We start from the raw sequence: 1147876 nt of genomic DNA, 5'->3' as shown, positions 1-1147876 counted from the left end.
ATCAGATGAATCTATTTGATATTTTCTACAAAATAAAAATCCCTACGCAGCGATTCATTTCGACGAGCCCCCGGAACCGTACCACGACAGGACACGTGTGACTATGGCACAGCCGTTGTCACCGAATCCTCTTGGCATCCGCTCCCAAGGCAGGTTTAAATGACTGAGCGCGCGAGTACAACGAGGCTAATTTTCCCTACTTTGCTTTTAATGCATTTGGCAAGGAGCAACATTCCATTTCCTGTAATGAGATACACAAATAAATCTGGCTATGGATAGATTTGGAGTGAAGTGGCGGTGGCGGCGGCGACGCTGGCGGCGGGGGCTAAAGGACACCTTCTTCCCAGCGTTGTCGTAATTGGTATCGCTGCTCGCAGACATGCAAACCAATCTCTGCGCAGATAGGGTTGAGACTCCTTTTTTTTCCTCTCACTCCCCCCCCCCCCTCCCCTTAAGGCTATTTCTTTTGTCTTTTCGATAGCTTGCACATCCACGATAGAGCGAAGGAAAAGGGGGGGGGGCTGTTAATTTGTGAATTAATAGCTTCCTTCTCGGCAGAATTGCAAATTCCTTTAAATGTCACCATGTTCGCCGGCTGAAGAGCATTCGGGGGGAGGGATCTCATTTCTTTCATACAGATACATATGCTTGCACAAATGCAAAAAAAAAAGGAAAAATACATCCCCCTTTGATCCCCACACCCCCTCCCTCCCTCGAAACATGCTCCTGAAGTTCATCTTGGGTGCACATCATCTTTTTCCTCCTTTCAAATGATGACCACTCATTTGTGAACCCTTCGTCGCCACGACAGCCTGACTCCATAATCTTGTCGACAGTCATGCATGCTTTAAGTTAAAAACATGCATGCAGCTAACCCCCGCCCTCCTCGATTCGAAATCCTTTTTTTAACCCCCCCAGACAAAAATGTTATCCGTGGCATTTTTACAGTAACACAAATCATTTATGGGCAGTTTCAGTCATCAACATATTGCATCACTGGTGGAAAATTATTCTCTCTCAATCATATTGACCAGCATGCCATTTCCATTCATTTTAGCTCAGTTACTTCATCCCGTGAAGGGCAAAAAAACCCCAGCAAGGACATCAAGTACTGCTTGACCCTCTTAAAAAAAAAAAAAAAAAGAGAGAAAAAAGGAATATTGGAAGCTATAACTTACAATGTCCTATTTTCCTTCCGTCCAAGTGGTTGCCAGTCCAGAGAACTAAAGAGACAGAAACATAAAAGGGATTTGGTCTTTTTTTTTTCTTTTTTGATCAAATGTTGAAACACACAAACACACATGCTCTGACTCTACCGTCACTCTGTTGCTACACTTGTTCGGGTCTCCGCTGGGAACATGTTAATTCACAGGCATTTTAAAAAAAAAAAGGAAATTGTTTGCACATCCAATAATCTATTAGCCCTCGAGCAGTGTGTGTACACAATGAGAAAATCCGTCTCGGACCGGTTTGCCTTCCGTTAATCTATGAATGTATCTGCACGTTTTCTTTGCCAAACCGACAAGTCGTACTTTTTTTTGTTAAAATGCTACGTACGCTGTCATCTAAAAATAGCATGATTAATTGTGGATGGTTAATTTGCCCTTGTAGCGTGTCAGTTGAGAGCACTCTAAAATAGAGTCGCGCGATAAAACACAGGGCATTAAAAAAAAAAGACTGTTTCAATCACAAAGCCCTTTCTGAGACGCCACTCGGAAACACGCTCGGCCTCGGCGGCTGTCAAAAATGCCGTCTTTCCTCAGCAACTACAGAGGGACGGGGAGGCGAAAGAGGGAATTTGAAAGAGAGAGCGCGTTCTCCGTTTCCTCACCTTCGTCTCTTTTTCTTTTCTCGCCGTTGGAGCGGGGGATTCCCAGGATGCCGTTGATGGAGTATGATCCTACGGGGTCGTTGGAGGCGCTGGTCACAGGCGGGGAGGCTGTGCTGGGTACTGATGGGGAAAAACTTGGGTCAGGCTCACTCCCTTTTCACGACCCCCCCCGAATTCATCCTACTGTAATAATCGCCAACAACTCAACACATTTTGTTCCCTCGCTTTATTTCAGTAATCGGATCAATAAATATACCGAGACGACGATTTCTCAGTCATCTGCAGTCATTTTTTTTTCGCAGAGGATAAAGAATATAGGCCTGTGAGATTTGTCAGATGGTGTCTCTGTGTGTTGGTTCCCCTTTTGTGTTGAAATATTCCTTTGGAAGGGTTCTAACACGCTAACACTGATGCGCTATATGTTAGCCTGTTCATGGTGTTTTGCATTGGATGTTAGCATTAAGCTAAGCAGGCTTTCATAAGGCATAAATGTGTGATTGTTTTTTTTTTTTAATAATCAATGTTGAATTCTCTCTGGGTGAGGTTTAGTTTCACACAATGGGTGGGGGCAACAAACAGCTTGGAGCCTCTTTTTTTGAAGAATGGTTCACGATACACCAAACTGCTGCTTATTTGGAAGTTTGCTGCTTTCAAATACTGATCGTAGCAAACATTTCTGTCGAAGCAAAACGTCGACCAAGTGGCGGCTTGTATCTCAGAAAGTTATGTACTACTATATGACTATTTTGTGAACTATGTAGTCACTGTATAAAAAATCCTAATCACTGTAAAAGGCTTTTAAAAGGATATTTTAACTATATCGTCCACTACATAAAAATATGTATGTAGGGATTTTTACATAGTCGATTTTATAGTCACGAATAAGTACTTTTAAAAATAACATTTTATTCAAGGTTTCTTTTTTTTTATTTTTATTTTTTTTATTTGAATTTTGGGGAGGCATTGGTCTTAGCCAGCTAGGTAAGACAAGGCAGCTTTATTTCTATTGCATATTTTGTACACAAGATAAATCAATGTGCTTCACAGAAGAAAAAGTGTCAGCATCTAAAACCAAGCACAACAGTTACTCAGAAATTTAGATTTATTTATTTTTGCCAATGCAATTATAATGGGCATCAGTCATATGTAGATTTTTGTGGGTCGGCCAGGGGCCTGTACCCTGTGAATATTGGGGGTGGACTATCTACTGGTTCAGGAATAAATGATTCAAAATTTTTATATTATGGACATAGACTGTCCTAAAAATTCCACCAAAAATCGCTAAATAATGTAAAAGCATTTTACAGACTATATATACAGTTTGTTTATATATATTTTATTTTATTTTTTAAATATACTGTAGTGGACTCTATATAGTAGTCCACCAAAATATCCACGTAAAAACCGACGATGTAGTTCATCAAAAAGTCAATAAAGTGTAGCGCGAAAAGAGTGAATGATTCCCAACACAGCCTGGGTGTGAATATTAACCGTGCTTTTCCGTTCATTCCAGCAAGTCCGAACTCTCACCTATGGTGTGTCCCGGCGTGGAAAGCGGCGTGACGGATCCATCGGGGGACGGGTGAAACTGCTGCTGGACTTTGGTGCGGATAATCCTGGTAAAGTGAACCATACACGCGCGCACACACACACACACACACACACACAGGATCAATCAATGTCGCCTCCCGAGCGTGGAGATTTCACAGCAGGCCGGGCCACTCCGGGACACTTTAAACACAGCTCATCATGTCCACTTAGGCCCCGTGCATGTGAAAGCACGCCGCGGTCCGAGGGCCCCGCTCGTATCCTCCCCATTCAGGTCCCAAATAGGCAATCGCTGGGTTTTAGGGTCAATCTCCGGGTTTGTGTGTGTGTGAGAGAGAGGCTGAATGGGGCCCTCCCGAGAATGTGCTTTTCAATCTAGCGGGAATTCTGAGCTCTGAAATATGATAAAGTCCATCCCCGCACACACACACACACACACACACACACACACACCAGGGGGACGATGTGATGTGTCGGGAAAGTCTTCATTGCACTTTGGTCTGAATGATCTTGCAAACAAAGCATGAAATCACATCAATTCACCTCAATGATCAGCTTCACTGACTCTACCTGGCCAAGTCTAATAATCCCCCCCCCCCCCCCCCACACCCCCGCTGCTTCTTTTTCCCTCTCTTCCACCCACATCCATTTCTGTCATATCTACTTGCTGGACCAGGTTTAGCCCAAACCTTTGCTGATAAAACACTCGCGGCCCAGCGACTGTTAAAATTCACAATCGGTGCGGCCCAAGTTCTTTTGCCCCGCATTTGATGAGTTACTTTCTCGGGGTTCCTGCGGATCATTAAGGAAAAAAAAATCTTAAAAGGCATTGAATCTCAAAACAAGGCCTCGGTTGGCATTAAAGAGACTGTGAAGACATGATGAGTGTGATTTTAAGGTTTGAAAATAGAAAATAGTCCCAAATCTCAAAATAAATTCACACTCTGAAAAAATGATTCATCTTCAATACACTGGCGGGTCTTGTTTTGTGGGATCTCTGAAATCCAGAAAAATCGGAATATTTGCTTGACCGCCACATTGGAGTGACACTGCAAAATTGCTGACTGGCAAGATGTTTTTTTTTGTTTTGTTTTTTGTGCCTGACCGTAGTTCTCAGTTTGAGAAGTTTACCGTGTCCTTTCTCAAAACAGAATCTGTTCTTGAAACGCCGAATTCCCAGAGCAGGCGTTGGCATAAAAATCTTTCCGGAGAGCTCCAGTGGAACTCGGCATCAACCAAAAACTTGACTGAGCACTCGATTCAGGTCGATGAGCATCATAATCTTACGCTCGCAGCCTTTGAACAACCTGAAACGACCAAATCTGCTCAAATGACCTTTCCTGTGATGCTAAATTCCAGTGCAGCCCTCTGGATAATCTTTGCGTGGTTTTCTTTTTTAAACCAACACGGATGCATTTCTTTCAGCGCATTAGATGAATTAAAAGTGAAGAAGATCGACGCGGTTCTTGCGCTCTTCCATTTGTCTGTGTGCAAGCCTTTGACGGAAAGAAAAACCTGTACCTCTCGGACTTTCTTGTTTTACCTCTCAATTAATTTCTCGCTCACCCCTCCGCCGTCTATTTTGATCTTTCCGAGGTTGTCCCGACAATTGGCCAGGCTTTCGTATGAGCATAATAAGATCGCTACAATGCGTTCAGGCAAACACACACACACACACACACACACGGACGCTGGGATTTGCACAAGCTCTTTTGTCGACGCCGATCGCATTACATTCACACCGTGACCGCGATAATCTTTTGATTGACATGCGAGCGCGACATCATTGAATAACAGTCGGCGTCGGGAATCCCGTGCCGAGGCCCCGACAGGTGTGACGAAAGAGAATTACAAGGTGGCGCGGCGTGTGTGCGCATGTGTGTGCTCGAGGCTCGGGCAGCGAGGGGTTAACGTCCTCAGGGATGGGGGGGGGGGGAATGTACACTGGTTTCATGTGTCTCATGTGTTCCCCCCCCCCCACCCCGCCTCTCCTCTTCCCCCCACCTTACCCCGTCCTCAACAAAAGGCCCCGCAGCCTCGTCCAGAAAACACACATCAATATTTTATTTGAATTTCTAACATCTCACCACAACGGTTATCTGACCGCATGGCTCGGGGGAGCCTCATAAATTCAAGGACTTTGTTTTGCAGTCCATGTTGTCGCTATTGAATAAGCAATTCTGGAAGGGGCGAATTAACGACTTTTGTGTTTTGGGCTGCTGTGGAAAGAAAGGAAAATCCCCAGAAGGAATATGAAAATGGGGATCAATAGTCGCGATTGGAGGACCCACGTGGCTTCGCGGGCAAACAGAAGGCAACCCTTGCCTCGTTGTCATCTTTAATAATTCACGGCGGGAAAACGGGTTTAAAAGCCGGGACATCCTCTTTAGTCAGGGGAGCAGAGGTCAGCCCCCTTGAACCGCAGAGACCACTGACTCACTGCTGCCTCGCTAAACAACAACCTCACAGGTGCATGCTGGACCCCTCCCACCACTTTTTTTTTTTTGTAACAGCAGTTATCATGAGACATTGTTGGCAAGTTAGAAAAACATACCTTTAGAGCTAATGTCAATTATTAACACCATCGACAAGCAAGTTTTTAAAAGTCAAGCCTATTTTAGCCGCAACAGGTCTCTCTCTCTCTCTCTCCCTCTCTGACACACACACACACACACACACACACACACACACACACGCATCCCTACATATACATGTATAGGGATTTCTCTCTCTCTTTCTCTCTCTTGCTGTGTGTGTGTGCGTGTGTGTGTGTGTGTGGACCTCACAGCTTCTTCTACCTTTAGTTGGACGTGTTATGAGACTCTCCTCAGCTCATTAAAATGTAATGCCGATGACCAGCTCTCTGGAACAGTGGCTCCTAACCAAAGTTCAACACTCCTCCAAGGGCACCCCCCCGCCCCCCCCCACTCCCTATCACCGCCACCAGCGTCATCACACTCTCTCGAAAGACACTTTAGTCCATTTAAGGCAGAAATGGGAAACTATTTCAAGCGACATAAAATAAATAGATTCACTTATCATTATCAGTGAAAACATACCCCCCCCCCACATTAGTGAGAGGTAAAAGAATAAGGACGCAATTAGGGTATTTTAAACAAGGTGTAAAATAGGTGTAATTGATCTTTTCTAAAATTATACATCCCCTTATAAAATAGTCAGTACACAGAAATAATGTCTCATTTCTGGTAGGAATGTAAACAATTTCCCGTAACATACATATATATTATCAAATACATTTGTATATCAATTAGTCTAATTATTTCGATGTACAGTACAGTACTACTACTACTAATAGTAATAACAAACATTTACCAAAACTAAAAAGCTACATACAATTAATATATTTTCTAAGGTGTTATCAATGAAAGATATTTAATCATAAGCGTAATCATAACCCACGTGTGGAAGTCATACAGAGCGTTTAAAGCTATATGAAATAAACATATATAGGATTTTACCTCAAAAACATGTTTTGTAAAAGGCATAATTGCCCATTCATGACGTGAATAGATTTCACTTTGGGCTATATTGATAACACTTATTTATTTAAAAAAAATAAATGATTGTATATATAATTTTAAAGCTAACGCACACACGCACGTTATAGTCACAGTAATAAGACTACGAACCCTACTGTGGACTATCAACTATTAGAATCACGGATAATGACAAATATGGTGTCGTCATCGTACGACCGAGCCCATTTACGATCGTCATCGAAACAATGTTCGTCTACATCCGGGTATTTCCAAATGAGAATAACAATTATTATTATGGCGATAACGAGGCGATTATCGTCCAATGGAGAGACGACATGTCGGCGACGTGTCCTCGCATGCGCTCCGCCTCTTGAAACATTTGGTGGGGCATTTCCCGCCGTCTGCACACCCCCTTACACCCTATTGATCGCTTTTTTTTTTTTTTTTTTTTTATCGAGACAGATGTGATTTTCTCTCTCTCTCTCTCTCTCTCACCCCCCCCCCCCCCGACACGTTGCGCGTCGGAGAGCCACAAGAGTCCAGGTGGGGGTGGGGGGTGGGGGGGGGATTGAATTGCACCTGCAACAGACCACCCGTGCCGACTACCCAAAACGGCCTTTTGAAAACTCGCAACTAGGACGCGTTGCGGAAAAATCACCCATTCGAGATGCGAATGATCAGGTCGTACCTGTTGATGGACGACACGCTGGGCACGGTGTCGTTGTCGCAAACGCCTTCGGCCAGTAGCCGGTCCCGGATCTCCCAGGCGAACATGGTCGGGTTCTGGCGCTTGTACTCTGCAATCTTATCCACCACTTTCGGAGTCGCCACCTTCGGTTTGGAGCCCCCGATCACCCCCGGTTTAATACTGCCCGTCTCGTAGTACCTGCACACAGTTGCACGTTTAATATCGTCAACGAGTCATCCACGTTAGCTTTCCCCCCCCCCCCCCCCCTTTTTAAATTTTTTTTTGTGGTTAGTGCATGGATTCAATTGTTTTTTTTTTAATCATGGCGCTGAGTGCATAGGAGTGGGTTTAAAAAAAAGTGTGCATGCATGACATGCCACCATGACGTATTATTCTTCTTCTTCCTAAAAATAAAATAAAATAAATTTAAAAAAGCAATGTTTCTGACAAACATTCAGTGTGTGTGCATTGAAATACCTCTGAAATGCCTTCTGATAGCTGGGAAAAAAAATATATTTCAAAATATTACCTCTCGTGCTCACGTGTGTTTGGAATTACATATCAAAGTGTTCCCGTTTCGAAAAGCTCCCCCCCAAAAATAGCAGTGTGCAAGCCAAAAATCAAATAAAATAATAATAATAAATAATAAATAATAAAATCTGCCTTCGCACTATGCTGAGGTTGGAATGGAGCTGCAAGATTGATGATTTTGACACGTCGTGCGTGCGTGCGTGCGTGGGTCCTTTTGTTCCTTTTTTTTTTTTTTTTTTACCTGCCGAGGATTTTGCTGACGCAGCCGTGACTGACCCGTAGCTGTCGGGAAATGTCACACGGCCGGACCCCTTGGTGTGCCAGCTCCACAATCCTCTGCCGCACCACGTCCGGGAGGGGTCGGCCGTTCACGAACACCCCACCGAGCTGGTTCACGCCGCCGTGCCCTGCGTGGGATACAACAGCGGCACCGGGGAGGGGAGCATAACATTACATACCTGAAGAAGGTCTCACCTGCCTTCTTTCGGGCTTTTCGTTCGCGTTCGTTGGGGAAATGCGGATGCGCAAAAAAAGTATTTAAATAGTATTATTATTATTTTTTTGTTATTGCCTGGTTCTGCTTCGGTCGTATTTTCCAAGATCAGCTCGTGCGGTGCAACACATGTGGCGCGTTTTACGTTTCAACCTGTTTAATTTTCCCTGCACGATTACGGTAAATAATTAAAATGACCTTTGATCACTCATATTACAAACGCCGATAAATAATTGACGTGCAGGCCGGGGGCTCCTCTCAAGCTGTATTTTGTTAATGCTTCAATTCTTGTTATTTTATTTTAGCACTGTAATGAGAAATTGTTTGGCATCATTTACACACACTGATCTCCGTAATGTGATGTCACACGTAATAAAAAAAAAAAGCTTTGTATTCAAATTGAGCACTTGAAAAAATATGAAACAAAAGAGCCTTAAAAAAAAGTAAAAAAAATTGTATTTTGGTGTTCTTGGAAGAATTTGTAAGATGTGAGTGATCCAACGTTGAATATTTTTTAAGGATGATTCCAATCATACTCAGGGGCTATTTTTAAATGCAGAATTATGAAGCCAAAATGAAATAGTGACATCATCGCCGTTGAATTTCTGCTCAACAAAATTCGATTTTTCGAACGAATTCTGCCATATTTTCATTGCTCTTTCCAGATATTAATTCGACTGATTTTCTTTCCCTGCGCATCAAAAAAAAAAGCACCAAATTGAAAAAAGAATCTCGACTTTTTTCAATTCGCGCACAATATACGAAATAATCAACTTAGGTGAAAGCCAGCATTATAAAATCAAATCAAATCAAATAGAATCTCACACAAACTCGTACAAAAAAAGAACAGAAGCCATTTCATCCCTTAACGTGTTTTTGCAGCCAAACTCGAAGCAGCTTTTCATTTCAAAACTATCGCAGATTTTTTATTTTGGTCTTCTTTTATTTGCGATATTTTCAAAAAGACTCACGGTGCATGGCGGAGAAGGGGTCTGCCTTGCAGTGAATATCCATGGGATAGCAGAGCAAAGAAAGGTAATCGACTGAGGTCGCCGTCTCGCCTCGATGGTGCAGCAGCCGTCAAAGAGGAGAAAATGTTCAAAAAACAAGCCAACCAGTCCGTGTGGCCGATAGAGTCCGCGCGAGCTGCCGTACGAGCGCAGCAACTTCTCAGCTCTTCAAAGAAAGAAAGAATTCGTCCGTGTAAAAAAAGAAAAAACAAAAAAAAGAAGAAGAAGAAAGAAAAAATCTTAAAATAAAATAAAAACACAAAACGAGTACGTGGGTGGTGGTAGTGGCGGTGGTGGTGGTGGGTGTTGTCAGGTGCAGAGCATGACCCACGCGTGCGGCTGCGGAAAATCGGACTTTCCTTCCACGCGGGTCCCGACCGAGCAGCCGACAAATCCTACTTCGGCGGCGGCGAGCAGGAGCGGCGGCGTGGGGTCCCCCCGGTGGCTGGGTCGGAGGAAAGAACACGGCCCCCCTCAAAAAATACAAGGGGGTGGGCGCGTGGGGCGGGAGAGGGGGGTGGTTGAGGGGTGGTACGGTTGAGGGGGGGGGGCGGAGATGACAACAAGCGGGTCCCCCTCTCCTCCGGAATGGACCGTGCCTGCCTGCCTGCCTGCCTGAGCTTTGGGCTGAGAATGAAGCCCCGCTCGCTTGTGTGTCTGTTTCTAAAAGTCCCACAGACACCCCCACCCCACTCCCACACCTCCACACCCACTGCCCTCCTTCACCCTCCTCCTCCTCCTTCTTCTTCTTCTTCTTCTTCTTCTTCTTCTATCACTCCATCCCACAGATCCTCTCCGCATAGAGATGGATGACTTGTCAGACAAAGGCAATAGATTCCAACACTTTGTGATTCGCCCACGCAAAAGAGAGAAAGGGAGAGAGAGAGAGGGAAAAAAAGATGCAGCTCAAACGAGAGCATCCGACAGTCAGGAAGAAGAGGGAGACTGAATGGGAAATGATGAGACAATTTTTTTGGGGGGGTTTGTTTTAAGACGGAATTAAAAGGCGGTTTTTGTTGTTTCAAGTGCTGCTTTCTCAAGACGTCCAGTACAAATGACACGTGTGCGAACCTTGCAAAAGTGCACAGAATCGTGTACAAGTGTTTGAACCCCCCCCCCCCCAATTTTATTTTCGCGATGTACTGTAGTTTTTTTTAATATACTTTATTTCAGTGCAGGTTGGGACCTCTTCAAAATTTTTTTCAATCAGGGGCTTCATGGAGTCTCACTAAATGCGACCAACAATGGCACATGTCTCTTTGATGACTTGTATTTAAAATCAAAAACAAACCCAAAAAAACCCCCCAAACACATTTGAACATGTGAACTGCTGTCAGGTGATTATAATAATACTTTTAAAAATTGACTTTAAGTTTGTCATTGGGTGCCTTTTTCCTGGAAGGGTGCATGTCATGCCCCTTATATGTTTGAAGAAATTAATTTAATAGACTCGCCAGTGTGCTACGTTTTGATGACTTTCATTCAAAATATATGAATATTCACGATGTGCACGCACGCTGTGCAAAAATTGCGAAAATTTTAATTGAACGAGCCCATCAATGATACTCGTGCAGCTCTTCGGCCGATTGAAAAAAAAAATTAAAAATAGCAAAATAGCACGTAGTATACAACTGATGTGATGGGCGGGGGGGGGGGGGGAATCAAGACTATCTCCACCCACCCCTATATTATGTTCTTCCAGTTCACTGTAAATTGCAGGTGTATTATGTCTATCAGGTGTCACGTAAAGAGTCACAAATGGAGGGGGGGGGGGGGGGTGAGAATCAGGACACTTTTTCTGCACTTAATGACTTGTATTTTAAAATCTATGAATAGCACTCATAACATGCAATTGATGTAAACGTGTACGCGTCCTTCAAAGCCCCCCCCCCCCCAAAAAAATCAAAATGGCTTTATTATATGTCAAAATCTGTTTTAACTCTTTATGACGGCTTTTCTTATCAAGAGCTGGATAAAATCTAAAATTACATTGAATGGGGCACTATGATAATTTGAATATTGAAAAATACAGCACCTATATTTGTTGTGAAAATGTTGGCTGCTTTAGAATGGACTTAAACAATATCATATCACTGTTTCAGTCATGTTCTCTGTACAGTTGAGTAGACCGAGAACCTTTTTTTCCCCTGTCAGTTGCTTATACAAAATTCAACTAAATGGATGAAAAAGCAATGGGACCAACAATGACACTTGTGGTACTTTTGGATGACTTGCATTCGGGTCAAAGTTATTAATGTGAGCAGATTATCAGTTTAAAGTGTAACAAAAATATTTGTAGTTTTTCATATATGTCATTTTTTACCCCCGAGTGACTTGAAAACAAGGGTGCAAGGTGGGCGGGGCATAGAATGTTCCTCTCGATGTATGAAAAAAAATGCAAGCAGCACCACTATTCGTGCTGATTCTAAAACAAGATAGCTGATGTCTTATAAAACAAATAATTAGAATTTTTTTTCAAACATGTTTTCTGTTCTTAATTATAGGTGGTTCAAAACTTTATTCTACCAGGGACCACTAATTAAAATAAAAACACACAATGCAACACTTCTGTGTTATTTAGTCTGGACATTGTGACTTATTGTAAAAAATAAATAAATAAAATAAAATAAATAAAAAGAAATTTGTATTTTACCCCAAATTCCACTTTGGCCTTTCATGGCCGCCTGCAGTGAGTGAGTCACGACTAGGCCATCATCATCATTTTCTTCATCATCTTCATCATCATCCACTCCGCGACTATACGCGGTGGTGCTCTGTAGATGGCGCTCACACAGCAGCTTTGTGGTGTCCGTGCATTCCGCTGTTCAGGCGACTCACTTGCAGCTCGGCCGGGTCAAAGTTCGGGAGTAAACCTACTGTAGCTGGAGGAAAAATCCACTACCCCCCCCCCCCCCCCCCCCCCCGCCTTTCATAATCTCTTCCGCTCGGACTCAATCCGTTCGGAGAACAAAGGGTTACAAAAAGTGTGTGTGTGTGCGTGTTTAAAAGCACGTGGTCATATACAGTAAATATTCATAACCTTCGATTTGACCATGTGTGCGTCGTGACGTCGTAAATAATCAAAATAGGAGAAATGATAGACAAAAAGGTTGCAGTCAAAGTCACACACAGACGAGTAATAGTACTTAGGAGATAATCTTTATTTTTGTCAAACTACAAAACACAAAGCCTATTGTTCGGAATTATGTATTTTAGCTGTACTTACATTGATAATATATATAGTACATATTCATATGGAATCAGTTTGTTTCTTGTATTGACTTTGAAAGTAAGAATGAAGCAGCTTCCATACACACCATTTATTGTTTTTGTATGACATATCCGTGGTTGTGCTTAGTAGTTCATCTGATGTCTGGTTTTATCATTTCGCAACCAAACAATGTAAATGATTTACAATACATGATGTGTTTGCATTGTACAATACAAGTCACGTTTGTTTGTGTAGCATATTTCACAACACCCCCCCCCCCTCCCAAAAAGAAAATTGTAATGCAACTACAAAAATTGAAAACAGTCTATCAAAGCACAAATTGGTGATACTGACACATCGACAGTAGACGTCAGAAAACAATAGGACAGTGTCAATCTCGCGTTGGGTCAAAATCCAAAAGAATAAAGATCCATGGCTGGTACAGTCTTAATAATCATTCTAATAACTGCAGCAGTCGTTTTCTCAATACTAACTACTGTATGATACATTTTTGTCGTGATTTATTTGTCCATGTATTGGATATATTTCACACCCTTTGACTTGATTGTACTTAGGTGCATTTCACTAAATATAAGGCATCTTCGAGATGAACTTATCTTTTTTTCTAAATAACAGTAGTAACATCATATAAATAATCTTAATACAGTAGTCATATTTTTTTTTCGTTTCTTCTTTTTTGGTGGGGTTTGGGGGTGTAGTCTTGGGGGGTGTTAGGAGCTTCTGGTACAATATGTAGCACCATGGGCTGTAATTTCACACGTCAGTGCACTTTTGCCCTAAAGCAGCTGCCCCCCCCCATCACACACACACACACACACACCCGCAATGTGCCCCCCGTCCCCGACTTTTTCTGCCAGGCCGCCCTCACTCCCACCCACCCATCCATTCATCCATCCATCCACCAACCACACCCAAAACAAATCTCATTCGTTTACCGTCTAAATTTAGATAATAGCGCCCCCTCCATAACCACCCCCCCTCCCACCCCATATCGATTCGTGATGCCGAATAAGGGGGAGAGCAAACAAATCTTCCGTTTTTACAAACCTGTGACCCGTGACGCACATTTCAACTCAATCGATCGTTGTTTTTTTTCCTCCTTTATTTAAAAAAAAAAAAATCTCTCTGCTGGGACCACCCGTTCACGTCCGCGCTGCAAATTTCACGCGGGCCAAAACATTAAGGCACACCTGCGCGAAACGCGCATTTTTCACCGATAATTATAATCAATAGCCCTCTATAGCTATTGATTGATTATCCTGGGAGGTGTTCCCAATATTTTGGTTGGATGCCAGTAAATTGGTGGTTCGAAGTTCAAATCGTGATCACCGTTTTTATTTTATTTTTTTATTTTTTTGCGTCATAATGTTCAGGCTGAAGTTCCGCCCCGTCAAAGCAGCGGAAGCAACAACAACAACACACAAACACCTCACGTGATGTTTGCCTTTCAGTTTGAGTCCACATGCTTGACAGCAGTGCGGATTGATTTTGCACTTGCTTTTAATTTCGTCATAATTAATGACATCATTACGCATTGATTTTCCCAGCCTTACTCCCTCACAACGAGGATTGTGAACTATGTTTTTCCAATCAAACCACATCAATAAAATAATCATTTACGATACTCTATTATTTTTTTATTAATTTCATCGAACTTATCTATTGGCGGTAGAATTATGGTAATTATATTTCCTCTCGCAAGTGGATCATTGTATTTTATGGGCCAAAGTCAACATCCCCAAATAAAATAAATACTATGAATATGTATATTTTGAGACGAAATGCAAAAGTAGAGCACGTGGTGCCGCGTCCAAGTTGGCGGGTGTGTCGAAAGAGGCGAGGCGGCGTTTCCTACCTGATCGAGCGGCACAGCGAGCCACGGTTCTCCCTTGTCTAATGGTGCGTCTCCCCCGATGCAGCCCACTACGTTTGCCCGGCCTCCCGCGCGCCCTCCCCGGCATGGGCGTCATGCTTCTCCTCGCTGGCTCGCCGGTTGTCTGAAGATTTTTTTTTTTTTTTTTTGAGCGATCATCCACAACTAAACGGCTTACACACACACACACACACACACACACACACACACACACACACACACACACACACACACACACACACAAAGGAAAAAAAACTCTGCTCCAGTAATCTGCGATTTTTTTTCCTTCTAACTTTGGGCAAAAGCACTACGTTTAACTTCCTATTTACTTTGCGTGATTCATTGATAACACCATCCACCTTATGATACAAAACTAAGCATTTGACACCTTGACAGTGGTCCGTATGAATATTTGATGTTGTGTGGCAGTGGCAGAAATACACAGCATGGCAACTGTGATCTAAAACTCACAATTACATGGTAAATGATGTTCCTTATGAGACGATCACAATCGTTAATTTTTTAGCTAATGTGCTATCGCTGTAAAAAGTGGGATGCTCTTTGCAGTCCTGTGCCTCAGAGATGCTGAGAGCAAACTTTTGCGCACGTGTGTGTGTGTGTGTGTGTGTGTGTGTGCGTGCGTGTTCAACAGTGTGAAGGGGGTGGGTGTAGTGGAGGGGCACAAAATAGTTCCAGGCAGAAGATAAACCTCAGTAACTGGAACATTAACAGATGAGTAACCAGTAAAAATGCAATATTACAATGTCCACAAGAACGGCGGAGCGTGCGAAGGCCATATAATACAACATTAAAAGATTATAGCTTCTCTATCGGCTATTTAACAAACATTTTGTGTTAAAAGATTCTTTATAATGCTTGAAGTTCAGCGGTGGCAATAAGACCGCCACTGGACCAAAGACTTGGAATGGATACGGTGGCAAACTTTACCCCTAAAATACTCATACACTTGCTGGTACTGTGCTTTAAAAAGTCGACTGTGGGGTACTTTAAAAAAAAAAAAATTGACATCAAATCTTTATGGCACGTGAACATTATTATTCATTGGACCAATTCAAGTGAATCCTTTGGAGGGAAGGTTTCATTTCAGAGGAGAAAAACGGCTGCAGTGCAAAAATACTGGGGGGGGGGGGGGGAGTTAAAACACAAGTAGAGAATTATGAGTATTATCATGCGTTCACTCTCCTCTTCTCTGCTCCAATGGGCTACTTTTAGTTTTTTTCCACAAGGAGCCGACAATTTTGTCTTGCTAATTTGCAACTCACTTCCTGAATTAAGTTGGAGTTGAAGATGGCATAGTCCATTGCATGAGAAGGGAGGCGGACAAAGTCATCCTGATAGATGACATATTTGGATGGATTTTTGAAGCGCGTGAATTAAGACTCAAACAATAATACGGCGATGGGAGGCTCACACCTTAAATCATCTCTTCCCATTGAAATGAATGGAAATGTCATTAATCGGTTCCAAAAAAAAAAGAAATGCTGAATTTCAACCGGCCTTATTTATTTAGAAATGTATCTCTATTTTATATGTGTTGATATGGTGGTCAGATCAGTTTCGTCTTTCTGTGTCATTATTTGATAAAACAGGAAAGGTTGACGTGATGAAGCCTCAGGTGTGTTTGAATTATTGTTGTAATTTGATTTATGATTTATTGACTTACCTTTACGGCACGCTTGTTTTGTTGAATTTTGTGAAGTTGTCATGGCGAACGCTGAAAAGATTGCAACTCAAAGTGTTTACAGTAGTAGGTTAACGAATGTAAGTGAAGTGGATGAATGATCCTTTTTCCCAGATTAATTCGTGGTGCGTGGTGCCTATATTTCAGCATAAAACGAATCTATTCAACTGCACTTATTTATTTACAATGAATCTGCTATTTATTGTGATAGACTTAAAGTTATTGTTTGTATTTGTTAAAAAAAACACATTGGAAAAGTACCTTGAAAAAAATTATCGCGTATTAAACCTCAATAGTAGTAATGGGGAGGCGGGGGGGGGGGGGGGGGTGTAGTGCAATTAGATTACATTTCAACGTTCAGGCCTTTCCCATCCGAAAGGTTTTTTTTTCTCTTAGCCAAGGTGGGCACTCTGAAGGGTCAATAGGAACACCCGAAAGGGAGGAACCCAAATGGAGGGCCTAAAATGGCCATAAAGCGATGCGGGCTGCCTATAATGGAACCTAAGCTCTTCCCTGAGCTGCAGACCCCTTTTTCTTTTTTTTTTCCTTTTCATTTTTTTCCCCCTCCAGTTTGTGACCACTCTGTAGCAGAGGAGTTATTTTTGCTCAGATCGAGAGGAGAGGGATATTTGTGGTGGTCTACTCCATTAAACTACTTCACTGGCGTCGGGTCTGTCCAAGCCTGAGGGCTAAAGAAGTGTGTGTGTGTGTGTGTGTGTGTGTGTGTGTGTGTGTGTGTGTGTGTGTGTTAGAGAGAGTGTTGTGTGTTTCAGTGTGTGTAAAGGAGGTCAGACTAATGTTGACCAACCTGCAAACGATCACTTCCTGTCTCCTCTCACCTGCATTTCCACCCTCCTCCTCCTCTCCCTCCCACTGTGTGGCGTTGCACTCGCTCGTCGCCTGAACTTTAAATAAGCCCCCCCCCCCCTACCCTCCCTCCAGCCCAGCCTCTGCTACTCGACCCCACTCTCCCCCTCACTCAGAGGCTATTGTGTGCACCAGCCTGTGCCCATCACCCATCACCATCACAGCTGACGTGTTTGTGTCTTAATGTTCCGAATGAATATGATTTCCAATCTGGATTCTTACATGGAACTTTTCAACAGCAGAGGGTAACGGCCCCCATTTCCAACACATGCGCACGATTGCCTTAGAAAAATGGAATTAGCCTACTCGAGTTCTCGGTGAAACCCGTTTTTAATATAAATATCTAAAGTCAGACCACAGACCATAAAATATTTTCAAATGTTATTTTGAAATAACTTTGATCATTTCTGATTCCAGTTTGTGAAAATCACCATCTCAAGCAGCTCAAATATTAGATAAGAATCACTTTTCTTTCCTCCGCTTCATTTTCCGCACAGTGTGCCAACATGTTTGTTGAGCTAATTGCTGCCCTCATCCCGATTCATGTCCACACAAAAACAGGAAGAAGGTGGAATAGTCCATTGCATGAAATAGGAGGTTGGGGGAGTAGGGGGCGGGGGGGGGGAGTACTTGAAACAATCACGATAGATGAAACATCTTGAAAGGTTTCAAGCGTGCGAATTTGGACTCAAAACAGTCATCCAGTGGTGCCTTGAGAGGCAAGTTTAATTTGTTTTGCCACCGCACTCAAACCAAATCATGCCCCCGCCCCCTTTGTATTAAAAAAAAGAAACCCCGACCCCCGAAACAACAACAAAATTACCAATATGTTTTCCACTCCACTGTTTGTGTTCAAACAGTTGTTGCTTAAACGGTTATGACATCAGCATAGTGAACCGGTATCCAATCGTTGTCAGCATTGGCATTCAGCTAGCAAAACAATAATACACGCTTTAAACTGAAGAAAACTTTGAGATGTTTGGAGGCCCCTAGAAATCTTGAGCTCTTGGTTATTGTTATATGTTGACAATTGTAGATTCCCGCCTGGCCGCCGGGAAAGCGGGCATATGCTAGCCGCCTGGCTGCCGGGATTGCTTTGTCGCAAACGTGGGCAGCCTGCATCATCATCATAATCATCTTCTTCTCCTTGCCAGCTTTTCATATTCAAAGCCAGCGAGGGTTTAATTACCAAATGATGACAGTGTCAGATGGTAGCGCCGTGGCACGGAATGGGCGCGTGAGCGTACGCTCGTGTCTGCAAACACCTTGTTTTTTTTTTTTTTCCTGTTTGCTAACGTCACACAAGTCAGCGCGTGTGGAAATGTCGGGAATAAGGGAACCGCGGGCTGCGGGCGGGAGGTGAACGCACAGTAAAACATCTGTAATTTGTAATTCCCCACCTCCTCAATGGCTGCCCCTGGATTAAAGATTCACATCTATTGTCTTGACAGATGGGAGTGAGAGGGTAAGAAGGGGACAGGGAGGTCTGAAGGGGGGGGGGGGGGTACGTTCATGCATGCACATATCATTTCCATTCATGTATGAGCAGCAGATTTGGGCTAATCACAGTGGTGGGGGGGATATCTACGCCCGTCTCGGTGTGGGCAATGTTGCCGTGTGCCTCAACTTCAGCTGCGGAGACATTAGAGAAGTGTTTTATCGTGTCCCATTTATAAGGATATTAATAATCACAATCAGGATTAATCAGAGAATGGGATTCATGTGATTAGCATACATTAAAAAAAAAGTAAAACTTAAGTTTAGATTCAGGGATTTGTGGGGGGTTTTCGCTAAAACTTTTACATATTTTAATTTAACTGCTAATCATTCAACTTTAAATATATATTTTTTGACTAATAACATAATTCGTTTTAAAGGGCCCTTTACTACAAAGTGGGTAGCCCCATTTTTTTAATTAAATTTTTTTATACGGGTTTGGAATGATATGCGGGGACAGAGAGTATTTCAATAACATTAAAAAAAAATTGCGAGAGTTGATTTTTGTGAAAACATTTACAAAATCGGTTCTTGCGCTTCATGCCGGTTTCTTCTTCAGCAATTTTTTGCTGTCCTTGAATGTTTTTTTTATGCCAAATGTACGATGAGCACATACCGGTATATAGTCCATATTTTAAAAATAGCATTTTTCACCAGCACCTGGTTACGAAGTGCGTGATCTTTCGTGCCCCCCCCACCCACCCAGTAGCACTGATGAAAACCATTGCCCCCCCCCCCCCCCAGCATTTAAGTTGCCCATCCCTGGCATAGAGGAAGAGACGTTGCCTCAAGTTTCTTCTTTCTTCTGTGTGGTCTACATTGAGAAGGCTGTGTGAGTGTGCGTGTGTGTGTGTGTGTGTGGGGGGGGCGTGATCAGTGGAGTGAAGCAGACCACCTGAGAGTTGTTTTTGGGCATTAGTGTGTGTTTTCTCTCTCTTTTTCAACATATGTGTGTGTGTGTGTGTGTGTGTGTGTGTGTGTGTGTGTGTGTGTGTGTGTGTGTGCGTGTGTGTGCACGCGCGTGACATATGACACTGGGCATCCGAAAGAGAGGCGCCTCGCTCACTCTCCCTCTCCAAGCCGCATGAAAGGGAAGGCTGAGAAGGCCGATGAATTAAAGCCTCTCTTCAATAAAACATCTTTCAGTCTTTCAAGTAACACACGCTTGAGATGGCCCAGTAATTGACTTTTGGACTTTTAGGATTTACATGAACCCTCCAAAAGCAGCTTACCTGTGCAGCGATGCCCCTTGAGTCCATATTTATTCCCCGTGGAACGTGGATTTCCATAAACTCACGCAACATTTGTATTTCTTTTTTTTCCCCCTTCTCTCCCCTCCGCCTCCTTCTTCATCTCTGATAAATGCAAAACTACCCACTGGAGATAATTTGAGGGATTTATTTGCAGTGCTCAGATTTATTTATCTCGAATAAGAAATCTGGGCCAAATAAATCGGAATCCATTTGGCAGTGTTTTAGTCCACGCCGCCCGGCAGATTTAACTCAATAATGCCTCGTTTCTCAAATTTGCATTGAGGGATTTCTCAATTTTTCTCTTAATCTTCTCAAACAGATTCTGGACTTACAGTAAACTCAATTTAATGCTTTCCACATTATTTAGTTTCACATTATTCATCTTTCTTTTTTTTTTTGGAATCATGAAAATCCCCTTTTTGGATGATCTTCAGGAACATTTAAACATGTTAAATTTGTAGTGGCACAAACAACACGCCCACTGTAAAGTGGATGTCAACCCCTCAGTCAGATCACATTAAAGAGCAGAAGAGGCATTTTAGTTCCCCAGTTACTATTACTTTTCAAGTACGGTACATTTTTAAACTACAGTTCAGTTTTATTCAACTTAAATACGTTTTGTAATGTGTTAGCCTGGCTTAAAATGATAAATAAAGCGGCGCCTTCACTTCCAAATTGAATTGACCTTGACCATGCTTGCAACTCAGTCGACTTGTACGTGAATTCATGTTTCCAAACTGAAATAAATTGAAACACTGTTAATCCGTTCCAGCCTCGCCAAAACACTGTCGTTTTTGTGATGTTGTTTTAAATAAAAACAAAAAAGATAAAATCTGTCCTATTCCAAATGAATGTAAAAGCTTAATAAGAAAGCGTATAAAGAAAAAAATGATTAAAATTGATTTCCTTAAGGGATAAAATATTCTCTATTGAAACGGCTTGAAATGACATGATTCTGTACCAGCCCGCCCCCTCCCCACAAAAACATATTTTTTTGTTATGTTTTATTAAACAAAACTGGTCGTAAAATTCCACGTATGGCACTCAGTGTAGAGTCTATCAAGCCATGTGTTTGATTTATTTCTTTAAGAGGCGTGGCCTGAGTGAGTGACATTGGGATCTTGAAATCAATTTGTTTAGTTGTGTACCATGCGGGTTAGTTCACTGTTAGCTTCTGCGCTCCATGCCCCTTGCAAGTGGCTTCATTTTATATTGGTGTGTTTGACCCCCCCCCCCCCCCCACACACACACACACGCTCATCTTTCGAGCATATTTGAATTTTAATGTCCGATATTATGGTGGTTTTATGACTCTGTATATTTCAAAGTAGTCCACGGTGAAAAAAAGTTTGAGATCCACCACCGTAGTAAAAAGACTTCGCATTTTTCACGGTGGCACGCTGCATCCTACTCTGTAATAATCTTTTCATGCAAGACGTCTCCGTGCTGCTCCTCGGAGGGACGGGACACCTTGCCTCGTCCCACTTTGCACACAATAAACTCTTTAACAGGACGGGCAAAGTAACACCGAAGGAAGATCTATGGGAGGGGGCAGAGGAGCTTGGCAGATTTAATTAATTACCACATATTAAAATGTTTGTTTACAGAAGTGAGCAGCTACAAGAGGTCCGTTGTTAATTAATTTAAGGCGTACTTCCCACCAGCCTCGGCGATGTGTCACAAGCCGCACCAGCTAACTCCCCCTTGGCAGCCACGCGGCGTCTCATTGGATATCCATCAATTGCTGCAAGGTGTGTGCGCAAAACTGAGATGCGCCGCGCCGCAAATTAGAGCCAATGTTAACATGATTGCATATTAAGATTTCTCATTAGCACAAAGAGGGAGGGGAAAAAAAAAAGGCGCGGGAAGTCGCGCAATGTGCAGCGCGTGCCTACGTGCGGTTGACTGAAACACTTCGGGCAGAGGCCCGAGCGTGGCGATGTGGACAGATTGGCGCCAGCGGAAGTGCGGTCCCGTCTCGGGAGGTTGCCTCGCACAGACGATGATGCATCGAACTCCGCTTGAAGGTCAGCTGGACCCAATCCAGAACATCACCTGCAATCAATAGTGTGGGTAAAGTAGGCCCAACTGAACACATGTAAGGGCAAACACGCCGCGATGGGGGGAACAAAAGGGCCTACACAGACCACTGGCTCGCTAAAACCAAACCAAAGCCAGGCTGCGGACCTGACACACGGATGCCATAAGGGAGGTGGGGGTGGGGAGTGCTGATACGACAAGAAGAGGAAAAAAATAGAGAGCTGAGCAACCTAAAAATGAAAGAAAAAACATCTCGTGTGTTTTAAACTACATAGCTTCGACTTTCAGTCAGCTATCTTCTTTATGCTAACGCTAAATATCATACATGTTGTGGTGAGCCTCATGTGTAGACTGACAATACAGCAGTACTCACAGACATAGTCTTTATCCGCTGCGAAGAATGGCTAATATTAGTGCCGTACTGATGAGCTGGGAGACGTTGAGACATCTCAATGAAAAGTATGTCCGTCTTTGTTTGAGACTGCTACACCAGAAATAGCAGCAAAATGGCCGTTGAGTTGATGCGCTGGAACAATTCCTTTTAAAGCGATTTAAATATACGCCATTGCTGTCTGGTTTTAAAACATAAAATCTTGAAGTTCTGTTTTTCCCCTCAACCAAATTTTTGGGTAGGGTGTTACATGTGTGGTCATGGAACCAATTAAATTAGTTTCTCAAGGTAGCACTTAATTAGTAAATGCAGACTTTTTTTTTTTGCGAGATTAGATCGTTCAGGTGTATCTAATGACTGTCACCCCTGCCCCCCCCCCCCAAAGAATGTGACGTGTGAAACTCATTTATACTCAATTGAATGATCGACTCAATGTGGGCCTCATATGTCACAGTGCAATGTGTGTGTGTGTGTGTGTGTGTGCGTGTATATATACTTGCACGACTAAGTGGGAATTGAAGAATAGGAACCGTCACGTGAGGGCTGCCGTGCGCACAAACAAAAGAAGTCTCGTAGTATGAAAAGTGAGATTGATATCTCCTAGTGAACTTGAACTGAATATGGAGAAGGCTGCCCCTGACTCCTAGGGGAGGAAAAGGGCGCCTCCTCTTTTTCACCTCTGCCACAAAAAATGAGGAGGGGGGGGGGGGGACAAATGCATGGGTGCGTCTATTTTTGTTGGTTCATCAGTATTCACCCATTCATCTGTCCTGGCAGATGAAATGTGGACAAGGTCTGTGCAGTGGATGAGGCGCACATCTACCATGGCGCACTAAGTATGTCCGGCGTTCAATCTGGAATTATAGTCAAATGGAACAATGAGCCCCCCCCCCACGCACACCCACTCCAAACATGACAAAACAAGTAGACAAAAAGTTAAATAAAACCAAGTGGAAAGCGATAACAAAGGACAAAAAGAACTTCATTGACCAACATAATCAAATCATGTTGCATAACGGCGGACGAGAACGCATCGGCCCTAAAATAAGCCTCGGCACCCGACGGCGACCATGACAAAGCCGCTGGTGATGGGATTCACTGACCTGCCCCTGCATGGGTCACAAACTCAGCAAAAGTTTACAACGGCAAGGCAATGAGCCTTGTGAACATGTCTGTTCAAAGCCGCCTGCATGGTGGGACGGATGTTGACATGGGTACGGATCAATGCAATATCTTAACGTGTATTTAATCATGTGCGATAGATGCCTCTTTGACCATCCTCCCCCGTGTTTTCCATGCGCAATTGTCATGTCCGCTTTTTAAATATCTGGCAATAAATATAAACACGCACACACACACTTATATATATATATATATATATAAGTGCTGCTTGTTGCGAAGTTGTGTGTGCTTGCCCCCCCCCCCCCCCAGCCGTCACTTCATAATGATCTCCCCGTGAAAGGTAAAATCAATTATATAACAACCACAAAAGAAGCGTTTTGTCATAAAATGGTAATGAATCAGGGTCCCGACCTCCCTCTTGGCACATCGACTCCCCCAGCTGAGGACCAGGGGCAGGTCGGTGGTCGGCACTTAACGACACGCAGGCTGCAGCGTACCGACGGCGGCACGATAGCGCCTTTGTCTTCATTGATGCTGTGGCGGTGAGGGAGGGTGGGATTGAGGGGGGGGGGGGGGGGTTGAAGTTCTTGCCTACGCGTTTATCAATCACGGAGGGGCTCCAGCTGTTGCGCGGTCTTCGGCCTGTCTTCAACAGCCGGCCTTACAAATTGTCTGAAAGGAAAAGGCGAGCCGCGCGCACGCACATACACACAAATACACGCGCGCATATGCTAGTAGCATCCACATGTGTGCGCACACTCGCTATTGTTCGCGTCTGGTGCCTGTGGTGACTAATGTCTTTCACGGACGCGGCCCTGCCGTCTGCTCGCCGCAATTACAGGACGGATTAACGGCTCTTTTCCCCAACACGCCGCCGCGCTGCGTTGTGCCTCGGAGGAATCCCCGCGTTCCGGGATGAGCATCACGTCCAATTACGGCTTAATGAATGAAGGAGACGCAACGCTCCTGAATGGAGGCTGCTCGCAATTAGTTGACATTTTTTGAAGGCATCGATCACCTGGTTGTGGGGAAGCCGTTTCACGTTTTTTTAAAAAGCGCTTTTAGCAGTTGTGCCATCGCCTTGATTTTTCAATACTGTATTTCGGCTCACCAGTAGGACAACTTCGACTCGGTGTGGCTCAGCTAGGAATGGAATAACATTTCTCGTAAAACAAAACCTTAAGTTGATTTATTTATTGCCAGTTAGATGTTACTTTCATCACACTGCGCCGCCTTGAAGGCTCAGAGTGGCGTCTGCATTTTTCTGCCCTCTGATTGGTTCATTTGAATAATCTGCACAGTTTACACCTCAGATTGGTTAAACTGTACATATACACAACGAAGATTGATTTACAGGGGAATATAATTTGGGACATGCTTGAAAACACATTTTTCAAGGCTCAAGAGGAACACACACACACGCACACACACTTACCTAGCTAGCTAGCTAGCTAGCCAGCTTTATCTATCTATCTTTCTAGCTAGCTAGAAAGATAGATAGATGTTACGATAAATGTTAGCTAGATGATGTTACTAATGAGACAAAACTGTGGACTAGTTGATAAATGTATACTACTCGTGAAAAAAAATCTCGCACTTCACTATTTACACTGGTAGTAGGCAAATCTACAAAGTAGTTGTCCTTCGCCTATGTTAAAGTTGCCCTGCTAGCATGCAAAATGTCACATTGTTGTCCAAAAAATATTCGCCGCAGGTGTGTTGAATTGTCTTCCAGTGAGGACAAAGAGTGCACGAGTACATTAAGCTACGTTTCAAGGATATGGAATTGTGGCTTTCGATAAGTGAAAAGTTTCTGGTGTGACACGCGCGCAGATGAATGGACGGAGAAATTAGGCGTTGTTCCAAGGTCAAACGCTGATAGGATTGTTACTCCGGCGGTGCTTGGGTGTCAACGGCGTCTGCACTCTCGCTTTTTCATCATATTGCGCGCATCAAGAAAACAGCCGGGAGAATGAAGTGAAGGGAGAGAGACGGGAGACGGAGAAAGAGCAGCAAGGGATACAAATTGATCGTTTGGTGGCCAGATCAGTCATAGTCACGCGGGGTGGATGGATGAACGTCTTTGACGGCCGCTGCGGGTTCGAGCAAGGTAGGGGAGGCGCAAAAAGGGGGCCGAGTCTGAAAACTAGAGAAATTGGTTCAAGGGCCTCTCGGGAGGGGAATCAATGTGTGAGGGGCATGTAAGTGCTGGGATGCTGTTTGGAAAAGTTTGAGAGGTCTCGAATGTGACAGCTGAATTCTCCTCTGAAACGTTTTGTTTGCATCCTCACGAGCAATTCTTTTAGTCAAGACAGGAATGGAATTTCTTACTCGGGCTTTTCCAAAAAGTACTTTGGATCGAAGCAAAATAATTATTTTGCCAAATTCAGGACATCCATTGAATTGAATAGAAGTGCCTTCAATCCGTTCCAACCGTCCTGAAAAACCCATGTAACATTTTGTGAGATGTTCTTTAAAGAAGTCAAGTTGCTGAGCACTTGTCCAAACACGCTATTGTGATCAATGTTACATATTTTAAATGATTGAGAACAACTGTGCTGCTTAATCTGTCCGTTTTCACCCATCTCAGGGTGCTGCCATTTTGTCCTTGACGTCAAAGTGCCCTCAGTCTCGCATTGCTGTTATTTTGGCTCGGGTCAGAACTATTCAGCATCTGGGGAACTATTTATTACACGACCCAAATTTGCACATTTTCACACAAAATTACGAAATGTAGACATATTTTAAACCATTTACATCCCATTTCCACATTCCTCGACCAATTCAAATCATTCCAATTTCAAAATCTTTTCCCTCATTCCAGACATATTACTGAACTATTTATCCTGATCACCAACGATTCAAGTCATTCCAATTTCTAGTCTCAAATTTATCATCTCAGCAATTCCACCACATTAAAAAAAAAAAAAAAAAAGGCACAATCAAGATACTATTAGCGTTTGTAGCCTTTGACCAACGTTGAAGCGAACTGCTCCAAGCAAAATCCCGCTCCATCGCTATCAATCTAGCCGCCGCCTCACTCCCAGTTGAGCTAATAGAGTTTTATGAAGTCTATTTTCAGGGTGGAAACACAAATCAAATCTCACGGCAGCTAATGGGGCTCCTTTGAATTGTCACATTTACTCGATGATGACTTCTCTGCCTCTTTTTGAACGACGTCGCCAGCCAAGTCGCTCGCGCTCTGCTAATGACTCATATGACAACTCCCGGGGTTTCTCCTAACTATCCCGGCGAATGTCAGCAGTGGAGCCCTCATTCCTTTTGATGACCTATTAAATATTACGACGACCCCCTCCTGTGTTCACTGTCGTCTCACTCATATCAAGATGGTGTTTAATGCCCATGAGACAAACAACAGGCAGATTAAAGCCATTACACTCTGCTGCACTCCCACATTCACCCTCCACAAAGTGGAGTTGGGATGACTTGTTTAATAGCTTTGCGGCGTAAAAAAAAAAAAAAAGACGTTTTTCGGCGTGTAAAAGCGCCAACTCACATGTCACTTTGTCGACGCAGACACCTTACGATCGCATAATCAAGCGATAGATAGTCAATAAAGGAACGGGGACGCCTCCCGTCAGCCGATCCGGGAGACAAACACTGATTTTAGTCTCAATCCAAATGGCAGCCATTTTCGTAGATGGTCATTTAATGGCGTGCGAATCAACCTAGGGAGCTAATCGCACGACGAGGCGAGGTAAAAATAACTCCTCATTTTCAAGAATAATGGCGGCGCAAATGTTAAATGATCTTTTTTAAATTCCCTTCCGCGGTGATGACGGCGCTCCTCCAGGAAAATATTCATAAAAGCTAATTGAAGTCGTCCCTCGGTGGGGTTGTTAAAATGTTTGAATGCGTCTCGTTTAGAACGCTGTCAATTTAAATTCCAAGTCTGGGGCGGACGTGCATCTCTGGAAAGCGGGCCTTTGCTGACTTTTGCTCAGAAAAGGCGTGTGGGAGGTAGAATGGTTGGAATGCTCAAATTTTAAGTTCTCCCTTTAAAAATAGGATTTAATATATGACATATAGAGGCGGGACGGTTGGCGACTGGTTAGCACGTTGGCCTCACAGTGCGCGTGAGGTGTAGAGTTCAATTCTGGCTCCGGCCTTCCTCTATGTAGTTTGCATGTTCTCCCTGTGCCGGCGTGGTTTTTCTCCGGGTACTCCAATTTCCTCCCACATTCCAAAAACATGCATGACAGGTTGATTGGGCACTCCAAATTGTCCTGAGTTGTGATTGTGAGCATGAAAGGTTTGTCTATGTGCTGGCGACCAGTCCCGGGTGTACCCCGCCTACTGCCCGAAGACAGCTAGCCATTTTCTGAACCGCTTTTTCCACACAAGGGGTCATCGGAATGCTGGCGCTGCTCCCAGCTGTCTTCCGGCAGTAGGCGGGGTACACCCTGAACTGGTTGTTAGTTAATCGCAGGGCACACGTAGAAAAACAACCACTCCCACTCACAGTCACGACAATTTAGAGTGCCCAATGAACCCGGAGAAAACCCACACAGGCACGGGGGAAAACGTCCAAACTCCACACAGCAAGGCCGAGGCTGGATTCAAATCCCTGATCTCTGCACTGTGAGGCCGGCGTGCTCACCAGTCTCAAACCGTGCCACTGCCAAACCGAATCTAATCGTGCCGCTTTCAAATCAAACGCCACGGAAAAACCGTATCAAATCGTGGCTTGATATCCCCCTTTATCGAATTTCCAAGCCTCCATCTTTCACACTTGTACCATTTTCTGCACTCTTCCATTTTTCTCCTTCAAGGGGTTGCCGGCGGTCTTAGCAGAGAAAAGCGCGACACAAATCTCAGGGGGTCCGGGCAAAGGGCAAGTGAAGGTGGGACACCTATCTTTAGCCTGTTCTCTTTGTGTATGAAGGAAGGAGTGATGGAGGCAGAAGTGGCCCAATGTCTCAGCTGGAGAGGTGTGTGGCGGGTGGGGGGCCGGGGGGTGAGGGGGAGTTCAGTTCTTCAAGGTCAAGGGCCACATTTATTTATTTCCCTGAAAGTTACAATGAAATTTTACCGAGTACTTTGCTGCGACGACGCAGTCGCCATAAATTTCCCCTTCCGTCGTGGGGCCTGAGCCGTTTATGACGCCGCCTTCAAGGGCGTACGGTATTTGTACGCCATCATATCCGTTTCATTGTGCCATATAACGCAAATGAGAAAATTAAGAATAAAAGCGCTCGGCGCCTGGCAAGGTCCCGGTTCTTCCGCGCTGTCATGTACTGTAAATGTCACATGATATTTGTGACGCCCTTGTCTTGCTGCGTTTTACTGTCGCGCTATTGCTGTTGATGTTGCCTTGCTTATGCAAAGTAACAACAACAACAACAACAAAAAGGAAGGCACCACATGGGGTTTTGGGAATATTTTCCTTCCGTAGCCACATGATCTCCCGGCTCGTGTTTCCCGGCATCCATCATTGGTTAAGAAAAGGCCTCTTGACTGCTCACTTGTCCACACACGTCCACGGCGAGCGATGAGCTAATGCTCTTTATTGATTGGCCATTTAAAAGCCTCTTGTAGACCTTGGGAATATGTTAATGCCATGGGGGGGGGGGGCCTGTTCCCCCTTCCCACTCTCCAAGCACTCCCCAGGGGCCCTCGCGCATATTCCTCAGTGAGCTATCGAAAGGAGTTCATTAATGGTCAATTACTAATATCTAATGAGGCTCATTGTGATACGCCCGCCGCCGACGTAACTAGGCATCTGTCTCTCCCGGCTCTTTGGGAGGGGGGAGAAAAAACAAAAACATGTGACGCCGAGGTAGTCGGGCGGTCACGCGGTGTCGAAAGATTGGAGCCGGAACACGGTGAGGAATAGGCGTGCAATTATTTAAATATGGATTTAATGTGGATTACGTGGAGAAGGCCGAATGCGATAATACAGTACTGTTGCCACGTTAACATTTTTGCACTGTGTGAAGATGGCAATTTGTTTTCCAGGTTGTAGCAATGGGCGGTGTCAACATGCGAAACCAAATTCAATATGTGGTACAAAGTACCCAACAAGGATTATCAGATACATAAATACCGTATGTACTCTTAAGTATAAATGCAATAAATAAACATCCCGAATATTCATGTGCAGATTCCGTCTCATGAAGAAAGTGTTCTGAATTTGAATGTGCGAGAGGTCAACATATGCTGACCTCTTGCACAACTAATTTGAACAGTGATATTTAAAAAAATATTTTTTCCTTTTTAATTTATTTTTTTAAGTATAACTTTCATCTTTTGAACTACTTCTCATAGCCTATCAATAAAGGGAGGACTTTTATTTGATTAGAATTTGCAGCAGGCCCAAAAAAAAAACATGGAATGAATCACAAATCCACCCCCGGGCCATACTTTGGACACCCCCATTCTAGTATAACATATGAGACCTCCCACATTATTTTATTTTTTTTGGGAGGCGGGGGCTGTTTATGCATGGCTGTCTGCTCCCGATTGGCTTCGAGCCCCCAACCCATCCCACATCTGAATGAGGTGACTCATCCTTTGACTGCCAGCTTGATATTTGCGGATAATACAAGGAATAAATCAGACAACGGGCTTGAGCATTTCATTTGTTATCCATATCCCTTATGGGAGAATGATTCCGAAATGTAAAAACAGCAATTTCCCTGTTGGGGACGCGCCTGAGCGCAGGGGCTTGTTTTCATATTGCCGAAGACAAAGTGCATCTTTTACCGGCCAATTCTCTGCGGTATAAATCTAACAGTCAGGCTTGTACATTACCTCCACTTGTGCATTTATTTCCACGTTCCACTTTTTATGCCCCACCTGTCTGTCAGTGTGTCTCTTTTTCCTCGTTACGTCCTTCCGTGCCCCATACATGTGGACCCTCCAGAGGGTGATAGTCGGGACTCGGACGGGGATGACTTTGCGATGACATTGTAATGACCTTCCCCGGGCGCGGTGATAGATCCCTGGAGTATCTCGCCGTTTGCTGAGAGGCGAAGATTAGAAGGGAATTGGTGGAAACAGTGCTTATACAGTTGAATAAAATCCTCGCGGGTGGGGGGGGGGGGGTTGTTGTCTTTTTCCGTTTAAACAGCAAAACGATACTTTTGGTAAAGGATTAAACTTTTTTTTTTTCAGCGATCGTTGAAAAAGGGGTGCCTCTAGATTTTACTTGAGTTTACTGTCAAACTAAACTTAAAGCAAAGGGAATTACCTTGCTTATTGTAATCAACCAAGTAGCTTTGCCTTTAAGTCCGCTAGATTCATGCTAATGCTCACGCGTGATGGAAAAATGCGCCTACGTGGCATTGCTGTCCCCCTTTAAACAATAAGTAGTTGAGCGCATGCAAACAGAAACCACTGTATTATAGTACTCACATGCACATGTTCTTTATCCTCAGTGAAGAGCAAAAAATGTCACTGCACCAGGTGCACATGAGAAGGAAAAGCAGAATGACAATGGAATTGAAGCAAAACGTTTGTCATAAGCGACTTCAATTTTCAGATTTTATTTGTCATTACTGTATATTTGAATGGCATTGATATAAAGTAATATTTTTCTTCATTATTATATGCGGTAGATTCAAACATTTGGGTGGGGGGGCGGATTAATGGAATTTCCATTCATTTCAGTGGGGAAATAAGATTTGGTCACGGAACTAATTATACTTGTATTTCAAGGCATCGTCATATGTGAACACCATAATAATCGTTGCATCATATGTCAATTTATCATTTTTTTGAAATAATCATTTTTATGGCCAATTTTAAACAGAATTCTAGAAAGAATTTTGGATGCATTTTCGGACCACATTACATGGAAGGCCTGTTTGGCTTGAGTTTGATGTGTGATGAAAAAATAAAGAAATAAATACATATTTTAGGTGGCACCGCACACATCAAAGGCGTATTTGCTGGATGTTTTTCTTTATGTTTTGTTTCGGGGTTTTTTTTTTTTTTGGTACCAACTCAACACTCTGTCCCACGCTGCTCCCGTCCCATCTGTCAGTGGACCCTTTAGTGTCGGGGGAGCCGGGGTGGCAGTGGCTGAAAGCAGGGCAATTGGGATCACTCGGCCCCCCACCCCTCCCCCTTTCCTCCATCATCCCTCCTCTGCCATTATCACTTTTGGCCTGACAACACATCTACTTTTCACTTTTGCTACAGTAATAGAGGGAGGCTGAGTGGGCCCTTCAGCGAGGCAGCGGCAGGAGCAGGAGATGACGGACATGAAAATGAGCTTCTTCTTGCGCCCGGCACTGCGAGAGCCCGGCGAAGAAAATTTGGCGTCACATCTTGTCAGGGCGTGGAGAGCTCAGGGTCACTTTCCTGCTTAACTCTTCGACGACAGGTATAGGCAGGACAGTGAACTCTCGCGCTCCCACAACCTCACAGCCAATGTGAAAGTCACTTTTATTCTTTACAACAGAACAATATATGTTTTTAAAATAGAATGTAATTTGAGTAAGGTTTTACCATTTTTTTTAAATGCCAATAAATGTAACAAATATTTCAGATTATATGATGATTTAATGATTACCATAAGAGAAGTTCAGGTGCAATAGCAGCAGTATTAGGTAAAGCAGTGCGTTGGCAGATACTGCCCCCCCCCCCAAAAAGAGGCTGTTTATTGCAGTTGAAGTTGGTCAAGCTAAACTTAAAACAAAAAGAATGACACCTTACAGTATGTATTTAAAACAACCACACAGCTTAGCTTTTCAGTCTGCCAGCTAAATGCTAGTTGTACAGTAATTAGTGTGTCTCTTGTTATGCTATAACTATTCCCCCCCCCCACACACATATTTCTTACAAGTTTCAGTACATTTGAAAATAAATAAATCAAACAAAAAGTGAAATCCGTTTAAAATGTGGTGCGAAAGGGTCCAGTGTAGTATTTCTTGTTTACCACTGCAGTGGCTCATTTTATAGCAAATAACCTTTTCCGGGGTTGAGGGTTAGACCATCTTTTACGTGCCTCATATTATTACATAATATCAACAACCACCAATGTATTGCGGAGGATTTTTCCACCTTTTACAGTGCCTTTCTTTTTTCTAATACTGTATGATTACATGAAAGAACAGTCTCCAGGCTCTAGTAGTATTTCATATCGACAACTGGAGGAGTTCCTTTTAACTATCAACTTCTTACGGGATTACGGTTCAGCCATCTTTTGCTGTATGATATTTCAGAACGTACGGGTTCACGTAACTGGCAACTATGTCGGTGTTTTACTTTCATTACACTTTTTTTTCATATGACAAACTAACATTATATGGGGAAAAAGCCTGCAGTAGCTAACTCTCTTTAGCAATCAACCAGTCAACAATGAGGCCATTTTTTTAACTTACCAAACATTAACACAGAATAAAAAGAAATGTTTTTCACTAATCAAAGTATATATATTTTTGGGGGAGGGGATATTTCTAAATTGTTGTAAAAACAGACATTACCTCATTTTGACTATCAGCATGGGGCTTCGGGTTAGATCATTTTTCCAAACAATGTATCATTTACATTTTCTTACATCCATAACTCGAAATATGTATTTTATTTATTTTAATTCGATCCGTGACTTGAGCTCTGCCGTGATATCGCTGTGACTTTTTCTACTTGCTTCTGCTTGGTCTTCCGTAGCTATGGCGCTCTTGGGCACACATGCTAGTTGAATCCAGTTAAGACGGAGGCGTCAAAGGAATCATTTTAGACGGGAAGACCTTCTTCCGACATCTGACAGAAATCTAATCTTACACAAGAAAAATCTCTCCACGACTGGAGCGTTGTCACTGCGCTTTGCTGGGATGGCAACAGACAGTGTTAGCAACAGACAGCGTTAGCAAGTACCCTCAGTCAATACAGAATGAGCAACTGGCGACTTCAATATTGTTTGTGGATCTCTTTTATCTCAGCGTTGAGCAAGTTTAAATGTATTTAAAGCATGTTGGAGGGGTAAAACTATTACAAAGATATTTTTGTTTATGGTATCTCTATCATAGAACGTGCTTGGGTCTGGATCATATTGCGCTGTATTTGTACTAAATGTGACATAAAATCCTAACAGCAAATGGGCATTTAGAAAACAATCTTCGAGTCGTCACTTGGCAGAAGGACGTATTTGGGGGGGGGGGGGGGGGTTGGTCGGCGGCAGGGTCGCACGCGTCAGGTAATGTGTGGGTCCTTTGAGCTCCCCACACCACACGGCAGTACACTACACCCTGGGGTGCAACAAATATCAGCATTGTAATTTCACGCCTGTGATTATTATCGCGAGCGCCATCTCTGACTGAGAATCCTCCACCCATCCTCTTTAGTCGTCCCAGCTGAGATACTGTTTAACACTCTCTCCCTTGGACCCTCCGCACACACACACACACACCCGCACACACACACGCGCGCACACAAACACCAAATATTTTAATGTTTGTTCTCTACGGGCCCGTTTTAGGCTTTCTCATTTCTTCTTCGCCCATCTTCTGGTAATTCTCCGCCATCTGCCTTGGCATCTGTTTTGAGGAGCCACAAGAAGTGTCTGCCGCGGCAGCAAAACTCTGCGGGTTTTTTTTTTTTTAATCACTCTCGTATTTTTCTTGTTTTTCCTTCTCTGCTCTGCTCCATCCATCCCTCGCCCTCTTTCGTCCATTTAAATGCCAAGTTGAGGCAGCATTCTCTTCTGTCTTCTTCTGGCCCTTGACTCCCCCACCCCCACCTGCAACTAGCCCTGATTTAACCTAATCTTAAAAAAACAACAACAACAAAAAAACTTGATCCCCCCCCCTCCCTCCATCACTTTGGCCCGCTGTGCGCACACACACACACACACACACACACACACACACACACTGAATCCATTTACCCGCACTCGCAGGGAAATGAAACAGTTGATGCTTCCTCATCTTTAAATACAGTGGAACCTCCATTTAACGGAGTGGATCCTCGATTTAGGTCGTCCATTAGCACTGATTGTTTGTTTCGTCGAGGTACTTCTTTTCATGACCTAAAAACACCAATTACACAACCAAATTATTGTTTAGTTTGTTTTTACTTTATTAACTCTTTATATATTAGGAGTGTAACAAAAATATGAAAATTGGTTTTGATTGTCACCCTGGGACCTGCATCCTTTTATTGCTGAAAAGTCCCGACCCATTTTATCAAAGCTAACAACCATAGAGCATTTTTCTTGTTTAAAACTTACCTCTGAAAATACATGAGCAGAATGTTATATTTTTACTATTTTTTATTATTATTATATTTTCAAGTGAGTTTGAAGCCAAATGTGTATTGCATGCGATGGCGTCCGCTTGTCAAATTTTGAGCTGCGATCTATTTGTTTACAGCAACGGCGTCAACTTCACTTTTGTCACGGGCCACTTTGGAGTTTACGTCTACCCTTGGAGGGCCGTTATGACAGTGAAACCAAATAAATGTTTAATCGTCTTATCGTATTATTACTTGTACACAACAAATTGATCGATTGCAAGTTTTGAAATCAGTCGTCAACTCCAATCGTTTGTTCAATTGTTGTTCAAGTGAGTGTAAAGAGGGAAACACAATTATTGCAAAATATGTACATTATTTATTACACATGAAATTTGACATTTAGGTACAGACTTGAGCAAGGATCATGCAAGTTGACGTGCTTGATTTCCTTCCGCGGGCCACATAAAATGACGTGGCGGACCAGATCTGGCCCCCGAGTCTTGAGTTTGACACCTGTGGTTTACAGAGTTGCTCGTGACGAGAGAGGACAAGTGAATCACATTTCCTGACGCTTACGCATATCGTTTGTTCTAGGTGGAAACCCGGGACACCTCAGTACTGTTCTGAAAAACAAATCTAAATACCAAATACATGTCTTTTTTTTTTACCGGCTTTTCCGAGACCTACCCAAAATACGTCAGCGACACCACTTTTGGGTCCCAACCCGCTAGTTGAGAACCACTGCTATAGATGACATTTGAAAAAAAAAAATAATAATAATAAAACACTCCACTTGCACTTGTGGTCACGCCGCAGGCAAAGATATTAGCATCATGTCATTAGATATGGAGCCGGACGCCCTCTGCTCCACACCTCCCCTCGGGCCTTACATGGATTAGACAGCTTTGTGCAATATGGCCAAACATGTGTGTGTATGTGTTGGGGAGGGGGAGATTGACGACACGTGTGACCTCTCACACGGCAGCCGCATTGAGTAATTGTGATCATGATGTTCCAACACTCTTCTATTCTCTCCAATTCCATCCCCATGATGTCCTCCTGCCTCCTTCCCTTCCTCTCATTTTCTCAGCGGGGGAGCGCTTGGCTGATAAGTTGTCGCATTAAGTGCAAACTTTTGGCTGATTGCTGGGCCTTTTTTTTCCCCCCTCGCCATCGCTATGGCCGCGGCCCTCTAATAGCTGTCCCCGGGCTCCGCCGCGGGCAATCATGTCACAAATAAACAGGCTGACACAGTCATTTACTCCAATTGTCCCTGCGCTATTCACAAGCCTCCCCTGGTGAACAACAACAATTATTCCAAATGTCAAAGATCCAAGCCTTTGGGGCATAGACAAATGCACATTAAAAATCTATTACAGAACACTTTGAAATATACATAGAGGCTTCTTTTTAGCTTGATAGTAAAAGATTACGGCGAGTGGGGGGGGGGGGGGGGGTGAGTCACCTCCTTGCAACCTCCTCTCATCCTTAGGAGGGACCTCGCGTGAAGTCTGTAGAAGAGATGACGGACGTATGAGTGACATATTTATCGGATTGTTTTAGATCAGGGACGGGGCAACTTAAATGCTGAGGAAGTGGGGGAGACACAACAAAGGGTTTCAAGCAAGCAACAAAATAACAACATGCGGAATTGTTTTTCCCGCTTGCATGTAAATTGCCGTTCAAGGATGGCACAAAATTGCTCAACAACACACCAGTGATAAGTGCAAGAAGTTATTTTGTGCATTTTTTTTCTTCACAAAAATCCAAAAAATGATTTAATATTCATAATTTTTTTTCCTCTGGGATTGTGTTCTCCATTTCTTCAATGCTAGCTCGTTAGGTAGAAAACAAAGAGAATAGCGAAAGAAAGAAGGAAAGGGAGAGACAGAGACATATATAATTACAACGGCGCTAGCTAGCTAGCTTGCTAATTATGTCAGTGACAGCGCCTCAGAAGAAAGCACTTCCTGTTCTGCCTTCTTTTCAATATAAGTCACTCTGTTGAAGCAATAGATAAGCCTAATATAAAAGTAGCGCCTGCGGTAGCAATCTATTCCACATTATTGCCACTCCCCACCGAATCCATCTCCATTCGATGAGGGCCTCAGAATCCATCTTTTGATAATGGCGTCATTGTGGGCACTCCCATCACATCTATTTGTTACCTTTGGTCCACTAGCAATAAATCTCCTCTAGTCTTTGCGGCTGCGGATCGCTGACCAACGCGGACTGGTCAAGGAGAGTGCTGCGCTTCGTTTCACGTCATACGCTTAGCGTGATTACGCCCGGATTATACACACAGAGCCTCCTCGGTTAGCGTGGCCTCACTCATGCTTAACCTTTGCATCCCCGCTCGGGTCAAAGCTAACATTTGACGGCAGTGAACATAGCCAAAATCTCATAAACATGTTTTGAAATGTCATTCTTTTCATTTTTTTTTTAAATAGGTGCTACAAAGTTGGAGTACATTGTTGGTTTTTGGCTCATGTTAACTGAAATGGAATTTAGATTTATCAACATATGTCAAATCAAGCAAAACGGTGGTCATGATGGGGAATCTTGAAACTGTACACGCATGCCATAAATGTGTACATTTTTAGGAGGAATTTGAAACCGGCCCGAGAACTATCTGTGTTCCCATCACATTTGCATTGGTTTGTCCACAGTCGTGTCATGCGGAATTTCGAAACAGTCAACAATCAGTTATGAACTTTGCATTGAAAATCAACATCATGTTAAGGGTTAAAGCCTCTTGGTTTTAACGCAAAACTATTTTGTGTCTTGCAGAACTCCACACGGCTCAACGGGAACCAAAACGCGGGGTAAGTACGGCGGAATGCGGTGATTTCAAACCATCACGACTCTCCCCCGAGGGAGCTCTAAATGGAGCAGATGGCGGATAAATAGCGTCTAAGGGAAGAAAATTAGGGAGTTTCATTGGATTTCCATCAATTACCTGCGCTAATGTATCAATATGGATTAAAACAATGTTATTTGTAATGTTGCTGACAAGCGCCATCAATACATTAATAACGACCGGGCCGCGCATCAATCCTCATTTGGACCTTTTGAAGGGAGGACCTCCTCACAAACGCAAGTTGCGCAAGAGATGGTAAAAGCACCACTGCTGTCTTGACTCTCACTACGACGACTAAATTTCACACGGCTGCATTATTAGGACAGCTTTTGGCATTCTGGTAAAACAACTAATGATGTAAAAATGTTACTATTAAGGGGAACTTGCGCTGTAGTTGACATCTGCGACGCACTTGGACTGCTATTCAAGTGCCACATATTGATCAGTAGAATTTGATTCCTCTTGTCGTGGAAAAGTCAATACAGATAAGTTGTTTTACTTGTGCACTGTCGTCATTCTACTAGTTCACCGACTTGTCATATGAGTGAGGACGAAAAGTGCATGGACTAGTACATGGACTTTCAAACGATGCCCTTTGTCCTGACTAGTGAAAAAACTCCGTGCTCTAGTAGAATGGATGTCTTTAGCAAGACAAAACCGTGTCTTGCTAGCCAGGCTTGTGTTGACATCGGTGCGCTACTAGTGGCATGAATGAAGTCCCCGATGGTAATGAGTAGAATTTTTTTTTTATTAATGTCACTCGCACTACTAGTCATGTGAAGTTGTTAACTAGCGCACAGTTTTGTTGCCTTTCAAATACCATGTAGTTGTGGGCAGCTGGGACTTGAAGAAGCCAATTTCATCTCTTGTCCACATCGGCCTCGTCCTTTAGCCTGCGAGTGGCTGCCGGTTAGCTTCATCGAGGACCTTCGTAACGCAGTCAAGACATGCCAAGATCGGCATTATCTTAAAGGAATCCCTCACCTCGAGTCGCTAAGCGCGTGACACAAACTGTTGACTTTCTGTCCTTCCAGAAGGACATGAAGGCAAATTCATGATTGGTCAAATGATCCATTACGGTCAAGTTCTAGAATCTGTGTAAATTTTTTTTTTTTTATTTATTACGATAAAATCAAGATATTACAAATGTATTCTGTTACTGCGTAAGGGGTTCTAATTTATCCCGAAAGAAATTCAGGTTCTCAGAGTCTCAGGCTGAAAAAAGTCCACCTCAAAGTCCACCCAACTCTGCAAAAGTCTTAATTATTTTCCATTTCTCACTTGCATTGAATTTTTATTTTATTTATTTTTTTCGTTGTCGTAATTAACATGTGGAGCCTGCCGTGATTAAAAACGCTCCCGGTGTGAATGCAATATTCAACAGTGAGCCATGACAGTGATGTATTCCACACGGATTATCCTCAGTGGTTTTGACTCTGGCCATTAATCTACATTATTTATGATACGATAACAACGGAATGTTTTTAAAAAAAAACCTTCCTGCATTCAACTTTTCCCAAACATTTCTATTAGTCCGTGGAAGCGCTCAAGTTGGCTCGTAGGATGTTTTGAAGGGGCTCTGGAGCTGAAACAAAAAGCTTCAAAAGTCACCCAACCATCATATTTAATTACTGCATTTTTTTAGTTTTTTTTTTTATCTGCTGAAAAATAAAATTATATTTAATTAATCTAGAGACACTTCTCAAGTCTTTTTAGTTCAACCCGGCACGTCACAGCTTTTTGCTATAAATTGACTTGAGACAGCAGTTGAAATGTCATGAATCCATTCCAGGCCCACAACCCCCCCCCCCCCCCCCGACCCCCTGACTGTTCAGTTTTTTTTTTTTGTTTGCATATTTTTAAAATGGAGAAAAAAATAGCACTGTATTGTATTTTTAAAAAATGGTTTTACTGTAAGTTTAATTGCACTTAGCGTATTATTCCTGTGTTGGATGTGTGCGTGTGAGCATCTGGCCGTGAGTTGTGGTCGACAGCAGCTACTTGAGTGGGCTCTCATTTCCTATTAGACTGTATTTATTATACTAAATTTCTATGATATTAACAAAGATATAAAACCACAGTGCACTAGTGGTTAGCACATGAACATCCATCAATGAATAAAATAATATTTTGACATACAGTATTTCTGCGCCATATTAGATTTATACATGGTGAGTTTTTGACAGGGCTCTTGCATTGTATCTCATTGGATCGTTCAGGTCTACGTAATGTTCATCAATTACAATTTGTAATAGTCAGTCGGGAGCAAAGAGGCGCTAAACATGATACGATAGGGGAGGGGGGAGTGAAGGAAAAAAAAAAAAGATTATCTACGGCCGTCAAGGGAATGAACAAATAAATAAGCAGACAAGATAATGTGATAGTTTGCCGGTGAAGTTGACGTTCCGCCTACCTTTTCTGCTTTTGTGAAAGCAACATTAATCTGACGCACCAGTGAAGCTCTCTCTAATGTGAAAATGTACTTTTTTTTGCCCCCCCCCCGTTCTCTCCTGCTTTGGCGAGGAAGATGCTTCTATCACGCTAATGATAATAAATGGCAACTAATGGGATGGCCAAACATAACAAATGGAAAGTTGTAAAGGTATGGAGGACACATTAAATCTGAAATGACATCCTCAAGTCGGAGCTTTGTCTGCCGCTAAACAGGAAAAATTGATTATCGCCGAGACTTTGTATTAATGTACATCATGTACATGCCACGCAGTGGAATAATGCACCTTTTTTTTTTTTTGGTCATTTGAGTTCGGTGATTCATCAAAAGTAAACGCTACACTTCTGGTCTTTTGAAACCAAATCAAGTTAAGTCATTGTTATACTGAAACACTGTAAAGTAAAAATAAATGAAAGTAAAGTGTTTATGTGTGTGTATGTGTGTGTGTGTGTGTGTGTGTGTGTGTGAGAGAGAGAGACTATATGAACAGAATAATAAATTAAAATACAAAAAAAATAAAAAATGTTAATAATCATAATTTTTAAAAATTATACTAATAAATAAAATAATATGTGTTCCTTTCCCACTTTTTTGCCCACATTTTGAACGTGACATTTTGTGTTCCTAAGTGGTGCATTCGTGTGAGATGCTCATCCAAAGTCGCAAAGGGTGCCCGGGAATTTTGCAGTCTCTCATGCGTTTGTCATTGAGAGGAACTACATTTGTCTTAATGATCGTGCTCCTTGAACTGAGTTTGCTTGCAAAATAATCGATATCCAAGTCGCCGGTGGGGCGGGGGGGGGGGCAGTACCCGAGAAAAAGCGAGGGCGTGCAGACACCGTGTCATCGCGTTGGCCTTGTAGATGTAACAATGCTTGTAGAGTTTGGCCCTGAGCATGGAAACATGCTCTCAATCACTGCTGAAATCTTCCTATAGGCCACACTTGAGTGCTGGTGGAGCTTAGATACAGTCTCAATTTGTATGTTGTCTCTCGTTGCAGAGACACGGGAGGGAAGGTGGGGTGGGGTGGCGGGGGTCGATCTCTCATCCCCGGGTCCAGCGGGTACCGACTTATCTATTTTTGGGAGTATTTATAAAACGGATGTCGCTGCTGTGTGCAAACAATGAACACGCTTGCATGAGAAGAGAATGTTTTTGGGGTTTTTTTTTTGTGATCATATGCGTGCGATTGGAGTGTGTCTTGTGACACTTTCCAATCAGTTTTTGTGGATATTGGGGGTTGATGGAAGTCACAATGTGATTTGATATCCACATTTTTTTTCTCACAATAATACAGTTGTACTTTAATGTTAGAGCAGGTCTAAGTTGTGGCGCAGGTTGTGTAATGTGAGTTTTGAAACAGGTGCAGGCGGTCAAATTCTGTGCTCCGCTTACAAAAGTTGGTTAAAGAGTTCACGCGACAGTGGTATGATATCATGAACGTGGGATGTTTAAGTTGAAGGATGCACTGGTGCTTTTCTTCATCTCAAAGAGTTCATTGAAACAAAAGTTAACTATGGTGGCTACGCCAAGCGTCCATCCATCTATATCCTCATACGTATCAAACTTTCTGATGCATTTCTCGCCTTTGTTTTTCAAATCTGGCATAATCAGATTTTTTTAATCTATATTATTTTTTCTCAATGAAACAAAGACGCGAGAGGCGCACAGCCCCGTTTGGCCCCTCAGTGACCAGAGAGGATGTGATAAATGACTTCCCCACTCATCCCTGTCAGCACTGGCGAGGGAAGCGAAGGGTGTGTGTGTGTGTGTGTGTGTGTGTGTGTGTGTGTGTGGGTTTGGGTGTGGGTTGTTGGCGGCTCACTGGTGGGCTCGAACGGTAGCACGGCGGCCCTGCTAGCATGAGCTACTTCATCCTAACAACACGATTCTTTTCATGCGGCTTGTCGATAGAGGCACCCGCCGTGATTGGCGTGGAGATCCGCTCAGGTTAATTGGAAGCCTGAACTGTGTAACGGCGCGGGGAAGCTGAGCAGACATTGCCGCCCCCCCCCCACCCCCCCACCCCCGCTTCTTGTAATAACATAGGAGGCCTGTGTGTCTGCGTATCGATTACATCTTAGGTTCACGGCGCCCATATGGGAATGAAATATCAGATGACAGGTTATGGATGTGGCCTTCAATGGGCCCCGTAGGAGCGGAGATAGGCCACTTGTACGGCGGGAAGAGGCCCTAAATGAAAATTTCAAACACATCGTTTGACAGCCCACTGGCTGGATTGAAAGTAAAATGTCATTAATCAATGGAAACGCACTGAGCTGCCAAAATATGAGGTAAACCTTCACATCCCACTTTGTCTTATGATTCCTTCCATTTTTTTCCCTGTTGTTTCATTAGAGTGATCTGAGTCTAAAATTCATATTGAGCTTTAAATGTGATTTTGTTTCACAGTAATGGTATGTTGTACAGGAAGCATAAGTGCAATTATTATTTAAGCATTTCTGAGTGGGTTATCTGGAGGGCTGAAAGATTTTGATATCGGGACTTGGATTTCATGTGATCATTTTTATTCATTCCATCTAATTGAGACTACTTAATCGTGATGTCCATTTGAATTCCATGAAATGTTTAGTCCTAGTTATGACGTTCATTTGCTGAACTGAATTCATTCCAAAGATTTTTTAAAAATCAACAAACAAAACAAAAACAAAGCTATCCAGATGTTTACTGTGCCCGTTTAATTGAACTCTCAAACTAAACATAAAATGAGAAATAAGCCTTTGTGTATTGAAACAAACACTTACCTCAGCCTTTGGTCTGCTAGCTTAAGGCTAATGCTAACTTCGGCATTTATTGGCATCGATGTGACCGTTAAAACCCTTTGAACACAAACTGTGCAGCAACTCATGTAGACAGACAATGAAACTGTATTTATAATCATCCATTGTCATTCACCACACACACACACATAAGCACACACACAAGGCCACCAGTACTTTACACACTCCTTTGTGTACAAAAATAGTTGTCCTAATGTTCAGACTTCACTGGGAAAATGCTAAACAAAGATTTGTCTGATGTCAGAACTGCACACTCTTTATCTTATTAAAAGCATGATGTCATGTTTCTGACATTTTGTAGGTGTGCCTAATAAGGTGAGCCATAAGCCTACATCCCTGTCGCGGCTTCCTCCATTAGCTTGACCCCCACCGCACTTCTTTTCCTCTTGATCAAGGGTCCGTGGCGGCATTAGACGCGCAGGACACACGATAGTCTTCATAGGATGGAACCAAACACACCGCACCGCTCTCTCATTTTGTGCCTTGTCATCCTGTGGAGCGGCCCACCCTGACATGAACAAGACGGAATAAGTGACAGCGCTAATATGAAGGGTGGGACTATGGTGGGGACATTTGTTGAAACAGTGAACTCAAAACGGTTTTTTTCAATATGCACTTTAAACATATTAAAACACACTGAAAAAAAAAGTATTGAAAATGCTGTATGATGTTTTGAAGTGCCCATGTACATGCATGTGCCTTTTAGGGGCGGGGCCTAGTGGGGTCTTTTGCCAGGTCATCACAACCTTGTGTGAGTGTCCAGGCGTGAGTCTGCTCACCGTTGTGTCCCGGCGTTCAATAAATGGCAGAAAAGTGCATCGCCAGTGGCTCTCCTTTCCCACATACTGTATGAGGGCATCAAAGTAAGTATAGTGGAAAAACTAATAATCAGATGATAATCAAATTATGATTCCCCCCTCCTCGTTATTGCGATTGCGATTTAAAATGCTGATATTTTTCCCATGTATTTTTTGAGGAAACGCAAGCAATACTTTATATTCATGCGTATTCTCATAAATAATTTCTGATTTGTCATACATCAAAGTTTTGGTCTTACATGTCACCATTATGCTAAAATAAAGGCCGAAAACCCCATTAAAATAAATAATCGCTTAAAACCCTGCGATATAAGACGAAGACAAATGGCTTTAACTCGGTTCCCATCTTTTGGGCTGATGTTGCAAAAGTACCGCACCAACCGACCCCACAAATATTCCACATATTCTTACGATGCTGACCAAGGTTATAAAAGGCCCCGACTGCCATAACTCAGAGATTGTGCTTATTGGCTCGGAAGTAATTACAAACACAAAGTGACATTTTACAAGGGATGTTTTGCATAGAGTGAGTTATTGCTCCTGTAAACCGGTGCAGGAGCGCAGAACCTCGACTTGAACTAAAAGGAACTTTGCGGAGGATGAATGGACAAAAATTGCCCCCCATCCCCTGCCGTCTGAGGGTTGGGTAATCTCATTGAATTGAGGCTTGCGTCCCGACAAAAAATTGATGTATTCGTAACGCTGAAGATAGCAAGTTTGCGTTTCTTTGACTGACGATCACGTCATGTGCAAGATAAAGAATACTCATACTTTTTACTCAAGTAGAAGTACAGATAAATATGTATCAAAACTGGTGAAAGTAGTGTCATGACTTTTTGTTTATGTTAAATTTTCTGTTTGTAACTATAGTGCTAAATGCTTTTGTCCGGCCTTGCTGAGAACTTTTTTTTTTTTTTTTGATAGCTTCGTTGCTGGTTTTTACTAGTTTTGCAGAGTACTTTTCTAGTTTTGCTTTTTCCGGCTTTGCCATATTATTATTATTTTTTTGTCGCTCTGTAATACACTGGTTTGTTTCCTGCATTGCAGTTTGTACTTTGTCCTTGAAAAGAAATAGTCAGTCCATCAGGTTAGGAGCAGCAAGTACAGATATCTGTTTTGCAAAGTTAAAAGTGGTCAGAAAAGTAACTACTCAAGTCAAGGAACAGGTACCTGGAAAATGTGCTTAAAATACATTAAAGTATTTGTACTTAGTTACATCTCACGTCTGGTGGCTGCACATGCCCAAAGTGACTCGGCCACCCTCTGTTATGTTCTGTGGGACACAAATAGGAGGTCCAGCTTCTGTATCAGGACATGAACGATTGGACCGTAGCCCCCCGCCAACCCCCCCAAAAAAAAAAAAACCTCCACAGGCTCTCGCCGCCTAAGGTCCAGATTGTGCCACTGGGCCGGTACTGGACCGGAGGTGGGCGATGGAGCACCAATCCATCTCCCGCCGGAGCTCGCTGACGGGAGCATCGGTTGCCCACTCCTCGGCTGCGAGCACCCTCAGGAAGATGGATTGGTTGGCCGAGTCTCCAAAGGAGGCAAAGCATGCCGTTAAGAGGCTGTGTATCACTTGGCTGCTCATATGCAAAGTTTGATGAAAGAGGTTTTTCTGAGAGTCACGAATTAGGGCTGAGTGGCGAAATTACATTCAGGGTGGTGGGCGGCGGGCTTGTGAGCTTTGTTTCTCTACCGAGTGCAATGATAACCATGGAATAAAGAGGGGACAGGACTTCATTTCAAGTTTTGGAATTATTGAAATCATCTTTTCCCAAGGGCGGCCCGGTAGTCCAGTGGTTAGCACGTCGGCTTCACAGTGCAGAGGTACCGGGTTCGATTCCAGCTCCGGCCTCCCTTTGTGGAGTTTGCATGTTCTCCCTGGGCCTGCGTGGGTTTTCTCCGGGTGCTCCGGTTTCCTCCCACATTCCAAAAACATGTATGGCAGGCTGATTGGGCGCTCTAAATTGTCCCTCGGTGTGAGTGTGGGCGTGGATGGTTGTTCGTCTCTGTGTGCCCTGCGATTGGCTGGCAACTGTTTCAGGGTGTCCCCCGCCTACTGCCCGAAGACTGCTGGGATAGGCTCCAGCACCCGCCGCGACCCTAGTGAGGATCAAGCGGTTCGGAAAATGGATGGATGGATCTTTTCCCAATGAAATGAATGGAAATGTGAGCAATCCGTTCAACCCCAATTTTGTATTTATTTGATGTATTGTACTTTATTAAAACATATACGAACATAATATATAATGTATTCCTTGGGTGTATGTGACTGCACCAGTAAAATCCAGTCATGCAGACTGGATTTTACTGTTGAGCTTATCGGAGCAGACCACACATATGACTGCAACTGTTAAATGCTTGATTTTCTATCGTTACATGTGGGCTCTGTCACAGATGAAAAAAAAACCTTTTAACATTTGAAAAATCCTCGAGTCTCATTAAGCTGTAGTAACATTAGTCAATTTTCACGGAGGATAAAGAATTTATGCCTCTGAGTATTGACTCTTTAGTTTGATTTACACACACACACACACATTTTTATATATGTTCCAATCACGAACATAAGTTGGACTGGAACTAATTAAAGGCATTTAAAATAATTTAAACCGGTAACATGTATTTAATGTTCAAGAAGATGTAGTGAAAGGTATCACTTAAATTAGTAAAGAAAATTTTCTGCTGCCCGACATTTTTTTGTTTGCAGAATAGTTGGCAAAACAATAAAGTGGACTAATGCAGCATTGTATACAAATGTAGCACCAAACAAGCTATTTACTTGTCTCAGTTGGAGCTTTGATCCATCATTGCACATCTAACAGTCTGGACAGATGAGGAAAATGACAAACAAATGCCCCCTCCTCACAAGGAAAAAAAGAAGAAGATATAATTCATCTTGTGGAAAAATGGTCTCGTCTTCAAATTGGCCACCACTTTAACCTGACAGTGAAGATCTCGTCTCCTCCTCTTTGTGGCCGAAACCCAAAACGGCAGCACGAACGCTGACAAATTTGACAAAGGGAATTTGCTCAAAAAACACAGCCTCTATTTAGTCGACCAAGCGGCAAATATGTCGGATGATATGGTTTATTAGGCAATCCATTTTTCCCACAATAGCAAGGCCATCTGCAAAGGTTAGCGCACATAAGGTTGCTACGGCAAATTCTATCTAATCTGCCTGCGAATGGGGGGGCCCGCAAGTCGTGCAAGCCAGTGGCACATTTTTCATGTACGTGCGATTTGGAATGCAAATAGAATAGCTGATGAAAGGGGTGACCTTCTAAGTGCCGAGCAGTGGGGGCTTTGCGGAATATGCAGAGGCGGAATGGAAGAGAAAAGAATGACTTACCGCTGCTGCCACTTGAGCTGCATTGTAATATACGAGCATGGCTGTGATACGAGTGAACCCGGGCCTCCAGAACACGGAGTCTAATCTTAGAGGAACGGCGTCCTGGTTGCATTAAGAAGAAAAAAATGAAAGTCAACGGCTTGCAAAATGAGGTGCTTAAATTGTACAAATTTGTCAAATTGGCCTGTAAAGACCTTGAAAAGTGTATTCACAGAGATTTGTGGTGAAACACATTTCAAAATCATTCCTGAAAACACCTGAAATAATTTTAAAGTGTTTATCATGAATTGGATTTTTAGCATTGACCAGAAAGTAAGCTAATTCGGGCATATAAGTCAAATTACCCTTACTTCGGCTGTAGCGCAAGCGCTGGGACTAGCTAGCTAGTTCTTAGCTAGCTGTTTAACTACAAATTATTTCACGTTAAAGCTCATAGTTTTGTAAAGTAGAATAGGAAGTTATTGTACCTTAAAACAAACTCGTTTTGATGCTACGCTGACTCGTAATAAGTACAAAATTAATGTGACCTTGGCCTTCTGTTGCTGGTTTGCATTAGGATCGATGCTCATGTTATATTTCTTAGTTGGAGTGTAAAGTACTTGTTGAAACTACAATTACACTAAAATGATCAGATAGTATTTTGGGGAGTCGTATTCAAACAAAACCAGGTAGAATGCAGTAATTTTTTTTTTTTTTACAATGGCTTGAACACTCACAACCAGGGTAATATTAGGATTCATTGTGAAGTATTTGTACTAATGAGACGGCATTTGTGTTTGTTGTATTTAGCACATTGCAAAATGCAAAGTGGTGGCCCAATTGCAACGGACTCAGACTTTCGCACACACCACAAAGCAAAATATCGACAAAGCGAAGGCTGAAAAGCATAAAAGTCAAAGTACCAGGATGTTCCTTATCTGTCATTAGTGAATAAGTCAAAATGAGACAAAAGTGGTAAACAAGACACTATCGTCTCCTCATTGACTACATCCACTTCAACTCGCATATTGTTTCACTTTTCCGAGAATCTTGAAGGACGCTTAAGTTGATTTATGACCCCACATGTCATAAATACCTGAAATGGTTGCAGCTTTAATGGCGTTTCCACTTGATGTATGTTTAAGTCAGACTGCAAATGAGAGTTGAAAAGTAGATATTCCGGCATCCATAAGCGGAGACTATACGTCAATAGTGAAGTGCGGGGACTCCTTTGTCATAGCTTGTGCAAAGCTTGAACACATAGACAAATGGGCGAGGTGCACTATGCTCGTTCAGCCGTGCATGTCTCATCTGTAGCCAGCTTTGGCAGAGTAGTCATCTTCATTCCCTTTGTCCTTACAGCACGAGGTAATCTATCAGGCTCCAGACGTGCTGGAAAGTCCGACTGACTCTCCCATTTGAATTGAAAACCCAGTTTGCGCTTTACGTGGGGTCCCAGTTAGGCCCGGGCCGCAATTGAGAGTGAGTGAGCTGTCCTTGATTCATATTACTGTCCCGGTATGATTGAGCTTCTCTGGTATCGCCGCAGAGTGTGGAGAAAATTGAGCACTTGACTTTTGCGCGGCTTGGAATCCCAGTCCTGCATCTATGCATTTGCTCGGTTATTTATGTATTTATTTTTTACTTTTGGGGGGTCTCGGGACATGCTCCAGCGACAGTCTTTATGTTGCGCTTGATCGGACGCAAGCGGCTCGGTGTTTAGAAGTCGCCGTTTAGCGCTTTTTCTTCACTAGGCAGGCACCCGGTGTGACCTCTTGTGTTAGATTCTTGCCGCTGAATAAATATCTTTCCTTTGTTTCCTATTGAGATTTTATCTTTCTAGTTCTTGCTCTGATTGTACAATGACAAACATGTCAGCAAAAAACAGAAAAGCTGAGCTTTGATTTCAGTTTTCAGCTACCGGTACTCGTGAAGGTTGCCGATATATGCCACTGATACTTAAAAGGGGGAGGGGGGTGGATATTGAGTCAGTCTTCTTGGACAATAGCAGCCATTTGACACATCAGCAAATTATGATGTGCGTCAGAAAGACAGAAAGGGCTTTGGTCAGAATTATTTGTCATTGTGTTGATTGAAAATTTATGCTATCATAAGGACTAGTGGTATCAGTAATTTGTATCGGTATTGGCGAGTACTCAAGAGCGAGAATTGGTCTGAAATTTTTTTTTGTCTTGAGCATCCCTAATGTTGATCAGAGCCATTTAAAATTGTGGCATGTATGTGCTGCGTTTAACGTAGCTTTGTCTGTGATTGGTTGATTCTGAACTCAACCACATTCCCAGTTATAAGGTGTCCAAACTTGTGAAACGATGCTATCTGGTTGTTTTTGTTTAGTTTGTTTGTTTGTGTTTACTTCCTCTCTCTTTTTTTATTTGAGTTGAACAGGTTGTAGGTCACATTAATCGAGGAAAACCCGTTGAAATGAGTTTTCTTCATGACAACCCGTCATTTGAACAGGGGTGTGTAGACTTTTTATATCCACCGTACATACCTGAGTATTGTTGTAGGATGTGTTGCTGCTCCGTGTGTGGTAAATAACCAGGTGGTTTATAATTACCGTAATATGTATGCTAATCTCAACTAGCCTGCAAGAGCGTTTCACATTATACATTAGCCTTAAACTAGAAAACTTTCATTTGACAAAATTACATGATTTGGTTTCACATGTTGGTTTTTAATATCCAATGTTTAAGTCGCTTTTGTTTGACCTGTCTGTTTTACAGTGAACTATAACGAGGAGTGACAAATAAACAGCTTGAAGCACGCACGCTAGCCTCTTATTTGGACAACAGTGAAAGCAAAAGAGAGAAAAGCCGCGAAAGAATTATTTAAAAAAAACATTTTTAATTTGTTCAATTGTTGCCATAATAACTCGTAATATTCATAAATTGGATATCGATAGCAAATAAACAGCAGTATGTCACAGCGGGCTCAATGTTAGCTTACCTGCAACAGACCGACACGGTCGCTAATGAAAATGTAACCCTTGATTTAAGATGTGACCTGATCCTGTAAGTCTTTGATCATTTCAGTCAATAGAGATCTTGTCTCTCTTTATTTCATCCACTTCTTTTCCTCTTGGGGCGGGGGATGTAGTATTCATCAGCTGACTGCCGCCCGACCCCCCCCACCCCCACCCCCCGCCGTTACCTGACCGAGTTGGGGCCTTTAGCCACGATTTGATCGAGGGAGCCGATTATGAAGCATGACCATCGTTCCGGCAAATATTGACATGGAAACAGCGAGCCGGCCAGCACGCCCACGGCAACAACAACAATACACGCGGCACACACAAAATCATGTATGGCTCCGAGATGTCTTCATAGAGATACACGGGCTTACACGGCATAAAAGCCGGATCGATGGCGGCTCATTGGCAGCATTGTACGTGCAGAGCTTTGATTTACATAACAGGGGACGAGGTTAATCCCACTTTTAGCGTCACACTCAACTCTTGTTTATTTCGAGACTATATAGAAAAATCATTGATAGTTTCATTCCTCCCACGTTACATTCCCACACTCTTAAATTTATTATGTTTCCTCGAGACCTGTTCTCACGGTTCTCTTGATTAAAAACAAGCTGTTTATCAGTCACCCTTAGTTGAAGTTGACGGTAAAACAGACAAATCAAGTGGGAAAATTAAACCGAAGCATGTAGTTTCTTTTCACGTAGGTCTGTGAGCTTAATGCTAACATGCTAACATGCTAACATGTAATGTGAAACACCGCCGATGGGCTAACAGAGATTAGCATAAAATGTGAGGGTAATTACTGTACATACCTTCAACCAACTGTTTCTTTCACAAATGGATCGGCAGCACAAACATATCATAACAATAGTACACGGTGGCTATAAAAGGTCTACACACCCCTGTTAAAATTGTAGGTTTTTGTCAGCAAATTAAAAAAAAAATGCGACCAAGAAAAATAATCTTTAAAACGATGTTTTCCGAATGAAGTAAACAACATTGAAATTCATTTTAAATGAGAGTCATCACACACTTGCTGACATTTAAATGCAAAGTTCTGATGTTCTAATAGGCTTTCCCTGACATTGTTGTACTCACATCTTGAGGCATGAATGGCATAAGGCGGGAATGTATTCCACCGAACGGGGCGTCTTGTTCTTACTCGTAATTACATCGCGTCTCCTCTAGTAGGCCTCAGTGCTGCTTGTCATGTTGAAGTGATTCCGCTGAAGACAGGCACTCTACATTCAGACTTGCCTGAATACCGTTCAAACCCATGAAAAAAAATGTTGCGCAATGAACCCGAAATAAAGCAAAGGGGGGTGGGGGCACATTCTCCTCCTTGAGCACCTGAACCTGAAGAAAAGCGCTCTTGGTCGGTCAGGATGAGAATGAAAGAAGAGTTCATGACAGGTGTGCCATCCCGCCTGGAAGTCTGGTGGCAGGCCACACAGGCGGAACTTTAAAACCAATCCCCATTGGAAGTTCTTATTTGTTTTCCGCAAAGTTTGTCAAACTCAGCCTGTGATTTCTACCCCACAGCCCCCCTCCCCCGATCTTTCCTCCTCCACCTCCTCCTCCACTAGTTCCCTCTTGTGGCCCGTTCCCGCACATGCTCCCCCACATAATTTATGACTGCCTCTGGTCCTGATGACAGATTATTAAAAGTAGAATTAGTTTTGTGCCGAGGATTTTTCCTGTGGGAATTGGGAAGGCAGGGCTCTCCGTGGAAGGTCTCTGACGAGGTCTCCATTACTAATAGAGGCAGACCCCCCCCCCCACCCTCACCACACACACACCACCACTTCCCCCGTGTGATGGCAAAGCAAGAAGACTAATGATTTGAATTTACTGTGGCAGGCGTCACGTGCTGTGAAAGGCAGCGTTGGAGTAGAGGAGAGGTTAAGTTCTTCCCCGCGGAGAGGTTTATTGGATTGTTTAGCACCAGAAGGATAATGTTTTTGTCGTCGACTGCCGCTGCCGCCACTGCTACCGGATCAGACGCCTGGAAGCAAATCGGCCGCTGCTTGTGAAGTACGGTCAACATTGTGACATCATGGGGAGGGACATACGGTGAAGCGCCGCTGTGCCGCGGTTCATCGTTTGCGCCGTTGCTGTTTTTGTGGATTTTTAAGCGATTGTTTTTGATGTGTTTTTTTTTTTTTTTTACAGTGTACGCACAAGCCGAATTTAGACTTGCATGCCTTTAGTGTAATATGACATGCTGGGCAGCACTGAGAGCGATGAAGCATAATCATGAGCAAGAAGAAAAGGCAGAGAAGGGCCCCAGTTAATCTGCAAAGTGTCATTATTTCCACACAGCAGGAACAATTTATGCCTGTGAGTAATGTACGCTGTTTGCACACTGTAAATAACACAAAATGAATAAGAACAAGCTGCACGCGCTTAAAATTTTAAGGCAACCAACTGCAAAATTTTCAAGTTGCTTGAAATTTTCCCTATTGACATTACATCATGTCACCAATTTTCAATGATAAATGGACAACAAAAAGACTCATTTCATTTGAATTGATTTATTTTATCGTGAAAAAAGGCCAAAAGAACAATGTCACAAAAATTACAGGACCTTGAGAATGTAAATGCTCTGCAGGCTGGATTGAAGAATGGAGCTGGCTTTATATTTACTTTGCCCACCCTTACTGTAGATGAGCACTACAAGTAGGCAAGACTGTCGCTTTTTTCCTCCCCCTTTGACAAGAGCCCGTTTCTTTCTGTTTTTCTCAAGTCGCCTCCAACTCTCCGATCCTCTCCCCTCAGCAATTGTTCTCGTTCCTCCTCCTCCTCCTCCTCCTCCGCGGCCACAAAAAAAGAGAGGATGTAGGCTTTCAATTCTCCCCCCTGTTCACCTGATGGCCGTTTGGAGCCTGTTCCCCCAGCGTGTGTCTGCAGCCTGGGAAGCAGAGGGGAGTCTCAGCACAGCTGAGAGGCTCGGCTTAATCTTATGCATCATTAAGCACTCAGCGGCACACCGCAGCTCCTCATATACATCATCCACGCTTAATAAACATAATGATGACATAAGATGTAATTCCAGATGAATTTTCATTTTATAGGGAAATGGAGAATTCCTGTAGTATGGGAGGAGGGAGGGCCGAAAGGACTGCAAAGACGAAAAGAGGGGAAGAGAGAGAAAAAGTAAATTATTGGGGAAGTACAGAATAAATGATGTTTTTTTTTTTCTCAACAAGATGGATTGCGGCTTTCTGGGGACACTTGAAGTGGGAGGGAGCGGGTGAGAAAAGGTGAAAGGGGGCATAGGTCTGTCGTGTGGCACGGAGGGGACAAAGGGGTTGGCGAGGAGAGAGAAAAATGTTGGTCATTTCGAGTGTTTTAATCGCCGGGCTTGATGGACAGGCTGAGAGGACCTGAGGTGCGGCCATCCATCACGGGCGGGCCGGCTACAACGGCCACGAGGAGGATCGAGTTTCAGCTTGAGGAGGAGGACGAGGAGGAAAGGGCTGCTAGGCCGTGGCGGGAAATGGGATTGTCATGGAAGTGGGAGAGAAAGGCCACTGTACACAGTCGAGGCCAATGAGGACGGGAGGAGGTGTGTCGGAAAAGGCAGCGGGACAAGAAACTTGAATAGCTCTGCCGTCATGTGTAATTCTATTGTTTTTAGGTTTAGTTCGTAAATTTCATCTGGGAGTGACAATATCTATCTATCTAGCTAAACTATATCGCTAAGCTATCTAGCTAAACTGTCTAGCTAAACTATTGATCTAGCTATCTAGCTAAGCTATCTCGGCTTGCTCACACGAGACAGGGTCAATTTTGGCTGCATGACAGGAAACTTGAATAGCTCTGCCGGCAATTGTAATTCTATTGTTTTTATAAGATAAGATAAGAAAACCTTTATTAGTCTCGCAATGGAGAAATTCCCAATTCACAGCAGCAATTTTAGGTGTAGTCAGTAAATTTCATATGGGAGTGACAATATCTATCTATCTATCTATCTATCTATCTATCTATCTATCTATCTATCTATCTATCTATCTATCTATCTATCTATCTATCTATCTATCTATCTATCTATCTATCTATCTATCTATCTATCTATCTAGCTAAGCGACCTAGCTAAGCGACCTAGCTAAGCTATCGAGGGCTTACACGAGACAGTGTCAATTTCGGCTAGAAAAAGTTTTGGTGTACCTTTTGACAAAACATAGAAATGTTCCAAAGGCACCAAGAAAGTGATTGATTTTATTTATTTGTTTTTCTAAGCATAGTATGTCTCGTTTCAATCAATATGATGTCTTACCTATGTAGTACTCCCATATTTTGAATTGCTTTTGGCTGCTGTACAGGCAGCATCTAAGAAACAAACCAGTAAAAAAAAAAAAAGTAAGGAGAAAATAGATTGTGATAATAGGATTTGGAAATTATCCAAATATAACATACCTCCCCTCTCTCCTATCAGTGATTCCTGGCTCAGATGAGATAAAAACCTTAAATCTACAACAGTGTCATTATATTTCAGGAATGGGGGAAAAAAAGTTTCAATTCCACATGTTTACCACTGAATAAGTAATTCTTTTTTCTATTTGTATTCCAAACACCATTGGGAAATAAGAAACTACTCAGCTATTGCTGGTTTGTTGGTGGGGTGCATGCTTCCAGCTGGACCCCATCCCAGACTGCCATGCATGCGTAATGTGGCCAGCCTGAGCTGCCAAAATTAGAATTTATGCTGTATATTGAACAAACAAACACACAAACAATGACACAAGCAGACCTTGTGTGAAAAGAATGTTCAAATGACTGAAGTTTAACATGCAACATTTTCATTCTCCTTGTTATTTTAGGCTAGAGTTTAAGGCTACTGAGGTTTATATGTGTTTGTAAAATGGCGGCAGTACTGTCTTGAATGCTAATGCTAACGCACTACAACAGATGTCCAGGGTGGTCCATCTTTTGGGGATTAAATTCGTGTGGTATATACTAATGCAATGCAGGTCTAGTTTCAAGTTAGAATAAATACATGATCATTCAAACTTTACTAACCCCACTGTGGTAAATACAAATAGCACTGAATCTGAAGTCAGCTATTTTACATTTAAATAGACAACAAATTGTGTCTATGTAAGACAATAATAAAAAAGAACATTTACATTTAAAAAAATGTACTTCTCCTTCAGGTGTGCTTCACTTGTCCACGTGGGGGCAGCATAATACACACACTTAGACACACCCAAAGAAGAGTTTCACACTTGACACAATAATCTGCAGTAATATTTGTAATTTTCCACAAAGGATAAAGAATCTATGCATGTGAGTGTGAAGGAACTGTTGACTTTCTGCCATTGTGGGTTGCAGGTTTGCGGTACAGCTATTTTGTTCAGTTTATAACTTTGGGTGCTTATTTTGGGTGTAATTCTATGGTGGATCACTAGATGGCGGCATGACCCCACAAAGTTGAAAGATGAAAACAGGAAGCATTTTAGCCTAGCCTCGTATTTCTTAAGTTTTTTGAACATCAAATCTTATTTAATCCTTGTTTTTACGCCTACAGAAAGAGATTGCTGTACGTTTATTTCCGAATGTGCATCTTCGGGCATGATTATTGATGTATCTTGTGAGATTATTGGGACAACAAAAAGGGATTGTGCACTGTAGCACGCTTTGTCCTGTTTGTACTTGATTTTGGTCTGATCCATTGCTCTTGCTCGTGTTTTTGTGTTTGAAGACTTAAAAAAGCGAGTGCTGTAGAAACATGACTGGAGAGTATTTTAATAGGGTATTTTCGAGATGAATAGTGCAAATTCACTGGATCTGGAATGACACCCGCCAAATGAAAGGGTGACGTTTTGTAAAGTTCGTATTTCCCTTCCTGATTGGCTGAGAGGAAATCACATGACTGTAATCCACTTGAACTGAAGTTTCCAAATAAGATTCCTCGGCCTACAAAGCGCGCCCATTATCCGCTTTCCTATTCATGTGCGTGCATTTTCAGAGCAGAGATGTGATCCCCGGTTAAATGAGTGCAACTCCCTGACTGGTGCCTCGCAGCAGGGGAACCGTCTGAAACCAGCCCGCCAGCTCGCCTCTGGTGGCCTGTGCTGCACAAAGGCATTTCTGGATTCAAACCTCAGCATGTTCAGGGCCAGTGGAGCGTGCCCAGCACTATGCCAAGCCGAGATGGCTGCCAAGGGTGCCACTAACCAGAGCTTCGTCCCCTGCACTCTGTGGTTTCGCCGCCAACACAAAATGCTGCAATGAAACAAACATTACAGGCTGCGAGGAACAAAAAGCACACAAACAAGAGACAAAAAAAAAACAACAAAAAAAAGGCTGCGGTTTTGATTCATTTCCTTTTGAGCGTTCATATGTTTTGAATGACTAGTGGAGTGGGCACGGAAACGGCACACGTCCGTCTTATGACATGCGGCCCTCCCATTGTCCGTGCCGAGTAGAACCTTCCAGAGATAATGTTCTCATAATTGATGCGCGCACTGTTTGTGTTTGTTTCTTTCTCGTACTTTTCCCTCCGCCGCGCTCCGCTCCTGGCACTGAGCACAGATTACATCTTGTTTCCCCAACTACTAAAAGTGTCAGAGGCTGTCTGCCTTTGCTTTTATATCATGTTATTAATGGCAGCCAGCACAAAGCAAACCCCCCCCCCACACACACACACACACTCTTTTTTTTTCTCTCTCTTTTTTTTTTCCCAGGGAGGGTATGCTTGCTTTTGCTGCTGGTGTCTAATTAAAAGATCTCTGCTTACAGGAGCAGAGAACGACTTGCATAGAAAGCAATCATTGCAAGCGTTATTATTCTGCCGGCTTGTAGAGAGATGAAATGAATTTGGAAGGCCGTATTTGTACAGGGCGGGGGTGGGGTGGGGGGGGGGGGGGGATTGTGAGCTGTGTAAAGAAAAGGTAACATTTAACCTCGCAGCTCATAACATCAGCCGCGGGCCCTACAAAATGAAGAGATAAAAATAAAAGACGGTCTGTAAATAAACATAAGTCGAAAAAAAAAAGGCTTCAAACTGCTACGGCAATTAAATACTTTTGTACTAATACCAAAAACGTCTTACAAATGGAGACTATATATATATATATATATATATATATATATATACAGTATGTGTGTGTGTGTGTGTGTAATATCCAAAGATGAAAAAGAATTATTTAATTTTACTGTTACAATTTTTTTTTCAATTTTAGTTATAGTTCTTTCACTCGTTTTTTAAATGTATTTATTTATTTGCTTTTTTTTAATTAAAACAACCATGGTGTGAAACAGTATTGTTCGTAAAAAAAAAAAAAAAAAAACACTTCAAAATCTGAACGATGACCACGGCGATTTAGTGGTAGCCGTGCTGATAACATTCCAGCCCTGTGCATTGTCGTCATAAGGGAGAGCGCAGACCTTTTTCGTATTTGAAGTCGTATTTCCTGACAAATCGCAGTGTTTGCATGCTTGTGCCGACCGCCCGAGTGTGACCTTGCAGATCGTCCGGGCCCTCTCTCCCGCAGCCCCGGCGCTGTCTTAACCTGAAGAATTATGTGCTGAGATAATTAGCTCTTATAGGTACACTCTCCATTTCTCCACTCCACTGGGCACATCATCTTCCTCGCCTCTTTATTGTTTGCTTTGCTTTGTCAGATCGATGTCTTGCTACTGCGTAACCAGCACTCGGATGTGGGCCTGCATAAATCACAACAAGGTTTCTGTCGCTCGGGAGAGCGCCGGGGCTACACACACACACACACACAGACATTCACGCGCACAGGCACACAATGTACACAAGCGTAAACAAGAGGGAAGGCTACTTTGTGCCGCACGTGACAGCAGCTCTCCTCTTCTCTCCTCTGCATCAGTGTGTTCTTTTTTTTGTTGGGTTTTTTTTGGGGTTTTTTCAGTCTGAGGAAACTGCAACAGTTTTTGCTCAGTTAACACATCTGTTTTCCCCTCTGTTGCAGTCGTGCTTTTCCCCTCTGTTGCAGTCCATTATATTGGATTTAATAGACACTCTTTATTATGGCCTGACTGCCATGTTTTTTCTTTTTTTTTTGGGCGTTATTTAGCAGAATCTTATCTCATCTTAAAAATATATAACATCTCAAATGGCATCGGTTTTTGATCCCTTAATGCTGACAATAACAAGAATGTGAATTACAGGAAGAATATTGAACTTTGTCCTTTAGTATTTGTGTCACCTCACAACAGAGAGACAAATTGACAAAAAACTGAAAAATCAGCCGGCCAAATAATCAGTTATCTCTACTTTTAGTACCATGTAAAAAAAATTATAATAATAAAATAAAATAAAAAAAGGGAAAACAGTTGGATTTAAGTTCACGTGATTGTGTGGCATGACATTTCTTTTTCGGTGACTTTGTCTGTGCAATGCAAAAGAAAAAAGGAAACACATACTTTATTACAATTTAGCGTTTGTGCAGCAATATTGCATTTTTGGAGAAAAATAATCACGTGATTTTACGGTCATAAAATTTCACATTTAGTCTTGATAAAATCATTGCCAGGAGTCGGGATGGCAATTGGAGTTGCGAAAGCATCCGGTAAAGGTGGCAGCTGCCCTCCCTTGCCACCCCGTAAAACCGCCTGTGACTGCACCTGAATAAAGTTGAAGTCTATTTTCTGCTGAGGTAAAGAAATCCATTCTCCCGCAGAGAGCTGCCATCAGGGGCGTATTCGACACACACACAGACACACACACATACACACACACACACACACACACACACACACAAGGCTGACATACAGCGCAATTTAGCGCTAAGCTCTTTCAAAAAAAAAAAAAAAAAAGCACACAGCCTTGATTATGGTGCATGAAATGAGGCAGAAACACAATTGCGTGCGTTAGGACCTGCAGGCTTGGATCGGCATCCCATGTCTGCGTGCGCGCTAATGTCGCCCTTAACAGCAAGCTAAACACTGCAGGTTCGCAGACATTAGCCATGCCTGCTAAAACACTCATTTACCACGCAGGCCTCCTCGTCGCACACAATGACAGGCCCCAACACGCCGTTCTATTAGAGGGCATACTCCATAGAGCAATGCTCAGCCAATCGTGTCCCCTACCGAGTGAGACCCACGCGGAGAATATGCTCATCGCCCCCGCTCGTATATTTCACTTTACAATATGCGGCCCTTGCGCTCGGTGACAGTCGCTCAAAAGCATCACAACTGACACCGGCGCAGCCCGCCGTGATGTCAGTGCAGCGGCGGGCTGTGACTTTGGGTACCTGGGCCTTCACTGGGCGCTTACTCGACTGAATCCGCTTCGGAATATCACCGCGGTAGTCTATAGAAACGCAAGCGTGCCGTAGAAAATCATTTAGACCGGTTCAAAATCAAAATGCATCGAATCGCATGACAAAGTATTAAAAAAAAATGGAATTGCATATCATATTCGGCAGAAATGATGATTCCACTGGTCAAGAGCTCATTTGAAATAAGAGATGGCTTCATGTATCCTTCAATGTAGCTGATTTAAATTATAATATTTTTTCTAGTATGTCAGGTTTTGGAGATACTTTTACATATCAGGTTTTTAAGTTTGACCTGCAGGGGTGAAGGATTCGATTCTGGCTCTGGCCTCCCTGTGTGCAGTTAGCATGTTCTCCCCGTGCTTGAGTGGGTTTTCGCCGGGTACTCCGGTTTCCTCCCACATTCCATAAACATGCATGGCAGATTAATTGGGGACTCTAAATTGTCTCCAGGTGTGACTGTGAGCGCGAATAGTTGTGTGTTCCCTGCGATTGGCTGGCAACCAGTTCAGGGTGTCCCCCGCCCACTGCCCGAAGACAGCTGGGATAGGCTCCCAACTTACGTTGGCAGCCTCGCTCGCAACGTTTCATGCTGATTCGAAGTTGCAAATTAGAGTTCTGCGGCGAGGGTTCTAAAATCATGAATGGGAATGTAAATTCAAATTTGTGCCACTATTCTACTCCAACCGCAACATTTGGGTAAACCTGTACAATGTTATGCGGTGTATCAAAAACTTTTTTCTCAGGCAAGGCTTTACTGAATAGCGCACGTTTCATACAAAACATAACTCAATGTGCTTCACGTCATTAAAAATACAGCGTTGAAAAAGCCTTAACCAACAAAAGCGTTAAATATATTTATATATTATAAGCAAAGTAAAGTAAAAAAGCAGCTTACTAAAACCACAGCACCCACAAAAATCAGTTTTTTTGTGGGTGCTGTGGACTTTTCTAGGTGTTTCTTGCATTCTAACTAACCATATGGCGAGAGGCTCTTTTTAATTGTACAAATCATTTTCCTTTTTCAACTCGGCTTCCAACTTTTTTCTGTTCTTTAGCTTCTCCAGTAATTTTCTCAGTGACAAAGAAAGCAGAGACGGCAGGCTTTTGTCCAAACGTCTGTCTGAGGTCATTAATTCAGACCGCTTCTGCTTTTAAATGAGCAAATGAAAAGCATTTGTTTCTTGCTCGCTCGTTAGCTGTTGTGTTGACTGTACACATAATAATCTGCGAAACAATGACCCGCTTGACCCGACCTTGTGAAAACGAAGGACCAAACATTTCTTTTCTTTCTCTCATCCTATTCTTTTTTTTTTTTTTTTTTTTTTTTTTTAAATGTGGCCTGCATGCTAATAGGGCCCTGCAGGATGTTTGTGCTGAAAAGGAATTTGTTTATGCTAGTGGCTCATTACGTGCTGCTCTCTAATTGATTTGGATGACCAAATCGTCAAAATAATTAATTGGGAGTCATTGTATCTGATAAACTGTCTCCTTCCCATTAAGAGTTTGTTTGACTCAATGCGCTCTTCTGTTAGCGTGAGAGCATGTGATTGACGGTGTGGCGTGGATGTGTGTTTTGTTACCTCAGCCAAGGACGCGGCCGTACTGTATCACTGCAGCCTTTTCCTTTCTTTGATTATCTGAAACAAATGTAGTACCACAATCGTCGTTAGAACTGCAAATGTGTCATTATGTTGTCGGTAACCGGAAAGACATCTTCAGAATTTTCTTATATTATCCATAGTATTGTTTTCACAGGTGACAATCCTCCAGTTGTTTATACTATATAGTCCCCCCACAGTTTATCGCGGAGGATACGTTCTAGACCCACATGCTGTGATTTCCTGTAAAGCAGGGGTGTCAAACTCATTTTTGTCGCGGGCCTGATTTTAGTTAGTTTCCCTTTGAGGGCCGTTATGACTGAGACCATATAAAGAAGTCAAGAATCACGGTTTATTCAACTATGATTTAAGTTACTGTAATGAGGGGTTTGGTAACAAGAAAATGCTTACAGTGTTTTATTGTTTTTATTGTTTATTGTTTATTGGGCATATATAGTATACACAATAACAGGTTGACAAAAGTCAAACAAAAATTATGTAAGGAAAATTAGAAAGTAGATAAAAGAACTCGCGTCACTCTTCTTTTTGAGAAATGAGAATTTGAAATTTTGGTACAGATTTTAGCAAGCACCATGGAAGTTGACATGTTTGATTTGCTTTCGCGGACCACATAAAATGACGCAGCGGGCCAGATCTGACCCCCGGGCCTTGACTTTGACACCGATGCTGTAGAGAGACCATATAAAACATTTTGTTTGGCAATTCTACCCCCTCCAACACGCTTTAAACACATCCAAACTTGAAATGCGCTCAACCTTATCAAAACACACTATAAGTGCTCATTAGCACCATTTACTCACTCATACAAATTCTCCAATTTTGAGGATAAGTGTGTTGTTGTTTTTGTTTTTTGTCACTCCCTGTTGAGATTTACCGTAAAACTAACACCGATGGGTATATTTAAACACCAAAACATTCACATAGAACCACGTAATTTAATCGAATGGAAGTCTGCTAGCTTACTGCTAGCATACAGTACAGTCTTCCCCTGCATATTCACGATTAGCTCATTTAGTTGGTGCCTTTTTTTTGGTCCCATTGGTAGATATAAAGTTAGATAGGTAGAGAATAAATGGGCTCACATAAATTAATATAGCGGTGACGCTAATGAAAAACCTTGAAACAGCCGCTACGCTAACACATACAGAGAGCAGCAATGCACGCAAACGGAGCATAGAACAATACTCACAGGTATATTTGCGGCTCAGTGTGGTACTACATTGAAAAAAACAAAAAATGATCTGCCATTACAGCGTGTTCGGGTTTCCCTGTCTGTCTTCTTCATGGTTTGGAAAGTCCAATGTAGAGCAAAAACCCACACGCGACTTTCACAGCGCAAAAAAAACACGCTCGTTACAGACATCAATCATGTGCCGATACTTTCCGACATGTTTCCTTAATGTAGCATTTTAAACGTTCCGACATGTTTCCTTAATGTAGCATTTTAAATGCAAAGCGCGGCGGACATACGCGGCGGCTGCCGGCCTCTCGCCGTGTTGCTGTACCTCGTCCAGCCGCTTGTGTAATGTATGCGAGCCGAGCCTGGCAGCCAGCAGGCGAAGGATGCATTGTCTTGTCTTTGACTGTCATTAGGCGGCGTCTGGCGGGGGATGATGTGCAAGCGGTATGGGGTCCGCGAGGAAGTATTTATGACCCTGTAGGAAAGTCATTGGACTGCGGCGATCGCGGGGAGATAATGGGAGGGAATGGGATGCAGCGAGGTGTTCTGACTGCAGCGAGCAGACAAGAGAACAGTCAGGATAAATCAATGTTGGTCATTTTCTCTTTTCCCCCCCGCCATCACTGCTCGCCTCGGCGCATCCACCCCAAGTCATTTACACATTCCATCATTAGGAACCCTCAAGAGTTTCAGTGGCGAGTCAACGCAGGGGAAAGAAAAACAAAAAGGCCGAGCACATTTTATGTAAAAGTGACCAGAGCACGGGTTGTTGTTGTTGTTTTTTTTTTTTTAACCAAAATTCTGCCTTAATACGGCAGCGTAGTGATTCCCCTTTTGATTTAATTCGGAGGCGGTCGCTTGAACGGCTTTTCTGGTGACATTGGGAGGCATACAAACAAGACTGCACCTCATTAAACAAGAACAAACCGAGGGGAAATTACACTTAGTTATGGGAATGGCTTTTAAGCAGGCAAAGCATTACTTGAGTCGAAGCCTGAATTTAAAAAGAAAAAAAAAAAAAAAAGCATAATAACAGAAATAAATAACAACGTTAGCACGTGGCTCTGCGACAACGCGGCGCCCATTAAAAAAGAATGAGGAGCCGGGGTACAAGCTCACCTCTGATAATCAAAAGAGACAACTCATTACAGAAGTATATTGACCTTAAACATGGCTTAATTTAATAAAGTACTTCCCCCAAAGTTAGCGGAGCAATTATGGTCACTTGAGGACAATCCACACAGATAAAACACATTGATGAGCTACTGTAGTCAGACTTTTTTTTTTTTTTTTTTTTAACTGAAACATCGTCTTAGGATGCACCAAGGGGTAAAAACGACCCATTTTATACACGACATTTTCTAAGAAGAAACGGGCGACGTTCTCTGTGTGTGATATGCCGTGTACGTAAAGGTGACATTGAATGGGACGGCCGCAAGCTAATCTGTTTGCATTACGGCGTGCATTCCCGCGCTCGCATTATGTATTCGAAAAGCAATTAACACTCCATTAAACGCGGAAGGTGTTAATACAAGTCATAAGACGAAGCCATCTGTCGGATTCTTCTCCCAAGCTCGACTTGAATGCCGTCCGCTGAACAACGTTGGTCACCTAGTAACCCTTTCGGGGACAGCGGTCGCGACACTTTATCGTGTTATCGGGTTACCGGGTTAGATTTGGTGATTTTAGAGAACAGGACACCTCCTGCTGGTTGTCTAAGAAGAAGGCTCCAATATGGCGAGAGTGAAATAATGAGCAACATAGCGTCGCTAATTTGTCTTCTCATTTATCGCCACTTATACGAAATTTGAGCTGAGGTGGTGGAGGGAAAAAAAAACAAAACAAAAAACACTGTATTGGGAATCGTAGCGTGTATTAATGAGCCCGACACTGAATGAACAATGACGGGCTGCAATTTGTTGACGAGATAAATGTTGCGTTCGGTCTCATCTGCAAACACGACAAATGAACGGGCCGAAGACGATTTCATTCATCGTCTTTCTCGAGGATTTAGCGAGATTTGCTCTCATTAGTGGCTCATCCGTCAGGGAGACGCTCTGATCCTGCGGAGAGAGAAAGAGAGCGAGAGGAGGAGAAAATATGCTTCTGCACACTTAATTGGAAGCTGCGCACGCCCTGAAAGAGACGCAGCGGCTCTGTCAACATTCTACATCCACAAATTTGTCTTCCAAACTCAATCCGTCAACATCCTAATTGGCTCTCGCTTTATGATTTCTGCGTCAGACCGGATCGGGTTAAATGAGCAAATGAAATGGTCAAATATGCCAAGGCTGGCAATCATCTGTTTGTATAAACGTTCAAGTGAAAATATCAGAATTGAATACGAGTGCGTCTGGATGCTTGAGCAAACTAAGTTGGCGTCGCGCTCCCTATATTACGTTATAGCATACGGCAAATAAACGGTTTGTCATAGGTGCAGTGTCCTTCGCTAAATTCCTAAACGATGATTTTGCGACGCTTTATATTTTGTGACAATGAACGTTCCAGCCGTCGGGGGCAGAAAATAGAAAACAAGCTCAACCAAAAGTAGCGCAGACGATGGGAATGAATAAAAACGAGCTTGAACTGAATGTGCGGGTGAGCAGTGAGCAAAAGAGTGTTTCCTTGATAAAAATTCATCCGTTATCAGAGCCGCGGGTGTGCCAAAGCCGATCCCAGCCGTCTTCCGTCAGCAGGCGGGGGGCACCCTCAACTGGTTGCCGGCCAATCGCGGGGCACACAATGACAAGCAACCATTCGCACTCACAGTCACACCTCGGGTCAATTTAAAGTGATCAATTAACCGTCCGTGTATGTTTATGGAACGTGGGGGGTGGGGGGGGGGGTTTGAAACCGGAATACCGAGAGAAAACCCACGCAGGTACACAGGGAGAACATGCAAACTCCACAAAGGAAGGCCAGGAATCGAACCCATGACTTTTGCACTGTGAGGCGAATGTGCTAACCACTTTTTTCACCGTGCCACTTGGATAAACATAGACGAGTGAATTTGTCTCTGTGAGTGAAGTTGAGGGCCCAATTCACCAAGGAGTCCAAATTTTAAAAAACTGTAAGTGGCATGGTTACGGTAAATGGGAGCGAGTTAGCGTGCCAAGTAAACTTCAGTCGAGATTCAAATCAGTGACCTCTCGACTGTGACGTGCCAACTGAGAGCCTCCGTGTTAAATTCAGATATCGAAACCACGAAACTTGGATTCATTGGTCCTGCTTTTATGGCGTCAGACTTACCCACGAGTGTGTGCGCGCTGAGCCAACTTCCCAGCGATCTTTGATGCGGCTTGACCACAAGAGCCGCCAAAGTAGCGAACTCGGGCGTCAAGTGTTTCCACATCAAACGCAAGCAAAACAGGCCACGTTCAACACAACTCCCCCCCCCCCCCCCCCCCCCCGAATGACTATCGACATAGAATTCAAGGAGCGGGCAGCACAATGGCTCTCATTAGTCTTGCGAGAGTCGGTAATGGCAGATCGCCTCTTTGGGCCACACAATTGACAGGCTCGCGCTCCCCCTCAGCAGATATCGGAACGCTTTTTATTGGCTTCCTGCTCCAAACAACACCCCCCCCCCCACCCCCACCCCTCAGTCTTGCCTCTTAATGCCGCCCGATGGCCTGGTTAACCTTGGCGACGCCTCCTGGAGAGCTGCAAAAGTGTCACGCAAAGTTCATTTGATCATTAGTGCCGCAGAGGCACTCGATTGCTGCACTGCTCCTCGGTTTGATTGATATTTGCCGTATGGGAGCTTCACTTCGGCACTTCAACGTTGACTTCGTTTGGAGCAGAAACACTGTCGAGTCGTTTCAATTGTGAGCCAGTGGTGGGGGGTGGGGAGGAAGTCACGTAACGCCGGCGCTTTCCTCATCACAAGCAATTCATTGAAAAAGAAGATAACGATGGTGGGTACACCACAACGAAAAATTTCAACGTCACAATATATATATCAAACGCAGCCCGTTGGGTGAGTGGTTAGGACATTCGCCTTACAGTGCAGAGTTCATGGGTTCGATTCCTGGCCTTCCCCTGTGGAGCTTGCATGTTCTCCCTGTGCCTGTGTGGGTTTTCTCCGGGTACTCCGGTTTCCTTCCATGTTCCAAAAACCGTGCATGGCAGGCTGACTGAACACTCTAAATTGTCCCGACGTGTGAGTGTGAGCGCCGATGGTTGTTTGTCTCCGTGTGCCCTGCAATTGGCTGGCAACCGGTTCAGGGTGTCCCTCGCCTACTACCCGTAGACAGCTGGGATAGGCTCCAGCACTCCCCGCGACCCTTGGGAGGATAAAGCGGATCACAAAATGAACGTGGGTGTGTGGGTGTTTGTGTCTAGATATAAAAATATAATTTTTATTTATGAATGTATTTTTTTACTGATACTCAGATCTGCTTTTTTTCATCTCTATGATGCATTTTTTTATTTATTTGAAACCCTGTACACCAAGTCCGAGTCAAGTCTCACGAATACCAAGTCGACATCAAGTCACCTGGTTCATAAATTTCAATCCCAATTCCTAAAATCGGCCACTTAAATCAGACTCAAGTCAGGTTATGTGACTCGAGTCCCCCACATCTGCCTCGAGCATGCAGCAGAGGGGAACGTTTCTCCTCGCCTTCTAATGAACAGGTGTCTACATAGCACAGGCCACCCCGCAGATGGCGGCGTAATTAGCAGTCATTATGGTGGTCCCGAAGAAGGCCGGGCACCGGGCGCCTAACCTCTTCACCCCCCTGACAGGGCCCATGGGGTGCCGGTGGTTGTTTGGGGGGCGGGGGGGGGGGGGGGGCTGCTGACACGTGTTGTTCTCCAAGAGGAGTTAAAGGTGGAGGTCACTTTTCACAAGATGTCATCCTGATGTGCTGCAAATTCATGTGAAAAGAGGGTGAACATGTCAAGGGACAATTAGCAGTGTTGGGCACCTTACAGCGAGCGGTATGTCATTGGAAAGAAATTAGGTGGATCACGATTTTACTGATTGGGATTATGAAGGGTGGCGCCACGGCTGAGTTACTTTTGAGTTATTTTCATCCAAACAACAGCAGGATTTTAAAGTGTGAATTGAATGCACCAAGACCTTTAACACAGCAACTTTTTTTTTTTTTTAAACAAAAACAGAGCAGATGTATGAATGCTGGGGCAACATTAAAACTAAAACATTTGACAAAAACTGAATCGTGTGAACACACGGGCATATGAAAAATTAAGTTTCACCTGAAATTTGTTTCTATGTCGCTCCATCATTCTGTTGCCACGGTGACAGCGAGACTTAATTGTCACTTTTGCAATGCGTTACTCCCACTACTGAACGCTCATGTTTTTATACAGTACAATCACACCACAAAAAAAAAAAAATCTCCCCGCTTGACGATGGTTCACGGTAGCGCGTTTGCTCGTGTGACCTCACACTGGTCTGACCTTTAAAACAACACCGCCGGCTCCCTCCCGCAGCACTCAAGGTGGTTACGGATGTGGTTTGCGCGGGGTCATTCCCTGTTCATGTCGACGTTCATGCCCGACTACACCGCCGTTGTCGGGCCGCGGCGGGGGTGAGCACGGGCGGATGCGTGTGTGTGTGTGTGGGGTGGGGGGGGGGGGGCTATAGGCTTGTAATTTCCCCTCACTTAGAAACAAATTCCATCTAATCTCATTCATGTCAAATAGCGGCGTGACACGTTGTTTTATACTGTAACATTTGGTTATAGCGAAGCACCTGACTGCCTCCCGCTTCACCCTCTGGATATTAAAAGTGGGACCTATATTTCAGCCGGATGTGGCTTAAACACAGTGCATTACCGCGCCCCCGATAAATACTTCCACTAAGTTTGTCGCCTTAGAGTGGAGTTCATTCAGCGGGGGAGTCATGATTTACCATCAGCTCTCGACGGCAAGAATCAAGGTTGAGCTTACAGGAGAAAATGACCACTCCCGGTTTCAATAGGGAAGGTCAGTAATCCGCCATTCAGCAGTTTCGTGGATGAATTACTAATACGTTTTGGTTGCTTGTTCGTTCGTGTGTCAGTTTGTGGGAGGCAGCAAGATGACAGAGAATTTTAGCCTAAGAAAAAAAAATATATACAGTCAACCCGTTTATTGCGAATAATTTTCCAGATCCACCCACGATACATGAAAATCACTGATAGACCACCAAAACATGTTTTTAAATTGTCTTGCCACATTTTTTAAAACAGATTATTCAAACAAATTTAAACCTATTCATTTTTTTGAAAGTATTCCTGAGCATCTGTTCTCACTCTTTTGCATGCACAGTTATCCAGGTAGAAGCCCAGCGTGCTTGCTTCAAGCTGTTCAATTGTCAATGTCATACCATTTACTGGAACCTGACACACAAAATAAAGGAGAATTAAAAGCTGTATATTACTACACCATAATGTTTAACCAAACCATGTCATATACATCGAGTGAAAGTCTCTTCGCTCATGCTAACAAATAATGAGAAATGCCATTGACAGGCTTGGGGAATTAGCAAAGAGTCACCAACGTGGTTCCCGCGGACTTCAGGTAGCCCCAAAGGGTACCATGAGTAGCACGTGCATTGGCCTGTTGAAAAGATAGCTCACCAGTGACAATGGAATTGTGATTTCCTAGGAATGTTGTAGTCCTACTCATTTGAATACTGGCTGCTATTTTTAGAAATAAAATGTTGCATATCGATACAGGTATGTATCTGTTTCCTAAATATTATAAAAAATAAACGAATGCCATTCATTGCTAATGATAATACAGTATATAATAATAACTACATGCTGACCGATATGGATTTTTTATTTTATTTTTTTTGCCTAATGCTAATTCCAATATTTGGCAGGATAGAATGCCGATAACCGATTGATCAAAAAAAGGCAGAACATTTGAATTTTTCCACAAAACTTTGTCCTAGTTTGTTGGAACTGTAGGTTTTCATTGATGTGTACAGTTTCCCTGCGGTTTATTGTTTATTGTATTGTTTGCTGCCCTTACAACCTTATTTTATTTTATTTTTCATGGAATTTTGCTGACTAAATGTAATGCCCTCGTATATGGGAAAGGAAAGGCACTATTTACAAAGCACTTTTTTTCAAAACTATTTATTGAACTATGGGAGCACAGCAAAACATTGTCCCTAGATTTTGTGCGGCGTTTCCTATCCATTTAATACTTGAGACTTAGGACGAGTTTCAAATGAGTTTGAATTAGTTTGAATGTGCGTGGGAGGAGGAACAAACTGTACAAAAATAGATTTTATGTTATCTCTGTGTATTACAGAGGGCCATGTATTGCATTTTGGAATGTGTCCCTTAGCGATATAAACCGCTTGCATTGTCGTGAAGTCGAGTAGAGGGGATTTGCTTCACAAAATATTAACTGCTCATGCATTTTTCCCGTCAAACAACAAAATATCGTTCTTGTCTTCCAATAAAATTTTAATGGCGGCAGAATGGAACGATCAACTCATCCATTCCGAGTCATAATCAGACAGTTTCGGATGAGGCAGTTCAGCTCCACTGCCGCCCTTTTCTTCTTCATTTTTTTTTCCCTCCCATCACCAAGTCATTATTACAATCGTGCTATACACTTAAGTTGCACGCCGACTGGCTGACCAGCGCCGCTAAGCCACACGCAAGCCGCACATAAATGGCCAATCGGCTCATTGCTTTTGGTCATAAAAAGAGGGAGAACTGACTCCTGCAATTTTTTTTTGAATGCCGACTCATACCTAAGCGTTGCTTGAGCGCTGCATGAAAATGGATAAATAGGTATCCATTTTGAGATATTCTGATGAAAACATTTAGTGGGGGGGCTTCGAACTTTTTTTTTTGTATAGTAATACAAAACTCATACAATGTGGGATAACAGGTTTTTCGTTGGATGTGCAAATTGAGTGATTTGTTGATTGTATTTAAAAGGACCAGAAAACATCGACTTTAGTCTACTAGCTTAATGCTAACGCTAATACATTTTTAGGAAACACCTTTGGCAACAACCGGCATCGACATGCGCTGTTGTTTGTGACCCTTGCAGCAACACATACACAGACAGTCTAACGATAGTCACAGTCATATATTCTTTATCCTCAATAAGGCACTGTTAATATTGCTGCTGAGGTATTGTGTTATCTCAGCTCGGTTTTAAAAATATACGTATGTTTATATATTTTTACATTTGTTCTTTGCAGGATTACTCCCCCCCCCACCCCCTTACCAAAGCCCCCACCTCCCAATTTTTGTTAAAAATGTATATTAAATGTTAATAAATACTAATATATATATATACAGTATGTACCATATATATAATTTTTGGGGGGTGGGGCATTTCTTTAAATGCATTTCAATGGTTGTCAGTTACATGTGGATACTTGGGGGTCCACTAGATCCGTCTTATACTGCCCTCAGGTGTCCAAGCTGCAAACAGCAGAATGAGCAGCCCAATGTGCACTGAATGGAAGCAGATAAAAACAGTTTAAAATATTTTTTTTCTGAATGATGTTATTATCATTGTTGCTTCAGAATGATAAGGCACTGATCCTTCAAACATACAAACAAGTGAACAACCACTTCAATAAATGTGTTTGTCTCGAGTTAAGCTCATTTCCAGTGCTTGAGGAAATGGACACTTTTTGTTTTTCCCCAACCCCCTTTCTTTTCATCTTTGGATAGGATTTAGGAAGCATGTAAGTGACTTGACTTGTTGTTATTGACACCGAGCCTGGGCCCCTAAGTTTATCCTGCCTCATATGGAGGCACCTGAAGAGGCAATGAGGCCCCCTGACAATGCCTCTTGGCGGAAACAAAATGACTGCCGTGTTTCATGTGTTGTTATGCTAAAGAGGCGCCGACTCCAAATGACCACTTCCATGCATATGTGGACGGCTGTTTGCCTTTGCTCAGGCGGGGAGCCCAGCGGATCATCCTTCTGTTCCCCATATGGCGGCATTGTGGTGAAAATGCTGGACAATCAGCCAACCCCCCCCCCCCCCCCACACACCTCCCTTGCTCCCCAGGAGAGCGAAAGCCCCGGGATGGTTTCACTTTTACTCCAAAAGGCCAGAATTAGGTTCTTATAGATGGGAAATAGGAAGCACTTTTTTTTTTTATTAAAACAAGGTATTTTCTTTTATTTGCAGCTATCATTGTCTTTTAATCCACTAAGGGATGGATTTGACTCGAATCGAACAAATTCATAAGCCATCTGATTTGATCTGAGGCTTCCTTTTCCTCCGATGCATGTCTGAATAAATATATTCCGCAAACACAGCCCAAAAAGGATTCATACCCTCTCCAAATTATTTGTAGAATGGGCTTGAAATGAAAAATATTATCTTATTGTATATTTTTGAGGCTGTGATATTACAATAGTGAAAGCATTCTGACGGATCCCGGTCATGTGGAGCATAATTTAGAAATGCGGTTCTCAAAGGTTTTTACACCAAGTACCACCTCAGGAAAAATACATGACCGACATTAAAATGCAGCAGCCTACACTTAAAAAAAAAAAACCCAAAATAATAATAAATAATTTGAGTGAACTCAAAATTTCAAGGCAACTAACTTTGATCAAATTTGAAGTTGGGCAATTCAACCAAATATTTGCTCATGTGAAAATTGGCTGCCCCCATTTTTAAAAAAGTCTACGGAACTAAATGTCTGACTAAATGACTTTTATTTTCCTCCAATAAACATAATAGTAAAAACAACTCGGGGAATTTGTTACCGGTACTTGCTTTGGTGTGCTTACTAACATTGTTGCCATAAATGTCAATAATATATATTTTAAAGTGGGTTTACCTGAAATTACTTTTTTAAGCCCCCCCCCCCAATAAAAAGAAAATTACAGTGTAGTAGAGAGCTTTCCCAAAAGATTGAATAGTATTGCTTGTCAATGTAACATTGTAAGTTTTAGAATTTATATACTGCAGCTTACTGAGTCAAATGTGAAGCTCTAGTTCGCGTGTCTCCAAGTATGTGTTATACTGCCACCAAGTGGCCAAAGGCACACACACCAGAAGGAGCAACACAATGTCCATTGAATTGAATTGATTTTTTTTTTTAATGGCCGAAACTGTTTCATTCTTTACACTCGATTTACTTATGTCTTTGTGAGGAAGGCGCTAGACCAGAATAATTGCGTTTCCATTTATTTTCATGCAGAAAGATGATTTAAGATCCATCCATCCACACAAGTTCCACAAAGGCCATCTCAGCGCATCGCATACGTGCAGTTTTATTTGAAAGCGTGACGCTGGTCTCCCCGTAGGCAGGTCATGCGATACCTTCCCATCCGCCTCCTCCTTCTCCGGGGCCCTCCTCCGCTTCGCCGGAGTTCTGGTGTACCCCCCTCCCACCCCCCGCCCTCCCTCCCCCGCTATCGGCGCTCTCTCGCCGTGTTTGCATGACTGTCACATCGGCCCCGGCGTTAATGGAGAAATTAATTACCGCCGGTGTCATCTCTCGTGACACGGGAGTCAATTTGATCATGTTAACCAAATGAAAGGACCACTTGATATACCCGTCCTTTGTAATCACGCTTCCATGCGGGGGCGGGGGTTCTGAAATGCATTTAGGTTGTTTAACAGTATTCATTAGATATGACTATCGCGGTGCAAAATGAACTATTCATTCAGCCAAGAGGTCGCACTCGCAGCCTTTAACCTTGATGGACCAACTGAGATGTTGCATACGTGAAATTTAATAGGAATGCCCAAATCAGTGCAAGGGGAACCTTTTTTTCCACCATGGGCAGTTTATACAATCGGTCTGTTTTTTTTTTTAACGTACCGTACTCCAAGTTACTCCAAATACCAACTTGCTCAAAATAGTTTTTCTTGTTGAAAAATGTTTAAAAATGACTGAGGCAACAGTAACATTACACAGGAAATTTATACATCTCTCTATTTAACCATTTCAGGGACAGCGGTCACTACAGTGGACAGCTTATCAGGTTACAGGGTGCACGAAAGGGTTTAAAAAAAAAAGAAAGCATCTTACTTTGTGCTGCCATTTGATGAAATAAAGTGAAGTAGATTCAACGCACCATTTTTATTTCGGCGTACCCATCTTGACTCACAATTGTGATTGCCGAGTCATGTTGCAGAAGTGATTATTTAAAATGTTAGCGTTACAGCAAGGGGTGTCAACTAATTTTTGTTGTCAGCCACATCCTCCTTTGGAGGGCCGTTATGACCGAAACCATATTAAAAAAGAAAAGTCAATAATAATGGTTTATTCAACGATTGTTTAAGTTACTGTAATGAGGAGTTTGGTCACAAGAAAAAGCTTCCAATATGTCTCTAATTTATTAAATATGAGAATTTTGGTCGAGATTTTAGCATGTATCATGGAAGTGGACATGTTTGATTTGCTTTCGCGGGCCACATACAAAGATGTGGCGGGCCAGATCTGGCCCCTAGGCCTTGAGTTTGACACCTGAGCATTATAGAAACAAAGTATCGCACGTTTTATGTTTCCTACCTTGTTAGATAATTGATGGGGTTTTTTTGGTGCGAAATCCTTCACACGATCAATTTCTACACATTCATGAATAGCATGATTACTAATCAGACAAAAGTAAAGGCCAGTTAAGCCAATTTGTTATTTCAGAAGTGCGTCTCAGAGTAGTAGCCGTTCGCATTGTTCAGTCCCCAAGAAGTAGCTCTGACCCCTGTTCTGGCCTTTGTGACATCTCCAAAATGTATCGCAGTCAAAGCCTTAGTTGGTGTCATCTTGTAACTTCTCGTAAATGGGCCTCCCTTTCCCTCCACTTGAAAACACACAGCGGCGCTGTCAAAGAACGTCTTTGTTGGCCTCATTATTCGTTTGGTTTTCTCTCCAAAAGTTCCGCGACTAAGCCTACCCTGGCCTTTCCCCCCCGCACCCTTTGACGAGCGCCGCGTGAATGTGTCTTTGTCGCTCCTCGCAGGTTCCTCATAGAGCTCAGGCCAAGCTTAACTAATCACTCATAAATGTTGCTGAGTGGACAGCCGCCGCACACAGAAAAAACAAATCACTCGCCGTGAACGCTCCTAATTGGCTTGGAGGTCAGCGGCCAGCCACAGACGAGGGCGGGGACAATGCACCTGTCATTGGAGGGCAAAACCGCATCGTTCTTGGTGGCACACGTGCAGAAAGACAGTGAACCCTCGTTTATCGCGGGGAGAGATGCTCCAGACCATGTAAAATTATTATAAAGTTTTTTTCATAGTTCCATGACTCCCACACGCTTAAAAATATTTATCAACACACACTTTTCCTCAGTAGTATCAGTTATAATGTTAGAAGTGTTTGATTAAAAGATTCCTTAGTTGACGATGAAACTGACACAAAACATAAGAAACATCACAGATGCGGCAATGGAAATTAGCATGACTGTTAAGGTCGAAACCATTTGGTTTGGAATATCCGTTGCTTAAAGCATTGTGATACTGCCCACTTAGTGGATAATAGTTAGCCTCTCGATAATATTACCCATGGGTTAGCATTAAGCTATGTGGTTGATTGAAATATACAACCTGTAATCCTTCATTTTATGTGTGGTTTGAGAGTAACCATCAACAGGAAGTGGCACTAATAATCTTGAAGCCTCTTTTATTTTCGTTAAAATGCTAACGTATTGGATGGGACAGATACTAGTTAGCCCCTCGATCATATCACCCATGGCTTAGCATTAAGCTATGTGGTTGATCGAAATATACAACATGTAATCCTTCATTTTATGTTTGGTTTGAGAGTAAACATCAACAGGGTGTGGCATTAATAATCTTGAAGCCTTTTTTATTTTAGGCAAAATGCTAACATATTGGGGTGGGACAGAAGCTAGCATGAACATCAAGGCAAATGTAAACCATTTGTGTTCAAATGTCAGTTGCTTTAAGTATGATAATGTAACCACATAGATCCTAATGCTGTAGTTAGCCCCTCAGTAGTATTTCCCATTATGTTAGCATTTAAGCAAACAGACTTTAAGACAAAGTTGTTGTTATGGATGTACAAAGTATAATTCTTGGTTTGGTTTGATAGTAAATTTCACTTGGTATAAAAACAATTGCAGAAGATGTTGCTCGATATCAAGGCCACGAATGATGAACCGCAATAGAGTGAGGGGTTCACCGCACATCTCGCCCCAAGGTGGCCTCTCCTCTACCTTGTGAATTGTTCAGGAATAAACAAAGCTGTTTTTTTTTTTTCGTTCTGGCCGCTAGATACAAGGCAGCAGCGAGGTCGGGCCACGCTATATAAATATGTTGGCTCTTCTTATTACAAGCTGTGTCTGTGACAAAGGACAAACAGCTGGAGAGAGAAATGCTACATGGCAGCAGCGGACAAGGGTCATTTTCAGCCTGGCTGGTCAGACGGCGGACCCTGAGCTGTCCCCACCGAGCCTGTTTACTTGACCCGCAGGAGAGAGAAACACAACTAAGCCCCCCAACCCACCCCACCCCGCTCACCTCACCCTCTTCATCTTCCTCTGCCCCCCCCCCACCTCTTTTTCTCTCTGATGACAAAGATTAAGCCTCACAACAACATCCCCAATGAGGAGGAAGGGTCATCAATTACCCCGATGATACTCTTCATTACCTTGCACCTGTTCCACCCACCACCACCGCTACCCTCCCAGCCCCCTTCCCCAATGACACCACGTTACGCTTCATGAGCCGATCTACATACCTTGCTATTTGTCAACTGTACATAAACTAGCTCGCCTTTGGATTACAGGTGATTCAGGCAGTGTCCCAACAATTTCTGCAGGTGGCAGTATGGTGAACCCCCCCCATATATATATATATATATATATATATACGTGTGTGTGTGTGTGTGTGTATAGGAGCGGAGCCTTTTTACCGTCATGAGTGAAATGATTTGAAAAGAAAAAGGGGAGAAAAAAAAGAGTAGCTCTTTTAGCACTTTCCTTCTTTAACAGCTTGCCGTCGCAGATAACTCTGTTTTACAACTTTGTTAATTAACATCGAAGCAAATGTCATGTTTGGCCAGTTCATTACCTCCCGCTGTTCATCTCGCATACTTTGACTGCCCAAATCTGGAGGATCAGCTTGAACGAAAGTGATATTTTTCTTCCTTTTTATCCCTTTTAATATCTCTACTTATCCTGATGGTCTTTTTAATTAAGTCTTACGACCGACAGACGTCCACATAAAAACCATCTAGCAGCACCAACGCGATGCATCTTCGCTTTTAATGGCACGGTATTAAATGGCTGCTAATTACAGACAGTAGCATAAACATCCCCGAGTGTTTTGGAGGGGGTAAAACACTGCTAAAATAGATTCCGTTTGCCGTGTTGAAGGACCGCTTGCTCCTGTTATTTATGTATGTAAACAAGATTCTTTATCTGGCAAGCGGCTGTGTGCTCGCTGCGTGTCAGACGGAGAATTTGTCAGTTCAGTCGGTTCTGGTTGCCGGGCTTCTCATTTTGTGTTTTGGCCTCTTTGGGGAATCGCGCCGCTGCGGCCGCTGCTCCTCCTCTCACATAATTAATATTTAGAAGATGTTTGCTACCTTTAAATATTCAACACATGTTAATTAATTGCTCAGTTCGGGCTCAAGAGTCAGTGTGGTTTGATTTCGCAATGTTTCTCGTTGCTTACACCCATTTTAGAGACTTATATGACTTTTTTTCTTGTGTGAAAGGCCCCATGCAAAAAAGAATAAAGGCAACCTAATTCCTAAGGGAGGAGGATTCGTCGAGGTGTATTTAAAAAGCAAAGCTTGTAATGCGTTGCTGTTTTTTTTCTATCCCCCCCCCTCCCTTCGTAATTAAATAGCACCTGAATATTTAACGTCATTGTCGGGCAATGTCTGCGGCGAAATGGGAGCAATGTCCTTTGGCCTATCGAGTAACTATTGTCTTACAGAATGAGATATGAACTGAATTGAAACCCATCCACTGTCGCATTTGATCATTTATTTGCATAATTAGGTCTTAATTTTAATTCACTATGCAAATATATGCCCCCACCCATCTCGTCCCCCATTTTAAATTGCATTTAAATGTGAACCGGCTCTACCGTCAGGGGCCTAATGTGACTGCATTTAATTGTACGATGTGGAAAGTGTGAGCAATTGTTCTGGGTGAAATAAGGGGCGGGGGGGACTGCAGAGATCAGTATTTGAAATGAAAAGGGGTATAAAAAAAGGGCAACAAATCCTGGAGTATTTTGTCATATTTCAATTCAAGTGGATTTCAAATTCAGGCTTCGTAAAGGATTCAAGTTCAAATGAAGTAATTCACTTTTGTTATCCAGTGCAAAATACCTCCTCTAGAAGAACAGAACTTATCACAGGGTCTTATAAGTGAGGATGTAAATAAACATGATGTTTAAAAATATATATATATATATCTTCACCTGATTTCAGTCAGTCTGGAAAAGCACAAATGAGCCGCTGAGAACTACAACGGGCTTACTTCACTTAAACCTGAATGCAATGGTGGCCAAACAGATGTCAAATATATCAGTAGTTTGATAAACTACATTAACTTATTAACTCATGCAAGCACACTGGCGCCCAAGCTAAAAAAAAAATTATAATAATAATCATTGAATATATATCTCATGATTTAAGCATTTTATCAACCAGGGGTCGCTCGCATGGTTTGTTTTTATTTTTGAATCGTAGGCAGCAGGGTAAAGTAAAGCCTCTTCTTTCACAACAACACTCGTTATATCTCGGCTGGATTACTGTCATGCACTTTAATTCGGAAAATTGGAGTCAGCCAGTCCTCCACCAAGCATTTGCAGTTGGTCCAAAATGCTGCAGCTCGCCTCCTAACTGGAGCCCGTAGGAGGGAGCACATAACTCCAATTCTGGCATCCCTTCACTGGCTCCTTGTAAATTTTAGAGTTCATGTGAAGATTCTTTTATTTGTCTTTCAATCTTTATATGTTCTTGCCCCACTTTAACTAATTTTCTCACATTTCCCTATTTTTAAGAGATGACCATAAATGAGATAAATACCGTTGTGCGTAAAAGCATAGCTACCCCTTCAGAGATTCGCAGCAGCATCTAAATTGCCAGACCACTGAAAAAATAAAAACGCCAACATTGTTTTGACAGAATTGCGTTGCAAATTTGTGTTGAAGTCTGAGCGAGCCATCTTAGGGAGTGTGGTCTCTTGTTTCAAATTTCCAAGAGGATTTGTGTTTTTGAGGAGGCATCTTTTGTACATCCATTATTGTGTGAATCAAACACTGGGGGCAGGCTCAGAGAGGAGAGTCGGTCTCCGGTGCGGTCCAATGGTGGCCTTTGTCGACAAAGATGGGACAAAGTCAGAGGAAATTGACCTGCTTGATCCTTTTTCCCCGGGTGGGAGGCATCTTCTCCATCCTTTCATCTTCTCCCACAGGGGCCACGCTTAACAAACAAAATACTGTCGGCCGGTAACTCAGGTTGTCTTCGCGAGCTGGGACGGCGGTGGGCTGCTAAGGAGGAGGCAGGGGGTAACCTGAGACTGACAAGGCTGTGGGGGTGAGGAAGTAGCCAAAAGGGACAAATTAGCTTTAGACAATAGGGGACCTTCTCCGCCAGGGGGATAATTAAACGTTTCTTCATCAAAGCCAAGACAGTTTGCAAGCTGCTCGTTTTGTAATGCTATCATGTTTGCCCCCGAGATGTCTTTTCTGTCTGGATTCAGACCCCCCCCCCCCCCTCCTACCACCACCACTCGGAGGCCTTCCTTAATACACCGCCATTGCCATTCATTTCGATTCTGTTTGATTACCCTCTTAGGGGTGTTAATTATACAGAGTTAGCGCTGGGCTAATTGAGCACAGTGGAAACAGAGGGTCTGTTGGGGTGATGACTTCTATATGTGCCCCTGTAGACAGCTCGAAGGCCTTTTTGAAAAAGTGTAGACACTTGCATGTTTTTTTTTTAAATTTATGTCTATGTCGATTATCAGACATCCCCGTCATAGTAAACCAGAAAGGTTGGATTGATGCCATTTTTAACTGAATTTGTGTTTTTTCTTGATTGCCGAAAATGTTTCAAAATGACTTTGACCACTATTTTGCAGGCTGATGTTATAATAATAATATATAATATAATGTTATCATTTTGGCCCTCAAACGCACATTTAATCTTGTTTAAAAAAAAAACATATTCAAAAACTCACTTTTGTCATTCTCCCACAAAAAGTCGCAAACCATGCTGCCATGAAGCTAATTTCTCACTCCCAATTGAAGTTTACAGTAAAATTGACACATACAAAAAAAGTGAAACACTGTATTTAAACACCAACATGTTCATCAAAACAATGCGATTACCAAACGTCAGCCAGCTTAATGCTAACATATGATGCGAAACACCATAGACGAGCAGATAGACATTAGCATACACTAATAATAATGACAACACTGAAGGTGGGTGACTCTTAATTTTGATTTCGAAAAGTAGAAAAAAAAACTAACACTGTAGTGCTGGTATGCCTAAAATTTTTATGTTCAGATACAAGTGAGTCCCTTGACTTACGAATTATTCGGAGAGGAAATGTTTTTTACTGTGTTTTTATACAGTACAAAATGGTCAAGTACAATTTTTCATAGGAAAAAGAAAATACAATTTTGGATTAATTTCAATGAGGAAATATAATTTGGCACCTAATATCTATCTATTTATCTATGTAACTATCTGTAACGGAGTGACACATGAAGTTTATTAAATTATGACGGAAGTGACTCAACAGCGCACGGTGCAGCACCGGCTTCGCGCTGTAGCTGCTGACAGAGCTACGAGGAAGTTGTATTGATAAATCGCATCCTGCTGATGGTCCACATTCATTTGTAATTTTATAACAATAATATCACTTAGTTTTTCTTTTTCCACCTTGTGGCGTGCTTAATGAGTTCCCTGATTAGTTGCTCGTGCCGTTTTTCATTTGGTCGCTTGTGTTACTGGCGTGAGCCCGCAGTTCGTCGCGGCCGCCATTATTATTCATTGCGCAGCCGTTTCTGCTGCGTGTGATGCATTTACTGACATCTTGTAAATAACAGTGAATATGTTCTATTTCTCCTTTTTTCTGTATATAGTTACTATACGATTACCCATGTTGTGTATTTTGTTTTTTTCTTATGGACAATGTTTTGTAAGAAGGCAAAGCTACGAGGAAGTTGCATTGTAATGTCCAAGACCCAATGCTCCCGCCATACTGTGTTGCAGCATTAAAAGAAAAGCCACAATCCACCTAAATGTCGAGTGTTCTGCCACAATCAGTAGTGACTCCCGTCACATATCTAGCGATCTATCATCTATCTGTCTATCTAGCTAGCAATCTAGCTAGCCAGCTAGCTAGCTATATATTCCACTAGAACTTAAAAACGTCTAGTGTAAATGGAAAAAAGAAAGTCTTTTGTGCTCAGCAATCAATAATGCTGATGAAAAGTTGGCCAAATAGACGCCGCATGCCCCGCGAATGTGCATATGGATAAAAGACATTGTGTGACGGCTCTTTCTCCCTGGCCACTGAGCTGTGTACCACAAGGTTTGTTGTGTGCCTCGGATCACACGGAGGAAGCTGAATGATGTTGGCCCAGCTCTCTGAAGGAAGGCCACGCTTGGCCGGCCACAGAACAGCCTTAACAGGATATCACACAAGAACCCGGTGGCTTTTGTGTGCCCGCTCTTCCCTCACGAAAAACTGTGTCAAAGGGAGCGGGACAGGGTGTTTTTCTTTTTGCAGCAGATGTTAGAACAGTGTGTCGTGGGGCTCTGCGAAGCCCGTACCCACAATGGCGCCTGTCTAAAACCTGTGACATCGTCAGAGAGCGCGCCGTGTGGCGCTTGACGCCCCGAGTGTCGGATTCGAGACGTTTAGAAAAAGCAGCGACGTGTCTCTTAAGGCGCCGGTGAGCATCGCTGAGCTCCAGTGAAGCCCCGCTGGAGAGTTTCCTAACACACTGCTGCGACAAGGTAACGCACAAGAGTTCACCTTTCATTCACTCCCACAAGTCTGTCGTTTGCTGTCGTTCCCCTGCTGTATCGTGTTTTTATGTAGTTTTACCAGTGGCGTGCAGTCAAGGCCTTCAAGGCCTTCTCTGCCGGTCCAGTTTCTACACTGGTCAGCAACAAATTTGTTGTCTGTTTTTTTTTTTTTCAGATGATTTATTCATCAGGTCAACTTGAACTATGGCCACATATTCATTTTTAGATTTTAATTTGCATGTACGTGTTTTTGAAGGCAGCCAAGCACTACTTCTAAGTCTAAATGGAGCTGCTCAATTAACTTCCACATAGTTCTCTGGTACCAATATGCCACAATAAGCCAGTCAGGTATGTTTTTTATCGAAATGAGGCTCCTCAAATCACTTCAAGATTGTTCCTTTGCGCCAAGATACAACAAGGTAGCAGTCAAGTACTAATTTTGTCCAAATGACACTCCTTAACTCACTTCGCATTGATCCCTGGCACTTATGGTTGTGACTTCAAATGGAATTTCTCATCAAAATACTGAGGTAGTCAGTCATAATGTGTCTTTGTGTGGTACAGTTCGGCGTGCATTCACATGGGGAGTATTAGCATGTGGTTGTCAGCATATATCCATGCTGCGAGCGGCCCATCGCTACGAAAGCCGCAGCCTCTGGGCTATAAACAGACCCCCGGGAGCCGGCAGCACTCAAGGGCCCATTTGTTCCACACAATGTGTTATTCTATCATAGCCAGGCTGTCACAGCGGCAATCATTCAAACAGACATCCGTTTCTCCCAGGAACGCTGAGACCTGTTTGTTTAGGTTTGGAGTGCTTTAGTCCCTTGATTGTCTCTTTCAGACACCAATTTCCTCAGCATACAAGTGTTGTATGGTGGCGGTGAACTCAGCTCATTAATTCAGCATTTTGCCAGGTAGAATTAGTGAGTAATCCTCATAAAACCAAGAAAAGTACACCCTGTTTATTTCAGACAAACACACGGTTTAGCCTTTAAGTCTGCTAGCTTAATGCTAACACATAATGGTAAACACTGTAGATGATTATTTATTAAGTACAATATTTTTCTCATTACAATACACATTGCCAACGGGGGTGCCATGTCTCATTGTTAGAGTGTCGCCAACCCTCAGGTTGGGGGTTTGATTCTCAGCCATCGCAACCTTGTCGAAGTGTCCTTGAACAAGACACTGAACTCCCTGATGCAGCGCCATCAGTAGGTAAATGAGAAAACAGTGTAAAGCGCTTTGGGTACAGCTCATTTACCATTTTAGGGAAGGCTGGAACCAATTAATGGCATTTCCATTTATTTCAGTAAAGAACGATGATTTGCCACCCAGCAGTCCACCGTTGCTGAATATAATTTTTATGGTTATTGGCCTGCTGCAACTTCAAATATGCCTTCGCCCCCTCTGCTCATTGAAAGCGATATCTTCGAGCACATTGGTCAGTGCCTGTGAAGACGGGCCGCCACAATAGACCTGTCAGGCTTGATGGATTTCCAACACAGCTGGGATATGGTTCCCCAGACCGAAGCCGATGGGAGCGGGGCTACGTAAAACAGCGGCTCAGGGTTGTCCGTCCTCACACACACACACAAACAAACAAGTGTGAGTGTGTGAAAGCGCGCCTGATCAATAGCATATTCTGCTGAAGAAGAAGAAGAGGAGGGCGGGCTGAAATAGACCAGCGTGATTAGAATGAGTGATAATGCAGAGAAGTGAAGGGGGCAGTGCTGGTAGTTTCTCATCATCAGATTTTTTTTTCTTTTAACTTAAATCAATGAGAAGCATGTTTGGGCTTGGCTGCTTGATGATACAGATGAACCCCAGTGACTAATGGGAGTCGTAGAGCAGTGGTTCTCAAACTGGGGTCCACGAGCTGTAGTTTGGGCGCCTGCTAAGGAATTTCTAATAAATTATTGTGTTAAACAACTGCACACCTATATATTAAAAAACGGCAGGTAACGAAACAAAACAAATAAAACGGGTCGCTGTATTTTGTTTAATGATCAATGAATTGATTATTTGACTGTTAGAATCTTTGTTTTGTTGCTCGTAGGAAACTAATTGATGACCCATCACAGTTGTGGCAAAATAGCGTGCAACCAACAGAGACACTGTTGAGGCAGTTTGCTGTCGAAGGAAGGCCTAACTCCCTTGTGCAGCATTTCTCGACTGAAAAGCCACAGGAATTTCAATAGGAGCTCAGAACATTCCAACATATATCCTCCTATCCTATTGATATACCCTAACCCCAGAAACACAGTTAACCACCTCAGAATCACACATGAATGTGGATGAGACCCCCCCCCCCGTCTGCCCCCCCCCGCTCTTGTGAATATTTCAGTCTTAATCTGCAGATCACTTTACACCACTTGAGAAACAAAACAAGGCACCCCTCCGATGCCAATTAATTAGGAGCTTATGAATATTTCAGTGAGCTACGATACCGCGGTGGCTTGCCCGCATGCTACTGTTACATACTACAACAGCCCCAAATGGATTATTAATAGTGTAGTCACTTGATGTTGTTGTTGTTGTTTTGCTTTGTTTTTTCTGTGAGTGTGTACATGTGGTGCAGGGTTCACAGACTGGTGACACTCCTGTATGTAAAACACTGATGGATTAGATGCTCTATATAACTGAATGGTGAGTTCCGTTTTTTTTTTTTCCCCAGCAAATAATTGCAACTCATCGCTGACGTTAGCATTAGCCTTCAACTAGCAGGTTAAAAGCTAAGCCGCAGTATGTTTTTTGTTTTCAAGACGCACCGTGTAATACGCTTTGTTTTATGTTTAGTTTGACAATAAAGAAACTGATGAATATATTTAATAGGCCATGCAAAATCGAAATCTTTTTTTTTTTTTATATAAGTGTATTTTAAAAAGGAGAAACCACAAAGCCCAGCAAGAGATTTTAGGAGGGGGAATCTCAAACTCCTCTTTAACAAGATCTCCATCTTTATTTTCATCTCACGCATACAAGCTCTTAATAGAGACAATAAGAAACCGTCTGCAGCTATTCAAAATCCACACGCAACACGCATGCCAGGAATATGCGATACTCACATTAGTTTCACATTTGGCAAATAATTCCCTCATGTAGGTCTGCATCATTTTCTTAATACCGACTAGGATTTGCATAAAGGTGATCACATTTACCACCTGGGAAATATGCGGGACACACACACACAGACACACGCACACACGCACACATTTCGGTGCCAACAAAACATTTCGAAGCTGTTGTTTAACATTTTGGGTGTAATTATTTTCCTATATTCATGCCAAAGCTGTAATTATTTGCACATTAACACCTGCTGCATTTCCCGCTCGTGTGTATGTTTGTTTTAATCTGATTAATCTTCCTCGTTTTGTCAAGCACTCGTGTCTGTTAGCTTGTTGGACAGCCCGGGTGAGCACTGGGAAAAATTCTGCAGGTGTTTCTTTTTTTCCTCTCTTCGTCTTCCTTCTTTTCTTCACGCTTTGGCGAAAGGAGCCCGACGTTATTCATGGGCCCCGCTCATTTCCTGCCGCAGCCCCCCCACCCCCCCCCCCAGCACGCCGAGATAGTGAAGCTGTAAAACAGTTTCGGCTCGCCATAAACAGCATTTGATGAAAACAAATTAGAAGGCAGAAATATAACTGACGGAAAACATAACAGCCGGCAATGGAATCACATTAGCGTGGAAATAAATGTACGATTAATAAATGGATAAATACAACACATAAAGCCCGCTGTCACCAAAAGTCATCCGTCATTTAAATGCCTCCCTCTTTTTTTTCTCCTCTTATTAAATCACCTTTCAACTAAATGGGAGGCTTTCACACCCTGACAGTTGGCGGCAACCTATTGACACGCGCGTCCCCAAACATCGCTTTTGGGGGGCACCTCGACGCCTTTCACACGAAATCACTAATGGTTATAATCCTTTGACAACACGAGATGAAATTCTGCCTGATTTGTTGCCGCCATGCAGGACTATTCGTGTTAATGAATTTTTAATATCCTTAATGACAGGAGAGGAACGATGTAATTAAAAGAGCAAGTTAAGAAAAACGCTGAGTCCAGCTCTTTATGGCCGACCATTTTAATGTTAGTTTAATTGGAACTAACACATTATCTTAATGAGCAGATTGCCTTCAAGGAGACCATTTCCTCTTTCCCCCTACAGCCTGCTCAATGTCGCCGCTTTGCGCATACAAATATCTTTCTTTGGAAATCGGCCAAATAAAGAGGAACCGCAAAAAACAAACGCAGTCTGTTCATTCAAGGGACGCTGATCAAGCTTTCCTTAGTTTGGTTCGGGAAGCAACTTTTCCCATTGGACGTTAAAAAAAAAAAATCGTGCAGCGGCACGATGTTTTTAGCGGGGCAACATTTCTTTTTTTTTGTAATGATTACCGTTGTTTTGTTTTTTAAATTAGAAAACAACCCTCCTTTATTCTTGATTGCCTTACACCTTTTTTTCCGAAATAGAGAAAAATGTCTCCTCTGTACAACAGATTTTTTTGGTGGTCTACGCTAATGTGACAAAAATCAAGTCAAAGGCGATGAGTCAATTCATCGTCTCTTAATATTCTTACAGCAAAGTCGAGCTGCCCCCAACCTTCTTTGCACCTCTGACCAGTTTAACGTAAAGACATATTTCGATGGACTAGCATAGTTTTTGTATTGCGTTAAAGTTCTGCGCAAGTTTTCCTCTTCAACAAGCCGGGCTGTTATTCAGACCGTATTTTGTCAAAATCAATCAAAAGGTCATGGACAAGTTCATCTTGGAAGGACCTCTGGCTAAAACTTGTTTATGTTTTGAGGCACGGCTTCATTAATCTCTTTTTGCGGTTCTGCTCATAATAGACATGCCTACCAAATTTCACAATACTAACTAGAGCTACACGTTTATTATATGACATCATATTATTCCGTAAAATAAAATAAGATAAAATGTGATTATTCAATCCCAAAATGTGCATGTTAGGGGTGGCCATCTTCAGGTCTCACACCATAATATAGAATAAAAAACCTTTCTTGTCATTGTACCATCGGGCGCAACACAATTGGAACAGACACAACTCCTCCAACAGGGGATGCAGAACAGGAATCCACTTGGTTGTGTTTTCCAGTGTCTCGTTTTTGCAGATAAAACGTTTTAAAAAAAAAACAAGAAAAAGGGAGCGGGGGGGGGACCCCAGACTTTTTCATGTGTATTGCTTTAAAAGGTGGGACCCGGCCTCGTCATGAATGAGAGTGCAAAGTTGTCTGTTGTGGACTCGGTTAGCGGCTTGCGGTTGACATGCTAATCGTTAGCCAGTTTGCGTGTTAAATGTTATAGAATCACCAGAGTATGAAATTCCCTACCTGCTAGCTTGCTAGCTGACTACGTTGTGGTTCCAAACTACTGTCCTTTTTCATGGGGTGAATGACTTGTAAGACAAAAGCAAGCGAAGTTAGACTTCTTAATTGGTTGGCCTTAGCGCTTTACGTCACAATCACGGAAACGCTGGATCGACTCAGATTTGGCCCGATTATCTGTCCGCATGTCGCCCGCTGAAGATGTGAAGCGCGCGTTACAGTATTTTCAAAGCGTTTGGAGTGCCACCCACGTTCTCCCATTTTTCATTTACCTGCCAGAAAATCAGATGCGACAGTTAAATTGTGACAGCGGCGCAAATCTACTCGTTGCCATTAGAGCTAATGTCATGTTTCTGCGCTAATCCCTCATCATTTTAGGGCCTCATTGCCTATTTTTCTCCATGATATTAAGTATTCAAAGCTCATTTACATTCTTATTTTTCAATTTGCTGCTGCAGTAGTTTAATTTATTCCATATAATTTCTTTTTCTGAGAGGGACATTAATCATTGGCTCTACATTTTAGCGCCTCTGGGATTTTTTTTTTAATCAATAAAATAAAGGGATAGGGCTTTCGCAAAGGCTTGTGTTATAACAGAACTGGATCTGTACGCCGTAATTGAATTAGCTTATTAATTCTGACTTGTTTGTGGACGTGTTTCATTTCCCATCACTTTTTAAATGCGGAACTTTCTGGAACTCATTCCTGTTTTGTCATTGGTGTTGTTCACGCAAGCACGTGGGTCGGGGGGTATTGGGGGTGGGTAACAGTCATATCAATGAGGTGCTCGCCGTAATGCTTCTGCTTGTTCGAAATTTCTGCTCTGTTGGTCTGGAGGCCTAACGACTTCCATCCTCTTTCTTCCTCGCTTTTCTTGTTGTTTCTTCATCCTTTCACATTCATTTTATGCTTGGCTATTCCGTCGGCTATCAGTGTATTAATGCCGCGGCTTAAGCCAAACACCCTCGGCTGGAGATAAGCCTGCAGGGTCGTCACGTGGATGTTGAATGGTGAGTTCATGCAATGATTTCCCTTCCTTTTCCCAAATTATTTTTTTTCTCTGTTTTTGTACTTTTTTGAATTGTAAATTTTTCCCCTCGCAAACTTTGCCCAGGCGTCACACGTCTTCATTAGCTATCGACTTGTCCCAAAGGCTTGACCTTCCGAAGGTGTGACTGAGGGCGGGGGCGTGATGGTTGCTTGATGGAGAGGGGTCTGCGGAGATGGAGTGAGGGGAGAGGGGGGGGGGGGGGTCGAGGGGGAGGGGGGGGGGTTAACTCTGATACATAATGCTGTGGGCTATAATACTTTGCGCATGGCCGCTCGCAGGCCTACTAATCACAAGCAAAAAGACCCCCAGTGTCTCAGTCCATAAATCCGGTCCCCGGCTAGGAAGATGGCCACGGGGGCGCGATGTCACTTGTAAATCCCAAATTAAACTCAACTGCCCAAAGCTGGCCGGCGTAAAAACACCCTCAACTCAATCCCGCCTCCCCGCGTTTTCCCGTCTAACCATGCAGGCGGTAACGAGCGAGCGGCCGTGTCGACAGGCAGGTCGCGTGTCAGCCGTGTCAAGGTTGCCTAGTGGTCAATTTGTGTTCATGTTGGTCACATTGAGCTCGATGCGTGCATCCCCCCCCCCCCCCCAGCCCCCCCTGCCGGGGTGAAACCGTAATCCTTTGCGTTCTGAAACAGATCATGCAAAGTATTAATGCGGTGACACCTTGATTTTTGTCCTCTGACTGTGTACTGTATATCAAATCAAATATTGCCATTAAAATTCACAGAGATTCCATAAATTTTTTTCCAGTTCCCCAAAAGTGCTCCAGATGACATGGCTTTTTTTTTTTTCCTGATCATGTTAGAGGTCATTTATAGTAACAAAAAAAAAAACAGCGTGATGGCACCCTGCAATCTGCTCTCTCCTGAATAGCGTGCTATATGGTGGGTATCGGGTACTCCAAGAGGCTGCTGATACCAGCCACTGGTACTGAAGAGATTTTTTTTTAAATACATAGAATAGGTCCTTCTTGGCAGTAGTTGTGCCTAAAGTGTAGAAGTTTGATCCATCGGTAAATCACCATTTGCGTCAGAAAAATAGGTTTGTGTTCACAATTTTTTGTCATTGTGTTAAATAACATTTTATCTATTATAAGCACTAAAGTTATCAATACTCATAAGAAAGTGTAACCAAACAGTGAATGATCGTGCCGGTATCAAAGTATCAAACAGCTCTAGAATTTTTAGCATCGCTTAAGTCATCGTTTTATTTTTCGACCCACAACACTGATGGCGAATTTTTATTCTACTGTTTCAACGCACTGTTCTCTCAGGAGGGGCTGGACGGCAAAATTCACAACAGGTGTTTGAGCCACGAATCGGCCAGTACTTTTCGCGGTTTCATTCGTCATCCTTATTCAAACAGTCCTCTTCATTATGCTGCTCACATTTTGATCAAGAGTCGCCTGCCATTGCGAGGGTTCTCATAGAAAGTGGCCACTGAGCTCACAGTGTCGCAGAGTGCCATGAAATTGCTTTCGTCAGCTCATCAGTTTATTAATTGCTTCACTTGTAGCGGCCTTTGAAATAGTTTCGGAAGTGACTTAACCGCAGAAAGTCGTTTTGCCTTTTGTTGCTGAATGTTTACAAACTTAGTATGATTTACGAAGTTAATTAAGCCACATAAGAAAAAAAATTGTACCATCGCGAGAGCGAAAAGAAATGACTACTAAACAAAAACAGTTGTGACGATGTTATTTGTTGATCCATTTTGGAATAAATAGTTTAAATATATGTACATTTAACCCGTTTATGCACCCTATAACCTGATAACATTGTAAGCTGTCCACTGTAGTAACCGCCGTCCACCAAAGGGTTAAAACATGGCAAAGTTTAGTTCACCTTTTAATGTCACTTTTGCAAAATGGTTGTGTGTGTGTATGTGTGTGCGCGCCCCGTTCAAAGCAGCAGAGCAAAACGTATCTATTAGATGAGCCCCATCACTATACAGTGGATCGGAGTAGCTGCTGGAACAAAAATATTGTCTGCAAATGTTTTCCTAGCAATGCTCGCTTCGTCAGTAGCTCCCTCCCTGTTATCCCGTAGCAGAAGATGGAAAGTGTGAGCTGCATCGAGCGGGGCTCTCTCACTCGGAACCTTTAATTATAACTTCCCAGTATCAGTTACAGCAAGCCTGCACAGATGCTAAAACCCTCCGAGGCTTGGCTACTCTACCTTGCTTAATCTGAGGTGAGAGGCGTCCCATCAACCAATTCAATCTGCGCCGGCAGGGGGGGGGGGCGGCCTCCCTCCCTGCCCCCACTCGAGCCAATCCAAGCGCGAGTTACAGTCACATGGCCTCACGGCTTCTTAGCATCCTTCATCAACACTTGTTTTCACCCTCATTGTTATTTACCTCCTCAACGCCTCACGCCGGGTGGGGTGGGGGTGGGGGTGGGGGTGGGGCGACTCTGCTTCCGGAGGATATAGTGAGGTCTGCGCGTGCACAGCTAAAGACGCTATAAAAATTGCTGAGGTATAAAATCGAAAGTGCTCAAGCTGTCTGCGGCCGGAATTGTTGGCCAGCTAGCTGGCTGGCTGGGGCCTGTTGGAGATGGTGAAGGATCCCCTAGCCAAGTCCCACCTGCTCGCCTTGTAAATCACAAACCCAAAAGAAAAAAAAAGTTTGGGCTTGTTTGTTTACATATTACAGGCTTTACAGTGGCTCTGCTGCAGTACACAAGGAGCTCTGCTTGGCACGGGCCATAAAACTAAAGCACCGGCGCACCGCTGCACCATTCTCACAAGGATTGACTGGCTTGTTGTTGGCAGGACAGGCACTTGATGGGAAATGTTACACAGATGGGCAAGGTATTTCTCACAATCTCTAAACATGTAAGATAGCTGCTTTTTAATGTATCCCGGCACATGCAGTACCGGTATTTACCAGAAAATCTGTGTGTGTGTGTGTATGAACAATGAATGAATGCTGATAAACATCCAATTAGTTTTTTCCACCCCACCAAAATCCTTCTTCTGGTGTGCCCGACTTGACCACCAGGGTCAGTGTAATGCAGACAAGTGAAAAATAATTTAACTCATCTACTGCTGAACTATTAGTTGTTTTTCACAGAGTATTCAGAATATATGCCCATAAGTATTATTGTATTGTCATGTGTTGCTGCACGTTTTTTGTTCAAATAACCATTTGTTAAACTGTTAGAGCACTACGATTTATATGCTTTTTGTTAGCCTGCCTATGACATTTCCCATTACGTGCTAGCATTAAGCTAGCGGACTTAAAGCCAAAGTTATCTGCTTATTTTAAATACAGGACATGCAAATCTCTTTATTTTATGTTTACTTTGACAGTAACTACTGCTAGTTGTGTTAAGTTCACTGACACCGTAACAACGTTACTCTCTGACATTTTTCTGGAAATCTCAGGCATCTCTCAAGGCACCACTGTATACTCAAACAAGACAAAATTATCCAGAATGCTATAGTGGTTAATCTCTATGGCTGTTGTACATACTGTCGAGAGTATTTTGGAGTGTAATCTCTCGCTGCTTCACTGATACCTACAGTTTCTATAGAGTATTTTGCCCACACCCACTGGGGTGTTACCGCGTCTCTGCAGGCGAATTGGGAATCAAAACACTTATCCTGAAGAGAGATCAAGCCTGCACACTGTATCTTATCTGCGCTTACAGTGTTGCACCTGTACACACTCACTTGTGCGCCCTCCTCCTACGACTCCGACGTGCACTCGCTATAATCCACACCGGTGGCGTTCTCTTTCTCTGTGTGTGTTAAAGCAAGGGGGGGAAGTCAAGCAAGTTTTACGCATGCGTCACCAGCGGTGGTCCGTTTGAGTGTGGTCATGTGGTCACAGATGATTTTGCCTGAGCGATAAAGTAAGATGCGGATTACCGAGTATCACAGAGTATCACTAAAAGGACCCGACGGGGGATTGTTGCAGAACAACCTGCTACAGCGGCATCTCCGAAGGTGAACGCCCCCAAAGTGTGTCAGTGTTTGGAATTTGACAAATAGGCCTCTGAAATAAAATAGTTGTACAGTGAACCATGGGCGATATATTCTCGGTCCATCTGTAGTTGGCGAAAATATGAGCTAGCGAGACCATATTATAATATTTTTTTTTTAATTACTTTTACCCATTCTGTATCCTTTAAATTTATGTAAAGCTCTTTTCAAGTATACTATTGGCACCTATCTATGCACTACATCCCTCGCGATCGATTTGAGACCAGTCCGCGGTCAACATATTGGTCACCCCCATGTTAAGCTATCAGTGGAATATTATAAAATGCCTCGAATTTTCTGTCAATCATTACTTCAAAACACACTTTTCTGTGCGAGTGTGATCCCATTTCTAACTTATAACTATAAATTAAAAGAAAAACTAAAATTGGACAGCTCTCGAAACGAAACGAGATTAGCAAGACAATAAATCATGCTAGCAATGTAGCCACAGCGGCGGCTAAGGATGGCCTGGTTGCTGTGCACGTTCATGCTACTGAAGGGCGCAGCTCAGGTCAGAGACTCACAAGGGGGGATAGAGAGGAGTTGAAATGAGGCTACAGTCAAATCTTGAGAACAGTTTGAAAACAGAACATTCCCCCTTTTCATATGAATCTTGAGTATTTGAGGAATAGCTGTATATTTAACCTCTTTTAAAATCTGTACAATTAGATTAGAAAAATGAGAGAGATGCTCATTACGTCCTTATCAATTTGTTCAAAGTATTTTGTTCTATTTACATTTCACTCCGAGTAGTGCTTAAATCACCCAAAGCCTTAAACAAGAACTGATTACGTTCTAGTATTTCTTGCACACCTCCCCTCGAAAATACTCCAAAGATATTGCTTGAGGGACCAAGTTGTGTCTCAATCCCCGTGAATCTCCCGCCCCCCCCCCTCACATGTTTTACAAGCCAACAACCTTCACCACTATACCCAACATGACAAAAGGGGGAAGGTTTAAAAAAAAAAAAAAAAAATGAAGGATGGCAGGAGGTGACAGGTAAACAAATTCCGTGTCATATCCTCCCTGCTGTCTCCACTGTTGCCACTTGGCATTTTAATGGAAGGGAATGCGATGTAACATATAGTGGTAAGTACAGCGGCGGCCTCGTCGCAAAAAAAGGGGGAGAAAACTTAACTCCTCAGACCTATGCATTAAACATATTGTAGAATAGAGTGTAACATTTATCACTGTCATTCCTGGAGAGTTTGTGTAAATTTAAATGCGCTCAAGCGTGCTGAAGCCCCCCCCCCCCCCTTCACCACCACTCATTCCCCCTCCCCCTCCCTCCAGCCAACCCCCCCCCCCCCCCCCCCTCAACAATGTATGCGCACAATGCCACCCCAAAGCCCATTTTCCTGAAATCCTTCTCATTGTTCTGCACGAGCATACCACCAAACAGCTATTCATCTTTGGGGAATATGCTGTACAGAAATGTCTTTGTATGTGAGGCCTGTACCGTGTTGCTTCTTGACTGGCGGCCTATTTTTCATAGTTGGGAATAGTCTAAAAAAAAAAAAAAATTATATACAAGGACCAAGAATTCCGATTTTTATTCATCCTGGTGTCCGCACACCTAACAATGTAAAATGGCTTCCCGGCATTCACTTTTCCGTCCAAATATTGCAACAATGAGTTCTCGATTCGCACGCAAATGGCTGGAAAGCAGAGAAGACTATTAAATAAAGGCTTTGTGGATTATTCATGACAAGCACTTTTCCAGGGGGGGGGGGGGTGCGAAAAGGAACAATCGCGCCTTTTAAACGCGGACCATGTCGGCAATCTCGGCTGACACATTTAACATTAGAATAAATTACCTAACCTTTACAACTAGCAGTGCCAATAACAGGATAAATGACAGATCATGGCTGATTATTCACTCCGGGGTCTTACACATAATAATGATGTCATCAATAATGGCCGCTATATTGTAGTTTAAAAAATATATCTATAAAATAACACCCTCAAGGCAGTTAATTCCCTTTTTTTTTTTTAAACAGCATTCTGGAAAGAAGGACTGAAAACATTGTAACGGGGTAAAAAAAAAAAAAAAGTGCTGCACTTTGTTGAGCAAGCTGCACTTATGAGTCAATTTGCCAAGCAATGTGAGGCCAACTTGACTGAGGAGGCACATCAGTGGCGCTGACACGGAAGCTTGTCAGTGACCAGTCGACAACAAATGGATCTCATTTGACAAATATCCTGCAGGGCTTTTTTTTTTTTTCCTTTCCTTCTTCTTACGCCCATTGCTGGTCTTTCATTTTAGACGAAGCCGCCGCGTCGTCTGCAGTCCTCAAGTAGAAGTCATCTTGATGGACACCCGCACATTAAGCCGGTAAGTGTGTATGTACGGCACACATGGCGCCTTAATGCTCGTCACACTCCACTGTCCTTGTCTTTGCCGAGGGAAAGGCTGTTGAGCGTCGCACTAGTGAAGAAAACTGGCACATTTTGCGCACTAAATGGCCTTTTCAAATAGTTTGCGCTTGATTGGGGGGGCGAACACGCATATGTGATCTGTTTATCTGTATGGGTTTTAATGCTCTCAAACTTTTCCAAATGGTAGCATCCACATAGGAAGTGTCTGATTTGTTCTGGTTCAACTTTGGAAAGTTTGGGACGGATGGATTGAACTCCCATCCCTGATTTTGGTGGTTCCGACTTTAGAAATAACCCTTGAATGGAAGGTCATGCGGGATGAAATTTACCTCTGCCTTTTTTAGGGGTGAGGTTTCCAACGATAGCCAGGGTATCATTCCGGATCATTAGGAAGAGTCCGAGGCAAAATATTAGCTGTGTCTGTGCTATGCTAATCAGTTCCGAGGTCATACATGGTTGGTTATGAAGATTTTGAGCCACGACTTTGCCAGCTTTGACTTCCTGGTTAATGGTGCAGGTGTAAATAACCCTTTGAACGAAAGAGCATCCATTCATTTTTTTATATTTTATATTTATATTTATCGACTTAACTAAAATAAAGCTTTTCTTGTCTTATTATGAATTTATCTCGCACCTCCACATTTTTAGGGGTCAGCTTTCCAACGTTAGCGATATAGCATGCTACAACATCAGGAAATTTTATTATCTGCCGACACCAAGTCAGGATCCGGTGCCTCGGTAATGAACAACGAAGAACAAAACAAAAATTGTAATTCGTTTTTTCCATTTGGATAAATGTATATTAGCATGAGAACTTTTCATATGGCTGTAAGATTTCCAATCACATGACAACTGTACTCTAAACAAGTTCTTCCGACAAAAAAATTGTGTTTGTGGATTAATATTGAAGCAGATTAATTCATCCATTGTCATCGATCTTGAGGGTGCTGCCATTTGGTCCTTTAGCGCCCTCTGCTGTGGACTGAAACTGATGTCAAAGTACCTTCGGGCTCGCATTATGTCTTTGGTCACATGACGTTTACAGTGCAAGCTCGGGGGTACTTTAGCAGCATCGGGCATGAACATTTTTCATTTTAAAACTTTTGAAATAATAAAATAAAAACGTGTTTGTTGGAGGGGGGGGGGCAGAACTGATTTAAATGAACACTTTCAGGGACAGCGGTCACTGCAGTGAACAGTTTATCATGTTATCGAGTTACAGGGTGCATGAAAGGGTTAATTTCACTTGATTGAGTATTCGAGTCAACCGAGTTTCAAGGTTGGTCATGTCTATTTGCGCAGTTACTGTTTTGCGGGTGCTCTCCTCTTGGTTCTCATTGCTTCCGGAGATCATTTGCAACGCGCGCCGGATGCCGAACAGCAGACGCGCCTTCCTCACTTTTGAGATGATAGCTCATGATTGATGCCGTCTGTTGGCGCTGATTGTCCATTATAGGACACATCACACGCGGCGTTTGTGGCATCGAGGGTCATTTCCAGACAGCCTCGGCTGAAAATCTTAAATAAATTTAATTGTCTGCATCCGCCATCAGAAATGACTTTATGGATTTTTGTTTCGTAATTAAGAGCTTCCACATCCATAAACTTAAATCACTGCGCACAGATGTTGAGGTGTAATTAAATCATTAAAATGTGTGAACAATCAACCGGCGCTCAAAAGCATCAACCGCGAGAGCCGCGGCGACGCCAGCAGGCTCTTTTTGTTCGAAAGAAAGGACCTCCGCTGGTTCTCCTTTTGCTCTGTTTTCCAACCACCGGGAAGTCATTGCCATAAATCTCGCCGCTTTGCTTCGCCATTCGTAGCCCAAGTGATGCTAACACCATTAGCTGATGATTTAATGACGTGCTTTCCGTCATTCCTTTTTTTTTTTTCCCTCCACTCTCTCCCTTCTCCACATTCCCCTCCCGTTGGCTGAGGACGCTGGTGAACGTGTGCGTTTTTTGAGGACGAGGCGGCTCGCAGACGCTCATATGTCATCCACCTCCATTATGCCAAGGTCACTCCGTTGCTTTTCTTAATGCGATCAGGCAAAGTGTCACTTTTGCAGTTCTGTGGCAGTAAATAAGAAGCGGCTCTAATTTGAATGTAGCGTACCAAAGGCCCTTTATGGGCTGTTAATTTAGTCTTTAAATATATTTAACAGTTGAGAGGGGGGTACTGATTAGGCAGGCTCTCTCATTGAGGGCTCTTTTTTTAATTTAATCCCCCCCCTCACTATTACTTGACAGGGCTTGTGAATTTGTGTGAGTTTTGGTTTTTCTTTTCTCAATTTTGTCAAATTTAGGGTTACTCGAATACTTTACATGATCTGTCAATATTGAGCTCTCAGGAAATGTTGGTGCGTGTTATATGGTAGCGTATATTCATCGAGAATTGAATCATAATTAATTTTACGTAATATGGCTTGCCTGAGAATGCATTTGGAGGACACCTGTACATTGTCATCTATAGCCAAACATTCCAAATAGGGTAATAAGCAAGCGCGTGCATTTTATTTCTTCTGGATTTTTCACAGAGGGGGACCCACAAAAATTCTTCAGAGTTGTAGAATAGTCATACATCTGGTGCATTATTACACAAGATATAGAAATACAATATTTTACTAATTTCCAGTTTAATCAGAATTTTAAAAAGAAATCATTGACGACCTTGAAAGCACCTGTAAAATATGTTTAACTTTTTTTTTTTTTTAATGCCCAGCTTGAACTAAGAGCATCCCACATTTTGGGGGCTATGGACTACACGAATGGAGGAACGGTGCAATTTTAAAGCTACATCATAAATGCGATTTGAGAAAAAGAAAATAGCCCCCCAGCTGTCGCATCCTGTGCCTCTAATTTGATTTGTCTGAAACCACCGCACCCGAGGCCAAAAAAACCAAATTTTCTTGCTAGCAGACTGCAGTGCCCTGTACGAAAATACCACAAAGTATGTATGATCCTGACCCCTTGAGGGCTATTATTGCCCTTTAAACCAACTCTTGCAGCCTCTTCCTGGCATAAGCTGCAAGCCGACAGTGGCTTGCGAAAAAGCCAATAGCGCCTCTCCCGACACCGCAGATTCTTCCTGACACCTAATGCCGCTTATGAAATTGGGGGATAAGTTAATGTGTCACAGTAACATTGATTTTTCATTTGCCTCCCTCTGCCCCGCGTCCCGCAGCCGGCAGGGTCCTTTCCTTCAGGCGTCAGGATGGATTACCGAGGACCACCGAGCATCTCGATGTGACCGAGAGGAAGAGGAGGAGGAGGAGGATGCAGCGCAGATGATGCGGGTCTGCGTCAGAGCTGCCACACCTGATTACAGGTGGCGTCATCTCCCATGTCAGGTAAGGTGATCTACGGATTCCACAGTATCTGTTCCATTTTGTACTGAAACGCTCGGCATGTAAAGATTCATCACTATATGTATGTGGATAATAAAAAAGCCTCCCGACCGAAAATGTATTTTCTCCATACTGCAGCCTTTGCGATTAAAAAAAAAAATGCACACAACAATGTCGTTAGAAAGATTAGCCCTTGTTGAAAGCGTGTTGGAGCGTTGAAAACATTTTTTGGGGTCTCTCTATTGCATTGGTGTCAAACTTAAGGCACAGGGGCCAGATCCGGCCCACTATGTTGTTTTATGTGGCCCGCGAAAGCAAAATCACCTGTGGCAACTTGTATGATCCTTGCTAAAATCTGTACTGAAATGTCACATTTTCATAGTAATACAGTATATAACGTTGAGATTTTGCAATGCTTTTTGTTACCCTGTTTACCCTCACTTGAAGAATAATTGATCTGACCGGAATGATTTCAAAACAAGTATTCCATTAATTAGTTTTGTACACGTAACATTGCGATGAGATGATTAAACATTTTTGTGGATTCATAAGCGGCCCTCCGAGGGAAAACGCAACTCCAAAGTGGCCCGTGACCAAAATTGACTTTGACACCCCTGCTCTATTGCTGCTTTTCACCTACGGTATTAGTGCATGTTAAAATGATGTGGGATGAAATCGGATTTCTAACTGGTCTTTTTTTTTTTTTTTAATCACAAACAATAAATGTGATGATTAATATGTGTCAAATTAAAATGGGATAAAAATGGGAGAACAGCAATGTCTAATCTAAAAATATTATGAATGTCATCTGGCAAATTTAGCCTCCTATTATCTTCATTCAGTACAAAAAAAAAGCTCTCAAAAGACTTAATACCTGCACACGAAATACATCATTCATGAATGATTTTAGCACTTCCTGCCTTTTTTGTGGCGGACAATTGGCTGCTGTGGTCACAGCCGTCAAAAAGTGGGCCTCAAACGATAGGGTTAAGAAATCTACCTGGTCCCCGTGAGAGCGAGAAAGGCAAGGGGGGCGGGGAAAGCGTCCCGTAACAACTACGCGCTGCTCAATGAGCTATGTCGTCAGTTCCATATGAGATTGGTTAATACAAAAGCTTGCCGGTGAAAAACATTGTCCTGCTGCCAGTGACAAAGACAAAGTGCCTGCGTTTGGCGTACGCGCGAGTCAAAGGGACAGGTGACGACGGGGAAGGGAGAGCAGGGGAGCCAATTTGAATTTCACATCTAGGAGGAGGCAGCGTGTCATTAAAAAAGCCTAATTTCAGTGTCAGGTAGGCTTACAGGTGATCCATCATCTTGTCACAAGAATTTTATTTTATTTTCAAAGGAGTTCACAGCCAGGCTTCCTGACTTTTTCGCTTCACTTTCGATTAGATTTAAAGGCAATTAAGGGGAAAAGTCTTCGCAAGCCCTCTCATGCACATCTTTAAAGGGGGTGTGGGGGGCTTTTTCAGAAAAACCAAACGTACTGTAGCTTTGAAATCACGATGAGCGTATTAGCTAGAAGTAACAAACACAGCGGTACCTCAAACTTCACAACAAGCAGTACATCGTGAAAAAATTCCTCATGCTGTTTTTTTGTTGTTTTTTGTTTTTGCTGCTTCCAATCGAAGGCTATTATAAAAACTAAACAGTAATTTAAGAGAATTTCACATATATACAATATACCCAAACGCGATAACTTTGCTGAAAGTCTGCTAGCGTAATGCTAACATGTGGGCTAACTAATATAGCGTCAATTTTGCGGCGGTTATACCTTAGACTGAACTTAAACCAACCTAAACTTATATTTGAACACAAACTGGAGCAACATACGCAGTCAGACAGTACAGGTGTCTATCCAATGCGAAGAATAAAAATTAATCATGATGTATGTACTGTATCTCTATATGCATTTTTCCATATAGCACATCGCAAATGTTTGTTGAAATTCTTTGAGGAAGCAGCATTTCCATTCATCTTCATGAACACTCCAAGAAAAAGTGCTTGCCTCAAGCTGTTTTTTTTGCCACTTCCAGTTGAATTATATATATTTTTTTGTAAAACAAAGCATGAGAAAACGAGAATAACTCATAGCCAAACTAGATAGTTTTTCGAGAAAGCCCACTGTCTTCATGCAAACACATCTGAACACTAAGTGAAGACATAACATATAACAATGAAGTTATAGATTCTTTATCCTCTGCAAAAAAAAATTTTTCCTAATTGCCACTGTCTTCTGTGTTTCATCATCAAATCGATGTGTTGTACATTAGTATGATACGCAAACCAAAAGAACCACAATCAATCACAAACAAATTAAAGTCTGAGCACCCCCGTGCTGCGTTACAGCCTTTGGCTCGTCAGATCGCCGCGGCAAAGTGCACATCAGCAGCCTGAGAATGCCATTTATTGCTACATTTCTGAACCTAAACGCCTGTCAGCTCCAATCTCTCCACAGGAAGGAGTCCTGGTAATAAAATACATCTGAGGGAGGCGGTGAAGTGGCAGCGGTGGGGGAGGTTGGAGTAAGGGGGGGCTCAGCGAGTCGGACACACGTTTTCCCAGATAGGCTGTGACAAAACAACATTACTATGTCCGCTTCACATCGCGACACGTACAGGACAGATGGTTGTCTCCGCCATCTACCCGAGCCTCAGACACATACACATGCGCATGGGGAACATTCGCAACAACAGACTGTGGTGATTTTTTTTTAATAACTTTTATATATGTCAGCAGGACAGAGAAATGGTACATTTAACAAAAGAAGTTTTCCCCAAGAAGTTTCACAATACGCGTCATAGACTTTTATTCTAATATATTCGGTGAAATACGGGAAGTGATCAGGTTCTCAAATGGTTTACACCAAGTATCACCTCTAAAAATACTCAGCTCTCCAAGTGTCACCGTTTACAATACAGATGTGTGACAGGCCCAAGTGTTCATCGAAATGTTTTTTGTTGTTGTTGTTTTGTTTTTTTTTAAGTTAACATGTCTGTGTAACATTTTGCACAGTATGATCACAATTATTCCTTTCAGCTAAATTAAAATTGCATCTCAATAAATGTATGACTTTTTTTAATTTAAATTTCCTTTTTTTGTTTTTAATTTAATTTTTTTTTTAAGTTAAATACAACTGGTCTTCACTTAACAAATTTAATGTACTGGACTTAAAAACAAACCAAAAAAAAAAAGCGCTTAAGCCAGTGAAACATGATGCACAGTTGGAACCTTTAATTCAGTGGTTCTTCCGTGTACCACATTTGGAAAATCGCTAAACTAGCTAAATGTCAATTTAATGCTTTGGAAAGCATTTTAAGATATCACACCTGAATTAAAAAAGGGTGTTTCAATTTCAAAATTCAAATATGGACCGACGTGATTTCATTGCGAATAATTGAACTATGTCCCTCCAGACATTGAACCAAAATGTCAAAAAACATTCAACATTTCCGAGTTAAAATGTTATCGCTATGTTAGGCTACATTTCTTAGGTTTAAAGCTTGCTCTGGCTGACCTGAATAATGCCATCAAATTCAATTCGCAATTGTGTCAGGTATTCACTCCTACTTTGACTCTATTAACTTTATCAGTTGCCGTTGTGCAAGCATCCAAAGTTCCTTGTGACTTTGCTCACTCAAAAAGGAGAGGGAGGAGGCCGGGAGGGAGGAGCGGGGGGAGGGGGGGTCCATACGTGCCGGGAGCCCATACGAGCACAATGTTGGCAGAGCTCCGAGGGACGCGGCGTCGTTACATGGACATGTAAGCACTCTCGTCGGCGCATCACGCCGCCTAAGTGGACAAAAAACGCCAGGGCAGCAAAAAGTGGCGAACAACCGTGCAGATTCATTAGGCGAGCCCTTTCCCGGCATGCTTTGCAATGACAAATGATTGACTTGGAACAATATCTAAAGTGATCAGGATAAAGTACCAGCCATTTCAAGGCTCAGCAAAATTCAAATTCTAATTAGGCCTTGCACCACATTCCAAATAAAAATGGCTCCCTGGGTGCTTTTGCCTATCAGGTGTCTCTCCCGGACCGCTGGAACAAAACGAATAAAGAAAATGATTAAAGCGATAACAAAGGCATAAAATTCAAATTATAGCAGCATCACATCTGGGATCTGTATGTCACCGCACTGCCGTTTCTGCCAGCCGCACACACACACATACACGCACACGCACAGACTCAATCGCCGCGTGAGGACAAGAAAGTGCCAAGAAAAGATGTGAAAAGGAGTCGAATTAAAAGGTGGCGAGCGAGAACGCAAATAGGCTCTCAGCTTTCAGGTTATTAATGACTCCTCCCAAAATGTGCGAGCTTTCCAATCTCGGCGAGAAGCGCTTGAAGGAGCCTGCAGATGAAGCTGACCTTCACAATGTTCTTTGGTCTTTAGTTAAGAAATTCACTCGCCATTATGGCATCATTAGGGAAACAAGGATAAAATTACTCCATGCTTAATGACCTATAGGATCCCCCACCAAAATTTGTTTCAGATCTAATAAAAGTGAACCTAACACACTCCAATGAATTATGAGGACTGCTACGCCGGGGGGGATTAAAATGTGCGGGAAATAGATTTTCTGAAGCTAGGAGGACTGGACTTTTCAAATCAGATAGTAGAATGGAATTTTATGGGCAATAAATTCCACCATGTCTCAATTTCTTTTTTTCTTTTTTTTTTTCCTTGCCCTCACCGAATTTTTCAGCCTGTGATGGAATCTGTGAGTGGGATGGCCTCTAAAAATTCATTGCCAATTGCAGTCTTCTCCTCTATCCCCTTAAGGTAGATAGATTGATGGATGAATGGCTAAATGGGCGAATAAGTGGTGAAAAAGTAGAAGCCAAGGAAAACTCGATGTATGATGGAAATAAATGATTAGATACACGTATGGCTACTTCAGAAAAAAAAAAAAGAGCCAGAAGGGGTGAGATGGAGTATGAACTGAATGGCGATCGGATCCCACAAACCTAGACACAAACAAAATCTGTACAAAAAAATATTTATTTCATAGCAAAAGCGCACCGACAGCGTATAAACAGAAATTGTCGGTTAAAAAAGAACCAGGAAAAATAATAAAGTCACAAAAAGCGCTTGCAAAGGCAAGGTTTTAGGACAACCGAGCACATAAACGAAATGACTAGAGTTTCACGAAAACAAAAACAAGAGCATGATCAAAAGACAAAAGCATATAAATACTTATAAGCGAGAGACTAGACGAGCAAAAACGACAATGACGAGATCGCGAGGTCTCGAAAGCAACGCTTGAGCAAGAGCAGCAACAAGGTCAATAATCCGACGGAGACTTGGCGATTCGGCGGTCCTTAAATACATGGCTTCACTTGATGACCGCGTTGGCAGCAGGTGTGCACGTTGGAGGGAGAGCCCTCCTCTGCCACCTGCTGGAGACACACAAGAACAGGAACATGACATTTATAGGCGGAGCGTACCGTCACCTCATCCTTGATCATCCAATCACAAATCTAATTATGCTCCAAATCTCAAACACATACGCGGAAGTTGAGGAAAACGGCCGCCATTTTTTTTTTTTTTTTTTTTTTTTTTTTAGCGCCACTTTAAAAGCGGCGTCGGATTATGGCTGCTGGGATTCAGCCCCCCCAAGAAGGAGCTTTTGCGAGCTAATGGCATTTGCTCTCTTTAAACTTTAATCTTTCCTATTAATTCCCTGCAACTGGAGAATGTGCGAGAGTTAATGTTCCATGAACGTGTTTCTCACTCTGCACTCTCCTCAAGCTAATTACCCTCAGGTGCTAAATGGGGGGAAATTGCAATCCATTTGGAAGGGAGAAATTTCACCTCCCCTTCACCCCCCACCCAGCTCCCCTCCACCCCCCCCCCCAACACGCCCACCGCCCCCTTGTGTGCGGTGCGCGCAGTGAAAAAGGAGAAAATCAAACATTGAGTACGTCGAATCCAAAATGGACAATCAGCGCTAATGTGTGATGGGCTCGCCCTTCTCCAAGGTGGCTTCAGCAAGCGTAAACGGCTCGCCCCCGTTTCCCCGCCTCACCGCTTATCGCGTGGGTCACGCCGAGGTCAGCCGGTGCAGCCATGGACGACCCGATACCGAACAGATGTTTGATTGACGTGGATGCTGCAGATTGCCCATCAAAGTTTTTTTTTTTTTTTTTTTTTCTGAGGGGCGAACGGCGAGCAGGAGACACCCGAGGAAGTCAAAATCCAAATTAAAAGCGGCTTATGCGGCGGCTGACGGGTCGGCGGTTGCCGTCACGGGACATTAAACGGCGGAGAGTGACGGCGTATCCGTCAATGACAGAATTCAAGTTGCCGGTATACAAATGGTTCCCGGGTCCATCGCTAATCAGTAACGCGGGATCAACGGCTGTCGTTCAGACAAATAGCTTTGATACGTTTTTTGCTTTTAAAGGGAGGAGAGGAAGTCGAGGGAAATGGAGTCTGGTTGGGGAGTGACTGGGAGGGTGGGGGGGTTGGGGGAGGTTGTTCTCCTCTCTCCTCCGAGGAGTGTCACTTTGTCCTCCGTTTGATCTTTGTCTTCCCGCGACACGGCAGGAAATTAAAGATGAGAGGGGGTGCCGACTAGCGTCTCGTTAACACAGAGGCCTCCTTTTCTGACATGTACAGCAAGCGGTGCTTCTCATTGAGCTGAGGCCCCTTTTTTTTTTCTTTTCAGTTCGAAAAATCGCACGGCACGCCACCAAACAAAATTGGCAGAAAAAAAAAGATACATCATGTCAATTTAATCATTTTTGCCATCTAATAGAATGTCATTTATTTGTTCTTTCGGTCACTATATGTTATTGGCATAGATCAGCGGTCGATGATCGGCAACCCAAAATGTTGAGAGAGGCATATCGGACCAAAAAATAAAAAATAAAAACAAATATGTCTGGAGCCACAAAAAATTAAAAGTCTTATAAGCCTTATAATGAAGGCAACGCATGCTGTATGTATCAATATTAGCAATATTAGCCTCATATCAAAAATGATTAAGTCGCCGACCCCCTGGGACCGATAGATGGACAAAGATACATTATTTGTTATTCATAAATAATTTTTTCACCAATTAAGTGAAATTTAATCAGTTCCCGCGACGCACCGTTTGAGCTCACACGACTCACGAATGTGCCCTCGACTAAAATAGAAAATCTAAGGGTGACTTTTGCGGTGTGCAAAAGTCACCCTTAGATTTTCTATTTTAGCAATAGCAAAGATAGCGGCCCAGTTAGCGCGTCGACCTCACAATACAGAGGTACCGGGTTCAATTCCAGCTCCGGCCTCCCCTTGTGGAATTTGGATGTTCTCCCCGGGCCTTCTTCCTGAGCACATTTCTTGTGTGCAATAATAAATGAATTAGTGGGCAGGGAGGAATGAAAACAGCCCGTATCTTGGACAAACAATCGTTGTACCAGCCCTGAGCCCCCACTGTGCGGAGGAATCACTCCCTCCCATCTCACTCCGCGGCAGAAAGCGACCAAACATCAAAAGATAAGTTTCTTCAGGGAGGAGGGAAAAAAAAAAATTCCACGCCGGTAACTAAAACCCAAAAAAGCCAGATAAGTTACTTCATTTCACCCTGTGTGGCCTTTCACGCCATCATTTTTTTTTTTTTTTTTTTTGGTGCCGTTTGCTTGAAGGCATAAGTAAACTCAAAAGTGTCTACAGATGACCCCAACCTCCAACACCGCCACCACCACCCGAATCTCGTCCTGTAAAATGTCAAAGCTATTTGCTTAAATCATTAGAGGCGGCTGGCGTCTCCGCGAAAGGTTATTTTCTTCCTGAACACTTGAGGGTCTGCTGAGCCCCTCGTAAGTGTCTGTTGGAAAATGCATTGACATTTTACATGAATTGGGGGGGGGGGGGCGAACTGAAAGACCCACCTCAATAGACTCTCTGTCACCGCTCTCCACATTTCAGGTCATTATTGCGGCAATAGAGGACCACTCGACCCATGTTGGTATTACCTTAAGAGGAAAGCCCGATACTACTTGGAGGGGCTGTGCTATGAAAGTGAGAGACGTTAACCTTTGACCTGAGCATGTTTTACATGTTTGGTGCTCGGACTGCGTCGCCCTCATTTACATTTTTACGCCACAATAGATTTTTGTGATCGTTCAATAGAGCCTTAAACCTTTCATGTACCCTGTAACCTGATAACATGAGAAGCTGTCCACTGTAGTGACCGCTGTCCCTGAAAGGGTTCCAAAAAAAAAATGGAGCGAATATTTGCAGTGGTTGTGAAAAAGGGCTGTGCTAATTTGGTAACGTGAATGAAGAGGTTGGGATTCATGTCAGTGCTTGTCAAACTTTTTGAGAGCAAGTAGCGCCGCGAGTTGGCTCTCAAAGTCGCGGCCAACGTGAAAGTCAGGTTGTTATTGCTAAAACGTACTCTGGTCACATGATGCCGAGTTTGAATGTTAAAATTGCACTTGAATATCGCAAAATTCAAAGAAATTTTACTTAAATGACAACATGAACATGTAGACCACAAAAGTCACATTTAAAAACAATTGTGCCGGAAAAAAATTAAAAAACAGATTAAATAAAAATGCATTTTACTGCTGTTAAATAAAACTGAACTGTACTCAAATGTACTGCCCTGCCTATAAAAATATTCCAGGGAAATCAAAACAAATGCCTTAATTTTTTTCATTCATTGTATTGCACTAAAGTTTAAAAAAAAGTACCGAGATCGACATTTGAAAGATGAAATGCAGAATGTAAAAATACAAAACAACTGAAATGTACGTAATGTACTTTACTGTACTGTAAAAATAAATTAAAGGAAAAAAACTTAAGCCACTTTATGCACATAAAGCACCGTTTCATGATTCTTTTGCCTCCCACTTACCACCAGTATTATTTGACATCACTGATCTGATACTGAGTAAAATATACGTGCATCTGTGTCAGAATGTGTGTGTGTGCGTGCGTTTTGGGGTGAGCCAGTGTGTGTTGCGCAATTGTGTGTGTGTGTGTGTGTCTATACATGCTTGTGAGTGCATATGACTGTTGTGCAATTGTGTGCGAATGCATCAGAGTGTGTGTGTGTGTGTGTGTGTCTATACATGCTTGTGAGTGCATATGACTGTTGTGCAATTGTGTGCGAATGCATCAGAGTGTATGTGTTGGTGTGCGTGTGTGTGTGCGTGCGTGCGTGTGTGGCGAGAAGGTCCGGTCAGGCTGAGTCGCATGCGGCTGATAACGTAGGTAATGGCGTTTCTGGAAGAGTGAGGCCAGATGAAAGCCGCACATGGCCCGATAGCGCAGGCATACTGGCCCCTTCTGTCGGAAAATTCCATTTTTTCCGTCAGGGAGGCATGAATGCCGAGGCTGAATCCAAATCCGGTTTTCCGCACTTTATCAGCGTGTGGCCCACCAAGTGGTGTGGGGTACGGGGACGGGGGCGGGAGGGGGGGGGGGGGGGTTGCCGGTGCGGAGGTTGGCAGGGGCCGGGGGCGGGAGGAGGTGGGGGCACCGGGGGGGGGCAGAGGGGGTGAGTCACTCAGGCGTGACCCTCCACTTTAATCCAATTTACAGCCTCCCCCAGCAAAAGATAATTACAAGCCTTAAACCAGCTTGGAAAGGGGTCGGAAGAAAAGACCTCACTCGAACCCAAATGGTTCATCTGGCCCCCCGAAGACTCCAAGTAGACAACAAGAAGGTTGGTCGGGTTAGGGGGGGGGGGGGGGGGGGTGGAGTGGTTGTTAGCGGGAATCAAGCTAAGGCTTCGTGACAAACTTGTGCGTCACTAAGTAGGCAAAGCATTTTTTTTCTCCTCGGAACTTTCCTTTTCTCAACTATTATACTCACGAGGGTTGCAAGCATGCTGCGGGTGTGCTGGAGCCTATTATGGGAGGGGGGGGGGGGGCATCCTGAAATGGTTGCCCGCCAATCCCAGGGCGCACATAGACAAACAAGCATCCGCGCTCACAATCACACCTGGTTCAAGTCGTGGTTCAAGTCATGAACATCGACTATCCCCTCTCACTTCCCCCTTAAACACATGCGTGCACACACACGTGCACACACACACACACGCACGTCATGTCCACAATGAATTTTGCAAAGTTTTTGCAGGGCCGGTTAATTAACAGATTAGTTGTGTGGGGCAGCGCCGCGGTTCGAAGGTCATGACTAAAGCGACTAACGGGAGGGGATCATCAGTGGCAGCTGGGCTCACACTTCTCCTTCCCCCCCCCCCCCCTCGCCTCTTGACTTGTGGCAAAATAAGCCCCTCCCCCGACCCGCCGGCCGCCACCTTGGTGCCTCCCCCCAACCTCATGCGGGCGGGATGCTCTTGACATTGGTCACTTTTAAACCGAAGCGTACCGAACAAGAAGTTGAAATTGAGAACACATTTTCGTTGAATGCACGAAGCTGAATAATACAATCAAGTACCTCGAAGTGAAATAAGGACTTGAGTTGACAAATGATGCCCCCCCCTCCCCATTCCAGGTTCTGCTCGCTGGAGATGGCCATTGTGAGCTTGTGAATGGGAGAATTTGGGAGTGTCTCTCCGATTAATTAGGAGCGGGCGGCCGCGGCCTTTCCGCTCCCCCTGCGGGTCGCCCTTCATTATTTCCTCGCATTCTTTCGCCGTAGTGAACCCCCGTTTTCTCCGCGCTCACTTCAAAGACTGTCTTGACAAAGGTGCGGCGGCCAGAAAGGAAACCTCCAATGTGTCTGTTTACAGAAGCGACGGGGGCGTTTCTGTGCATGAAAAGTGAAGGAAAGGAGAGAAAAACTGCCGAAGCCAAACCATATTTCATGCATTGTGAGGCCTCGTTATATCGAGGTTCATCATTCAGATTTAGATTTTTTCTTTTCTTTTATGGCCGCAAGGCAAAGAGAATATAGAAATCAAAAGTAGCGTCCTAAAATGACTAAAAGAACACACAGCAGAAGAACGAACTTGAGCAAAAATGTCTTTTATTAATGATTTAAAACACCAATCATAGACATAGGGATGGGGGCCGGGGGGGGGGGGGGGGGGGTTTAACTTGAATTGAATCGCATGTACACCTGGGGTTAAAAATACTTGGATTTGGACAAGTAAATGGAATTTGATGACCAGTTACCTCAAAAAGTTGTCATTTTGACGTTCCGCACGACTGGCCTCACCGGTTTTAAACCGCGCATCCCATTGAACTCGCAATCAATGAATGAAGACGATCGGCCCCCGTTAAGCAATCGGCTCCCACGCGGCGTGACCTCCAGCCTTCACCCTTCCCTTGACGGAGGCGTATTGACTCAAGGCAATGTTTTATTTTTCAGCCGCAGCCTGTAAAAAAAAAAAAAAAAAAAAAAAAAGAGTCGCTGATGACGTGTCTTCTCATGAGCCCCGGAGAGCCGTCACTATTGTTTTGGTACACTTCAGCGTGAGCGAGTGCCTCGCATGGCGCAATCGTGACCGTTTAGTCAGCTATCATATGAAAATAATTGTCGTGCGAATGCCACCTGTGCACAAAGTTACGATTTCGCACACAAAATAATGCATCGCTTGGAAAAAAAAAAAAAAAGATTCATTACGTTCAATTTTAGAAATAAATGATTTCTCGCGAGTGATTCCGTGTCATTGACAGAATTGCTCATTTCCAGCTCGGTCATTAATCAGAAGTGCGTTTCTTCTTCTCGGTAATGATGGAACATCTTCCATTCTTTTTGTGACAAATTACACATGCAATGTTTGCACTCACAATTACAACTTAACAGCTGTTTGGGTAAATAAACAATGCATCAATGCACGTGCGCCAGGCGAAGCGTCACGCCATCTTGACCTGAAGTTGTTTTGACAAAAAAAAAAAAAAAAGACAGAAACAAAATGAACAGAGATGAATATAACTAAAAAAGGGCATTCATTAAAAAAAAAAGTTTAATGCGTGTATGTTGTACATGTCTTGGCAAATGTTAGTTCATAAAAAGAATTAACATTTTAAATGCTGTTGTATTGATTAGTGATACAATAACCCCGCCCCTTCCGATGTGGGTTCTCGGTACGTGGTCTCGCTTTTTGACAATTTGGTTTTTTTTGTACACTTTGAAACTATTTTGTTCTGTTCAAATTATCAAAATATGGCGTCAAACTGTAAATTTGAAAAAAGAACAAAGACCAGAAGTATCGCAGCTTGGCCTAGTGAATGTGAAATCCACTTTAATCCTGCTTTTTACGCTTACGGAAAATGACAGCTTGAAGTTCATTTTACAATCCGCCTTCTTATTTATGATTATTTCATTATTATTGGTATATATTTATAATATGGTGAGATTATAAATCAAGTGAGTTTGCCATTGACTTTGCTTTACAAAAAATCTGCTAATGCTAAAACATAATGGGGCGCATATTTGGATGAACGTATGCCCTCCCCCACGGCGGCAATCCGTCATTGTCATCGCCGAGGCATCCGCCTGTACACTTCATTAAGAGTTTGCTAATATTTAAACGGGCCAAGCAAAACAACGCATCTTGAATCTGACCTCTGAATGGGCGCTTTGGGTTAACGGTTAACGAAAAAGCACATCGGTCTTTGGTACTCCCTGAAAGTGTGATCTTTCGGGGGTTTCAAACGGCACAAGCAGAAACTAGATGCGGTGTGCGTCATCATATCCAATCTGCGCTGAAATTGCTCACTTGTTTGGCAGTGTTGGAAAGTCAACAAGTACAAATACCCCATGACGGAGCTTTTTCAGTCATTATTTTTCTCACCACTATTCTTGGGCAAAATGGACCAGCCCCTTTTGCCAAAAGCAAAAAAAAAAATTGCCAATATGTGCCGCCCGCATCCCCTAAAAAAGGTGTTTGTAGTTGCATATGGATGCCACAAAGTGGTGGCAAAGCACTTCAAATCGAGAAGATCATAAAACATCAACGCCACACATCTAGCACGTACATGATCATGACCTCATGTTACAGGAATGACTGCACTCAGCGGTTCAGCTCATCGTTACAAAAAGCCCACCTTGCCGTGAGGCTCTCAAATAGTATTAGCTAGCATACTAGCGCACCCACAAATTGCAACAACAAAGGAAATTATATCGGCTGTTTTAGTAGCTGCAGAAGCTTACTTTTAATGGGGACACACAACGTGACTTCAAAATACATGGGTCAAGTGATTTTTTTTTTCAATTAGCTAATTATGCGTTTTTTGTTATGTTGTGAGAGGTCAGCTTCAAGCTGCATTACATTTCTTTTCCTTTGCCTGTTTAAATATTAGCAAACTCTCAATGAAGTGTATAGCCTTAGCGACGACAAAGACGTATGTCATTGTGGGGAAGTCCAGATAGAGTAAGCACTAAAATATGGCGATGTAAAAAATATATATACTGTATATTTTTTTAAAATACAAAATTTGGGTGTCGCCATTGGCCCATCCGAGAGGGAGCCCACGAACCACTAGTGGGACTCATACCACACTTTGAGAACCACTGCATGATATGATTCGATAGCATTGGCTCAAAAAATAAATTCAACAACATCGCCTCAAAATAAAAAAATTAATGACTAAATAAGGCAAAAGCAACCCCACCCACGCCATTTAATGGCCATTCATGATTTGGAAACAAGCGTAACATTGGGGTTTTGTCTCCAACCTGTTGCATAAATGAGGCGGTCCCGCTGAGAAGGGACCGAGCTTTAATGAGTGGGGTTTAAGCCTCTTTTTCCTTTGACTCCTGCAGCCTCAGCTTGGTCTCCTAATGAGCCATCATCATGCAAAAACTGCCAGCGTGATACACATTAATTGGATTTTCACTTTTTCACCAATTAATTGAGCAGCATTGTCATGTTGGCAACAACCCCCGCCTCCCCTTCTTCTTCTTCTTCATCTTTTTTTTTTTTTTTGTAGTCATTGGCTCACATAGCCAATGTCTGGACAGGGGAAGCTTTTCATTCCCGCTCTTTTCTTCTCTGGTACAGATCAGCTATCTCATTAAAGGCTTATGACATTTTGGTGGAGCCAATCTCTTTGTGTGGAGAAAACAGTTTGGGTGCTGCTCAGTTGAAGCCTTTATATTGTGTTAAGATTCCCCCCCACTCCACTACCACCACCACCCTCCCCGGTGGTGCCCGGTGGGGTGGAGGGGGCTGGTGAGTCAGAGAGACCCCACGCCGCCTTGTCCGACAAGCATCTAAACACCGATATGGTGACAACGCACGGCATGTAATGTGCGGTTGAAACGTGGGGGAAAAAATAACACTAAACCAAGGTGGCAAAAGTACTAAAAAGATAAGCCGTGTAGAAAAATACTTGGGCGGGGGGGGGGGGGAGTACAGCATCTCTCATAACAGAAGATCCGATATGCATCTCGTTCCTTGTGTAAGAATTCGCTTCGGTCAGGTTGGTGAATCGCTGCGTGATTGTGCCGGTGTACCTAATGTTGTAGTAAACAACACAGTTCAGCACTCTTAATACTTTCACTTTCTTCAAACGGCAAGTGTTCCAAAAAACGGCCTCGTGTAATGGCCTTTTTTTTTTTCCCTTCAAGCTTTCCCACCGGGAGATGATTGCACTCCCACGGCCACTTGTTAACTCCAACGGTGACAAAATAAAAAATGTGCGGCCGTTCCTTCTCTGGCAGCCGGCCCGTTGTTTGTCTGGCCTTCCGCCTCTGTGATGTGTAAGATTAATACTCTTGCCACGGTCTCATAGAATAATGTCACTTTAATCTTGTTTGGGGCAAAATTCGAAGTGGAGTGTGTCTACTTGTTTCCCCGAGATTACTTCATCTTTCTTTCGGCACTGGCGTGTGACTCTGCCGCCTGCTGTCCCCTGGCGCTGGATGTCCCATTACCCTTCACACGCCGCAACTTTCTGCTGTTTGCACAAACGCTGGCCACAGGAGCTGAAAGCGCAGCGTGCTGCTACTGATGGTTTTTGGGAGACGACGGCCTTGATATTCCTTGACTTGGTTCTGGACCTCCATCAAAGAGGACTGGACCCGAGGGTGTCGACATGCTTTGTCTCATGCAATGGACCTCCTCTAACGTCATACGGAACACACAGTAATGACATAATAACGTTATTGCTTCACTTCAATGGACGTCGTGGTATTCCTTTTGCTTGTGTGCGCCTTGGTCACCTCGAGGCAATATATACACAAAGACATACAAATATACTGTACATAAATCCAAATTCTCCGTGATTTTTCAACAATAATAATATTCTTTCTTTGCAGAGGATAAAGACTATATGCCTGTGAGTATCGTTATATGATCTGTCTGCATACAGGTATGTTGCTCCACTTTTTATGTTCAAATATCCGTAGCTTAAAATGTTGACATCACGACAGTGATGCCATTCGTGAGCCTCCCTATGGTATTTGCCATTTTGAGATAGCACCGTTTAAGGCAAAAGTTGTTTTTGATGCTCAAAAAGATTCAGGATGTGTTTAAAAGTGTTTTTGTTTGTGGTCTTTCGATATCTATGAATTTTCACATATTGCGAGTGGGCCTAGAACGTATCCCTGCGATGCTCGAATTGCAAAACCTCATTATCCACAGGTTTTTCTGATTGATTTCAATTTGATCCACAGCATCCTGCAAGAAAAAACTTTTTCGTTTTGTCAAACTTTCAAACGGGAGGTTTTGTGTTTTTTGCTAACACACTGCAGCCACCAAAATCATCTGGTGGTGATTTTGGTGGCTGCACCAAACTCTTCAAACAAACCAGTTTAATCATGTGATTTCACAAAAGTTCCCTCGACTATCGCTCACATATTTTGCAAAACGTTATAGACAGACTAACGGAAATTAGTGTCGATGTTACAGTAATTCTAAATCTTCAAACTTCTTTAAAACACTCACGGAGATATATATCAAGTGAAAAATGTTAAATGAGCAAAAACTAGGTACCGCTAAATTATTTTTTGCCCATCAAACAACAACATAGTCGTTATACGAGGCCTTTGGCCAGGTTTTATTTGTTTTGTCTGTCACCGGGTGGTTGACGGCACTGCGTTAGCGCCTCTTTTCCACCGCGCTGACCTCACGAACGCGCCACAGCGAGCGAGCAGTAAATCGCTAATGAGGCTTGATGTAAATACCACATCGCACAAAACCACATTAATCCACTCCCCCCGCACCTCTTCCACGTATCAACTCATCATGGGCAACAGGCACACACGCAGTAAAAAAAAAAGCAACTCGACCTTGTGCTCAATCATCACAATTTATTCCTTTTCGTTATTGTTCATTGTCCTTTTTTTTTTCATTGCATTGTAAATGATTTATCTTGACTAGCACGTGGAGCTACACTACTTTGGCTAATTTGGATTGTTTATCTTAGATTTTAAGAATAATGACGGTGACTTTAAGTGTTGGAGGCAAGACTTGTTTGTTGTTTAGAGCACAGCCTAGTAGGGGTGGAAAAAAAAACCTACAAAAAATTATTGGGAACTGTTAAATTTTAGGAAAAATACTGATGTTGGACAGCTTTTACGAAACGCGTGTTTTACTAATTGTTCGGTAAGGATTAACTGAATTTCTTACAAGCTTCCTTTAAAATGTGCTTAAAGTCATGTCTATATATATATATATATATATATATATATATATATGAGTATTTGAAAACTTTTTTTTTCACGATAAAATAAGGATAGTGTCTGATTGTCTAATATTGTACAATGTTTATGCAATTTAAAATATAAATAAATAAATAACGGGACTATGGTCCTCAATGCCAATGAAATGAAAAAGTTGCCTATTTTTCGAGGGGGTGAGGAGTGGAGTCACGTCAAAATGGCAAATTGTAATTTCTTCAAGAAAAAAAAGTTTGCTGTTATGAGAATAAAGTCGTATTTTATTTGGAATCTTTAATGAGGGACGGAAGTCATATTTAAACAAGTAAATTTGCAAAGAATTTATACATGCAGCAAAAAAAAAAGAAAAAATTGTACTAGCATGGATGGACATAAAGTGCTTTGTTGTAAAAAAAACAACAAAAAAAAACACACCCATCCTCAAACAATATAATGTTGTCATGTTAAAATAGTATGTTGTAATTATGTGACAGCACCAATAAAGTAAATGTCTCTGTCTAGACTAAAACCAAATCCTCCAATGTTTTTTTTTTTTTTTTACCCCTTGTCAATTTTATTCCCATAAGATTTTGATTCACCACTGGAATTTGCACACCAACATTTAAAAAATATATATATATTTATCATTAATAAAATGATTCAAGCAGTTCATGACAACATGTGAACCACAAAAAGCACAACCGAAGCTGCTCAGAAACCAAATCTGAGTCACTGACAAAAAAAGGGACACTAACAAATGAATGAAAGAAAAAAAAAGTTGGATACTGAATAATGGTTTGTCAGAATGCAATTTGGCAGGAGAGCAAAATTCTTTAAAAAATATATTTTTCCACTTCGCACAACAGCCACAGTATTCCACATTCTAGAAAGCCTTTGGATCAGAATGAAGCCCGATCGGGTGCACTGGGCTAGCTTTGGTGCTTTTTGAGGAGAGGGCAGGAGGGGGGGGCAAGAAATGGAGGAAGTGAAACTCCGTTTGAAATCAACAACCTCATTAATGCGCTGTCACGGCCTCCGTTGGATTCCCCCAACATGTGGCGACGATATGAATCACAACCAAAGACGCGGGAAGGGAAAATAACCCCAAAGTCAACTCATAGTAAGGAGCGAGGGAGACTGAATTGCTGTGGCTTTTATTCGATGTACTCGCGGCTTAATTATTATTATTTTTTTTTTTTTTTTTTGGCAGGCGGTATTTTGAAAGCCTTTGCATCTTTTAGCTTTACGCTAGGTAAAATACTTCATGCTGGCAACACGTGCCACTGTATGCAGCTGGCTAAACAGAATAGATGATTAGGAGGTGGAGGATGTGTTGCTTAAAATAATCCTACCATAACGATTTGGTTTTTTTTTTACTGGTCACATATTTGTTATTTTATTTCATAGTTGTAATTATGCTTAAAGCAATGACAGAATTGACAATGCGCCAAAGTAGTGCTCCACAACAAATCATTTGACTGATGAATGAAATCTATCGTCCACTACATAACGAGCTACCCAAAAAACAAACAAAAAAACCCCACACACTACATAACGAGTGATTTGTTTATTCTTTTAGGGCAAAAAACAGAAAAGCCAAACCAATCTTAACATGAACTTTGGGAACGAACAGGTTCAAAAACTGCTGGAACGCGGAGTGAAGGTGGTGGTATGCACAGTGAGCAGAAAGCATCGATTGCAAGGGGCGTGGCCAAAGTGTCTTTTTACAGATCAACATGGACGAATCTGTTTGTCTGTCTTAGTGAAAAGAGGGCTCATTCAAATCAGTGCGATAAGTGGATCCTGCGATTTTTATTTTATTTTTGTAATTTAGTGGCCCTAGATAGTCCCCTTAAAAATCCACATCATATCTCGATTCTGATTAGAAAGTAGAAGATGAGTGAATGAGTGTAAATTTTTATATCGGGGGGGAAAAAAAGTCCACTAAAAAGGGTTGCTAATAGCACCGTATGTTGGGCGGGGGGGATAAAAACGATGTTTATTTGTCTGTGTCCAAGCTCCTTCCCAATTACCTGAACCATGAGTCAGGAATAAAAGACTGTTGTCGCTGTTAATGGATAACTCCAGTGGGAGACGTCGCTCTCTTCTTGGCAAAATGACCACAGGCAGCCCAGGAATTTGACGAGAGTTAACACTAGTAGCCCGTTCCCGTACATATATTGTTATAGCCTGAGCGGCCATGATTGAATTTCTGACCTTTTGGAGGAATGAGAACATGAAGGGGGGGTGGGCCGGTGGGAGGGAGGGAGGGAGGGGGGGGGGTGCATTTCAATTTTTGTTGTGTCATTGACGTCCCTCAAATAACTACAGGCAAGGAAAGATCACGGCTCCGTTCAATTACTCTGCTTTGTAAAGGCTAAAGATGACTGTTTTGGACAAGGAACCTACAACGGCGGACATCGCTTCTGTATAATAAACCCGTTTGACCCATCAAAAGAGCACAACATGAAGCATTGATACCGGCTGGTACATAATCGACTTTTAAAGGAGGGATTTTAGATTTACCACGCATCAATCTAGAACAGTGGTTTTAATGTTTTATTTATTTATTTATCAGTCGCATTGCAGGCCCAGTTCCAAAACAGGGAAAATGGCTCAAATTAAATGTAATGCACATAAGTGTGTTTTGTTTTTGTTTTTTTCGTGAAGAAATGTTCAAAAGCAAATATTAACCGAAAGATGAAATGCAAATCTATTGTATTTTTAAAGTGCGGGTGAACTCTATTAAAATAGGTACTGATATTATTCAATTTAAATGTTAGCACTTAAATTGTTAGCACAAAAAAAATCATTCATTTAAAAAAAGGACTGCAAAAAAAAGGGGAAAAGTTTACCCAATTAAATGTTTGAAAATAAAAACTGAAAAATGACATGCTCTCCATGTAGTGCCAATGTGAGCACCATGCTACCGTATAGGAAATTCAAAAAATATATACAGTATATTGAAATAATAATATTATATAATAATATAATGTTCAATTAAATTCGTACTGTATTGAATGCATTTTCACCAAAATATATGAAAATAAACAGTTCGTGAGAATGACTGTTGTCTTCTAAAGTTAAATACAACTGAACTGTGCTGAACAAAATGTACTGGACTGGATTTTTTTTCACACACCACCAGGGTGAGCCCTCGTGGGATCACTGTTCTAGAACTTAAAAGAAGACATATGAGCTATTCACAATGTTAATATTTCATATTTTCATCACATGAATTGCATTTCTGCAGTAAAATGCAAACGTTTTGGTCTTGGTCCTTAAAGGATAAAAATGTGGTCTCCTTATTGGTGTAGTGGTGAGTAGTTAAAGGGCAAAAAAAAAAAAGTTAGCACAAGCTTCCAGGGTCAGGCCAAACTTTTGACTTAAATGAAAGCATGATGATGAAGTCATAGCTCCCAGTATGTCCGCTCACATTAAAAACTGCTGACAGCTGAAGGGGGGAGCGTTGCCACTTTCATGTGGCCCAAATTCTCCCTCCACTGGCCCGATACTGTCGCTCCTCTTTATTCATCACATTTGAATGCTGTGGTCTGGCCTCCCAGACCGAGACAGGGCCACCACTCCCCCCCACCCCCTCCCCCTCACCCCATATTTTCTTTTATTTCTTAATTTGACTCCCTGTCTTTTTGAGAGAACACTTCACCCGGAAGTCTCGAAGTGAGTGCACCAAGCAGCCCACCCAGGAACAGCACCGGCTCCACACAGATTTGATATTTGGATATGTGCAAATCTCAATTAACGATCATTAAAGAATCAGCGGGAGGACTTGTTTTTTTTAAAATCCTCTCGTATTTTCCTTGTCATAATTATAGCAAACGTAACTGATTAATTTGAAGTTGTCTGTTGATCTTTGATCCTTTGTTCCAACCCGAGTGCTTCATTTCATTTTCTCTGCTATGGACCTCTGCTGCCCCTTCGCGGCCACCTGCGAGAGTTGCAAGATCAGCGCTACAAGAAACTGGTAAATTACTAATATGAATCCATACGGTTTTTTTCTATGTTGCTTGTAATAGTGATGATAGTTAAATCTTCCCCCATCTATTATGCGAATTAAATGTTATTGTTTCCCTTTACCATCAGTTAGAATGTGATGTGATTTTTTTTTAAAGAGTAATGTGTGCTGGTGAGACTCGTAGTCATACAAATGCAGAGGCAACACGAAGCAATTATATAAGAAAACCACAACTTGGAAAAAAAATCAATGTTGAGGATAAGCAGGATATAAAATGGACAGATAGATAAAGACTAAACAAATCCCAAAAAATCTCGTCTGCCTACAAAAGTTAGCTTTGATTGCTAAAGTGTATGAGTGCACGCACACGCGCGCACACTCACACACACGCGTTTTATAATCCCATTAGTACTGCTGCTGAACAAGAGCGGTTGTCTCAAGGCTCCTTTGTACATTTATTTTCAACAGAACCGAATGGCAGAAGAGCATGCCGCGAAGAAATGTGGACTTTATGCCATCCTAATAAATAATTGCGCTTGAGGTCATTTTGGGACAATGCTGCCCTCTAGTGAAATTGTCTTGTAACTAATACATCTTGAATTGAAACGTTATAAATCTTTACCTTGAAATATGTATATTTGATTTCATACCTATGATTAAAAAAGAAAAAAAGATTCGGAAAGAGAGTTGTGTCTTGCATTGTTAGATTAGTTATGATTCGATTTGTACTTAAGCATGTCTATTATAACAGAGAATATAAAGCTATAAAGAGAGAACAATACAAACGAACATGGTGCTAATAAAGCACAATTGACAGTCCTTTTATGACACATTCTAGTCCTTCAGTGATGTAACAATGACTGTAGTTGGTATGAGAACTTTGGATGCGTACTTGCGACACTTTTCTTTCAAGTCGGAAATCCCACGCTGTCCTTTGAGATGAGGTGAGGGGTGGGCAGGTGGTGTCGGTTCAAGTATCCCGAGGCATAATTTATGAGAGAGGTTAAAAGTCAAACGAAGACAATGGCCAGCAATTAGATGTTGGTGAATACTGCACTGTGTGACATGAGCCGGCGCTCATTTCTCTCCAGGCTGGTTTACCACTTTTCTCACTGTTTAACTAGTTCAGACTCCTCATGCGACAACTTTCGTAGTATTTTTTTGTGTTGATTTCTGGATTCGGTTGTATTTGATCATGATATTTTTTCCAGATTTTTCAATAAAAATATGATTAGAGTGGAGTGAATATAGTGGGTATGGTGTCCCGATTTTCTTTTTTTGTACAATTAATACGTGTTATGGTCTCCCTCCTGGTTTTTTGATGTAATTTCACTGTTGACAGCTAGATGGTGGCACATGATTTTGTTTCACACTAAATTTGAAAGTTTCAGCTCCGCCTAGTTTTTGGTGAAGTCAATTCAATATCAAACCTCTTCGGTCCTGATTTTTACGCCTACAGAGTGACGTCTGTTGCTTAACTTTATAATGTTCATCAATGGAGGATATTGATGCATATTGTGGGCAATAGGTTTTTTTTAACTATATTTTTGTGTGATCCATTGTATGTGTTTGTATTATTGTTATTATTCATTTGTATTTTTTAAAAGTGTGTTTAAAAACCTTACAAATTTAAATGCTTTTTTTTAAACCATGAATAAGGAGTTTCTAAAAAGAGTTTTTTCCATTTCGCAGATTTCACTGGTGCAGGGGGATTAATCGAAGTACGATTCTAAGTAATAGATGTTTTATTTTTTGGGTACAAAGTAAATAGATTCCCACCACGAGTTACACGAGGTAGCACTTAACGTTGACTCTTTCAAGGGCGTTACAAATGGAGCGCCCGAGAGGAAACGAATGCAATATCATTGTATCCTGAGGTGTTAAGTTGCTTTTTGTGAGTATTAGTACATGCACTTAACCTTCAGTCCCTGGCTGTTTGCCCGCCTTGGGCTTGTTAGCTAAGAAATACATCTGCCTTTTTCTCTCTTATGCCCAAGTTCCTTCAGAAACACATCAAGGAAACAATGTAGAAGGAAGTGAGAGATAAAGTTGCCGGGGCTTTGTTTATTTGCTGTGTCAACGAGTGAGAGATGACACTGTTTCTATGCGGTAGAGGAGGAAGAATCTGTCCAAGCGTTTCCTCGGGCCAAAAATGTCACTTGAAGAGGCCGAGGAGGATTACTGACAATTGCGTTCAGAACTGAATATCCTGACTTTAGACAATGAATCATTTGCAATAAATGCTGCTGCCTGCAAGCCACAATCGCTGTAGATGGGACACGATGTCTATTACGATAGAGGCCCACTATTTGACTCAACGTAGGCCACAGAAATTCCTAAAATGTTTATTATTGTTCTATATTCAAACCGTTCCAATCAAACCTCATCTTAAATATCCTTTTCATCCTTACCCTCGGTTTGCGGCGGTAACTCTAACCCGCAGGCCGTCTGCGACGTGATTGATCACTTGCAGATAAACATCAGATAGAACAGGACAGACATTGATCCCCAGGAGGAAGAGAGGACTTGTCACACACGCACAGAGACATACACAAACCTCTGTGAAGCATCTGTCAAAACAGCACAACGCGGAACTGTATGCGTGTGACTAACGTGCAGACAGCTGTCAGCTCTTTGGGATGCCGCTTGATGAACACGGGGTGTTTCTTCCTGCTTAGTACAAAGTTAAAGAGAAGAATTACTTTATGTAAGTCTATTTTATGGATCTTTGTTGATGTACTGCTAAACCAAGTGCCCACAACTCTGGACTGTGGATTTGTTTTTTTTATTTTTCAAGCAAATAAGGAAATAATAGTTCCTTCTCACGCGTCTATATTGAAGGCAGTCATTAAAATATGCTATGTGGAAACATAAAATTATATATATTTTTTTGAAGGGAACAAAAAAAAACTCACTTACAAAAAATCCAAAATTTCCATGTCCAAACAAAATCAAAATTGAAAAATGTCAACATTTTTTTCATTCATTGAAAGTTGTTTTGTTTTTCAAATTCATCATTGGGGTTGACGGTTTTGATGGTAACTGGAAATGTGATGTGTAGTTGATCTCGCTTCATCGTTGCCCAATAGTGTGATATCATACCTTTATATAGATTACTGAATAGAAATTAATCATCTGATATTGTAATGGACAAGGAGCTGAACATCCTGCCCTGAGATACACCGAACCGCATAAAATGTTGCTGTGAAGAATCCCTTTTGCTAATACAGAATAACTAAAAATGTTTCATGAGAAATTTTCAATTAATTCATCTATTTTCGATCCCACGATGCTGTTCATAGTCACGCCTACTCCAAATGTCAATCACCGAGGAGGAACTGAACCCACAAGGCTGGCATAAAAGTCAGTCAAATGGACCACTAATTGATCAAATTTATTTATAGCGATTTCATTGAAATCAAACTATTGATTCAATCTCTTTTACCTGATCAGGGCCTTCAATACGGCAATATGTCTGTTCCCATCATTAGCCGGGCACACCAAACAATACTTAAGCAAAGGAAGGCAAAGAAAAAGAGAGGTGAACGATCAGTGCCACAAAAGGAGGCCAGCCTCGCATCGACAGGAAGAAAAGTATTAGCGCCCTTTGTGGATTTCCCAGTGAGACACTGCCACCGTGTTTTGCTTTTAATTGAAACAGTCACAAGTTACACTGAGCGGCGAATCAAAGGGAAGGTGGTCAGGCTGTGAAGCAACTCTGTAACCCCGATTGTGCGTGCGTGCGTGTGCGTGTGTGTATGTGTTAGACTGGGCTGAAGCAGATTTAAGATGGGCCCACTCCCATGCTCAGTCACTGAGGAATAGTCATTGGGCCCCTGCCTTGAGTTGAAACCATTTACAGTTGGCTACATGTCCACCCGATACAGCAGTAAGAGCAAGTCGAAGCAACAATATCTAATAAAAATGTATGGTGGCCCCCTTTTTTTTTTTTTTAATCAAGTTGACAATCATAGGTTATTAGTCTGCACCCCTTTATTGTTCTATTTCCAGTTAAACTATATCTAATTTACTTTAAAGTGATTTGTCTAAGTTATGACATTATTGGGCCCTTGCCTCTGCCTTTTCAAATGATGTCCAATTCGCTCACGGCCCCGCACAACAGAGACACCTCAGCCAAAGTTCACCGTTCATTACGTTAGCTGGTGGCTAGCTTACAGGCTAACAGGTTTTCAGATGTCGTGAACTGGCAGCGGGGTCATTTAGATACGTTAGAGCCTTGCTTGGTGTTTTCTGTGTGTGAGTCCTCATAAAAAAGGGGATACTTAGGGGTAAGTTAAGTGTTCATTATGCTAGCTGGTGGCTAGCTTGCAGGCTAACAGGCTTTCGCATAACACAGTTTGGCGGCGGGGTCGTCACATATACCATTGCCTTGCTTGGTGGTGTCTGTGTATGAGTCCACATTAAAAGGGGCATTTCAGGGAAAGTTAACAGGTAATTAAATATAGTGGCGCAAGTTATTCAAATTGTGGCTCTTACAAGAGATATTGGCCTACTGTCTGATGAGTCTCAAACTTTCACCACTTTGAAGCCTGACTTTTTTTTTTTTAATTCATTTAAATTTGACAGGCTTGTTAACACCACCTCTCCATGGTGTGTCCAATTTTTTTTTCTCACTCGACAGGTTCAGTAAACATCCATAAGAGAAACAAACTGAAATCTCACAAATGAGAGAAATATTGATACCGTTGATAGATACGAACAATATTTTCATTCCATCCCATGACACCCACCCTGTTATGCGAACCTTGTCTGAAAGTTAATAAGCTTCTCCAATAACAAACCTTGTAGTGTCTCAGCAGCATAACGCAGCTGGAACAAAAGCTCTGGTGGGCCGATGGGCTGTCTGCTCTGGAGCTTTGTCATATTTGCTCCCTGGACCTGATCCCCCTGCAGCCTGTTGACCTACGATCAACTCCTCATCTATTATGAAGCAGCGACTGGTCGTCTAATTAAAATTGCAGCATTATTATTTTTCGAGCCACGCGGTTTTGTTTGGGGCGGGCTCGGGAGTTACCTCTCAAGTTCTCTGTGAAGGGGAAAGTCTTTAAAAAGAATGAGCGGGAGCTTGAATTATGCAAAGCGAGATTCATAAATTCCGGGCCAGAGCAACTTGAGAAGGTCGGCTCTGTGGCCTGCGTGACAGAGGGTGCCCCGAAGAAGGCGGCTGAGGATAAGGTGACGCGCAGTCGATTCTCTGTGTTTGTTTAAAGGGTTAAAGAGTCACAACAAACAGTAGCCCAAGAGGACCACCAGAGGATCCTGCGGGCTATGACTATCATTAATTATTAATAATAGCAAATGCCCAATATGTTATTTCACAAGGGTGTATCAAACTGACAGCCCTTCGCATGAATCAGCACTGAAGCGTAGCTCTCAGCTTCAAGAAAGTTGCTGACCCCGACAGTAGATGCTCCCCAGCATTAAGCCAGAGGACTAACAGGCTCGCTATGTGGTTATTTTAAAGACGCACATTTTCTTTTACCTTTCATGTTTTTGTACAAAATCACTATTATGTACACCTCTAGTGAGGAAAACATGGTTAAATGAGAGTCAAAAATGATTAGAATTGTTTTTCAGTCAAGGTGTCTTTCAGTTTTTAAAAAAACTAGACTTTTAGTACCCTCTTGTGGCATCTTAGGGTTACTGCACAAGGCTTTGCCTTAGGCGCTATTAGACACATCTTCGGGCATTTCAGAATGCACAAAACCAGTAAATAGGTAGCAATGAAAAGATTAAGACTCATACCGCAAGCCGCCACTCTACTTAGTTTTTGTTGTCTCTCTCATTCGTTTCCCCTCTTCAATCTCCACTCTGCCACAATGACAGAGTGGGCGTGTGTGGCAGTGCTGTGATGTCCAGCCCCCCATTGTATTGAATCAACACGTGCTACTCACACAGGAAGTGGTGAAGACACAAATAATACAGGTGAGTCTCGGGGGGGGGGGGAAATCACCCTGGGGCAACTGCTGCCCACCTGCCATCTAACAATGCTTTTGTGTGTGTATATATCAGGCCCATGTGTGATGGCTGCCATGGTGGTCAAAGCGGCACTGTCAGATGGATAGCACAAAGCACAGGTAAGGTCATGAATATATCCCCTGTCATGCTAGGCTAAGCGCGGCACCTTGTGCTCATGGTTCCCAAGTCTGCTTCAGATTCAGAGTTCAAAGTTGCATGGATTTTCTCTAAGCACTCTGGCTTCCTCCAACATTGCAAAAACATGCATGTTAGGTTCATTGACTAAATTGTCCATGTGTGCCCTGTGCAACGTTGGGCCCAGCCTGGCTGTCATTATTTGCGGATTAGTGCTGCTGGCCTGCACTCGCTTTTCACGTGAACATCTTTTCCACTTCCGTCCCATTGAGCTCAGAGAGAAGCCACAAGAAAGAAGCAGCGTTCGCGGAAACGTATCATGCTGTTAATTAAGCCGGCACATATGAGCAATCACCCAAAGACGTCGCCGGCCTCACACATGCAAAAACGTGGCCGCATACAAAACACATCATGTACACGCATTTCTGCATTCTTGTGCTAAACATTTTACTTGAACTTGGATACACGAATTAACCAGGGCAGGCCCAAGAAATAAGACAACTAAGCACCTGCTGAGGGCTCCATGACCTCTCGGAGTGTTGTGTATAATCAACCTGAGACTGCTCTTGTAGCGGAATAGTGAAATAATTAGAAACCATACCTGGGTAAAGATGCGACAGCAATCAGGATGATGTACACAAAACAGCAACAGTACACTGTAACACTGCTGCACTGAGTTTATGGTTGGTGTGTCAATGAATCAATAATTGATTTGAGTTCATTTTGTTTTTCCAAACACAAGGACACCCCCCCCCCATTAAAAAAATAAGATTACAATATACCCAAAGGGTAAAGTTTGAAGCTCGAAATTATTTCCTCACATTTCTTTAATATATTTCCAGACTGAATAATTACTTCTAAACTTTCTTATGCCTAATTCAGAGTAATACATCAACAGTGAGAGTGGCCCCCGAAATAAAATGTCGCCGTGGGCTCTGCCTCCCTCTGCAGGATCTCTGTAGGTTTGAATTAACTAAACTAGTTCATTATTTAAGTTTTCATGCTTTCTTTCTGGATATATCCGAGAGTCGAATCAAGCCAATTTATTTGTACAGCACATTTCATGTACAATATCATTCAGAGTGCTTTAGATAAATCAATTACATGACAGAAAGAGAACCAAACTATTTAGACATCACCACAATCACATTAAAATCATATAGATTATTGGATTAAATGATTAAAACAAAGCAGAAATCTAAAGAAATTACAAGACAGCTCGCAAATGGGAATTGAAACAAGAGGTAGATTCATTCAGTTCGAGATATCCTTGCAAAGGCTAGTAGAGTGGAGCTAAACACAAGGCATCTGTCAGCCGGGAAAGCTCGGGAGGCATGTGAGGCCACTCAGTGTTTTCGCCCAACCACAGCATGTATTTACCTTACAAGTGGGGCGGCCAAGATGATGTAGTATGCACTTCAAAAAAAAGGGTAGGGCTACAATGTGTATGTGTGTGTTTGCCAGAGGTGGAGAACTGAACATGAGCCTTAATTCCCCGTGTGACGCCGAAAATACAGTATGCTACTCATAGAAAGTTAGAAGCAGTACTAAGCTTTCGTGTAAAATTACAGGATGCACTATGTTAACATTTACCGGTAAACTCAATTTGATTTGTAGTTTATGGAGAGAAGTATATGGCAGCAAAAAATCTCAGGTGGCTTGAATATAGCCCACCGGTTTGCCATGGGGCTGACTTACCATTCCGCATCGGGAGGCGCTAGCTAACAGCTAGCTTTTCAAGCTAAAAGGCCTGTGGGGCTTTTATCAACCAGCGGGCTGACCAAGGAATAAAATCCTTGCTTGGGAATTTAAATGACATCACAGAGCACTTGTGTAAATTGTGACTTCCGAGGAATATGTAGTTCGAGATGTTGGCCTCGTTAGCTAGCTAACTGCATGACATAGTGGTAGAAATGGGCCTTGTGATAACACGCGCCCAAAAACAACTGAATTGCATGCTACAGTCTTTGGCCGTGTGTTTAACAATTATCTTCAAACATTAATAAATATAGAATCCAATCTCTGAAATATCTTTGCATTATTTGAGATTTGGGTGGTGTTTAAGTGACATGGAATACAGATGAGGCCTATAGGCGGGGTGGGTGCCAATGCTTCCTGTTTCTTTTGCCTCTCTCTATTTCCGTCCATTGCACAAGCGCGCTCATTGAATGTGCGAGTGCATAAAAGAACACTGTGTGTATATATTTGTTGGTAGGGTAAAGTAGTCTTGGTTTGAGTAAGCCAGTGTCTCCTTGAGAGCAGGCAGGGCCAAATCATAATTTAGATTTTCTGATGACGATGACTTGAGAGAGCATTTCAGTCACACTTGACCTTTAAGGCTTGAACAACATGAGTGCTTATGCTTAAAACGTAATAGCCAAGCGGAGTGATTCGGGCATCCGCGTGAGTCGACTGTATGACTTGTTTCAGGCTTCCTTGTAGCTTCACTGTACTCATTTTGTCTTTAAATGCTTCCACATTGACCCCGCGCACATCGAGACGCACCAGTTGCAATGCTTTCATGTTCACATTTTAAATCATGCAGAGTATAGGTATGTATATGCTTTTTCACTAGCTTTAAAAAAAAAAAAAAAAAAAAAAACAGGCAATTTGAGCCGAGCCCGAGCCAAAAGTGAGCACAATGCAGCCATTGATGCTGAGTCACAGTGGATACCTTTATACCATCAAGAGGGACAGTGAATGCTATGGCACATAGCTTTCACTTCAAGACATAGGCCATGTTTGGCTCCTCAAACTTGTCCTTCCAGATATAAACAGCTCATAAAGGTCCTCCGCTACCCACTCACCAGTCAATTTTTCTCTAGCTAGTTTGCTAGCTAGCTAGCTGCACATTGAAATTGTGCCAGATAGCAACTGAGGTGGATAAAGGCGCTCAGGTTTGTATATATTGGGGTAGAGGCGACTCATTCTGGGATACAACTGTGTTACGGAACCCTGTTTTAGTCTTAAACATAGAAAAAAAAATACATTTAAAGGGTATGTCAAAAAAACGGTTTAACGTTATTTCTCCACAGCTGAATACTACATAGTGTCCTGCATGATTTCAGCAATTATCTTGGAACATGTGTAGTATATTTACAAAAAAATATCTCTTCATTCACTTTACAGTGTCTTAATACTTTGCAGGCCTTACAGCACAAGTGTGAAACTCTGCTCCTCCAGGGCTTGTAGCCTGCAGGTTTATTGCAAAACACATTTGTCTCCACGCACTCTGGTGCAGACAGCAGTTTATTAGAAGAAATGCTACAAAAGAAGAAAAGACAGTTTGCAGGAGATAGAAACACTAAATGTATTGCTACTGGAATGATTCCGTGAACGCTCTACAGTTTTATCTTTAGCATTAAAAAACACAATACTTTGAAAAGCTTCCTTTCCCATCGCAAAGACTGAATATCACATGAGGATTTCTCAAAGTGCCATTTGGTTGAGTTCAGCTTTCACTTTACCTGAGTCACAGCCAACAGCGTTAAAGCACATTTTGTTTTCTTGGGCACTTCTATCACAGCTTTATCATAAATCTTCAAAATGAACACACACAAAACATCAGTCAATGTTTAAATATCAGCCACTATCACAAAAAAAAAAAAAGGACACGTTTTGTTCATATGCTCGGCTTAGGCTTGTAACTAGCTTTCCAATAAATACTTCTTTTTGCCAAGCGGCTTTTTCGTGTACAGTCCAAATGTGAGACGTGCATTTTGGTCTGCAAAACCCCACATTTTTACATTTCAATTTTCACAATTTTTGTGCTTTTTGTTTTCGCCTAAGATGGCACAAGATGCCAATGCTCTGTCTAAATTGGAATCTAATCATCTGTGCGAACAAAGTATGACAAAGTCATCCATCAGTTTCTACGCCGCAGGGCTCAATACCAAGCCCCCACAAATTGCGGGGCTAACATTAAGGCGGGTGTTTCTCAACTACAGCCTGGGGCTATTTAGTGAAATGTCTTGTCCTCGCACAAGCTGACAGACTTATTGACGAGCATCTTTGCATCGTCCACAAACTTGTAGCCAAACAGTTTCATGGTGGGTCCGCACAGTCGCTGCACCGCCTGAGCCAGTGTGAAAGGAATGCTATATCTCCATTTCTCCGCCTGTTCCGACGAGTTCCTTTGGGTGGAGAAGAAGTCGTCGGCGTTCTGCGTGGTTTGGGTGTTCCTCAGGATCCACTCGCGGGCTTCGGGGCTGAACGGAATCCCCGTGAACCTGTACATCTCCTCGACTCTCTCCATGGGGTTGCGAGTGACGTCTTCGTAGCGCATCAACATGTAGCTTTTCCTCAGCCAGCGAGGTTGGCTCAGGCCCAGCTCAGCAGACCTTTTCATGTTGTCGCAGTTCCCCTGTAGCGCCTTCCACTCCTCGTTATTCTCAGGCACCTGACCGTCCTGCACCAAGGACTTCCACGTCTGGTACTTTGTGGAGAAGACCACCATGCGTGATGCTAATATGGCACGCGGATCACGGACTAGCTGGATTATTTTGACATTCAGCCGAGGGTCCTCCACCAGAGGCCGCAGCATTTCCAACTGATGGACGCGGACAGTCTTGATGGCTTGGTATTGTTTGGAAAGGCACAACTGCGAAGCGAGGGTCAGGTTGAGTGGACCGCACTGCTGATTTGGACAGCGGAACCTAAAACAAGGGCACACGTTTTAGACAATATTTACTGACGGAAGCGCGGTTAAAATAACACGACGGACCTCCTGACTGACGATTACTATTTGGTTTGTCTCATTCAGACACAAAATCAACAATACCTCTCAAAAACCTCCTTGACGAAGGGGGTACAGACTTGCTCTTCACACAGTGACAAACTGGAATATCTGCGGAACAGCCACGTGGCCACATGGTCCTGGGGTGGGGGATAGAGGAACTTCTCCAGAAGGGAAAAGTCACACAGGAAGAGGCCCTGGAGTACGTCCCGATAAATTGCCGGCAAGAAACTGCTGTTGTACGTCTTGGTCGGCGTGTATTGTACATGCCACAGAGGTTCGAAGAGGTAGAACATGTTCTTTCCGTGCTGGTTAAAGACTTCGCCCATGAAGGAAGAACCTGATCTCGTGGTGGCCATGAGCAATATGTTCTTACGGCCACCATTTTGAAGTTCTTCCTCACGCCGCTCCTCGGTTTGATTGGTGCGACTCTCTTCGGAAGCATTGACTTGAGACAGCAGCATGTCGAGCGCGGTCAAGTTATTTGGGGTTGTTTTGCTGTAATCCGGTGACGGTTGCGTGGTCTGCGGCGGAGTTTGCCTCTGCATCATTTTGTCGGACATCCTGATGACAACAGGTATCAGATATTAGATTAGATGAGAGAGATGGGCTGGCTGAAGGCGATTAGGAAACGAGTCGATTTTTTGGGGGGATGCGTGTAAGTCTTACCTTGATATGATATTGCTTTCCTTTTCGATGATGACCAACGCCACGATAAAGACGAAGACAACGGCATATTTAATCTTCATTTTCTTTTTTTTTTTAAGTTCTGGAGTGGCAACTCCAATTCTAAAGGGTGTCATTCTGCACAAAAAAAAAAAAAGATTGTGTGACAAAGATTAATTGGTTAACACCCATACCACCTTCTTGTGCAGGACTTATCCCCATTTTAGTGGACTGGAGCCTGTCCCACAAAACACCCTGGACTGGTCGCCAGCTAATCACAAGGCTTGGATAAATTTCCAAAAGAAATGACGTTTTTGACGAGGGGAAAAGTCGAACAACGTTGGGGTTGCCTTACTGGGCCTGCACGAAAAACAAACAAAAAAAAAAACAGCATGCAGAATTATACTTGAAAACAAATCCGCAATATAGCAAATCCGCAATATAGTTAGGGACCACTGTACTAAAATGAATTGCCTATTTGCCAAACGGATCATTTTTGACAAACATTTTCAGCCATTTTTGACGTCACAGCTGGCCCGATACTAAACCTCAGAAATGTTCCAACAGTTTTCTGACCAAGCGAGTTTTGGAGACTCGGAGAAAGAATACTTAGATGGATGAGGGATTGGGTTGGGGATCATGGTGGGCGGGCGGGGCGGTGGGGGCGCGGGGGCTTGTGTGCAAACAGGAATGTTTTTCAGCCTGGACTGGAACTCATCCACTGGAACTCATCTGTGTGATTTCAACACACTTATCGAAATTTCAATGCGCAGGTATTAGAAGTGATTGCGCTGCATGATGATTGCGGTAAATTGGGACTTGGTGACAATTGTTTTCCGGCAGCTATTTTAAAGTTGCATTTTTTGTTTCTTCTCCCCTAATTGAACTTTTTCTTTTTTGCAGATCCGTTCGACTATATTCCCATAACCCATCATGCCATTTTGGACCCGTTCATGAGCAGGATTAATTTTCACATTTCAAGTATCTCATTAAACACGATTTTCAGGCCCTTGTTGGCCGATCGTGTGCTCTGTAAGTAAATATCACCCAATTATCTCAGTTGAATACGTCACGAGTGTCAAAGCGTTAAAAGACCGAGGCACTGGAGCGTGCGCGCTTTTACATATTCAGGAGTTGCTGGAGCGTTTTGGCAAATCGTACTATTTGTTCAAGCAGAAACACCCATCAGTCTGTTTAGGATCTCGCAACAGTTTCCATTAATGGCTGCCTTCACAAGTGGAAACACTGAGATCTGAATTCCCACTGGATGCGTGGCTGGGGTTTTTTTTCTGGGATGTTACTCTAAATCACTAATTGTCACTGGACAGACAAAAACAAAATCAAAACTCAAAATGGGTTTTGAATGTCTTCAAGTCCCTGTAAAAGGCATTGTGTGTTTCTAAATATATTATCATTTGTACATGTTTGAAGATAGTTGCTGAAAATTCTATCTACATTTCATTCAGATTGTTTAGCGTAATGTTTTCGCTGGTAGCCTTAAGCTAACCTAGCTTATTGCTAATGCACTCAGGGACAGTTAAGATTAACTTGCCGTGTATCTTGGGTATGTTGACACGTTTAGAAGATGTTACAACTGACCTCAAGCTAAATTTGTCTGAATGCAAGGGTACACATTTGGTTTTATTTAAAAGCAGTTGGCCAGACAATCCAGCTATATTTGATTAACCTCAGTTTCTTCACAAGTAACACATTGTCCAGGTCAAACTCTTCAGTCCACCAAGCTTCTTCTCTAACTACTGACCAAGCCTCTGCCCCAGCTAACAACCAAAAACTGAAAAAGGCAGAATCAAACTTTTTTTTTCTTTTATCCTTGGTGAAAGGAGAACGTCTCTTCACCATATCCAGTGACTCGTAAAAATGTCAAAAAGCTCAAAATGGCTGGAAGTGAGACCAAAACAAAAAAAAGAGTAAAAAAATGTTACAATTGTCTTCTGGTCTCCCCATGTTTTTCCCTTTATCATAGAGTATCTGTTCGCAGACGATGTGGCGTGTTCTGGTTTGCGACAGGATATCTTCAACTGGCACTAGAATGCATCAACTACACTCTCAGTTTCTTCACTGCTATCTCAGTGAGACAATGAGCTATTGTCATTAAGGCTTAGTGGGACCCCGGGAAGGTGAAATGAATTCACCTCCCCCCGCTTGAACAAGGAGGTCGAACAGCAAGATGTTACCAGGGGGGTCTCTAGTGCGAGGCCAATTGAAATCAAGATTTTGTACTAAACACTACTCGATTCATTTGAGTAACATTGGTGTGACTCCCCCTCAAATATCCCCAATGAAACATTATGCGATCAGATTACACTTTGGTGGATTTTGGGCCTGATGCTTAATCTGTTGGGTAAATAGCTCAGCGGACTCGTGTTGTTCCCGTGTTGCCGCATATGACGTGTTAAATATGCCGATGTTTTGTTTAATGAGTTTCTACTTTTGACAGGCAAGTCCAAATTCAGAGTCGCACACCTTGCAACATGCCGGGAAGCACCGAGACCTACTGGAAGTGATGCAGGTACCCAATTTAGCTCCAGTAATCGCACAGGGCACTTATCCCAAATGTTTCAGAAACCGGAATTTTGACCTGAACCCGTGTATTGACTGCATGTAAACATGGTCATAGATAAATCTACTTGTGGACAGCATTGAGTCTGTATGTAAATGAGGCAGCCAAAGCAACGGGGCGCTCTTTCAAATGGAGGTGCTTTTGTCACAGTGCCACCACTGAAAGTCTTCAATTAACCATATCATGGGTATATATTGTGTGTGTGTATATGTGTGTGTGTGTGTGTGTGTGTGTGTGTGTATAAATGTTAATGTGTGTTTGTGTGTGCCCTGTGTGTCTGTAGATATTTATTAGCTTTTGCATGCGTGTATACGTATATTTGTGTGTGTTTATAACTATTATATGTATGTGCTCGTGTTTGCGTACAAGCAAGCAAGCAGAGCGTGTGTATGTGTGTGTGTTTGGCGAAGAGGGATGGGGAGGTATACTGAATAGAAGCATTTCACACATTTCCACACATGTTCTGAATGCGCACTCATGAATGTTTCCGAAAAACATTAAAAACTGTCCAACTGAGGCGTTTGTGCTTCAACGACACATCTGTGCAGATGTTTTTGTAAAGCCTACAACGAAGTGCGTGAACGCGACGATATGAGCATGCGCTACCTCCGCATTGTCATCGCTGTCACCAATAATCCTCGTAATATATTATTTTTTTTACTCTGTGTTGTGAATTAAGTGACACTTAACGGCCAGGATAAGCGCTTCAGGAAGGATGGATCGTAGAATCTTTAAAAAGCGGTAGTGAGGAGTTTGAAAAGGATCCGTTCAGTCGGTAAAATAGCGTGTTAAAATGATCTTCGTTTGTCGATACTATTGACTTACCTTGACGTTGCGCTCAGTCTGTCTTTGTTCGTGGGGGAACCGTCGTCCACGCAGCATCTTGCTGCATTGTAGCCGGCAAGGGCACACTGCCATGATATCGCCTCCACGCGAGGCAGATGAGCAGAACAAAACCATCCACGGAGAGACAAAGTGGGAATAAATTATAATTCATGAAAAAGAAAAAAAGAACTCCGATTGTGACCAGGACTTTCGAAAAGCTATCCCTAAAGTTCCCTAGTTAAAAAAAACGTGTCTCCTCTGAACTTTATTGTTTTGTTTTGTTTTTGTTTTTCCTCTCTGGTCTAATTCTGTGCACCGACTGAGTGGAGCGCGCACCGACACACGCAAACGCACCACACCAGCCATCGACTACGATTTGGGGGTGACGTCACAAAACTGTGGGGTGCCGCGGGTGGGTGAAGTCACGTGACACGCCCCCCAACTTTCCACCGTGTATATACATTTTAATTTTCTCTCTTCTCTTTTAGCTTTTAATTTTAATCCTTTTTTTAGTCTTGATTTCACTGTCTCAGTCAAGCACTGTGGGTTGGCCTGCTGTGGTGAAATACAAATAAAGCTGCCTTGCTTTCCTACAGTGCGATTGTCTTACTACGATTGCTACTGTATTCATACTCGTAATTGATTTGCGCCTTTTCCAATAAAGTCAAACTCACTAGTTCAAGTGAAATCAATACAATATCTGAGTGCAATATTATGACGTGCTAATCATTTGTGACCACTAGGGGGTAGCAGTGTACAAGAATGAAAATAAGGCCATGACAGCATCTGTTTAAAAGAAAAAAAAGTCGTTTTCTTGTTAACGTTGGATTAGAACAAAAAAATATGGACGTTTATGTTTGCTCCATGAATGCGTTTTGGAATTATCACAACATTTAACAGCATAACAATGTTTTTGCAAGCACTTGAATGTGTTGTTCTCCTGAGAAGTTTAGATCATGAGGTGACATCATTTATTTATTTCTTTATTATAAAGCATCTGTCCTTCAAATAATTCCATAATTGTGTTGTCTGCACTTGAATCTTTTTATTTATTCTCTCATTGGCTCAAGTTGCAGTTAGGCCTCGTGTTTGTGTTTCAATTTGATTACATAGATATCACCAAAATACGTTTAGGCCCAAATCACTTGAGTTCCTGACTATTTGCTGCACAAGTAGTATGGTATATCTTTTGGGATTTGCCTGGAGTTATGACTCAGTGTAGTTACTGTGTGCGTACCCTCTGCGGTTTATTAAATCAGTTTTCCAAAAAAAAAAAAAACATCTGTATGACCCCACAGTACACTCTCTGTGGACAGATTAAAGGAATGACCCAGTTTTGCTGGAGTGGACCAGGACTAAAAGCAAACCTCTGCCCTTGGCCAACCACACTGGAGATTATTAATAATAATCCAAAATGGGCAAAGCTGAATTGGGCATCTTGACGGCAGGTGCTCGGGCAGATAGTGTGATCCTGTGCTCACACAAGTGATGCAAAAACTTGGCCCTTCTTGATACGGACCCAAAAGTAGTGCTTTGTTGCCATCTTGCGGCATTTTCGTTCCGAGGAACAATGTTGAAGTGGGTTGAGGAGCTTTAGATAACATTGTTATGGGACTTTTTCTTAAAGCAATCTGATTTTCAAGTCTTTGCAGTGACCCTCGATGACATAAATTTGGGTTACCAAAACATATTTGTGATCATATGCAATGCATATGGTCTAATTAGATGCCTTTTTTTAAACACCGTATTTTCGTCATGCCATTCGATACATTTGGATTCCCATTTGCTGCAGACGATGCACACGACACAGTTGCGTGTTCCATTTTTGTATCCTATTTATATTTCTCTAATTTCGATGTGATACTGGTGGAATTAAGAGGTGGATTAAGTTGGGTAAGTCCTCACTGAAGGCCCAGGTACCAAATGCACGGCCGGCCGCTGTGTACATTTTGGTGCACTTTGGATTTCACTAATCTGAAATGTTCCTGGCATGTGTTCTCTGCGCTCAACATGTTCTCCTGACACTTTGACGCAGTATTCCAGAGACGTGTAACAGACCAAAGGCCAAACTCATTCTCGATGTCGACATCGCTCCTTGACCACAGCCCAAAGAACATGCGTGATGACGCAGATGCCCCAACATGTTTTCTCATGTAATCCCACCATGTCGTTTTTAAATACACTCGACACTAAAATGTTGCATTTTGACAACATGATTTACCAGATTGGGCTCTAATATAGGTTTCTTAACTCATCTTCAAAGACATGATCAAGTTTAATGCAACATTAGTTTAGTATCCACATGATACATTTAATAAATTTCTCCGATTATCATATTACTAGTGATGTCAAATTTTGTGAGGAGCACCGATAATAACCAATAACAATAAGTATGATAACCATAGGTCCAATTACATTGTTATTTAATTTTTGTGATTTTCTGATAAAGAGCAGAATTCATTGTTTCATCAATTACAGTAAGTCGTCAAGGCCCTGAATTAGCAAAGCAGCCCCACAGCATCGCGGTATCACCACCATTTTTGAATGTTGGTATGATATTCTTTTTCGGTAATGCTGTGTTACCTTTACACAAGCTGTAACGAGACACACACCTCCCAAAATGTTTATCTTTTGTCTCACCGACAACCAAAAAATTTGGGCTGAACAATTTTGAAAAATAAACAAATTTTGATTTGTTCCTCCCCCCTTTCAATATTCTGATTGTGACTTGGTATGCAGTTATTTTTTTGAGTTCCTGTTTGTATCTCTTTTTTTAACAAGCATCCAAACTTATTTCGGCTTAATCAGAGGAATTTTAAATGATGGCAGGTGTGTGCTGACTCTCATTTAACATGATTTCGAACGTGATTGGTTAATACTGATTTATACTTGTGCATACACATTTCACACGTCAATCAACAAGTTGTTCATTTTAACTTCCCCTCGAAGAGCTTTAAAAAAAAAAACTCAAGTCAATGGAGTTGGCAAACATTAATGGCGGAAAAGTTGAATGATCATTGTCTCATTGTTTTACACCACAAAAAACATTCGAACAGAGGCATGAAGACTTTTTATATCCATTGCATGTTTAAGAGAGCTATTACAAGCCTAGGAAGCATTTGTATTATTGTCAGCTACTATTGATGTTCTTTTTTTTTCCCCCATGTGGAACAGTGTGTCGATCCGTAACCCAAAAGTGGCTTTTTGCAGGCATGCTTCAAATATTTCAGAAGCACATTTAATGCACACTTGGCCGGATCCATTGATGACGAGTAATCCACATCAGATGATTCCTACGCTTGCGGCGACTGGCTCAAGTCATAAGCGGGTGGCTGACTTTTCCCAGCAGGCACCCTGCTGCTTCTGACAGAGGTCAGCATTAGATGAACAACCAGCTTTAAACTCTCTAACTGTCATTATACTTTTTGTTTTTTTTACAATGTGCATGATGTAAAGCAGATATTTTGGTTTTGGCACACACACACACAAAAAAACAACAAAACACAAAAGGTTTTGGTAAACATTGCATCCGCAGCTTTAGCGCCCATTGTGATTTTCGTTGAAGTCCGACGTCCACACAGACAGAGGCTGTGCATTACAAGATGAGGCTGGATTAGACCACAGTGGGTTAATCTTTAGGCCTGCCATCTGCCAGAGCAATGAGAATTAAACCTGAAGCCATGGCCTTCACTGTACATGTACGCACAAGGTAGCCCGTCTCTTCCAGTGCACTTCACTGTCAGATGATCCTTTAGCGCATGATACGAAATCTTAACACGTACATTTTAAGATCGATGAGACATGTTTATTGCCGCCTTTCCCTTTGCACTTGTGTTTTGTGTGTCTCTTTCAACTGCGGACTTTTCATGTAGACTACTTGATTACATGCTCTTTGCAGCAGCTCACGTTGTGTACGTTCATCCGCAGATTCTGAGATTATAAAGTCGATTGTACTTCAGCAGGAGAATGGACAGTGAAAGGGTTTTTTTTCCACGTTTCTTAATCCTTTGGCATGCAATGAGTTTTAATAGCTCGGAAGTGAACAATGTGTGGCCTCTTTTTGTTTGAATACTAATATATATATATATATATATATATATATATATATATACATATATAAAATCAGTTCTTTTCATACCATGAAAGCTTCCTAGAAACTAATTGCGAGCCTAAAATGTACAGGAAATGCGATACGTTTTGTTGCATCTTCGCATGTGCCTTTAAGGGGAGGGGCTTAGTGGGGTGAGTGAGTGGCGAGTGCGTGTGAATGTCTGAACGTGAGCCGTGGCCGACGGCAGCTTCTGCGTGAACGTGCTGACGTGCATCTGTGACTGTGGTTGTCCTTTCCCACTTGTGATGGCTTTACTGCAAGTGAAAGGACTAAAAAAAAGAAAAGAAAAGAAGGGAGGTAACAGTGTAAACATAGTGTAATTAGTACTGACCCTCGTTTTCGAATGAACATTGTGGAGGTCACTGTTCCTGCCGCAAAACTTCAACTGGAGCTATTTAATCCCATCAGATCATTCGCTGCTTTCATCTGCATCATCCTCTGTTTTATGATTCCTCTAATTGGAGCAAATAGTGACTTTTTTTTTTTCTTCTTAGTGCAACAGATGGTTGTGGAGTGCACAGCAGATGGTGCACAACATCAAGTAACCTCTGGCACAGAATATAATAGATGCTGCCTGATTTTTAAATCCCCTCTTTTGTCCACTGCTGTTGACCAGAACACTTGACTTATAAATTTAAACGAAGTTCTATAAGGAAGTTCGATTCAAAGACTCAACTTAACCCCTGTAATCATTTTGTTAAATAATCATGACACCCCCGCCCCACCCCAAGTATAACGACAAACGACACAAACCACCACTTTGTACAGCAATACATTATCTCCAGAAAATGTTTTTTTTTTTTGTGGGCCCTGGATCTCTAGGCCAGTCCTCTGGTGGTCAGCGAAGCCCGTTTGGACTTGTGCATACCAGGAGGGGACTCTTAAGAAGTGTCATTGGATTAGTCGGGGCGCATCTGCCTTCAGTCGCACAGCAAACACCTTGAGAGGTGCACCTCATGCGCTCGCCTTCATGGTGCGACTTCATCCCTTCATGTTTTAAAGGATGAAGCATGTGAGGATCGCACATTTGCCACTGCTCTTTGCTTTTTTCCACGTCTGCTCGGGTAAGTTTGTGATCATCATTTACAAATGTGGGTACAGTTGATTTTGGAGAAATGTTAATTTTGTTATGTGGTTCAAATAAGGATTCCGGCTGAGGACTGTTGTGAAATGTCAATCTGAAAGTGTTAACACCCACAAAATGCAGTTGCAGTATTAAGTATCAAAATAATTTTCTGATATTCAATTTATATACATATACTGGAAGTAAAAAAAAGAAAAATTAAGTGAATGGTTACAAAAAGATTTGTGTGTGTTTTTTTTTTTTGTGGCTTTCTTACAATAAATCCTAATACGAAATAAAAGAAAAAGGCTTGAGTTTGTTAACTCCAAGATAAATCTCAAGGTTACTTCAATATGTAGTGCAGTTAGATCACCATTTTGGCTAGAGGGAAGTCAGCTAGCGGTATGTTAGCCAGGCCGTCACGTTAGCCATTAGCCTAAACAAGCTTATGATATGTAAATCCCGTAGCTCACCGAGCGGCGAAGGTTTGTGAACGTAGTGAATTGTGTTGTTTTTGGCAGGGCTTGTTCAATGTTGCAAACAGTCCCAAAGATATTCCCCAGACATTCCCAAACAGCTTGAACGGTTACAAACAGTTTTTTCTTATCACCATTAAATTTTGAACATGTTCAAAATGTCTTTGCGAGAAGACCAGTTAAATTGATGTTCAATGTCTTTGCGACTATGTGCAAACCCGAACGAACGCTGATAAAAAAAATAATAATAAAACAACATCCGCTGGGTGCGGACACGTTTGCAAACCTTCGGCGCTCGGTGACATACGGCCTTAAGGGAACCCCCGACCTTGTCGCTTCACTTTGATTAATATGAAATCATTTAAAACTTGCCTCAATGTACTTTTTTCAGGATGGGCATCAAGTTTTGGAATGCTAAAATTTCTGTCACTTTGGATAGACATATTTAAACAATTCTTGAGAAAACAAGATTTGGAAAATATCGTAAACGTAAATGTATTATTTTTTAAAGGTAGTGGGGTCAAAGTGAAAGTTACCAAAAATATACATCATGAAGTCAAGTACCTTGTACGAATGCGCAAAAAGTATTTGTACTCCTTTACATTAAAAATCGGCACCATGTTGACAAGCTTGCTTCATACTGTCCTTGATTTCTGCCACTAATCATCCTTTTGCTTTTATGTCCCTAAGCTCAAGCAGATTTTGCCCCGTATTTCTTTGACAATGGATTGTACAGCAGCAACGGCAACATGGCACTGTTCAGCCTCTCGGAGGACACGCCTGTCGGTGAGCTTAGCTCGTGACGACTAGCGTGCTATGAAGTTCATGTGTCAATGTCACACACAAAGCAGATGTTGTGTTGTGTGACATGTAAAGTACATGCTCACGCCATTACGCTATCGTTGCCATCTGCTGGCCGCAACCTCTTTAATTGAGGGCTCTTCATCATTCTTCATTTGTAGAAGGTATGAAGAATCGAGAAGACAATGTAGTAGATCATATGAAGACTGATTTGGGACTGGTAAAAGTCCTTAGCAAGCTATAGCTAACTAACACAAGTGCAGAGAGTAAATGCAAAGTGGCTAATGTGTGAATATATGTAATGACTGAACAAGGTTGTTCGACTTGACTTATGACCTGCTTTGACAGCTTGCTTGAAATTTAAAACGAGCAACTTGACTTCCTTGATTTTTGCCACTGTAACTGAGGACTTGCTTGAAACTTGAAGATTAAGAGTTGAGAATCGCTTATAATTACGTACTTTACATGACACTCTTTTTAGGTAGCAATGTTTGAAAGTAAAGGCATTTCCTTTTAGGTACACAAATTTACTGCCTTAATGGCACCGACCCCGAAGGCCAAGAGGTGAGCTACGGCCTTTCCTTTGATCCAGGCTCCAAGGAGTACTTCAGGGTCAACCCCAAAACTGGAAATATTACCTTAGTGCAGAAGCTGGATCGAGAGGTGAACATTATGATGCTAAAAATAAGAGTTTAGAAATACAAATTATTTGAACAAATATAACGTTGTGTTCTTTGTCTGCTCAGAAACAAGATTCCCTAGATGTAATGGTCAGCATCACGGATGGGAAAAGCAAGGTAAATGCAATCTGTTTGTACTGATTAGTAAGTTTTAGGCCACCGTGTTGTTTTAGCAGAGAATTCAGAACTCCACCAAGGCCAAACTGTTCACAAAAATTGCAAAAGAAATAGTTAAAGTGTCAAGTGGTTGATGGCTAAGGTTAGCTGTTAATTTTCTCTATACTGTATTATCTAAATAAACAAAATGTGATTTTATTCCGGGGGTTTCTTGCTTTTCAGGTTGTGGAAAGAGTGACAATATTTGTGATGGACACAAATGATGAGAAACCCGAATTCCAAAACATGCCTGCCATCATTGATGTCCTTGAAGTATGTTGGATTAATGAACCAATATCATAGCTATCTAGCTAGCTAGCTAGATAAATACTGTATATAGTTAGCTTGCTAGCTATCTGGATAGATAGTTACCTAGCTAGCCATTCAGATAGATAGGCTGATCCCTGACATTTGCGCAACCATTCCATTCAATAATTTCCTTTATCTTTTTCAATTTGTGTCTTGTGTGTAGACCACAGAGTCAGGACACAGCATCTTCAAAGCGCACGCGGTGGACAAAGACACAGGTTCCGGAGGATCAGTCAACTACTACCTACTGGTAACTGGCAGATATGTTCCCCCCCCCCCCCCCCACATTTTGATCAGCCGCTACATGTTTACACCTTCATTTAATCATTTTCTACCATCAAATGAGGCATGTGATGACCGGCCCGAAGCGCTGACAATGATTTGCTCTGTGTCATAGCGAACATTCATGCATCATTTATGAGGATTACCATAACAATATTCATTTGCGCACGTGTTTCTGATTTGGCAACCGAATGGCCATCAACATTAGTGTGCACTTTGGGTCTTTTAAGAGCATCTGGCCCATGGTAGCGAGGACCAGTGAGATGGCGCACATCTGGGCAGGGCAGCTTTCACCTGCATATATGGAGCATATGGGCTCCTTACATCCAGATGGACAAAGAGAAATACACTACGTGGCCTAGTTCAAGCGACCCCTTAGTGTTTTCATGCATGTATCCATCTGACCACTCCGGGTACTCGCTCTCGTGAGAGCTCATAATGGGGTTTCAACTGAGAGGCTTTTCACTCATGTGACCTTGTTTCAGTCAATGTGCTCTTTTTATTTCGTTTTTTAAATCCTGCTTTTATTGTGCTTCTTTGTTGCAGAATGCACAGTCCAGTTTGTTTGCCATTGACAGACATAGCGGAGTCATTCGCATCAAGCTGGAGGAAACGCTGGACTATGAGAAAACCAAAACGCATTTTGTCATTGTCATTGCAAAGGTAGACTGTATATCACAGCACATTTTAATGTTTGGCAATGAACAGTGGCGTGACAGTGGCAGCTGGTGTTATTTTCTCCAGGGGGCTCCTCATACATTAATAGATATATTATGGGTGTAATGAAAACCGATTGCCTAACCCATTTATTGAGATACATATTGAATTGTCTTTTAGGAAAAATGCATACTCGCTATGAATCGGTATAAATTGCAGGGGTGGGAAATTCACAAAATTTTCCCGGTCCATCGTTCTTCATCAGTTTTTTTTCTGCATTGCATTTACAGTATTAGAATTCAGTTTTTTTTTTTACTGTCTGTGATTTCATTTCAAATTTGTCTTAAAGGACCATTTGAGAAATACGTAACCAACAACAACATGACTTTTTCGCAGGATGGTGGTGGCACTTTCAATAGCAAAGAGCAATTTTTGTCATCCTCCGCTACCCTGACAATTAACGTGATAGATGCACAAGATACACCGCCGTCTTTTATCGGGACGCCGTACTTTGGCTACGTTTATGAAGTGTCGCTGCCTGTGAGTATCTGCTGTACTCTGTGTTGATTGCCACTTTATGAGATTAAATATACCTGTCATTTCTACTATGCTTCTATATTCCTAACTCTGATATTGTGTGTATCTTTTCCCAAGGGGTCTGAAATTTATACCGTTGTGGCCAGAGATGGCGATGTGGGAAACTCAAATCCAATTCGTTATTCTTTTGAAGAAGGTCAGTAATGATTTTGGAAAGACATCCTCCAAAAATGCGTCCCACATAGTGTCTGTTGCCACCTTTGTCCACGTGTGTTTATTCTTTTAAAGGTGATGATGGAGTTTTTAGCATCAATGAGACCACTGGTCGTATCACGCTGCTGACAAGTCCCATGTTTCTAAAACGGGAACTCTTTAACATTAAGGTCAAAGTAAGTCCACAAAAATGTGTGGTTTGAAAAAATGTCAAATTGACCATGTTTAGAGGTACGAGTTTTCTGTCCAACAGAGACGATATGTTAAGAAAAGGAACGTTCTGTTCTTTTTTTGGGGCGGGGGGGATACATACATGAAGAAAATATGTTTTAAGGGACAGCGGTTACTACAGTGGACATCTTATCATGCTATACAGAGTGCATGAAAGGGTTCATATGGTCTAATTTCAAGCCCTCGTTCCAGGCATCCGAAATAAGTCCCGTAGGGCGTCTCTTGGACTACAGCGTGACCACGGTGGTCATCCGCGTGGTTGACCTGAACAACAACCCGCCGACTTTCTACGGCGAAAACGGCACCCAAAGTACGTTTGAGCTGACCATGTACGAGCATCCCCCAGAAGGGGAGATACTGCGGGGGCTTAAAATCACAGTCAACGACTCTGATCAGGTGAGCGCACCAAAGCAAAGGAACACCGACGTTGCGTAACCCCCCCCCCCCCCCTCCCACATGTCCGCATTTCACTCATGAGAAATGGATTGAACCTTTTGTGGTGACTTTTGTGGCTATGAGACGCCTTTGAGCTGCCATTATCGCTCACAATCCTGTTCAAGGACACAAATTATCAGCTAAATGTGCCGTTTTGTCAGCTTACGCAAGTCTCGCTATGATTCCGTACAGAAATGTGATTGCGCTGACTGAGCTTCTATTGATTGTTTCCTGGAATGCCAATCATCATGCCATACATACGATGCTTTTAGTGTGATTGAAATAGCTGTTTGCTGCATGGATTATGTTGTCTATGTCACGCATTCCAACAAATAGTGGAAAGCGCTACAAAGAATATTACAAGTAAGGAGGTGTGTCAGATACTTCCGGGATAGTCTGCCGCACCGTAAGCCGCCATCTTGATGTCATCCTTCACAACGAGTGCCGTCAATTAACCCTTTAGGCTAGTGAAAGAGGGCAGCAAAAAAAATCAGGTGGGGACTACGTCATGTGAGTCTGGAGATAGAATGTCAGTGTACTTCACAGCAAGGAACTGTCAGATGATCGCCACTTTGGAGTTACGTCATTCCTCGGAGGGCTGTGATGACAAAAACCGAATTAACGTTTCATCATCACATCATATTATTACTTGTACACAAAAAAATTATTGGCTTACAAATTTTGAAATCGGTCAACTATTGGTTGTTTTTTCAATTACTGTTCAAGTGAGTGTAAACAGGGTCGCAAAATCTCACTATTATTTATTGCACGTGACAATTTAACATTTCGGTACAGATTTTAGCAAGCATCATGGAAGTTGACATCCACGATTTGCTTTAGCGGGCCACATAAAATGACATGGCGGTCCGAATCTGGCCCCCGGGCCTTGAGTTTGAAACCTGTGTTTTAGGGCGCCAATGCAAAATTCAACCTGAGGCTCATTGGACCAGGAGGAATGCTACGGGTGGTCCCACAGACGGTACTGAACGAGGCCCAAGTCACAATCCTGGTGGAGGACTCGACAGCCATGGATTATGAGAAACATCACTTCCTCACGTATAAGGTGTGCGCGTTACGACGGACAAGCGACCATGATCCATGATCATCATTTTTATGCTTTGTCTCTTTCAGCTACTTGCCGTCGAGATCGATACACCAGAGAGGTTCAGCTCCACGGCCGACATCATCATCCATCTGTTGGACACCAATGACAACGCACCGAAATTCTCCTCGGACTACTACATCGCCAGGATTCCAGAGAATTCACCAGGCGGCTCGAACGTTGTGTCCGTCCTGGTGAGTTGCCTATCATCCCGTCTAAAAATACACCCGCATCAGCGTACGTCACCGCAAGCTCAAGAGGAATGCTCGATTTGAACAAAATGCCAGAAAGAGGCTTTAATTCCCTAAATGTAGAATTTTGGTGCTGAGGTAGGGATAATATGTGAAAACATGTAGATAAAAGCTAGTCGAGGGAAGCTGCCAGATGGCTATCACTTTCATTTTGTTGTGTAACACTAAATTCCCAGGGTTTTTTCCTCTCTCCCTTTTTTTGAAAGCTGGACAAAATATCTGCAGACGTACTGTGTTCTGGACAAATTTGAAGGCAAAGTTAGCTCTTCGTGAATGTTATTGAAGCGCCACCTGGCTGATTGATCCTAGTCGCAGATTTTCTGACTTTTGTCATTCAGTCGTCCTTCACATGAACGCTGCCTGAGTTCAGAGCGGCACTGGTAAATCCTCCCGTTGCGTGAACACCAGCAAAGGCTCGCTGCCTTGATCCCGGGCAATTTCAATCAGATAAAAGAACAGCCGACAAGTGACCTTGCACACACGGAGACAGTGAACAGGCCTCACTGATGCAACAGATTAGCTGATGACATGATGATGTGATGATGACATCAAACAAGCTTTCTTTTTCGAACCGCAACATCGTGTCCCTGACCCGTCAACGCCCACTTCATTTTTTTTGGTCATTCTGCAGAAACACTATAGAGTGGTGAGGTGACTTCAAATCGTTCCGTGACCAAACTCATGTTACTAATGTTACTAATGAAAAACACCGCAAGTTTCTGTCATGTTCTGATTCAGTCAGGTTGCCGGGCAATGGTAGAGCATGTTTGTTGGCCCGGCAGAGATTAATTAATCGATGCAAAAATCGATAGAATCATTTCTTCTCAAAATATGTTAGTGACAGGGTTAACCCTTTCATGCACATGATAAGCTGTCCACTGTAGTAACCGCTGTCCCTGAATGGGTTAAATATAAGATCGGGTCCACCAATTATAGATCACTATAGCAAGTTGTCCTCCATGATAACAACAGCAATACGCTTCTCCTTATGACAAACCTGTGTAGCGCTGAATTAAAATGGTTATTTTCTAAATAGAAATGTTGTTCTTTAGGCAATAGACCCAGACTCAGGACCATGGGGTGATGTGAAGTACTCCATCTATGGATCTGGGGCTGACTTGTAAGTATAATGAGAATTCTAGGAATGAGTAGAAATAAAATGTTTTATTTTGGACAGCTTATGGGTAATATGATTGTTTGATATTGGGGGCAGAACAGCGACATGTCTGGCTCCGAGTCACAGCCAATGATTGCTGCAGATTCGTTTTAATATCGCAACTCATTTCCTGTACATGCAACTATAGAAAATGCCAGAAAATCCAGGCTCAAGTGGAGTCACTTTTCGCGCTGGATGTCGGCCTATGTTCCTTAATCTTGCTGAGACAGTAGCAGTGGTTGAAATGTTTGCAGCATTTCAGTGAGTATCCGTTACGACGAAGCCATGACACAGTCTTTTCAAAGAATGCTCTACAAAAATAACTTACCGCTTTCCTGTAAAAGACTTGACTTGTGGAAGAGATCATGAAATCATTGCTCACCTGTCGCTTGCCCTTGTTAATCCTTTAATGGGATACGGGGTGAAAATAGACTGTTTGCTTCTAACCACTCTCCCAGAGTCACCCGAGAGTGACTTAACACATCCATCTCAATCCAAATCAGGATGGTTACTGTTGCATGTCAAGGTTAGAAAGTTCTCACAAAAAAATATACTGTTGTACCTTTGGGACAAATAAGGCAATCCACCTCAGTTAAATATTTTACTTAAATGGACTTGATTTTTTTTTTTTTAGACAGCCTTTTAATTTCTTGCTGAGATTTAACAGTTTCATGTTTAATGGGTTGACTATTCAAAATGTGTAGCTACAGTACTCGGTTACTTCAGCCACCTTGTTTTACATATTTCTATCTATCTATCTATCTATCTATCTATCTATCTATCTATCTATCTATCTATCTATCTATCTATCTATCTATCTATCTATCTCTCTCTCTCTCTCTCTCTCTCTCTCTCTCTCTCTCTCTCTCTCTGTCTGTCTGTCTGTCTGTCTGTCTGTCTGTCTGTCTGTCTAGATAGTTATCTATCTAGCGAAGTAGCTAGCTATCTGTCTGTCTGTCGAGCTAGTTATCTATCTAGCGAAGTAGCTAGCTAGCTGTCTGTCTGTCTAGCTAGTAATCTATCTAGCGAAGTAGCTAGCTATCTGGCCATCCATCTAGTGACCTAGCTAGCTATCTAGCCAGCTAGCTAGGTAACTAGCTCACTGTTATCTAGCTATTTCACTAAGTAGCTAGATGCCTAGCTAACTATCTAGATGCTTAGCGGACGAGATTGATAGAATGTTCCACCCCTCAACTAAATTTCATTGGAATGGGTTGGATTTTTAAAACATGTGGTGTGTTTTCAGGTTCTTGATCCAGCCTTTCACTGGGATCATCTACACGCAGCCGTGGGCCATCCTGGATGCAGAGGTGCGGTCCAAGTACAACTTTTACGTGAAGGCGGAAGACTCAGAGGAAAAGTACGGCCTGGCTGAGGTGTTCGTCACCGTATTGGATCTGAACGACCACCCGCCTGCTTTCAATGAGAACTTCCTGGAGAAGACCATGGTGATTGGAGCACCAGTCAAAATTGAGGTGATGCTTGTATCACGTCGCTCGTGGCCTAAAACAGGGGTGTCCAAAGTCCATTTTTAAAAGGTGGTGGGGCAGCATGGTTTTTTCTGCTGATTACTAAAAATGGAAAAAGCCAGAGACAATTTTCTTTTCTAATCTAGTGGGATATACTGAGCGCATACTTAATTATTTGCCTCATTACTTGCCCTAAAAGCTGCCCACGGATGGAATATTAATTTCTAAAGTCATTCCGATCCCAGGCCGTAGACGACGATGCAGAGATTCCCAACAATGTGATCGAGTACGCCATCATGAAAGCCGAGCCAGACAACAACATCTTTGACATCGACGCCGACACCGGCGAGATCAACCTCAAGTCGTACATCAAGTCCATGGCCATCATTCAGAACATCACCAAGCAGAACGACTTCACCTGGTCATTGGTGGTGCAGGCCCGTGACATGGGCCAGCCGTCCTTCAGCACCACCGCCGTGGTCAAGATCGACATCACCGAAGCAGTGAGTAGGCACATTTTTACATCACTGTGCAACAATAATGTAATCTGCGTTGTGCTGGAAATCACAACATAAAGGCTACAAAGGCGTGGAAATATTCTAGCCCAGTGGTTCTGAGACTGTTTATACCAAGGACCTCCTAAAAAAAAAAATAAAAAAAAAATCTCCTAATATCCATCTCGCATCATCCAGGACATTAAAATAGATTGTACTGTTGGCCAATTGAACAAGAATTAAACGTGCTAAATTTGCATAGTTTAGCGTGCGCTAGCTGCATGAGTGTATAGTTCTGGTTCCCTAACCCAAAATGTTTCTTTAACATTTCAAACCTTTGAATTTCATGTTTGGATTCAAAAGCATTTGAATGCCTATTTACTGGTATCTTAGAAGCTCTTCTTGTGTCACACTGTCATGTTTTCAGGTCAAATCCAGATTTGTGTCATACTTCCTGGGACTAAGGAAACGCCCGGGGGCTGTGTTTGGGATTTTTATGACCGCTGTCACCTTCGCCATTTCCCTCACAATCTTCATTTCCACTCTCATATACTGGAACTCTGTGAAAAAGTCCCGCCTCAAACCTCAGGGCAAGATCAGAAAGATTATCAAGAGGCCATGAGTGACGCTTGCCCCGAGATCATCAGCACAAATATAAACTCTTTGGAACTTTTAGATAGTTGGTCTGTTCTGCTGTGAGCGGTGTCTGTAAAGGAGCACAACATGACTCAATATGTTCCCTTTTTTTTATTTTTTATTTTTTGACAATCATAGTGTCTAAATTATGTTGAATAGCATTGTGAAATGCTGAATGGTCTCAGGAATGGTTTCCTGGGCAACCTCTCTGATCTTGTCTTGAAATATCCAAAAGACGTCATTATAAGATCCAGACTTGGCGTGTTTCAATTTGAAGTGTGTACAGTGTATTTTTATAACGGCGCTACTACGGCAGCTTATTTGGTGTCTTGAGGTTTTAAACGCCTTTGCCAAATAGTGAGTATGGGTAAATAGAGGGAACATGAACTGGGTCAATAGGTAACGAATGTGTGACAATGGATGTCCGTTCTCCTTGTGCTCTTTTACAGACCAAACTCAAAGGGGAGACTTTGGAATCATTTTTAATTCACAATAGAAACAAGCCCTTGCAAATCGTAGGCGTGCTCGCGGGCGTCATTAGCTTCATGGTCATGGTCACGGTCGTCATCTCCACGGTCACCTTTATACGCAACAAAAAGTCCAACCGGGTCATGCCCAACCGCCGCGTGAGGAGGAGGCCGCGTAACCAAAACGCGTGGACTTTCAAGAACCTCTTCCGGAAAGCCGAGAACCCAGAGGAGAAATTCCAGGTCGAGGAGGACGAGCAGGACACCGTGGATGTGGCAGAAAACGTCAACCACAACAACAACGTGAGCAACGTGGTCAGGCACTGGCCTCCACCTCCGCCGCCGCCCCACGCCCCCTCGCTTCCACCTCCGCCGCCGCCCCGCGCCCCCTCGCTTCCGCCTCCGCCCTCCGCCCCCGGGGAGAGGAAGTGGGTGGTGCCCACCGTCTCGGCCGCCGTGGCGGCACGGCCCAAGAAGAAGTCAGCAGCGCAGGACACGGTCAACACTGCTCTGGTGTCAGAACTCAAAATGAGACTGGAGCAGAGGAGGATGCTCAATCGCTTCTAGTGCTTATGTGAGCGCACGCGGGTACGTGTGCGTGCGTCTGCGTGAGTGCACGCAGTGCTGTGCGAAAGTCTTAGGCCACAAAAAGCTTTGGATACAGTGGATAAAAACCACATATTTTATCACACCTCCAGTGGTCGCAGACTTTTCACAGTTGAACCGGGGGATACAATCTAAGTGGCCATTTTTCTACACAGCAAGCATGTTATTCTGCTTCCCAGCCTCAAAACATTTGTTGCTTGCATATTTTGCATGTCAAAGTCTCTCGTCAACGATTGAAGGCACTTGGGAGACAAGACTATATATTTGGTTTGCAAGCAATCTCCTTATGGGGAGATTTCACTGACACTGGTGCTGGCTAAAGGGATCAGCCTGAGCAGGTCCAAAGGGAGGGAACCACAGTGATCCGGTTAAGACCACTTTTTAATCTCACTTCTCACAGGTGCACAAAAACAGTTCTTCAAACTATCTGGTTCCTTCTGGTGTAAACAATCTGTTCAACATTCACAATACTGGCTGTTATGTTTGGGTTTTGTTTTTGTTTTTTGGTTGTATTTTTGTCAATGAAGTTGTCCTGAAAAGTCCTGTCTGGGTTTATTTCATTATTTCACATGCTTTGTTTCAAGACTTAGTAACATTGAACAGCAGCTTAACACTTGACGGTAATTCGCTTGTTTAGAAGCTCTATCGCCTCCTTCTGGAAGGATAGAAGAAATCTCAGTTTTGCAAAACTTGAAACAGGACAAATAGAAGGAAGATGCGGGCCCATGTTGCCTTGTGTTTCGGAAACATTCAAAAACCAATTCAAGATGGGTTAGGGGAAAGCGATTTCAGCAATCGGTTGCACATGCTAGCTAACTCCTTAAAACCTCTTGGAGGAAACAAAAGTCACAGTGTGACGTTGTTTTATTTTAAATAAAATTACATCTACGCCACATGTTGGACAAGTGGTTAGTACATCTGCCTCTCATTTCTCAGGTTGGGGATTCGGATCCTGGCTCCAACCTTCACGTATGGAGTTGACATTTTCTCCTTTGTGCTAGTGTGTTTTTTGTTTTGTTTTTTTCTGGCTTCCTACTACTTCGCAAAACACACTACATTTATTGAAGACTCTAAATTGTCCTTTGCTGTGAATTTGAGTGCCAATGATCGTTTGATTGTTTATCCATATGTACCCTGCCATTGGCTGTGTCCCAGTTTAGGTCAGGGGTGCCTAAGCCTGTCCTCGAGAGTCCCTTTCCAGCATATTTTCCCACCTCCCAACACACCAGATCTAAAATGATCAGGATCACTATCAGGCTTTTGCAAAGCTTTCAGGTGAGCTGATGAGCTAATTTTATTCTAAAATTATGTAGCGGGCCAGTTAAAAGAAAATGTGCAGCCCTAACCCAAACCCCTGAAACCCTGCTGGCAGATGTGCAAACCACTAATTCACCATGCTGCCCTCATCAGACCATTTACCAAAAAGGATGAATACAATCTATTTCCGTACAAACAAAACATTTCAAGTATAAACCAACAGAAATGAAAGCTGAATTATTTGCATCCATTTATTTTTCTGAAAAGGTAAACAAGTGGAGGACTTTAGTAGGACAATAGAAATATGCTTATCAGTAGAGATGGAGTTATACAACAGTATTTGTTTCTTTTTTTTTTTTTTTTGCAAAACTCTGAGCAGATGTTCTGCAAATAAGTCACATTTGACTCCCGATGTGTACAATCCCCTTTGCTGCGCCGCCAGTGTGAGCACTACCAAATTACCAAGGTACACTCAAAGCGCCCTCTGAGCATTTTGAAGCCAAACATGCGGCAGTGGCGTATTTTCAAAATTACATAAAACACGAAATGTGCAGATTACCCCATCGCTAATCCAAGAGCCAATTTGTTCATCTTTCTGCAATATTGCAGCGTTGGCTACCAATCAAAGATGCATCTGAACTCGTCTGGTTTGGCTTCACAACATGCGTGTAATCAAGTTTTTGGATAAGTTTTAAAAGCTTTGACAAGGGATACAAGGCTCAATTAATCCCTCCATAAATACTTTTTTTTTTTTCATTGAGAGGGAATTGTGACACACTTTCAATGGCTATCAAAAGAGAAATAGACAGGGAATAATACGTGAAACAGCCCAAATGACCGTGCATTATGCCATGTAAGAGGCAGCCAGGATTACTGCTGCACAGAGGATTACACAGCGGGAAATTGTAAAAAGCACTGATGCTGGACGCACACAAACTGTGGACAGGTCTCATGGAAGCTACTAGATCATGTTTTGAGAGGGACCTTTCAAGATACAAGCGGTCATTCAGTTGACTGTTTTGTTTGGATTTGCGATACGTGCACTGCAGTGTGTCAGTTAACTCAATTCCACTGACTTCACAATACAGTTTGGCAAATAGTGAACAATTCGTCCCAAAAAAAAGGTTTGCAGTGTTGAATGTCAAATTAAACATAAAATAAAGACAATAACATTTATTTATTTAAAACAACCACATAGCTTTGGTGAAACAGTCGCAAGCTAACAGTCGCAAACTAACAGGCGCTAGTGCTTCTCTTAGCCAGCGGGCTCATATGTGGTGCCAGTTCTTCACTTGAAATAACGACACCAAGCCGTTCTGCAAGGCATTTTTGGACGAAATTTTTAGCCGAAAAAAACGACCATGTATAGTAGGGCGTTTTTAGCCGAAAAAAAACGACCATGTATAGTAAGGCATTTTTGGACAAAATCTTTAGCCGAAAAAAAACGACCATGTATAGTAAGGCCTTTTTAGACGAAAAAAACGACCACGTATAGTAAGACCTTTTTACCCGAAAAAAATGACCATGTATGGTAAGGCGTTTTTGGATGAAACTTTTAGCCAAAAAAAACGACCATGTATAGTAAGGCGTTTTTAGCCCCAAAAAAAACACCAAGTATAGTAAGGCGTTTTTAGTCGAAAAAAACGACCATGTATAGGAAGGCATTTTTGGATGAAATTTTTAGCCGAAAAAAACGACCATGTATATAGTAAGGCGTTTTTAGCCCAAAAAAACTACCATATAAAGGTGTTTTTAGTCGAAAAAAACGACCATGTATAGGAAGGCATTTTTGGACGAAATTTTTAGCCGAAAAAAACGACCATGTATATAGTAAGGTGTTTATAGTCGAAAAAAACGACCATGTATAGTAAGGCGTTTTTAGCCAAAAAGAACGACCATGTATATAGTAAGGCGTTTTTAACCAAAAAAAACGACCATGTATAGTAAGGAGTTTTTAGTCGAAGAAAATGACCATGTATGGTAAGGTGTTTTTGGACGAAATTTTTAGCCGAAAAAAACGACCATGTTAGTAAAGCGTTTTTAGCTGATAAAAATGGCCATGTATAGGAAGGCGTTTTTGGACGAAATTTTTAGCCGAAAAAAACGACCATGTATAGGAAGGCATTTTTGGACGAAATTTTTAGCCGAAAAAAACGACCATGTTAGTAAAGCGTTTTTAGCCGATAAAAATGGCCATGTATAGGAAGGCGTTTTTGGACGAAATCTTTAGCCGAAAAAAATGACCATGTATTGTAAGGCCTTTTTGGACGAAAAAAATTACCATGTCTAGTAAGGCATTTTTGGACAAGATTTTTAGCCGAAAAAAACGACCATGAATATAGTAAGGGGTTTTTGGACGAAATTTTTAGCCGAAAAAAACGACCATGTATAGTAAAGCGTTTTTACCCGAAAAAAAACGACCATGTATAGTAAGGCCTTTTTAGACGAAAAAAAAAAAACGACCACGTATAGTAAGGCCTTTTTACCCGAAAAAAACGACCATGTATAGGAAGGCATTTTTGGACGAAATCTTTAGCTGAAAAAAACGACCATGTTAGTAAGGCGTTTTTAGCCAATAAAAATGGCCATGTATAGGAAGGCGTTTTGGGACGAAATTTTTAGCCGAAAAAAATGACCATGTATTGTAAGGCCTTTTTGGATGAAAAAAATTACCCTGTCTAGTAAGGCATTTTGGACAAAATTTTTAGCCGAAAAAAACGACCATGTATAGTAAGGCGTTTTTAGCCGAAAAAAACGACCATAAACAGTAAGGCGTTTTCAGCCGAAAGCTGAAAAAAACGACCATGTATAGTAAGGCGTTTTTAACCCAAAAAATCGACCATGTATAGTAAGGCATTTTTGGACAAAATTTTTAGCCGAAAAAATGACCATGTATAGTAAGGCGTTTTTAGCCGGAAAAAAACGACCACGTATCGTCAGGCCTTTTTACCCCAAAAAAATGACCATGTATAGTAAGGTATTTTTGGACGAAATTTTTCGCCGAAAAAAAAAACGACCATGTATATTAAGGCTTTTTTGGACAAATTTTTTAGCCGAAAAAAACGACCATGTATAGTAAGGCTTTTTGGTTAAAAAAACGACCATGTACAGTAAGGCATTTTTGGAGAAAATTTTTAGCCGAAAAAACGACCATGTATAGTAAGGCGTTTTTAGCCGAAAAAAACGACCATGTATAGTAAGGCATTTTTGGACGAAATTTTTAACCGAAAAAAACGACCATGTATAGTAAGGCCTTTTTAGCCGAAAAAAACGACCATGTATAGTAAGGCATTTTTGGACGAAAAAAACGAACATGTATAGTAAGGCGTTTTTAGTCGAAATTAAACGACCATGTATAGTAAGGCGCTTTTAACCGAAAAAATTGACCATGTATAGTTAGGCGTTTTTGGACAAAATTTTTAGCCGAAAAAAAACGACCATGTATAGTAAGGCGTTTTTAGCCGAAAAAAATGACCATGTATAGAAAGGGTTTTTAGCCGAAAAAACGACCATGTATATAGTAAGGCATTTTTAGCCCAAAAAAAGTGACCACGGATAGTAAGGCCTTTTCACCCAAAAAAAGCGTCATGTATAGTAAGGCATTTTTGGATGAAATTTTTAGCCGAAAAAAACCCCACCATGTATATTAAGGCTTTTTTGGACTAAATTTTTAGCCGAAAAAAACGACCATGTATAGTAAGGCGTTTTTAGGCGAAAAAAACGAGCATCTATAGTAAGGCATTTTTGGACGAAATTTTTAGCCGAAAAAAACGACCATGTATAGTAAGGAGTTTTTAGTCGAAAAAAACGACCATGTATGGTAAGGCGTTTTTGTACGAAATTTTTAGCCGAAAAAAACGACCATGTATAGTAAGGCATTTTTGGACGAAAAAAACGAACATGTATAGTAAGGCGTTTTTAGTCGAAATTAAACGACCATGTATAGTAAGGCGCTTTTAACCGAAAAAATTGACCATGTATAGTTAGGCGTTTTTGGACAAAATTTTTAGCCGAAAAAACGACCATGTATAGTAAGGCTTTTTTGGACTAAATTTTTAGCCGAAAAAAAACGACCATGTATAGTAAGGCGTTTTTAGGCGAAAAAAACGAGCATCTATAGTAAGGCATTTTTGGACGAAATTTTTAGCCGAAAAAAACGACCATGTATAGTAAGGAGTTTTTAGTCGAAAAAAACGACCATGTATGGTAAGGCGTTTTTGTACGAAATTTTTAGCCGAAAAAAACGACCATGTATAGTAAGGCATTTTTAGCCCAAAAAAACCCAACCATGTATAATTACCGTATTTTCACGACTATAAGGCGCCATTAAAAGTCTAAAATTTTCTCCAAAATGGACAGGACGCCTTATGATGCGGAGCGTCTTGTCTATGCGCTGAGTTCCAAAGCCTGACTGACAGCAGACACGCTGTTTATATAGAGAAAAGGCGGAAGTGACTGTGGACAGGCATGCGGCAAAGAAGTCGGCCAATCAGTGAAGGGTGGGCGTGTATATATACATATATGGAGAGAAAGAGAGAGAAAAGGCAGACGTGAGTGACAGGCATGCGGGGAAGCAGACCGCCAATCAGTGAAGGGTGGGCGTGTAAGTGGACGCTAAAGGGACGCTACAAGCAGGTACCAACACCTGTATAGAGTGTGGCTATGTGCATTGTTGCAAAACAACTTCGGTTTTGGTTTCTAAGAACCCCCGAAAATAAATTCTACAAAGAGACACGCCAACGAAGCTCAGTTCAAACTTCAAGCCATCGGTTATGCTTTTGGCATGCGTGCCCATCTCACAGCAGCGGTGAAAAACCAAGTCAAGCAAATGAACTCTGAGCTTGCCGTTATTCCCGGAGGCTTGACTAAAGAACTCCAACCGCTGGACATCGGCATCAACCGGGCGTTCAAAGTAAAGTTGCGAGCGGCATGGGAACAATGAATGATCGATGGCAAACACAACTTTACAAAGAGTGAGAGGCAGCGCCGGGCGAGTTACGCCACAATTTGCGAATGGATTGTGTCTGCTTGGACGAACGTGTCTGCTTGCACTGTTGTTCGAGTTTTTGGCAAAGCCGGCATCATTTCTGTGGAGCCACATGGCAATGAGAGTGACTGACAACGAGAGGGAACACGGCGTTTTTGATGGATTACCGGTACTTGCACAATTGTTCAATTCTGATGCAGAGGATGAGGACTTTGATGGATTTCTGGGTGATGATTGATCGAAAAACGTGAGTACATTGTACGATGGCTAAATAAAATACAACGGAACTCCATTTTGCTTCGTTGCCTTTTTAAAAACGTGTTTTTAGCTTGTATCTGTATGTCTTGGCATGCTACCGTATGCTACAAGCTAACGTGTTTTTAGCGTGCGCGCATGCATGCCGTATGTTTAAGCTGGCGTATGTTTTACCACTTTAAAATTGCGCCCAATAATACAGTGTGTTTTGTCTATGTGTAAAATACAGAAATAGCACCCATTAATGAGACTGCGCCCAACCATACGGTGCGTCAAATGGTCGTGAAAATACGGTAGGCATTTTTAACCGAAAAAAGCGACCATGTATAGGAAGGCATTTTTGGACGAAATTTTTAACCGAAAAAAACGACCATGTATAGTAAGGCCTTTTTGGATGAAAAAAACGACCATGTATAGTAAGGCATTTTTGGACGAAATTTTTAGCCGAGAAAAACGACCATGTTTCGTCAGGCATTTTTAGCCGAAAAAAATGACCATGTATAGTAAGGCGTTTTTGGATGAAATTTTTAGCCCAAAAAAACGACCATGATTAATAAAAAAATACAACTGCACTCCTCTATGTGGTGCTTTGGCTCAGTGGTAGAGTGATGGAGTGCCACACCAGAGATTGAGTGTTCAATCCTTGGTTGTTGCAACAATGTCTACAACTACCATATACAACTTATTTGAGGAAAAACACAAAACAACCCAAAAGTTCATTGTGGTGGGTTAGCTCAGTGGTAGAAAGCTGAATTCACAAATCCAGTGGGTTGGGTGTTCGATTCCCAGTGTTGGCGTTTAAGCCGAAAAAAACGACCATGTATAGTAAGGCGTTTATGGATGAAAATTTTAGCCGAAAAAAACGACCATGTATAGTAAGGCGTTTTTGGATGAAATTTTTAGCCGAAAAAAACGACCATGTAGAGTAACGTGTTTTTAGCCGAAAAAAAAAACGACCGTGTATAGTAAGGCGTTTTTAGCCGAAAAAAGCGACCATGTATAGTAAGGCGTTTTTGGACGAAAAAAATTACCTTGTATAGTAAGGCGTTTTTAGACGAAAAAAACGACCATGTATAGTAAGTCGTTTTTAGGCGAAAATAACGACCATGTATAGTAAGGAGTTTTTAGACAAAAAAAAAACGACCATGTATAGTAAGGCGTTTTTAGCTGAAAAAAAAACGACCATGTATAGTAGGGTGTTTTTAGACGAAAAAAACGACCATGTATAGTAAGGCCTTTGTAGACGAAAAAAACGACCATGTATAGTAGGGTGTTTCTAGCCGAAAAAAACGACCATGTATAGTAAGGCGTTTTTCGCCGAAAAAAACGACCATGTATAGTAAGGCGTTTTTAGCCGAAAAAAACGACCATGTATAGTAAGGCGTTTTTAGCCGAAAAAAATGACCATGTATAGTAAGATGTTTTTAGCTGAAAAAAACGACCATGTATATATAGTAAGGCGTTTTTAGACGAAAAAAACGACCATGTATACTAAGGCGTTTTTAGCTGAAAAAAACGACCATGTATAGTAAGGCGTTTTTAGCCGAAAAAAACGACCATGTATAGTAAGGCGTTTTTCGCTGAATAAAAAGGCCATGTATAGTAAGGCGTTTTTAGCCGAAAAAAACGACCATGTATAGTAAGGCGTTTTTGAGCCGAAAAAACGCCTTACTATATACTATGTCGTTTTTTCGGGCCAAAAACGCCTTACTATACTATTTCGTTTTTTTCGGCTCCAAAAATGCCTTACTATACTGTCGTTTTTTTCGGCTCAAAAACGCCTTACTATACTATGTCGTTTTTTTCGGGCCAAAAATGCCTTACTATACTATGTCGTTTTTTTCGGGCCAAAAACGCCTTACTATACTATGTCGTTTTTTTCGGCTCAAAAACGCCTTACTATACTATGTCGTTTTTTTCGGGCCAAAAACGCCTTACTAGACTATGTTGTTTTTTTGGGCCAAAAACGCCTTACTATATATACTATGTCGTTTTTTTCGGGCCAAAAACGCCTTACTATACTATGTCGCTTTTTTTTCGGGCCAAAAACGCCTTACTATATACTATGTCGTTTGTTTTGGGCCAAAAACGCCTTACTATATATACTATGTCGTTTTTTTCGGCTAAAAAACGCCTTACTATACTATGTCGTTTTTTTCGGCTCAAAAACGCCTTACTATACTATGTCGTTTTTTTCGGCTCAAAAACGCCTTACTATACTATGTCGTTTTTTTCGGGCCAAAAACGCCTTACTATACTATGTCGTTTTTTTTTCGGCTCAAAAACGCCTTACTATACTATGTCGTTTTTTTCGGGCCCAAAACGCCTTACTAGACTGTCGTTTTTTTTTCGGGCCAAAACGCCTTACTATACTATGTCGTTTTTTTCGGCTAAAAACGCCTTACTATACATGGTCGTTTTTTTTCAGCTAAAAACATCTTACTATACATGGTCGTTTTTTTTCGGCTAAAAACGCCTTACTATACATCGTCGTATTTTTTCGGCTAAAAACGCCTTACTATACATGGTCGTTTTTTTCAGATAAAAACGCCTTACTACTCATCAGGGGTGTATAACATACGGCCGGAACCGGTCCGCAAGGAGGTTTGATCAGGCCCTCAGGATAATTTAAAAGTGAAAAAATGCACAAAAGACACGGAATGAATAATTTTAATAGGGTGCAATTCGTTGCATGTCCGCCGTTTTGATCAGAGGAAAAGACAACATTGTTTTGATCACAGAAGAAGACAGCAGTAGCCTCAGTCTGTCACTGAGACAGACCCAACACAACAAGCCTCATTTCATTTTTCAGAGTTGAAGGAAGATTGTTCTTGGGTCGGGCGGCCCGGTAGTCCAGTGGTTAGCACATCGACTTCACAGTGCAGACGTACCGGGTTCAATTCCAGCTCCGGCCTCCCTGTGTGGAGTTTGCATGTTCTCCCCGGGCCTGCGTGGGTTTTCTCCGGGTACTCCGGTTTCCTCCCACATTCAAAAAACATGCATGGCAGGCTGATTGAACACTCTAAATTGTCCCTAGGTGTGGGTGTGGGCGTGCGTGGTTGTTCGTCTCTGTGTGCCCTGCGATTGGCTGGCAACCGATTCAGGGTGTCCCCCGCCTACTGCCCAAAGTCAGCTGGGATAGGCTCCAGCACCCCCCGCGACCCTAGTGAGGATAAAGCGGTTCGGAAGATGAATGAATGAATGTTCTTGGGTCCTCCGTGCCACAAGAGGGAGTCACCTGCTCACCGCCAGAGTCCACCTATGAGCACAGACCTGCAGGAAACACTTTTTTCTCTTCTTCCTGTTATTCGCAAGGTGCTGAAGTCAAACTTTGGGCGAGCCTGAAAAGTAGGAGACATTTACACTCGTTCAATGCACCATCATGACTACTTTTTTGACTTGTTTTTTTTCTCCCCCAGGCAGCAGGAAACATAATCGGCTTGCTGCTCTCGAAAGACCTGGTAAGTGTCATGCCCATCACATCTTTGCCTGCACAAGAAATTGACTAACGTGTAACTCACGGATGCCTTTCCTCTCAGGTCAACACACCTGTCCCACGTGTTTCACAAGAGCTGACCACTTCGCCGCCCAGCAACAAGCAGACTGCCATCCAACTTGCACCTTTTTTACTCTGCTTTTGTGATTGTCTATTCTGCAAAAGAAATAAAGCTTGATTACAATTTTTTCGTCTAAAAACGCCTTACTATACATGGTCGTTTTTTTCGGCTAAATAGCCCTTACTATACATGGTCGATTTTTTCGGCTGAAAATTTCGTCCAAAAATGCCTTACTATATATACATGGTCATTTTTTTTCTTCCAAAAATGCCTTACTATATATACATGGTCATTTTTTTCTTCCAAAAGCGCCTTACTATATATACATGGTTGTTTTTTGGGGGCTAAAAATGCCTTAATATTCATGGTCGTTTTTTTTCGGCTAAAAATTTTGTCCAAAAATGCCTGACTATACATGGTCGGTTTTTTTCGTTTAAAAATGCCTTACTGTACATGGTCGTTTTTTTTTTTTCCGGCTAAAAAGGCCTTACTATACATGGTCGGGGGGTTTTCGGCGAAAAATGCCTTACTATATATACATGGTCATTTTTTTCGTCCAAAAATGCTTTACTATACATGGTCACTTTTTTCGGCTAAAAACGCCTTACTATTCATGGTCGTTTTTTTTCGGCTAAAAATTTCGTCCAAAAACGCCTTACTATACATGGTCCTTTTTTTCGGCTAAAAACGCCTTAGTATACATGGTCGTTTTTTTCAGCTAAAAATGCCTTACTATACATGGTGGGGTTTTTTCGTCCAAAAACGCCTTACTATTATACATGGTCGTTTTTTTCATCTAAAAATTTCGTCCAAAAACGCCTTACTATACATCGTTGTTTTTTTTGGCGAAATTTTTTTGTCCAAAAACGCCTTACTATACATGGTTGTTTTTTTGGGCTAAAAACGCCTTACTATACATGGTCATTTTTTTCGTCCAAAAATGCTTTACTATGCATGGTCGTTTTTTTCGGCTAAAAACGCCTTACTGTACATGGTGGGTTTTTTCCGTCTAAAATTGGCTTACTAGACGTGGTCGGGGGTTTTTTCGGCTAAAAACGGCTAACTATATATGGTCGTTTTTTTCGGCTAAAAACGCCTTACTATACATGGTCGTTTTTTTTTTCATCTAAAAACTCCTTACTATACATGGTCGGGGGGTTTTTTTCGGCTAAAACGCCTTACTATACATGGTCATTTTTTTTGGGCTAAAAACGCCTTACTGTACATGGTCGTTTTTTTCATCTAAAAACGGCTCATCGTTCACTTCAAAGAGCCGGCTCTTTGTACCGGCTCGTTCGCGACCAACACATCACTTGTGAAAATGTAGGTGATTGAACAGGCAGACGTGCTGCCAAAAAGAACCCTTTCTGCACTGAAATACAATGAAATTAATTTTGATTTCGTTTGCTGCAATATAAACCAGATACTTCATACTTGACCATAAAGTTAATTTAAAACTTCAATTCAAAAACAAAATCTGACATTGAAAAAAACGTTGTTTTGTATTTGTAAGACTGAATATGAAAATAAACAGAATTTAATTTTCAGTGAGGATCAAATACAGTTTCAAAGGAAAAAAAGTCTATCGTTTCAAATTCAGATTGTACAATTTAGATTCGGTTATTCAATATGATTCAGAGTAAAATATACAAACCATCCATTAATCCGAACCACTGACCTTCAATTCACGTAATTCAAATTCAGTATAAACTATTTAAAAGTTATTCACGTTTAGTTTTTGGTGGCAAATATTCCGCCCCACAGCGTCACACCTAGGTTAGTTTTGGTTGTAAAGTGTCCTTGAGTGTCTTGAAAAACGCTTATAAATTAAATGTATTATTATTATAAGAAATTTCAGGGGTTATTTTTACTGACCATTCATTGTTCCTGACATGTACAAATGTTTATTTTCCTAACACACTGTCCATTCTTGTATTCTTACAGTTCTTACAGCCGCTGTGAGCCCTAACAGCCTAACATCTTGGGCCTCAGACCAGGAAATTGATGTTACAATCAAAAGATGGTTACATCTGGCTCCTGATCGGGATGGTGACAGGAAGGAGAGCATGAGAAGAAAAGAGGACGTGGAGAGCGCAACAATTTGATGGACAGAAAAATACCGTTCAAGAGTAAGCTGCATCCCAATTTGGACTTTGTGTTCACTGTTAAATAAAGAAAAGTGCATTTTTCCAGTGTATGTGGAGTTATATGTGAGGGTCACAAATTATGACAATAAACATATTTTTATAAACGTCGTTTTTGAGACTTTGTTTTTTTTTTAAATGTGGGTCAAATATGGCTCATGAAAGATGTGGCTTAGTTGAGGTTGAATTCAGGCTGATATCAGGAACCTGTTCTGGCCCAGCGCCGGGCCGGAGTAGGGCCAGATATGGTTTTACAATGCGGCTCAGATCTGGGCCGAATGCGGGACATCATGGATGCCAGACGTGGGCCACTGCAGGACCGTCATTCATTGAGGTATGTGGGCCGAGTGTACGTGCCGTGTCTGCCCCAGAGCTGGGCCAGACCAATTTTGCTGACTGGGAAAGATGTGAATTTCCTGGTGTTCGGGCTCTAATGTCAAATGAACAATGGCCAGGAACGGCCGGGTACATATGTGATGTGCCATCTGTCTGGCTGTGGCTAAGCACAGATCATGTCCGGCGCATGCCCGATGCTGCTGTGCCTTGTTTGTGTTTGTTTGTAGGAATCCAAACCGTGACGTATTGGAAGAATGCAGTGACGCAGGCAGGGATTAAAGATCTACTGATGAAACTTTGGAGCGCGCACACACACACACTGTACACACTCCAGTTTGGTCACTTAGGACATAACCGTGATTATCTCACAAAGCGCAGTGAAGGATTGTTGTAGCATTTTGTACATATAATCTTTGTAGTTAAATGATTATTCAGCGATTAAATAAAATGAGGATTTCACCAACATACAGTCAGTACAATTTTATTCATACATCTGTCTAAATAATCATTTTTACAGGAGTAGATGATTGACTCAAACAAATACACACAAGAGCTGATTTAGGGTATTTAGTTGGATTTTTGTCCAACACAGTTCCTATTTTTTTGGTAGGAATTACATATGGGGAAAATACCTTGTTTTTGTATCAAAAAGTGTTGGTGAGACAATATTTCAGCCATGTTTGTGGTCAGGGTGATTTATGAATAGTATACAATGGTGCTTTGAGATATGAATTTAATTTGTTCAATGACCACACTGTCTCAAAACATATTTTTCTTTATAAATGAAGGGAAATGCCATTGATCTGTTCCAGCCACCTCCCCCCAAAAAAAAAAAATTGTGTAATGTGCATTTTAATGAGGGAAGAACTGCTCCTCATACACCGTATAAAAACGTAGAGCACAGACATTGTTAAATAGAATGAAAAAGAACTGAATTTTTTTTTGTCAAGGTACATCGTGCTGCTCGTTCTGGTGTGGCCACCTGGGGGCAGTGTAAGACAGACAGACAGATACAGCATAGTGTTCATTGAGACCTCTCAACTCCTCAGTACGGTGCTAGTTGTTCTTGCAGAGGATAAAGAATATATGACTGGGAGTACTGTTACATTATCTGTCTACAAGTGTTGCTGTACTGTTTGTGTACAGTCGGTTGCTTCAAGGGCAGCACTGCCATAAAGATGCTATTTGTGAGCATTAAACTTGATAATAAGGCTGAGTTATGTAATTTTTTTTAATGCACAAACTATTATTCTCTTAGTTTCATGTTTCATTTCAAAGTAAGCTTCAAATGTGAATTTCAGGAAACAGATATCACAAATACCATCTGGCAATGTGTTGCTTGTTAAGTGGCTGGGACAGATTAATGGGCTTTCCCTTCATTTCAATAGAAAATTATTTGAGACGGTGAGTTGAGTTCAATACACTCGTACAGCACTCGTATCTCAGATTTTTGCTTGAAAGTCAAAGGAAATGATTGTCCAAACTTGTAACTTAAAATACATTTGAGTCTTTCGTATTTCAAGGCACATTGTATAGTCATTCAACATGAGTACCTGGTAAAGCATTTGCTGTTTTTTTTTTCTTTCCACCAAAGCGTATAGGTTCCGATTGGGTTTGTACATCAAACCCCTCCCCCATCCGTGTCGTCAACGAACGGTTTCTGGTCCGTGAAATACCTGTCCTACCAGGTGGAAAAAAAAAAAAAGGTTGGGGTAACCACTGTGGAAACGACAAATGTGCTATTAAGCCCAAGTCAGTTACAAAGGCAGCAGAATAATAAACATACCGAATGATAACAGAATTATATCAGAATTAGAGAGAAATTGAAAATAATGAAGTACATCTCTACACTGGTGCAATCCCTTGAATAACAATCTTGACCAATCACACCTTCTCAACAAACCTCCCGCCCTAGAACAGAAAGAGTAGAGAGTATCAGCAGGGATAGCACACGACGTCATCACAATCACCAACTGCTGCATTGTGATTGCTAGCAAAATGTTTGGTGCTGTTTAGTATAGTTCTGCGGTGATTCTGCTGTGGTCGGCCTTACTCTTAAGCGGCCTGTCATCTGACCTCCGCCTCACCTTCCTGTCCTCACTGGACTCTTTCCGGACCAGGCCCTCATCGCTGGCCGCCTGCAGGCTGTCGAAGGTGCCTTGCCTCTCGCGCTCCAACACAGCCGATCCTCTCTCGCTGCGCCGCTTCTTCCAAAATTCCATCAGGGCATCCAGGCAGGTGAACTTGGTGTCGGTGGTGCAGGCGTACATGCCAATGGGAACGGCCAGCACCATGGCCAGGACAATCACCACAATGTGGATCAGCTTCTCCCGCTGCTCCATCTCGGTGATGTCACTTCCTGTGACGAACACCACGCACTGGCCAGGCCGCGGCGTCTGATTCTTGAGCGTCACGCAGATTTCGTATTTGGTGGCGGGCAACAGGTCGGAGACAGAATACGAACGGATGCCCGGGCCGATGTAGGTCGTCTCCTTCTTGTTGGTGTTGGCGCGGCCCAAATGGATAGTGAACCACGTCTGCTCTGGGCGGTCCAAGATGGCAAACCATTCAATGGAGATGCCCCGCACCGTCTGTTTGGCGATGCGGATGTCAATGTAGACGTTCTCGTCCTCCACCGGGAAGCCGGGAAGAGACGGCGGCTGGGAGCCGTCAGGAGAGAGGATATCCACCTGGATGTTCGCCGAGGAGTTTCCGATAAAGTTGACGGCATTGCACGTGTAGACGCCGCGGTCAGCCGCGTGGAGCGAAGGGATCACCAGCAGTGATCGAATGGTGTCTTGATCCACTCTCTCCTGAGACTCTGAACAGAAGGTAAGAATATTAGATATCTTTTGAATGCGAAAGAACGAGAACAGAGTAACGCCAATATTCGTTCGAACGGAGGAGAGGTAATATATGACCGAGTATTGTACAGTATGCTCTGTTTGTATGAGTTGCTGTTCCATGAGTCTTAAAGTAGAAGTTCTTCGAAGTACAGTGGTACCATTACCTCTTACCCCTGTTCTGGTAATGTTGAATTAAAGCGATCCCCCTGCAAGAGGTTTAAGCGCAAGCAGGTTTACTCGTGTAGTCTCAACATGGCTGTTGACACCGTCCACCCAAGCCTACATGGCGCACGGTAATCTGCAAACACCGATGGTGCTCGGCTCGACACATCATCCAGATTGAGTCCTCTTAAGGGAAGCTTTATAGAAGTCTGTGATTAAAATGAGCGCGTAAGTATCTAATTTAACACAAGATATCAGGCCATCCCCCTCCCTGAACGTCACACTGTGGATCTTACCATTAAATCCTCTGATTATCTTCAGACCATATGTCCACCACACCGCGGGGTCCGGTCGGGCCTTGGCGAGGCAGCGCAACGTGACGTTGGCGGCCAGCGGTAGGCTCAGGGTGGCCGATGGGGTGGTAACCACGGGCTTTACGCAGGCCTGCAGCTCGACCTCGTGGAAGAACTTGCCCACCCTAAAGTCCGGCCCAGAGCAGGTCAAGTAGGAGTTCATCAGAATAATCGGGGGGCTGAGGGAGCGGATGAACTCCACGAAGCCCTTGAGGCGGCAGTCGCAGAGCCAGGCGTTGTCGTGGAGCGCCAGGATGATGTTTGGCCCGGAAGAGCTCGCCTCCTGCTCCTCCGCGCTCTGCAGTTTTTGGTACAGAGGCCAGTTTTGGAAGACTTCCTTGGATATGACTGTAAGACGATTGAAGGATAGGTCTAAGTAAGTCAGATCGGGCAAATTTTTTAACGCATGCTCCGGCAACACATCCAGCTGGTTGTGCTTCAGGTCCAGGATCGTTAGGCCCGGAGTGTCCTCGAACGCCGTCCATGGCACGGAACGCAGCTTGTTTCCTTGCAGGCGGAGCTCGGTCAGGTTGCTCAAACCTTCGAGAGCCTTGGAGTTGATCAGGGTAATATCGTTGAAGTTTAACCACAGGTTCTCCAAGCCGGGTGTTCTGGAGAAAGCCCCGCGCTTGATTTCAGTGAAGCGGGATTTTTCGATTCGGATTTTGGTCACATCGTGGGGAATATTCTCTGGTATGGCCCCAAACTCATTCTCCTCCATACATATGAGAGACCTGTGAGTTAATTCAAGCATTAATTCAGACCAACAGCATACTCATCGGAAGAAAATCAAGAAACCCGTATAAAATATTTCGTTTCTTTTATCGTATTTACTGGTTGAAGTATAAAGTTTAGTTAAGACTAAAGTCAACATAACACCAAAATTCCGAAGACTAATATTTAAACGTATAGCATTGAAAATAGTCTAAATACCATTGAAAGGTCTCTGGGGTTTTTTTTTTTTTTTTTTTTCCATCGCTTAATTTTTATCCACGGCTGTGTCCATCAATTCGAGTTTACAACACGGGCTAAACTCGACGTTTTCATTGCCACACTGAAACCGAAACATGGTCGAGCTCGGTGAAGATTAAGTCTTACCTTCCGTGACGGTCTTCTATACAGCTGCACCCTCGCAAACACTGAGTAAAACTTTCGGACCCTCGGAGGTGAAACAAAACTACAACGAGCAGGTAACCAATCCTGTCCATAGTCTGCATAAAATTGCCCAAACGTCGGGCGGCATTCGTGCTCAAGACATGTCGAGTGAGGCAGACGAAGGTGAAGCTTATTAGGACTAATCCCCGAGTGCACAACACCTAATTCTTGACAGTGTCAGCAGGTCTGACCCACTATTCGTTTAAGTCGGAGACGCCCACTGATAAGCAGCCCTTGAGTAAGAGATTGGAAGGTGCCACTGGCTGATGACATTTCCAGGTCTGCTGTTTCAACCTTGACGTTAAGGCACAGACGGATACTCAGTCGGCTACAGAGCGGTTCCACAAAATAAATGCAAACTACGACCGCGAGCAAATTAGCGCACAGGAACGTCACATAGGAACACACACATGGCACACATCTGCCTGTAGTCATAGAAAAGTTTATTTCGCTCTATTTAAATCCTGAATGGAATAAATGACTACAGCTACTGGGGTGGCGGGTGCCTCTTGGTGGCGCAACAAACAAATACACGGAAAGAAGCACTGGGGGACAGAAATAGTCCCACGTCTTTATTTACACGGCGTCATAGTTCAGTCCTTTCTGCGCTTGTCTCCAGCTCCAGCTTGTCGACGCTCACCATGCCTGCGTGTGTACATATACTGTAGATTTAGAAATCTTCTCTGAGAACATATGACGGATATATGCAGAGGCACAGACTTGACCGTTTATGTAAGTGTACACTGTCCATAAAAGTATTTACAAATCATACACATACATATTGACAATGGAGTGTTTATCGTTGGGGGGGGTCCCTTTTGGGTTGAATCACCGCTTCTTCACCGCACCGTGCAAGGTGATATAAACCACTATGATGTAAAAATGAACGTGAAATGAGATGCTATGGAAATACCCAGATGGAAGTTGTGAGATAAATATCCCCCTATACGGATATTTCCATGATGGTGCAGCGTGCAAAGGTCCTTTGACAGAAATTGGCTCGGGGTGGAGGCGGAGTCGGTGGCGTGATCCAGCGAGGAGGCACGGGAGGGGAGGAATCCCAGGGCATGTGCGGAGGGTGGCCGGCGGGGGGGCTCACGTCAGGATGCGGCCGGGCGTGAGCGTACGGGGGATGCTGTGGATACGGATGCGGGTGGAAGTGAGGCTGCGGGGGAGGATGCACGTGGTGGTTGGGACTGGGACACGGTGGAGGAGGAGGAGGATGATGATGAGCGCGAGGAAAGTGACGCGGCGGAGGAGCCGGAGCTGGAGCATGACGTCAGCAGAAGTACTCGTTAGGCTGTCCTTCGATTTTAGCCGTGGCCTCGGAGTCCAGGCTCGAGCGGGCTGAAAGCAGCCTGTTGGACTCTTCTGGGTTAAGTCTGTTCAAGTATTCCCCTTCCAGTCCTTTGGCTTTGGTCCCGGGTGACAATGTCTCAAAGGTCACATAGGAATCTTGGATGTCCTTGGATTTTTTCCCCCAGTACTTCTGGATGCGTCTCTTCAGGGCCCCGCAACAGACGATGACGGTGAGGGGCACGGCGATGATGCAAGCCACCGTGATCACTATCACGTTGATCAGCTTCTGGGTACCGGTCGCGCTGGCCGCCTCGTCTGTGGAGAAGATGACGCACTGTTCCTTCTTGGGGATGAGCCCCCTCACGCACACGCAGGCGATGTACTTGGTCCTGGGCACCAGACCTTCGATGGTCACTCTGTTCTGGCCTGCCCCCACGTTGATCTTCCTCATGTCTCTCTCGCCAAAGACGGCGTACAGTACGCTGAAGGCGGTCGTGTTCTTGGCCTTGGGAGCTCTCCAGTTGAGGGAGATTGTATTGTCCGTGTCCCCCACGACCTTCACTGAGCGGACCACCCGATCCGGGTCCTGCTGCAGAGACGAGGTGTTTGCAGCCAAGTTGCTGAGGTTGGTCTTCTCCAGATCCAGCAACGTGTCCGCATTAGAGGACGCGGCCGGATTGGGGGAAGGACTGGGATTGTCCACACTGGGGTCAGGGATTTCAGGTGGAAGGCCAGGATCCAGGACCGGAGGTGGGGACCTAGGGGTAGAGGTTGGCACCACGTATCGGGCCACCAGTTTCTCCTGGTAGGCTGCTTTTCCAACCGGGTTGGATTTTTTTACTTTGGCTTTCTTCTCGTTGCTGGTTTGATTGCCCTCAAGTTTCGGAGAATTCGATACCACTAAGGAAATGATCGCTTCGGCGTTCCCAGCGTAGTTTGTCGCTTTGCACATATATTTCCCGGAATCGCGATAGGACACGGCTGGAACACTGAGGATGGACCAGGTGATTCCATCTTTGGACGTTTCCTGCTGGACTGTGGGAGACGAGACGTGATGTCACGTTAGGTTCTGTTGTGGCAACATTTAAATTTTATAAACACAGGGCAGCACAGTGGACTAGTGGTTAGCACATGCTTGAGCGTTAATCGTCTGCATGAATTTTCTGCACCAGCTTCCTCCCAAATCCCCCCCCCCAAAAACATGGGAGGTTTATTGAAGACACAAAATTGACAATCGGTGTGAGTATGAATGATTGCTTGTCTCGAAAGGCCTTGCGATTGATCGGCTTGGTGCATATCCTTTCTCTTAGCCAAAGTTAGCTGAGTAGGCTCCAGCTCACCCGTGACTTCAATGAGAACAAGCGCTGTAAGAAATTGACGGTCGGATGGAATAATGACTCCGAAATCCAAAGACTTGTATTTTTGTTTCATTCATTGTAATGGCAAGAGGAGAGATTCCATCCATCCATCCATTTTCCGAACCGCTTGATCCTCACTAGGGTCGCGGGGGTGCTGGAGCCTATCCCAGCCGTCTTCGGGCAGTAGGCGGGGACACCCTGAATCAGTTGCCAGCCAATCGCAGGGCACACAGAGACGAACAACCATTCACGCCCACACTCACACCTAGGGACAATTTAGAGCGTCCAATCAGCCTGCCATGCACGTTTCTTGGAATGTGGGAGGAAACCGGAGCACCCGGAGAAAACCCACGCAGGCCCGGGGAGAACATGCAAACTCCACACAGGGAGGCCGGAGCTGGAATTGAACCCGGTACCTCTGCACTGTGAAGCCGACGTGCTAACCACTGGACTACCGGGCCGCCTCAGAGGAGAGATTACGAAGCGCAAATATAGAGAACGTAGCATATAAGATTCAAGGGGCCAACCCTGCTCTCCAGGCGGGTTCGGGTCCACGGGCGGACAGAAAAAAAACTTTGTTGTCAAAAATCTTGAAAATGTCTACCCCAAAGACGCAGCAGGTCACTATACTTGTAACAAGACACTATTATCTGACCTGATGTGATCGCGCCAGCCCGTTTTTGTACATTTCCAAAGATAATCAAGTCACCTTCAAAGCAAAAAGGTCTGCAGACTCACCCGTTCCATTCAGGACTCGCTTATCCACCCTGCGCCACGTCAGATCAGGAATGGGCACCCCGATCGTCCCGCACCGGAGTAGCACATTATTCCCAACGGCGCTTCGGACCCGTGCGACGGCTGTGTGGATTTGTGGGGGCTGACAGCGTCGCAGCTCGGTGTCGCTAAACAGAACGCCCGACACGCTCTCGGGGGCCGAGCAACGAAGCCTGGTGTCGATGAACGCCACGGCCAGAGTGGGAGACTTCTGGAACTGGACCAGTTCATACAGGCGACAGTCGCACGCCCACGGGTTGTCATGGAGACCTGAAAAGGGGGCGGGGGGTTACAGGTGAGGAAGGTCGTCACAAGCGCGGTGGAGCGGCCTGCAGATGGCCAATGCGGAGGACGTTAATCATGTAAGAGGATAAACGTCTAATTCATAAACCACCTCGGGAGCATGACTATGGCAGTGATGATGAGGAGGAGGGTGGCGATCAAGGTCAGGTTCTGCCGTCATTTCGGTCTCGCGCCCTTGACCACCAGCTTTGACATGGGAAGCGCAAACAGCTGCTCTCAGTGTTGACTTCCATTTGATAATTGGGAGCACTTTAACATGCGACGCACGCCACAAAATACTTCGGATGCAAGCCCGGTGTGGGTTTTTCAGCACGAAGAATCATTAAATGGATCATTTTCTGTTCGGTCACAAATAGATTTTATAAGCCGGTTTAGTCGTTCTAATTGGGTGATTTTGTTTTTCAGACAGTTTCTAATTCATCAGCACGTTACTTTGTCGTCCCTGTAAAGATGAATAACATCATAGGATCCAATCAGGAAAATCTTAATCTACTGCCTGAAGATAAATCATTAAGCCAAGCCCCTGTTTTCAAGGATCGTTCTCAGGCTCCTGGAGAGCCAGCTTGCTGATGAGCTGATCATTTGGATCAGGTGAATTGGAGGAGGGAGACATCTAAAACATGCAGAATAGCGCCCCTCGAGGACCGCAGTTTGACACCTGTGAAATAACTTCAATGTCAATGCGATAGAACTGGGGTGCCCAACCCGGATCCTCAAGGAATCAACTCACTAGTGAGATATGAGTTCACTAGTGAGTTCTGAAAAGCCCGATAACCATTCCGATCATTTGAATCAAGTGTGTGGGAGGAGGAAGACGTCGAAAAAAATGCCGGATGCCCTTGAGGTGCTGTGTTGGAGACTCCTGATGTAGAGTGACAGCAGAACAAGTAAACGATCTTTCACTAGATGGCAGCATTTGCAATAAACTTGCATTTCCACCTGTTGCCATTCAGAAAACAGACTAATGGCGGTGCGTTCAGCCCAAATTTTACACTGAGATGGTCAATTAGTGAGTACATTCTCACAAGATCGCCAGTACTCCAAACACTCTGCCACTAGATGGCAGCAGTGAACTTCACAACATCTGGCCTCTGTTAGTTCACCTCACAGTGAAAGTATCGGTATCTGTACTTTTTTTGTTTTGTGCAAGTAATTTTCCGAAAATCTTTTTTCTAACCTTGGCTCTTTAGGAAGTGAGTGCTAACAAGAAGCGTGATGTCTAGTGAATGAAAGCATGAAATCATGTAGAAATATGAGCGAGTGTGGCAAAAAAAGATGAAGGCTAAGTCTGCACTCTTCGAACAATTTGCTGGGTTGCTAATTAGTCAACCCAAATCGTGGGTTGCTTGTGATGGGTCAGATTTCTGGGTCATCTTTCTGAGAGTAAAAACATTTTGGGCTCAAATCGATGGCTGATGTCGTAACCCAGATCCTGGGTTGTTTGTGTTGGGTAACTTTTTTGGGGTCAAATTGACTCAAGTGGTGCTCAATCCCTTTTTGACAAAGTGATTTTTGACCCATCTGTTTTGAAGAGTCTTCGTTTAACGAACGTTGGAAATCCAAGAAATATATCGTTCTTTGCATTCCCCCACAAAGATTTGTAGGAATGCCGTTTTTAACCCTTTCATGCACCCAGTAACCTGATAACATGAGAAGCTGTCCACGGTAGTAACCGCTGTCCCTGAAAGAGTTAAAGGGAGTGTTTATGTACTTGCGAGTCAACCTGGCTACTGTATCCTCTTGAGCGTGGCTTTTTGAGAAACGGCAGTTCGTCCGAGTCGTGGAGGAGCACTCTAAACAGTTATGGAGGTCAAGAAATGTTTTTCAGGTGGACACTGCGCGCATGAAAAGAGAACGCTTTCATCTGTGTTGCTTTTGTTTACCCGAAAGATGACCGGAAGTACATAAACATGCACGTCCTTACCCAAGATCATTTTGGAGCTCTCGGGTCCTTGGGCGGGTTTGGCCGCCAGCCAGTTGCCCAGCACGGCGACGGGCAGCGTTAGCAAACTGTTGCTGGACAGGTCAAGGTAGGTGAGGTTTCTGATGTGTGTGGTGGCCTCCGCGGGAAGCGAGGTGAGCTGGTTGTTATGTAAGTCCAGAAGTCTCAGACTGGGCATGTCGCTGAGCGACTCCCACGGGAAGGCGGCGAGCGCGTTTCCGTCCAGGCGCAGCTCCTCCAGGTTGAAGAGTCCGCGGAAGCTGTCGGCGCCCAGCACGGACAGCGCGTTGAAGGACATCCACAAGAACTCCAGACCCGAGAGGTAGTTGAAGGCTTCACTCGGTATCCGCTGGATGGCCGTCTTCTCGATGCGGAGCTTGGACGTGTCCACCGGGAACCCGACAGGCACAAGCGAGATCTCTGGGTCGTTGCATATCACACTCCTGGTGAAGACACATGCACATAAAAACACAACATCGATGTTATACAGTGAGTATAAAGTTCAATAAGATACGAAAACAGTGAGATATGATATCAGACAGTCAAATATGATATCTGTAGGTACGATAAAATCCGATACGATATCGTGATACTTTTCAATACGATATGCTGGGATATGATAAAATAGGATGAGATGTGACACATTAAGAAACGATGAGATACCATACGCTGGAATCCGATTATATTAAATGAGATATGATGCACTGAGATTCGGTTCGATATGACAGAGTAAGATTCAATATGCTAAGAAACGACCGAAGTTAGCCACCTGAGGCAGAGATATCTTCACACTCTCGTGGCTTTCTTTCGACAATGAAAATCTGATGTTCTTCAGAATATTTTCCCCCATCTGTCTCACCGTTTACAGGTTGCCGGTTCGAATCCAGGCTCTGGCCTTCCCGTGCACCAACTCCAAAGTGTCACTGTGTCTTTTTGTATAGCTCTGAAATATCAGTTTTGTTTTGTTTTTATAGGAGTTATTTTTATTCATCACCAGCATTTCACCATTGAACATATTTTTACCGTTTCAAGTCATTGAACTGAAATTGCTTCACTTTCAATTTAAGGTAATTATATTGGACGAATCAAGCTGTTCTAAAACTTTTGTAATAGGATGAATGTGATCTGTTTTTGTTTTTGTTTTTTGAGGGGGCAGCCTGGTGAAGTAAACCACACACAATGTGACCCGCCATCTAAATGACGAAATGAGTTTCACACCAGTCGTCTGATAATTACAGGACTAAAAAAAAAAAGCCATCATATTGCATTTTTTAAAATCTTATACATATTTGTGATAGATATAGATTTTTTTTTCATATATCTCATGTATTGGAGCTCATTGGTGGACATATGAAATCTGGTCACAATTTGTGGTGATGCCTTCAAAGGTTGTATGCAGAGGAGAGAGAGGGTTTTTAAAAAGAAAAACACCCAAACTCAGCTAAAACGCACTGATGGCGAGTTTGAAAAAAAGAATCCTGCATTAAATAAAATTGGACCAACGTGCACTCCTTGATTTATCTTTGTCACGCATATCGAACCCACATTGCAAACCTCCAAAAATGTCACCAGTGACAAGACGTGCGCGCGTGCGTAAAAAAGCGCGCCGAATGCGAACGCTTGCGCTTACCTGGCCTTGGAGCCGTCACTCAGGTTGTGGTAAAAACAGCTGCACTGGGACGGGCAGCCGCTCACCGGGGAGAAAATTCCACCCGTGGCCGCGTAGAGCCCCACGACCAGGACGAGGAACATTTTTGGCCCACTTTTACGCAGCGCGCCCAACATGCATTTGCACAACTTTTTGCAACCAACTTTTGGCCCCTCTCACATCTATGGGAATATCATCCGCATGGCTTCTCTCCACCACTCCGCTGTCCCATAGTGATCAGACTGCCTATGAGTCCCCAGATAAAAGGGATGGACAAGGATTAGTGCGGGGTGGGGGGAAGGGGGGGGGGGGGACTGGCGTTCTTTTCATCTGGATGCATTTATTGCACCCGCGCAATCCGATAGGCTGAGCGGAGACGCCCCCCTCCCCAAGACCCCCACCCCCCCCCCCCCATGTTTGTTATCACACACACTTCCGAAACGGTAATAATCCCTCTGTGATGTTTGTGACAAATTTTCCCCCTTCTTCTTCTTCTTCTTCTTCTTTTCCTCACAAATGTAGTTTGTTCATTTGATCCGTGCCGTGACTGTTAATCTGCAAACGGACACCGCTGCGTTTTGCCCACAAGGGGGCCCCTGCACATCACAGCCGGGCGGCGCCGGTGCAGATGTTCGATGCGCTTTTTTTTTTCCTTCTGTTTTTTTTTTGTTTTTGTTTTTTATCAATGTGCCCTCCGTCAGTCATTGGAGACGATGGAAGACCGCGTTTCTGCCAGGGAAAAAGAATAATAGTCATATAGGGATACTAAATCATAACAATAAGACGCTAAATCTTTTTTTTTTTTTGTGACTTCATGTACATTAATTTCTTAAGGCAAAGCAAAGCAATTATTTCAAGTGGTCCTACAGTGGACATCTTTTCATTTTATCTAGTTACAGGGTGCATGAAAGGGTTTAACAATACAAAACAAAAGACCAGTCTCACAGTGTTGACAGAACAAGAGATGAGAAAAAACGTTCACCAAAGTAGCAAGATTGCGCCTTGCAACATTCGCAGTATGCCGTTATGACGAACCATTTTCAAGATACAGCATTTTGAAATAGAGATATCAAAAATGAAAAAAGTGACAAAACTCGGGCACCGTTAGGGTGAGCAACTGTTTAACGCTGGCGGCAGCTTGACTTTTTCCGTTGCAGCGAATTGGGAGTCGGCAACTTCCTACGATACTTTGCGTTGGACGTGAGCGCTTCGGCTATCTTACGTGAAAAGGGCAACGGGAGGAGAAATTGGGTGAAAGGAGACTTTGGATATCAACTCAATAACCCATTTGGCGACAATCCCGGGCTGCTTTTGCAAAGTGCTTCCGACTATAAAGCTTTTGTTTCATTCTAAGAACTTGGTGTATTTTGGAGCACCCGGACTTTGTACTCCCAAGACCTTCAAGACCATGAGTCATCGCCCTCCAAAGTGTGCACACTCTAGAACCGCCTTCTGAGGAAATGGTCAAAGATGGGGTTTAATATGAAGGTGGGTAGGACAGGATAGACGAGGCAAAGTCTCAGATTGGAAAGGATGCGGAGACATTTGCGATCGTCTCCAGCACACCTGCGACCCTCGTGAGGATAAGCGGCTCGGATAATAGATGGCACTTGAGCTGATTTGTTTATTGCCGTGACCTTTTCACTTGCCAAGGCCTTGCATTTCCTATCGATTGCACTCCCCACACTGAGACCAGTTCAGACCAAGTTTGCTACACCGGTGTGGGCAGAAGACAGGAGATGACCGGCTAATAATTTTGGACACGTCCACATCTGTGTGGTTGATAAGGCTCCACTGCTGTGTACTTGATCTTCCTGGTGCCATTAAAACCGTCTTAAGTGGGAAAATGCAGCCTTCTGGCGGTAGTTCATCTTAGCACAGCGAGCATTAAAGGCAAAAGAACGAGCCGAAGTTCGAACAGGACTTTTCAATTGTATGATGACCGAAGAACAGGCTAGGCTAAAATAGGATAGGATAGTTTAGGAACAGGACATGATACATAGGACAGGACATGAAGGATAGGATAGGATAGGATAGGATGGAATTGGACGGGATAGGGCAGGACTATGGTCAGATAGATGGGGCTGAACAGGAAACGTGACATTCTCACATTCATGAATTCATATTAACCCATAATCTACATTTGGATTAAAGTTTGACATCTCCTTTTTGGGTATGGTAAATCCATGTGAGTAAGTATGCGTAGTGTTACTACTGCAAAAGCCTGCCTTGAGCCTCTTAATCTCTTGGGCAATCGATTGTAGAAAGAAACTCCAACATTCCATATAGCGCAAGTCATTAATCTCTTTGCTGGATTCAAGTTGTGGTGGTAGACTCTATTTTGATGCAATGTCATTCTGACGATGGAGAAAAAAAAAGGTTGAAATATCCATCCATCCATCCATCCATTTCCCGAACCGCTCGATGCTCACTAGGGTCGCGGGGGGTGCTGGAGCCTATCCCAACCGTCTTCGGGCAGTAGGCGGGGGACACCCTGAATCAGTTGCCAGCCAATCGCAGGGCACACAGAGACGAACAACCATCCACACCCACACTCACACCTCCAATCAGCCCGCCATGCATGTTTTTGGAATGCGGGAGGAAACCGGAGCACCCGGAGAAAACCCACGCAAGCCTGGGGAGAACATGCAAACTCCACACAGGGAGGCCGGAGCTGGAATCGAACCCGGTACCTCTGCACTGTGAAGCCGACGTGCTAACCACTGGACTACCGGGGCGCCCTAAGGTTGAAATAGTCTTCCACAAATACTGCCAAATGGAATAAATGGCTTGGTCGAGTCCCAAATTGACTCCATTATTTTACTGCTCACTCTGACAGTCAGCCACGCCCACCGCATGAGCCACTGCGTCTGCACTGCGACGCAGACGCACTAACCATTCGACTAACGGGTCATGAACACTCTACAATGTCGAGTCTACATTCTTCCTATAGAAGACCGTTTTTTTTTTTGTTTGTTTGTTTTTTAATAGCTCCGTTTTCCTCCCACATTCCAAAAACATGCATGTCAGGCTGATTGGACGCTCTAAATTGTCCCTAGGTGTGAGTGTGGGCGTGGATGGTTGTTCGTCTCTGTGTGCCCTGCGATTGGCTGGCAACTGATTCAGGGTGTCCCCCGCCTACTGCCCGGAGATGGCTGGGATGGGCTCCAGCACCCCCCGCGACCCTAGTGAGGATCACGCGGTTCGGAAAATGGATGGATGGAGGGATGTTTTTTAATACAGGACGATGAATTGTAAGGCTTTGTTTTTTGAAAAGTATTTTTAAGTATCGGAAGGCGTTTTTCACAACAAAAACGACCATGTATAGTAAGGCATTTTTTTAACAAACAAAAAAAAAAAACAACCATGTATAGTTTTATATATATGTATATTTTTTTTATCCGAAAAAACTACCATGTATACTTTTGCCCGGTTCCTTGATTTTACAAATGTGTTCATACGGGTACTCGTTCCTGACTTTATGTCCAAGCCAATTCCAAACTCCATGAGTTTTTTTATGCCGTTTTCCTTGTCGATTTTTTTCCCCATTGTCTTTCTCACCGTCTTTCCGTTGCACAATATCCCTTCTTGCGACAGAGATTTTATCATATTTTCGTAGCAAACCTTGACTCCTGGCAATGTGTTTTTCTCATCAACACACGTGTTTCAAAGCGAATACCGAGACAAACAAGACAGAAGTTGGCGCGAATGCCGTAAGGCAGTCGTTGCAATGTTGTAAATAAAGGAAGTACGGCAATGTCGTTCGTCGGTAAAATTCACGTACGCGGTGCCAGGTCACGCTATTTTTAGCGTATCCATCCTTCCATTGTCTATTTGCTTGTCTTCAAAGTCAAGGCAAGCCAGCCCGTTGCAGGGCACATTTTGGCAAAGAACCGTTAAAGCTGACAAATGGAAACAGTTCAGGATCTTTTGAAATTGACCTTTCACATGATTTCGCACTTTCTCACCTACATTTCCCAACGTTGCTGATCTTATAATCCCGAGACTGAACACAACACAATGTCAGGTTTGTTAACCCTGCGAGCGTGAGGCACCAAAGGCTACGAATGATGACGTTGTCGCTACACCAAACATGACAAATCTGCACAGAAGGAATGGATTGGATGGTCTTTTTTTTTTTTTTTTTTTTTTTTTGCACATTCGGTGTGATTATCCTAACGTTCATTCGGCTGAACGTTTGACCTTAGAATCAACTCCTCAGACTACTGACTGACTATGAACACGTGTTCACATCTGTGCCTGGTTCTCACTCCCAGCAATTCTAATAGTTTAGGATTTTTCATTCAAATTAGTTTTTATTTAGTTGGGACTTTTTTCAATTTAATTGAATTATTTTTTAGAGATTGTTTGTCAATTTTAGGTTGTTTTTTTTTCTCAAAAATGCCTCATTTCATTTTGTGAGCTTTAAGTATTAGATTTAGTTTTTTTTAATACTCTGAATATTTGTCCACTACAAGATTTAAAAAAAAAAGGTCACTAAGTATTGTGTAAGAAAGTCAAGTAAACTACAATTCTCAATCAACTGTTTGACCTTCCTTGTTCTGTACAGCCGTTCAGTAATAATGAGAGAAACATTTCAAATAAATGTCAAAAGCTCATGTCCAAAATTAATTGCCAAAGAGGAAAACAAGGGGCAATTTTTCCTATAATTATAGTTAATTAATTTATTCCATTTTTATTTCTAAGCATCATTGATTATTTAACGCAAAATTGTGACGTGAAGTTAGCTCGTTCGCTAGCTGAAATGCCTCAAGAAGACATCTTCCATTCCCGAGGCCCGCTGGCATGGCTGCTTTAGAGTGCCTCATTGTCATGGCGAGTCAAAGTCTAATTTCTGTAACTTTTGCGTAACGTGACTGTTCATTTTAAGATTGAAAACACATGACTACAGTTATCTTACTTGAAGAAGAGAACCCGTCTTATCCTTTTATACCTTGTAAAAAAAAATTAAGTCACATCTGGAATGCATGACTCCTGGATGGGGAGGAGGTGGAAGATTTATATACAGTAATTTGCTGGTGGATAAGAGAAGAATTCTCCACATTTTGTTCTTTATCGCCGTCTTGGCAGTTGAATGCGAGAACGGCGCCGTTTGCGGACACCTGTTGTGCGCATCTCTAGATTTCGAGGGCTCGCCGTTTGACATCGTCGTCTGCCTCCTTCCTCGGCATCCTCGCCGCCAGCCCGCGCACACAAAAGGCTCGTTGTGTAACTAATTGAGAGGCTTTGCTGTCCGAGGCGCAGGGCAAATACGCTTTAGACTAAAGAGTTGCGCGGTTTTAAGGCATTCCTGCGCGGATTGGGGCGACACGACGCGAGGAGGGTGGTGGCTTTACATAATCGACGGCGTGCTTTTCACGTGAAATGGCCCTTTAAAAAGCCAGCGCCCTCCAATCAGGCCGAGGCACCGCGTAAACAGTCGGACGGAGAGGAGGCGAGCGTGTGCGTGCGTGTGCGTGCGTTTGGCTTTTGTGCGTGTGACAAGCTGTTGACAAATCGGCTCCGAGGATGGTCTCGTCGTACCCTTTACCGGAGGGCTTCTCCGAGTTTGACGTCTTTTCCCTGGGATCGTGTCTGATGGTCGAGGGTGAGTCTTTTGCGCCTGGCAGACGGCCGCAAAAAGCCCCGTGGCCGCTCACCCTCAGTGGGCGTGGGTGCGCGCGTGCGTGTCATCCATTTCTTCATACTCTGCAATTACCGTTCGGGTGTTTGTTTGTTTTCTTTTTTTTTTTTCTTGCGTGCGCAATCGTTTGTTACTATCCGACGACCCGCAAATGTGTGCGCGCTGTCCCCGAGTGACAGTTGTCATCATGTGTGTGCCCCCCCCCCCCCACATCCCCTCCCCGCGCCCCTCCACACTTCAAAGGTCTGATGGGCTTCTTCTTAAACGCGGTCACCATCGCCGCTTTCCTCAAAGTGAGGGAGCTGAGGACCCCCAGCAATTTCCTCGTGTTCAGTTTAGCCATGGCCGACATGGGCATCTCCATGAACGCCACCGTTGCGGCTTTCTCCAGCTTCCTCAGGTGAGTTTCGCGCGCTTCTCCCCACACACACTTGTCGTCATCGCCCATTTAGCCACGATTGTACTTTTCCAACTTTCGACAAAGAGGGCAACCTCAAAATAAACGTTTTAAGATTGTCACAAACATTAAAATACAGGTGCTAGTATGGGTTTTATTCTTAAAGGGCATTTAATATTTTTGTGTGGACAGTTTGAACGGCACCGTAAGCTAAGCTAAAAGCTAAAAGGGATCGGACACAAATGTTAAGTGAATGTTAGCGAATTAAACATTGCTTTGTCAGTCAGTTGACAACTTCAGCATAGCTATGGAAACACGCCGACACGAAAACAATTTCAATTTTGAATCAAACTTGTTGTTTTTTTTTAAATTAATTTTATGACAGTGGACAGTTGAATATTCTGTGTTCGGCATGTGCAGATTTAAGTATTTATTTATAACATGCAACATGTAACCTAATTTTGTTTTTTCCCAAGATCTGTACGCATATATTTTTAAAAATATCATGAAAAATACATGACTTCTTCATAACAACTAATGCTGTCTTGTTTTTCCGATAAAAAGCGAAACTTTTTTTTTTTTTATGGCACACCTGTATCTCCAAGATATACATACTCTCTTAGTTCCAGACAAACATTAACTCTTGTTTTTAACGTGCAGCTACAGCAACGGCTAGGAATTATTAATAGCCTTGCATTACTGCATTATTTCCATGCTGTCATCGGGAGGCGGTCACCGTGATCATGAGAGTGTAGATTATGGAGGTGGGAGGTCTACGAGTCGTTCACCTGCCTTCCTCTTCCATTTAGTAAATAGTGAAAATATTCTGCCTCGGTTGCTAGCTCAGATAAGAGGTTGTGTAAAATGATGGACTGACATGGATAATATGTATTCCAGGTACTGGCCGTATGGTTCGGAGGGATGTCAGACTCACGGATTTCAGGGTTTCGTGACGGCTCTCGCCAGCATCCACTTCATCGCTGCCATCGCCTGGGACAGATATCACCAGTACTGCACAAGTGAGTCACACCCTGGAAGAACACAGCCATGAAATTATTGTTTCCACGTGGAACATAAACGCGCGCGCCAATCCTGAGGAAAGCAGTGTCAATGCGGCCGGTGGTACGCCAAATTTTGACACCAAGTCCTAAAAAACAAATACTTGGCTTCCCTCATATCACCAAGTCACATGACACATAAAAGGGTAAATATATGAAGAAATAATTATAAAATAAAATAAAAATGCATGAGAGAAACAAGCAACTCGAATGATTAAATGCAAGGTATTATAGATTAAAGTTAAATACAACAGAACTGCACTTCACAAATGCAAGTTATTCGATTAAAAGCAGCAGTATTTTGGACCACCTGGAGACTTTTAATGGAGGGCTGGCTGAAAGGAAAAGCCACTTTGACGTCACTTTGGAGGGTGGTTCAGGATGTAAACGGATGGATACATCTGCTCAATTATCATTCCACGAAAGAGACCTGCAAGGGGGGGGGGGGGGGGGTGGCATATAGAACATCAAGGTCAAGAAAGTCACGGGCGCCATTTTGAGTCATCAATCCTCTCCGCACAACGGACAGAATCTACTTAGCAATCATGTCCTCCTCAGGGACAAAGCTGCAGTGGAGCAGCGCCATCACTCTGGTTATCTTCATCTGGCTCTTCACCGCCTTCTGGTCCGCCATGCCTCTCATCGGCTGGGGCGAGTACGACTACGAGCCCCTCAGGACCTGCTGCACTCTGGACTACAGCAAGGGCGACCGGTACTGACGCATATTTCTAATTTCGCGCTCTCGTGTTTGTGGCACTGACCTCCACTGCGTCCGCGTAGGAACTATGTCTCCTACTTGATCCCCATGAGCGTCTTCAACATGGCCATCCAGATCTTTGTTGTCATGTCCTCCTACCAGTCCATCGCACAGAAATTCAAGAAGACTGGAAACCCCAAGGTGAGTACAATGACAACCATTAACCAGGGTTAAACATGTATTCATTGTGCTTTTGAGAGGAGCTACTCAGAGAGGAGATGGGATACACCCTGGAGTGGTTGCGAGTACACAACCAACATTGTCTTGGGGCAAAAAGAGTCATTTAAATTGGAACAACATTAACATCTCCATTATTGACATTTATGGCAAGAATGTTTGTTAGCACAACAAAGCAAGCATGTTGTTTTCTCCCAAAATTATTTGCTGTGTTGTTTTACACTCATATCTTTACATTTTGGGGACAAGACAAGGCACAATTCGTTCGGTAAAACGCGGGGAATGCCAAATTTCACATCAGCAATATTGCCCAACTTAAAATGTATCAAAAAGGGAAATTTTTAGTTCACTCAACTTTTGTTTTCACTGTGTAGAGGTGGTGAAATGAATTGATTAAATCGACAACTTTTCATGTAAAAATCAGCCGACAACTATTTTAATAATTGAGTACTTGTTGAATGAACCCTTCCAGGGACGGCAATTACTTCAGTGGACAGTTTATCATGTTAACAGGCTATGGGGTGCATGAAAGGGTTAAAGACATCGTAACTTTTGTGTTTCATCAAAATAAGACATTTGCAAAGATCTGCTTTTATTTTGGAAAACAATGACCGAACCAGTAACTGAATCAGTCCCAAAAAGGTTAGTTGGAACAACATCAAACCTTCTTGTGTGATATTGCTTAATTGTTGTTTTGTTGCTTTTATTTTTTTAATTACTTTTTTTTTTAAGCACTAAACACTACGAAACAGTGGAAACACAAAAATCGCATGTGACACGCTTGCAATTTAGAACATGGCAGCCAACAGAAGCGGAATTCTCAAACCCGACTCATCCGACGTGACTCAGCGGGAGAAAACGCAGGAATTCAAAGACTAGTGCACGCATGCACACACATGCACACACATTCTTCCGGCGCGCCTCGTTGAGAGCCACAAAACACATTATGTAGGTCATCATCAACACATGACCCAGTGCTTCTGTTCGCAATGAGGACAGAAGCCCAAGTCCGACGATGCGCGTGCAAGGGGAGGAAAAAAACAAAACAAAAGCACGGCGCAATAGTGCCGCGGCGTGTACCAGGGGGGTGATGGCCGTGTCAACCCGGTTAGTTGCCGTGAGCGATTTTCATCACATGAGGTTATTGCTCGCTGATCCAGATTTGTCCCGTTGGAGATACTTTTATTAAACGTTGCCTGGACATGTGGCCTATGAAATACTTTATATTGGCTGGAGGCGTAAATTTAGCAGCCTAGCTAGCAGGAAACTACACGTTTTAATCAAACCCTCTGCTTGGAATTCACTGACTATTGTCATAAAATGCAGTGTACCGTCACTGAGTAGGAATAGAAGGCTGGAGTGAATTCCTGGCATGGTGGATTACGTGAAATGGAGTGAGGCTAATGAATTAGCAGTAGGATTTATGATCAAGCATAAAGAGAGATATTCTCAAGGGTTAATCCTGTACTCCCGCTTTCATTCTTCATTCATATCTTTTACTCAGCAGATGACTGCGATGTCAGTACCACTTTTTGATAAGATTGCCCTTCTGGACGTAATTATTTATTGTTAGCAATAAATAGTGAATTCTGGGTTATTGCAGGTTTATTATTGATTCATAATAGTATTATAATGAACTCTCTCGGGTTTTTTTTCCAAGCAATTTATTCATGCAGTCAGGTTCAGAGATGGCTGTCACACATTGAGCAAGGAGTAGCTGGCCTAACACTGAACCCCTGATTATAACAGTTTAATGTTTCTGAATGCTTTATAACACAGTTATAAACTCTTTTGTGCAATTAAAACTTGGGAATCAGAATCAGCCAGGCAACAGCGACATAGGGCTAGAAATAGCCTGCCAAATAGTGAACCTTTGATTTATAACCATTCATTTAAGATTTATAAGGGCTTTCCAAAACCTTTTTATTAGCCATTTAAAAATGCAGCATCAGAACGATAACAGTGGGCAAAAAAATAGCTTCCCAAATAGTTACTTCACATAAGAATCTTGTTAATTGATAATTTTGTAAATTAATGCTTTGTAAAGGCTTTAGAAACCTGTCACTTGTTATATGTCAGGGTACCTAATAATATGTCTTGTGTGAGGTTTGGTTCTAACTAGTGTTGTCACCTTCTGCAGTTCAACCCCAATACTCCCCTTAAGACCATGTTGCTGTGCTGGGGCCCCTACGGCCTTCTGGCCTTCTATGCCGCAGTGGAGAATGCCAACCTGGTCTCACCCAAGCTTAGGATGGTAAGAGCATCCACCCATTGCAATACTCACACTTTTCGAATCCATTTTGTCTTCGATACACTTTTTGTACAACTTACAGCAACAGTAAAACCAAAAAAATAGTTAAACTGAAGAACAATGCAAGGGGTGTAACAATTTAATCTGCTCATTACTAAAATAAATACCTAAAATAATGAATGAAAACGTGGTTTTGGGGAAAACAGTACCACCTAGTGTAGTAGTAATTCCAACGGTGGAAGAAATTCCAATTGCAAATTAAAATGAGTATTCTTGTTGGTTTGTATACCAACTCGCAGAAAGTGTGTGATTCTATTGCTCACAGACAATTACTGAGAAACTGGGAGAAATATGAGACGTTAGCTACTCATGGGTAGAAAGCTACAGGGTAAAGAGAAGGAATAAAGAATATTATTTCATCAGAGGCTCACTTGCGGAGTACCTCAAGGATCAATGATTGGTCCACAACTATTTATTACTTTACCTGAATGGGAATCACATAGTTACAGAATTTGAATTAATTCAAAACGTTGAACTCCTTTGCGCCACAGATGGCTCCCATCCTGGCCAAGACCTCCCCCACATTCAACGTCTTCCTGTACGCTTTGGGGAACGAGAACTACCGAGGAGGTATCTGGCAGTTCCTCACCGGGGAGAAGATTGAAGTGCCTCAAATTGACAACAAGTCCAAATAAACTTAACATTGCCAATGTTGCACAGTCAATTCGCTTGTGGTGCTGGTGGTTTTCTCTCGCACAGGTACAGAAGTGAAAGTGCTTTGTTTTATGTTGTGTGTGGGACTGTGTGTGTCGTATCTGTAACGTGCAGTGTCCCTCATGTTCATTAGTAATTTTAGTTGTGAAACATCATCGATGGCGAACTGAATTCATTTATTTCTTTCTTTTTAAAAAAAAACTCAAGTGAAGACTTTTTATTTTGGGGTACTTTTTGGGTCACTTCCTGTTCATTTTGAGGCCCTTCCTGTTCAAATTGGGACACTGTCGGGTCACTTCTTACCAATCGGTACGCCATCCTCGTAAATCAATGAATCTTAAATTACGACTACAAAGTTGAAATATGATAGATGCAATATTCAATTTTATTATGAAAAAAATGTAACATTTATATAATAATAATAATAATACATTTTATTTATAAGCGCCTTTCAAGACACCCAAGGACACTTTACAATAACAAAAAACACAAAACAATACGGGTTGAGCATTTATCCATTATATTACTATGTTGTTATTCTAGTTTTAATGAGTGGATTTTTTTCTTCATAAAAAATAAAGAGTTATATATATAGCCCCAAAATTTGTTGAAAAACAAACATCTCTTAAAAACTACTGTAATTGCAAATGTATTGAATTTCAAAGTTAAAGACAACTGAACTGTACTTGGGCAGTGATACTTTCACACTTGATGAATCATTGTCAAAATTGATGCCACTAAATAAACCAGCACCGCACGATATTATTTCCTCTCTATTTTCGCAACGAGCCCTTTCGGGTGCATGCCGCATATGAGCGGCCACGCTCCGAAGGTCACGCTCGATCTGTGTGTAGAATTTGCAATAATCTTGGAAAACACAAGAAGACTTTTATTCCCTGGGTGCCCCCCTGCCCCCAGTATTCCCACCCCACCCCCGCCACAAATCAGAGATTAGTCAACAGCTACAGATTAGAACCCACATGCCTACAGACTCGCATAGAAGCTCAATAAGTTTCTATGTAACAACAAACACAATAGCGGACTATAGCATCATGGTTCATATTTTTTCAATATTTAACCCTTTGAGGGACAGCGGTTACTACAGTGGACGGTTTATCGTGTTATCAAGTTACAGGGTGCAGGAAAGGGTTAAAATATACAAAATTGTCAAATAAACACCGCTCCCCCCCCAAAAAAAAAATTTGAGTTGATCCTTTTTGACCCAATTTTGTTTTTTTAATTTTCTTTTTTGTGGTATATAGGAGCCCAATTGGATGTGTGTAAAAGTAACCCAATATGCTCAAAATCTACAGCGATCCAGCAACTGGGATCAGAAACACGTTTTTTTGTGGGGACCATGAAAATGAGGTGCAAGTTTCTGAGGGTTATTGTTCCACAACTTGAGTTTGTAGCACAGTACTGGGGCATGTGACATTACGGTTTCCACTGTACATCATTCGTAGCATCATATGTGTTCAGTCTGGCATAGTTTTTGCTCTCCAGATGGGAAATTCTTTTCTTCATGACGTTTTCTTTGTTCCTCCCTGATCTATGTTCTGTTTATAAAGCTGATTTAACCTGACAGCAAATAAAGTGTCCTTTTTTCTTCGCAATCTCCCCCCCATCTGCCTCCCACCCCCGCCCACCGCCATGCTAACCCCAATGAGAGACTCACATTATGAAAATGCGACATGCATGTAATTACAGTCAAGTGCAGGTCGGAGATAATAACACCCCATAGTTGCGGCAGACATTGGGAAGACCCCCGGTTGGTGTTGCTAAGAAGATTAACTGTTGACAGCCTGTCGGAGTCGTTATGTAATGACCTGCGCCATCGTTTTCATTCACTTGCTATTGGTTTGGGAACTCTTAACATCAAGTAAGATCTCACTCAGCCGCTGCAACATGATGCGCCCTTTCAAAATTTACACTGTGCTTAAATCAAGGAAAATTACACACACGGCCGAACACATTAAAAAAAATGCAATGCACCTTCAATTTATGTAATTCCAGTGTAGGTTTGTGTCACTCATATAGGACAATTTCTGCCTTCCTCGGGAGCCCCCCTGTAGCCACTAGACAGCAACAGTGAGTATGGGACCCGGTTGGGGGGGCTCCCAATAAAATGTCGCTACAGTGCACTGATTTGTCATTGGTATGGGCCAATTTCTGCCATGTCTAGGGGCACCTTTGACTAGCTTTCTGCTGGCTGTTGGCTAGCAGGCAAACATTGCGGTTTGTGCTAACGTACTATGCGTCAAGATGGTGTCGTAAACCCACACGGATAAAATTGCAAGGTGACAAAAATGTACTCTGTCGCACGACTACAAAATATAGCTCACTTGCTGCCTGCCCACCTAAATCAAGCGCACCCCTTCAGGTAACACTCCCGCCCCCATACACTGAAGGTATATGCATCTCATCTCTGCGCGTAACAATTAAACTTGCACATTAGGGAGGTGGGGGGGAGACATTATTTGTCCATAAAAAAGAGTATTCTTACAGGATTAGTGTTTCCGTGTAATCTGGATTAAAGTGGGCCTGGCTGTGCGTCACTGCTCTTTAGAAATCACTCTTTTAATTCATTAAACCGCTCACGTTGAGCACCCGCACCGCACTGTTCACACCAGACATTTTATGCACACACACAAATGCAAAAAAAAAACCCCACACGCAAAAACGGACATTCACATAAAGCAAACACACACACAATTTTATGCACACACAAGAAGATAAAAAAGACAGTAAATGAACATGAAAACACACAAACGTGCAAAAAGACACACACAAGCTGACAGACATAAATTCTCTCAAAGACAAAGAAACACGCAAACAGAAACGTACACTCAATAACCACGCATGCAAAAATAAAAAATGTTTTTGAAAAAACAAAAAAACAAACATCCACAAAAACAAAGTCAAACAAAACCAAACTCACACATACTCTACACGCACACCCATTCACATGCAAACATGCAAAAACGCAGAACCACACTACCAAACACATACACACACAAATACACAACATAAAAACAAAAAAAAAAGATCCGGTCACAGATACACAAAACCAAAAATGCACACACAGACACACAATAAGAAAATGAAAAAAATGGACAAATGAACGCTTTTATCAGACTTTTTATCAATCAGATGCAACCTTAACTGGTCATTGCTATCCAATAGGAGGAAAAACGTATTCAGTGGCATGACGAACACTAACACTGTGTCCTTCCATCCCATTTTAGGCATCATCCCATTTGCATCCCATATCGCCGATGGTTTGGGTGTAGTCACGGCAATGCAGACGTGAACTTGTTCACTAATTCTAAAAAAGAATTGTGTCAAAATCTGCTGCAGCTGGAATGTAAAATATGTGGAAAACTCACCACCTGATACGATAAGAATTTGCCTTTGTCCACACGGACATGCATCACTTTTGGATGGTGTGCTTGTTTACATGAAACCCACTTCCTATTTACACACACACACACACACACACACACACGGTTTTCATTGTGCAACCATTCATGTAAAGCCAGGGTTATTTCTGACGTTGGCATTTGACTACGCTGGTTTGGGGGATTTCGACATTAATACTTTGGCCAGCGTACAAGATTACATGTCCATCTTGAATCTCCCGGGCTTACTTTCAAATCAGATCAGAGCAGAATTGCCACAAAACTACACACGGAAAATAATATTAAGTTGATCCCACCACAACTCAGAATTGGTCGCGTGTGTGTGTGTGTGTGTGTGTGTGTGTGTGTGTGTGTGTGTGTGTGTGTGTGTGTGTGTGTGTGTGTGTGTGTGTGTGTGTGTGTGTGTGTGTGTGTGCGAGCGTGCGTGCGTAGACCCAATTGAACACTTCTTATTTAATAAGAATTTATTGCGCCAAAATTAATGGCGCCAAATCATGATTTTTATATCAGACACAGCTCTTGCCCATCAAATAAAAGCTCCTCCCCTCACATTTGCATAGCTCTTTGACACCATGACTCCACAAGGTGACGACACAATACTACATTAAGATTAGACATGGCTATGGCCCTTCAAATAGAACCCCCCCCCCCACTTGAAACATAGTTTCTTGACATCATGATGCCACACAGTGGTGCAAAAGCACTTAGTTTCTATTAGACAGGGCTATGGCCTAGCTACAAAAAGCGCCTCCCCTAACTTCAACATAGCACTGCTTTTTGATTACATCAGGATTTGGTTTGTCCGATAGAAAAGTACAGATACTTGTGAGAAACAAGACTAAAAGTGAAATTACTGTTACTGTACAATGAATATACAGAGATAATTATTTCTACAGTGCATTTGTTAATGCAATATGGTTTTAAATGTAAAATGACTTCAAAATGACTTTAAAAAATGTATTTGTCCATGTGTGCGCACACATGTGTGTGGGTTGGTGTTGCTTAAGCCTTCCACTTACAGAATGCTCGCCAAGGGAAATAAATGTGATTATCGATGGTGACTGACGTAATAAGTCGTCTAAAAATAAAACTACAAAATTTTGATCCCCTTATTTTGGATTGGATTCATTGGCTGGATTTAACGTGTCCGACGTCACACAAAGACCCGAGAGGAAAGGACAACACAAGAGGCCACATTCATGTTGAATGAAAGGCGGCCGTGGCAAAGCGGTCAAACAGCTTAAAAACTAGTGCCCCTTACATAAACGTGACTTATTTGTGCATGTCTTTGTCATGTAAAAAGTATATCGGTGACGCTAAAAAATTTTTTTTTTAAAGCAATTATCAACTCATTGGACAAACCAAATGCATTTTTGCAACTATATAGGAAATGTGAAAAACGTCCATTGAAGTTCATTCTCAAAGGTGATGATCAAATGTGAAGATTAGCATTCGAAAGTTAAACCAACTGGAACAGCTGAAATGTATTTGAGATTTTTAAGAGGTGCTTTGTCTGCTGACTCCCGTTAAAATTTTGAATGTGGCTGGTTTATTCTCAACAGCTCAAAACTCCACTTTGTAAGGAAGTAACTATAACTGTGATAGTCACTGAGTAACTAAAGCAAAGCATGCAAAAACGTAAGGAAAAGCTTACTCGAGCTTCTGAGCTTGATGTGTTACTTGTGAACACAGTCCTCGAGTAACTAAAGACATAAGCAACTGTCACGAAGTAACTAAATGAGAACTGAAGAAAGCCAAATTGAGAGAGAAAGCCTACTAGAACATCTTAACATAATTTAAGGTTAATAACAGGTACTTTAGATGGCCGGTATATGCTGATTTGATTCCATTTAAGGCAGAATATGAATGGTGAAAAACATTATTACAAGTGATTCTAATGAAATAAAAGTGTTAGACACAAATACAGCATTACTATGGAGTTTTTTTTAAAAAGGGAACAACATTTTAATGTAACCAAAATGTAATTTCTGCGGTTTAAATGTTTTATGTCTGGCTGTACTGAAAGCGGTGTGCAGGCTTAATTGTTCAGAAAGAAACAATTAAGGGAAAGGGCGGACCTCTGCTGGCCAATATTAAATATTGCACACAGTGCCAAATTTGCTCGAGTCATACTTAAGGAATAATACATTGTCGTACGTTTTAACTATATTTTTAAAATAAGAATCTTGATGTCGACGTTTCATTTCGTAAACATGTCAAGAAGGATTCTTGTTTACCACGTTTTCGAGGGGGGGGCGGGGGGGGAAGATGTCGATCATTTCCTTTTGTGTCCACTAGATGTCAGTGTCCCCCGCCCCCACACGTCAGTCAAGAGCTGAAGTAAACGCATCAAAGCAAGACTTCACGAATGGAAACTACTGTACATATTGCTTAAATATTAGATACTCCCTCTAAAATTACCGGGCAAAACTAAGCATTATTAAAACGTACTTTTACATTTATTTATTTTTTAATGTAGATATTGTATGAGTTGGGCATTTCATTGTTCATTATTCTCTGTCTCTGGCATAGATAGAAGAACAAGCTCGCAGTACAGTGGGTTGAAATTATTGCTCTCTGGAAATGTGTTCAATTTCACTGAATTCGTCCGAAAGTGATTTCGATACTAACAACAAATAACGTATCTTTAGTCTTCTATCTCTGCCCCTCGATAGAAAGAACAATGAATACCGTTCCACTAGATGGCAGTAGGGTTCATTTCAATCGATGCCATTCATACAACAGAAAACAAAACGTTTTGCGTTCGATGAAGTACATTTGTGAGTATATCGAGACCAGATAATCACTTCAATATTGATACTACTAATGTCATTTTTGTTAGCTGGCATGCCCTGAGAGTCTTCTAATTGATAATGGGAAGTTGCGATACGACGCATTGGATGACAGTGTTTCACAAATGTAGTGTACTTTGCTGATGCACCAAGGCACCTCTAGATGGAGCGATAATACCAAAAATGATTAACCTTCATAGTGCATGTATATTAGTTCGGTGGTTATCAGTAGGGATAGATGCTATTCAGTGTCACACTTAAAATTTCATCACTTGGAATGATGTAGGTCAACACCATTCTTGCATGGGGTTTTTTTGTTGTTAAATATCACAAGTTACAATTTCTTCAAGGACAAATTCACCAATGAATGACCGACAATCGATTTGTCTTACTGTTTATTGTGCATGTTAAATTGCTCCATGTACAGCACTTTGTATGCAGCGATGGCTGTTTGAAAGTGCTCTATAAATACTGTTGACTTGACTTGACAATCGAGATGATTGGGTTTTTATGGTTAAGCTCAGAACATGTGAAAACCGTCTCAACTAATTTCCCGTCATATGATTACGCATGTTTTCCGCTACATTTCATTATGACAATACACAAAGTCTTACCTATTTGATTTCTATTTCTGTTATTGTGGTCTTACAGTTTTATGTGTCTCACTGTGCTATTTTAGACTTTATCGTTTGTTCAAATTGCTGGTGGTCGAGTGGGGGCTGTAATATCTTTTAGATGCTTTTTTTCTTCCTTTCAAATTTGGTCATGTTTTTCCAACTAAATGAAAAGAACAAATAAATCGACAAAGAAACATGAAGAAGACACATTTGATTTGCTTTAGTGCGAGACCAAAAAAAAAATCTATGCGGATGCTAAATCGAAATCGGAAACGTGCGTTTTAAAGCAACCAAGTGAACTCTAAAATATAATCATAATGAATAAACAGGCAAATACGTGTACAAATCGTACAGTACAAATCTTTGGCAAATACGTGTTGGGAATTCAGTGCTTCCGGGTAGTATTTAGCACCCATTCTTTATAGTTTTTTGGTTTGGTTTGGTTTGTTTATTGAACATAAAACATATATACAGTAATAATTTGACAGAAAATAAGGTAGATAAAAAAAGAAAGAAATCAATCTTCATACAACACAGTTATTATGTTCAAGGGAGTAGGAAGAAGTAAAAAACGTATCTAGTCCTACCCCGTTATCGATCAAGCACCAAATACTGGAATAAAAACCTCGATGAAGCTCTAAAGAACCACATTTGTGTCTAAAGTGGAACCAGGGGGAAGCACCTTTATGATAATTTATAAATTTTTGGCGTGGCTCTGCATGGGGAGCGACGTGCGCGCGTGTTTAATTGGCATAAAAGGATCGTGCGTCACTGACTTTCGCTTCTCAAGATGGGAGGGGAAGCCAAGTGGAGCCTTCACCCGCGGGAGTCAACAAGCTTCGCAGTGTGCGTCTACAAAGGGAACCCGCTCGCTGTCAAGCGATGACTGCAAACCAGTGAGTGACAAGGACAAAAAAAAAATCTGCGGGGAGGAAGAAGAGGATGGCGAGGACGGGGACAGAGAAGAAGTTCCCCGTTGAGACGCAAAAAAGAAACCTGTAAGTAAAGAGTTGCGATTCTCCGTTGACTGCCCACTTTGAAAGTAAAGAAATAAAGAATGGAGCCCGAGGCAAGTACGGGACACGCTCCCAATTTGGCGCAAATGGCCGCCTCCAAACTCTCCCAGATGGGGGACAGAACTAAGCAGCTGGGCACCGCCATGCAAGAGCCGGCTCGGCAGAACCGCATCATCCTGGTCATCGTGTGCGTGGTTCTGCTTCTGGACAACATGCTCTACATGGTCATCGTGCCCATCATCCCGGACTACCTGCACGAGCTGCAGGAGGCGGCCGAGCACGCGCTGGTCCCGCCGTCTCCGACGCACGGCAACTCCAGCAACGCCACCGCCGCGCACCGGCACGCCCCCGCCGGGGACAACTTCGACGTGCAGATCGGCGTGCTGTTCGCCTCCAAAGCCATCGTGCAGCTGCTCGTCAACCCCCTGAGCGGCACCTTCATCGACCGGGTGGGTTACGACATCCCGCTGGTGATCGGCCTGAGCATCATGTTCCTGTCCACGCTCATGTTCGCCTTGGCGGAGAACTACGCCTCGCTGTTCGTGGCGCGCAGCATGCAGGGCATCGGCTCGGCTTTCGCGGACACGTCGGGCATCGCGCTCATCGCCGACCGCTACACGGAGGAGGCGGAGCGCAGCAGGTCTCTGGGCATCGCGCTGGCCTTCATCTCCTTCGGGAGCTTGGTGGCGCCCCCCTTCGGCGGGGTTCTGTACCAGTTCGCCGGCAAGCGGGTGCCCTTCCTCATCCTGGCCGCCGTGTGCCTGGCGGACGGGGTCATGTGCCTGGCGGTGCTCAAGCCCTTCTCCAACCGGGAGCGGGCCAACATGCCGGTGGGCACCCCCATCTACCGGTTGATGATGGACCCGTACATCGCGGTGGTGGCCGGGGCGCTGACCATCTGCAATATCCCGCTGGCCTTCCTGGAGCCCACCATCGCCAACTGGATGGAGGAGACCATGCACTCCAGCCAGTGGGAGATTGGCATGACGTGGTTCCCCGCCTTCTTCCCGCACGTGCTGGGGGTCTTCCTGACCGTCAAGCTGGCCGCCAAGTACCCGCACCTGCAGTGGTTCTACGGCGCCATCGGCATGGTGTTCATCGGGGCCAGCTCCTGCACGGTGCCGGCGTGCAAGAACTTCGGCGAGTTGATGATCCCGCTGTGCGGGATCTGTTTCGGCATCGCCTTCGTGGACACGGCGCTGTTGCCCACGCTGGGCTTCCTGGTGGACGTGCGCTACGTGTCCGTGTACGGCAGCGTGTACGCCATCGCCGACATCTCCTACTGCGTGGCCTACGCCATGGGGCCCGTGGTCGCCGGCAAGATCGTGCACGACCTGGGCTTCGTGCAGCTCAACTTGGGCATGGGCCTGGCCAACGTGCTGTACGCGCCCGCCCTGCTGCTGCTGAAGAACGTGGCGCAGATGAGGCCCTCGCACTCGGAGAGGAACATGCTGCTGGAGGACGGCGCCACGGGGCTCTACGCCTCCATTAAGATGGAGCAGCAGGAGAAGAAGAGGAAAGGCCTGTGCGCCACCATGGAGGAGAACGGCATCGAGTCGTTCGTGCGCCGATCCTTCTCCGAGGAGGAATCCTCGGGTGGGGAGTGCGCGTGAAGGGACGATCGAGAAACGCTCGCTATTCGCGGGTGATGGCGACCGAGGACGACGAGCCCCTCTGCGAGCTCTTAAAATATCGATTAGGGGAATTGCTTGCATATTTGGTTCTCGAACCGTTGACCACGACGACAACGTCCTAAAACGACTTAGCTCTCAAAGTACCACCATCATGACCAGAACATTTAGGCAAGGCGGATCATAGCGCTGCTCTAGAACACAGGGGAAAATGCACTTCAATTCAAATTTGTTAAGTTTAAAATGCAAACGTACTGAACTTCAACGTTTAATAAACTGAGCTGCACTGAAATGGATTGAGAAAAAAAATGTTCAAACTACTATCTTATTCTGCAGTTTAAGTCTTTAATTAAGTGATTCTTTACATACCATTAGAGGGAGCCAGTGTACCACTTAGCGAATCACTGACCTGTTCAAATCAGGGTTGTCCAGTTAATTTTATTAGCTTAATTAGTTATGATTATTTTTTTTAAAAACTTCAATGTAAAAACAGCGAAACCCTGCAAATTTGCAGTTTAGATTTCGCAAATTTGCATTTTATTTTTTTTAACTCACTTTGACTGTTTTTGTGCTCAGCTAATATTTAAGTTTTGCTTCTTGGTGCTCAGAGACGATATTGAGATGAGTCGAGAAGCTTCACTCAGACATAAGTGGTTCTTGGCCGCCATCTTGTGGCATCTTGGTGCCAAGGAACTTTGTTGAAATGAGAGTAGGAGCTTCAGCTGGACAAAGGTCATGCTTTGCGGCCATCTTGTGCCATCTATGGGAATAATTGACCTTTTGAGAGGGGTGATTTCCATTATTAATCGCGGGGCTTGTGAATAGTGGGCTCTCTCCGCTAACAACCCATGCTCAACGTAACTCCTCCCATGCAAAAATGTGACCGCAGTTGAGATTCCTCACTTCAAAGGACTTTCTTGAAACCAATTACTACTTTCCTATTAGCCAGGGATTTTAGCACGTTGCAGAAAGAGCAAAACAATATGCGGTGAGTTTTCTCGCCAGCAGCTACGGATAGGTTCCACATATTAAAAAAACAAACAGAAAAAAAACCAAAAAACGTAAATACGGATTTGGTTCATTTCACTTAGTTTGAAATTTAAGTGCCAAATGTACAATTGTGTCCTTCTAGCTTCAGCTTTTCGCAGTAGAGAGATAGCTATGCAGTGGCCTTTAAAAAAAGTGATTGTCTGAGTTTACAATTCAGGGATTGTTGGTGTCAATCATTTGAATACACATGTGTGATGTATGTTTTCAGTTGCACCGCTGTGAACTTGATAATTACGCAAAAATAATGTGTGTGCGTGCGTGCGCGTCCCTGAATATCTTTATTTTTGGCGTCTTTTTTTGTTTTTGACATAATCACGGAATGCAAAGCCTCAATGTATGATCTGCTCCTGTACATACGTGTATATTGTTGTACAGACGTTCAATGGCTATTATGTGAATCGCTTTGTTCTCAAGAATCATTAAAAATAGTGTTTCCAAACTTTATTGAGCCAAGGTGCATAATTTTTTTTAAACCCCCCCCCCCCAAAATCACAAAAAGTATATATTGACATTGTCGGGCAGAATCCTCAGATCCTTATTATTATGCTAGCATGCTAGCTAAGAGCCATGCTAGATATATGGCCTTGGTGCTTTATGACAGTGTTTCATAATCATAATTGAACCAAAGCAGCATCTCACGGCACTCCAACGAATAAAAATGTCACTTTAAAGTATGAAGATTGAAATTATGATTAATTGAACTCATTCTGCTGGCTGAATGGCAACAGGTGGATCGGCAGGTTAGGCTAACTATCTGCCACCTAGTGGAAGAGCATTGAACTGTTCAGTTTACTGCAAAATATCGCCAGCCTAGACAGCACAGTGGTTGGGAAACTCCAATTTTAAGGTTTAATTAATAATTAGTAAAAAGTACATAAAAAAAATTCTTCACACTATTGAGTATTAAAAGTAGTATTTATTATTGTTGAATTTGGAAGTTATGTGGTCATCAGTTTCGAGAATGAAACAAAAATATTAATTTTATTCAAACATCTTTTACGCAAACTCAAATTGATCATTTCAAAGTGGTCAACATTTTTTTGCAGCACTGAATGTATTCAACCCTCTCAATAGTTTCCTAAATTTGCATTCATTGGGAGAAACGCAACATAAAATCGGAGCCTAAATGGACACAAAAGTGGTCAGAAAACGGCAGAATGTAATATTTCACGGGGGAAATAACGAATCAAATGAGATTTGTGACCTGCATGCGTCTTAAAAAAATAAAATAAAATAAAAAATTGCAAAGACCGAATGAGTCTGCACACGGACTATTTGGCAAGACACGTATGACATGGTGACGGTGGAGTGAACGAGTGATGCGGGGAAATAAAAGTTGCTGGCGAATCGCTGGACCTCAGGGAGGAGCCTTGGCACCAGTAGCCAACACACACACACACACACACACACACACACACACACACACACACACACACACACACACACACACACACACACATCTGCCTCCCCCACCCCCCTTGTCAGCATCTCTGCGGAGCCACAGTGAGGGACTTAATAGTTGAGCTTCTTCTTGGCCATGTCTTTGGATGAAGGATGCTCCAAAAAAATTAAAAATTATATCTACTGTATATATATGAAGAGAAACAAATTTCAACCTCTCACTGGAGCCTGAGTAAGAGGAAGCGGCTTTTTCTGTCCTCACAGGTAAGACAATTATCCATTCAATTCCTAAAGTATTTTGGATTATGGTTGAGGCTGAGATTGAGATTTGCCAGGCGACCATCGATCATCGCATTTCTGATTCGTGCACGGGATAAACAGGTGTCAGTCGTTCGTCACAGCAAAACGACGACAACTCGGGTTAGACTTGAGACACACACACACAGAAGATAAAAAGACAAACAAGAATATATTTTTTGAGCCGTTTTACTAAAGGGGTAGATGAATGGATAGAGAGAGAGAGAGTTTAGCAGTACATTTAAAAATATATCCACCCTAAACAAAGACAATACCTCTTTTAGCATAAAAAAAATAAATATATTATCATATATTTTGTTCTTATTTTTATAAATAGCAATAGTAGTAATATACAGTTTTCTTATTTGTTTATTCCTATTTTGAAATACTTTCTACTCCTATTAATCAATTAGTGTTATATTTTTATATTGCATGATTTCACATTTTTATGAATAGTATCTTTATTTTGACTAAAAGAAATATAGGTAATAAATTTGTCTTTTATTATTGTGTTGTTGCGTTTTTATTGCATTTTTTTTCTATTTTGCTGCGTTATTGTTATGTGATAATATGCTAGAAGTTCTTGAAATAAAAAAATACATGCCTCATAAAAACACATACAATATCTGCATCGGTTATACTGTATGAGTGCCAGCCGGCCATTTATTTTATTTTTTTAAATAAAGGGAATCGACTGCTCTGGTGCACCAGCAACATGTCGCTTCTCAAACAAGAGCCCTCCAAAGATTCCAGAACCACTGATGTGAATATGATATTTTATCATTTGCCAAAGTTTTCAAATGATATGAAGTTACCATTTGATTATTGAAACGTTGTGTCCAACCCCCCCCCCCCCACTCAGAGTTTACCCAAACTGCCACTTCCGGCGTTAAAAGACACTTTGGACACGTACCTGAGATGCGTGAAACACCTGCTCACTGAGGAGTGCTTCCTAAAAACTCAGGAAGCTGTGAAGCACTTTGGCGCCCCTGGAGGCCTGGGGGAGTTACTGCAATGCAAGCTGGTGGAGAGGAGAGAGAAAATGGCCAACTGGGTAAACGGAGTGCACTTGTTTCGCGCATTATGCAGACCACGCAAACGTGCATACATCAAAGGGAGGTTGCTGCCATGCAAAGCGCTCCCAGGAGATAAATAGTTTATTCCCACCCCCACATACAGAACATGATTCAATTAGAGAACATCGCTGTCATTACTCAGCAAGACGGTTGATTGTTGTAGTGTGTGTACAGTATTGTGGAATACAATATTGTATGATGACTGTATAAAAATAAGAAGTGGGATCATGAGTTTCACAGATCATAACTTGTGTCATCATATTTTATTGACTTAACTGTAGTGTTAGGGCCTTTGATTTGTGCTCATAGCAACTTCATCTTACCAAAGAATTGCCGAGTTACAGGAACAATTTGCTGCTTGAGTATTAATAATGAAATTGTCATTCTATTTGAGTATGACAACTAAATCTGGATCAAACTGGTTGTGTTGATTTCAACTACCGTAAGGCGCACCTAAAAGCATTCCATTTTCAAAAGCTGACAGTGCGTCTTGTTGTTTACGATGATACTAATGCAGCGTGTTATACCGGAGACAAATTCCTTGTGTGTTGTACATACTTGGCCAATAAAGATGATTCTGATTCTGATTCTGATAATCCGATGCGCCTTATATATGGATGAATATTCTAATTTCTTGGCTGTAGTACTTTAAATGGTCTTTGTTTGTTCCAGCTGCAGCGGTTGTGAAAGCTCGATATAAATAAAGCTGTATTGTACTGCATTGTATTCCCTTTAGCGTAGCTCCATCTAGTGGATGCATAATGCAACCGCAGCCACTATTGTAGCTTCTATTCTATGCACCTTAAAATGTGGTGAGCCCTTTATATGAAAACGGTTTTGAAATAGGCCATTGAAGATGCACCCTATACTCCGACGCGCCTTATCATACGGAAAATACGGTAATCATTTGGGTGACAATGGCAATGACAGTGAAAGTTTCACTTTACCTCCGCAGGTGTACGACTACTGGCTGAATGACATGTACCTCAACAACAGACTGGCATTGCCGGTCAACTCCAGCCCCGCCATGGTATTTCCACACCAGAACTTCACAGCGCCGGTCGATTCTCTGAGGTGTGCGTGAACACAGTAACGGATCGTTGATTTGTCGAGATGTGCACTTCTTTGACGCCATTTTCTCTAGGAAGTTTAGTAAATGAATAGAAGACAAACAAAAACGGTCGAGTTGCGATTGATTCATTGCCCGGAGACAAAAAAATGACCTAGATGAAATGAGAATTTGCACAAGCACACTTTTAGGTACAACGTCTTCACATGAAAGCAGCATCATTCGGTCACCTGAAAAGATTTTACCGCGGTGTGTTGTTTCTTCTTCTTTCCTGTAGGTTTGCTGCCAACTTGATCTCTGGAATTCTAGAGTACAAAAGTTTGCTCGATGCGTAAGTAAGAGAAGATTTCAGTTCACAAGGGGTCAATGTATGCCGTGCAAACTTGTGAAAGGGTGTGCGCAGACGTACGTTACCTGTGGACTACGCCCGAGGTCAACTTGCGGGAACTGCCCTTTGTATGGAGCAGTACTATCGGATCTTCAGCGCCTATCGTCTGCCGGGCCGTGAGAGAGACACGCTTGTGGTGGACAACAGTAGTGCGATGCCGGAACATATCATTGTGGCTTGTAAGAACCAGGTTAGATGGAAAACCCATAAGAGTTCCTTCCCATTCAATGTTAGCGCAAAACTTTCAGGCTTCTGATGGAAAACGTAAAATGTCAGGAAAAGCCTACTAAAACATACTTTACTTGGGATTAATCAGGGGGATGTGAGACGTCAAACAAGGCCAGAATAAATTTAGTCGAAACATCAAGAACAAGTACTGGATTGTGATGAGAGGCAAACCTGTGCTCAGTTTTTTGTCCTGGACGTGGCGATCCATTCCCGCCGTCTAAACGACCGAGACCTCCTGACTCAGCTGGAGAAGATCGTGAAAATGGCTCACGATGAAGATGAGCGGCAGCCGCCGATTGGTCTTCTCACCTCCGACGGCCGAACGGCGTGGGCGGAGGCCCGCGGCGAACTCATCAGAGGTACCGAACTACTTTTCACTGGAAATGACGTCGCTAGCTGCATTTACGATCACGACATTTGGCTGTTACGCTTGTCATTCTTCCACAGAGTCAACCAACAGAGAATCTTTGGACCTGTTGGAGCGGTGCCTTTGTTTGGTCTGTCTGGATGATGGCGGCAAAACCGAGCGGACCGATTCCGCCCGGGCCTTGTTGATGCTGCATGGGGGAGGAGCGGCCGCGAACGGGGGCAACCGGTGGTACGATAAGAGCATGCAGGTTTGTTCTGGTCATTGGCGGTCAGGAGTAGGATCTCGGTATAGTGTGCTTGGATTGTGTCTGATGATACAAAGAGCGCACGCACAGAACCGAAAGCATAGAGAAACCCTTTAATTAGTCCCTAAGAGAGTCAGTTCAAATGTTCCCTTTGATTTGGAATGAATCAACAAGCTAGAGGGGGCACCTATCGGCCAAACATACACATCTGCATATACCAGATGCTCTGGTTTTCAGTTTGTACCATAAAGAGAGCACATTTTGAAAGTCTTGGTCTCAAAGGCTCCACCCCAAAAGTCTTGGGAGTTGTTTCGGTCTCAGGCTGGACAGATTCTGGATTGTCCGTCTAAACCTGTCAAGACTACCACTGATCGATCTGTGATTCTTCAACATAATTCGTGTGATAATAATTAAGAAGCATTTGGTTCCTTCTAAGCCACTGTCCCACCCCCATGATGAACACAACCAAGAATTGTAACTCAGGTTCTTGTTTCCTGTGCTGTTAAATCTATTTAAAAGAAATTTTAAATTAAAGTGAGACTTTGTCATGATTTTTAAGACGGCTTTTGAGGATCTTGGTCATGGTCATGGTCTCGGCTTGTCTTGATCTTGGTCTTGACACGGCTTTCGACTCCTACAAGTCTTGATTTCAGTGAGGTCTGGTCTCAGGCAAGTCTTGGACCCGGATATTACGATCTTGAGCACAATATTACTATGGACATTGTATAACGGACATTTCAGCGCTCCACAAGAAGCTCGCCCGAGTTTCCATTCTTTGGTCTGCAAGTCCCGATGGAGGCTGTCGCTCTGAAAACTGTGTCATTGTGCCAGTTTGTCGTAGGGGCCGACGGCTGCTGCGGAGTTGTGTGCGAGCATTCGGCATTTGAAGGCATCGTTCTGGTGCAGTGCACGGAGTACCTTCTCAAGAACATGTAAGAATTCAACTCTAAGATTAAATTGGAAGCCATTTTAGAGAGCCAGACTTGGGTGTTCTGACTGATCGATGGCTACATTGTGGAGCTGCCAAACTAAGCCGGTCCCAGCTGAAAGTGGGAGCGAGCTGCCGGCTCCGCGACGACTCCGCTGGAAATGTACCAGGGTGGTGCACAAACTCGTCGCCTCATCCGCGGATAGACTCCACAGGTTTGGTTTTATGCTTTACCGAAGGTTTGCGAATGAGCTGGAGCCAGTGACTGGCAGGCCAATACGGAGAAAAAGCAACGATTACCTATCATGTTCCACGTTTTGGCTGATTTCGTTTCGATTGGATTTTCTTTTGTTTCATTGGTTTTGCCTGTGCCCATTTTCTCATGTTTTTGTCTTTGCTCGTTAGGTTTTCGTTCCCACCTCCACCTCATCTACAACCGAGTAAATAAAACCGGGGCCGACGACGACAATTCGTGAAATACGCTGCATGCTTTGAGCTAACGGCAATGTTGTCCGCAAAGGCTTGTCAAGAATCTCGAGGTGAACGTCCACAAGTTCCACCATTACGGGAAAGAAACGATCAAGGGGCTGAAAATGAGTCCAGACGCTTTCATCCAGGTGGCTCTTCAGTTGGCCTACTACAGGTCGGAGAAAGATAAGCTAGAGCGTAGGATAGACTGACATGTCTCGCTAACGCTTTTTCACTCTCTCCGTGTGTCCAGATGTCACGGCAGAGCCGTTTCCACCTACGAGAGTGCCTCCATACGTCGCTTTAAGGACGGCCGGGTGGACAACATTCGCTCGGCCACGCCAGAGGCCCTAGTCTTTGTTCGAGCAATGACCGGCGGGAATGTGCGCAACTGCGTAAGAGGGGGAGGAGGGTTGACGCGAGACTCGCAACGCTTTCACATCCGCACGGTTTGAATCAAACTCTGGGAAGTGGCCCGTATCAGAGATGGGCGACTTGAATCACATGACTTGACTCACGTGTGTGGTCATTTTTATATAACATGGGTTTCAATGGTATTGCTTCATCCTGAACAAGACCACTTCCCAATGAACACAAGGGAGTGCAAACTTGTATAACGGCAGTGTCGCAATTGTTCATTCTGGACTTCTTTCGAAACTATTTCCTTTTTTTCCCCCCCACTGGGCCATCTGCACAAATATGCATGACAACGCATTCCCGGTGCAAAAGTCGTACGCAATCCCACCTGACTGACCTTTCGGATTCAAGGCGATTGTCTTTCACGACCAGGAAAGGTTCATTTGCCTCAAAGTGCCACCTCAACGAAAGCGCTTTTGGAATTGAAAATTGAAGACCGAGATGACTGACTGCGCAGACAAACTGGACTGTCAAACTCGTGTGGTAGGTTTTGTCTGACCATAGCAAATTTGATGGTGTGGTTCAAAACAAACTAAGGGCGGTTCGGTCCGGGTGAGAAAGTGATTCAGTCTGACCCTGGACAAAGACATAACTCGTGGTAGTAAAAGACAAACAGAATCGGACCAGAAAACATGAACTCAAGCTCTGAACCTAACCTTCCAGCCACTGATTCGGGTACACGAACCATGAACTGCACTTATTCTGACTCTGTACCACCAGGATGCAAAGAAGATGGAGTTGTTACAGGCTGCTGTAACAGCACAGACAAAGAATTCCAGCCTGGTTAGCTATCCGATTCCTCTCGCTACCTTGAATTAGCATCACAAAGAAAAACAAAATGAACCCGTGGTGTCGTTTTCCCTTTTCCAGGCTATCATGGGGCTGGCGATAGACAATCACCTACTGGGATTACGGCAGATGGCGCAAGACCTGAAGATGGAGAAGCCGGAGATCTTTCGAGACGAAGCCTATCGCGTCAGTCACGAGTTCATTCTCTCCACAAGTCAGGTACTGTATAGCGTTTGTGGAGAATCCATTCAATTAAGTCAATGAGCTTGTCACTCATTCTTTCAGGTCTCTACCACCGTTGAGATGTTCTGCTGCTACGGACCTGTGGTCCCAAACGGATACGGGGTGTGCTATAACCCTCAACCGGACCATTTCGTATTCTGCGTGTCAAGCTTTCGGGAGAGTCAACAAACGTGCTCATCAGAATTTGTCAAAAGTCTGGAGCAAGGGCTGTTAGACATGAGGGATTTGTGTCAGAAATACAAGACCCGTGAGCCCAGACAGAGTCCTACCGAGATGTCGGCTGACCTGAGCAAGAACCCGGAAGCACCGGTACTTGACCTTGCGAAGACACTGAGCCAGACTAAACTGCAGGCTGGAGGTAAAGCCTAAAAAAATTATAATAATTACAAAATACCGTAGCTGGTTAAGACACGTTTTTTTTCTCTTGCTGTACATGCCATAATATCTTAACATCAATACAGTGGACCCTTGACGTATAAGTGCCGTAACTTACAACAGTTAGTTGTAAGTGGAGCTACAGGGTGTTGCTTGGTGAGCTTCATTTGCACCGCTTAAGTCACAGGTGTTAAAGTCAAGCCCCGGGGGCCAGATCCGGGTCCGCCACGTTATTTTATGTGGCCCGCGAAAGAAAATGACTTGCGCCAGCTGGCTGATGTCTGCTAATCAAGTGAGCTGTGACAATAAAGAGGCTCTCCTTATTAAACTTATTAATATTCACTTGTCCTTGGTGCCTGTTTTCACTTTCTCGTTGTCAAGAAACGGGGGACTATTCCATCACATCACTTTGAGGAGGCGAAACGATGACTCGTTGGCACGGGTCTCCAATTTAGAAGCAAAGCATGCTTGCTTCAAGCTGTTTGTCACTCGCAGTTGACATTTATTGTAAAACTGACACCAAAAAAACCCCCAAGAGAATCAAACATCAAAATACTGATAAAAATCCATTCGCTTTGTGTTCACATATAATTTCAAAGGCCGTGAGTGTACATCATACGGAAATTATGGTTATAGTAATTGTGCTATAAATCTTCACACTGCATTTTTTTCAGTGGAACTCATTTTGGCTCGGCATGTTGTGGCAAAACCTGCTACTACATTGAACGTGAGGAACTCCAAATACGGACTTGCACGGATATTGTTTAAAAAAAAAAAAAAAAAAAGGATTGTCAAAAAAGACACGCTCCATATTAAGCAACATATCGTTGCTGTCCTGTAAAAAACGCGTATGTCCATTTTTGTCACTTTTAGAAATGTGTACGGTAAAGGGTGTCCGCGTTTCAGACATCGCGTAAACATTTGAAAAATGCCAAAAATGGACAGATGTCTTTCTCACAAAACGGCGACAATACTAAGCAACCCGCATTGATATGAAAGAAGTTCAGAAGCGTTTTGACTTATTGTGTGTGAATTCTGACTCAAATAGACATTCACGGAACAGTTCACAGCCATGGCACGATTATTTACACGTGAGCATCTGAATGGGACGACTGAGTGTCAGAATTGCTCTTCACGCCTCTCGGGCTTTGTTGTGTTTGCGCCTTGTGAGCCCTATAAGCAAAACAAAACAAAAAAAAAGCAAACAAGCCAAAAGCCAGCTGGCTGATGTCTGCTAATGAAGCGAGCCGTGACAATAAAGAGGCTCTTCTTCACCAACAGCTCGCATACACACAACTACCGACGCCTGTCAAGAGTGGTTCTAATTACCTAATATAAGACGTCCCGTTATCTTTGGAGAAAACAGCTGGGGAGCGGTGCTGTTGACTTCAAAGGAGTATTAAAAATTAAACAACCTGATGTCAGGCCAATAAAGTCGGTGTTGGAAGTATCATCTCAAGATGAAGTCCAAGTGTGACACGACAAAAAAGTTCTAGGCGAAAAGAACAAAATCGAATGTAACCAACCCCCGCACACGAAAAATGTTTTGCAAACCAAAATAAAGTCTCCAAAATACTAAATCAGAAAGAAACGTTAACCGCAATGTGACAAGAAATAACAATTCTTACTGTGACAGGAACAAGCAAATAATTCTGAAAAAAAAAATTAACAGTGAAAAAAGTCATGTTGTGAAAGTCAATTGAAACTTCAACGAGAATAATGACGTAATGTGACAAAAAATTTAAGAGAACAATAAAATCGTGATATTATAAGATTAGCTAACAAGCTAAAAAATAAGACAAATAAAGAGACGAAAGACAATCGGTTGCAAGAGAAAAAAAAACAAATGCAATGAAAAGACAGTGCAAGTGGACCGAGTATAAACTTGTCATGTTACCAAAACAATACGTAATGTGATAAGAATGAAAATAAAGTCATGACCCATAAGAAAAAAAAAGATTATATTAAATTGGATGCAGTGTTGCGAGAAAAGACCAAGTGGAAAGAAAATAGTCAGAACATTATAAAAAAAAGAGGATGTGACAAAAATGAACGCAGCAAGAAATCAAGTCCGAATGTCAGCCAAAAAAAAAAAAAAAAAACAACTCAAATGTTTCTAAAATACACTCAAAATGGAACCGAGTCAAACTTTTACAACAAAAGGAAACCAAAAAAAAAAAAAAAAAACAGCAACAAAAGAATGAGTCGCAGGAATTGACTCACCGCAAATTTACAACAAAATGACACAAGATAAAAATGGTTAAAATTATGTAAATAAACTACAATTTGAACACCAAAAAAGTTGGATTGTTCCTAGAATAAATTCAAAATGGGGTGAGAAGAAAGTCATAATTTTACCCCAAAAATGTTTTACCGTGGAAAATATCAAGAATCATGTTATGAGAAAGTAGTCCTGTTATCACCGTTATCATTATTATTATTATTATTGTTATGAAAACCAGACGTGACAACAGAAAAAGGGTCGATTCAGAATTGGTACAGAAAAAAAAAATCTAGAAAAGGTGACTTGCATCACAGATTTTTAAAAAATAGTCAAACATCTTTGACCAATTAGGAAAAAAAAGTCAACGTTATAACAAAAAAATGTTCTTTATGGTCTGAGAATAAACTCAAAATGGAACCGGAGTGAAGTTGTGCTGTGATAGTCCAAGAATGAGCAGAACGTCACGACAGTACTTCCAACCGTGGGGAAAATGAACCAATTCAGAATCCAAACACATCAACTGTCAAACAACTTCCTGGAACTGATTGCGTCTGGGTTCCGAGAAGCGACTGCGCATATAATCATCAAAATTATTCTAAACCCCAAAGAGAAAAAATATGTTCCAAGACTGTCATCATTAAAAAAATTATAATAATAATAAAAAACTTCCACTTCTACAGTGAAGCGTGTCAGGTTAATTTTCAACACTTAATAATAAAATTAAAAGCGCACCTTCCGTCCAGTTCAAGCATTCCTCTCCTGGAAGGCGCTCGGGTCGAAAGCCGCGTCCATGAACTTTTTCAGCTCGTTCAGGTGGGTCGACTTGTTCCCCGTCGCGGGCGCGGCGGCGGGGTCCCGCCCGGCATACCTTTCGGAGAAACGACAAATGAGGCCCGACTCTCCCACCCTCTCGCGTCCAACCGAATCGGCGCCTTCTCACCAGACAGGCCTCTTGCCGGCCACCACGGTGAGTAGGCGAGGCCGGACGTAGTTGTAGTAACCCGTGTTCTTGTGCTCCTCCTGACACCAGACCAGTTCGGCCCGCTCGTGTTTCTCCACCTCCGCTCGGACCAGGTCAAAGGGGAATGGAGAGATCTGGAAAAGAAGAAACTGCATCACTGCGCCAGTACTTTGCGTTGCGAGTAGCCGAGTAGTGCTAATAGAAAATATATGTTGGATCCCGATCTGATTCCGGGCAAACGTGTGACGAAATGAAATTTTGTCCATTCAATTTTTTTCCCCCAGCGTGTAGCGTGGACGGTGTTTGTTTGTTTTTTCTTCTTCTTTCTGCCTACATTCTTGCTGCTGGAGGCTGTAAATTTCCCCAGTGTGGGACTAATAAAGGATATCTTAGTGCAGTTGTATATAAATGATGATTAATGATATTGTTCAAACTGTGCATGATGTTCTGTGATTGGGTGCCATTCTGTTTAGGCTTGGTGTAGCAAACCTGCTCCAGTCTGACGATGGCGACGTCTTTGTCCAAGTTTTGCCGCTTTCTCTCTTTGTTCAGTTCGTAGTAGACTTTTCCGGTGCAGAAGATCAACCGTCTCACCCCATCTGGGTTTTGACTCGCCGGGCCTTCGTCTGGAATCAGCCTCTTAAATTTAGTGCCTACACAAGTTAACGCGATTTTAGTTTCATGACATTTTTTTGGAACCTTGCATCAAAGTATGGGAAAATGGGTCAAAGTATACCTTTGGCGAGGTCATTAAAACTGGACCTGGCGTCAGTGTGCCTCAGCAGAGATTTAGGCGTGAATATAATCAGCTGTGCAACGAGAAAAGAAAGTTTTTTTGACTTTTTTTCCCCTCCAGTGTGTGACATCAGCACAGGGACAATGCCTGAGTGTTCAGTCAACCAAAAGCAGAATTGAGACTTTGTACTGAAAAGAATGATACCATATTCCCTATAGACAGTCTCACTGATTTGCTCAGGCTAGTTTGTTTTCTCATGCTCAACAGAGCGACACATTTGGATGCGACAGGGGATCACTTAAGACAGTCACTGTAGCTGAAAAACAGTGAAAGCTGTGCATAAAAAAAAAAAAAAACGAACAACCCCCCTCCCCCCCGAATAATTCATGTACAGCCTAAAAGTTTCAGTCAGAAGTCGGGCTGTTAATTATGAACGCAAATCATATGATCCAACCATGTTTGCTATCATGAGGGCCACAGGTGAGCTGAAGCCTTTCTTAGCAGATTTTGACCGAATGGCAGCAAAGTTTTTAAAAAATTAATCATAAATCATTTTAAAAATAGGAAATACAGCAATGCTGTTGCATAAGCATGCTATTTAGTAGTAGTAGTATTTAGTAGTGTGTGCACATGCATGTGCGCGCATGCATGCGTGCATGGCCAAAGAGTTCAATCTCGGTTTCATTGGACCATGGCAAAATCTCCAAAACATATGTAAAAAATATGTTAAGATCTGAGGTAAACAGAAGTTGATCTTTTTGGTCATAATTCCAAAAGTACACAATACCTACAATGAAAACAGTGAATTGGAAACAGTTTGAAATACTGTCGCGGTTTGCACAAACCTTTCTGGCTTCTGCTCGAAAGAAAAAGGTCAGTTAATTATTGAACTGCTATAAAAAACTGGTGCATTATTATGAAGATCAAAAATCTACCGCATACATAGTTATGAGCCAATATCATGATAATGCTTCACACCTGCTGTTCAAAAACACTTTTGAGCAGTTTGTCACAGACGGTGCTAAAATAATAAAAAATAAATAAAAAGGGGTCGTGGGGCATACATTTGTTTTGGAAAATGAAGACAGTCGTGCATTACCGGCTTCCTGAACGGCAGCAGAATCTGCCGTCTGAGCACATGACAGTAGTTAGCAGGCGTGGAGCAGTTAACCACGATCCAGTTGCACTCGTACAGCTGCTGCACTTCAAAATCTCCAGCAAACTCCTTCATGTGAGAAAAGAGGAGAGGGCGTTAAAAAAAAAAAAAAAAAAAAGGGTGCGGCGTAACCTTGAGTCTAATTTCTACCACCGAATTGTCAGACGCGGTGGGGGCATGTCAACGGACAAGCTCTGGGAGTGCTGGAGTGTCCGGCAAGGCGCAGAGAGCTGAGCCAAATTCCCAAACAAGCACATCGAGGATTGCGTCGGCTCCAAATATCAGGATACTCAAGCACAGCTGACCATTCTACAAACATACACGGAGGAAATTCCATACACCCCCCCACCCCCCACTAATGGTTTGAATATCCCATTTGCAGATGAATTTGGCAGCCTTCTGCTGATCGCTGCCTCAAACCAGCCGGCACACAGGACCCGACTGAGTGCTGAACACAAGAGTCCCTCAGGGGCCCTTAATGAAAAAATTGGCAATCATCACATAAACTGTTGATGATATAGCAGGAAGCGATTTCTATGAAAATGACATGCATGTATTTGGAATGTGAGAGGAAGTTGGAGTAGCTACACAAAAAAATAATAAAATCATCTGAAAGTGTTTTTAAAATGTGACTTGTCCCAGGTGGACCTACAGGAAAGTGATCCGGGTCATCTTTGCTCATTTGCAGGAAGCGCTCAGGTCGTGCTGAGGAATGTTCCGGACCCTGAAGACAAGAGGAGACTATTAAATGTCGCGCTGTGGTGAAATGTAAATGCACCGTGAACAAGGTGGTAACACAATTTAATTAACTAGTTACTTGTCGCCATTTAAATGAATGAAAAAGCCATTCATCTGTCAAAATACTGCGTATTGAGAGGGGGGGAAAAAACTAAAACTAATACTGAAACTAATAATTGAACTAAAATATAGAATTGACCAAAATAAAAAATTCCAAACGACTCTGCAGTGAAAACTGAACTAAAACAAACTCAATTTAAAAGATGCAAGTCAAAACGAAATGAAAATTAACTATAGTGAAAATTCCAAAGGTTAAATATGTTTTGCTCAAATCTTTCCAAAGCGGCAAAAAAGACCTTTTCTGCTGACACAAAAGGCCTATTCTTTTCACATAATGTTGAAATTTTCTAAGATAAGACAAGAAAACCTTTAGTTGTCTCACAATGGAGATATTCCCAATTTACAGCAGCAAAATTATGAAATGGACAAAGTAGAAGACAAAAAGTATATGAATAAATATAAATATAATATATAAAAATGAGCATATTAAAAATGGGTGAATCCAGGTTTTCAGGACCGTCTATTCAATAGTTTCACCATTTCAAGCCGCTGTCTTAATGAGCGCTTCTCCTTTGTTGAGAGAATACATGCACCTCACAAATGTGGCATATCAGGATGCTGATTCGAGACAAAAGTCGTCTCTAAAATGTCTCTCTTACCATTCCCTCCATCCCGTGAGGGAGGAGCAGGACAATGCCGTTGTGGCGGACCCACTTGGCCTGCCCCGAGCTGATGAACTGGTCGATGATGCACTGGGCCGTGTTGTGGAAGTCTCCAAACTGCGCCTCCCACAGGACCAGGGCGTTGGGACTGGCCATGGCGAAGCCCAGCTCGAACCCTGGAAAGGAAAACGGCGCCCACAGATCAGCGACGGGTTGATTGGGGGGGGGGGGGGGGGGGGGGTGCGGCTCGCCCACCTACCGAGCACGCCGTACTCGGATAAGGAACTGTTGCAGACAGTGTAGGGCGCCTGGTCGGCCCACAGGTGGTTCATGGGGACACAGATGCGTTTGTCCACCTCTTGGTCATGGAGAACATGATGACGGTGACTAGGAAACATGCAAAAAAAAAAAAAGGAACAACAACAACGTCTTGAACACTTTTTTGAAACAATAGAAAACCAAAAGTAGCAAAATTCAAAAACATCCACACATAAGCCCCCGCATACTCGCACATCATTTTTACACAAATGCGCGCACACGGTGCGTCGTCTGTCATCGGGGGGCCCCATTAGCGAGGAAAAGAGGGCGCACGCATTCCCACACGCAAACGCGTCAAGTTTGGCGCGCCGCCGATACACGCGCTGAAGCGGAACGCGCCAATATGTTCGGCTCCTGCGAGAAGAGGACGTGAGAGACCGACAGCGGGAGGTAAACAAAGTGGAGGCGGGAGGAGGGGAGTGGGGAGGTCAAGACCGGTACACGGCAGACCGAGAGAGAGCAAAGTGCTGAAAAGTGGCTGGAAAAAACATTTTCGATATAAAAGTGAAGGGAGGATGGAAGATGGACAAAAAAGGGCCAGTGGAGTGGGACAGTGCGGACAAGTAACAAGGTAGTTTGTGATTGTATGCAAGTAGATTTTTCAGGTGCCAGTATTTGTAAAACGTGTTCAATTAAAAAAAAAAAAAAAAAAAAAAAAAAAGAGTAGGATTAGTAAAATTTACGATTCAAATGTCCCCTTCTGAAAAACTGTACTGCTGCTCTGAAAGCGAGTGGGGAGAAGTGAACATTAATTTATTGAGATGCTTCCTCCGGACAAAAGTAGTGCTTTGCTGCATCGTCTGGCATCTGAGTGCCAAGGAACTGCATACTGAATTGAGGGAATTCATTTTGACAAAAATAGTGATTTGCTGCATCTGGGCACCAAGGAACTATGATAAAGTGTATTGAGGAACTTCATTTAAACAAAACCAGTGCTTTGACACCGTCCTGTGGCATCTTGGCGCCAATGAATGACATTTAAGTTGTGTCACTGTGACGGAGACTCACCTGAACGTTCCCCTTTCGACGTCTTGCCCGCTGAGTCGCACGTGGACGCCGTCTTTGAGAAGCGACCCGAAGGCCACGTACTCTCCCAAGGCCCAGTCCAACTGACCGCTCCTCACCAAGTCTGCCCGGCTGCGCAGGATACGAGACAAACCTTGTAGGCGCACACAGAGGAGCCAGAGGGTGGGTGGTTTTGGGGAGGGCGGGGGGCGGAATGATGAGCAAGCAGAAAGTGTAAAATGACAGGTGGTGTTGTCAACTGTGGACACTAAAAGTCTGGCTGATGTTGAGATTTCTTGGAGAGGAATTCCAAAGCGAATAAATTGTCTTGGTGTGGTACAGTCATCTTACAGGCCACAGTATTAGGAACACGCATTAATGAGAACGACTAACACACACACACACATACAGGTGTGTATATATATATATATATATATGTTATTCATTAACTCATTCACTCCCAAAGACGTTTTTATACGTCTTTTCAGACTTGGTCCAGAATTGGCCGGTACCGAATGAGTTTAATGATGGCGGTTGTGTATTTCACCAGGATGAATGTTAAAATCTCCCAAAGGCACAGAGCTGGCGGTCTGGCCGATATGCTGCAAAACCTCCTCATCCAGTCCTGTGGGGGGGCAACTCATGGTCTTAGGTTCTCCTTCTGCTGTGAAGAATTCTAGAAGGAAGTCAGGGTAACATTCGTCATCATCGTCGCCAAGAGGTGTTGCGCAACCGACTCAGTGAAAAGCTGATGAAATATTTTTCTTTTTTTGGCGATGAGAGGAAGAAACTTCGGTACTTGGCCAGGGTGAGTCCAGCCAGTGTCGTATTTGTGAGATCTTCTCGTCCTTGGAGCTGCCGTACGCCTCCTCGCATATCTTGTCGTATTTGGCCACTTCCTCCTGCAAACATGACACACGTTTGTGGGGGGGGGAAACAAAACATTCATTAGGAGAAAATATTGCTTGCTCACAAGCACAACTGCAGGAACAGTGAATAAAAAATAAAGTCTTGAGTGGCAGTAAATAGCCTTCTGTATGGTGAATGGACTATTAGCAAAGGTCCCCATTGCAATGACAAACAATGTCCACCAAGCACCAGCGATTTGTGAGCCACGGTAGCACCATACCAGATAATGAACACAATCTTCTTACGAATATTCCGACGCGCCTGCTTGAAATGAGGAACCAGAGTGCTTTCCAGTGAATGACACACTTGAACTGTCAGTGAATGGCACGGGAGACCGATGTAAAACTTGGGTGATTGAATCGCAACAGTAAATTGAAAGCAGCAGAGACAATGCTGCCGCCATCTACTCGTCCGCATATTTAATTTGCGCTTTCAATCCTGCAAAGAGAAGAAGGCTGTTATGTCGCTGTTATTCTTCATGGACATGAACTTATTAGGATATGCCCCTTCATCAATAAATTCATCAATCAAAGGGCGGCCTCTTGCAATTACTCACAGTTGAAATTGTAATTATACAGAGAACCTTTGATCGATGGCGTACAAATCAAATCGAGTGGGAAATTTGTTTGGAAAACGCTTGCACACACACACACACACACACACACACACAAAACACACCTCAAATTCCTGCAGCGTCACCACTCCCTCGCCAATGAGCTTGTCAGAGTACTTCTTCAACACGTGCTCCTGACGCCGGATCTGCTTGTACATCAGCGGCTGGGTGAACAACGGCTCGTCCATTTCATTGTGGCCAAAGCGCCTGTAACACACCTGTGATAAATACACACACAAATAAAATACATTTAAAACGACTCAAATGGCCTCTCTTCAATCTTCAAAAATAAATATGTATGAGACAAAAGCTTGACCTCAAAGTATCAAATCGAATTTCCCCATTGAAATGAACTGAAATACCATTAATGCGTTCCATAAAAACATTCTGTGTCTCAGAAACTTTCTTGCAACAAAAAATTTGGTTGGCAACCCCACCCACACACACACACACACCACTGTACTTCAAGGACGGACCAGGTCAATGACGACATCTTTGTTGAAGGCATTCCTCCACTCGGCGGCCACGCGGCACACGTACATGACGGCTTCGGGGTCGTCTGCGTTGACGTGGAAGATGGGAGCGTTGACCACTCGAGCCACATCGGTGGGGTAAGGGGAGGAGCGGGCCATCCGGGGGTCGGTCGTGAAGCCGATCTGCGGGCGAGAAAGGCAACCGCGCCGGGGTGAACTGACATGAAATGAAAGCAGGGTTTGAGTTGTTTTTTTTTTTTTTTAATGTACTTAAAGTTTTCATAAATTTTTATTTGGTTAGGGTTTTTTTTTTTAATGCTTTGTTTTGTTTTTAATTGTTATTGTATTCCTCTTAGGGTTTTTTTTATGCGTGTAAACGTGTATTTCATGTGCGGAACATTAAAATAAAAAAATTAAAAATGACGGTAAGTTGTCTCGTAAAAACTACTCAAAGGTCTTAAATGAAGCTAGGATGGATTAGCTTTCCATGCCTCGTTTGCCAAGTTGCCAATATTAGTGGATTTGCGGCTTGAATTCCTATTGAATTCCCCTTGCCTACTTGCTTTTATCGTTAAAAACACTGAAGAATTGCCATTTCACCTGATTGTTGACCACCACATGGATGGTACCATGTGTGGTGTAAGAGGGGAGTTCGCTGAGGTGGAACGTTTCATATACGACACCTTGGCCAGCGAAAGCGGCGTCTCCGTGCATCAAGATGGACATCACCTGGAAAAACAACATTTCTTGTTTACGCCAATTTCGAGTACAAGTACGAAAGCTCCATCTTAGGACAATGCTAACTTTTTTGCCAAACGCGTCTCCCCTGTAGAACTGCTCCGCTTTGGCCTTGCCTTGGACTACTGGATCCACCGCCTCCAAGTGGGAGGGGTTGGCCATGAGGGACAGAGTGATGTTCTTGTCCGTCCCACGATTTATTCTCTCGTGGTACATCCCGAGGTGGTATTTGACGTCCCCGGAACCCTGTGGGAGAATAAAAAGCAGGTTAACGTAAAGATATTTTTGAGAGGGGCCACTACTTTGGTGGAGGTGTTCTCACTTCATCCGCAGCCTCTAATTTGGGGTCGAACTGACAGAAGATCTGGTTCAAGTCTTTGCGGATCACATTGGCCAAGACGTTAAGTCGACCCCTGGAAGCGCACATTAAAAGAGCGAGTGGAACCTGTACTTGGAGTGGTAGCAGCAAACACCACAACAAACAGCGGTTTGGCAGACAGTGAACAATTCTTCTTCAAAAAAAAAGAGGCTTCAACTTGTTTAGTGACACTCCCAGCTGAAGTTTCCATCAAAACTCAAAATAAAACAAAGACAATTATAAGCTATTGTTCATTCAACCAAACCACTTTAACTTACGCAAGTCTACTAGCCTCATGCTAACATAAAGTGCAAAACACCATAGACAAGCTAACGGAGTTTGCTAAGACAGAGCTAAGAAAATACCCACAGGAATATACTCTTTATCCTCGGTGAAGAATGAACTGAACAGCTTAATTTTTCTTTTTCACAATTAAAAATGTATGTCGTGCAGTACGACTGTAAAATTCTACCCCCTGGTGGCCATAGTTCACATACCACAATGAGCAACAGGATACTCAGTGAAATATCATGATAAAACTGTTCACTTTTTTTTTTTAAATGTTATTTTTCATAGTTTTTCGAGTTTTGACAAGGTGTAATGATGCGCATTACCGATGCGGCATCCCCATGATCACGCTGTCTATGCCGGCGGCGCTGGAGCTGTCAATGATGGTCTTAAGTGCCGGGATGAGGACTTCGCAACCTTCCAGTCCAAAGCGTTTCTCAGACGACCACTTCCTGGCCAGGAAGTCCTCAAACCTATCAAGTCAGACACAGTACAGGCTGCTTTGAACTGGTCTGTGAATGTGAAAGTAGATTTAGAAAAGCGACATTGCTGCTATGGCACAAGATAGAAGGCCCAATAAGAACATTTGCAGTTAGTATAGAAACCCATATGCCTAGATTTTGCCATATTTTATTCATTGAGAAAAAAATGAATGTCTTGGCAACCGCCAGGAAATTCTGTGGAATTAGTTAGAAAATAGTTGTCTACTGTGAAACCATAATCCTACCGATTTGCAACCTCTCTTCGGATATTCTTGTTGCATGGTCACTGTCGTGCCTTGTTGTCGGCCATAAGTGCGCACACATCAAGCAAAGAGAGAATAGAAAGGAAGGTGGATTTTTTTTTTTTTTTTTTTAAGATTCAAAAGTTTGATTTGGCAGCCAGTAAGTGTTCCACAGAGGTGTGTCTGCTTTAGAGCGCCTCGTTGTCTCGGGAAATATTTATATACTGTATCGGCAATATTTAATCATTCAAATTTGGCGGGTTGTTATCTAATCTAGAAGTAATTTACTTTAAATTTCTAGGTCAGATTGGGAACGGCTGATTTCAAGGTTGAGAGTGTTTGTGCTCTCGATGTTGTAATTGAGAGAGAGAGAGAAAAAAGGATAATGCGGTGAGGCTTTGGAGCTTATTTCACCACACAAAAATTATAATATACTATAAAAGACGAGTTCTCAGTATGATCTATGACTTGGCAATACTGTATGCTGTGCATTCCTTAATGGGTCTTAGATCCTTCCTTTCATTCCTGACCGCGTTGATCTGATCAGGCGAGCCAGCAGCGTTCTCTTCTCGGCATTGGTGAAACGCATGATTCCGGGAGTCTCGAACTTCTGACGGATCCACTGGCACTGCTCCACGTTGTTGATGAACATGAATTCCACCCCCACGTGACCGCAGTAGGATGCCTGGGATGGGACAAAGGAGAAAATAATAATGCGGCACATCCTTTGCTAGCTGAAGGGCCTCATGTGAAGGTGTTTGTGTTAGAAGGATTAAACTACTATTACATTTTATTACTATGTATTAAACTAAAGTGAGAGGAGGAGCATTATTTGATCAGGCCAAATCCATGTCTGATCTACAAGTAGTGCTTTGGGGCCATTTTGCGGCATCTATCGACAATTATAAACCTTTATAGGGCGTGTACCTCAAGTCGACGTATGACCTCCCTGAGAGGAAGAGTCGTCTCTCCACCGCCGATGAAGGTGGTGTGAGGTAGACGGAAGCTGCGATCCAAGTCGGACTCGTGCAGACCGTAGAAACCTACGTACGGTAGTATCAACAAACATATCATTTCAATTCAAAGTGATTTGAAGAAAATAATCATGCCTACCTGCTTCGTCAGAGCCATTTAGATGTGAATTTAAATGTGAAACTTGTTTGAAGCCCCATGCATCCATTTTCTATCGTGTTTCGTAACGCAACTGTGATTTATAGAATTTTTTTAAAAATTATATATATTTTTTCCTGTATCGTATTTTCTACATTGGACACTCTCGCAAAAGTCGAGCAGACCACCTGAGTGCTGCTGGAGCTCAAAGCTCACTCGGCACATAAGAGGAGACAGGTGCAAATCACATTAACAACAAGGCAAAGAGGAAAAGAAGGGGGCTAAGAATAGATCCACGTACTGACCAAGTAAAGGGCTCATTACGTATCATTAGCAAGCTATATCAGCCTCGTGATAATATAATGCAGAATGGCAGAATGTAATGCAATGCTGTGACACACACACACACACGCATGCGCTCCTTCTTGGTGTTTTTCTTGCTTGTTGCTCCTTGTGGCGGTCCTCAGATTATCTTTCCCCATTAAAATAAATAGAAATGGCATTAATCGGTTCCAAGGACCCAAAATAACGAAAAGTAAAATTTTGTAACGTGCTTTTTTAAATGAGAAAATAATACTCTAAAGTATTATCTATATTTTTAAGGGGTTCAAACCTACCCCGTTTGTTCTGCTTTACACACAACGGGGTTTTGTTTCCCACGCTGGTCCGGACCTTTTATGCAAGTGTGAATACACACAAACAAACCTGTGAGTGTGTTTGTTTGTGAGTGTATTCCGCTGCTCACCTAATTTATCAATGGTGGTGATGAGGTCAGACGGAACAAACGAGTCCAGATCCGCGTCCAAGATGCCCAGAGGGTCCAACTGGGCCACGTGATGACCTCGAATCTAGAAAGAATACAGAGACATCATTTCATCTTATACTTTGTCATCATACTGTTGAGTATGAACAGCTGGAGATGCCACTTAGTTGCTCTGCGGGAGCCCCGCGGGAGTTTTCTTCCGTATCTTTCTGCCATGCATTTTCACCTTGCAACAAGTATTCAGAACGGATCGAACAGATAGTATTTGATTCATTAGTGGGGAAATTTAGGGGAAGGTTGAAAAAAAAAAGAATTAAAGAAAGCACATGTGTTGCACAAAATGAACATTTTATTAGCTTCATTGTGCAAATGCTTCATTAGTGTTTTAGTTTTTTACTTCAAGAAGATTTTTTTATTATTATTATTATCGAGCTTATTGGAGTATTTTATTCATATTGTTGCAGTAATAAAATACAACTTGGGCAATTATGCAACTAGCCTAACAATTTGTTCAGGTTTGTGAAATTAGTTAAAATAATGCTCAGCTGTTTGAACGCGTCAAAATTTTTACAGCTAGCTTTTATTGAGACACCCGTTTAATTTTGTTTGCTTAAGATACACAGTTACTCAGATACTCATTTTTCAAAAATAATTACATATTTGGGAGTATATGAATGTGTTTGTGTGGATGACCTGGTAAGCTCTGATGAGCGTATGCACAGCCAGGTGGTCCTCCACCACTTTCTGTGTCACATTTGGCGAATGGGACGCGACTCGGCCCCGGAGAAGAGGGGAGGGACGTCTCTCCGCCTCCTCGTCAGGTGCGCCAGATTTCTCCATGTTCTGGAAGAAGGTGTCCCACGACTGGAGAGACAAATTCAGAGGAGGAGAAAAAACATGAGCAGGAAATATCGTTGAGTGAGAAAATGGACTTCATACTGGAATGGACGATTTTCATATTCCGTGTTACCTTGACTTATTTGTGTAACAACTTTTTCAAGTTAGGAGCAGTTACCTGGTCCATTTTATTTGTATTTTTTTGCTTTGCAAGCCCAAATTTGAGGTCTGATTATTTGATATACTATCGTGAATAAATTACATGCACTTTTGTGTGTTTTGATTTGTTGCACACAGTTACCTCATGAACATTATTATGATCCTCCAGCCAGGCAAAGTACATGTCCTCCACATAGTTGGAGCTACTGGTGACCGCTTGAGAGGGTGCGACCTCGGAGGAACATGTTCTCCAAGGATGAGGTCTGCGCCTGGCCAGGGTCCCTCCACCGCCTCGCCACCACGGACCTCCTCCACCACCCCTCAGCACGCCCGCCAATGCCCGAAACCGACTCATGGCTGAGGGACAAAGAGAAAACAATTGACTGTTGACGTTTTTATATTCATTAAATGTGTGTTGTGGCCTTTTGGGGGATATGAGATCGGCACAGCTTTTGAGTAAAAGATGAAGATTAGGCGGCAAATCGCAGGTTGTTACGTTAAATGGAAATTGGAAGTTGAACAAGCTAAGGGACCAAGGGACCTGAAATTCGAATAAAATGTACATGGAATGGTATAAATTGAGTACGAGCGGACGCCGTGATGATGCTTAGCGTGAATGACGAACACCATGTACAAAAGCCACACTCGAGCCATGCTTTATATCAGGATATAAATTATTTTGCCATCGAAAGCACTTTCTCAGTCTTGTCCCTGTTGTGTTATAGTTTGAGGTGACAGAAAAGCCAAACATATTAGCGTCTACGTCACTGTTCTGCCTTTCATGTTTCTTTTCATCAAAAACTTGTTTTCGCCACTTCCTGATCAGAATTCTGATCATTTTTTTAACCTAAGGATCAGTACTTAAATGTACTTTTGTCACCTCTTTTATGGAGTTGCGTGTCCCATTAAGAACTGTTTGGGAAATGGCAATTAAGTCAACCCAGTTCATCGTAGCCCCAAGTAAACATTTTTCTTTTCATACAAAATCGCTGCGTAGTGAACGTCCTGGCGGTATCAACTTTTACCGCAGGACCGTTTGATTGCGTTTGTCGTAAGAAGAGCAGCTCGATCGTAAACATTAAAACAATGTGCTCTCCGAATTACGATGGATGCTGCTGCAAGGAGTTACGAGTCATTTGCGCACCGTAAAAAAAAAACACAAAGTCAAACATGCGATCGCGATGCGCGTCCTCTCACCTGTTCTCGCCGCGGTGCTTTTAACTTTGCCTTTGTTATGATGCTCGTCTGTGCTATGTGACAGGGCCGCTAATCCTCTGCCTTCAATGTAAATCCCCCCATAATCTTCCTGATGGCCTGTGTGTGACGTCTATCGAATCTGAGTGCAAAGGACAGCATGTTAAAAAAATGTATATATAACTCATGTGCGTTAACGTTTACCTTCAGCTGCTACAATAACATCGCCGCAGACTTCCGATGTGGGACAGTGGACACGGTGAAGGGGACACAGATTCTAAAGTACTTGCACCACCTATGACCCGACCAACCCTCCCCCATCCCCTGCCAGCGGGTCAGGTGGTACATCTGTACAACTGTACCACCACACGCACGCAAGCACGGACGAAAACTGAGTGAGACAAAGAAAAAATAAACAAACAAACAAACACTGGGTCATTGCTTATCTGGCAACAGCTGGCAAAACAATATTCTCAGCGGACACAACATGAGGTACACCTTCATCTAACTGAAATGCAATTTGAAATTTGATCATCAAGGCTCGGCTTTGAATAAGAGTGCAAGAAAGGTATTCATGTCAAATGTACTGGTTGTGAATTGGACCGGCAAATTGGTGCTGTTGTTAACGCCGGCTTCTTTCATTTTAGGCAGCTTGCTAAAGTAAAGCCTTTTCTTTCTCAAGAGCACTTTGAAAAAGGAATTCATGCCTTCGTCACATCTCGGGGGTTCGACTAATACACTTGACTTTGGTGTCAGCCAATCCTCCATTAAGCGTCTCCAGTGGGTCCAGAATGCTGCTGCTCGCCTCTTGACTGGTACACTCGTAAGAGGGAGCACATAACTCCTACCCTGGCATCCTTTCACTGGCTCCCTATACATTTTAGAGTTCTTTTTAAAAAAAAAATCGTATTATTTGTTTTCAAATCTTCAAATTGCCCCGCCCCACCTTACCTTTCTGAGCTCCTGCCCGGTGCCTCCGGTCTGTACCTGGGAACAGAGGTTTATGTTATGTCTTCCGTTAGTCATTATTTGTATTTGTTATTTTCAGTATGACGCTATTCTTATTTAATTATAACCATAGAGTAAAATCACAGCAGTCCTGTTACCTTAATCCTTTTTTTAAAATACATTTTTAAAAAGTCACTCTAATGTGCTTCGTGTCAACGTGCTATTAGCATAAATGCTACGATGTTATATTTCATGTATTTACTAATTCTATGCTAAAAACTCACTTGTGGTACTTTATCCAAGCGTGAAGTGGGGTACACCCTGGACTGGTTGCGAGTACATCAGGACAGAGACATAAAATAAATAAATAAAAGCATTCACGCTCACATTTTTCGCACAATGGCCAATTTAGTCCTCAATGAAGCCAACATTCATGTTTCTAGAATGTGACAGGAAGCCAGAGAACAAAACACATACGGAAGGAAGAAACAATTTGTAGAAGCTTTGTTAAAACTTTGGAGGTGGAGGTGTGGGTGCGAGGGCATTTGGGCAAGTGGTTTCAGATTGATGGGCTAAAAAACAATCAAATAATTGTCCGAGCCCAATTTAAAAATGCTGCTCCTCATTTTGACTTTCATCATTCATACTTGCTGGCTGCGAGCTGGGTGAAAAAAAGGGGAGGGATATAAAAATAAAAAAAAGAAGAGGGAAAAGGTATACGAGATGTTGCATGAGAATCCGCAGAAAAATCGGATTCCCATGATTCTCACACTGGCTATTCTGACTCATGGCATGACTTTAAATACTATACCTGTAGAAAGTACTTTGATACATATTTTGAAACATTTCCGCAGCAAAAACCTTAAAACATCAGTAAGAGCGGTGGAATCATTGATGACAAACCATGAAATTTCAAATTCTTCACATTTTTATCAATTAAAAAAAACGATGTCGATGTTCTTATAAATAATAATGCGCTAAATCTCCCCATCTTCTCTAATATTGGCAACCTGCAGACTCATTATTTGCATGCGTCTTCGCCATTGCTCCCCACGTGACCTGCAGAAAGTAGGGTCAGGCAATTATGAACAGAAATGCCATTTTGTCGGGGCGACTCAGCCGTCTGACAAAGACGGAGCGAGGGCCATTTCTTTCCTGGCGTTTTATTAATAGGCTCGGCGGTTGCAAAGACTTGCGCTGCTGGGTAACATACTACAGGCTCTGTGTTAAATCACATCCTGTTTAGAATAATTACCATCACGATTTGGGATTAAACAACAATCCCCAAAAATGTCTCAAGTTTGTTCATGCAACCAAAGAACATCAGGCGGACGTTTTCGCCTGCGAGTGGGATCTTTGTTGACCGCAGCAACGACTTCTGGTGATCAAAGCTCAGAGAACAAGTTAATCGTTAATTTAGAAGACAGAAGCAAAATAAATACGGCGCAAAACAAGCTGATCCTACTTGGCAAAATGTCAACAGTGTCTGGGTCTGACATCCCCAAAGTGACTTTGTACCAAAGTCTCGTTTCGAGGCGTATTTATGGGTAATCCACTTAGGAGAGCCGAATCTCGGTACCGTTTATGGATTTCCAAGTCGTGAGGGTACTTAGGAAGCCTAATTAATCTAATAAAGCATGTATGAAGGCCCAATTGAATTTGCCGTGGGTAGCTGTGGGCACGCGCGAGGGCCTCACGGAAATCCATCACATTCCACGTCATTCATTCAATAATGCATGATTTTGATCGATTCAAGTGACGGATCGGCGATGCCGAGGTAGGCTTTGAAAAGTCGGCGATAAAACTTTTGTCGTTTCTCAATGAGCCCATGAATAATTCACGTACACAGCGGAGACTTGAGCAGGGTTATGTTTTAATTAAGAAACCATAATGAAACGAGTGCAACCGAGAAACCTACAGTTACATTGCTATGCGATACATTGACAATCGTCACCGGATAATGTAACCAAAGCATCATTAAATATTGTCCCTGCATCATTGACAGTCAATCGTAAATGTTGTGGAAAAACAACGTGCAATTCTTCTTGAGTCCCTCACTTTGAATATAAGGTGGGGAGGGTGGTTTTTTTTTCTTTAAACAATAATAATAATAATAGTCTGTTGTGCTGTATAAATAAAGAACGTCCAACAAAGATATAAAAGAGCAGCATATATGTGTAGAGTATTTGATCAGATATACGGTATGTTACCCATGCATGGACTACAGCGCAGTCACTCTCAGTCACTCTCTGCCTCTTTAGCGGCCACTTTCGCTAAAATAGAGAAAAGAGAAGATCATACTGACAACAATGGAGCATCACCAAATCTTGGATGAAGTGTCCACAAACATGCATGTGGAGAATATTTGATCGTATCAAAGATCGTATGGATCTTTTCCAATCCTACTCGGCTCAAGTAGCCATACAAGTTCTTGCTTGTGTTTGTGAAATATATAATTGCAATAATGAGGGAAAAATTTAATCGCTGTAAGATTATTTCTCAAAATCGTTGAGGGATGGGCTAGCTAGCACCGATACCAGGTTTTGAATCGGGCCGATATCAAGCCTATTTTGGGGGATCGGGTAGTCATGGAGATTGCTGATACCAGCCTCTAATATTTAAGGCGAAGAAAATGTGACATTTATAAGTCCTCCTAGGCAGTAGTTGGCGCTATACAACAACAGCGTGACACATCGGCGAATAATTATTTGCGTCAGAAAGAAAAGGTTTTGTTCACGTTTTTCAATTTTTGAAACAATTTGAAGGGACACGGAACAGATTTTTTTTTAATTCTTGTTGAAATCGGTTTACATTGTCAGTTAAAAGTTTAAAGGCAATAAACTGAACATGGTTTTCCAATTGTGACACTGAAGGTTTACATCACCTTTTTTTTTTTTTTAAAAGAAGACACTCAGAATAAAGTTTCTTTTTCTTTACATTTGCTCATGACTTGAAACACTCAATGTTCCTGCACCGCCTCTTTGCACTTGAAAATTCTGAGCATTACAGTAAGAGCTTTTTTTTTAATATTCCTGGCACTTCATTTTCCATATTATATATATATATACAGTATTTTTTTTTTTACCCCATGTTTTTTTTTGGGTGGGGGGGCACAATACCACAATAATAGTGTACCATGGTCTCAAAACCGTGAAGCTATCGTTCCATATTTTGATATTGTTGCATCCCTCGTCTCCATACATCTGCGCGGCTCAGAGTTCGAAAAATTCGTTTCATTTTTATCCATTGCTGTTTTATGCTAGCAGGTCACTAGCATGTATGAAGGCCCAATGCATTCATTGCAATTTTTTATTTTTTGCAGTTCCCGTCCTCAAACTGAGGCGAGTAGAGCTACTTAGAGCTTAACCTAGCCGGTACTTTGTAGTGGAAAAACAACGTTAGGGTGTCTTGTCATCAACCGTACGGGAATGAAAACTTGCACATTCCACGACCCACGTTTGCATGGTCAAAAAGGCCGAACAGCAACAAGGATTTTCTATTGCTATGAACTGCAGACATTTCACCACATGGGGTGACGACGACAAGGCTCTTGCAATACACTCACCACCAGCAAGAAAGGCAAGGCTGTGTTTTGGTAGTTTGCGTGTTGGAGGAATCACAAACTTAAAGGGTACAGGTGCATCTCAATCGATGAGGATATTGCTAAAAAGTTCATTTATTTCAGTAGTTTCATTGGAAAAGTGAAACATATATTATTCAGAGTTATTCAACACAATTTCAGAAGGCCACTTCCTGCATGATGTGGGCTGGACTGAATTTTGATTCTCGTTATGATTGCCTGGGTCTTTTTTTTTTTTTTTAAGTTTTCGGAAAATAAAGTAACAAAGAAATTTACTATTCAGAGTCAATTTGCCTTGATTTTAACCTTTGCAGATTACAATGATCTGGATAACAAATCTCAACAGACAAAAAAAAATGTTGGGAGCACATATGTTTATTTTATTGCCTTGGGCAATTATGCTATTACGCTAACTGTAATAGTTTTGAGATGGATTTTTATATTTCTTTATCCATCCATCCATCCATCATCTCTACTGACTATAGTCACTGAGGTTTAACAGAGTGATGGGAGAAAAAGAAAGAAAGCCTGTGGTTCATATTAATTGAACTACTGAAATAAATGTTTTCTGCAATATTTTAATTATTGAGGTGCACTTGGAAGAGTGATTGTAAGCACACAACTGAGGTTTCTCAACCTGGAGGAGGGGAGTTTGGGATTTTTGGGTTGTTTTTTTTTTAATGAGAATCAGATTTTATAGGGGACATCCCAGAGTCCTTAGCAGAGTCCAAGGCATCAGTGGTCGTAGGGGAAGAGACCTTCCGGTAGATGAAATCGTATAGGCTGACATCGGGTCTCCTGGTGCGGCAGTTCTTGCAAACCGAATTGGAGTATTGGTTCAAAAGGCCGTACAGCCTCCCTGGAAAGGGACGGCAAGGATGGAAATGGGAGGAGGGGGGAATGGGAGGGGGGCGGGGGGAGACATGGCACATGTTCAGACAAGTAAGGAGAGGTTTTTGGGTGACAGATACAAAGAGAACAAACAGGTTGAGAGTGAAAAAACGACCGAGAGAGGATAAGATTATGCCACAAAAAAAAAAAAAAACATTAAATGAAAGCCAGTTTGCGCTCGTGCTGGTGCGTCTCTGCAGCTCCACTTTAGGAAATGGATAGCCGGAGGGGAATTTCTCTGAAAGGCTTCAATAAATGTCAGCGGGAGAAAAAAATGAAAAGTGAGGGGGAGTGGGGGGGGGGGGGGGGTGCTGGGGTCACCAGTAATCCACTCTGACGCTAAATGGATGGGCCCAAGGAAAAGACATGGCCTGTGAGGTGTAATAACTTAGCATGTACACGGGCTGCCTTTTTTTTTCCCCTCGTATACTGGCGCGCTAATCGTGACAGCAAGGACAAGCCTCTCGATCTTCACCAGCTCAATCGTGGCTAATATCGTCCCAAGTCCTATTTATTGCATACTCTACTATAAGAGCTCCATTACAGGCGGGCGCTGGATTTAATGAAATGCAGTGGAATGTCAGTTGAACAAACCATGCTGGATCTTCGCAGAATGCTGGTCCAAGCTCGCATTTGTTTCGATTTCCGAAACGTTTTTCCTTCTCATATGGATCCCTGATATTTCAAAAAAATTGTCACACAAAGCAAAATACTATCTGAAGTTTCAATACTTTAGAGGCGTAATTTGCCTGTCCGAATGGAAAAAAAAATTGTACGTTATGACCTGTTCGACGCTCGAGGCTATTTATAGCTTTAAGGAAAAAAAAAAAAAAAAAAAAGGGGTTCAGCCTTACCCACGGTGACTTGTTTCTCAGTCAAGAAAGTGTGCATGTTGTGAACATCTCGCATGAGCAGAGCATCTCCGAAGGTGAAGTACGCCACGTCCCTTCCCGCCTCTGCTGCTGCCATCAGCTGAATCAGCGCTAATGAAAGAGAAAGCGAGATGGCTGAAAGGGAAAGCCGGGCCGACGGCGGCCAACTTGCATCGTTCTGTCGTATTTGGAGATGACTTCAGTTAACGAAGGAATGACAAACTAAAATCGGGCTGGGCAATTAATAGATCAATTCAGTAATTTTTTTTCTTTCCCCTTAAATAACTTATGTATTTTGGTTTTCAGTGTAAGGGCATACCTCACGTCTTTTCCTGGTCAGAATTTGAATTAAAAACTACCTGGCACTTATCTGGATTGCTGTGTACTGTTTGAAGGATGTTGTTTAATCTTTCAGAGGCTGAAGTTCGTTTTGTTTAAGCAGCAGCACCTTTTAATCCTGGTAGTGTGTGAAAGGGGCCATTTGGAAGCACTTTTAAACAATTTATATTCTTACTCTGGAGGTTAACTCTATGTATATTTGCATTAAAATTTTGTACAATGTTTGTTCTCAGGACAAATAGACCCTTGAGGGGAGGGAAAAATTGTATTTTTAATAACATTTGTCATTTGCTTTTAAGATGAGACATGAAAACCTTTTATTTTTTTCGAGTGAAATAAGAATCAATCAGAATCAGAAATCAGATGTGTGTGTGTGGGGGGGGGGGGGGGGGGGGTGATTTTACTTTCAGGCCATATTGTTCAGCCATAGCTGACTAAAATTATGAGAGCTTGGTAGCAATTGGTCAATGATCCAAAACGAGGGATGCCTTCAGCCCGGAAGCCCACTAGTCGAGGCCTTCCGTCTTATAGCAAATTAGGACCGTTAAATATTTAACAGCCTGGCTATTAACTCCAGATTAATGAAAGCAGGACTCAAAACATCATTATGAAAAGGGCTATAATCTTTACCGCGAAAATATACCTCAGGCTCATGTCAGAGGAGGTGGACATAAAACGCTAAGCTAATTCCAAAGCTAATGGGTGCGGGATTCAGCAGACATTAAAAAAAAAGGATGTCTGTAAACTGCTTCTTAATACATATGAAAGTTTTTGATGCATAGCAAGCACATGGATCCGTGATGATGTTACTCGGTTCATTCTTTGAGTGGGAACTGAACATATGTTGCTCCAACGGTGTCACATTTGACCATTAGCAATTGGGAGAAAATGTTCGGTGTTAAGTCTTCCCCGGGACAGTAAGTGGGCCCTCGCTTATGAAGAGTGATGTAGCGCGAGTCCGCAGAGGATGCGATTTATGGACTCCGTTGCCTGTAATCAATCGGCGATTTAATGGAAAGTGTAAACGTGTGTCAGCAGATCGATAAAAGGGTGGGAAGAAACGGATGACTGACACACGGGCCAGCGACGAATTGAGCGAGGCGGGTTTGAGAGGGTCACGTGTTTTGTAGTGCTTAAAAAAAAGTGCTGCTGCTCCATGTATGCTAAAGTTGCAGTCGTTTGAAGGTTTATGACAACCATCACATTGATGCTAATACCCATTAGCCTATTAAGCTAGTTCGTCAAGTATTTCCCAGTTAACAACTGTATTGTTGATGCAGCTCATTTGTTCAAATATCAAAGACATAAAATGGTTGCCTTCGTCTTTATCGTCAACAACAACCGAACAACACATTTCTGCTTTGATCGAATGGTACCTTTGAGTCTCGTGTCTCCGCCGAAAGCGCCGCAGCCCCAGTTGCCAGTGGCTATTGCGGACAAGTGCTTTCTGTTGGCATTATTTCGGAAGAATCCACAGTATGCCTGGAAAGAGAAGCGGGAGGAACCGAAGCTTTAGCAGGAAAGAGGATCATGAGGTCCCGCAAAAAGATCCTTTTACATAAATCTAAGATTTTGATGTAACCTTAATACGAGGGCCAATCTGTTTGCGCCGAAATAAAAATGCATTTTTCTCACCTTGTTGAGCTCTCTCGTCATCTTTTCAGGCAGAAATTGCTCCAGGAAGTTTTTGTATTTCAGAGCATCAATGGCCACAATCTCTGTACACCGTCTCTGCCAGTCGTCCCTTGGATGAAAGAGAGAGACTTTGATTTCAAACCCCCAGTCGTTTGAACAGGTAACTGGGCTGACAATGGGTAATCCAAACTATCAGGGTAAGAGCGAAAGACTACCTCGGAGTCTCATCCTTGTAGCACTCGTCCCACTTATATGTTTCAGCATAGCCAGAATATCGACTGTACCGCTCAGCACCTACACAAAAAAAAAAAAGCATACCAGGGAAACAGAATTTGTGTCTTTCAGTTTAAGTCGTTCGCAACAAACCTCAGTCAAACCTCGGTTTTCGAACGTGTCTGTTATCGACCAAATCAAATTTCGACCAGAAAATTCACCTCGGATTACGACCGAAACCCGTTTTTCCACCAAACTGAACAAACCCGAATATGCCATTTGAGTCCTCTCGACATGAGGAAGTGACGCTTCCTCGTGTGGCGTTCATTGTGAGCAGACGTGTTTGTTGTGATTTATGCAAATCTGACTGTTTTTATGTTATTTCTGCAAAGTGTATTAGCCCCTAATCATGGGCTAATAAAATAGCTTCGGATTTTGAACAAATCGCTTTTCGAGCAGCTTTCTGTAACGGATTATGGTCGAAAAACGAGGTATGACTGTAGCGCTATCACAAGCGATATGCATGCTATTCAAACAAATAAATGACCATTTTGATCAAGTCGATTGTGTGAAGTTGATTGTTGATAAACACAACAGTGGACCTTGACCGCTGTACAAATGTCTAAGCAATTTCTCCTCGAGTCACACTCCACAGTCTTTCCCAAAATTCCATAAAAAAGCATCTTGGAAGCGTCATATTTGAGAGGCAGCCCTAAAATGTCACCAATACATAAATATTTGAGCGCACACAACGTGGGCCTAAATGTGTTTCAGGGCCTTGTCTTTTCAAATCGAATTCAGTGCGTACGCAGTATCAGCAAGGATCGCATGGCCATCAATAAAAGCCTCTGATTTCATCAGTAATCTACTTTGGGGTTGAAATAAAAAGCTTCCACTCGTAATAGGCAGAAACGGTTCAAATGGAAGAAGCTACTATCGTGAGCCCCCTTTGAACATGTAACACAAGCAGTAAATGACAGTTACCGTGGCGCGAGTATTACCGTAATCTATTATGGGCATAAAGTCAGGTCGATTGGTTTTGAACGATTCGGTTGATTGTGAGCAGTTGATTGTTGATTAATTCTAACCTGGCAGCCACTGGCAGAAACACGGTTCCTTCAGACGTATGCTACAATCGAGTGTGAGGTACTTCAACAGTCAGGGGCCGTAATTAGCATTTAACCTTCCTTACAAATGGAAAAAGTTGAGTTTCAAGAGCAACGTTTCAGTTACTTAAATCGCCGCATTCTCATTTCTTTCCATTGATTTTATTTCAAACACATGGGGGGGGGGGGGGGGGATGGCTCGTTGTGAGAACTTTTCCAAAGGGGGCGGGGGGGGCTGTGATTGGAGGCAGGGTGTGAAACAACAACCGTGCTACAATTGAAAATTTTCATCGCCAAGACGCTCTTAAAAAGTCCAGTGAGAAGAAAGAAGCATTCATTTCCACAAAACAAGCAACTTAATCTTCCAGGAACAAGCTGCTCATCCTTCCCTTTATCAACAGACAAGAGCTGCTTGCCCTCTCCAATCACCTTGATGTCATTTGTACCGGAAACTCTCCGGGACCTCTTTACAGCATCCTGCCATAAAAGGTTCCCATCACCAGATTACATCGTGGGTGCTCCTCTCTCTCTACCTTCCGGTCCGACAACACCCCCGTGGAGGAATACCGACGTCACATTGAAAACGTACAAGAAGACCCGCGGTTGTGAAGAATATGATCAGAGGAGAGAGGTGTGTACAAATGTCTGGACACCCCCCCCCCCCCCCAAAAAAAACAAGATTAAGAGTCTAGATTGAGAATCATAGGAAAGCCTGCATGCGTGCAAAGAATATTGTCCAAGGTTTTTAATGAATCTATGGCGTAACTGGCCCATTCCATTAGTGGAGCGATGACCTTAGTGCGGTTATAAATTCCTTTCTGTCCAAATTTAATAAAGTTAAGTGGAGAGGAGGAGGAGGAGGAGGAGGGATAGAGGGAGGGAGGTGGGAATGGTCTGAGGCTCGGAGGAGGACGGTGACGAACAACTGAAGGTGACTCGGAAAAGAGATGAATGTCCCGAAGAAGACAGGGCGGCGCCACTGTGTCGCTGGCCGCGCCTAGTTAAGATAAAAGTCGATTTTTACATTGACGGCAGAGAATTAAGCGGTCTGTGTGTGTGTGTGTGTGTGTGTGTGTGTGCGTGTGTTTGGTGACATCGCTGGACCCGAGTGTCGTCGTCTGTCTGCATCTACCTCAGCACCCTTTTGTGGAAATCGGCACAAATATGCTTATCCTGCGGCACAGCTAGAAATAATCCACCCTTAAGGGGAGTATATGAAGGTGTTTCCTGTTTTATGTACTTATAAAACAACTATAAACATTATTTTGTGCACAATTGGAAAAAATAAGCCTGATCAAAAAATATAAATATTAAGACGCCCATTCAAAATGACCCTTAAAAAGCTCTTTTTTTTCTCTGTTGCGTATTCCAAGAGTGAATAATATGAAGGAATAAAGTGTAATTGCTTTTAAATCTAGATTATGAACTGTGCTGTTCCCATACTTACAATTAAGGTTTTTTTTTTAAATGTTATGTTTTCTAAAGTTTTGTTCTTACACTGTATGCCCCCCTCCCTCCAAATAAATCGGGTCATCTATCATAGCCAGTCCTATGACCTTTTACCTGTAATAATGAGGCATTCGTTGTACTCCAGTGCTTCAGTGAAGAGACGGGAAACAATGAGTTCGGGGTTGATGATGAACCGGATCTCTTCTTGGACCAGGCCATGTCCCGTGACGCCGCCACCTACGAATCGGTTTGCAAAGTCCACCTTGTGAGGGGGAAGAAAAAAGGACATTTTATTACTCAACGGCACAGTCGCAAAAGCTTTTCTTCTCCTTACATTAAAAAATAAAAAAAAATAAAAAGCAAAATGGATACAGTCTTGTCTATTCAATACGGTCGGGCTGAACAGTGAGATTGAACTTCCAGTTATGGAGATAAACGACTCAATTAGTATGTCCTTATTTCCTGCCACCCACCGTGCTCATTTAATCCAGATAAAGCTCACATGCTTGCTTCCTGTTTGGGGAATAATCAAATGAGGAAGCAAGATCACGCATGTTTGATCCATAAAAACTCATAACGCTGAAATGAATGGTAAACAGAGCAATATCGTGGAAAAAAATTAAAAAATAATAAAATAAAACCTTTAGAATGACCTGCATTTTTGCAAAATGTGATCCGAGTTACACAAAAGGCAAATCTCATCAAGGCTTGTCCACATACTTTTGTGACCCTTTCCAACTTTGTGTCAAGTTTGCAACCCTTAATTTTCGAGCTCTTCTGTGTGCCGTAAGGTTCACATTGGGCAATGCTTCTTGAGAATTGTATGCTCAAAACTATTTGTCCAACTTTAGCCAACACCTCCATTCTCATCACAATGATTGGTTTTCAAGTCGTCAACTAAGATGAGTTTTTGGAGAAGTCATTAGCATCGAACTGTGAATATTTGTGCAGCATTATTTAGATGAGACAAACATATCAAATTTTATCTAGGGCAAAAAGTCCAAAGAATTCACGCAATTTTTCCAAACAACTACAGATCTTTTTGATATGATGCCATGTGCGCCGACCCACTGGCAGCACAAGAATAAGAGAGGACAGCACATTTGAATGGAAACGCTGCTATTCAAACATGTCTGTCAGAGGGAGGGTCCTGCTCACTGGCCCACGGCCGCATCAATCCCCCGTGACAGCGAGTGCGTTTCCAACCCGCGTGGGTTTTGAACCGGTTCTCCTCACCTCGTTCACCCCAAGTCTACACCCCTCCTCATCCTTCAATCTCACCTCCTCTGACAGAATGACAGCCGACGCTGCCCGATCAAAACCTCGGCACAGAGCCGCAAGTTGAAGGAGGCGTCTGTACACCTGCGGGGAGTCGTGAACCCGCGCAGCGTTGCCCCAGTAAGATGCCTCACCCGAGTCATCCTTTTTTTTTTCTTCCCTCCCCAATGCAAATCTCTTTTTCCGTACCCCACGGTCTTTGCTATGCCCCCTTATACGTCTCTGAGCGACTCATGTGGATACTTGAGCTGTCAGGCAAAGAGTTAAAATACACTTGCTATGCCGAGACCAATGAGAGGAGTGGCAAAAAGAGTGAATCCATTGCACCAGACACGAGGGGTGCATAACCGCATTTCATGTGAAGCGCTAATGGCCATCAACCGGTAAGTGCTTTCGTTAAGCTGAAAGGTGACAAACCTCCGTGCAAAAACTGGGTAGATCTGACGTTAAAACGTATTTCAAACCTGCAGCATCCCGTAACCGTCATCCTCGATTGTCCCCTCGCAAGTGATATGTAAGCGTGTCAGCTGAGTCTGGCAGCTTGAACAAAGAAAAAGGACACTTTTCAATCACAGAGTTATTTGCAAATCACACTATTGCATTCAAGTAATAATCGTCAAGTCACACATGATTAGCTCGGCTATATTTCATTATCACTAATTACAAATTCTATTGTACATTTGTCCGAATATGGATGGACTGCGCTTGAAATTTTATTTTATTTTTTTGCCATGGTATGTGTCTGTAAAAATCACTATTGTTTTCAATCTCTAAACTGCTGACAACATACCGGGACTCTCAAATTCCATTCATAGTCAAAATACAATAAAAATGTTAGTTTTCTGGGGTGTTTCTATTAAAAAAAAAAAAAAAAAAAAAAAAAGTTATACTTCTCCCAGGTTGGAAGCGTGCTCATCGTTTGTCTTGTGAATGTCACGAGGCCCTTTGGTCCTAAAAGACAACAATAAACGTGTTCATTCAATTCTATTTTCTTTTGGGGGAGGGGGGGGGTATTGTGATTTCCTGATGCTTACTGTTCTGCGAAACTCTCCTAAAGTAGCAGATGAGGGTTTTCAACTTCTCAATTTTTCGTGGTGAAGAGCCTTCAAATAACCTGCGGATAAAGTGTTGTTTCAACCAAATAGCCATCTTAGAGGAGACCCATAGCTTCTTTTTTTTTCTGTCAACCATAGCTGATAAAAACAGTAAGCGTGGCAGTTTCTGACAGTCCGATAAGTTATTTTTGTAAATGAAACAGCCAACTTCATATTTACTTCTTTGATAACACACAAAAAAAGAGAATGTCAGTTTGGATACCAAATTGTTTTCCCACATCATTTCCTTCTCAAGCGGGGAAAAACAGCAGCTGAAGAGCGTTCCGTTCTCCCCTCTCCAACATATCCATCACTTAACGAGGACAAACCTCGACAGTTCTGCCAAAAAAGCAATCAGCAGATTGCTTGCCGCGCTGCCTGTCCAAGACGGAGCGCCACTGTAGCCAATAAGCAAAGTGATGGACACTCCCTCAATTATAAGCGTGGAATGGAGCCGGGGGTGGAGGGGCGGTGGGGGGGCAATAACGATCCGGCGTCCATTTTGGACTGCGCTGCTTGTCTTGTCTGATCGTCTCACAAATTCGGCTTGGTATATGCTGCAGGAAGTAATGCTGATAGTGAAGGTGGGGGCCCAAAGTATCTGCAAGCAAGCGTCTTCGTTTAGCCTGCTGCTAACATCGGGTGCGTGGGGGGGGGGGGGGGGGGGCAAACAAGCAAACAAAAAACCCTTCTTGCACAAATGACTGGGATCGGAGGATAAAGATTCAGATAACGGGTCAAGACACCGAACAATACCACTGAAACCCCTCAGGACAGACCGCTAATAAAACTCAAATATAAACTGGAATCAGTGCATATGCTAATAACTTGTTTTTTTTTTTAAACTATGCTTCCTATTGGAGCACTGGAAATATAAACGTCTGTCCCCAAAACCAAGGCCATCATAAAAAGTTTATAAAACAGAATTGAACAGAAAGCCGTTATTGTCATTGAACTATGCAGAACTGCAGATATAACTAACTTATATCAAATATAAGTACCATTTTACTTGAAGTGTACTGTGCTCCCCGAATATTTGTAAATTCGATACTACTTCACCTATTCAACGCTCTCCTCCATTGATTTGCTGAAAAGCTCCTCCCTTTGCTGTTCTTGTGCTCAGGATAATATAAATGTGTTACTTTGCCACCAACCTTCGACATCTCAATACGACGGAACTATGTTTGGGTAAAAGGAAGCGCCTCATTTAGACAGGCCATTTGGTCTGATAGAAAAGTTGGCCTCGAAAGCGTCTTCCGCTCTTAAAAGTATTGCGTAACCCATTACTGAGGCCGGCCCTTGTTTGAGAAAATGTAATTCAAAACTGCCATAAAAAAGTCAAACACAAAAGAAACCGCAGCGTATTCCCAGAATGGGTGAACGGAAAAATACGCTGTCGTTTCAAATTACTCATGTTTTGTGTTCAGAGGCATGAACTTCATGGAATTTAAACAAGATTCCCACTGCTGGGATGCCCCTAAAAACACGATACTGCTTTACATCTTGATGTTTGTCCAACTCCTTGCAACTTCATGAGGCAAAAAGACAAACAGACCGGATGTTATTAACCATGTCACTGACAAGGAAGATGGCTCCTCAAAGAGACGAGGGCAAAATTGAGTTGTGGCAAAACCTGGACTATGTCCACCAGGTAAGGAGGCGGTTGTGAATAAAATAAGACAGATGGCATTTTAACGGGATTACAACATGGCTACGAACCACATATCATTTAAAGAGCCAACCGTGCTTGTTTATGAATGACTCATATCCCACATAACGTATTGCGTATGCATATAGTATTTATAAACAAAACGGCAGGTCATATAAAAGCTTTTTCTAAATGAAGAGAAACTACAGACAGATAAGAGTGCAACGTAACAAAAATAATTTACTGCCAATTATCCTTTCCGGATGATCCCAAGGAGCGGCGGCTGCGGACTCCCACAATTAGTGAGACAGAAGCCTGAGCTTGGTTTAAAGAGTCCCACATTTCCAAGAACATTCTGCGCACATGAAAAACTGATGAGTAGGCCGCTGAATTGAAACCAAACGTTATTTGTCTCTGTGGTGTAATATTGGGACACAGTTGTGAAATGACTCAACTACTGGAGTTTTTTTAAGGCACTAGTGCCCCCTTATGGAAATATTCGCTCCCAAGACAATGCAAAAATATAACCCGAGTGATGGCTTGTAAATTGAAGAGCTCAGAATTTGGAGCAGGTTGTAATATGTTGATCGAGCTCATTAATACATTTTTTTTCCCCCAATCAGCGACCCTGAGGATGGAAGAAACCACATCAGGATTAACAATTTTAAAGGCCTGCGCGGGGGATGAAGCAAAAGAAGCCAAGGATTTAATGGAAGGTGCCTTCACCTGTAGAAGTTGATCTCGGGATAGTTGCAGTATTCCGACTTGCGGGAGTTGCGTCGCGGGAACGTGCAGAAGAAGGCGTTAGCCAGAAGACATGCGATTTGCTCCTGAGACATGGTTAAGGAATGGTTCATCCGTGACTTCAGCAGGGGAATTGGCTGGGGAAAGAACCCCCCCCCCAAAAAAAGGGGGAGACTGTGAGGATTATGTCAATAGAAATGACGGACAGATCAGAAGGGGGGAGCAGTCCAAGGGGGGACACTGAAGATACATACAAGGTGATGCAAGTTTGATCGCGTGGCTCTAAGGCTGATGGGAGGGGATGATTAGTACGGCCATATAACAAGCAGGACACACGGAGGATTCCATTAAATAAATGGGAAGAAGTAATTAAGGTCTGTGTTTTCCTACGCTCGCCCATGTTCTTTCGCAGTCAGACACGGAGTCTCGTTTGTCTTGGCTGATTAGAGCAAAAGAGCCTCCCAGGACTGCCCCGGTTAGCGGATCAATAGCAGCTCTAATAATAACACGAGGCTGAACATCTGGCCTGAGACGGACGAAGCGGCGACAGACGAATTTTTCATTAACAAACCTCTGGGAAGAAGGATTCTTTCCTGTCGTGACAAGTTAGCATAGTGACAGGTTAGAAATTGCAACCCTGGTTTGTCTCAATAATCGAAAAGATCAGCTTGGCTTAACGCAGAATGTTGATGATAAATATTATTGGACGTAATTTTCAGTTGTCCCTTGTCCTACGTTTAATTCGTTGAATACGTCAAGCCAATTGTTTTTGATAAATGAAAACAGCATTGTCTCGTATAGAACGATAAACCGTACAAAAACGAACCGGTTTCATAAAGTGTCATTAGTGTATCAACTGTAGGATTAGTGTGTTGCCTGTGTGCCTCGAAGGGGCGTGTCCAAGTGCGTGGAGGAGATGGAATCCTTGCAAGTGTTCTCATTTCGTATTTGCATGTTTGACTGTTTGTCCCGTTCAATAAAGTGCTCAAAGTGCATCAGCGATTGCGGCTCACCTTGCCCACATGCAAGGGCATCACAATGCCTTCATTTCTACCCTTTTAAAAATTAAGATCATATCTGAATGACAATGTTCCCTGAAATCAAGTTGATTTTCAAATATCATTCCGGTCTGAATTCCATCATACGAAGCAACATTTTTTGGGGGAAGAATTCCGAACAGGGTGAAATATATATATATATATATATATATATATATATATATATATATATATTAAGAGTGCAGCACGTACCATAGTGCAGAGGCGCGGAGCACTGAGTGCCAGTTTGACCATGGAAGGCAGCACGGCCTCGTAAAGGTGCTGAACCTCGCAATGCTCCAGACACTGAAGGATGAAATAGGATCGCATTGTTAAGTATGCAAATTCAATTCAAGGTCTGCCAAATAATACGTGCTTATATTTTGCCCTGATCTAATGCTCTGGTATGTTCTTCTTTCTGAATGAATACAATTTCTGATGAGTGGCTTTGACTGGTGCTATGTATTTATTAAGTCGAGAACCTTTACATTTTGGTGTATCATAATTTTGAAAAGGTGCTTTTTTTTGTTCATCTTTCTTTTTTTTTTTTTAATCAGCCGAGGCATCGCCAGCGGCTTGACGGAAAGTCAGAAAAAGTTTGAAAAGCAATCCATGTTCACGACCCAATACCCTGCTGCCAATATAACAGTCGTCTCGGTTCTCAACAAAACATCAATAACAATAACACAAGTTGATGTTGTCCCGGGGCCAATTTTGCGCTTCGCTTCGGCAACGAAACACAGAGAACAGATGCTGTGAAGCCACTGAAGAAGTTGAAGCTATCTGGAGGACTTTGTCACAAGACGTGTTTGATTAAGAGCTAGCAGCCTAAAATTGACGGTGAGAGACTTGTGGGAAGTTAGAAGAATCAGATCGGCTGCTGCTTCTTCAGATGGCAAAAGTCACGACCAGCGTCAAGCTTCTACGGTTAATTAGTCGTCTTCCCATCATGTTCTCCAGGTAGGAAAACCCTCAGGATCCAACAGGAGGGTTTATAAAAAGCTTGACGGACGTCCCCGGGGAGGCGTGACAACAAGTACTGTAGCTGGGATGAAAGACCAAGCGGACGTCATTCGACACAATTCACGATGAGCGTCGCAAAATGGAACAACTCAGTCAATCAGGAAAGGGAGCAGCCACGTACTTCAGCCTCCAGCTTGCCTCAGCAATTCCCTCGAAAATAAACACACTCACTCCGTCATACAGCCCAGATTTACAAACCAATCACTTATGAGCGTATTGGCTTCAAATGTCACCCTTATCAATCACGTGGCTTATTCTATCAAGGTAAGCGGAGCGGCTGATTAAATGGACTTTCTGGAGCGAATGCAAATGACCAATCGGCGAGATAGAGAGGCACGGTGGCTTGATTTTCACCGCAGAGGTCTTCGTTGGGCAATTTGTCCGGGGAGCGTTTACTGTATATGGCAGCAGGGCAGGTCTGACTAAACGCTGTCAGAAGTAATGAGCTGGCAGGCATCATAAAACGCTCCCCTGGGACTAATAGATGGTCGATGTGGCAGAAGGTAGAAATATGATCTCCCACACAAGCTATAGCTGCTGACCATAAATGGTATCGCTCGGGCTGTAGGAGGAGAGCGAAGGTTTCCACACATGATCTTGTTACATATTAACTGAATCAAGTTATTCTGGCAGTGGATTAAAGTGACACAACCCATTAAAAAAAAAAAAAATCGAGTTGACTTTTATGTTCATCCGATTTCAAAACAAGCGTTCCGAGTGGTGTGAAGTTGTTCATTGCAGCCTTAGAATTGTTCGTCCAACGTTTAATGTCAACATCTCAGGATATCTATAAAAGTAGCTAATCGCGCCTGCAGTCATCAAGTGTTATTGGAATCAATTATTCTATCGATTGTACCATCAATTGTGATTTAAAAAAGCAAACAGAAAAAAAACAAATGTGCATTTGTGGTGCAAAATGTATAGCTTGTGTTGGCAATTCTAGACGTGCCACTGTAGTACATTCGTTAGTTGTGCTTCCACTTTTTTAATGATCCAACACTTGGTACATTATGTCTTATGCGCACGCTTTCCTCTTGGCTCGTCAACTTATTTCAACACAAAGTGGTGCCTGAGTCTACAGTGACATAGTCTGTGGAGTAAAATGATCACTGTGAGGCTTCCAGGCAGAGATTTTGCTAATTTTTCTTCCCCCATATACTGTACTGATGCAAATCCTAACTTTGACTTTTTACATCACACAACCAATATTGTGTCATGATATCAAAATCCGCAGTGAATGGATTTCTTTTTCGTCAACAACAGATGTGCGGGGTCAGAACGACAATAAGTGATAGCGTGTGACAAACACCAGTCGGAAATGCTTGATAAAGCACAAATGTTTGTGTACTCCCTCGGGGTATCGGCTGTACTGAAGCCCTGGACCGCTTCCATTCTTGGGCCCTCAGACATTTATCAGAAAGTGACACTGTGACAGTTTCATTTGGCAGGGGAGAAACACAAAGACAATTTACAGACTCATCCCAATTTATATGATTTTTTTTTTTTTTTTTTTAATCTTCTCTCCTACAGCCACGAGGGGAGTGTCAATCAGTGGAGCTTGGCTGTAGTATGGCGGGACAATTATTCAGTGCGTCATGAATGTTCGTTAAATTGAATAAATTGAATGTTGTTATCTGAGCAACGCAGTATATAACTCCATTTATAATGGGGAATGCGTTATAGACCCAAAAGCAACAAGTAAAAAGCCACAATAAAGAAAGACATTAAAAAAAAAAAAAAATCTCTTTTTGAAAACAACGAAAATGATATTCCGAGCATAAAATACACAATAAAGGGTGTGCCTTTCAGATGCCGCGCCTGGAGGGTGTGCTCATTTGTGTTTTTGTTTTTCTGTTCTCACTGCTCAATGAATCGGAATCTATTACTGTGGCTCTCCTTTCTCCGTGTGTGAGGGCATCATCGTGAGAATACTGTAAAAACCTTCAAGAACAAAAGGATGCTTAAAAAAATGTGACGTGACCGACGTGGCTGAATCAAACCCAAAGTGAGTTTTAGCTTTAAATCAAAGCTTGCTTCCTTTAAATACTATAAACTACCACAAAAAGCCAGTTTTGAAGTTTATGTTCTGATGATGTGCCTTAATTTTGTAGCTTACATGCTCTCTTGTAAGCTTTTGTAAAACGCTTTAGCAGCACTTTTTTTTTTCTCCGAAATCGAATGCAAATGAAAGCCTCGCTTATGTTAGAATGGAGGCCAAAGTCAGTGGAAGGGCAACTTTGAAGGCCTTACTTAGTATAATTTTCAAATGGGATGGACCCTTTTAATGAAATTGGGTGAAGCAATAAAGTGGCTCATGCAGCCAATCGATCGCTCAAGCTCCGCCTCGCACGGAGACATTAGTCCAAGGAGCAGAAATTTTAAAAAGACCATTAAGAAAGGTCCATATTTGTAGCGCGGACGGCGAAATGCGTTAAATGCGATTCAAAAGTGTAGTAAAATCTGAATTTCTCCATTAGGATCACCATGCCAGCAATAACTTGCAATAACGGGAACTGCTAGAGAAGCTCTCACAAGAAGATGATGTGCTTCTGGCATATTTGGTGGGAAGCAAAAACTTTTGTTTCGCTTATTCAAGCATGCAGCTCACCTCTGTGCAAAGAAGGTTGAGGGCGGTGAAGTCCCATTTCTTCGCATGGGCTGTGTTGTATCTCAAGATAGCATCCTAATGAGGCAAAAGTCAGTCGCGTGTCATATGTCAGCACAGCAGAATTGAATAAAAATAATGCATAGATGAAAGGCACTGTGGGACAAGGGACCACAAGCAAGAGGAGATGAACTGTAGGGTGATATTTTTGCAAAGACTGCCACCTTGTGGATATCGCAACACTCTCGAAAGGACAAACTGCAATTATTTTAGTGAGACGGAAATTACGATCAAAATTACGGTGGATCTCGTCTGCTTCAACGATCTAAAAACAATCATGCATAAGATACACAAAAGATATATTAAAATATAGTTCAGGGTCATGTGGCGAGGACGCACGATTATTAAGTTTGGTTCATTAAGTGGGGAACTGAAATGTCTGAATCGCAAGTACATCGGAATAAATATGAATATTGAGGAAACGTATTTCAGCAGTTCTAGTCAACAGAGAGATGATTTTCCATATAAACGTTAAGTAGGAATTTCGCCTTTTGAAAAGCGCAACACTTTCCTCAGCTTTTAATGAATCAGGAAAACATACCAGTTTCATGTTTTCAATTGAACTACTGAAATAAGTCTGACTTACCCTCACATCCAGAGAACTCTTGAACCCTCCTTGCAAGGCCGAGTGGATTAATTCCCACCGACTCTGGACACCGCCTCCATCCTACGACATATTTGTTTTGCTATCAATGTTACGACTCCAACTTAAGCTTTAATTAATGACGGAAAACCGCGTGCATCTCGGACCTCCGTCTCCAGTGGAAACAGATTCTTCTCAGAGCAAGACATCTTGACGGACACGTCATCCCACGCGTCTTTGAACTTGCCGGGGTACGGGACAGGCACCTCTCCCTCTCTGAGGAGATCTGTCTGTAACATTGACAAACACACATGATGTATTCTCAGGGACAGTTGTCGGAGAGCTGTTGGATTATCGTACTTCGTGTTAGCAGGAGGGGGAGGACAAAAAAAAAAACAAGGGCCTAGGATAAGACTTGGAATATATGGCTTGAAAACAGAAGTGATTACCGGTAGATGGTTCCCTCACCCTTACTGTGACGGTGTGGTTAGGTATGGCTTTCAGGTGAGACAAAGGGGGAGCACATTGGGGCATCCTGTTCAGCTCATCTATGGGGGTCCCCAGCCATCCTCTGGTCACGGCATGCATAGGGGATGGAACACTGCAAGGACTGCCAACAAAACATGACATCGCAAATGAAGGTGAAGAAGCACAATGGATAAATTAAATCCAACACCACCACCAAGAAGCAACCTGATGATACTCAAGACTTTGGCTGAAAAGTCGAACTTAAAAAAAAGTCCTGCTACTAGTCTATATATCATTTGTATTGATCCTGAATATACAAAAGAAATGTGAATGAAATCTACACCCAGTAGTGCTATGAGGTCTGCAGACTCTGGGTCAATTAGTGGAGGCCAGGGTCAAAAGTTAACCTGGTGAAGTAGCAGCTAGCTGTTATACTGCACACAAATGGAATTAGCTGCCAACAGAAATGAAGTCGGCCCCAAACGTGCATGTTTTTAAGGCCCGGCTAAAAAAGATGCTTTTTCTCAATGTCGAGTATTTATGCTTTTAAATGTTATATTTTTAATTATGTGAAGCGCATTGAGCTGCCTTGTGTCTGAAATGTGCAAAATAAATAAAGCTAACTTGCCTTGCCTTTAATTGCTTTGGCCTGAGCACAAAAATATTGAAAAGACAAGATTATCAGCTCATAACAGTTGGTAGGTTCTAAATTTTTTTTTAATGTATTAAACCAATAGGCAAATTCATAAATGCCAAAACACAAATATGCGAAGGTTCACTGTATTTCAAAAAATTCCCCAGTTGAGCTTCGCTTTGAAATTTACCAGAAACTTTCCAGAAATGTCATACCTTTCACAAGTAGCACCTGATTGGTTGGTAATCAATTCCTGGCTTACATCCGATAAATCGCTACAATCTGCCAGCACAGAATCTCCGGTTACTGCGGCCGAACATGCGGAGTCGAGCTCTGAAACAAAGTGCTGAGATTTGTCTCCCAAGGCCTCTGCACACTCTTCGACACAAGCGGCACCATCTCCTGCCGAGCTGTTGACGAGCAGGGTTTTATTTACGGGGCTGTTGGGACTTTGCATCTCCACGTCGTCGGGTGATGGGCCCTTCCGCGGACTCGCGCAGCAGGTGGGTTTAGGATTGGGTGAGTGTACGGTGACACAGGTCGCTTTCACCGGGTGAGGGCCGGGAGAACTGGGCCTCTTTGATTTTTGTCCATTCGAACACTGAGCAGGGGCTGGACTACTTCGAATGTTTGCAAGAGCAGGATCGCTGAACCCGCTTAAAGACCCGCAGTCCATTAAAGTCTGAGAGGCCGTGTCTCCCCATAAAAGAACGTCTCCGTCTTGTTCCGGGGTTCTGCAGAAGAGCTCATCAGATCTGCATTCAGATTGGCTGTCACCAGTCACACTGGAACACAAACAAAACACGAGAAGAAAAGAATCAGCAGTGCATCGACTCAAATATCACAAGTGTTTTTTTTATTTACCTTCTCTGAGAATCCATTTCTGCATCCATTTTGGAGCGGTCAGACAAGGCAAGTGGATGAACGCTACTTAAAAAGTAAATAAAATCTGCGGTTACTACGGATCCGTGCACACACACACACACGATTCACAAAAAGTTATGGTCATTGAGCTTTTGGGGTTAAATTTAAGGATGAACCTAATGAGAACTGTGGAACCTTTCAATGCTCATGTCCGAGTGTTAAACGTTTCGGCACATACTGTATAAATTGCTGTCTAACAAGGAGTTGAAAGGCAAATGTCATACAACGGGTGTTCAGTTTTTTTGCAACATTTTCTAGCTACACAAAGACAGATGTCATTTCTAATCTTTTATTGATAGGATTTATCTTAAAACAGCATATTTAATGTCATTTGTTTGCATTATTATTTTTGAGCTAAAAAAAACAACGTTGAGGAAATAATTTTCGGTTAGATAACGGTTTCTCGGTGGCGAAGTGTACTTGGTATCAAACCTTAACGTAGATAAATCTCGAGCTAGGGGTAATTTAACATTCAAAATGTTAATATTGAAAATGCTAATTTAGTTGTTTGGCGTTTATTGGCTAGCAAAGCAGCCGCGACGAGCTAGTCAGCGCTGTTAAAAATGAAGAGAAACAACTTACAAGCATGCCCCTCGCAGGTCTTTATTCCTTGCCTCGATGCATTAACTAGTTTTTTTTTCAATACGGAATTTTACAAAGAGTTTCGTCGCGTATTTCTCAAAATACTACACTAAAAATAGTGTCCAGATTCCGCTTTATTGACATGGCAACGCGACAGCCGATGTCGCTTAACGGCAAGAGAAAGCGAGACCAATCAAAACAGTTTTATTTGGAACAAAGGTGGGACCAAACGGCGGTAACCTAGCGACTGAGCCGCAAATGAGTTTTTGTCGTAACAAGGTCTGAAAGCACGAAAAAGCGCAAATCACGACAGCGGCTCAATCTGATGCCGTCAGGTTCATGTATTACAGTAGTCCCTCGCTACAACAAGGTTCCTCTTTCATGGCTTCGCTGCCTAACGTATTTTTTCGTGCTTTTTTATTTTTAAACAGTGACTTGTGTGGCTCAGGGACTGTAGACTAATGTCAACAGTCTCTGTGGATTATCGCTGTACAGCTTGCCAAATTTTCTCCATGACAAAATGACGGATTACTAGACTGTATGCCTTAAATTAATTTACTAAACCTGATTTAATGGGAAAACATTTTACACTAGTTTAATGTATGTTATGTAAAAGGGAATAGGCTAAAATGAAATTTTAAAAAGACAACACAAACAGAAGATGTGTGAGATATTGGCATATTACATTCCATAGACAGAACATAAGCCTGGGAAACAATTTACAAGATCAATATATTAAAAATAACATTTTAAAATGGGGGGAAGAAAAAAACTCAACGATGCAAACTGCTCTGGTGACTTTTTAATCAAGTCATGAAGGACCATCAATTTGTAGATTCTGCATCAAAATGGTTGACCGGGACTTTTTTGCTGTCACTTGGAGAAGGGCTTCACAATCTTCATGGAAATGTAGTTCTGTGGAGATAAATGTGAAAATTGTTAACTCTTGCATAAAGAACAATTTCCATGTGACGCAGGCCAAGAGTATTTGCAAAGTTGTCAGTGTCAAATTATGAACACGTGCCATAAACATTTAGGATAAATACGTCAAATGAGCGAACTTACAGGTAGAGAATAGAAAAGGATCCCGAGGAACAGTAAGACTAGCAGCAGTAGGATCCCAATGATGAAAAGCAATCTGAATCTTCGCCATATGATGAATTTCATGGTCTTGAAAGGGTTTGTAAACCAGAAGAACGAGGTGTCAGGACGGCTGGCGGAGAGGAATTGGGAGACGATGATTACCCATGGTCAAGAAAATGTGAAGACAACTCATATTCCAAAGGATACTCACTTAGGTGGCTCCAGTCGGGGATTCATGTTGGGCTCTTCTCTGCCTTTCCCTGCCGGTCTCTCCTCCATCTCCTTCTCCTCCACAATTTCCAACGTCATTTCGACTTTCCCCTATAAAGCACACCAATTTGACAAATTAAGGAAAATGTATGTTTTATTTGCTTGTAAGACAAATTCTGTGTCGTTCTATTCACTGTACTTTTTCGGGGAGGGGCATTTTCTGTTCTTCAGCGAAAAACTGGCCTATCCACTATTTTTGTACTCTTTCTGTCATCCTAAAATACCACAAGATGACGCTAAAGCCTTTGTCTCATATAAAAGCAGTATTTGGCGCCATCATTTGGCAGCTTAGTGTCAAGGAATTGGTACATTCTTTGTCCTTGGAAGCAGTACAGTATAACTTGGCTGTAATAGTAAAAAAAAAAGAATATGTGTGTGTGTATATATATATATGTGTATATATATATATATATATATACACACACACACACACGCACGCGCACACGCACACGCACGAACACACGCTATATAAAATGTGTGTGTGTGGTTAGCACGTCCGCCTCACATTGCGGAGGTGCAGGGTTCGATTACGGCTCCGACTTTCCTCTATGGAGTTAGCATGCTATCCCTGTGCCTGTGTGGTTTTTCTCTGGGTACTCCGATTTCCTCCCACGTTCCAAAAACATGCACAGGACGTTAATGGAACACTCTAAATCGTCCCGAGGTGTGACTGTGAGCGCAAATGGTTATTCGTGTATGTCTGCACTGTTTGGCTAGCAACCAGTTCAGGGTGTATCCTGCCTACTGGCTGAAGACAGGTGGGATAGGCTGAGGATAAGCGGATTAGATTCGTAAATGGATGGATGGATGGATGCATATTATAGCTCCTTTAAATAAGACATCAACAAAAGTAGGCAATTAGAAATGTGGGATCAAACATACGCCGAGGACTTTCTTCCCGTTCTGCTCAATGGCGCACGGCCACCAGCCTCGAACCGACTTTTGGGAGAAGAGTGAGTTGAAGACGAACTTCTTTGATGTGCTGGAGCCGATCATTCCGGGCAACACTTTCAAGCTGCACTTTTCGGGGGTCTTTGCAGGGGCGATCAGATTGAGCAAGTCCAGCTCAATTGAGCCTGTGGACAACCATTACAGTAATTGTCAGTATTTACTTTCACAGCATACATTTCCTGGGTCTTACCCAAGTAGTCATCCAAGGAGAATTTGTCATTGTCCCATATCTGTATGATCAACTTGGGAGGAATCCTAAACTCGGTTTTGTCCAGATTCCAGAAATGTTCCTAGCAAAGTACAAGAAGCGTAATTGGGTTTATGGCCTCCACGCAATGTCCACGTCCATTCCCACTGTACGCTCTCACTCACTTTCCTCGAGACGACGCACAGCTGCTCTGCGGGCAGGTAGTCGAAGGCAAAGACAAACCTCCAGTTGAAATTGCCATCGCCGTCCAGCGATCTGTAATGAACGTCGGTCTTCTGTTTGTCCTCCTCCATTCCTGGCATCCATCTACGATATCGTAGAAGAAATGAGCAAAACACAAACCAGCATGCAAGCATCCAAGAGAAAAAGCACGGGGAGAACATGCAAACACCACATAGGAATTACAGAGAATCGAACCTGTGACCTGTGTGTGTGTGTGTGTGTGTGTGTATAAATAAAATACCCTTTCACATAGATATCACTCATGCTTTCCCCGGTGATGCTTGTTTCGTCCAGAGTGACATCAGTTGTGTTCCAAACAATGGCACGCAAGAAGTACCTGTTTGAAAGATTCAACAATATTCAATTCATCCATTCAACACTCAACCTCCAAAGTTTCATACTTCTTGGCTTTCCGTGGAGTGATGTCACACGGGGGCCCCGGCAGACCGAGACTCTTGGGAAAGACGTCCACCCACATTTGAATCCGTCCCTGTATTTGTGGGGAAAAGACATTTCCATTTCCAGTGAAAACTACAAAGCATAGCAGACCACTATTGGGTGACACACTGGTTGACTTTAGTCATTTCCTAACATTTCCCATAGGAAATAATGTAAAAATAATTCATTTCTGTGCTCAGTCCAAACTTGCACAAGCTTCAGTTTCATGAGATTCGTATAACGGCTTTAATGTGTGTTTGACTCTGGCAATTGTACTGGATTCCGTGGTCAATGTGGCACGACTAAGTGTGAACATTCAGCAAAGTTTCTCGACCTGGGACAAGTTGGGTTGGTGGGAACTGCACAGGGTCCTGGTCTCCACGTGCTCGGGTACCAAGCCCTGCTCTCTGAGGACATGCAGTGGCAGTCTCTCTCTGGCCGGGCCAAGGTGGGGGTGTGTGGTCACGGTTTCCTCTGCAAAAGGGGGGCACAGAATACCACAGTGAACATGCATTCATGGACAAACTAGTTTGCTCATGATAAATCAAACTGGAAACCTACCAAAATCCTGCAGTCTGTATTCTTTTCCTGAGAAAGACAAAGCGCTTCCGTCTCCCTCAAAGCGTGGTGGAGGAACGCCCCTAATCTTGGCCACGTTTTGGAGGATCTGAGAAGGTTTCAGCTGGTCTCTCCACTGATTCATCCCAGAGCTGTAAGGAAATAATAAAACAGAACAATTATGAAGTTGTTTTTTTTTTTCTGTTTTTGTCACTGCATTCAATAAATCACTGAATAAGTACATGGCTCTCCTTTCCCACACGCAAAGGCATTACAGTTCATAAGTATACAGTAAAAAATACTGCAATAAAGCGGGGGACACCGTATGCGCCATGCATGTAGATATTTGCAGCCACTTTCCATATAAGATACGGTACTCACATGCAGTAAGTCTGCGGCAGGCCACAGCAGGACCTGAAACGGGACAGCAGACGGTTCTCCAAATCGATGATGGTCTCGCCGACTTTTTCGTCCCGGCTCAGCAAGTCGTAGTCGTACACTGCGATCTTCAGATCCTTGTCTTGTGGCAAGTAGCAGGACAGCTCGAACATCCTCGACAAAGTAAGAAAAGTTCAAACGGTACGGCGGCCCCTCCTAGCGCCAAAAATAGTTGTGAGAGCAAAATATACGCACACTGACCTTCCAATTTCTGGATTGAGAGTATTTGGTTGGTAGTTATCCCGGTCATCCACGGTCTTCCTCCCCAGTGAAATCTTGACATATGGATCACACTGAAAGAAAACAATGTCAGCTGTGTATTCAGTATTTAAATGTCTTCCATCGTCAACATACCATGCCGTTGGTGTCCTTGGGCTGCAGGTCAATACAGCGCACCACATAGATTCTGACCAGACACTCCTGAGGCCCACTTTCGGGAAGCTCTCGGAATTGTCGGGGGGGAGCTTGCATCCCAGGGTCATCAGGCAGCGGGTAGATCTTGAACGAGCCCTGTGCGTCGTCAAAGACCAAAACACGGATGAAGGATTTACAGCCTTAAAAAAAAAGGCGAAATTCATTGCTTGACTAAGCTTGCAAGTAATTTGTTTGTACGTACAACGCAGGCTACCTTACCTTGAATTCTCCCACAACGGAGGGATCGTCTTCCTCTCCGTCCGTCTTTCCTCGCGAGAGTTTGAAAGTACTGCAAAAATCGGTGAGTCCCTGAAACTGTTCCACTTGCTCCAGTTCACAGTCGTACACCTGTTGATGCAATAATGCAGTTACGTCCAGAAGTATTTGGACAGTGAAAGGATTGGTATGATCCAGTCGCAACGCAGATTTTGAAATGAAAATCATGAAAAGGCAAATTCGCCTATTTGCAAGAAAATGAAAGGAAATCTTAATCTCATTTCATTATCATTTGATTACAACAAAAATCCTTCCTGTTCATTTTTGTTTTGGACATACTGTAAGTCCAAAGTGAAACGGACAAGGCTCACTGGCTGTAGAATACTCACGACAGAGAGTACGAGAGATTTAATCACATCTTTGTTTACATAAAGTGTGAAGACGATCACGTCCTCACCTGTAATGTGTCGTATCCCTTCTTCAGGTAGGGGCCACACTTCTCCTGTTGCCCAATCGAGGCGTAGAATTTACTCCACCAATCAATTGCTTCCGCTTCCTGCACAATTGAGAAGAATTATGATATTTGTGGAACCCGGACACGCGGGAAAACAAAATAAATCAGTGATACTTTGGCTGATGAGCGTAACTCCTTCCATGAGCAAGTTCATTTTAGTTTCATACCAAATCAATTTTACCAATTGAAATTACTTGAAATGTCATTAATTCGTTCCAGGTTCCCAAAATAAGCAATTTAACCCTAACCCTAACCCTAAATCACCAAGCGACAGCTCATACTCTAAAATCTCCTAATTAACTCATTCACTCCCAAAGACGTTTTTACAAGTCTTTTCAGACTTGGTCCAGAATTGCCTGGTACTGAATGAGTTAAGAGCAATCGAAAGTCAAGGTACCACTGTATCTTTTAAAAAAAGAAAGAAACAGACTCACCTTGTCAGTTTGAACCTGTAATTTAAGATTCAAAGAAAAGGTTAATAAATTATCATCTGCACGAGTGTGTGCGTGCCTTGCGATTCACCTCAGCTTTGATAGTCGGCCTCTCCTCGATGTCTATGACGACATCGCCCTGAGCAGCTGCTATCATTGCCACTGAAATATGAATAGGATGTGAAAAATAGCGACTAACGTGGTACATAGTGACATTTGTGTGCATGTGAGTCTGCCTACCTCTGGCAGACATGCAGACTTGACTGTTAACTCGGTAGGGGTCACAGCGGAAGTCCTTCAAGCAGTCGATGGTGCACTGGCCCACCACCGGCTTCCTCCCGAAGGGTCTGTGGTCGATGACCTTCAGTACAATGGGAGGAGCGTACATCTCTTCTTTGGGGAGAAGCTGGAAAACAACACGTGATATGAAGGGAAATATTGTGGAAAATGTGCTTCTTAATGGCGTCTATGGCGCCTCAGAAAACGTGTCCAGCGGAATGTTCAAACGCTTTGAGAGTCAATTTTAATTATTTATTTTGTTAAATAACGTGAAAATATGTGTCGGCAGAAAAAAATGACGTTATGTGTGCTACTTTCTGTGTCCATAAGGTACCTCAGACAATTTACTACTGTAATGTACTTCCACCGGAGCGACTTTGGTAAATTGAACCGGAAGTTCAACGGATTACATTTTTTAAAAATACATAATTTCGTTTATTCTATGACGATCAAATAAGTAACACATACAAGTGTAAAAATAATTCATTTCAAATTTGTTTTTGATTTGAGTGGTAAGTAGAATATGAAACAATGGAATATCACGACATTAAAAAAACAACACGGATGTGTTAGCATGAAGCTAGCGATGCAATTTCAGTAAACTTCCAGGAGCGCGTACCACTTTGAGTAGCAGCACAGATCCAGGGAAGTTGGGATTCTTCTTGAAATTCTTGATGATGGCTGTTTGAATGATCTCCCCACCGCATTCCACGATCAAGTTGGGAGAAGTGACCGTGGCCAGCTGGTAGCTTTTCATGTTCCTCAACCCCCAGGTCAAGACCTGGCAAGAAAAAAACGAAACAAACCCAAATTTTTTTTAAAAAACACATTCTTTGTCGTTCAGAAGTGTACCAGTCGGAATGAAAGGCGTTACCTCGATGGCAGTTAGTTGCACAACAGGCCTGATTCCTTGAGGAACCATGTAGAGCTTCTCCCCTCGCCGAGGAGGAGCAAAAGGAAGATCTCCCTCATTCGCCTGCAAGATACGAGCAAAACATTAAATCTTACATGTTGTTTTATTTTTCATTCCGTTTAGCATGCAACGCTTGGCAACTCAATGTTATTGTCCAATGTTTACCTTGTCCTTCAGTAGAAGCTCAGCCGCCAGCAGTGCTTCTCCAGCACTGCGGCCTTTTTTGGTAACTGGGTACCACTGCAGTTTATTGCCAGAATCTACAGCGAGGTTGAGTTTGACTACTGGGGGGAACGTACAGCGACCCAAGGGCTCATCTTTTCCCTGGATGACAAAAAACGCTTAGACTAAGTCTAATCATGGGTCATGGTTTCTTAATTTTCCTCAAAACTCACCACTTTGTCGCTGTCATAAAGCTCCAGCACGATATCCGGTGGGTTGTGGGCAATGGTTTGTGGGTCCCCGTAGATTTCAACATCATCAAAGATGAGACTCTGATCCCACGTGGGGTTCAACGTGGCAGCGATGACTTCTGTGGTCTTGCTCAGGTGAAGGAATGACACGTGGGCGTATGGATCTGCACAAGGAAGAGTCAGTAGGCAAAGCTTCATGAGGCAACTGAGGATCTGCTGAAGTCCGCGTGACCACTAGGGGGACCCCAAGAGCAATCAACGGGAAAATTGAGGAAGAACATAATTACAAAAAAGTTAAACATTCAGATTAGGGTGGTTTATTTATTCGTGATTTTATTTGATGTTCTTGCACATCCCTTTTGAGTCGTACAACAAATGATTCTTGTGTTGCACTTTTCACCTGAGAAGCTGTCCTTGTCCATGGCACAAAGATTCCTCGCCTGGTACACGTACACTCGCAGCTGATAAACACAAGAGCCTGAAGAGAGCATTTTCAAATGATTCACCGCAGAGAGAATACAACATAACCAAACAATGTGACTGGGGATAATGCTTGTGTTATCTTACAACGGGGCTAGTCAGGAAGCGGTACATAAAAAGCAAAAAAGGGCTTTTAATCAGTCATGCGTTTTATCTGACTCTGACAACTCACGGCTAAAGTGGCAGGAAATGGTGGGAGTGTTGGCACCAAATAGTTTGGCGGCATCCGTTTTACTGGCCTTCTCGTCCACGTCAACCCCCTGTCAACAAAAAAATGCAGGGAAGAAGTGTGTCAAGGACCTTTTGTATGTCAATACTGCATATATTGAGTCAAACTGGAAAAAAAATACTTAAACTTAACAGGAAGAGCCACATGCAAGTGAATCACCAACACGATGATTATGACTCATGTTGTCATGGCTACGGCCACATGGAAAAAAAATATTGTTCTCGTATAACAACATTTATTAATCACTTGAAATGTTATCTAAAAAGATCCACAAAAGCTGTGTCAAAATCATTCGTGATCAACTAATTCAAATGTTTAATATTAATATCTAATCTTACGAACTGTCCAATGAATCGACTCACCAGTGCGCCTTCCAGCCTAAAGATGGCGGAAGCCCCGATGCGGTCCGACGGGACCATCTTCCTTCGCCAGCGCCGGCGTCGGAACGTGTCGGACGAGCGCTCCTTGCGGTGAAATTTCCAGCCGATGAGGGAGGAATATTCCCAGCCTTCCCCGGTCTCTCGCCTCTGAAGAAGTGAAAAAGTCAAGAATGACCATTTGAGTGCCATTTTTCTAAATCGGTCATCAACTGCTGCTGACATCGGCAACAGTTTTATCAGATGTCTTCCGCCTGGGTCTGACGAGCCTCTTCCTACGATGGATGTGGTACATTTTTTCCGCTGCCACCCAGGTTTTGGGTTTGTCATCAGGTGGAATGGTCACGCCGTACTCCCAGCCTCGAGTTAAAAACAAACAAACAAACAAACACGTTAACACATTTTTAACTGTGGACCCCCCCCCCCCCACCCCCCACGTTATACAATACCTTTTTCATCGACAGCTCTGTTGCTGTCAAAACTCCAGTCGTCCTCCCAGGTCCATCCAACGGGACACTCAAACTCTGAGGGGCTCTGAGCCTTTTCGCCATTCTATAGAGCACACAGACACAGATTCACTCAATTGCCTCATAATCGCTCAATAATAATATACTGTAGACTCACTTGATTTAAACCTGAATGTGCAGTGGATATTAAGTTGGCTCGTTTTTTATCTTTTGTGTATTTTAACCAAAGAATGTAGGAGACAAACACAGAAAGAGAAAATGTGCGTACTCGTGAGGAGATGCTGTTGGCCAAAAGTCACTCCCTGACGCTCACATTGAAGTACCGTATTTCCCACACTAAAAGGCGCTCTGGATTATGAGGCGCACCTTCGATGAATGGCCTATTTTGTAATTGTATTCATACATTGGGCGCACCGCATTATAAGACGCAATCTACAATGCCTCCACTAGATGGAGCTACGCTCAAGGAAACGCCAACAGAACAATCAGACGTCAGTAAAACATATTCAATAAAGCAGCAACACAGTTCACTTACAACAACAAGTTATAACAGTGACTTGTAAACGTTTCTTGCCGCCGCTCTATTTCCGTGTTCAACTGCGTAACCGATCGCCTTAAGTTTGAACTCTGCGTTGTAAGCATGTCTCGAGCAAGGAGCCATTTTGGAGTCGAAATATTACCATAATGACCATACACAAGGCGCATCGGATTTTAAGGCGCACAGTGAGCTTTTAAGAATATGGAAGGCTTTTAGGTGCGCCTTTTAGTGTGGAAAATACGGTAACCAACCTGACCAACTCAAGCTCCGCTGTCCCTGAAAGGGTTAAAGTATATTTTCTGTCAGAGAAAGTGAGTCCGTTGAATTTACAGAATACATTCATGGATTTTTAGTTATAAGGAGGCACATTTACTCTGCATCTTTCCTTGTGGGTCACGTTATGCCCGAATCCTTCATTCTCAGCTGTGTGTCACATCATGAGTTAATATGACCTTTAAAAACAGCAGCCTCGAGCATCAAGGCTTAAGAGAGAACGGGGAAGTAAAACAAAGCAGAGAACTGAATGGTTTTTGAACGTTCGCAAACATCTGAGGCCAGCGACAGTCGTGTGAAAAAGTCTCAGAAGGGTTTGGCGGCGAGAGCGACGACATAATAGCACAGAGTAAACTGATAAAAATGGGAATTTTGGGAATGAGACAAGGCTTTTGTCCCGTAATCTTCACCTGCATTATTCGCATAGTGTTGATACAGGTTGTGTGTGTGTGTGTGTGCGTGCGCGCGTGTGTGTGTGCGCAGTGGAGGGTACTGTATACCACATCGGTGTAGGGCTCCGCAGCAGGTTTCCACTCCCCACCGGGGAAACGTGTTTCGTTCTGAAAAACCTCGTCCGTGAACTCTGTGTGGCCCGCGTCGGCTTCTGTCAACAGGCTGTAAAAAGCAGCAGAGGCACACATGTTGCTGGGAGGCTTTGTGACTCAAGACAGTGTGCCATGATAAACTATTTACACGCGCCCCGGTGCGAGAATGTACGCACTAAGGGAGGGAACGAGTGCTCCTCATACAAAAAAATTGCTGGAAATTGAAATGTCCATTTTTTCCATTTCCTGCGATTGTATTTGCTGTTGGTTACGGTGGCTGGAACGTGCAGTGAATTATGATTACTGACAATTAACAGAGGAAAGAGTTGAAAGGTGCGGATATCGTGTCGTGTATCATAACAAAAACCCAGGATGGCCAAGTGGTTAGGAATGTGGCCTGTGACCTAAAAGGTACACGGTTCAGTAGAGACATGATAACCAACTGCACAACCTAATGAGGTCCCATCCAAGAGCTGCATCACAGATTCTGTCTTCAAAAAAAAAAAAAAAAAGTTATTTTGATAAGAGTATTAGTATGATTATTTTTCTGTTTTGTGCTTGTATATGAACATAGACAAAATTGGTAACAATACTATTCGTATTGTTGTACATGTGCCTTTAAGAGGCGGTGCCTGGTTCAGCGGTGCGTCATCGAGACTGCATGTGAGTGTCTGGCTGTGAGCAGTGGACAACAGCAGGTCTTTTTATGTTCATTTCTGTAAGGCTCTCTGTGGCGTTTCGCACTATATGTTGCCATTAAGCTAGTGGACATAAATTTGTTTGAACATTTTGGTATTTAAATACACACTGCTTCATTCTCTTTTTTTTAAGTTAGTTTCTCAAACGTCAACTGGGAGTGATAAATAGCTTGAAGCAAGCACACTTATTTGGTGACAGCTTTAAAAAAAAAATGTCAGAGGGGGGAAAAAAACCATAAACTGACACATATCATTGGAACATTGTATCATGATTTTTTTTTTTTTTTAAAAATCGAGATGTACCAGCGCTCAGGGTCGACGAACCAGTCGTCCTCCCACTCCCAGCCGCGTGGTGGCAGGAAGCGCTCTTTTTTGAGTTTCACTTTTCCAGTCACGTCTGAAGACTTGTGGCGACCCACCAGACCATTGGGTCCCCACTTCCCAAACAACTGGGCCTGGTTTTCATACTATGGAGAGAGGATGGATGTATAAGCTGGAAAATAAAAGTTAGTGATCGGGCACGGGTGGTTCAAGCTGTTTCTCCCGAGGCCAATAAATGGGCAATAATTAACTCATTCACTCCTAAAGACATTTTTAAACGTCTTTTCAGACTTGGTCCAGAATTGGCTGGTACTGAATGAGTTAATCTAAAATCAAAACATGATTGACATTAAATATGCTAAGTCATTCTAAGTGGCATAGAAATAAATGGATTGATGTATATATATATATATATATATACTATATATATATACTTTTTTTTTTAAAAAGCTTGGCGATAAAGCAAAAAGCAAAAAGTGTAGACAATTTTCATTACTGAGCAGAAGCCAAAGTTACCATTTCCGCATATACACTGAAGTTTCCCTCAGAGAAAATGTTGAACTTCTTCTCCCATGCGGAGAGACCAAGCCACATGTTGACCCGCAGCTGAACAGGAATCTTGACGCCTTTATTTTTATCCATGGGGTACTGAAAAACATCCAAAAGGGGGAGGGGAGGGAATGAAGCTACGAAACACGTGGCAGCGCGATGGTGACTTGTCAGGGTACCTGCATGAAGATAGTCTGCGTGCGTCCGCAGTGTTTTCCACAGGCCTGCTCGCTGAAGTTGGAGTAGAGAATGCGGTGAGCCGGGATGCGGGCGAAAGCAACGCGCTTCTCGCCTCTCAACATCCAGATGATCACATCGGGCATGCTATTCTGAGGCTGGCGTAAGATTGTCACAAACATTTTTTGGAAATTAGTGAAGAGAAATATGCTCATTGAGTTTTAGTCAGACACCATCTGGCCAAATGTGGAATATTAAGCGAGTGGCTCTTTGATGGATGAATTTGTATGGCTCATGTGAACGCTTTGGTGTTTATTTACCCGATATTTAATTTCGTTTTATGCGTCAGTTTGACAGGAAATTTCAAGTTACAAACAGCTGGAAAGAGAGAATAAAAACAGGTGCTCAGCAATATGTACTTAAATATACATTCTGTCTAAGTTGCAGTTGTGGACCGTATCCTCGCTGTGATGAACGGGGCAAAACATAAGACAGTTTAAGGACATCTTATCTGACCTCATCTGCCAGCTGTTTGATTCTGTCCAGCCAGTCTTCAATGTCACCGACAGTTGCCTTGATATCGGTTGCCTCCTCTCTCAGGCAATTAGCCATCTGTTGGAGGCTCTCCAGTGCTGCGTCACGCATGTTTTTTATTTGGAGATCCAGCACGGTCACATTGGGCTGGCCTTCCATCTCTGGAAGCTGGAGACTGTGCCCAAAAATGTGTTCCTGCTTTCAAAAACTGCAAATTATGCATACCAGATTGTCTGAAACACATCAACCATTACCTGTTCAAGTCCTCAAGCAAGAGACTGATGAGTTGAAGCCAAATTTCAAGTACTTGGTCCTCAGACACCTTGGACTGGATGGCCATTTTCAAAGAGGACAAGTTGTGTTCCTACGTTGAAATGACAAAAGCAGCGATGATGAGCGAGCGACGTTTGCACTGACGTGTTGTTCCAACGTGCTATTGTGCCTTAATCTTACGAGTCGTTCTGCAATACAGAGAAGAATGTTGACGGCGTCCAAACGGTGGCTGATGTCTTCCCAGGAGGAAGTGAGCGTTACCACGGGCTTCGTGTCCGCCCAGGGCAGGTAGTAGTAGTGGTTACCTGAGGGCAAACAAAATACGTACCGGTACTGTAATTGAAGCAATGACGAGAGATTCTCCGGAGAATTTATAAAAGTGAGATCAAGACATATATCGCATATTAGAACAGAAGTCTCAGCACGGTCACGAGCGGCCGTTTAAAAAGCCAGGAAGGCTTTTTTTTTGCAGACCACGCTTTCAGGGGCACTGATTTCCATTTGCGGCAAATTCAAATGTGAAATTGCATAAATTCCTTCCTAGCACTCAATTCTCTTAATATCAACATTTCTCTCGGCTGCAGTGCTTCCAATTGTGTAGTTGTGCATATAAAATCTCGACACACCTCTATCTTTAATATTAACAAAAATGTAAAAAAAATGTTTCCATATTTTTGGTGACCTATCACATTTTCAATATTTAAAAAAAAAAGAGATAAGGTGGTGGCACACGTGTGCACAGTGGCCTAAAGGTTTTGTGTTGCAGCTGTGCTGTGACTACAAAAATGTCTGGAAAAGGCGACTAGAACATCTGATATTTACTTTGAGTGAATCAGAGACACTTTAAATCAAGGCACATGTCTGCTAACTCCTTTGTAACATGAGTTTGTTAACATAATTTGATTAAACACACATGCCACATGCCCCGTTATAAGAGGGTGTGTAAACTTATGATCTCAGTCGTGTATTTCTATTTCAGCTATCGAAAAAACATGTTTTCGTTCATAGTGGAGGTTGTCTCTATTAATGGCCCGGGTACCAAATACACGTCTGCAGTAACTTTACGTTCATACCGTCAAATACAGCAAAGCTGTACTGAGTGGTGGACGCCAAAGGCTTGCAGGTGGAGTCCAGCTTGTTGCCGTAGTTTCCCATGCTGACCTCGAACTGGATGGGCTCTCCCGGTTCTTGGAGCATGCAGGCACTGTGGAACACGGCACAGAGCGAGAACTTCCTCCTCCGCTGGTATTTCTGCACGCAAGAGCAAAGGATGTGGCGTGGTTAGAGGTTAAATGTTAAAGGTTAAAATGTACTGTCGCTTTGGAACTAAGCAGTTGTTATTTTGTCAGCGGAATAATGTTTCTATTAGACAAGGCCATGGCCTGATTGAATGAAGCTCCTCCTAATTACTTCAACTTAGTCCCCTCGCACCTGGATGCAATAAGCAATATTTTTATTTTAGACAGGGTGTTGGCATGAGCACAACAGCAAATAACTGAGTTTTTTTTTTAGTGAACTGAGGATAGGTTTAAAAAGAATATGTAAACAGCAGAATTCACAAATAGCAAATATGCAGGGGAAGAATGTTTTCCGAAAATGGCGGATCTTAACCGAGCCTAGCTATCAAGTCATGGGCGGAGAAACTCGGATTGATCCAGTATTATGTCAATTAGGCCAACAGTTGTGATACAAGTGTTCAAGAAATTAAAGTGAAATGATAATTAATTTGCATTTGTCGCATCACCTCATCACATTGCGACATGGAAAAACAAAACAACAGATCTTGAAGACTTGCACATAGGGAAAGGGAATGGGGGAAGTGAGAGCATGTGCAAAATTCATTTCTCCATAAGACATCTCCGTTAATAGAGCTGACTTTTTGAATCCTCCTACCTGTGCCACCAGGATGTCATCACTGGATATATCGTCGATGTTCTTATCCACCTTTCCATCAAGAAGAGTGGACAGCTCGACAAGGACTCTCCCCCTGTAGGCGACACCTTCACCCTGCAAGTGCAATTAAGTTCGATGGAGACTTTCAAATGAGAGATCATCAAAACATTCCATGCGGAGATTAGTTTTATTTCTTTTGTTTTTTTACCTTGCCACGGTTAAGTTCCTCATACGGGTCAGGGAGTCCAGTAAACTCCCTTGGGCTGCCATATAAGTTGACATAACAAGGCCCAAAAATTGGCAGGAAACCAGACTCGCTTGTGGCTGGGCTCGCTACAATGAGCAGACACACACACACACACACACACACACACACACACACACACACACACACACACACACACAAACACACATGTTGACTGAGACATCTTTGAGACAGGAAGTCAAGGTCTTAAAACTGGTACTTTCTTACGTACAATCAGACAGGCTGTTGCAATGTTCAACTTGTTCGTCTGTTTGAAAATGAAACAAGAATTTTAACAACCCTGATAAATTTTCATTGATTTTGTTTTCTTTCTACTGTTATTCCTGTTTCACAATGTTATTACCACCACCAAGACGTCAGACGGGTGTGTTTTAACAAGTGCGTTTTAACCAAAACTACTTGACCGGTTTCCATGAAATTTGGTGGAGAAGTCAGACATTGAACTCTTGTTTAAAAAAAACAAAACCAAACATGTTTGGTCTTGGCCTGGTTGTTTGGACTGAGCAAAATGAACAATTTTCAGAAATCGGTCAAGCAGCTTTTGGGTCACCCTGACATGCATACACACACAATGACGAAGAGGTTTTTAAAAGAAAGCCAAAGTCTTTTTCAAACTGGTGCCCACAACTCTTACGTATGTTCAGACAAGCTGTTGCAAACGTCACCTTGTGTGTCTGTTTAAAAATGAAACAAGACAAATCACAATTATAAAATGTAAATGCAGTGAAATGTTTTATTATTATTTCGAGTAGTAGTAGATTATATTTTATAGTCTCTGCTTCTATAGTATGAATATAAAAATGTATCACTTTGGTAGTAATGTATCATAGTGTTTCATTGAATTCCATATACAGTAAAATAACATTGATCAAAAATACTGGTATGTATATTTTATTTTTTATTTTTTTTATTTTATGTTTTTGTTCTTTATTTTTGTGTTTGTTTTTACTTTTGCTATAACCTGAGAAAAACTCATTTGCATCTTATTTCCTTTTTTTATGCTTGTTGTTTATGACAACACTTAGCCTTACCTTCAAGCTCTCCGCCAGCGGAAGAGATCTTGCTGAGGTTCAAGTATGTTGTTCCGATCGCGTCGTCCTTGCTGACTCGATCCCTGCCAAGAGCACGTTGGCACGTCAAACAACAGCTGCCGTGTTACAGGGTGGGAAAATTGCTCACTTCTTACCAGTCAAACATGGTCAACTTGATGCGTTCACACATGGACGGGAACTGCAGAGGACAATGGAGGTGATTCAAGACTTATAATATCAACCGCCACAAGGCGCAACATTTTTTTACCTTAACTTGGAGGTGGATGGTCTGATTCCATTCGGGATTTGCATTTTTCTCAACGATTCTGGTGCACAGCTAAAAATGACAAAAATGAAAACTATTTTCTTGTCCAAACGAGGGAAGAAAACATTTGACTTTGACTTGATTACCTTTTTTCCAGCAAAGCTGACCTCCAAATACGGATCCACCAAGTTCTTTCTGTCTCCATCCGCGCCAAAGACCTGCTTGACCGTCTGAACAAATGCGTCATCCACTATGAAGTGAGAAAAAAAAAAGTTGTACAGTATAGACAGAGATTTACCAACAGCACGCTGCACAGTATTGAACATAGTTGTTTCGGTACTTTGTGGCATGTCCTCTGCACGGAACACTTTGAGGCTGAGCGTGGCCCATCGCATCGTAACCCCTGCCGGCACCAGAAGATTACTTTCGATGTCGTCCTGATCCTCGCTCAGCTCTCTCTTCTCAGTCTGCATGGCAGGACCAATTTCAGCGCAGTTATTAAGAATGTACTTCTACAATAATCTCTTAAGATACGTTTAATGAGATCTAATGCACGAGTTGACACAAAGAACATTCTGACCGGTCCAATTACACTCCCGTATTTTCCGCACTAAAAGGCGCACCTAAAAGCCTTCCATTTTCTTAAAAGCTCACAGCGTGCCTTAAAATCCGACGCGCCTTGTGTATGGTCATTACGGTAATATTTCGACCGCAAAATGGCTCCTTGCTCGAGACATGCTTACAACGCAGAGTTCAAACTTAAGGCGATCGGTTACGCAGTTGAACACGGAAATAGAGCGGCGGCAAGAAACGTTTACAAGTCACTGTTATAACTTGTTGTAAGTGAACTGTGTTGCTGCTTTATTGAATATGTTTTACTGACATCTGATCGTTCAGTTGGCATTTCCTTGAGCGTAGCTCCATCTAGTGGATGCATTGTAGATTGCATCTTATAATGCAAACTAGGCCATTCATTGAAGGTGCGCCTCATAATCCAGTGTGCCTTTTAGTGTGGAAAATACGGTAATTAAGGTCACCAAACGATATCCTCTATCTGCCACGCTTGCAAGTGTTCCGAATCTGGTGACCGATCCAAAAGCAACATAAAAGCCCATTATATACTGTAGTGTACTCCCGTCACGGTGCTCGGAGGATGTACACGCACCGGCGGCTCTTCCCCAGTCACCACCACGATAATGCTGACTTTCAGGTAACCTTTGGCCCCGGAGCTGGAGTCGTCGGGGTCACTCAACAGCAGCCATTTCCTCAGTATGGCATGGCCTGAACACAGTATACACATTACAAACTGTTCACACAAAGGAAGAAAAAAAAAATATGGAGAAAGTCTCACCTGGTCCATCGTAGACGTAGCCAACATCTAGCTGGAGAAAAAAGAGATTTAATGCCACCGTTTGGACAAATAATTGGTCAACGTGAAAAGAAGTGAAAATCCCCCAAAATGTAATATGCTTAACACAATAAAATTAATAAATCAATAAAAAGACGACAGTAAGGCCAGCCAAAGAAGTTTCAAACTGCAATACCTTGAACTCGCCAATGAGACTGTCAGCTCGGAGGGAGAAGGAATCATAAACCTTTGAAAAAGCACAGCGTTCAGTTCAATTGAAATGAGGCCATTATTTGTCACACATAGTCAAATTTTCAAAATCAAAAAGGTACACACCCTTAGACTGACACTTTCATCCAACAGCTCTGAAGGGAGCATGTTCACGTTGTAGAAAAATGTCTGAAGGGGAAGCAAATAAGCAAACAAAAAAAAAATCATTTTAGGACTCAAAGTGGAAACATTCTGGAAAATGGACTTTTTAATGGCTTGTTTACAAATTGTTGGGCCTCTGGGTTGACTGACTACTCATGCAATGTGGACAATAGTTCTCACAATGTCCTGAATGAGGTCAATATTTCAAAGTTGTAATGGTTTTAAATGGCAGAGAAATATAGGAAGACCAAAAACAAAAGAATTTCGGTGTTGAATAACGTGTGAATATTGTTCAGCATTCACACAAGTGGGCGGCCCGGTAGTCCAGTGGTTAGCACGTCGACTTCACAGTGCAGAGGTACCGGGTTCAATTCCAGCTCCGGCCTCCCTGTGTGGAGTTTGCATGTTCTCCCCGGGCCTGCGTGGGTTTTCTCCGGGTACTCCGGTTTCCTCCCACATTCCAAAAACATGCATGGCAGGCTGATTGAACGCTCTAAATTGTCCCTAGGTGTGAATGTGAGCGTGGATGGTTGTTCGTCTCTGTGTGCCCTGCGATTGGCTGGCAACCGATTCAGGGTGTCCCCCGCCTACTGCCCGAAGACAGCTGGGATAGGCTCCAGCACCCCCCGCGACCCTAATGAGGATCAAGCGGTTTGGAAAATGGATGGATGGATTCACACAAGTTCTAAAGGAATGGCTGGAGATGAACTCGGTACCTCATCAAAGAAAGGGTTATTGCCACTTCTTATTCGCGTCCTATGGGTCTGGCCGCAAACGTTCGCCTTCACCACGGGCCTGATGTTGTTGCCAGACAGTTGTCGGCCCTCCAGGACACGGATACGAATCTGGACGTGTGAAAAGAAGCATTCTGACAGTTTTCTTTTTTTATTCTTCGTTAAGTGACAGTTTCTAAGAAAATGTACAGGACTGATGTGAGATCACAGACCTTTATTGTTTACGCCTTCTGTCTTTCAAGTGGTTACAAATTCCCGTCTTAATTGACGCTCCAATACAATACCTGGAAATCCTGCGGCTTGTTAGCCAGGGATCTGTGCTTCTTGCGGCCGATGCGGAGCGGCTTGTGACTCGCTTTACCGGGCTGTACTGGCGTACCCGGACCTGCTGGGCTTCCCACATGATCCCCTGCATCCACGTTTGCATCCCCCTCGTCGGCCTCCTCGCAGGCTGCTGGGGTCCACAGTGGAATGAACACATTTCAGTCATTGACTCTCTTTACAGCTACTCCCCCAAACATTTACAGTTACATTCAAAACGATTCATATCCTGCCCAAATTAGCTGCACAATCTAATGAGATCCAAAATAATAAAAGTGCGCTGGATTCCTACCATCCACATGTGACACGTCGCCATCAGCAGCTTCCCCGGGTGGTTCATACCCGATAAGTAAATTAATGGTAGCCTGAAAAGAAATTTACACAATTATTATATTTACAATCCGATGCAGGATGGTCAACATCATAACTTGTCTTTGGTGTATTCGTGTCAACCCCGTCATAATGGGGTAACTGCCCCTTTAAGGAACCCTCTGATGTTTTCAGCGGACATCGCCACTAGCGTTTTGTCTTTCTTCAGTTGAAGCTGAAGAGTGGATTGGTGCAGAATAAATGTTTCAACTTTTCTTAATATTATGAGCTGGATGTTGTCAAGCCCAACGTGTCTACTCTGCGCACAGACATCTTGTTAACTGATTCATGTTGATAAGTGAAGTTTTACTATGCGCTCATTATATGCTAGCATTAGCCCCCCCCCCCAAAAAAATGTCCACCCTGTCATAAAGGAATAACTGCGTCTTTGAGAAACCTTTGTTTTAAGTTAAATTACAACCAGCGTTTTGTCTCTCTTCAGTAGAGGCTCAAAGAGTGTATTGTCACAGAATAAATATTTCAAGTTGCGCTTTGTTTCTTTCTTATTACTCGCGTGAGCTGGATGTTTGTCAAGCCCAACACGTCCACACTGTCATCATGAAATATCAATTGATTTGAAAAGCTTTCAGATATTTCTAAAGATATTTGTAAACAAATCTTTGCTAACTGAATCATGTTGCCAAGTGACGGTCTCCTCCGCGCTGATTAAATGCTAACATTAGCCAAAAATGTCCATCCTGTGAGCAAAAAAAAAAAAAGAGACTGTTGGGTTCTTTTTACCCCAATTGGCTGCTGCTTGTCATTGCTCAGGGGCACATTCTTGGACGGGAGTGATCTCAAGTGGCCACCGGCCAAGTCCCTCAGCGAGATTTTCGCAGAGCCTATGAACCTGAAAATCAAATGAGAAATTCGCCATGAATCTTTACAGTTAATCATTTGTTTTAAGATATAAAAGCTGTTGGCAAAGGTATAGTGTGGGAGGAAAACTGGCCACTGTGTGACCAATTGTTCATAACAGTGTGGAGGGAATGGACCACTTCCACTTCCTCATTCCCCATCTTCACCTTTGCGATGGCGCCGTGTGGTTATTAACCACAATGGATTGCAAAATGTGATTCATTTATTTTGCAGAAAATTCCCGTTTTGCATCGCTACGGCCTGGCGACAAGTCCGGGTTTTCCCTCTTGCCGAGCACTACAATTGAGCCCGCTATCTGCGAGGAATAAGCAATGGGCCAGCCCGCGAATAGCAAAAATAAATTCCTAACTAACACTCGTTGAAATTTGGTGGAGGGTGTTTTTAAAAAAAAAAATTAACCCGTCAAATCTTCCACAAACACTTATAAATCTTCACTATATGTTTTCTACAAAAAATAAAAATAGAAAACGGAGCAAAATGGGGATGGGGGATTTATGTATTGACTTTTTGTTTTACCAATTCAACCTGTAATAGGCTAGGACACACACACATACACACGTGCGCACACCACGGTCACTAAGTAAACACAAGCCAAAATAAAGAGTTTTCAAATCACTCATCTTCCTGTTTTCTGCTGTTTCGTTTCTGCTTCCTCAATCTAAATGGGGAGTATTAATGAACGGAGTCTTCTGCACTCCAACTGCCAACTATGATCATCAGCGGTGTTTTTTGACGTCGCAGAAACGGAAGGAAAAGGCACGACTACTACATTGCTTAGTATCACTGTCACTATACAGTATAAGTTCATTTTGTTTGTTCTGCTATGTACATAAGGAGGTCTGTCATTTTCTGTCATCCGCATTCCTCCCGTGTGTGTTTTTTTTTTTTTTTAATTTTCGGGACGCTCTTTTGGTTTCAGATCTTCTGTTTAACTGCTCAATTCTTGTCGAGTCAGTTCTGGTGTAGACAATTTGATGTTATGTAATAAACGCGCTGAGGATGATGGAAACACGGCATGAGAAAGGATGGAAACAATTAGCACGGACCACAGGCATGTCGTGTTTGGTGTCAGGATGGCCACATTTAGAAGCCGGGGGGGGGGGGGGGGGGGGGCTGGGAGGAAAAAGGGAAAAGCAAACTTATGACAAGAGGACCGATCTTATTCATGGGCCGCTTCTTTTTTTAAAGTTAGTTTAGCCTAGAAAGCAGCAGTTGTCATTCAGTCTGAGAACAAAGGTGATACTTTGCATACTAGATGAACGTTTCGAACCCCTCAAGAGTTTAAAACAACAAGCGCAGCCACATGTGGAGCAGCAGCTCTCGGTCCTTTCTTCAAACACACTGCTGCTATAAAAAGCACCTAAGGGCATCCTTCATACCATACCTTTTAAAAGCAACAGCATTTCCGAATGTTGTAATGTGCACTCAACCCACACCAAAGTTAATACAGTTAACCCAAACCAACGCGCTTCACACGATGCCAATCGGCATCTCGATTCAAGTCACCACTTAGACGTGCACAGCCCTACAATATGTGTATATAAAAAAAACTACAAGTCACACGCTTTATTATATTAAATTAATAATTTTTTGTATTCTTAAAAATGGATGCTTTTCTTAAAGCATGGTTCACATTCCTTTTCCTAAAATCCAGGTCGCGGCACAAAAAAAAAAAAAAAAAGAACTCTCCATTCTGCAAATCTCAGCTGTGCCAGGATGACAAGCCGGGACAGGCATTCTTCTTGCTCAACTCACCGCCATGCGTCTGGAGAAGGGGTCATGGAAAAATATTCAAGTGTGAGACAGACTGAAATGGCAGAATCTTTCTGACGATGGGTCACTGGATTGTTTTATAACCCCCGTGCCCCCGCACGCCCCCTGTTTGCACTGCACAAACCTTTAAATTACACTACTGTACTCTGAAGTATATATCTAAAGTGCATGATGACTACAGAGTGTGATGGTGTGGCATCCTGTGAGAGGAAGTTTATAAGAGAACAGAGACTGTGCCCTTTTAAGGCAACATTCCTGACAAGCACAGCGAAAAGGATAACAATGCTTTTTGCTTGAGGTCTCTACAAGTCTGAACTTAACCATAGTAACAGTCTGTGTGTGTGTGTGTTCCCGGTGATTATGTTCTTTAGGAAAAATACCACAGATACACACACGCATGATCAAGGGTGCAAAGCGGTCCAGTTGCCTACTTTACAGCGGCCAACTTTACATCATCCGCAAGTGGAGATTTTCTTTTGCAGTTCCTCATAAATGTATGTATCGCTGCATGGACTCCAGCGGACGAGTCCGTCATGTTTCCGCCAGATCACGTGCCTCAACTGGACTGAATTTAAAGGGAATGAGAAGAGCCGCTTTGATTGCCCGGGGAATCAAGTGTGTTCACTCCCACAACTGCGCAAACGCCAATGAGGGCAAGTCCTATGAAAAATGGATGGATGGATGAAACTACCTTAAAGGGATTACAAATTCCAGTTTAAATAATTTGATGGGTCCGAGTGGGGATTATGCCTACAAAGACAGTAAACAATTATTTATATCCTGATTTATTTACTGGTATTTCGTTTTCGACAATCACTACTTATTTCTTTCTGTCAATGTTGAAATATTGTAATCCAGGAAGCTCTGCACCAAATGAGGATTCAGCAATAAGCAATAGGATGGAATGCAATTTATCAAATTAATCCATTCTAAAAATGTAGCGGTTTTAACGGGTTACACAATCTCAAATGGCAATTATACTTCATTTATTTTTACTTTTCGTATTTGGATGTAAAACTACAAAAAAAGGCCCCGTCACACAGCGAGTTTTAATTCCTTTTTTTAAAATGATCATTTGTGCTGAGTTCAATAACAACTTGACAATCACATACTTGTCATGGCCGATCGTCTCATAGTCTTTCACAATCACGTCGATGAATGAAGATGCGTCCAACGCTAAACCCTTTAAATCAAATTCCAGCCCCTGCAACGATGAAAAAAAGAGAGATACATTTGTTTCGCAAAGATGCTTTTCTACATGTCGAGTCAACATTTCTGCATTTCTTGTTTCACTATGAGCGGCCCACAACTCCTGTGAACTGCACTCACTTCATTCCACACGGGATTTAGCTCATTGTCAACAGCTTTGGTTTTCTTCTTTTCACCTGAAATCACAAAGGCAACCTCGTTGGAAAAAAGAAGAGTGTCACTGAGGCATTATGCAACTGTGAAATCAGTGTGGACACAATAAAGGAAGCAGACTTGGCAAATCAGGTGTTATGAATGATTATTTTGTTGAATTGCAATTATTATTGTATGTCTAACATTGTAAGTCACACTATGTTTACACAGAGGAAAAACAAAAAGATGATATTTGATTCTAACGGAGTGTATTGCACATACAAATAATTTTAAAAATGTTTACAAGCAAATAGATTAAAAGAAAAGTTGAACACAACTGAACTGCACTTTGGAAAATTTATTTTGCAAACCACTAGAGGGAGCCCATAACTAGTGGTACACATACTACATTTTTAGAATCCGTAGCCATGTAGAATTTATTTTATTTACCTTATCATGGTCATAATATTCAGTTTGGAGTCAAGAGAAAACGCATAAACTCCATTAAAGATGCAATGATGTATAATTATTTAGTACAATTGTAAATTGCTCTTTGTGTTGTATATTATTGCTTCTAGTGTCTAATTAACAGAGCTATAATGGCTATTTACCATATGATGGTCCCAATTCACTTTAGACTCAAGAAAAACGTTCAGGAATGCCATAAAATAATAAAACAAAGGTGACTTAAGGTAAGCTGATATAAAATATATGTTAAAAACCGACACTCCAAATGCTATATTGCTGAAATTTCACCTTTCGCTATGTAAAGTCATTCATAATCTCTCACCTCTGAAAACAATAGAAACAATTGGGTCAGGGTTGCCCAGTTTCTTTTTGGGGATCCCGCACGCAGACTCAACAATTACCCGCAACATGGTTGATAGTAAATCCAAAATGTGTTCTCACAGGAGGAGGAGGACCATAGTCCTTAGAGTTAGAGGAAAACTGAAAGGAGGAGAAGTGAAGAGGAGAGACGTGTGGCTATGGGAGGAGAAAGAGGAGGAGGAGGGAGACCTCATTTGTGAGTCACAATGAGCTGACTGAAACCAAGCAGCCAATAAAAACAGAACAAAATCTCTGCTTTACTTCAGTAATTATTTTTAGAATTCTTTATTTCTTTCTTTATTTTGCTCCTTATCTTTGAACAGACACTGAACGTACGACTCCTTCCTAAACTTTTGACAGCTGGAACATGTTTTTGTTCTTTAATGATGATGTAACAGATTCAAAGCAAGATCCAAGGCATTATTTAAGAGAAATTATTTTATCAGCTCCAAGAAAAGCAATTTGCCAAATGCATTGTGCCAGCCTAAAACATACCAGCATCTAGCTTTCAATGATTCTTGGAAGCACAGATAGAATTTTGAATTAGGGCCAATTTCGTCCCCCCCCCCCCGTTTGTTCATAACGTGCCATGTTTTCTTCCGGTGTTCATGAGATAATTTAGCATTTTTTTTGTTGTTAGTTGCAGAAGTGTATTTTTTCAGTTGTTATTAAAAGCTAATTCTGCAATTATTTGTTTGTCGGTTCACAATGTGATGTTTTCAGTTGTCATGGACTAATTTCACCTTTTTTGTTTATCAGTTCGCAAGGTGAGGAATACCCCAATCTCCCATGAAGTTATCCTTTGCTCATTTTTGTTGTTTTTCAGTTTATTGGAGAATTTGCCATTTTCGTGTACCGGTACTTGTTTTTTCCAGTGATCATGAGCTATTTTAGCATTTTTTATTAAACAGTTCACAGCAAGCATTTTCCCCCAGCTGGTATATTTTACTAAGTGTGTTATTGTCTTTGTTTTTGTTACTCAGTTCACAATTTGACTTTTAGTTATACGTGAGCTGATTTTGAGGACATTTTTGTCTTTTTTGTGTGTCACCACTTAAGTACAGCGTTAGTATGCATGAGTACTTACTTTTGCTACCTCTTCAATAAAATACGACGAAATAATAATAAAAACCAACCACGGACTCCTCTGCCTCCCGTTTGTCGTTATTGTACGCAACGAGTGTTGTACATTATTCTGATTTTTGCTCCGCCATTTGTCACAATGATGATTCCTTCACGCCTCCCAGTGGTGATTGGGAAACAGTGCCTCATTCCTGTACTTCAAGTACCGGGAGAATGTTCCTAATATAAAGTGAACACACACACACACGTCTACCTTTCTATTCACTCCACACTTATACTTTATTTTTATGTAAAACTATCATTCAATTCATAAAGCCTACTTTCATATTCGTGAATGATAACCGAATCATGAATAAACTTTTAAAAATTCCGAGTTAGCACGAAGGCGTCATTGTCTTCGTCCTGCTCGTTGAGCAAAGATTACTTTTACAGTAAATTTTCTCTCATCTTCACCCGTAGAAGTCGATAAAATTGACCCGAACTACACACAGCATTAAATCCCTTGTATTTTGTGACAGGTAACTGCATTTTATGTCGGATTACAGCGTCATTACAAGTATAACAACTTGTATTTTATTTATTTTTTGAACGAACACAAGTTGACGTTTAAGCTAACTACCAGTGTCAACCTAGAGTAGTGCTGCGATAGCATCAATTTATTTTGAGGGTTATTCTTTGATATATTCTTGTAATTTATTTGTGGAAGAATGAATTCACCAGTTATAACATCAACTGCACACTGAAAGATTGTTGAAATTCTCTTTTGCAAGATGTACTTAGAACTACTTTTCTCACTTTCCTTCTGGTGCAAATAATCAAGTCGGACATGTCCTGCAACAAACAAATAAATCTGTGGGAAATCCATTTTGCAGGAGTAGCTTCTTTCTGGAGGAGTGGACCGTCATGTCTACGACACAGGTATCGCCGATTCACCCCAACAAATTTCAAATTAGAAAAGCTGTTTCTTTTTTTTTCAGTTAATGTGAAAATAGGGGCTTACTGTTGTGAATTCTACAATTCATCTCCTTTTAGAGAACACCTAGTTTTGCACAAAATAACCAAAACGTTGGACGTGCCACGTGTGTCCCACATTTTAGAAGTCAAATTAAATTAATCCTTAAAGGTTTAAGTGTATTTTAAATTCATCCTGAAATTTCATCTGAGATGACACCCGGCGCATCAATTGGAGGGATGGTGGCGGAGTGATTTCAGAGCGAAAACAACGAAAGATTTTGGCTTAGTTCTACAGTGAAAACAGCATGGAGGAGAAAAGAGAGGAGTCATCAATGCAGTGTCCCGAACTTTGGAATATGAGACAGATGTGATACAGGGACATGGTTAAAAAAAAAATAATAATAATAATTAAACTACTCCCTCCTCTGCCTGAAGTACAGCTCGACATTGTTGTCACGGTGCTTTAGCTCATGGAAATGCCTCAACTCCCTCAGATCCTGCTGTGCCATTAGAGTCAGAGGCAATCGCAAAATGTCATTTCTTTTATCTGTTGCTTGTCTCCTCATTCCCTTGAGTATCACCAGGGCTTTTCATTGAAACTGTGACAAATGTGGTAGCATGAAAAAGTCTGAAACAGCAGGAAAAAGCACCGAGATACTTCCATTTTGGTTGCTCAGCAACCAGCGTCAAATATGGGCGAGTTTGTGCCATGCCACAATCATTGCTATGCCGTAGTGAATTTCAGCGGAAATTAAGTGCAGTGTCTAAGTGTAAGCACCTTAATGTCGTACCACCTCCAACTCTCTCAAGCATCTCTTTCTTGTAGAGTTGTACAAGTAAGTCCACGCATTCTTTCTTAGCGGAAATTAAAGTCGATCTTTGCTAAGATTTGGGAATGCTAAATTTAGCGACCAAAAATGTTGCTTCACAGCAATTTTGTTTGTTGAACCGGAGCATGTCACCGGGGTCGCAGTGAACCACAGAAGCTGCAAGACAAAAAAAAACACCCTAACCATCACTGAAAAAAAAAAAAAGATTGGCAGAGGTGATCAGTGTCATAGACATGTTGTAAGCGCTTGTACCAGATTAGCACTAGAATCAATCAGTTTGCACAGTAAAGGCACATGATGTGATCAGATCATTGGCCTGCATCGAACAAAACACTCAAGAGGCTCTAAGTAAACATATCGATTCATACTTGTGATTGGTGAACTATCCAGCCAAGAATGCCGACTCATGTGTTGTAATAATCTGCTAATGATGCTTAGCTGCGAGGCTGCTTTCATGGATACCACAACCCCAATTAATCTCGAAATGAGTCGTCCACTTGTCTATATAGATGTTAATCCACATTCCCAAAAAAATATGCGTGCTAAGGTTAAAGGACAAATCTATAATATATTCTCCGTGGTAGTGAATTTGAATGGTTGTTTATGCGTGACCTCCTGCATTTGTTTGTGATGTTCTTTGACAAAATAGTTTCAAAGTCCCTTCTGCCTTCTACCGGTTTGCGCCTCTAGATGGTAGTCACGGTTTTTAAATCGTTCCTATGCTAGCATGAGCCAGCAAAAAGATTGGGGTGAAAACCATGAATGGCTAAAAACGGTCCTCAAGATGACGGTTTATTTCAATCTGCCCTAAAAACTGAATTGTTCACTGTTGTTTTCACTTGAGGCAAAATAATTATTTCACCACCTTTTTCTTTGTGATTTCCTTTACTTCATTTTTATCCTTTCATTCAGTGGTTGTCAAACTTTTTACAGTTCCACGTAAAAAAACAAAAAAAACATCTCCAGTTAAAAATCTACTGCACTTGAGTTAAAGGAAGGAAATGTTGGTTCATGAATGGTTCAAAACTGATATTCTTGCATTGCCTTATAAGGTGTGGCATGTTAGCCACCATTTCAAAATGTGTCCCTTCATACATCATGTACAATATTTTCTGTCTTGTGTATTTTTTTTTATGACTGTATTAGGGCAACACTTCAAATGAACATTACTCCAGTGATGTTGCAGAGCTCCAAAAGACTCTCAAAGATGTAGGTAACCTTTTGCTCTTAAAACATTAAAAAACAAAAAAATTAGCAATTACACAATTTTTTTTTTTAAATTAGCAAGTACACAAATAAGTCAATTAAAAATTACTCAGGCCACTTTGCTGTTCGGCGAACAATTTGTTTGATTGTTGCATTATGTTTTGTACATACGTTGAAGGAAAAAAATGCCGTCACATCCTTCTACCGTTTTATTTCGTTTATTTTATCGATTGCACTGGTGCCTTGACATTCGAGTGACCTGATTTGGAGTTTGTTGTTGTTATTTTAAGACGCAAGTCGTCGTTTGGATGATTATTTTTGCTTTGACTTGTGAGCTCAAACTTGAGATATGTGGTGGCAGCAAAGGGATTAATTTCTTCTGTTGATGCGAACACAATGTTAACTAAAATAGATGGGCTAACCATTAGTATTGATGGTTACAGGCTTATACGATATTTGAATGCAAACGACGGAGCAACACTTGTACAGATAATATAACAATACTCGCAGTCATATATTCTTTATCCTCCGCAAAAAACAACCAATACTATTTTGCCTTACTGAATCACTGAGAGTAGTAGTGACTCTTAGACTGCCCCCTGTGGCCAAGGTGGGCACAGCAGAAGGAGCAGCACAATGAAATGAATTGGCACATTAAATCACAGATTAATTCTTCTTCATTAAATTATAACCGTATGTTTTTATGAAGTACAGTATTGTAAAATGCTGTTCTCCTTATTAAAAGACGCATTACACAAAGGCTTTTTTTTTTTTTTTTGTGGACACCAGAAAATATTTAAGTAGATTTACATCCCATGGCAGCACTGTAGTCAAGTGCACATATGCACATTCATTGGCTGATTCTTTGTTCGTTTGGGGAACTTGTTATTGACACGTCTGCCTCACTGCGTTTCCATTATGTGCTTCTCAAACCAAGGCCTTGGCCAAGAACCAGCAGCGAGAGGCCTACGTGAGGACATTCGTGGACAGAATGCTGCGGCTGGACAACCAGCTGGACCAGGCCGTCCGGGCCCAGTTGACACAGCACAATAAGGAGCATTCAGAGGGTAAGACACAAAGCGGCGTGTCACCAAAGGGGCAACAACGGCGAGATCTGTTGAGATGTTTTTGTTTGTGTCCCTGCTCGCAGCAGAGGAGAGAATGAGGGAGATGAAGGAGCATTTTGAAAGCCTGCTGGTGATTGGTCGAGACAACCTGCTGATAGTCAAGCAGCGGCTCGACGTCACCCTCCAGGACCTGGCAGAAACTAAAAATAGGTGCGCTGCAAGAAACACACTACGAAACTATGTGTCCAGAATGTTTTCATGTACAGGTGCTTCTGAATAATTTAGAACAAGGTATGGTTTAAAAGTTGTTTATGTTTTAGTTCATTCATGTTATTAAAATTTTGATTCAATATGGAGTTTTTTGGGGGTCATTTTTCCCTTCCTGACCTCAAGTGCATCCTTTCCACCATCCTTCTCTCCTTTGCTCAAAGCTACGTTTCAAATTTCTCCCCTTCCTTTCTGACCTCTTTCTTTACATTTTATTTTTTCCATTTTTTAACAGTATGAAAAATGAAATATTACACGGTACTCCAGTAGGTCTTCATAATACATGAGATTCACTTTCCAAGTTGAACGACGGAATCGAATCGAGTTCTCCGATAAATTCAGATTCATTGAGATGCACCTGTATGACCGACGAAATGTGCAGGGTTGAGGAAAAAGAGATGGAGGCCAGGGAGCTCAAGCAGCAGCTTCGGCGTTGTTCCAAGGACAAAGAACTGTTGATGAACGAGATAAAAGTGCTCCGCGGGAGACTGGGCGAGGAGAAGCAGCGTTCCGCCAAATTGGAGCGGCAGGTACACCGTAACCATCAACCACAACTTGTAGACTCGCTATTTGTTCTGCGTGCCGTTGAAAATGTATCAACTTCATTGGATCGTCATTGACCATTCATTGAAAGGTGAGTATTCGTGATGTTTGGTTCTATTCACCATTTCTGATCTCCTTTGACAGAGAATGCAGCAGAAGGAAGACTACGAGGAGGAGGAGGATGAAGAACCCGTCTACGAAGAAATGAGACCCTATCGGCCCTCCGGTGAAAGCATCTTGGACGCAAGCACCCTGCACTGCCCCATCTGTCGGATCCAGTGTCCCGTCAGTCAGTACCGGCAGATGATGGACCACCTAGAAGTCTGCATGAATTGAGCTGAGCCTCAAACATCCTGAGGTCTCCAAGATCTTCAACGTTGTGGGCTGTTCACTCACTTGAGTTGTTCCGGTTTTAAATATGCACCTGAAATCTTTTCATGTTCTGTTCTAGTGCTTTGATTGTCATTTTAAAAAAATGAAATGAAATAAAAATCGATATTTGTGACACTTTAACAGGCCTCTGTTGGTCGTGGTTCCCCTGCTATTCCTCACACGGATCAGAAAAGATGACTTGCTCAAAAGATCTACTATAAGATTGTCCATCCATGATCTGAGTCGCTTGATCCCTGCCGTCTTGGTCCCTGGTCGCCAGCCAATCCCAGGGTGCCCATAGACAAACAACCATTCGCATTCACAATCACACCTAGGGACGATTTAGAGTGCCCAATCAACCTGCCATGCATGTTTTTGGGGATGTGGGAGGAAACCGGAGTACCCGGATAAAACCCACCCCGGCACGGGGAAAAGCGTGCATAATCAAACCTTTGCGCAAAAGAATTTGTTCAAAACATTGAACTACAATGTCAGCCCCATCACCAGGCGATGCTTACAAAACACCTAATGTCACTGGACATCAAACTCACAGCCCCTGAGAGAAATCCTCACTGATCCCGTCAACTCTACGTTGAACTCTGACGCTTCCTTTACACAGGTTAAAACCACTGAGAAAAACAGCATTGTTTTATTATTTAAATAAAATAAAAATAAATAAAATGCGCCATGTGATCCTTAATGTGACTCCATCTATGCTACCAAAAGTTGAATCAAGCAAATTCTTAATGGATTCATCCATGACTATATCTGCAATGTCAACATGCAATAAGAACAAAATTACAGTACATGAAGAATTGAAAAAAACAAATCGATCATTTGCACAAATGAAAGAAAAATGCAGTTGCCGCCCCCTCCAGCAATGCCAGCCTACATATCGTGCGTGCCAGAAACCGCAACTATTTTAGTATTGGTTTCTTCAACCAACCAGATTTCAATTTCACAATTTCGGCGAGCTGGCCTCCGATGACTTTTTTTTCTGTCTTCTGGTTGGGCAGAGCAAGACTCGTCGATAAGCAAAAGACATCTGCGCACATTAATCATCAGAATCTCTGATGAGTTTGATGCATTTCATTTTCGTTTGGATTTTCGCGTCGTTCGATAAATGTTGATAGTGAACTGCTCCGGGTAATCCACAGCAGGAAACAGTTATGTGCTGTCGGATTGCATTTTTTGGTTGTTGTTGTGTGTTTTCTACAACTGCGACGTGATCGTGACGGCATTCAGAAGTGGATGAAGTCCCAACTGAAGCTCCGGGCACCAAATGCACAACCAGCCACCTGACGTTAAGGATACCCAGACGTCATTCTGCTGATGCCATAACTAAGCTATCATTATCCGCGATGGGTCAAATGTCAAGTGGTTGGCTTTGCACGTTAAGAAAGCTCATGGGCTTTGTGATGCTTGCGTCACGGTCATAAGCGCCCACTGGGATCCCCTTAACCTCTAAGCCACCGGTTGCTTTCTATTCCCCCGGGGGGTAAGAAAGCGGAAGCCGGATGACGCCTTAGTAAGGGGGAGTTGTACCATCACGTTCGCCGCACATCCCGGAGCATCTTTGGATTCTGACTTGTGGGGTGTGAAAGAATGGGAGACAAAGACACCGTCGAGAAGTTCCTGGACAACAACCCTCAGTTTGCCAAGGAGTACTACGACAAAAAGCTCAAGGCCGATGTCATCGTGGCAGCTTTCGACAACCAGGTGCAGGTCCAAGACCCGTCCTCGTACAGTGACGCCACCACCGTCCAGGAGGCCCAATTCGTGTTCGAGCTGGTCAAGGAATTGCAAGGCGTCGGCCCGCTGGAAAAGGCCCTGCACAAAGTTCTCCAGAGGATCGCGTTGCTGGTCCAGGCGGACCGCTGCAGCTACTTTGGCTACCGGGCGCGCAACGGGACGCCCGAGCTATCCACGGTCCTCTTCGACGTCACGCATAACTCCCCGTTCGACAAGAATCTGGTCAACCCCAATGTGGAGATCGTCTTCCCCACGGACATGGGGATCGTCGGGTGGACGGCGCACTCCAAGAAGCCGCAGAATATCGCCGACGTGAAGAAGGTGAGCGTTATGGCCGAATGCGATCAATGCGGCGTCGACACATCCTTATTAACTCATTCACTCCCAAAGACGTTTTTAAACGTCTTTTCAGACTCGGTCCAGAATTGTCTGGTACTCAATGAGTTAAATGTATGCGTGCACTTCCAGGATTCTCATTTCAGCGACTTCGTGGACAAGCAGACCAAATACACCACCAAATGCATGATGAGTGCCCCCATCTTGAGCGGAAAGGATCCCATCGGCGTCGTCATGGCGCTCAACAAGCAAGGCGCCGACGCCTTCTCAAAGAGTGACCAAGAGGTGAGTGTACCACACTGAAGCGCCGTGCATTGAATGAGATTCAAAACAAAACAAGAGCTGCATTCAAAAGTGTGTCTTTTCTCCAGAGGTGGGTGTTAGCAAGTCTTAAGCCATACCCTTCAAGTTTTGAGATAAAGCATGGGCGGATATGATATGAGATTCTGGCGGTCTGATAACTGTGAGCAACCATTTCGTGGTATCATCTTAGACAGCTGGCCAAAATAAAACCTCTCCTCTCACATGAACACTTTGAGATGGTAATTCATGCCTTTGTCACATCCCGGCTCGATTACTGCAATGCCCTTTACTTTGGAGTCAGCCAGTCCTCCATTAAGCGCCTTCAGCTGGTCCAGAATGCCGCCGCTCGCCTCTTGACTGGTACTCGTAAGAGGGAGCACATAACTCCTACTCTGGCATCCCTTCACTGGCTCCCCATTCATTTTAGAGTTATTTTCAAGATCCTCTTATTTGTTTTCAAATCTCTGAATAATCTCGCGCCACCTTACCTCTCTGAGCTCATCCGCCCCTACACACCTGCCCGGCGCCTCAGGTCTGTGGACCAGACTTTATTAGAAGTACCAAGAACTAAACTGAGGCTCAGAGGGGATCGAGCCTTTTCTGTTGCTGGTCCCTCTCTCTGGAATGACCTCCCACTAAACATTCGGCAAGCCTCCTCGCTGCCCATCTTCAAAACCCTCCTCAAAACTCACTTGTATTCTTTGGCATTCGACTCAGCATGACTTAGATTTGTTCTTGGTTTTACTGTTTGGTGCTTTCTACCGCCTTTATTACCGATTTGTCTTACTGTTTATTGTGCATGTTAAATTGCTCCATGTACAGCACTTTGTATGCAGCGATGGCTGTTTGAAAGTGCTCTATAAATACTGTTGACTTGACTTGACTTGACATGTTATGAAAATGACAGCTGTAGAAATGATCCTTTTTTTGGTGGGGTCTGGACACAGATGTCAATATTTGCTCGTATCTCAAGGCAAAAAAAAAAAAAAACGGGCCAAGTGACAGCTCATGTCAAGAAAAACTCACAAGTCAAGGTACTCATGTCTGAAGGTAACCCTGTACATCTTTGAAATTTATCGCAGAAAATGACAGGACTAGCTCGTACGCAGTTGTGACGAGCGGCTGGCTAGCTAACTAGCTATGCCCTACATTGCGAAAATATTTCTTCCCCTTTCAGATCGTCTGCCGATGTGGCTACTTTCATCGTCGTTGGCAGTGAGCCGCATTTAAAATCCGGCTCCGAATTTTATGTGTGTTCTGCTCAACCCTTTCACGCACCCTGTAATCTGAGAACAAGATAACTGTTGTAACCGTTGTGCCTTAATCAGAAGTAAGAAGAAATGTTTTAAAAAGTGTCGTTATTCTTGCCGCTCCGTTTATTAAGTGTTAAACTAACAACGACGTAGAAGACTCCAATCCTCTCCCTAATGTTAACTCTCCTGGGCTTGCACAGGTGTAGCTCATGAAACGACTCACGTGTTAGCATTGCTTTTAGAAACGTAAATCCAGCATGCTAATCTCGGTTTGCGGACAGCAAAAAGGCCGCGGGTGCTTACCATCGCTGACCCATATGCTGTATTTTAAAGCCATCGTCTGTTTTGGAATCCACTTAGAGCGGAGGAGCTCAGACCTCAGACATTTTTTTTTCTCTCTGTGAGCCATCGGCATTCTTTTTTTAAAAAGGACAAACCATCAATCCATCTGTTTTCTTTTGCACTTGTGCTCATTGGGGCAGACCATTGACCAGCCGATCGAAGGTCACATACGATATAAACAAACTATCATTCATATAATATGAATATTAATTAATGAATAAGTCACTTTTTTTTTTTTTTTTGAACAGCTCTTCAATAAATATGTCAACTTCGCATCGGTGGCCGCCCTCCAAGCCCACACTGCTTACATGTGGGATGTGGAGTCCAGGAGAAGTCAGGTATACAAACTAAACGCCTTTACCACCAGTGAACAAAGCGTTACAAAGACCAGTGGCGGTTCTGGGGGGGGGGGGGGGGGGGGGCAACGGGGGCCAGTGCCCCTGTAGCACCGATTCTGGCCCCCCCTGTGGCCCCCCCTCCGAGCGCAGATTACGCAGTCGTGCCGAGTCGCCGACGCGAAAGGTGGAACCAAAGTGCGTGATTTAACATTCTAGTCGGACCCTTTAGTGCGCTGCGCCATTTAAAAATGAGCGGGAAAATGAGAAGCAGTCCGCAGAGAAGGAAATTACCACGACACGAGTGCTATTTGCGTGTGTGTGTGTGTGTGTGTGTGTGTGTTTGTGTGCACGTGTGTGTGTGTATGCGTGTGTGCGCGCGCGTGTGTGTGTGTGTGTGTGTAACTTTTTTAGTCTCCCTTTTTATTTTAATTTTTATTTAACAGGATTAATATATAAGACATTACCTTTTAAAATTTGGATAATTATATGCATGTAAAACATCTAGCTTCAGTGTATTTGCAATTTTTGTCCCCGGCAGGCTGGTACCATATCATCCCCTGGCTTGAATATTCTCAACAGACGTATTGTTACGCTTGCAGACATTTTAGCCCTCCTAATACTGTTTTTTTCTCATCACTGTAATGTTATGACTACAATTTCAAAGTCTGAAGAAATAAAAAGTCAAATAAGATTTCGAATCTGTCTTTTTAGCCCTGGGTTGAATGTGCCCCCCCATCAAAACCCCTGGCCCCAGCCCGGCCCCCTCAGTGAAATTGATCCAGAACCGCCCCTGACAAAGACATAAAAGACGTACATTCCCCCCCTCAGGTGCTGCTGTGGTCGGCCAGCAAAGTTTTTGAGGAGCTGACGGACATCGAGAGGCAGTTTCACAAAGCCCTGTACACGGTCAGGACGTACATCAAGTGCGAGAGGTACTCGGTGGGGCTCCTGGACATGACCAAAGAGAAAGTGAGGGAGATAAGATTTGACAAGCGTTAATTTATTCAGGATTTTCCATTATAAGGCTGTTTTTTTTTTTTTTTTTGCCTCCAGGAATTCTTTGATGAATGGCCCATCAAACTCGGGGAACAGGAGCCCTATAAAGGTCCCAAAACACCTGATGGCAGAGTAAGTTTATTCATCAAAATCGACAACTTCAACAATTGTACAGTGTTCCACCATTATATTGTGTGTGTGCGTGTGTGTGTGTGTGTGTGTTTTTTTAACTACTATTTCTGGGTTTTAATATCGAAATATTGCCACCGGTCTACACATGTAATTCTAAATGTCTTTGCGTTCCGTGCAATCAGGAAATTAACTTCTACAAGATCATTGACTACTTGCTGGAAGACAAAGAGGAAATTAAAGTTATCCCGTAAGTACCGTGTACCGAAACTGTAAAAAAAAAACAAAAAAACAATAATTTAATAACCCAGCTCTCGTGAGGTATGCTAAATTCTGAAGTTTCTGTGCGACTTTAGGGTCACAAAAATGTTGACTTGAGCCACTCTATGAAGCTCAGAAGTGACAGTGGCATCCTTTAAGTAACGAGAGAATTAATTTCAGTATTTAAATGAATATTGACTTGGTTGAAATGATTTACTGTTCGTATAATTTTGATGATTTTAGCTAACAGCGAATGAAAAACCTCATATTCACCATCTGAAAAAATGTGAATGTTACACAAGAAATTAAATATATAAATTACGGCAGGTAGAAATTGCCCTTGCAAAAATGTTTTTTTTAAAAAATTGTATGCGTTTCATGAATCTGTGAATGAGTTTTACATTTGGAAGTGAGCTACTGAAAGAAATTCTAATGTATCGAGTAACATGGTAACAAAATTGCTGTGTGACTTGCCAGTGCGCCCCCTGTGGACCACTGGGCTCTGGTCAGCGGACTGCCAAGCTTCGTGGCCGAAAATGGATTTGTAAGAGCTGCATTTTCGCTTTACTATTTTTGGAGAGAACATTTTGATTAGACCTTTATTGATCAACTGTTTGATGTCATTCTAGATTTGCAACATGATGAATGCCGCGGGGGATGATTATTTTTCATTTCAGGTGAGACAATATTTCTTATTGGATTCCAGCAGGGGTGAGCAAAACATTGTGGCCCACTTCGTCTTCTTTTTTTTGATCCTACGGCGCATTTTCCTGAAACGAGTTACTGAAAATGTTTTTTTTTTTAAATGTAGCTTATTAAATAATTGGTTAATGTATTTATTGTAAACAATCAGATTAGAAGATTTTCAATAAAATAAAAAGTTGTGTATGTATACTGGATCCAATAAGGGGGATTTTTTTTTTTAAATACTGATGGGAGGAAAAAAAAAGAAGAAAAAACAATCAGCAAATCTGCGGGTACCGAACCAGAGGTATGCAGGGGTCCACTGTTATTGTTTAACTGTATAAACAAAGCGAGGGAGATGTATTATAAACATAAATAATAAAAAAATAAGATAAAACATCGTAAGTTAAAAATATGTTTGTGTACATTTTTTATCAAACAATGTTTAATGATTTATATATACCTTATTTTCAGCACTGTAAGGCGTTTCGCAGTATACGGCTGCAACTGTAACAAGGCACTTTACAGAAACATGTAAAATACTACATCCAAGAAATAAGAATATTGATCCATATTTATATATGTATATATATATATATATATATGTACTTAAAAGGCACATCGGATGATAAGGCGCGGTGTCGGTTTATGAAGAAAATTTAATCCTTTTAGGTGAAAATACGGTACTTGACATATAATTTATATATACATTTCACCTTGTTGGGTAAAGTAATTGGCTAATTAATTATTTGGTGATAAAGAGCATTAAAATATTGCATTAGCTATTTAATCACTCCAATAAGATACTTATACACTATATTACCTGTTAAAAAAAAAAATCTAATGTGTCTCTTAAACACCAAAGTTTGCTCAGCCCTGGACGGAAGTGTCTGACAACAGCCAAGTCACGCCTGTGCATTTAATCTGACAGAAAGACGCGGTTGACGAGAGCGGCTGGAAGATCGCAAACGTTCTCTCCCTCCCCATCGTCAACAAAAAGGAAGAGATCGTCGGCGTCGCAACCTTCTTCAACAGGAGCGACGGAAAACCCTTTGACGAGAACGACGAACAAATTACAGAAGTTCGCCCAAACGCTGAAAGTGCTTGAAAAGCAATTCGTGTTCATTGAATAAGCGTGTCACTGCGTCTGTTTCTAGGCCCTGACTCAATTCCTGGGCTGGTCCACTCTGAACAGCGACACGTATGACAAACTGAACAGGACCGAGTGGAGTAAGGACGTGGCGCAGGAAATGCTCATGTACCAAAGCAAGGCCACGCCAAATGACGTGCAGACCATCTTGGTGAGACTCCACCCTCAGTTCTACTCCTCTTAGCAGAGCAAAATTGTAAAACGTTCTCAACCTCCATAGAACACTCAAGAAAAGTTTGGTTCGACACCGGAGGACTGTGACCAGAAGGAGATGTACAAACTACTGGTGGGCACCCAAACGTGTCAATTATTTTAAGATCACGCAGTGTTGCAGATTGTTCAAATTTCGCCGTACGCATCCAGAGAGCCAACATTCCCGAATCCAAGACGGTGGATCTGCACGAGTTCAGCTTCAGTGACTTCCCGCTGTCTGAGTTCGAGCTCATCAAGTGCGGCATCCGCTGCTTCTTCGAGCTGGGGGTGGTCGAGAAGTTCAAAGTCCCCGCGGAGGTAAGGTATTTCTCACTCCTAATTTCCCCAGTGTGGGACAAATAAAGGATATCTTAATCTTAATCTCAGTTGACTGTAAAAATGACTTCTAAAAACAAAAGAGAACTAAACGTCGCATAATTTCAACATCAAAAAATTGAACGAAAACGTATAATTAGCTTCATGCTAACAAAGAATGTGGAACACTATATACAGGCTAATGGAAATTAACATCACCGTTAAAGTACCGTATTTTCTGCACAATAAGATGCACCTAAAAGCATTCCATTTTCTCAAAAGCCGACAGCGTGCCTTATAATCCGTTGCGCCTTATATATGGATATATTTTTGATTTCTTGGCTGTAGTATTTAAAACTTTCTGTAAGGCACTTTGTTAGAGCTACAGTAGTTGTGAAATCACTATATGTATACATATATATATATTAAGCTGTTTTGTATTGTATTCCTTTTAGAATAGCGCCATCTAGTGAATGCATAACGCAAATGCAGCCACTATTGAAGCTTCTATTCTATGTGCCTTATAATGCGGTGTGCCCTTGATATGGAAACAGTTTTAAAATAGCCCATTCATTGAAGGTGTGCCTTATAGTGCGGAAAATACGGTAATATTAAACCTTCCAACAACTGTAATACACACAGAGGAGCAACACATACAAACGGAACATAGGACAATATTCACGGAAATATATTGTCTCTGTTGAATGGAAACAACAGCTATCACCAGAGCGATATTGGGGATCTTCCGTACCTCTTTCCTGTTATTAACTACCTGGCATATTTTTCAGTCCATCTCAGAGCTAAGCAGCACCTTGCATCACAACATGGCACCATACTGAAGGCATGCAACTCGATATTTGGACTTTGCTATTGAAAATATGATCTAACTAACTCGAAAGGGTTTGTATGTCGGAAATGTTTGTAAGTAGTATTAAAATCCACGATAGGAGAATGGCTTCTGGAAATGAATTGAATGCCTCTTCAATAGAAGTCAGGCAATTTACCTTGACTTCTTTGCACAGACCCTGACGCGCTGGATGTACACCGTTCGCAGGGGTTACCGAGACATCACCTACCACAACTGGAGGCACGGCTTCAACGTGGGACAAACCATGTTCACCCTCCTACTTGTGCGTGCCACTCGAGTCTTTACCCCCCCCCCCACCCCAGCGCCCCGCCCACTGATTGCTTTGTGAAGTTTGGTAAAAAGAAAAATGGGCTTGGTTTCTCCCAAAACAGACGGGCAAGCTGAAGAAGTACTACTCAGATCTCGAGACCTTTGCCATGGTGGCTTCTGGATTTTGCCACGACATTGACCACAGGGGGACCAACAACCTCTACCAGACAAAGTAAGGAGACAGGAAGGGAATGAATTCGACCGCGATCGGGGGCACGAGTTAGCCCCCCAAGACCGCACGGTCAGATCACCGGTCCAGATGGTCTTCCGACAAAGTGTTGTTCATAGTTACAAAAGTGATCCTTTATAAAGGTTAACGCATGCAGAGATTTATAGTGATTCGTGTTGCTACGGCTGTTGTCGTGCCCATTGTTCTCTTGTCCCTTTTGAAGTTTTTTATGTTGAGATTCACGTTTCCTGCTTCGTTGAATCATTGTTGATAACGCGCGTCAACACACGTTTTTGTGCCGAGTAATGATTTACGGCTACTGCGATGAAAATGTCCGAAAATGACGATGTTTCTTTTCCGAATCGGCCGTCGTTTTTGAGATATTCCAAATATTTGGTTGAAAGAAAAAGTGCGAACAGTATGTATGCTATTAGTCTTGGGTTAATGTTACATTTTCTTATGTGTTTTCAAACTGCAAATCGTGCAACATGAAAATCAAGCAAAAATTCTCAATGCCAATGATTCTGAAATGGGGGTACGCGAAGGCACTTTCTCGGGGTACATGAGATTTGAAATATCTCCAAAATGTAGCCTCGGCGCATTAAAAAAAAAGAAAAAAAAAGAATGGTTGTATCTGAAAAAATATTCTCTGGGGGCGGGTACATCAGTGAAAAAAAATCTAGCTCGATCAGGGAACAAACTGAATCAAGCTGTGTTGAATGAAGATTGATTTCTTTCTTTTTACTTTTTTTATCTACCTTATTTTCTGTCAAATTATTACTGTATATATGTTTTATGTTCAATAAACAAACAAACAAACAAACAAGCATCACTGCAAATGGATCTGCTGATGGTGTCCTCCTGTAGGAGCGCATCACCTCTGGCCAAACTTCACAGCAGCTCCGTCATGGAGCGACATCACCTGGAGTACAGCAAAACGCTCATGGAGGATGAGGTTGGCCCTCAACAATCAATGATTTTTTTTTGGGGGGGGGGGGGGCGCAAAACCGATTGCGATCTAATCACATTCCGCCGTTCCAGAACTTGAATATCTTCCAAAACCTGCAAAAGCGCCAGTTTGAGACCGTGCAGCATCTGTTTGAAGTTTGCATCATCGCGACTGACCTCGCCCTTTATTTCAAGTACGTTCACGTCAGCTGGAAGCCGTTTTGCTGTTTTTGGGCTTTCTGGAAATGACCGATTTGTTTTCTTCACTTCCAGGAAGAGAACAATGTTCCAGAAGATTGTGGATTCGATGGAGGCTATTCCAGACGAGAAAGATAAAATCAGCTACGTCTCCAACAACCCCACCAGGAAGGAGATCATCATGTAAACTCCGAATGGATCACAAAAAACAATGACGATGGTTTCTTTCTTCTCGTGTAACTGATAAGAAGAGATGATATTATTTTGTTGTTGTTTTGTTTTGTTTTTCATGCAGGGCAATGATGATGACAGCATGCGACCTGTCGGCCATTACGAAGCCGTGGGAGGTTCAGAGCAAGGTGAGATTTTTGCCGCTCCCGGTAGCATGAATCTTTCTCCCCAAAAAAATCTGCGAAATTAAAAAAAAAAATCAAACATTTTCAGGTGGCTTTGATGGTGGCAGCAGAATTCTGGGAGCAGGGCGACTTGGAGAGGACGGTCCTTGAGCAGCAGCCTATTGTAAGAGCTCAGTGTGCTTTTCCCAATTGAAATCGTCTTTAGTTCGCACTTCCTTGGCCAGCCGTAGATGGAAATCAGACTTATCGCGGTTTGCTTCCACTTGGTTAGCCAATCATAGCTCCGCTGTCAGATTTATACTCGACCCTTGTTATGGATTCTTTTAGCCAAACCTGGAAAGATCTCAAGCCGACCACTTGGCGTATGCGCTTGTGCCTTGTTGTGACTCTCACTCCGTGACTAGCGCGCTACATTTGAAGGAAATGAAAGGGGGAAAAAAGTCGGCTGTGACCACCCCCTCAGTTACGTAGCCCTCCCTCTCTTAGAGCTGCCAACCTGTGAAATTACCAACACCGGGTGTCAGGAAAAAAAAAAGAGCCCTCGGTATAAAAACGATTAGCTTCTCCTTTTCTTAACCTTCTTTAGCCAACAATGGGCATTACTGTTATGTCATGTTATTTGCTTTGCTGCAGCTGTTGTAGAATCTTGGTCTTGTCTTTTTCGCCCGTTGTTTTGCCAACAATGACTACAAAGCATGCCGACGTGGTTTGGGTGCTAAATTTCTCAACCTTTCTCGTGTTTTATTTAGCCAATGATGGATAGAAATCACGCTGACGAGCTACCCAAGATGCAGTGTGGCTTCATCGATTTTGTCTGCTCTTTTGTGTACAAGGTAACATGTTTGGAGAAACTTTTTTTTCAAACAATATACACGATGGACAAAAGCATTGAGACGCAATACGTCACGCTGACATTTTTCCAATTTAGCGAATGATAACGACCTCCTTTTCCCTCCCTCCCTCCCGCCCGTGTTTGTGCTCTGTGGCTTTTGCAGGAGTTTGCACGCTTCCACACGGAAATCTCCCCCATGTTCGCCGGTTTGAACAACAACCGGGGGGAGTGGAAAGCGCTCGCCGACGTCCACGAGGCCAAGATGAAGGCCATTGAAGACGAGAAGAAAAAATTGGAAGGTGGAGAGCAGGCCGACGCGGCGGGCGGCAAGTCCAAAACGTGCGTCATCTGCTAAAACCGTTGTGGGATTGTTTTGAGCATGTGTCATGTGAAATGTTAAATACCTTAAAATAACCCAAAATCTGCGCGCGCACACACACCGGTACCTTGTCTCAAGTTACAAACTGTCGCCTAATTGATTTCTATCTTGTTTTATGTGTTACGAGTGAGCTTTCGATACGGGACTGACTGTAAAATCCAAAATGAGAACACGTGTAATGAGGTGCTGTAGAGCCCACAACACACACAGATGAAGCCACCCCAGAAGAGCAAATGATGTCACTCATTAGGCCACACCTCTGCGAGGCACACATCCAACACATCAATACTGCACAAGTACAAATATTACGCTTGATATGGATGCCGATTTGATATAAATGAACTTATGAGCTTGATTATAGAAAGAATTCAACTCACACGTCAAGGTTCCACTGTACTGTGATGCCAATTTTAGGATCAGCGTTGCGTGTACGAATCATCTTAATATCTTAACGATGATTTCAGTATTAAACTATTCTGTGTTGCCACGCCAAATATGACTAGAAATACATGAATAAAATGAGATTTTTATGTTGTTGCTATTGCATTTCATGCCCCCCCCCCCAAAAAAAACAACAACACACTATTTTATACTTCATGTTGCTTTTAAAAACATCTTCTGTTGATTGGATTTGCTTATAAAACCAGTAGAGTCCCTGGGACTATTTTTTTTTTTAAGTGGCCCCCCGCTTACTACATAACGTAAAAATACTGACGTCCTGCTTAGAATTCTGCGGCAACCAGCGAGGCCGAGAACACACGCAGGACAAGAGAAGTGATTTGATCCCGACTCATATGAAAGTAGCGGTATTATTTTATGCACAATAGCCTGGCTAGAGCATCAAATAGGTCAATAAAGTCTTATTTTTGAAATTGATGCCTGTGTTGTATTTATGTCATGACATACAAATATAGTATACGAGCGTAATACAGCAAGAGAAAATCCGCAATATACAGGGACCGTGTCATTCTTTCCATCCATGTTGGCATATTTTTTTACCCCTTCCTACACCGTTTGAACAAGTTAAAACACACAAAATATATTTGCATTAAAGCACTTTTTTAAAACAAAACATCCAATCAAAATGCCAATTATCAAATGGAGTTGTCTTCCATTTAATTATCAACAAAAAAATCATGATATGTCTTTTTCTTTTTTTGTAGCTTAACTTTTCATTCATTCATTCATTTTCCGAACCGCTTTATCCTCACAAGGGTCGAGGGGGGGGGGGGGGTGCCGGAGCCTATCCCAGCCGTCTTCGGGCAGTCGGCGGGGGACACCCTGAATTGGTTGCCAGCCAATCGCAGGGCGAACAACCATTCGCGCTCACACTCACACGTAGGGACAATTTGGAGTGTTCAATCAGCCTGCCATGCATGTTTTTGGAATGTGGGAGGAAACCGGAGTACCCGGAGAAAACCCACGCAGGCCCGGGGAGAACATGCAAACTCCACACAGGAAGGCCGGAGCCGGGATCGAAACCACGACCTCTGCACTGTGAGGTCAACGCGCTAACCACTGGACCACTGGGCCGCCTTTTCAATGATGTATTTATTTTTTTGTCATGAGACTATATTTTTCTGTTGATAGCCATCTTCCACCATATGAACAACAGTGGGACTTCGGCGGGTCGTGGACAGTGTCTTCTATTGTCTTGTTTCCGTTGCACCGTCTTGACGCTCTTTCTCATCATACCACAATCATGTCCAGTGTTCTTGGTGGAGCTCCATCTGGGAATAGTCTCTCTCTCTCCCTGGCTCGCTCTCCTCTAACATGCATGCTCACAGATTTATTGGTCTCGTCCCCCGGCCTAAAGCACCCCCCCCCCCCCCTAAGTGCTCGTAAAAAGGAAGCCCTCGACTAACCCTGGCTAAATTGACATTATCATGATAAACAAACACAGGATATGAAATGCTGTAATCTCAGTAAGGGAGGCTCGGAAAGCGGCTTGTGCATTGCCTCGGATAGGAGACAGCCCACGGGGGTTTTATTTACTCAATTGCAGATCAGGGGCGTCAATTACGGGGGCTTGTTTCGTATCCAGCCATCCTTTTTTCTCGAGCACTGATGCTCGTTAACTTCGGTTGGCGTTCCAGGAAGACTAGCCTGATGACGGATTCGTGATTTCTATCGTATGAATATAACACTTTTGAAATTCTATATTTTATTTTGTATAAAGTATGTCTGTATTTTAAATACCCTTCATTGGCGCAAAACTCTCATTTGGGACTTGACTGGACACTTTAAAAAGCCAGAAAAGAAATCAATATGAACGACGGCTATTTTTCAATGAGTGTACCTAATATTTTGACCACAAAGATTTATTTGGCAGTGTCCTGGTGGATGATATCAAACCTGTTCTTTGTTTGAGTGCTAAGGGGCGGATATGCTGCACTGAGACGCACCAGCTGTCACTATGAATGGGGTGGAGAGGGGGGGGGCATCCCCCACACCCCCGCTTACACGGGACGGTCACATCGAGTCCATTAGTTGTCATGGAAACCATGCATGGAAAATTCAAGCAGAAAATATGTTCGACATGGAATAGGACGTGCACTTTCAAATTGCTATCAGGCAGGAGCAAGTTAGTCCAGATGATTGGATCAATGCGGCAGCGGATGCTGATATCGAACACGATCAACAAAACGAATCGGCGGATTGATCCACCCACCCAGTGGATATGACATGCATTTTCTCCAGCTGATTCACCACAGAACTCACACCTCCTTCTCATCTTCCTCTTGCCACCCCCCTCCCCCCCTCCCCAAAACCATAAGGCGTGGTTTTTACTCGGATGGAGATGCGAGCTCCGTCTGCTCCCGCTGGGTTCCCCCACCTGCGCCCGCGTACATTGCGCTCTCTCTCGTGAGTGCGTGACATTATTTGACTTTTTTTTTTTTTCGGCGGGGGAGGGAGTGTTGCTTGATCTTCAACACGGAGGAGAGGCTCGTCTCGCGGATACAACAAGCGGCTGCGGCGGCGGAGGAGGAGGAGGAGGAGGAGGAGAGCGGTTGATGCGCGGAGGACACCCCGGCAGGAGGATGGCTCCCACACCGCGCCGATCATCCCTGTGGCTCGTCGCGCTCGCGCTCGTGCTGGCGTGCGCGGGGCCGCCGCCGGCCGACTGCAGGCGGGCCAGGCAGCCGCGGTGCCCCGCGTCCTGCACATGCACCAAAGACAACGCGCTTTGCGAGAGCGCCGGCCTCATCCCCAGAGCCTTCCCGCCCGATGTTATCTCACTGTAAGGCAGCCTTCCTTTCCGGTCCTCATTCCGAAGCCTCCTTCTTCCTCCTCTTGTTTCATTGCAGTGTTTTGGGTTTCGTTCCCTCGCTCAGGTCTTTCGTCAAATCGGAATTCACGCAGATCCCCACGGAGAGTTTCATCCACATGCCCGCCCTGCACCTCCTGTAAGCAAACTCTTGCAATTCTCCCCTCCCTATACGGCAATGCCTTCTTATTTCGCTGCATATTAAACGCCATGTTGCGATATCGCTGACAAGTCTTGACAGCAGTGCCCTGAGACAACCCGAAAAATTGATCCTTGACCAGGTTTTTAACTGGCAAAAATATATACTTTCCTCATTGAAATGAATGTAAATTACCCCCCGCCGCCCCCACCTCTCAAAAATACAAAAATAAATTTGGAAAGGTGTCTTCTAATAAGGAAAATGGAGTGTTCGTCACTATAGCGAGTTGTAACATCATTGCATATAATGTAAGCGTTTTGTGCATCATAATTTCATGCTTCAGTTCATTGCGGTGCTCCTTGGAGTTTGCCCGCCTTGGCCAAAATACAAAATTAATCGTTTTTCACAGAGCAGTAGTTGCCATATCGCGTACGTCTTTTTCCGTTGTGTGTTTAAAAATCCATTGCTTAAAGGCTTATTAAACCACAAAAATCGAGGCTAATAATTAGCCCATCACTGGCATTTTTTATTTGTTAGCATTAAGCGAGCAAGGCATTCCATTTTTTTCTTTTTTAACAATACATTGTATGTGCTACGACGAATCTAAGCACGTATCATAATTGTTACAGCGGTTGAACTAAATTACTACTACTAGAACAGCTGAACTTTATTTGGGGTTAACCGGAGCGACTTGAATTGAGGCAGGTTTATGCTAACTCCAATTTAACATGAATTTGAACGTGATTGACTGCTGCCATTGACGGTATGAGATATCAAATATCCACGCAGGGTTGGGGGTGAATGAGTTCTAATTTCCGAACACAGCCTCGTTCCTGGTTCCGAGAGGGTGTGCACAATTGCGCAACCACATTTTCATTTTATTTTTAATTCACCTCTTGAAAATATTTTTAAAAATTCAATTGAGTTGTACAAGTTATTGGTTGTGTTCATGTTTGATTTTTTATTTTGGGGGGGGGGGCGGTTATCTTGAGCTCATATTTTCTTTCTATTGTAACATTTATCATTTTAAAAATAGCCAAATGCTGATTTTTTTTAACCATGTCTGCGCAGCCTCTTCACCACCAATAACCTGGAGTCGATAGACGAGGACGCTTTCCTCGGTCTTCCTCATCTGGAATATCTGTCAGTGGACAGCACACAAATCCAAGTTCTGATGTGTCTTAGCATTTAGCATGTTGTCATTACTCTTGATTTCACCGAGTGACTTCTATTTCTCTCACCCCCGCAAAAGGTTCATCGAAAACAACCAGATCAATTCCATATCACCGTATGCATTCCGAGGACTGAAAACCTTGGTGCATCTGTGAGTATGACGCCCTCCGAAATATATTAGCACACGTTCTATATACGAATTACAACCCAGGGCAGTTACGGGGAAGAATTAATTGCGCTTTAAATACGTTTCCGCCCAGTCACGTACACTATGACAGATGAACAGCGCGCCAGAAATAGACCGGTGCCCTGACAATGTCTATTACTCCATTATTACTTCTACACGGCTAAGAACGCGCTGATGTGCATTTTACTCGCTGTATATTCATGTATATATATACAGTATATACATATTTTTTACAAACAAGTTCTCATGGCTTGTTGTAACCAAAACAGCAGCATTGAATCATGTAAGCCATTTCTTGGAATGAATTTCAGCGTCGGGTCTTAACGCACGTTGTCAACGAGATGATCTTGCATTACGTAGCGAACGTTTTTAAGCGTTCCACTCAATGTGGGCACTTGGCAATATCGTGACGAAACGTATTTGTTGTGCTGACATGACTTGAAATTGTTGGCCAGTAATAAACTCGCAACACTAATTATTGTAAGCAACACTGTATTTCCTTTCCAAGATAGCTGCATTGTTCCTACGCAAAGTGTGTGTACCCTCAGGCAAGGAACGAAAGGCTAAAAAAAAACATCTGCACTGAGGTGCTGTTCCTCCTATTGCACAATATCGTGTGTTTATTGTTAGCATAAAACAAGGAGAAGAGAAGCATTGGCGCTCTTGGACTTGGTGACGTTTTTGGGTTTTTTTGTCCCGACAGGAGTCTGTCGAACAACAATCTTGAGACTATTCCCAAGGACCTGTTCAAGGGCCTGGAAGCCTTGACAAAAGTGTAAGTACCCCTTTTTTTTTTTTTTTTAACACTTGCAAGTCTGAAGAATTGCATAATTCGTTACATAATGGGCCAAACTACGCAAACATGAACAATGAGTTTCTGTATTTAGTTGACACCATCATTATGCCTCTCTGGCCGAAAAAAAAAAAAAGTCTGTGGGGGGCTGTTGGCACATTTCACACCATTAAAATTGCACGAGGGTGAGAATTTTGGAATTAATGAGACTCTGAACAGTCTCCTCTCCAGTCGCTCTCGGTTTTAATGAGAGTACAGTAGAAGGCTGCAAGCAATTTATTTTAGGACGCTTTTTAATTTTTTTCTTCGGGATATGAAAATACATTTCCTAGGGCTTCACTGTCGAACTGTCTGGAAGCGTCGCAGGGACCATGTTTCCACACAGATGTCATTTTATGGCCTAGCTAACCTGAGCTAACGACACACTGTCTCGCTGACACCCTCGTCACTCACCAGCCTTTTAAGTCAGAGATACAACAGAACATTTATGGTCCAAACCTGAATTCTCGGTAGAACGTTTGATCCTAAAAACATTCATTGGTCTTAACTTTAAATGTGAAAAGGTGTGACGAGCGCTACGCCGAGAACGAAATGTTGACTTCTGAACCCTAACCACCTTTTTTCTAGAGACCTGCGAGGGAACCGGTTCACGTGCGACTGCAAGCTCAAGTGGTTGGTGCAGTGGATCTACAGCACCAACGCCACGGTGGATCAGATCTCCTGCAAAGAGCCGTCGGCTTCGCAGGACAAGAGGATCAACGACCTGCTGCCGCAGTCCTTCGACTGCATCACCACAGGTGCAGTCGGGCGGCCATTTTGAAACATCTGTTCGGGAGTCGTGAGGGTTCTTGGTGTCAGGTAGTTTGATAGAACGTTCCTCAGTAATTGTTTCTCTCTCACAGAGTTTGCTTCGTACCAGTCCCTCAAGTTTGAGTCGATATCTGTGGAGACCTTTACCTTCGGCGAAGACCAGTATGTCGTCTTTGCTCAGCCCTTCATTGGCAAGTGCAGCTTCATGGAGTGGGATCACGTGGAGATGGTCTTCAGGAATTTCGATGATATTGACAGTGAGTACCAAAAGAAATAGTCGCCGGTTGTTTGCAAGGGCCGTCCTCCTCCTGTCGATGAACGGCGCGAAGGAAATATTCCAAGTTTCCATCTGCTCTGGTAAATCGCAGATTCCAACGGGAAGTAACGTCATCGGATAAAATTGCGCCAAGATGATGTCAGCCCCGTTTACTCAGTCCACTTATGTCATCGACATGGATCATGATCAATGAGGGGCAAATCAATTCCGAATGTGCAGCAAGGAACATTTGGTTCTGGATTTCGTGGAGGTTCAATGAGAAGGATTTGTCCCAGCTGGAGGCAGCTCGAGATTTATCAAATGACTCGTTCTCTCTCGCGGAGTTCGACAGATCCGAGGCCGAGGATGCTCGATTCAAACTGCGCCGTTCCCGGGTGAAGTTGACAAATGAAACTCCTCTCCGTCTCCCCTCCGCAGGCACTTCGACGGTGATCTGCAAACCCCTGGTGATCGACAAGCAGCTCTTCATCATCGTGGCCCAGCTGTTCGGCGGCTCGCACATCTACAAGCGCGACACCTCGGCCAACAAGTTCATCAAACTCCAAGGCATCGACATCCTCAAGATCCGCAAGCCCAACGACGTGGAGACGTTCCGCATCGACGGCGAGTCCTTCTTCGCCGTCGCCGACAGCTCCAAGGCCGGCTCCACCACCATTTACAAGTGGAACGGCAACGGCTTTTACTCGCACCAGTCGCTCCACCCGTGGTACCGCGACACCGACGTGGAGTACGTGGAGATTTCGGCCAAGCCTCACCTCATCCTGTCGAGCAGTTCCCAGAGGCCCGTCATCTACCAGTGGAACAAAGGCACCAAGCTCTTCGAGCGGCGCACCGACATCCCCGAGATGGAGGACGTCTACGCCGTCAAGCATTTCCGGGTCAAGGCGGACCTCTACCTCTGCCTGACGCGCTTCATCGGCGACTCCAAGGTGATGCGCTGGGACGGCGCCCTCTTTCGGGAACTGCAGATGGTGCCGTCGCGCGGTGCCATGGCGTTCCAGCCCTTCGCGGTGGGCAGCTGGCAGTACGCCATCCTGGGCAGCGACTACTCCTTCACTCAGGTGTACCGCTGGGATGCCAAGAAAGGCCAGTTCGTCCACTTCCAGGAGCTCAACATCCAAGCGCCGAGAGCCTTCTCGCCCATCTCCATCGACAACCGCCAGTTCCTGCTGGCCTCCAGTTTCAAAGGCAAAACGCAAATTTTCGAGCATCTGGTCATCGACTTGAGCAACTGAGCGCGACGAGGACGGACGGGTACACGTATGCCGAGATGACCGCTGATGCTATCTTGAGAAAGGCGTGCATTATTATACGAGGTGTTCTCCTTTCAAAGTGGGCAAAGGTATCGGGACACGTTGGTCGATCGTGCTGCTTTTTCAAAAATCAGCCCCCCCGAAAAAAATATTCCGTTACGCTCCCCAATTTCTTTTTTTTTTTTAACAGTTGTTTTTCTTGGAGTTTCCCTTTTCTCCAAAGTGTCCCAATACTTTTTTTCCACACATTTATATTTTACAGGAATGCATTATTATATTATGTATTCTTCTTTCAAAGTGGGCAAAAGTATTGGGACACGTTGGTCAAGGGGAAAAAAAATGGGTTCAATTATGCTCCTTTTTCAAAAATCAGACCCCGGAAAAAAATATTCAGTCCCCCCCAATTTTAAAAAAAAAATTTTTTTACAGTCGTTGTTTTGGGAGTTTCCCTTTTCCCAGCGTGTCCCAATACTTTTTTAACCCCCCCACACATTTATATTTTACAAGAATCCAGGTGAGGCTCAATGCATGCATCTCAAGCTAGAATCAGACTTCCTGCATGATCAGGCCATCCATGCGTCATCGTGCACAAATCCAGAATGCACATTAGAAAATGACTTCTACCATCAGCCATACACGCATTACATTTAGACGCGCCCATGTATTTATCAGCACAACGTAATGCTCATGTGGAACTTTTGAACCAATCTGCCAAAAATAAATAAATAAATAGAATGATAATAAAATAAAATGTTTACATTTTTTCAGCTTCAAATTTATAAAAAAAAAAAAAAAAAGAAAAAAAGAAAAAAAATAAGCTTTTGTCAGGGGCAACAGCATTTACGATTGATATTTCAAGAGACCTGCTTTCCTCTCCTTGTACATTTGAATCATGAATGTTTGATTGATGATAGATTTTTTTTTTCAGGAGCACTCATCTCGAGGCGATTTTCAATTTCACTTTTGTCTGTCATGTATAAAAACTGGGAATGTAACGAACAACCTTTTATTCCCCCACCCCAACCCCCTCCAATCTTTTTTTTCTTCTCAACAATCAATTCGTTGCCTGGTCTACTCGTAATGAATCTTTCAATTGTAGCAGCCGCGTCGACGGTGACACGTGAGGATGACATCATCATTGACTAACATTGTGCTATTCCAATAAAAGCTTCAATCACCTACTCGTCTCACTGGCTAGCGTTGCGGCATGACCCACGATTGCTGCCGTTATTCGCCCGCGAAAAATTCCGTGGCTCTCATTTACTCGAAGCAACTTGGCGCAGAAAGGAGAATCGTCGAAAACTTTGTAATCGTCACTTTGACACATCCCGAAAAGATAAAGAAAAAAACCCCACTTGTTTCACGCATTTATATCAACCATTTCATGCACCTTGTAACCTGATAACATGATCAGCGGTCCACTGTAGTGACCCGCTGTCGCTGAAATGATGCCTGCCTTTAGCAAGCATCATGGAAGCTGACATATTTGATTTGCTTTCGCGGGCCACATACAATGATGTGGCGGGCCAGATCTGGCCCCCGGGCCTTGAGTTTGACAAATGCTCTACTGTTTTTTTATTAGTTTGATACTTATGGACGTGCCGTGTCTTTCAAACAAATATTGACTGTATTTCAGTCGTTCTTAATCTTTTTAGAGGTACCCAACCCAACCAGTTAATGTGCACATTCACAGAACCCTTCATGAGTGAAAAATAAATGTACATATTTTTTACAAATTCAAGATATTTAAAAACGCATTTATTAAAAACACAAAAAAGTCAATACAATTTCAAGAGATAAATGTGTGTATATATATATATTTTTTAATTGTACGACGTACTATCACGACAGTCACATGTTGACTATTAAGCGAACTAAATTTCCCACAGCACTCCATGGCAGAGGCTCCGTCAAACCCCTGAGACCGACTCACTGAACCCCTGGGGTTCGATCGAACCCAGGTTAAGGACCACTGCTGTAATTATGATGTCAGTGTAAGTTCGAGGTTGACTAAATTGCGCCCGAGTCGAATGGCACAGTAACCTGAGGACCCCTACAGCGCTTTAGCTGTACCGAACACATAAATCCAAACGTGTCCAACCCAGTAAAGCATGTTGACCTTTTTTGACAAGAATAACAAAGCATTATGTCCAAAAGGCTTGTCAGAGGAGTCCACCCTTGAGAGGTTTACGCAGGCTTAGGAACGCAGACCACTACCCAAAATGTTTGTGTAGCCACACCTGTAGACCAGAGTATAAAGAGGCCAGGTTGACTCAGACACAACATCAATCGCCAACGAGTCTCTCCACTGAAACTTGAAGATGAGTCGCTTCGCTAGCCTGCTGATGCTCCTCCTGCTTGGTCTCACTCAGGCTTACCAGGACGAATTTGTCCCAGAGCAAGAAGAGGAAGACCAAATTGACATCTCCGACAAAATCCTGACCGCCAACAGGGGCTCAGACGAGGTCCTCGTGGAAGGAGATATGATGGTTCCCAAAACCCGGAATGCCATTAAGTGCTGGTCCCAGAGCTGCGTGTGGAAGAAAGCCGCCAACGGCTATGTGACCGTCCCGTACGTCGTGAGCCGTGAATTCCCCGAATGGGAGAAGCAAATGATCGAGACGGCCATGAGGTCCTTCCAAGAGAGCACCTGCATCCGCTTCGTGCCCCGGAGCGACGAGTTCGACTACGTCAGCGTGGAGAACAAAATCGGATGCTACTCGGCTCTGGGAAAGCAGGGCGGCAAACAGGTGGTGTCCATCAACCGTGGCAGCTGCCTCTACAACGGCATCATCCAGCACGAGCTCAACCACGTTCTGGGCTTCCAACACGAGCAGAACAGGAGCGACCGTGACCGCCACGTAAGGATCAACTGGGAGAACATCAACCCGGCGGCGGCCTTGAACTTCAATAAGCAGGACACCAACAACCTGAACACCCCGTACGACTACACCTCCATCATGCACTACGGAAGAACGGCCTTCAGCAGTAACGGGAAGGACACCATCACCCCCATCCCCGATGCCAGCGTCCGGATCGGCCACAGACCGGGCATGTCCAAATGGGACATCACGAGGATCAACATGCTCTACAGCTGTTAAAACAGCATTTGTGATCTCTTGAGTGGTCTCACAATAAAGTCAATGCATCGTCACCGCTTTTTGTCTCTTTGTGTGCCACAAAAGTCGATCAATGTAAAGTGTCCTTGGGTGTCTTGAAAGGCGCTTATAAATAAAATCTATTATTATTATTATTATTATTATAATGAAGAAAATATAGAAAAAAAAATATGGAGTTGGCTTGAGTCAAGGGCATCATACATTTCTACATTTGTACTTTAATAATAATAATAATAGATTTTATTTATAAGCGCCTTTCAAGACACCCAAGGACACTTTACAATAACAAATAACACAAAACAATACGGGTTGAGCAGCGGCAGCCAAAACGCGCCAGCGTTCACTCAAAAGATAAGAGCCCGGAGACAACTTTTGGCTTCCAAAAGCCTTCAATGTTGACTTTGGAGAGCCCGAAGCTATTTGGCCGCCTTCAGCGTGTCGTGACGGCACGCTCATTCGCACTCAAACTGGGCGTCACGTCACGTGACTCAGTCCGCGGTCTTGCAGCGTACCACCGCACGCACTTTTTCAAGGTGACACGCATGCGTGTGTGTGTGTGTGTGTGTGTGTGTCTCGCAGCATCCGTGCAGCATCCGCTGGCTCAATTGACCGCCAGCGCGAGCCCTCCCCGCCCCCATCCCCTCCACGATCTCTTTTTTTCTCCCTCCCTTTCGCCGGAGCTTACTTTGTTTCCTTTTCCTTAAAAAGTTGAATTAGTGCTTCTACTTTTAACAGTCTCTTCATTAAACAGTATTTGGACATCTACTTAAGTTCAGAAAATACTTTTAATAGTACCTTTGTAGTAAAAAAAATATATATTTGGACATTTATGGAAAATTACAACCAGTAAATCACTCACAAGACCATTTAGAATTCATAACACACAGTCAGTCATACATAACATTTCCAAGAAATATATAAATACAACAAATATGCTTTGTCTTGATTACTTTATTTCTATTTGGTGTTTGTGTTGAAACTAAATAACCAAACCAATTCCTGGAGAGATCGTCATCGGCGTTTAAGGTAATGCAATAAAAATGCATTGATACATTAAACTATTTGACAAATAAATAATAATGTCAATCATAAAAACTGTATTTTTAGGGGCTGGAGGGGAAGAAACATTTGAACTTACCTTCCAGTCATTTGACATAAAAACTGTATTTTTTAGGGGCTGGAGGGGAAGAAACATTTGAACTTACCTTCCAGTCATTTGACTCGCCGGAGGGGCGGGGAGAGGGTGCATGACGTTTTTTCCTCAATTAGCTTCATTTGCTTTTTTGTTTGTTGATGATTTCTCCTCTGTGCGGCCGGAAACAAAATGTCCCCTGTGAACCACTGCTCCAAGTCATTCATCACTGTTTGAGGATGTTCGTCTTTTTCTTCTGTAACTTTGAGTAATGAGGACGCAGCGTGACACCATGCTGCCTATCACAGGGCAGTGCTGGTACTACAAACAAACTCCACATAAAGCCGAGGTGATTTTTTTTTTTGATACAGGAGTTTAAATAAAAGAAAATAAATAAATGTATCTTCTTATATGTGTCCCAAGCTTTAGGTATCAATAGTTTAGTCTAATCTACATTTTGAACACCATTCACAAAGTGCTTTTGAATCTCCCATTGCAATGTTTTTGGTATCATTTTTGAAAATCTATAATCTTTTGATAGTTCATAATGTGTTAAAAGTGGTTTATACAGTAACGTGACAAAAGCAGACCTTTGAGTCAAATTAATCGTAATTATCAGATTATCTATTAGAGTGCAGGTCACGACGGACATGATTTGTCTGTTGAACGGTTTTGCTGACTAACCAATCAGAGGATGGAAAAAATATGACGTCATTGAGGGACAACTCTCTGGCCCCGTGCGGACGAATTTTAAATCTGACTAGTTCAAGAAAAAGTCCAATTGTTTATATATTTTAAGTCACCGGTACATGGGCCAGTACTACTCTTGGACATAAATAAATAAGTAAAATAAAATAAAAAACAAACAGCCACTTACGCACAGCCAAGAGAAACACTACGAAATGAAGACTGACTGCTAGGAATAAATTAATACAATTTACAATTTAGAGTGTAAGTGTAGGTCAGTGCGTCCTGATCGTGTTTACGCACACAACTGTTTAAAACGAATTTGGTGTATCGTCTTCTTGGTCTGTCAGCAATCAATTGACAGGAATACAAACAAATAAAATCCTTTTTATTTTTCTCCAACAAAGTGCACACCTCATTTCTACAAAGCAGCACATTACAATGTAATGGAATAAATACAATAAAATTTGCTGAATTACCAAAAATACGGGTAACCCCCCCCCCCCCCCAAAAAAAAAAATCAGGAGAAATACAAGTATCACATTGGTGGAGATGCAGGACCAAACGAGGTTGTCGAGACAAACGTTTCTTCTTTTTAACTTCTCATGCTTCTTGGCGAACCGATTCAAATGGCTGCTTTTAATGGAACTGAAGTTCAGCAAATCTTGTTGGGAGAGGGAAGGAAACAACAGGTGCATACTGTCATAGTGAGAAAACTTGTGCAAAGTGCAGCAGGGGCCTCCACGTTGTCACCGACCCTGCTGCCCAGAAAAAAATAAAGTGAACACATTTTCAGTTTTACTACTACATGGTGCAACTTAAGTGTTTTTTTTTCTTTTCCTCCATAGGCAAATAAAATATAACACAAAAGGCAAGGGACATTCTCCCTTTCATATTCCACAAAATAATTTAGTGCTCTTTAAATAAAATGAAAAACACTATTCTTAAATGGTGGTTTCTTAAAAAAAATGTCCGAGCAAAAGGATGATAATACTCAAAGACAGTGATTCCCAAACAGTGATGAGAGATCGTCAGGTGTTTCTGCAGCAATTTATCCAATGTCAGTTATTTGGAAGAAAAACGATTTTTTGGGGGAAAATTTATGTATGCCAATCACAGTTATAACAGACAGAACAATAAAATGCTCTTCCACTAGACGACACAACATGCAGTACATAATTGACCTGTGCATCCACTTTTTTTTGTGCATCGTTTTGGTAAGTGGTGTAGCGTGACATTTTTTGTCTTTTTTTTCCAGATGTGAAATATGTACCATGGCTCCATAAAGGTTGGGAAACACTGCTCTAAGTGACATCATTTAGATTAGAAAAAAAAAAAATCCCATGAAAGAAAATCTGTACACAACTCAAAAATTAATATACAGTACCTGCAGATGTTATGCATACAGTACAATTCTTTTTACATAGTTTTTAGTATGAGCTCCAGCCTGCTCTACATATGCGCGGAACACAGGTGGAAAAAGCGGCTAGTTATTCAGCGTAAGATCTGGTAGTAGTCATTTAGAAAACAAAAACTAAAAACAAACCCAAAAAAACCCATTATTGCAGGGTGTTCAGCTGCATACTGCATGTTTGGTGTCCTTTGAAAGATCGAGACACACCCACACACACAGGCCTGGACGGACAATTTCAAACAAACAAAAAAGATGTTGCTTTAAGTCTTCACAGAGGCGCCGACGAGGCGCTCTCCTCTGTGCAGTACATTCGTGGCCAGCATTGCACGCTACCAGCCGAGGCCACCCTGATAATGCGCGGCGGGTACGATCAGTGCATGAATCCAGTGACGAGACGAGCCCGCGGCGGTGGTTGTTTTTGTTTTTTTGCGTCACAGTTTGAGCTCGTTCGCAATTTTGCAGGCGATGTTCTTAAAGGCGATGGACGTTCCCGATATCCTCTTGAAGCGCACGCCGTTGAGGGAGAGGCGGGGCAGCTTGCACACCTCCATCTCCCACTGGACTAGGTTGTCCTGGCGCGCGTCGCCGTGCACGCAGAAGAGCAGGAAGCGCTCGCGCTGCTCGTAGTCGCAGCTGTTGGCGTCCAGGACCTTGCGGATCTCCCGCATCATCTCCGAGGGTTCCATGGACGAGGTGGTCTTCATGCTCCAGGTGAAGCGCAGCGAGCGCGGCTTGGAGTCCCGCCCGCCGTCCTCCTTGGGGTCACCCGACGCGCTCCTGGGACCGCAGCAGAGGAGTGTCACCGTTGATGAATTCAAAACACGAACGTACATAAATGAACAACACAATATATAGTCATCCCTTTCCGTTATGAGGGTTAAAACAACACAAATGCCTTTCAGCACGCCTAATATATTGAGAGAGCAACTGAGGCACTCCGCTTTGAAAACGTCGGGCGGGGAATTTGTTCATTGCAGAAAAGTATCCTTGGAATTTGGTCACAATTTCGTTGGCAGACCATTTACACCAGTGATTAGTTCGGGTGGGCGGCACGCCGGGCGGTTGTTTAGCGCGTCGACCTCACAGCGCAGAGATCGTGGGTTCGATTCCGGCTCCGGCCTTCCTGTGTGGAGTTTGCATGTTCTCCCCTTGCCTGCGTGGGTTTTCTCCGGGTACTTTGGTTTCCTCCCACATTCCAAAAACATGCATGACAGGCCGATTGAGTGTCAAGTCTTTATGCTAAACCTCACCTGGGTGTTTCTGTCCTGGCACTGGCCTCTCCCTCGCTGGGCACCCTGAAATCAAACCAGGAATAACATCATTTTTTAATTTCTTTTTTTTACTCCCACCAGTTTCACGGTAACACACCACCACCACCACCACCATCACCGGCATCATCAGTGTGACAGCGAGGGGCTTCAGGAGTCATGCCAGGAAAGAATCCACACTCCTGGGTGAGCACACAACGAGGCTAAAGGGGGTCTCCTGACTCTTCCGTCCGTGTTGGTCAAACACAATCACTTTCAAAAGACTCAGTCGGGCCTGATTCTTTTTCTCGAGGCACAAAGACAGCAGAGGCGGGCGACAGTCAGGGAGGAGGAGCGTCAACAACATGAGAAGCAAGTTACAACGAAGCCGGTGAGGTGTGAGGTTGCTTCTCAAGGCAAGTGGGCACAAGAGAGAGAGAGAGAGAAAGCTAGAGAGAGAGAGAGAGAGAAGTGGGATGTAAACAGCATAACAAGTGGTAGGTGTCAGTAGGGAAAGGAGGTGCTACAAGAGGGAATGGAGGAGTTATCCAAACTCTTTATTGGTTTCTGGTCGGGCAAGAGGGGCACAGAGTGTTGTCCTACCTCCGAGTGGACCTGAAAGACAGAGCTCTATGCCAAGAGGAAGGAGAAGAAAAGAAAAGAAAAGGCGTGAGCCCGAAAAAGGCAAGGGGCGATGAAAGTACGGTATTAAGCAAAATTTGGAATCAGTGTGTGAAACTTGATACTTTTATCTTCAAGTCCACAAAGTCTGAAGTCTGAGAAAGATTCTGATGCTAAGGAAGTTAGCGTGCACATTAGCCATGCGTCTTTTTTGGTGACGTGCTGCCCTTTTTTTAGTGCATAATTAGGAGGTGCTGTTTGGACAGATTGAAATTGAGATGGCGGGTTAGTTTCAAGCCGTTTTGGCTCTGTTGAATGAAATGTAGGTCAAGTTCAAAATTGTCCCAAAGATAAAAAAAAAATGGCGCTGAAAAACATTTGAAGTCCATCTTGTGTTTATCCTGACAAACTACAGTTACAAACTACAGTTAAACTTGTGTGTCAATGCCCCCCCCCCCCCCCCGACTAACCTGCGGACAAACTTGGAGGTGATCTTGCTGATGATGCCGGTGGAGGTTCCCCGCCGCTGCTGCGCCAGGGCGCCCGTGTCGTGGGACAGCGTGGGCGAGGCCGGCGGCCCGTTGTAGGTGGCGCTGCGGCGGTCTCGCAGCTGGGCGCCGTGGAAGGTGCTGCGGCTGGTGGTGCCCCGCGGGAAGCGGTTCTTCTCAGGGGTGCTAATACTGTGTGCGGAGGGAGAGGTGGAGGGACCCCTTGGGGAGGAGCTGGGGGGGGGGGGGGATGCTACGTTTAGTTTTTTGCGAGTCGTTTATGGTACGAGCAAGCGTCGAATGAGCTGCCACTCGAGTTCAGTGACAAAATAACAGAGCAATCAAGATAGAGCTGAAAAACTTACCTACCCGCTGTTTTCATGCTATTTTCATGCTCAAGATGCTACAAGAATATCACATCTGTGAAGACGTCCCCCCCGCCCCCAGATGTGAATTGACACCTATTTATCCACAGCATCTATTTCTTCAAAAACCAAAGACCACAATGGTATCTTAAGTTAAGATGGTCGACGCAAACTTCACAGCAGGCAGCCCTTTGGCCAATCGTGCATTTTCTTCCCCCAAAAAATAAAATAAAATTTTTAAAAAAGGAAGCCAAGTAGTTTACTGCCACTAAGCACAAAACTGAAGCGTGCTTTTTCTTTTGGACTTATATATATATTTAGATATATATACAGTATATATTTTTTTTAAACGGAAACAAAATGTTTAGTTGGTGTAAAAAGTGAGCGCTCACCTGGATTTCAACTCTGTGTTGTCATCAATGGGGGGCAGTGTGCTCTTTGAAGGGTGTCCTGAAGATGACATGGACTTGATGTGACGAGGCCGGGTGGCGCTCACTGCGGTCGACGGGGTGCTGCCCGACACCTCGGTTAAACTGATACGACAGAACGCCCGGTTTTCAAAACGACCTTGTGGTCCTCCCACTCGTACTTGTGTTTGAACTGTGAGTGTGGATACCTGCTGTCTTTGCCATTCGGAATGGCCGAGTAGCGCTCAGTGGAGGATCGCTCACACACGTACGTGTTCCTGCGAGTCATTGATCCGTTGGTCTGAGGAAACACACAACACAAAAAAATGACCAATCAGTGTTCTTCTGCCGATTCAATTGATTAAAATATAATTTCCAGCTTTACATAAAGATATTCAATTCATATTGAACGCAACTGATGGTATAGTGTAGAGCTCAACTGTTCCAGTTTCTTGCTTGAAGCCCCCGTTTTGGAATATTAAAGAGTCCTTACCCCCACAGCACTTGTGTTTTTCTTCCTCTCCTGCGCTCCCAACGGCGAGGCAGGAACATCTCCCTTGGAAGTGCTGAGCTCCAGTCGGCGGGCGCCATCCCACTCTTCTCGGTGGTCACTCTCCACGCTCAGAGCCTGACCCCGCCGCGTGTACGACACCGCCGGCGGCACAGAGGGACCCACTTTAAAAATAAAATAAAATAAAAAAATAAGAGTCGGACCAAGACGATGAGTTGACACGACGGAACGAAAACGGCAGCAGACGCCGATGAGAAAGGTCACTGGGCCTCATTCACTGGGTGGGGTGAAAAAAAACAGCCTCACCTTTACGGCCGTGTCAAAATAAGCATCCACTTTCGGTAACATTGACTAGTTGTGGAGTTATGTGCAATTTGGCAATTTACGCCTACGTGGAAATAAATGTGATCGAGAGATGAGCTATCGAAAGTATTCTTCGTGACTTCACAAGCACAAAACCCCCCCCCAAAAAAAATAAAAATCATACCAGTCAATTCGACCCATCGTCTCCTTTAAAGTTGAGCAAAGCCACCGAAAGCCATAATCCACATATCACTGAAGACATTTTTTTCCAACGTATACAAACAACACACTCATTTCACCGTGTTACAAAAGCAAAGCCGATCACTCCTCGTGCTTTGAGGTGCTGCGGGAAAGCAGCCAGCCAGCAGATGTCACCAGACACAACAGGTCCCACATGACAGGAGGAAGCTGCTTTGACGACACCACGTCAGCCTGAATTTAGTCTCTTGGGCGATTCTCCCTGTTTATAGTCCATCTTCTCAAAATAGTAGTTTCATGCGAGAGACTTGTGTCAACTTGACTCACAGCGGTACGATGATGTCAGTAGCAAAACCGGAATTGAATTCATGATAGCGAGTGCTGTTTTTCCCCCCCCTTATGTTCAGCAAGAAGCACTTTTTAGTCTCATCTTGACTCCGATCATGTTTTCCACAAAGGTTGAGAGTGGTATAAACGTGATGACATTTGACTTTCCTATGATGGTCAGAATAGAAACTTTGGAATATTTTTGTGTGCTCGGTTAGTATGGCTCCGCTGTGTGTGTTCAAGTCGCAGATGTTTGAAGGCTTAAAATCATTGCAGTCTATGCTAATTTCCGTCCGTTCTTTACGTTTCCCATTGTTAGCATTAAGCTAGCCGACAATTGAACGGTTCATTTGTGTTACATATCCAAAGTTTGGTTCTCTTTTATTTTTGGTGTGATTTGTGCCAAGAGTGACAAATGAAAATCTCATATGGAGAAGACATGTCAAAGAATACTTTAACCCTTTCAGGGACAGCGGCTACAACAGTGGACAGCTTATCAGGTTACAGGATTATTGGTGCATGATAGGGTCTCAAATATGCGTTTGAAACACTCTTAAGTGTATTTTAACAAGTTTAAAAGTGCTTTCAGTTCGTCGGAGGTGTAAAACTCCAGACAAAAAAAAAAATTAATATTAGATTGATCTCTCTTTGCTCTCTATCGCAGATTTTCGCCTACTATAGGTGGAGTTGACCGTAACCGGGCAATCGGTGTCAGCAACTTCCTCCGAACGCAGCATTCAGCCAGCAGCACTCTCAGAGCTGGGAGGGAAGGGGTTACTTTACTTCGTCTGTCTACACCACCACCACCACCATCACCATCACCATCATCCCCACCATGATCGCTGTAGCGGCGCTGCTTCTGATTGGCCGAGATGCTGCGCGTGACTTTGGGATGTGCGGGAGAAATACTGGAGCCGTTGTTGATGTCGCTGGTGGGACGCTGCCGCTGAGCCAGGACGCTGTTGGTCAGGGGCTCACTCCCCTCAAACTGCCATGAGAAAGTGGTTAGCTGGTCACATAGTGCGGAATGCAAACTCGTGTTCAACCCCAAGCCGTGATGTGTCAGTCGGTCAGAGCGTGTTTCTTCTTGTAAGCTTCAAATTCATGATTCTTTTGTCACCAAAAAGTCCTTTCTCGGTCTTGTTTTTGTTGCGTTAGGGCTGAAGTTGTCAAAAGTTAAAAATATTGGCTTTTGACAAGCAGGTGCTTTTTGTGAAACCAAGCCATGTCCTACTGTCGACGACAAAGGAAAAAAAAGGGAGAACGAACTGGTAAAAAGCGAGCCTGCTGTCTCTTTTTTTTTCTTAGTGCCGCAGAACTAAATATTCCGTGGATTGTGAAATATCAGTCAAAATACACGACAACGACTGGCAATATGGGGAACGGTGCTTTGAAAACAGCTGGCACTGACTGATAGAAGCTTCAATTGCAATTAACACCCAGGTATGATGTGGACATGAGATAGAATCTGACCTCTGGCGCTTTTCTTCCCAGCAGCAAATAAGTGGCCATGACATCATCGTACTTCTGGTTTTGTAAGGACTCCGTGATCTCATCTTTAGGGAAACCCATTGTCACCATGAGCTCTGTCGGCAACAGGAAATTTGACAACGTTACTCTCGTCAGGAGACCCTTGACGATGACCTCGGCGTACGCCGAAAGGCACCTATTCTGGTCGAGTCGTTGAAGTCGGCCTCGGGCTCGATGTACGGCTTCAGCTCCTCCTCCTCGTGACCCACATTCATCCAGTGGTCTTTCATGATTTGCTAACAAAGACAATTCAAATGTTTTGTTCACTAGTGGCGGCTTCACGTGACACATATGCATGACCCCGGGGGCTGTGTGCAACACTATTTTGAAACATTCTAATGACGAGCGGCGCTGAATAACAAACGGATCAATTGTTATTAGGTGCCTCGGCGTGCTTTGTGGAGCAAGTTCAGCGGCGGTATCGACTGTGAATTGACAACAGCAGAGTGTGTCGCAATGATTCATTGAAGTTTACCCACGCACACAAACACAATGGACACGCTCCAAGTGCCGAAGGCTTCTTATCTGAATCGTCACCCCCCAAAAAAAATAAATAAAACAGAGCGAATCAGCACAGCGTGAAAGATAACAATCCAAAAATTACCTCCAAACTGCCACGTTTGACCGGGTTGAGCACCAGTAGTTTTTTCAGCAGGTTTTCACAGTCTGTGGACATGTAAAAGGGGATGCGGTACTTCCCCCGCAGGACGCGCTCTCTCAGCTCCTGCGATGCGAGCAACAAGGAGGCGAGTTAGTAAAAACAATGTAAAAAAAAAAGTCCAGACACAGTGAAGATCGTTGAGTGACACGCAGTAATAGTAGTCACAAAAGAGAAAGAACATATGCCAGTGACGGTCTTAGTGTCTTGTCTACATGTTTTGCTGCACTGTTTGTGTTCATATATATTTTGCTTAAAGAGGTATGACGACCGCAACATGGATGCTAGTTTTCATGAGCCAGACTGTGCCACATGTGTTTTAGCATTAAGCTAGGGGACTTTAGTCAGGCAAATTTAAGTGGCCTGGCAAAGACAAAATGTGCAATTGTGAATGTTGTAGTTTTAGTTCCAGTCAGTAAAAAATACTTTTTTGAAGACCTGTTGACTATCTGGCGCTTGTTGTGAGGTTCGCTGCCACCATCCAGTGCTCATGAACCAGATTTTTGCAATTCTATACAAAAATTTGGGGGTGTTTATTGTAACTGACATATTTACATTGTGTTTGGACATAACCGAATGTTATCCTTCTTCTTCCAAAAAAAAAAAGAAAAAAACATGTAATTGTTAATTTTATTCAATGATGTCTGAGACCTGCAAAATGTTTGGTGGAAAATAAAAATGCATAACGTGACCTTTGAGAAACAAATGCATGGACTTTTCAGAGGTTGGTCTACAAAACAAGTTTTTCATGACAAAATCAATGTCAAGACTGCGCCCCAAATTATGGTATATCTTCTCGGAATTACTTCCCGCACACAAGCAAATGTTCCTACACTGACAAAATCATAACCTCCATTAAATAAATAAAAGCCAAAAATGAATAAAAAGTGCGTCACGTTTCCATTCTGTAAACTGCCATTTGCCTCATGAATCATTTCGACAGTTGTGCATTATTGAAGTAGGTCAGATAATCCTCCAGAGAGTCTCACTCTCCCCAATGATAGAAACAGGAAATTCCGCTCTTAATCTGTTTATTCAGGAAATACAGAATCATGTTGACGCGTGTAACCTGAAATCATAAAAAAAAAAAAAACATCCAGTTGGGAATTACCTGGCCAGCACACCACTGTGTGTGAGTTTGGTCTTGGTCCTCACAAAGCACAGTGATGCTAAAATATCAATGGCAACTATAGTGCAAGACCTTGACCTTGCATGTGCAAACTAATTCCGCTTGTTAAAATGGAAGGAGGATAACTATATGATACGGAACGTGTTCGCACCTTGAGGTTTTGTCCGTCAAAGGGTAGCGAGCCGCTGACCAGTGTGTAGAGGATGACCCCGAGGCTCCACACGTCCACCTCGGGCCCATCGTACTTCTTCCCTTGGAAAAGTTCCGGGGCGGCGTAGGGTGGAGAACCACAGAAGGTGTCCAGCTTGCTGCCCACGGTGAATTCGTTGCTGAAACCGAAGTCAGCTATCTTGATGTTCATGTCGGCGTCCAATAGCAGGTTCTCGGCCTGAAGGGGGAGAAGACAAGCGGCGCGTTCGGTGATCACATTCTAGATATCCTGCTTTGATTGACATGTCCACCAAATTTTGTGTTGATCAGTCAAAATTATATTTCAATCCTTCCCCAAATAAGTTTTGCTGTTTTGATTTGGGAGAATTTGGCTCGTCACCTTGAGATCCCTGTGAACGATCCTCCTCTGGTGGCAATACTGCACAGCAGACACAATCTGAAACACAAACGTTGGAGGCCTATAATTATATCACGAAACACAATGAAACATTTTTCTCTGCCTGGAAATATTACACAGCAGTGGGAAAGAGCCTTGAGGAACTCCAGGCAGATCTCATCTACTCGCCTAAGACGCTGGATGACGCGCGTCCGGGCAAAGGAAAATGAGGACTAAAATTTTAGTCATCATAAAGAGTCTTTTGAGGCATTTTTTTAATCCAACTTTTTTTTTAACAACCTGAGGTTTTTTTTAATATAGTCCAGTTGTATTTAATTCTTCAATACAGTGAAACAAATATGTATTTAATCTTAAATCACGGCTTGTCTTTCAAATTAGTTTCAGTCTAATTTTCATTTAACCTTTATGGTGAATCCATTTTAATTTAATTCTTGTTTATTTGGTGCTTTCTACCGTCTTTATTACTGATTTGTCTTACTGTTTATTGTGCATGTTAAATTGCTCCATGTACAGCACTTTGTATGCAGCGATGGCTGTTTGAAAGTGCTCTATAAGTACAGTTGACTTGACTTGGCTTTTTATTTATTTATTTTTTATTTTCCTGGACTTGTCCTACTCAATCACGTGATCGTTGAGGATTACGTCGTTTCCAGCTGATTGATGGATTGAATTTGTTTGTGTTTTTTTTTTTTGTTATTAAACTTTTTTTTGTTTGTCTTTTTTAATGGTCACAAAACAATATGGTAATCTTGAGCGTCCTGGTAGTGGGTGAGCCAATTTTTTTTCTTCGTAGGTTTAGTCAAATGTTTGAGAACCACTGCCCTAGTACGCCATGATTCTGCAAGTGTACCTAATGCGATCCACACCGCAACATATATCCACACCTACAAACACGGCGTGAGGCGTCTTCTTTGAAATAGCCATATTGTGGATAGGAAAGAAATTGTGAATTATCGCTCAAATGGGCGCGACTCCAGTGAATAAAAGGCGCATTCATTCACTACGTTTTGCTGTGAACAGGAGCATCGGAAAGGGCCCTTGGATCAATGCTGATGACGCACCGCTGGGTGTCAGAACAAGCAGCTGCGGGAGGAGAGTGAGTGCGAGCGAGTCGCCCGAGCCAGCTGGGCACGCTTCCACAGCTCTCCTCTGCAGTCCGTGACACAGCATGAGCTTGGCGCATGACGCGGCGTCGCTGACTCACCTGTCGGAACTTGGCCCTGGCCTCCTTTTCCTTCATCCTCCCGTGGGCCACCAGGTAGTCAAACACCTCCCCTGTAGCACAAAGAGAGGACATGACTGTGCACTCATGGCCCGAAAGAATTCATTTAGAGGAGGCGGGGCGTGGCTCGAGGGACAAGCTGCAGCGGTATTGCGGTTTCGCACGCGTGCGGGCACCCGCGGTAACGTGGGGGCGCGTTCAGAAAGTCAAGAAAGTGTCACTCACCGCCGCTGGCGTACTCCATCACCAAATAGAGAGTCTTCTCCGTTTCAATCACCTCAAAAAGTTTGACTGCAGAGGTCAAAAAACAGACAAAGAGCAGATTTTTTTTTTTAAATAAACAGCCCAAATCATCAGAGAACATTAAGCTCCCAATTTATTTTCTAATTTTGAGGTTCTGTGCGGTCTTGTTAAATCCTCTTTGGCATCCAGCAAGGCATGCATTCCCACTAAAGGTTACTTATCAGGTTTAAGCAAATATTTAAAAAAAAGTTTACGAAATATGAGATTAGTGGAGTCATAATTTTGTTACAGATTTATTAAGACAATTCTAACAATTATGCCTTTCATGCAATTAATATTCAAAAGGAAATGCAAAAAAACCCCTGATGTAAATAAAAATTCTAAATAAATGATTCAAAACAAATACTACATTAAAAAACAGACAGGTAAAAAAACAATTGACCCAAACTAGGTCCAAAAGAGACAAACGGGGGTTAAATGAATAACCAGCAAAACAGCCTAATTGACCAAAATTTGGGGGTTAAAAGAATAAGCCCAAAAGTTAGGCCAGACCCTTTTTGGTTTATTCTTGACCCAAATATTTGAGTATTTATCACAAAAAATTATTTTGTGACTTTTACATTTCAAATTTCAAATGATATCGCCAGATTTTTTATATTTAATTCTCTGGGAGAAATCACGCTGATACATTTCAGCTATCAAATATGGATTACACAACTTTTTTCACATCATTAAATGTCAGAACTTACCAATGTTGGGATGATTCAGTAACTTCATTATTCGCACTTCCCTGAAGAGCTGTTGACACACACACAAACACACACACAGAGACGTTTGTCTTTTTGAAAACTGCTGATAAGGCGTATTTACAAAATGCCATTATGTGCACAACTCCGGCACACAAAGTTGCAAAGTGGATTAGATGGGAAGACTGAAGCATCATGGGACTTGGGTGTTATGTAAGGCAACATGACTGATGCGCTAGCAATAAGTCTTGCTCTCAGCATAAGAAAAAAAAAAAAATCTCCACCGACAGACTGCGGTATCAGTACACAAGCTTCCAGCCAGTCCAATCCAATAAAATCATGTACGCTCATCTTTGTTCTGCCAGCATCATGTTTATCGACTGACTGCAGAGCTTTAAGAGCATCTTGGCGTCATGTCAGACGAGCTCCCGCAGCCACTTAGAGGTGCTGTTGAATCATTTACATTTTGCTGACTGCCCGCCTGAGCCGCCCTCCCCCGCGCTCTCAAAAGAAAAAAGAGACTTTGCAACCTTTTGACGTCAACGGTGACGTCGGTCGTTGTCGGCCATCTTTGCTTACCCGAGTTCTATACTTGGGAGCAGAATTTAGTATTTTTGTGAGGATTCCATGACACTTCGAGATGTTACATGAGAGAGTAAATGGCGCGAGTGTGTTTCTAGGTCATCAAATGTAGTTAGTATGCGATTGGGTGGAACAGTGGCCGGCTGGTTAGCATGTCCGCCTCACAGTAAAGAGGTAATGGTTCGATTCCGGGCCCCAGTCTTTCTGTGTGGCGTTTGCATGTCCCCCCCCCCCCCGTGCCTGCGTGGGTTTTCTCCGGGTACTCCGGGTTCCTCCCACATTCCAAAAACACGCACGGTCGGTTAATTGAACACCAAATTTGTTGGTATGTGCGATTCTGAGTGTGAGTGTGAATGGTGATGGTTTGTCTGTGTGTGCCCTGCGAGAGGCTGGCAAGCAATTCGGGGGTGTATCGCGCCAACTGCCCAAAGACAGCTGAGATAGGCTCCAGCACACCCGCGACCCTCGGGAGCATAAGCAGCTCAGATAATGGACGGATATATGCCATTGGAGAGCCAATTTACATCGAGACTGGATATCCAACATGCATTCCCGACCACATGCCAGACAATACGGCGTCCCCTTTCTCACATTTCCAGCATTCCGTCTTTTTACCTTGCAAGGTCATAAATCACTCCAAACGTGAAGTGAGCCTTGGATCCATTTCCTATTCCAATACTTTGAAGGCTAAACTAAATGGCTATGTGGTTTCTGTTACATTTTTTGTTTTATTTTTGGTCTATTTTCTATTCTTCCTAATTGTCTGCCCTGTTAGTGACAAAGCCTTTGAAACAAATCATGCAGCAAATTGTAGGTCTGTAAAAAGCTTATTAATCAACTACCGGTACAATTATTCATTCTAAGAAAAGAATGGCCTGAAGTAGAGGATAATAAACAAACGGGCCATGGCCTCAGTTCACGTGACTTTGCCATCAAGACGAACATTCTTCATCCTGATGAATGAGGACTGGACTAAAGACTCGCTATCTCATCTTGATGTCTGACGCTTCCTGCCTCCCTCGTTCTCTCTCTCTCTTTCTCTCTCGTGTGCGTCACCGCCTCGAAGCCCCCTCACATGGGAAGCACGCGTGCAGCCGCTCGGAAGCGAAAAAATGACAACAAATCTGAGGAGGGCTGTGGAAAACGACAGACGGGAGTGACGGTCGATGAAAGGGATGTTGTCACCGCCGAGGCTGACGGGGCATGATGAGATCTTTGATGGATCGCCGGTATCAATGTCAATAATATCCACAGGAGCAAGGCGGAATTACACAGCGCCCCCTTGAAGCGACTTTTGGGGTTGCTCTGAAATGGATTCCCTTGAATGAGTTAAAAGATTTTTTTTTTTTTAAGTGATCCCAAATGATGACCAAAAACAAAACGCTAATTACACAAAATATGACAACACGCACATTGTTCAACACGCCTGGCGTTTCAGTAGTCTGTGCCAGTGACCTACTTCCAGCCACCCAGGGGCACCTAGACTTCCAAACTAGCCTTAATTACAACCCGGTCCCTACACGCAAACCACCACATATCAGACCGGGAACAACTTACACAGACTGGCTGGACTATTTCAGTCACAGATGCTCCTGCAACAAGGACGTTATTGTTAGGAAGTGCTCATTGCTCTAATGAGGCGGGGGGCTGCATGTGCGCATACACATAGATCAAGCGTGAATCGTGTTTCAAAAAAGAATCGTGTCCTTCTCTCGCGTACGTTTATGATTTCAGGGGTGTAGAATTGCACTGGAGCATACTGGGAACGATTTCACGATGATAGGATTGAAAATGAAGTAGTTAGTACCTTGATGTTTGAAATCCTTTTTTTTTTTCAGTCTTGGTCGAAACATTGCATTCGACTGTTATTGTGTACCCAAATGATGTGTCCAGTGGGTAATTATGCCACACGAAATGTACGTTGGGGGGGAAACAAGAAAAACGGATGCACGAGCAGCAGTTAAAACGCATCCATGAACAGATCAAGTCATAAATAAATGCACGACTTAGCAGCCTCAACATTTGACGTGTCCGCCCAATTGCTTTCCGCTCATCTGAACCAGACCAAAGCCGCAGTTGGGCCCCGGGCTGGACGGCATCTCATTGGCTAACCCAGCGCGGCAGGCACGAGATGCACATAAACAGCCATTATGGCAGCGCCGGCCAACGGCGGGCTATTTGGAAAATACACAAATGAGGCAGGACGGTTCTCTGAATGAGTGGCATCAACTTTAGTTTACAAGCCTCAAAAGGAAGGCGAACGGCGCTCCCGATTCCCAACCTGTGTCGACCTTGGATTTGGATTCCAGTGGACTGAAACTGTGTTTCAGCCTTGAAAATAAACAGTTCTTATTTACAGATTAGGGTGAGAGAGTCAGAGAGAGCAAAGCGGGATGATGGGACGGTGGGCAAAGAAGGGATTAACAGAGAGGCCTATTTTAAGGATAAAATGCCGAAAAAAAAGGAAAAAAAACACGACAGCATCAACATCCTCAGACCACAGATGTCAGATGATGCGTTTCCTCTGGCGGATCTCAGGAGGTGCTTTGGAAGCTCGGCCCGACTTCATTTCCTGTGTGCATTCAAAAGCGCCCGAAGAGCCACAATGGGCCAGAGGACGCCACCGGGTCACACAGAAACAGAGGAGTTCTTTTTCCTGAGATGATCACTTACTATGGCTAGAAAGACAAGTATATCGGGAATGCGTTTGAGAGCGCAAAACTTCAGCTACGAATGCTGTCTTGGCGCAAAGTCACTCAACTCATTTCACGGCGAAGTTTGGCAGATCACCTTTGTGAATATTCTTCAAAAAGATGTTTATCGCCACCCTCAGCTAGAGTTTACTGGCAAACTAAACATAAAACAAACAGTCTAACTAAAACAACTACACTTCGTAGTCTTTGCTAGCCTAATGCTAATGTACAATGAGACACCCGCAATTAGCATGTACAATACACGGCGTTTTAGTTTAAGTACACAGATAACAATTCCCACAGGCATATATTCTTTATCCTCTGCGGGGAACGGTCTGTTGGTGTACCGAATTCATTAATACTAAAAAGTTGATTTAGATATGCTGCTGTCTGTTGAGTGGCAGAGAAAGAAACGCTCCTTACCTCCGCGATGTATGTGAACCAATGTACAAAATCCATTCATCTCAGGATAAGACGCTCAGGCTAATTTCCCCTTCTGCAGTCCTTGAGCAGGTAAACAAAAAAGTACCCTTTGTGCAACAGGGGGGAACGGAATGGGAAGAATACAAATTGTGTCTTTGCCAAACAAAGAATGCCCTTTTTCTTTTTAGAACAGCCGTGAGCCAGAAAAGAAAAGAAAAAAAAAACACTGGCTCTTGTCCGCCGTTGTCCTTTGTTTACTATTCGTCATCTTGGTAGAAGTCATTGGCTGGCTGCTGTGTCGCAGTATTGTCGTCACTTGGAGACGGGGAAGAAAAAAAAGTTGTTTAAAGTGCTCGACAGGTGGGTTACGTCTACGAAGAACTGCTAGCCTTTTGCATTAAGCAAAAAAATAAATAAAAAATCAACTCAAATAAAAATCTGCTTCCGTACAGGCAGTGGTATAGGATTCGACTGCAGTGCCAGATGGCGAGCCCATCATGGCTCCTCTGAAGCCACAAAAAAAAAAAAAAGGCATCAGATTGACAAACTAACATAAAGGCGCCATGGGCGAAAATCTGGAAACTAAATCACTCATGGAGAGTCCCAAAGTATATTAGAAATGACAACCAGAAAGTGTGTTTCCTTCATGATCTTGAGTTCCGGTCTGTGTGTGTGTGTGTTTTAAGATTCAAAGTGAGGGGAAATAATAATAATAATAAAATAACTGCAGAAAGTCGACAACGTGATTGTATGGGATGACTGTGAAGTCATCATTGTACAACTTGTACTTACAGAACGGCGAGTATTTGCCTGGGTGATAATCACCACGACATCTATGCTAATTTCTGTTAGCCCGTCAATAGCGTTTCACATTATAGGCGAAGTTAGAATTTAAATAGTGGACCTTCTTGAGATGAAATAACATACTTTGGTTGAACATTTTCATGTTTTAATATACAATGTTTAATGCCATCTTTGGTTGTATGCGTCAGCTTTACTGTTAACCTTAACTCATTCACTTCAAAAGACGGTTTTAAACGTCTTTTCAGACTTGGTCCAGAATTGGATGGTACTGAATGAGTTAACTGGGCGTGCATCTTATTTGGAGAACTGTGCGAGCAGGACAGTGAGAGCAGTTAAGCACTAATACTTTAAAAAGTGTGTTTGAATAATATGGGTTTTGATGAATGTGATTAAAGTGTACGGGAGTTGCAAAACAAAACAAAAAAAACATCAATTCAGAGGTCTCACTAGATCCTGGATTTTCACTTGCTGCGACCGTGCAAGTCGGCCCCCCGCTACTAGTAACAATGAGGTTAAACCCATTTCAAGTTGCTCCACGTCTTCTTTTATCCTCAGAATTCATTCATTCTGAAAATGATGTCCTAGTGTGCAAATCTAGAAGTAGCTCAGACAGCCTCAAGCAACGCTGTCAAAGAATGACTAGACATCTACCCCCCCACCCCTCCCCCATCCCCCTGACGTGCAGCTAAAAGCCTCGCGGACTCTAATTAGCGTCACCCGGTTGGCGCATGAAACCCGGCAACACTTGACGGCCTTGAAACAACGCTCATGCTTTCGCGCCCGCCTCACATGACAGTCGGCCAAGAGAGCAAAAGTTGACTGAGGGCGTTCCCAAGGATGGCATAGGACAACGCCGAGTCAACGAGGTCGTTGATTCAGCCCGGGAGACTACTGCTGCATTATAAGACGCACACGTCCGCATTGCAGATGGGCCTTCTGTATACAGTTACGGTCGTCCATAAGAAGTGAAGTCGGCGACATTGAAATATGTAAGCAGCTACGCAACAAAATTAGGTACATCAACGATCAAGTAATGTAGCAAATAGGCGCCCTTGGTTTTGATTTTTTGGAGATAACAAGTGCTAACCATCACTCTTTGACAAATTTATGGAAACGTTAATATATGAATATCATGCTGGGTTGAAATGAAGGTTTGCAAGCAGCTATTTTGTCTACAATTGGACAAATAAATACTATGCACTTGTTCGCGAGTTCGGTAGCTAGCTAACAAGTATGGCTAACGTTAATTTGTCTCCACTTTGTCCTCACATTACAGAGCAGAGATGAGCAGAGAGGTTGCGAGTAGTTGAACTCGACTCGTGTTTTTTGATGTGGTTTTTAAAAATTCCATTGTTTATTTGTTTTTTTTACACTGACGAGGTTGACATGCAGTCAATAAACCTTTGAAATCCCGAATTTTGGAAGGCCATGCAAGCGCGCAAAAAAACCCACTATGCTCAGATTTGGGTAGACCTCTGGGTTACACCTCTTTTCTAACCCGAGTATTTAGTCATATCAACAGGTATCAGGATACCAACAGGTATCAGGATGCCTCCATAGAAAGGGACACTGAGTACAGGAAGTATTTGAGAAGTGAAGCCACCAGCGGGCATCTTACATTGCCACTGGCTATGCAAGCCTAACTTAGTCATTGATTTACTTCCAGAGAGCTTAACAGCGGCTCTCATTGCAATACCGTGATACCGTGAAGCCACGATATTTTTACTCTCGGTTATCATCGAGACATAACAAGCTATTGGCCTGTGCCTCGTCATGAGGCAAGTTTCCGCCATACTTGCTGTTTTACATTCACAACCGAAAAGTCTCCAAGAAGAGCGCAAGCTTCGTGATTTCGGTCCCTTATATCAAGTTTGATGATCTTTGCCTTTAATTCAGCCTTAAGTGGAGGACTGAGATTAAACTGGAATCGGAACATCATTCTGAAACAAACTCCACTCTGCATCCTAATAATGACAAACTTTTTTTTCCAATTCAACAAATAAGTGATCAAAGTATGCAGACAAAAAAAAAAAGCAATCATTTACCCTCCATAAAACGCCAAAGGACATCGACTTGTGTGTTGACCCTCTTCACAACAACCCGAAGCAAACATCTGAAAGGCGCGCTGAATAATTCATAGCGAGCCAGCTGATTGGTCACCGCTCTCACAACATATTGATGCTGCTGCTACACGTCGTCAACCTGGCAGCGGACAATCTGACCGATCAACCTTGTAACCCGGACCGAACCCTAAATTGAGACTCGTCCAAGCCACAGCGGCAGCGATGCTCGTTACCGCGATGTGTGCGCACAGATTACAAACCACATAATGGGCTGTTCAACAAAAGAGCCCGCACACTGAAATGAATCTCGGTCAGATGAGATGAGTGTCTCTTTTGTGCTGATTAGCTGAACAATTGCAGTCGGATCCCATTATGATCAAAGTCAATTACAGATGTGCTTGTGGACGGGAGAGAGCGGCACTGGCGGAGGGGGACTCAATCCAGACACATATTCCGGAACAATGGAAAAACATTTCACTTTGTGTGTGTGTGTGTGTGTGTGTGGACGTTCGAAAGCGTGACTTCCCCCAAGGGAACGGTTTGAATTTGAATGCATTCTTAGGGATGTAACGATTCCACAAAATGGATTACAAGTTGATTAAAAACGGCTTCAAAAATGCGTAAATGTAAAAAATAAATAAATAAAAGAATTGAAATCGAAATTTTGATCTGGTGCCAAATCCATTGAACATTCATTTATTTATTTTTATGTTTAGTTCCGGCATGAACAAAACACTGATGGGAGAAAAATTGAGTCAGTGAAAATTATTAGTTCATTTTCAAAATAATTTTTCTCTCACACAGACAAGATGCAGATATTAATATAGAAACATCTTTTGCTGATAAAATGAGTCATTCATTTTGTTAATTTTTTTTTTAATTTAATCAAAAACAGGATCCTAAAATCCAAAATCGAATCGGTGCTTGAGTGAATCGTTACATCCCTTGGCATTCTGCATCATCACATTAGTTGTTTATTCCTTCAACAGCAGTTTCCCAACGCTTCAACTATGAAGGGAATTGAGTTTCCTCGCAGCTAAAAAGCTTTTTTACATCATCAGCTTCCTGCTAACCAAGGAAAAATGCGCTGACAATGCATGGCCATGCTACTTTCTTGCATTATAAGTGATTTCCGAAACACAACAATGCACAACTGTGCAACTAATCGGTATAAGGTAACATCAAACATAAAAACCAAGACAACTAACTACGCAGCGTGTACTTAGATAAATGCAATCATTTTGTTTTATAAGAGTCTGCTAGCTTAATGCCAACACACACCGCAAAACACATGTAGACAAACGTAACGTATGACAATACTCACAGGCATATATTATTTATCCTCGGCAAAAACATTTAATAGTACCGCAGCGCTAACAGCCGCAGCTCTACTTTCTATATCGCGGATTTTCACTTTATCGCGATAAACGGGGGCTCGCTGTATCACAACGGCTATCAAGTGAATTATATTTTACTATTTTTCTGGGAGCCTGATAGGGAGGGCAAAAAAAAAAAAAACAGATTTCCCTTCATGCTAATTTAATATCGATGAGATATTGTAATGATGTGCGCCATTGCGGGTGAGCCAAGAGATGCATCAAGGTCTTAACTGCCGTTTTTTACAGGGTGCGATTGTGGTAATGGCCCTTTAATGTGCGCCGACGACAGTCGCGTGGCAATTTGTTTGCCATCCGCTACATGCCAGAATCGAGAGAGGTGAGCTGTGATAATGTGATGCGCAGAGGAATAAAGCGCCTCTGCCAGTCAAGCCGCAGTATTTTTAGATGCAAAAACTCAAAGCAGGTGGCTAACACACACAAACACACACACGTTAGCAGCAGCAGCATTAGGAGCAGTGTGCTCCTTGCCTCTAAGGATATTTTTTTTAATCAGTGTGTGTGTGTGTGTGCGTGTGGTGAAAGGGCCAGATTTAGAATCAGGAAACAGTCACTTTTGTTGTTATTGGTCATGACTGTTCAACAAAAGGTAAGTGACACAAAGAGGCAAGCGGTGGAATTTTTGGCTGCGGTCAAACCACAAAACAAACTGTGAGTCAAAAGTGGCGGGCGTGGTTCAAGGGGAAGGGAAGTGGAGGTGAGGATATCAAACCCACGCTGAGGTTACATGTCACAACAACGAATCCTTCATAGCATTTAAAGAAAAACGGGAAAACCGATATTTCGGGCTTTTTCTCTTTCTATGGTTTCAGTGTTAGCTTCTCTGAGTGGAAATGTAGTTATAATTTGGCTGTGTCGGCGACTTCTCGGTTAAGACAAGTGTGATATTAGGGGGAGACTAGGATTCCCGCGATTGTGTCTTTTCCTGTAATAACTTTCTTCAAGTATCTCATTGGGTTCAAGGGTTAAAGCTAGCTGGGATCGATAGCGCTAACCGTAACATTTACGCTGTTCGATAGCTAGCCCATCAACAGCGTTTCCCCTCTTGCGTTAGCATTGAGCTAGCGCACTCTGTCGCACATTTTGTCACTTGTATTGAATTGATTGGCGTCCTTAGGCAATGGAGGAAAATAGCATGATTTTAGTGGACTGACGCATCAACACAAATATGTCCAATGACACCGACATGGAAACAGGAATTCAGGACATTTCCCCAGATCTTATCATATTAAAAGAAAGAAATATGGAACATATTTGTACAGATAAATCCAAGTGATATTTGAAATGAAAAAAATGTGATGAATGGCTGATAAAGACAACAAGGAGGACTCACCTTCTGTAGACTGGTGGGATTCAGCTGGGTTTTATCTATAATCTTGACTGCCACCTTGGGAGACAAAATGTGGGGGGGTGGGGGGGGTGAGAAAGGAGAGAGTGAGCTCGAAAACTAATTCCCAGTCTTGTGGAGGTTTTTTTGTTTTGTTTGGAGCAAACCCTCTTCATTATTTCCCCGCAGGTGGCAGCTTTGCCACAACATGCGGCGGCTGAATCGCACCTTGAAAAAGCTTTTGATTGACAAAAAACAAAAACAAAAAAAAACGTGACTGTTTCCCTGTGGTGCACTGTATGCAAATGGAGGCGCGCCAGCAAACGCGGAGAGATTAGCATAAAAAACAGCAGTGAAAAAAAAAAAATCGTGCATGACTCTGCGGGTCAGTCTTGGCCCGGCGGGTTGCACGGGTCAGTAGCGTGAAGCGTGCAAGCTCAATGATCGGCCAAAAGGGCAAAGGGAAAACAGATCGGCTTCGCTGCGTTTCGAAAATGTTGAGCAGCCTCTACAGCCTTCCCGCTCGCCGCTATTTACAATAAGTTATGACTTCAATCAATACCAAGAAATGCAGAGTCACAATCACAATGTATCCCAGTGGACGCATTTTGCACTTCGCTGTCTTACAGTGTAGCTTTGCTGCCTTTTGGGGGAAATCCATTCATAAAACACTAAATATGTTTGAACAAAAATTGAAGATGGAGCAATTTGGGACCATTTGAAAAGATGAAAATGTCGTTTCAATATAAATGTGTGTTCAGGACAGGCGAGCAATGTTTTCAACCCAGAATTGTGGGAGGCGCCATTTGTGTTGATGCTCTGTGAGTTAAGCTAGCAGTTGCTTTAAGATTTTAAAATTAACCAAGATTCATGCCAGGGGTTATCAACCCAATTTTTTGACAGTGGAGTAGTGGAATCAGTCACTTTTTGAACCTAACTGGTTATTTTTGACCCACAAACAATCCAAAGAGCACATTTGTTCAGTGTTTATCAAACTGCAAAGCCGCCGCATTCATACGCATGCAAGAAGTGATTCTAAGTTTCAAAAAGGTGGGTGAACGCAGTCTATGGCGTTTCGCATTATATGTTGACATTAAGCTAACTGACCTTTATTTGTATTTTCTTGAAAAATGTAGGTTTGATTATAATGCTTTCTAGTCAACTTCAACCGGGAGTGACAAAGTGCAATTGAGTTTCCTTCACGTAAAGTGATACAATGGTCTCCCACTTGATACAGAGAGTGAGAATAAGAGTTAAGTAATTGAATGAATAAGTTTGACCATGTTCCGTTTCTCCCACAGTCTATAGATTGTGGATTTTCACTTCTCACCAGTGGGAGAACTGGAACCTCACTATAAACTGTGCTTCACTGTTTTATATGACTGTTACGTAACAGCGCAAGTTACAGAAAACATTCACATTTCTGCTCAGGTAGACAAAAGAGCAAAGCGTTGAGTCACAGCGACGAGAATTGCGGGTTATTCATGGGGAACGGTGTTTCTTTAAGACCCACAAGCTGCTGATCCGGACATTTAATTCCGTCCCGACATGGAAGCTACACAGTGGCGGTTAAATCTCTCTTTTTGCCTAGGTCACAGGTGATTTATTGGCTTCCATGCTGAGCCAGTATTTCCATTTTTTGTTGTTGTTGTTGTTCTCCAACTGTGAATTATTCAGGATGCATTGACAACGAGTCACTGCATGCGGGACGCCCTGTTAGCATGAAATATGTATTTGAAATAAGATGAACAAAAGTCAGTGGGCTGTGGACGGAGTAGTTCCCTGCCACCGCTAGCGTCAGCTGCTAGCGCTAGCCGCGGATCGCTTAGCTAGAAACGGATTAATTTCATTTCCGTGATTTCCTATGGGGCAAAATCCAAATAAATCCAAACAGATTGCATTGCCCCTCAGTTGTTTCGGTGTAGCACGGATGTCTACAAACCAACCATTGGTTGCTAGATCTTTATAATTCATTATCAGAATCACCAAGTTCAACTGGCCAGTTGTTATGGTAACTGAACCTGTCCGAGCAAAATATGGTATGGGGCGACTCGTATGACACAGGGGCATTCGCGAATTTCAGCCAATCGATAAATAGACAGTAAAAGTAGTCCCAAAAGTACTAATTCTGGATTTCCATTGATGAAACTTTCAACGATTTCAGCGGGCTTTCTTCTTCTCTAATTGTTATCAGACTCGCCAGATACTGTCGAGGCTCTGCTCTAATGTTTGCTCTTTCAGAGTGCGTGTGTCTATATTTAGGTCTTCCGAACACTTGTTCTCTGTCGAGCCTGTGAATACGCTGAGAGCCTCCTGAGTCAAATTTGTGTTTGCTATTGACATGCGAACCCGTGACAACAAAGTCAGGAGAAAACCTGAACACAGGCGGAAATTACACACACTGCACAACAAAGCTTGATTGAAGGGTATAAGAAATGCCGGCATCAGACTACACGAATGCAGCCCGGTTTCGAGTCGAAAGACGTGTCGCAGACAAATATGGTGTCTCGTAGCCGATTTTTGGGTTGTCTTGACGCCTCGTTTCCTGTGTGGTGCGGCATACTCACAGATTGCTCGGGAAGCGTCTGGCACGCTTCACAACCACGACGACGAAAGTCTGGCATGTCAGAATTTTTGTTCGTCTAGTTGTTCAGTGTGTCATGTGTGACAACCGAAGAATCATCCTACGGTTGGTTCTTCGGCATTGACCAATAGCAAGACGGCGCCCTCCTACTTAATGCCGAGGGACTGCACCTGGGCCATCCAATGACGAGGTGTACCGTCGTTAAAAAGTGATTCGAACAACTTCGGACAAGTAAAGGTTTCACTGTATATTTGAAAACATGGGCATCACGGCCAAAATGTGGAGTCATCTGAAGCGGTGATCAGTCAGGCGATAGCCCGCCCGACGCACTTTCAGTTGTTTTGACTCACCCTCGCATGCAGATCGCATGGCTTTTATTGGTTTGTGTTCTTTCCCGCACTCCGATCCGTGCCTTTGCATTCTGATGAGCCAGCAAAGCCGCTCCGGGCACACAAAAGCAAGCAAGCGACTGACCTTCTGCTTGTGACCTGGACCCGGGAATCCAATACGCCCGTTTAACATTGGCTGGCGACAAGGACGCCGTTAGCACTCCATAATAGGGGGGAGGAATACATTTGTGGCGTCGCGACTCCTAATGTGGCCAGGCGCTGGATGAAACTCTTGAGGATGAATGAGTGATGCGAGCAGCTAAGAAAAAGCTGCGGCACCATGCAGGTTGTCGACTTTCACGAGAATGGCGCAATCTGAACCTCCACCAAATTAAGTAGGACATCTTTATCGATACTTTACTCCATGGCATGCTGGAATTTTGTGATTCCTGTTTAACAAATGGCCTCATTTTGGGGCGGTCAGTTTTCATGAGCCATGGGAAACTGTGATAACCACATTGGATTGACCCCACCGGTCACCTCTGTTACACTTCTGATCGTACACTGGAAATCTGCAAACTTGGGGGTCAACCTGACGTTCCGTTCTGTATGTTTACCTTAGACACAAGACAGTCAGCCAGGGGAAAAGCAGTGAAAAGGGAAGCACTGAAGGCAGAAAAGGGGCCTAAGTAGCACCTACTGTAGCAAAACTGGCATTATGCGTTAAAATGTATGCACTCACATAAACGCGATCACATGAAATTTTTACTTGCGCAACTTGAAAAAGAAAAAAAGAAAACAGGTCGCATACGCGATCATTTTAGTCGCATTCTTTAGGCCTACTATTGTGCACTTGCAGTAACGCGAACAGATGAAATTCTTAATCGCGCAAGCTGGAAAAAAAACAGGTCGCATATGCGATCATTTTGTTCGCAGTCTCCAGACCTGTTGTTGTGCACTAGCACAAATGCGACCAGATGAAATTCTTACTGGCATACACTGAAAAAAAACAAACAAACCAAAAAAACTGGATGCATAAGCGACCTTTTTGTTGCTATTGTTCCAAAAGTAAGATTCCAAGCTGTTTAAGTCAAGGATCTAGAGTCCAAAAGCACTTTCTCAAGTGGATAGGAGGAGTCCTTTTCTGTCACTGATGGACTATATTCTATGCTAATGCACCCCGCAGAGATAATTACTGGACTCCAATGTAACAGTCGGTACTTTTTTATGGCCAAAAGGGGACAAGTGTACCCAAAAGTCAAGAAGGGCACAAAAGCTGTATTTTGTGAGACAATCCATTCGATCCCTCAAGGTGTGGAGGAGTTGACTTTTCTTACCTCTCTTCCAGTCAGGACGTGTCGTGCCAGTTTGACCTTGGCGAAATTGCCCTTCCCGATGGTCTTGAGGAGGCGGTAATTCCCGATGTGCGGGTGTTCCTCGGTGGAGGTGAAGGAGTTGCGACATCGCGGCAGGCTGTGGCGACTCGCCGACTTTGTCGGGGGGACCGGGGGCTCCACAAAGCCATCCACGGACGAATGCTATAAATAGACCGGGTGGGGAGAGGTTAGCGTCAGCAACGCTTTCGACATCTACGATGCAGGTCGAACGTTTAAATATACAGTGTTTAATATCTTTCGTTTCATGTGTCTGTTTTCGAGTAAACTTCAAATGGGACTGGCAAACAGCTTGAAGCAAGCACGCTTTGTAGAACACTGTGAATGGTTCTAAGGAACAGGTACGAAGGAATAATTTCAAAAGTGCGTTTTAATTCAGACAATTTGACAGATAATGGTGAAGAACAACATTCTTTCTGACACACGAGGATTTGCCAAAGTATCAACCTGATAAACATAGCACAGCGCCAACCACTGGCAAGGAGGACTTAAGAAAAAAAAAAGTTTGGTTTTTTGGGGGGGTTTTCGGATTGCTAGCCGACAAAGTATACAAGCTCTTGAAATGAAACCGGAATGGGCACAATATCGGTACTCGCCCATTCCTAGATAAAACTATTAATTACTGAACGGTTCGCTGTATTTCCCACTTATACTTTCTGTTCCACTGCATTTCGCTGCGAATCTTCAATGACGATGATCGTCTGCCCTGATTGATTTTGCTGTGATTCTACTCGCAAGGCATGCAAAAGCTGAGTTTGCGCTGCTGTTTACACTCTGCGGCATAAAGTAGCAGCCTGCGTGGTAATCTAATGAGAGAGCCATGTGAACCACCCCCCCCCCCCCCCCCCACTGACACGCTGACCTTATCAGCACCGGATGACACTCATTCATTTTCAAGCTTCTGAGAGTACACCCAGAAAAATTCCAGCCCGCCGCCGAGAGGCCTTCTAACAACACGCCGACGCGAGTCGCGCCGTTCAGGCATGCGAAGGTGAATTAGCGGCGGATAGCTGGGAATACAACGCTGGCAACGGCAGCTGCCCGTGTCAGTCGAGGTCAAAGCTCCCATGATCCTCTGCTCCTCCCGGAGCGCCACACCCAGCCAGAGGATAATTCCCCGGTGCTGTAACCAGGGCCGGCTGGCTCCTGTTTCACGCGGCGAAACGCTACACCGTGCAGGGTGCGCATCACCTCAGTGCCAGCGTGCATGCTGACATCCCATGAGTCACTCGGGCACATTCAACAACAACAAAAAAAAAAAATTCTGGGAGAGACCAATTTGGATTTTCCGCATCACCTTGAGTACCCGTTGGCGTGGTGAACCGGTTAGAAACAAAACAAAAGTGTGATTGAACACTTGGCCTGCTCCCAAAACGCTCTGAATGAACCAAAACGGAGAACCGGGACAGGTTCTTCTTGACGGGCTAGTGTGTCACATGGCTGCCAATAAACAAACGGTGCCTTCCCATGGACTCCCAGCCGCATAAAATGATAGAGGCAAGTGATATGGAAAGTCGGTTGAGTTTGTTTTAAATTACTTTGTCCTTTAGAATTGAACTTTTCAACAAAGAGAAAATCATTATATAAAATAAAAATCAATCCCCCCGCCCCCATCATCTTTGTCTTGTAATGTGTTAATGCAGGGGTGTCAAACTCATTTTTGTCGTGGGCCATATTTTGGTTTGTTTCCCTTGAGGGCCCCGTTGGACTGAAACCATATTAAAAAAAAAGTCAATTATAATAGTTTATTCAACTGTTGTTGAATTTACTGTGGGGGTTTTGGTAACAAAAAAATTCTGACAATATGTCTCTTATTTAATACATGAGAATTTTACATTTTGGTAGAGATTTGAGCAAGCAGCATGGAAGTTGGCATATTTGATTTGCTTTCGCGGGCCAGATCTGGCCCCCGGTGCCTTGAGTTTGACACCTGTGTGTTAATGTGTAATTTTTTAAAATTAAAAACCTGAAAAAAATCTGATGATTTTTGCCAATTTTAAAATAGCTAATATCGATTAATCGCTCAGGCCTTAATTACCGCTAATCCCCCCCCCCCCACACGAAAATAAATACACGATATCAGGGAAAACCGTTCGAGCATTTATTCTGGATCTGCTTGAGATCCGGCTTAAGGTCCACATACTCGTACACTCTTTCTTGCCACCCGTAACGCAATTAAGCGTGCGAGTAGACCGACTCCGTCTTACTCATCATGTTATTATGATAAACGCTCAAACGGCTTGATTGATTGATTGATAACCAGCATCAGGTCCATGTACGCTCTTTGTCATCATTGTTTCAACACACCCGTCGAATGTCAAGGGCACACAATTAGAACGGCTGTCTCTTACAAGTATTTTGTTTTTCCCAATAAATGCCATAAACAACAATGAGCAATTATTGAAATTGCTTACATCTAGCTTGAAAATAAAAAAAATGATGCCAGAATCTCCACCATCTAACCCTACTAGTGTGCTGAACCGGTTTACTAATGACAGCAAAAGCTAGCAGTCGTCTTTCGCACATGGACCTTAAGCTGGAGATCGAGGATATCGAAACAATGCTCCAACAGCTTTCCATACAGTTGCTGTAACGTCTTCACGGAAATCTGACGCACGCGTGCACGCACACGCGATAGTCCAGTAAAAGCCTACCGCCTCTTTTAGGTACTAAGTTGTTATGCAACGAAGATCTGTTGCGAGTGGGCCTGGGGGGCCTCGAGCTGGAGTCCGACTGATTCGAGCCCCGGTGCCTTTCATTGATTGATTTTCTAAGCAGCCGACGCATATTGAGTGGCTATAAAAAAAATCGACACACCCCTGTTCAAATGATATTTGGGGAATAATATTAAAAAAAAATGAGACTGATTTTTCCACCATTGATGTGACCTTTAAGCTCAATTTAAAAAAAAAAAGGAAAGCTTTAAGAGAGGGGGAGTGAACAACAGAGATAAAATGGTTGCACAAGTTGACACACCCTCTCATAACTGTTCAGAATGAACGACCCCCATTCAAAACTCATGTTAAATGGAAATCAGCATGTATCCGCCACCATTTGAAGGGCCTCTGATTCACCCCAAATAAAGTTACAGCTATTCTAGTCGCATTTTCCTGTCACATTTTGCTCTCTAGCAGAAGCCTGCGGGTTTTGTGCTGACTGGGAATTGTGTCTACCTTGACCAAGGCTCGAATTCCATCTAAAGAAAAACAGCCATAAAGTGTGCTTTTGATGCTAAAACTTATTTTTTTTAAAAATTGGGGGGGGGGGGGGGGGGATATTTGGGGAAGTAACCCTTTTCCAATAAGGCGTTCCATTGGTACATTAGCAAACATTAAAAAAAGAAAAATAATTAAATAATAAAAAATATAATCCGAAACAAAATCTAAATGTAGTAAAACAGTAAAAGTAGTTCCTTGGCACAAAAAGAGCGACTTCTCTGCCCTTTCCCGCCTTGTGATGCGACATCAGAGCGGAAACGAGCCAACGTTAGCCATGCTAGTTAGCGTGCTAGGCGCTTGCGCGACGCAGTCTATGGCATTTATTTCGCCAATTGTAGACACACTACCTCGCGCACGTGGCGGCTAACGCTCATTTCGAGACAGCGTTAATGGAAACATGAACGGGATTTGAAATTTATCAAAGAGTTATAGGTGGCGCTCTCGTAAAATGTGCCACCTTGCGCACCTCTTGCAATCATGTCTAAAAAGTTCAACCTTGACTTTCTAATGGGGAAGAAAAGTTTTAAAAATATTTATGTAGCTTCTTCTCTCTCTTTTTTTTTTTATATCACAAATGCCAGACATTCACACAGTGGCATATAGACTTGTTTTTTTTGGGGTTTTTTTAATCGAGTGCAGCTCCAACTTCTGCGCCGATGTAAAGCTTGAGAGTTGGGATCACTACTTGAGGTTCCAGTCAAGTCTGCATTGCAGCCGAAAGTGTTAAACAGAGAAAATGGCTGGCCTGACCTTTAAAAAAGTGCGTCAAACACATTTGGTTCACACACCTCTACAAAAGGTCGAGTTGAAGCACTTAGCTCAGGCTTTTAAATCAAATTCCAAAGCCTTTTCACTTTCGGTGATGCTGAGTTAACTTGCACGTTGACAGAAATGTAATGCGTGCTGTAATTTTAGGGCGACATTGAGCCAAACACAAAGTATTCGGCGTTCCTCTGAATTAAACGAACCTAGAAGTTCGTACCGGCATATTTGACCCTACATGCAAAATGCTAGCTATCCAATCAGATAGCAATTTGTTGTGAAAAAAAGTGCGACCATGTTGAGTAATTTAAAAGCCGTTCTATAAACATTGACAACAAAATATTGAAAATTCAAAAATTGTAAAGCATCCCAAGCACCCGGAAACAGTAAAATACAATCATTATCAAACACCCAAAATAACAAACTTTTAAAATCCAAGTCCCAGTTGGTCCTACAAACACAAAAATGAGCATCCCAAGCACTCCAAAAAACCGAGAATGCAAACATTTTCAAGCACCTCAAAACAATAACGTTCTTAGCTCAAGCATTTCCAAGGATGCAAAGCATCACAATTCAAGCATCTCAAGGATCAATGGAACCCCTGAACACAAAAGGGAGGGGTTTTGTGTTTTATTTGGTCACCATGCAGCATTTGCTCTGAACTAGAATGTATTTGATCATTACATGACTTTCTATGAAAAAAAACAATCAAAGAATTTTCAAGTGCGGTACCGTATTCCAAACGCGTCCAAATACAAAGCATCCCTGCCACTGGAAACATTTAAAATCAAGCAAATCAGAACTTGAAGCACCACAAAACAGGACAATTACAGCATGTCTAGACCCCCCACCCCAAAATACAAAGCATTCTAATTCAAGCATTTCAAGCACCAATGGAAACCCCGAAAAAAAGGAGGGGATTGTGTGGTTATTGTCACGTCGCCGTGCAAGATAAAGGCATTTTCCATCATCCCAAGCACCCCAAAACTTCCAACGTTCAGGCATTTTCATATTTTAAGCACCTCGAGACATTTCAATGTCAGCATTTCCAGCACAAGGGGAGCCCTGAACACAAAAAAAAGGGGGGGGGGGGAGTGTGGTCATTGTGCTGTCACCATGCAATGCAGCATGCTCAACGTTCCTGCTACTCTTTTGTAATAGTTACTATCCCTTAAATGTTTTCATAAAAATGGGCAGCATAGGCTGGTCAGTGTCGCGTCTGGGGGGGGGGGGGGGGTAATGAATAATACCCCCCCCAAAAAACCTCCCCCAGGGTTGAACGTGTTGCTCGGGGCCCACGAGGTGATAGATGTCACGTTGCGATGCTTCCGAGCGAAAAACTAGGGCAACATAACATCCCCCCACCCTAATTATTGACTGGACCCCCCGCCCGCCTGGTTAGTTACTTCCACATTGCTATATATTCAACCACGCAGGTTGACGCAATGCGTTGTCCGGGCTAGCCCTCAAGTGTCACATCCGCGCCAAGTGCACCTTCCGTGGTGGGCTATTCTGGTCCCTGGTGGGTTTTCTTCCCGGCAGAGGAAGGCAAAAGAGCCGCTAGGGCGAGTCCTCATTGGTGGGTGTGTGGTTTAGCCCTCCCTCGAACTAGCTAACCGCTGCCATTTCCACCCCCCGCACTGAAACAACGCCTCATGATAAACAAACCGAAAAATAAAAGATGCACGACTTACGTTCTCCGTGTCACGCTCGTTCACCGTGGGCAATGGCGTCCTGGTCGACATCTTGTGTGAGGGGGAGAGCCTGGCAAAGAGGCCGCTCAGCGGACGGGCACACAGCAGACGCGGCTTCTTCGGGTCCCACTTTCCTCTCTACATCCCCCCACCCCTTCCTCAGCACAAAGCCAAGCCGGCAGGAAGTGCGCAAACGGCGGCTAGATTAGCGGAGCATTGCCCGGCCAACTGGGGCTCCGGCCGGCTCGCGCCCAGATGGTTTACGTTCGGTTCCGGGGTTCGGCTTGAAGAAGCTAGGCCGGCTCAGACTAGACGAGCACCGAGAGGAGGAGGAGGTGGAGATGAAGGGAGGAGAGACCGATAGAGGGGGAGAGAGAGGGTGGGCAGGAAGGAAGATGCGCATCTCAAAACCTTCCACTATAGGAAAGGATGGAGGTCTCTCTCTCTCTCTCTCTCTCTCTCTCTCTCTCTCTCTCTCTCTCTCTCTCTCTCTCTCTCTCTCTCTCTCTCTCTCTCTCTCATTGTATGTGATGCTCTCATTCCCTTTGTCTCCTCTTCATTAAACCACCATTCAAGAGTTAGTGCGGATACATTGATTTAAATTCCGTCTAAAATGCAACGAGGGAGGGTTCGGCTCTTGACAAACCGGTCCATATTAAAAAAACTAAAACAAGAACAATCGTCGCCGGGTGGGGTAAATGAATGGATAATGAATGAATGAATTCATTGCAAGGGTGCAGCACGAGGTTTTGTGGGGGTAATGTACTGTGTTCCTATTGGCTCTACGGTTAGTTGAGATGCTAATTGTATGGTAAACAGGCTATACAGTACTGTAACTACCTAGCCGCTGGGTGAGGCCTGGCCTGGTAAAATGCTACGATTTGGTCGACACTGCCATCAGCCGTAGGATGACAGTATTGCATCCTATTTGTCATGGTGGTTATATTTCCCCCCAAAACCCCACCCCCGGGACGTACAGACATACATAATCAATGGCACCCCTGGTTATGGTGTGTTAAAAGCATTAAAATCACTTCCATTTTCGTCACAGAATCATACTCTCATATTAAACATTGGAGAAACTGTTATCCAGAAACAGAACCAAGCTCCGCCCACGGCCATGTCCGTGACCATACCTCAACCCATTGAAAAACCTGTGGAGTGAGCTGAAAAGTAGAATGCAGAGGACAATCAGTATTAACAATCAGTTATTTAAATTAAACATTAAATTAAATTAACAATCAATATTTTTTAACGTCCCCTTTACAGTTGCTTTATTTATATTACTAATGTACATATATGGTGTACGTGAGTGCTGCTGCCGCTAGGTGTCAGGCCATACCAACATATTTGAACAGGTGCACTTGTGGCGCATGATGTATGAAGTCAGGTGCAAAGAAACTCATTCCATATAGCCTAGCCAGATTACGGCAATTGAATTGTTTTATATTTATATAAAATGTATATTTTTAATACGCGTTAACGTAATTTAACAACGCTACTATTTTACTTTAGTAGACTTTGTTCAAATTATTTTTTAAAGACAAATTGATCTGGAAAATATTCATATTTTCAAATCTGTTTATTTTACCATTGAGTCGCAATTTTTATTTATTTTCTTAGCATTTTGTGTAATTATTTATTTAAGGGTCAGAAAATTATCTTTGTACTGACTTTAAACAATATGAATATTCATATCCCCCTCTGTATTTTTTTAAGTACACGGTGACTTCACCCCACATTCCATCCCATGCTGTTAGAAAAGTAATTGAGTCGCAAGTACTCTTGAATAAATTTTCAGGTCATTTTCTATACCTCCGAATTGAACTGTGGTGAAGTACAGTTTCATCAAACTAACAGTACTTTGACTCAAAGACAATATTTTAGTATTAGGCTTTTCACTTCTGCATAAAGTCGAAAAATACTTGAATGTGCTCAAACCAACAACTAAAATGTTTACAGTCAGTTCAATCACTCCTACAGTAAAAGTAGATCCATTCACTAAGACTGTCCTGTGAATACTTTTAACCAAGCTACTTGTCTGGTGCCGTGTCAGCAGCAAGGCCCCAAGAGTAACAATGGACTCAGCATGACGCCACGTATCACAATAAGTGATGATTATGGGACCTGAAAGCCACTAAGAACATTCTTGAAGGAATCTGAAGTTTATTTTCCACCATCCACAAAGTAACAAGGCTCTCTGGTCTCTGGCTCTTCATTTTTGCCCGAATAAATGTAATGGAAAAATATTTTGTCTAAGATGATGTTTAGCGATCGCAAAAAGAAAAAAAAAGAAAGAGATATGGTCATTTCAGAGGCACAAAATAAGCGGAAGGAGGGAAGGTGTGTGTGTGTGTGGGGGGGGGGGGGGGGGGGGTCGGTGGGTGTCAGTCAGTGAATCTTGGCATGAATCAGGGCATTTTTGAAATTCTGCACATCTGATCCCAAAAAGGATTGGCTCCCAAACATAGCAGATCTTATCTTTCCTGAGTGCAAACAAATGGAATCGTCTAAATTACTTCGCTATTTTTCTTACAAGTCACGGTGAGATATTTAGCTGATAGGCTTCTATTTTAGATCTGATAATATTTACAAGGCCCACATCAACTTGCACAATCAAACAATGAAATCCAATGCTACCTCCCTCCTGGGGAAACTGGTTAACTTTCAAGTTCCTCTACTTTAAAATAAGAAATGTCTTTAAAATATGTAGTGCCCCCCCCCCGACATATTTGTAGGACCCTTACTCTGGTATTTTCTTGGGAAAAAAAAACTTCCTGCCGTCATTTTTTGGCATCTTGTTACCAAAGGACTATGTTGAAATGTGTTGAGGACCTTCATGCAGTGATCTGCTGCCTTTCTTGTGGCATTTATAGGCAATTATAAACCTACTGTGGGGCATTAATCACTTGCAGATCTTCTCTAAAATAAGTCTTCAGAGCGATACTTCAGCTAGTGTCGTTTGGTCGATTTTGCTGGACTCAGTAGTGTTGATCAGGGAATAGGTACTGTACAGAATTTAGATCTGTTTTTTTCCCCCCATTGTATCTAGTTTTGATTTTGTTTTTAACAAAATTGTTTTAGTTAGCTCTTAGAGTGGGTTTGTTAGTTTTATTTATTTATTTTTTTAATGTTTCTTTTGGTTATTCATTTTTGTATTTTTAGAACTCTCTCTCTTTCTCTCTCTATATATACTGTATATACCTGTGTGTGTGTATATATATTGTATATATATCTACACCTCTCGCTCTGTTTTTTTTTCAGTATTAGTTTCGTTATTTCATTAGTTTCCCATAACTATGTTAACTTTGATTTACGTTCGTGTTTAAGTATGTAACTAATGAATGTGTGGCTAGGATGTGTCACATGAAACTCCATCACATGAATTAAATGCAAGGAGAAGAAGCAGAGAAGATCAACAACAATACTTGTCGTTCCGTGTGTGTTCACATGGCAGTTGTTTGAAGCTTTATATTACCGAACACCGATGCTAATTCCATCAATGGCAGTTCTTCGTGGATGTTAGCAAGAAGCTAGCACGCTTCGATGAGAATGTTATACGTATTGGTTTGGTTGAGGGATTAGTGTTTAGTTTACAATGTTTTGTCTCTTTTGTTCTAAGTGTCAATCAAACAGTAAACTTTTACTGGAAATGAAAAATTAAACACTTGTTTTAAGAAACTAAGCTTGCAAGAGTAGGGAAAGGCATTCAGGTATACCTAAAAAATATTTTTGGAAGTTAAATGTGTTTGGCAGGAGTTAAAGTACAATAACGGAAAATAATCTGTAATAATTTAATTGGTTAGCTGAATTGTAAACTGTATTTGAATTTGTCGATTCCACTCTATTTCTGGGAAAGACATCCACCCTTCCTAACCTCCGAGCAGCCGCCCAGGGAAAATTGTTCGTGCCTGGGATTCCAACACTGCACCTGAGCTGCAATGCTGCGGAATGTAATGGGCACTGACACTGACTGGTTTAATGAGTGCATGTACACCCAGGGCCAAATGCAATTACATGCTCCCACAAGCAAACATCAATAAAAAAAAAAAAGAGAAAGCGCGACGAAAGAAGAAAGAAAGAGAGCCAGAGACAGCTGTGAAAAGCCATTAATACCCACAACTGTATTTAGCTGACCTACTGTGCAGAAGAGAATAAATGTTTCACATTGAACACTATATTTGAGTATTCTGGGGTTCGATGTTTTTGGACCTTTTTTATAACCGTTGAGCCACCGAGAATTTTAAATGGGCGAATTCCATTATTTTTTTTTTTTCTTTTGATCATTTTACAATGTAGTAACTTGCAAACACTTAGCACACCGTTCGGTACATTAACCTTTTTTTTTTTCGAATGTAATGTTTTTATGATCGAGAGAAGCCGAAATTGAAATCCAGATGAAATTTCGATTAATTGCCCAACTGGGATCAAATCTAAAGCACTTCTATGAGTCCGTGAACCTCAGTTTCTGGGATGGTGACCCCGAGCAGGAAAAACGGTGGGTGCAATAATGAAATGCCTCCAATATGTCAAAATATGAGCTGTCAGTATGATGAAGTGCACTAATACACCATTACAAACGACAAGCTCAATAACAAAGCTGCTAAATTAGTACCTCTTTTGCAGTGTCAATCAAAATTGAGCCTCATCAACGTTGCAAAGGCAGAATTGCTGTTGGACTCAATCCTTTTGTGTATCTCAAGTTTTGGCTAATGAGTGTCTAAATTTGGCATGGTCCTCTGTATGAAAGCATGATCATAAAGTATAAAATGAGGGATAAGAAGGAACTGATAGTTGCTTGAGAAAAAAAAAAAGCTGTTAACGCTTGGCAAGGCAGCAGCATGCACCCTGCTCGGACAAGTCAACAAAACCTTGCTGGTATGCCGAATATTTTCGGTAGGCATAGATACGAGGCCGCCGAGGAATTTGATCAGGCGACGAGCCAGCCAGCCAGCCAGCCAGCCAGCCAGCCAGCCAGCCTCCAGCTCATTGTGATTACCCAGCAGTCCCGGCAGCAGCAGCAACAACACACCCTTAAGCTTCTTTTAACTGACTGGCGCATGCAGAGCCTTCCACCCCACTCCTCACCTGCCCTCACCTGCTCGTCTTGATGGCTGTCACTCATGCATGTGCTCACGCCCATGCATGCAGTGGCCATTCAGTAAAAAAATATGGAGGGGGGGGGGGGGGGGGGTCGGAGATATACAGTGCATTAGGTACGTTCAGACAGATGTTCCAGACCAGGTAAAAAGTTTTTAAAAAGATATCGATTAAGCCACAGGTGTCAAAGTCAAGGCCCGTGGGCCAGATTTGGCCCATTATTTTATGTGGCCCGCGAAAGCAAATCAAGCATGTCAAGTTCCATGATGCTTGCTAAAATCTGAACCAAATTTTCAAATTGTCATATGTAATCCACAATAACAGTCATCATTCTTGACTTCTGATTTTAAAACTAGTTATTCATCAATTTGTTGTGCACTGTGTATGTAATATGTGGAGGGGATTAAACATTTATATGGTTTCCCAAAATTCATAACAGCCTTCCAAGGGAAACCGTAACTACAATGTGGCCTGCTACAAAAATGAGTTGGACACCCCTGGATTAAGCCATGAAATTACTTTCCATTTTAGTTCTGTGATGAGCTTTTTATTGGAATTTTTATTTTCGTTGAACGTTTGTTAAGCAGGAAATACAGTATCCCAATGACATTCTAAACCTTTTTCAAGGACGTCCTGGCCAAGAGACAGCAACAACTGTCAACAAAAAATAGCCTACAGCTACATATTGAACGCATATTTTTACAAACACATCATGCAAAAAAAGTGCATGTTGGATAATTTGTCTCAAAAGCTCTCCGTTTGGATGACAAGAATTTAAATAAATGTCCAGTCTGGTGTAGCACAATGCATAAAAAGCCCTTTTACCCAACTCGCGACTGTTCTCTTTCTCTCCACAATTTTATTTTTGGGCACTTCTAATATCCATTCTGATTTTCCATAGTCTTGCTAATGTTTTCTATATTTGTGTGGTACTTATTTTGTTTTGCTGAGCGCTTAAATCCGGATACAAAGTACAAGGTGAGGCAGACAATATTTTGCCTCCACACTGTAGCTGCCAGCTTCCTTCAGTGTGGGTATGGCGGCCACTTACCATTTGGAGTTGTCTTGTTCGTAAAAAAAGAAATTAAAAAAACAAGATATAATCTTCCTACTTCTACAGCATGTTCGGCCTTGTAATTATGTCATAATTCAAAGGCTTCCCTCGTGAGCGACAAAAAGAGAGAAAAAAAAAGATCAGGTTTGCGGTTCTCTGGGGAGCGGGCCCATTAATTGTCAGGATATAATTACATCGTCTCCACGCCCTGGGCCTGTCTTGTTGAGTCAAAGTAATAAGATAATGTATGTTTTGCTTATCATCAAATGGGACCAGGACCAACACTAACATGTTCCCCAGAGGACAACAACTCAAACAGAAAGACAATCAGCGTCATTAATGTTTTCCTACGAGTCCTTTAGCTTCATTTTGTAGCATTTTCTCTCGGCAATGCTTTTTTTTTAAATCAAATTGGATTTCAGCCTCAATGTGTTTCCATGTCTAACGGAGCATTTAGCATGGGTAGTACTGGCCAAAAGTATATTAGTGTTGGGACCGTCTTGTCAACAATCAGATTTCAATTCATCCTCTCAGGGTCATTGAGCTCGCACTCAATGATGTCAGCATTTTTTGTTGTTGTTTTTCTTTGAAATCCTTTCTTGAAACAGTTACCCTAATTTATCACTCCATTTGAAACCTGAATCATGTCTTGAAACATGATTTGGAAATCCTAACGCTGCCTTGAAACCATGTCGTGAACCTCTAACCTTTATTGAAACTTTACTTTTCAAAGTTTTGAAACCCTAACCCAAGCTCAAAACACTACAGTACTTCAAAACCCCTAATAGTGCGTGATTTGTTCAGTGTTTTTTTTAATCCAGAAAAATCCCCCAAATCTGGTTTTGAACAATTGAACGAATATGGTGATTATGATTGATTTGTTCACGCGCATGCAAAGAGTCTCATTATTGATCTCTTGACAAACATGAAAAGTTAGAAAAGGTTGCAAAAAGTAGAGGCAAGAGGGAGGGGGGTTAAATCATTCCTCCTGGGGGGTTGACTCACCTATTTACGGAGAAGAAAAAAAGAGCGGGGGCGAAAGATGGGAAACAATGACACATCACGGACGGTTTTACAAAACACAACGCGACTATTGAGTAACAATTTCTCATCAAACCACGCCCAATTTATTCTAATTACTGTAAATGTGTGTGTGTGTGAGCGCGAGAGGTCCTATTTTAGTTTAAAATCTGTTTTGTGGTTTGCTGAAAATGTTCACCAATTGCATGCTGAATATATACAAATGAGCGCGCACACGTCTGAATTTACACACACTGAAACGCTTCCATGTCTCACGTGAACATTCACGCAAATACGTGATATTTAACTGACGAAATGCAAAAAATTGCAACGAACCTTACGTCCGAGCGCCAAACCAATACAGATGAAGTCGCGTTGCTGTGACGTCACAGACGTGACAAATATCAAACATAAGGAATGTTTTCAAACGTTTTTATTTTGTTTGTGTTTCTGCCGCTGGTGCTTGTCGGTCAATGGAACTGCCTCATTTCAAATTAAATCTTAGCCATACAGGAAACAACAACTTCAAGGTTTGCTGCTTACATGTCGCACGTGAACATTCACGCAAATACGTAATATTTAACTGACGTAATGCAAAAAATTGCAACGAAGCGTACGTCCGCGCACCAAATCAATAAGACGAAGCCGCGTTGCTGTGACGTCACAGACGTGACAAATATCAAACATAAGGAATGTCTCCAAACGTTATTTTGTTTGTGTTTCTGCCGCTGGTGCTTGTTGGTCAATGGAACTGCCTCATTTCAAATTAAATATTCGCCACGCTTAGGAAACAACAACTTCAAGGTTTGTTGCTTGAAATTACACATAGGATCCAGGCAATGGAACGCATTGCAGAGGTGGTTGGCGACATCAAATGATAATACATTTTTCTTTAAAATATTTGAAATGTCATGAAGGGACCTTTGCTGTTTGGCGCGTGAGGTCGCAAAACTGGAAAGCTGACTTCGGGTTCTTTCGGCTTTTTCCGACTTTTCCCGACTCGTGTCCCGTCTTTCCGCTTCGATATAGTGAGGTGTTGAAGTTTAGTTTGTCGCCTAGTAAATGTGCTTTTTTTCTTGACGAAAGGGTTTTAGTATGGCATCTTATCACGTTAAAATGCATCTCCATTTTTTAAAGAAAAAAATACAATGCCTTGAACCATTCAAATTTTCATTTATCTTCAGCTAAATGACATAAAATACTTTTAATTTGTATTCTACTTCTTCTCTTTCTATTTTTTACCTACTAGTCCTGGTTCTTGTTCTACTATGTCTACTGGTTCTTGTTCTACTATGTCTACTTTTATTTATACTTCTTATTTTATTTTTAGTTCTGCTGAGACCTCTTTCAATTCTACTTCAGTTTTGGTTCTACTTCTGTTGTCAGCTTTTTCTGTTTTTCTTCTTCTAATTCTAGTTCTTGTTCGACATCTACTTCTATTTTTTTGTTCTACCTTTTCTTGTTTTACTTCCGTTTGTGATCGTATTGTCATTGTGTTTGTATTTACTGCAGGCCAAGTGATGGCAGAGAACGTGAACTCGGAGTCGCTGTTAGATGCGTTTAGTCGTTTTGCGGTCCATGGAGACACCATGGCCAGCGGAAAGGAAATGAACGGGAAGAACTGGGCCAAACTCTGCAAGGATTGCAAGATCATGGATGGCAAGAACGTCAACGGAACTGACGTTGACATCGTCTTCTCCAAAGTCAAGTGAGAATGTCTGCATCGCACCTTCCCCAGGCAGTTGTTCGGGAAGTGAAGTCAAGATCTGTTATTTTGCTTGTGAGTATCATAGCGCGAGTTGTGGCCTACAGCAGCTTCTTGCAGGTGTTGAATTTGTTGAGTTTGACTGTCCCGTTCAATAAAACGTCTGAAAATGCATTCGCCAAAGTGGCGTTTGCCATTTATTGAATGGCACTGTCAAAACAAATGCAAAATGGAAACACTCACAAGGAGCATGATTGAGATGCCAACACTGAACTAACTGCATGCTAATGAAACCAATGCAACCGATTCCAGGGTCTTGATGTCACTCACTTCGTTCAAGGTTGGGGAAAAACTGGTGGTAAAGGGCACTCCAGGCCTCCATCAAGTCATTGAGTCTCCAAGTGCGTTTGTGTATTTGTGTTCGTGTAGGCAGAAGTCATCCCGTGTGATCACCTTCAATGAGTTCTTGCAAGCACTGCAGGAGTTAGCGCCAAAGAGGTTCAACGGCAAAAGCCATGAGGAGGCCATCACGGCCATCTACCAGCTGGTAGAGGCCGGAGAGCCCAGCAAATTTGGAGTCACGGTCAGGAAAACACAAAATACGACAACACAAGAACAAGAATCTTGTCTTGAGTTTTTACTGGAAAATTACATGATTTTCTTCAGCGAAAAAAAAAAGAAAATTGATAAAAAATTGCACTGGGAAAACAAAATCCACAAGGCTTAGCATTAGCGTTTAGCATTGTGGTTATTTAAGAAAGGCATTTTGTAAATATGTTAGGTTAGCAATGTTATCAGTATTACAACTCGTGTTAAGATTAGATTTCACAACGGTTATTAAGATTGAGTGCATGAGGGTTAGCATTAGCATCGACGTTTGGGTTAGAATTAGCGTTAGTATTCTGTTTAGGGTGTAAAATTGTAACTACAGTCATTTCACGGTGAAGTGTGAGTGTATTGTCTTTTTTTTTGGTGTTACTCAGAAGGCTGTAAAAGCTGGGGCTGTCGGACGTCTGACCGACACGTCATTGTACACGGGGTCACACAAGGAACGCTTTGACGAGAGCGGACGAGGTCGAGGACGCGAGGGCCGAGAGGACACCGTCAACGACTCGGGATACGTTAGCTCCTACAAAAATGAAGGGACGTACGATGCTAAAATGAGGGATGAAAAATGAATCCACTGCGTACACACAATCAGGAAGTATAAGCAGCCTTCAAGTTTGACCCCCCACATGTTCAATGGGTGCTACTTCCTGCCAAGTGAAAGAAAATAAAAACCATAATTAAATACTGTACTTCCTGTTGCTACTTTTGTGTGTGTGTGTGTGAGAGAGAATGATGCAGACAAAAAAAGGTCTAACTGCCTATAGATGGCACACGATGGCGGCAAAGCACTTTTTTCCTATTAGACAACGATAAGCTCTTACTTCAGTTCAACATGTTCTTTGCACCAAGGCGAAGCCAGACGCCGAAGCAATATTTTGAGGCTTTTTTTTGTAAACATGATTGGTTCTCCCTAAAAAATCCAGATATCTATATACTGTAATGTTTAGTTTCCCCATGATATCCCAGCTAAATCTGGTTTTTTTTGGGTGTAAGATATGTGTTGTCGAAATTCCCCACTACATCAAAGAAGTACATTTTTGACATCACATGTCCACAGTTGTCAAAGGTCATCATCATTCAGTGTGTTTTTTGGAGTTATGAATGTCAAAGAATGAATTGAGCTTGTATCTCAAAGCACCACTAGTACTGATCATATACTGTATTCAAACAGGGGTCTTATAAAATAATAAAAAATTCAATTGCAACTAGAAGACGCTTAAAGGAGTTATTTCTTGTAAATCATTTTATTCCACAATATAAATTTTGCTCCTCTGAGTACAAACATTCGATACAAGCTACGTATTTCAAAAAATATATTTTAAATATGAGACCCAAAAAAATATATTGATATAAACAATATATGGAAAGCATTAACAGCTGGATTAGTGCTAAGCGTGATCGGGGAATTTTTGCTCCTGTCTCTTTAAGGCACGATGGTAGATGATAATACGTACATTTTTTTAAGTGAGTAACACACACACACACACACACACACACACACACACACACACACACACACACACGTCCTCCATATGTGCTGCATTAAAGAGCCATGACGATGTAATGTGTGAAGCAACACTGGGGCTGAGTGACCCACCAGTCGGCCTGTTGGCTAGCTTGTGTCCACATTTCCTGTTATTGGCGTTGGAAGTACATCGGTGCAAAGTATAAACAGCTCGGCCACATTAAGGACGCCCTTTGAGGCAACTTTTTTTCTCTCTCTCTCTCTCTCACACACACACACACACACACACACACACACACACACACACACACACACACACACACGCACGCGCACACCTAGCTATGTACATGACTTAATGCGTCTGAACAGAGCGACTCATTGGCAAGATACCCTCCCTGAAGCTTTCTGGGAAATTGTTACTCATGAGCACAACAGTGCACCAACTTCTCGATTGTGATGAGGATGGACTTACTGATGGTGGTGGTGAAAATGTCATTTAAAAACGTAATATAGTTGTGCCTTGGCTGGGTTTACATTATTCAATGTATCTATAGATTTTTCATGAATGTGTAGCTTTTTGATGAAATATGTTATGATTTAAAAAAAAACTGTATGCAAACTCAAATTAAAGCTAGATCTGATCCTGTTCGCGCATTTAAGCAAAATAAAACATTGCAAAATCCCACCGGCGTTTATGACTGCCAACACAATTGCATATTCATACATATTCATGCATGCATTGTTCAAACAGGCTCAATACATACTGTCGGATATCAAACCTGTTTGAATCTGGATTCAAACCAGATAATGTCATTTAACATAGTCAGGTGTTTATAGGTGTGTCACCTTATATCCAATTTGGACGAAATTGTTTATGTTCATACAGGCATTCAACACAATGTCAAATCTATCTCAGTCTGGATCCGATCCAGATAAGTCCTTTTAAGTATTTTAAAACTCTTTTTTGTGGCAATTTAGAAGCACTTCTCTTGATTGAGGTGTACACCTTATATGACACACTAACGGAGTAAAACGTTCTGAAATGTTTTGTCTTGATCTCATTTTTTTTCCCCACAAAACCTGGCGGTTGGGTATGGGAAATGTACAGTATGCTAGGCGGAGACAGACTTTGGCTGCGTTACGGCGGCGGACGCTCAGAAGGCATACGCCCCCACGATGACGGTGAGCCTCAGCAGGGAGCTGGAGTGGTAGTTCATGGTCAGGTGGTGCGTGATCATCTCCAGGTCCACCACATACTCCCTGGGGCCCGACAGGGGCTTGGTGAGCACCAGCATGGCACTGGCGTTGCTAGAACGCTGCGGGTGGGGGGGAAGAGAAGGAAGGTAGTTCACTCACTTGGCCACGCACATTAAACGCACACATACACCAGTTGGGGCCAATTGATTCAAGTAGTGGACCGGTCCATTTTTTTCCCCCAATTTTTGACCCAACATTTCTTCAAGTGGATGATTTATACAATGCAGTACTATTTTTTTTAATAAGAACCATATCACCCCTCGCCCACAAAAACAAAAAAGTTTTTTGAGGGGGAGGGGCTGTAATATTTAAATTAATTTCAATGGGGAAAATTGATTCATTGATTTGTAATTGAGTTCGGAACAACACATTGTTTTGTACAAATCTCAGCAAACCATACGACTTACCCGGAGGAAAAAGTCACCCGCCTCATTACCGGCTTTGATCCTGAAGGTGTTGTGTGTGTTGGCGTAGATGTTGGTGGCTTGAATCTGGAAGATGTCAGCGGGCACGGGCCGCTCGGCCTGGATGCTCATGTACTTGTAGACGATGGATGGCGGCAGGCCCTGGCACTTGGCCTGAGAGCGGCAGATGCAGCGGCTGCCCAAAGGCAAAGCAATTGTCCGACATTTAGTGACTGAGCAACAAGGTAGGCGCAGAACGAGCGTGTAGCATTGACATACTTTTCTGAGGATTGGGTGTAAGGTGCCTCGCAGGGGTTTCTGGGATAGCAGCGGAAGCCGCCGTAGTAGTTCCAGCACATTTCATCGTCTTGGCAGTTGTGTGTGCCTGTCTCACACTCGTTCACGTCTAGTCATGACACCACAAAGAAACGACTTTGTGTGAAAATAATGGAACACACTAAAAATTGTGTGTGTGAGCCAGAACAAGTTCAGGGTGTCCCCCGCCTAATGCCCGAAGACAGCTGAGATAGGCTCCTGCATGCCCGCGACCTTCATGAGGATAAGCTGATTACAAAATGGATTGATGGAGAGTATTTGTTCCGTTAAATAATTTTTTAATTCCCAACAGACCATTATTTTCATTTCGATCTCATCAGTGGTTATCCGGCGATTAAGATGCTCACTTGGCTAGTTAGCTGTGCCTGCAGCTCTAAAATGCATCTTCCCTTTGGATATTCTGCTGGTGTGATGACTTTCAAGTGCCTTATTGCCTGCCATGAGTGCGCACGTCATGCAGAGAAAAGGTAGAAGAGCAAGGAGGGAGGAAAAAAAAATGTCACTTGGTAGCCAGCGTGTGGACAGGGGCTTCGTTCTTGCATGGCCGCTTCAGAGCGCCTCATTGTCAAGGCCCAAAATAAAATCCTGGCAAGGTTTTAAGCAGACATGTTTTCGCAGTTCAAAAATTTAGCCATCTGTAGGCAGAAGAAAGACGCTTGATGAAGTAGCATAAGTTTACTTACGTCATAGCAGCATTTTCTGATCGACAGTTGTCATGTTAGTCATGTTATTGATCATGTACTGCTCCAGATGATGTACGTGGCACAGTTCCTAGCTGAGCGGAGCTACTACAAACACACCAGAAGGTACCAAAATATGCAGCCTGCCATTCAGTAGTAGTTCTGGGGGGAATCCTGTACGGCTGACGCCAGTTACGCTAAGGGGCATTAGGAGCAAGGCCGGGAAAAAAATTTGCCCGGTCACAGGTAGCCCAAACCACAGGTCTATTTGTGGCACAGCAACGTGGATTCATCTCCTTCCTCGCACAAACGGCACGATTCATGGGCACCCCTTGAGAGGCCTGCACCTGACTGAGGCAGCGGGGGCAAAAACATAACATCAAATAAATCCACTTAAAAAAAAAACTAACACCGAGTGTGTGTGTGTGTGTGTGTGAGAATTCAGTGAGGTGGCTTAGAGGGGAGACACTGTGTTGATGTGTTGGTGGCTTGTTGTGCTGTTTCAGAGGGGAGGCCTCGTTCTAATCATGAGCCGCACAAAATAATTGGTTCATTGATTGACATGGATTCTCTTGATTTTCTTATCGGGTTAAAATGTTACTTACATTTTTGCCTGTACTGTTAAAAAAATGTAAATGATAGAGGTAATAACAATGACAGCTCTGATCATGGTGACAAATCATATCCGCCTGAACACAGAAGAAGATAATCTCTCAGTTTTACTGTGATCCTTACATGTGATTCTAAGACAGAAGTTCGTACACTCATTGGGAATCTCTTGTACTACACTAAACTAGTTCAAGTTCTGGATCGAGGGCAATATAAACTTCATTGAAATTTGTACCAGTGTCTCAGATTAAATGGCTATGACCAGTGGTGTTTCCCAGGGGTCAATCCTGGGACCCCTATTGTTCAATCTGTACATGCTTCCGTTAGGCCAGCTAATACCTAGCTATAAAGATGACACTGAAATTTACATGTAAACTGGGATAAACTCCAGCTAGTGAGGATAAGCGGTATGGAAAATGGATGGATGGACTGTGGCTTTAAGTAAAACTGGTCAGCGGCGCAAAAAACGGTTTAGGGAGTACTGGAGAAGACTGACTGATTGAGGACGTTGCAATACCTTGACACAACCTGTTGCCCTGCAGCTGGTACCCTTCTGGGCACTCACACGAGTAACTTCCCGGACTGTTGATGCATTGGTATTGACACATGTAGCTGGAGAAGCTGCATTCGTCAATGTCTGTACAGAAAACAGCAACATACATAATGACGTCATGATACACAAACATTTATGGATAGTGAGCTTTCATGTGTTTTTGTTTGTTTGTTTTTTAATGAACAGGAATTGCATTACTAACTTTCTGGATGAACTTAATTGTTGTGAATTTTGCCATTCAGCTCCTTATAGGAGAGCAGCAAGCCATGCAAAAAGCAGTGAAACACTGAACAGCGAGAGAAGGTCAAATTTTACCTTCATTCGGAAATTTCACCCAGAAACCCCAATTTTCCCAAACATTTGGGAAAAGCTAGTGGCGGTGCATGGATGTGATGTTTGGCGTTTACCTTGGCAGGAGATCAAATCCGGGGCCAGCTCGTGGCCTTGGTTGCACTGGCACATGTAGGAGCCAATCAGATTGTAGCAGTGGTGCTGACATGGATTCTGCGTGTCGCATTCGTTGACATCTGACAACGTGAGACAACGCAACCGGTTAGGATGCGCATTCTGCATTAATGAGTTACATTAATACACAGGTAGACAAATGCCGGGCTGGCAGTCTGTCAGCAGGAGGCCCTAACACAGTTTCCCATAAAAGCAAGGGCTGTGTTGTACTGCACAAACAACACCATTGAAAAGTTTGAGGCCAATAATTCATTCTGACTTTTAATTTCATTGATGATCGGCAGTCCTTTCAGAGCCTTTTTTGGCTAATTGTTCTGGGACCACCGAATAATTGTGTGTTCTGTGACCACCAAAAGAATAAAAGTAGACTCGGTTTTTTTCCCAGAAAAAAGAGTGTGTTTCGAAATTTTTCAGTTCTGTAGTAATTAGCAGTAGAAAATGGGTTGGATGGATGTTGACGCAAATATTTTTTGCGTTTGCGATATCTCAAATTTAAGTACAAAACAACATACAGTGAGAGATGGCTTTTGATGACAAGATATTACACAACTATGAAATATGCAGCGAGTGACGCGATCTCACCACATGGTTTGTCAGTGGCATTTTTACATGCCGTTTGTCATTCACAAATTGAACGGCATCCTCTTTCCTCACAATCTCACAAACACACACTTTCTACTACCTATACCATACTCAATTTATCACATTCATACAAACACTCTGTTGGAATGCGAGATGTCCGAACTTGTCCACCGTCCAGCCTGTTGTTTTTTTCTCTTCCTCAGAATTGAGGTGACAAGCCGAGTTTCACTGCCTTATTTATCTTCAACCCAGGATGCAACACTGCCATCTAAAGGCACCTGCTTGTCATTACAGTTATGTAAAAGCTTGACTTTCACAGATAAGCTGAGCGAGACGGCCCCACACCCACCCCCTCCACGCCGAGCTGGTGAAAAATATACTTAACAAAGATATTCATACGAGATGACGAATATAAATGTCCATGGCAGTGAATGAAATAACTTTTTTTATGAATAATCTGTTGAATATATACTTAAAATTATGGCAGCGGTGTCCGTAATAATTTGGCCTTCTTATTCCACCATGTCGTGCCGTGATTTAGTCAAGATGTGTGTGGTCTTATTTCGTGGTCTTCGCAAGCATTCTAACATACGCGATGACGATGACAACTAACAATTCCTGCGGTTCACTTGGCCTCCGTATTATTGAACCTGGCAGAGGATAAATAACGATGTCACTGTCAACGAAGCATACCGTGCTGCTTTTTTTACTACTTCCAAACATATACATACACACACACACCCACACACACACACATGCACGCATACTCGTCCTCTGCGTGACTTACCAATACAGCTGTGGTTGTTGGTGGCCAACTGGTGACCTGCATTGCACTCGCAGTAGTACGAGCCCTGAGTGTTCACACACGTGTGCATGCAGTAGTTGGACAGCGCACACTCGTCTCTGTCTGCAGAGAGACACGCGCACACACGCGCACACACACGCACCATGTGAACGGTTCCTTTGAGGGTCGTCGATTTACAATCCATCTGCCTGAAAGTTATGTCTGAGGCAATTTTTCAACGTGGTGAAAACGGTAATGCACTAGTTAGTAATCATAACTATCTCTGTAACTTCCTCAAAAGAAAATATGGATGTATTTCATGGCTTTCGGGGACAGCGGTTACTCCAGTGGGCAGTGGAAAGTCATTTTCCATTACGCCACTAGTATGCAAGGATGTACAGTATGTGTCGCAGTTATGATGTTTTAGGAAATGACAAAGACTGACCTACACATTGGTCTCTGTTCCTCTGATAGCCCGCAGGACACTGGCAGCTGAACGAGCCCCTGGTGTTGAAGCAAGTCTGCTCGGGCCCGCAAGTGTGTCGGCCTGTTGCGCACTCATCTATGTCTGCACTCCACACACACACACGCATGCACGCACGCACACACACACGTGTCCTCAAACATATGGCAAACATAGCCTAGCAATGCTATGCAAGATGAGGTTTTGTATCGTAAAAACACAGCCTTGGATACGCCGTCACCGAGGCGAAATGGGAAAATAAAATGGAGCAATGGCGAGAGTGTGATGCCATCGCGCGCGGGCAAGGAGAGCCAAAGTTGCTGATGAACTGTCACCCATTTATTGAAATGCAAACTATCAAACACACAAATAGAAAATGAAAACACTCTCAAGAAGCTGCTGTAGGCCACTACTCACACCCAGTCGTCCATATATGGACTAACTTGGAAAACGGTCACATACTTCCAAACTTCGGCTTGCCTGACATCGACATGACAGAAAAAACAAAACAAGGCTGAATGCAACCCTTGAAATTCATGAAATACAACTCATGAAACACAGTATATGATTGATCACCATCTGTTGCATCCCTCCCACCTACTCTTCTTCTTTCGAAACATATCACACGCACGCACGCACGCACGCACGCACGCACGCGCACACACACACACACACACACACACACACACACACACACACACACACACACACACACACACACACACACACACACACACACACACACACACACGATGAGCATCCAAACACGCCGATGCACTCCCATCCCAGCAGGCCCACCAGCAGTCCTCCTGGGTGGTCCCCCCAGTGCAGGCAGCCATTCGGCATCAGTTTCACAGTACGTCAAGTCAGTTATCCCCAATACCACACACACACACACACACACAGGATTAGGATAGAGGGAGTCGTTATTTTTGTGATTTGGCATGTGCACGGACCAAAAATAGTGCAAAAAAAAAAAAAGGATGTTTGCAGTGAGTGGAAAAAGCTAAAAATGTTCTGCTGCTGCTATTGCTGCTCGTTGATGTGAACAATGTGACGAAAAGAAAAGAGCCAAAATCTGTCAAAAGTGTGATGGAATTGTTCGGGTCATGTTACGCGTTAGACATTACGGGAAGTTGACTTTTAAATATTAAAACAAATAATAATAAATACAAATTGTTGGGTCCCTGGAGTCAGTCCCTTGCCATCTATCACATGTGAAATTCAACAAACAGTGATACTGGTGGTGAAACAGTGCTAATTGAGTTCATCGTACATAAAAAATAAAATAATAGTAATAATATCATCAAGCCAATTTAGCCCACTGAAAAGGCCAATCACGGCTCACCTGTTTTCTGAAGATGAGCCACGATTGGTTCTCACCTGAGCGCCAAGCAACTGTAATGTCAAAATGGCCGCCCCTTGACATGGCTATAAACGTTATAAATATTTATAAACGCAAATATTTTGCTGTTTAACTCTTATTCCTCAAACACAATACCGTATTAATCACAATGCCGTGTTTAGACGAGTGGGCGGCATTGAATATGGTCAAGAAAATTTTGGGCTTGACTTCCCCCTTTAACTCATTCGGTACCAGCCAATTCTAGACCAAGTCTGAAAAGACGTTTAAAAAAGTCTTTGGGAGTGAATGAGTTCAGAAAAGTCATCAAATATCAGAGCGAAAGATATTTGGGGTATTTTTTGTTAGCGTTTCATTTTGACCGGACAACATGTAAAAGGTTAAGACACCGTGTCAAATTGTGAAATTTTTTTTAAAAAAAAGCATAATAGGTCTCCTTTAATACAAACCCAAGCACGGAAGACCAAAGCTTTTGAAAGCGAGTGTCGGCCATCTAAATGCACCCGTAGTATCTGCCATCGGTACACTTTGGCGCAGTGGCGAGACAAAGAATTTAAGTGTGTTCACAGACAAAAGCGAGCTCGGTCCAATAAAGGGGCACCCTGAGAGACATCACGTGCAAACTTTATACGGGCACACACAAGGCTCCCCCACACGCCACTATATATTTAAATTTTAAAAAAAAAAGAAGAAAAAGGGATGAAAGCAGTGTTGTGGCGGAAATCCACGCTCACTGATGTGGCTTGGAAGGCGCCTGTGACGGACTTCAATAGCAGCACAGTAAAAGAAGGTAGTTGTCAAAGACAGGATGTGGTATTGCTGTTAAAAAAATGAAAAATAATGATGGCACCACCTGACCTCCTCTCTTAGTTCTAAATTGCCATTGACCTAATTATTTGAATATAATCAGTCACATAAATAATGACTCCCCATGTTTCTTTCTTATGTTTCTTCATATTTTTTCGACACGGTTTCTCAATATTGTGGAGGACCATCATTGAATGAGTGTCAATAAACAGACCGATGTACTTTTAATGTCAGGATCAAGTCAGGACCGCACCTTGCAGCTGGAGGTATGTGGTGATTCACAGGGACTGGAAATGGCGTGCCTCCTGTCAGCAGCCTCGCACAAACACCGGCGGTAAAAACTTCATATCACAATACTGACATGAAGCCACTAGAGCACCACTTCTTCAGATCACTACCTGCTAATTCCTGCCAGGCACTCACGGGTCTTGAATGAGTGGTGCTTTTTAACACTATGGACAATTGAGGCAAGCAGAAGTCCAAGTGGGCAGGCCTGACTCTGACTGGATGTTTTTATTGCAGAGCTGGGCAAAATGACTTTTAGCCAAATTCCTGCAGATGGGGGAAGTTGGTGATTAAGGGCGGAGGCCTTCATTTGTCCAAACACATTTTTGGAATAATGAAATACAAATCACACACACACGCACGCACACACACACACACACACACACACAAGTTTGGCATATTGGGCTTTGGGGTGAAATTTCAGGATGAACCTAAAATGCACTGCAATCATTCGAGGTGAACTTAATTTGACCTTCTGTCAACTTTTGAATGTTAAACTTTTCGGTGGTTATTCAAATAAATAATGTAGTTTCAGTTCTTTTTTTTCTTTTTAACACTTTCTTCTTTTTATACTTTGTTTTTCAAAACTTTTTTTAAAATGAAAAAACCTCTTAAGAAACGAAATTGTGTGTGTTTTAGGGGGCTAGAACGGATTAATTGGATTTACATTCATTTCAATGAGGAAAGATGATTTGACTTTTGATGGACTTGAGATACAAGTGTGGTAACAGGACGAATTAAAATCGTCTCTCATGGCGCCATCGCAGATTTGTTGGTGACGTTCTCCCCACGTTAGCAAGGGTTTTCTCCGGGTTCTCCGGTTCCCTCGCACATCCTAAAAACATGTATGGGAGGCGAATTATCCGTAAGTGTGATTGTGAGTGTTAATGGTTGTTCGCCTAAGTGTGCCCTGCGATTGACTGGCAACCAGTTCACGGTTTAAGGCCTCAGCATGCGCACAACCCTAGTGAGGATAAAGCGGTTCAGATGATGAACGTCTAAAAAATAAATAAATAAACACTGTCTTAAAAATCTGCAATACAGCACGGATGCGAATAATGAACCACTTGGTCTTGATTTTAACTGACTGGGCATTTTTGTTTCAATTTGAAATGACATCAAGATGAACTTGAGAACGGTTTCGCCCTGTCATGATTAAGACGAGAGAACCTGGCATGCAGTACTGTACATCGAAAAGTAAATTATTAGTACACGTGTGTGCGCTGTAAGGCAAAGAACGCTCTAAATAAAAGCATATGTGCAGCCGGGGGAACATCTCACACACTAACCGCTACTTCGCCGCTGAGCCTTTGATGCACTCCCAGTACTCGTGTGTGTGTGTGTGTGTGTGTGCGTGTGTGTGTGTGTGTGTGTGTGGTGAGGGGGCGGGAGGGTTTAATCCCATACTCGGTGGGCTCTCGGGTCCAGTAAATCCGCCCCAACTGTAACTTACTGCATGGAGTAAGTCCATATAGTTGACACATAAAACCTTTTTTTTTTTTTTAACTGCAACAAGCCACCAAAAGTGATGATGTGTGAGGTCATCCGCATTTGCTTGACACAGCTCTCTTGTTAGCAACACGCTCGAGCGAGGCTTTCCAAGGGACAAGTGGAAGTGGAAAGAATGAGGAGAGAGAGGGAAAAAAAAGGGTGGAGGACTTCTCTTATTTTATTTATTTTTTGTTGTTGTTGAAGATTTGAAGTTAGATTTATGGCGTGATGTCAGAATTTTAAAACTCCCTTTGCTCTTTTCGGGATTAATTCGAAAGGCCTCGTGGGAGTTTTGGAGGGGGAGCTCAAAGAATGCGTGTGTATAATAGTGTGTGTGTGGGTGTGGGAGTGTGATGTGGTTGCACATGAAAGTGCAGTACTGGGAAGTAAGAATTTAAAAATATGATGTTACTTTTCAGGTATCGGTATCAATAGTTTGGGAGTTTTCATGATCATTAATTTTGATTTCAGTTTGACTTTGTTTTTCAAATTCTGTAAATTTCAATTTTTTTTTACAATGAGTATGTTCGTTTTTATTGGTTGTATTTTTTTTGGGGGGGGGGGGGCTTTTTTTTTTTTAGTATTAGTTTGAGTTTTTTCACAGTTCTTTCGTGAACAACATTAACCCTGATCTGTACTTGAGTCTTTTTTCACTTTTCGTGAGCACAATTGCCCAAGTCATTTTGAACTTACTGTCATAATGTCAAAAAACACTGTGCTTTTTGAAAACGTCTTGTTTTCCCCAACATGATTCAAATGATTTGAGCACCTTCGCTATCAGGCTAAGATATAATATTGAGGGGTGCACATCGTTAGCGTAATTAGCATGGTGGTCAATGTCATTAATGAATGTTTTTGGAAAAGACAAAGAAAACACGAAAAAAGAAACAACTACCAAAACAAGTCCAGCTGCTTCAATTTAGATATTTTGGGAATTACCGGTATTCATTTTCCCCAAGGGTAATACACAATTCTTGCTTTTTACAGAAGGAATTGTTGTGTTCAGTAAATGTTTATCCTCTACAAGTATTTTTCCCCACCTCTGCTAAAATGGTTTTCACAGAACACCAGAGTGCAAAGAACAAGTCCAAAAAGATGAAAAAGTGCATGATCATTAATTTTTTTTTTTTATAAACGTCAGATTTATTCACTACATGTTGGGGCCTGTTGTAATTATCACTCCAGAGCATTTAGTCTTGTTTTCACTGAAGGGATCGCAATGGAAAAGCAGGAGGAGATCCAAGGAACATTTTGGACAGCATCGCTTTCTCTTTATGTATCTGGGATTACTGTATTGGATACCGATAATTGAATCTTTGCAAAAGGAAAAAATGGGGGGGGGGGGGGGGGTCACGCGGGCAAGAAGCGCGATGCTAGTGCAAAATCATATTTATGTCTGAGCTAAGCTGTAATGCACTGGCTTGCCACGGTAACATGATGCACACTTTCAACATGCGTACATGTATAGGTTTATGTATTGTGCATAAAAAGGCCAACAAAAATGTTACCAAAATAAATGTTGAACAACAAACAATTTAAAAAAGAATGACTGCAAATGTATTGAACTTAACATTTAAATACAACTGATCTGCAGTCATTCCTTCATGCGGATACGTGTACCGTTGTCGTACCACACGTTGAGAACAATCGGCTTAGAATGCTAAGTCGATTTGTTTGTTCTGTGCACGCGCAGTCTCATGAAAAAGCAGCTTTGACAGAAAAAAAAAATAATAAAATTAAAAATGGGAGTGCTTCCCTTTCAAAGCAAGCCGGAGCAGAAGGAAATCAAACGAAGCGAAGACATAACTCTTATTCGCATTAGAGCGTGAAATATTTCCGTGTTATGTTGTTGAGAGGGGAGTTTTAGTTACGTTGTAAGCCTGGCTCACTTTGATTTGTGCTCATAATCGGTCAGAAACATGCCCGATGTGTGCCAGGAACATTCCCTCTTTCACTCCTCTCTGGTAATAACCTGTCTTGCTCCCTGGGAAGTTGAATGCACCAGCAAAGACATACCACAAGAAAAAAATGATTGCGGAAAAAAAAAATCGGATTCATAAGTGTCCTACAACATTAACTTCAAAGTATGCAATCTCGTTACATTCAGTGTTTGTTCACCCATAGCAGAAGGAGAACAAGGTGATGCAGGAACAGATTAATAGCATTTCTATTCATTTCAATGGGGAAAGCTGATTTGTACAACAGATTTAATAATCATGATAAGAGTAATCTCACAAAAATATAATACGTAATGCATTTGGTATTACTTATGAATCAAGGGTTCGGTTCAGAAACAGGTGGATTTTTTCCCCCTGTAATGTCATAGCTATAAATTACAATGCATTGTCAAATCCGCAAAAAATAATATGAATAAATAAAGCGCTGCGTGGGGATTTATATGCACTGCGTATCCCTTTCCCGACATGAGGTCAACGGAAAGATCAGCACACGGTGAGCAGATGAGTGGAGGAAGCAGCTGGCCTCTGGACAGCCGCCACCAACAACAGCAGAACAACAGCTTTGTGGACACGTTCACCTAGGACACCGCGCAGAGGTGCTTGATCCCCGAGCACCCGTCGCTGATGTCAGCAAGCGGGGGGAAAACACCAACTACACAGGTGTTGCCTGCACCATGGATATGTGCGCCACAAAAAAATATATACATATATTTTGGGGTTACTACCTCCACCAAGTGGAAATGTGGCCAAATATGGACCCGAAGTCGTAAAACTAAGTCGGGGCCCTCTCAGTTGAACGTATCACATCCATCATCATCATATCTAACTACATTTAAATTCCTTATTCCGATCCAACATCAGACCTGAGAAATGCTTGGTTTATTCCCGTTGACTGTCACAAATTCTTGTCAGTTTCCAACTTTGAAAATTCCTAAAATTTCGCAACAATTTTCCTGACACTCAGATTTCCTTCAAACTAAATTTGCGCACCGCTATCTGGCATCGGGGTGCCACACACCCTTGCAGACAGACTCACAGGCAAATATCCTATATCCTCCGTGAAAAAAAAAAAAAAAAGACTCATGTTACTGCGGCTTACTGAGTCACTTACAGTAGTTGGTAAGCTCTTCTTTGTGTGAGTCGGCATGACTGTAATATACTGCCCCTCGGAGGCCAAATTGAAAACACCACAAGCAGCGGAGACGAATTAATCATGATGCCGTTTACTTCTTTACATTCTAGTTAATTGTGTTGTTATAAAGCACATTACTACAGAGTGCCATTTTCCCGATAAAAAAAAAAACAGACTTCAAAAAAAGTTATTATAATTTTTTTTTTAAAGGTTTAACCCTGGGACAGCGGTTACTACAATGGACAGCTGAATCATGTCTTCAGGTGACAGGGTGCATGAAAGGATTAAATTGAGCGGGAGCGGTAAAACTAAAAATGTTTGATTTGGTCTCTATATGTGAGATATCCGATGAATGGGGGTTCGCTGTCAGAGAAACACGGTTGCGTGTCTCCTTCCTCCAAATATCAGCGGGTTGTCAACGCGAGAGGTGAAACTGTAAAGGCAGCGTGGTGTTCCGCTCCCCCCGTGCTCCTCCCCCTGCCTGCTGCATTCCAGCTTCCCGCAGATCGATGTGATGGTTATCTGTCAAGGTGGTGAGTAATTTTTACCATCACAAAAGACGGCAGCAAACGAAAAAAGAAAAAAAAACAACCCGCTTTGACATTCCAGAGATACTCCTCCCGAGCCATTGCATGCTAATGGCAAAATGTTAGCACTCTGGGAAAAAAATTAAAAGTGTACAGGTTGCCCTTGTCTTAGCGGCACTAACACTTGGGAAATATTTCCATCACAACAGGTGAGGATGTCGGTGAAGTTCGCAAGGCGCGTGGGTGCTAAAGTAGCCGGCGTGACCTCGGCAAAAGAAGACGGGTAAACAGGAGGGGCAAGTCTGTTCTTGCCCCGCGCTGCAGTGCGTGAGTGTCTAATTTCGACCATGAAAAATACAATGATGCCTCGCCTTCGTGTCATGATCTGTGTTTTTTTAAAAAGTGGGGTTTTTTGTTTGTTTTTTTTCTCAAAAACAAAACAAAGGCAAATAAGAAATAACCACCAATATTTTAGACGGAAAGAAAACAGGGATCTGATTGGTTGATGTAAGGGATCAGGGCTGATGAGAACAGGTGGAAACAAAAACCGAGGAAGACATGAAAAAAGGCAAACAAAATTAGCTCCCAAAAAACGATTAAAAAAAATTACAATGTCTAAAAAATTCAGGGATTATAAAACAGTTATCTATTAATTTGATCATTCAATTAGCTGTCAGTTGATTTATTGGTGTGGCTCGAATGAGTGTTATCAATGATCAGGATTTTAGTATAGAGTGGTACGTTATGTATTTAATTTGTTCCAAAACCAACTGAATTCAGCAAAAAAAAAAAAAAAAAAAAAGATCCCCAGTAAAATTAATTGACAGGGTATTCATCCAATGTGTCTCTTTTTAATTTTAAAATTAGTTTTTAAAAGAAAATGCACTTTTAAGTGAAGATACCGCCGGACTGAAAAACAGCACTCCGAAGTAAAAAGGGGGGAAAAAAAAATTGTCATGGGCCACTTCAAGTCGCCTTTGAGGGTGGTCTTGGAAGGCGTCCCAAAATAATCACGCTAACCGCTTGTCAACAGTGCTAATGACTTATTAGACCACTTTTGATGGACAACATTCATTTGTGGGAGAGGGTGATCTCACCAATGCTGGAAATAAAACTTAAGAAGCGCAAATAAAACTTACAGCCAGCCACTTGTGGCCATCTTCCCTCGCATGCGTGTGCGCGTGTGTGCGTGTGTGTGTGTGTGTGTGTGTGTGTGTGTGTGTTTAGTGGGCGGGCGAGGTCATGGAAATGCAAGTATCATTAAGCTGTCACACTCCCACTTGAGTTTTATAGCTTGTGTGGCTGTTGAAAATGTCGCTGCCAATTTGTGTCACTACAACAACAAACCGAATGGGTTCAACATGAAGGACAAAGGGTTGTTGTTTTTTTTTTTTTCATATACTTGTCAAAAGATATCTGCAGGCTAATCGTTCATAAATAAAGAAGCTACTTCTATGACTGTCTCAATCAAAGGCAGACATTTTGGTCATTCATCATAGCGGATAATGAATACATGCTTGTGAGTAGTGTCGCATTATCTGTCTTCATGTGTCACCCCGCAGTTGTCCGTTGCCTAACGGGTGGTAAAAGCGCACCTAGCAATGCTCATTGAGCAAGTTCTTCGGACTTCTTTGAAAATGTTCAACCTCCGTCTACTATTCGATTGTTGCCTTGCTGTGGTTTAATCCAGCGGTATATTAATTTTTGGAATCTGTTTTTTTTCTTAAATGACCAGATTCTCCGTTTCATCCGTCTACAGTATGTCACTCTTGACGCAGGTCAAGGCGCGCTTCTCAGTCTTTGGAAAGTTTCTTTGGTAAGGGGAAAAGGCCCAGCCAGGAGACAGAAGAGGAGCCTACGACTTTCAAGAAAAGCACTCTACAACATTTTACTTGACAAAACCATATCGTAATGGCATAATTAAAATAGAACGTAAAGAAAGTTTTTTGCCCCCTTTTGGGCTACAATTACACAGGCGTTGCGCTGCTCCTTCTGATGGCCACCTGGGCGCAGTATAATGCACAATACGAATTTGCATGACGGTTTCAGCTATGCAGTCAAATTAGTAGATCTTTGCAGAGGATAAAGACTACATACCCTTTTGAGTATCATATTGTCTGTCTAGGAGAGTGTTGCTCCACAGTTTTTGTTCAACTGTCGGTTGCTTCACGGCTTACAACACTGTGACATACTGTATATCAAACCTATTTTGACAAAGTAAGGAGTAGAAAGTACAGACATTTGTGTTCACATGTGGGGAGTAATAGCAAAATAATGAAGACTCAAGTAAAGCACGGATACCTCATAAAGTATTTGTACTTCCCAACGCGGCTCTTTCTTGTCATATCATCATTTTTCTGTTCAAAACACTCCTTTGGCAGTCCAACATGTGGAAAATTGGCCGTGTCCTTTTCCCCGCCGAGTGTTTCGCTGATTTCTCGGGTTTACTTGCCACACAGACGCACGCACGCACGCACACACACACACACACACACTACATGGAGTCACCGGAAAACAAGTGAGGCGGCCCGTAAAAGCTGTGACGTTATTACGAGCCTTTCTGCGGTTGGGCGCTTTGCTACCACACTTTCATGTTTCCTTCGGGGTTTTTTTTGGGGGGGGGGGGGGTTCTCTTCTGCCCGGCCTGACGTTGCACTCCTGCTTTGACTCAACAGCAGTGAGTGCTGCCATGCACGCCCCAATAAAAGCTTACGATTCACAAAAAATACACACCTGAGGAATGCCATCACACGGATCGTTGCTTTAGGTGTAAAAAAATTGTTTAAAAAAAAATTAACAAAAAAAATCTGTTACTTTAGTTTTTACACCGGCAGCCACATGCCTGCTGCAGTTATTAAGGTAATCAATGTATTTATTTTGGTAAAATCAATCTGTTTTTCAATGAGTTGCTGAAGTCTACACGCCCTTGCTCAAATGCTACAAAAAAAAAGACCAAAATAACAAATTGTTAAGGTCACCGATAACCTGATCAGCTAAAAACTGTATTTATTAGAGGGGAAGGGGAAGTAAAAACAAAGAACTGATATAATTTGGTTGCATAAGTGTGCACACCCTTTATGACAGGTGATGGGACTGTGTGCAGCGTGAACCAATCTCATTCGAACTCATGTTAAATTGGAACCGGCACACAACCGCCACCATTTAAAGTGCCTTTGATTAACCCCAAGTAAGGTTAATCTGTTCTAGTAGGCTTTTCCTGTTTTTTGCGTTCTAGCAGAAGCATGAAGGACTTATATATTTAAAATTTAAAAAAACATTTTAGTAAGCTCCTTTTTACTTCTTTACTTTGCTTTACTTTGCCTTGAACTCTTGGTTGTCAATGCGATTAAAAATACGAAGCACATTGAGTTGACCTGTGAATGAAATGTGCTATATCAATGAAGCTGCTTTGCCTTGCCTTGCCTCACGTGGAACTGTTCATAATTCCGTCCACCTTGAACAAAATACCCAAAATGAGTAAAAACGATTAAAAAAAAGAAAAAGAAGAAGAAGAAATCCATTTCAATGAACCCATTTTCTTGGGAGAAATTGCCACAAATATTAGAGACTTTGGCAGTTCCACGATATTTAGAACCAGAATGGTCATTGAGTTTGATCCCCCCTTCAGAGTCAGGGAGCTCAACACGTTCGTTTGCTTTCTGAGGAGATGCCAAAAACATCATGCCACAAGTTCCATAAAACGTGACATCACACAAGCTTGCAACACATCTGGCGCGCACGCGTGCATGTGTCAAGCAGATGGATGAACACTTCACCTCTGGAGCGCTCAAGTCATTAACAAGTAATTATCCACCAGCGGCCCACGCTCCTGCTGTATTTGGCCAAGTGCAACAGAGGCATACTGATGATATTTTGGGAGATAAGGAGCCCCTTCAGGCCAAATATTTTTGAAGCGTGTCGAGTACGGAGGTGCTACGCAGATGTCGGTAATGGAGGATTCCAATTGGCAAGCGAGATGCTGTAAGCCACCTTGGCTACCAGTCAATTCGATCAAAGAGTGCAATGTTTAAAGGGGACGTAGAATGGAAAATGGACATTTTAATGACTTACTAACACATACTAGTATGTGTGTGTGTGTTTTTTTTTTTAATGAAGAAAATATCACCCTATAATAAATTGTTCTACTCATTATGGTGAACACACCGTGGTCTCTTGGGGGGTTAGGGGGGGGCAGTGTAATACAGAAATACGGACATACTTGGAGACAGCAGAGATGTCACAATTCTCCGGCAGTAAAATGAGTCGTTCTGCACAGAGGATAAAGAATATATCACTGAGTACTGTTGTATTGTCTCTCTACATGTGCTGCTGCCATGCTTGTGTTAAAATTGCTTGAAAGGGTAAGAACACAGCCACGCAGATGCTAACAATTTGCCCGGACGTATGGCATTTCCCAATGTTTTTGCGTTAATATTAAGGTCGTGGCCGAAAGGATAAGCTATGACCTTGTTTTACTCAACTGAAGTGTATTTATAGAGCGCTTTAAAATAACCACCGCTGTATACAGTCAAACTAAAAAGAAAGAACACTTTCAAGATGGACAGCCAAGCACTTTCGCAACAATGTCCGACTATCAAGCTCATCCACACGAATGGGTGCATCGTGTCAAAGCCCAAAGATCAAAGGGGACATCATATGGAGAATTGCATTTTTTTATGACTTTTATACAAATAGTTGGATCTTTGGAGTGCATGCCCATCCATCACATGTCAAGGGAAACAAATGAGTATTTTGTCAAACACCTATAAATGAAAATGTGCTTGCAAGTGATGAATTTTGCAGAATTATGACAATTTACACAATACAGCCCAAACACTCATCTAACTGGTCTCAAATGCATTTATTTATACATACAAATGATGTACTATATTTTTGTTTAACTATCTATGCCAGTAAGATAACTATCAAGTCCTTCGGGAGTATCTATGTCTTAAATTAGGAAAATAGAAGATAATAGGGATAAGGGAACTAGTCTACGCTCCTGCTGACTGCCTGACCACAACACTTAATTTTGCATTTCCAGAAACATGCTCTTACCTCTGCAGATGTTCTGGTTGTCGGCCATGAAGCCAGCGGAGCAGCGGACCGTCGTCAGACCGGTGTGAGCGACCCTCCCGGGAAACAACCGAAGGAGCTGTTGCTGACTGGGTGCTGCGGTGGGCTCTTGAGGGGGCACCTCCTCACCCTCCTTGGTGATGAAGATGCGGGCATTCTTGGGAAGGCACAGGTAGCCGCCGTAGTTGTTGATGCACAGCATGCCTCCTTTGCAGGCGTCATCTAGCAAGGCGCACTCGTCTATGTCTAAATGAAGAAGACAAAAGGGCGGTAAGTGCGCCGGACTGTTCGTTACAATTGAATGACTTTAGTAATATGATTAGATGGACTCTAAGCTTTCGTTTAAGATGTTTCATAAAACTATATCATTTAGCTTTCAAGAGTTACAGCCACTTTTTTTCACCAAGATCCAAAGCATACCACATCATGTAACAAACATTGCACAGGCATGTGTGGCAGTAATGTATTTAAGAGATTACACGATAATATACGGATTTACCATGAAGTAATTCCAGCCATTTTGAAGCTGTGATCCAAAGCATACCACATCATGGGTCTAGTACTGAAGTCTACACTTCAGTCATCTAAGAGTTTCCACAAAATGTTTCATTTAACATATGGAAATTACTTCCAGTTTGGAAGCACAATCCAAGGCATACCACATCATATTTCTACAACTGAAATGTAGAGTAATTACAGCCATTTCGAAACCATGATCCAAAGCATACCAAATCAACCATATATTACCAAAGTGTAGATCTTCAGGTTTCACTTCAGATGTTTTACCAAAATATGGCAATTACTATTAACTCATTCACTCCCAAAGACGTTTTTATACATCTTTTCAGACTTGGTCCAGAATTGGCTGGTAGTGAATGAGTTAAGAAGTTAGAAAAGCATGATCCAAAGCATAACACATAACGCATGGAAAATGGTAAACTCTACAATTAAATTGAGCGAAGAGGAACGTGCCAGACCCTGTGCTTTGTTGTGATTGGCCAGACTATATTTTGGCGGTGTGGTTTAGCAGAAGCGCAATTACCAAATGGTACATGCCGTGTTTTGATCTTACATAACTCTCCAAGAACTTGATTATTATTTAACCTGTCTCTGAAAAAATCAAATAAAATACTGTGAAGATTAAAATAATATTTTGTCGACCAGTCTTACCTTTGCACTGCTCACTAACACTGTCATACTCGTAACCTTCAGTGCACTGTGAAGGAAACACAGTCATGTTAATTGTTGTCATTCTATATATATTTTTTAATTCAGTCTGTTCTAATTAGTTTAAACAGCAGATTTGTTGGTTGTTATTTTTTGGAATATGATTTGTTTTTGGTTTAGGATTACTTTGGTTTTTTTTTTTTTTTTTAATTTTTTTTACATATGAGCATTATATGGCAACTGCAAGATTAAAAATGAGCGTACTTCAATGCCCTCTATGTCACTCACTTGACCACGCCCCTCAAAGGCGCACAGCTCAAGGGCACTGTTGTTGAGGTGACTTTTGACCTGTTCCCATATGCAGTAATTAGACTATTGAAAAGTACCGGTAATTGATTTCTTTACATCACACTCACCTATTATTATTGTGTTTTATTTTGTTTCTAGAACAGATTTATGGAATGGGTGGGAGTGGTATGTGAAAAATTACCATCTAGGTACAGATCAGTTGTATTTAACTTAATATTTAAAATCAGATTTTCTTTTTATTCAGGGGTTTTTTTTTTTACTTCTATGTGCAATGCATTTACATTGGATCATTAAATATGTTTTAATTTGTAACTTTTGTATATTTGAACTCAGTGTTGTTTCAACTTAATTTAACTAAGTTACGGCCTTGGTCCCCAAACAAATTCAACTTGTGATTCAAGGTACTTATGATGTTATTTTCTGCAATCTTTTTAAAACCTATAAGATGGTTATTCATTTTCTGCCATCCATATGACAATTTCTTTCATGCTTATTAAATTTTTCTTTATTCTTTGCTTACTTACCGAGTAAGAGATTGGTTCCTGAGCCTCCTGGGGGAGGGCACAGGAGAAAAGAGCAGCGAGGAGACCCATGCAGATCCACAACATGTTGACGGTCACTGTGGGCTGACACAAAGAGAGAGAGAGAAGTCAAGTTTTAATAGCATGTACGATGACGTCTTCAACCAGTCTTGACATCTCCTGTAATATCATGTTGATGCTGGAGCCTGGGGGTATGTGACCACGAAAAACGAAGGATTGCAGCGTCAAAACCTTGCGGAAATACGCACGAGTTGGTAGAACTTGCCTGGGTTGAAAAATAAAAAAATCGGACGATAGCTTACCTGGGGAGCTCACGCAAGTGGATGCCAATAGGAAGGTCCGACACGGTGGAGATGTTAAGTGTAGTTCTGCGTGGCTAGTGAGCGGGTAGAGCAGCATTTGGGATGAACACGACTGGGGTGAGAGGATGACATGCAGGGGGCGGGAGGCGGGGGGCGGTGTGCCGGCCAGGTTGGTTACAGCTCGCTCACCGGGCTGTAACCGAAGCACACGAAACAGGCTGCAACGGCGACCTCTATCGACTTCTGGTGGTACTGCAGACGTGAAATTCATCATTAATCATAACAGGCTTATCACTTTTTAAAAGATTTGCTAGTCCTTGGAAGGTGAAATTCATAGGTTCATGTTTTCAATACTTGTTTTAAATGATTACAAATACGGTACAATAAATTGAAAATAATCTTTAACCGTACAAATGTAAGCAACGCTCCAGGAAAAGGCTGTGACGGCGTCCTCTAGCGATACGATGTGTTACTGCATACATGAAACGCCTTTTGACCTTTTTATGCGTCATAAAAAAACCGTTTTTTTTTGGGGGGGGGCTATTTAAAAAACAGCAAATCATGTCACCCTGACTTTTCAATTAGTTTAATTTTATTTAATGAAAAAAATGAAAGTCTGTTTTAAAGATTTTTTTGTCAGAAAAAAGTAACATTTTAAGAATTGTTAAAGTAAATAAACCTAAACACTCTTTTTTGTTTGTTTGTTCAATGGGTTCATTCATCAATAATGACCTAAATTAATTCAAATAATTGGTCATTGACAAAAATTTTCATAATACTTTTAAAATTAGGTTATACAAAATTACCTAAAAAAAGTGTTAATTGAAAATGAAATTCTTCACTTTTCCTAAGCTAAAGTCTCCCCCCAACTCCCCATTCAAACCTCAAATATAAATTCAACAATTTATTTAGATCTGTCATTGAAAAAGCCAATAAAGCTCAGGTATAATAACACCAAAAATTAATAGATTTTTGTTATTTTTAAATACGGAAACATGAGTCCCTCACAGAACTACACAGATTATTTGAGTGAAAGAATATAACAGTAGCAATCACACACATTCATCCTCTAATGTTACAACAGCACATAGCAGAGTGCTTACATGGAAAGAATTAATCAGTGATTGCCTTCCAGTATGTTAACATTTGATTAAGCAAAACTGTCACTGCCGCAATATCAAATCTTTGCACTCTGGCACTCATTCTATTTTATAGAAATAATGATTGATTGACCTTTTTAATATTCCTCAATCATCTTTGGAGGGGGCTTGTGTCTTGCAAATGCCGACCTTCTCCCGTGAGAGGCATGCTATGGTCAGCAGGTGGTCAAAGCCAATGATGCGTCAGCAGCTTTGGGGATGTTTACTTGAGGAACATCTGCTGTGATGACGTCACTTCCTGCTTGTCAAAGTGGGGGGGGCGAGAGAGAGAGAGAGAGAGAGAGAGAGAGAGAGAGAGAGAGACCCAAAAAAACAGGCTCTTGCTTAAATGTTTATTTGAGTTGGCAGTACACGGACAAAAGTAGATACAATCACCTCCGCGATGATTACAAATGAATGATTGGTAGTGTTTCAGAAGTCCAACAAAGTCATTAATATGTCTCAAGTATTAAACTTCAAGTTTCAAACTTCAAATCCCACATTACAGTGGTACATTTTTTTGAGAGGCTAGAATGGATTTATGGCACTTTCATTCGGTTAAACTCTTATCTCAAAGCACTACTTTGGTCTCAACGAAGCGCCAACTCCCAAGTTCCTGGGTCACCCAGCTGAACTGTCAAGTTATAGGTGGTCCGTAAGCGGGTGCTAGCGACGTTTCTTTCGATGCTGAAGGCAATGCATCAGGTACTGTTGGCATTTGGAGAGTGGGCCAATCAGTTCCTGATGCAGTATCATCCGCATCAGAACGCTCTTCTTTCATCCCATCATCATCAGCGGTGCAGGAGAGGAAAATGAAGCACTGTTCTCAACTGGTGGTGTGAGGCCCAAATGTTGGCCCAATTCTGGCTTGCTAAGTCAAAAATAAATATCAATGTGTCATATTTAACACAAACCCAATTTGGGACTTCCATATTTTGAGAACCGCTATTTTAAAGCACCAGTACTCTGACTTCAGTATAACGTTTGGCTCCTCTGACCACCTCTTATTACTATGGTATGGCAATTATTGGGCGCTTTAATGGACATGGGAAAATGTGGCCGAGTGTACAGTACACATCACTGTAAGTAAAGATGGCAGCGCAAGCATCTGGAAAGTGAGTGCATGCAAATCCGAGAAGAGGCATCCATTATGAAAGGAGGCTGTGCTTCAAAAAGATTTTTTTGTTGTTTTTTTTAAAACCAAAAAGTGCAGAAGGAGGGTGGCGAGGAAGCGCAGACGGGTCCCGGGTGAGAGGCTCTTGTGTAATCGCAGTGACATCTTCATTGAAGGCGCGCGGCCTCCTTGCCGCGCGCCCTCCCAAAAAGGGCGTAGTTGATGTCGGTCGATGGGCACGGGAGAGCCAGGGGCTGAGGCACCGCGTTTAGCATAATCCCAGAGGCCATTGTGAGAGGAGCAAGTGAACGACTCACAGTTGCCAGCTGAGATTTCACCAAAACACGGCAGAATAGATGTGGACGGGGGCGCAACGAGACAGTGGGGATAACACAAGAGGAGGCAAAAGGGGGAACGGGAGAAGCAGGAGCCTTGAGGAGGGAAAAATGCAGCCCTGTTTTACCCTCTGGGCTCTGAACGGGCCATTTGGGGCCATCTTGCGTCCTTTGTTTGAACGATTTTAGCTATGCTAATGCGAATGATAAATGTCACTATAAAGTGCCTTTGGTGTCCTGTTTGCAATCACGCAAGTCACCATCATGTAAGAGTAATGAAAATCTGAGGTGGTCAAACCGTTGTACACATGCTAGCACAATGAGAAGTCTCTTCAATGAGTTTACTTCATTTTATAAAAGAAATGTTTTCGGTGACATTAAAAGCAGCATTTGTCTCTCTTCAATGAAGGCTGATATAGCAGTTAATAACACAATGAATATACTTTCGTCTCGTGAGTTATCATAGATGTAGTTGGATGTTAAGTTAAACAACTCCATTTGAGGGGAGGCATTAAAGGGTCCACATCATGCTATATGAGGCATCCCACAGTTAACTATTGGCATATGATATCGAATTACATATTACTTTAGGCACAACAGCGAATGGGACCCACTGTGTGAAAGGGGCCACTTTTCACCAACTTTGGTGTAAAAATGAACGTGTTTAACCGGTGGCTGCTTTGAGAAAGTGGGCGTGGCACCGGGTGGCTCCTCACCTTGTGACATTTAACAGTGAGGACCCCGTGGGTTTCTTGGATCTTGGAGCTGTTGCATAGAGAGGAGGAATGAACACGAATACTCAGAAATGGCTGAGTTGAGCATGATAATGGTCCCTTTAATGTATGCAGATCCTTGCTTGTTTTCCGAATATAGTCTAAATCACATCAGCAGCACTACTGATTGTGGAGGTCTTAGGTAGATTAAATTGACATTGCAACACAAAAGCTAGAATCTGACTGGATAATAAAATAAATCTCAGAAAGGACACCCATTGATTCAGTGCAGCTCTGTAGCAACTCTGTTGTTGTCTGCCTGCGTTTAATAATCCTCCATTAACCCGTGCTGGCTAAAGGTTTTGCACGGTGCAATCTCGACAGAGTGAGGATGACGATCAAGCCACAATTGTGAGACAAACTGCAGAATCTCTCCAGGTGATTGTGAGAATAAAAAGCACCTTCACAGTTGCCTGCAGAGATTACCCAGTCAGACACTTCAATGGTGGCGAGGATGTGTCCTACGCATCCACGTCAATTGGCAGCAGATGGTTAACACCGATCACAATGAAGGGACAGCTACGACCGATACACCCCACCCCACACCCTCTTTCGCCCTCTCATGCCAAAAGGTCCTTTGTTACCATGGTGACCAGGCAGAGGCACGTGCCTGGCTATTGTTGAGCTGTATCCTCCAGGGTTGGACCGCACGCCCAGTTAGGGGTCAGATGTCACTCTGGCCTCTCTGTGAGGTCACCACTCGCCTGCCTCCAACCTTTGACCCACTGCCAGCACTGAAACAGTTTGAGAAAAGAGGACGAGATGAACATTTGTTTAACATTTGTGCCCTAAAACAGGAGAGTAAAGGATCTCGCTGGACACTGTTTGGGACACTGGAGAAGAACTAGGTACTGCAATATGTCGCCCTCTTGTGGTGATATGTAACCATAATATTTATGTATTCCTCGGTCATTTTTCGATACAACCACAACCTGCAGGAGAAACGAAGTCCGATTCAAGACTTAATGACCTTTTTTAAGGCCACTTCATTAATCACGGAGTAGGCTAAAATTAATAAAGACCAAGTAGTTGAAGAAATTATGAGATAAAATTGTATGCACATCTGAAATATTCTGACCATGACGGCAGACCAATTACAAATTCTTCACTTGTAAATAACATTTGTGTGTGTGTGGCATTTTTAAGACATTTGAACTGCAGATTTAAGTATTAAGTGACATTTAAAGGCCTTCAATTTGTACTTTTTAGGATCCGCCAACAACCTGCGTTCATTTTGAAAACTTCCATGCATTCAAGGATATTGTCGGGGTCACCGGGTTGTGAAAAAAATGTTGCTTGGATGTCGACAAAAAGGAAAATTCTTAAGTTTATTAAACGGAACAGGCTGACAGTCCCCACTTTGTTAGGCGCTAAATGAACAGAGTGGTTTTGACAGGCCTAACCTCTTAAGCTTTGGGTCCCACTGAGCTCGGCACAGCTAGAGCTAAATGCCATCTGTCCCAAAACCACCACCCCCCCCACCAAAAAAAAAAAAAATACTGTCTTCTCAAAACAGTTTAGCAAATTAGACATAGTAGTACTTGCAGCAATGGTATTTGTAGTAGTAAGAGCATGAGTTGTAGTAGTGGTGTTCATAGTCATATTAAGTATTATTTGTAGTTTGAGTTGTTTTTGCTTTAAGCTGGTGTAGTTTCTTGCTCATCCAGGTCGCAGTAATCCACAAAAGGTTGAATCAAGGCAACGCGACCCTTTCTTCGAGGCAACTGCACTGTTCGTTGAATTTGTTGTGTTTATATTCCTTGTTTTTCAGGAATGACTTGGGCAATTAAACGATTAGGTTAACGATGTGTGGCCCGGTTATGCTATGTCGTTAGCCCAATAGCATAGCCGTCGAAGTCAGATAATTTTTTTTTAAAAGAAAGAATAAAAAGGTTTGATCTTACTCGATTAGCTTAATGATATAAATAAAAAATGCCAGTACACTTTTGTGTTTTATTTTTTTCCCCTCTGTGGATTTTTGGTTCATAGTAATCCGCAAAAGGGTGAATGGAAGCAGCTGAATTGTTTGTTGAATTTGGTGTGTTTTCTTGTTTTTCGAAAACACTCATAAACGACTCTGGCAATTAGGTAAACTACGTGTAGCCCTAAATGCTATACCATTAGCGTAATAGTAAAGTCGAATTTGATGGGGGTATTTTGGGGGGACATTCCAAGTTTGGAAACGACTTTGGCCATTATTCTATAGATTTGCATTAAACTAGCTAAACTGTTTAAAAAAAAAAGGTTGTCATCATGCTGAGAGGGTTCATCCAAGTATGGCTTCTTGTGTTCCTGTAACTCGTTATGGATGAGCCACTCACATCTATTGTCTCCTTCAGTTAGTCTCTCACTGCGACTCAACGGATATTTGGCAATTCAGTCTTGACCGAGTTCATTTACGCTTTGCTGACCTCAGCGTGTACATTGGTCCGAACAATGCCATAATGATATCATCCTGTGAACTTTAGTCTTCGGCTTCATTCAAAAGCGGGTGTCCATTCCGTTAGCTGTCAGCAGACGTTAAGAGAAATAAAACGACCCCGGTGCCCTGTCGGCAATGTGTGCGCTTTAACACTTCATTAAGGCCCTGAGGATCTCCGCTGCACAAGCAATTGTCTTGGGCCCGAACAAAAAGACTGACGCATTGTATCAGCTGGATGTAAAGTTATCAAAGAAAGTCCGATACAATGGCAGGAGCAGCCCAAATTATGAAACTCGTCTGGAAGGGGCCTCCTGCCGTGGAACCGTATTGTACCGTTTGTTGACGGTCCAGTTTCAGACTTGAGGGGTGAGATTCAGATGGGAAAAGCTCATCAGAGCTCATGTGAGAATGCTGTACACTAGGTTTGTCAAACTAATTTTCATCCCAGGCCACATTGTAGTTATGGTTTCCTCAGAGGGTCGTATTAAGTACAGTACTGGTATCCACAATTGAAACTTTATTGCCTTTTCATACACAACTCGTTGTTGGGGGTGCGGGGACTACTGTAAAAGTATAAATTTCTCAGATTTTGATAATAGATTGTTTTGAGTAAAACTCAGGAAGGACTCATCCAAAACAAGACAGTCGTTCTATTCCGAAAAGTACAATTGCAAGGACTGAACTAACAGTGGTTACACTTTAAAAATATATTTTAATTGATTTAAGATGTATTGCAAGCAAATATTAAAAACGATGTACCTAAATACTGTATACGTTTGTTCTTGAAAATTAAATGCCTATGTATTGAACTTTAAAAGTTAAATACAGTCCATACAGAAGCAGTGATTCTTTTGCATACCACTAGAGGGAGCCCACCAGACCGAGAATCACTGAATAGTTTTGCTTCACAAGGCAAAAAAATATACATTCAATGTGACGCTCACAATCTAAATGATATTCAGATTATTATTGAATTGAATAAAAATTAAGCAGATGAATTCAACCATTTTCATCAATCTCATGTCATTTTTCTTCTTGTACCCCATCTGCTGTCAACTGGAATTCTGCAAGTCTCCTCTGGCTCGCAATACAAACATCAAGTGACCAAACCCAGAATATAGGTGAGCCATGATGTTCATTTGTTGTCAATATTTTCAGCCAAAAATTGCATTTTTTGTTCAATTTACAGATGTTACTTTACCTCCCTGCCCACCAAATCCCATCTTCACATAAACCGAAATAGTGACATGCTAAACATTTGCTTGCCACCCTTTACCTCTATTTTTAAATTTAACTTTTTGCTAAAAACAATGTCATGCAGAGGCGATCGTGCGTGACTTAATGTGATGAGGTGAATATACATTTAAATGATTCGCCTCAGAGAAACCATAGCTACAATTTGACCTGCAATAAAAATGAGTTGAAATACCCGTGCTTTAGCTCGTCAATGTCACTACATCGAGGGTGACCCCATGACGACGGCTCGCCATTTGATTTTCTTGAGGAGGTGCACACTGGCGAAAAACAATTGGTATCTCCACGAACTGATTTGCGACATTTGTATCACTCCAGATTTACTATCAGGAGTGGGACAATTTAGAGTGTTCCATTAACCTGCCACGCATGTTTTTGGAATGTGGGAGGAAACCGGAGTACCCAGAGAAAACCCACGCAGGCACGGGGAGAACATGCAAACTCTGCGGGGGCATGCCTGCAAGTATGTGCCAACTGATTAACACCTTCTAAATCACACCATGATTAGGGTTAGGTTTTGGGTGTTGTTTTTCCTTGTGCGTGGTGGTTTCTTGTACCGGTATATCATATTACCATAGAGCCACAAAATGGGACAGTATGATTTTAATCCCAGATCATATTGATCATGTACTAACTACTCAAGTCGAATGACTGTTTTAACAAAAAGTGTTTTGTTTTGGCTTTTAATTACTAATCCCTCTCATCTCCATGGAAAGTTCCCACCTTTGAAAATTCCTATAATTTGTCAAACCTAATTCCATTGCGATCAAATATAAAGATTGTTAATGTGGTTTTCACCTCAAACAAAGCAGCGCACCTTATGTACTGCTTCTGTGTCAAAGCATCAGAGCACGTGGTTGACTGCAGGCTAAAAAGGAATCCTCTGCGTCATCCGAGGGCAGACGGCGGCTACTATTAGCCTTTTTTTTCATACATAGCCCCCCCCCGAATGGCATGCAGTCTGTTGGCAAAAAGTTCAACATTAAATTAGTGCCGTTTCACAGGGTCACTCAATGGCCGTTTTATTGGGTACAGGCAGTTAACGCATGACCTTTACAAAGAGCATGTGTGCACATTACAACAGCCAAACGCCATTAAAGGACAAGGCCACGTGTTCACTTTTGATACGACTCCATTGCCCAACACTGGAAATTAACATTGGTACAAACTAACAAACAGTATAAAAGTAGAGTTGCGAAATATTGTAATGCTTCAAAGTTGGAGACTTTACATAGTAATTAAGAGGACATTTTTGAATGGGACTGTGGTAGTATTTTTGGATTGGGTCGAGGGGCGACTACAATTAACGCATCCTTTCTGCTTTTGTTCTTACAATGAAAGAATCGATTGTTCAATATAACAAAATGCTTGAAAAGAAGAGCTTCCCACTAAATTAGCCTCAATTCCCAGTTAATTCTAACAGAATGGAAGAGTTAAAACACACCCAGGAAATCTCCCGGGAGCATTTCCCGTTAGACTTTATAGAAATTTACTGGAAATGTTGCACCTCTATGCAATCCAATCTAAAAGTATTATTATTATTATTTATTTATTATTATTTTATTTATTTTTAATAAAGTGTGTTGATGGAAAATCTACAATAAGAAACCGAGTTGGTCACATTCTTGCATAACTTTAAGTCTTGCATATGACTAGCAGGGGCGAATAAACGCAACTCCAAAATCACCACTGATCAGGAACCACCCCGGACCCCCCCACCCCCGACACGTTTTGATCCATTACATCATCAAAGAGAGCAAGCCATTTTCAACTTCAGATTGGTCAACAATTTGTGAAAATAACAACCACGTGGGGAACAGCCGATAGTGTTGATTGATGAAATATTGTCAAATTGACCCAATTTGGACATGGGAGGTTTTCGTGACGATATGCAACTTGCTTAAAACTGACTGATAAGACTGTCAAGTATGCTTGTGCTTGCGGGGATAGTTCCATTTGGATTAAAACGGAATGACAAAAACCTCACGTCACCAATTTGCCAGTATTTTCTATACCTTCTTCGATGCCTCCTGTAAACAAGCAGTTGAGCTAAAACACTTGGGGTAACACATCTGGGATGTCGAATGTTTCTGGGACGGGGAAATAAACGAATACATTAAAAACAATGGTAGTAAGAGCACGGTCCACGTTTGGTGAGGACAGTGTGGCATGACTTGCACAGTGACGAGAAGTTATCTTTGAACATCCACTGTGCACGCTGCTTTTGTTCCTCCTCGAAAAAAATATTTCATGACGTTTATCCAGCTCCTCTTGATATTACTGATTTTAACGATTATACGTAAACCTCTCAGCTGATCAAACTACCTGGGAAGACCTTGACCGTGTGATTGATCAGGGACACGTTATCAACATAGCAGGCGCACACACCTGCCGTTTGTCACACGCCCTCTACTCGGCCGCACTCGCGACATTGCGTGACACCAACACGCCAGCTTTTCCTTATCCAAGGTCTTGATTTGCATGTCTCGAAAGCAGATGGGCTGTACCCACAGGATATACTAATGCAGTTAAAATTTTGATTTCTTCTTCCGCTCACATTCCCAAAACATGCATTGAAGTTTGAATTGTGACTAAAGCACTGGTCGGTGTGACTATGAACGTGCCATGCTAGTGGCTTGCGACTCGTCCAGGGTGTACCCTGCTTGTCGCCCAAAGTTGGCTACGATAGGCTCCAGCTCACCCGTGAAAGTAGATTTTCTATAATGTATATAACTCATTTTGCAAGGGGGTTGGAAACTACAGCCCGTGGGCCACATACAGCCCCACAGGAGCATTTAATGAGGCTCACCATTCGATTCTAAAAACAAATTAAACAGAAGAAACGTTCAAATCATAAAAATTACTCTGACCATAGTTTAGAGGCCAAAAAAAAGGTTGCCTCTGGGTAAATACTAAAACTTCCCGATTGGAAAACATCTCCCCTGCATACCGCAAAGCAATAAAGCAAATGAATTTACACACAAAATTTTGTTAATCACACTAGAGCTAGTCATTATTTTACTACTTAAGAAGCGCCAAATTTTACCCGGACAAAAAAAAGTGTACATAAGGTGGTCTACACCACCTTTCACACGTACATTATTATGTGGCTCTTCTAGTACTTTGTTATTCGATGACAAACGCAAGTATGTTATTTTTCGACTGAAGCATATTTCTAAATTTTTTTCACCAAATTAAAGAAGCGCCAATACATGAAGACTAACAATGCAGGGCTGCGATGAAGACACCCCCCCCCCCCCAAAAAAAAACGAATGCTTACACGCTAAGATTTGTTTAATTTCACTTCAAGGAAGGATTGTGTGCACAATGTGCTTTTTATTTTTTGTTTTTTTTTGATTGATGGTCTCTGTCTGTGTGAGCGCTGACCAAGCAACGCAAACCCCCCCCCCCCGCCCTTCCAAAACACAACCTGAAATGCACACGTGTATGCTATAAAAGTGGCCATTTTATAGCATGTAGTCTACAATACATTCACTGATGAAACTTACCTTTTAAACAATCACGCTCACTCGGTTTGCTGGGAGCAACTTTAGTCTTACATCGTTCCATTTTGGCTTCCCTCCATGGCACACACTGTCGAATCACAAGGAACAAGCATTAAAAACATACATGGTTACATGTTGATAACATGAAACGCTAGTTTTTGGCCCCTCTGAAGCTTCCATAGTTTTTTTTTTCTTGGTCATCATCAAATGCCAAGACATGGCTTCACTGTCTGGCTTGAGGCCACCTCGGCACAAGCAGCCCAGTATAATGCTGACATTCAGGTAACGTCGGCCAAGTGTGTGTGGGTGGGGGGGGGGGGGGGGGAGGCTCTGTTGATGCTGAAACACAAGTGCGGGTATACACTTATCTCTAGTGAGGTCTTTTAGTACCCATCTAGATTGAGGATGTTCCAAGTCTCCCCCCCCCCCACCCTCGACTAAGGGCCACATTCAGAAAAATATATAATAATAGTGGGGGTGGGGGAAATTCACTAAGTGTAAGGCCATGATGGTAAGACCAATTCAACATGCGGTAGGCCAGCACAGCCAAGCAAATGTAACATTTATGGGAGAAAAAAAAAGTTGAAATCTCACTTGCTGTTATCCGTGGGGGAAAAAAAGCTTCTTCCACAACGACTGCAGTCAGAACTATTGAGGTCCACGATATACGAATTCCGAATCATACACTCATTCCCAACCCCCTAATCACAATATACGGATTTTTTGTGGCTCAACATGATTTTATTTTTGATTTGGAAAGAAAAATGAAAAAAAGACTCGTAAACGACCCGCAGACATTTCCGTTTTTTTGTGAATGAAGCATCCATCTGTCCTCCATAAAACTGCTTGCTCTTTGTACAGCATCAGTTTGTTGAGATTTTGTTGATTCCTATATTATTAATACAAGTGTATATACTGTACTACGTTAAGATTGCTGCTGAGCGAGACAGTTTCTCTCATCTTTCTATCTACTGAATATATATCGATGCACAAGTATGTTTCAAGATAGTATTGCGGCAATATTGAGCATTTCCATGTGCTTAAAATGAACAAGGACCTCGAAAATAGAAGAAAAATGTTCCCCCGCCCCAAAAGTCTAAACACAATAAAACGATAAGTTTCGTGAAAAAATAAATAAATAAATAAAGGGGGGGGGGCAAAATTATGCAGGCAGGTTTTTTGGGGGTGCGGAATCATGCCGCATGTCGCTGAAAAAGGTGTGGCTTGTAGGATCTGCAAAAACAAACTCCAACCTCCATATTGGGTTCCATATTTGCACGTGTCTTGATGCTATAAGAAGCCAAAACAACTATCATCGAAGTTGGACCAAACAACGAAACCTTTTATATATTTTTTTGTGGTCCATATGTCCGATCGTATCAGCCCAACAGTCCTTAGCAACGCATGCAAATGAGCAGCAGGCCAACTGATTGATGATGCAAACCTCCTCGCTACAGCCTTGTTGGTGACCCCTGACTCCTGCTGCCTCCGGGGGTTAAACTTATTACCCTTTGACCTGTGTGACCTCTGCTGTAAAAAATAAATAAATAAATAAAATGAAAAAAGGTGCAAGGTTGAAGGATGACCGCCTCTCCGGCCAGAGCGTGTCCGGAGGGGCTGACCATCCAGAACCCAAGAGGGATGTGACCCCGGTGCTGCCACACACTCCCTGGATAATACTATGAGCAGGTCAATATAAGCTTGTGTGTGATTTGGGATGGGGGTAGGGTTTTTTTTTTGGTTTTAAAGGATGAGCAGAATATCTGTAATTGGGTGTCCATATGGAAATTGAAGAATGTATGTACTGTATTTCTGATTGTACTTCTTGATGGGATAATTTATCTTAGGTAATGGTGAAGCTGTTGGAATGGAAATACGTTTTAGCTTGTTCCTCTTACTCCTTTTATACAGTAGATTATTTTTGATGAGGTTTCCAAACAGCAGCTGGACCGAGACACTACTTTCAATGAAGTTAGGGTGCAAAAATATGGAGGGAAATGGCCAAACCATCAGCCCAGTTGAGGCAAAAATTGTAACTAATAGTTTAAAAGAGTAAAACTAAATCACAAATACTGAATGAGCTAACAAGCAGAATTGTCCATGGGAGACACGCGGAGTCCAATTTGTAATCCAAAGGGCGTATTGGGTGCTCGCCAATACGGCACGTTAGAGGCAAGCCACTGCGTTCCAGCAGTCAAAGTCCTGACTCACTCACTCTTTCCAATCCATTTGGACATACAACAAACTACAACAACTGTGAGAAATTTCGCTTGCTCACTTTTATAATCGCCGCAAAATGCGGATGTGGAACAAGTACAAGATAAATAAAACACACAGCCAGAGCACTTTGATGGATTTCAGTTTTTACAAAATATTGAAATGTATTAATAGCAACCAACTGTTACCCATCGCAATTTTGTGTGTATTTATTTATTTTTTGGGGTTTATTTTCATCACAGCTCCTGAGGTTTTTATTCGTTTCGAATCGCATGGCGGGCCAGATAAAACACTCCCGCGGGCCACATGTGGCCCATGAGCCATAGATTGTCCACCTGTTTTCTATACAAGAGGTTAAACAAAAAAATATATCTAACAGTACAAGCAGATGTAGGTTACAAAAAAAGTAAACAAGCATGGAGGGAACCCGGCATATCCACACGCCATGACCGCATACACGCTGACCTATTAGGCGAATCACGAGAGGACATCCAACAATGCAGGAGGAAAACTTTACGGGTAGAAGAAAGTATACAAGAGAAAAAAGGGAATAGTACCGTCATGAAGCATCCATGAGGAGGAAAAGGAGCTGGAGGGTGGGACACCTGCAGACGCTGGCGTGTTCTCTCTCTCTCGCTCCCTCCTCAGCCGCTGCTCCCCTCATGGAGCAGAGTGCATGTATGAGCCAGGAAGAAGTGAGTTTGTATGTGTGTCAATGGGGGATCCGACCCCTCCCCTATTCCTCTCTTCCTTCTTCTTGGGACTGCCTCCTCGACGGGATGAAGGAGTAGGTGGGGCCACTGCAATAAAGCAAACACACACACACACACCATTTTGCTATGCTCCTTCATTTTCACATTCTTTCCCGCCTCATGCTTCCCTCTCAATCCCGAAATGCACCCCCCCCCCAACCCCACCCACTCCTTCCCTCCACTCTTGACTGTACGATCATATTAACACGCTCCCATTAATCCTGAGAGGGATGCATATGCCATTTTATGGCTGGTGGTGGTCCACAACCTGCTCCACTCCGGCACGTCCCATCGTGATTGAGCGGGATGGTAAAAAGGCGACAGTTGTGGCGGAGAGAAAACCGATATAGGGAGATGAGGAATGGAGGAGAAGAGTTGTGCCAAGATGAACAGCAGCAAAGGCTTTTAGGTCTTCCTCTAGGGTCTCGCATAGTGCCAACATCACCCCCCTCCCGATCCCTGTCCCGGCATAAATCATTCCCATAACCCGCCGCTACATGTTACATTCAAAGTATTGATTTTCCTTCCCCGACCGCAGCGCTGATTGCGAGTAAACCCTTTTGCAACAGTCACAAACAGGAAGTGGCAAAGGAAAATCAGAGGGGGGGGGGGCAAATTGGCGGACTAGCAAGATGGGGTTCGGTGCCCTGCTGCAACAACGTAGTTTTATTTTCATGGTTTAGCCACCTGACATACATCCATCATTGTGTCGATTTTAACACCTCTTGAGGACAGACTCAAAGTATGTTCAAAATCACCGAGGCAAATGTGTGGTTTTCTTCGTTGCCGTCCATTTCTTACAATAAAATTCCTCTCCGTTTACATGTGTCGTTTTTTTACTGTATGTTGGTACTTGCTCCTCGAAATAGAATCACTAATAATCAAATGAATACCCTCACAAATGATATCTAGTGAGAACACTCTTCAAGGAAAGATAGGGTTTCCTGTATTACGCTCTTATTCTGAGAGATAAAGATAGACAAAGTGCACCTTTCAAATGGCTTAGCGATCAACAGACCCTCACTAACAAATATCACGTAAAACGCTCAAATTATTTGGGTGCAACAATAAATTCCTAATGCTAACAAGGCCCTTATTCTTCATAATGCTTTACATGCCTTATAATCGACAGGATGAGTCGCACCCTTTGTGTTCAGCTACCATGCACACGTCACATGAACTGCTTGAATAAAAAATGTGCAAAAAAAAAAAGTCATAAATGCAGAATAATTTGCCATCAAGGCCTTTTCACACTGCACTTAGGGTGTTTGTGCAATGGAACAATATCGCGTGACACAAGGTGGGCTTTTGTCATAGAGGTTAGAAATGTTCAACTGTGGAGCAGCATCCCAGTGACGTCACAAGGCCCATTCACAAAGGACCAGAAGGAAAAGTATCAATTCTACTTCCCGGTTGACTGCAAAGCAACTACAGCCAAAAATGGGCAAGCTTGCGTAGCGCCTGCCAGCTGATGAACACCAAGAAAACGTCATGTTAAAAGGCCCTAATGAATGTCTTGTACTATTTTAAGATCTACAGCTGTTTGAATGTTATAGATGTTATTTTTCCAAAAGCCTATCTAATAACATTTCCTCTGTCCACCTTATATATTTCCACAGGGCCGGACACACAAAACAAAAACAGGGTGGCCGCTGTCCTAAGATTGAAAGTGACCATCAGCAGGAGCAACCGCTGCCGTTTCCATGACAGCACAGCTGAGGACACTTTGCCCTTTGACCTTATGGACCACTACGTGTGCTCTCAGGCGCTGACCAAATCAGGGGTCAATTAAAGCCAAGGTCGACAGGGGTCAAATGTTAATGACCCCCTACTCTCCGGTTACGCAACCAAACAGTAGTAAAGTGCCCCCGAGAAGCATCATTCATCCTAATCAGTGCCGCACCTTGCGCAAATAAGACACTACGCTCCCTGCGCGTGATGGATGCATGACATACGCAAGATGCATGGGGGATAAATGTACACATTTACGTTAATGAAATGTGAAGGTCATTCATAGGATATACCTGTACAGTGAGCCCCTGCTTTATCGTACTTCATTGTTGGCAGCCCAAGTTTTCATGGATTTTTTTAAGCGATCTTGATGGGTTTTCACAGGCAAGTCCGAAATTAATGTTGCTTGCCTTCAATGTAGTGTCACGCTAAGTTGCACCATGCGAAGCAGCACTGTGGTAAACTGTAAAAGATGCAGTGGTAATTACCAGCAAGAAGAGGAGGCAGAGAAGGTCCCCAATGGAACTCCAACGATGGTTCATTCGCACAGGACAGAGAGAATATGTGCCTGTGAGTAATGTTGGATGCTTTGTTTGTGTTATTACTCTAATGTGTTCAAGTCACAGTTGTTTGAAGGCTTCATCCGCGTCTATATTTGACATTGTTAACCTTCGGCTAGCATACTTTGATTTGGAGATTTGGTTGAACATTTTTGCATTTAAATGTACAATGTCCAATTCTCTACTGCTCTATGTTCGGTTTGTATAAGACGTGATGTTTGTGATGCATCTTATTTGAGAAGCAGTGTGATGCTTGTATTTCAAAGTCCGTGGACTGTTATACAGTATCTGTATTTAATTTCTGGATGGTTGTTTTGAAAATATAGCTTTTTAATCTTGCACAAAATCAATAAATTACAAAAAAAAAACACAACAATAACTAATTAAAACTTTTATTTTCCGTACGAGAGAGTATCCTGAAATTCAGCAACAACATCTGGTGTGACGTATGAAATACAAAGCACTTATCAGACAGGGCGTGAAGCTTGGCAGCCTTTCTTTACAAACAGCCACTGTGCCGACTTGTGTCGAGCTATGAAGCTGTTGCCCATGACAGCATATCCGTCCCAATCTGTACGTCGGCAAACCCGCCGCTGTCGGTCGCAGCTCATGCCTACTCAAACGGACTTGCCAACATCACACGGCAGCCAGCGCTTGACCAGACTGATACTTCAATACATAAGATATTCCCAAAAGGGATTCATTATTTTTAAAAAGCCACTTGTAATATCAGTTAAGAGTGAAGAAAATATTCTGTATACATTTCCTGCAAAAAGAAACAAACCGACTGTATTTAGCAAGAAACATAAACGTACCATTATGTACTGTACTTCAGTGGGCCATGAAAAATGATGTGGCAGACCAAATATGGACCCCTCGGCCAACAGTTTGTTAACTCTCACACACACACAAAAAAAATAAATAAATGGATTTTCTGGTAGCAACAAACAGGGAAGGGTGGAGTTCACTCGTGGCTGATGTTGAAGAAAAAGAATAACACAGTCTTAGGCGTTGAGAAACTGGGTTGGGATGGAATGGGCAAAGACAGATGAAGGGGGCGGAGGAGGCGATCAGAGGGGTGCCAGACACAAAAGAGGCCAGGCCGCGGCCGGTGGCACGCGATGGGCAGATTAAGCGGCGTTTCCTCCCCTAACTGAAGCATTAGGACACCTGACTGAGTCCCGCCAATGGCAGCCAGCCAAGGATTTTTTTTATGCGTGTGTCTGTATGTTTGAGATGGGGCGGGCGGGGGAACTGGGGTTCGCCTTTCAGCACTCCTCAACAACACAAAGAGCAGTGGGGTGGGGAAATAAGGGGTGGCTTGGAGTGGAGATGGGTGGGGTGGTGGGTTCAAGCCTTGCCCCTCACCATCTGCTACCCAGGCTAAGTGAGGACAGAGCCGGACGAGCAATACACACACACACGCACCTGTTTGTGTTTCAGTGGGCGGGTGGGCGTTGTGGCATATGGGCAGGGCACCGTCCTGGCACCCACAGACAGCTCGTATTAAAAGAGAGTATTCCCTGAGCCCCTCCTCCTGCCACATTCCCAACCCTTTCCAACTGATGCCAGCCAATTCTTTATGTTTTGCCCCAGCTTGATTAAGACATCCATGATTAGAGACATTATGGCCAGAGAGGGAGGTGGGCGGGGTGGATCATTTATCCACAAGGCTTTTACTGTAAACAAACATGGACCACTTTTGCCTTAATGCCACATAGCTACTGTAGCTCGCAGTGCTAGTGCTAATATTTTCATCAACGAGATCAGGGATTCTCAACTGGTGGGTCGTGACAGGTAGTAAAGATTTGCAGGGGTTCCTGAGGTGTTTAATAAGGTGCCCTAAAATGCACTTTGAACATGTAAGCCTAAGAGGATGCAGTTAGAATATGATACACGCATTTTAAATTATTTTTTAACGGTACATTTCTTCTTAATGTGGCTCATGATTTAGCTAAAACAGGAAAATGAGACATAGCAGCGAACAATCCAAATGCTTGACAAGAGCTGATGTGAATGAAAAGGTCCTCATACTGGGTTGAAACAGGGTCCGGTGACACACTTCTAACCACGCAACTTCACCCAAAAAAAATAAAACATTCATTTTCAGGTATTTAAAAAAAAAAAATTAATCCAGAAATGTGTTTGCAATAATACTTATAATAACCAAATATGTTCAATGTACCGGTGTCTAAAAAGCGAGGCGTGGAATTGATCACTTTTTTTTCTTCAATGCACATTGTGCTATGCATTTTGGTGTGTGTGTGTACACCTTGCCTACCTGGGAACAGCATACGACATGCTGTACTGAAGACTCAGCTCCTCCCTCGGTCTCTCAGTACAGCAGTAATATTGGGTAGCCTTTAGAGCATAGGTGTCAAACTCAGGTCCTGGAGGGCCGCTGTCCTGCATGTTTTTCAAGTCGCCCTGTTGCAACACACCTGATTCAAATGATCAGATCATCAGCAAGCTCTGCGGAAGCTTGACATTGAACCTGTTCATTTGAATCAGGTCTGTTGCAACAGGGAGACTTGGAAAACATGCAGGACAGCGGCCCTCCAGGACATGACCTTGACACCTATGCTTTAGAGCAAGGGGTGTGCAAACTTGTTCCTCAAGGGCCGCTGTGCTGCCCGTTTTCCTTCTCTCTCCCTGCTACACACACCCGATTGAAATGATGAGGATCGTTCTCATGCTTCTTCACAGCTTGCTGATGAGGTGACCCTTGGAATCAGGTCTGTTGCAGTAGGGATCGATGGGAAAACAGGCAGGACAGTGGCTCGTGAGGACCCGCTTTAGAGGATAAAGACAATATGCCTGCGAGCACCGCTATGATCAGTTTTGCTGCTTGGAAAAACTGGTAAGCAGGGTCATTTGTATCTCAAGCTGCCACTGTAGTTGACCTGTTCTACTTTTGTACTCAAATATTTCTGTGACCACTTAAAATGGACTTTGGAGAGTCCACTGCATTTGATTTTATAGCAAGTGAAGTGATATGTCTGTTTAAAAAAAAAAAAGAGGTCAGAGAGGCAGACAGTTCAGTCTTACTGAGAAATAATCTGAAAACACCAGTAATCCTCCACACACACAGAGTCCTTCTGGAGGGTGATGCGACGGCGGCAGTAGTCTAGCGTGGCGAGGTGTGGCCCGGTCTCCGTTTAGCAGTCTCGCGTCTGTCCGGGCTTGACACGCAAGCCGGGCTTTACAGCTGCCAGGACTCACACTGGGAGATGAAGCGCAGTAAAGCTGCCCACGGTCACCCAATGAGAATAATTGCCACATTTTTTTGGGGGGGGGGGGTGTGTGTGTGTTTGTCCCCTTACAATGTAGACTTTGAGTGCAGGTCACTGAACTCATTCAAGCAGAGTATCAGAACAAGTGGCTTAGATGAGTTGCCGCTTAATGAACGTAAAATGTTTACATTAATAAGCACTATTTTCCTCCCAACACATGAACACACGCGCACAAAACTGATAAGTTCACTGAAGGAGCAATTGCAGCACACCTGCTCTGAAAGAGCACACAAGTACGCTCACGGTATTTCTGGAACAATGAAGCTGCACTGAAGCTCTTTCCATTACAATAAAAAGTGAACACTTGAACGAGCTGCAACAGTACAGTGAACCCTCGACCTCCGCGCTAATTTGCCTGTAGAAAATTATTAAAAATGATCTGCTGAAAAACGCACCTATTCACACCGATTTTAGGCTTGACTGCATACAGCGTGATGCAAGATTCCTGTAGAGGTCACACAGGCAGGCGAGGATCCCTATGGTGTTGACGCCAGGAAAAGCAGGGTGCTAAACGTCTCAAAATGATGCAGAGAAAGGTCCGGAAATCTACTAGAAGTAGCTAACAGTTTTTTTTTTTTGGCATTTATATTTAGTTCTCCATTCAATTAATTGATTCAAGGTAGCTACATCTACTTACTTAATTGGTTAATTTAATTGTCCAATTCAAAGTAAAAAAGAATGTACATACAAGCACATTTTAGGAAAAAAATTACCGTGCCCTTATGTCAGTGTCCAAAATCAAATCAAATGTTTGTCCAATATTCATCAATTACTGTAGGCGATTTAAACAATGTTATTTGTACCATGATACGCATTTTTTTTCTCATTGCAGAGCATGTTGTTCCCTCACTTCTGCAAATAGTGAGAGTTTCTCTGTGCTGTAGGGTTGAAATAAATGGAGAAAACTCGCCTTTTATAGAATGAGGTGAGTGCAAGCGTGCAGAGACATGTTCTTCCCACAGACCAGTGCACGGCCCAGCTGCATAGCCAGGAAATAATCCAAGCCTGACACCACCTGTCAGCAATAAGTTACTTAAAATATAGTAGTAATAATAGTAGTAGTAGTAGGAAGTAGTAGAAAACTAGTACTGAGAAGAATACATAAATACTTGGTTACTGTACTTTTCTCAGTTATCTGTACTTCAAAATAACATTTTTTTTCTGAAGCCTCAAGTTTTAGTGCCGACATTTGAACTTTCTACTCTTTGTCAAAACAGGATCGTAACTTTTAATACAGCAGTGCCTTGAGATACTACCAATGACATAACTGAACTAAAAAGGCCACGTTTTTGTCAGACTGCATCAAGTGATGCTCCTTGTGGTGGCAGTATAAGACAGACAGACATACTATTCAGTGAGGCGTCATTATGAATCCCATTTGTTTTTAGACAGGATGAGCCCAGAGGCAATGATTGGCTGCCGCATTCAAGCAGAACTGCATGCAGCAGCCAATCATACTGCAGCGGAAAGTGTCCTGCCTGAAAAACAAGTGGGATTCACAACCTTCGAGTCCTCACAGCTCATCAGGGCGGCACTCACCAAAAACAAAACCAAAACCAACAAAAACCAAACAAACAACACTGCAACAAATATGCAAACAAGCATTGACATTAACCTAGCAGACTGAAAGGCTAAGGTATGGCTCTTTTAAAAATGATGTCGTATTCTTTGTTTTGGGTTTACTTTGACAGCAAACTTCAACTGGGAGTGGTCGCAAACAGCTTGAGGCCTATTTTTTTTAAAATCATTTGTTAAATTACTCAAACAAAATTGCTATTGGATATCAATGGCAGTGAGTGACATTCTTTGTTACTTTTGTACTTGAGTGCATTTCTGAGCATGGACTTTTACTTCACTCAGTCTTAAAGAATGTGAGTACTTTCGCTACCTGCTTTCAACAAACACCTTGAAAGTTTTTCTTTTTTTTTTTGTTACCTGAACTTTGTCTGACGTTTTCAAGAAAGTGTTCCTCGGTAGGTCGTGACTCCGTTGAATTCGGCCACGGCGAAGCGAGCCGGCGCCGCCGCCACCACCACCACTCGGTGGCTGCCCACCGGCAGGTGGTGAGGCTCACCGGGCATCTTGGCTCGACGGCCAGTCATAACGGTTCCGAAAAGACACCCAAATACGAGTAATAAACACACCTTCACGAACATGTCGAACCGAACTTACGTTAAGCCGGCATGTTCCCTTAGCATGGGCCAGAAAAGCGAGTTTGGAAGACTTGTAGGCGAGTTAAACACACCTGCGTACTATTAGCTGGTTTGACCGGAAATGTCGTAGTTGCCAAGCAACCGCGGTTGTTGCCGTCAAGGTGGTCGTGGATGGAGTAAAAGTCAAGGTTTAAGTTGAGCCGTTCTCACGTTTTACACGAGTACCACTTCAAAAATGCTTTTTCACATTATATATTTGTTCGAGATGATGAAAATGTGTTTTAATGAATAAATTTGCAATGTTTGAGAACATTTTAGTGTTCATTTTCTAATATGAAAGAGGTAGCCTTTTTTCAAGTAGTTCTCAGAACTCTTTAGACTACCTTAAAATACTTGACCCTCCAGGCACCATCATGACAAACATTAAAATATTTCGATTGTTTCTTCACCAGTTGTACTTAAATGATTCAATTAAAATGAGTTGCACATGAAAGTTAAAAGATATACTGTAAACATATAAAACAATTACATTTTACTCAAAAGTTAAAGACAACTGAATTGTACTAAAATGTAGTGTACTTTAGTGGCTTAAGAAAAAAATTAAACACTGTAAAGTCATGCATAGTATGAATATTTAATTCAGTGATTGTTTCACATTCTACTAGAAGGAGCCCGTGTACCACTAGTCATACTCGTACAACTCATCAAGAAGTACAGCAAAACGTTATGGTTGTATCTGTGGAATAGCGGTTATCATGTCACAGTTTTGCAGTTTGGTATTAGAATTTTGGCTTTGACTTCCTGGAGTTGAAAGGTGGCCAAAGTACTTCTACTCTATATTTACTTCTTTTTTTTTAACATTGTGTCATCATTCAAAAAGTTGAAAAATTGTAATGAGCCTATTTTGACAACTTCAAAAGTAGAAAATCTAAATGTTTTGAAATGTAAAGGATTTAAACCAGAATTGTTCACTCGTAATTTTCATCTGTGTACATAAAAAAAAAAAACCCTGCAACTGTAATGTTTGTGATTAAATGACACGCTTCCACATAATTCACTCTTGATCTTCAAGTTTGTTTCTAAAAACATTCAATCCCACAATCAGTATTTTAAATGTACTTTAAAACCTGTTGTTACATTTAAATACATTTTCAGCACAAGGACAAAAACAGGGTTTTTTTTTTTAATTCAAAAGCATCAACCACACTAAACGTTTACAAAGGCTTTTCCCCTTTGTTTTTGTTTTTTTTCTTCCAAATTTTAGTGTTACAAGCAATTACCACAGAGACCGATGTGAATGTTCCAAGGGTTCGAGTCACTTTTTTGGGGGGAACAAAGGTTCGAGCTGCCTTTTCTTTCTGCGTGCTTACAAAAAAAAGTGAAGGGGGGGAATCAAAAGTGCTAAATCTACAAAATGAAAAGACAAATAATCCTTACTTTCACAGCTCATCAGAAGCAGACGACATCAAATGAATATAATACGCTAAAAACAATTCCTTGGAATGTATCACCGGTTCCTATTTTTATTTTTTTTTTAATATCATGAACACAATTGTCTACCGTTTGTAATGTGGCCTGGTTTAAACATGAGGCACAAAATGAAACAAAACATGACAGAACATAAATTAGTACTTGGGGCGCTGATAACAACTGACAAATACCAAGTACTGTACATTATATACAATACAGAAAAGCTTATTTCACTATTAAACAGTTTCCATTAAACATCCATTATAGTAAACTTCCTACATGAGGTACCAAATAACAGATAATCCAGAACTATTAATTAATCCAATTGCGGAAAAAAAGTGTGCACTGTGCCACCTTTGTTTTCCATACAACACACCGTAATGACAATTTTGATACAAAACAATGTGAGCACATTAAAGCTGATTAGTGTGGATAAGAGGAAAATATTACTCCTCATGAAAATTCGCTTGTTTTGCAGTTACAAAACAAAATGCTGTGTAAGAGTGAGAGTAATCATAAGCAGCAGGAGTGAGATGTTGACAAGATATAATTCGCCTAACAGCATAATTGCCCAAGTCATTTTGAACGTACTGTCACAATATCAATAAAAAAATAAATGTGTTTACTAAAATTACTTTTATTCATGTCTGTGTCGATTCTAAATCGTCTAGGTAATCCGCAAAGGTTGAGTTGAGGTGACTGGACCTTTTAGCTCAGTTTTTGTTGTTTTACGAAAATGTTCAAAAACGACGCAGGCAATTAGACTTTTAAGTTAACAATGTATTGGTTGCAACACACCTCGTGTCCGGAAAGAGTTCATTAGAAAAAATGTGGCCTACTCTTCCTCCTACAAAAAGTAATTCTCCGAGTCGAAGAGTGCCGTTATCCCGGTCGTCTCATCGGTGCTCAGCACATCCTTGTCTGGCTTCACCTTCTTGTAGAGAGAAGGAAGATTCCGGATGTGGACTTCTTTCCTGAACTGCTGGCACAGAGCTTTCTGTTGGCAGGGGGAAAAGAGAGAAGCCTATTAACGTGCATTTTTTCCCCCTCTGTCAGGAAAATGAAAGCACTCTGGAGAGCAGAGTTTCTCAAACTAAGGGTTGGGACCAAAAATGTCTTTCCAGTTAACTCATTCATTACTCTGGATGTTTCAATTTGTCAACTGTAAGCCAAATGCTGACTCCCACTGATGCACATGTTATATATACTTGTCAAGTAGTTTAGTATGTTGTTTTCCCAGAGGTAGGCATTGAACAGGGTGCAATTCAAAGTTCGGTCTAACCGTAATGACAATCAGACCCCCTGTAGGTGACGGCGTCGCATCGCTTTGGAGTTGAGACGTTCGACTTGAGGCGTGCAGTGAGTTCACGTCGCTCGCATCGTGCTTCTTAGCTGTACAACTATAACTTAAAGATTATTTTGCTTTCAAACGTTCTTTCTCAGTCACACGCACAAAAAATATTTGACTCAAATTGACTGTTTTTGATATTTCTTCGCAAAAAAGCTCATTTTCTCCACTTTTTGGTGAAACCAACCCATGTTCTATTGCAGACGAGTAAAGAATGGAAAAAGCTAGGACCAACCTTTTTTTATGCTGACAAAAAATGTTTATGCTTTCTCTTGTTAAGCTTCTTATATCGCCACATACCACAATATTCTGCAGTTCTTGAAAGACCCCTGAAAATGCTCACACACAGCTGCCAATATGGGAAACTTGGCTTTGAAAACGGCTTGAAGTGAATGAGTTAATGGAAGCGTTCTGGCTCCCGTGTTGGGAGGCTGTGTGGTACCGCTGAGGCAATACCGCCACCTAAAGGACCAGATGTGACATTACCCCAACGGTCCCAGCGATGAGCTTCCTGAACTTGTCTTTCCTCTTCTTCTCGCCGATCTTCGCGTTGGACTCCAGCAGCCTGTGGTCGTACGTGACCAGAGACTCCACATTGATGTTGGGTATCTGGTTCATCACCGCCCTCAGTTCCACGTAGCGGGGGCGCTGAGTAAGGACACGAACGAGTATACGCACACCTTTTGTTGCGCTGTACAAAAGCAGGTACTGTATACACTTTAAAAAAAAAAAACATTTAAGGAAGGACGTAACGAAGGAATGGATGAAGGATACGAGGAATGACAAAGGAAAGAAAAAAAAGGAAAGAATGTATTTAAGGAAGGAAGTAATGCTAAAAAGGAAGTAAAGGTGGGTAATTGGTTGAAGGAAAGGAACGTAAGAAGGGTGCTGGGGAGGATGATGCAGGGAAGGAAAAGAACAAGGATGTATGAAAGGAAGGAAGTAAAGTACACCCTCGCCACTGTGGTCCACCGAGTTGAGTTGGCCTTACCAGGTTGTCGTAGATTTGCATGGCCAGCTGAGAGAGGCTGGCGTTGCAGACCTCATGCTGCCCGTGCATCTGGAGGCCCTTGAGGACACTGACGAAGAACCAAGAGACTGCCTCCGGAAGAAGGTTACAGCCCATCACCTGCGCATGAAAGAAGGCACACGGAAGCTGGAAACCGCTTCCCAGCATCACCCGCTCCACAGAAAGCGTCATATCATTCAAAGTGCATGTAGCAACAATTCAAAAGGTTGCCCGACCTGCCGCAGAAGGGTCCAGCAGATGAAGGACGCCGTGCGGTTACAGTACGTGGCGTCCTTCCACGAGAGCGAGGTGAATGAAAAGGACAACAGGGTCATGTAGATGTTCTGCGGAGAGGAGGAGCGGGAAAAAGTTGAAATGTTCAGCCTGTATATAGAAGTGACCGAGCAGTGTTCAGGCGTGACACTTTAAGGGTCTGACAGTTCTGACCTCATCCTTCATTAGGCTTTTCCCCAGTTCGGTGAGCTCATCTGTGGCCGGGGCAGCGGATGATGCCTGCGTTGCATCCATCATCACGTCCTCCTCTACAAAAGACACATTTCAAATAAGCACCATATTCACTTATCTATATGTGCATAAATAAAAATATTAAATCAATTTATTGATTTCATATATTTATATAATAAATGTACTATATTTCTCTTATGTATTTGTCGGTACTTTACATATAAGACCCAATAGATATGAATGTTTGAGGCCATTCCCAGATGTGGTAGAGTAAAAAAAAAAAGTTTTCATCAGCTATTAATTTTTTTAAAATGCACATTGACTACAGTAAAATCTTTTTGGGTCCCTTAACACTTACAACAACTAAGATATGAATTCTTAGCAAAACATTTGACTGTTTTACAATACTTTAGTATATTATTAACTTTACAACAGATTTTTTTATGTCATTATCTTTGTCTTACCTTGTGGTGTGTTATTGTGAAAAAGAAATCCTTTGGGAGAGAGCTAACATCGGCCAACCAATTCATCGATCGGACCCCATTTATAATAGCATATCAATTATTCTTCCCTTCACTTTTTTGTCAGCATGCAGAACTGCCAAATATGATTCTCACCTTCTATTTCTTCCTTACTGGCAGCAGGCTCGGGCACTTTTCGGGAAATGCAGGTTGCGGCTTAAAAATGACAAGCATTGCAAATTAGTCACAAACAAACCAACACCATACAACAAGAAATCTGGAAAAAAAAAACTCAATTCACACTCAAAACAGACATCAGACAAAAACAGACCACAACACATAAAAAATACAAAACAACACATTAAATACAAAAACACACTCTGAAACAATGCAAAAACATACCACAAAAAACAAAATCCCCCCACAAAAAAAAAAATATATACTTTAAAAAAGATTGAGTAATTTTTAAAATTTATTAGCTTTTTTCATTTCATTTTGATTGCTGTACGTATATTATATTTACATTTAAAAATCGATCAATACATTTCTTCCCGAAGTCGATCATACCCATCGCTGTTTTTTTCTTTTTTGGGGGGTGGGGGGAGGGGGGGGGTAGAATGTAAAAACAAAAAAGTGGAGGTTTGGAGGGGAGAGGGGTAAAGTTACTTACTGATGAAATCCAGCATGTCCCTGGTGAGAAGGCGCACCAGCTGCTCTTCCAACATCTCCTGTGTCACCTGACTCTCCTGACACACTACCTCCTCCTCTTCCTCCTCACCACTGACAAAAAAACATTAACTTTGTATTCATTTATTTCACAGAATACATATTCCGACATCCAGCACACAGACAGCGACACACTGTTGACATAAAATAACATTCAGTGCAGGCTTACTTGGCAGAAGCCCTCTGGATAATGACTTGCCACTTCATGTTTAAACGCTACAGAAAGAATAAAAGAAAATGTCACGAAAGGGAGCAACTGCCTTGACAGAAGCTTCACGATGTACTTTATAGTCGAGGATCAAACCTGCAGAATGTAGCTGAAGAGCGGGCCGAGCAGGGGGCAGAGGACACTGTCGTTGTATTCCGCGGGACACGACAGCACCATTTGCTTTAGAAACAAGCGTAACAGCGGTTAAGGAAATGTTTGGAACCTTATCAGAAACATAGTCCTCTCAAAAATACACATTGTGTATTACCCTGTGACAAAAATCTGCTCTTCATTCAAGACTCTAAATTGTCCTAAGGAGAGGTTGCAAGTGGGAATGATTATTCTTATATTTTTTGGGGTGTCAAAATGTGCCCTGCTATTGGCGGGCTCGACTAGGCCAGATGAACCAATAAACAAACCAAAAGAGGATATGAATGACAGGGCGAAGTCTGTAATCTGGTACGTGGTCGAGGGAGAAGAAAGTCGAGGCGGAGAGTTCCTCGGCCAGCCTGTCAATGTTGTAGAACTCCTGCTGCAGCGAAAGTCCTCCGTTTCCCAGGAGTTGGAAACTGCAGAACAGAAAAAAAAAATGGTCACATGAGGAAACAAATCGAGGAGGTGACACTCAGAGCAGGGAAGGCTCAAGTTACCAGTGGTCGTACAGCTGGGCGAAAAAGAACTGCATTCGTTCCGTGTTTGTTTTAAAGGAAGGTGCGTCATACGAATCCTGAATAGAATGAGTCAGACCTGGAGAACATGATATATTAATGCTGGATTTATGTTGTCTCACTTGAACCAAGCAGTGTCAATTAAGCATAAAATGATGTCGATGTCCTGAGTTGCATCATGGGAAAATTAGTCGAAAAACCTCACCGAGAACCACATTCCTCTCTCCGTTCGTCAGCTCGTGCGCTTTGGTAAACGTCTCACTCAAGCGTGCTCTGTTCTCCGGCGTAAATAAACTGTTTTGGGTTCTGTGAGGAGATGGAAGAAAAAAGGTGACTCTGTGTAAATCAGATGCCTGGCGAATCCTCGGGCACGTACTTGATGAGAGCCAGGAGGTTGGGCAGGAAGGCTAAAAACTGGGCAGCGCAGGGGTTTCTGTAAATGGGTGAGCCCAACAGCGTGTGGCCCACAAAGAAGCCTCCAGCCTTGGCGGCTTCCGGGTCCGCAGGCCAGCGCGCCCGCTTCACCGCGGCCAGCATGGCGTTCAAAGAGAAGCCCAGCTGGGAGGAGGTTGGAGAAAAAGCATTAGCAATGCAGCTGTTGGTTGACTCTAAATAAGGTGTGCTTACCCTCCCCCTATTGGTGCCGGCAGCCTCCGCCTCTTGGTGCTGCTCGTCGACTACTTGATCAGCTCCAATGAAGGATAGGAACATGGCCGGATTAGAAAGCACTCTGTGATGCAAAGCAGGGCCAACAGTCAATGAACAAATAGCCACAATAGAGATTTTCCTTAAAAAATAAAATAAAAAACGGGAGACACAAAACTCACTGCTTCATGGCATCTGAGGTCCAGTCGGCCATCACGGAGGCCAGCAGCTCATCTATGAAAGCCTTCTGTTTCTCAAAATCCTTGAACTCGTTACTGATGAGCACCAGAGACTCCATCAGGGCGCACTTCTGCAGAAACGTAAGTGTGGCGTCGCTGGAGAACATCTCCTTCACGTGGTTGTAAAACATGTCGAAGCAAGGCTGCGACAAGGGAAGGGGGAAAATAAATGTATTGTCGTGCAGTAATTCTCACTTCATCACCGACATGAACATGTATTTAACTTCACGTTAAATGGAACAGAACTGTATTTGGGAAGAGATTCTTTCATGCACCACAAGTGGGAGCCCATATACCATAATTTGAAAACTGCGGCTGGAGTGAATCTGGAAATAAATTCACAGCGCCTCACTTTTTTTCCCCCTACAAATTTTGTCACGTTAAAGCCTCAACATACTACTTTGTGTGATTTTTGAGAAATTTGCAAAATCTCAAAAATTATGGCGTGTATAATTTTGAGGGGATTTTTTTTAAATTTAATACATTTTAGACAAAGGATGTAACATGACAAAATGTAGGTAAAGTGAAGGGCTGGGAAAACTGAACATAAGAGGTGCATCCCAATGAATTACAATATAGAAAAGTTCAGTTATTCAAGCATTTCAATTAAAAAAAACGCAACTCCTATTTTACAAATTCAATATCTTTAAAATGATAAAGAAATGAAACGGTTAACAGTGTGTGTAGCGAATCTCCATATAATACAAAAGGTCAATTTTTAAATCGAATCAAACTACACGTTTTTTTGCCCCCCACAATATTCCAATTTATTAAGATGCACCTCTCTACATACTGCAATGTCTGTGTTGCTACAACTGCAAATTCATTCAATTACCAAGACCAACTGTGGATAATCCCGGCAAATCTTGATAATGGCGGAGCAGGCGTGCCTCCTCACGTTGTTTACGGCTCGGCTGCGTGGTGTCTGTGTTGAAGTAGAGTCTTTAGTATTTCATTGGCATGTGGTGGGAAAAAAGCAGTGATTATTCTCGCGCGTAGCAGACCTACCTTAACATCCGGAACAGATCCAAATGTAACAGTTTCAAACAGCTGCAAAGCCAAATCAGAGAAGGGAAAGTGAACAGCTTGCAAAAATGATCAGAATACTCCCACAATAAATACTGAAGGTTTAACATTGTAAATGAAAGCGGAGACATTCCTTGTGCTCAAAAGTGCAGTTGCAAAGTTGATTCTGATTTCAGAGATTATTCTCACGTATCACCACAGGGGGGTGCATCCAGTGCGCCCATTTGGTGCTTCCCGTGCTGCGCGGGAGTACGAAATTTGTCAAATAGTCGAGTCTGCAGATTGTGACTGCCAGCTTGGTGGAAGTGGAGGACATATGTCAAGGTCCTCATTGTTAATGACTCTGCAGACTTTTGATGGACGCTCAACTGGTAATTGGTTTATAAACTATGAATGAGTAGAGAAACAGCTTGGCCGTCTTGTGAAGCACTGCGGCAAGGTCGGCGCGGTCCGGCAGGTGCGTTTGTCTAAATTATTGTGGAGCCCTGAGGAGAGCCTGTGACAGGTTGCATCATTATTCACGACAAGAGAAGTACACGCTAATCATCCATGGAATTTCACAAGCAAACGGTTCAATTGAATTTTACAAGAAGTCAAGTCAAAATATTTTGAAAAGTGAAGTCAGAGTTTACGAGAACAAAGTCAGAATATTGTTAGTAAATCGGAATACATTATGTGAAATAAATTGGCATATGGGGAGAATAAAGTTGTAATATTAAGAGATTTTAATCAGAAGATTACAAGAAATACTTTATAATCAGGCGAGTAAAATCTGAATTTGCCCCCCCACGCCCACCCCCACCCCCTGGCCCATTGGCCGCGCCCTCTCCACACCCGCGCCTGACCTTGCAAAGGACCTGAGGCAGGAACTGGAGTCTGTGTTTGACGAAGGGGAAGAGCGTGGACACGTTGGTGAGCAAGCAGGACACGATGAGAGGATCTTTGGTGTCGTAGCTCAGCACGGCCTGCAGCAGCTCCACGCTCCCGTCTACCGGTAATTTCTGGACGGTCACATTCAGAAATATTGAGCTTCTATTGAGCCATCTGCTGCCCTTTGGGGTGTACAAGTTATGTTCCGTTACCTCTTCCTCGAGGCTCTTGAGGACCTGAGGCACCACACACTCCATGAACACGGTCACGGCGTCCCATTCCAGCACTGGCGCGGAGAAGCGTGGGCACAGTCCCTTGTCCTGAGCTGGAGAAAGTGGGAGAGAAATCAGCATCACACCATATACTTACGGCGTGGTAACGGCATTCCTCTGACCGGTCAGCGCAAGTACGTACGTGTGGCATTGCCGAGCTGGTGTTGCAGCCACATTGCAGCCATCTGAAAAGCCTCCAAGGGAACGAGGCGACTTGCACACCTCACGCCCTCTCCCAGGTGCGACCGGAACGCTAAGGGGGAAAGCGGCATATCCAAAATATGCCGCGACATGACCCGGGGGGGGGGGGGGGAATCCAATTCTTGGCATATCAACAGAAGGAATGCTTACAATTAAAGAAAGCGGTGAAGTCCTCGTCGCTGTCAAAGTCCACACGCGAGTATTGACAACTTGGGTGATCGTTCCTGGTGGGAAAACCCATCTGGATGGAAAAAAAAAAAAAAACGGGAATGAACACCAGGGTTTGGCTCTGAAGCATTCGAGCAATGACACCCCACTGACCTTGACGAGGTTGTTTATGGCCGTTCGGAGGAACTTGATGGTCATTTCGACCACAACGGGCTCCTGGGAGAGGGTCTCATGTTTGAAGATGGACGCCCACGTGGGCAGAGTGGACGACCTCAGAAACTGCGGTGCCCAAGACACATTCAATTCAATCGAAACCTTATATAAAAGTACCATACTAACCACCAATTTCAGTAAAATAGTGAAGTGTAGGACAGATTCAGATTTTTGTGGTACTGAATAAGTGATTTGTGTCTTGAATTAAGGCAGCGTTAGTCCTGTTTTAATCACTCGCACAGTGGGGTAAGCCTGGTATTTTCTATGCAAGGTCAAATGTAGCAGTTTGCAATTCATTTCCTCTCACCAGGCTGGAATGTGTTGTGAAAGCCAACAAGGCTTCCAAGTACTTGCTGAGGTTTGCAGGAACATCCACTTTGACATCGGAACCCTGAGAAGATATTTGACATATTATTTCTTGGAATCAGTACGTGGGAACCATGTGGAAATTTAAAAGCCCCGTTTCCACCAAGCACTGAAGTCGGGTTTGTTTGGTAGCGAATGCAATATCTTTTCTACCTCAGGACTCCAAAAAGTATGAGAGCTCAACAAAGTCAAGTGGTCATGAAGACTGAGCTGTATAAACCCCGTCGACCAAAAAGTATAAATGGAAAATGGACAGAAAAATGGAACAAGTAATTGTGATCGATATCACTGAGCCTGCAAATTTTTAGTTCCTGTGGCAAGTTTTTTTTTCTTTGTCGCTGCTCTTTAGATATGCCACAGGCATAAAATGTGAAGTCTGAAGTAGACCGCGGCATTCGCTAGCTTAATGCTGGGGAAAAGAAAGGAAAAGGATCACTGAGATTTCCTGCTATGTCGCCAACCAAAGTGGTCCGATTACACCTTACAATTCCAGGCTGTTCGTGTGGTGAATGTAACTCAAGTGCTTGGTGCAAACAAGCACGCATTTCACACATGAAAAGGACTTGCATACACACCACCAATGAGATGAGCTGATTTCCCAGTGCGCACAGCACTTGACACAACCTCTTGAGGAACACGTAGCGCCGCTCAACCACCTCAACTGGTCTACAATACATGAACACAGTCACCATCTATGTCAGGGATGGGCAACTTAAATGCTGGAGGGGGTGTGTGTGTGGGGGGGGGGGCACAATTTTCGATCAGTGCTACTGGAGGGGAGAGGACCACATACTTCCTAATCAGACGTATGAGAAATATGCTATTTGAAATATGGACAAAATATGTGCTTCACCCCTCTTAATGTATTTGATTTTTGAGAATTATTTTTTTTAAATGCGTGTATAAAAAAATCTAAACAGAAATATCCTAACCGAACAACAAAAGGTTCAAAGCAAACAACAAAATAGCCACATACTCTTATTCCCCCCCCCCCCCAGTACAAATGTACTGTATCTCTTGCATAAAAACTCAAAATCTCACAAAACTGCTGAAGAAGACAAGCATTTTTTCACAAGAATCAACTCACTCAAAATGTTGTGGAATAGGGCAGTGTAAGACCCAGTTTAAAGACATGTTTGCCATCTAGTGGTAATCGGTGATACTACAACTTGCAGCTACCGGCAAACCCTGCATATTCGCAGTTGGGCATATATCTTCGTCAGGCCAGCATCAGTGAACTATGGAACACACAATCACGTAGTGGCCGTAGGCCAACGTGAATGTAACCAAATTTTTTAACGACTACTTACTGTGTTTCAGAGGAGGCAGGACCGTCTGCTGACCTGGAAGCAAACACACCGGATTGAAACGACAGCAATACTAAAGAGGGAGCACAACGAGAATCGCAAGTATACTCACTGGGCTGCAGAAAGAATATAATTAATGGCGACGTCATCGAACAGCAGCATGAACTGCTTCCTATCCTCCAGCTTTCCCTGTGCAATAACAACAAAAACACAGTGAGGAGCTGGATCAAAATTCGATAACGATAACCAACAAGTCCCCGCCTTGTGGAACCTTGCGACTGATGGCGATAAGGAGACACTCGGCCGCTTCCAACTGTAGCTCCGGCTCACTCAGCAACAGACACAAGCTCTCCAGCAGACGGCAGTTGCCAGACGTGATGTAGACCAGAAACACCCAGTCGATGTAGCCGGCCAGCGTGCTCAGTGTCGCCACTGCGACTCTGCAGTGAGCCCTGGCCTGAATCGTTCACATTTGTCAAACTTTTTGTCATAATTAATTGAAAGGTCATTCTACACTGCCTGTAAAGTCAGCATTTTTCCATGTTGCTGTTCTCCATAATAAATAAATAAACACTGACATGGAATTTTCTCGTGCGGTATTGACATGATTTTTTTCGAGGAGCAAGCTATCGCTTTGAGTTGCGAGCACTAACGAGTAGCTGGGAACATTACAACATGCAGCAGATTTTAAAGAATTCTTCATTGCTTGCTTGAAGCTGTCTATTGCTATGCCCAATTCAAGTTTAAAAATGATTTTTTTCCACATTTTGCATTTCATTCAAACAACTGAATTGTTGAAAGTCTGCTAGCTTAATGCTAACACAAAGTGGACATTGCATTGCCATAGAAAACAAAACTAGCATTGAGGCTTCATTATTATAACTCTTTAAGCAGCATACATTTAAATACAAATGCTGCAGTAAAACATGCACGGAAAAACACTAACATTACTCACAGGCATACGCTTCTTATCCTCTTTGAGAACCGACTAATATTACTGCAGGTTGCTGAGTTAGTTGTGAAACTCTTCTTTAATATGAATGTCTGAATTTTACTGCCCCCTGGTGACCGAGGCAAGCATGTCAGGAGCAGCAGTGGGCAATTTTAGCATGGGATCATGACGCACAAACCCAACTCTCACGTTTTAATTCTTTAACCTCTTTCGGTATTTCTGTTGAGATTGTGTGATTTCATCAAATACAATAGTATAGGGTGCTATCTTTCTTTCTAAAAACAAACAAGAGCCACTTACCTTCGTTTCATTCTGTGGCGACCCTTTCTAAATAAAACAGAAGAGATCAATATTTGGTCACGTTAAAGCAGCTTTTCCAAGGTGAAAGATCTCATCTGTTTGACATCTTATTTTACCACTTTTCGGTACTCTTCGATATTTTGGTGCAGAATGGTCATGAGGAAGCTGAAGATGCTCTCCATGTTCTGCGAGAGTGTCTGCTGGATGTCTCGGCGCCGCTGTTGAGGCAGCGTCTGGAAGGTGATCACATCCTCCGCCAGCCTCAGCAGAATTAGCATCACAAGCTCCGTTTGGGCCTCCTATGTGAATGGTGTCAGCTCCATGAATCAAAGTACGAACTTACTTTTACTTACTTTTAAAACTTGAATGACGGTAACAGGATACTTACAGCTTGAGGAAAGCTGAGTTCAAGACTTGTTAATTCCATGAAATAAAATTTAAGACCAATTTCATGACCTTCACAACGTCGCATGTGGGTCAAAATTTCTACAGAACAATTAATGACATGCACCGCCAAGCTCAAAGTGTCCCAACTAAAACTACATTACTGATTTGTCAACTTGTGGCATCAATCTGCCATGCGATAAGGGGTTCAATGAACTGTACATACCCCTACGCTTGCAACAGTTTCCATCTCCTCCAGCATATTCAGCCAATTCTGCGGCCATTCCCTCTTGATCATTTCCACCACCACTCGTGAGAGCACATCTTTGACGTAGCTTTCCTCCTCTAGGATCGGATGCGTACCCTGTGCGCAAACAGGAGTCAGATCAAAACCAAGCAGTTACAGTTATAAAAGTGCAGCAAAGCATCATACTCACTTTTAACAAAAGCTGCATGGTACAGTCTTTAACCTGGATTTTCTCTTGTTGTTGCATATCGTTCCATCGGAACCTGCGAGGGAAGACAAAGATGCTTCCTGCAAATATTCATTCTCATTAAAAAGCTTACAGGCCCTTACGCTTAATATGACACTCACTTGATGACGTGTTCAAAGATTTGCAAGCCAAAGTGCCTGATTACAGCTGGCTGGGTTTTGTCTGCTAGATGTAAGGCACACGGGACACACAGGAGGCTTTTCTCTTTAAACTCCTCGAAAAACTGGCAAAAAGACAACATAATGTCATGTCATGGCAAGAGACGTTAAAGTAACCACATAAGTACATAGGTTCAGTTGAATAGCAGAAACTCAGAATAGCAAGTAAAACGAGAAAGTTTATTTTGATGAACATAAAATTCCATTTCATTTTATTCAATTACAACGGTCTTTCATCAGGCTCCACGTGACGCGAGCGTTTGAATGAACTCAAGTAGACGACGTTAGCATGATAGGCTAACTTTCAAAACATCTGGAAAACAACTGCCCGTACGTATAGTCCAAGAACCACTTTAGAAACATTAATGAGGCAACACTAATTTCGACAAAGCGTTTTGCTTCCTAACAACACTAGAGCCTTTCATAACTCATTCATGCTCAATTAATTGACACGTTTAGCCGCCAGCTAGCATAGAGCTAGCAAACAAAAAACGATGCTACCTTTAGGGCCTCCAGACGGTATATTTGACTCGATTCGGCATTCATGGTCACGTTCACAGCCTTGATAAGCTGCTCACACATAGCGACGACATGCTCATCCATGGTCCACACAGTACCGGGCTTATATTTACAACGAGACACGCCGTAAACCGCCTGCTACAATGTTGGACGTGAAGTACAGTGAAAACGTCAACGTGCGGAAAATGTGACACAAAACAGTTTTGGAACATTTCGGTAGCCGTAGAACAGAGATTTCTGGGAAATGTATTTTTTTAATTGGACAAACTACTGTATTTGAAAAATACATACATTGTGGTTCATATATAAGACTTTTGAGTCACAAAATGTACTATTAAATACAAGAAATGACCGTTTGTAAATTGGTGATTACAGTATTTGCCGAAGTTGGCATTAGTATTTAGACGTTTTTCTGCTATTCACAAAGTAACAACCCTTTTTATGTGTAAACGTTAGTATTTCTGATGGTTTTCTTTTTGAGTGGAATATTTTTTTCATAGGGATAAAAAACGTTTAAGGTGCGTTTTTTAACCTTTGACTTGCCGTAGGGTGGCAATTCCATTGGTGCACATTTAAGAAAACGCAGTAATTTCCTTCTTTTTTATTTAATTCCGTCTTTTTTATTTAATTGTGCATAATACATTTAAAATAACGAAGATACAGTATGTCTTGACTGTACACGGATGGGTGGAGTTGTTTGGGGGGCCGGGCTTGGATTCTTCCTCCTCCTCCTGGCCCCCCTTCTTCATATCATTCTGGGCTCGGCTGCGAGCAAACGGGTGCTACGATTCATCAAAGCGTACTTTGTGGCTCTTTACCTTCGTCTTTTCACGTGTAAGTCTTTCCTCAAACGCGCTCAATACAACCGAATGTGCTTTGATAAACAATCCGTGTGTAGCAGCGGTGATAAAGCATTTTCCCCCCCAAAGGCGTTCATTGAGCTCGTAGCGAATGTGTGCAAAGTTAAGTCGAAACTTTCCTAGCGGAGGCCATGTTATTGGTAGCAACAGGTCGGCAGTGGAGGTGAGGTTTTTGATAACTCGAAATAATATATGCATTTTTTTCTTTAATGGTGGCAGGACGGTGGAGGTTACGGAGAGGAGAAAGCCGCCTTGCCCAAAGCGGCTTCACGGTCTGTGCAGGGATTAAAGTCGCTCCGCTTTCGTCGAAACTGCCAGTGGTGCGCATTCATGCTGGAGCTAAATGCGGTACGAAGCTAAAATGATGCCGGTGAGTTCAGTAATTTTCTCCCTACAACTTATTTTTTTTCGCGTTTATAATCCCATTTTTGATTGTCAAATTGCACAAAACGTTGCCTCAATTTGATGTGACGAATGTGCAGACTGCGGCTGTTGTGTCTTTAATGTACGTTGTGTGGTGTTTCAACTGTAAAAGTGACCTGACTTGCTGTCTTTACCTTCTGACGTATGCTACTGTTGACATTCATCTTGGGACGTTTGACTAACGGGTGGGGAAGAGCACACTACTCAGTTATGTCATGTTTTTCTACAATATAATTCAATACAACTATTCAAGACACTAGAATCTCAAACCATCTGTTCCCCATCGACATGAATGGACATTGCATTGTGTCCACACTCCCCGCCCCAAAACACCTCCAAATTTTGTGTTTGTCTTGGAAAAAGAAATCCAATATTGTACTTTAAAAATAGAATAATAGCATAATTAAATAGAATGTAAATAATGAAAGAGTGTGCATTTTCATTAAATGCTGCAATTGATTTCATAATGCTGTTCCCTCTGAAGCTCACACATTGGCCTATGATTTTATAGTATTTATTGACTGGGTTTCAGCGAATTCTTAAAAGTTTTAAAATGCATTTTTAATCCATTGAATAACAGGGCTTTTAATTGGCATTCGAATGCCGTAATCCTGAAAAAGTCATACACTAATTAAACACAAGACTTATGATTGTAAATAGTTTCAAACCCTCAAATAAATGGTATGCCTGTTGTGGTAATAGCACACATTCAGAATAGTGTAACCAACAAAACTGATATGGCTTTTGTTGGGACTCTTAAAGGTGGTATTTTATTGAGTGGCGAATGCTTGAGAAGGCAGCAAATTAAAAAAATGTTGGATCCTTCCAAGTTTTCTGATGTGTGTTGGAAAAAATCGTGGGATTACCCCTGTCTTTTTCCTGCACTGCTGTCTTTATTTTGACACCTTTGGATGTATTTGTATTTTTATGTTCTTTCTTTCAACTCCGAAGGTGCCTCTGAAATGCTCTCCGCCTTCTCAGACATGCCATGTTAGTGCAGTTGCAGCTCACATTGGCCACTTGCTGATAGTGTGATGCAAGACTCCAGTTGAGCGCTGACAGGCAAGACAGACCGGGTCGGTGTAAACTTCTAAAAATGATTCAGAGGAAGGTCCAGATTTGGGTGCGGTTATGAGATTTTTGATCCATTGACGGTGTTTGTATTTGAATTTATTTTTGTTCCTTTTCCAGTGTGAGGGGTGAGTGGAATTGCTACTTTATGTGTAATGTCCATTTATTGGTTAGTTCCTGCTGCTGCTTCCGATGGATGTGGGCTAATGTTAGCGTTAGCTGGCGCTAAATTGGCCCAGTGCATATTGTCATACGTTTCTGTCTACCACAGTTAAATGACCCTTATATCTGTTTTAATTTCAAAATATATTCCCCATATTCAAAATGTCCCACATGTTGCACTCCTAAGGATTCTCTTTCCTTCCGCTCGAACTGGTGATTCTAGTAAGGCACCTCAATCAGTGAATGAATAACTGTTAGCGGCGGCAAGGAGGTTGCGTTTAGATGACTTCCTCCCGGCGTGTGACCTGCGCCCGCTACTACCTCGCCACAGCCTTTATTGACGTGTGGATGACCATAAATATCGGCATCCTTTCAAGATTGCTTTCATTACCGAGCACATTTGCCTTGAGGCTGTCAGTAGTTGAATTTATACGCAAGTGTTTAAATGAGATAGAGCCCCTGGGTTTTGCCTGATTAAAAAAAAAACAACAACACAAAACGGCATCTGTACGCCACCTCCATGAGAGGTATTGTCTCGAAAATGATCGTGACCCGTGGCCCCGCTTGTACAGGCTAGCGAGCTGGAAGAGAATACAGTGTTGTAATTGCTTCCCAGGATTGTCAATGGCGGGGGAGGGGCTTCTTTAGTGAACACAATGAGCTGCAAATACTCATCAGCTGTGTAATGTAGAGAGCGGATTGTGTGCGACTGTGCTGTCGCAACACGGCAATAAGTGACAGGCACCCTGTACTTGAGGCAGACTCGCTGCTAATCACGTTTGGCATCTCGTTTCCCAATTGGCAAATTTACAGAGGACAGAAACTGTTTTCAACTAAAACAATAACATATCTGTTCATAACGCATTTGATAAGTTGCTTTCTGTACCAGTCAGACTGGTGCTTTACCTATTGGTGGTGGTTCACCAATACACTGAGAATGTTGACTAGCTCAACAACACTGTTAGGAAGTGCGTGTGAAACGGCACGGAGCAGCCTCTTCAAAAACGCTGACATTGTTGGCACATGGCTGCCATGTAGCGACCATTTTCACGCGCTACAGCAGCATTTTTGCCGTGGTCAGTTGGCCCTGGGCGATCATGTCCATATTCTCTTTTACAAAGGGAATGGGCTCATCTATAAATATAAATTTGGAGGTAAATATTGATTGAATAGACTAAGCTATGACAAGAACCAAAGTAGGGCTCAGTCACCCAACCTCTTCCTCATTCTTCTCCCATGAAAGGAGCAGCTTACTGTATAGAGCAGATAGAACACACTGTTGTTGCATATTTGTCCTTTTTTTGATGCCAGACCTCATCAACACGTCTCCGGTGTGTTATGTTGGTGGGAAAATGCGTGTGTGTGTTTGCCAACAGAAACCCGAGTGCGCTGTCTCTGCAGCCTTGACAAGGCTTCGTGTTGGTGTTGTGTGGATGCTACGTAAGCATGTCGTCACTCGGATTGATCGACGGCAATGTTTTTGACTTTTACCTTCAGAGGAGGAGGTGTGAGACTGACTTATGGATTGCAAGGGGATAATGATGCTTTTGTTGTTTGTCAATAATGTCGTCTTGGTGCTGACTGCCGCGGTGGTGTTCTCAGCATACAGCGACGCACTGGCTTGTTTTTTTGGGGGGGGGGGCGGAGGAGCTTGTGCTTGTCCAACTGCTTGTAGTACAGAATTTAGCGTCCAGGTGGTACAATTCCAGAGGGCATTGTGGCGGCTCTGTATGAGGAAACACAAGGAACATGGAGGGAACTTGTCATTTTAGGTCCGTGTTCAGGTCTTAAAGCGTTAACCAGACGGGCGATCGATCACTGGTGATGTTTGCCTTGGGCATTTTCGAAGGATTGGTAAAAGCGGAAAACAAATGTCCTTAGATGAGTTCCTTACAAAACACCAGGAAAAAATCACTTCTCAGAGAGAACATGGACTAAAGGGGGTAAAAAAACAATGAGGACACAAAGGTTAAATGACCATTTTTCTTCTTTTTTTTTCATGCACAACTCTCATTTATTGTGCAAAAATGTAATTGCAGCATGTATTTGTTACATATTTTTATGCTTTAGGAAACATTTTTGTCAATTTTGGTTGCGTGGAATGAATTATGGCATTTAAATGGAAAAAGCGTCTCTACTTAAAGATTTCTCATTAAGAAATTTCTTCCAGAACCAATTAATTTCGTAAGTAGACCACTGTAGTACCACTGTATACTGTTTTCCATTCAATGGCTGGAGATGAGACCTTGCTTTGATGATACTTTAAGTAAAAACAGGCAGTGGCACGTTGTAACAGTTTCTTGATAATCTATGTCAGGCTTTAATTAGTCATCAAGGCAATTTGTAAGACACGTTGCCCCATCCTGTTTAGTTCATCGCCACCTGATGGATGATAATGTAGACCAGGGTTCAGAGAAGACAAGAAGTCCATTTGGGTGGAGACTCACAGTCCCATCTGGGCGCTTTCTGCTGCCGTGCCTTTTTTGAAGGACTCATGATGACATATTGGAGCTGTGACAACTCTGAAAGCTGTGGCGGGGACAGCTGTGGCGGCCACCGAGGGAAACGCTACTGCAGTGTCTCACCACCGAACAGTAATCACATTCGGAGGTGACTCTCCGAGCGACTTGATTAATTCGCTTACCTCAGCTGGAAGCAAAAGTTTGCGATGAGCCCAATAAGATTACCCTCCAGAGGGATCTGCAAGGAGGTGACTTTTGCAGTTGCTCCCTGGTTTTTCCCCCCTCCGAGGCTTTCGACTGAATTTTGTGCATCCAAGTGTTATATGCTGTAACAAAATATGGATGGAATTAGCACAGTCATACGTAAGCTACTGCGAACACGATTGACACCTACGAACCCAACACGCAGACTGGGTAACGGTTAGCCAGTTGACAACCAGCCGCTAGCATGCGATTGTAACGGGCAATTCTTCAATGTGATTCACTGACTCCCATGTCACTCACCAGGCCTGGCCCCACCCTGATAAGCCACAACATCAGAATTGGAGCCTCGCTTGATACCTGCACATATTTTTATATCATTGAAGAATCCACACGTTCAATCCTAGGTACATATTCATATATTTTTTTTTTAATTTTCACGTGGTAGAGTTATAGAGGTTCTGAAAATGACTGGCACTGATTCAAAATACAAAATCAAATTTTATCCGATTAATCGGTAGAATAATCAATTATAAAGATTCTTCTGTAGCTCTGCAGATCTCTGGTGATTTTTTTTTCCTAGCTCTTCCTCTCTTGTGTCTGAAGTATTGAAGCAAAATGGTGGGTTGACATCAACCCACAAATTAGTACGAGGCTCAGCAGACGGAACTCCGCCAGTCTGTAAGAGGCCATGGCCAGAATGGGAAAGCGTGACGCATGAAACTCACTAGGGTTGGCATTTAGTGTTGAAACTAATTGTCGCATCTAATTGTCCGATTGTGCCAGGCTGCTGCAAGTGTCGTTTGAAAGGGCTGGCTCCACCGTCAGCAGTAAAAGTTTACAGATGGGACTTTCGTAATTCACGTTGCTGGCAGAATAGCCAGGGTCTAGTCAGCCTCACCCTTCATTTAGTCAGTTGAGATAGACTGCAGCCCCTGCACCGTACGCCCACGATTAAGAGAAAATGCGTATCTGCATAAATCAATATTGTTCCTGATACTACAGTAAAAAGTTAACTTTCTCTTCCTATGTCCCAGTGAGTTGAATACAAAGAACTAATTGAGAGCACAAAAATGTAGCCCGGCACAGATCGACAGCCCGGATAGCTTATCTCACTTGGACCAGTTTCCAAATGCCAAATGACGATAACAAATTCCTTCTTACAGCCTTTTTTTTTTTTTTTGTCCTCCCTAGCCAGTGCCAATGTGGAATGCGAGAGGATGACCTTACATTTGCTGCTTACTCTGTTGTTGCAGAGTAACTCAATTACAGAGCCATCCCCTGTGGTCTGGCTGTCCCCCGCAAATAGGAAAGTGCCCCGTCAGAGAGGCTTCATCGCTCTTAAAGCAATGTGCGACCAATCACATTTGAACAATGGTCTTCAGAGGCGAATTGACCCTGACAAGGAGAAAGAGGGCTTCACGGCTTGACATGTGGATTGAGATTGATGCCGGCGCTTTTCAATCCACCTGTGTTCGAACTGCAATTTCAAATGGCTTTCAAGCTACGGATCATAAAACATAAATCATTCGCCAACTGCACTACGTGCGTGCAACCATTTTTCTGCTGCACATAGCTGAATCATCAGCGGCAGACTGCTACACTCCTGCAGAGCGAGCGAGCATTCCTCCCCCTGCTGTGATTGGCTGTCGCTGTGGTGTTGATGTTTGAAACTCTGATCATCTCGCAGTCAAAACAACAACCGCGCTTTGAAGAGCCCCGGTTCATTTCGGCGTGCGATCAGTGGCGTCTGTTGCAGGGCTTACGTATGACTATAGGGCCAGATAGCTCTCTATATGGGACACGGTGGAACTCTGATGAATTCCTCAGAAGTCATACACTCGTGCTAGCGGTATACAAACAAGAAACAAAATTGCTTTTCGATCCACTGAAAATCTTGAATATTTACATACCTGCCCAGAAACGTGAAACGAAAAGAGAGGAGCGCTATTGTTTCTCGCGTCTGATTTGCTTATTTTATGAACCCTTTGTAGACTTGGCCCAGCGCCTTCCACAACATTGCCTGGTCATGTGACCTCGTAGCAATAAACTCCATCGACGGTTGGGATATGACTGAGAATATCCACAGTGTAGGCCCGTTCCATCATTAGGCTAAAATGCGCTATAATGAGCAAGTTCACGTGTCAATGTTAGCTAATTTGCACATTGATCACGTCACATGTTATTGAGCACCCAATTGAACGACGGGATGATCGGTAGAAAACTCTCGCATGAAAATATGCGCAGCCCTACTCAGAGGCACACCTTTGGACAGTTGCCATATTTTTCAACTGCTCTTTGCCAGTTATTTGTTGATATGCAGACCACATTCCATCATGATCAAACTGGTACACTCATATTGACAACAGAATCCCCCAAAAGGATGTACGGAACCAAACCAAACTGCAGCCGACATGGCTCGACTGGCACCAAGCTCTGAACAATGACCCACGCTGACGCTTTCATTCACCACAAGCTCAATGTGACACAAAACCTTGGCTTTCCCTTTAGCAACCAAGAGAAATTGCTCTGGTGTCTTTCGTGTTCCTCTCACTCATTGTCAGTTCAAAAAAAACAAAAAACAAAAATCTGCTTTGTAAGAACTTCACGAGAATGCACACTTGGAACATTAACAGTATTAATGATTCGTCAGCTGCTGGCACAGTCACTGCCCCATAGAATGTCGTCAAGCCCAGTTTAATCTTACCGTTGTAATAATGAGGCAGTAGCCTGGTGAGAAGATTTTATTTTTTTTTGTTATATATAGCAGATTAATTTAATCCTCGAGATGTGGTTGCAATGTATCGCAGCTCGACTTTAAGAGTATCTACCCCACTGAGTTCAAGCCCACATGCACTCGCCGTGATTGTCAGTTTGTCATTTGGAAGCTGTCATAATCAGTCCAAAATGTTGGGAAATGAGTGCTGCATCTGCGATTATGTTAGAACTCGTATCACGTTCATAGTGATACATTCCGCTTCTTCGCTCGGCCTCAGGTCTCGCCTCCCGTATTTGACTCAGCAGTCAGTTGTTTGGTTACCTAAGGCGGTGCGTTCCCGTAAGTTCTCCCGTTTGTTTTGATAGCGTCAGCCAGTTGAGGTTATTTTGTTTTTAAATGGGAACGTACTGTTCAGATGAATGTTAGCATGAACATTCTTGGGCCAAGAGCAAATAAATGAAGAAACCATAACATTTCATAAACTACGAATGTGGTAACTTGTTAATCAGATGGATAATATTCAACAAGGATCAGGAGTCAACAGCTAACTTTAAATAAATTATTACGGATGACGGTACAAAAATTTACTCAACTGTGGCCCAAAATCCAAGGTACACACTGTATCGTGGGTTCCCTCCATCCACCCCTATTTTCTAGGAGCTAATCAACCAGACTTCCAAGCGTGCTGGTCTAATACCAAAATATTGCGGGTTGCTTCTTGGTCACGGAGAATTGGCATCGCTGAAATTCAGAGAGATGTGGATGTCTTATTTGGTTATGCACGTACTGCACATACCTGCAGTGCCCTGCGTCAAATATTGACTTGCTCAGTACAAGATCATTTTGGTTCTGGTACATTACCTTCAGTGCGGAGAGGAGTTGGCTTTTCTGCAGGCACCCCCCCCCCCCCCCCCCCGTGCCTCCTTCTACTGTTTTCTCACCCTCAACCCTCCCTTCCCCTCGCCGTCTTGTCTCTCCTCCACTCTCCAAATATTAACAGGGTCATTTGAATGTCCTACATTGCTGGGAAGTTTTGATGATGTCATCTGCTCGGCTGTACCTGGAATCGCGAGTAAAGTCAATCCAACCGCGAGCGTAGCGCATTCGTCGTCATGGTAACTACCCAACAATGGTGGTGAGCAAACGGGAGTAGGAAATGGTGGGTTTTGTCATCATTCTCATGACCCGCCGTTGTTTATGGCTCCCTCGCCGGCTGCGTTACGCCTGATGACTCACTAACTGATTGGCATTATCAATGGGGAACCGGGGGGTGGGGGAGGGGGGCTTTTATATGCATCCGAAGGGAGCAGACCATTTTGGTTGTGTCATCCACTCACCTTTCGCTGTGGAAGACTTGGTGCTAGTTGCTAAGGAAACGTGACCCACCCCCCCCCCCCCCCCACCGCGTCACTGATCTACTTGAAGGTGAAAAGGGGAGGATAAAGCCACTTAAGGCTGTGTCACATTTGCCCTTTCTTGCGGCGTAATTATAAAGGCAACCCCAATACTTTTGTTTCTGTCGAATAGCATTGGCCGCCTTGCATACCCGCTCCCGTGAATCCTATTGTATGTGTGACCTGGCTGACCTGATGTGTTTCCACCCCCGTGGGCTGCAGCATACTGAGAATAGAAAACATTTAACAAACCCGACCCGGGTTTCTCAGGGAAAATGACGAAACACGATGGACCACTTCTCCATAGCAACAAAATATAAACCGGAGCCTGATGCAGCATGGCACTACATACACTGCTTTTACTTAAGCCTTATCAAAGCTGCCAGTCCTACCGTGTGGTCAGATGACATCTGAGAGCATATTCCTGTGTTGGTTCCAAAGCCTCTTAAGCATTAGATTAGACTAGATTCTGTTTTATTGTCAGGCCACGCCACTATTAAATGCAGTCTTAGCGGAAGTGTACAAAGCTTTTAAAATACTAAGAAATGTACACAGAGAGACTTTTTTTAAAACGAGTGTAACAGCAGCGCAGTGTGAAATAAATGCATATATATGCATCCGTCAGTAGTTGCATAACTATATCGTGCGTGTGTATGCCTCTGCTCATGCTTATAGTTGCAGTTCACACATTTTTTTTATTTTTTATGTCGGGCCTACTTTAGGCTTGTTGTGTCGCGTTATTGATGACTTTGGATGGCCCTTCACTGCCTTTGACACATCTCTCTCGGCACCCCTGTATTTTTGGATACGTGGCAAGTGCAAAGGAAATTTACCAGACCATGTTGGAATGTGATCAGTTAACCAGTCATTGTCTTTAAACATGGTAAAGCAAAATGTGGCTCATTAGCTGAGGTTATAAAAAAAAAGTTGTGGAAGAAATATTTAAATAAAAACACAGGCTGTTAGCTACCGTGATATTGTGCCTTAGCTCCTGGCGAGGCAGTGAACAGCCGTTGTTTGCTAGGGGCGCGGTCTTGGCCCTGCTGAAATATGACGTGCACCCGAATAGGTTCGTGGTTGCCTACAGATACCACAAGATGCCAGCAAAGCACCCTCTTCTATTAGACGAGACTATGGCGTGAAGAAAGGAAGTTCTTTCCCCTCACTTCAGTGTGGTTCCTTGGCACCAGGATGCCACCAGATTTTATGCGTGGGTTCACTGTACTTCACAGTCTCCACTTTGCTTCAGTGGCCTTCATTGTCTTCTCAAATCTATATTTTATTTATTTATATATTCCTTTGTTAGCGCATCTCTTTCAAACTGATGCGTTCAATTCCACTATTGAAGCAGAAAAACAGTTACCCCCAAATCGAGACACTAGGCCTTAGCTAAGCCGGGGAAATCGTCACAGTGGTGTCAACACTAGTTAGCGGATGCATGGCACCGGGTGAAATGGAATTTTGGAAGCTGGCCTCTGATTTCTGTGTTGACACAGAGGAATGCACGCCGGCCTGCCGATACTGCTATCAGTGAAGCAAGACACACACACAGAAATAAGATGCTTCCACATTGAACACCGGGTTCTTATGCTTCTGTAGTAGTACCTCGACTTGTAGAGGTTACCAAGTAGCAGCTAGCGTGGCAAAGAAGCCATTGTTTATTATTTTCATTTTTATTCCCATTTCCAGTTGAAGTTTAAACATAAAGGTGCGATCGTTACGCATTTTTAACTAAGCCACATCATCTAGAAAATTCAGCTAGCTTAATTTTAACTCACGATTCAAAATTCCACAGACACGGTATCAAAACTAGCATCAATATTTCGGTAGTTATAACGCTCTAGGCAGCGGATATTTGTACACAAATACAGTGCGGAAACATGTACCTGGTGGCCAAGGCGCACACGATAAGGATCACAATGTCATTAGCCATTGAAGCGTGAACTCATGCACCAACCGCTTAATACTTTACTGAAGAGCACTGTTTTTCTAAAAAACAAACAACAACAACAAAAAAAACCCCACACATTACTGTTGATTATTGGGCTGGAACGGATTCATGAACTTGCCATTCATTTCAGTCAGGAACGATGATTTGAGACAGGAGTGTTTTGATGGTGGTCAAGGAACAACTCAACTGGAGGCACCACCGGGATTGTATGTGAACGTTTTTGTCTAATGTCACCTCTCTTGTCTCTTTGCCCTCAGATGTTCCTGACTGTTTACCTCAGTAACAATGATCAGCATTTTACTGAGGTTCCCATCACTCCGGATACGCTATGTCGGGACGTGGTGGACTTGTGCAAGGAGGCGGGCGAGACCGACTGTCACCTGTCAGAAACGTGGCGTGGATCCGGTGAGCGTTACCTTCTTCATGTTGTTTCTGAGAAGGAGCCTAAAGGGATATTGGCGACGCGTTTGGCTGTATGGCAATTTGTTTTTTCGAGGCCTCTTCATGCTCTCAAATGCAAATGGATTCCATAATCTCCATGACAAACCCAAGCACACAGACCCCTTCTAGCATCTTAACCATTCCTGAGACGCATTCCCATTTGGAACTGAAGGAGGTAGTTGCGTCTGTGTTGCCACGGTGACGCCATGCCAATTATCATGTTTGAGGACTTGCGCAAGTAGCGTGAAGGGGTAACTGCTCCAAAAGCCATTTTGCAATGCAGAGCGTTCTCTCCTTTTTCGACAGCGGGTTGACTGCGACGCATTATGATATGAGGATATAAGAATGGCTTGAATCAATTGATACCCGAATGGGTAATGAATGACGTGGCTCAAAATCGGCAAGGGTAATTGACAGCACGTCAATCATATTCCATGATGTCATTTGAACCGTACACTTAAGACGCTGATGGCTTTGATTCCGTCACCATACTGAATGAATGTGACGTGTCGTTTATATGTGTTGACTTGGTGCTTCGGACCCGAGTTAACGTTACTTAACCTCTTTGTTGCAGAGCGAGCCGTAGGGGACGGAGAGCGGATGCTAGATGTGATCCAACGAAGGGGACAGCACAGGTCGGATGTGCGCTTCTTCCTGCGTCACAACCGGGCCCCAAATAGGGAATCTGGTAAGTGTGCCCACCCAACCTTTGTTTCTTCAACTCACAGAAGTAGAAAATTACCAGTTTAATCCAGTAAAGTGTCCCCCCCAAAATATCTTATATGAGTCTCGATGGACACACATCAAAAGTCGGTATCGCAGCTGCCCAATGTAGAATATTTGTTCGATGACCACGCTTGTAACTCAAAACACTCACTGAAATGAATGTAAATACAGTTACACCATTCCAGCAGTAAATAAAAATATTGTCCTTTATAAAAACAGAGTAATGGCATACTTGCAGTATATAGAATGTAGAGCAATAAAACAATTTTTCCTTTTTTTTTATTTAAATTTTTTTTTTTTTCTCCGATCAATGAAGAATGCGCTGCTTTTTCTGGTCTATAGCCCCTGGTCACATCGGGGCAGTATAATATATGGATATCCATAAAGGATTGCTCAGTCATTGGCGGCATTAAAGCTCATTCTTTGCAGAGGACGAAGAATGTATGCCTGTCAGTATTCTTATATTAACCGCATGTGTTTCTCCAAGGTGTGTGTTCAAAGATCCATGCGCCCAGTGTTTTACCACTGTGTTACGGATACTATTAGGCTGTCTGTGGCTTCCGCATTATGCGTTTGCCTTAGTCTGCAAAGTTATCTGGTTATAGTAAATACACACACCGTGTAGTAATTTGTTTTATGGATACGTTGAAATCTATTATTATTATCTATCTATTATCTATTATTATTATTATTATTATTATTATTTGACAGTGAACTGCAACTCGGAATGGCAGTAAAGGTTTTTTTTTTTAAAGAATTGCACACCAGCTGCCAAGTGAATGGCTTTGAGTTGTGGTCACTGCAAACATACAATGCTCGTATCTGAAATCTGTTCTCCCAAGTCAACGCAAAACATGGTCCAAAACATTGACTCATATCCCCCAAAGACTCTGAAGTGGGGTCACTCGCATCTCAAGGCACCGCTTTACGATAGACTTGGTGTTGTGTTCCCGTCTGAGCGGGATTTAGAACACAAGGGTCCCAGTCAAGTTGGCATAAGCTTGTTACCTTTCTGTTTTCCTTAAGAACGCCGAAAACCCGAGTATTTTTGGTGGTGTGCGATCCTCTCAGCCCCCAGTTGCGTAACTAAGCCCCTTTAGCCCCCTCACCACTTGAGTCTGGCCGAGAGATTAGACGCTTCTTTTCTCTTCCTGTTATCTTATCCTGTTATCTTAGCCTCTCTTATTTTCCCACAGTTTGGCTCAGTTCTCTCTTGGATTCACGGCACTTGTCGCTTCATGCCTATTCTTCTCATTTTTAAAGATAATTCTAGTCGATTTGTTGTTGTCGGCGGTGTCATCTTTCCCAAACTAGATCTTGGATCATTTCCCTGGCTAAGCAGTTGAATACCAAGAAGGCAAGGAAGCACAGATTCAGGAATGAAAACATAATATTGGCTCTTATGTTTACCTGTCTGTCTATTTTACACGCATGATACTATGTCAAGGGCCGTCCAAAGATATTATGCAAAGATTTTAACTGCAAGCCCCCCCACCCCCACTCTTCAGCCGGGAAAAAAAAATCAAGCAACTTGTTCCGGCAGTCCATAGCTTCCTCATCCCTCATGTAGGCGAAATTATACTTGCTTGACCCGCCCACCAACCACTCGGCTACGTATGACGTGAAATCCCGAGACTGCCAGTCACAAAGAATGCTCTTGTTTCCCCGAGGAGGGGGGGGGGGAGAGAGATCATTGAGCAGCAGCCAGGCTTTTTGGATTGCTTCCTATTGATGTGCATCTAGTACCGTACTGCCAGCAGCCGCGAGATAACGCAGAAAGGCGTGTGCGTTTCTGTGTGTGCACCCTGTGTTGTTAGGAGTGTCAGAGCTGCCTGTGAAGGGGAAGGCGCAATTACAGGGTTTTTTTTTGTTTGTTTGTGTACTCATGTCTGACTGGGTGTTCCACCATTTTGCTCCCATAGGGGGGTCCAGAGGTTTAGAGCCAAAGAGAAGTGGCATGAAAGGCCCCTCAGACAGAAGGATGGAGAATGGGGTGAGTACCTGAATTTCATCACTTTTTTTTAAAACAACTAATCTCAACTTGTTCAAAAAATGTTGGATTGAAGACAGTAAGAAGGACCTTGATCTGCTACTGGGTGAATTAACAAATTGAATCATTAAAATGTCTGCATTTTTTTTTTTTAGATCTTAGAAAGCACTGAACCCATGTAGTCGTCCCTCATTGAAACCACATTGGCTTTAGTGACTTGCCATTGTCTTTGAGCACATCATGTTCAGATAAAGTATGTGACCCGATATCTCGTTTGAGTATTCAACTATGTGACCCACAATCTCATTTCTCTCTAATGTGCAACGAGGGAACTCATTAATCCCGAATATAAATGCAAATTTGAAATTGAGTGGGGGGCGCGTGTACAAAGACTTGCTTGTTCATGCACTTAACCTCCAAGGTCTGCTTGACTTTCAAGTTGTTCTAATTCCATGAAAGAATACCAAAAGTTGTGCAAACGTTACCTTGAAAAACACTGTTCATGAATGAATGAATATTTTTATTGTCAATTGTCATGCATGGTTTTAAGTAGCATTTTTCACATTCATCCCCCGTAACTAACTGTCTTACACGTGTAAATGGAATATGTAAACACTTATTGGTTAATGACCTTTGATACATTTTTTTGGCATTTGTATTCCACTTTGCCCCGTGTACAAGAATTCAAAAGGTGTCATAAATTCAATGCCTCATTTTGACAATGCAATGTTGATGGTCGGATAAACAACACCGCCTGGATTATTTTTTTTTCCAGGTGTCAACTCCCAGGATGGACATGACTCTAGCCGAGCTGCAAGAAATGGCAGCCAGGCAGCAGCAGCAAATCGAAGCCCAACAGCAACTCCTGGCTTCCAAGGTACAAACCGGCGCGAGAGAAGGAAGATGAAAGGCCAGACTGGGGCTGGTTGAGATGATTGGATATGGAGGATGAAGAGCTTAAGTGGCGGCGGTGGTGGTGGTGGTGGCGGTGATAAAAGTAACGGCAAGCAGATAGGGAATAGTGAGAGGAGGTTAAAGGAGGGTAAAAAAAGAAAATGACGATTTTAAGATAAGGAGGTTGTTCTTCACAGGTCCGATGAATTGCTGCAGGTGATTTTATTTTATATTTTTAAAGAACCTGAGATGCCTGAGACACATGCCTCATGCATTCTCATGAGACATGCGCCATGAGTCTTGTTCATGCTCTCAGACAAACCGCAGTAAGATCTAATAAAATACAAGATTTTATACTACACCTTTGGATATTACTCCATTCCGTGATGACTGATACCAGTTTTTTAAAAACGTTTTTTTTTAACAAACCTTATCAATTTCCCTCAACCCGCCATTTCTGCAAAACTGTGCATCAGCCAAGGAATGCAAATTCAAGCAATCATCTGCACTCACCTCAATTCTTTTTTTTAAACTTGTAAATGCTTGCGTTGAATCAATGCTTCTCGGTTTACTAGACGCCCCCCCCCTTTTTTTTTTTAAATAAAATGCAAATATCTGTACTTGCAAGAGTGTGAGTGCCTTTGTCACCTGTGCCACCAGGAGCAGCGACTGCGCTACTTGAAGCAGCAGGAGCAGCGTCACCAGCAACAGGCCTCCGAGCAGGAGAAGCTGCAGCGCCTGCGTGACAACATCGAGAACCAGGAGGGTCGCCTCAAGAAGGTCCGAGCCCTCAAGGGCCAAGTTGAGCAGAAGCGCGTCAGCAACGGCAAGCTCGGTAAGCTCTCAAAAGCAGCAGATGTTGTTGTCATGTATCTTCTAATGTTTTTACATCAGCGCGCCATGTTGGACATGGATTTAGAAACACAATTGGCTGTTGTTTCCTCACCCTTCCTTTTTTGTGTGCAGTGGAGGAGATCGAGCAGATGAACAACCTCTTCCAGCAGAAGCAGCGAGAGCTGGTGATGGCCGCGTCCAAGGTGGAGGAGCTGAGCCGACAGCTGGACTTGCTCAAAAGCGGCAAAGTGGATAACTTCCACGACAGCCAGAGCTCCGTGGCTGAACTGGACCGCCTCTACAAGGAGCTGCAGGTGCGTGCTTGGAAAGAAAAAGCAAGACAAAGCTTTGACAAAATCTGTCAATACGTTTGGTAGTTCAGAAGGAGGAAAAAAAAAAAAATCCCAGAAGGGTAAAAAAACTAGCAAACCCTTTTTTTTTTTTTTTTATGTCATTTCCATTTGCATTTTGAAATCGGTGAGAGAGAGAAAAAAAAGAAATTTTAAGGCCATCTCAGTTCGGTTGAACTTCAGTGAGCCTGAACTCTTTTTGTGTTCGCCAGCTGAGGAACAAGCTCAACCAGGACCAAAACTCCAAACTGCAGCAGCAGCGCGAGAACCTGAACAAGCGCAACATGGAGGCGGCCGCCATGGACAAGAGGATCAGCGAGCTGCGAGATCGACTCTGGAAGAAGAAGGTGGCGCTGCAGCAGAAAGAGAACGTCCCTGTAAGAATGACTTGCATTACTCAGACGCCCTTGTACTCAAAAGTTTATAAGGCAGAACACAACTTTCTTCTCTGTGTAAGACTCTGCCGTTTGCTCCACTCGTGTTCCACATCAGCTTTTCTGTTGAGTCCCATTTGGAGGACAACACTCGCCCTGGCATGCCAGCGGACTTAGAAGTGCCCTGCCGACATTGCAGACAAGCCGTAATGTCAGGGGAGATGTTATCTTCTGTGGTTTGCAACAGGAAAAGGGCGAGATTGAGGATTTTTCCTTCAAGGGTCCACAACATCTAGTTTTGGGCGGGGGAAGAGGAAAACAAGCACCCGAGAAAGGGATTGTTGGAGAAATGAACATGTTAAATGTATCATCAATCATCACACAACTGTTTAGGGAAAGTGTGAAATAATAAAAAAAAATATACAGTATATTTTTTTCAATTCTGCCAAAATGTCATGATAGATGAATCTGAACCTTCTGGCTTCTAACATATTGTGATATATTTTAGTTTTGTCAGTTGTTTTGCATGTAATCTAAACGGATGTGGCGATTTTTGAAGCGTAGGCAAGAAGACAATTTCAGATTTTCTTTTTTTTTTTGAATGATTAAAATTATTCATAAATTTGCAACTGAGTGATTCTGCAATATTAGTATTCTGGTATGGTTTGACTAAACACCAACATGACTTCACCCAACGGGAAACAAATAAACTTTTCTATGATATGCTAATTTATTAGGATGCACCCGTTGGATTCCACTGAACCCTTCTAAAGTATTTTTTCCCCCTTGAAAAACCCCATTTATTTTTTTGCGAGCACAATAAAGTAGGAATAAAGTGTCTCATTAAGACGGGAGGTCCAAAAAAGGTTTGTGCAAGGAGGTGATTCACCCATCCTGCCTGGAATCACAATGAGTGGGCCTTTTTCACCTCCACACAAAGACTTTCTCCATCCCAAGCTGCTCTCTCCTGACATAACACATCCAGCTCTCTAAAGCTAGCTTTTCTCAGTGAGTCACAGAGTTTAACAGCCCAAGAGCAGGGGTAATACTTCATAGGAACTAAATACAAAGGCAGTGTTAGCTGCCCTATTTTTTTTTTTAAATTTTGAACTGCTGTTGCATGTTTGTGCTTTTGTTCTCCCAAGAATGGCTATCCCAGTAAAGAGAGGGCTTCAAAAGACACACAACCTCAGGTAATCAAAACTAGCGTCGGCAGGAACATCCGTTCCCTGTTTTTTCCTCTGATATCTGCAATTTGACTTTGCACAGGATTTGCTGGCTCTTAAAACAGAACAGTGATAGGTGTAGTGTGTCAGTTCCGTCCAGCTTTTCAGGGATAGTGCATGCTGACACATTGACATTTTGGTGTTGGTGTACTAATCCACTCAAATTGAAAGGGTAGCGAGTCATGGCTGTTTATTGGGGCGAGAAAAACTAAGTCTGGGTGCTCGTAAACCCAAGATAGCACTGCTTTTTTTTTTTTTCTTAAATTGAACAAATTAACAAAAGAATGCCACCTCCAGGCTGATTTTTAATGGCAGTCAACCTCGGCATGCTCGACACATTTCTGTGCTTTTACCAAACCATTTCAAACAGTCAGTGTCCATCTGATTTATGTTTTTTGGGGTCTAAAACTGTTTTGTTTTGGCTGTTCTCCTCTTCATACGGGATGTATGAATCCTAAATTATAATCGCATCTCTTATTTGCCGATCACCAGGTGCCTTCCGATGGCCCAGCCAGTCAGCAACAGTCAGGTGGTCCGTCTCGTGTGGCAGCTGTCGGCCCGTACATCCAGTCATCCACGCTGCCTCGCGGTGGCTCGGGTAGACACGAACTGCTTGTAAAACCAGCCTACCCGGACGGCACCTCCACCTTGCCGACGCATGATCAGCAGGGAAAGCAGCAGGGAAAGGCCGGAACAGGTGAGCGAGCATGGGATATGTTGGCTTTAAAGACCAAACCACAATTTCCCGCTTTCTCATTTCCATCCGAAATAGCCTCTTAACTCAGAAGTGGAAAAATTATGGCCCGTTCTTTATTTTCGGGTTTTAAACCGCACACAGTAAATTTAAAAAAAAAAAAAAAAAAAGATGTGCAATTAGATCGTTCTGGAGGAGTCCATGTTGTAACAATGGATATTTACACAGGAACATATTTAAATCTATGGATGACCTGGTCCCATCTGTCTGTAATAAAAAGTAGATGTCGCATTGGTAAAAAATTTGCCCATCACTACCTTGTTAACTAGTCAAAAATCACATGGCTATAACAATGATAACAATGACGTAGTCAAGCCTACAAACTAACTTTTGGCATTTGACAAGATTGCGCTGCCCCCAGCAGGAGCAGAGAGGTGTGACGCTTCCAACACGTGTGACGTCACTCTGAGCTCAGAAGGTAGCGAGTTAACCGCTTGGTTTGCTGTGAGCAACTTTTTTTTTTTTTTTGCAGTGACCTGTGGGCTTTGTTTAAAAAAAAATGTCGTAATTAAATGCTCTTCGTACCACTCTGGTGATATTGTTAAAAAATGTATATGCTGACCTATTATCTTTAATCAGTGCCACCGAATCTTTAAAATCGATTTGCTCAATTAGCTTCCTCCTCTAATTAGCACTGAAAGTGCCAACATAAACAGACATGGCATCTGTCAAGGCAAAGTTTACAGCTCCCTCTAAGAAAGGAAACTATATCAATCTCCCGTCCCCAAGCAGCCATTTTGTTGTCATCTACCAAGTTGTGGATTTGGATTTGGAAACTATTGACTTCTGTAGCATTTTAGGCCCTTGCTACAATTAGCTAACATTTCCTGCGCTAAGGCCATAATGTGTTTTTTTTTCTCTTTATTTATTTTTGTTTGTTCCCTTTGGAATGCATCTTCCTCAGAAGCCATGTTTTTACTTGAGCCTCTGAAAGAACTTCGAGCCAAGAGAAAAGGTAGAGGGGGAAAAAAAAGTCTTGTTTGGTGTGCTCCTCACTGGCTTTCTGTCGATATATTATTTTTGTGAGTGGTGAAAAGATGACTTCATATTCTCACGCGATCTGTTTGTTGCGTGTTTGTCTTTTGACGAGTGCCTTTGAAGCGCACCCCCCACCCCTCACACGGCCCCCAAATACTAGTTTCCTTCCACCTTGAATGGGTGAAGTGTCTTTGTGTGGATCAGATTATACCCAATGTGTTTGTATTTTTGAGAGAAAGTGTTCAGACTAATTAGATGGAAAGCTTCATGATTTATTAGAGTTAAATAGTCATGTTATCACTTTGTGCGTTTCTTCCCCAAGATATTGATAAATGCCACCTTTCCCAATAGAAATGAACAGCAACACTGGAGGAAAAAACCCCTGACTCAGGAAAAATTGCAAGCATTCAGTGCTAAGAAATAATGGGGCGTGGAAGCGTGCTCAAAATTTAGTGTGCCGCCTCTTCTACAAACTGCCTTTCCAAATTATTTTATTCATCTTCTGCTCTCTTTTGTGTCCTTCAGGGAACCAGTCATCGAAACTGGAGTCCAACGGTCATGTTCCAGCTTCTTCAACGCTTCCACGAATGACATCTCACTCCCACAAAGACCAAGGTAACAATCTCCACTAGTACAAAGTAGGGCCGGAATAGTTTCTGTTTTTCTATAAGCCGAGCAGGGAACAAAGAAATTAAATTTTATTCTAAGGTCTTACCACCGATGCCTACAAAACGGTGACCACCTTTCATCTTTAAATCGCATAGAGACATCATCATTGTTGTTGTTTTTTTCTGGTCTTGTGATTAGATGACACCGAGCCCAAAAGGGACAGGAAGGTGCGTCCATTTTCCATGTTTGAGCCAACCGAGGTTCCTGCCACCTCGCTTCGCAAAAACCAGAGCAGTGATGACTTGGTCAGGGATGCCCAAGTAAGAAGCAAAGCAAATATAATTTTCACCCTTTGCAAAAATACATTGTCACACTCTGACCTAACGGGTTTCACCTTCTTGTCATCTTAGTCTGCTCCCAAGGCGCCAGTTAAAGTCCCACCGCCCGTGCCTACCAAGCCAAAAGGCCCAAATGTCATCCCGTACGGCAAACAGGGCCTCAACACATGCACCTTCCCGAAAGCGAAGCCACACAGCAGCCAGCCCCATTCTGGCCACGCCCACGTGCCTCTCACGCCCTCCCAGAGCCAGACGCTCCCCCTGCCTCCAAAGCAGGACCCTCCGCCTGCAGCTACCGTGCGGCCTTTCACCCCGGAGCTGCCTTCCTCCAAGCCGCAGACCCTCGCCGCCAGCTCCATCTACTCCATGTACACTCAGCAGGTTGGCATCCAGGGGGCCCTCAGCAGGTCTCAGAGCCGCACCAACGGCTTTGTCAGTGGTAAGCCTGTCACCAAAAACATGTGACATACCGCGGACCAAAAAAATAAAAAACGGTTATGACATTTAGGGCGGCAAACTGGGTTGTATTTTGCATCCCACGATGCAGTTGATGGTAGTTAAATATGTCATTGTTCTTGTCAGAGGAGCTCTCACGCAAAACATGGGCATAATACCCTGGACTGACCGCTAGTCAAATAACAAGCTTTCATGTTCTACAGACAAGTCAGAGAAAAAGAGAAATATCCATGTGCAACACTTTTTTCTCTAGATTTATGCCAGTGATTACATTTTCAAATGAATCACTTCCTAGAAAATCACAATGTCTTCTCATGTGGTCCGTAAGGGCTACCTGGTGCCCACGGGCAGCATATTGGTGACCCCTGATTTGGATTCTTCAATAAACATGTTTTCATTGTCCTTTTGAGAGGAGCGAGGAGGAGGGAAGGTGGGCGGTGTACCACTGGTTGCCAGCCAATCATGTGGCACTCGAGGAAATATATTGAGGGGTGCATTCAGGGACTTGCCTTTGCACGACTGATAGTCACTAACACCAGATGTTTTATTTGCAGTGTATGGAAAGCCGGTGATTCCCAGTGGAGGCTCCCAACACCCAGAGAACCCCTACCTGGACCGTCGCTCCCCGGCGCTTGAATCCGAGGTGGACCACGGAGCCAACCACACGGGCCCTAGCCCATCTGAGGGCGGCCAACCGGAGACGGAGCGCATCCCGCGACCCCTCAGCCCCACCAAGCTGCTCCCGTTCATTTCCAACCCCTACCGGCACCAGAGCGACGGCGACCTGGAGGCCCTCAGGAAGAAGCTCTACAACGCTCCCAGGCCCCTGAAGAAGCGCAGCTCCATCACGGAGCCTGAGGGACCCGCGGGGCCCAATATCCAGAAGCTCCTCTATCAGAAAACCACCCTGGCAGCCATGGAGACCACCGTGATCACGCCGGGCACTCCCACCCTTCCTGGTGAAGCAGAGAAGGGCGCAGAGGTACCTATGAAGCCATACCTTCCGGGCCCCTCGAACAACACAGAGAACCACCCGTCGGATGCGGGACGATCCATTGAGGGGCCGCAGTTCCCAGGCGGGAACGTTCACGTTCCAGCTCCCGCTGAACAAAGCAGGCCGCCCTCCGCCATTCTGGCCGCAGAACACATCGTTCCGCCTCCTCCTCCGTCACACCCGGCCCCTCGCCCCGGAGATGCGCTCTTCCCACCACCGCCACCCCCCGCCAGTCTGGATGACCCGCTGCCCAACCTCCCGCCTCCGCCTCCGGAGAGCTTCCTGGAAGAGTTCCCCCCTTACCCGCCGCCACCGTACCCCAGTGGAGCAGAGCAGGACAGCCTGGGAGAGGACACCTTTAACATGAAAGCGCCCGAAGTCACTGGGCAGGTTGCTCTGCCCCCGGTAAGAACCAACACGCGTCTCTGAAATGCACACCCTAAATCTTTGGTTTGAATCCCTTATTTGATTTTTGGCTTCAACCCCCGATTTTAAATCGTAACCCTGCCTTGAAACATTACTTTAAAACCCCAACCATTGCTTGAAACAATGGCTGATCATTTGAAAGCCCTGACTGACCTTGGTGTAAATTGCTCATTTGAAAACCCGACTCCGTGTTGAGATCCTGGTTTGAAACCCCTACTTTGAGACAATAAGCCAGGCCTCAAGCACTGACTCATGCTTTGAGCCCAATTCTAAACCTCCACCGTGGCTTGTAGCCCTAATTTGAAACCCTGTTGTTTGCTTGAACTCTTGACTCACACATGAACTTCTAATTTGAAACCTTTAACCAATTTGAAGCCCTAATTCGAAATATTGACCCGCGGTTGAAACACGAAATCTTAACTTGAAACCTGAACACAGGTTTCAGTCTCCGTTTAAAACCCTACCCTTCACTTGAAACCCTGAACCCAGCTCGAGACCCCGATTGGAAATCCAAACCGTTGCATGAAACCCTGGCCCTTGCTCAAAATCCTAATTTGAAACCCTGACCCAAACTCCAATTTGAGATCCTAATGGGAAAACCTAATCAAGGTTTACATAACCAAAAACTAAATTCATGATATAAATAACTTGTTTTTTAAATAACTCCAGGTTTGTTGGTTTCTCAAAATGTTGTTGAGTCATCTGTCACGAGCTGGGTCAACGTTATATAATTAGATAATCCCCATCAAACGGTGCTATTGTTTCTTGGAAAAACACTCCTTATTCTACTTGGACAAAGTCGAGGTTCAGCCTACTTTTCTCCCAGATTTCCACACTCCGCCTTATTTGCTAAGACACCCTGTGTGTTAAAAATAAACCCCCCAGTTTACACGTCCTTGCGAATTGTGTTGGTTATACCCCACAAAAAGGCGACCAATTACAAATCAGTGTTGCGGCCTACGTCTCGACCCTTGCCCTCGCTTTTCTTTGTCCGGCTAATCAGGTTGCGTAACGCTCAATTAAAAGAGGCGAAGTTGTTTCTTTCAGCTCGGCTTCAATTGTGCAAAATCACGTACCGCCCTACTCCTCTCGGTTAAGCGTGAACGCGGCATAGAGCGGTCACCTCGCAGTAGACCCATTGCTGTGTTCGTTTCTGAACAGGGCAAAAGGACCAACCTGCGCAAGCTAGGCTCGGAACGGATTGACCACAACATGAGAGTCAAGTTCAACCCGTTGGCCCTGCTGCTCGACTCATCTCTGGAGGGCGAGTTCGATTTGGTGCAGAGAATTATCTATGAGGTAAACGCTCAAACCCAAAATGGACACCGTCCGTCTGTGTTTGGGGTTCACACTTTGCTTGAATGTTTTCCTGCCCCCCTTTGGCGCCGCGCTCAGGTGGAGGACCCCAGCCAGCCCAACGACGAAGGCATCACCGCGCTACACAACGCCGTGTGCGCCGGACACACGGAGATTGTCAAGTTTCTCGTCCAGTACGGCGTCAACGTCAACGCCGCAGACAGCGACGGATGGTCAGTTATTATAGCTCATCAATCCCAAATCAGATTTCCAATTTGAATTAATTTTCTCCCAGATTTAATATAAATCAAGTAGCAGATTAGAAAAAGATTATTCTGGGGGGGGGGGTTCTCTTCTGGGATTTGCTTTATTCCTCCTGATACCATATGAGCTTTGAAACTGTCGTTTTCTCAACAATAACATGAAATTCCACCTCCACAAAATAATGGATAATGTTAATACCAAAAAATGTTTTTTAAAAAATGTAATTTTTCAAAACCAAAAGGTATACATCATCATTAAGATTTACATTATATATCCGTGTTTTCTTTTATCTGGGAAATAGCAAATTCTTCAATGGTATCTTGACTTCATTAAATTTTGCTCATTTCAATGAGGATGTGTACCTTTTAAAAGGCGTGGCCTAGTGAGTGACATCTGGTTAATGTGAGTTGTCGTTTTTTTTTTATATATATATATATATATATATTTTCTTTTCCGTAAGCGTTAGTGACTGTGGCTCTCCTTGCTGACACATACATGGGTCTTACGGTACCTTTAATTCGCTTCAAGTTTTTTCCCCCATCCCCCACTTCATTGAAGCGGCAGCATTTTTGAAGCTTGCTGTACTCAAATTTTGTCCGGCTCCGTAAATTAACTGTTCATAACTTGTAAACCTCGTACCTTGGTGCACCTCTATCAGTCAACCACTCACACAAAATAAAGAAAATATTCTGAATGCGTACGATCATTGTCTTGCTTTTCCCACAATTTCTGACCCAGTCTCTCTTCTTCTCGGAGCGCAGGACGCCTCTGCACTGTGCGGCCTCCTGCAACAACGTTCAGGTGTGCAAGTTCCTGGTGGAGTCAGCCGCCGCCGTCTTCAACACCACATACAGCGATCTGCAGACGGCAGCTGACAAGTGCGAGGAGATGGAGGAAGGTTACACCCAGTGCTCCCAGTTTCTCTACGGTCAGTTGGAAATTACTTTTTTGGTTGACCTGCCCGCAATACAGAGAGGACCACATCATTTATTATAATCATAATGTATGTGCAGCAACATCCACAGGCAGAGGAAACAACGAAAGAGAAATAACGATTGCAAATTTAAACACCAAAATGTTAAACAAAACCATAAAATGAAAGTCTGATAGCTTTATGCTAACATATAATGAAAAATGGCATAGACGGGCGGGCTAATGGAAATGAGCAGTATGGTAATTATAAACCCTCAAGACAAACTGCTACCTTGGATACACATGGAGCCACCAAAAAAAAAACAAAAAAACATGACTTCAAGTTACATAGTATAGGTTGGTTTGTCCAGGGGCTAATTTTTGTGTGTACCTCTCCCTGCAGGCGTTCAGGAGAAGATGGGCATCATGAACAGGGGTGTGGTTTATGCCCTGTGGGACTTCACTGGCGAGAATCCCGACGAGCTGTCCTTCCGCGAGGGAGACTGCATGACCATCGTCCGCAGGGAGGACGAGGATGAAATCGAGTGGTGGTGGGCACGCCTGGGAGACAATGAGGGCTACATTCCCCGCAACCTACTTGGGGTAAGACAAATATTGAGCCCCTGAAGCCGGTTTTGCTCAGCATCATGAAATTCAGGTGTGTTTGTCTAAATAGTCACAAAAAAAGTCTCAAGAAGCCATGCCCAGAAAAGGCACAGGAAGTTGGTTGGTTTTGTTTCAAAGCAGCCCTGTATGAGTATTTGTTTCCCAAAACTGTTTCATCAGCACTCTTTGGATTCAGGTGCTAAATTTCAAACGCAATTCCAGTTTTGCTGAGCAACATGAAATTTTTGAGTAGACCCACAAAAAAGTCTAAAGGAAACCATGCCCAAATTGGCACAGGAATTTGGCCATTTTATTTTGAAGTCTCTCTTAGGAATGTTTTGCAAGATTTGGAAAGCCGAACTCCCAAAGGGTATTAAAAATGCTTTGAAGCACATAGGATGACAGCTAGGTCAAAGCAGGCACAATGTGGGAACAAAATGCGGGTTGGGAGGTCTTGCTGGTCATTTCTTGCATTGTTATTAATACTTGGGTGTCATCTTCTTTTACCTTTTGCAGCTGTATCCGCGAATAAAGCCACGACAGAGAAGCCTCGCCTAAGGATTCCTGCACATTTCAACATCAGCACACTAACAAACACACACAGACACTACTCGGTTCGTATATCGGTCTTTTGGTTAGAATTTCAAGATCTCAGGCTGAAGGACTCACAAAAAGACATAGAAGTGGATGTCGTCGTCTTTTATGGGTCAGACACCTGTGGAGAATTTGGCCATCAACACTGAACATTTTAAAGTTTAGAGGAGGTCAAATTAGACTCGCCTGTTAAGGTTGAAGCACATTTTAAGTTCACCCGGAAATTTCACATAGCCCAATGTCACTTAAGTTTTTGTGAGTGGCGTACACACACACACACACACAAAATCCGGGAAAAGAAGGAAACTGCTGCAATGAAGGAACACTAAAGCAGAGGTGGGGAAGCCTGCAGCACCATATGGGCCAGTTAGAGAAAATAACCCCGTCGAGGACCTGTTGGTAAAAAAAAGTTCAACATTTCATATTTGTTCATAATTTCAGTAAGGCGCTCCGAGGATTTTTTTATTTTTATTTTTTATTTTTTTTCAGACTCCCCACCCATGCGCAAAAATTAAGGATCAAATAATGAACACCTTTTAGCCCAAATGTGGCACTTTTCTCCACACTAACGGCATTTCTGGCCCAGTTCCACATTTTAAAAAATATATTACTATTTTCTGAAGTCCCAAAAATGACCAAAACTGTAGATGTAAACGCAATTTGATTTGACCGACCGTTTTTGTTGGTTTTTTTTAAACTACACGGCTGTTATGTTCAGTACAGGTGAACGCGTCAAATGCTCAGTTACCATGACAATCTTAAAGCAGAGGCTTGTTTCTAGTGTACCTTGCCTCTCTTTGGATATCCGCGCTGGAGATCTAAAGTCTCCTTTGCAATCTCTGTAAAATTATATTCATTGCTGTTCATCACGTGGCCGATGACGCCGCAAAGCCTTTGAGCATTTGTTTGATATCCAGCTTAAGATCCTTGCACTAGTATGCTCTTTATCCTCAAGAGTCACACAATCCAACACACTAGGCTAGTAGAACGGCTCACTCCTTCCTTCCACTGCTTTGGAACATTTCTGCACAGTCGTAAGATGACTACACACTAGTAGGACTGCTTGGCATACTTGTAGGACAACTAGTAAGGGAAAAGCTGTGCACTAGTTGTGACATGCTTGTTGCTAGCATGGGGAACGATTTGAGCTCATGTTCACTATTGGGGATATCGCGTCAATGCTGAAATAACTTTTCATAAAACAGTTGGATAATCACTTGAAGTCACTAATAAGCCAAAAGTCAACCTGCTAGTACACTGAATTGGCTTACTAGTGAGGGTAGAGAGCATACTAGTACCTGGACATTGAATAAATGCTCACACAGATTTCCCACATAGCCATTTAAGCATTTATTCAATGTCCTTGGTATCCAGCCTAAACTCCATGTACAAGTAGGACAGTCACACTACCAGTTGTGCTGAATTGTCTGAAATATTGAGGACAAAGTGTAGTGGATATCCTTAATATTTAATAAATGCTCAAAAAGCTTTCCATAGCCCTTGTGCTTTGGCTGAGATGCCACAACTATTGTATCATTGTGTTTCTTAGTCGCAAACTAGTGATTTGATGCCGCAGCTGGGGGGAAAAAAAGACGACTCCCAATTCTCGAACATTCCCCCCGCTCTTAAAGTAATGTACAGTGACTACCACAAAACCCGAGTTAAGATGACTTCACATTTTCCTAATTCACGGACTGTTTTCTCAGCCAAATCTAACAGAATGGAACTGGCATACTTACTACATGCATATCTCACAGTGCAAGATGTATTTATTTTTGTCACCATTGTTTCCTTATGCTGTCTCAATATAATCTCAAATGTACTGTAGTATTTTCAACATTTATAATAAAATACTTTGTACCACGCCATGCCTTCTGTCCCCCCCCCCCCCTAACTCACATTCACACCTCTTGAGGACAGTTAGGACGCATTAAATCATGACACCCAAACTCATTAATTCTAAACATTCTTTTCAATTGTTATAATAATTCACCTTTTAAGAAAGGGCAGCATTACAGAGCGATCATCTCTTCATTCGAAACATGAAAATTGACGTTGGCGTTTTATAGCCATGTGAATGACCCACTGGCTAAAGATCCATGTAAATTTAAATCCAATCTATAGTTGGCCAGCAGATTAATGTGGAAAAAAATTGTCCTTTCTGTCCCTGTATTCAGGTTATTTCAATCGGATGTCTGCCTTCAAAACTTGCTCATTAAGTATCAAGACTGATTTACCTCATCAGCAAATTCTGATTCAGAAAACCTTATTTATCCCCGTGGGGCAATTAGAGTTGTGTGAGAGCGGCTTATTGTAGAGACAGTCAGAGCAAAGGAAAAACAGGATGAGAGTAGAGCTGTAGGTTTAGCACTTGAGGTCTTGAGGTAGTGGTTCCAACAACAAAACAGTATTGCACAGTGGAAACGGTATTGCACAGTGGAAACAGTATTTCTTTTGTCTGTAGGCTTGAAAAGGGCCATAGGTGGAATGCGCTACAATAGATTCCCAATGAGCTCGACTGAGCTGTCTATTTTTATCTTTTTTTTTTTTTTAAAGTACGTCAATTGTGCAATCCTGACTCATCAAGCCCATAGGCAAACTTTTGGCTACCGTTGGTTCCCATAATAGCTGATCTAGTGCTTTGCAAAGCCACAGTAATTACCAACATCAATAATGTATCAGTTGGGAATGTGTCCGAGGAGTTTTTGGTTTTTAATCCTAGTTTTATGGACTTCCTTGCAATTCAAAATATTTTCATATCGCTACCCAGTACATGTCAAAGTCCCTCCAGCAGATGCCACTGTTGTACCATTTAGCGATGTTTGGCATAAACCCCTGAAACGAATACAGTACAGTATACTGTACAGTATTAATGAATCAAAATGAAGACATTACCATTAATATTCACATTGATAGCATGTAATAAAGGACAAATATTATGTTACTAGGATTCATTTTTATTTTTTGACGACTTCAATTTCACTCATTTACAATGGAAAACATAGTTACTTGTTTTTTATTGTTTTTGACTTGGTTATTGTTTACTGTTTCAGTCTCTTGTGTTTTACGTTCGTTTTATTTTTAATGAACAGTACTTTTTTGAGGTACGATTGTATTCTAAAGAGCTCTATTGTGGTTCTCAATGTGTGGTTAGCAAGCTCTCTCTAGCGGTATGTAAAAGAACCACTGAATTAAATGTTCAAACTGCATAATGTTACGTTTTTTAATACATTTGTTCATTTCAGTTGTAGTTAACATTTAGACACAATGATTTAGCATTTTTTGGGGTTTTCCTTTTTATTGATTGCCAGTTCAAGGTTGGTCATCATGGTGGTACTAAGTGGAGTTTTTATTTATTTATTTAATTTATTTTTTGGAGACGGTAGCCTACGTGAAAAACTGAGTAACAATCATTTATTTTGGAGTGTATAGCCTGTAGTTCTGCAAGTGTCCTCCTGGTGACACTGCTGCCCCTCCCACGAAGGTTTAAACCGACAGGTTGCTCGAGTACACCTTTAAAAAAAAATCTCTCGTCCACCCGCAACACACTCACTCCCACTCAGCCGCATTGTTAACAACGTCTCTTCGCCGGCCTTAAAAAGACGCTTTTAGACAAGGAAGGCTGTAAAGAACTAAGATTTTTGGAAGGTACAAGTGTGAGAGTCGTGGGCGGGTTTGTTTCGCAGAGTGTTTCCATTTGGTGGCTGTTGATTATGCAGCACTGTCAAAAGGGACTAAAGTCCACTTGGAATGAACGGCTCGAGGAAGACAATATATTTCCTGCTTTTTTTTTTTTTACCCCCGACGATTTCTACGCAATTAAGGTAAGACAAAAACACCACACAGTCGACTTTCCAATACCTTCACTAAACGTCAGTTCTCTTCAAATCATGCTTAAAAAGCCCCCCCCCCCCATCTTTGGGTTACGCTTAACAAATCAATCAACAAGAAAGTGATCTAATCAATTGAAGCCATTTTGGAAGAGAAAATATATTTTTTAAAAGCACAGGTGTCAAACACAAGAACCGGGTGCCTGAATTCCACTCGCTACAACAGCTATGTCGCCCACTAAGTGTTTACCACAGATGTCTCGTCAAACTGAGCTGTTTGTTTAATTTTGGCTGAAAGTCTGTACTGAAATCACAATTGCCGTCCGCTCAAAGTCCGCTACTTTAATGCTAACACACACAGTGCCTTGAGAAACACATGACCTGACTTCGAAGTTTTTTTGAGATACGAGGGGATGTCAAAGCCATCACATGCAGGCTCATTCTTCAGAATTCAAATCAACTCACTTCACAGTAAGCAGCAGTTTGTCAAGAAGTGAACAGTACCTCAAAAAAAAAAAGAGTTTATGACAACATATAGCTGCATAAATTTGATTGGACAAAAAGTCAAAATACACATCCTGGAAGCAAAGCAGGCAAGAAAACGACTCTGAGATGAAGAAAAAAGACTGCTGTGATGAATTATGACAGTGAAATGAAACTTTTTTTTTAAATCTAGGTTGTAATTGTGGGTCAGTGCTTCTGACAGTGTTTAAGCCATCCGAGAATTCTACCACCATTGAGAATGGAGTGAGTGAAATGTCATGACTGGCGACGCAGTTTAATGAGTTCCGTGGATCAACATGAGCATGTTTGTGCTGTGTGTCGGCGGTACAATGTTTCCATTCTTCGATTGCACATTGGCAGCATCTTTGTTCCCTTACTCCAAACAAAGGCGCACAATTTGGCCATTTTGGGTGTAAGACTGATGACAAAGCTCAAGCAAAAGCGACGTGATTCATCCCCAACTGCTGCTGTCTTTTGTCACAGCGACCCAAGCCAAGTGTTACGAAGTCTGCAATAGACTCGGTACAAACAGAAAACTGCACAGTCAAACAAGCAGGCTTATTAAAAGTGTGCAATGCCTTTTTGACTGTCGTCTTTTCTACCATTTGTCTCCCAAAGACACGCATGCTTTGTCTACACGCCGAAAAGCAAAGTGTGCCAAGTCTTTTTTTATGACTGTTAATGCAGTCGCCTTGTCATTTTTCAACTGCTTTGTAGACACTAAGGGTGTTCTCTCAGTAGCTCACTTTGGTCAAAATGTTTTGTTCCTTTTGTTTCATCAGGTGCAAAACAGTAAAATGGAGTATGTGTTTCGCACACAAAAATGCTTTTAATGCTTAAAGATATTTTCTATTTACAGTTCCTCAAATATATTTTTACCCGGAAGTGTTTGCGCATGTATGAGATGTTCAGCCGGCTATTGAGCAAAACATGAAACTGTTACGCACTCTGGCCTTTAAGTCCATCTAGGCAGTGTGACAAAAATGCCTTTGTCGTCACTTCGCTCTTGGCCTCTGATGCCGTGCTAGCACAAAGGGAGTTTGCTAACCAGAATGCTGGACAGGCGAGACGGTTAGCTTACCGCTAGCTAGCTGATACGACACAACATAGATGGATTTGAAATGTTAACAAAAGCGTGTAAACACCCTGTGTTCTGTCATTGGCCAGTCTATGGCGAGGGATCCTCGAGGTTAAAGTAAGTTTTTTTAAACTAAAAAGGAAAACCTTTCCATAGGTTGACGCAAAGTACAATTATTAACCCATTCGAGTTGATTTAGGATTTGTTGCTTCAACGGTAAACTAATAGCAAATGAGGATTTTGGGTTTGAGTCTCAGGTCTAGTTGGATGTGTGCCTTTAAGGGTTGTGGCCTAGTCAGGGTTTCATTCCAGAGGCTGTTGGAGTGTCAGACAGTATCCCCCCCCCCCCCCCCCCACGTGGCTCGTTACGTCCGACACATTTGTGATGTGAGGCTTTCTTTTGGTACTTGTGTCAAAGCCTCGCATCTTCCTTCTAAAGACCACATCAGCACCACTTTGGCAGACTGATGGACTGGCCGTCTGAAAGCATGGAGAGATCATGACAGCCATTTGAGTGCGCACGAGCCAGATAAATGACTCCTAAAGGGTTCCGCAGCAAGCCTCCCCCGCAACCCGAAGCGTAGACAGACCTCTAAACGTCTGTCTAACTGTCACCTTTTCATTGCAGTTGACAGCTGTCAGGGTGAAAGTTGCTCACGAGAACAAAGAGTACAGAGACCTGGGAAGTTTTTTGCGATCATGAAAAGTCTGAATAAATAAACAGGAAATATCCAATTTTGGTTCAAAGAAGCCAGTTTTGGGGCAATTTCCAAAATAAGATGGGGAGCACCACCCTTTTTGAAATGTGCTTTTGATTGATTTATTCAGTTTCAAGTTCAGCTCACAAAGTTACATACAACTAAACATGACATTTGGTAGACAAGTCCTTTATCCTTTATTTTACGGTCATTTTGGTCGCGGCATAAAACAAAATAATATGCAACATTGTATATTTCAGCACCAAAATGTTCAACCAAACCGCACAGTTTGTCGAACGAAAGTCATAATGCTGACCCCTAAGGGGAAATTGATGGGCCATGAAAACAAACACTTTGAAATGCGGGGTATTTTCGACTTGGTTGCACGCCACTCTGCCGTGCAGTTCGGTGCATATTTGAGAAGTCAAAGGAGCATGCTCAATATTTACACATGCACGCCTGCGTGCTTGTCACGGTTTCCCAACCACTGACGGACATCTGGGGCTTTGTGGGGAAAACGAATGGTGAGGACTTTTGTCCTGGTGTTTTGTTATTGTTGTTTTTAAAATATGTGATGTTTCAAACATTGAGAATTGTGTCCGTGTCCAAATTTATGGACCTTACTTATGAATATGTTGACATAATGATTAGCTATGACTGATCGTTTCAAAAATAGTGATATGCTAGTACTGGTATTAAGAGGTGAATTAATTTGGCTAAGTCACCAAATGAAGGCACCTGGTACCAATTCGACGGATCTCAACTGTGCAGTTGAGTGATACTTTATTGTCCCTGCTGACTGTTGGTGGACGCGTTTTCTCTTCTTTCAGGTCCTTGCATTGAACCAGGCAACCAGTGTGTGAATATGTTTGTGTGAGCTTTTATTTTTTATTTTTTTGCTGCCTCTGCTGCATGCATCCTGCTTACCGAGTGTGTATGCATGTGTGTGTATGGAGATGAAGGCGGGCCACTCCTCATCACTGCGGCTCTTGCTGCTGGTTAGCTGCTGTGTGTGTGTGCCGGCCACCTACCCATTCGGACCGCCGCTGGATCTCGATGTAACGCCGCGCGTCACCATCTTGAGCAACAGTAAGCGTGTTTTGTGTCACTCTCTCACCAAAGGTGCTCATTAACCACAACATTAGGTACACTCGTAGAGTTTATTGCCACGCCCGGTGGAAGTCGACTGTCAAACTGAAATGAAACAAAAAGAATTACTTTGTGGTCAATAAAAGCACACCTTAAGCTTTATGCCCACGCTAAATTGCACCTATTTTGTGGTGCTCTAACAGTTTATACAACAGATGGAACACAAATGGTGCAGTAACACGTCGGTCAGCAGTACAACCGCACTCAAAGTCCTATTCTTTATGTTCTGCGAAGAACAACTCATATTAGTGCTGTACTGATGAGATGAGAGGATTAGAGCTCTCTTGTTGAACAGTTAATCTGTCTATTTTATACTGCCCCCTGGTGTCCGAGATACACACACCAGAATGGCAATTCAATTCCTACAATGTCCAAAAAATAATAATGATGTCATTGTTGTAACCTTTTATAAAGTACAATATTATGGAGCGAAATGTTTTTTGGGAGGAAGGCTCACATATACTGTATATCTATTGTGTATCTCATCATGTAAGATTTAGTCCTTTTTACGTGGTCATTTTGCTTCTTCGTCAGGTTTCTTTAGTTCCGTGAAATTTTTGCCATGTTTGCGTCACTTTTCCCATGTAGCTCCTCTCTTTCTTTCCCCCATCGCGACAACTTCCTGCGAGTATTAACGTAGGTCTTTTCCTTGCATACATGCGTCGTCTGTCATCTCGCCTGTGGCGCTTTGTTTCTCAAAGTCCTCTCGCAGATCCCCCGCAGAGATTGGCGCCACCTCGGCTTCTTTGAGGGAAGTGCCGTTACCATGACGACTGTTCTCTGTGCTTGACGTCAGTTACACCTGTGCCAATGCATAATTTTATCTATTTGCTGCCTGCCATCTTCAGCTGGCATTAATAACTTGACTTTTGAGTTAAATTCAAAACACTTGTATCTGAAATCATCTTTCACCATTAAAGTGAATGTAAATGCCATTAATCTGTTCCACCCTCCAATGAAACGCCAACAATTTTAAAAAATGCTTTTCTTAATAAGGAAAGTATCACTCTACAGTATTGTACTGTATAAAAACATACAGTAATTACATAATTAAATAAAATGTAAAATATTAGACATTTTTTACAGCATGATTTCATGCTTTAATTCAAGAAACATTTTCCCGGTCCTTCTGGAATGCACACCTTCGTCACTAGTATATAAATATTTACTTATAAAGGTTGATCCTAGTTTCATTAGCCCTATATATAGTGTTTTGTATTGTTGGTTAGCATCAAGCTAACAAACATTAGTACGGCATAGTTATGTGTTTGGTTAAATACACATTTCATTGTCTTTGTTTTATGTTTAACATCGTGAGTTGTTCAACCAAAAATGCTGGGGGGGAATAGCAAATCGAGCAAAAAATCACAGCAATTTTTGCATGAGTGTCGAGAATGATACAATGTTACTCAAAATATCACCGTTGATAAATTCAGTATTCTACCAATGTGCCATATTTTGATGCACAGCTATAACCTTCCACTCCAGTGTCTTGGGATGATGAATGCTTGTCCTGCTGGCGTTTGTTTTTCTCCCCAAACAGCGTATTGAAACGTGCCCTTTCACCTCCAGTCTTGAATGCAGCGGATACGTGCCTCGGCTCGTTATTACCTCATCGTAGATTGTTAATGTAACCTTGACCGAACTCCCCTGCATGTCACTCTTCCAGGGTCGGTGCCTTCGCTAACTCGAATCTCGTTTTATTAATTTATTTATTCTCAGATTTTGTTTCCCATAAGTATGAAAACATCGGAATTTTGGCTTGGCCCTATAATTTTATTTAGTTATTTATTTTACACCAAAACAAAGCCACATAACACCTGCCAGCTTAATGGTCAGGCTGCAGCTAATGATTTTGAAAAAATAATTATTTGGTCAATTCATTGAATAACTGGAATCTTAAAAAAAAAAAAAAAAAAAAGCAGTGCATAGCTCCTGAAGTGGTCGCCAGCCAATCACAGGGCACACGTAGACAAGCAACCATTCACACTCATAATTCATAATTTACACCGATGATTTTTAGTCATTTACAACAGTGGGAAAATCAGCGAAAATTGGGTGAATTGTCTTTTTTTTTGGAGGGGGGGGGGGGTTCAATGTCCTTAACTTTGTTTAATGTCATATTACATAAAATAAAATTGACTTCATATCAACCGGTCAATTAATCTGTCCATCCCCAGTAATAAAGAGACAAAATGTTTTAATTTAATTCTGGAAAAGATATAACTCACGCCAAAAAGTTATTGAAACTTCTCCTCACCGGAAGTCATAGAAATCAGTCGCAATGTTCAGACTGAGCCGACAGATAAATGTATGCCACGATGTGGCGATTACACAGCAGAATCTTCCAGGTATCGTCTCTGCTTTGTGTTCGCCCACGGTGAGCCGCGCACAATGTGCGCACTCACGTAGGCAAAGTTATTGTCCAAGAAATCCCACGCAGCCATCCGCTGATACTCCTCTTCCTCCCGCTGAGAGGGAGTTGGCACACAATCAGCCAGCCGGAATGAAACCCGACGTGTCGGCAGAGCTCGGAGGAAGTTACAAATGTGCATGTCATAAAAATAAGTCCCAAGTTACTGTGGTAAAAGTTCAGCCAGGCAGGTCAAGTCACGACAAATTGATGAGTTTATTGTCAATCTAAACAGTTAGCAAAGAGAATGAGTCACTGTGTTTTTAAATAACCGCAGCCCATTTAGCTTAATGCTAACAAGCAATGCAAAATGCCATTGGGGGGCTGTCGTGGTGTTATAAAGCCACCGGATAGGCCGAGTGGATTCACCGCAGCTTTCTGAGTAGTGACCGTCTCCATCAATATCACTATTTGCAGTCTCCATTGAATTGAACCAAAATGTGGCAAAAACTGTTGAATTCTTTACATTATATTGTAAAAAAGTCAATATTGTATTTTTTTTCAGCGCAGTATTATAATGCGTTTTTGTGTGAGTGTGTGTGTTAATACATATTTTTTTTGTTTTGTTTGGGGAGGCTGGAACAGATTAATGGCATTTCCATTGTTTTCAATGTAGCGAGATGATTTGGGAGCGTGCTTATAGACACTGTTGAAACAATTCACCCACTGCTAAAACAACACATTTACCAAAGTGTTTCGCGAGAGGTAATTCAGAGACACAACTGCCACAAGCTGATGGGAATCTCAACTTTGCACAGGAAGTGATTTATTGTACTCTGTGGTCATAAAACCCTTGAAAGTGCATATTGCATCCCCACTAGTGAATGGATTGGTATTTAAAATGTAAATCGGCAGCATAGAGCGAGCCCAAAGACACTAAAATGCGCACCTTCGTTGGCACCTGCCCACTTCATACGCCTGAATTAATATCATTCAAGTGAGTCTGGCGAATTAAAACTGATTTTAAAAAGCAAAAAGTCAAAACTATAATGAGAAATCTAACTCGGTTGTTGCCATTCATTCAAGCACAGTGGAATCATGGTTGTCACGTCTGACTCGCAGTCAAGAGGTTCTGGGTTGGAATCTTGCCTCAATCTATTTTTTAAAGTATTTTTTGAAATGTACTTTCTATGATATTTCGATAATGTAGATATCTGCCTATTGTGGGTGGGTCTGCAGTCTGCGCCATAGAGATTCTCAATTAATTCGTTTTGTATTTATTTTATTTTTGTCTGACGCTGCTCGTACAATATTCTCCCTCAAAGATGTCGGTTGGATGTGGCTGTTACAAAACGCCCAGAGGTGGTTTGCGGTGTCATGTTTACTCAAGTCAAGTGGCACCCTCATAGAGGGTCCGTTTTGCTTACGCAAGCCCCCCAGCTTTTACTATGCGACAAGCACATGCGGAATGCTGGACAACGGAAAAAGTCCATCGTTTTAAATGTTTAGTTTGCTGTTACGTATAGGCTGCAGAAACCATCAACTGAAAAGACTCTCCCTACTTTTTTTTTCTTTTCTGTAGAGCGCTATATACCGTATGAATATACTCCCTCATTTCTTAGCCGAGTTGACTTTTTCATTGCGGCTGCAGCGCAAATTGAATAGAGAGCAATATAATGGAAAGTATCAAAAGCCTTTCTCACTACTCTTCCACAGTCGTGCACTCGGCGATGCGCACTGCGAGATGTGTAGCAAAGGATGAATGCATGTTCACACACACAAACACACACACACACACACGCACACACAAAATAATGTATTTCATATAGAAATGGATTGTATGCAAAATCAGGGTACGGTTGTAATCGCATAATCTGCTAAATAAAACATGTCAGCAAATATATATATAATATAATATATACAGTATACCTGTATATATAAATATATTATGTAATCTCCTTCTCTCCAAGAATGTTCTGTGCTGCCATTGTTAATAAACCAAAGTTTCTCTGCATTTGCAGGCGTCTTTTTTTTGTCTTCAAATATTTCCATTCATTTATTTATTTCAAGTATTGATTGTCCACGTGATGAAACTTGCAAGTCACGATAAAACCGTATTGTGTTGAAAATGTCATTGCCTCGCTGCGTCTCCCACAAGTGGTCCAGTATCTCTGCGCCATGGAGTCGGAGATTATGTTGCAAATGTTTTTTTTTTTAAAATAACAAATGCCGCTCGTGCCCGTAGGTCTGCGGGGCTGCAGGCGCTTCAGCTCCTCATCGGCTGTCAACTACAGCACCATGTTGCTGGAGGCTGACAGCCAGCGGCTCTTCGTCGGAGCCCGAGGGGCCGCGTTCGCACTCGACGCTGCTGACATCTCGGCCAGTCCTGCGCTTACTGTAAGTTTGTTTGTTTGTTTGTGTCGAAACCGTCTTGTTAGTCTAGCTTGTCTGTGTTTGCAATTCCTTCTGTTTTTGAGGGAAGAATAGTTAAAAAGCATTTTTTAAATGCTTGAAACAAGAATGACTGCACGACATCGTCTTTTCAGTCATGCCATTTTGGAGCTTCTGACTGCTTCAAAACATAAAAGTCAAAATGAAAAGAAAATCATGAAAAGTCCCACACTATTATAACCCTGCGCTGGACGAATAAAATCAAACAAAGCATGGCTTTTATGCGGTTGCTTGTCTCCACCCAAATGATCAGAGTGACGGTTTTCTATTATGTAACTCAAGCGTTTTGTTTGTTTGTTTCCCTCTTCCAATTGCTATTTTGAATCTGAGTAAATCAGGCGCTTATGATTTAGCATGAATTAGCCTGCCCGTTAGAGTGCCTCAACCAGTCTTTCCAGTCTGGGAAGTGCATCCCTTTTTTTTAAAAATTTTTTTTTTTTACTCAATACTTTGTCAATGCACCTTTGGCAGAAATCCCAGCATTAACTCTCTTGCAAAATGATGCTACGAGCTTGGCACACTGCTCTTTGGCTCGTGCGGCCCGTTTCTCTTTGCAACATTTACTTTGAGTTACAAATTGACCGTGCTCAGAATGACCAAATCACGTTGAAACTCATATTAAATATGAATCACCAAACGCCTGTCATCATTTATAGTGCCTTTGATGCACTACGGATAAAGTTCAGCTGTTCTTGTAATGTTCCTGCCATTTTTGTGCTTAATTTGCTTGAGTTACTTAGTTACGGTTTTAAAGTTGGGAAGTTGCTGTGTTAAAAACAACAACATTGTGTTCAAACTCGTTAAAAGGGAGTCAGCAGCAGGCACCCAGCACCCTTTAAAGTGCCTCTAATGAACCCCAAATAAAGTTCAGATGTTCTTGTCGGCTTTTCGTGACATTTTTTTTTTATTTTTTTACTTTGAATGATTTACCTTGGTAAAGTTACAAATGGGTGATGTGGTTTTGTTCCATTTTCAAACTCATGTTTAATGGTAGTCCCCACACAAGTTAAACTAAAATTCATATTTCGTATTAGGCTTTTCACAGCAATAAATACTTACAAGGTCCAAAACAAAAGAATTCAGTTCACTTTGCAATATGGCGTTCATATAAAATGTGTAAAAAGTGAAGCTCTCTAATACTTGTTTCCGGATGCATCCTTGTGTTGATGCTATCTCCAAAGAGACTGGTTGTGTAGGTGCTAAAAATAACCGCTACGCTAGCATAGGGAGACTGAATGGCAGTCTTTGATCTCATCATTGATGTTGCAAGAATGATTTCAAATTGAGCTCCTAATATGCATGATAATCACTCGACTCTGGAAATTCCGAACTCAAGGCCAAAAATAAAAAAAATCATCATTCATACAAGACTCGTCAGTGCCATGTAACCTCCCGTTTTATTGTGCGTTTCGTTCCATCAGATTGAGTGGGAGGCCTCTGCCGAGCAAAAACGGCAATGTCTACTCAAGGGGAAAGACAACAAGGTGGACATTTAACTTTCCCCTCTTTCATTTTGTATTTATATCCTCACCGAATCTTTTTTCCCCCCTCTTCTCCCACCAGACGGAGTGTTTTAATCACATCCGCCTCCTGCAGAGGTTCAATTCGACGCATCTCTACATGTGCGGAACTCACGCCTTCAGTCCTCTGTGTGCATATATAGTATGTCCGGCCCCTGCTTTCATGTTGCATTTAAATTCAGATATCGCAGATTTTCAGATCGGGGTACAGTGGTCTGTCACGATATGAATGTTTTTCTTTGAGTGTCGAGCCGTCGCATGGTCAAATATTTTGCTTTGTGTTGCAAGCCAGACGTAGTCAGATTTGAACCCTGAACCTCAGAGCAATGAGGCAGAAGTGCTTCGATCCCACCGCTCTATTGCTCTTTGTCCTTCTTTTGATTGCGTTTATTTGAATTTTTCCATGTTCCGACCTTGACGTTCACAAGACTACCTTGCCCGCACGTAAGTGCTGTATTGCAGCCTTGGGACTGACAAGGCCATTAGACCCGGTGTCTGGTTGTTATGACAACTTAATAAGCTAAAATACATTTCTGTATTTTTAATACATGTAGAAGGACTATTTTCACCTATTGCACAGAAATAATTTGGGTGGTACATTAACTTATAAATTTGCATAGCCATCCTGAATGAGCCTTAAATTGTTTATTGTACTATTAATTCAGTTTTTCTTTTTGTAATGATTAATTTAATTCACCCTTCATTTTAGCCTTTGGGTAAATAGTCTCGAGATTGCTCTGCAGAATGGATTGTGTTCAACTTTTGAGGTCTACAATACAATTTAATACAATACAATACATGCTGATTTATATAGTTTCACAGGGTAATGTTTGTTTATTTTTTTTAATTTTTTTTACAGGATGCTGAGACATTTGTGATGTCTACGCCCGAAGAGGGCCGAGACAAATGTCCCTACAGCCCGACAACGGGATACACTGGCCTGATCGTTGGTAGGGACATTGTGCAGATACCTCTCACCCCAAAAAAGAACCCCGAAACCTCATTTGACTGGTTCTCTCTCAGATCAGGAGCTGTTTACCGCTTCGCAATATGAGTTTCGAAGCTTCCCTGATATTCGACGAAACTCTCCCACTCTGAAGACTGAAGACGCTCCAACGCGATGGCTGAATGGTGAGAAGCGACATTTTAACCCAATTTTTTTGTTTTGTTTTTTAAATAAATCATCAAGATAGGGCGGTGGTGGGCACACTGAGCATTTATAGGAGTGGTTCTCAAGACTTTTTCAGTGATGTACCACCTGTGAAATATTTTTTCAGCCAAGTACACCCAAACCAACACAAAGCACTTATGAATAAAATAAAAAAAAGAATACACAGTTTTCATCTTTTAATTAATTTTATTAAATAACTGGTAAATTCATTCTAATTTATTGATCATTAAGAATAACCGTTTTATTGTAAAAAGTCGAAAACGTGCCTACCGCTAACCTAACGATGTCTAGGACACTATAAATCTGATTTTTGTTGTTGTGTTGGAGTGAAAAAAGGCTGAAAATGTTGCAATGCTTGTCACTGTTTCAGGGGATATTTGCCAAGCCTACTGAGTGAAATCTCGGGCGGTGCATCTTAATGCTTGTTTTCTAACAAGCGGGATCAGCAAGAGCCTCTCCTGTTAGTGTCAGTGACTTCGCTGAGACCATGTATAAACATGAGCTCCAAATATAATTGGGTCTCAGCAGGGAATAAAAATCGGTCCTTTCCCAGCGGTGGGAAGTAGTGCAGATACTTTGTTACTGTACTTAACGTAGACATTTCAGCTGTCTGTACTTTACTTGAGTATTTACTTTCCTGGAAATGTTCGACTTTTTGTAGATGAGAGTGAGAAACATGAGTAAAGTCACCACTAGCCAGTATGAAGGCAAAGAAATTGGAATCGAGTTGACTGCAGTAGCTGATGGGTTGAATGTAAACAAACAACTGTCGATTTCCAATAGCTAGTCACTTCGTCCGTTGGCGAGTAACACGCGGAAGGAGCAGTTCCCATTTGTCCCCTGTTAGTCCCCTTCTCTCACTGTTTTTACTTTACTCTCCATTTCTGGTCATTCCCGCTTCCCTCTTCCAGAGGCCAACTTTATAAGCTCAGCGCTGGTGCGGGAGAGCTTGAGCAGCGGTATCGCGGGCGACGACGACAAGATCTACTTCTTTTTCACCGAGGGCGGCCAGGAACACAGCGCCACCTCCGGCGGCCACAGCAGAGTGGCGCGAGTGGCTCGGATTTGCAAGGTGAGCCGAGCCTTGGATACCCAAAGAATCCTGAACATAATGAATGATGGAAGGTATTTGTCGTGAAGCCCTGGGAATGATTCGAGAAGCCGACTGCGGGGAGGATAAATGTCCCGTCGGGATGGATTATGGAGATGGTGACAGATTGTTAAACTTCGTCGCCGTCTTCACTGCAACTTCTTTCATGCGTCTCGATTTGATTGTTGTGCGCTATGTGGATGAAAGTGGCCATTACGCAGGAACTAAAATGAAAGGAAATACAGACTGACTGTCTTCAAAAATTGCTCCCTTGCCATTCTATGGGGGATCTTTGGCTATTTTGTTGTGCTGTTTGAATGTGTAGTGGAAGGATGGGCAACTGGCGGCGGTGTGTGCCAACTTTCGTCGGGCATCTGTTTTTGGTTTTTTTGTATTCGACCCTCTGCCTCCACCTATTCCGCCTCAGGGAGACCGAGGAGGCCTCCTGACTCTCCAGAAGCGCTGGACGTCCTTCCTCAAGGCCCGGCTGACGTGCTCCCTCCCAGAGTACGACTTCCACTTCAACATGCTGCGCAGCGTCTTTGTTGTGCCCGGAGACACGCCGCGAGACACACTCTTCTATGCCATCTTCGGTCTGGGCTGGTGAGTAGCGAGGTGCGGGGGAAAGGGTGATCAAAGTCCGAGATCGATGTGTTAAGACAGTCATAGCGAGCTGAAAGGTGGGAAGGGATGAGACGGCGAAGACAAAAAGTTATGAAAGGAAAATGTGGTAGAGAATAGATTAAAAATGCAGGTTTGAATTTGTTTCAATGGGAAAAGACCATTTGGAGAGAAATTGGTTTTCCTACCATACAGTAAACTCATAATATTTTATTAAAATAAATGGCAGCCGTCGTATTAATTGAAATGTTATTTATCAAAAGTACTAGAGGTATCAGCACTCTGTATCGCTGAGAACTTAAGGAGTGAAAACTCCTACTGGTATCGGTCTGGAGAAAAGTGATATGGAACATTCCGAATTAAAATCGAAGGAAAATTGTACTCTTCCTTCTGGTGGGCTGTCAAAAAAAATAGATACACAATTTTGTGGAGGATAAAGAATATATGCTTGTGAGTTTTGTTGTACAATCTCTCTACTTGTGTTCAAAGTCTAAATTGTTTCAAGGGTTACAATTACCTTGACACCGCCGCCAGTTTTGTTAGCGTGCGTCAGCATTAAGATAGCAGACTTTTGTAGGATACACTTGATCATTAAGATTTTATTTAATCAGATCCCATTAAGTCTTAATGGGATCTGATTAAATACACAAAGTGAAATTCTTTGTTTCATGTTTAGCTGGGTAGTACAAAATAAACTTCAACTGCTAGCTTAAAACAAGCATTGGGATGTTTTATGGTAGAATCTGCCAAACTGCCACTGTCGCCCGAGCGCTTTTCAAAATGGAGTTTGTGTGTTGTATTTGTCAAATTATGATACATTGTGCAAATAATTTCAGCGAAAGTATATGACCCGGTTTTACTCGGCTGCGTTTCCACTTTCTCTACTCCTGCTTCTCACCTCCGACTGCATTTTCGACACGTCTTCTCTCGTCCTCTCTAATCTTCTCCTCGCATCTCTGCCAGAACCTCTCCTGTGCCTTCCCTCCTCTTTCCTCTTCCCCATTTATCTTGTTATTTCATCTTCTAAACTCTGTGCGCCACTGATCTACTGTACTTCTACCGCGGTCGCCATGGTAATGCTGGGTTTATCGCTGTTGCCGCTCACGCTATGTGCTCTGCTCTCACTCACTGCGTGTGTGTGCGTGTTTGTTTCTGTTATTTATTTATCTTTTTTTTTTTTTTAGGAAAAACATAAAAGCGTCTGCCTTGTGTCGCTTCTCGCTGTCTGATGTTCAAGAGGCCTTCCGAGGGCCTTACATGGAGACGCAGGACTCCAACTGGAAGGAGTACAGTGGAAAAATTCCTGACCCACGACCGGGAACGGTAAACACTCATACACACACCTTGCATTCATGAGCTATTGTTAGGTCGACTTTTCATGAAATGAATGAATTATTGGGATGTTGATAGCCATGCGTCCACTTCAACATCCCAACTCTCGTCTCCGCATCCCGTTCTCCCTCGCGAACACTCGTCCCAGGGTGGCTTACGTTCACCTCATCAAGCGTAATAAACAAAATGAAAAGCTCCTGCCTCTTGACGGAGATCAAATGTAACTGATACTTTGCAGAGATCCAAAAAGGAGGCAGATTAGAAGATGTGGGAGGCTGATATTGAGGATGAGTCCGGAACATGAAGAAGACGAGACTCCAAACCCCAACCGGCTTAGATCCCTAAAATTAACTGTGGCGTGCAGCTTTGGCGGCGAGGTCTTAGTCGCGCGACAGCCCGGGCCATGACTCACTTAGCGAAGAGCAGACATTATCCGCCGCGCTGCCACTTGAACACTTAATTTCCAACTTCGCTATTAAAGGCAAAGCCGCAGACGGTCAAGGGAGCGGGAAAGCCGCTTAGATGAGTCGGCCGGGCTCATTTGAGGAAAGGACCCTTGGATGTTCAATCAGGTGTTTAGAGCCGACTGGCTAAATGGGTTGCGATTTCCTTGCATGCTTGAGCACTCTATGAGCCTCTTGACACCACCTCACACTTCTAAGCGTCCTTCTTCCTGGTAGCAATTATCGAAGTACAAAGATGGTGTTACTCTGCTTCAAGTGGGAGTTTGCAGTTTAAAAAAATTGTTAAATCTGTCTGTGTTACACAGCAGTAGAATTATTCTCAAAATGATTGGGGGTCATGAGATAAGATAAGATAAGATGTCATTTATTTGTCCCACAATGGGGAAATGTACACCCCCTTTTTTTTTGTTGTTGTTTGTTTGCAGTTGTTAGTGGCTTATATCTGCACCCTCCATGAGTATCCGATAACTTGAAATCAGGCCAATATCTGCCTGGTACCGATACTTGGTATCGATACTGGCCCATCCCTAAAAGTGGTCTTTGGTAAAATCATCCATATCAGGCCCCATCTTATTTCGCAAAGAAATCCGAATGGAACCAACTGTTGGGATTCACTGTATAAAATGCATAAACACGCCGAAACCAGTGAAAAAGACAGGCTTTCCACCCCCCTCAGTGTATCACAGACACCACAAGGGCCAAGGGCGTCAACGCGTCCACCTCCCTGCCCGATGACGTGCTCAACTTCGTCCGAAGGCACCCGCTGATGTCCCAGCAGGTCCGGGCTTTCGACCGCCGCCCCCTGTTGTTCAGGAGGACCACAGATTACACCCACATGGCTGTGAACACGGTCCAAGGCTTGGATGGGCAAGAGTATCATGTATTGTACATGGGAACAGGTACACACCACTGGGAAGCAGCTTGACATTTTCAAACAGTTACCTCAGTATCGTATTCATTTACATTGAACCCTGGCTGTTTGTGGAGTTGTGGAATTTATCACTTTTATAATACCCCGCCCACGTAAATAGTTCAAACCTCTTTGTGTAACAGAAATATGCAACTGCAAAATTGATCAAATACTATACATTCATCAGCGTACCTGGTGAGTGTGATGCTATCGATTTGAATAGTTTGTTTTTGTCATGCCCCTCGATAAATAATCATCGTGGGGGGCTTGAAATGATGCGTGTGGTCACAGTTGAGTGCATAATTCAGCCTCGCGATGTCAACGTATACCTCAGATGAGGGCTGGCTGCACAAGGCCGTGCACGTCAAGGGTCAGCTGCACATCATCGAGGAGCTCCAGCTCTTTGAAGAACCGCAGCCTGTGGACCATGTGCTCATCTCTGATCGAATGGTAGTGTGTCTGACACACACACACACACACACACACACACACACACACACACACACACGTGCATGTTTTTTTCACAGAGTTTTTGTATTTGTCCTATGTGTAACAGCTGAGCGTGTACGTGGGCTCTCCGTCAGGCGTGGTGCAGCTGCCCCTGTTCAATTGCCAAAGGTACACTTCCTGCTACGACTGCATCTTCGCCAGGGACCCTCACTGCGCCTGGAATGGTTACCATTGCGTGGACGTCATGGTGTGGCCGGACAAGTGCGTTTTCTTTCTCTGATTGGGTGGGAGTGAGAGTGAGCGTGTGACGATGTGAGGGAGGGAGTGAATAAGTGTGAGCCGGTGAGTATGTGTATGGCTAAGTGAGTGAGTGCACTGGTACGCCATCTCACTCCCATGCTGTGAGCGAGTGAGTGAGCTTGCACGCGACGGAGTGTGTGCATGTCTCAGCATGTTTTTCAACGAGAAGCACCGCACAACAGGTCCACTTTCCATTTTCAGCAAAGTTAGGACCCTTCCTTCTTGCAAATAATGAAAATAGAAAGACAGCTAAACGACGGGGATAAGCGAATGTACATCCATGCCCGCGTGTTATCGGGTGAGGTGATCAAAAGGCTGCCAGTTGCCTTTTGACTCACCTCAAACAGCACTGTGTCCTGTCACTGCGTCTTTTCGAAGAAGTATTACATAATCGCGCTGTTGGCAGAAACAACCGTGAGCTGAAAGTAAACACGGTGTGCAGCTGTGTACTCCAAGCCACGTTTCCAACAAGTACACTTGATCGGCCACGGTATGTTTTGAAATCCGAAACTCTTGCCGCCTCAAATTTGGTGAATTAAAATGTTTTGAAAATATTGGTGAGTTAAACTTTATCAAGCACGAACTCCATGCATCTAGCATGTACACTAACAGCAAAATATGTTCCATAAACGTATTCAGCAGTTCAATATTTTAGCACAAACAAATCCTCTTTAAACGCGATTCATCCATTTTCTAATTTGTATATTCAAACGTGTTCACTGTATGCCAAATACAGCACGGTACAGCATGTTCCCGTTGGAGCAAAGGGCATCAAATAACATGTTGATGTTTTGCATTCATGTGTTGTTTTCTCGCCGCACCCTCGCAGATCCGCGCTAATCCAGGACATCCAGAAAGGCAACAGAGGGTGTGACAACACTCAAGTCGGTGCGTGGAATTCTCCCAAAAGTTTCCCTTCAATGAATATCAGTGATGAAAGAGAAATTAAAGCAAGTCAGACAAAAAAAAAGATGCATCGTTGGGCGTGTAGAGCCCTTTTTGAAAGCTGATTATGCGCGCGGTGCTCTCCTCTGTTCTTTTAATCCCGTTCTGAGGGAGATCTGCTTGATATTCATGCCGGGCGAATGCTGCCTTCTTCTTCACAGTTTCAATCTGATCAATTGTGGCAGCTCCTTGTTTTAGGCTGTGCTAGGTGATAAAATGGCTGAAAGTAATACAAGTTGAAAACTTTTGACAGCCTTTGATATATATAATATATGCAAGATGTTCAGGAACTGTTTTATGAAATATGACACAGAGGACATTGTCGACGGATATTTTTAAAAAGGCAGCTTGTCCTACCTATGGGTTAGAAAAATAACATGAGCCAGGGATGTACGGTTCATGTATTTATCAGATTGAAAGGTGAAGGTATGAACTAAATTGTAATTTTTAGTGTACAGCAAGATTATTTTCATTCGTGAAAACTAACGAAATAACTAAACAAAATACAGTAAATCTAAAGGAGTGCTTTAAAAAAATACATTTTATGTTTTAAAAAACTAATACTATAATTATAGCAAAAATTTCTTTTTTAGTCTTTGTGAATTAATTTCCAACATGCTTTCAGGGTTGATTTTAAAAGTATTTATTTCCATAATACTGTATCGCCGTACGCTAATTTTCTTTCTTGATCTTGAACTTGACAAATACTTCATATATAATAAAAATAAAACTAATACTAAAACTAAAAAGAAAAAAAATTAAAAAGCAGCACTATCATTAAATTAAACACTAATGCTAAACAATAATTAAAATGAACTAAACCAAAAATAAACAGTCAAAATAAAAACGTACTCTATATTGTATGATGCAAAATCCAAAACAACACTGTCTGAAATTGGACTTTTCTCCCTCTTCCAGACGTGTCCACACGCAGCCGCTTCGTGCGAGTGGGCGACGACGTGCTCCTGCAGTGCGAGCTGAGCTCCAACCTGGCCGCGCCTTTGTGGACGCTGGACAGCCAGGAACTGCACGGCTACGGGCTCAGCTCCGGCTTCCGGACCGGCACAGACGGCCTGCTCATCATCCGGGCCCGCAGGGACCAGAGCGGCCTTTACACCTGCTACGCCTTGGAGAACGAAATCCAGGTTGCCGTGGTTACCTATAACGTCACAGTCGCTCCCGACCTGCCTTTTCCACCCATGGAAGACCCTCGCCGCCGCTTTCCCGCCTTGCCACTGCCCACTCCCTCCGAGGGGGCCCCTGCCCCGGCGCCTCGGATGCCCCACTCCAAGCTGCTCTCCGCCAAAAGCATGGAAGCCGTGTATCTGTCGCTCATCACCATCCTGGGTAGCCTGTGCGTGGTTCTTACCGTGGTGCTGTTCTACGTAGGCTTTTGCCTGCGAGTGGGCACCCGAGGGAAGTACTCGCTACCCGCGGCCACCGCCGTCTATCTGGGCGCGAAGAGAAACCACAGGAAACAGCAGCGCAATTCTGCCAACTTGGAGCTGAAGACCATCTCCAATAACGGACAGGGCGTCCACAACGGCATCTCGAAGCTTCCCAACGGCAACATCCGCGACGGAGGCTTCCTCCAAATTGTCCCCGGAGAGGCTTACCCCTCGCCCAACACTGAAATTAACCTTCCGCCGCCAGCCCCTCCGCTGCCCGCCACGCCAGAGTGCAACTTCGCCAACGGGCTGTCGGCCGCTCTGCCCAGCGTCCTGCGGCGGATGAACGGCAACAGCTACGTGTTGCTCAATCAGAGCGACGCAGAGCGCGCCTCGCCGCTCTGCTCGACCTTCGCCGACGAGCTCAACAGGATCCTGGAGAAGCGTAAATGCACTCAGCTGATACCCAGGCCGGACGAGAGCTCTGTGTAGCCCGGACAGAGGACTTGCTTTGTTCAAATTCTTGGAACATTTTGTGGGGTGTGGAAGGGTGGGGTGAAAAAGGAAAAATGGTGAAGGTGTGAAATGGAGGGGTGGAAAAAAACCTTCTACCTCACTTCATTTGTGCCCTGAGGGACACCTGCAGCCTTGAGGAGAGGACCCTCTCTGGAATTTGGGTTGCAAAATTACGGGACTTTTCCAACTTGGAAACTTCCTTGGGAATTCACTGAAATTTATTGGAATAAATAGGAATCAAGTAGTCCGGTTTCCTCGTACATTCCAAAAACATGCATGCTAGGGTCATTGAAGACTCTAAATTGTCCACGTGTATCAATGTGAATGCGAACGGTAGTTTGTCTATATGTGCCCTACGGTCGCTGACTATTCCCAAAACAGACCTTTTCAAATGGATATTTTCCTCAGAAAAATATTTATTTGATGATAATCTGAGATGATAATTTTGGCCAGTTAGTGAACGCTCAATTCACATTTTATGTATCGAGCATTTGATGAACAATGGCAGCTGCAACAAAGTGCTGTGCACAAATCAAAATCGAGAAGACAATTGAGCATGTTCAGTTTTGGTCTCCCTCCTGTGTGCTCCAGTTCTATTGACAAATAAGACAACATTGATTTTGCGCTGCCAGATTGTGTAATGATGCGCGTTCCAGCGTTAAGGTTCAAGCCAGTGTTTTCTGAGTCGAGTTTGAGTGCGACAAATGGCCAGCATCATTTGCAAATTGCACCTCAAAACATGCACTCTTTCGGTTATGGGGGTCAAATTTAAAAACCCCTCCGAGGCTGGAAGCAAGGTTATTAGATCATCAAATATGCTCAAGTCAGTTCCCTCTTTAGAGTTTGACCGTCTACAAGTGACTAATCTACCGTAATTAACAAATACAGAGAAAATAATTGCTGTGAAGAGCCCAGCCTTGTCGTTTCACTTTCAGCTTCATCGTTGCGCCCTGACCGGAAGTAGTGTCGTGAAATGAGACAGTTTTACTCCTCCTTAACTGTAGCTTACTGAAACACACAACAACATACATATATTTTATTGTCGTGTTTCCTTTTCTTTTTTAAATTGTCTTGTGCAAGATGACTTAGCTTTGTGGTGGGGGCGTGGCCATAGCGCCCTCTCTTGACCGGCCGCCACTGCCCCAAAATTTCCCAATCTTAAATTCCCATGGAAATTTACCAGTAATTTATTTGCAACCCGATGGTAAATAGAAATCAGAGTGCTTGGAGACATCCATATTTTTCTGGACTCAAATCAGTACGGCAGCTAGCCAAAGTTTGTCTGCACCAACTCGGTGCAAAGATGGACCTATGCATTTTTAAAATGTGCCACTAACAGTTTTTTTAGGCCCACAAAAAATTAGGGCACTGGCAGCTGAGCGGCAGTTTTCATGCATAATGTCTCGGGTTCATTCACTGATGGGACAAGCTGAAATTCACAAACGACAACTCGCAAATAGTTCGGCTATTGAGGAAAATTTCCAGATGAATCTTAAAAAGAACTCAAAGCTTTACTCAACTACTCAACCAGTTCTATGCCTTTCAGTGACTCCTCCAGTCGCTATGTCGTAACCTGCTGATGACATTCTGAACTCGGTGGTCACTTCCCTCTGTGACCAGCCCGCCTGGAGCAATCCCTGGACCCCAAAAGTTTGAAAACCTCTGTTCTACAAGAATAACGTTAGACACACATATGCAAGTGGTTGCCTTAATTAACAATATGCTAAAAATATGTGGATACTAATATCTTGAAGGCTTTTTCAAAATGTTAAACTTCTGACTGAAACTCCTACTAATGATATTGCATTTGGTGTACAGTGTACTTTTAAAAAATAAATAATAAATAAAATAATAATAAAGAATAATAATTTTTAAAAACATGAAAGCGAGTTGCTATTAATAATTGCAAAGCAATCCGGATAATAATATTGTATTCTTTTAAACGCTGTACTGTATTGTTTTTATTGCAAACCACAGTTGTTAAAGGCTCTGAAGCATTTGAATGCCAACAAGCCAGAGGACAAGCCACAGACGTCACACAAGTGGAGCAGCAGGACAACACTGGACGTGGGACAGTGGGGCAATGTCAGTGTTTGAGACCGAGGTAATTCAGTCTTTTTTTTTAACCCTTCTTGTGTATTATTGTGCAAATGTCAAGATTTAAAACTTGAATGCCCCCCAAACGGAATTTATGGCTAGCCCAAAAGTGTAGTTGCCTAGTCCCCATTTTTGCAAAATAAATAAACACAAAATATCTAAAAAAAAGCACATTCGTTTTGGTTTTTATTAATTTGGTAACAATAAGTTGAAAATGACTCGAGCAATTATGCTATTAGGCTAACAAGTGTAGATTTTTTCCCCCTGACCACATTCATCACTGAAATCATTGTTTCTGGAATCAACTTTTCCCTTTGAAACAAATGGAGGTGGTTAATCCGGTCCACCCCCCAAAATGTTTTTCTCATTACAAAAAACATTTTACAGTATTGTATGACAAAAAAGCCAAATAACATAATTTCATTGAATGTAAAAATATTGAAACAGTCTTTGCATGGTGATTTCACACTTTCACCCTTTCAGGGACAGCGGTTACTACAGTGGACAGCTTATCATGGTTACAGGATGCATGAAAGGGTTAAATCAATGACATTTCATGGTGTGCGCCCCAGCTCGGCTACCAGGGGACAGTATCATCCATACATTATAATCAGAATCAGCATTATTGACCGAATATGGAATGAAACTGTCGGTGCACACTTTATTACTTAGGCCACAAAGCTTGTCTCTTCTCTGCACTATATCAATTTCTCATCTCTTATGACTCAGCTTGTTATTGTTATTGTCACGCATTCTTTTTTCTTTTTGCATGTTCCTCCACTCCTATGTGTCCTTTCTCATTTTTCACCGACGCCAAACATGGCGGAGTGCCGTTGGCTTCTGTGTTTCACTTTAAATAAACTTTCTACTTCAACCTTCCGGCTTCTCCTCATTGCTTGTCTTTTTATCTCCTTTGCTATTTTTTTCTCGCACAATGTCTTGTTATTGGTTGGGAGCTTCAAAACGTCTGCTTTCTTCTCACGCTTGGTGGTATGGCTTCAAATTTATTTTTTTAAGTCATGGCTAATTTTAATGGATTTTTATACGCTTCGCTGACAGAAATGGCTGACATGGTTCCCCATGGGCATAAAATTGTTGTTCGGTAAAAAGTGAAAGTGAAAAATAAATTACAATAAAGTTTCAATCTTGTTCTCACAAAATTAGAATAGATATTTTTAGCCTTCAGTTATGGGAAAAATTATTATTTTTTTTTTCAAAACAAGTTACCTTCACGCTTTTATGATGTGCTTTATTTCCTCTGATACCAAATAAGATTTTAAAATGCCCCCCCCCCATTCACTATTATCAACTTCCACAAAAATAGGAGAAATCCTTGCAATGTTCAACAATTCAAGATCACAAAATGTACCTCTCAGAGCCCGAGTGAGCTAACTCCATTTTTGTGATTCGTAAAATAAAATTCAGAAAAGAATGAATCTGTCCATCAATCAAACGTATTTAAAATAAGCATAGCTACAGAAAAAAGTGGAGCAACACATATAGGTAAATAATACAGCTAGTATTCTTTATCCTCTGCAAGGATCGACTAATATTATCATGCCTTACTGAGCACTTATTACGGTCTCCATGTATATTTGTATATCCGTATACTACCCCCAAGTGGCTAAAGCGTGCACACCATAAGAAGCAGCACAATGGCAGTTCAATTGAAGCAACTAATATTGAATTAACATCCATTCACTGAATCCTCACGAGGGTTGCGGGCATGCTGCAGCCTATCCCAGCTTTCAATTTGTTTAAATATCTTGTTACAAGGCTAGTATTATATAGTGGGGTTTTTTTTGTTGGTGTCATTTGTTTTCATAAACACACTACACATTTTGTTCATGTCTCGGGGGGCAGGCCGATACGGATTAATGGCACCACTGCTAATTGATATCATGTGACCTGATGTTGTTGATGACATTTTGCCCTGAGGCTGCAATGAGTTTGCTGGCCGAGCAAGGAATGCCCACTCGTAGTTGTACACATAGTACACACGTGATTAGGGATGCGCGCCACGGTCACGTCTTGTACTGCCGTGTTATTATTTATGTCAAGGCGTTTTCTCTGAAACGGGGTCAGCAGGAAGTACCGGTTCTTACCCGTTTCGTTTTTCTCCACCGGCACAATGAGAGTGGATTTGGGGTTTTTGTTGTTGTTGTTTTCTCGCACTAACCATTCTTTTTGACAGCAGTTCTCCGTTTGTGTTCATCCTCTCAAAGAAACAGCATGTCAATTTTTGTGGTGCTTTTAAGATAAAAATATATCCGGCTTTCAGCAGCAAAATAGCGTTTCGGAGAGAAGTGATGGCACCAAAATGGGTTGGCCTCATCGTACAGTACTTAGTAAAATGAGATTCTGGGGGAGATGAGTGACAGATGAGGTTTAAGAAATTGATTTCAGACATCAAGATGAGCTTCAAGGAGGCTGTGGAATGAGAAACAATTAGCTGGGTGTTCATTTGCTGTTGACCAGCGTAATTAGTTGATTGATTAATTGTCACATTAAACATGAGAGGAATGAACAAATCTAGTACCTTTCTTTATTTTAAAAATAGATTGGTTAATTTATTTCTAGTAATTAATTACAAATAAAATCATTAACCTGAACTATTTAACATATTTTACAGATACATTAATTACAAAAAAAAATCAAAATCTAATCCTAAATCGAAGTGACGTGGCCCCTGTATCCAATTTAAATTTCAAACGTGGCCCTCAAGCTCTTGCTCCAGCTAGTCCTGCTAACAATATCAAGCAGTGCCACCTTCTTGCATTTCGTGGGCGTTGCTACGTCAGTGTTTCCATTAAATGTTGTGGACGAGCCTGTTTACGGAGTCAACACGGCGTGTCTCATTGGGACAACAAAACCAACTATAGTACATGCATGCTAACCAGCAGAGTGTGTTGTGTGTTGTACCATTTTAGACACTTTTCCCCCCTGCATTTGGCGACATCTAGCGATCGTCTAAAATCACGCTGGTACACTTCCGCTACTGCCCACTGAAGGTCGCCAAAGGCTCATTTATTGTTGCAACTGCACTTTCGACGTAAGTTTTCTAATACAGTAATGAAGTACATCGATGAAAATAATCATTTAAACGGTTTTTTAATGATAAAATAAAGCATTTAGTTCAAGTGTATATGTTAATTATAATCAAAAGGACACAGGGCTTTACTTGACTGGTTCGTGGTTTCAATATCAATTTAATGTCATTCTTCAATATCATTGTTTTTCTTTATACATTGGATGGAGAAATCCCACAGGCATAGTTGTACGTTTAAGGAAATGTTGTTTTAACTGAAGATGTAAAGTATCTTTTGTAATTTTGCTGCTATAATTTAATTTCCATCCTCTGGATCGCTAAAAGATTTACTCATTAATAATTCTGGGTTCCTGGCAAAAAAAAAAAAAAGAGGAAATTGTGATGATAACCATAGAACAGGAAATAAAAGTGGAATGAATATCGAAGTACAATTAAGTGCATCACTGTCATGGCTGCTTAGTGCAATACTGCAAAAGCAACAATCAGGTGACTGTAATATTCAAACACGAGAGTAGAATGTTACAGATATCCACACGCAACAGTTCTACTGAATTCATTCATTCCATGGCAGTTTGGACTAATACTAAGTGACTAATCTCTCGCAATTTTGGCCTGCCTCACTTTGTATGCGTGTGTGGAGTGAAACTGATGTGTGTCTAATTGAGTTACTGGAGGCAGCTCCAATCCAGTGGATTAAAGCTCATCTTTGTGTGTTTACCTCCCAGCGGACACGGGAGTTTGACCCACTTATGTGCACACATACGTGCACGTGTTCATTTGCCCTGCATTACTACACAGAACGCAAACCGATATAACTTGAAATAATGCCAAATGTTGAAAACCACAACAACAACAAAAATGGTCCGGTGATGCCGTCACATGTGGGCCACTCCTCGCCCACAGTCTTTGTTTATTGAACGGGATGAACAATCACGAGGTCATTGTGGTCTATGTTGAATACTTGATTTCATGACTATAGTTTGAGTAACACAGGTTCATGATTGTGTATGTACTTGAGGCAAGGTGTTGATGCTTTATGATCGTTCTTATTGTTAAGTATTTGGCTGACATCTAGTGGCATCTACTGTATATGTACAGTGGGCGTTCACTATATTCTGTTCCATGATTTCATACCACACGGGGCTTTTTCTCTTACCAACACGTAAAAAAAAAAAATTGCGCTGGTAATTGAGAAGGATTTAACAGATTCATGGCATTTCAACGGGGAAAACTGATTTTACATATGGATAAATGCATCATGTCATCAGAGTGGCGGTCAGTTGAGGTGTGAGGTTTATTTATTCAAAAGGACGGGCCGCTATCTGAGAAAATATGCTGTGAGTATTGGTGCTTTATTCTCACAGTACCCCTTTCCTTTGCAGCAAATCTCTTATGTAATTCAAATACAGATTAATGCCACACACACACACACACACACACACACTTGCACTTTAAATAATTTCTCAGAGCTCCGTTGTAACAGTGCGCCAATATTTTTATAGCCCTGTTATGCTGCGAAACAGGGTAGCCTGGAGTCACCCTGAGTTGCAAGGAGAAAGAGCACATAGTGGGAATTGTGCTGCTTGCTAACAAGAAGACATTCCCCAAGCGCTGGGTGAACTATTTTACACGATTTGAGTTACTTTGAGCACAACGGTACACCATCTACAAGATGCTATTGATTGTATTTATTGTAATATTAATTTATATTTGGATTGATTGATAGAGTAATAATTTTTTCGAAAGGCAAGGCTGCTTTTTTAACTATATTTAGTGCATTTTACACACAATGTAGCTCAATCACGAGGGCGCTATAGAAACACATCAATCTGTTCATCTAACGACAGTAGAGCCATATGGTAGAAGTCGCTCTTAGCCAATGGGATGCCAGGATGATGCTCAGGAATAGCCAATGGCAGAGCAGCTATAAGTATGTTGCGTTCAGGAAACTCAGAGCTGCGACTACCAGGCTGTAATGTGTTTTTACCTTTCGTATCTTGAAATATCTTTCGTAACAACACACAATATTTTCCTGTTGAGACGTTTCTTAACTTGAAAATTTCCTATGAAGAGACGTTCGTAAGTAGAGGTACCACTGTAATGGGTTTATATTCAACTATCAGCTCCTTCGTGTATTCAGGACCGAAGTCATTTAGTGATTTATAGACCAGTAGCAGAATTGTAAAATAAAAAAATCAATTCGCCAGCTGACTGTAAAGTCTTAAGTACTAAAGTTTAAAAAAAAAAGTTTCAGAATTATTTTTTAAAATAATGGCGAATTTTTAAGTTGTCCTACTGTATGCCGATTTGGTCAGAAAGTTCAATTTGTCATGTACTACTGTCATAAACTCTATGGAGGTCATGTGCAGGGCATGGTGCAGTTGAACAGTTGGCCACTTATTAAAATGTATTAAGAGCATCTGGATGGTGAATAAAGGGGAGGATCAAAGTGGTGGCTGGTGACTGAATATATTGCACTTCCCCTCTCCCGCTCCTAATGAGCAGATATGAAATAATCATTCCCTCTCATGTTGGAGAAAGTGAGCCGTCACGTAGATTGACCTCGACAGTGACGAGATAAGAAGCTTCGCTTGTACACAACCCGCTCAATATTGGATGAGCTGCCTTCCGAAAGGGAATCGAGCATTTCATGCTACGCTGCACCCTCCTCATCAGACCATTATGGAAATATGCAAATAAACTCCCTACGAACATGCGCGTTTGTAATTGATGCATTTTAGAGGGACCAAACAATGGCTTCACTGTGTCGTTTGGGAGCTTTCCCACACTCAAAAATAGCAACGCATGTGGCAAGTAAAAGTTGATAAGAATTTAGATTTGGTAGTTGTATTTGAAAAATTCACCGTCCCCCCCACCCACCCCCACCCCACGAAAGCCCGTTTCACTGGGCAACATGAAATTTGGTTGACATCTCTATGATGGTTAACTTTACAAAAAAAAGTCTCAAGAAACATTGCCTGATATGTAATATGTACCTGTTTTATTTACCATCATGAATTTTGGTTGATGAGTTTATCATGAGTGTAGCTACAAAAAAAAAGTCAAGAAACCATGCCCGAAAAGAAACAGGAAGTCGGCCATATTGGTTTGAAGCAGCCAGTTTCAAGAGCCAAGTGGAACTTGGCAGCATCCCTCAGGAATTATTTGAAAATTCATTCCTGCTTTATTCAGCATCATGAAATTTGGTAAATCTGTCTACCATGAGTGGACCTACAAAAAAAGTCTCAGGAAACTATACCCAAAAAGAAACAAGAAGTTGGCCATATTGATTTGAAGCAGGGAGTTCCGATTAAGTGGGACATTTCCAAAATTGACTTGGGATCAATGGACCTTTTATGCAAGTGAAGTTTGATAAGTCACACATGAAACACAAAACACTAAAAACTAAGTGCCACTATTTCCAATTTCCTTCACACTATAAATACTCGCATTCAGTCCTCCATTGGATGCACCTTTCAAATTTTCCACTCGGGTGTGGGAGTGCAAGGGCCCATTCATCACTGCCCACCGTGTTTCTTTACTCATAAGCCAGAAGCAATCATCACTGCTTCGTCATGAAACGTCCACAGTGTTTTGTGGTGAGATTCAAGTCGTCACCCACTTGGCAGTAGGTGATGTTTGTTTGCTATTTATGAATCACGGCGAGGCAGAAGGTCGAGCTTCGGTCGGGTGTCTGATTGGGGGGGACGAAGACCCTCGAGGTGGGCGACAAAGCCTGGGTGAGTCATATGATCTGCTTCTTTGGCCTTCGCAGACACTCACCAAAGAGGATTGGGAACAAAAGCTGAGTGCGTGCATTCTTTCTGCAGAGGCATGAGCGCCAGCAATTCCTTTCAAGAAGACTTTTCATGCTACAATCGGTTGGTGCCGTGTGTACCATAAAACTCTCAATAGTAAGTCCATCTTGAATGGAACTATTTGATTCAAAGAAGGGGGGGGGGTCATAACTTCATTTTAACGCTTTCAGGGACAGCGGTTACTACATACACACCTATTATGCTATCACGTGACAGGTTATCATTATTGGTGCTCTTTTATGAACTGGCTTCTCTCTGTTTGCAGCCATGTTGTTAGTGTAAGCATTGCACATCAGTGAGGATGCACTTTGAATAATGGAATTTAGAAATAAAGTCATTTAGAAAAAAAAACACTGAATTGCCTAGTCATAGTCCCCCCCTTTGTCGTAAAAAAACAAACACATAAATAACAAAAGGATCCAGGTGGAATTTTGAGATGCTAAAGGATTTATTTTTCTTAGACCCTTTCTAATCGTCTCCAGCTCAAGATGGAGGAAAAAAAATGCAACGCCCACCGCGACATGATGGAGTCGACTTTTCGAGGCGGGCCCGTTGGGGATGCGGCACATTTGCACGTTGCTCATTTCAGCTGGAAATCATATTAGCCTTGGCGGGCTTGAAATGAAGCGTGGAGAACATTTAAAGGGGAACAGCTCGGAGGGAAGAGGCGCAAAAGGAAGCCAGTGACTGACGGACGCATGCACGGCAAAGGATCAAACGGACGACACTTGAAGGCATCGGATGAAAGTGCACAAGAGAGGCGTCAGTCACGTCCTTGGCCGAGACGCGGGAAATGAAAATGTTCACGGAGGAGGGGGGCGGGGTCACTGAGAGTTCACCATCCCGAACATCAAACCGGTCAAGGTGATGCTCTGATCCAATGGGATCAATCAATTTACCGTCTACGTATTGTGCAGTTCATTTTAGGGCTGGTTGATAAATTCATACATTGAATTTGATTTGATTTGAATTTTCTCCACAGCTTGTGTAGTTCAAAGCGCGTCACTGCTGATGTGCACTACTTACACTGACAACATGGCCTCAAGAGTGAGTAGTTCCAAATTGACGACTTGGTCACTCTCGGGACTTATTGAACCCTCTCGCATCTCTCTATCAATCGATGTAATCTATCTATATATATCTTCAATAAAAGAAAGTTATATGTGGGGTACGACACCATTCAAGAATGGCACATTTTCAAGTGGAATGGTTCGGAGAAATTACGATTCGATTTGATAATGGTACAGCTGTAGCTTTTTGTCGTGTTTATTACAATGTAACAGTATGTACAAGCTTACCGAAGCCCAAACTTCTCAAATTAATGAAATAAAAAAAACAAAACAAAAAACAAGAAATCACTGGATTGATTTTGATTTATACCTGGAGTGCGGCACTCATAAAAGATCGTTCGATAGCATCTCGGACCGTAAGTGGTATGCAGGCTCCCTCTAGTGGCATTTGTTATGTAGAGTTCAGTTGTTTTTAACTTATAAATACAATACATTTACATTTAATCTTTTAGGTATTTTCCAAAAAATATTTCCATGTATAATAAACTGGACTTTTAAATGTCCCTTTTTAAAAAAGTGCCATGTTCGTTTTCAAACTGTGAAAAATGTGACAGTGGCTTGGAATATTAGATACACTACACGACTGCGTTTTAATAATGTGGATGAATGAGGGACTTTTTGTTTTCAGTATAATTGACGTGGTAATTGGCATAAAAACCTCAAGAATCACCGACCTAACTGCGTGTTGTGGCAGGTGGGTCTTTTGAGGGCTTTCTCAGACCCCACCTTGGTGGAAATCATCCCCTGTAATCTTCAAACACATGACTTCATCGTCGGTACGTCTCCACTTTCGGCAGGTGGCGTCTATTGTGGTCAGGGGTTTGGAGGTGTGGGGGGGGGGGGGGGGGGGGGGGCGCTCATATTGAGTTTCCAGGCTTGTGAGGCGGCCAGATGTAACAGACGGGGATCGCACCTACCGGCAAGTTCAAGGCAGCCACCATGACCTCGACCAGATACGCCTGGAGCCCCCCCCCCCCCCCCGAAAAATATTCAATATTGAATAAACACACATGATTTTTTTTAAATTAAAACGAATTACAAACTAACCACTTGATATTAACTGGTGGAATTTTATAATGTCACTAATAGGACTAATAGCACACAGTTGTCGGTTTTTTGCACAATTTTGCAAGTTGAGGCCAACTTTTACTAGTTAAAACTTATTAGAAAAGTACTAGTAACAGTACTTAGCCCGACTAGTATGTGTCATTAACTAATAGCCTCATGTCCCTACTTATAGCATCAAAATGCCCACAAGATGTTTTGCCTCGCTCGGAAATACGTCGTTAGTCAAAGGTGCACATGAACGTATCGTGAAATCCCATCGTTAAGTGTTAGTTTGTAGCAGCGACCCCTGGCGGAGCATTGGGTATTAGACCCAAACGAGCTTTAACTCCGTAACCCCGCCCCCCACACATATTGTGAGCGGGCAACCGGGGTATACATACCGAGCAGCCTCAGCCTGAGATTTTTTATTTTTTTTGCAGGACCTTTTTTACCGTGTCCTCGCTATCGTAAGGAGAGCCGCCGCCGGTGGCAGGGACACTTTCTTGGGGGAAACTAAGACAACGGAACTCGTTGAAAGAAAGACAAGAAAAGTACGACGAAGTATCGTGGTCACTGAGGAAATGATTGTGCGGAGCTTCAAGACTTCTTGAGGTGGGTCGAAGAGTCGCAGTTCCGAACGGAATATTGATTTGATGTTTGGTACTGTTGCCCAAACAGTTTGCTTGGAGTTCACGACAGTGATGCGTGCTTATTTAAGGGTTCGCAAACTCAGGGTTGGGGACCCAAAATGGCCCATAGGGCAGTTTGTGTGTGTGTGTGTGCTTGTGTATGTTTTAGTCCCTTTGGTGCTTCATTTATTTATTGTATTTCAGATTTTAAAATGTTTTGGTTCAATTGTTTGGCAGCTTAATAGTTTGAGTTAAGCAGGGTACACATGTTCAACTTTTTTTTATTAATTGGCATGTTGGTGATTTTTGACCTAAGGTGGAAATATTTTTCAAAGGTCGCCTTGTCTCATCTATACAACTCAGCATTAGAAAACGTGTTCATGTTAATTTATGAAGTCTATTTTTTAAAAGTAAGACAAAGGTAACACTCCAGACTGGCCCTAAACTGTGACATTTTGCTCCTAAAATTTAAGACAATGCAAGGAAATTTTTCATCTACTAGTGCATGTGCGACCACTACATTTGCAGATTTATCTTCAGGTTTTTTTTGTTGTTTTAGCAATTACTGTTCTAGAATATGATGTGGACGACTGGTTAGCACATTTACCTCTCAGTGCAGAGGTCATATTCCCCAGCCTTCCTGTGTAGTTTACATGTTCTCCCCGTGCCTGTGTGGATTTTCTCATTGGTACTTCAGTTTCCTCCCACATTCCAAAAACATGCACGGTAGGTGATCATTCTAAATTGTGAGTGTGTAATTTGTAAGTGTGGATGGTTGCTGACATCCGAGAATCCGCTCATTGTTCACTTTCTTCTGAAGGATGGGAAAAATACTCAAATTTGTCCCAAATATTGTGTGATTGCGCGCGCGCACGCTCCACTTCATCTGAGTGGTTTGCCGTCAATCTGACATGAAGTCTGTGACCAACCCACATTTTTTTTTCTGCGTTGTGTTTTTAATTAAGCGCTCAGTGTGTGTGTAACTAGAGACTATTACCTCCGCTTGCTATGTGCAGCTGTTAGTGTACACACACATATCCACCCATTCTCACACACACACACACACACACACACACACACACACACGTTGCGACTGTGACTCCTGATCCCCCCCAGCTGGTTTCTGTTCTTATCAAAGCCAGGAGCACTAATGAAGAGGTTGAAGGTCACCGAAGATGCTGTGGAGAACCGTTTTGTTTTTATGATCCATGGCCGGTCTTACTTTAAAATATGGATTACTTTCGAGTCCATTTCAGTCTTAACGCAAATGTGACACGTACTTAAACTTCTCATCCCGATAGCATTACATCACCTCTCCGTGGGAATGCTCAAGTATCACTCTGCCTCACTACCAGCAGATGCTCTATCATCCTTGGCCTGTCAGTTGGGGGCGAGGGAGGGAGACGCCACGGTGGCACACGAGAGGGGGGATTTGCGGGTGCTGGCAGGAGGTGATAAGAGAGCTCAGGGTTGTAGCATATTAAGAAGAAGGAAGGCGGGCAGGTCGGGGGAAGGCGTGATGCTCGAAGAAGCTGAGTGGGAGCAACACCACGGTCACGGTCCAGTCGGTGTGAGCGTCGTAACTTATGGCAGAGTCATGAAACTGTCGCCGTTGCTTGTCGTGTTGTTACCCTGGCACCGTTCGACTCCCTATTGGAGCATTTCCCTTGCCAAAGTTGGATAATGGGAGTCCTCAATGGCGCCGATATTAGCCGTTTTTAAAATCGTGATTAAAAAAATAATTCTTTTTTTTTTTTAATTTGTATATTTATTACAAAATAACACAGCACACCAAGCCGTGTTCCAATCAGGATTTAATGCTGATACCGATTCCGATACCGATCACATGAATTTAGCAGCCCATTTTTCAATTTTAGAGCCACTCACTCGTGATTATTTTAATTGGAAAAAATAGGAAATCACAGTCTTCAGGCCTCACATTGGACATAGATGACGCGTGGAATTGAATGAGGCTGTGCAGGTGTACTCGGTGTTGTGTCGGCTGGGCGCACGCACGACGGGAGCCAAATTCACAGCTGATGCAAAACCATCACCGCTTCCTCTCAAGTCGGGTGGCGCCGTCTGTTCAGGACCCCACGGAGGCTTTTGCATAATGCGCTCATTAGCTAAACGAAACACGGACGCTTGTCGGCGCTTTCGGGAGCGGCGGCCGTTACGTAACGAGTAGTAAAACATGGCGGCCATCGCGCACATGCAACCGCCCCGAACTGAACTATTATTTTTTTTCTCCATTTCCCATCTCTTGCATATGTGCCCTGTGATTGGCTGGTGACCAGTTCGGGTTTTAGCCCACCTCTTGTCCAAGTTGACGCCAGCTCACCGTCTACCCGTGAGAGGATAAGCAGTATGGATGGATGGATTTTCCGCACATTTCCAACCATATTCACTTAAATTTTTGCAACATGGCTCTAACGTTGTTGGACATCACTCCTATCTGTGGACGAGTAAATAAACTCCCTGCGGACGATTAGCCGAAATGTTATTTTCATGAAGTAACATCGATCATGAATGCCAGGAAACTCCACCTCACATTGGGCTTAGTTTGTGCTCCTTATGACGCCAAGACTATTTCACGCAAAACAAAGCGCGTGTATCACGATTGGGACGTCACAATGAGCTTCATTATCTCGATTCGCCGCGTGTTTGCGCAAAATTTTGTTGGCGACGATCGCGGTTCCAGTTATGCTGCTCCTTAAATCCGCCTCAGCTGTCATGCGCCGAGCATCACGTCATCATGGACAGCTGTCAGAACATTTTACAGAGAGGCTCTCTGTGTCACACACACACACACACACACACACACACATATGCCCATACACTGATACAACAAATGTAAACTGTCATTTGTTGCCGCCTGCTTTTGGGGGTGACATCTTCCTGCTTTTTGTGGGCTTGTTCCACACTCCCAAATTCTTTGTCTTAATTCTCTCCATATGCATTTCTGGTTCACGCCGTCACTAAAGCTAAATCCGGTCATATAAGAAGCCCCTCTAATATATTGTTAAAAGGCAGAATGTATTCTTTTCACACTGTTTGGTTTGTACGAGAGCAGGTTTACGGCTTGTGTTTATCGCCTGGCATAAATCACCAGTAAGCACCGGTCGTTTCACCGGCGGTTGAGTTGATGACACTTCATTAGCTGTTTTGGTCTTTTAGAGGCAGGACAAATAGTGCTGATTAAAACGGCATATGTTGAATTTTAAACACTGAGGCGAGATCCAAGACGAAAATAGCCTCAGGCATTTCTGTTTTCTATTCATTGGCGCGTCCACCTTTTTTTGTGCTTTTCGACGGCTTTTTAATCGGCACAAACCCTCTGAAGCGGCTTCGGCGGGGTTGTGCTCATCCACCTCATTAAATATTTAAGGCCATACGAGGATGTTAAATCACTGATTTGTGTTGTCTCGGAACGACCGCGCTAGCGACTTCACATTTAGCGTTGCTGCGCTGGAAAATGTCGTTGCCAAGCAATAAGGAAAAAAAAAAAAAAGATGGCAGATGAAAAATCATGTGGCGGACCATTTTTATGAACCAAATTCCATTTTGCGTCTCTTTGCCGCACTCAAAGCCAGATGGAATGATACTGAATTTCCAAAGCTCGATAATATTTATTGTCCCAAATGGCGAAAAAAAATGGCTTTAACTTCTAGGTGTGGCTGTACAAACTGTTCATGGTCAGCTTGTGTCATGGTCACGACGTCTTGTAACTAGCGTCCATCTTTTACAGACTTGGAAGCATAAGATAAATAATTCAAGGCCGTATTGCCTGTCTGTTGTCCAACTTGTGCGGAACCTTGACGATGTTCTGTCCCCCGAGTGATGACGTAACCGGAATTTTTACACGTCATAACGCACCAGTGTCAATCGCTAACGGAGACGAATGTGGTCGTTAATAAGTGCAGTTGATATTTATTGAATATTTACATTTTTTTTCTTAAATATATTACTAAAATATAAAATAAACGGGAGCCCAATGTAATATTAAATTAGATATGAACAAAAATGTATGGTGAGAAAACTAAAACATCTCCTCTGTTTGTGTTTCGCGTTGTTAGCATTAAGCTAGCACACCTTCGTCTGACAAAATAGTGTGTTTTAGTTGAATATTTTGCTGTTTAAATATGCGATGTTTTATTCCCGTTCATTTTGTCCTCGTAAACTTCAAATGGGAGTGACAAGTTAATATCAAAAAATAAATCGGCCAATTTATAGTGTTATATTTTAAACCAGCTAACAATAATGAGTCATCTTACAGTTTTCACTGGTCAGTTGAATATGGAACAAATTTTAGACAGTCGTACGATACTATCGCAGCTTGTTCATAACTTGGAAAGGATGTCGGAAAGCCTACAAACCAAAGACCCCCTATACTGAAAGTGTCTCATGAGCCAAAGTAGATCAATTGGAATCCGATAGTGGCAAGCTCTGAAAGCCTCTACAGTGTGTAAGCAAAGCTGGAATCGTTCGCCAAGTGTGTAATGGACACGAGTGGCCGTGCCGCCCATCAAAACGGCGGTGCCAACGTCTGCCGACTGCTCCCGAGCATCCATCATTAGCGGGGCCAGTCAAACCGTTTTTGCTCGACACGGCCAGCCACCGCCTTTGCTGAAATGGCATCTCGGCCGTCCCCTTCATCCGTCTTTTTCCGTCCTACTTTTCCACTTCGTCCCTGCATGGAGGGCGCTCAAGCTGTCTCGTATGTCGCCAAGTGTCAGGGGGCTGATGTACGAGGGCCCGAAGGACCCGTGCTGAAACAGCAGACCACACACACACACAGTCACACACAGATATCTACACAGACACACACACATGCAAGGCAATGCAGACAAGGTTGATGAATGAGAGGAATTGGTCCGGGTTTGGAGGCCCCAGCACAGGAAGATCCAGATGTTATTATTTGAGATGCACAGATTCACTGGCCAATATTGTTTCCTGCTCCTTTGGCTTGGCAGTAAAGAACACAGAGGCAGACCTCCATCTGTTGATTTCGAAGACGGCTATAGGCGCAGATGTGGTCGGCAGAGCGAAAAAATATCTGAACGGCCACAAATGCAACCGCCAGTCACCCGTTTATACAGCAGATTGTTCACTCTTTAGCTCAGTGTTTGACTTTAAGAGGCGGAATCACAAATAATTCCCAAACATTTTGTTGAATGGAAGACTCGGTGTTGAACTTCTGCTTTTAGCCACTTTATGGCGAATGAGAAGGACTATCCGGTTGTTGGCATGCATGGCCAGAAATCCAAAGGCATGAAATTTAAGCTCCCAAAAAAAAAAAAAAAAAAAAAGAAAGTTTCTCGTAACTCCCACAGCTGTCTCTTCTTGCTCGGAATGTTCTTTCCATTAAAAAAAACAGAAGAATAAGGTGATCTGAATCAGCAGAATGAGCTTCTTCAGGATGTTACACCTCCTAAGAGGTAACGTAAGCGAGCAAAATATCTGTTGACGCCATGTTTACACCTAAGACCATTTTTTTTCCCGAAATCCTCTTGGCCAAATGTTGTGGGAGTTGGAGGATGCATCTGCCAGATGACCCCATGGCAATATCCGTCCGTGCAGGACCCTCCCCATCGTCGCCCACCGCCCCCCCCCCCCTCCTCTTCCTGTGTCAGCTGACTGCTCTTTGTAAACTGTTGCGGGTTTTGTTTTGTAGAGTCTGAGACGTGAAGAAGGGGGGGGGGGCGATGAAGTTTTGTATGCACTTACAATTTCCTGCACCGAAGAAAATGTTGATTCGGCCCGTGCCTTTTTAAAAAAAACATTTTAAATAATAGCTGGCATGTGTTTTCATGGGAAACTCTTGGGATTCTGTCCCAGCTGCGGTATCCGCAACATAACTCCCACTACCCCGTTGCGCAAGAGCCCGTCCTTCTCCCCTGTGAGTTCCCAAGACATCTCGGCAGGCCCTGGATGACGTCCCGGAACATTTGGCTGTTGTCAAATATGCTTTATGAAGTGATGAGTCTTTTTTTTTTTTTTTCACCAAGCGGTGAGGTTAATGGCTTCATCAAACGACGCAACTTTTTAAAATGTGTTTATTTTTTGGGGTCGTTTGCGGTCGCTCTGTCAGACGACTCGATCAATAGCGTTGAGCGCTTCCGTCAAGAGTCGGTCCATCAGCGCAAGTCCGTCGGAGAGGGCGGGGCAAGTGGCTGTCAAAGTCACGTCGACGCAGGGATTTGGGGAAAGTTTGCAAATCAGCTGTTTAGCTTCGCAGTTAGCAAACGTTTCAATGCGATGTATACTTTGTGGTGGGGGAAGGGGAGGAGCAACTCGGTGGGGGGGTTGTTGAAGGAGCTGCATGACTTAAAATGTTTGAGGGAAAGGCTTCTTTAGCCCAATTATCTGGCAGCAGCTCCATTTTACGGTGGCTGGTACCCCAGCAACATCATATTTTGGCACCCTTTCCAAATTGTGACAATGGAAATGCATACCGAACGATACGAGTTGAATGAAGGTGCTCTCTCTGGTTTGTTCTCAGCATGACGCAACTCAAGTGACAAAAGGTGCTCTGGGCCTTTGCGTCTTTGTCATCTCTGCATTGTCCTGCCGAGAATTGGTTATGGAGGATTGCGTCCGTCTGCTGAGTGGGATTTCTTGGAAACGGGAGGCACGGAACGGATTAAAAAAAAAAAATTGGAGGAGTATGTTGGAGTGAGGGGAGGCGGGGGTTGTCTTGTGTGTGATCAGCAGAAAACTGAAATCAAGTCCTCGGCAGGGGGATGCACTGAATGTGTTGTGTTTGTGGGATGAATTTTCAATGAACTAGACCGACCAGTGCGATTTTATTTTCTCATGCAGATTTCCTGAAGCTTCCCTCTGGCATTTGACATTAAAAAGATGCATTGTCCTCATCGGCCTTTGATATTCATATCATATCAGGCTGGGACAGGGGGGGGGGGGACCCTCACTGTGTTGGGGTTCTTTTGGCGTCACCCCACTCACCCACTGCCCACCAGTCAGAACTGGGTCAAAGTTTATTGGAGCATCCTGTCTGAGTAGGGGGATTGCTGAGATTGTGGGGGTTTAAGAGGGATCCTTGGTACCAGGGACCACCCTCCTCGGGTGGGGGGGGGGCTTTGCTATCTTGTATCAAAAGACTGAAGTTATTGCCAATCGTCAACTTTGTTATTCTGTTTTGGTGTTCTGGCCAAAACCCTGTCTAACGTAATGTAATTAGTCATTGTAATTGACGGACCATTAGGCAATGAGCAGGTCTGTTTTTTTTTTCTAAACATTCATACATTAGACGATCCAGGTCATAAGATGCATTTTTTAAAAATCATGTTTAAACATAATGTTTTTTTTAACCGTTTATTCTAATTGAACGGTGTTTATTTGATAGATTTGGTGCTGTTATGCAAGGTTCAGACTGGACATGAAATAATCGGGTAGCGCCGCTACGGGGGGTTGCTTCGAGCGGTGAAGGGGGTCTTCCGACAGACAAAAAAAAAACATTTGAACATCGCTAGTCAATCTGGGGAGGTTGTGTTATTACTTTGGCTAAGGCTAAATGCCATCTTGGTTGACGGTTCAACACTTGTCAACAAGTAAATGCACTCAGCGTTACCCAAAGTTTTTTTTGCTCGGTCCCAGCGGCTTTCGGAAGCTGGCTGCGTCGTTTACTTCGTGCCGGTCCAGCGCCACATTCTAAAAGCTCATCTTATGTTGGATCTAACCGGAGAATGTAGCATTAGGCTAGTAGGACTACATTTCCCATGATTCTTAGCCACGAAAGCAGGAAGTGGTTCTCGTTCAGCAACTTGACGCGAACGCACTTGGCCTCTTACAGGGAGAACTGCATGAGCATGTTTTCTTTTCGTTTCTTCAAAGTGTCGTTAAGTGTAAAAGCGATGAATGAACAGAAGGTCATTTTAACAGCAAACTACATCTGCCGACCCCTTTGAGCCAAGCACACCTCCGCAGATCACAACCGCGACGTGTCATGTGATGAGGTCACACCGTGCGAGGTTCGAGTCTCGCTATGAATATTTGTCTTTGTTTCGACGGGGCGGTATGGCGGAAGACTGGTTGGCACGTCCGCCTCACAGTGCAGAGGTCATGGGTTTGATTCCGGTTCCCAGTTTGCGTGTACCTCCCCGTTCCCTGCGTGGGTTTCCTCCCACATTCCAAAAACATGCCCGGTAGGTTAATGGAACACTCGAAATTGTCCCTCGGTGGGATTATGAGCGCAAATGATTGTTTCTCGATGTATGACCTGTGATTGTCTGGCAAGCAGTTCAGGGTGTACCCCGCCTGGGTGTTTTGAACGGATCCGAGCTCTGTATAAGAGAGCTCAGATGTTATCTTTTAATATGTCGAATGCCGGAAGCATCTTTGTGATGAAACAGTCAGTTACACCATAGCGCAAATGCTTTCTCCAGAACGTTTCTGCTCGCCGTCCGATGTGAGAATTTGTTGTCATGGTCAGGAGCAGTCAGTCGTCGATCAACCTGATGAAGGTGAAGACGAAATGGAGGAAGGGGGCAGCGTGGGAAATGAGAGCAGTGTCATGCTGCCTCATTTTCGGTGCGGGGTTGAGAAGGGATTAGAATCTCTTACATAACACTCACCCCAACCGATTTCCCCGCTTTAACTAGCCCCCCCCCCCCACCCCCCCGTGCCTTCTCACCAGTGAATAATCGAGTAATCGGATGCAAAGGCGCCCCGCCAAAATGGCGCACTTAAAGTACTGTAATACCCTCGCATACGGGTCAGGGCGGCATCAAAAAACATAAATACAGTGAACCCCCCCCCCCTCTGTTTTTGTGCTCCAGCCAAATCGGTATATCGATTTGGCACCGTCTGACGGCATCCCGGTTCTGACGTGGCTGCCATCTTGGGGCGTCTGCAGCCAATTACAGTTACAATATAAACCATTTGAGAATGGAGTCAATTACTCGCAGATTTTTGTGTTGTTTTCGGAGCAGTTGAAGGGTGAAAAAAAAAAACACTTTGGGAGGGTGTGCGCGTGTTTGTGTTTGTAAAACAAGCGGAGCATAAACTGTTCAAAAATGAATCCGTCAGAGAGGTAGCGATATAAAGCAAAAGGAAAATGGGGAATAAGGAGGAGAAAAGGGGAGGGGGGAAGGGGGTGCGTGGGGGGGGGGGTGTTTGCGCTGGATGAGATAATCTATTTATAGTTGATCCCCGCTGCTGGGTTAGACCGCCTGGCCCAGCGCAGCACAGCTCAGCATCCATGTCAGTCCTCGTGTCAGTCTACATTAGCTTTGCGCGCGCGCACACACACACAATTACTCCCAGGGCGTTAAAAAAAAAAAACGCCTGTCACGCAAACGCGGGAGCACTGGTCTTCGCCACTCATCTGCGAGTTTAAAAAGTGTGCCGCCCGTGTGTGTGTTTGCGTTTGTGTGAGCGTGAGAGATGAAGATGCTGCCGCAACGTCGGTGGGGAAACGTGAACGCAGCTCATCTCCACAGAGGAGCATTGAAAAGGGAAGGTCGTGGAAGTGGTTGAAACGTCATCTCCGGCTTGATCTTTTAAGCATTCGACGGTCACTGAGGTTACGATGAACTTGTGGATATGACCCGAGGAGACGAAAGCGAGTCCCGTCTCCTGACGCTGCCAACCAAAACGGACTGTTGATCCGAACGCGGCAAGCAGCGGCGACTCCCTTTCGTTTTCCGTAATCATTTTTGAATCCAGAAACACGTGAAACTTCCTCCCCTCCCTTCAAGGTAAAAACGTCTCGGGTGAACGTCGACATGATGACTCATAAGAATGATTCGACACAAAACAAGCCACCTTCGCTTGGGCCTCGTCAAAAGTATTAGCGAGCAGAGCGGCCGCAAACCAAGGACTTTCCAAACGGAGAGTTGGGTCAATATCGAGGTAAAAATCTTCATCCACTGTCACGTGTCGCGTCGAATGGTTAAACGGTAAAATCAACGGTAAAATGGGTGTGAAGATTTAATGCTCGTCTGGCCGGCGTTTTTTTTTTTTTTTTTTTTTCCGCCCTGTTGCGTTGAAAGCGATTTCCAACAAGTGGTTTGGGCATCACGACAGACCAATTATCTGATTACGGATCAGACTTCCTGCTTCGTGTCATGTTTTCCGATAAATGTACTCTTCTATTTTTTTTTTGTTTTGTTTCTCAATGAAGAAGCCATGACTCTTTAACCCTTTCATGCAGCCTGCAACCTGATAATATGATAAGCTGCCCACTGTCGTGACCGCTGTCCCTGAAAGGGTTCATATGGATCCAGATCAGTGGATCTTAACCTGGGTTCGATCGAACCCCAGGGGTTGGGTGAGACGGTCTCAGGGGTTCGACGGAGCCTCTGCCATGGAGGTTAAGACACACCCGACTCAACATGTTAATTAGTTATGACACGCCCGCTTGGCCATCACTGGCTGCAGATGGTCACATGACATTGCTTGTCCAATCAGTGCTGCGGGAAATTTAGTTCGCATCGTAGTCAACGTGTGACTGTTATGATCGTACGTCGTACAATTAAAAAACAAAACAAAAGTATACTTATCTCTTGAATTTAAAAAAAAAAGTTTTTAAAAAATGCATTTTTAAAATATTTTGAATTTGTTAAAAAAATATATTTTTCACTCCTGAAGGGGTGTGATGAATGTGCATATTCATTGTTTGGCTTCGGTACCTCTAAAAAGGTTAAGAAGCACTGATCCAGATGAAATTTTGGGGTGAACTAACACAAACGTCTTTTTTCTCATCGTTTATCTTCCTCTGTGACTAATCGAACACCCCCAAAAGCCACGCTCAAAACGACATCGTATCCGCATTGTAGCCGCATTGACCTTAACTGCAAAAAAAAAAAAAAAAAAAAACCCACAAGAAATGCAAGCGATTGATCCAAACCATATCGGAATGTTGGCTTCATTCATTTCAATTGAGCATCGTCAAGACAGACCATTTGCTTACTTACTTGCCCAGAAAGTGCATAACACGGCCAACCAGACCCACCCGCCGGAATTTTAGATCCACAGAGTATCCCAACAACACATTTAATCCTGCGAGGACTGTCCCGCTACTGTTTGAGTTGCTCACTCATGGCTTGGCCCTTCCGCAAGACAGAACCTCTCTTGTGTGCTCCAATAACGCGCGGACAGAATGTCATTCATTGGCGCAAATGCATTCGCAGTCATGCGCACGTGTAACATCGTCTGCTTTTCATCACAGCTCGTGCCACATCACTTCTCCCCCCCCCCCCCGAGACTGAAATGGGATCATTTTTCCATGCGTTTTGGTGACATCGTTATTAACACGTGTGTGTGATTGGCATTCGCGGCAAAACGTGACTTGGCTATGGGCGAATCGTCATCTGCGCCCGCCACCGCCGCCTCTCAAGTCATTTCAAGTTGTTGCTGTCGAAAGCTCCTCGAAGCCAGCGGAGACGGACGCTGACAGATGCTGCCGTTGAATGTGTGTATGTGTGTGTGTGTAACAGCCCCCCCCCCCCCCCCCCCCCGTGGCAACTTCATCTGTCTGTTTCATTTGCATTTTGAGCGGAGGCGTCTGTTCATAGAAAAGTGTTCGGGAGGAAAGAATTTCCAAAAAAAAAAAAAGGCGCCAGACAGAGAAAACAGAAGAGATAAGAAGGGCAGACGAATGAAAGCGCAACTACCTCGGAGAAGCATAAAAGGCAAAGACGGCGCTTTTGACAACCAGAAAAAAAAAGGGCGAATGGAAACATTCCAGGCGCCTTTGGTATGAGATTGTTTGTATTTCTTTTTTTTTTCTTTCGACCGAGTGGTCAACTTTTGTCCCCCCCCAACCCCCCGCGCACCACGTCGAGCAGATATCCCACCCAAGACCCTTGTTCGTCATCTATTGTTCGAACATGCAGCATCATTCTCTTTCCCAAAAGCGATATTTCACAGTCAAGGTTTTTTTTTTGTGGGGGGGGGGGGGGTTAATAAAAATAAGACTCTTTATCTCATCTAATCTGGCCACCAAGATGGAAGATGTCTTGGAGGTTGGAAAAGAATAACAGAGTATTTCCGTAAACACTTGGCTGGCTGGGGGGGGGGGGGGTTATTTACTCAACTGTAGTTGAGGAATGCTGCATCAATGAGGGGGGGGGGGGGGGTTACAGTGGAGCCTTGACATCTGAATTTCATTTGTTCCTGTGGCTTCCTGTGTAAAGTTTGCAGTTTGTCCCCCCGTGGGAGTGGCGTGGGGTGGGGGGGGGTCCTTAAGTGACATTGGAGTCGTCAAATGAGTGTCGAGTTGGCTGCGTTGCCCCTTCTGTTAAGTGGTTAACCATTAGCCCGTCTGCGTGCGGAGTTACGCGGTCCTTGACCACCTGTTGAGCGTTTTACGTGCCACGAGCGGCGGTTGGCGATATTAAATTAGCTAGCGGTGTTGACTTTACCAGACAGGTGCAGTCGCTGAAGCCCATTCTATGTTGCTGTAGACACATGGAACTTTACCTTCTTCTTTTTTTTTTTTTTTTTTTTAGGTGTAAAACGATCCCAAACTTTGGACGTTTTCTCTCTTCTCTGTATTCTTTCCTGCTGGCTCACCCTTACTGCCATGTCAGTCTGCATTAACATAGTCATGTGATCCCTGCAAAAAAATCACGCCAAATAGCCCAAAACCCATGAAATAAAATTTTTACAATCTGAGATCGAGCGAATCCAGAAAACTGAACACGGATCCGGCGAGCCATGATTGTAGCGGTCAGAATTGTGCCCTCTAGTGGCTTAAACTGAACCGAACCTGACTTGCATGTATTCTTCGCTGTGCGTTAACAAGACAATGTGATAATAATCCGCAGATGGGGTGTGTCAAAGCGGCACTCGCCAACGCCGTTTCCGACACATCTTTTGCTTTGTCGCCAAGACGAATGGCTCTCATTAATCACGGCCGTTTGTCTTGTGTTGGAAGTTTGGAGGTCAGCGATTACAGCTTGTTTCTCAGCGCATTTGCCAACTCTTCAGCTCATCGCTCGTTTTCTCTATTTTAAAGAATCGCATTTGCGTCTCTCCTCGGCTTTGCTCGTCTGCCACCTAATCCCCGACGAATAAAAGTCAAGAATTGAAGCAGCAAATCATGTTTTATGTACGCGTGCTTACACAATTGTGAGCATGCTGGAAAAGTGGGCCAAGCATCACAAGGGGCAAATTATTACAACAAAGAAGCTTTTTTTTTGTTTGTTTGTTTTTGTTTTTTAATTTTCATTCAACGTCCCAACAAGCAGCCACAGAATACATTTTGAGAATTCTCGCTAATGTCAGTCTAAATTTATTGCAATACACTTTTTAAACATGTATTAATAATAGTGTCCTGATCCGATAATGATATTGGTCCCCCCCCCCCCCCCCCCGCCCCAAAAAAAATGTAAAAACGTATCTGATTTATCAGTCGTCAATTCCGATATGAGCACTCCTATCCAAGAAGTCTATTCCAGACTGCGCTCCTGCTCTTCTGCCCAGCAGCATCTGTATCGAGCATGATGCAGAACCCATGTCATCTAAACAGTTGACTATTATTCTTTGTTTGAAAAGCATCATTTGATCAGGTCTCTTCTCACATTTAATATAAAAAGCATTTTAAAAACGAAATGCATGTATCATATCTACTGATATCGTATTGTTTCAATATCGGTATCGGACAGTACTGTAGGCTGCAATATCGGTATTGTATCGGAAGTGAAAAAATGGTATCGGGACACCCCTATGTTTGAATACCCACATAAATTGTAAGCATAAAATGTAAAGAAAATACCGCTTGGAGGTCAATAAAGACCGGAAAAGTACACTGCTGAATGTGGTTCTCCTCTGCCACATGTGAGGGCATTACAGGAAGTAAGCATACTGTAGTAAACCCATTAAAAAAAACTGACAGCTTAAAAAAAAAAAGTACTGAACAATGAACAGTAAAAGCTTCCAATGGAATTTCTGCCCCTTTTGCGAGACCTTGAACCCAAACACACAACCTCCTTGGAGGAGGTAATGATCGCTCCATCTCCTTGACCCGGTTTCAGCCTGACTTTTTGATTGACGGCTCCCACTTTCTCCTTCAACCCTCCACTGCAGCATAACTCTCCAAAATGACGGAACACAGTCAAGGCCTGGACTAACCTTGTACAGTCAGTGTGAGCGCGGAATTGTCTGCGATGCGCCCCCACCGCAACCTTGATAAACGCAAGAATGCCATCCGATACTCGCTTTAAGCGTGGCGACCGCTGTGAGGACATACGCGGCCACGGCCGCGTCATCTATCCAACGCGAGGATTAATTGTTTCGCTCTCGTCTGCACCCGTGGGTGTTCCCATCAGAGGGTGACACAAGGTTATGCGTGTTTTGCGTCAAGATCATCGAGAATCAATTCCATGTGATGGTTCCATCACGTCAGTGATTATTTAAGACATCGCAGTAAATGTAATCGCGAACCTTCGAGTTCATTTCAACCCAAAACGTCATGCCAGAACATCTGGGATGCTTGGGCACACCTTTTAGCGCAATGATACAAAGAACAAAGTTTGAACTATGAACAGCGATATAACAGGCTATCACCCACCGTACAGTGATACCTCTACTTACGAAATTAATTGGTTCTGGAAGAAATTTCTTCACTAGAAAATTTTGTAAGTAGAGACGCGTTTTCCATGTAAATGTCCTAATCCGTTCCAAGCCCTCCCAAACTTCAGACATAAATGTTTTCTAAAGCATAAAAATGCATCCAAATATGTAACAAATGCATAAGATTTGATCTTAGTTTTACTGTTTGGTGCTTTCTACCATCTTTGTTACTCATTTATTGCTTTACTGTTGTATATGTTCGTTGCTCCATGTACAGCACTTTGTATGAGGCGATGGCTGTTTGAAAGTGCTCTTTAAATACAGTTGAGTTGAGTGTTGAGGCGTTTCATAACTTGAAAATATCGTATGAAGAGACGTTCGTAAGATCGAGTTACCACTGTATTTCCTTATGGGGCGTCCATTTTCCTCAACATTGACAAGAAAAAAAAAACTACCTGCAAAAAGATGCCCGTTTCATGAAAGACGGCCTGGCAAACCTGCTCCACTTGCGCCAAAATCAATACTCGTATCGCTGACCTCATCACAAGAAGTGCGTCGCCGAAAAAAACTAAATATGGCGATCACAAGATCAGAGGCTCTGCTCAAAATCAAAATGGATGGACTGCACCTTAATCATTAAGCTCCGTGTATTATTTCCCGATTCAACCATTTTCTGTCCAATCAATCCATCCCACTGTTCTACCCGTCTACTACCGAAAAATATTTTTTCAAAAAGTGAAAACATCCATCCAAAAATGCTTCGTATTTTTGAGCTAACAAATGACAGCAAAAACGTGTGGCGTTCTTTTATTTATTATTATTTTTTTTTAATCCTCTTGCAAAATGCACGCATCGCCAGATGGGGGCAGTATTACCCCCTCTTCACAATCCTCACCTCGACTCTGCTTACATAATGGTTGCCATGCATCTGAAGATCTGGCCACGGTTGCCTGAATAAAGTCTGCTTTTTGTTTGTCTGCAGGCTAGTGGCGAGTCAGAGGAGGGCCCAGAAATGAGCCGCGTCCTGGGATGAGTCTGTCTGCCATCACTCTGTCTCCACCAGACCTGCAGGAGGAGCACTTTGAGCATCGGAGTGAGGTAAAAGACCCACACACTTCACCGCATCTACGGGACGAAATCTGAGGAAGCTCCCTATGCGCTGGTTTTAGTGGTGTGAAAACTCCTGTCCTTCTTTGAAGACTCAATGAATTGAAGGGATCGGGTTTGGCTATGCATGTCACTCAGAGTCTGGGGTGACACCAAGTTGAAGGGGTCAGCGATCCACAGCTGAGCACCCGGCTGATACGAAATCAGATTTCCTCTCTGGAAGCTGACTTCTCACCTCACCGAACCTCAGTTTGAATGTATTTCCTCATCGCAATCTACAGCGCGGAGTTTGTTTGTTGTTTTGAGCCTCCTGCGGGCCATGCGACACTGCAGCCTGACCTTATCGTGGCGGCGGGCGGGGGGGTGGGGGGGTGGTTTGAGCGAGATGTGCGCCGAGATAAACGTGTGCGGCGGACAACAACACGGCTGCTGCTGTCTTTCTATCTTCCTACCAGCGTCCCCCCCCCCCCCCGCACCACCACCCCCATCACAGTTTTCCTTGTTTCCTCTTGTCCAGGCCCAGCTGTCCTCGTCCCTCAACAATTTGCACCGCTTGTATAGACGCGGTACCTTTTAATAATACAAATGGCTCACTGTCCCCCATCTATTTTAAAATAAAAAATGTGTCACATCAGGAACATTGCATTTCTGGAAATTAGGATTGTCGTCGACAATCCCACGTAGCCTTTTTTTAAGCACTTCTACCAGCCTAGTGAGTGATGCCAGGGGTTTACTGTAAGTGCGCTTGGCCCAACGTGGCCAGTTAGTCTGCGTTTGAGCGTCTGGCCATGAGTTGTGGTCTACTTTGAAACTTTTTACAGTATTACCGTTATATATCGTGCTCCTTTTGGCCAAACCCGTAATCCTTCCAGGACTGAGCACCCGTGGCCCACAATTCATTGCTGTCATTGGGCCAAGTGTGACTTAGATTTACGGCCTGCCACTTTGCTAGAAATTCTGCAATGTGCCTGGTAGCAAGTGTCTAATCCGGGAATGAAAGAAATCAACATGTGGTAGTCCAATAATTTCTCGAGTTTTGGGCGACAACATTGTGCCGCCGTGTCTCTGTTTTGTCCTCACGGGAAATTGACCTATTCCACTCAAAAGTATTGGCATCAGTTGCTGTTTGCTTTATTAGGCTGTAAGCAAAATGGCAAACTTTCCATTTTCAGGTTAAAAAAACAAAATTGGTTTCTCCATTTTCACACTAATGGTGTTTTTGCTAGAAAGCTGGTCTCAGATGTAAAATAGGGCCCCTGCGTACCATATTTTCCGCAATGTAGGGCACACCTAAAAGCATTGAATTTTCTCAAAAGCTGACCGTGCGCCTTATGATCCGGCGCGCCATATATATGGATCAATATTCAGATTTCTTGGACGTAGTTTTTTTAAATCTAAAGCGTTTTGTTCCAGCTGCAGTGGTTGTGAAAGCTTGATACGAATAAAGCTGCATTGTATTGTATTCCCTTTAGTGTAGCTCCATCTAGTGGCTGCATAAGGCAAACTCAGCCATTATTGTAGCTTCGATTCTCCGCACCTTAGAATGCGTTGCGCCCTATATATGAAAACAGTTTTAAAATAGGCCATTCATTGAAGGTGAAGACAACAAACGTATACAAAAGTTGGGTATGGATTTTCACTTGTCACTGAACCCAAATTTTTGCCACCATGCGAGAGGTCTTTCATTCATTCTTTACACATTGGGATGCTGAAAATCAAACTGACACACACGCACACATGCACGCACGCGCCAACACACGGGCGTGCGGCGATCGAAAGCTTTTTTGTGTTACTCTTCGCGGCGAGGTGATCGGTGTTAATGGCAGCAAAGTGCAGCGGGGGAGAGCTAAAGTGAACTTTCTTTTCACTTGTTGACCACCGAGGGACTCGTGGGGAGTACCAGTAAAGTTTAAGTAAAAAGTTGAAGTGGAAAAAGGACACACACACACACACACACACACAATGCTGAGTCTTGTTGCGTGCCAAAGTGGAGAACCAGTAAGAGCCGAGTAACGCTGGACACGAGCAGACGTGTGTGCGCGTGTGTGTGTGTGTGTGTGCGTGTGTCTGTGTGTGTCTGTGCGTGTGTGTGCGTGTGTGTGCGTGTGTGTGCGTGCGCGCAATCTGCAAATAGCCCGATGCTGAAACAGTTGGTGCATTAATCACGTGCATTAGCAGAAGTCAACCTCATTTCAGCATCCCAACGGTGGATCAGGTTGCAAAAAGCCTCGACGGGTGCTTCTTTTCCCTGCGCATCTGTATGCAAAGACATTTGAGCATTTAGTCCTTATCAAGTTCAGTGCACTTGTAGGAAAAAATAAATACAAATTCCCAATTACTGCCTTCCGCAACTTTATGACATTTCTGCATGCTAGCTTTGGTACACCGTAGAGCAACTGTGTTACTAGTGAGGCAAAAATAATGTTAGTGGCCATTTTGGTGCCACGAGTGCATGAGACATATCTACTAGTTGGATTTAGTCGTGTTACTAGTGTAGCATCGTAGTTTACTAGCAACGCTTTAGTTGTCACAAGTAGTGTGTGTGTGTGGGGGGGGACAAAAAAATATTTCAAATAACAGACATCCCGGTCATGAGGTCCGAGGGCCTACTCGTACATGGGCCTGCATCCACATCTCAAGGATATTGAATAAATGCTCCAGCGGCTTTTCCATCTGACAAATTTTCATCGGCGACTACGATTTACTTGCTAATCAACGCCCTCGCTCACCTCCGGACCCATTAGGCAATTTATCCCACGTGCCCTCACTCCTCCTGTGAAGCTCCTCATCTGATTAATGTTAATAATTTCACCACAGCGTGTTGGATGCTGACGATTGGTTGGAAAAGGAGTGAGGGGGAAGGAGGAGGGGGGGGGGGGGGTCTTTGTGAACAGCCTCCCCCAAAACTGATAAGGACACACTCCTGTGCAGGAGTGGGTAGAAAATGGGGGTAGGTCCGAAAAGGAGAAGGGAAGTTGGAGTAGGAGGGGTGGGGTGTGTGTGTGTGTGGGGGGGGGGGGGGGGGGGTTAAAAGATGGAAACAAGAGGAAGAAGGTGTGGGGCGTGGGGAGCTTGCAGGAAGGGCGCGGGGGGGGGGGGGGTGTTAGACAAAAGCGAGGGAGGGTGCAGGAGCGGTGAGGGGAGGTGGGTGGGGGTTTTGGAGGCGGTGCTAAAGCGGACCAGCGAGAAGCCCAGCGCAGAGACGAGTGCGAGGAGGACCGGAGAGGAAAAGAAAAGAGGGGCGTCCGTTTTGAAAAGTGTCAGGAGATGAAGAAGTGTCGGAGCGGCGCAGAGGCGAGGGCGGTGCCGCCGGCAAGACGTTAAGACCAGAACACCCACCGGACTGATTTTAACCCAAAATGAAGAACGAAGCAAGTGGAGGCAGAGATGCCAGGCTCTCACCGGGGTGAGTGTTTGCATCACGTTAACGGCTCCGTGCGTGTCTTACAAATGCTCCAACGTCAGCATCCTGACGTTTTGGCCTCATTTGCATAAAGGCAAAGTTTGCCGGAGGAAAGTTTTGAGTGTTGATGTGACGTTCACAAATGCAGGCGAGAGAACGGAACACCAAAAAGTTGCGTGGCAGCGGCGCTCGCACGCTCATCATCATGGACTTCAGGGCAGCGGAAGCTTGAATCTGATCTCATATCTGACATGAAATAATGAACGTTGGAAAGTGGAAGCAGCCGCTGGATGCTTGGTGTCAGGGTGTCCACGCGCAAACTGTTCATTTAAGGGGAGGTTTGAACTCCAAACGGATGAAAACTGCGGCATTTGGAATGGTCACAAAACAAACGTGAGCACATCTTGTGTCATTTCAACTTTTGTGTCATTTCCCAACTTTTATGGTTAGTAAGGTATACATTTAAAATGAGAAAAAAATCTCACGTCATAGCACCAAAAACAAAAATGTGACCAAAAAAAGTGCATGCCCAGAACAATTTCCTTCTGCCTTCTAATGGAAGATAATTTAATTGTTGTGCCTGTCGCTATATGTTGCTTGCAAAATACATTTGTTAAAAAAAAAAAAAAAATCAATCAATCAATGTGGTTCTCAAAATTCTACACACCCCTGTTTAATGCTCGGCTTTTGTGGAGAAAAATGAGACCAAGATAAACAATTTCATAACTTTTGCGCTATTACTGTGACCCGGTGAAACGGAATCAACTGTAATAATAATAATAATGATAATGATAATGATAATAATAATAGGAGGAAAGAGAAATTAAAAGACTTCTAGAACAGCTTAAACTTCATTTTGGTTTCATGAGTGTCACTTTAAAGGGTCGCTGGGGTGTTCTGACTCCCATTTTGCATTTCTTTTGAGACGGGTGGTTCATCCTCAGTTTGTGCCACTGAGTGACTCTAACTTAATAACAAAATCAAATTCGGCAATAAGTGACATGAAAAGCCTACTAGAGCATCTGAACTTTACTCGGGCTTAACAAGAGGGTCTAAATGGTGGCAGGTGTGTGCCGACTCCCATTTAAACCGGAGTTTGAAAGTGATTGGTTCGTTCGGAGCACAGCCACATCCTCAGTTAAAAGAGAGTGAGCCTTACTTGTGCAACGACACCGTCGCAATGGTTCATTTTTACTTCTGCTCTTGGAAAGATTTTTTTTTTTTTATTCGATCTGCTCTGTGCAACGAATTTTCCACATTCTGCAAAAGAGGTGAAATCTCTTCGGGTAAATGGTGATGTGGTGGAATGGACGAGATTCTCCCATGCTGCTCATTATAATCTGTTGAGGTATTCATTTGAAATTGCAGCCTAGGAAGACCCCCCCCCCCCCCAAAAAAAAAATGCTGGTTGAGTTTACCCTCAGACTGTTGGCCTGTCGGCAGATGTTACTCAATCTGCATACATACCTTGCTGTACGCATACAATACATCGCGGATGAGAAGGTGCAGGCTCAACAACAGAACTTGTTGTGTTTCTTTCGGGAATGAATCACTATGACACGCGCCGTTTCTCTCCTCTCGTCTGTGCGTGCGTGTGTGTAATTACAAGAGTACTCGCGTGCGCGCCCCCCCCCCCCCCCCCTCCCGGCCACATATCGTAACCGAGCGTGCCGTCCACTCTTTGTAGTAGTCAGGGTGACGTGTTGACATTTTCGTGTGAGCGAAGGCCGTCATTAAGTGGCCGCCAGTTGCCCCCCCCCCCCCCCCGCGTAAAACGCGGCCGCCATAAATGGCCAGGTGCTGGCGTGCTGACGTCGCGTTCAAATGGAAACCGGTGAGGGTGATGAGCTTTGAATCAAAAGAAGGCGGCTTACCTCATCCCCCTTCGTGCGAAACCAGTGAGGTAAACGTGTGCTGCAGGTCGCACGGAACCATTTTGCCCCCCCCGCCCCCCACCTCCCTCCTTTCTGGGCTGACTCATATATGGACACTTCACGGGCTTTTTTTTTCCCCCCCTCCTCCTCCTCCTCCTCCTCCTCCTCCTCCTCTTCTTCATCATCTTCTTATTGTCCTCAGATCCACTTTTTCCAAGGCTGTCGTTGAGCTCAAGCTCACAAGCCAGGTATTTATGTAAGCCTGAGCATGGGAGAGCGAGAGCAAGCGGAGATGGCGAGAGATTAAAAAGTGGGCCTGGCTTCTTTCTCTTCACTTTGCTGAATGAGACTTTTCCAAACCAGTCGACCCCCCCCCCCCCCACCCCCCTCCTCCTCCAGCCATCTTTTCCACTTTCCCAGCAAACGCTTTCAGTACGTCGACGCATACGTCGGATATTTTCTTAGATGAGCGCGAGTGAATTATACATCAAAGCCAGCGCGGTTGAACCGAGGCGTAGCTGGTTACGCAATAGCGGCTCGTTTAAGCACCGCTGCCTTAACAAGCAATAGCCTCCATGCAACATGTTTGCTGGAAAAACAACAAAAGAGCCTGGGTTAGAAAAAAAATAAAAATTAAAAAATACACGTGATGAAGTCAGTAAAGCGATCGCAGCGCACCTCCACTTCCACATCGCAGGCAAATCTCAAGACCTTTTCTCTCAGCTCTGTGCCCTGTGTTGTGCCGAAACAATGGGCCTCCGCGGCGCATTGAGTCACAGGCTGCAGGGGGTTGAAGCAAAGGGAAATTTGGGAGGGGAAAACTTATTTTGCAGCCTCTTTTACAAAGCCTGTAAAAGTTGACTTTTTCACCGTTTTTTTTTTTCTCTCTCTCTGTTGTTCTCTATCAACGACACTGACAAAGAAGGGAGCAAGTCGATCCAATTATTGTCATTTTTGATTTATTTGTTTTTTCAATGACGCTTATGCTCGATGGGGTTGCGCCTTTCCGGGGCTGACTTTAGGGTATCGAGACAGAAATGAAATCAGGCGAGTGAACCGCTACACCGGGGGTGTCAAACTCGTTTTTGTCATGGGCCACATTGTAGTTACCGTTTCCCTTGGAGGACCGTTACGACTGACACCATATAAAGAAGTCAAGAATAACGGTTTAGGGCGGTCCAGTGATTAGCGTGTCGACCTCACAGTGCAGAGGTCGTGGGTTCTGTTCCTGTGCGGAGTTTGCATGTTCTCCCCGGGCTTGCGTGGGTTTTCTCCGGGTACTCCGGTTTCCTCCCACATTCCGAAAACATGCACGGCAGGCTGATTGAATACTCAAAATTGTCCCGAGGTGTGAGTGTGAGCACGGATGGTTGTTCGTCTCTGCGTGCCCTGCGATTGGCTGGCAACCGGTTACGGGTGTCCCCCGAAATCGGCTGGGGTAGGCTCCAGCACCCCCCTCGACCCCTGTGTGGGGAAAAGCAAATCAGAAAATGGATGGACGGATGAAATAGCGGTTTACTCCACTTTTGTTTAAGTTAGTGCCATAGTAGATTTGGTTACAAGAAAATGCTTATAATATCCTTCTTTTTTTTTTATTTTTATTCCAGATGAGAATTTGAAATTTTGGTGCAGATTTTAGCTAGCATCATGGAAGTTCACGTTTGATTTGCTTTTGCAGGCCACATAAAAATGAGATGGCGGGGCGGATCTGGCCCCCGGGCCTTGTGTTTGACACCTGTGCGCCACACCATCAACTGAGTAAAGCCAGGACATGAGATGTGGAGTTGCATGCCAGATACTTCCTTCTCCCATCCCGGTGTCTTGAAAGCAATTGTCGGTGTCTGACAAGTATTCCGCGACGTCCCCACCAAATGCTGGCGCTGACGTCCTCACAGATTTCATTATCTGATTGCGGGTTGCCGTGTTACAGCATGAAAGTCAAATATTGGCTGGGTTCCGTTTCAAAGGCGGATTAGAAAAAGAATCCTCTTTTTTTTTTTTTTGTCACGAACAAGCGCATATATTTATAAAATGGATTCTCTCCACAGTGGCGAGCGCAGCAACCCCATCGTGCGCATGGTGGCTTTCTTACGGAGAGCGCAGTGAGCGATGCTGGGCGTGGATGGTGGATTCCACAGCTCTCTGTCCTCACTTGACGAAGCTGACGTTTTGAACACATTCTCCTGCTGATTGAGAACTTGAACTCGGATTTCAGCAGCAGGGTGTTAGCGACCATATACAGTGGTGGCTCTACTTACGTCTCTTCATATGAAATTTTCAAGTGATGAAAGGCCTCAACGGGAAAATATTGCCTCTTGTTATGAAAGAAACTTGAAGATATGAAAAGGTAAAAAAATACATTATGGGATGCTAGTCACACCTCCGAGTTTCCTGAACGCAACATACTTATAGCTACTTTGCCATTGGCTATTAGCAAGCACCAACCTGGCATCCCATTGGCTTAGATGGAGCTCTACCGAATGCGTCAATGTGTGTAGAAAGAGACATATGTGTCTATGCAGAGTCCTCGTCATTCGTCCCTCGGGCCATGAGGCGTTCCGATAGTTGTACGAAAATGTGAATCACCCAGAAAAAGTGATCGCTCACTATACTGATGTTTGCCTTGGACATTTTCAAAGGATTGTTAAAAGCCGACAAAAGCAAACGTGCTTGGATCAGTTCTTTGCAAAAAACACTTCTGAGAGAGAACATAAACTAAAGAGGGCAAAAAAAAATGATGAAAACGCAGTTAAACGTTTAATGACCATCATTTTTATTCTTGAATCTATTCTTTGCACCACTCTCATTTATTGAGTAATGATCTAATTGTAACACATATTTGTTACATATTTGGACGCATTTTTATGCTTTAGCAAACATTTTTGTCTGAATTTTGGGGGCGTGGAACGAATTAGGTCATTTACATGGAAAACACGTCTCTACTTACAACATTTTCTAGTGAAGACATTTCTTCCTGAACCAATTAATTTCATAAGTAGCGGTACCACTGTATCAGGTACATGATGGCTTGATGTGATGTCATACTGGCCCAGGTCCACCAGGCCACCGTTAACGTCGGACCTTGTTGGGCCTCATACACTCATTTCTTTCCCTAGCCACAACTCTGATGCAGCAATTATCTGGGATCTTTCCATTAAAAAAAAAAAAAAGGAAAGAGGGCAGGGGGGCTTGTGAAAGAGTGACCCTCCACTCCTGCCAGCCCGAGGCAAAGTGAGGCAAAGGTGGTGAAGTTTCAGATCGAAAACTTCTGCTTTCTGCCGACAGAGCACATCTAAATTTAAGTTCTCAGATCAATGCGTCCTCAAAGTTAAACATCTCAAGTGGTACCATCGATTCTCGCAAACAGACAAAAGTCCACTGCGTCTTTAAAAAAGAAAAAAAAATTGACACTTGTGGTATTTCCAGTGTCTGCCTGTCTGACCGCCGTCGGCTAACCGTCAGCGTCTGGAAAAACTCCTGGAAAACACGACATCCAGCAGATCATCAATTTCAACCAGCTTTCTACTTTCTCACCAGACGGCTCCCCTCGTCTCTTTCCACCTGCGCCAGACTGCATCTGCCCCGAATGGCTGCTCGACCAATCTGCTCCAGAAGCATAACAAGCAATCAGCCACTTGCTCCCAGTTCAATTAGTCGTCCACCATTTTGATTGATTACTTTGAATTATTTCCTCGAGAGAAAATGAAAGCGTTCCAAAGTGCAACGCAGCATCAGTTCCTGCTTTCATTTAGCACCTGGAGGCCGTTGACCGGGCTACGAACAGATGTTTTGTCTGTTCTAATTATTATTATTATTTATTTTTTTCCTCGACAGGGCCGTTCTTGTAACCTAATTTTCGGAGGCTCTCAGCGGCGACGCGGACGGGGCAAGTTGATTCCAAATGAAGCCATAAATAAGCATGCGCTAGACAGTTTGTGTCCCCCGGATGGCCATCTCGTCTTCACGAGACTCGCGTCTTATTGATGTCTAATGCATCCTACTTTTTTGTCGGTATCTGGCTGCTCTCGCCGTCAACCCCCAAAGAGAATTTTGGAGCGTGCCTGTTGGATCGGGGTTCGGTTAAGCCCACGCTTGAGAGAGCTCTTGCCTTGAAAGCGAAGCGATGTTTCCGCACGGATGCGTTTGCTACGGTGCCGATCCGTTAATCCTTCTGAGGCCTGCGTCGCGTCGGTGGCGCGGCGATAGCTCAATCGGCGACATGAGTAGCGTGACATTAAAACAGGGGAGACTCAAAAAGCAAATTTGACGTACTGTGCAGTCGCCGACATGATTTGTGATGAACAAACACCCTAAACACCCGTCTCGATTGTAGTTTTGTTTTTTACTGTTTTTGTCACTCCTATAGTCCACTACAACACGTCTTCATCAAACTTGACCACCGGACCCATTTTCCGATGCGCTTTATCTGTGATTCTTTTTCCGGGTAACGTCACACATGAACGAGTTCTGCTGTTGCGCCGCCTCACTTGCTCCCGCTTCAGATCCTCATCGAACTTTTCTGCCCAACGTCGCCCACTCTGCCCGTTTTTCTTTCCTCTCGCGCGAGAACAGTGCCGGGCCTCTGCTTCCTCGGTAACGCTTGCAAACAGAGGGAGAAAAGTTCAGAACGAGCAACTAATTGAGTGTATAAGAATGGACGGGGGGGGGGAGGGGGGGTGACTGCGTCTGTTGCCAATTACTACCGGTAAACTTTTTTTTTTTTGGAGAGCTTATTCCTTCTTCTGCTTAATCAAGTTCCAGCCGCCTGGACGCTTGATCTCCCAGCTTTTGTTCAAAGTTGCAATCAAGTATTTTCTGTTGCCAAAGTGGACAAAAAAGAGCTTTGGCACCCAGGAGGCTGTTTGTGATCCCACAAGTGGCCCACTGAGAGACGCAGAGAGAGAGAGAGAGAAACAGAGACAGAGACAGAGAGGCCATGTGGGGGGAAGGTGACAGTAAGCAGCCACTCAGACAAGCCCAGTCACCGTGTTGGAATGGCGGAACAATATAACCTCCAGTCTTCTGGCGGCACATGAAAAGAAAAGACTCCCATTCGTGAGCTGCTTTGGTTTGGTGTGGGGGGGGGGGGGGCGGGGGTTGTAATTGACATTTCTCGCTGGATGGCAGGCAAACAAATGGCAAGCGTGATGTGGTATTGACCGATTGTGCGTGTCGGTGGGCTTCTTGCCTGCACTTGTGGATCTTTTCTTTTGTTTCCATGACTCACCTGCTAGCCCCGGTGACAACTCTCGCGATGAATGGCTGCCACCCAGGTTGTAAAAGTGGAATATTTCTTCTCATGTCTTTCATGACTGAGCTTAACTGATGTTGTGCTGCGTCGTACTCAAAACTCTTTTGGGTTGTGACCCCCCCGCCATCAAAGAGGAACAGTGGTTCTTAACCTCGTTCGAACCCCAGGGGTTGGGTGAGACGGTCTCAGGGGTTCGACGGAGCCTCTGCCATGGAGGTTAAGACACACCCGACTCAACATGTTAATTCGTTATGACACGCCCGCTTGGCCATTACTGGCTGCGGATGATCACATGACATTGCTTGTCCAATCAGTGCTGCGGGAAATCTAGTTCGCTTCATAGTCAATGTGTGACTGTCGTGATAGTACGTCATAAAAAAAAAAGGTATAATATACTGTATAAGGGTTCGGTACCTCTAAAAAGGTTAAGAACCACTGTATTAGACAGAGCTATGGCCTCTTTCTGTGTTTCCCATATGTATGGTCCAGCATTTGTTAAGACGGGATCTGTGATCCGACTATATTACTCTTCCCACCTGTTGCTCTCCCCGACTCGCCGGCTTTGCCCACGGTTAGTCACGCCGTGCGTGTTGCCGCTTCAGAATCCCGATTGAAAATCAAATCGCACAGCTCGGGCGGGAGGCGGTGGCGACGGATTGGATTAACGCCTTCCATTCCGGATTTCTTTTTCTTGCTTCAAATGAATCACCACGCTGAAGAGAAGACGAGAGCAAGAGGGGTCCCTCAAGAGATGAATAGTTGGCTCATTTCGTATGAGTCTGATCCGCCTCGTGTTTCCACCGCTGATTATACATCATTGCGGCGTGACATACTGTAAACAAAGAGGAATGCGACACAGTAAACAAAGGGCACAGTGTTTTTGTTTTTGTTTTGCTCATTTGCATTGTTGCCGTTTGTCATAAGAAGGAAAAACCTTTTTGGGGGAGAATTTTTTTTTTGTTGTTGTTGGCATTGTGACCGTTCTATATCAGCTGATTGACTGAAGGCCACTCATACGTGACTAAACAATTGCTGTTGATTGGAAAGATAATTTTTTTGGTTTCACGCAAGGGCCTCGACATAATATAACGTCCGCAAAAAAACAGACAACTGTCCAGCGGTACCTCGATTTATGAAATTAATTGGTTCTGGAATAAATTTCTTAACTAGAAAATTATGTAGGTAGAGACGTGTTTTCCATGCAAATTCCCTAATCCGTTCCAAGCCCCCCCCAAAAATTCGGACATAAATGTGTTCTAAAGCATAAAAATGCATCAAAATATGTAACAAATATACATTACAATGAAATTATTGCACAATAAATGAGTGTTGTGAATAATGTAAAAAACAAACAATGAAGAATAAAAACGATGGTCATTTAACTAACTGCGTCCCCATCAGTTTTTTTGCCCTTTTTTGTTCATGTTCTGGTTTTTGCCTGGCAGTTTTTTCAAGAACTGATCCAAGGACGTTTGCTTTTGTCGGTTTACGGAAGAGTTTCTTCTTAGCCAATGGGATTCCAGGAAGATGCTGGGTAATAGCCAATGGGAAAGCAGCTATAAGTATGTTGCATTCAGGAAACTCGGAGCTGCGATGAGCAGCCCAGACTGTATTTTTACCTTTCATATCTTGACATTTCTTTTGGAACAAGAGGCAATATTTTCCTGTTGAGGCGTTTCGTAACTTGAAAATTTTGTAGGACGAGACGTTCGTAAGTAGAGCTACCACTGTGCTACATTACAAGTGTACCGAGCGTGACGCTGAGCTAAAAGTCGAACCAATTCATCATTGCCATGTTATTTTTCTGCCCTCATTCTCCTTACTTAAACTTTGTCTCCTTACTTTGGATACGGGCCACATTCTGAGTTCGTGTCTGTTTCCAACTGATGCGTTCAAGAGAATGGGGGTTTTACACCGCCGCGTCCATCCCCAAACCGAGCTGAGTCGAGATGAGCCGCTATTACCCTTGCATGGTAAAATTGGCATCATTCTTCTTACGGAAGCAGTCGCAAGAAGCAAAATCCTTCTGATCATCACGCCGTTAACTCCGCTGTCGGCAAGCAAACTCAACAACATGTTGACACGACTGATGAAAAGCAAACTTTGCGAGATGTCAAGATCATTAGAAACCGGTATGCTCAATGTCCTTATGAGGTGGAAATGTAAAAATAAAAAAAATCTCAAAGTTTGGATTCCGTGATCAGGCTAAATGTCTTGAAGTCCAAATGCCTTCCTTTGCTTTCGTATCTGAAAGAAGCAGATGTTTGGAAGACCGATAAGAAACGGCACATTTGGGTACCATTTGTAATTATGTCTCCCTTCACGATTGATTTCCCCTGGTAGGACATCATAAGGCGTCTTGTGTGCTCGCCAAATAGGATTAGTGAGTTCTGCTTTTTCCCAAGGCCTCTGTGGAGCCTCTCTTTCAGGTACTGGATGGAATCCTTCTGAACTTGACGCCCCTCCCACTTCCCCATCATGACCTCCATCGAGTGCGCCTTTGTCTCAGCACCCCTGCAAGCTTCATCCTTCTTTTTTTTTTCTCCGCCCTCCCGCCGAGCCTCCGGAACAGCTGTGCTCCAGGGTTGCGTGCGATCGCCAGGAATGATGTGTTGCCGCGGAACAATGCGCTTCCGCTCTCGGGAATGGGCCGGCGGTATTAACAGTTTTATAATAACGGGATTATTCGCCCATCACGGACCCTGCGAGTGTGCCATGTTATTAGAGAACTACCTGATAAGCTTTTGTGTCTGTCTGTCGTCATCCTTGGCCAGTTGGTGGCACGCACAACCGCCTTCGAGTTGCTCTCTAAGGCCGTTTCGGACTTTTCAAAAGGGGGGGATGTGCTGTAAAGTGCCCCCGGGCTGACCCCATGATTGCCGGCTGCGACTCGATTGGCGTTTATTTTTAAACGTCGACTCAAATGCCTTCGCCGAGAGAAAGAGCCCATGAAAAACTTATCTGGCCGATTTCAGGCTCTTAAGATGTGTTCTATTTTTAGGGCTGATGACAAATGTTTTTCCTTCTTTCCGTCCTTGTTTTGCTGATACCGAGGATGATGCGTGAAACGAGGAAAATTGGAGAGGGACACAGAAACCACATTCGCCACCTTTCCCGTTACTGAAATATTCTCATCGTGGTCCTTTTCAACCATCGAAATGTCATCCTGGCCACTGATAGTGTCGCGGTTCGTTCACCTGACAGTGTAAATGCAAGCGTGACTAGCGAGCTGTCTGTTTCTCTAAGCCCAAGATCCTCGCAACGCTGAAGGGGATAAGCAGGATAAAAATGAAAAAAAAAAAGTGGGTGGATTTTGACCCAAGAAACTTTTGGTGGCAGCATTGTGCTTTTGGACCATTGGATCTATCACATATGTTTGCAAACGCCAAATACTGTACACAGTTGATGTCTGGAAATTTTGACATTCGGGAACTATGTCAGTTCCTGAAGCTTTAGGTGGAAATGTGGATTCAGGTCAAAAGTTCCTGGACAAGTTCGATCCTTGGCGGTCTTCTTTTTAACCCCAAACTAAATTTCTCATAGCCCAAAGTCCAAACAAGAGGGCCCACCAAGGTTTTGGAGTTTTTAAACTGTTTTTTATTTATTTTAATCTTATGGGGTGAAGTTCCTGTGGTCCAAATTCACTCGGAGTTGTTTCTAGTACTTTACCCATGGAGGGAAGACTTAAATCGCGTTGCAACATCAGAGGGGAAATTAGCTTTTAGGATATCATGCCTGAGTGGTCGTAACAAAACCGAGGCCTCGGAGGTCACCGTGGTGGGAGGGCAGCTCACATACACTCCTAAGGGGGGGGTCACTCTTGATGTTCTCAGAGGATTGTTCCTTCTATTGGAAATGAACAGTGGGATGGAAAAAGGGATGAAACATAGGCGGTGTTCACCAGGTGTTATTATTTTTGGAGTATGGGAAAGCAGCAGATCGCAAAAAATGTCGTTAATTGTTGTGGATCACTTGCACATGTGCAGTCCACAAAGAACCGTCTCTGAGAAAACGAAACACACAGTTGGCTGATCAATTACAAATAATTAGGTCGCCTCTTTGTTTTCTTATCGTGGGCCGGATAGCCGTGACTTCCAGACTCTCGGCTACCTTCCTGGAGTTATTTTAGTCTGTTGTTTTTTTTTTGTTTTTTTTCGTCTCTCATTTGAAAACTACAATAGGTTGTTCAGGAAAGTATTGTTTTTGTTATTTCAATGCCTGCATCTGTTGCGCAGATTGTCCAACATTTTTTTTTTAAACACCTAAATGACGTGACGGGCCGGATCTGGCCCCCGGGCCTTCACTTTGACCTACAGTAAAATTTCAGTACAATTTATAGAATCAGTATATTTCTTTACATTGCCAAATGTTTTTATTCAGTACTTTTGTTTTGTTTTGTTTTGTTTTTTTGCAGGGCTGTAATGGATTGATTACAAATTTATTTGTTCTACAAGTAACTTTGTAAGTCAATCTAGACAATGTTCGTAAAGTGAAGTCACAATAAAAACATTTCATGAGGATTTGATCCTTTCATGCAGCGTATCACCTGACAGCTTTTTCCACCGGACCCGACTGATGTGTTTCTGTGGTGCCGCGACGGCGTTCGTCCCGGCAGACTGTGTGCACTTATATCTGCCGTGGATTATTCCGCTTGGCCAGACGGATTTAGGCTTGGCACGACGGGCCGAGGATGTGTGCTCACCCGGGCAGCCGACACCGATAATGCTATCTGCAAACGGAAGGACTTAATCTGCTGCCACGCTTACAGTTGGAATGGCGCGCACGCACGGCATCAAGTTAAGCGTCGTTTTCATCGGCGTTGCCCAAAAAAAAAAAATCACACCGCGGCTGCAGGTGCCGCTGACCCGCTCACTCAATTGTCTCTTTCTATTCTTTAGCCTCATTAGTGGAATTGGCAATTAGCAGCAGCGGTCGTCTGGGCGGGGTTGCCTTAGCCAAATGCACGAGGCGGTGGGGGCTCGTGATATAAAATTTTGACGATTATGTGCGGTGATCACATCACCAAAATGATTTGCATCGATTCATATGAGGGTCAACTGCAACACTGTAGTTGGTGATAAGTGGAATGATAAAGTGGTTGATGGTTGAGGATAAAGAATCTATGTTTTTGCTGTTGTGCGCCCATTGGACTTGCCATTCGGGCATATAAGTTGCACAATATTTACTTGAATTATGACTTTTCTTCTGCGGTAGCATCAATGGCAGGCCGTGCGTTTTGCACCCGGGCCACTTTCAAGTGGCAATTATAGAAACCTTGCTCGAGAAAAATGCAGTATGACATCACAGCACACAACATCATCTAAAGCAGTTCAGAGTCAAAATGTATCTCATGGCCTGGAAATATTTAAAACACGAAAGACAATACATCATACTCACCAGAGTTGCTAAATATTAAATGTATTGATCTGTGTGGATGTAACAAATTTTACTCTGACCTAAAAACAAAATAAATTACATCATTGAGGGCTCAATTTCGTTCAGGCAAGCAGAGAAGTTCTCTCCGAGACTGGCCCCCGACTGCTTAGCATTAGTAGCAATTCAGTATCAACACCAGGTATCGGTATCAAGCTGATTTTGGCCTTATTGTAAGGTATCGGTATTGTGGAGCCTGCTGGTATCAGCCACCAATACTTTAGGCAAAAAAATAAAAATGTGACATTGAGTTGGTCCTCCTCTTCAGTAGTTGGCGCTATACTGCGGCTTTTTGACACGTAGTCATCTGATTCAGAAAGGGTTTGTTTTTTGTTGTTGTTTTTTTTGTTGTTCATTGTGTTAAATGTAAATTGAATACATCAAAAGTGCTAGCAGTAACAGTAGATCGGTTTCGGTGAATACCCGTATGGGTGTCAAGCTTTAAAAAAAAACAAACAAACATGGTGTTGAACATCCTTAGTGAGCTTAGGATAGTTGATAGATTCACGTTTAAATTTGCGATCCGCCGCAAAATTTTGTCTTAAACCGAGGAAGCCCTGTCAAATGTTTTCTCCTGTCTCCTCCCACAGGCTGCGTGGTGTGGCGAACGCCATCACGGTGCCATGGCTCTAGTTCAGGCTCTTCTTGTCGCTGACCACCCCAAGCCCGCTGTCGACGTCCAGCATTGCCAGCCGCTCTCCTCCTTTCCCTCCCCGCCAACCTCCTGCAGCTCGGCCACCGCGATGGGTTCCGTCAGCAGTCTCATATCGGGCCGGACGTACCAAGAGAGGCACTGCCGAGCGGCCAGCGAATTTACCGCCAAGCAGCGGCGCTCTACGCCGGCCACCAGCTGCTTCCGCCTCCAGGATAACACCCTGCGCAGCGCCAGCTCCTTAGAGCAGCTGCTGGTTATCTGCAACCAAACGCAAGAGCAACACCCCCAGGCCCAGGTTCTGCCACCGCCGCTGCCCACCAAGAAGCAGCCTCGGCCCGGCAACTCTGCGGCCGGCAAGGCCGCGACATCCGCCGTGAACAATGAGGCGGTTGTCGGCGATTGGAATGACAACGTGGTCGTGTCCGCTGTCAGTCCTTGCAGCGACTCGGAGGACCAACGGGACAATCGGACTCTGAACGGCAATATCGGAGGACCTCCCCCCAAACTCATCCCAGTTTCCGGACAGCTTGAGAAGGCAAGTAGATGGAATGACGCTCTGAATCCATCGAGGGTAATCTTTTGGTAGTGAGCAGTGTTGCGTTTGCGCCAAGCGTTACTTTTGGAGTCTTCAAATCGCGCGATGTGTCACTCAGAAATAATGTTTTTTTTTTGTGTTGGGGGGGGGCAATGTATTTGTGTGTTTCAGTTAAAAATATCCACCAATTGCTCATACAGGCAAAAATTTAGAGTCATAGCGGGGCAAAATTCCTGTGATGTTTCAAATGCCGACGCTTAGCAAATGGAAGATTATTAACTCATTCACTCCCAAAGACGTTTTTAAACGTCTTTTCAGACTTGGTCTAGAATGGGCTGGTGCTGAGTGAGTTAATGACAAGATCAGGGTGGGCAGTACAGTAGGTCACGTGAACCAGCAGTTTTTTTTTTGTTTGTTTGTTTGTTTGTTTTTTCATGAATTGATTTGTTATGCAGGATTTTAGAGAAATTTAAATGACTCATTCTCTATTTTTTTTTGTTTTAGATGGCGGCCACTTCAATGTATTCATTCCAGAATTGGCTGCAACTGGCCACAGTTTTCCACAGTGCCATTAGATGGCGCTGTCAACGTTAGACAACGTTACTTCCATCGCGGCCGATATAAAGTGTGACAAGATAGTCCAATCTCTAACCAGGTATTTTGGTTAGTAAAAAATACAATAAAAAATATTCGATTAAAATCATTCATAATTTCCATGTATGTTTTAACCTTTTATTAACCTAATTAAATTATTTTTTTTACTTTCCCAACTTAATGATCAAACCAGAGTTGGCCAAGACTTTTCTCCTCCCATTCCTATTTAAAACAAAAAAACAAAAATGTAATTGACGACAAATGCCGTTGCTGGCACGCTTCGTTAGGATTCACGTCAATGGCGCACAAACAGTTAAGGAACAACAGAAAACGTTTTTTTTTAAACTGGTTAAAGATGTGAGTCTACCTCCAGCAGAGCTGAACTTGTCTCATTCTGTCCTTTTTAGAACATGGAGAAGGTGCTGATCCGTCCAACGGCGTTCAAGCCTGTCGTTCCCAAGAATCGCCACTCGGTGCATTACCTTTCTCCGCGACCAGGTGGCTGCAGTCTGTCAGAGAGCCAAGGCAGCCTCAACCTCCTCCTTCCCCTCACCGCGTCCACCGGCGGACCAAACGCAGCAAGCGGCGCTAGCTCCTCTTCGGAAGACAAGCGCGACTCCTTCGGCGGGGTGTGCAACGCTCGCAGCAGCCAGTCTGACTCCGGGAGGAACTCCCTCTCCAGCCTGCCCACTCACAGCAGCACGGGCTATAGTTTGGCCCCCAGCGAGGGCTCCAGCTCCGGGTCAGCCCACCCGGAGCCCGGGCACATTCTGGTCAGAAACACGTCAAGTGGAATCGGGATTCACGGTCACTCGGATAGCGGCCGTTCGTCATCCAGTAAGAGCAGTGGCTCGGGGTCACTGAGTGGGCGCGGGCAGCCCCTGTCGGACAGCGGCTCGTGCGGCCACTCGTCGCCGCCTGTGGAGGGCTACGAGGTGGTGGTGCGGGACCTGGAGGAGAAGCTGAGGGAGCGCGACATGGAGCTTCAGCATCTGCGGGAAAATCTGGATGAGAATGAAGCCGCCATCTGCCAGGTGAGACCCGAGGCAATTTAATCACTGAGCAAAACGCGAGAGGAAGAAAACCTTCTCATCACAAGACAGGGTTAAGTTTCTCTTTATTTGGGGGCCGAGCCCTGAAAAAATTTAACACCCACCAATGGGATTCTAACTGTCCGTCGATGCCACAAGATAGCAGCAAATCACTACTTTCCATTAGACAGTGCTATGGCCTAACTAAATGAGGCTCCTCCCCTTACTTGAACATCAATAAAATGGACTACCCGACTTCACCCTTGCAACCTCAATGCTTTTTTTTTCCATGAAAGGTGTATGAGGAGAAGCAGCGTCGCTGTGAAAGAGAAATGGAGGAGCTGAGGCAGAACTGCGCCACCAAGATGAAGCAGGCCTCTCAGAAGGCCCAGAGGGCGCAGCAGGTGTTACAGTTGCAGGTTGGCCTTTTGGAATTCTTCTGCACTCAAACATACTCATTTAATTTAGTGTCAGATGATTTGATTGTGTCTAAATAGTTTTATTTGAATTTGCGTAAAATTTTGCAATGTCTCCGTGTCTGCATAAAGCCAGAAATGTTATTGTGTTGTCAGATATTTCAACTACAGCAAGAGAAAAAGAAGCTGCAGGAGGACTTCTCGTCTCTGCTGCAGGACAGGGAATCTCTGGAGAGGAGGTGCGCCACCATCCAGCGTGAGCAGACGCAGCTCGGCCCGCGGCTGGAGGAGACCAAGTGGGAGGTGTGACACTTTTTTTTTTCCTGGCAGGCTCATGCTAGCATGAAAAATACAGTCATTAGGTGCTAAGATAATAATTTGAAATCCTAACCCTAATTTGAGACCCTACATCGAAACCCTAACCCTAGTTTGAAACCTAACCCAAATTTCAAACCCTAACCCTAATTTGAGACCCGCCATCAAAACCCTAACGCTAGTTTGAAACCCTACTTTGAAACCCTAACCCGAATTTGAAACACTAACCCTAATTTGAGACCGACATCAAAACCCTAACCCTATTTTAAAACCCTACTTTGAAACCCTAACCCTCATTTGAGACCCTACATTGAAACCCTAACCCTAGTTTGAAACCTAACCCAAATTTCAAACCCTAACCCTAATTTGAGACCCGCCATCAAAACCCTAACGCTAGTTTGAAACCCTACTTTGAAACCCTAACCCGAATTTGAAACACTAACCCTAATTTGAGACCGACATCAAAACCCTAACCCTATTTTAAAACCCTACTTTGAAACCCTAACCCTCATTTGAGACCCTACATTGAAACCCTAACCCTAGTTTGAAACCTAACCCAAATTTCAAACCCTAACCCTAATTTGAGACCCGCCATCAAAACCCTAACCCTAGTTTGAACCCCTACTTTGAAACCCTAACCCTAATTTGAAACTCTAACCCAATTTTGCAACCCTAACCCTAATTCAAGACCTCACATCGAAACCCTAACCCTAGTTTAAAACCTACTTTGAAACCCCAACCCTACTTTGAAACCCTAACCCTAATTTGAAACCCTAATTTGAAACCCTAACTCCGAGTTCAAAACACTAACCGATGCGATTCCGACATTTCAGCCTTGAGTACTGCCCAATTTTGATAGTGATTCAATACGATAACAGCAGGAATGATACATGCTTTTATTCATTTCTTAGTATGAAATGTTCGAAGAGACTTCATCAAATATTCCAACAAAGAACTATAGTCAGCAACAGTAGGTACGAGAAAACATAACCCATTCTTTCTAAACATTTAGTTTACATGATTTCAACCTCAATAAATATATTGGCCAGACGATTAATTTGTTGGCCCCTCGTCATCAAACTCATCTTTTTGACATTCACACAAAAAAAATGTTAGCGAATATAAGCAAATTGCATACTACAAAGTACACGGGTCTGCCTGTTTTTAGTAGCTGAAAGGAGAAAAGCAGAACCATACTTTGACATTCACTTTTGAGGCGCATTCAAGAACCGCCAACAAATGTCAAGTGCACATGGAAAAAAACACGACCAACCAATTCAACCTAACAAACAACAAAATCTCTTCCCATTGTGTCACGTTGCGGTGGGCCGCAGGTGTGCCAGAAGTCGGGCGAGATCTCCCTCCTCAAGCAGCAGCTGAAGGAGATCCAGTCGGAGCTGAGCCAGAAGGCCGGCGACATCGTGGCGCTGAGGGCCCAGCTGAGAGAAGCCCGATCGGAGCAGCAGGCCGGCCAGGCTCGCTGTCAGGAGGCCCAGGCGGCCCTGCGCACTCGCGCCCTGGAGCTGGAGGTCTGCCAGAACGAGCTGCAGAGGCGCAAGAGCGAAGCCGAGCTGCTGCGGGAGAAGCTGGCGCGCCTGGAGGATGAGACGCCGCTGCGCCTTGGGAGTGTCAAGGCCCCGTGCGTCGGCCTGCCCCTCCGTCAGGGGCGGAGCCTGTCCGGCAGGGGGGCGCCCAGCCCCTGCGTGTATCGCGACGTGGAGGACTGGGGAGGAGAGAGCGATGAAACCAAAGCGCTGAGGCAGAATGCAGAAACTCTGCTGGGACTCAGACAACAGGTACTGTCGGCCGATTTGCAGCAGCTTCATTATTGACTTCATTCGACGCGTTTTTGTCAGTGGGTTAATTGGTCAGGGTTTAGGACACACACACACACACACACACACACAGCCGTTATTCATTAATCGCAAATGTTTCTCATTTGGCAAATATCCTCTTCCGTTGGAGATATCTGCAAAATAAAATTCCAATAACCCTTTAAATGTCATTCGCTGCCATTGACGGCTGTAGTAGTCAACAGTGCATTATTTGAACTGGTTTGCCCCCAGTTTCCAATCATGTGACGAGATCAAGATATCGCTTTAAACATAAATTCACTCCATTATACATGCACATTTCAGCACAAAAGTATAATCAAACAGAATGGAATACTTGGAACGCATTTCTTTAGGTTGGTATTTGGTGCAAAAAGTTTAAGAACCACCGCTATAGAATAATGTCACATGGGTGTGAGGTGGACTAACTAAAAAAATTGACCAAAAATTTACCAGAAAGGCTGCTGGAGTCGAAACGCGTCATGTTTGTTTGCCTTGTATCAGGTTGACAGGCTGAAGGCCGAGCTCATGTACGAGAGGAGGACAAGTGAGGAGCAGCTGTCTCGATTTGAAGATGAACGCAGGGTGTGGCAGGAGGAAAAGGAGAAGGTAAAGATTCCTTCAAGTCAGTCTTTACACATTTCCATCATCAAGCCACCTGTTTTTAACCAGCTCCGTAGGCGGCCATTTTGTCCAGTACTGCTCGCTGTTGTCGATTTGAAATGGACAAAATGGCAACTTTCTGCTTCATTCTTATGCCACAATTGCAATATGAATCAGATTATCGCATTTAAACTAATTTCTGACTGGACTTGCACTTTAAATAGAAGGACACGTACAAACAAAGTTTATTGTACTTTATTTGCTTGCGTCATTTCCCTTCTTCCCCGGACCGGACGGTCAGGTGATCCGCTACCAGAAGCAGCTGCAGCAGAACTACATCCAGATGTACCGGCGGAACCGCGACCTGGAGCGGGTGATGCGGGAACTGAGTCTGGAGCTGGAGACCAGGGACATGGACGACTATGAGGTGCACAGCGGCAGCAACGACATCCACTTTGAGGAGATCACCGCCACCGAGATATAAAGAGGCCATGCGAACTCGACGTCGGACCAGGAAGAAAAAAAAATAAACGACAGCTGGCTTTACCTCTTCAGCAACTCCCAAAGGTGCATTCTTCCTCGACTGCTGCACTCCTCGTGATCTTTCATACAACATTTCACCTGCACTTTTTTCTTTTCAAGACTTTTTAACCACGATAAAGAGAGCACAAAAAAACATTTTCTTCTGAAGCGGCGAGGAGTGTTCAAATCAGGGAGGATTGTTGGAAACAGCAAAAAAAATTAAAAATGTTGGCCACGTGCACATTTTCTTACGCTTAACAACAGGGCACAAGCACGCATGTCATGTGATGTGATGATAGCGCCCACTACGTCTGCTACTTAACATGTGTTATCTTCTTCAAAGGCGATATTAGCCTGAGCATGCTAACGTTGATTCTTTTCGTCTGGTAGTATCACTCCGAACCTTGGGAGGGCGATAGTGAGACAAATGATTCACCAATGTTGCTTTTCTGTACTCGGCTCAGTTTGGCGCGGTTGCCTTTCCGCTTAGGGTGAAAAAAATTGGAGGCTGTGGAGTATAACAGCAGCAAGAGGGTAAGCTAACCTTTACGTGATTTTCATTTCTGTGTATCCTTGAATGTCACACTGCTCAATCAGCAAATGGCTCACAATGCTCGGAACCAGCATAGACCGGGAAGTACAAGTATAATAAATGCTACATGCTTAGCATATAATGACAAACACCATAGACAAGCTCATAGAAATTAGCACATATGCTACATAATCATGAACCTTCAAAGAACTGCTACTCTAACGCACTCGGAGCAGCAAGGCATACAAACAAAGCATACAACAACAAATAATTAGATATTGTGTATTTAAAACACCAAAGTGTTCAACCACACCATTTGATTTCACCTCATGAAAGGCCACTAGCTTAATGCTAACATATAATGTGAAAGGTCAGAGAAGGACTAATGGAAATGAGCAAAGCAATACAATAATTGTAAACCTTCCGCTGAATTATCAGTGCTGCCAGTATTGTTGTGGCACAATTTGGTACTACACTCTTTTACATTTGAACTTGGGAGTGTATTTAAAAAGATGTTTTAACAAACACAAAAAAGAAATTCTAGATCTTTTTAAATAGGCACATAAGTAAATATTTAGTTGGTTGGTTAATTTGACACCTGATTGGTGGACAGGCACTCCAGAGACAAAACAATTTGTATACAAACATTGAGATGATCAAAACAAGGGCAACAGTGGGAGGTGTCAGCAGGATGCGGCTGATTCTTGCTTTTCATCTGCCTCCTCCTCCTCTCAAAAGTATTTTTAGCAGCGTTAAGAAACTAAAAAGGGAGTTTATTAGTCTCACTGCTGCTTCTTTTTCAGGCTGTCGTTTGAACTTGAGGTGGGCCGCGACGCACGTTTTCCCTTTTGGGCTTTATTTAGCTTGCAGCAGCCCAAAGTCGCAATCATTTGAACTCAAGTCTTCCAAGACTTTTGTGAGCTGAAGCCAATCACAAAGCACATTGCAGACAAACAACAAATCCTTCAGTTCGAACTGTGAGGCAGACGTGCGACGACATTCATGCACGCAATTTTCCCCAACTGCTAAAAAATTGGAACCACGTTTTCAGTACATACTTAAATGGCATAAGTTGAATACTTTAATGGCTGCAAAGGGTCATATTTAATTCTGATTATTTTTATGACTCAGCATGAGAGAGCTTCAATTTTCTAGACTAAAATATATATCGAAAAGGAGATCTATATCGTGAAGGCTGTATATTTTTGATATACATATATGAGTAAAGCACCTACTAATATTTTTGGGGTTCTTGTTGTTGCACCAGTATCAGGGTGGGTTTCATATGCCAATTGTCTCTATATGAATGTCTAGAAATATATCAACAAAAACGGAACACCAGAGGAACTGTCAAGAGAGAGCCCACAAAATGTAACCTGCAAATGATTATTATCATAAAGATTTGGTTCATATTTTTTCATAAAGATATCTAGTTTAGCCCTGGGAAGTGTTTCCCGACTGTTACTTGTGTCTATGAGTGTAAATATGTAAAAGAGTTGATGGTATAACACATGATCTCCGATATTTCACATGTAGCTAACGTGACTATAGACCGAAGGAACCAAACTCAATTTTGGTTTGTTTGTTTGTTTGTTTGTTTTTTGTTGTGGCTTCTTTTTTTTTATCCTTTTCTACGTTAGCGTGTTACGTCACACTTGATTCATAAGTAGATATCATTCGTGTAAATGTGTACATTTCTTGTATAAATGACCGTTTTGTTTTTTTTCAGTAAAGAGCAAGCTGTTACACTTTCAACCTGTTTTATTTTTTGTTTGTCTGGTGAATGTGTATGAACAATTTCATGTACTTTATTTCCTCACAGAGGAGTGGCCCAGTAAAAAAGTTGTCGTCCAAATATTTTTTGGGTAGGGACAAATAGTCAGTGAAAAAAAACTACTCGCGTATTGAATAACTGGTAACTTCATTTTTTTTTCACATACTTTAGTGTAGAACATGAGGATTAAAACCCCAAATGGATCAAACTAATACACCAAATTCAAATGCATATATTTTATTGGTATTATTGTGCAATAATGCCAAACTAATTTCTGTCGGATTTCACAAATAATTGATCGGCCACTCAGTTGAACAATCGATACTAAAAATATTTGCTAGCCTGGTAGAGTTCCTTCTAAACAAACAAAAAAAATTCAGTAAACATTAAAAATTAATCATGAATAGTTATACTTATTAATAAGGCACTACAGTATTTAATAACATTATTCTCCCCGGTGTTGCTTTCTGACTTCAAACCGTCATGGTCTGCCTGTTTTGCCCCCCCCCCACCCACACCCGGCCCCCCGCCCACCACTCCAAATCCTCTTCCGCCTCATGTGTAATTAAAGCTCCAAAGTGGCAGATTGCTCCATAGCAGGCAGGGCTTGTGCCAGACAAAAATAAATCCGGCGCTGAAATGCCGAGCAGCCATTTTGCAATCATCCCCAAACCTTTTTGACATCATACATCAAACTTTAATCTGGCTATAAATCTCCAGGGAGCAGCCTGGGATTATCCCCTGTCGCCGCATGTTAACCTCATGAATGACAAAGTCACTTTTTGTGGTATTTCATCTAATGAAACCCAAATGGACAAACAGTGTACAAGGTGTGTTTCTTGGTAAATGAGGCCTATTGTTGCCGTTTGGCAACGACGGCGTGCTTGGTGAGTGACGCCCTGCACACTCTCGCCATCCACGTGCAGCCCTTTGTAGCCAGCCTGTGAATACAGAAACGTACACTATTTGATGGCGCATGCTCACAATGTTGTTGTTTTTTAAACAATAAAACACCTACTGTTTGCCTCAGCAGAGTCCACTTAGCTCAATGCTAAAAAAACGTCATTGACTGGCTAGCGAATAGCAACGACATTGTGGTGTTACACGCCGTTGGGAAAGGGCTTTTGAACATAAACGGTGGAGCAACACATGATGTAGACAGACAATATAAAAATACCGGCAGATATTCTTTATCTCCTTCAAAAAGGATGAATATCAAAGCAGTTTAAGGATTTGTGACGATCCCCATGTATTATATATTAACAGTTTTATAAAGGACTTGTTATCCATTGGTATATTATTAAAAAATAATAAAACAACAAATTAAAGTCATATCTGAAGTCACTACTGTACAGTTGACCTATTGGTTTCAATGAAGAATGACAATTATTATGTCTTGAATAAGATTTTCCTTACATCACATGTACCATATACCAATTTATTTTATTCTAATATTTTATCTCCAATTTATTGTAATTTAATATGCAAAAAAATGGAATCAAGAGAAAATAGTCAGTGTTCAGTGTTTTTCTAGTGGTACACAGGCTCCCTCTAGTGGTATGTGAAGCAATTACTCAAAAAAACTCTAAAGTACAAACTGTCTAAGGTGTTCTTGTTCTTGATCCAGCACTTTTTAAAAAAAAAATACATTACAGATGTAACTTTTAAGTGCAATTCTTTTGCTTTTGATCATTTCGAACTTTTGGTTTTCGAGCATTTATTCAGGTCATTTTTAAAAGCACCTTTATTTCCAATCCTGATTTCTATTGGACACAACTCCCTTTGCTTCAACAGAAGATGAGCACACACGCGGTTTCCTATGGGATATGAAGTTTCTCGTGTTGACAGTGACTTCCTCTGATGTCATTTTTTTCTTTTTTTTAAGGATCAGGATGCACCTGTGTGGTGAAGGTTAAACGCACACGACCGCTGTTGTATATCCAGCAAATGGCTTTGCTTCCCTTCATTTGAGAGAACACATTTTGGTGGGCTGAAGCATTTCATTTTCGTTTAGTTTATTCTCTCTTTTTTTATGTCGCAGGCCTCCATGGCAGCGGCATCAAAAGATTTTGAACCATTTATGCAAAGAGCGGATTAAAAAGTGCATTAAAAAAAACAAATTATTTGAATTGAATAGATGACAACCTAATCTGACCCCCCCTTCCTCTTTTTGCTCATTTAATGCAGTCAGCCTGATTGGGAGTGGGCGTTGTCCAATAGGAGTGGTAGTTACACTATTAGTAGTAGTAGCAATAATTGTTACTTGTCAGGACCTTGGCAGCACTGCTCATGGTGATGCTGCCCAGACGCACAACGTTCACCTCTACAAGTGTGTTTGCAACAGCCAGGCCAGCCTGGGCTGGGTTGGGAACCAGGTAGGTGGGTCAGTATTGAGAGTCAGGGAGGGGGGAAAAATCAAAGAAGGTTAGTCAGTCGGTAGGCAGTACTGAAGGGATTTTCGGCTCTTTTCGGTGATCCGGTTCATTTGGATCGGCTCAGTGAAAAGAGCCGGCCATTTGCGGCTCTCAAATGGCTCTTTTAACTTTAGCTTTTCTTTTAAATATTTATGACAAATTTAGCATACATTTTGATCAATGACTTGGTGTTGCCAACTAAATGTTGCACTCTACTGACTGCAAATAGCAACAATTATCAAGCAAAGAAATGGCTTTTTACTTATTTTATGAGGGGGTATTTTCGTCCATGTCGGTTGTTCGAGAGGAGTTTCACTGTAATCAGAGAATGCCTAATTTGCATAACCACCCCCCTTTACACCAATCACAGCATGTTATTGTCATGCTCCACCCACTTTCACAGCTATCAGCGAATCATCAGCCATCATTGCAGCCACACCCACTTTCCTAGATTTTTCTGCCTGGAAAAAAAAATCCAGGAAAAATAATTCAGAAAAAAGTTTAGAAAAAAGCTGAAATTTTTTTTAAGTTAGATTGTGGTGATGTGTTTAAAAATGAAGTTGAGTTGAAGTGTTCTTTGTAATCAAGCTTTATTTCTTTTGCAGAGTAGACAATCACAAAAGCAGAGGAAAAAGTTGCAAGTTGGATGGCAGTCTGCTTGTTGCTGGGCGGCCAAGTGGTCAGCTCTTGGGAAGAATGTGGCACAGGTGTGTTGACCTGAGAGGAAAGGCATCCGTGAGTTACACGCAAGTCCATTTCTTGTGCAGACAAAGATGTGTTGGGCATGAAACTTACCAGGGAAATTAGACTCTGTGTTGGGTCTTTCAAGAGCAGGAAGCCGATCATGTTTACTGCTGCCTGCTTGCAGGCCGGTTCCGGCCGTATGCTATACACCCCTGATGTATAATAAGGCGTTTTTCGACACAAACAACGACCATGTATAGTAAGGCGTTTTAACCCGGAAAAAAACAACCATGTGTATAGTAGGGCGTTATTCGACAAAAACAACGACCATGTATAGTAAAGCGTTTTTAGCCGAAAAAAATGACCATGTATAGTAAGGCATTTTTAGCCCCAAAAAACGACCATGTATACTAAGGCGTTTTTAGCCGAAAAAAATGACCATGTATAGTAAGGCATTTTTAGCCCCAAAAAACGACCATGTATACTAAGGCGTTTTTAGCCGAAAAAAACGACCATATACAGTAAGGCATTTTTAGACCAAAAAAACGACCATGTATAGTAAGCCGTTTTTAGCCGAAAAATACGACCATGTGTAGTAAGGCGTTTTTAGCCGAAAAAAACGACCATGTATAGTAAGGCGTTTTTTGCCGAAAAAAATGACCATGTATAGTAAGGCATTTTTAGCCCCAAAAAACGACCATGTATAGTAAGGCGTTTTTAGCCGAAAAAAACGACCATGTGTAGTAAGGCGTTTTTCACCGAAAAAAATGACCATGTATAGTAAGGCATTTTTAGCCCCAAAAAACGACCATGTATACTAAGGCGTTTTTAGCCGAAAAAAATGACCATGTATAGTAAGGCATTTTTAGCCCCAAAAAACGACCATGTATACTAAGGCGTTTTTAGCCGAAAAAAACGACCATATACAGTAAGGCATTTTTAGACCAAAAAAACGACCATGTATAGTAAGGCGTTTTTAGCCGAAAAATACGACCATGTGTAGTAAGGCGTTTTTAGCCGAAAAAAACGACCATGTATAGTAAGGCGTTTTTTGCCGAAAAAAATGACCATGTATAGTAAGGCATTTTTAGCCCCAAAAAACGACCATGTATAGTAAGGCGTTTTTAGCCGAAAAAAACGACCATGTGTAGTAAGGCGTTTTTCACCGAAAAAAATGACCATGTATAGTAAGGCATTTTTAGCCCAAAAAAAGGACCATGTATAGTAGGGCGTTTTTAGCCGAAAAAAACGACCATGTATGGAAAGGCGTTTTTATCGGGAAAAAACGACCATGTGTAGTAAGGTGTTTTTAGCCGAAAAAACGACCATGTATAGTAAGGCATTTTTAGCCCAAAAAAACGACCATGTATAGTAAGCCGTTTTTATCGGAAAAAAAACGTCCATGTATAGAAAGGCATTTTTAGCCGAAAGAAACAGCCATGTGGAGTCAGGCGTTTTTCACCGAAAAAAAAGACCATGTATAGTAAGGCATTTTTAGCCCAAAAAAGCGACCATGTATAGGAAGGCGTTTTTAGGCCGAAAAAAACGACATAGTATAGTAAGGGGTTTTTAGCCTGAAAAAAACGACATAGTATAGTAAGGCGTTTTTAGGCCGAAAAACGCCTTACTATACTATGTCATTTTTTGGGGGATAAAAACGCTTACTATACTTTGTCGTTTTTTTCGGCCTAAAAACGCCTTACTATACATGGTATATCGGCGTTTTTAGCCGAAAAAAACGACCATGTATAGTAAGGCGTTTTTTGCTGAAAAAAACTACCATGTATAGTAAGGCGTTTTCGGCTTAAAAACGCCTTACTATACTATGTCGTTTTTTTGGCCTAAAAACGCCTTACTATACTATGTCGTTTTTTTCGGGCTAAAAACGCCTTACTATACTATGTCGTTTTTTTCGGCTAAAAATTTCGTCCAAAAACGCCTTACTATACATGGTCGTTTTTTTCGGCTAAAAACGCCTTACTATACATGGTCGTTTTGTTCGGCTAAAAACGCCTTACTATACATGGTCGTTTTTTTCGGCTAAAATTTTCATCCAAAAACTCCTTACTATACATGGTCGTTTCTTTTGGGCTAAAAATGTCTTACTGTACATCGTCGTTTTTTCGGCTAAAATCACCTTCCTACATGGTCGCTTTTTTGGGCTAAAAATGCCTTACTATACATGGTCATTTTTTTCAGTGAAAAACGCCTGACTACACATGGCCGTTTCTTTCGGCTAAAAATGCCTTACTATACTATGTCGTTTTTTTCAGGCTAAAAACGCCTTACTATATTATGTCGTTTTTTTTCAGGCTAAAAACGCCTTACTATACTGTCGTTTTTTTCGGCCTAAAAACGCCTTACTATATTATGTCGTTTTTTTCGGCCTAAAACGCCTTACTATACTATGTCGTTTTTTTCGGCTAAAAACGCCTTACTATACTGGTCGTTTTTTTCGGCTAAAAATTTCGTCCAAAAACGCCTTACTATACTATGTCGTTTTTTTCAGGCTAAAAACGCCTTACTATACATGGTCGTTTTTTTCGGCCTAAAAACGCCTTACTATACTATGTTGTTTTTTTCGGACTAAAAACGCCTTACTATACATGGTCGTTTTTTTTCGAGCTAAAAACGCCTTACTATACTATGTCGTTTTTTTCGGCTTAAAAACGCCTTACTATATACTATGTCGTTTTTTTCGGCCTAAAAACACCTTACTATACTATGTCGTTTTTTTCGGCCTAAAAACGCCTTACTATACTATGTCATTTTTTTCGGCTTAAAAACGCCTTACTATATACATGGTCGTTTTTTTCGAGCTAAAAACGTCTTACGATACAAAAAAACTACTACAATAAGCCTTACTATCATGTTGGTCAAAGAAAGAAGGGATATGGTTGCAACCTCTGGGGATTGAACACCCAACCGCTAGTTTGGGACATGGTTTCTCTATCCCTGAGCCACACCACCACAGACTTCCTGTTTGTTTTGTGTTGTCTTCAATAAAGCTGCAAATGGTGGTTAAAGAAAGATGTGACCTTGTTGCAAACACTGGGAATCGAACACCCAACCGCTGGATTTGGGACTTCAGCTTTCTACCACTGAGCTAACCAACCACTATGATCTTTTGGGTTGTTTTGTGTTTTTCCTCAAATAAGTTGTATATGGTAGTTAAAAAGTAGACATTGTTGCAACACCCAAGGACCGAACACTCAACCTCTGGTGTGGCACTCTATCACTCTACCACTGAGCCAAAGCACCACATAGAACAGTGGAGTTGTATTTTTTTATTAATCATGGTCGTTTCTTTCGGCTAAAATTGGGCCAAAAATGCCTTACTATACATGGTTGTTTATTTCAGCTAAAAATTTTGTCCAACAATGCCTTACTATACTATGTTGTTTTTTTCGGCCTAAAAACGCCTTACTATACTATGTCATTTTTTTTCGGGCTAAAAACGCCTTACTATACATGGTCGTTTTTTTCGAGCTAAAAACGCCTTACTATACTGTCGTTTTTTTCGGCCTAAAAACACCTTACTATACTATGTCGTTTTTTCGGCTTAAAAACGCCTTACTATATACTATGTCGTTTTTTTTCGGCCTAAAAACGCCTTACTATACTATGTCGTTTTTTTCGGCCTAAAAACGCCTTACTATATATACTATGTCGTTTTTTCCGGCCAAAAACGCCTTACTATACATAGTCGTTTTTTTAGCTAAAAACGCCTTACTATACTATGTCGTTTTTTTCGGCCTAAAAACGCCTTACTATACATAGTCGTTTTTTTTGGCCTAAAAACGCCTTACACTATGTCGTTTTTTTCGGCTTAAAAACGCCTTACACTATGTCGTTTTTTTCGGCTTAAAAACGCCTTACTATACTATGTCGTTTTTTTCGACCTAAAAACGCCTTACTATACTATGTCGTTTTTTTCGGCTTAAAACGCCTTACTATATATACTATGTCGTTTTTTTTCGGGCTAAAAACGCCTGACTATACTATGTCGTTATTTTCGGCTTAAAAACGCCTTACTATACTATCTCTTTTTTTTCGGGCTAAAAACGCCTTACTATACTATGTCGTTTTTTTCGGGCTAAAAACGCCTTACTACACATTGTCGTTTTTTTTAGCTAAAAACGCCTTACTATACTATGTCGTTTTTTTCGGCTTAAAAACGCCTTACTATATTATGTCGTTTTTTTCGGCTAAAAATTTCGTCCAAAAACGCCTTACTATACATGGTCGTTTTTTTGGGGCTAAATATGCCTTACTATATATACATGGTCATTTTTTTCGGCGAAAAACGCCTTTCTACACATGGTCGTTTTTTTCGGCTAAAAATTTGGTCCAAAAACGCCTTACTATACATGGTTGTTTTTTTCGGCTAAAATATTTGGCCAAAAATGCTATACTATACATGGTCGTTTTTTTTCAGCTAAAAACGCCTTACTATACATGGTCATTTTTTTCGGCGAAAAACGCCTTTCTACACATGGTCGTATTTTTTCGGCTAAAAACGCCTTACTATACTTGGTCGTTCTTTTCGGCTAAAAATTTGGTCCAAAAACGCCTTTCTATACATGGTCGTTTTTTTCGGCTAACAACGCCTTACTATACATGGTCGTTTTTTCCGACTAAAAACGCCTTACTATCCATGGTCGTTTTTTTGGGCTAAAAATTCCCTACTATACATGGTCGTTTTTTTTGGGCTAAAAATGCCTTACTATACATGGTCATTTTTTTCTGTGAAAAACGCCTTACTACACATGGTTGTTTTTTTCCCGATAAAAACGTCTTACTATACATGGTTGTTTTTTTCGGCAAAAAACGCCTGACTATAATATATATATGGTCGTTTATTTCGTCTAAAAATGCCTTACTATACATGGTCGTTTTTTTTGGCTAAAAATGCCTTACTATACATGGTCATTTTTTTCGGCTAAAAGCGCCTTACTATACATGGTCGTTTTTTTTTTACTAAAGACGCCTGACTATATACATGGGCGTTTTTTTCGGCTAAAAACGCCTTACTATACATGGTCGTTTTTTTTGGGCTAAAAATACCTTACTATACATGGTATATAGCATGGTTGTCAAACTCATTTCACATTGTGGGCCACATAGGGCCTTGCTAGATGTCAAGTGGGTCGGAACATTAAAAATTATACCATACACTGCTATAAATAACCATTTCAAAAAATATTTTCGAGCAATTCGGTTTTTGAACAGCCTTCTGGAACGAATAATGGATGAAAACCGAGGTTTGACTGTATATGCATTGCAACTGATCCCACTGACTGTACAAAGGCACAAAACCTTAACAATTGATTGGTCTTGTAAAATATAGTAATGCACTTTTAAGATTAAACGAGATTTATAAGGAAAGGAATTTTTAAGCCATTTACACGAGCATATAAAATCGAAAAGTAATTCCTGCCTACACCTTACAAACTAAGGAGAGTGCTATAATATGTGTAAAGATTAAAGTATTCACATGTCCTTGATAGCGTCTGCTGTGTTGGGTCTGTCTCAGTGACAGACTGAGGCTGCTGTTGTCTTCTTCTCTGATCAAAACAATGTTGTCTTTTCCTATGATCAAAACAGTGTGTTCCCCTAGCGGATATTTCATGAATTGCGCTTTATTAAAAATATTCATTCCGTGTCTTTTATGCATTTTTTAACCTGCTTGCGGGCTCGTTCCAGCCCGCGGGCCGTATGTTTGACACCACTGTTCTTGGCGATCGTGAATAAAGTGCAAATAAAACACCTATTACGCACACGACCAAAAAATGCAAACCAACTTCATTCATTGTTTCAAGATGCTTTGTTGATCAGGGCAACTCCGCTGGAATAGTTGAGATGCAAGTCTCGTCTGGATGCTTGCGGGGTGCTCTCTGCTGGTCCCAACGGGCCGGGGGCTGAAGAACCTGCATAACTCAAAGGATCGCGGTGAAATCAAACTTCGTTTCAGATTGGGGAGGAAACATCGGATGACTTTCTGAGGGCCCCGATAACTTTTCCCCCTCAAAGTATTCACTGTATGTCGATCAACATGTCTGAAACATTTCGGTCTCAAACTCCAGCAGAGGCCTGCCATTGGCAAGGGGAAACAATAAACCCGATTTCGCTTTCCAATGTCAGCTCACAGCAAGCAGTAAGAATCATTGTAAAATTCGACCGCAAACTCGCAAGAGGCTCGCATCCATCATCGACGGTGTTGACAAGGTTTTTAGAAACGTAAGGGTCTACCTCTCTGAGCACGGCAGCTGAGCCACCGCCAAACCTCGCTTCAGACACGTGAAAGAGAGAGAGCGACATAGAGAGGGAGGGAGAGAGAGAGAAGGAAAATCACAGAGCCGGCACTCGAGGGAGGGTGCCGGCTCTCATTTACTTGAAAGAGCCGGCGCTTTTTACCGGCTCGTTCGCGACCGACACATCACTAGTCGGCAGACAGCAGGCATACCTGTCAACTCATACGGTTTAGCCATAGTTCATACGGATTTTGTGGTGAATTTTACGTATATGGCCGTATCGCACAAATCATACGGATTCTGAAAATTTCCTCTTTTTTTTTCACCAAATCCAAATGATTTGGAGTTGGTGAAAAAAGTAACGCAGGAATACAACTCTGAACACAGTAATGCCACTAAGTAGAATGATGATTCGACATTAACCAGACATTGTATTATGGAGATCTACAAGAAATATCATTGAAAATTTCGTGGGTTTTTTCTCTGCCGTTATTTTGACATACAAAAGGCTTTGGTATGTTATAAGGATTTTTTGCTCTTTATAAAGATTTTTTTTTGGTAGTTTATACAGGTTGGCGCTCTGAAAAATTGACAGGTATGAGCAGGACAGGACAAAATAGGTAGGTAGGTAGGTAAGCAGTAAAGTGGGGAGATCGTAGGTTTGTAAGGTCGCAAGAAAGAAAGGAAGGTAAGGTAGGAAGAAAGGAAAGAAGGCAATGTAGGAAGAAAGGAAGGTAGCAGATAGCAGACGGCAAGATATGAGGGACAGAAAGTAGGTAAGGTCAAAAGAAAGGCAGTTTGGTAAGGTAAGAAGAAAAGTAAGTTGGTTGGCGGGCAAATAGACAAAACGCAAGGTAGGAAGGTAAGTACATTAGAAAGGAAGGACGTGCGAAGAAATGACACTTTGGCGCTTTACCTGCTGACCTGTGGTGCTCCACCTTACAAACAATGCGTCGTGACAGTAAGATTTGCAACACCACCATCTAGTGGCCAAAAGACGCATGTCCTATTAGTGCGGACGGCTTGATCGTCAGGGATCTCAATGAGAAAAAAAGTGATGATCAAAATACCACCAGTTCATAGAACTGTGCACAAATATTACAATGTAGCCGAATAATAAAGGGTAGATAGCAGCGTTTTCTTTCCGTTTTTATGGAAAAATGTCAAAAACTCAAACCATTGCGAGGGGGCGTTTTTTTCTGACCAATGAAATATCGAGTTGTTCAGCCACGTGTCCCTGCTGTGAATGGCCCCCGGTTAACCAACCACGCCCTGAATACGTCTTCGACCGCGCTGCATTAAAATACATCCAAATTTTACACAATCTGCTCCTCCAATGGTTAAATTTGCAATTCGAGAATTTAGGGCTGGGTTTATTTTAAGCGTATAAATAACTTTCTTCTGCCGCTGCTCTATTTTTGTCCGTATTTCACGGTTGATGAAACGTCAACTTGAAGTATAAACCAAATTTCCTACATTACGAAGGTCACTCGAACTTCACACATCTCTTCCAACCGGGCGCAGTGATACGGAGAGGTCATTCGTCTTCAAATTGAATCTGAACTGGTAATGTTTGGATGAAATGCACATACTTGGCTGTTTATATATTCTTGATTCATATCATCACGGGACGACCGCGTGGTTTCAATCTCACCACGTTGCTTTTCCTCGCGACTCATACTGGAGCTAGGCTGTCCCCTAGCGTAGCCGCCTAGCAGCCTGAATGACTCGTTTACCGCGAGGGCGCCGACATGGTGGAATTTGGCAAAGAAACTGTTGAATTATTTTGCCATCATAATGTCTCATTCGATGGGTCGTCAGTTTAGTTAGTCTAATTAGTGAAGTCCCAGAAACTTGAAATGAAAAAGCCCGAATGATCACCAGTGTGCTGCACTGAGTTGGCTCAGCTTCATTGACAGCGTCAGTCACGCGCCTGACGTCACCACACGTTCGAGACCGAACCATTTGTATTCAAACATTAAAAGTTGAACCCCCTAGTAACCGATGCCCCCTAAAAAGGTTTGTACTGTTCTGTACAGTGTAAATAACCTAAAAATGCCTGGCAAAGGACTACTGTTGTCTAAACGGAGCGCCTCACTTCACCAGTCAATCTGGAACAGTCAACCAGCATCACTGAATAGGCTGCATGTGACTTTGGAGGTGTCCACTTTTTTTCCTAATGATAGATAAATAGTTTCTATTTTTTTTTCGAACGCAAAGGGAACGCAAGATGTCTGGAGATCTGCCTCTCAACATCAACATTAAAGAGCCACGATGGGACCAAGGGACGTTCATGGGGCGCGCCAAGCACTTCTTTATGATCACAGACCCCAGGAATGTCCTAATGTCGTCCAGGACGTTGGAGGAGGCCAGGGTGATTGTGGAGAACTACAGGTAGCAGGCTCACCTTGCTTTGCAAGCAGGGTAACGGATTAAGGAAGAAACCATTGTTATAATTTTTGAACGAAAAATAAAAACCTGTGTATGCCGAGAAACTTTGGATTATTACTGCTGGTAATACAAAACATGCCTGAAATGAATGACATTGTATTTGCTGTAATGACTAATGTGGATCCGATCTAGACGTAATTGATCACTCGGCAAACTGACATTATAACCAATCACTAATTTTTAATAAAAAAAGAGAAATACCTCCCAATCCAACCCAGTTAAGCAGACCTGTATAAAGTTTCTTTTTTTTAAGTTAGTTTAACTTAAAAAATGCATTACAACTAAATGACTTGGAAATATAAGAAAAACAGCCCTGAAAAAGAAAAAGTCAAGTGGATGTTTCTCTCCAGAGCCGGGGTGGTGGCGCCCGGCCTGACGGAGGACCAACTATGGCGGGCCAAGTACGTGTACGACTCGGCCTTCCACCCCGACACGGGCGAGAAGATGTTCGTGATCGGCCGCATGTCCGCTCAGGTGCCCATGAACATGTCCATCACTGGCTGCATGCTCACCTTCTACAGGTACCGCCTCTCTACGCCGTACGTGTTTGTGATCAATGACTGTACAATTTCAATTCAATAACTGCACTTGAGAGCATCGCAGGGACTGAAGCGGAGCTTTAATCCCAGTTGAGAGTGAAAATCCTCTTAAAGCCTCCTCCCAAATAAAAGTCTTGTCTGAACTTGGGCGGAGGCAACACGTCAGTAGTCATCACGTTGACCTAGTTGGAAAGTGTCTTGATTAGTGACAGAATTCAAAAGAGACTGAACATTGGTGCTCACAGGAGGACTTGGCGCGCTTCATAGAATAATTTGTGGCATGTTTACAGGACCACACCAGCGGTGGTTTTCTGGCAGTGGGTTAACCAGTCTTTCAACGCAGTGGTCAACTACACCAACCGCAGTGGAGACGCTCCCATCACTGTCAAGTATGGAACACCTCTCACTTAGCCCTTGATCGGGGCTGGCCACATAGCAAGAGGCCTCATATTAATATTTATGGAATATTATTTTTGGCAAATATTCAAATGTAATGTCCGTTGCATACTGTACGTGTAGCATTTCCTCCTCCCCACACTCCCAAAGTCAGTTAGTGTATTCATTTTTCATTCAATAATTTGAATCATTTTTCGTACATTTAAATGTTTTCTTCAATAATTGGTTTATAAATTATATTGTCATATGCAGTGACTAGAAATGAAGTTATTTTATCAGTACAACCATTTAGTTTCATGATTTTGCCTTTTGTCCTAACCTTTAATTGAAATTTATCTTTAGTAAATAAAATGCATCACTTTAGTGAAATGAACAAGTTTATCTATACAATGAACATGTTTTTTTCCTCAATGTTTTTTTTTATAAATTCTAAATAAACAATACAATTTAAAATTGACCAATTATTTTATTACAATCATTTTGTTTCATGATTTCGCAATTTTCTCCCAAAATGCATTAGTTAAAATAAATTTGGGTTAATAACTTCATTTTATTTTTTTTATTTTTTTTATGAATAAGTTAAAAAAGTAACTCATACAATTAAACTCTACATTAAGAGGATGTATTATTCTATTATTGAAATAAACATTTTTTCCCCATCTCTTCTTGTCCTTTTAAATCACAGATCAAATGAAATTTTACTGCCTGACTTTGCAAAAAATAAAACTGACTTGTGTGTATTTTCAGTCAGCTCGGTGCGGCCTACGTGAGTGCCACGACCGGTGCCGTTGTCACCGCCCTGGGCCTCAAGTCACTGGCCACGGTAACATCCCGTCAAAGCAACGATTCAACAAACTGGTGATATTTTTTTGGGGGGGCTGGTTATGAGTGTGTTTGTACCTCTCGTAGCGTCTCCCGCCCATCGTCAGCCGCTTCGTGCCCTTTGCCGCCGTCGCCGCTGCCAACTGCATCAACATTCCCTTCATGAGACAGAGGTGAGATCTCCTTCGCCGCAGCTCCGCTAGACTCGACGCGACTCGGCTTTCTGTGTCCCCCAACAGGGAGTTGAAGTACGGCATTCCCGTGACCGACGAGAACGGCAACAGGTTGGGAGAATCCGTCAACGCGGCCCGGCAGGCCATCATGCAGGTGGTGGTGTCCAGGATCGGCATGGCGGTGCCAGCTATGGGTAAGGGCTGTAGTTGTGGAAATCAAAAGTATGGTGACATTTCTCTCCAAACAAACAGTTAAAGTAAGCTAGCCGTATCTTGTTATTTGTTGAGGCTGAGATAAGGCATTTATTAGCGTTTGAATGTTTTGTTTTTTTCTCCCCGCCCTTGCAGGTATTCCTCCCATCATCATGAACGCACTGGAGAAGCGAGCCTTCATGAAGGTAACATTCTTTGGTCATGTCAGGGCCTCGCCGGCACCGGGCTCGTAAAGGAGTCCTTCCACATTCCAACCTAAACATGCCGCTTCCCCGCAGCGTTTTCCGATTCTCAACGCTCCAATGCAAGTGGGACTGGTGGGCTTGTGGTAAGTCAACGGCAGGATTTGTGGTAGCTCCAAGGTTTTCGACTTGAGCAATCTCAAAATAACCCCGCCCCTTTGATTGACAGTCTGGTGTTTGCCACTCCTCTTTGCTGTGCCCTGTTCCCACAAAAAAGGTAACGCACAAATAAACATGCCCCTTCTCCCCAAAAACACAAATCACTAGAAAAACACACCAAAACATGCACGCACATACACACATGAAAAACCACACATCACAAAAACACACAAATATAGACGCACAAAAACCTCCATGCATAAACAAAGAAACCTGCACTCAAACAAATCATTTGTACTCTAAAACCATACAAAGAACATGCAAAAAAAAAAAAGACATTAAAAAAATCGCCCAACATAAAACACAAGCACTCACACAAAAAATAAATAAGACTCTGTGAGCAATGCGTTTTGTTCCATGCCCTTTCGGTTGTCTAATGGCATCCCGTGTCATTTTTGCAGTTCGATGAAAGTGAGCGGGCTGGAGGCGGAGCTTCAGGACAAAATACGACAAAGCAACCCGGCCACCACTGTGGTCTACTTCAACAAGGGCCTGTAGGCGCTTCATGTGCACGCCGCGCGCACATGTACACAGGCGCACACACACGCAATTTATTTGTTTTTTTTTCCTGGTGTTTTTGAACCGCTCCCAAGTGAAGCACAAGGAGGAAAGATTTTTGCATGTGTACAACAAACTTGTTACTGAAGTGTGTACAGTATTTAGCCATGAACTTGAATGTAACCTCACTGTCCTCTTGTACTACTCCACCAGTACTATTATTGATTTATCTCGACTGCGGCTTGTTGTTGTTGTCCTCGCTGTTCAAGTGGTGCACCTTTCCGTTAAATTAGGGGTAGGCAACCCACGGCCTGAAGAGAGACCACTTAATCCGGCGGCCGTGCGATTATAAAACCAGAAATGCTCACAATAAATCAATACAGTGGAACACTTAATTCCAGTCGGATGATTGAAAGAGTGAAATTCATTTCGATCTCATTCTGAGTGAAATTATTCCAAATTTTAATCATGACGGGGGCCGGGGGGGGGCAATAATGAACCAAGGATACATTTTATTTTGCAGGACGATATTTCCTCTTTTATTTTAAAGTTGTAAACCTACTTGAAGGGGGAAAACGTAGGGGTTTTTTTCTGTGTGTGTGTGTTGGACAGGTGTGGAACATGTCAATCTAATTATAAAACAGACTATTCTATATTATTGTAAACGTTAAAATATAGTATAGTTGAGATTAGTACCACCCGTGTACACCAGTCATGACTACGTGGGCGGGAATATTGTTTTTTGTGTTTGTGGTGTTTTTGCTGTGTTGGCTTTAACAGGGTTTATATTCTACCGTTTATATAGTTATACACGCTGTACTGTATTTCCTCAAATAATGGCCGCATGTCAAAGTCAAGCGAAAATCGAAGATGCCTCAATTTTGCTCGTGACTGGGAGGAGATCATGAAAGCTATCATTCGAGGGAACATGAACTACTCCGTTGCTGACCAAAACAACAGTAAAGAAACCTAACCAAAGCTTTCGACAATGTCAAAACAATTTGGTCACGCAATGTTAATGATCTTATGTAAAACACATGTATTATTGGTCTAAAACTCTCACGCCCATTTGGCAATTCTTAGATGTTTGTTGAAATACAGTTCTGTCATTGTTGCTGGATGGACTGGAATGTATTATAATGGGTGTATTTATTTTTTTGTGTGTCTAAAATGTACCTGTGTCCCTAAACGCGCGAGTTTACCAGCATCTTTTGCGAACAAGCAACTCGTCTTGTTTCAGGATTCAAGAGACCTATTTATAGAGCATCAATCCATTTGGTGCATTCTTGTATTTTACAGGCGATACAAAAAGTCCAATTTGCCACCGTGTGATTTATTTCTACTGTTGTATTCCTGAATGGTTCCATTCCATAACTTTAAATCTCAACATTGTGAGCATTTGTCGCTGCTGCCAAGACTGCGCGAAAGTCAAGGAAACGGGTTTAGAACGAGTCGATATGCTGCAAAGTAAATTAGCGAAGATTTTACTGGCTTGCCAAGTGTCCTGTTATGAATTTAACACCTGGCAGATTTTCGTCAGCACAGAACTGAAACATATTGCTGTTACGAATGTATCCAAAGGTGAAAGGTTTTCCTGCGAGCTTTATTTCAAATGGTTTTTGCACCATGCCACTATGCATAAGGAAAAAACAGGATGTCTATTTTAAGGAGTTACTGTACATGACATTTCATTGTGTCCTTTTTTTTTTGTTTTGTTTTTTTAAAGCTTTCTAGTCTCATCCCAAATCAAGCACATTGGAATGACACAAAATAAGATGTGCACTGAATGGGCCACAAATGTTTCGACAATCCATGTTACACTCCGTGAATGTTTTCAGTCACGTAATGCTGTCAGGATGGGGAAAGCGCAGTCCCTATTTTGTGTTTTTGATATTGTGTTGGCATATACACACATTTCTTGACATGCATTTTACTCAGTACTACCATAAAAGATGTGACTGACATCCAATTATGTCTCCATTTCATTTTTGACTTTGTGATTCACGGCCTTATCAAACCACACGACTTTCGCGCTTGTCAGATTATTAGATGCATGTCATTCTGGTCACGCGACAAGTCCGTCAGCGACCGGACCCTGCCCTGGTCGTCTCGCCTACTTCCGTCAAGACTCGGTTCATCGGCGCAGGGGAGCCGGGACAAACAGCTGACTATATCGTGTAGACAAAAGTCCACGACCTTAATGCTAACGCAAAATGCTAAAAGGCATTCATTCCAAACATGATCTTTTGTATTGATGTCATTACTCTAAGTGTCTGTCGCTTTTTTTTTTTAGCTTAAAGTCAAACAATCAGTGTTTTTATTTTTATTTATTGCTTTTTTCACAAGTACAAGTGCAGACTATTGTCTCCGCCCCACACTCCAGAAGGCCTCCGAATGATGACCGCCGCGGGCGATGTGTGGGGTGGAAATGCACGTGTCGGCTCGTCAGACTTGCCCCTCTCATCGCAGAGTTTAGAAAAGACAAGTCGTCATTGGTACACGCGCAGCCACATAAGCGCACACACGTCGGTCATGATGGGAGGCCGGCCTGCGGTGGTGATGGGGTGGGGGACAAACTAGCAGCCCGAGGAGTTCAAAGACAAAGTTCAATCGCAAAGTAATCTAGTGTTCACATCACCCCGTTTCCATACTCGTCTCGCTTCAGAATGTCTTCAGCAGTAACATTTCAGTAATTTAGTTAGTTGTACATTTCACAGCTTTTTTTTTTTTTTTTGTCTGGCAATAAGAGGTGACTTCGGTAAACTGGCCGAGATGTCTCGCAGTGTCTTGTTTAATCACGACTTTCTAGCTTCATTTATATTAAGTGCTCAAAATAAACTTATTTGCGTGGTACGATTTTCTTGGCGGCTTGGAGAACATCCGCCACTTCCACTTTGTTGCCGAACTCCTTCTCACGGTGCTCCAGTAGGACCCCCTGCAGACCACAATGTGGAGTTTATGCCAAGCGCTTCGTTATACTAAACTGAATTGTCACACTTATGAAGACAAAAGGGGTGTTCACACGGCAAGATTTGGTCCGGTGCTACGCCGGGGCTGCCCCAGTAGAGCGTTCACACGTGCAAATTAGCTCCGGCGTAGCCCCGGAAAAAGGCTTACACCGGACCAAATTTGATCCACCTCAGGGAGGTGGTTTAAAAATTTGCTCCGGAGCAAATGCTCGTTTGCGAAGCAGCACCGATGTAAATTTGCACGTGTGAACGCAACTGGGTTAAATTTGCTCCAGAGCAAATGCTTGTGAAGAGTTTACGTACGGCGAAAATGTGTTGCTTTCGTGCTCTGTCGGACTTCCGTCATGTGTTTGTTTAATAATGACACAAGACTTGGCTGGTAACATCTTCCCTTTTGTAGGAGACTGGACTGTCTCGGAGTTGTTAGTGTAGTTTGTTCCTTTGTTGTGTGTTCACAACCCCCCGCCCCCCATATAATTTATTTAGTGATTTCCTCTCTTGATTTTCTGTTTGGCGCATGATGTGTCATTGAAGTCATCGTTGATTTACGTTTTCGGGGGCGGTCACTCTCGAGCAGAAGGCACGGAGACCGAGAAGGAGAAGAACGTGCCTGTCCAGTAGTCGCTTGAGTTGTGTATACGTTTTAAAAAGAACCAACACGACAGCTCATTTGTTTTCTGTCGTTTTGCTCCGCTGCAGAAACTGCCGTGTGAACGCAAGTGGGGCTGCACCGACGCTGTGCCGTTGCAGACACGCTCAGCGGCTTTGTACGTGTGAACGCTCCACACAATTTGCTGCGGTGCAAAATATATCGCAACGAAATACATCGGTGCGGCGCCGGAGCAAATGTGTGCCGTGTGAACACCCCTAAAGAGTGTACTAGTACTGTCCGTTGTGTTTTGTGTACACTACCTGTTCTCCCGCGCCGATGACAAAAACGCCCCCCAAGATGAAGCCCTCGCCCAACATGTTGCCCTGATAGCCGGACCTCCAGGCCCGCACGAAGTTCTGCAACACGCTGAAGCGCAACAGCCCCATAGCGCCCATTTTTGCCCCATAGAAATGTTTCTGTAAAGTGGTGAGTCGTCGTCAGTGGGGTCGCATATTGACGGCTTTTCAATTATTCAATCGATACAATTTACTCATGGCAATGAATCGTTTCAAGTGGAACCACAAAAATTGTGAGTAGTGCAGGTTTCTTTTAAATTGCAGTTCAATTATGAAGTGTTAAGTTAGCCTGCTGGTCACGTCCAATGATAATGTATTACTTTGGTATTGAAAGTTTGCCGTCACGTGTATGCTGAAAAAGAGGGCTGACCTTTTGGTCGATGTAGATGTCCCCAGCAAAGTGCGGTCTGAAGTCCTGGATCTCCGTGCCGATGTGCTCCTTTACCACGGCAACAAGAGGGACCCCGAGCTCTTCCAGCTGGGTCTTCAGAGAGGACAGCTCGGAAGCCTCCTGCGAGGAAACATTTTGAGTTCACGTCGTCGCGCTCGCGGACCACCGAAAACACAACGTGTGATCTCACCTCTCTGCACAAAAATCATCCGGGCCGCCGCACAGCCATGATGACGGCGCCGTTCTTTTCCCACAGACTCTTTGCTTTGATGACCTTGCCATCTGTCGACACAAGAGCTGTTCATAACAACCATTTCTGATTTTTTTTAAATAATAATAATTAAAGCACCAAACAATGGTGAGCAGTCAAGGCCAGCAAACCTTCTCTGCTTGCCGAAATACAATCAGGAGCACTGATCTACATTTCCGAGCTAAATTCCTAATATCGTAAAACTGTATTTTCCGCACTATAAGGTGCACCTAAAAGCAATCAATTTGATCAAAAGCCGACAGTGCGCCTGACAATCCGATGCACCTTCCATATGGATCAATATTCAGATTTTTTTGGACATACTATTTTAAATGTTTTGTAAAGTTTGAAAGTTCTATATATATCGAGCTGTATTGTATTGTATTCCCTTTAACGTAGCCCCATTTAGTGGATGCATAACACCACCGCAGCCACGATTGTAGCTTCTAATATACACGCCTTATAATGCAATGCGCCTTATTTAGGAAAACAGTTTTAAAATAGGCCATTCATCGAAGGTGCACCTTATACTCCTAAGCGCCTTATTTTGAGCGGAAAATACGGTCATTATTCCCAAAAATCTATTCTCTCCATTTTCTTGGGACTGCACAGCTTCAAGGGTGTGGGTGTTTGATTATTTTTGTCCAATCTGATTTTAGCCTGTGTTGCCATGTCAATCTAATCTGCCCATGACGTTCAAAATCAAGCAAGTGTACCGTTTACCAATCTAATCCACTTCACATTCGACGATGAGTGCGAGAATGACAGTTCGCTCTCGATTACAACTTTCTTTTCTTATACACCCGCCACACGAATGAACGGCACCAAGAGTGGTTGAGAAGTCACTCGCACCATCAGCGGTGGAGAGCAGGTCAGCATCGGCGAGATATTCCAGCGACGCCTTGCCTACTTTGGGAAGAGTCAGACTGGAGTTGACCAAGAAAATGCCAGCCAGGGCAGCTCCCACAGCTCCCACGCCCAAAGCCCACCCGCCCATCCCCAACTTGTCGACGGCAGATACCAAATCTGCAACACAAACAGAAAGCAACATACATGAAGGCGATTAGCACACACGCTTTTTAATTTTTTTTCTTTTTTTTTTTATAGACTGGAACGTCTTATCAACCCGACCTTCACTAGCTACAGAGTTAGAGAAACAGAGTCGCGAGTGAACTTTTGTTTATTGAGGACAAACATTCAAATACAAACAATGACATAAAAACTAAATACAATAAATAATAATAATAAAAAAATCATAGACTATATAAAAGTCTATGATTTTTCCTGTTTAGCGGAGTGCAGCGTGGGTAGAGGCTGACAAATCGTTAACGGTCACACCAGTTCCGCAACTTCTGGGAAGTAACAGAAACAAATCAAGACTAATTAATGGTGTGAATTCTTGCCTGGAGCGCATTTGCCTGGCTCGGGACCGGCTTTGGCTCTACCTCTGTGAAAGTGAGCGACCGGGCTTCTTTCAAAGCGAACGACGCACGAAGCGAACGCCACGCGGCGGTAGAAGGCAGGGGAAAGAATTCGCTTCAAAGCTTCCGGCATCGCCGCTGTGAGCGCTTCACTGCACGTGCTGGAAAAAAAATGTCAACAGGCTTTGTGCAAAACATGACGCCCTCGGTGACACCGCATGCCAAACTCTTCCTAATAGCGAGCTAATCATGCAAAATACTGTTACGGTACATCATTTTATATTAGGAAAATCTCAGCACACCAAATTAATTTTCTTTTAAAAAGTGCAAGCTGAATTCATGATCTTGTCACAATTTAGCCAAAAAAGTACTTATTGAACTCTGGGCCTGTTTAAAATAAAACTTGCGTTGTATAAAACATGTTGGCCTAGTTGAATGAAGATAAATTTGCTCGAAATATTTCCTCTTACAATACGCTGCTTGGGAATGGCTGATGTGGTAGACAGTCATTTTGTAAGACTTTTTCTTTTAAATATAACTTCCATTCATTCATTTTCTACAGTGCTTGTTCAACAACCCTGTGCCGAGCTGACTTTGGTTTAAACCTGCATGTTGTTAGTATGCGGAATGAAGCCAGTCTATCCGGAATATGGCAAGAGTGATTGTCAAACAGATAAGAAGAACCCAAAACTCCTGCTCTGTACTGCCAGCCTGTCCTCTTTTTAAACTTGCCAAGGTTAATTACTACTCACTGCTTACTCTTGCGCTTGACGCTAGAATGACAGCCTGAGAGAGGCTAAGGAAACATCAAGATAAATATTTAAATATACTAACTTGTCTCCATTGTCTGCTGTGGATCAGATCAGTCCAAGGCAAATCCCAAAACGTTTTTGTGGGGCGTCAAAATGTCGCCGATTTGGAAAGGACAAGGAGTACTTCAACAGGTTATAAGGAATGTGTGGCCAATGGAAGACAAAAATAACACCCACGAGTCCAACAAGGAAGAGTTTAGGTTGGGCCAATGTGCCACGTAATGTGCACGCCATCAAGTTACATATTCATCTATTGCATAATACTAATCAGAATCATCTTTAGCGGCCAAATATGTAAAGCACAGGAGGAATTTGTCTTGGGTAGTATAGGCTACACTAGTATTACAATAACAAGGAACTACGATAAACAGGCATGACAAGTGATAGAAAGACTTTCCGTAATGTAAGGGTACCATTGTGCAGTCGTACCACCCAATGACGATTGTGCGACAATGTGCAGAGTCATCGTTGAACCATTTTTAGGTGACCAAGTAGCAGTAATAGTAGTGCAGAAAGTCCTTGAGCGTTATTAGTGTCTGGTGCTGTGGAATATTGATCAACGACAATTGTTCAAGTATGTAGACCTGGAGCTATATACTGTATTAAGACTGGGCAATTTGGCCTTTAAAAGAAATCCACCAGTAGAACCTCAGTAAAACATTTTCAGCTTGGAAGCACGAGTGGCCACTGACCTTATCAGCAGGTTAGAAGAGAATTCCACCGAAACTGCAAGAGTCACAAAAAGGAATTAAAGAGGCTTTCCTTGAAAATTTTTAAAAAGTGTGAATGTTGTCATTGAACTCCTTGTTAGCGAAAAGCAAGTTGTGCTGCAAAAAAAAAATACTGCAACTGTAGTTGTAGTACATTTTAGGTTCATGCTGAAATGACACTTGGAAGTCCCAATATTGTATGTTGAAAACTGTTAAGTCTTACAAATAGTCCATATATATTTTCGTATGATTTATAGCAGTTTTTGAGGGTACATTTTTACAATAGGAGGTTTCCAAAACGACAGTACCTCATGGGACGCCACAATATTTTCTCTTAATTCATGAAGATACAGGTTATTTTCTGCAGTTAAAAAAAAAACATCAACGCAATAGCTAGCTGAAATTGTAACACGTCACCTATTGGCAATGAATGGATTTATGACGTCTTCGTGCGCCAAAGCGTACACTGACGACTAATTTAAACCGGTAGCGGAAGAGTTAAAGCACTTCGAATGAAACCTTCAAACTTGCCGCTGCTAGCAGCTAGCTCACGTCGACGTTAGCATTTCAGTGGTTAAATAAGACAACTGCATGGGTTATTTCTGTTTTTCCCTTCATATCTATCAACATTAAACACTTTATATGCGTAGTGAATGTCGACCAGTGAAAACAGCAGCAACGGCATAAACATTAGCGTTGACTTACCTTGACGTAAAGCGACAAGATTATTGACGCAGTTCTGCGCAAGCGCACTAATGCTCCCACGTCTCCTAGGAATATGGGAAACTAATCGAGCACAGATGAATCGCTCACTGAGTGGACGGACGCACGGAATCCCAAAATTGAGTTAGACTTGCTAACCACTATTCCACAGTGTAAGTGGCCTACAGGTCATACTTTATTTACCCCTGAGACAAAACAATTCAGTTTGTATAAGTCACCGACCCATTTATTGTTGAATCACGTGTGTTTAAACACAACACGGGCTAAAACTTTTAATAGTTTACTCTTCCTATAGTGTCCGGCGGGCTGCGCGGTTGTTTGTGTCCAAACATCAGAGCTGCTCCCTCTGAAGAGTTTAGAGTCAGATCATCATTAAAGCACACAAAAAGCCGCGACAGCAAACCAGAAACAATAAGGCAGCAAACTGTCAAAGTGGCCCATTTTGAGACATTTCATCATGGCATCATCAGACATTAATACATAAACCCGGACGAGGTCAGGTCTATCTTTTAATCTCATCTCGCATTTTGCGGGCAGTTCTGAGGACAGCCAGCATGTTGACTTTATCCCCAAACTCCTTCTCACGGTGCTCCAGCAGAATTCCCTGGGGAAAAAAAAGAAAATGAAGGAGCTACATTGATAACTTCTTCCGCATCTCACAAAATAAGACTCCAAGGCTGTGTGTTGTGAGCTACTTAATGGCATCCATTAAGTAGTTCAATTGAGAATATATCATCTTCTGGGAGTTAGTGTTAATGTAGCAAGTATTAATGATAGATAAAGGACTGACAAAAGTTCTCCAGAACTTTTCAATTGGTGTCCAGATTATTGTGTGCCAGACTAGTTGACAGGTAAAAGTAGGAAAAACTCTGTATTTCCCACCCAGCGTGACTTTCTGCTAGTCATGTAGAACGAAGACAGATGGAAAAATGAAAACAGGTAGAGATCTAAATTCCTAAATTTGTGACGTTCACACAAAATACCCCCCATGCCCCCCCCCCCCAAAAACAGCTTTTAAAAGTGGCATTGTGTCTACCTGATCTCCAGGCCCAATGACAAAGACTCCCCCCAGCACCAGTCCTTCCCCTCTTAGGTTTCCCCTGAAGCCCCTGCGGTAGGCCCGCCACAGGTTCCTCCACACTCCAATACGCAGGAACACGGAGAGGAACATCCACCGCTCTTGAGGCCCGTAGAAATTTCTCTGTGAGGAAACGGAAAAGCGGCTTAACGGCTTACACTGCGCAACAGTGAATTCCTGCGCCACATAATTGGGAGACCTTCTGATCCACATAGACTTTCCCGGTGAAGTACTTCTTGAAGCAGTCCAGCTCCTTGCCCAGGTTCTCTTTGACAACAGCAAAGAGAGGCACCTCCAGGTCCTGCAGTTGTGACTTGAGAGAGGACAGCTCCGCGGCCTCCTGCGTCATCGTGACAGTGTCATTTGAAATGCTGACAATGGCGCAGTTCCACAAAAAGTTCCACAGTGACTGACCTCTCTGCACAGCAATCATCCAGGCCGGCGGACCACCATGACCACCGCTCCGCTCTTCTCCCACAAACTTCTGGCCCGATGTCTCTCATGGACTGAAAGACCCAAGACCACTTAAAAATCCTACTCTATGACAACGTACAATACATTTTGGCCCAGTGTGCAGTCGCGTAGAACTGCACTTCCGCACCACAATCACTATCAATTTGTATTTTTATGTTCTCTCCCACTAAAATGAACCCAATCGAATCATTACATTTTAAAATAGTTACGTCATAGAATCGTATCATATCCCGTGTATCGTGAATCGTATCAAAATGTCTCTCCATCTCTCTCGTAGTTGCACACGGCATCCAAAAGGAGTAGTTTTATATCTACATTTCCAGACTTACCACCCCCGGTGGTCTTCAGCTCCGTGTCCCCCAGCACCTGCGGGTCGGCCCATGTCGGTGAGGTCTGGAACCAGTCCGTGACGGAGCTGATGAGCTCGGCCACAAACAAGCTGACCGCTTTCAGGATCGTGTTCACCGTCAGCATGGCCACCTACATGACACATTTCATTTCATCAAGTGTCTCCCAACAAAACGTCCCATAGTGAGACATTACTCACCGGCCTGTGGTCGCCAGCGAATGAGCAGGGATCCGTCGTTTAAGCTCTGAAACGAGCCCAATCTGTGCAAAAGCCTTTCTTACGTGAGCAGAACATAACAGGAATTCCTTAGAAGTGGAACAAGGCCGCTGTTGAGCTGAGCCCTAAGTACCAAGCGCTGTTGCTGTATAGTCACAAACAGTGGTTAGGTGTCAGGGCAAGCATGGGAGGCTTTCACTGCTGGCTTCAACACTCTCAGAAGCACTGACCTACAACCCGACTTCTAATTTTTGTTTCATGAAGTTTGTGGCTGATGTAAATTAAACTACATTAGCAATGGGGCTGTTTGAAATTTGTTCTCCAGAAGCTTACTGATCTTCGATGACGTTTTGATCGTTTCTAAAATAATAGTGGAAGCATCAAGAGGTGGATTATGTTGTGTAAATCCCCACTGAAGGCCCATTTGCCAATGCCCCACCCGCCCCCTGGCAACCGATGAGGCCCCAGCAGTTTGTGGATGATTACTTGTTGTAATTTATTTACAACATTTCACACCTACTCTATAAATAATATTTTTACTTCGTTATATCATAAATGTTTTGAAAATGAGCATTTAAAAATTAAATAATCTACTTGCAGGTCGGCGTCAGTTTCGAGGTGTCTGCAAAGGCTCTGAAATTGTTCGAAGCAGTATGAGACTCGGTTTTGTTTTAGTGTTTTATGCTTTTTATGGATTTTTTTTTACTGTTTTTATGTTATTTATTGATTGTTTTATCAGTTTTTGTTGTTGTCTGAACAATTTTCGCTTCATGTAGTGCACTTTGTACGCAGCTGGCGGTTGTTTTGAAGTGCTCGAGTAAAGTTGAGATCAGTTGAGCGGATTTGGATCGATGCTGACACCCGCAGGAAGTTAGCAGTACTGCACATACCTTTCCAATACAGTACAGTACAGTATTGAAATTACAGCGCCAGTTTCAGCCGTCGAAGAAAAGTTGATTCTAAGTCAGTTGTCACATAACTACTGTATGGCTAACTGGCTCGTTTAATTCTTAACAAGCTTCTAGGTAGGCTGCATCGTATAGTTTCATCATCAAAGTTGGAATCGTGTAAAACCATCAGATAGAGCGGCATTTTTCTGGGCCACGTTGCTATATATGGATTATGTCCACTGTTGAAAAACATCCCGTCACGATTTTATAACTTTCTTTATAACTTTTTTTTTAACAGTTTGCAGTGTAGATAACCCCTTTGCAGGTTGTTGAACCGCAGGGGTCACTGTAGTGTAAGGTCGTAAAGTGGCTTCAGTATGTGAGTTTTTGATAATGGGCGATAAAAGCTTTTCTCCTTTCTAGACATTTTAACACCCGATAGAATAGACCAAGTCACCTTGTAGTGACATGGGGATAATTATAATTAATCGCCGGTTTTCCATTATTTTCAAACATGTTTTCAACTTGAAACTACTATTTAAAAAATGTTATAGTTTTTTTTTAAATATTTATACAATATCCTATCACTGCGGTGAATTGAAGAGCATACTAGCACACCGCATTTAATACTATCCAGGAAATGCTTGAAGAGCTTCCCATTGTGATAGTTTTCAGTAGCAGCCTCACCAGAAGAATTTGCTTTGCGTCCAAGTTAGCCGCAAGCTAGCTGGGATATAGGATGGCAATTTACTAGCTGCTGCGTTCCTTATGCTTTGCGCATGTGACACGAATGTTATAAACATTTTACGCAATGTTATGTAACTTAATATTAAATGCTCCATATGCTCAGAATAGTCCATGTGTGTTTTGGACAACTTGGGAGGTTCAGGTGAGGTCTTACGTTGGCCCAAATTTACATAACACACACACGCACACAAACACAAACACACAATCACACACACACACACACACACACACGCACACCACAGCATTTGGACTGCTGGTGGGAGGCGAAGTAGGTACCCAATCATAGCGTAGGATGTGCACCCCACCTCCCGCGCAGCCATTGGTGGACACCCTTTATTCTGCTCCGAGTAAAGCCAATCAAAATGAGGACGTGGAGTTCACTTCACTGAAAATATTGATGACATTGCTTGACCTCCAAATTTGTTTCCAAACCATTTTTTTCCCCCTGTAGGAAGTAATATCAATTCATAAATGTGTTCCAGATTTAAATTGTCTGCTTTATTTTGTGCATAGGCCATGTTTGAAAAACATTTGAACATATGTAACTGTCAAGTGCAACAACAAGGTGACCTCTGTGTTTTAAAATACATTAAAGCTACTTATCCGATGATGAATGAAATGGAGATGGAAGAGGAAAGTGTTTGCAGGGCGATAGTGTCATCTAGTGGTGTTTTATAAGAACTTCTGAAAAAATAAAATGCTCGAATTGTTTGCCCAATGGCACAGTTGCCTAAATTGTATTAAGAAAAAAAACACTACATTTTTAGCAAGCACATTGGTATTTTTATTGATATTGTTACCCTAATAGCATAATTGCAAAAGTTAATTTTAATTTATTGTTTTAATGTATTTTTTGAAGATATGCAAATCAGCGGGTGCTAACCGGGGTTCACTGTCATCCAATTTTTTCCCCTCATTCTCTGAGTACACACTGATACCGAGGAACGACACCTCTAGTATGTTTGAGATGTAAAATTTCATTGAACAAAATGACAAAAATAAAAAAAAATGAACAAAGGCTTTTTTTTCTTCCTCAGATTCCGCAGATTATGATTGGCTGATGTGTTAAACCAGCTCAGTGTAGCGCCATCTACTGCCGAGGAGGATTTACTTGATGTCAGACTTTTTTGTCTCAAGTATCAGTGGCTGGTATCAGCAGCGTCCATGAATACCCGATACCTCAGAATAATGCTAGTATCAGCCCGATAACGCGAACTGGTATTCCTCTGGCTATGTTCCATGATAAGCTTTTTTTTTTTTTTAACATACCTAAAAATGTGTACGTCCATCCACCAAAATTTGAAAACTCATTGAGCGCATGCAACTGGTTGCAGGCCAGATGAACGCCGGTTTTGCGCCGGTGGGTGGCGTTCAACTGAGTGTCCTTGAACCCTTGAAGGGGAAAGACAAACAGCCCTTTTACAGCCTGTGCAAGTTTATCTCATACTGTGCGTGAAGTCAAAATCTCCCCAAACGGCACAGCAACCCTGACGACCTCAAAGAAGTGTTAGCCTGTCTACACTATGAGGTCACTATGACACATTTTCAAGCTCAGGATGAACAGTTGCACAGACAAGTTCATTTTGTCAAATTACATAAAAATATACAGTATATTGTGTTTCTGTTTTGATCAAATGTGGTATGGATGTTTTTTTTAATGCAAAAATTTAGAACACACATTTATTTTTGGTAAACATTTTGTGTGCATTCAAAAAATATGAAAAATTGCATCTCTTTTTTGCTCAAATTTGGCATTTCTTGTATTACGCTGTATAGACAAATATAGGGTCGCCTATTTTTGAAATGCACAAATGTAGTATGAAGGCATATTTGGTTACCAATTATTTATGTGCAATTGTAAATAGATTTAATTTTGCCACATTGAATAATTTAGGTTAATCTGGTGGATGTATTTTTGCGTGAATTAAAAAAAATATATTAATCATTTCTAAATTTAGTGTAAATATACATCTTTGGGAAAATGTCGTGTAAGTTTAGCAAAGCTACAATTTAGTCAGAATTTTATTTTTGTGCTAAAAATGTGTCGTTTTAAAAAATAATATATAAACTAATGCATATATATACTGTATATATATATATATATATATATATATATACATACATACTGTATAGCGGCCCGGTAGTCCAGCGGTTAGCACGTCGGCTTCACAGTGCAGAGGTACCGGGTTCGATTCCAGCTCCGGCCTCCCTGTGTGGAGTTTGCATGTTCTCCCCGGGCCTGCGTGGGTTTTCTCCGGGTGCTCCGGTTTCCTCCCACATTCCAAAAAAAAAAAAAAAAACATGCATGGCAGGCTGATTGGACGCTCTAAAATTGTCCCTACGTGTGAGTGTGGGCGTGGATGGTTGTTCGTCTCTGTGTGCCCTGCGATTGGCTGGCAACTGATTCAGGGTGTCCCCCGCCTACTGCCCGGAGACGGCTGGGATAGGCTCCAGCACCCCCCGCGACCCTAGTGAGGATCAAGCGGTTCGGAAAATGGATGGATGGACATACTGTATATAAAGAATGAATGTAATTTTTGTGACATTATTTTACAGATTAAAAAAAAAACAAAAGTAAACAAAAATATGCATTGTTTTTTTTTCTCAAATTCAGCATCGGTGTAACTTTTTTTTCCCCAAATTTAAGAGAAATTGTTTTTGTTTTTAGCCCGGATTAACATTATGATACGGTAATTTGATTATGCCCAACAGCAGAGAGTGGGTTCTCTCTCAAAACAGATGAAAGACGGCCACTGACAAATTTCAAGTTTGATGAATATGATGCACTGTATTGTGTCATTAACCCCTGCCTAGAGTCAATGTGAGTGTTTGCCACAGAGTAGTTTAATGTTTGAAAATGATGTTTCAGGCAACACAAAGGTCGCCGCGCTTTTATCGTTCTGCTCCCCCCCGTCCCTGCGAAGGGCCCACTGGCACAACTCAGTGCGTCAATCATCACGTTGGACTTTCAACGAGATCGAGTCGCACTCATAAAGCCGCCTGCACCTCACCCATTCATGTACTTTAACACAAACATAAGAAACAAGGAAGTGCTTCTGCGTAGGATGTTTTCACATCAAAGATGATCATTTTCTCTTCACTGCTATACCAAGTCTGTCGATCGAAAAATTCTCTTAATGGCTCCCTGTTGGGGCCATATTTGATCATTTTGTAGTTCAAGATGGCAGAAGAACCATGTGACCTCTTCTAGCCAATCAGGAATAAAAGGTCATAATTATTGTCCAATGATTTTTTTTTCTCCCTCGTCTTTTTACCACGACAGCATCAATACAAATATGTCGACAAAATATATGAGCCACTGACCTCGAGTCACTCCTCCAATGCCTCTGTGTCTGTAGACCAAAAGTTTTTATTATTTCATGGATCAAATGACTGGGGTTTTTTTGGGGGGGGGGCATAGCTGGGGGTTTTCGTTTTAAAAAATATATGTAAAACACTAAAATAGATACAAATACATGTAAACATCCATCCATCCATTTTCCGATGCACTTATCCTCACAAGGGTGGCGGGGGTTGCTGGAGCCTATCCCAGCTGTCTTCAGGCAGTAGGCGGGAGACACCCTGAACCGGTTGCCAGCCAATCGCAGGGCACACAGAGACAAACAACTATCCGCACTCACACCTAGGGACAATTTGGAGTGTTCAATCAGCCTGCCATGCATGTTTTTTGAATGAAACCGGAGTACCTGGAGAAAACCCACAGAAGTGACGCTTCCTCGTGTCACGTTCATTGTGAGCAGACGTGTTTGTTGTGATTTACGCAAATCTGACTGTTTTTATGTTATTTCTGCATAGTGTATCAGCCCCTAATCATGGGCCAATAAAATTGTTTCGGATTTCGAACAGCCTTCTGGAACGGATTATGGTCAAAAACCGAGATATGACTGTATTCGGTTTGATTCTATGCACTCGCATCTCTTAAATAAAAATTGTTTTTCAGATTCAAATCAGGTTGTTAAACCTCTAATATATAAACGTACGCTCATAAAACTGAACAGTATCATCATTGTGCACCGCATACTGAACAGTGCAGATGTATCTTATAGTGTGTCCGGCGAAGGTATCAGCAATGCAGTATGTATTGGAAATGTAGAACAGTCAGTAGATAGCACTTATCTTTAACCAGAACCAGAAAGAGCTTGTCAGGAAAAAGAAAAATAAGCTCATTCGTAGTCAGTCATTAACAAATAGCCCAGGAACAACTTGTGTAGTCCTGGTTTTTTTTTTTGTGTGTTTGTTTTGTTCCCCCCCCCCCCCCCAATCACCATCCAAGACAAATAAGAGGCGGATCACCTGTTACACTTTCAACGAGTTGTGTCTGGTTTTATCTGGTTCCTATCCGAGGGGGATAAGTGCGCAAAGTCAGAATAATTACTAAAGATCCATTTACAATGCATGTTAAAAGTCTACACCCATGTTAGAATTTTTGTGATATAATCAAGAAGGAGACTAACAAAATCAATTCTAAACGTTTTCCACTATTAAGGTGACCTATAATACGTACAAGTAAAAAAAAAAAGTTTTTATGTGAGCATCCACTTGTTTTTCTTGAATATATCTTAAAGAGGAGGATATGGGATGTGATGATGAGGAAATGGTCCAGAATGTATTGAGAGCAGAACAGAGCCTTGGGCTGTGCAGAGATGGAAGCAGGCGTTGAGAAAAACGGGTGAATGTCCCCTTGTAACTCAGTTACTGCCCTCATGTAATTTAATGTATGCTGTGCTCCACTGCTGTAGAAAAATTGAATACAGTAATTACTTTTGTTCCCTCTTTTTTTTTTTAACTCCCTATTTGATGTTGACTTTGATACTTTTTACAATTAACCGGTTATCATTAGAGGGTTGCAATGATCAGAAAGCTAGGAGTGCAGTTCCATAGTACTGCAAACCACAATCAATATATTGTTACAATAATCCTAATCATGAAAATATGCTAACATATTCCAGACATCAGTCATTATGCTCTCAAAAATGAAATACGGTATATTTCAAATGTTAATATTTACACACCCACACACGTGTATATGTGTGTATATATATACAGTATATATATATATACACACACATACTGTATATATATATATATATATATATATATACACACATACTGTATATATATATATATATATATACATATACAGTATATATATATATATATATACACATATACGGTATATATACAGGTATATACATACATACATACACATACATCAAATCAAAATAGAACACAAATTTTAAATTAAAATGCTCTAAATTACATTAAAATAATATTTTTTTTTTACAAAATATGTTAAAATTATGTGAATATCAATCATCACAAAGACAGCAATTTCACCTCAACATGAATAATATAGTCCAACTATAATCTAAAAATCATAAATCAACATTTTTAATTTTTTTTAAATTTGTTTTTGAGAGATATTTGGATTTGTTTAATCCAAAATATTATATATATATATATATATATATATATATATATATATATATATATATATATATATATATATATATATCCATCCATCCATCCATCCATCCATCTTCTACCGCTTATCCGGGGCCGGGTCGCGGGGGCAACAGCTTTAGCAGGGAAGCCCAGACTTCCCTCTCCCTAGCTACTTCTTCCAGCTCTCCCCGGGGGATCCCGAGGCGTTCCCAGGCCAGCTGGGTGACATAGTCACTCCAGCGTGTCCTGGGTCTTCCTCGGGGTCTCCTCCCGGTGGGACATGCCCGGAACACCTCACCAGGGAGGCGTTCAGGAGGCATCCGAATCAGATGCCCAAGCCACCTCATCTGGCTCCTCTCGATGTGGAGGAGAAGCGGCTCGACTCTGAGCCCCTCCCGGATGACCGAGCTTCTCACCTTATCTCTAAGGGAGAGCCCGGACACCCTGCGGAGAAAACTCATTTCGGCCGCTTGTATCCGGGATCTCGTTCTTTCGGTCACGACCCATAGCTCGTGACCATAGATGAGGGTTGGAACGTAGATCGACCGGTAAATTGAGAGCTTCGCCCTTTGGCTCAGCTCCTTCTTCACCACGACAGACCGATACAACGTCCGCATCACAGCAGACGCTGCACCGATCCGCCTGTCGATCTCTCGCTCCCTCCTGCCCTCACTCGTGAACAAGACCCCAAGATACTTAAACTCCTCCACTTGGGGCAAGATCTCTCCCCCAACCCGGAGGGGGCACTCCACCCTTTTCCGACTGAGGACCATGGTTTCAGATTTGGAGGTGCTGATTTTCATCCCAACCGCTTCACACTCGGCTGCGAAACGCTCCAGTGAGAGTTGGAGAGCCCCGTTTGAAGGAGCCAACAGCACCACATCATCTGCAAAAAGCAGGGATGCAATACTGAGGCCACCAAAACGGACGCCCTCAACGCTTCGGCTGCGCCTAGAAATTCTGTCCATAAAAATTATGAACAGAATCGGCGACAAAGGGCAGCCTTGGCGGAGTCCTACCCTCACTGGAAACGATTCCGACTTACTGCCGGCAATGCGAACCAAACTCTGACATCGGTGGTATAGTGACCGAATAGCCCGTATCAGGGGTTTCGGTACCCCATACCCACGAAGCACCCCCCACAGAACTCCCCGAGGGACACGGTCAAACGCCTTCTCCAAGTCCACAAAACACATGTAGACTGGTTGGGCGAATTCCCACATACCCTCGAGGACCCTGCTAAGGGTGTAGAGCTGGTCGACTGTTCCACGGCCGGGACGAAAACCACACTGCTCCTCCTCAATCTGAGGCTCGACTTCCTGACGGACCCTCCTCTCCAGCACCCCTGAATAGACCTTACCAGGGAGGCTGAGGAGTGTGATCCCTCTGTAGTTGGAACACACCCTCCGGTCCCCCTTTTTAAAAAGAGGGACTACCACCCCGGTCTGCCAATCCAGAGGCACTCTCCCCGTTGACCACGCGATGTTGCAGAGGCGTGTCAACCAGGACAGCCCCACAACATCCAGAGCCTTGAGGAACTCCGGGCGGATCTCATCCACCCCTGGGGCCCTGCCACCGAGGAGCTTTTTAACCACATCGGTGACTTCAACCACAGAGATAGGAGAGCCCACCTCAGGGTCCTCAGACTCTGCTTCCTCCAAGGAAGACGTGTTGGTGGAGTTGAGGAGGTCTTCGAAGTACTCTGCCCACCGGTTCACAACGTCCCGAGTCGAAGTCAGCAGTGCCCCATCCCCACTGTACACAGTGTTAGTGGTGCACTGCTTCCCCCTCCTGAGACGTCGGATGGTGGACCAGAATTTCCTCGAAGCCGTCCGGAAGTCGGCTTCCATGGCCTCACCGAACTCTTCCCACGCTCGGGTTTTTGCCTCGGCGACCACCGAAGCTGCTTTCCGCTTGGCCAGTCGATACCCGTCAGCTGCCTCTGGGGTCCCACAGGCCATAAAGGCTCGATAGGACTCCTTCTTCAGCTTGATGGCATCCCTTACTGCTGGTGTCCACCAGCGAGTACGAGGGTTGCCGCCACGACAGGCACCAACCACCTTACGGCCACAACTCAGATTGGCCGCCTCAACAATAGAGGCACGGAACATGGTCCACTCGGACTCAATGTCCCCCGTCTCCCCCGGAACATGGGAAAAGCTCTGTCGGAGGTGGGAGTTGAAACTCCTTCTGACAGGGGATTCCGCCAGACGCTCCCAACAAACCCTCACAATACGTTTGGGTCTGCCAGGACGGACCGGCATCTTCCCCCACCATCGGAGCCTACTCACCACCAGGTGGTGATCAGTTGACAGCTCCGCCCCTCTCTTCACCCGAGTGTCCAAAACATGCGGCCGCAAATCCGATGATACAACCACAAGGTCGATCATCGAACTACGGCCCAGGGTGTCCTGGTGCCAAGTGCACATATGGACACCCTTATGTTTGAACAAGGTGTTCGTTATGGACAGTCCGTGACGAGCACAGAAGTCCAATAACAAAACACCACTCGAGTTCTGATCGGGGGGGCCGTTCCTCCCAATCACGCCCCTCCAGGTCTCACTGTCATTGCCCACGTGAGCATTGAAGTCCCCCAGCAGAACAAGGGAGTCCCCAGCAGGAGTACTCTCCAGCACACCCTCCAAGGACTCCAAAAAGGGTGGGTATGCTGAGCTGCCGTTTGGTGCATATGCACAAACAACAGTCAGGACCCGTCCCCCCACCCGAAGGCGGAGGGAAGCAACCCTCTCGTCTACCGGTGTGAACCCCAATGTACAGGCACTGAGCCGGGGGGCAATGAGTATGCCCACACCTGCTCTGCGCCTCTCACCATGAGCAACTCCAGAGTGGAAGAGAGTCCAACCCCTCTCGAGAGAACTAGTACCAGAACCCAGGCTGTGTGTGGAGGCAAGTCCGACTATATCCAGTTGGAACTTCTCTACCTCACACACCAGCTCGGGCTCCTTCCCTGCCAGAGAGGTGACATTCCATGTCCCAAGAGCTAGCTTCTGCAGCCGAGGATCGGACCGCCAGGGTCCCCGCCTTTGGCTGCCGCCCAGCTCGCATTGCACCCGACCCCTTTGACCCCTCCCACGGGTGGTGAGACCATGAGAAGGGGGACCCACGTTGCCTCTTCGGGCTGAGCCCGGCCGGGCCCCATGGGTGTAGGCCCGGCCACCAGGCGCTCGCCAACGAGCCCCACCTCCAGGCCTGGCTCCAGAGGGGGGCCCCGGTGACCCGCGTCCGGGCAAGGGAAACTGAGTGCCATCGATTTTATCTATCATAAGGGGCTTTGTGAGCCGTGCTTTGTCTGGTCCCTCACCTAGGACCTGTTTGCCATGGGTGACCCTGCCAGGGGCATAAAGCCCCAGACAACTTAGCTCCTAGGATCATTGGGACACACAAACCCCTCCACCACGGTAAGGTGACGGCTCACGGAGAGGTATATATATATATATATATATATATATATATATACTGTATATATAAAGAAAGACTTTAAACTATTTGGGTTGTAGTCACAAACAGCCTACTAGAACATCTGAACTGGATGTGGGGTTAATGAAAGGCATTTTAAATGGGGGCAGATGTGCGATCATTTGTTGACATCACAAAAACCATTTGAACAGGTGTGCAGAGACTTCACTCCATTCCTGAATTTTCATCCTCACCGGTGGAAATGTATACCGTAAAAAATCTTGCTTGCTCTCCACAAGGAATCTCGCAGCCCACGAGGGGTTAATATGCTATGACCACAAGCACTCGAGCCCTCCCATAGCACCCCCCCGCCCCACCACCACCACCCACCCCCCTTCTCCTGGAATGGACAATCCCACGGATTCGCATGACGCACGCGCGTGTGTGTGCGCGCGTGTGTGTTGGTCCATGTATCTATATAAAGGAACATGTGGACTCGGATGTGGAGTTTAGTAGCTCAAAACTCGTGTTGGCTGCCTCGCTCTCCGTAGAAAAAAAAGACAACAAGCAGCAGCGGGAATATAAACTTATCAAAAGACCAGGACTGCTCGCCTGTGGAAACTGAGGAAATCCTTTCACAAGCCCCCCTGCCCCCTCCCAACCCGACATACACACTGCCTGAAGCTGCCCCCCTCGTAAGCCTTAAAAAAAATATTTTAAAAAAAAAACGCAAAATGGGTGATCTGCCGGAGGACGGCTCGTTTATGTTCACGTCAGAGTCTGTGGGAGAGGGACATCCAGGTGAGCTTCGCATTTCACACGGCATGCTAAAACGTTTTTGGACTTTATTTTTAAAACTTTGTAATTCCTCCCGTGGTTGGCATGCTCGGCATCCCATTCATAGCACATGTGTTTGAGACTCACTCGGACGGACCGCACGACTGAGGGGTTTGGGGAGGAGGGGGGGAGGGGGGTTAGTGTGTAAGATGGGGTGTAAAGTTGCATGAGCAACTTCTAAAAAGATGGTTTTGTGGCGGGCCTGGCTGATTAGGATTTCATTATTTTTGCAGATTTTACAACATAAGACGAAGATAATGACAGTCAAACATACACAAACACCGCAAAAAAATAAAAATCTGCAGAAATAACAAAAAATTCAACCAATAATTGCAAGCGGGGAGTGTGTGTGTGAGTTTGTGCATGTGTGTGTGGTGTGTGTGTGGGGGGGGGGGGATGCAGGTAAAAATGAGCACCTTAAAAAAAAAAAAGATAGTTTTCAGTGGAGCCCTAATTGGATAAAAAACAAAATCTATTTTGGTTGATATCTCCGTTGTTAAGTTAAACAAATGACACCAATTGGACTAAAAAAATAAAAAGTCAAATGCAAGATAAAGAGACCAAAAAATAACAAATTTTATTCATAATGTCTTTTTTTTTTTTTTTTTACTTAATCGGTCCATCAATTATAGGAATTATATCCCGCTTTTAAAAAAATCCATCGTTAGTCGGCCTAGTTTTCAGTTAACATGTTATGGTCTGATTTCCTTCCACATTTTTTTTTTTTACATTAAAAATTACTTAATGATTCATTTGCAATATACAGCACATAAAAGCCAAATAAAAATGGTTTAAGTATCTTTTTTTTAAGGGTTAATCCCTTTCATGCACCCTGTAACCTGATAACATCCACTGTAGTAACCGCTGTCCCTGAAAGGGTTAAATGCAATTGGATTGAACTTTCAAGTTCAATAAAACTGAATTGTACGTCGGGAGAATCTCCCATATAGAAGCTGGATGGATAGATGTAAAGGCCACTGCGCTCATTTCAAGAAAGATGAACACTTGGCTTAGTGCTTATCTCTCCGGGAACTAAAATACATCTACTGTTGGAAAACTAGACCCTTTGCAAGGAAATTGCCTGCTTCATATTTTGAATGTGGCAATCACTGAGCCAATTTTGGCTCCCAAGCCACAGTTAGGAATGTGTGTGTGTTTTTTTTTAATCCTCTTAATATGACAAAAGTAACTTTAAATTTTCAATAAAATCGTTCATTGAACATTTCGGATCTCATCCCTCCAACTTCGCAACCCCGCCTTACGGCAACTCCTCCTCCTGTCAATGTGTCATAATCCTGTCAAAGTCCACGTTGCTACATCCATAATCAGTAAACACCTTGACCCGCTTCACGGATGCGAACATTATATAACGTGGAACTTGAGCTCACATTTTTTTCTTTCTTTCAAGTTTTTGGAAACACAGCAGCATAGATGGTTCACATGCACACACAACTGCACAAAAATGATATAAAATGATTGAATACATAACTTTGCATTATGCCCAAAAATATGATTAAATAACTTGGAATTGTACATTTTGTCCCCTTGATTTTTGAAATAATATACTTTTTTTTGATCATTTTTGTAAATACAGCAAGGCAAGAGAAAAAGAGGTTCGACTTCCACTAATCAACAAATTCTGATGATTTAAAAAAAAAATCAGTAATGCAAATAACTTTTCTAGATTTTTTTTGCAGATTTTTTTGCCCTCATTTTTTCTCGAGTACTTCAGGTTTCAATTATAATAAAAACGTTGATTATATATGTACATATAGTAATATATTTGGTATAATTTATGAATTAAGGTTTAGGTTCATCAACAGATTGAATTATTTTCTGAAACAGCATAGCTATAGCTTTTATAAAAAAATAACTACGTAGATATTTTTAAAAATCAAGTCAAAAATATATTTAAAGGCACACACAGCCGTCGCTGATTAAAATTGTTGACCAGTGTTATTTGCCACAGACCTTCAATCATGCAAAAACGACATAGTTAAATTGTTTTACTTATTTTGGTAACAAAAAATAAAAACATTGTGAGATGGCGAACAGTTAAGTGTACTCAGCCTCATCAGGTGGGACGGACTCCAGATCACCTCCCACCTGCCAACGAGCATCAGCACTGGAGATGATGAACGGATTTTTTGATGTGTGATTTTTATTTAATTTTAATTTTTTTTTTTTTTTTGTGACTCGTGAAGATCAACTAGCTGCTATCAACAAGATTTACTAAAATCTCTTTGTAAACACTATTATAGATTTTTTTTAAATCTGCTATTTTATATAAATATATATAAACAAACACATTGTATCATTGTATGTATATTATGGAATTTATAGCAGTGTGCAGCCTTAGAAGCAAAGTGTAAGCGACAACATCGAGGTCTGCTCTGTTCTCGCAGATAGTCGGATTGATAAATGCACATTTACAAAATCGCTTCAAAATAATATTTTTGGACAATTCCAAATAAAGTAACTCCCCAAAATTAATTTCTGTTCATGGATTAAAAACAACAACAACAATTGAATAGATTTTTTTAAAGTACAAAAAAAATGAGTACACACTTGTGTGTCAAAAATATTTTTGGAGTATGGATGTGTTTACTGTTTGTGCCCCCTCCCCCAAAAAAACAGCAATGCTTTTTCTGATGTAACCTCTCTGTTGGATTGCTTCATCATGTTGGGGGCGGGGTGCACACAAAGCACACGGGAGATGAATAGGGTGCTGAGTATGCCATTGTCCCGCCACGCTGCACCACACATTTCCTCTTTTTTTGAACTTCTCCCGCAGCCACATGCAAAAAATATGTGGACTCCTGATTGATCCGCACTCTCTGACCCGACACTTCCTTATCCCTCATTGATTTGTTTTCTCCCCCTCCAGACAAAATCTGCGACCAGATCAGCGATGCCGTCCTGGACGCGCACCTCAAGCAGGACCCCGATGCCAAAGTGGCCTGTGGTGTGTAAAAATGAAGCGCTCGCAACACTCTGGCCTGAATTCCATCTGGAATGGAGGTCACTGGAATATGCGCGGATTGCATTTCTTTGTGTGACACGGAGATGGACCTTGTGAAGTCGCTGCTGAACAGACGTTGCCACACCGCCGCAATGCAAAGGGTCGAAGTCTGAGCATTTTTTATTTATTTATTTTTTAAAAATATATATTTCTTCAAGATAGTTGTGATAGCGTTCTATTATATTGCGGTTCACCACTCATGCCCGCGCTATCTGGTGTTATTTTAAGTGATTTTTTTTTAACAGTACATTGAACCTGTTTATGGCTCTGCGACTGACTTGTGATCAAGGTCGTTTTACCGCTCCTATATTTTTTTGAAGCAGATTTCAGCTCATTAAAACACACTTAAGCCTAGATAAATATCCCTAATCGCATGTTCTTTCTTACTTTCTCACTGTCAAGATATGGGCGGTCATCATATAACATCACTTCGAGGAAACGAAAAGCGTTTTCCAAACGAGAGCCTAAGCGTGTTTGCTTCAAGCTGCCTGGTTGAAGTTTGCTGTGAAATTGACCCATAAAACGAAAGAGAATGAAACACTGATTATCCAAACACCAACCAAATTATCATTAATAAATCAAGCAAAAGTCCAGTAGCTCAACGCTAACATACAAATGTGACGCGCCATATACCAGCTAACAGGAATTAGCATATATATATATATGTGTGTTGAGGGAATGATAATCCTTCATACAACAGCTAATGTTGGCGGATACAGTATTCATTGAGGACCTTCTCTGCCTCTTCTTCTTGCTCTTAAGCCGCATCTCCTTCAGTAGACTTCAGTGCTGTCTGCCATGTTGTGGCAGAACGTGCTCCTACACTCAAAGCACGCATCTCAAAATTCTTCAAAATCTGTGATGTATCAAGGGCGCAAACAATGAACCGGGATACGCTGGGGGGTTCGCTGGACTTGCTTACAGTTACGCCCTCGCATGTGGGAAAGGACTCCAGAGTCCCCAATTAACTGTTCAAAAACGCCCAGAGAACAGTCAAACATAATGAACACACTCGCGCACGGATGTTAAACTGCCGTACGTGACTGTATTTGTTGAACGTGTTCCGCAGAGACGGTCTGCAAGACGGGCATGGTGCTGCTCTGTGGCGAGATCACGTCCCGCGCCAACGTGGACTATCAGAAGGTGGTGAGGGACGCCATCAAGCACATCGGCTATGACAACTCCGACAAAGGTAATTCCGAGTGACCCAATAAATCATTACAAAGAACGTCACGCAGTTCTCCGCCAATGTCACTAATCCAGACTCGCTCATTCATTTCCCAGTATTTAGCCTGCTAACAGTCAAGCAAAAGGCTGTAAAAGAAAACAAAAATAATCATCTTCACTGTGTCGTTGTCAGGTTTTGACTACAAGACGTGTAATGTCCTGGTGGCTCTGGAGCAGCAGAGTCCGGACATTGCTCAGGGTGTCCACGTGGACCGCAAGGAGGAGGACATTGGCGCAGGAGACCAGGTGGAGCTTTGCTAACAGTTCTGACTTCCCTATCTTGCATGTTGACTTGTGGCATCTGGAAACCATTGAACCAAAACGGATCATCCAACTTGTCTGGATTCAATTTGTGTACGTTCAAGGGTCTGATGTTTGGCTACGCCACGGACGAGACGGAAGAGTGCATGCCGCTCACCATCGTCTTAGCCCACAAGCTCAACTCCAAGATGGCCGAGCTAAGACGCAACGGTATCATCCCTTGGCTGCGTCCCGACTCCAAAACCCAGGTGTTTTTACCCTTTTATTTATTTTACTTCTACTCCCCCAACTTAATTAACCTCATACTAGTTCCACTCTTACTTTCATCACGTCACTATCACAATTTAAGCACTATCATACCATAAGAAAATACCGTATAATTCAAGATAGCAGCGTACTCAGCGTATCAGACTAAATGACAAAAACATAAAAGCAACATTTAAACATTGAAATCAAATACATCATACTCATGAGAGATGCTGATGATTAACAGGAAGGTGTTTTGCAACAAATGTTGCTCTGGTCAACCAATTTGAAATGTGATCGGTTAATCTAACATTCCTATTGCGAAAATAGTTTGAGCTACATTGGCCAGTATTTTGTCACTACATCTGTTTTTTTAATGTTTCTTCTTTCTATTATTATTTATTCAATATTATTAGAGTCCTGGCTTTTGTTTATTTGTTCATAAATGTGTCGTTTTGCCATTTTTATTCTGTATCCTTACGTTTAGAGCTAGCTTACTTCACATCTGTTAGTACCCTTACTATATCATTTGATCTTCAACTACGCATTACTTATTGGTTATTTCATTCATTTATTTATCATTGTTTTCAATTAATATGTTGAAAAAGTGTATTTCACAGAGCTTCAATAGACCTGAATGTGAACTTAGTCCAGTACAAACAAAATCAGAAACTGTTTTCATTGTCAAAATACACACAAAAAATAAATGGCTGAAATCATCCTAAATCACGCCAAGCACGTGTTTTCCAGACAAATGGGTTCAATATATACCGGAATTTATTTCAATTTGAATGATCAACTTGAATAGAAGAACGCTACGTTGGCATGTGGCATCGCCAATCACACGCTCGTAGTAGATAACCGGCACACTTTTATCCGCTTATAAAATCCCTCATACAATCACAAAGTCATAAAAGTGTCAGTAATAAACGAAAGGATGAGCTCACCATTGTTGTCCATCCCGCAGGTGACGGTGCATTACGACCAGAAAGATGGCGCCGTGATCCCCAAGAGAGTCCACACCATTGTCATCTCGGTGCAGCACGACGACTGCATCTCTCTGGAGGAGCAGAAGAAAGTCCTCAAGGAGAAGGTCGGGTTTCGGCTGAGGGGTTTTTCTCACCTGCGCTGTGGATGTGCAGATGTACCGAATCAAGTGATTCACTTTCTTCTCAGGTGATCAACGCGGTGGTCCCCGCCAAATACCTGGACGCCAACACCATCTATCACCTGCAGCCCAGCGGCCGCTTCGTCATCGGGGGCCCACAGGTGACACCGCGAGACCCCGGACCGAGTGCCAACACCGAGCCACTTTGGTTGACTCTTTGTCTTCTACAGGGAGACGCCGGCGTCACAGGCCGTAAGATTATCGTGGACACGTACGGGGGCTGGGGGGCTCACGGCGGTGGCGCCTTCTCCGGCAAGGACTTCTCCAAAGTGGACCGCTCGGCCGCCTACGCCGCCCGCTGGGTGGCCAAGTCTCTGGTCAAGGCCAAGCTCTGCAGGAGGGTCTTGGTGCAGGTAAGCGTCGCCCCCAAAACCACCACCGTTACGTTCAGGCTTGAATTCTTAGTTGTATACAATGCAAGTCAAATTAGGACCGTTTGATAGTCAGTAGTAGGCAGCGCGGTGAAGTCATGGTCTGCACTTTTGGTTCAATAGTTGTGGAGTCCTTCAATCTAATGGGTGCTGCAAACAAAAATGGCTGACTTGCTGTGTTTTTTGGGAGGCAGGGGGGGGGGCATGGCTTCCTGACCTTTTTTTTGTTTAGGTGCAAAATATGTACATTTGTATTTTTGAATTTGGCTACGTGCGCATATCCTCCAGGTCTCCTACGCCATCGGTGTGGCTCACCCTTTGTCCATCTCGTTGTTCACGTACGGCTCGTCCAACAAAAGCGAATCGGAGCTGCTGCACATCGTCAACAAAAACTTTGACCTGAGGCCAGGAGTTATCGTGAGGTCAGTGAAAAGGGAGTCCAGTAAGGACACGTTGTGGTCATTGCTGCCATCAGAGGGCGCCAAAGACAATGGTTTTACTTTTTCTACCAGTAAGTGCCACCGACTGTCATGACTTATTTAAAATTACCATTCATCATTCTTGGTTTGCACTGCATCTTAATGAGGGGAGAAAATTTTAATATCAAAGGTCAAGTTTTGATCCAGCCCTTGTTAGGATATAACAATCTGACCAGCAGTACTTAACCTCGCGTCGATTATTTGAAGAACTGAGCACGGGTTCTATCATAAGTGAGTTGATATTAGTGCCGTACTGAGGAGTCGAGTCCATCTCCATGTTGACCATCTGTCTTATACCGACCCCAGGTGTCCAATGCGCGCATGAAACTTGTGGGTTCCAGTATCCCTAACAGGTTTTAAGAACGACTGAGTTAGTCTTAGCTAACATTGCACGCTGCGGGCGTCGCCTTACTTTCTTGTAACGACCTAAATGATTCTTCTGCAGGGAGCTTCAGCTGAAGAGGCCCATCTACCAGCAGACTGCCACTTACGGCCACTTCGGTCGGCCCGAGTTCAGTTGGGAGGTTCCTAAAAGGCTCGTCCTCTAAGCGCTCCATCTCCTCACAGCACTACGAGAGGACCTGGACCAACCCAAAACCAACCAAACCAAAAGCTGTAGACACATGATGAGCTGCGAAAGGAGGTGTACCGTGAAGGACACCTGATAGGAACAAAGACATCCATCCTATTGAATTGTTGCGCGGTGCTTCTTTGTTTTCTTTTTAATATACGGTACGTATAATCATAAACACCTCAATGCTGTGAAAGTACAACAACCCCCACGCAGGAGATGTTTTGACAACAACTTTTCATGTCATTGCTGCTTCAACCAAAAGCTTCACTTCTCAATCTTTGTATGTCATGTGTGCTGCTGGAAAGCCGGTCACAAGCATCATGGTGCTCCACCAAACAGGTCAATAAAACATCGTTTATGTCATCAGAAGCATGTTACAACCAAACAGATCAAAACAGACACTCAAGACGTGTACTTTTGTTCACTTTCGGGGACCTCTACGCGCCCATGCCATTTCTCGAAACCTAAAAAGCCCCCAAATGGCACAAATGTTCGTATTTAATACCGCCTCAATTTTTTTTCCCCGTGCAGCTGCTACTGGTTGCCAAGTGTGTGTTTTTGCCATGCAATTCTGAAAACAAATGAGTCTTAAAAAGCCCCAAAATGGTACAAATGCTCATTATATTTAACAATGCCCTTAAAAAAATACTTTTGTGCATTTGTAGTGGCAGCCAAGTGCCTTCGTGTCTTGCTTCATAATGTCCTCAATGTTAGCTGCCTTTATTTGGTTTGCCATGTAGTCGGAAAAACAAATAAAGCATAACTTGACAAAAGTCACACAGAAGCTCAACATAATAATGTCCTAAAAAGTTGCCAAGGGCCTTTACTTTTACCATCATAAAAAGCCCCAAAATGGCACAAATGCTCATATTAAACCATGTCCTTTAAAAAAAGTGGCACACCAAGTGTCTGTTTTTGCCATGCAATTCCAACAACAGATGAAATCTTAAAAATAATAATGGCCATGTTTAATAATGTCCTAAAAGTGCCTTTGTTTTAGCCATTTATTAAAAAAAAATAAACTTGCCATATAAGTGCCCTTGATCTTCCAACGAAAAGCAAATCATAAAAATGTCTTTCATGCCTTTGCTTTTATCATGCAATTGTAAAACAAATCAATTGTAAAAAGCCCCAAATTATATAAATGCTGATTATATTTAATAATTTCCTAAAATAGTTGCCAAGTTTTTTTTTAATCATGCAATTCTAAAAGCCAATGAAAACAAAAAAATATATATCTAATTTATTGTCATAGTAGGTTCCTCTGTGCCTGTTTTCAATCTTGCGATCCTAAAAATGAATAAATTATTATGAAAACAACAAAAAGGCACTCACCCTATTCAAAATTGTGCCCAAATGCTGCAAGTGCCTTTGCTTTTAATATGCAATTCTAAAAAAAACATTTTCTCCTTTTCCATGATCTCATTTATTTTTCAAAGTTCTAAACAGGAGAGTCTGCTTGTTTTATGGGGCATTATTATTCCTTTTCTTTGTTTTGTTTTTTTTAAATCATGTCTTAATTCTCTAAAAAGTATTTGACGAAGGGATGAGTGTCCTATCTGCTGTCATAATTTTGTTGGCAAAGTATAGCTGGACTGTAAATAATTAAACCACAAAAAAATAATTAAAGATGTCAATTGTCAACAGAGTCCTGTGTTTTTGTGCAATAAAACGGAGAGGGGGAATAGAAAAAAAACATTTGTAAGGTTTATTTGTTCAACAATAAGTCATAACACACACACACACACACACACACACACACAGTATACAATCGTCAAAATAGAATTTACAACCTCAAACTCTTTGGTTTGCTTTATGTAAGTAACAATAAGGCACGTAGGCAGCAGAGTTGAAGAATTAATATACACATACAGTATATAGATTTAATATTTAACAAATGTGAGGTTTACAGGTTAATTATTCCATAGTCTACTAATGATTGCATGATAGCTTTTGGGAATTTTTAACATGGTGTGGCTTAGCAGCGCAATGAGCTAGCGAGAGGGGAATGTTTTTTTGGGTATTTTTGCATTTAAGCCAGTTTAAAAAAAATCCCCCCCAAAAATCACAGGTCCACAATTGCGGAAGGTGGCAACAGAAGCATTTGCATTGTGTTGTCCAAACACTTTCCTGAGAACAAATGTGGAATTTTAGGCAGCAACATAACATCGTGGGGGGAAAAAATGTCAGATTTGCAAAAACAATGTGTTTGACATTTTCGTACGCCACGATATCAGTCTGTTTCCCCTTTAAGGGAAAATGTTTTTTGCCACTGCATGCTAGAATGGTGAAAATGGCACCCTCTGGTGGACAAATATGAATTTTAAAAAAATTCCAAGAAAAACGATGGCCATTTGACTTTTTGTCGATCGATGATTTCTGAATTGAGGCAGGAAAACAGGATAAATGTGGGACCTTTTTTATTGCTGCATGCTTTGAAGGGGGGAGGTGTGGTGGAAAAATATAAAGATTGAACTATGAAGAAAAAAAAAGGTATCGCGTAACATTTTCGTACATCAGCGACGGGCTTATTTCAGCAGCGAGGCATCACTGCTGCATGCTTTGAATGAAGGGAGAAGAGAAAATCAACAGAAATCCAAACAGAAAATGTGGGACATTTTGTAACAACATCCGCTTATTTTTTTTTAATTTACGGAAAAAAGAAAAAGAAAGAAACAAAGGGGGTGTGAAAGTTTTGCTCCTGCATGCTTTGAATAGTGAAAACTGGCACCATCTAGTGGATGAATCCATGCAAAGGTATGGTCAGAAAATAGTAAATCTTTGCTGCCGCATGCCGGTAATGGGGTAAAACAATAAAATAGCGCCATTTGATAATAAATATTAAAATAAAATGTTTTTTCAAATTTTTTTTTTTTTTTTTTGGTCACCAGGACCTCTTCTGTGTTTTTTAAATGTTATATATACTGTAAATAAGACACAAAATAGGAGACCAACTATTCCTTGAAATGTATTCATGGATATTTCATTTTCCTCCACCGATTGAAAAAATATATATAAACATCGTGGCCTTTAACAGATTAAAAAAACAAAATATTTTCATTTTGATATGTATACTTCAGGCTTGTTAAAATTGAAAAACAATGTATAGTTAACATTTTTACAGCAGTTTTGTGGCCGTTTTTTTTGTTTAGTTTTTTTAAAGTAAAAGTCAAGTAAAGTAAAGTTTGCAACAAATGTTAGGACATTTTAGAGGACTTCTTAGACCTAAAAAAGGTTAAGGCCAAGCTTCTGCAATTACGAGTTTTGACGGATAGAGGGAGCAAGGGACAACGAGTTAGTTCCAGTTGAGTAACACATTTTCAGTATACAGTACTGATGGGAAAAGAAAAATAAGTGACCAAAGTGTGGAATGATGAGAATATGAATTAAGACACATGACAAGTGTGACAATAGCTGCATAGGTCATTTTGGTTGGCATACTTCTGGAGTACTGTATAATACAATATCAGAATAAAATAATGAATAGACCCACCAGAAAAAGTATTATTTTAGGCCACAACATTAGGTACACCTGAAAATGTCTTCATATTATTAAAATGCTATCAAAAGGTTTTGTTGTTGTTGTTTTTTTGCCTCATAGTCATTTGTTGCCATTTTGTAATCACATAGCGGTACAATCAATCGCCTTTCAGAGGCAGTGTCAGATTCACAACAAAAGTGAGACGACAACCGTGTGAAAGGGAAACAGAATTAAACTGACTGCGAGATGATGGATCGTGGGCAAATTTCCACTTAGCTGTGATCAAAGGCATTTGGCGGGTAAATTGGGAATGTTGTGTACATTCATTGATTCAGTGTTTTAAAACGGGGGCTTCTGATCCAACCTCTCAAGGTAGAAAATAAAATCATCATATGTGGGGATCCACTGTACCTCTAATGATGTCATTTGAACTCTCGTGAGCTGTGCAACATTTTCCAGGCTTTTTTTAGTGGTCCTAAACCTTCTTTTCCGCCAATTCTTCGACGATTATGGCCATTCATGGCAGTACATATTTCAGTGACGACGCGAGCGGTGGCGCTAATAACGTATATTCCCAATCGGAACGTACATCCCGACCCGCTATTTGTAGGGGATAGCGTCGGGCCGGGACGGCTTACAGATCGCAAAAATCCATTTAAACTGTAAATGACACCTATTGAAATGCATTGGGGATTTTCTTTTTTATATCCGCGAACAACCCCCTCCCCGCTCCTCCCAATGTAAGAGTCAAGGTAGTATTGACGAGTTTGTGATGTACCCAATGCTGTGTCCAGTAACATTCAGTAACACAATAGTGATAAAAAGAAGTGTACAATATCGCTTTTATGAATGCGATTGTTACAATCATCGATTAATATATAGAGAGAGTGGAAAAAAAGAGAGAGAGAGAGAGAAAGAGAGAGAGAGAGAGAGTTGTTAATAGCACCGAGGCCACAGGCACACTGATATTTGGCACACTTGACAGTAACACGGCCGCTATCGTCTCTATGAGGAATACTGTAGAAGGTAAGAAGCTTACAGTAAGTGGATGGAATGCGCAGGACCTGGGGGGAATCTGCGTCGCATCTACGCGTCTTTGGCAGAAAATTGTACAGTGCTGGAGGTCTGTTGGCAACGATTGTACAATCAACCATTGTGAGGCGGCGACAGTACTTGGAGAAGATGAGCAAAAAAACCCAATCAAACAGTGGTAGGGATGTCAGTGTGAACAAATATCAATATTTGCTGTATTAAAGGGGACCTGCTATGCAACTTTGTTCAATTCGTGTCGTTATTTGAAGGTCACGGGGAACAAACTGCTGTGCTGTTTCTATACTAAGCTGACCTTGAAGTGGAGGCAAACAATTGCCATTCAGTTGCTGCTGTAACTAAATTATCTTGATTCATGGGGGCGCGTTGTTTAGAGAAACGTTTCTATTTTTTTGCTGACGTCAACGAGGGGGACACGAGGAAGGGAGAAAGGAACACTTTCTTCTCAGCTCCTATTTGGCTCACCAGTGTAAAAAAAAAAAGTCACTAGTGCAATGCAAACAAAACAACACAGGCCGGATTAAATATGAATCTCAGTACTGTAATTTCCCATCAATAATAGGCTACCTTCCATATTAGTCTGTATATTTTAACAAAATTACGCACCAACCCACAGTGACTTTGTAACAATTGTTCCGTTATGTGACTCTATGGTATGCAAATAGCCAACGACATGCCCTTATGTGCTCATAAGTGCCGCGAACAGCTCATGGTCAAAGCTAGTGGGGTAATGTGGCTTAGGTGACGTACAACCAGAAGGACCAAGTGCAGGATCTGAGCACTTACAAGTTGCATATTAATCACGGGAAATTACGGCATGGGGTATTTAACTCATTCAGTTACAGCCAATTCTGGACAAAGTCTGCAAAGACGTTTAAAAAGATCTTTGGGAGTGAATGAGTTAAAAAGGCCCCCGGGTCTCTAGTTTGGACACCTCTGGTCTAAGATGAGAGGATGACTTTTTATCTAGGTCAATATGAACACCATCCGAGACAAACAATGGGAAAAAAAAAGATGCATACCAGGTCCCCCTTATTTTTTTAAAAAATATGTAACAGTTTTCACATAAGAGTTATATACTGGTCTGTAGGAAAATATGATGAGAATTTATTGCTTCCACACCTGACCTTGCTCCTGTGTGGTTACTATGTAAGCAGCAGATAATACCACGCTGCGCTTTCTACTTTCAGCTGCGGGCGTCCGACAGACTCTTGTTTAGCATGTGCGCACTCACCAAATGAAATGAAAAGGCCTCGCTGCAATCACCTGAAGAGGAAATCATCCAAGGTCACTTGTTGAGAGAGGGGGAGGGGGATGCAGGAGAGAGGAAACAACTGATTTTCTTCTGAATCTGATGGACCTTTAGCTCTCCGCTGCCAATACTTGTAACTGAAGGCAGGGTTGGCTGGCTGGCTGGCTGGAAAATTTGGTTTCACAAATGTGCAAAATGCAGACAGGCAAAAAGCTGGTGGAAAAGCTCAGATGTGATGACAAAAAAAAAAAAAAAAGCTCTCCACTGGGGTTTTGCTTGAGTTCAAATCTTCAGGCGATTGAGTGACTCAACAGATTTGACAACCCCGTCTTGGAAGGATAATCCAGGGCCGAGCACGTCGGGCCCTACAGGATGGACATGTTTTCGGCTTGGTGCGGCGGCGGGTGCGGCCCCAAGGCGTCCATCTTGTGCTCCCTTCCCGCGCCCCCCAAGGAGCCCCCTCGGGCCAGCACCGCCACGGTGTCCCCCGACATGCCCGCAAACTCAAAGGCGAACGTCCCATAGAAGAGCATGATGATGACGCAGAAGACCCACTCGAAGATGGCTGAGGCGTGTTGGAGGATGTAGCTCTCCTGGCAGAAAAATACGCCGCCTGGAAACGCCATTAAGGAGCGTCTGCCGATTTACCAACAACCTCGGAATGATTTGTACCGATTGTGCACGACTCTCATAAAAAAGACAAATCGGTACGTCTCCCGATAGGAGGGGTGCAATACGATTCGTGGATGGTACAATTTAAAACGTAACAATTTTATTCGCCTTGGTTGAATCCAAAACGATTTTCCGCTTCAAACCTGTTTTTCGTTACCTCTCTAATGTTTACACTTTTAATTTGGATGTAGGGCTGAGGGCAGTAGGAAAGTGGATGAGAGCATAATGTTGCCGTTATTCTACTAAATTACAGGTTTTAGAACCCGCACACCGTCCATTGTCTATCGCGCTTCTATCCTTATTAGGGTATGCGCTATACGAGTTTGTGCGAATCAAGCCCCGAGGAGGCCAAAGAGGATACTTAGCACCAGGGCGACGAAGGCAAGCAGGGTCATGCAGGCCCGGAGGTGGGCCACGTTGTACTCCCCCTGCGTCTTGGCCAGTCGATAGGTCAGCGCCGACTGCAGGCACACAAACAGCATACTGGTAGGGAAGGCGATGCCGGCTCCGACATAGTGGAGAATTTTGGCATAGTCCACCTATCGGACAGAAACAAGGAGTGTGATCAGTGTTGTACTTTTTTTTTTTTTTCTTTTCATGGAATTTGTCATAGCGTGCATCTCGGCCAACGGTGTGACCGGGCGCACGAGTCTGCAAGATGATTAAAGCGACAAGCAAGACGGTTGGCGCTTCCAAGCTATTTGCCCGTTGACCCAGTGAGAACATGCTGAACATTCCTGTGCACAAGGCTAATCCATGAGGATTTATTGACGGAAATGCAGGCCTGTCATTTGTTCGCAACGCAAGGTGCAGACAAAAGATAAATCACAGCAAAGCCTTCGACGTCCTCCCAGCTTTATGCTTAGCAAATTTATGATGCAATCCTTGCGTCATGAAGTGCAGACTGAAATTCGGTGAGCTCGGCACATTTTACGATTTTCAACAGGGTTGACGAATGTCAGCCTAAATTTGATGGACATTCAAATTCTCGAGGGAGGTGTTTTCCGTCTAAATTCGAGGGATGGCTAATCGTTCAGTAAATACGATACACATCCCATTGAAGGATCGCTTTTTATTTTGTCTACAAGAAAACGTGATAGGATATAATCCATCCAGTATTTAATTGATGGCGGGATGAATTCATTTTACACAGAATGGATGATCGACTTCATGACTCGTTCATTGGCTTGTGAATTGAAGCGTGTGCATGAAGTGTTTACATGCGAGCCTGCTGCTCGGTGTCCTAGCCCGTGTGATTAATTGTCATCATTAAGGGAGTGAAGGTGTAATGATGCATGAAGCGCTCACTACTCTATTTACTGAAAGGGGAGGGAGAGGGAGAGAGACAGCGAGAGAAAGAAAGAGAGTGAGCGAGTGAGTGAGTGAGTGAGTGAGTGAGATATACGGGGTATAAAGGAAACAATTATGTAGTGGCATAAAGTCAAACCAATAAGAAATCTGGCAACAGAAGTGATGATTTCACAAGTGTCAAACTCAAGACCCGAGGGACAGATCCAGCCCGCCACATCATGTTTTGTGCCCCACTAAAGCAAGTATTTGGTTGTCTTCCGATGATAAATTCAGTTCGTTAAATATAGAAGTAATGCAATATGATGATTATACATTTCGATGATTTTCACAGTCATTGGCTCTTGAGGGAAACCCATAACTACGACGTGGCCCGCAATTAAAACGACTTGGACTGTTTGTGTGGTTGGAGTGAAATAGGACAGGACCTTCGAGCATCACGGCTCAATGTCGTGTTTGCAGGCACAGTGCTGGATAAATCACATTTATATAAGACTTTCTCCGAGTGATCTTGCAGCCTCTTGGTGGCAGCTGAGTCACATCGTGTGAGCCGGGCTGGCTTCAGATATGATACGTCCGCCCAGTCCTATCACCGTATGCCTCAATGATTCAGTTACAGAAATACGATATTAGAGGCTTTCAGTACCCCAAATGGTTTCTAGTAATCCAATTATGAGACGTAAATGCTTCCCACGAATATACGGCTATTTCCTCATCAGGAAAAAAAAAAAAAGGAGGTTGTAACTGTAATGATCTCAGTTCATAGACCAACGTTCGCACGTGAACATTTAAAAGTTCAATGCTGAGCCCAGCATTTGCCTATACTCACTGGCATGAATTCTTTATCCTCTGCAAAAAATCACCAGTTGCAATAGTCTTTTGAGTTTCATCATCAACTCGACGCGTCGTTTGTATGTAGCGCGGCAACGGCGCTGTCACAAGCGTGATGAAGACTTTCAAAAGAGCGAGAGACGCGCTTCTTCTATTTATGTTCTTCTCTGCCCAAACCGTCAGTCTGCCTGACAGCGAAAGCCCCGGTGGCCACGCCACAGCTGTCCTGCCAGTCCGCACCTTATGTAACAAACTACAGCTGGCGACAACGCGGGGTGTCATAGCGCATCTCCTGCCTTTTTGATCAGTGTTTTCCTTCGCGCTGTACAAACTGCTTTTGCCTTTCTTGCGTTCTGTGATGGACTGTCACGATACATCCACCGTCATTTACATCTCTATTTCTTTCCCCGCCAAGCACGCGGAGAGCGTGTGCCCAGTGTGAGGGCCTGTATTTGGTTAAAGATCAAGCCTCTAGCATACTGATCTGATCAAAAATTCTCGGTGGCCAATGCCAGACTCCATGAGTCAACCCCCCCCCCACCCACCCACTTTCAGCTTGTGAAAAAGGCTTGTGCAGAGAGGAGGGCCCCAAAGGAGAAGCGGGGAACCAGGTGAGATTGACAGACCAATATTCTTAAGTATCGGTACTTCTACCTAAGCACCCACAAGTCTATTCTCACCTGAGTTTAGTATAGATTCTTAATCAAAAAAGTGATGCAAAGCAATGGGAGGGTGGGGTGGGGGGGGGGGTCACAATGAGTATTGTTCCCATGAAACAATATTATGTAAATAACTCAAAGTACTTGGAAATTATGAAAAACATTTGTGGTGATATCAGGTCCAAGATGATTAGATGAGTGTGTTGCAACTCCATTTTTGGCAGGGGCGATTGTTGTTTTTAGTCAATCGTTAATGCAGTCCATTTGCTGTATTTCCATGTTGTTATAGCTCCTCGTTTCCAGTTTCCACACAATCGCAGTTGGAAGTTTCATTTAACATTCTCGGAAAACTCTCCTCCCCGTGCCTGCCCACCTCTTAAAAGAAGCGCACAAACGCAGACGTCCAATCGAGGCACCCAGCCAACTCTCCAAATATTTAAACCGAGCAGAGATTCGTTCCAAAGGACAAACAGAAAAGTGGACAGCGACAGCTCCATGAGACAGGCTTTAATAAACATTAATGGACTGCCCCTCCTGAATGCAAGATACAGTAAGGCTGTCTTAGAGAGGGGGGAGGGGGGTGGGGGGGTTGAGAAACGTATATGGAATGGCTAAAAGAAGGCCAAATCGTGAGATTGAGTTTGGCTAGAATTAAGAAATACTGATATCTCATAAACCATGCACTCATACAAATACAATAAAGTCGGTTGACTTCTATGTCATTTTAAATTTCAAAACAAGTGGTAAACTGAATTCATTTACTTTAGCATTATAAAACCTTTACCTAAAAAGGTGATGTTTTATGAAAGATTCCGACCTGTCACACAAGTATAAACAAAAACCACTACAGTATATCGGACGAACTATATCTATAGTACAATCAATAAAAGCTACTCACTTTTTGTAGATGCATGACAGACACAGAAACAAAATTGATGGCAAATACTTATTTGAGGAATATTAGCTCATACAATTTGGATTGAAATCCATTTGGGATTATTCCGAAGAGGAGGTTTCTTTTTTTTTTTGAGTTTGTAAACTGGAGCATTTTTGGCTTGGAGCCCATACCTGGAAGTTGCCCACCATGATGAGTCCAGCGGCACAGATCCAGCCTGTGGAGAGACTCGCCGTGTTGAGGACACAGTTTTGGTGCTTCTCAATGACGTGGGCGTAGCGGAGCAGCACGATCACCATAACTGTGGGACAAAAAGCAACACATAGAGACAGTTATGGCTCCTTCTGGATCACTGATCATTGGGTACATAATGCATTTATTTACATAAATAAACTGACAGAAATCGAACATTTGTCTAGGACTGTTGGGTTGATACAAGACAAAAAAGTAAGGGATCGTTTTTGGTTTCCGGGTGAAACATCACGATGAACCGAAAAGGTACTTCTGCAAACTTTTGAGCACACGTGTGCAACTGTTCAATGTTTCAGTGGTTTTTGCACAAAATTCTGTGAATCGAGTAATTGTGGCAGAAGCACCAATAGTGTACACAGGCTTTTTTTTTTAGATTGTATTTTCACTGAGTCTGGCTTCAATTTTAATGATGACTCAATCTGACCTCGTTTGAGCCAAGAAGCATGAAAAAAAAAAATCCTAGGAAGATGTTTGAAAATTACAGGAAGTGGAATTACTCCAGCAAGCCAGGAAAATGAGATGGCGACAAAGTGTGAGGAATGTGGGGGGGTTGGGGTCTTACATAAGACAAAAGGTGAAAGAAAACGGAGTACAAAACTGTAAGGGGACAGATGACTATTTGATGGGCTAATCGGCTGTGACTGGGGGGGGTTTGTTGGTGCGCTGGCAAGCAAGCCCCCACTAGTTTGTCTTTGTCTGTAACCTTTGCACCTCCTCCACCGCTGACGCAGGCTTAGCCATCCACTCGGTAAAAGTGGGCCACGGAGGCGAGATGGCAGAGCGAGAGGGGGGCAAGGAGCCCCCCCTCCCCTGGTGTCTTGACACGCCTTCCATAGATTGCACTCGCACACTAAACTGTTGTCACTGCTCTTGTGCGCGCGGGGGAATTAGGAGGGTGCTCGTCGCCAAACCGGCGTCGTCATGGCGAGCGCGGCCGCGCTGAGGAAACACTTCGCTCATCTCAGCTTTTGGCGGGGTGTGGAAATGTCAGGGTAGACGTCTCAATGACGGGGCGCATCCATTTTACATAACCTCAATAAAAATTCTGGAGAAGGAATACCATCTTAAGGAGGGACATGTGGGGGAAAAAAGGGGGCGGGACAGCAGCATCTCATTGTAAACAATCTTTTCTTTTTGTTCTCCCCTCTTCCTGTATAAAATGGGAAACATGCTGGCTCACTGAAAGGAGAAGTAAGTCAACAGCGCTTTATTGCATTCAATTATAACATTTCAGTCTCTGCTGGAGACTGACTGGCTATGGACCTTTTCGCTTTTCCCACAAAACGAGTTTTTAAACATTACAGATGAGGAGGCTTTCGCATGCTGGTATTAGGCACTGATATCAAAGGTCCAAAATTTGACAGAACAGGAAAAATAAGAAACATTTGACCTGTTAAGATACATCTCACCTCCGTGTTTACATTTTTTGTTGAGGCGAGTTGATTTTTCTTGGGTGTACTGCAGTTCACGTGATGCTGACAGCCGGGTTATTATTGATTCCTTATTTAGTGCAGATATTATGTGCACAACCCTGTTGTCACATCCATAGGAAAATTCATAAATATGATCACATTGAAAAATAAAATAAAAATGTGTAAGCGCTACAATTGTAATTTCCCACAAATGAACCAAAGCACACCTTACAGATAAGGCAGTTACACTTCTTCCCCCGAATAGATTAAAAAAAAATAGCCTCAGTATTTCATGATCCTCATTTTCACTACTTTTGAACACCGTACGTGGAACCGGACGAAGGAAGGCAATGGTTCTCAGCAAATGCCAGCTGTGACTGAAATGAGGCGTGCTTACTGTTGATGAAAGGGTTAACGGCACCCGCGACAACGGCGTCAATGTTGTAAATTATACACATTGAATGGAGATGAACGTATGGCTCGGGCAACAGTCGGGTGCCAGCCAATCGGAGGCAAGAGACCGTCTGTAAATAGCAGAATGGCGACTGCTCGTGAATAAACATGAAGAACCAACCCCCACGACCCTCCTCCTTACCCTCAAACGCACACGCGCGCAGGCACACACACGTAGACACACAGCATGTGCGAGTCACAGCTGGGAAACATTAACTACATGAGGGCAGTCAAGAACCAGCACTTAACAGAAGGAACAACACGTGCAGACTGACCAAAAAAAACAAAAACAACCATTTGGACCGGCACATGACTTTATACCATCTCACACGAATTTTTCCTCCGTGTGCGTAGACTTGCACCGCACGTGTGTGGTACAGTTGTTTTCCATTCATTTGGCGGGAATGAGTTCCCGGTGACGTTTATTTGCTTCCTGGCAGTTTGTGAAGCATGTGTAAGAGACACGGTTTCTTGTTTTGCTGAATAACACATTTCTACTGTACTTGTAGAACTGTATGATCAGTGCTCAGGGTTACAAAAGCAACAACATTCTCAGGTACTGCAAGGCAATCATTGAACAATCTGATGTGTGAATCATTATTGCGGCACTATTGGTTTGCAGACGTGTTTAACAAATAATAAATCTGGCAACTAAATGTAATTTATTGTTCTTATTTTTCGGCCCATAAGGTGATTGTGCTATGCTGTGTTGGCCATCTCAAGTACACCACAAACCGTAAAAGCAGTTAATAGTCATGTGGGGAGTCATTCTAATTTTTAAAATTCGCCCGGTGGTCGACTGGTTAGCGCGTCGGCCTCATAGTGCAGAGGTGCAAGGTTCAATTCCGGCTCCGGGCTTCCTGTGTGGAGTTTACATATTCCCCCCGTGCCTGCGTGGGTTTTATCCGGGTACGCCGGTTGCCTCCCGCATTTCCAAAACATGCGTGGCAGGTTAATGGAACACTCGAAATTGTCCCCGGGTGTGATTGTGAGCGTGGATGGTTGTTTGTCCATGTGCGCCCTGCGATTGGCGGGCAACCAGTTCAGGGTGTACCCCGCTTATTGCCCAAAGACGGCTGGGATTAGCCCCACGACCCTTGTGAGGATAAGCGCATCAGGAGATGGATGGGTTTAGATGCTAAAAATCGTGGTGTGCACCCTGTTTGATTTTGTTAAATGCGAAGTGAGCCTGGTCATATAAGTAGACGATCATTTGCAATCAGCTGTTAGTGCTCATAGGGTGGTAAAGGCCATCAATGATTTAGTTATGATACTTTCGAATGTCAGGTCCGACTTCTGCTTTTTTGCGCCTGTGAAAGTCAATGAAAGCAGCCCAAGGCATTTCAATTCAGACACGGCGATATTGTCAGGAGACCAATTAAGTTATTACGCCAATGTATTCCAGCAAGTGCATCGAGTTACCTTGTGTATGAACTGTGCTCTATAAATAAAGCGCCGCCTGGCCTTGCATAGTAGTATGTCGTAGCTTGTATTTTGGAAGGAGCTAAATTTGGTTTAGGCGTGATAGCAACAGACAGATACTTAAAAAAAAAAAAAAAAAAAAAAAAACGCGAATGACGGAGGTGATTGAGTTAGTGTAAGCGTGTGCACATAATGCCTTACCCATGAATGAGCCTGTGCTGCAGATAAGGCTGAAGAAGCAACTCTCTGGCGGAAGCGTCCCACATTTACTGCAAGATGAGACAACACGGACATGAATGACATCAACAACACAGACACAAACAGAATCTACAGTCAACCCAACTCTAAAATGGGACTTGTCTGTACATACTACAAAAACATATACCGGTATTTTTCAAGACTGATCGCTTAAAAAAACAACTGTGAAATAGTGGTGGCGTGAACGATGAACCACGTTATGGTGGCTTCCCCGCATATGAAATATTGGGACTTTTCGACTCTCCAAGCGGTGAGATAGAAACCGCTAGGATGTCAACTTTTTACCCACACAGCTTCTCTTTCAATGAACAGTAATTGTTTTGTTGGTGGTCTGCCTGTCTGTGCCCGGAGCTGCTGCCCACCGAAAGCCAACTCAGCTGACTGCAGTCACATGCATTCTTTAGTTCACGCAAAGTCAGATACAGTAGACACACTTGATTGGGTTTTCCCCCCCCTTAAAGTATTAACTCAACTGTGATTTTTCTTTGAATTTTTTTGTGCGATGTCATGGCAAAGGGCCAAAAAGTGCAAAAGAATGGGAGGAAATGCATCCAACCTCAAAAGTTCCACTCTGCCTAATAGCACCTAATTTTTCTTTAACGCACGTTTGTTGTCCAAAACTCTGCATTTGAGTTGAGCTAAATGTTGCAATGTGGGCTGAGAACTTTGACGTTGAGTGCAGCTCTCCTCAAAATGTGTATTTTTGTATTACAGCTGACTGTTCTAGTGGCCGTCTTTGTCAACTGGATTACGCAAGAACTGGCAACCTTATTTTCACCAAACCTCGTGGAATGCCGCATCACAGGCCAAGAAAAACAGGTTCAATTTTAAGAGAACTTTAGACAAGTCCCCACTCACCCCCCCGCAGTATTTTCATCTTTGTTCATTTTACATAACCCCTTTGTTTGGGCTGTCTTTTTATTTATCTATCATGACATAAGGCGTAATTTATTGTCTTTTCTCGAAACGATTTCATCCAGACATGTTACATAAACCGCAAAAACTACGTAGGGTCAAACTGGCTTTTCATGTTCAAAAGCCCAAAGTTAAACAAAACAACGAGCACCTCGGTTTGTTCCCAAAGATGTAAACCGTCTGCTCTTCAAGTGTGTGTTTACATGATCGCATGGGGCCTGCCTCTGCCTCTGAACAACCGCAGTGGAAGGCGGGGATACTTCAGCCCTGAGTCATTTTCCCAATGCGCGCGCGCGCGCGTGCACAGCGCACATGCATAGGGGAGAGTCGCTTCCTTAAAGGAGACGCTCACGTGACTTTCATCCACAAGGCAGCCAAGCGGTCGGGCTGTGACGTAAAACACAATGGCTTGGTGTTCCTGTTTTGAATCATCACGCAGACAAGACACGACAGGGGCAGAGGGGAAGACGTGCAGGAGTTTTGGGTGGCGGTGCGTGGTGGGGGGTCTCCTCACTGACCTGATGAGAGGTATGTTGTCCAGCGTGCAGCACAACGTTGGTCCACTCTGCAAATACAGCTCCTCTTCACACGACTGGTTGTACAACCTGGAAGAGCACAGCATCCGTCATTTGTGCGACATCCACCTTGCCTTCAAACAACTGGACAGTGTTTATTTCATCTTGCAAACCAATATTAGGAGGAGGACTCAGATTTTCTAGATTTTCATGTTTCCGACACATCTAATTCAGGAAACATGCTTAACAGTGAAACATTGTCAACAAAGAGGAACAGAATCCTTGGCATTGCTTTGATTAAACCTTTGTGGGTTGCTGGTAGATGTTTGTTTTGGAAGGACCACTAAAAATGGGTTCCAAAAAAAAAGCCTAAAATGGCTGCTTTGAACAAAATGGCAGAATTTGAGTGTCTTGCTAGGCATGGCTTCTTGAGAATATTTTGAGGGTGTAGCCTACTCCTGTAGGCAAATCCATCAATCCATGCGAGCTTTTGGAATGTGGGAGGAAACACGGAGTACCCGGAGAAAACCCACGAAGGCACGGGGAGAACTCCACACAGGAAGGCCGGAGCTTGAATCGAACTCTGCACCTCTACACTGTGAGGCGTGACTTGCTCACCAGCTGACCACCGTGCCGCCACCCATCAATCATTCAATTAAATTTTGGGAATGGTATATCGAGCACTGTTCATGCATGGCGTATATGCGCGCATACACTTGCAAGTTCATTAGTCCATTTAAAAAGAAGCATAGCTACATACTAAAAAATAAAGTAAAATAAGGAAGTTTTTTTTAAAAAAGGAAGTGAAATAAGGAAATTTGAGATGTCGATCAAACTCCATATTAGTGGGTGAAATTGACCTCAAATTTCTGCTACTGAGCCTTTTCTTTGGAAATGACCAAATACACTTCAAACTATAACGTACAAGCAAAATGGGAGATTTTTTTGGTGTCGTTTTGGGCATGGGTTCTGGATATATTTTTGTGGGTCTATTCACAATAGACTTTACCAAATGTCATGTTCAGTTAAATTGCCGTTGGGGTAATATTTTTTGTTTGTTTTTAATTCGGAGGAATGTCCGAAAAGTCAATTTTGGTAATGACTAAGCAAGGGCCAATCAACAGTTTGACGGTTCACTGTGATTTTAAAAAGTCACGGTTTCAATACCCACTGTAACTGGCCATCACCGGTAATGAGCTTTTCCTTCAGTTTTTTGGAGGGGCCTTTTTAGCAGCTGCAATATGGTTGGCTGCTCGCAGAGATCAGCCGCCACTTTGAAGTTAATGACAACTTGCCACCTGCTTGTTTTCCTCCTTCTTGGCTGAGCACAGAGGTGAGCAGTGATCGGGAAGAATAATGTACTTCTACGTCTGTGTTTTTGCTCCAGCAAACAATGTGCACAACCCCCGAAAAGGACATTTTTGAGTTGTAATTTTAATACTGTGATATTTTTGCTCACGGTTATATCATCAGAATTTCATATCGGCCCAAGCCTTGTAATGACCAAACTGACTGTAAATCGGATGCTACAGACCAAAATCTAAGATTTCTGGAAAGGTTTCTTGAGTTTTTTTTTTTTTGGGGGGGTTCTGTGCATGATCGATAAGATGAGCACGCTTAATGTGGCTGTGTGTGAAATTAGCCTCTGGGGCTGACCTTGAAAAGATTTGAAAGAATTGCCTCATGGCATCCAGATAATTTCATGAGGTAAAAGAGAAAATGACGAAAAACAGCAAAAAAACAAAAACAAAAACATACCAGTTATCCACAGGGCAGACGTGTTGGTTGTACAGGGCCATGGCATACCTGGAGGAGGAGAGCAAGGGTAATTAACCCAAAAGAAAGAGCCACAATTCATTTCTTTTATGGGGTGTTTTTTATGTACTTGGCCTTTTCCCTGTGTCAAGTGGACATGCGTCTTGATTTGTGAATTCTTGGCTGTCTAGCGTTTGCTACTCTGCTCCCCAACCGATCAGCTCCTCCCCCCCGTCCCTTGCATCGTTTTCAAATTTCTCCCATCATGTGTATTCTCGTCTGTTTGGTCCTGTGGAGCATGACGTTTCTTGCTTGGTAAAACGGTGTCCTTAAGTGACTTTGCCTGCAGTGCTTTTTGTTGGATTTTTTGGATATGAAACTGTTCTCTGGGCTGTCCCCCGCCCGCCCCACCCACCCTGCATTCATTGGCTCTTCCTTCAGCATATCATTTACCGTGAGAACATACGGAATCAACTTTCATACGTCAAAGATTTCAGTCAATGAGAAATAGACATAAAACTAGCTCTTTAACCGACATCCAAGTCAAGTCAACTTTTACTGTCAAATATGCTCGATATGCAACGTAGAGCACAGATGAAACTTATTTTCTCTCAACCACAGTGCGACCACAGGAGAGAGAGGTATAAGATTTGGCTCCTACACACACACACAAATAAAAATATAGATTTAAATAGGAGTGCCTAATATTTTGACCTTACCTCGTTACACAAGAATTTATGTCTGCTTTTGCTACAGTCACAAGTGTTCACTTGTTTAAAATGGCATCATACGGACGTGGACATAAGTGCCGCGGGTTAGGAAAAAAAAACGTAAGTAGTGTGCAACAAGCAATCACAGATGAAGCGAAAGCACTGACAAACGCCATTATTCGTATGAATTCACAATTATCAAAACTGCTGCGCTTGCCTGAATCCTTTATTTCCCCAAAAGGCAAACAAACTCTTGATGTAACTACCTAAAAAGAACTTTCGATTTGAACTGTTGCTTCCATTTAAAGGTCACTCAATCTGTTCCCGGTTACATGAATGATAAGCAATTTGTTCCCACACTGTACCCAAAAAAAAAAAGAAAAAAAAAAAAGAATGTACCGAAACATGATGATCCTCTCTTATCTTAGTTGTTTCATTGTAACGATTGGCCCTCTGACGCCAACACTAACCATGAAGTGGCCCATGATGGAAAACAAAATTTGACACCCTGCCATTTGTTTAAAGACTTCATCCCCAACTCAATATAGTTCAAGACAGACACAGTATATGGGGGGGATTGTTTGAGTCCATCTTGGGTAATCGCTTTGCGGCTTCCGCCCTCAAGCCGTGTTGACTGAGGTCAGGTCGCTGACCACCTCCTCAGCTCAGAAGTCAATGACCAGAGGACCATTATCTATCTGCGAGATAAAGACTACTGTTTTTCAGATTGTTGTATAATGCAACGCCATCATCGTCAAATTGATTGGCAATCTAAACTCCCCGCTCTGCGCGTACAAGCGCCAGGCCCATAAAGCAGAGACGGAAATGAGATTGAAAGGAATGGAAATAAAAAAAATAAAAATCGCCAAAAGCACAAGCGGCCTTCTGATCTGCTTCAATACACGACAGAGTATTTGGTTTTCGCGGCCAGGCAACGCATCGCCATACACAGGTACAAAACCTTTTTTCGACAGAGAAGGAAACTCAAAGACGCAGACTTTCTGTTGTGACAATAGGGAGCGGTTCAGCAAGAGTGGAAGTGTCAATTAAGGAAAGGCTTCCGAGGCAGAAAAGCGTCGGGGGCCATAAAACGTCTTCTGACATGCGCACCTGCTCCACACGCGTGAACAACACCGCGCAGCACGGCTGGATTGGGTTGTCGCAAGATGTCAGCATACAGAGCATGCCTGTATCCACAAGATTCCCAAACCGTAAGAAGCATATTTTCCAGAGAATTCTTTTTTGGTGTGTTTTAAACTCATGAAGAAAATCGCTTGAAACAGAGCTCGACTATGTTTGGATTTTACAGGAGAGGCGAGAGCCGCAAAAAAATGTGAACTATTTGCATAAGTTACAGTCGAGACTGAAGGCGAGTGTGAGCGTTGAATAAATGAAGAATGTTTTATCATAAATTACATGAACACACTGGCCTCAGTCGAGTGGGAATGAGAGCCCCCCCCCCCCCCGCCCCCCAGCTCATTGTTCCCTTCGATTGGTAATCCGGATGCGCGTTTCCTGGTTGGAAAAGGTAACATTTGCCTTGAGGTCATGTCAATCAACGTGACCAAGTCGTATCAGCCAGATGAAATGTGGCTTCAAGGTAGCAGGCTAACAAAGCACTTTGACTTTTAAATGTCATCTCGAGCACCGAGAGCATCTCGACAACAACAAAAAGGAGGTCATGACCGCACACGTTGGATTAGTGAAGAGCGACGCGGGAAGGAATCGTGGGTGGCTTAACGTTTATGAATGATTCCATTGCTTTGAAAATAACAGCGATGGGGCTCAAACTCATGAAGTAATAATACAGGTTTGTTAAAAAAAAATTATAATAATAATCTAGCACGGCTCAGTTTTTGCCGCAAACTTGAACTGCATGTTTTTTTTTCTTATTATTTACAAATGGAAAATACAGGAGGTCGGTTGATGGAAAAATCTGCCACAGTGAAGAGTTTCAAAGCACTGTGCAAAAATAACACAGGGGGGAACCACAGGAAAGGGTGTGTGGGGCATGAACGATGAATTCATTTAGGCCGCATAGGCCTATGTGGCTACAGGCCTATTTCCATCTATTTGTAGACCAAAAGTTACAACGTCCTATCACACCGGCGTCAAATTTGACGCCGGCAGGTCAGCCCAGGCCTCCCCACGTCTTCTGCTTGTTGCTGTCTGTGCTTGACTTCTCCTTTCAAAACTACAGATCCATCAATTCTAATCACATATAAGAGCAATAATGCCATAAAATGGGGCCTTTTTTTTTTTTTTACATTTAAATGGTTTCAAAGTGGCAGTGGAAATAAAAAAAAAACAAGTCGACACATCCGCGTTCAAATGGTAGCTTTTTGTGACCCGAGAAAAAAAAGGCTTTTTATGACATTTGTTTTGCTTTCTATCAGAGGCCTGAAGGTTTTTCTTTTTTTTTGGGGGGGGGGGGGGGGGGCTGCCATTTCAAACTGTTCGTAATTCTCTCCAATTTGTGAAAGGCCTCGGGTGCAGCTCAATTTAAAAACAGACCCAAAGCATGATGCGGCAACCGCCATGCTTCACTTCACGTATGATGCTCTTTTGGTGGTAAGCAGTGCAGCGTTTGTGCCAAATATACCTTTTAGAATTAAGGCCACAAAGACTCTCCGGAAGAGAGCGACATCCCCCCCCCCCCCCCCCGTTTTAAGGGGGTGTGCACACCTGTGCAACTACATGAAAAACGTCTTGATCTCTCTCTTTTTTTACTATCACAAAAACCTGGCATTTGAACAGGGGTGTGTAGACTTTTTATATCCACTGTATAAGCAGCCGTCTATTCCAATTCACCATTACATTGTTATGTAACACTGTCAATAATATCATGCTTCCAACTTCGCTGTTTCCACTAATTGTTACAAATGAGATTAAATAAAATAATGCCAGAAGGAAAGGGATGAGGGGGGGGACACATTTGTTTTTAGCGGCGAAGCGGAGATTTTATTTTCAGGCAATATCATCAAACCATACATACAGGATGTCCTAACCCCAACACGGACTGCTGTTGAAAGTGTCGCTCAAAGCACTCGTGCCAATAGGGGTCAGCAGTGCACGCTTTACATTCTGTCCCCTGCGGTATTTACTTTACTCCCATCCTGTCGCCTGCGCTCAAAGAACCAAATGATGCAACAGGTCACATCCTTTGACATTGCGCTCTTCAGGAGGGGGGGGGGGGGGGGGGGGGACCCTTGACTGCTCCTCGAAACAAGGCGCCCTTGTCAATGCAACAGGAAGGAACCTGGGTTTTGGAGGTGGCTAAAACTGGTTTCGGCAGAGAGAAATGCGCGTGTGTATAAATACAGTAGTGGTCTACAGACATATGACCTTTATGATACGCCTCCTTTTTGGGAAGGTTGGCTTGAATTATAGAAAGGTCTCTGATTTGCAACTACTGTGACACGAAAGGTCATCAGGTGTGCCATGGGAAATATTCCAATTTCTCTTAATTGGTGCAAAAATTAGGAATGCACCGATACCACATTTTTTCCCCCCAGATATAAATATATATAAACAAGTAGAAAAACGGATGCCACATCCGCTCGGTGTGTTCACTACAAAATAAAGTGAGTGTAAAGAAAGTCGAGACTGCTTCTTGCGAATATCACAAGTTCAAAAATAAGAAACAAGAAAACTGTAGGAGCATCAACTTGTGGCCCCGGCGACGGGGCACAGTGAGACTCGCTGCCCGCATGAAGTTCATCATCCATTTCGCAGAGCAATTTTTACAACAAAAAAAAAAGTCATCGCTCTCCTTAAAGTATCTGTGCCAATAATCAGAGCATTTTCGAGCATCAAGTAAAGTACAGACAATGCAGCATGACAACTCCTATCGAAAAACATGTAGAGTAGAAGCTACAAACCAGATTGAATGACTGTCTGTGTCGTATGCGTTGTGTTGTATAATTTAGTTATTTTGTCTTCAAGATTGCGCCGCCAGAGTGGCTGCCTTTCCAGCAGCTCCTATATTTTGTTCTTCGACTTCTTCCTTTCATAACTTTGCTGCTGTGAATTGGGACTTTCTCCATTGTGAGACTAATAAAGGTTTTCTTATCTTATCTTCTGTATCCTTGTTCATTTATGTAGAGTATCGAGTCAGGAAGAACAATTAAATGCCTTTCCACTGGATGTACATAATTAACCTACCGTAATTAACACTTTTTTGGGATACTTTTAGCCGAGTAAGAGTTGAGAAACATTGGCCAGTGCAACATCATCATCAAACGAAATAAGACTTCCTCTTCACACAACCAAACAAAAAAAATCTTCCCTCTTTATCACTTCCTCTCCTCTTTTGCGATGCAGAAAAATCAACTTAATGTGTGCTCGATTTTTAATATTCCTTTTTTGAGGCACAATTTGTTTTTTAACCTTGAACGTGATTGACGAGTCCAGGTTGTCAGCTGTGTAGAAAATGAATGAATGGCTTCCTTTTTATTGCTTATTTCATTTGAAAAGTCACGCAAATCGAATGTCAATCGGCACCATGTGACTGCCTTCGACGATTCATCAACCGTAGTGCCAAATGACTTCACCCTTGCTATGCCGTTCTTGTACTAACATGACATTGTGCATACATCGAGTTGCACTCATCCATACACAACTGTGAACATTTGGAACGGGACCATCTGTCTCTCGCTCTCTCTCTCTCTCTTTCGACTCCCTCTTATGGTTTGCGTTCCTCCTCTAATAACAGCACATAATACCAGAACTGTCAGCCTGAACATGACCAGGAGGTATTCTCGCTTTAAGTGTACAAACAGCAAGAGGAAAGATGTTACGGCTGTCATGCACATTTCACTTCTTTCCCCCCCAAAAAAACAACAAAAAAAAAAAAGCACTCTTCCTGCAGAGCTAATCCACATGCAATTGCCATGGCTCCCAGGAATTCAGAGTAAACATGCAACAGAGTTACTCTCTTGGAGAAAGGAGGAATCAACAGAGAGACTAGCATAGAAGCAAAAAAAAAAAAAGAGCCCCCAAATAATTATTTGGCCTTTCTGCCTTTCCAAAGCAGCTCCCCATTGATAAGGAGGGTTTGTAGGTATATAAAGGGAAACCCTTTGAACATTTACTCAATGCTTGATATGCATCTTGAGGTCCATGTACTAGTACACTCTTTGGCCGTACTGCAAAGAAAACTCAGCACTCTCATGACTGACTGAGCTCTAGAAATGCTGGGCCCAACATCAACATAAATCCTTGATCATTAGTGGATTGAAAAGAAATTCACTGTAAGGCACGGACCATAGAACTAAAATGAAACACATCATGATTACATTCAATAAAGTTTTGGGGGGTTTTTTCACCCCCCCCCCCCCACACTCTTCACATGCAGAGAACGATCAGCAAGGGGGCGGCATTGACTCACTGGCCTACCCTGACCGCATGTCCCTGAATTCCATGTTACTAGTGAGGCACAACTGAGCACGAGTTGACATCTGCGCGTGAGAAGTTAATCCTTGTTTCCTACTACTCCCCCCCCCCCCGCCAAGATGGCGCCCGAGTAGGCAGCCGTCAGCAAGTGATCTTCAAGAGCCTTGGTTTTTGTTTTGTCACATGGTGTTTGTTGTTTCGTCGTGTGGACCTGATGCGGACTGTTTACAGCGTTTTTTGGCCACGACATTCGTCAAAGGAGAAGAATCTGTGCTTGGTGGTTTCGCCTTCTCGGCAGCACGCGTGTACCAGCACTGATTTTGATTGGGAGGAATGTCAGCGCCATTTGACGGTCGGTGCTGGACAGCTCTGGCGCGCTTGGGGTTTTTTGCACCTGTAATGGGCAGCATTTTTCACAGCCCCGTTTTGTTCAGGGAAGATGTGGGCGCTGTTGGACAGTCACCGTTGGTGCGGCTGGATGGATGGCTGCTGAGAGCCGATGCGTATTTGGAACCGAGAGTCGCCGCTTGGAATTGAAATGGATTTACGTGGGACAGGAGAAGTGAACCAAACTCTTTTTTTCGTCAATGGATGCTACAGCTTCCTGTTGACGTTGAAACTGAGCTTGTAGCCGATGTGTCCACATTTTGAGCATGACGTCTCTGATACACTGGTGAAAGGACACTTTGATTCTCTCCACTTTAAACAACAACGCGTATGACGGAAAAGTGGTAATTTAGTAATGATTTTACTTTATGTTAACTGTTTTGTTAAGCGCTTTGTTACAGCTACAGTTGTTGTAAATCAGGATGTATTGTATTGTACGAGGACACTAGTAGTGGAAAAAATGTCACTAGTAAGACAGCCATAACCATGCATCTTATTTGAACATTTATTCAATAATATTTATTGATATCCATCTTAAGGTCCATGTACTAATTCCTAGTACACTCACTTTTGGAAACCCCATAAGATGTGATAAGAGTGAGGTAAAACTGCACTAGTTGACATTTGCATGCTACTAGTACTGATTGTGACATACTGTAATTCTACTAGTTAACACTTCACTCAAGGTACGAGTCGCACAGCGATGTAACAAGTGTGAGGTTTTGCCTCACCTGTAATATGTATGACAAAAGTGTCCCATTTGTGTGCAGAAATGTCAGAAAAGAAATGGGGAAAAATCCTCCGAGTGAGACAGCCGTTCTATCAGTGAGATGAATTGCTTTACTAGTGAGGACCAAGAGTGGATACAATTCTTCACAAATGCTTTTAAATCCAAGTTAAAAACTTTTTCTCCCATATCTTTGATTAAGGCCCTTTAAACATTTTAAAATTAATTTTTAGAAACACTTATTTATTTAATTTTAATGTATTCAAAGTTTTCTGTTCATGTGTTTAATAAATCGTCAATCGGCCCTCAATATTGCTGATCTTGAATGACTTTTGGAGGGCGGGGGCTTATCCTGACCCTGGGACAGTGTGGGACATCCTTCGATAACTTCACGCACGAATATTTTGCCTTCAGATGAGTGTTTTCATAGCTTTTGTGGCTAATGAATATGGAAGAAGGTTGTGAATACTTACACGACCCAGATCCCAGTGATGGTCAGTGCTGGGAGGCTAACAGGCAGGATCACCCACAAAGACATGGCAGGCACCTCGAACCCTCTTTCCTCTTTTTCCTCTTCGACCATCCGAGCAATATGTGCTCAAGTAGTTCTAACATTTAACTGTGTGGGGCTGACATCTGCACTGACGCCAAATGAGTCATTTTAACAAGTCGGCCACACGAGAAGGACGAGGCTTGTTTCAGCTGCTGGAAAGGAGGGAAAGGGCACCATTATTACCGATACTTTGTATCCAATTTTTGAGCTTTTTTTTCTCGAGCACAGGGAGACTTATATGGAGCTTAACACTGGATGTGTTGTTGTAACATTACACAAGTGATATTAAGTCACGTCTTCATTCAATAGTCGCAATTAATAACGACGACCGCTGCGCAGTGTCTCGTGCCGCAAGCTAGCAACAAATAACGGTGAGCATCAATAGGAAACATGAACACATTACTCACCTTCGGCGGCGGCTACGTGTTCGAGCAAGTGGCTTTTTTTTCCCACACCGCAAGAGTCTTCCTGCTTAACTTTAGTGTTGGTCGACTCGCCCTCTCTCCACTTCAGGTAGCCGAAAAACAGACAGGGGCCGCAGAAACGGTAGTTGTCTGGCGTTGACAAGTAAGGAAATCCCGCTTAGACGATGTAGTTATGGAAGGGAAAAGAAAGGTAGAGTTCGACTGCCTTCAAAGTGGAGCCCGACCTGCATGATAGCCGCCACGAGACACTCCAGGGCACCCAGCTGTTTGACTCCGCCTCCCCTTACCCCTCCCGCAACCTGTGCTGGCGGTGTGTGCCGAGGAGTAGCGCGTGGGGGCGCTGTTAAGTCAACTCGGAGGACCCCAAGATCATTAATACCTGTATTAATTTAGCAATGTTCTTTCTCTATTTGCAAATATCTAGTTACCAATCTTTTTTTTCTCACAATTCTCCGTTGAACAAATTGTAAACTACGTCAAGAAACAACATACAGGAGAAAAATAACAATCAAAGGAAAAAATAAACAAAAAAAATAAACGTCTTAAAATAAAAACTAAAAAACATTGATAACATTAAAACAGGAACACAAGTTCAAGGTTTTGACAACTTTCTTATTTTTTAGCACCAGATATATAAAGTATATATCTAATTCATTCAAAAACATTTTAAAAAATGGTTTTACTATGTCACTTTTCATTTGTGTCTATAAAACTTTGCTAGAAACATTATGATATTAATGAAACAAAATTCTATTACAAATGACATTTATTTAGGAAAATAAAACGTTATGGAAAGTAAGCTCAAAGATACAGAAGATGCTGCCCAAGGTGAACCTGCATATATCTTTGCGATTAAATTTTGCCACTGCGTGATTTACGTCCGCAATGGTAACGCGATTCAGCAACGTTTCGCACACATTTCTACATTTTTTGGGACAATTAAACACGAACATGTTTCCAGAAACAGCAGTTTCACTTTTTTTCGGGGGCGTACTTCAAACATGAATGAGCATTAGTTCTGTTTTGGAAAATACTGAATTGGAGATCATTTTCCGATTTGCCATTAAATATAGGTGATTAATTTATAAATAAAAAGTACACAATAAAAGGCGTGTGCCTAAGAGGTTTGTTTTATGTTTTAAAATAGAGGGAAAGGAATACAAAGCCGTTTAATAAACTGTGTTTCTGCTGCCCCCCTGAGCTTTAATTTATTATCTTCACTCTGTACAGAACCCTTCGTGGCCAGGAGTCCATCTACGTTGATCATGAATACATTCAACAAATTCCGTATCAATATAATACAAAAAACAAGAACATTTCTCTATTATGGGCAGCATAAAGTCTGCAAATGTTTGAATTTAAAAATCTATTCATCTAATATATTAAGACTGACAGTATTGCCAATAATATTTACATTATATTTACATTACAACGTTACAAAGCACATTAGCCCCTGGATGGATGGAAGTTTTGCTTATCATCAGCACAGGCCTCCCTGCATGTTCTTCTTCTACTTGCTTGGATTTAGACAAATGCATTGCCGGCATGTATCCTATTTCCACATTTGAAGACTTGTGAGTTTTCATGATATTTATTAAAAGTTGCAGTCCATTTCACAAATTCAAAGAGCAAAACCTGCTCTGTGTGAGGAAATATGACACATCAAAACCCATACGCTTTTTTTTTTTTTTTTGGAGAAGAAATGACATCAGCATGTTGATGTCGCTCATATAATAGTGTAAACTTAATCTGTCAAACAAAAATTGATGATCAAATTCAATGGGGTACACACAACAACTGGGACGAATTTGAGCATTTCCTTTCCCTTTCAGTCAGTCAACAAAAGGCCCGATTCTCAGGTGTTTCGAATGATTATCCTGAATGATGATCCCGGTGTGTGTGTGGTGTGCTCCCTCTTACATGTCAGCCATGTACGCCAGACTTCTGGTTTAGGGTGGAGACTCGCACTTGTTGGCGATATGGTTACGTGCATGCTTTGCTGTGTTCGTCATTTTGAATACACCACAGACTATAAGAGCAGTCAGCACACGCTTTTTAAATGCCACTCACGTCAATTCTGCTCTCCTACAGTCTAATGCTGGTACCGTAGCCCCACACACTGAAAGCCGGGTACACCGCTTCAGTAAAAGTAGTGCGGACCTGGTACAGAAGCTGCATGGTATCAGACACCGTGTAAAACGCCAGCACCCCCGCCACATGATCTAAGTAGACGCCAATGCGAGACGACTTGGGGACAGGTAGGTCTGTGTTCTTGTTGTTGTGCACAAAGGAGAACTTGGACTGTGAGCAGTAGAGGCTCCAGGATTTGTCATTCCAACCTAGACTGCACACGTTGTTGTTTCCTTTTCGGAAAATTCCCCGATAGGTGATGGCCACATCGATCTCCGATCCTTTCCAGCCCACCTCCCAGTAGTAGCGACTCCCGGCCAGGCCCTCTTTGCAAAGCACCTGGTACCGAGGGAAGGAAACACACAATCAGTACCCTGAGTGAGTTAAAGAGCTTCAGGTAGCGATTCAGCGCCATCTTGTGGCATCTTGGTACAGAGGAACTATGTTAAAGCAAGTTGAGGAGCTTCATGTGATGCTTTGGCACCATTTAGTGTGTGTGTGTGTGGGGGGGGGGGGTTATTTTGTGGAAGGTGATAGTGACGGAAGTCTACACTGTGAAAACCCAATTTAAAAAAAAAAACTTCAAAACCAGGTAACATGTGGGCGCAAAGGATGAACCGACAATGATTTGCGGAAAGAAAACACTAATATTAAGTGCTTACCTGCTGCCAGTGGTCAAATCGTTCCGGGTGGTCAGGGTAGTTCTTTGGCACACTCTTCATTGTGGCGGTTCGGTTGCCCTCGAAGAGGTGAAGGTTGCGGTGCACAGTGTTGACATCCAGAATCGGCTGGCAAGAATCTAAAAAAAAAAAAATGTGAAAAATTGATTGGTGGGAGACATGTTGATTTCTTTTTATGTCACGTTGGGTTTTATACAGGTCGCCGGTCAATCACAGGACACGTTTAGGAACAGATACCCATTCGCACGGTCAGCGAGTGACAGCTGAACCCAAGCTGATCCCAATGAGGACGAGTATGATCGAAAATGAATGAACAATCTCGACACAATATTGAAAGCAACCGTCTCAAACTGGAATGGAACTTGTTGAATGATTCTGTCAAGTTGTTGAAGTAACACCTGTGTTTGTTTAAAGTATTCCCGATCTTGAGGTTTGCTTTCTCCCATTTCACCAAACCTGTTCTGTCAGGTGTGTTATTGTAATGCTAGTTTCAGTTCCGACCCGACGTGATGTTATTACGATCCATGTTTAGCTTTTTTCCAATGGGACAAATCCCCCTCTGTTCTCTGGAATCTCATTTGGATCTGACTAAAAACCTCTAGAACTTGTCTTTAAATGTGAGCAAGCGAGAGATGCTAAGTTTTCCAAAGGTCTTTTCCAAATCTTCTCAAAGTTTGTTTGTTTGTTTATTGAACATAAAACATATATACAGTAATAATTTGACAGAAAATAAGGTAGATAAAAAAAGTAAAAAGAAAGAAATCAATCATTCAACACAGTTATTATGTTCAAGGGAGTAGGAAGAAGTAAAAAACTTATCTAGTCCTACCCTGTTATGTGATTGTATCTAATAAATCATTTTTATATCAATCAGAAAAGAATTACCTGTACATCTTCTGATGTACAGGTAATTTCACACAGACTTGTGTAAATATAAATGGTTTGTGAGTTTACTTCATAATAAAATGGAAGGGGGAAAAAAAACACAAGTATTGGATTCCACATTTTTTGTTCAGGATAACTTACATCTCATGAAATCTTCTCTGGTCTTGGGTTCTTCCATCATTCTTGACTCGGTTACAAACAACGATTCCCTCTTTAATTTTTTGTCACTTTCTTCTGTGATGTAGACTTCTTTCACTAGAGACAAAAACAATCGGAAAGTGACAGTTCAAGGAGAGAAGCCAATGAATGGTGTGGCAAGGCAAGATAAACCTGCCAACCTGCTGCAGAGATTTTAGTCGTTTCTCTCTTGCTGATTTCCTCCACTTGTAACTTCAGGGCCCCGATGGCTCTCTTTGTGGCCTCGAAGGAGTAATTGGGAGCAATGCTGACGTTGTTCAGGTCCTCGTAGCCCGAAGGACCAGATAGGGACTGCCAACTCTGATAAGAAACAAAGTGGAACGTGTACGGATGACCTGTGATGGTGTTTCACTATATATCAAAAGAAAAATGTGACTAAAAACATTTGATCACAATTAACTCATTCACTCCCAAAGACGTTTTTAAACGTCTTTTCAGACTTGGTCCAGAATTGCCTGGTACTGAATGAGTTAAATAAATAATAGCAAGTGCCACGGCATTCGCGAGTTTTATTTCCCCCCCCCCCCCCCACCCTTTTCTTTCAAGGTTGTGCTCACCTGCAGAAAGTGTATGTGGTCGTCGGTGTGCGACAGCTTCTCCAAGTCGGTGTGTCTCTTCCTCAGCAGCGTGATCTCTTCCTCCAAGCGGTCCAGGAGAATTTCCCCGCGGTTCACGGTGGTTCTCTCATGCAAGCGGACCATCTCCTTGACTTCGTTGTACTTCCTCTCTAAGGAGAGCAGCAGCTCCGTGAAGATCCGCTCATTCTCCTCCAGGACTGAGTCAGCTGAGTGCTGATGATGTTTGAAAAGAAAGATGGAAAAACATGAGTTTGTTAGGACCGTATGGTTATTTCTTCCCAAAGACAAATAAATGCGTTTGAATTCTGTTGCGAACCAAAACAGGAGCACCTACGTAAGCACAGCATCTCATTAAAAGTGGCACAGACAGGCTAACGAATAGCATCGGTGTAGCAGTGTTGTTAGCAAAGGATATTTAAACACAACCGGTGGGGTAACATGTTGACAGACATAATACCAGTACTCAAAGTAAAATGTTATTGGTATGCTATTTTTCTTTGCAATAAAAAAAAACAACAACTTCATTTGACGTAAATGTATCTGCAGCTATGTAAAGAAATGTTCTTAACATGCTAACTGAGAGCCATTACTTTGACAGCTTCCGCTGCTTGTCGGAGATCCTGCCACTTTTTGAGCCTCTCGTCAATCCTCTGCTGGGATTTGTGCAGCGTGGTGCCAAGTTGTTTCTATGGAGGAAATGATATAACATTAAACATTAGGCTTCAGGATTTGGGTATTTTGGGATTTATCGTGAATTTTAAGTTCATCCTGAAATTTCACACAAAAACCCAATTTATGAATTCTTGATGGTGTACCACTCACTTGTTTCTCAGTCCTTTCAGTTCCAGCTGGGACGATGTCATGGTGCTTGTGCTCATCCATCATACACAGGACGCACACAGACGTCTGGTCTGTACGACAAAAGGCCTCCAGCAACTTGTCGTGCTGAGCGCAGATCTTCTCCCTCATCTGGCCAGTAGCTTTGACCAGTTTGTGCTTCATCAGCGCCGGGTATTCATAGTGAGACTGGAGGTGGATCTCGCAGTAAGATGCCAGGCACACCAAGCAGGACTTTTCGGCCGTCTGCTTCCTGGTGGTGCAGAAGTCGCAAAGGACCTCGCCGCGTTTGGCCTGTGTCCTGTTCTGGCTGCGGTTTGTGGAGCGACGGTCTCTCTCTGCGGTGCTGTATCGGTCCAAATCCAAAGTGCTGTTGTGGGACATTATTCCTTGGAGTCAGAAACGATGTCCTGTTAAAATGAAAAACAAATATATGTAGATATATTTTCACAGTTAAAGAACAGCCAAAAACTCACTAACACATAAGCAAGTAACAAGAAAGAGTAAGTTCCTTAGGTTAGCCACTTCTGTGAAACTCTGACTGACGTTGTGTGTGACAGAATGTGAGCTATGTGGTCTGTTCACACTGTAAAACCAGTATTCCCAGTCAAATGAATGGGTGGGTGGCGCTACCTGAAACTAAAACAAACACGTGCTCCTTGACTTTAAACGTACAAGTAGTCATGAACTAAGACTCAGAAGCCAGATATAAAAAGTGCACCTAGATAGCAGTTTAAAAAAACAAACCGGTCTAAAATGGTTGAATTAGCCTTCAAGTGAAATACAATTGAAGTGCGCTAACAAACATACTGGACTCGACTAATAAAGCTTTACGACACTGTTAACATTAAGCACTGCTTGAAGATTGAATTTAGTGGTTTTACTAGAGCGGGGGTGCGCAACACAGGTCCTCATGGGCTGATGATCGGATTCTGATCATTTGGAACGAGTGTGTTGCAGGAGGGAAACCTCTATAACATTCTGGATAGTGGCCCATGAGGACAGGAGTTGCCCACTGCTGTCCTAGAGGGAGCCTACACACCAGAGAGATAGAGAGAGAGAGAGCAGCCTGGCCATTCTCGTTCTTGCATTTATTAACGCTTTATGCATTTGTGGCCCTTTTTTCCTCTGCGACTTTGAAATGTCCGACTGCACCTGAATGCACCTTACGTCTTGCGTAAGAGATGCCGCTTCTTCCAAACAAGTGCCACATTATAGAATGACGGCGTAATTGATGGCTAAAAAAAATGTTAGGCAACCCCCCCCCCCCCCCCAACTGCTCATGTTGAAAGCTCATCGTAAAACACATTTTTAATATTTGGCTTTTGATACCTGCATGCGACTTGGTTTTGGTTTTAGCTTTTTTGTGTTCCATTAATAAAGTTGAGTTGAATTGAGTTTTACTGAACGGGTGAGGGGTAATCAAAGCATTGGTTCCAAACAAACCCTGATTGTATAATGTTATAAAGGCTGCTTTTACTTGAAAGATTGTGGGGGCCCGGCACCGATGATGTGGTCGTTTTGTTACCTTGATGCGCAGCTCCTCGGCTGCAGGAGGCGATAGCGGCCTGGGTGGCGTGTGGAAACGACAACACTTGCATTTCGCTAAAGCGCATCGGCGGTCCGACGTTGGCGCCAGATGAGCACTGTGGCGCCAGCTCGGCACAACACGCTAGTGTACCCCGGACACAAACAGTCGGACGCTTAGACCAGACGAACACATCCTAAACGAGACTCACAACAAGCCGGACTTTCTTTATCTTGTCTTATAAACGCGAGCGATCTCGTCGTTTGTGTCTTAGTTCCACGCCAGAAGAAGGCAGAAAGGTGGGTGGGTGCATATATATATATATATATATATATGTGTGTAGAACACGTAAACTATTGTGATCTTTCCCTCCCGATCGCTTTAGTATTTAGGAATGGGCTCATCTTGAGAGGCAATGGATTCACTTAGTTGGGAAATGACGCCGATCCTTGCACGGACGCCCATATTTGTGCTTTCGTGTTATAGTTGTTAAAGCAGCCTGCGAACAATGTCATGGAAAAATACAGGGCCTCGACCCACTATGCACATTGTTGTATTATTATTATGATTATTAAAGGCTTGAAACGCGATGTTCCCCCGTTCTCTCTCTCCCTCGGCTGTTGATTTTTGTAGTCGTTTTTGCAGTACGTTGCATAAACGACCATATGGAAATGGCGTCAATTCCACAGGCATATGTTAATGTAGTCGAACGGTTGGTTAAATGAATAAGGAGCTTCGATGTTAAAAGTCCTCACGTGGTGGTTACGGGGGGAACCACGGAGGATAGCAGAGGCGGCTTAGCCGACGGGTTAGCTTGGCACGCGGCTACGTAGCTGACGCGCTAACGTCGGCTGGAGCTGCTTAGCCAGCAAAGGCCGCCATTGAAAGGGGTGCCGCAGTCCACCAAGACTCGGTTTGGTTGTGCATGCTATAGACGCACCGCAAACCAAGCTATGGTGTTTTCTGATGAAGTTTGGAAACTGGTATTAAATCGCGACATGAGTGTGAGCCAGCGTGACATTTGTTGGTTTGTTTAAAAGCAAAAGTCAACCTTGACGGGCTTTCCCCTCCTTTTTCCTCGTCCCCGATGTTAGTCATCTTTGTCCCTCATCAGCTACTAGCACAACTCTTATTAGCTTGCTACCTTTAGCTTTCAAGACAGTCGCGTCATTTTCATTTTTTAAGTGACCGAGACCTTTTTTAAGAAGACGTTTGTATTTTGTCACATAAACGCGGGGCGGTTGACTTATTTGGACATGGCTCGAGGCTTTGCTGTTGATCCAATGCGGTTTGGGGAGGGCGGAAGCTAAGTTGGCTTACGTTAGCTCGCGGCAGCCATCTTACGCGAGCATTGTAGTCCTTGCGCTGGCTAGGTGCTGGTGTGGCACAACAAGATGGCCTGTTAATACGCACGCAACAAGGCAATTTCCGCGTCGACAACCGCGCCCTTTAATCGCACCCAAATACTTTTTCTTCTTAATTTCAAACAGGACTTATTTTTCGACGGCGTAAGTACCACTCGCCAGTCTGTTGGTTTCGTCGGTGTTTTTGCTACGAGGCTAGTTAGCGGGCTAAATGGCGACCACTTAGCCGCTAACACAAAGCTGCCATGGCGTTCACCATTTTCACCTCACCTCGACCGTTGCCAGCTAACTAGCGGCTACCGGAGCTATTTGTAGCCGTTTTGGGGGAGATGCTAGCGAGCCACCCGTCCATCGTTTTAATCATAAAACGCCGCTTTGACAATGCCGAGGATCAAACTCATTATTGCGTCGGGTGGTGAACAAAGAGTCGCGCGGGTTGAAAGCGGTTCAGGCCGGCTGGCCTGTCTCTTTGCGGATTAAACTACTCTCGAGAGCTCGATGACAAATTTGGCTACTTTGATGCTGTTGAGCTCCTTATGATTGCTAACCTAGCCTGCTAATTGACTCTTAGCCTTTATATTGGCTTTGGAGCATTTGCTAATTGGAACCGTGTTCCCCAATTAATTCAAAGGCACTTGGTTGCAAAATACTGCAAAGGTATGTCGGTATTTATGACGGGAAGGCCCACGTGGGCATTTTAAAAGGTTGATTTTTAACAGCCACATTTTACGTTTAAACTATTCACACTTTGTTCGTCATGCATGTTTGTAAGTTTAAGTCAAATAAAACGTGCCCCTAATTGTTGGGCAAATTTGTTGATAGGGAAGCATTTTGAAGGGGCATTTCGTCAAAGACTTATTCAAAGCACTAAACTTTACTACATTAAAACACGCTTCCCACTTGTTAATGTAGTGTATGTATAGATATGCATGGCATATTATTATTATTTTTTTTAGAAAAAGCCGTAACTAAATTTTTTTTGCACCCCCTCCCGCCAATGTATTCATAATTTCTTGCACGCTCTTATGTGAAATAGGTGTGCACCACTAATTGCTTACCAGGGTTGTTTAAAGGGGCATTTCTTCTGAATATGTATATTAAAGCAATAAACCTTCATTGCTATACATTGAAACGGGCTTACTTACTGGTGTTTATCATGAAGCGGACGACATCAGCAGTGTAACATAGCTACATAGTTTACAGGTGCATTTTTTTTCCCACGCTCTGTGCTTGCATGTACCTTTTGAGTTCATAATTTTTAGGACAACTAAGGTGTGTCCCTTAGCATTTCAACGGGGGATTTCCTCTGTGACGATGTATATTACAAAAGTAAGCCAAGTCAAAAAAAAAAGGTGACCCGTAGACCATTTTATTTGTTTTTCCACAATTTGTGCTTGATTCAACTAGACCGCATAGTTTAAAGGTGAGGTGTTCATTAAAGTTGTTAAGCATTTCAATGGGGCGTTTTCTTTGTGGAGATGTATATAAAAGCAAGAACCCAAGTCACAGAGCCTCCTTGCATTTCAGTGGTTTTATCAGAGGGAGACTAGTGACAGTGATGCACGTCTTTCAAATGTGTCTTTGTGACATGACTTCTATGATAAGAACGGACTCTTATAATTCCTTGGAATCGGCGCTTGATCTTATTCCTCCCGCGCGCTCCAAGTTGTTCTTTGCGGACAATGAGCTGTTATTTTTCCCTCTCCCTTCTAAATATATTTGACCCAAAACATGTAAGAATGGATATTAAAGTGAGTCTCTTTACAGATATCTGAGCGTTCCTGTGATCGCCACAACTGAAGATCTGCCCTTTACTCTTTATTCTCAAACAAGCCATTCGTCTATTTAAAAGACACTTTCAGGCAAGTATATCCATTTGGAATAAAATGGAATGGTTTAAGCAAAATAATAATAAACATCCTGGAAGTACGAACGCGCTCCGGGGGAGACAGGCTAGCGAAAGTAAAAAGTGTCCGGGGATGAAGTGCATTGCCGGGCTAAGCGGCGGTACGCCCCAGCCCCTCTGGCACATATTAAAACCGCTGATGATAATACTGGTTACGATAATGATAAATACAGGATGAAAGACTTTTTCTCTCTTTGTAAGGTATGTGAATCTTTTGCTAATGGAACCATGTTAAATTGAGGGGGAGAGAATTCGGCTACTAAGCCATTCAGTGCTTTTTTTTTTTTGGTAATCCATTTTAATGCTTAAATGGCTCAGCTGACTTCAGTATCAAGAGGCCAAATTTTTGTGTGACTAGTTGTATTGGGGTGCGAGTACATTGCACGTTTATGAATGGGCCACAACCAAGTCGTTTGTGCAGTGATGGAAGAACCACAAAGTCACAAGACGCGCTCGTTTACTGCCACACTGACTTGATTTTCATGCGATTAACTTTTTTTTTTTTTCGAAACGACGCGCTTTGGCTTGCGTGCAAATTTTGGTTTCTTCGCTTTAATAAACCGACGACGCGCTGACTTAAATGAGAAATTCAGTGCAAGAGACTCCGCGGCCTTTGTTTTCTAAATGTAAGCTTTTTGTCACTTTCTGACATATACTGTCCAAAAAAAAATGTCTGCAACGTTAATTGAAAAATAAAATCTTAAACTGAGTTTATTACTAGTGTAACACGATAATGCTGATTTCCGAGCTGTAGCAGGAGCCAAATGGAGAAGGGGAAAAAGTCCATACAGCCTGATTGTGGATATTATTTCAAATTTATAATTGTTTTGGCAAGCCAAAGACGAGACTTGGTCGACTTGCTCTACTAAGTCCTTTTTTGTTGATCTAGTGATATCATGTGTCTCATGTAGCAAGCAATTGGGTAATCATGTCTAGAAGCAAATTGGAGAACAGGACTTGGATTCACTCTCACCGAGTTTTGCTTCCAAGTATTTCTTTTTTCTTGTTAAAAGAATAACACAGACCTAACACCTCTGCAGCACTACTTTGCCCAGCACATTTAGGAGAATCCCTTTCCAGCCATCAATTTCCTATACCACACGTACACCTTTGGGTCAAGGGTTAACTGGAGTCTATCCCAGCTGACCTTGGACGAGACGTGGGGAACATACAAACAAACACCTGCTCACTCGCATGCGACAACCCAAGGAAAATGTAACAAGTAAGAGGGGAAGATATTAGCCTGGGGAGAACATGCTAACTCCACACGGGAGGACCAAAGCAGCCCAGAACCTCTCAACTGGGAGTTCCACTTACAAACCCGCAGACTAAACTCATTAATCCAATAGAACAAGGTGGTGTCCGCCCAGAAGTCAAACGAACAAACCCGTTGAGGGCGAGAGCGGCACTACAGATGTTGCGTAACATGACCGAGCGGTTGGACTCGATGATGTCGTTAAAATTGCTGCGTTTTGGCCTCTCTTCCAGGTCTGCGAACTGACAAACCCGCACCGGCGTCGTGCGCGTCAAAGGCAAGATCAGCACCCCGATTCTCAGTCGAGTTACCGTCCGGCGTAAAAACGGAGGTCGTGGGGCTGGAGTGTGTGCTCATGGCGGAGTCAGAGACTGAATGTGACACACCCGGCCTTGACACGCTTGGGTCGGAGTGTGTCATAGCCCACAGCCATGTCGACCTGCACTACGGAGCCGAGACGGAAATCATGACTGAGGAAAAGCGTGGTCTGGAGTTGGAGATCCACGGCACCGAACTCAAAATCCAAGGGCTGGGCACGGACCTCGGCGCCGTGGCCTGCGTGGACGCCATCGTGGAGACGGACCACGATTACATCAAGGTGGAGCACGATGACATGCACTGCTTCGCCGGCGCGGAGATCAAGACGTCGACGGGCGAGGCCCTGCTCGGGGAGGTGCTCCTCAAAACGGAGAGCGAGCACGAGGTGAAGGTGGAGTCGGATCACGGCGGCGAGCTGACGGTGGAGTCCGAGAACGGCGTCATCATCCACGAGGCGCACGGCCTGCAGTGCAACGAATGCGGCGAGATCTTCGGCAGCATCTCCGACCTCCACCAGCACTTTGAGATCCACAAGGACCTCAACCCGTACATCTGCGTCCACTGCGGCGAGAGCTTTGCCGTGGAGGCCAGTCTCAAGCAGCACATGAAGATCCACATGAAAGAGAAGCCCTACGTGCCGCCGGGCGTGGAGATCATGGGCAAGGACGTCATCGACGCCTTCAGCCTCAAGTCCCACCAGATGATCCACTTGCCCGACAAGCCCCACCGGTGCACGGAGTGCGGCAAGAGCTTCGCGGCGGCCATCACCCTGCGGGAGCACATGAAGATGCATTCGGAGGACAAGCCGTACAAGTGCACCCAGTGCAGGAAGAGCTTTGTCCGCAGGAGGCACCTGAAGAAGCACCAAGAGGTCCACGCCCGCGAGAAGCCGTACACCTGCGGCCAGTGCGGCAAAGGCTTCGCCACCACCTCCAACCTGAAGCAGCACCAGAAGACCCACGCCGCCCATGCGGCCCACGTCGGCGTGGTGCTCACCGACAAGCCCCACCGCTGCACGCAGTGCGGAAAGTGCTTCGCCGCCGCCGCCACCCTGCGCGAGCACCAGCGGATCCACTCGGGCGAGAAGCCGTACAAATGCAACATGTGCCGGAAGAGCTTCGTCCGCAAGCGCCACCTGAAGAAGCACCAGCAGGTCCACGCCGGCGGCAAGCCCTACACGTGCAGGCACTGCAACAAGGGCTTCAACCACTCCTCTTCCCTCTCGCGCCACCACAAGACCCACCAGCAGGGGCCCGTCTTCTCGCCGCCGCAGCCCGGCAAGCCCATGACCTTCGGCAACCCGCCCAAGCAGCGGGTGCACCTTCAAGGAGAGAAGCCCTACATGTGCCACCACTGCGACAAGGGCTTCAACCATTCCTCCTCCCTGTCGCGGCACCAGCGAGTCCACTCCGAGGGCAAGGGCTACACCTGCGGCCACTGCGGCAAGATCTTCAACCACTCGTCGTCGCTGGCGCGCCACCAGAGGGTCCACCTGGAGAACAAGCAGCAGCCGGCGCCGCAGTCGCCGCCGCTGCCCCTCCCGCTGGCCACGCCCGAGCAGTACAGCGCCATCGCCTCGCCGAAGGTGTACCCCAACAACGCCTTCCCCAAGCAACACCTTCTCTCAGTGGAGAAGCCCTACCGCTGCACTCAGTGCGGGAAAGGCTTCAACCATTCGTCCTCCCTCTCCAGACATCACCGAATCCATTTAGAGTAGCTCCCGCTCCTCCGCAAGCAATCCCTGGCTTTTCACGTAACTACCACCAACGCCGCCACAAGACCAGCTGGGCCGACTCCGCTTTTGTACGCGGTCAGGTCGGCTCCAGTGAGGAGGACCAGTCGAGGGAAACGGACAAAGACGACATGACCGGAAGGACTTGATTGGCTATTCAGAGCAGAAGCTGCGGGGAAGCGTCGCTTGGATTCTTTGTTCTCCCTTGCGCAGGAACTCCATTTTGAACACTTTTCAAATAAAACCGGAAAAAAAAAAAGTACGCCCGTCTGTTTTTGGATGAAGATGCTCAGCGGTGAGCACAGGAGCTTTTTCGACTTGGTTCAAGACTAGTGACACCAGAACTCCAATTAGTCATTTTTCACCCTTGCCACCTGTATGAAGCAAATCCACTGTAAATACTTATTGATTTCTTTTATAAATGTATAGGTGACTAGTGTGCTGTTCCAAAAAAGATTACATTTTTGATAGTAAGACCCACTTTTGTTTTTTTTAAGCCCCACTTTCAGTTCAATGGGTTGCGGGGATTTTCAAGCAGCAGCAGGAGCAGTTGAATTTGCCACCATGTATATTTATGAGGTTATTTTCTTGTATGTCTACCATGACGTGGTCTGTACAGAGAGCAATACTGGCCGACTTAACTGATGTGATAATGACGCGCAGCCACATGACAGTTCCTGACAGAGAATAAACACCTGGTTAGCATATTTCACCAGTCTCCTTTTCTTCCTTATTCCCGTTCCCCTTAGAATAATGACCCCAAATAACTTGTTTATAGACTATAGATAGCAGTTACTCTTGTTGACTATCACAATCTGATTTCAAGGCTTGTGCATACTAAACAAAAATCTATGAGAAAAGGTTTTCCAGGACTTTGCATTACGCTCAACTCGTATGTGTAAAAAAAAAAAATCTTTTACAAACATATTTTTTTAGATATGGCTTGGGTTATATGAAAGGGAGCAAATATGTTTTTATGGGAGGGCACAACAAGCAATATTAAGTTTCTTCCCATTGTTTTTTTTTTTTTTTTTTGCTTGAATCTGTAGCATAGTTTTTTTTGTTAGCTAGGTGCCTTATTGCATGCTGTGTAGAAATGGATGCTGAGCTGTTAGGAAGAACGTTTTGTTGTTTTTAGTTGTCATTCATACCCTTCATTTAATTTGATGTCAATGTCTCGTTTTATTTTTTTGCTTTCATGTATACTTTTCGTGTTTACACTGTATATTGTCTTTATTTTCTCCCATTTTCTGTTCCTCTTGTAAATGGCCTAATTCTTGAGAGGGAAAAAAATGTAAAAAAAATCCATGCGGGCTTCTCTTTTAAGGGCAAACCTTGTAACATCTTTTCCCCTTTTTATCTGAGTGGCACATGTATGGATAAATAAAGGTCATTGACTCTCTTCTGGTGTCCTGTAGAATTTGATTTTACAGCACATTGGACTAGGATGGCTGTCTTACAGATCTGGGGAGGTCAAATCTCTGTTTCCCTTGGCTTGTGTGGGCTAATTCCCCAAAACATGCATGTTATGGGCAGTTTAAAATGTTTGCGGTCGGCCATTACCATTATTGTTCCATCCAAGGTCTACCCCCACGTTCAGCAAGTACAGATTCCACTAGAAAAATGGGCAGTTTAAAACGTTTGCGGTCGGCCATTACCATTATTGTTCCATCCAAGGTCTACCCCCACGTTCAGCAAGTACAGATTCCACTAGAAAAATGGGAGTCACAAAGCATTAGAATTGACGGGTTTCACCGAGTTCAAGAAAACCATAATCAAAAGTGACGAACACTTGGTATAAAACAGAAAAAACCTTGGCGGATGTGATGGGCAGTGACCATGGGCGTTGCATTCCCTCAGCAGTCCAGAAGGTGTCACTCTTGCTCCATGAAATGGCGCTCAGTGTTGGGAGGTGTTTCTGACCACTCCCCCACCTTCAACCAATGCAAAGTAAGTAGTAATTCTCCGCAATTTGTCATTTGAAACAACACAAGCAGAGGAATTTCTGTGAATTCTCTGTCCCCAATGATTCCCGTCACGTTCCCACACTCCGCTGAGTTTACATTCTTTCACGGTACGTTGTTGAGGTTCACTCTCAATGTTGCTGAAGTGGACTTCGGTGTTAATCAGCTTTTATCAGCGGTCCTGGACAGCATCTGCTTTACATCGCTGAAACGTTCCTTTCTTTTTTTAAACAGATGGCTTCTTGCACGCTAGTGTAGTGTAGCGTTTTTTGAATGTCCTCTTGTAAAGTAACGCCTAATGCAGTACATTGAACTTAAAAAAAAGATAACTAAGAAGCGTATTAACTATATTGACCGCTTATCCAAAACAATACAAAAAAAACTAATAAATCTGCTCTAAAAACGAATAATAAATAAATAAAAGGCAAAGCTAAAAATAGAAAAATCCCAAACTATGGGGTTCACCACGGATTTTTACATTTGAAAACTTTCTGCTCAAAACCAAATTCGAAATGTTGACTAAAGTACAAACACAAGTCGGCTGAATGTATACACTTTTATTTTTGGTTCTCAAGTCATACAAGAATGACTTTTAACCCAAGAAAAAAAACTGTAGACTAACCCATAAATGTTGATACACATTTCTCATACACAATGTCATCTAGGAACTTATGTTGCATAGCATATTCGAAAATATTTACAAAAGGGACAAATATACATGCAACATCTGTACAACCAGTTTTGTTTGTGAACAGTCGCAAAGAGCTTGAGATGAAGGCAATGTGAAGACGCAGAGGTTCCATTTACACATTCATGACCGGCGTGAGCTGCAGCAGCGAGCTCTGCGGTCGAATGGCACTGCTTTTGGAGTGCAGTTTGTCCAAGTTCTGTAGGAAGCCCCTCCTCTTGAGACCTTCCAGAATGACTGTGTTGCTGGAGGCCAAACTAACGTGGGTCCTGCATGGAGAAGGGCAGGGGGCGGGGGGGACAAGATGGGCATATTTGATAAAAATAGAATTAATAAAGGCACCATTTCATTCCAACATGGAAGGCTGCCGAGTGAGTTCAAAGTGGTTTGCTTCCTCTGATTTGAAATTTAAGCACGGCGTGGCAATTATACGTCATTATAAAAAATCATTCCCTGCTGTCCAAATATTGGACGCTAGCTTTCATTACAAGGTGTTTATTCAGCTTTATTGCCTTTCACTTTTTAGGGGAAGAAACACAAATTGGTGAAAGGCCAAATGCAGTAATGCAGACTGGAGGTGTAACATCTCAACTGCAGTGTTTATTTTTCCCTGACTGACTGCTGGTCTCTGGGAAAGCCCTGGGATTGGATTGTCTGGTGTGAACCCGGATAAAGCCAGAGGAGCACGCTATTCAAGTACCGGTCACATTATAAAGTTTTACCTCTCAATTGGTTTCTGGTTAGACCACTGAGCCATTCCAGATATGCCATGTCTCAGAAGCAGGGTACACACAAAGCAGCAACTGGGTCGAGCATTTGCCCTCCCTTGTTATCAAAGTCAGCAAAAGCTCATTTACCGGATGTTTCTAGCGAGTATCCTGAGGGATTATACGGTCGTGTGTTCAAAGAATGATGGTTTTAGCTCAGGAAAATGGTCTGGCCAACAATCTGAAATGATAAAACCTGTTCAATATCTTCAACGGCTTATCCGGGAGTGGGTGGGGTTAAGTTATGGACTCCGAAATCGGAATAGGAAGGAACCGGAAGCTTGCGCTAATGACGGATGCTTAAAAAAACAAAATAATAAAATGCTAACAATCGGTATGTGTGAACCCCGCTTAAGAGAGCTGAGACATCTACGGTAATCATGTAAGCATTAAAAATAAATAAATAAAATAGACAGGCCTCTTACCGTGGAGAATCTATCCCGCTGTCTCCTGTGATGCTGTGGTTCTCAACCAGTTCCACTGCCTCTCCAGTTTCCGTGGCCCCGGGCCTGCTTAGACCAGCTTCTGGCGTCCGGGTAACTCCGCCCTTGTGATAATCCTCCTCTTGAGCTTCCTTCACATCGGCCCCCCAGTGAGCGGATTCACCGTCACCCTCGTCCGTAGACTTGCGGACAGTCTCCGCATCCGATTCAGCCTCACTTGCCGGGCAGTAGTCAAAGATGCTACTGTCAAAGGCCTCGGGAGGTTCAGGACGATCCAACTCAAGGGCGGACTTGTTTATTCCTTCCTGAACCAGGGTTTCTTTTTTGGAACTCGGCTCATCTTGAGGCGATACTTCACCCTGCTGAGGATACTGACATCCCCACGAAGTTTCCACAGGTCTGCTTGGGCTCAGAGAATCCTCCCTATGACTGGTGGAGTTTCTGTTGATGGAGGTCACTTGTTGAGAGTGCAAGTTGGAGTCGTAATAGTTACTGCTGGATTCCAGACACTTGGATTCGCCGTCGTATGGATGGTAGCCTAAGTGGGGGTGGAGGTACTTTGGTAAAATGTCCTCCTGGTTCAAGCACAGGGAGCTGCAGGTATCTTCATCCTCGTGCGGGTCTGTTCTCTGATAGATTCTGCGGTCATCCTCAATGACTGTGACCGAGGGAAGGTCATCAAGGACTGGTTCCATCACAGCCAGAGTCTTTTGTTCTCCACTGACAGCAATCGTTCTTGCGTCCGTGGTGCGTTGACGTGTTGAAAGCTCATCTGAGTTCTGAGAGTTGTCCCTTGGTGGTTTCGTGAGTCTGAGCGAGTGCTTCCGCTGCAAAGCAGTCTTGGGCCAGGCCCGTGTTGGGATCGTGTCAGGATCGGCGTACGGATCCACGGTGGAGAGGCCATCGTCCAAAGCCTGGTTTTTGCCGTCTTTCAGTCTGAGGTTTTCCCGGCTCCCCGTGCGGCATCTTTCCCGCAGATGTCGAACCTTGTCATCAATTCGCAGCGTGCAGCTCTGCGGATACGCCGAGCCGTAGTCCGGTGACAACTCTCGGTTGAACTTCACATCGGGTTGGGGCAGACGCTCGCAATTGGCATCCTTCTCCTGATGGTGTTTGTCTTCAGATGTGGGAGATTTTGCGGTTTGCGCTTCTTCTGTTGCGGTCAGCTTGGTCCGATGTGCGTCCCACGATTTGGAACGATGGCTCGTTCCTTCCTTCCTCCCCGATGGCCTGCCCACTTTTGGTTTTCGATGCTCCCAGCCGACCGCGGCAGAAGGAATTCCTGCTTCAGGAGCATGGAAGGGGTTTTCAATGCGTTTCTTGTAAAGAGACGCACCCTCCGCAGGATCTTCAGCTTGACCCGGTTCATCAATTGGTATTTCCACTCGCAGGCGGGTGGGGATCAAATCCTCTCCCTCTGGATAGCTGCTGGGACACACAGGAAGCTTGTTCTTGATCCTCTCCCGTTGCTTTTCTCTGGAGGAGTGCAACCGCCGTTTGCTCCGAGAGTTTTTCTGAGCTGATCTTTTGGCTGACCTGGACGAGTGGTGGTGCCTCGGTTTTGAACTTAGGATCTCCGTTGAGATTCCCTTGTCCACTCCTTTGTCCAGTACCTTGTCCACGGCCTTCTCTCGCCGCTCTTCCAGCTTCTTCATCAGAACCGTGTGACGTGTCAGGTTATCGACCGTCAATTCGGGGTTGATGCGCTTGATGATGGCGTGCTCCAGGTCACGAGGTAAGTTATTGAGATCATCTTCGTCTCTTACGGGCCACTCCTCGGGCGGGAACTGGCCGGCGAAGGACGCATACTCCTTCTTCTGCTTCTCTTTTTTACCCCCGTTCCTCCGGAACAGACTGAGACCAAACTTCCTGCACGGCTTGCAGTCTTTTTCTTTGCGGGCAACGGCATAGAGGGTTCCTGCGGGCTTTCTGACCTCGCTCGTCTGGCAGTCTGCCGCCGTGGAGGTCGACTGATGCTGCACTGAGGGCTTGTGATCCGACGGTCGAGGCCATTTTAAGCTCTTGGACGTGCATTCGCTGACAGAAACAGAGACGGAATGCTGATCGGGCAGGGCAGGCGGAGGAACGGTGAGGGGTGGGCCAGTAGCGGGGACACCGGTAGAGGTCGGGAGCGGGTCGAAGCAGCTACAAGACTTGCAATGAGCTGTCGGGGGCGCCTGAGTGCTCTCCACGCAGAAGTCATTGCTCAGAAGGTAAGTGATAGGTGGCGGCGAGGGAGGATCGTCTACCGAGCCCGAAGTCCACCAGGTCTTCTCTCGGGCCATGTTGCCGGTGATGAAATAAGTCTGTGGTGTGACGATGAAGTAGCCCTCGCCCGTGTGGTAAATTTTGCGCTCCTTGATCAGAGTGCCCAAGGTATTGTAGAGGATGTCCTGAGTTGGGACGGTGATCCCTAAAACGTTTGAGAGAGAGGATTTAAAGATCTGCTGAAGGAGTTGAAGACTACAGAGGCTCCTGGTTCACGAGTGATCGGGTGGGAAGGGGGTTAGAGGGGATCGAGCCTTTACCGTTGCCGGTTTTTGAAGTACTCTATAAATCGAGCCAAGTTGAGATTGTTTTGTTCCTGCGGTGTTGAGGAAACCTCATAAGCCGGAACATGCTGTTGTTTATCAGTAAAAAAAAACAAAAAAAACATTGCATTCGACTCTGCCAATTAGTTTGTTGCGTGTTCACATGAAAAGCCATTGCGACAATTTATATCTAGCTTAGGGTCCGTGTAATCTTTGTCCTTACTCGCAAGGCTAGTCAGCGAACTACTAGAAAGACTAGAGCACACTGGTAGAACTAGTTTTACTAGAACGGCGGCACTTTTGCTCTATGAGTACACAATTAAGCTTGTGCGCTAAAGTACACCATTAGGCCCAACGAGTAGGCATCTGTTATGCACTAGTAGCCTCCCGGACCCTACGAGTAGCGCCAAAATGCCAAACAGTAGTTTTGCCGATCTAGTAAACATGCCATGGTCATACTTGCGCAAGAATGACCTCCAGAAGTAGAAAGCGTTCGAAGAAAAACATTATTCCATCCCGCGGCGCCATTCCTAACCTCGGAAAGTCATACATCGGGACACTCGTAAACCGAGGACCACTTTTATCGGGTTTTTCAACCTTTTTCTCAGCTTACCTGGATGCGATTTGCTCATGTGATTCACCAGACTCTCCTGGCTGACGAGGATTTGGGAGGAGTTCATGTCGGAGATGACCGAACACAAGACCTCCGCCAGAGGAATGAACTGGGACTGGGGGACGGGGGCCATCTGCAATGGAGACAGGTCGCCTGGAACACATCGCAAAAGCCGCAGATTGTGAGATGGTGGTCGCGCAAACAACTACACCTGGATTCAAAACACCCCCTCCCCTCCCCATACATTTGTCCACAAACCACTTCTTAAGCCCTGACCACGGTGGTCTATTTATGCAAGTTACATGAACCGTGAAAGTCTGGCTGCGGCGGACATTCCACCAGCGCCAGGACAAAACCACAAAATTCCACCACTCCCGCAGCAGCGGCCGCAGGTTGCCTGCTGGGCGGATCGCATATCTCGCCCTCACCCCCCCTGTGTATCATCAGGACTCCCATGACGTGGAGGTCCACTTGGAAAAACACAACCACCAAAGTGAGAGAGAACTTCTAGACATATTTTGTCTTGGAGGAGCAAACCGGTCCCGTGCAATTTTGACCTCGGCCGAGTTTAACTGGCAGGGGCAGAAAGCTTTCTTATGGGACACATCTTGGAATGCAAAAATGCAAGTGGTAGATAAATCGATCCATTTCTGATTCCCAGTAGTTCCCGTGGAGTTTTCACATCAGCTAAAAAAAAGTGGTGGTGGGGTCCTTGGTTTAGGAGTGTGAAATATTCAAAGATTAGCAATTGCGCCGAAATAAACCAGATCCCAGGTGGATGATTAGACAAGACAGACTACTCTGAAACGTGGAAATTTGAAATGTTAACTGCACCGTAGTTAGAAGTCTGACTCAAGTTAATCAATCATAGATGCACTCTCGTATGGGCATTGACATTGCCGGTCAGGGTGTGCGTGTAAAAATATAAAAAAGTTTTAAAAAATGGTAAACGGGTGGGGGCAAAGTCCTGGTGAGAGACAAATACAAACATCTAGAAAAATATCCCCAAATTAGGCAAACTAAAAGAATTGACAGGGACCTACGAAAATATTTTACAAAAAAATGCAAAATTAATTAGACAAGAGTACAAACAGACTGTTAAAACGTGCAATTCTAAATTAATACAACAGAGAACAAGTTAAAATTGAAAAAAACAAAACAGAAAATAGCAAAAATGTACCCCCCCCCCCCGAAAAAATATATAAAAATTGAAAAACGGTTGACAGAAAGCTACAACATGCGGGAAAAAATCTTTTACGTTTTATATTTTACATAATATATAATAGCAGGAAAAAAACCGAACATTTTATAAATTAGTGACACATCCTGAATGGTCAACAGAACCAGAGGAGGCGCAACAAGAATATTTTATCCATCCGTCTATTCGCTATGGCTTCTTATTGTTTCAAACTTTGAAATTGTTTTACATTTGATAAACAGCACTTTGTTTTAGCGGTGCATGTTTTTTCAAAACGCTTTATAATTAAAGCCGAGTTGACTTGAGACGGTACTTTCATGGCAGCGGCTGTAAAAAACAAAACAAAAACAAAACAAATGATTCTTGGAGCAATTTTCGACAGATGCCTTTTCCGTTCGACTTGAAGCTTCAAACATGTGCCACATGCCCCCCCCCCTCCCCTCCCCAAACACAGCAAAGCTCCCGCTTGATGTAAACTAAACATTTACAGCCGTCGCATTTGAGCCACTTAAGCACAAGACAGGGCAAATAAACAACACATCACAAACAATCTGTCATACAAGTGAATGAATCGTGTGGCCTTTTGGTTGCGATTGTGCGCCCACACATTTTCTTAATCAATAAAGCAGAAAAACCACACGGGCAATGTGGACTTGGATAATTGTGTGCGCAACACAATTAACAGCACTTGAAGCTCATACGGCTCACAGATGGTGGTCTCCCTTTTTTTTTTGTCAGACTGATCCCGTGACACACAGACAGGGGCATCCACCACATGCTTCCCCCCTCACAGACCATTAATGTGACCAAACCAAAACCTCAGAGCGGATATCTCAATCCCACTCTGGCGAGTCAGTGAATGAGCATTGCTGACTGGGCTCCTCATTGTGCTGCATTTCCTATAGGAATGTGATGCATAAAAACAACACACTGTCAGATGACCAGCCCGCCTCTCCAATTAAAAAAAAAAAAGGGGGAGGCAGCAGGATGGGCTCAGGAGAGGACAGGCATCAATTACCAATCTTTTAGGAATGATTTAGTGCTGCTTTGCCGCTATTTGTTTTAGACTACCGGCGATTGGAAGACAAAAAGTAAATCTAGGCAATACATAATTTTTTTTCTTTAAAGTACAAATATTGAAAACAAAAAATTCACAATTATCTGGAAATCTACAAAATAGTATACAATTGTTATGAGCGATAAATATTGAAAAAAAGACATTAGGAAAAAAATAGAATATTTTGAAAATATACACACCTGCAAAATAAAAAGTGTTAGAGAAATTCAAAAATGAATTTTAAAAAATACTTTAGAAAATATGAAAAAAAATATTCTTTTCAAAATATGATAACACAAATACCAAAAGATTACATAGAGTATAATGCCAAAAATTACACCATGACAGAAAATATTTAATCCCCCCAAAAATCCGAAAATAAGGAAAAAAAATACAAAATACACAGGAACCGGGTACACTGCAAAGGTCTGCATCCAGAAATATTACTAATGTAAAAAAAAAAAAAAAAAAAAAGTACAAACCATGCCCAAAATGAAATCTTAAACAATAATACCACATTTGAAATATTTTTAAAAATCAACCAAAAAATACATATTTCAGAAAAAAAAGAAATGCCCGACAAAAATAGTCATTTTAAAATATAAGAACACATTGGAGAAAATACTGGCACAAAATATATATAAAATATCACGCAACCCCCCCCAAAAAAAACAAAGTAAAAAACAGCTAGAACAACTTTGAGAAAAAAATAACTTTTTTTTTACAAAATATTCACAATAACCCTACTCTTGGAAAATACATATTACTAAAAGTAAACCACCACCCCCAAAAATAGTAAAAGATGTAAAACACTATGAGAAAAAAGAAAGACAAAAATACAGTATATACAAAAATATATATACATTTATACCCATAGTAACAAGGCAGTACTTCTATTGTTATTGTCAGTCAGACATTTGCAGTTGCGAGCAGCCTCTCTGCGGGGGTGTTCACACTTTACTACGCTCGTGTAATCCAAGCGTGTGCGGGCCACGCCGTTCGACTCATTTTGTCCGACGCAGCATGAATACCCTGCTGGCTGGCTGCCATGGCAACAGCAGTGTCACCGGGCAGACGGCTTGGGTATCAAGCAGCGGATTAAGCACCGGGGACACTTGCAAAATGCCTTAACCTGACTGAACGGAGTTGCATGATGGGTAATGTAGGAAGCAGATGTTCAAGGCGCACGTCAAGGTCTAATGCAAAAAACAAAAGTCGACATAAGTACTTTAAGACCACGACACTGATGAAGAGATAAAAAGTTAGTCCTGGATTTTCCATGTGAGAATTAAATGGTCCTGTGAGAGCTAACAGGAAAAATGTCTACCGTCTCCTCTTTCTTTCCCCCTTTTTTTTTTTAAAGTCTTCTGACCCTGCTCCGTGCCACATGGCTGTTTTGGTAGCTGGCGCATGAGTCTCATTTCATCACTTAACTCCCACAATAAGCCTCCTATACGCCTCAAGAGAACTGCGGTTTACTCTGACATGTCGAGAGCAGTTCGCACAAAAATATAGATATCTTGGCAAGGGGTTGCTTAGCATAAAAAGAAAAACGAATATGTAAAAGCAGAAGTACCTGGCAAAACGGAAACACATAATCAGGGCTGCAACTAACAATTATTTTAAGAATAGATTCACCTGTTGATTATTTTATCCATCAAATGAATAAAAAAATACATTTTAATTACCATTCTATCAGTTTAACAGTAATATGAAGTAATCAAGTGCAAGTATGCCAGCTAATGTATGCTAGCTAAATATTAGCTAGCAGAGCTTAAATCTCGTGCATGTACTTTTGCCAACTCTCATGTTTGGTGGTTAACAGGATCATGCCCCGCAAAAACCTCTCTGAAAGCCCAACTGCAAATTATCCGATTAAGGCGCAGTTGTGTGTCTGCGCAGGACGTTTTCAGACTTTACGAGCGCACTGATGCGTCCCTTGCAGCCAAGGCGGCCTCGTAAAAGTCAGGGCGCGCAGAGGCAACAACATGGCTCCAGACGGAGCGAGCGAGGGTGTGCCATCGACTTGAAAACCACTCTCGATAGTGACGTTAGCAAGGATGCTAACGCCAGCGCAACACGAGAGGTGTCCTTTCAAAGTTGCCATCTTAATGACAACAAGCCCCCCGAGTCCGGGCTGATGTCATTTTCATGGAGTGCAAATTTCTGAGCGGCAATGTTAGCCCCGATGCTAATGCTATCGGGTCTGCTACTTTTCGCAATTCTTGCGGAAAATAACTACTTTGTCTCTTCACTGACGGGCGTAAGGCGCTTTAAAAAAAAGCAGAAAGTCTTTGCCCCACTTGGGAAAAAAAATTCAGGCCCAACTATGCCTGACTTTTTAAATATTAAGCAAGGGGACAGAGTCTCTCTCTCTCTCCTGTGTTTGCACCATGGTTGAGAGGAAAGAAATTTCATTTGTGCTGTGTTGCACATAGAGCACATTTGACAATAAAGTTGACTTGACTTGAAACAAAAAAAAACCCCATCCAGGACTAGCTCAAAAGAAAGTGTGGAGGAAAAAAAAATCCATCTAGTAAAACAACCCGACTCGAGTTTTGTGTTGCCTGCCGTTGCTACGGAAACCTTTCATGTGATGGCAACCAAAGCCAAAGGCAAGAATGCACAGTATTTGTGGCCCTTCCAACCCCACGACAGCTTTTTAGACTCACTTTTGTAATCCATTAGTGTTATTTTGCAGCCAACTTGAAAGCCATAAAGCAGCTAAGTGTGAATTTGACTTTTTATGACTAGACTTTTTGTTAAATTAGAATTTCACTGACCCGCAATTAAAAACTACAGGTGGTTTCAGAAAAAATGGAAAAACTTGAACAAATCACTTTTTTTTCCATTTTAAAACAGGAAAAAAAAACTTGTGTCCTAGTACCAAGATGTACTAATAAAAATCTTTTTTTGTTTCGTCTGATGATTTTGGATTGCGTCTTTAATTACAGGGGAAGTCAACCCAAAAACTGTTCTTTACAATAATATGCATCAGAACATTAAACAAAAAAAAGTAACATGTCTCAATTATTTTTAAATGTAAAAAACCCCGAAAATAAATGGTCATTTTTAAAATGAAAACATACCAAAAAAAAATTTGAATACATTTTAGAAGTTTACAAGACAGTCACTGGGAATGTTTCTTTAACCAATCAGATTTCAAATTCATCCCCACGGGCCCCAGACAGCAGGCCCTTGATGACATCAGCATTATTCTGTCATCTGATTGGTTGGTTTGCGCAAAACTGTTCAACTAGCAAAACTGGTCTGGAGCGATTTCATCATAAGCCTCTCTAGTGAGTCGGATATATTAGATTTTTTTTAAACATTGTCATGTTATTAGGCAAAAAAAATTATTTTGAGCCGCTACAGTTGCGTGCGGCTATAACTGCGTTTTTGTACAATATTGATATCTATAACGTGACGGTGGTGATATGATTAAGTCATGCAAGACGCTACTGAGGGTACCGAATACACATCCCGCCACTGCCGCAACCCAAGGCAAAAACTTAAGACTTGAAACAAGACAGACGTGTCTTTGAGAGCTCAGAGTGAAATTTGATACTAATTCACTCTGGTGTGTGTGGGTTGGGTGGGTGGTGCAGGAGGGTCGGGGGGGCAGCGGCAGACAGCAGACATAAAGAACCGCCTTCGCGGTGCCAGACACACGAAATGACTCCATATTGTTGTTGAATGTTTCATCGTTACATTGGACGTCCCGGCATTCAGAGTCAGCATCGCAAATATGTCCGACGTTCTTTATGGCCTGGGATGGGAGCAATTATTTAAAAATTCAAACGGAAAGGGAGACTATAAAGAGCCCAGATCAATGAGAGTGCAACCAAGACTGTTAAAAGATGTGGGGGAGTGAAGTGGGGGGAAAAAAAAGGACTGTAGATACAGTATGAGGGAGGGGGTGGGGGGGGGGGAAGGAAAGTTAGAGGATTACGGGAATAAAGTTGAAATACTACCTGAATTTATTTCTAATGAGAACAAAGTTGTAATTTGCTGTTATAAAAACAACTCTTTCCGATATTTACAGAGAAATGTTATATATAAAACCTTTTACGAGAACGTTAGAATCTTACTCTAGAAACAACCCCCCCCCCCCCAAAAAAAAAAAAATCACAATTGATCGCATTTCATTTTTTTTCCTCCTAACAATGGATTAACCTCTTCCAAAACTTGCACGACGCATCGTGTTCATTGTGTCTGACGGGTAAACGATCGCATCATTTCCAGCGTACGGAGCATTTTCACAAAGTTGACACACCTCGCCGCAATTCCTACAAACACAGTCGTGTCAGGGGGAGCTGAGGGTGTTTGGATTGTAAATTTACCGTAATATAACTGTAGCGGAGTCATTTGTCAGGGACGGAGTGAGAATCAAAACAAATCTTAGGAGGGGAAACTCAAGCTGCCGCTGACATGGTGGACAAATTTCTCAACTGTTTTGGTTGGCACCAAAACCAGGACTACTATTAAATCCAGCCCTGCTATATCGCAGCTCAACGTCGCATAATAGATGCAATTTCCAAAGATTCGATGGATATTAAAAAAATATACATATCCCCCATTACCATGCCAGGATTTTGTAATAAAAGTGAGACCGACAACAGCTGAACTTTAATTGAGGTTAGCTGGAGGCACTAATGGTCACAGGTGTGTGCAATGAGTTTGAATGTGATTGGTTGTTTTGGAACAGGGTCACAGCCCCCACTTTTAAGAGAGTGTGTTTTCTCAGTTGTTTATTTTAACGTTCCCTTTTGACATTTTTTTCCCCCCGCCCAGTCGAGTTGTACAGGTCATACTAGAAGTCATATTATTGGTGGGAAAAAGTTTTTGTTTTCTCATCAATGTGGCATTTGACTTTTTATACTTATCGTATACCCATGGGTATTTTTATATGCTCTTTTTTTAATGTGTTGCTGCTCCTCGTAGGTGAAATTAGCAGTTATTTGATGCTTAATAATTCCTGCAATTTTCATTAGCCCATTTATGACATTTTACATCATACGTTAGCATTAAGCAAACAGAAGGTTGACAAATGAAATTTGATGGATCGATTGCACATTTGGTGTTTACGTACAGAATCTTTACTTCTCTTTGGTTTTATGTAGTTTTGTCGGTAAAATTCAAGTGGGAGTGACTGCTTGAAGCAAGCACATTATGCCTCTTATTTGGAGAACTGTGTGAGCAAGACAGTGAAAATGTGGTGTTAAGGAATACTTTTTAAAAAAGTTTAAACGTGTTTAAAGACTCTGTATATTGTGACTGGCGTTGGAAACTAGGAAACATGAAAGCCGATTCGCTGTACAGTACAGTAGTAGCATTCCGACTGTTTCGAATTTAGGTTTAACATGTTGAACGTGCAGAGCGGGGATGTGTGGGAGCTTCCTTGTCCATGCAGAAAGGATGCAGGAGGAAGACAACATGTGCGAGCAATGTGAAGGAGGTCATGGCTTCCTGCTGCCTGGCTGCTTGCATAAACATTCAACATAGCACATGAGGGAACGTGGCGGAACATTTGCTACAGCTGAGGTGGGAAACCTTCGGCAAGGTGGGCCACAGGCAGCTCGTCATGCAAGACTACAAAACTAAAACATCCTCACAGGAAGATGTTATACTATCCCTGATGCATATTTTTTACATGCAGCTATAAATTTTACATGCAGAAGAATCCTCATGGAAGTAGACTTTCAATATGGTTTACGGCCATTTGGAGTGTCGGCAAAAGGGGGGTAAAAAATGCCCTGCCCCAAATAAATACAAACAAATGTATTAATGCTCCTAATTAGCACCACACACACCTAATACGAAATAATACACACACTGGAGTGTTTCTATGTTTGTTTCTGAAGCCACCTGACCCCGAGGCAGCTTGTTTCCAAGAAGCTTTGACCTTTAACCTGCGCTGCTCAATTAGGACGTGGCGAACTCTAGCCCAGCGGGACACTGTAGGAGGGCATCGTGGTTAATAAGCTAACATCTGGAAGAATTATGACCATTGGTGGAACACTTTGAGGAGGCGCTCTTTATGTGAACGTAGAACACTTGAGGAGGGAAGTAAAGGGCGGGCAAAATGTTCACAAAGCATTTCAGGAATGCTTAGCTAAGCTAAATGCTAAGCTAAACTCACACCGAGTGATGGCTGAGGATAACTTGCTGTAGGCGGGACATGAGATAGCTCATTACACCTCATGCATAAAGCCGCATAAATGTTTTAGCCTTGTAGAGGCTAAATAATGCAGAAGCTAGCGGTTAGCATCACCAAACCTCTTTCTAAAAGGTCAAGATATGATGGATAAAAATGACTTGTAGCCATGTCATCAAGCCCTCAAAAAGCTTACGACAAGATGCTAGCACACCAGCATGCATCAGATATGATTCCCTGATGTAAAAATGGGTTTTAAACACAACTACAATACATTGATGCGTGTCTTGGTGAGGACTAATTTGAGTTTTAAAATGAAGCGAGGAGTCCCTGAACAGTTTTTGTGATGAATACAGTGGTGGTCTGACAGGTTTCTAATATGGCCAATATTTTTGCCCACAAAATTGTAGCATACAAGTTTGGTATGGTCACAGTGAACTCAAGTTAACAGTTTGGCAGATTGTTCACTGTAAGTGCTAGTTAATGCTAATGCTAAATACCCTCAATGTTGCGATGCTTTAATTGTTTCAGCAATTCACTGAACACATCTCTGAATTCACTTCAGCGGGTCTTTCGCTAACTACCGTGTTCGAGGAAAACAAATAGAAACTGTAAAAGAGGCGCCAAATCCTCTCTCCATGCCATTTAAACGCATAGACAAACATAAGCAAGAACTGCTACCCTCGAGTCGCTCGTGAAAAAAAAAAAAGATTGTTTTGTGGGAATATGATATTATTCTTTAAGCAAGCGCAAAAGGGGAAGAAAAAGAAGACCCCTGAGGTCAACTTCCGTACAACTGAGGCCAGTTACCGTGATGCATTAAGTCAAAAATTCCCTCTCGGTCTCACTTTCCCACATTTTTAAGGTCTATCTGAGACGGCAGTGACAATTAAAGTGAGCCGCGTGTGTCAGACGCCATTATGGAAAAGGAAGGATCCTCTCACTAACTTAAGTGTCTTTTTGGAACCCATTGTTATCATGCCATTGTTTGTTGTGACGCCACGGCAACACGATACCTTTTGGCTAGAAAACACGAGACCCTCTTCCTAGTCCGTCAAATGTCAAAGACCACATTTACAATAAAGTGTCAGGTTCTTCTTCTATTGTCTACACAGCGGTCACCCTTGTCGAAATGGTTATTTATTGCCAAGAAGGCGCCTTTCCAAATGTAATTGTGTCTTTGGTATCGCACAACCAGTCACATGTCACTTTCACGCTGGCTTCCGGGTGAATGGGCGTGACGGAAGAAGCGACATTTATTTTACTCACTGAAGTGCCATATCCGAAGTGATTGTTCACAGTGCCGATGTGGCTAAGTGCATTTCGAAAACAATTTGTGTCGCATTGATGCTTTTTACACAGGAACAGAAAATAATACGTTACAAGTGTAATCTAAAAAATATATATATTTACCCCTCCAAGATATATACAACTAACATTTAGAATACCGATTAACTGGAGTGGTGCCTGAGATTCATTCTTGTATCATTCTGTGACCATGCTCTTAACTCAAAACATTTGTAGCGCAAATCATCGTTCTCCACTGAAGTTAATGGAAACACAATTAATCTGTTCCAGACTCCCCCTCCAAAAACAAGAAAACCCTTTGACATTTACAATTTGTAGTGTTTTTTTTTACATGTAAAATAGCACTCAATAATTAGTATATTACATTGAATTGAATGTGCGGAATTGAACAGTTTGTGCCTCAAGATTAATTTATAGCGGCTGCCTCTGGTATGCATGCCTTTGTCACCGGGGGGCAGTGAAATGCAGTTAAGCAGACGAATTAAAAACAAAACAAAAAAATTAAGCGTTTCACATGTAATGAATGTGACTCAGTAAGAGTTAAATTAGATGATTTTCGGAAAGGATAAAGACTGTACAGTATCCCTCTGTGTCTCTGAAGGCACCACTGTATTTTCAGACCCCAAGCTCCGGTTCACGGGGATCCCACTTTGAGAAACATTCATGCAGATCACTTAGATCTGCGGTTGCCAGACTGAAGTCCAGGACACGAAATGGCTGCCTGGTCAGTTTTCACTATGGAGGAAACAAATGGAAAAAGTTTGTGATTTAAAGCCCAGGCAGAGAACAAAAGGAAAAATGAAAATAAAGCCTTACAATTAGCTCGTATAAATCTTCGTATGGCCTTTGGCGGTTTGTGACTTTAACCAACTCCCAGTGTTCCCGACTGACATTTATTGTATAGCAGGACCGTGTCAAGACCTGACATCAATCTAACAGTCCCTACTGCAAGAGAGAAACCGTGGGCATGAGCTGGTCACCAAGTGTGTGTGTGTGTGTGGGGGGGGGGGTAGCATTTATTGCGGTGGTAAGTCGTTTGGCAAACTAGTGATTCAGTGCAGGCCGATTGTCTGCGAGGGGGCGGTAAAGCAGCTCATTTCCATATAAATTGCAGCGGTGCGAAGCCAAGGAACGCGTACGAGGATCTTCAGATCGGCCATGAAAACAAGTTGAGCGTAGTGTTGGCGTAGTAGGGCGTTGAGTTTGTACTTGTGTGCCTGATTGTTGTCTATAGGAGCACAAAGTGTCTCATATGGGGATGACATGTCAAGCAAACCGTCACATCACACCCTGCCAAGTGTGTGGCCCTCCCCCCGTTCACATTCCTCCACAATCTGTGTCTGTATGTGCGCCTCTTTTTTAATTCAAAATTATTGTTTCGATCATTTGTGAACGGCATCTTAGATTGATTTAACAAGGCGTCTCAAAGCTGGGTTTTTAAAAACTGATAATTTTACCATCATTTTAACATATAAATGTTCCAAACTGGAGCGACGACAGGAAGCAAAAAGTGCTTTTGTGTGAAAACGCAAACATTTGACAAAGAGTCTGAACGTGGAAGTTCTTATTACAAATTTAGTTCTCATTGCTGAAAAATAGTCATCTGTGAAAAGCGATAAAAGCTGAACTTTGAATTCCTGCTGGTCAGCTCACAAAATGTGAATTTATTCTGATGTAACCACTCACAAAGCTATCATTAGGGCTAAAACAACACAAGGACCAACTTATCATCCGACTTGTGGATGGTGATGTCACACATGTGCAACACATGACATTAGGCCATGGGAAACGGCATATTGGTAATGGTGGCACGCGAATACAAAAGCTGCATTGAAGGATATAAATTAGCAAGTTTTAGTTCAACAGAACAGCACAGTTGATTGCACAGCTGCTCCATTCTTAGAGCTGCTTTGAATGTTTTTGTTTGCTTGTTCATCGCAAGATGGGAAAGATATGGATAATTAATCCTCAGAAAAATAAATAATGAATCAGATATAAGATAGTTTAAGATTGCAAAGTTATTTTAATTTTAGCAAGCTTTGGGCTACTTTATACATCTGATGACTAGAAGAACTGTACTTATAAAGGATTATTATATCCATCCATTTACGAATCCGTTTGTCCTCACAAAGGTCACAGGTGTGCTAGAGCCTATTCCCAGCCTTCTTTGGGCAGTAGTCGACCACCTCAGGATTATTATAAATAACTATTATTCGGCATGCATTTTAAAAAATGGAGCAGCAAATTAACACATTAGTCCATATTGTGAGAATTTAAAAAAATACTGTATGTGTATGGGCAACATGGTATAGGAAACCCTTCCATACACTTGCATTAGTGCAAGTGTATCTAATGTTGTGACCAGTTGTTGTGTATAGATAATTTGAAGGGTCAATTTTATGGCTTTGACACATTTTTGTCAAAGTTGTAAACACATGTTGAAGCCTCAGTGTGACGCCTCATAAAATAATACAACTTGATCCAACATTTAGCTTCTTACAAGTTGAATCTGACTATTAGTTTCTTACGTGGATAATACGAATGCATATTCAGTATACAGATACTAGACTCACGTTCAACGTATGAAAAACTTTTTTAGTTAGTTTCATTCTCTTGTATCATGTGTATGTTTATATAAGGTAAGCCATTTTTCTAACTAATATGAAAACCGTTTCCGTATTCAGAAGCAGACATTTTGAAGCCAAGGAACTCGCCTGGTGCTGTCAACACGAGGGGAAAGGGGATTCGAAAATAGAAATATATATCACATCACATCATAGTACAAGTTCCTGGACCAGCCAAACTACAAAAAAAAAAAGCGTGAGTTACAGTATACGATAGTTCTGATAAAAGATTGCTAACTTGATGCTGACAGACGATGCAAAACCCTATGGATGTCCTAAAGAAATGAGCATTGATGATACATTATATCCCTTTAAGGAAGAGAAATTTGAGCACAGACCGACAAGCATTAATTCCTTATCTTCTGTGAAAAACGACAACTATTACTGCAGCTTACCGAGTAGTTATGAGCGTTGTCGTGTACGTATGCATGTATTATACTGCCCCCGGTGGCCAAGGTGTAACACACCAAATGGAGCCATATGAATTCATTATACACAGCTGTTTTAAATCATTACATTCTATTTGTTAGGTTTTTTATAGTTACAATACTCTATCATGTTATTTTTCATTTTTAAAAAACAACACGCGAGCATACAATGTTAAATATACAAAAAAGACTTGTCTTTAACCTTTGTAAAGGTTACTACTTGTATTACTCCTGAAGGCGGTATTTGGTGGCGAAGCATTCTTGAGCCTGTACTTTTGTATGGATTAAGACGCTTTGCTGTACTGTATGAGTGAGTGTAGTAGTGTTGAACTTCTTACCCACAGCTCTGATAACCAAGCCCGTGGCTGACTTGAGCGCTCTTCTCATCCACGCTTCCCTCAGCACCTCCAAGCTAGCCGTGCTTCCCCGGATAAAAAGCACCAAGCTGTCCATCCAGCCCTGGAAGTGCACCTCGCCCATGGCCCTCACCAGTCGTTTATTCCAGAAGCTGCGCAGGTTCTGCGCCTTGAAGTCGGCGAACACCTCCAGCCCGGTAGCGGTGCTCCGGCGGCTCTCGTCCGCCGACTCGTCGTCTTCGTCGGGGCCGAAGACCACCGCCAGAGAGCCGGCGGAGAGCTGCACGATTCGCGGCGGGTGGAGCGACATGTCCGCCGCTCTGCGAGCTCCAGATTCAAAGTGACTTCAATGGACTTGTTGAGTTAAACTGCAGCTTTGTCTCCTGGAAACATAGCCGGCGGCGAGGGGTCCTCCTGCTGTGAGGGTCCTGACGGGAGTGAGACAGAGGGAGCCAAACTACAAGGAGGGTTGAAGAGGAGGGGGAAGCAGAGAAAGGAGAAGGGAGACACACAGGTGGACCTCCCACTGCTTACAGGTGTGTGCATTTAGCCTAATAACGAAAAAAAGAAAACAAGTTGTCAGTTTCAAAGGGGACGTTTTTGTCCTCACTTTTCACTTTAGCAGTTGTCCAAACATGATATTGTGATTAACATTGCGTTTGTGGAATATGAATCAAGCAAAAATAAATAAATAAATCGCCTTTTCTCTCCATCTCAGGGGAGCGTCCATTTCGTCACTTGCTGTCCGGTGATGACATTTTTTCAGGGCTCCGACCAATCATGGCTCAGCTTGCGAATGTCACATGACCAAACTCAGAAAACAGGTGACATTTGGTAAAATGTTGACTTGACTTTCCCTTTAAAAATGGTCATTCAAAAGTTTCACCCAAGGAAATGAGTGCAAAACTTGTATTTTCTCAACTTTTTATTCAACATTTTGATATACGAGACTTTTGGTTGGAGAGGCCAATTTAAATGGTGAAACCATTAGATAAATATCGAAATAGTAACAAATAAATATGGAAATTGGATACAAACCAAATTACTATTGAAATAATGAAATGACTACAAAAACAAAAGTTAGTGAAGCTAACTGTACTATTTACAAATAGTTGTTGGAAAACAGAAAATCTTATTGAAAATAAACACAAAAAAAATACATGAAAACAGTAACCAATACGATTTCTTCAAATATAGCAGTTTAATTGTAATTACTTTTCAAAGCTAATTTTCAAACCTGATAGGCATAACAGCCTTTCTTTGCAGATAGACTTGGTAAAATCTAATTTTTAAATTAAATGAGTTATTAAAATATCATGGCTATAGTTTACAGTAAAAGTGAATTGCACGGCATCTCGCTGCTCCTCATATTTTGCTTAGCTCCATACATACTGCTACACACTAATAAACTGCTGAATTCATATCATACAAAAATACACATTTGAATTTTTGTGAATGACATCTGATGCAGCTCTGAATAGATTGTGCAGATGTCACCAACGTAGTGTCCGAAACATGACCCAAATGGCCGTCCATATGGCATAAAAAAAAAAAGTGAGTCAGAGTAAAGCTCATTTCCAAATGTCCAATATTTGCATCTGTTCTCCTGCACAAACTTGGGTGTCATGACAACATCTTACCTCAGAAATGAGAACCACATCTAACCTTTTGCCTATTAGACGATGCTTTTAGCTAAGGCCACAGATGGACGCGCACCTCGTATATCACACGCTCAAAAAGCTTTTTTGGCTTGACTTTTGAGGAGCGCTCGGACCTCCGGGAGGCCCCGGGTTCCATTCTGCCAGTTCGTATGAAGAGGCTGCGTGCAACAGGATATTGAGCTTCCTCTGCACATGAAAAGAATACATTGGCGCGGGCAACGCACGATAACTGACTTCATCCCTCCAGAACGATGTTGAAAAGCTCAAAGCGAAGACACTGCGTGATTACATTAAGGGGGTGGGGGGACAAAAACAACGCACAATGGGTTCAGTACAAAATCACTATAAGTTGAAAATTCAGGAAATTGCTACTGAGTCAGACTTGACTTTGCTGGGCATGTGTGAAAAATTACATTCATTGTTGAGTACAAGCCCCACAGGACATCAAGCAAAATGGCCGAACGTCAAAAAGAAAAACAACATTTTACAAATGAGCGCACATGGACTGGCGTGCTAAAAAAAACCCAGTGTGATTGTCAAAGAAGAAGATGTGCGGTGGGAATAAAGGATATGGTTTGATGGTTATAATCCAATTTTCCTGCTTGGCCAGCACTGGTACATCTCTGTGATGAAACCATATTGAACCACAAAAACATGATGCGATTGTCAAGGAAGTAGCGGATGGCCACAACAAAGAGAGGAAACGGGTGAGAATAATTTATCACTTGTCCAAAGTGACACGCGAAGTTTGCTATCTGCCTGTGATGAACGGACAACTTTTATGGGGGGGACTGGTTATGATTGGGTGGGGTATGATTCTAAAAGATTTTTTTTTAGCTTTATACTTCCTTGATCAAAAGTGGATGGCCCCTCTTCAAGACAAAGCCGTCACTGTCGGCGGACTATCATCAAAAATGGAGGATAGGCTGGGGCGGAGGATGATGGCCCCCCCAGGTGGATACCGCCCCCGTTGCCCCAACCCTCTGCATGCCCCTGCTTGTTGTCGCATCTCTATTCTTCTGTGGTTGGAGGGGGGGGGGGACAAAGTTAAAAAGTCAAATCTATTGCATATAACATTTGAATGAAATCCATGACTAAAAGGTTAAATATAACTGAACTGAAGCGTTTGTTTTGCGTCCCACCACACTGCTTTCAATGCCTAGTGAGCTCAAGTTTCACGCGGGACTTTTCCACAAATGTGACTTTAAAGGTTCCACTGTAATTATTTTTTTTGGACTTGGTTATTTATTCTTGGAGAAGTTGATTTATATCTCGGTTACACATACACTAAACCACTCCCAACTCCAACAATTGTTGATTTCCTGCTTCGGGAAAAGTGTTGCTATTGTAAAAACTGTTAACAATCAAAAGTAGATCTATCCATTTTCACGGACTATGTGTTAGGATGAAGTTGGTAGAACTGTTTCCATTGTTTGATACTAACGCAGTCCAGATAAAAAACATGACAAATTATGTTGTTGGACAATAGCGCTTGAGCCGCGTAACAAATGTGAGGTGTCTTTCTTCCGCAATGTTTAGTCTGCCGGTTGGAAGTGATTATCAAGAAGCAAAAGTTGATCCCACAGTTAGCATAATTACAGCAAATCCAGCACCCCCGGCCCGTCCATTTCCATACGCTAAGTAGTCTCAGATGCTTGCGTGGGGCCGACGGCCTTGATGTGATCAAGGCGTATATTTGGAATGTGATCGGTGTGTCACAAACATCTGGTCCTGCGAGGAGAACTTGGCTCTGGGGATCCAACCAAAACACCCCAGAGGGCTTCCTCTTTAACACCGTGCCAGGAATGAATTTGACCCAAATCGTCAGGCAACACACGCGGCGTGCACTCTTACCATCCGCCCATTTAGTGCAGTTTAGTGACCTACCAATATCTCTGCCGATTGAAATGAACGGACCTCCCAGTCATCCGTTCCGCCCCCACTCCCTCAAAATGTTGTAATGTCTATTTTAATACAGTACTGATAATTCAGGCATCTGCTCTCAGCTAGCAGTAATCAGTATAGCCATCTTCTTTACTATTTTTTCAAATGTTATTTTATATACTTTGTCTTCTACTTTCTCCCTTTCATAATGTTGCTGCTGTATATTGGAATTTCTCCATTGTAAAAGCTCAATCATGTCAATTTATTTCGACCACAGTCACATTTTGGGGTTTCATTCATTTGCTCTTTGACGCCTGAGTTGACATGTTTTCTCCATTTTTCCCTGCTAGTCTGTTATTACCATTTCCTCATTTCAGCACTTTGTCTCAGCCTCCGACTTCAAAGGAAGTGTGTGTGTGTCCACCGTGAAGGCGTTTTGAAGTGAAATCAGAGAGTCAGATTCACTTAATTAGAATGCTTAAGCCATAACTATGGATTACTAAAGTCTACTATTGAGTCACGTTGGTTTAATAGGTCGCCAACATGCTTCCAAGGAGGGCTGGAAGCAGGTTGGATTTTAAACTGAATGATGAGACAGAAAGAAAGATTTTTTTTGGGGGGGGGGGGTTGTATGAAGGTGATGACTGAAGGTTGACACTCATGTCTTCATTCGGCGCACAAAGGCCTCATAGACACGAACGTGTCACAGTCATGTGCGAGATTGTTTGCCAGCTGCACTTGGGAGCCTCCAAATGTCACGTTTACACCAAGTCAAGCTACGCTGCCCTCAGGAATGCTAAATTGTTCTGGGTTGCGTTGCCACAACAGGCTGAGCAGGCGGGAGGGACGTCCGCTATGTAAATAGTGTGACCAACGGTGTGAACAGGCTCATAAAACAAGATGCAGTTTGTGTTCTTACGATTGCATGCTCCTTGTCCCTCATTAAGTGACGACCAAAGACGTTAACAGCGGTAGCCCACAGAGGGGACAGTCAGCAATTTGTTATAAAATATTGAATATTAGAGATATGACTCAAAAATGGTCCCAATATATATATTTTTTCCTTTGGGGAGCAGTTTTGCTCATTAGTGATTTTATTTGAGGAACAGCTTTCTGATTCTGAAAGGCAAATGTTTTTTTTGCAAGCTAAGCCTAAGGACCTGAAGCAATGGTTTAATTAAGACATATACGACAATAGTGTATAACAAATGAACAAGTTGTTTTCTTTTCATCTGCACTTTTTAAAATTTGTCTTAAATTCCCATTGTCTAGAACGACACATTTCTTGACTTCAAAAGATTTTCAGTGGAGCAATTTTAGTGCAATAATTGTATTTCTGAATGGGCAGACGCATGCCGTAATATAACTTCATTCATTTCAGGTTTCGGTCCTGCTAAGCATCATTTTGTATAATTTTCTTTCCTGCTATTTTGCCATTCGAAGTTGGATATGCTCCACTTCAACGTGGTTACAGCAAGACCTTTGTGAAACGCATACTCCATCACTCAACTACTTAATTCCGGTGTTAAACAACGCCTGTACATTTTAGGTTCTTAGCAATTACCACGAATTTGTCATGTTTCTTTGTAACCTCAAATTGAAAAGATATCATCTCTTCAAGATGCCTTCAAAATAAAAGCATGCAGTATAATAAGAGTCCTGTGATTGGTTGGTCAGAGCAAAACTATCTTTTTTTTTTTGCCAATTCGGAAAACACGTCGAACTATCCGCACAAATTATACCTCCTGCATATTCAATGCAAGTGGAATCAGGAACATTGTCCTTTTGCTAGTTTTTGCGTTTAAGCCAAAACCAAATGGCTCAAATCATTTTCAATCAGCTACTGAAGGTCGTCTCTGCAGGCTGCAATATCTCACCGAGCACCAAATTAGGGATGCGGGCAGCCTCTAGCTAAAGGGAACAGAATCCTTAATGGGCTTTGAAGACCTTCATGGTCATGTGACTAAAAAAAACCACCGCATCTGTGCTTCGTTAGTGAGGCGCGCTATAGACATAGGAACACAAAAATAGCACGGGCTGGAGTACCTGGACAAAATATAAATCTACGCAGGCAAGACGAGTGACGACTAATGTGCTTCCTTTTTGCCAAGGTGACTACGTGATTGCGCTTAAGCTACACAGAGCGAGGAAGTGATGCATCCATGTCACAGGAAGCCGAAACAGGGAAACAATACATTAAAGCTTGCAATCATGAGGGCCTGTTTGGACCGTTGAAAAGGAATTCCATCCATTTTCGAGCACTTATCGGGGTCATGGATGGGTAACACGGAGAGAACATGCAAACTAAACTGAGCTTTGAACCCAGAACTCCGCTGAGCAAAGCAGACTTTCTCACCGCTAGCTCAGGAATAAACATTTGGAACAACTTTAGACTCAACGTATATGCACGCTTGTTTTGGCCCATGTTTGCATCCACTTTGCAAAAACACACTCTAGGAAGTGTTTGTTTTCCCTGCCAATCATGTGCGCCCACCGTATCTTATTATCTCATGGTAGCCCTCTGCGGAGGAACACAATTAAAGAATATTTTCCTCCTCCACCCACTAAAGTGCAAATGCAAAGCCTGACTTGAATGCTGGTTTTTGTTGGTTTTTTTTTTTGTTTGGTCCAACTATTGTTCCGACGCCTTAAACGTGACACTGGCTTCGGTTCGAGATGCAGCGGTGTACCGTTGCATTAACTTGCCAAGCAAAGGAAGCGCCTCATCATTCATAGATGATGACGACGACGACACAGCGGGGGCGGGAGGGGGTAGGTTATCGAGGAGGGCAGCGAGGTGAGCCGTCGCTAACTTTTGCGCCGGGGAACGCCCCGCAGGCACCCTGTCAAAAACCAAGAGTGCAACTTTCTCACAGTGAAAGCCAGTATTCCCTGAGAGGTGAAGGGAAGGTGGCAGGGGGGGGGGGGGGGGGGGGGAGAAATCACTTCCTTGACAACACCGCTTTGCAGTGCCACTGCACAGGAAGTAAGCTTCTTGCGGTGAGGTCCTCGCTACGAACAGGGGCCCCTCTCTCTTGGCGCACTCAGCCGTGAGGGACCCGCAAAAGGAGCCTCTTATGTATCAATTACCTGAAATACCAAACAGGCTCGAAGAGGGTGGTTGACTTGTTTGTTTGATTGTGGCGACCGAGGGCATTTCTGGCAAACCTCTCCCGGTGAACAAAGAGTGAGAAGGAGATTTATGGACGGCAAAGGATCCCTTCCGTGTTTTATAATTAATCACCATTCCGTGGTGATTTTTGTCCCCAACCACTAATGTGTGGACTTTCTTTTGGTTTTAATTGAAAAGATAAAGTTGGGATCTTGCCAGTGAGTTTTACAGATGCACACCGATTGGCGAATTTGCCTGCGTGGCCGAAGAGAGGACCAATTATCGGGGTCAAAGGGCGCACTGGTGACAAACCAGTTGGGACTGTGATACTGGATACAGCATCAAGCTTTTGTAGCAGTTTTTAAAGGTGATCTAGAAATGGTAGGGCGGTCATTTTAACGAGAAGCAATTTGCCAGAATGAGTTCATGAGGGTTTATTTCGAGAGAGTTTTAAATATTTAAAAAATGTGGGACCAAGTACAGAACCCTGCAGAACACCTTTGAGAAGCACACAAAAAGTAAAACATCTTTAGAGAGCTTCTTAGAAGAGGAGACTCCAACTTGCGGGAAAAGGGGAGCTGCATTTAAGTGACAATATCAGCAGTCTTAAAATACTTTCATGGGTTCATTTTGATGTAGAAAAGTCCATTTTTCTTTAAACACGCTATTACAGCTACCTCAGCGAATATTATAAAAATGCGAACCTAGAATGAACACTTGACATGCTCAAGCTGCATTTCCACAGCAGAATTGACTACACTGTCAAAATCTTGTGTATGCAGCCCCTTAATTCAGACGCTGTACACAAACAAACGCGTTCTGTTCTGCCTCATGTGGCCCAAGATTAGTTTCCTATATTGTCCAAATAGTGGGCGGGTTGACCTGAGACAAATGTTTGGCCTACTAAACACCAGAGTCCTGAGACAGAATTGAAAAGGCTACACAGCGGGCTGTGTGTGAGGGATGGGGGGGTCGGCTTTGTCATGGTAAGTAAAACTCTGAACTTTTGACATGCACGTAGGGTGGGGGGGGGGGGGGGTTGATCATGAAAGAGAATGATGAGGCAAAAGTGCTGAGTGATGAGAATGGACATAAGGGAAGAAAAGACGACATGAAGGTTTGAGGTTGAACCAACGCAATGGCAGATGATAGCATGGCAACACTGACGCTTAATTCTGATTGGGCAAAAAAAAAAAAAAAAAAAAAAAAACCGAACTAAAAGTTTATCAGTTCTGTCCCCCCGCCCCCTTTCCTCTTTTTTTTATTTTTATTTTTTTTAAACCTTGTCTGGAGAATGTGACCCCGCATTGAAATGAGCTGATTGTCAGCCTGCGAAATCACAAGGGCTTTGATATAAGGGCCCCCCCCACCGCACAAAGGGCTTCTATTGCAGCCTGGGGTGCGGGCTTTACCTGGGCCGCTCGCTGCACCGGCCTTGAATTTCACACGTCGCATGCATACGCATTAAGCTCACAAGTGCAAACGCTCTGTGTGTTCCTCAGCGGGGAACAAATGAGGTTTGTTTGTCAACTACTCGGTGCTCAGCAGTGAGACAAAAGCAGTCACGTAAGCAAAGGGCCGCGTGACAGATCCACATTGTTCTCAAGGAAATGACACAGACAAGCTGCAGGCGCTGCACAGAGATGCTTCCTGTGCCCTATTAAACAAGGAGTTCGCAGGCCACTACATTCACACCATTCTACAGCAATGTGAGAGATTCAAATTGGAACCGGGGAACCTGCAGTCTGGGGGAGCATTTGAAGCGAGCCGCCTTGCCATTTTCAAAATAAAATCCAAGAAGAATCATTATGAAACGATTATTAATTTATCACGTTAAAAAAAAATTCTTCCTCAATGAATGGGATGAATAACAAGCACAAATCAACTGAGAAAAAAAAATTGAGTGAAAAAAATAGGGATAATGTGGTTGCACAAGTGTGCACACCCTTATAACTGAGAATGGAGCTTTTCAGAACGAACCAGTCGCATTCAAACTCGTTAAATGTGAGTCGACACACACCTGCTACCATTTTCGTGCCTCTGACCAAACCCAAATGAAGTTCAGATGTTCTAGTAGGCTTTTCATACTTTAAAATAAGGCCAATATTGGCCCGCTACCAGTACTCGCCCATCCCTAATAGAGGTTAACCATTGTAAACCTCAACCGCAATAATAAACTTCATTAGATGGGTCTAAAATCCAACTCGGCGATAGGGTCAGTCAAATTAAGCATTTTTTTGTGTAGAGTGCAAGTATTGGGTCTTCGGTGCAGTTAATATTGTGGTAATTTATGGCAACGTATCCGAAGGCATACATAGGAGCAAAAAGGTTCAAAAGTTAAAAAGAGATGCAGCACCCCCACCCTGCTTTACAACACAGTATGATTGATACTCCCCAACCCAGTCGTGTCTGGCCACACCCGTAATCTTGTTCCTCCAAGCATGAGGATAATATTCCTGATAGATAGCGTGAAATCATCCCCGGAATGGCCCCCAGATAGTGATTGGGGAGTTCCTGGCATGTTGCAGTTCAGTGATTTATAATGTTATAAAATGAAGTGCATTGCTTCTCAAGAAGCAAGCACACACACAAGTGTGAAAACACTGTTTTGTGTTTTCACTCAAGGAGCCCTTGCAAGTGCTTGACTGGATAAGAATGGATTCAGACAGTGTGCTGTCCAGTATACAGGTGATGACAGTACCAAAAGGTGTATACCAATGACAAAAGAGGAACATGGAGTATGCTGGAGTATGACATTTGACATAAAGCAGCCTTTAAAATTCATCTGGGTCTGGCTATACAATATTTTAACAGGCAGACGTTTATCACATGGCTTATAAACTAAGCGCATAACGGTGCATTATAAATCCAAGTGTGTACAAACCTTATGACAGATTTCTTCAAGAGGGAAGTGGGGGGGGGGCTGTTAAAAAGTAACCTCTTCAATCATAAAGTGAACAAAGTGTGACAGGCACTCACAATTGGTGGTTCGCTGCAGCAGTGGAAATCTTTCCAGGAGATTGATGCCTCGCTGAGGGGCACATCATGTGAGGAAATCGAGCGCCTGGGGCCTTCCAGTCACGGATCACATTCTTAACCAGTTGATGCTCCGTGTTGAAGCTAAACTGTCAACAGATCTTCAAAATCAAATAGATGTTAGAAAAAAGAGGTCACACGCCATGTCACTTTTAGCAAGTGCCTCCCTCTGCTGAAAAGAAGTGGTATTGCAAGGCATTCTTATTGAGGACATTTATCGTCAGAAACATGGCTCACCAAATAAAATCAACAGAATACATTGCACAACTTTTCTCTTCCAAGCATGTGGAAAGAAGCAAACACGTCATAGGGACTAACTGGTCAATGCAATTTTGCGAGATGACATTCAATGCACATACTGGCTTGGCTGATGTGTTTCTGACATGCGCATACTGTGTGTAGCCAAAAACACCTCAGAAGGTGAAATCAACGCGGGAAAATACCAAAAACAAACAAAAACTGTTTATTCAACAGTGGATGACATCTTATTGACAAGGCAAGTCAGGATGACCCTTGTTGAATCCAAAGATATCGTCGTTTAAATATAATTTGTTAGAAATTCTCTTGCACATAAATTAGCTCGGCATTGCCTATTAGAAAAAAAAAAACCAAATCTCTTAATAGCACAACTATCACACAAACTTGCACAACAAACGGGAAAAAAAGTCAGAAAGTGAGCTCATGAACAAAGCATGGTAAAAAAAAAAAAAAATGTACACAGGTCAATAAAGGAACTAATTTATGACTAAACCCACAAAGGGAGTTGAGACAAGGTCCAAACAATAAAAATCGCTTTGTGACTATTTACAAGTGAAGACAATGAGTATTTTAGATCACTTATTACAGCAGTAGAGAACCTTTTACCCACCATGGGCCATGCAAAATGTAAGGGGGGGGGGGGTTCATGTCAACAATCAAACAGATTTGTGGATTTAAAGTTTTGGGAGCCTTTCCTATCAGTTCCTCTGAGGTTTTATCCGTTTTTAGCATTGCATGGTGGGCCGGTCATGTACATTGGCCCAAGGGTAGCAAGTTCCCAACCGCTGATTTAAGAGGTGGTTGGTTCTTCTTTGGCGCCATTCATTTGAAGCGGCACACTTTTCTCCTTGTCATTTCCATCTTGATCCTGGCGGGGGAGAGAACAACAAATAAGATTGCATCCCGTTTTTGCATCAAATCAGTTTGGTGCTCGCTACAACAAGTCTTGTGATGAAGTACAAATATGTCACATGTTTGCTAGTTACTTTGAATTTGACACCATTAAAATTTCAAAATTAAATGCATACATTTCACTTAGGCATGCTTTTTCTTTTTTCTTTTTTTATTGCAAGGTAAAATTACAAGAGATTGTTGGTTCACAAAACGTCTGGAGTATGGAAGTATATCTTCCCAATCACTTCCAATTTACAACGTGAAACTTTCCACCATCATATTTCTAACAATTTTCATTTTCAAGACGAAATCTGGCTGAAAAGTCAACACACAACTGGCTTCTACGACCGCTACCTTTCTCATCACCGCCGTCAGCCCTTTCACCGTATCTGTCAGAGCCTTGCAGGTCTTGGTGAGCTGCTCGTGATAGATGCACGTCTGCTCCTCGGCGTCCTTCAGCGTCTTTTCCGTTTCCCTCAGGGTGCTTGTCGTCTCATCCAGCTCCTTTGACAGGCACCTGTTGTCTTGTTCCAGTTGCGCTTTCACCTTGGCGTCTTCCTCTGGCGGGACAGTTGAAGAGGACATATTAATTAAAACATATATAAAAAGCTTCTTTTCGTCTTATGTTTACAAGTAATCTGAATCAGTCTAAGTTAGCGGTGATGCATCAAGTCAGTTTAATTAGCAGGTCACATAGTTCGACAATGTGCCAGTCCACCTGTCGGAGCAGTCACGCAAACGAGAATGCGCATTGGGGTGGAACTGGGCGTCAGTGTGGGAAAGCTCAAATTGAGGCAAACCATAGTCCAGCTGGAGGTCCGACGCAGAGTGAAGCTTGCGACAAGTGTGACTGAGAAAAAACAAACAAACAAACAGCTCAAGTATTTACCCATCTTGGCGTCCTGCACCATGAGCTTGTTTTCGATCTCCTCGCGCGCCTTCTCGCTCTTCTCCAACTTCTGCATCAGGCTGCCAATGTCCACCATGGCGCCGTTGTACACGATCAGCGTGCTGGACTCGCTGGTTTCCGACCGTGCAATCCACTTGGGAGCAGGGAGTAGATCTCTGTTGCCTGACAGGAAGAAGACGCGTTGAATATGGCACTTTATAACTTTGTAACTCTTGCGCGGTAAGCGTCGCGCACGCGCTCACCTAAGGGATTCTCCACTTGGGTTTCAGTGGGGGACAAATCGGGCTCGTCCTTTGGCCTGTCGGTTAGTTTTCGGTAATGGCACGACTCTCTCACGACCGGCTGGTTCAGCAGTTTCTTGATCTGTTTAAGGCAAAACAAAAAGAGAAATTAGGAGGACAGACTTGCGTGTGCGCGGCGACCAAACAGAAATGTTTTTTGCTCACCTGGGCACGCGAAAGGTGCAATCCAAGCGTGTACAAGATTTCCTCCAGGTCTTTCTCCAGTAGGTAGCCCCAGTGACTTTGATCAAAGTAAACAAACGCCATCAGCAGCTCCTTGTTGTACGTGATCATCTGCTTCTTGTCCTGCTGGTTAAAAAAAAAGATACATTCTACCTTTACTGCAACAGTCATTTTTACTTTAAGGAGACATACGATATGATGGAAAATATCAAAAACAGCTGGTCACGCCTGGCTTTAAATAGTGAAAATTTTGCTTCCATAGCCATTTGAAGCAGTGCAAAATAAAGCAGCCTACCTTGTCCTTTAAGTTCCTGTCTTTTGGGGATTTGCGATCCTCTTTGCGATCTCTTCTGTCCCTGTCGTCGTCATCATCCTTGTCTAAAAAACAAACAAACAAAAAAAAAAAACAAAACAGAAATTGGAATGTGTAGAACTGAACATACTAAATGTGATGTCCGAAATTAAATTCAACAGGAAAAAAGCCTCAGAGAAAGTGGAAATGGAATCCATCACAAATTCAGAGTGGTGCATGATTTCTCATCATTGGCCAGAATCTTTGCGAATGAGACATGGCGGAGTGTCGATGTGAAGAAAAAGCGCATTTACCATCGTCGTCGTCATCTTCATCTGCATCTTCGGCCTCCATCGGGTCGTACTCCTCTGCGTTGGCCGTGCTGCCGTCATCTTCGTTCTCGTCCTCGTCACGTGACTCCTCCTTTTTCACCACCTTGTCGTCGATCTGCTCGCGCACACAAAGGCGTGTTGTTAAAAACAAAAAAAATCCTTCATACGAGCGCCAGGTATACGTGACGCACCTTCCTCCTCTCAACATCGTCATCCTCTCTTGATTTCTTCGCTGCTGGCTCGTCACCGTCTTCCTCTTTCTCTTTCTCCTTCTTTATTTCCCTCTTTTCCAACTCCTTCTTCTCGGCTTCTTTTTTCACCTTCTTCTCCTTTTCCTTCTTTTCATCCTTGACGGGGATGGCAGCGAGGGCTTTGTAAATGCGGTAACCGAAATCCCTCTGCAGCATCTCGTTGAACAGCTCGGCGAAGAGGGAAACCTGGAGGACAGGATTGCCGCGGGTCAACCATCGACAACAAACACGCCGTCTCGGATCGGCTAAAATTCGCCGAGGCGGCGGCCTGAGCCCTGCCGCGGACAGCGAAAAGTCATTAACCCCCACCCAAAAAGGTTTCTAATTGACTAAAACTCAACATGGCGTCTTACCAACAAGATGTCAGCAGATGGCGCCAAATTGTTTTTAGACATTCTTTGGCCCGAGACAAAACAACAGAAAAGGCAAATAAAGGAATTTCCATGGGTTCACTATAAAGAGAATAGCTTGTCATTCTCACCTCAAAAGAGGTCTCCTTATTGTCCTCCAGCCTGTAGTCCAACAGCACACTGAGGGACATCACGCTGCAGTCAAACTTGCCGTTCTTGGCGGCCCAATTGGGGTTAACGAGGATGGTGGGCTCATCTGGGAGGATGTAGCGCCGTTCTCGGCGCTGGCGCTCGAGCTCCTCTTGCCTCTTCCTTTCCTCCTCCTGCGAGAGAAGGGGGACGGCGTTTTGTAAGTGCAAACTTCTTATCGCGACTCAGCGCGGTTAAGCGGTGGATCGCCTCAGGTACCTCTTTGTCCTCCTCGGTGCGGAGCGGCTCTTCTTCCTCGGGAGGTTTGATTTCTGGCTTCTCGGGTTCCTTGGACTCCTCCAGCTGCTCCTCCACCTTCAGCTGCTTGGTGAGTCGGGCGATCAGCTGCGACTTTAAGCCCTTGGAGCTCAGAGCGCGACAGTCGAGCTCCTTGCGCAGGTCGTTGACCTGCAGGGCGGCGTTGAAAAAGCAAAAGTCAAAGTCGAAAAGGGGTACAAAAATTGACTTGACAAGCTTTAAGATATGCCGCCGCTGCAAAACAAGAATCCCTTTTACCAAGTAACGAGGCGAGACAATGTACCAGTCCACCTGTTACAGCAGTCACAAAAACAAGTGCGCCGAATGAGATGAAACTGGGCTTCAATATAGCAAAGCTCAAAATGAGTGAGACCATGGTCCAGCTGGAAGTCTGACTCAGAGTGTAGCTTGCAAATACAAATGATCCGACCACGATATTATAGTATTTATTGAAGTTTGAGACTATTTACAAAGCATCCATCTTCGTATCCGCTTATCCTCACAAAGGTTGCGGGGGGTGTTGGAGCCTATCCCAGCCGTCTTTGGGGATAGGGGACACCCTGAACAGGTTGCCAGCCAATCACACGGCACACAGAGACGAACACCCATCCACGCTCACACTCACAATTCTGAGTGTTCAATTAGCCTGCCATGCATGTTTTAAGAATGTGGGAGGAAACCGGAGTACCCGGAGAAAACCCACGCAGGCACGGGAAGAACATGCAAACTCCACACAGGAAAGCCGGAGCTGGAATCAAACCTGGTACCTCTGCACTGTGAGGTCATCGCGCTAACCACTGGCCCACCCTACTATTTACAATCGCTAACCTTAATTATGTGTTTGACATTTTCATGTCAATTACGACTTTGTTTTTAGATTCGTGGATTCAATGCATTTTAGGACTAAGATTCCACTCGAAGCCTGAATTTTAAAACCTAAGTGGGAAACTTGTTTTTCCTGAAGGAAAAGATATCTGGTCATCATGAGGTTGAAATGGAGTCTAATAAACGTTCCTGAGATTCCAACAGCTTTAACTTTGACTGCCAAAATTGACCCAAAATAAAGGCATGCATGACTGCAACAGGTTTACTTTTGTAACACGACAGAAAAAATATATATTTCATCCTCTCAAAATGGGACAGCATTTCAAATGAAAGGAATGACACCACATTACCTTCATTGATTTCGGATCAAGTTTGGTCCAGTGAGTAGGAGTGCAGACATCCTTTGACTCCTCACCATCCTTCTCCTCTTCCTCCTTGAAAGACAAGTCGTTGAGAGGGAGCCGGGGAGAAAGGAGGGACAGGACAAAGTTAGCACGCCATTCGTGATTCGAGTAAGCTTTCAAGTTGATCAGTGCAAGATCACAAATCCTCTCAACAAAAAAAAAAAAAAAAGGGGGGGGGGAGTCTCGTTCTAGTGAGCTCAACTGTGCTTTATGTCCACTGCTACCGAGGGGTACACAGGGAAGCTCTCTAGCTCTTTAACAAACAGCTGCCAATCAATCTGTGGAACACACACACACAAAGATAAAAACAAAACAAAACAATGAGGTAATAGCTGTACCATCAGGAGAGTTTGTCTCCAAGAGCGAGGGTGAGGGCGGCCCTAACAACTACTGGCTTTGCCAATTATGGAGGATTTAAGGAACTACACGAGATGTTCATTCAACTGCCCTGGAAGCATCAAACTCTACATGTAGTCTAAATGGAAAAAAATAAAAATAGAGAAGCCAACAACGAGAACAGACAAGGAACACTCGACTTGGGGCAAGGCTCTTGTTTCCCAATCAAATTGGTGTGAGAAATCATAAAAATAAGACATTTCTACAACAGACACATTACCGGCATGCAACTGACTCAACAGATTCCAGCAGTTATCCATTTCCGCATGCCAGCATAAAAATAATGGGGGGGGGGGGCACTACCACTGGTTGAAAATTTAGCAAATCATCCCAGATTAAGAGGACGTCGTTTGGAATTGTCAGCAAAGAGCAGAAACAAATTTAAAACGATTAGACCCAGATGAGCTGCAAATTAGACAAGCTGGAAGCTGCTTTACCAGTTGCAAAGGGGCGCGTACACAAACACAAGCTAGTCTCACTGCTTCCACTGTGTGTGTCTGCTGGATGTGTGGGAAGGTTGGTGGGGGTGGGGGGGGGGGGGGTGTGCTGAGTGCTGATGTTGGGGTGGAGGAGAAGAGGAAGGGGGATAGGTGGAGGGGTAAACAGAGGACGCCTAGGTGAGGTTGGCTGGAGTCGTAAACTCCGTGTCCGTGTGTTTTGCGTGTGGCGTGAGGTGCGCGTGTGTGTTTGTTTGTGTGTGTCTTATTTTTGTCAGTCCTGTGCCTTCCTGTGAGAAGCGGAAATGAGAAGAGAAGGGATTAGCGGTTCAGTGCCTGTTCTCCATCCGCCTCCTTTCGCTCGGCCAACAGCTTCTCAGCCAGCTGCTCCCGGAGTCGCCGCGACAGCGCCTCCCACTCTGAGCGGGTAGGAAGACAATGCCAAACATCCGGAAGAAACAAAACCACTGTCTCCACATGAGCGGGGACTGTCCGCCCCTTGTGTGTCTCCTCCGGCCGGTGATAGCGAATCTCTGCAAAACGATACCTGTCGCAAAGGAAGAGGGTGCATTGGAAAGAAACATTCTGGTCAGGGCAAAGCACAACAGGCAGGCCTGGCTAGGCAAACCTTCTTTAGCGACCCGTGCCTTCACTCACACTTCCCCCCTTGGCGTCACCAAAGGACCCTATAAGTCAATATACAGTGACACCCCCCGCCCCACCACCTTCCCCGCACACACACACAACACACAGAAGGGCCCGGTCTGCTGCTTTCCAACGGTTCTCATGGTGAAGGGAGCCAGTTTGAGAAGGTTAACAAACATGACATGTTATCACAGCCTATACCCCCGCCCCCAACGTTATACAGCTCTGTCTTTAACCTTGGACACATTTGAGAATGTGCGTACGAGAAAAGAATATGAAAGCCAGTTCAATAAATATGGAATATTTCAACAGAGAGAATAGAGGAACACAAGGATAAAACAAAGGGGATGGCGTTGTCATCTGGTCCAGGGCGACTGCTTCCTAGCCGCAGTCCCGTGCGCTTGGTTTGCCACCATGGTGAAACGTGTTTGTCAATTTAGAGTGTGTGACAGAAAAGAGCGAGCCAAGGCGACGAGACACAAAGGGCGGTACAATAACAGTATCAAATAGACAATAATACAAGCACGAAGGAAGTTTCACACTTGTATTTAAAAAAAAAAAAAAAAAAAAAAAAAATGAATGACAAATGAGGAGGAGCGCTCTTACCACTGAGTGCACAGACTAAGATCTATGCCCGTGAGTGCCTTGCAACAGCGTATAGCTGTCTTTATGAGGACTGAGGGATCCTTCTCTGGCTCGGCTCCATCCAGAGAGGGAGACCAGTGGCCACCGATGGCCATGGCCTCGTCTTTGCCTCTCATGCCCACTAAAAACTGAAGGTGAAAAAGTAGACGGGGGGGGGGGGGGGGGGGGGGGGGGTACAGAGGTGAGGTAAAGGGTAAAAGTTAGACAGAGATGAGTGACATCTCATAGACTCCATTCCTCTACTGCTTATCCTAACTGGCTGTGCTGATGTAGTTCCGTTTCCTATTTCCAAACATTTCAAGCCTGCGGTACGATGTCAGCTGATCTGATTCGGCAATGAAAAGAGCGACGGGTACCTTGATGAGTCTTGCGGGGTGCTGGAAGGAGTCTCTGACCTCCTGGGAATCTTCTGCGAGGGCACATGACTTGTGATATAACTCCTCTAAACTTGGGTTAGCCAGAAGCATCACCTGGTAAAGAAAAGTCCTACGTGAGCTTCATTTCAGAGGATAAACAGAGAAGGGCATTTTCTACGCAACAGCAGCCACTTACTGACTCAGTGAGAAAGATACCACCCAGAAAAGAACACAACAAAAAAAAAGTGTTCTTTCTGTTCTTATGTGTGCTGTACAGCACACCACACCACAAACATAACACGAGACAAAAGAAAACTGTAGATAAAATGCGAACATTTCGCTCAAACTATTTTCCCAGCGGATCGGATCATCTTTGAGTCATTCAAGAATCAGTGCTTTGCTCACTTTGATGGGAAGGCGGGAAAATCACCTGGGGGGGGTCAGTGATGAAGCCTACCTTTGCGCTGTAGGTGTGATTGGCGTCGGGCGGATCCAGCACAGCTGTATTTTTGACAAAGGGATCCACCTCCTTGTGCAACATGTGGAAGTTGCAGGCGTTGCTGAACTGAAAGGGTCGCGTCAGGGGGAAGGCGTCCACCCAAGTGAAGGCCGCGCCAAAAAAGTCGCTGGGAATATACAGACTCTGATAGCGCCGCCTCAGCTCCATCATGTCACAGCTCGAACTGGGGGAGCGAAAAAGAGGCACACGTTACGTCTTCCACCACCGCCCCCCCCCCTCTTGCTGCGAACCAATGCCCAACCGTGTTTGACTCACGTGTCCAAACTGAACTTGGAAAACTGAACCGTGTAGCGAGGCACCACCCTGCGAGGACGCCGCGGCGAGCGCTCTCGTCTCGGGGAGCGCTCTCGGGAACGTTTGCGCACGGGCGAGCGCTCTCTCGACCGTCTGCGCTCGCGCTCTCTGTCTCGGCTGAAAAGGTGAGAAGGGTAGACGCTTCAAAAAAAAGTGACATGCCGTCATCTGGATATCGTTTAACAGTCCTGTTCATTATGTTGTAAACAATGAGCGCCGGGATACTTTCGGGTGCCAGAAAGCAAGTGAAGATGGCTTAAAAAGATGCTCTGCCTTAGGCATTACATTAAAGGGTTCATTTTCTAGTAGGAAGTACGTGCAGGGCAATAAACTGTAATGACCTGCGATCCTCTTTACTACGGAGGATGAGCTCAGGAGGGCGATCGTTGCGAGGAGGGAAGCGCGGAGGAGGCTCGATCCGTCTGACAGGCTGCGACTGTGGCATGAGTCTCACCGGGGGCTGAAGGAGACCCCCTGCAAGCACACCGAGGGGAAAAATGTCATACCGGCTTCGGCAGCTTGAGGCACAAATTTAGGTTCCTTTTCATTCGGAGGTGAGCCTTTGTTTTACCTTTGGGAGGGGGCAGCAGAGGCTGCGGCGGGTTTTGGAGGAGGGGGCCTAGCGAGGCGGCAGACAGCTGGGCCTGCAGTAGGGAAGGAGGAGGAGCCGGGGGCGGAACACTGAATGTGGTCGGAGGAGGTAGCGACTGAAGGATGGGGGGAGCCTTCATCATGTTGGGAGGCGGAGGATGGCTCTAGGAAAACAGAAGAAAAAAGGTGAGATGAATAAATGCCACTTGATCAAAACTAATGAATGCCCGCGTGTGTGAAAGCACTCTGTCCATTTCTGGGGGTTTATTTGACCAGTTTAGACTGCCACACTGAAGATGCATGATCATAAAATTAGAGGAATGTTTCACCAATCGGGGACAAGGGTTGTGATTTTCCATGATCGGTCTCTCTTTTCGCGCTTCATACTAGAAAATACTAAAACTTAAAACCAGAATGTTAAAGAAACAGGTGTTGAAATCAGAAAACCTGAAGCTTTGGTCGTAGCTGAACTATAAAAGTAAGGATGTAAACAATGTCCCACTGTTCTAAAGGCATCGATTCCATCTTATTGCAATCATTTCTGGAACAGCTGAAAGAAAACGTGTTACTCAATACACGACATCTCGATGGACAGCACCTAGCAAACACATGCAAAGTCACGAGTCCATGATAAGGTGCTATAAAGAAATTAAGCCTTAACCGCCAAAGCAAATGCTGTTAAGAGATCTGCGATTATGGCTGAAATTTAAAAAAAAGAAGAAAAAAAAAGAAAATGGAAGAAAATAATCAAGTGAGCAGAAGAAGAGTGTCCCGAGGATGACAGAGAGTGTGCGATTTCACGTGCATGCGGTTACATTTTGTCTGCCGTCCGCTGCGGGGTGCATGTCAGGGTACCGCAGCTGTATCCCCGGCTCATTGTAAAGGCTGCCCAACTGCGGGGAAGCTTGAGGTAAAGGCTGAGGCTGCTGCTGATGCTGGGGAGGGAATGAGAACACAACAGTCAATCGGCAGCGGAAACGGGATCGGTGGAAGGGGGAACTATCTAATATGGGGAGAAAATCGTTCAGTGAAAATCGTTGAGCTGAAAGGAAGGCGTCTTCAAACAAGCCTGACAACCATCTTGCGCGTACAAACTGTGAATGCTCTCACCGACTGGTTCGCGAGCTGAGGTAAGGTCTGGATGCGCTGGGCGTTCCACTTGAAGGGCAGGTTGGCGTTGTACACGGCCTCCACCAGCACCCTGTCGCCCACTTGCGGCGTCTTCCCTTTCACGGCGCTGGAAGAGGACAAGCGACAACGGAAATGATGTTGATAAACCAGCTGAATGAACATTCGTGACAAACAGCTCGAAACGAGAAGACTCCGCCTCCTTATTTGGAGAATTGTTTGCGACATCATCCGCGCACGAACCTGAGCTGAAAGAAGACATCTTCGTCCACGAAGCCAAAGGTGTCGTGCAGTTTGTTGACAACGCCGGTGAAGACGCGCTGCTTCTGCGGCTGCTGCTGGTGGCTGGAGCGCGGCGTCGGGTACGACACGGTGATCTGGGCCGTCTGCTGGGGATTGGACAGGCTCAGGCTCGTCGGCAAAACCACTGGCGGCTGGGTGGGGGAGGGGGCGAGAAGTGTTTTGGCATTTCTTGTCACGACCAAATGACTATTAGAGAGGATTCTTATTGCATTGCAGATTAAAACATGTTACCTGTGACAGCAGTGCCGGTTGAGGCTGCTGAAGCTGGGACAAGAAACAAAGAATGGAGTGAGCATTTCACAACAATTTAGGATGGGTTTGGCAACACTTTTTTTTTTTGCGCTATTCCAAAAGGGCACACTCACTTTTTCCTCAGCATATATTTGATCATCTTTATAAATTAAGGGTTCGGTTAGGCAACGGGTGGAATTTTTTTCCCTCAAGAAATGTATAGCTATAAATTCCGACGCAATAAGTCCATAGTGCGCACGTTTTTATAGGTTAAACTTACAATATATATATATATACATACACACAGTATATTATTATTTTTTAAATGACGTGCTAGAAAAAAACAAGTTTAAAATCAAAAATACATTTAGGGACAGATAAAGCCATCTCTGATGAAACAATTAGCTAGCTTGACATAGCACTGTAAGAGTACGTCTTCACGAGTTTTTTTTCTCCATACAAATATTTACTGTAATTATAACCATTACTGCGTTTTTGTCTATTAGAGAGAGACTAAAGCAAATAGTCCATTCAAAATCACTACCTGTAAATAATGATTAGGGAGTAGGGCATGATGAACGATTCGCAGTTGCAGTGTTTGGAATCATTCATCAACCCCTACTCCCTATTAAATATCGAGGAATTTTTATGTAGTGGACAATATCGTTCACTTAAATAGATAAATGCTTTTTGAACATGACTGTCTTGTAAATTACGACACTCACTGGTGTTGTATCAATGCACTGTACTGGATTCGTGTGGACCTTCCGCAATAAACATTGGATGAAGAAAATCAATATATTGCTTTAAATTGAGTGTACTTCACAAAATCAACAAGGGAGTATTACAGACAAAAAAAAAAAATGTCCTTCAGAGCAGTGGCGCTTGGAGCAATTGAGTGCACCACTTGTACGGTTCAACGAATTGTCTCTTCAGTCTGTTGAGTGTCACACAAAGAGCATGTTTTACCTGATGAGGCACACTGTACAATGGCTGCTGCGGCGGTTGCTGTGGGGGCGGCTGCTGCTGTTGCTGTTGTTGCTGCTGCTGCTGCTGATATTGCTGCAGGGCTGAATTGATCTGCGACTACAGGCACACGCACGCAGCTGATAAGACAAGTGCGCTGTTTGACACGCGGCTGCTACCTGCTTCTTGCGCCATGACTGACCTGTTGCAGTGCCGCGGCAGCGGCAGCCGCTGCCGCCTGCTGCTGCAAGGCGGCCGTCTGCTGAGACAGCTGATAGGAGGCGGCGGATTGGTTGCTCAGAGAGGCAGCGGCCAAGGCCGACTGCTGGGAGTAGACGGCGGGGGAGGCTCCCAGGAGGGACGGCTGCTGCACGCCAAGAGCTGCGGGAAGACGGTAGCAAAAGAAAAATTCAGATGGAGTCAAGGCAGTAACAAATGTCATTAGTGTTTTGGGCATATATTCATTCATTATTTAACAGTTTATGCTGCATTTGCCAGCATCGTTCATTGCCCCCCCCAATAATAAATTGCCCCCCCCCCCTATAACACTTTCTTAAAAAGAAAATTAAACCATTGAGGTTTTTATTGAAGATCAGACAGTCATTTTTTTATTTTCACATTTTAGGTATTATTGCGATGATTAGAATTTTTTCTATTAATATAACAATTCATTTTTGAGACTGTGTTTTCTTGTGGTACACACAAAAAAAATCTGAACTCTCACGCTTTGTATTTTTTCCCCATAACTGTACCAAATGTGACCTAAACCTGTACCTAAAAACCAAGGTAGTACTGACCTGTACTTTTTGGTGGGTGAATGGTAGTCCCCTAATTACTGCGTTTCCTTTTTTTACGGTTTAATTTGATCAAAGTTCAAGATTTGTGTTTGGTCACTTTTTTGAGATTTTTGTTGTATCTAGTGTAACATTAGAGGGGACAAATTATGGCAAGTTAACTTTTCAATGTCTTTTACAAAATAGCATGAAATTAAACAACCAAGCATATTTTTTTCCTTATCTGCCCATTTCTGAACAAGTGTCTGTGAGCGATATACATTGTGACTGTTCATTTGACTGCTCATGTGGTACTACTGTCACTTGTTCCATTTTCATCACACTTCAACTATTTGCCAACCCTGATACTTCTGTGGTGGTAAATGCATGAGACATCATCCATGATGCTTTCAACTTGGGAGTTTTATTCCTTGGGAGACTTATTTTTTGCAAGTACTACCGGCAAAGAAAGCAGGTAGTTGGAGTCAGAATAGAGGATGCAGAGAACCGTGAAAGATGGAAATTAATGACTCGCTGTGGCAACCCCTGAAAAGGGACAAGCCGAAAGGAGAAGAAGACTACCGGCAAAGAAAGGTTTATTATACTTACAGTGCAAGTTGATGTCAAGAGCCTGGGCCGTGTGGGCCGTGTGGCCCGGCTGGGACACGGCCGTGGCGGCAAACTGAGTCGCCCAGGGCGGATTTTTCTGTCCCCCGAACTGGGCCATGACTCACTCGGATGAAAGTTCGTCTCCACTCGCCGGCTTGTTGCTACTCCTTTAGAAAACAAAATCTATCAACAAAAATACAATGAATGAAATCAAGCGTAATCACAAGACCTCATGAAAAGTGTATCAACTTTGTATAGCTACTCACTGTCCTGTTTATTTTTAGTAGCCGTCCAGCACACACTGTTTGCGGCAAGAGTGAGCTGCACGTTATCAGGCAGAAAGCAAACTAGCACGAACAACGCGAGCACGTGGGTCAAGGGCAACTTCACAATGCGCGTGCGACACAATTCCACCTTTAATTTGACAGAAAACGTAAAAAGAATTGAACGTGAATCACTTAACACAGGCTTTGAAACGCTTTAATATAACATTCGTTTCTCCCGCTAAACGACAAACAAACAGTTGGAGAACAAATGTTGCTTTCCCATAATTAGCTGACGTGTTAGCATATTACAGTTGCTATTAATACAACAGTGTGATTTAAATCACCGCGGGGGTATGACCGAAATGTGTGTCTCGTTCAAACTACATTCAAAGTTCGGAACCACCATTATTTAGACTAATGTTACGCGAACCGCGAGGAAGCAATTAGCATTAGCTTCGTGGTCGGTGTAGCCTCGTGCAGGATTTGTTGTGGAGGCCTCGGCTAACATTTTGCTGACACTAGCAGCTGACTCGTCACTCATGCTTAAACACACGTAACGTAACCACGGGAACATGCCTACTTGCAAAACAAGTCATTTTGACATGTAGCGATAAGTAACGAGAGCAAATAGTGAGGTTGTTTCCTTTTTTTTTTTTTTTAACGAGTATCATCGCAGCTTGACTAACCTCTATCCACTGCAGCCGGCCGTCGAGAAGTGGAGGCGCAAACTGCGCATGCGCGAAACTAAGCCTTTTGAAAATACGATAAATAGCACTATGGTATATCACATTGTGTAAAAATATACAGTAATAATGACATGATTACACAGAATTAAAAACCGTTTTGGCGCACACCTTGTATCAATTGAATTGCCACGTTGCTGCTTCCCGTCGTTGCCACCCGGGGGCATTAATGACTAACGCCTGGGTAACATTGAGCATTGTACAACGGCCCGCGCATTCATTTGTGTTATGAGTTTTGGCGTGGTTCGAGTTTTATTGGGGGGAACCAAACGTGGGAGTTTTATCAGCATTTTTTTTGATTGCGTCAAAACAAATCTTAATGTATGCCAATTAAATGCATATTTTGCCCAGTCTCTATACCCTAGAATAACAGGGGTCCACTTGGTGGATTACTATTCTAACCCAATTCTAATTGCAAAACAGTTGAATACTGTTTTGCAATTAGAATTAGAAACAGTTGAATACCGTTTTGTAATTAGAATTGGGTTAGAATCCCAGAACGAATGAACATACTGTATATAAACACCTTGTTCAGAACAAACAGGCAGAAACGTAATGGAATTTCATTCGGTTTCACAGACTGCATATAGCGTATAAAAAAAACATGTATTTTTAACAACTAAAACCTCCAATAAGCATGGACTTAATGCTTATGAGCTGAATGTCTAAATGTGTCACTGCATCGTTTGCACCATTGCAACTTCATCATTTCAATAAATCATTATCATGCCCTAAAATTGATGGGAAACAATTAATTGGGAGGGGTGGGGGCTTTAACAATGCACATAATTGTGAGTCAATGTGAAATTTATTATAATGCGGTGGACACAACAAATTACTACAGTACAATTAGTTGTGTTATTCTTAGTTAGAATACTCCCACATCTTTCATTCCTAATTTCCCAATAGATCATCTGTTTAATATCTCAAGCACGAATTACATCCTCGTCATTCTGCATTCAACTAATGCGAAAAACCTTCCAAAAATACAGTATACAGTGAAAATAAATACAGCAAGACATTTTAAGCCTTCAATGGCACAACTTCACAAAATGGACCTTTTTTTTGTGGGTACAATAAGAAAAAGTGTATAATCAAGCCACATTAGCTTCCTTACCCTATAGGCATGACATTTCTGTGAAGTAAAAACTATTATTTTATCTGTAGCTAGCAGGCACAGATAAACGCACAGCAACAGCCCTTCTTCGTTCCTCTCTTCCTTTTTCTTCTTGAAGATCAATCAGTACATTTGTCAATCAACTTTATGACTACTCTTGTAATTTGCGTTCCAGCTCCGAGAAAACCTTTGCGTTGACTTCGTCCACTTCATCTTCCACCTGTCCGGGAGTATGAAACCAGTATAATTTAAAATTGTGCTTGAAATTACATGATCTCGATATCGTGGATTTCACAAATAAACCTGGGTTCGCCGTGGTGTAAACCGCGAAACTAAACATGAAACAATTGAGTATTTAAAACAACATAACTTTGCCCTACAGTCTGCTAGATTAACGCTAACCCATCATGGAAAATGGCTCACAAATAACATCCCTGTAGCGGTTATAACTGAAGGAGCAAAAGATTGAACGCAATAGCTACCTGCTCCACCGCCGTAACTTCTGGAATGTAGAACTGCATCATGTTCTGAATGCCGTTCTTGAGGGTCACCGTGGAGCTGGGGCATCCTGTGCAGGAGCCCACCAGCTTCAGCTGCACCGTGCCGTCCACAAAGCCCTTGAAGACCACGTCGCCACCGTCCTCCTGAACTGTCGGTCTGCGGGGATCAGAAGAGAAAGAGAGACATGTTAGTCTCGTGATAGTTGATGCGGTAATGTAAATTTCCCTGAAATAACAAATGGGTGTGGCTGCTCATTTCATTTCAATATGAGCAATACAATTCATTCCATCACCAAGCTTTATTAAGTCCAATACCTCGTATGTATCAATGTTACATGCCTGCTAGGAGTACTTAAATTCTGATTACTTTGACTTCTCTTATCGCATTATTTTTTTGTCGAACCTGAAATTCATTATTCCATTGGGGAAAAAAATGATTTGAACTTGGAAGTTAGCAAATTCATTCTGTTCTCCTGCACTACCAGATATACATAATATAATATATAATATATATAACATCGCATCTGAGCTCATTTACCTGATTCTGGTGTCAAGAAGCTCCTTAATCATCAACACCACTTCGTCGTCATCTTCAGAGACACCTACATGTCACAAAATCGACATTTGAATAATTTCTCTCGCTAGCTCCTCCTCATCAGTTTTCCGAAACTCACTACTTTCTGGGTGCACATCTCCTGTTGTGATGGGGTCGCCGCTCTCAAAGAATTTGGCCATGGCTTCCAGAGCATTGCGCTTGATGTCCGTCCACTCCAAGTCCTCGTCTATCTGTTGAGGACACTGCAAGGTCATCCAAGTTCTCGAAATATTGGTGCCTGGTATATGGGTTTCTTAAGCTCAGTGAACACACCTTTATGAAATAAGTAAATAGAATGCAAAGAAATAATTGTTTTTATGTCAGATTTAAAAAAATATATATATTTTTTTTTGCTTTAATTCAATGGCCATTGTGCTGCTCCTTTTGGTGTCCGATTACACTGTACATACTCTTTCTCCACAGACGATAAAGAATATATGCCAGCGAGTATGGTTGTAGTATGGTCTACAATGGACCCCGGAATATTTGTGGGTTGGTGCCTGCAGATACACAGATTTGCTGATTTTTCTTCAGTAATGTTTTTCCATTTCTTATTTTTGCAGGGGAGCCAACCCCTATTTTTCTTGCAAAACTTACTTTTGTGACGGTGATGAAGTCCGGGCCAAAAAACACACTTTTCACTCCTTCGATTTCAAAGAGGTCTCTGTAGAAGATATGGATGTTGTCATTGTTATGTTATTGTTTGTTCTATCAAACTTGATTAATTCAGAAATGGCACAACAAGACCAAAAGTCGGTTAGGTTTGGCAAATATAAAACAGGAAACTAAAAGTTTTTTAAAAGGAGATAATTAATCCAAACCTAGCCAAAGATGAACACTCTGTTGAACTAAGAGAGGGAAAATCCAGTGTCCCGGTTCCTAAAACCGGCTTATCTGGGAGAAACTTCAAGCTTCTTGGGTTTGGGGTATCTTGAGTTAGGATGGAAACCTGTCGTACTAAGAAAAAAAAAAGAAGAGAAACGAGGGTCAAATAAGCTTTAAATTAAGAAAATGGCCGCCGGCGGTCAATCAACTGAATCTCACTTGGGACGTGTGTGCTTCTGTTGCAGAGTTCAGAAAGGACTTTCCTGCTTAAGTGCGTATGGTATGAAAGTCCAATTCGTTCTGGAAACCTTAAAAAAAAATACTAATATTCATTAATATACAGAATCGGCTCAAACCGAGATGTTTGTTTTGCTGCGCGTTGTTAGCAGTTAGCTTACGTATGCAATTTCAACTTGATCGGTATTCATGTAATTCAACCCTGAACGATTATAGCAATACACTCAATGAAGCTACAGGCGCTATTATAATTACTAGCTAAAATAACTGATGACTACACAAAGTGAAAACGAAACGTTTCAATTACAAAAACCGCTTCCTCGCAGCAGCTCGCTAAGGAGCTCGTTCGTGCAAGTAACACAACTAACTTGACCCATTCATCACGCCGCACGCATGAAGTGCTCAGCAAATTATACAATGTAGGTACTAGGAAGTTCAAACCGAATAAGAGTGGTATTTCTCGCCATCCGGAGCAAGGGGCAGAAAGCCCGTCTCATGTGCGCCGCCATCTTAACTGTTTTGAAAATGACGATGGTGACGTCAGCTACCTCCTCCAACGACCTTATATGACCATCAGAATAACTTGGTCACCACAGATTCGCGGCTAATGTTATTTTAGTTAATTTTTTTAACAACTAGAGTTATGTTATTCGTGTTTTTATATACATTCTAAATCAGATTTTTTTGGTCCGTTGATGTAAATTGAATATGTTAAATAAATGTATTAAAATAAATAACATTCACACATTAAAATACATGTTTTGATTTTAAAAGAATATTTTTATTTATGTAATTAATGTATTTGTTTGTGTTTTATATTTTAGATTTGGGATTTATTAATCTACAGCACTTTGATTTATTAATCTACAGCTGTTCATTGTTTTTAAGGGTCTCTGAAAAGTGATCGCAGTGATTCGTTCCTAAAAACATTCAATATGTTTGCAATACGTGCTGAAAAAATGTGTAAGAATTGAGAACAATTTGGGACAGAACTGTTGAGGGATAGCATTAAACTGTTTTCACCAATTTAAGTGTGGATTTTTGGGGCGCATCTGAAACCAAGCCCAAGTACGCATTTGAGCTTTCCAGCATTAGTTGGCCCTCCCCGACTGTAAAATACTGTGCATTATCATTCCAAACGATCCTAGCCTGCTAGTGTTGTAACGTGCTAAACTCCTGGCCTGCCAGACTGCCATGTCACATGGACAAACAAACACAAGACGCAAAAATGAATGAGTCAGTGATGACAAGCCCAGACCATAAGAAGCCAGCAGGCTGAAGGGCTAGCCATGCTAATTGCTAAGATAACTTAATATTTGTTTGTTTATTGAACATAAAACATATATACAGTAATAATTTGACAGAAAATAAGGTAGATAAAAAAAGTAAAAAGAAAGAAATCAATCTTCATTCAACACAGTTATGTTCAAGGGAGTAGGAAGAAGTAAAAAACTTATCTAGTCCTACCCCGTTATGTGATTGTATCTAATAAATCATTTTTATATCAATCAGAAAAGAAAAAAGTAAGAAGAAAGAAGTCTCCATTAAGGCTCATACTTTACCCTTAACCGTGATATTTTTACAACTTTTGGTTTGTATCGGGATTATATACTTCCACACCCTGGCACTCTTGTGTCAATTTTCTCTTGTATTCATAATGGATATTTATATACCTTTCTCTATTTATCAACTTAGTTCTGATTTATCATTATATTTAATGTTTTGAATTTATCATTTTAACTCTGATTGATGTAGGTTGTTTGTACTATTTTTTTGAATTTGTTTTTTAACTCAGCAAGCGATTTACTCATTTTCAGGTCCGTTTCGAGATTATTCCACAGATTAACACCTTTGATAGATACACTTCTTTGCTTGATGTTTGTTCTTGTTTTGAGTTTTTTGAATAAGTTGGTACCTCTTAAATCATAGCTGCTTTCTCGAATTTCGAAAAACTTCTGAATGTTTTGGCAGAGCAGGTTATTGTGTGCTTTGTACATTAATTGGGCGATTTTAAAGTCAACCAGGTCATAAAATTTCATCGTATTTAATTTGATAAATAGTGGATTTGTAGGTTCCGTATATTTTGATCTATTAATAATTCGAATTGCTTTTTTTTGTAGGTTGAGAATAGGGAGTGTGTTTGTTTTGCAGGCATTTCCCCATATTTCCACACAGTAGGTCATATATGGTAATAATAATGAAGTGTACAATGTGTACAAAGATCTCTTATTTAGCACTTCCTTGGTTTTGTAGAGGATCCCTACGGTTTTGGCTATTTTTCTTTTTACGTTATCGATATGTGGCTTCCAACATAGTTTTGAGTCTATTACTAATCCGAGAAACTTGGTTTCATACGCTCTTTCTATCTCAATTGAGTTTATCATAATTTTAGCTTGGTGTTTGATTGGTCTTGTGCCAAAAACAATTAACTTCGATTTTTTCAGGTTAAGTGACAATTTATTTCTGTCGAACCAGTTTTTTAATTTGTTTAATTCGTTTTCTACGGTTGTCAGGAGCTGTTTCAGATTTATTCCAGAACAGTAGAAAGTTGTATCATCAGCAAATAGGACACATTTAAATTGTTTTGAGACCTTGCAGATATCATTTATATATAAGATGAATAGTTTTGGACCAAGCACTGACCCCTGAGGAACTCCGTGAGTGATTTTCAGTTGATTCGTTTTTTTATTGTTGAGTTGCACGTACTGATATCTGTTTTCTAAATAACTTTTTATCCATTTATAAGCTACACCTCTAATGCCATATCTTTCTAGTTTTTTCAATAATATACTGTGATCTATTGTGTCAAAAGCTTTTTTTAGATCTAGGAAAACCCCAACAGTAAATTCTTTGTTGTCTATATTAGTGGCTAATGCTTCCACAAACTCCATAACTGCCATTGAGGTGGTCCGTTTTTCCCTGAAGCCATATTGATTCTCACTTAACAGCGCATGCTTTTGTATAAAGCTATCAAGTCTGCGAGAAAATAGTTTTTCGAATATTTTTGAAAATTGTGGTAGTAGTGATATTGGTCTATAATTTGTAAACCGATGTCTTTCTCCACTTTTATAGATTGGAATAACTTTAGCAATTTTCATTTTTGATGGAAAGATACCAGCTTTGAATGACAGGTTGCATATGTGCGTGAAAGGTCGCACTACATATTCTATAATCTGCTTTATTATTGTCATGTCAATATTAAAGCAATCAGTTGACTTTTTATTTTTAAAAGTTTTTATAATATTTGATACTTCTTCTTGTTTTACAGCAGTAAGGAACATCGTGGAGGAGTTTTTTTCTACATATCTATCTATTTCAAACAAGTTTGTTGGATCAGGAATTTGTTTTGCTAGGTTACTGCCGATGTTGACAAAATACTCATTAAATTCATTTATTGACACGTATCGTTTAACAGTGGAATTAAGTGCTTGGGTGATCAAGTACACCTTACTGAAAAGAAAAATAGCAAGAAATGTAATAAGTGTCTGGAGAGAAAATTAACCAAACTAACGCTTAACCAGAGCGGAATTTACGGCTACAGTACATCCATCGACCAGGAGGAGTGGCCTACAATCCTAAAAGTACATTCATATACAGGTAGTATGAAAGAGTTATAATATCAGGAATGTTATTTGTTTGTTTTCAAAATGGCTTCAATATTTGTCAACTGTGGGCATGTGAAGCCCTTTGAGACTTTTTTGTGATTAAGGGCTAAATGAATAAATGTTACTTGACAATATAGTACTGATTTTTGATTTTGACTGAGGTTTTAAAAAAAAGTTATTTCAAGGCTTGCCACATAGCTGAAATAATGTTGAATTGTTTCCGCCTCCTGTATACAAATTGCTTTTGTTGTTGTTTGTTTTTAATTGGAATGGAAAAAGTATTTTTGGGTTAACGGTGAATCATCTTGAACAAACAAGAAAAGACCAGTTGCCTCTAATCACCGTTTGCGGATTACGCTGAACCGAATGACGAAACCGACAAATGAACACAACAAAAGATAATGACTATCAAAAACAGAACGAAACAGTGACTCTGATTCCTTGCGAACAAACAGGTCTTCCAAGCCACGTCCTGCATCACGTTTGTTCTGTCACAGAGGCGAGGTGTGTCAGACGGGGAGGAGACGAACACGCGAACCAGAAGCTGACATCTCAGGCTTGATAAGAAAGCATGTAGGTATAAGCTCTGCAGCGGAGGGAATATTCACTTCACTTTTTTTTCTGTCCCTTTCTGAGACATGTGGCTCTGGATTTTCTTCCCTTTGGCCCTCTCGCTGACATCCTTCATCGGAACGTGGGCTGTGTAAGTACACCTAAGATGCCGACTTCCTGACGGTCTATCCGCTGTTTCCAATCACCATGCCTTTCACGCCAATGCAAATATTCATGTCTGGAACTGTCACATTACTACATGGTCGAAATATGGTGGTCGAAAATATACTCAGGAGGTGGCAATAAATAAATGCATTTTTTATATATATATATATATATATATACACACACACATAAAATGTCATTATTTACTTTTCTTGCATTCAAAATTGTGCTGAACAATTAATCGAATTTGAATCGACAACGTAAGGTTGTCGGCTGGCAGGGTAAATCTGATGTACGTTTGAATATTTATTTTTTTATTTATTTGGTGCCTAGATAAGTTCAGAGCTATGAAAAAAAAACAGCAACCGCAGATGAAATCACAATCGCAATATTGACGGAGGCAGGCGGCATCAGGATTGGATTTTTCTTTGAATTCAATTATGTTTAATTTAATGCACTGGCGTCAAAGTCAAGGTCCGGGGGCCAGATCTGGCCCGCCACATCATTTTACGTGGCCCGTGAAAGCAAATCAAACATGGCAACTTCCATGATGCTAGCTAAAATATGTACCAAATTTCAAATTGTCACATGTAATAAGTAAGACAGACATTGTAAGCATTTTCTTGTTGCCAAACACCTTATAACAGTAACTTCAACAAAAGTTGAATAAACTGTTATTCTTCATTTCTTTTATATGATTTCAGTCATAAGGCCCTCCAAGGGAAATGGTCACTTAAATGTGGCCCGCGACGGAAATTGGTTTGAAAATCCCGATTTAATGTAACATGATGTTCATTTGGTGCAATTCAACATTTTCAGCGTTTTATTTTTCTTTCCCTCGCTTTCTTTTACTTTTACTTGTCAGTATTTTTAATATGTCTCCATGCTTGTGGCGCGCACTTCCAGATATGGCTTAGCCTACTCCAACCGACATGTGTGCTCGCTCACGGACTGGTGAGTTTGATTTTACTGCTGCCAGCGCGGGCAGTGCAATGACAATAACAAATCATTTGAATTTTTTTTTTCTCAGGTGGGGGGAGAACTTCTGCACTGTCAATCACACTACTGACTGCTGTAAAGTGCCCACCATAAGGTAACAACAATATATCCAGTTTTATCATGTACTATGTTATTATAAGAGAGCTGAATATGAAGTGATGCAAAAATAAAAACCTGCAGCACAAGTGGGACATACGCCCCGGAGAATTCCCTTTTCACAGCGACCATCAACGCCGGCTCCTTTCTGTGTGAGTTCACCGGCTCGAAACTTGAGGCAATACCCCATGCAGTGCATCTGGAAAGTAGTCACAGTGCTTTTACTTCGTCCACATTTTATCTTATAGCCTTATTGCGTGATGTCAAAACTCAACACACAATATACGATAATGACAAGGTGAAGAAAAAACTAAAATTTGAGTCCGAAAAACAGATAAATAGTCTTAACCCCTTCCACGTACAAACAATGATAACCTATAACGTGATAAGATGTCCACTGGAGTAACTGCTGTTCTCTGAAAGGGTTAAAATAGACTTGAATAGAACAGAACATACCAGAACCCAACTGGAGATGTTTGAGGAAGGGCTGGCTGGCTCCAAAAGTAAAGTGCGTTCCCCCAAAAATATTTGATGTTAAAAATGTAGCGAAATGAAAATTCTTGGACAAAAAAAAAAAAAGAAAGAAAATTAGGAGGCCAAAAATGAAACACTAAAAGAAATTCTAATAATGTACATTAAAAACTGACAAAAGAATTCCATGGCTGGGTCAAGCCCGTCCAATTTTGGGCTCATTTCTCCATGTTTTTTTTCTTAGCCACAAATGAGTATTTTTTGGTCACAACTAGTATTTTTGTGTACCTGATAGGTACTTCATAGCCACAAATGAGTATTTTTTTGTGCACATTATACCCACTGTATGGCTACAAATTAATGTTTTGTGGGCACAAATGACCTTTTGGTGTTTACGTTATATCTATTTCATCGCCACAATCATATATTTTCTTTCCCGTGTTATGTTTGGCCCTGTGTACTTTCCAGACGCACAATATACTTAGAAAAACAAACACTGTTGATATGAATATCTACTTTTGTAGTTTTGCTCTTCTGCATATTCCACCATGCCCACATCATGGAAAGAAATGCACGCCAAGCCACCATAAGCAGGTTTGCGCTGGCCTTTGGCGTGGTGGCCTCCATGGGATCATTCGCCGCCGGAAACTGTAACGTAAGTTGTGGTACAGATTGCTAGCTACTTAGCTAGTCCGACAAAGACATTCACCAAACGAATGTGCTCATGCGGTTCTCCCATGTGTTCGGACATGTCATCATTCCTGAGCTGCAGTATGTAGCCAGGCTTGTTTTGCGCAGTAAAAAGTGCACAGTGGATAGACAGGAAATACAGTGCTCTTCAAACATTTTTGTATAATCCTCGCTCTACAAGGGGCAGGGTGTTCCTTGAATAATTGACAGTGATTTTCTCCGTTTATTTTAGAGAACTACTGATACCATATTTCCTTGTCGACTGTGGTGACAAATTGCGGAAAAATGCACTTGTGACAAGACTGGTTATTCATGCTATGTGTAGTAACAAATACTGTTATGTGATAGTCAACATTTATGTAAGACTGCAGAATTAATACTAACTACGTGATAGCACTGTAAGCAGATAGCCACAGATGTGTTTTTTGTGTGTAATAACAACGCAATAATATAGTAATGAGTTTCTGAAAAATATTTCCTTGGCGTATTTAATTATGTATTTAATGTATGTTCATAACACACAATCCCTAAATTCACATGGACAACTACGGCGTAGTCACAGAATAATGGAATAAGAACAATGTAATAACATAGTTATGAATTTCTGAAAAGTACTGCTTTGGCCTGCTTAAATATGCAGTACAGTAACGGAAGTCAGAGTCACTGAATTCACATTAAAACTACAGAGTGCTTCTGTATTAATGTAGTAATAATTATGTGATAGCGGGAATAATATGTGTGTAACAATGTAGTAAAAGCCATGTAGTAACATAGTAATCAGTGCTACCCACCTGGTCACTGTCTTTATGCTCAGGCCAAAGCATTGGCTGCTATAAAAGTATTACTGCGGCGCCATCTTGTTCTACTTGATGTCAAGGAATTGCGGATGTTGAAGTGAGTTGAGGTGCTTCATATGAAGCGCTTGGCCGCCATCTTGGAACATCTGTCGGCAGTTACAAACCTTTTTAGGTATGGGTGGGCATTAATTACTTGCTATTGCATGTATTTCTAGTTATAGTGCTCTTGTGTTACGATACTGTATTAGTAACAATGTAATACTTAGTAATAAGCCGTGTGTGTGTGTGTGTGTGTGTGTGTGTGTGTGTGCGTGTGTGTGTGTGTGTGTGTGTGTATGTGTGTCTTCCACCACCAGCCTGGGTACCTGACCCTGCTGCACCATGCGGGGGCCGGGGTGAGCTTCATGTGCATCTGCTGCTACACGGTCCTGCTCACCGCACTGACTGGTAGATGTCTGCTGACGGGATACGAGAAATTACTCTACCCGTTGCGCATCATGTCCACGGTGCTACAGATCATCCTGACTATCTGCTGTATCCTTTTTTTCAATCGTTTTTATTAGTGAGTCTTCAAATGTGGTACGACGGCTCCCCCTAGTGCTGTGCCAAAGAATCACTGAATTCCAACTTCAAACTTTAAATGAAATAGACTTTTGGGGAATAAAACCTTTACGTCGTGTATTATGCTGCTATATTTTAATGATGGTCGCACTTGGAGAGCTAAATATTTTTTGAAGTGGTACTTTGGTGTAAAAACTTGGAGAGGCAGTACAAGCGACAATGCAATGGAGTCATTCCGTGGTGTTGGAACAGGATGTGTGCAGGCCTGACCAACTCTGGTGTGAGATAGCGTCATCCTGTTGACAAAGTGGGCCCGCCTATAACAGTGGCGCGTATCGTCTCAACCAACCTGGGTCACATTTCACCCATAATCATTTCACTGTAGTCTTTTTAAAATGCTGCATTACTGTTGGACAAGCCAAACGTGAGCGTGGGAACTGGAAAATATACAGTTCATATTTGATAGAATTATGGCTTTTTTTAATATAGTACTTTTTTCCTCAAAAATATATTTTCTCAAAGAGGATGACAACTTTTGATTAAAAATAGTCGAAAATTCGTTTTCTTAAAATTATATGTAGAATGAAAAAAAAAACATGAAAACAATTAGTTTTTTTTCTGACCAAAAAAAATCGTTTTTGTTGAAAAAAAAAAAAGAAAATGTTTTGTATGACATTTTTTCTAAGAAAGCAAGAACTTTTTTTCCTCAAAAATACCGCTGGGGCATCCTGTGAAGGAAACATTCTCAAAAATACATATGTTACAGAAAAAAACAAAATTAAATTATATAAAGGGTGAAATCACAAAAAACGACAACTTTTTCCCCTCCCCCCAAAAAAAAACTTGAAAAAAATGTGAACTTAAAAAAAGTAAAATTTTCCAAGATAAAATTTTTTTCCCAACAAAAACCTTGCCTGGAAAAAAAAGAATAAAATGCCAATTCTTTTCCCCCCAAAAATATTTTTTCTCCAAATTATCACAAAAGACGAATCCTTTCACTTTCACAAACCAGTTATCATATATCATTTGTTCTAAACAACAACAACATTTTTTAAGATCCTATTAGATTTTTTTATTTTCGTAAAATTGTGAAGATCTATTTTTAAAAGTTAAAAAAAAAGTTTTTGGGTGTTGGGGGTTGGTGGGTGATTAATATAAAAATGAAAAAAAAAAAACTCCCAAAATGAGAAAATGCGGTTCATGATTACAAGAGCATTTGGCAATAATACCGTGCAAGTTCCTTGAATTCCGAGCCCGAATCCTTGTTAGCCCTTAACACCAAGCCTCACTCAGACACTTTCTGCTTCGCCCACCATGACTACTACTACGTGCACCTGTCGGCTGTTTTTGAGTGGATCCTAAGCACCAACCTGGAGCTTTTCGAGCTCAGCTACATCGCGGAATTCAATTTCTTCTCCACCTACATGCTGTCCAATCTGTACAGCCAACGCGAGGAGGAGAGACCCTTCATGTTGGTCTGACTGATGTACAATTATAACCACAAGGAGGCCGCACGGGTCCAGCCCGAAAACTGGTAGCCGGAACTTTGACTGTATGAGGATTTTCTCATGGCTGACTATTGATGTCCATGTTCATTCATGTCTAAACTCGCACTGTGAAGATGACTCATTTCGTATTGATGCCTTTAATCCCTCGGATGTCAAAACAGGAAAAAAAAAAAAAACGAAAGCCCCGGGTTGCTAGGATGTTGCAAACACCATCCTTGGTGGATGTCGTCATCCTGCTCGTCAAGGTGTGGACAAATATTTGGATGACATCATGTGCTGAAACCAAACGCCCACTGTACTGTGAGTGACAGTATTTTTTTATGTAAAGCATGAGTCATTCAATACTAAGTGTACAGTGACATCTTGGGAGTGACCCGTTACTCCTTTCTCAAGATTCGAGTTGTTAACTGGCCGGTTTTGCATTTTGGCTCGCGAGCAAAAATTTTAGGTAGAAGTGACAATGAGTGAGGTTTGGCAGATAGTAAACAATTCAGAAAAACATCTTCAAGTTGTTTACTGCCACTCCCAGCTGTATGCTAGCACAATGCAAAACACCATAGAAAGGCTAATGAAGCTAGCATTAATGTTGGGTTCTTAGAGCTCTTTCAGCAACTGATATTGGACCATATAGAGTGCAGACAGATATAACAATACTCACAGGCATGAAGACACGAAGACCAATGTCTATTGAATTGAAGCAAAATACGTTTGGATTCATGAACTTTCTATTTCGTGCTGGAGTCTATCTCAGCAGTCTTCGAGCGATTAGGCAGATACAGTACTGTATACCCTGAACTGAATTGGGCGCCAGCCAATCGCAGGACACACAAAGACGAACAACCATTCACACTCAAAATCACACCTCAGGACAAGTTTAGAGCAGGGGTGCCCAACCTTTTTTGACCAAAGATCAATTTTACAATCAATCAACCTCCCGCGATCGCGCATACGCACGCATGCTACGATGAGTAATAGGCATCACAAAAGTTTGTGAAAAGCAAATCACGACGTACCTTAGTCGAGACCTGTCGCGAAGGCATGGGACAGCGTGTTCACGATCGTAGCTCACGTGTACCGTTTTAAAATGCTTCTCCGGGCACTTGAGATTCCCATTCTCTACCCGTGCCCTCGTTAAATCGTACATGAAACACACTCTGAATGAGAATAATAATATCAATAACAGACGCAACAGCTCTGATCGATAGCTGCGATTCCCAGACTGCTAACAGCTAACAACTTCCGGTGATGCGGGTCACGCAGCACCGGTGCTTAAAAGTGACCTGCTTTTTAAAATGTTCTGTTTTTAAATACTTTTATGAATGTGAGACTGATAGGATGCTGTTTACTAACACAAAAATATATCATATTAATAACACGCACACAGACACACAAATGTTTTGGATAGGCCCTCTGCCCAATAGTTGAATTGCAAGCATGCTCATTGAACTCAACAAACATGTAACTCATGTCACTTTAAATACAAGCAGGACTGAACAACTTCATCAAATATGTGCTGCTTATTGAAAGTGAACGTCTGGGCGTCCCGACAAAACTAACTGCAGCTCTGCCTACCTTTTGGTTTTAATATACAGCTTTCCATAGTTGATAGATGACATTTCAGACTGAGTAGTCTGGTCTCATTTGAAATTGTTAGGTGTGGGTCAACTCAAATTTCCAGACACGCCCAAATATGTGATTAAACCAGTGAATGTGAAAGCACTTGTGAGATGCCTGCTGGTACTATATAGACAACACAGGACAGCATGTGTTTTTTTCTTTAATGCAAAGCATTTCACCTTTACTTGAAAGAAGGTAATATACATCCTGGGAGAACAGATAAAGATACACTATGCAAAGGGGGGAAAAAAGATCATTCACAATATTTTTTTCAGGTTGCATCGAGAGAGAAATAAAGAGAGATAGCAAGTGTCATTATCTACAATTTGTTAGCGAGAGAACAGTGAAAATCACACACACACACACAAATTGGGTCATTATCTTTACTGTATGGTACACTGTAAAAAATGTCCTCCAAGAATGCAGTAGTCCAGATTTTCATCCTTAACAAAAAAAAAAAGTCATTCGCTGTCAACTGCAAGGCATACATTATAAATAAATGTAAAGAGGGCAAAAGGGAGGAAACAAAAGAAAACAAATACTACTAGCGATAATCCACAATTCCAGCATAGCTGAAATAATAAGTGGCCTTAAAAATCCAAACCACTGGGGAGCGTGGCGACAGTTGCGTTTTATTTTTTTCATAAACCAAACATATTGTAGATTATTCAAGATGGCCTGTCCGCTTATTGTATAACACTTGAGGGAATAAATCAAGTTAAAACTGCTCTTCAACCATTTCAGGTGCATACCGTTTTCCCATCTGTTATTTATTTTTTTGCTCTGTTGCAAATCAGAACACACTGAAATTGAGCAGCAGTGTATTTGTTTGTTTTTCAGTGAAAGGTAACACCACTATATCGTAGTTCACTCCAACTCAAAATGTTAACATGATGACGGTTTGGGCTTGCAATTGTTGTTAAAATCTGAACGTGGGCGGTCGGCGTGGCGACGGTGAGGGCCTTTTCAAATGGAGTACATGTTCTTAGTGGTGGAGCCGCTTTTGCTGGACGTGTCGTCGTGTGATTGGTAGCCCAGCATGGCTTTGCTGGGGATGCTCAGAAGGTCCTTGTAGGTTTCCCTGCCAAAGGAGAGAAAATTGAACAATTAGGCTGAGGCCTCTGTCTTGGGGTCACCTTATTTTCCCATTAGTGTGTTTAAAAGAAATGAAACAAAACAAGCAACCGGCAACATTTGATTAAGCCTTAATGCATTTCTAATCAATAAAACAAACATAAAATGTAGAATATAGACGAGGCAAGTAAGGAATTGTCTTTCACGTTTTTTTGGGAGGTGCGGTGTCCAAATATTACTTTGGCGCCCTCTGGTGACAGCTTGGTGGTGGTCGGTTTAGTTCATTGACGGTGTTGATGGCAAAATGATCTTTCTGCATCGCTGCCCACGCATCCATCCATCCATTTTCCGAACCGCTTAATCCTCACTAGGGTCGCGGGGGGTGCTGGAGCCTATCCCAGCCATCTTCGGGCAGTAGGCGGGGGACACCCTGAACCAGTTGCCAGCCAATCGCAGGGCACACAGAGACGAACAACCATGCACGCGCACACTCACACCTAGGGACAATTTAGAGTGTTCAATTAGCCTGCCATGCATGTTTTTTTTGGAACGTGGGAGGAAACCGCCCACGCAGTGGCGACAAATAAATCGACGTCGTCCAAGTCTAATGACTTCATACCGTTTGTGTAGACTGCTGGGGCGCCTATTTGTTGACCAATTTGTGATGACGTCACGGTTATTATGGTTACTGAAAGCCCACAAAATAAAGAAAACGAATATTGGGGAAAAAAATTCTATAAGAGGGGATGGGGGGGGGGGGGAGAACTAGCTGGAACAACATCACGGTTTTCAAAAAATAAAATATAAATTTAAAAAAAATAAAAAATTGAACCACCCCCGCCCGAACACTCATGCATGAAATTAATTCACAAAGACCAAAAAATATATTTTCACTGGTTTTATTTAGTTGAACAGACTTAAAATGTAGTTTCAGCCACTTATCGTCATTTTCATTTTATTTACAAAAATGTTTTTTGGAAGTTTCATTTTCCTGGTTTTCGTGACCTCTAATAACCTCTGATCGAGACGCACGTGTAGCTGACGCGAGTGTGAAAGAAACCAAAACAAGGAGCTCACCCGATCTTCATGATGGCCTCCCGGTTTTGGCAGTTGCTGGTCCAGATGGATATTTTGTCCGCTTTGTGCCTGACGTTGACCACGGCTCCGCACACGTCATCGCTCGCCTCGTCAAACGACTCGCCCACCAAACACAGGAGCTGCGGAAACGCACGCGCCGTCATAAACACACATGGCACATACGTCAGCGCGCCCAGTGGGGCCTCGAGTTGTCAGTTCCTCAACTTCATGCACAGGATTAACACTGTGCCTAAATGTCGGGAAATACCAAACGGCGCTCGGTGCGCCCACTCACCGTCTCCATCCAGTAGCGGTCGAGGTCGTTGTGCCGCTGGACTTTATTGAGTGTCATCAGCCAGCGTCCCCCCAGTTTGTTGCGGTCGTCCTCCCACATGGGCTTGATGCCGTCCTGCAACGTTCGCACACGCGCGTCAGTCGCAAAAGCGGCAGATTTGCGGGCTTTGTTTGGTAGGAGGTGAGTACCTTGAATAAGCAATAATCACAGCCATAGATGAGCTTGCTGGGCTGCTGTATGTGGTTGTATAGTCTGGAAGGAGCCAAAAAAAAAAGCCTCAGAAAAGGGAAAAATGCTCTTTGATGGGAGCTCTGGAATGAAATTGACCAAGTCAAGGTACCACTTGTACAATCATGAACTGATTTCTGCGTATTCTCTGCTGAGCTGCTCAATACCGACTTAATTAGACGTGTTTCTGTTTTTGGTCGGCAGCGTTGTTCCTGTTTCATTCGCGGACCAAGTCTGACTGACTGACAACTTCCTGGGCTAAGAGAAAAACGACGGCAGTCAGATGAGAGGCAATCTTGGACAAACCTGTGTGTCCAGACAGTGCTAAAATATGACGGAGAATTGGTCGTATCCGGTTCTGAAACTATTTTAGGGTGGAACACAGTCTTTCGATTGCTATTATTTGCTGTGGGAAATGTTTAGGAAGGCGGCATTTCGGCTTGCATGAGATTAGAGTTCTTCTACCGGGGGGTTGCGTGCGCTGCTATTATTTTTTTGGGCTGCTCAGTGATTCATTTACAAACAGCCACACATCCGCAGAATATTCTGTTGGAAACTGGTAGCGCCGTAACGGATCTAAAGCAGCTTTTGGGGCGGTGTTGCTCTTTTGTTGAACAGTAAAAGCTTTCAGTTGCCACTGGTGACGACTCACAGCATGATGATGGATGACCAAGACCTGCACGAGCTAATTTGCAGTGAACCCAAGACACTTTTACTCCTCTCACATTCTTGGAAAAAAAAATTTAAAAAAATCACACTTTTAATGTCTATGAAAAAAAAAATTGTCGCGTTTGCCTTTGTGTACTTTTTCACAACCCCCATGTACCGGGATATTTTTATATAACGTGAAAACTAATTTTCATTGTCCCTACACAAGTATAACACAAACCTAAGATTTTTAATGAAGATTTTAGGGGAGGAAAAAAAAAGCATTTTATACATGAGAGATTACGATATATGTGATGTTACTAATTGGAGATCAGGATGTATATTTAATACATTTGTATACAAGTTTGCTTCATTTTCCTTTATCTGAGTGGATAAGCACAACAAAGAAAGAACAATTTAGGTCAAACAAATAAATCCTAAAGTTATTATTATTTTTCTTTTTGGTCATGGGGATTGGATCATTTTCCCAAATTAAAGAATGAATGAAACGTGTTCTAGCATGGGAACACCATGACGTCCAATTTCAGGGAGGAGCAGCGATGGAAAAGCTGATTTGAGTGCACAGGAAAAGAATACTCACGCCCAGAAGTCCTCCACTGTGTCAAACTTGGAAATGAGACGTAAGTTTTCCGTCCAGCTTTTGCTTTTGTCATTTTTGAAATACCACAGGGCCCATCTGAGACGTGGGGGGAAGAGGGGGGAACAACAACAAACAGTCAGCTTTCACACACTTGTGGCAAATAACTTTTGAATGAATTAATGAAGGACCTAATGGGCGGACACGCTCTCTTAGAGTCAACGCGACAACGTCTCACGCCTTCAACATTGGCATTGGCCAGTGTTGTTCCCAAGCCCCATGGGCAGCTGACGAGAGCGATAAACAGGGGACGGGTCGCAAGACGACAATGCTGCCAGAACGCATACAAATGCCCGGCAAGAGTGAAAAGCGCAGCAAACAAGCGCGGCCTTTGTTTACGGCCACTGAGGTGATTCTTTCATTTGTTTGGGAGAGTGGGCGGGGCCAGCGGGGGCAACGTGGGGCCATCAGCTGAACTCCGTGACTCCCCTTGCAACATTCATCCCACCCACCGACACTACCGGACTGCCCGGCCACCCACACCCCCCCCACACACCCTGCAGCCAAGCCGTCAACAGTGATAGGGTCGACAGATGCCTGTTTGTGTACACCCTGCAACAATGGACCAGGCGTTTAGACGATCATGATGAAAAAAATAAATATCAATCAATCAATAAGCATGCCAGCCGCTTTTGATAATGCTGCACCCAGAATATATATGTCTAATATTCTGATGTGTCTTTGAAAGCAACACGCTTGCCATCGAAAAAGCTTCGACTGCCGTATTTTCACGACCGAAATGGACACATAAAAGTCTTTAAAAATTTCTCCCAAATGGACGGGGCGCTTAATAATGCGGGGCCGCCTTTTGTATGCACCGAGTTCCAAAATCTGTGAATGCTGTTGCGTGACTTTGTTGAGGGTTCTGCTTGATTGATGTTGTGTTGACAAGCTGCTTCTATAGAGGCGGATAGAACAGCATGCGGACGATAGCATAGCACTTGCATTTACATCCCTAAAATGGCACCTACGAAGGGACACGCTAACGAAGCACAGTTTAAAGTGCAAGCTGTCGATTTCGCAGAGGACCACCATGGGAATCGAGCAGCCGCGAGAGAACTCAAGATCCACTAATCGATGGTGCCTTGGTGCTTTCGTTTTATGAAACGGCACCATCTCTCCATCCGGGTAAGAACGCCCGTGGCGCAGCAACATCCGTCCAATTGCAAAGCAAACCTGGCCATCTTCTGCTACTACTGCAGTGAAAAGTGCAATGTTCTGCGTTACATTCAATAAAGATGCTTTCTTGGAGATTTTAATCCTTTATTCTGCCGCTCTGCCAGCCTGACTTGGCTTCCATTATCGACTGCTCTCGCTACCAATTCCCACATTCTGACATACCCGCTTAGGCTACGGCAAGTGATGTGGGACATACTTAAATACATTTGAAACACAAAAAATGGATTGCCGACAAACACATCCAGCCCAACAAGGACGAACGAGGTGCTGCTCACTTTCGTCATTTTTACGTTTTGTGTTTGTGTTACATTTTATGTTTATGCCCGCGTCAAATAATACAATGCGTCTTGTGTATGTGTTAAATGCAGGAATCTAACCTGTAACTGACACTACGCTTTTTAGTACAGTGCGCCGGATGGTCATGAAAATATGAGCTTTATTGGGGTTGCTTCTCACATGTTTTCATTCTCACCTGTTTTGCAAAGGATGTTTGATGTATTGTTCCTGGTTTGTGACTTGGCTGTCGGATTGCTGCTCGTCAGTTTCGGGTGTCTTCTGCATGGAAACAAAAGGAAAAAAATACATTGGTGAGTGTTGATTAAAAAGAGTGTAGTAATCACTTCTTTGTAGCCTCATCAAGTAAACTCCCACCTTCTGACCAAATTTTTCATGTAACAATTTGGTTGAAAAATACACTTTTGATCAAGAAGAGAAACATTCTAGATTTCAAGCAACAACTTGTAACCAAGTATAAAGATGGCGTACGTTGTCATCAGGTCCTGCATTGAAAATAGAAAGGGTTCACTGTATGTGAGGTGTTGACAGACTAGTCAACCTTACTCCACTAGAATGCCCCTTTAAAGTTGGATGTCACTAGTACGACACAGTGCTAGTTTTCTTGATTAAAAAACACTAAAGTATTCATTTCAAGATAACTATTCAAGGTGCGTTGACTTTCCTCGAGTGGTAACTCAGCTTTATTCTCCACGTTCCTCGCCTTAAATGTCAACGTGTAACTTTAAAGACCACTGAAAGGTCGAAATGAGGAACTAATCAAACGAAAGTGCCCAAACCCAAAATCACCACAGGAGAACAGTCAGCAGAATCAACTACTTTACAGCTGATTCGAAATGATCTACAACACTGGCTACTCTACACCGGACAATTCCAGAAATATACGTTCGCGAAAGCCACGACTGTTAACGTTGCGGCAATTTTCTTTGTCGTTAATGATTATTTAATTAGCCATCAGTGCTAGCATTAAGGCTAACCTAGCGCCAAGCTTACATATTCACACACGTGTCACAATTGAATAAACGATTTAAGACGACGTTCAGTTAAATCTTATTTAAGTTGCCAAGAAAAAGTAGAAGCATTAACATTTTGAACAGGTAAGCCTACTGTGTGCGTTTATTTCATCCTAACAAGTCACTGAATGGAGTTTGAATGATGCGACGCCCAACCAGCCAAGCCTCTCTTCCCTGCCGACAAAGTAAGCCACTGGCTGGATGCTAAATGCTGCTAACAGCTATCCACGCCAAAAGACGCCCTTTGCGACCAACGTCTTTGAATATACTCGAAGCCATTCCCACTGTGTGATCCTAAATTACAAAGTGGTCAAACACAGAGGAAATGTAGTTATTTTTAGGGGAGGGGAATTTCTGAGTTAGCACTTGCTCCACTTACCGGTTCCGACGTCGCCATCTTGACAGTAGAAATTGTCTGCCCGTTAAACCCGCTGCGTCACACCGTAGCCACTCGCGTACGGAAGCCTTTACCGCCCAAACATCGGTGAATAGCTCCACATTATTATATCATATAAGATTAACCTGCGCAAATGCCACTTAAACAGTAAAGAAATATATAATTATATTTATTAGAGCCTAATGATCATGTTTATAATGTTTTTTATTGTGAGCTAATGTAATTATATCATTAATTTGAAAAACAAACTGGTACCTTGGTCTATATAAATCGAAAACCTAGATATGGCCGTTAGGCACCAGTTTATTGCCGCATTAAATTAAATAAATTACTGCCACCTGCCGTATTAAGTAAAATTGAATGCCTATATAATTTAAAAATGGGTATTATCAAACCTTGTGTCCAATACTGTTTTGTTTTTATTTTGTAAATCAAAATATTAATTTGATAGTAAGATATCAATCTAATCAGTTTGACACAATTTCAAAATGACGTATTGTAATTTCTTTAAAATATCTCTTTTAATTACATAATTTTGTATATATGTATCCATAATATTTTTAAAGGTTAAAGTCAATCTCATCATTGGTTCTAGAATCACAGTGCATCAAAATTAAGAGAGTGACTCATCCTGACACACCAGGAGAACAAAGTCCACAGCATGAAGTCAAATGTTAATATAGTACTGTACATCAAGCACTGCATTGTTTTGTGGGAATAAACGTTAAGAGTGGGCTATAAAACAGATCCTTACGGAACAAAATCAAAGTAGAGCGTTTATGATACAGTTGCTTATAAATGCAGTTGCTTAAAAATGTGACAAACCATAAACAGAATATTATGATTGAGTCCAAAATATAAATATGACTTTATTTCACAATCCCAAAAGAGATCAGACATCCAAAAAAGAAATGCAAAATTTAGTCTCTTCTCAAGTCTAAAATGGATAATTATATATATATTTTTGCCACACACAGTAATTCTTTTGCAAAATAAGCAAGAGCATCCATGTCTACGCACAGTACAGTAAAAACAATATAGCTCACATACATATTTACACAGCATTTAAACTAGTAAAACGTTTCTTCTCCCCTAAGTTTTTTTAATGCTGGTGATAGCTTGTGGTTGATGAAAAAAAACCCTTTCTTGTCATTTTGTGATGTGAGCTGATATAACATGTTTTTTTTTAAATGGGGTTACTGGTAAATCAACTGATTCCAAACATGCTTACATTCATTTCATTGTGTTTTTGTTGTTTCGGAAGACATTGGAACTGGACTATGATTTGCATTTAACATTAAAAATACACCATGATCAAATGTGTGTCACAACAGCATCAAAACTACGTTTGTGTAGACTCCCAACATATTTTTACTTTTTTCCATTTTAGAAAGAGCACCATCCGTAATAAGTATAAAACCAGGTTGAGTCAGTGAACTAACTTGTCCTAATTAGCACCAAGACAGTTACATCACAAGTTGTGTGACATTTGTGCAGCTATTTCTCTCAAGTCCTTAATACGACGTTTTGGATTTTAAAATGAAATAAAATCACCTTATTTAGACTCTGTCAGATGCTGTGGAGGAAATACGAAATTGTCAAAAACTCCTTTAAATGGATGATGGGCGTCAACAAAAGCTGAAGTGAAGTCCAACATCTAAAAAATCGGATAAGATGGTGGAAATCGGTATCTTTGCACCCCACCTTTTGGATACAAATACAGTAAAAAAGAATTGGCAATATGTCGGCCTATGTGACAAATAGAGGTTTTAACAAGCACCAATAACATGTACAGTGAGTCAGAAAAGGTTCCAAAATCCTATCACTCCAACTCCAATAATTCAAAATTTCCAAGAAAGTGAACATACATAAAATAAGTGCCGCTCATAATAAGCACTTTTTTGTTGACGTAAATTAAAATTACTTTGAATGCTAAGTGTTTAAAAAAAAGTATTGACACACAAACATAATTAGGCCTAACGTTTGGGACAAGTGTTCAAGTGAGGCTTGAGGAAAAAATGGGGGAGGGGGGGGAAGTGCTTCTTAGCAACCTTCCAGACAACAAATCATGTTTTTCATTCACAACAGAAACCAGAGAAGCAGATGTGTGAAGCCATTATGCTACATGAGATCATCCGTAGTAAAATAGAGGCATGAGATATAGTGTGTACAGTGAGAATGGCACTGAACCGGAAACGAAAGCAAGGTACCACTGTCATTCTAATTCGGATGCAACTGGTTATCATAGGACTCTTGCAGTAAACAGGCTTAACACCGGGAATTAAATAGAAATGATCAGAAATAAATAATCACGTTTCTTGTTCTTTATCGTGTGTACACATATATACCATATAAATTGTATATATAAAACCAGTAAAAAAGAAAAAAAAACGTATTTTAAAATGCTTCAAAGCACCATCTCTTTTATAAACATAAAACTCACAGTTAAAACAAATGGGAGGGGGGGGGCAAATATTTTAGTCTTCCCTACTGAGGAAGACGAGGGAGCACAAAGGCGAGCCGTTTGAGTATTCATTCTATCTCCAACAATGACTGTCTTTCTAGTCAAGGGTTGTTGTTGTTTTTCCTACCAGCTAAGTAGGAAGACAATTCAGCCTTCCGTGACTGTATGCCATTTCTGCACAACACTTGGACAACTTTGTCATAGTAGTAACACGACTACATGTTTATTTGTGAGGAAAAACTGTGCACTAGCTTAAGGTACCCATGTACTCTTTTTTTCCTTACTGGTAGAATAACTGTGTCTTACTAGAAATGTTTTTTTCCCACTGCGAGTCCCACTTCTGGCTTACTACAACCTTAAGATGGATATGAAGTATATCAAATAATGCTTCATATGCCAATACCATACGAGAAGGCCAAAAACTGGTCGTAGCAGTAGGGAAAAACACGACTAGTAAGATACAGTCATTCTACGAATGCACGGATTTATTTTTAAAATAAATTATTTTATTTCATTTGCTTCACTTTACATGTGGTTGTCCTACTAGTATGCCAGAGTTGGACCATCACGTCAAAAGACTTGAAGATAAATATGAAGGATATTGAATAAATACTCAAGTGGCTTTCGATAGACAGGTATCAGAATAGCATGATTAAAACCAGGTAAAAAAAACCCCAAAAACAAACAAGATAAGCAGTCTCAAGTTGATTGAGGTAAGGCATAAATAAGCACAGTGCGTGTGTGTGTGCGTGTGTGTGTGTGCGCGTGTGCGTGTTGACTATGTCCAGCTGTTGTAAGGACCCGTCACTTGCGTGAGGGCGTAAGGGGACACGGTGATGACCCCGTCCCTCGGTAGCGTCCACGTTTCCCGCGTGGGGACGTCCCCGGCCTTCCACGCGGCCTGCCCGTCCGATCCCGCCCCCTCCTCCATCTGCCTTCCTCGTTCACTCCCGCCTTCCTCCATCCTCAACCTCTCCTCTTCCTCCTCCTCCTCCCTCTCCCGCTCCCTCTTGGCCATCTTGGCATCCCACATGGCCATCCCGTGGCCTGGCTCGTTGAGGGACTTGTGCTGGTAGAAGACCAGAGAGATGCGCGTGGGGTGGCGGCGGTCGGGTTTGAGGATGGGCGTGGTGGCGTGCAGCTCCCGCCGCGCGCACTCGATGAGGATGGAGCCGTGCGCCGGCGCCACCGCCACGCCGCCGATGTCGTGGTCCAGGAAGTTGTGCTCGCTGTCCGACCACACCTCCTCCTGCTTCACTTCCTCTTCGAAGCCGTGGAGTCCGTTCAGCCTGCTGTAGAGGCCCTCGGAGGTAGGTCGTGGGGAGAAGGAGGAGGATGGAGGGGTGCTGCAGCTGGTCGAGGGTCTCCGTGGCGGGGAGAGCGCCTCGTCGGGCTCACGTTTAAAAGAACACGGGTAGCCGCCGGGGTAACAGTTCACCACGTCGTTGGTGGTCTGATACGGCGGGACCGAGCGGCTTGGTCCGAACGGGAAGCTGGACGAGTGGCGGTGGTGGGTGGGGGACACGAGGTCCCTCTGTTGGTGATAGTTGCTGGTGTTTTGACTGTAAGTGCTGGCCTGGCACCGGTCCACGCTGGCAGGGCGAGGCGATATTTTGTTGTAAAGGGCATGTTGCTCTGTTTTGAAAGTAAAAAAACCCCCAAATGGATTAAAGACACTGTACTGAAAGTCATTTTCATTTTTTGTTTCTAAAGAGGAACCCTAATTTAACAGATCCGGAACCAACAAAGTCCACATTCAACGGAGAGAACAGAGTGTCGATCCCACACCTTTGTACAGTGCCTGTGAAATTCAATTCGTCCTAGAATTTGCCGCAATTCGCCACAGCGCCTTTGAACACACAGACTGACTGGCCGCGTGTTTCCGGCATGCGCTGCTCTCTTGTCATCGATAAACAAAACGTACAGTAGACTAGAGCAGGCTAAAAAGCTTAAAAGCCTGCATGATCTTGCTAGTGTCCCCAGCAAGACCAGCAAACAAAACAAGATTCAAACAGCTGAACCTTCGGTCAATTTGCAACCTGTTCTATAAAGTGAGCCACAGCTGCCCATCATGTTGCTGTTGCCCCGCCCCACTCCAAGAGCCGGTGATAGCTCGTGACCAGTTGGTCTTGCTCCTGTCGTCAGCTACGAAGGGTGGCTGTGGCTCAGTTGGTAGAGCAAGTTAACCAGTCACGTGAAGGTGATTGAATCTTGGCTGTTTTGTTGTGCCGTTGCTTCTTGTCATTCGTGGCACCAGCAAGACCAGCATCCTGCTGTTGCCCTGCTGGTAGTTGGTGACACCAGCGAGACCAGCACAAAAACACAAAATTGTTGATTCTGTTCACCTGACTGTGAGCCACTGAGCTAGCAATCAAACAAGCTAGTGATTGACAGGCAAAGGTTAGCTTCAGCACCCACGCCCACAAAGTCTTAAAGCTGGAAGTCAAGCGCTATTATTCATGACTTTTGAGCCTTATTTCATATGATTCTGATGATTTAGCAAAATAAGCAATAATATTGTCTGCGTTGCTCTTTAGAGTCAGGTTGATTTGGCTTGTAAATGTCATCGTTACTTCCTCTCTCTGTGTCACCTCCTGTCTCTCCTCGTTCTGTCCCTGCTTCTTGTTCCTGAATTCCATTTGCCTCTCCTTCCTCATGCAGTCCTTTTTCTACTGTGGCTGAGTAGTGGTAGATCCTCTCTTGACTGACTAGGACCTGCCTCAGTGTCATCGGGAATTGTCTGCAGGCCGGGAGGAATGTTAAGATTTGAAATCTTCTTGTCAAAGTAACATCATGCATAAACACAACAACAAAGCATTTCACCGACAGGGTTTTATTTTATGTTGATGGTTAGGGTTGGAGGAGATGTAAAAATTTAGACTTGAGCCATGCGCTGGATCAGCATCATGGTCATTTGACATGTTTCTATTCATAAAGGTCTTGTTTGTTTTTTCACATTTTGGTCAGAAACCGACGTTTTTACTAAAATCAATCAAATGCGAAAGAGAAAAAGCGAGAAATTCATTTTTCTGGTCAAAGACTTTCGACTCTTGGTGGGTTTGGTTCTAACAGTGTCACAGAACAAAATATTCTGTGGGTGTTGAAAAATTGTAATGGCTGGCAATAAACTGCTGTCAGTGAATGAGGTAATACACAACAAACTTTTTTTAGAGGGGCATCAATTATTCAGTTTTTTCCCCCGCTGTACAGTTAAGAATGTAAACACATGAAATTAACAATTTGTCCCTCTCTCCACTTCACCGGTTTTGGGCTCATCAATCTTCCACACTGTACAAAGTGAAAGCGATCTGTCACTTGATCAATGACTTACCAGCTTTGGTCGGGGTTTCTCGCTTCACTTTAGCAGGAGTGAGCGGTATCAAACCAAGCTTCTTCTCCAACTTCTCAGCTTGAGCTTTCAAACGAGCTTCTTGCCTCATCTTGCGGGCTGATTTCACCGGCTCAGCTAGCAGACGCACCTGACAAGAAACAGACAAAAAAAATAAATAAATAAGAGTCAAATTCACAATTTCATTGCGTTATGCGTGCCATGGCCATGGCCGTAAGCCATTTTCAATATCTGCTTACCTCTCTTGGGAAGGATGATAGAACCTGGAGCGCACCGGTTTGGATCTTGCCCCACTGTCCTTCAACACGACCAAACTCATCCCTGTCGGCGATCTTGTAGAGCGGAAGAACGTGGAGCTGCTCGTCTTCCGGTATGTTCCGAACCGCGCGGTTATCTTCCTTTGTTAAAGTGCAAACCTGAACGAAAAACAAGGAGAAGTGTCACCAAGCAAAACAACGAGCTTTGGAAGGACTTGTAGCATCTTTTGTCACAGTGGTGCCCAACCTTTTTTTTTTTTTTTTTTCCACAGCAGACCTGTTGTTTAAAGTAAAACTTCTTTCAGACTCTGATGATCAATAAAATATATTTTTTGTCCGCTTTCTTTATGTGGCCCGGTACGGAGTGGAGACAGCAGCTGCAGCGTACATAATAACTCTCTTACCACAGTGCTGCCGTTATTCATGTTGTGGTTGTCCTTGTGAGCATGCGCACAAAAGTCCACGCAAGCCGTGACTCCTGAAAACGGACGCCCCTCCCTGCAGCCGAGCCGGCAGGAGTCCCCTTTCTCCTCTTGTTCCACCTGGAAAAGAGATGCAGGAACGTTTGGGTTGAGGTGATGACAAGAAGATGAGTAGTGGGATGAATATCATTTACAAATAAATGAAAAGAAAACAATATCGATCATGGTGGAGTTGACCCCAAGTATACTGAAAGCCTGGGGGAGTAAAAACTGGGTCGGAAATGTGAAATAAAAACGTTTTCCGTTTTCGTACCTGGTTCTGGAAGGCTTCGGGAGCGAGGCATTTGTACAGTGGTGCAAGGTCAGTGGCAAGACTCTGGAGGTTTTTCTCTACCTTCTCCTCCTGCAAGTCATTAAGATGAGCTATTAAAACCGTATAAAAAATTTTTTTTAGGTGGTACAAAACTTGAGAATCACTGCATGGCAAATATGAATGGGATTTTTGGGTTGACAGAACTCTGACTACTGCAGTATCGGGATAATACCGATAATCGTGATTGTTTTGGTTATGACAGCAGTGACGTGGCAACAATCCCGTACCTGCTCCCGGTAGTCACCAAGCAGGCGGAATTTGCGTGGCACTTTGCTGCGGGCAAACTTGCAGCCATTGAAGTACATACTCCACGAGCAGCCGAAGGAGAAGGATGCTCCGCAAGTATCCGGGTCCAAACCTTGACAGGCGCAAGTGCGACTGTGGAGGGGAAAGAAAAAGGGGAGCAGGGCAGAAAGTGGTGACTGAAAGGCTGATGTCGAAGGCCACATTTAAACTTTGTATCCGGAGGACACGCCAATCAATGATCAATAAATAAGTTATGTCCCGTTCTGTAGCACCTGTGCGCAAATATCACAGACTCGTCAACACTTTTTTATTTTATTTTACAAGTGCAGCAGACATCAGACTGCTATTGTTGCTCACACGACAGGTCGTCCATTAGCACACACGTTCCAATTTATCAGCCAAATAAGGAAATCGTGTTTGATCAAATCGTGATTATATTGCAAATGAAATTAAGCCTTCCGCCTTCGCATATGGTTTAAATGTAGCTTAAGCGCTTACTCTTCATTGAGGGCGCAGCGTCGGCTGGTGGGCGAGCCGTATTTGAAGAGGGTTTCTGTGAGCTCTTGGTAGAGGTGGTCCGCTACCGCTCGCGGGATTCCCTCCCAGGCCAGGATGAGGATGACCAGCACGGCGGTGTCACAGTGGTGCCCTGGCCGCTGCCGCACTAAACACAGCAGCTTCTCCTCCTCGCTGCCTCGCCGGACAACCTGTCACGTGATCGTATACACACACACAACTGCCATTATTATTGCCTTATGGGATTAAATAAAATTATAAATACTGTATACTGTATATACATATGTAATGTATACATACACACACACATACACACACACGCACACGCACACGCACACACACACACACACACACACACACACACACACAGTATTTACACATGCTTGCCACATACCCATTTAGCAATTGGACATCCCTGGGAGCTCTTTCCTTCTTTTCCAGTGTAGACAACAACTTCCAACCGCACCGCATTTCCCTTAGCGCCATATCTGTGACACAAATATGCAGAGGACCAATTGGTATTTCACTCGGTACACCTAAGTGCCAAACTACGGGGCCCATGGGCCACAATCCAGCCACCCACATTGTTTTATGTGGCCCGCAAAAATCATTGTTTGCCTTCTGTTCAAAACTTGCCATAGAAATGTTCATAAAAAATGCAGAAGGAATTATTTGTCATGGTTGATTATTAGGGTTCCCACACAGAACATACAGCTCTGGTAAAAAAGTTAAGAGACCCCCAAAAAAGCCACTGAAAACTGGCGCTGTCACAACTCTTGGATATTTGAACGCAGACTGCAGCAACACACGTAGACAGACAAACAGTATCACAATGCTCACGGGCATATTTTTTTTTATATCCTGTGTGAAAAACTATTATTACTGCAGCTTACTGAGTCACTTATAGTTGCTGTGAAACTCGTCTTTGTTTATTTCTACATGACTGTATTATACTGCCCTTAGGTGGCCAAAGGTTTGATTCATTACATTCTGTTTAATTAAATTCACTGCCTTGCGCTGTAGCCACATACCTCTGTAAACAAACTCAATGCAGCTAAGCTACTGTCTCACCACTATACACTGTCTGGTCCCGAGGACAACCCTAACTACGACGTGGGCGAAACGAAAACACATTTGACACCCCTAACCCAATGAAGACTGCTGTTTTACACAGTCTCTCATGTCGGTTACATCACTGTTTTCCTGTCCCAACATGTCGTGTGTGTGTGTGCGTGTTTGTGTGTGTTGTCAAGTGTGTGTCAGGTGCACATGCTGAGCATGCGTCCTTTTAATGGAAGACTCCTTGGCGGTGACCTTGCCGCATTCCACCAAGCCCGTACTTGACACGCTCAGCATGTTCGGCGGTGAACACGCCCACACACACATCCAGCTAAGTCATAACAATGATCAGAGAAGTAGTCGGAGTAGTAGTAGGAGTAGTAGTAGTAGTAGTAGTAGTAGTAGTAGAAGTAGAAGTTGTTGTTGTAGTAGTGGTAGTAGTTGCACTAGTATTAAGACAGCAAACTGCTTGAGCATTTATTTGATTTCTTACGAGCGCACTGAATTATGAATGAAACCAGTGCGCTGGGAATAAATGCTGAAATGGGTTCACGGCAAGCCGTTTGAGCATTTATTCAAGTTCTTACGAATGCGCTGAATTATGAATGAAAACTAGCACGCTGTGAATTAATGCTCATGTAAAATGCCTCGTTTCCATGAATTGTCTGACTAGTAAGTACAAAGAGTACATGGGCCTTAAGTTTGATATCAAGAAAATGGAGTCAGTGCTCCACCAACAAAAGATAGTAGTGGAACAAACATTACTTATAAGACGGTCATTCTACTTGTGCGGGATAATTTTTCTACTTGGACGTTGGTATCGAAAAAAAATGCTCAAATGGCTTTTGAATAGTAGTTTGTGAATGAAGGTACTTTACCTGGTCTCCATCAGTTCCCTCACGGCTGCAACACTGGGTCCTGCTCCAAGGTGAGTGTAGTAAGGACCTTCTTCCTTTTCACTGATTTGGTCTGCAGGGAATAAAAAAGAATTTCTCTTTAAATCCATCTTGACAGGGTACAAGATGGATTTAAAGAGAAATTCAGCTACACTGCAACCCTGAACATTTTGGGTTATTAAATGGACTTTTATGATGCTGCAAAGGCGCATTGCAAAGCTCCATTACAAGTGCACCAAGAAGGAGGAGGAAAGCAGAAACTCAAGGATCAACTCACTGGTCGCATCAACTCACCCACACATTGACAGCAAGGAAGATCAGACAGCTTTTTGGAGGGTGTGTTGAGCAGATTCTTTGTCGGGGTGTCCAGAAAAGCCATGGGCGACTCCAGGAAGCTGTTGACGCTGTGCTTGGATGGAGTCGACTCCGCCGACTGGCCCGCGTCTCCATCAGCAGACGTAGACAAGACAGTGACAGGCCCCGACCTCTCCAGCTTGTAGTAGCTCTGCTGGCTTGGAGGCGGGGACTGCCGAGCACCCAAGAGGCCATTAGCGGGACCGGGGTAGGCGACGAGGCCGAGGTCAGCAGCCCCGGGTTCAGCACCGTGCGGCAGCCCTTCGTAGAGCTGCGCTACCTGAGTTAACAAACACCTTTCCTGCCCTGGTCCTGCGGCAGGATCGTGGCGGTGGAGTGGATTGTGCAGATAAGACAACAGCTGGTTCTCAGAGGGTTGGCCATCGTTGGTCCTGTATTGGTGAGTCTGCGCGCTGTGATGGATGAGTTGCCTTGCTTCCTCCTGGGCTTCAGCCAGGTATCTCTTCAGGTCAATCTGAGCCTGAGGAAGAAACAGATTCCTGCGATGGGCAAGACCTGATTTCCCAGACAGGGGGGTTTTCTTTCCTCTGCTTCGATGGGAGGCATCTCCATTGGCCATGCGTTTTGAGAGAGGGGTCCTGCGGTTGATTGCCTCCTGAGGTCCCTCGTTAATCTTCTTTTTCCTGGCCTTTGAAGGAGTTGTTTTCGCTTTCTTTACGGGGGTCTTTTTCTGACCGGGGGATAACTGCGAGTGGTAGTTGTATTTGATAGCCGACACGGGGGTCCCCTTCATATGATTGCCCTCGGACGGCTGGCTCTGGCGGGACTGGATGATGAAGGCCAAGTCGGCCAATTGGGCGGCCACCTCCTCCTCGTCTCGGTTCCTCGTCGTCTTTGGTCTCTCCCGGTCCTCCCAAAAGTGACGCTCGCGGTCTTTACCGAGCTGCACGCTGCCGGGATGCGAGTTGTTGTATTCGGACTTGATGACACGGGAACCGAAGCCTTGGTACGTCCTCCTGCAGGGTACCCCGTTACCGTCTCCTGTGAAGTCGGTCGGCTTCGTGGCCTGACAACGCTGGATGACGTTACCCTGTCTGGCCACAGGCGGGTGTATCACTGATGTCTGGTGAACCGGTGAGCTAATGACCGAGACTTTGTTGTAGCGGATTGGCGCTGCGGGTTTGGCTTCTTGCGTTGAGGTCGCTTGCGGTGTGGCCGCAGAAACATGAGGTTCGCCATTGCGTTCGTCTTCAATAAACACTGGTGTGCGGTGAGGTATAGCTGCCAGTTGAGTTAAGGCCTCAATGGCGATAGCCTGGTCAAAACTAAGATTCCTCTTCTCTGCCAAAGACTGCACGCTCGGTAACAGGTCGTTTGAAGGCGGTTCACTTTTGATAGTCTGGGGAGTCCTCAGTAAGTCACTCCTCAAGTCCTCGGATTCTTTCTTGATTAAGTGCAAATCTGGTGGCTCCGTTTTGATGCAGCGAAAAGCAGAAGGACGTGAGCTGAAGAGTTTCTCCTCCAGCCCTCGCCTCTCCGTGACAGAGAGACACACCACCGCCGCCAATGTGGACAGAGGGTCTTCGCAGACGTCCTCTTGGTCACTAAAATGTGCGGCGATTGCCTCTTCATCCTCCTCCAGTTTGATCCTCTTCAGGGGGGCCGACGTGTCATACGGAGGAGTCTTGGGTCCGTTCTGAGAGGGGATGCTGTCGACTATGCTCCGTGGAGGCTCGGAGGCCATCATAGCCCTGTGGTATGCAGACTTCAGGTCAGTGTGACACCCGGCGGTCACGTTAGCACCGTTAGGTTTCGTCGGGTTTTCTGAGGAACCGTTGTGGAAATTCACAGAAGAGCGTACATGTTGTTGAAGTGCAATGTTGCCCAGCTGCAGCCCGAGCTCTCGCTGAATAAGTGCCGGCCGTCTGCCGAGGTCCAGGTTGTGGCGAAGCGCGTCGGTGACGGGAGGAGTTTTTGTATGTCGTACATGGCCTTCCTCCTCCTCGTCCTCCTCTGCCGCCGTGTGGGGGGCATCCATCTGAGCCTCCCCTTTGCCATTGAACGACTCACTTTCTGGAACCACCTGCGACAGAAGGAGAAAATAAGAAAGTGGTGAGTCAAGGCGCTGTGGTGGTATGCGTGACTCAGCATCAGTCAGGAACACAACACAACTCCTCTCAGCACGGCGAGGGCATCTGCCACCTCCACCATCAAGACGGTTGCAAATATTGTGGCAAACAAAGAATCCAACCACGAGGGAACACGACACTCGTGTTCAAGGTGTCAATGGGAGTTCAGCCGAAGAGTTTTGCCAGACAAAGGCTCCTGATTTCATGATTGTAGTGAAGCGAGAATGAAGAGATTGCAGCCCTGCCAATAGTAAGTGTGTTTCGAGTGTGAGTATGCTTTTGCGAGAGTGGCTTTGCACTGTGTTTTGTAGATGAAAGCCACACATGCATACAGACATGCGTCTGTACATGAGCACATGTATATTTTCAACCACCGCACAACAGCAGGCCTGCATGACAGAAGCGCACAAATACTTGGGTACCGCTCTTCAGTGGATTTTTCAGGTTATTCATACTTAACCCTTTCAGGGACAGCGGTTACTACAGTGGACATCTTATCGTGTTATCGGATTGCAGGGTGCATGAAAGGGATAATTTAACCGGTTCTATTTAAAAACTTAACTGTACTTTCGGCACCTTACTTTGTCAAAATGGCAAAGTGTCTGTTTGAAGTTGGACTGTCGGTGGAGAAGTTTATTTGCACAAAAAATAAAAATAAAAATTGCATAAGGAAGGAGCGACACACGCACGTCTGCCAGCTGATATGTTGACACAGATTAGTTACGTGTTGGCAGCTGAAAAAAAAGGGATTTGAGGGTTTGTTTCAGTGTGCGGCAGGGGATTGCAATATGAGATCTGATGAAGCAGCGTGGTTTAGCGCCTCTTTTTGCATGCAAGAAACGCCTCACAAACTCTATCAGTCTCTAACAGACTCAACCAATGTCATCAGCAGCATCACCACACCCCAATAAGCCAACTGACCAGACATTAAACCGTTGCTGTACAGCAGGGGTGTCAAACTCATTTTTGTCGCGGGCCACATTGTAGTTATGGTTTCCCTTGGAGGGCTGTTATAAATTTTGGGAAATCATATCAATGTTTAATCACCTCCTCATATTACATACACAGCACCCAACAAATTGATGGATAACTAGTTTTAAAATCAGAAGTCAAGAATGATTGTGGATTACATATGACAATTTGAAATTTTGGTTCAGACTTTAGTAAGCATCATGGAACTAGACATGTTTGATTTGCTTTCGCGGGCCACATAAAATGATGCGGCGGGCCGTGTCTGGCCCCCGGGCCTTGAGTTTGACACATTGCTTTAAAGGTTGAAAAACTCTGTTTATTTCTTATTGTTCACTTTAACCTCGCTTGAGCGATAAATCCCAAACTGGCGGTGAGTTGATCTGCATCAAAAGCTCAGAGACATCCTGGACTGGACAATAACAATAGGCCCAAATTTAAAGAGAGGAAGAGGTTAGTGGAGAGGGGAAAATAAAAAGTTCCCACGTATGATCCTGGCTGGGGGGGTGAAAAACAAAACAAAACAAATTTTGGCTCATTTTATTTCTCGAGGAAAAGAGCATGAAAAGCAGGATGCGGGACAGGAACCAAAGTTTAGAGAGTTCATTTCAATCTGGATTATGATACCTGTGGAAGCATTCAACATTGCTTGTATTCCAGGATACATGTTGCACACTGATGTACTCACAACTTGGGACTTCACATGAGCCCATTGAAACGGGTATAAAAGGCGTACATGATTCCACACGACAGAGGCACAATGTATGCCACCGGATATTCTGTAATTGTGACAATATAATTATATCGCTGAGTACCATACCAAGTCAGGTTTCACAAACAGCATCATAAACAGTTGCCTTGTCCTAACATAACCTAAGGCGCAAACCTCAGGAACGCTTGTAAAAAGACACAAATGCCCATAACACTTTAGATAGATTGTTGCATCATATTTTTCATAAATTCAGTACAGCCCTCAAAGGACTTTATAAATAGGAAATGATCGCTGACAGGAAAAATGTTGCTGAAGCAATGCCGTAAATGTTTGGCCTTTTTCTTTACCACGCACAGACGCAGGAAGAAAGGATAACATTTCAGCTTGGATCCGGATAAGCAAACCATTACATTGTGTTATCGTTATGGAACCTCAGATTCCACAGCGGACGAGTCCTCTTTTCCTTGTTTTTGTTGGCAGCTGGCAAGCGGTTTGTAATGTGCATTATGACCACCTCGAGCTACAGTTTGGCTACATCTTACACACACTCTGCCCTTTGACAAATGACTCTCAATCCATTGCCATATACTGTAATAATCCAATATAGATCGAAAAGAATTCAAGATCACATTCACATTTATAAACGATTCAGAGCCTTCAGTGAACTTTGCGACTTTTTAGAAATTATTTCATCCTTAAAATTTCCCACTGAAACGAGTTGATGCGCCATTCATCTATTTTAATGTGTTTTTAATAAAGAAAAACATCACCGTATTGTGGAAACAAACAATTAATAGATAATACAAAGAAATTTGATTCCCCCCCCCCCCTCTTTCACTCCTGATGGTGTCAAAACTGATGCTCACGTTTACCTCAAAATGTGGCACACAAAACAAAGCAAAAGAAAACATTGTGATGGCTCACAACTTGTAAATTCATCATGTTTGGTTAGCTGAAAATAGATGTTTTTAAGTCCTGTTCATTTTGTGTCTTTAGTGTTCCTAACTGTAGCTTGTTTAGGTGAGAGGAAGTAGGCTCCAGGCAAGAGGAAGTCAGAGAGTGAGAGATAGCAGGAAAGCTAATTCTAAATATATCGTTGCTCCTTGCCAAAAAATGTTTACTGTGTTTTATATCCACATATCAAACTATGGAATGCTTAGTTACAGTAGATAACAAGAGATTACATTCATGAACACATTGGCTAAGCTAACTTTAGCATTGAATTTCAATTTAGCATTCAATTTCAATTTACCATAGACGTTAGCATTAAGATAGCAGAGCTCTCGGCTCACTTCTCTGTATGATAAATGTGTGTTTGTATGTCAGTGTGCTCAGCTGTGAAGCATTTCATGAGATAGAAAACATATTTTGATGTTGTTCTAGTTTGACAGTGATCCCTGACTTAAAGAATGGCATGGAAACTTCAGCTTCTTATTTGAGACCTGCTGAAATGCGTGGCAGCTATAGGAGGGTATATTATGTAAATTGGGACATTGCTTAAAAAGGGGTATCATTATTGTTCAATTTTCCAGTGTAAATTTGTCTGATTTAGACCTTTTTTTTCCCTCAATTTTTAAATACGTGTGGCCTCCCAGCAACGCAACTGCTGATGCAACTCTAATCCTGGGATAACCTTTGGAAGCGGATAAGGAAAGATGGGCAACACACAGGGAGGATAGTGCTTAGTTTATGGGAGGGGTAGTGAGGGGAGGGCGGGAGCGGGGGGGGGGGGGCGGTTCTGCTTGTCACAAAAAACTGCTTTCAATGACAAAGCACTGCTGGCCGTCTTCCAACGCTGCACCAGTCGCACGCGTTTGTCTCTCTGTATGCTGTGCATCTTTGTGTTCGATATTCAAAGCTCACATGAAAATGAAGCCTGTGCTTTAAATTCTTCTCCATTTGGCCTTGCGATGAAAAAAAAAACGTTTTCCTTATTGTGGGTTATAAACGCATTTTCATGTGACCACATTTAACCAGCAGGTCTCTCTGGGGAGGGGGTTGGGTGGGAGGGAGTCGGGGGGGGGGGGCGGTTCTGGATGCTGCCTTTGTGTCTGTCTTGGGTCTCCTCCAGTCACATGGAAGGTGATGAGGCCGTTTGATATCATTGATAACCGGTTTAAGGTCCATGTCCTCGTATGCTCTTTGTCCTTGCTAGTAGAACGAACTGGGCACAATAGTAGAATGAGTGTATCTTGTTCGTAACTCTTTTCCCACTCCTGCCTTTCATTATTGTATGGCATTTCTGAAATCTGCACACTACTGACCTTAAGTTTTAACATTTATTCGATACCCTGAATATTAATTTTAGGTCATGTACTCCTATGTTCTTTTTCTGCTCTAGTAAGACAATGTGGCACACTTGTATGACTATTTTGTCATCATGATCTTTTTTTTTTTTAACAATATCATGAGTTTTTATACAGTCATGGTGACCTTTTTTATATCGTCAACCTACCCACAATATCATAATGATCAGATTGTGAGGTTCATATCCTGATAGTATCAGATTCTAACATTTGGATATCATTACACCTCAATGTACTAATAGGCCAAAAGTGTGCTACAAGTCATTCTACAAGTGTGCAAAATTGTTTTACGAAGGGGGACAAAGAGTGTACTGATACTTGAACCTCATGCTAGATATCAAAGATATCAAATAAATGACAGTATCCTTGATATCCATTTTAAGGTCCAGAGAGCCTAAGCTGGATATCAACGATATTATAGAAATGCTCAAAAGGCTTTCCTTCTGAGTGTGATGTTTTTACATGGGAACAAATGTCTCCATTGGCTGGCCCTTGGAAAACTCCTCTGCTTGTCGAAGCGTTTAAGGGTTGACAAAACACTTGAGCAGTTGGGATTGAAATCTTTATGCACGCTGAGAGAGGAACCCTAGCAACAGTGTTGTCACAGACGCTTGAATCCTCACAAACCTCTCCCTCCGGGCGACGTGTCTCCAGGGAGGTTTGGAGTGTTGCTCGACTTGGGCTCGCAAACAAACACGCATCACGTCGTGTGAGAGGTTAAATTTATGCTACGCTAAAGAAAGCGTGTCCTCCCCACGCCCCCCCGCCCCCCCTTTCCTGGCTGAGAGTGGAAGTTGTAGCGGTTTCTCTTTTCTACGCACGTGAGACTTTTTCTTCATTCACTTGAGCGCATTTCCTGCCTCGGTGATAAAGAAAAAAAAAAACCCACCACCACAACGTTGCAACTTTAAAGTACCAGAGAATGCGTGGGTGAGGAGGCGGGTGGGGATGAATACTGCTGTCCGTCGTGTAGCTCGACAAATGACCAGTTAGGATTACAAAACATGCTGAGCTTGCCAGAAAAACAGCAGGTGCACGAGTACGCCTCTCGAATAAGCGTCTCTCACACAAAATGACGCGGGACAAGAAAATGGTCCCAAGACAAAGCGTCGCCGCCGTGAAGTCCTTTAAACCCACCTGGAAATGACAAGCCCCAACACCCTCAAGGTCCTCAGCCAGACTGAAAACCAGCTTCCAAATAAAGCACTCCAATCAGCTAAATCCAAGGGATGAGCTCCACTGCAGCTAGACTATTGACCACTAAGTCACACACTCAGCCAGCATTTTTTTTTTTTTTTACCTTATCCATCCTGGGAGGAAGCCCCTCTGTTTTCGGCAGCATGCCCCCCCCCCTCCACCTTAGCCCCCCTTTCCCCTCACACACTAAAAGGTATTGGTGGCCATCTTGCTTTGCCTGAAAAGGACAGGCTACACTAACCGAGCGCAGGGCAAGCTCCTGGCTGTCATGACGAGGGTGACTGTGGTCGGCCGTAGCCAGACGCTGCCACAGCTGAAGGTTACACACACATGTAGACAGACACACAAGCACACAGACACACACACACAGACACACACAAATTTGAGATGCCTTTCGCACAGGGGCAGACAGGGGCTCATCAGCCAATGGCGTGAGGACCTTCGCGGTTTGTAAATTATCTTCCATGCCTAGACTCTCTTAAACAAAGGATCCCCTATGTGGGCTTTTTACTCCAGCACTATGCACAGGGATCGGTGGCAAGCTGTGGAATGGACGGTGCGCACACACTGGATCTGGCTCTGAGGACAACAACTCTGTGACTGGGAGACATTAACCCCTGAGGCGCCGCCCGGTGTTAGTGAAACAACTGAAGCTGAGCTGAGCACATTTGCAGAGATTGGGCATGAGAATTTAACCAATTTTCCTTGCTCGATTGTCTGAGAAATCCCAATGTTACCATGCCTACTCGAGATTCGCTACTGCCAAATTCACCTGGTCACTGACTTTTTGGGGAACCTATCTGGCTAGCCGCTCTTATTCTGGAACGCCCTGCGATCCAACAAGATGGCACCAGAGCTCAGAGACCAAATTAGTTCTTTCGCACCATCTTACGGCATCTTAGTCCTCAGAAAATATGTTGAAATGAAGGGAGGCGAAGACTCAAGCCCCTTCTAATAGAAAAGTAAAAAAAAACAAAGATGTTAAAGTTAGGGTTGAGCTTCTATTATATTGTCTCAAATAAAAATAGTGCTTGGGCACCATTCTGTGGCATCTTGGTGCCAAGGAACTACGTTGAATTGAGGGAAGGAGCTTCTATTTGACAGGCTATAGGCCTGTCTCAAATAGAAAGAGTGCTTGGCCACCATCCTGTATCTTCTTGGTGCCAAGGAACTATGTTGAAGTAAGGGAAAGAGCTCCTATTTGACTGGCCAAAGCCCTGTCTAATGGAAAAGTCTTGCTTTGGCACCATCTTGTAGCCTCTTGCTGCCAAGGAACTGGCTAAAAATTGTCAAATACAGAAGTACGTAGCGTTTCGGTGACCAGTTCCGGTCTCGAAATGAGGGGACGAGCTTTTATTAGAACAATATAGGCCTCATCCCTGTCTAATGGAAAAGTGTTTTGACCTCATCTTACGGCAATTTGATACCAAGAAACTATGTTAACATTAGGGGAGGAGCTTCGATGAGACAGGCCAAAGCCTTGACTAATAAAAAGTAGTGCTTTGACATCATATTGTGGCATCTCGGTGCCAAGGAACTGTGTTGAAGTGAAAGGATGAGCACCTAAATTTGAGCCCGGGTACAAATTGTGGGACGCCGTGTCGCTGGAAGGATGCACAAACCGTAGAGGCAATATTTCGCTTTTACGTGTTCGCGTGTATTAAAACAAAAGCTGCTTATTGCCAAATCTTCCATTACGGCTGTGATGTGGCTAATTCGGAGCATGACAGGATCTGTGGAAATTTCTACCTAATTCTGAGGCCATAAAAGACTTGATTAATCAATTCTGATGACCATCGCTACTTTGAAGATGGAATCATTGTCAAAAAGTGATGTCTGAAGGCTTTTTACACAGCGCATTCCTTGCTCTCACATGACTCTGACACGAACCTCCCCTCCCTCGAAAACAACTTCCCCTGACTGAAGACATGTGATCTATGATACCAAGTGCTATTGTGTGTCCCTTTTATGACCGGTTACACGCTGTTACGCGGCAAAGCCGCGTTCTATACCATTCCCCCCGACAATTTGAGCGAGAGGATGCTCACGGCTTTGAAACACCGAGACGAACAAGGAGATAGAGAGCACGAGATAAGGAAAAAAAAAAAAGAAAAAGATGTGAGCGAGTATAACAGCATCCATGAGGTAAGAGACGTCTGGGTCATATCAGGACAACATGAGAGGAGTTCCAGAATGTGGTTGTGTGTAACACTTCAATGAGGCCACCTCAGCTGAGCGTTTCATAGAGCAGGCAAACAATATGCAACACACACACACACACAAACATGCACACACACACACACACACACAAACATGCACACACACACACACACACAGAGGAAATGATTGCGCTATGTTGCGCTTGGCAGAGGAAACAGCCCAAGTTCTTAATAAGAACATTATTGCCCATTTCATCAAATTTCGTAAACAGCAGGCGCCAGGATACTTCCAGATGACAGAACCTCAGACCTGAATTGGAACAAAGTGAAAAATGTGTGTTTGGGGTTGTGCCACAAGACAAGGTTCTGTTTTAGTCCGATTTCCATCCCCCCAAAAACTAAATGAACACAGCACAACCTGCATATGAATCGAAAAAATGTTGTGAATAGCCGTACAGATAAAATCGCAAATCCTAATTGCGCCACTAGAGAGCAACCCTCACCCCACCCCGCAAAAAAAGTGAGTTTTGAACTCAAATTTCAAATCATGCACCGTAAATCCAGCGCAGCGTGTTCTGACTGTGTCATATCTCAATACAAAAAAAAAAAATCCTGCTGTATCGTGTCAGTTAGAGATGAGCTGCGATGAACCTGGGAACTGTCACAGCTTGTCAAACAGGTTTGACAATGGCAGGAAAAACTACTAACCACATACACACCAAGACAAACAACAAGAGGTGGAGGAAGACATAGATTCCTGACTACCAACGTGAAAATCTGCAATACAAGTACTTTGAGACAGAGAGAATCATTTACTTCCTAGATCATAGTACTGTAGTACCTCTTGAATTTGCACCAACATTTCTGCGAGATTAGCATAGCACAAAATTTGGTGACTCGTTCCGTGATCACGCAAAATAGTCATATCCGAAATTCTCTTTCCGATTGAAGTGAATGGAAATTACATTACCGATAATCCATTACAGTCTTCCCAATAAAAGAGCAAAACTAATCACTCTATAGTATTGCATTTATATTATATTAAACATTTTTTGTCACACTTTTGCTTCAGGTCAATGAACATTGTGCCGCTCCTTCTGGTAACCTTGGTAATCACTGGCAGCAAAATATAGACATGGATATAACGTGGAGCTGGTCAAAACTCAGTAAAGCAAAGGGATATCTGCCATAATTTGCAAGGAACATGACATTGATGTTTGTTAGCATTAAGCTAAAATGTCTTCTCGAAAGCAAAGCTCTATGGGGTTGTTTTATATACACAACATGTACTACTTGCCTTTGTTTTATGTTTAGCTGGACAGTAAACTTCAACTGAGAGTGGCAATACAGATCTTGAAGACTCTTATTTTTGTGGGGGAAGAATTCCTCCAACTGTCAAAAGATGCTAAGAGTGATTTATTGTCTTTAATATTATATTGCCTATATTGCATGACAATGAATACGTCTAAAATGTTGCTTAATTCATTTCGTGCATCGTTTTTTTTTCCTTCAAAAATAATTATGTGCAGAGATCTCTCAGCATCAATTTGAAAACAGGCTTAAGCATTATTGCTGAATATTTTAATGGCCGGAGGAAGGAAGCTACTGATCTAAATTAAAAACAAGCGGAGTGGTATCAATCTAATGCTTCATCTTGGGTGACAAAAAAAAAGTTCAACTTTCAAGTCAAAAATAAACTTTCACCACCAGCCTTGCTTTGGTTTGCTCAATGGAAGTGTTTGCTCGATTAACACAGATTATTTTTAGTCTTTTTCATGTTGTCGCTGAAGTGTGTGCTTTCCTGTTTGCTTGTGGTTGTCACCACTCGCTGGCCAATGAGAAGCACATTTACATTAGCCGCGGCATTAATGACAACTGTTGGCCACGGTTGCGTTTGGCTGGGCTGGGCTCCAGTGGGGTACGGCCTTTTGCCAGATGTTTCGAGACAGTTCGAGCCTGTGCTGTCGAGCCCGCTCGCATGTAGTGCATTTGAAGGTGATTAATGTCCAAACTACTTCTTCCTAACAAGAGCCAGGCTGATTGTTAAAGAGAAAAACATGTGGTGAGTTTCAAAGCCGAAAATGAAGGGTGCGGTGGAATACGGGTTACAGTTAAGGCGTATTTTGGGATGGAGGCAAGGAGGAGCATGAAAGAGTGAAACGCAAAGTGTTGCAAAGCGTGTACTGTAAGGTGCATACGGGCATTGGGGCTCTTTTATTGTTTTGCAGTTTCAATTCTACACCAGCTTGACAATATTTTTCTTCAAGATTGCAATTGCAATTTAAGTGCCTTGTAAACAAACATTGTCAGGAAAATCTCATGAGCAAAAAATTACAGGACAGCAAAAGGAAACAAGCTAGTTAGTTAGCTAGGAAACTAGCTAGCTAACTATCTAGAAAGCTAGCTAGCTAGTTAGCTATCTAGGTTTCTTTTGCTGTCCTGTAATTTTTTGCTCATGTGATTTTCCTGACAATGTTTGTGTTAGCTAGCTAACTAGATAGATAAGATAGATAGATAGATAGATAGATGATTAGGTGTGAACTGTTGAGTGTTTGGAATTCCTTTAGCTAAAAATGGAAATGACTGCAAATCATCCCAACCTCCTCCTTGTGAAGGACGCGGAAAAGGTGAGCGTGAGTTCAGTTTACGCAAACGTACGCATTGACCCACAAACACACAACCCCCCCCCCCCCCCCCCCCCCCACACTGACGCAAACTATGCAGGCAAGCAACTCCCGCAAGATCCCCCTCCCCGGCCCCCGGGGACCTTGTGGCTGCTCACGAGGAGAGTGGAAAAAGGCTTTTGGCGTTTGTGTTGTGGTGAGTCAGCACGGGTGCGCACATGTATTTAAATCAGGAATACGCCATACAAGTGGAGGCTAACCACTGAAAGTTGCATTCAATTGTAAAAGAGATTCTTCATTTATTAATGCTAATGCAGTATTCTTGATTTTTCTTTGTGATCTTTTTTCATTTGGTGGGGGTTTTTTTTGGGTTTTTTATAGTATACTTAGTAACTGTAGGAAAGGAGAGCCACAGTCGGGTTATAGCATGAGGACTAAAACTATATTTAAAAAAAAAGAAAAAGAAAAAAAGAGAGAAACCAGGAAGCTTGTTCCATATCCATCTATGTTGTTCTTGTTCATAGATTCTCTTATTAGTGAAGAAAGAAAATTTGCACTTCGCGTTGATGGCTTCGGCTGCATCGGAGCGACCATCATGAGACCGTCTTCGGTCGCCTTTAAACGTGGTGCACGCTTAGCAGTGCATCTGCACATCATGTTTGCTGGGCTCTGGCAGAACAACTAAGAGCCTCATTCTCATGAAACAGACATTTCCTCTTCATCTGCTCTTTTCTGTGGTGACTGACCGAGCAGTGCGGCTGTTACTTGCATCTGTCTACCTCACGGGGCTAATTTCCAGCTAATTGGCTTGGACCGGGTTTGAAAGGAAACTAGAGGGCCGCTGTAAGGAACCCTCTGAGGTGGACGTATAGCGGGTCGCCTCCGTGGAAACGTTGCTGACACTTGAACGCACCACGCGGGATCACCTTCTGTCTGAATGGGGCACATGTGCGTCGTTCAGCTGATTGAGAAAGCACCCACACACGGATGTGGAGGGGGTGGGGGGCGGGGGGGTAGAGATGACATGCAGTGGTGACTTGACTTCAGAGTTTCATTCACGACCAGGCTTGTGACCTCATTTACATGTACAGTATATCACATCAATTTGAAATGGATTAAAATGCCACAAGTCAATTCTAGCTCGTGCAAAACAATATGTATTTTTGAAATAAATGTCAAAAAATAGCACAGTTTTGTAGAGAATCTGTGAATAAATTGGTGAGTTGGATAACATCAGAAGCTGGAGTTTGTTTGGCTGGTTAGTCTGCGTGAGTGTCTGGGCGTAAGTTGTGGCCTACAGCAGCTTCGTGCATGTGTTGTCATTTTGTGTGTTTAGGTGTTTGTCACGTTCCATAAATACCAGTTTAGATGTGTCGAAATTAATTGATTAATCGACAACTATTTTAATTATTGAGTAATCGTTCAGAGCCATTGTTTAACTGAAAATCGTCCAATTCCTCTGATTTCAGCCTCTCAGCAGTAACTCATCTCTGATTTGGCAGACTGCTAATCTTTTGTGCATACTCAAAATAAGACATTTTGCAAACATCTGCTTGTACTTCGGAAAACAATGTCCGTAACAGTAATTGAATCAGTTTCAAAAATGTTGGTGAATACAACACCCATTCCTTGAGTGTGGTATTGCAAAATGAAACGTCATCATTAAACGAATCATCGATTCTGAAAATATTCCAGGCTGACGCCACGACAGCATTTGCATGCGGTGCTCGATCGCTTGGTGCGCGGCAAAAGGGTCGGGAACCGCAATTTTTTTTTTTGTGGTCCATTTATGTGAAACTAAAGACACTCACGTGAGAGTGATGTCACTCAGTAGGCCACGCCTCTTAAAGGCGCAACACACGAATAGTCCACCGTACGTCCGCTAATTACACTTTATAAAACCATTTGCTTTTACGTTTTTAATACAACACAAAGCAAGTTTTCTTTATAAAAAATAGGTCACCAATTATTTTTTTTAGCTTTTTGGACAACCACCGTATATATTTTAAAACTCCGAGTTGATTTTCTCCAGCTTAAAGTTTAGCCTAATTACCTGGATGCAGGTTACTGAGTTCAAGAGCCTTAAACAGCGGCGGCGGTGCGTGTCCACCGGTTATCTCTGGCTAAGCCTCATTATGACCCTGAGAATACTCTGTCAGAGTAGGCAGGCGGGTCAAAGGTGGGCGGCAGACAATGAGGTTGCCGTGGCAACCGTCGGCGCTCAAGACCTCCGAAGGCACGGAGTGGGGGGAAGCGTTCTGACAGCAGCGTCTGCTTGGAACAAATCACTCTTGCTTTACATTAAGGAGGGTCCCATTTTGGAAACAATAGAGGGCGGGGGGCTGCTGTGCGAGGGCCTGAAGTACAAGCCATGTACGGGAGCCCTCACGTTCAAATGTTTACACACGAAAAACATGAGGATATGGAAAAGCCGTTTGAACGTTTATTTGATACCCAGTTTAAGGTCTTTGTACTAATGGGCTCTTTGTTGACACTAGCAGGACGATAAAATGTTACAAATGAGGTAGGATTGGGCACTAGTTGGCATTTGTGATCAGCATTAGGGGTGCAGCGATTAATCGATTATTCGACCACTAATTCATGATCAAATTAATCAATTATTATTTCGATAATCGATGAATCATTTAGAGAGCTTGTTCAATTTAGAATTGTTCAAAACAGCCTCTCACCAGTAAATATGTTCCGATATTGGTCGTCCTCCATAAACGCAGACACATTTGTGTTGATTCAAAACAAACATTTGCAAACCTTTCCCTTTGGTAAACAACGCTTCCTATTTTATTTTCTGACATGTTATGGACCAAACTAGTCACTGAATCTTAGTGAATTCATGACAATTTGAAATAATGGCAATTTTATATCAGGATGGATTTTTTTTTAAATTATAAATAAAATTCATCGATTAATCAACAAAATAACAGACATATAAATAGAATATTAAAGTAATTGCTCGTGGCAGCCCGAATCAGATGTTAACTGCTTCATGGAAAGTCATTTCAGTCTTTATTTGATATATTTTGAGCGTGCAGGATTATGAATGAAAATCCGCGCGTGGTGAGTCGACACTCAAACGGCTTTACGGCCAGCCGTAAGAAGTATTTATTTGATAGCACAAAAATGTCATACAGTTATGGAGGGCAGGAGTGGGAAAATGTAAGACAGTGTCTGACTCGTGACAACAAAGAGGGTACTCGTCAAAAAAAATGAACACCGAGGAGGTTGCAAAATGCTTGAACAGCTTTCCATACATGCACTCACAGGCGCGGCTTTCATGATATGGAATAGCCTTAAAGCAAACACCGTTACGATTGCACCTCCCTCAAAGTTCTCTCTCTCTCTCTCTCTCTCTCGATGGAGGATGTGCAAGTGTTTTCCTGATACACGTGTTATCTCAGCTGGGTTACTACTCCTCTGGCGAACGCACTGCCGCAGCAATAAAAAAGAAAAAAAAAGTGGGATTGGATGATGTGTGAGAGATTAATGAGATGGCAGGAGGAATAAAAAAATAAAACGAAATACTTCGCTTCTAACTTTTTTCGACTGAAATAGATTTTACATTTACCAGTGTGTGTTACCTCAAAGAAAATGGTGGAAATCTTGAAATTGCGCTTGCCATAAATGTATTTTTGTTTTAATAGCACAGTGGCAGCAGTATTCAAGGGGGATCTTGAAACAGTACCGAGAACTGTCTGTACTAACTGCACCTGTACACGAGAATGACATTTTTGAAATATTTGCATTTCTGTGTATTTTGCGTCACTTCGGGCCCACAGCATGCCAAAGCAACGCAGACCAACAGTGTGTCTCGCAAAATACTTTTGTGGGTTTTAACCCTTTCCGGGACAGCGGTTACAACAGTGGACAGCTTATCATGTTATCAGGTTACAGGGTGCATGAAAGGGTGACGCATAAGCGAGACCCATAAATACTTATACTTACACTGTTTGTGTGTGTGTGTTGGCTATAAAGCAAAGCGCAAAATCTCTGAAACGGTTGCAGTCACAGTGAACGGCGCACTCGCCAACAGCCTTATCCGTCCGTTTCCGCTTCTTTGTGGCCATCTCCTTTTCGCCTTGACATTCATGCCATGTTTTTAAGGTTCAATAAAAAAAATGTAAAAAATAATAATAATAATACAATCGAGTACATTACATGTGGAGCCTTAAAAACAGATACACAGTCACAGATTTTCAGTCAGGGTGTTGATCGATGTGCTGAACTGTTTTGTATACGGCAACGAATCGAAGACTGTCATTTTTTTTTCCACTTCAGTCACTTTTGGCCATGTTTGGTTGATTTATGGTGGGTCCGAAGTTATCAAATTTCAGGGTGTAAAAATGACATTTACAAACGGGTTAAATTTAATATGAATGGCATGCAAGGATTGAGAATTGTTAAAATCATTAGTGGGTCACCCTATTTCAACTTCCTTACACAATACATGCCCGGGTCATCATGCATTGCTTGCCATCAAACGGTGAGTATTTTTCACTCAATTTTAGTTTTGTTGCACAGCGATTCCAAGAATGTCGCCTGTCCCGTTTGTGAAAGTTTTCTGATGTTTGATTTATGCACGAAACCAACAAGTCGCCTTTGGATGACTGAAGAGCTTAGAATTATTTCAAAATAGGTCATTTCCCTCTTGGTTCCAAACAGATGATGGCCATGTGTATCGCTTTGCTTGAGAGGGAAATATTACTGATATAAACTCTCGGTCAGCCATTAAAAACAAGACGGACAAGGATATGTTAGGACTAGAATATATCAATTTACGATAAAATCGATCCTCATTCGGTTGACACGTGAGCTTTATCCCAGGCGACTGTGGGGGAGAGGCTGTGTACGCCATGGACTGGGCGCCAGTCAATCACAGAAAACAAACGGTGTCGCCAAACAACCATTCACACTCACATTCACACTTTGGGACAAATTAGAGGCTTCAAAGCACATAGAATAAATGCTAACCCTAACCCAAAACAGATGATCTCAACGCAGGAAGTTTGGAGCCAAGAATTGAACCTCCAAATCTCAGCTCTGCGAGGCAGACACGCAAACCACCCGATCACTGGTCTGCCTCATGGAAGGACTGCTTCACTGAAGGGGGGGTTGCACTATGAAAGGCAACATTTAGCATGTGGTGCTAAAGTGCGTGTGTGTGTGTGTGTGTGTGTGTGTGTGTGTGTGTGTGTGCCTTGAGGGCCAGGGCCCAGTCTTCTCTCGACTGCACAACCTAAGGCGAAGCCACGAGGGAGCCATCAAGCAAGCCTGAGTGAAACCAGACCTTTTTTAAAAAAGGGAAACCTCCGCAACAACACTGCTCACACAAACCAGAGAAGCCTCTTGTTGGCCAAATTGTTCCGAGAGTATTTTCAGCCCATTTCAAGAAGCCATCTACTGGTATTATGATGATGATGATGATGATTATTATTATTATTATATGTGACCAAAAACAACCCACAGCGGGCGTCGGCGCTCGCTGTGCTGAGGAAAACAGGAACAGTTACAGGCAAGCCGCTACATGAGCTGTTCCACTTGGCCTCTGCCCTTTTTTCACAATCCTGTGGAAGAGACGTTTGTCAGGAAGGGTGTGTGAGCTTGATCAGCAAGACTGGCCACCGAGTATATCCCGACACACAGTATTGCTACATATTCGCACACGCTATACGCGGTTGCAGTCTCGTCGTCACCTCGACTCGTCGGGCACCCGTACAAGCCGTAAATGAAAATATCAGAGTTTCACGTTATGTTTATATGATACGGCAGTGCCTTGACTTACAAAGTGCCCCAACTTTCCGCCTTTTGTTTTCCTTTAGGACAGCAGGGTGTCACGTCTGTTTGTGCTAAGGTATTATTGAGGCCCAACGTGAGCTAATGCTACTGATGAGCCTCATGTTTGTTTGCGACAATTAATCCATCAACCGAATATAGTTGTTTTTGTAACATGGATTCATGATTGTGTGTATGCTAGGTGCATGGTGTTGGCGCTTCGTTAGCCGCTTCGTTTGAAATGCTTTGCCGCCACCTTGTGGCATCTATACGCAATTACAAAATAATTTTAGCGGGCATCAATTTGAATTCTGGGGTTCACAGTGTTCTATAGTATTTAGGCCAAACAGTAGAATAGCGGTTCGCGCATCTGCATCACAGTTCGCAGGTTTGGTTTTTGAACCCATGCTAGCGCGAGTTTTCTCGGGGGTTCTCCGGTTTAGGCTTCAACTCAGCCACACTTGACAGTTAAGATGGTTAAAATGTAACTAGAAATCCTTTTGGCACTGCATAACCAGTACAATAAATAGTATCTTTGATGATTCTGTTTCCATTATTTCCTGAAGGAAATGTATTACAACGTCACAGATGAGCGCCGATGTCATGTCAATTCAGCCGAATGGAGGATCCGGTTCGCTATGAATGAGAGGAATTCTGACAAGGAGTTTACATTCTGTCGGCCGGCATGCATGGGTGGGTGTGCGCATGCGTGCGTGTATGTAGATAAACAAACCCCGGTGAACCTTAAAGCCACACAAGCCCACACTGACCCACATTTGGGACGCTCCTAATAATGCAGACTCTTGCCTCCGTGTCGCCGCCTATGCTAAGCAATGGCACACAAAGGTCTCCACTGAGTGATTCTGCAGGTGTTATATAACAGTCGCTCCTACTCTGCCAATGCCTCTGACAGGGAGGGCGACTCAGTCAATGCACTCACACGCATACACACACACACACAGAACCACATGGACACTCGCTCTCAGTTTTCTCCCTCCCCCCAGCCGCATGGACACCATTGTGCGACGCACATGGTATACGCCGTGGCTCAGAGAATGCATACCAATTAATGAGGACATTTCTGCCAGGGCCACAACTCGCCACGTGTCATAATAACTTGGCACAATGCCGGCTGGCCCCAAGGTAGGGAGAGTAGTCCCCGGACAAGTTAACGCATAATACAATTTTGACCCATTAGCCGCATTAGCAAACAGCTGCTCGGTAACACATGATGAACACAAAGCGACGTTAGGGTTTAACCTCCGTGTTGTGTTTGGAGGGTGCGCAACGAATTAAATGTGCGCCTTTGGAAATATAAAGATGATGAGGCGCATAAATAAGAGAAGGTCAGCGCAGTGGTTTAGTGGTTAGCAGGTCTGATATATAGTTCTGAGGTTCTGGGACCCCGCGACCCTAGTGAGGATCAAGCGGTTCGGAAAATGGATGGATGGATGGATGGAGGTTCTGGGTTCAAATGTCATTTCTGGCATTCTTGCACTTTAGCCCCGTATTCAGTGGCCCTCACAAAACCATGAAGCTATAAAAAGCTAATTGTTTCTTACATCGCGTTGGGCTATCTGTCCATTCATTTTCATGACCGTGTATCTTCATTAGACTACCAGGTGAGCTGGAACCTATTCACCTGACTGGGTGATAAGCATGTCGCCAGCCAATCACAGTGAACATGCAGACCAAAAAAAACCAAAACATTGATACTTACATTCAAACAGGACAGTTTTCGAGTCTTCAATGAATTTAACATCCATGTCTTTGGTATGTGGGCGGAAACCCTCACAAACCCCCCCAGAGCCAAGATCTGAACCCAGAACCGCCCGACTATGAGGCGGTCGTGCTAAACACGAGGCGCTAGGGCACGGCCCTCGCTACCCTCTAGTTTTATCAAAACAATGAGAAATTATGGCACCATATTTAAAAATTCCAGACAGAAGCAAACTGGGTGTTCATAGTTGCGGTCTCAAACGCACACTAACACACATAACAGGCGCATTACTCCAACCACGTGCTGAGCGGCTGCCGGTCATGAAAACAAAGAAGGCATCATCCAGCATACTCAATTTAGTCACACATGCATTCACATGGGATGAGTATTCTCCACGCCCCGTTCGCCCCCACTCAGATATTTTGCAGGGAGGTTGCACCACATCTCGAGTACCTCAGCGTACCAGGAAAAAAAAACATTCCATTTTTGCTCAGGGCAACTCCGGACCGGTATTTAAAAAAAAAAAAAAACACACAAATAAATAAAGACTGACCTGTACGGCAGGGAGAACGAGTGGCTTGGATGTCCTCCTCCTCTTCAGTTCCACGCATTTCCTCAGCTTACAGATCTGATGGCCGGTGCTGCGGTTGAGGCAGCAGCTGCACCGGCCGCAGCTGATGGTCCTCAGGCACGGCTCGCACTTCCCGCACCTGCTCCGCTTTCGCCTCTCCTTGCGTTGCTGTTGCTTATTGGAAATTGACGGAACACAGGATTCGCCGTAGCCCGACTCCGACTCGGTTTCCAAAGAGAAGGAGGAGCGCGTACTCTCAGAACTGCAGGAGAAAGCCGAGCTGCCGTCCAGAGAAGGGGTCGCGATCTTTGGCGGCGGGTCTAGTTCGGGCACGGCGACTACTCTAACCCGATCCTCGTGAAGGACCGGTTGACACTCGGCTGGAGTCTCAACGTGATTCCGGTGGTCCGGCGGTTCTGGAGGGGGCTTCCTATCTTTGGCTTGCGGTGCAGGAAGAGAAGGGCTCTCCAGACTTTGCAGTCGCTCCCAGAAGCCTCTTGATTTCAGAGAGTCGCTCCGGATGATAACTGGGAAATTCCTTGCTACGGGGATGGTATGTTGCGACATCGAGGTCTCTGGTACAGCTGAGGAACTTGGGACCGGAGGTTTAGCACCGTGAAGAATAGATTGCATGTCTGTCCCGTCCTCCCTTAGAACCTCGAGTTGGGATGACTCGGGAGCGTCGGGGGCTTTGGTGGGATTTGAGGTAGCTGCGTTTGGGAGAGTTAGCACCTTGTCAAGCGACTGTTCTGGCAGTCCCTCGACGGACTGAGGTCTATCCGGAGGTTGCGATAGAACTGAAATACTGAGGGGGGACTCAGCAGGATTGATCTCTTTTGGTCGTCCCTCACCATCAGCCAGCTCCTCGGCAACGATCGCCGTCTTTTGCTTGACCTCATCCAAACAGTCAGAGATTTTCTCCGCCAGTATGCCCGAATTTATCTCCGAGTCGACCGCGTTTTCGGTCTCTCTCAAGACCACATCCACGTCGTCTTTGACAAGACTGAGTTTGTTTCCTGTGAAGGATGACGTTTGCGGTCCTTGAGAAACAGGAGAGGAGATCCTGGTAGCACCTGATTCGCCGGGGCTCGCTTGACGGGCGTCGTCACGGAGGTCGGGTTGCAGGTCTTCATTGGAAGGGACCTCGGTCACAGCCTCACCGATTATGCTCGTGTGGTCGTCTCGCGGCACACAGTCCTCCAGGGTGTCATTGCGCGGCGGCGAGTCCGCTTTGAGGGGGCTGCCCTCTTTAGCACCTTTGACACGAGCAGGGCCTTGAAAATCCGTTTTCAAAGAAACCGGCAAAGGTTCTTCGGGGTCTGCTTTCTCGAGGTCCTGCTCGGTCGTCGGGTTATTGCTGGTCTTTGACGGCTGGTTTCTGGCATTCGCAGCTCCTCTGGTTTTCCTCGCGCCCCTGCACGGTTTGGGTGGCAAGAAGGAATCAGTTGACAGCTGCGCCCCCCGCAGGGATTTTCTCCGCCAGAGGGTGGCATCTAACTCGCTGTAGTGGTCAGGCAACTTGCTCAACCCTCTAAGCCTCGTGGATCCTGTTAAACTTTGGGCACGGTTAACTCTACCGGGGGATACACTGCCCTGACCTGTGGACCGGCTACCTAACCTTCTTCCTCTGGGGCTGCGGCCCGACCGAGGCTGAGGTTTGGCACTCCTAGTGGGGGCAGTCGTGACCTTCTGGAGTCGCTCCGATACTCGTCCCCTGCCTTTATTTGAGTTGCTGGTTTGCCGTTTGGTGCCGGCGACTTTTTGGCCTTTTTTTCTCTGAGCGGGGGTTTGTCTCCTGGCGGATTTGGTGGTGGCTGGCATGGCTGACGATAATCAGGGGAAGGTTTTTTACAGCCAGCATGGGAGCCAGATTCGAATTAAGATTCTGTCTAAAATCTAACCTCTATTTTATTGATTTGGCTGTGGAAGCTGGTGGTGCATGACCTATGAAGACAAACATGAACAGGTTACTGGGGTGATAAAAACACAAAGAAACATCCAAGAGCCAAGCCTCATCCAATTTCACGTTTTCAAATCTGTGTCTCATTCACACGTCTCAATCTTGGAAGTGTCACAAAAGGACTTAGCAAAAATCTTTTAAACGGATTGCTGGCTGCGAGCAAAAAAAGAAAAAAAAAGCTATCATAAAATATAATTGGCTTCAGAAAAACTGCCACAGTGTTTGCATTTTTCACAGCATTGTCAAACATCTCTTGTATATGTTCTGGAGCAAATGACTTATTCCATGCATCACGACACTACCGGTTACGAGCTTGGTCACTGAATGAATCAAACACCTCAGTCTAGGCACTACTGAATTTGGGTGTTTGAATCCATTGAGAATAGCGGAAGGAGTAGAATATCAAAAATATGGGGACAATAATCAGATCCAGACTTGCCATGAGGCAAGCACAAGCAATTATCTGAGGCCCTTACCTGGGGTTTCTTCAGTGAACCTAACATGCGTGTTGTTGAAATGTGGGACAAAGTCGCAACACCCAGAGAAAACCCACTCAAGCACTGGGAGAAGATGGCAACTCTCCATAGCAAGACCGGCACCCAGATTTGAACGCTGAACCTCAGAACTATGAAGCGGATGTGTTTAGCACTGGTCCAGGGAGAATGATAAAATGAGTATTTTGACAATGATTTACAAAAAATGAGTTAGACATCCAAATCATTTTTTTTTTTTTTACCTTGTCTCGAGTGACAATTTGGCCACGCCTGACTTATGTCCTGTCACAACATGGTGTCAAAAACGTCGAGTCAAACATAGATAAACATGAATAAATTATTCTAAACACAAACATGAGCGTTTCCTCCTTTGCGTGAGCAGTTTAAAGGGCAAACACGTTGCCGAGTGCTGCTCGGGGCCAGATCCTGTTGTCGAACGTGCTTATTACAGCCTTACAAACGCCCTCTGCGTCGCCCTTTTACTCGTTTTTTTTTTTTTTTTTTTTTGCACTTGACCGTCCGCGTTTAAAGCGCCTAATTGGGAAGTGGGGGGTGTTATTCGTGGGGTGGCGGTCGAAGACAAACCCCCACTTTCACACGGATCTGTCGCTCGTGCGGGTTTATTTACGCGTTTTTGAAGCAGAAAATACTTGACATACCAGAGAGGGAGCCAGTTGCGCCGTCTGAGGTGCTAATAATACTCCACCGAGACAGCGAGACCTTGTATGCGTTTCCCCTCCTCGGCAAATTTAGCCCACCGCTGCTGATGGCGAATCGCTCGGCTGCTGGGCTCCCACACAGACGCGTTCATGACAGGCGGGTGGACGGGCTGGAGGGGGGTGGGAGTCCCGGTGGCCACGTCGCCGCGCGGTTCGCTCGTTTCGCGTCGTCAAAACGTCAAACCCTCTTGTCACAGCCTCAGCCACGGCCAGGGTAGCCCCGCTCGCTCACGCTCGGCGCTCCCTCCTGCCAGACGCCAACCTTCTTCGGGTTTCGGCCGGGGTAGAGGCTTGTCGTCTCCGGGCTGGAGGGGAGGCGCGAAAACCAGACACGGACAGAAGCTGTCAGCGGGAAGCGGATCGGAAGCGTGAACGTGTATGACTGCAGTCATTTTCCCGCCACGCGTCCTCGATAAGCGTAAACGTTTTCAAGAAAAAGGTGCATTTTAATATTCCAAGAATAAAGGCAGGCATATTTTCGAGAGAGGAAAAACACCTTTTATTTTCAAGGAGAATTTTTAAAATGTTTTCGGACCCCCCCCCCCCAGCATTTTCGTGAGTCATATATATTTTTTGAAGTGCATATTTTCTATTAAAAAAACATAACAACAAAGTATCATATTTTTAGAGAAGTCATATTTTTTTAGCAAGTTGCAGGAGTACGAGTATAAAGTAAAGCATATTTTAGAGTAAAATAATTGCATATTTTTTGAGATTTTTTTTTCTAGATCAAAAATATATTTGTGAGAAAATTTGAAGATTAATAGGTGTGTAGTCTCAAGAGAAAAAATGATCTTCGAGAAAAGTCCAATTCTTTAGAAAATGTTATATGAGGCGGGCGGCCCGGCAGTCCAGTGGTTAGCACGTCGGCTTCACAGTGCAGAGGTACCGGGTTCAATTCCAGCTCCGGCCTCCCTGTGTGGAGTTTGCATGTTCTCCCCGGGTCTGCGTGGGTTTTCTCCGGGTGCTCCGGTTTCCTCCCACATTCCAAAAACATGCATGGCAGGCTGATTGGACGCTCTGAATTGTCCCTAGGTGTGAGTGTGGGCGTGAATGGTTGTTCGTCTCTGTGTGCCCTGCGATTGGCTGGCAACTGATTCAGGGTGTCCCCGCCTACTGCCCGAAGACGGCTGGGATAGGCTCCAGCACCCCCCGCAACCCTAGTGCGGATCAAGCGGTTCGGAAAATGGATGGATGGATGGATGTTGTATGAGAATTAAACAACACATCTTGGGGAAAAAGTGGGTGAATTAAATGTTTTAAAGACACAAAGTTGCACTTTTAAAATAGTCGTATTGTTTTAAAAATGGAAGTCAAGTCACAAGTTTTTGTTACAAGATTATGCTCGATGCAGCCCCACTAGTCAAAAAACTGTATTCTGATTGTGTTTGTCGAATATGAATTAAATAGCAAAATCTACCCATTTTAATCCATCGCAAGAACATTCGGGCATGCGAATGTCAAATGATCAAATTCAGAAAACAGGTGAGTCGTGATTGCTGAATCATAATCGTGATTGGTACTTACCTGAGCATTGAGAAACTGTGACATCATTTTTGGGTACTTTTTGAGCCAATGGTATATAGATTTTAATATTACAAGAACAATATCACTATTGGGGGCCTGGGGGGGCAAGTCAAGTTACATTATATATGTATACATACAACTCAAAAGACTTCACAAGCCAGGTGACAAAGAACCATGGGGAAGATGGGGGAATCCCTCTTACAGGATAACGTGGCTGCATAATTTGAAATTACACAATGTTAACTAGAATAGTGTGAGTAGCGATTTAATAAGATGAAGCGCTGCAGAAAGACTCCTTTGAAGCGGCCCCTCCTCAAAACTCAGTGGGCCCAGTCGGTCGATGCAGAATTATCCATAACAAGGCCTCCACGAACGTGGCCGACATCGGATCTTGTCCCGGTCAGTCGGTTCAGAATCTGTACAGCATCATCAGATTTGTTCATTGTTCAGAATACGTACATTTATCGGTTTTATTGCGTTTGCAAAGACTGCGCGCTAATATAATCTCATTGTTTACCTCCAGCAATATACCTAAGATGCTCCTTTTGCTCTCAACTTGGACAGCAGCATTTCGTTCTTTCGGCATTCTTCTTGAAAGTCTTTGACTGTTTGGAAATAAAGCCTCTGGATGTCGAGCAGCTCCAGGTATTTGTCATTCAGCTGATCTCTCCTCATTTTGTTCTCCTGCTTTTTCTTCTCCATCTTGATACGACTCTGTCCGATTCCCTCCACGATCTGCTCCATCTGTCTGAGGAACTGTTCCTTTGCGGCTGAAGAGGACATGGCTTGTTGGAAGTTGTCGTGAATGGAATTCAGCAAATTAACCTCCTTCTCGAGATAAACTTTTTGGTCATCCAATGTATTATACAAGGTGAAGAACTGTTTGGTCTCTTTGTGCGTTGCAGAAACTTGGCAATAGAGCTCAATGAATCTCTTCTGGTACTGTGCGAGTTCTGCACGGCAAGGCACCTCATCGATCTTTCTCTGCAAAACGGCGATGTCACGATTCCTCCTAGCCATAAGCAGACGGACCTTCTGTAGCTTCTCTCTATCCGCATTATGCTGTTTGTCAATCAATTGGTTTCTCTCCTTCTCCTCCTCTGTACCAACTCCGGATGCTGCGCTTAAATTTTCAATACTCTGCTGCAGGCGGACCATCTCATCTTTACAGTGGGTACGAAACTCCTGCTCTTGAAGTTTCAAGTTTTCATTCGATGTTACCAGAGACCTCAGCTTCTCGAGCATGTTGTGGTCAGCCTGACGTTCCACGTCCTCGAAAATCATCACCTCATTCATCAGTCTATCCGACCGCTCGGTGACCTCGGTCAGCTTCATCTTGGCTTCATCGCAGCCTTTCTTAACTTCGGCATGCTGGGCTTCTAGCTCAGCACGCTGGTTAATCATCTGCTGGATCTGTTTGTTCAGAGAGGCAACAGCTCTGAGGTGTTGGTGAAGTGGGCCATACCACTCCGAAGAGTCCTCTGATGCCTCCATGTGTTTCTCAGCATACTCAGAAGCGATCTGTTTGATCTCTTCAGACCGCTGTCCCACAATATCCCCCACCGTGCGTGCTGTCAGCTGGCCCTCTAGATTGGCCATGGCAGCCATTGTGTTCATCAGACTTTTGATCCGCTTCTCCTCTGCCGCCCACTGAACTTCTTCCTCTGACAACTGTTTCACAGAGTCTTTCGTTGTCAAAGCCATTTTTTCACCTGACTTATCTTGTTTGCTGAATCCATATTGCCTGCCATATTCCAGCAATGTAGAGTGAACCTTGGACTCCTCATCCAGTAGTTCCCCTGCCTCCTTTTGCCTTCTGTATTTTCTCTGTGGTTTGTATACTTCCAGGATATCAAGAACTGCTCCCACTGCCTTGTCTCTTCTTTGATGGAAGTCTTCATCCTCTGGAAGGTTGAAGGCCTTCTGGAACTGAGATATGGAGTAGGCTCTAACGTAATCGCCCATTTGCTCTCTAGTCTCGATGGCCCGCTTCACTAGCCACTGTATCACTGGAAAAATATGAATAAAATCAAGCCCTTGGATTTGATGAGGCTCCAGGAGATGAGGACATTTCATTTTTGGCAAAACGGACACAATTTTCTCAGTCAAAGCTATTTTCTGGCCGATGGTTGAGTTTTCTTGAAAAAGAAGATCAACGTCAATGTCATAGTTACACGTAGTGATGCACCAAGTCATTCCGCCGACCACCTTATCAAAAGATGACAGTCCCTTGATGCGGGCCCGAAAATATCCGGCAGCCAAAAGAAGCTCAAGGATCTCCGCCAGCTTAATGCACTGCTCTTCATCCTCCCGGGCTTCCACCTGAATAACGTCGCCGCCTTGATGCTCAGAACCTAATTTTGAGCCGCGTCTTGCTGTATTAAACACAGAGGCGGTCGCTGCCATGTCGATTAAAGTGTCAGGTTTTGGAACGGAAACGTTGGTTCACTGTGGCGCGCTCAATTGACGTCTTCTACGTCATTAGCGTGCGCTCGTAGACCAAGAACGGAGGCCATCCTTCTCCTTGTTAAGTACTACGTGAACTTTGGAAACTTCGCTATGGCTAGGAACTAAATTATATTCTCGTCTTGCTCTATTAAAAACAGAGATGATCGTTGCCATGTAGATTGACGGAAACACCACTCCAATATGGCGCGTGATACTGACGTCAGCCACGTCACCAGCGAGCGCTTGTCAAGCAAGTGCGAAGGGCACTCCAGCTCTTGTTTAGCATTACGTGAACATCGGAAACATCGGCATATCTTCTTATTCGATAGGTTATGTTCTCAGATCATGAATGTTTAGCGACACTAATATTTGGTACGCTCGCGTGTCGTGTGAGCTAGCGTCGTGTCCAGGAACAAGTCGACGGCAAAGTCATTTTACTGACGGAACATTTATTCCATTGCTATTAACGGTGTATGTACAGAATTTCAAGTCGTAAGTACAGTGCAGTATTTTATAGTACATACAATGGATGGATTTTACTCGACACATCCCAAAATCCAAGAATGTTGGGCAATGCCTTTGCTGATGACCAATATATAAATAATGATATGTCTATTTTTTCTTGGTAGCGATGCATGAGGTGGATTTGTGAGCATCCAGGATGACATCGGAGGCTGCTGCTGCTCCTGTCCCCACACCTCCAGGCTTAAGCAGCACTAAAGCGCGAATAGACCACTATTGGCTCCGCTCTTTTGTTGCTGGAGGTAGGTCGTGACACATGATTGTTATTTAGACATGTCATTTCGGGGCACCATGATCAAATTTGCTTCCCGGCTTGCTCGATGTTTCCTGTTTAAAAAAAAATAAATTGCAGTGGACCAGTATTGTTGGGGCTCTGGTCACGTGATTCATATTGTTGTTGCTAGACTGTTGTTGTGCCCTTTGTTCGCTCATCCCTCAACAACGTTGTCCTGTTTTCGCTATCTACCGTCTGTCCCTCTACGCTGTCTCTCCATTGCAAACCAACCATTTTCACAAACACGAAAATGTTTGCACTCTATTCTTAAAAAGTATTTTCACATGACATAATGTCAATCCAGTATAAACCTCATACAAGTCACAACACTATTAAAAATGCCACAGTTATATGTTAACAACGTTAACACGGACATGTCGTATTTGTTGATGTGCATTTTTCCCCCCTCACAATTTCACTGCTCTCCCGACTGGTAGGCCAATGCCGAGTATACGCTCTGCTGCCATGACAGCTCAAGGCAGTGCTAGGGGGTTAAGACAAGGCGAGCGCTACTACGAGCTCAGGGTGAAGGACAAAAAGCAAGCGCTTATAAAGACAGAAAAAGTGTCAACTGTGTTTTCATTTGTGGAGGAAGCGCTCTCCAGCCATGCTGCTGAATTCAACTTGTAAATTATCGTCGCTTTTTGAAGATTGCACTTTATAAAAACATTCTTAAATAAAATGGAAATAATTAAACAGTTTTTGCCACATTTGTTTCGTCAATTTAGCAGGCATTGTGCTGCCTCTTTTGGTGTATTCTCCTTTGCCTCCTGGGAGCAGTATGCCATACAGCTGCACATGAAGACTGTCATGGCGCCTCAATAGACTGCAATAATATTGGTCTTTCAATGCAGAGGATAAAGAACATCTGCCTATGAGTATTAAATTATCTGGCTACACGTGTTGCTTCTGTTCAAATATCTGTTGCTTGAAGGGTAATAGGGTGAGCAGGCACTTTAGAGTCACAAATACGAGCAGTTAAAAAGTCAAGAGTTCACAATATGAAAGGAATTTCTTTGTTTCTTTGGTGGAGAACCTTGTTTATTCAGTTACTTCTCTGCCGTAGGTGTCGCAGGATGCTGTGCCAAGTCTACAATCGCTCCTCTAGACCGGGTAAAGATTCTGCTTCAGGCCCAGAATCCCCACTACAAACACCTGGGTAATATGTAGACAAATCGTAATTTGAATTCATTTAGCGTCGCCCGATAATTGTGGACTTCATTGCGCCTCTTTCGATTTCAGGCGTGTTTTCCACTCTAAAAGCTGTGCCAAAAAAAGAAGGCTTCCGCGGCTTGTACAAGGGTAATGGTGCGATGATGGTGAGGATATTTCCTTACGGTGCGATCCAATTCATGGCCTTTGATAATTATAAAAAGGTATGGTCCTTCCTCTAGTGTGGGGTAAAAATGTCAGTAAATGGGATGCCCTTGGCCTCGAATGACAACTTGCACCTCCTGCATGCATTTTCACTTGCTCAACAGCTGCTTAGTAAACAACTTGGGATCTCCGGACATATTCACCGCCTCATGGCCGGTTCCATGGCAGGTAGGTTTGAAAACATTTTTGGTATGACGTTAGCTCCTTAAAATGGGGATCTCCCACATTCCAAAAACATGCGCGGTAGGTTAATTGATCACTCTAAATTGTCCCTTGACATGATTTCTTTTGTCTATGCGTCTCCCACGATTGGCTGGCAAGCAATCAAATTATCACTTTGACTCCACCTAGTGGAAATTTGCTGTTGTATGGCTTAATTCATTGGTAGAGGGTTTTTTTTTTTTTAAATTAAATGCCTCACCCCCGTCTTGTCAGGTATGACAGCGGTGATATGCACTTATCCATTGGACATGGTTCGAGCCAGACTGGCCTTCCAGGTGACCGGGGACCATCGCTACACCGGAATCATCAATGCATTCCACACCATCTATCTGAATGTGAGCTACTGGTGTATAAACACGTGCCGAAGACATGGTCGCAAATGTTTTATCACCGTTTGTATTTTGCCACAGGAGGGGGGATTCTTGGGCTTCTATCGGGGACTCACCCCAACCCTCATTGGAATGGCCCCTTATGCAGGTGATGGCTGTTGTCAATATATGTCTGTGAAAGCAGCGGGGTGTTCAAGCGACATGAAAAAACAGTTTTACAAGATCTACCGAATGAGCTCAATGTCTTGATGTCGGGATTGGTTTAAATTGCTTGAAGGATGTGTACATAGAAACAAAATCATCTGAATGTAGGCCAAAAAAATGTACCTGAAGTATTTAGTTGCAGAGCAGCACTCCACTCTCCTCCTGCTTGCTTGATGGTGTGTTTTGATGCTTCAGGTTTCTCCTTCTTCACCTTCGGGACCTTGAAAATCCTCGGTTTGAAACATTTCCCAGAGACGCTGGGACGCCCGTCGTCGGACAACCCAGACGTTCTGGTTCTTAAAACCAAAGTCAACTTGTTGTGCGGAGGCGTTGCCGGTGCCATCGCTCAGACGATATCGTAAGCACGACTGGACGACTTTCCCCTGATATGTGGCCTACTAGCATCTAAAATGTTTTGGGGTTGTTTTGGTCCCACTAGCTATCCCTTAGATGTGGCACGGCGAAGGATGCAGCTCGGATCCGTGCTTCCTGACGGACACAAGTGTGTGTACGTACCACCAGACCCCCCACCCCCCCCACTTCACTCAAGCGACAGTGGATCTCAAGCTCGCTTTCAGTTAAAACAACTATTTGCATATGCATCTCTTGTGCCCCGAACAGCTCCCTGAGCAAGACCCTATCTTACGTCTACAAGGAGTACGGGGTCAAGAATGGCCTCTACCGAGGCCTGTCGCTCAACTACATCCGCTGCATCCCCTCTCAGGCTGTGGCCTTCACCACTTACGAATTCATGAAGCAACTCCTCCACCTCAACTAGCGGCCGTGTCACTCATCTGACTCGCGCCGATGCTTACTTGGTACGTCTTAAAATGACCACAGCAACAAAATATTTAGAACGTGGTTTTTAAGGATCAAAAATTCCAATATTTTTGCATTACGATTCATTGCTTTAATTCCTTCGCCCCCAGGGGGCACGATGATGCAGATGTACACCGGAAGAAAACTCGGCGACTCATAAGCTGCAGGAGAGGATAAAGAATGTATGCCTCAAGTATTGTCATATTGCCTGTTGTATTTCAAATATCATTCGCATAGGTTTATAACAGACAAATTGATGCGAGTTTCGTTAGCCTGCCTATGGCCTTTTGCATTGTGTTAGCTTTTTGCCAGTACATAAGTGACGTGGCTGGGTTGAATGCACTGTGTGTACAGTGATTCTTTTTCTTTTGTGTTTAGTTTTACACTCAATTTCAACAGGGAGTGGCAGTAAAAAGCTTGAAGCAAGCCCTTCACCTCTTTTTTTTTGATGAATTGTTTACGCGTTCTAGCGTTTGGCACTCAAATTTTTGCTCACAGTTCCGGGCAAAAACATTCAGGCGACGGCTTGTATCCCAAAAACCTCTTAAGTCGGTGTACCACTGTACCTCCCGTTACAAGCGTGTATATAACCGGCAGCTGGAAAGAAGCGTAAAATGAGCAACTGATTAACTATATTTCTACCGTTACAGAGTAACATGAAATCCACACATTTCTTTGGATTTTTGGGATGAGTATAATACACTGAAAGCTGATGTTAAGATTGCATGACTTAGGATTCAGGGCTTTATAAATATATAAGGGGTGCGAGTGGCATATATGCCTTGTCCTGTTTTTCTTTCTTTATGTCTCTGCCTTTTTTTTTTAATGCCTCTTAAAATCTGATCAGTTTGTGAATCATCTTTCATTGTCTTATGCCAAACTTTAAACAGTATAGTGATATTATTGTTTTTTTATTTTTTGTTATGGACACAGATGTTTAACGTGTGCTTATAATCACTCGCAATTCTGTGTGCTCTGATATTCTTGTTGATGTCCATATTTGATTCTCTGTTGAATGTAGATCAGACAAGTCGGGATCGGGCGATGTTCTGATAGGAGGGAAAATTGCACTTTTAACTGTTTACCTTTTACTTCTGTTATTTATTGATTTAGCTTCATGTCGCCACTGGGTGGTGGCTCTGCTGACAGAAATGATGTGGTTTACAGTTATAGCTGAAAAAAGTCATGTAAATAAAACCGAATACGTGTGGAATAATTCTGTTTACGTAATCTAACGTAAATTGAAAACAGGCCTGCGGGGTATTTTTCTTTTCATGACAAATATTGGAAATGATTATCAGTCTTGGCGATTTAGTTTCACCGTTTTTTCCCCTTAACTTTTAGCAACCCTCGATAGATGTTTTACATTCGAAAAATGTCATGGCTTTCACCAAACGGAAACGTCACAGGACGTAGAAACAACAGCAGTTATGTATTTTCTGCCATCTAGTGGTCGAGCATTTAATTGTCCTGCCTTTCACTTCTACTCTATGTATGTCGCTGGGATATAAATCTGCATTCATAATTTGCATTAAATAATTTTCGGACCAAAATAAAAAGTGAAATAAGGTAATTTCTCACGGTACATTTGAGCTTTTGTGGAACAATGGTTGGCAAACAAGTATTTTTGAAAAATTCAAGTGAATTTGGGGAATTTCTGCTAGCGCCACTCCAAAATTTTAGTCTAGCAACAGAAACACAATGTCAGCAATAGAAACTCATTACTCGTAAATATTCTCTACATTATATCACATATTTGTACAATGTGCTTGGCTACTTGATGTGAGTCATGTTTCGAGAAGTGACTGAACAAATATAAAAATGCCTTTGGATGTCCATATTGTATTTTCTTTCTCTGTTTGGCTTATGTGTATTTTTAAAATCAGGACATGATATTAAATATCACCTTGCTAACGCCATACTCAACTGTGTCTTCTTGCTTGAAGTCTTTAGACCACATGTGCCCCGGTATATCGTGGTTCATGGTTGACTCCTACGCTATATGGCATATCTTTTTAAGCGATCCTTTACTCCCACCCCAACCCCGAGTATACAGGGAAGTTAGAATTTGATGTACAGTATTACCGCGTTGGGCTGCAACATTCCATGCTAGTCGTTAGCCTGTCCATGGCATTTTGCATTATTGGATTGGATAAACTTTATTGTCAAATGTACTGTATGTGGAAAATACAGCACAGATGAAATTTCTTCCAATTATGTGTTAGCATTAAGCTACCAGCGTCTTATAAGACAAAATTACATGATTTAATTCACATTTTAGTGTTCATATTTAATTTTCTGTTTCATATGTGAGCTCTACAGTAGACTTCTACTGGGATTGACAGCGCCTCTAATTAGAGACACTGCAAGCAAGAGACAGAAAACATACCGTACTATGGATTCTTCAAAAAGTAATTTATTTATTTTTTTGAATGAAATGCGTCTAAAGTATGTAAGTTAAAAAGCAAAAAACTTTTAAACACGGTCTCCTATATTACAGATTTTCACTCTAAGTGGGTGGTTTTGAAATGTATGCCGTGGGGTTCATGAGGGTTCACCGTGTACGGGAAAAGTTAATTATGGTCAAGCCCGTAATGCAAAGAAAAAAAAAAAGGGAGGTCACTGACTGTACTGTGATATTTGCCTAGCGCATACTACCAGGCATTGTTCAGTGTCATGTGCAGATTTGACTAGTAAATTTGACGCCTCATATGAGGCTTCAATCAAGCACATCCATTTTACTGTTTTGGTTTGTAAAAGGAAAAATATGCCCCCAGGTAAACAAGGGCAGGGAGCGTCTCTGTAGTTCCCATAGCGCACCGCCCACATCTGCTTCACCAAGTTACACATTCTTGTGGCCTTTGTGTAAGAGAAGTGAAGACATCGGAAAAAAAATGAGAAGTGAACTTTTTGGAACCTAACCAACGGTGACCACTTAGACTGAAGTTAATGGGCAACGGAATTCATCATTTTAATCCAGGAGAGTGTTTTTTGGAGTCTTTCCATCAATGCCGTCGTACACAGTGACCATCGCCACGGGGAGCCAGTGGTTTGCAGGGACGGATGACTACATCTACATAACGCTGGTGGGCACCGAGAGATGCAGTGAGAGGACTCTGCTGGACAAGCCTCTGTACAATGATTTTGAGAGGGGCGCGGTAAGTGAGTCTTTACGCGGACACAACAGAGTCAAATATACATCTGCTACACGGTATACGTAGACATCATGGTTCTAATGTTAAAAGAGGAAGCTACCATGGAAGAGTCAGTGATGACATTTTACCCGACCCATTGCACACCTTGACCAAGTCATAGCGTTGTCTGTCGTTGAACCTACCAAAGAAAATGCAAGCACACGGTCGAGGAAGGCACCATCGGGTAAGAGAAAAAAAATGTAGGAAAGGGCTGAACATGTGAGATGGAGGCTAGTTGGCCTCGTAACCAGTTTCGGAGAGAGCATCGATCATGGCAAAAACATATCGGGGCTGATTCTGGCAGGGCATGGGAGATGGGCGAGCTCATGCGTGAAGAGGTGCGCCAAAGTCAAGATATATAGCTAGCTAGCTCGCTAGCTATTTATATATACTGTGTATATATATATATATATATATATATATATATATATTCGCTAGCTTCATGACCCACACGTCAAGCATAGACTTGGAGCCGCATCTCAGATAAGCTTCTTGCGGCTTTGCGCACCTAACCCTAACCCATCCCAGTGGATGACCATGAAGTCAATGATTAATCTTTGACGGGAAGGTTGTTCTTCAGTAAACAGAGAACAATCTATAATCAACCTCCCCGACAGGAACTCCATGCCATCCACGCCTCTTACCACAAGAAGCATTCATGGACATGAAGAGATTCCAAACTTTTAGCCAAGAATTTAGTCCCAGAGGCTATTCTGTTGCATACGTTCACATTTAATCTATGGTGACTGCAATTTGCTGGGAGATAAACTATGTTCCCAAATCCCCAGATCCAAGCAGACCAAACCCTTGGGTCTGTTCTTGCCACCACTGAGCCCACATGGCAGTTCCTCCTGGTCATTTTATTTTCTGGCCTGAGTCCAACGAGGCAACATGGAACCCCTGCTACCCAGACACTTACCTTTCGGAATGTCTCTGGCTCTGGAACCTCACTTTAGAACCACTTTACTCCTTTGTCCGTTTACCCCAACACTTCCAGAAAGGATCATCCCCTCGTCTTCCGTTTAAAAAGAGTTCTCCTAGAGAGCAGCTGAAACAACAAGTAGAGACCGATTCTAGTTTTTCCCAACCCACACAAACCGAATTGCTCGCAGGTGGATTCCTACCTGCTGAGGGCGGATGAGAACTTGGGCGAGCTTGCGTTGGTGAAGCTGGAGAAGAGGAAGTACTGGGTCCAAGACGACTGGTACTGCAGCTACATCTCAGTCAAGACCCCGAGCGGAGACAACGTGGAGTTCCCATGTTACCGCTGGCTGGTGGATGACAAGGAAGTGGTGCTGCGGGACGGACGAGGTAAGAGTCACAAACTCGCAGCGGGTTAGGCCAACTCATTCGTTTCATTCCATCCTTTTGGTTTGGTTAGCTCACCTGCCTCAGGATGATAAGACCAGCCTGGTCAAGCAGCACAGAAAGAACGAGCTGGAAATGAGGCAGAAAGCCTACAGGTGTGTCTTATCGGACCACGAAGTCATTCACCGGGGCCGTCTTGTTCCGTGTTTAACAGAAGTTTTGTACCTTAGATGGACGGAGTGGCAGCCCGGCTTTCCGATGAGTATAGATGCCGGCAGACACCAGGATTTGCCCCGGGACATCCAGTTTGACAGTGAGAAGGGAGTGGATTTCATACTGAACTACAGCAAAGCGTTTGTATTGCCTCTAATTGCCTTTTTTGTAAAACAGGACCACGATGGTATTTCAGCATTTTGTGTGAATGGATTGAATGCAGTTGCCCGAAAAAAACAACCCACCAAAAAAGTTTTACATTCACCTCCTGCAGTTGACATGTACAACACACAGTGAACGGATCATCATAAATACATTTCCAGAATCGAGAACCTGTTCGTGAACCACTTCATGCACATGTTCCAGACGTCCTGGAGCGACTTTGCCGATTTTGAGAAGATCTTTTTGCGAATCAAAAACACCATCTCAGGTGAGCCTCGGAATTGTCTTTTGAGCGGTTTCTTACTTTGCTCTTTTCACGTCTTTATTTTCCACACATACCCTTCAGAGTATGTGATGCAACACTGGAAAGAGGATTTCATGTTCGGTTACCAATTCCTGAACGGCTGCAATCCCGTCGTCATCCAAAAGCTCACCAAACTTCCCGACAAGTTTCCCGTCACCAATGACATGGTTGCGGTTAGCCTGGAGAGACATTTGACCCTGGAAGAGGAAGTGAAGGTAGAATAACGATCACATTTGCTGATGATTTCGGTCGCGTGCCTGCCGCCTTGTTGTCTGACCGGTCATGTGACTGCCGCGCTTCAAGGCGGGTAACATCTACATGGTGGACTACGAAGTGTTAGACGGCATCCGACCGAACTGCACAGATCCGTGCACCCTGCAGTACTTGGCAGCTCCCATCTGTCTTTTGTACAAGAACACCCGGAACAAGATCCTGCCGATAGCCATACAGGTACGGTGATATTTTTATGTTATATGATAAAATAAAATATATTTATCATTATGGCACATATGATTAGCTAGGATGCTATACAGGCACATCCTTGTCTGGCAGCTGGGGAAGGTCTGCGTTCTTAAAAGGATTCACCTATTAACTCATTGAGTATCACCCAATTCTGGACCAAGTCTGAAAAGACGTTTAAAAACGTCTTTGGGAGTGAACGAGTTAAGTGTGCCCAAGATTGCAGTAAGATAAGAAACGATCAGAAAACCTTTTTTGTCTCACAATGGAGAAATTCCCAATAGATAAGGAAGGCCAATTAGAAGCAAGTCGAAAGTTTTAACGGCCAAGCTCAAGTCCGCTATCGAATTATGAGATGTGTGCCAAAGAGACCGAATCCAACACTCTTCATTGTTCCAGTGGTGTACAGTGGACCTGCCTGGTGGTCGACTGGTTGGTGTGTAGAGGAGCAGGGTTCAATTCCGGCCCCGGCCTTCCTGTGTGGAGTTTGCATGTTGTCCCTGTGTCTGCGTGGGTTTTCTCCGGGTAATCCGGTTTTCCTCCCACATTTCAAAAAGATGCACGGCAGGTTGATGGAATATTCAAAATTGTCCACAGGTGTGATTGTCAGCGTGTTGTGTGCTTTGCGGTCTGCTGGCAACCATTTCAAGGTCTCTCCCGCTTACTGCCCGGAGACAGCTGGGATAGGCTGTAGCATGCCCGTGACACTTGGGAAGTTAATGGAAGGATGGAGGATTGTTTTCCCCTCTCATATGCGGATTGTCACTATTTGCCGGCTGACCCGGTCCTTATCCCCTACGAAAAGTGGGGCCCACTGTCCTTCCATTATTTGAAAGTAAAGACATTGGCGACGCTTCTCACCTTTGCTCGTCTCCCCAGTTGGCTCAGACTCCAGGCAAGGACAACCCCATCTTCCTGCCCACAGACAGTCAGTACGACTGGCTCCTGGCAAAGATCTGGGTGCGCTCGGCTGACTTCCAACACCACCAGACGGTCACACACCTGCTTAGGACACATTTGATCTCAGAGATGTTTGCGATCGCCATGTTCCGGCATCTCCCCGCCGTCCACCCTGTTTTTAAGGTCAGACCCTCATCAATGAATCCGGCGGTAAGCCGAAAAGGCGACTAACTAACGACAGATGTGCTCTTTCTTCTGCAAGTTGCTCATTCCACATGTCCGTTTCACCATCGCTATCAACACCAAGGCCAGAGAGCAGCTCATCTGCGAGTGTGGTATCTTTGACAAGGTGTGTGTGGAGCATCTTCAGTGAAGCAATTTAAACCTTTCATGCACCCTGTAACCTGATAACACGATAAGCTGTCTACTGTAGTCACCGCTGTCCCTGACAGGGTTAGGGTTAGCATAACTTGTTTTGGGAGTGCAGGTGGAAAGTGTAGATGACTCAGTTGGGTATAAAAATGGATACATGGATTATTTCTTGGACCAAAGGACCCAAACCAGATTTTCCACTTGTACTTTGCTTGAAAGAAAAAAAAAAGGCAGAGCTTTTCATTTTGTAAATATTGTCCAAATTACACCACTGCCGGTCTGTTGGAACATCAACATGATGCTTCTCATCCATGTAAACGACTCGACAACCCCTCCTTGAAATGATCTCAAAGAACAATAATGTGTGTTTCTTCCGGCCCGACAAGGCGAACGCCACAGGCGGAGGTGGCCACATGCAGCTGGTTCGGAAGGCCACGAAAGCCCTGACCTTCAGGTCTCTTTGCTTCCCCGACATGATCAAATCTCGTGGAATGGAGAGCAAGGAGGAGGTTCCTACCTACTTCTACAGAGATGATGGCTACAAGGTATGGGAGGCCACCAAAAGGTGAGGAACAAAAATGGTGCTCGCAGAGTTAAAATTTGGTTGCCCATACTTGACTCGGATCGTCTCCATAAAGTCAGGAAAAGCCTACTAGAACAGCTGAACTTTATTTAGGGTTAATCAGTGGCACTTTAAAGGGTGGGAGGCATGATCTGAGTTCTGACTCACATTTAGCACCGTGGGTTTAAATGTGTTTAGCTGATTCTAAAAACTTATAAGAGGGTGTGCACACTTATACAACCAACCACATCTCAATTGTTCATCACTTCCCCGATTCAAATGTTTTGAGTTGTACAGGTTATAGGTTAGGATAATGGTGGATAAGTTTTGAAATGCTTCAGGTTTCATCTTTTTATTTCATATAAACCTGGAATTTGAACAGGGGTGTGTAGACTTTGTACATCCTCTCTATTTGGACTTCATACTCGAACGTGTCTTTTGCAGCTTTGTATCCGATGTGGTCGCTGTTTACTACACCAGCAACGAGAAAGTGCAGGGGGATGAGGAAATCCAGGCCTTTGTTAAAGACGTGCGCACCTTCGGCATGCAGGATTTGGATACGTGCGGTACGTAAAACCGTAATCTAATCTCAAAAGTCAAATGTGCTCGACGGGAACAAACAAGCTCAAATGTCTTCATGAGAAAAAAAAGCGTCACGGCGTCCTCGAATGTGTTGCGCAAGCTTGCGTAGTCGTCATGTGTTTGCCAATGCCAATTCTTTGCAGATTTCCCAAAGACGCTGAAATCTCGCGAGGAGCTGATCGAGTACTTAACCGTCATCGTGTTCACCGCGTCGGCTCAACACGCAGCCGTCAACTTTGGACAAGTATGTACATTTCGGTTCGTTACATCCGGTGTGCACCAGTCAACGTGTTCATTTCCGCCAGTTTGTTCCAAACCCTTTTTCACAACAGGCACTCATTTAATTAGCATGTGCACTCAAAATACTTCATTGTCAGGCGATTTTCTTTTAGCTTGCAATAAATGGTTCGATAGTTTGACCGTAGTTTAAATTCATGGAATTTAACCACAATTTAAAAAAGTATAATCATGATATTATGGATGAAGTCCCATTTTCTATTCTGAGGAACAAAAATATGCATTAAAAATATTATTAGCGATTATTCTTTAAACCCGTCGGCCTGCTCAAACAAGAAAAAGATGTAAGGGGAAAATATGAAACTACTGGGTTAAAAATGTTTTTTAATGATCAATTCTCATTAATAATAATAATAAGAATAATATTCCATCCAGCGCCAATGCAAAAAATACCATAGGTATCGAGTGTTCAGATGAACAAACTGTCAACTCTTTGTGACCGCATCAAGTACGACTGGTGTTCCTGGATTCCCAACGCTCCGTCCACTATGCGGAAGCCTCCGCCCACGGAGAAAGGTTTGGCCGACGTCACCCTGATCATCGACAGCCTGCCGGACCGAGGACGCTCCAGCTGGCACCTGGGGGCCGTCTGGGCCCTCAGCCAATACCAAGAAAACGAGGTGGGTGCTACGTTTTCAATTGTAGAGTAAATAGCAACTGGGTAGCAAAAAGCAGCTGACAGTCTTGTCGATATTTTGACTCAATACGGTGAAAAAAAAGAATTGTCACGATAAACTTTCCTCCACGTTTTCTCACGTACTTTTAGCTCTACTTGGGAATGTACCCCGACGAGCACTTCATCGAGAAGCCAGTGAAGGTGGCCATGGAGAAGTTCCGGAAGAGCCTGGAGGAGATCAGCAGCGCCATCAAGACAAGGAACCAGGGAAAGAAACTGACCTATTACAACATGTCTCCCGACAAAATACCCAACAGTGTTGCTGTTTGAGGGGCGTGCTCATCCATATTGTGCCCAAACATTGGCTTCTTTTCAGAAATGCACACAATAAAAAGACACATTGACCTTAAAACAACCTTGGGTTCATCCGCTTCTGCATAGCAAGCTCTCACAACATGAAGAATTAAATGTTCAAACTGTGCGTAATATTACAGCGACTTAAATTTTGTTTTCAAACATTAATTTGGGTATAATTTTTAACTTTTGTTCTGGACATTTTTTCGATATTTAAGTGCAGTTTTAATGTTTTGAAACCATGCATAACGGTAACGTGGCTTACACCAATATTGATGATACTTTTTAAGACTTTCAAAATCCTATTGTTGCACGTTGATGAACACTTACGCCTACTACGCTTCAAGTATGTTCTTTCAATTCTGGTCCTGATGGTGGTATTCGGGATGAAAGGTTTGAGAACCACTGCTGGATAGAAATTGGTATTGGCCGGTCACACTCGTCTAGGTTTGCTTCTTTAGAAGGCAGTTGCATTCTCTCGATTCAGCTACAAATGTACACTAGGTGGCAGCATTGATTCCAAATGGACTCATTCACCATACCGCATTCCACAAATGTCAACAACAATTTGGTTATTTTATCCATGCCACACAGGTCTTAACATGTCCGGTTCCGCCATGCACTCATACAGTCTTGATGGACGGGTAGCCTTATCATGCCCAAACAGTTTTGCTGTATGACAGAAGAATTGCATACACTTCCTCTGTTGTTATTTATTGAGATGGATGTTTTAGAAAGGCAGTCGGACGGACAGAAATTCGAAAGGGAGCAGGCAAAATAGAGCTGGATTGGACAAGGCAGAATTGACTTGAATCCACTCTATATGTGATCTAGGTAAATAGTACTACACCCTGTGTGGAAGGCATTCAACCAGCAGCAACTATGACAGAGGAGGGAAGAACTCAACCAGATGCAGCAAGATGAAACTGAAATTCATCTATATGTGGTCTGAAATGGCAGCACTACACCCTGTGAGAAAGCGACTCAACAAATGACAACTATGACAGCACGGTGAAGAGCAGGACAGGACAGGATGTGACCGGACAGGACTGAATGGGCCAGGACAGGATGGAAAAGAATTAGACTGGATCTATAGGTGGACTGAGAAGGCAATGTTACGCCCTGTGAGAAAGGCCAGGGCAGAACAGGATTTTATCCCTATGTGGTCTGAGAAGGCAGTACAAGACCTTAGTAGTAGACTGACAAAATGGGGGAGGACAAGATTGGATTGGAATAGCCAGGTTTGGACAGGATTGAGCAAGACAGGATAGGATTGGATTTGATCTATATTTGGTTTGGGAAGGCAGTACAATACTGTGTGGGGAAGGGACGCAACAAATAGCAAAAATGACAGCATGGGGTAGGACAAGATTGTACTGGCCAGGTCTGGATAGGACAGGGCTGGATTTTATATAGATGTGGACTGGGAAGGCTGCGCTACACTGAAGATTGAGGAGCAAATTTTGGGCTAGGACAGAACAGGATTATACCTATTTATTTGTGGCAGCATAAAACTAGATTATTCAAGGAAGGGTCGCGACAAATAACACATACGTACGACACGGTGTCCCGGGACAACTTGGAAAGGGATTGCACAGGACTGAACTGAACAATACAGTAATGGCTTAGATTTTCTCTTAAAGTTGTCTGGGAAAGCAGTGCTGCAACATGTAGCAAATATGACAGGACCATCATTTTTTATGACATTTTTGTTTGGTTGAGCTGCGAGCTACAAAACATGGTTTAAAAAAAAAAAAAAAAAAAAAAGAGTCTGAAAATGGGTGGCACTGAATGATTTGGGAAGGGCTGGGGAGGAGACCATAAATGTACAGCAATTTCCTCTTCTGTGCTCACATCGGATTTCAGAAACTTTTTGAGAACTTTTCCATCCGACGCAGTAGCAATGGCGCACACATATGTGGTGAGCGTGGCCACGGGAACTCAAGGCAGGTCAGGGACCGATAACTACATCAGCATAACGCTGGTGGGCACCGAGGGTTGCAGCCAGAAGACTCGGCTGGACAAACCTAAGCACGATGACTTTGAGAGGGGCTCTGTAAGTGACATTTTCATCCACACGATTCATCATATTCATATTGGAGGTGATCTCGTCAAAAGATCTTTTATGAGTGTGAGCCATGTTGGCTGGAAGGACACATCTGCCGCTGTCTACAAAAAAGCCTGCAAGTGTCAGGTTACATTCCCAAATATTGCCTGAAGGAGGTATGCAGAGAGACTCACATCACCCTCCTATGTTTCATCGCTGATAAAACACAACAAAGACAACTACCAGACAACTTAAAGCCGTTTCTGCATTCATAACTTTGTAACCGAAAACGTAAATGTACACTTGGCGTGACAATAAAGACTCTCATTCATAATTCTGACATTTAAATGGTGACCGACAATTTTCTGCCGCAAACATTTGCAACATTTGATGTAATGCAGCGCTACCCCACTGCAAACTATGTTACTCATATAACTAGCGTACCACTGTTACCTCTATAAAAAGGTAAAACTGATGACACGCGTCATTGCTCGCAGGTGGATTCCTACCCGATCAAGGTGCAGGAGAACTTGGGTGATCTTGTGTTGGTGAAGCTGGAGAAGAAAAAATACATGGCACAGGACGACTGGTACTGCAGGTACGTCTCGGTCAGGTCTCCAGGTGGGGACAGCGTGGAGTTCCCATGCTATCGCTGGCTGGTGGATGACAAGGAAGTGGTGCTGCGGGATGGACGAGGTATAGGGTCACAAACCGCAGCGGGTCAGGTACGCTGATTTCATTCGATAACGTGGTGTTTCTCTGGCTTGTTTTAGCTCACCTGCCTCAGGATGATAAGACGAGCCCGTTCAAGCAGCTCAGACAAACCGAACTGGAAATGAGGCGGAAAGCCTACAGGTATGTCTCATCTGACCATGGTGTCTGTGACTGAGCGCCACATGCTCTGGAACTGGTTTTTGTGTACCTTAGATGGATGAGGTGGCAGCCCGGCTTTCCTATGAGCATAGATGCAAAAAGGCATCAGGATTTGCCCCGGGACATCCGGTTCAACAGTGAGAAAGAAGTGGATTTCGTGCTGAATTACAGGAAAGCGTATGTATTGCCCCTAATAGCCTGGACCACAAATACCCGAAAATAACCCAGAGGGCAGGGCTCTCCAATCTGCGGCAAAATAGTTAGAGCACTGATATTTGAACACAAAAGGTGAGACAGGGTAAAACCTATACTGATCGCCAGACGGTTGAGGTGTTTCTCAAACTTTTTGACAAATTGCTAATAAGCATGAATTTCCAGAATCCAGAACCTGCTCATGAACCGCTTCATGTGCATGTTCCAGTCGTCCTGGAAGGACATAGCCCATTTTAAGAAGATCTTTTTCGGCATCAAAAACCCAATCTCAGGTCAGTATCAGATTTACATTTTGTTCTTTACTGCCACATCTTATTTAACTGAAATTTCACATTTCACATGAATTACTTACACTTCAGGTTATGTGATGCAACACTGGAAAGAAGATTTCATGTTTGGCTACCAGTTTCTGAATGGCTGCAATCCTGTCCTGATCCAAAAGATTAGCAAACTTCCCGACAAGTTTCCCGTCACCAATGAGATGGTTGCTGTCAGCCTGGAGAGAGAGTTGACTCTCGAACAAGAAGTACAGGTAGACTTACTGTAGTCATTGCAATTTGTCTCGATACGGATGATTTTAGTCAAACCTGAACAGAAGACTTGATTGAGGAACAATTGACTTTTCCCACTGAGGTGTCCTCCAAGGTCCAGTTTTTTGCCACTTTCCTGTAAATCTTCTACCTATTCCCCTATATACAGGAGTATCTGACAGAAGGTCAGGTCTCACTAGCATTGGTTCGTTGATGACGACAATTTCTAACAGGAGTATGATCTATAACTCAACCAATAAATTGTGCTAAATAAAGGCTTCCATCATTGCTCCAGGCGGGGAACATCTACATGGTGGATTACGAAGTGTTGGATGGCATCAAAGCAAACGATACAGACCCAAAGACCCCGCAATACATGACAGCTGCCATCTGTCTTCTGTACAAGAACACACAGAACGAGATCCTTCCGATAGCCATCCAGGTAAGGCGGTATGGGATATGAGCCGGTCTTCCTCTACTTTGACAATATTTTCCATTGTTGCCTTGCAGTTGGGTCAGATTCCAGGTGAGGACAACCCCATCTTCCTACCCACAGACAGCGAAGATGACTGGCTCCTGGCAAAAATGTGGGTGCGCTCGACCGACTTCCAGCACCACCAGACAGTCACTCACTTGCTCAGGACGCATCTGATCTCAGAGATGTTTGCTATCGCTATGTTCAGGCAGCTCCCTGCAGTCCACCCCGTTTTTAAGGTGAGAACTCTCGCTCATTAACTTGAATGAAGGACTGAAAACTAGTAATTGTTGTGCTTATTCACAGCTACTCATTCCACATGTGCATTTCACCATCGCTATTAACACCAAGGCCAGAGAACAGCTCATCTGTGAACATGGTCTCTTTGATAAGGTGAGTTGTTTTAGAGTTTTTTCAATTTTTGAATTGAATACAACTTTATTGTCAAATGTGCTGTACATAAGTGGAAAGCATTCTTAGATAATCTTATATCAACTTGGGTGTTATTTGTATGAGTCCTCAAGATTAGTTTCATCAAGCTTGTGGTAGACAAAAAGTTAACCAAGTCCTGGTAAGGATTCAATGATAGTTGATATGAACTTGGGTCATACAAGTTCTAGTTTTGAATGTGTGAGGGCATCCTTAGGCTCTGAAAATTGGGGTAAGACTTTGAAGACTCAGAACAGGCACATGGTCAGAAGATTTGGGGCCAGAGCACATCTTGTGAGGCTCTGGTACAGAAACAGGCACTTAAGGACTGAAGACACCTGCAATATCAAACTTTTACACTTTGAAGACTAAAAGGTAAGGTCTGAAGACCTGGTGGCAGACTGACAGCCCCATATATGAAACCTAATCCCAGGTATACCCATAGACGGGACAGGATCTGCAGACCAGGGGCAGAAGCTCAAAGACTAAAAATATGAGGGCATACCAAGATTTGCCGTAAGATTTGGGTAAGAGCTTGGCCCTCTGAGGCTTTAAGGACTCTGAACAAAAATATTCTTCAGCTTCTGGGGAAGTCTAGATGGGTTCTGAACCATCTGCGGGACAAGGTCAAGCTCAGTCTCAACCTTTGAAGACTCAGGGACAGATGACAATCTGTGGATTGTAAGGGACAAGATTGAAGACAGAGTTCTCAGATATAGATTCAAGTTGTGGACAATGAAAAAATGAAATTGAGGACTCAATGGCTTGACCCAATTTAGAGGAAACATTCTATTTATGTGGACTCGGTTACATTTAAAAAGTCTCAAGAGTTCAGAGTCCACATTCTTTTGTTCCTTCCCGCATGTCAAGGCGAATGCTACAGGTGGAGGGGGTCATGTGGAACTGATTCAGAAGACCATGAAGACCCTGACATTCAGGTCCCTCTGCTTCCCGGATATGATCAAAGCTCATGGCATGGACAGCAAGCAGGACCTTCCCAACTACTTCTACAGAGATGACGGCTACAAGGTGTGGGAGACCACCAAGAGGTCAAGACCGTTTTGAGGTTCCAAAATTTTGCTTGCCTTATTTGTTTCTCCAGACTTAACTTGGATCATCTTCTTGTAGCTTTGTGTCCGATGTGATCGGCATTTATTACAGCAGCGATGAGGAAGTGCAGAGTGACGAAGAAATCCAGGCCTTTGTTCAAGATGTGCGCGACAACGGGATGAAAGACTTCAATCACTGCGGTGGGTATCAGTGACGTATGAACATCCGATATATCGTACACAAGAGCAACTTTAATTCCTACCTGGTGACATATTTCTATGCAGGGTTCCCCAGGTCGCTTGAATCCCGCGAGGAACTGATCGAATACCTGACCATCATCGTGTTCACGGCTTCAGCCCAACACGCAGCTGTCAACTTTGGACAAGTACGGTGCAGATTAGTGATTCCAAATGAAAAGCGGAGGTCTTTCCTGCAGTTGTAGATGGTCATATATGAACTGACACATTTTCCACAATGCGCAGTGACTACAAAAATGTTATTCATGTAAAAATGTTTACATTTAAGTACAGAGTGTAAACTTTCTCTTCACTTACCAAGTTCGACTGGTATTCCTGGATTCCCAACGCTCCGTCCACCATGCGGAAGCCCCCACCAAATCGAAAGGGTGTGGCAAATATAACCCTGATCATGGAAAGCCTCCCAGATCGAGGACGCTCCAGCTGGCATTTGGGTGCCGTTTGGGCCCTCAGCCAGTACCAAAAGAACGAGGTACATGTCATGTTTTCCACGTCAGCACCCAAGAAACCTGTCACCACTTGCGTGCACTCCTTTATGTTTTGTAGCTCTACTTGGGAATGTACCCTGACGAGTACTTCTTGGAAAAGCCAGTGAAAGCTTCCATGGAGAAGTTCAGGAAGAATCTGGCAGAGATCAGCAGCGGCATCAAGACGAGGAACCAAGGCCTGAAAATGCCCTACTACAACCTGTCCCCTGATAGGATACCCAACAGTGTGGCTGTTTAAACAAACATGGATTCTCTCCACTGTTTTTTTAAGATTTCAACCTTCCCAGCTATCATGCAAGTGTATCACTGTCTAATAAAAAACAAACAAACAAAAAAATGCTCATGGAATATAACCCCAGTAGGTTTCTCAAGGTCAGCAAACTTGAGTCAATTAAATTTGAAAACTAACATGGTGCATCCGCATTTAGCGGATATGCTGCATGCAGATGGAATAAAACAGAACTGAAGCCCCCAGTGCAATTTTTTAATCCAGGATAAAAGTCAATGCTTTCTCGACCCATACCTATGATTAAGGTCTTTTAAGAGTATTTGTGTAATCGCCCCCCCACCCCCAAAAAAAATCTTCTCTCACGTTTATAGAAATTTTAGTATACTTTTAAATTTCTTTGCTTTGAAATGTCTTAAATTCAGTTTTTTTCATGTTATTCTTTTGCCTCTAAATGTGTTGTAACTCTGCGACGCACATTTAGTTACCTTGTATATGAAATGCACAATACAAAGCTGCGTTGCCTTGCCTTATTATTCAATTTCACTGGTAGAAAACATGATAGCGTATAGCACTGAAACATGTCCCATCATTCAAGAAACTAAGGTCACCAACAAAATCGTTTGAAAATTTTCTGACAACGACATAAATGGCACGTAATTCGTGTATTTTTACTTTTGACTTTTTAGCTGTATGTTAATCCCTTCAGTCTGGCTCCCAATAAAGTGAAAATAGCGAATGTGCTTTGGCGAAGTTTTTGGAACGTAAATTCCGCCTGAAGGGACATGGAACTCACTCGGCCACGCCATTTAAAGGCACAGTACATAAATTCACAGCACAGTGAGTGCTATTCTTAAACACCAAACTTGAAAAGCATCTCAACTTTTATTTGGTTGTTCGTTTTAAATTCTACACACTTTTTGTTCAAACATGGGAACAGAAAACATCAACAGTTTAAAAAAAAAAAAAAAGAACGACTTTTTTTGTTTTGTTTTTCCAAGTCGCTTTTACACTATTATTCCAAAGTGACGTTCACAGACAAACTTGTGGAATGATATAGATGAGGGGGAACAGTCGTCATATATATGTTCAAGTCCAGTCAATAGTAAAAAAAAAAAAAAATGTAGCTTTATGCAAGTTACATTTTTGTGCCCTCTTCCCCTCCCTCGCCCAGACACGACGAGTAAAAGCAGCAAAGTACATATAAAAACACAACTTACATCTTTATGTGCCATGTCACACTCAATGGGATCTTTATATAGGAATGTTTACATCTAAGGCTCAAAACTTAATGCGAGGAGCCAGCTCCCATAAAAAAAAAAAGCACATTCTACAGCCTCGCATCCACTTTAAGCATGACCATAGATTAAATAATCAATTTACATATACAGCATGTTAAAACACATTTTAATAAGCAATTCCTAATAACAATAATTTAAAAAAAAGGTGATTTGTACTGACAAAAGCGACAGCGAGGGAATGGTGAAAATGTCGATTTTGTAAAATTACTTGGAAAAGGGGACATGGAGGAGATTAACAAACATTTTTTTGGAAAATAAATACAACAAACAAAAACATCATTTTACACCCAGTGGACGAGAAACACGGTAAGCAACTATAGAAGAGAGCAACAACGTAAAAAGGTAATTGCACTTTTTTTTCCGCCCACCTCATTTTTTTTAATGCTCTCATTGCACCAAGCCGCCGAAAAAGAAAACAATCTTCCTCCAACTGACATGAAAAGAAAACAAAAAAACCCCCCATCCTTCTGCTTGTTATTAAAACAAAGCCACCATGTGATGTGGGCATAAATACAAAACAAACAAAAATGTTGGTTTCATTTATTGCTGCTGAGCAATCAGTATTACCAAGTGTGTCGTGGCACCATTGCACTTTTCGGGCAGTGGCGAGTATCAAAAAAGACCCTTGAAAAATATGACTTTTGTGTGTGCGTGGAATGGTTATAAAGGTCAACATTCTCTCGCTCTCACACACACACACAACACAAAGAGTTGCCTTGAGAAATCAACTGCCGTTTTACTGCTTTGCCAGCCTCCCACCACCCGAGGGCGCTAGAACGAGTCCAGCGTTGACTTCATCTACAAAAAGGAGGGGGCAGACGTATTTATTTGAGGGTGGTCTTTCAATTTTCTTTGTGTAAAAAAAAAAAAATCTAGCTTTTTTTTCATAAACTTTTTTTTCCTGATCACAAAAATCTTCAATAATTGTTTTCAAATATGTTTGAACCAAAAATCTTTGCAAATGCAATGGAAGCAACTACCGCAAAGCCCTTTTTCTTTCTGGGACCAAACTAGAGCTCGAATGATTTATTAGCTGGCCGATATCAGTGCTTTCCAAATTGATATTACCAACCCCACCTAAACCCCTCCCGAAAAAATGTGTGCATTATATATACAGTACATATATGTATCAGCCTGTAATTGTATTCTGCCAAATATTGGACTCGGCCTCAAAATTTGCTGGCCCCCTAAATTGAAATATGAATATGAAATCTGGTAAAATTTTGGTGTTTGGGTGGCAGTAGATTTCGCAGCGGTGGATTTCTCCAGGAAAGAATTTTACAGTACTGGAATATGGCAACAAGTTAATGTGGGAGTCTAAATGTATTTTCCTGAGGCTGTTTTTACAGGTCGAGGCTCTTCTGAACCAGACGCCAGTGGGACAAAGTGAGAACCACAACTTGGCCAATCAAGTTCCGGAAGCCAAAATGCTGTAAAAGCAGCCACATTTCATTAAATGCTTGCACGCACGCACCTAAATTCAAACGTACAAAGTTGTCACGGTGAGCTCAGAGACATAGAAAAAGATCTAAAAATGTGTTTGTTTTTCTTGTTTTTGTTGGGTTTTTTTTAGGTTTTGCATTTCAAAAAAACAAAAAAAGTACATTCTCTTCCAAAAGTGTGGATGCTTTTTTCCCCCTCCCCGAAGGAAAAAGGGAATTCACATCCTGGTTAAAAGTCTTTTTTTTTTTTTCTTCAGTTAACAGCTTTTACGTGTCCGCATCTGCCAAGAAGAAACCAAAAAAGTGCTTCAATGCGCATCCATGTGTTGGTGGACTGAATCCAACGTGTGGGTGGACACGCCCCCAATTCTTCCCCGACTTCTCAGATCCACGGCACGTTTGGTCCGGGACTCACAAGGGGTCAAAAACATAACCGCGCATGTGTGTGTGTGTACTTGTTTTTCTGTCTTAGCATGGCATCAAACCTGACATTACTGTGTGGACATTGTGCCTAAAATGTGCATGGCTGAGCTCCTTTGACCGTCTTTGTGTCAGACTTGAAATTATTATAGGGAAATTCTATCGAAAATTCGGCTTTCTATGTTTAGCGCAAGCACCAAAGTTGACATTGTGTGGACATTTTTAAATTTGGGGACATTTTTGAAAATTTTGTATGGATGAGCTATTCTTTCTATATCATAGGCATGTGCGTGGGTGTGGTGTTGTTTTTTGTTTGTTTTTTCATTCGTGAATTGCTGCACATGATCGTGCGGCCATTTTCCTTGAGGGGACACCTTAGCAAAAACAACTGTGTGTGTGTGTATACATTCTGGTCTTTCTATCTTAGTGTGACTGCTGACCACTTCTGGTGTGAGCACTTTGCGGGGGATATAAAATAAATAAATAAATACATGTTACAATGTCGTTGAACTACGGTTGTGTATTCTTGTTTTTACCTAAATGTGGTACCTTTGACAGAAAATGTTTCGATAATCTCCTGCCACTCAATTTATTGGACTGACTGACTGAGTGTGTGTGTGTGCGTGTGCGTGTAGGCGCGCGTGTGTGTGTGGGGGGCTGTCTTATTTAAGTTCCCTAAAACCAGCATCCTGACAGCAAAAGAGGCAACAATTCGGCTCTACTGTCCCTCTCTGTGGCTCAATCACTGGATGACCAACTGAGTTCTCTGTTCGATACCTGCATGTCACACGTGGAGCACCTCCATACTGTAGTCCTCCGTCTCCGTATAGTGCGAGGAGTTTGTGTCGGAATGGGCGGGAGCAAGCGTGTCCTTGTGTTCCACGCTGGGCTCCAAGAGCGGCGGCTTCTCCAGCGCCAGTTTTTTACACGTGTCCGGCCGGTTCTGCACGTAGATGACGCGGTTGTAGGCCTTGAGTCTCCTCCACAGGTGGACATAGACCTTGCACTGCACGTACATGAACACCAGGCCGCCCGTGAAGCCGATGGCCACCACTACCAGCTTGGTCCAGAAGGGCCACTCCATAATGCCTGAAGAGGGCAGCAGGGTGTTGGGGATGCAATTGAATCAAATATGACATATAAAATAGTATATATACTTCAATTGGAGGTTATATAAATTTATCTTGCGCATGTAAAAAATATAAACTAAATTCAAATAAAAACCGAATCATAACTGGATTTAATTAATAAAATTATTGTAAAATTGTGAAATGAGTTAATATAGCATAATTAAACATTAATGTGAATTGAAAAATTTGTAAAAAGAATTCAAATCTAATACTGTACTTGAAAAATATCTAAAATGAAAGAAAATCAAACGTATGTCACACATACAAATAAATAGTACCGTACTTAAATAAAAGACAAAATGTTTAAAATGAATTTAAGCTACTGTAATTAATATAGCAAATGTTTTTTAAATAAATTTATTCTGACTTAACTGATACAAAATACAAATGACATTTAAGTGACTAATACATTAATGGTAATGTGTAACATCAAATCAGATCAAATTAAATATCAAGAAATATTGCATGTTAAAAAAGTTAAAAAAAAAAAAAAGACGAAAACTCGAGAAATATTTCTGAAATACAATATATGTTCTTTGACCAACAGAGGGCGCCTTCGTATCACATTTGGAAAATCACTGCTTTCACGAATCTTCGTGCGTTTGTTTTCATAGTCAGAACATTTGAGTTGTAAAGAATTTTGGATTTGACAGTTAAGTTAGCACACACTAACACAAACATGGGCGGGGAAAGGGCCACTACGTGCAAACACACAAGACGGATGGGTGTGGGAATAAGTTCAAAATTCAAAACATTTACCTGGAATACTTCGGGCTGCATGAGTAAAGGGAATAATGAGTTCAATGTAGGTTTGAGTGTTATCGTAAAATAAGGCAGAGGTTTATTTCCTAAAAAGTACATTCAATATTACTGAAAGCCACTGTAACATGAGGAACTGGGTCAACCTAGACACTAAATACAGAAAAATGTACTGTACTGAAATGATCCAATTAAACAGTACATAAGTGTCACCCTGGGGTATGATATTCTGTGACGTCCATTCAAAAGCATGGGGGAAAAAAAAAATCCCAAAATACTGATAAACATCAAACATCGATTTTCCGTGTAAAATGGAGAAATAGGGGAACAACTGAAAAAAAAACAACCCCTGCAAAAAAAAAGAAATTGTGAAATATGTACCCAAATAAAAGTTTAAAAATAAATATAACATATATTTTTTGAAAACCCAATTTGTAGAGAAATAAGAGAATTTTTTCCAAACAAAAGTCTGAATTTGAAAGAAAAAAAAAAAAAGAAATTCCCCCCAAAACAATCTCACGAGAAATATTGCCGATGTTTCAACTATTTTATATTTAGAAGTAAAAAATCCATATGAATAATGTTGTCATTTGTAAGCGGGGAAAAAAGGTCTATGTTTTAATGGTATTATTATTATTATTTTTTTTTTTTACCCCCAAAATATCTTCCGAGAAATCAAGTTGGACTTTCACACGTACCACTCGATTTTCAGAATCCTTGGTCCAATGACTGAAATGTTTAAGAAGTGACGACAAGTACTTCAACAATTCACAACACTTTGATAAGATGGTTTCAAAATGGCCGACCTTGTTTGATTTCGTCCGCCGTCCTGTCAATGAGCACGTACAGTGACCACACCACGCATGTGATGGCGATAACATGGAAGGTGACCGAGCACATGATCTTCCGCCGCTCGCTTGCTGTCATCTGTAGCTTCTCCCACTGTGGGAATTACCAAAAATTAAAATAAAAAATAGCAACAGCCTGCCGGTTAGAAAAGCATTCACAGTGAACCACAAGCTATAGCGCATTTTGAAACAGGTCAGGATAAAACAGACGTACGGACATACGCTGCAGGAGGCTCAGCTCCTCTCTTGGATTCTTAGTACATTCAGTAACAGTATGTGTCATTCTTCACAGAGGATAAAGAATAGATGCCCGGGAGTATTTTTATATGGTCTGTCCGAATGTATGGCAGTAACATGAGTGTTCAAATATCTGTTGTTTAAAACCCTCATAGTCCACCGTTTACAAAGGATGCAATATTTCTTTGAAGTGTCATAGCACAGAACTGCTTTATTGTCCATAAAGGGCAAAAAATCCCAAGGAATTAATATAAACTATATATGTATGGATAGCACAGATCCCGCTGAACATTTTGAGTGTTTGAAAGAAAAAAAAGGAATGTTTTGTATAACACAACATACATCATTTACAAAATTGTAAAACGCGTAGGTTCGGTATCAGCTTTTTTCGAAGGGCATAAGGGTTTTAAAGAGGATCAACATCGAAACAGACGCTAATTGTTAGCCCGCGTGCTATGGAGTTTCTCATGGCATGTTAGCATTAAGTTAAGAGAGAATGTTTAATTCTCATTTTGAAAAGACTTGGGGTGAGTCTGGGGCACTTCTTGAGTCATAAGGCAGCAAACCCCATAGTCCCATTTTTGTGTCAGCACTACGTTTAAGTGGCATTGTAAAACGCGTAGGTTTGGTATCAGCTTTTTTCGAAGGGCATAAGGGTTTTAAAGAGGATCAACATCGAAACAGACGCTAATTGTTAGCCCGCGTGCTATGGAGTTTCTCATGGCATGTTAGCATTAGGTTAAGAGAGAATGTTTAATTCTCATTTTGAAAAGACTTGGGGTGAGTCTGGGGCACTTCTTGAGAGTCATAAGGCAGCAAACCCCATAGTCCCATTTTTGTGTCAGCACTACGTTTAAGTGGCATCAGTTTTTTTGTTTTGTTTTTTTACTGTCAGGCTGCTTTGCCACTCTGTTTGGTTTATTGTAAATCTGACTGTTGTTGCCACTGTCAGACGCATCGAGGTGGTGAAGGTTCGGAATCTGCACGCTATGAAAAGAATTGGCATACTTGCGGTTAGGTGACAACAGTAGCACATGTTTTTTTTCGAAGTCGTGGCAGCTGGCTATCAGCACAAGTGACATCATGGAAGTTTGCTTTGGCAGAAATTTAATTCATGTTTATTCAAACAGTTTAAAAGGCAAAAGCAGAGCAAATATTATTGGCTCTTTATTGGGGATTTTTTTTTTTCTTTTTGCGGAGCTGCCTGGAGCGCGATATAATATTTTCAGAAGTGATCCGGAGCCAATGCAACATGAAGGTTGTTTACGATAAATCTTCTGTCATTGGGTGAGCGCTACACCACAGAAACAAACCAGCATTGAATGAGGAATTAATATGGTCATTTAAGTAAAATCATCTGCCAATAAAACTGGAAAGTTTCACGTTTCTTAAAACATGCAAGCAATATCTTGCATTAAAAAACCATGTCATAAAACGACAGCATTTGCAGTTTGACTAACATACCTTGCGCAGAGGCTTGAGCTTGGTCTCCATAATGAACTCGTACTTGCAAAGCTCGCAGCAGCGCGTGTCCGAGCTCTTGATCCACTGCTGCAGACACGACTGATGTACGAAGCGCAGGCTGCCCGTGCAGTGGCACGGCGTGATCAGAGGGCTCTCGTCATCGCCTTCACAGTGACAGATCCTGAAGCGCAACAACAAATATAAATATACATTTATATATTTCGTAAGATGGACCACGAGACGCATGTGTGGACAGAACACTGGAAGCATTTTTCACAGGTAAATATGTTCTTTTTTTGGCATCGACAAGAGAAGCAACCGTCATGAAAATCGGTTGAAACTAAGCACGCGACGACTTAATTTCAATGTCTGTACAATGCATTTGATGGGAACACTGACCTCCCCAACATGGCCGCCATGTTGGCCCATTAGTTAATTGGCTGCCTCAATGCGCTTGGCGTGTGTCGTCTTCTCTTCATATCTGTGAATCTATCCATTCATCCCTAATAAAAATATTTGAGGGCTACAGTGGCGTGGGGACGATGGGCTGAGAATGAGGGTGGGGGGGTGAAGAGAGACAGCCAGACACTTGGTCTAGCTTGAATCTAGTATAACTAGCCAATTGTATATGCTAAAGTCTTAACTATCTAGCCATCTGTCCATTACCTGCCCATCTTAACTGTGAAAGAAGCCGAGAGACAGACCACTTATCACCTGCTGTGAGCTTCCAGCCACCTGACGGGAAGCTGCCATGACATGCTGCTTGTTTGGGTGCGTGTGCAAGAGACTCCAAAGCCAATTTGACGCCTTTAATCCACCGCACCTCCTCCTCAGCTGCCTCTCTCTCTCTCGCATGTGTTTGTCCATGAAGAGCACAAACTGACATTCACGTATAAGACGGCCAAGCGGGGACATACCCGTTGGCACGTGAGCCGCCGCTTTGATTAATCCACTCAACCTCAGCCGGGTAAAAAAAACGCAGACGTCTCTGAGGGGCTCTCCTAAAGTAGCCCAAAGGCGCTAAATTAAGGACAGCTGCTAATGAGCCAATACAAACTAGAGCGACACAATGTCCAGTTTTGACTGACTCTGCCGTAAAGTTATTCATTTAAAAACATTGCCGTTTACAGTTGTGTTTCAAGCGGAACCCCCTTTTTATTGCGGTGGATATATGACTCGTCTGTAACTCCAGCAAAGACGTATACAGTAAAAAACCAGAGCAAATTCAAGCCCCACTCAATATCTCAGTATTTTATACACAAATGTAAAGTTTGAGATTGGCCAAGTCATGCTGCAGATTATGGCGCTCGCTTTTCTCATGATAATCGTTCGACGGCAAACTCACATCCAACACACTCTGTTGAACTTTTTGGCAGTTGGCAGTGTAACATGTTATTCATCCATATTGTTAAAAAAAAAAATGAGATCATATGAAATACGGTTCAACTCATTTGACTGTTTTTGTTGTTGTTTTTGCTTTGAATGATTCTAATTGCCCTGTGCCGTATGACAGCCGAGTACCGCTACGGTTCACATATTGACACCCACCAGGATGACATCACATAAACACATTAAAAAAAAAAAAAAGGGAAATCAAATGGCAGTGAAGTACTTTCGGGGGTTCCTCGGTTTACGATGGAGTTCCATTCTGAAGCCACTGTGCAATTGTGTCTGTGAATTTTGGATTATTACACATTGTATGCTGTAAAAGTCGTTCAGAAACGATAGATTGAAATAAAACACGAACGACACCTGGTCCAAAATAATCCACATCGGGTCAAAAAGGGATCGACTCAATTTTGGGCTTTTTGGATTCATTTCAACCAAAAAGTTGGGTCAAATAATTAAGCCATAAAAAATGCATGGCCCCCACAAATATTTTGGGGGGGAAAAATAATTAAAAAATTGTTTTGGTTGTCAAAATGAATGACCCACGTATTTTTTTAATATTCTTTTTTTGAAACCCAACAAACTGGACTGTTTTGTCAGTTCTTTATTTGACTTTTTGGTTCATATAAACAACCCAAATAGTTGGGCTGGTCCGCCCAAAATTGGGTTGCTTTGTTGGTTATTCATTTAACATAAGAGTCGGGCCGGTCCGTTTTCTGGCCCAATTGGGGTTATTTTTGACACACGTATTTTTTTTCGCCACTGTAAACCGTCGAGGACCCCGTGGAAAGGATATGATGGGTAAACATAAATGAGGACTAATGAGCGTGTGTGTGTTTGTGTGGGTGTGCATGTGGGTGCAAGAATCAGCCTACAAGAAGCGTCAACTACTCCATTTGCATCACTGGGGGTGGTGTTGGTTCTACCACGTCACAGGGGGGGGAGGGCAGGTGTGGCTGAACACCATCCAGACAGTCACCCACCTGCAGCAGTCGCCCGACAACGAAAAGGGCGACAGCGGTTCCGTTTTCGCCGGCAGAGGGGACGGGCAGCGGTCCAGGTCGCTGTCCTCGTCCATGTAGCAAAGCGGCGCCAAACGAACGCCCTTGGCCATCTCGTCGGCCGCAAACTCCAACTCGCTGCCTTCCATGATGGCGCTGGAGGACTTTGGCAGGCTCGACGACGTTGACGATCGGGAGAAGGGGAGGAGGAGGCGCAGGAAATTGGCGCTGGGCGAGGGGTGGGGGTAATCAGGAGCAGAGGGGGGAGCTGGAGGAGGGACGGAAGGGCCCAGCATGTACTTGTCGTTGTTAGTGAAAGAAGGGACCAGGTGGGGGTGCGCTGAGAAGACCCGACCCGGATCGGGACCGCCGTTCACTCCGCCAACCGCCTCCCTCGTTTCGGAGCCGCCCCGAGCCTGGGCGGCGTCCCCGGCCTTGGTCTCCAGCTCGCCCTCGGAGCAGGTGCGGTCGATAAAGTGCAGGCCGCGGCAGAGGCCGTCCACGCGCTGGCCCACATCGTTGAGCGATACGGAGAAACGGAGCGGGCTGTGGGGTTGACGGCCCGGGGGGCGCGCGCTGCCCAAGGTGGGCCGCAGCAGAGAGAGCCAATCCCGCTGTTTGGAGGCGGGCGGTGAGTCCGTGCAGACGGTGGTCACCGTGATACCGCCGCAACCTTCCGAGCTTTTACCGTTAGGGGCCAAGAGAACCACTGCGGTCTGCTTCTGACGCTCCTCATCTGCACTGCTCGTGTGTGCGTGTGTGGAATGTAAATGTAGCGTGACACATAGTGGTGAAGGACAGCAGGAAAGGAGGGGGGGGGGGGCAGGAGAGGCCAAAAAAGAAAAGAGAAAAAAAATGTGGACATTTGAGAAAAATAAAAGGGTTTGGGGGTACGGAAACTGAAAACGTGTGGCAATGAATGACCCATGTCATGAAAAAAAAAATCTATTTTACAGCACGCTTACATCGACTATGCATCTTAATTTGACCCTCCATAAATCACATCCCCGACTGTTCAATGTTTCGTACAACAGATTAGCAGAGTAGTTTTTAGTTGTAGTCACAGTGTTCACCACTAGGTGTTCAGACATTGCTCAGAAGGACGAGGTCAAGAAAATGGCGTCTTTCAGAATTTACCTCAAAAGTAACCAAACAGTAATTCTTTCCCCGCCAGAACCGTTGACATTTCATTTGAAGTGCGTGAGGAGATACAGAGTACTAAATTTGTGTCCGCCAACAGCATGAATACATTAGATAAGCTAAGTAGTTTAACAAAGGCCTTATGATGGCTTGGATTCAATGATTTGATGAAAAATAGTTTAAAAATCGCAAAAGGTACTGAAACAAACATCTGTATGTGCAATCAAAAGTTGAGAGAAGCTTAATTCACCAAGTGCGTTTTAGGTTCAACCTAAAATTGTCATTGAAGGTGAATCTCCCATATTTTTGCAAAGGCAGTAAAAAAAAAAATTATAATAATAATAATAAACGACACGTGACAAGGTTTTGTACCTGCAGATGTCTTGGCTGGAGGGAGAAACCGATGTTCTTGAGAAGCTGCACGGGGCGTTGACTGAAGTGGGACTGCCGGCCTGAGAGAAACAACAACACCACAACCATTTTAACGCGTAGGCGCAGCGTATGCAAAGACAGCAGATGAATTATTCACATTTACTTTCATCTTTATAAATCTAAAGATGGAGGATTAATGAAGAATGCAGTAAATTGCAGTAACCGCCGTTTTGATCGATGATGACTAATCTGTCGACCAATTGACAAAGAAGAGTGACTCAGAGCACCAGAGACTTGCAAGGCTTGGAAATTATACTCAAGTTTCTTATTGGCCGAGGAAGTGTTTTTCCAGACAAAATCTTTACATCTACGGACTGCAATTATGACATTTGCTATAGCGTTGCCTGTATAATTGGAGCGCCACCTGTCAACTTCAACATAGTTGCGGACATAATTTTAAAACTAGGGAGCACAGTGACCCCTAACTTGAAAATTTTAGGGGTTCAAGTTCACTATAAATCGACTTGCAAATTAATATTCATATTACCTTTCATTTTCATAACTTACCAACTTCCTTAAGTCATATTTTGACCCCCCCCCAAAGAAATTACAGTTTGGCCCGAATATAAGACAGTATTTTTTTGCATTTAAATAAGACTGAAAAAGTGGGGGTCGTCCTATATTTGGGGTCTAGACATTATACCCATTCACGACGCTAGATGGCGCCAGATATCATTGAAGCGAATGCTGAACTCGACTCCCCAGGCCAAAGTGAACCCCTGTCACAAAGAATAAAAATAAAAATAGCGGTGGCACGAAGAAGAAAAATAAAAACTAGCAGTAAGAAAGAAAAGAGAAAAAAAATAAAAGAGATAACAGAAAATGGAGAAACGTAGCGACAATCTGGAGAAAAGTGGGTCGAAGATCGGCCAGGTCAACCGGCAGCTGAGGAGAAGTTATGATGTAGTTTACACTTAAGTTCACATATTTAAATGTTCAGATATTAAGATTTGAATGAGGCAAAATAACATGCTTTTCCTCTCAAATATATTGTTATAATCATTTGTTTCAGATGTACTGTAATTATTTTCTGTATAAAAATTAATTTGGTGTTCAAAAAGTATTTTTTCAAACTTGAGTCTTGAAAAAGAGGGGGTCGTCTTATAATCAGGGCCGTCTTATATTCGGGCCAATACGGTATATCTCATGATGATGGTGTGATGTGTGTGACCCCAAGCCCAACCTCTTTTCACTGGTTATCCACGTTATCACGGTGCTCATTTGCCCCACTAGCGCCGCCTCTTCTTGCTTCGCCGTTTAAGTACGTTGGCAACCCAACTCATGTCCGCCACTATTCCACAGGACCTCACGGTGAGAAATACTCCCGGAGCGGTTTAAGGTTGTGCAGGTTCTTGTTGGGGGGTTGTGAATGTGTAAAACCCAAAAGTGGGCCCGATCATTTCAGCGTGAAACTAATTAGCTATTGATTTCATCACCAACCGCGCCGACATTTTACAGCTGCCGGCCTGACACTGATCGATAGATGGCTGTGCTGTCATGCTATCTGCCCTTCAGCTTGCCCATCAATGATATCCTTTGACATTTACCTACTCATGAATCACACGCCGGTTTCTCTCGTTTGGACTGCAAAAGAAGCCGTGCAGGTTATCTCGGGACAAACGGGCTCCGTCTCTACCACGACATTCATTGTTACGTCCCATTCATGACGCAAAGTTCACACCGCATGGACGGCTGGGCATTGGATGTGGTTGCCAGGTGGAGAGTGCAGCCAGTACTTGCCAGAAATTCCTGCAACTCCTATTTTTGTACAGTATTTATTCAGACTCTATCAAACAAAAGTTGCCATGCCTCAGGCAGCTGGGACCCCCGGGTAAAATCAGCCATGCAAATGGGAGATTGTTGTCCCATATCGGACATGTCCTGCCAGAAATCCCTGCAGCTATTTTACGAATTGCTGCAGGCCCCTCCAAATCATAACCAACCACTTCCATTCATTAAATCCAGTATTGTTGTCACACCGAAGGTGCAGGCCGTACTTGCCAGATATTCCTGCAGCATGCTCTGTGTCAACCACTAATTCCATCATTATGTCCAAAACAAACATTACAGCCTGTGGACAGCTGCGCATCAGAGATAAGATCAACCACACAAATGAGGATGCTGTCACGCGGAGGACGCAAGTCAGTACTAGCGACACATTCCTGCATCTCCTTTACAGTTACTGCGTGCATCTTCACAGCTATTTCTCAGCTACCATTCAACTATTTTCCTCATTAAAATGCTTTATTTGTTGATTTCCAGTCCATAAGACAGAAGTTCACGTCCGGTGGATGTCTGGGCCTTCGGTGGGGTGTGAAGATCAGTCATGCAAATGGCCGTTTCACAACGGCGGCTATATTTAACGACGCGGGCGGACACGCCGCGAGTGGCCCGATGGCGTCAGCTGGAAACACATCAAACACGCAGACAGGTCGTCATGGCGTCGGATGCCGTGGGAGGTTACGGAGAGCCATTTGAGCGGTTATTTGATATTCCCGATATCCAACGACAGGTCCTTGTTCTGGTAAAACGCAGAACGCCATGTTGATTTTGACTGTGTGTCTCTTCGCAGGTGGCTTTAGCATTTGTGGGGTGTTTGGTTTAATGAACATCTTGCAATTAATTAATGAGCAGAACGGCATGATGCAACATGTCTCCCAAGCATCGTCACCAATTCCGGGGGAGAAATTGAAGCAGATGCCACCTGCTTGACAATGACAATGTCGTACGGTTTTGGGTAATGAACGCCATCGTATAGTTTGAGTTGAAGACCTGCCTTAAAAGCACGGCGACGCTTTAATGAGACGAGAAGTCGTTTGATTTGATTGGCCGACCATTAATGTGTCACTTGGGATCTCTAAATTTCCCCAGTGTGGGACAAATAAAGGATATCTTATCTTATCTTAAATCACTATCCTGGAAATCAGCTTGGACAAAAGGGGGCGATCAAGAGCGTCAAGGGCGGCATACACATCCGAAGCTGCCAATGGGAACAATGAGGACAAAAATGACATTTTTATCAATTATTCATTTATCCGGATTGGCCCTTGTCAAATCTAACTCAATAGCTTTCAGGGCCATTTAACAATGATGATAATAATAATAATCATCATAAAAATAATAATCATAATAATACCATTAAGTCCTTTAAAGACTGTGGCCAGGATTTTATAAAATTATTATAATTAATGCAGCACCATTTGGTACAAAAGAACATTTTTGGCAAATTACAAAAAAAAAAAAAAGAAATCACCACATTAAAACACGAAAGCATGCGATTGACTAACTTTCCATATCGATACTTTCCAATACTTTCCATCATCGACAGCCTAAGACTTTTGCAGTGGAAAACCCGTACGGTGATATCTAAGACACTGTCGATGGCGCACGGGTTTGTAGAAAAGTAAGGATGCTTTCTTTGCAAATAAAACAAAGACAACATTAAAATGTGAATGCAGAAAATCGGTATGACAATTCATTTGTAATTCGACATCAAATAAAAGATGGCAACATGAGCAATTTTGCACACGCTCCAACGTCAGCAATGACAAAGAGCGCAATGTCAAAACTATAAGAAACATTTAGAACATCAGCAACATTATTTGCACTATTTTGTACTCAAAAGTAAGTAACTTGTACTTGATTAAAAAAAGAAAATCAGGGCATTTATCAAATAACATCCAGACGATAAAGCAAATAAGGGCCTTCGTTCCACAAGTGCTCTGGCCGAAGGAAACGCGACTCAACTTTACAATACGATGATGTGGTTGGTGAAACAAACAATTCCCTTGCTTTTCCCGGATTTCCGGATCGTCAGCAAAAACCGATGAGTCGAAAACCTATCCCGGGTATACACAAAACTCTGCAAACCAATTTCAATTCGGAGAGCCGCTGGCAGATGTTTGGCCGGAGCTCAATGCCAGCCCACTGAACGGCCGCTCGGCTGCTTTGACTTTATGACCACTGTAATACTTTAATTCCAGCCCTCCTTGCCCATCCCAAACAAGTACACACACACACACACACACACACACACATACACATACACACACACATACACACACGCGCACGCACGGCACCGTTCTGAGCCAGGCTACAGATAAGCGTTCTGACCTAGCAGAGTGCCTCACACTCCTACACACTGATAACATCTATACTAATTTACATGACCCTGCCCAGGGCGTTTCACATTCCCTTTCGCATTAAGCTAGCAGTCATTCGTTGGGTAACATTTAATTTAGCGGTTGTGTATTTAAGCATACGCATCTTGTAACTTTGCATTAAAGGCTGCTAAATTAATGGTAACATAAAATGGGAAAGGGCGTACCCAAGGGCTAATGTACAGCAAGATGCAGCAACACAGGTAGACAGACAATAAAAGGGTACTCTAAAAGCAGGGATGGGCAACAGCATGTGCACCCACACCGAGTGGCTCCTTGAGTAACCCCTCCCACCCCGAAAACCCCCCAAAAAGATTCAATTTATACTTCTCCTATACTGTAGTTTAAAGTTGTAATGGCGCTATTAATCACTAGAGGGCAGACATGGCTTCCACCAGGTCTTTTCCATCAGCAATACCATTATGAATAGGACGCAGCTTATCAATAAATCTGAACGCAAGGCTATTTTAAAGACGAACACACTAGCATCTCAAATATTTGAATGCCGGGTAACACGAAGCTCCGCTTTTCTGAGCAGACAACGGAACTGACTGGGCGGTTGCTATATCAAACAACTCAACAGAGTTTCAAGGTGACAAACGACAACATGAATGTAAGCCAATTCATTCATTAACACGTGAGTATACAAACAACTGAAGCTTTGTTTTTCACAAGAATCATTGACAGATGGTTGAATGGTAGTGTTTAACAAACAAAAAAAGCTACTATAATAACTGACAAACTGGTTGTCCGAAGAAAAACTTGAAGTCCTTTTGCCAAAGACAAAGCTTCCCGAAGTCATTTCAAGTCGTACTGGCCTGACGCCACATTGTACACGGCGCTATTAAAAGTAAACGCAGGCCGTTGAAAGCGTGATCACGTGGGCCGCGCTAATGGCGAGCACGTTTGCGCTCGCGTTTTAAAAGTCCGGAGCCGCTCGTGGCTGACACGTTGGCGGCAGAGCGCTAAGTGACCCTGACATGTCTCAGTGCAAGTAAAAGGTTGATCCTCTTAGGAGGCTCAGGAGGATTGCGAGGGAAGGGAAAGGAAGAGGAGAGAAAATAGACCGAGGTCATTGAAAGGGGGGGGGGGGTGTAAAGAGGTGTGTACGCTGAGGTGGAAAATGCAAGGTATAAAAATGATAAAAATACATTGTCTCCTTTTTTGGCATTGGGGAAATAAAATGGGTAGTCCGTGTACATACTTGGGCTCAGATGCTATTCCTTCACACCCAACGACTAAAAACTTTACCAGCTGCACTCATTTGAACCCTTGTTGCCAAACAAACAGCAGCACCAACTGATGAATTGAAAGCGCTAAGCGTTTTCCGGGAGTGACTTTCTCCTGGCCTCTACGGTGGCTAAAATGATCCTACGGTCGGGAGATAATGCGCAGCTTGTTTGCTCTGGCCACATCTCCAAAGCCGGTGAATGCGTTTTGTTTTCGGTATTTGTGTCGTGCTTACCTTTGATATATTGCTGGATCTGCTCGCCGAGTGACCCAGAGGCTTTTCATTCTGAAAAACAAAAACAAAGAAAAAAACTCCAGCTTGAATCAATTAAGCGCATTCTCAAAATACGGTGCTGTCGATGGTTGTCATTCAATCCTAATGGGCAATGGTCCCCAACCCTCGGGCCGCGGACCGATATTGGTCCGTGGGTCATTTGGTACCGGGCCGCACAGAAAGAATAAATAACTTTTTTTGGAATCAGTTTTATTTTGAAAAATTACCGGATTCTCTGTTACATCCGTCAACAGTATGTCACACTTGACGCAGGTCAAGGGGCGCGTCTCAGTCATGTGATAAGTTACCGCGAAAATGAAAACCAGGAGCTAGCAAAACGAGTAAAAAACTAATTTCTTTGGAAAGTTTCTTTGGGAAGGGGAAAAGGCCCAGCCAGGAGACAGAAGAGGAGCCTACAACTTCCAACAAAAAGAAGGCTGGCTACATTTAATAAACAATATCAGGAGTCCTACTTAAAATACGGATTTATCTCCCGCGCACCAAGCCCACTCTGCGTAATATGCGGCGACGGTGAGTCATATTTTTTATTTGTGGTGTATCTTATTTTGAAGGCACGGTACCATAGCGCCCAGATAGTGTTGCAGGCAGATAGGACGTTCCCCTTGTCATGATTTGTGTTTATTATTAGTTATGAAAATACCACAGTATTCATGCAGGTCATATCATATTATTTTACTGTATTCACCCGCCATACCTTAATGGCCGGTCCCTGAAAATATTGTCTGACATTAAACCGGTCCGTGCGGCAAAAAAGGTTGGGGACCGCTGCTAATGGGAATGTGAGAGAAAGAACATAAATGCGTTGGAAATTTTTGGCACCGGCGCTGTTATCAAGTGGTTAGCACGTCTGGCTCACAGTGGAAGAGGGCTAACCTAATCTTGGGTTTGCATGAAAATGGATGGAATAATTCACTGGAGTGTATAATAAAGTGTGTGGAAGGTGAAGCAGACCACTAATATATTTCCATAAAACTCTCAGCTGGCATCTTTATTTGGAAAATGAAGATGGATGGGCTGGCCTGGACTGAATAGTACACAGCGAGTCACTATCAGCAACCGCCAGTGGTCTGGAGGAACTACGTATAAATGAGTGTTTATTTTTCTGAAGATTTTTACTCCTCTGCAGATTACAACATACACCCAAAAAAGAGAGCTAGATTTGATTTTGTAGTTTTATTAAGAATGCTGCAAGTAATTTTGCCACTTCAAGGACACAGCGAGCGGACGAGAACCCGAGCAGATTTCAGCGCAGTCAAGTTGTGTTTTGGAGTCGGTAATGATCCTCATTTCCCCACTTACACTCGCTGATGAAGAACCGCCGCCGCGGGGTGCTATGCTGCATGTAGCCTTGGCGTTAAAGAGCCTCGCGTCGCTCCTTAATGACAAGTCAATTGCTGTTACATAATGTGCACTAAGTTCACACGGGTTTCGAAAAGGGCTTTGCTTACAAACAAATCTGGACCGGGGCAAATCGGCTCTGCGGATGCGTGGCGCAGCGCGTGCAAAGATTGCTCTTAGGTAGGCAATTGCAAATGAGGGAGGCGACAATTGAACGGGGTTCTTGTCTTTTAACTTTTACAAATGCAATCAGAAAAATATAACAGAAAATAACTCACTATGAACTATGAGGACGCCCACTATTTGATGAAACGTGGCAGTGAACCACGATTTATCACGGTGGACACATTGTACCAATGGTGTCAAATTTCTTTTCAGCATGTGCCACGTGGAACTTATGTAAAAATGAGTAAGGGTGTAAAGGTACGCCCAAAATCATGTTTCTGGATGGAAATTGGTTTTCAGCTCATGATTCAGTTCACATTCTGTTCGGTGAGCTAACAAAATACAAATTGCTTCATAAATTTCATGCAATGGTATTTAAAATGGACAGTGCCATTATTTTCTTGTTGCGGCAGATCATCATCAATGATTTGTCTTTTTTTTAAAAGTAAGCAATGGTAAACAATGTCCGGCTATTTTATTGATAGTATTTTTCCACTCCAACACACTTAACTTATTCAGCATAAAGGTATTGAAACACACTTATAAAACATACTTTTCAACGTATTCCTTCACTCCTTTCTCATTTTTTCGCACAGCTCTCCAAGTAAGAGGCGGAGCATGCCGGCTTCAAGGGGTTTATTTTTCACTCCCATTTGACGTTTACTCACACACACGCACACACACACAAATGGTATATTGAAACATCAAAATGATCAACTACACCATGTAATTTGTTTGAACAAAACCCTGCTAGCTTAATGCTAACACAGAAGTTGGACGCAATGATTAGCTAATGGGCTAACAGATGTTAACGTGTCCGTTACGATAATTAAAACCTTCAAACTTCTACTTCAACAAGCAGTCTGACAAGTGGCCTTTAGCTTTGTGCAATTTCTTTAAAAAATAATAAATGAAAGATGACAAAAGATGGAACGAGCGCCTCAAAAACATCCAGACTCCGCAATAGCCTAGAAATTGGTGGCAATCGAAAACGTTTGCCACACTGCCCACATTGATCGTCTCATCACTCGTGCACCATTTGGATTAATAAAGTCAGACACCAAAATATATATATTTTTTTGTGCAGGCAATTTTTTTGTGTTTGTCTTAATGTCATCCTTGTAGAACAAGACGCACCGGCCTGGTACGCCACTCCACATGATAGACACATGCAAACCTGCATGTGATGTTAATTTAAATCCCATTTTTAAAATACAAACATCACTGTGCACACAACGAGCCGAACAAAGCTGCAATGTTTAAACCAGTGACAAAGCCTAAAGCCATGTTTCTCTGAACGAGTCGAACGATGACAACGCAAGAAGTTGCCGGCTGTAGAATTGTGAGCCGTGTTTTTTTATTTATATTCCATTTAATTGGTCTGGAACATTCTGAGGTCAAGCCTCATAAGCCCGGCGGGATAGCGCTGACTGTCGAATGCAAAGTGAAGCGGACTACATCCCGAGTTCACCCATATGTCATTATTTTGATATGGCTTAATTAAATAAAATTGCCCATATATGAAAAATTCACCACTTAAACTTTATGATGACAATTCTCGGAAAGTCGGCGAAAAAAAAAATCACAGAAGATGGAAAATAAAGAACAGAACAAATTACTGATAGTTGTCCTTAATCCTGAGCGCTTGGACAAATACACAGTAAAGCCCAGGCGGAGACTTTCTGAGAAAGCTCCCACCTCCTGCCCAAAAAAAGTGATCTTCTGTAAACAACAGAAGGGATTAGACAAAAGAAGAGTGACACGGATCAATTTGGTGTCTTCTCACGCGGAATTAAAACAGAAAATGTGGTGAGAGACAGTGCAAAGCGTCCAAGTACATCTCCGTTGGGACAAATTCTCAACGTTCTTCCATTTGGAAAGAAAAATGAACAACAAAAAAAACTGCGATATATAGGTTTCAAAGAAGCCCGTTTGTCTGCTTCAAAGATCTCCTCAAATTGTTTGTCGCTTGGTGCGTCTTCCACTTAAAGCAGACAAAACTCGAGGACCTTTTCCACTAATCAAAAGGTTTGCTAATGAAAGGTAGCACATTTATTAGCATCTCAAAGCAACGGTTTGGCAAATAGTGAACAATATACACTGTATATATTTTTAAAAAAAGGAGGCCTCAAGCTACACCCAGTTGAAGTTTTCAGTCCAAACAAACATCAAACAAGAGAATTACATGTTGCATATGTAAACAACCCTCAGAAAAGTCCACTGAGCTTAATGCTAACAATGTAAAAGGCCACTGACACGGTAATAGTTAGCATAGAATGTTGCTGTTTTGGAAGTAACACGTTTGAACACAAATGGTTCACAGTAACTAATATAATTTACTGCATAATTAGTTATGAAGATTACATCAGTTTCTATCAATGTAGGTTGACATACAGGTAAATGTCATTGAGTGTTAATGTGCTAGTTATCAAAAAACTGACCACACTGTCAGTTCACGCTAACTGGGAATCCAACAAACGCTTAGCTTTTGGCTTTTGACACCGTTGTCAAGAGTGGACCTTCTGTGTCCGCTTCAAGTCAATCAAAAACCCACATCATTTGGCGATACATGCAAATAGGCTCAGCCGCAAACCTAATGAGGACAAGTACCATCGAAAATACTTGCTGATAATTGGACGACCGTTCATCTCAAAATGTCACTTGAAGAGGTGACGGTTCCCTCTACATTTAAGTGCAGGCACAGTCATTGTGATACGCAGAGATCTCGAAATAAGCTAACTGGTTCTTTTTTTTTTTAAGGATAACCAAGTTGCCGACAAGATCACACTCCACAAACATCATTGGACAATGCTACTGTTACACAAAATGGTGAACAGAGGAAGACATTGATGTGAAGGCCATATTGACTCGTTCCTCCCTCATTCAACGCCACGCTGAGTATTATCGAACATGTCAAGACAAAGAATCTTGTTGCACTTTCCTGTCCTCCCATTGTGAGTCTCTCTGGGATGAAAAGCAAAGCGACTTGAGTGCATGGCTGCAGGCCAGAAGAGCAGACGCACATGGGACATTTTGAACATGCGGGTCAGACATCAGACGTCCGAGCGCGGGCTAAACGTTTGGGCCATTCTAAGAAAGGCCGTTCTTAGGAAAGAGATGAAACTGGGACTGAGTGGGACCTCCCACCCGCCATTCCCCCCGCCCAAATCGGGTTTCCTGGCCTTAGGGTGGGTGGTGTTTAGACCAGATGATGCAGTTATTTTTTTTTTAACTGATGACTCTTTGTGTCTTCAACTAAAAAGAGCAGCGCCAAACCAGCTGACTCTTAGCACACGTTACCAAATACACACGAACCAAATGTGGCACTTCGCAAGTCACTAGATTTGAGTAGCGATGTTCAAAATGTTGTTTTCCGTCGGGAGGAAAATAAGGAGGCCCATCGTCTTTGCTTAAAGAAACTCCGGGTGTGATTGCCCAGCAAACAAAAGCACGTGAAAGATGCGAGGTGATGCGGTATTTCGTGTCGGGTCTCAAGCTAGCATAAGGACGATTTAGCATTGCAGGAGACAGAGGGGTTCGCTCCACACTGAAGTTTACGGTCAAAATTACATCAAACAAAATAGACCCCAACATTGTATACCGACTGTAAAACCAAAAATATTCAACCAAATCACAGAATTACATTTTAAAGATAGCTTAATGGCAACATACAATGTAAAACACCTGATAAAGGCTAACAGAAATTAGCATAGATGTTACAGAAACGATAGTCCACTCGTAGCAGCAACACTCTGCCCCCGTTCCGACAGGTAGCCTTTCTGCTCTTAAAGTTTGACTTTTGGTCGACCTTTTCAATTTTCTGCCTGGAACGACTGGAACACGCACCTGAATCATGGATATGATGGCTGCACCCGTTTTGAACCTTTTATTTACCATGTGCTATGAAGTCAAGTATTAGCTAACTATGAATTTAATCGCACTATTGAATTTGCTGTTTGTGCATTTCTATTCGCTTTTTTTTTTCCTGCCATCTACTACTAAGTCAGCATTACTCTCTTACCTTACCCGGGTAAATAAAATAAAAACGACTAGAGCATACAACAATACTCACAGGCATAGATTCCATCTGTTCTGTGACTTAAGACTTTTTAGGAGGTTTTTAAGGGCCATTTTTTATCTGAAACTGGTGACCTTATGTTATATTTCATTGATTTAAAAAAAAAAGTACAAAAACAGATCAATAACCAATTCATGCACCAATTATGATAACCTGTAACCTGAAAACATGACAGGCTGTACATTGTAGTAACCGCTGTCCCTGAAATGGTTAGAAGTCTTCATTTTGACAGAATCTAATATCAGGCTCTTGAAGTCGGAAACCCTGAATGGACGCCTCCTCCCATCTTGACTTGATTAACTCACCCTCCTAGCTAGCGTATATATGAAATATACTGTAATTACATCAGGACGTCAACAGCGTCCAGTCGTCTTTCCGAGCTTCGGGTCTAATGAGACTGTGACAGTATCTAATATGACAGCGGCAGCCTACGTCTCATTTAACAGTGAAGGGCCCGCCAATGACAAATAAAACGGGATGCTAACAAAAGACAGGAACAGAACTACTTCATTGGCTGGACTTGGTCGTCGCACCTTTACACACAATGTCGCTCGTTATTTATGACTTTTGCCAAAAAGTCGGCCACGGATAATCATTCATACTCAGTGTCTCTTAATTAGCTGTGTCATTAGTTGGTGCACCCTCGCTACCCTGGTGATACAATCGCTCATTTACACGCTAGCAAAGCGAGAGAGGGAGATGTAGAGTGAGAGAATAGATGCTTATATAATTAAGAACAGCGGGGAAGGAGTCGACTGTTGACCGTGTACAAGTGGTTTGAAGTCGTTAAATTCCATTTTAAAAAGGGAAATTCATATTCAAAACACCAAACGGGCGCTTAATAGCTCCTAGCACTTAGCGCTTGCTTAGAGTAGCATTTGCGCAAGTCCCTGTTGGGAACAATAAAAGGGCTGAGAACATCTGAAGCAAAACAAAATGTTCTGTCAAACGATTAAAGCAAAGTGATTCAGAAACTTTTTAGACAACGCGCCACCCAAAAAGTTACTTTGTGCTCTCCAAGTAGTATCGTAAAGACCAACATTAAAATACAGTCACGTTTTCATGTTAAGTACGCATTCACCAAATGCGAGACAGAGGCAGACCTCTCTTGCAAATGAGAATCTGTTCTCAATTGCCTGACCTGGGCAAATAAAAGGTTAAATAAAACAAAAAACTCCCCCCAAAATATTGGGAGTATTAATATAAGCCATTGTAACATGATGTACTGTACGGTTTGATCGTTAGCAATAATCTTAAATGCAGGAAAAGTAAAACGGTGTCATTAAATGATTCCCTTAAAATGAATTGCGCCGAAGTGAAATAGAACAATGTTTGTTCAAGATTAAATGCGAATTTATTGTACAATTTTAAAAGCGTAAATACACCTGAAATGTAAACAAACGTGTACTGTACTTAAAAAGCAACTGACTTAAAAAAAAACACACAAAATGAGTCATGCATGTCTTGACTGCGTCATATGTTTTAAATGTTGTAAATTTCACATGTTTGATTGATTAATCGATCACAATGCTCCGTCTTTCGCAGTCTTCCTCACTGCTCCCTTTCAACAGGTTTTAAGCCGTGCCATGACATGTGACCGACTTAATCTCCGTCTCCTCCTCAGCTGCGGATTTGACACAAAGCTGTGATTTGGTGCATCGGTCCATGATGCGCTACGCTAAGCCGGAGCCAAAATATAGTTTAAATCACATCGGCTGAGTTCATTTGGATGTGCATCTGATCAGATCTAGTGGGGGGTTTTCCCCCCACTGAATGAACAGCAACACAGCATGTAAAGCAGTTGCGATAACCGCTTATGGGACGCTCATTTTAAAAAATGAATGAAAATGTTGAATGCTATGTCCTCTTTGGAAATAGCAACCAAAAGTGAAGTAATTTCTGCAGATCTCTTCTTTAAGGAGGGAAGTAAAAACATTAAATGAGGAAAAGGAAATCCGTTTTTTGGCCACAGTAAACAAGACATTTATCTGACCACCTTCTGCAGCAAAGTGGAGACTGGAGCACATAATACGGCACCCTACATAGTATAAAGGCATAAAAATTAGGCCATCTAACGTTCGCATTTATTAGGCAGGATCCCCTGCTGAGCAAGTCGTTAACAGTTCAAAATAGTGGAAAACGCATCAGCCGGGACTAATAAAATACAACAGAGAAGAACAAAATTGACTTGCATTTAGCCGCCGTAAATATTTGCGAAAAGAGTAAAGGCTTGCTGTAGCAAAGTAGCAAGTTTTCTTTTTGTCATTTATTGCCGCGTATCACTTGGGAATCCCTGCCAATTGGGAGCGTGTGGAGTATAATAGTGCAAAGTTGAGAGCTAAGAAACGGCAATTCCTTTAGCTAACATTAGCATGAGACAATTTCAACAATGGAGAGGAACACGGGTCAAATGCGTTTGGCTGTTGAGTATTTGAGAGGAGAATGAGGGCCCGCTAGAACAAAGAGGAGACGGACAGAGGAAGGCACCGTTCTAGGAAAAGCTAACATTAAGAGCATGTTTTGGTTTTTCAAATCTGAACAAAAACAAAAACAACAAGCAATGAACCCGAACAAGTGCCTCCTGTATCTGGCTACGATAAGGTTTATAAGGTCATTCTATTCCCATTGTAGCAAAGTACAGACTGTGTAATATGTACAAAGTCTACAGCTACAGCACAGCAAGAAGGCAAGCTAATGTACGCTTTAGCAAACAACAAACAAAGCAAAACAAGGGTTTTCTATATTTGGCTACAGTAAGGACAGAGATTTTATTCCAGACTGCCCATTTGCTGCTTATGCTTCACGCTAACCGCGTTGACAAGCAGACTGTCACTCAGTGTGTCGATGTTAAGTGCATCTACTTGCACTGTGATTTGCATATGCCCAAATGTGGCAATGGTAATATGCATCTTCTCTGCCATAGTGTTGTGCCATAGTGTTGTTGGAGCAAAACCGGCATTTATACTTTGACATGTCTGGCTTTTTTGCAACCGGGGGGGTGGACATCAGGGAAAAATTCTACTCCATTGCTCAACTTTGTGGGCGTGTTTGCGCCGGCATATCATTAGCGCAATATCTTTTGTAAAAAGACGAAGCAAACTGCGGGTGCAAATAAAGTGCAATGAATGTGCTATCCGCGTACGCAATTCCTTTTTTGTGACTTCTGCCCTGACAGCCCATTGCACCAAAGTGGAGACTGCGGAACAGAAGACACAGCAAAGGGATATGCTAATGTTAGCATGTATAGTTTAAATTTGTCATTTCTACTGATTAGAAACCCAGCTGAGAATCGACCGGAAAGATAAGGAGCCTTTACCGCGATGTGGAAAAGGGACCCGAGGCGGCACCCTGACCACCCTTACTCACCGGTGCATCCCACCCTCGCATCACCCTGAACAAAGAGTGCGGGGGGGGGGGGGGGTTATAAAGGGGAAGAAAAAAAATGGGGTCACGCTACCACACTGAGGATGTGAAAGAGGCACAAACAAATAGGAAGAGAGAGCACAACAACAACAGAGCAGCTGGTGTTGATGGAAAAGAAAAAAGCAGAACGCCGACATTGCTGCAAAAGCACGCATTTGTGGCAGGGGCCGGAAATAAGAGCGCCTCAACGTAACGGCGCCCATTTTTTTGGACAATCATATGATGACACAAAAGAGCACAGACAGCAAGCCACATACCTGAATCTTAATTTTCCAACAGGAATTCATGACTGGATCCTGAGGTGCACCTTTCTCTCTCACTGATGCAGACAAAGGTTCCTTGGGGCTGGGGGGGGGGGGGTGTTGCTATTGGGAGGAGTGAGAGGGGGTTACATGACCCCCCCTATGTAAAATCCTCACGAGATGCAGAGAGAATGACAAGGAAAGCCTTGGTAAATACGGAAGTGGGGCTCTGGCGACAATGACAGCCGTCACCGTGGCGACTGCAGATATGGCGGCATCCCTCCACTGCAGCCCCCCCCAAAAAAAAAACAAGACAGCGAAAAAAGACAGACGACTGCCCTACATTTTCTGCAAACACAGAAGCTGAGCTGCTGCTGCTGCTGCTTGTCCAGGCTCACGCTCAGTTGTGTACACACACACACACATTCTGACACGGGCACACACTCAATCCGGCAGCGTAATCCCATTGGTCGAGCAGATTCTTCCTCCAGCTGATCTTGATGACATGGGGGAGGGGCACAGTGTTGTTGAATCATTCATGAGAAGGGAGGCGCTGTCCTTTAAATAGACTCCCTCTCTTCTGCACACCGAGTTTAACCTTAAATCACCCCCCCCCACACACACACACACGCACACCCACACATTCCATCCTTCCAGTTCACACTTGCAGCCATGTGCACCACCTGAACCTCTTAAAGCGGAAAAAAAAAGCCAGTAAATCTGGCTATGAGGTTCCGTCCACATCGACCAATCAGAGACAACGTCACTCACCAGGCTGCACCAATCAAGAGCAGGCTTGCATCACATAAAACTTTTCTCACCCTTGCTTTCAGCTGCATTCAAGGGCAAAGAAACTGTCTGTGTATCATTTCATTCATTCCTAAATGCCTAATCACGATAAAGTGGACTATAAATACATCACAAAGTCCTCGAAAAAGCTTGAGATCATTTTTTATTTTAATTTTGGGGGCTATAAAGTTCACGAGATTTTTATAGTGGGCGATGGAGTTCATTTAAACTTTCACTATATAAAAACCCCTATTAGAATGATTATGGCGTAGGTACACGAATGATTCCCAATGCAGTGACTGGATGAATGATGAGCGCCACGTTAAAATGTTTTTAAAAAAAACCCCACTGACGTTTAACTCGAGTCATGCAGTGCGTCACTGTTGCTCAGGTTCGTTTTTGCGTTGTTTTTGAAATTTGATAAATTCCAAAAGTATGTTTTTGTTTTTTTACAAGAAGTTCATTTCGAAAACGGCTTGCCATATGATGAGCTGTGCTTTAAAAAAAACATCTGGCAGTAACAATCACAACATGCTTGAGTCAACGTCAGTTCTGGTTCCCTCCAAAAAAAAAAAAAAGTTTTTAAAATAAAATAAACAATGTGTGACAGTATGAGACAGCGTGAGAGCAGTTAACACAAACATTTAACAAACGTGCTTCCCATTTCCCACCTGCGACGCCGTAACCTGAACGAGACACTAAGGAGGCAAAATAGCTAATTGGGCTCAATTCGGACCATTTTCACACAGGGGTGCGCTCACTTTTGTTGACAAGCGGTTTGAATGCCATCATTTTCTGAGTTGTCCCATGTAAAAGATAGCGGTTTACAACCCGGGTGAATACATTTCTTTCTTTCTACTACTTCATATAGAGGCAACAGTTCCATCAAACTTGCATTGTTTACCAACGCCCTATAAGCCTTTGACACACAGACGGCCTGCTTTAAAAAAAAAAAAAAAGCAAACAAGACCCCAAACAAGACACACAAGGACGCAGTGTGCTCTCCGCAAAGGAAAATATGAATGCAATGCCCCCCCCTACCCCCACTCCCTTTCAGAACGTACAGCAAATGGCTGATTGTCTGGCCGCAGACGTCAGTGGAAGAAGGGGATGCGGCGAGCGCTGTATCTACTCCAGGGTGACTCACTGTTATGGAACAAGAGCGGAACGCGCCGTACTTCAATGGAAAATAGGGCCGGCGGCCGTTGAGCTAATACACGAGGCAAGAGCGCATGTGTCTATGCTGTCGTATCTGCTGATAGGAAATGAGACGGAAGATGGCTTCAAATGTTATCTAACTCGTCAGAGTCGAATGTACAAAACGCGCCGGTGGGAAACACTTTAGCGGTAGTTCAGTCTGGAAGTTTTTTTTTTTTCTTCGAACCGGTAGACAGCGTGCAAATATTTTCTTGTGGGAGACCCATCATCCGTTATTTTCGGAAGAACGCGAACGGAAGAGGCCGCGAAGAATCCAACTTAGTAGCGCTTTAGTGCCATCTTACGGTATCTCGGTGCCAAGAACTATGTTGAAGTGAGGGGTGGCGCTTCCATTAGACAGGCCAAAGACTGGGCGAGGCATGACATGCTGTATATTATAACGTATTAAGAACTCGCTATAACACACAGTCATCACAATGTCAGCGCCAGTAACCGTGCAGGCCTCTTTCACTCTTCTTTGCAGGAATTAATTACAGAGTGGCTAAAAGTCTTGTTGCATTTTTGTGCGGTATCAGTATCCCAATCCGCCCCTCCCGCCAGCCGCGGCTCTCTAAATGAGACGGGCATTTTTTTTTCCAGGCTCATAAAACAGAACTGCATCCATACATTGTGAATGTGTCAAGACACAGTAAAAGACTTGGGGGGGAATTAATACAATAAAATAAAAAATTGGGGCTCGCATAATTAAACATTACAGTAGGCGGGCATGCATGCCCGATGAGCAGCGATTAAAACTTATCGGGATGCGGACAGCAGTTTTCAGAGCACTTTTTTTTTTTTTTTTAAATAATTCACCACCTTGCCGACCTCATTACCGCAGCATTAGTTTGACCTTGACTTCAGATGAAGAAATGCTTCTGGCGCCAGAAAATAGTTCTCCACAAGTACCACTTGGTTCCATGACACTGTTCCAACTTCGATAAGGTTGAATTTCAAAACTTATTAAGCTAAAATAAACACATGCAACAAGCCACTTCAAGTGGAAGTTTTCCGCCAAACTAAACATCAAACGAAGAGAATGACGCGTGTATTTAAAACCAACTGCTTTCAAGTCTGATCGCTTAATGCTAACACAAAGTGAAAGGCCACGGGCTAGCATCTGCGTTGGCGTAAACGCATTAGGCAACCAATACTAAAACACAAACTGTGCAGCAACACATGTAGACATGTATTCAACACTCATGCATGTCAAAACACTCGTACCTAAACGTACCACTGTATGGAAATGTCGGTTTGATTGTTCATTTTCTACAAATAATTTAGAAGGCAGAAGGTGAAATTGTGTATCCACCGGTTGCCTTTCTTCCAACAACATTATAGCTTTGTCTAATTTTCACCCCAAGCCAATTTATAATTACATTGAGACAAGATCATCATGTTTATTTCAGTATATTTTACGTATTTTTGCTTGGTGGTATGCAGTGAGACCGGAGAAAGGTCGGGCACCACAAATTGTATATAAAAAGACCACACTGTTCCTTTTAGTGACAGATGAAGGCATTAAGTGCCCTCCTCTGAAGCCGAATCAATAGGGAGGCCAAGTCGGCCTTTAGCGGATGGAATACATCAGGGCCCTGATGAGTGGAATAAGATGGCTATCATGTCTTGCTCAAATGATGGGGCCAGGAAAGAGGCTTCAGGGGCCGGCTTATCATTACTCCGAGCGCTCTTTTTTTTTTTAGTCTTTTGCAGAAAAAAAAAAAAAAAAAAAGACTTTTCCGACACGTGTATACGAGCAGAGAGGCTATAGCGAATGTACTGGACTTGATGAGCTCGACACCTTCCTCATCCAGGTGCCACCCAGCAAGAAGGACCTCACACCGCGTCAGCGTCCATCCAGTCTTCGCCTGCTGGGAAACAGGTGGCCCACCATAACTGACGACAGACGGGTGGGCTGTGTGTGCAAATCCATTGGATGTGCAGTGGGAGGGAGAAAAAAAAAAAACACGCTTCCTCTTGCACCCTCCTTCAAAAGGGCCGATCAGGATTCTCGGCGCGCGTGCAGGAAGCCGAGGCTCAGCGGGATTGGGAAGTGCAAGGTTACACAGCTTCTCGTCGTGCATTTCAACTTGTTTTTTTTTGGTCATCCAGATTCACCCGACGGGTCAAAGTGACCTCCGCTGAAACATCCTTTGAGACACCGTGCGGTTCAACGAACACCGAACTTCTTCACAGAATGACAGGCAAAAAACAAGTATCTTTTCATCGATTGAGGATGAAATCGTGTGACATGCGGGAAAAGTCAAATGAAGTCACAGTTGATTCACTCGCAAGTAGACTGTGACCTGACGAAGAACAATTAAGGCAGGGGTGCCAAACTCATTTTGGTCGTGGGCCACATTTTAGTTACAATTTCCCTGAGCCCTAGGCCCGATGAAACCGTATACCGTATTTTCCGGATTATACTTCGCTCCGGAGTATAGGTCGCACAAACCATAAAATGCATAATAAAGAAGAAAACATGCCATCTTGAAAGGCAATTTAAAATAAAATAGAAAACGACACGCTGAATAAGTGTACGATATGCTAACGTTACATGACGTATAAACGAAGAACTGAGAACGTGCCTGGTATGTTCAAGTAACATATTAAGAGTTATTCAGATAACTGTAGCATAAAGAACATGCTAACAAGTTCATCAAACCATCAATGCCACTCCAAAATCACTAAATCCAATGGAATCTTCATCCTCTGTGTCACTTTAAAACAACTCCACCAACTCCGGAGGTAGAAGATGCAGCGCTTCCTCTTCTACGTCGCTTACGTCAGACTCATCATGGTTTTATCAATACAGGTTTAGAGCGGCCTCTTGTGGTTTAATGTGAAAATAATGTGAAATGACACAATAATGTGTTCATAATTTCACCCAAAAAACGCTCCAGGGTATAAGTCGCACCACCCCCAGCCAAACTATGAAAAAAAAACTGCGATTTATAGCACGGAAAATACGGTACATGTTTGATCACCTCCACATATTGTGTGACGATTTAGCCGCAGATCATGCGCACAACGCAAGCAAAGTTGTGGGGATTGTCACAGATAAAACAACAACAAAAAAATTCTTGTGAGAGCTGAAAAAATTATTTTATGTGCACCAGGCCTCATGGTCATGCAGAAAACAAGTTAGCGGCAGATAAACAGCCAAGTAGGGCACTCAGTTTAGCCTCAATTGCTTCAAGGCACCATTAATCAGCACACACTTCCCCCAATTGACCAAATTCTTCGGGATCAATGAATCAATTGTTCTGCACACCCAGACGCGAGAGTCCATTTTTGTCCGAGCTTGGAACTGGCAGTGGCCGGGAATCAGGTGTTTAGCGTAAATGCCAAGAGACCCTCCTGGATGTTGCCATCTGGATGTTCCCGTTTGCCCAGACTTGGATTTGGATCCCGGTCCCCCTTGCGTCCAAAGTCAAGCGGTGCCAAATACCCGTCGCAAAATAGCAGTCTTGTGTTCAGTGAACTCTTTCAATCCACATGAGTTGTTGTTTCGCTATGACTTCGCCTACACTTTTGATGTTAAGATGTGAGATGCAAATCTGTTCCACCTGAGGCAAGTTAACCTTGACTGTACAAACCATCTGAGGGATGTGGAAAGAAATAACGTTCTCACGCTGGAGTCGGCCACCTTGAAGGTCCAACCGCAATTTCTGCTTCGTTTCGAGACAAATACCATCCACAGCATGTGCGTCAATTTGCATTTTTAGGCTCCGCATGTTCCAAATCTCATGACCGGAATTGACATTCACATTTTTTTGAATGCCTCGCAAATCTACAACACCTAAATAATAAAAAAAGAGAGAACTTGTGGAAGTACAATAGTTCTGATTTTAATTAGCGGCACGCACTGGTGATTACAAAAAGAGCAAAGAGCAGACTTTGAGCAAGGGGAAATTTTTCTTATTTGTATGAGTTTCAAGGGGATAAACGAATCCAGAGTTTGACATGCAGCAAACAAAGACTATTTTGACATCTCTTTGGAGCAATGTTTCAGTTTTCATTTTGTGGCTCAACGAGTCATTCCACTGCAATTGGCTCGTGACGAGTCCGCGGTATACTTCTGCCGTTGCCTTTTGTAAGGTTGGAAAATATCAGCAAGGTTGCCTTTTGATTAGGACACGCCATTCAGAGTGCTGTAAAATAAAATCTCTTATTTTGGAGATACACAGCATCTGACATGTTACACTTGAACATGACCTACCCCCCTCTGGAGGTAACAAGACTCCACTTTTTCAGCGCTTGACCTCAATTCAAAACGAGGCTCACCCACCCGCGCCGACATCTCGGCACTCTCAACTGAATGAAAATGTTTCCATTGCGGGTTTCTCCTGTTTGACCTCACGCAGTCGCGGTCAAGATGCCGGCTTCGGGTACTGATGCAGCTATATGCCGTTGCTCTGTATTCTTTCAAGAACTACGCAGAGCTAGATCTGTTCGATTTATCGCTTGGGTAAGGACATGGCCGACTGTGGCTGTTTACGGGTATTCTCATTTTCTATTTGTGTTTGACTCTTTGTATAGTTCAGAGAAGTATTTTAGAAGAGCACAGGACTGTTACGAGTAGAGAAGAGTGGTGAGGCGTCCTGTAGGTGCGGCGGTAGTTGAAGGCGGAGGTGGGGATGCATCAGGGATGAGCTCGAAGCCCCTTCTTCTTTGCAATAGTGATGGATAGGCTCATAGATGAGGCGAGAATGGATTCCCCATGGACCGTGACGGTCGCAAATGACTATGATCTGTAGTGAAAGCGGGTAGAGAGTGGAGGGACATTTGGAAAGTTCTACACTCGCTTGATAGAGCATCAAATAGCAGCTCGGGAGCAATTCCAGAGTTGAACGCATCTAAAGACATCCCCTGAAATGCATTTCAGGCCTCGGCTTGGCGCCATCGCCGAAGCAAAAAAGGAGCACTTCCGTGGGCCGAAGCACTAAATGAATGACAAGCAGTCGCTTAAATTGAAAAGACACACAGGAGGAGATACAACGCTGCAAAGTCCTTGATGGATGGTTGCCATAGCGATGATGACATTAGTTCACTGTTTCCACCCCCCCTCCTCGTTGGTTTCACACATAGCACCGCTAACATATTATGAGGGAGAGCGACCGCCATGAGAGAGATATGAAGAGGCGGCAAAAAATATGCAAGAAAAAAATAAATAAATAAAAAGATAATAATATATACCTATTTTGTAAAGCCAGATTGTCGTCCCTGCAGGCGGAGTGACCCGAGACGGTGGATAAAAGAGCGGCAATCAGCTCGCGTAGAGGCTGTCGCGGGTTCAAACAGATGCATCAGTCAACGTGATGGAGCGAGCGAGCGCACGGCTACGGCGCTTACAAATTGACTTCACCTTGGTCTCGCCTAGAAAAAAAAAAAAAAAAAAAAAGTTCTCGTTCTGATTTAAGTGCTGCTGTGGCTGCCCGACAACAACTGACTGAAGCAAGGCTAAGGCATACGATTTGGTATCCAGTGAACTTCCATTGATCACATTAATATGTTTCGGAGCCACCGAAATGGAGCTTCAACCTTATAAGTAGATTTTTTTAATGTATAGTTTTATCCTTCTTCACATGATTTAATCACACTTGAACTTATTAAAAGACACTTTTTTTTAAGAGGTATTCTTCAGATGCTCCTGTCACTCTAAAGAAATGCTTATAATGATACAGACAAGTCACCCTGTATTTGTGTGCCTCAGGTGTAGTACCACATCTTGCCACAACATGCTAGGCAGCACTGAGGACTATGGAAAAATTCGTAGCAGAATTAAGAGCAAGAAAAAGAGCCCCAAGGAACCTCCAGTGGGCTAATCGTCTATGCTAGTTTCCGTTCGCCTGTCTTATCATATGATGTGAGCATTAAGCTAACAATCAGTTGAGTATTTTGGTGTTTAAATACACAATAACTACAATAAGTAATTTCTTTTGTCTGGTCTGGCAGTTTTACAGTACACTTCAACTTGGCTTGGCAAAGAGTTTGATGCAAGCACGCTTGACTACTACTTCGCAGAATTATGCGATCCGGTGACAGAATAAGAACAGGCACCAAGAAATATATTTTTTTAAGTATATTTGAATAAGTTCAGATGTTTTTAAAGCCGATCTAGTCTCTTTATATAGCGGTGACAGTTTGACCATGGAACAGCTGCCATGCTTCACATTAGAAATGAAACCTTTTAAACGTTTGTTTGTTTTTTTATCTGATGTTTTCCTTTGAGTGAAGGAGAACTGATTAGGGAAAAGAAAAAAAAAATCCATTGAGGCAATTGTTACAGCAGCACAGACAAAACATACCAACGCAAGACTACGTTCACCATTGTGCCAACAGTTTTTCTGCATTCCGCCGACCTCAAACAGCCTCCCATCTTACAAGACGCGCTGGCGGCTGTCTCCCTCGGCATTGGCAGCCAATCTGATGGCAGCAAGGCAGTTAACCGTTTGAACGTCAGGGCCGAGTTAAAATGAAGACGAGTGTTACTCACACATGGCCATTCGTTGACTCGATGAATGATGCACTCGAGAAAACAAATTCTCTCGCCTACGATTCAGTCCCAGAAAATAAGGAATTATACTGATTTAGTTTTCATTTGACCAAAAGTGACCATAACAGAACCAGAATGTACAATTTCATGTAAACAGTACATTTCAAGTTATTTTTCTTTTCATCGTCGCCGTGGGTTGAAGTTTACAGTCAAACTAACAGTCTCCAATGAACTGAAGCAAAAAACAAATATACAAAAAAAAAAAATGTGGCACAAGCTGTCTAATTTCTTCACACTTTACTTTGTCATTGCTGCATGTTTTTATAATGTACAATATATAAGTGCTATTTTTTTCCCCATTGTCATTCTTTTTTTTTTCCGTTCATTTAAAGAGCTGAAGTAAGCAAGTTGACTTAATCAGAAAATAATCCACACCCTTGGGAAGTGTCATTCCATTTGCATTACCAGCCAAAATGTTAAACATACGCACAAAGGCACACACACACACACACACAACTGGGCCGAAGGTTAAGCGCGAGCGAGCGACATAAACCACAAATCCTGTGTATGTGTGAGGAAAAACTGGCCGAGCAAGGTTCATGAAATTAAACTTGCTCTCCAAGTGTTTTGCTGGCAAAACACGTCCCTTCCTATTATCAGTTTTGTTTCATACCTGGCAACCCAGTGGACCGACGCAATTAAAGAGAGACAAACTTGAGACACTGAGCCAGCGTCGCAACCCTCAGAAGTCGTTCTCCCCCCCCCCCCCATCTATTACTCCAGCCGCAATGTCGGATTCCCGCACGGAGCTTGCTCTTTAACGAGTATAAAACGCCATCTGCGGGCGTTTTTCACGCGGCTTCGCGCGCCCGTCCTCCAAAGCGATGGCTCTCGTCGCCGAGGGCTGTTTACCTTTTGGTTTTGGTTGGTTGTGTAAAGAAGAGAACGTATTAGCATCAGAGTACTGTACATGTTCTGCTGCGGGGTAAGAAGATGCAAGTGCCATTTGGCCGCCGAGGTGAAGCTGATGACCCTTTGTGCTAAAACACCGTTGTTTTGTTCCCCGCCCCCCCCAGCTCTTTCTGCATTTTCTGAACTACTGGCACTATCCCCGTACCTTATTGAACAGGTTATTGCTGGCCAAATTCCTCTCTTTTTGACACAGCAAATGTTAGTGGAGTGGCACCTGACTTCGGAGTGCTCAAGGTACTTGAATTGAAAAGTGGTTGGACCTGTCCTGCCAGATATTCTGAATGGCCACTGGCTATTTGTGGTTTCTTAATTACATATAAATGATGTATTTTTAAAACTAAAACAGAGAAAAGATCACACCTCCCCCCCCCAAAAAAATTCTACTAATTACATGTAAATTTGGGGGAAATTATTTGATCAGGATATGCAAACCCAATGCCAAGAAAGTCAGGAGGTTGTGTTCATCATGAATAAAAACTGAATAAAATGCAAATCAAATTTAACCCTTTCGTGGACAGCGGTTACTACAATGCCTATCGTGTTATCAGGTTACAGATTCTCATTATTGGTGCATAAAAAGGTTAATTAAATCCCCTACAAAGACAAGATATTTAATATTCAAACTTATGAACATTTTTTTTTGTTGCAAATCATTAATTTGGAATCCGCTGCAACACGTTCCAAAATAGCTGGGACTGAGAGTGTTGAGGAATGCTCATCAAACGCATACTTGGATCATTTCACAGGTGGATATGCTAACCGGGAAAGGCCGTGAATCATGATTGGGTTGAAAAGGAAATGTTCCCCAAATGATTTTTTTTTCGGAGACAGCGGTTACTACAGTGGACAGCTTATCAGGTTATGGAGTGCGTAAAAGGGTTAATTAGCGATCTTCAACCTCGAGTGGATTTCAATGCGGCCGCTTCCCTGCCGGAGAGGCGTTCGACTTGCGCAGAGATGGGCCCATGACAGACGCCATCTGACGCCACCTGTTCGTGTCAGCCCGCGGCAGTCTTGGTGGAAAAATGCGCTGAAGAACGTCCGTGGTGAATCTGAACGCTCAATAAGGCGCCGCATGGAAAAGGAAGTCGACTGAAATAAACAATGGGGGGGGGGGGGGGGACGCGTGTCATTTATTCCCTTCTTCAACAGTCAAAGTTGGACAGATCAAAGGGCTTTTTGTTCACTTCGACGAACGAGCCAAATGCCGCATGACAATAACGACAAAAGTGGAAGATGGCGGCACTGGATGATGTGATTAGGGAAACAAAACATCCAGCAAAAGGAAGCGAAACTGAGAGCTCCACGACGGCCGTTTCATCTTGCAATTTCCTGGTGTGCACGATTGCTCATGTGAACTCTCCAAAGTTTACTTTCGAGCTGCGAGGCAAAACTCAACTGAGGAAAAAAAAAAAAAAAAGTCTGGAGAACAAACTTCCAGCCTGACCTGCCGACCTCTTGCCAAGCGCTTGCTTCAGAGCACTCGCAATCCTTCCTTACTGCAAAGCAGGTCTTATCAAAACCGCCAGCCGCTCAAAGAGGACCAAATTATTTGCAGAGGCCAGGAAAAGCATGAGAAACTACTGCTTTAAAAAATATATAATAAATTCCCTCCTCTTGGAGCAAGACCAAAGATGAGCACAAGATTCGGAGCTTGACAAATGAACTAGAAAGGAAGTGGAACACTCAAATGTTTTCATCTGAATGAGTAGCCGAAGCCTGCCAAATTCTAAATAGGGGGGCTGTGTTGTCAAGTGAGCCCAGATGGCCACATGCTGTGTGACTCAAGTGTCGGCCCGCAAATGCACACCCAAACAAACAATATCATGAAAAAACACACACAAAAACATGCATCCATGCAACAAAAAAAAACCCAACATCATACAAAAATGCACACTAAACAAATGCACACAAACAAAAATGTAAAAAACAACAACAACACACACATACATAGAGGGTGTCAAAGTGAGGACCGACCAAAATGTCCTCACTCTGTAGAAATGTCCTCACTCTGTTGGTTAAAAACTCATGCCGGTCCTCACAATGTCATGAGTACAAGGACACACACACACACACACACACACACACACACAAACAGATTGCGCACCTTAACACATGAATACACAGCGCACATAGCCATTGTATATCACAACATCCGCAGTCAGGGGTTCACGAAATAAAATGCACATTTTGAACATACCAAGCTTGCATAACGGACTCATAATACAAGCAGGAACAAACTTTTTTTCTTTTTTTTTTTTTAAACCAAAGTATTTGATGTCATTACACCCTGACTGTGGATGGCATGATAAACACTGACTTCTCGCCTAGGTGTGTTGTGTATCCAAGGCAGCCCCTCACAACTGCGTGCAAACGAAATCCCTGAATGTTCTGAACTCCTGTTTCCACAGCAAAGTGGCGAAGACCTCCTCACTTAAGCTAAAACACGACTCTGATTTTGAAGAAAAGAATTTGCGAGTCACATCAACTCCGTGAAACCGCACACACTTTTATTCCACAAATGCTGATAAAGCACAACGAGGTTCTGTTTTGAGATGAATAGATCACCTCGGCTGCTCAATGATTAATTACCGCCGAGCGTCTTTTTGTTGGCCTCCGGGGTGGCGTGATTTTGAATGTTGGCGCACGTCAAGACTGGAAATTAAAATGCCGGCGCGACATCTTTTACACCATTCATTGCTCGTAAATGACACATTTTGGACTCTGGTGATCCAACACGAAGCCGAAGCGATACGCAGCTGGACAACGCCTCGTCTTTGAGCTCAGCCGAGCCTTTCAAATTGAAAATTCACCATCAGTGAGGATTGCGGGATAGAAATTTGAAACGCATGTGTCAGTGCTGCTTCAAGAATGTAAACGTGTGAATCTGTAGGAGGCTTGGAGTTGTGGGGGAAAAAAAAGGAGGGGGCGGGGGAGCACCATATGCGGCATGTGAGAGGTCTCTTCAGAACACCTGTGCCTGCCTTCTTGTTTCACACATATTGCCTTAGCACCTCTCTTTGTTTCTGCGCTTAAAAATAGGAAGACTGACTCTTGAGAGAGCACTCGTGGTGTGTGATTGCCAGAGGAGACCACGTGGCTTCGAGAAACAGGGCGGAGCTAGGCCTGAACGTTCTGTAGTCCTTGGAATGAAATCATGATCCCAGAAAAGACCAATTCATGATCAGAACTTTCACTGAACCCCCCACAAAAAATATATATATATATATATATATTCACACAGTCACCTCTTGCTTTCCCGGCTGCTAGCCCCAGCCATAGCGCTAAGCTAACTTGCGCTGCACAAATGTCTATGAAGGCAGGTTGATGTTGACAATGTGCAACTTAAAATTGAATGTGAATGTGTGTTAAGTAAGACGAACTACAGGTCACGTAAATACACTTCATCACGACAAACAAAGTACACAAAAACAGCATTTTTTTTTCATCACAAGAACCGGTAACAGTTCGTTTGAATGTGCATGAAGTGCATTAAGATGCCCGTCCAGAGTCTAAATTCTACTACTAGCGTTTACTTATTCAAACTGCGGTGAATGAACAAAGATATACAGACACATATGAAAATTAATATATAAAAAAAAATAAATTACTTTTTTTTACCAAAGTGCCCCCTGGGCAATATTTTTCCCACCCTGCTTGCGACGCTCACTGCGCTCAATGCTAATAACTTTGAACCTCTGAGGCCATTTCCAAGAAAATAGTGCTCCAAACTCTCCCAAAATTCCCACAGGCAACCAAAAAGGAACTTCAGACACATTGTTAAAGTAGAAGGCACAAATGTCTCCCAGTACGAACATTTAAAAAACACATTGAAACAATCAGCTTGGGCAATTGTGAAAACATAATGACCACAAAAAAAACAAAAACAAAAAGACCACACCATCAAACTGAAGCCAAAATGAGCATCTTGCTGCCACATACAACAGTTACCATCCAAGCATGAAAACTTTATAATGAAATAAAGAAGAATGTAGATCAAAAGTCTTCAAAGTTGCCATAAAAACGGCAATAGAGCAGATTTTTATGATGTCTGTGTATGTCAAAGGCGCGTGTTTATCATTAGCATAACATAACATGGGTGCTAATTTCCATGAAATCTATGCCGTTTTGCATTATATGTTAACATTAAGCTAGCTGTTAGAAATTTTGCGGTTTAAAAACACAATGTTTAACTCTTTGTTGCTGTCTAATCTTAAAATCTGTTGCTCTGTGCTAAATTTGCGGTTGAGTCAAGGTTTAGGATGACCGAAATATCCATGCTAATTTCCTTCACCCCTTCAATGGCGTTTCACATTGCACGTTAGCATTGAGCTAGCACATTTGTCTTTAGTTTTGTCTGTCGGTTTCACAGTAAACTTCAACTGGGGCTGACAAATACGGCACTTGAAGCAAGCACGCTGAGTTTCTAAATTGCAGAACTGTGCGAGTCTTCATTTCCTCTGACTGATGTTTTTCAGTGAGTGCGAGAGTGAGAACAGGCGTTCAGAAATCCTTTAAAAAGTGTTGTTTTAAGAATTTTGTCCTGCAGTTTGTTTAAAAACTACAAATATTCCAATGATCTATACATGTATATCGCACATCTCCGCTTCTCCAGAGCCCTCATCTCACCTGTTTGTCTTTGTCCTTAGCTTTGCCCGCTCCGCCGCCACCGCCCGACAGCCGCGACGAGGTGACATCGCGGGGGATGACAGAAATTTGATGCAGTGGCATGTTCATCCCAGCAGAAGCCACCAAGGCCCGGGGGAAGGGACGAAGGGGACGCTCAAACGCTCGCTTGCTGTCTCGACGCCGGATCAACGAGCATGATGGTTTGGGACTGCAACGCCCTGCGGAGGACCAAAAATAAATAAATGGAGCATAAATGGATTAAATGCACATTAACATTGTTGACGTTAAGCGGGGCAGCCTTCAAAAAACAAATCACAAATTTCCAATTAGCCCATCATGCGGGTCAAACTTAGCATCCGAAACAGGAAAGATAATTTACAAGGTTTTGGACACAAATCAAGATCTCAGCTGGAAATGCTCTGGTTGTTGAGCATGTCACTAAAAAACTCATTCAGAACTCATGGCAAGCGCTGCAGGATAAAAAGATGACAAATTAGTTTGAAAATGAGATAATGGTGAAGGCAGACCAAACTGTACAGTTGTACAACAATAACAGTTTTATAAACCAGACTTCATTGGTCGTCAATTGGAAGACTAGACCATTCGGGGGAAAAGCCCAACAGTAGCAAATCAGGAAAAAAAGAGAAGCCACACAATGCAAAAAATGCATTTGGGATGACAAATGAAAAATTTAAAAAAGTATTTGCGATGAGAGGCATTTAAATGGTGGCCCGGTGGCTCAGTACCAGTTCTGGCCACAACTTGGCTCACTCAGAAGAGGCTTAATGTCGGATCCTGGATGATAAACAAATTCAAAAACGGATGCCGTCTGACAATCGAACAGATCCTCTTTTCGAATCCAAAAGCCCATTCAATAGAATTGCTCAAATCACCAGAACTCAGTGCGACAAATCAACATTAAATCCCAACAACTAGTGCTTGGCTGGCCCATTTCTGTTGATTTCACAGTGGTGTCAACGTCAAAGAAATTAAAATAATTGCTGGCTGGATGCATGTTGAACAAAGATGTCATGGAAAATGGAGAATTTAACAAAAGCAGCCTTTTGCAAACATTGCCTTCAACGTGCCGGTCAACCGATGGATCCTATCTTAAAAAAAAACTCCCAAATCTGTAACTTTCGTTTGCCAATCCGCAACTATGAAAAAATCTCGGGCTTTTCACAGCAGTCATTTGGGCCGCGGTTAAAAAACGGTCAACAGCAGGACGAACAAAGATCAGCGGAACAAATCGGGTTTTAACCTTTCACTCACCCTGTAACCTGATAACATGGCGAGCTGTCCACTGTAGTAACCGCTGTCCCTTATAGGCAAAATTTTCACAGGAAGGAATTTCAATGTGTTCCCTTTGCCTTTTCGCGCAGGTCTTTCCCCGTTTTAAATCCTTGTCAGGGTCAATTGCAGCCCCGCGTTCAGCTCGGCCACGCTCTGCTATTATCCTTGACGCCTGTCGGATCAGACCTGAGATCCGTCTGCCGGCATCTTCCTCCGCTTGTGAAGCGTACTCATGCGTGTGTTCGCCCATCCCCGCGCTACTGTACTACATCTGCGCAGACGTCTTCCTGGCAGGCTACAAAAAAGGGGACAAAATAGGTCATAAAAGCTCCAAAAAAAAAAGATATTCCACATCGAGAACCACAAGAGGGGCAGCGATGTTCCCGCGGGGCTTATTCCCATAGAAACGTTTTTGACGTTAATTACGGCGTGCGCCGTAAAGGTGAAGTAATTACCGACTGATTGCCGGGTCTCATTTGAGTTCGTTATGACTAGTTTGTGAACTCAAGAAGCGGAAAAGATGGCGTGTAAACCGCGACCAGATATGAAGAGGGTCCAGGTGATCATTCAGTCTTGAAAAAGATTTGCTAGCTAGAGAAAACTGATCTCACAAAACAGGGAATGGCCGCAATGATTTTCTGGCTAAAGTGGTACAAGATGTTGAAGGTCAGTAACATCAGAGTTGGAGAAATTTCCAACGAGTTTGCTGGCTAAAGAAGTGGAAATTGATGAGAAATATGAAACTTTGCAGCCAGTGAACGGCGCAGGCTCAAACCGCTAAAGAGCAAAAAGTCATTTCTTTCTCACAAACTCGACAACCTTATCGGGAGTTTCGAATATCTGTGATTGCGCATCTTGACGAGATGCTGGCGAAGAAATGAGCATAATTTCGTCCCGTTCAGATGGAGGCAGAGGCACAAACAACTCAATTATTACGACTTTCTTTCCAGTTCCCCAAATGTCACCGCACATTTCCAAATCAACCAGCAAAACATCCTTCTCGATTCTATGCTAATGAGGCCCACTTAAGGCTGTGATTAAGTCGCTTTCCCGGTGGGAGGAGACGATACGGAAGCGGGCGATTTCAAGAACGACGAGCCTCTCGAGTCAATTTAGCATCCCATCTACATTTTTTTTTTTTTTTTAAGGAAGGAGAACTTGTCCTGTCGCCATTAATGTTTCATTTTGACACGGCTACCAAAACAGGAACACCACGCTGGCCCCGTGAACGCACTTAAAAGTGGGTCACTGAAAGTTCAGCTCCGAGGGATCCATCATTCCCAGCTCGGCACAGAAATAGCCGGCATCTAAACATCACGCCATCGATTTTACATCACGTCCTCAATTCGAGCCGTCAATCTGTTTGACAGACTGCATCCAACATCCTCGTGCTCAAAGATCTAAAAGCACATTTCAAAGCGGATGCCTTTCAGTCACTGTCAGATGCGTTCTCGTCATATTTCCTATGTTGCCTAGCAACCCACAGACTCTCTAGGAACGAGGTACGCCGTAAGGACTAGGGCAAAAGGTAGTGAGTGTGTGCAAGGCAGGCAAGAGGTGGGGAAGAAAGTTTATTGCAAACTGTGCCATGCTGGAAAACAAGACAACTGAAGACAAGGCTATTGAACCCATTTCATATTGTTAAAAGATACAAATATTTTTGCGATTAGAGCAAGCAGGTATGCGTGTGAGGCGGGCAAGTGGTGAGGAAGAAAGATCTGTGCAAACAGATAGTGTTTTCAAACAAGACGAAGGAGATGAAACCACTTTTGCTCATGTACACTGCTATTTATCTGAATGATTTTTACAAGTGCAGCAAGTAGGTGTGGGCGAGGCAGGCAATCGGTGAGGAAGGAAAATTCCGGGTATGCAAGTCCTGTTAAGCTGTGTGACAAAAAGTGAGAGTGGTGAAAGCAGTTTAGTTCTTAGGATAAATTCATATTGTTATATTGCCAAAACGCTTCTGCAAGTGGAGCAAGTGGGTGGGTGTTTGTGAGGCAGTCAAGTGGTGAAGAAGACAGTTCAAGATAAATGTTTTAAAAACAAGAAAAAAAAAGTAGGTTAAACCGTCCATCCATTTTCTGATCCGCTTTATCGAGGGTCGCGGCGGGTGCTGGAGCCTATCACAGCCGTTTTCGGGCAGAAGTAGTCGAAAAGAAGTGCTTTATAGCTGTTTGGTTGTTCATGTAAGCTCTTACTTACCGACTATACATCTGAAATATTTTTACATGTGGAGCAAGTGGGCGTGCGTGAGGCACATAAGTGGCACGGAATAAAGTTCAGAATAAACTAAGAGTTCTTCATATTACCTTAAACTGTTTTCACAGAAAAAAAATTGTGAGTCAAGCGAGTGAGTGAAGAAAATGGTCATGGTGATATTGGTGCGGCTGCTTCGATGTTTAAAGGTTTCCAATTACCGTAACATTAATGCTAGTCTGGTGGGCCAATCTATGGCTGTGTACACTATGTTAGCATTAAGCTAGCAGACTTTCGTAAGACAAAGTTAAGGCAATTAGGTTTAAATTCTCTGTAGTGTTACACTCGGTTCAACACTAAAACCTCCACTGCGAGTGGCAATAAAAACATTGAAGCCCCTTTTTATTGAATTGATCACGATCGGCCAAATTGCTGCGTGTTGTCAAGTTCACTGCTGCCCCCTTCGTTAGCTAGCGAGCTAGCGCTTGTCATAAGTAAACTGTTATATTGCATACGACCTTTTGGGTTTGGGCGAGTCTACAGTAGCCAGTACAGTACACCACTTGCCCGTCTCTGATATTGTACAGACTAAACACTGCACCAAGAATTTACTTTTTTTTTTTTTAAGTGCTTGTCCTCCATTTTCCCAGTTAACCACTCGAGTAACGTCTCCCTTTTTTTAGCCTTAATTAGCACATTCCAGTTCCAGAATCAACGTTAAAAAAGAAAAAAAATCTGTTTTCGCTGCAAAGGTCCAAGGTTAATGAACCACTTCTTGCATGTTTTTACTTCTCCGCCACATTTTTCATACTTTTTACATCAACAGAGTGAAGCCTGGCACGGGCATCTCGCTGGCTGCACATTGCCAACGGCGCATTTCATCAGTGGTGGCGTGTACACAATTCATATCAATCCCCCAAGCGCGGGAGCGACGTCGCCGTGGTCGTCGATGATGCTGTGCGCACATCGTAACATTACCCGCCTTCTTTGTTGACTTAAACATGAATTATTCATGACATTTTGGAGAAAAAAAAGAAAAAAATGGAGCAGCCATTTCTCATATGTCACAGACTCAGGATCATATTAATGTGGTGCAGCGAAGTCATAGAATTGGCACAACTATGACCTGTATTGTTCTCCCCTAGCAAAAAGTGCTACGGTATCAAAAATCCAGGATGTAAAACTAAGGGGTTGACACAAAAAAAAGCAGCTTTTGTTCCCTGTGACATAATTTATGGCAAGTCAACTGGATGTTACAGCCCACCAATTTTAGCTGTGTATTAAATTCCCTTTCATATCAGTTCACTTCCATTTGAACGGGAATTCCTCTCAAAAGCACATCGCTCTAATTCTGATGAAATTCACGTGACAACACAGTTCAAGAGACAGAAGGATAGCTGGAATGTTCTATTAAAAACAAGTTCGGTTGGCAAACATGGAAAACTTCTTAAGGCTATGTGTCATTGTTGGAAGCTCAAAAAAAAAATAAACCAAAGTGTTGGCAAAACACCAACTGCAGAAAAAAAAGGCATTGTGTGAAACTTAATTATGTGCATGATTGCATTATGTGCCAAATTGAAATTAGTACAACTTGAAAATCAACCGGCATCACAAAACGATTCACGTTGAACTTTGGAGCTTTCGCTTGAGCTTCTGAATGCCCCCGAAAACGACAAGACCTATTATGCTACCTGAGTGACTTTTCTTGTTTGTAATGCAACTCAAAGTAAAAAAAAAAACAACAACAAAAAAAAAATGACAAGTGGTCCCTTTCAGTGAGAGAAAAAGGAAATGAAAAGACTAATTCACTCAGAGAAGGCAAACACAAAGTGCTCGCACTTGTCACATTAGCAGTAAATACACAATTGCCATGCTGTTAACAGTTTGTGTGTGTGTGTGTGTTTGCATAACAATGACAATTTGAATTCAATTAATTGTTCAGCCCAACAAGAAAGCATTTTGTTTTGGGGGGGGGGGGGGGGGGTTGGCTCCATTTCATTCGGTCGTCAATACACTAATTGTCAGTCAACAGCGAGACGAGGTTCGAGGGGCGATGAGGCCTGGGACGCCGTTGCGTTCGGCGCACTTTGTTAAACCTGCGAGGCACATTCGGGAAAGGGAGCGTGTGATGTTCTTCATTTGCCACGTCGGCACGCCAATGAGTCTTGATTTACTCGCCCCCTCAGCAAGCGTATGCAGCCGAATGGAAGCGACGGAGACGGACTCTAATTGGGTTGACAAATCAGGGCCCGCCGTCCTCCGCGGGTTTCCCTCACCGCCCCTTGGCCGGGGTTCACGGGGTTGGTTAAGGAGCTGCCGCAAAAAAACACGGCGACACCAAGTGCTGATTCCCCCGAGGCTATTTGAAGTCAACACGCAGCTTCAACGGCCGCATTTGTCTGGGAGGAGTCCAAATGCCTGACATAGTTCAACTCCTGAACTACTGAAGAATGGAACTCGGTGGAACACATACCTGAACGCTGCATTTGTTTGTTTGGTTGTCTGCTGGGAGCAGATGTTGAAAAAGTGCTAGCATTCAACACTTAATTCGAAGTACAGATATCAAAAAAAGCCAAATATCCAAGACCTGAGGTAATTCTTCTAGTTTTGATAAGTGAGACCGGTGAATCCTAACCAATGTGCCGTGGGAAATGATCAAATTTCACTGAATTGGTGAGAAAAATTATTGATGAAGAACAAATCATGTATCTCTGTCCATCTATCTATGCCGGCAATTTACAGTGACAGAAATAATAAGTAAATGATCTATCAGATGGCAAAAAGTATGAAATCCTCACAATTTTGTTTGACTGTTTGCCGTGCGATTTTTTTTTTTTTTTAAATATGTGCCTTGGCTCAATAAAGTTGCACCTCTAAATTGGTTTACATCTGCACGATTTGTATTACACTGCCCCTGGTGGCCAAGTAGAAAACATAAAACAAGTCACAATTATTATCATTATTGGGGGGGGGGGGGGGGGCTGGCTAAGAGGGTTTCGACTTGTTTTCATTATTTTCATGAAATCTATTTTTTTTAAACGCAACATGTCTGTGAGCAGATCAGCGACGGGAATTTCATCCAACCAGCCTTGCAAGTGAGTGGCTTACAATGGAAGCTGTCAAATTCCTCCTCTGTTGCGTTTTGTCAACTACGTCGGGAAACACTTTGCACCATCACAAGCTATTGTGCACAACAATGGCGGCAGCCGGCTCCTAATGGAGCCTTCATGTAGTCGGGGATTGCATTTTCCCCGCTTGCACAATGACTTCCCTCCTTAACGCGGCTCAAAAGACAAGAAAGCGCAGAGTTCAATTTGCAAGCTCACAATAGTCTCGGCAGGCGCCCTTCGGTCTTTCAGTCTTGCAATGTTTTCCCGAAGCATTATTATGACCGCTCGCGTGTTCTCCTGTTCTGTCAGGCTCGCTGATGCCTTCAAGAAATGGTCACGAGCAGATGACATTTCTCAGAACGGGGGGCGGAGCGCCGGTTGTCGAGGGGGCCGCCGGATGACTCGGTCCTTACAGGACTAGGCTCGCGCAAGATACGCAAGACATCAAATGGTGGACGGGCTTTCACTTGCGTTGCGTGCACCTAGATGCCACAAGACAGCAGCAGAGGACTACTTTGGTCTAAAAATGAAGCTGTTCAATTTACAACAACATCGTTCGCCGGCACCAAGAGAGAGTAAAGCATAAGCTCTGTCCAAATGAACCTCCTCAACTCAATTCAACTGAGTTCCTTTGGCATCACAATGGCAGCAGAGTATTATTTCAATATTTTGGACTAAATTAAACTCCTCAGCTACAATTCAGCATAGTTCCTTGGCACCAAAATGCCACAAGATGGCAGCAAAGCAATACTTTTGTCCCAACGAAGGTCCTCAACACATTTTAACAGTTCTTTCGCACCGAGCTGCCACAAAATAACAGCAAAGCACTACATTTGTCTACATTAACCTCCTCAACTCAATTCAACATAATTCCTTGGCACCAAGATGCTACACGATGGCAGCAAAGCACTACCTTTGTCCAACTAAAGCTCCTCAACTCAACTAAACATATACCCTTGGCACCAAGATGTCACAAGATGGAAGCAAAGCACTATTTTGGACTAAATTAACCTCATCCACATGATCCCTTTGCCACAAAATACGCCCCCCCCCTCCCCCCAAAAAGTACGGTTTTTGCTTCGACCTGAGCAAAACATTGACTTTTTTTAATGCGAATAACTGAGGACAGATTGAAGAATAATAATAATATAAAATGAGTTAGCGAATGCTGCACCACGAATATACATGTAGAGGTTGGAAAACCCTGGAAATGTTTTACTCTGACATCAGACAAAGAATATCAACAAAAGCAATTTCATGAGGGCCTTGTGCAGCGCATGCTCGGGCCTTAATAATGATCCAGCACCCGAGAATTGGCCATAAAACCTCAACAAGGTGAAAACAGCTCATGAATAAAAGAGCAACTGTTTTTTTTCCCCCCTCTCAAAGACTAATACAGCAACCCAGCATCAGATCCACTTACTACGACAGCAATCTTTGGTTTCTTTTAGCACATAACCAAGATTAGCACGCCAGCTTGTTGACTGCGGTGGGAGAAAAAAAAAGTGAAGTGAAACAGGGGACAGGTCAAAGCTAACGTGTAAAGAAGCATGACACAGGCAACAAGTGCAGTAGAGAGAGCGACAACCTTGGGCAAAACTGTCATATTTCTCACATGGATCAACAGCTATAATCTGGTGTGTTCAGGTTGTTATGAATTACGTGGATTCTGCAGTATTGATTTCTGCACTGCCCCGAGAAATACAGCTCAATGTGCACCTGGATACATGACTTTCCAAGCAACAGACCCCAAAATGGCACCTCATTCTAAACAAAGGGATCCCTCAGGGATCTTTCTTCAGTACCCTCCTCTCCTCCTCTGCTCTCCCATTCACCCCATTGTCAAACTTACAGACACCACCACCCTTGTAGGACTGATCAAGGATGACAAAACCTTTTCGACTAGCGCTTCACCAGTAGAAATACATGACACTTGTTGAAGTAGCATAGATGTCAAATAGTTCCTTACACATACTTGTGTCAAAGTTGTTCTCCAAGGGACAACGTGTATACAGATGATAAAATGGAAATCAAGAATATTGGAAGAAGGCTTCCAGCCTTCTTGAGTATCCTTCAAATAGTGTGTGAAGTCCATGCACTAGTATGCTCTTTCCCATAATTTCAGTGCATTGGTAACATTTCAAGGCCACACTAGGAGAATGATTGCCCTATTAGTGTAGGGTTTTTTTTCTATAGTACTAAAACTACATCTTACTTGTGAGGCAAAACTATTATTGGGCAACGTTGTGCTACTTTTAGGGTTCTGAGGGCTACGAGTGGGTGACACATACCCCCTGGTTGAGCCTATTACTATAACTGGTGTGCGGCACCGGTCATTTGCTACGCGGGTTTGTTTGCGTACCTGTAGGCCAAAAGTGGCTTTGTGGAGACGCTACTGAATGACTGGAACTGTAAAAGCTATCAACTAACGCTCAATGATTTGTTTTTCGCCTTCAGTCGCCCACAATGGTGGCACGAGTGTAGCCAAAGGCAACAGCAACGATGTAACACAGATGACAGATGCACAATCACACCATTGACCACCACACTCCAGACCATGATGACTTTTCTATATATATATATATATACAGCATATATATATATATACACACACACACATACATACACACATATACTGTATATATATAAATTTTAATTTAAAACCTTTTTTTTTTAAGGCGTAGAGTCAAGATGACAAGTGGCGGCCTAACTGAAAAGTATGGCCCACGTCTACGCAACGCGCGTGGCATACGGCGGGATGAAAGATGATCCCCGCAGCCCGGCGCTGAAACGCGAGATGCGCGCTAACAATCAGCTGGAAGCCACACCACACTCCATTGATTTAAGGCACACACCGTGGGCTCATTCTCCGCAACAACTCCCGATAGTCGCCCATCCAGACTGTGGAGGGATAAATTTCAAGCAAAAAGCCTTCACAGTACTTGGTTGTACCAAAATGATTCATGTATTGCCACAACACTACCATTACAGTACGATATTAAAAAGTACATGGCAAAGAACCGAGATGATACATAACAGCAGTTAACAATTACTTTAATGTGTCAATTATTTTGTTGATTGATCGATGAATCAATTAAAAATAATAATAATTTCCATCCCCTTTTTAAAAAAAATAAGGCATTATTTCAAATTGACATTGCAGATAATGCACAAACCAATATGGATTAACACAAGGAAGAAAAAACTAAAGAACACAAACATAAATAATTCAGACGAATGATCGATGATGGTCCCATGCAACTCACACAAATCCAAAATAAATCTATCCTAAATGAAAACTTGGAGCCTATTCCAGCTGTCTACGGGGCAGTAAGTAGGGGACACCCTGAACTGGTTGGGAGCCAATCGGAGGGCACACATAAACAACCATTTGCGCTCACAATCACACCTGGGGACAATTTAGAGTGATGCCTTCATCTGCCATGCATGCTTTTGGAATGTGGGAGGAAACCGGAATGCCCACAAAAACCATGCACGCACTGGAAGAACATGCAAACTCCACACAGGAAGGCCGGAAGTCGGAATCGAACCCTGCACCTCTGCACTGTGAGGCCAACACGATAATCAGTTGCATTTGAAATATATATTACAATTTCATCAGACAAATGATTAAAGAAAAACTTAAAAGAGCCTCTGGAAATAAAAACATTGCCTTTTAAACTATGAATTCTCTTAGATTAAAAAGGCAACATTTTGCGTTTGAGGTTCATCATCTTCATTTCCTTAATCATCATCATCATCATTTTTGCTGCACACCACAGAAAAGCCAATGAAATTCAATCTGCCAGTTTGAATGTACGTGCACGCCTGCATCCCACCAGGGACCGACACACGGAGCCCCCTCCATCCATCCATCATGCGTCCATCCACTCACCACTTGCAGTTTCAACGAGACCCAAGACAGGAATTGAATGGAAAAGCTGCAGTGCATCATACTGGGAGGGTTCCTAATATTTTGCAAGACGTGGAGGCAACCAAACAACCACAATCAATAACATTCATTTAATACCTCCCTAATACGCCTCTAAAGTCAGCAGTATACGTTTGTACAGGGCATTGTTTCAGATTTTAATGGGAATACTTAATAAAATGTCCAGGGAGTCCAATGGTATGGAAGCCACCTTTAATATTTAAAAAAAAAAACAATATCACGCAACAGAGCGGGTTTTTGTATGCTGTGCAATTCAAAACAACGTTAAATATCAAAAATGATGTTCCTACCTTTATTTCCCACAGAGACCCTCGATTTATATCCAATTACTCCCGAACCTGCGTCCGGAACCGGTGGACCGACCAACCGACACAAACGCAGCCGTCCGCCTCGCCTCTTCCTCGGCGTCCGGTGGTCGCACGGTGCTGCTGCTGCTGTCGTCACAAAGTGTAACGAGGACTCGGGTCGTCGCCAGTCCTACGACGTGTGATATCGTTCGAAATTCACGTCAGTCGCTCCGTAGTCGAGCACCACGGAGCAGCTGCGTGTGGAGGGACGTCACCCACTTCCGCCTTCACGTGGAGTGAAGGAAGAGGGTCGAGCAAGGAGAGCAAGACGAGGAGACGTTAAAAAAGGTCGCCATGGTTCCTAATTAGTGGTAATGAAGAAGTCCCCCACCACCGTCCAAAAATGACGAATAAGCAATGATAAATTTGTCTTTTTCTTTCTTTTGTTGTTGTTTTTTTTTAGATAATTGACGTACATAAAATTAATAAGCCAAAAATAATTCCTCTTCCCACACTGACGGTCAACATATACAAATATATTTACCTTAAAAAAAAAAAAGAAATGTTTTATTTTCGGAATGATAAAAGGGTCATTCCAGAATTGGAGGACATTGGTGTTTCGAAATTCGTGATAAATAAGCCTTCACTGTCCTGATTTTCTGGTACAGTATATATAAATCAATAATAATAATATACACATAATAGTTTATGAAGTCTATATCAATGCAACCATGTTGTGCAACTCTTGTCACACGAATCGCAGCAACAGGGTTGCAAATCCGGACGAATGTCAGCTTTCTTTCTTCTACCTGTGAAACTAGCTGTTACTGCTGACCAAGAAGACAAACTTGCTTATGGAACTAAGTAAAGAAAAATAGTAGCGTAAGACATTCTATCAAGGCTAGCTATGTGCTACAAATATGAAAAATAAAAAGAAGGGCATTCCTTGATGTCAACACCAGCATATCATGTGATTGACTGCTTCCTTCTTCTATCATGCTAAAAGGTTTATGGTGCGAGGGTTACGTGCATGTGATGGGACACGCGTTCCATGAAACTAATTCTTACTTAAAATATTATTTTCATGAAAACACTAATATTACCATCAGGTATCCGGAGCCCCATGAGGGATATGCCCCCAATCCTGAAATGTGTTGGTTTCCAGTTGTGTCATTGATAAGAACCACTATCAACCGTCTCTCTGGGTGTCCTATTAGCCACCAGTCAGCAACAACTAGTAAGGGGCCCCATTAGGGAGAAACCTTCAGGGTTCTGGTAGAAAGCAAACAATGTCAGGAAAAGCCTATTAGAGCATCCGAATTTTATTACTCAGAGGTATTTAAAACAGTGACAGGTGTGTGTCGTCTCCCATCTAACAAGAGATTACATGGGATTGGTTCCTTAAAAAGTTCTAGCCACATCCAAAGCTACAAGAGGGTGTGCAGACTTGTGCAACCGCATTATCTCTGTTTGTTTGTTTGTTTTTGCAATTGAGTTGTCCAGGTTATAGGTCACATAACTAGTGGGGAAAGTTATGAAATGATTTATCTTGGTCTCTGTTTTGAACTATATCCCAAACTGGCATTTGAACAGGGGTGTGTAGAGTTATGGTCAATAGGAACATCCAGCCCCAAGTCAGTTATTAACTTATTAACCAGAGGAATGTGACAATCTCACGTCTTTGTTCATGGATGCAAAACATGTCCGTGTGTTTGGCCTGATCACGAATGCGCAGGCCTCCACGCCATCCTCGGGGCGGGACAACGGAGCCTCTGTTCTCCCGACTGAAGTGAGTTTGCCAAATTGTCATGCGTGTTATGTGTCTTTGGAGTCAGACGGAGGCATGAAATCCAGCGATTCGCGTGGGAACGCGCAGAGAGGCATGGGGTTTTTTTTCATCCTTTTAACAGTAGAAAACATGCATTCAGTTGATATCATCATTCAAAAAAGAACAAAATCTAATACTAAAACTAATAAAACCTAAATGAAAAATTTAAAACAAATCGAACAAACCCACTTGAACAACTAATAAAAAGTGACTCAATTTGAAGTCTAAATGAAAAAAAAAAAAAAAAAAACAACAGTTATAAAAGCGCCTGAACTATAATAAGCCTGGCACGCAACCTTGTATATGATGCTGGCGCCAGCCAGCGTACGACCATCGCAGCTTCACAAGGGTCACTTACTGTTTGTGCACAGGGTAATTATTTCAGAGCCGTAACACTGCAAACATAAACGGCAGACAGATATCGACACGTGACTCGGTCAGGTTTCGTCTGAGACAGAGCGCAAACAACCGAGCACCACCACACATGCCTCATGACTCACCTGCCAAGCAGAAAAATAAAACACGATTCGTTATGGGTCAAAATACTCTATTGTCTTAGTGATATATATTTAATACATCTGGAAAAAAAGATGTCATCTTGTTGCTAAGTAACCAGCACATCGCTGGCAAAAGAATGAGTCAGTATTCGTCAACAACTATCGAGGGAATTTGGAGGCAGGTTCATGTCCAGCTTAGTTGAGAGTAATTCACCAAAGAGAAGCTTTTTTTTTTTTTTGCATCATGACTTCCAAATACAAGCCGACAGGGGCAAAATAAGGCCGCTGTGAGAATGTTGTCATCGTGAGCTTTAATTTGAGTTCTGGCTATGTAAAGGTTTGTTCCGATGTGAATTTTGCTGCTGCTGTATTGGTTAGCAACAGAGATGTCGAGTCTATCGAGGGATCACAAAACGTTAGAGCATCTTTATCTTTCAGGGCAGGGAATTTGTTTACAACGTGTGATAAGTCGCACTTTACCATCGCAACCACACATCTGGAAAGATACCGGACTCCATATGACACCAGATTCTTGCCTCTTCCACAGTAACTGTTCACGGGGCTGCTGTTTTGGTTATCACTAGTCAACCTATTTGAAAGCGAGAAACACAAGTGCACGGGGGAATATTGTAGACAATATGCTACGTCTTCCACATTTTGTTGTGACTCTGCAGGCGGTGCTGTTTTGGTTAGCAACAGAGTAAGCGGGTTATACGGGCTGAAAAACAGGCTACGAACTGAGAGAACTTCTCATTAACAGGCTTTTACTTAGAGGAAACATGAAGGCGTGTATTGACTCCAGTGGATAAATGAACTCTTAATTCAGGCGGCTGGCAAATTTGGGAACAAAATAAATTGGAGAAACAAGTGATTGCATCTGAAGGTTTGGAAAGAAACTTTATTTAAAGTCAAACCCCTTCAGATATGATGACAGCATTGGAAATTTTTGCTAACGGCTGAGCATTAAAAAAAAAAAAAAAAAAAAACCCAAAAAAGACAAAATACAAAAGATTCTTATGGCAACCACCGTACTGCCGAAAGACATTGAAATATCCTGCCCCCCCCTTTCGCAATTACACACAATTATAACTGGCATTCAAACAGACACTGACTGCATATTTGAATTTAAATATTCCATGAATAAATACTTTCAACACAGATGGTCGTAGTTCATTTGTGTGATCATCTGTATGGGCCTGTAACAAGACAAGACGTTTTAGGCGCAAGACACAAAAAAAAGGAAAAAAAAGACAACACTTCATGAGACAATAAAAAAAAGACCCCTCAGCTGAGAATAAAAATTTAAATATGATATTTCTAAAGTGCATCTGGCCAAGACGTGCCCAATGGAACTCAATCAGCGTTTTTTTTGTTTTGGGGGGGGGGGGTGGAGTTAAATGTCTGAACATGCAGCAGATATTTTGCAGCAAACAACCTACGTACGTGCACACTTCAATGGATTCATTGAACAAATAAAATATTTTCACATTGATCATCTGCTGTTTGTCCACACCTTTTTTTTCCATAGGAGAGTTCAAGCTTGGCTGAGAGGGGGACAAACAAAACTAAATACACAAAAACAAACAAAAAAAACAAAAACCAAAGCACACGTCGGTGAATAATATCCGGCCGTCTCGGGCTGAACGTGTTCTCCTTAGTTTGACGGGAGGTTTTCTCAAAGGAGCTTTCTAGATTTTGGGCAGCTTGGGAGCGCTGACGAGCGGGTTGGCGTCCTGCAGGAAGCGCCTCCCCGTCCCCTTGTAGTCGTACGAGCACTCGTGCGTCTCTGCATAGCGGTGAGCGGCGCAGAAGTTGCTGCCGCACCTGAACGACCAAATCAAAAGGCAGATATTCTTGTCACCAAGTCGGATCTATAAATAGCAGGACTTTATTTTTAGCTCCACAACAAAAAAGTCGTGACTGGACACAGATTTAAAAAAAAATAATTTTTTTTTAGGGCCCGACCAATTATATGGTACGAGTTTTAAAAATGATAATAATTGGCTGTTTGTGCAGTTTTACGCCGATATATATATTTTTATTTCTCAGGAAACAGTCAATTCCTCTCGGTTGTAAAGTTTAATAAATATGTATCATAAATCAGTCAAATGTTCTGCCTGGTTGTGGATGTTTTTGGCCAATCCTTGCTTATCAGTGCATTGGTGTAGAATTCTATACTTGTGAGGTTGTTCCTGCTGTCACAAAGGCTTGTTTTTGCTTCCAGCTCCTGTCATCAACTGCTGCTGTTAAGCCTCGGTCTACATCTGTTACTTTGTACACTGGTGGGGTTTTTTTTTCCCCCTCTTGTTCTTCTTCTTCAGGACATTCCAAATGGCTGTGGCTCATGTTTGTGGAACAGCTCCGATTGATTTTGCATGTTCTGCTAGCTTTGCAATTTTGTGTAACTATGCGCAGACATCGCTCAGGCTTTGATGGTACTTGTAAATGCCATCTTCAAAAGCAAATACTGTTTGTGTCGATACGTTCTTTTTTTTTTTTGGACATGACAAGGATGCACAGGTTGAAATGAAAGGGCCCATCATTGAGAAAATAGCTCGAAATAAAAGCTGAAATTTGCAACCGTTGTCTCATTTTTTCCTCTCGAACCCTAAAGTATTCAGTCAATAGCAAAAATAGTCCATAGGTCTCACTGGTCCGATGCTTTTGAAGGGAGATTCAACTATATCAACAGCGCTAACCTGTTAGACTTGCTAGCAAGAAGCTTTTCCGATTTAGCGGTCGCTGTTTAAGGTTGCGCACGGTCGCATCAGACGGAACACTCCCTCGGCCTGAGCGATGCGGCAAAAGTTGCCACGAGAAAGTCGGCTTGCAGCTAACGGCTGAACGTTACTCTGATGAGTACGAGAGCGGCGGAATTGGTTTTGGGGTCTGTCAGCAAGCCCTCGTACCTGCACTCGTAGCTGGTGGCCAGGCCGGTCTTCTTGCCGCAAAGGAAGCAGTGTTTGGAAGTCTTCTTCTTGGCACCCGCGGGGGTCTTGACTGGAGGTAGGTGGTACATAGGAGTTCCTTATGTAGAAAAAAAAAAGCATACAAATAATTGAACCGCTTAACTTGAATGGCAAACGAGGAGGGTGTGTTGCTGATACTGTCACACAGTAATAAATCAAATAAAGTGTTTGTCATATAAAATACATATCGATCACAAGTGACAAGCATATGGCAGCCAACCAATCAGCAGCTACAGCAAGAAAGTCATTTAAAAGCAAAGCCCTCTTTTATATATTGACTAAAACAATTACCACTGTTTTGTTGAAGGAAATTTTGGCTGCTAGTTTGCTTAAGACAGTGACACAACACATTGCCCGAAATTGAATTGCTGTCATTTGTCCTTTCAACAGGGGGTTGAGGATTGACCCCTGAGGAACCCCACATGATGGGCATTCGATCAGATTCAAAACTTCAAAGTGTTAAAATGTACTCCTCAAGCAGAGGCGTGCGATCAATAGTCTGGATTGTAAAGATCGGTTGTTTGCACAGCAGCTTATTTGCGTGACTCCTCTTCGTTATTCAGCCCAAACGCGATCCTCCCATCAAATTGTCCACAAAGAAAAGAATTGGGGATAATGAGAAGCTCACAGTGGGATGAGCCGAAGGGGGAAAGAAGACAGATGAAATGTTAATGGCTCATAGATTGGATTATTATAGTCTTTTGCACACCTCGGTCTGCAACAAATCAGACATTTATTGGATCAGAGCTGTGCGACGTGTGCAAGCGCAGACTGGATGCGTTTGACCGGCAGTCAGTGGGGACGTCTTCAATGAAAGTGCTGACAAGAAGGGAAGTCAAACATTGCTCATATCTTCGACAAGCACACCATGTCGACCCGTAGCAGGGCTCCATGAAAGCGACTGGTTAAAAATACTGTACGCCAACCGCTTACATATGTGCTAAATTACGTGTCCGTTATGCACGCTGATCCACCACTTTAAATTAGAATATGGGTTTGAAAAAGAATATAACAATAAAAGAAAGTAATGAGAGGGTACCCGTTCAGTCGCATTTTCCGCAGAATTGCGAACACTTCCTGCAAGATTATGTTAACTTATCCCCACTGCTCCATACAGACATCAGTCCTCTTTTCAGCAATAACGAATTATTTTAAACTGAACGGAGGTCTTTGCACAATCTACGCGAAGACACCTTCAAAGAACATTATTTTTCATCTCAACAAGTGACTCTGCACAAGAAAGAGATGTTTGGTGAATTTTTCTCTCTCTTCTCTCTCTCCCTCTCTCATATCTGCTTGTTCATGCAGAATGTTGGCTGCGTTTGCCTTTTCGTGCTAAAGTGCAACAGGGGAGTTGGAAATACCGGTACTCCCTCTGCAGTCGCAGAATTCCACCACATATGACGACTGCAACATGATAGAGAAGTCAAGTTCTTTCCTGCAGAGGAAAAAAGCGGTCACACCCCGTGAGGAAAGAATGCAATGTATGGTAAATTTTTGACAGACGGTGTGTGGTGGGAGTGACTATGCAGTGCCTCAATACTGGCGGGGACTTGAGAATGCAAATAAGAGGACTGTCTAGGAAGTTAACGTATTCACACGTTAACTGTCTTTCTTACCAATTCTCCCGAATGGAGGCATGACTCCCCCGCCGGAAACCAGACATTTGTTGACCTGGGTCAAGTGAAGAACCACAATTTAGTAATAACGTTAACAACAACAACAATGCAGACACATCCGTTGGTTTATCACTTCCAACTTTTCACGTTATCTGTATCAACAAATCAATAAATTATACTGAAAAGAAAATAAAGCCTACCAACCGAAATGAAGCACAGTTTGCCCCCCCCCCCTACACCCTCAAACTGCAGCCTTTGCAGCTTGAAAATTGCACTGACACTGACACTTGATTCAATTTGAATATTATTATTTTTACGCCATACAAGGAACTATGCTCAAGAGATACATCTCGACTGAGAATCTAACACTTGTATGTCGAGGAGGAGCTATTTTTAGCTGGCGCCGTTACTGGAAGTTACAGAGTCTTTGCCACATCACCACTTCCAGCGCATTTATTACCCCCGCCCCCCCATCAGATCTGGGAGCCATTTATTTTTAATCTTCATGCTGCAAAATGAGGTTGAAATAGTGATTTGGGATCATCGTTTATGGAATATTAATGGGTTAAACTATTAATATACGTAATTATAATGATTTGGGGAGGGTGTTTTTTCCCCCCAATGTTCTCTTGTCATTTTTTTTTTTAAACAAACACAAGCAATACATTATTTGATGACAAAAAAGCATCAGACTTATCATATGTTGTAAATGAATGTTTTGGTCTTGTAGGTTAAGAAAATGAGCCATGAATTAATATGACAAACAGTTTATCGACTTCAGAGTTTCGAGTTGTGAAGTTACAAAGGCTTCGGCTTGCAGTCTTAAATAGCAATTGGAATATTGGGGGGTCGGGGGGGGGGGGACGCAATGAGATTATTTTCCAAAAATCATCACATTCTAAACAGACACAGACGGCCGTCCGCTCTTACCGTGTTCGCGGAGGCTGCCGCTCGGTGTCGCGCGGGGTCCTCCTGAGGGAGGCCCGGCAGCCTGGAACCCAGGATGCTCTGTCCTATGGGAGTGGCAGGGGGCAGGGGAAGGCCCAGCCCACCTCTTCTCGCCCCGCTCCCGTCGACGGGCCTCGCAGAGAGAGAAGCCATGAGCGGCGAGTTGCTCAGGGAGCCCAGTTGCTCTCGACAAGTTTGGTTGGCCATCTTGGCGATGCCTCTGGCTTCCCTCTTGGAGAGAAGCTCGGGCCTCTTGCCGGGCGACTCCAACTTGACGCCCCGCAGGCGCGCCGCCGCGTGACTGGACATCATGGACGGGAGAGGGGAAGGACTGCCCGGCTTCACCTGTGCCGCCGAATGGACTTGAAGGGGGAGTGTGGCGTCAAAGGGCTGAAAACGTGGCTTTGGGGAGGTAGGGGGCGACGGCGGGCTTAAATGGAAGGAAGCGCCGAGCTGCGTTAGATCCGCTCGGCTGGTCAGGGTGTCGCCGCCGTTCCCGAGTGTCCAAGTGCTGAGAGGGGAGGGGGGCAGCGGCAGTTGGTGCGGCGCCCCGACGTCAAAGGCTCGACAAGCTTCCTCCGATTGAGGGGACAGATCCAAACTCAGGGGGTCCGCCAGCTCGCCGAATGAAGCGGCGGCCTGCCTGCCGGCCTCCTCCAGTAAACTCACTCCGACCGCCTCGCCGACCGGCTTGAGCGGGTCGAACGCAGCTTCGGGCGAACCCCTGGTGCACAGCGGAGGGAGCTGAGGGTACACGCAGTCCCTCATCAGTCTGGTGCCGCTGATGTCCAAGCGGGAGACTTTGGGAGGGGGCCGAATCTTTGCGAAAGGCGGGCACGACTCCCACGGCTCCTCCTCCTGAAGCATGTAGCAAGGCGGCGAAGAGAAAGAGGGAGGCGGTTGTCTCGGGGCGGGCAACTGGGAAGAAGTGGAAGCGGCAGGCGGGGAGCGGTCCGGGAGTTCTTGGTCCGCTATGGGAGGTAGGTGTCCAGTGGACTGGCGAGACTGGTTAATCGGGGGGAGCGAACGCAAGAGGCGCTGATGGAGACGCGTGATGGAAGGCGTCGGGTGGCCGCCGCCGCCATTGCCACCGCAGGGATGGAGGCCGACGGGAGGACGTGGCTTTGCCTTACTCGTCTTCTTCGGCTGTAGAATGAATGAAGACCAGCACAAGACGGTTACAACAACAATATTTTATACACTTGAATAATATTCAAAATATGGCTGCTACTGAACATTTGTCCATCTCAGGGGAAGGCCATTTTCCCACTTCCTGTCGACCGAAAGTGACATCATAGGGCTCGGATAACGAGCTTGCGAATGTCACATGAGCAAATTTAGAAAACAGGTGAGGCACGCAGACGGTGATGTCGTTTTCAGGCCTTCGCATGTTCCAGGCAAGAATTGGAAAACCGATTTTGCTTGTACCTTCTTGTTGATGTTCATGTCTTCCATCTTGGCCTTGAGCAATTTCATTTTACTCATGGTGATGGAGTTCTCCAGGCTCTGCGCAGCAGCGGAGCGCTCGCCACCGCTGCCGCCGTCCTCCTCAGTGCACATGTTGTACACTGAGCCGCCACTGAAAAAGCAGGAGCGCGTGTGTGTGTTGTTACGTCAAATGCTCAAAGAGGCTCCTCGGTTTCACATCACAAGTCTGTTTCGAGGACAAAATTGATCACCTCTTGTCAAGTCCAAAAATTTTTATGAAAAACATTTACAGGCCCTAAATATAAAACAAATGAAAATCTGTGTGCCCAGCTATAATTCAGTGTGCCTTCATGTGCGGCGTGACTATATATTCTTAACTCATTCACTCCCAAAGACATATTTATTTGCCTTTTCACACTCCATACATTCAACCCCAGATACTTGCTTTTCTTTCAATTTTTCAAAGACTTTGGGTAAAAAAAAAGGGGGGTCTAGAATTGGCTGGTACTGATTGAATTTTAATTGTACATCAAATTAGAAGATGATTTTTTGGTTTGACTACCCATAATAACGGTCATGCAAAGTCACTGTACTTTCAAGACAAGAGCATGGAAAATCCTACTAGTCCCCCCTCACACCCTCCCCCACTACCCCTTTGAGGGAAGCGCTATCGAACCATGCGCAGCAAAACCAGCAGACATTCAAACGGCTTCTTTCCTCTCGCCATTAACTCCCCAAACGGTGACTCAAATCTATCGGGACTCTTTGCATTTTTGCACACCCCTGCGGAACAGTATTACCACACTGATCATTGCAACTGCAGCTCTCTGCATACTTGAACGTCGATCAATATTCCACAGCACCGGAGACTTGAAAGCCCTCAAAGACTTGGAGTATAATTGCAGACCTAAAGTTGCTGCTACTGGTCACTTAAAAAGGGCGCAACAATTATCTGCACCAACTGCCCAACCGTATTGCGTTGCACCGCGGGTCACTTTATGTCTGCTCGATGACTCTGCAGATTGTCACACAGCCACAAACAAGTGACATTTTTTTTTCTTCCAGTTACCACATTTTCCGCACTAAAAGGCGCACCTAAAAGCCTTCCATTTTCTTAAAAGGTCAAAAGGTCACAGCGCGCCTTAAAATCCGATGCGCCTTGTGTACGGTCATTACGGTAATATTTTGACCCCAAAATGGCTCCTTGCTAGAGACATGCTGACAATGCAGAGTTTAAGCTGAAGGTGATCAGTTAGGCAGTTGAAGACGGAAATAGAGCAGCGGCAAGAGAGTTCAACGTTAACGAGTCAATGTTATAACTTGCTGTTGGTTAAGTGAACTGTGTCGCTGCTTAAGTTTTACTGACATCTGCTGTTGTGTTGGCATTTCCTTGAGAGTAGCTCCATCTAACGGGTGCATTGTAGATTGCGTCTTGTAACGCAGTGCGCCCAATGTATGAAAAAAAACATTACAAAATAGGCCTTTCATTGAAGGTGTGCCTCATGATCCAGTGCGCCTTTTAGTGTGGAAAATACGGCAACAGCTGGGTTACACAAAAAAAAAAAAAAAAAAAAAAGCAAATAGGTGAATTCGTGAAATCGCCAAAGGCAAATAAGAGGAGTTTCACCACATGTGAGCGCAGACCTGAGCGATTCAGACAGAGGCGTGAGGGAGCCATCTCCCCTGTCCACCACCCGGAAGAAGTTGAGCTGATCGCCTTCACGGTAGACCACAAACGTGACCTGTTTGTTGGCCGAGCTCTTCTCCCATCCTCCCTCCTTTGTGCCCTCCATCGAGTCCGCCACCTCTTTCACGGGATCCTCCATGGTTACTGGGAAAAGAAGAGTTTCAGGAGGGTCTGCATAATTAATGCGCGCACAGGCAATCCCACACACACACACACACACACACACACACACACACACACACACACACACCCACACACACACACGACCCGGATCCACCTTTTGGGTAGTCTTTCCCTTACCCCTTCTGGTGTTGATGGGACCTCCCCTCATCGCTAAGACCAACTTCAAAGTGCAGCCCTCCGCAATGCTGCAAAAACACACGCACTGACTATTAATGCGGCACCAAAAAAAAAGATCTAACAGAAGCCAAGGCACAAATGAAGTTTGGGGTAAAAAAATGTGGAACGCATCTGATTTCCAAATCAATTTGAATGTTTTAGAAGTCATCACGCTCTACTTCAAAAAACAAAAAACCTTTCCAAAAATCAAAATCGCGTGATGCCGTGACAACGCCGACAGTTGTGTCGTGACAGGCGTACACGACACAACATGACAGGGAACCATTGTGACTGCAGGGGGGGGGACGTCTAAAGTTCGTCACTCATTAATAAGCGCGGCTGAAAACGCCTACAGTGGATTTAGTGTGAGGGCGGGCGGCTCGGAGCATTTACCCGTAATCGTGGAGACAGTGTTCATCATCCAGTTCCAGGTTGTTCCAGATGAGGTGTTGCTGGGTAACTGGGATGCCTTTATACACACACAAAAACACACACACACACACACACACACATCATGAGAGAAATCAATACAGAGCTCCACAGGTTTTAGAGCACCGTTAAAACAAGTCACTCGAACTGCTTCATGACTGCCCCCTTTTGACAGGTCAACGCTACTGCAAACGGGGACCTGCTTCATCATTGTTTTGCCATTTCTGCACTGCACTTGTTTGGCTTTATTTACTGCCCAATTTGATCTTTTTATTGTTTTGCACTTTGTGTTTATAAAATGGCATTTATTATTATTTTTAAATGCAATTTCCTCATGACGGGTGGGGGGGGGGTTGTCGGTTTAGAACGGTACCGACATACGCGACCTCACAGAAAGTTTGGGATGTCGGGTTTTGGGGTGATATTTCAGGAAGGGGAAAATAACTTGACAACTTGCAATATAACGTGGGCAGAGGAATATGATTATTTATATCGAGAGAAAGTGGAGATTAAAGCAAAATAAAAAGCAGGATACGAGGCCGAATGTGAGAAACACGGACGGACTCACGCAAGCATTTCTCATCCTCAAAATTGACAAAACAAGATGAGATTCACCGCACAAGACTTATCGTCGACTAAAAATCTGCTCTTGTGTCAAATCCGAAGCGATGCACTGCTGCCATCGACAGAGATCTGTTAGTCAGTACAAACTTGGTTTTACAAAGTTGAATTTCGCGTTCTGATGGGCGAGATTCTCCTCCAGGCCAACCCGCTGAAAAATGTACTTATACATTCGATACCTTGTTGGGAGTAAACGGTTGGGGATTGCAGTTGATGAATATAAAGAGAGTCACACTGACGCTCACAAACTGAAGCCTGCTGAGCTCTCAAAGCCATTCGTTAAAGGCAGGAAAATCTGTTTCTTCGCAACCTTTTTTTTCTGTACCTTCAAGCTTTTGGATCTTGGCCTTCACTGAGATGATGGCCTCAAAGGGCAACACGCGCAGCTCGAAACACGTCCCGGTCAGGGTCTCGATGAACAGCTCCATGGGGTCGTACAGAGGAAGCTTGTGGTGAAAAGCTCCCACGTGGTTGCCGTTGAAGAAGGGAGGCTCCTTCCTGTCGGTCATCTCGGCCGGGCAGGGAGGGAAGGAGGGCGTGGGGGCTTTAGGATGGTAGCCAAAGCGGAGGTGTGCACAAAGCTGAGGGAGAGAGGGGCAGGTTGTGCTTCCTGGATGGGGGACCGTCACTCATTATGTGGGAGGACCACAACTGTGAAGAACAAAATAAAAAAAACACAGATCAGATCGAAAGGTCGGGTGTCATTTCAATAAGCGTCTTAATGACTCGAGATGCGTTTCCTCCTGTAGTGGCCAAGAAGATTTATTTACCTAACACTCGTGTCCGGCTGCGGGTCAAATTGTAAATGTAAGTTTCTTTCACTACATACAGCCACGCCTCGAAAGAAAGGGAAATGTTTCATTTTAAATCACACCTCAATGCTATTCTTTGTATTTTGTTTGATGTTTGTATAGAATGAATGGGCGCGTGTTAAAATATTGCGCTAACAAATACATTAGCCAACTTGTTTTAATACTGGACACTTCACAATTGTAATGTTACTTTTAACACTCACTGTAGAGTTAACGAAGGATCTCGTATGCCGAGTTTGATTTGAATTGAAATTCCACTTTCACCTCTAGGGGAACATTTACAACAAGTGAAAAAGCTGCTCTGGAAAAAAAACAAAAACAAAAAAGGTGCATCTCAGTGCAAGTCCGAGTGTACAATGGCCTCATGAAATATTCAAAGACACATGCGAGGCTTTGGCCAGAAGTCAGAGGTCAGTCATCTTAGTGGTGCCTGACTACGCTCGGCACAATTCGAGAATTGATATGCCCACTCACATCATGTGTTCAGCATTTTTGGATTGAGATGGTACAGGATTTCCCAAAAACACTGACTTTTGATTGACAAGGTCATGGGGCATTGAGACAAGTTGAGATGCAAGTGAACCGAATTGTCACGCAGCAGTCACTCTCACCCTCACTCTCGCACAACGCAGAGACCCCAACTTTGATGTCAAGACATTTTACTGATGGGGGGGGGGGGGGGGTGACATTTTTTGTCGGGCTAGAACGGATTAACATGTTCATTCATTTCAATGGGAGGGATGATTTGAGATACCCGTGTTTTGAGTTACACTTTGGTCATGGAATGAATTCATCTTGTATGTCAAGGCATGCCTTCTCCGATTGATTTTTGGTTGTGTGTGGGGCTGTAACAGATTAACAGTATGTTAATTTCATTGGTGAGGGATGATTTGAGGTACCTTGAAGTTACGAGTTTGGTCATGGATTGTCAAGGGCACCACTTTTCTCATTGAAAACCACATTGTCTTGTGGGGCTGGAACGGATTAATAGTATGTTAATTTATTTCGCTGGGGAGGGATGATCTGACATATACCTGTGTTTTGAGTTACAAATTTGGTCAAGGAATAAATTCATCATCAAGGCAACACCTTTTTTATGTATTTTTAGCTAATCTAAGATAGAGGCAAAATATTACAAACAGCTCAGTATGATGCAGTGGAGAAAGCACAATAAAAAAAAAACTCATTGCTTATTAACACTGTCTGTCAGCATCGATCAAACACTCAATGGTGTGTGGCCTGTGAATGCAACACACAAAGCTGCAACATGCCATTACCTTTGTGGCATCATCACCCTTGTGGGGGGTTGGGGGTGCAACTGGACAGGTGTACCTAATGTTATGACCACCCGGTGCACAATAGCTGATTACAAGATCTTAAAACGAAAGAAAGAAAGCGGTACTCAATGGAAAATTATGGGATGTCTTGCTTTCTCTGTGGGCTGCCCACATCAACGAGGCCTTTACGAGGATGTTTGAGATGAGGCGCTTACAAGCTACGCTGACAGAAAAGGTAGCAAAAGTCAAGCATAGCGTTAAAACAGCGACATGGGATGTTCATTGAAGCGACAGTGTTCAATGGCAAGCAAGCGTCTTTTGAGACAACGGTGACGTAGGCGGTATTTTAACATTAGCTTTAAAGAAAGGAGAGAGGTGAAAGTGTTGCTTACCGTGAATAGCAAGGCGGCGAGCTACGGTCTAGCGGACGCTGCTGTCCTTAGCCGATGTTGCCATGTTAGCCAACAACTCAAACAATGGCTACCGCTCCACACATTAGGCGAGCTAGTTAGCCGTCGAGCTAGGCTACGCCCGTGGGCACCGTCCTCGATCCCCGTGTGCCGGTGTCGCTGTCGTGGGCGGCGTTACGTTCGCGAAAACAGAGCATTGCATCACGTCCAACGCCACAAACGGAATGACCCCGGGTCACGTCTGCGGTCGGTCGCCGTGTTCGCGACGCCGTCGTACCTGTCACGCACGCCGGGGAGGGCGAAGCGGCACCTCCGTGGCTGAGTTTGAGTGACGCCATGAGGTAACCAATTGTAGCGAGGAGGAGTGGTTAAGGGGGGGGCTTTGTCTGATTGACACCATGATCTAACCAATTGTTGTCTTGAAAAGGCAAATAAAGGCGGGCCATAGATTTGACTGACATTAAGTTTACCAATGATTTTGAGTGTTTATACGAAGGTGGGATTCGGACGGGTCTCATATTTGATTGACAATCACAATGTTGCAAAGCGTTGCTCGTTGATTGCAGAAGAGCTTAGAAATGTTTGTCCTTTGTGTTCAATCTAACACTGTTAATTGGAAGAATTTCAAAATTCCTCAACTCTTAAAGTATTTCTATGTTGCAATAGTTTATTGTGCTAAATGTTCATTGTAACTCCTTTATGACTCATATTTCTTGTTTTTATGCTGATAATTTCATAGTTTCTACATTTGGTTTTCTAGCTCCTTTTTTGTAAATGTTTATCATTCAAAGCCTCGAAGATTTGGACCCAGAAAATATATCAGAGCTCCCCACGCCCCCAATTAAGGTCAAATCCTTGTTTATTGTTGAACATGTTCCGACTGAATCAGTTCAACATTTTGAAAATATTTTCATAACCATCTTTGGAAAGAACTCTTAATTTTGACAGCATTTGGAAAAAGAGAAAATATCCCCTTTCTCCAAAAAATAACCACACACATTTTAGATACTATAAAATATGTTTCATTTTAGTTCATAAAAATGACATTTCTTTTTCGTCACAGCAAAAGTTAAGAAATGGGTGAATTTCTTATTCTTGATAAAAAATATGGTCAAAAAGCTTCCGAGCCGAGTTGACAAAAGCATGACATGGCACCACTAGACAAGAAATCTCAACATGGCACAGCCAAAAAAAAAAACAATCTACCGGTACTGTTAATTCCTCCAGGCGCTAAGGCTAAGTACAAGGGTACGCTCATAAAGTGCTATCATGTCTAATTATTAGCAGTCCTTACTCAATTTTATGTAAGAAGGATGCAATGCAAACAAATGGATGAATCTGGGATGCGCCATCAATCATAACGATATATAAATATTTCCAACAGTGCGTCCGATCTCTTCCGGGTTCAGCAATCAAAAAAATACGACGCCGTTGATCCACAGCTCAACTTCAATTTCTTCCGAGAGCATTAAGCGGATCGTCGAACATGTTCGTCGAGTCCACTGTTGTGCTGGTCCCCTGCGATGGAGGCGAGGTTTTTGCTTTCGGAGTCGCCTTTGTCGCCGTGTTGACTGTGCTTGGTGCAAAAATGTCATCTAAAAGAAAAAAAATGTTTCATTACAAATCATTTGAAACAAGGTATTTCCTCAGGTGGGAAAATACTGGATATCTGCCTGTGCTTTGGCTTACCCGTGTCGTCGTCAAAGATGGACCTGCTGGCCGCCTGGGCCTTGGCCTTCTGTTTTGGTGCGAAAGTGTCCGCCAGGTCGGCAAAGATGTCGATGTCGTCGAACAGATTGCCATCGGTGGGCTTCTCTGTGACCTGTTTGTGGGCTTTAGGCAAGACGGCAACGTCGTCCTGTGAAGACAGAAATGTCGCTGATGTTGCATGATGTTTTCTAGAAAAGATGACTAATACGGCGCGTTGCACTAGAAACAAACAAGAACACATTTTTAACACATCTAGATGTACATAGCATTGAATAAAAGCCAGACTCCTGAAATGTTTGTCTCATATTCATCTTTTGATCTGAAACCTAACCGTCTTCATGGTACAACAAAAACAGAGGAAGGAATTGATCGTGCCGTTTCAATACTTTTGGAGGGCACTGTACACACTCCTATTCAAAAGTTTTAGACACACATTCTAGTTACATGAAAAGAGAAACGCTGTCCAAACCTTTGACTGGTAGTGTAATTTGAAGAAATGGAAGTCACCTCAAAAATATCCTGTTTTGGAAAACTGTCGCTGCTCTTGACGTCTTGGCCACTCGTGGACGTAGCCGTCGAGCTGCTCTTCACTCCAAAGAAGTCGTCGTCATCTTCCATAAAGGGTGACGACTTGGACGTCTTTGCTGCCGTTTTTGGTTTCACCGTCTGGAAAAGGTCATCGCTGTTGTCGTCGAAAATGGACGGGAGGTTGCTTATGTCCGTCTTTGGTACTGCCGCAACCTGATGTTCGGTCTTTTTGGTAGGGGGTTTGGCGGCAGAGGTGAAAAAGCTGTCGGAAGCAAAAATGTCATCCTCCTCAAGGGGAGGCAGCACCTTGCCTTGGTTGCCGTCCTTACTAGAGTCGAGCTTCTTGGCGTGGTTGGCTACAGGCAGCGTTGGCAAAGAAGGCTTGGTGGGAATTTGAGCTGGGTGAGGTCGAGAAGGTAAGGGCGAGGATGTAATAGGAGCCGAGTTCTGTGAGGTAGGAATCTGACTCAAGAGGCCTGACGGGGGCAGGACGGCTGAAGATGAGCTGGAGGAGGCTACGGGGAGACTCCCAGCTGGAATGTCGTCTTGTTCCTCCGCTGTTCTTTGAGACGCTTGCCTTGCCGCTCTGGATTGTGGTCTTCGATGGATGGAACCTTTGACACGACTCTGGGCAAAAAAAATAAAAGGAGTTGGCAGAAGGCACATATTGTATACTGGAAAAATAGGATTTGCATCATCTGCCCGCCAAAGCAATATAATCAATTTGGCGCCATCTCGTGGAATGTTTGTTGTTTTTGCTGTTATGTTTAACTAGCGCGTTTTATTTTGTCTGAATTTTAGAGGTCCTGTTTTGCTGCCGGTTGTTGAATGTACTTCTTGCGGAGTCAGACAGTAACTCTGAAAGACGCAATTAGTAAAATAGCTGCTGTAGTCGACTTTGCTGCTCCAGTTTTCGTGTATTCCTGGTCGTGTAAAGTGCGCATATTTGTTTGCATGTGTGCGACGCCACGCCAGTTTGTGCTTGCACGTGTGCGGGGTAATACCACTGATGAGCCTCATGTGTAGGTGTTTTTTTTTTGTTTTTGTCGTCTTAAATAATCTCACTTCTCAATCCAGTCATTTGATGTAACATGGGTTCATGACTGTGTGCATGCTAGATGCATGGCGTGGGTGCTTTACAATCCTCTCAGTTTTAAATGCTGCGTCACTATGTTGTAGGATCTATAATCAATTAAACACTCCTTCAAGGGGAGTTGTCAATAATGTTGTGGCTGACCAGTCCAGACATATTCACAGCCTACCTTATTTGCACTCTGCAAAGTCTGAACCTGGAGCGGTGCGTCAAAGCTTACTCCCCCCTCACTGTCTGTCCGCGCTCCGATTGGCGTCGTAGCAGGACTGGGGCTCATGCTGGAGCTGGAGACTCCAGAAGAGGAGCTGGGATCCAGACCCGGCAGCACACTGACGGCCCCCGGCATGCTGGGGGCTGAGCCAGGGAGGAACACAGCGGGATTGATCTTTAGACTCGCCTTTAAAAAAAAAAAAAAAAAAAAAAAAAAAAAAAGTACATTGACAGTAGAAACCACATGTAACAACTTTTTTTTATGTGTGCAAGCATTTTGAGAAAAAAAGGCTGGATTTACAGTGAACTCGCTTTTTTTTTTTTATGATGTCACTGCCTGTGGATATTTTTGCATACAGTTTGGGAATCTTTGCCCCAACTTGTTTCATGTGCTCTTTCAGTGTAAACATGGACATGTGTCCCTTTAAATGTACCATACATTGAAAAGAGAGCCACGGGATATTCATAAACATGAAATAATTTGTAAATCCGGCCTAACAGGAGAAACACAGCAAATGATGTTTGACACTCTCGGGAAAGTGAAATGCTCTCAAAGTCAAAAGACAAAATGATTGACGTTTTGACAGAATGTGCGAAAACAAAAAGGAGAAAAAGGGAAACAGAGAAGCATTCAAAGAATGAATTGGAAAAAAATCAGTTTTAAACCATTTACTTGAAGTTTGCCAATCCTTGATGATGGTTCTTTTGGTTCAACAGGGCTTGGTGCAGGTTTCTGAGTCGTTGGATTATAAGAAATTCATCATGTAACCAAAACAGGTTTTGGAGAAATAGTCTGTCCAATCAGTTTTTACTGGACTCACCTGAATATCTGAAACCGTTTCTGGCTTGACTAACAGCGCCTTGTCATTAGACGTGCTGGGTTTCTCCGCTATTTTCTGAGAAAACAAACAAACAAACAAACAAAGGTGAGGCTGACTTCAAATCCATGCTTTTAATTAATTACATAAAATTGCATCATGATCAAAACAGTACCGGGGGCAGAGATCGGGGCTTGCTGGAGCCAAACAGGTCATCCTCTTCGTCTTCTGAGAAGAGACTCGGCGTCGTCGGCTTCGCCGAGCTGAGCTTGGTGCTCTAAAAATAAAAGACAGTTGGGTGATTTTACTACGTATTGGAAGAAACATGCGGACATACAGTCAAACAGACTCGACACACTCCAAAAACCGCGCATCCTAATCTTTGCAGAGTTCATGCGGGCCTCGGATTGGATCTCATTAGGTTGTGAAGGTGTTCCTAGTGAAATGGCCAAATGAGTGTACAGCCAGCACAAGAGAACAACAGATTAAAAATACTGACCGTGGTCTTGTCTGAGACGGCAAAAAGGTCGACGTCCGGATCGTTGTCCTTCTGCTGGGTGGGACTAAACAACAATTCCTCATCCAGGAACACGCCGGTGCTCTTTGCCTGCGGCCGCTCCTCTGTGGGCTGACAACAAATGACAGTCAAAGCGTAAATGGGCTTAGCCGTTCACAATTCAACGCGCGTTTGTGAACATAAACGTCAGCGAACTGAGATAAGCGCAGTTACTGTTTTTAATGGTAAAAATGGAAGGAGTTCGCCTGGTCTTTGTCGACGAGTCATTTGGGTACGGCAATCGTGAAACGGACGGCAAAAACAAATCACGCAAACCTTTGCGGTGTTTCTGGCTGGAGGTCTACTCGGGGTGAAAATGGGATCGTGCTCGTCTTCCACTTCGTCATCATCAAACAGGCTGAGAGCGTTCGTTTTGACTCTCTCCTGCGTCTTAACATTCGGTGGCGGGCTGTTATCATCGCCGTAGTTGTGTTCATCCGACACGCTCTTTGCCAGCTTTTTGGCCAGGACGTTGATGCCCCCAAACAGGCTAACGGCTCCGACGGGCTTCTTCTTACTTTCCGCGGACGACGGCAGGCTCTCTGGGGGCTTAGCCGCAGGTTTCTGCGGTAATGACGGTTTCTCTTTTGCTCCCTTCTTAGCATCTGAAGAATCTGTTGATTTGTCTAACAGGGAGGTGGGCTGAGAATCGACAGGAAAAAAAAAAAATCAGCATAGCTGACTCTATCCATCGAGAATGTTGTGCAACAGATTATTATTAAAGAAGCAAATTCCAGAGATTTTTTAATCCCCCACCCCCACCCCACTGTACTCACTTTAGCTGTTGCGTTTGTGCCATCATCTGTTTTGATTCCAAACGGGGATCCTTTTTCTTCTTCATGCTCATCCTCAAACAAAAGAGAAACTTTCTGGGGTTTCTTGTGACTGTGAAGTGAGAGACAAAACCACAAGTTGGCAATGCAAACACGTTCATCGTTGAGTAGCAACAATTTACAACATTGAGTTGTTGCCCCCCCCCCAGTTTGAGGCACCAATATGCATATGTACTGATGTCTAAAGTATTGTTAACTCATTCAGCACCAGCCAAGTCTGAAAAGACATTTAAAAACGTCTTTGGGAGTGAATGAGTTAAATACCTCGACTGTTTTGTTGGAGCGAACAGATCATCGTCGTCATCGTCAAAGAGGCTGCTTTTCTGCGACGTTGTAACACTGGGAAGACCGGAGGGGGCGCTGGCGCTTGCTTTCATTCCTCCTCCCGTCTTGGTCTCTTGCTTGGCAGCGCTTGTTTTAGGGCTTATCCACTGGTCCTGATATGGTGTTAATAAAGTGAGCAAGTCGGATTGCAGGCTGGATATTTTCGGTATCTCCCGACATACCTCATCATCACCGAAGAGGGAGCTGGAGATCGCTTTACTGGGTTGTGGCGTATATGTTTTCGCTGGCTTTGGCTTTGAGGCAGATGCAAAGAGATCCTACATAAAGATTGGACAATTAATTTTTAAAAATCACAAAGCATCATCATGTACATGACCATATTTTCCATATAGCGTAGCTGGGGGGGTTGGATGGTGTGCTGGGGAATTTTCAATCTATCCGATTGGGGCGTGAATGTAAAAAGCTGTTGCGTTCACCTCTTCTTCGTCATCATCAAATAAGGTCACATGAGGCTTGTGGATTCTGCTCTGACTCATCGTCTGGTGATCGGACTGACTCCTGGGGATGGTTGGAAACATCTCGACGAGGGAAGAGGCATCAAATGAATACAATGGATGCACAAACGTAAGATAATGTAACTTGAGACCCTTACTTGTGTGTCTTCATCATCGGAGAAGAGACTACTCGCAAGGGGTTTTGGGGTGTGAGTGACAGCTGTTCCAACATCTGGAGCCAGCCCATTCTAAAGAAGCAGATGAGAGTCATTATCTTTCTGAATACGTTTGAATTCTTTGACGACAAAAATTGAAGCCCTGAAAGAAAATTCTAGGAAATATGAAGTTGTGGTTTATTTACCCCCCCCCCCCCCCTCCCCCTCCGATTGAGAAACTACAGCAAACCTTTTCAGATTTCTCAGAGTCGTCGTTGGGGGAGGGTTGACGTTTCTTCAGGCCTTCAGAGAGTAAGCTTTTTGTGGCAGGACCAAACATGGATATGGCACCAGCAGGCATCTAAACAAAAAAGTTAAGTCATGAGAGAAAAAAAGAAATGCCTGTTAAGTCATTGTTATTTTTGCTTTGTTCTTTCTGCCTGCACCTCCTCAAATTTTAACATCATAACAAAACTTTGAACCGGGAAACCGGAGTACCCGGAGAAAACCCACGCAGACCCCGGGAGAACATGCAAACTCCACACAGGAAGATGAATTAATCTAAACTCTTATTCCACAAATGCAAAATTAATCAGAATACTGCGTTTAGACTAGTGGCAGCACATTCAAGGCATTTTTGCAAAGGAAAGTTTTGCGTTGGATTCCCCTTTAAAGATGCTCAAGTTTACAAATGTGGAAAGAACACATGCCAATGATTACCTTCTTTTCTGACGGTATAACTGGCTCTTCCGCCTCCTTATTCTGAGCTGCCTTCTCGCTAAATATGTCACCATCTTCGTCGTCTTCTTCAAAAAGGTCAAGGGGCTTGGATTTTACCTGTGCGGCTGAAAGAAAAAAAAAATCAAATAAATACACCTCATATAAAGTGACAAGTGTAACTCAAAGCGCTCGATAAAAGTGAGCACACTCACCGGAAGAAGATTTTTTTAGGCTTTTACCACTGAAGAAGTCGTCGTCTTCATCCTCCCCCTTATCAAACAGCCCCCCGCTGACAGGGGCTGGTTTAAGGGTGACTTGGGATTTGCTGCTTTGCGCTCCATTCTCTCTGCCCCCCATTGGACTGAAGAGGTTGTTGTCTGTGTTGAGGGTAACCAAAAATTCTGTCCATTTAAGAGCTTTAGCACATGTGAGAAAGACATACGGTACGATGCGAGCAGGTAGCGCTTACCTGGAAATATCGAAATGGCACCAGCTGGAATTTTCTTGATGGGTTTGTCAGGCTCTTTAGGGACAAAAGAAACAAAAACGGTCACATTTCAAGCTACATGTGTTGAACAAATAAGGAAGTAACACCAGATTTTGTTTTGTCCAGATGAGGCTGTTATGAATTTTGCCGAATTGTAATGCATCGGTGAGGGCAAATTTACATAAATGGCCCCACCCCACTATGCTAACCTAAATGAGTTTGGTAGGTCCGCAATTTTCGGGGTTATTAGTCACGACTGCTTCGCTTCTCACTTACTTAACTAGCATTAGCATTAGCCACAGTTTTGCTCACTTTGGTCAGATGATCTCTGGGACGCAATCACATACATTTCTGACAAAACACTGCATTTACTCAGCACGGGCGAGCACCGATATTGATATCGGCCGATTATTTCAAGATACTGTATAGATTACTCATGACTGATGCCAATACCAGCACCGATACTTAAGGCTAAAAACAAATCTGACATTGCATACGTCTTCCTTGCCAACTACTAGCGGTATCGGCACATGTATTCGAGAGTGAATACTTGTACTGGTATCAATCTGTAAAAATGTGGAATCATAACATCCCTAATATTTACTTTACCTGCAGCTTTACTGGTGGTTTTGATGTTTTCGTCGGGTGAGTTTTCCTCTTTGGTCGGAGGAACCTTTGGTGCATCAGAGAACAGATCACCCTGCGCGGCATTCCACAAAAAAATAAAAAAGCACAGATTTGGATATTGTCATGTCATCTTTACCAAAATAAAAAATATATAAATATATTACTTCATCGTCATCATCATCAAAGAGGCCTTTCCCTCCACTGAAGAGACCGCTTTTCCCACCAAACGGCGAGAAGTCATCTTCATCATCTTCATCGTCGTCAGAGTCCATTTTCGGAGGCTTGAACATGTCGTCGCTGTCGTCTTCAGCCACTGTATGAATGATAAGAAACTTGAGCAACATGATGGATTTTGAGTTGAGAGAAAAAAAAAAAAGACAAAGACACAAAGATGGAGATGAATGAAACGCCCAGCCGTACCGTGGGAGTTCACAGGCTTGGCTTCTTTTCTGCTTTTTCCTTTCTTCCTTGATGACAATGCTTTAAAAAAAAATGTGGTTTGATGGGGGGGCGGGGGGGAGAAAAACAAACGGCATGCGGGTGAAGGATGCTTTGCTGTAAATGTTCAAATTAAGGTCATAAATGCGAGGGAGTCAAAGACGACTCAAACAGTAGCAACTTACAGGCTCGATCTTCTGTTGGTTTGCTAACCAGTTCGCCCTTGATCCGGGCGGCTAGCTCATCAGCAAATGACGATGGGCCTGCGCTCTGAATGACACACACAAAAAACAGACCACACATACTGGATGTTTGATTTCTGTCTGATGCAGTGCAGTCTACACGTGGCTGTGACAGGCCTACCTTTGCATCTTCATCCTCCTCCTCTTTGTCAGACTCTCCAAATATGTCAGAATCATCGTCGTCTTCGTCCTCTTCATAGCTCACCATAGATGACTTCTGGAAGAAAACGTGAAACTATACAACCACACATTTATATACCTAGAATGGTTAGCCGGCAAATTATCGTACCTTCTTGACACTACTGTGATGGTCTTCAGCCTCCTGCATAAAGTCCTCATCTGAATTCTATACGAATACATTTTTTTCCCTTTAATTTAAAACAGCAAAAATACATCACGCTACGAAAGACGACGACAAGCTCTCACATTGGCGTCTTTGCCGTCTTCGCTGTCAATCACGCTGTCTCTCTCGCTGCCCACCGACAGTTCTGTGACCAGAAACCATTGACATTCATGACCAACGGAAGATCCGGTCGGATCCGATATAAAAATATTTTACAATAATGCATTGTCAACATCATGGGGCCATTTTAGGATTAAGAAATTATGTTTAAATAAGTTATAAGAAATTTGTACAACAGCAGTGCTTATAGCGCCATATTGGTGCCAAGGTATTATGGTGAAATAAGTCGAGGAACTTCTTTTCGACGTAAGTAGTGGTTTGGTGTCACCTTCGTGACAAGGAACCATGCTGAAGTGCGTTGAGGTGCCTTACAACTACAAAAGTAGTACTTTGGTACCATCTTGTGACCTGTATCAAAATGAGCTGTGAAGCTTCAACTGTACACAAGTCGTGCTTTTGTTCCATCCTGCTACCAAGGAACTATGCTGAAGTGAGTTGAGGAGTTTCTCATTCATGCAAAAGTAGTGCTTTGGCACTAGCTCAGGGCATCTTTGTGTCACGGGGGTGAGTTGAGGACTTTAATTTAAGCAGCGATTTGCCATCTTGTGTCATCTACCGCCAATTCTAAACCTTTTTACTTGGGGACGTCCACTGATGCCAGTACTCAGTTCCAATCAAGAGAGGGGGTTATTTTACAAATAGTGTAATCAAATACACCACCATCACTAGACAGGTCGCCAAGGCCGACATCCTCTTGTTCCATGAAGGCCTGGGAGCCAATCAGAAAAGGAAGCGGTCTGTCCAAATAAAGGTCCTTCGGACACAAAGACATCACAACGAACATTGTTTTTTTTGTTTCTGTTTTTTTAATAAATCTGTTAACACATACTGAATATCAGTTATAATACAAAACACAGATGACATTACCTTAGGCTCGAGGATCGCGTCCAATCTGTCATTGGTCTCCTCGTCCTCAGAGTCGGAGTTTCCGGCTTTGATATCCAGGTGTTCGAAGGCAGACTCCAGCACCTTCAGGCCGTAAGTCACTGCTTCCTGCATCTTGGGGATCAGCTCGGCTTCTTTCTGCTCGCGTGTTTTCTGCTGGCAAACGGCGAGCATCACCCAGAGAAATACAAAGACAGCGCTAGCGCTAGTCAGGCCCACAGATTTCCCACAAGAGGCTTCATTTCCATGATGGCAGACAGACTCTAGCTCCCTCTAGTGGCATTTGAAAGAATCACAATACAATTACAGTAGAGTTCAACTTTGAAGTTCCATCCAATATTTTTGCATTTAATCTGTAAAAAATGTTTGCTTTTAATTTGAAGTTTTGGGGCAGTCTTAACATAACAAAATCATGTTTTGTTTTTTAGGGGGGGGGGGGTTCTTTTAAGCCTTCAAGGGACCCCCTTGATGATACCTGATCAACCTGCTTCTCCACAGCATCAGTCTTAGGCGCGGGTTCCTGAATCTCCTCATCATACACTCTCTGCAACAGGAAAAAAACAAAAGTTGATGGAACACCTCTCAAAAAACGCTGACTGGAGACAACAAAGAGGAAGTTTAGACTTTACATTCTCGATAAACTGCGTATTGGAGAGCATGAGGAAGTCGTTGAAGACAGAATGCAGGCTGCTATCCGTGGCCTTGGTGTCTCGGATCAAGCTGTCCAGCTGCTTCTCCATCTCGTGCGTCTTGGACAGCATTTTCTGAGAGAAGTCTTGAAGGAACAAGAAGAGCTGAGTGGTGGGAGGAACAAAAAAAAAAAAAAGGAGTTTGAGTTATCAGTACAGCTGATTTTCAGGGAGCGTTTAATTTTTTTTTAATGTTACCCCTGAGTCGGCTGCAAGTGACCAGTTTGCGCTGCTCTGCCGCATCTCCTCGAGGGTCCACGGCCTTTCCCAAACCTGAGCATTGGTTCCAACGTGCTCACTCCCGTCCGGGCCATTCGACATCCCATCTGGCATCCCGTTCATCTGCAAGACACGGAAGCATAAAAAAAAAATAAAGTTTCATATTTTGAGATTCTGTCTTTAATTTCGAAAATATTCTATAAAGAAGAACAAATACGCATGTGTATTCCGTGCGTTCTTGGTTTACATGTTTTCAATTGGAACAGCACTTGGGCCATGACTGACAACGTTTTATGAGATTGGCTAAAAGTCACTATTGTGCATTAAAGATATCTTTGTAAAAAGCTTGGTTTTCTGCATGTTTTTGACCAAAATATGTAATTTGGGTGAAACCCAACCCATTTTCTCCTGTTTCTACGGATGGCAATGAATTTATCATGTAAAATAGAATTTTGATAAAATCTTTAAAGTACACAACTTACCTATAAAAAATAACTATAACCTGAATCTCGCAGAGTATATATTTTTTGGTTTTCGCCAAGGGCAAATGCATCAAATTTCTAGATTCAAAGTTGATCCAGGCTGGAACTGTGGCCCTCCGGTCAAAGGTTTTAAAACGCCACCCAGCTAAACAAACCCACTTCTTGTCAGAAATGAAAGGCTTTTTTTTAGGATTCAGACTAACGTAAACATGACACAGCTCGACTAGCTAAAACATTTGAACGATAGCTTCATTATTAGTGTCACCTGTAGCTATTCGACTGCTTTGAGACCGTTAAACGACGGCAAAAGGGTCAACGTGTCGCAATTAAAAACATCCTTATTACAAAAAGCGTTGTTACCTTCTGCTACTTTGGGGGGGAAAAAAGTTGAAAAATGTTTTAACCGACAGGCGAGTAAGTTGGGGGGCTGTTTAGTTAGCAGCTAGCTCAATTTAGCTAGCGAACGTAGACGTTAGCGCTCGCAAACACAGACGTGTGAAATCCAATTTCACTCTGAAACGGAAACCGTGCGTACCTTGAACGCGTCTGGCCCGAAGAACCGCTTTGGACTGCCACGAGAAAAAATGCCAAACAAATGATCGATTATGCTCAATTTGGCCTTTCTCTCATTGGTCTTCTGACAGGTCAGCCATGTTCTGTCTGCAGACAGTCACCTGACTGCGGTTGCTTGGCAACCGCGGGTAAGTGGGACGAAGTGGAACGAACACATTTCTCGCTTGTTAGTTAAGACTGTCAAGTTTTTTTTCATGATTATCTGCTACTGACGTGCATAGTGTATTCACTATAAAATTTAGATAATGTTATTATTTTTTAAACCACTTACTTGTGATTTTTGCCCTCCCATCAATAAGGGCTGTTTTGCCAACGCAATCGTTAATACGCAAGTGTGATTTTTCCATGGCATAATAGAAATATGACGTATTCAACCAGCAGAAGTAGCTTTGTTAATATAATATTGTAATTGTTGCCCTTCTAACATATGAGGGGATGTAGCTCAGTGGTAGAGCGCATGCTTTGCATGTATGAGGCCCCGGGTTCGATCCCCGGCATCTCCACTAGCTTTTGGTAGGCAGGAGTTTCAAATGACATTATTTTACAGGCCGAAAACAAATGCAAGAAATTTTGTTACACACATACAAAAAAAAAGTCCCCCATGGCTGTGGAATGTGTGTGTGTGTGGGGGGATGCACAGGCTGAAGTTTCCTACCTTCAATAGGAATAAGCTCGCTTGTTTTTTTTTTTTTTTTGCACAACTGTCATCACCTCATCACTTTGGGAAAAACACATTTTTCAGATCAAGATTTTTCAGGATTTTTTTTATCTGTTTGTGAGATTTTTGTTTGGTGGTGTGTATTCAAAGATTTTTTTTCCTCAATTAAAGTGCTCTACAGCACATGCCTCGAAGTTGCAAACATTAAGAGTGTAAACACTTTAATCTGTTTCTACTGATAAGATTTGCAGGACTGCAATGAGTTTTTTGTAAACAGTTTATTTTCTGTGTCTGACAACAAATATAAATTTCTTAAATAACAGGATCAATGAAACAACTCCAACCCCCAGAATTTACATTAATGTAGCAATCTTGCAGAAAAGAACCAATGTCTCTTTCATTGAATACAATTCTATACAGTATTTCAAAAAGTAGGGAACGCTAAATCAAAAATAAATGACTAATATTCTGGGGATTATTTACTTGGGGCATTTTTTTGGGCTGCTCATAGTTTTCGAGTGACATATCGAAAATCCACATGGAACTAACAAGCGGTGATCATGACTGACTTAAAATAATTTGACCTTCGGGGAGATGAATCAGAATGTCTTTCTATTTCTTTCAGGTGCAAACATTTTTTCAAAATAAAAAGGTCCCATAATGTACAAAAATGTTGTAGAAAAGACAAAAATTGATTTGTCAGACTATACAATACATAATTCAACGGTCAAGATTCCTGAAATAACCAAACAGAATATGACCACCTGAGGAAAAAAAAAAAAAAGGTTTTCCCACGAAAACTGCCCAAAACATTCGGTACACCAGTAGTGCATTGTAACGAGACCCAGTGTGTCAACACTGCAATCCACAAGATCACAAATTAAAGACCTCAAAGTATTAATAATACAGTCAACAATACTGGATGCCGCGAGGCTGTTCAAGTGTACCTAATATTATGGGCAGCGAATGTGCAGTTTGGACATAAATCGTTCATGTCCGGATTCAGGCTAAGCAGTGCAAATCGAGTCATAGTGTTGAGGGAAATGACCCATTACGAAATGTTACAATGCAGCAAAGACCACCTGTTGTGATTTTTCACGTCTCCGTGTGTGTTAACCCGATGCCAACTACTTGCTCGTGCGCCTGGGGCGTGGTTCGAGCTCCCGACTGGTTGCTGTTGTTATTGTGTTCGGCACCTTCCTCCTCGTGGGAGGAGAAATTGTCGCTCAATTTGCTCGCCTCCTCGTTCACTTTTTCTTCGGCTTTCTCTTCTTCTGCCTTCTCGCCGCCCGTGCGCCGCTCGCGGGAACCTTCGCTCTCCTTCTGGCGGCTCGTCAAGCTTCCCACGGACGAGGGCTTCCAGTAGTCGCAAAGCTTAGACTGTGTGAGAGACAATGAAGATTGTGTTAATGACATTTAGAACATTTAACATACAGATTTAAAGAAAAAGGTTTAGTTCCCCTTTAAAAAAATGACTTTATGACAGTAACATATTGGCCTGTGGCAAACGGCAAGAATATAAGGTATTTAGGACGGATTGTGGTCGAACTTGGTTGCATTGCGTTCTGTTTAAATGTCATGCAAGAGCATGCGACAGGTTTACATGGAGAGGCTGGATGCGCTGGAGGATCATCTGCCACTTGGTGTGGATCCTTGCAAGCAGATCCTTCACCTGCAGAACAGAGGTACAGACACACCGGCGCCACAAGCTTAACTAAGTGCGATAACGTGTCAGTGACAAACCCATGATAACAAATTAAATTAGGACGCACAAGCATCGCACATGACGGTCACAACGCTCACCTTACTTCTGTACAGACACTTTTCGCTCTCTCTGATGTGACACATGATGTGCGCTCTCAGATCCGAGCAGAGAGTCAGCAGGTGTTCCTGAGGGGGCGACGAAAGCAAATGGGGGCGTGTCGGTTCGACTACCACACTGTAACTCAAACGTGCAACTCCTCGTACCTTCTGATGGGTCGGGAAGAAGTGGAAATTGGAGGCTTCGTTTGTCAAGGTCAGAAGGCTGTAGCAGAGGTAGTAGGACTGAAACACAAACATTTAAAAGGGGGCATATGAAGGAATTTGGGCTTTTATAAATGCATACAATAATAATATGGGGGGTTACTGGAGCCTATTTTGGCAGTAGGCAGGGGACACCCTGAACCGGTTGCCAGCCAATTGCAGGGCACACAGAGAGGTACAACCATTCACACTCCACAATCACACCTAGGGACAATTTAGAGTGTTCAATCAGACCTGCCATGCATGGTTTTGGAATGTGGGAGGAAACCGGAGTACCCGGAGAAAACCCCTCGCAGGCCCGGGTAGAACATGCAAAACTCCACACAGGAAGGCCGGAGCCAGAATCGAACACACGACCCCTGCACTGTGAGTTCAACGCGCTAACTGGACCATGGGCCGCCCCGTAACATTTTTTAAGAGTTTTATATAGTTAAAAAACAAACAAACAAACAAAAAAACCCCCACACCCCCTTAGAATGAGACTAATGAGGTTTTACACCATAATAATACCCGCCTGCACTCTCACCTGCTGATCCAGGAGCATCACATCCTCCTCTGTAGAATTCACGCTGGAGGTGGTCATGAAACGGCGCAGGTAGGAGGGTTGCATAGCGGGTACGTACGACTTCAGCACGGCGAGCTACGCGTAGGACAGAAGGACGGTTGACTGATGACTTTAATCACAACACAAAGTTCCATTGAAATTAAAGGTGACAAAAAACAACCTTAATTTCTGTTCCGGTTGGTTGGTATCGACTCGTTCCGTCTAAGAGTTTGGAGATCATCGACAGACTGAGATGCTGCCGCAGGCATCTATGAAGTGGGGGGGGGGGGGGGGGGGAGTTAATGGACAGCATAATTTCAGAATCAAGCCTCTATGAAAAAAAAATCTTACTTTCCGCGAGTGTTGTCAGGCAGCAGTTGAACCAGAAGGCACATGTTGTGGTGGTCATCCGTCAGGTCGGTGAGGGTCTGGCACATTCTGGGGAGCTAAAGGTCATAAACAAAAAAATGAAGCACATGCACAAATTATAACGCACGTTCTGTGTTGACGAGTTTGTTTTAACGTCAAATCTCGCTGGCAGTCTCAAAAACGATGACTACCGAAAGCACTTTGTCTTACTACTAACGTAATGCAGAATAGTTTCACAACCAACCAGACACACTCAAGACTCTTGCAACATAAAAGACAAAAGCAGGCTTGCAAAGTTCTAATTCAGTGGGAGGTATACAGTGGTGCCTTGACAAGTTTAATTCATTCTAAGAGGATGGAAATGCCATTTATCAATTCCAACCTTCTACCCGAAAAACCAACAAATATTGAATGTGGCTCCGTCTGTCTTAAACTTGCCCCCAAGTGGGCACACTTGGGGGCAAGTTTAAGACAGACAAATGGATAAACTGTTCAATGAGGTGTTATCGTGCCTGTTAACGTAAGCGGCATTCATACTAAGACTCCAACTCCTCTCTTCAGCTCATCAGTACGGGACTAATATTCTCATTCTATGCAGAAGATAAAGTACATATGACTGTGTACTGCTGTAACCCAGCCTTGATAAGACTGTTATTTTATTGTTAGTTCTGTAGGGTGATATTTGTTTGTGATACTGCTGTTTCCGAGGGACAATGAACGCACCGCAGCGCTCGGAGCGAGGACCCGTTAGCGAGAGAGACAGAACATTCTCGCACTTTCCCAGGCGGGTCGAAACGAAAGAACGATAAATGAAAACTTGTCCTTGAATCTCTACCTGTACAAGATAGTAAAGTTAAATCCTGTGGCAATCTTTCTTTTTTTTCTTCCCAAGGCAAGAGAAGGGTTTAGAAGAGATAACGTTCCTGGCTGTTTTTTTTTTTTGGGACTCATAGACCATCAAAAGATTGGACTACGTAGTCTGGAGATTGGATGCCACGTGGGACGTTGGTGAAGGACATCTTGGACCTCAAAGCCACCCGTCCCCTGGAGGGTGGTAGGACAGTTGAAAGGATTTCCCTTTTTTTTTTTTTTTGTTGAATCTGAGATCTCAGTCGTTTTTTTTTATGGGTCAGATCTGATACCAAAAAAACAACTGATAAGAACTGATAACAATTTAACTTACTGTATGTTTTTTCCTTGTTCATCTTTATGCATTCTGGTTCAGTTTCCCATCTACTCCTATTGTAAATATTCACTCAATATATTTTTTTTTATAAAAACCTCAGTCAGTGTGTCTTCTTCCTGTTGGATGTTTCTCCTTGACTCTAACTAGAGTCTGCTGTTGCCAATCTCACTGTGACCTTAAGTAGTGCACCCTAACTCAAATAGATTTGATAAATTGACACACTTTCCTTTGACTGACAACTTAATAGAAGGGTGCCACTAGTAGCTGCACCTAGGGTGGCTCCACGATTTGGCGAGCCAGCCAGGAGATTGGCATAGCAGCTTAGTTACCTCCAACGCAACCCCTAAGACACAGGTGACAGGTTAGTCTATTTGATTTTCTTTGCAAAGAAAAAAAAATGGATCTTTGTGAACGATTTGGAATTGATGGTCAGAAAACCTTGTTTGTTACAGGGGTTGAACAAATTTGCACCGATGATAACATTTCTGATGTGTTTGTGATAAATGGCAAAATAGCTCAGGTCATTCGAGTTCCTGATGAGTTACATCAGCCTAAAGGCAGAACTCTTGTTGTCTATGAATCAGAACAGGCTATTCTGAAAATTGATCCCTTGACTTTAGGGGGAATTGTAAGCCCTGTCAATCCAAGTTCAGTTTGGACTTCTAAAACTGTTAGAGACATCACTCAAGGCGAGATGGGCAAAGAAGTGGCCCGTCGATACCTTAGGGAACTTGAGTCTATGGGGAGTAGTGGGAAGGTTGGCTTCCTTAGCTTTCTTCAAAGTGAATCACAGACAGACCCCACACCAAAGATTGCAACACAATCGAATGACGACCAGAACGTTGACACTGCCACTCACTATTCCGATCGAAGTGAACCAATGGAACCCAGTAGCGCTTTTAGCCCTAGGAATGTCCGCAGAGATGAGAGCCTTTACAACCCTCCTCATGTTCAGAAGGTAGTAGTTGAGCACATTGTACGTAGTGAGCCAACTCACACATCACACACGAGAATACGCACTTTCTCAGGTCGAAGTCCTAGCCCCAATGGTGAAGTGGATTATGAGACACGGCGCAGCCAAGTCGATCTCTTACTCAGTGACTCTTCTTTGACTGATGCACACAAGGTGAGGAGGATCCTTGAGAGCTTGCTCAGCCCTGCTTCTGAAATTGTAAAGCCCCTTGGTGTCACTGCGTCACCAAACACTTATGTCGATCAGCTTGAATCTGCTTTCGGTGTTGTCGAGGATGGAGAAGAACTCTTCACTTCCTTTCTTTGCTCGAACCAAAACAGCAGAGAAAAATCCTCTGCCTCCACAGTCTTCTCACCAGAGTAATTTTTAGAGGGGGAGCAGCTGCTACGAATGCAGATGGGCTGCTCCTTAAACAATTTATTCGGGGTTGCTGGGACCAGAGTTTGATAATAGGTCTCCAACTTGAAGGGAAAAAGGGCTCTCCTCCCTCATTCCCTGACCTCCTTCTCATGTTGAGGACAGAAGAAGACCGACGGTCAGCCAAGTTTGATCGTATGAAGAAACATTTGGGTACAACAAAGGCTGCTGCACATGCCCACTCTGCATTTGGCATTCCAGTCTTTGACCAAGTACCGCTTGTAGGCCCCACTTCATCAGATAACGAAACTGTGAAACTTGATTTGAAAATTAATGAACTCATGAGACAAGTCGAAAAGTTGAGCAAAAAAGAGAGAGGCACCACCCTACTGACAAACTCCCCTGTATCCCCACAACCCATTGAGCAACCCCCAAATGAAACTGCTAAACTTGAAAATCTAATTGCTGAATTGACCAGACAAGTTCAAATACTTGTCCAGAACCAGAAGGTTACATGCAAATCCGAACCCCCCAATCCGAAGGAGTTCTCGGCTGTAAATATGAGACAAACACAGGCCTCTACAAGAATCCCTGGAATGCCTCGTGCATGGTTTTGTTTCAAGTGTGGGGAAGGAAATCATATAGCAGTCCATTGCACGAATGAGCCAAATCCCACGCTTGTCAAGGAAAGGAATGCAGAGTTAAAGAAGAAACAAGCAGACTTTGCTGCAAGACAAACTACAGCTCCTTTTGCTTTAAACTAGTGACAGCTCCTGCGGTGGGACGTCCAGGAGCTGAAACCCTTGATTCTCTGAGTCCCAAATCCCTGGGCATTGAATGCCAAACCCAACCTGTTGACATTTTTAACCCTCAATTGATATTACCCCAAGGTCTTATAGGCCCACGCTGTGCAGCCTCTGTACTTGTTGAAGGTACGCCATGCGAATTCATAATAGATTCCGGTTCACAAGTGACGACAATTTCTGAAACTTTTCACAAAGAGCACCTTTCCCATCTTCTCATCCAACCCATCCACACTATTCTTGAGATTGAAGGAGCTGGAGGACAAAATGTCCCATACTTAGGCTACATTCAAACGAACATTTCGTTTCCACAGCACATAGCGGGAAAAGAGCAGCAATTGGTCGTACTCGCACTTGTGGTTCCTGAATGCCACTTCAACAGTAGAATCCCACTACTGACTGGGACAAACGTGCTTTTGCGACTCCATGAGCAATTAGTGGAGCAAAATGGGCCCAAGTTTATTCAGATCTTACCTTCTAAACAGTTTGCAATGATCCTCCAACATGTTGCCCAGGCACAGAGAAGTGATACTCATTCCTACCCTGTCATGCTGCATAGTAAGAAGCCAATCACAGTCCTTGCAAACCAAAAATTGTGCCTTATGGGGATTGTGAGATTAGGACGGAAGAACCAGAACACAAGATTTGTGCTTGAACAGCATGACCAGTACAGATTACCAGGAGGACTGCTAATCGAATCGACTTTAGTGGACATCCCCTTTAGGGCCAGTACCAAAGTACCGGTCATAGTGCATAATGTGAGCGAACATAGTGTGACATTGCGGCCAACTAGTGTCGTGGCTCAAGCTTGTGCAGCCCAGCTGGTTTCCCCTTTAGAATCTGTGCAATCTCAGTTTTCCCCAAGTCAACCGGAACAGGAAACCAATAGACCCCCATTCAGTCTTGATGAGTCTCCCATCCCACATGAATGGAAAGAGCGCATCCAGAAAAAGCTACAATCTATTTCTGAAGTTTTTGCCCTTGATGAAATGTCGTATGGCCACACCACTGCTGTAAAACATCAGATCCGGTTACATGATGAGACACCTTTCAAAGAAAGACCAAGACCTATCCACCCAAGTGACAGAGAAGCAGTGAAGCAGCATCTCAGACAGTTACTCGATGCTGGAATAATTCGTGAGTCTCAAAGCCCTTTCGCTTCACCCATTGTCTTAGTTAAGAAAAAGAATGGCTCAATTCGCCTATGCATAGACTATCGCAAGCTAAATATGAGGACCATTAGAGATGCATACGCCCTACCGAATATTGAAGAGACCTTTGCAGCTCTCAGTGGAGCAAAGTGGTTCTCTGTCATGGACCTTAAGTCTGGCTATTATCAAGTCGAAGTAGCCGAAGAGGACAAGCCTAAGACGGCTTTCGTGTGCCCCCTTGGCTTCTATGAGTTTAACAGGATGCCACAAGGCGTCACAAATGCCCCAGGCACTTTCCAACGCCTCATGGAGAAGTGCGTTGGTGACCTCCACCTCAACGAAGTGCTTGTTTTTCTGGACGATCTAATTGTGTTCTCAGACACATTAGAGGAGCACGAAAACAGGTTAATGAAGGTGTTGTCACGTCTCAGAGACTATGGACTCAAGTTGCCCCCAGAAAAGTGTCAATTCTTTCGAGATTCAGTGAAATACTTAGGACATGTTGTGGATGCACGTGGAGTTCATACCGATCCTGACAAAATCTCAGCTTTGAAAACCTGGCCACGTCCATCTACTTTCAAAGAATTGAAGTGTTTTCTAGGCTTCGCTGGATACTATCGCCGTTTTGTTGAAGGATACTCCAAGATAACTAAACCCCTTAACCGCCTCACTGCAAACTATGATCCACCAAAGAAACGAGGAAAGATTTACAAACGAGAGCCATCCCAGTTGTCCCGTCGTCCTAATCACTCACTTGCTGATCTCTGGACTCCAGAGTGTGAGACAGCTTTTCATTCGATCATTGAGAAACTTACCTCAGCACCTATTCTCGCTTTTGCAGACCCACAGCTTCCATACATACTACACACTGACGCTTGTCAGGATGGTTTGGGAGCTGTGCTGTATCAACAGCAGGGAGGGAAGCTTCGAGCAGTTGCTTATGCTAGTCGGGGGCTTTCCAAAAGTGAACAAAATCATCCCACACATAAACTTGAATTCTTGGCCCTCAAGTGGGCCGTATGCGACAAGTTTAATGATTACCTGTGTGGTTCCTCTTTTGTTGTCCTGACTGATAATAATCCCCTAACATATGTCTTGACAAGTGCCAAACTGGATGCAGCTGGACATAGATGGTTGGCTGCCTTGTCTACGTATCATTTCACCATTAAGTACCGGGCAGGTCAAGCAAACCAAGACGCTGATGGCTTGTCCCGGCGGCCACAAGAGCCACCTCATGAAGAGGCTTTTTGCAAGGAGAGAACTCGAATTAATGACATGAAAGAACGCCTCATTGAGGCATCCAACCAAGTAGACCATGGAACTTTCACTGCATTGTGTCAGCGCCATTCTGTTCCATTTCCATCAGAACCGGTTGTTGTTGTGGAGTCCCTAGCTATTGACCCTTCTGCAGGTCCTGAAGCCTATGGGGAAGACATCTTGCCCTCACTGACAGATGCCGATTGGCGCACAGAACAAGGGGCTGACCCTTCTATTGCTCGTGTCATTACCTTGTTAGAAGGAGGTGTGAAACCTGGACCCAAGGAAATGAATCGTGAATCTACTGATGTTAAAGCCATGCTAAACCAATGGAACAAACTGGAGCTCAGTAATGGGGTGTTATATCGCAAGTGTAAAGACAAAGATTCACCTGTCTACCAGTTGGTATTACCTCATCAGCACCGTGAAAGAGCCTTGCGAGGTGTACATGATTAGATTGGTCACCTTGGCTTTGACCGTGCCCTACATCTTGCACGAGCTAGGTTTTACTGGCCAAAAATGGCAATGTCCATTGAAGACAAATGCAAAAGATGTCCCCGATGTGTCATGAGGAAGGGGATTCCCCAGAGGGCTGCTCCACTGGAGAACATCCATGCAACTTATCCCCTTGAATTAGTGTGTATGGATTACTTGTCCATTGAGCCAGACAGTCGAGACACAAGAAACGTGTTAGTATTGACGGATCATTTTACGAAATTTGCCATAGCAGTGCCTACGAGAGACTAGAGAGCTAAGACGGTAGCTAAAGCTCTTTGGGATAATTTGATCATTCCATATGGCTTCCCTTGTCGCCTGCTCAGTGATCAAGGCAGAGACTTCGAATCTAAGTTAGTCAAGGAGCTTTGTGAGTTCGTCTGGGTAAAAAAGATTCGTACCACTCCATATCATCCCCGGGCAAACCCAGTAGAACGCTATAATCGGACCCTGCTCGACATGTTGGGCACATTAGAGGAAAAGGACAAATCCCATTGGCGAGACTTTGTGAAGCCCTTGACACATGCCTACAATTGTACAAAAAATGACACAACAGGTTATTCCCCATATGAACTAATGTTCGGCAGGCAGCCTCGATTGCCCATTGATCTTGTCCTTGGTACTTACCCCGGTCAAAGTGGCCCCAAATCACATGCAGATTATGTCAGAACTCTTCGTGACAACCTCCAAGAGAGCTACGCTCTTGCTTCCAAACACTCGAAGAAGATGGGTGAGAAGAATAAAACACGGTTTGACAAAAAGATAAGGGCTGCTGAGCTCTATGTCTGTGACAGAGTCCTGGTAAGGAATGTTAACATCAGAGGAAAACACAAACTTGCAGACCGTTGGGAACGAACCATTCACACAGTTGTAAGACGCATCAAAGACAGTCCTGTTTATGTTGTTAAACCAGAAACCGGAGATGGCCCTCACCGCACTTTACACAGGGATTTACTTCTCCCTTGTGGGTTCTTACCTGTTGTGGACCAAAGTGAATCAGATCCTCAAGGAGGACATTTGAGAAAGATTTGGACAAGGAGCAAAAGAAGCAAGATGAAAACCACCGACGGTGATAGTGAAGCAGTGTACAGTGACATAGAAGAGATGAGTGATGAAGAGGACACTTATATTGGCTCGTGGGAGCCACAGATAATCACGAAGGGCCCCTATGTCCAAACTGAAAAGTTTCCCCCAAAATCTCAAGTTCCTACACATATTCAACCCCTAGCGTCACCTTCTGATATTGCAGTGCCAGACAGATCGACACTTGACTTTGAAAAATCTGACAAGGCCTCACAACATGAGATTCCTGGTTTGGGTAGTGGTGAGTTATCATCCACAGACGCTAGATGTCCAGACCAGGTTGAAGTTGATATCCAAAGACCTCACATGACAAACACCCTGACTGACAGGGGTTCCATTCCATCAGACTCTAGACCTATTGCTGAGGCTATCGAACTTGATGATGTTGACGTAGAGACGGTAGGCTTGCGACGCTCTGGTAGAGAAAGACGTCGACCTAAAAAGTTTACCTATGATGAGTTGGGAGAGCCACTGAGCTTAGCCATTAATTCTTTTATACAAGCTTTATGTGTTGCGTTCTCGAAGGCTGCAGCATCGCCTTCATAATGTCCAGGATGGGCAACGGGGCATGAAGGGACTCATGCCGTTTAGAGGGGGAGAGTGTAACCCAGCCTTGATAAGACTGTTATTTTATTGTTAGTTCTGTAGGGTGATATTTGTTTGTGATACTGCTGTTTCCGAGGGACAATGAACGCACCGCAGCGCTCGGAGCGAGGACCCGTTAGCGAGAGAGACAGAACATTCTCGCACTTTCCCAGGCGGGTCGAAACGAAAGAACGATAAATGAAAACTTGTCCTTGAACCTCTACCTGTACAAGATAGTAAAGTTAAATCCTGTGGCAATCTTTCTTTTTTTTCTTCCCAAGGCAAGAGAAGGGTTTAGAAGAGATAACGTTCCTGGCTGGTTTTTTTTTTTGGGACTCATAGACCATCAAAAGATTGGACTACGTAGTCTGGAGATTGGATGCCACGTGGGACGTTGGTGAAGGACATCTTGGACCTCAAAGCCACCCGTCCCCTGGAGGGTGGTAGGACAGTTGAAAGGATTTCCCTTTTTTTTTTTTTGTTGAATCTGAGATCTCAGTCATTTTTTTTATGGGTCAGATCTGATACCAAAAAAACAACTGATAAGAACTGATAACAATTTAACTTACTGTATGTTTTTTCCTTGTTCATCTTTATGCATTCTGGTTCAGTTTCCCATCTACTCCTATTGTAAATATTCACTCAATATATATTTTTATAAAAACCTCAGTCAGTGTGTCTTCTTCCTGTTGGAGGTTTCCCCTTGACTCTAACTAGAGTCTGCTGTTGCCAATCTCACCGTGACCTTAAGTAGTGCACCCTAACTCAAATAGATTTGATAAATTGACACACTTTCCTTTGACTGACAACTTAATAGAAGGGTGCCACTAGTAGCTGCACCTAGGGTGGCTACACGACTGCCATACTGTAAGGGTACATGTTGTTGATGCACTTTGTGCGCAATCCGTTACTTCCAACGGTTAAAGCACCGCACCGGAGACGCTAATTAGCATTAGCATTAAGACAGCAGACTGAAAAACTACGGTACATTTTCTTTTCTTTCTTTTTTGGAATACACAAGGTGTGCTTCACAGGCCGTTGAAAAACAGACACAAATGGCAGCGGGCGATATTTTGGGGACCACTGGGTTTAGACAAAGCTTGTCAAATGACAACACGTGCACAACTGACCATTGTGTCCCAGTCCCTGATGTTGCTCACTATTTTAGTGAGCAGCGTGTTAATCTCAACACCGGCCAGTGGGATGAACTGAGCATCCAGAGCCACTCGAGCCATCACGGTCAGCAGCAAGAGCAGCTCGTAGTCGCTGTATGCCTTTGGACACATGCTCATGCAGTACGACAGGTACTGTTTAGAAAAAAGGAGAAAATGAGCTCTGTGTTCTACTTTCTCAAGGACAGGGTTTGAAGTGAATTCTGCCTTCTCTTATCACCTTAAAGATGTTGGTGCAATTGTGTTCCGGGAACGTGTTGCATTCCTTGTTGCAAGGGGGACCTTCGCTGTGAACGTAGACGTTCTTCCTATTTCCAAAAACACACACACAGTATCTCACAAAGGTTCGTACACCCCTCACATTTTTTGGTGAATATTTTAAACATTGAAGAAATGAAAATAAAAAAATTATATAATGTAAGGAAGCCAGTGTCCAGCTTGTATATCGCTGTAACTTTACTGTCCTATTAAAATGACTGCACACATGACCAAATGTCTAAATCTCTGGCTATAAAAGTGAGTCGACCCTCCAGTCTGTATATTGGAAAGCGAGATTTGGGGGGGGGGGGGGGGAGGCTTTTTGATAGAGAGCACAACTTACAGCAAGTCTCCCTCGGTGAACGCAGGCTGCAAGTTTTCAAATGGGAACAGCGTCACAAACGCAACGCCCATGTTCATCAGCACCAAGGTTAAGTCAGCCAAAGCGGGCACCCACACGGTAAACGCGCAGCTTTTGTTTTTCACTGAGAAAGGCAGCGACAACATCAAATGAAGACATGAAAACAGCTTATGGTGATCGTGGTTCCAATAAATTTCCATGGGAAGTTGTAAAAGCTAAGCGAGTTTTGGAACTGTATTAAAAATGCTTTTTCATCAGCAGATATCTTGACAAAATATGAACTCCCATACATTCTAATCTATAACAATGGAAAGTCTCAGTGTTTTGCAACTCTAACGGCGGCGAGAGGGAAAGTACTGACCGATATTATAGGCAGCTGAGCCGGCGATGTCACAGAGAGCCTGCAGCATCCTTTCAGACAACATCCTCTCAGAATGCACTGACATCATCTAACAAAAAGAAAAATATTCTTTTGTCTTTCGTTGATTCATTGGTAGGGGTCGAGAGGGCCTACCTTAAAGAGGAAATCTGTGATTTGAGGCGGGCAGGGTGACTGAGAACAGTAAGCTTTCTGGAACAAGCCGACAATCAAGTGCAGTTTTAGCTGAGCTGAGCTGGACCTGGCCAAAGAGAACAGAAGAATGTGCAAAAAGTAATTATAGAGCTTGTCAAATTAATGCCTGCTGACCCCCCCCCCCAAAAAAATATATATATTAGCAGTAAAAAAAATGCTCAAAAAAACAGAACGCGAGAGGAGAAAAGTTGGTTAACACCGGTTAGCTTAGTGCTAGATAGCATCTTTAAAAAAAAAAAAAAAATCTACATTATGAAGAAAGATGAATGGAATTCTTTGGTCAACCCCAAAACAGAATGTTTTGTAATGTAAATTCTTCAAGCAGGCCCCTTTTGCCCCAATAACAGCTTGGCACATCTTGGCCTTTTTTTTTTCTCAGTCAGCTTTATGATGGGGATGATGCATAATAACATGCAAAGACTTTCAGATCACAGCCGAGCATTATCATAACGTGTTGGAGACCGTTTGAATTGGAAGGTGTTTCCAAATTGTTTGATGAGTAAAAGGCAACACACCACAGAAGTGTTTTCTGCGCTGTGCTCTGCGGTTTGACCGCGCATCGTCTGAGCTGCAGCGAATCCTGATTGAAGATCTGGCCAAACTTGTCAAGGTGGAACACTGCTTCTCCAGGAGGCACCTCTCTGATAGCAGTGGACTCAAGGGAGTCGCGCTGCAGGAATTCCCTGGAATTAAAAAAATAAAAATAAATTGCTACGATCATCATAAATTGAAATGATCTCGTTTCAGCAAACTATTTTACACAGATAGTCACGTTAATATTATCTGTCAGCAACTGTGTTTGCTTTCATACAGCATCAGAATCAGACGGGCCACACAATAAAATACTTGAGGCATAGTGACACTGCTTTCACCACAAAATATTGGGGTCCAAGACTCAAAACAACTTTTTTTTTTTGGAAAGAGAAGAAAGTACAGCAAAAACTGGAGATGAAGAGCATCATGGTGAGGAACGAATGCCAAAGGGATCAACAGCTTGTCTGGACTTTGTGATCGCACTCCCTAAATACATATTTATTTAGGCCTTTGTAAAAAAATATATATATTTTTTATATTGCTTCTGAATATAAAGAAAAGGATGGCCCTTTTAAAAGTTCAATTGGGTTTTTTTTGTTGTAAAAATATGTTTTCTTGAACATGATGAATAATTGTGATTACTAATCGCAATTACAATATTGATCAAAATAATCGCCATGATCCTTTTGGCAATAATTGTGCAGCCGGTGGGTAATGTTACAACCTTGCTGATGGTTTGTGCCTGTAAATTAGAAGCAGTTGTTCATAACTATTCAAACAATGATGCTAATATCCATTAGCCTGCCTATAGCTTCTCCCATTATGTACAGCATTAGCATTTAAGCTAGTGGACTTTAGTTTCCTTCTCTTCATTGAGTTGCAAGTGAGCTAGGACCAATACCAGGTGAGTGAGGCGGGATTATTATTATTATTATTTTTTTAAAAAGGCTTCGACAGCCTGTGCAAAAGCGGCTTGTGTGTATGTGCAGCGTGCCGTACTGTCGTTCGCTGGAGCCCTCGTCGCGGTTCTCCTCCTCCTGGTATTCCGCCACTCTCGACAGCTCCTCGTCACACGAGCTACGAAGCTGCGCCTCGTTCTCTTTGGCCCTTTAGGCACACGAATCACGGTGACAAAAAATGTGATTACCCCATTTTTACAACCAAGTACCAAACCATTCCAAGTGTTGCTTACTTCTTTTGGTTGTCTATCTCTTTCAGCATCTGGTCCAGGCTGTTCCTGTAGAAGCATCTTGTCACGGTTGGCTGCAGCAGGAAAACACACGTAAGCTATCCAAATATGATAAAGAAATGCTTAGAAAAAAAATAAGGCTCTTACAGCTTTAAAGGGGTTGCTGGAACCTCCAGGTGTGCTCGGCTCTGAGAAGGCGGCGCCCTTGTCCGGTGCAGCTGGACTCTTGCGAACGTGATTCATGATCTCCTGCAAGGACACCAGCTGCTCCTCCTCACTGCTTTGGGATGTCTGGCTTGATTCCAAATCAAAAGCAATGCCCAGGCTCAGGTCCAGGTCCTCGTCCGCAGAATCCGCTTGATCCGTGTGCGGCCGCACGCGCCCTTCGCTTCCGTTGAGTGGAAGAGTGCGGGACCGGCGGGATGTGGAAGGTAGCCTGGCTTTGTTTTTGTCGTCATGTTTCAGGCTTTCATGCGTCGAGTGCCTGCGTGGCGGAGGGACAGAGCAGTCTTTGCCTTTTCCGTATATGGACTTCAAGGACTTGATATTTAACCTGACTAATGACACAATTGGCAAGGAAATGTGGGGGTGTTTTGATGAGGTGGGGCCTTTTGCAAAACAAGCGACTCCAGAGTCTTTACCCTTCCGACAAGAGTTCTCAGAACTTTGGACGGCGGCGCCGCATCCCGGCGGTCTTTTCTCCGTCTCTTCATCTGTTCTGCCCTTGGCGGTCTTCGGCACAGAACTGACGATGACGTCTGGGGTGAACAATTCATCATAGTCGTTGGGAATGGTCCTCCTCCGCTGGCGCAGTTTCTTCCGTTTTGCTGGCGGAGGGCCCGGAGAAGAATTGAACTTGGAGGGAGATTCATGGTGAACGTCGTGAAACTTGCGTTTCAGAGTCCTGAGCGAGGATTCTGAGGAACCGTGTTGGGATTGCCGAGGAGGGCTGAAGTGAGGTGGAATGATGTGTTTGGGCTGAGTGTCAGCATTTGCTTTTTCCCTTTGGCCATGTTCCTCGCTTGTTGTCTTGAAAACATCTCCGGTGTGCTTGGAAAAGGATCCCAATTGGATAACGTTACCGTGAATGGAATGTATAAAGAGCTGCCTCGCCCCTAAAAAAGGTCGTTTTCTCACGTCGGACCGCGTGGAGGGCAACTGGTCCGACTTGAATTTGGGCGACGGACCCAAGGATGCAAACTGTTCTTTTGGAATTTGAGGCTGCAGGGATGCCGGGGACGTCCTTGAAGGAGTCTTGGGCGGCGGCTTTGGCGGCTCTTCTCGAACACAAGGCTTCTTGGCGCTGGCGTCGCTGTCCTCGGACTCCCTGCGCCGCTTCTGGAGTGTGTGGTCCAAGCTTGCAACTGAAAACAAACAAAATCACATGTTTCTTTGACTACAGCGGTGGCACAGAATGTCTTGATACAGTTCATGAGGTGGCCACACTTTAGTGCTCAAGGGCCACATTTTGGTTTTTCAAATGGGCAGAGGGGCCACATCAATTACAGGCTTGGTTTAAAACAAACAAACAAAAAAGTTGTACAATGTAATAAATTCATGATTTTTTAAATTAAATTAATTCAATTACAATGATTTTTAAGTCGACATTAAAAACAAAATCCGTGCAATCATTTTTAAGGGAGGAGTGAATTACTTTTGACTTTCGCTAATTTTCACCAACGACTGAAATCTGAAATATTTATTACCTGGAATGGATTTTTTACTTGAAGGTGTGGACAAAAGTTCCTAAAAGAGCAAAGAAAGCATTTTTTTTCCAGTAAGAGATCAATTCCACATTATTGTAACAAGATGTGCTTTTTATTGCCAGAACTGCACTTATCAGTTCATATGTTATCACGTACCTTTGTTGACTGCACTCTTTGTACAGAGGCACTTCTTCCCAAGCTCAACGCCGCCATGGATTTATGCTCTCTCCCGTTGTGTACAGAGGGATAGCAAGTGCTTAAGTCCTTCCTGGGATGAGGGGATTCGTCGCGGGAAATATTTGGCCGACCGCCTTGCGCCCCATCGTGTTTTTTAGCAACTGTGGATGCAGTGACTGGAGGTTGGGGTTGCCGCAATGGGCTCAGTCGCAGCCCCGACAGCCACTTGCGGTACTCTGGACGGTGCGACTCTAATGAGTGAACTGGCATGAGACGACAGGACGGCTCGTATGGCGAAGGTGAGCCGTGGCGCTGGCACAAGTCGGGGCTGAGGAGCGGCAACATTCTCCTGGGCGGGGCAACGAGACGGTTAGCGATCTGAGAGGGTTTCATTGGAGTTTCTAGAAGAAGGGGGGAAAAAAAAAAAGTGAAATGGTGTGGGGGGCTCCGTGTGGTCACTGACCAGCTTTGACGTTACAGTGGCAGAACATTCATTGACTGCAATCATGTAGTTTGGGGACAGAGGCTCGCCACACTTGGCTTTTTCCAGCCACGGGTACCTACAAACTTATAGATTAGAATGATTTTAAAACAATCGACTGTGTCACATATTCATAAACTGCCCACACTTTCCTCAAGCGCTGCCCCTGAGAGAGCCCTGAAGTTCAGAAGATTTACAACTAGGCTGGAGTCATAGTTGTTTAAGGGAGAGGATAAAGAATACATGCCTGTGACTACAGTATTGTTTAATGATTAGTGTTCATTTGTTGCTAGCATTTGTGTCTATATGTTCAGGTCAGCGCCCCTCCAAAAATTTGAATTATTATTTCAATAATGTGTTTCAAAAAATAAGACTTACTATAGCGGTTCATTTAAATATTTCAAATCTTTATTTGGTTCAATGTTGTTGTTGTGCATCCCAGGGCGGTATGGCTCAGTGGTAGAGTGGAGTGGATGTTTCCCAAGCCAAAGGTTGGTGGTTCGATCCCCAGCCATAGCAACAATGTCAAGGTATCCTTGAACAAGACACTGAACCTCCTGACGCTGCGTCATCCTTAGCTGAATGAGGTAACAGTGTGAAGCGCTTTGAGTACCCAAAGTAGAAAAGCACTATACGAGTGACAGCCCATTTACTTTCTGCGTCACAATTTTATGCAAAACACCTTCAGAGGTTTCTCTCATCTTTTAAATGATCTCGAGGAAGGGGAAAATGTGACACGAAAAGGTGCAAAGGTGACAGGGTTGACCGCAGCCTTGAGAGGATTGCCAAGCAATGGCGAGAAGCAAGTCCGCATGCGCTTTATAAGGAGTGGACTGAGGCTAGTGTAAGTGCATCAAAATGCAGCACAGACACACGTCTGCATGTGTCAACGATCTCCTGAACCAAGAACCACATCAGAAGCATTTGTCCTGGGCAAAGAAGTGTTAAGATTGCGGACGAACGTAAGGCAAAGTTACTGTATGTGGTTTGTTTAAAGTGTAGTTCTCTTTATTCAGTTTAGGTTGAGCGTAAAATTCATGCTCAGCAATACAATTAATCAGTACAATCAGAATTGCAATCCTCAAAGTGTATATTAGCAATTTGCAATGAAAATATTTACCGGATTGCAAGTAAGAAACAGCACTCATTACGCATCTTTCTTTGACCCACCTTTACATCTCGGGGAATTGTATTCTGCATTCTTAAGCGCCCTGCAAACATTAAAAAAGTCTATGTTACAAAAAAGTAATAATAACTACACAACGGGGTTGTTAGATTAAGTCTCCGTATGGACATCGGTAGCCTAAACACACATGGAGGATGGGTCCCAAAAAACTAAAAATGCAAATTCACAAATAGTAGTGGTCCACTGTACAGTAGGAAAACAACATCTAGCACATCCTATCCTGAGACGCAAACAACCGTGACTGTTGGGGAAGGTACAAAAATGAGTGTTCGTGTCAGAGTTCGTTCAAGGTCGCAAATGTTCGCGAACGGTATTGGTGAGCACAGGAAAACATCTGGCGAACGTTAGGCAAGCATTTGCGACCTCGAACGCAACATTAGTTGCCTCCAAAATCGCTCCCAATCGTTCGCCGCTCAGTCGGATAGGGGCTTAACACACTCAACGTCACAACAACACTCCTGCGCATCGACCATGTTGCTACCGTCTTGCATGGCCAATCACGGCGCGCAACGACATCAGCCGCCCGACATCTACAAATGTTTTGAAACGTTTGTCGAGTGAACACCGAGCTCAGACATTCGGCGTTCAAAATAAGGCACACGCGCGTAGGCTAAGCACCCACTGCGAGCCTTCGACCGTTAACTCTTGTGAACTTCACGCTGCACTGTCGTGATTAAAAGCCCTTTTATTGAATCGAATTCGCACCGCACCCAGGAGAAGAAACAATGTGGAACTGCAACGAGCCTTGCATGCACTGCGTAAGATGGAAGCGCTCGTTGAAGCTAGCTTAAGCCAGTAAACGCTATCACGAAAGGGGTTACATCGACGATTTTCAAAAGGCCGCACGCTTACTCACGAAGTATCTCCTTTATTTTCAGTCCCAGTTTTCATTTTGAGGGTGGAGGAGTACTTCGCAATAGTCATGTGCCAACGGCTGCAGAAGCGGAAGTATCGTCGTTGTTTCATCACCCGCTCAAAGTGGTCCACCACCGATTTGACACGCATTGCATTGTGGGCCCTGTAGTCTTTTCCAGGTTTTCTTCTTCGGCTTTGCATTCACTCTTCGTGTGCTGACGTGAATGAAGGCAGACGACGGACCTGCAGGCGAATTACATTTAATATTTTATTTCTCAAACATCCACTATAGTGGTAAAATAAAAGAAACAAAACGAAGACAGAGAAGCGGAACGTTTTTACTCTCAATTTCAGGTAATGACATTACACATGAAATGGCAACACGTGTTAGACAAATGGTTTATAGACCCCAAACTTAACTGGGAAAATCTGATTATTTATGTTTTGCTCTTTCGGAATTTGGATTTGGCAACTAGTACAGCGTTATTAGCAGCGCAGGCCACATATTCACCACAGGACAACATTCCAGACAACAACAACACAATTAACAACATTAATGCCATGACGCACATTAAAAGAATGTTGGGGTGTCAAACCTTTTCTGTTCAGGTAGTTTACAAAAGGTATCCTAGTTGTCAGCGTTTTAATGAATACAGTATTATTGTGATGGGCAAGTACTGCTATATAAAAATATTAAGATACCAAAAAAAGCAATGGGCCTTTGTTTGTATGTTGACCGTTTTAATATTTCTGCAAATAAATTCTCTAAATGACAAGATCAATAAACTGAATGTGGGAATGATGTCATCAATACTTTTTTGACATCTTGCATTCGAATGGGACTATTATGTCACAATCAAAAGCCATACAAACATCATAATGGATTAATACAGAAAACACACACAGTACATTCAAACATCTATTTAATTAATCATTAGTTACATAATGACGTGCGCGGATAAACACGTTATAATACGACATTTTAAGGTTTCTATATTAATAGGCATTTTATTTACAGTCTTAACAACCTTGTATTGACTTAATGCCCAAGCACAGGCATATTACAGTGTTCCAACTAGACACACAATGATTAGCGACATGAGAGAGACTTGTTTGTGTTCCAGTCGTTTCACTTCTTCACTTTGCCCTGAGCGGCAACGGCCTCCATGGCTTTGCGCACGGTCTCCTCGTCTCCCAGGAACTGCATAGGCTTCACGGGCTTCAGGTTCTTGTCCAGCTCATACAGGATTGGAATGCCAGTGGGCAGGTTGAGTTCCATGATGGCCGCGTCAGACATTCCTGTACGGAAAGCAGCACAAAAATATGGATTGATATTGTGGCGTCTTTTTTTTGGCAAGAGTGGACGAAGTTTTTCTTTAAATTCCGCAATCATATAAAGTGGTGACTTGACTTAACGTAATTAGACAATTATTACATAGGTCATGAAAAAAAGAGTTTTATTTTCATTATTTCGTTATGGATTGATGATAGCACACGCTTTGACATGAACAAAAAAAGTAAACCTCATGAAAATAATTCAAAAAATTATCAAGCTATGACTTAATTTCAATGTCAATGCAATGCCTTTGGTGGGAACATTGTCCCTCCCAACATGGCCGCCATGTAGGCACGGCAGTTAGCTGGGCTGCTTCAGCATGCTGGCGTATCCAGAATTGCCCACTATCTGATGCTTGTTGTGGCGTTTGCTACCATTATGTGGCACATGCAACTTTAAAAAAATAATTTAAAAAAGCAAAATACAAACCAAAAAATAAAACCTAATGTGAAAGTTGGGAGGTAGCATTGTAGAGGTCTACCCACCCTCCAGATGCTTTACGATGCCCCTCAGGCTGTTTCCATGCGCAGCGATGAGCACTCGCTTCCCTTGTTTGATCTGCGGGGCGATCTCCTCGTTCCAGAACGGCAACGCACGTGCGATTGTGTCCTTAAGGCTCTCACAGGTGGGTAGTTGCTCCTTGGTCAGGTCCGCGTAGCGCCGATCCTACACCGGGAACCAACAAAATGTCAAAACGATAACTAGTACATGATTTTTTTTCTTGCATGCTCTCCCCGTGCCTGTGTGGGTTTTCTCCGGGTACTCCACTTTCGTCCCACATTCCAAAAACATGCATGGTAGGGTTAATTGGACACGCCAGATTGTCCCTGGGTGTGACTGTGAGTGATTATTCGTCTATGTGTGCCCTACGATTGATTGCCTGGCAACCAGTTCAGGGTGTCCCCTGCCTAGCCCGATGAAGCCTGAGATAGGCTACCGCACTCCCGCCAGACTCGTGAGGGTAAACGGATTAGAAAATGGATGGATATATTTTCTTTTTTGGTTGTTGTTTTCTCTAAACTGCAATAAATCAATTGGAACATACAATGTTATTGTTGTGCAGGTGATGACAAATACGCGGGTGTGTAGCAACAAAACAGGTCTAGTACAGTGAACCACAACCGATATGGATGCTGTCAACACGATGCTGACAACTGATTAATTGGGCAATTAATTAAAAATTTGGTTAGTTGCCACTACTGACGAGTAGTGTTCACTCCGCTCCCAGTTTGACTCGAAGCTGACCTTTAACCCATTCTTTGCAGTCATATATTAACTCCTCACACACGCTATTAGGTAATACCATTCAGACTGTTGCAGGTCAAGAGCAATGGGTCACGTTACAGCTGATTTCACTTATCTGTTGGTAAGGTTAACAGTCACGTTGAAGTCTCCTCTTTTGTTGAGGTGAACACACTTGCGTTGGTCAATGTGTACTCTTGCCTCACAAACCAACGGTTGAGCCCTGTGTGGTGTTTGCATTCCAACCTCACCTTGCTGATGACAGCGTCAAAGTCATGCTCGGGGCCCATGGGGGGAGGAGGCACGTCGAAGGAACGTCTCCAGATTTTCACCTGGGCCTCGCCGTGCTTGGCGGCCGTCTCGGCCTTATTGAGGCCCGTCAAGCCGCCATAGTGGCGCTCGTTGAGGCGCCAGGTGCGGTGCACGGGCAGCCACATTTGGTCGATGGCGTCCAGGACCAGCCACAGAGTCCGGATAGCCCTCTTCAGCACTGAGGTGTAGCAGATGTCAAATTCAAAGTTGGCATCTGAGGGGGTTAAAGAACAGGAGGCACTGTTTTTAGACTTGTCAGAATCAAATTTTGTGATAATTTCATGTCGTCAGTGTTCTGTCATTTGTATTATGTCTTTATTATATATGCCGTATTTTTTGAGTGCAACATGAAAAAAAAATCACAATATGTGTTGGATTGATTATTTTTAGTCATCATACATTCGCTTATGCCTGACATGATAAATTGATTATGCTTGCAAAGAAGAACGCTTATGCTTGCAATTATTAATTGACTATGCCTGCAATGAAGAACGCTTCTGCTTTTAATATATATATATATATATACATAATAAAACATTCTTTATTATGTACTCACATTTTATCCATTATATATTCACTTTTATAATCAAGAATGCTTGGTGCACTGTGTGGAAGTTTAGGGACGCAACCACCTTTCCGAGGACGTGGTTGGGAAGAGATAAGTGTGAAGACTAAACAGTGAATGGAGCCATCAACACCAGCTGTGGCGTGATGTTTTTGTGACAATTGCACACATGTACGTAATTTGCACTCACATACACACACATAGTCAAACAAGTTCAGCGTGTGTTCAACAGCCCCCACCCTTTAGGTTGGACACACCTATGTAGTAGCTTTCCCAATAAATGAGGAGGTGAAGGGGGAGATCGTTAGGGTTACATGCGGAGAAATGAAACCGAACGCTTCTCCCCGTTCCCTCCTGGTACCAGAATCGAGTCTCCTGTCTCCTCCTTTTGTTTATTCCTGAGTGTCAAATTGGACAAACCTGACATTTTTGTGGGCTCGTCCGGGATCGCAATATACCTGACGCCTCCAGACGCTGAGTCGACGGCCAGGAAGACCGTGGCCACGGCAAAAACACCCTGCATCGTGCAATAAAGTAAACTAAAATTTCCAGGTGACGATTCGACTTCGCTTGTTTTTGTATGGCCATCCAGTAAAAGTGAAACAAATACAAAATCAATTTCAATGAAGTTGGGACGGTGTGTTTCACATAAATAAAACCAGAATACAATGATTTGCAAATTAAGTTCAACCTACCGGCATGTTTAATTGAAGACACATGTACCTGATATTAATTGACGAAGATGAAAACGAAGGGAGTTTGCACTCGAAATCTAGGTTCAGGTTTGTAAACACAAGATGTAGTTTTAGTTATTTTAAAAAATGTTGTCATTTACAGTTTTTGTTTTCATTTTTACTTGTTATTTCTTTCGTTTTTGTAAACTATAATAGCCTTTTTCTTTGCAGAAGACAAAGAATATATGGCCATCGCAACAGTGGTTCTGTCAGGGTACCGCTGTAAACACATTTGAGATTATGTATGTTGATGACATGTTTTAGGGCTACGTAATAACAGTTTCAACAACGTTTTTAGAATTGTACGGTGGAACTTGCTCTTTCTATTCAGTTCAAACGGAGGCAAAGTCAGCATGTTTCCACTTGTTGTCGAGTGCAGCTTTTCAATGGGAATGGAAGTGTGCTGTTACCGCAGTGAAGTCAAAGCCTGTTGGAGCATGTTCTACGATCTGAGAGGGTTTCATTATTAAACATGATGCCAGCGTGCACCACAATACCAACCTGCCACGGCATCTTTCTTCAAATTGTGGGAAGTACTAGATACACCTGGTGAGTAAGTTCTTATTTGTACTTGGTTACTTCAAACCAAATGTTGTAGATCTTCATATTGATGTCACGTGATCAGGATGAAGAGGGGTGGTGGAGATGCGATTACGCAATTGGGCATAATGCGCAACACGTTCTGTATAATTACAGAGAAAAATATACAGCTAAAATGAATCCTCGCTCACCTTTCAGGGCCTGTCCACCTCTCCTCGCCTCCTTCTCTCCCGTCTCGCTCAAATCAGCATCGAACCAACCGCAGAAGCGATTCTCCTGGTTCCAGTTGCTTTCGCCGTGGCGAATAAGCACCAGCTTGTAGGCAGCCATTATCGATCCAGAAAGATAACGTCGATGAGACGAGAGAGAATATAGCGATCTCGATGGAGGTTATTACAACGAGCAAACTGGTGCCGTCCACTTCAGCCCCAGTGAAGACTTTTATCCAGTCGATTGGTCACCACCTCGCTTCCGGGTTTCATTATCCAATGAGATTCCAGTAAAAGATGACTTTCTTCTTTTTCCCACCAATGATGACTGTGGGCGTGTCCTGACTTCACACTGTACGTCTGGCCGTACACTACTTGCTTAAAAATATTTTAATTATATTTAAGAAATATTCTGCAACATTAAGTGACGTGATTCAAGTGAACCAACAACAATATGACTAAATAACTAAATAAATACACAGGGTGTGTTAATAAATATATTACAATGACATATAATTAAGAAATTAAAGTACAAAATTAAAACTAACGTAATAATTACGAATTAAAGAGAAAGACAAATGCTGGAAATAAAGTTCAACGTAAAAAAAGTGCAATTTAGTGAACGTTTAACGTTATATCGTATTTCTTTTCTTCCCGTTGCTGGGTTATGTAACGAAACGGCGTCCCCTATCGAATAAATTGTGTTTTGACATAGCTATGTGTATACAGTATGTCCCATGAATATCAAGACTGTCATGAGGAAAGCTAAACTAAAGAAGGAAAAAAAAAACGGATTCTGTAACAGCCTGAAATGCCATCTGGAGAAAGCAGGTTGGTAAACTCAAGATGACGCAAAAAAAAATAATTCAACAGCTTATGGCACCGGTAACATAAGGTACTGTAAGTGCCCCAGTAAAGATAGATGTTTTTGTGCGCGTGTGCAGTCAAACTCAGCCAGTCAACTGAATCAGCAGCTGTGAATAATAAGAAGCACCCAGTCGTTCTTCTCCACACCCAAAGTGAAGGGCAGTACTGTACTTTCTCCACTCCTAGTGTCTCTGGCCTTTTCTTTTCTTCCTGCTGACACCCACTTTTATTTCCCTCACACCCACAAAAACATGAAAACACAGACACCGCACTCACAGTGCTCAGCATCCCTTTAACCACGCTCTCGCAGCGCATACTGCAGCGATGCACATTCCACACCAGAGGCAGAGGAGGGCATCGGGAAAGCACACAGTGAACAAGTGAATAGAGAGGGAGGGTGAGTCATGAGAGAGAGAGAGAGAGAGAGAGAGAGAGAGAGAGAGAGAGAGAGAGAGAGACAGAGACAGAGAGAGACAGAGTGAGAGAGAATTATGCACAAAACTTCCAGTAGGAACCGCAGCTTGACACTTCCTGAATGTGTAAACCATGAATTGGCAGAGTGAGGCATTGCAGCGTGTTTCAGTTTTATAGATCCTGAACATGGTGAAAGCCTTTCTTTTTTTGTGGCTTTACAGCAGCTTTTTTTCCCCTGACCAGTCGACAATTACTACTGAATGGGCATAGTGTTCATGTTTTGTGCAAGGGCAAGAGGTGGAGAAATGCGGATGCTCTCCAATCCATCCATCCGTCCGTCCGTCCATCCATCCATCCAGTTAGAGATCCAGTTAAGAAACATACCAAAATGATGAGAGCAATCCCAGTTAAAGTTGACTGTCAAAGTAAACATAAAACAACGAGAATTACAAGTTGTGGACTTAAAACAACCACAAAACTGCTTTAAGAAGGTATACTAGCTGGATGCTAACACAAGGCACAACAACATAGGCGGGATTATTTTCTCTGGTTTGGAGCAAATTTTAATCAGAGATGATTTATGTGTCCCTCAACGTATTTTTTGACACGGATTAAAAAAATATTTACTTTTTTAGAGCACATCAAGTTTATGAGATCATTTTCCTTTTTTTTGTTGTTGTTGTTGTTAAGTTGTATCTATAGGTGCTTGTGCAATACAGATTTTTGCATGCATTGTAATTTATAGCTGTGACATTTCAGAAAATAAAATCCACCTTAATTCATAATTTGTTATTTGAGATGAAAGATAAATTGAGATTTGAAGTTTGAGTACAGAAATTGAATTCGACAGCACTTCTAGGAAATCTGAGCAGATGTGGATACCTCAGGGAGCCTGTTAACGTGGCAAACATGTACGGTAATGTGAGGAATCCTCGTCCTTATCAACGAGCATCATCACTGTAACACCTTCATCATGTTGCCTCCCAGACGATGCTGAATGTGGTCATTTGGATGCATGTACCGCAGTGTGTGCGTGTGTCTACTCCCAGAGGCGTGGACCTTGTGGATACTCCATAGCAAAAAAAGTCTCACAAGGCGGAAAGGGAGCGAGAGAAGGGGGGTGGGGGGTGGGCTGTTAGCTCTTAGAAGTGCAAGATGTACATCCTGTTCCCGCAGATGGTCAGACGTTAACCCTTCATTCGTGCTTGCCGCGTTGGGAGTGACACATTGAAGTTTTAGGATGGTGATATTTTGAGCTTGATGCGTATCAATTCAATTTGCTAGAATTGTGGCGGTCGCTTTGAGACGAGTACAACTTGGAAGTCAAACCGCCGTGTAAACAAGCGGCTCCCCAAATTTAGCAGTCACGCAACTTGCTCGCAGATGACTGGAAAAGGCTCAGACATTGAATCATTCTCCGTTTTCATTGGCCGCACATCTGCCCACCTCCACAACCCCCAACAGGCTCTTCCGGTATGAACAGGCACACACAGACACACACACACACTTGCTATCATTTAGACACTCTCAGAGACACTTTTGAGGCCCTTTCATGTGGCCGGAGTGTATAAATGATCCCTGCTGATGGGCTCAGGCTTTTAATCTCGTGATAGGAAGTCGCTTGTGGGGGTGCTTCTGACGCTGGGCTTTCCAAAAATCTGTGTTTCATTTGGGACAAAGCCACCAAAATGTCCCGGCCTCAGTTGTCGTAATTTGACTTTGTGAAAACAAAGCAAAAAACAAACAAACCACAGAACAAATCAAAATCACCTATCCTCTTACTGCTCTTTATTCTTGTACTTTTGGATCTTTGGCTTGACAATAAAAACACTTGTTTGTTCAATACACTTGTGGCAGCGGCAATCACATCTCGACCTTTAGGGTTTGAGTAGACAGCATTGTGACAAGAAGCCACTGAGAAAACAGTTGAAAAAGTCGCGCATCGTAACATCCGTTATGTGTTTGCCAGGTGTCATTCGTACAGACCCCCCCCCGCCCCCCACATGTAAACATATACTATAGAAAGGATAATGGATATAATAAACTCTGCAGCTGTACCACTCGTTATATGTGACAAAATGTTCCCTACGGCAGTGACATATCGGAAGAAAAAAGTACAAGGGGTACTCAGTTCATGGCTATATGTTTCCAAACAACAACCTTATGCAACATCTTAGTAAGAATTTGTGTCTTACAAGTGATTTTTTAAAAATAACACTTCTTTTTCATCTGATTTAAGAATAGCACGTTGGTCAGCAACAAGAGCATAAAAATGAAATGCTTTTCCACTAGATGGCACAAGGCACACACCATTAGCCTATTAGCATAATTGCCCAAGTCATTTTATGAACGTTTTTTTCAGAAAACAAAAAGAAAAAAAAACACCCACATATCAAACTCAACAAACAAAAAGAGTCCAGTAGATTCGGTTCAAACGTTTTGGATGTCCAAGACCTGGATGACTGAAAATCTAGACACGCAAACTGAAAAAAAACCCAAACAACAACAACACAATTTTTAGCTAGCAGACTGGTACATGACAGTAAGTTAAAAACGACTTAGACGATTATGCTGTTAGACTAACAATAACTAACCTGTGTATCCATTTTTTTGGGGATGCTATGCAGTGAGATTTTTCTTCAGTAAAATACAGTGGTACCTCAACTTACAAGTGCTTCCAGTTTTTCAAATTTTGAGCCATCGCTTGGTAGTGTTTGTGCTTTGCGATGCAAGCCAAAATTTGACATACCGTAATGCCTTTGCATGTGGGCGAGCAGAGCCAGTCAGGTCAACTCACACCTAGACTACCTGGCCAACCCGACTCAAGCTTCCGATGTCACACACTATGCCACACCCCTTAAAGACACACCAGGATGTAATTTCTGAATCAAACCAAGTTAATTGGATGTTTTAAATTAGGCCAAAATGGGTTATGTGCCAATTTCTGCTCTTAAATATGCCATTTAAAAGTTCTCCCATTCCACAAAAATGCAATTTTTTCTGATGTAATTAAAGAAATACTATTGGACAAAATATTGTAAAGCAGCCAAATGTTCTGCCCGCAATTAGCTATTTTACTAATGATCTATTTTTAAAATCAATCATCTGAGTAAAACGGATTTCTGAAATGTCTGAACAAATTTAATTCGTAATTCAAGGCACCACTCTATGTGCTCAATAAAAAAAAAAAAAAAAAAGGGAAACGGTATTGGAGCCTCTCTATGGCCCACCGGCCGTAGGTTTCCCCACCCCTTGCTGGTAACACTGTAAAACATTTGCATTTGATGGATTAAAAGAAATCCAGTGAAGTTAACTTGTTCCTCATTTTGCTGTGGTTAAGAAAAAAAAAACAAAAGTAAAAGTTGCAAAGCCTCAGATGACCGTCTGCTCCCCTCGGCTCTTCCTGCAGGCCCCGTAAACCACCGAGAGCAGGAAGGCAAGGCAACACAGGCAGGCGAACACGGCGGCCGTCAGGTAGACCTTGTACAGACAGAAATGCTTGTACTGCTCCACCATGCAGTAGGCATTGCGATGCGTCTTGTACACCATGACTCCCACGGCGGGCATGTAGAGCGCTGCGGCGGCCACGTCGTGCGCCAGGTTACTGCACAGCCAGCGGGGGCCGCCGAGCACCGGCACGGCGTCCTGCTTGTCGAGCAGCGTGACGAAGAAGAGGCCCAGGCACAGGAGCCAGAAGAGCACCGCCACGAAGAGGACGAAGTGGATGGAGCCCTCGTACTTGTTGGCGGCGATGGTGACCCACAGGCCTGCGCCGAAAACGATCTGCAGGAGGCGGGTGACTCCCGGGAAGCTCCGGAGGAACTTGGCCATGTGCTGCCTCACCTGCGGCTGCGCTTGCTGGGGTGCCATCACTTCTCTTCTCCCTCTCTTTTTTTTTTTTTTTTTTACTCGAGACCCCCTTCCTTCTCCTCCCACGAGCGCCTTGTTCCCGAGCAGGGCGGGTGCGTCCTGCCAGCTGCAAACAGCTGGAAACTTTTGCCTGCAAAAAGTCCGCAAAAATCGGAGGCCAGCGGATGGACGAAGGAGCGAATCCCTACCGAAAAAAAGGAACTCTTTGTTTTTTTTTCTCCGAGGGGTTTTCAAATGAAAAGTCGTCTTGTCGAGTGCTCAGTCTTTTCCTTTTCCTCCGCTCAATGTAGCGTTTGTGTTGTTGGGGTGGGCTGGCCGAAAAACGGAGGGCGGTCCGAGATTTCAAGCGAGCTCCTCGCTTCCTTCGCCCCTCACATTTGGATGCGCTTTCCGGCATGGGCTCAATGCTGGAAGGTGGTGGAGTGGGGGGCACCATTTTTCATCAGTGCCGTACTTGTGCCAAAACTACAGTCGATGCATATAAACGATTTGGCACCCACGAATTATTTACTTTTAGTTTTTCTGTTTCTTCCCCATTTTTTGGTGATTTTTAGCGGGGGTACAATATTGTAAAAAAATACCCAACAACATTCAAGTAAAATGACCTACTGATTCAACTCTTTCACCCCAAGTTAAATCACTGCAAAGATTCTGAATATTTTCCTTCATTCATTTTCCGAACCGCTTTATCCTCACTAGGGTCGCGGAGGGGGGGGGGGGGGGGTGCTGGAGCCTATCTCAGATGTCTTCGGACAGTAGGCGGGGGACACCCTGAATTGGTCGCCAGCCAATCACAGGATTCTGAATATGAATGTTAATAATCAATTAAAGTGTGAATATGATAAAATTATCCAATTTCCTCAGCTACATAAAGTCCTTAAAGTCTTTCTTGAACATTCATAATAGCAGGCTAAAAAGCGATACATTTACTGAATAGTTCTTTGAAAAAGACGTTTACCAAATGCTCAATGAATGTCACGCTTGCATATTGTATAAACCTGAGGATATAAAGTAGTAAAAAGACCCAAACAAACTCAACTAAGACCACAAATCTCATTGAAGTGATAAATCTCAACCGATAGTTTAGCCTGGGCTGTTCGTGGAAGTATGCAGTCTGATGTGCGTTTTCTAAAACAAGTTAATCAAGTCACACAGCGAGAAATGGTATACAGACATGCTAATGTTAGCTTCCCCGAGTGTTGTACCTTAGCTATGGACCTGCCGATTGTTCACAACCGTCTCTCCAAGCTTGTTTTCTTTGGTAACACTGAAGTTCATACTGTTTAAATTCTGTGGCAATGACTAATTGTCCTGAATTCCCACAAGTGGGCTGTACATTTGAAAGTGGGTGGAAAGTATTTTCGTACTTCTGTGGGAATCTTGGAAAGCCAACTTTTAAATGAGAGGAAATGAACAAAAAATGTGGCATCCATAAACAATATTGACATTAGAAATGAATCATATGGGCGTTGCCATGCACTGCTGGTCACTCATTTGACCATTTGAGGTTGCATGGCTAAAAACAAACACAAACGCTTGAGCTGTAGCTTAACGTTAGCTTTGTCCTGTGAAGGCCAATGCTGCCGTCTTGCAGATCACTAAAAATAAATCTGTGCGAATGACTAATGTATTGAATTGTCACAGGTGGGCAGGTACATTTTAAGGCGAGGGTGTCCAAAGTCGGTCCTCATGGGCCGCTGTTCTGCCTGTTTTCCAGCTCTCCCAGGAGCAACGCACCTGATTCAAATAATCTTGATTGTTCTAATGCTGCTTCAGAGCTGGCTGATGAGCTGATCATTTGAATCAGGTGTGTTGCAGACGGAAGCGATGGAAAACAGGCAGGGTGGCGGCTCTCCGGGCCTGGAGCTGGACATGCCTGTTTTAAGGTCTCTGTGGAAATGGAACAGGCATATTACTGGACATCTTTCAACATTTCGGGTCCTTGTTTGGTCCTAATTAGAGTGTAGTATAAATACTCCTGTTTGCCTGCACCTTTGGTTTGGCCTTCCTTCTGAGAGTGTTCAAGATGCTGTTTGTGTAAAACAGCGAGCATAAGTAAGTTGCCCTACATTATATCCATTCTACTGCTCACTATACAATGCCAAGCCGTTGTGATTGTAGCCCATTGAAAGACACACGTTTCTTTCAAAGATGTTTAAAAGCCCATTCCTCACAAATATTGATACATGCTGACTTGCCGGAATGTTCCCCAGAGCTGTTGAACGTTTCTTTGCTTCTACTCTCTTCTGTTTTCACTTTTTCGGCTTCCCATTCATTTCTTGACCAAAGGCTGAGAATTTGTAAGTACACCCAATCTGCCTCTAGGGAGCGTCCTAAACACTTTTAGAACATAAATCAATTAAGATATCCTTTATTTGTCCCACACTGGGGAAATTTACAGCCTACAGCAGCCAGAATGTGGGTAGAAAGAAGAAAGAAGAAAAAACTTCTTTCTTTCAAAAAAACAACGAAACCTGATGTGGTTGCCATCTCATTTTTGAGAGGCATTCATCGGTTGTGTCAACATGAGTCATCTCTGGTGTTGAGTGAAAAGGCGCTCGATGTAGAGCATGTTGATTTCACCCGTCAAAAGGGTAAACACGTGCGAGTGAAACATTTCAGTATGATGCGGTGCCACTTGATACTTCCATTTGACCACAGCACTTTCTCCCAAGTCTTTGCCGAGTCATTTTGATGTCCACTGGCAAACTTAATGCAGGCCTGTATATGTGGTTTCTTAAATAGGGGCACTGAAATTTTTTTAATTATAAAAAGAGGGGCACTGAAAATACACATTTTCAGTGCCCCTCTTTTTATAATATCTGAAATATTTGCTGTTTTGTGTTTTTTTCTTTGCTGTTTTGTTTGTGTTTTTGTGATTTGTTCTTGTGATTTTTTTTGCTGTTCTTTTTAGTATTTTTTTTTCCATTTGCTGTTTAGTTTGAGTTTTTTTCTTTTTGCTGTTTAGTTATTTGTTGTTGTTTTGCACTTCAAGACCACTGCACAATTAACATTTTTGAGATATTCGAATTTTTAGTTTTTAAGTTTGATTTTACCATGTGTTAATCATTTATATCTACGATATTCCAGAAGAAAATCACGTTGCTAAACCTACCCATTGATTCATTGTATTACATGTCATGTTATAATTTACTTATTATTATGAAAACCTGATGTGCTAGAGGAAAAACAAGAGCAGATTCAGAATCAGCACCAAAAAAAATCTAAAATATTTCTGATTTGAAAAAAATATGTATATATTTTTTGACCAGTGTTATTTCTCCCACCGTGATAAATTGATGTCATCAGTCAGTTCATCCATTATACATCCAAACAAAACACTTAAGTGGCAGCACATTTTACACCGTGGCTTATCTGAGCAGTTGTTGTTCCTCCATGCTGCATCACCTCCATTTTTCTTCTCCCCCGTCCTCATAAATACACTTGTGTTCCCTCCGTTGTCGCCAGTTTGGCCATAGCTCGTTTCTCCGCCGCGATTTGAGACATCATAGCGGTGAACCAATTCCGTGTAACCTCGCAAGGACAATTAATAATGCCGCTGTTCGAGAGTTCATTGCCAGTCAGGGGATGTTTTTAATGGCACACGCAATCTCTCACTGTCCTTCCGGTGTCGTTTTTCTGCTGCATTTTCTAACGTGACCTTTTTTTTTGTACGCTTCATCATTTTGTGGCACACACCAAAAGCTGATATAGTCCCCTAAAGTAATAATGGCGCTCTCGAGAAGCAGGCGAGCTATTATCTTAGCAGGCTTTCGATTGGCTTTGTTCACATTCCCATGAAAATCTGTAACAGACTGATATGTGGCCACCAGTCCAGACACGTTAAAAGTATTATAATTATTATCATCGGTGGAGGCAGTGCTCAACCAGTTTCTGCTCCTTCTGGTCTGTGTACCTTGGCCACCAGGGGGCAGTACAATAGACATTTACGCTTCGATTGAATGGTGAACCACAAAAGACATCATAATTGTTTTTGTTTATTTGTTTTTGCTGAGGATAGAGATTATATGCCTGTGAGTATTTTTGTATGCTATTTCTATATATTTAGTTCCCGCTCATGTTTGAAAAAGTTGTATAGAGGTTTCCAATTACTGCAATGCTAGTTTCGTTAGCTCATCTTTAGCCTTTTGCATTGTGTGTGAGCATTAAGCTAGCAGTATTTTATAAGCGATGTTTATAAGGTTTGGTTCAATACATGTCCTTCTTTTTATGACTTTTTTAGCCCCTTTCTGGTGTGCCCTTCTAGATGTAGCTGTGGCACTAAAACAGAAGAACATTGCGACTCCATCCGTCCACTCTCACATTCACAATATCATTCCATTTTAGTTTTTGCTGAAGATTATATGCCTTTGAATAAAGGTTGATGCAGTAACGTCGACGCCAGTATCATGAGCTCATCTATCGCAAAAAATGAACCAAATACTGAATACACAGTCCAGTATAATTTCATTTCAGGGCTTGAATCGCATGAACTGTTCAAGTGAGGCCGTAGCTGTTAGCGAAGGTGTTTTGCATCATGAGAATAATGGAAGATATAATTGGGCCATTTTTTTAGGAAAATGGCAACTATAAAAATTGAGTGGTGATAAAGTTTTCACTTTTATTTTTTTCTGGTATGAAGCCCACTCAAGGGCTTTATATCACGTATCGTGTTCCTCATAAACATACAGGTACTTATTTTATTTTTGAGCAATGGCGCCATTACCAACAGGCTGCACTCCATCACTTTTGTTCAGGGCCCCAAGGAACAAGAAAATGCATTTATTTTCAAAATATGCTCATGTGATCTTTTCACCGCATTTTTGCTCTTTTGCCCATCAAACTTCTTATCAGTCGCCTCACACCTGCGCTGCCTCTAGCTGCCTTTTTTGGCCCATTATTGTGCTTTTGCTGTCTAGGACAATCGGGCCCACGCTTCAAGCTAAATGTGTGCTGTTTTATGGGTTATGGCTTTTGAAAAGTGGACCACTTAATGGATTTTCATTCGATTGCCCCTACTGTGTGATAACTTGTCATGGATGCTTGAAATTCTTCAACATATTTTCTCTTATAGTGGCTGGGGGCGTTTAATTACTCAACATAAGACATTCGTTATGGTGGGATGGACACTATTTTCCAATGAACAGGAAGCAATAATTAAAAATTATATATTACTAAATATGGGTCAGCGTTTACCAGTTTGTGCTCTGGAATTCTCCGGGCTGCATCACTTTTCGGCTGTAAACTTCAGCTTTGCAGGAGGCGTCTGGGGCGAGGCAATAATTTCTTTATTTAGCATGTACTGGGGCAAAGGCCCCAATGAAATATTGTGAATTACACGAAGAGAAAAAAAAAACTTAATTATGGTACAGTACTTTTTTTTTTTTTTTTTAGTACAAAACAACCCAAACTATTTGGGTCAAACTGACCCAAGTTGGAGGTCGATCCATTTTTATTTATACCTGTGTGTGTGTGTGTGTGTGCGTGTGTGTCTGTATGTGAGCCAATGTGCCAGCCAGTCATACGACTTTGCAGTTCGTTCGAACGACATAGCCCAATCAAAATTTTCTATGCCACATTGACAGTTGCGCACCTCACTCAAAAATACTGCCAATCAATGACGAAAATTGCCTATAGGTGCCAAAAGAGGGCGGTAAAGCACTAAATGAAGCTCCTCAACTGACTTCAAAATAGTTCCTTGGCAAAAGCAATACTTGTTACAATACATGGTTTTGGACTGAAAACAAAACCAGAATCAGGTTTTTTTTTTTTTTTTTGGTGTGTAAAAAATAGAAAGGTGACCATACTTAAAAGTTAAATACAACTGAACTGTGCTCAAGGAAATGTACCATCAGAAAATATATCTTACTCTATTAAAAACATTTGCTTCGTTTATGCCTCTCTCTGTTGATGTTTACTGGGCAATTAACATAAAGCGAAGACAATTACTTGTTTAGTATGTAAAGAAACCATGTACAGTAACAGTGCCTGACGAAAGATCAATGATTGCCAAGTGAAAACCAGCATAAATAACTAGCATCAATGTTTCGGTTCTTATAAATCACTGGCTATTTGACCACAAATGATGCAACAATATATAGACAGGCAATATAACAACACTCATGGACATATATTCTTTTATCCTTTTCCAAAAAAACCCCCACTAATATTACTGTAGCTTACTGGAAGACAATCATGTGCATGTACGTATTCATTATGTTTGTACTATACTGCTCCCTCATGGCAAAGTGCACGCACCAGAAGGTGCTGCACAATGTCCATTGACTCAAAGCATATAATCTTGATGCACACCCTGTTCAATTGTTTCAATTATCGTTGTTCCTACTGTATATGGTTTCGTGGGGTTTCTGTTTAAGAACGTTTTTCTTCATTAAAAAAACAAAACACGCTACAAAATTTAGACTGTACTCCCCCCCCCCCCCCCTACTTAACATTATTTTGACAACATTTACTGTATAAAGTGATTATCTGTCATCAGTTCTTGGCATTCATTCCACTACGGCCCAAACAGAGCTAAATGTGCTAAATCCAACGTTGGGTGGCGCCAGAGAGCAACAAAGGGGAAGCGACGGGAGAGAGGGCGAGCCGAGCCGAGCGACTCACAGGTTGTGTGTCTCCCTTTCGAATTCCACTGTGTTTCAGGTCGCGTCAATGGATGTGCGTGTGTGTGTGTGAGACCATGTAAGCCACAAGTCAGGGCAGCGATGCTACTGGGAAAACTCCCTCGCCGCAAGGAGCAACACACTATTATCCAGAGTTGCTTGGACCCTTGAACGCATCACTTCAACTTCAGCCGGTGCGCGCGGAAGAAAGTGAACCGCACGCCGTCAAACCGCCTGCCTGGGGGTGGTGGGGTGGTAAAAGAAGATTATAGACCACCGGGATTGGGGTCGGGGGTGGGGGACTCCCCCCTTTGGAAGATTATCGGCTTGAGCACATGTGAAGGACATATACCGAAGAGGATTAGGTCATGTGTACTGCTGCCTACTTGTCATCTCTCCCTGTTCTTGTCCTCTGAACATTTGCGCAATGACCTTTGGCGCACTTGGAATACGACGGACGCGCCTTTGAGGTAAAACAAAGCTATTATTTTCGAATTGCAAATGGGAAATATCCCAGGCATTGCATTTTAGCCTGACATCCACATTTTTGGGGCATGCTTTAGGGCTTTACGCACATTTTCCAGTCGACAGTCTTGTTAAAAGACCTATTTTTTAAAATTGCCATCTCTGTATCACCGGCTAGTTACACGGTTATTACCCACGCAGCGTGTTCCATCAAGTGTCCCGGGGAGTAGACACTTACCGGAGCAGCGGAGGCTGAAGACAATTTGCAGGGCAGGCTTTGAATTTAAGGGCGATCGATACTTGGGGAGATGCGTTCAAGTGTGTGTAATTAAAAAAGAAAGGAGGGTGGGGGCAGAGGGAGGGGGGGGGGTGTTGACCAGCTGTCATCCGGCCCAGAAAATGTGATGCAACAGCAACACTTATGTTTTATTGTTACAACTATTTATTTATTTTTAAATTTATTGGCAGAAACGTTGCATGACTTATGATGCAAGTGCCACCTAAAAGAAACAAATACAGTAGCATAGTAGGCCCTAGTGTTCAGCAAAGAAAAACAAGACCGATCTTTCATTTCGGAAATATGTAGATAAGTGTGCGTGTGCATGCGTGTGTGTGTGTGTGCGCGCGATAAAAAGACTCAAAATGTATTGGACATACAAGTTAAATAAACGAAATGTTCGAAATCGTTTTTTAATTATTAAAATTAAATTTACTTCAAAGTTAAATACAACTGAATTGTTGGGTGGGGGAAAAAAAAGCACACACAATTTAGCTGTTTGTTGGTGTACCACTAGTGGTATGCATAACGTACTTTGAGAATCACTTGTCGAACCCACACACAGACAGCACAATAAAAAATATATGAACTTGTCTGTCAAAGAAAGTGAGGCTTTCTCGGCCCCCGCCCCCCCCCCCCCCCCATCCCACCCCACCCTATAAAAATAGTCCTAGCGTAAAAGTTAAAGTGCACACACATTTAGATTTGACTGAACATCCCGAGTGCACTTAAAGTTCAACATCGTAGTAAAAGTCATCCGGCATGAATTTCGTCTGGTCCAACAACACAGATCATCAAATTGGCCCTTTGTAGCCGGCAAACCCGATGAATCTCGGCAAACAGATGCCCCCTGCAAAAGAGCGTTGTCATCGTGTATAGTTGGCACAGGATGGCGACGTAGCACTTGAAAAAGGGGGAGCACCACCAAGCGTCAACACCACCCCAAAATCATGCACACGATCAGCGACCCATATTCTACAGTTGACCATAAAATGTCCGTCGCTAAATTATTCGACATAAGCAAACCACTTTCACATGAGACCGATCAATGGTATTAGCTAGCGTATCATATTGTGACATCACACAATGAAAGGCAAATGATGACGTGCAAGAGCATTTTACACAAACGGTACAAAGTCAATTCTCACCCGAAAATAGTAGTGAGAGAACTTGTTTTATAAACTAGTAGTTCGTTGTTGCTTTTGAAAAAAAAAACATCGATCATGTCACATGTAAACAGGTGACCAGAGAACTTCCGTCAGAATGACGGAACAAGTCGCCGTGTAAACTGATAGCAAAAAAAAAAATCCAGACTTTCAATCTTGAGGTGATATAAGGCCGCACGGCTCCCGCAGAGTTATACAAAGACGTTCAAGCAATCCGGATACCAGATATGTCCACAAGCTATTTTCAAGAATGATCATAATGCATAAAAATAACAGACGAGGCGGTCGGGGGCAAACCGATTGATTTGTGGAAAAAACACTAACTTGACCAGATTTGGTCAATACGACACACATGCAACGATAAGAAAACGACCAAATCAGTCCTGTGATACTTTTCTGTTTTTGGCCAATCGTATTCCCAAATAGCCGCCTTTTCGTTGGCGTTAGCGAGTTTGCAGTTAAGCGACAGGAGCTTATCTAATCGGATGAAATTCCCAATACTGTTAGCGTATCTGCGCGTAACATCGCCTCTCCTTCCAATGAGTAAAGCCCCCATGATCCTGTTATCCTGTTCTTGAAGGATGTGTTTCACATACCCCCTCTTCTCTGATGTGGATTTAGTTGATGAGAACCCTGCTGAGCTGTATCCAGTTTCTTTTTTTTTTTTGAAGGGTCGAGGGGGCAAGTAAGCATGCTACACGTGTGCGGGGAATCCTTAAAAAGCTTTCTTTTTTTTTTAGCTGCAGGATGTCTCCATCAGTCACAGGCTGGCCCGTCCACGGGCTCACGTTTGGGGTGTGTGTGTGTTGGGCGGGGGGGGGGGGGGGCGGGATAAGAGCTGAAGAGGAGCTCGGTTCAGGCCAGTTGTGAAGGCGGCATTGATATTCCAGCCGTGTCTTGCTCCATAGGCAGCTCGTTGTCACGGTTCGCGCGGTGGGACGGAGCATGATCAACGCTCGCTTGGGAGGAACAGGATGGCTAATTTTATTGAATGTTAAGAGGGAGACGCTATGGGAAATTGGCTTGTGTACAAATAATTGGGTCTCTGAAGTGCCTGTCCACCCGCCGAGTGTGAAATGGAACACCCCGAGTGAATCTTAACTATTTTGCCTTTTTTCTGAAAATGGGTCTGAAATTGAGCTGTTCGAAATGTCGCCGGATTGTGATGCAACGATGTGGCTAGTTGACATAATACTGCTTCCACGCCGTTTCTGCGTGACGATCCGCCGTTCCCGAGCAATGGTCGAGTTAGACGGAACCACGACCCAGTCACAACCAAAAGCTGCTAACATCCACATATTCGCACTTCGGCATCGGTGAAATTGCTCATTCGCAGATTTCCTCAGGCTGAAAAAAATGTTTCATACAAAAGTATTGCTTTGGTGCAGGCAATGAGCTTTATTACGTTAGGCCATAGCCTTGTCAAATTGAAAAAAAAGTGCTTTGCTGCCAAGTTGAGGTAGCTCGAGGCCCTTCCCAACTGTCTTAATCTTGATCTCAGTATTCACTGGACAGATTTGCATTTGCGTTCCTAGCCGAGCTGATTATTTATGAGTGTCATCATAAGAGTACTATTTCTTGTTTTGCATGTGTGATACAATGGCCAGGTGATGAAGTGCTGCCTTCACGAGTGAAAATCATTCGGTGAGAACATCGAAATGATGCTTTCGAACAGGGGTGTCAAACTTATTTTGATATTCTACATCTACATTAACTCTGAAGTACTGGCGGAGGAGGTGAGCGGTTGCTCAACTTCATGAGACAAAACCTCCCTCCCACTAGACTAGAAGTGGATGTACTTGAATTCTTTGTCCTTGCTTTATTTTGATAGAAGAATGTCAGAGACACCTGAGAACACAGAATTAGTCTTTTTTTCAACACTTGCTTGATTGATAATGTGGTAAAGTCACCTTTTGTTTCAGCCGAACTTTAGCTGGGGGGAATGCTATAACTGTACGTATTGTAGCTAGTGTAGCTTGTTGTAGCTAGCCCAGCTAGTGTCATTTACGCTAGTATGCTAGCAGATTTTTTTGCTAAGCCTTATGTGAAGGTGGTTTTTATGTTTTGAGGACAGGACCGTTATTCATGCATGAAAGTGGTTCAGAGTGCACGATTGTCTGTGTCTCATGTTTTGTATTATTTTATTTTTTTTCTTAACTTTTCTTTTGATAGCGGCGCGGACACCGGCGGCGGCTCCTCTTGTTTTATGTTGAGAGGGAAGAAATTTAATCTGTGCTGTATGTTACACATAAAGTACATTTGACAAAGTTTATCCAATCCAATCCAATCCAAAATCATGTAACATGGGTTTGTGACGGTGTACTGTACATGCTAGATGCATGCAGTTGATACTTTGTGGTCCTCTCCATTTTAAGTGCTTTGCCGCCATCTTTTGGCATCTTTATGCAATTGCAAACCCCTTCAGGGGTAGCCAAGTTTTTTTGCGGTGGGTCCCTATCCCCTGCAAATCAGGGGATGGAGGGCGGGGGGCGTTTACTGTCTACCTTCCCCTTTGTAGGATTTCCCTCTTGTGTAGCGCTCAGACTAATACTGTTTGCATTCGAGCAGATTGTTTGTATTTCTTCACGCTGACATTTAGCGGATTGATGATATTCCTCTGGTTTGACCTTCCAGCATCCTGATGGGGAAAAAAAAATCTGTGTTTGTTTCATTCACTAAGCATCACCATGAGTCGTTATGGGCGCCCCATGTGGCTCGTTCATTTTCACTGACTTGCAGCAGGGCTGAGAATTAAAAAAATCATGGAGCGGCTCTGCGCATCCCAGATTTTTTTTTTTTTTTTTTTTTCTTCTCCCTCAACGGCGTCAGGTGCAGTCGTGGCACACCGTGTGGCCGTTCAGCGTCCTCTTGAAAATTTATGGTCGGCCGAGTCGAAAGATTTATCTGTCCCGAGTGCATGAAATTGCAATGCTCTGCAATATCGCGTCCAGGGCCGGCGTGGGTGACTGATTCGCCAAAGGCTGGGGGGGTGGGGTGGCACCGAAAAACTGGCGGGCTCCACTTCAGGTTGACACGACCAAGGCTTTGTTTTTCTTTAATGCACTCTTTTATTGGAAGAAAGAATGGAAATAAGCGCAAAGGAGTAACCGCTGGGGCGCCATAAAGAAAATCCCTTGCAAGAGTCATACAAATAACGTCTTGAAGAGTCGCTCGTACTCGAGTGCAAAAGTTTACAAGCGGTTGCAGGAGGACGATTCCGACAAGGCTGCCCGCCTTCCAGAACTTAACTTAGAAGTCGCTGCTCATTTGCATTTCATTATTTCCACAAGGAAAGACGAGCGGCCGATCCATATATCGGATGCGAGGTGAGACGAGTATCCGGGCTCATCCTTCACATCTTGCGGCCCACTTAAAGGGACGTAAGCGAGTGTGAGTTTTCGCCGTTTGTTTCCTCCCCGCCGCCACTGACGACCGTCCCCGTGTCTTCTTAAATTGACAAACATTGACAGAGGCAGGTCGTATCAGCTCTCGAGTGCTTGTTGTCAGCACTGTGTTCCTTCTTGACGACGGCGGTTGTTTGCACTCAAGACGAAAAATCATTTGGAAGATAAGGCGCTCCGCCGTGTGACACTACACTTCGAGTGGATTTAGTGTTGCGCTCCTTGCCGGGCCGAGTAACTGATGCACCTGGCGGGTCACTTGGTGCATCCTGAACGCCAGAGTAGTCGATCAGTGTGTCCGTGTGTGTGTGCGAGATCCGCAATCGCAATTGGGGCTGAACGAATCGTCAAATTCCGATCGATGTTGCGCTGTGGCAGAATGCGATTTTTGACTTTTTGTTTTCTCCGCTTTGCTTTTGAATGTTGTTAACAGTTGTTTGGAAAGGCTTGTCGGAAATAAAACAACCTCTTTGCCATCTAGCGGAAAAGCATTTCATTGTTCTGCCTGACATGATGCGTTGCGATGAGCGAAGCGCGCATATTCACCTGAATGTTTTTGGAAGGCGGGAGTAAACCGGAGTAGGCGGATCAAGCTCGACAGACAAAACCCGGAACGTCTCGCTTGTGACAACGTGCTGCGCTCCCCTTACATTACTTTGGCAAGTCAACTTCAGCAACTCGGTGAAGTGCTGCCTTCACGAGTGAAAATACCCGCCGTGCTTTCACTTCGTGAGGACTCGGGTGCACAAGCAGCCACTCCGTAGCTCCGCCCCTTATAGTCACGAAAGCTGATCTGGTGTTGCACCCCAGAGGTGGGCGGGGTGAGTAGTGGCTCATTTGCATGAGGTGGGGATTTGGATTCAGGCTTGCAGAAAGACCCCCCTCCTCCAAAAACTTCATGTATGATCTTGCGAGCTCCTCAAACCCAGTTCGAACATAATCATGATGGATCGGAGACGATTGGGAAACCGCAAACTGTACTAATTGATCCCGTTCTTCATTTTCCTCACTGGCCGTAAATGTCAAAGAGTCAATAAGGTTGCCCGGCTGGAGTTTCTGCCGCTAATTCAAACCGCAAGCCGCTTTTGCCAGAGCAAAGCTGGACTCGGCGTAAGAAATCCGTGTCCTGCTCGTTACCGAAGCATGAAGGGAGATGATTGCATAGAGTGTAAGTTATCTCCTCTCGCCAATGCCAACAGTCTCCAAATGAATCAGGAGCCGACTGGCGGTGAATATTAAAAGGCGCCGCTTTGTGGATGCAATGCTGATTTGTCGCATTCCTTCTCCTTGTCCTCTCCGCCTCGCTTTTTTTATTTTTATTTCATTTTTTATTTTTTTTGTCACACTACAATACGGCGCTGTTCATTTCTCAAAGAAAAAAAACAACCTCTCTACATTTTGGAACTCTGTCCCTTTGGGAAATATGCATACAGGAACACATTTTGGTGTTGCATTGTATGATAAAATATAATGGAACTGCTGAAGTTGAAAGTGAGGCGCACAACTCAAATTCAAAACCTCAGTTCAAGTATCAGAGAGATGAACTCGGCCTCTGCTTTTTTTTTGGCGGGGGTGGGCAACATTTGTGCAGTGCATTTTTTTACTTTTAATGTACAGTACTGTACGTCCCGTGGTATTTGCCTTTAAGGGGTGTGGCCTATTCAGTGCCATCGAGAGACCTGTTAGGTCTGTGTATGAGCTTCTGGGTGTGACCTATTTGTGAGTTTGGCTGTTCAATGATGAAAGTGCATCGGCGACCTTGGCTCTCCTTGCCCATATGCGAGGGCATCACATATTTTTTTCACTTCTCCTAAACATATCTGACGGTCACAATTTTGCTCACATTTTAAGTTCAAGTCAACTTTATTGTCAAATGTGCTCCAATGTACAACACACAGCACAGATGAAATTTCTTTCCTTTCAACCACAGGAGAGAGGAGCCGCTGCGGGTGCCCAAAGTAAAGACCAAGCGATGGCTCTGATGAGAAATTCGTAATTTGGGGCACTTGTCAGTCAAGGTAACATTGAATTTCTCCACTTGACAGTTAGAAATATCACTTTAAGAGTCAAGGTTCGTCGGGCCAGATTATTTCCTTTTCTGTCCGACTTTGGTGATTCTATTGTATGGCGGAATATGGACTGGAATGTTCATGATGAGTCGTGTTGTCCTGAGATATGCAAAAGCTCCCATGGTGGATTTGAGTATTAGGCAGCTGCCACCATGGCCCCCAATTAAAAGTGACCCCCGGGGCTGATGTTTGGCTAAATTTAATCAATGAATGCCTATAAAGACTCAAGCTGCTCGCTTGGCCACAGGGTAATGTCCATCTAATGAGCAGGAGCACATTTCGATGATAGGAAGTGAGCGGCAGGTCGCATCTCGCGGGGGGGGGGGGGGGCATCATTGTTCTTGTTTAACCCACAAACGGGGTCAAAGATATGAAGGAAGTCGGTGGGGGTGGGGGACGATAACTTTAATATGCGCTGCCGACGGTAAGCCGTTTGTCGAAAAATATTTGCTCATGATTTCCCTTTCGAAACGGCAAACACAGTACAGCGTAATCGTGTGAATTAACATACAATGAATATGGCACCATAAGAGTAAATGTTTGCGCTGCATATTAGGAAATATTTACCTTTTTTTTTGGTTTCATCAGCCGAGTTGACTGAATGGATTAATTTAGCTCGACCTTGTTTATCATGACACCATGCTCAAATCACTGAATGGGGTTTGTGCTGGTTTTATTAAAATGTGATCTATTTTTTACAAATAATTAGACAGTATTTCCCAGTTAATGTATGATTGCATTTTTAATGAAGTACTGTATGTTTATTTATTGTATTTAATATTCATGTCAGTAGGCGGGGTACACCCTGAACTGGTCGCCAGCCAATCGCAGAGCACACACAGACAAACAACCATTCGCGCTCACAGTCACATCTAGGGACAATTTAGCACGGCCAATCAACCTACCATGCATGTTTTGGGAATGTGGGCGGAAATTAGAGTACCCGGAGAAAACCACGCAGGCACGGTGAGAACATGCAAACTCCAGCCGGGAAGGCCAGAGCCGGAAATGAAAAAGAATTCAAGGATGTCTATATAATGGCATTTTTCTAGACATATAAGAGAGTCAATCTTTCCATTATAATTTTTTTTCGGGGTAACTATTTAATGGGTTGTGAATTCATTTTATTCCAGTGCTTACTTCATCCGCCTCTTCTTTCCATTTGGAATATGAGGCCACGTTTGAATATTTCACACTCTGCAATTGTCACATCTGTTCTGGCAGGCTGCCGCGTTCGTCATATTTGGTGTAGAACAAGAGGCAACTTATTAATCACATGAGTAATTTAGCGGCCACGAGAAATCTCCAAACAACAGAAGAGGGGAAGTGGGACGATCTCCTGCGAGTAAAACAGACTCGGGGTTAGAAAAATATTATTCGACATACTTTGGCGTGACGTGATTAGGAATTCCGTTTCGTGAATGCGAAGTGTGCGGCTCCAAAGGAGGCTGCCAGGAGTCAAGAAAGAGGCTTTGGGAGATTCAATATTTGCGGATCATGATACAGCTGACGCACAACACAAGTTTGTGACTCTTTAAAGGAGACACACTCACACACACACACACACACACACACACACACACACACACACACACACACACACAAAAGACTTGGGCCGTCACTTGAAAGTGGCTCTGGATCTTCACCCAGCCCAGCAGATCATGTCATGGGAAGAGAAACTTGTGCAGGTGGTTATGATATAAATTAACCCAACTCTTACATAACAGTCGGGCAGAAGTGCTGCTCGGCTAGGCAGATAAAAAATATTTACCTCTTTTTAAAAAATTTTTTTAATGATGACTTTTACTTGCATCTCTGATTAAAAAAAAAGTGTAAAAATGGGTTGACCAGCATTTGAAATGGAGAAGTGCTCAGTAACAGTTTTAGACAGATTTGTGAACAATATTTGCGGGAAATAAGCTGTTTGGGCACTTACATTTCAGCGTCTGTAGTAAAGTAGTTGAATATCTACATTAATACTTAACTACAGAGCGTGACAGCTTTCGTGTTAGTCATATTCCGCTAACTTCAGTCAACGCAGACTATCTCTTATCCCGGGCAGATGGTCTTGTCTGGTCCTTCGTCATCCTGTTATTTAATCAACTCATACTATTCCCCCAATCCAAAACATACTGAGCGCTTTAATCGGTCATCATTAAGTAAGTCAAGACATTTAGGTGCGACTTAGTTTTCGTGTGAGGCTAAGAAAAAGAGATCTGGGTCCTGTAGCGATCCGTAGCAGCTGTTCTTTCTTTTGTGTTGCAAAGAAAAGCGGAAGAAAAAGCGTGGTGGAAAGGTCTCAACACACCCACACCCACACACAAAAATCAAGTATCATATGGTGGAAGATGCCCTGGGGTTTTTCCAGGTTAAATCTGAAATTGTTTGACCTCACAGGTGTCTGACTGTTAGTCCAACAGTGAACCTTTTTGAAGATCAACAAACGTCAAGTTTGTTTTCAGCTCATCTACTCTGGAGATGAGCTCCCCCCCCCACCCCCACCCCGCCTCCCTCTCCACCCCCCTCAGTCGCAATTCATCATGTGTGTGTGTGTGCCTGTGAGCTTTCCTGTGATGAGGTTTACCAAACAAGCCGTTACCCCCACGGACGTGTGATGCAAGGGCCCCATTTGACCTGCAATAGGTGTTTTCACAGGGGTAGTGGTGGGAAAAACTGTGAGAAAATTGTACAAGTTCATACTTTTGTTTCTATCCTTTTATTTTTATTTTTTTAGTTCTTCAACTTCACCCATCACTTTGTCTGCTTTGAAATTGCTTCACTGCTAGAACACCAGAACCCCCCCCCCCCCCCTCGTCCCCCATTGTTCCGAAAGATAAACACTGCACTGTATTAAAAGAAAAAAAAAACTGGGGATGTCAGTCAAAAGACTCACAGTGGAGAGAGAACCAAGCCTGGCTGACTTGGACGAGAAACATTCACACCTATGGACAATTTAGAGAAAGGGTGGCGAAGGGTTCCATTTCGACATAAGTAGTGCTTTGCCGCTGTCGTGTGGCATCTGTAGCCAACTTTATCCACTTGCTTCTTGATTTCAAAGCGTGTGGTTTTCACATTGCTGGTTGCTGTACCTCTAAATTAGATATTTATAAATTCATGTTTTGGGAAAAGAAAAACTTTTATTTTATCTGGTAAAATACTGACAACATCATTTCGAGCATTTTTATTTGCAGAAAATTCATTGTTGATTATTTCTTTCTCCCCCCAGAGCTGTATATCATTAAATATAATTTTCAGTCTTTATGATAGTCGAGTGTGCTTCTGAGATGTTACAACCTTACTTTTGACACTTTATATCAAATATTTCATTAATCCCGCCGAGCAAAGGAGCTGGAGAAGTGTTTTTGAACATGACAGGTTCAAAAGGGGGGAGAGGGGGCGATGGGGCTTTTAATAAAGAGGACAAGCTTTGGATGGGGGAGGGGGGGGGGGGGGATGCCGACAAAGACGGGGAATTACTCGTCGCTTTGAAGTTCATTTGAGAGATGCAATTAAATGGAAAAAGTCGCATTCGAAATCCTGACCGCTTGTTTTGCCGTTCGCTCACCGCCATGGTTTTGCACAGGAAAAATGAAATAAAACAATGTATGTGAAACGTGTCAAGGGCCATTACCTTAACGGTGGAGAGAAAATGACTTTACTTCAATGAAATTATGTGCACCTGGACAGGAATCTTTTATTTATTTTTATTTTAGCCATCCTTCAAACGGCATATTTCCTAGAATGCATTGTTGCTTACATTATGATTTCGCAGTAGCAGAAACAAACAAAAAAAAAGCTCCAGTTGCTGTGGTGCTCCGGTGGGGTTTTCGGCATTCATTTGGTTGGCATGGCAACCGCACCAGGCCCAATGTTAGGGAATAACAGTCAAAATAGCAATCATCCAGTTGTTGGATGGCCACTCTAGGACTTAGCCAAGGAAATGTTGAAGTAAAAGGGTGACGACACACACACACACACAAAATGGGCTTTTCACATCAAAACGTAATAAAGTTGATGCCAGTTCAAAAGACGACTTTGGAGGGTCCCTGCAGAAAAAAAAACAAAAATTGGAAAGCTTGGGACACGTTTGCAATGCTGCAAAGTGTCATTAGTGTATGTACATGTTGGATGTGTGCCTTTTAAGGGACATGGCTCGGTGATTGATGTCAGGAGCTGAAACTGGGCCGTTAGTCTGCCTGCGAGTGTCTGGGCGTGAGGTGTGGCCTACAGCAGCTGAGGAGTTTGGTTAGTTGTTTTTGCTTTTTTTGTTTTTTTTCACCCCCCCTAAAATGGGTTTATTAAAAAATTATCGAATTTTTTTTTTACATTGAATTATATAATAAAATTAATTGATTGATTGGCAACAATGAAAATAAATCAATCATTATATTTCAATTCATTTTACAAAATCATTGGTTGATTATGGGGATTAGCGGTTGTATGGATGAGAAAATAAATGAGTGACTTATTCGATTATCATTATTTGGGCTGAAACTAATAATTATTATTTGGGATTAATCCATAGTACCCCCCCACCCCCCCTTAGTTGACCGGCTAAAAATTTTCATCCCTTTAAAAAAACAAACAAAAAAAAAACAGGACTTTATTACAGACTGACGTATATTGATTATGATTCAGTTACTGGTTTGGCCTGTAACCTGTCCAAAGAATCGACAAAAACGATCATTGTTTTCCAAATTAAAAGCAGATGTTCACAAATGTCTTATTTTGCTGAAACTGGCAAAATAATCTGACAATTTGGACAGTTTTCAGTGACACGGTGCCTCTAAAAAATCCGTCGTCAAAATAATTATTCTGTCATTTGGTAATCGATTAGTTGCTGATTTTTACTTGCTCTACAAATAATCTGTTTTCGTAGTGGATCACCGTGTGCTGTTACCTGGAACGTGGACACCAGAACGGCTTTGAATAATGAACCATATGCTGCTTCACCACGTCAGATAATGGGATCGGATCACAAATACCGTAGCTGCTGCCTGTTCCGGTCTGTTATTATTTCAAATCAAAGCAGTCTGTAAATCCTGACCTCTGTCTCTCTCACATGTCTAACAGTGCCATTTCCCCACTTTTACTTCCACTTGCGCCGTTCCAATCTCCTGCCCTATAACATTCACAGCGGGGGGTCTCGATAAATTCCGTCCTATTTCACAGTGCATTTATTCACCCGGGGGCAGGCCGTTTGGAGAAAGCAAAGGGTAAATTCACCTCCTGCTCTCCAGCGAGCGTTATCTTGTTGCGAGCGCCGTCGAGGCGGCTCGAAAACGCGACTGACGGTTTTTAAAGTTGGAGGGCTGCGAGGCTGAAACATCGTTTATCGATAGGCCGACCACACATGTTGCGCATACCACAACCTGCCGCCGACCGTGACTCTCGTTTCCATTTTGTCCTGGGCGCTAACCTTAATCAAGCGAGGAAACGCGACCTTGGCATTGACCGAGCAGTGCGGCACTCGTTCGCATTTGTAAGGCTGCCAGTCAATTCATTTGTTCTTCACTGCGTCCTCGATCAACAGATTGAGTGCACGGAGGGGTCCAAGTTGCAGCCCAGAATGGGCAGCTCCGCAGGAGTTTAATGTCATTTAAATTAAATACCCCCTCTCCTCCCCCCGAAGTGTCTTTCTTATTTTGGGAAATCTCAAAAGTATCCATCCAGTATTGATATTTTGGGGAAAAGAAGAAGAGAACCCGGGCCAGCGTTGGCATGGGCTCCCAATTCCTCAAATGAGAAATCCACATTCTCTTGGCATACTGAAATGATGGAATAATGATGAAGCTTGACATTATCGGAAATGGGAGACGGTCTTTTGATTCGTGAAATTAATGAAATATCATTTTTTTTTTCTTTTCTCATGCACCGGCTAAACCCAATAATTGAAATATTCTCAAATAGACAATTACATATGCCGTAAAATGCAAATGCATATTCCATGACTCATGACATCGTCAATGTTTCCTTTCCCAGGAAAGACGAGCATCAGTGGCTTTTTCCTTTTTGAGGAAATGGAAGTTGCATTTGTGTGTCAGTAACAGTAACGAAATTATGATGCTTTCAAAAACGTCAAGAGCATTTGCTATCGTTTTTTAAAAACACATGGTAGCGAGACACGAATAGCGCACACAAGAATACTCACCCGCATATATTCTTTATCCTCAGTGGAGATACGACTCGTTTTCCTGCAGCCCAGTCGTGGTTGGATGTCGTCCATCAGTATGCATCGCACACACACCAGACTCGATGCCCATTGAATTCACGCTGGGAATGTCCATTATTTACATTTGATTCTATTATGCTTTGAAATCATATATAGTTAAGTACGTATAAAGTACGCAGCAAGTGCAATAGAAAATGGATGGTTGGATGGTTTTGAGCAAAGCAACGATTGAGTTTCCTGGGCTCCATTTCCACGCGTCCCTCTGCGCCTCGTCGCTTTCGCCTGATTGTTATTCTCGGCTACGTCTCAGCGGCCCTGCCAGCCCCCTCTGCGTCCATCACTCGCCGCCCTACCTCGCCTCTCTTGTCCTTGCATCTCCCACCTGTGTCTTTTCCATGCAAATACCCCCAGAGTGTGCCCTCCGTTTCTGCTCAGTCATTTGTTGTTAATCCTCTGTTGGGTTTCCGGCAGTGACTTACCTCATCAAGTTCCCCTGCTTGTCAGCCTCTGGTGCCGATCGGGCCAGCCTTGGCTGTGCCGCCCGTTTAATTAGTTGAGGCTTTTGTTTCTTTGTTGAAGTGGTTGTAAGTGACTCATAAGTTTCTGCTTGTCTGCTGCTCTCTTTTGTCTTTGGGTCGACTTGCTATGAATGCCAGATGCTGAATTCACCGCTGACAAAATGACACCATTAAAAGACACCATAGTTTGTTTTAATTTTTTATTTTTTTTTGCTACCACTAGATTTTGGAGCAATCATTTTTCAGCATGACCTGTTGCTCTCAACTGTGCACTTTCAATCACTGTACTGAACAAACGGCACTGGAATGAACATGAGCACAAAAATAATACCTGCACCTCAAATGCATATTTGTAATAGTATTGCTATTAAGGCCTGAAATTTATTTTTTTTTTTTGTTAGGTTTTTTTACTTTGTAGAGCAGTTTTGCAAATCCATGACTTAATTTGAGGAGCAACTTTCCAATTTTGAGGATTTTTTATTTGCAATTTACCAGTAATGCCAAGCAGCTGATGCAAAGGTTTTATTAAACAATAAAGATATGGCATCATAATAAATTAACTTTTCAAAAATATAAAATTGACTTTTTAAATTTCTTAATCAACATTGTGTATAATAATAATAATATAATAATAGATTTTATTTATAAGCGCCTTTCAAGACACCCAAGGACACTTTACAATAACAAAAAACACAAAACAATACAGGTTGATATAGCAGCAAATTATATTTTCTTTCCCAGAAAAAAATCCTTTTTTTTTTTTTAAATCAAAAATTATTTTAAACATTTGAACTACTATAATGTAATTTTAAGATTTTTTTGCCCGGACCTCAAAATTGAAAACAAAAAAAACAAGTACATTTTTCATCAATTGGGCTCGAGCTAATAGCCAACCACCTAACTGTATTTTATTTTTTTTTTGGCGTAATGGTTATTTTTAATGCCATGCACACATTTTGTGATTCACTCTGAGTCGGATGACATTTTTAAGTTCAGCTACTGTTTCCTGCCTAAAACTTTCATGAGACCTGCCAGGGTCCGCAAACATGAACTATTCATTAGTGACTGAGTTATTACCCTGATGCGTCATTTCACCAGCAAGGTACCGAAGCAGCTACTCTTTATTAATTAATTCAGCGTACAGACCACAGTCTGACCTACTCGGACCAGGGGTGGCATCCATTAATGCGGCGACATCCCTTATTATTAACACGCGCGGCGGCTGATGGGCTTTAATGGTCAGTAAAAGCCATTGAGACACTTACTAGCGAGAAAACAGCCACATTCCAACTCGCAAGAAGTGAGGCCGGCTTGGGCAAATGAGACGGCGCCGCCAGAGAGGGGCCGCGGCCATCTTCCCATTTAGTCCTGATAATTGCAGCCGAGGCTGTTAAAGCCCAAAGTCAAAGTGAAAAGACTAAAGCAATCCATTGGGTTTTACCTCATCTCTCGCTGAGCGGCGATGATCAATGGTGGCGATTTTCCAGCTTGGGGAGAACATCTCCGTGGTAGTGCTTTAAGGTGAAGGTTCTATGAATACTCACATGGGTAGAGGTGCAGGGGCATTGCGAGATTGTGTTTCACGAAAGCACGTAGCAGTCTTGAATAAAGTTCCTGAAAGCGAAACTTGAAATCACAGCGCAAGTATCTTAACGGAAAATAACACATTTATTTTCTGACATTAAATGTACCGTATTTTGCGCACCGATGGTGCGCCTTATATTCCGATGCGCCTTATGTATGGATCGATATTCTGTTTACTTGGACATAGTATTTTAAATGTTCTTTCTTTGTTACAGCTGCAGCGATGGTGAAAGCTCTATATGAATAAAGCTGTATTGTATTGTAATGTATTCTCTTTAGCATAGCTCCATCTAGTGGATGCATAACGCCACCGTATCCATTATTGTAGCTTCGATTCTATGCGCCTTATAAAGCGGTGCGCCATACATATGAAAACAGTTTTTAAATAGGCCATTCATTGAAGGTGCGCTTTATAAGCCGAAGCGCCTTATCGTGCGGGAAATACGGTACCTAAAATATTTTTAAAATGTGAGTTGGTGGGGTTTTGTTTTTATTTTATTTCCATTTTCATGTATTTAGTTTGCTTCAGTGGTGCGGTTGAAGTTTTGCACGTTGGCGAGTGAGCACGGTTAGCGCGCGCACGCTAACCCATATGCTGAAAAATGCTCATAATTCAATGAACATTGACGTTCTGACTTCACTGAATTAATCTAAACGAATTTAATTGATCAGGTTGGGCGGTGAGTTTTTTTTTTAATGCCAATGTTTGGGTCAGTTTAGTATAAGTGCTACTTCATCCACACGGAAGAGTTGTTAAGTGTTTGTTTATGCCGTATTTTTAATTACATTATGTGGTTCGAATTATTATTATATCAAAGTATTTATGCAGCTTTGCTGCTTTTTATCATTTTATTGGATAGCATTATTTAGTGGATAGCATTAGTGTAATGAAGTTTGATTGAATATAGAAGACCTTGTAGCTTAGCAACACTTTCCAATTAGCCTGCACAGCTGGTGTGTCTAAAAACATTAATGGCGTGCACGTACCTGTCACACCATATTAGCAAAGTAAATACTGCACAAAAAGAATTTGGGAAGGCCTTGTGGCTCAAGCATTACATCAATGTAAAATTTACTCCGATTTGCTTTTGTAGTCATGAAGGTACAATAGCGGAGGGAAATGGAGTGAATGAAAAGTGGAAGTTGCCAGAAATGATAAATAACGAACCACAGATGCTGTACGTAGAAAATCTGCTTCGTGCGCTTACATTACGAGAGCCTCACAAGATAGTCAAAACAAATAATGCATTGCAGTGACCTCTTAATTGAGTCTTCACCAACTCTAATTTACGATTCAGGCTTTCCTCATCCGGCTCGTTCATGGTGAGGCTGTTCATTGGCGAATTACATTTGCCACCTCAAGCACGCTGCAATTACACACACAAAACAGGCTCGAATGTACAAGCGCCGCCAACAGGATGCACGCGAGCGCGCCGCAGATTAGATGTGACCTGCTTCTTTGTGTGCCGCCGCCGCTCTATCTCGCGGTGCAAATTGACGAGCCTCTTCCAAATTAGAAAAATGCACAAAATGTAAATGCCTTTTACCGGTTGTCACGGGTAAGGATTTAGCAGAACGCCATTTCGGGTTTAGAGTGCAAACAAGACCATGTGGCGAGGATGTGACAAACATGAAAGGAGGCTCAAAGAAGAAGCCAATTATTCCTCGTAGTGTATATTCTCTTTTTTTTTTTTTTTTTCGGAAGGTCTCCAGAAGAAGCTCTTTGTATTTTCCCTCCATTTTTATGCCGCTTGTCATTATTAGGTTTGTTGCAAGTGAGCTGCAGTCTATCGCCGACTTGGGATGAAACTACTGGCCAATGACCTCAACTCGTGAGTTATTCCAAGTTGCGGTCAATTTTATATATTTATTTATGTTTTTGCCCAATACACATGCAAATTGTTAGTTTAACCCTTTCAGGGGCAGCTTTTCATGTTATTAGGTTACAAGGTGCATGAAAGGGTTAATAGCGTGATTGACTATGCCATTAAAAAAACAAACAAAAAAAAACACACACAACAAAGTCAACCAACAAGAAGAGACGAGGTGCCTTTATTAAGATTTTGCAGATTATCAAGACTGGGTGACTGATAATCTACACAGATAGTGAGGGGTGTGGGTGGGGGACAAAATTTCAGCAAGCAACTTTTTTTTTATTCACAGTAGCAAGTTAAAAATGAGTTAGGCATTTATGCAATTAGACGAATAAGGAGCTGCTGTTATGACCAACAGACGCCGTCTTAGGCCACTCCCCTTAAAGGCACACATCCAACACACGAGTATTGCAGCACGTCGTCACACTTTCTGCCATTTCTCTACATTCCCTTTGTTTTTGTCTAGCGCTATTTCTCTCTTTTGTAAACCCACAAAAGAAAGCAATTTCCCCTCCTCCTATTACACTTGTGACGGCCTACCGTCCCTTTCAAACATTTGAAATGAAACGTCTGCTTCAATTGAATGTAGGGGGAAAAAACGCCCCCCCCCCACCCCATCCCAAAAAAAGGCCATGTATCTGTGATATTTCAAAGGAGCCAAGTAATTAAGGATGAAATATCAATGTGAGACACCCTATTGAAGAGTGATTATGCAGATCTTTTTCTTAGTACTACATAGATTAGCTAATACCCTCTCTTGGAGATAGCGGCAAGACCGTGAGGCAGGTAATTAGGAAAGCAGTCGAGCGGCGCAAGGGCTGGCGTCGACGCACCCTCAAAATTCTTAATTTCCCCCCACGATAAAGACGTAAAGTGTCCTTTTCGATTGCGCCTGAGGTAGTATCCAGGTTTCTAGCCGGCCGGGAGACTCGAACATCGCTAAGGCGACCCTGACGCGAAGACACGGTTATTTATTCACTCCTTGATTGTTTCCGCACACATCAGAGTCAGTGATTACCACGTAGGATGGGGGCGGCCCCGAGGAATGTATCACACAACCCCTCCACTTCCACATACGTCGCACACATGAATGCACCAGCGGCCTGGAAAAATCATAAGATGACAGATATTAACTTCACTGGGCGCCATTCGAATGCTGCGTGCCAGCAGATAATAATGGGTCTGGTGAAGCAGCATGTGCTTCATTGTCTCTTCTTTCCCAAGAACGGCATATGCATGTCAAATCATTTTCCCCATTGAAATGAATAGAACTGCCGTTAATCAGTTCCAGCCCCCCCAAACAATGTTTTTTAATGAACTTTATAAAGCACTTTATAGTATTATATTTTACCAAAACATATAAAAATGACAATAAAAGGCCGGCCACCTTTTCGAGGTACAGGCATGTACACAGACAGTACAATGCATCTATTATTTTTCTCATGTTTACCATTTGTTCTGTTGCCACCAAATATAAAAAACATATTTAACATTTGTCTTTCAATAAGCCCGAATGTGTGGAAGGGGGAAAACTAGATACATTTTTATGTGGTCTTTATGTTGTTGAATATCACCTATTGTGGGCTTGTATGTGAAACCAATCTCGAAAAATTCCAAGATCGCTGCTTCAATCCAAAATGGCCGCCTTCCTGTTCCATTTCAGGCATGTGTGTGTCATTTTAGATTAGACGTCCACACAATTTCGTAGCGATCATTACAATTAGTGTCGGCGGAGGGCGCACTAAATTAGATGCATTTCGTACTTAGGAGGTGAATTTTCCGCCACTCCGAAAAGGCGCCTGAGTAAAATAAACCTTCGCACCGCCTGGAGCTTGCACTTTATGAAAAGAAAAAAAAAAGATAATAAACAGCAGCCGCGTTGTAAGTGTTGATGCAAGAGCGGGAACTAATTGATCACCGTAGCGACGGCTGTTAAAACTGATTGATGGATATTAGTTTGTTATTTCAACTCCAGGAAAGGAAACATTATGGGGAGCCGGTGTCCTAGTAAGTTGCAGGTTTCGTTCACCATTTCCCATTCTCCTCTCTAATTGCTGCTCTCATTGTGCTCGCGAATGAGCATTTCCAAGTGCCCTGAGTGTCGTTTTGTGGAACGGTGCAACATAAATGCGCCCCATTCACCATTTTTATGTCCCTCCCACCAACGGTTTTACTTTCACTTTTCTTCACTGCTGTTTACAATGTTCCGCGGTTTAATATCCCGCTAGTTTTGTGGTGTCGGTTTTCGCCGTTATTTACTTTTTCGTAGAGAACGAGTTGAGAGGACGCATGACGGCAAGGATAGAGGCGAGAAGTGGGCACTGTAAACAAGTTTTCTCCATCCTGGTCAAAACGTTTGGGCACCTGAGCATTTTTAGATCTTCACAAAAGCTTTTCAGGGTCTTGGAATGAAAATGAAAGAAAGTGTGTATGCACCCCTTTCCTATTAGGCGATCTATGTTGTATCTTGGGGCATATTCATACCTAAACTGTTCGCTCCACTTGAAACGGACCAGGGTTCATTTCCCACGCTGGTTTTATGCATGTGTGAATACACCCAAACGAATCGTGATGCGGATTAAAGGACCATAACGTGACCCATATTTTCATCCAAACGGACTCTGCTCCGTTTCGCTTCTGTTGTGAATACAAACCAATGCCTATCCGCGCCAACAACAAGGATACATGCTCCTTTTTGGGCTAAACAAGTCACCATAGCCAGGCATCGTGGGAAAAAAAAATTGCCCTTGACAGCTGCTAACGCTAATCCGCATCCTCCTGATCCTCAGTCTTCTGTTTAGCCACGCCGCTGCCGGCATGTTTTGGGTCGGGGCACGCAGAGCACCTCGTCTCCTTCGGGTTACGACACGCATTCGCCAACGCTGTTCCAAAATTAGAAACAGAGTGTCACAAAACATTCCTTGAATGAGCTTCTCTTGACACTCCGCATTTTTGCAGCTCTAATGAAAGCAAATACGCAAAGCGGGAACGCAGCACGTCTGACTTTCATGTGTTCTTCCGTTTCAGGGTCTGTGCTCGGTATGGCGGCCGAATAATTTCTATCCAATGGGAGCACTGTTCGTCAAGTGCGTGGGATGTGTTTTTCAGAACAGCGTTCACTTGCAAAAAGTGTCGTGTGAATGCGAACCGAAGTGAAAAAATAATGACGTTTGACACCCTGAACAGATTGCCAGCCAATCGTAGGGCACACAGAGATGAGCAAACGTCTGCGCTTACACTCACACCTAGAGACAATTTGGAGCGTTCAATCAGCCTGCCGTGCATGTTTTTGGAATGTGGGAGGACCCGGAGAAAACCCACGCGGGCAAGGGGAGAACATGCCGACTCCACACAGGAAGGCCGGAATCGAACCCTGCGCCTCTGCACTGTGAGGCGGACGCGCCAACCAGTTGACCACCGGGCCGCCCGCCCTCCAAACATATCAAATACTAACTAAAATAATTGTACAAAAAAATGAATTCAGACATGGCGGATTTTAGCTACAGCGTGTTATTTTTGGAATGTAACCGCCCCGCGATAAATGAGGGACCATTCTTTTGTGCTCATCATAATCATCCCACTATTTCCACTTTCTCTGGAGTCTATAGAAAAGCAATTAGCTGTCCTAAGAGTCCATCCAACTGGACGCTGACTGCCTCATGGCTCGCTTGCCCGCTTCTCGTCAGAGGACTGGAAGAGTCGCCTACATAACCATGATAACGGCAAGAACTTTTTCATAGCCCTGTAAGGAAATGCAATCGATCAAATATGGATTAAGGTAGTTTCAGGAGGTCCATGCCAGGGGGTCCATACCTAGCTTGGCAAGTGATCAACAACAGGTTTTCCTTCTGGTCTTGATTCATAATTCAACGAGCGGCTGCCAACCGTGCCGTCATCACCCCCTGGTTTTCTCCAGTTTTATGTTCACTCCCTGTCCCGGGTCGACCATTTCCACGTCTCTGTCCTCCTCTCGCTCAATTCCTTTTGAAGTGCAAAACAAGGAGAGACCCCCCCCCCCCGTGTTAAGATGGTTAGGAAATTCAAGCGCAGTGCACCACAGTCGGAAGCCTCGGCCTGAGCGGCGCTGCAGTGACGGTCGTAGGCGAGTGTCGTCGGCATAAACCAGACAATAAAAAAAAAAAACTCAATAAAAAAATCTTTCCCCTTCTAAGACATCTCCCGATTCCATCAACGGAGCGATATCGACAGAAGTCTATGACTCATTTCCCAGCATCACGTCCGTGATTGTTCATCCTACACGGCAGTCTAATTGGTGCCTCGTCACACAAAGGACTGTCGCGCAATTAATGGGCGCCAGCAAGCCTCAATTGAAAATATTGATTGAGTCTAACGCTTTCGGCCAAACCTGTACGGCGGCCCTGTAGAAAAGAATGCGTCGTAATTCCGTTGTTGTTGTTGTTGTTGTTGTGCATTCTTTCGCCAACATGCTGCCAGTGATGGATGCTGTTCATTACTGAAAGATGGAATGGAGATCAAACTAAATTGGGATTTAGGGACATAATCTGCAACTCTGGAGTTAATTTATGTTAAATTAGCGGAGTCCTAATCCTCTCCTAAATTCTCCTCAAAGCGATCTCTTCATTTATTCACACGTTATACCCTTTTTTTTTTGTTTTGTTTGTTTTTTTTTTAGCTGCAAAGTTGTTTTCCTTAACGTCCCTCCAATGTTGACAGTTTATTGTACTTTTGGGAGTTGTCGTGTGATTTCCTCCGCTTGATGCAAATTCCCCCACAATGCCTTTGTTGTATTTGCCAAAATGAAATTGTGCCATAATGGAAGAAAAAAAAAACAACTAAAAACAAAACACTTACCTGAATACACCCCCGGCCAAGCCGATTCTTGCGCACATGATTATTATTTCATGTTTTGCTTGACTGCAGCTTTCAACACTGTGGATCCACTTACTGTAATGGAAGAATATTTTCTCTTTTATGTTACTTTCTGCGTAAAGTGACGGTTTTGTATTTTCACGAAACGCAGCATTTCTTGTGTTGCCAAAAAACAAAACAAAAAAAACCCCGTCAACCACGAATAATGCATGCGTCAATGTTTTCAGTCTGGCTCCGTGGGTGCAAAAGACATCTCAATTGGCCTCTCATTGGCTGATGCGCATATTAACATCGCCACCGCCGATGTTAATATGCGCATCAGCCCTCGACTGAGTCACGCGTCGGAACGAAGGGGTTGATAATTGCATCGAGCCCGCAGAGGGTATCATCTTGAGGTGTGGCGTCCAGATTCCGTAGCCCTGCAATAATCGTGAGAATGGAGCACGTTGAGAATTGGCAAGGTCGTGAGAAGATTGCTCAACGGGTCTCTCACGTGAAGTGATTGATAGAATTAGAATACACTGATAGGTCGACTTACGAAATTAATGTATCCTGGAAGAAATTTCTTAACTAGAAAATTTTGTAAGTAGAGACGCGTTTTCCATGTAAATGTCCGAATCCGTTCCAACCACCCCGCCCTCCCAAAATTCAGGCATAAATGTTTTCTAAATCATAAAAATGCATCAAAATATGGAACAAATACATGTTACAATTAGATTATTGCACAGTAAATGAGTTGTGTCAAAAACACATTTCCATTGTGAGCCAAATAAAGGTTTTCTTATCGAGCTTCGTAACGTGATTAAATGATGATTAAACACAAATTCCTAATCATATATGAATGGAATAAATGATTGATGGCCATTTCTAGATGGTGTTTTTTTTTGTTTTTTATTGAGAAGCTTATCCTCATCATTTCACTGATTCCTCTTCTCTTGCGTTGATCCTGTTGAGTGAGGGCAACCGTGATAAAGCGTCGCAATTAGGCTGAGTGTCTGCATTGCATCTGTTGGTGGCTGATTGTTGCTCCGTATGGGTCTCCAGATGCACAATGACCTTTTTTTTTGTTTTGTTTTGTTTTTCTTTGTCTGTAAATGGTCTCGGGCATTCACGGACATTTTGGATCCCCATTCCAGACTGGACTCGTTTCGTACCAAGCCCTGAATGAAAATCCTCTAGTACCAATGGAATGACTTTTGCATCACTTCGTTTATTGAAGAGATGCGATTTTCAATTGATGAATGGCCACAAAATGATGTACGCACACCAAATGGGTTGTTAGCCTTAAATTCTAACTTGCATTGTACGAATAAATCGGCCGTGACAGAAAGTCAACGCTAACGATTGAAGTGCTTTCACTCTCGAGACAGACTAAAAGGCTTGGCTTCAGTCCTGGCGCCGGATGCAAACTGGCGCCGACTGTCAAAACAACTCCAAATGATGAGGACGTTTTTTCTCTCGGTGGACTCCGAAACAATGCTAACAACAAATTAATGTGCTTCGCTAAATGGGGCGTACCTTTCGCTGTCCCAAAAGGTAAAAGAAGAGATATACGGACGTGTGCCGTTTAAACAGCAGAGAAAAGAACACAGATTGGGAACTCCCATCCTAACTCAGCTGCCTTTTTGAACTGGGTATGCAACCGATGACCTCGTGGCCATTCGTCCCGCTTCTGACACCAATTTGTCACAAAGTAGAACCGCAGTCCGTCCATCCATTCATCCATTTTCAACAGCGCTTATCCTGAACAGGATCGCGGGGATTTGCCGGAGCCTATCCTGGCTGACCTCGGGCGAAAGGCAGAGTACACCCTGACCTGGTCGTCAGTCAGTCACAGGCCGCAGAACCATAGTCTACTGGGTCATATACACTGTTAGCATGTTAGCCGGTTCAGCTAGCCCTAATGGCAGTACGTCTCCTTTCTGGAAACGGGCTCAGGTACTGAACATGTGGAGTGTAGAAGACATTTGAACCATCCTGGGGAGTTATCGGTCCTTGGGGTCTTTCAATCAAGGATTGCTTACCGTTCCTCGTCTGACACCAATTGGCACACTTTCTGGAGAATGATCGGACCTCTTTGCTATGGTCGATGGGTGGTCTCCACCGAGAGAGTTTCCACAGAGCACCAGGTCTACAAAATTTTCTTTGCAATGCTGTAAAAAAAAAGGATCTGCGGAACTGTCGGTTAGCTTTTTTTTTTTTTTTTAAACGCGCTTCACACAAATCTATCGCTAAACAGACCTTGGGGCTATTGAACAAACCTTTTCCAGTGCTTGTCACTCCATCGATCTCCACCGTAAATAGTACCAGGCGGCATTATGACCCGACATCGTATGAGGACAAATTGCTTCAGTGCTTCCTGGTGCTGTGTTTTCTTTGTTGTTGTTTTTTTTTTAAGGAGAACAATAATCCCAAATATTGACGTATTACATTGTTTGGCTGCATGCAGCGATTTTGACTTAACCAGCGCTTCTGTCACTCTGGCTTTCTCACGCACAAAACACACCAGCTGAGAGAAAGCAGGAGAGATGGAGAGAAGGGGGGAAGCGTTCCAGCACCGTGCGTGCAAAACAGCCCCCGTGTGTTGCAAATACGTGAGCCACAGATGGAAATAGATCTTTAGCCCAGATCCAAATGTGTCGCTTTCATTCACCCACGTTTGCATGACCTTACAAAGTCACCGCAAACAACTTTGAGCAAACTAACAATACTCATCAAGTGTTTTTTTTTGTTTTTTTTTAAATGAATCGACTGTTGTTTAGAATACTTTTACATTTCTCTGTTTACACTGTGATGTAACGTGGCAAATTTTTGGTGGGGTTTATCATGAGTTTTACCTATCCCACATACTTTAGGGACATCAAAACAAATTCACTCCACCCCCAGGTGTCAAACTCGAGGCCCGGGGGCCAGATCTGGCCCGCCACATGTGGCCCGCAAAAGCAAATCAAACATGTTGACTTCTATGATGTTCGCTAAAATTTGTACCAAAATGTCAAATTCACGTATGTAATATGTAGGAGAGTTTTCATGTTACCAAAACCCTCATGACAGTAAATTAAACTATAGTTGAATAAACCATTATTCGTGACTTCCTTAGATGGTTTATATGGCTCATAACGGCCCTCCGAGGGAACCGGTAACTATAATGCGGCCCGCGACAAAAATGAGCTTGACACCCCTGAACTGTACCTTTTAAAGAATATTGTAATTGCGCTTGGACATAAAACTAATTGCCAGCATCATTGTATAAAGTCTTGTACGTGCTGACATCACGTGCGAGTGTCTGGGTGTGAGCTGTGGCCGACAGCAGCTTCAGAAGCGACAGCGTTGTACTGTTATCGAGGCGTTTAACGCACAGCTGAAAAGTACTGTGTACTCTCCTTTCCCACATGAGAGGGCATTACAGTCAGTGTGGTAGCAAGTATAGGAGCAAGCAGACAGGAGAAGGTGTTCCATGCTTTTATCTCCAGTAGACTTGATTGTTATAATGGTCTTCTTTAATGTATTTCAAAGTATTTTGAAAATCATGATGATCTCCAAAATCATGCTTTTGCTGTGTCTTTGCTTTTCAATTTCTAAATCTGTTGTTTTAAATTTTGTGAAGCACATTGAGTTATCCTGTGTATGAAATGTATGCTACACTATAAAACGCATTTAAAAAAAACAACTCTGAATCGTGGTTTGAAATGCTTCCTGTTTGTCTTCATCATTCCTGCCTCCAAGTGTGTCTGTAAAAAATGTTTGAAAAAAGTATTTTTTTTCTCAACTTTCTAGGTGCCGGCATTATCCTGAGCCGCAATGTGGTGTCATCTTCCAAACTCCAATCAGGTATTGCTGCTTTTCCAAAGATATGTGCATGTGTGACATATTTCCAGAAGTGTCCTTGATGTGCGGATCTGTGTGGGACATCCCAAAGACATACTAAATCAGACAGGCTAGAGATTTTTTTTTAAGCATAGCTTGGCTATGACTTATTCATGTGACTTGGATGATTCATCCTGACATTTGCTGACGCTCTCGGTCTGGAGCGAATCTCTTAGCATCATAAAACTGCTTGTCCAGGGTCCACTTGGTAAATATTTAAGAGCGGTGGGGGAGGGGGGGGGGGCGCTAGCCACATCATTCTTGTCCGTTCCCTCGATAGTCAGTGACCTGCTTGCCTTTACAGTTTGACTTTGGATTGGGGTCACTCAGACATGACTGTCGAGCTGGTGACAAGTCACCAATTGCAAAATTGGACAGATTGGGCGTATCATAAATATAGTACAAAGTTCGATATCACCCACTCACCTCAGCAAGTTTCATATCTCTCGATACAGCCCTAGCCCCACCAACTCCACTATCCCATAAAAAAAAAAAAATATATATATATACAGTATATACTGTATATATATATATATATATATAGGGGCGGCCCGGTAGTCCAGTGGTTAGCACGTCGGCTTCACAGTGCAGAGGTACCGGGTTCGATTCCAGCTCCGGCCTCCCTGTGTGGAGTTTGCATGTTCTCCCCGGGCCTGCGTGGGTTTTCTCCGGGTGCTCCGGTTTCCTCCCACATTCCAAAAACATGCATGGCAGGCTGATTGGACGCGCTAAATTGTCCCTGGGTGTGAGTGTGGGCGTGGATGGTTGTTCGTCTCTGTGTGCCCTGTGATTGGCTGGCAACTGATTCAGGGTGTCCCCCGCCTACTGCCCGAAGACGGCTGGGATGGGCTCCAGCACCCCCCGCGACCCTGGTGAGGATCGAGCGGTTCGGAAAATGGATGGATATATATATAGTGCATACTGCGGGGGGGGGGGGCCTTTGGGCAGTGCGCAAGCTGGATTCGTAACGGAAGTGTGGACAGCGCACGCCTCATATCTCAAAAAGCACACGCATGCACTCATATTTTAGGGCTGTAATAATATCCGCAAGCAGCGCACACACACACACACGTACAAAAAGTCTGCCAACGGGCTATAACGCCGCAGCAAGACAGCGGGACTGGAGACCCACAACTCGCCGTTTCCCGTTGGCCATAAAATAAATAAACAAACAAATAAATAAATAAATTTTAAAACACGTTTTGTTGAACAGAAAGCATATTTGAATAAAATGCACAATGGTTCAATCAGATCCAATGTGCGGGTATCTCGCTCTGTGAGTGTGTGTACAAATGAAAGGCGTACACCTATTTTATGTTTGAGCACAAAGAAAATTCCATCATGGCGCTTTCCGAGAACACTTTTAATCAAAGATTGAAAGATCTCACCTTTGTTTCTTTTTTTTCTGTAGCTAACATTCAAATACTGAAACAATGATAATAAATATGACGGCACTGTAACAACCTTTGAGAAAAATAAGGTCCTCCACTGCGAATCAGGAAACGGCCCAACTGACATGAATACTTTTTGCTCTTTCAAGAGTCAGTCAGGACTCTAATGCACACCATCCATGCCATTTGTTTGACATGCTTTTTTTATAGGGTACTTATAATTGAGTGAAATCATAGCCGAGGTTGCTTTGGATTCATTGGCTCTCGTCACCGGAGCCTTTTATTGCTTCCGATGAGTCGCCGTGCTTTGTTTCAAGGCGTAAAGCCTGATGAGCATCACTGGCTGCATGCAGCCCATTCATCTCTTGATGAAGTACTTCTCACCTTGCCAGAGGATTTCGATGGGACTATATAAAAGTATGCCGCCTCTGCAGCTTCGCCGGAACACTTTTCTTCAATAACTCTCCTTCAGAGCCTCGTTGCATGTTAATGAAAGGATGTGAGTCCGCGCAACATTCCTTTTGCATTACATGAAGTGAAAAAAACCCCGATATTGTGTTTCAAGCACAATTTACTTCACCTCTAGTATGACCTAAAAGTCTGGCCTCATGTGATACAGTATGCGCAGAGCAGAGCCGGATTATAAACATCTGAACGCAAATCTGCTGCGTTCTATTTTTTGGGAAAGGCGTATAATCCCATCTTTTGTTGTCGGAAAATATTTTAAATTGAGGTTGAAGGGAACTGGAGCGGTTTTCCGTGCAGAGTTTGAGAGGCAGGGAGGCTAAAAAACAGCTTTAGCATGTCTCCTAATTGATATAACAAAGCTATGCGCTAATTTATAATGATAGCCCAGGAGACTTGAGTTCTGGAAGTGTGAAAGTGTGAACAGTGTGCTAAGAGTCAAACAAAGTTGCCTGACTTTCACACTTGTGGCAGTTAAGAATGTTCAAAAGTTAGACAAGACATTGCCTGTACAATTGAATATGCCTTCGACTAGTTTTGGAAACTTTTTTTTTTCTTTTTGTGTTTTCCAGTAGTTACGTTTTTTTTACACTGTTGTGATAGGAATTTGGTCTTATTATATCCTACACATTCCTCCATGTTAGAAAAAAACCAAAACAACGTATGTCCGTTTAAAGCCTGCCCTGTCTGGAAAATATGCCACAAAGCCTCGCGACGATAAGCGCTAGCTCGCGAGCTAACCGTGGCTCCTCTCGGCTGGTAAATAGATGGCGCCGGCGAATTCCCATTTCAGTTTTTTATGGTAGCCTGAATAATCCAAAATGTTTTGGAAAAATCGTGGCATCAAGGGAAGATGCATTTTTGGGGTGTAAGCATAACTAGCTAGCTAACCGTCGTTGTCGAAATTGGCCAAGTCATTATAACTAAGGAACTCGCAATTGCGCCGGATAACCAACACATTCAGTTCTTATTTGATACATGCCAGAAGCACCCTTTTAGCCATGCCCGAAACCCCCCCCCCCCCAAGAAACCTGAAATGATGAGAAAGAGTTATGCGATATCTCCACAATTGAATATTAAGCTACAAAGTTTTCAGTCTTAACACGTTTGCCGCAGTTGTATTCTAACATGAATAATGCACCGTGTTATCTCTTATATATTTATATTTTACTAGTCACCCTGGTTGACTGATTTTTCTATTCTTAATGAGGATGGGGAAAGTTTCAAGATGAAAGATTCAGTGTTAAATACAGAAGCTGTGCAATGGCATACTTTGTCGTACACATGGATGCCAACAGTGTAAAATATGAAAAGATAAATGATAAACTACACTTAGAGGCACAGCAGTACAAAGTTAATTTAAACCACCTGTCTGGCAATTGTACAAATCACAAGCATATAAAGGGTTATATATATATATATATATATATATATATATATATATTTTTTTTTTCTTTCCATGGGTAAAGTGTTTTAATTATGGAAACATATTATTACAATAATTTTAGTTTCACTCTATTAAACACAGGGAAAGCCCATTAGTTGTTTCATCCTTGAAAGAAAGCTGAGCACACGGCAAATTTGCATTACTTCAATTTGAACCACTGTTTTTTTGGGTCACATTTCTCATATAGTGTTACGATGTAGATATTAGACACATCCTTATTCTTTTTTTTTTTGTCTCGTCATCTTTTTTTTTTTTTTGCAAAGCTGTTCCGTCCTTATCTTTATCTCTGTCTTATCTCCCGATAGCATCTCCCTTTCTGTCCTTTATCCCCTTATCTGTCATGACAGATGCAAAGTATTTCCATCAAAAAGAGATAAGACAAGAAGAGTGGGCATTAGGAATGATAAGAGGGAGGGGGGATCTATTACAAATGCTACACTTGTAAAGCATGTACATTGACACCCACCAATCCCCCACCACCACCCTCACCATGCAATTGAATGTGTGAGAAAAGTCAAATGGGAAAAAAATCCATTCATCTTATAAATTTGAATGTAACAAGAAAAAACTCACAAGAATGCATTCTTTATCCTCTGGGAAAAGGCTATCACTGCAGCTTACTGAGTACAGTACTTGTGATCATCTTTGAGGATACATATTTGAGAATTATACTGCCCCCTGGTGGCCAAGGTGCACAAACCTGAAAAGGTAAAAATGTTTATTTTTTTTACAATCTATTATGTTATTACGGTATGGTTTTGTAAGGTACCGTTCCTGTAGAGTCCATTTCTTTCATTATTTTTCGGTAGGTCCAAACTACTGGCTGCTTATATGCCTCAAAATTTAAAATGCAAGGCCCCACAAAGTTGTCCAGCAGTTGTTAATAGACTCTCTAGAATTTCTCTGGGTGGCTTTTAGTCACAAAAGGGAAAACTTGCTGTCAGATGTTGTTGCCAGGGAGTGCAGTGAAGAGGGCGGAAAAGGAACGCAAGACGAGGTAAAAAGGGAACATTTTCATTACGGGCCACCGTGTGGGCTTCTGCAGCCTGGGGGGACTTCGGAATGACAGATTTGGTGATGAGTGTGTGCACTTACACGCCGCTGATTGCAGACTACATGGCACATATTATTGGTAAACAGCAGCAAGCATCACTTTACGAATATTTGTCGACAAGCTCATCCTTTTATTATTTTTTTAAACTCGAAATTACCCGCAGGTATGAATGTGATCTGTCTGGGTCCGGGATAATTGTGCTAAAGATGATGGATGGATGATGTTTTTTTGTTTTGATTGCCGAGATTGACCTGGTGTACCTTTGCAGGATGGCCATGAAATTGCAGAGAGCAACCACGCTGCATGCTAAAAGCCTTTTGGCCCCCGAGAATAATTTTTTACGCATAAACATCACACGGCAGGAAAATACAGCAAATGGCACCAGGCACACATTTCTATTGTTCGGTTTAACTCATATAATAGTTAATGATGGATTTCTCCACACTATTTTACTTTTCCAAATATGTATTTTGTTTGTCACGATTGGCTAATTTACAAGCATTATGTTTAGATGAATACTCGCTACGCTACGTGGCTAGTCAACCAAACTTTATTTCAAATAGAACCAATTGAGGAACATTACATACTTTGAATGTTTGATGAAAGCTAGCTTCAGCCATACACTAGTAATGCGTCAATTTTTTTTATGATCGTGAAGAGAGCTGAATGATGGAGCTAGCTTTAGCTACTATCTGGTAATATGAGCATTGAAATTTTTTTTTTTTTTACCACATTTAACTCCCTCTTTTAATACGTAATGTAAATATAAACAGTCTTAGATCATGTATTCATCTTTCAAGACTATATTTGACCATTGATAAACATTAAACACCGATACATGAAAATCTGAGTTTTCCCACTCTCCCAGTTCCCACTTTCGAGGCAAATGTAAACAACAGCAAACTGATTCCGCTCAATACAATGGCTCAAATGTAAGCCTTTTAATTCAAAATCTTATTACTTTACTCGGTTGTATGTGGCTGGCCACGCTCTAAAAACACTTGGCGTGAACTCAAAGCTTAACTTTGCTCAAACTGGGATTTTTTTCCCCCTCCCGATCAGCAAATTTGTGGTTTAAGATGATTGATAATCACAATAACACATTGACAGTCAATCAGCACAAGAGCTGACTGCTTGTCTCATTGGCTGTCTTGTAAAGAAAAAAAAGAAAAGAAAGAAAACAACAAATTTTACCACTTTTATTTGTCATTTGGATGGCAGAGAAACATTTGTCGCTACTTTGCAGCCCCCACATGTCTACTTACTTTATTTACGATGTGTTTTAGTTAACCCTCTTTCTTCTCTGCATTTACTCACTCTGCTCCCTTGTTAACTCTCTTTTTGCCTTCTTCCGATCTTTCGCTTTCTTTCCCCTACCAAAAAAAAAAAAAAAAAGAACATCTCTTGACACTTATTTGAATCAGAAGCCCCTTTGGAATTTTCATTTGCACAAAAGCCAAATTCAATGTGTATCCCCTGTTAAAATCTAGCCTGCGGATAGTACACCACAGAAACTAGAACCTTCAGCACCTATTGTGCTAATACGCTATCGTTCACGTTAGGCCACAAGAGCAAACAGTCAAAAAGCAATTGCACTTTTCTTTTTTTGAAGGATAGTTTCACTATTTGTTCTAATTAATTTGACAATGAGGACTGTAAGCGTAAAACTCAACGGTGGGCGTTTGCATAGTTTCCAGAGAAGGTTTATCACGGCTGTTAAAATAAATAAATAAATAAATAAATAAAATTGCCTGAGTGGGTTGCTGCACAGCTGCCCACATAATGCACTGGAAGCCACCGCTCGCACTCATTGTTGTTCACATCTGAACTAATGGAGGAATAATATTAAACTATGTAGAGATGAAAGAACTGCCCTTGAAGTGGATCCAGGGGCGCTGATCCCTCAAGGACATCGTTATGAAGTCCACTTCACGCCATTTCCTTTTTTTTTTTTTTTAATGTCTAAAAGTACGAGGCATCGCTGGTATGGATTAAGCCAAGCATCGGTTCCGTGCGAGATATTTGGACCAAAGGATTGGTTCTTAAATCGATTTCCTCCAAAAATGATCAGGGGGTAAAAAAAAATCAAGGAGATTTAAAAACAATTATTATATAATCAAAACTCAATACTATATCTTTGTAGTTACATAAAAAAATAAATCAGCACTACACACAGTGAAATATTGCGGAATTGAAAAAAAGAAAAGAAAGTATTTTGATAATTCCAGTCGCCATTTTGTGAAAACGCACAACTGCTAATCCGGAGAAATGATAACATTACATCAAGAATCAAACTTATTTTTAATTTAGAAACGAGGTAAGGATGGCCATTACGGGAATGACCTTCATATAAATGACCTTTTTTGACAAAATTCAAATTTTTGAACTTAGTCTTGTATTTTGATTCGTGAAAGTGGACTCATTTTTGTTAACTTTTCTTTTGATGGTGGCGCAAACACCCGCAGCGGCTCCTCTTGTTTTATGTTTAGAGGGAAGAAATTTCATCTGTGCTGCTGTATGTTACACATACAGCACGTTTGACAATAAAGTTGTATCCAATCCAATCCAAGATGCACAACCTTATAAATTTGGAATTCAAAACCAAAGTAAGGTATTTTAAGAAAAGTGCCAACAACAAAAAAAAAAACAAGGACAAAATGTGAGTTGCTCAAACAATAGGTGGAAAGCACAACCTTATCTAAACCTGATGCTCTGCGCCAAACAAACCGCTATTGTACCGCCTGCCAAACAATTTTAGTTGAATAATAGAAGCATAACAGCCTGCAAAAAAAAAATTCCTAACCAATACAAAAATACTGACTGTTGAGGTGACTTTTAGAATCTGAATAGTTTTATTGTCACTGTGCCACGGGGTGCAACGAAATGGAGCAGACGCAACCCGTCCAAGACAAATAGAAAACCGACGGCCGACAGAGGAATACAGAACAGGAGTCAGTAGGTTGCCTTTCACAGAGAGATTCCCTATGAGGGGGCACAGTATGAATCTGGAAAAAAAAAAAAAAATCAGCAATGAGGCATAACGTATGACACACAGACTAGTACATGTGTAGGTGGAGTGGGGGTTGTCGTGGGGGGAGCGTGGGTAGAACATTGTAGCCATCAGGGCGCCACCACATTCCATTCCCCAGGTGCGCCATAATAGAGGAAGAGAGAGGCGCTGGGAGGAAACCAACAAAGGCGCTGATCCAAAGTGTTGTATATTCGCATTTGTGTTATCATATGAGTGTGTACGCATGAGTCCGGCTCATTTGCAAGCCAACGGAACCTCACGCCGCCCATTTGATTGTGCGTATTTTATTGATAGCATTGGGATATTTTTCTCGAAACCTTTTTTTCCATCCCTCTATTTCCTCAAGTCTAGCTGCTACCTTTTGTGTTGTTTTGTCCACGTTAACTGCCACGGCGGATGCATCAATTCCCACTGCCGCTACATAATTAAAAAGGCTCGCCCGCTATTTTTTGCATGGCTCCGTCTGCACATAACATACCTTGGCGCACATTCCCGCGGGATTGCTGGGAGGCAGCTCGCAGGCACGAGGATGTCGGAGGTTGACTTGCTTGATTCACACCCCTGGTAAATGACACTTCCAACAAAAAATCACTTTGTCCCGAGCAGAAAACATTGTTGGAGATGAGATGTTTTTTTTTTTTTTCCTCCTCTTCCTTTCTCGTGGGGATTGTGGCATCGTTAAGGTCGTGGCGAACAGACTGTAAGATTGCATCTTGAAGGGGCAGAGCGGCGAGATATCAAAGGCAGCTGTGGAATTGTGTGCGCTTTGCGCTTATCTGTTGGCAGACCGTGCTGCCACAAACTGGTCTGCGAATGGTTTATTGCGCCATTGACTCGCAGACCTCAAATGGAAGCGAGATCACCGCACATTGAACGAGTCTCAGGTGAGAGGAAGGCATCAATTCTTACGTGGGAACCGCCCTCCCACCTCCCACACTGGATCGTAAGAGTTGAGCTGAATTGAGTGCTAAGTAACCTCAGAAAAGGTTTATTTATGCTTCATGCTTTAAGATTGACCCCCTTAAACCAGCGGACCTCAAGGATGGCAAGTTAAAAATCAATTTAAAAGGCTCTCACTCACCAATCACATGCCGGGCTTTAGTTTTGTCTATGTGTGTAAGTATGTGTCGATGCAGCGTCCTCGTCATTCATCAGAGGGCAAAAAATGATGAGGACTCATTTAATTTAAATGGTCATTAAATGAATCATTTTTACTCCTTACTCAATTTTTTGGGTTTTTACATTATGCATAAATCTCATTGATTCTGCAAGAATCTAATTGTTACATATTTTGATGCAGTTTTATGCTTTAGAAAACATTTATGTCTGAATTTTGGGGTGGCTCGGAACGGATTAGGGTACCGGTATTTACATGGAAAACGCGTCTCTACTTACAAAATTTTCTAGTTAAGAAATTTCTTGCAGAACCAATTAATTTCATAAGTAGAGGTACCACGGTCTAAATCAAATACTAAATCTAATTTTGTGGCATTCATTTGTCTGTGCGATATCGGCCCATAATCAGGTGTTCTCATTTTCGGTGTAGTTATGAAGATGAAACTTTCGATAGAATTCCAAAAGTGGCTCGTGAAAGCCAGCAAAACTCATCGAGAAAATTTCACGAAAGCAGTTGCAAACCTTTTTTTCCCCGCAACAACACTTGCCTACCATGAAATAACCTCACTCCGATTTGTTGACTTAAAATGAGTCACTGCAGTAGTTCATGCAACTAGTTTTCTTAAAAGACATAATTTTTCCGGCTTCAGGGAACAAACTTTTACAAAGAATACAAATAGTGGACATTCATTAATAGAGAAAATAGACCAAATCTCTGCATCTCTAACGAGACCTTGATAATGATGTTTTTTTTTGGGCTCCTTGTAATGAGGTGATAAAAAGCATCGGACATAAAAAAGGGAAAGCGTGCAAACAACGACCACGTCATGCCGCCTCTGATTTTTCGCTAAAAGCCTTTTTCAGTGGGACGCTCAAACCAGACTTTGAATGTCTTTATGCAGTACATCCTTTAAGCGCATTGCACTGAGTGTCTTCGCTCCTCCCTGAAATCTTGGCCCTTGTTTTCTCTGCAGCACCGCACACATCTTGGCGGGAAAGAATTCTCACTGTCGCTTTAGTGAGCGTTTGCTTCGGAAACCTCACCGTGCTCAAAACAAAATTGGCCAAGTGGAGGAGCGATCGGGCGTCACAATCTTCAGATTTTAAATGGAAGTCTTGCACTAAGCTAAAAATTGTCACATTCTATCAGAATGGAATGCATTCTTCCCAAAGGTAGTCGACAACAGTCTCATTGATAACCCCAAACATGCACGAAGCGATCCATCTTCCTCCAGGGCGACTGCAAAGTCAACGCTCATGAATGTGAAGAGCAACAGGGGACGCTTTAGCTTTGCTCTTTGCAAAGGTCAAAGGTGAAAAGTGTTTCCACTCCCATTTTTTCAGATATGGACTTTGCCTTTTGAACTCTCTGTATTCATGTTTGTGAGAGATGTAATGACCATGAAAACCAGAGAGCTAAAATGGAATGTCGCTCAGAGGCATTTAGCACAAACATTGTTCATAGAACCATTTGGAATGGCCTGAGAAGAAATAAAGCACAATTTTGGGGATAAAGTCTTATTTATTTGAACATGGTTAATAATTTTAGTTTCAGTTTTATGTTTTTAGTGGTTGCAAGATTAAAAAAAGATGACAATAAGAATTGCATCATAAAAACAACGAAGATTAACGTTAGTTGAAAACAATCGACTCAAATAGCTTATGTGTGAAATCAATCGGCCAAGATGAAAAATCACACTTTCCACTATGCACAGACCGTTTTCAAATAGCGGTTCAGTCAAAACATTCTCCTTTTCGTTTTATTTTGAAAAGTGTTTTCTTCCAATTTCAGGTTGTTCTATTTTGTTCATTTCCAATAACTATCAACACTTTGAACTACACTAAGCCGTGCAGTTTATCTGAAGCTAATGCTAATAGCTCCATCCAAAGAAACCCCCATTGCAGCTCTGCGGTTATGTAAATTCACCCCGCTATTGTGTAACGGGAAGTGCGGAACGATATGATGAGATGCATTTTCAGAATGAAAAGATTTATGTGGTTGTTTAATTTCACTCTTAATGGTTATGAATGCACTCCAGGGACATTTGACAACAAACAAAAGCCAATTTTCCGTCATGTCCCCTTTTTGCATGATTTCCTACAAAGACTCTGACATTAATATTGCAATATATTACGCGCTTATGAACAGCAGTGAAGCCATCGGCATTGAAGCTCATTTTCTTTGTTTGAAAGCCCGCATTGCCAAAGAATCATTTGATGGCCTTGATAACATGTCCTTTTCGTTCAATCCGTTGAGCTCCTTCGTAACACTTGCATAAACAAAGTTAGTCGAACCCATTTAGCTCCGTGAGTGGGCTTTCTTTGGAAATTACGCTCCGGAAAGTTCATGTCGTTTGCTATTCCGTTTTGCTTTTTGCACTTCCAGCGGAGTCTCAAGAGTGCCGAAGTTGTTTTATCGAGTGCAGCGGCCGGGCTACCTTTTCCTCTGGATTTATTCAGCACGGCAGCTAATCAGAGGCTGTCCATGGGGATTTTTTTTTTTTTCTGGTTAAGCTGGGCAGGGGGTGGTGCAAAAAATAAGTGATCGTTGCAAAGTCACAGGTAAATCACAGCGAACTGCCTCTAGCCGTGTTATTTTATTTTATTTTTCTCGAGTATCAGACAGATCTGACTAATGGAGTGAAACTAAAACAGGGCTGAAGACCGGATGACAAAAGTCATACAATTTAGACTTATATTTAGCTCAACAGTCTACAGTGATAAGAGAAAAAGATGATCCACCAACATTTATTTATCTGGGTGGATAGCTGCTAAAATACGTCCTCTGTCAAGCCATGTTTGAAACTGTTCTTGTTTTTATTTTGGTAGCTTTCTGTTACTTCCTGTAATTGTTCCACGAGAGTAGCTTTTTGTGGAAAAACAAACGTTGATTTGGCATTTCTGTCATGAGGTTTGTGCTGCTTTATAACGCTCTATAAAGACTTTTACGCCAGCTTACCACAATGGCCGTCGCAAGCTAGCCGCTAACTGACTGGCTGCCACATGCTAATCTTGACATTTTACAGTTACAGAGGGTTCATTAACAGATTTCGTAGCCCAAACTACAAGCATAAATTGAAGCATTATTTTGGATACACTGTACACGTTTTCCCCGAATACTTATAGTACGAATGGGATCTATTCAGCAGGGATGTTGAAACGGTTTTTTTTTTAGCCAGGGATCCCTTTTAGGTGAAGCATTTCAAAATCGGAACAGAAATGTAACCTAACTACTATGTGTACTGCTAAATGCCGTTGGAATAATTTAATTAAAATTGTTTTCCCATTCATTTCAAACATTTGTCGCACAAATGTAGAACAATATAAAATAACGGTGAACTATGAAAAATTAATCCTTAAGGAATAATGAATACGCTTTCAAGAGTAAACATAATTGAGGCCCCGCAAAAAAAAAACTCATTTAATAATGACAATAATACTCACATTAATAATAATATTAATATTACTACTACAACTAATAATCATAATAATAATGATAAATTACATTGGCACCATTTGGTGACCGGTTGGTGCCAAGCAACTATGTTGAACTGAGAGGGGGGAACTTCATTTAGTCTGGCAATATTTTGCTCTCTCTCTCTCTCTCTCTCTCTCTCTCTCTGTATGTACAGTATGTATTTATTTACTAGGCGTTTCTTTAACAGCCATTGGCAATTGCGAGCCTTTTTGGGCCTTATCGTGGACATTTGCTCCTGCGGAACCTCGAGCTATGGCTTGTGTACATCCGTGGGTCCAGGAAACCCCAGTTTGACAGCCAATTATTTACCGCACAAAGTTGCATATCTGGCAGATATGCAGTGGGGGAGGAGGGGCTCCAGCGCTTTAGCCCGGCTCACCTTTACTGACCGATGTAATAAGATTACCTGCTTTGCACGTCATGACCACAGAGAGGAAGAGACACAGAGAGATTTGAACCAGGGGCTGCCTGTTGTGCGAGCCTTGTACGGGAAGCCTTTCTCTGAAGACACTGGGATCGCTATGAGCTGATGAAGGGACCCCCACTTTGCTCCTGTGTCCTTCTAAACAGGCATTTTCACTCTCTGAAGCCAAAGTATGGTAAGACCCGTCTCCTCTCTAGATTGGTATTGATCGTCTGTAACGTGCCATGTAAACAGCCACTGTTGGCTGTCTTTCCCTTGTGTCAGATATGACCCCCCCGCCATTTAATAGCATACACTCTCCCCACAGCTCTGCCCTCACCTTTGCCACCAATCTCTTAAGGGAAACTCTATACGAGTGCATCAACATTGATGGCAGATTACCGAAGGATTATATCCCATTGACGGCACTTCACTCTATATGCTCCTCTGAATGCGAGCACGGTTTGACTGCATTTCTCTTCGGTGCCACGCGTTTTATTGGAACGGCAGGAAGCTGAAGACTGAACGTCTCTCTGGGTCAATTCGTCCCCGGAGGGCGAGCAGCTGCGTTCCGTTATTAGTTTACTCACTTATGTGCTTCATATGCATATCAATAAGAGCTTTGTTTTATCATTTCGCCCTCCGCCGCGGGAGGTGGACGAATGCGGGCCTCCTCCAAAACTTAATTACTTCACTTTCTTTGACAGGCTCGCCTGGTAAATTACAAGCCACGTAATGAGATACTCCACTTCTTAAAAAAAATCCCTCCATAAAGGTCGAATGGCGGTTGAGGCTTCACTTGCGACATTCCATAAAATGAACAAATGCCTCTAAAGAGTAGGAGGTTGTACCGTATTTGTCGTCAAACCTGCAGAGAGAGAGAGAGAGAGAGAGAGAGAGAGAGAGAGAGAGAGAGAGAGAGAGAGAGAGAGAGAGAGAGAGAGAGAGAGAGAGAGAGAGAGAGAGAGAGAGAGAGAGAGAGAGAGAGAGAGAGAGAGAGAGAGAGAGAGAGAGAGAGAGAGAGAGAGAGAGAGAGAGAGAGAGAGAGAGAGAGAGAGAGAGAGAGAGAGAGAGAGAGAGAGAGAGAGAGAGATATTTTTCTTTTTTAAACCTAAAAGCCCAAACGCACACCTGCAGAGAATAGACCACTTTGCTTTATGGTTTACGAATCAAACCATGGTGGAATCTCTCAGGATGAAAGCAAATTAGTCGATTTGAAAAAGACATTTTCCCATTGGAGTGGTTAGCACGTCTGCCCCACGGTTAGCGAGTTCTGGGTTTGAACCTTCCCGTGTGGAGTTTACACGTGCATGGATTTCTCACTCAAGCGCAGCGTATGGCGGTTTCCTCCCGCAAGCCAACGACAAAGTCGGTTGGATCTTCCCTTTGGAAGTAGAAATAAAATACCTGCCATAATAAAACCTGAATGAACTGCGTCTAAACCCAGTTCATCGTTGAAGTGATCCCTTTTATGGCTTTTTACCGCATACTGACTGTAATGCCCTGGCATGTGGGAAAGGAGAGCCACAGCCACCGATGCACTTTTGCGTGTATGAGAGATAAAACTATATATACAGTATATGTTTTCTTTTTTAATCTGGCAATATAAAAATACTCACAGGTATATATTCTTTATCCTCTGCCTTAATTTTACAAACTCTGATAAAGATATGATTTTTTCAGTTACAATTCCTCCACATCAGGTTAGATAAACACATTTTAAAATGTTTTTAAGATTTATTTATATATATACTGTATATATATATTTTTACAAAATCATCTTTTCGACATTTTCAAGCTTATATCCTCAAAGCAACTCTCCTCAAACAAACTGAAACTTTAGTACAGGCTTCATTTCAGATTACTCCACATCAGCTCGAAGCTCTTAACGTGTCTTTCATGTCCCTCTCCCACCTCCCTCCACCCCCCCTCCCTTTTTTATTATTGCCATAACCCACACCAAAGTATTGCTGCATTCTGCGAGTTTTTCTCCCTGCATGTGTCAGGGAAACATCTTAGCAGGTTTAGGTCTGACACTTCTTGATAACACGAAGTGTGGAAACAGGAAATTCAAGACCTTTGGCGATTGCCTGCAATCCTTTGGGGTGATGTTTTTTTTTTTTGTGATGATGACACTCACGTTGCTCTCAAACTGCTCCCTTGTTCTCGCTGCAAAGTTTACTTTGGTGTAGTAAAGGCAAGTTTTTTTTAAGGTTGTCACACACAAGTACTGGCAAAAAACCCAAAACATGCTTGCATTGTCTTTTTTAATCAACTATTGACTGATTATAGTGAGATTTGACGAATGTACTTTTGCGAACTGGCATGGGTTGCTCATCGCACAGATTCGGCTCACAAGAGACCAGCGTAACACTAACCGTCGCCTCCTTAGCATCGTCCCCGCGGCCCACTCCCCAGGCATGACTAATCGATTAACGCTCTGTTCAACTGTTGCCTTGGTGTAACAGCTGTTAGTGTAACAGTTGAATTGACTGCTTGTGCCTGGAGAGTGAGGCACGAGGATGATGTAACAGAACGGCGACTGTCGTCGTGTCGCCGTCTCGGCTGCTACAGTGGCGCTTTCCCCAACACTCCATATGTTAAAATCACGGATAATGCGATCGTGGGTAATACCGTACGGTAGATATTTTTATATTTTCCCTTCCGCTATTATGGCGCACCTGCAAAATGGGATGTGGTGGCGGCTGTCATGTTACCCACCGACACTCCACCTCCAACACCCCCCCACCTCCAGATGTTAGTCTTTTATTATTAGTCATGTATTAACATACAGTATGCCTGTTTGCTGATTTATTATGATTATTTTTTCATCCCCACTGTGCTCCCCTGACCGGAGCTCAGTCAGTTTTTTTTTTTTTTCGTCCCTACATTCCTTTCACTTTCCCAATATTTGATCGAAGCAGTACGTAAGGACCAATGGTATCTATAAATGATCACATAATTAATCTTACTTAAAATATAATTGAAAGAACTGTTTTAAAGAGTGAAATCATTAAATAAGCCGTGCAGCCCATCAACATTCAAACCCGAGTCCAAAGACCATTTCCAACATGTTTACACGCGCAAATAAGCTCAGACAAAATAAAGAAAATAAACTCGAGTGTTGATATTTCAGTGAAGTATAAGACGGGCCAACTGACAGTGGCTAAAAAATAAATTTGTTTTTTGGTGGGTGTGGGGTATGCTTACATGGCGCCTCTTTATGTAAAAATTAAAATACCCAGACCGCCATCCCATTTTCGAGCTCGCATCCACTTTGTGGATTCCTCCTATTTTGGATAATCCTACCACTTATACTAAAAGTTGCTTTTTAAGATTTCATTTGTGAATATATTTGCATGATTGCACTTGAGAGTCTGTTCTCGGAGCTAGCGCTCTCCATAAAACGCATGCACTCAACAGGTAGCACATGCATGATATCTTTATGATGCTCATCCTCTAATTGGACATCTGCCCCTGCGGTTTTGGCGATCTACTCCCAAAGGCTATTTACGTCCATATGTTTCCCACCTAGTTTCTGTGGATGTGTTCCACACAAATCGGCATTTGCCGTTTCTTGCTATTCGATAGCATGGTTCAGGCTAGCTTCTAATTAGCATGCGTTGTGTCCCACAGAAACACTTCACTGCTGATTTTGTGTACAGAGTCATCATTTCCTATTCGACATATGTTGCTTCAGTTTGTTTTTTTTTTTTCCAATTAAAATGTTTATTTAGTATTATTTTCAAAGCCCAGTCGTATTTCATCTGTTGCGGATGATAGCATGTCGGCTCTGCGATGTGGAAGCTTTGGGCTTACGGTCTCAAAATTAGGCTTTCAAAGGAAAGGTTACACCCGAGGTCGAGATATCGAACAAGCGTCAGTATTTCAAATTAGGGTTTACTCGGGTTTCAAAATGAGCTTCTACGGCGACCGAATGCCACACCCTCGGGTTCGATTCGAATGAGCATGCCTTCACGTTCCACAAGAAATACATGCGATACTATGAAGTCTGTTTTACAAAACAGTGTGCGTGTTTCAACGGCATGATGAAAAATGAACATCCTATTTTCTTGGAATCGTTAACGTCGAGTGGCCGATAGACCAGATGGATTCCAAAGCTCCTCTACCCCTGTACTTCATGGCGGTTTCCAGATGATCGTTATGAGCTTCCCGGAGAGGTATATCAAGCTGGATTGTCGTCTATATCACCACAGCCAAAATGGGAAGCTCAGGGCGTCTTCAATTGAAGTGTGAACGGGGTGAATTAAAGAGGTGCTTTGGTAACCTAAGTGAACCAGAGGGGATACATTATAGATGGAGCAGTAATGGAGTGGCTTGTTTAGACCAAAAGATGGAGAGAGAGAGAGAGAGAGGAACGCGTGGTAAATGGTTGAGAAAGATGAAACTAATCATGTCACTTGCCGGTTGCGCTTGTCGGAGAACTCGACGGCGTCCCGTGCCGTTTCAATCATTGACAAGATTGAAATGCAAATGCTCTGCGATCTGCTTTACATAAACCGGAGGCCGGCGGCGCGTTTGGTACCTGAGCCTTCAGTGGGGACTTAATAACACCGCAATCACGTTGTTATTTATAGAAATTGTAAATACGGTCAAAAACATGTAACGGCGTGCAACGGTGCAGTGTACATCACAGGTGTCAAAGTTAAGGCCCGGGGGCAAGATCTGGCCCGCCACATCATTTGTCGTAACGGCCAGACGAGAGAAAACGTAACTCCGAAGTGGCCCGCGACAAAAATGAGTTTGACACCTCTGGTGTCCATCATCTTTATATTTAGGTTGATCTGATTATTTTTTTCATGCCGTCAAAAACTGTGTTTTGCGGTCAACGTGTATCACTGTTGTATCAAATCATACAATGTATACCGAATTTTTCGGACTAGAAGTCACTCTTTTTTTTTTTTTCCTCAGAGATTGGCTGCTCTTGCAACTCAGGTGCAACTTGAATGTTAAAATGAAATTTCAGACTGGGATCCAAAATCCCTGTTCCTGAATCGTGTTGACAGTGGCAGCGAACGAGCTTTTGTTGGACTCAAAATTTCCGCTTCTCAACATGGATTTTTTTTTCTTCGTTCCTCCTAATGGTTTACCGTAACTAGAATCATGCGTCACATTGCTGTGGGAGAAGCTGCAAGCTAAACTAGCGATACAGCACATTTGATTTTGGGTGCTAGTCCGAGTTGTACTTTTTTTTTTTTTGTCAAATCAATTTCCCCCCAAAATGCAACTCATATAGTGCAAACAACTCTGTACTTTTATTTCATGATGAAACCCATCAGTTGGGAATGGTAAAATGCCTCTAAATCCTTGACTACTTGTATACGCATGATGATAGAGTGGTATGAAATATGTATAACGAAATAACCCTTTGAGTGACAGCAGTCTCAACAGTGGACAGCTTATCATGTTATCAGGTTACAGGGTGCAAAAATGTACAAAAATGTCAACCAAGGAAGAACGTCACTCTAAAATCATGCGTTTTTAAAAAAAAATACACTTGTCACGTAGCACACTTAGGCTTTCACCCTGCGAGAGTGACAAATGTATGTGATTTTATCTAGATGTGTGGGTAAGAAAAAAAAAAGACGACATGGTGCATTGCTTTTAAACATTCAGCAAATATGACCTGATTCATATGTACAACGGACTCCTCCGGGGAGAGAATTTCAATGTTATTTGAAAGGAGTCTCGAGGGTAGCGATGCTTGAAATGCTTTAGTCCCGCGTGAATAATGAAGCATGAGGAAGAAGAAGAGCAAGCGAAACAAAAAGTTGATTACTTTTTTCCAAACTCCTTTCTATTCCTTCCTTCTTTCATCCTGCTCTTTCATTGTCAAGTGGAATTCTATTCCCCTCCCCTCTCTTAAGATGCTACACTTTCACAGCCCTGATGTTAGGATTTGAAACCAGAGTTTGAGTTTCATCGTAAAGTTTCTAGCAGGAATTCGGGTTTCAGAATGCCGGGGAAAGGGTCTTCAATTTGGGGTTTTAAACCAGGTTGAGTAAGTCAAGCGAGGGTTCATGCCAGGGTTTCCGTGTCAAATTAGGGTTTTTAGGTCAAAGTTAGCGGCCCGGTAGTCCAGTGGTTAGCACGTCGGCTTCACAGTGCAGAGGTACCGGGTTCGATTCCAGCTCCGGCCTCCCTGTGTGGAGTTTGCATGTTCTCCCCGGGCCTGCGTGGGTTTTCTCCGGGTGCTCCGGTTTCCTCCCACATTCCAAAAACATGCATGGCAGGTTGATTGGACGCTCTAAATTGTCCCTAGGTGCGAGTGTGGGCGTGGATGGTTGTTCGTCTCTGTGTGCCCTGCGATTGGCTGGCAACTGATTCAGGGTGTCCCCTGCCTACTGCCCGAAGACGGCTGGGATAGGCTCCAGCACCCCCCGCGACCCTAGTGAGGATCAAGCGGTTTGGAAAATGGATGGATGGATGGAGGTCAAAGTTAATCTCTCATTTATGGCGCCAAGTTACCTTTGGGTTTCAAGGGTATGGTTTCAAACAAAAGCTTGGGGCTCAAATTAAGGTTTAATAAAGGGTTGGGGTCTCAAATTAGGGCTTCCTGCTGGGGTCAAAGATTCCAAGGAGCATTTCTTTCCAGGATTAGGGTTTCAAGAGAAGGTTAGCATTTTAATCTAGTGTTCCGGTTTCGAGCCAGGGTTAGGGAAAGGGGAGTTTTTCTTGCCACAGTCACGTTTTATTTGATACCGCCCCCCTGTGGCCAAGGCTGGAACACCAGAATAAGCAGCACCCCGAATTGAATTGACACATTCAATCATGACGCGCCAACTGTTTTATTCTTTCCACGCTATTGAATTGTTATTTCTTTGTCTTTATAAAGTACAATATCACTCAAGGCTACTTTCCTTATTAAACTACAAACATGCGACAACAATTTTTGCTAGGCTCTTTATTGAAGCAAGAACAGATTAACGACACTGCAGTTCATTTCAATGGGGGACCCCCCCCCCCCCCCAAAAATTGTCACGCCATTTTTAAGTGTCCTACTCAGTGCCTCCTTCCAAAGGGAGAAGGGCAGCTCTGTCATATCAGCCGCACAGTGTCACATATCAGACATTGTAAGTCTGCATCGCCTAATGGAATTAAATGTGCAAATAGGATCCATTAGTAGCGGGCCAGTGGAACTGCTGCAAGCCAGCATGGGAACGAGTCAAAGTTACTGGTGCAGTTCGAGAAGACAGTTGGCAGCGGAATGTTTGTATGTTCAGTTCAGCGATGTTTTTTAAATTTTTTATTTTTTTGAATGCAGTCCTTCTCATGTGGAAGCTTTCCTTTTGCCAGGCACGCTCTTACGGCTTGTCAGTCTCTTCATTAATGCAAGTGTCATTGTGTTATGGCTTCTCTTAAGAGAAGTAATCAGCATAATGTGTTTGAAAAAAAACCCCCAACAAAAACAAAAACAAAAAAAAAAGCAAAACATGATTAATGAGCTTGGAGGAGATACTGCTCTGCGGTAAAACCAATCACATTTCAAGTTAGGGTTTGGAGACAGGTTCGTGTTTTAAAACCCTAGGTTAAATCTTTCCACCTATAATTACATAAGATATATAGATTTGAGATAGGGTGTTTATGTTCTTTGTCCTCTGCATAGAATGACTGATATTAGTGCCGTACTAATGAGCTTTGAGGAGCTAATATGACCCATTGAGCAGTACAACCGTTTTATTTTTTTACATGGTTTCAAATAAGGGTTTCAGATTGGGCAAAGGGTTCAAGTCAGGCTTCCAGTTTTGGATGTCTTAACAAGCTTTCAAATGAGGCAAGGCATTTTGAGTTAGGTTCCACTATACCAACGCCATGGCAGGATCATTAGCTTCCCCTTATTTCGAAGCCGCATGCTTACGGACCTCATTATTGTGCCGGAAAAAAAAAAGGCTTTGGGATTTTGGATTGAAGTTCTCAAGTCATTAGACAAACCTCTTGACAGTCTCATCCGCACTGCGATGAACAGCGGTAAAGTCAACCTTCGGAAAAAAAAAAGTCAATGCTGTTTTCGCCTGCTCTCAGCTGGCATGCGGCCAATTGAGTGCCCCGTGACTCGGCGACAGCGAGCGCGCCGGACGTCGGTCGCCGAGGTCCCTGGAGTCAACTGGACTTAGTTTACGGGGCTTTAGACCACGGTTGGAAATGACTTTGAGGTGGAGATTTGTGTCTCCGAGGTCCCCCCTCCTTCCTCGCGGCGAGTTCGAACACCGGGCCCTGTTGATATTACGCGCGGAGAAAGATATTATCACCTCGCAGGGGTTAAGGTCCTGTGTAATCATGTTTGGACTTCATGCCATCGGGAGGGTTTCAGATGAGGGTTAAGGTTCGAAACAAGGGTTACTGTTGCAAATTAAGAGTTCAGCATGAGGCTGGTGTTAAAAAAAAAGGATTGTAATTTTGGGTTTCAGGCCAGGTTTGCGGTTTTGAATTCGGATTCAGGTTACCATAAGAGTTTCTTAAGTATTCTAAAACACTTTTAGGGCTTCAAGTTATGGTTTCAAATAAGAGATTCAAGCCAGGGTTAAGGTTTCAAATTAAGACTGAAAGAGGTTTCGGGTTTCAAAGTAGAGTCCCAAGCTGTGGTGAGAGCTTCAAGTCCAAGTAAGGTTTTAAGACAAGATTAGGGTGTCAGAGGTGGGGTTTTAAATTTGGGTTTCAAAGTAGGATTAGGGTTTTAAAGAAGGGTTCCAAACCAGGGGTGGTGTTTCACATTAAGGGCTTAAATAAGAGTTTGAAGCCGGGGTCAGGGTTTCAAACAAAGGTTAGAGTGCCAAATTGGGACTTCAAAATCCGGTTATGGTTTTATACAAGGGTTCCAAACCAAGGTTAGGGTTTTGATTCGGGGTTCAGAGGCAGGGTTTTAGGGTTTTGGACAAGTTTTATGGTGTCAAATTAGGGTTAGGGTCTCAAAGTAGGGTTCCAGGCCATGTTAAAAGTTTCAAGCCAAAGTAAGGTTGTAAAATAAGGTAAGCACTGCAAAGTTTCTAATTCCGGCTTCAAGTCAGGGTGATGTTTTCAAATGAGGGTTAAGGTTTTAAATTATGAGTTGAAGCCAGGGTTCTGGTTTCAAGCCAGTGTCACAGTTTCAAAGTAGGTGGTTAAGCCTGGGGATTCAAGCCCGGGTTCATATGTACGTTTTAAGGGAAGGTTAAGGTTTCAAATTGGGTGTCTGGCCAGGGTTGGGTTTTCAAAACAGGTTTTCAAGTTAGGATTTGGATTTCAAATGAAGGTCAGAGCTACAGTTTCAAATTCAGTCTTGGAGCCAGGGATAAAGTTTCAAGTTGGTTTCAAAGTCAAAGAGTTCACAAAGCTTTATGAACAAACAAAGCAACGAGTGACAATCCACTAAGTCTGCTTGGAAGAAGTTGCCGTTGACTGGTGATGAATGCAAATGTGATTGGCAGGGAAATGCAACATAGCTGACTGACTGGAAGAGCAAATAAAATGCTCTGTTTTCCTCCATCGATTGAGCGACGGTCCCATCCAAAAGTTGCATTAGTTAATGCTGAGCGCTTGTCCGACATGGCCTCTTGCTTCGGGGAAATCTCATTTTATTTTCATACGGTGCCAAATCATGGCAGCATTATTCATCTTTCGGGAGGTCTTGTGAAGAACGTGCGGGCGCTGCACTATAAAATGTTCACGGACGGCACGTTTGGATCAGGATGGAAAATTGGCGGGAATTGGGATGAAAAGGGAATCAACCAGAATTCTGGCATATACTGTACTTCTTTACCATTCAGGAAAAGCCGAACAGCTGAACTTGATTTGGGGTGAATCAGAGGCACTTAACATGAGTTTAAATGTAATTGGTTCATTCTGAACATCGCCGTGCCCCACTTCGTAACTATGTCGGTATTTATAACTACGCATGTCATTGTAACTAAGTAACTCAAGCAAAGTTAGCGAAGAATGTCATAAAAAGCCTACTAGAAGACTTGAACTTTATTTAGGTTCAAACAAAGGCACTTAGCATGAGTTTGAACGTAATTGGGTCATTCCGAACACAGCTACGTCACAAGAGGGTGTGAACACTTGCGCAACTGCGTTATCGCACTTGCTTGTTTTTACTTCCCATTCATTTTTTTCAGGCTTCTACAGCTAAAACAAAAAAAAAGTCTTGCTCTCACGTTCTATTATCACAAAAATGTGTTATTTAAACAGGGGTGTGTTGACTTTTTCGATCCATTCTGTCTGATGCATGACGGGCGGAAAACCCGAGTCGTTATTTGTCTTCTACACCCGCCTCCACTACCGCGCAAAATTAAAAAGACAGTTCATAGCCTGAAGTTTCTCGCAAGACGTCATTGCGATGAAAGTGTCGTCTTGTAAATTTTCCCCAGTGTGGGACAAATAAAGTATATCTTATCTTATCTTATCTTGTCTTCCTTCTCTTCTGTGCAGAATTGAAGGCGTCTCGGCAAACAGCCCAGCCATCGTTTCAGGTTTCCTTCTCCTCTGTAGTTCTACTTCAAACAATTGGGGTGGAAAAAAAAATCTATTTCCAGATACATTACATAAACAGGTGTGAAGTATTTGACGCCTTCACAGCCCAACGCAAGAAATTTGAAGAGCGCTGCAATAAAGTCGCGTTCCGCTTTAATGCTTTGGGAGGGGAAAAGGCAGGTGGGCCATTGCTACGTCGCTTTTATGTAAATAATCCGACGTCATACCGTCAGTCAATCAACACAAACTTGTTGAGTTTTTGTAAGAATGGATTTTTGAACACAAACGGTACATCGCCAACACACATGGCCACACAATATAACATTCACAGACATATATTCTTTCTCCTCTGCAAAGAACGACACACCACATAGAGTACCACTAGTGAGAAATGACTTCTCTACAGGTTATATATTCAATTAGAAGGTACTTTGTGTCCAGAGGCGGGTATTAAATGATATGTCTCCCGACATATCACTGTGTCATACATGGTGTTAATAACTTGCATAGCTTGCCAGATTATTGGGGCGATATCAAGTTTTAGTGGCGGGATCGTCTGATTGGATATTTACCCCGATGGGAACGTTATCTTGATCTGGATGCGAGTGGCAAATGCGCCAGTTGTCATTAAGGTGCCGCCCTTGTTACTGCTGATTGTGTCTCGCACTAGGTAATGAATTGCCACTGGGTTAATTGTCCCTACGTTCAATCTTGCTCGCTGGTTGATTGTAAAGAAACGCGCAGGGGTGCACGCACGCGCGTGTGCGGCGGCAGGTTGGGTTTCGGTCTTCGGCGCTCGGTTACTCCAGCAGGCGTTTTTATTTTGGCCACGGAGATCAGCTTTCAGTTTGTGATGTCATCCTGTGGAGACGTCGGTATTTTGTCGTTGGCCGGTTTCTGTTGAAATCGGGCAGTTATTGCCGTTTGAGAATGATGATGATTATTATGAAAGCTATTCATACTTGGCTTTCTTGGAAATTGGATTCGCTCATACGTGAAGTTGGTCTTGACTCATTAAATGGTCGACAAATATGTCGCGAATCAATTCATTGATTCAAGCCTTTTTGTTTGACTCAAAGTTCCTCAAATCCTCAGAATGTGTTATGGACTTACTGGTTAGGTTTGACGGGTTTGCGGGGAGGAGCCACAAAAATACTCTGAGCTAAAATGATCCGTACAAACATTTTTTAACGTATTTCCATTGGTATTCTTAGCAATGTGACGAATGACAACCCCCCTCCCCCCAAAAAAACTTTTATTGTTGCCCACAATAAAAGGAAGTTATTCCCTCAGATAGCTTCTACCAAAAGGACAGCCAAAGAAAAAGCAAAGCCCATTTTGAGCTGAAATGTCCTCACATTTTTGGGTGTGTTGTTAAATTTGATGAGGTTTTGTATGGCTCGTATGATTTATGAGAGTTTTTTTTTTCCCCACCCCCTTACAATAGATTCTCGTGTATCGGATCCTTGATATCCCGTGCCTCAGAGCACACGGTCATTTGTTGCATGCTCACTTTGATAGCCTGACACAAATACTCTCACGGCAACGGGCTGTTGATGCAGCGTCTATATTCTATTACCTGCGTTAAGGAGGCGGTGGGATGTTGGTCGTGAGACTGATGAGGACGTCAGGCCACTTGAAAATGGCAATTTTTCCTCCTCCAACTTCAATGAGACGCTTTACTGCTGCGCCTGCCGCTTACACAGCTGGGGGTGGTTTACCCCGGGTGGAAAAAAAAAAGTCCCTGACACTTGGGATTTTTTATTTCAGCGGAGCAGGTTTCATTATCGTTAGCGTGTGAAAACTGCGCTCTGTGATTCAGCATGAATGCTTATCACAGTTTAGCAAGCAATTATCAAAAGCCTTGTAATTATCAACACTTTTTTTTTTTAATCCCAGGGTACTTTATCAGAGCAGACTAAAAACTCGTTTTTCTCTCGTTTCCCCGCAGAGGGATCCTTCCAATTCTATGGTTAAATGCCCTTGGATAGCGGTTCAACTATTTCAGAAGGCCTCTTTATTAGTTTTGATTGAGGACCTTTAGCATTGGCAATACTTAGTCCGTATGAGCTCTCGAACCGACTGGCAACCAGGTCAGGGTGAACCCGGCCTCTTGATTAGCGTCAGCAGGGATAGGCTCCAGCTTATCCGAGATGCTAAACGAGCAGAAGCGCCGCGGAAAACAAAGGACGGGATGGATGAAAATGCGCAGTAAGCTCGCGAGAAACTGACGCTCTAGTCTGCACCATCTTGGGTTCCTGCCTCCATTTTATCAAACATCTCAACAATGGACTCCATGGCACGACTCTGTCCGCGTAAAGTTGGTTGAATTGGATCGAGTCAGCGGGAACGAGGGAACTAAAACTGGAAGTGGAAAGCTACCAAAATAAAACAATAGCAGGTAGCAGTGCTTGGCAAAAACAACTCTTCTGCGCATGTCTTGGGACTTTAAAAAGATGTGAACCCCTTCTGTCATGAAAAAAATGTACATACAAGCAAATACTACTCAAACTTGTGCCTCTTGATGGCTAGCAACCAAGCGGCTAGCATTAGCAACTGACTCCAGTGCCCACTGAATCAGGATTATTTCCTGAGAATGTTACTTAAGCAAACAAAACAAAACAAAAAAAACCCTCCAGTGATTCGCCTCAGATTCGAGCTTCTTCTATTCTGATAACTCGGGTTAAATTTTGTATTTCAGGATGTCGTGGTGCCCCTCCGTTACACACCGTTTCAAACTGAAGGTGTTGAATGAAACTGTGGAGTTTCCTCACAATTTTACAGGGACAATATTGTCCTGTTTTTTTTTTTCGTGGATCGTGGATTACTTAAAGTAATTTTCCTTCAGTACTCTGTAAGAAATCTCTCCAGCTCGAGGAGAAATGGATGTAGAAATGAGAGAAATCAAAGTTCGCCGTTGTCACAATAAGCACAGAGACAACAACACTTTAGGACATATCTTTGGAGACGACGCACTTGAAAGCCTCAAACATGCGTTGATTGCGCTGGCGAGTGGAGCTCCGAGTAGGAGCTCGGCGCACAAGTGGTTGCACTTTTTAAACATTTTTTTTTACTGCCCCTTAAAGGCTGAGATATACACACTGCAGTCTTTAAACAGAAAATCTAACAATCGGGAAATGGAGTCGTGATTGGGCAGCTCCCGTTTTGAAACCATCCACTGGTTTCATGGTACTTTATAAAGGGTGGCGCGAGACACGCCGCAGTCATGTGATTGGTTGACCAAGTGTAAAGGTCAGTTAATCGACTCATCAACATTGGGAAACCCTCGTTTTGGAACCTGTTTTACGCTAACCAAAGAGCATAGTTAGACACACTGCCGTCTTTTTGATTGGGCAACAGAAAATGTAATTATCAGGTAATCGATACACCCTGATTGGCAAGCCCTCGTTTTGAAACCGTCACTAGGTTTTACGGTACCTAAAGGACGTAGAAAGACAAACTGCAGTCTTCTAATGGAATGGAACCAAATTTGTTATTGCACATGTCAGGAGTACAGGCAATGAAATTCACTTCACAGTTACAAGCTGTCCAAGAGGCAGAAGAAACAACGACCAACAGAGGGAGACACAACGGGAAGCCTGATGGGTCGGCGGTGCCACGATTTTCTTAGATGGAAAAAGAAAAACACAAGAAAGGGGCAGAGAGAAAGAAACAAGTACCAGACTATGCTCCTATGAGGGAGTCATGGATCTGTAAAAAAAAACACTTAGCAAACAGGCACATGAGTAGAGAGATTGGTTGACAGAAAACGTAACAATCAAACAATCGATTCATATTGATTCTGTGACCCTCGTTTTGGATCCATCGCTGGGTTTGGATTTAAAGGGCGGTGTGAGACAAACGACGGTCTTGTAATTGGTCAATAGAAAACATAACAATCAATCGGTTCATCATGATTGGAATCTTTTCGGAAAACAATCCACGGGATGTCCAGGTTTTAAATCGCGGCTCGAGACACGACGCTGTCTTTTCATTGGTCAACAGAAAACAACATTGAGCTCATCACTTATTCATCATTGGGCAGCTCTCATTTTGGAAACATTTTAGTTTGGCACAATGCGCTCTCTTAAAATTGTAACTTCTGACTGTCAGTGGTAACAGAATGGGGAAGAACACCAAAGGCCCCTTTCGTAAAAACGATGCGCGTGCTTTTTGTGAACATCACATGATGGATGTCCTCCATGGTTTCCATGGAAGAGCGGGATAAAGGGAACCACTTTGAATGTTAGTGTTGTCGCGTGTCACTCCCTATCGTCCTGGGCCAAGCATATGCTATGAAGGTTGATTTCACAGCTTATCGCCTGCTCTCTGAAGAAAAAAAAAAAGCGTTGTGGGAGAGAGGTGTGCCATCAAAAAATAAAAAAGCACCAGGATGAGTTTGATAAAAGCAGAGGAGTCGCTGTTCTTCTGCGTATGACACTTCTGCTCTCTTTGGACGGCCGTGTTGCTGTTGATGCGCGCGTGCTCACAGTACGGCCTGCCTGCTTGTCAGCGTCAGCCGCCAGCAGTTTATTTATTTTTTATTATCTCATATCTTGGACCCCAGAGAAACCCTTTTCAAGATTCGGGACAGCTTGATTTGATCACTCAAAATGAATTCTCTTTCGTCGAGCTGTAGTTCAGGGCGCGACCTCTCATACGTTGCTTGTTAATCAATTAGAGTGTATTGAGTGGAGTGGGTCAGCTAGAGGGTCAGTGTCATGACTGATCCAGGTAGATTGTAAAGGATGTGCAGGCTAAATTAAAGCTGACAAACAGTCAATTGTTGCGTCGCCAGCGTTTTGCCCTTGGGACGACTTTATTATGGTGAATGAAAACGTATGAAATAATGTAACTAAAATTTTGAAAAAAAAAAAAAAGAACGGTTGCTACGCATGTAATGTTGTTAGATTGAAATTGAAAATTCATATATGCTACGCAGCCGTCTCTGCTGCGTGTGATGTGTTCAATGACACCTCGTAAATGAGTCAATTAAAACCATTTTTTTCCCTGTATATAGTTTGTAAAATTGGATTACTGGGATTATCATTTTATCATAATGCCTTAGTTCAAATTCCTATACGATCACACAGTTAAAAAAAAAAAGAAAAAAGAAAAAAAAGAATAAAGACAATGTTTTCTTAGAAGCAGAGCTACGACGAACGCACTGTGATAGTTGTACAGGACCGATTGCGAAACTTCTTCTTGCCGTACTGTGTTGCAGTACTGTGTTGCAGCGTTACATTAAAATAACATCTATAATCCACCTGAGTGTCAGCGGTTTTAGAAGCGACAGGGAGCTGCAAACTGTCATGGCCCGTCACACATATACCGAATCGATGCCGCCATGCTATCTGGCCATTGTTGGAAGCCTGTTGCAATTTGTGTGTTCCATTGTTGGCCTTCCAAGTGCCCTGTCGACGTACGTCTGTCGGGGGGTAACGAGGTAGATTCATTGGGGGAAGCGCTGCGCGGTGTTTCCCCCCCCAGAGTGCTGCAGCACTTAAGGTCAATCATGCTGTCATCACGGGCGCACCGATTCACGCTCTGTCACTTTCCGGTAGGAGGATTAGCTCTACCTGCTATGAACTTGCCAGGAAAAAGTTGGGGGGGGGGGGAGGTTTAACAGTCTGTAAAAGTTCAACAAATTGGAACAATGAGACTTTGTACATGCATTGGCAGCCTTTAACATTGTGATGACGGATTTTGATGGCAGGAATTTCTGTCAAATTCATTCAAATTGAAAGTCTCCAGAGAGGACCCGGCTTGCAATCTCTCTTCCATCTCATCTGAAAGCTTTTCTCCCCCTTATTTTTTTCTTCTTCCAATTATTCAAGCAAAGTTGGAAGCAGAGAATTTCATACCTTGCGTTAGCTTGCGTTGCTTCTCCAGGGATTCACTTGCTAATTTAATTGACGATTTTTTGCATGACGGCGGCAACAAAACCACGCCAGAAGTTTACGGCAACAGCCCATTTAAAGGAGGAAGATGCAGCCGACTGATTGCGAGCAAGATAATGACCCATAACAGTCAATCAAAAAAAAATTGGTCTTGACTCTTTAAAATTGTTTTTAAGTGGTATGCAGGATAAACAGTATGTAAATAAGTGCAGTGGCACCTCATAAGGTTGAATACGGTCTGTTCTAAGGATGTGTTGGTTTGTATTTCCAAAAATCTGTCCCATAATGCCCTTGATTAATTTGAGGCATATTTTGAATGCCATTTTGAAGGTCATGAAATGGAACTTTGCTTTTAGTGAGTAACGGATGCAGTGCTAAACAAAGCTCACTTACAATTTGATTCCGTTGCAGTCCAGAGCGATTTGATTCAATCACTTTGTTATTGTTGCGTGATCTTTTTTTCTTTTATTCCTAGACATTTCTTTTTCCAGCTTTTAACCGAATAGAGCCGGATTTGGTTTTGCGTCACATGATGTGCTTGAGGGACCTTATTGATTGTGCTCATGGGAGGAGCTCTTGCGGGCATCTGCGACCACTGAGATATGAGCGAGTGATGTGGTGATGATTTAGAAATATCTCCGTTAGGGTCGCCGAGGGGTCGAACATTTCTGGTAAATCTTCATTGATCATTTTTGGTTGGCTAGCCACGGTAAATTAAGATGGTGAATCATCCATCCATCCATTTTTCAACGGCGCTTATCCTGAACAAGGTCACGGGAAGTCACTGAAGCCTATCCCAGCTGACTTCGGGCGGAAGACAAACGACACCCTGAACTGGTCGCCAGTCAGTCGCAGGGCACATATAGAGACAAATGAAACATTCACACTGTCATTGAGTGGGAACCGATACCACTCTGCCTGCACACAAGACCGGCGTGTGTACCACGACACCATCAGCGACTAAAATGGTGAGGTAACAAACAAATTGGATATTTTCAATAGGAATTGATTGGAATCAACCCTTTCAGGGGGAGCGGTCGCCACAGCGGACATCTTATCATGTCATCAGGTTACAGGTTGTTATTCTTGGTGCATGAAAGAGTAAACTGGTATTTTAGGCCAATTTTAATGAAAAGGATCACGTTCAAGCATAACTACAAAATGCTGCTTTGCCAAAAGCAGGTATTGATGCAAAATAGTTCCCGGGCATGTTCAAAGCGTGAATCTGGTTGTTTGAGTGAGAATTATGTTCATATATATTTTTCAGCCACTATTTTTAAATTCCAGATGAATGGCCAACCTTCAATTGAGCAAATTCCTCCTTTTGCGGCACCAGCCGCCGCCGAGATGGTCACCAAACACACTGCCAAAGCAAACGTTCATCGGGGCTCAAAGTGGAAGCCGTTAGACTGGGCCATGGCCTTCTCCAGACCCAAATCCTATCGAGCATGGATTTTGCCCGATGAGAACTAAATGGGAGTCAACCCCTGCAAAACAAACAAAGAACCGTACGCTGCCGCGGTGACAGCAGCACAAGAGAAGAATGCTGCAGGAGTATTAAGATTCAGGCGGAACTAATACTGTAGGTTTATCCCAAACTGCCAGTGCCTTCTCTCTGTTCAGTGTGCTTCAAATGGGAAGTGACAGCCTACTGAACGAGGAGAGGTGTTTGTGTGTTGCCAAAGCATATTTTTGTGACGAGACTCAAATGAAAAAAAATCTCTCTCTCTCTCTCTCTCTCTCTCTCTCTCTCTCTCTCTCTCTCTCTCTCTCTCTCTCTCTCTCTCTCTCTCTCTCTCTCTCTCTCTCTCTCTCTCTCTCTCTCTCTCTCTCTCCCCCCCAAGGTTGGCAGGCAATAAGGCTTGACAGAAGATGCGACGGGGCCGGTGGTTTATCAGATGGCTGGCGACAGGAATGGTCATCCTGTCTTCGCTAAGCGCCGTCTGGGGCCAGGACACCGACGGTAAGAGCAGAATCTCTTGTCAAAGAGCGGTCGCGCTGTTTTGAGAAAAAAGAAAAAAAAAACCCATCAAAAGACGATTATTGCCGCGTGACATCCTCTGACATTTTATTGTATGAGCAAGTATGAAGGCCGCACTGAAAAAAGCCAAAGGAGTCTTGCTGAGCTCGCACATCCTACGATGCACTTCCCCGAATGTAAACGTATGCTCAATCGAGTCCGAACGGTCGTAGCATATTGTCGTCAATTTGTTTCACGTATCGACCGAGGTAAGCGAGGAGTGCGCATGCGTAGAAGCCACGCGCGTGCTACATTCGAGCGGACACTCGAGTAATTCCGTCGCCGTCGCTCGCGAACGCCGTGCTAGCAACAAAACAAAAGGGAGTTTGCAAACTCACGCCCCACCTAAGAGACGAACTAATTTAGTTCGGAAGATGCTCATACGATTAATTTTAAGTGAATTTCAAATGGGAAGTTAAAAGAAGTTATTTTAAATTAAAAAGTATTACCTTTCCGGCAAACGTTTTTGGTCACGAATATCAATAAGAAACGCAAATGTGTTTTTTGGGTGTGTGTAATATCCAACCTGTCCAGCTTGCACATGCATCTCCTTCGGTCCTTTTCATCAAAGCGACTTGTGAATCCACTCGGACAGAACGTTGACTGACGCTCTCCTTTGCCGACAAATATCACTACTATGCCGTGAGTCGGACAGACCTTTCTGAGCCCAAAAAAAAAAAAAAAAAAAAAAAGACGAATAGGGCAAATGAAAACCTGCGAAAAGGTGAAATCGCAAATGCCAAACCCCAAATGTGCTTGAGTCCACTGTAGTGCAATTTCAATCTAATAACATTTCATGTTTGACTAGAAAAACTGTAATTATCAAAGTATGATCGTTTCGGAATATGACTCCGTCATTCTCTTGAACTGAACAATTTCTTCTTCCTCTTTCGAAAAAAAAACCCCACAACTGACCTTTTTCTTCGTCTATTACTGTTATTATTCTGCTGGAATGACATTTCTCCTCACCTCGCTACTTTTTCCAGTTAAACTATTCATTGATTGTTCCACTGCAACAAATTTATTCTGATAGAATTTCTCTTTTTTTTTTTTTTTTTTTTTTTTAAATCCCCGTAGCATTTATTTATTTTTCTTTCTTAAAATGCTGACTTTATACATGCACTTTTCTCTTTGTGACTTTTGTAAGATAACATCTTTCTCATATTATGATGACTCATCATAACATTTACTCCAATTCTGGTTCCTATTACCTTTTTCACCACTGCCGCAGGTTTTTCTTCTCGTCTTTTCGATAATGGCTTAATTCTTGTAATTATGTGTAGTGCAAGCAGCAGCGGCGGCATCAGTGGCAGCACGTGTGGGTGTTGAATTGTGTTTCGGCCGTTCTTTCATGCTTTTCTTGTTGCCTGACAGGAAGTCGGAGAACATATGCAAATGAAAAAATCTTTTGGTAATTTGACTTCACCGGCAGACAATATTATTACGCGAGGGAAACAAGTCGATGCCAAAAGAGGGCCGCGCCCGTTCGACGGCAGGCAAAGTGCAAAGATGACGTAACCATGTCTCAAATTCACACGTCTGTTGCCGTGTGTGATGTCATCCGGTGACATTTAGCCACTTTTGAGCACGCCGCGTTCCACTTAACACAGTCATAGCGTTTCCTCTTTCTTGACTTATTAGGTTGGAGCCGGTGAGGCTGCTATTGCCCATGTGAGTCTTTAGTTCCACCTAGTGATGGCGTAGGTTTAAGCAGGGGTGGATTTTATTTTCAATACGACTTCTCACTCGTAAATCTCCTTCCTCTGCCCACCTTGAGGCGCCTTTAGCCTTTAGCTCTTGCCAGAATGATTGGACTTGAATATTGGGCACTGGCGTGTTTGAACATAGTCGAATCTCTGAATTTGGTATCAGATGAATAGCATTTTTTTTTTGGTCAATATAAATAACACAAGACAAAATTTGTGTTTTTAGATAACAGGCACGTTATTTACAGAGCACGTTTCGTGAACAAGGCAGTTCAATGTGCTTCACACAAAGGTTCACACATTTAAAAACATTCATATAATACACTAAGACATTCATTACATATAATCTATTTACCGGAGTCAGTACGAATCACAATGTGTTTGTAAAGTTATCTCGCATAATAAAATTAATGTAATAAATAAAGAGAGTGAAATCTATTTTTAGCATTGATGATCTTTGTTTCCATGGGAGGGGGGGGGGGGGGTCGCTGTTGTCGAGTGAGTTCAGGTTGGAGCAACTCCCTGAAGTCGAAGTGGCTATTTTTTTTCTTTGACTTGAACTGTCCACTTTGTTCCAGTGGACTTTTCCTGCTATTGGCAAATGTATGTATATTTAAAAACAAACAAACCTAAATCAAATACTAAAACTAATCAAAACCTAAACTAAAATTTAAAAAAAAAAACATTCAAACTAACTGAATATGAAACAGCAAAAGTAAAACCTCGGTTCCCAATATTTGCCCATTTCTCTACAATCTACGCCATGTACCTTGAGATTAACCGGAAACCAATCCAGTCTGTTCTGTGACTCAGCCCGGACAGCGATACTTTTCAAAGCAGAAAAGACCTTTGCACAGATTCATCTGCGCTAATCTCGAAGACCAAAGGTATTGCGCGTTCAATCGCTCTCTTCGTCACTACCTCGTTTCATGTTTCATGAGTAATCCCCTCTCCCTTCGTGTTCTCTTTTTGACTTTGCTGCTGTAATCTCATTCCGGGAGTTTTCCCCGACATGCTAAAATCCCGCCTTGCACCTCTTGTGCGCCCATTGATGCCAACACGAATGCAGACGACCGCGCCCGATAGTTCAGCGAAGGTCCAACATCAATACGGAGCGCAGTGGCCAGATGTAAAGTGCACATGCATCACCGCTAAATCCCTCCTGACGCTTAATCCTCATACCAACGCACACCAGCATTTACGTGTTTATGAGTGTGTAGGGTGTGGATTAGTCGATATTTTCCGATGGACTCTCCCGCCATGTGACGGCCACGCCGCCGTCCTGTCTCCGCACGTTCAGTCCAACTCATAGTGATTGTCTATTTTGGGGATTTTCTGATTAGAGGCCAGATGTGCCGCCGGGTTCTGGCTCAAGCAGCCTTTGGAAAATGGGAAGCGTTGAATTGACAGCGGATGGGGTTTAATCTGTCCGCCAGTACGTTCTAATCAGGCTCCAGGGCAGTACAGGACGGAAAATGAGGAGAGGGGTACTCCTAGTTAGACGGGGCTCTGAGCTTGCAGGGATTTTCCTTCCAATTGGCCCTGCCTGGAGCTTCTTGGTAGGTGATCGTGTGTGAGCGAGGGATGGGGGAACGATGATTGCAACCCATAACCTCCGAGAGCGGCGAAGACGGCATCTGAAGGTGAAGACAAACAAATCCTCCCCTATGACAGGGATGTTGGGATGGGGGATTTTTCATCAGTGCTACTGGGGTGGGGGGTACAGAGGACCATGGACTTCCTAATCAGATGTATGACAAAAGTGCAATATATGCACAAAGTATATGCATGCGAGCAAATCTAATCTATGATAAAATATTGAAAAAAAAAAAAAGATGTCCAACTGCGAATACGCAGGGATCGACTGCAGTTTTAAGTTGTAATATCATCAATCACCACTAGATGACAGACATGTCTGAGTTACACTTACACCCGGTCGTGTACGGCCCTAAATGACAACATGAGTAGGCTTTCTAATTTTTTCGAGAATTCGAAATGATATGCAGGACGAAACTGTAACTGATGTGTTTTTGTAGCAGTGCCCTTTGCACTGGGCGGGGGGGGGGGGGCAAAAAATCCACTATTTGGTTATTTTGTTGTTTGCTTCAAAACCTTTGTTGCTGGGTTAGGCTAGCGGATCTCATATTTTTGTCATACATTTGGTTAGTAAGTGCATGGGCACATGTGCCCCCCCCCCCCCCCCCCCCCCCCACTTGCACTGATGGCTCCCTCCAGCATTTATGTTGCCCACCCCTGTTCTACGATGAAAGAGCCGGAATTATTGTGCACCGCTATGTGTGATGTTGGAATCAATAGTACCACACGCCCTCTTCCTCCTCCTCCTCCTCCTCCTCCGCCTCCTCCCCGTCGCTTCTGACACATCCTTCCAATTTGACCCTTTAGAATAAGCACCTACGGGCAATTACGGCGAGAACTCCCACCTCCCCCCTGCCCCTCCTCTCCACGAGGAAGACTTGTCGGTTAATGATCGGCGAGCAGGGGAGACAGAGCGATTTCTTTGTTTTGGCAGAGATGGCAGGCAAAAAGAAACCACGCAGCGGCGACTGCCTGCGCGCATCGATCCGTGAATTTTTTGCCCCGAAGTGAGGAAGTGGCGAATGATTTGATGCCTCCGCATACGAGGTCTTTGGCTTGGCGATCTGTCGTTGGTCACAAACAAAATGAGAGGAGTCGGAACAGACCAGAAACAAGAGCAGGATTGTGCTAATGGAACCAAAAAAATGCCAATAATGCCATCGCCAAGAGGTTGTCTTTCAACAGTAGGTCCATTGCTGTGGTTTGCAGTGGCCGAAAACTGCACTAAATCCTACAAACAAGGTTTCCATAAATCATGTGATGTGGATTTAACCATGACAAAACATCATGAAGTGGATTAACTCAGGTTTTCACCTCTATATTGACAGGTGGATTCACTCTGTAGTTTACAAAAATTACAGAAAAATAATCCCACAAATCTGACACACAGAATGGAACCAAAACAAACAATATTAAATTTGTCCTAATGGGGCGGCCATTAGTGATGATTGGTCGTCAGAGCGACTGCCAGCCTTCTCGTGACCCGTCGACCCCTTTAATGCAGGCGCCAAGTGGTTTAACCCACCAAATTGAGGGCAGCCACGCCGAACACAAATCTCCACCTGGCTTGATGAAGGAAAATGTCATACAGAAATACATTAATCCACCAAATTGCCTACTGGGAAGAGGAAGGGGCTCAAGTGGCGGAGTCTGATTCTTGGCCCTCCGCAAACATCCAGATGAGACGACCAAGACAATGAATCGCCTATCCAAAGCTTAATCTTGCCAAACAATATCGACTAACATCCTGTTATCACGACGCCTCCTGATACCGGATGAGAACAATGTAAATCCGTCGGCTGCGATAAAATTTTGTGTGTCTGCCTTTAAAGATCATGTAGCTAATTTGTTCGTGGGTTTTTTTTAATTCTTTTTTTTTAAGTCATTATGCGCCACTGCTGAAGAAACCTGATAAGTGGTTGGATTGTATTCTGCAATTTAACAGTCCCTGGACTAGTACACGTTGTTCTCGCCTGTTGTTACGGTTCACAATTTCCATGAACAACCTAGATTAAATTTAATTGCTTTGTGCCATACCAAATTTGTCTTTCACTTCCAACATCTTTCACATCATGTACTAAACTATTCTCCTATTTAGACTGGGCTATCGCAGCATCTTCCTGCTTCTGTGTAGCCTCTTGAAAATACCCAATGTTCACCTAGCCTTGTTTCAAAGTCTTGGAAGGAGAAACTCGGTGTGGTTATAATGTAAATTAGCCGAATGGTTAACACATAATGGTATATACATTCACTTTATTTATTTATTTATTTTTGGGGTGTGTGACAAAGAGAGTCAAATCTTTTGTGTCGTAGTTTGTTTCCATAGCCATAAAAAAAATAATCTGTAAGCCTTGAAAGATGAGTCAGAATGCTGTAAATTGGCTGACACACTCTCTCTCTCTCTCTCTCTCTATACATATATACTTATTTTTAATGGCCGACATTGAAAGAGTTACAAAGCAAGTCGCCCTAGAACAACATTAAGTACTTTGCAGTCTGATGCAACGATTTCACCGCATCCTGCCCTCAATATAACGTCGCTTGTTTGCCTTGACCCGCCATCTGCCCACGAGCAGCCCATGCCTGGCATGCAGCATGTACCACTGGAGCCCGTCTGGCTCTCCTCCGCCAGACCCCCCCCGTCTGTTTGGACCCTTCCCACTTCCATCCGCGCACTTTCGTCGCCGTCCAACAGGGAAATTAAAATTAGTTATTTCCCACCTGTTTGCTGTAAGGATTTGTCCTCTCGTTAACCTCCACCCATGACACTTTATTAACCTGTTAGTGTCGGGACAGCATCCTCTGAAATGTTTTTCCGGTATGAAATATTTCCTCTGGAGGTGCTGCGATATTAATGTGGAAGGGCAGAGGTGTTTACGGCTGCATATGGACGTTTACGGCTGTTTACCGAGTTGGCAATTGGCCATCTCTGTTCTCTGTCTCACAGGTCACCACAGTTTATGCACCACCTCTTCACCCTCTAAGTCAGGGGTGTCAAACTCAGTTTTGTCACGGGCCACTTTGAAGTGAAGTTTCTTGTTTGTTCCATTATTGTTGAAGTGAGTTTAAACAGGGTCACAAAATGATTGCAAAATCGTCATTTATTACACATGACACTTTGGCATTTGAGGACAGATTCAAGCACGGATCATAGAAGTTGACACACATGATTTTCTTTCACGGGCCACATAAAATAATGTGGCGGGCCAGATCTGGCCCTCGGGCCTTGACTTTGACACCTGTTCTTCAAGCGCTATATTATTGCCAGATTTTACAAGGCTGAAGAGAGGAATGACAAAATCAGATAAACATCTCCACCTGTAGGAATTTTCATTCAATTTGCCGTCACACATCGCAAGCAAAGCTTAATGAACTAAAGATTTTTGTGATCCTGTTTTTTTTTTCTTTTTCGTTTTGCATGGCTGTGCATGATTGTTTGAAACTCTCTCCCTCCTGGCCTGCGCCGCTCATTAACTTTGCTGTCCTTTAATTTTAGCGCCGCGGTATTGTAATCCCTCTGGCCCATTCCCACAACCCAATAATGCAACCCAACAATATTCTAACTCAAATGTTTTAACTTCTAGATAACCATGTTTTTTTTTTTTTTTTAGGGCTTTCTGAAGTATGCACCATCCTTTTAGTGAATGTTCTTGTCAGGGAATATATTTGCTTTCCAGAATTAAACAAATGTACTGCTCATATCCATTTTATGTTTTGTGAGAAAAGGCTGCCATTATTTCATTTCCAAGTAAAGTGTTAAAAGTGCAAGGGCGCAAATTACTCGCATTGAATTTTCATGAGGACCACTCATGATTACATTTGCAGCTTGTCACATTTCCTCCTGCTAACCCTCCCCATTAGCAATGAAACATCAACATCAATTTTTTTTTTCTTTACAGAAGTGTAAAATTGTTGTCACTAGTGCGTTATTTCACACATGGCCAAAGAATTTTGTGCATGTGTATGAAGGTTTACAACTTGATGCTGAGCCAAATATGATGCCGAGCCCTTGGCGGACGTCTGTGCTCTGCCGAATGACATTTGTGTTTATTTTAAGCCACGGTGATGAATAAAAAATCAACACAGCAGCATATTGCAGCATCACATCTTGAAGATAGGTAGATTTGATCATGATTCTTTTAGATGTTTTGTTTAAACTTGAAGTCTAATTTGTACATTACCGACCATTGTCCTCATATAAAACATTTAAAATGTATGTAAATCCCTCAACGAAAAAAAAATATGACATTGCCGCGTCATCGGCTCTGAGACCCGATAGAGCGAAACTGGATAGAATGTGCATAGACGATTTAATGATCTTTTTTTCATGAGCTTTATGAGATTGTCAACATGTTAAAGTCATTAACGATCTAATATCGTCATATCGCCCACCGCGACTACAAACCCAGCAATAAACCTTTTTCAGACTATTTAGACAAACATCAAAGTTGGTGAAAGCACAGCGCATGACTGTTAACAAGAATGTTAGCTCTCATGCTAATGCCAAGACAACATGAGAGGTGTCCAAACTGGTCCAAAAATGGAATCATAACATATTTCTTTCACTTTGACTTGACTGCCCCAATGCTTTGTACATACTCTGCCCGGCACAAAGCTGTAAAATGATGTATGATGTCTGAGAGCTCATGCTAATGCTCATCATTAGCATTAGCATGAGCGCTAATATCATCCATTAGCGACTAATGGATGACATTGATGATTCAATCTAGTTACCATCATCAACACAGTTTTGAAACAGTTGTTTTGAGAGGGCGTAATTATACATTTTGCAATTCATTGGTGGGTAAATGTGTATATATAGCGTCTTTTTTTAAAAAAAATGTTGGTTGTTTATGTTTGTTGACTGACTAACAATACAATTTACATTAATGTCACAGCGTATTATCGGTAGCTTTCATCTACTGACCATATTAGATCGAATAGGCCAAGTTTGAATGATACGATTGCTTTACATCAGTATTTCCTCCCTACACCTACTCTGACACAAAAAGTAACTCTTCTTTCCCTCCTCACATTTATACCCTCTCACGTTTAGTCTGCTTCACAGTTACTATTCTCAGGACACATTTGCATACTTAAGTTTTGATGCAGCCGTTTGTTTATTCCTCAGCCCGTACCGGCCGTTATCTACTTAGTCGGTTCAATTTGCACACATTACCGTCGACTCTCGCTTCCGCTTTCATTTCTGCAGATGGGAGCAGGTTGCCTAATTATTTTTGGAACCCCGGGATGGGGAGTGGTGAGTGCACTTGAGGAATTAGCCGTTGTTGGTTTTTAAACCAAGGTAGTGCAGCGAGTGCGCTAAAGCAGAATTTGGATTCATTTAATCAATCATGCATGAACAATAACATAATAGACGGCGTTTTATTGGTATTCGGTGGCTAAGTGCCGCGCGCGTTTCTTTGACAACAGCACGGCCTCGCTCCTGATTAAAATGCGCTCCGCTTGCATATTTCATGTGACCGCGCCGCACGCTCTTGCACCTGCAACAGGTGCGCGCTTGTTGCGTGACAGCAGGTCGGTGCGAAACCTTAGACCGTGACTCTTAAGCCGGTGTCACTGACTGACTGCCTGACTGCCTCGGCCTCTCTGATGACACACCGTCAAGTAAGAGGAGACCCTCTGATGGTGCGCTGAAAGGAATTCGATACCTTAAAACAGGCCCAACGCTCATAAAACGTAGAAACATTTGCATGGTTAAATTGTGGTTGGCACATCTGCCTGACTGTCCAGAGAATCTCAGGCCCCCCCTCTAAAAAGCGTCATCATTGCCTATTGATGCCTCAAGTTTGCGGCAAAGCGCTATTTTTGTCTTAGTGACCCTCCTCAACTCATTTCAACACGCGAGTTCCCTGGCATGGAGATGCAACAAGATGCAAAGCACAAATCTTGTCTGCATGGGGTGCCGCAAATCACTCCAACATAGTTCCTTGATACTAACATGCCACAAGATGGCGCAGCGGCACCATTTGTTTTTCAAAATGAAGCTCCTCTACTCATTTCAACATAAATCCTTGGGACAGAAATGGAAAAAAAAAAAAGTCTGTTAAGCACTACTTTTGTCTAAATAAAGCTCATCATCAATGTGTTTAAAGCGAACGTGAGGAGCAACGCAGATTTATTTATTTATTTTTTTAAATGATGTTCTCACTGTATCGTGGACTTTCCTCCCCTACTTTGGTTAGTTCTTTAAAGTGTCCTCGCCTGACCACGGAGGTTCACTCGACACAAAATGCACCCTGTGATTGGTTGGCAAATCTGTTGTGGTCGTGCTTGAGTTAAACAAAGTTTCCCTGCAAAAGAAATGGCTAGCACTCTCTTTTTCTCCCTTCCAACAGTAACGTTAATTACTGAGTGAGCTTCGGTGTTTCAATTGATTCACGTTGATTAAGCGGCCTCCATCTCACACGGTATAATATCATCCTGGCAGCAGGAGTAAATGCCCCCCCCCCCCTCCCCCATCATGCATTTCTCCGATGTCTCGCCTCTTTTTAATAACTGCCCATCTTTATAACGATCTTTTTTTCCCCCCACCTCCCAAACTGTTTCACACTATTTTATTTTTTTCCCCATGCTTTTTGCTCTGCTTCTCTCTGGCTCCACTAACCTCTTCAGACTGGCAATACGAGGGTAAGAGGGCTGTTGTTTTAGTTTCCTCCTCGTGTATTCGTCTGCCCCCCCCACCCCGCTTCATTGGCTTACCTCCCCGTCGCCCCATCTGGTGGCCTCTCTCATTACCTGCGTCCCGTGAGCTCGTCGCATTTCGCCCGGCGTGACCTCCATCTGCGTTTTTTTTTTTTTTTTTGCCGCCGCTTTGACCGCCCTGCTTGTCCGCTGTCACTGTTACGCTGTCCACCTTGCCACCCGCTGTACAAAAAAGATCTGTCACTTGTTTTGTTCCCACGTTATTCCAAGTCGTATGTCTGTTTCGTATTTTATTATTATTACTATTATTATTTTAATATACAGTTGAACCTCCCAAGTTGAATACAGTTCATTCCGGAATGTTGGTGAACACATTTTCTTGATAGAAAATAATGGAGATAACATTGAACCCATGTTCATCGCAAGTGGAACCTTCTAGACCAGGGATGCCCAACCTTGGTCCCAGAGGGCCTCGATCCAGCTTGTTTTAAATGTCTACCTCCTCCAGTACACTCGATTCAAATGATCAGAATCGTGAGCGGGGATCTCAGAGGATGCCGATGAGCCAATCATTTGAATCAGTTGCGTTGGAGGAGGCAGACAAATAAAACAAATCGGACAGGGGCCCTGGAGGACCGGTATTTGGGCACCCCCGGTATGTATGGAGTCTATAAAGTATCGCAAAGACCCAGCCGCAATTGGTGAAAACCCACAAAATAGAGAGACCATATAATTTTTTACCATCCCATCACCCCTCCAACAAGCTTGAAACTCCTTCAAACTTATTACAACACACACACACACACACACACACACACACACACACACACACACACACACACACACACACACACTTTTCAAAGTATTCCTTCGTGATGAGAGACGATCATACAATGTGAGAAGCGATGCGACGCGTGCTTGCTTCAAGCTAACTATACGAACTCATTCAACACAGGACAATACCTTCGAGCCTAGCTAATTTTCGATTTAACATTCACATTTCTTGAAATGGTGAATTCAGGATTTGCTGAGCTCTAATGGATAATCAGCAAAATTATAACTAATAAAATCCTAAAATAAAATCTTGTGTGACGCCCCATCCATTGTGTTACGAGATTGACTTTTCTAATTGAACTCATGATTTTATTAAACAATATTCCCCCAAATTTTTTTGGTCATTCTACTCTTGACACCCCTTGATGAGGTTACTCCCATCTTTTGGAATACCGGTACTTAATTAAAAAATGCCCAAGAAACACCAAAAAGGTGCAGAATGATTGACGTCTGCATAAGCTAAATGCTATTTTTTGTGATTTTTAGGGAAAGCTTTGATACAATTCCAAATTGCACGACTTACTATGGAGGTTCTGCTGTATGGAAACTATTTTGCCACCCAATAATGCACTAGAAGCTAACGTCGTGGGAATTTAGTCGGATTTACAAAAGCTAATGCATTATGTGAAAACCAAAACTGTTACCCCTTTGTGTGTGTTTGAAAAGCACTCTTTGTTAATTTTTTTTTATTTGCACTTCTGTTGTCGTGGGACAACGTGCCCATTTGCAAAGTGTTTCTTAAGAACTGCAATTATTAAATCTGACTTTCTCCTTTCATGGCAGAGTGTAAGCTGTCCCGGCCCGGCCCCCCCGCTACTATAGTGACCATCGACGAGGAGAGTCCCAACGGTACGTAACAAACAGCCACATTTCCACCTGACAATAGAGTTGGGTTTGCTATGCCTTACCTGATTGCCGGATTGCGTGTCCACCGTGGGTGGCTGTGCGCTTATGTGAGAGAAATGTCTGTTCCCATGAACAGAACCGTACCCCAATGAAAGGGGACTGAATCATGTGATGTGCCGATTTTATTTTTGTTCACCTAGAGTGGCCATCCTCATGTTTTCATTTTAGTGTCTGTGACTTTGAGTGTTTTGGGTTTTAAAAGGCCTCGTGAGTGATGTGTGCGTCAGTGAATGTCAGTGTAGCTGGCTATTAATTGGCTAATCGTTAGCAAGTCTGTGTGGGTGATTAGGTGGCAGTTGTGGCGCTATACAAGCTAGTGCATCAATGTTCTGAATGTAAGATTAGCTAATAAATTAGCTAACAATATGCCGTTATCTGCTGAGCCGCTTGGTGGAAGTGACTTTGTTCCTCAGTGTTTGTGTGGTTCATTTCTGGCATTGGCTACACATTGGCCAAATCGGGTCATCGGAAATGTTCGATGCGTGGGACGGCAAATCTGAAGTGTGACATCGCACACATTGCTACGTTACACACAGGGTCAGTGAGCCTATGTGCCGATGTTTTTATTTTATTTTTTTTACACGGCGTCATACTGTATGTGTGCGACACAAGAATATTTCGATGCTTAGGGGCAGGCACACACTGTCATCAGCCATAACCTATTCTTTGGACGGCGAGCTGTCTGCGTGCAGCTGATGAATGTGTCACAGGGTGATGGCTCACGTGCGCCTGGGAGGAGGAGCTCCATGTTCATGGCAAATGCTGATGTCTATCTAAACGGCGCAGGCGTGTCTGTGTCCCCTGGAGGTATTACCATGAACGGAGCATAATGATTGGGGTGGGTTGAGTCAGACAGTCTTCTTAACGCTGTTGGAATGACAAGGGGAACGACACGAAACTAAGCATTCACTCTACATATCCTGATCAGGTCAAATCTGACCCGTTCTAACATTTGGCATTCATAAAAAAAACCCCGAAATGTCATTCACTGTGAAATGTGGGCCAAAATTCACAGAAAAAGAAAATATGGCTTTTGCGCAGGTGCTGCAAAGTTTGTCTACAATGAGGCCATCCTAAAATGAATTTCACAATCACAAGTGGATGTTAAATCAAGACGAATGGTCGAAATCGTGAAACGGCACGTGACAAATGTCGTTGAGAAGTGTTCAAGGGGGGCTTGAAACAGTCCCGAGAACTCATCCATGTATTTCTGAAAAGATCTGCACTTGATCATTTCATATGGGCAATTATCATAAGGGTCAAAACTGACCCGGAAGGTTCAATTTGAACATGGAAATGTAACCGTCTGAAAGGGTCAGGCATGATGGCAATATGCCTTTACGATTGCAGGCGTGTACAGCTGTAATTTGGAGTTTGGATCAGTGCTCGGGCCTTAAGAGGCCGGACGAGCCCACGCCCAAAAGCCCCGTGCTGACGCAATGTGGGTGCGTGCGTTTCCGTGTGGGTTTGGCGCTGCTAATCTCCCGCTCATAAAGTCCTCTTTTACCTGGGAGGAGACTCCCTCCAGGCTGCGGCGTCCCTTTATATTCATCTCCGACTGTGATGAAATGACCCGCCGTTCGTCCTCGCCGTAATGGAATGTAAAACAGACCAAGCCGCCGCTATTGACCAAAAGTAATTATCCGTCTAAATGTCTTTCACCCCGTCATTGCCATCCAACCGAATGCGCAGAAGTGGTGCACAATAAGAGTGCGTCCTTGTCCGGGTCTTTCCTAATCACTGATTTTAGTATGTCCATAAAAACACAATCACCTGAGTGTAATTATTGTAATCCCTCTGGCGGGATGCCGTTGGTTTTGAATTTGCTCACTTGGATTGTTTTTCTCTTTTCCGTCGGTGCAAAACTCAAGACGCAATTTGATTCAATCGTGTGGGAGTAATTGTCGATAGCTCTTGAACCAATTGCCTCCAAATGGAGAGCGCTACTTTGTCGAAGCCGGTGGAGTCAATTTCAACTAATTTGCTGTTCCAACGCGATGTCATTTCATGGAATTTGAACTCCCACTTGAAATGTGCCGTCAAACTAAATATCAAACAAAGAGAAGTAAGGCACTTGTGTATTTAAAACCACCAAATAGCTTCATGCTAATGCATGGTAAGAAACAACCTAGACAAGGTTGATGAGTCGCATTTAAGTTGGCGGTGTTAGAACATTTCAAGGAAGGGTTATTTGAACACAAATGATGCTGCAGTATATGTAGACAGACATAGCTATGCTTACAGGCACACTGTGTTTTCTTGATCCTCTACGAAAAGTGAATATTATGACAGAGCCTCTCACAATAACTCTTTGTCAACATGACTGTATTGTAGTGCGGGCTATTTTATGATGCTAACCCATTTTTGAAAGCGCTGTCAGGTCTCATGCTAATGAGCCACTGCTCACCACGCCCCTTTCCACTTTTTGCAATGTTGCTTTTGTTACGGTGTTAACTAGGCGCTCAGCGTCCTATTGAGCGTCAAGAGCAAAATGCCAAGTGGCCAGGATCCCGCACAAGAACAGTCAAATCATTGATTTGTATTTTCACTCGCAGAGGCGCAACTTCTTCAACAAACCGTCAAAGTAGATACGTCGACAACCCCGTAACAGTCGACGATGAGTCGATTAATATTACATTTTGACTTCAACATAGTATTTTGGAAAGTATAGGCTGGCGTCCGTCACTTTAAAGTGGAGGATCTTCACCCAGCCAAGCTGCAAAGTCATGGGTGAAGCGGCAAAGTCATGGGTGAAGCGGCAGCGTCAGGACGTCGTCATTCGGGAAATTAGCTGCACTGTCACATCACATTCCGACCAGACCAAAAAGATACATATCAGCAATTAAAAAACGAATTAAAAAAAAGTGTATTTTACATAAGCCCCCCTCACCCCCCATTTTTCCCTCCCAAACAAAACCTGAGCAACCAATTTTACTCCAGCCAAGCATTTTTTTTATTTTCTGGTTTCTGGTTCCGTCCTTCAAATAAACAAACATGCACTTTGACTCTCACGGGCTCTTCCCAGAATACATTTAACTTTATTCCCAGAAACGAGGCGAGAAGTTTGTTGCTCACTTTCACCTGTCAGAGCACTTTTTTTTTTCCAACGGTTGTCTGTGATGAAATTCTCTTTGATTCTTTAAAAAAACAGCAACAAAGTTTGACACGCGCTTTGAGAAGTAAGACCTTTTCTTGTTCTCCCCGCCCCACTTCAATTTATTTTTTATTGCTTGTTTTGATTCCGAATGTTTCTTTTTTTTTCGTACTTCAGAGAAAGTCTGAGTAGTCACGAGGGGAATATCGCTGTCGAGGAGTTGAAATGATGCATGCTATGTTTAATTTATCGACGCCGCTGCTTCAGGTAGCACATAAGCACATAAAACCCGGTTGTCTTCTATAGGCTCCCTTTTGTTTATTCGGCCGACACGATAAATTTGAAGCGGTTAATGAGATTGGAGACTTCACGGATAAGAGCTGTGGATGTCGGCGTTGGGGGGAGTGTCTGAAATGTATCATCACGGTTGATGCAAAGCGCAAGTTAGTGTCTCCATAAACAAAGGCACTTTCTCCCGGCTTTTATCTTGTCTCTGCAAATTTGTGATTTGTACCAACTGTTGCCTGGAGTGTGCACGCTCGCGTATAGGAAACGGATAATAATCGCTTCCAAGGGCCCTTATTGAAAAGTAGTCAATTCAGTGGTTGTTTGATATGCTGCACGTGCCGGGATGGATTCACCGTGCTGATAAATGAGTGCGCCGTGTAAGTGAACGCCAGTGTTTCCTCAAACATTTATTGAGCTAAGGCAGCCATTTTACATTTGAAAAATCACATGGGAACACTACAAAGGAGAATGTCAGCCAAAAAAATGTTCATACGCAATCGTGATCATTTTTCTCTCCGTGGTTCGCCAATTGACGTGCTTCTCCCTCCCAGTTTTCCCCGAGTTGACTTTGCAAGGGCTCGAATAAACAACGACAAGTTTTGTTCGTACGATTTGATGTCACATACAAACCTCTAACAGTTGCTCCGTTGTCAATTGGTGAGCCACATGCAAATAATTGACCTCCAAAAGGCTAAACTGGCAAATGCTGCCCGAATGATACCTGAAGCAAAATGACGAAAATGTGTTTCATGACTATTTGGGACACCCTGGGTATGTTTTTGCTCACATTCTACCAGCATTTCAGATACTCTGCATTTTCTGCTCTCTTGGCACTTTTGGTGAAAAGCTAAACTGCGTTTTGGTGTCTCGATGCTTCTACTCTGTGCAATGGAAATGAAGTTTAATCTCGTAAATTGGTTAAAAGGAGACTTTGGAGCCAGCTTTTGCGACAGCAGCACTTTGCCATTACTTGAAGCACTTGGCTTCACTTTTAAAGTATTCGTGCCGATTAATGATGTGGTAGTGAGAACCCTCTTTTGAGGAAAATGTCCTTGTCTATTTTTTTTCGGAGCTTGTCTCCGCACTTGACCCAAAAGCCAATCTCGCGAAGCTCGTCGGGTAGAACGCGAGCTGCCAACCTTGCCGTCACCTCGGCGAGGATGAATGGCGCCACTCACTCCAAACTCCTCTCCGCTATTTTCCTCGGCTTAAGGCTCCATTCTGCGCTCCCCTGCCCTCATTCTGGACCGCTTCACTTCGGAGAGCCCGGAGTTAAGAGCAGCCTTGTACCATTAAAACGCCACGCTGAGCTGAAAGCCGGATCGTTATTACCTAGCAACCTGTATTAAAAGGACGATATTTTATCCGTAGCAAAAATAGCAGGTGGCCGCCGGTTTGCCTTAAGGATTCAAAGGTCTCAAGGCGGCGATGAAATCTGACCGGTTTAAACAATTAATGAGATGAGCCAGCCCGAGCGAGTGGAGATCTCGCTCACTATGGACTCATTATCCTCTCTTCAATTTAATTCAGTCACCTCCACCATTAGACTGCATCTACTTTGGTTATTGCTCTGTGGCCGTACTTGATCTTTTCCATTACAAGACTGTTTACGTACCTGCTAACATAATGCCGGCATTCTTTTTTCCCTTGCGAGTCGTAAATGAAATGTCACCAGAAGGGTGTAGAATGCCGTCGCATCTCGATGGACACGGACCTACGCCGTACAATTCATCGGATAGCATTATGTCATTTTTGAAAACAAAAAAGAAGCGTAAAAGCAACAAACTCAACCAACAAGAAGAATCCAGTTGAAGTAGATGAAACTAAAACAAAGTGACACCCTTCCTTTCAAGCCAAATCCAAATATGGGGGAAAAGAGGAAACACAGCAAAACAAAAAGAAATGGATGTGGATATTGTTGTTTTATGCGCTGTATGCAAATTTAAAAAATGAATAGAAATCTGCTTAATAACTTTGCTAACGTTGTTCATACCCCCCTGTATACACTCTGACAATAAAAGTGCCACTCTAGTACAGGAAAAAAAGAAGCCCTGGGCTCACATGTGTCCCCCCCCCCATATCTCCGCAAATTTCCCCAGGGTGGGCTCGATCTACTATTTCAGAACGGCAGGCCGAGTCAAACAACACGACAGTGGACCGACTGTTCAAGTACACTCTTCACATTTTGTGAAATGAGCAGCGAACAAAATATTTTACTTCATTTTTTTTCATTTTGCACTCTCGAGACCCAACTATTTGTATTCGAGGCATGAAAGAGTCCATTTTCCATACTATGTTCCGTTTAATTGTGGCATAAATATGGCACATTAGAGGTGCACAGACCATTAAATGAAAACAATCGCCACGGCGGCCATCGGAGCAATGTTGATGTTGTCTGTACTTCAACCGATGGCAGCCAACCAGGCAAACCCGAATGTGATGTCAATTTGTTCCAGGTGTTCAGATACGGCTCTTCAAAATACATGGCGGAAAATCATAATTGGCCACAGTTTGATGTCAATCTACTTCAACTCCGGTTTGGCAGATTGTTTAAAAAAAAAAAGCTGTTTCATGCCACTCCTAGTTTTAGTTTACCATCAAAGTAAACAAATGAAAGAAGTACAAAAAAAAAAAAAGCATTGAGGCTGCTGCCCCCCCCCAAAGAAAAGCAGACTCTATGTTGATCCATGTCTTTTGTTCATGTTCATTTTAAGATTGATACTCATAAGCTCCGAGTGGCATATGTTTCTGCCACTTTTCTCCATTCATTAAAAAAAAAACGACCATGTACCAACTCAGAAAGTCTGTAAGACTGGAGTCCATAATTTTCTTCAATTCTGTTGCTGTCACTCAAAGTAGTTGTGAGCACGAAAGCCAACGGATCGTTCAGTGTAGCTCGGGAGAAACACGCATCACTTTGCAACGCCACCGAGTGGGGGTGAAAGTCAAAAAGCAACAATGCATCGTCAAGTTTAATTACTTTGAGTTGACTGTGTGTAAAAAAAAAATATTGCATTTAGGGAAAAAATAAAAAAAATAAAATGACAGAGATATTTCAGAGCTCTGAAAATAATCGTTTATGAGGGGGATGCCCGTGTTTATTGGTAGACTATAAAATAAAACTTGCCCCATTTAACACATTAACCACCCTGAACGATGTGGAAACTTTTTTTTTTTTTTTGTCTCTGTCTTGATACAATTTATAGTGCTGATGTATTTTTTGGGAAATATGCTGCGAAAGCCATGCTTGTAAAAATTCCACCAAATCTAATTAGACAAATTTAAATCCCGTTTATTTGGAGTCTGTCCGCCCACCCTTATGAAAATCAGTGCCAAGCCACTGTCGTTTTATTTCTTTTTCTTTTTTTTTACTCTTTTTAATTGCATACGCTCCGCATGGCTGATCTGAATGCACCACGCCAGACTCGACTCTCACTCCAACTAGACGTGTTTGGGTTGCTTCACAAAAATACAGCGGTGCCTTGAGATGCTAATAAAAACAGCAAAAAACAAAAAAACATTTGTAGTGTTTTTCACAAGTTGCCCTGTGTAATATTGTGCTGTTTAAAAAACATACAGCATTGACCTCAAGAAAATGTAAATTAATGAAACATTTTTTTTTTTGCTTCAATCCAAATAACATCGTGCTGCTCCTTCTGGTGTGCGCCCCCCTAGCAAATATCATAAGTCAAGGCACCCATATGTGTAAACCTGTGACTTTTGTTATTGTGTATGATATGTTCATATATGTCGTTCCATCATTTGGTTCAAATATCCGCTGCGTGAAGGGTTGGTGTGCTGATGCTATTTACTTGTCCATCTGTGGTTTTTCGCAGTATATATTAGTATTAAGCCAGCAGACTTTGAGGCAAAGTTATTATTTTTCTTTCTTTCTTTTTTTGTGGGGGGTGAAATACAGATCATGTGGTTTGTTCTGTTCAACTGAGGGTGGCAAGAAATTATTATTATTATTTTTTTTGGGACGAGTTTTAGAGGGATTTGAGTTGTTCACTTGCCACCAACTGTCCGGACGACGGCTTGTATGTCAAAGCAGAACTGTAAAAGCATCCATCCATCCATTTTCCGAACCGCTTGATCCTCACTAGGGTCGCGGGGGGTGCTGGAGCCTATCCCAGCCGTCTCCGGGCAGTAGGCGGGGGACACCCTGAATCAGTTGCCAGCCAATCGCAGGGCACACAGAGACGAACAACCATCCACGCCCACACTCACACCTAGGGACAATTTAGAGCATCCAATCAGCCTGCCATGCAATGTGGGAGGAAACCGGAGCACCCGGAGAAAACCCACGCAGGCCCGGGGAGAACATGCAAACTCCACACAGGGAGGCCGGAGCTGGAATCGAACCCGGTACCTCTGCACTGTGAAGCCGACGTGCTAACCACTGGACTACCGGGCCGCCCACTGTAAAAGCAATTAATGCCAATTTTCCATGTATTTTTTTGTTTATTTCTGAACTCCCTCAAATGTTCCTCCCCTCATTCGTCCGACCAGTACATTTATAAAACTTGGGCTGTTCCTATTTTAGTGAAGTGTGTTGCAAAAACAAGGTGGAGAGCAACCATCTGGATGCCGCAGTCACCCAAGTGGCCAATTTGCTTATGCGGAGCAAAACAAGCTCTTGTGTGCTTCATTTGCAAATTGTATGGTGAGAAATCTTTGCCGGGGAGGGGGACAGGGGCCGGGGGGGGGGGGGGGGTGTTGATGAAAATGAGTGAGCGCGTGTAAACGAGCATGACACACTGATTATCGCGTTTTCTATAATTTCACGCAGATGTTTCATTAGACGCCAAACAGGTTCCCCGCGTCGCGCGCGGTGGGTATTAAACTGTATGATCGCGTCCTGATATCATGATTGCTGAGTCATCAATATGTAATTAGAGGGGATCTGGGGGAAAAAAAACAAAACAAAAAGCCGGATTAGCGCACAACACCTGCTCCTCCCAAATTGGAGAGCAAAAGAAGACGGCACGGGTCTTTCCTGTGAAGATCGCGACATGCACATTGTCGCTTCATGTTTTATTTTTGCCTCTTGCAGTATTTTTATTATATTATTTATATTACTAAAAATAAGCCGCTTTGAGAAACTCCATTTATGTTTGTCCGCAAATTACAGCCTTTGCGATTTTAGAATCGCGTTCTACAACACTGTTGTCGATTTGAATTTGAATAATTGTTCAGCCCTTCCGCAAGGTGTCTTTTTGAAACCAGTCGGTTTTGATATGCAAATGAATCCCGCAATTACCGTGTATTGTGTGGATAAACGGTCAGCATAATTGCCCGTGCGCCAGATGTAATTCAATTTGTGCTCTCTTCCGCGGGACACTTCGGAGTTACCGCTTCCCTCGGAGGGCCGATGTAAAATCTCGACGTTATTTCTTGCCCATGACAATTTGATATTTCGGTACAGATTTCAGGAAGGATCATTAAAAGTTGACACACATGATTTGCTCCCGCGGGCCATATGAAATGACGTGGCCGGCCGAATCTGGCCCCGGGGCCTTGACTTTGACACCTGTGCTCTAGAGGAAGGGGGTGTTCAATGTTCAATGGCGCTTGCGCCGTTTGCATGCGAGCAAAGCCGCCTCGTGCGGTTTTTTTGGGGGGGGGGGTTGTGCTTCCGTGGGAAGTCACACGCAGACATGCATTCAAATAGTGTTTATTTCATCCTTGCTCATCATAAAACCACAAGTTGAAAATGTGATCTTTGAACCATTATTTGTGGCGTTATCGAAAAATGGACTGCTTCCGTGCTAGCTGTTTTAGCCCATTTATGGAATTTTGCATTGTCTGTTAGCATTGAGCTAGCAGACTTGCTTTTAGCTAAATAGAAAATGTGGCGATCTTTGTTCTTTGTTTTTGGTTTATTTTTACAGTAAACCTCAACTGGGGGTGGCAGTCAACAGCTCGAAGGCACATTTGCCCCCCCCCCTTTTTTTTTATTCCAAAGGAAAAACATGTTGTGATCAATTTTCTTGCACAAAGCTTAAGATATGTGGACCTGATAGACTGCTTTTGTTTATAGTGTGAAGTGTGTGCCATATTGAGGCTTTAATGGACTTCCTCCGGGTCTTTGGTGATGACAGTTTTAGCACCGGGTACATTCACTCAAGTAGCCATCATGTCCTCAAGTCATTCAAATATCATCAGACACTTCAAGCTTGGTAAAAGCTTCTTGTGTAGTCATCGTTATTTTTTCGCCCTTGAAAAAGTGAGACACGTCACTGCTATTTTTGCTCATCATTCTGCATCGAGGAAAACAACTGTGGTACTCACACCCTGGACACTCAATGAGAAAGCCCGTTTTGGTGCGAAAAATAGCAAGTCGAGGCAGCTTGATCAATATAGCGCGTTTCATACACAACGAATGTTATTAAAAGTACCAAAATGACTTGATTTAAAAAAAAAAATCTAATATGGGGCTGACTTCACTTCTGTTAGCAGCTCATTGCATTTGTGTGCAGCACAACGGCTAAATGCAGCTTCACCATATTTGGTTTCAACTATGTTTTCTACCGTCTGACCTGATTGTGCAGATCTAAGAGTTTATAGTCTGTTGAAAAGATACAAACAATGCCAGTTGAATAATTACTTTATGTCCTCAAATAAAGACCTCCCCCTCATTTTTTCGGGACCAAGACAATTGCTTTCAATGCAAAAGAGCCTCGGCAATGAGTTCCGGGTGTCAGACTTTACAATCTGGTTCCTGGCCCTTAAGCCTATCTGGTGTCCCGCCTCTGATTTGATGTTGAAAGTTGTCAAATTTGCCGCTCGACCCGAACCACCCCATTTGTACTTTTCACCCGTTGTAGCTGTTGAGAGCCATTTGTGTCGGGCTCTCGATTTGAACTCTTTCAGGGAACGGCGGCTATGACAGCGGACAGCTTATCATGCTAGCAGGTGACAGGTTATCATTATTGGTGCATGAACGGGTTAAGTGAGGCATTTTGCCTTTAAACTTTGAAAAACTAACTTGGAATGATGAATTTCAAAACTATTCCATACCGCACGTTGCTCTCTGCCGCTGACTTTCAAAACCTTTCTGACACTTGCCCGACAAGTTATTTTCGTCCTGCTGCAATTTCACAGCGTACGATAACACGGAGAATGACTTATTCCTGACAAAACAGCCTGTTCCGATACTTTGGATGCCTTTCAAGACAACTCTCGACCAACTCACAAAGTCGGTCCGACATTTATTATCAAAAGAGCTGCCCCCGGGCTGTAAATCAGAATGGCATCTTGGAATTGGAAGCTGCAGAGGACTCGGATACAACCGGAGCTCAGTTCTGACCTTTACTAGGTAGCGCTGTAGCATTTAATTACGTTTTCAAGACTCATGTCCCAGTTTTACGAGTTTATACAGAGAGATGAAAGGCTCCTGTTTTAATGTGCACACTACTCCTCAAAAATTACTGCCGTTAAACCTCGCCCGCAAAGTAGGAACTTTGCAACAGGTTCTCATTTGGACAATGGTTTATACGCAACAGAGTGAGAGGCCTCTTCTCATTTTTTGATTATGCTTGACATGCCTCTTAACAGTTCAGTACTTCACAAAAAAAAAAAGCCATCAAAAAAACACATTTTCGGCAACCAGAGTACACAAAAAGCTTCTGTTTTACACACACTCGTAAAGTAAGTCAGGATGTGTATGTGCTGTAAATTAGATCAGCGATGGATTCTAAGTAGCGTGCCAATCAAATGACAAAAAACTGAGACCGTGTCCTGACAAAGTTTATTTCACGTGAAGGCCTTTAGTTGTAAAAATGAAGGTTAGCAATAATATTCAACAATATTTCCGGTACATTTCAATTTATGTCAAGTGAAAGTAACAATTTGAAACAAAATAAAACAAAGAGAGATCAATATAAATCATTTCAAACCATGTTTCACCATTAATGTGACCAATAAACTGGATAAATTGGGGAACCCCCCCACCCCCCAAAATTAGAGGGGAATTAAAAATCATAGATAATTTGGTTGCATGCATAATGAGCGATGCGAGTGTTTTCCGAATTAGCCAGTCGTATTCAAATTCATGTTAGCTAAATGAGTCCTCACACATTAAATAACAATAACCACTTAACATGCCTCTGAGTAGCCCCAAATAAAGTTCTGATGTTCTAGTAGGTTTTTCCTTTAATGGTCAATCTCACCTGAACCTGAAATTTGACAAGGGTGTGCAAACTTTTTCTATCTACTTTAAACGATTGAGAACCCAATTTTTAAAGTATTTCACAGCCATTCTTACGCATTAATACAAGTCCTCATGCAAATTAGTGTTCAGTCTGCTCCCTTCAGTCCACCGGAATGTCATTAGATATGACTTTGGAATCGGGAACGGACGTTTGCAATCTGGCCATGAGAGACAATTCCCGAAACCGAATTATCCGTCCACTCGTCTGACGCAGAAAAAGGTGATCGTGTCCCCCATGCTGAAATAAACCCAGTTTTGGAGAAAGTTGATTTTCAAGCCTTGCATTGATAAAATGTCTTGTGGGGGGAGCATGTGCGTGCCCATGATGAGCATATTCATGGTAAGCGAAATGATCAAAGATGTGTCGTCCATAATTGCGTCATTTCGAAGCTTTCTTGGAGAGCTTTGGACTAAATGAAACGGATGATGCTCGTTGCCGCAAAGACACAACACATATGTTGCATCTTGTCAAAATACATCAACCGTAATTACAGCCAATTAAGCATTTGGAAAGCTTAGATGGCTTTAAGACAACACAACTTCATTTGGCCGTGGGTGTAATACGCAATGAGATTTTAAGAATGTTGCGCGGTGCGGAGTGTAGCAACCCCTGACAGCTGGTACGCATGTTTTTGCTGCGTGAGGTTATTTGGGCATGAAGGCTGGATCAAGAAATCATATGTTTCATCAGGCGGGATAATTGAGGTTAACAATGCATTACAAAGAAAATGAAAGCAGCGGCAAACAGGCTCTCAAGCTCCTTTTTTTTTGGGGCAAATCCACAAAACAACAAACTCTGACGCCTTTCTACCTCCACTTGAAAGAGCGGAAAGGCTTCACAATTTAGTGGCAACCATCTGTCTGGGCGATGTGCTTCCGAGTGGGACTGATTATGGAGGACTTCCCTTGTAGGACTTTGTCAAAGTACGTGCAGTCACCTGGCCCACCTCATATTTCCTGTTACGTTCGACCAAAGTTTGTGCCCATTGGTGAGGTCAGTGGCTCAAATTTTCTTTGAACTATCAATTCTTGAGTTGTGGTTAGGTTGAGTTGGTGACATTGTTCCCTCTAAACTATGCGGGGGAGACTGCAGAGTATTCCCACCCCCATTACTTGTTCCAGTATTGCGACCGAGGGTGCGCACCCCTTTGTTCCACGATAGTGTGATGCTTACGTTGACACGCATTCACTCACACTCACCGCAGACAAGAGGCTGTAAGTGACGTGCGAAACGCTCATTCAGGAAGTCCAAATATGGACATAGGTTATGAGCCCCTTGAATGAGGCTCTTTCGCGCATTTCAAAGGTCAGATGACTAGGAATTTTTGCATTATTTATGAGCGGACCATGTGTGACCATAGTTATGCCGACAGGCTTGATTACCGTATTTTCCGCACTACAAGGCGCTTCGGAGTATAAGGCGCACATTCAATGAATGGCCTATTTTAAAACTATGTTCATATATAGGGCGCACCGCATTATAAGGCTCATCGAATCGAAGTTACAATACTGGCTGTGGTTGCGTTAGGCATCCACTAGATGGAGCTACGCTAAAGGGAATAAGAGCGCATAAGTGAGAGAAATATTTTCATTTCAGAAGCCGAATAAGAGCTATGGCCGACATGATTTACATTTTCTTGTAATAAATTGTTAGTACTGTCATTCAGCCACCATCAAATGTCCTGGCCTTGGACGTTCACACATGCTTTGTAATCCAGTCTCATTTTGTTATCTAAAGAAGTTCTAACAAGATCATTACGGAAGGATGACGAGTCTACTTTGTAAATTGTAGTCCCACATTGCGTGGTACAAATGCTTTTTGTTGGAACAGAATGACTCTGCATTGCGGGGGGAAAAAAACTATTACGACTTGCCAGAGTAATATCAGCGATGACTTAAATGTGTAATTCTGTGCAAAAAAAAAAGACGACAATTGTCATAATGAAACAGCAAAAGGGAGCTGTTACGACTCCCACATTAAACTCTACAAAGAAGCATTTTTCAAAGATTGGTTCCCTTGTGCGGCGTTTGATTATACCGCCGCTTCCCCTGATCGCATCAGGCAAACCAAACAGCGGGGCAGTCATTACCAGAAGCATGCAAATGCAGCAAGGCCTGATGATAACGCCGCCGCCTGGGCTCCGGCTTGAGGGTGTCGGTGACGCTGCAAAAACAAATCGAGCGCCTCCTGAAAGGATAAACTCTCGTGTTTGTAATTCACGTGAATAAAAAGACAAATAAATTTGGGACAGCAATAAAATTCAACACTGGTTTGACACAACAGCGATCGGCCCACAATCCTTCCATTTTTTTACGCTACTGTCGTCCTCGTGAGGATATTTTGCGCGAGAGGCAGGGTACGCCTTGGACTTGTCGCAAACCTCTCGCGGTAATTAGCCAACGTTTCTGTTTTTTCAGCTACTTTTGGGGGGGGTTGACATTCAGATATTAAAACTCATTCACTCCCAATGACGTATTTAGATGTCTTTTCAGACGCCACATATTTAATCACAGCTCCTCAGACCCTTTTCAAGTGCAGTCAATATGAAATGAGCTGGGATTGAATGTATGGCGTCTGAAAAGACATCTAAATACGTCTTTGGGAGTGAACGAGTTAACAGTTGCCACATGAAACGCAAAAGATTTTTTTTCCATTGAATACAGGACGCACGGCGATGTGATTATCAAAATTCCTTTAGAGGAACTGAGCCCCAGCAACTGGTTCAGGTATGTCGATGACCCAGGGGTCAAGATCAAAGCCTGCCAAATAAATTTGTTTACTGAACACATCAACTCTGCGAGCGGGGAACATCCCTTTCACTTGGGAAGACATCAAAGGGAAAACACATGTTTTTGGACTGCATAGCGTGAGTGTGGAAGATAAGCCTCCATGTTAAGGTCTCGACAGAACCTACCCACTCAAGACCAGTACCGGCCGGCACTTTGACTTCAGTGATCCTCTAGAACAGAAGATGGGGTTTATCAGAACACTCGGGATCATAAGTCAGAAAGAGCAAACGTAAATCAGGAGGTTTCCTAACAGAGGCATATATCGGGAGACTCTGACCAGAAACGTGTCAAACTCTTAAGCTTTCAGTGTGTGCTTTCGCCATTGATCCGAATGACGCTCTCTCTCCCTGAAGTTTTCTTGTTCTTCTGTCAAGCTCCAGTTATTTAATTGATGCACTCATCTAGCCACTTAAAAGTCTAGTGACTTAGCGGCGCTTTGAAAAACAGCCTTCAGCAGGAGGGGAAGGGCTGTCCTAGGAGGTGGCGGACCTGTGGTCAAGACAATCAATGGCAAGTACAAGGTTTACCACCGCCGCCTTCGGGCGAATCATTAATGGCCCTACAAAGAGGCGTGTCTGCAGAAACGCGACTTTATTAGCACACCGCTAAACCCGGACACGTTCACATCAACAATGATGAACAATGTACGAGTTCCTTGTTTAAATTTAAGTCTATTATTGATGTGCATCCGAAAAACCAAAACAAAACGCTACTTGCATTCCCAGACACCAGCGATGAAAGCGAGACATTTTCTCCAGCAGCTCTTTTTTCGAACTAGACATTTTCTCAAATAAATTAACAACTCCCTCAAATGGAAGATTCCCTTCCCTCACCCGCCAGGAGGAAATTAATTATTTATGTCCTTGTTTATCGTAGTTGCTTGTTATTGATCATACTAGTGTAGCTTGTACTACAGGAGACACATTCCTTGTGTGTTCTACATACTTGGCCAAGAAAGATGATTCTGATTCTGATTAAAGGGATATTAACTCCCTGCATACTCATGGTTCGACATTTGCAAAGCGGCCTATACAATAGGGAAATTCTGAGTGATTTGGTGCAAACTTAGAACTATGGTGAAGTCCGTTGAGGAGCTTCAGTTGGATGAAACAAGTTTTTTGCTGCCGCCTCGTGGCACCTTTTTCCAAGGACCAATGTTAAAGTGAGTTGAGGAGATCCGTGCCAACAAATGTGCTTTACCACCATCTTGTGGCAGCTTGCTTCCGAGGAACTAAGTTGTAGTCACTTGAGGAGCTCCATGCACTGAATTGAAAGCAATCTCGGTTTCAGGCACGGTTCTGGTGGAGAACATGCAGATCAATGGCCGCACCCAGAACCCAGGCAGAACCATCTCACTGACTTTACTGGACAACTACGACTACTGGGTGATACTGGAACCGTCACGACAGAGGCTCTACCTAAACAGCACCGGCCGCGTTCTGGATAGAGATGTAAGTATGCACACTGCATTCGTTTGGCCGCCAAAATATTAAAATTCACCCAGCGTGTGTGTGTGTGTGTGTGTGTGTGTGTGTGTGTGTGTGTGTGTGTGTGATTGTTTGATATAGTTATTTTTTTGTTGTTGTTGCATCAAAAAAACGTTTGCCTCTAGTATGTAAATAGGAAGCGGCTCTCGTTTGGGTTCATTTGCATTATAGAAACATTGGTCTCTTTGTGCCCTGGGTTAGGGCTCTTATGGTTGGTGATTAAAGGTTTATAAACACACATTTATTTTTATATTCATCGTAACTGGAGCCTACTCTTTATTGAGGTCATCAATTCTTAAACTCTGAGAACAGAGAGGAGCTACTAAAATTAAGAATAGATTAAATGGAAATTAATAGCCACACAGGGTTGTTGCATTAAATTGGCTGGCCTGAGTTTTTTTGTTGTTGTTGTTGTTTTTCTTTTTTTTTTCTTTTTCTTTTTTTAAAATGCTCTGGCCATGCTTAAGAGGATACATTGGATTCATAGTCGGTCCATTCTTTTTGTTTTTGTTGCACAGAACGCAGGTCACAGGTCATCTTTGTCGAATAAATGCCATTCAGAACACAGTTAATTTTCCTTTTAGCTGGTGTGATAATTGGAGGCCTGATGGATTTGTTTACCTTTTATTATGGACTACGAGGTGGGTGAGAAAAGCTGGCGGGCCGGTGTGACAAAAGATGTGTCCTCCGATGACATCCCCAAAATGATAATCTCATAGCAATTTTCGTCCATGTGTCACGGACTCCTGTTTTCTTTCAATGCTCCCACTTGTCAAACAGCAGAAACAGATATACACGGATGCATGACGTATGTCACGGAAGTAGGTCGTTTCTCAACAAAAAAAAGGGGGACATTACCGGCTTATGTTACTCTCGTCAAAAGGCAAAAACAGGAAATAGAAACCTGCCACAATAAATGGCAAAACGGCCACTGGTGATCATCTCTGCTCATATTCAGGAGCGCTGCTTGGTCTTGCAGCTCTTCTCTTACCATTTTCCTTCCAAAAAATTTTTTTTGTTTTGTTTTCAAAACTTCTAAGCTTTTGTAGCGTTCTAAATTCAAGGCACTAGCAAATAGGAGTAATCGCAACATGAGCGTCTCATTCCTTCATTTTGTCGTCACTTTCACATCCATCTTTCCGGCTTATCGTGAACGGGCAGATAAGAGAGGTCATAAATCAAACTTGACATGCCTGATAGTCTGAATTAGCGATCTGCAATTTTTCGACTAATTAAAGCCTTTCCACCTAGATGGTCAACAGGGGCGAAAAGCAATTATCTCCGACAGTGAGTGTGTAAGCATGTCAATCAAAAAAAAGTTAGGGAATCACTGCTGGCTTTTTTCCCATGACTGGATTTGCCATGGACAGTTAAGCATAAATATCACAGTTTACAACGATCTCCACTGTTGCTAATTCCAGATGACGCGGGAATGTCATGGTCTGCTGCCAACTTGCCGAAGACAGTACAAGGCTCTTCATTTGACAATAACTTAATCATAATTCATCATATCATGAGCCAAATAAGCATTTTCAGTTTTCGGAAACGCAACCAACATCCAGACGCCTCGATTCGACCTTTGCGGATCGTCACGTGCTGGATGACTGAGAATCTTCACACAGATAGAGAAAACTTGTTTTTATCAGGCACATTGATCTCGTTTTTGTTGATGTTGTGTCAGTAAGTATTGAACACGGTGTTACCTTATTTTTTTAGCGAATTAACATTAGATGCTCCGCTACTAAATGACATCAGAAAATATAACATATGGCCCCACACTTTGCTCACTCGCTGTTTTATTTTGGGGGAGGGGGCGTCTTTTCTATAACAATGAGTCTTAAGAAGGCAGAGAGAAAGAAGCAGAGCATGTCTTTTGAAATCAATCTTAATCACAGAAAAACATGAGCAAATTTTGCACCCAGGCAACTTGGCAAAGCAGTCCGAGCCTTGTGATGTACTTCTCCAATGTGCACTTTACCGAAGCATCTAGTGGATGAACACTAGAAAGAAATAATCTTGTCGTTGAGGTACTGCTGTCCTTAAAAAAAAAAAAAAGGCTGCACAGGCTTACTGAAAATCCCAAACAAACAAGAAAAATAATGATTTGTTGGCCGCGCATGACAATTTAATAAATGGCTACCTCGCTGAAATGTCACAATTGGAGTTGCTCACACAGATAGCGCGCCAACGTGTATGAAATTGCTGCTAATGAGGGAATGGATTCAGACGTTTGACAACAAGAGAATGTGAAAATGCCAATTGTGTAGCCCAGATTGATAGGCTGCAATCAGGAAAGTGTCTGCTTTCAAAACAAAAGGAAGTTGCGCATTTGCTTCTGATAACCCGAGGCTACTGTGAGAGCACAGCGCGTCGGGCATTAACAAATAATAACCGACAACAATGGCCTGAATGTCTTTTCCCTGCTTTCTCCCTGTTCCCCACCAACTTCCTCTTTCAGCCTCCCAACTACATCACCACCATTGTGGTTCAAGTCCAGTGCACAAACGAGCTGGTGGGGACCGTTATTCTGCACGAGGTCCGGATCGTCGTGAGGGACCGCAATGACAACACGCCGCGTTTTCAGCACCCGCGCTACTATGTGGCGGTCAACGAGGTAAGGGCGCCGTATGCCAAATTAAAGAACAACAAAATTAGGGTCATCAAATTCTTGGGTGGCGGCCCGGTGGTCCAGTGGTTAGCGTGTCGACCTCACAGTGCAGAGGTACCGGTTCCATTCCAGTGCCGGCCTCTCCGTGTGGAGTTTGCATGTTCTCCCCGGGCCTGCGTGGGTTTTCTCCGGGTACTCCGGTTACCTCCCACATTCCAAAAACATGCATGGCAGGCTCATTGAACACTCCAAATTGTCCCTTCGGTGTGAGCGTGGATGGCTGTTCGTCTCTGTGTGCCCTGCGATTGGCTGGCAACCGGTTCAGGGTGTCCCCCGCCTACTGCCCGAAGACAGCTGGGATAGGCTCCAGCACCCCCCACGACCCCGTGAGGATAAGCAGATCGGAAAATGAATGAATGAAATTCTTGGACACTTTGCCTGCAACGATGAAATTATTTACTGACTGCTTACAGAGTTCTGTGGATCCTCATAGCTCAGCCTAAATAGTTGCGAGTCAAACGACCGAGGGTAAATTCTGCTTCACTTGTTTCAAGATGCAGTTAATCAGGATTCAGTATCACGTTTTCGACGCAAGACTCAAGCGCCATTATCATCTCCGCCGTAATCACATCACATTGTGAAGATGGGCCTCATGTCGGGGCCATGTCGCTTCTCCCCAAGCTCGAAAGTCCTCGACGCTCAGACGTCTTCATATTGTTCTTTCGCTTTGGTGCCTCTGTCGTGCAAAGAGGCTTTATAATTGCTTTTTCGAAGTCCAATTAAAATGAGGAACAGCCTGCAACTGTTATTAGTGTAAATGCCAATACAACGAAAATGAAAGCCGCGAGGAACAATTTCTCATACACTCTTTGAAATGATCGTCAAACTTTGACGTCATGTGCCACCCGCGTTAGCTGGCGCTAGCAACAACAACTACAAAAAAAAGTCAAATTCTCACTGCCCATCAGTCTCGGTCAGCGGTCCCCAATGCCCGTACCAAATGACCCACGGACCGGTACCGGCCCGCGGATCATTTGGTATCGGCTGCACAGAAAGAATAAAGAACTTGCAACACCTCCGTTTTATTTAATTATGAATCTTAAAGACGTTTTATTTTGAAAAGTTACCGGATTCTCTGTTACATCCATCTACAATGTGTCATTCTTTACGCGGGTCAAGGTGCGCTTCTGGTCACGTGATAGGTTACCGCTAAAATGAAACCCAGGAGCTAGCAAAATGAGTAAAAAAACAAACGTCTTTGGGAAGGGGAAAAAAGTGTGTTGTTGAGGCTCTTTACGGCGGATTCCGTCGTAGGACTTTGTTCAAGTCCTGGAATTTGCCTAAAATGGCTGCTTCTGACGAAAACACGGCTGACTTCCTGTTCAAGGATACACGCACTTTGGAAAGTTTCCAGGCATGTTGACGCCCCTCGCCCTGGCCACCATCGCTTAAAAGACGATTCCTTCTTTTTGAACAAAGTTTCCTGGAGGGCCTATTCATCCTGATTTTACTCTCATAGAGGAAAGTCCTCCCTCACTTGCTATGTCCATATTTGCTCCCTCTATTCAATCTCTTGCATGTGTTTCATTTACCATCAGTATGTTCAAGCTTTGTGTGTTCAGCAGACCATTGTGCACATATGCTCCAGCACGCTGCGGGTCCAGCGGCCCACCCCCCTGCAACCACAGCGTCGGATGCTAACTCCCCCGCAGGGTTGTGATCAATCTCCACTTTTGCCTCTCGCGTTAGGCGCATACGCTCAAGGTCCAGTGTGTGATGGTAGCGCCGTAGGGTGAGTCACGGCGTGCAAACGTTCTCCTTTGGCCCGCGCCGTGGGCTCCGGGGAACCACGCTGAGTCGCATACTTACTTTTATTATTCTGTCAGCAGTGTGCATGAGCCCTCAGCTACGGCCCCGCTGCTGACGGCAACGTTTTCCCTTTTTGATTTGCTTGGCCCTGTCCGCTAATGGCGTGGAATGGACGCCGTAATGGCAATGACTGTGCATAGGCGTTCTCTTAACAACAACAAAAACAAACAGGAGGCTGAAAGAGCTGCTGACGTGACTTTGCCCCCCTGTCCCACTCATATTTTTTTCACCTACAGCTCACCCCGGTGGGAACGACCATATTTACTGGCTTCTCAGGAAGAAATGGAGCCACCGACATCGATGATGGGCCAAATGGACATATAGAATACAGCATTCTGTACAACGCCAATGACCCAGTACGTATTACCCTTTTTCTACTGGACCTACTGGCTAAGAGCCAAGTGTACCGAACCGGCCCTTATTGTCGTGCCAAACGCAAGTCTAGCGCAAAGCGTGCTCGAACACAGCCCAGTCTCTTGGTAGTTTCATAGACGTGTGTTGAACGTTTGCGCCGTTGTGGGAGTGAACACAGCCGATTTGATTCCCGGCCAGTCGAAGCGGTTCCTCTCTTTAAATTCAGCGAAAGAAAGGCACGCACGCGGTCTACATAGTGGAAGAATCTCGGACTCGCAGTCCGTGCAGTAGATCAGCACATGCAAAGTATGTTTCTACGGAACTACAAGAAACCCATCCTCTTGCGGATGATGTAAAGTGGGCTGCTGTGAAGTAGTTACATGGAGATCCCCGTCCAGTCCAAGTCGTGCATCTTTGGTGATTTCAGCGGGTCTAAGTGCAAGTCTACTTCCTGTCACCAAATTGTCAGTTGCGCCGGGGGCGTGTCATAGAAAACAACCTCAGTCAGCAAAAACGTATCTGCAAGACCTCTTGTCACTCTAAAACCACTCAACCACAACTTGAGCAGTCATAACCCAGTTGACGTTCACTGCTGCTATCACATGGCGGCATATCTGAAACTTGCTTAAAGTCATTGCGACTCAGTTTTCAGTTTTGCGCGGTACCATTTTGAAGTGCACAACCGACACCCCCAGAGAGAGCCGAGTCGTGCTAAGTTGAGCCGGTCGAATGGCGTCGCGATTAACCTTACCGGACTCCCTCAGCCGTCGCTTCCTAATTAGTCACGCCTATCTCATTTCCTGTCTTTTATGCTTCCTTGCAGGAATCCAACAGCACAGTGAATGTGGCAAACACGCTATCGGGACACATTGTTCTAGCTGAGAGGCTCAACTATGAGGACAGAACACGCTACCTGGTTTTGATCCAAGCCAACGTAAGTGATCCAGGTTCTCGTTTCAAGTGGAACCGCTGTATAAGTGCTCCATCTTCACTCTATCCGAAAAGGGATTTTCATGCAAATGTTCACTTGCTCTGGAGCATGCGATGCTTCTCCAACTAAAAGGTCAATTAATTTATTATTTTTTGGGGTGGCATAACATCGGGAAAAAGTAGTCGCCTCCACTGGAAGGTTATATGATGGTTGTGGGTCAAGCAGACAATTTAATTTATCACACCTTTAACATACAGTGGGTGTCAGATAAGAAGAAATGAAACAATCACATTTCCCCCTCAGAAGGTCAACGACGGGGGTGCGAGGCGGTTTTTCGCCAGCCTCAAGCTCATTGATTTGACTGATATTGACCTTCAGGTGATTGACATGCATCACGTGACCAGAGCCCCGATGTAATATGAGTGACAGTCATAAAATATGCGCAAAACAAAAAATAACCCAACATAATTAATCCTTTGGCAGTCTGGGCTGCATTCAAACATGGCTCAGACTGCAATAAGGCAGCAGAATCACAGATTTTTCGGACTCATTGTAATTTAGTTTTAGATGTGCAATAAAAAATGGGAAAGATTGATCAATTTCATTTGATGGAAATGAAATATGAATGTAACGCATTTCTTTTAGATTGTGTTTTTCACGAGCTGAACTGCAAGATCTGAGACCGCAAAAAATAAAGAAAAATAAAAGTGTTTTTTGCTCAGTGTATGTAGATTAATTAAACAGCTTTTGTCTTTGTATTTTTTTTTCAATAAGTATTTGGATGACGTATTTTATCAAAACCTCTTTGAGGTGCCAATTTTGGATTTTTTTTTTGGTAGCGGTGAGGTAAAATAATCAAAATTATAAAAGATAAACCACAACAAAATTTCACTTTGTGTGTTTAGAATGGACATATCACTTTCATTCTATTTATTATTTAAATGAAATACTGAAAATAACGTTGTCCACTATATCCAGTGATAGTTAAAATTTATTTTTACATTATTTGTAATTTTATTCTCTATCCTCAATGAGCCGAACTACAGTATATTCGTGACCTTTCTTTATATATTACTTTATTAGCCGGTCTTGTATTCTGTTATTTATTTCATTTGTTATAAAGGTCACCTCCACATTATTTAAACAGACATCAAAGTTAGAAATATACTTGCATTATTATTATTTTTTGTTATGAAATGATTGCCCATATTTAAGCAGTATTTGATTGCGTATTTTAATCATTTTGTGGTCAGCTTTGCACGACGGATTTGATTGAAGTGCTACTTAAGGAAGTGTAATGCCCATCTCTGTGGAGCACATGTAAAAACAAGTCATCCTAATGATGCTATTAAAGCAAGCCAAACTCATCGATGATGGCATTTGTACACACTCGCCCTTGGCTCCCAGATGGTAAAATAAATGACTCCGGCCGGGCTCCATTCCAGTAAATATTTCACAGCCGGGGGTCTGATTTCATTCCAACATACCGATAAGTCATCCCAAGAAGTAAACTTCAGAGATTAAACACATCACATAGAAGATTTAGGCTCCAGCCGCTGATGGTCATTGTGCAGCTGAACTTATTTTCTTACTTTCTTGCTGGCTGGATGATCACATGACACAGCTTTTCACAAAGCTCCACTGGCCCTGCGAGGCTCTCCCGAAAAAGAAATGGAAAGGAAAGCCTGCTGTTTACAAGAACTCTCTTGCTGTGTGTCAAAAGTTTAATTGTGCTTGGACTCTGTGAACTTACTTTTCAAGTGCTCGCCTCGGTTCTCGGGGTTAGCTGGGAAGAATCGCTTGTAGGTTCGGAATATTGCCGTGGGAGTTAAAAAAAAAAAAGAAGAAAAAAAAAGCCCTCATTTATTCATGTTTTATTCAAGGATGACAAAAACTATAGGCTACCGCATAAAACATTTTAGCTGAGCAATGCGACAACTCCCTTGCTCTTACTTGCTCACCTCTTCAGGCTTTTTTCACACTGCACTTAATAATCCTGGTGAGCACCGCACAAGCCCACTCGTGTCCTAGTGCAAGCTTGCCCAAATTTGCGAGCGCTAACGTAGCAACACACCGGGGGAGGTAAGAGACAGATTTTTCTTCACTGCTTGGCGTATTGCTGTTAGCACTCTGACATCACTCCGCCAGACCCTCTCGTGTTCGATGCGCCTTCCGATTTCACACTGACTTTGCTCTCGTGTTGAGCATTTTTCAATTCGGAGGTGCAACGCAGGGCGTACTTTCAATGCAGGTGGCATTGCGACGCCACACAGTCCTCGGAGCATATACACAATGGAATGGCTAGTCAACGGCACTGCGCGTTGCTAAGTACACCGTGAAAAGCACTTCAAACATACCGGCATACTGTAAGGGCACTTCAAATAATTTTAATGCTCTTTAGTTGTTTTTAGCTGTAATTGTTTAGTCTTGACTCTAACATATATACATAAATCAATATAGTGCATAATTAACCATGTATTTAAATCTGTAATTTGTTTAGGGGGTGTATCTCTCCATGACGATTTGTTGCATATCTTCATAGAGTGCAATACAGTTCAAGGATTGCTTTGATTTTGAAGTGGGATTATGATTCGATTCGATACATTTCGGGTCAGTTCGAGAGACTCTGATGCAATGAGTCGCTTTTTGTCATCTTTCATCCATGAATGAACAGGTCAGTATATCCTTCAAAGATGCGGTCTGTCCTTTCAATAATAAAATAAAATACTTATTCGATAAGAATCTCAATGTAATTTAAAGTCAAACGATTTGATTCAGTTTGATTCGATGCATTCGCATCTCTGTGTTAGACCCCTAATCGTTACAAATGTTATTTTGGGACGCGGCGCTAGTATAGTCCACGATTCCAAGTGATTGCTCTCAACCAGCTACCCAGAAGTGTTCTCATATATTCTATTTGGAGTATGTGCACCGCCAGCTCACAACTCAACGCCTCTCCAGGGAGTTCAAAGGTTGACACCCCAAATCGATTGTTCCGCTTCCAGGACCGGGCGCCGTACCCCCCCAACAGACGCACGGCCACCACCACGCTGACGGTGGACGTCCTCGACGGCGACGACCTTGGACCCATGTTCCTCCCGTGCGTTTTGGTCAACAACACACACGACTGCAACCCCCTCACCTACCGCGCCGCCATTCCCGAATTCACCGAACCGGTAAGAGCCGACGGGCGTCGCCAAGCCTCAAGGTCATTTGAACGGATTACCCCCATATTTTTTTCATGTATATATTGCGCCGCTGCATTTGGACACTATCATAACATTTTTTTTGGTTTTCATTTTAGCCTCATTTTTTTGTATGGCGGTAGAACGCCACTGTGGCTGCGAGGCGTCACTGTGGTAATTCCCGGGGCAATTTTCCAGGGTGTTGGACCAGCAATTAGAGCTGATGGCTGCGTTGGATGACAGTCAGACACCCGCAGAATGCCTAAGTGCAAGAAGGGTATCCAAAAAGATGACAAAGTGGGTTACAAATATCATATCGTATTTGGTTTCAGTAAAAACGCCACTCCTTTTGAATCTGTGCGGTTATCAAGTTGAATCGAAATCGGACATGATTAGATTGACCTGCGTTGAATTAGATTGATTGGCCACGGCGAGGGTAATCCGGATTGGATTTACTGCGCTGGACGCCTGTCTTCAAAACATTCTCATTGGTCTGCGAGACAAGTTTGGATGTCTATCTCCCCTCTGTTTGACTCCAAAACATGTTGTTGCGAGCGAGCCACAGTTGATTATTCCAAACGTTTCCCTTCAGCTGATCCTCATGTGTGATGTCCTGTATAATTCATCATAAAAGCTTCGCGCGCTGCCAAGTGGCGGCCACGGAAGCGGAGGCTAATTCTTCCACTGCAAGAAAAGCGAGGCCTTCTTCTCCCCCCCCTGTCGTCTCACTGCTTGTTCTTCGCCTCAGCGCTGCATGTGACAAGACTTCCTTAGCTGTCCATTATGACTGAAGTCATAGTCATGCTGAATGAGCCCTTTCTTTTCGCATAGCAAAGATGGGATGAAGTCTCTCGTGTGCAAGTCCCAAGTACGTCTAAAGTCGTAACCTTCAAGTCTCCATCCATCCATCAATTTTCTGAGCCGCTTTATTCTCACAGGGGTCGCGGGGGGGTTGCTGGAGCCTATCCCAGCCGTCTTCGGGCAGTAGGCGGGGGACACCCTGAAGCGGTTGCCAGCCAATCGCAGTTGAATTTCGAGTATTCAATCAGCCTGCCATGCATGTTTTTGGAATGTGGGAGGAAACCGGAGTACCCGGAGAAAAGCCACGCAAACCCGGGGAGAAGGTTATCAGGTTACAGAGTGCACGAAAGGGTTCATGCAAATCTCACTTGCAGTATGAAAAAGAGAGAAGACCAATGAGGTCAAAGAATTACATTGCTATTGTGCAAGTCAGGACAAGCCTACTAGAACATCCGAACTTGATCAGATGTTCTCCAGAGGCACTTTGAATGATGGCAGTTACGTGCTGACACCCAGTTAACATGATATTGAATGTAATCGGTTCATTTGGAACACAGCCACATCCCCAGTTTGCAACTAACCAAGCAACTAATTAAGTAACTTTACCTAATCTAATTAATGAAAGGGGGGAAAGAAGCAAAAAATGACAGGAAAGCCACCTTCAATAGCTGAACTTTTGGAAAACGTTTTGAACTGATTTATCTTGGTCTCATTTTTTCATAAAAAAAGGGGTGTGCAGACTTTTTATATCCACTTAGATAGAAGTTTTCAAATACAATACTGCAATATTGTAACCCGTTAGAAGAATCAGGTGAGGATATTTTGAAACGGCGCTAATATACACATTTGAATTCTTTTTGACAAACATTGAAAATAGGCGTATGTCATTCTAATGACCAATTTAACACCTGAAAATGATCAGCACCCCCCCCCCCCCCCACTCAGTTTTTTTTTTTCTTTTTCCAATGTCAGAGCAGCGTGTCGCCCCACCGGGAGCTTTGTCTCCTCATAATTGATGATTGCATTGTAATTAATCACAAAGGCGAGACGGCTGTTATTAAGTTGATGTGAAATAATGCCGGGCTCCCGAGTCCCGTGTTATAATGACCACTGGAGGAGGGTATTAAAGCTAATCATCATTGTGCCGAGCAAGGGGGGGTGGGGGGGGGGGACTGGATTTAGCACACCTCCAGACATTGTAAAAGCGAGAGGGCTTCTTAGGGAGGGCTGTGAGGATTACCCCGGAGCTGTGAGATATAAATATACACCCTGGGGGAGAGATTTTGTTCCCCGGGCAGACGTTTATGGAGAGGCATGTGTCTGAATAAGCGAAGCGACCCCCCTCCCACTCACCTGCACAAAAAGCAATGCTCTTTAAATATGACATGCTAAACATATTCCCCTTTAGCTCAATGTTAAGATAGAGCGTCGCATTGTAAAGCTGCTTAATTACTGCCCATGATGTCCGATTGTGCCCGACTGGGCCGTTGCACATACATTAATCTCGATATTTGCAACGCTGTTACTGCGATGCGTTGCAAAGCATGCTAATTGGAAAACTCTCTTCGGGGTGGTTCACTAAGCGCTCTATAAGTTGTGCACCTGCCTCGTTTTTACGCGGACATCGATATTTCCCATTTGAAGTTAGGCAATGCATGTAAATAGCATTTTCTCCTTCCGTGAACACCAATACGTTGACATTTGGCGAAATCCGTTAGTAGATCAACCGGAAAATAAACCGATCACGATATTGCATTTCCTGGTCTTCTGGTTGCTATATTATTGACGTGAGCAGTCAAGTAGTATGATGGACTTGAGACGTCCATGGGTGTGAAAAGAGAGACACATTTAGCATCCAAATACATTGGTTATAATTTATAAGAATAATATATATATATATATACATACATGTCAGTGTGTACTGTTTTGATATACAGCTGTATATCATATATATTTTGTATATCATGTGTGTATATATTTGTATCTGTAATCTGCTGGAATGATTGATGATTACTGTCAAACTAAACATAAAATAGCTCTCATAAAATAAAACCCTCAGGATAGGTGGCGCTCGAACAGCAGTTTTATCCGGTAAAGCCAATGACTAGAGGCCTTGGGGCCGAAACGATCTAAAACAAAGAGAATTACTTGCTGATGATTGAATGATTGCAAGCCAACAGCACACCCTGTTTTGCTGTGGGATCATATTTATTTTGTATCAATCAATTACAAATAGTATCGATATCAGTGTTAGTGATAGCGTCGCGAGATTTGCATAATAATGGAGTGACATCAAATCTTGCAGTGTCACACACTGCTAACAGCTTTTGGTGCCAATACCTCAGTCGCCTGATCATGTCTATCCAGTTTTGATGGAATTTAGCAACATCATTTCCAACACAACTACAAAGAGGCAGATGAACTCTATATGCTTGCGGTGTTGGCGACCGGAGGCACTCGCGTAATCCTTTCCCAGTACAGACGGGAGCGGGATAACATTATTATGAGGAGAATATCAGCGGGCGGAGCTTCGGGCTCATTCCGTTAAACGAGGAGGCTTTCTTTGTTGACTCTCTTTTCAAAGGAGCTGAAATCTGATACAGACACCTAAAAAAAAAAATCTCCCAAAACACGAGTGAAATAAATAATCATATGGCATTCTCATACAGAACAGACACGATCTTGCAGAAGTTGGATTCTCCGCATAATGATGCACAAAGTTATTTTTGGAATTTCCTCTCTGTCAGAATGCTCTAGATCAGTGGTGGGGAACATTTCTCTCATCAGGGGTCCATTTCAGTCCAAAGGCCATCGTAAGTTTATGATGCAACGAACAAACTAATGGTTGGAACACCCTGAACTGATAGCGAGCCAATCACAGGGCACACATAGACAACCATTCGCGCTCACAATCACATCAAGGGACAATTTTGAGTCTTCCATTAACCTGCCATGCATGTTTTTGGGAATGTGGGAGGAAACCGGAGTACCCGGAGAAAATCCACGCAGGCACGCGGAGATCATGCAAACTCCGCACAGGAAGGCCAGAGGCCAAATCGAAATCCGCACCTCCGCACTGTGAGGCGGACGTGCTGCCATGGTGATGGACTCATTTTTATCACAAAAAAACCCCCCAAAAAACCCCCAATTATGGATGTAGAACTTTCTTAAACTTAATTTGACCTTCTGTTAAAACTTAATTTGACCGCCAGTTTCTTGCATGTAAGTCATGTGCAGCCAAGTGTTCCCTGTTTCTGCACCTGTTGCGCAACTTGCTGCTCTCCAACAAGGATTTGAATGTCAGAAGTCACAACCGCTCCAATTCAAATGGATATTTAAACAGCTTCGTTATGCTGTTTGCATTTTGGCGTCATGCGACGCAGACGACACCCAATGACGGTACCTAAGTTGCCGTTTGGACGCTTTGTGTGACGCAAAGTGTCATCAGCTTCAGTTTTTTTTTTCTATCCATTTCACATCAGTTCCTCTGAGGTTCTGCTCCAGAGCTTTTCTCGCCTTACATTGGTAGTCATGTTTGACCCGCATAATCTCTCTACTTCCCGCAGAGTAAATTGAACCCCCTCAATGTGACCCCCCCAATCCGGGCGGTGGACATGGACAGAAACATACAACCGCCGTCAGACAGGCCCGGTGTGCTTTACTTCATCCTGGTTGGTAAGGCCATCACGTCCCCCCAGCCCCCGACATTGATTTTTACTCATTTAATCTTGCTCACCTCTGCTGCGACGACATGCTTGGACTTTTGAATGATCACTCTTGCCGCTCTTTGCCGTGCCGTAAATGTTTTTCTTTCTTTTTCTTCATTGCAGGCCATCCGGTCACATATCCTCAGTACTTCTCCCTGAACAAAACCACGGCGGAGCTGCGCGTCCTGCAGCCCATCAGCAGGGACTTGTATCAAAGGTTCACGCTTGTTATTAAGGTAAAGGATGAATTCTAATGTGCTCATCAATGTTGCATCAGCCAAGTCGGAACCGCTGTTCATTTTTGCTCGCAGATTGACCGTGTCGCCTTTGTTTGAAAGAATCAAAAACCCTGCATCGGGCTTAGCGTTTTCCGTGCTGTGACTTTGTGTTGTTGATGTTGTGTTGTTAACTCATTCAGTACCAACCAATTCTGGACCAAGTCTGAAAAGACGTTTAAAAACGTCTTTGGGAGTGAATGAGTTAAGAGTTAGTGTATTTTCCGGTGCTGATCCAGTTTCTGTACCAGTCTGGGGGTTTGTTTTGATCTTCGTGCTTATCCACTTTGTATCACAGGGTTAGTATTTATTCTGGTTCTGGTCTAGTTTCTATCCAGGTATTAGGATCGGCCCATGTCCAGGTGAAACCAGCTTTAGTTTTTATTCAGATTCTGATCAGGTTTCTATTTTGTTGAAAGGGTTAATGTCAATGTCCAGTTTCTATCCCAATGTTAAAATTGCTTTCGGATTTATTTACTTGTGAGTGTTGATTTTGGTGCTGATCCACTTTGTCAACCTAGTGTAAAGGTTTGTGTTTATTCTAGTCCTGATCCAGTTTCTATCCCAGTGTTGGGTTAGTGTGTATTCTAGTGCTACTCCAGTGTTTGTGTTGATACGGGTTCTGGTCCGGGTGGTCTCACCGTGTTCGTATTCGTCTATATTCTGGTGGTGGTTCAATTTGGAATCCACCGGAGGTTTCGTGTGTTGTCTGCGATCAGGGTTGGTGTTTATTCTCAAATTTTAACCTTACCTAAAAAGTTAGTGGATATTCAGGCTGAGTGATGTGGATGGTATTATGGTACTGGTCCAGTTTGGAGTCTATTGTTGGATTAGTGCATTCCCAAAGTGCTGGTCCAGTTCATGTTGAAGTGTTTCGGATTAGACGTTCTTGCAATGCTGGGCCAGTTTGTAACCTGGGGTATGATTTTTTTATTTTATTTTATTTTTTTAAGTTTGCTTTGAGTTGGCCAGTCCAGCCGTCTCACATCGATAGCCTCAATGGCTGAAGGCTGTCTTACCTTATCTCGAGCCACGCTTGGGTGATCGAGTCAAAGTAGATGTGACGATTCATGGGAGGGGGAAAAGTGAGCTTCTCTGAGCTGAATCCTAATTTCAACCGTTGGAACCCCCGAAAAGATCAACTTGCTGTTTACTGTGAAGGATGGCTTGAGAGGAAGGGGGACGAAGGAACACTGGAGATGCATGCGCAGCATGCTCTATGTTGTGGTGGACAGAGATTGAGGGGTGGGGAGGACATTTGCGAATGGTCGCTGAGGAACCAGTGTGAAAATGAGCCACGGGTGTCTTGAGAATGCTCCGCATCAAAACACAACTCGAGGCGCTGTGCCTCTGAAAACGGAACAAATGGAGTTGTACACGGAGACAAGTGGTCTTATCATACACCGGGAGAGGAAAACAAAACGATCTACGGTGACACTTTAAAGGATGACGGGATTGGGAGACACGCAAGCAAGCGATAAGCAATGAATCTCCCGGAGGTCATTTACTGCCGCTTCCCAGATACGGCAACCCGGCTAAAGAGTAGACTCTCAAGAGAACACTGCAACCCTGCACCACCTGTCTGTCTTTTATCAGGCTGAAATGCACTATAATGTTGAGATGGCACGCACACTTTATCGGTCAATGACAGCTATTTTCCCCGGGGTGGTTTTTTTGGGGTTTTTTTTCTTTCTTTCTTTCAGAGAGCATGTTGGATCTCCGGGTAAGGAGAGTATGGGTGTAGGCAGACAGTCAGTCCTGTGTGACATTGCGGTGGCAGTGAAACCAGGTCGTAATGTCCTCTGCTAGCTTGAAGGCGGAATAACCGGCGATGTGGAATCATCATACGCACACTTTTCAACAATTAGCACCACCCTGAGCCACATTTGAATTGTCACTCTGCCCAACAAAATTGAGCCCACGTGCGGAATTGGTCTCAGGTCATGGCTTGAACTGATATTCCCACAGTCTCTGATCTCTTTTTTTGGGGGGGGAGGAAAGGGGGGAGTCATAATGTTTTCTTGGTGTGGGTGGTATGGTGGGCGCTGATAGGATCGAGCAGAAATAGGGCATTGCTTCAGTTTGATCCGATTGCGCTGCTTCCGAGTCACATTTTGGGGATACACGGATATGATGACGAGCGTGTATGTTTGGTCATGCACCACGTTATAAAAATCGATCGAGCTGCAATCGAAAATGGATTCATGGATTCTCACGGTAGATTGCGCGAAGCTACGTGGCCCGCTTTTGCAAGCCCCATGTTGCCAAAATGCATCAACAAAATCCCAAGTCACAGTTGGAATTGAATTAAGTTTTCCGCAGCCTTTTTCAGACTCATCAAAGACAGTCCGGCTCGGTTCCATTGATTGTGAGCGATGTGCGTGCGCTGACTGTTTATGTGTGCATGGAATCCTCATTGCCTTGTGGAGTCCAAGCCTCCAATTAACAGCACCGCTCGCCTAAAAAATGGCGTCGGTGCCAATTATTAAGGTGGCGTTCGTCGCTGAATCGCTGATTAAATGTGCCCAACTTTTTTGCGTCATTTAAATTACATTCTGAGGAAGAATCGTGCACCGTCCCCCCCGCCTTTATTGAAGCAGCATCAAACTGTCAGTGCCTCTACATACGTCTAAAACTAAGCTTGCCGTCTAATATTCAAGACCCGCCCCCTCCTCACATTCATTAAAAGAATTGAAAAGACTCTCATTCACTCCGTGCACGTTTGCATTCCTTAAAATATCATTCTAAAACACATTGTGAATGGATTTGAACAGCTCAGGCATGAATTGTATGTAAAGATAGTGTGTGCTGTCAATGCTCCGAGATGGCAGTAATAACAGGTTGTTGGAAGTTCGGGATTACAAATTGGCAGCAAAGCACGACTTCAGACGAAGCTAAAGCTCCTCTTTTCAGTTCACCATAGTTGCTTTGCACCGAAATTCCACTAGGTGGCACCAAAGCCCTATTTTTCTCTTAGACAGGTCTGTGGCCTGTGTAAATGAAGCTCTTCATCCATCCATCCATCCATTTTCCGAACCGCTTGATCCTCACTAGGGTCGCGGGGGGTGCTGGAGCCTATCCCAGCCGTCTTCGGGCAGTAGGCGGGGGACACCCTGAATCAGTTGCCAGCCAATCGCAGGGCACACAGAGACGAACAACCATCCACGCCCACACTCACACCGAGGGACAATTTAGAGCGCCCAATCAGCCTGCCATACATGTTTTTGGAATGTGGGAGGAAACCGGAGCACCCGGAGAAAACCCACGCAGGCCCGGGGAGGACATGCAAACTCCACACAGGGAGGCCGGAGCTGGAATCGAACCCGGTACTTCTGCACTGTGAAGCCGACGTGCTAACCAGTGGACTACCGGGCCTGAAGCTCTTCATTTAACTTCAATATAGTTTATTTGTACCAAGATGCCACTATGGTTCCAAAGTACTACTTTTCCTTTCGACTGGGTTATGGCCTATCTAACTGAAGCTTCTCCCCTCAGTTAAACGTAGTTTCTTTGCACCAAGATGCCATTAGATGGTGCGAAAAACTGTTCTAATGGACAGGGCTGCGACCTGTGTAAATGAAACTCCTCTGGTAACTTCAACAAAGCTGTTTTGCCCCAAAATGCCACTACGGTGCCAAAGCACTACTTTTATTTGAGACAGGCTTGTGGCCTTTCTAAATAAAGCTCCTCCGGTAACTTCAACATAGTACAGTTGCACAACGATGCCACTAGATGGTGCCACAGAACTATTTTTCTTTTAGACAAGGCCCGTGTAAGTGAAGCTCCTCCCTTCATTTTCACATATTTTCTTTGCACCAAGATCTAACTACATGGTGCCAAAGCACTCATTTTCTTTCTGACAATGCTATGGCAACTTCTTTCATTTTGACATATTTTCTTGGTATCAAAATACCACTCGATAGTGCCTAGGCACTATTTTTACAGAGGGTTATTGCCTGCGTATTTGATACTCCTCCCCTTGCTTGGACACATCACCAAAGCAATGCTATTATTCTAAACGGGGAAAAGTTTTTCAACAAAAATAAAGGATAGGAAAAAATGATTTAACTCAATATTACGTTTTGTTCTCAGGCCGAACAGGACAACGGCCACCCACTGCCGGCCTACGCCGACCTCATCATCGAAATCCTCGACGAGAACAACCAGGCGCCGTACTTCCAGTTTGTCACCTACCAGGGTTACGTGAGCGAGTCGTCCCCCGTGGGCACCACCATCTCGGCCGGGGTCAATCTCACCACACCGCTGGGGATCGTTGCGCTGGATAACGACGTCGAGGAGGTAAGGGTCATCTGCCTTGCAGCATCGATGGATGATAGCCAATGCTCTTTCAGACATGTGTGAAAAAATGATGCATATTCATCCTGCCTCCATGAGTCATTTCCCATGTTTGTCATCATTGTAGCTGGCTCTTGGTGATACTCCTGTAGGTAAAAGAGAGGCTGTCGCACAACCATTTACAGAATTGAGCATATCATGGGGATGTCCTGAGTATTTACACATATTGGTGATGACTCCCTTAATTTATAATTGCTGCTGGGGGGGGGGGGGGACTGCAGCAGAACCCGAATGGCTTCTTCATTCATGCCAGTAAAAACTCCTAATGACACTCTGTTAAATCTGCATTTTAGTTCAGTTTGGTTTAGTGTGCCGTGGAATGTGCAGTATCTACCACGGTGACACTCATCTGATTAATAACGTGCAAATTTAGCGCAGATAGTAAATAGGTGATGATTCATTTGCTGGCTAATGAAGCCGGCGGGTGGATCTGCAGTCTGACTCAGGGCATCCCTCCTTCCTGTGCATGGGGAAGCTCTTATTGACTCCTGGAGACGATTGCAGTGATAGAGATGCTCAACTGACACTTTTTTTTTTTTTTTTTTACATACAGTGTACACTTGCACAATCCAATGACACAATAATGCACAGTCGCTTGGAGTCACTTGCTTAGAGCTACTACAACGACCGTACTACTTAGCACTCGTATTAGTTGCCGCTACTACTACACTTCCCAAACACATTTCTCATGCCATTAAGTAGATTATGGCACATTCCGTCCAGCCCTCCATCCTGAGCTGCTCGCCAGCCAATCACTGGGCATTATAATGTTGCTGTCAGATAAAAATAAAAATGAAAAGAACAACCTATGATAATTAAGAATATTGAATGAGTATTAACAAAAGTATCCCAAAGAGGTAAGAATTTAGTTTGTGGTTGCAGTTTGCGGTTACCGTATCTTCTACATTATAAGGCGCACCTTCAATGAAGGGCCTATTTTAAAACGGTTTTCATATATTGGGTGCATGCATTATAAGGCGCATAGAGTAGAAGCTACGGTGGTGGCTGCGGTTGCATTATGCATCCACTAGATGGAGCTACGCTTTAGGGAATACAATACAATAAAATTCAGCTTTATTTATATAGAGCTTTCACAACCGCTGCAGCTGTGACAAACAAAGACCATTTAAAGTACTACGTCCAAGAAATGAGAATATTGATCCACATATAAGGCACATTGGATGATAAGGCGCACTGTTGGCTTTTGAGAAAATCGAATGCTTTTAGGTGTGCCTTATAGTGCAGAAAATGCGGTAGTTTAGAGCTGCACTGCATTTGTAAATCTATTCCATATTAAGTGACATAAAGAGGAAAAATGTGTCAGATTATTAAAATAACATCTCTGCAAACTGCGGCAACATTATGGACACAGCTCTCATTCTTTTGTGAAGGTGTACCTTATATCGAGTGCAATATTCTGAAAATGTCAATCTAAGCGTGGGTTTTATTGGAGTGTTTTGCTGTGCTTCGAATACTTTGCTGGCATTCAGAATTTCTGCTGTGTGTTGTCAGCGTTCAAAAGTGGACTCTCTGGCATGCGTTTGAGAACGTAACGGTGTGTTTGTGAGATCCGAGGACCACATATCTTCCTCAAACAGACGTCTGCCATCCTGCAGTTCACCTTTCAAAACAGCTTTGTTTCCATGCGTTTCAGGAGTAAATGTGAAGGGTAGACACACGGAATGTAATCGATAACCCTCTCTGTTGTGGTGTTTACCAAACAGGCCGACAGACGCGAATCGAACGCGCCGATGACCACAACGGGCGTGCAGACAAATAAGTTGGGCGCTTCTGCGAAAGCTATTGTTCATCACCAGCGTGCATCTTATTTTATTCGTCTTTGTAAAAAAAAGAAAAAAAAAGGAAACTGGAGGTGGTTGTTTGAGTAGAAATCATTCTTTTATTGATGTTGTCATGTTAAAAAACACATTGATCCATCCTTCCACCCACTCCTCACGAGGAGGATCACACGTTTGCTTTCCTCAGGCTTGGAAGGGAGACGAAGCTTCCATTTGGCCATGGTAACGCATTTCTTGTTATATTCCATATCTCCACGACTGCAAGACTCAAGACCCCATGTTGAAGATAACCCTGGACGACTACGCGGCCATCTTCAGTCTGACCCCTACTGGCATAATCCGCTACCTGAGGCTGCTGAAACCCGTCGACCGGGAGAAGCAGACGACCTACACGTTCACGGTATGCTCCGTTCCTACTGGCCGCAGTAAATTACCGCCGACCTTTGACCTGCATCTCCTTTTGTTTGTTTGAGTCGATGGTCAGAGCAGACGCAGTCAGGCGCAGGCGCGTCTGGCACAATGCGAACTTTCTTAGCCAATCGAGGGCAATGTATGTTCTCCCGAATGTGTCAAGGCAAGGCAAGGCGGTTTTATTTCTATAGCACATTTCATACATAAGGCAAGTCAATGTGCTTCACAAAAGACACAACATCATACAAGCATTTACAAACACAACACTTCACCAAATTCTGGAGCAAAGCAGAGAAAACAAAAGCGTCTTATGACGACCGTCAGAAGATACACTGACACCATCGAAAAAAACGGTGTTGTGTTCAGAAAGTGGATCTTTTATACAAGCATTGAGAAACGAAAAAAAAAAATTTCTGTAGGCATAAAAAGCAGGATTAAAGATGATTTCACGTTCAATTTTCAGCAAAAACTAGGATCACCTTGTAACAAGCCTACTTCCTGTTGAGACTCTTCTCTCCAACAGTGGAATTACAAGAAGATAAACATGTCTCAGAACTAAATACATTAAATATAATTTGTACCGAGCTCATATGATTTACAAAATACAGCCCAACCGTATTTGTAAACAAGCAATTAAAAATTCAGTGTTCTATGTGCCACCTTTAAGCCACACACTTATTTTAACCTGTGCCAGTAGCACTTAGCCAGTGGATAAAAAAAGTAGATAAAAACATCATTTTATCTACTTGGACCTGACTTGAAAAAGTTACGGCGTCAAGCTGACTTTTTCAGTTAAAAAGAAGCCAATTGTTGTTGTTGTTTTTTTTTATTACAAGGCTTTAAATGAGAGAGACTGGCACTTGGTCCAGTGGGTCCGATAATATGAAGTGCTGCTTCATCAGAAAAAAGGCAACATTGGGTATAGAATGGTTCGATGAAAATTGATTCTCTCATTTTATTTAATCGCTCAACTCACCACATTTTTCTAATCTCGCTGCCAAATCCTGATGATCAGCGCAGTCAATATGGTGAGCAAAAAAAAAAAGAAAGAAAAATCCATTTAAATCCTTTTTGATTCATTTACAGGTTGTCCTGCAGGTGAAGCTTTATACGAGCAGAGTTAAAATCACTCCTACACGCTGCTCGTAAAGTTCTCAATTTACTAAACACATCCTTCTCCTGACAGATTAACCTTGCGTCAAAAGCAAATATGCAAAGCATGTTGCCATAAAACCGCACTCACTTGGTTTATTGCACATACAATATTCATCTAGCAAAGGGCAGATGGGGAAAAGCCCGTTGCAAAAGAGCATTCATGTTCAAATATTTGCATTCTGTTGTTATTACTCATCGGCCACATAGGGGCCAATCTGATTGAAGCGTTGAATAAATTACACAGTTTCAGTTTGACCAGAAATTTGTTTGCCCTTTTTTCCTTCTTTCATTGATTTACGGCTAGTTGTGATAAAACTGCGACTATAATCATCAGGGATACTTTTTTTTTTTTAATATGTATATGAAAAAAAATAATGTGACATGTCCATTTAATAAACTTGCATATATCTCCATCTGGAATGAACCGGTCCTTCAATCAAACTAGTAGTTCAATTTAAAACTATTACAAAGAACAATAAATGCATGAATGTAAATACAATATCTACTCACAGAAATCTGAAACATGTCCTCATCTCATTTCTTTTAATTTTAACAAAAAAAAAAGTGAATAATAATCAAAAAACATTTATATATCATCATATAATATTAAATACATAATGGTACATATTGTATAGATTTAGTTAAATATGGATACATACAGAGTGTATGAATTGTTATGAGTGTAAATGATATAAACGTGATCTTGATATGAGAATTTTAAGGATCAGTGTCTGGTATCGGCACCATCTGTGAGTACACAATACCTTATAAAAAGGCTGTTTTTGCCCCCTATTGTCAATACCTGGTATTGGTATTTGGCCGCCACTAAATATAATCATATGTAATATTCAAAACACTAGTTTCTCAACCACATCACTAATCCTAATATTGTTGAGCCCCAATAAACAAATATACAACAATAAAGCAGCTCCAATTCCTGAACGTTTACTGCCTTATTTTTGTACAACCTGAAAGTACAAATCTAGATTTCAAATCTATTGTGGTGATGCATTAAGACAGCGCATCTACAAGCCTGAACCTCCTTTAAGGTCATTTCTGCAGCACTTGTTTGAGATTCTCTCATCAGATGTGTAGTCATCTGTCTCGTATGGCCACGGCAAATCGACCCCGCAAATATGTGTGTCGTCTGCACAGATGGTGGCGTCGGACGGCGTCCAACGGAGCGGCCCCGTCACCGTCAACATCTTAGTCGTCGACGCCAATGACAACGCGCCCACGTTTGCTCAAGTGTCCTACAGCGTGGACTTATTCACTGACATGCAACCCGGGGAGACGGTGCTGCAGGTAATGAGTCCGCACAAAAACATTTCCGCTCGCTTGTACGATTCTCTCAGCAACCCGCGACCACTTCAAAACAATTTTGATTGTATACCGATTCGCAATGAGTGAATAGAAAAAAAAAGTGTCTCCGGCTGATTTTTGATTCAATTTTTTGCTCTGACTTGTGAGCAATATGGTGGCTGTGAACTCAACCGACTTTGCAGCCAGCAGCATTTTGGCAGATAGTGAACAGTTCTTCAAAAAGAGGATTTAGTTGTTTCTTGCCACCTCCAGTTGAAATTGACTTTTAATCGGAACTAAAAACAAAGAAAATTACACACGGTGTGTTTAAAACAATCAATGAGTGTTGCCTTAAGAATGGCCTGCCAGCTTCATGTTCACATCGAATGGAAAATGTCAATCACAGCTTGCGTTGATTGTCACGGTTTTAAAATCCATTGAGGAAAGGATATTAAACACAAAATATTACGCGACCTTACTGAGTCAAAGTAGAAGTAAAACAAGTCCGACTCTTCTGTGTTTGTGTCTGCATGCCTGTATTATACTGCCTCCCGGTGGCCAAGGCAGGCACAGCAGAGGGAGCACGACAATGAATTGAATTACAACAAAATCCTTATACAGCTGTAAGAGTGGCAAAGAGTAAATTTTCCGGGGGTGGTGGGGGGGATAATGAATTAAACCCGTATCTGAAGGCACATTTTTTAGATTACTCGGTTACAGCAAAAAGCAATAGCCAGTCCTTTCATGACTTTTTCTTTTCTTGCATAATACTCTAAATTGAAGTTACCATTAGCAGTGGTGGTACTAAGTGAATTATCCGAGCCCAGTACAGGGACCTATTACAGCGCAAGAACACTTGTTGCTGTCTTTTCGTCCGTATCATAAACAACCGGAGGATGCCCCCTCTGGGATTCATCGCGGCTGTCGAGGGGCAAGCATCCATGCTGGATGACTAATATTGTCTTTACGCACTCCGGTTTAAAAAAAAAAAAAAAAAAAAGGAATCAATAGGTCGTGAGGTTTGTTTGCTCCTCGGCAGTTTCGGAATGTATATAGGCGGTATGAGATTACCATAGGTCGACAAATGTTTACCACTGGCACTGCTGCGCGCAAGTGCATTATGTACACAGCTGTAGGGGTGGCAAGGACTAAATTGGAGCCAATTATTTATTCCACGCTGTGCAAAAAGGCTTTATGGTGCAAAATAAGCCAATGGCACAAAAGCCACACTGGCTAGTTAAATTTCATGTTCATTTGGCCTTCAGTGGCGGATTTATTTCACCCCTATCTGGTCACAACCATAAATATGAGGCCGTCTAACATTTTTATTTTGGGAGGCCGATTTCAATATTTGGCAGAATAGAATTCTGACAACCGATGAATCATCTGAGAATAAAAAAAAAGATAGTTGAATGAATAGAAGACCTTCTTTCTTTGTTTGGTCCCTTAACGCTTACAGCAATTCAGATGATGAATAAATATTTGACTGCTTGACAATACTTTGTCCTTTAGTACTTGTTTAACTTTACAGCAGAGAGAAAACTTGGCAAAAATTAACCAATCTTTATTTTTGGGAGCTCTTGGGTCGGTGTGTGAATATCATTATCTTCATCTTGTGGCCTAATATGTCTATCTGTAACAGCAAAAAATAAAATCTGGAAAGGCAGCCCCCCCCCCCCCCCCATAAAGAGCTAATATTGACCAATCACTGTAAATCAACGGATTAATCAACATGAAACAAAGTCCCAAAATAACAGCGCACAACTGTGTAGCAGTTGAGAATCAATATTTACCTCATATGACAAAACTAATTTAAATACAATGTCACATATTCACCAGAGATTTTGTTTACTCAATATTGTAATGTATGCAAACCGCGACTGGGCATGTTTCACCAATCGCACTGGCTTGCTCTGACGGAAAAAGTCTGACGCTCGGCGACATGGTCCTCTGTGGCAAATTGCAAATGTGATTGGTTGAAGAAACCCGTTGGTCATATATTTAAAGTTATATAGGCCAGCGTGACTGATTCTGAAAACCAAGGGTGGATCAGATTCTTATGGAAACATGCACAGGCTGAAACCGATTAGATAAAAAAAAAATAATAATAATAATAAAATAATAATCTAACATACCTGTACATGGCCGCGTACTTGAAACAGTGAGGGTATGTTTAAATGTAGCTTGAACACGTAGGTCAGTGTTTCAGATAGTTTAGATCAGTGGTTCTTAACCTTCTTAGAGGAACCGAACCCAACGAGTTAATATGCACATTGATGAGTGAAAAATAAATATATTATTTTTTTACAAATTCAAGATATTTAAAAAAAAAACGCGTTTATTAAAAACAGAAAAAAAGTAAATACAATTTCAAGAGATAAATATACTTTTTTTTTTTTTTTTTTTAATTGTAAGGACATACTATCACGACAGTCACACGTTGACTACGAAGCGAACTACATTTCCCGCAGCACTGATTGGACAAGCAATGCCATGTGACCATCTGCAGCCAGTGATGGCCAAGCGGGCGTGTCATAACAAATCAACACGTTGAGTCGCGTGTGTCTTACCCTCCAAAGGCGCCGTCGAACCCCTGAGACCCACTCGCCGAACCCAGGTTAAGAACCACTGGTTTAGATGGATGGCTCGGACGGCCCACCACCAACTACCACTGAAACAAAAATACAACACACACACAATGACACAGTAACATGAAATGCATCAAAAAGTAGTGCTCTACCTCCAGCATCAGCACAGTAGGATTTGTTTTCTTTAATTTTCTATCTACCGGTACTCTGATTCTAGATTAGGGACATTATCCCACCTGATTCCATGATTGCGCTGCCTTTAACCCTTTCAGGGACAGCGGTTACTAAAGTGGACAGCTTTACCATGTTATCAGGTTGCAGGGTGCATGAAAGGGTTAAATATCATTGTTTGATCCCAGCTGTGCACAAACACGCCGCTGCCTAACACGCGCGTCCTAAAAATGTGAATCCGTAACCCCGTTCGGCTAAATCCACTCATGCGGAGACTTTCATCTTTTTCATTTCCTCTCCATTCGTAGTTCGACTTTGCTCGTTTGTCTTTCTGTCCGACTCGGAAAGGTCGAGTTTAATCTGTTTTAAAAAAGAATGTCCGTTTGGCCTCCGCGAAATGAGGCCAGCAGCCGTGGCGTGTTCGGCGTGAGCGCTTAACCGGATTTTATAAGCCCTTTATGAAAGAGGGTAAGCAGGCAGGTTCCCTCGGGCTGCTGCTGATGTTTTATGTTTGATGCGCCGACTTGTATGTTAAAACAAGGTGCGCTTGGTTCAGGATGAAAATTCACGAAAGATGTACAGAAAGTCCAGCAAGGCTTGCCATTGCTCGCGGCGGGCCGCCGACGAGTAACTGGCTGATCCGGACTAATGCGTTTGGAAATCAAAGCGAGAACCCGAGCTTTACGCTTTCATTTCAAAAGCGCACAATCCATTTCGGCGCGAGCTCGAATCTCAACAGGCTGCGAGGATTTATCTTCAATGCAACATCTATACCTTTAACGTTGCAGAACAAAGCTCGCTTTTCTGTTTGGTAGTAGCCTGACATCAAGACTTGGTTCAAGTCATTTCCACGCTCGAGTGGCTTTCAAAGTGTCGAGTTGATGCGCCTGCTTCTTTCTGTCTTCCTGCGTCAAAAGTTAACGGCGGAGGACGCTGACGAGGGACTCAACGGACTGGTGACCTACGAGATCCTGGCCGGGGCTCAGGGACACTTTGTCATTAATAATCGCACGGGTCGCATCACAGTGGCACCCGGCGTCAGCCTCGCCGTCGGACGATCCTTCGCGCTGACCGTCAAGGCGTCCGACAACGCGCCGGTGTCCCTGAGAAGGTACGCTCGCATGCATGGAAATTCCAACGCAGCATTCTCAAACGTGAAATAAACTGAAAACCTGCGCCAGGGTTTGGATGGACAGATGGATGGAAGGCTGGGTGGCGCCGTTGTCATAGTTCTGGATTTTAGTGAGTTACCGGTACTTTTTATTTCGTTTCGACTTTTGTTTTTTTGGTTTTGGATTGAGTTGCTCTTAATTGGTTTTTAGAGCAAGCTTTTGGAGAGTTTTTAATTAGTTTTAGTATTAGTTTTATTAACATGGAGTGTTTGTTGAGTGCAATAAAAAAATTAATAAATAAAATAAAGGTCACAAAGGATTATGTAATAAAATATGACCTTCCCTCTTCTGTACGGTTCTACAGCACAACCAAAATGAATCATTTTTTAAATGAATGCATGATGACATTCGTTTTATGGACATTTTTTGAGTGGAATTAATTTTGTTAGCTTTTGCTCACTGTCATCACCTTGTTGTTGTTGTTGCTGCTACAGTCAAACCTCGGTTATTGAACGTCTCTGTTCTCAACCAAATCGGTTTTCGAGCAAAAATTTCGAGTTTTTTATGCCTCTGATTACGACCGAAAATCGTTTCTCGACCAAACTGAGCGCACTTGAATGCGCCACTCGACTCCTCTCGCCTTCCTTAAATGAAGAAGTGACGCTTCCTTGTGTAGCGTTCCATTGTGAGCAGACGTGTTCAAGAAAAAGAGCATGGTTTTGGTTTTCGAACAAATCAGTTTTCGAACAGCCTTCTGGAACGGATTATGGTCGAAAACCGAGGTATGACTGTATTTTCTTTTTCTTCGCTATCCTCTTGCCAGGAGTGCCATCACAACCGTCTACATCGAAGTGTTGCCACCCAACAACCAGAGCCCGCCGCGCTTCCCCCTGCTCACTTACAACCTGGAGGTGAGCGAAGCCACAAGGATTGGCGCCATTCTGCTCAATCTGCAGGTGAGGCGTTGATTTCTGTGTAAAAAAATTAATTGTGGATTATTGAGACTCACCCGACCCAAACCCGAACCCTCTTCCTTATCATCCAGCCATATGTTGATGCTCAATTCGGTTGCTCAGCCTTGCACCTTAATGGCAATTGAAGGCCCGTTAAAGGCCCTCCGTTGTCGTCTCCCTCCAGGCCACAGACAGAGAAGACGACCCCATCGCATATCACATTCTGAGCGGAGATTCGCAGAAGGTGTTCAACCTCTCCGAAACGTAAGTCTGCAGCTTTGTGTACTGGCTTGGGGCGAAATCTGAGATCTAAAATGGTGTTATGCGCAATGGTGTGCGCTGGAGATTGGTATTGAGATTTATTGGTCGGAGTGTGGTTACGCTTGGACAATTACCTGCTTTGACACACCGCAAAGCATCCCAATGAGACAGCCGGCGGATAAATTGGCAGTCCAGGAGAATTGCAGTGAACGAGCAGTTTGAGCTGCGTGCACCGCAACTTTTCTCCTCTCTGAAACCGCCCTCTTTTCGAGAGCCTTTGCCAATGCCGAGACGAGCACAGGAAAAATTGGAAGCCTCAACAGGCTGACATGAAAGCAAAAGGCTTTGATGAAAAAGCTAGAAAATGTCCTTTTTTAGAAATGGGTACCAAGGTGCAGGCTAACAAAAACTGGGAAGTAACGAGTAGCCCCGTTAGGCTGATGTGTGGACTGATAATGAGGGTCGCAAAAGGCTGTTTGGGTGCAGCATGGAAGCTATGCAGAAATAACCCAACTGCATATATTAAACCTGAGAACGGACCAACTCTTAAAAATGCCACTGTGCGCTTTTAGTCCCTCCTGGGACATGAAGCACAAACTGAAGTTTCCCACCAGCCACATTCTCTGACTCAAAATCAATATCGGCAGAAGAAAAAAAAAAAACCCTCCATGCTCTGCTGCCTGTCGCGTGGCGAGGAAAGCCCATGAAATATTAAGGTGCCATTTTACCGTCTTGTAAATGAGGAAGTCAATTTCGAGGGTCAAGACGCGAGGAGACTTGAGATGCCGTACTTCCTTGTGGATAGCGCTATGCATCAAAAGTGACTTTTATTTCAGTTGTGCCAACAAACAACAGAAGTTATCTCAAGGCCATTTAAGTATGGAGCCGTTCTCGCACATTAAGAAATGTATAGAAAGCCACATTTATGTGATATTCTGCCAGGATAGGTAAAACTGCGCAAGTCTGTTAAGTCGTTTTCTGCCACGAGGAGGAGAGAGAGAGCGAGAGAGAGAGAGACAGAGAGAGGTGAGTCAAGTAGCCACAAATTATATTCCAATGAAAGTGCCAGATTTGAATTTTTATTGCCTTAAGTATCGGTCGCTGGTATCGTCAGCTTCCACCAGACCCGATACCTTAAAATAAGCATGGAATCAGCCCGATACCGATGCCTGTTGTTGGTTCTCACCCATCGATTGCATCATAGTCCACTCACCTGACGTCAGTTTCACTTGTGTTGTTTTGTCGTCGTTTCTTTGTTGTTTGTCTCTTCACGGGTCCTGGAATTTACCGGCAACCAGTCCAGAATGAGATCTTTATACTTTTTCATTAAGATTATTATACAAGGTTTGTATTGGAACTCATTAGATTGTACCGTTTTCCCATCTGTGTCATTGTGATTCCCGCAGTAGTGCTGGCAGGCAGCTAGCAGCTGGCAGCGGCTTGAATGCTAACAACAACTAGCTGTTGTCTTTGGAAAGTTAAGTCGCACGCTTATGAAATAGTAGCGATGTGGATAATCAGGATGTGGCCTTAAACGGTGGGGCCTTGCCTGGTGAGTGACATGGGAGTCAAATGATAGTGTTGGTTTGGCTGTTGTAAAATGTTCGCCAGTCTGGGCATTGAGTGCCTTGGCAACAGTTGCTCTGCAGCTATTGAATGAATCTGTTTAATGCGCGTGCATTTTCTTTGTGTCGGTTCAATAAAGTGCAGCGCTGGCTGCGTCTATTCCTGGCACATCTGATCATCTCTTATGGCATACGAAAGTAGCACAGCACGGCGGGTCGGGCTACATTTTAAAATTCTTCACAAATGGCCAAGCAGATGCCGATATGGCACCCTCTGAATGAAGACTGATTAGCTTCTACTCTTGTTAAGTTGTGCATACAACACACCCACTGAGATTTGTCATTTTTCAAGCCTTAAATTCTGTCCCGCGACGAGATTCTTGCACTGCCGCATTTCCAGACGACGACACTCTGCGTATGCCGCTGCTTGCGTTGAGCTATTATGAAAAATGAGCACTCCAGCCCTTTGCTTCTTATCAACAGCGCAGGTTCCCCTGAGAGGGGATGCGAGAGATGGTCGCCATAGCAGCTGAAGCTATAAGACTAAGAGAGCCATGAAAGCAAAATATTTGGAAATGTATTTCAGTGAGAGCCATATATATATATATATACATATATACATATGCATAATAAGCCTCTGAATGTAGTCTTTTCAATATTTTTTTCATAATACTCACCATTCATGTGAATGGTTTTCCGTTCTTCACGATTGCTAAAGATCCAGCGAAGCTAGCGGAATTACTGTATAGTCAGCTTGCCGGGTCCATACGGGGAGTTGCTGCTGGCTAGCTTGCACCCTGCTCAGTAGCTTGCACGCTTACTTTCTGCTGTCTCCCGCAGGTTATTTTAATGCTAACGTAGCATGGCGCTTCACATTTGACCGTTTCTTCGATGGTATTTTGTCATTGCAAATTAGCCACTCCGCAGAACCTGTTCTCTCCACAAAGGCGAATCCTTCGGTCCGTTCGTCCTGAAGTGTACTATACTCGTCGTTTTATTCGTCAAAGGATTCGCTTTGAGCTAATGACCGAGCGGGCTGATTCAGAAGGGGGCGTTTACCTGTTACCCAGCAACGGCCAACGTAGGCCAGTATCATCCAATTAAAATTGTTCCTGCCGCCAACTGCAGCCCTGAACAGGACATGAGAAGTGAAAAATCGATGGATGGATTAAAGAAACGAGAATATTTTGTTTTATCTGCGAGCCAGATGCAATCATCAAAAGAGCCACACCTGGCTCGCCAGCCATAGGTTCCCGACCCCTGCTCTAAGGCCTCGTCTGGGATGGCGAGCAATGTTAGATGTGTTACATTATATTATATTCTTGTACTTATACCAGAGCAGGGGTTCTAAGTGTGTTCAGTCAATGTAAACCGCGGCTGGTTGATCAAATTCCTCATCGCAAAGAGACCCATACTGAGTCGCTAATGGTGGCAAAGATCATCATTCAAAGACTCGCCCCGTCTAGTGTGGTCGCTGACCATGTCATTCTTTTTATGACCACATTGTACCGTCTTGTGAAGACTATTTCCAGCAGGATAACCGTAAATTAGCCGTTTCCACGTATGCAATGGAGGAATCATCTGCTACGTTCACAGAAAATGACTTATCTGGAGCCCGGAGGTTTGATTGATGCCGTCTGTGTCTCTGTATCATATCATACCTTCACGCTGTATATATTGATCCACATTCTTCCACGACATCATTTATCCCCGTAAATCTGAACAATGGTCAATGTATCATTCCGAAATGTGGGACACAAGTCAATTTATGGCCATTAATCCTGTCTGAAGTGAATCATTAGCATGACAGTTGTACATTCATCATGCCAGAGGTCTTTTTCTTTGCTTAAACCGCCCCCTCCCCTCCCTTCCCTCATTTGCATCTCATCTACCACCAATAGAGCATCATCTGCTGAATTACAGTATCTGTTGTCTTGCTTTTTCCCACTACAAATGTGGAGTCGATCAATACTCAGATTTAGATGAAGAGAAAATTATTCCTTTTTCACTAAATACAACCAAAAATAGCAGACAACACTGAAGGTACTCACTCATTTGTCAGAAAGAGGAGTCGCTACAACAAACAAACTCATGTTAGCCATGCTGGTTAGCTACTGCGCTAGGTATCTGCCTCACAAACGAGTTTTTAATATTTATGTCACCAATTGTAGGCAAGCCAACTCCTGTAGCAGGTTGCAAGCATTCATTTCGAGACATCCTCATGGTCGTATATTGATGTTACCTTGGAGTTGTCAAAGACTGATGAGTGGCACTCTTGTAAATGCGCTATCTTTCCTCTGCCAAGCCGCCATACCTTCACTGACCGCTAAAACAGCTCAGACTGTGATTGAAACTTTTAGCGGTTTTGAACCTGTCATTTTTTTTAAAAACGACCATACCTGCCTAAATGGTACATAGAACACAACTTTTAAAAAAGCATCATTTTTGGGGAGGGGCTGTTTTGTCTCTCCCACATACTCAACATGCTAAACTTAATAAAACACTTAAAGTATCCCTTTGCTCCTCTTCTTTCGCTGGCAAAAAATGGAAGATGATCGGAAAAAAATCACAAAAGAAGACCTTCGCTCACACCGCTCTCCAAATAAGATGTCATGCGTGCTAGCTTTAAGCTGTCTGTTACTCCCAATGTATGTTTATGTGAAAAATGACACACGGAATAAACGATAATAAAACCATTTTTAAAGACCGAAATGTTGAGTCGAACCAAATAATTTTGAATGTAAAATGCCAAAGATGGGATAATGGAAATGACCATTTATGTTTTGGTCATTGTAAACCCGCATTTAAAAAAAATACAATAACAGATGCAAAAAAAAAAAAAAAAAAAAAGAAATCAGTAAACACACCATAGACTGACTGCCTCGTGTTTGGTATGATTTGAAAGCCTGTTTAGAGACCTTGAACATTTTCAAACACAGTACATGGTATAAAACAGGTCATAGACTTTACTTATTACTTTATTTATGACAAGTACATATCGGTGCCATGGATTTACAACTACCTGGAGCAGAAGTGAAGAATATAATGACCAAACGCTATTCATGAATAAAAAGGTCACTCAGTTAGTCACGTGTGGTCCACAGCAGCCTTCAATTTGAACCGTAAAGGAGAGAACAGTAAGACGGGGAGTTGCGGCAGTCATTATTCTCCTTGCCGGGTGTTTCGACCATTTTGTTTGTGGTCCTGGCAGATTCGCCCCCGGGTTCCATTGTTTTGTGTGGCACCGTGCGCCCGTGAGTGTTTGTATTAATGCACTCGCTCCCGCTGCCATGTTTTACGCCACCATGTGTGAATGTGTGCAAACAAAGATAATTCGGCGCGCCGCTCTCTGGGAATGCGCAGGCCGCCGTGCGGAATGCTTCCCCGCCAGCAAATTGTCGCTTGGTGCACTGCAGCGACTCGAAGCGCAACATGGATTCCCGCTGTTTGTTATTCGTCTGGGTGGGAAGCGCGGTAAAGTTTAAAAGACCACTTGCTCCTTTTTCCCCAGTGGCCGGGATTTCATTAATGTGCCTAATCTGTAAGTAAAATACATTTGGATGGAAGCACACATATGACGTGTCGATGTGCTTACAAGGGACAAATAATGCGGATGCTCGAAGCCTTTGGGTGGTGGTTGTTTGTGAAGATGCGTCTGAATCTGTGGAATTTAACGCTTCGATTTGCTCCACAGGATTGGCCTTCTCATTTTGGAAAAAGCTCTCGACAGAGAAACCAAAGAGCGCTACCGTCTGGTCGTCACCGCCTCGGATGGCAACCCTGGAGGGGTAAGACACAAAGCCGCCTATCTTTGCCCTTGTCTTGTCGAAAGATGGGCTGAAATTGTTGATGTGTCGGTCAGCGCAAAAGTTCCTTTTCGGTGAAGACCATATTATATTTTCTGTTTTTTTATAGTGTAACCTACTAAATTTGGCTCTTGATGATGTTGTCAATTAAAAACCATCAAATTATAATGCTCTTGTTTTGTAATGAGCAACTTTTTTTTTTGCATTACCAAAAATGAAAGTTTTCTACTCATCATAATTAGCTTTTTTTTTTAAAGTGTTTTTGAAAAATCTGTTTTCTAGTAAAATTCTGGACGACTGATGAGCCTTAATTATTTATTTGTTTTGTATTATCCGTTTCTGTACCCCCTCAACCTTCAGATAAGAGATCGGGGACGCCTTAAATGTATTTCTCTTAATTTAATTAGACGTCAGCTCAGTTGGCCGTGGTTTGGTCAGCTGTCTCCCTTCGTGGCCGAGGTGAAATGCGGCCCCCCCCTCGTTGGTTAAAAGTCTGATCGGAAGCCTCTCTTCATTCCCTGGGAGAGTGATGATGAATACATCTAGGGGTTTTTTTGCAGGAAAAGTGTGGGGAGGTGGAAGGGAGGGTGTGAGTCTATTCATCTCCCTTTAGATGGACAGATTGTAGAAGCCAATAACCTTTACCTATATTGTGCGAGTTTTAAATCGGGGCGCGACGGAGGCAAGCATCTCCGGCACAACATAAATTGCCGCTGTGACTCGAGTGTGCCAAATGTCAGCGGCGGGATAAAAAGCTGCTACAACAGGAGGGGAGTTCAAGGAGGAAGTGGGGGTGAAGGAAGAACACCTGAGTCGGCTTGGGCTCCCACTACGGACCTAAGTAGACCTAATACGCATTCTTAAGGTCTGCCGTCGGTTGACCTAGCAATGCCAGAGACAGCAAAGTCTGGAATTCCGAAGCTCAAAGGAGAAAAATGGACTTCAGTGTCCTCACACGAAGCGGGTCAGACAGAATTGTTGTTTCTGAGCCATCCGTTCTGGTGACGCTTCTCTTTGACAGTCCTCCAAAGGCCAACAGGTTGCCGGTCCGGCAATTACAAATTCGATTTCACGAAAAATCATACTTGAACTCGAACAAATAGCTGGTTGCCCCTCCTCACGAAACCGAGAACTGAAGATCGCTTTCAGATTCAAGGTGAAATGTCCTCAACAACCAGGAAGAGTCATTTGGGGACTACCATGACCTGGTTAACTTCTGCACAGACCTACTGACATTTAGTAGTTTTGCTCTAAAACCTCCACCTAAACTCTGCGCTCTCCCTCAGCTCAATGAACAGGAGACGCATTTTCAGGTGCGCTTCACTTTATTTGCAGATCGGCGCCATCAGACACCTTCATAAAACACTTTGAAAACTTGGTACGAGCCGGAACGCAATATCAGTTCCCAAGATGAGGAGGAAATGTCTCTTATTATACTTAAACACTTCGCTTGCCAAGGGAGGTAAACCGAGGTCTCAACTTTGTTTCTTACTCCTTTACCTTCACGTACAAAGCCTCAAACGTCAACCGCAGAAGGATGAACATGAATCCAATTACATACGTAGGTAATTTTCTTTTCTCCAAACTCTCAGGACCTTTCATCTCAACTTGGCGCAAGATCGTCTGACGTGGTTTGCATTTAAAGCACAATGACCTGGAGATGATTACCATATTTTCCGCACTCTTCGGCGCACCTAAAAGGATTCCATTTTCTCAAAAGCCGACGGTGCGCCTTATCATGCGATGCGCCTTATATATGGATCCGTGTTCTGATTTCTTGGATGTAGTATTTTAAGTGTTTTGTAAAGTGTGTTGTTACAGCTGCAGCGATTGAGAAAGCTCTGGAAAAATAAACCTGTATTGTATTCCCTATAGCGTAGCTCCATCTAGTGGATGCATAACACAATCTCAGCCACTATTGCTGCTTCTACTCTATGCGTCTTATATATGAAAACCGTTTTAAAATAGGCCATTCGTTGAAGATGCGCCTGATACTCCTTACAGCGCGGAAAATACGATACTTAACTCATTCACTCCCAAAGACGTATTTAGATGTCTTTTCAGACACCACACATTTAATCCCAGCTCGTCATTTTATATTGACTGTACTTGAAAAGGGTCTGAAAGGGTCTGAAAATGGCCTTTTCAGACCCTTTCAGACCCTTTTCAAGTACAGTCAATATAAAATGAGGAGCTGGGATGAAATGTGCCGCGTCTGAAAATACATCTAAATACGTCTTTGGGAGTGAATGAGTTAAGACTGCATGTTATTTAAAGGCGTTGTGACACGGAGATGATTAACTAAGAGCAAATTGACCAACTTTATTAGCTTGTTAAAATCGGACATTTTCCATACCTCTGGCACAACTCGCACCAGCTCTAGTCTCTGTGCCCAATTCTAAAATCCGTCTCCGCAGGTGGGAAGTCTGTAATACCGACTGCCTTGCTGGCTCAGACATCCGCCGGGATAACACTTTTTTTTTCCCATTGCCCTCGGCTAACTCACTACATGAGTCCTAACAGCATGATCTTATTCACTGCTTCCGGTCAGGCTTGTCACTTGAAAAGCTAACGTGTGGAAGGCCTCCCCTGCGTCCTTTTGGATACCACGGAGTACCGGCGTTTGACTTTAAATAAATAATAACCGCTCGTTAATCAGGCTCTCGGCTCTCGCGGCTTTGATGAGAAACTTCACGCCAGGATGGTGACACTAATTGGCTCCAGGTCTTGGGCAAAGTGAAGAATAAATAGAGCCTGTCATCGCCACTCTGATGTTAATGGTACCCCGCTAGTGTATACCACCGTTGCGGCGGATCAAGCGGGCCTCATATGTGACGGTTTCCAGCATGTCAGCTCCCACGTGAATGTCTGTAATTAAGTCCGAACAAAGCAAACAACAGTTGCGGGATGAAGCCCCGAGAGGACGGACGGCGAGATGGAAGAACTAGATCGTTTCCTCCGGGATGGACGCCGCTCAAGCGCCGGGGCGAACTTCAAACGCGCCGTCTGGTGGGAAGTGTTGCGAGGGCCGACCACTCCCACTTCGTATACCGTCCCCTCCGCGGCGGAGCATTTATTCCATGATTAGCATACGGCTTTGTTGCCTGTCAGTCATTTTTGCCGACGACTGCCACGGCTTCCGCGGTTCCAAGCCAGTGATTTGCAGATCAGCAGTGTGAGTCGTACAGCGTTTCGAATCACGTGGAGGCATTTCAAACAACGTCCCAGTGGTTGTAAATTAATAGAGACTCTTGGGCATCACAAATGAATTCCTTTGATTGAGTTTTTCCAAATCCCAGCCTATCCCAGGTGACTTTCTGCCAGGTACCCGTAGGGCACACGTAGAGGCAAGACAAGGTTAGGCAGCTTTATTTCTATAGCGCTCTTCCTACACAAGATAACTCAATGTGCTTCACACAAAACAAAAAAACAAGGCAAATGAATTCAATAAATTGAAACAAAAAGAAGAATTCAAGACATTTAGGTGCAAAGAAATAAAAATAAGTTTGCAAAAGTTAGTGTAAAGACAGCCCAGGAGCATCGTTTTCAAAATACTGATTCTTGAAATGCTCAAAAAGTCCTTAATCGTCCATGATGTCATAAAATTGAGATGCGATGAACGAAAGGCTTTAGAGGACCTTTTGATCAAATGTTTGAGACGTTCCCGACGTCAAGAGCTGCGTTTTTCTTGCCTTTCTTTTGATCAGATTGAGTTGTGTTTCACGCTTGTCGGATTTCGCCGGGACCCCTGTTGTTTATTTCTTTTGAAATGAATGCAAAACGTGGATCTGTTTTCCTCCCCAGACGTCAACGACAACAGTCGACATCGTCGTGACGGACGTCAACGACAACGACCCCGAGTTTGACCCCGCCGCCCCCACTAATTTCACTGTCCGAGAAGAGGAGGCCCATCTGTTTGTGGGACAAGTCAAAGTAAGTTGTACGCGTGAGACGGCGCAGTTTAGTTCCCTTTTTTCAGTCTTTGGCGGTTTCCCTGCTGCCATCGGGCTCGTTTTTGCTGCTTGAAATCGGACTTGAACAGCAATCATGGATCATCACACTGACCCTGTTACGGGTGCTTTAAATGACTCATCCCTGGTTTAATGATGAAACCATGAACGGATATGCAAGAATTAACGTCTATGGCCACCAAATTGTCGATGTAGCAATAAAATCAATTGGTCTTGGTTTTATTGCCCTTCTTCCCCTCAAGAGTCACTGCCCCGTTCTGCAGAGAAATTGGGAATTCATCTCACAATGAAGATGAGGAGCGCAACGGATAAATCTCCTCTCATCGTCGACGGATAGTCCCTTTGATGTTCAAAACGTCATTTTATGAAAGAAATTGGTGGATTGATTTTGAAGTGTCGGCACCTCGGTCCAAAGGATCGATGGCGTAAACAAACAATTAATTTCCTCGAAAGAACTATTGATGTTGCGCTTTCCTAAAATGATCATGAATTCAGCTGTTGTTCTAAATCACAGGTGTGAAACTCGAGGCCCGAGGGCTAGATCTGGCGCGCCATATCATTTTATGTGGCCCTCGAAAGCAACTCATACATGTCAACTTCCGCGATGCTGGCTAAAATCTCATATTTAAGAAATGAGAGAGACATTGTAAGCATTTTCTTGTTACCAAACACTCATAACAGTTATTTAAACAATAGTTGAATAAACCGTTATTATTGACGGTTTTATATGTTTTCAGTCATAACGGCCCTCCAAGGGAAACTAAAATGTGGCCCACGACAAAAATGAGTTTGACACCCCTGTTCTAAATGATTCATTTCACTTGTACCAGACACACATTTATTTATTAAAAAAAAATAGAAACTCATTTTCACTTTAGATGCCATTAACGCTCCTCTTCTCACCCAAGAAAAGCAGTTTAGATATTCGCCCGTACCCAAAGCGAACTGAACCATAACCTTCAAACCAAGGTAGGTACTGTTACCACCGAACTTTTAATGTCAGGACTTGCCCTTTACTTGGATCACATCTTCACATAAATCAATGAAAATAAATAAATAAATAAAGAAAGGGCTCCGACGGTTAGTTCAGTCACTTGTGGGATGCGGCGGCCTTCAATTAGAAGTGAGGTGAATAACGCCGTCCTTATTCTAGCCTGGTGTTCCCATGCTTTTTATTTGTGGTCTTGGCAGACTCTCTCCTGGGTTCAATTGTTTCACGCGTGTAACAATGAAACCCCCCGGTAAATTGACAGCGCGACGAAAATGAGTCCCAAAAGTGGCGCTGCACAAATACAGACAATTCTGCCAAAATTTGAGCCGTTTTCTACCCTTGCGATGAGAGTCTGCCAAGGCCCGATTATTGGAGGTCTCCGGAAAATCATCCTGAGCAATTATCCTCTGCTGTGGGTTGCACTATTAGTATTTTTTTTCCCCTCCCGAACCTATTTGGATTGAACTGTTTGCAAAAGATTGGTTGAAATAAACATTCGTTAAAATTACATCAATTTTATTTGTATCTGTTTTCATAAATAGGGCGAAACGCATTATAAGGCACATGGAATAGGAGCTACAATCGTGGCCGCGGTTGCGTTATGCATCCACTAGATGGAGCTACACTAAAGGGAATACAATACAATACAGCTTTATTTATATAGAGCTTCCACAACCGCTGCAGCTGCAACAAGGCGCTTTCCAGATTTAAAATACTCCGTCCAAGAAATTAGAATGCTGATCTATATATAAGGCGTATCGGATTATAAGGAGCACTGTCGGCTTTTGAGAAAATGGAATGCTTTTTAGGTGCGCCTTATAGTTTGGGAAAAAATATTTTAAAACATTTCGGTGTTAATCTCTGTAAAAAGGTTGACAATTTTCAAGACTGTACACCAAAACACGACATATACAAATGAGGATTTCCAGCCATTTAATGCCTCAGTTTTCAGAGGCTCCAAAGTTTGGTGCTAAGATGCAAAATTTGAATTAACAGTCATTTCCTAATACTTGGATGAAAGAAAGACCCTGACTTTTTGAAGGCAAAGAAAGGGAATGTTCTTTCATGGCCGAGTCAGCCGCTTGATGTCCCGCCAACAGCGAAATGCGTCTGACTTACTGAAGACAAAAAGTGAAGTCGGCACGACCCACAGTGAATGCCCTTATTTTGTGAAACCTCCTTTGAAATGAAACTTGAAACGAGAGGAGACTCCATGTTTTCGGCGGCGATATAATTATGTGTGCATTGCTCAGTTCAAACACACCAATCTACCGGGAAATGTTAGTTTATAAAGTGTGAAATAGACGCTCAGGAAGCCACGTTGCCTTTTGACTCTCATCCAAAATGCGTCCTCAAAAAAGTTGTCCCAAATCTCCCTCGTCTCTTTAGCCTCTCCGTCCCAGTAGGCAAGACACGCCGTGCTCAGCCTTTTTAAGCGTACAGTGCATAGTGCATTCACGCCGCAGACGTCGCTGCACCCAGCACGCAGACGCCAACGCCGAGGCTGGAGATGAGCTTGATCAAGAGGGCGTTTCATCTTCTCCGCACAGCGCGCTCCTCTATAGTAGTTTTGCTGGCGTAAAGACACGACAATCAGGTTCGCTATTTGAGAAATCATTTCCAAGCGGACACGCAATCTACTTTTGCACAAAAAGTCAAGAATGGAGGCTTTGTGTGCCCGACGTGCAGCCGTTCACCAAGGGCACTTTCCATAAGAAGACATATAAAGAAAGTACAGTTCAAATAAAACGCTGATGCTAAAATCTCAAGGAGAACATTAAACGGCATGTCCTTAAACTTTACAATGCGTCAAGGTGGTCATACACTCAGTTTTTAACTACTGGACTCATTTTTTTAATTCTTTTTTTTAAAAGCACGTAATTGCTTTGGACATTAAAAAAAACATGCCTGATTAAGGATTTGAAAGCAGTTTGTCCCAGAGATCCTTTAGAAGGTATCATCTAACATAACCGACACAGATATATTTATTTTTAGCTTCTTTGCAGAGCACGCAAGCATATTTATAAAATGTTTCAGGAAGTATGTAATAAAACTGAATATCATTTTTGTTAGCAGTGTCATGCAGTAACTTGAACAATGCAAATGGGAGCGATAGCTCTGATTACAAGACAGTGGATTACATTTGTGAACTAGAGTTTGAAAAAAAAAATCCTGTTACCATCTGTAGTTTATGTTGATAGATGTCACAGTCACATTGAAGTCAAATAATCTTATTTCTGTAAATGTCATAGGAACGTTTTTTAAAAAAAAAGTATTTTCATGGACGTCTTGCAATTACACCACGTACCAGTAGGGGTCCGTGGACCCCTGGTTTAGAAATTTAACTGATTTAATATTAGGCAACTGGGCTCTTGGTTGTTCAATTTATTTTTTGTTTTGTTTGATGAAATGTAAAAAAAAATAAATAAATAGACAGCTATGCTATCTGGCTAACAACCTGCAAACGCTACACAGGAAGACCGCAGCTGAGAGTCAAATCCCAAATCGATCGAACGTGCTGTCCACTTACTGACTGCGCTGTACTAATTTTATTGTGTATACCTTGATTTACAAGTTCACATCATTCATGACCATGCTTGCAACTTAAAAAACTTCACATCTCAAATCAATAGAAATGCCATTAATCCATTCCAGACCCCCCAAAATCATAAAAAACTGTCCTCAACGCTATTGGAATATAGTTTAAAAAAAAAAAAAAAAGAGAGAGAGATTTGGCAAAATATTTGTACAAAAAAAAAAAGTAAGCACAAAGCGCACATCCCCAACGTGAACTGAGGATGGCCGGATGTTTGTGAAGTTTGCTAACACCACTTAGCAGAATAGTATGAAGGTCAATCCTAAGTCAAATTCTGCCACAACGCAGAGCAAAATCAATCAATAAATAAATAAATCGCTCATACGTTAAGGCACCCCTGTATTAATTATTTCGTGTCATTTTTATCACTGAATTATCTGCACCATTGGCATTTTGTGTTTGTTTATTCATGAGCAGGAATATGCTGCAAACCATCAGTCATATTCCATAAAACTTGGTGCACAGGGCAAGAAATATTGGGGCTGTTCCAGAATTATTCTTTTTATTATTTTTTTTATCATTGCAAAGCACGTTTTTGGCATTTCGTTTTTCAGTGACTGATGCATAAATAATAAGGCTAAGTTCAGGCGTGCGCGTACAGGAAACTGGTGTCCAATTTGATACCCTCAAGCAAGCATGAGTATTGATTAGGCAACAACTCGCTCTGTTTTCCCTTTTTTTTTTTTTAAATCTTTGCCGCACACGTGCTCTAAGCCAAGTTGCACTTGAAGGATTACGTGGAATAAACAGTGCTTCCCTTGAACCTGCAGTAGAAGAAAATGTGAACATTTATTGATAAACCAATAAATGGAAGCCCTCCCCATGTGTTTCGCATTCATTCTAAAATAACCAAAATGAGTTGGAGACGCACTTCCTTTGTGCAGGAAAATGTGAAAATGACTTTTCTTTTTTTTTTTTTTAGTTTTCTTTTTTTCACCATAATTGACTTGAAGAATAGCTTGTTTTCCTATTTGGATTAATTCAGAACATGTCCCGAGCGATGAAAGGCAGGCCCTTGCGTAACTCAGAGCGTCTTGCCCTTTTGAACCGGCGCACAATTCGTCACAAGGACTCACATCTCCCAAGTGACAACTAGGATGAGAGCCCAAATTAAGTGAGGGTTGTTTCAGCCGGCGTCTGCAGGCTGTGTAAATATGCAAGGTGTTAGAATGAAAAGCCTGGCTCTAATGGATCGTGTTCTGGATCAGATTAAACACAAAAACATCTGCTGTCAGCCTCCAGGCAAACGCCTTTCAATTTTGAAACACGCTGCTCATTCGCAGTGAATATTTAGCGCTTTGCGCTATTAACGGCGTATGTCAATAGTCTTACTCACAATTTACGTCTGGCGAGTCAGGAGGGAAATTAGGTTATTTATGACTTTGGATGTATTTTTTTTTTAATCCCGGTGCTCCGGCATGCGTCGCATCATTGACAGCTGACAATTGAGGCGAGGCAACGGCAAGGCTGATTTTTTTTTTTTTGATATCACGCATTTCATCTCCAAGGTTGCGTTTTTTTCCATAATTGAAAGTTCAACGTTCAAAAACGTTTTTAAATAAAAGAACTACAGACCTCTATGAAGAAAGTATGGAAATAAAAGGAGCCTGCCAAAATTACGAAAAGAACGTGCAGTGCAAGGACGATATTTTAGGAAATTGAATTTTTAAAATGTTTCAAAATACCAAAATCATAAGAAGGGGGGGGGGAATCATAATTTTCGACTTGGATTTGAAAGCATTTACACTGGGGGGGGGGGGGGGTCCAGTTCACTTCTGTTGGCAGCCTATTCCATTTGCGTGCAGCATAAAAGCGAAATGCTGCTGCACCATGTTTGCTTTCAACTCTCTGCTCCACTAATTGCCCCGAGTCTGCAGACCTCACAGCCCCTGACTGAGTTTATATGTCATTTGCATTTCTTTCATTTATTCAGGACCCTTTCGGTGACTTTTAGCCCAGCGGAAGAAATTTGAAATCTATTCCACAGCTGACTGGGAGCCAGCGTAAACACTTTTGGGGGGTTCGTGGGGGGGGGGGGGCTTTTTGGCTAATCTAGCCTTGCTGTGTTTGATTGGAATTTAGGTCAGAATTTTGCTACATGATTTTTACTGTTTTTTTGGGGGGGTTTTATTTCGATAATCCAGTTCATGGTTTCAAACAAGCATGGTCAACCTTGTACAATCATTGTAAGAAAGTCACAGTGGGAGCTTGGCAACATGTAATTACAGTGGACGCAAAAGGCTGCAGCCGAACCTTCTCGTCTTTTATCCCCGCAGGCCACAGATCCAGACGCGGGGGCCAACGGCCAAGTGAGCTTCCGCATCATCAACCACCCCGACTTGTTCGTCATCGCCGCCAACGGCAGCATCTACACCCGGGTGCCGCTCGATCGCGAGCTCAGGGACAGCTACGAGCTGGTGATCGAAGCCTCAGACGGGGCCGTGGACCCCCGGCGCACCACCTTGACCCTCACGGTGCAGGTGACGGACATCGACGACAACAGCCCGCTGTTTTCTCAGCAGACGTACGTGGCGAACGTGCCCGAGAACAGCCCCGTCGGAACCGTGATCCTCACGCTCAGCGTAAGTGTGTTTGTGTGTGTGTGTGTGTGTGTGTGGGTGTCCTGTCTTCTGTTGTATTATTCAGCATGGAAGCTTGGAACAAACCGTTGCATGATTTAACCCGGCTTTTCATTTCAATACAGACTGTTTGGGGCAATGCTGTCGAAACTAGAGGTAGACCGCTATGGTTTATAATACCGCATTAACGGTATAACTGAAAAGTTAAAACTTTCGCACAGCATTGTTTTAAGTTCCAAAAAATAAATAAAAAAGTGCAGCATACCCCCTCGTACAGCCGACCAGGTTGTTCTTTTATTTATTTATTTTTTTAGCACTTGGCGATTCCAAGGAATGAAAATGGTGTTACAGACAAAATGTATTCCAATTAAATTGGTCTCATAGGAAACAATGGGAATTTAAATAATCCGTTCTCATCGTCCAATTGGATCTGTTTTTAATTAACGTTTAAACATTTAAACATTCTTGCTGCTGGAGGCTGTAAATTTCCCCAGTGTGGGACTAATAAAGGATATCTTATCTTATCTTATCTTATCTTATTTGTCACTGTCATACAAGGGTAAAAAGAAGTTCAATACAGCTAGTAACAACAACAACAAAAAAATCACTGATTACAGGTGAAGAATGAGCAGAGGTGCCTGGGAGGTGGGTCTCTTCACATTTATGTTCAATCCAAAATGAATTTAATTGCTCGAAACTGACTTTAGATAAAGCTCAGTCTCGGCATGACGTGGAAAAAGTGAGTCGACTTCATTCATTTTCTCTCTCTCTCTCTCTCTCTCTCTCTCTTTATCTATATATGTGAAATACGTACACGTGTGTGTGTGTGTGTGTTGCGGCAAAATGCTTCCGTAAAGAGCAGTGGAGTTTGTGCTTAACGCCGCCAAATGTGAAACGCGAAAGGTGGCATCGAACATGCCGAGCAAACGGATTGGAGGGATGAGTAATTGCCGGCGTATTGTAAACGACAATTTGCACAGCGGTCGGAAGGGCGAAAGGTGAGTGAGTGACGTGCGCACTGCGACATTAATCTGCCTCAACGGCGAGCGGACACTCGCGGGGTGATCGCAAGACAATCAGATTGGTCGTATCTCCACGTATATTTCTTGAAATGGAATGCATGAAGGACTCTTGTGCACGCGTTCATACATTTATGCTTGCTATTGCGCATGATTCATACGTTTACGAGGCGTAACTTCATCCCGTGAGCACCAATACGCAGTAAGCCTCACTCCGATGTCAAATAAAATCTGAATGTGTTCAGAATGTATTAGTCTACAGAGCTCAAATGGCAGCATGCATATTCATTACGTATGCATACGGCTTAAATATACAATATGAAGCCCCGCCACACACTGCCCTTGACTTGAACCCCTTTACTACACATACATACAGACATACATATAAATAAATATATATATTATAGATACAGTAAGTGGTACTCAAATTTTCTACAACGTTCTACTTCCCTGTCCGAGGACCGCCATGAGTGAAAATGTGTCTGTTTGCCCCGCCTCCTTGTTCTGCCTCTCTTCATTCATTATAATGGTGCCTGTGGGCGGAGCTTGGGGGCGGGCTCACTGTGACTGCTTGTCTGAAGTGTGAAGAGAAAAAGTGAGCGGCAAAATGTAAAGAATAAATAAATACAATAATAACAAAAAGAAAGGAAAGGAAAAAGGATGGTAATTTCACTCAAGGAGGCAGTACTTCATTACCAAAACGCCAAAAGAGCCCATTAGGGTGGCGGATTATCAGAAGCTAACGCAAACGCGGAGAAACTCGGGCGCAGAAACCTCGGTATTATGCAAATGATCTGCACTGTGACGTCGCAATCTTACAAAATTCGGAACATTCTGACATTCTGGGAGGACACAGAAGTTTGACTATGTTGTCTATTTTCTGTGTTCATATACCAGCAATTAGCCCACAGTGTTGAGCCAAGGAACACGTCACAGAAAGATTTCGTGCCTTTGGCCACGTCATTGGTTCTGCCCGCCACCATACGTCACTGGCGGAACAAATACACAGTACATTTGTAAATAAATCATAAAAGGGCCCAATTAAGAGATTCACATGAACAATATGTCACCAGTCAGTTGAGCGGTTTGCGCTTTCCTTTGCATGATGTGATCCCGTGCTGCGTTCCCAGCGCCGCAGAACATGTGGAGGTGTTATGTAATGTACCGCGGCTTCAGTGAGTGTCAAAAGCCCTCAAGCATATCAGTGAGTAACACTGGTTGCGAATCCCCAAGAGGGAGGAGCTCCACTATTCCATCATGCCACAGTGATGCAATATCGCCTCCGGTGGAACAAATCAGAATTGCATGTTTTTCATGTTTTCACGCCGTATCTCTTTTGGGGTTAATTCTCCCCCCCCCCACCCTAACCCCTCCCCCATCGCATTATTCTCTGCAGGCTACCGATTCAGACCTCTTCTCCAACGTCACCTACCGGATCAAGTCGGAATCGGCTCGCCGGCTCTTTTCCCTGAACGCAATCACCGGAGAGTTGGCTGTGCTGCAAACTCTGGACTTTGAGGATCTGGCTGCTATGGGAACGGGAGCCTCGTACACCTTCACGGTGGAAGCTGTCGACCAGGGAGGCGTCACGGCACCGGGGAAGGCTACCGTCACGGTCCGGATCACGGTAAGAACTGACATTCATCCCTGCCGCAAGCTCTCAGAGCGGTGTCATAGATTTCAAACCAAGTCAAGTGAGGAACTCTCAACTCAACTTAACTTTATCAACAATTTTTGAAAAATAACCACACCTGAAGTATAGGGTTGAAATAGGAGTAAATATAGCTCGAACAGTAAAACACACAATAACACTGGCAACACATTTTTACGGCATTTTTCTTCTGAAACGCGATAAATAAAACCAAAAAAAAATAAAAAATCGAAATCTGTTTACTAACTTGATGAATATTGTCAGGGTCACCAGATTTGAAACACGTCTAAGCTTATTTTAGAACGTAATGATCTTCAATCAAATCGAATCAAAACACGTTTTCCGATTCATATCGCGTGTGTCGTCGTCATCGGCAGCCATCTCGTTACCTCTGCGTCCTGTGTCCTAGACGCATAATTTTCCCGCGGGACGCACGGTTCCAAATGATGTGCCTTTTTGGAAAATTTCTCAGTCAAAACAAAAAAAAAAAAAAAACCCTACGGTACATCCTTTTTTTCCAGCAATGATCGCAGTATGACAATCGCCGCCATTGTTGTTTTGATCTCGCGTTAAATAATCTTGCGTGACGAGATTTCCGTTCTCGCGAGACGAGATGCCAAGTTGTGTAACGTTAAAACAAGTGTTGCGAAAGTTTATTGCGGAGATATCACAGAGGAAGCAGCTAAAGTTGGATAGTTTTTTGCGATGATAAGTTGACTTTGAGAAAGCCTTGCATCATTGGAAGCAGAGTAAAGAGAGGAGAATTTATGAAGTCAAAGACTGAACAAAGAAATAGGTTCTTATTTTATCCTATATAAAATAAGAACCTATTTCTCAAGCAAATCTTGTATGCCTGAATTATTTAATTTTTTGCAGCATTTGTTTATAAAGGCGGCCCGGTAGTCCAGTGGTTAGCACGTCGACTTCACAGTGCAGAGGTACCGGGTTCAATTCCAGCTCCGGCCTCCCTGTGTGGAGTTTGCATGTTCTCCCCGGGCCTGCGTGGGTTTTCTCCGGGTACTCCGGTTTCCTCCCACATTCCAAAAACATGCATGGCAGGCTGATTGAATGCTCTAAATTGTCCCTAGGTGTGAGGGTGAGCACGGATGGTTGTTCGTCTCTGTGTGCCCTACGATTGGCTGGCAACCGGTTCAGGGTGTCCCCAGCCTACTGCCCGAAAACAGCTGGGATAGGCTCCAGCACCCCCCGGATGCTTCCGATAAAGCGGATCGGAAAATGGATGGATGGATATTGAACAATGATACAGGACAGAACTCACTCGGAGAAAAAGACTTCATTGATGAGGCTTTGCGAGAGCAAACATGGCAGGAAACAGTGAGGATCAAGCGGTGCGGAAAATGGATGGAAATGGATTTGTTTATAAGAAATACACCTATTATTAATGTATATTGTTGTTGATTGTGTTATTATCATATGCAATAAGTAGACCATATCAGAATTTGGAACTCTAAATTCATACTGGGGCTCCTACTTTTCTGATCAGCGAGTCCCTGGGACTCGCAGGGCTCAAACTGTAAAATTATCGCTGCACCGGTAATCGATATTTCGTCGAAAGTGCCAGCTTTTGATGGGTGGCTTTAGAAGGTAGTCGAAGGTATTTCCTCTGTGCATTTTTTCTTTTCTCAAATGTATCTGACAAACTCCTGGTGTTTTCCAGTGTTTGGTATGGTAATGTTCAAAAATAACACCACAAAATTTTGTTTTTCCCAGAAGTGAACCCCCCCCCCCAACCCCCCCAAAGCATCAAAAGGACAAGCATCCCTGCCATGAACATTTTTACTTTTGACTCAAAAATGAACAATTGAATAAAACATGCCGGAACCCGGGATGCACTTCATCTTGTTATATGACAGAAAATCATTGTGGAGAGGATATTTATTTATTTATTTTTGGTCTTAAGTTTGGATCATATTGGCAATGTTTGGGACGTACCAACTTAGTCAAGGATGTTGTCTTAATGACTTGCAAGCTTTGTGCGCTCACTCACGGCTTTGTCTTACTTCGAAATAGCCGCCTCAACGTAAGCCCCCGCGTCGCTCAATTTCGCACGAACGGGGGAGCTCATCGGGCCGACCCGCCAAACGGCAACCTGCCGAGTGGAGTTCGTCCTTCGCCAAGGGTCAACTTTGTTGCCGACACCACCGACCTGCGTTAGATTGGCAAAAGCCAGATCAATCCGCCCTGCCGATAATCAAACCGCGGTCGGCTGTTTGAAAATGCCAGACTCACTCGAGCGTGCGTCTCTGTGACCGATTCCGCTTCTCGAATAATATCTCCGGAGGGCTATTTTGAAGTCTCTCCCGTTTGATTTCCTCTCGTATTGTTTTGTCGTTCGCGCATTCGGAGGACGCTCTGCGGTGCGGATTGTCCTGTGTGTCCTCGGCGTCAGAATGAACTCGTTTGATCTGGAGTGCTGATCACACACACACACACACACACATAAAAAAACCAAAACAAAACAAAAAAAACCCCCGGATGGTTCATTTTGTCCCGGAGAAGCGTTTATGAATCATTCATATGCAAGACTCACAGTCGCAACAATTGGAAAATAACCACAAGGTAATGCAAAAGGAAGATTAGGCCGAAGGATTTATTTATTTATCTTTTTTTCACGATTTCCATCAACACGGCTGAGATTGCAAGCTTACGAAGACGCCATTCAAATACACGGCCAAACTTTCACACTGACCTGTTGTGCATTATTAACAAAAGGCTTGTTATTGCAAGAGGTCTTCATGCCCCCGCGGATGTGGAAATCACGATCGCTGCATCTCGACAAAGTAGGTTGTTGCCTTTGTTGTGCTAATGCCGACTCCAACCTTGGTGCCAGCTCGTGTATTTGCAAGCTGGCAAATACACTGGCAAAGCTTCGTGTGAGGTTTTTTTTTTTTTTTGCTTTTTGTAACCACGGCGCAATTTCTCTTGGTTTGAATTCAATTCTTGACACATTGGAAAAGCGGGTACGACCTTTTGCAATTTGTAGTCTCTGGTCAATCTTGAGTTCCAAAGCACGCAGAGCCGATTTCACACGGATGAGAAAATGAGAAACAACGAAATGTCTTTGGAGAGCCAATCATGAGACCAAATAAGAAGAGCCTGCAGCCTCCAAAATGACGTTTACAAATATCAGCAGTCCAACGTAAAGTAGCTACAAGTGATTTTCATGCTCCGCATAACACGGCCTCGGCAAAATGAGGCAATAAAGAAGCCGTCTCCAAACTGCCAACAAAAACCCTTTGAATACGTTCCTCTCAATTGCAACATCCTGTTTTTGCGATTCCATGATTCAATTTTATTTTTGGTCTTTGTCTCTGCAATTCTTCACTCACCCCGAAAAAAATGCACTCATTGAGAAGGCGCCACCCTATCTTGGCTCTCTGCTCACTGTTACTTGTCTCACTGTACCAAATGTACTTTTTATCAGGTCAGGATTGCAATTGAGAATCCGTTCTTATCGCGTTTTCGCGGTTTTTCTGGACTATCGAGTCCCCTGAACAAATTCCGTTCAGTTTCAACCTGGCATTTGGAGCCGTGTTTCTATCCGGCCATTAGCGATCTTCATTCGTGGCGTCTCTCCCCTTCCTTTTCAGGATATGAACGACTTCTCCCCCGTCTTTAGCCAGCCCTTATACAAAGGCATGGTGGCGCCCAACGCTGAGAAGGGGACAGTCATCACGACTGTGTTTGCAGAGGACCCTGACCCAGCGGTGAGTACATTCATTAATTTGTAAACCTTCATGAAAAAAATTGTATTAGCTCGAATGGAGGGAAAGACCGAAATATATTTTAACATAATCCCGATTCAAACAACGAGCCCACCTGTCCACAGCAAACGGTTGGCACCTGGTCCGTCACACATTCCATCGCTGATTGGTTGTTTTTCCTCAGGCGTTGGTGGTTTCTTAGAGGAATAAGATGAGTTGTGTTTTTAACAGATATAGTTTCCAAATGTCAGCGTTATACTGAGAGTTTTAACGAATGTGATGCCGTATTTTCCACACTAAAAGGTGCACTGGATTATGAGGCGCACCTTCAATGAATGGCCTATTTTGTCATTTTTTTCATATATTGGACGCACCGCATTATAAGCCACAATCTACAATGCATCCACTAGATGGAGCTGCGCTCAAGGAAATGCCAACAGAACACTTCACTACACTACACCCTGATTTAAATCGCGACAATGAGATGTCAGTAAAACGTATTTAATAAAGCAGCGACACAGTTCACTTAACCAACAGCAGGTTATAACACTGACTCGTTAACGTTGAACTCTCTTGCCGCTGCTCTATTTCCGTGTTCAACTGCCTAACTGATCGCCTTAAGTTTGAACTCTGCGTTGAACTTGCGCATGTCTCTACCAAGGAGCCATTTTGGGGTTGACATAAGGCGCGCTGTGAGCTTTTAAGAAAATGGAAGGTATTTAGGTGCGTCTTTCAGTGCGGAAAATACGGTAATTTGGGGGCGGGTCCTGCAATCCCCAGCAACCAATGTGTGGAAAAGCACCGGAAATTATCCACACCTCTGCACTCTGAGATAATCTCCCGCTCACCCACGACCTGTATGACAAGTGCTCTCGAAAATGCATTGGGCAGATGTTTGAATAGTGACCACAGGCGAGCTCCACGGCGCTCGTTGACGCCGACTGTGCATTTCCAGTTGTATTTCTAATTAAAATGCGCTGTCTATACAATGTGGAACAAAGCCAGTGTGCTTTTTTCTTTTTTTCATGAACACATCTGAAAGAACGGCCCGGCGAGGTCTCGCTTCCTCACGACACGTCGCTCTTTCAACATCACACATTCTCATTTGTTCGCTTGTTTCACGCCAAGCACTTGAAAGTTCCTGCAAGCCTGCACGCTTTCATTTGTGTGTTCCGCAGCATCCCCCCCCCCCCCCCCCGCCCCCCATGTACACACGCATCTCCATTCTTCCTCACCGGCTCGGCTTTGACTTGCATGAGTCACCACCAGCCGTTAGCCCCAGACGGTGTCACACTTCAGAAAATATACATGCTCTGCGGGGGGGGGGGGGGGTTCCTTCACACTTTGGTGTCTGTGGAGTTTCTCCCAAGAGTGGAGCAATAATGACTTTGGTCTATTTTCTTCTGGAATCCATCAGTCACGAAGCGCAAGTTTCACCATGCAGCCGAGAAGATGTCTGCCGCGCGTCGGTAACAAAACATTGTGATGAAAAACATTGAATTGAGCGAATGTTGTTTGTCACTCATTACAACTCAACTTTTTATTTGACACTCCCTTCATACTCAGTGACTCATCGTCGTTCTTCGGGAATCATTAAAGGACATTCACAAGGTTGTTTCCGCCAGTCTGGGGAGCCCCAACTTCCATTTCCTTTTATTATCAGGAGCCGTTCATGCTTGTGGGTTCTCACAAAGTTGGATTTGCACCTTGACACCGGGGCAGTCCCAGCTGAGGGTGCTAATGTAGCTCACATAATCACTGTGACTCATTCAACCGCTGTAGCAACTTGGATGTTTTTTTTTGGGGTCACTCTGTTGAGACAGCCTAATTCTTGATGTTCGACCCCACCACCCATTTTCCATATCACTTATTGCGATGGGAGCTCACAGACTTCCACATAGCGAAATGCGGAGTGGCACATTTAAACTGTCATGCAAGGTTCGGAGTGACGAAGAATTGACACACTTGCTGATGATAGCTTGAAGTTTCAATTTTCATAGCCCTTTTAAGGTCATTAAAAATGAAACTAAAATGGTAAGCTGACCTTTTTAGTGGCTTGTATATCAAAATATTGGTCCCTCATTACACTCGGTCCCCATTGAAATGCATGAAAATCCATTCCAGCCTTCACAAAAAGGTCCTACAAATTTATAGCGTGGTTTCAAACAGTAAAATATAATAAAACATACGATCATACGGTAATTAGCAGGAAAGTTGAGCACTGAACAATTTGTGCATCATGATGATTCAGCTATGCCTTCTGATGTGGGCGACTTTGCCACGTGGGGACAATGTAACAGTCATGCAGACACAAATGAAGAAGACTCTCCCGTAAGTGACTTAGTACATTGCATTATTTTTAAGCTTTTTTCACAAAGGATAAAGAAAATATGCCTGTGAGTAATGTAACACTGTCTGTTTACATGTGTTGATGCGCCATTTGTGTGTAGATCCCTTGCTGAAAGCGTTTTGACTCTGCTACGAGTGATGCTATTTGTCAGTAGTTTGCTTTATGTATTTGCATGAAGCTCGCGGAGGTCAAAGTTATACTCATGCTGTATTCTATCTCCGCTTCGAGGAGTAACGATGAATCCCACTTGACTTTGAGGCAGGACGCGTCACGCTGCAATATGATTGGCTGTTGTCATCCAGGCGGCAAGTATGAATTGGCTTTTATACTGCTCCCATGTGGCCACGGTGCACCCTCCAGAATGAGCAGCAAAATCTGCATTAAATTGAATGAGACAGAGTAACATTTATACGATATTTTACTTATGTCGGTATAATATTGAGTGTTATTTTTCTCCTCTTTGGGAAGTTGGAACAGATGAATCCGATTTCCGTTCATTTCAATGGGGAAGGATGATTTGAGATTTGAGTCTTTGCATAGTCAAGAAACCAAACTTTCATCTTAAGGCACCACTGTACATTCCTCACCTCGGAGCAGGTTTTATTTTATTTTTTGCGGAATTCACCCGACTCCACAGGCTCTATGTTAAATTCGAATCCTCTTTCCACTTGCCTCTGCCCAAGGCATATGACTCTAAAACAACCTTTTCAAAACCTCCTTCGATATGAGAACACAACCTCCAGCATGTCGATGTGGTCGGCATACGTGAACGAATGAGCCTGTGACGCAAACGGGGCTTTGACTGACACACCAATTCGATTTCCTAACAGGAGTGGACTAACCCAGTCTCTTATTGACCTGGGGCTCAAAGCATTTTATTGATAGAGTGCCCGTCAAAGGCTAATACAATATGTATCACAGCTAGACGGTGTACTACGTCTCTGTCAAAAGTTCCGAACAGTTTGGACCATCCCTGTTAGCTTTGTGGGCAGACCGATATCTATTCAGTTTACACCTCGGGAGAAATGATGCCAGTGATGTCTAAAGGACTGTGTTTTCATCTAGTGTTCCATCACTCTGAATGTGATTACCATGGAGACAAATGCTCCTGAATGCATGATTCCTGCTGGCTAAGTTTGAAAGGTCTGTTATTGATGACTGGGGGGCATTGCGGGAGAAAATATACTCTTACTGTTTGGTCGAGAGCCGCCTATCTTTTTCATTGCATTTTTAAAATGCATGTTTAATAAGAAGGAGTGGGGTGGAAGTAAATTGGGTTATTTAGCGCTTAACATTTAATTTCCCTCCCTCACTTACTGTAGATGTGAAGCCATCACAGATGCGCTTCTTGAGTACCGAACAGCCATGAATTTTATTTCCGCCATGGTAATAGAATAATGTGTCCACTGTGGAGAATTAAAAAAAACAAATCAAGGAAAGGATGTAGTGTATAAAACTTGTTTGTTGTTGTTCAACTGTTTAAATATTTCAAAAGTATTTTTTCTGGAGCTACTTATATCTAAAAAATGTTCCCTTTGCAAAAGCCATACATACACTGGCAGTCGAAGGGGGGAGGGGTGAGCAGCTTTTTAAATTTTTGCAATAGACGGGGTCAACCCGTCCAAAGAAGCAAATTTTCACAGGGCAGTAAAATGTGCGCTTAAAAAAGAAAAAAACAAACAAACATGTTTTTGTTTGATACTTGGCACGGTGGTTGACTGGTTAGCACATCCGCCTCACAGTGCAGATGTCATGGGTTCAATTCCGGGCCCTGGCCTTCCTGTGTGGAGTTTGCATGTTATTGTGAGTGTGAATTGTTGTTTGTTTATGTGTGCCCTGCGATTGGCTGGTGACCAGTTTGGGGTTAAAAATTTGTTATTTTTCTTGCATGGAAAGCTCCATGGGCTTGGGAAATGATTTTGAGGTCCATCATTCTTGATGACAAGTAAGAATCATGCCTCAAATCAGGTGTAAATAAAAAATCATTATCCCAACCGGAAACCAAGACAGGAGCACTTTATGAGTGATTGATAAGGGATATCAGTAAGCGACCAATCTACTGAGCGATGGCTTTTTTTAATCCAAGAGACATCCGGACACATTGACACATCTACAACTTCTATCAATATGACGGATATGACTTTGTAAACAGATAAATATATGGTTCGAAAAATACCCTTTTAAAGTGGTTTTATCAGTACTAGCTGTGAAAATTGCCCTTTTGTATTAGAGGAATAATTTGATGATTGTAAGTTAATGTAAAAATAGAACAATTATGTTTAGATCTCCAGCAAATAGTCAGACTAGGCGACGGTGATGCTAGCAAATAGTCTGACTATGCTACAGTGATGCTAGCTTGCCCGTGCCTGTGAGTCAGCTAACTGACTAACTTCAGATAATGATTTCCCCTGTTCGCCGACCTCAAACGTGGACATAAAACTACCTGGATCACTCCCTTTTATGGTAAATAAACTGTGAACTCAACTGGCACTGGTTTTAATGAAGATTCAGACACATCATCTAGGTTTCTGGAGCATTGTCAATCTAGTTCTGCTAATCTGATTACATCTTGTGGTAGTGGTACTTACAAACTGTTAAAGATATGTTTTATATAAAACAGTTTTTGCAGCGTAGCCGTACTATAAATGGAAAAATGTACTGTATTGTAAATGTTAATTCAAAAATTTGAAATGTTCTTTCGGTGATCTTCGCTCGCCTCTTTTCTGTCTGCTAACCAACCATTTTACAATGAACTCATGACAAATTAACGGACAAATACCAGCAAAATATTTGGCCGATTTAGAGGCATTTGTAGGATTTTTTTTTTTAGTAGCGTTAGCCGTAAAAATTAAAGGACTAAATGTAATGTCATGGAAATTACAGTGATGCTTTAGACTATACTGAGATGAGCACTCCAGCAACTGGTCTGACTCTGCAATATGGATTCCGTGAGGTAATACGCGTGCTGAAGCCAATGATTTTTATTATTTATTGATGACAGGTAATCAGAAAGCAAACAATAAAATATTGAGTTGATGAGATTACTGAGGCCGGTATATCATGTGTACATAATGCTAATTTGACTAAAGCGGTGGCCATTATGATGGTTATACGAGACACTGCAAACATTATTCTTGATTTTTATTGTTGATCCACTCTGACAATCTTTTCCATTGTCCTGCAAATCCCCCTTGAGAAGGTTTCCTATCCCCATAAAAACAAGTGTGTAAAAAGAGCCCCCTCGGGGACACGATCATGCTTTATCTGTTGTCAATGTCGTCTCCAGGCTGGCCATTCCTCTAGGCAACAGATCTTATTGAAAAGGGGGTGGGGGTGGGAGGGAGTCCATTATTAAAAGATCAGTTCTGTCCTTACGCAGGAAAGTAGTCTACGGAAAACTATAAAGATGATCTGCAATCAGGAAGTGTGTTTAATCTTAATCCAAGTGTCACCGTTAACGCTCGGCGCCGACTAATTATTAATGCGAGTGATTTATTACGGAGACTGTAGGGATGAATTTATCGGTAATAAAAAATGTTTCCCACTTTTTCAATAACATTGAACCCAAGAACTCTGAATTCATCAATAACATTTGATTTATACAAGGCAGTGCAATCAAGGGCTGACGGTTAAGAGCAATGAGATGGGGAAACCTTTATACAATTCATCATTCCGTGTCTTCCTTTATTTATTTATGATTATTATTTTTTTAAGCATATTCAGCAAAAGTGTCTCAAAATTTGCAAATAATCCGTTCATATTTTTGTACTGAACAGCCAGAACATGTACCTCCTTTTCTCATGTCACAATAAGTTCTATTAGATCTTCTCTGGCAGTTATCAACAGTGGCTTGACCTCAGAATTTGCAGTTTATATATTTTGGGGTCAAATTCCGAATTTAAACTAATTGAACTAGAGGTTCCACTGTACAAAGATAAAATGAAGACCACCTTTTCTCTTATTTAACATTCTGAAGATCCAATTTTGGTGGAACCTGTGTGGTCCAACAGTTGCTTTGTTTTCGAGGGCTCCAGTAACATTTTGTGTTCTACCCGTGTGGTCCAACAGTTGCTTTGTTTTCGAGGGCTCCAGTAACATTTTGTGACCTGCCATAATCTCCTTTTCTGATTTTTGTGCGTTTCAGGGCACTCCAGCCAGTTTTGTGCGCTACAGAGTAGACCAAGACAAGTCGCCGTATAGCGGTAGCATCTTTGATGTGGAAGAAGTGACCGGAAGGATTGTCACCAAGGTCAACCTCAATGAGGAGCCCAGCCTTACCTTTAAAGTGAGTTGAGGCTACAGCATTTATACTTTTGGAAGGATGGATGGAGGGATGGGTACAGTACATTACAATGACACGATGGATGGACAGATGAAGTGACGTTATTGTGATCGAAATTTGTTGCCATTGTCGCGAAGAAACACCATGACAATGCAGACCAACTTCTCTCCAAATATCCAAAGGTAATTTCTGTCGACAGCCAGAACCCGCACTAACTCTGCAGTGAGAAGTGGATCGAAAATATCCAAAGGGAGAACGAAATCCAGAAAAATCCAACCTGTCAGGGATCCTTTCGGCTTTCTTGTGGACTGCAACTTGGTCCACAGACCACCACGTTGAAAACTATTACCCGTGTCGAGAAAAAATATTTTTCCCAAATTGCCAGTTACACTACTGAGATGTCGAAAAAAAATGTGGTTTTTTTTTTCCCCAATCAGTTAGCACATTTGCAGTCAGTCGGCAAGTTGACCATTTTTTAATGTCAGGCTCTTTAACCCTTTCAGGGACAGCGGTTACTAGAGTTGAAATGTTTAATCTTAATGTCACAGTTGTGCATCAACCACTACAATGAAAACCTTTTGTGTGTTGCCATCCACTGCCATTATATTTTTTCCCATGCCGAAAGACGAACAAAAAAATTCTGATGTAGGTTATCATTATTTGTAGTTCATGGCACATCCGGCCGGCACTTTGTAAATGTGGCTATTAGCGGGTCACAAGCCGCGAACCTCGCCATGAACGCACGTCACTGCTACATAGTGATGATCCGATCGAGTTTTTGGACCGGCGCTACCTGTTTATTGTTATCGTTTTATCCTGGCATCTACAAGCAGGGATTGAACACTCGCAGCTTGTTATATCAGGCCATCATCACAAGGTGACTTGGCCAGTTTATTTGTTATTTTTAAAGATGTGTTTTTTTTTTTTTTTTAAAGAGAGAAGCAGACACTCTCAGGATACATGGTTGTAATGAGACACCGGCTCATTACAACTCAGACACTGCGTTGCGACAAAAATGTTCCCACTCCTTCATGTGCTTGTAAAACGAATGATGGTGGCTGTTGTAAACAGCGTGTAATATCTGACCACTGTGTGTGTGCGTGCGTGCAGTTGTTTGTCATCGCCTTTGACGACGGCGAGCCGGTGAAGACGAATAGCACCTTGGTGGAGATCACCGTCCTTCAGCCCTCGCGCATTCCCATCTTCACGCAGGAGGAGTACAGGTGGGTGCGCGTTTGTTATGATAGTTTGACGTGCTCAAAATCATAATCACCTGCACGATCAAATATTTATCTCGTGCGTTCCCTCATTTTGGATTAATAATGTGCGTCGACGACTTTGTTCGACATTCTGCTCATGTGTCATTGTCATGCTCTCTTTTTGCCACATTGATTTTCCAGTATGGAGTGAATTTTGCCGAGCACCCCCCCCCTCCCCCCCCTTTTGCGGTTAACAGCTGCTTGCTATTTAGGTTGTTCATAAATGTCTCTTTTAAATTTGAGGAATGTATTACAAAGGCAAGTTGTTTTATTGTAATCAGTGGTTGGTGAGTTGTTGTTTTTTTAAACCTCATTTGAATCACATCGACATGACCACCGTGCGTCGCATAAAGCGTATCAAGACGGGACTCTGTTTCCTGCCATGTTTGCTCTCGCAAAGCCTCATCAATGAAGTCTTTTTCTACGAGTGAGTTCTGTCCTGTATCATTGTTCAATATCCATCCATCCATTTTCCGATCCGCTTTATCCTCACAAGGGTGGCGGGGGGTGCTGGAGCCTATCCCAGCTGTTTTCGGGCAGTAGGCTGGGGACACCCTGAACCGGTTGCCAGCCAATCGTAGGGCACACAGAGACGAACAACCATCCGTGCTCACCCTCACACCTAAGGGACAATTCGGAGAGTTCAATCAGCATGCCATGCACGTTTTTGGAATGAGGGAGGAAACCGGAATACCCAGAGAAAAGCCACACAGGTGAATATACAAACTCCACACAGGGAGGCCCAAGCTGGAATTGAACCCGCTACCCCTGCACTGTGAGGTCAACGCGCTAACCACTGGACCACCGGGCCGCCTGTTCAATATCCATTATCTTTAATATAACCCTATAGAAAGAAGTCGAAGGGAGTGATATCTGCGAAACGCGGGTGGCAAGGAATTGTGCAAGGAATACACCGGTCTGAAAATGGTCCTTGTTCCATTTCACAATAAACTGGTCCATGGCATAGAAAAGAACAGTGAGAACTGACTTGCTCTCTCGGATTTTATTGATCAATATTATTATAAAGAGCCATTTTTGGCAGGCTTAAGCATCGACACACTATAACTGTCAGAAAGGTCAAAACTTCTCTTTGTTTCTCTGGGATGCTGACGGGCTGCCACGCGAGGCGGCGCGCGTCCAAGCGCGCTCCGACAAAAGGCTGATGTTGCAGTGACTCAGGAGGAGTCCGCACGGTGATTTATAATTAATCTCCGCATAGATTATTAACACTCCATCTGAAGCGTCTTTGAAGCACTCGCTGGTTATGTGCCGCGCCGCGTAATGTGCCTCGTCGCATACTTGCAGTCGGCACCTGTCTGAGGTGATTCCCAGTCGGTTGAGGCACCGGAGGACTGACGGCAAAGTTGGCTCCGGCGGGGCTTAATGGAAGAGCTCGTTTTAAGTGGATTGATTTTCGAGCTGGCGTGTCACTCAGCGTAGGCAGACGAGCCGCCGTAACTGAATTTGACGTGTTATTAATTCTCGGATAGGCAGGCTGAGGCATGACACAGCTGTCGACACAATGACGGAGTTGCGAGCGTCTGTGCGCAAATCTGCCCATCCGGTATTCTTTTGTGGATTTTCTCTACGGTTACCGGTCCCAACATGAGGTTACACCCGCATGATCGAATGACGTCCTACGTGAGAGCTGTACCTCCCCCACCATCTGCCTTGACTATAAAATGCTCGGCCGTGGATGCTCGCCGCTGACGTGCATCTCCGAAGTCAGCGCTTGACAAGCATCGCTGCAGTTAATCGCTTTTCCATTCATAGGAAAGGCAGAAGGTTAAAAAAAAAAGTATTAGATATTATATCGTTACATGTCGGAGCGCTTCCACAATAACACAGAGGTGGGCAAAGATCCAGAGCCACTTTCAAGTGACGGCTGGAGTCAGCTGGGAACGGCGCCGTTTGAAAATTCATTCTACGTTTGACCTACATTACCAACGTGATGCGGTGACCTCCTTGGGGGAGATACTTTATACCCCGAGACAGACTGTGTTCATCGCCGATGATTTTTGCGTTGGCTCTCATTCAATTGCAATAGACCAGTTCATGATGTGTCTATAAACAAACAATAGCCAGGATACATCCAGGAAGTAGAATGCGAGATAACCTGAACTGAAACGCGACTTTGGTTGGGTTTGTATCAACAGTTACACTTTACACCCCCCCCCCCCAGCCCATCCCCTCCGAAATTACCGTATTGGCCCGAATATAAGACGGCCCCGATTATAAGACGACCCCCTCTTTTTCAAGACTCAAGTTTGAAAAAAAACACTTTTTGAACACCAATTTAATTTTTATACAGAAAATAATTACAGTACATCTGAGACAAATGATTATAACAATACATTTGCGAGTAAAAGCATGTTATTTTTGCCTCATTCAAATCTAAAGTGCAATCACATTTGTAAATGGTTTTCTGGTTTTTGAATTGTAAATTACATCATAACTTCTCCTCAGCTGCCGGTTAACCTGGCCGATCTTCGACACACTTTTCTCCAGATTGTCACTACGTTTCTCCATTTTCTGTTATCTCTTCGATTATTTTCTTCTCTTTTCCCTCTTACCACTATTTTTTATTTTTCTTCTTCGTGGCAGGGGTTCACTTTGGCCTGGGGAGTCAAGTTCAGCATTCGCTTAATTGATATCTGGCGCCATCTAGCGTCGTGAATGAGTATACTTTCTACACCCCGAATATAAGACGACCCCCACTTTTTCAGTCTTATTTCAATGCAAAAAATACCGTCTTATATTCGGGCCAATAGGGTACATGAGCCCTTTCAGGGACAGCGGTTTACTACAGTGGACAGCTTATCATGTTATCAAGTTACAGGGTGAGTCTAAATGATGTTAAAGAGCCTCACAAAGAAGATGGCAAGACTGCCTAGTGGCGAACGAGCGACTTCTCAAGGCAAATTTTGGCCGGGCGAGCTGCGATGCAAAACTGCTCATTTCACTCGACTTCGCAAATAACACATTATTTTCTTTTAAGCGATGAAAGCGGGAGAAGTTTGTGGTTCACATTTGCGCTACTGGAGCTGCTGCCACCGACAGCGTCTATAAATCCCAACGCCAGCCCCACTTCCCCGACGCCGCTCAGTTTTATTCACCCATCGATGAACAACGCACAGCAGCACAATGCACAGCTGGCCGGGTCATTGATCGATACTTTGAAAAAGCTACGGTCGCCCGACCCTCAAAGAAGGTCGGGACCGGAAGCTCGCTTGTCCGCGGGGGGGCCTCCGTCGGCTTCAAACGGTGCAGAGCGGCCGCCAGCAGCTGGCCGCGACTGCAAATGATGAGCCGTGAAAAGCGTTAAAGGGCAGGTGCTGGAGCTTTTCTCCTGCCCGACCGCCGTCTCTCCTGCTGAGGGTGTCCAATCTGCTCGCTCTTTTGAACCGAGAGCCGGCTCATCCCTCAGTCGGGCGATCCCCCCCCCCCCCCCAGAGAGAACATGCCGCGATCACAAATCACGGTGTAAATGTCCAGAGACGCTCACGTCTGTCACCACGCAGGCAGTAAGTTATATGAGCAATCGGGTAAGTTATGCCTGCAGCTCGGGGGGGGGCACACAATCAAAACGGCTCTGCTGGGTTTTGGCCGGCTTAATGATTTCTGTCCGGGCTTTATGGTCGCTCCCGTCCATCTGTCAGAGGGAAATGAGGGCCTCCTAGTCGTTGTTAGCTACAATAAATGCCTCCGACCGCTGTTTATGCTGTAGCGGCACACCTGCCATTTGTTGCGGAGCTTTTGAGATCATCGCAGCGTGAGCTGTTTATGTAAGCAGCTCGTAAAAGAGAGTGCGATAAAGTGGAATGTATAGCTGTTATGTCAAATTTTTTTAGGGGATAAAAAGGGGCTTGTTTGGGATAAATGGCTCAAATTGGTTTGCCTGTACAAATGCACTCATACAAATAAAACAATGTCCTCCGCGTGAAACCAAGCGGATCAATACATCTTTTCAAAATCCGTAATTAGAACATTAATCACATTCATTATCATCCTACAGAAGCACTACGACTACTACTACTACTCCTACTGGCACCTTTGATGTTCTTGTCAATAATATTCCTTCTTATCTCCTTTCTCGTTCACTTCCTCTGGTCCATGTGTGGTCCACACCGTGTCAACAAACAGAACAGTGACTACTTGTCACCATTTGAAGAGGCGGACTAACCAATTATGACTTTGAAGACATTGTGATTTTTTTGTTTGTTTTTTGTCCAAATATTTGTCCAGGTCTGTTTCCAATTTGTTGAAAAAAAAACCCTCTGTTGAACCGCAATTCAAAAGCAATATCGAATTATCATTGGTCAATATTTGTTTCTGGCGACCTCACAGTGCAGAGGAACCAGGTTCGATTCCAGCTCTGGCCTTCCTGTGCGGAGTTTGCATGTTCTCCCCGTGCATGTGTGGGTTTTCTCCGGGTACTCTGGTTTCCTCCCACATTCCAAAATCATGCATGGCAGGTTAATGGAACACTCCGAAATTGTGAGTGTGAGCGCGGATGGGTTGTTTGTCTCTGTGTGCCCTGCGATTGGCTGGCAACCGGTTCAGGGTGGCCCCGCCTACTGCCCGAAGACAGCTGGGATAGGCTCCAACATGCCGCGCAACCCTTGTGAGGATAAAGCAGTTCAGAAAATGGATGGAGGGATGGATGGAATATTTGTTCCTTTTATATTTCTTATCACCTTTATCAAGTTATTTCTGTGACCACTGATCGAGTACACTAATAATTTCGTCCATGTGTATGTGCGGCATCAAGCCCGCCATCTTAACCCTTTCATTCACCCCGTAACCTGATAACATGACAAGCTGTCCACTGTAGTACCCGCTGTCCCTGAAAGGGTTTTAGTGCAATGATGACATTTACTCATCATATAGTGCCGCATTTTCACTTTTGGCCGCTCCTTTCCTCTCAGCGAACAAACTCCCACACAGCCGTTGTCTTATTAAGCCGTCTGTCGCGCTATCAACCGTGTTGATCGACATCTACGCGGCCTGCGGGGAGGCGATGAGTAATTGATTTTTTTTAATCTCTTCTTTTGAGTTCATTGGCAGGATTTACTTTTCAGCGCATTACCTCATTCCATCTCGTGGCGTGGCGTTGGAATCTGGTTGCAAACCTCATCATCATTGTTAATCACCACTGCGAATGACACGGTTCCAGTGGCTGGATTGTAAAGTAATTGTTGGCTGAAAGTTTTGGGCGGTGGGAGGATGTCAACTTTGGGGAGGCTTCCACTGTATATCTATCTAGGAGAATTACTTACTGTATAATAATAAAACTGTTGTCCAGAGGGGAAAAAAACAACAGTGTCTACGTTGGCACAAGCCATTAAAAAAAAGGAAAAAAAAACATCGTTTTTGGAGGTTTGGAAAGTTTTCCAAATTATTGAACATGTTCGAGGCCAAAATGCTAATGAAAGGCCCCAAAAGCCATTTATAAACTGCCTGCCAAAGTTACGACCGTTCAGCCTTTTTTTTTTTTTCTCCCGGCTTACTGATAGAGTAGACGGCACTCCCACGTAGGGAGTGAACAACGTCGTCCTGCCGATACTAAACTTTTATGAGGCCAGCCTCAACACCGCAAAACAAGCGTGACGATCGATGCCCGTGTCATGATTTAATCAAAATTTATAGTAACATTCCGCAAATTTCTATCCCGATTTATATGGCAGTTTGCTTTCAGACCAGGTCATAGTTGTGCTTCCACTTGAATATCCCAAGTATGCCGATACCAAGTGCTGATACTTGATAATGTTATTGTTCTTTATAATTCTGATGAAACTATGTTTTAATTTTTTTTTACTAAATGTGTTAAATTCGAATACCTACTTGGCCTTTGCCCCTCCACAAAGTTTTCCTGATTTAAAAAAAAAATCCAATTATTGTCTTGCAGCCCTGTAGTTTGTAACAATGCTTTCAAAGAACCATACTATGCACTTTATTTTATTTTTTTGTAACTAGCATCTTTATTATTTCAACCACACATGGGACCATACAAATCTGAAAATACGTGTCTTCCTAAAAGGTCTCCGATATTCCATTGCGAAAATATACAAAGGATACAGAACACTTATCATCCACCAGTGTCATTTCACTAGAAATGTGTTGTTTTGTTTCTCCATCTTTTCCGGGTGCTGAGGATAGCTTTTGTTGCCATGACGACCAGGGGGGTCGAGCGAGAAGCGTTTCGACAAAGCCCGGGGGCTACTGAGTGATGCCAATTTAGTGACTTACGGACCCGTCTTGTGACTATATCTCCCCCCCCCCCCCCCCCCAAAAAAAACCCCCAAGTCTCCATCCTTTGTGAATAGGACATTAAGGTGGCGCAATTACAGGCGCTATCAGCGGCCGCAGTTCCTTCTTTGTGCATCCGGTCCTGAGTCACCGCTGTGCGTCCAGACTGCAAATGAATGACGTCTTTGCAAAGCCACCACGGGCCACTTTCAGCAGATGGCCTAAAATGAACCATTAAATTTAATTTAGCAGGGTGGAAGTGCACGACCGATTGTTCAAAGACACGTTTTTTTTTTTTTTTTTTTTGAAAAATGAGAAGATAACCACGGATTTATTTGCCTGTTTAATTTCACACTTGATGCATGGGCGGGCTCTCCAAAGACCCGATTCTTTTACATCCGAGCCATTCATTCAACCCAATTTACAAGCAGTTCTTTTTAATTTCTTCAGTTTGACACGAGCCATATGTGACAACGGGGCCGTAGCCATCATTTAAGAAACGAGGGGGTGCATTATTTTGCGGGAGTCAACCAACTTTTATGAGCAAATTACCATTTTTCTTGCATCTTCTCTGCGGAGGCCAAATAACAAAATAAAACTGTCAAACCTCGGCGGCCTTAAAACACAATGACAGTCAAGCGTACGAGGCAGATAATTAAATGCCCAGTGGCAACACCGAACACATAAATTCTGGGAAAGCCACTTGCATCATTTTATGAAGTCAAAATCCTCCCAACTTCTCCCGCTCAAATGTGCACACTTTCTGATTTGCTTTTTTAGACTGAACACTTTTTTTTCCAACAAAAGCGACATAGAAAACACGCCTTTTTAAAAATGTATTTCAATAAAAATGCATCGGTGGGATTTGTGGGCTTTTGTTACCAGAAGAGCGCCCAATTTATGTCAGCGGCAACTCCGGCGAGATTCAGCTTGTTAGAGAGAGAATAATGTCCCCCTGCGGGCGAGGCCTCCAGGTGCCAAATGATTTAGTCGGCCGCTATAAAACATGCAGGCCGCTGTGTCTGTTTGCGTGATGTCACGGTGCATCGCCGTCCAGGCTGCTCCTGCGGTGTGTCAGGCTGACCCGGTGGTTAATAGTAATGATGATATTGATATTGATGTCGTGAAGGGAGGCCCGGGCGGGCGGGGGTGGGGAGGCAACATGCACAACGAGAGCTGCACAGCAGTCTTGATTTCTGGCAGCCATTTTAGTTTTTGTCTTATTCTTTTGGAAGAAAATTACGGATTCGTCAGGGTGACGTTTATTGGCATCTCTTTATCGATGGGGTAAAGGGAAAACTCAAAAAGGTTTTCTTATAAGTAGGATTAATAATTCATCTTTATTTAACAAGAATTCATTACAATTAAATGTTGTACCACATGACGAAAATGGAATGACCTTGTGACCTTATGACCTTAGAACTTATAATCACACGGGTGGCCCAGTCATCAAGTGATTAGCGCGTCGACCTCACAGTGTAGAGGTCGTGGGTTCGATCCCGGCTCCCGGTCTTCTTCCTGTGTGGGTTTTGCATGCTCTCCCCGTGCCTGCGCGGGTTTTCTGCGGGTACCCCGGTTTCTTCCCATATTCCAAAAACATGCATGGCAGGCTGATTGAACACTCTTAATTGTCCCTGGGTGTGATTGTGAGCGCGGCTGGTTGTTCGTCTCTGTGTGCCCTGCGATTGGCTGGCAACCAGTACGGGGGGCACCCTGAACTGGTTGCCAGCCAGAAGACAACTTGGATTAGGCTCCAACATGCCCCGCGACCTTTGTGAGGATAAAGCGGATCGAAAAATGGATGGATGGATATAATCACACGGTGATCACTAATTAGCACACATATTGTGCATCCAACAAAATGAATCGCTAACGATGAGTAAAATGCAGAGTACAAAATAAAAGACAAACCTGTTTGTTGCACACCCCTTGCTGTCCACAAAGTGTTATCTAGCTTCAAAAAACCCATACCCCTGTTATTTCTTATTTTCTTGATAACTTAAATTCGTCACTAATAATAATAATAATAATAATAACAATCATAATAAATAAGTGCTGAAAGTGTCTCGTGGCTGTCACTCTCCTTTTCTTGCCCCACTTTTAATCAGCGGCGTACATGTAGCTCACTCATAGGTAGAAGTATGACTCACAGCACAAAGCTAAAAAATATATATCTATATTCCTAGCAACGGCTCATTTAAATAAAAAAAAAAAGAACATATTTTTCACTTCTGGTTCATTACTCGTCCGCATTCCCAGGCTGTCTGCAGGTACTTAAAAAGTATTGAATTCAATTTTACCACAAGTGCAGCCCTAATTATCCTTAAAAATGACCCCCGAACATTAAATCCGTTGTTCAAGAGTCTTGAAAATGCCAGACCCAATAAACAACTTTTTGAAAACTTTGTAATTACTCTGCAATCACCGTAAAACAAAAACGTGTGAAATGTGTTTTACAGCCTCGTGGCCGCATTAGTGAATGAGGGCTGTTAAATTTGATCGATGCGGCCTTAAAAAACGATTTGTGAAAAGTCATAAATGTGTCTTCCCCAAAGCTGCAGATACCTGGATTACTTTTTACTCCTGGAATAATGTACGAGTACATCACATGTTTACGTCTTTATACATTTTTCATTATTATGATTTTTTTGCTTTCGTCAGTTTTTCCCAATGTTTTTCTTTGCTACTCTTTTGGCGTGTGCAAAAAAACCAAACCAAAAAAAAGTGTGTTTGTGGCACACGGACGCCTAATTTGGTTGTCGCCTCACATTCAACCTGAACTGTGAGGCAAGTGTGCTAAGCACCGAGTGTCCAACGTGCTGCCGTTTGCAGAAACATTTTCATAAATTGACAGATTTAAGATTTACATGTTCCGGAACCCCCAACCGTTCATATATATGCAATATAAAAGTCAATTTCCTGTGTTATGTCCCCTTCAAATGCAGGCGTGTAGCTTTTAGAGCACAGGCAGCAAAATTGCATCCTTTTTTTCCCCTCCCTCCTCACTAATATTCATCACAATAAAAATCAGCTAAAAAGGGAGAAGTCGTGAATTATTCTAAATTGTGTGATAAAATATGCATCGCCAGAATTATGACAGCACAGCAGAGCTCATTTCCCCTCTGCTACCATAGACGAGAAGTCATCCCAAGTTTGGTGGAAGTTTATCTTCATTTTACCGACCCAAAGAGGCGGTTAATATTTTAAATATAATAAGTAACGATAATTCACGCGATAAAGAGAAAATTGTGGAATAATATCCCCAAATGGTTTTATCCACCCTTCCTCCATTATTCATTTCCGAACTCCCGCATTCCCATACAAGATTACATTTACATTTCCTCATAATGCTGTTCATTATTCTCATTCTTTTGATGTATTTGGTTGGCCGGAGTGAATTAAGAACAGAAATGTACCTTGGATAGCTCATATTATATTTTAATCAGCTGGACAGTTAAGTAACATTTTCCTATTTAGGTTTTTTAAATTAATTATTATTATTTATTTTTTTTATTTATTTTTTGCTGCTTGTATTATTTTTTTCCCCCTCTACATGTACAATTTTATCATCATTTCTTAGTATTGCGATATGCCTCATTTGTATACTTCAACTGTTGGAGACACCAAATCTTTGCTTGAAAGCATCTGCTTGAGGAAAGGTGACTTTTGGTTATCTAAACAATTTTTTATTTGTTTCTTTCTCTTGCGAGCATTGAGAAAGCTGCTTGATATTCAACAGCAAAATGTTTTTTTCCTTTTGGCTTTCACATCAAAATGATTGAAGATTGTCAACTTTATAAAGCAAGTGAACTTGTCTCATTTCTAAAGCGGTTTGACTCTCTTCAAATTTGTCTGGATCGCTCTCGCCCTTTGTCTTCGTTAACCCTTTCAGGGACAGCGGTCACGACAGTGGACAGCTTATCGTGTTACAGGGTGCATGAACGTATCTCAACAAATGCGCGGATTTAAAATTCCTATTTTGGATGTTAGGCTCTGATTCTCATTCTTTAAGTGTAGGCAAATAGAAAAAAAAGCGTCACACATTATGAATACACGGGCACTCTGGAGACGTAACTAATTTCATACCAAAAATAAATAAAAATCCCAAATCTTGAGTGTTTCTTGTTTGGTTTGGCTATTTCCAGCTATCAATCATGGTCCCACTCGTCCTGCCATCTGGGACCCTTTGTGTCACTCTACCATTTGCCCTCCAGCCATCCGAAATTGCTTTGTAATTGAGTGGAATATTTTATTAACACCAACACTACAACACTTTTTTTTTTTAAAGGTCACTGTGCTAATTGAGGTGTAGGAGGTGTAGAAACTGGTAGAGTGGGGGGATGGGGGGTGGAGAGATTTACCGCGGTTGCATGAAAAGCCATTTGCGCATTTATTTGTTTTCTTTGATATCCATCGTAAGGCCCACCTACTGAGCAAGACTCATTTGTCTTCACTAGTAAGGCAATTCAATGTACTGGTAGAACAACTTGGTTGTACTAGTAAAATGAAGGTGCATGACTTGTAATATTTTGACCATTGTCAGTTGTGGCTCATTATCACACAATTATGCTATTCTGCCGCAATGACACTCCGGTAGAAGCAGATTCTATTACGTGTATACTCGATATCTAAAAAGGCGGCATGTACTGCTGACTGGCGGTAGGTATATTACAGCAGATCCTCCGTTGTTTATTGGTATTCTTGTGGTGAATGAATGAAGAAGCCTGAAAGCAGTTCAGAATCAATGGTGATCTCATAATAAAAAAAAGGAAAGAAAATGCATCATCCGCACTGGAGATGCTGGTTATGAAACGCTTTAATGTGTTCAAATCGCTAGCAATGTGTTTTTATGGTCGAATATGGCTGAAACAATTGTATCCTGACCATCATGGCGGGCCAGATGGAACATACTGCTGATACGGAGGCGCCTTGTGTTGTGTTATTTTTGTTATTTTGACTTCAAAATGGCGCCGCGTGAGTGGCTGCCTTTCCAGCAGCTCCTATATTTTGTTGTTCTACTTCTTCCTTTCATAACTTTGCTGCTGTGAATCTGGAATTTCTCCATTGCGAGACTAATAAAGGTTTAATCTTATCTTGGAGTTTTTAATGCTCCAGGCCCTCATTTGTGTTATTTATTTATTTATTGCTTTGTCTCGTGCGCAAAAAGTTAAGATACTCGCACTCAACTCAGATAGTGAAGAGCCACTCCTCGCTTACTGTCAAACTAAATGAAAAACAGAGAATGACACCTTGTGCATTTAAAACCACGTGAGTTTGCCATAGCATAATGCTAACACAAAGCGGCAAATGCAATAGAAGGGCTACAAAAAGATATTCAAGCAATGAATAAAACCACTCGCAGGCATTCTTTATCCTCTGCAAAGAACAACGAACGTTACTGCGACTTACTGAGTAGCTGGGACTGTTTCTATGTATATCGAAAAGTGTATTATACTGCCTCCATCTGGTGAAGATTCAAAAAATGGCAAAATTGGATTAATTCCTTTACATTCTATTGAAATATGTCATTACTGTGGTTGTATAAAAGTACAATATCATAGGGTGCGAGTTTTCCTATTTAAACCACATTTGAAGCAGCCTTTTGTTGCATTTTGATATCCGTGCGCAACGAGTGTGGTCACAGACTGCATGAAACTCCCAAGGCGCCGCCATATTGAGTGCCTGTCATTTGTTTTTATGTTTCTCCCTATAAAAAGTCATTGTTGCAGAAATCGCAAAGATGTAGTCATCCCTCTCCTCCTTCCTGAGCTGCGTCAGTTTTGAGCTGAAAATTCTCTCAACAGCAGAAGTCAGCGCGTCGGTCTCCGAGCAAACGTGCTGACTCTGTACCGAGTTTGCCATAACAACAAACCCTGTCATACGTTATGCGGCTGAAGAGTCATTCAGATCGGCCGCTTCTTACGGTAATTACTTCACCGTGTCGGATCGCGTTAGCAAGGCCATATGTGTGCGCGTTCACGACGATATGGAGCAGAGAGGCTTGACACAGTAATACGCTACCCCCCCCTCCCACACACCCCCCATTGCGCGTGGCAAAGTTTGTACGCCTCTGCCTCGTCTCGTAAGCGTCACGCAACCATTGGGCCCGAGGCGGACGCGCTTGGCTGACACCTGTGTGCCGCCCGCGCTTTTCTCGGCGTGTCGTGTTGACACCAGGACTCTCTGCCGCCGCTTGTAGACATGTCTTTACTCATTTCAATATAAAAGGACTAAAACGTGACTTTGTGTCTTGCAGAGCCACATTGCAGTTGGAATTGCAGTGGTGTTTAGTGATGAGGGATTAGGGGCATGTTGGCAAGTGCCCCACCGGATGCAACAACTCAATTTGATTTCATTTCAAAACAATCCAAATTTGTGGTACCTTGACCTATGAATGCCCACATTTTTCTGAATTAGTTTTTTTTTTCGCCACTTAAAATAATTTTATCTAAACTCTTTTGCTTGCAATTTTGTTTTATTCAATTAAAAATGAATGTACCCTGTGAATTCTGACCAGCAAAATTAATCTTAACAATTCTGTCGGTACAAAGTTGAAGCCTTCATGATTGTTGTTGTTGTTTTTTTTATTTATAAAACAACAACACCAACAAGGCCATATTAATTTAAAAAAAATTCTTGGCTCTTCAGTTCAGTGCGTTGCTGTTGATGAAATATCTGAACAGAATAATACAAAATCCTGAAGTTTTTGTGCTTTGGGATGGTTGTATAAGAATGATTAAAAAAAAAAAACCTCCACCTTTCAAGTGTACACCAGCTCACTTTCTGTCCTGCAAAAGAGATGTTTTTCTCATCCCCCTTGTTATATATGAAACATCTCTCCAGAAATCTCTCTACCTGGACCTGTCTCTTGGTGTTTTGTAGCAGCTTTAGAGCCCCTCCAACAGAAGGACTTTGTCAGGACGTGATAAGAGCTTGGCTTCCTCCTGGCAGCAGCAGCACGCCGAGGCCCTTCGATTTGCTCGCTATACACACACACAGCTTCTCATATCCTGTCAAAGAATAGGAAATGGGGGTGGAGGGGATAGTGTAATTTGGTCAGCACCCCTCGCACCAAAGATTATGCTGTGTTGCCGCAATGATGAGAACGCCTCCCTCAGAGGATTCAGGAAACCCGGCCGGCATCCGTCGCACGGCGGTTGCTCGTCTAATCTCGACCGTTGTTAAAGCTCCGTACTTTTAGCCAATTTGCGTTTTGCCGCCTTCAAAACAACAAGCGGGAGAACTCCCGAGCCTGCTATAATATTTTTGAATCGAAAAGTAATGCGGCGTGACATTTGATTGGAGCTCACGCTCTCCTCGGATGCGTCCCCAATGCGCTTCTCTGACTGCCGCTATTTTTAGCTCCGATCAATCAGGTGGCAGCCACTAACGATTTAATTGTCACGTTATCAAAGACGGATTGAGTATAAGCACCTTCAACTCGAGGCATATTTTTATACAAACAGGGACCCCAAAGTCAAAACACACTTCTCTTAACGCAAGTGCCGTCAAACCTCATTACAACGTACCTCGAGGGACATAACAAATCTGTCAACATTTCCAAGAAAATGGCCCCCAACTACCATGTATAATAACAGTACGAACACATAATCCAGTATAAACATGTCATTTACAAATACGTGTATGCGGTCTGAAGAAAACATTCAGTCAGCAAATGGAAAAGTGGCTTCTCCGTTTCAGGATGTGCTGCGCCCATGGCGGGGACTCATTATCACCAAAGGAGGACAAGGTGTACCAAACGAAGCATTCCAAACACGGAGCAAAAAAAAAGAGAATAACACAAGATTAACAAACTATGCTAACAGCTAAGCTAATATGAAAGAACAGCAAAACACCAGAATAAGTGCTTAGGTGGTCTCGTTATCTTTTGATGGCAGAGCGTAATCGCCTATGAGCAGCTCAGCGGCTACGCACGCACATTCGAAAGCCCGAAATGGAAAACTATGTTAGCGTATCAGTTAGCAAGGATGGGGACGATTCACAAGATGGCTAAAAGTATATTAGTGCAATAAATGTTTATCCTGTACTCTCAGCTGTTATTTATTGTTCGTCTGCACTTTAATTTGGGGTTTTGAGTTCAATCAGTGTTCTCCAAATGACAATATATTTTTGTTTTTCTTTTGACGTCAACATGTTGACCAAAATTAGCTTTGCTGTTACCCGCTCGGAAACGCTTGCATTATAATTTTCGCACTGATGTTTATGTCGCCCTGTGTACCGTTATTGTGAAGGCATCCACCTTGTTGCTTATAAAACAACATAACGAGCAGTATGGGTGTCATTTATAAAGGAAGGAATAACAGCTGTTCGACTGCCACAATGTTGTCAGGGGAGCAGCAAGCTAACAAAAAAGTTGGGAGTTTGGCTTTCGGGTGAAAATTCAGCATGAACCTCAAATGTGGATTAACTTTTACAGGTCAACCGAACCTTTTCTAAACTTTTAAATGCACACTAACCAACTATTGGATATTTCGGCACGTTTTGCACAGCTTGCTGTTCCTTAATGAGGAGCCCAACGGCAAAGTTCACGTTTTTTGCAACCGTGAATGGACCAACGCACTTCCAGGTTCCGTTACAGTTGCTATTTTAACATGAATCGAGCCGTTCGCGTTTTGACTTCATGAAACCAAAAACTCCATCGCGAGGTTTCAAACAGGAAGCTCTCCAGGGGAGGTGGGGGGGGGGGCAATCTGCAGGCTCCAACGGAGATTGACTGGAAAAGTCACAAGCGGACTTTCTTGGAAATGCCGCAGAAATAGACTTGTTCCCAACTGGGGAATAAAATTACTTGCAGAATTACTCTGAAAACAAAGTTCCTCCGCGCTACGTTCTCTCGCTTCATATCGATTAGGCTCTCGACTTCAAGCCACATTCATTTTCGGCTCAATAAAAACAATAAATACTCATTTATAACTAAAGCTGCCCCCCCCTCCCCCCCGCAAGATGACTGAGAGTCGGCTAATGGCGAGGAGGCTCGACTTTCAGCCGCCGAGGTGTGTAATCAAATGCAGTTGATCTGATTGCTGCCGCTCACCGCGCACAAATGACAGGTGCCGTAAATAGCGAGGCGGCGGGGGGGTGGCGGCGACATCTTACCTGCGTTTGCCTCAAGTGCTGAGTTCAGCCCATCGTGTCGTCACCCTGTTGCGCTACGCTGACTGATTTGCGTCTCGTCGTCTCATCTCGGGCGCTCTTTTCGATTCTGCCGTTTCAACGGTGCTCTATCGTTGAAAAGTTTGACATGCGACGCACTGTGGAAATTTGGGTTTTCAGTTGCTCGTATGCAGATCGTTGCATCTCCGGAGTGTCTGTCCAAGTTTTTAAATGCCTGCATATGGTATAACATGACGGTAACAAAAATCGTACTCAGATTTAGCATGAGACAGAAGGGTGTGATTTAAACTGATTTGTGGAGTGGGTGTATGCTGTTTAGTTTGGTCGCCTTGGCTCCTCCAGCCGCCTTTGTCAAACAACATCTGGAGAGCAAGGTTGAGTGAAGCAAGGGTGGCATTGCGCCATTCATTTGCAGTCTGGACACCTCCTGCTTTTGGATTGAGTCTCCCAATCTCCAAGTCTCGAATAACGTCACAAAAACGTCGCCGAATTTGCTGTTTGTGTTTGTGGAAAAATAGTCGGTGGGTCACAAATGAGATTGGCATGTGACACAACCGCGCCCCCCAAAATGGCAGAATTTTCAAACATGTGTGGTCAGAAGTGTTCTTTATGTTTTAGCAAAGCACATCAGCAATGTTTTTTTATTTTTATTTCATTTATTTTAAGATGCGAACTCTAAATTGTGTTGAAAAGGGGCATAATATGTCTCGGGCACATATTTCCAGACTTAACCAACATGCTGAATGAATAATGATCAAGAGTGAGTCATCTCGAGTTTGCCTTCAGAGCTGATTGGTATTTTACAGCTTAAGCATTTAAGCAAGGCCTCACAGCAAACCAATTTCCTACTGAAAGGAGTACGGTGCATCGGAAAAAGACACAAGTGTTAAGAGGGGGGGAGGGGGGGGGATAAATGAGATTGCTTCAGTGCTCGCCGGAGTACAAAACATAATCTTTTAGACAGTTGGCAGGTGGAACAGCCGCGATGTGTTTACCTGGCGCAAAGTTTTCACAACAAAAAAGGGATGAAGGAAGTCATCAGAAAGTTCCGAAACAATCTCTATCCATCCCGCAGTCTCCGAGAGACAACCCCCCCCCCCCCCCCCCCCCTCACAAGGACACGGCAGTGAATAATATCAGAGGCCCGCCAGAATCATACAGCAGACCGTTTGAATGAAATTGATGTGCTCGCATAATATATTGCCCTACTATTGGCATGTGAATAATGTGCTGTTTGGATAATATAAATGACTTGCATTTCCCGCTCGGTGCACCATTGGGCCCCGCCATTGAATAATTGCCGCTCGGCGTCCAGGGACGGGATGCGGTGACGTGCGCCTCTGTCATAATGGCAGTCGGCTTATGAATGTTGCCTTGACATGATGAGATGACGTGGAACGCTGTCGGAAATAAGCCTGGGCATGAGTGTGATTATATTTAATACGTTTGACTGATAGGAATGATTTTGATGCCGGTATCTTATGTTCAATTTATGATACTTTTGACATACATCAGGCAACAGAAAAAACATTTTGACAGTCGTACGCAGTCTAGGTCAGAGGCTAAGGATGCTAAGTGCTAATGAATGAAAGTAGCCAGTTCGTGCTAACAGTGTCTTGAAATAAGCATAGCCCGATCTTTCTACTGTGCTGGTGGTTCACTAAAAGCACAATTCTGAACAGTTTTATCAGCACTGACGCTAACACATTATGATGTCAAGTGCGACCCATCAACATCAGAGCATGGCAATGGCAGAGAGGCTGTTATTTCTTCAAACCAACAGTGTCATATCATCAAGGTGTGCCCCCATGTTATACCAGGATGGATAACTGCGGTCCCAACTGGACCACCAATGACAGGCGCTGCATTCCAACATAAAAATGCACGTATGTTGCCGTACAGAAGTAAATGTACATTTGATAAATGATGCGACGAGGAAGCTAAGCTAATACCCGCTAATAGCTATCCGATCCGTCTTCTGGGCTTTCCTGGCTGGTCCACCCATGGCAGGGACTCTTATTTTAAAAGATACAAATGCTATAGCTACTTTTATATGTGGAAATATGTATGTTGTTGTTGTACAGATGTAAACTCACATTCCGTAAAAAGATATGACAAGAAAACTAGGCTAATACCCACTAATGGCTAACTGAACCAATCAGTGTTTATAGAGATGTCCTTGCTGGTACACCGGTGGCAGGGACTCCTTTCTAAAATTAAAAATGCTCTGTTTGAATGTGGAAAATAGGATCTTTGTTATACAGGAATCATTTTGCAATGCATCAAATAAACTAAACTAATACCTGCTAAGCAGTGACTGAACAGTTTGTTATGAGGCGTCCTTGCTGGTCCATCAGTATTATCGGGTTGAAAAAAAGTACAACACCCCTCGCCGACACGTGAACAGTATTTAAGATTTAGCAGACTGTTAAGATGAACTACATAGCCCTTGGGCTTTGTAGAGTCGAGGAAATAAACAGCCACTGTATTGAGTAGTGTTAGCATTGAGACTAGCACAACACACGCTGAGAGGTATCCTGGCTGGTCCACCGATAGTCTACACAGACTACAACAAGATGTTGTTCTGATCAATTCTGTCTTCCATCATTGGATGTGACACCCCCCCCCCCCGACCCTCCAGATTTATAGATTGTTTTTCCCCAACCTTAAATCAAGAAAATGTTTTAGTGTTCCATTTCATTAAAAAGAAAGGCATGTCATGTCAGCCATATACTGTTGGCAATGCAAACCGGAGGAAGCTCTTTCCGTATGTTGCTCATGATGAAGACAGGCAGGGCCGTACCACTGAACGGTGGGCTGTGTGCATTCCGGGGGTGAATGCGTGCCATCACTGTGATTAACATTGAAGCCAATTTTAGATTTCCTTCACACCGAGGCGATCATTTGGGAGTTTAGCACTGATAAATGTTGAAAAAGGTGTAATTAGCGTTATTCATGCTGCTCTGCAAGGAGTTCTGGCCGGGGGATATTTTTCCATACGTTTTTTCAAACCTTCCTCCTCCTGAATGTCCCACCTGACCTGCCTTTTATCGCTGCATCTGCTCCATACTAATGTTTTTTTTTCCCATCCTGGTTGCATCTCCTTGGAGAGAACAAGCAGCCTCCATTATCAAACTGCCTTTGTTGCAAATAACTGAACAGTAATTTGTGGTTTCCCCAAAGTGAGTCATGTGCTTTAAAAGAAAAAAAAATGCTCATGTCTATATCTATATAGATATAGATTGATAGATAAGCATTGTTTTACGTTCATAAAAATATAATGAAATATACAAACAAGTTGTATAATAATAATAATAATAATGTACAGTATATGAATATTTTTTTAAATGGACAGAGCCCATAAAATCATAGTAGCATTCAGTTATAGAATGTTAAAACATCTAATGTAAGTTCTAATCTTTTACATACAGCGATAACACTGTTCACTGTTCAAAAAAATGTGTACTATAAAATTAAAATAAGAAATAACAAAGAAATAATTATATGACTCAAAAATAAAATTATCTAAATAAATAGAGGCCACATATAAATATAGGACAATTAGGGATAATTATATTAATATTACATAAAGAAGAGCAATAACACCACTCAATTACAGGCATGTGAAAATAATGTGATGAAAAGGACTATGGTGAAGAATTTATTTGTATCAAAATGATCGTGGAATGATGGCAGTAAAAAAAAAAAGAAGAAGAAGAACATATTCCATCAAGCTTTTTAATCCATACTGCATCCTGTTTACTGGAAATAAATCTAAGAAAGCTTGAAAGTCATGTTTGTGCCAAGCGTACTGATCAGTGATGCTTTTTGAAACGCCTCCTTCATGAATCGAGGCATTGCAGTCCATCTTTTTTTTTTTTTTTTAAACCCACCAATGCTGATGTTTACTGGAGTTGCGGCAGCATCATCGATCCCTAAAATCTTCACGTAATTCATCTTGGCGTTGACGTGTCTCCACAGGTTCCCACCCGTTAGCGAGCTGGCGCCGGTGGGTACGCCGTTGGGGACCATTCTCGCCGCTGCCATCAACCAGACCATCTACTACTCCATCGTGGCGGGAAATGATTTAGGTATCTTTCTATTGCCGCTGTCTTTGCTACATTCTGCTTGCAAACCACCACAAGATGCATCAACACTTTATTTCAAATACTTCAGTGCCAGTGCGGCCACAAAGGAGGCATTCGCCGTGAAGAAGGTCGGAAGAAATATCTTCGTAAGCAGTCGATTGATCGGTGTTTTTGGTGCACACTGGGCGAGTCCGAATTTCAAGTTCTGCCTTAGATCAAATCAGCACAGTAACAGGATCACAAAAAGGACATGGCACATTCATTTCAAATTCTGTTGACTCCGTATTAAATATAAAACTGCATTCACAATACAGAGTCACGACAGCTGCTAAGTAGCAAGTGGTCCGGAACCTCCCCTCGGCAACTTACCGTGGCAGCAAGTTGCATGCGTGGAATTGTTTGTCCTTTGTCTGTCCTGGAGTGGAAAAGACAGCGGTGTCATATTTGCAAACCCAGACTTCTCGCTTGTCACACTTGTTGGCAAAACCAGCCGAGCGTAATTAGTCCCTGAGAGAGCAGACAACCCGGCAGGTGTGTGAATTTAGTCGTGTTTCATTGGCGCGTTTTTTTTATTTTTTTCACAAAACTTTTTTTTTTTTTTTTTTTTTGCTGTGAATTATATACAATACACTGCCGTAAGAATATTGATGACAGAAACATAACATATATATTTTAACCCTTTCAGGCATTCTGTAACCTGATAACATGATCAGCTGTCCACTGTAGTCATCGCTGGGTGATGTAGAAGCCTATGTAGAAGCTTGCCACCAACGTGCATCATGTCACATTAGTTTAGTTTTGTTTGGGGGTTTTTTTTCCCCTTTGCAAGTAGGCAATACACACAAGTTGACAACGTTCAAGATTATTACTAAAGTTGAGGTAACCTTTGGATAGAAAAGTCGACTACTAAACCAAGGTGATACCTTTGTTTTTCTCACTCCCCACTCCTGCCCGAGCCACGATATATATATATTTTTTGCCCGGTTTTGTTTTGTCCGTTTCAGTTGGCCTCACACGGCCGCGCTCTTGTTTGCTTGCAGGACATTTCCGTGTGAACAACAGAACGGGCGTCATCTCCACCGCCAAGCCGCTGGACTATGAAAATGTGACCAGTTACGTCCTGAGGGTGCAGGCCGATTCGCTGCTGGTTGTCATGTCCAACTTGCGCGTCCCTTCGAAAAGTAAGAACCGTGCGTCTGGGAATGTGTTTGCATATGCGTGGGGCTGAAATCACCTTTCATATTATTTCAGTCTATTTTCTTCTATAGTCCCACTGGGATGAAACTACGATTGCCAGCCTAATAGGCTAAGCCAAGTAATCTTTAAATGTTTTGGCGAAATAATAAAACAAAGTGACCTTGACACAAACAATAACAATATTGCTTTGACGCCATTTGTTGGCATCTTGGTGCCAAGGAACTGTTGAAGTTAGTTGAGGAACTTCATTGATATAGTGCAGATTTTCACCAGGTATGGAACATGCACGGATTCACTGTAGCAAAACTGATTTGAGTCCTATTGACGACTACAATGTACATACGTTATAAGGAGCATTTTATAGATATAATATAGATTATTGCCGTACAGCGACAGCATCTGCAGAAATTGAAAAACAGAAAAGTCTCTTGACTTCAAAGCGTATTCAGTCACTCATGCATGTCATGTAACACACACAGCACTCCATCTTTTGATCACGAGTGACAAGCGACAGCTAGCCCCCGGGCGACTTGCGCGGGAAGCTAACGTAGCAGTCACACCAGTCACAGATGTAAATTAATTGTTTGTTCACACACACACAAAAAAAATCTAATTGCCAACAGCAATTGAATAAAAATAGCAACTCAACTCGCCACGCATCCTTATTTAGACGGCGCTTTCGCAACAGCTGCAGCCGTAACAAAAGGGCAACCTAGCAAAACAAAACCATTGCGCTTGCTAACCGAACAAAAAAGAAAAAGTGCGGTGCTCTCATCTGGCATTATCCTCAATTACAAACCTTTTTTGTGCGGCCGTCGATGATATGCAGATTGTGTTTGCTGTACTGCACAAAATCAAAATGACCATCTGAGGCTAGTAAAAGTTTAATCATACTGATGTGATCTTTTTCTGCGACATCCTGCCAAATTTGATCAAAACGTGTCACAGTTTCCGCACTTGCAGATGATCTATTCACTGACACGTCGATGGTCTGGTATGATTACCTGTTCTGTTTCCGTTCCCTTCAAACTAACCGGTTTCGGCGGGCGGATGACATACTTGACGTCCTTTTCCAGTCCACTCTGGCAGCTGCTTCTTGAAATGCAGCTTTGATGATCACTTGTCAGTCGGCCGCCTTTGTTCACCCGCGATGCATACATATTGGCAAATTTTGAATTTTGACACTCGGCTTGGCATTCAAAATCGTGGGTTTTGACTCCTCGCGGGGTTGTTTATTTTCCAGTAGTCAAAGTAAACTTTTCTGTCGTCGGAAGAACGCTGAAACCTCGCTGCTTGACGTCCGCATTTCAACCAGAATCCATCAACGGGTTCACGGTTTGCTGATGAAACCTAATAACGACTCAAGTGTTCGAAACAAACGTTCCCCGATGAATAATCAATGACCTCCTGTATGTTCCTTTGCCTCGGTTCATCTCTCAAATGCTAATCACGGGAATTACAGATCCGTAGATCAACAGTTCCGCACATCCGCACGCTCGTGTCTTATCTGGCAGAGTCAAAGTTGTGGGCTTTCATCGTCGAGATACGTCCTCTGACATTTCGTCCTCTTTTGGCAAAGCACCATCAAACGGACACATTAATATAATCGTGATCAGACGGCGGCAAACGCGTCTTTCTTCTTGTGAATGACTTTGACTTTGAATGGCTGGTTTTTTTTTCTCCTCTGTAAAATCATTCAAAATCAAAACTGAAAGTACAATTTTAAGAGGCATCTTGACAGTCGTACATGCCGCTCTGCTCAACTGTATTTGGTTCGGAGCAGTCGGTTTTTCAGCTCAAAATAGGGGAAACTGTGCCAATCAAGTTGTATATACCGTCGATCACAGGTGTCAAACTTGAGGCCCGGGGGCCAGATCCAGCCGGCCAGGTCATGCCATGTGGCCCGCGAAAGCAAATCATGTGTCAACTTGCTATACAATCTGTCCCGATTTGTCAAATTGTCATGTGTCATGAATAACGTTGATATTTTGCAATCATTTTGTGACCCTGTTTACACTCACTTGTACAATAATTGAACAAACTAATGTAATTGACTTGAATGATTTCAAAACTGGTAATCTCTTAATTTTTTGTATACAAGTAATAATTTTGTGGTTTCACTGTCATGATCAAACGGCCCTCCGAGGGAAGACGTAACTCCAAATTGGCCTTCGACTAAAATGAGTTTCATACCTCTGCCGTAGATCAATAATTACTCAGAGTTTAAGCTGTCGCTGGGAAATGCAATAATCAACTTCAAATAGTGGTTTGTCTATGTCTCAGGAACGTGGCTGTCAGTCACGGTGATGTTTAATCTACAAAATCGGCCACTGCTAAACACATTGAGTCGTCTTGCGTATAAAATGTAATGTCAATAAATAAAATTGTCTTGCCTTGTTAACAGAACGTATTTTTTTCGCATTTGCATGTATTTTATCCGTTTTAAATTTTAAATTTCTGATTCAGTATTTTTTATCAAGTACTGGTGCCGGATATAGGCTCCTACTCAAATATATTCAAAGTACTTATACTTATCGGCAGTCCCAAGTGAGTACCTCTGTTAGTGATACTGTGGGTTCCACTTGCCTATAAATCTGTGGTTCCATCGCCACCATAAGGCAATTTGAAAAAGCTCCGATGGAAAGTGTGGAGGCACAGACCAGCGACAGCCTTTGTGGTGAACACGCCGTTTTATGAAAGCAATTTGTTTACCGCGGTGACGGGACTTTTTTACTGATGTTGAAGAGAGCTTCTTGTGGGCCTTTAAACTGGTAAACCCCTGCATAGTCCATTCGAAATCCTGGCGAGGACAGGTTGGAAAGAGTCGATGTTTCCAAGAAGAAGGGGAGAGCAGGAGAGAAAGTCAACGGACCCTCATTGCGCATCCCCGAGGGTCCTTCCTCTCTGTCTCACAGCTTTTGTGGCTGTAATCTGATGTGCAGTCGGTGTGCATCCAAATCCCCTGGCGCTCCCTGCGCTCCAATGCAACATGACTTTACACTTTTGCATGCCAGATGAAGACAAATGGGATATGACAGGGTTCCCCCCCCCCCCAACCTAGACTGGAAAGGTGAATAGATTTTTGCCAGTGTACATAATTCAAGGCTTGAAAAACGTCAAATTGGCATTGTGCGCCTTATTAAATCACACGCAATAGCAAAACTGAGTATCAAGCACCGAGACGTCCCAAAGAAAAAAGCTTTGCTGAGCTACTTCGCTTATGTCACCCGCCATGGGTAGTCAGAAGTTGAGGTGTCGCTTGGCGCTACTTATGCTGTATCAGCTAGCTAATAACAAGCGTCGGTTGGCTACTGCTGCAGCTGCACACATTGCAGAATTACTCCAAAGTCATTAATCATTGCCTCCGTGGCGGCGAGTAAGCTCCATTTCTGACAAATGTCATTCTGACGAAAGGAGGAGCCATGCTATGCTAATTGCGAAGCTAACTTCAAATGGACACAGCTAGCGCGCCTCAGTTAAGTGCTTGTTCGTGTCCACTTTTCACAGATGTCTGGCCGTAACCGTGCGCTACGCTGTACGTCAGCCAGGAGGCGGGGCCTATGAGCTGAAAAGTATCAATAAATTAGTGTAAAATATTTTTTAATTAGTTGTTAATTTTCACAAGAGACTCCAAATGAAGTTGGTGATTTGCAAATTAGCATCTCAAAGAAAAAAATGCATTTGCATTTCCATTTAGTTCAACTGGAAAAGATGATTGATTAACAAGCTTGGCAACAGACTTCATCAAATTCTTAACGATCGCTCAATTTGTTTTGCCTGATATGGGCTGACCGTCAAATAATTCTTTCCGTTATTTGTATTTTTTTTCAAAGATGGCCTGTCAAATGTTTTAGTTAGCGTAAAGTTTTCCAAGATGGATTAGAGTTACACCTCCGCTCGCCTCGGATGATATTTCATCATCATTTTGACGAGTTCACTGAGAACTCAACATCCCCACTGTTTGCTCGGCGAATTTCAATTGTTGATTTCCTGATGTGCTTATTGGGGGCAAGAGGAGAGCCGGGGCTCCGCTCTGCATTTCTCGCACGCGTAATGTCGTCATTGATCAAAGCAACTCGGCCTCATTATTGACTCTTATTGCCTTCGGATGAAACCAAACGAGCTCCTGGCGCTCGCATGTGCTTAGAAGCAATCTCCAACTAAGATGAGAGCACGTCGCCGCTTGCCGCGGGCGGCCACCAATCTTTTTAACGGCTTAAGAACTATCTGAAAAAATACGGATGAAAATGACCACCGAATGGGAGGCACAGACTTGAGCTGCCGCATGTTGACTTTTTAACGAGTCAAAACGGCAAAAGAAGCCTATGAAATTGAGAGAACGCCCGTATGTCTTGATATTTATTTTGCATTTGTGAAACTTGTATTTAATCAGACAACATCGTTAACGATTGTGATTTTAATACAGGCACATTGATGATGTGGAATACTTTTTCTTAACATTGCACCCCCCCCCCAATGACATTTTCATAGTGCACTCTATTCCACGTGTCGTAATATTCCGGCGTACAAACATTTGGATTGTGATAATGGTCAAACGCAAAAAACGGGTGTGTCCCCCCCCCCCCCCCCCCATCAAATATGTATTACTAAGCGAAGCACATAGAATGTTCTCAGTAATGAGATGTCTTCCGTGTGTCACTTGTCATTTCAAGTGGAGGTCCAGCTGATGAGCGTGGCGAAATGAAAGTGACGCGAGCATTTTCACTTCAAATGGTGCAACGTTCGATCAACGGTGGTTCTGATTATCTTTCGGGACGTGTTGATTCAGCCGCCAGTGACGGGCGGCAGATGGGGGCCCATCAGTGAGGGAGCGAGTAACCGATATGTCATGTCATGATGTCGGAAGACTTGGGCAAACGGGTGGCGTTGGTAGAATCAAAAAGTTTGGATACATTTCAACTGTTTATGAATCATGGAGACCTGACACCCCCCGCCCCCTCCCCCAAACGTTTGTAAATGTGTGTTTCTAAAACGCTACAGTGAAACCCCTCTACAACGAAACCTACGTGGTCGAAAATACCCCCTACTGTGAAAAAAATGTCATGCATGAAAGCCATTCCCACTTTTCTGCTCCCCCGACAACGAAAAGTCCCACCGTTCCGTTATTCGAAATCTTTTTCTCTGCTCTTGCCTCACAATGAGATTCACTACAACGAGAACAAGCCTTCCGCAAAAGTCTAATCCAACCTCAGCATGCCACAGCGACCTCTACTGCTTCGTTCGGAAACGGCAACAGCAACCACCACACTGGTTTACACATGCGCAGTAGTACAGGAAGTATTTGTTTCAGACGTAGTATGTATGTTGCATTGCTAAAATGGCAACAAAACTGACCTTTGCATACCGAGGAGTTAAGAAAAGAAAAGCTTGAATGCTTGAAGACAGGATAAAGGTAATAAAAATGAAAGATGGAGGAAGCAAAATGAAAGACATTCTGCAAGAAATTGATGGAAGTGAAAGTAAATGCTGATCGTAAAATTTTGCAATTTCTTTCCCTTTTTCTCTTTCTACGCTGGCTATATGAAGTGTCAAATAAGTGTATGCTCATACTAATGCACTATTGGAATAAAATAAAAAGTACACAAACGTTTTGTATGTGCGTTCGTGTTTACATCTGAGATAAAATTCGCAACAGTGAAAAGTCCCCTGTTGTGAAAAAATTCTTGCGGCAAACATGATTTCGTTGTAGAGGAGTTTCACTGTATTGTCTTGTCGCAGCCAACACGGCCAAGGTGTTCCTGGATGTGCGCGATGAGAACGACCACCCTCCCGTCTTCACCAGGAAGCTCTACATAGGCGGCGTGACCGAGGACACCAAGATCTTCAGTTCCGTGCTCAAGATAGTGGTGAGGAAAAATATTCGCTTTCCCATCAGCATGCCTTCAACCCCGCTAAACCCGTCGCAAGCCAACCCCAGCCTTCGTCCCTTCTGCAGCAATTTTCTGTCCACCCGCACATCACCCGTAACACAATTTGCCTCACTGTCATTCCCTTCGATGTCCTGCTCACAGAGGCGTGGCTGGACATCCTGCCTTGCCATCAAGACGACTTTTCTTTGGCACAAAAAACATGTCGCATACAGTCTACATTATGCCTATCGTGTTTTTGATGGTAGGCTTACTACACTAAATGTGTCAGAAAGGTTTCAGGACTAGCCTCACAACATTGATTTTTTTCAAACTACACAGTTTTTCCCCAAAGAGAGGCCTCGAAATGTCATCATGGCACGTCACTGACACTATTGTTCACACACTGCCTGTTCAAGAATAAACTGCCAAGCCCTTTTGGACTATGATGCTAACCAAAATGGCCGCAACTACTCAGGCACGTAAAGATGAATCTTAACATATTTTGGGGCGATTAGCGTTCGAGCAGCAAATGGCAGCGGCATGGGCATCAGGTCGGGAGCAGATTTTCAAAAAAAGAAGCTTGAAGCTGTCTATTGCTGCCCTCAGTTGAACTTTACTGCCGCCGGGATTCCATTTCGCTTCATGCTATCAAACAATACGAAATGCCATCGAAAAGCAAACAAATAGCATCGGCGCAACACATGTAGACAGAACTTAATAGAACATTTTTAATGCAGTTTACGATTGACAGATTCATGTACGAGCCAGATATCTGTTACACTGTTCCATGCTCCATGTACAGCACTTTGTATGCAGCGATGGCTGTTTGAAAGTGCTCTATAAATACTGTTGACTTGACACTGCCCCCATGTGGCCAAGGCGCACACACCAGAGGGAGCAGCACAATGGCCATTGACAAATGTGGCAAAAACGATTAAACGCTTTACTTTCTATTTATTTAATTTTTTTCAGACTGAAACCGATCTGCACTGCATTGATTTTTTTTGTTTGTTTTCTTTTTATGAGCACTTGGCATTTAGTCTTCATCGTCAAAGTCATGAGTCAAATTGCATCGTCCCTCGATGGCACCAATTGGCACCCTTTCCTCAATTCTTAACCCCAGGCATGTCTGTGGCCCTCCGTGAGGCCTTCTCGCTTTTTCCACTCTTCCATCAATAGAAAGGAGGAGGAAAAGAAGAGATTGCCGCTATTTATCAGTGTCACTTGCGACACGGGCGAGAATTGATGTCTTTTGTTTGAGCTCAACCGTCTCTCTGAATTTGTGCCGCCCGTTTTTTAAATGTATTTATTTTTTCCTCCGGTTTCACTTTCCATCACATTTAGTCGATGGACTAGCTTAATGGAGTGTAGGCTGGCTATGAATTGTACGCTTCTTTTGAAGATGCTTTTTAATCCTGCCTTATACTTTCTGAAAACTGAAATGACCGGCGGAGAAAATGCATGAGGTAGAATTTAATCATAAGGAGAAACATAGGCTTCTTAGTAATCTATTACAAAAAGTCCCGGTGGAACAATTTTGCAGCAGCCAGGTGGAACTACGTGTGATGGAGATAACACAAGAGCCTGCGGCTGCGACTCTTTTCCGTCAGCCACTTAATGTATCGCCTCGGCACCTGCATCAGAGAGAAAAGAAAAAGCAATTATCTCCATCTCCATCACTTGGAGTCCAAATGTTCCTTTTTTTTTGTTGTTTTAAACAGCTTGAAGTTAGTTTTGTTCATTCTTCCTGTTTTTCTACGCCATCCTCTCCTTTAGAATGACATCATCGTACGACGTAGAGGAATTAATAATCAATGCTGAAGCCCCCCCCCCCCCCCCCCCACAACTCTTCAGATCATTGAATTGCCAGGCCCTTACAAATCGAATGCAATCCGTTCGGGGAGGCTCTTTGGCCTTCCCATTTGGAATCAATTTTCTCTTGAATGAATGCTTTCCCAGGGTTGAACTTTTTGCCTCATTACAAAACTTTGAAGAACAAGTAGTGCAATGTGCGGGGGGCAGTTAGTGCCCAGAAAGAGACTAAGAGTTTTTTCACTTGCGGGGGGGGGGGAAGCTTCCTGACTCCACACTCTCGACTGGTTGCCAGCCAATCAAAGTCATTAAACTGTCAATTCTTTTGAAATGTTTGAAACCCTTTCATGCACCGTGTAACCTCATAACATGAAAAACTGTCCACTGTAGTAAACTTTGTCCCTGAAAGGATTAAATATATTTAAAAAAAAATTACACTGCAAAATTACATTTAAATTACAATCCTTGCGCAACGTACATTGAAAAGTACCGGTATGTAAAAATTAAGTCAATTAAAATTTTACATTTTCTTGTCATTGAATTGTAATTTGATTAAAAATATATATTATCGTGGGGTAAAATACTGTACATCACCATCAAAATAACATTCCAATTAAAATGGTCATTTCTATGACTAAAAATAAAATGAAGTACATTAAATCAATTAAAATTGTCAAAACAAATGGCAGTTTTTCTTCCTTTCCAAATGACATGACAATTGCATGTGAAATGTCCCCATTACAGAGCACAAAATTCCATTTCAACTCAATCGCCGGTGGAACAAAAAAGTAAATTCAATTACAATTAGATTGTCGTTGTCAAATTGAAATTGCAATCAAAATTCAAATCCAGTCAAAAGAATGCGAAATACAATTTAATGAAAAAAATTCTACTTTTTTTTATTATTATTCTTCTTTTTTTAAGGCTACCGATCAGGACACCGGGAACTTCAGCGCCATGGCGTACCGTCTCATCATCCCGCCGACGGCGGAAGGCCAGGACAGCTTTGTCATCGAGACGTACACCGGCGTCATCAAGTCGGCCATCATGTTTCGAAACATGCGCAGGTCTTACTTCAGCTTTGAGGTGATCGCCACCGACGACTACGGCGAGGGTCTGAGCAGCAGCGCTGACGTGGTGGTGAGTCTCCACTTTCGGGAAATAGACTTGATGTGATCGTTGGGGTTGGACAGCTTGAGGCTAACGTTTTGTCTAACGGATGGTGTTGTTAATGAACTTTTTTTTGTTTGGAACAATAGAAAGGCCCAAAAAAGAAGCCCGATTGTTTTTTTTTTGTTTGTTTGTTTTCGAGATTTAGAAAAATATTTGCTCTTGATTTTTATATTTTAAAAGAGGTCGCATACATTGTCGAATGTAACGAGCACATGGTGACTCTTCGCTAAGCAACACGATTAACTTACCAAGCTGACCATCTACTGGGAACCTCTGAAAGCTTTTTATCATGAATGCATATTCCACCATAACAGATTGGACAAGTTATGCTTGACAACATCCAGGATGAAACATTTTTAGATCGCATTTCCTTTTTTTTTTTTAAATTGATGTCGATTCAAACTGTAGATGTTCCACCTGCTGTGTCAATATATTTCAATATATTCGGTTGCATCAGAATGCTTTTACCGCATGGCATTAATACCATCCATCAGCGCTTGTTCCCTTTAGAGTTGTTGCAAGGGAAGCTGCAGACGATGCTAGTTAACTTTGTGTGAGCGGCAGGGAACGTCCCGGACTGGTCGTCAGCCAATTGCCTGACGGCATTTATTGCAAGTGGCCAATTTGACGGTGCGTGATATTCTCAATTACTTCCTAACTGCTTTCCCGGGTCTTTCGTCTGGACTGTGGTGCTCGCAGGTGTCTGTGGTCAACGCGTTGGACATGCAAGTTATCGTGTCAACCGTCCCGCCCACGTTGGTCGAAGAAAATAAAGACCAACTCATAAGGTGAGGACGCATTTCCCAGCCGTCCGTTTTCTGCGTGCACTCTGCACGCGCATCTCAAATAGCCATTCAGATTCATTTCAATTTTATTCATTTTTTTTTTTAATCCAATACGCGTGGTTTTTGGAAACGGGTCGAAAGACCACGCGAAAAGGCCCACGGGAGGATTCAAACCCAGACCCTTTTGACTGTGAGGCGGGCACATGAACCGCACGCTCAACCGCGCCACAAAGGCAATAGTATGAAACAGGCATTTGGCTAACTTTTCTTTCTCGCAGTAAAATTAACAATCACTCTTAATGGGATGGGAGAATCTCTCTTTCAGGGTTCTGAACTCCTGTTTCGAAGGCAGAGGCTTGGTTGGTACAAATAGCTCAGTTTCCCCATCGCTGACGTCACGTTGTTCTTTGTTCATAAACGACTCCACAATTAATCAGCAGTAACACCACCAAATTAGTACAAAACGAATGCCATTGGTTTTCAAAATTCAAATCATTTCAGTCCTGATTTTACGAGAAGACGTTTCTGCGCCGTGAGGGCGCGTGAGGGACGGCGAACACGTTCCGGCAGATGCATCATATCGCCACATCCGCCCTCGATCCAATCAGTATTTTATTTTCCAGAACATTTGCTCGCCCTCCAGTGTGACTTCCAGTTAATTGTTTTCCTTGTTTGAATAGACAGCTTCGCCTGGCGGAAAACAAAAAAACAAATTGCACTTTCTCAACCGGCTCCGCCTGCAAGGATATGAGGCAGATTAGTTTTAAGGAGGCTCCTAATTCACCTTATAAATTTGCCACTGGAAAAATGACTCGTCATAACACCGACTCGCCAAACTAAAACTCTTCTCTAGCTCTTAAATAAATATCAATCAGCTGAGCGAAGGCCTTGCTCGATGACCCACTCGAGGGGGATGATACAGTCTCTTCTGTCCCCGTCCAAATTATTTAATGACAGCGATTGGGCGGAACCTCCTTTGGCACCTGGTGAGACTCGCCGTTTTTTGGCCTAACAAGGCAACGTGAAAGGCAAACTGGTGTTAATTGATTTTCAATAGCTCACCGTGTATCCCTCATACATGTTTTGACCTAGAGATGCACATCGCAGGGGGACCGAGGGGGGGGGACATTAGTTGGCCGCAGTCGTGCTTTTGCCTGACTGCTGACATTGACGTTGTATCGGCGTTGGCAAAGGCAACTCGCATCCTTCCCTTCCTGCCCGAAAAAGGATCATCGGGGCCCAAATCACAGCACGGTCATTGCCAGATTTGCTGGATCGGACGTGCCAGAAACGCTTAATTGATTCCGAAGCTAATGGGTGTCTGATGTCTTTTCTAATCGCTCCGTTGCATCCCCCCCCCCCCCCCCGCCTTTTTTTTATTGCATTATGGCAATTTCCAGTATCCTGGAGCGTCACGTCCAGGACCAGATCCCCGGCGCCAAGGTGATTGTGGAGGCCATCGGGCCGCGTCGCCACGGTGACGGCTTTGAGCTGGAGGACTACAGCAAGTCGGACCTGATGGTGTACGCCATCGACCCGCTCACAAACAGGGCCATTTCGCGCCAGGAGCTCTTCAAGTAAGGCGCTGAGATTATTTTTGCCTTTTTTTTTTTTGCATTCCCATTCCAGTCAGCTCAGGTTGCTTGAGGCTCTTTCAGTACATCGAGCAGCAGCCATTCATGAGCTCCTTGGCGTTTTGCTCTTAGGCCCTTTTAAACGATAGAATCCTGACAGTTGCCATTCAATGGCGGTGGTGGATTTCAAAATTGTTCATTGGGCAAGAAAAATGAACTTATGTAAAAAACAAACCTGAACAGCTAACTCCAAAAATTTAACAAATGTATGTTTCCCCGTCTTGTTTTTTTTTTCACCAAATTTTCAATTACAGAGGAATAAGTAGCAATATATTGGATAATTCTTTTATTTTTTTTTTTAAAAAAAAAGAAATGACCTTATTTTCTATTCTATTTATTATTTGTACTTGGTGCATACGTTTCAAGTCTGTTTTCTCAATCGCTCTCAAAGCAAGCGCCAATACAAGATTTATTTTTCTTTTTTTTTTTTGTTAGCTTTGCAACACTCTCGAAACGATTTTCCCTTGCTGCCAATGACTGTCATTTGCGACATTTCATGCCTACACTATTTTCCCACAAAAAAGATTGGTCCTATTATTTTTTTTCCTTTCACAACCACATATAACAGAGCCGCCAATTGTCTCAAGGGCTTGAGCATACACCAGAAATATATTCCAATTGTTTTCTTAGAGAACGTATCAGTCGAGGCCCTGTTCTCGTGTTCCCGGCATCTGTCTGAGACAGCGTGATTATGCTTTTTTTTTTGCATTCTAGCACAGCAACACATAGCAAATTGGTCACAAGACATTTTTCTTCCTATCAGGGTAAAACAGGTCCTTGGTTGACAGTTGAGGACAGATCGAATCCACCCACCCCCACCCCCCTCCCTTGTACATACAGTACATAAGGATCCTGTCTGAATAAATGGGAACAGGTCATTCAGATCCAGTTTTGTCTGAGCAGCCCGACGTGCCACTATTATTCTACATACACAGTGCAAAAGGAGGTGACAGTATCATCCTCTTTCGATGGAGTCTGTGTCAAAGGCAAAGTGTTTTATTTGCAACACCCACTTGTGCTTCAATCGAGATTTCTCGATGGGAACGTTCTGGAAATCAACAAGGAGTTCCAGCCTTACCTGGGCGAGGGCGGCCGAATCCTGGAGATCCGCTCGCCGGACATCGTGGCAAGCGTGAAGAAGGCCGCCCAAGCCGTGGGCTACACGGAGGGGGCTCTCCTCGCTCTCGCCATCATCATCATTCTCTGCTGCATCCCCGCCATCCTCATCGTCATGGTTACGTACAAGCAGTGAGTACAGCACCCGCCAGTTTTCTGCCGGGATCACAAATAATGGGAACAACATTCAGATTGAGCCCTTGTTGCTCTGTGGTTGTTTATTTATTTATTTGTTTTTTCACATGCTGACTGCGCACTCTGCTGGCCTCATCGCCGCGATGGCGCTTTTGGGAAAGCAAATGAATGACTGCTCATTTGGAACAAATATCTACACTCGGTTGTGACCGTCAAAGTGTGTCGTCGTGCCACTTTGTCATGTCACAGATACACACAAGTTCACAAAGAAATAATGGCATGCCTTTTTGGGTATGATTTCATGGAAGCCGGCTAGGTTTTGGAGTGTTTATTGTTGTCCATGCATTGGGACATACGGTACATATGGGCACGGAATTCATTGATTTGATATTATGGCGTGAACTAAAACACATCTCATATTCTTGAAAAACATTTAGGATTTTTTTTTTCCCATACAGGTCAGTCATTATATACAATTTGTGGACATCAGATGCCTGCCCCCATTTTTGAATTTGAGTAAAAATAATGGCCAATGACTTTTTTTTTTCCTCTCTCTCCCTCCCTGTCTTGCTCCTCCCTTCCGATTGTCCTCCATCAGGTTCAAAGAGTAAGTAATTATTTCTGTTACCGATTTTTGAAAGTTCTCTTATTTATTCTGCAGCTGCAAAGATCAAGTAAGTGGTGCAGGTTTGCCTTTTGTGAATCATTCATGAGCTATTTCAATAGGATTTGTTGTGACCGTACACAGAACACACACTGATTGATGTCTGTGGCGACATAATAAAGTGTTCACGGGTAAGCAGGTTAACGTTTCATTTAGAACAAATAGTTTCTTTTCATGCTTGAAAGCTCATTCATTTTAAAAGGCGGAATCCACTTAATGTCAGCTGAGCTTCCTGATTATGGTTAATACCCACACACTAATATGCTTTTAATATCTAATGTGTTTGCTCTGACAACGTTTATTTGCTGGGAAATTGTCAATGCTTTCTTTAAACAGGCGGCAGGCTGAGTGCGCCAAAACCGCCAGGATTCAAATGGCTTTGCCGCCGGGAGGCAAGGCAGCACCCACCAGCGCTGTGGGGGCCAACCTTTACGAAGAGCTCGGGGATGGCAGCATGTGAGTCACCCCTGGCCCCTATTTTTAAACAACATCCTATTAGGTAGTAAATACAACCTCCACCACCACCCCCTCCTGGAATATCACTCACTCAAAACAAAAATGACACATTGCGTGTTCACCCTTTCTTTCAAAACTATTCATAGTGATATCTCAGATCGTCAGCCTCACCTACAATTATTTACCTCGTCTTGGAAGAAAGAGACTTAGTCGATTTTTCTATTGGCTGTTTACATAAATGTCATAGTTAAGCAGTAAACACATACATTATCTATCTAGCTATCTAGCTAGATAGCTAGCTAGCGAGCTAGCTATGCCATAGCTAACTAGCTTTCTAGCTAAATCAATTTCAAACATTAGCTGGCTGTATCTAGCTCGGTATTTGAAACACACATGATACACCACCGCAAACTGCAACCTCTACAATAGTCTTATCAATAGTGTCAATCGAAACTGAACATTATTATCTCTTGAATGACTTGAGTTATGTAAAACAGCTGTTGTCGCATTAGATGTGTGTGGGCCGACCTAATATTGTGTTTTCTGAGGGTAAATATATGAGCAAAGTAAGTGGTGAAGGTTCATCCAATTAAGTTTGTTGTTTCGGGGGTTTGTTTTCAAGTTACTCCGACGTTCTGCTTGTCAGTTGGTTTGCAACCTCTCTGATTGGTTTTGCTCGACATGTGAAGCCCCTCTGTCGCGGGCAGGCTTGCTCGTGGCATATCTGTCCATTGTTCAGTCACAGAACGTGAAAAAGCCTTACGCCGCATGCCTCCACTTTGGTCCGGAGTGACGTATTAAGCGTTGCATTCTGTCAACTGTCACCAGTGGTCCTGAGGCCACATCACCTTTGTGTTACCTCACATCTTTGTGTATTGAAACCCACATCCAGTCTCTGCCTTGCTCGTCTTACCATCTGTCTGTGTTTTCTGTCCTTGCCATCATGTCTTTCCTCACCCCCCTCCCGTCTCTATGGATTCAGACTGCAGTAAGTAATCTCCACATCAAAAATGCACAAAACCTATCACAGGAGCCTCGATTCCCCTTGTAGCTGGTAGCTTTCAGGTATGCTTTTGATTAGCGTGACCTTTTTGTAACGTGGACCTGAAGGGAAAGCCTTTTATCCCACGTATCCAAAGGATTCTCCTCGAGCTTCTGCTTCATCTCGTCCTCCCCTCACATCTCGCAGTGTTTTGGGCAATGACACCGCATCCTTCCAGTATGGAATGATGCAGCTTTTGAAGCAGATCCTCAAATGTTGCAGATGATCCATGACAGGTGGCAACCTTTGATACATGAATGGTCCCGATAAGAAATAATGCAAGGAGAGTTAATCCAAGGGCGGCCCGGTAGTCCAGTGGTTAGCACGTCGGCTTCAGAGTGCAGAGGTACCGGGTTCAATTCCAGCTCCGGCCTCCCTGTGTGGAGTTTGCATGTTCTCCCCAGGCCTGCGTGGGTTTTCTCCGGGTGCTCCGGTTTCCTCCCACATTCCAAAAACATGCATGGCAGGCTGATTGGACGCTCTAAATTGTCCCTAGGTGTGAGTGTGGGCGTGAATGGTTGTTCGTCTCTGTGTGCCCTGCGATTGGCTGGCAACTGATTCAGGGTGTCCCCGCCTACTGCCCGAAGACGGCTGGGATAGGCTCCAGCACCCCCCGCGACCCTAGTGAGGATCAAGCGGTTCGGAAAATGGATGGATGGATGGATGGATGGAGTTAATCCATTCCAAGGGCGGGACGTTCTTTAAAAAAAAAAAAGAAAAAAGGATCTGTGCTTTATATTAGATTTAAATAGACTGTACCTCTGTACGGTATCTTACAATTGCCAACTGCCAATTTCTACAATGTGGCATAATAATTTCACACAATTTCACTGTATTGTTTTTTTTTTTTTGGTTTGTTTTTTTGGGCAATTTGTATAGATGATGCTTTTAGTTTAGTCAAATAGTCCGTCATCACTCGTAACCCTGGAATCAAACATTAGCGTTTTTTCCTTGCCCCTTTCGTCTCAGCTTTTCCCTTCCTGAAAGCCTCCCTGTCAATTGTTTTCAAGTCTTTTTTTCCCCCCTTCTTCTTTTGCACCACCATCTCCGGATCAGGGCTAAAAAGTCTGTCATTGAGGAGGCCGACCACCAAAGGATTCTTAGTACCTTTGCCTGTCGTGCCCTCGCGGCCCACAGCAACGGAGCGCTTCATGTCAACCTGCCCAAGTCGGAGAGCAACGTGACTTTCCTCTCTGACCGCAACCCGCTCACCACCCACAATCCCGTGTACAATGACAACGGTCACCTGGGCAGCCCTGACGTCTTCTCGGGAAGGAAAGGCGCTCCCGAAAATCGCTTCTCCTTTTCGGCTCCGTATTCCGAATGGTCAGGCTGCGCCTGGACGATGCCAGCTCGTATTCACGCCGAGGCCAACGAGGCGCCTCGGAGGCAAGCGCTCATGGACCCGTCCGACTGGGAACTGCAGATCCTCCAAGCCGCCGTGAGACGCGGGCAACAAACGGAAGTTTCCGGCGTTGACGCTCTGAGTGGAAGCTTCGAAACCAAAATGTCCGTTCGCGATCAAGCCAGGCAGTTTGAGCAGCAGGCCCTCCTGCAAAACAGCCAAGGCTCACCGTCCCCAATACTTGTCAGGGACCAAGACGGCACTCACGTGCTGGAGGTGTCCTCGGATGCCCTCCTGTCAATCATGGACTACCCCTCATCCTTTGGCAGGGACGTACCCCCAAATATCGTCGTCACCCAGGGAGACGAGTCGTGGTCCCTGCCGAAGCAGAGATCCACTCCACCCGTCCTCAGGAAGTTCAGCTCCTGCCTCTCCAATTACGTGACATCGCAGCCGTGTCAGATCCACGTGGAGATCATCCCCGACCCACCGGAAAACCCGCCGCCTCCTGTCCCGGAGCGTCCCCCGTCTCCGCCCTCGCCCTCTAACTCCCCGAGCCCCGATCCACCTTCATTTCCACCCTCCCCCCCTGACGTTCATAAATCTAGCAGTAGCAATCAGGCCTCCCCCTCCCCCCCTCATGTTCACTCTCAGGTGTCTCCTCCTCAAACTCACAAAGAGATTGTCCCGCCCCCTCCGCCGCCTCTCCCTCCCCCGCCGTCACCTTCCATCGACCAGATCCGCCCGGCCGTTCAGTTCGTCCCGACATCTTTGCCGCCCGTGTCCTCGCTTCGACCCGTTGCGGAACGCAAGCTGCACTCCCCCGCCATGGCGTCGCGGGCAGAGACCGGCAAGCGGGAGCTGAAAGGGATCCTTAAAAACCTCCAGAATCTCGCCGACATCGAGAGGTCTGTTGCCAACCTGTACAGCCAAGTCGACAAAAATTGCAAGGTGCCCAAGTTGAACAAGAAACCGCAAGTGACTGAGGAATCGGAGGGTGCTGACAAACTGCATGAGTCTGATCTCAGCGCCGAGCGGAGCGGGCCAAAGCCCGACGCTCGCAGCTCTGCGGTCCAAATCTGCTCAAGCGTGAACGCCGCTGAAAGCGAAGAAAGCAAACCAAACGTGGCGGCCGAGCGTCACGGCTTAGACGTTGCAGAGCTCAGCGAACCCTCTTCATCACAAACCACAGTCTTCTGACTCGTTTTTCGCTCTCTCTCTCTCTCTTCATCTTCACGTTGTTTTGAATTTTTACATCTCCACTCTGTGTCTCTTTGTTTTCATGTTCTTTGTTTCTCGCTTTCGGAATTTTGCACGACTGGTAGTTTGGCATCAAGTCAACATTTTTGGTTGTGTAGTTTTTTTTTGAAACATCTCTATGTTGCTGTTGAAAGCCGCCAGCTGCCAAAGACGGTGTACTCCGCTTTGCCGCATTGATTGTACTTTTATAGGCCTGCATTGCTCCATAAAAGTTGATAACAGTTGTCTTCTGTCAAATTGCAGTTTTTAACAGCCATCGTCGGGTTTGTTTTTGGGTGACCTCGAAACTTTGACTTCTGAGTGCGGTCGACCAATCAGAAGAACGGTGACCCCCTCTGGAAGGGAAATAGGGAGTAAATGGGGTTTTTTTGCGTTTTTGCTGCCTTTGCTGCATTAGGTCCCATATAAATATACCGTTTGCAAATAGGAATAAATATTTAGGATACAGTAACAAAATCGTATTTCGGCTTTTAAACCAGAAGTATGGTCTAAAAAGCCATAGTCTAAAAACATATTTTTTTTATTGAATCTTTAAAGACAAGAGCTGGATAATTATGATGATTGCAGATGTGAACGCAGTTCCTGTCTGCAAAAGTGAAATTAGCCAGAAGGGAATCTACAGTATTTTATTCCACTTCTTCAAAAGATCCAAGAATTACCCATAACTCAAGCTTTTCCCAAAGGCAGCCAGCCGCGTTTCTCGGATATGAACTCGTAAATATTCAAGATGCGCGGACGGTATTCGCGGTAAGTAACTCAAACTACGTGCAATGCGCTATATTCAAGTTCAAGCTCAAGTCAACTTTGTCAAATGTGCTCCATGTGCAACATACAGCACAGATGAAATGTCTTTCATGTCTAATAATCATCACGATATCTGCATCACGTCTCTGAAGTCATCTTGCCTGTTACGCGGAGTCTTGAGAGCAGCAAATAATGCAATATTCATGGGACCGGTTGTTTCACTTGCAAGTTTCCGTTCTCAGGAAGAAAAAAACCCATACACGACAATGTCATGTTGTACCGAGCGAGGCAGCCGGTAACGACTCGTGTTGCAGTTGCAGATCCAATCACGTCGGGCGCTTCCCCTCGGCGGGCTCATCCCGAGCGAGGCGACCTCTGGCGTCTCTTGTCAATTCGCATGTCTGCACAGATCCCGCCAGCTTGATAAAGTCGTCAGTCTGATGTTGTGCAGCACACTTGAAAAGGCTAATTACAGAACCAATCAATCCCTGAGCGGAGAGTCAGAGCCGCTGCCTGTGGGACTGTCAAGTACATTTACCTTCTCCCCCCCATGCCGGTCCTCTTGCTCTCTTTCACCCTCCATGTGTCCCATTTATTTGTTTCCTTCGTCTTCCCACACAGAGAGTCCTTTCCAATCCTCAACCACCTTCTTGTTAATCTCAGGATGATCGCTTACCTTTTCACTCTGTTGCCTGCAGCACCACTCTTGCGGGGGTGAGGGGGGTGTGGAGAGTCTTTCATTTCCGACAGTACACAGTCTGAAGCCAGCGCTAACTGCTGTTTTGATGCCGTGGCTGTTTTGCTCGTGTAAATAACAGGAACGATGATCCCGTAAGCAAGTCTAGACACAAGAAATGCAAATCTGCGGGCCAACCTCCACCTTCCACGAATATTTGATAACGAGTTGTTGTTTTTTTTTGTCGATATCGGAATGATATCGGAATTCGAGCCTGTTGCCACTACCGGTGCCTTCACAGCTGGTCTGCGGAGAGCATACTCAGATGATAGATAGATAAATACTGCTGGATGGAAATCGAATTGCTGAAGGTAAAGTGCTAACGTGTTTTTTTGGGTGTTGTTTTTTTTTTTTTAAATCTCGCAAATTAGTCCAGAGCTGTGCTCAAGGTGGTTTTATAGCCCACAAGGGGGCCGGCAATATTGTATTAATCCTCGACCCCCACCTCACTTGACCTCATAGATGCACATGACATCACATCTTATCCAACACAATGGGACCTTTCGATAACTGAAACTTCTCTCAAAGTGATATAAATAAATATAATGTGTAATATTTTCCCACAAAATAAATATATTTTATTATTTATGTATTTATTTTACCGCATCATGCAAAACAGCTGCGCCCCAAAAAAAAAAAAATTCTGATTGTATTAATTTTGGCTTTCTTGGTATCGGTGGTTGGTATTGGCAGCCTCCACCAGACACCCAATGCTCTCAAATAAGGGCGGTAACAGCCCGATACCCATATCTGGTATCGATACATGCCCCTCCCTAATCATGTCAAGCATTCTGGCTTCTCATCAGCTTGGTCAAGTATCGCAGAAGCTCACAGAAAAGCCAAGAGGTCATCCATCAAAGCCCACTTTCATCTTCATCTCTGCCAGGGAGGCGTGGCCCGCGCAAAGCCCGCTCGCCGGCCCGCCCCTAACAACACTTTACAGCTCCCCAGACAAAACTCCCCCACCCCCACGGCCGGGTCATATATCGGCCTGTCGGTGAAGTCGTTATTTGTGACGTGACAAGTTGGACACGGTGCGCCCGTGCTCCCGGAAGCTTTCGCAAACCCCAGTCCGCCGGCTGTTTCCTATTGACTTGTAATGAGCGCTCTGCAGATGCATTGTTGCTCGCAGCAGCCCCCGTGATGGATTTGAAGATTTACAGGCTTCATTTTAGTCCAAAACACAAAGCACATTGCCGCCTGTCGAAAAGGATGTGGCGCAATATGTGCACCGCGATAACCGAGGACACTTTTATTAACTTTGTTTGAGTTATCATCCCTCCCAGAATCGCAGCGCTCGTTTAATATCTGCCCGGAGATTATCTAGGAATAGCTGCGTCGACGGTTTTTGTTGTTTTTGTTTTTTTTAATTTTCCCTGAATTCCAATCTACCATCTCTCTTTGATATGTGCATTCATTGTTTTTTTCTGCTCATCTTTGAATAAGATAAAGGAGAGGAGAGTGGAGGGGGGGGTTTAACCCATACCAGTGTGATAAACCGCCCCGGGGCATCTTTCCCAAAATATCGCAACGTTGTAACTGCATATTTGAAAGCGCAGCAGAACAGAGATGCGCCATCGATGTAGACCAAACATTTCATTTATGGCAAATGTCAATTTCAGTCAAAGTCATTATTTGTCCTCCCCCACCCCCCTGCCCCCCCCCCTTTTTTTTTTGCGGCACACAGGAGGCGAGGGTACGGGAGACAGGTGAGTACGTGCATGTTGTGAGGTGGCCCCTTTTCATCCGATCATTCTTATCTGCTGCGCCTCCGATGATGGGAAAATGTTGAACAAGCACAAGACCGCTTTCTGAAAATGGAACATCTTAACGACACCTCCATTTGACTGTTTCTGCTGCCGTCTTGTTCAAATTCTGGTAAGCAGTCCAATGAAAAATAGGACCATTTTGCAACGATTGGATTGAATCCCAAATGGGGACAATTTTGTTGAGAGGTTCCAATGCACAAAATAATGTGCATTTATTTTATTTTTTTTAAAATAAGGGACAGCGATGACTACAGTGGACAGTGTATCATGTTATCAGGTTACAGGGCATGTGAAAGGTTTCAATCTAAAATGAATGTTCAAGGAATTCTCAATCAATTATCATTGGACGGCGACAGCATCACCAAACATGATGTTCACCCCCCCCCCCCCCAGCCCCACACACAAAGGTCTATGCTTCTCATTTCACATTTTAACACTGTCCCTAAATGTCAATTTGACATCACGCCGTTTTAATTCTACGATCTTCCGTAGAATTATTCCAACTCCTTCATGATGTATCATTTTCCTCACGAGCTGCCTGCGGACGTGCGGCAAAAGTACTCAAACTCTGTCAAACCCGTTTGTGTCTCTCCTGGCGATCTTCCTTTGTCTTTTTCTTCTTCTTCTTCCTCCTCATGGCCTGCACTAATCACTGGCAGCATCAGCAACTGCTGAGACCATCTCTGCTGAGACCCGAGGTAGAAATGCTGCCCCTTTTTTTTTTTTCCCCCTCCCCGCCCACCCTTCACTTGCCCCGTTGTCTGATCCACATGCGACTTGTCCACTGCTGCTCTTCCTCATACTCAGGAATTTCTCTCTCTCTCTCTCTCTCTCAAATGCAGGAACTCTCCATGGAGTCCGGCATCGACCCCGGCCAAGACTACTACGCGCAGGAGTACTACAATTATGATCAAGGGTGAGCATGAAAACCTGCTGTTCATCTCCTTTCTCGGGACAACTGGAACCCGCCTCTTTTTGGCTCACTCCAAACGAACGAATCAGGCACGCGGCGATTGCGTCGTGACTAAAAAAAGTGCAGAAGTGACCTTGAAAAGAACTAAAGATGTGATCATATAGATTCTGCTGAGCAATTGCAAGCTACGAGTGAGGAAAATGACTTGCAAATTGCGAGCAGAGGAGCGCTTTCTCTAACAAGCGCTCTTTAAAACCTTGAATACCGGCTTTTTTTTCTCCCAACGTATTTAACTGTCATTCAAATGTAAAACGTTAGCATCCATTTTCTTTAGCACTTGTCTTCTTTGGGGTCACAGGTGTTTGGTCCAATTCCAAACTGTGCGAGTTTAAGATACAGTAATTTGATTTGATAATTCCTACCCCCCCACCACCAAAAAAAAAAGCAGGGCCTTAATGAGACTGACCAAATGTAGTCTTGATACCTACTCAGTGCCTAAAATGGCCCCGACTCCCCATTCAAGCAGACCCCGTTTCTTTTCAAATCGAATTAATTATGCTTACTTGAGTTGGACTCACGGAAATACGATGTTGGCTTTCTGATTAGGGAGCGTTTCAAGTTGCCAATTACACCTCCCGCATGGCATGAAATAGAGAGAACAAGCGACCGCAAGTGGAACAGCTGCTGGGAAAACGTGAGCAGGTGACTCCTTCGACTTCGGCGGGAGGGAGGCGAGAGGGGGGACTGCAATTGGCTGCCTTTCACGTTGTTGAAAGAAACTACTGACGCCTTGACGGGCGCCCGCATCGCCAATTTGCTTTGGCTAATGAATGTGATCATCAGTGAGACGAGATACCTTTTGATCTGTATTTATTTGCGAGGCGCACCACAGGGCGAGGCTTAAGTTTTGTAATCTGACAGTCCAAGTCCTTGCAGTCACCGCCACACATTTTCCATCCGCAAGTGTTTTAATCGGCTCATGGGAATTATTTTGATTTTGTTTAGCCAGCACGCATGGTTGTCACTTGAGCACGTCTGCAGTCTTGTGATTCACTTGATTCCTGTTTCAACTCTGAGCAAATGTGTTTCAGTCTCCCCAATAAATAATAAGAATAATAGTCATAGCTCTTGGGCCGATGCGCAAAATGACGTGCATTTCCTGTTTCGTGCCGATCTGTTTCAAAGGTATGACCTCCCTCAGTATGGCAGTCGGAGGAGGTTGATTGCGCCGATGTACGATGAATATGGGGAGGCCATTATGGAAGATGACCGTTATTACTACAGTCCGCATGGCCCCGAGGTACCCCGCCTTCCCTTAAATGTCTCATCTCATGCTCTTTTGTGATCATCCAAATGTCAAGCGTCGCTTTCATAAAGTGCGTATAGTTTATTATTGAACCAGCTCCGCGGCGGTCCAACGTGACGGCGTCATCGGTACCAAAGGATGATGAATTGAATATCGCTGTCTTAGGGGCGAGGCCGAGGAAGGGGCCGAGGAAGGGGCCGTGGTGGCGCGAGGGGCCGAGGTCCACCAAAGAGGGTTGCGTTTGGGGATGAGGAGGGAATCGAGCCGGCTGAACCAGAAGCTGACGCCGAGCCCTCCAAGGCTGCCAAGAAGCTCAAATCTGTCATCAAGCTCAGCAAACTCCTGGCAGTCAGCAAGAGAGGAAAGCAGGCGTCTGCTGCCGCTGGCCCGTCTCCATGGAAGAAAGCCAAAATGCTCAAGATGTTCAGCGTCAAGAAAAAAGATAAGGATTATGCCAAACTGATGTCGGCCCGCCGTATTGACAGTCTGGAGAGTCTGAGTGATGGGCCGTCACCCGCGAGACCCGTCGACAGAAAGTCGGGCGCTCGCAGCCAGCTTGGTCAAGTTTTGAAGAAAATCAACATCGGCAGGAAGTTACAGGCGCGCAGAAAGTCACAGGGGAGCGCAAGCGTCACTGGCAGCGAGAGGGATGAGGAGGCCTCACAACTGACGAGCGAGGAGGAGAAGAAATCGAAAGTGTCCATTAGCGTGACGGAAAGTGAGCCAGAAGCGGGGACAAGCGGGAGCTCCGCGAAGGACAAAGGCTCAGATGAGGAGTCCTCGGAGAAAAGCAGCGTGGACACGGAGCACCTGAAAGTGGATTTAGATCGGGACGACGCCAACGAAAGCACCGTGGACTCGGAAGAAGAGCCCGATGGAGACCCGGCAGATTCGGATCGCGAAAGCACGTCTGAAGGGGAAGAAACTGAAAAGGGATCAATCCGTGAGGAAGAATCTGGTACCGAAAGAGAGTCAAGATCAGAAAAAGAGTCTGAATCTGAGAAGCCGTCAGGGACGGAGAAAGAGTCTGAAACAGAGAAAGAATCGGGATCAGAGCAAGAGTCGGAAACAGAGAAAGACTCGGGATCAGAACAAGAGTCGGAAACAGAGAAAGACTCCGAGTCCATCCAAGCATCTGGTTCGGAGAAAGGAACAGGGACGGCAACAAAGAAGGGCTCAGTATCAGAATCGGATGAGGAGTCGGACGAGGAAGAGACCGCCGGGAGCGCCAAAGACAGTAGCTCCACTGCCCGCTCATCCATCGGATCGCCAGCGACTGAGGCTAGCAAGGCGAGCGGTGACACTGGCAGCGGGAGTCGACGGGGTAGTGGTAGTGTGAGCGGAAGCGCCACTGAAAGCAGGAGTGAGAGCGGTAGCAGGACCCTTAGCGGTCGTGGAAGCACCACAAGTCAAAGTACAAGTACCCGCAAATCTGGCTCTTTATCTGGTTCAAGTGTGGGGTCATCGCAAAAGACCAAAACGTCAGCAAGCACGTTGACGTCTGAGAAGTCCGGCGAGGGGCTTAGCGAAGCCGAATCGGGAACAGGAACAGTCAGTGAGACCGAGTCAGGGTCTGCCAGTGAAGGCTCTTGGTCTAAAGGGTCCGGACAGAGAAAAATATCTGGTTCAGACTCCGTCGGTGGGTCATCCAATGGTAGTCAGATGACTGAGGAGAATTCCTTGAGCAGCAGGAGAAGTTCCTCTGGTACCGGGTCCACCAGCGGCAGCCTGCGCTCCCGAAAGTCGATCCTGACACACAGGACGGAAAGCACAATCACAGAGGAGAGCGAGGAAGAAGCATCGGCATCGGAGACCGCCGACGAAAGCAAAGAGTCAGCCAGCGACGTGAGCGACGAGGCCGCGTCGTCCGCAAGGTCCAGCGTGGCGTCCGCAGGCCCTGCGCCATCCGCCCCTTACGCCAGCCCCTCGTATCCCTCCGACATCAGGAGCGTCAGCGGCACGTCTGAAGAGACGTACGGAGGATTGTCGGCAATTACCGAGGTTGATGAAGACGCCATCTCCACGGAGAAATCAGCTTCCGAGGCCAGTAAAGACACCGGAGAAAGCGAGACGACGTCAGACGGCGATTCCGAGTCGGACAGGGACCTCACGGCCTTCTAGAAAAACACGATTGTTACCGTCAAGTAAGAGAGCATCGGTGATCGACTGCACGGGAGTGAACGCTCGAGTGCTTTCTTCTTCTAAGTGTCTCCAAGCTCCCTTCCGCTCTGCCACTTGACTGCCGCAAAAGTTCTCTCCCATCTTCTGAGTTTGCTTTAACATCTCTTCTTGATCTTTATGATTGTGTGAATGCCCACAATCCAGGATTATTCTTGGAATGGCTCCATGACCATTTGCCAGTTCTGAACGTGTTGACATTTTCTGCAAGATGAACGGTCACGGTGCCAATGATGAAAAAACATTGCCTCGAGATTTATAAAACACGAGGACCGAGTCGCATGCCGCCGCTAATTGCTACGTGTTGAACCACCGCGAGAACCTCGGTGACGGCATCTGTCATTATTCCTGCGTACTGTTATTTTCCACACTAAAAGACGCACTGGATTATGAGGCGCACCTTCAATGAATGGCCTATTTTGTCTTTTTTTTTCATACATTGGGCACACCGCATTGTAAGACGCAATCTTCAATGCATCCACTAGATGGAGCTACGCTAAAGGAAACACCAACAGAATGATCAGATGTCAGTAAAACGTATTTAACAAAGCAGCGACGCAGTTCACTTAACCAACAGCAAGTTATAACATTGACTCGTTAACGTTGAACTTTCCTGCCGCTGCTCCGTGTTCAACTGCGATCGCCTTAAATTTGAACTCTGCGTTGTCAGCACGTCTCGAGCAAGGAGCCATTTTGGGGTCGAAATATTACCGTAATGACCATACACAAGGCGCATCGGATTTTAAGGCGCGCTGTGAGCTTTGAAGAAAATGGAAGGCTTTTAGGTGCGCCTTTTAGTGCGGAAAGTACGGTAATCCATAAGGGACGTCGCAATTTCATGTTTAGTGATATTTTGCACGCTGCAGTGTGTCGAGTGTGTGCTCCTGTTGCGCCTGTGTGCAATCCTCCTCCTCTTCCTCGTGGTATTCCGCACGAAGCCTCGCGTGAAACTGATCCCTGTTCCTCTTCTCAGCTGGGGAGAAAGAAACGAATGATGCCGGCGGTCGATCGAGAAACCGAGTCCACCTCCACGGGAGAGGAGAGCTCCAGCGAGACGCAGAGGTGCCGACCGCCCGGCGGCCACGGCAACGTCAACGGGAACATCTACCTCGCTCAGAACGGCACCATTGTTCGAACCCGACGGACACCCCACCCCAACAACCTCAAGGTGGGTTCCCAGTTTAAAAAGCTGGACAAGCTGGGGGTGACTCACGAAGAGCCGTCGCCCATCGTTAGCGTCGAGGGCCTCGATGCGGAGAACGGGACGGGTACGTGCGTCCCCTCCCCCATCGCGGACGTCAGCCTTAACGTCCGGGCCTCTTGCGGCTCGCTGAGCTCCAGCCTGAACGCTCTGAAAAGCTCCGCTTCCAAAGCCAGTCTCGGCAGAAACAGCGGCGGCGAGGAGCTGGAGACTTCGGTGGACAACCGCAAGGACGGCAGGGAGACGCTGCCGGCCCACAGCGATCACGCCGTGTCGGATGAGGAGGAGTTGTGGATGGGACCTTGGAATAACCTGCACATACCAATGACCAAACTCTGACTCGTCGGGCCTGAACGTTAACTTGCCTTTCATGTGTGATTTTTGGGCTTGGGCGTTTCACAAATAACTGCGTGCCTCGACTGTAAAATCCCTCAAGTTCCATTAGTTTTTTTTCCATTTCTATTGATTTAACGACGAGTCAACAAAGAGCCGCGAGGCGTCGAGGGCGCCTTTTGTACACTCCGATGTGTGCGGATCATTCGCCTTTTTCGCCGAGCGATTGCTTCTTTTTTTTTTTTTTTTTGTCACATCAATCACCGGTAAAGATCTTTTACTCATCACTGTTTATGATGAGCCAAGTTACCAAAACGTGGCTACGATGAGCTCGCGCTGATGTTGAAGAATTATTTTAAAGGGCGCTCACGGAGATTTATAAAAAACAATCTATATATCTACAAAATTATTTTCTCGATTTTGTATCGGATAGCGATGGATGCCACACGATGATCGCTGTTTTTCCAGCAGTCGACGAGTGACAGATGGCATTCTTTTGCATATTTTTAACGACGGGATCGATTTCCAACTCTTCATCAGGAATGTGAGCGGGGCGAAAAAAGGACTTTGGTGCTTTCAAGTGACATGTGAAGCGTCGACACGCGGCCTTGGTTAATTTCACTGCTTTCACGCCCTCGGAAGCCGTGGCTCGCACTTTGGATGTATGCAATTGCGTCTTTGTGAAAACGGTTGGAATCTTCGGAGTGGTTTTTTTTTGGTGGTTTTTGTTTCCCAACGCGACTTCTTAAATTGCACCATTGAGGGAAAGTTGAATAAAAGGTTGCACATTGGCACCACTCGGCGGTAATTTCGTGCTCTCGCTTTTGTAGCAAGTCACCAAATTTGTGCTGGTGCGTCGCTCGAGTACCAGCAGGAAGTGCGAGAAGGGCGGAGGGTGGGTGAGGGGGGTCTCGCTCTTTTAACTTAGCTGTCTGTCAGACGGCACCAAAAAACAAACAATGTATCGCTCCGGTAGATTCCCCTTGATTTATTCCGCGACATATCCGACATGTGGAGGATGACATTAGCCTTTTTCATTCGGCAGTCAATCATTACCAAAAGCTCTGCCAGTCAAGTCGGCGGGGACGTTTTGAAGACTGGCGCTCAGAGAGCAGCAGGAGACTGAGCGCCAATGTGGAGTTGCTTCAAAAGAGCCAGGCTGCAACTAGGTCAGGATCGGAACCTTGTTCGACGCCACCACCAACGTCGGCGCAGCATGTCTGCTCCTCTTTAAAAAAAAAAAAAAAAGTTAAAATTTGCCAATTGTGGGCATGAAACGCTCTTTTTCAGAAGACCAGATGCCACAATAATCAATTTGGTAATTCCGATATCACGCTGAAGGGCGAAGGCGCGTTCACATCCGGATTCGTTCAGATGTTCTCCAGTTATCCGCCAACAGTTTTTTTTTTCTTCTTCTTGGAGAATTCAAACGTGTTTGCAACAAGAAAAAAGTCAATGCAAGCATCTGGAGAATGTTTGTCAAAACATAGGCGCCCTTGAACGAACCCGAAAGCAACTGCACCATTCGCTACCTTCGCAAAATTAGCGTCGCCGAAAAATGGTTCATTCAACGATTGTTTAAGTTAGTGTCATGAGAGGTTTGGTAATTTAGTAACAAGAAAATTCTTCCAATTTGTCACTTATTGATTACATTTTAGAAGTTGAAAGTTTGGTACAGATTTTAGCAATCATTGTCGAAGTTAACATGTTTGATTTGCTGTGGCGGGCCATATCTGGCCCCCGGGCCTTGAGTTTGACACCAGTGCCTTAAGTGATCAAAAATTGTTTTTGTTTAATTGTTGATCGGCGAAGGAAAAGGACATGCTACTGGTTCATTGAACTCTCAACAGTCAATACTACTCGCATTCGCAATAGATACGACGGTACCCAATTTCACACTTACGGGCAATTTGGAGTCGTCAATTAACAGAAAGAGCGAGATTATGCAAATTCCATACAGAAAGACTTGAGTCCAAAAACAAAAACTGACGAAGACAGAAGCGCCCACCGCATGCTTCACCGCGCCACTCTCAGCCCACAACTTTATTTTTGTCCCTCCCAATTGGATTAAAATGATCCTCCTGGGTCCGTCGCAGGATAATATCCCCCATATTGTGTCTCTTACTGGATTAAATGACGGGCATAAAAGCGAACACGTCCCAATGCTAATGTTCTTCTACAAAGAACCTTGAATCCGATGTTCCCGCACAAAAAAAACAACAAAAAAAAACAAGATTAACGTCTGGGTTGTATTTGTTGTTGTCTCAAAATGAGATTCTGGTGCCGTAATGTCTAACCCAAGGGTACAGGAAAAAAAATAATAAATAAGTCCAGACTTTTGACAGCCTCTGCACATAAGTTGGGAACGAATGCAAAATCACCTAAGAGGCGTGACTGTCACAGCGCTGAGGCCGGCTTCAAATCTTGCAAAAATTTCTCCCGAGAACGGCGAATTTCATTGAAATCCGCGCAAAGGTTGAAGCACACTTTAAATTTGGAAAGCGGCTGCTGCGGCGCGTCGACGCGCGGACCGCTCTGTCGACATTTACACTTTGAAAGTCGAGCATGTTATTTTTTTATTTTAATTTTTTTACTCACATAACATAAATCCAATGAAAATAATTGAATCAGCAATATGATGTTTGAGCCTCTCCGGGGTGCTAGCCTCGCTACAACATCCGAAGTGCGTACTGCTCAAGTCAACGGGCAAATCGGCAAAAGGCCAGATTTTTATGATTCGATTCACCCGTGAGTGGATGCAGTTGACACGTTGGCGAGCGCTCGTCGCACCACCTCCACTTTTCCAAGCGTTTCGACTAGGCGCCACTTATCCGAAGCTAACCTGACACCGTGGTCGAAAATGGGCTGATCTTCACCCAGACTGCTACCAAGTCGTCGCTAGTCAAACTCACAAGACACGTTTTCACAATGAGGCAAATAATAATCATCAGACTTCCTTGTACAATTTGACACTTGACAAGCAATTCCAGAGAACCAGCAATTTGCTTGTCATCAAACAGTCTCTTTTTCCTAGTATGGGACACACTTTTTGAGTTTGTCTCCACCACTTTTTCCCTGGAGCGAAGCCCTTGAGTTGCGCTTCTTCTTCAGACATCCGGTACGCTTCGTCTTCCCGGCCCATCTTTAATGTCAAGGGGATGATCAGAAATCCCCAAAGTGAAGCAGGAGGAAAAGGCTTCAAAACTGCCATCTGTCATTAGTACTTTGGAATAGGATTGTTCAATCATTTGATCGAGAGTGCGCACGTACCTAAGGGGACCACGTGTCTCAATATTTATGGCAAACCAAACACTGCAGGCTTGATCCTCTCGGCCCAATTTCAAGGATGCCGTGAGTATCGTGGAGTGTCACGATTTTTTTTTTTGGGAGGGGGGGGGGGTGTTGAACTGGATCCCATCTCATGTCGAAATATTGAGCGGCGTGCCTTCTCCGCTTTGAACTATTCCCATCAGCCCTTGCGACGGCTGCAGGGGGAGTCCGGGCGCGCTCTGTTATTAGCGGCAGAGCCACTTCTGAGGCTGCGACACTCGTGCGCGTTGCCGTTAAAGGCCAACCGCGCGCACAAGGCACACGCTCGCCATCTGCCGTAGGGTCATTTCGTTTGAGTGCCGGACTCGTGGCTTCTTCTAATTTTCATGAACGCGCTCAGGCTTTTTCTTTGAAGGTAAACACACTGAAGGCTTTCCCAATCCTGCGCTTTGGCGCGCGCGCTGCGGCGGCGAGGGACGCTGGGATGCTCTCCTCATGTCGTGAGTATTCTCCGTGCTCCTGTTTCCTTCATGCTGGGTTTGAAAGGCACTTTGGTGCCGAGTTGAACTGGTTTGACTTCAAACGACAACCTCGAGGCAGCAGGCGATTCATTAGGTACACCTGCACAGTCTATTGCGGTCCAAACTAAGAAGCACTTCACTTCACAAATGGCACAAGGATGCATATATTCTTGATCATTAGTGAAGAACCACTACTATTATTGTATCTTACCGAGTCACTGAAAATAGCCGAGTTGAAACTTCTTTTGGCGGCATGATTGTATTATACTGCCCCCTGGTGGCAGGTTTTAAAAGATGCCTCAAGGAATTACTCGTGCCAGACAAATGTTATGCTCAATCCCCCTTGACATCTTTGTATACTGAGACGGTGGACACCTGGGGTTCGCTTCCCCCAATCAGCCCCCCCGCCCCCCTTGTGCATTGACGTACCCCTGTGTAAAATTAGTTGCATTCAATTCAATATGTATGTGTAATTTTCATTCGTGAAGCAGATTACTAAAGTTTTTGGTTTTGGCAGGAGGCCGGATGTCATTTGGAACCGATTTTTGTGGGGGGTGTTCCGCTCCACCCTGTTGACAGGCAAAGCTACTGAAGCATTCTTCAGATGCTTTCAATCAATGCTAAATTCCTCAAAGGGCCCTAACTTGATGAACCGCACAAAAAATCCATTTCATAAACATTCGGTAAGTCCTCTTCGGGGCATGCGGAGGGTTTTTAATTTTCCCGCTGATCGATTTGACTCTCCCCTTTCGCAGTGGAGGCCCCGCAGCTCCAGATGACGCTGGGGCGCACTCTGTCGCCGCTCTGCACATCATATCGCTCGCTGATTACATTTGCCTGTGGTGTGTGACCCGGTCCATCTTCACGTGGCGCAGATGGATTGGAGAACCAAACATGACCTCAAGTGCAGTTGAATTCGTCACGGCTCGTAGGAGTGATGAACACGAGTCCACCACAAAAGTGGCGAGAGTGAACTTAAAGGTGAGAATTGCTGTTTTTCAAACAAGGAGCCGAATGGCATTCCTTTCTGTGACTCCTCCAGTCTCCGTTGTAACCTGCCGATGACACTCCACTACACTATAAACTTAGTGGCCACTTCTCTCTGCTGTCCTTTATAGTGTCATCAGCAAGTTGCAACTGAGATACTGACAGAGTCACAGAAAGGCACAGAAATTGACTTAACTAATTGAAATAACTTCTGGCAAAAAAAAATAAAAAATCTTAACATATACATCACATTGTAATATTTGTGATTGATGGAATGCAAATTGCAAATTGCCTTTTACTCATCTCTTTATTATTATTATTTATTATAATACCTGGCAACCTTTCAATTAAATCAACCAGTAAGATTTTTTTTAAGTATTATTTGCTCATTTCAGATTCTGGAGTTAAAAATTGACCTTGAGAAATGTTTCGTATCATAAGACTGAATAAATATTTGCATGTAGGAAATTATATATATTTTCAAATTCTTAAAAAACATAAAAGTTCTTTATTTAATGAATTTAATGAATTTAATGAATAAATCATTGTTGTTTCAGTAAACTGAATCGACAAATTTGATTTTAAATGGTATTTATAATTATCTATTTAAATAGGAAATTCCGTTTTAAAAAGGTACCCTGCAAAAAATTTGTATATAATTATCTGTTTTGAAAAAAAAATTTAATATTACAAAAAAATATGTTTCACAAAAAAAAAGTACTGACTGCACATGCCAAGGATTTGGGATGCTGACGTTTCCCCGGGATGCCCACTAGATGGCGCCTGTCACCCGCAGCAATGTCACGCAAGTGAAGACAGCAACTGTACAGTGATGAAAATAGCTTAAAAAAATGTATCATCATAATAAAATAAACAATAAAATAAAAATGTGTGGCGCTGTCAGAGCTAAAAGTGCATATTTGCTTGTGCTCTCGTGGGACATTGTAACATACTTGGTGCAAGATATACGGTGCGGCTTTATTAAACCACTAAATGGGGACATGCTGTAAGCGATGATGCCGGTAATTCTCTTGGACCCAAAACGTAGCCGTAAATCACATTTTTGTATCGCATGTTATGATTTTCAGCGACTCTCTTCTTATTCCGTCTTGACTTGTGGGAAAATCCGATGGGATGCTACTTTGAATAGAACTAAAACTCCACTAAAACTTTTTTTTTTATATAAACTGTATATGTTTTCATTCTCCTCGCTTGTTGGCACACGGAGGACAACAGATCAGCATCTATTTTCGGGAAGGGTGCCGCTTAAGCAGAGGGTACGTTGAGGTCCATCATCATCTGCTCATTTCCCGCGGCTATTTAAGAGCAGGCTTCACTAAAATAGGCACAGGCCGGGCCGCAGACGCAGCTATCTTGGGGGGGGGGGGCATGTTTCAATCTCATTTGGGCAGATTAAAAATGCTCTGCGAATGTTTTTCTTTTTGCTCTTTCAAAAGTCTTTTTTACCTGATTAAATGACTACCGATGGTATGTTGCGCTAGTGGATAGAAAGTCTGCCTCGCAGTTTTGAGGTTGTGGCTCTTTTTTTTTTTTTTTTTTTTTTACTTGTGGCCATGTTATAAAAACTAGGGACTGACCGATAGGGATTTATTTTGATTTTTTTTTTTCAGGCGTCAAAATGACCCATGATTGCTGCTCCCACGAGGCACTCAAAAACCAAACCACATCCAAAATACAAAAACAGTGTCCTGTCATGCAAAATTATTTGGATATATTTTTTGCTCGTGTGGGAAACTAACCTAACAGAAGGTTTTGAACGACGGAAATGCCTTGGTCGCGCACCGCTAATCCTTACGATGGTGCCCCCCCCCCCTCCCCCCCGACGTGTCGTCGCATCTCGTCTCGCGTTGCGTCCGCCAGTCGCGCCATTCCGCAGCGGCATCCCCCGAGTCAATTAGGAACGCGGCGGCGACGTTATTCCAGACATCAGGCCACCACTTTAATAGGGTGCCGATGCTTTTCGCTCCTTGTTGATTTTTTTACAAGGGCGCGCACGATGGGAGTTTCTCACCAAACAACCCCATTGGGTGTCACGCTTGTACGTGGCCAGACTTGTCCCGTCTGCCAGCGTTTCAGCGTCCGCCGCGGTTAACGTATAATGTCAATGCAGTAGGCAGCCTTGTTAAAAGGCAATTAAGGCAAAATGATTTAAACGGCGTGCGGTTTGGGCCAGCCAGCCCGAGGTGTGCGCGCCGCCTCGTTTTCTCGAAATGAGCATTTTACTCCCAAACCGCCATTTGTGCCAATGTCGCTCAAACCGCGCGTTCCCACACCCACTTCGCACTTGAGTGGGGTATGTGCACATGCTCACATACCAGATGAGTAATTGTTGGGTTTGACTCGTTTTTTTTGGGGGGGGGGGCAATATTAAAACAGTAGCTAGCTGGTTCAAATAACACAGTCTAAGATATGCTCCTGATGTGTGCAGACAGGGCTCAGGTTTTTTGTGTGTGTGTTGTTTGAGTTCAAATTAGTTAAGGTTAGCACCTTAACAGTTGTGATTGACCTTTTCGGGGACAGCGGTTACTACAGTGGACAGGTTATCATGTTATCAGGTTACAGGGTGCGTGAAAAGGTGTGTAGTGTGAAGTTTAGTTTGAGTTTAGTGGAGTTCGTTTGAACAGGATTGTTTCAGGGTTACTTAAGTTAGGGCTAGCAAGGCTCAAAATAAGCGGTTTCACACACTAGTTTGCTAGACGTAATGTGCCTTTTGCGCCTCATAAAAACACAGTGACTCGCAAAACTGAGAATCAACCACTGAGGCATCCCGAAAACTTGGCTGGGCTACGTTGCTCATGTCACCCAGATTAAAGCGTAGCTCAGTGCTAGCTAGCTAGCAACGAGCTTTGTCTGGCTACTGCCGCACCACACGCCATGTTGCGGAGTTGGAACCACGTTAAAGCGGAGAACATCCAACTTTGAACAACAAAATAGCAGGCCAATTATTATGTGTTTGGAATCTGTAGAGAAAATGTTCAAGCTAAACAAAAGTGTTTTAATATCGTATAAAATGTTTAGAATACGATCAACCCCGAACGCCGCACGAGAGTTCAGTCGGGTTCAGCCCCGTCGCTTGGTTTGCGGCGGGACTTTCGAGTTCGTTTGCTTAACCGACGCAATTGGGACGAATCGTGTGTGTGTGTGGGGGGGGGGGGGGGCGTTTGTGCTTGTGCAGTTTGGACAAAGCGATGTGAAGGTTAAACAAATTACAACGAATGCCTTTCGGGCTGGCGCAGTTTCGCTTTTGAGTGAAGGCACTTTTGACGCAATCAGGCCATGTAAGCTATGATTCTGCATTGGCATGCTCATGTGTTCTTCTCATTTCGTGAGGATCAAAGCATCGCTTCCTTGGAACCTCATCTAGTCACTTGTCCGCCTCGTTTCCAAAGCGAGAGCTCATCCCCAAGTCCACGTGATGAGTTGCCATCGTAAGTGTGCCTCCGAGCTGAGTTTCCAGTGGCCCTTGACTTGAAGAAAAGATGAGCGCTTGCCGATGGCAGACTCCGTTTAGCTGCTGGCATGTTGTTAGCTTACTGTGTGTGTGTGTGTGTGTGTGTGTGTGTGTGTGTGTGTGTGTGTGTGTGTGTGTGTGTGTGTGTGTGTGTGTGTGTGAGAGAGAGAGAGAGACAGTGTTGGTACCAGCCAGACTGCTTAGATGTGGTTTGCAACATCTGTGTGGTCCCCACTCCAGAAGAAGACAGAGACTGCAGGGGAAAGCAAGGGAGGGGCAACCGGGACCCCAGGACTGCTTTAAGAGAGACGCCCCTCAGTTTTTCCAACTCTGCTGTCATGGTGGTGTTGCCTGAACGCAGCCGGGGAAGAGTGAGAGTGTGAGGCCGGAGTTCACGTATCGAAATGCGGAAGCATGGATGAGGCGGGGTGGGAGGGGGTGTCCATCAGTCTGCTCGATGACTTATGAAGCCAAAGTGTCGGGTCTAGCGCTCGGCTGGGGCTCGCTTGGCATGGGGAGGGACGAAGGGGCGTCGCGAAGGAGCCCCCCTCCCTGCCCCCCCATCCAAAAACCGCAGGCCCCGCTGCCCGAGTGCCTGCGTGTGGTGTTTATTTACGAGGCCGTTTAACCGCGTCGCGGTCACTGCGGTGCACTGACACAAGATGACAGCAGCCTAAACGTCTTGCCCTTTCAATCCAACGTAATGGTCGCTAAAGCGCAGCGGAGACAGGCAGCGGGATCGGCGCCTCGGTCGCGGGCCCACTGAGTAACACATCAGCGTACAAATCTATGGCCCCATGCGAATGGCTTTTTAATATCTGTGTCTGTGGCGTCTGGGACACTTTGGATTGCCACTGTATGGCTGGCAGGGCCGAAGAACAGCGATTTAATGTGATGTTTGGGATGTTTACGCCCTGCCAGAGCCAAATTCTTAATTCCAAACCTGCAATTTGAATTTAAGAGTCTTTTTTGTTTTGTTTTGTTTCTTGTTTTTCTTGGTACATACTCGTCAGACTATAGGGGACAAAACAGTCATTTTGAGGGGGCGGGTCGTTTACATGAAGTGGCATTTAGAAAATGTGTCTCCCGAGTGTCCATTTTTAAGAGCAATAGTTTCCGCTTCAGTCTAAATGCTGGTCGTTTGTGAAAATGGAGTCTGGGCACGTGTTTGTACGTTACAGTCAAAACAGAATTTGCCCAGCAAGGAACAGTAGTACCCTGACTTGAGCGTTTTTCGCACTGCACTTAGCAGGGCGCAGCTCACTGTCGTCAAATCCAACGATTGCGTACGTGATCAGAGCCGTGTACCATGGAGTCCAAATTTGGCATATAGATAACAGGATGAGGACAGTCAAAAAAGAAAATAATAATAATACTAACAATAAAATAGACAAATATACATGTGGCCTCTTGGTCCCAAGCTTTGGTCACAAAAAGACACTTAAACCTGGTGAGGGGTTTTTTTCTTCCAAAAATTATGTCTTCTAATCTAATTTAATTTAATTTTAAATTTTTATTAGTTTTAGTTTTAGGATTTTTCTTCATTGAGTAATTGTCGAGTGTCATATGACCAAAAAAAAAAACCCCCCACAAAAGGGTTGTGAAATAAAATTAAGTCAACTAAAATTGTGAAATAACCCTTCGGCATTCCTTTTTTTCTGCACGGAATTGTAATTATGAAAGATACGCTTAAATATCAACCTGAAAGTTTTTTTTGAAATAAACTGATGGAAATGAAGGACATTTTTTGGGAGTTATAGTTAGTTTAGTTTTAATTAGATTAGTTTTTTTTAAGACTTGTTTTTATTTTGTTGTTTGACCGTTTTTTTCTTTTGTGTAGTTTTAGTTTCAGATTTTCCATTTGTTTTTGTTAACTATACGAACCTTCACTCACAGTTATACAGTCTTGATCCTCTGCGAAGAATGACTAATATTAGTGCTGTACTGATGGGATGAGAGGAGTTGAGATGTCTCAATGAACAGCATATCGCCGGTGTCGGGCCGAAACCTCCTATGTTGCAATTGCCTATTTTTTTCCAAATCTATATTTCACACACACGAGTGATATTTTTCCCAAATTATTGACATGACAATTATTGACCCCCCAAACATGCTGTTTGGGGGGTCTCCAAAAAAGGAATGATTTTCGGTGAACGAGGATATCGCCCCACGCCAGCGATATCCTTCTGTCTGTCTTATACTGCCCCCTTTTTGCCGAAGACTGGCACACCAGAAGGCGCAATGACCATTCAGTTGCAGCGAAAACTGTTTTAACGCTATTGAGTTGTGTAACTTCTGTATGTTTTTCTTAAGTACAATAATTTGAAGTGCTATTTTTTCTCCCCTATGCCTGTTCTAAAAAAACAAAAAAACAAAACCACCCCCCCCCCCCCCAAGAATCAACTTTCCCATGTTCCCGAGAGAGCACGAAGAGTTAATCTGTCTCGTTCCTTCCTGCCCCTTTGGAGCTCTGCGGTGAGTGAATAGCACATGTGACTGTTATTGAGAAAATTATATGCAATATGAGAGCAAACATTAAATAAAAAAAAAAGAACAAGCTGCGTAAACACACCATTCATAGGCGCATACCATTCCGTGTGGGCCCGCCAGCCGATGCAATTAGATGTTTTCTGTAAGGAAGGAGAAGATTATGATCCTTGCTCGACCGCCTCGTGTTTTTTCCGCACGGCGCATTAATAATCCTCGTGTACAATCGCACCTCGGGGACAAGGAGGAAGTGGGCCGCGAGACCGCAAATCCCCCCCCCCCCCCTCCTCACCCCCGGATGCTCCACTGTCTCTCCTCCCGAGTCACCTGTCGCTACCTCCGCCCAGTTGCGACACGAACACTCAAAAGGCTTCGGCGTGCGTGCTTGAGTCCTGCGCAAACAGACAACAGAGCGCATTCATTGGGCCGCGTCTTTGGCACTCATCGGCCTGTTTGTACTGCAATTTCCTCCCGGCTCTTATCCGTGTTTTGTCCACTGTCATTCCGCCGGGATTATGGGATGCTTTCATCATGCGGGAGCATCCACTCGAGGAGGGGATGGGGGGCGGGGGGCGGGGGGGGGGGGGGGATAGGCAAAGGAGTCGGAGTGTTTTGCTCCTCTCATCACACACGCTGTTATCATCACATGCCGTAATGAACACGGGCTCGGGTTATAAGTGGGGCTAATTATTATTTTGTCGCTCCCCATGTTCCCCTTCTGAATTGTGGAATGGCATTTTCAGTTTGTTTGTTTTTTGGGGGGGGGGGCGTGCACTGGTTTTAAAAAGCATGTGGAAAACAGTTTTTTTTCTTTGTTTGTTTGTTTGTTTGTTTTATCTGATTCTCAAACGGGGCGGCCCGTTGGTCTAGTGGTTAGCACGTCGACCTCACAGAGCGGAGGTCTTGGGTTCAATTCTGGCTCCAGCCTCCCTGTGTGGAGTTTGCATGTTCTGCCGGGCCTGCCTGGGTTTTCTCCGGGTACTCTGGATCCGTCCCACGTTCCAAAAACATGCATGGCAGGCTGATTGAATACTCAAAATTGTCCCTGGGCGTGTTTGTCTTTGTGTGCAAATGGTCATTTGTCTCTGTGTGCCCTGCGATTGCGGCTGGCAACCGGTTCAGGGTGTCCCCCGCCAACTGCCCGAAGACAGCTGGGATAGGCTCCAGCACACCCAGCGACCGTTGCGAGGATAAAACGGATCTGAAAATGGATGGATGGATGAATGATTCTCAAACGAGGGTTCACTGCATTCCCACCACCAATGCATGCTTCGTTTTGGTGTTCGTATCATAAGACCCATGTCGGTCTTTGCAGGCAATAAGTCAGATTGTTATTCCACCTATATGGGATAAACCGTCATCAAGTGGCAGTTTTGGTGACTGACTCTGTCGTGCTATTGTCCAAGCGGTCATGCATTATGCATCATGAGCCTCATTTGTCAAGCATTCAAGCACCGAGATGTCTTTTGTTGTTGTCGTTTTTTTTTTAATGTTTCCAACATATCCGAAGACCACAATTTACCGCTTTGGTCGCACATACTTGCGCATGTTATTATGTTGTTATGCTCGCTTGCGGGCCAAAGACCATGAGAGGGTAAATGACAACAATTGAGGTTAAAATCAAATACCGGATTTCCAATGCAGCTCCACTTCTTAAAGTCAGCAGTGATGTCATTTGGGGAGAAATTACAACCTGTAAAAGAGAGAAAAACAATATGTACTGGCCTCAAGTATCTTGGATATCCAAAGAAATCATTTGTACACTGATGAGAGTACTTTAGTCACTAAATCATGTCTGTCAGCATCATCGTTGACTTCGTTCATTTTGACCAACTTGCATTCTTCAAAATTCCTTTTTAATTTATTTATTTTAATCATTATTAGTATTCAAAACGATCAACAACAGTTCCCATAGGATGACATTGTTTTTGGCATCACATATTGATAAAAACGCCACAGAAGAAGAACTAAAACGAGTCAGAGAGAGTGTGTGTGTGTGTGTGTGTGTGTGTGTGTGTGTGTGTGTGTGTGTGTGTCTATATATACAGTATATATATATATATATATATATATATTTTTTTTTTCATTGGGAACTTACATTACTTTCTCTCTTTTCCACTACTCTAGTGATATTCTTATTCTTTATGTATTTAATGTGATTTGTGTTTTAAATCCAGCAGCACTTTTTTAAAGCTGCAGGTATTTTATTAGATTTTTTTTTTACGTTTTCAGTATAGCTGTTCATGGGACAACACCTGAGAAAGTACAGCTTGTAAAAATGTCCCCACAGCCATCGATGTCTAAAACTGCTGGCGACAAAAGTATTTGTGAACATGTCTAAATTGGGCATACATTTTCCACCCCGTCAGGTAATACAGCCGACGGTAAAAGTCTTTGACAAGAACTCACACAAGAGCCTTTGGAAGAGAAACTGCAAAAGTTCAGTCGTGGCGCCAATCACACTCTAAAAAGAGGCCAACTGATGTCAAATAACCTCAGCGTGGAAGATAGTAAAATGTTGGCTTCTGTGCGCAGGCTCCAACGTTCCGCCACGGGCGATTGTCAGCGACGTCCATCTGCAAGTTCATAGAAGGAGCCGTCAAGAGAAGATGAGAAGATTAAGGTCCCGTCTAGACATAATCTGCGGTTAGTGGTGTGTTTTCTCTTCATATTATTTAAGGCTTTTGGGGAGGCTAAGATTAGCCTTGGTCACTTCACGGAGGCCGCTTGTGGCTATAATTGGCTTTGGAGCGATGCGGGGGAGGGGGGGTGCAATTGTGATGACTTCTCACAAATGATATGCAAAGGCATTACGCTATTCAATGCCCCATTTTGTTTTCACTTCACTTGTAGGCAGCCGATCAGGAGAAAGTCAAGGTACAACCGTTCGATAGGAAAAAAAAAAATTGTGGCAAAATTAATGTAGCAGTTTAAATGACGGTCATAAAAAAACACAGCAGGCCATACTTTTCCCCTCCTTATGTTGGTTGTTTGAGACGGCGAGGGGCTCCGACGTGGCTCCTTGAGGGCCCTCGAGACTGCCAGAATATTAGGATTATGGGGGGCGGTTCCCTCTCCATGACTGATGGTACAAAGTGAACCAGGGAGCAAAGGAGTCTGCGTGGCGACTTTACTCTTCAATCAGACGTTACGAAAATTGCCACTCACGTCAAAGTGGACGTGTTTACCCAAAGCAAGAGAAGAGTGAGCCAGAGCTGATAGCGAGAGAGGGCGAGTCTGGCAACCTTTTTACACTCGCAAGGCATCTCAAAAGAACAAAGTTGCTAAAATGGCCTCTCTTGTTTCCTAACATTAATTTTCTAAGGCGCTTGTCCTCACGAGGGTCGCTTGGCGTGCTGGAGCCAATCCCAGCCGTCTTCGGGCGGGAGGCGGGGGGGACAACCTTAACTGGTTTCCAGCCAGTCGCATACGAACAACTAACCGCTCTCACAATCACACCTAGGGACAATTTAGAGTGTTCAATCAGCCTGCCATGAATGTTTTTGGAATGTGGGAGGAAATCGGAATAAATAAATAAAAAAAAACATTTATGGACACAAAAATCCAAACATGATTCAAATTTGCTGTTGGCCAGTGTAATTAGACAGAATGTACAGCGTGATAACTCAATGGGCATTGTGCCGCTCCCTCTGGTGTGAGCACCTTGGCCACCAGAGGGCAGAATAATACATAAATAGCACACGCCGATTTGATGAAGCCCTCCGCATCTTAGCTGCAGTAGGTTTAAGGTTTATTCGACTGGGATTGCTGCTAAAAGTAAACATCAAACAAAGAGAATGATGCCCTTTACTTGCTTACAAACGGATGCTAGCTTAACGCTAACAAACGATGCAAAACACCATCGAAAGGCTAAGTGAGCTATTCCTACTGCAGCTGACTGAGCAGCTGTGACCTTCTTGAATACACACATTTACTGCTTTGAATTTCAATCATCTGATTTCCATCATGTCTCAAATGTGGTGAAAAGGGAGTGGCGGCACGCAGCCCGTTGCCCGCCAGGGAACAGTAAAACGACATCACCATGAAACTGCAGATAATTGTCCGGTGCAAAGACAAGCTGTCATCGCGTAAAAAAAATAAAAATAAAAAATATGTGAGTGACATCAGCAATTTCATTGTCTGGGTCTGCGCTCACGAATGATTCACAGGCCACGTGGGCCCAAAAAAAAAAATCGAAACCTTGTGTGTGTGTGTGCTTGGTAAGCATGGTGGTCTCGCTGTGGAGCTTTGCGACGATGCGACAGGGGGTGGGAGGTGGAGGGGGGGGGGGCTTCTGCCGCCCGCGCCGTATATCGTCTTGTGTGCATTATTTGAGCTATCAGCCGCGGAATGGGACCGGCGCACGTTTCCAACCCCACTCCGACTTGCGTCCTATACGCATCACGTTTTGGCAAGCCTGCGAGGATTTGAAATTGCTTCCAGTTCAAGGCAATTTGCTTCCCCAAGATACACGAGGTGTAATCTGAATGATGAAATGGATATCCATTCCACAAGTCTTCTGGTGCGGGTGGGGGGGGGGGGGGGGGGATTTCAGCAGTCTGAAAAGGGCACACCACACTTCATAAAATACACAATCGAGTCCGTCAAGTCTGGTTTACAAAACCCAAAAGAGGGAGAAATAAAACTTATTTGTGTGGGTTATGAATTGTTTTAATTCAAGATTATTCATTTTTTAAAATTATTTCATAACTTCATTTTGTCATTTTGTCATTGTCCGTATGATTTAATTGCCACATGATTTATAGACACGTTATTGTGATATTGTAATTAACACATTACTGTGCAAAATAATTGACAAATTTGATGAAAATATTTCGATATTTTGTCAGTGTTGAACTTGAGTTATTACTGTTAAATTTGTTTTTAAAAATACATGCATTTATTTGTATTATTTATTCATCAATGCAAATTTTCTGTAATTTTACAGTGAATTAAAGATGATGAATTGTAAATGTTGTATTATTACTGATGATTATTTTAGGTGTAATTAAATGAATAATGCACTTTTATGTATTGCTGTTAAAAAATAATTGAAAAGTAAATTGAACAAAAATTGATTTATTTTAATGTTGGCTTCTTATGCCAATTCTTAGAAAACAAATAAGATGTTATAAAAATTAAATTAAAATATTATTCAACCTAAAAAAACACTGACACAAATATATTTTTGTTTCGTTTTGTTTTTACTGTTTAGTTTCATCTGTTTTATAACTCTCACTTTGATTCTAATTGAAACAAATGAATGACAGTTGCGTATCGTATTACTCAACGCATTCTCAAACGAGTTTAAGATGTTAAACGATGATGTAATTGGGTTAGCCACTGTTTTTACTTTTTCTTTTGCTGCTTTGATTCAATGTTTTGTTGTGTTGGTCCATTTGTCGTTTGTGGGAATTGTCCTTTTTTTTGGTTTTGTCTTTCTTTCCTCACAAGTGTACTTATAACAATAGTGGTTCCTATATTTTCTGCACGTGCGAACTAACACCCCCGCCCACCCAACTCCCCCGAAAATATGAAATGATTGATAAGGTTAACACCATGTGATGTCATGACACTGTCGGTGGTGGTGGTGGTGGTGGTGTGTGTGTGGGGGGGAGAGAAGAAAACTGCATTGCCTGGTTTTGGCATTGAGAGAGCCAAACGGCCTCATCTTGACTGACAGGGACGGATTTGCATGACGGGAAATTGACATCCACAGAAGACACACAGTAAAGTGGCCTTTATAGGCACTCATCACATTTTCATAGTTAGGATCAAACGCTTAACACTTTTCCCCAATTCTGAGACCCGCAAAAATATATGCTTGTGCGTTTCTTCCCTTTTGGAAAAGGAGGTGCATCATATTTCTGTGACTGTGACATAAATCAGTCCAGTCAGAGATTTGCGGCTCACCCTCACGCCTCCCCACAAGTGAGAGCCCTGGTAACGCTCAACTCGATAATTTATCGCCGCATGCTCTCAGCTGTCAAAGAAAGGAAAGACAACTTTTTTTTTTTTTTTTAAATTTTATTTAAAATTTTGGGCCGATAGTTCATCCTTTCTGGTCCCATTCAGTTAACATGTCTGTAAAGTTGGCTTGGTTGAATTTGGAAATAAATAAATCCAGCGAACAAAAATCAGGTGACATTGCTGTCCTCTCTTATTAGTTGCAAGAATAGCAACAAGGTTTGGTGAGGCGGAAACGACAGAAATAATGACAACATGAAGCACTTTGGTCCCTCATTGACACTGTGTCACAGGCTGCATTGCACACTAAAATGGACAAAAAAAAAATGACAAGTGAACCCCCCAAAATGCTGACCTCAGGACTTTTTTTTTCTCCAAATTTTCTCCAAATGACCAAAGTACAAAAATGGGAACTGTTCCACTAATTTGAAACTAATTTGCTCCCAGGCTCCTAAAGCGCCTCACAAAAGCCTCTTGAATGCATATTTCCTCAACTAAACTCGGTATGAAATGTCCTTTTTAAACATTAGTTCCTCTAAACAGGATTTGTTTAGACTTTTTTTTTGTGTAAGGGGAGACCTTTAATTTTCCCTGTTGCTTTTCTTTTCATTTTTAGAGTGAGCATAACTACAGTGAAATGAAAACAAGCTCAATAATGTCAAAATCTGTACAACTCGATGGAAAAACATTTACTCGAACAAAAAAATGTCCCAAACACATGGTCTGATGGAATCAAGCTGGAATCAAGCCATACTTCTGCTATTCGAAAAAAATGCCTGAGGAATGAAATATGGTTGGTGGCATTGTCATGCTTTGGAACTGCTTTTCTTCAGTTGGAGGCTTACATAAGAATTTCAAACACTTCCAAATGGCACTCGGCGTCGGCACAAAAGCTTCGGGCTTCTGCTAGAAAGCAAAAATAAATAAATAAAAATGTTAGGAAAAGACTACCAGAAGAACTGAAGTTTCAAGGGATAGATGAGGGTGTGCACACTTAGGCAACCACACTTTTTCAGCTGCTAATTTCGACTTCCCCCCTTGAAAAGTGAGCTGGGTACAACTTTTAGATCGCATTAAAAATGGAAAAATGACACGACACAAACCTAGCATTTGAACAGGGGTGTGTAGACTTTTTAAATCCGGTTGATTTACTCTTTGATCGCCTTGCTAAATTGAATGTCACACCAATTAATATTATTATTATTTTTTTTTTTGTGAATCACACAAACAGAGGGAAACGCTTAATCCAGCGCACTGGATTTCTTTCACCCTGGTGAGAATCTTGAGGTCGGCCATTCCCGCTGCTGGTGACACAGACAACAGCAGCCTGCCCGGCCCAGCCCAACACGACACAACTGTCTGTCAAAGTTTCCAGCAGCCGCTGGTGTCGGCGACGGTGAGTGCGGATCTGGTAGTGATTACCGTAACGGAGACAGTAAATCATGACGCAGCATGAAACCAATTTGTGGTGCGGAAAAAAAAAAAAAGGACCCAAGCCTGGCTGAATGGAGCCACGCTCAACTAGAAACGACGCGTTTGCACACAAGCGAAGCTGTCTTAGTGGTCGCTGTTTTGGAATGTGACGAATCGTCACGTTTGGCGCAACCATGACAAGTGACAAATACTAATAATAATGTTTGTCATCTCAAATATGTCCTCGATATCAATTTGTTTGTGTACCAAGTCAGACTTCCTCATTGAAATGAATTGAAAACCTATTATTTTGTTCCAGCCTCTCAAAAACAGCACTTTTTTTGTTACATCTCTAATAAATAACACTGTTTATCATTAATATATTCAACTTACTTACACATAACATAAACATTATTTAATGATTTAGTCAACTTTATCTGTGTGTGTGTGTGTGTTTGTGTGTGTGTATATACATCTTTGTCTGTATCCAAAGTTACATGTTTCATCAGGGTTCGTTCAAGGTTGCAAAAGGTCGCAAAGATGTTCGGCAACAGTTTTAATGGTCGCAAACTGTTTTTCTTGTTGCCATCAAATTTTGAACATGCTCCAAACAATGGTTTGCGACTATCAAACCTGTTTGCAAATGTCTGGCGAACATGCAACCTTTTGTATCGTTGGATGAACCCTAACCAAAAAAGAAAACATTTGGGCCATGCGCAAACGCTCGCAAATCAGCTCATCACCAAGCTCCGCAGGACCCAATAATGATCATTTGAATCGGGTGTTTCGCAAACGGCCATCGAGGATCGGAGTTTGACACCTGCGCAATACACATATTGCATTGAGATAAATTGTGTCAAACCAAAATGGCCGACTTCCTTTTCCTTTTAATTTATGGGCTCTTGAGACTTTTTTGCGTCCTTTCATGTTATATGTTCCCACCCGAATTCTGTGTTGGTAGGGCCAATTTTTTTGTCTAACTCTGCAGGGGATGGCCCAGCCTTGGATTTGGGAATCATACAATACAGGGGACGTAAATTTCCATTCGGATTCATTGTTTTAAATCAACATGGCCAACTTCCCATTCATTTTCAAACACTGGTTCTTGGTTGGTGGTCTTGTTTTATTTATTTTTATTATTGAATGGTAACACTTGTCCGTCACATTTAGTATTGATCAAGGCTCATTTTTTTTTGGCCATTGGAGTTTACTTGAAGACGCCTAAGAAACAAGTTTCCATTTAGATACATTTCCTCACCACCAAAACGACCACGTTCTTATTCATTTTGAGACCTGGAATTTCAGAGACTTTTTTGAGCACGCTGTGGTACACAATTGTTTGGTGATTGGGCTCAAAAAGTGTTACATTTTTCGCCGTGGTGCCACAAGGTTCATGTTTGGGACCCCTCAAGTAACGACCTTTTCCCCCAAAATTTGGTGAATTTTTCGGGGCATGTTGGGGGCAGTGGTGACTCATTAATATCGCAACCATTCCCGTGCTGCACAAACACTGTTTAGAGAGGCACTGTTTTGTTTTCTTCTCTTTAAAGCTTCGTTTTTGTCTCTCCTGCACGATGATACGGCGGCCTTGCAGCACTTCTGCGGTGACTCCACTAATGGGGCAGTTTGAACGCACGCCTTTGAAGTTCCCCCCGTGCGTTACCTGGAAGTCTGCGCTTCTCTTGAGGCTTTTTTTTGGGATGGGGCAGGCTCGCCCTATTGGCCCTTTGTAGCCTAATTAAATGTAATTGCTCCATTTTTTTGGGCTTTTTTTTTTTTTTGTAGTGGTGCCCACGCCAAACGTGGAAGCCTTGTAATAAGGGAGATTGCGTGAAGGGTCCGAGGATCACAGACGCCAAAGTGGAGCCGCGGAGGAGACGATTGGAGACGCTCAACCCCCTCCCCTCCTCCCTGTGTCGCCTTCTCTGTCCTGAACAGACCTACTCATTACTCCCTCCACTCCTTAACACCCTGTCTCTCCTCTCCAAACCTCGTCTGCTCCTGTCATAATGGTGCGCTCTCCCGCGGTCTCCAATATGCTCACATATTCCACACTTTCATCGCACTTCTAATAAGAATTCATTTTCTTGGAGGGCAAATTCAAACAGTAAAATTCAAGGTGAAAGTCACTACGACTTTCACTTCTATCAAAATGGATCTTGGGCTGTCTCAACACGAAGCAGTTGAGTTCCCGAAAGCGAGCGCAGGAAATGTGCCACGATGTGTATCGACGGCGCCCCCTCAGGTGGCGTCGCTGTTGCTGGTGCAAAATTCTTGGAATGCTTTGGGTGCCGCACAGCTGAGTCAGACGGCAAAATAGGCTGTTTAGCCTCCTGACGGTGTGTTGTTGGAGCAGCGACAGGAGACGCATTCTTTACGGGAAAAGATGCTTGACACCAAAGGGTCGGGGAGAGAAGAGAAGAAGGCAAAAAAAATGGAAATTACAGAGCAGGATGGAGACAACATGACACAGACCAGGGAGCGCCGGCTTGACCGTGACCCTGCGGGATGACAAGCCGAGAGGCCGTGTGTGTGTGTGTGCGTGTGTGTGTGTGTGTGATGATGTGTGAGGCGCAGTTACAGAGGTGACTCAGACAGAGATGGAGAGGGCGGTACCGAGCGGTGTGCGTCGGCATTCCTGCGCATACGTTTCCTTCGTCAGTTGCGTTCAGTGCCCTAAAATATGATTTGTCACTTCGAATCAAAATGTCCAACTTCCTGTTCATTTTCAGCGATGTGTTCATGGGCCTGTTTCATGTGAGCTCTCATGATAAACGCGTCGGCCAAATTCCATGTTAATGGGGCCAATTTTTTTCCCAAACTTTCCATGGAGTGCCACTGGGGTCATGTTCGGAGCTCCTAAAATATGTCCACTTTCATCGGGGTGTAAATCACTTCACACCAAAATGGCCCACTTCTTGTTCATTCTCCGGCATGGATTCTTGAGCCTTCTTTGTGTTAGCTTTCATGACAGACATGTTAACCAACTTCCTCTTCGTTATAGGGCATGGGAAGGAGTTCCAGACCCTTAATATTCTGAAATTTTTAATCAGGATTAATGGCTTAAAAAAATGGCCACTGCTGCAGCGTTTGTCGACATGTCCACATTATTACCTTTTTTTTTTAACTCCTCATCGAGAGCCACTGCGAAAGTGTTCAAGACCCTTAACCCCCTTAAATAAAACATTCAACGGGGTATATGGCTTCAAACAAAATGGCCAACTTCCTGCTCATCTTTTGCCAGAGGTTATTGGACTTTTTTGTGCATATTTTCAGCAGAGGTTAAATTCACCAACTTCGGTGTGAATCACGGCAATTGTTTCCCTCAATTTTCAGGGAATGCCACAGGTGTTCAGAAGCTTTGAAAGTCTTCACTTACCACCGAAAACCAAAACAGCTAACTCCCTGTTCATTTTTAGATATGGGTATAAGACTTTTCCGTGTTTCCTATCAGGATGGATTCTGTTAACCGGCTCAATGTTCTTCCGAGGTGTCTAGGGGAGTGACACTAGGAGGGTGTTCAGAACCTCGAAAATTCTTCCATTTTCGTTGGAATTGGCGTCAAACTACAACAGCTGACTTCCTGTTTATTTTAAGCCGTGGGTTCTTATGGCTTTCTCGGTACCTCTTTTCACAGTCGGGTATTCGTCCCATTGCCTGCCCCATCGTGGCTGTTGTCTTCTTCTTCGCTCTTTGGTTGGTGCCAGTGCGTCTGCCACAGCGCCTGTGAAGGCTAATGCGACACAGGCTGCGGATCCTATTTCAACCCCCTCACCTCCCCCTCCTTCACACATCTCTCCTCCTTCCTGTTTCCCCCGTCCCAGAGAATGCAGGAAGTCCACACTGATCAATTAAAAACAAAAAAAAAGTGCACGTTCTCCACCGCCATTATTTGATGTTTTATGATCTAAGAAAGTGTCCCACGTCATTCATTGAAGCCCGAGTGTGGCGACCGAGCTGCGAGTGAGAGTGGGGTTCTTTTGATATAAGTTTAAGGTGGAAATCGAGGGGGATGGAGGGGGGTGGTTGCACATCAAAAGTGCATTAAGAAGGAGAGTGGCGAGATCACACACGGCGCCTTTCTGCCTCTCTCTCTCTCTCTCTCTCTCTGTCTCTCTTTCTGCTCCTGACCTCCTTGTCATGTGGCCTCCATCAGAAACAAACAGCCAGCCACAGTTGTTTCCATGCACAAGTCGAGCAGCTCCGCTGAGCCCAACACCAAGGCGGGGATGGAGGGGGGCGGGGGGGACGGCGGGTTGCCACAGAGCTAATCGTTTGGTTGTTTCGACACATGTGAAAGCATCACAGATGAAGGCGGGCTTTGGTTTTGCCCCTTTTCAGTTCCCGCAGGGTGATGTCAACGACCTGCATCCCTTCCACAGCATCTTTTGGATCTCAGAGAAACTCGATTTCTCGCAAATGCTGAGCTTGATAAAAACCGACAATTTTTTCAGACATCACTTTTGTCCATGCAGGTGCTAAACGGGTTGTCTACATTTCAACCGTGTCTACTAAAATGAACCTTTTGATTTCTCGGCATATGTTAAAAGGAGGAAAATGATGGCAGTTGTCAAACAGTTCAAGAGCAGTCGGTGTGAGCCCCACATTCACAGTGGTCGCCACAGAAACAGTTACTCGATGAAAAAGTCACAGTGGGAATCTTGAAACATTAAAAGACACCAAGTCATTTTTGCGGCAGAATTTGAGCAGCACAAAGTTCAACTGCTGGGGTTCCGTATTTAAACTGTTTAGTTATGGTCGTTTATTTTTTTTTTAGTTATGTTATTACGGTCTGTCTTTATGAACAAAAATACTGTACAGTACGGTGGCCCTGAAGTGCAATTCATGAGCACATTAAAAAGAACAAGCAATCTTGTTTTTTCATGTCTGCTTGATTTTTTTTTTTGTTTTGTTTTGTTTTTGCAAATTTTGATTTGCAATTGTGTTTCATCTTTTGTAATTATTTTTTTTTCATGTTGTGTTTTGTGATCTGCACTTCCGGGACAACGTAGTACTATTTTTCTTATCGAGAATCACATCCAAATTTTTGGGTGGATTAAAAAAAATTTAGGAGGGGGGCCAACTGCAACAGAGTGGTTTTGCACGATCGTGCTGAGACCGAGCACAAAACTTGACCTCCACGGCGGAGGTCAAAGCAATCCCCCCCCCCTCACCCTCCCTTTATTGCAAAGGAAGGCGTGACTAATGAACAGGACTCACCTCCATAATTAGCAGTCTGAGCTTGATTTAACTCCTCCCTTCAAGTTAGCGGCAGCTTCCTAATTACACCTGCGTCAAGTGGAGCTGTGCAGCTTTCATAAGCACACTTTATTTCTAATTATATGCTTTTGCTTCCTCCCCTGCGTGTTTTGACACATCGAGTATGTTGTGAACGGCGGCTCGTTCGGTACTGGGACACGTCCCAGCCGTGTGTCTCTTCCTCCTTATTTCTTTCCAAACGGAAAAGCTCGAATCGTGTCTCCCCCCCCCCCCCCCCCCCCCCCCAATGGCGCGACTGAGCTGTGAAGTTTTCTCATTGTCAAACATGTTTACGATGATAAGTGAGCACCTTCTTTTTTTAATTCCAGCTGGGGATTAATGTCATTGTTTGAAGCGTAAAGTGTAAAATCGGCATCACGTGGCATTCATTTATCGGCTCATGGAATCCAGATGGAGCCATATTTTGACTCGTCCTGATCCCCGATATATATATATTTTTTTGGTCTGCTTGCAATTAAAGCACTCGGCGAAGGCGGAGCATGCGAGTCGGGCGGTGGCGAGAAAGACCACCCTCGATCGAAACCGTAAATCAAATGCCCAGTAACGGCGGGAGTGCGAAAGGTGCACAACGGAGAGTCAGCGTCAGCCCACGCATGGCGGGATGTTTGAGTGTGACGCTCGGATTAAAAAAAAAAAAGAAGAAGAGAGGCTGTCAGAAAATGTCCTCGGGGGCCACACATTGGCGTGTAATTCAATCCCGTTAGGACGCATTAGGGTTCAATTGTTGAAAGAAAAGGAGCTGTTGTGTAGCCAGAAGAAGGCATATTGCCTTGGGAGTGCTGTGACCAGCGCCACTTGTCGCTTATCTCAGCATGTTAAATTAAAGCGCACCAAAAAACAAGTAGAAACGTATTATTATTTCAATTAAACAACAGACATGTTGGATGTTGCTCATACTGAACCTCTCATTAGGGCGAGGCGCATGCAACAAAAACAATAACAGCAAAGGACAACAGTATAAGTCAATAATCGATGACATTTTGTTGTTGTTTTTTTTCAACAAGCTGAAATGAATAATTCAAGGCAAGGTGGTTTGATTTATACGTCACATGTCAACACCGCAATGAACAACATTCAAAAGCAAAGCAGAGAAAACAAAGTGCAGCCAAATGAAAAAAAAAAAATCGAATCACAAAATAAAAGCCACCCGGCGGCTCTCTCATTAGAGTTGTACCGTGGGGACTTCCTGCCTTAATAACTGGGATGCCGTTTGTGTCTGAGTGGCAGCGGAGGAACACGAGCCTTTAATACAGCGGCTTCAATGGCACCACATCAGGAAAACGATGTCCCCTTAGATCCCCTTCACAAAAATAACACTCTCAAACTGTGCCCCGTGTGTGTCTGTATGTGCGTGTGTGTGTGCGCGCGCATCAATTCGGGCCGGTTGTATTCGGTTCCGCTCAAAAGTGCCACCATTTGTCAAAAGGTCACCACCACCACCGCCGCCGGCGGCGGACGCGTTTCAAAGCCGCGGCCACATCTGTCGCCGATAGCCATCGCAACTACCGGCGAAAACCCGCCGCCGCGTCTTATCGAGGCGCAATTAACGGAGCGTTCGGAACTTCCACAAACACCCTCGGGCTGCCTGTTCTCTTCCTCCGCTTGCCTTGTGGCCTCATGTCAGGAAGGGGGGGGGGGGGGGGGGTGATGCCTCTTGTTGCTCAATGACCATTGAAGGAAGCTATTTTGCCAAACTCATTGAGTTGCTTCATATCCTGTCAAGATAAGAGGCCACAAAAGAGCGCTCTTAACCCCCCCCCCCATGCCCCCACCCCTTTTTGCCCAAACTCTTTCCGAACATCTCCACATCCTCCGCTCCCCTCCTACTCCTCTTGTTAGATGATAAAGAGTGTAGTAATGTCAGGAAGGACGCGCATTCCTCACGCTCTCCTCAGTTCTCTGAGGAGCAGGGATGAGCTTCTTGTGTATGGGGGGGGGGGGGGGGGGGGGGGGGTTCGGGTTCAGGAAATTGGAGTGGAAAGAGAGAAGCCAACTTGGAGTTGTAAAGTGAAACTAGAAATTACAGTTGCTTCAAAAATGATGTGAAAGATGCCAAACATAATCATAGTTGAGGCGCCGACAGGACGTATCTCACTCATGGCGAGATAGTGCGCCAACATGCCACCTGGAGGAAAAGTTAGGCGCTTCTGGCAACGTCACCGCCGCATTTTTAAAGCGACCTGAAAAGATGCGATTCAGTCACTGGGACGAAGCGAAAATAAATGAACCCGTTTTGGCGTCGCATGACTACACGATGCAAAAATGAGACAAAAGTGCTTCCAAGCAAAGCAGGAAAATAGCAAACAAAGAATATGCAAAAATTAAGTGACAGTGTAGTAATGTCACGGTGAGTTTGTATTTCATTTTGACTTTTATTTTCAATTCAGTTACTTTAGTTGTTGTTGTTTTTTTCCAAAAATGCTTTGCGTTCGTGTATTTATTAGCTTTAGGATTAGTTTTAGTTTTTTGAACATATGGAGCATTTGTTGACTGCAAGCTAAATTATTTATTCCTGTATTTTTTTTTTAAAGTATTGAGTAGTAAAGTAGAATCTTCAAACAGCCATTTGACAATTTGTACGGACATACCGTAATACCGAAATCAATCCATTTATATTGAGCCCCCGAAAATCCACGTAGGATATTAAATGACAAAGATGAAGGCACAGGACATTTTTGCCTCATTTATAGTTTGTTTGATAAAACATAAGATGTAGCATATCTGTTGTTGGCGGCGGCAGGGGGGGGGGGGGGGTCATTCAGTGAGACACAAGCAGGAGTAAATAAAAATAACGGTCTAATAATGGTCCAATTAGCACCACAAAAAAAAATGTGTGTATATATCCATCCATCCATCCATTTTCCGAACCGCTTGATCCTCACTAGTGTCGCGGGGGTTGCTGGAGCCTATCCCAGCCGTCTTCGGGCAGTAGGCGGGGACACCCTGAATCAGTTGCCAGCCAATCGCAGGGCACACAGAGACGAACAACCATTCACGCCCACACTCACACCTAGGGACAATTTAGAGCGTCCAATCAGCCTGCCATGCATGTTTTTGGAATGTGGGAGGAAACCGGAGCACCCGGAGAAAACCCACGCAGGCCCCGGGGAGAACATGCAAACTCCACACAGGGAGGCCGGAGCTGGAATTGAACCCGGTACCTCTGCACTGTGAAGCCGACGTGCTAACCACTGGACTACCGGGCCGCCCGTGTGTATATATATTTTATTTAATTTTTTTTTCCTATTCAACCTTGTGTTCTTCAACCACACCATGAGGAACGTCCAGGCGCCCCCCCCCCCCCCACCCCATATGACACCTAAGCAGCGGTAAGGGAAAATATGGGCCGTTTTCGTCTGCTCTGTCACGCCCTTGAAAATTCCCATTTTCACAGCCTGTCATACTCCTGTCAAACGTTGACATCTTGTACTTTAACTTTCACTTTTCTGTTTTCATGCAACAAACTTTGGAGTGGGAACCACTTTCAGTGAGTCAGACTGGCGGTAAGGAGGAATAATTGCTCGATGGCTGTAAAATTAGCAACACCGCAAGAGGTGTCCTGGCTGCTGCGCCGGCATAATTAATCCAGCACGATTTCACATGCTTTGCAAAACAGCGCCGGGGCGAAGGCACGCCTCTCCAAAAGGACGAGCGTGAGACTTGGAACGCCCGAGTGGATCTTGGGATTGTGGCAACATAAATATAAATCGTCATCGTCCTCAGACTTTTACGGCACCTGTCACACATCGAACTACAGTCCCACATGAATACAAAGAAGAAACTTTGAAGAAAAAAAAAAAAGAGATGACTATATTTCATTTGCTAATTTTGTCTGTCCGTGGGGTGAAAAAGAAATAAATAAAGGTGCCGCAGTTACAAAACCACGTCAGCGAGCCAAAAAAATGAGACGTGCTCTTTGCGATTGCACGACGGGGGCTACGTTTTGCTCGAGTTGATCGTAAATTACATGCGCAACAAGGAGGAGGGGGACGGGGGGGGGAATGTTCAAATGTTCCCTTGTGGCAACTGACGCTCAATTAAAAATAAATAAATAATATAACGAAGACGAAAGGGGGCGGGGGGGACAGGACTGGGCTGTGGGCCTCAAGCTATTAGCCGCGCCGCTTGCTCAACAGGCGTTAATTGCAGCGCTTGCCCCGTTAAGTTCGGGAATGCTTGTTTTGTAAACAGCCTCGTTTGGGAAGGGATTGCAAACACCTGCATGGAAAACTACGAACTGCTAAGACGTTTCAGAGAACTAGTGGAATGACCGCGTCTTATTTTCCGCCGCTGTCACACATTTCTGCACGCAAGTCGGACAAGGTCGGCATACCTAGCAGGACAATAACACGTTACTAGTGAGGCAAAATAAATACGGGGCATTTTGGCGTGACGAGTGGATTACAGCGGGCTACTAGTGCTTGACACATGCCTACTGCACAGTAGTTTACTAGTAAGGTTTAATTGCATACAGGTCTGCCAAAAGTGGCATTTGTAGCGGAGAAATGTGTCACTGGGAAGCCAGCCACAGTCGTTCGACTCGTGCGCTGAATTGTCTTGCTAGTGAGGACAGAGAGTATACTAGTGTGTGGACAGGATATCAACTAAATGGTCAAACGGTTTTAATATCCGCTGTTAGTAGCGTAGCTAATTGGGCCTATTACGCTGACAACTACATGTGACCGGTGAGAGAAAAAAAAAAAAACGGCACTAGTGTGTGCTACTAGGACTACTCTAGTTGACAGCTAGCATTTCGCTAGTAGTAGCTTACCAATGTTAAAATGCATCTCAAGGATACGAAATAATGTTCCTTCGGCATTTATTGGGTATCATTGACACCCATCGCAATTAAGGTCCAGAGTACTAGTACATGAACCTTAAGATGGATTTGGAGTAAATGCTTGAAGGGCTTTCCATATACCTGCGCTGGGAAATATCGAAGCCTCAACCCGGATCGCGGTCCAGTCTTCTTCTTCTTTCTCCTCGTTCATCTTTTCTTCTTCTCCTTCCTCACTCATCCTGCTTTCCAAACCATCTTGAAAATGTCTCCAGATGCTCATGATTCTTTATCTTCAAGAGGACAAGAGAGCGCAAGAGTGGGTAGAAGTCCTGATTTGTTCCACCCCCCCCCCCCCCCGCGCGAGTAAAACCACAGCCCACGCTCATTAGATTGACAATCCATAACCTTTTACTAGCGCCTGCGATTTATTTCCATTTTATTTGCACTATTTTCAATTTGTCAACAGGCGCGCGTTTCGGCGCTGACTCGGCAGAAAAAAAAGACGCGATGCGCGTATACGTCGGACTGGCAAAGCGACCCCACTTTGGCTGCTATCAAAATGGCTGAGATGCTTGTGGCTTTGTGATTAGGCTCCTGCGAAAACCGCATGCGGCGCAGCCAGAAAAAAAAAAAGCAGCCTGGGCAACAACAACGCGGGCATATTAGTCATGATCCCAAGACAAAAATGTCCATCATTTTTGTGTGGGAGCCACTTTCGCAGGCGATTGGGGCTTCTCGGCACATGTAATGAAATCTCCAGCCGCGTCAGATTCGGCTGTAATCGGCCCCCGGCTCGTCTGAGGGAATGATGAGAATAAAAAGTAAAATAAAGAAAAAGTCAACTAAATCAAAGCTGGTGAAAATGTTTTTTTTTTTGGCGGGGGGCTGGGGGGGGGGGATAACAGACAAGGTCAGAAGCTAAGAATCCTAATTTCGTGTACGTGCTACTGCTAACGCAATTTTATTCAAAAAACAGCGGTCGACTGGGCATTTTCTGAACAACCAATCAGAGGACAGACAATTGCTGACATCACTGCTCACCTGTGAAGACTAATTTAAAATCGGAATTAGTTCAAGAAACCGTCCGGTTGCTGCAAAGTTTAAGTTACATCAGCCAACGCTGTGATTCTGGAGGGCTTGGGCAGATTAGATTGACGTAGCAACAAGAAGACGCTGAAATCTGATGGGACGGGAAATCTAACAATCATACTCATGGACTGGAAGCAGCGCAGCCATGAGGAATGCTATGAAATGAAGAACAGATTTTGGGGGATAAATTAATGGTTCAGGCAGGTCACGCATTTTTTGGCACAAAAAATACGTGGGGTGCTGATCTTGGCCACCTGGGGGCAGTATAAGACAGACAGACGGACATATACTGTACAAAGTCGTCTGTGTGTCTCAATCTTGCTCGGTTCAATGCGAGAAGATAAAGAATATATGACTGTGAATACCGTCATATTGAATGTTTAAATGTGTTTCTGCACAATTTGTGTTTGTGTTCATGTACTAGCTGCCTAAAGCATAACATTGAATCTGCATTTTCCAATATGTGTCAGCATTAGCATTAGGCTCGCGGAATGTGAAATTCTCTTTGTTTTCTGTTGAAGTGAAGCTCAGCTGGGATTGGCATGAAACAACTCGGAACCTCTTTGTTCAGCTATTTCTTACTCTCGTCACATGATATTCGCGTGACTATGACGGGCAAGCAGTGGTTGCCTATCCCCCCGTACCAGATGGCTTTGACTCCTCTTTGACCACTGGGACTTTAACAAGCAGCGTTAAAAAAAAAAAAAAAAGGAAAAATAAATAAAAAATTGCCCATCTGTCCGGCAAACGCTTCCATATGGGCACAAAGAGAGAGACGCATTCTTGTGGAAATGAAAGCTTGTCCTTTCATCTGAGAGACATAATCAATAAATGATAAGGCCTGTGTCCGCCGGGCCCAAGCGCTAGTTTGAAGATAACTTAAGACAAGATTAGCGATGAGACCGTACGAGACGTCGCGGGTGTGTGTGTGTAAGGGGGGGGTTGTTGCCGGATTAAAGTGACTCCTCACGGACCGAAGACCCCCAGTCTCTCTGCGGATAATCACGGGGCTCCTATCGGCACTTGTGATCACTTCCTGCTGGCTTAGCTCGCGCGCATTTAAGCGCCGCTTGTTTTATCTGGAAGGAATGCTAATCAGGCTTGTACGGGAGCCAGCGCTTGCCCGCCATCGCCAAATGACGCCATGTGGTCAGTTTCAAATGGGACGATGGATGTTTTCGCTAGGACTACATTGCAAAACAGAAAGAAGCCAGGGCACCGAGACGGAAAGCCGTCTCACCGTTTTGGTCCATCTCCTTTAAGGTCCGTGCACTAGTACACTCTTTGTCGTCACGAATAAGACAACTCAGTTACCCGAGTAGAATGGCTGTTTATTTCGCCACTCGTGCCACTTTTGGCCTACTAGTACAGAAGTAACAGCCTAAATAGAAGCCATTTGTCAGACACTAGTGGGCTCTTTCTCAATGATGATGAATGTTTATTGCATTTATTCGACATATTCATCTTCAGGTCAGCTTAATGTGCTAACCAGTATGCTATTTTGTCTTCATTAGGAAGATAATTTAGCAAACGAGCAACTGGGGCACACTAGTAGTGTTTTACTCGTAACGTTTTTTTTCCGACTACTTAATGCCACTTTTGGCCTACTACAAGGAACCTCATCGTGCTGCACTGTACTAAAACTACTAGTTCCAAACGGTGGGCATACAACGCACTAGTAGCTCACATGCAACCCACTAATCAAGGGCGAATAAGAGCACCAGCAGGAAAAAAACACACACAAATAATTGAGGTTTTGCTTAAAGAACGGGAGATAGCCCCGCACCCCCCCACCCCCAAATAAAAACAGCGAATAGGTGACACTGTGAATGCTTGAACACTTGATACGACCACCTGAAGTTGAAAAACGTTAGTCTGTCATGGTCAAGTTGTGACATTTTGTTCTTGAACTGTTTCAGGCATTTAGAGGAGCTGTGAAAATGGCACCTTGATTTCCGAGTTAAACTTGCTCTTAACACAACTTACCATGATCAAAGCAATCGTGCCCACTGAAATTAATTGAAATGACATGAATCCGTTCCAGCCTCCCACATAACGTGACAATTTTTTGTCGGCCATTTTTAAAAAATTAATGGCGTGTAGCCAAGTACCGTAGAATGATTTTTAGATGTGTGCCTTTAAGGGGTGTGGCCTAATGGGGAGCCGGATTCTGGTTGGACGGTTGGTCCGCGTTTGAGTCCTCCATGGTTCTTGCGCATCTTTTCATTTTGTATTAGTGTGTTTGGTTGTCTGTCCTGTTCAATCAACAGCTGAAAATTCCCATCCTGTTTTTTTAAAAAACACTCAATCAACAAACCACCTTCTGCTCTCCAAAACTCCTTTATTGGAATGTTTTGGGTTCAACAATTACCATCATTTGATGTCAATCAGTAATAAAGCAAATCATAAATCAATGTTAGTATTTTGTACTTTGGTTTTTGAAGAGACAAGGCCCAATGTTGTTGATTTATGCCTTTTTGTCTCTGTGTCAGCCAGGGATAAACTCGGTAATCCGATGTTTCCCACCCACAACGGCGGAGGAACACACACAGTGCGCGTAACCTCAACAGAGGAGGTTTTTTTTCGTTTTTTTTTTTTTTCTGCTTCTGTGGCTATTGGGTGTTTCCAATCATCGGCCTCGCCACAACACAGACGGCCAGAGCGGTCGGATCGTTCCCTCCGCTCTGGCAGTGGGAAAGAAACAGAGATGGGATCCAGGTTGTAAATTTTCACTGGTTTGCTTGTTTACAAACAATACAACAACTTTTTGGCGTGTCTAATGGGAGGTGGCTCACAATCTAACAACTGTGAGCGCTGCTTTCTTTGACATTCAAAAGCAGCTGAAAAAGACACGGGCTTGGTTTTCCAATCGTGCCGATACCATTGACACGGTCGCGTTAAATCGCTTTGGTATCCAATTGGTGGACCAGGCAGAACATCGCTAATGTTGATTGAAGACAGACAGACAGAAAGATTATTCTTTCAATTGTTTCATATCAGTTTTTTAAAACGTTATCTCAAGACCAAAATTCTTCTCCCCCCCCCCCCCCCCGAAATATATTTTACGTTTTTTTTCTTTTAATCAAATTGTCTAAATGCATTATGGATTAATTCATGGGTTTTATTTCAGATATTCTTTTTTTTTCTCTTTTCTCTTCCTAACTTCAATACATTTTTCACATTCACAATCTTTTTCCCTTTTAATGATATCGTACAATATTAATGTAAGAAAGCGTCTTTACCCCCTCATTTTTACGGATTGATTTCATCCATGTTCTTTTTTCCTTTCAATTATTAAAATGTTAAAAAGATGATAAAACAATTCTTTCTCCTCATTGTTATTAATTTTCACAATTTCTTTTAAAAGAATAACAAAATATGAATCAAAACATGTCTAAAATAAATTTCCAAAATGTCATAAAAGTAGTCATTTTTTTTCTCCCTGATGTTTTATTGCATGTTACATTTTTTTTAATATGTTTTCTTCAACATGCTTTTTAACACAATTTTAACGTCAAATTTTTAAAAGGTGAGCTGAGTGAAGCATACCCTCTTGCAATATGCCATTCAAGTTAAGACTGTTATTATCATTTTTAAGGGTGGTTGTCCTATTTTCGCAGTCGTATGATGGTTAAAATGTTCATCGAAACGCTGAACCACCCTTACGCTGTATTTGTGATGCATTTTCGTAGACGCGTCTACGCAAACAAATCACCGTGGAATTTCCCAAGAGTTATTTTCTAAATCTATACTTATCGTCGTCCGGTGTCCAACGGTCTTCATCATCTAACTACCTTGACAAATGCCTCTTACTACTGTTAATTTGTATTCTCGACATCGGCTTTAAAGTCAATGACGTTTCACTGTTGGGGGGTTGCAAGAGAAACAAAACCCCCAAAAAAGGGCACTTTTATTCCTTCTACCCGCTTTAAAGAGTCGTGAACTTGACCGCCGTTCCCATTTGCATTGAGTGGGCGTTTCCTTTTGCCGCCTCATTTAGGGGCTCCTCAGATGTCGGCGTGAACAAATCAACATTTAGATGGCGTACTAATGTGCCTCTGATGATAAAGCACCTTTGATATGACCCCCTCCCAGCAACTCGCACTGTCCCCGACTTAAGCCCCGCCGGCGGGGGCCAGACAATCCCAAAGCCATTTGCCCCCCAGGGGAGTTCAAAGGTGCCGACCACCTCCTTGTCATTCTCCTTGCGAAAGGAGACCCCACCTTTGCAAAAGTCCCCGTGCACAAATGAGATTGGAGGCCATTTTCTTTTGGTGGGGTTAAAGTGTTTTTGAAAGGAGGGACAACGCGAGTGGGGGGGGGGGGGGGGGGGGACATAAAAGACTTTTGGGTGATGAAGGAGAAGTGCTTGAACTGGAGGGAGTAAAGGGAGGTGGGGCGGGGTGGGGGCTGTGAAAAGTGGGTGGCGAGTGGCAAAAAAGGGATCTGGTGACCGGGACAATGTTTGAGTTGGACCCGAAACAGCGATACAAAAAAAAAAAAAAAAAAACTCTTTTAAAATATGTGTACTTTGCACTACTTTAAAATTCAGATCGACTTTTTGGCACAAAAATCTGGATCATTGGGAATAGGTAACGAGCGAAGCGTGTATATGTTCGCAGGGCTACCGTACTTGGTCAATGGATGCCCCCTGACCCACCACCCTCCCCGTCCATGCCCCCCACCAAGAGATATTTGTCTCGCGGGAGGAACGCCAGACTCATCTCCTGTGCAGGATTCCTTGGCAAAAATCATCCATTGTTCTTATTTCCTGCCGCTGCGATAACCGACGACGGGGTCTCGTGGCCGGCGACGGCGGCGGCATGCGCCGGGACCCTTCTCCTCAAACGGGCGACGGCGACTTGACGGCCCGTCTCTTTGTTATATAACCGCATATAACATGACTGAATAGTCGCTCGCAGTCCGCGTTCCTTTTCCACCGTTTTAGTTTGAGAACTTTGTAAATAATGAGTAAATTATATGTGTCAAAGCGGCTTTGCGCAATGTGGTTGCGGCCGAGGCAGACTTTACACAGCAGCCAGGAGCTGAGCCAGCTCTGGCCGCTGTCCGAGCCCCCGCGGGTTGCCAGCAGCCGGCTCCCCGACCCGCCATAATGAAGCGTAGGCATTTTTTTTTTTCATCACCCCATCACCCTCCCACAGCTGTAACTCTGCTCCACCCGGTGAATCTGTGCACTCCCTGCCCGTCTGGCGTTGGGATATTGGGATAAGTTGGGATAAACAATGGGCAGATTGTTTATTTGGGCAGCTGGGAAAGCACCGTGCACCAAGTGGTGAATGCACCTGGAGGGTGCAGGTGTCGGTTGGGACGTAACCGCGTATAAATATATTGTTACTGTACTTGATTACGTTTTCCAGGTATCCATTAAGGGATAATGGAGTAAAAAACTTAGATTCAAGTCGACGGCTCATAAACAATCCGATGGCTCCAAATGTTTGGCTTTTTCTCCTTCGGTGAGGTCATTCATATAAAGCGGTACCTCTACTTACGAAATTAATTCGTTCTGGCAGACATTTCTTAACTAAAAAATTTTGTCGAGACGCGTTTTCCATGTAAATGCCCTAATCCGTTCCAAAATTCAGACATAAATGTTTTCTAAAGCATAAAAAGGCATTAAAATATGTAACAAATACACGTTACAATGAGATTATTGCACAATAAATGAGAGTTGTGCATAAAGTAATAACAAAGACTAGAGTAAAGAATAAAAATGATGGTCTTTTAACTTTGAACTGCGTCCTCATCGTTTTTTGCCCTCTTTTGTTCATGTTCTAGTTTTCGTCTGGCGTTTTGTCAAGAACACATTAAAAATGACCTCTGAACGGTGAACAATGGCCACCATGTTCTGCGTTAGCTTCCAGGATCGCGTTGCCTGCCTGCAGTAATTCGTCGCATCAAATATTTTGTCTTTTATCTGTAAATAGATCATTTGGTGCAACCTCAAAATGTTGACCTAATGTAAGCTCATTTCATAAAGGTTAAAGGACTTTTTCACTGCCACCAAAATTTGAAAGTGTGAAGTGCCGGTGCTTAGATGTGGCCCTTATAATTTACATTTCAAAAAGTGAGATCATTCAAAAAGTCACAGTGGAAATTCAGGCAAAATGATCAATGAGAGCCTGGCCGATAAATGGAACCTTTGTGTTGCTCGGATTAATGGCACGGCCATGTTGTTTTGACGGTGAAAAGAAGGCAACCCAAAGACAAGCCAACCGAATATTTTCTACATACCTGTGAGAAAATGTCTCGAACAACCCCAGTGATGTCGGTTTGGCTCCCAGTCTGTCTCTTTCGAAGTGGCTCCTCCGCCACCGGGCGTTCTTGCGATCGTCTCCGTACGGCTATTTATGACATCCACTTGTTTTGTCCTCCTCACCCACAGGAGCCGCCGGCTTATTTTCGACAGCGGGGATGGAGAACGCTCCAGGGAGAGGAAATGTGCCAAGTTATCAAACATGTAATGTATATTTGAATCAGCTCTTCTGCTTCAACCACTAAGTTTCTCGACTTTTACTTCAGTTACAGCGTGCGGGTATTTTCACCACCTCGGATTGGGCTTTTGTCGGATAAACATAAATCCAGAGCGCAAGCCAGCGTTTTCAAAACAGCACGTGTTTTGCGGTATGACTCCATACTCCGCCTTTCATGTCATGTTACTGTAACGGGCAAGCGGCACGAGAGAATTGTCTCTGTTTGGGGCCTGGCGCGGTCGCCGCTCGGGTGAGGTCAGAGGGAGCTTCTTCATGTGGGTTGGTGGGGACTCCGGTGGCTTATGACATCATCGCGGAGGGCGTGGAGACCACATGTTCGTAGCTGCAAGGAATGCCACGATGGATCGAACCAGTCAGCTGAGATGATCGATAAGGATATTGATGTAATTATGTGTTCGTTTATCGCGGCTTCAGTGCATCGTTGATCGTATTGTTGAATGTACATGTGCACAAGTCAGAGCAAACATATTATTACTTTGCTGGGCTGTCCTGAGACTCAGGAACATGGTTGAAGTGAGTTGAGGAACGTCGTTTCGACAAAAGCAGTGTTTTGCCACCAACTTGTGGCATCTTGGTGCCGAGGTACTATACGTTGAGGTGAGTTGAGGGGCTTTCATTGAGACAAGTTGTGCTTTACCGCCATCTTGTGGCATTTTTGGTGCTGTTGAACGACGTTGAAGTAAGTTGAGGAGATTCACCTTGAGCAAAGTAGTGCTTTGAAGCCCTGTCGGAGCATCTTGGTGTTCATGAACTAAGTTGGGGTAAGTTGAGCTTAATATAGATCGAGTAAGTTGTGCTTTGCTGCCATTTTGTAGCATCTATCGGCCATTTTAAATGTTTTTCGGGGGGGGTGTCATTTAATTCCACTAAATCTGTATTGCTACTCACAGGGAGACAGTCGAGGTTACGTTGTTCCGTGCCCCTGCTCTCAACTCACAACACTTGTATCTTAAATCATCTTTCCCCATTCAAATGAATAGAAATGCCATTAATCCGTTCCAGCCCTCCACAAAACAACAAAAGGTGTCGTGAGATAGCACAACAGCACCCTATCGAAATGACATGAATAAATATAATGTAAAAGGATTAAAAAACAATCGTAAATCATGATTTCACGCATTCACTGACAAATATTACCAACTAATTGGTAACGTACACTAGGAGCAGATATTTTCTGCTCCAAAAATTTTTTGAGGACCACCACTGCGCTAATGGACCAAAGTATAAGTTATTTCATTCACTTTACTCGACCAGATATTGGAATTGTCATCAGCCTTTGAAAATCCATATTGGTCGGGCTCATGCCATCCAATTTGTTCCCATTTAAAGACAACATTGTGTCCAGGAATGGACCACATTCTACTTGAGCAAGTCAAAAAACAAACACCATTGTTATCTGATCATATGCAGCAAGTCATTCTCGCCACTCCCCCCCCCCCCCCCATGACTTTTTTTTCCCTCTCAAACTTTGAGCTCCACCATTATCAACCCTTGACTTGTCTTCTTATTTCACACCCAGGTTAGATCACAAAGCCACCCGACACCCACTTACACACTCGCCTTATTGTGCTGAACGAGCGGTGCTTTTGTTATCAGAACGTTGCTCAATCAGGTAGATAGTCGTCATCTCACAAAGATGAATAGCGAGCATTGTGCCCAACCCTTCTGTGAAGCGATTGATGCCAACAGTTGGAGGTTTTGACACCTTCTCGTGAATGTTTGTTTACACAAGAGCCGGCTGGCTTTTGGGATACGCTGGCCCGTCCTTTCATCTGACGCAATGGCACACAGCGCCTCTGTGGTTTTGTTCGCGTTTCAGGATGTCCATCAGGACGCTGGGCTGGAAGACTTGCAAAAACAAGGGCAGATATTCCAGGCGCTCGAAGCAAAGGAATATTGTAAACAATGGCTGAAAGGCAAACAGGAGTGCCGTGGGCTTTTATAGCCCAATTAAGTGTTATCGCAGTGCATTATACACTGCATCAACCAGACAGGTCTTAATCATCGCAAGCAAATAAAACGCATGGTTAGGCACGGCTGACAGGTTTTATGTGGGATAATTGTGGGGGTTTTGTGAACGATGGTGTTTTTATCTCGCTTATTAGGAGCAGTTTGAATTATCCAGCCATGCATTTTCTATAGCGCTTGTCCTCATTAGGGTGGCGGAGAGCTGGAGCCTATCCCCGATGGCTTTGGACATATACACGATAGACAACCAACCATTAACACTCACATTCACACCGACTGATAATTTAGTATCGCTAATGGTATCGGTATCGGTATCACAATCTGGCCTACACCAGCCTTATTTTTAGGTCTCGGGTTCTTGCGGAGGCTGACAATAGCAGTCACCGATGCGGCTCACCTGTTTTTTTGGGGGGGGGGGGGGGGTTTAAACTGAGCCCTGAGTAGCTTTTGTTGGCATTTCCATTGAGATGGACAAAAAAAATGGAATATTCATCAGATTGCCATGATTAGACGAGTGGGGCTGCCTAGAACACATTCTTGTGTAGAATTTTTTTTAGGTTGACTTCCCCTTTCAAATTAGCTTTGTTTTGAAAGGTCCACTTTCCGTTGGCACCAGCCGGCCGTCGTCAATACGATCAATCGACTGTAGCAAAAGAATTGCATTTGGGTCGTAATGCTAAGTCATGCCTGTGCTGCCTCAGGATGCCAACGCGGGGGTCCGCTGCACTCCCTCTCCCCACGTTTGGAGCATGATTATGTCTAAATGTGTCATAACAAGCAGTGGGCACACGATTTGTGCGAGTGTGCTGCTTGTTGTTCTTTTTACTGTTGACTCTCCCACTAAACGCAGCATCTCACACGCACACACAGACGACTAAAACACACTTGGCTTTTTTGGCACGGGCTACATGCCTGTGGCTTGTGCTAGTCTGAGGTTGGTGTAATGATGACACACTCACACACACACACACACACACACATGCGCACACACACACCACACACATAGCTTCCAGGACCCCCACAAACATGACTTGGCCTCGGGCTGCATGGTATATTGTAGTGCTGACAAAGCTCCCCATTACTTTTAATTACTCAGCAGAAATTGTTTAAAATGGCGTGTGTCTCTTGTGTGCCTCTCGATACATCGGCGCACACATCATTACAGTGGTACTTACTAGCAAGTCTCACACAGGACTCAATTCTTACACCAATAATCCCGGTGACTAATCAAGCGATTGAATAAAAATGGATTTTACGTGACTGAACAGCAAAAACGTGCATGTGAGTATTAAGTATCATTATTGTCCACTTGGGGTCGCCACACTGATCCTTTCTACTTTTAGTCATGGACGCCCACGTCACTCACCAGGCAAGGCCCCGCCTTTTAAAGGTATACATACTCAAAAGTCACCGATAATAATCGAGCAGGGGTCTCAAACTCCGGTCCTCGATGGCCGTTTTCCTGCTTGTTTTTTGTCTCTCCCTGCTGCAACACACCTGATGATCGGCTGATCAGCGAGCTCTGCAGAGGCCTGATAACGGCCCTGATCATTTGAATCAGGGCCGTTATCAGGCCCCTGCTCTACACTGAATTATCTGTGTCTTTTGAGTGTGTATAGCTTTAAAGGGTGGGGCCTTGTCTGGTGAGTGACGTGGGCGTCCATGACTAAAAGCAGAAGTAAATGAATTGGCTGTCGTGAGCTCAGGTTAGCAGCTGGCTGTTTATCGCTTTGCAGTACATTCGGGTGACGTCGCCCAGTCATAAATGTTTACTCCACATTGGCCGTTCCACACTTCTGTACATAGAATATTATAAAGGTACTACAAAAAAAAGATCTTAAAAAAGAGAAAATACAGAAAAAAAATAATCGTTAAAAGCACAGTTTAAAAGTTCAAGAGACAGTCGGAAAACGTAAAAAAAGCAACAAACAAACAAAAATATCTAGTTTCGCCCTTGTGAATATCATCCAACCATGAAATAATGAGCCATGAGCAAATTGCAAATAATGTGATAGGGGCAGCTATTAATCAGGAGCTGCACATTTCAATACAATCGTAGCAAACTCGCCTCATTTCAATCCACATCAAAGTGTAGCCTGTACTGTGAAGTTTTCAAAGTGGCCGGCGACACGACACCACTTCTGTGGCCGTAACCAGATGAAGACACTTTTAATGTCTTTGCCTCTTTTCATCATGTGTCAGACATAAAGAAGAATAAAGCGCGGTCGTTTTCTGGCGATCTTCTAATTGAAAGCGTCCTAATTACAGGCACCAAGGTGTATTTGGGAGGTTAGCGCACATCCATCGACACGCTGGGGAGACTCGTGCCGGGAAACTGCGCGCGCCAAATGACGTCAAAGCAACAAAAATAAATAAATAAATAAAATCACCATTTGTTGGATCTTTACGCACTGCTGCCGCGCATGACGCTTTCAGGGAGCTTCTAATTATATCCTTGCCGGCGACACCAAAGAGTTGCTCTCACCAAGACGTGGCCGACACGTTGTTATTACCTCTCTGCTCTAACCATTTGATATGTCAGCACCCTGTCTTGTTTTTAATGTCCATCTAATAACATGTCCTCCTCCGCCTCCTCCTCCATAGCAGGATGTGGCACGCTGGCTCGGGGCTGCTCCAGTGCCTCATTAAAAGACGCTTTTTTTTTTTGGTCTCTCTGTGCATATCTCAGTGATTTGCGGGTAATGAATTGGTGTGGCGCGCACAGCCAAAGTATTCCAACCATCCACTGGCTCCCAACCCGCTGATTTGTGAGAAATGGCGCGACGTGTTAAACAACAACGGCGGTAATTGTTTGCCCCCACCACCACCACCACCACCGCCGCCGCCGAAAACTGTTGGTGCCTCAATGTCAAGAAATAGGTCAGCAACAAGTGAGTTGATTAAGAGGAGCGTTTAATAAAACATTCACATTCTCAATATAGATCAGGTTTTCTTACAAAACAATATGAAACATATTTACACTGCATGCGGCACCATGTTGTTCTCCTACTGGTGTTGACTCCATTGCACAATGAAGTGCCCCCCCCTCCCCCCCAGAGAATTATTTACAACCAGGCTGAGGAACCTTTTTCGGATAGCCAAGTGCCAGTTTAGGCCATGCAGAACTCATGATCAAACGTTACAGTGTACCCCCCCTCCACCCCCAGCAATATTCTGGATTTTCAAACGCTCATTTTTTGACGAGCTCTTACAAAACAAACTCCGAATGACAGAGGCGAACCTTCTATAGTACGACGAAGAATACTGTCGGGCTTGTATGCGTTTGCTGCTCCATTTGTGTCAAAGTCGCAGCATAGTTGTTTGAAAGGTTATATTATTGCGACTTTGATGCTAATTTCACTATGCCGCTTTGTACGTATGTTAGCATTGATCTAACTGGTGAGATTAATCTATATGGTTTGTTGTTTGAATATACAATGTCAAGTTTTAAGGTAAACTTCAACTGGCAAAGGCACATAATCAGCGTGAAACAATCGCGCTTGGCATTTCATCTGGGGGTTCTCTTTCCCTCAAAGTGATGTTATACTATAGGCTGCGAGAGTGAAAACAGGCTCTAAGGTATACTTTGAAAAATCTGCTTTAATAAGTTCGAAGGTGTTGAAGGCAGGGGTGAAATTACACTGTTCAACAATTTTGCTAACCACACGTTTTAATCAGCGATGCAAGTAAACTTTCCTGGATGATGTGTTGTGAAAAAGTCAAGACATTTTTTTTGTCAATCATCGTCAAAAATACATTTCCTGACTCGTGAAGCCATCGCAGATTAAAATGTTGCCGTTGACCCGTGTTATTTCTAAAAACAAACATTTCCGCCTTTTCCAAGTGGGTCTGCATACTTCTGCGCCGCGGGATCGCCGTTTTCATATATATTATGACCATTTGTGTGTTAACTGTTTGTTGTACTCAAATTCCCTGGTTGGTTCCCCAGCCATCATTCACAATGCAGTAATTTACTGCAATAACCGAGGCTTCAAGTTCCATAAAAACAGAAACAAAAAAACAGCTCTGCCATTAACCGCCATGGACAATTGATCTGGACACCCCGCCCCAGCCCCCTCCTGTCTACATCCCCTCTCATCCATTCATAGACAAGTCCATCATCTCTGCGGGTGTATCACTTTTCCCAGGAAGCGCATCTTTGCTTCCTGGCGCTGTCTCGGTGTCAGCAGCGTTGACAGGAAAGAAAGTCTTGGGTGTTGGCATGTGCGTGCGTGCGTGTGTGTGTGTGTGTGTGTGTGTGTGTGTGTGTGTGTGTGTGTGTGTGTGTGTGTGTGTGTGTGTGTGCGTCAGCGTCTCTGACAGGTGTGTAGGTTCCGGGCCGATGTCCTGCTGACGGCGTGCTGCTGCTGCTGCTGCTGCTGTTGCTCCCGCTCGCTTCTCTCAGGCCTGCACGCCAGACCGTCGCCGCAGTCGCAGCGCTGGAACAGCTCCAGGCCGTGGGTGCCCTTGCGGCGGTGGCGCGTGCACACCTGGCCCTCGCTCAGCACCGGCTTGCAGATGCGAGACCAGAAGTGGCGGGCACAGCACAGGCCCGCCGAGCAGTCGGCCGAGCGCAGGCACGTGTCCCCTTCCTGACCTTGGATAACAAACAAAAGAGGTCAGATGATCATGGGGGGGGAAATGGCATAAACCCGACAGTTATTTCAAATTTTCTACAGATGTCAGAAGACGGCGCACTCCAAATTGTCCTCGGGTGTGATTGTGCAGCGCAAATGGTTGTTTGTCTCTGTGTGCCCTGCGATTGGCTGGCAACCGGTTCAGGGTGTCCTCCGCCTGCTGCCCAAAGACAGCTGGGATAGACTCCGGCGTGCCTGCGACACTTGTGAGGCTCAGAAGACGGCGCCAAAGCAATACAAGGCTTTGGCATGAGCGTAAACAAAAACGGCAAAAGTGAGTTGTTGTTTTTTTTTAACAAAAAAAAACGCAGGTTAAATTACACAGAGCAAGTAGTTGGAACCCCCTAATAGGCTTTGTAATAGGACATGCCACATGATGGCAGTAGAGGACTACCTCTGGCTTAGTGAAGCTCCTCCACTCACTCCAATATAGAGTTTTGACACCAAGATACCAAACGGTACCGCACAAAGCAATAATTTTACAGTAGAGGGCATCGACGAATAATGGAGGATTATCTTCTAAAAGATATTCTATATAAACAATACAAAGAGCTGCCGCTGAAATTCCGAGGCTTTGGACTATTTTCTATTTAAAAAAAAAAAGGTATCGAAATGAATCGATTGTGCCAAATAATTATCGGTTCATTTGATAATTAATGATTGCTGCAGAGGTGATACTACAGATGGTGCCAAAGCAATACTGTCCTCTTCATTAGCCTTACTGCAAATTACAGAGGCTCTAAAATAAAATCCACAAGTTTATGAAGAATGAACTGCTAATAGAGGGCTTCACTCTAGTCAAGCCGCAGCAAATGGCAAAAATCGGGAAGTAATTTACACCCCCGCAAAAAAGGTTGACAATTGCCTCTCGGTGTCACAGCACTACTTAAATATTTGGCAGGTTGCTGCACCAAAACAGCAAATAGGCGAGCTTTTCAGCAGATAACGGCAAGGTTAGAAAAAAAAACAACCGCAACTAAGTGAATCCATGGGTCGCAAGTAGGTGGGGCAACAACTACAGAGTATTTTTAAAATCACATTTTAACAATACATCCTTAAAATGGCACCAAAATACTGCTTCTATATTAGGTTGATGGCCTGAGCAAAACAGCAAATAGGTGAGTTTGTCATAGAGGAAACTTTTAAAACTTTTAAAACTGCGCCTCATCTGCACACAGGCAACACAAAAACCTAACAGTGGACCAAGAGAGATCCAATTCTTTTATTTTTCTCGTTTTTTTGATAGTTACCTTTTACCGTGTGCGCTTCGTGGGCAGTGAGGGGTCTCTTGGCATGATGCTCCATATGATGCTCCATGGTAGAGTTGTGTATATGCCAGCCCGGCCCATCAATGTCATTCGTCTGGCAGACACCTGGAGAGGACAGGAGAGTGCGAATTTACACTTGTCCAACAAAAAAAAAGGGGGTTGGCAGAGTTTGCTTTTGTTTGCGTTTACCGTTGCTGCAGCGGCTTCCAGCGCAACACATCGAGTCCCGTGCGCAACGCTTCCGGTTCTTGCGGCACGCCAGACACATACTTCGGACGTCGTTGCAGAATTCATCACCGCCGCAATCGTCGTCATCCGCACATACTCCTGTCGCCTGGGTGAGGGGGGGGGGGGGGGCAACGGGGCGGCCATTAAATCACACGACAAACGGACGACTTGTATGCACACTAACTTTTACGCAGTGGAACGTTTTTGGGGGTTTTTCTTTTTTACGCACGGTAACTTTTATGCATGGAGAGGCACACAAGCAAAAAAAAAAAAAAAAGCGGCATACCTGCGAGGCGTCCACGGGCAATCTGTGTCCCACGCTGCCAGGCGGCGAGGTCCGCGGACTGGGGCTGACCGGCTCGAAATTCTTGATGGCGTTGGAGTAGAGGACAATCGGCCCCGCGTAAACGTATCCAAGTAGCGAGAGCCACACCGGCAGGAAACAACGCGCGACGCATCGCATCAGCATGACTGGATGGAACCGTTTTTTTTTTTTTTTTGGGGTTGTTGTTGTTGGTGGTGGTGAGAGCAAAAACAAGACGTCCCCCAAAAATCGGCCGAGGAATTCCCTCTAGAAAGTGTTCCAGAAGAGAGTCTCTCGTCTAGTGTGTAGGCACGTCTCCAGTGTCGCCCCAAGTGCCGGTTTGATGTTTTTATACGCGCGGACCTGTTTGTCTTCCCGCCCCCTCGCAGGGCACAAACAAAGGCGAAGGGTGGAATTTCAAAGACGGTGCGCGGAAAACGCTCATCTGTTCAGACTCCGTGTTTGGCTAATGATAACGACCTGTTAAGTCTGTCTGATGAGTTTGGAACGTCCAGTGCGCAAATACGGTCAGGCTGAAGAGACGAAGAGGGGGGAGCGGGGGGGGGGGGGGGGGGGGGGGTTGAAAGTCTCTAGCAGCAGACATACAAGTCAACAAGAAACTTGACATGCCAACGGTGGCCAATGGAAATCATCGAGAGGAGTCGCGGAGTTTACGCGATTTGGATTTGGGGGACACTTTGAGTGTAACCACATGTCAAAAATATAGCCATAAAACTCTTTTGACAGATGTGCTTATAGAGAGAGAGTGTGTGTACAGGTACCTATCTAGGTTAAGTTCAGCAACAAGTGGAACCTAACCCTTAATTCATAACATAAAGTATTTATATATTTTTGTTTGCATTATTGTCATCATGAACACCTGATGTGCTAGCAAAAAAAAAACGGGCAGATTCAGATTTTGTTGTTTGCGGTCAGATCAGTTTTCATCTTTTCTTTGTGAGAGACAAAAAATACACGATAAAAAATAATCTGCTCAAGAAAAATGATGTTTTTATTTTTTTTTTTGGTCATAAAATATATGATTGTCAAATCAGAATTTCATGGTAAATACTTTAATGCATTATTTATAGGGGAAATGGGTAAGGATTAAAGTTAGGTTATCAGACAACTTCAAACATTTAGGTCTTAATGGTGATGGTAAAATAACTAGCAAAAAAAAAAGAGAGAAAACAGTCCGGACAAGAGTGGAATGACGACAAGAAGTGGCACACGGCTCCCTCTAGTGGTATGAATAATAATTACTAAATTAAATATAAATCAAATGTGTGACATTTAAACCCTGAAATAAGATAAAGCATACTGGAAATATGCTTGTAACTGATGCAAACAGCTTGTTTGAAATAGTTTTTCGTTTTGTTTTTTTTAGTATATTGCATTTTTTGTGCTTTATGTGTGCAGGACATTGTTTTTTTTGTTGTTTTTTTTAGAGGAGCACAATTTAAGTGTAGTGCAGTTGTAGGTAACAAAACAATAGACTTGCATTTCATTTTTAAGAATTCTAGTTTTTTATCATTTAAGAACAAACATCAATTATTTTTTACGGTATTTTATATTATACGGTATTTTTGCATTGCATTTCCATTGTATTTAACTTTTAAGTGCTGTGTCATATTTGCATTTGTCTTTATTTTCATACAATTAAGTACACATTTTCATTGTTTAATTTGCACTTTTAAGAGAAATACATTTTAATGTAATCATTATTCCAGCAGTTTTTGTTTTTATAATAGATGAAATATCTAATTATTGCATCGTTTTCAATCGATTAAGGTTGCGAACCCACTAGTCTAAGTCAACTGATTATGATCAGAGTAAATATTGTCCTTTTTTGTAGTGTTGTGTGCATTTTGTAGTCATCTTTGCAACTTTTCCACGTCATTCTACATTTTATTTCATCCTCTGTCGAGAAAAACAAATGTTTGGTGTCTTTGTGAGAGCTAATTCCATCATGTTCTTTGACATTCAAACATCTTCTAAGGGTGATTGAAGTCACTCGCGTCGATTAACTCTTCATTTGATCCGCTTATTTGAGAAAGGTAGGGGAGGAGGGAATTATCCCCCCACCCCCCAATCACACCAAGGGACAGACATGAATGTGTATAGGAAGGCGTTTTGAGCCGAAAAAACGACCATGTATAGTAAGGCGTATGTTTTGCCGAAAAATAACTCGACAATCTACAGTAAGGCGTTTTTAGCCGAAAAAAACGACCATGTATAGTGAAGCGTTGTGAGACGAAAAAAAAGACCATGTATAGTAAGGCGATTTTAGACGAAAAAAAACGACCATGTATAGGAGGCATTTTTAGCTGAAAAAAATGACCATGTATAGTAAGGCGTTTTGATCCGAAGAAAACGACCATGTATAGTAAGGCGTTTTCAGCCGAAAAAAAAGACCATGTATAGTAAGGCGTTTTTGGCTGAAAAAAACGACCATGTATAGTAAGACGTTTTGAGCCGAAAAAAACGACCATGTATAGTAAGGCGTTTTGACCCGAAAAAAAACGACCATGTATAGTAAGGCGTTTTGAGCCGAAAAAAAACGACCATGTATAGTAAGGCGTTTTTGGCCGAAAAAAACGACGATGTATAGTAAGGCGTTTTTGGCCGGAAAAAAAACGACCATGTATAGTAAGGCGTTTTTAGCCGAAAAAAACGACCATGTATAGTAAGGCGTTTTTGGCCGAAAAAAACCACCATGTATAGTAAGGCGTTTTTAGCCGAAAAAAACGACATAGTATAGTAAGGCGTTTTTAGGCCGAAAAAAACGACATAGTATATAGTAAGCCGTTTTTAAGCCGAAAAAAACGACATAGTATAGTAAGGCGTTTTTAGGCCAAAAAAAACGACATAGTATAGTAAGGCGTTTTTAGGCCGAAAAAAACGACATAGTATAGTAAGGCGTTTTTAAGCCGAAAAAAACGACATAGTATAGTAAGGCGTTTTTAACTAAAAAAAAACGACCATGTATAGTCAGGCGTTTTTAGCCCGAAAAAAACGACATAGTATAGTAAGGTGTTTTTAGCCCGAAAAAAAAGAGATAGTATAGTAAGGCGTTTTTAAGCCGAAAACAACGACATAGTATAGTCAGGCGTTTTTAGCCCGAAAAAAACGCCATAGTATAGTAAGGAGTTTTTAGCCCGAAAAAAACGGCATAGTATAGTAAGGCGTTTTTAGGCCGAAAAAAACGACACAGTATAGTAAGGCGTTTTTAGGCCGAAAAAAAAGACATAGTAGTAAGGCGTTTTTGGACGAAAAAGAACGACCATGTATAGTAAGGCGTTTTTAGGCCGAAAAAAACGACATAGTAAAGTAAGGCGTTTTTAAGCCGAAAAAAACGACATAATATATTAAGGCGTTTTTAGGCCGAAAAAAACGACCATGTATAGTAAGGCGTTTTTAGCCGAAAAAAACGACCATGTATAGTAAGGCGTTTTTGGCCGAAAAAAACGACCATGTATAGTAAGGCGTTTTTGGCCGAAAAAAACACCATGTATAGTAAGGCGTTTTTGGCCGAAAAAAAACACCATGTATAGTAAGGCTTTTTTAGCCGAAAAAAACGACATAGTATAGTAAGGCGTTTTTAGGCCGAAAAAAACGACATAGTATATAGTAAGGCGTTTTTAAGCCGAAAAAAAACGACATAGTATAGTAAGGCGTTTTTAGGCCGAAAAAAACGACATAGTATAGTAAGGCGTTTTTAAGCCGAAAAAAACGACATAGTATATAAGGCGTTTTTAACTAAAAAAAAAACGACCATGTATAGTCAGGCGTTTTTAGCCCGAAAAAAACGACACAGTATAGTAAGGCGTTTTTGGACGAAAAAAAACGACATAGTAAAGTAAGGCGTTTTTAAGCCGAAAAAAACGACATAATATATTAAGGCGTTTTTAGGCCGAAAAAAACGACATAGTATAGTAAGGCGTTTTTGGACGAAAAAAAAACGACCATGTATAGTAAGGCGTTTTTAGGCCGAAAAAAACGACATAGTAAAGTAAGCCGTTTTTAGCCCGAAAAAAAAAACATAGTAAGGCGTTTTTAGCCCAAAAAAAACGACATAGTATAGTAAGGCGTTTTTAAGCCGAAAAAAACGACATAGTATAGTAAGGCGTTTTTAGGCCGAAAAAAACGACATAGTATAGTAAGGCGTTTTTAGCTCGAAAAAAACGACCTTGTATAGTAAGGCGCTTTTAGCCCGGAAAAAATGACATAGTATAGTAAGGCGTTTTTGGACGAAATTTTTAGCCGAAAGAAACGACCATGATTAATAAAGAAATACAACCCCACTGCTCTATGTGGTTTTTTGGCTTAGTGGTAGAGTGATGGAGTGCCACACCAGAGGTTGAGTGTTCGATCCTTGGTTGTTGCAACAATGTCTACTTTTTAACTACCATATACAACTTATTTGAGGAAAAACACAAAAACAACCCAAAAGTTCATAGTGGTTGGTTAGCTCAGTGGTAGAAAGCTGAAGTCCCAAATCCAGCGGTTGGGTGTTCGATTCCCAGTGTTTGCAACAAGGTCACACCTTTAACCACCATTTGCAGCTTTATTGAAGACAACACAAAACAAACAGGAAGTCTGTGGTGGTGTGGCTCAGGGATAGAGAAACCATGTCCCAAACTAGCGGTTGGGTGTTCAATCCCCAGAGGTTGCAACGATATCCCTTCTTTCTTTGACCAACATGATAAGTAAGGTTTATTGAAGTATTTTTTTTGTATTGTAAGGCGTTTTTCCCCCCAAAAAACGACCATGTATAGTCAGGAGTTTTTAGCTCCCAAAAAACGACCATGTATAGTCAGGAGTTTTTAGCTCCCAAAAAACGACCATGTAAAGTAAGACGTTTTTAGCCGAAAAAAACGACCATGTATAGTAAGGAGTTTTTAGCTCCCAAAAAACGACCATGTATAGTCAGGAGTTTTTAGCTCCCAAAAAACGACCATGTAAAGTAAGACGTTTTTAGCCGAAAAAAACGACCATGTATAGTAAGGAGTTTTTAGCTCCCAAAAAACGACCATGTATAGTAAGTCGTTTTAACCCGAAAAAAAACGACCATTTGTAGTAAGGCGTTTTTGGACAAATTTTTTAGCCGAAAAAAACGACCATGAATAGTAAGGAGTTTTTAGCTCCCAAAAAACAACCATGTATAGTAAGGCGTTTTTAGCCGAAAAAAAATGACCATGTATAGTAAGTCGTTTTAACCCGAAAAAAAACGACCATTTATAGTAAGGCGTTTTTTGCGGAAAAAAAACAACCATGTAAAGTAAGGCTATTTTAGCTGAAAAAAACTACCAAGTATCGTAAAGCGTTTTAACCCGAAAAAAATAACCATGTATAATGAGGCGTTTTGAGCTGAAAAAAATGACCATGTATAGTAAGGCGATTTTCGACGAAAAAAACGACCATGTACTGTATATAGTCAGGCGTTTTTAGCTGAAAATAACGACCATGTATCGTGAGGCGTTTTAACCCGAAAAAAACGACCATGTATATATAGTAAGGCGTTTTGACCCGAAAAAAACGACCACGTATAGTAAGGCGATTTTTCGACGAAAAAAAACGACCATGTAAAGTAAGGCGTTTTTAGCTGGAAAAAACGTCCATGTATCGTGAGTTTTTTTTAATTTTTGGAAATTATCAGTCGAATTATTGTAAATATATTTAGTTAAATAATAATGAATGTATTTATTTTTAATTTGAATAAAAACACAAGTATTAGATGTGTCATGTAAATCAAAAGGAAGAATACAATATTTTATATATCCAGGACATAAATATAAAGAACAAATAATACAGTGGTGTACATATAATTAAATAAGTTGACCAAATAAGCAATTTTCCCCATTGTTTAAACATGATCTTTCTTTACTTTTAAACATTAAAACATGTTGACCACGATAGTATAAAATTTGCTAAATTGATTCAGTCTCGACATAAAGGACGTTTAGCCACTTGCTTACATGACTGCCATTTGGTGCGGGAACGTAGGTTTAATTAATAAAATCACCAACACTGACTTTTTTTTAAGTCTATAATTCCAAAAGTCATACATGTGGCACTTTGCAAAATTAATTTACAGCAATAAAACAAAACAAAAACAACACAAGGCAAATATCCGGCAACATGAAGATGGTCCAAATATGATATGAATCCATTGACTTTTCAATTTTTTAATTCATTAAAAAAATCATTGAATTAAGTATATAACTTAAAATGACCACTAATAAATAAACCTCTTATCTGTTTTGGGATCAAATGGCACAGCTGTTGTATTCCACTTGATCAGTTTAACACGGGACCTCTCAAAGCATTAATAAATGAGTGAAAGCTGAACCCTATCTTCATAATCATAATGCAGCAATAAATACATGTGCCTCTTTCAGTCTGCCATTTGATTTCTTCCCTCAATGTGGTGTCATGTATTAACTGTATGACGCAAATACAAAAACAAAAGTGGACAACTGCAAATCATTCCTGCCTTCCGTGATGCGTGTGTTTTCGTACTGACGTGAGAAGCATGTCATTGCAGTCGATTGCGATGGATTTTGAATTCCTATCTGAGAATAAATGATCTTGAGGACGAGGCGCACTTTTCAGTTGTGTGTGTTCATGCAGCATCAAAAAGGCCTTGTGACGATGATTTGTATGCCGTTGATTTAAGGCACTTACATTTTATGCTCTTGATTGTTGGGACGTGACAGGTGATGCCTTTAAGATTGTTTGAAAGTCATGCAGGTGTGACAGGAGAAAATACACGCCCCCCAAAAAAATCTTTGCACAAAATAGACGCCGCCATTCATATCAAATAGAAGTAGTAACAGAAACCAAGCACGGGAAAAGGAGAGAAATCACTTCACAAAAAAAAAAAATCCCACCAAATCGTACTGTCCTGTCACCGTCTCTTTTTTTTTTTTTTTTTTTTTGTGGTCATGAATCAAGAACAGCACCAAAGACATTAACGGCGATTTCACAGTTCGAGCTGTACAGGCGTGATGGAGCTCCAAACAATACTTCATGATTTATTTAGCGGGAAAGCCGGAAATTAAAGGTGTTCTGAGTGCATTATGGATGACACGTTACTTCTTGAAAATATTATTTCCCGTGTCAGCTGTGTGATAGTTGACATCTGAAACAGGGCACTTGGAGAGTCTCCTTTCTTTGACTGCACACGCCTATGTGCTTTTGTGTTTGTGTGTGTGTGTGTGTGCGTGTGTGTGTTCACAATGTACTTTAAAGGGGACGTATTATGGAAATTGGACTTTTTAATTGCTGTATACCAATACTCCACACCCCCAGCATTCGCAAATAGCCCTGATCATTAAATTAGAGTGGTTACCTCAATAGAAATAGTTAAATCTTGATTTAAGATTTATTTCTTAATTTTCCCATTAGGTTGAACTACACAAGTCTCTTGCCCTGCATCTGGAATTTCGGCCTGTTTTACTGCCGCTTCCCCCAAGACCCTTCCACATACACACAGGCGTCATTTAATTAAACGGGCACTGATGCTGTTGAAACTGGGTTTGTAGGGGCAAAGTGGACTCTGACAGAGAAGCGTATCATGTCTAAGCCAAAGGGTAAGCAGAACTGCAGTCTTCGCACAGAATAGATTAGCATTAGCTAACAGTGTTAGCTTCTGAAAATCAGAGCATACTTATTGCTATCTTGTCGACTTGGGGGGAGGGGCGGTATTTCTCTTTGGATGTGTCCATTGCAGGAGCTGCTACGCTAATTGGCAAAGTTTCGTTCAGTGGCTTGGTTGATGAAGTGCTGCTCCCACAAGTGAAAATGCAATATGCTCTTTGTGGATATTTGCTTTTTATGGCCATTTGGCTAATTTGGGTGTATTTGCTTTACTTTGTACACATGTGTCTGACTGGATCGGATCGGCAGATATTTTGCATTTTTAAATATTTGGCGATTCGTAGGCCAGTCCGGTCCCAATTTTTCGCAAATCCCTGTGATTACCTGTGCAGTAAATAGACATGTTGTTGAAATAGATTGGTCCATCTTTTGATCGGACTGGTGATCGGTTACTGTGTAATAACTTCAACATAAAAGCGCTCTAAGGCATTGAGTCCATAACTTGGTCCCGTAAGGTTGAAGGCTTGAAGTTGGCCTTCTTACAGCTTGTTCCTGTCATTTACAGCATGGACAATTGTTGCTGCGGTTAGCTAGACTTCTTCATCCTGACAGCGTACATGTAAATAAGCGGGTAATCAAGGCAGAAAAAAATGCCTCGAGCATTTTTTTTTCACCAAGAAATTTTAAATATTCGAGAATCCGTTTCAGCCCTAGTCAGAATGTCCAAACTCTGACCCTGGTCGCCCTGCAAACGACGTAACCCAAAACGGAGCAATTTTTAAACAGATGGATATCAAGCGTGCTGTATTTCTTTTCTTTTTTTCCATTAAGACACCTTGGAATTTTTTTAATCGAGGGGGAAAAAAAAACCTTGCATAATATGTCTCCTTTAAAATGCTCAATACTATGTAATGTGGCAATTGGTGACATTCAGGTTAGTCGAGAGCACTTGTTGTACAACGGGAGAAGCGATGATCAGAGCACAACATTTCACATTTCCACACGCTTATTTATCCTAAAAATAAACAAGAACAAGAACAAAAAAAAAAAACCCCAGCAACATTCGCCGGCCCGTCACGTGGGAACGCCGGGCTTTGTCACCGGCCATGTTTTTTGTGCGCGCGCTCGCGCGTGTGTATCCCTGCACTTTCTCTGCCTCAGAGCCGAGTGTAAGACAACACCGAACATGTGCTACAGCTGTCCCACTATAAATGCTTGACCCGGGGCCGCAGTGAAATAAAGGCATATCGGTGACCCAGTAGGGCTTGCCATCCCATCCCTCCGTTAAAATCGACTTCTTCTCCATCATATCTGCTTTTTTTTGTTTCTTTTACCGGGTAGCCACAGCCGCTGCATGGCCTCCATAACAACAAAAGAAGAGTTTCTTTTGGTTCCACGGGGTGCTGGAAGGAGAGCTTCAGAAATCAACGTCCCAACCGGAGTTGTCGTCAGGCGGCGGGTCCTCGTTGTCCTCTGGGAAGCTGTCGAAGTTACTCGTGTCAACTGCTGATGTGACCTGACGAGGGAGATGAGTGGACGGCGGTGTTAAGACCACTCCACAAATGTAGAGCCATACCTGTAGACTTACGTTGGGGATGATAGGAGGTGTCAGTGTCCCCTTCTTCAAGCCCTCCCAGTTAAAGCCCTCAAACCACCTACAAAAAAAAGAACAAAACAACCCAGTGGTTCTTACACTTTTTACTCCAAGTAGGCGTTATGAACAGCATTCACTTGAACGCCTGTTCAGAAAAATGTATACAGTGGTACCTCTACTTATGGTATACAGTACATCTACTTACGAACGTCTCTTCATACGAAATCTTCAAGTTACGAAACGCCTCAACAGGAAAATATTGCCACTTGTTACGAAAGAAATGTTAAGATACGAAAGGTAAAAATACAAAATGGCTTGACACTTGCAGCTCCGAGTTTCCTGAACGCAACATACTTATTGCTGTTCTGCCATTGGCCAATCCCTAGCATCTTCCTGGCATCCCATTGACTAAGAGGGACCGCTACCAGATCTGTTTATGTGTGTCGCTATGTGTTTTTGACACCCCTGATATAGGGATGTTAAAACAACAAAAAAAAGACATAATGATGTATTACACATTAAAGTTAAAGAAAAATTTACTAAAATTACCGTTTCAAAATAAAGAACTTTGATGTTAAAGGCAACTGAATGTACTTACAGTGATTCGCGTCTCTCACTCGAGGGAATATAAAGCTGCGAAAGTTCTGAGGGCAGCAAAATCGCGTGGGTTGGCGGAGCCCGGTTTTCAAAGCAAACGCGGTGAAGCGGCATTTAGCCGTTCTGCTGCACGCACATGGAATCAGTTGCCGACAGCAGTGAAGTAGAAATGCCTTTTATGCCTTCATTTTACGTAACAAGCGGCTTTTGTTCTCTTTGCTTCGCCATTGAATGTTTTTTTTCATTATATATCTCACGATAGATAGCATGCTAAAGGAAAACGTTTGCGGAAATCGATTTTTATGTTATGACGTTTTAAACATCATCCGCATCGTTAGGCAAAGCCCCTTTTTGTCTATCTTAAAAACTCGCCTTAAAACACATTTTAGTCTTTGTCTTAGGACTCGGCGTGACACTTGGCTTTTTTTTTTTGTGTGTGTGTTTTATTGTGTTTACAGTTTTTATGTTATTATTGTTTCTGTCTTTGTGTACAGCACTTTTGTATGCAGTTGCGGTTGTTTATCAAGTGTTCCATAATAAAAGAACATTGCGGTCATTCGAGGTGAATTGGTATGCTCACTTGTGCTTTTGGATGTCTTTGACACCATTTTTCAAGTTTCCCAGTCGTTCAGAAGGATTATCCCTGCAAAGACAACGCATGAGTTGCCACGCTAACGTCATAAACGTCCAAAATTCCAAAACAACAACAACAACAAAAAAACGCTCACCTGCATAGCTTTTTGATTAAGTTGGCAGCATTTTTGGTAATTTTCTTTGGGAATTCGATCATGTCGATGCCTCTCAGGATGATGTTGTAAGTCTTCATTGGATCAGGGCCGGAGAACGGAGGGCTAGGAAGACAGCCAGATGTGTTAAACTAGACAAGATGAGTTTTGGTTTCCTTGGAGATAGCATTGATCCCAAGAATTTGATACCTGCCAGTCAGAAGCTCAAACATGAGGATTCCGAGTGACCAGTAATCAGCGGAGATGTCGTGGCCCTTGTTCAGGATGATCTCCGGCGCTACGTACTCGGGCGTCCCGCAGAAAGTCCACGTTTTCTTCCCAAAGCCAATCTTCTTGGCAAAACCAAAGTCCACCTAAGCGAGAAGACAGTTTCAAGCTCGTGGAAAGAGAATCTGGACTATGAGCATCTTGAAGGAGTTCCTACCAGTTTGGCATAACCCCTGTGGTCCAGGATAAGGTTCTCCGGTTTGAGGTCTCTGTAGATGATGCCTTTGGAATGTAGGTAGGCGAAGGCTTCCACCACGCAGCCTGTGTAAAACCTGGTCGTCGAGTCCTCGAATGAACCTCTGGGAAGAGCAAGAGAATCAGAGAATTTACTTAACGGCGGTGCCTTGAGATAATTAATCATTCATTTTCTTCCGTGACCACACTTGTGAGTCGAAATAATGCATCTCAAATCATTTTTCCCCATTGGAAAGGCCATTAATCTGTCCCAGCATTCCCTTAATAATAAATATAACAAAAAGAATGCTGAATGTTTTGTTTTTTTTTCTGTGAGAAAAAAAACACAAGAATAACATAGTTAAGTAGAATGTAAAGAATTAAACCATTCTGCCATCATGATTAATTCATTATGGTGCCTTCTGGTGTGCAACACTTGCCGCCGGGGATCAGTGGAACAAACACAAACAAACAAAGAAGTGTTTACTCAATTACTGTAAATGGACCGGTCATATTGGTTAGGGGGGCGGGGGGGTTGTTTTATTTTTTCAGAGGATAAAGAATATATGTCTTAAGATGCTGTTATATTGTCTGTCTATGTGCTGCGCCGTTGCTCTAGGGTTATAACTGTTCTATGCCATTTCCCATCAGAAAACAATATCTTTGTTTTATGTTTAGTTTGGCAGTAAACTTGAACTGACATGAAAGGCAATCACGTATCAACTGTAAGAAAGACATCTTCAGCGCGTGTTATTAAGTAGCAAAACAGCATACCTGTCTCGGAGAATGGTCCACAGTTCTCCTCCGAGGCAGGCTTCCATCAGCATGTAGAGGTACTTGCTATCCTTGAACGTTCGATAGAGTCTAAAAACACACAGTAGATGGGCCTCAAAATGGCTGCCAAATACCTTAGTGACACACAAATACAGTCATCTCATTGTGTTGCCAGTCAGTCAAAATATCTGGACCCTCAAACCAGTTTTGTACTTCCGTATTAACGTCAAGAACGTTCTCATCCTGCAGTCAAACAATCGTTACAAGACGAGGTGACTCAACTTTATGCAAATAGCGAACAACATGCCCTTTTGCGGGCCATAAAAGGTGCAGCAAATGGCTTTTTCCAATGCTAGATGGCTAATGTGGCTAATTCACAGATCCGTGACCATAAAGACAAGTAGAAATCCAGGAGACGACCATATACGTACTTGTCGTCATTAGCTCAGCGCTGAGAGGAGCACCAACGAGGTCAGTAATAGGATATAACAAAGATCTTATTTTGCTGGTTTGCAAACAGGAGACAGGAATTGTAACAACGTATAATTCATGTACTATAAATAGACGTTAAATATCGTGTTGGAAGGAAAGTAGGCCTATTTTTTACACGACCACTATGTACTGGTAAACCAATATACAAGGTGAAAAATGTTTTTTTTTTCTTGCTGGACCTTTGTACAGTACACCATCTGGATTTTTTGTCGGGTTTTTTTTCTCTCAAAAAATTGCATTTTATTCATATGCCAAGATTATTTAATTACTTTGTTGGAAAATTAATTCGAAAAAGACCTTGAAAAGGATCATCGCAAATTAAATCGCAATGACAATTTTTAAGGATGTCTATATTGCAGATAAGATTATTTCAAAAATCGTTCAGCCCGACTCGCCAAATAATTTTGTGAGCAAATTAAGACTTTTGTGACACCTTTATTTTGGTACTGTGCCGTGACGTTTTCCAAACTCAAAACACGATGCGCCTCGGCGTAACCCTTTCATGCACTAATAATGATAACCTGTAACCTGATAACCTGATAAACTGTCCACTGTAGTGACCGCTGGACGATGGCCATATTGCATAGAACACTGAAGGCCGAGACGTTTATACCGAACAATAAAATCCGAGTGGGCCTCCTGCATGATGAGTTTCTCCGAGCGAATGTGCTCTTGCTGTCTGGTGTCGACGATGTGCCGCTTCTTGAGGATCTTCATGGCGAAGGTTTTGTTCTCGTCGCTCTTGAGCTGAACCTGAAGAGAGACGACGGAAGAAAGAAAACGGAGAGCGTTTAAGCATGCGCGGCCAGCCGAGATGGCGTCATTCATTTTCCCAACCCGAGAGTCACACCTTCCCCTCCTTACCAGCTCCACGCGACCAAAGCCGCCAACCCCCAGCGTGTCGATGATGTTGAAATCGGCCAGATTGAGATTGAAGAAAAAAGCATTCTCGGCTTCGTACCTGCGGATGGTGTGAAGGGGGAGGACGGAGAAGAGGGTGGCGAGAGGGCGGGAAAGACAAGACAAGGAACGGGATTAGACATGAGACGGATGATGAAGGACAAGATAATCCACCTCCAATTTTGCCTTGAAGTTCATTTGTTTGCAAATCTCAGAGGATTATTTGGCAGTAATCTATGATGAAGGATGTGGAGTGTACGAACGCGACAAAACACTTTGCTCGGAAAGAGACTCAAGTCTCCTCAGCTCGCAGGCAATATTAGGGCAAGAGAGAACAAGAACGCGGGACATCTGGCACCCGAAACGCCCGCTCGACCCGTGCGGAAATTCTTTCCACGTGTCCGTCCCTCATCCCCTCACGCCGCCCGTGTGTTTCAGATTATTGTTTGATCCCGATCGAGTTTCATCAGATCAGGATCCGGATCAGCGGGCTCAGTATTCCTCAGGCTCCTTGCGGGTCACTCGGAACATGTAAGGGCGTTTGTAAACGTGCGCGTCAGTTATTTGCACCGCTCAAAGCAGAAATTGGAACTTGAATTTCACGCAGTGTTTTGAATGAACAAATTTAAGATATTATTCACATGTGAGTTTTTGATTTTCCTCTTCATCATCTGGAGAGTGGTGCAGAAAAAAAATATTTAATTCAAATCCCAAACAAAAAGGCCATTTCAGTCTCATTGTGAAATGTCAGAATAATTGACTGCATACCCAATTACACGAACAGACAAGACATGGGCTAATATTTCAAAAGCCCAACCAGCAAAAGCGTCTCCACAAATGGCCTGCAGAGGGCAACATTGCTCTGTTACAACCGGTGCACAGCAAGCTATCAATCTTGATCTGCATGTCTGCGGTAGACTAACGCGGATCAACTGATAACCTCAGAGAGCAGCCGATGTTGTCTGGCCAAGATTAAAAGTGCGTTCTTACGCGTACGTGGATTCCTTTTGCGGTGGGGGCGAAAAAGCAGTTGTTGTTATTCCAGAGAGCTGAAGCCCTCAAAGAATGAGGCCTACAAGCCATACATCAAACCCAAAAGAGATAAGAACTAACCTTGAAATAAAGATCAAGTGCTTCCATCACACAGTTAGCCCACAAATACATACAAGACTGACTTCAGTTTTAGATCAGTTCCACATTTGCCATGTCTGGCCCTAATTCCAACAATAACGCTAACATAAAATTTAAGGCACCCTAACATAAACCCCAAACCCAGCAAACACTTCCTTGTTTTTTAAATTTATGTTTCCCCACCCATTTTACTTTGTACATTTTGTTTGCTAATGCTAACACTAAGCCTATCAAGAACATTTAAAAACATTCAAACAAAAATAACCACAGAAAATGAAACTAAGTACTGAAATAAAAGATAGCTAAAAGAATGTAGTGGCAAGTTACAAGAATCAAGAAAAGGGCGGGCAAAATCCTCTCGGGCCCTTGTAATCTTGGTCACCACCTCTTCCAGCTCCTTCCATTAGGTAGGCGCTGCGCACTATGTTGATCTGTATGTCCCTCTTGCCATCAATTCCTTCCACACTTGACTCAAAATTCCATTGTAGCACCTTGCAAACGTTTGCCGATTTTGCACATCCCTGTGCGATAGCCTGACTGCATAGTTTATTGTAGCTTCGGCTCTGGATTTGTATAATTGTCATTGATCAATATTCCACAGCACTCGACACTCTAAAGTGCTCAAGGACTTTCTACACCATTGCACATTCATCGTTGGATGGCAACGACTGACCCAGTGGTCACTTTAAATGGTGTGCCTATTATCTGCACCATCTGCACATGTGTCATTGTATTGTAAATAGCGCACTATCGGTGACTTTATTTGCGTGACGCTTCGTTGGCGCAGCTGTCGTTGGTCAGTTACCCTCCGTAAAGACTCTATGAATGTGACTCAACCTTCTTTTTTTTTTTTTTTTTAGTCAGTTCAATAGTAGTTTTGCTCATACAACCAGAGATGAGTTTGTGTTTTTATACACCTACAAGATGATCCTGATTCAGAGTAAAAGAAAAAAAAAGATGGCAAAAAATCTTTAAAAGAGCTCAATAATAAGCATGAGAAAAAGGTTTTTAAAGTGGACTGAATCTTATTCCCTTTTTGTGCAGCATAACAGCTCCATGCTGCTTCACCATGTTTGCTTTGAGGGCCAAACTCTCAAGCTTTATCATAAGCCAATTGATAACTAATGATAAAGTTAACTTGAACCGAAGACCCACAGGCAAAGCCTAACACGAACCAAATCCCCAAACCCTAAATCCTGACTTGAACTGCAAAAACTAACCAGAACGGCAAAACCAAACCGAATCCTGAACCCCTTTGCAGAATCTGAAAACCAAAGCCAAGGTCAATTTAGCACCTGAAACCAATGACAACACACGCTACCATGGTAACCGTGGCATGCATGCAACGTTCTGGAGAGAGATTGGTTTTCATTTCACCACTGCTCGGTTTTTAGCCAAGCCCAAAATGTAAGTCCATGATGCTTTAACTTAGCCCCTGGCAATGTACAATCGCATTATTTCCAGGTAGAATGGTACATCGTAATGTTATACAGCAAAATCTTTTCAAAGCGCTGTCTGGCAAAATGGTCCTCTACAGATGGAGGAGCACCCCTGTGGGTGCTAAAACGTGGGGGACTGATGAGGTCATAGAAATAATACAAGCGCCCTGAGTTCAGAGTTAGTTTGTGCTCTGCAGTCTGCTTTCGTTTTCTCTCAGCATGTCTCTAAAACGCACTTATGACCTTTCCATACTTCTTTTTTTTTTACTTTTTCAAATAAAATTGAATACGCCGTTCAACTGTTCAATGTTTCTGAATAACTTTGCTCTTCTTTAACAAGGCACTGAATGGCAAAATCCGAAGTGTACACTGAGCAGTTGGACATTTGCATTCCAAAGTTTCGAGAGGGTCAAAAGTCAAATTAAGTTCATTAAAGTGCATTCTGAAATGTGACAGGAAAGCCCAATAACGTCGGAACTAAGTCGCACAGAATAACAAAACGTGGCAATGCATGTTTACAAAACATGCAGCAAAACAACAAAATATGGCGTCTTTCTATTTCAGGTAATCGCAAACCCCCGCTGAGCCAACGGCGGCGGCTTGATCAAAACCAACGTTGATATTCTTTGAAGGGAAAGCGCTGGGAACAGCGGGGAGCAACTGGAGCTTTACGGCAAGCCAACCAATGGGGAAGATCGTTTCCATCACCGCGGGATGCTGACTCAGGTTTTCCTTGCCGTGCAGCTTTGTCGGTGCTGGGCGGGTACTTCCAGCAAAACGGTGATGCACGTGCAGCCCGGGAAGCGGGGAAGCTCGAGCTAAAAACGCCGCTGACGGGACTTCGGGGAAGAGCAATTGAATTCAAGCAATTTTTAAATCACAAAAACGGCAATTTTATACACACATATATATACTGTATATATATATCTATATATATATATATGTGTGTGTGTGTGTGTGTCTTTTTATTTATTGTTTACACAGAGTTCGTCCCTGCTTAAAAATATTTATAACTGCCTAATCTATATCAATTGATATTTTAGTGATCACAATAGGTGTCAAATATTGGGTGCAGCTCATAATATGTGACACGGCATATTTACACCGCTAGGTCAGTGTTAATCAAATCTTTATTAAGGCAGCTTTTTTTTTTTTTTTTTTTTATACACGTAACTCATAGCCGAGGGTGAATTGATATTCTCTTGTTTCCATGGCGACGGCAACACCGTGTTGCAGGTCGTCTCTTCGCTTTTCTCCCTTTTCAATCATCTGTTGCTATGCGGCAGACCTGAAGGTGCATTTTATGCCTTATACTCGCGCAAAGGAAACTTTTTTTTTTTTTTCGAAACGGTCCATTAACGCTCCCGCCCAGCCGAGCGCAATGCGTGACATGCCCGGTTTGAGCCTTCCATGTCACCTCTTCTTTGGCCACATTCAACGGTCTGAGATTTTTTGATGGGGTTTTTCATCAAACGACGGGCGACCAACTCCTGGCATTTGTCAAAATCGCTCCGATGCATCAGAGTTTTTCCAAAGAAAGTATAACATACAACATGAGTGTCAATCGGGGTATCTTACTTGGCTTTGGCGTCGACGTCCTCATGGCCTTTGCTGGACACGTCCTCCAAGCCTCCAATCAGGTGCTTAAATGAACTGCAATAAAAGAAGAGCTGGCGTCAACAGCGTTTGTGCAGGTGATGACAACACGAAAGGCTGACTGACGAGTTGTCATCAAATATTCATTGGGTGCGCCTGTAAAAAAAAAAAAAAAAGACAGTGCTCATCGTAAGCGACGACAAATTGAGAACACGCGGGAGTTGTTATGACTGTAAAACTATACAACAAAGCTGTGGCTTGTTTGCAAGGTGACCTGATTTTAATTCAAGTGACCCAAATAACCAGTGACTTTGGAACCGCCTTGAGGTCTTGACTGTATGACTTGGATTGATGAAGAAACTGGAGTGGGCGAATTGCATTCTTTACCTTCATTTACAGGAGGAGAATTCAATGTTTTATGGCCACGTTATTGGGAGTGTACCGAAAAACGATTTGGATCGAAAAATCGGTTTTGGATTCAGATGATGTGAATGCATCCAATCAAATCGTATTGAATCGTTCCACTTTTGAATGTACCCTCCTGTATCGAGCTAGGTATCGAATCTTTAATTGGAGAGGCACACACCCCAATCCAATCTGGGGGGGCGGGGAGGGATTTGCATTTTGGAGATTAAGAATCTGACCTCCATTGACTGAAAATCACCCCGGTCACTGTTTTTGTGCCCATTTTGTGGCATTTTGCTGCTCAGGAACTAGTTTGAGAGAGAACCTTGGCTTGGACAAAAGTAGTCCTTTGCCACCATGCTGGTACGAAGGAACTATGTGAAAGTGAGTTGAGGAGCTGTGTTTAGATAAAAGTAGTGCGATGGCACCATCTTGTGTCAATTTTGGTGAATTAGAACAACGCCTCTTCATAACCAAGAATCGAGCCACCCGTCAAACCAACAGACCAAGTCGAACAACCTTTCTGTAAGGTCTGTGCAAGAAAAACACACAAGCGTCTCCCAAGCGCCGCAAATAATACCCTCCCAAGTTGCACTCCTGGCTTCATCATTTCCACCTGCTCCGCTCTCTTCAAACAATTCAAAAGAGCAGAAAAAAAATATGCTCACAAAAACACAATTCCACTCAGGCCTCATTAAGCTGTCACACCAAAAAATGTCATACATCTGCTGAGAGCATTGTGTCGCGAATTGTGCCGTTTGCCTCGCCCATTAATGGCCCCGCCGCTTGTTTCCACTCTGGCAATAAACGCGCATGGGCGAAAGGGGGGGGGGGGGGGGGGGGGGGATGCAGTCACACATATCGAGCTCTCTCTGCAGGTTGAGAAACAATCGGACACGTGTTTGAACGGCAGGCAGAGAGCGAAAGGCAACGGTCATCACCTGTGCGGAATGACTCTGTCATTATCCGCGCCGTTAGCTCAGAGGAAGGCTCATTTGAGTCCGCTATACTCCACAGCTGGGCCCTTGGTAAGACGATAGCCCCCCCCCCCCCCCCACACCCACCGCACCCCCCGTAAACCTCGTCCACTTCGTTTATTCCCACCACAAGACTTAACACTCCTCGGATAAAGCGTTCCCTCAGATGTCGGGCTTCTTTCAGGGTCAATAAACATGAGGAATGCGCTTATTATCCGTGGCAATCAAAACAACAACAGCCCCCGCTGCTGGCTTATTCCCGTATTCTGAATTCCTACACCTGTCCTCTCGGCGCCGCTCCTCAAAGCAAAGCATTACTTTCCTTTAGGGCCGAAGAAGAAAAAAACAAAACATTTGCATGCAAATGAGCCGAGCACAAAGGCAACTCGCCGCGGTGAGCGGAATATGAGAGATGAACGTCTTTCAGGAGATGGATCGGCGTGAGCATCATCTGATTGTTCTTTCGTCAAGAGATCTGATCCGCTCCTTGTATGGAAATGGGTACAAACACTGGAACGGAAAGAGAATTTTCACGTACTGGAAGAATTTTGACTGCGGTACGTTTCATTTTAGCATCTTTGTCACTCATGACTACAACATCATCATCCATCATCATCAACACGCACCATCAGCACTGGCGCCCCCCAAGGATACGTCCTCTCTCCACTGCTCTTCTCCCTCTACACGAATGGCTGCACCTCAACGCACCGGGCCGTCAAACTCATAAATTTTGCAGACACCACAGTCATCGTTCTCTTTTGGGTTTCGGTGTGAGTGTGAGAGTGGATGGTTTTTCGTCTGTGTGTGTGCCCCGTGATTGGTTGGCAACCGTTTCAGGTTGTCTCCCACCTACTGCCCAAAGACAGCTAGGATAGGCTCCAGCATCCCCCGCGACCCTTGTGAGGATAAGCGGATCGGAAAATGGATGGATGGATGGATGTTGTCCGTAGGTCGCGGTTTAGCTGGGCATAATCCAATCGGTCACAATGACCAAGTATGTCGGAGTAACTCGATCTTCTTACGCACGTGAGCAGGTTCCGAATGTTTCAGAAATGGGAATTTTGAACTTCACCTGAATATCGTGCGGCATGTAAACATGGTCCCGTCATTGCGGAGTTAATACATTAACTATGTGGTTAAGCCACTATTACGAAATGGGTTAATTGATCTCTATGATTCACTGCAGATTATTGCACCGTATTCACAACTTTCCCGTTGATTGATTCCATCGACTAAAACGGTTAAAACCAACAAATGAAAGTGTCACCATTTATTGTCATAGTTGAAGGATACTCACTCTCGATCAATGACGAGGCAGGTGACCGCCTCTGCTGCAATAACATTGGCAGTCCTGATGTCCTCCCTGTAGAAGGGGGGAAACAAAACTATTAGCCACAAGAGAACATGTAAGAACTTTCACTTTCCATTGACCGTGAATTGATCATCAAATGCGGAAGCTGAGTCGCACGTTGCGCAATCGGTTGTCGTCAAACATGACACTTGCTCATATTTGAAGTCCAACCCATCATATGATTGGCATTCCTCATCCGACGAGTTGCTCCAATCGCACGAATCCTCCGAGTCGGTGTTCCAACAGTCCATCGGTAACGTAGTTGCCTCCAATAAAACACTAAACTAAAAAAGAACCGCGCCGCCGAAAAAGACAAGCCAACTCTCAGATTGACATCCCGTCAGGCGATTATTTGGACACTTGAAGGGGCTCAGCTCCACTCCAGTGCGTGCGGTCCATCACTCAGTGTGTCTCTGCGTAACTTATGGAAGCCTATTTCAATGATGGTCCATTGCAACTCCCTCCTCCTCCTCCTCCTGGCGCACTTGGGCGCACACCCCGCCTCGAGGCCACCCCCCCCCCACACACACACACATTCCGTACGCTACGAATAAAGGTCACAGCTGGTGAGTTTTGATCGGCGTTGGGCGCGTAAGAGAGCTGAAAGGAGGACGGAGCTGTTTGTCAAGGCCAGTGGAGGTTTTAACAGTTGATGGATCGGGGGCCCCTCTGTGCAAGTGGGGGGCCACATGGACAACTTTATCACAGGGCGTAGTTTTCTTTTTGGGGTGAAATAGAAATAAGGAAGTGAATCGTGAGTTTTGGCGCTGTCTGGCATCTACTGGATTCTGGCTAGTGATGTCCGGTTAACAATTTTTTATTTTTTTTTTAGCACCCAAGTCCAATGTTTTTTTGTTTTTTTTTTAAAAATAAAGTATCGCTACAATTTTTTTTATACAGCCGTAAGTTAGCAATGGTTCAACTCAAATGAACAAATCAAATATGTTATTCTTTAGAAATTAAGAAATTTCAAAATTTAGCTCAAAATTTCGTGATGGGGCCCCGATTTCTGATCGCATGATCGGATCAGGACAATTTTATTTTATACATGACTAAGATATGCAACTCCCTACATATGTACATATCACCAGTATCCAAAGCGAACATTCTAACATTTATTTATTTTTTTTGAAAGGAGGCTGAAGGCAAGGCCAAGAAGTTAACTTGTTTCACTTTCATCAAAGTTCTTGTTACGCACCAGCTGTGATTTGACACGATTGCTGCAAGAAGGTGTCACTCTACTTCACAAAAAGAAAAAAAAAAAAAGAAAAATGGGTGTCCCCTCTACAACTGGAGCGGGCTCATTTTTAATTCATGCCACATATGCGCCAGACAAGGACACAACAAGAAAGCTGCCTTTACGTGCCTGGCAGACAGTCTCATCATTCCCAGATTGCATTGAAACTACTTGAGAAGAAGTTTTATTTCCATTTTTAAGGCAACTCAATGTGCTTCACACAAGCAAAGACACGACCCAAAAAATGTTTAGAAGACCTTAATCACAGGTATGAGTTTCTAAGGCAAAAGTTTATTACAATTGCAGTGTTCAACAAGAAAATGATTAAATAAAATACAATTTATGTTGTGAAGTGAGTGGTAATATATTTTATTGTTAATTTTAAAGGCCAAGTGTGAACGTAGATTCCAAAGCCAATATTTATTTGATAAAAGTATCATCAATCATATATTATTATCATTATTGTTATTGGAGATTTTGTCACAAATTCTCGAAGTCTAAAATTGGATTAAAATTGGTAATATTGTGAAATACAATTACTGAATAAAATACAATCAACACTGAATAATCGTCTGAAATACATAAAAAAAATTAAAACAATGATTATGATGATATCTGACAGTGCCAATCAAAAGCTAAGATTAAAAAACAAAAACAAAACAAAAAAAAAAAACCAGCCTTGGAAGTAATTAGTTTGTGTCTAATGAAGTGCCAGCTGCCTGTAAACTGAAAAGGATTTTGACTCGAACTCTTACATAATATCGTTTCAATGCAAACAAGCAGATCACACTTGGTTTTCCGAATGACGCAAATACATCAAACCGGGCCTGCACATGTGCTGTGCATCCTTTTGTTTTTCAACGCTGATGAGCGACAGCTAATGACATCCACGATCTGGTACGGGAGCTAATTCACAACCCCCCCAAACAAGAAAGCCTGTGTCACTTAATTGCCATGACGACGACGATGCACAACAAGGCCAAGGGACGCATGTTTCAAAATAATGGTTACATAAGCATGAATCCGGCCTACGTGACCTTAAGGGTTCATTTGTGTCTTATGACACCCGCCCCCAACATAGTGTGCCGTTGCGTTGACAAGGTTCGCAACCGTATCCGTCATTTGCACACTTCGGAGGCTTAAATCAGCCACTAAGCCAACGAAAACAAACGAGGTGCTTTTTAATTAGCCCAGAACAAACAAGCCGTCCGGGGTGCATGTACATACTAGCTCAGATGCTAAAAGTGGGGAAGAATGTTCTTTTGCAGTCACTGGCGGTGTTGATTACCGACGGAGAGGCCAGGACTTAACCTGGTAATTTGACAGCGATCTAGTGTCCTGCGAAAAGGGTTATAAAAATAATATACAAGCACGCAGCCTCGCTGTGCGGGCCAAACGGCAACATGAGCATGTAACAAGTGATTTGTACTTTACTCCACTGCCAAATACTTGGAACGTTTTGGGCCTTTCACGGCAGAATAGAAGGAGCAGAAAATCAATCAATCTATCAATCAAGCTGAAACACGCTTGGCCCTCTTGATTGTTCCGCTGAACGTTAGGGCAAGCCCCCTCACTGCCCATCTTTAAAACTCTTTTTTATTCTTTGGCTTTTGATTCAGCATGGAACTTGATTTTTAGTTTTCCTCTTTTTTGTGCTTCCTGCTGTCTTCGTTATTAATTGGTTGTTTTATTGTCTTAATTATTGTTGCTCCATGTACAGCACTTTGTATACAGCTGTGGTTGTTTTAAAGTGTTCTATAAATACAGCTGAGATGATTTGAGAGAATCTATCTATCTACTTAGCTAAAGTGCTAGGTAGCTTGACAGGTAGTTAGCTATCTACCAAGTTAGCTATCGAGCTAGTTAGTGAGAGAGAGAGAGAGAGAGAGAGAGAGAGAGAGAGAGAGAGAGAGAGAGAGAGAGAGAGCTAATATCTATCTACTTAGCTAGAGTGCTAGTTAGCTTGATGGGTAGTTAGCTATCGAGCAAGTTAGCTATCCATCGAGCTAGTCATAGATAGATAGCTAGATAGATAGATAGAAAACTGATAGAAAGCATCATGTCAGGTGTCCCTGCTCGTCCACCAACATTACAGGCCCCTAAAGCAAAAAATCAAGGGTCACCACCAAACCAGTATCGCTTCAAAGTGATTCGGGTATTAAATGAAATATTATTCCTAAGGGTGAAAACGGAAGCAAGTGCTTGAGTGGTTTTAAAAGAAAGATAGCGAAGAAAATACTTAAAGGATGTGGCAATAAAAGCCTGAGAATGTTAGAAACTATTCCGATGCTCTTTTTATTCCTCCCTGGTGTCAAAAGTCAGACACGCAGTTGACAGCTTCGGCTGGCCGACAGATGCTTACGAGGGTGTTGCCCATGCTTGAGAATTTGGCGCTCAAGCCTTAGCTGGCTTGAAATGCTTGACAGCGTTAACACCTAACTCCTTCCTTCGCCTACTCCATTCCGAAAATATTGTGCGAACCCGTGGGTAACGCTGACTTGCTGTTGCTCTTCACACTCGGGGATGTTTATGAATTAGAAAAGCAGCAATGTGGGATTATTGTTGAAAAATGGCCTCAGGGGAGCTTCAGGCTTGAACGTCATGTACAAGAAATCAGTGGAAACCTCTCCGGTGGAACTCTTGCAATTTGTTTGGCTTTCAAATTCCTATTGAAATAGAAATACAGAAAAAAAACCACTATACGACTTCAGATTTTTTGGAATCAACGCTAAGGTGATTTCAGTTGTCACAAAGTCAACCGCAAACGCGTGTGCCTTCTTCTTTTTCACATTTCATGTACTGATTCGCTTAGCTGGCAGCCACAGTGATCAATTGTCACCGACGGCCGACGCCATTTTGCGGAATCGATACCTCATTCTTTCAAATCACATCTAAGAGGTAAAAACACAACAATCTCTTAACTCATCCCAAATCTAAACGTTGCTTTAAAAAAATGAAAATTAAAAATCTAAAGCCTTCATTGTCATTCTATGCCATGCACAATTATTTTACTTCAATTCCTTCCTGCTTGCATTCTGAGCCTGTTGGCCAAGGTTGGTACACGTATGCACTTTATTCACTATACACCCAGTCACAAAAGTACACACAACAGCACAGCCAGGGGTCAAGGGTAAGCTCTGCGCATTGACGTTGATGGATATCCACCTGATCTTCAAGAAGTTCACACTTCTTGACATATGCTGTTAGCGACATCCAAACAAAAGCCCGAACCTACAGAGATGACATATGGAATTCTTGATGTTCTATATGGAAGACCTCGCAAAACATAAATAAAATGTAATCTAATCATTGTGGAGCTTAGAAGCGCTCATGCTCGCAAACACTGTTGCCGTCAGCAGGAGAACTCGCTTTGATTCTCCTCGCAGGATGAAAAGGATGAAAATGCTGGTCAAGAGAAACCTTTTGGGGGCGAGGGGGAGGAGGGGGGGGGCGTTGGTTTTCATCCACCGACACATAGTTAACTTGCTAATCAAAAGCCTGCCTTGCAAGATGGCCGTCATCGGCCGTCATTTCCATTCGGCCGAGACATAGCCATCAAAGCTCGGCCGGCTCAAGACGACGCAGCGGACAAAAGGGGCGCTCGGCACAATAAAAGATGATAATCACGGCGTCCTTATTGCGGCATGGAGATCACGTTGTGTGAATAAACAAACGATGAGACGATCTTTTCAGGATGGCCTCTTTTGAAATTGCATTTTGGGAAAACATGTTATGTAATAATTGTGCAAGAACACTGCTCTTTCAGTTTTAGCAACACTTTACAGTTTCATTTAAAAATCTTATTTCATCGTTTTGTCCCTCCCACACTCATGAAATATTTTCAATATTTTTTTAAACACTTCCTACACCGGTATCCATCCACCCACTTGAGAGTTTCAACTGCGCTGACACAACATCACCAGCTTGGAAGTGATTGCTGAGCTAATCTGTTGTTTTCATACAAAATTTATTAAAGAAAAAACCCCGTCAAATTAACCCAAATAGTGGTCAGTCGCTTTTTGACTCATAATTGGGTTATTTTTTGACTGTTTACAATTTGCTCTTTTGTGGTCATAAATAGATACAGTAGGAATATAATGTATTATCGAATAGAATGTATTGAAAATAAAACATGCATCGTAGTGCTTGCATACAGGTATTTGCCTTTAAGAGGCGGAGCCTGGTGGAGTGGCATGTGATGTCGGCGAGCCATTGTGTTGACTATTCTCCCGGTGTTCAAGAATAATATTGAACATAAGACAAAGACAAGTTTGTATTTGAAAAATGGCAACAAATAAAATGGCTGCGTCAAACCCGAATGGAAAACTTGCTGTTTGTTTTACTAGTTACTATCCCCCCCCCCCTCCAAAATGCGGTGTTATGTAATTACGTAAGACAACTAGTGGTGGCCCAAGACTTCTGCAGAATACTACGTGATGTCATCTCATCTTTTTTTGAATGGTGGCACAGATGCCGGATCCATTATCAAGAGCGTGCTGTCACGATCTCATTCACATCGCTTGCCGGGTCAGATTTCAATTTGGAACGACCGACCGACCGAAGATCCGACCCCTCCTCGTCACGCATGTCGTGACGAGGAGGGGTCTAATTTCAAAGCGTCATGAGTCGGTAACATACGGCCAAGGTCAGGCCATCTGCACCGCACCAGCTGTCTCGTACAACTGAGTGGTTAACCGGTTGCTAAAATTGTCGTCCGTGGTCATTAAAACACGCATCGAATATGAAACAATCGTGCGCAGTGACGCCAGGAAGACGTTTGTGGAGTATGACCACATTTTTCAGTCGCAACCAAATCTAACGTGCTCCAACTGCGAAACTGAATATCAGATTCAAGTTTGCCATCACCGTGAGATACTAGTGGTGAGAATGTGTTGCCCAAAGAATAGTCGAGGTATTTTATTTTTGCTGAAGCAAAACGCTTTAAGGTGCAATCAGCAGAAAATTGCACACGCAGTTAATGGAAAGTGGCTTTGGAACAGAAAGGAAATGACCGACTTGAATGTCGTGACAACAAAAACATCTTCAATCTTAAACCATAATAAAAAGAAATATTGTAGAATTTTAAATTAAGGTTAGGAGGTCAAAGTAGGGTTCTCAACTATCGTTCAGGTTTTGAATTTGGGTTTTAAACTATGGTTAGGGTTTCAAAGTAGGGTGTTAAACTCGGGTTAGTGCTTCAAATTAGGGTTCCAAAATTGGATTGGGATTTCAAAGTTGGGTTTTAAACTAGGTTTCCGGTTTCAAAGTAGGGTTAGGTTGCAAAATAGGTTTTTAAAACTAGGATCAGGGTGTCAAAGTCAGACTTAAAATAAGGGTTAGTGCTTCAAATTAGCATTTGCGAGTAGGGTTGGTGTTTCAAAGTAGGGTTTTAAACTAGGATTAGGGTTTCAAGGTAGAGTATTAAATTAGGGCTAGGGGTGAAAATAGGGTATTAAACTAGAGTTAGGGTTTCAAATTGAGGTAGTAACCTCGGGTGAGGGTTTCAAATTAGGGCATTACACTAGAGTTGGGGTTTCCACGTAGGGTTACAAATTACTGTTAGGGTTTCAAAGTAGGGTTTTAAACTGGGGTTGGGGTTTCTAAATTGGGTTTTAAACGATGACTAGGATTGGTAACTACGGGTTAGGCTTTCAAATTAAGGTTTTTAACTTGAAGATGAGTTTCAAAGTAGGGTTTTATACTATACTTGATGCAAAACGTTGACATGTCAGACCCCTGACACCGAGCAGAAAGTGGTGCCAAATATTTTTGCTTTTGAAACAGAGCAATTTTTTTCACATTACAATTGCACTACTTTTTTTCTGGACTTTACAGAACCATCAGTCAAGTTTCTTTAATAAGATGCAAATAATGCTGACATTGGCAAACACGAACAGCCCCCACACCAACTTAGTTTAACAATTGGATAAAATTATAGTGTTCCCTGCTATATCTTACAAGTGATCATTTATTTAAATGTTTTTTTCACAGTATAAAAGCCCATTTTCAAGATTACCTCGTCTTCAAACGGATTATTTGATGCCCGTGCGAGCAAATATTTTGCAGTGCCATGACTGACCAGAAGAGGGCGACATCCTCTTTTTTTGCAATTGCCTGCTTCACGACCTCACTCCTCTCCTCTCAAATGTGCTTCTCCATCCCTCTCCCTTTTCGTTTCATTTTAACTTCCTCATCAAGGGAGGAAAAAACCATTTAAAAAAAAAGAAAAAGCACGAGCAGGCAAAAGAACCGTCTGAGTAAAAATAGCTTTCGTGGCTCCGGCCATCTGCGCCAGACAAAATATATTATTTATTGTACTTATAGGTAAGTGTTCTTCAAGACAAAAGTGTTTATGATATGACTCAGAGTATTTGCAGTGGCCGTGGGGCACTCGAGGCTTCAAGTAGACACAATCTGGCGCTTTGCTGGGCGCGTGCGTGCATGCATGCGTGTAGGCGCAGTCCAATTACGTCTCCAGAGATGTAATTGTCGGCTTTATTGCGAATGTTTACCGCCATGTGTGTATTTTGTTTTTCTTTTGATTTTCATGTCAATTACAAAATGGGTGAAGATAACCATAAAACAGGAGATGGGAGCAAATGGCGATGCTATACTAGGTAGATGTATGATGAAAATAGAGCATGGGTCATGATAGCAAGTAGAGAGTTCTGTAGCTCTTAAAAAAAAGAATAAATAACTACTAAAAATGCTCTCAAACTGCTGGCAATCAAGGAGATGTTAGGTTCAAAAATGATTTCCATACTTACAAATTATGTATGCGTTTACATCTTTCTAGGTCAGTGACGTATACTGACAAGCAGGACAATGTAATGTTTTTCCACTGAATGGTAGAAGGGACATCAGGAATCTAATTAACTACTTTTTCGGAAAAGTATATACAGTATATATATATATATATATAAATATATTACTTTTGTGTAACCAAAATTTCTTCAAAAAGGCAGATTTATTTTTAAAAATCCCTTAAAAACTGGAAAATAAAATGTGTAATATTGTGTAAAATATATTTGCGAATCCACAGGGGCCAAACGGTAAGTTTACAATTGTCGACTGTAGTTGTAATATCACCATTCACCAGTAGATGGCAGACATGGGTTCGTTGTGATCACAATGGATCTTATACTGTCCTATACTACATGAGTTGACCTAATTTATACGGTATATATATGTATATATATAGAGAGAGAGAGAGAGAGAGAGAGAAAATTTTTTGGTGGATTTGGAATGATAAGCAGGACAAACATAATAGCGCAACATTTTAAAATTTTGATTGTGGATTTTGTGGGGAAGGGAAAAGTTGCACCAAATGAGTTTTTGCACTTCATGCTGGTTTGCTGTTCAGCCTTTTTCTGCCCTCTTTGAATGGTTGTTTTTATGCAAGAGAGCCCTTTTCACTGGGGGAAAAAATGGTGGTTTGTTTCAAATGCTTTTGTTGTTGGGTGGAGCACAGTGGATCTTTTATAGATGTATTATGAAAACTTTTATATATTAACAGCACATAGGCACATATTTGTATTTTTGTCATACATCTGGTTAGGAAGTGTGTGGGCCTATGTGCCACCCCTGATAGCAAAAAAAAAAAACCCCAAAAGAATTGCGAACCCACAGGAAGCATTTAAGTTGCCCAGCCCTGAGCTAGCTTTAAAAAAGGTTTGGAAACAGCGCGCGGCTCCCAGTGCCATCATCTCCCCCCCCTGCATTTCCACTCCAACACCATCAGCAAGTGCCCCGGCCCGCCTGTCGCATTTGAAAACATTCGCACCTGTCAAGCGGAGTGAGCACTGGCAACAACAACCAAATAAAAAAAAAAAGATAAACAGAACGGCGTTACCATAAGAGACAGGCGGAAGATGGATCGCAAATTAGAGAGGATAAGGATGTGCGAGGCAATGGTAGAGAATGTGGCTGACAGTGACAGAAATCGAAACGGAGAGAAGATCGAAATGGAAAGAGGCAGCGTCGTTAGGCATCAACAAACCCTTGCAGCGCCTTTTCCCCGAACCAGTCGCCCTTTCCCAAGCTGCGCAGGTAGACGGGCTCTCCGTTGGGTGGGTCCTCCCTGGTCACATTAACCTAGAGAGAAAGAGAGAGAGAGAGAGAGACCAGCTGAGGTGTCACACGACCGTCAATCAAAAAAAAAAAAAAAAGGCGCATCTCCCACACAATGTACGCGAGAATAAATAGGCGAGCTGTGGACACGGATCACTTCATTAGCGGCGAGACGTTTGAGTAACGGTGGCCGCGCACCTCAGGAACTTGACTTGTCAGAGGGAATGACGCCTGACATTCTTCGAGGAAGCTGTTGATTTGGCTTTTTGCGCATTTTCATGCCTCGCATGAAAGGATCCCATAGACCAGTGCTTATTAAAATACGTGAAAAAAATACCCCTTTTCTCGCTAATACCCCTTTTCCACCACCCAAAAAATAAAAATAACAATATGGCGCTTGTTCGGTGCCAGAGCAAGTGCTGTGCTTCGTTAATGCTGAACAAGTTTGTGTTTGGTTTTTCCACCGGCAAAGAGCCAAGTAGGAGCGATGACATTACGTCATCGGGAAGCGTCCAAACACCACAGCTTACATCAACGTTTCCTCAAGAGCCCCTGTGCCATTAATAATAATAATAATCATCATCTTCATCATCATCATCATCCATCCCTCCATTTTCTGATCTGCTTTATCCTCACAAGGGGTGCGGGGGATGCTGGAGCCTATCCCAGCCATCCGCGGGCAGTAGGCGGGGGACACCCTGAACCGGTTGCCAGCCAATCGCAGGGCACACAGAGACGAACAACAATCTGCGCTCACACTCACGCCTAGGGACAATTTAGAGTGTTCACTCAGCCTGCCATGCATGTTTTTTTTTTGAATGTGGGAGGAAACCGGAGTACCTGAAGAAAACCTGCGCAGGCACGGGGAGAACATGCAAACTCCACACAGGGAGGCCGGAGCTGGAATTGTACCTCTGCACAGTGACGTTGACACACTAACCACTGGCCCACTGGGCCGCCTCATAATAATTTGGGGTTGAGACTTATGACCGAAGACTATTTGAGACAAGGAACACGACTTTTATTTTGGATCTGCTGTCATTGAAAACCACTAACATTTTCGGCCGTAATGCTTCCAAACTCATTGAGTGTTTTCCAAAGTGTGTGTGTGTGTGTGTGTGTGTGTGTGTGTGTGTGTGTGTGCGCGCGCGTGCGAGTCTGTGTGTGGCAGGATGCAAGATATAATCATGCGTCCTCTACAGAAAGTTCCCCGCTCTGTTGTCTCCTCGGAGGGGAAATTAAGGGAAATAGCCATGTGGGAAAAGGTCAAATCCGTGCATGTGGCGCGCGCGCGTGTGTGTGTGTGTGTGTGTGTGAGTATAAACAAAGTGCGACAGAACATTCCTTCATCGCCCTCACACCCCACTCACCCATTTTTATTGTACTTGGGGCATTTCTGGTGTCACTGTGAGGACGCTATTATTGACAAGAAGATAATGCCGAAGAGGAAGGTGTCATGGGCCGGAGGGCCAGGGAGGGGGACCGCACAGAGACATGTCGGCGTGGTGCTAAAAGCCTGAATGGCGGCGATGAAAGCAACTCTTCCTCTCCCGCAAGATACGGTGGCTGATTCCAAGCCGCAATTCCCAATCAGGTCATTTTCCTGCGCTCACCTTTCCTTTACTGATGATGAAGAAGGTGTCTCCTCTGGCCCCCTGTCGGATGATGTACTCGCCGTCCTCGTAATGGGTCTGCCAAAAGAAGAAAAAAAAAAAAGACAAGAGTGACTTTCAGGAACGTGCTGTCGTTCTTTTTGGCTCCCCAGGCGCCAACTTCGCGGTTAACGAGGCTGAAATAAGGGACGTAAAACAACGAGATGCGTTCGTGTCTTGTTAGCGGGACGGATTGATCGGGCAAGCCGAGTGCTTTGATTGCGCTCTGGGTAAATGTCAGATCTACATTTAGAGCTATACAGGTTGGAGGTGTAACCAACGTAAAAACCAGAGAGCTGTCCAAAGTGTCCAAATGTCAAATTAGCCATTGGTTAAATATTAGCCAAGGCTAATGCTACCATTTGATAAGTTATGAAGAAGAAACAAAGTCATCATTTTCATCTATAAAATATCATTGTCATTTACTGGTTTTGTTAGTCGTACTAATAGGTCAACTATGGAGGCGGTGGAGCAACCTGTGGAGTGTGTGTGTGTGTGTGGGGGGGGGGGGGGGGGTGTAATACGCCAGACGCATTTCAGCCAAAGGAAATATTCCGTTCAACCCCACCTGCAACCACCTGTCGACTAAAATTTATAGCGGGCATCATATCCTTGAGAGTAATAAAGTCTTGAACGGCGTGCTGTAGTGCAGAGACCCCCCCACCCCCACCCCCCACCAAGGCCCAACAATCCTTAACATGCCATTTTGAATTCAAGTCGACCGTGACAGCAAAAGGCGACCGAAAACTTCAGGCCGCACTTTTAGTTGCCTCTGCACCAAAACAAGGGACAATTTTTCTAAAGCAGATTTCTCTGCAAACTAAGTAACTCACTAATCGGTTGAGAAAAGAAATTATGTCTTTTTAATCGGCTCCCCGAGCACGAGCCGTTTTTTTTTTTTTTTTTGTTTCTGTTTTGTTTTTTTTAAGCTTGCCTTCTCCTCTATCTCTGGAGCATGTTTTCCGTTGCTGAACAAATGCCCTTTTACCGCCGTCCATTTGCCATTTGTATTCACGACAGCCACTTTCAGGTGAATTCAACTTTCTATTAATTGAAACACAAGGTGAGGAACCAGCGAAAACATGCATTTTTGTTCCGCTGGTGGGGAAACATTCAAATCAGCGTGCACTTACGCTTATGCACGACGTTTGCTAAATGGATTCAAAGGCTTCCATTTGTTGAGGCAAAGAAGTCAACGGTCCCTGTGTTGTATTTCTGTCAATAAAATTGCAACAAGAGCTCACGCGGGGGAGGGCAAAGTCCGGCCAGTGGGCCACATACAGCGACAGTTTAATCTTTACCATCGGGCCTTTACATTATCCTGAGCTGGCTTGCACTTTAGGCAATACAGTATAGGCAATTGCCATGGGCACCAGCAAATTAAAAAAAAAATAATAGTAATACTAATCACTTTCAATGTAATTATATCAAAACGAGTGATTCTTGCTCACTCTTACAAAGAGAAAAGCTAAAACAGAATCAAGTGTGAAGCAATTCTCAATTTACAGTGTATCACTACAATTATGTAGTAGTAGTGATGCTCTATATATATATATATATATATATATATATATATATATATATATATATATACATATACATATACATATTAGGGGTGTAAGCCCAAAATTCTAATTTTAATTTTTTTAAATCGGAAAATTGGTTTTGATTTGATTTGAAGCACCAGATAGGATCAAAACATTTCAAAATTGTTGCCAACCCAGATGTACCGTATTTTCCGCACTATAAGGCGCTTCGGAGTATAAGGCGCACCGTCAATGAGCTACAATAGTGGCTGCGGTTGCATTATGCATCCACTAGATGGAGCTACGTTAGAAGGCACATAATACAATACAATAAAGCTTTATTTATATTGGGCTTTCACAACCGCCGCAGCTGTAACAAAGCGCTTTGCAGAACATTTCAAATACTACGCCCAAGAAATCCGAATAGTGATCCAAATATAAGGTGCATCGGATTATAAGGCGCACTGAGAAAATTGAATGCTTTAGGTGCGCCTTATAGAGCGGAAAATACGGTTAATGTTCTCAGCTTGAAAAGTGCGATTTCAGCCAAGCAACTGGAAGCCTCACTGTGACTCAAACTGTATAGAATTGCACCAGCACGTTGTCAAATGCGTCTGGCGAACAAGCGAGGAGGCCTCACCTCCTCAAGGACGTCGGCGAGCTTGCTCAGAATGTCCTCCTGCAGGCTGTGGAAGGTGGGCACGCTGCAAAGAACAAGAACGGGAAGCACTTTTCAATTGAGAAACATGCTCTATGGTGTCATCTATACAGCGCTCATAAAAAATGCATGGCAAAAGAGGCAATGAGGAGATGATTATCATGCTATAGGTGCTGGCTTATGCTTTGGTACAGCATGTGCGTATTAATATTTAAGCATTAAGGGAGTAACGGGTCTGGTTACACAGCGGGCCATAGTGCGAAGGAGGTTGAACGCGCCACAAAGAGGCTCTAATTTTAGCCATTTTTACTTTTCAGAAGGTCAAATGAACACCACACGGCTGCTATTGAGCCTTTGGAATAAAAGTGATCTCATGGTTTTATCAAGACCGAGAGGGCAATATCCCGCCAGTTTATCTCGTCAGAGGGTCTCGCTCCATCCCGTCGCCCAGCCCATTTTTGCATGTTGTATCCTCGTAAACGCAAATCATCTGCTAGCTGCTGATCTTCGTTCGGTTCTAAACTTCCTCAATGGTGGTGAGGCAACAACGTAATGATCAGATGCAGCGATGTAGCAGGCGTTGAAAGGGGCAAGTCAAGTATTTTTGTAGGCAATGCTGAGCTGTTTTTATTTTATTTTTTTAACCCTGTGGCGTCACTGTAGTTCTGCCACGGAAATGCGGAAGTGGGACCAAGGTGGCAATTTACATGTCCGTATATGTATATAGTAAAAAAAAAAAAAAAAGGGGGAGGGGGCAGGAGGGGGGGGGGTGACCACCAAGAAAGACAGGGGTTCTTAAACGAGGACGGGAGAGAGGAGCATAGCATATCTGACGCTATAAATCACCTTTTGCAACACAAAAATAAATAAATTTGTTCTCGACCCGTTTTATTCATTCGATAAGTGGTCATTAAAAAATAAGAATAACCAATGCATCCTTCTTAACAATGTCATTATTGAACTAATCACATTTGTATCCATTTTTTGTAAAATTTTGAATCATAGTATAAGTGAGAGGAGATGTATCTGCTTTCTTCATCAGGTTGTTGGCTCCGGTGGCAGTCTGCTTTTAAACTCTAGGGGGCAGCATGGTGCAAAGGCAGCGCCATCCTTGTGATGAGTTTGATGAGCAGTTGCCATTCCTTTTTGGGTTGAAAAGTAATTCTTTTAGTGTTTTATATGTTGTTTGATTGAATGTAGTTGAGTTCAACCTATTTCTTGATACATTTTGTTTATGTTTTTGTCGTTTCTTTTATTTTTTTTATGTATTTAAAAAGGTGAAGCGGTCATCAAAAATGACTCATTTAGCGGACATTTGATCAATGCAAGTGTCTTTACAGCCGCACTACCATTCCAAAACAAAACTCACACCTTCAAAGTCAACAAGTCCAAAGAAAGTGATTGTTAAGTCCAAAACAGGATCGTGAGCTTTGAATTCCTATTTGATTACTCAACAGCTGGCGGTCCGAATCATAATACAAAAGTCACCCAACGCAGGCAAAAATCAAGTTGCGCTAATGATCATGCGGCTTATGATATGACTTTGACCTTTTCGAGGATCCTGTCTATGAGCGTCTGGCTACGCGCCGACTATTAAATAATACAATCATACAGAGGAAGGTGATCCTTATCTCGCAAGAGGCGACGTCTGGCTTTGTCGCGACTGACGTTAATGCAATTGGAAACGTTTCTCTTTTGCTTCATGAATATTTTTGAACAGTTTGGAGAAGCAAATAAGAAAAAAAAAAGAGGTGAGTCTAGCTTTGTCGCATTTACGCAGCCACTATGATAGGAAGTAAAAATTTTAAAGTCCTGAAAAGGTAAATGTATGATTCTGGTTTCATGGAAGTCCAAATCAAACAGAAAGAAAATGACATTTGTAAGATGCAGATGCTCTTCATTAAGTTTCCGATTGCGGGCATTTTTCACGTGATGTCATGCTATATGTCTAAAAGATGAGCTTTAATTCACCCATCATTCAGGATCTCACAGGCAGTCGGCATGTATAAATCTTGTCGCATATAAATATAAATATATTATATATTATATAATATACAGTATATATAACTATAAATATTCCCTCCTTACATTTAAAAAAATATATATATATAGCAAAATAAATTAAAGTTTGCAGTTCCAACTGTTTTCAAGGCCATGAAAGCATCTGAATGTGACTGGATGAGCAAGTGGGGCGTTTGGGCATTGCAAATGTGCTTGTAAAGCGAGATGATTACTGAGGAAAAAAAAAATCTATAACGTCATTGATTATTCAATGGCGACTTGAATAGCATGACATTAGCATTGACAAGCGTACCAAACACACACGCGCGGAGTTGATCATGTGATGCCCTGCGAGGCAAAATGTTGGTCCATTTTGGCAATTGTTCCAGCTTGTCTTGACATTTCCACTCCATCGCACCTGTGGCTAAATATTATTTTAGTGGGAGGCTCTGATGACTTGCTGCATCCATCTGCCTGCCATGAAATAAAAAAAAGTGACAGCTTCTGATTTCTATCACTGTGATTCATGCGCTTTGGTGCAGTGGAAACGTTTCCTGTGGAAAAGAGAGAAAGTGGCGTGGTTGCACGGAAGCGCCTAGTGGGGAGGATATACCTAGTGGACGGTATAAAAAATGCGGGGAACCGAATCTCATTCACCTTTATCGACACTTTCCGTGTCTTTCATCGGATATTGCGCATGCACTCAGATAGAACAGTGTGCGGGCCTCTAAAGTGATAATGGGCTCCCCCGCAGAGAATAAATATAAAGATGAATCAGTGACTTGAATAACTTGTTTAAGTTAGGCCCCCGTTGAGAGCTAGCTGACACCTACGGTTCCGTGAAAAAGTATTTGCCTTCTCATGAAGACATCCCAAGTAAATATAAAAAGCACTAGCTATAAAACTTTATTTTATTAAGAAAAAATAATATAAACTTGTCTGACCCCACATGAAAAAGGAAAAAGTTGAAAATGTTGCACCACATCATCTCAATTTGATTTAAGACCCGACTTTGACTTTTGACACTTTCGGGATTCAGGGGTGGACTTGTTAAAAGGTTATTCCTATTTGCTGTAATGTTTTGGGTGGTTGTCCTGCTGCATGAAGCACTTGAGCTTGCACGGACTGAGAGTCAAATATTTCCTAGCTTGATTTCCTGGTAGGCAGCATAATTCCTTGTTCCATTAATCACAGCATGTCATCCAGGTCCTGAAGTTACAAAGCAGCCCCAAATCATCACACTGGCTCTACTGTCTTTGATTGTAGGGTGATTTAGTTGGGAAATTCTTACACTAAATGTACAGTTAATGTGCCGCAAACTTGACAAAACTTTTCTATCATCAGTCAACAGAATGTTTCTACAGAATATTTAGACGTTTTGGGGCAAATATGAAAAATAAATCAGAGGCGAGAGGAAAGAGGGCCAGTAATTATTCGCATCACTGTATCGTCCTCCATCCCTTTCGCGACCGCACATCAGATTGTGACTTCTTTACCTTTTCAAAAACTCCATATACTCCGTGTGCTTGATGAGACCCGTCCGCATCATGATGGTCTGGAAACATTGCCGATCGATTGCCCACAGCTTCACGTTTGTCAGCGCTGGAAATGAGAGTACACAGAGAGGCATTTCTTTCAAATCCTTCGGCAAACTTAATAATATACAGTAGCAGCCCACGCATTGGCGCCTTCAAATGTTGTGCATGCAGATCAGGCATTAGGCGAAGCAGCTGAAATTGAAGTTGATACGCAGCCAGAATCCGACTACAATTTTATCAAAATGTAAAAGAGTAAGAAGTTGCGCATCTTAGAAGCAAACTGTCGACCGGTGATTGCTGTTCACGGGTACTTTTGGAATTCCTCGCACGCATGACTTGCTGGAAGTCATCCAATGGCATCCTAATGAAGGTCAAGACTGTTATTTTTTTGAATCGCGTTTCCCCTTGTCGTCCTGATTGTGACTGCTTTGAAAAAACAAAAAACAAATCAAAGATATGTGCAGCGCCGATCGTGGGCATGCGAAAGAAGGGAGATGGGCTGAGGGAATACTGAAGGTGAGCAGACAGTCGCAAGGAAATCAGAGAATACATACAGTACACCGGGGAGAAAAAAAGCCTGGTGAACAGCGGCGACGGCGCAAAATTGTTCATTGTGCGCCGTGCAGGGCCGTGTTCTGATAACACCGCTGCGATAGTAACATCGACCGTACGTCAATCTCCATGGGAAGTTCATCCAAGTCAGTTTGGCCTAAGAATTATAACGACAAAGAACCTTAAAAAGAGCCTTTGCCCCACATGCTTGGGCCCTCAAAGTCTCATATTGTGTTCTGCGACATGCCAGAAGAGTTCGGAACTAACTTTTCCCACCGCTGAATTCAATTTGCGCTCGCCTGAAGGCATCAGGCCAACGCTGGCCTGATGCACATTGATGTGGCCATATGTTTTATAACGAGACAGGTGTTTTGGCTCTCAAACATTCCGCACTATTACTTTTTTCCAAAGCTATTTCTGTTCATTGTAGCTTTTAGTCACGGCCGTCACATCTCGCCAGCATTAAGGCCGGATGCAAACTGCAGGTCTTCCTGTAAGTGCGCCATTCCCATTTACTGCCTGTATCTTATTGTTTGGACCGGCTACTTACATCTACAGGGGTCCTAAGAGAGAAATAGCACTCTGTTTTATACTTTCAAATAAAAAAAATGCAGTAATGACAATTAAATCTAAATTAAATGCAAAGAAATTAAACAGTTTGTGCCACATATGCTGCTTTGATTCAGTGAACATTGTCCCGCTCCTTCTGTTGTGTGCCCCATGGAGTCGTCTCAGCTCCCCAGGAAGCCACAGCGATATCAGTCATTCTTTGCAGAGGATATAGAATATATTCGTATGGTGCTCAACAGTTTTTGTTTGTTAGCCTGTCATAGAATTTTGCACTGTTTGATAGCATTCAGCATGAAAACTTCTAAAATGGGTCACTCCTATCTCAAGGCACCGCTGTACAATCTAATGTAAAATTTTGTGTCCAGCTTATACTCACAAGATCTGAAATAAATTCAGAAAATCCCATCCATGAAATATAAGACTTGAGGTTTTTGTATGTTTACATGCACAGAAACAATATACAGTATCATGTTTTATCACTTGCCATGGCCCGATTGTGTCTCCGAGTTGTCTGGATGTATTTTTATTTTTTTGGTTTTGTTTTGTTTATGTGTGGCGCAGGCAGACTGGTTGGCTTCATGAGAGCGCCGGCGCGTCGTTAAAGTTCGCCCATTAAAAGACTGTTTCATCGTCCTCGACGGGGCCCCAAAACTCTCTCTAAATTTCAACATGGCTGAGTCATCCACGCACCATGGCTCTGACCATCCTCTCTTCTATTTTCCTAATGGCTTTATTTGCGTCATTATTCCCAGTTAACTTGGGAATCGTTATTTTCTATAATAACGGCTCATTGTTCGGCTTGGGTGGGGGGGGGGGGTGGTTGGAGGACATTACACCTTGTCGTCTTTTTATTTGGTCGGTCTTTGTCTGGTTCTTGGGCCCGTTTTTTTTTTTAGGAGTATTTATTTAGTGATCGATAGGAACAAGTTATCATTTGCAAATTCTCCTCGTTGCAGATTTTTCAGATTTCAGATTTGGACATTTACTGAGAAGACTCCCCGATTTGCTGTTTTTATGCTCAGTCCAGTCGGATAAAATAATATGAAAAAAGTACTTTGTCGCCATCTAGTGGCATTCAGAGGTAATTACACACCTTTTTACATGGGCATCAATAACTTGTGAACGTTGCATTTCAATTGCAGGTTAAGGTCCTTCAAACAAATTGCAGTGCATGATTTCTTAATATCCATTTATCGAGAGAGGGGAAAGCACAGTCCTAAAAGTAGTGCTTTGGTGCTACCTTGTGTTTTCTATTGGCCATCATAACTCTTTTTTTGGGAGGGGGGGACAATCAATCGCAAAATGTCGGTCCGACCAACAGGTCTGGGAGGAGCGATTCCTCTGAACACACACCACAGGATAAGAGGTCAGGCTAATGTTGCAGAGGCATGGGGGGCCTTTGCTGACTTGATCGGAAAGGAGGAAAAACGCTGAAATTAAGCCAAATGTGTGTACTTCACTTAAGTGCAGTTGTGCCTGAGAGGTGCTCCGAAAAATGTTAGTAACTCCACTCCGAATATATATAATTGATATAATTTGACTTTTTTTTTTTCAAATTCAGCATATCCTTTTTTATTATTACCTCACACTTGCTTTTGCAACTCACCTGAGCCGAGACTTCATAATTGCCGAGGTACGCCATGAGATTTCATGTTCCTTTTTGAGTGTCGTCACTAAAATAACTGAAATTTGCTGAGGTAAGTATTGAAAAGCCACAGAGCTTCTGAGACAATGGTTTTGGGACGATTGCAGTGTTTTCCATCTTTAACAAAAGGCTCCCGACCGACTATTTTGTCTATCACAAAACGTATTTTAATATTATGATGAAACCTATTTTCAGAAATTGTATCATTCAGTCCAGTAAATAAATGTTTCAAGTGGCCACAATACAGCCATATTGTCAACACTGAACATTAAATATATTTTTTTTATCTATCTGAAGAGCAGATGTTGGAAATGATAATACCAGACACAAATACATTGTACACTGGCACACGCACGCACGCACGCACGCACACACTCACCCGCAGACCAAAGTTTCATTACATTTGCATTAACTCTGCGAAAAAGAGGCCAAAAAAGAAAACTAAGTGGGCACAATATGGCCAGCCCAGAACAGGATAAATGGCAGAAAATAGATTGACAGAACATATTCAACAACCTGGACCAGAAGCCCTCTCGTAGTCATTCCCAATCATTCAGCAAATAAAAAAATCCATTTTACTCTCAAAATTCAGCAAGCGTACGAATCATTTTGAGCTAAAGTGTACATTTCTAACGAATGGACTTTCTCATGTTTTTCTGTCCCTCTGCAGACAACTTTATAAATAGGAGCCATCAGCAGGGGAGGCGCCCTCATTGCACAGCCTGACATCCTTTAAATCTACAGTACACGAGACACGAGATCGGAAATCAAGCCAGAACAAAGGCCTGTGTTGTGCGACACCTGCCCGGGCCTGCATCTTAAAAGGTGTCAAGAATTCCTGCCAAGGAATGGAAAAATCGAGTGGAAAAAGGAGTGCTCGTGTGGCAACAGGCGAGATATATGCGGAATGGGTGGGAAGCAAAAAAAAAAAAAAATGATTAGGGTCGTCTTCTAATTTGACCCGCCAGTCGCATGAGGGGGAGGTCGGACGTCATCGGCCACTAAACCCGGGCCCGCAGGAGCGTTTCGGGGCGGGACCAAGAGAAAAGGGCGCTGGGAAATAAGATGTGAGGCCAGCCCGCAGCGCCACGCAGTCGGTAAGCGTTTTACTCTGAGGCTGCTCTAAATTGCACTGAGACCCGGGGAACTAGTTATCTGGTAGCCGGGACGCTGATGAATGGTGTAGTGCTCACGGGTTGCCAATTAGCTTCCTGGGGCTGAGCGGGGGAAGTGAAAGTTTTGAAGGAATTTAGGGAGGGGGCGGGGGGGGGGGGGGGTGATGTGGCAGGAGGATTAATGAAATTTTGGAGAGTCATACCATGATGGAGAGGAATTCATGTGGCTATAAAGTGGAGAATGTGGAGTAGGATACTGCACGGTCCAGATCAAATGCCTCGGGGGTTCACCCTCCAAATCCCATTCATCATAACGTACATTTTTTTTCCCCCAAGCAAAGTTGTTGCAATATAGTGACCGAAATCTGCTGCAAACAGTTAAAGCCTGTCATATAAAGGTTCATATTGGCGTTATAATTACCTTTAAATGCTATAAGACGACAGCAAAGCACTACTATTGTCTGAATGAAACTCCTCAACACGCACCAACCAAGTTCTCTGGCACCAAGATACCCATAAGATGATTGCAAAGCATTAATTCTGTCCACAACTCACGGTAACCGAGTAGCTAGTAGAGCAGTCAGTCTGACCTTTATGAAGCTCCTCAACTCACTTTGATTTAGATTTTGGTACCCCCAATGCCACAAAATGACAGTTGAGCAAATTTTTTGTAGAAATGGAGCTCTTCAGCAGACATCAACAAAGTTCCCTGGCAACAAGATGCCACAAGAACATCACTACTTTTGTCTAAATAAAGTGCCTCAACTAATGTCAACATTATTCCTGAGCACCAAGATCACACAAGCTCGCAATAGTTTTTCTGCATTGGCTTTGGTACAAAAACTGTTTTTGAGCATTATTCGGAGAAGACACAAAAACCGGGGCTAAGGAGTGAACCCTGCCGAATATCGCAAGTAGATATTACAAAGATTAACAACTGCCACAAGATGGAACAAAAGGACTACTTTTGTCTAAATGAACATAGTTCCATGGCAGCACGGTGACACAATTTGGCAGCCAAAGATTACTTGTGTCCAAAACGAAGTGCCTAAAGTCAATTCAACGTAATTCCTTGGCCCCAAGACGCTGCAAGACAGCACCAAAGGAATGGTTTTATTATCTTTGGCATGAGTGCAAAACTAGTGAAGAGGTGGCTTTTTCCAGCAAATCACGGAGGAGCACAAGTCACGATTCGCAAATTTGCAACAGGACGCGGTCTACTCAATGCTGCTGTGTGCCACGGCTCACACTCACACCCGCATCCACCGTCATATGGCAGCTAACAGTGAAAACCGCGCCGCATCGTACGCATCGTTCGAAATGAGACATGATAACGACAACGGAGACGAACGATCTCATTAAATTGTGCAAGCGTACCTAATGTTACGCAACACAAGACAAGACGGACATTTATTTGTTTGCCCTTGTTGCAAGTCAGTGTAACTGGATTTCAGCCTCCGGGCATTATGCAAATAGAACATGTGCTTGTTTTATAATCCACTTTGTTGCCTATTGAATTGCGACACCAAACGATAAAGCCTATTTTCCTTGTCCTCAGTCATGGCGCTTTATGTTCGGTCGTTGTCGTTGAGCATTTTTACCCCGAGCTCAGTGCATTTTTGGGAAAATGATTTTGCTTTAAGTGCGTTTTCACCGCAGGAAATCCTATCCCAAAACTCGGTAGGCTTATCCTCAATGTGCTTAAACACAGATTAGGCGCGTCTCAAGCAGAGAGCCGAATTTCAAAATAAAACTTGCGTTTGTCAGCATCATAGCATCAACGATACAAATGAAAGCTCCCCCGCTGTGCACACGCGCCACTAATGACAAAAAGGTTGACACAAAACGAGTCCCCAGCAACAACATGTTTTTTTGCTGGGGACAAGATTGAGTGATAATTACGACGATAATGATGTTCAATGAATTGATTTCGACAATGATTCCGAGGGTTCGATGCACTCTGTTGTCATATTTATAAATGAAACACTGTACGGTGGCATGTGTCTGGAGCGCAGAATCGGTCTGCCTGCACCTCGATCGAATTCACCCAAATTGCATTTCACCACTTGCGCCACGACTTAGACCTGCTTTCACCAGGTGTAAAAGATGCGCCGGTTTTTACGTCCAAGCGCACACGCGCAACGAACGAACATATGAGCCCCTTGTGGCATCCAAGGTTGTCACAAAAAGCACACAAAAAATTGAATTTTTTTTCTGAAAATAGCAATAGGTACCACAAAAAACACAAATAGGTACATCTGTGAACACAAACCCGTGAATAGGCATGGAGTCCCTGTACATTCAAACGCTAAAATGGGAAATACTAACTTTGGCATAGAGTTTGTTTATACAAAGCTCAAATGAAAGCTGCTTGTGGATAAGAGCCCATAAATGCCCAGAAATGTTCTCCGTGGACGTCGGCACTCTCGCAAACTGACTCGAAGAAATAAACTGGCAAAAAAGATGACGAGACGCCAGATGATGAGACTGACAGGATCCTGGCAGACTCTTCCCTCGCTCTCACTCACACTTTAGCGCGCTCATCATCAAAACCCTGTGATGCGGCAAAGAAAATGTGCAAAATAATAATAATCAAATGTGCTGCATTGTTCATGCCGATGCTCTTGCCCGCAGGTGCTGATTTTCGCACTTGCCGATGTTTAGCAAGGAGCTGGATCTCCAAACTAATGAGCGAGAGCTCTCACTCGGGTGTATTATTATAATCAGAGAAGGCGTTTCAATTGTTCCTGCTCATCAAAATTTGACGTGCCTGCTTTCTGCAACTTCGCCCCCCCCCACTCCCCCACCCCTCCCCTCACACACACACACACACGCACACACACACGTGTGCGCAAAGTACGGAAGGAGTGCAGCAGCTGTCATGGCAGCACGCTGGAACAGTGCAGGCCCTATTTCCCTAAAGTCATTAAAAGCATCAAGTTAGGTCGGATTGATGGAAACGGAGCGTGAGAAAGTACGACGGGTGATTAGACGCCACGTTCAGTCACAGAGCTGCAGGTAAATACAACAGGAATTCGCTGCATGTTTATGGCCCCTACCTAGCAGCCCATGCTTGCGTTGTCAGTTAGCCTGAACAAATAACATCAAACTTGTTGCAGATTTTAATAAAGATTCTGATACTGAACAATATCAGCCCCCCCAGCCCCTATATGGGGCAAAACTATATGAACCAATTGCCCAAAGATGTAGAAGGGTGTCATGAGTTAGTTAGTTAGTTTGTTAGCTGGCTAGTTAGTTAGCTTGTCTGAAGGTTTGGTTGGACCAACAAATGTTCTTTTAGTAGAGCACGTTTTCTCCTGCGCTAAAGCATTTTTGACAGATTTCACATATCAGCAAATTACAACACACACAACTATTTGTATTAATCAGCAACATACTCCAGATGCCAATATTCACCTACGGAAGGCTCAAAGTCGGAGCAGCAGCTGCCAAAGCAATATTTTGCCATGTGTCAGCCCACCTGCCATCATCCATATTATGTACAGAAGGTTTGTGTATTCCAGAGGAGAACAGAGAGCGAAGTTGTTACGTAAGGTACTGTATTTCTATTCCTGGACGGATGGATCACTCTCTAGCAATGTCCAACCGCCTCCGTCATTAAAATTCAAAACACACAGGCGCACTTGCGGGAGTCATTAGAAGAGCGATAGCGATAGGATTATACTCTGTGCCTCACAAAGTCTTCATGTTTCTCTCATGATCAATGATGAATGAAGAGGCCAAAAGGCCAGCAGGAACTGTGCCGTCATCACAGCTAAGCAATCACTGATCAGTAGTGGGGAAAAATGGCAGCCCTTAGGTCAAATGAGGAGAGAGATATGTCCTTAAATCGATAGGATCGTGTAGGTTATGAAAATGAAGCAAAAATACTGATTGCCTAGTTGATTAGCTGGGTTACGCAAAAAAAATTGGCTTTAATTCCCACATAACGTGGTACAGGAGTGACATTTGTGCTCGGAAAATAGCTAGTTTGTGGCTTTGAGCTAGCTAACTGGAGAGGAGCGAGAATAGTGTAGCTATACCTAGCCACATATCCAGTTATTTACTTTTTGGTTTATTTCATTAATACAATGAATTAAAAAAAAAGCCAAATTGCAACACATGTGGAGCTAACTAGCAAGCTAGTGTGTTAGCAGGATTTTTGGGATTAATCTCAATTTAAAAAAAATATCCGTTATTTTTTTATCAAGAGACTGCATAAAAATGAACGCACGCTTTGTTTTGAACACAGCACAGGGGAGGGGGGGTGGCCACTTCCTTGGGCCAAAAACAAATGAACCATTCGCCTTAAATTGCTCTGTGGTTGGTTTGTGAGATAAATTTTAATTGTTTGTTGCCCCAGTCATTACAGGCAATCAAGTCAAAACAATTAGGCGTAGAGGAAATGTGTTTGAATAACCTGATAAGTCTGCGTGTGTGTGTGTGTGTGTGTGTGTGTGTGTGTGTGTGTGTGTGTGTGTGTGTGTGTGTGTGTGTGTGTGTGTGTGTGTGTGTGTGTGTGTGTGCCAAGTTGCAGAAAATCATATGGAAGGAAATTACGTTGGTTCGCTATTTATCAGTGTCGGATGCTATTTTTAGCTCCCTGGTGGAGGTAATGCTAGGTCGTGCCAGCTGTCTTCCGTTACCCCGGAATGATTTTTCCGGATTTCGTGAGAACCGTGTTACAATTTCTATCGTACATTCTCAACGACATGCAAACAATAACGTCTGAAGATAACGTCCTGCTGGGTTGAGTGTAGTGTCAACGCACTTCTTTTTTTTTCACTCAGGAGAGTATGACTCATTGTTTTAAAAGCTTCTCTGTCAATCAAGTCGGGAGCTTCTTTTCTGTAGAAACACACTAATCAGTGCAGAAGTGCATGTGAGAAACATTGATTTTTCTCACGAGTTCTTCACGCTACAGGGAGCCCACTAGATGCAATGACTGTGTCATTAATGGAGAAAGTGGTCATCAAATCAACTCCTCTAAGAAATAAGGTCAGTGGCATAACTCAACTCAACTGTATTTATAGAGCCCTTTAAAACCCCCACCGCTGTATACAAAAATTGCCGTAGGTGGAGCGAAAACTTTTCTTTTGATGGCGGCGCGGACACCCGCAGCGGCTCCTCTTGTTTATGTTGAAAGGGAAGAAATTTCATCTGTGCTATATGTTACACATACGTACAGCACATTTGACAATAAAGTTGTATTCAATTCAATTCAAAAATAATTCACACAACAAACAATAATAAACTACAACTCAAGACTCATGCTGAGTCAAAAGCCAAAGAAGACAAATGAGTTTTAAGACGAGTTTAAAGATGGGCAGCGAGGGGGCTTGCCGAATGTTCAGTGGGAGGTCATTCCAAAGAGAAGGACCAGCAACGGAAAAGACTCAATCCCCTCTCAGCCTCAGCTTAGTTCTCGGTACCTTTAATAATGTCTGGTCCGCAGACCCGAGGCACCGGGCAGGTGAGTAGGGGCGGAGGAGCTCAGAAAGGTAAGGTGGTGTGAGGCCATTTAAAGATTTGAAAACAAATAATAGGGTCTTAAAAAGAACTCTAAAATGAATAGGGAGCCAGTGAAGGAATGTCAGAGTAGGGGTTGTGTGCGCCCTCTTACGAATACCAATCAAGAGGCGAGCAGCAGCATTCTGGAACAACTGGAGTCACTTAATGGAGGATTGGCTGGCAGAGCATTACAATAATCCGAGATGTGACGAAGGCATGGATTACTGTTTCAAAGTGCTCTTGAGAAAGGAGAGGATGTACTTTTTAGCCAGCCCCATAAGATTTAACAAAGGCACCAATTTGGTGGTCCAATTTAAAATGCCTGTCCAACTTAAGACCCAAGTTCGAGACTGTTGGTTTAAAATAAGCAACCAGGGGGCTCAAGTCTGAAGGATGGAATGTACAAGGGCCACTGGGACCAAACGCTCTCACTTCTGTCTTCTTTTCATTGAAATTCAAGAAATTTAGTGCCATCCAGGTCTTGAATTCCTCCAGACAGAATAAAAGTGGCCTCAATGAGAAAGCGTCTTTTTTTGCTCAGCGGGACATAGATCTGAAAGTCATCCACATAGCAGTGGAAGGAAATACCACGTTTCCTTAAGATGAAACCCAACAGGAGCAGATAAAGTAGGAACAGCAGAGGCCCCAGAATTGAGCTCTGTGGAATCCCGCACAATCCCGCACAACAGTGGGGCAGTTTGTGAGTCAGAGCAACCGAGGCGAACACAAAAGGTTCTGTCAGCTAAATAAACCACTCAAGGGCGCTTCCGCCAATGCCCACCAGGAGCTGCAAACAGGCCAAGAGAATACTGTGAGCCACTGTATCAAATAATGCAGTTAAATCCAATAAAACCACACACACACAGTCTCCAGTGTCATTTGCCAGGAGAATGTCATTTAAAACTCGGCTAGAATACCTGACAACGCTTTGCCTCCCCTTATAGATAGATCGTGGCATATTGCTACTCCCATTGGATAGATATTAACACATTGCATCTCCACTCGCATGAGTAGTAGCACATTTTCTCCCCAAGAGAGTAGCTGTTACCCGTAGTTTGGCAACCTTATTGGCTTATTTCCGCAGGGAAATTAGAATCAGTAATCCACTTGCCAACTTTGCGGCCGTCAAGGTGACACATTCTTTTCCAGGAACCAGCTTCCCGACAAAATCCCAACTAAAATGATGGATCGATACATTGGGAGTCAATTTGTGGCTGGAATCAGCCGCATCGCGAGTCATAGTGTAGGTGCTCCGGTCCCTGGGGTTGATTATACGAGGCTCTCGGTCATGAAGGCCTCACTTTTATCCACTCCCAAGAACACCTTATTTAAGACACCTTTCATGGCACTTGGTGGTTATTTTTAGTCAACTCGAAAGATGGTTGGCATGGAGCCAGCGAGTAGCTATTTATTTCATCCTCGGGTCACAACGGAGTTCCGTTTCTATGACAGCCAAAGAATCTGGATTGGTATGGATTTATATTGATAGGTGATTTAGTCATGAATATGCAAATTACAATGAGAACAATGTGCATTTTGTGTTGTGTGAATCCTGCTCAAACTAGTTCATGCTGGCGTCATTGTAAAGATCTTGCATTTTGACAAATATAAATATAAATGAGCGAGTATTTAATTTGGTGTTGCTGTACGGCTACAGAGAAGAATTAATTGTATTTTACTTTATTACATAATACTTAATACCATTTTTTTATATTGAATTTGACAAGCACACCATATATTTAAAAAAAAAACTAAACTAATACTTAAGGTAAATTTGCATTTGATAGGAACTAATAAAAACTGTCACACTAATTAAAATGAAATGAACCCTTTAATGCACCCTGTAACCTGATAACACGATAAGCTGTCCACTGTAGTAACCGCTGTCCATGAAAGGTTGATTTAAAAAAAAAAGAGTCAAAATGGAATAAAAACGATGAATAATGAAAAATCCAAAATTAATGCACCCTGTAACCTGATAACACGATAAGCTGTCCACTGTAGTAACCGCTGTCCATGAAAGGTTGATTTAAAAAAAAAAAAAAAGAGTCAAAATGGAATAAAAACGATAAATAATGAAAAATCCAAAATTATTATATCCTGGTCGGAATGCGGCGTAATCTATGATCACCCTACACAAGAGGAATTTCATAATTACAAAAAATATTTTTAGGAAAACACAAACAATTCTAGGCGATAACTATACAGTGGCACTTTGTGATCCGAGATGAATTCATTTCCTCACCACGCTCATGAAAACGCTCAAATTGTCCCAGCTCATTCTGTTCCAGCTCACCAAAGGAAAAAAAATAACTGCATTCGATAATCGAATGTAATAAGCATCATTAAAGATAATGTACCACTCTAAAAAGTTTTACTCTAAATGGCAGCAAGTTGTCCTCAATTGTCCTAATCCTTGCTGAATGAGCAGGAGAAAAAAGAAAAGAAAAAAAAAAAAAGCACCCGGGCATCCCAAATAGTCATACAAGGCTAATTTGCATATACACACCCTGATCTGGCTTGTGTGTGTGTGTGTGTGTGTGTGTGTGTGTGTGTGTGTGTGTGTGTGTGTGTGTGTGTGTGTGTGTATGATTACACCTGCAAGATAGTGACGGTGAGCTAACCTCTGAAAGGACCTTCTAGCTCCGGAACACCTGCACTCCCCGCTTAGATGAGAATGACAACGGCGGCCAAAAACACATACACACTTACACACACATTTGTGCACATGAAAACGATTCTTGCATCTCGGCCTCTTTTGTCAAGTTACACACACCAAAGGTGACTCCAAAACAGCGGGTGACGGCTACCCTGACACCATTACTGTTGCGCCATCACATTTCTCACAGCTTTACTGGAAGAAGCGTTGCCATGGTAGCAACGGGAAACTGAAGATTTTCATCCCTTCGGATTTTTTTTATAAGCTCACTCAACGCCATGCTTGGTCTGTCTTGTTATTTCCCGTCCCCTGGCGTCGCTCGGTCTTTTGAAATGCCTCATCTCAAAACACCTCCACCTCATTAGCAACGAGTCTGTCTCATGAATTGGCCAGAAGCTAATGAGCTTTATTTGTCAACAATCATGAGCAAGTGCGAGTCGAACTCATTCTCTGCCGGCCGCATACTAATAGGGGAAGCGTGTCGATAAATCCGCCACTTACGCTCATTCTTTCTTTTAGCCTCTTTGCTCGTTTTTTGTTTTGTTTTGTTTTGTTTTTTTAATGTGGCTTCGCGTTCCTGAAGTGTAACTAAAGGTCGGTTATACACTGCAACGCAGCGGGTGGCGCATTGTTAAGAGAATAATCGCAACCTCCGATCGCAGCATTGCTAACAGGTGCACGTGCTTCGAAACAAAGGATCTCGTTTCTTTGTTATGGTCAAACTGCCGCGAAGAATAGTAATTCAAAACCAAGGTTAAAACACATTCTGCTACTCTTACTGTTTCCTTTTCTTTAAAAATATCGATTTTGAATGTGGTTGACCCGTGGACGTCATTAGCTTGCTAACAATGGCTCTCATTTCTTTCAATCGCGCCCCCCTACCCCCGTTATGTTGCAAATGTCCCATTACTTTTGCTCCCTGCCCCCAAAAAATTAGGGAGTCGTATTGTATGTAAAAACAGATGTAATTCCTGCACCGTTTTCAAATTAAAGCTATATTTAGCTTTTTACTTCTCCAACTATCACTTTTCGAAAAAAGTGACAGCCAACAAATCAAGCAACTTTCACTTATTTAATCGATCCATACACCCTTTTAGTCTACAGTCTGCTCAAAGATTGAGTGTGTTCTCTAAGTTATAGCCCAAGTCAAACTTGTCTCCTTTGAAGAGGAAATATTGCATCGCAATGGAACCCTTCTTTTAAAATAAGTGATAAACAAACGAAATAAAAGACGACAGAGAGTGATCGGTGTACCAGCAGGATGTTTTACGACGTAAACACAAGACATGGAAACTCAAGGCCCTATTCTCTGTGACTGCCGGGAGAAGATCCGTGACACTGAGCAGGCGTCATCCGCACGCGTGCACTTTGCATGTCACCCCTCACAAGACCAATGACAGCGATGATCCTTTGGTTTGGTCCGTACGGAAGGAAGGCTTCCTAAACAGACCAAAGTAGCCGTAAATTCTGGAATTCTGTAAATGTTCATGAATGTGCAGTGTTCCTTTTGAATAAATAAACTGTAAATTGACATTCGAACAACTTTGTTGCCTTGTGAAAATGCCGCTCTTCATGCGTCTTGAAGCCAGAATGGATTTTGTGTAGTTGTTACTTGAATCAAATACGGTTAAAAAAAACCAATAATAATAATTTTCTTGAGCCATGTGAGCTACATTAATACAAATGTGATGAAACTTGCCAAGCGTCTTGGCATTTTTGTCTGCTTTGGCCATTTCCAACTTCAGATCGTTTAATAAATCAATACAGAGTTGGTCAACATTCAGCGAGGACAAGCTAGCTACACATTGTTCAGATGCTTATCTAGCCAGCTAACGGTCGGCTGCCTTGTGATATAATCGTTGCCACCAAGGTCAACACGACACAATAATACTCCCCCCCACCAAAAAAAAGTTGTTAATTAATTATGCTGTCACTGATTAAAATTGTATAATATAGTGCCACTCTCAGGCATTAGCAGCTAGTTGCTAGCAGCTAGCTGCTATTGGTGAGTGCCCGGTAGGCACATACCATTGATGCTAACAGCCCGACGCAGGCACAGTTCCTACGAATCAAACAACAAAACAGGCACACGCAAATTCAGTGACTTTTGGGGGGGGGGGGGGGGGGGGGGGTAGCTTTAGTCTAATAGTCTCCAATAACCTTTACTTTTAAAAGAACAAAGGGTGAGTCATGAAAAAAAAAGTAGTCATTTATTCCTTCCTATGCATAACAGAAACTCATGATTGATGTCTGAATCAATCAGACTCAAAAGTTCTTCCTCAACTTTATTTAGTGATTTAGTCGTGGCAGTCAGTTGAGGTTGGGGGTCTGCTTGCCTGCGTGTACTTCAGGATGTTTATAGAGGCTTCTAACATTCTCTACGGCGTGCAAACATTTTCAGGCAGATCCACGCCAGCTGTTTGGATATTCATGAGTCCAGCGGCGCGTGTGGGAGCTGTCCCGCCATTACGCGGCCTCGTGGACGTATAACTTTTTATCTTAAAGGGCGGATTCCGTCACGGCTTCAAGCCGCTGCCATCTGTGGCAAATGAATATGTTTCTGCACATTCATTAGGAGCATCTTTCGGCTGGAGACCTAAGTCGACATCAGCCGGGCTTGTAAATGTTAATTAATGGGAACACAGGAGAGAGGAAAGGTCAATTTTAGTTAAGACATAAAATGTGCATATGTAACTTGTAATGTTTGCTGACAGATAGATTCAGATATCAAACTGGAGTTGGAATCGCGGACTGGATACATAATTTGGATTGTCTGACATTAACAGTACAGTAAAATGAGAACAGTTTGCAGGATTCATTCCAATATGATGTGATCGCGGAAAAAACTTGGATTTATGTTTACTATTTGCCTATTTTGAAAATGATTTAATACATGATTTTGAAATTTTAATCTGTGATTTCATATGGATTCATTTTGATTCATGGCATATTTTATTGTTGGCTAGTTTTTCCTCTTTGTATCTTAACGTGGATGAGTATGCATACTTTAACATGCTTGTTTAAAAAAAAATTTAAAGAGTCACAATCCATTGCAGTAGTCATCAATCTTTTTGATCAATTTCCTGCAAAGTGATTGGTTGCAAAGATAAAAGCGGCATGACTCATTCGCACGTGGGCCCGATAAAAATCCAGTGATTAACTGCCCTTTGAAACATTATATACACATTTATTCGGCCACTTCTCGTTAAAAAAAATGAGAACACCAACCGGCAGCATTAACTTCTGCAATGTGGGCTCTTTCCATTTTTCATGTTTATTTTATTTATTTATTTTTTTAAAATCATTTGGAACAGCAATGGGGCATTTTACGTTCGGGGCTGATGGTAAATAACTATAATTTGACATTTTGGTCAACAAATAATCATGTGCTTTGCTTTTCTTTTTTTTTCTTTTTTATTGCGATGTTATTTTGTTTGAACCTTCCATTCAGTGGAAGCGAACCTGTCATACATCTGACGGTCAGTTTGCTGCTGACAAATTTTTCAAAAAAGATCAAGCACCTGCGAAATCCTCATCTCGGTAACCGGCGACACTTTTATCTTTCATGTCCATTGTGGACCAATCAGATCCTCGATTGTAAGACGCAGACAAATACTTTTTCTCTTCTTCCTTGCGCGCTGAAGAAAACGATGGGTCGGTTCTGATAAAACTGCTGCTATGGCAACAGGCACGCTCCATCGTCGCAGCTGCCGTTTGGCGACAGGCTCTCGTGATTTTTCTAAATCATCATTCAAATGGGAAAAATTGTAAGACTCCGGATAATCCCCCCCTGCCCCCCCCCCCGTATCCCTCCCGAGGGAGCATCTAATCCTTTACAATACATTCTTATGAGATCAAGTGATCCGTGTAAATGAGCCAATACAAAGCCTGAGTGGAAACATGAAACACACTGAAACTTTTTTTTTTTTTTGTACTGTTTGTGTCGAAACGACTGATTGGACACACGAGTGTTAAAAGTTATCCGTGTCGTGCTGCGCATACATTTGTTGGAAGTGATTAATGTGAACAGCCTGTAGGCACGGCGTTGACGGTGACTGATGGCGGAGTACAAACGCGATGATGTTCATCATGGTCCGAGGGGGGTGAATAATAACTTCTTTTCCCCCCCCCCCTCCCCATTGTTACCTTGTTTTAAAAATGAAACCCCGAAGCGAGAAGAGACACGATGATAAATGTGTTTGAATTTCTTACCTCTGATAAAAAAATATATAAAAAATAGGTTTTTATCTGTGTTTTAAGACAGGCTAACAGCTTGTATGTCACCGTTGTGACATTTCAAAACCGATGAGCTTTTTCTTTTTCTTTTCTGTAGTGCTTATCATCGCTGTAAAACCTCGACTGGGGGCATGCAAACATTCATCCTCCTGCTCAGGTCTACATTGCAGACATCATTTTATGAGCTTGAAATCCAATGCACACTCCACTCACAATCCAAAGGAGATTCAAATGCGGAATTCTGGACTCCGAGCATTGGCTCGCATTCCAAATCACAATTTGTTACTTATGTTGAAAGTAACAAATGACTGAATCCAAATCGAATTATTCCTCCTAGTACTACTCCGAAATGTCCAACAAATGAAAAACGCTACGATGAGTTGGAAAGAAAAAAACTCCTGAACTAGAAAGTGAGTAAGCTGCCATCTTTTGGCTGCTGCTTCTTCCTCCACATGTTTTCCTTTTTTAGTTGAAAATGGCTTACTTTAACCAGCGTCCCTTAACTCATTCAGTACTAGCCAATTCTGGACAAAGTCTGAAAAGACGGTTAAAAACGTCTTTGGGAGTGAATGAGTTAATATAACATGGCCAAAGGTAAAACCCTGGTTGTTTTTTTCCCCCGTCTGTGCCATAAATCCTCGCTGACTACACCTTTATGCAATGTTACTCTTTGCATGATTTTGGAATGTGGGAGGGAGCCCGAGCAACTGCAGAAAACACCGTAAAGCACGCGGAGGACTTGTAAATGCCCGATGACATGATTCGAACCCAAAACCTCAGAGACGGACTCGATAACCACTCAATCACCGTGCTGCCATATCATTTTTTTTCACACAAGAAAAAAACAAAACAAAACGCTTCGTTCATGTTTGAATGCGAAATTGTTTTTCCGTGAAACCTCTCTCGCATTATTCAGTCAATTTTCACATTTTAATAGAAACGATTCATATCACCTCTTCATTGTCTTCGGATGCAATGATGCTCATATGCGGGAATTACAATGGAACCAAAGATCCAATTAAAGCGCTTTACTGGGCAATGGCATGCCCCCCCCCCCACACACACACCCCATCCACCCAAGCATAATTTTCATTCCCACTCCATTGATCAAAATGAATTCCTTTGTACTTTCCCGTATTAACACAGCAGCCCCCTCGCCCCTCCCATCCGAGACCCTCAGTGACCCATCGATCGGAACCCTCACAGGCGCTAAAAGGAAAGGCACCGTGTCCCCCTGTGAAAAGTGCAATGGGAAGAGTCGGAGGCTCACTACCCCCCCAAGCCCCCCCCCCCAACCTCCATATGGACCCCTGTTGCCATAGCAGCGGGAGCGCAGAAGGAGCTGTCGCGTCAGCTTGGCTGGTCAGCGCGTTGGATCGAGACATTTGAAAGGGGTCAGCAAGGAGCTCGCATCAAGTGGACGCCATCACACCTCTTTGGCCTCAGGAAGCACCCAACCCCCACCCGACCGGCCCTCATGCATTTATTCATATTTTCGCAGAGGCCACGCATCGATTTCCAGTAAAGGGACAAAGTAGTTTGAGTTGTGTTTTTCCGTAGAGAGGGAAAGGCAAAGCAACGGTGCCCGGGGAGTACGCTACGAGAGGCGCCATCGATTCATCCACTGTATTCATACTTTGTCGCACAAGCGCCGTTTCTGAGAAGTGCTTCTCATCTGTGTTGCATGGAGTTGAGAGCCTTGCGCAATTTCTTGAAAAGACTCCGATTTACTAAACAGATGGCTTCATTGCTTTCCCTGACCGCGACGAGGTTACATGCTTGAAATCTGGAGAAAAAAAAAACAATGACAAACTCGACTAACTCCGTGTGTACGTCATAGATCCAATTCAGCGCACACCATGAAAATACTTTGCAATCAAACGGGCGCAAAGCTGCGCTAAACTCAACCATATTTAAGATCTGTGGCCATCAACTTACGTATCCCACCGGGCATCCTCCGCTTATTTATGATCTTGTCTAGGAACCATAAAAGTTGCTCAACTGAGAGCCCAATAATGGCGAAGGAAAGGAAATCGCTACAATAACTATAAATTGCTTTGTAAATCCAGTCCGTTTAGAGTACCTTATACAATCCCATCAAAACAGTCTTACACATGACCAAAGGGAAGGATAAACATGATCTATTTCCGTTTGTCGAGTTAAAATATTCATCCAGGAGGGCGAAGGCAGGATTTGATTAATAATGATGATCTAAGTGGAAAGAAATCCCTGGTTTTGGTGCGATCCGATCCCACGGGTTCCAATTATAAAGTTATTCTCACACACGCGGCCTGCATTGATTGATTAAGGTGCCAAGGCATTACGCTGTCCTTCCACGGCAGCGCAGCAATTACACAGCCGTGAAAGTGTCGTCATCCAGTCTATTCTGGGTGTTTGGTCGAAGCCGTCGAACCTTATTTCACCGCGGTTGGATTTATTATCCCGAATCCAGGAGCGCATTTCCAGCCATTTCCCTCCACCTTGTTTCCTGCTTCCCATAAACACATATTCCTCATCCTGACACACTCTTATAACACACTTGTTCTCGGCCATCTGTCCTCACTCCGCATTCCCTTCGCTAAATATTCAAACGGCGCGTCTGTCGGACCACCTTCTCGCCATCCTGCATGATGGGGCGCTGGAACCGGCTAGAGCAGTGGGGTTGCTTCCAAAAGGGAGTCTCACACAAAAAAAAAAAAAGAAGAGGAAAAACTTGTGGATCAGAGATGTCATCACATCCGAGCCAACGACGCCCAATTGTGATTTTACGGTCGCCAAAAAAAAAAAAAAAAAAAAAAAAAAAAAAAAAAAATCCAGACATCCCTTTTCTCCCGCGTTTGTCCTCATTGGGGAAGCGGGAAGCTGTCGCAGCTGATTTTGGGTACACCCTAGATTGGTTGCCAGCCAATCGCAAAGCTAATAATGACAAACATTCACACTCACATTCACACCCATGGACAATTTGGAGTAGTGATTCTAAAAGTGTGGTGCCTGAAAGCGACACTAAAATATACATTTAAAAACGTATTCAAATCTAACATATGAGTTCACTGAGCGCCATTGACGTGAAAGGTCGTCAAAGGGAAGCCTAGCAAAGAGCACCAGCCAATTTTCATCAACTGTTTGTTTTCTTTTATGGTAAGCGATTTTTAAAAAATGAAATATGGCCACTCAGAATGTGGCCGTGCAGGGCAGCAGTTACATCTTCCTGCACTAGACCTACTCGAGTAACCTATATACTCTGGTCCTTATACTCATGGACTATTTTTTTTTTGGACTCAGTTCATCTCTCCGACTCCCTGTTGCTTTCATCTCCTCTCTGTCCAGGGGCTCAGCACAGTAAGCTCCTAATTTGCCATTCAAACAGCTCAGTGGGAGTGAGTGACACATGCAAATGTTATCATTGGCCGACAGGGTGGATGGAAGTGCGGCTGATTAACTCCCTTCCTTGCGACAAATGCACGACATTGGCTGGATTAACACTGCGGGGCCAATACATGCCCGTATCCGTACCTATATCTCAGCCTTTTTTTTTTTTTTTTTTACCCATTTGGAAGAGGTCTGATTCTGATCTGAAGATAACCATTCCATGTGTGTGTGTGGGGGGGGGGGGGGGGGGGGGTAGTGACAATGCCATGACTCGCATCCCAACTGTGCCGATGGAGAGAATTGTGTCGCCGGAATTGTGTCACTTGAACCTTGCGGTGTGAATACGGCTTTGATCTACTAAAGGTACCTGTAGTTCAAAAAATATGTTCAAAGTGTCTGTTATGGACTTTAGTGGATTTGTTGAGCGCTATTGTCTGCCTCCCCATTGCTTTTTATGTTAGATGTCAAACTACAAGGACATAATTGTACATCAACAGCACAGTGGATGCTGTGGGGTTTTTTTGCTTATTTTTTTTTTAACATTCCAGACTCACTTTTGACAGTGGCAGTCCTGGTGCAGTTGTAAAGAATGGCCAGCTCCCCAAACACCTTCCCGGGCCCCATGGTACACAGCTTCAGACTCTCCTTCGTCACCTCCACCTTCCCATCTGCAAAAACATGAGAGGGCACAGAGAGAAGCGGCCGTGAAGCACACTGCTGTTTTGAATTGCACATTTCAGTCCAGGTGTGCTGAACTAAAAAAATAAAATAAAATAAAGAGCGGCAAAGTCTGACCAATGGAACCGACCGTGTGGGTGTGTGGGTGTGGGTGTAATACGTGTGTGCGTGTGTGTGTAGTTGGTATTTCATTTTCGAGGGCATCCAGCCAGAAGGCTCTTGGCTCACTGAACTAGAAAAAAGAAGATTATTTTGTGGTGTGGGACTTCCAGTGTGGGCTGCCGCTAAGCTCCTACGAAGTCAAAAAAAGCTGGCTGCAATACCAAAGAGACAGACACCAAACTGCTCCATAGTGGTTGACTGACACTGTCGCAGAGGTAATCATTTAGCAGGATATTATACTCGTTGCAGTTCGCAGTCGAGTAGAACTGCAGTACAAAGGCTGAAAGCTGTTTCGAATAAAAGCACAACGATACACATGTAGTGGTGCCTTGATACGCCAGATAAAGCGTTAGCATTACATTAAGCTAGCAGGTTTTAAAGGCAAATTTCCTTGGTTGTTTTAAGCACACAATGCGTAATTCCCTTTTTTATGTTTAGCTTGACGGTAAACTTGTTGTGAAGTGATCTGACTTGACTTCACAGCTAATGTAGAGCATCTCAAATGTTTGCTAGCAAGTCAAATCAACGGCTAAGTCGGGCCGGTCGCTCGTATCTCAAGGCACCGCCGCATTATTAAATGAATACCTTTTTGTATTCGATCTCAAATGTGACGTCACGGTGAGAACTTCTGGGATTAACGCGTATTCTTTGTGTAAAAACTGAGATGCTGTGTTGGGCAGTCGAGACTACATTTCAATGCATGTTTAATGAACACCGCCAGAGAACATAATTCAAGGACGTAATATGGTCACGCATCAGAAATGAGTCAAAGTCCGCGCGTTGTGTTACAGGTTGTATCGGATTTGGATAATAATAAAATGGAAAAAATCAATATCACTTTTTTGCATAGTGCAAGATGCTTCACAACTAGCTTGGGTACGAAGCCTGATGGTGGGATCTTTGTGTTTCTTAGCAATCAGCTGAAAGCAATTTTTTTCCCAGCCAAAATTCCGCCCTCAAAAGGACTATCAAGAGCCAGGACAATGCCCGTGAAGAAAAATAATGCCACAATGCCCGGACATGAGTGTGAAATTTCACACTCGCCACTCACTTGTTCGCCCCAGTAATTGTTTATGTCCGACAAGAACTTTATTCGTCACATTATCTGGTTGCCCGATGCTGTGGAAGCGCTCACACACTTGCTTCAATGTCCTTCATTTCTTCGCAGGGTTCTCAAGAAAAGTCAAAAGGCGGATCAATCTGCTGTTTTCTCTTCCGGCTTTGATATTGATGCCGTTTTAAAAGAGGCTGACGAGAGGGTTTACTCCTTTCAATTTTCTTCAACCTTCAACACTCGAGGGAACGTCTTTCTATGTCAAAGACAGAACACGGCTGAACTATTTCAACCGGCATGAGGTCCCCAGTCCAATTCCAGTTCTTCTTTCAACTCGTACGCAATATCATTGGGAAACATGACTGGAGTCAAAAGATCACAGCAGTGTATATTTTGGAGCCCAACGCCAATTAGCGCCATTGGTAATTAGCCTTTTGCAACTTGAACTTTAATGAGCAAGTAAATGCAAGAAGCCCACGATAACATAAAATTAACACTTGCCTGAGCAATTAGCATAAGTTAACGTTGAGTATTCTTCTTCGGTCCACTCATCTTTTGACAGTCATCGGCGAGCGAGTGCTTATTAAAGTAATATACTCCAATTACCGAGGAGCCTCCACGCCGAAACCTCGCGAAGAATCACTTGAGACACACAAATTTCCCCTGCCTTTTTAGACTTTTGTGGAAACGCGGCGAACCGGCGGGGACTTAAAACGAGCGCAATGATTCACAAAGCGCAAACTTGAAGAAAACATTTTTTGGAAAGCTGTGTGGGGAAAGAGTTTTGATTGCTTGTTCTTCTTAGAACAACTAAAGGGGGGGAAAAAACGGGAGCATTTTCCACGTCTGCGTGTGCGTCCTTCCATGGTGCAGTGCGGAGAGGCAGTCGTCACCTCTTTGAATGTGTCAACATATTTTGGTCGAGCACTCCGCTCGCTGTTTTGATTGCAGTCATTTGCCTTCTATTTTGTGTCCAAGTCAAGGAAAAGAAAAAAAATTAAATAAATCCGGCCATGTAGCAACAGGTTTATATGCTATAAAAACCTTTCAATGCCGCTCTTGTTAATCTTATATGAGCTTGACTATTCACTGAAGGAGTGTCAATAGAAAACCATCAACACAACGCGCAACCCAATATATCTTCATTACAGCCACGTAGAGCCAAATGCAAGGCAACAAGATATATATATATATATATATATATATATATATATATATAAAATCAGTGACTAAAGGTCACAGATTTTTTTTTTCTTTTTCATTTTTACAATGTTACAATCAAAGTTAAGTTTTATCATGACAGTATGAGCAAGTAAATATGTCAGATCAAAAAAAAGACTGCCTTTATTTTATATCCATCCATCCATTTTCCGAACCGCTTGATCCTCACTAGGGTTGCGGGGGGTGCTGGAGCCTATCTCCGCCGTCTCCGGGCAGTAGGCGGGGGACACCCTGAATCAGTTGCCAGCCAATCGCAGGGCACACAGAGACGAACAACCATCCACGCCCACACTCACACCTAGGGACAATTTAGAGCATCCAATCAGCCTGCCATGCATGTTTTTGGAATGTGGGAGGAAACCAGAGCACGCGGAGAAAACCCACGCAGGCCCGGGGAGAACATGCAAACTCCACACAGGGAGGCCGGAGCTGGAATCGAACCCGGTACCTCCGCACTGGGAAGCCGACGTGCTAACCACTGGACTACCGGGCCGCCCTTATTTTATATTATATACATTAAAATTTTTGATTTATGTTAAGTGAAGTCGAGAAAGGCTGTCTATTTTATTTTATTTTTTAAATGTATCCTTAAACATGACCGTTAGAAATGCCCTTCCAATAAAGTATTGGCAAGAAAAAAAAACTGTTGTCATTTTTATGTTCCGTGAGGTTGTCAGCGCCTACCGAAAGTAACAAATTAAGTAACTTTTAATCACACTTATTTACTTTAAAAAATATCAGGTAATCGGTAATCTGACACCGTAACTTTTAACATCAGGTCGTCATTAATGTAACTTCGTTTAAAATAATCAGTAAATTAACTAAGTTACTTTTTAAATCAAGTAGTCGATAAAGTAACTAAGTTAGTTTAAAAATCAGGTAATCAGTAAAATAAGTTACTTTTTTTAAATCGAGTCATCAGTAAAGTAACTAAGTTACTTTTAAAATCCAGTAATGAGTAAGAGAAGTTACTTTTTAAATCAAGGAATCTGTAATTAGGTTACTTTTAAAATCAAGTAGGCAGCCCGGTAGTCCAGTGGTTAGCACGTCGGCTTCACAGTGCAGAGGTACCGGGTTCGATTCCAGCTCCGGCCTCCCTGTGTGGAGTTTGCATGTTCTCCCCGGGCCTGCGTGGGTTTTCTCCGGGTGCTCCGGTTTCCTCCCACATTCCAAAAACATGCATGGCAGGCTGATTGGATGCTCTAAATTGTCCCTAGGTGTGGGTGTGGGCGTGGATGGTTGTTCGTCTCTGTGTGCCCTGCGATTGGCTGGCAACTGATTCAGGGTGTCCCCCGCCTACTGCCCGGAGACGGCTGGGATAGGCTCCAGCACCCCCCGCGACCCTGGTGAGGATCAAGCGGTTCGGAAAATGGATGGATGGATAAAATCAAGTAATCGGTCAAGTAACTCAACTAATTTTTACACACTCAGATCCACAATTATGGAAGTTCGTGATCTGCCTTGGGCTCCCTCTCAACACGTTGGAGTCAAGCGTTCGTTTGATGACGTCACACACCGTTTCTTTCAGGAGATACTGAAAGCATTCATGCGTCCTCCCCCCTTGTGAGCAAGTGGCCAACGCTATTTCGCAGAAAATATCAAGAAAACCCATTGTGAGGTTTAAATTTTGGAGGTCAGCCTATGAGAATCGATTGAGCTCGAAGCATGTGAGAGACTCGCCGCTGTTTGTGCCCAAAGGGAACAGAGAAGAGTTTGGTCAGGTGATGAATAGAAATTGGAAAATTAGCTTTCACGCTTCAACCTAATGGAAATGGGCAGGAAAATAAAACAAAAGCTCTTGTCGGAACATCCAAACGCTGCGATAAATGAGGCAGAGTTGTTGGGCAGCTGCTGCATTTGCTCTCGAGGATAACCGACGTTACGCATCAAACTCATTTTCGATCACTTAGTCATTGGTTCCGTTGTATGGAACAAACTACGAAATTAATGAATTATTAAACGGGGATTAATGGGCTGTCATGACTTGATATGCTGAAGTTTGTAAATCAAAATCTACATGAAGATCAATCCAAACAGACCAATCGCGATCGATTTCAACGACCTGGACGATTTAAAACATTCACAAGGTTTGCTACGGGTCATTCAAAGCTACATACCAAATTCCATCCAAATCCAGATTTCCAAATGCTTCGGATCAGGATTTTTGGAATCAAACTGACCATCACAACATTTGAACATTTCCAGAAACACGCAAAAAATACTACTACTAATAATAATAATGCATCCTCTCATAACACAGCAGAGGGCAAACGAATCCAAACGATTCAATGATTTGTCTTCCATCAGGGTTTCAGTCTGTCAAGTGAAATGATGGATGGCATGAGAGCATTGTTGTGTTTTGTCTCGAAGGAAAAATGATTGATGTCCTTCCCAAGATCTGGGAGTTTAAGCATCAAGATTAGTTTAATAGGGCTCTCAAAGACATGACCGCGGGGACAAAAGAAACATGAGCCGGCTGCTGCCGTTCAGCTTTTCATGGCTTTTCAACCTATTGGCTTTACTGCCCGGCATGCGAACATGGTCGCTTAGCGCTCTTGCCGGATTGAACGGCTCCTTTATAAAACGCCGTTGTTTTCAACAGACGGGATTGATTTGACACCTTCCGGCCAATTTGTTGGCAGATTTAATCATGTAAGACGCTACGAGCTCAGGTTTTGTGTTGAAATGGTCAACAAATTGACTCCGTACACTCCCAGAGAGAAATGGAGTAATCGGGCCTTTCGTAACGTAAAAGACGTACACTCAAACAGACAACTACTCTGTGTGCTCTGCGCAGCCATTATGAAACGCAGATCATACCGAAAGCATAGTTAACTCCTGACTAAACGAAGGAAGAAGGAGACAAGCAAGACGTCTAAGGATATTTAGCCCCTTGTGGATGTGAGCCCACGAGGTTCGTGTGCCTTTTGGTTGAATCAATTGTCTTCCTAACTTTTGTCTTTCATTTATTTTTTTTTGTAATGCCATTTGTATTTACATGTTTCGTTTCCGTTTTTTGTCAACGGTTCTCATGGGTTTGTTACAGCCGCAGCGGTTGTGAAGGCCTTATATAAATAAAGCTGTGTTGTATTGTATTGTATTGTATTGTATTCCCTTTAGCGCACCTCCATCTAGTGGATGCATAGCGCAAACGCAGCCACTATTGTAGCTTCTATTCTATGCGCCTTAAAATGTGGTGCGCCTTATATACGAAAACAGTTTTAAAAGAGGCCCTTCGTTGAAGGTGCGCCTGATACTCCGAAGCGCCTTATAGTGCAGAAAATACGGTCATTTAAAAGGGCTTCTATTACACCACTTTTGATGTCAGTGTCAAGTAAACAATTGAGGAGGGTGTTGATCGGACATGACGAGGAAACATTTGTCACTGTTTGCTTTAACAGGAATGGATCGCCAGCATCGTCGGATAAGTGTCGACCTTTTGAAAAGGACATGGCACACACACACACACACACACACACACAGACGCACACGCACACACACACACAGACACAAGAGTGTATTTATCAACCCGGACTTGGCTTTTGGATCCATGCGAGGATAAACGCCAGCATATTTTCACATTGTCATGCACAAAACTAATAATTTCCTGTGTGGAAGCAGGCCATTAATTATTGAACTCAGTGGTGTGTGCCAGTTTGGACATCGCTGGAATGTTTGTAGTGAATGGCCGCATTGAATTTGATGAATGCGGCTCTTCTAAAAAGAACAAGTTCATTAAATGCGGGCGGGATTGGCTCTCATTACTATGGATTTTTTTTTTTGTTTTGTTTTTGGGGTGCATTTCATAATGCCTGTTTTATGACAGCGGTAGGTGCAGAAGCTTCCAGCTCACCTCTTGTCGGAAAGAGTTATTCAAATCCTATGCAAATAGCACCACGGGGAAAATAAACACCTCCACTGGGCAGCACATCTGACGGGCGAGTAAGCGCGCAGCCGTGGACGTGCGGTCAAAACTCAAATACGGAGCGCGTTCGTGGAAAATCGAGACGCGGAATTAAAAACGCATACAATTCTGCATGCGTAATGACTGTCACTAGATGTGTGTTTTTCTCCCCCCCCCCCCCCCACGCTGGATGCGTCTCAGCATGCCATCTTTCAAGCCCACCCTGAGGGACGTTGGCTTTTGTCGTTGGCGGATCATTTGAATGCACACGGCATTGCGTGCCACATTGCGGGATGTCGGGAAAGCACCGTCACTCCTGTCTCAAGATCACATGAGATTCTGGAGGCCTTCCAGAGACCCGCTGTCTTTTGGGTTGACTTTATCTCTCACTGGTGCTAAAAATATCTGGCATTAGAAGCAACATGAGTGACTGCTTGCTCCTTTTCTGAGCTGCATCGTTTGGATGGCACTTAAAAGAAACAAGGCCCGTGATGGTGTGGGGTCTTTTTTTGGGGGGGGACAAGATTGCAGTTTTTTTGCGTACAAGTTTTAATGAGGCGATTTACTGTTTTTGATGAGCCAATATGTAAGAACCTATTAAAATAGGGTGATATAGTTTTGACATTGGAGACATGAGTGGAGGGCGTTCCCTCCAGAGGCCCACCTGCCGCTGATCTAGCTCATTACGCAGCTGCCTTTATCAACCCAGCCATGCTGACAAATGATTGTCGGATTATTTCAGCCTTGCTCACGACTCCTGTCTCCAAGTGCCTGATTATTCTCGACATTCAAGACTTTTTGCCTCTTTGCTTCTTGCCACATTTTTGTCTTTGTATTTGAGCGACCAGCAATTCACGTTGATCTTGTTCCTTGCCTTTTTCAAGTGTTTTTATTTTGTTGTTTTGTCTCTTGTTGTACTTTGCAGCTCCTGCGTTTGGTAAACACCGGCAAAATTTTTTTGTTTACGATCTTATCCTTGTCTGCATTTTGGAGATCCACTCCTATCTGGATTATTATGGAGATTTAACACAAGGTGCTAGTATTCCATGCAACATCTTACAATATACAATACAATACCTGTTTATTTACATACAACAGCTACAGATATAATTTGTACCCCACTTTAGCTAGCGGATTGCTCCCGAAAGGATTCAACATCCAAATGAGGAGTGGGAAAAGCACATTAAATTCATCCTGAATGGTTCACACCGAGGCCGTAACATTGAATGGTCAGAATGTGTTTTCCCTTCCCCTGATCTTTTGCGATGGCGGGGCTCGGGAACATCAAGTAACAGGATGCCGGGGAATTAAAATCCCACGGAGGATAACGGAGTGCACATGCTGAAATGTCATCCCGCTGGACCTTTTGTCGCCACCCGGATGAGCCGATGCGATCCCAATCGAGTGGAGTCACAAAGAAGGCGATAACGTATCATATTCCAACGTTGTTGTCTTGTTTTGTTTTTTGTCCCGGTGATGAATGAGCCGTTGCCGTTGGCTTACGATACGTGGGTGACACAAGGCACCTGAAGTTTGTGACGTCACAGAAACCTCTTCAATCGCCTTCTTTGTGACAGTTTGAAGGGTTTGCTGAAATGAGCCGAAAAACATTCGGAATCTATTTTGGGCAGACATGGAATCTATTCAGCAGAGGCTGAAAAGGCTTCTTAGAAATCACCATCTGCTGTCTTTGATAGATGAAAGACGATGATCAAAATTGTTGTTTAGTCCCACGTATGAAAGTAAGTGCTTCTTTTAAAAAAAATAAAAAAAATAAAAAACAATGTCTCTTTCTCCAGCAGGAAAAAAAAAATCCCAGGATTGATTGTTTTCACCTTGACCGAAAAGAAAATGACGGAATCTCAAAACGTAACCAAAATGGGGTGGAGAAAAATACCATTTTCAAGCAGTAGGTAAGAAAAAAAAGTTTGTTTTATTTGCTCGATTGCTCAAACACAATAATCGACTTTTTAGAGGCCGGGAAAAATTGAACGATAAATCGATTGTTAAGGATCTGGCCGAGGCAAAATGAGGCAAATGCACTGTGAACAACATCCAGGCAGACCTGCTGGCATGGAAACCGGAGTTCAGAACATTCAAGATTTATTTATAGGGGAAAAAATAAACACCTTCCTTCGAGTCAGTCATTAAATCTCAAACAGGCCCTGAGAAAAGGGACGTAAAAGCAACGCACATTCTGAATAACGGTAAAAGCAGCACAGACGCGGATGCGAGTCAACTGATAAAAAGATGACCCGCGGTTGCCGTGGCAACAAGACGCCGCTACAGATTGTTGCTTTAAGAAACCTCAAACAGCCCCAAGAATCAAATCCGTGAAGAGCCATTAGATCCTCCTAAACCCAAACAAACAGATACCAAGATATTTATAGCCGCATCGGCTCCGGCAAAATGATTCTCTTACGAAGGAGCCGCTGAGTGAAAACTTTTTGAGGCTAATTTATGACACAAAGCAACATTTTATGATTTCAAATTCCTTCTGATCGAAGAAGTGCCATATTCCTCGAGTTATGGGTTGGGGACAGACTGAAGTGTTTCGTGAGCACAAACACACACATACAAAAAAAAAAAAAAGAGAGCAAGGGAATTATGCGATATTAATGAGCTGAGAAGAAACCAGTGCTGGAAATGACAAGAATACTGCCGGTTGTTGTTTCTCGCTTTATGTGGGCGAAGGGAATAAAAGCCGGAGGAGGATGCGGAGTTGCAAAAGCAGAGCGAGAGGGACAAGACAATGTGCAAATGAAGAAGAGAATCAAAATCCGGATCACTCGCACCCTTGCCACTTTCATGTACCAATAATGATAACCTGTGACCGCTGTCCCTCAAAAGGGTTAAAGGACCAATGTCGTGTGCAAAAGTCCGAGGGCCTGATCATCATTGATTTTTTTTTTCAGGCCAATGCTGCCCCTGATATTTGATGGAATAAAATTCCAATAACCCATTAATCGACCGACTAGGTCCAAAAAATGGATCATGAATAGAATAACTTCTTTCTCGGGCCCTTTAATGCTCGCAACAACACTACAGCAAATCAAAAACATAAAACCCCGAAAAGCTCATCACAACAGCAAATAAAAAAAAAAACACCAAAAGAAAACACAAAACAGCAAATCAAAATCATTGAACACTCAAAAATTGTCCCTAGGTGTGAGTGTGAGCCCGAATGGTTGTTCGTCTCTGTGTGCCCTGCGATTGGCTGGCAACCGGTTCAGGGTGTCCCTCGCCGACTGCCCGAAGACGGCCGGGATAGGCTCCAGCACGCCCGCGACCCTTGCAAGGATAGAGCGGATCAGAAAATGGATTAATATTGAGTTTGGTTATTTGTTTGATAGGTTTTGCACTTCAGGCCTACCGTACATGCTCCTTTGAAAATTAAACATCAATAAATGGCAACCTTCATTAACTTTCTAAGTTTAAATATGTTGCTGTCTTGTAATACAAAGAAAAGCGCTGTGCTTTGCTATGCTGTGCTAGTAGCTGACTAGGGCATCGCAATATGGCACTGCAGTCCTTCTAAATTAGTGTCATTAGTATGCACATGCAAATTCACGCATTTTCTGGTCAAAGCAAACTTTTGAAGCAGCGAGGAGCCGTAAAAGTAGATAGCGTTGAACTAAATGCCCAAATTGGACAATAACAACCTTCAGCGTTTCCTCATCCAGGAAGTGGTCCGTTCCCAAACTCACGACTCGTGACACTCATAAGACGCCTGCAATGACGCTAACGTGACTGTGAAAAGCGGGAAACGTTCGGCCTGCTCCTTCAATGTCATTCTCGAGCCTCGCATCCGGGCCGATGCAGCTGCTTAGCCCCAATGAAAGCAAGCTGCGGAAATGAAAGCGGCCCGCCATGGCAGCGAGCTCGGCGCGCCGCTCATCTGCATTCTGGTATTGTCTAATTAAGTCCGGTCGGCGTGAAAGAAACAGTACGTGCGTGCGGCGCGCGGTCTCTTAGCCGCTAATTACGCATCGTGAATATGACAATTATTTATTTATTTATTTTTGGGCTTGCGCTCCTGCTCGGGCGATCAATCAGCTTGTCAACACACAGGAGCCGCGACGGGATGCTCAAGAATGGAGGAGGAGCAGGGCTACACCGATTCAGATGTACTAATTGAATGGAAACGCAACGGTGCTCTTGACCGGGGCTCTCCAAACGGCGGGCCGCAGATTGCGGACTGGTGCCATTTGTTGTTGTCTGGCAGGGAGAGACTGAACAAAAAATATTGTAACCCTGCCGTAATTAAAATCGATGGGTACATTTTTTTCACGCTAGTTGCATGCACAATTTATTTGTGTGTGTGTGTGTGTGTGTGTGTGTGTGTGTGTATTCTTGTGCGTGGGGTCCACAGGATGTGAAAGGTGCGCATTTCGCCTGCGGGCGTTTTCTATTTTACAAAAACAAACAGGTCATATATTTTGCTGTGTCCACATTGTTCTCAAATGTAACAGGTAACATGGCAGCCATTGTTTGGCCATTCAGAGGTCATGTCCAAATAATCTGTACCAGTTTTGCAACGGAGTGTCTCCGCATGAAGGCAGTGAAGCTGTCCAAGTGTAAAAATAATGAATGTAAATAATTCAGGTACTTGAGTGCTCAGTTTTTGGTGTCACGTCACAACCGAAGCAACACGAGGCAATAGAGTGGACCGCAGTATTCAACGGTCTCCTGCAAACAAACGGCTGAGTGAACTATTTTATTTATTCATTGCTGCAGGAAGAGTTAATTGCATTCAAGTTCATTTTTGGCCTTATATGGCACACTTCTAGACCACGTTTCCTGAAGACCACCCATCTCGGATTTGATTTCCGCCCCCCCCCATTCAAAAATGCATCCTAAAAGGCAACTCACAATGACATTTGAAAACTAGAAGAAAGTGGCTCTTTAAATGCGTGACAATTTCCCATCAATTAATTAACACAAATATTTCCTGTGGTTACTATGTCGCAACAAAACAGCATAGAAAGGTGAATTATTTGGAGTAAATAAAATAAGATTTTTCGTGCCAATGAAGTGACGTTGGCTGATCTCCCGCTGCGCCCCCGATAATCTCTCAAGGCGCTCGCAGGTGCCGCAGCACAGTGGTTGGAACTCACAGCCCTGAATGTCAGAATTGGGAGTCGTATCAGAAATCCCTGGCTCCAAAGAATGATGCAAAAAGGTGAAAGCGGCCCAGTTGCAGGCACTGCGAGTTGACGCTGGCAAGCGTCAGGAGTCAAAATATTGTCACCGACTTCGTTTTGATTTGGGGCTTTTTGTGATGGAAAACAAAAATCAATCCAAGTATTCGCCAAACGTCGAATGCGCACAAACGATGAAGATAAAAATTTAAATTTTGCATCAATAATCCAAATGGAGAAAATCTCAGATTTTGATTTTTTTTTTTTCCAGAGCTCTCCTCCTTTACTTTGTGCTCAGGCCAAAGCCCTGTCTAATCTAAAAGCATTACACTGCCGAGGAACTATGTCGACATGAGGGGGTGGAGCTCCTTGACAAACACTGCTTTGCCGTGGCGATTTTCACTTTCCTCAGCAGAGCTCAATCACTGCATTTAGGTTTTTTGCTCAGAATCTTCAAGCTATATTTCTGTAAACACAAACACATTCCCACTTACAGACTCAGGCAGACACACACACACACACACACACACACAAAAAAGGAAATGTGTATTGCGCTATGGTGAAGGTGCTTGGTGGCGGTAATCAAAGTTCAAAAAGAGATCAAACAGAGAAGCTTTAACTGAACTCAATAAGAAGTGTGAAGGGAGAGGAATTGAAAAGAAAGCCTTACAGTATCTCAGTGTCACTCTTGATTCCGTTGACTTAACCAGATTGAAAAGTCCCTCTCAGGCAAACACTTTCCCAGCAAATTTCAAGTCGACATGCAGGCGACACAGACCCTTTCTTGGTGTTTTGCAGCTTTGAGAGGCATATAAGGTAGCATAAATTTTTTAACATGAAGGCAAAGATTGCTTGATGGGACGGCGTACTATTCAAAGGGGATATATTATGGAAAGTTGACTTTTTAATCACTTCCATATAAATAGTTGGGTATCTGGAGTGCCCGTCCACCCATAAAATGTGAAGTTTAACAACCAGGTAAATCCTTCGTCAGCTGCCTATTTCTGAAAATGTGTGTGTGAGCGAGCTGGTCTGAATTTTGATGGCTATTAATGTAACAGAGGAGCTAATTTGCATAATACTGTCCTCACACCGAGTACTTCCCCATGTGTTGGCAGCTCAGACGAGAAAAGATCAGCCATTTCCAAGTGACACTTAAAGACCAGTTGTCACGATCACGAAAATTCACACACAAAACAACAGAATTAAACATTGTACCGAAACATCAACAATTTCAATCCGTTGAGCAAACGTCCGCTAGCTTAATGCTAATAAACAGTGCGAGGCTAACAGAAATCTTACAGTAATCGTAAACCTCCAAACAACTACAACAATGAAAACATTTCACAAGCAAGAGGACAGCTGGGACCTTTTTTTGAGTTGTGAAACAAAAAAAACTATCATGTCCCCTTTAAGCATCCTAAAAAGAATAAACCGCATCGGGCACACACCATTTATCATGCCTCAAGTTGAAGAACTCTCAAAAGGTATCAGAGCTCGGGGATCGTTACTAATTACGTCTTTCACGGCGCGGTGCATTCATCGGCCTCTCAGGAGCTAAAAATGGGCATCCCGCCTGACACAAAGGCCACCTTGGCCTTTATCTATCAGGAGAAAATGAGGGACAAACAAATACCGAAGGATAGTAGGATGGAAATGAGCCGAGATGGCTGGACGGAGGACGATGAAGAAAAAAGAAAAAGAAAGACAAGACGATGAGTGAGTGTGGGGCGCGAGTGACAAGAGGACAGATTGAGGTCAACCCGGGTAGAAAATGTGAGGCGGAGTGAAATGGAGGGAAATGTGTCTGTCTCCCGGAGTTTGAGAAGTTGGAATTAAAAAACAAAGTACCTGTGAGAGTGTGTGTGGGTGTAAAGTGACAAGAACATAGCGTGGCAAAGTGAAAAAGCAATTTGTTCATGCCCAATTTTGGCCAGCTAGTTTTGCATTCAAATATTAGCATGGAGGTAAATGCACCGAGTATGCGAAAAATCTACAACACTGAACTACAGTAAATCGACTGAATTGAATGATTTTCTTTTTACGTTTTACGACCTTATTGCCCAAATTGTTTCAAGTTTAGAAAACAGAGCTACTTCTCCAAACTTGTTAGTTAGCTACTGCTTGGCTTGATGGTGTTGCTAGCTTAAAGGCTAATACCAACAGCTTATTTATCCTAGCTGGCTAGTTTGTCCTGAGTCAATATTGTTGCTTGCTTCGAGGCTACCATCAGCACCAGCTCACCGAGAAATTGCCAAGTATCATTTTTATTACTTTTATGAACTCAAATGTTTATTACCATTTTAAAGAAATGAGGAACTACAGTCTCGAATAGTAAATGACATCTACATGGCTTTTTTCATGACTGAAATTGACATCAACAATGCAGTCGCGTAAGGAAGGAAGGGAGCACTTGAGCAAGTGTTTACCTTCGTGTAACCCCCCCACACCCCCAAATCGTTATTTCAAATTCAGGAGGCAAAGGGTTCGTTGTCCTGGGTGCAAGCAAGCAAGTAACGATTAGCACTAATATCGCCATTCCACTCACACCATAAACAGCGCTCGGCTTAACTGCAGTGTATCTCCAACAAGTAAAAATATCTTTCAGACCTTGTAGACGGTCACACCAGAGGAACGCGTGAAGAACTGGATCGCTGAAAAGACAACAACCCAAAAAGAAGGAATCGCCAAAGCAATTGAAATGATTCGGCTGGGGAAAGTTGGAAAATAATGAGATTGGCTACGCTGCAACATGGGCGCCGGCAAAAAGTGCTTAATGTCACTCGAACACTAATTGGTGTTCCTGTTTTTTTTTTCTTCCTTCGGCATTTTGAAATTAAGTCTCTAAACCAGTCATTGCCTTACCACTGTGTTGCGGCACATTTGTGTGCTGTGAGTGATCATCAGGAGCGCTGCGGGAAATGATCCAATTTCACCTAATTGAAAGCGAAAGCGATTATTTACTTACAGCAGAATCAAATAAGGTGTAGTTGTTCATCTATCGATGCCGGCGATATATAGCGACAGACCGAACAGTTCAATGCTCTTCCACGTCAAGGCAGAACCTTTTGCAAAAATACGGGATTAGCTTTGTGTTAAAAAAAAGAAATCAATTAGGCCCTCATCCCACATTGAGCGAGTACATTTGTGCCAATTGACGAGAGATGATCATTATTTCAGTCAACCTTTTTGTTTGGGGGCGGGGGGGGGTGCTGGTTTGGTGCATGAAAAAAAAAAATCTGCCAGAGGTTGCCCAACCCTGCTCTCAACTGCATGAATTTTTCAAGGCGAAATATTGCATCAGCACAGTCGGTCAAGCGGAGAAGCAAAACAGAATCACTTCACTTCACGCAGAGCTGGAAGTGAAGTAAGAATTCCACGTGTGCTTTATTGAATAACAACCTTTTGATTGAATAACTCGCAGCCTTTGTTTCTTTGCCCAGACGGTGCCTTCGCTTTGACCAGCAATTGAAGTGGACTCGCACGGCAGCCTTGATGGCAAACCTTTGGTTGCTGTTTATTTTTTTCTTATTATTATTATTATGGGCAGCACGGTGGAAGTGGTGAGCAGGACGGCCTCACAGTGCAAGGCGCAGGGTTCGATTCCGGCTCCGGCATTCCTGTGTGGAGTTTGCATATTCACCTGCGTGGCTTTTCTCCGGGTATTCCGGTTTACTCCCATATTCCAAAAACATGCATGGCAGATTAATGGAACACTCTAAATTGTCCCTAAGTGTGAGTGTGAGCGCGGATGGTTGTTCGTCTCTGTGTGCCCTGCGATTGGCTGGCAACCGATTCAGGGTGTCCCCCGCCTACTGCCCGAAGACAGCTGAGATAGGCTCCAGCACACCCCGCGACCCTCGTGAGGATACGCGGATGATATCATCATGGTCCCACTACATGTCAAGTAACGTCAGGACTCAACATCGCAACGGATTTGACAACTTAATCCCACGTAGCTGAAGCGGCGTTTCCCAGCGAGCGTCAAAGCAAGAGCGCGTCAGTCTTACTCGGCATTGGAGAAGCTTTCCCCAAACTGCGACGGCAATACTTTTAATGTCTGCTTCGCTTAAGTTGCCAGGCAACTATGACAGCGCAGTGGCTTTGGGTGTGCGCGCACTTGTCTTTCTGCAATCCCAAGCATTTGCTATTTTCATACTGCTTATCAGCACGCGAAGAGATGAGGGAAATCAGAAGGGGGCAGGGTGGGGGGGAATCCTTATCATTAGTGCATGAACAGAGTGATAATAACGCCGGAGTGCCGGTTGTGGTGCGAACCAGAGGTGCCCCTTCTAATTAGCTTCACACATTGCGTCCTTTTCACATGCGTGACACGCAGTCACACTCTAGTGCCGCCGCTGATTGCGTCTATCGTGCCAGATTACAGAGGGTCCGACTGAAAAACATTCAGGAAGGGGGGGGGGGGGTCAAATTTTAAACTCTTTTTTTAAGACCACCTCAATCAAATCAAGATCATCCATCCATTCATCCATCCATTTTCTGATGCATGCTGGAGCCTATCCCAGCCGTCTTCGGCAGTAGGCAGGGGACACCCTGAACCGGTTGCCAGCCAATCGCAGGGCACAAGGAGACGAAAAACCATTTGCGTTCACACTCGCATCTAGGGACAATTTTTAAGTGTTCAATCAGCCTGCCATGCATGTTATTGGAATGTGGGAGGAAACCGGAGTACCCGGAGAAAACCCACGCAGGCCCGGGGAGGATATGCAAACCCCACACAGGAAGGCCGGAGCTGAGATTGAACCCGGTACCTCTGCACTGTGAGGTCGACGCACTAACCACTGTACCACCGGTGTTCCCCAAACTCAAGACCAATACAGCACTTTTTTTTCTAGTTGACTTTGGGCGAGAAGTTGCCTACACTTTGTACTTACTAGTCACCAATAAGTTGTGGTGCACGATAAACAAACAAGCATTCCCGATCACAACCTACGGACAATTATGAGACTTCTGATGAACCCGAGCCCTCGAGTACCCAGAAAAAACCCACGCCAAGACTCGAGCCAAGATTGTAACCCAGAACCTCAAAACTTTCCCACTCAACCACTCGTCTCAACTCGTTTCACTTTTCTGGCTCATTTGGGTACGTCTGTACTTTTTAAACAAGCGTCTGTATGGCAATAAAGAAGCTTCTGGGACATCGATGTTTAACTTTGGTTTTATCTACTCCTGCCATTGTCCCATGACTGCTAGCACAAAACGAGATTTTGGGGCTCAGCTTTTTTGGGTGTTTCTGGTCAAACTCGACCAAAAAAAAAAAGCTCAGGGGCAGAGTTCTCAAAATGACAACAAGTTTGAAGCCAGCCATCCTCTCGCCCTTGCCTGGAATTATAATTCTGATTGTAGGGCGTCAGTGAGACAAAAAGACGCCTGATGAGCGCTTCGAGCCATAACAGATAAATTTCCACGTCTGCTTTTTAGCCCGGAGGCTGGAGAGCAAGGTGACAGATGCGATAAGGTGCGGGAAGACGGCAACAGCAATGATCCCGTGACAAAATAGAGAGATGGCAACAAGTGCCGACAGACGCGTGGGATTTGGAAATCCCAGGTGTTGTTTGAACTTGATGAAAGACGCGCACAATCACGTCGACCAGCCGCTTGAGCGCGGCGGTAAGAAAGAGCAATGGAACTCCACTCTGAGTACAAGTGGGGAGGAGGTAAACACGGATAACGATTGTTATTCGCGGGTATTTCCCCGGGAACCGCACGCCTTCGGTCATCCATTTTGAAAGAGCTGTGCGAGAAAATTTCAAGTCACGTCACAAAAGATATATTTCAAACCCCAACGACGAGACTTCCCCTTCAACACGGGCCAGACGGTTAACCAAGTACAAAGAGATCCTGCAACCTTAGCTTAGCAAACAACTATTCACTGATGGTGTATCGCTACACCATCAGCGACTTGCTAGGAATTAATTTTCTGACTGATGTTTGATTTTCTTGCCTTCCAGTCCTGGAACATTTCTGATGTACCTCAAAGAATGTCGAGAGACCGGAAAGCGCTGATGCCGTTTTTGCATAGCTGATTAAGATTTCAAAAGGCCTTCAGAAATTGCACTCTTTTTGGTCCGGAGAAAAATGAAATATTTTGGTTTTTAGGGCCATCTTTGATCTTTGAGAGAACTGTCAAATATGTGACGCTTTGTCTGTTAAAATTTGGGAATATTTACAGTGCATTCAACTTGATCCAAAACTAATTCAGACATCCAAAAAAAAATTCTGTAAAAATGAAAATGTTTCAGCTGCTTTCTGCGTAATTGTAGGAAGCCACTTTTTCGAAAATGCCATCTCCAGAGTTGGGGAAGCCTCCACGAAAAGGGAGCCCCCCCCCCACCACTCCCCACGTGTGCTTGACACTTAAGAATTTCTTTCTCCTCCCTGCGCTTGCGTCAGTCTCGCCATGACGTGAGCCCAATCACAGCCGAGAATGCGCCGCTTTAAGCGGCCTTGCCTGCCACCAAGCCCCAGTCAGAGCTGTGGTTCTTATTTCGACCCCCCCCCCCCCGTCTCTTCCTCTCCCTACCTTCTTTCACCTGCAATGCATCGGCCTGATCAAATCGCAGAACAAGGCGCTTTAAGCGGCCTCACCAGTGGCCGAGCCTTGATCAAAGTGTTGGTTCTTTCTTTTTTTTTTTTTTTTCTCCAAAGTGGAGTCAATAAACGGCAAGCAAACCAATGATTGCAAGGTATCAAATTATTCCAAATCAGTTTTCAAAAATAAGTGATTTATGTCTCCCCCCCCCCACGCCTGTAAGTCCTGGAATTCTTCTGACGGACCTTCTCGAGATTTCACCGAACCTCATACCGGTAGGCATGTTTTTGAACAGACAAGCAATTTTGCCGTCACAACGTTTCAAGTCAAGCCACACTTCAATTACAGCAGTGTGTCAAATTGCTACCTTTGCCAAAGTAATGTCAAAGCAAAAATAATAATGAGAATTGTGCCTTGAAAACCTGTCAAATCCAGAAACCTTTTCGCCAATCCTCCCCGCCCCACCAAAAAACACAAGAAAGTGCTCTGAGCATCAATGACCGACCGCATTGAATATGGAAGCCCGACATAGAAACTGTCAATGTAGAGTGAGCACTCAGGCTCTCCCACTTGTACACACTCGGCTCTCTGTTCCACTCCCCCCCACCCCCACCCATCCCCACCCCCCGGCTCTGCCTACTCGCTTACTCCAGCTAGTCAAATGTGGACGAGGGCAAGCCGCCAGCCAGCTCTCTAAAAGACAACATGCATAATTCAGTATGAGCGCTATGACTGCAGACACCTTAGTCCATCAAAGTTATTTGTTTTTATTCTTACGGTGCGGCGTCAATCCAAAAAGCAGCACTACTCTTGAGCTTTGAAAGTTGTTTTAAGGGTGAGTAATTAAAAAGTCAAACACCAAGCGAAACTGTAAATCCGTTCTTCATGCTAGTGGGAATCAAAGGATAAGCTTGGTCTGAGAGATATGGATCACCTCCGATTGTAGTTGACTTCATTTCGCCATGAACCTTCGTGCTTGTATTCATTCGGGCCGCAGGTGAGTGAAAGCCTATCCCAGATGACTCTGGGTGAGAGGCAGAGATCACCCGGGACTGGTTGCCAGTCAATCACAGGGCACATATCGACCAACACCAACGGACAATTTAGAACCTTCAATGAACCTTTTTAGGAACACCGAAACTCCACACGGTTTACCGGTACTTGTTTTGCTGCTGCTGTTTTGGGTAGTGAGCGAGTTCAAACAGGTTCAACAGTAACCTTTTAGACGTCAGCGTGTGAAGAACAGAGGCTGTGAACTGAAATAGTAATGGAAATAATAAAAAAGGTACTCGAGGGAGGCACTTATTTTAGTGGATGACGCATCCATGTATGAATTGGGGCATGATGTCTAGTTCAGGAAGAGCAACGATTGAAGGAAATACGGTCATCAGTTAAATACGGTCAAAATTTGTAGATTGCCTTTGACGTTTCATGATTTAAAAAAAAAAAGATTGATGATTTTGCAGCAAAGCAACATATGATTATTTACTTGAAAAATTACAACTTTATTCTCAAATGTTAAAAAAATCTTTCGTTACTGCTGGATAGTTTTAGAGGTAAGCAAGAACAGGTTCCAGTTATGATGGAAATCTCTTTCGAGAGTGTCAACATAACCAGAATTTTTACGAGTTGGAACACATCCTTGTCTTTGACTAGCCTATGCTAGCTAGAGCATCGTAATAATTATAGAAGCTTTTTATATTTTTTTTAAAAAACACTTCTATGCCCTGAATACAAAACAATCAATTGAAAAATATTGTGGCCTCGAAACCTCTAAATTGTAAACTGAGAACTCCTTGTGTAACAAATATGTTTACTGTTCCACAAAAGCTAACATTAGACTGAAGCCTCATATTTGCCCAAAGTCGTCGTGTCCTTTCGGGGGAAACGTTCATTCACAGATAACAAATGAGCCAAGTTTTCGCTATCGTGACTCGTCATAGTAGCTGTTTATGCGAACGTGTCTGTGTGTTTACAATTTGTCCCTTCGTTTCAATTTACCAGGCGAGCTCATTATTCTGCCCATTTTTTTTTTCATTTTCCTGCGAGTCATTTGCCCAAAAAAAAAAAAAAAGAAGAAAAATCCCCCAGCTGCAGCAATTGAAGCTATCGTGTTCACTTTGCAAATGTTTGGCCCGTGCCCAGTCGTGCACTGTATTTATGCCATCCAAACAAATCCTCAAATCTCTTTACCCGGCGCTCGGGATTAGAGTCCGCCGGTTCACACGTTACTGTTCGCGCTGTGAACCGCAACTGGGTACAAGAGTACAGGTGTCATTTGGGTTTCGGCTCGATTTGCATACACGGTTGCATTTGATTATGTTTAATGGTGACCGTGAAGCACATTCTGGCAGTTTTATTGCCAATACAGTACTCTATTACCTATCGTCATTAGCCACCTGTCCCGGCTGTTTGTGGCTCTTGTCTCCATGGCAACACATTTGTGTCGAGTGACGGTCGGCCTGTCTTTCAAACGGGATCCGTGTGGGCAAACAAAATAATAATAATACAACGAAAGTTTATTATGGGGCGTCTCATCAAAGCAGCATCATCCCTTCTGGCTCGTCTGATCTCTCACAATGATTCATGCAACACATGAGGAGGCTTGCGACAGAAAAAGATGTTTTTCTCAGGTGAATTCAGTGGGAAATTGTTCAAAAGCTGAGGCGCTACACCTACAACTGGATTCGTTTTCACCGTGTGCCTCCAAAAATGCTTCGAGCGGTGAAGAGGAGGGGCTACTCCCGCTCCAACAGAAGAAAAAAAAAGTTTGAACATGGCTTGTTCATCTACAATATTTGTATTACGCCAGGTTATGATTGTGCTGCTGCACGTGGCAGTTCGAGGAGCAACTTCACCTTTGCAGCTCCGAGACTAAACGAGCTGCAGTCTTGTCTTTTAAACTTACATTCTATTAATTCTTTAAAACTCCTAAACGAATACAAACACTTCTCTCTTCGGCAAAGTAACTTCCTTTCTAAATTCGGTTCGAGGGGCGTTCAAAGACCGCCTCAGAAAAACGCAAATCAATGATAGCTTCAATGGCACTAAGAAAATATAAAAACTGTGCACCAAAACAGAAAGTCCAGCAAAATAAATTCTATGTGAGCGTTTGTGAACACACAACAAAGGAACAATTCTAACATCAACACAGACACAATTCTGAACCCGGCGAGTCTCCTACGCCACTGTGTAACCGCAATGGTAACCAGAGATCGTAACTAGCTAGCTGGTGCGGCGCAAGTGGTAGCCAGACAAAGATCGTAACTAGCTAGCTGGTGCGGCAAAATGCTCATTTTACCACTACACTGTGAATCCACTAAGATTTAGCCTTACATGTAACGTTTCCATTCTTAATTTTATTTCTGGCCATGGAAATGAGCTGCAAAGCTGTAATCCTGAACTCTTTTCTGGACCTGATCCCTTACAAACAAACAAATAAAGTAAAGGTAAGTGAATGAAACCTGTAAATCCACTTAAAGTCACTCAAAGGATCCCATTAAAAAAAGAAAAAAAAATATGGCAGCTGAGTTGACACATTTCCAATACGCTTCAAATTCCAAAGTCCCTCCACAATTAAGTCTCTAGTTTCTTTTTTCACATCATTATGTATATCACTACTCATCACTTTTGACACAAATGAATCATTGGAGAGCCTAAAAAGTGACGAGCCAACGTCCAGGACGTTAATCTTCTTGCAGATACGACCAAACCTCATTACTGAAACACCATGGGAAAAAAAAATAATAATAATACACTCGACACCAGATTCAGTTTTCCAGCGCAACATACACGGTACAGGCGTATTGTTGTTCTGCCATCACAATGCCCGCCATAGAGCAAATGTGTTCCGCAATTATAGTCAAAGATATAATCCCTGATTTGCTTGGAGCGTCTCATCAGCGGTTGGGTGCTTTTTGCATTTTATCTGCATGATGACACGTTAGATGGCTCGCATCCCCGTCGGCTTGTCGCAGATAAACTAGTGATGTCATTCTTTCCACGCGACGACAATGAGAGACACATAGAGGATCCGTGGAGGCAATGTTTACAGCCTCATTCGAGCACTGAGGAAGTTGGCGCTTGCGCTTCGCTGCTTCAGTGTTTCATCCGCTCTCGCTATCACTCGCTATCGTAGCCTCTTTATATGGCAAGGAACCATATTAAACGCAGGGCCAACATTGACAAAGTAAATACATGTGACTTATCGTTCGGGGAAGCGTTCCAGACCTACCTGCACTCGGTGAAAATCCGCAATACGGTAACACCATATCAAGGATTTTTCTTTTTCATAATGAAGGACAAAGAAGCAATTTGCATTTGGCAGACTATTTGTCATGACAACGCTTCTCGGAAAAACATCTTAGCGTTTATTATTCTTTTGAATGATTTGTAAGGAACATTAATTTTTGGAATGGGTCAATATCACGGGAAGGTGCTTTTGGTGTCCTCATAAGAATCACTCGGTCGCCACGAAAACGTAGCAGACCAAGGAAAAGTGAATTCTGCTTAAAAGAGGCCAAACAGCTGTAAGGTAGATTGATAAGTCTCGAAGAATGTCTTGCTTTTGTTTATTTTTCGTGTATCATATTTCTGAATGAAAGATGACATATACAAATAGGACATATGACCCACGAATCAGCAGAGCTCCTCGATCAAATCTACTGAAATCACATTGCACCACGACTTAGACCTACTCTGAGCTGGTCTGAAGTCGAGTCGACATCCAGTCCCCAAATTGTGTGCGCCGGGGGCGTGTCAAAGAAAACTCAGTCTGCCGAAACGCCCAGCATGGTGCAGTGCGGGCTATCAAATTCCCTAACATGGTAAACAATTTCGCCCTGGCACGAAAATCTAAATGCGTCCGTTTTTATGCCGAGCGCACTGGCGCTGTCTACAGAAATAGAGCCCAAAGTGGCAACTTCATAATTTAATAATTTGACAATCTGGGGACTCAGAAGCATTTCGACTGTATAAAATTTATTGCCAAGTAGCTTTGCTACAATAGCGCAACAAACTACCAAATGTCATTACTTTCACCAAATGTTGTTCCACATGCTTTAAACACGTTTCATATTTTGAAAATATTCCTTTGCGCCTGTTCTCACTCTCTCATTCACGCAGTTCTTCCAAAAAAGAGTCAAGCCTCAAGCTGTTTCTTTGTCACTCCCAGACGTACCGTAAAACTGACAAACAAAACTAAGGAGAATGCAACATTTAACCTCGAATCAAACATACGAGACGACACAATGAAAAGCATTGAAGGCAGGCCTTCCGCCTGCATGCTAAAAGAAAAGTTCTCAATGACGCGAATAGAAATGCTATAACGTTGGCCGATCAGGCTGATTCGTATCCCTAATGTAATCCTGTTTTCAAGTCCAATTGACTTTGCCCTTCACAAAATGTTTTGGAACTCACCCCCAATGACTCTGGAGATTAAATGAAGAACAATGGCGGCATTTAACATTCCAGTCATCACAATACTCATTGTCTGCTCAGGTTCCCTGACACACCATATCCGCCTTGTCAGTCGTGTAGAATATAAACCATGATGTTGGTATTTTTGGGGGAAAAAAAATGGATCAAATAGCTGTGTCTGATTTTCTTCTCCAATAGATCCGCTCAAAATACCGCCAGGACAAATCGAACCTCCAGGAAATATGGGTGAGACGAAAAGATCAATATCAGCATTCTTCAAAGTATGTCATTGACCTTTCCAGTGGAAGATTGTTTCACAAGACGCCGGCTTATTGCTTCTTGATTTTCACACAAATTCTCGAAACTCGTGAGCAGAGACTTTCCGCCAGGGTTGACTGTAAATCCCTCGTTGCAATATTAAGTCCTTAAGGCATATAAAACGCTAAAGCGGACAAATGACGTATTTATAAACGGCCCGGATTTGAGCAAGTGGAAGCCCGACTATTTTTTATATACAGTATATATACTGTATATATATTTTTATAAGTATATATCTATTTATTTATTTATTTATATACGGTGTATATATATATATGGTATATATATATATATATATATATATATATATATATATATATATGTGTGTGTGTGTGTGTGTGTGTGCAGCAGTGCAGCAGTGCAGCAGTCTCACGTGATTATTTTTTTAAAAATCATAATAATAATCAGGCTCGCAATGTTCAAGCACTTTTCCCCGAGTGTGCTCATACCTTCCATGACGTACACAAGCGAGCCCACGTCGCCCTCCTTGATGATGCAGCTGTCCTTTCCGTACTCCACAGGATACATGCAGTCCACGATCTCTTGGATCTGCGACAGCTCCAGGTTCTTCATGAAGTCGTTGTCCAGGATGGCCTCTTTGATCAAATCCTTAGACCTCGGAGACAAACACACGAGGTGGTGTTACAAGAAGAATCTTATAAATGTCAGGAGCCGTGCATTAAGGAAGCGCAAGAGTCGCCCAGCGTAAATGTCAGCTGTGAAAGATTTGTCTGGTTGGGTATCGAGCCGGAAAAAGAATTTTTCAAACCGAAACAAACTGGGGATTTTTTTCTCAAATGGTGGCCGCCGCTCTAATAGATGTCTGGTGCCTCGTGGAATGACAAATATAAACGCCTCACCTCAAGCGCACATCACAGAAGATGTGCTGCGATGACCTTTGCAATGATCGATCACGATCGCACCACGGAGCACGTGTGGCATCTGTTAAGCTGACGTTTCACGAATCAAAAGCTGAAAAGACATTTTCGACTGACTTCGATAAATGCCTCACTGCAAATAAACGCCTAGCCGAAGAGCAATGACAGTTTTCTAATTCCTTCGAGAAAGCATCTTGAAAATCTACAATTTCAGTAACATTCCAGAGATAAATCTGCTAAGCATTTCATTTATCACTCAGGTGAAGAAATAAACGCCTTACTTCAAATGGAAATTACCTTTCTTTATCCTTCAGGAAAACAATATATTGTTTAATAATATTAGTCGTGAGTCGCAGAGGACAAAGCAAACATGCCTGTGAGTAGCGTGATATTGCCCGTCTACAAATGTTGCTCCACAGTTTGTGTTCAAACACCTGTTACTTCAATGCGCCACCAATGCCATTCATTAGCCAGTCGATAGCATTTTCCATTGTTTGCTAGCATGACGTATTGAACGCAGGCTAAATGCTTCCATCCAAGGGTGCAACGATGAAGGCCAAATTGGCCTTCACGCACGGCAAAAAAAAAACGAGAGCATGCTGCAAGCGCGTAGCAAGCTATTAATTGTAAGGCTAATGTGCCGTTGTCAAGGTACAGCTAGCCGCGCGACAAAAGCGCTCAATGCCAAGATGGAATCGGAGAGCATGACGAGAGGACCCGTCAACTCATTTGAGCGCCGCGCCGGAGCCACTTGATCTTTTTGCCAAACAAGAAGGGAAGAAGTTTGACCACATCCTGAACAGTCATCAAACGCGCCCATTCGACGGAGCGTGTCGGCTTTGTTTCCGTGGGACCGACCAGGTTAATGATATGCATCGAGGTTAATCCAGTGACAAAAAAAAAAAAAAAAAGTAGTCCTCTTCTGCGAAGAAGCAAGCGTTTGATGCGTTTTATTCATGACCCGCCTCCGAGTTGCTTTGTGTTCATTGGCCTTTAGACCAGCACATTTCGCGGAGTGTTGTGAACGGGGGATCGCTGGAGGCGCTTGAATACAACAGCACAAATGGATTTGTTTCTTTCTTGGCCCCGACAAAAAAAAAATATTGTATATACAACCGCCTCTGCCTAAGTACAGCCAGTAGCACTCCGACACACATCCTCTCACTGTACTGATTTCAAAATGCACAGAGGAACTACTTGGATTCAAACTTTGTGGATAGTGTCTGATGATGCAGCTTTTGCCACGTGGTTCACTTGAGAATGACATCAACATCATTCCTTGGCGCCAAGATGCCACAAGCTGGCACGAAAGCACAACTTTTGTCAAATTGAAGTTCCTCAACTCACCTTTACATTTATTTTTGATTCTGATGGCATTTCATCCTCCCTCATATCTTACCCGTCTACATCTCAAAAGATGAAAAGATATGAGATGAAGTCATGTGCGACAATTTTATTTCGGACCCTCAGTGGAGGATTTGCCTGAGAGCAGCGAAGACGTTTCAGGGCTTGCCCCCCACCACCCCCATCTTGTGGCATCTCCGAGTGTCATCGACAGCGCGCGGTCTCATCGCGGATATGATCTCGCCTCTCTCTTCGAGCAGAGTCTTTTTTTTTTTTTTTGTCTTTCCTCAACTCACCTGCTGCCACATCTTCTTCTCCTATCTTATCCGATCTCATTTGCCCTCTTTGAGGCGACACGCATCAGTCCGTAATTCACGTGTGGCACATTGTCACCTGCTGAAGCTTTTCACATACCTCGCCCACACTCTCCAAAAGCTTACTAATGTCTTTGTGGTGGGCGTTTAAGGCTCCCGAGAACGATACTGAAGCTCCTCTGAGATTTCTGCAGATCCGGGCGTTGCTTCTATTTTTATTTTACAGTGTCTTTTTTTTCCCCCCCGTCAGCAGGGCACAGGGACTCGTTGAAAGGATTTGATGCCGACGACCTTATTAAAGAGGGCATGGTGAGTGAGGTAAGGCGAAATGCAAAGAGACAAAGTGGCAAAACATTGGAAATCTATTATTTTCCGCTTCGAGAGTCTGTGGAAATGCACCTCATTACCCCGGTGACACTCGGGAGGTTTGTCGCCTCTTTGCATTTATATGTTTGGCCTCTTGGGGCGACACTGAGCAGACTCCAATGAAAAGGAAAATTAAAAGCAGCTTGCCTTTTTTTTTTCTTTTTTTTTGGGGGTGGGGGGGTGATGTATCGGACTGCATGGCAATGTTTAGGGCCGAGCGAGCCTGGCTTTCCTTAAAAGGACAAACTATGCTATTTTCAAAGCGGGAGACATTAGAAGGGGGTGGTGTTAAAAGTCGGGGAGGCTCCGAGGAATAATGCGGCAGTCGAACGGAGAGGACGGATGCATGTGGAGCTCTCCCTCTCTGCGGGCCTCGTAAAAACAAAAGATAGAGTGGGTGTGAACCGAATCAAAAGAAAACAGCGACAATTGGCCAAAAATTCAACAGACATGGTCAAACGACATCACAATGGGGATGCGTTTTACAAGAAGAATGCTCAGGGGGGGAAAATAAATAAATAAACATGGCCGGGAGATCATTTGAATACCATTAAGCGTATGAAAGCACACGGACATAAAAACGAGCAAAAGAAAATCGGTTAATTGTTTGACCACCGTTGCCGCAGCTGACTGAGGAGTTGTGACCGTCATCCGTGCGGATCTGTCGCTTTGCCTACATGTGACCAAGGTGCGCACACACCAGAGGGAGCAGCACAATGTCCATCGAATTGAAGCAGAAAATGTGCCCCCCACCCCCAAAAAAACCGCATTTTTACAAAGTACGGAATAATTATGTGTTCTTTTCCTTCTTAAAACATACTTCAACACACACATTTTGTATAATATTTTAGCATTCTTTTTCAATAAATGAATAATTGTATTTAAAAGCAACGACGGGATTTTTTTTTCTTTTTTTTTTTTTTTGGACTGCCTGATCATAAATGGTCGACAAGTTACCTAATATGGTTCGTGGCCTTAAAGGGCTAACAAGGGAAGCTGCTCAATGTCGACTGTTGATTCCCCCCCGCCCAAATAAAACAAGCCAGAATTTACAAGGGACGGGGAATCATTTTCCGGCGGTATGATGATGATAAATATGCCATCAGGACACCACTAAAAGCCTGAGTGGGACGTCGCTTAATGGTAAAGGCACACACAATCAAAGGTTTAGTGCGCGAATGATTATCGTAATGAAATTTTCATTGGAGCGAGTTGTCCTTATCTCACATTGCGAGGGCTGCATCTGTCCAGACTCTTGCATTTATTTATGAACGTTTAAAGCCAAATAAAGCGCTTACAGATCAACGGGAGGAGGAACAGACTCAGGAGTGACCTTTAAGCTGCTGCGCACAATAACCAGCTTCACTTTTAATGACATTCTTGAAGCTTTGTTTGTTTGGTTGTTTTTTGTTGTTTTTTTTGGGCGGGGGGTTGCCGATTGCCATGTTTGCACATGAGGCATCTCCTCCTCGTATTTAGGTTCTCTTCCCTTTCTCTGTATTTGACGAATCAGTGAGCCGCTGTATTTTTTTTGGTGGGGGGGGGGGGTCCACTGAGCTGCGGTAAAATAAATAAAGAAATAAATACCTGACTGACTTTCCATTTTTGGGAGTACAGCAGAAGATTTATTTTAGATTTATCTCTGCAAGGATGTGTCTCTTCGTGACCGTCCAGCAAATAAGTCACTAGACATTTAACTACTATAATTAGCAAAGCAATCAACTAACATTTTAACCTGCAGGTATCCAATTAGCCAAGCAACAAACGGACCAACAAACTAAATATCGACATTACAAGTCGGCAGGGGGACACCCTGAACCGGTTGCCAGCCAATCGCAGGGCACACAGAGAAGAACAACCAACCGCGCTCACACTCACACCTTGGGACAATTTGGAGTGTCCAATTAGCCTGCCAAGCATGTTTTGGGAATGGGGGAGGAAATCGGAGTACCCGGAGAAAAGCCACGCAGGCCTGGAGAAGAACATGCAAACTCCACGCAGGGAGCTGGAATCGAACCCGGTACCTCTGCACTGTGACGTCGACGCGTTAACCGGCAACAAACCACCCAACAATTAACATGAATAGCAACCGTTCAACGACTTGATCAACTAGCTAACCAGTCAATCAATAAATCAATTGACAAACACAATTCCTCAATGGTTCATTCTACAACCGACAAACTAAGAGGCCAGAGTACCAATTCAACTGGCCAATCAATTCATGAAACAATCCACAGTCCGCCGAAATGATTAAACTTTTTTCTGGGATGGGGGGGGGGGGGGGGAGGGTTAACACTTTGAGGGACAGCGGTCGATACAGTGGGGAGCTTATCATGTTATCAGGTCTATCAAACGTCAACCTTTGACAGCTTTCCTGATGCAAGAGGCCAAACCAGGGTGAAGGAGTGAGGCTGAAAGAAGGAGATGGAGTCCAATCTGAAGGTAAACACGCACCAGGGGCCTGCGAGAACTCTTCCGTCAGCGCGCCGCCGTTTTGTTTAATAAACGCGCTTTGGCACACATCAGCCCTTCCAAAAAAGCTCTCCACTTAAATCTGCTGCCGGCGTGTGGAAAATTCACCCGCCGTGAAATCAGAACGCTTTTGTCCGCTTCCCGTAAGATCCCCTTGTTCACCTTTCACCTTTCGCCGCGACGCGCTACCAAAATAGAGCATTTGGGGGACAGATGTGGATGAGTCTTTCTTCTTGGGAAAGGACAACAGTTCTGGTTGGTCTTCTTTTTGGGAAAAAGTGCAACATGTCTCGCTTGTCTTCTTTTTGGGAAAGTGCAAAAACACACGAAGGAAAGAACAATATCCGTGGTTTGTCTTCCTTTTCGGAAAGGTGTTTTATCTTCCTTTTATAAAAATGCAACCTCCAGGGCATGCAACATACATCATTTGTCTTCTTTTTGGGAAAGTGCAGGATTTCTGGTTTGTCTTCTTTTTAGGAGAGCGCGACATCTTCGTCTTCGTTTTAGGAAAGAACAATCAGGTTATGTTTTCTTTTTAGGAAAGTGCAACACGTCTGGTTTGTCTTCTTTTTATAAAAGTGCAACATCCATGGTTCGCAAGCTCCACCACAAACAAGATACATCTTTTGACTTCTTTTTGGGAAAGCACGACGTGTCTGTTTTATCTTCGTTTTTTTTTTCTTTTTAGGAAAGAACAACATCTGCGGTTTGTGTTCTTTTTTGGGAAGGAATTTCAAGTTTGTCTTCTTTTTATAAAAGTGTAACACTTCTGGTTTTAGGAAATCACAACATCCATTTTCTTCTTTTTAGGAAAGTTCTTTGTGACTTCCCACTGCTGCGGTAGTGGCACGTTGACATGACTGGTGCGAGCAGAGTGCATTCGGTTCCCATTCAGCGACAGTGTTAAGATGAGTGTGACTGTCTGTCTGTCTCTATTATGTACCCTGGAATTGAGTGGCGATAAGTCCGGTTCAGTCCGCCGTTCACCCGAAAATTGGTGATAGGCTCTGGCTCACCTGCGACCTTAAACAGGAATAATAAGTCTAGAAAATGGATGAATGGCGACATTCCATCACAGCCGACACATTCGGTCAACTAATTCACAAACCAAACATCCTATAATTACCCATGACGGCCTGGAAGAATGAGACGTCTTTTAGTAGGACCTGATATAAAATAAAATGCTCTCAAATAATAATTTTGCAATCAAAGGAGACTTTTAGCGCATGCTCGTCCTACAGGTCCCCCCACCTGCTGCGCCTCCCGCAGCCTTACGCACCGGCGAGCCGCACGTTCGCGTGGAGCAGCCAGCGCAAAGTCAGAAAGCAGGTGGAGTGAGGGAGGGGGCGGGGGGAGAGTGGGTTACCTACTGTGGACTTTTGGGGTAGAAAGGCAGCGTGACGTGGCTGAGATCGTGGATGTCGAAGGCGGTGGGCTCGGCCGAGATGGCCTGCCTCTTGGTGCGCTGCTGCTCCGAGTGCAGCTCGCTCTGCTTTTGGACCTGCTGCGTGGCCGGCTTGATAACCGAGCGGTACTTATCCAGCTCGTTCTGCAGCCTCTGGATCAGCTCGTCCTTCTGGTCGAGCTCCAGTTCCAGCTCATCGATGAGCGCGTCGCGCTGGCGCAGCTCCTCGATCTTCTCTTGGAGCGCGTATTGCAGATCGCGCAGGGTGCCCATGTCGGCGTTAAGTTTCCACTCGCGTGGGTGTCCTAGCTCCTCTGCTCTGCCGCGCCGCGCGCAAACTTTATCCGGCATCAACAGCCTCTGACTCCCTTGCCTCTTTTTTTCCCCCCCCCCCCCAACACCCTCCACGTCCGTTTACGTGGTGCTACGCGCGCAGGATCCCGCGGCTGACATGCCGGGCTTGGTCCCAACCGTGCAAACTTTGCTCCGGTTTCTTTCTCTCTCTCTCTCTCTCTCTCTCTCTCTCTCTCTCTCTCTCTCTCTCTCTCATCCCCCCGTGCCTCCCTCTCTTCCTCCTCCGCCTCGTCGTTGTCTCCGGTGCACGTCAGCCTGAGAGCCGCATGCAGAGAAGGGCGCCTACAGGAACCCGAGGGGCGGTGCAGCATCGGCTCGTCGTCGTGAATGAATGCAGATCAAGACGGTGCTGATTTCAATGCCAATTTTATGGCTCCGTTGCAGAAATCACCTGCGCAAGCCATTGGAAACCAAGACAAGGGATGCATCCATTCATTCTCTCACGCGACATCTTGTTTACTAACTAACCAAACCCACGAAACAGCTTCAGTGGCACCCAACCAATCAACAAATCAACCAAAGGTAACCAACCAACACACCAAACCAGTCGACATGCTAGTCAAACAATTTTTTTTTTACCTTACTCATCAATCAAGCAACAAATTAACCAAGAAATCAAATATTCAATTTAGCAAATAACCACCCAACTAACACATCACAAAAACAAACAGAACTACTGTCCAGACACAACCAACTTAGTGGAGTAACCAAGCAGCTCACTAGTCAATTAATTGACTAGCTAACCTAACAGCCAACCAACAGATGACCTTACCCACTCACAACTAACTGGTTTATATTTCAAACCGTTCAAGGAATTACAGCCAAAACGCTCAACGCTGGTCTCAACAAACCAGAATAAAATGTCTGAAGTACGTGAGGGGTAAATGTGTCAGTTGTTTAATTTTACAGGTCCTCTCGAAAAGTTAAACAAAACAAAACAAAGCAAAAAAAAAGCAGTTGTGTTTTATAGGTTTTAGGTCCAATTAATGTTTGGAAAAGTTTGGAAATGATCTATCTTGGTCTCATTTTTTTAACAGCTCAAAACCTGGCATTTGAACAGGGTTGTGTCAACTTTTTACTTCCACTGTATGTGCCTCGTGATTGACAGGCGGCCAGCCTTGAGTGTACCCAAAGTTCCAGCTCACCTGTGACAACAAACATGGAAAGATGGCTGGGGGGGCAAATACCCCAAAAGTCAGTTTTATCTTTGGAAAAAAAAAAAATCAAGGTAACAAAGAGCGTCCCCTCTGTATCGAGGCCTTTCAAATCAACAAGAATCATCGGAGGCAGCGGAAAACATCCCCTGGTATCATCTTGAGCCTCATGTGCAACACATCTCCAAAGTCATCTCCGTGCAAATTCACCGGAGGAATAAACTGTCAAGGCCAATCAGACGAGATGGCGACTTCGGGGGGGTTTCAAATAAAATCGCAATTACACAGGCGAGAATGGGAGGCAAAATGTCGGCGAGGAGGATACAGCATTTGTTTGTTTGTTTGTTTTGGTTGCTAAAAGGAAAAACAGGCCCGAAACATGTCCTAAAACGAGACGATCTATTAAGAGGAGGTTAAATGAAGAGCACAGCTGCCCTCTAGTGTTGGATTAAGGGATTTAAAAAAAAAAAAAAAAAGGGGAGGCTCAGGCCGCCGTCAACAGGAGGAGATGGCATGCCTCTTGTCATGCAAACACCACGTGATGGCTTAGGAGAACAATTTGGCAAGTAGGTTGTGTGAGCAAACACAAAAGATGCAAAAAGCGGGAGGGATTTGATCCGAGCAAAAAATGAAAAAAAGGCAGACCTCATTTGCACAAAAGCAACTGGAATGCACTATTTTCCGACAGAGTCCTTGAGTATGAATTCATTTGCAACACAATTGGGGAAACTTTCTCCTTACCAACTATCAAAACCCAACGTTATTTTTCCCAAAAGTCACTCACTCTAGTATAAATTCAAGATCAGTCCTCCTTTAACACAAGTATCTGTACTTCTATTTCAATTCAGAGTTTAAGAACTTTTGCCACCTCATATAACTTAAACTAATATAGTCCCATTTCAAAAGTAATAAATATGTACCTGAAAATATTCAGAATCAACTTGAGGTGTCAATGTATTTATTCATATTTTAAATGTTATGGGCGGCCATTGAGCTGAGTAAAAAATGACAAAACGACCTTATCAATGCGTTTCTCATTTTAAACATTTGTTTTTGTTACTTCTTTTTTTGTTTTTGGACATTTGCGGTGTCCAATGATCGCAGTAATCTGACTAATATCTGAAATAGACCGAAATATTACACGTCAGATCAAAACTAAAACTTTGGTGGTCGCTGGTTGTTTTTCCCGCTTCAAAACGGTGTCGAAACTGCAAAATCCACGCCGCATGAACGCATCAGTAAGAATGAGAGGCACTCAAAAGAAGCAAACGAGGTTTTCCGTCTCAACAAGGAGACGACATTTCAAAGGAGAATGAGCACTCAGCGACCACAGTACACTTGCGTGATGCTAATGTGTCAACATTTGTCAACATTTCATGCCACGTAGCCTCAAATGGTTGACCAAGTCCGGTTGTTGAAATTGACCCAAACTTCACCTGTGTACAAACTAGCAAAATGGACATTTAGGTATATTTTGCAAATTGGTTTCCAGAAGATTTTTTTTTTTGTTAGTTATTTATTTATTTATTTATTTTAATGCTTCATCTTAGTTTCGTTTTCATTAGTTTTAGTATTAGCTTTATTTATTTATTTTTAATATTTGAATTATTCGGTCACTCGGCATCGTGTTATAAAGTTCGAGTAGAATTCTCAAACAACTGACCTTCCTTCTTCTGTACGAAATACCGAAATAAATACGTTTAAAATCAACCCCCAGAGCTCATGCATCATATTAATTGACCAATGAAAACAAAGGGCATTTTCGCTGTAATTATGTCATTTTAGTTACCGTAGGCTTTTTTGTTTTTGAGCATTGCTGTTGTGTTCGTTTATTTTGTTCATTTTTTTCCCGATAATTATAATAACCCTGGTCCCCAATGAAGGCCCAAGTACTAAACGCACGGCCAGCCACTGACTGATGAGCAACGTCCGTATATCATTTTGACCATGCATGAGCCATAAAAACCTGACCCGCCGACCATGTGAACCACTACACTACCCAGTGACCATGCGGTTACTTTGAAATGGTCACTACTTTCTAACAGAGGACAGCACAACGATTAAACAAAGCTGAACTCAGCAGGTACCCACAGACTCAAGCTGTGACACCCCCCCCCCCACTACCCTCAGCACACACACACACACACACACCACATCCTGGCATTATGAAAAAAAGCCCACTCACTGTCCTTCAAAGTACCTCTGGGCTTTAAATTTCACCTCCCCAACAATCCAAGCTCAGCCCTTTTCCTATGTGGATCAATAGAAACAGGATCAATCGTTCCGCCGCATGGTAATCCGATGACGGCTGGTGCCACGGCCTGCTGCAAGGCTGGAATATGGGAAGAGTGGCGGGAGGAGGGGTGGTGAGGTCAGGGGATCACATCATGTCAGACATGTATGACACAGGTGCTCGCAGTGAGAAAACACGTTACGTCACCAGCGCTCGTCTCTGCTTGACGGCATATGGACACGTAGGATGACACGCGGAGGGGCCTCGTGCCGTAATGTTTTCGAGCCTCACAAGACATTTTGTCCTGGTGTGGAACCAGCACCTTTGCATGCTTCCAGAAGCCTTCGGGGAGTTTTTCTGCTGCTGCTGCTCGCAATCCAAGCGTCAATTAAAGTTTGCAAATGAGGACCTGCCCCACGCGTCCTTTTGTCTCGACTGAAATTCATTCATCTGACACATTCGAGCCTCACTGTGTGCCAGTTGGCAGCGGTTCTTTTGCTCAGGCACACTCACTGGATGCAATAATAGGGACAATTGCACAATCTAATCGCGTTCAAGAAATGGATGAAGCAATCTATTTTATAAAGATACGAATGCTCTTTTTTTAAATTGACAATATCAAGAGAGGTACTCCTTTCACTATTACAATGTAGCATTCACTAACATGTTTAATAATTGGACATGTCATTAATCCATTTCCGCTGCCCCCCCAAATAAAAAAAAATCAACCCAAAAAATATTGTACCTCATAATGACAAGCGGTAATCACATCAGCAATAAGAATTAAACAATTTGTGCGTCATGACAATTCAATGGGCATTGTGCTCCTCCTTCTGGCATGTCCACCTCGGCCACCAGGAGGCAAACATAAAGACATAAAACATAAAGACATACTACGCGTAGGTTTAATGACGAAACTTAGGGCAAAGAGGGCACAACGAGGCTCCAATAATATTGGGCATTCTTCACCGAGGATAAATAATATGCACCTGTGAGTATGCTCCATGTGCATTTGTTGTGAATGACTTGTGTTCAAATAGAAATTCTTTCAAAGGTTTATAAGGACTGCGACATCGATGCTACTTTTGGTGGCCTGACAATGATATTTTGCTTTGCGCATTCGCATTGAGCACGTCAGCAAATCCTCATCGTCATCAGAAAAAAAAAAGGTCTGTGTCTCGTACACTTTTTCAGAGAGCAACATTGTCAACATGGTATCGTAAAGGGGTAAAAAATGATATGATGCGTGGCTCATATGTAACATAGAGAACAATTAGAGAATTCAAATTAACACTGACAAACTGTAAATAAGAATGTAACTCTTCATTCAACTATCTATGCTGGTGACGGATAGTGACAAGCGGAACAATGAAATGGTTTTCCTTCAGATGGCAGAGGGCACACACTTAAACCGCGTAGCCACTTTTTGAGGCATTCTCGACGAGGAATGTGCCGTGATATTTTTTTGAATGCGTAAAATATGTGCCTCGGCTCAAAAGGGAAACCCGGCATTGGCTTGTGGGGGAGTACCTAAAGGTTTGTCCAAACTTAATGGGCTGCAAATCCTGCACGGGGTCTATTTAAAGCCCATTTCTGATGCTTAGTAGGTGATAAGTGATAAGTCAAGTCACCCATGGGGCTTGGGGGGCAAACCAGCCGTAAGGCAACATGAAAAGAGGGCGGGGGGGTCTGGGCTGTATGGAATGTCCTTTGAGCGTTTATGCTATATCCTTCGCATCCACAGACGGCATATGGACATGTAGGATTACACGCGGGGCGTCTCATGTTATGATGTTTTAGATTCGAGCCTGACATGACATCAGCAATTTTGTTTTCTTTCTTTCATTTTTGCCTTCCACAACTATATGACATTTTTGCCCACTTATAGAACCACGTGGGAAGTCTGTAGGTCCGGGCACACTCTGTCCTCTCTGGTAGCACAATTCGGAGCTAGTAATGTTTTGTTTCATAACTAGTGCCACTTTTGACCGACTAGTTTGCGGTTCAACCCGCCTAGTAAACTATTGTGCTGCACTCGAAACATACCGTCGTCGACCCGGATGCTAAAGTTGTGCTACTAGTGTGCAGAAATGGAACACAGTTGGTGTACTTGGACCTTCAGCTGGATATAGCCGGCTTTTCACATTCGTACTCGTAGGCGGAAAGTGACACTGGTATTGTATTAATAAAAATAATAATAATGTTAACAGGACACGATCATTCTACAAGTGAGCGGAAATGTTTCACTAGTAAGGACAAAGAGCATACTAGTACCTGGACCTTAAACTGGATGTTCAGGGTACTGTATAGCGCTTTCATAGTTGTACAAGTAGGCCAAAAGTGGAACGGCTAGAAAAAGTAACGTTACAGTACCCTGTCGTCCTGTTCGTGAGCCTTAGTCATTCTACTCGTGCTATGAATTGTCTCAGGACAAAGAGCGTACTAGTCCATGGAGCTTTAAACGGGATATCAAGGATATACTGTATGGCGTTTCGTAGTCCTAGAAGCAGGTCAAAGGTGGAACGATCAGCGAAAGTAATGTTACTATTAAGACACAGTTATTCTACTGGTGTTCTGAACTGTCTTGCTCGTCAGGACAAAGAGTGTACTAGTACTGAGACCTGAAAGTGGATATCAAGGATATCGCATATATGCTCAAACAGCTGATTAAGCTTATTCAATAGGATTGATTTCCAGCGCAATGTTGTAATCGTGGGTCAAAAGTGATGCTAGTAGTAGAACACATGTATTAGTAGTATGACTTGTAGTTGACTAAACAGCAGGTACGTGGACCTTCAACTGGATACGAGGACGATGGAATAAGCGCTCAAGCGGCTTTCCCAATAGGACAGGAAGCATATGGTCCGGCACGGTGCGCCGTGTCTTCATCTAATGGAGTATTAAATATCCTCAGACATGCACTTGGGCTACTAAAAGCCAATAATGCATCACACTTCCTCCGGACACCCCTCGGGGGACCGTGCGTGATGGATCTGATCAATTAGCAGCCCTTTTACAGTGGGCTGCGTCATCCCACCCCCACCCCCACACCCCCCACACCCCCGCCGCACCTCCCTCTCAACCCATCGACCCAGCACCCCATTCATGAGAAAGTTAAAGGTGGGAATGCTTACCAGTCGGTTTTGGCATATTTGCGGAAGGTGTGCCTAGACACGTCCTGGTGGGTCTGGGGTTCGGCCGAGATGCCCTGCGCGCGCCGGGTCCTCGGGCCCAGAAGTTGCGCGCTGGGCAGCACCGACTGGCACTTGTGCAGCTTCCTCTTGAGCTCCTGCACCTCGTCGTCGCGGTCCAGCAGACGCCTCTCCAGTTCGCGGATCCTCTCCTCCTTGAGCAGCAGGATCTTGGCAAAGTCCTCGTCCAGGTCGCTCATGTTTGCGGCAACAAGTTTTACCAACCCCGCCGCCTAAAAGAAAAAAAAAAAAAAAAGAAAGAAAAATAAAAGAAAAAGTCGACTCCACTGAAAGAGGGGAAACAAACGTCCGTCCCGATTCGCCGCCCCCCCACCCCCGGCTCCACTTGTTAGGATGAGCCGAGCAAAGCGTGGCGTGAAGCGGCCGGATGGAGCGACGTTAGCCCACCGAAGGCTGCCTTTCGCTCGGCTTCTCTTCTTTTCTTGCGAGGGAGGGGGCTGATGTCTCATTGAGAAAACCAATGACAGCAGCTCTTCGTCGGGCTCGCGGCCACGCACTCGTCCACCCTCCTCCCCCTCCTCCTCTTCCTCATTCGCCCCTCCAAAAAAAAAAAACAAATATTTGCGCCTTTAAACGGCACACGCACGCGCAGATAACACGTCGCATTTCAATGGCGTGCATTTAGAAGTCGGTTTTTTTGCTTGCTGTGCACGATCAGAAGTGTTTCGTATGCTGAACAGTCGCCTACTATTCAACGATGTCAAAACGAGAATCCTCTGACATGGCAAAATGTGTGAGGTACCAAGACACTCTCATCATTTGTGAATTGGATTGAATTGATTGGAATGTTAACGGTAGTACAAACATGTCATTTGGGGGGGGGGGGGTCTCCTGAAAAGTAACTACCGGTATTTTGTAAGTATAGTCATACCTCGGTTTTCGACCATAAACCGTTCCAGAAGGCTGTTTGAAATCCGAAACTATTTTATTAGCCCATGGCTAGGGGCTAATCCACTATGCAGAAATAACAAAAAAAAAACTGTCAATTTGCATAAATCACAACAAACACGTCTGCTCACATTGAACATTCGTGGAAGGAAGCCGAGAGGAGTCAAGTGGCGTATTCGGGT

At 43.2% G+C, this 1147876-nt stretch overlaps 48 protein-coding genes, 6 long non-coding RNA genes, 1 other non-coding gene and 1 pseudogene across 96 annotated transcripts in view; 27 read left to right on the top strand and 29 right to left on the bottom strand.

Annotated features, from left to right (window-relative positions):
• LOC147199011 (uncharacterized) overlaps nt 1-3392 on the top strand; it is an 84304-nt gene extending 80912 nt beyond the window's left edge. Inside the window, exon 4 of the long non-coding RNA XR_015101962.1 lies at nt 3345-3392. This is a non-coding gene — a long non-coding RNA (uncharacterized LOC147199011). The remainder of the gene's footprint in view (nt 1-3344) is intronic.
• Nucleotides 1-8661, bottom strand: part of pax2a (paired box 2a) — a 34585-nt gene extending 25924 nt beyond the window's left edge. For both annotated transcript variants that reach the window (XM_086121309.1, XM_086121308.1), the window contains exons 1-5: nt 8340-8661; nt 7568-7765; nt 3362-3447; nt 1832-1951; nt 1179-1223 (exon numbers count right to left, since the gene is read on the bottom strand). In XM_086121309.1, coding sequence (XP_085977435.1) covers nt 1179-1223; nt 1832-1951; nt 3362-3447; nt 7568-7653 — 337 coding nt within the window. In that variant the 5' untranslated portion in view covers nt 7654-7765; nt 8340-8661. The remainder of the gene's footprint in view (nt 1-1178; nt 1224-1831; nt 1952-3361; nt 3448-7567; nt 7766-8339) is intronic.
• Nucleotides 8662-116944: 108283 nt separating this feature from the next.
• On the top strand, nt 116945-123758 carry LOC147199009 (uncharacterized). The gene is made up of 3 exons (XR_015102151.1): nt 116945-117664; nt 123503-123601; nt 123689-123758. It is a non-coding gene; the product is annotated as an uncharacterized LOC147199009 (long non-coding RNA).
• Nucleotides 123759-127002: 3244 nt separating this feature from the next.
• Nucleotides 127003-132922, bottom strand: chst3a (carbohydrate (chondroitin 6) sulfotransferase 3a). Its single transcript, XM_086122806.1, has 4 exons — nt 132577-132922; nt 129174-129530; nt 128550-129068; nt 127003-128424 (listed from the first exon to the last, which is right to left on the bottom strand). Exons 2-4 carry the CDS (start codon nt 129305-129307, stop codon nt 127728-127730), a joined length of 1350 nt encoding a protein of 449 aa, XP_085978932.1. The 5' UTR covers nt 129308-129530; nt 132577-132922; the 3' UTR covers nt 127003-127727.
• A 2866-nt stretch (nt 132923-135788) lies between these two features.
• cdhr1a (cadherin-related family member 1a) lies at nt 135789-149251 on the top strand. 2 transcript variants are annotated; one of them, XM_086122620.1, is made up of 18 exons: nt 135789-135948; nt 137510-137751; nt 138917-139012; nt 139545-139690; nt 139774-139824; nt 140047-140136; nt 140336-140422; nt 141001-141117; nt 141508-141651; nt 141766-141844; nt 141937-142037; nt 142285-142488; nt 143438-143590; nt 143659-143823; nt 144933-145000; nt 146283-146511; nt 146751-147008; nt 147427-148232. In XM_086122620.1, the coding sequence occupies exons 2-18, from the start codon at nt 137691-137693 to the stop codon at nt 147619-147621; spliced, it is 2244 nt and encodes a 747-aa protein (XP_085978746.1). In that variant the 5' UTR covers nt 135789-135948; nt 137510-137690; the 3' UTR covers nt 147622-148232. The 2 variants fall into 2 exon arrangements, with proteins under 2 accessions (XP_085978746.1, XP_085978745.1); XM_086122619.1 differs by having other exon boundaries at nt 135794-135948; nt 148085-149251.
• Nucleotides 149252-158525: 9274 nt separating this feature from the next.
• LOC147199006 (uncharacterized) lies at nt 158526-158879 on the top strand. Its single transcript, XR_015102109.1, has 3 exons — nt 158526-158555; nt 158627-158668; nt 158747-158879. It is a non-coding gene; the product is annotated as an uncharacterized LOC147199006 (long non-coding RNA).
• A 2830-nt stretch (nt 158880-161709) lies between these two features.
• Nucleotides 161710-166034, bottom strand: lrit2 (leucine-rich repeat, immunoglobulin-like and transmembrane domains 2). Of its 2 annotated transcripts, XM_086122370.1 has the most exons (4): nt 165704-166034; nt 164549-165339; nt 163332-164065; nt 161710-163155 (listed from the first exon to the last, which is right to left on the bottom strand). In XM_086122370.1, the coding sequence occupies exons 1-4, from the start codon at nt 165820-165822 to the stop codon at nt 163129-163131; spliced, it is 1671 nt and encodes a 556-aa protein (XP_085978496.1). In that variant the 5' UTR covers nt 165823-166034; the 3' UTR covers nt 161710-163128. The 2 variants fall into 2 exon arrangements, with proteins under 2 accessions (XP_085978496.1, XP_085978495.1); XM_086122369.1 differs by having other exon boundaries at nt 161710-164065.
• Nucleotides 166035-166182: 148 nt separating this feature from the next.
• On the bottom strand, nt 166183-173312 carry lrit1a (leucine-rich repeat, immunoglobulin-like and transmembrane domains 1a). Its single transcript, XM_086122368.1, has 4 exons — nt 173067-173312; nt 171419-171879; nt 169156-169461; nt 166183-168094 (listed from the first exon to the last, which is right to left on the bottom strand). Exons 1-4 carry the CDS (start codon nt 173219-173221, stop codon nt 167040-167042), a joined length of 1977 nt encoding a protein of 658 aa, XP_085978494.1. The 5' UTR covers nt 173222-173312; the 3' UTR covers nt 166183-167039.
• Nucleotides 173313-178490: 5178 nt separating this feature from the next.
• Nucleotides 178491-184092, top strand: rgra (retinal G protein coupled receptor a). Its single transcript, XM_086122541.1, has 7 exons — nt 178491-178692; nt 178972-179128; nt 180023-180144; nt 180742-180895; nt 180964-181081; nt 183258-183371; nt 183920-184092. The coding sequence occupies exons 1-7, from the start codon at nt 178614-178616 to the stop codon at nt 184061-184063; spliced, it is 888 nt and encodes a 295-aa protein (XP_085978667.1). The 5' UTR covers nt 178491-178613; the 3' UTR covers nt 184064-184092.
• A 7631-nt stretch (nt 184093-191723) lies between these two features.
• Nucleotides 191724-195051, top strand: slc18a3a (solute carrier family 18 member 3a). Its single transcript, XM_086122714.1, has one exon. It carries the CDS (start codon nt 191968-191970, stop codon nt 193537-193539), a length of 1572 nt encoding a protein of 523 aa, XP_085978840.1. The 5' UTR covers nt 191724-191967; the 3' UTR covers nt 193540-195051.
• A 1075-nt stretch (nt 195052-196126) lies between these two features.
• Nucleotides 196127-203242, top strand: chata (choline O-acetyltransferase a). Of its 2 annotated transcripts, none has more exons than XM_086121665.1 (15): nt 196127-196272; nt 196992-197068; nt 197168-197359; nt 198337-198455; nt 198728-198781; nt 198854-199028; nt 199248-199425; nt 199514-199683; nt 200512-200612; nt 200701-200823; nt 201129-201251; nt 201330-201471; nt 202214-202276; nt 202364-202468; nt 202568-203242. In XM_086121665.1, exons 2-15 carry the CDS (start codon nt 197021-197023, stop codon nt 202892-202894), a joined length of 1920 nt encoding a protein of 639 aa, XP_085977791.1. In that variant the 5' UTR covers nt 196127-196272; nt 196992-197020; the 3' UTR covers nt 202895-203242. The 2 variants fall into 2 exon arrangements, with proteins under 2 accessions (XP_085977791.1, XP_085977790.1); XM_086121664.1 differs by having other exon boundaries at nt 202364-202501.
• A 130-nt stretch (nt 203243-203372) lies between these two features.
• On the bottom strand, nt 203373-219242 carry ogdhl (oxoglutarate dehydrogenase L). Of its 2 annotated transcripts, XM_086121663.1 has the most exons (25): nt 219131-219242; nt 218930-219068; nt 217875-218089; nt 217430-217600; nt 216719-216821; nt 215791-215906; nt 215394-215548; nt 214466-214612; nt 213816-213906; nt 213560-213739; nt 213356-213484; nt 212759-212938; nt 212348-212500; nt 211560-211662; nt 211308-211436; nt 210764-210914; nt 209697-209824; nt 209435-209613; nt 208630-208701; nt 207921-208046; nt 206822-206894; nt 206575-206738; nt 206065-206219; nt 205857-205992; nt 203373-205719 (listed from the first exon to the last, which is right to left on the bottom strand). In XM_086121663.1, exons 3-24 carry the CDS (start codon nt 218085-218087, stop codon nt 205869-205871), a joined length of 3042 nt encoding a protein of 1013 aa, XP_085977789.1. In that variant the 5' UTR covers nt 218088-218089; nt 218930-219068; nt 219131-219242; the 3' UTR covers nt 203373-205719; nt 205857-205868. The 2 variants fall into 2 exon arrangements, with proteins under 2 accessions (XP_085977789.1, XP_085977788.1); XM_086121662.1 differs by having other exon boundaries at nt 203373-205992.
• A 2485-nt stretch (nt 219243-221727) lies between these two features.
• On the bottom strand, nt 221728-243272 carry parga (poly (ADP-ribose) glycohydrolase a). 2 transcript variants are annotated; one of them, XM_086122700.1, is made up of 18 exons: nt 242640-243272; nt 241998-242063; nt 241349-241918; nt 240500-240641; nt 240199-240321; nt 240035-240115; nt 239392-239466; nt 235974-236066; nt 234706-234860; nt 232272-232351; nt 232128-232188; nt 231702-231777; nt 230074-230221; nt 227407-227485; nt 227192-227300; nt 226933-227038; nt 225200-225328; nt 221728-224313 (listed from the first exon to the last, which is right to left on the bottom strand). In XM_086122700.1, the coding sequence occupies exons 2-18, from the start codon at nt 242024-242026 to the stop codon at nt 224132-224134; spliced, it is 2238 nt and encodes a 745-aa protein (XP_085978826.1). In that variant the 5' UTR covers nt 242027-242063; nt 242640-243272; the 3' UTR covers nt 221728-224131. The 2 variants fall into 2 exon arrangements, with proteins under 2 accessions (XP_085978826.1, XP_085978827.1); XM_086122701.1 differs by having other exon boundaries at nt 241998-242060.
• Nucleotides 243273-243426: 154 nt separating this feature from the next.
• On the bottom strand, nt 243427-266982 carry myofl (myoferlin like). Of its 3 annotated transcripts, XM_086122698.1 has the most exons (55): nt 266830-266982; nt 266028-266083; nt 265811-265902; nt 262788-262896; nt 261970-262042; nt 261641-261810; nt 261339-261467; nt 260587-260649; nt 260447-260497; nt 260254-260284; nt 260068-260183; nt 259243-259369; nt 259049-259152; nt 258906-258974; nt 258793-258836; nt 258638-258720; nt 258241-258280; nt 257818-257849; nt 257550-257674; nt 257342-257455; nt 256522-256699; nt 255629-255753; nt 255430-255539; nt 255158-255350; nt 254644-254799; nt 254432-254563; nt 253898-254061; nt 252852-252966; nt 251523-251625; nt 251297-251433; nt 251059-251223; nt 250640-250727; nt 250388-250465; nt 249970-250151; nt 249740-249898; nt 249536-249637; nt 249281-249442; nt 248623-248788; nt 248474-248544; nt 248386-248400; nt 247895-247993; nt 247441-247569; nt 247162-247317; nt 247009-247100; nt 246751-246921; nt 246373-246521; nt 246146-246285; nt 245775-245863; nt 245615-245710; nt 245316-245457; nt 245134-245233; nt 244875-245068; nt 243934-244043; nt 243705-243852; nt 243427-243554 (listed from the first exon to the last, which is right to left on the bottom strand). In XM_086122698.1, the coding sequence occupies exons 1-55, from the start codon at nt 266915-266917 to the stop codon at nt 243513-243515; spliced, it is 6174 nt and encodes a 2057-aa protein (XP_085978824.1). In that variant the 5' UTR covers nt 266918-266982; the 3' UTR covers nt 243427-243512. The 3 variants fall into 3 exon arrangements, with proteins under 3 accessions (XP_085978824.1, XP_085978823.1, XP_085978825.1); XM_086122697.1 differs by lacking the exon at nt 258241-258280 and having other exon boundaries at nt 257818-257853; XM_086122699.1 differs by lacking the exons at nt 257818-257849; nt 258241-258280.
• Nucleotides 266983-268363: 1381 nt separating this feature from the next.
• On the top strand, nt 268364-273315 carry LOC147198997 (uncharacterized). Of its 2 annotated transcripts, none has more exons than XM_086121919.1 (7): nt 268364-268468; nt 268823-268868; nt 270881-270943; nt 271878-272007; nt 272094-272217; nt 272657-272804; nt 272962-273315. In XM_086121919.1, exons 2-7 carry the CDS (start codon nt 268854-268856, stop codon nt 273151-273153), a joined length of 672 nt encoding a protein of 223 aa, XP_085978045.1. In that variant the 5' UTR covers nt 268364-268468; nt 268823-268853; the 3' UTR covers nt 273154-273315. The 2 variants fall into 2 exon arrangements, with proteins under 2 accessions (XP_085978045.1, XP_085978044.1); XM_086121918.1 differs by having other exon boundaries at nt 272091-272217.
• A 1479-nt stretch (nt 273316-274794) lies between these two features.
• Nucleotides 274795-285829, top strand: LOC147198996 (cone cGMP-specific 3',5'-cyclic phosphodiesterase subunit alpha'-like). The gene is made up of 21 exons (XM_086121917.1): nt 274795-275262; nt 275410-275562; nt 277424-277513; nt 278342-278482; nt 278567-278641; nt 278824-278888; nt 279377-279443; nt 279529-279576; nt 280515-280664; nt 280741-280884; nt 280954-281019; nt 281097-281243; nt 282263-282370; nt 282480-282589; nt 283454-283541; nt 283628-283728; nt 283808-283915; nt 284028-284091; nt 284177-284251; nt 284838-284921; nt 285084-285829. Exons 1-21 carry the CDS (start codon nt 274795-274797, stop codon nt 285273-285275), a joined length of 2544 nt encoding a protein of 847 aa, XP_085978043.1. The 3' UTR covers nt 285276-285829.
• A 2249-nt stretch (nt 285830-288078) lies between these two features.
• Nucleotides 288079-294378, top strand: LOC147198995 (leucine-rich glioma-inactivated protein 1-like). 2 transcript variants are annotated; one of them, XM_086122543.1, is made up of 9 exons: nt 288079-288164; nt 288268-288540; nt 288635-288706; nt 289778-289849; nt 289959-290030; nt 290770-290841; nt 291487-291656; nt 291762-291926; nt 292364-294378. In XM_086122543.1, the coding sequence occupies exons 1-9, from the start codon at nt 288094-288096 to the stop codon at nt 293179-293181; spliced, it is 1785 nt and encodes a 594-aa protein (XP_085978669.1). In that variant the 5' UTR covers nt 288079-288093; the 3' UTR covers nt 293182-294378. The 2 variants fall into 2 exon arrangements, with proteins under 2 accessions (XP_085978669.1, XP_085978668.1); XM_086122542.1 differs by having other exon boundaries at nt 288082-288540.
• A 1142-nt stretch (nt 294379-295520) lies between these two features.
• On the top strand, nt 295521-296300 carry LOC147198994 (high choriolytic enzyme 1-like). Its single transcript, XM_086121790.1, has one exon. It carries the CDS (start codon nt 295521-295523, stop codon nt 296298-296300), a length of 780 nt encoding a protein of 259 aa, XP_085977916.1.
• Nucleotides 296301-298504: 2204 nt separating this feature from the next.
• Nucleotides 298505-329856, bottom strand: mark1 (MAP/microtubule affinity-regulating kinase 1). Of its 2 annotated transcripts, XM_086121947.1 has the most exons (19): nt 329385-329856; nt 323654-323854; nt 319410-319463; nt 310118-310166; nt 309351-309416; nt 309108-309178; nt 307886-307942; nt 307487-307723; nt 306153-306272; nt 305685-305784; nt 305492-305604; nt 304853-305006; nt 303173-303354; nt 302889-302980; nt 302665-302805; nt 301890-302141; nt 301402-301428; nt 300802-300846; nt 298505-300328 (listed from the first exon to the last, which is right to left on the bottom strand). In XM_086121947.1, exons 1-19 carry the CDS (start codon nt 329433-329435, stop codon nt 299983-299985), a joined length of 2358 nt encoding a protein of 785 aa, XP_085978073.1. In that variant the 5' UTR covers nt 329436-329856; the 3' UTR covers nt 298505-299982. The 2 variants fall into 2 exon arrangements, with proteins under 2 accessions (XP_085978073.1, XP_085978074.1); XM_086121948.1 differs by lacking the exon at nt 301402-301428 and having other exon boundaries at nt 329385-329855.
• Nucleotides 329857-338072: 8216 nt separating this feature from the next.
• Nucleotides 338073-339531, top strand: tppp3 (tubulin polymerization-promoting protein family member 3). The gene is made up of 3 exons (XM_086121972.1): nt 338073-338266; nt 338693-338846; nt 339247-339531. Exons 1-3 carry the CDS (start codon nt 338079-338081, stop codon nt 339439-339441), a joined length of 537 nt encoding a protein of 178 aa, XP_085978098.1. The 5' UTR covers nt 338073-338078; the 3' UTR covers nt 339442-339531.
• A 566-nt stretch (nt 339532-340097) lies between these two features.
• On the bottom strand, nt 340098-382768 carry efemp1 (EGF-like fibulin extracellular matrix protein 1). Of its 4 annotated transcripts, XM_086121968.1 has the most exons (17): nt 382461-382768; nt 374747-374989; nt 371976-372060; nt 365375-365524; nt 364734-364782; nt 362663-362827; nt 361430-361681; nt 361110-361211; nt 360280-360325; nt 359092-359355; nt 346453-346575; nt 346011-346130; nt 344584-344703; nt 344141-344260; nt 342278-342404; nt 342002-342194; nt 340098-341653 (listed from the first exon to the last, which is right to left on the bottom strand). In XM_086121968.1, exons 8-17 carry the CDS (start codon nt 361191-361193, stop codon nt 341492-341494), a joined length of 1359 nt encoding a protein of 452 aa, XP_085978094.1. In that variant the 5' UTR covers nt 361194-361211; nt 361430-361681; nt 362663-362827; nt 364734-364782; nt 365375-365524; nt 371976-372060; nt 374747-374989; nt 382461-382768; the 3' UTR covers nt 340098-341491. The 4 variants fall into 4 exon arrangements, with proteins under 4 accessions (XP_085978094.1, XP_085978095.1, XP_085978096.1 ...); XM_086121969.1 differs by lacking the exon at nt 364734-364782; XM_086121970.1 differs by lacking the exons at nt 346011-346130; nt 346453-346575; nt 365375-365524; ... (1 more) ...; nt 374747-374989; nt 382461-382768 and having other exon boundaries at nt 364734-365317.
• Nucleotides 382769-383847: 1079 nt separating this feature from the next.
• On the bottom strand, nt 383848-397312 carry xpo5 (exportin 5). The gene is made up of 33 exons (XM_086122399.1): nt 397130-397312; nt 396572-396693; nt 396414-396486; nt 396203-396340; nt 395709-395891; nt 395593-395619; nt 394612-394797; nt 394453-394529; nt 394344-394376; nt 393609-393699; nt 392975-393058; nt 392608-392733; nt 392437-392527; nt 392228-392338; nt 392026-392138; nt 391789-391944; nt 390926-390967; nt 390753-390842; nt 389861-390060; nt 389661-389763; nt 389410-389591; nt 389239-389339; nt 389016-389112; nt 388799-388934; nt 388462-388560; nt 388327-388373; nt 388102-388211; nt 387588-387647; nt 386953-387047; nt 386742-386849; nt 386488-386625; nt 385983-386144; nt 383848-385145 (listed from the first exon to the last, which is right to left on the bottom strand). The coding sequence occupies exons 1-33, from the start codon at nt 397229-397231 to the stop codon at nt 384996-384998; spliced, it is 3633 nt and encodes a 1210-aa protein (XP_085978525.1). The 5' UTR covers nt 397232-397312; the 3' UTR covers nt 383848-384995.
• Nucleotides 397313-397902: 590 nt separating this feature from the next.
• On the top strand, nt 397903-425317 carry tp53bp2a (tumor protein p53 binding protein, 2a). Of its 3 annotated transcripts, XM_086121978.1 has the most exons (21): nt 397903-397981; nt 398227-398377; nt 408648-408795; nt 409406-409519; nt 411480-411550; nt 412323-412424; nt 413102-413276; nt 413408-413589; nt 413838-414002; nt 415145-415192; nt 415718-415922; nt 416341-416397; nt 417483-417572; nt 417765-417886; nt 417977-418343; nt 418915-419759; nt 420942-421079; nt 421176-421309; nt 422102-422268; nt 422656-422855; nt 423375-425317. In XM_086121978.1, exons 2-21 carry the CDS (start codon nt 398351-398353, stop codon nt 423414-423416), a joined length of 3399 nt encoding a protein of 1132 aa, XP_085978104.1. In that variant the 5' UTR covers nt 397903-397981; nt 398227-398350; the 3' UTR covers nt 423417-425317. The 3 variants fall into 3 exon arrangements, with proteins under 3 accessions (XP_085978104.1, XP_085978105.1, XP_085978106.1); XM_086121979.1 differs by lacking the exon at nt 415145-415192; XM_086121980.1 differs by lacking the exon at nt 416341-416397.
• A 1678-nt stretch (nt 425318-426995) lies between these two features.
• On the top strand, nt 426996-446466 carry LOC147198988 (semaphorin-4G-like). 3 transcript variants are annotated; one of them, XM_086122870.1, is made up of 16 exons: nt 426996-427276; nt 430393-430435; nt 430519-430651; nt 435310-435461; nt 436937-436999; nt 437079-437177; nt 437895-437985; nt 438059-438166; nt 439118-439278; nt 439724-439899; nt 441102-441240; nt 442390-442612; nt 442958-443073; nt 443180-443334; nt 444203-444261; nt 445237-446466. In XM_086122870.1, exons 3-16 carry the CDS (start codon nt 430519-430521, stop codon nt 446196-446198), a joined length of 2637 nt encoding a protein of 878 aa, XP_085978996.1. In that variant the 5' UTR covers nt 426996-427276; nt 430393-430435; the 3' UTR covers nt 446199-446466. The 3 variants fall into 3 exon arrangements, with proteins under 3 accessions (XP_085978996.1, XP_085978993.1, XP_085978994.1); XM_086122867.1 differs by lacking the exon at nt 430393-430435; XM_086122868.1 differs by having other exon boundaries at nt 430393-430651.
• A 163-nt stretch (nt 446467-446629) lies between these two features.
• Nucleotides 446630-498328, top strand: lzts2a (leucine zipper, putative tumor suppressor 2a). 2 transcript variants are annotated; one of them, XM_086122871.1, is made up of 10 exons: nt 446630-448326; nt 457744-457915; nt 473453-473568; nt 490129-490728; nt 491730-492356; nt 492650-492772; nt 492926-493072; nt 494419-494880; nt 495421-495525; nt 495821-498328. In XM_086122871.1, the coding sequence occupies exons 3-10, from the start codon at nt 473500-473502 to the stop codon at nt 496001-496003; spliced, it is 2316 nt and encodes a 771-aa protein (XP_085978997.1). In that variant the 5' UTR covers nt 446630-448326; nt 457744-457915; nt 473453-473499; the 3' UTR covers nt 496004-498328. The 2 variants fall into 2 exon arrangements, with proteins under 2 accessions (XP_085978997.1, XP_085978998.1); XM_086122872.1 differs by lacking the exons at nt 446630-448326; nt 457744-457915; nt 473453-473568 and adding an exon at nt 476767-476983.
• Nucleotides 462156-468982, bottom strand: LOC147198987 (uncharacterized). Its single transcript, XR_015102152.1, has 2 exons — nt 468870-468982; nt 462156-462701 (listed from the first exon to the last, which is right to left on the bottom strand). It is a non-coding gene; the product is annotated as an uncharacterized LOC147198987 (long non-coding RNA).
• Nucleotides 498329-509125: 10797 nt separating the features above from the next.
• Nucleotides 509126-515161, top strand: sfxn3 (sideroflexin 3). Its single transcript, XM_086122854.1, has 11 exons — nt 509126-509265; nt 509920-510093; nt 510501-510671; nt 510980-511078; nt 511833-511908; nt 511995-512080; nt 512147-512274; nt 512429-512478; nt 512572-512621; nt 512705-512752; nt 513096-515161. The coding sequence occupies exons 2-11, from the start codon at nt 509930-509932 to the stop codon at nt 513190-513192; spliced, it is 969 nt and encodes a 322-aa protein (XP_085978980.1). The 5' UTR covers nt 509126-509265; nt 509920-509929; the 3' UTR covers nt 513193-515161.
• Nucleotides 515162-515504: 343 nt separating this feature from the next.
• LOC147198984 (peroxiredoxin-like 2A) lies at nt 515505-520663 on the bottom strand. The gene is made up of 6 exons (XM_086122855.1): nt 519154-520663; nt 518603-518776; nt 517691-517782; nt 517480-517620; nt 517074-517229; nt 515505-516127 (listed from the first exon to the last, which is right to left on the bottom strand). The coding sequence occupies exons 1-6, from the start codon at nt 519302-519304 to the stop codon at nt 516032-516034; spliced, it is 810 nt and encodes a 269-aa protein (XP_085978981.1). The 5' UTR covers nt 519305-520663; the 3' UTR covers nt 515505-516031.
• Nucleotides 520664-521620: 957 nt separating this feature from the next.
• Nucleotides 521621-527444, bottom strand: LOC147198983 (peroxiredoxin-like 2A; annotated as a pseudogene). 3 transcript variants are annotated; one of them, XR_015102159.1, is made up of 7 exons: nt 527297-527444; nt 523516-523593; nt 523298-523448; nt 522909-523000; nt 522694-522834; nt 522453-522617; nt 521621-522020 (listed from the first exon to the last, which is right to left on the bottom strand). The product of XR_015102159.1 is annotated as a peroxiredoxin-like 2A, transcript variant X2 (transcript). The 3 variants fall into 3 exon arrangements; XR_015102160.1 differs by having other exon boundaries at nt 523516-523577; nt 527297-527441; XR_015102158.1 differs by lacking the exon at nt 527297-527444 and having other exon boundaries at nt 523516-523910.
• Nucleotides 527445-534547: 7103 nt separating this feature from the next.
• Nucleotides 534548-543882, top strand: mat1a (methionine adenosyltransferase 1A). Of its 2 annotated transcripts, XM_086121601.1 has the most exons (10): nt 534548-534854; nt 537778-537855; nt 538982-539104; nt 539273-539385; nt 539505-539648; nt 540614-540739; nt 540823-540915; nt 540985-541167; nt 541474-541607; nt 542110-543882. In XM_086121601.1, the coding sequence occupies exons 1-10, from the start codon at nt 534788-534790 to the stop codon at nt 542210-542212; spliced, it is 1164 nt and encodes a 387-aa protein (XP_085977727.1). In that variant the 5' UTR covers nt 534548-534787; the 3' UTR covers nt 542213-543882. The 2 variants fall into 2 exon arrangements, with proteins under 2 accessions (XP_085977727.1, XP_085977728.1); XM_086121602.1 differs by lacking the exon at nt 541474-541607.
• Nucleotides 543883-544641: 759 nt separating this feature from the next.
• LOC147198981 (transmembrane protein 150A) lies at nt 544642-567810 on the bottom strand. 3 transcript variants are annotated; one of them, XR_015102002.1, is made up of 9 exons: nt 567547-567810; nt 567060-567291; nt 559372-559419; nt 557617-557703; nt 556127-556194; nt 552560-552687; nt 549055-549232; nt 548004-548634; nt 544642-546891 (listed from the first exon to the last, which is right to left on the bottom strand). XR_015102002.1 is itself a non-coding variant. In XM_086121603.1 (8 exons), exons 2-8 carry the CDS (start codon nt 567167-567169, stop codon nt 548387-548389), a joined length of 867 nt encoding a protein of 288 aa, XP_085977729.1. In that variant the 5' UTR covers nt 567170-567291; nt 567547-567810; the 3' UTR covers nt 544642-548386. The 3 variants fall into 3 exon arrangements, 2 of the variants coding, with proteins under 2 accessions (XP_085977729.1, XP_085977730.1); XM_086121603.1 differs by having other exon boundaries at nt 544642-548634; XM_086121604.1 differs by having other exon boundaries at nt 544642-548634; nt 567060-567288.
• Nucleotides 567811-569136: 1326 nt separating this feature from the next.
• On the bottom strand, nt 569137-573434 carry ftr14l (finTRIM family, member 14-like). Its single transcript, XM_086121511.1, has 7 exons — nt 572858-573434; nt 572626-572721; nt 572015-572248; nt 571598-571757; nt 571401-571514; nt 570357-570493; nt 569137-570033 (listed from the first exon to the last, which is right to left on the bottom strand). The coding sequence occupies exons 1-7, from the start codon at nt 573254-573256 to the stop codon at nt 569650-569652; spliced, it is 1524 nt and encodes a 507-aa protein (XP_085977637.1). The 5' UTR covers nt 573257-573434; the 3' UTR covers nt 569137-569649.
• Nucleotides 573435-574489: 1055 nt separating this feature from the next.
• LOC147198979 (uncharacterized) lies at nt 574490-582377 on the top strand. 3 transcript variants are annotated; one of them, XM_086121506.1, is made up of 3 exons: nt 574490-574699; nt 577532-577626; nt 579159-582377. In XM_086121506.1, the coding sequence occupies exon 3, from the start codon at nt 579281-579283 to the stop codon at nt 580958-580960; it is 1680 nt and encodes a 559-aa protein (XP_085977632.1). In that variant the 5' UTR covers nt 574490-574699; nt 577532-577626; nt 579159-579280; the 3' UTR covers nt 580961-582377. The 3 variants fall into 3 exon arrangements, with proteins under 3 accessions (XP_085977632.1, XP_085977634.1, XP_085977633.1); XM_086121507.1 differs by lacking the exon at nt 574490-574699 and adding an exon at nt 574761-575908; XM_086121508.1 differs by lacking the exon at nt 577532-577626.
• A 1104-nt stretch (nt 582378-583481) lies between these two features.
• On the bottom strand, nt 583482-610910 carry stox1 (storkhead box 1). Its single transcript, XM_086122687.1, has 5 exons — nt 610746-610910; nt 601092-603789; nt 587982-588134; nt 584820-587250; nt 583482-583896 (listed from the first exon to the last, which is right to left on the bottom strand). Exons 2-5 carry the CDS (start codon nt 601417-601419, stop codon nt 583743-583745), a joined length of 3066 nt encoding a protein of 1021 aa, XP_085978813.1. The 5' UTR covers nt 601420-603789; nt 610746-610910; the 3' UTR covers nt 583482-583742.
• A 332-nt stretch (nt 610911-611242) lies between these two features.
• Nucleotides 611243-625115, bottom strand: ccar1 (cell division cycle and apoptosis regulator 1). Of its 3 annotated transcripts, none has more exons than XM_086122685.1 (26): nt 625076-625115; nt 624124-624290; nt 622944-623122; nt 622745-622861; nt 621776-621808; nt 621485-621675; nt 621224-621350; nt 620929-621048; nt 620094-620277; nt 619864-619996; nt 619484-619639; nt 619166-619391; nt 618709-618822; nt 618314-618480; nt 617399-617609; nt 616176-616259; nt 614962-615150; nt 614685-614876; nt 614144-614389; nt 613935-614067; nt 613624-613706; nt 613311-613454; nt 613107-613227; nt 612844-613026; nt 612309-612514; nt 611243-611928 (listed from the first exon to the last, which is right to left on the bottom strand). In XM_086122685.1, exons 2-26 carry the CDS (start codon nt 624239-624241, stop codon nt 611851-611853), a joined length of 3735 nt encoding a protein of 1244 aa, XP_085978811.1. In that variant the 5' UTR covers nt 624242-624290; nt 625076-625115; the 3' UTR covers nt 611243-611850. The 3 variants fall into 3 exon arrangements, with proteins under 3 accessions (XP_085978811.1, XP_085978810.1, XP_085978812.1); XM_086122684.1 differs by having other exon boundaries at nt 624124-624306; nt 625076-625110; XM_086122686.1 differs by having other exon boundaries at nt 613311-613451; nt 624124-624306; nt 625076-625110.
• Nucleotides 625116-625921: 806 nt separating this feature from the next.
• On the bottom strand, nt 625922-628926 carry LOC147198976 (NFU1 iron-sulfur cluster scaffold homolog, mitochondrial). Its single transcript, XM_086122804.1, has 8 exons — nt 628848-628926; nt 628389-628477; nt 628166-628301; nt 627942-628008; nt 627424-627535; nt 627288-627351; nt 626732-626906; nt 625922-626469 (listed from the first exon to the last, which is right to left on the bottom strand). Exons 1-8 carry the CDS (start codon nt 628913-628915, stop codon nt 626401-626403), a joined length of 780 nt encoding a protein of 259 aa, XP_085978930.1. The 5' UTR covers nt 628916-628926; the 3' UTR covers nt 625922-626400.
• Nucleotides 628927-632454: 3528 nt separating this feature from the next.
• LOC147198975 (transmembrane protein 150A) lies at nt 632455-639566 on the top strand. Of its 2 annotated transcripts, XM_086122688.1 has the most exons (7): nt 632457-632714; nt 633635-633682; nt 633759-633821; nt 633908-633975; nt 634819-634949; nt 636138-636315; nt 637636-639566. In XM_086122688.1, the coding sequence occupies exons 1-7, from the start codon at nt 632650-632652 to the stop codon at nt 637821-637823; spliced, it is 741 nt and encodes a 246-aa protein (XP_085978814.1). In that variant the 5' UTR covers nt 632457-632649; the 3' UTR covers nt 637824-639566. The 2 variants fall into 2 exon arrangements, with proteins under 2 accessions (XP_085978815.1, XP_085978814.1); XM_086122689.1 differs by lacking the exon at nt 633635-633682 and having other exon boundaries at nt 632455-632714.
• Nucleotides 639567-639614: 48 nt separating this feature from the next.
• eif4e1c (eukaryotic translation initiation factor 4E family member 1c) lies at nt 639615-646380 on the bottom strand. The gene is made up of 7 exons (XM_086122690.1): nt 646313-646380; nt 645099-645181; nt 643391-643486; nt 642102-642165; nt 641914-642027; nt 641619-641758; nt 639615-640548 (listed from the first exon to the last, which is right to left on the bottom strand). Exons 1-7 carry the CDS (start codon nt 646328-646330, stop codon nt 640434-640436), a joined length of 630 nt encoding a protein of 209 aa, XP_085978816.1. The 5' UTR covers nt 646331-646380; the 3' UTR covers nt 639615-640433.
• An 806-nt stretch (nt 646381-647186) lies between these two features.
• On the bottom strand, nt 647187-680062 carry tet1 (tet methylcytosine dioxygenase 1). The gene is made up of 12 exons (XM_086121721.1): nt 679515-680062; nt 676384-678345; nt 656207-658310; nt 655895-655985; nt 654352-654445; nt 653940-654148; nt 653423-653573; nt 653136-653225; nt 652805-652942; nt 652383-652559; nt 652126-652273; nt 647187-650429 (listed from the first exon to the last, which is right to left on the bottom strand). Exons 2-12 carry the CDS (start codon nt 678220-678222, stop codon nt 649573-649575), a joined length of 5898 nt encoding a protein of 1965 aa, XP_085977847.1. The 5' UTR covers nt 678223-678345; nt 679515-680062; the 3' UTR covers nt 647187-649572.
• A 754-nt stretch (nt 680063-680816) lies between these two features.
• ccdc93 (CCC complex scaffolding subunit CCDC93) lies at nt 680817-691760 on the bottom strand. Of its 2 annotated transcripts, XM_086121726.1 has the most exons (5): nt 691615-691760; nt 691410-691538; nt 686601-686697; nt 681619-683110; nt 680817-681517 (listed from the first exon to the last, which is right to left on the bottom strand). In XM_086121726.1, exon 4 carries the CDS (start codon nt 683064-683066, stop codon nt 681633-681635), a length of 1434 nt encoding a protein of 477 aa, XP_085977852.1. In that variant the 5' UTR covers nt 683067-683110; nt 686601-686697; nt 691410-691538; nt 691615-691760; the 3' UTR covers nt 680817-681517; nt 681619-681632. The 2 variants fall into 2 exon arrangements, with proteins under 2 accessions (XP_085977852.1, XP_085977851.1); XM_086121725.1 differs by lacking the exons at nt 686601-686697; nt 691410-691538; nt 691615-691760 and having other exon boundaries at nt 681619-683653.
• slc25a16 (solute carrier family 25 member 16) lies at nt 684179-689217 on the top strand. The gene is made up of 10 exons (XM_086121732.1): nt 684179-684313; nt 685412-685504; nt 685588-685721; nt 685827-685890; nt 686158-686279; nt 686355-686421; nt 686673-686835; nt 686917-686985; nt 687099-687295; nt 687407-689217. The coding sequence occupies exons 1-9, from the start codon at nt 684211-684213 to the stop codon at nt 687253-687255; spliced, it is 972 nt and encodes a 323-aa protein (XP_085977858.1). The 5' UTR covers nt 684179-684210; the 3' UTR covers nt 687256-687295; nt 687407-689217.
• Nucleotides 690079-696680, top strand: LOC147198970 (polyunsaturated fatty acid 5-lipoxygenase-like). Of its 2 annotated transcripts, XM_086121723.1 has the most exons (14): nt 690084-690454; nt 691603-691801; nt 691872-691953; nt 692029-692151; nt 692335-692441; nt 692520-692692; nt 692781-692927; nt 693816-694019; nt 694099-694185; nt 694595-694773; nt 695215-695336; nt 695496-695596; nt 696099-696269; nt 696416-696680. In XM_086121723.1, exons 1-14 carry the CDS (start codon nt 690305-690307, stop codon nt 696593-696595), a joined length of 2025 nt encoding a protein of 674 aa, XP_085977849.1. In that variant the 5' UTR covers nt 690084-690304; the 3' UTR covers nt 696596-696680. The 2 variants fall into 2 exon arrangements, with proteins under 2 accessions (XP_085977848.1, XP_085977849.1); XM_086121722.1 differs by having other exon boundaries at nt 690079-690454; nt 691872-692151.
• Nucleotides 696681-698456: 1776 nt separating this feature from the next.
• Nucleotides 698457-703950, top strand: LOC147198969 (polyunsaturated fatty acid 5-lipoxygenase-like). Its single transcript, XM_086121724.1, has 14 exons — nt 698457-698675; nt 699164-699362; nt 699440-699521; nt 699594-699716; nt 699918-700024; nt 700112-700284; nt 700578-700724; nt 700793-700996; nt 701064-701150; nt 702057-702235; nt 702315-702436; nt 702521-702621; nt 702795-702965; nt 703040-703950. The coding sequence occupies exons 1-14, from the start codon at nt 698523-698525 to the stop codon at nt 703217-703219; spliced, it is 2028 nt and encodes a 675-aa protein (XP_085977850.1). The 5' UTR covers nt 698457-698522; the 3' UTR covers nt 703220-703950.
• A 123-nt stretch (nt 703951-704073) lies between these two features.
• On the bottom strand, nt 704074-754905 carry marchf8 (membrane-associated ring finger (C3HC4) 8). Of its 4 annotated transcripts, XM_086121729.1 has the most exons (10): nt 754629-754905; nt 743788-744005; nt 720396-720446; nt 714711-714790; nt 713181-713939; nt 710809-710989; nt 709066-709201; nt 708260-708274; nt 707148-707459; nt 704074-705306 (listed from the first exon to the last, which is right to left on the bottom strand). In XM_086121729.1, exons 2-9 carry the CDS (start codon nt 743893-743895, stop codon nt 707155-707157), a joined length of 1635 nt encoding a protein of 544 aa, XP_085977855.1. In that variant the 5' UTR covers nt 743896-744005; nt 754629-754905; the 3' UTR covers nt 704074-705306; nt 707148-707154. The 4 variants fall into 4 exon arrangements, with proteins under 4 accessions (XP_085977855.1, XP_085977854.1, XP_085977856.1 ...); XM_086121728.1 differs by having other exon boundaries at nt 704074-707459; XM_086121730.1 differs by lacking the exon at nt 708260-708274 and having other exon boundaries at nt 704074-707459.
• A 2923-nt stretch (nt 754906-757828) lies between these two features.
• Nucleotides 757829-769798, bottom strand: zfand4 (zinc finger, AN1-type domain 4). The gene is made up of 10 exons (XM_086122467.1): nt 769472-769798; nt 767316-767641; nt 766334-766409; nt 765902-765969; nt 765559-765745; nt 763915-764065; nt 762469-763632; nt 761539-761593; nt 759860-759977; nt 757829-758774 (listed from the first exon to the last, which is right to left on the bottom strand). Exons 2-10 carry the CDS (start codon nt 767497-767499, stop codon nt 758639-758641), a joined length of 2139 nt encoding a protein of 712 aa, XP_085978593.1. The 5' UTR covers nt 767500-767641; nt 769472-769798; the 3' UTR covers nt 757829-758638.
• Nucleotides 769799-770495: 697 nt separating this feature from the next.
• Nucleotides 770496-782086, bottom strand: washc2c (WASH complex subunit 2C). Of its 4 annotated transcripts, none has more exons than XM_086121559.1 (31): nt 781959-782086; nt 780921-781064; nt 780663-780827; nt 780509-780577; nt 780016-780186; nt 779809-779902; nt 779112-779173; nt 778975-779031; nt 778807-778902; nt 778629-778713; nt 778426-778485; nt 778170-778318; nt 777988-778078; nt 777361-777414; nt 777104-777268; nt 776892-777016; nt 776422-776532; nt 776175-776264; nt 775999-776100; nt 775744-775839; nt 775502-775674; nt 775181-775289; nt 774681-775046; nt 774348-774476; nt 774024-774125; nt 773852-773926; nt 773704-773763; nt 772990-773217; nt 771707-772354; nt 771179-771347; nt 770496-771084 (listed from the first exon to the last, which is right to left on the bottom strand). In XM_086121559.1, exons 2-31 carry the CDS (start codon nt 781062-781064, stop codon nt 770939-770941), a joined length of 4191 nt encoding a protein of 1396 aa, XP_085977685.1. In that variant the 5' UTR covers nt 781959-782086; the 3' UTR covers nt 770496-770938. The 4 variants fall into 4 exon arrangements, with proteins under 4 accessions (XP_085977685.1, XP_085977686.1, XP_085977684.1 ...); XM_086121560.1 differs by having other exon boundaries at nt 778807-778899; XM_086121558.1 differs by having other exon boundaries at nt 778629-778902.
• A 341-nt stretch (nt 782087-782427) lies between these two features.
• On the top strand, nt 782428-782499 carry trnaa-ugc (transfer RNA alanine (anticodon UGC)). Its single transcript has one exon. It is a non-coding gene; the product is annotated as a tRNA-Ala (tRNA).
• Nucleotides 782500-782913: 414 nt separating this feature from the next.
• On the bottom strand, nt 782914-802095 carry slf2 (SMC5/6 complex localization factor 2). 2 transcript variants are annotated; one of them, XM_086121562.1, is made up of 20 exons: nt 801977-802095; nt 801105-801145; nt 799433-799854; nt 799277-799316; nt 797718-798934; nt 797574-797644; nt 797381-797488; nt 796363-796530; nt 795788-795893; nt 795635-795722; nt 795256-795397; nt 794875-794962; nt 794613-794789; nt 785575-785669; nt 785405-785492; nt 785206-785319; nt 784623-784700; nt 784458-784544; nt 784258-784326; nt 782914-784034 (listed from the first exon to the last, which is right to left on the bottom strand). In XM_086121562.1, the coding sequence occupies exons 1-20, from the start codon at nt 802084-802086 to the stop codon at nt 783750-783752; spliced, it is 3594 nt and encodes a 1197-aa protein (XP_085977688.1). In that variant the 5' UTR covers nt 802087-802095; the 3' UTR covers nt 782914-783749. The 2 variants fall into 2 exon arrangements, with proteins under 2 accessions (XP_085977688.1, XP_085977689.1); XM_086121563.1 differs by lacking the exon at nt 801105-801145 and having other exon boundaries at nt 801977-802056.
• Nucleotides 802096-802194: 99 nt separating this feature from the next.
• Nucleotides 802195-805796, top strand: LOC147198963 (uncharacterized). Its single transcript, XR_015102087.1, has 2 exons — nt 802195-802329; nt 805481-805796. It is a non-coding gene; the product is annotated as an uncharacterized LOC147198963 (long non-coding RNA).
• On the bottom strand, nt 802696-807155 carry LOC147198962 (phosphoglycerate mutase 1-like). Its single transcript, XM_086122422.1, has 4 exons — nt 806896-807155; nt 804805-805079; nt 803797-803977; nt 802696-803274 (listed from the first exon to the last, which is right to left on the bottom strand). Exons 1-4 carry the CDS (start codon nt 807032-807034, stop codon nt 803105-803107), a joined length of 765 nt encoding a protein of 254 aa, XP_085978548.1. The 5' UTR covers nt 807035-807155; the 3' UTR covers nt 802696-803104.
• Nucleotides 807156-809960: 2805 nt separating this feature from the next.
• Nucleotides 809961-812711, bottom strand: marveld1 (MARVEL domain containing 1). Its single transcript, XM_086122874.1, has one exon. The coding sequence runs from the start codon at nt 812062-812064 to the stop codon at nt 811567-811569; it is 498 nt and encodes a 165-aa protein (XP_085979000.1). The 5' UTR covers nt 812065-812711; the 3' UTR covers nt 809961-811566.
• A 6283-nt stretch (nt 812712-818994) lies between these two features.
• Nucleotides 818995-1007633, top strand: LOC147198959 (protocadherin-15-like). Of its 2 annotated transcripts, XM_086122234.1 has the most exons (39): nt 857365-857512; nt 875528-875646; nt 885642-885656; nt 887289-887354; nt 903089-903249; nt 905744-905899; nt 907999-908118; nt 908940-909050; nt 912053-912223; nt 916600-916708; nt 916864-916976; nt 921108-921314; nt 923436-923570; nt 925892-926041; nt 929715-929908; nt 930733-930865; nt 931047-931126; nt 936383-936476; nt 940299-940427; nt 946329-946634; nt 949047-949277; nt 952913-953029; nt 959521-959661; nt 960769-960881; nt 980283-980392; nt 981430-981570; nt 987326-987453; nt 990193-990408; nt 991141-991229; nt 992627-992803; nt 993890-994108; nt 994710-994718; nt 995112-995231; nt 1002046-1002067; nt 1002787-1002825; nt 1002970-1003043; nt 1004226-1004340; nt 1004512-1006490; nt 1007498-1007633. In XM_086122234.1, exons 2-38 carry the CDS (start codon nt 875556-875558, stop codon nt 1006465-1006467), a joined length of 6558 nt encoding a protein of 2185 aa, XP_085978360.1. In that variant the 5' UTR covers nt 857365-857512; nt 875528-875555; the 3' UTR covers nt 1006468-1006490; nt 1007498-1007633. The 2 variants fall into 2 exon arrangements, with proteins under 2 accessions (XP_085978359.1, XP_085978360.1); XM_086122233.1 differs by lacking the exons at nt 857365-857512; nt 994710-994718; nt 995112-995231; ... (4 more) ...; nt 1004512-1006490; nt 1007498-1007633 and adding exons at nt 818995-819157; nt 844842-844895 and having other exon boundaries at nt 993890-994702.
• LOC147198960 (protocadherin-15-like) lies at nt 997464-999102 on the top strand. Its single transcript, XM_086122235.1, has one exon. It carries the CDS (start codon nt 997619-997621, stop codon nt 998816-998818), a length of 1200 nt encoding a protein of 399 aa, XP_085978361.1. The 5' UTR covers nt 997464-997618; the 3' UTR covers nt 998819-999102.
• A 42478-nt stretch (nt 1007634-1050111) lies between the features above and the next one.
• On the bottom strand, nt 1050112-1052655 carry LOC147198958 (dickkopf-related protein 1-like). The gene is made up of 4 exons (XM_086121758.1): nt 1052224-1052655; nt 1051899-1052043; nt 1051692-1051814; nt 1050112-1050401 (listed from the first exon to the last, which is right to left on the bottom strand). Exons 1-4 carry the CDS (start codon nt 1052404-1052406, stop codon nt 1050112-1050114), a joined length of 741 nt encoding a protein of 246 aa, XP_085977884.1. The 5' UTR covers nt 1052407-1052655.
• Nucleotides 1050293-1061324, top strand: LOC147198957 (uncharacterized). Its single transcript, XR_015102013.1, has 3 exons — nt 1050293-1050422; nt 1050484-1050715; nt 1061185-1061324. It is a non-coding gene; the product is annotated as an uncharacterized LOC147198957 (long non-coding RNA).
• On the bottom strand, nt 1061220-1147252 carry LOC147198956 (cGMP-dependent protein kinase 1). 2 transcript variants are annotated; one of them, XM_086121757.1, is made up of 18 exons: nt 1146729-1147252; nt 1133524-1133690; nt 1109180-1109293; nt 1088927-1089032; nt 1085412-1085475; nt 1083207-1083284; nt 1081523-1081617; nt 1072233-1072298; nt 1069536-1069610; nt 1065352-1065448; nt 1065101-1065240; nt 1063996-1064085; nt 1063205-1063346; nt 1062970-1063133; nt 1062763-1062885; nt 1062615-1062677; nt 1061432-1061498; nt 1061220-1061359 (listed from the first exon to the last, which is right to left on the bottom strand). In XM_086121757.1, exons 1-18 carry the CDS (start codon nt 1146983-1146985, stop codon nt 1061261-1061263), a joined length of 2007 nt encoding a protein of 668 aa, XP_085977883.1. In that variant the 5' UTR covers nt 1146986-1147252; the 3' UTR covers nt 1061220-1061260. The 2 variants fall into 2 exon arrangements, with proteins under 2 accessions (XP_085977883.1, XP_085977882.1); XM_086121756.1 differs by lacking the exon at nt 1146729-1147252 and adding an exon at nt 1139819-1140221.
• Nucleotides 1147253-1147876: the final 624 nt, after the last annotated feature.

Source organism: Hippocampus guttulatus, chromosome 10 (genome assembly GCF_054856545.1).
Source record: "Hippocampus guttulatus isolate MCC_2025c chromosome 10, RoL_Hgut_1.0, whole genome shotgun sequence".
Classification (NCBI taxonomy): domain Eukaryota; kingdom Metazoa; phylum Chordata; class Actinopteri; order Syngnathiformes; family Syngnathidae; genus Hippocampus; species Hippocampus guttulatus.
The sequence above is the reverse complement of the archived record's forward strand: the minus strand, read 5'-3'. Positions and strand labels throughout refer to the sequence as shown.

Bases quoted from the DNA above. Each gene is read 5' to 3' on its own strand.
- efemp1 (XM_086121971.1), bottom strand. From the start codon at position 361,703: ATGATGAATTTCACGTCTGCAGTACCACCAGAAGTCGATAGAGGTCGC. The intron at 359,356-360,279 runs GTAAGACTGGTC...TTCTTCATTTAG, and splicing joins TGTTAGTGAGCAGTGCAAAG to ACATAGACGAGTGCGCCTTG. The intron at 342,195-342,277 runs GTATGTCAATGC...GCCTTTGGGCAG, and splicing joins TACACCCAATCCTCAGAAAA to CCGCTGCATCTGCCGCTCTC.
- marchf8 (XM_086121728.1), bottom strand. From the start codon at position 743,895: ATGAACATGCCACTGCATCAAATTTCTGTCATCCCCCGCGATGTCACC. The intron at 720,447-743,787 runs GTGAGATGAGGG...TTTGTTTTTCAG, and splicing joins CTAAGGACAAAGACAAACAG to AATGAAAAGCCTCTGGGTCA. The intron at 713,940-714,710 runs GTACAAAACCTT...ACACACGAGCAG, and splicing joins TCCAGCCAAGACATCTGCAG to TGCAGATGAGGAGCGTCAGA.
- LOC147198997 (XM_086121918.1), top strand. The intron at 270,944-271,877 runs GTAGGTAACCTT...TCTCAAACCAAG, and splicing joins TCCAAAAGACTCTCAAAGAT to GCCTTGGCCAAGAACCAGCA. The intron at 272,218-272,656 runs GTGCGCTGCAAG...CGAAATGTGCAG, and splicing joins CTGGCAGAAACTAAAAATAG to GGTTGAGGAAAAAGAGATGG.
- myofl (XM_086122698.1), bottom strand. From the start codon at position 266,917: ATGTTGCGGGTAATTGTTGAGTCTGCGTGCGGGATCCCCAAAAAGAAA. The intron at 250,728-251,058 runs GTGAGTCGATTC...TTTTGTTGACAG, and splicing joins TTAGGCTGGAAGGCGCACTG to GGGGTTGACGTGGACGAGAA. The intron at 243,555-243,704 runs GTAAGTTCGCTC...TTATCTCCACAG, and splicing joins TCCTTTTCTATTCTCTACCT to AACTACATTTCCATGAAGAT.
- zfand4 (XM_086122467.1), bottom strand. From the start codon at position 767,499: ATGACCGACAGGAAGGAGCCTCCCTTCTTCAACGGCAACCACGTGGGA. The intron at 765,970-766,333 runs GTAAATGCTCCG...GTGTTTTTGCAG, and splicing joins CACTGTCTCCACGATTACGG to CATTGCGGAGGGCTGCACTT. The intron at 761,594-762,468 runs GTAAGAGCGGAC...CACTTGACCCAG, and splicing joins CGGCAGCCTCCGCGAACACG to GTCAACAAATGTCTGGTTTC.
- LOC147198975 (XM_086122688.1), top strand. From the start codon at position 632,650: ATGTGGCTCTGGATTTTCTTCCCTTTGGCCCTCTCGCTGACATCCTTC. The intron at 633,683-633,758 runs GTGAGTTTGATT...TTTTTTTCTCAG, and splicing joins GTGTGCTCGCTCACGGACTG to GTGGGGGGAGAACTTCTGCA. The intron at 633,822-633,907 runs GTAACAACAATA...AAAAACCTGCAG, and splicing joins TGTAAAGTGCCCACCATAAG to CACAAGTGGGACATACGCCC.
- slc18a3a (XM_086122714.1), top strand. From the start codon at position 191,968: ATGGAGCCCGAGGCAAGTACGGGACACGCTCCCAATTTGGCGCAAATG.
- lrit2 (XM_086122369.1), bottom strand. From the start codon at position 165,822: ATGCAGACTATGGACAGGATTGGTTACCTGCTCGTTGTAGTTTTGTTT. The intron at 165,340-165,703 runs GTAAGACTTAAT...ATTAACTCACAG, and splicing joins ATAGAAGACCGTCACGGAAG to GTCTCTCATATGTATGGAGG. The intron at 164,066-164,548 runs GTAAGATCCACA...CCTTCTGTTCAG, and splicing joins GATAATCAGAGGATTTAATG to AGTCTCAGGAGAGAGTGGAT.
- slf2 (XM_086121562.1), bottom strand. From the start codon at position 802,086: ATGAAACAACGACGATACTTCCGCTTCTGCAGCCGTTGGCACATGACT. The intron at 795,723-795,787 runs GTAGGCCCTCTC...TCTTTTTGTTAG, and splicing joins TCACAGATTTCCTCTTTAAG to ATGATGTCAGTGCATTCTGA. The intron at 784,327-784,457 runs GTGAGCGTTGTG...TCTGTTCTGCAG, and splicing joins AGTGTCTGTACAGAAGTAAG to GTGAAGGATCTGCTTGCAAG.
- mat1a (XM_086121601.1), top strand. From the start codon at position 534,788: ATGGGTGATCTGCCGGAGGACGGCTCGTTTATGTTCACGTCAGAGTCT. The intron at 534,855-537,777 runs GTGAGCTTCGCA...CTCCCCCTCCAG, and splicing joins TGTGGGAGAGGGACATCCAG to ACAAAATCTGCGACCAGATC. The intron at 539,105-539,272 runs GTAATTCCGAGT...TGTCGTTGTCAG, and splicing joins CTATGACAACTCCGACAAAG to GTTTTGACTACAAGACGTGT.
- ogdhl (XM_086121662.1), bottom strand. From the start codon at position 218,087: ATGAGTCGGTTTCGGGCATTGGCGGGCGTGCTGAGGGGTGGTGGAGGA. The intron at 213,907-214,465 runs GTAATGCGCATC...GTGCGCTTCCAG, and splicing joins ATCATGGGGATGCCGCATCG to GGGTCGACTTAACGTCTTGG. The intron at 208,047-208,629 runs GTAGGTCCACCT...TCTCACATGAAG, and splicing joins ATGACCCGGATCACTTTCCT to GAGTTTGCTGGAGATTTTGA.
- LOC147198996 (XM_086121917.1), top strand. From the start codon at position 274,795: ATGGGAGACAAAGACACCGTCGAGAAGTTCCTGGACAACAACCCTCAG. The intron at 279,577-280,514 runs GTGAGACAATAT...TTAATCTGACAG, and splicing joins ATGATTATTTTTCATTTCAG to AAAGACGCGGTTGACGAGAG. The intron at 281,244-282,262 runs GTAAGGTATTTC...TTCTTTGCACAG, and splicing joins AGTTCAAAGTCCCCGCGGAG to ACCCTGACGCGCTGGATGTA.
- LOC147198995 (XM_086122543.1), top strand. From the start codon at position 288,094: ATGGAGATGCGAGCTCCGTCTGCTCCCGCTGGGTTCCCCCACCTGCGC. The intron at 288,165-288,267 runs GTGAGTGCGTGA...GGATACAACAAG, and splicing joins CGTACATTGCGCTCTCTCTC to CGGCTGCGGCGGCGGAGGAG. The intron at 291,657-291,761 runs GTGCAGTCGGGC...TCTCTCTCACAG, and splicing joins CTTCGACTGCATCACCACAG to AGTTTGCTTCGTACCAGTCC.
- ccdc93 (XM_086121725.1), bottom strand. From the start codon at position 683,507: ATGGCAGCGACCGCCTCTGTGTTTAATACAGCAAGACGCGGCTCAAAA.
- LOC147198958 (XM_086121758.1), bottom strand. From the start codon at position 1,052,406: ATGCTGATGCGATGCGTCGCGCGTTGTTTCCTGCCGGTGTGGCTCTCG. The intron at 1,052,044-1,052,223 runs GTATGCCGCTTT...CCCCTCACCCAG, and splicing joins TGCCCGTGGACGCCTCGCAG to GCGACAGGAGTATGTGCGGA. The intron at 1,050,402-1,051,691 runs GTAACTATCAAA...TTGTTATCCAAG, and splicing joins CGAAGCGCACACGGTAAAAG to GTCAGGAAGGGGACACGTGC.
- rgra (XM_086122541.1), top strand. From the start codon at position 178,614: ATGGTCTCGTCGTACCCTTTACCGGAGGGCTTCTCCGAGTTTGACGTC. The intron at 180,145-180,741 runs GTGAGTCACACC...TGTCCTCCTCAG, and splicing joins ATATCACCAGTACTGCACAA to GGACAAAGCTGCAGTGGAGC. The intron at 181,082-183,257 runs GTGAGTACAATG...CACCTTCTGCAG, and splicing joins AGAAGACTGGAAACCCCAAG to TTCAACCCCAATACTCCCCT.
- washc2c (XM_086121558.1), bottom strand. From the start codon at position 781,064: ATGAACGGGATGCCAGATGGGATGTCGAATGGCCCGGACGGGAGTGAG. The intron at 779,174-779,808 runs GTGGTGTATTTG...TTCTGGTCACAG, and splicing joins TGGCGACCTGTCTAGTGATG to AACTGTCGGTGGGCAGCGAG. The intron at 776,265-776,421 runs GTTTGCTGTAGT...CTGCTTCTTTAG, and splicing joins ACTCTGAGAAATCTGAAAAG to AATGGGCTGGCTCCAGATGT.
- lzts2a (XM_086122871.1), top strand. From the start codon at position 473,500: ATGAGTCTGTCTGCCATCACTCTGTCTCCACCAGACCTGCAGGAGGAG. The intron at 492,773-492,925 runs GTTGGCCTTTTG...TTGTGTTGTCAG, and splicing joins AGCAGGTGTTACAGTTGCAG to ATATTTCAACTACAGCAAGA. The intron at 495,526-495,820 runs GTAAAGATTCCT...CCGGACGGTCAG, and splicing joins GGCAGGAGGAAAAGGAGAAG to GTGATCCGCTACCAGAAGCA.
- LOC147198960 (XM_086122235.1), top strand. From the start codon at position 997,619: ATGCCAGCTCGTATTCACGCCGAGGCCAACGAGGCGCCTCGGAGGCAA.
- cdhr1a (XM_086122619.1), top strand. From the start codon at position 137,691: ATGAAGCATGTGAGGATCGCACATTTGCCACTGCTCTTTGCTTTTTTC. The intron at 139,013-139,544 runs GTGAGCTTAGCT...ATTTCCTTTTAG, and splicing joins CTCGGAGGACACGCCTGTCG to GTACACAAATTTACTGCCTT. The intron at 146,512-146,750 runs GTGATGCTTGTA...TTCCGATCCCAG, and splicing joins GAGCACCAGTCAAAATTGAG to GCCGTAGACGACGATGCAGA.
- eif4e1c (XM_086122690.1), bottom strand. The intron at 642,028-642,101 runs GTACTCACCTCC...CGAACGTTGCAG, and splicing joins GTGATTATTGCTTATTCAAG to GACGGCATCAAGCCCATGTG. The intron at 640,549-641,618 runs GTGAGCTCCTTG...CTCCTTTGGCAG, and splicing joins GAGGCCATCATGAAGATCGG to GGAAACCTACAAGGACCTTC.
- chst3a (XM_086122806.1), bottom strand. From the start codon at position 129,307: ATGACACCCTTTAGAATTGGAGTTGCCACTCCAGAACTTAAAAAAAAA. The intron at 129,069-129,173 runs GTAAGACTTACA...TGTTGTCATCAG, and splicing joins GAAAGCAATATCATATCAAG to GATGTCCGACAAAATGATGC. The intron at 128,425-128,549 runs GTATTGTTGATT...CCCTTGTTTTAG, and splicing joins GTCAAGGAGGTTTTTGAGAG to GTTCCGCTGTCCAAATCAGC.
- LOC147198962 (XM_086122422.1), bottom strand. From the start codon at position 807,034: ATGGCTGCCTACAAGCTGGTGCTTATTCGCCACGGCGAAAGCAACTGG. The intron at 803,978-804,804 runs GTGAGGTTGGAA...TTCCCGGTGTAG, and splicing joins TTGACGCTGTCATCAGCAAG to GATCGGCGCTACGCGGACCT. The intron at 803,275-803,796 runs GTGGGTAGACCT...CTTTCCGTACAG, and splicing joins CATCGTAAAGCATCTGGAGG to GAATGTCTGACGCGGCCATC.
- chata (XM_086121664.1), top strand. From the start codon at position 197,021: ATGTCGCTTCTCAAACAAGAGCCCTCCAAAGATTCCAGAACCACTGAT. The intron at 200,613-200,700 runs GTAAGAATTCAA...TACATTGTGGAG, and splicing joins GAGTACCTTCTCAAGAACAT to CTGCCAAACTAAGCCGGTCC. The intron at 202,277-202,363 runs GTTAGCTATCCG...TCCCTTTTCCAG, and splicing joins AGACAAAGAATTCCAGCCTG to GCTATCATGGGGCTGGCGAT.
- stox1 (XM_086122687.1), bottom strand. From the start codon at position 601,419: ATGTCGCTCCACCCGCCGCGAATCGTGCAGCTCTCCGCCGGCTCTCTG. The intron at 587,251-587,981 runs GTAAGCTGAGAA...CAAACGTTTTAG, and splicing joins CATGAGCAAATCGCATCCAG to GGATCACCGTCCCAACTCAG. The intron at 583,897-584,819 runs GTAAGAGGCCTG...TTCTCCATGCAG, and splicing joins AGCGGGATAGATTCTCCACG to GACCCACGTTAGTTTGGCCT.
- xpo5 (XM_086122399.1), bottom strand. From the start codon at position 397,231: ATGGATGAGCATGTCGTCGCTATGTGTGAGCAGCTTATCAAGGCTGTG. The intron at 394,798-395,592 runs GTAAGTGGCTCT...TGAACGATTCAG, and splicing joins CGCCACAGAATGAAACGAAG to GCCAGGGCTCACTGCAGAGT. The intron at 392,339-392,436 runs GTAAGCATTCCT...TTTCCCCCTTAG, and splicing joins CTTCACCGCTTTCTTTAATT to CGTTCCGGTCGCACCTGGGA.
- lrit1a (XM_086122368.1), bottom strand. From the start codon at position 173,221: ATGTTGGGCGCGCTGCGTAAAAGTGGGCCAAAAATGTTCCTCGTCCTG. The intron at 171,880-173,066 runs GTAAGCGCAAGC...TGTCTTCACCAG, and splicing joins AGTGACGGCTCCAAGGCCAG to GAGTGTGATATGCAACGACC. The intron at 169,462-171,418 runs GTAAGGACGTGC...CCCCCTTTTCAG, and splicing joins GAGCTCCAAAATGATCTTGG to GTCTCCATGACAACCCGTGG.
- LOC147198979 (XM_086121508.1), top strand. From the start codon at position 579,281: ATGGCGGAGTCAGAGACTGAATGTGACACACCCGGCCTTGACACGCTT.
- LOC147198956 (XM_086121756.1), bottom strand. From the start codon at position 1,140,204: ATGCCGGATAAAGTTTGCGCGCGGCGCGGCAGAGCAGAGGAGCTAGGA. The intron at 1,085,476-1,088,926 runs GTAAAGAAGTCA...TGTTCTTTGCAG, and splicing joins TATATGGAGTTTTTGAAAAG to CGTGCCCACCTTCCACAGCC. The intron at 1,065,241-1,065,351 runs GTAAGGAGGGGA...GTCTCTCTTCAG, and splicing joins GCTTTGGTCGCGTGGAGCTG to GTTCAGCTCAAGAGCGACGA.
- slc25a16 (XM_086121732.1), top strand. From the start codon at position 684,211: ATGACATCGGAGGCTGCTGCTGCTCCTGTCCCCACACCTCCAGGCTTA. The intron at 684,314-685,411 runs GTAGGTCGTGAC...TCTCTGCCGTAG, and splicing joins CCGCTCTTTTGTTGCTGGAG to GTGTCGCAGGATGCTGTGCC. The intron at 686,986-687,098 runs GTACGTACCACC...TGCCCCGAACAG, and splicing joins CCTGACGGACACAAGTGTGT to CTCCCTGAGCAAGACCCTAT.
- LOC147198970 (XM_086121722.1), top strand. From the start codon at position 690,305: ATGCCGTCGTACACAGTGACCATCGCCACGGGGAGCCAGTGGTTTGCA. The intron at 694,774-695,214 runs GTGAGGAACAAA...TGTCTTTTGCAG, and splicing joins GTATGGGAGGCCACCAAAAG to CTTTGTATCCGATGTGGTCG. The intron at 695,597-696,098 runs GTATGTACATTT...GACCGCATCAAG, and splicing joins CAGCCGTCAACTTTGGACAA to TACGACTGGTGTTCCTGGAT.
- LOC147198994 (XM_086121790.1), top strand. From the start codon at position 295,521: ATGAGTCGCTTCGCTAGCCTGCTGATGCTCCTCCTGCTTGGTCTCACT.
- ftr14l (XM_086121511.1), bottom strand. From the start codon at position 573,256: ATGTCCCACAACAGCACTTTGGATTTGGACCGATACAGCACCGCAGAG. The intron at 571,515-571,597 runs GTTGGCAGGTTT...TTTTGTCTCTAG, and splicing joins GACTAAAATCTCTGCAGCAG to TGAAAGAAGTCTACATCACA. The intron at 570,034-570,356 runs GTAAGCACTTAA...CCTCGGTACCAG, and splicing joins GATTTGACCACTGGCAGCAG to GTGCTTTGCAAAGAGGGCCT.
- tppp3 (XM_086121972.1), top strand. From the start codon at position 338,079: ATGGCAGAGAACGTGAACTCGGAGTCGCTGTTAGATGCGTTTAGTCGT. The intron at 338,267-338,692 runs GTGAGAATGTCT...GTGTTCGTGTAG, and splicing joins ATCGTCTTCTCCAAAGTCAA to GCAGAAGTCATCCCGTGTGA. The intron at 338,847-339,246 runs GTCAGGAAAACA...GGTGTTACTCAG, and splicing joins CCAGCAAATTTGGAGTCACG to AAGGCTGTAAAAGCTGGGGC.
- LOC147198959 (XM_086122234.1), top strand. From the start codon at position 875,556: ATGCGACGGGGCCGGTGGTTTATCAGATGGCTGGCGACAGGAATGGTC. The intron at 916,977-921,107 runs GTAAAGGATGAA...TTTTGTTCTCAG, and splicing joins GGTTCACGCTTGTTATTAAG to GCCGAACAGGACAACGGCCA. The intron at 981,571-987,325 runs GTAAGAACCGTG...GTCTTGTCGCAG, and splicing joins CTTGCGCGTCCCTTCGAAAA to CCAACACGGCCAAGGTGTTC.
- LOC147198976 (XM_086122804.1), bottom strand. From the start codon at position 628,915: ATGGCGGCGCACATGAGACGGGCTTTCTGCCCCTTGCTCCGGATGGCG. The intron at 627,352-627,423 runs GTGAGTTTCGGA...TGTGACATGTAG, and splicing joins AGATGTGCACCCAGAAAGTA to GTGTCTCTGAAGATGACGAC. The intron at 626,907-627,287 runs GTAAATGAGCTC...TGATCCCCGCAG, and splicing joins CTTCTTGACACCAGAATCAG to ACCGACAGTTCAGGAGGACG.
- parga (XM_086122700.1), bottom strand. From the start codon at position 242,026: ATGGATGCAGAAATGGATTCTCAGAGAAG. The intron at 234,861-235,973 runs GTACGTGCTGCA...TTCTTTCCCCAG, and splicing joins CTCCGCGCCTCTGCACTATG to CCAATTCCCCTGCTGAAGTC. The intron at 231,778-232,127 runs GTATAACTTTTT...TCTTTGTTCAAG, and splicing joins ACGCTTCCAACCTGGGAGAA to CTGCCAGACTCAGCTGACAC.
- LOC147198988 (XM_086122867.1), top strand. From the start codon at position 427,166: ATGCAGCACTGTCAAAAGGGACTAAAGTCCACTTGGAATGAACGGCTC. The intron at 427,277-430,518 runs GTAAGACAAAAA...GTGTGTATGGAG, and splicing joins ACGATTTCTACGCAATTAAG to ATGAAGGCGGGCCACTCCTC. The intron at 437,986-438,058 runs GTAGGGACATTG...GTTCTCTCTCAG, and splicing joins ATACACTGGCCTGATCGTTG to ATCAGGAGCTGTTTACCGCT.
- mark1 (XM_086121947.1), bottom strand. From the start codon at position 329,435: ATGTCGACCAGGACGCCATTGCCCACGGTGAACGAGCGTGACACGGAG. The intron at 309,179-309,350 runs GTGAGTGACACT...TTTGTGCTACAG, and splicing joins GATGGAGTACGCCAGCGGCG to GGGAGGTGTTTGACTACCTG. The intron at 305,785-306,152 runs GTAATTTTTGGA...TGTCTTTGTTAG, and splicing joins TCAAACGTGGCAGTTTGGAG to CAAATCATGAAAGACCACTG.
- tp53bp2a (XM_086121978.1), top strand. From the start codon at position 398,351: ATGCGGTACGAAGCTAAAATGATGCCG. The intron at 422,269-422,655 runs GTCAGTTGGAAA...CTCTCCCTGCAG, and splicing joins GTGCTCCCAGTTTCTCTACG to GCGTTCAGGAGAAGATGGGC. The intron at 422,856-423,374 runs GTAAGACAAATA...TACCTTTTGCAG, and splicing joins TTCCCCGCAACCTACTTGGG to CTGTATCCGCGAATAAAGCC.
- tet1 (XM_086121721.1), bottom strand. From the start codon at position 678,222: ATGCCAGCCACCACCAAATCCGCCAGGAGACAAACCCCCGCTCAGAGA. The intron at 652,274-652,382 runs GTAAGCAGATAT...GTTTCTTGTCAG, and splicing joins TATCATCCTTCCCAAGAGAG to GTGCGTCTGCTAGCTGAGCC. The intron at 650,430-652,125 runs GTAAGTCATTGA...CTTTCAAAACAG, and splicing joins AGAAACCCCGACCAAAGCTG to AGCAACATGCCCTTTACAAC.
- ccar1 (XM_086122685.1), bottom strand. From the start codon at position 624,241: ATGGCCCAGTTCGGGGGACAGAAAAATCCGCCCTGGGCGACTCAGTTT. The intron at 620,278-620,928 runs GTAACCGCATGC...CTGTTTTCCTAG, and splicing joins CAGCGGACGGCAGACAAAAT to AGCCATCCTCCGCCTCCCAA. The intron at 619,392-619,483 runs GTGAGTCAAACA...TCGCTCCCCCAG, and splicing joins TCCAAGTTCAGTTTGGACAC to TTCGAGCTGTGACATGATGG.
- LOC147198969 (XM_086121724.1), top strand. From the start codon at position 698,523: ATGGCGCACACATATGTGGTGAGCGTGGCCACGGGAACTCAAGGCAGG. The intron at 700,997-701,063 runs GTGAGAACTCTC...GCTTATTCACAG, and splicing joins CAGTCCACCCCGTTTTTAAG to CTACTCATTCCACATGTGCA. The intron at 702,236-702,314 runs GTCAAGACCGTT...ATCTTCTTGTAG, and splicing joins GTGTGGGAGACCACCAAGAG to CTTTGTGTCCGATGTGATCG.
- sfxn3 (XM_086122854.1), top strand. From the start codon at position 509,930: ATGTCTGGAGATCTGCCTCTCAACATCAACATTAAAGAGCCACGATGG. The intron at 512,081-512,146 runs GTGAGATCTCCT...GTCCCCCAACAG, and splicing joins ATTCCCTTCATGAGACAGAG to GGAGTTGAAGTACGGCATTC. The intron at 512,275-512,428 runs GTAAGGGCTGTA...CCGCCCTTGCAG, and splicing joins CATGGCGGTGCCAGCTATGG to GTATTCCTCCCATCATCATG.
- marveld1 (XM_086122874.1), bottom strand. From the start codon at position 812,064: ATGGCACCCCAGCAAGCGCAGCCGCAGGTGAGGCAGCACATGGCCAAG.
- LOC147198981 (XM_086121603.1), bottom strand. From the start codon at position 567,169: ATGGTCGAAGAGGAAAAAGAGGAAAGAGGGTTCGAGGTGCCTGCCATG. The intron at 559,420-567,059 runs GTAAGTATTCAC...CTCCTCCTCCAG, and splicing joins ATCACTGGGATCTGGGTCGT to GTATGCCATGGCCCTGTACA. The intron at 557,704-559,371 runs GTATGTTTTTGT...GTGCTCTTCCAG, and splicing joins GTCTGCCCTGTGGATAACTG to GTTGTACAACCAGTCGTGTG.